Source organism: Narcine bancroftii, chromosome 5, assembly GCF_036971445.1.
Source record: "Narcine bancroftii isolate sNarBan1 chromosome 5, sNarBan1.hap1, whole genome shotgun sequence".
Classification (NCBI taxonomy): domain Eukaryota; kingdom Metazoa; phylum Chordata; class Chondrichthyes; order Torpediniformes; family Narcinidae; genus Narcine; species Narcine bancroftii.
The window spans coordinates 4,038,525-4,967,727 of NC_091473.1; the positions used below are offsets into that span (position 1 = coordinate 4,038,525).

At 42.3% G+C, this 929,203-nt stretch overlaps 9 protein-coding genes and 3 long non-coding RNA genes across 39 annotated transcripts; 6 read left to right on the forward strand and 6 right to left on the reverse strand.

Annotated features, from left to right (window-relative positions):
• The first annotated feature begins 20,704 nt into the window (after window positions 1-20,704).
• Window positions 20,705-70,967, forward strand: traip (TRAF-interacting protein). 3 transcript variants are annotated; one of them, XM_069936569.1, is made up of 16 exons: window positions 20,705-20,753; window positions 21,678-21,842; window positions 23,355-23,412; window positions 25,583-25,663; window positions 29,084-29,123; window positions 30,864-30,991; window positions 31,109-31,203; window positions 43,536-43,649; window positions 50,409-50,496; window positions 51,856-51,945; window positions 55,008-55,096; window positions 60,324-60,479; window positions 61,567-61,609; window positions 65,829-65,942; window positions 68,275-68,325; window positions 70,652-70,967. In XM_069936569.1, exons 2-16 carry the CDS (start codon window positions 21,745-21,747, stop codon window positions 70,766-70,768), a joined length of 1,362 nt encoding a protein of 453 aa, XP_069792670.1. In that variant the 5' UTR covers window positions 20,705-20,753; window positions 21,678-21,744; the 3' UTR covers window positions 70,769-70,967. The 3 variants fall into 3 exon arrangements, with proteins under 3 accessions (XP_069792670.1, XP_069792672.1, XP_069792671.1); XM_069936571.1 differs by lacking the exon at window positions 60,324-60,479; XM_069936570.1 differs by lacking the exon at window positions 51,856-51,945.
• Window positions 70,968-82,503: 11,536 nt separating this feature from the next.
• uba1 (ubiquitin-like modifier activating enzyme 1) lies at window positions 82,504-463,897 on the forward strand. 4 transcript variants are annotated; one of them, XM_069936576.1, is made up of 26 exons: window positions 82,504-82,610; window positions 92,220-92,286; window positions 98,229-98,397; window positions 100,420-100,554; window positions 119,059-119,165; window positions 133,512-133,602; window positions 145,455-145,587; window positions 150,017-150,114; window positions 151,355-151,501; window positions 154,680-154,856; window positions 155,952-156,062; window positions 159,333-159,413; window positions 161,275-161,430; window positions 176,755-176,920; window positions 188,637-188,833; window positions 235,536-235,600; window positions 249,433-249,628; window positions 269,842-269,916; window positions 303,000-303,189; window positions 306,609-306,697; window positions 322,481-322,573; window positions 370,550-370,741; window positions 450,180-450,281; window positions 453,361-453,464; window positions 457,341-457,397; window positions 461,460-461,501. In XM_069936576.1, the coding sequence occupies exons 2-25, from the start codon at window positions 92,231-92,233 to the stop codon at window positions 457,390-457,392; spliced, it is 2,982 nt and encodes a 993-aa protein (XP_069792677.1). In that variant the 5' UTR covers window positions 82,504-82,610; window positions 92,220-92,230; the 3' UTR covers window positions 457,393-457,397; window positions 461,460-461,501. The 4 variants fall into 4 exon arrangements, with proteins under 4 accessions (XP_069792677.1, XP_069792675.1, XP_069792678.1 ...); XM_069936574.1 differs by lacking the exon at window positions 457,341-457,397 and having other exon boundaries at window positions 461,460-463,897; XM_069936577.1 differs by lacking the exons at window positions 154,680-154,856; window positions 457,341-457,397 and having other exon boundaries at window positions 461,460-463,897.
• LOC138762614 (uncharacterized) lies at window positions 432,135-446,310 on the reverse strand. Its single transcript, XR_011356976.1, has 3 exons — window positions 446,230-446,310; window positions 433,015-433,147; window positions 432,135-432,183 (listed from the first exon to the last, which is right to left on the reverse strand). It is a non-coding gene; the product is annotated as an uncharacterized lncRNA (long non-coding RNA).
• A 1,792-nt stretch (window positions 463,898-465,689) lies between the features above and the next one.
• LOC138763044 (PAK4-inhibitor inka1-like) lies at window positions 465,690-491,556 on the reverse strand. Of its 4 annotated transcripts, XM_069936587.1 has the most exons (4): window positions 491,195-491,556; window positions 488,867-489,041; window positions 479,804-479,897; window positions 465,690-466,695 (listed from the first exon to the last, which is right to left on the reverse strand). In XM_069936587.1, the coding sequence occupies exons 3-4, from the start codon at window positions 479,849-479,851 to the stop codon at window positions 465,712-465,714; spliced, it is 1,032 nt and encodes a 343-aa protein (XP_069792688.1). In that variant the 5' UTR covers window positions 479,852-479,897; window positions 488,867-489,041; window positions 491,195-491,556; the 3' UTR covers window positions 465,690-465,711. The 4 variants fall into 4 exon arrangements, with proteins under 4 accessions (XP_069792688.1, XP_069792690.1, XP_069792687.1 ...); XM_069936589.1 differs by lacking the exon at window positions 488,867-489,041; XM_069936586.1 differs by lacking the exons at window positions 479,804-479,897; window positions 488,867-489,041; window positions 491,195-491,556 and adding an exon at window positions 470,732-470,878.
• Window positions 491,557-491,653: 97 nt separating this feature from the next.
• twf2 (twinfilin-2) lies at window positions 491,654-659,888 on the forward strand. Of its 8 annotated transcripts, none has more exons than XM_069936581.1 (11): window positions 491,654-491,737; window positions 539,239-539,316; window positions 597,648-597,826; window positions 602,408-602,488; window positions 627,898-627,993; window positions 635,095-635,199; window positions 636,907-636,921; window positions 646,332-646,457; window positions 651,844-651,994; window positions 652,864-652,985; window positions 657,466-659,888. In XM_069936581.1, exons 2-11 carry the CDS (start codon window positions 539,295-539,297, stop codon window positions 657,637-657,639), a joined length of 1,071 nt encoding a protein of 356 aa, XP_069792682.1. In that variant the 5' UTR covers window positions 491,654-491,737; window positions 539,239-539,294; the 3' UTR covers window positions 657,640-659,888. The 8 variants fall into 8 exon arrangements, with proteins under 8 accessions (XP_069792682.1, XP_069792684.1, XP_069792679.1 ...); XM_069936583.1 differs by lacking the exon at window positions 491,654-491,737 and adding an exon at window positions 491,751-491,830; XM_069936578.1 differs by lacking the exon at window positions 491,654-491,737 and adding an exon at window positions 502,601-502,656.
• Window positions 659,889-672,066: 12,178 nt separating this feature from the next.
• On the forward strand, window positions 672,067-741,267 carry LOC138763045 (protein phosphatase 1M-like). The gene is made up of 10 exons (XM_069936591.1): window positions 672,067-672,522; window positions 707,632-707,752; window positions 716,945-717,208; window positions 723,025-723,137; window positions 725,088-725,172; window positions 727,795-727,913; window positions 729,201-729,264; window positions 732,231-732,338; window positions 738,270-738,418; window positions 739,669-741,267. The coding sequence occupies exons 1-10, from the start codon at window positions 672,314-672,316 to the stop codon at window positions 739,814-739,816; spliced, it is 1,380 nt and encodes a 459-aa protein (XP_069792692.1). The 5' UTR covers window positions 672,067-672,313; the 3' UTR covers window positions 739,817-741,267.
• LOC138763046 (uncharacterized) lies at window positions 718,901-743,240 on the reverse strand. Of its 2 annotated transcripts, XR_011357296.1 has the most exons (3): window positions 742,934-743,240; window positions 742,071-742,111; window positions 739,527-740,376 (listed from the first exon to the last, which is right to left on the reverse strand). It is a non-coding gene; the product is annotated as an uncharacterized lncRNA (long non-coding RNA). The 2 variants fall into 2 exon arrangements; XR_011357295.1 differs by lacking the exons at window positions 739,527-740,376; window positions 742,071-742,111 and adding an exon at window positions 718,901-719,359.
• Window positions 743,241-748,902: 5,662 nt separating this feature from the next.
• On the reverse strand, window positions 748,903-791,693 carry wdr82 (WD repeat domain 82). Of its 6 annotated transcripts, none has more exons than XM_069936597.1 (10): window positions 791,554-791,693; window positions 785,698-785,873; window positions 776,949-777,046; window positions 766,907-766,973; window positions 765,298-765,397; window positions 762,747-762,863; window positions 760,084-760,239; window positions 757,823-757,892; window positions 751,932-752,074; window positions 748,903-751,144 (listed from the first exon to the last, which is right to left on the reverse strand). In XM_069936597.1, exons 2-10 carry the CDS (start codon window positions 785,856-785,858, stop codon window positions 751,115-751,117), a joined length of 942 nt encoding a protein of 313 aa, XP_069792698.1. In that variant the 5' UTR covers window positions 785,859-785,873; window positions 791,554-791,693; the 3' UTR covers window positions 748,903-751,114. The 6 variants fall into 6 exon arrangements, with proteins under 6 accessions (XP_069792698.1, XP_069792695.1, XP_069792696.1 ...); XM_069936594.1 differs by lacking the exon at window positions 791,554-791,693 and adding an exon at window positions 791,461-791,547; XM_069936595.1 differs by lacking the exon at window positions 791,554-791,693 and adding an exon at window positions 786,804-786,894.
• A 3,386-nt stretch (window positions 791,694-795,079) lies between these two features.
• Window positions 795,080-808,891, reverse strand: LOC138763050 (uncharacterized). The gene is made up of 3 exons (XR_011357298.1): window positions 808,389-808,891; window positions 798,393-798,471; window positions 795,080-795,768 (listed from the first exon to the last, which is right to left on the reverse strand). It is a non-coding gene; the product is annotated as an uncharacterized lncRNA (long non-coding RNA).
• Window positions 795,391-807,564, forward strand: glyctk (glycerate kinase). Its single transcript, XM_069936592.1, is given in 5 exon segments — window positions 795,391-795,412; window positions 795,415-795,778; window positions 797,758-797,909; window positions 803,458-803,633; window positions 806,609-807,564. Coding segments are annotated over 5 exon segments (1,614 nt in total). The 3' UTR covers window positions 807,509-807,564.
• A 4,457-nt stretch (window positions 808,892-813,348) lies between the features above and the next one.
• tcta (T cell leukemia translocation altered) lies at window positions 813,349-827,857 on the reverse strand. 6 transcript variants are annotated; one of them, XM_069936602.1, is made up of 4 exons: window positions 827,324-827,855; window positions 822,593-822,680; window positions 819,065-819,119; window positions 813,349-817,381 (listed from the first exon to the last, which is right to left on the reverse strand). In XM_069936602.1, exons 1-4 carry the CDS (start codon window positions 827,532-827,534, stop codon window positions 817,355-817,357), a joined length of 381 nt encoding a protein of 126 aa, XP_069792703.1. In that variant the 5' UTR covers window positions 827,535-827,855; the 3' UTR covers window positions 813,349-817,354. The 6 variants fall into 6 exon arrangements, 5 of the variants coding, with proteins under 5 accessions (XP_069792703.1, XP_069792705.1, XP_069792701.1 ...); XM_069936604.1 differs by lacking the exon at window positions 822,593-822,680 and having other exon boundaries at window positions 827,324-827,843; XR_011357297.1 differs by lacking the exons at window positions 822,593-822,680; window positions 827,324-827,855 and adding an exon at window positions 819,672-820,912 and having other exon boundaries at window positions 817,359-817,381.
• A 24,608-nt stretch (window positions 827,858-852,465) lies between these two features.
• LOC138763052 (transforming protein RhoA-like) lies at window positions 852,466-900,891 on the forward strand. 2 transcript variants are annotated; one of them, XM_069936606.1, is made up of 6 exons: window positions 852,467-852,573; window positions 884,622-884,705; window positions 886,507-886,664; window positions 888,863-888,983; window positions 899,008-899,138; window positions 899,681-900,891. In XM_069936606.1, exons 3-6 carry the CDS (start codon window positions 886,509-886,511, stop codon window positions 899,852-899,854), a joined length of 582 nt encoding a protein of 193 aa, XP_069792707.1. In that variant the 5' UTR covers window positions 852,467-852,573; window positions 884,622-884,705; window positions 886,507-886,508; the 3' UTR covers window positions 899,855-900,891. The 2 variants fall into 2 exon arrangements, with proteins under 2 accessions (XP_069792706.1, XP_069792707.1); XM_069936605.1 differs by lacking the exon at window positions 884,622-884,705 and having other exon boundaries at window positions 852,466-852,573.
• The last annotated feature ends 28,312 nt before the right edge of the window (window positions 900,892-929,203 follow it).

The window sequence follows — 929,203 nt, forward strand, 5'->3', positions numbered from 1 at the left end:
ATCGCCGACGACCGCCAGGGCCCGACCACCGCGACCAACGACCTACCCACTGCCAATCGCGAGCCACTACAAACCGCACTACTTACCATTCACCCGCCGACGCCGCCACAACAGCACTTCCGGGAGGTCCTCCAACCTGCTCCTTGAGCGTTGACTACGTCACCCCGTTGCATGACATCATCCCGTTGCGTGACATCATCGTGCAAAACTCTCCTGTCAATTGCTTCAATAACACTAAACCAGCAAAGCTCTCACCCCCTCACCAGAGCAATGGAACTGATTAAAGTGCATGGACACTACACCAATTGCTTATTTGACTCTGGGTCAACTGACAGTTTTATCCAGCCAGATCTGGCCCTCCGTTGGGGACTTGACATTATCCCCACTACCCAGAGGATCTCATTAGCGACGAGGTCGCACTCGACTGGGATAAAGGGGTATTGCATCGCCTCGCTGGAAGTACAGGGCGTAACGGTCACCCATTTCAAATTATTCATCTTTCCCCAATTGTGCGCCCCAGTGTTGCTGGGATTAGACTTCCAGTGTCAGTTCCAAACGGTGTCCCTACACTTTGGGGGACCCCACGCCCCCCTCTCGGTCTGCCATCGCCCCACCCCCGAAGCACCCGAGCAACCCGCCCCCGTGCCCTGGGGCCAATCCTGTGGTCTTTCCACACTCCGGATTGCCCCGCCAGCACTCTTCGCAAACCTCACCCCTGGCTGGAAGCCTGTGGCCACCAAAAGTCGGCAATATAGTTACGAAAACAGGCAATTCATTAGGAGTGAGGTGCGTAGATTGCTGGATGAGGGCATCATCGAACCCAGTTCAAGCCCCTGGAGAGCCCAGGTGGTGGTTGTCAAGAATGGGGAAAAACTACGGATGGTGGTCGACTATAGCCAGACCATTAACCGCTTCACACTCCTGGATGCGTACCCCCTGCCACCCATCACGGATGTGGTGAACCAGATCGCCCAATACCGCATTTTTTCCACCAGTGACCTACGTTCGGCCTACCACCAGCTCCCGATCCGCTGCGAGGACCGACCATTCACGGCCATTGAAGCGAATGGGCGGCTATATCAATTTCTCAGGGTACCATTCGGGATCACGAATGGTGTCGCGGTCTTCCAGCGGGAAATGGACAGGATGGTGGACCAGAACGGGCTAACCGCTACCTTCCCGTATCTGGACAATATCACCATCTGCGGCCACGACACGCAGGACCACGACGCCAACCTAGACAAATTTCTTCAAACTGCCCGTCGGCTGAACCTGACTTACAATTTGGACAAGTGTGTCTTCCGGACCACACGACTCGCTATTCTAGGTTGCATGGTGGAGAACGGGATAGTCATGCCAGATCCTGACCGCATGCGTCCCCTAATGGATTTACCCCTCCCCCATACCCAAAAAGCTCTCAAACGCTGCCTGGGCCTTTTCTCGTATTACGCCCAATGGGTTCCACACTATGCCGACAAGGCGCGTCCTCTTATCAAGACCACCTCCTGTCCCCTCTCGACCGAATTGAATCAAATCCGACATCGCTGCTGCGACGCTGCACGTGATCGATGAATCTGTCCCGTTTCAAGTCGAGAGTGATGCATCCGACTTCGCCCTGGCAGCCACCTTGAACCAGGCCGGTCGGCCTGTAGCCTTCTTCTCCAGAACCCTCCAGGGTCCGGAGAGCAGACACTCCTCGGTCGAGAAGGAGGCCCAGGCCATAGTTGAAGCGGTGCGTCGTTGGAGACATTACCTTACTGGGAGGCGCTTTACACTGTTGACTGATCAACGCGCGGTCTCCTTCATGTTCAGCAACACCCAGCGTGGTAAGATAAAAACGACAAAATCGCCAGATGGAGAATCGAACTCTCCACCTTTAACTATGACATCCTGTACCGGCCTGGTAAGCTCAACGACCCGCGTGACGCGCTCTCCAGGGGGACGTGCGCCAGCATACAGATGGACAGACTACAGAAACTCCATGAGGCGCTCTGTCATCCAGGGGTCACTAGGTTTGCCCACTTTGTCAAGGCGCGCAACCTACCCTACACAGTCGAGGAGATCCGCTCCATGACCCGAGCCTGTTCGGTGTGCGCTGAATGCAAGCCCCACTTCTTCCGTCCGGATAACTCCCACGTTATCAAAGCCGCTCGCCCCTTCGAGCATCTTAGCGTAGACTTTAAGGGGCCCCTACCATCGACTAACCATAATACCTACATCCTTACGGCCATCGACGAGTACTCCCGCTTCCCGTTCGCTGTGCCCTGCCCAGATACCACTGCCACCTCAGTGATACAGGCCCTTCACAGTATTTTCGCTATTTTCAGATACCCCAATTCCATCCATAGTGACAGGGGGTCCTCATTCATGAGCACGGAGCTGCAACAGTACCTTCTGGAGTGTGGTATCGCTTCAAGCAGGACCACGAGCTATAATCCATGCGGTAACGGCCAGGTCGAAAGGGAGAAAGCCACCATATGGAGAGCGGTTACACTGGCTCTCCGGTCTAAAGGTCTCCCCACCTCTCACTGGCAGGAGGTTCTCACTAGTGCCTTACACTCCATCCGCTCCCTCCTATGTACTGCAACAAATGCCACCCCCCACGAAAGGATGTTCCTTTTCCCAAGGAAATCCGAATCAGGAACCACTCTACCGGCATGGCTCACCGTCCCTGGCCCCGTCCTTTTGCGACGCCACATCCTGCACTCAAAGAATGACCCCTTGGTTGACCGAGTGACTCTACTCCATGCGAACCCACATTACGCCTACGTTGAGTTCCCAGGGCGGGAGGACACTGTTTCGGTGCGGGACCTAGCTCAGCATGTGGTAGTCCCAGCAAACCCCCCAACCCAACCTTCCCCAACTCTTTATTCCTCAGGCCCCGTGCTGCAACAGAAGGACCAACAGCACCCCAACGACCCGGGCCACCCTGCCGACAACACGACTGGGGAATTGAGCGACGGAGCAGTCGCACCCGACGAGCCCACTGGCGACACCATCCCAGCGACCCCAATCCCGGCACCACGGCGGTCATGCCGGATGGTCAGACCCCCTGACCGCTACAGTCCTTGACTTACCCCTTCCTTTCATTCTCTCCCTCGTTTTTTTTTTGTTTTTTTTTCCCAGGGTCCGTTCTCCAAGAAGGGGTGAATGTGATAGTACAGATCTATCACCAATGTACATAGTGTATATAGTTACAGTATCTAGACTGTGCTTACAGCAATTGGCTGAGAGCTAAGCCACGCCTATTGTCTGGGCCTTAAAGGGTTGTGTCCCTAGCCAGGTCAGATCATTCCGGACTGGTCGGCCACCTGTGAAGAGCTCCTGTCTTTTGCTAATAAAAGCCTTGGTTTGGATCAACAAGTCTTTGGTTCTTTCGACGAGCTCTACACCCCTGTCACCAGTCCCCCAACTTCCCCTCTGACCTGACCAAGAGCCAGTCCTACGACGGTCACAGAGACCCTGGCGGCCGCCGAATCGTTTCAACCTGTAAATATTGTATGTACATAGTGGGTGTGATTCCTTGTTACTGCCCCCCATCCCGAGACAATTTTAAAGAAGGGGGTGAATGTGGTGGCACACCACCGGCCTACTGCAGGGGGCATCCTCTGTACCTGCAGGAGTGTAAGGGGTCAGGACAACACCTGGCTGGCTGCCAGTCAGTCGGCCTGAATGGATCAAGTCCCACCCAGTCGGGTGTCAATCACCCTCCAGGATATAAGCCTGCACCGGCCTCCCGAGGCCTCACACAGAGTTGCTGCAGCTACAGCCAGCCTGGCTCTGTGGAAGTCTTTGTGGATTAAATAAAGCCTGTTGTTCAGTTTTTACCTTGTGTGTGTCTGATTCTGTTTAACAGCGCACCACAACCTCCATCACATCTCCTCTCACTCTTCTCTGCTCCAGGGAATAAAGACCTAGCCTGTTTGACTTTTCCCTGTAACTCCATTTCTCAAGTTCCAGCAATATCCTTGCAAATCTTTTCCACATTTCTTGATCTTTGCTTTCCTTCCTAAAGAGATTACCAGAAGTGGATAAATTGTTGGATTTTGTACAGGTTCACCTTAACCTCCTGGCCTTTGCTGTCCATGGTTTTGACTCTAAGGACCCCGTACGCTCCACTAATCACTCTCTGAAGATTCCCACCATGTTCGCCTATCAATGCACACGTAGACCCAGACCATTTCTTCATGCACACCCTTTACATCTCTGCTATTATGTTTCTTGTAACTTACTGTTCTTCAACCATTAATGTGATACTTACTCATTTCCTTTTCATCCCAAGAAGACTAGATAACTCTCTGTTGCTGAGGTGAAGTGACCACTCTGCATCCGTGATCAGCAGACAAAGGGATACGGTGTCAAAATCATTGAAGAGTTGTAAACAAAATCATTTGCTTTATTATTACAATGTCTGGATTATTATTGCTCTGTGGGGAAGGAAAACTAGTCAGTCCCATACACCTTTCCTTTGAAATTACCCAGAAAGCTATTCACATGGCCAATAAATGCTGGCATTGCTAAATGTCACCTTTCGGTGTTTTATGATTAGTAAGGGATTGCTTAAGGTAGGATGAGAGTGAGAGTGAGAAGGGAAGGTTGAGAATCACTGCTCTAGACTCAACTGTTACTGAAGCATTTTCCTGGAGAAAAATTGTTATTGGCCCATTTCCTTTGGAGTTCTGAAACCATGCACATAACGAGTCAATGAGGGACGATTAAAACAGTGGTTTTCGAACTTTTTCTTTCCACCCACATCCCACCTTAAGCACTCCCTCACTAATCACAGAGCACTTGTGAGCACTTGTGGTCTTCTCCTTTGAAGAAGACCACAGAGCCCACCTCACTGACAAAAGACAAAGGAGGGAAAACCCAACACCCAACCCCAACCCACCAATTTTCCCTTGCAACCGCTGCAACCGTGTCTGCCTGTCCCGCATCGGACTTGTCAGCCACAAACGAGCCTGCAGCTGACGTGGACATTACCCCTCCATAAATCTTCGTCCGCGAAGCCAAGCCAAAGATGTGGGTGGAAAGAAAAAGTTTGAGAACCACAGCTGTAGAAGTAAAAGTTAGAATGTAAGTAGGCAGGCTCCGGTCTCCTCCTATCCGTCCATAGTCATAAGTGGTGACTTTACTCATATGTCAAGATGTTGGCTTTAATCGAAGAAAGCATCAGAGTAGGTATTGAAATTAACCAACCATTCAGAATTCACTCTGAGTGGAAATCAAGAAACTGCAGATCTGGAAATTCGAAGTAAAAACAGAAAATGGTGGTTATAATCTTTAGATTGGACAACATTCATGGAAAAAGAATGGAATTACCACTGAAGGTTCAGAACCCCTCATCAGAATTGGAGAATTGGAAAAAAAAAACAAGTTAAGGTTACAAAGATAATAGATGAGGAATGTTCAGGAGAACGGGAATATCTCTGATATACAGGGGTATTGAGGCCAAAATAGTTTTGATGATATGTTGGTGAGGGCATCTGGTTGAAAGATTAATGAAGGTATTTACAGAGAGTGGGGGCAAACAAGGGCATGTAAAAACCATGAAATGCAGGTCAGAGCTGCAGGAAATAGCCAGCAGATCAGGGAGCATTAGTGGAGAGAGAAAAAGCCTGAGTGGCAGAGAAAATGATTGATCTGAAGTTGTTGAATCCCCAAGGCTGCAACATATTCAGAGCGAGGATGAGGCACTGTTCCTCAAGTTAACATTAGGCTTTATTGGAACAGTGCAGGTAGCCATTCTGATTGGTCAGAATGAGAGTGGGATGCAGTTTTAAATTGACAGGCACATAGAAGATCAGGACGGAATGTGATGCTCCTTTAGGGTGGTATCCAATCTGCATCTGGTTTCTCCAACAAAGAGCCCACATCATGCGAATTGAATTCAGTGGGCCAGACTGGAAGAAGTGCACGTAAATCGCTGCTTCGCTGGAAGGATTAGATGATGAGGAGGGACAAAATAAGAGAGAAGATATTGCATCTCTAGCATTTGAAAGGAAATAGCACAAGAAAGAGTGAGTTCAGACTGAAGTTAGCAAAATGGTTGTTCTTTGCTCTGTGCTGAAGAGTCTGGGTGCGTACAAATTTGTCTTCAACCTCAATAATTGTTTTCCCTCTCCGTTTACTATTGCAAACACTAAAATAATATCTGATAAGCCTTGGAGAGGAAATGGGAGCACACCTCTGCATGACGTTTGCCTTCGGTGGTCGAACCACAATAATGGTATCACTAAAGGGATTGAACTCCGTGTGTAGGCAGTAGGAGGCCTTCAAGTATAAAAACATTTTTACAAAAGTTTCAGGCCTCCCTATGGGACATGAAGACATTCATCTGCCTTCAAATGTGTCCCACCAGGTGAGATTTCCATTGAATCAGGAAATGAAAAGATAACTAACACAGTTCAAGCTGCAGCAAGACCTTCAAGCATCCTACTCCAATGGAGGAAATCCTGCTGTGTCGCCATATTGCAGGATGTTTTTTTGTGTTGTTCATCTGTGGAGCTAAAAAAAAACAAGTTTCTATCCCTTATTTTTTTTAATTGTTATTACTTTGAATCATAGCAGGCACAGGGGAGAGGTGTGAATGTAAAAACAAAGAAGGTCTGGTTGAGGAGAGGGCTGTGAATATTGAATGAGTTGGGCCAGGACCATGAATGGTAAGTGGAGAAGGGGCTGACTGGAGAAGGGCCATGAATGTGTGAGGAACCTGTTTGTCAGAGGTTTATGAATGTGAAAGGAAGATTCATCTGACTGCAGCTTAATCCTTATGAAGCAGTTTTTGGGTACCATGTAATTTTTTACATCAATTGTACTATACTCGATACAAATTAAATGGATTTAACTCAAATTATTCTGATAAATGTTTTAGATGTAATAGGGAAATAGGGATTTTTTACACTCATTTTGGTCCTGTGTAAAAGTGGAAATATTTGAGCATATTATTACAACAAATTATGAAGATAAAAATAGGGAAAGACCTGAGAATATTTTTACTGGGTTGTGGTGGTGGTTTCTAAGGGAAGTGAAATAATGAGACTACACACTGTAAGTCACTTGCACTTCCAATGGTTTAATTTTGAAAAGCCCATGCTGCGCCTTATAAGGCGGCACATTTGAGCACGGGAGAAGATGCACTCAGCGGCGCCATCTTGACAGCTGCAGAGCCGGATCGCCTGCGTCTCAATATGTGCCACCACACAACCCCTTCCAGAACCGGCTCCAGCATTCCATTACCCCTGAGCATAGTGGGGCCGGACCTTTGGGAGGTTGTCCCCGGTGCTTGGGTTGCGCTGGCACGACTAGCTGGCTGAGGTTGAGATGTGCAGGCTTCAGCCGGTCAGTTGTGAACAGTTCCTCCCTACCCCAAATGTCCAACATGAAGGTTTTGCCCGTGCTGCATAGGACTTTGTACGGGCCCTCATAGGGTCGTTGGAGGGGGTGGAATGAGGTCCACGGCAGACAAAAACAAAGTCTGGTTAATGAGTCCTGAGAAATGGACAGGCCGGCGTCTATGGTGTAAGGATGGGGAGGGGGGTGCAAAGGAGGCTAACCTGTCCCATAGTTTCTGCCCTCAGCGTCTGGGGCTTGGGACGGTGGGAAGAATTCACCTGGCAAGATTAATGCGGTGCCATACACCATTTCTGAGGAGAAGGCCTGCAGGTCCTCTTTGGGTGCAGTTCGGATGCCCAGGAGGACCCAGGGGAGCTCATCCACCCAGCTGGGACCAGTTAAACAGTCCATGAGAGTTGACTTCAGGTGGCAGTGGAAGCGTCCGATGAGGCCGTTGGATTGTGGGTGGTAGGCAACGGTGCGGTGCAGCTTAATGCCTAGTAGAGTTGGTAGCTGTGTCCACAGTACTAATATAAATTGTGCCTTCTGTCGGTGGTAATATGAGCTGGTATCCCAAACCTCGCAATCCAATGTGTGAGCAGTCCCTGGTGCAGGAATCAGTGGAGTGTCTTTTAACGGGATAGCTTCTGGCCATCTTGTGGTGCAGTCTACCACCATTAGCAGGTATCGGGCATCCCGGGAGACACGTAGCAGGCCCACGATGTTGACATGTATATGCTCAAACTGCCTCTTCAGAGGGTCGAACTGATGGATGGGGGTCTTGACATGTCAGTGACCTTAGAAGTCTGACACTGGGCGCAACTACGGGCCAGTTGGGCAACTTGCTTTCTCAGATCATGTCATATGAATCTCTCCGCCACCATGTGAGTTGTGGTCTTTATAGACAGGTGGCCGAGGTTGTGGACGTCCTGGAAAAAGACGGGTTTTGAGTTCTTAGTTCAACCTGGTCAAAGTCCTTGTGGTCCATATACGAGGAGATGGCTGGCTATATAATGTTTCACTTGAAATAAGGGAAACAGAAAGGAACTCTGTGGTGACCTGAAAGAAAGAGGTTATCATCTGGAAAACCCTGATGGGGAAAGTTCTTCAGCAAGACACTGAAGTGGCTGTTCAGAAGGAATCAGTTGTGGGTGTCCAATGAGCAAGAATTCTCTCTCTGAAAACCGACAAGAACCTTCCTGAGCGGTAACCATTTACCTTTCAACCACCAGCGCCTGGTGAAATTCATAAATGTTAAATTCTGTGCACAGTATAAGAATTGCCTGATACCAGTGAGCTTAGAGGAGTGAGAAGTGAGATTGGACTGTGAATCAAAGAACTTTTCTGAACTTACACACACATCACATTCACATGCGCTTAGAATTAGAAGGGGGTTAAGTTAAGTTAATAGTAATAAGTTAGAGTTTGATCCTGTTTTCATGTTTAAAGATAATTAAAAGTAACTTTTGTTTAAGTAACCATTTGTCTTGGTGAATTTCTATTGCTGCTGGGTTTTGGGGTTCTCTAGGCTCATAACATCCCATTCATGCACCTTTAATTTTTAATCAACGTGTTTCATACTTTTCCCCTTCACTAATTAATATCGGTATATTTTGAAACGGCTGCTACAAGAAATGCTAAATCTTCAAAAAACAACAAAAATGCCAAAAAGGAGGGAGACAGTCACCTTGACTGCAGACTCCATTTCTGACATGTTGAACAAACGTACATGGGAAATAATCACGTCGCTAAAAGAAACTCAACGGGAAATTAAATCTGCACTTGAAAAGGTTGGTACAGTTAACAATTGTCAATTGCTTAGGAGTTGTGGAGGCTGGTTTGGAGTCAGTTAATGAACGTGTTGACAATCGAGAAACTCTTTGTTCTGAATTGTCTGCTAACAACTTCAAGTTAACTTCAAAAGTGTTTGATTTGGAGAGTAGAAGAAGGTGTCAAAATATACGGATCTTGGGCGTAAAAGAGGACACAGAAAGTGGGTAGCTGACCGACTTCTTTTCAAATTTACTCCTGGAGGACTTTGGAAGGGTGTTCTTTTCTACAAAGCCTGAGCACAACAGAGCTCATCAGTCCTTGGCTCCCAAGCTAATTCAGGACACCACTCACGGTCGGTAATCCCCCAGTTTCATTATTACCAAGTAAAGGATTGTGTCATCTGCAAGGCTCGTCAGCGGAGAAATCTGAATCATCATGGGAAACAAATCAGAATCATTGAGGACTTCGGTAGTGAAGCTATGAATATGCAAAAAGAATTTAAAGAAGTCATGACTGAGCTGTACAAGAAATGATTCAAACCCAACTTGTTATATCCATCTCTTCTGCGGATAATTTTCGAAGACGATCACAAGGAATTTCTGAAATTGGTGGGAGAGGCTCACAAGGTTTGAGTGAATCTCCTTCAGCTTCAAGCCTAATGTGAACTATTAGTTAGAGTTTGGAGTGTATTCTATTCTGAAGCTTTTTCTTTGTTTTATTGTGAGTGGGGGAAGTTTGGCTGTTCTCTTACTTTTGTTAATTGAGGGGGTAATGTTTTGTTCGTAATATGGTTTCACGATTTTGTGTTTTCTTTATTTTTTTAAATTTTAGCTTATTTTGTTTCTTTATGACAGTAAAGATTTAAATGGAATATATTAATTTTACTTTATTAATGTTGACAGTAATTACCTATTTTGGTTATTTATTATCCAACTGTGGTGAAAATAGGGCTGTGCACTGAGTTTTTATTAAGCGATCATGGGAAAATAGGGCCAACATTAAAATAATGTACACACACATAGTCTATTTTAAGCGTGGCAAACCTTGTATTAATCAAGTATAGATATTAGATACTTGTTTTATTGCACTGGATCTTTATATCTTTATATCCTTTGGGGTTTTTCTTTTACTATTAATTTTGATATTATTTTGAATGCCTGCTGTCTAGATCTTTTGATGAATTTAACACATCAGCTTATATCTTTTTTCTTTTCTGCTGATAGTGTGGAAGGAACACAAATTTATTAGACAACTGTATTGTGTTTCTCTGTTGAAAACTTTCTAAATTTCACTTTGATGATATTCTTTTATATAATTTTTCATTGTCTGGGGAAAAGGCCGGAAATTGGAACTTGATGTGAGAACGGTTTAGCTCAGGGTGGAGTTGTGAAGCAGACTCAATGGGCCGAATGGCCTACTTCTGTTCCTTCATCTTGTGATCTTGTGACTCTTTTGAAATAAGAAGCTATACTTGGATTCTTCTGCAGAAGTGTAAAGATTTAAAATGTATTTTTTGAGCTTGTTGCTGTGTTGTTTAGCAACTTTTAGTGCTAGGATGTTTTAAGGGGGAGGGTGGACATTTGGGCATGAAGAGCAGAGTTTGCAAGGTTGTTTTGGCTTCATGGTTTATACAAGCCTTGCTAGTGCATAGATTGAAGATGACTGTTTGGGGGATGGTGACAAACTGTGCCAGATTGTTTTCATAACATTAATTCAGACTCATGATTAATCTAAACAGACAATCTCTTGGAATGTTAAAGAGTTCAATCATACAATTAAATGCAAAAAGAGTCTTAGCTCATGTCAGGCAATTAAATGTGTAAATGTTGTTTCTTCAAGAAACTCATATCAGAGATTGTGATAATGCCAGATTTATGTCAAAATGGAAAGGACAATGTTTTCATACTGAAGTCAGCGGAGTTTCTAGTTTATTTAACCAGAACATCCATTTTGTACATCATAACACTGTATCAGATAAATATGGTTGTTATATTATTCTCACCGGTAAACTATATAATGAAATGGTAGCTTTTGATAATGTAAACGCCCCTAATACTGATGATGCAGAATTTTTTGTTAAAGATTTTTCTCAGCCCTGCCAGTTTCAAGTCTTTACTCACTGGTATTGGGGGGAGAGTTTAATTGTTGGCTCAATACTGTTCTGCATTGTTCATCCCTAAACCTGCCACTCTGAGTAAATCTGCCACTGTAATACATTCTTTTTAAACAAATTTTGGTATTTCAGATGTTTAGCAGTTTTTCATCCTAACAGTAGAGAGCACTTATTTTTCCCCATGTTCACCATTATTACTCTTAAATTGATTATTTTTAATAGATAATTAATTGATTTCATTGACCAAAAATCTTGTAAATATCAAGGAATAGTGATATCTGGTGATGCTCCTGTTATTTTGTCTTTGAATTTTCTTGACTTTCCTTCTATAAAAATTCTTCCTTACTTTCAGATGATGACTTTTTGAAATTTATGGAAGATCAAATTAAGTTTTTCTTTAATACAAATATTTCTTCAACAGTTTCTAACTTGATTGCCTGGGCTAAGAAAGTACATCTTAGAGGACAAATTTTCTCTTAATCAGCTAATATAAAGAAGACATAGGAAAGATTATATTTAATCAATCAGATTAATCAAATTGATTTACAGTGTGCTCAAGTTAAAAACCCTGAATTATATAAAAATGAGAGTTGAACTTAAGACAAAATTTGATCTTCTTTCTACTTATTTCATTGAACAGCAACTTCTGAGGAGTAAAAGTCAATTTTACATTCATGGTGAAAAATCTGGCAAGCTTTTGGCCAACCAATTGAAAGGAATGGCTACTAAAAGACAAATTACTAAGATTCGGATGAATGATGGTATGGACACTACCAGATCATTCTAAAATGAATGATTCCTTTAAAGAATTTTATGCCAGGTTGTATACTTCTGAATCTAATAACAATAATAGCTTAATAATGGACTTTTGAGATCACCTAAATGTTCCTATGATCTCTCAGAATAAACATATGAGCCTGGAGGCACTTATTTCCCAAGAGGAAATACTTCTTGCAATTTCTTTTTTTTTAATTTTTTTATTTTTCACACCATAAATCACATTAGCCATGATATACACTTTTTCTTTTTCACACATATACAGTGACTTTTTCTCCACCCCTCCCTCCTCCCAAGCCACCCCCCCCCCCACCCCACCTCTCATCCATTTTAGTTCTTTACAATCAAGTAAATCTCCAGGACCTGATGGGTACCCTGTGGAATTTTTAAAATCTTTTTGCTAAATTGCTCGTACCCCAACTAAGTTCTGTGCCTAATGGCTCATTTGAACAAAAGAATCTTCCATCATCTTTTAATGAAGCTTGTATTTCTCTTATTCTGAAAAAGGGGAAGGACCCACTTAAATGTGCCTCTTATAGGCCTATTTCTTTACTTAATGTTGATATGAAGATTTTGGCTAAAGTATTGGCCCACAGATTGGAGAATATTTTACCATCAATCATTTCTGAAGATCAAACTGGCTTTATTAAAAATTAGGTGTTTCCTAATTTTAGATTTTATTACTGGGTGGTTAATATACGTAACTTGATCCTTTTGCTACAGTTTGATAATCGAGTTGAAATGGAACCTAATTTTGTTAAGAATACTTCCATGTTGGCAATTCGAGGGTCTTCTCTATCTTCTTCTTTATATAAACTAACTGATAACCCAATAATTAAATAAAGATGGAGAATAAGGGCACAATTTAGAAGGTTTTTTTGTATTTCAGTTTTTCTCTTCCAATCTCCTTTTTCTACCTTCTTTACAAGACACTGTCTTCAATGACATGATCTCGTTGAATGGCGGAGCAGGTTCGAAGGGTCGAATGACCTACTCCCGCTCCTATCTTCTATGTTTTCTATGTTTCTATGACTGGTTCAGATTGGGTATTAAATATTTTAAATATTAAATATTTTAAATACATTTTTAATCGGCAAAAATTTTGCATCTTTTGAACAATTGGTGGTAAAATTTAATTATATCAAAACTCTTTTTAAAGATATTTACAAACTAGACACTTTATTCAATCTCAGATCCCTGATTTTCCTCGAATTCCTGAGCTGCCTGTTCTTGACACCTTTTTTTTGATCTATAATCTCTCCATGAAAACTTAATCTCTCTTATTTATGATAATTTGGCTGATCTAGAGTCCCCACTAGTTAAAATCAAGAACTCCTGGGAACAGGATTTGAATCTTCCAATGTCCGATGAGGTTTGGGACTCTATTGTTAATTTGATGAATATGACATCCTTTTGTGCATGGAATTGTTTGCTGCAATTGAAAGTGGTCCATAGAGTCCATCTGTCTAAAGTTAAATGGTCTCCTTTCTATTTGGACATAAATCCTCTATGTGACAAATGTAAAATAGGCGACATTACTTTAGTTTATATATTCTGGACCTGCCCTAGCTTAGAAGAATTTTCAAAAGATTTTTTTTTCAAACACTATCAGAACTCTTAAGTTAAAATTGAATCCTTGCCCTTTAATTGCTCTTTTATGATTACTTCAAGATGTTGATGTATTAATGACTTCAATTTAAAGCCAAATTTTATCTTTTACGTTATTGTTAGCCAGACGTACAATTTTGATTAAATGGAAAGATAACACAAGCACAACCACAATGGCTAAGGGATATTATGGCATGTTTAACTCTAGAAAAAAATTAGATATGCAATCAAGGGTTCAAATGTTAAATTCTAAAAGACAGGGCCCATTTATGGACTATTATCACAATCTTAAGATTTAGTGTGATTCTGGAATTTTGGCGCTTTGCTGTCCCTCTCCAAGTCAGTGTCACTTGATTTATCCATGTCAACTTTCGACCTTGCTTAGAGGAAGGGGTTTTGAATTTTTTTTCCTTTTTTTTTTGGTTGTTAAATCTTATTTTATTGTCTCTAGATTTCCTTATTATGAGAATATTTGCATTCTTTTTTTTCCAAATCTTATAGCATGTTATATAACTGTATTGTTCAATCGCTTATATTGTAAAGTATTAATAAAAATATTTTATATGTCACAAACTACCTAGTGCAGTGTGAAGGGTTCTTCTTCAAACAAACCAGAAGGTTATCTATAACATTCACACATCTATTTAGAGAGAATAAGATTACAATGAAATGGAAGCTCAATTAGCACCCAGCAAGGGCAGCATGTTATAGGGTTCATTCAGGAGTCTGACGGCTGCAGGGAAGAAACTGTCCTTCAGCCTACTAACAAGCACTTCACTGCTGCCTGATGGGAGGAGGGAGGAGTGCGTCCAGGGTGGGGCAGGTCCATCAGTCTATTGGCAGCCTTCCCTACTCCACAGGAGATGTAGGTGAAGCCCTTGGTGGGGAGGGAAGTTTGTGTTTTGTTTTGAAGCTGCGCTTACTGCCTTTGCATCTGCTTCCGATCTTGAGCAGAGCAGCTCCCAAACCACACTGTGATGCATCCAGCGAGCAAGCTTTTGATGGTGCACCTGTTGACGGGTATGTTTTGAGTCCCGCTGATGCAGATACATAAATCCAATTATTTAATAGAATTATCTGCCTAAGGCCAGCACCACTGTACTTTCTTCCACCCTTCTTCTACATTGTATTTTTTTTTTCCCTTTTGCTGTGAAGCACTCTGGGAAGTTTCTCTTTAATTCCAAACACAATCAAAGACCTTGTATTTTTTTTTGTAAAAACAGGGGAGTTGAATTGTTCAGATGTTATCCAACAAAAATGCACTTGAAACTTGCCTTGGAAACAACTTGCCCGTAGCAACCAAATAAAATCTAATACCCAAGTGCAGGGATGATTCAGCTTCAACCTTCACAGCAGTTGTTATGGTTACAAGCCACTATATTTTTAATCTTTTAGGTCTAGTTATAAATGCGCACTTCTCTGATGATGACGGCCAACCCTGATTATATTTTACACAAAAACCTGAATTCCTTGACCTATTACAGAATATACTGTGGAATTTAAATTTTAAAGCAACACAAAAAAAAATCATGGTAATTAAAGACATTTCCATCCTGAGTGAAAAAATAAAATACACATAAGCAAATCCTTCTGCCCCTGCTGCTTATTATTACTGTCTGTTTTTGGAGAACAAATCAGCATGCAAAGTGGGAAAGGCAGGGCTGGGGCACAGAATGGGTTGGTTTGATTCTTGGGAGAGTGGTGATACATATCTAATTGGATGGTCAGGCTTAAATCTGGATGTCATTGTATCGGCTGTGTACACAGTGAGTTCAAGATGACTTCCAGATCAACAAGAAAGTCTGCAGATGCTGGGATCGAGTGCAATAAACAAGCATACTGGAGAAATCAACGGGTCATTTGTGGATAGCAAGTGTACTTCTAAACTGGAGATGGGGTTGAGAGTCTGAATTCAAGGCCTGTAATTCAGCATGAAGTTTGCACTTATAGTACACCCTAAAGAAGGCTCGGGCCAGAAACGTTGGCTATATACTTACCTGGCAGGGAAGAAACCAAGATCAAAAAGACACTTCTTCCCCGACGAGGACCCAGGGCATGTTTAACCCACTTCTCAGCCTTTAGGCTAAGATCAAGTGTAGATCATCTACTGCAAGCTGATCAACTGGATCTGTGACAAGCTGTAACATCAGGAAGGAAAAGGAAGACAGTTGAGAGGACCATAGGAGCAGAGGAGATCGTCTGGTGTGAACTGACCTACTGATGCAGGGGTGGATCCATGCTGATTGGGGACCAATTTCATATCCTTTCCAACAGTTAAGTCCACCTCCACCAGCTTCACGAGGATGGTTGCGACAGTAAATTCCTCAGGAGGACACCATCAGGGTGGCAGTGAAGAACCTGAGTGAAGGTTCCCCATTTTCCCGACACCTCTTAGTCTGGAAGGTCTTGATGGAATGCTGCAAATTTGAGGTGAAGGACATCAACTGCCTTCAGGACATTGCGGACATTCAAGACACTGGCAGGATGGCAGTGGATGCTCCGGGACGTCCAGGAAAAGGGGAAAGTGGCTCCACTCTCGCTATTCAAGGCACAGCCACTCTTCATCCTTCTGACACAGAAGGAACGAGTGATAACAGTGCACATGTTCAACCTACGTGTGCCTGTCATGGAGGTGCTTGGCTTCCTGGGACCTGCTTGGACATTAAAGATACATTTTGAACCTGGGCTAGCAAACATCAAGTGAAAGTGAAGCCGAGAGAGGACAGCAAAGGTGCCATCATCCACTCCCCTTCCCCATTGGATGGAACTGTGGGTACCTGGTCTATGCCAGACAGCCCAGCGTGTACAGGAACTGTAACAAACTAGGACATGTGGTGTCCCAATGCAGAGCAGCCATCTGTAAGAACTGCAAGCAGAAAGGCTACCATACCAAGGACTGTGCAATGAACAAGTCCTACATCTTGTGAGGGGAAGCAGGCCACCTTCACAGAGCCTGCCCAAAACACATGGTCACCTATGCACAGGAAATAAGAGGGTAAACAGCCAACATTACCATCCCCAGCAAAGTCAACACTCCTTCAAACTCAACTACAATAGAGACCCAGGTAGAGAACAAGTCCAGGGGGAGCAAGGAGACTCCAAGAACGTCCAACTACAACCCTCAAAAACTCAAGACACAAGCGGAGGAAAAATGACAGACGGTGAAGAAAACCCCAAAAGCCACATGAAATAAACTGGCAACTAAAACAGGAGGCAGCGGAAAGAAGAAAGTCAAGGTCTATACAGAAGCCAGCAATCTCTCATTATCCGAGGATGAAGCCAGCATGAAGTCCAGTGAAGACTGAAGAAGTACAAAGATGGAAAGGAAAGAAAGGAGGAAAATGAGTTACGAACAAGCCCGGCGGTGGGAGGTACAGCACCCAGCGCCTCCAGCTCTGGGAGAAATGCAGAGGCTGTCGCACCCCAAGCTCCTGGAGTCCGGGAGCAGGGCAGAGACCATTGGCCCCCAGCTCTGGCAGACCGGGTGCAGGGCAAAGGCTGACCCATCCTCAGCTCTGGGAGTCCAGGAACAGGATAGAGGCTGTTAGCCCCCAGCTATATGAGAAGGAATCAAGCCATCCAGGAGATGGAGGAGCAGGAGCAGAGCCAGATCTCCCCGCAGTGATACGGCCAACTTTGGCCGAGGCCACCCCACTCCCAGAGGAAGGTCACCCCTGTTCCTCAGCCCACAATCAGCACTGCAGCTCACCAAAGCAGTGAGCATGAGGGCTCATACTGATTGACACTGGACTGTATGGAGATTAAAATAGCAACCTTCCACATGTGCAGTGTCAAACACAATATACGATTTATTAACATCTAGCAATACCTGGCCAAAGTCAAGGCAGATGTGACTTTCATGCAGGAGTGTGAGCTGACAGTTCTGAGACTATTGGTGGTGGTAGTCACAATGGCGGCCCCCTACCCTCAAATGCCACTCCCCATCTTCAATCTCACCCAATCCTCAAATCCCTTTCCCCATCCTGTCCTTCCACCATCCTCAAAATCCCCCTCCCCTACCCTCCAATCTCTCTCCCACCCTCAAATTTCTCTCCATCCTCAAATCATTCCCTCAAATCCCCCCATTCTCACCCTCAAATACCTTCTCATCCTCAATCCCTCCCCTTCCCTCAAATCCCTCCCCAACCTCAACTCCTCCCCTACCCTCAAATTACTATCCCCATCCTCAAGCTATCCCTGAACTTAATTCCTCTCTCTATCCTCAATCCTTCCCTCAAATCCTCACTCTCCCTACCCTCAAATACTACTCCCCATATGCAACTCGTCCTCTCAAATCCATCTTCACATTTGCTATGCATCCCCTACCCTCAAATCACTTCCCATCTCCAATCCCTCTCATCCTCAACCCCTCCCCTTCCATCAAATCCCTCATCCTCAACCCCTTTCCCCACCCTCATCTCCCTCAATACCTACCCAACCATCAAATCCTACTCATCCTCCTCCACCCCTCCCTTACCGTCAATATCTCCACATTAACCCCAATCCTACCCGCAAATACTTCCCCATCCACATTCTTCTCAAATCCTTTTTCCCATACACAATCCATCTCCAAATCTTCCGAGATTCCTCACTATCCTCAATCCCTCCCTCACCCTTAAATCCCTCTCCCCATCCACAATCGCTCCACCATTAAATTCCTTTCCCCATCCAAAATCCCTCCCCTACTCTCAAATCCCTCTGTAGACATCTCCCCCTACTCCAAACTACCTCTCCACATCCCCTACCTCAAATACCAACCCAATCCTCAAATCCCTTCCCATCCTCAAATACCTATTCCCATTCTCAATCCCTCCCCATCCTAAATACATCCCCACCCTCAGATCCATCTCTCCATTTCAATCCTTCCCTTACCCCTTCACATCCTTAATCCATCCCTCCAAATCCCTCACTCCATCCCTCATCATTCCTTCAATCCCTCACCCCATCCTCAAACCCTCTCCAATTCTCAAATCACTCTCACCAAGTCAAGTTTGTCATCTGATTGTACAAGTACAACCCAACAAAGAAGCATTCTCCTGTCGTCAGTGTAAAACACACAGACACATAATTAGACATAACACTCAAACAATACATACTCAGGGCAAGTACTTTATCGAAACAAATAAATAAGTAAATATTGTTTTGTTCATATAAGAGTGTGAGCAGTTCCTTTGGTCGTTCAGCATTCTCTGTCCATGAGAAAATGATGTTCCTCAGCCTGGTGGTGCTGGCTCTGATCCGACGGGAGTAGCTGAAAGATGCTGTGTGCAGGGTGGAAGGGGTCCACAATGATTTTGGGCTCCTTCTTCAGACGATCCCAGTTGATGGCAGGGTGGGGGTCGGGAACCATCATCTTTTCCCCTCAAATCCCTCCATCTTCAATCTCTCCCCTACCCTCAAATTCCTCCACATTCTCAATCTCTCCCTTGAGCTTAAATACCTCTCCACATGAACACCTACCTGTAAATACATCCCCATCCACCATTCTTCCCTCAAGCCCTCTCCCCCTCTTCAATGCCTCTCCCCATCCACAAATCCTCTCCATCCTCAAACCCTCTCCCCATCCTCAATTCCTCTCCCCATCCTCAATTCCTCTCCCCATCCTCAATTCCTCTCCCCATCCTCAATTCCTCTCCGCATCCTCAATTCCTCTCCCCATCCTCAATTCCTCTCCCATCCTCAATGACACCTCCATCCTCAAACTCTCACCCCATCCTCAAACCCTCACCCCATCCTCAATGACACCTCCATCCTCAAACCCTCACCCCATCCTCAAACCCTCACTCCATCCTCAAACCCTCACCCCATCCTCAAACCTTCACCTCATCCTCAATCCCTCACTCCATCCTCAATCCTTCACCTCATCCTCAATCACACCTCTATCCTCAAACCCTCTCCCATCCTCAATCACACCTCCATCCTCAAACCCTCTCCCATCCTCAATCACACCTCCATCCTCAAACCCTCACTCCATCCTCAAACCGTCACTCCATCCTCAATCCTTCACCCCATCCTCAATCACACCTCCATCCCTCACCCCATCCTCAATTCTTCTCCCCATCCTCAATCCCTCTCCAGCTTCTTTCTTTTCAATCTTTTTATTAAGCATATTACAGTAAACTGATGAGGAGAATGGAATATAGAATCAAATAGTAAAAACAGAAACATCAATATATTACAATAATACAATGTATAACATTATAATATATTGAACAATATTATCCCTTTCTGCCAATTTGGAATATTTCAAAAAAGATTTTAAAAAATTGTTTAAACCCCATCTAACCTACCAAAATAACAAAAATATGCAAAAAAAAAAAAAAAAAAAATGCTGGGCAGCCTAAATGGAGAGTTTACTGCAACAGATCTATCAAACTATTTATCTGGTCCTTTGCCAATAAAAAAATAGAAATCCAAGAGTCTGGAAGGTAAAGTCAAAATACAAATTAACATACAAAATTAGATTATAAAAAGGACAAAAAGTCTCTTCAAACCTATCAAAAGTGCAACTTGTAATCTTTTTCTAAACTTAAAACATGAGAATTTGAGAGAACCATTGCATCAAAGTCGGTGAATTAGGATCTTTCCATTTAAATAAAATGGTTCTTTTGGCCAACAGTGCAGCAAAGACCTGGTGTGCAGAAGTGGGAACTCAACCCACCTCTGGAATTAGAATTCCAAAAATAGCAGTCAATGGATTAGGTTGCAATCTAATACCCAATATAATTGACAAAATCTTGAAAATATTGGTCCAATTCCTACCTCATCCTCAATCCCTCCCCCATCCTCAATCCCTATCACAATCTTCAATCCCTCCTTCATCCTCAATCCAACTCCCCATCCTCCATCCCTCCCTCTCCCCAATTCTTCTCTCAAATCCCCCACCTAAATCTCAACCCTTCCCCTTCCCCTCAGATCCCTCCTCCCCCCTCAGATCCCTTCCAGCAAATCCCACCTCCCCCACAGATCCCCCTTAACCCACTCCGACCAAATCCCTTGCAGCTGCTCTTCCCCATCTCCCACATTCTCCCCCAACTCTGAACCTTCCCACCACTGCCAGTTCCGCCAGCAGTGACCGGAAATGCGCGCTGCGCTGCCGGAAGTGACAACATTTTCAAATCGGCTGGCGGCAGCGAGCAACAAGAAGGTAAGGGTTCGCTGAGTGGATGCGCCGTCACGGTGCTCTCTCCAGGGAAAGGACGGCTGACACCCGCCTCTCCCACTCTGCCCCACTTGCCTCTACCCCTTAACCCATCCCCTCTCTCCCCGTCACGCCCCATTCACCCCCCCAGCACACCCTCTCTCCCCTCCCCTCTCCCCTCCCTCCTCCCCTCCCCTCCCTCCTCCCCTCCCCTCCCCTCCCCTCCCCCCCTCCCCCCTCCCCTCCCCTCCCCTCTCCCCTCCCCTCTCCTCTCCCCTCCCTCCCCTCTCCCCTCCCTCCTCCCCTCCCCTCTCCCCTCCCTCCTCCCCTCCCTCCTCCCCTCCCTCCTCCCCTCCCTCCTCCCCTCCCCTCCCCTCCCCTCCTCCCCTCCCCTCTCCCCTCTCCCCTCCCTCCCCCCCTCCCCCCTCCCCCCCTCCCCCCTCCCCCTCCCCTCCCCCTCCCCTCTCCCCTCCCCTCCCCCTCCCCTCTCCCCTCCCCTCATCCCCCTCCCCTCTCCCCTCCCCTCACCCCCCTCCCCTCTCCCCTCCCCTCACCCCCCTCCCCTCCCCCCTCCCCTCCCCTCCCCCCTCCCCTCCCCCCCCCCTCCCCTCCCCTCCCCCCCCCCTCCCCTCCCCTCCCCCCCCCCCTCCCCTCCCCTCCCCCCCCCCCTCCCCTCCCCTCCCCCCTCCCTCCTCCCCTCTCCCTCTCCTCTCCCCTCTCTCTCCCCCTCCCCCTCTCCCCCCTCCCTCCCCCTCCCTTTCCCCTTTGCCCCCTGCTTTCCCCTTTCCCCCCTACCTCATTTTCTACTCTAGACATTCTCATAAACACTTTAAACAATTACATTATAATTAATCAGTTATTTTGTGTTTTTCTTGTTATTTGACCATTTGTTCGCTTATGGTTCGTGTATCTTTAATTTTGAACCCACAGGAGAGGACCATAGCAATTACTGTTGAAATCGCAAACACAGATAAGTATATCTGTGATATAGGAGAGAATGCCAATTCGTGCCTATTGTACAATTTGTTCTGATTACTTTGATAACTTTAAGGATGTCGCAGCCATTCATTGTGGGCATACTTTTCACAGCGACTGGTGAGCACTGATAAATTATTTGTTTTTATTTGTTGGCTTTGAGATAAACTGCAGAAAATAACCTTTAAATGATAAGTGGCATTTTATAATTTGTATAATTCACTTTGAGGACAGTTCTCACAGAGTTTATGCTATTGTTTTAAACATACTTTCTGTTGACAACCTTGAATTGAATGCTGATCAGTTGCACAGGTGGACTCGCATGCATACAGCGAACCTTGTCGGCAGAGTTGGTTTAAATAGTAGAATCTGAGAGACTGGCCCACTTTGAGTATCCAGAATGCAACCCATGTATAATCTGAAACAAGGCAATGAGTGACAATGGGTCTCCTAAATTAGCACTTTAATGATAAGGTGAAAGGAGATTTCATTGTAACAAGTGGCCTCTTTCTGTTTTTGCAAAATTCTAGGTAATTTCCTTTGTAAATACTGAAGCATGGAAGCTTTCTGGAGAATTTCACATGTATGTCGTATTTGATGCAGAACGCATAATGTTTTAATAGAACGGTCTGATGATGCGATATATTGAAGTGCATTAGTGAAAAGCTGATTCCCATAATTTTGCCGGGATTCTTGTTTTAGTAAAGGGACAGTTGAAGTTTAATCGTGGACAAACCACTAAGATGCCCTGTCAGCTTGCGGAACTAAAGGTGTTTCCTATATTTCACACTTATTTTTGATGAGCAGCAGTGGCAGAGCTCAATGACCAGTTCCTTCCAGCACACAGTTGCTGCATGGCCAGCAGAAAACATGAAAGGGAAATTGAGTTGATCCATATCCTGACTGAGTGCTTTTATCTTTGCTACTTAGCATTTTGCAGATATGTTTTTTGATGGGGGGCAGTTGGGGGCCCACTTCAGGTGGTGGAGCTGATATTTGCAAGATGTCAACATTGAGGATTAAAAATATCTTGCGGTATTATTATTTATGTTATCAGGACTATGGAGCATTGAGGATAAATCATAACCTGTTAATTGCGTGCACCATCAGATTTGCCAAAATTTCGTAGTCCACTGATGTGCAACCTGTCTAAAGATAATGTGTGGAATTAACTGTTGATTTGGAAAAGGAATGAATTGCATTTACAACATAGAAGTCAAATGAGAAGCTGTATTTGAGCAAGAAATTTTTAAAAGGCTTGTGACAATTGCATAATGATTAAACTCTAAAACAATTACGGAATGATTTGAATCCAAAGCACAATCACACGTAATCTCTTAAATTAGTACTGTTCTTGACCAGACATTTGTACCTTGTGGAGAAGGAAACAAGCACACTGTGTTCAAGCAATTCAAGAAGAGAGTTGCGCACAAGATTATCAAAACCAATTTGAGATGAGGAATAAAAGCTGGTCTTGATGGCAGTGGCCCATGTCATAAATCAATAAGAAAGTCTGTTTATAAAGAACAATACGAGAATATTGGAATTTATTAAACCCGTCAGAATAAGCTGATGTCACCTAAAAGATGTTTATTTACACCTGATTGCTTTTAATATTTGTGTTTCTCTCAGCCTTGCTCAGTGGTTCCACAGCGCCCCTTCCCGGACTTGCCCTCAATGTAGAATACAGGTACCGTAACCAATAATATTAACTAATTGCTCATTTCTTACAGTGCCTCTTGATGTCAAAACATGAATCATAAATCACAAAAAGGTTGATGATAAATATAATGGAGGTGCAATACAATAAGTAAAAACACAGCGCTGTGGCTGTGTTTTGACTTCAATCACGGAGACTGCAGACTTTGCTACAGTGTTTACTCGCTGGATGTTTTGGAGGGTGGTAGAAAACCTGCACAGACATGGGGAGAACGTAAAAGCTCCTTGCACACTGCGCTGGATTTAAACCTGGGTGTTGCACTGGAATAGCATCACACTAATTGTGCCACTCAAACTTAACCACTGCGCTCCTTAAACTTTTACTCAAGACTTGACTTCTTTTTGTGCAGACATTTTATTCGCTGTGTTGATCTCTAATTGATATTTCACTGTTGCAGAATGAACTGTACTTATTTTCTAACAGGTCAGTGCAAGATAGATAGTCAACAAGCTGTTCTTTGATGTAGGTGAGGGCGAGCAAGTTTTACTACGATATTTGCATTTGCTTTGGGGTCTTGGAGGGAGTCTCCACCAGCTTTTAGGTTAAGATTGAATGTGTGTAAATGGAGTTGAAGGCCAGCATTACATGTTAATCCTCCTATCAAATAGTATGTTACCATGAGTTGGCACCACAAAAAGTAGCAGCGAGCTCATGATGATCGAGAGGGGATAAGGAAATGAAAAATGAAGTAAAATGCTGTTTGAGATCTGAAACAAAGACAGAAAAAGCAGGAAATTGTTAGTTAGGCAGAATTGGATGGAAAGAAGAGTTGACATCAAGGGAGAAGTCCATGTATAGAAAGAAAAGAGGTCAATTTTATGGTGATATAATTTCCCCACGGTGAACATTTTGTTGTTTGTGATGTATGAAAAGGACTGAGTGAAAACCAACTAACTTCTCCGTACAGTGTACGATCCTTTATCCGGAACCCTTGGGGGAAGGTATGTTCCGAATTTTGGATTTTTCCAGATTTTGGAAAGCACACCCGAATTGTGCTGCCCACCCCCTTCCAGTTGCCCGGCCGTCTCTCCCAAGCACCGGTCCCTTGACCGCCCGGCTGCCTCTCTCCCCATTTACCAGATTTTGGAGCTTTCTGGATTTTAGATGTCTGTATAAAGGATCGTGGACCTGTACAAGACAGGTTTGAAAATTAGTGATTAATCTTCCTTTGCCAGTGTTTAATGTGAGGGTTATCAAGACTAATTTATATGTGGCCATTAAAAAAAAAGTGCAGCCTTCTTACTCAAACATTTACAAGATCCAGTTCTATTTATTGATTTGTTATTACGTATTACTGTACTATTACATGTTAGAGTTCTAAGATGCATTTAAATCAGCATTAGATTGTGATTTACATGTAAATATTACATTTTTCATATAACCTTATCATTATTTTGAACCTTTGTATTTTTCAGTGTTTTTAATAAAAAATATAAGATTTATGGTATTCTGAATTGCAGTTCAATTAAAACTATTCTGATGGTAAATTAAACCTCTTTTCCCCACTGAAAGTGAAAATCAATGATAAACCAAACTGGTGGTGGAAGTCCAATAGAGAATATGTCACATAAAGGGCAACAATGAATTATTTCTTTGTGAATAAGTCCAGCTCTCTGGTTCTAGACCTGGAGTCGCACATGCCCCAAACTGATTGAGAGCAACAGTTTTCCTTAATGATATTGGATTTTTATGGCCATTCAGTTTACTCACTGTTGTATATTCAAGAAATTTATTCATGAAAGGTCAGGCACTATCAGTGGAGACAGAATTGATATTTAAGGCTGGTGACCTTTCAGTGGAACTTTAAAAAAAAGTTTTATTTACAGCATACTAGAAGTCGATTCCAGCCATTTAAACCCATGCCGCCCAATTATACCCAAATTAACCCCGTTTGTTTTGGAGAGTGGTAGAAAACCTGCACAGACATGGGGAGAATGTAAAAACTCCTTGCATACTGCACAGGATTTGAACCCGGTGTTGCACTGGAATAGCATCACACTAAATGTGCCACTGTAGCCACTGCGCTCCTTAAACTTTAACTCAAGACTTTGCTTCTTTCCGTGCTGTCATTTTATTCGCTGTGTTGATCTCTAATTGATATTTCACTGTTGGAGAATGAACTGTACTTATTTTCTAACAGGTCAGTGCAAGATACATAGTCAACAAGCTGTTCTTTGATGTAGGTGAGGGCGAGCAAGTTTTAGATCCAGAAACTCTTCAGGTAAGAATGGCATTTGTTTCAAATTTTTTTGTTAAGCAGATTATGTTCTCAATAAAACTTGTGAAGTCCTGTATTTAAAATGCCTTTAGTGTTTTGTGTGTTCATCATTAAAGATGAATCATAGTTCATATACAGTAATTAAAACAGTGGTGATGTGAAAATTGGAAATTTGTCATTAAAACAGTAATCCAGTAGAATCCCCATTATCCGGCACCTCTGGGGATTGTGGATGCCGCATTGGTGATTATTCAGGTTGGCTGAAACACCCTATTACAATACACTTACATAAGGAAAATACAGTTTAAAAGAAAAAAGACAGTGTAAAATGTAATTTGAAAAAAATAATTAGTATTGCAGTTTTTAAAATTCACTTTAATCAAGTAATTCTGTAACTTTCAAAATTTAAATTCAAACCCTGCTCGCTGGCATCATCACAGCATTGTACTAACAGCTATGCAAAGCATGCTGCCATCATAATTAACCTGCCTTCCTCTAAAGGACTTGCAGGGTGTGCATTGGGACAATTTGTTTTATGGGCAGGATGTAGTAGAGAGATGGAAGTCTTTTAAAGATCAGATTTTGAGAGTGCAAAAGCTTTATGTTCCTGTTAGGTTAAAAGGAGGGGCAAAAGGTTTGAGAGAGCCGTGGTTTTCAAGGAATATTGGAAACTTGGTTCGAAGAAAAAGGGAGGCGTACATTAGATATAAGAAGCATGGAGTTAAGGAGATGTTTGAAAGATACATTGAATGTAAGAGGAATCTTAAGAGAGGAATTAGGAAAGCTAAAAGAAGGTACGAGAAAACTATGGCAAGCAGGGTGAAAACAAATCCAAAAGAGTTCTACAAATATGTTAATGGTAAGAGGAAAGCTAGAGACAAAATTGGTCCCTTAGAAAATCAGAGTGGAAAACTGTGTGTGGAACCTAGAGAAATGGGGGAGATATTGAACAGTTTCTTTTCTTCGGTATTCACTAAGGAGAAGGATATTGGGAGATGTGGGATAAAAAAAGCAAATTGGGTAAATATGGGGAATATAGAGATTACAAAAGGTGTAGTTTTAAGGCTTTTGAAGAATATAAAGGTGGATAAGTCTCCAGGACCAGACGGGATCTTCCCCAGGACATTGAGAGAAGTGAAGGAGGAAATAGCAGAGGCTCTGGCGGTAATTTTTCGAATGTCATTAGATATGGGGATAGTGCCGGAGGATTGGCGCATTGCGCATGTGGTTCCGTTATTTAAAAAGGGTTCAAGGAGGAAGCCTGGCAACTATCGGCCTGTAAGTTTGACGTCTGTGGTAGGTAAATTAATGGAGAAAATTCTTAGAGATAGTACTTATAAACATCTGGATAGACAGGGTCTGATCAGGAGTACTCAACATGGATTTGTGGGAGGAAGGTCATGTTTGACCAATCTGATTGAATTTTTTGAAGAGGTGACTAGGAATGTGGATGAGGGTAGCGCAGTGGATGTTGTCTATATGGACTTCAGTAAGGCCTTCGATAAGGTACCACATGGAAGGTTAGTTAGGAAGGTGCAGTCTTTAGGTATAAATTTTGAGATAGTCAAATGGATTGAACATTGGCTGAAAGGGAGAGGCCAGAGAGTGGTAGTGGATAATTGTCTGTCAGGTTGGAGGCCGGTGACCAGTGGTGTGCCTCAAGGATCTGTATTGGGCCCATTGTTGTTCGTTATATACATTAATGATCTAGATGATGGGGTGGTGAATTGGATTAGTAAATATGCAGACGATACTAAGATAGGTGGAATAGTGGATAATGAAGAAGGTTTTCTAGGATTGCAGAGGGATTTGGGCTGCTTAGAAAAGTGGGCTGAAAAATGGCAGATGGAATTTAATGCTGATAAGTGTGAGGTGCTTCATTTTGGTAAGAAGAATCAGAATAGGACATATGTGGTAAATGGGAGAGCATTGAGGAATACAGAAGAGCAGAAAGATTTAGGAGTGACGGTACATCGTTCCCTGAAGGTAGAAACTCACGTGAATAGGGTGGTGAAGAAGGCTTTTAGTATGCTGGCCTTTATCAATCATTGCATGGAATATAGGAGTTGGGAGGTGATGTTGAGATTGTATAAGACGTTGGTGCGGCCTAATTTGGAGTTCTGTGTGCAGTTCTGGTCGCCTAATTATAGGAAGGATATAAACAGAGTGGAGAGAGTGCAGAGAAGGTTTACCAGAATGTTGCCTGGGTTTAAGCATCTGGAGTATGGGGAGAGATTGGACAGATTGGGTCTTTATTCTTTGGAGCGTAGAAGGTTGAGAGGGGATTTGATAGAAGTATTTAAGATTATGAAAGGGATAGACAGAGTGGATGTGGATAGACTATTTCCGTTAAGAGGAGGAAAGATTAAAACAAGAGGACATGAGTTAAGAATTAAGGGGCAGAGGTTTAGAGGTAACATGAGGGGGAACTTCTTTACTCAGAGAGTGGTAGCTGTGTGGAATGATCTTCCGGGAGAAATAGTGGCGGCGGAGTCAATTGTATTATTTAAGAAAAGGTTGGACAGGTATATGGATGAGAGGAAGATGGAGGGTTATGGGCATTGTGCAGGGAGGTGGGATTAGAAAGGGGTGTTTGGTTCGGTGCGGACTAGAAGGGCCTAATGGCCTGTTTCCGTGCTGTAATTGTTATTATATTATTATTATTAAAAGTTTACAGATAAAGCTTTACCAAATACAGTGCGAATAAAGACTTACCAGACAGGGATAGGGAGAGTCGCCCCAGTGGCGAGCAGCTTCAGCCAGCTCTTCATCCTGGGTGCCACCATTTTATGAGAAAAAATTTTATTCATACGTCTGCTGCGGGCGTGCAGTGACCGAAACAATTTTGCTGAAAATACTCAGGAAACTGGGAACGTCAGCAGCAAGAGAAATAGTCAATGTTTCAGGTCAATAACCTTGCTCACTCAGTTGCCCTCTTGAGATTTTGTTTTACTGAAAAATCCACAGATGCTGTCGAGTATGCTCAATGTAGTTAGAAGTTACTTTAATGTGTGATGTTTCTGTATTCATCAGAATGGTATTAAATAATTATGATTTTGCCGCTATTATAATAGAACTATTATATTTCAATGTTTTATTTATGGTAATTTAATTTGTATTTTTCTTAGCAATTAGTAATTGAGTTAAACAAAGATGTTTGCAATTTTATTTTGAATTTAATTCCAGAGGCATGTCACTATTTTTATCTAAATCAGAAATAAATTAAAATTGTTGAATACAAGTTAAGATCTGCTGTCAATTTTACTTCAAATTACTTGGATCAATATGTCAGTATGCTGTCCCAAAACACTTCCAATTATTAATTTGATTTCTGATTTAAAAATTAGTAGTGTTTGAAATGCTTGCTGGTGTTCTGTACTCAAATTCCCTTGAACTGAAATTTTAATTCTTGTAACCTTTCAGAATGAATTGAATAGTGTCAAATTTCAGCTGTTACTGAAAGGTAGGATCACACTTTGCTTTAACTTGCTCATTGGGTATCTTGAGGCACCATTGTGAAATGTGAACTAGAAGTGTAAAATAGAATGGGCTATGCAGTTAAACAAGAAAGTCAACAGATGCTGGGGTCGAGGGCAATACACAAACATCCAGGAGAATCTCAGCAGATCACACAGCATCCAAAGGAAGTAACCAAAGTTTTGGGCCTGGGCCCTTCATCAGGTAGGGTGCAGTTATGGTCTGGCGCACTGACCTCTATTTGGCCGAGGCAAGACAACAGTTCTCAGACACCTCTTACCCTTTGACCAGGACCCCACGAAGAAACATCAAGCCACTGTCTCCTGCACCAAGCCACTGTCTCCTGCACCATCTCTGGCCTCATCACTTAGTCATTTCCCTTCCACAGCCTCTAACCTCATTAGTTTCCCAACCCTGCACTGCCTGGGTTCAACATTCTAGTTAATATACCTGAAGAACCCCCATGCTTGAAACTTCCCATGGATGCTGCGTGACCTGCTGAGTTTCTCCGATACATTTGTGTATTGCGTATGTAGTATCCAGTAAATCATGTTACATTTACTGTAATTTTAAAGTTATGATATTTGCTGCAATGTTGTGCTGACCTATATATTCCTACCAGAAAAAAGTGCTGAACTCTTCCTGCCTCACAACCCTCTGTTTTTCGCTCTGCTCAGAATTTATGGGACCCCCTTCCCCGTGAAGAAGTTTTGATTTCTTCTGTACTTTGATTCTACAGGAAGGATGTGGAAGTCATGGAGGGGCTGCAGATGAGATTGATCAGGATGTTGCCTGGATTGGAAAATAAGTCATGAGGCAAGATTAGCAAAGCTGGGACTTTTCTCTTCGGTGTGTAGAAGGATGAGAGGACATTTAATAGAGGTCCAGAAGATTGAGAGGCATAGATAGGGTGGACAGCCAGTGCCTGTTTCCCAGGGCAGGAATACAAAACAGAGGAGGGAAGGAAGTGTAGGGGAGTCATCAGGGTTTGTTTTTTTCACACACAGAGTGTGAGTGCCTGGAATGGCTTGCCAGAGATGTTGGTGGAAGCTGAAACATTAGTGGCATTTGAGATCCTCACATAGATGAAATAAAAATGGAGGGTTACGGGGAGGGAGGGTTTAGTATTTTTAAGAATGTATAGGTTGACACGGCATACATTACTGGCGAGGTGTTGATGGTCACCGTGGAGGAGACCATGTTGCCGATCCACTATGATTGAAATCTACTGATGATGAAGCCAAGGATCCATTTGCAGACGTTAAGCAGTGTATGGGATCTTTGCATTCAACCGCTTATATAATAGCTTTAATGCACCAACACCAGGGCACCAACATGAGGATTATCCAATAAAATTTAACACTGACTTGCAAGAAATTGGAGCAGATGTACAGTGCCCTCTATAGTTTGGGACAAGTCACATTTTTTATAAACTTTATTTGCCCTTGAGCTCCACAATTTTAAATTTGTAATCCAAACAGTTCACATGTGACTAAAGTGCACGTTTCAAATTTTCTTCAAGGTTATTTGTATACATTTAATACAAGGATATTGGTCAACATTTTGGCACTGTGTAAAAGCTCTGTTGAATTTGTAAGGATTGCCATTGAGACATTTTGAGAGGTACAGCTTGAGTCAAGTTCATGGTGTAAATGCTATGGTTTGTGGTCCACATTTAAGAAAGTTGGACAGCTCACCTGGTCTTGACCTTCACATTTGGTTTCAGGGAAAGAAAAAAAGGACCAGCAATCGATCATTGATTCATTAAGGAACACATTGGATAAACACAGTGCAAAAATTGAGTCTTTAACAAAGAAGCTGAATGAGGCAGAAAATCTGTGCTCAACTCTCAAGGTATTTTATGTATATATTTGTCTTTATCTGTTTAATTGGACTATAATTCACCTGCATGCATCTACTCACAGGTGTATTAATCTTCCTTAACATTGACTGTGGGTGTTATTTTCACAGAAGCAGGTGAGATACTTGGAACAACAGCAAGATGACTCAAAATCTGCAAAGGAGGAGGCGCACAGGCTTCAACAGAAATTGAAAACTTTAGAAAAGTATGGAAAAAAAGAACATTTTTATTACAATTCTGTAAATTTCTTTGGTTAATTGTGGAGAACATACAGCACAAGACAGTAGTTCCCTGCCTGTTTATGGTGCACATGGACCCACCCCTCTTCATCTCATTCTATCAGCTCAGTCTTTGACCACCTTCCCCCTAACATTATTGTGTGCACTGCTCATAAATCACATCAAATTCAGTCACATTGAGTAATGGCCAGATTTAGAATTTAATCTTAGAATGATTTGCTACAGAGGAGGCTAATCACCACGTAATTTGTTCAGTAACAAACTTAACCACTCTCTTTCTGACTGTTACCCATTCCTCCTTTCATCAATACCTTGTTGATGTAATGGATTGTGCTGCGAGCTTTCATTGCTTGAGACCCAGTATCACTCTTGCTTTATGGTGAATGACTTCTTTATTCATTGCTAAAACCGTTTAATTTAAGAATTTTAAAGCCATCCAAACTCAGTTTCCATTTGCCATGGAGCCAAATATCTGTCTCACTGAACCATGCATTTGGCTAAGGTTGAATACATGCCACACGGAAAATTTTAGATACGAGATTGTTTGCCATGTTATGTGTTCAAGTTTTAGCTCTCTTTTCCCTGTCTATTCCCTGACCTTATCCACACTCCATCTTCCCTATTGGTAACTTGAAGCTCAGGAGAAAACAAAGCAGTTGTATATTGTGTGCAGGATAAAGCACTGCATCTAATAAAATCATTGATCATGGGAAATATGAAAGATGGTAATAATTGCATAACTGTCATCGGTACAGGAAATCTGAAATAAGAAAATGACCTGGAAATAGGCAGTATCCTTGGAGAGACCAATAAATTAATATTTCAACTCAATGAGCTTGCATTGATGTGGAATATTGACTCTCTGTTTTCTGACCTGAGTATTTCTGGTTTTTTTTTTCAAATCTATTATACTTTTGGCTCATGGCAGCTGTCAAATATTCTACAATGCACATTTTTGATAAGAAATAATGGAAATTAAACAATATGTGGATGAAGCAACAATATCTAAAGTCTGACATTTTCAAGCTTGCTCTGATACCATCTTCAAGTTTGCAGGCTGTGCTCTGACCATTCAATGTACTAGCTGTTCCTTTCCCTCGCATCTGCTCTTGTCCCTTCTTTATTCTTCTTTGGCTTGGCTTCGCGGACGAAGATTTATGGAGGGGGTAAAAAGTCCACGTCAGCTGCAGGCTCGTTTGTGGCTGACCAGTCCGATGCGGGACAGGCAGACACGATTGCAGCGGTTGCAAGGGAAAATTGGTTGGTTGGGGTTGGGTGTTGGGTTTTTCCTCCTTTGCCTTTTGTCAGTGAGGTGGGCTCTGCGGTCTTCTTCAAAGGAGGCTGCTGCCCGCCAAACTGTGAGGCGCCAAGATGCACGGTTTGAGGCGTTATCAGCCCACTGGCGGTGGTCAATGTGGCAGGCACCAAGAGATTTCTTTAGGCAGTCCTTGTACCTTTTCTTTGGTGCACCTCTGTCACGGTGGCCAGTGGAGAGCTCGCCATATAATACGATCTTGGGAAGGCGATGGTCCTCCATTCTGGAGACGTGACCCATCCAGCGCAGCTGGATCTTCAGCAGCGTGGACTCGATGCTGTCGACCTCTGCCATCTCGAGTACCTCGACGTTAGGGGTGTGAGCGCTCCAATGGATGTTGAGGATGGAGCGGAGACAACGCTGGTGGAAGCGTTCTAGGAGCCGTAGGTGGTGCCGGTAGAGGACCCATGATTCGGAGCCGAACAGGAGTGTGGGTATGACAACGGCTCTGTATACGCTTATCTTTGTGAGGTTTTTCAGTTGGTTGTTTTTCCAGACTCTTTTGTGTAGTCTTCCAAAGGCGCTATTTGCCTTGGCGAGTCTGTTGTCTATCTCATTGTCGATCCTTGCATCTGATGAAATGGTGCAGCCGAGATAGGTAAACTGGTTGACCGTTTTGAGTTTTGTGTGCCCGATGGAGATGTGGGGGGGCTGGTAGTCATGGTGGGGAGCTGGCTGATGGAGGACCTCAGTTTTCTTCAGGCTGACTTCCAGGCCAAACATTTTGGCAGTTTCCGCAAAGCAGGACGTCAAGCGCTGAAGAGCTGGCTCTGAATGGGCAACTAAAGCGGCATCATCTGCAAAGAGTAGTTCACGGACAAGTTTCTCTTGTGTCTTGGTGTGAGCTTGCAGGCGCCTCAGATTGAAGAGACTGCCATCCGTGCGGTACCGGATGTAAACAGCGTCTTCATTGTTGGGGTCTTTCATGGCTTGGTTCAGCATCATGCTGAAGAAGATTGAAAAGAGGGTTGGTGCGAGAACACAGCCTTGCTTCACGCCATTGTTAATGGAGAAGGGTTCAGAGAGCTCATTGCTGTATCTGACCCGACCTTGTTGGTTTTCGTGCAGTTGGATAATCATGTTGAGGAACTTTGGGGGACATCCGATGCGCTCTAGTATTTGCCAAAGCCCTTTCCTGCTCACGGTGTCGAAGGCTTTGGTGAGGTCAACAAAGGTGATGTAGAGTCCTTTGTTTTGTTCTCTGCACTTTTCTTGGAGCTGTCTGAGGGCAAAGACCATGTCAGTGGTTCCTCTGTTTGCGCGAAAGCCCTCATTGCACATGAACTCCTCAGACTTGACATCGACATAGCCGCTCTCAGTGAAGTCCGCCTGGCAGATGTAGGCAGCCTCCAAGAACGCGGCGCGGGCTACACACTCTACTGGTCTGGCAAGCCTTTGGATGAACGACGCCTATCTGGTGTAGGCTTCATGGTCAAGAGCTTCATTGCCTCCAAACTCGAAAACCTTCCGACAGGCCTCTCGGACCGAATCATGTCCATGCGACTCCCACTTCAAAACAAGCGTCACATCACCCTCATCAGTGTCTATGCTCCAACCCTCCAGGCGGAACCAGCAGAAAAGAACAAGTTCTACACCGACCTGCGCAACCTCATCCAACGTACCCCTACAGCCGACAAGGTTGTCATCCTGGGCGACTTCAACGCTCGTGTCGGCAAAGACTCAGAAACCTGGCCAGGAATCCTGGGCAAGCATGGCGTCGGCAAGTGCAACGACAATGGGCGCCTCCTGTTGGAGCTCTGCGCAGAACAGCGGCTTGTCATTACAAACACCCTTTTTCAGCAGAGGGACAGCCTTAAGACCACCTGGATGCATCCCCGATCCAAACACTGGCACCTCCTGGACTACATCCTGGTGCGAGAAAGTGACAAACAAGATGTGCTCCACACCAGGGTCATGCCTAGCGCGGAATGCCACACTGACCACCGGCTGGTTCGCTGCAAGCTCAACCTTCACTTCAAGCCAAAGCCCAGGAACAATAAAGCCCCCAGAAAGAGGTTCAATGTTGGAAAACTGCAGTCAGACGAAGCGAGAGGAAACTTCCAGGCAAACCTCAAAGCAAAGCTCGACGTTGCAACCCGCCTCACGGACCCGTCCCCTGAAACCCTCTGGGATCAGTTGAAGGCTACCATACTGCAATCCACTGAAGAGGTACTGGGCTTCTCCTCCAGGAAAAACAAGGACTGGTTTGACGAAAACAGCCAGGAAATCCAGGAGCTGCTGGCAAAGAAGCGAGCTGCCCACCAGGCTCACCTTACAAAGCCGTCCTGTCCAGAGAAGAAACAAGCCTTCCGTCGCGCATGCAGCCATCTTCAGCGCAAACTCCGGGAGATCCAAAATGAGTGGTGGACTAGCCTCGCCAAACGAACACAGCTCAGCGCGGACATTGGCGACTTCAGGGGTTTCTACGAGGCTCTAAAGGCTGTGTACGGCCCCTCACCCCAAGTCCAAAGCCCGCTGCGCAGCTCAGACGGCAAAGTCCTCCTCAGCGACAAGATCTCCATCCTCAACCGATGGTCAGAACACTTCCAATCTCTTTTCAGTACCAACCGCTCAGTCCAAGATTCCGCCCTGCTCCAGCTCCCTCAACAGCCCCTAAGGCTAGAGCTGGATGAGGTTCCCACCCTGGATGAGACATATAAGGCAATCGAACAACTGAAAAGTGGCAAAGCAGCAGGTATGGATGGAATCCCCCCAGAAGTCTGGAAGGCTGGCGGCAAAACTCTGCATGCCAAACTGCATGAGTTTTTCAAGCTTTGTTGGGACCAAGGTAAACTGCCTCAGGATCTTCGTGATGCCACCATCATCACCCTGTACAAAAACAAAGGCGAGAAATCAGACTGCTCAAACTACAGGGGAATCACGTTGCTCTCCATTGCAGGCAAAATCTTCGCTAGGATTCTACTAAATAGAATAATACCTAGTGTCGCTGAGAATATTCTCCCCTTCTTTATTAACTTAGAATAAGGAGAGGGTCCTCGTTTTCCTTGATTCAAACTGCTCTCATTTCTGCCAGATTTAACATCACGCCACCATCATCTGCCTTGTCCCTTCTCCCGTTTTACCATTCTTTCAAGAGAATTCCCTCTCTGATGCCATAGTAGATACTTCTGTCTCCACCAACAGCCATTTCCCTTCTCATGTAAGAACAGAAGATGCAACACCCTTTGTTCTCATTGCATTTTCCCAGCATCTCTGCTCCCCTGACCTGTTACTCATTTTCTCTGGAGTTGGACCTGAAAAGTTAACTATTCCCTTTCTCACAAATGCTGCCTTACTTGCTGAGATCTTTCAGCAACGTTATCTGCCCTTTTACATTTGCCCTTTCTGCCATGCTCCTACATGGTGAAACATCAAATCACTTTATCTTCTCCCAGTATAGTGCACTGAATTCACTGCTCAATGTGGTGTGCCTGACATTGAAGAAACCAAATCAAGTTCAAATGTATTACTGACTACATATACAATCAGATGAAACAGCATTTCTTCTGACCGTGGTGCACACATATGAACACATAACACAGCATCTATATACATATAGACAAAATATAAAATGTGTTCAGTGTGGGCGATCATTGTTTCTTCATCCATCACGGTCTCTGACCCTCCGAATCGTAGTCGTGGCCTCCCCTGTTTCTAACCATGATGTTGATCCATCTCTCATTTTCATTCTCGGCCTCTGCTTCTTTTTCCTTCCAGCTTTCCAGTTGTAACTAAATGTCCTAATGTATCTCTTCTCATGATATGTCCAAATAATTTTGATCACTGTCTTCTGATTCTTTTGTGTATGTTTTGTTTTCGTTCTTTGTAGAGCTTCTTCGTTTGTTAACCTGTCCATATATGATATGCATGTAGCGGCCCACGCCTCGGGCCGACACAGGAAATGGCCGTCGAACACGGCGACCGGCAAAGCAATGAGCCGGCTGAAACTGGCCAATCACAGCCAGTGTATCGCAGGGGGCCCAATTGGGGCCCAGGCATCTGAGGTAACTAATCGGCGGCCAGCCCGCTCAAGCCACGCCCCGGTGGTGACACATTTGAGCTGACTATAAAAGGCAGAGCTGCCACTGAACAAACTCAGCGTCGAATACACTCTACTGGTGCATGTGTCTTCTACAGATTCTTGCTACAGCCTTAGCGCTATAACCTAGCTGTAGCCAAAGCGACCTTGCTACGTGGTGACCTCGACTGGTCCAAATGGTACTTTGGACCCAAAGGTGGAAGAGCAACCTGTGATAAACGCTGTGGTGTTGAATAGCCGGGCTTCTGGCCGTTGCAACTGTGGATGTGTTTCCAGCAAGCCGAGGCGCAGTTTGCCATTCGACGGATCTCCAACGACAACATGCGCTACTACCACGTGGTCAGTGCCCTCGATCAGTCTGCATCATTGACTTCCTCCAGCAGCCCCCAGATCAAAGAATGTATGTGGCCATCAAAGAGCTGTTAACCCGCACCCTCAGGCTCTCAAACGTGAGCACACTGCCCGATTTGCACATCGACAGTTTGGGGGACAGGGCCCTTTCCGCCCTTATGAACGACATGATCGCTCTCAATGATGGCCACACTTCCTGCCCGCTGTTCTAGCAGATCTTCCTGGAGAGGCTGCCCGAAGTAATCCGGCTGCTCATCGCAGAGGAAGACTTCGATGACCCCAGGAAGGTGGCTGCCTGAGCATACCTACTATGGGCGGCGAAGAGGGACGCCTTCACTTTGATCATCAGGACCCAGCCAGGAATACCACCGACTGACCACCCAAATGCCACACCCCACCAGTGAACAGTACTGCTTCTATCATCGACAGTGGGGTCCCGAGGCCCATCGATGCTGCTCCCCCTGCACTTTCCAGGGAAACGCCCAGGCCGGCCATCATTAATGACTGCGACAACTAGCCAACTGCATAGCCTGCTACGCATTCAGGACTCCCTGTCGGGCTGACGTTTCTTGGTGGATGCAGGGGTACAGTATAGCATCATTTCCCCAGCCAGCCTGGAGGCCCGCTGTGGCAAAGTGGGCCAGGACCTCCAACTTCTGAACATTCAGCACCCGCACCATTCCTCTGCTTTGGGGACAGACAATTCACTTGGAAGTTTATGGTGGCAGCTGTGCAACAACCATTACTGGATGCAAATTTCCTGCGGACCAACTCACTCCTGGTGGATATCAAGGGGTGCCAGCTGGTACACACCCAGGTATGTCAGTCACTCGATCAAGGGCACTGAACTCACCAGCTCTCAGCTGCACTCAGTAAGTTCTGCCGACAATGAATTCGCTTGGGTCCTAGAAGAATTCCCCTGCATCACCACACCTCACTTCCATTTGGCAGAACCCAAACATGGGGTGAGGCACCAAATTGTTACATGGGACCCTCCCCTCCACGCCAGGGCACAGCATCTCCCCCCGAGAAACTCACCCTAACCAGGGACGTTCAAAAAGATGGAGGAACTCTGCATTGTGCGGTGCTCTGATAGTCCTTGGGCCTCGTCTTTCCACATGATCCCAAAGCAGTGGTTGGTTGGAAGCCGTGCGGAGACTACCACCACCTCAATGAGGCCACCATACTGGACAGATATCCCATGCCCCATATTCAAGACCACCACTAATCTGCAAGGAGCATGGATATTCTCAAAGATGGACCTCATCAGAGGCTATCAGCAGATCCTGGTCCACCCTAAAGACATCCCAAAAACTGACATCATAAGCCCCCTTTGGACTGTTTGAATTTCTCCAAATGCCCTTTGAGTTTAAAAAATACAGCTCAGATTTTCCAGAGGATGATGGATGCAGTGGGTCGGGATCTGCATTTTGCCTTCATCTACCTCATCATTTTAATAATCAGCCACACCCGCACTGAGAACACCACCCGCTTAAAACAATCATTCTCCAGGCTGAGCAATTTCGGCCTAACCATCGACCCGACCAAGAGCCAGTTTGGCCGAGAGACTATTGACTTCCTTGGCCATCGTATCGAACAACATGGAGACAGACCATTACTCACTAAGGTGGATGCTATTCGCACTTACCCCATACCATCGATGGTGAAGGGAAAAGAGTTTGCAGGTATGGTCAACTTTTATCGCTGTCTCATTCCTGCAGCCGCCCACATCATGAGCCCACTCTTTCCCCTCATGACAGGACCCAGTAAAAACATACAATGGACCCAGGAGGTGACTGAGGCCTTCCAGGCCACCAAAAACACCCTAGCCAGTGCCACCCTTCTTGTGAACCCGTGGACAGACTGCCCTCATAACAGATATCTCCAGCACAGTAGTCGGGTGTGTACTTGAACAACTGGTGAATGGACAATGGCAACCGCTGGCCTTCTTCAGTAAACACCTCAGGCCACCAGAGCTCAAGTACAGGGCCTTTGTTAGAGAACTGTTAGCCTTATACCTGGCAATTTGGCCCTTTCATTACTTCCTGGAGGACAAGAAGTTCAAAATTTAGATGGACCACAAACCCCTTACCTTTGCCTTCAGTAAGGTGTCAGATCCATGGTCAGCCAGGCAACAGCTGCACCTGTCCTACATTTCCAAATTTACCACGGATTTTGAACACATAGCCTGCAAATCCAACGTTGTGGTCTACACCCTATCCCTTCCGGCTATCTTGGCGATGCTCGACCCTACCCCTGGCTAATGCGCAGCAAGCAGACCCTGACATTCCGGCGTACCAGACATCCAGATAGCTCCCAGCAATCACACGCTGCTCTGTGACACCTCAACGGGTAAACCTTGCCCTGACATTCCGACTGCATAGAAGAGGTGGGTTTTCGACTTGATCCACAACTTGGCTCACCCGCCATCAAGACTACAGTCAAAATGGTGGTGAACAGGTATGTCTGGCATGGCCTCCGCAAAGAGGTCGCCCTGTGGGCCAGGACTTGTACTCAATGCCAGTCATCCAAAATCTAGACTCGTAGCAAAGCTTCCCCACAGACATTTAAGCCAGCATGTCGCTACTTCAGCCATGTTCACATTGATATTGTGGGGCCCCTACCCATATCCAGAGAGACATGTTACCTTCTCACAATGGTCAACCAGATGGCCAGAGGCGGAGCCACTATCAGAGACTTCCACAGAAGCATGCGCACTTAGGTAGTGCGTTTCGGGGTCCACGGACACCTTACATTGGACAGGGGGGCCCAAATCACTTAGTTTATGGACTGCCTTAGCTCGGGGACCCAACTCCTCCACACCACGGCGTATCACCCACAAGCCAACGGGTTGGTGGAGAGGTTCCACAGACACCTTAAGTCAGCCTTAATGGCACAGCTTACTGGGCCGATGAACTCCCTTGGGTCCTGTTAGGGATCCACACTGCACCCAAAGAGGTCCTCGAGGCATCCATTGCTGGGTTGGTCTGTGGCCCACCCCTAGTTATACTGGGCAAATTCGTGATGGCCCCTGAGGCACATTGCCCCGACTACGCGAGTGCCTTGGCATCTTGGTCCCCGCCAAACCTAGACCCCACAGCCAACCTGCATTTGTGTCCCAAAGAACTTTGCTGACTGTAAATGCGTGTTTGATTGGTGCAGGACCCACTGGCCACCTCTACAGTGGCCTTACGAGGGGCCATATCATCATGTCCTCAGACACAATGGCTTCACCTGTGTTTTGGACATTGGCGGCAGGGAAGAGACTTTCACACTCGACCGGTTGAAACCGGCCTTTTTGGACTTTGACCAGCCCATCACTCATCTGTGGGAGAGATCGAGAAGCGGCCCTCGAGCCGACACAAGAAATGGCAGTCAAATGCGGTGACTGGCAAAGCATCATGGGGGCTGAAACGCCTGTTTCCATAGGCCACCGGCAGAGCGGTGAAACTGGCCAATCACTGCCGGTGGATCACAGGGGGCCCAATCGGAGCTTGGGCATCCGAGGTAACCAGTCAGCTGCTGGCCCACTCAAGCCACGCCCCAGTGGTGATGCAGCTGAGCTGCCTATAAAAGGCAGAGCTGCCACTGAATAAACTCAGTGTCGAATATTCTCTACTGGAGCATGTCTTTCTTCAGCAGATTCGAGCTACAGCCTTAAGACTATAACCGAGAACTTTAGGCTCGCTGTAGCCGTAGCATTTTTCTGAGAAATCTCATTGCTGCTGCATTGATTCTTCTTTCCATTGTATTTGTGATGGTCAACATAGAAAGAATGTAGTAGCTGAGAGTTCGAAGGCGGACATCAATTGCTATTTTCTTGTTCATTAGGATGGTTCTTATTTCTATAAATGCTGTTTTTGCCATTGCTAGTCTTGCTTTTATGTCTTTCGCATTTACCATTAGAGGTTACCCATGATCGAAGGTACCTGAAGTTATGAACTTGTTTCAGGATTTCATTTCCCAGTGATGCTTCAACTTGAAATATCACGTTTCTTTGATATTACTTCAGTTTTCTTTTCGCTTAAAGTTAGGCTAAGTCTTTCGCTCTCTGTGTTGATGGTAGATTCTAATTTCTGTAAATTTACTTCACAGTTTGCTGTCAGTACTGTATCATCTATATAGCGGAGGTTGTTGATATTGTGTCCTCCAATAGTCCAGTCACCTTTATCATTCATACCATGCTTGCATGATAAAGACAAGATAGTGTTTTTCACAGAGCATATTTGCATAGATATTAAGTTAAGAAAGCAGTTAACACATTAAAATATTAAGACGTATTCCACAGTGCACTATGCACATCTGTACTGGGGTTTCGGGAGCCTGATGGCTTGGGCGGAAAAAGCTGTTTCCCACTCTAGACGTAAGGGCCCAAGTGCTATGGTACCTCCTCTGTAGAATGGGGGGGGGGGGGGTGGGTGGGGGGAATGAACTTTCCTCAGCCTTTGCAGGAAGTAGAGGCACTGCTGGGCCTTCTTGGCTTGGAGCTGGTGTTAAGGGACCAGATGATATTCTCTGCCAAGTGCACTCTAAGGAACTTGATACTCTTGACAACCTCAATGTTTGAGCCATCATTGTTCTCCCTGGGTCCTCTTGAAGTTGACAACCATCGCTTTTATTCTTATTCCAGCTAGGTCTTGTATGGTTCTCATGATGTTTTCACTGTACAGGGAGCACAAGTCTGGTGATAGAACACAACCCTGTCTGACTCCTCACTTTATTGGTTGATATTTACCAATCTCGTTGTCTATCCGGATGGCTGCACTTTGTTGCCAGTAGAGATTCCTGATTATTCTTAGATTTTTTCCATCGATATCATTTTTAAGCATTTTCACAACAACTTGGTGTTTCACTGTGTTGTACTTCTATTGAGGGTTGGTGCGAGAACACAGCCTTGCTTCACGCCATTGTTAATGGAGAAGGGTTCAGAGAGCTCATTGCTGAACCAAGCCATGAAAGACCCCAACAATGAAGACGCTGTTTACATCCGGTACCGCACGGATGGCAGTCTCTTCAATCTGAGGCGCCTGCAAGCTCACACCAAGACACAAGAGAAACTTGTCCGTGAACTACTCTTTGCAGACGATGCCGCTTTAGTTGCCCATTCAGAGCCAGCTCTTCAGCGCTTGACGTCCTGCTTTGCGGAAACTGCCAAAATGTTTGGCCTGGAAGTCAGCCTGAAGAAAACTGAGGTCCTCCATCAGCCAGCTCCCCACCATGACTACCAGCCCCCCCACATCTCCATCGGGCACACAAAACTCAAAACGGTCAACCAGTTTACCTATCTCGGCTGCACCATTTCATCAGATGCAAGGATCGACAATGAGATAGACAACAGACTCGCCAAGGCAAATAGCGCCTTTGGAAGACTACACAAAAGAGTCTGGAAAAACAACCAACTGAAAAACCTCACAAAGATAAGCGTATACAGAGCCGTTGTCATACCCACACTCCTGTTCGGCTCCGAATCATGGGTCCTCTACCGGCACCACCTACGGCTCCTAGAACGCTTCCACCAGCGTTGTCTCCGCTCCATCCTCAACATCCATTGGAGCGCTCACACCCCTAACGTCGAGGTACTCGAGATGGCAGAGGTCGACAGCATCGAGACCACGCTGCTGAAGATCCAGCTGCGCTGGATGGGTCACGTCTCCAGAATGGAGGACCATCGCCTTCCCAAGATCGTATTATATGGCGAGCTCTCCACTGGCCACCGTGACAGAGGTGCACCAAAGAAAAGGTACAAGGACTGCCTAAAGAAATCTCTTGGTGCCTGCCACATTGACCACCGCCAGTGGGCTGATAACGCCTCAAACCGTGCATCTTGGCGCCTCACAGTTTGGCGGGCAGCAGCCTCCTTTGAAGAAGACCGCAGAGCCCACCTCACTGACAAAAGGCAAAGGAGGAAAAACCCAACACCCAACCCCAACCAACCAATTTTCCCTTGCAACCGCTGCAATCGTGTCTGCCTGTCCCGCATCGGACTGGTCAGCCACAAACGAGCCTGCAGCTGACGTGGACTTTTTACCCCCTCCATAAATCTTCGTCCGCGAAGCCAAGCCAAAGAAGAAGACTTCTATTGACCTTTTGATAATATTCCTGAGAATATAAGTGACATTTGATGTTCCCTTGCCTTTGACAAAGCCACACTGTTCTTCACTGATCTCTGGTTTAATTTTGTTTCTTCTCATTAAGCTAATTGTTTTGTGTTGTCCACACTCTGCTCACCTGGTTTCTTTGGCTATCTCACATACATGCTCTCCCTCTCTCTGCCTCTACTTCTTTATCCCATTCCTTTAGCCCTTGTAGTATTCCAACGAAGTTCTAAAACTCAAGGTGCAGTACTTCATATTATTCCTGGGGAAGTTATACTCTCGGGACTCAACAATGGGTAATAATCTCAAATAATTAGCCTTCAGATAATCAGATTAGAGATCAACCTGTAATGTTTGTTTTCCTCTCCGGGTGCTGTCTGTGCTGTTAGATGTTTGACATTCTCCTATCATTTCAGATTTCCTGCAGCTGCAACGTCTTGTATTTCTCACTTCCATCCTTGCCCCTTCCCACCCCCCCCCCCCCACTTTGTTTTTCAGTATTCAGATACTGCTTCAAACCCAAAGGCCAGAGGTTGAAGAAATGATTCAGGAAGTGGGAGTAGGACAATCTGCAACTGAGCAGCTCTCCATTTACTGTGTTTCCTTAAAAAAGTAAGGATTGTTCTGTATTAAAATAATCCAAAGGTTTTGATCATCAGATGAATGGCGAAAATCTCTTTTGTTTTTAAGATGTGGATGATGCTGTTGGAGTAGATGCAGCTTTACGAAAGTGAGTCTGTGACACGGTGTTACCTGAAGCATGGTGATTCCCGGAGGAAATGTCAGTGGGCTTCAGCAGATGGTGTGGGGGCTATGGCAGTGAGGGAAATTTGAAAAAACTTTTCCAGAGGTGTTCTACCCCCAACTATAAAGAGACTGAAGGCCTCGATGGTTGAAAATTATGGGAATTTAAAGGGATTCAAGATTTGTTTAATTGTCATGCACAGTATTCAAAATACAGGTGTCCCCCACTATCTGAAAGTAGAGCATTCCTATGAAACCTTTTGTAAGCTGAAATGGCGTAAAGTGAAGAAGAAATTATCAATAATTTATATGGGGGAAAAATTTTTGAACTTTCCCAGACCCACTAAATAACCTACCAAATAACCCAAAATCTAAAATAAACAAAACATCTAGTAAAAGCAGGAATGATATGATAAAAACTAGCCAACCCGCCTATGTAAATTGGAAATAATGTATGTACAGTGTAGTTTCACTTACCAGAATCAGGAAGACAGCGAGCACAATGGAAGGCTGAGAGGAGGTGGTGGTGATTGGGCTGAGTCGTCGGGAGGTTGGGGTGATGGGAGGTTCAGGAGAGAGAGGAAGAGGGTCATCTACTGTATTAACATGTCATCGTTGTCTGAATCCATCGGGGCAGGCAGGTCACTAATGTCTACACCTTCTGTCTGCCTGCCTCAATGTCACAGCTCTGAATGGAGTTCCCGAGGAAGGAGCTTGGCGGTGCCATTCTTGCTGCTCGGGGTGCCCGCTGCAAAACAATTGCTGAACGCCATGTTCGCTTTTTGCCTTTTATTGTGAAAGCAGTAATCCTCTTTGGATTTCTTTCGGTTAGCAAAAACAGGCACTAATGTAGGTCTTTCATAAAAGTAAAATGGTGTAAAGCAAACTTTTGAAAAGCAGGAAATACCTATATACAGTTGTATCTTTTGAAGAGCGAGCAACTAATCCAGCAACATTATTAAAAGAAAGAAAACAAATGGGGGGCACTGCTAACATAGCGGTTCGCACAACACTATTACAGGACCAATTACCTTGGTGCGTATCCGGCGTTGTCTGTTTCTACGTTCTCCCCTTGTCTGTCTGGCTTTTCTCCAGGTATTCTGGTTTCCTCCCACCCTCCAAAACATACGTGGGGCTGTTTGAGGTATTTGAGCAGCACGGTATCATGGGTCAAAAGGACCTGTTAACATGCTGTACGTCAACATTAAATTCTAAAGGGGTCTAGAGCCATCCAGTGGATGAGGATTTTGCTGCCTCCGACGCCCCTGTAATATTCGTAGCTTCATGGCTTGTTGATCAACAGTGAACCCATGCACTTCCTCCACCCCGATTCTAAATCCTCAAAGCTTTAGGAAGCTATTGGTGCCTCAAGCCTTTTGGGAGGTCTACTTGCCATCGCAATTTCACACCATAGCATTCCATTTAGCTGCATGTGTTCCATTCAACAACTTAAAGGAGCTGACAGAAGCTTCCCCAGACATTCCTACAGCTTGGCCCTGGCTGGCTTGGTGTGTTGCTGTGGATTACCTTCTTGCTAGGGTTCTCTTCAGAACTTGAACTTCAAGAGGGCGAGGAATGGGGGCAGTGTTCTGTTCATTTCACAGTAATCATCTTGTTGCACAAAATTGCTTCTTAAAGTTCAAAAAAGTGTAACTGCCCATGTTGCAATGGGATAAGAAATTGGTTGGGGGGGGGGGGTTAGAAAGAGATAACAAAGAGGATCTACCTGGTGTGGAGTTTTTTGTTTTTATTTGGCAAGCTTATTTTGGATTCCAAAAAAAATTAAAATTCACAAGATTCTTGTATCTGGATATCTGAGATTTTTTATAATGGCAAAAATTTGGCCAGCACATTTTATTAGACAAGTATGTCTTTTTTTTCCCCTGATCTGAGGATCTTCAGAAATTGTCTGGGACTATAGAACCATAGAACACTACAGCACAGAAACGGGCCTCTTCAGCCCTTCTAGTCTGTGACGAACCTTTTTTTGCCAAGACTGACTGACCTGCACCAAGTCCATAGCCTTCCGTACCTCTCCCTCCCACCTGTCCAAATTCCTCTTAAATGTTAAAATTGAGCCCGCATTCACCACCTCAGCTAGCAGCTTGTTCCACACTCCTGTGAAGAAGTTCCCCCGAGACTTTTTCCTCTTTCATACTTAACCTATGTCCTCTGGTTTGTATCTCAGCTTCCCTCAATGGAAAACATCTATCTACATTTACTCTGTCCACCCCCCTCATAATTTTAAATGCTTCTATCAAATCTCCCCTTCTTCTATGCTCCAGGGAATAAAGTCCTAACCTGTACTTGGTGGAATTCAGAAGAATGAGAGGGAATCTTGTAGAAACAAAATTAAGAAAGGAATAGATAAGTTGTTTCCTTTGGTGGAGAAGATTAGAGCTAGGAGGCATAGCCTCAAGATTCAGGGTAGTAGATTTAGAATGGAGATGAGGTGGAACTGCTTTTCCCAGAGGGTGGTGAATCTGGCATTCTCTGCCCATTGAAGCAATGGAGGTGACCTCTGTAAATATATTTAAGATAAGATTGGATAGATTTTTGCATGGAATTGAGGGATGTGGAGAAAAAGGCAGGTAGATGGAGATGAGCCTATCATCAGGTCAGCCATGATCTTCTTGCTCCTATTTTTAATGTTCTTTAGTTTGTGCACAAACTTTGCAAAGGTCTCCAAAAAAAAATGTAGAGAAAGCAAACTTTGCGTGTAAGGGAGAAAATCGCCAAAAAGAAAGTATACAGACACTTTTCAGATGTAGTAATGACTGCCATTCCCATACAAGCCTCTACAACTGTTTAATGTTGCTGTCCAGCAGATCGTAAGCAGTATCTAGGGCACAAATTCATCATCTGTCAAGTCCAAGAATGAATGAGAAACACTGTTGCTTTATTCATTTTAGCCATTTTAAAGTTAAAAGTCACATTATAAAGCGAGGTCAGTTCTCTTCTGAATCTCAAAACTGAAACTTTGTGTGATACTTTTTGTTCAATGTAGACCATTGCAATGCAAACATAATTATTAAAATATATAAGCAAATATGCTGTTGAAAAAGAATGCTAAATTCCTTATGGAAAATTGCAATGAAATGTTTCTCATCAGGAAAATTCCTCATGCCCCAATTAATATTTTGGAGAAGTATTTCCTTCGGCCTTTTGATATTGGACAAATATTGTAAGAGAAAATACCAAAGGTATCAATACAAGTCTTTCAATTAATATTTAAATATTTGCATTATAAATGAATAATTCGGGAATTAATTTGGACAGCAATTTGAAAAATATAGATGGTTATTCTCACACTTCAAGAACACATTCACACTTGGGATGGCACAGGTGGTGTGGCGGTTAGTGCAGCGCCTTTACAGTACCAGCAATTGGGACCATGGCTCGAATCCCATGCTGCTGTATGGAGTTTGCACGTTCTCCCCATGGCTGCATGGGTTTTCCCCAGAGGCTCCAGTTTCCTCCTACTGTTCAAAACATACTGGATTGCAGGTAAATTGGGTGGCTCAGATTCATGGGCCAAAAAGGCCTGTTACATTGCTGTATGTCTAATTTTTTTTTAAACTTAAACATTGAGCAGGAGTAGCATTGAAAAGACAGGAGATTTGGTACAGAAGTACATTGAATGTACTGGCAAGCATTATTATTGGGAATCAATATTTCATGCACAAGAATGGCTATAAAATTAACTCAGAACTAGATTACCTGTCATGAGAAACCCACCAGAGGATTACTTACAGTTCATACGAAACATTAAATCTTTATTCGTTCCATGAGAACATTAAAATACCTGTAGAAATATGGATGACTGTAATGTCAACAATATTAAATGTGTCATCTGTGAGTCAGTTGGTGACACTTTTGCCTTTGAGTCAGATGAATATTGAGTCATATTCCCTCTCCAGACATCAGAGCAAAAAAATCCAAGCTTGTAATTCTCTGCAATGTAAAGTGGATGCCACACTTTCAATGAGGTCATCTTTCAGGTGAGCTTTTAAAAAGAAAGCCCAGTCTGTCACCACAGGTGGTTGTTTATATTAAAAAAAAATTCTGTCACCCTTTTTCAGAGATCAGTTGGAGTTATAAAATGGTAGAAAATCAGTGAGCCAGAAGGATTCATTCAGCCCATTCGTGTCTGTGCTGCCCCCAAAAAAGCTTTCTGGCCTGATCCCACTTAAATGTAATTAATGTTTTTACCTCCCCCTCTTTCACTAGTGAGTTGGAGATTGCTTCTACTCTTGGGCTGAAGAATTATATTTCCATTATCCCCCTATTCTCTCACCAGTAACCAACACCTTTTTTGATCCTTCTGCTAAAGGAAATGGGTGCTTCCTATTAATTCTCAGTCCTTCACGATTTTATATAACTCAATTAACTCTTCCCTCAGTCTCGTCCCTTCTACCAGACTAATCTGATCTCCTTTAACAATTTCCCAATATCTCTGTAAATCTGAGCAGTCGGGTTTAAGTAATATTCAGGCCTCTGTTTATTCCTTTAATGAACATCATAAACACAGATTATTTGTTCAGTATCATATTGCACCTTGTTTTAAAGTGCAAATTGCCCTCCACGCTGTACAACAGTGAATTCATGCATTTCATTGCCTGCACAGCACCTTGTCTTTTAATTTATTCCCTTGCTCTAATTGGATCAAAGGATACATTGCTGTTTCATCTTGGTCTCCTAAATTGCTTCCACAATTCCTTTTCAAATATTCTATATTCGGTTTGTTTTATTGAGCAAGCTTCAAATTCTGATAGTGAATGATGAAATATTAAAATAACTGGGTCACTGAGTCAAATTATTCATATTCTCATGTTTATTCAATGGAAGCAGTAGGATCTGTAATCAGGTTGGCCACTTGACTTTAACATTGGGCAGCTTCAAATCTCCAGATGCGCCAACAGTTTTTATAAATTTTCCCCTCAGTTTCCAAAAATAATAAATTTTACTTAGATCTTGGTGGACCAGCCTCGGGTGCCTATTTTTAACATTTATGCATGCAGTTGGCAGCCTTTTTAATCATGTGCATTTGAACATCCCACAACCGAGACAGAATTATTTTCTGAAGGCACAGTTTTCTCTGGGCGCTAGGAGCAGTCAGGTTACCTCTCATTCAGGTTGGAGCCTAACTACAGTGGTCTATACAGAGCTTCCTCGTTCCCGCTGGAATATCACGGATTTCCTAGAGGTACAGCAGTTTCCCCTCGTGTTCCGCTGAGGTACCAATGCCACTGGAAATTGCTCCTTAGATTATTGGTAGGAAAAATCAAAGAGGAGTTGATGGATGTGTGGAAAAAATGGAGAGGGGCCAATAAAGCATTGGATTCTGCCATGAGTGCAATGGGTTGAATTGCTTCCTGTGTCATTATAGGGAAAATCCCCAATAGTAGCTGTGGCTGAATTGGGTTAAGTCCTTATGATCTGCAGTTTAAATAATTTGGATCTCTTAATTCCACACAAGAAACAGAAAAAATTCCTAACAGTTCTGTGGCTGAGTTGGATTAAGTCAATATGATCTGTAGATTAAAGTAATTTGAATTTCTTAATTCTACACGAGGGTTTACAGTTTATTGAAGACAAATAATGTTTTTCATAATATACCTTCATTCTAATGAATGATCATGTGTTAGAATATAAAATAAAAACACAATGCTGAAGAAACTCTGCCCATCAGACAGCGTTCTTTATATAGTGAAGATAAAGATCCTTTACCAATGTTTCAGGCCTGAGCCCTTCACCAAGGAATGAAAAAAAATGTAGGCAGGTGCCTGAACAAAATGATGTGCAGGGGTAAGGATGGGAAGGGGGTGGTAATAAATGGATAAGAGAGGGAGGGTACACCATCAAACCACTGGAGTGGGGATGGCTCTGTGAATGGAGAAGGAAGGGGGTGGAGAGCTGGATGAAAGAAGACTGGGATGGGGAAGAGAGAGGGAGCAGAGGATAGGCTAGTTGGAACCGGAGAAGTCAATGTTGATGCCATCTGGTTGGAGAGTGCCCAGGTGTTAGGTGTTAGGTATTAGGTGTTGCTCCTCCAATTTATGGGTGGCCTTGATTTGGCAGTGCATGAGGTCACGGATCAATGTGTTGGTGCCGGAGTGGGCCGCAAGATAGAAATGGTTGGCCACTGGGAGATCCCTATCATTGATCTCCCAGGGACAGAGCGAACATGCTCAGCGAAGCGATTTTTCCAGTCTGCATCCCATCTCTGACGTAGAGACACAGCAGGAGCATTGGATGCAGTAGATGACCCCCGCAGATTCACAAGTGAAATGTTGCTTCATTTGATAGGACTGTTTGGGGTCCCAAAAGGTGGTGAGGGAGCAAGTGTGGAACCTCCTACGGACCCGTGTAGATGCCAAGGGGATGATTAGTGGGAGGGGATGAGTGGTCGAGGGGGTCACGGACGGAGTGGTCCCTACGAAAGGCGTGTAGGTCGTGGAAATTGTGTTACTGTGCTAGAATATGTTCTGCTATTTCAACATAATGGTTTGGAGAGAAGAGAAGCCTGTGTGGATGTTTTGATAAAGTAAAATATTATTTCAAAACAAGCCGTGAGCTTCTTATGAGGGCCAGAAAGTACATTGTCATTGTGTAAATTCTCTGCAGGGAATATGAAAACCTGAAGGCAACAGTTAAATCTTCTATTGATATGTCTGAGAAGCTCAAGAAAGATAATTTTACTTCCAACTGCAAGGTTAGTTTTGTGTCTCAAGGTTAATAGATGATCATTGTCTTTACTGTCAAAGATCTTTAATTTGATGTCTCTCCAATTTCTGGAAAACACAGAATATATCCTTTCATTGTAAATCTTAAAAGCTAAGATCACTTTTTTATCCAAATTAACTTTTTTTTAAAATGATTTAACAAAAATGTTACAATATGTTCTTATTGTTCCATAAACTCCAACTTATTTATATTGATGCTTTAAGAGACCTCTCCTATTAATCCCATGATACTTCTCTTTACCCAGAGCCTTCAAACTATTACAGTAAAATCCCTGTTATCCAGAATTCAAGCAACCAGCAAAAAAATCGCCAAAAATAAATAGGTGAAAAATATTAAATTTTAAAATTGGCGCAGGAGAGCAGTCAGTTTGCCAATCCACGCAATCTCAAGCAACTGGCAAATTCACCTATTTGGCATCTACCAATCCCCGTAGGTGCCGCATACCAGGGGTTTTACTGTACAAGTATGCCACTATTAGTTTGCACAATTCCTTTAGATTTCATCAAATCCTCTGTATGAGTTGTGCCTTCCTGTGTTTGGAAGACCAATTTGCTGCATTTCACTTTCCAAACAGCCAGCATTGGAAGGGCGAATAGTCTCCGCTTTCCTGTGCCTCTTTTTCTGTTAAGTGAATTCTAACCGATTACATCTCTGCACACTCTCTTTTCAAACAAAAAAAAAATTGGGAGGTTTGTTTAGCCGAGAATGAACTGACGTGGCGTTTCAAATGGGCAGCGGAATGAAACTCAATGGTATTTTTTAATACTTTTCTGATACTAAACCACAATGATGGCAAGATTAGCATTTTGAATGCAATCTCTTCACAAAACAATCAGCTGATTTAAAGATGGCCTCAGGATTTGATGGTTTTATGCACCTGTAGCAAGTGGATTTGTCCACTCTAATTGCAATTCTAATGTATAGTTTGCCCTGTTCAGATTTCTTGGGCCAGTAGATATTCAAAAGGCAAGCATTAATGTGTTGCCTCTTTGATTGATCTGTATCAAAATGAGTGCCCAACTGAGATGAATAGAAATTTAGCTGTATTAGCAATAATTAATCATCACTGTTCCCTACAAAATCGGCACTTGTATCATAAACTTTCAAATGATGCTGAGTTGGGTCAGGGGAGAGGAATTGTATTAAAAAATGTTAGATTTTTTTCCTTGTTTATAATTTGAGAGGCAATATGGGGATAACTTCTGAAAGCTGAAAACGTTCTGATCTATTTTCCTTGTCTCTATTTGATCCCTTTTTTCCCTGCATTACTTCAGTTTGTGCCTTTACCATGTTTAATTCAAAGGTGCTTTCCTCGGTTTTCATTTAGTTGCAGAAATGTGCGTCACAATTGGAGAAACTGAAAGAAGACTTGCGGGCATCACAAGAGGATTTGCAAAATGCAGACAGAGAGATTGTGGTATGCTTGGCTGGAATCAGAATCATGTTTATGAACATGAACGAGCCACGATGTGTTGTTTGTGCATTGCAGTTGCAATGTTGCTATGAATTACAGTTTTGCAAATACAGTATTTTTTTTTAAAAATGTACAAAAGCAGAACAAAAGTGAGGAAGTGTCTATAGGTTCATTGTCCGTTCAGAAATATCATGGCGGAAGTGGAGGTGCAACTTCAGGCTCCTGTAGCACCTCCCTGATGGAGGCAGTGAATAAAGGGCATGGCCTGGGACAAGGTGGTGAGGACCTTTGTTGATAGACGCTGCTTTCTTGAGACACTGCCACTTGTAGATGTCCTTAATGGAGTGATGACTAGAGCCCATGATAGCGTTGGCTAAGTTTGCAACTCTATGTAGCCTTTTCCAAACCTGTACATTGGCACCTCCTTACCAGGCAGTGATGCAACCGGTCAGAATGCTCTGTAAAAACTTGCAAGAGTATTTGGTAACAAATAGCGCCTTTGGAAGACTACACAAAAGAGTCTGGAAAAACAACCAACTGAAAAACCTCACAAAGATAAGCGTATACAGAGCTGTTGTCATACCCACACTCCTGTTCGGCTCCGAATCATGGGTCCTATACCGGCACCACCTACGGCTCCTAGAACGCTTCCACCAGCGTTGTCTCCGCTCCATCCTCAACATCCATTGGAGCGCTTACATCCCTAACGTCGAAGTACTCGAGATGGCAGAGGTCGACAGCATCGAGTCCACGCTGCTGAAGATCCAGCTGCGCTGGATGGGTCACGTCTTCAGAATGGAGGACCATCGCCTTCCCAAGATCGTGTTATATGGCGAGCTCTCCACTGGCCACCGTGACAGAGGTGCACCAAAGAAAAGGTACAAGGACTGCCTAAAGAAATCTCTTGGTGCCTGCCACATTGACCACCGCCAGTGGGCTGATAACGCCTCAAACCGTGCATCTTGGCGCCTCACAGTTTGGCGGGCAGCAACCTCCTTTGAAGAAGACCGCAGAGCCCACCTCACTGACAAAAGGCAAAGGAGGAAAAACCCAACACCCAACCCCAACCCACCAATTTTCCCCTGCAACCGCTGCAATCGTGTCTGCCTGTCCCGCATCGGACTTGTCAGCCACAAACGAGCCTGCAGCTGACGTGGACTTTTTACCCCTCCTAAATCTTCGTCCGCGAAGCCAAGCCAAAGAAGACATTGGCACCTCCTTACCAGGCAGTGATGCAACCGGTCAGAATGCTCTGTAAAAACTTGCAAGAATATTTGGTAACATACAAAATCTCAAACTCCTTACGAGTTTGGAGGGGTAGAACCAATTGTTGATAGACTGATTTTTTTTGCAGGCCTCCATTAACATTTATTTTGTTGTGTGTTTATTGGAAAGAATATTGAATTGAAAACTCTTGGTTTAAACAATGCATCATTTAGAGATGTTTAACACATTTCAAGAAAGATAATGTCTTTGGTTAACATTTGGGGAAGAAATTTGGTGTTGGTAAAATGATTGAATTTGAGTCAAGTCTTGCTGAATTACTTGAAGAGCTGAGGAAAATGTAACTGTTATAAATAAGTGAGCATCAGGCCCTTGTCCATTTAAATGCTCACCATAGAATGTTTGAATCTAGCAAAGACCCTTCCTTGCATAGAAACTCCTGGCATTGAGCTCCGCCTGATTCATAACCAGGTCAGGCTAAACACTCAGGGAGAGGTGAGTTTTTTTTGGGGTGGGGGGGGGAGTTTGATTGTGACCCAAATTAGAAGTGAGATTAAAAATGGAAAACCATGAGGCTGGTCTCATTTCCCTTGTGCCTGTAGTGTGGAAAAGTGCTGGAGGGATTACTGGGAGGGAAAAAATATTGATGCCAACCCTCAGAGGAAATGTTGGGGCTGATATCCAAGAATTAAGACATGATCAAAGAAGAGCAAACTTAACATCTGTGGATTCAAAGGAAAAACAGTGCATTTCAGTCTGTCAAAAGCCCCAATCAGCATGTTTTTGAAGAGGTAGGAGCCCATTGTAGAACCAAAAAAAACTAATGAAGGCAGATCAATCAGCATCTGTGGGAAGCTAAATAAGTCAATGTTTTAGGCTGAGACCCTGGATCAGGACTCTGTTCCAGATTCCAGCATCTGCTCTCACTCTTGTCTTCATCCCCCATCATGGTGCCTGCTAACTTATCACTTGAGAGTTGAAGCCACAATTCCTTTTCTTTCTCTCTACTTGTACCGAACCATAGAACACTCCAGCATAGACACAGAGCTATTTCTACCTTGTCTCATTGACCTACACCTGGATATATCCCTCCATACTCCTCCCATCCATGTACCTCTCCAAATTTTTCATAAAGGTCAAAATTAATGCTCCATTCACCAATTCAGCTGGCAGCTCATTCACCACTCTGCATGAAGTTTTCCCTAGTGTTCCCTTTAAACTTTTCCCCTTTCACCCTTAACCCATGGATGTTAAAAAAATAGCAGTTAATGTGCTCTGCTGGGGAACCCCTCTTGCTTCCAGTTACTCCCTAGTAGCTCTTTACTTCTCTATAGAATGGAGCCTTTATGTCCAGTGTCACAGTGATCTAGCACCTGGGGCATAAAACAGTACTGCAAATTACGTCTGCTTTATTATTTGCTAGTATTATTCAACGTGCACACCAGAAACTCTTTCCCCTTGTTGCAGTACAGTGGTTCAGTAGGCTCACTGCTCCAATGACCTAGGCTCACTCCTGACCTTGCCACATGTGACTGCATGCATTTCCCCTGGGCACTCAGGTTTCCTCCCACATCCCAAAAACTTGGTGGGTTGATCAGTTGCTTTCAATTACCCAAGTGTTGATGGGCAGTAAGAGAATTGAGGTGAAATTAATGGGCATGAAAGAAAATTATTTGCAAGGATTAGGTCGGTGAAATTACTCTGAGAACTAGCACAGATTATAAGATAAATGATGCCTGCTATATCATGAGAAAACATGACCTACATCCATCCTTAAGTCTTCCTCTCCTGTACACCAAAATTTTCAGCTTTCATCAATGCATTCAATATTGGTTTTGCAGAACTTAAAGAAAAAGTTGGAATTCCTACAGAAGTCCTTGAGTACACCAAATCGCACCAATGAAGCAATCAGCCGTCTAATCTACGAGAGGTGGGTAAGCTTGGTCTGCTGCCTTTATGTATATAGATATTCAAGAAACCATATGAGTAGATGTTTAAAAATTCACTTCTTCCCAAATGTTTTTAATTCAACACGGGGAGGCAGTGTGGGTTGTGAGGAGGATGCAGAAAGACTTCAGGGAATATTGTTGGGTTAATTGTACGGGCAAGGACATGGAAGATGGAAGCATGTGAGGTCATCCATCTTGGCAGAAAAAAGTAGAGTTTGGTTTAATGGTGAGAAGTTGATGGGTGTTTCTGTTTAGAGGGACCTAGCTGTCTTTTTACACAAATCTCTGCTCTTTAACATAAGGTCCAGCAAGCATTTAAGGAGATAAACCCTATATTAGCCTTGATCGCAAGTGGTGTCATCTTTCTCGTACCTTAGGAAGGATATGCTTGCCATAAAAAGTGGCCCCAAGGGGCTGTTTTAAATCTCACCCTAAACCTGTGCTCTCTAGTTCTATAATCATATCTTTATTCATGCAGCTTGTGATTTCGTAAACCTCCATAAAGTCATTTTTCAGCCTCCTATGCTTCAGGGAATAAAGACCCAGCCAATGTAATCTCCTTATTGCTCAAGCCCTCTAATCCTGGCAAAGTTCTGGCAAATCTCTTCTGCACATCCCTTCCAAATTATTGATAATCTTTCTAGGCGACCAGAGATGCACACAGTACACCATGGATCTTGAAAATATCACAAGATCACACAAGATTATCGGAGAATAAGTAGACTAATTGGCTCATCGAGGCTGCTCTGCCATAAGCTGAGCCATCCTCCCACAGCCCCACTTCCCAGCTTTCTCCCTGTGACCCTTAATGCTCTGTCTAATCAAATACCTGTCAATCTCGACCTTTAATACACACAACCTTGCATCCAGTGCCATCTAAGACAACAAATTCCACAGATAAACAACCCTCTGGCTAAAGAAATTTTTCTGCATCTCTGTTTTAAATTGACACCCTTTTAATCTGAAGTTGTTTCCCCTTGTCCTAGATTCCCGTGCCACGGGAAACATTCTTGCCACATCTGCTCTGTCCAGGCCTTTCAGCATTTGAAATGCCTCCAGGAAGTCCCCCTCAATGTCTGTGCTCCAACAACCATCTACAGTCCAAGAGCTGACAAATGTTCTTCATATGATAACCCTTTCATTCCAAGTATCGTTCTGGAAAATCTTCTCTTAACCCTCTCCAACACTAGGATGTCCTTTCTCAAATAAGGCCTCCAAAACTGTACGCCGTACTCCAAGTGAGGTCTCAACATGACTTCCCTGCTCTTGTACTATTCCTCCTGAAAGGAATGCAAATATTACATTCGCCTTCTTTACCACTGGCTCAGCCTTGAGGGTATCCAGCATGAGTACTCCCAAGTCCCTTTACATCTCTGAATTTTGAATTTTCTCCCCATCTAAATTATAGTTTGCCTGTCTATTTTGTCTACCAAGGTGCATGACCGAACACGTTCCAGCATTGTATTTATTTCATCTGCCACCTCTGCCCATTCTCCTAATCTGTCCAAGTCTCTCTGCAGCCTTTCCTAAACCTCAGCACCACCTGATGCCCTACCACCTGCAAATTTAGCTATGCCATAATCCATATCATTTATGTACAACGATAAAAGAAGTGGCCCCACTCCGACCCCTGAGGAACACCACTGGTAACTGAGCCAACCAGAATAGGATCACTTTATTCCCACTCTCTGTTTCCTGCCGATCAGCCAGTGCTTTAGCCATAGCAGCCCCTTGTTGAAAGACAAAATACACACCATTCACTACACCTCCACTGTCTATCCTACTTGTAACCTCTTCAGAAAATTGCAGTATGTTTGTCAGGCATGATTTTCTTTTAAGGAAACCATGCTGACCTTGCCCTACCTTGTCATGCACCTCTAGGTACTGCGTAACCTCATCCTTGACAATCAACTCCAACAGCTTCCCAACCACTGACATCAAGCTAATACTCCACAAATTCCTTTCTGCTATCTCTCTCCCTTCTTAAACAGCAAAGTGATGTTCATGATCTTCCAGTCCACCAGAACCATGCCAGACTCCAATAATTCCTGGAAGATGATTACCGATGCCTCCACAATCTCTACGGCTACCTCCTTCAGAACCCAACGATGCATTCCATCTAGTCCAGGAGACTTATCTACCCTTGGATCATTTAGCTTCCCAAGTACCTTCTTTCTCGTGATCTTGACTCCACTCACTTCTCAGAGACCCTTGGGAATGCGGTATGCTACAAATGTCTTCCACAGTGAAGACTGATTCAAATTGTTCGTTCAGTTCTTCTGCTATCTCCTTGCCTCCTATTACAATTTCTCCAACATCATTTTCATCGGTCCTATATTTATTTTTGTCTCTTTTGTACTCTTTATATTATTTAATAAAGCTTTTAGTATTCTCTTTGACATTTTTATTCACCTTTTCCTTCCTTATCACCTTAGTTATCTTCTCTCAGTTTTTAAAAGTTTCCCAGTCCTCCACCTTCCCACTAATTTTTGCTTCCTTCTATGCCCTCTCTTTTGTCTTTACTTTAGCTTTAACTTCCCTCGTCAACCACAATTGTCTCATCTTTCCATTCACAACTTCCTTTTCTTTCGGTCTGTACCTGTCTTGCACTTACCTCATCTCTCGCAGAAACTCCAGCCATTGCTGATCTGTTGTTTTCCCCATTAGTGTGCTTTTCCAGTCGACTTGGGCCAGTTCCTCTCTCATGCGATTGTGATTTCTTTACACATCAGATTCTAGTTTCTCCTTTTCAAATTTCAAAGTGAAATCAATTTCATTGTGATCACTGCCTCCCAGGGGTTCCTTTACCTTGGCTCTCTAATCACCTCTGGTTCACTACACAGCACCCAATCCAAAACAGCCAATCCCCTGGTGGGCTCATCAACGAGCTGCTTCAAAAAGCCATCCTATGGGCATTCCATAAACTCTCTCTCCTGAGATCCCATACCACCTGACTTTCCCAATCTATTTTCATGTAAATTCCTCCATGATTATCGTAACATTGTCCTGACATGCCCTAATAGCCAGTAAATGCATGAAATTGTCTGATCTCAGAAGCTAAGCAGGCTCAGGCCTGGTCAGTATTTGGAGGAGAGACTGCCTCGGAATACCAGGTTTCTGTGAGGGGCGCTGGACAGAGTGGAAACTCTCTGTCTGCCTTACAGTAGCCAAAAGTCAAAGAATTTCATGTATGTTACATTTTAAATATCGTATTACATGACAATAATGGAACCTTTACCATACCTATTTCCAGTTGTATTTGGTAATTCACATCCTGGCTGATGTTTTGAGGCCAGTATGTATCTGCCTTTAGGGTCCTTTTGCCATTACCATTCCTTAACTCAATCCATAAGGATTCTACCTTTTCTGATCCTATGCCACTTCTTTCTAGTGATTTACCAGTAGAATCACATTGCCTCTCTTTCCAACACACCTGTATCCTTGGACATTCATCTTTCCTTCAGACACGACTCAGTAATGGCCACAGCATCATCCCCTCCAATCTGCAGCTGTACTGCAAGATCATCCACCTTGTTTCTAATACTGTGTGCATTTAAGTAGAATACCTTTAGACCAGTTTTGAATGCAGCATGTCTCTGTCATCCCTCTGGCTACAATTATGTCTTATCGTCTATCTGTTGTCCTTGCTGGACATATCTGCTCTTTATTGCTGTTTTCCCTCTTCATCAGCCCGAACACTCTGGTTTCAATCACCCTCCCACACCAAATTAGGTTAAACCCTTCTGAACAGCTATATTAAACTTTCCCGCCAAGATATTTTTTTTATATATAGGTAGTACCTTCCCCCTAAAGAGATCCCAATGATCCAAGAATCTGAAGTCCTGGCCCCTGCACCAGTTTCTCAGCCACACATTCATCTGTCTGATCTCACTATTCTTGCCCTCACTAGCACATGGGGCACAGGCAGTAATCCTGAGATGACCACCCCAGCGGTCCTGCTTCTCAGCTTCCTCATTCCCTGAATTCTCTCTTCAGAACCTCCTCACTTACCTATGTCATTGGTACCAACACTTCTGGCAGTTTGCTCTCTCCCCTCAGAATGCTCTGGGCCCATTTTGAGACATCCTTCACCCTGGCACCAGCGAGGCAACACACCACCCAGGAAATTCTCAGTGGGACATGTATCAAGATGAGTTGGACAGCACTTTGCAAGACCCTGTATAGACAGAATGAGCTGAATAGCTTCCCTCTGCAGTACAATTCCGTAATATTTTAGCCCTCTGGTGCAACCTATTAGAAAGTTTACTCTCTACCCTCGAGCTGTCAGATTGGGAAGCATCTGCATTAAATAAACTTCTCACATTGGATTGCTTCAAAGTTCTTTCATCAGTCAACTGAAGTTACTGTTGTGTGGAATAAATGTGGTGTAATCAGCAAGAGGGACAATACGATTATTGGTACATTACTATACAGGTACACCCCGACTTGTGACCTACGCAACTTGTGTTCATCTGCACATACGACTGAAAACTTTAAAAAAAAAATACATTAAATTGACATGGATTATTGTGTACTTGACAAACAATAACAGGGATACAGGGCATGGAAGAACCAAAATATTCCTACTTACCTTGTTAGTCAGTGTCCCGGGGTCCATAGGCTGGGTGCGGCCATCTTGATTCCTTTGCCTTGTTAGTCAGTGTCCCGGGGTCCATAGGCTGGGTGCGGCCATCTTGATTCCTTTGCGCGTGTGCATTAGTTGGTGCATGTGCATTGGGTTTGCATATGGGAGCTTGGTTGACCCCTGCACAAGAGTTAAGGGCGCAAATTCAATATCAGCAGGGCGCTTAAGTTTCGCGCAGGGGCCAACCAAACTCCAATGCGCGAACCCACCAAAAGTCCACCAACCAAAGACTCGTACATGTGCACAGGAATCAAGATGGCCGTACCCAGCCTATGGACCCAGGGACACCGACTAACAAGGTAAGCATGGTCTAGAATGTGGAAAGATTCTCCAAGACTGATCGATAAATTCAGGAGGCTTTAAGTTGTTATTGTCAAATCTACAATGAGAGAAAAAAAATTTGATGTTTGCTTTAAGACTTTGGTACTCCATGCGTGTGGGCAAAATTCCAACTTGCGTCCACTTTGAGATACGACGATCCTTCTGTCCCAATTATGGCCATAAGTCGGGGACGACCAGTACTTAATTCACAATGCAGACAAAAATGATTGTTGTTCTTCCAGCCCTGCTCCTGTAAATTTACAATACCCTAAGCTGCACAAACCGGCTGCCGGGGAAGATATTGATCTTTGTCAGACGTATGACCTCAACACACCTGATTATATTCCTCCAACATCTCCGAATGCCTCGTTTAAGAAAATAAAACTAGACACAGCTGGGTAAGTGCAGGAACTCATCAAAGTCTGAATTTTGCCATGTATCTGTAGACAAGACTAACTTTTGTCTCTGTGGTATTGTTTGAGCTCCAAATAATTTGGTTTGGATGCTTCAAGATGTATATATTTTAAATCGGTGTAATTCCTTGTGGTTATGTACTTCTATGCATCTAATCAGGAGTTATACCATCATCAAAATACCTTTCTTTTTGCTTGATTCTTTGGCTTGGCTTCGCGGACAAAGATTTATGGAGGGGGTAAATGTCCACGTCAGCTGCAGGCTCGGTGGCTGACAAGTCCGATGCGGGACAGGCAGACACGGTTGCAGCGGTTGCAGGGGAAAATTGGTTGGTTGGGGTTGGGTGTTGGGTTTTTCCTCCTTTGCCTTTTGTCAGTGAGGTGGGCTCTGCGGTCTTCTTCAAAGGAGGTTGCTGCCCGCCAAACTGTGAGGCGCCAAGATGCACGGTTTGAGGCGAGATCAGCCCACTGGCGGTGGTCAATGTGGCAGGCACCAAGAGATTTCTTTAGGCAGTCCTTGTACCTTTTCTTTGGTGCACCTCTGTCACGGTGGCCAGTGGAGAGCTCGCCATATAACACGATCTTGGGAAGGCGATGATTCATATACTGATTTATTACCTGGGTCCCACAAGAAATTTGTAATGGTTTCCAATCAGCCTTTCCTATTTATCTCATCGGTTGTTAAAATCTATCATCAACCCGGGAATCATGACCCAGAATGAAAGATATTTATGCTCTTCCTCTTGTTTTTTACTGTAATGTTAAAGATGGGAATAGTACAGGTCTGGTCCACCTCTCATTCCTCTGAGGTGCTTCTCCCACTTTTAAAACTGTTCAGGTTTCTGTCATTGTAGTTGGTGAGAATGAGTGTGTAGTTACCATTAAAGGAAATGATAAGAGACTGACTTTTCTGAATAATTGAATTTCTATTCACCATTGTGCTGTCCCCTCATGCTTTGTAGGCCCTGCATTGAATTGAATGCAGAGCTCTCGGAGAAATAACTCTTGTTGAAGCTTGTCAGATGAAAATCCCCTTCGTTGTCACAAAACTAGTTTTTCTTCCCTTTTGTAGATCATCCACACCAAATCGATCCTCTAAATTTCTGAACTCAAAGGTAAGTAGTTGCAGCCTTTCAACAACCAATTATTCCAATGCTGACATTAAATACTGAGTTCTCTAAATTACCTGGGAAAAAGAACAAAGCTATTTCTGTGTAATCTAATTGGTGGTTCAGGTTTGTGCCAAGGTTAATTGCAACATGGAATTTTTTTTTTTTAATTTAAATTTAGACATATAGCATTGTAACAGGCCCTTTCAGACCACAAGCCCATTGACCTACAACCCCTGGTACATTTCGAACGGTGGGAGGAAACTGGAACCTGGAGGAAACCCGAGCAAACACAGGGAGAATGTGCAAACTCCTTACAGACAATGCGGGATTCGCACCCCGGTCCCAATTGCTGGTGCTGTAATTGCACTACGCCAACCGTGCCAAATTATAGCGGAGCTGGAGAGCTCCATATTCCAGAGGATGCAATGGCAACACTATTTAAACACCGACCTGCCCCTGGATCCAGGGGGTCTTTTATAATTTTGCATTTAAATTCTATTATGTTTTTGATTTTTCTATTTTTGTTTGTTGGTCCATTTATTCATCCAGATTGATCATGTTTGATTGTGAGTAAACCTGCAAAGTTACAGCCCATATATAATCAATAAACTCTCTGGGGAATATCCTGAGCCAGAAGGAATTTTCTCTTGACAGAGTCAACAAGATTTAAACAGAACCCTTGCTGTGGTCTTGTAGATGAACCCAGACATGAGTATGAGCTGGAGGTTCATTACCTTATTAGCACCTTTTGTCATGGTAAAGTTGCCAGCCCCGTTGTAGCAGCAATCATCAAAGACCCACATCATCCAACACATGCTCTGTTCTTGCTGCTGCCATCAGGAGAGAGGTCTCGGTGCCACAAGACTCGCACCATCAGGTTCAGGAACAGCTGCTACCCCTCCACCATCAGACTCCTCAACAACAAACTCATTTAAGAACTCTTAATTGTGCAATTTATTGATTGGTTTTCTTTGTTCTCTGTGTTGCACAGCTTATTTACATTTGTTATCTGTTTACAGTTCTTTTGCTTGTTTTCATGTTTTTCCTATGTGCAGTTTTTTTGCACTACCAATTAGGGATAATTCTGCCCCACCCACAGGTAAAAAGAACCTCAGGATTGTGTACTTGACAATAAATCTGATCTGAGAACCTAAGCCATAGTTTAAGCGTTTCTTTAACATTGGAAGTTGTCCATTTTCTCCAGTAAATTCCTATGCTTTCTTTTTAAGTTGATGAATTAAATTTTCTTTCTTTTTTTAAAATATTTTTATTGAATTTAATGAAAACCCTTTACACAAGGTATAAATTTTGAGAGAAAGGAATTCTATCCAATATGGTGATTAACACTTCCTTGCCAAAGTGCATAGTTGCCTTTGTGTGTTCCCTATTTATCATGAATATTGCATTATGTACCAGATATCTTCTTTCTTTGGCTTGGCTTCGCGGACGAAGATTTATGGAGGGGGTAAAAAGTCCACGTCAGCTGCAGGCTCGTTTGTGGCTGACAAGTCCGATGCGGGACAGGCAGACACGATTGCAGCGGTTGCAGGGGAAAATTGGTGGGTTGGGGTTGGGTGTTGGGTTTTTCCTCCTTTGCCTTTTGTCAGTGAGGTGGGCTCTGCGGTCTTCTTCAAAGGAGGTTGCTGCCCGCCAAACTGTGAGGCGCCAAGATGCACGGTTTGAGGCGTTATCAGCCCACTGGCGGTGGTCAATGTGGCAGGCACCAAGAGATTTCTTTAGGCAGTCCTTGTACCTTTTCTTTGGTGCACCTCTGTCACGGTGGCCAGTGGAGAGCTCGCCATATAACACGATCTTGGGAAGGCGATGGTCCTCCATTCTGGAGACGTGACCCATCCAGCGCAGCTGGATCTTCAGCAGCGTGGACTCGATTATGTACCAGATATACACATGTAATAAATAACATGTAAAAGTCAACCCCCTTATTTTGGCCCAAAGATCTCGTCTTCTCCATATATCGTATATCCCCCCCCCCCCCCCCCAATTTTTGACCCAGGCCGCCCACCCTCCGGAGTTCCAGAGGCCCCACCCACCTGCCCATTGAAGGTCCCAACCCCTCCCTCTCAACCGTTGACTCTCATCTAAGCCCCAGCCACCCACCTATCTAAGCTCCCGATGCCCCAAACAATGCAGGCACTAACTGCATTCAAAAGCAGTGTGTGTGTAATAATCGACTCCCTAAAATTTGTCCACAAAATTCTATTTCAAGCTTGTATATGTTTCAGTATTGCAATGTAGGTGTATCTGAACGTCGATGCCAATTCTGGAACGTTTCTTAAGCTCCAAAGCTTTCATGTTATACCTTTAATACAACACCCAAGCTGTGCTTTTTAAAAAGAACGTAAAAGGGATGTTCAGAGGTGTAGTGACAAAGTTTAATGGCATCTCGAATTCTCATTCAGAAACTCATCACTTTTCTGTGTGCTTTTTAATCAGAGTTCTTTGCAAATTATGATCATTTAAGATGCGTTAAGGATGTGCATCAAGATTTATTTTGAGATCTGTTAACAGGTGACGTTCTGTGAGAATGTCTTTGGTGTTAAGTATAATGTGTTGAATGATTTGAACCAACAGACCAAAGATGATTGTCAATAAATTGGATCGACTGCAATATGGGAATATGAAATACTTGCATGTGATTTCATAACTATGGGAACAAAAAAGTGTGTTATTTGATTCAGAGGTTGTAATTTTGTACTTAAAGCTAGAAGTTGTACAAACAGTAATACAAAGTTCTGTAGGAACCTCAGCAGTCATGGAAGCAACAGGCAGCCAATGTTTTGAGCCTCAGTCCTTCACATAACTGATGTACAGTTTATTCATCAATATGATAATATATTTTACATTGGGTAGATGAACAACATTGTGATCTCCAAATGACATAAGGCTGGAACACAGTGACTTGTTTACCCAGCTTTGGATCTCCCCCCTCCTTTCCAATCCCACCCTGTTTTTGTGCTGCATATCAACAGTGAGAACAAATAATTGTTCATTAAATAGGAAATGTATATGGGCTTGTGGAACACCTGGGCCACTGATTATTTATTTTTAACTGATTATGTGATGTCTGTGACACCACATCTCTCATTGTCCTGAATTAACTTAAGGGTTTGAAATAATGAAAGTTGTAGAATGCAGGTATTACGGTCATTTAGAAGGTGTGCAGAGCACTGGTGTTCTCCATGGACCAAACACTTCCACTCCGAAGTCCAGCTGAATTGATTTGGCGAAGTAGCAACATAATGTGGCAATTCCTAGCTATCTGCCCACACTCCATGACATAAACTACCTATATGTTTAATATGATTGTGGCTTCTGTTGAAGTACAGGATCTTTGAAATTTCTGACTTGTACCAGGTCACCAGTGATTAATAATTAGAGAAATTGTTTGTCTTGATTTGGAACTTAGCCATGTAAATTGGCAATGCAGATAAATATAGTGAAGTAACCATGTGCTTACTGATGAATCTCACACTCCAACAATACCTTCAACAGTTAAAACACTACCCTCTATTTTTCTTCCCTTGTCATCTTGAGCACCCCCATTAGTTTTTGATCTGAGTGAATGTGGGTGTGAGAGACATGTAGATGACAGCTCTGCTTTCCTCCTCCTTTTGAATCAGCGTCTCGTTGGCAATTGGTATTTCAGTGCTGACGTTGTCCTTCATTTCATAAAAATACCTGTGACGTTGTTCTTGTCAGTGGAGCTTTCAAATTGAATGTGTAACATTTCCAAAGATAATTAACTTCCAAAGTTGTGTGATTATTTGTGCAGTTATAATTTTCAATTAGTATTTGTCTCTAATGGTCCTGTTGGCCATATGTGCCCCAGTATTAAATAAAAGGTTTTGTAAACAATTCTTCCAAATCAAAGTCAGGCAAAGTCATCTCCACCAAGCCATGAAACGTATTGTTTTGTATATTAATGCCAGCATCAGCTTTCTTTCAATTTATTTTACTGTTCTCCTGCCATGTGTGTCTCTGAAATAAAATTTTAACCCAGTGTACATTCTTAAACCTATAGAGTATAGAAGATCTAGTTCAGTTTAACAAAACTAACTTTACAAAGGTCAGAGTTGGCAAGTGTGGATAGATTACCAGTACATTAAGAGAAGTGACAGTGGGAATTAGTACCTTGCTTCATTTTATGAAATAAGCATTTGATTTATGAAAAATCGCTATCTTAATTTTTTTTGTCCTTAAGATGATGAAGAAAGAAGAGGATGACTGTCTTCTCCCAGCATTTCTCCAAAATTCCATGTTATTCCGAAAGAAATCACATAGTTTCTGTTTGGATTCACACACAAGCCAAGGATCAGTAAGTGCATGTCAGAATGAGGTCTGGTCTCCAAATCATTGCTGTGAAAGAGAGAAAAAAATTCTACTCTTCACCATGACACCTTTCATACTTTTAGGAGAATCCTGAGCTACCGTATTTGAAGGCATATGAGGCCCCCCCCCCCCCCCCCCCCCGCGCAATTTCAGCAGGAATCATTACAAATTTTTTAGAGTATATGCTGTAGTGTATTTACCGGTAAGCAGTCCATGTTTTAGTGTAAGCAGGTCTTGGTGGCTGCCATGATGTATTTGCTGTTGTTTCATTGAGAGCGAACGCTAGGACAGACAGTTGTGTTCTTTCTATGTTCAGGATTGTGACAGCAGCAGCGCTTGGGTGGGGGGTGAGGGAAAGAAGATAGGGTTAGGGGTGGTGACAGTGCTTGTGGGGATTAGGGGTGGCAGTGGCGCTTGCTGGGGTTAGGGGCAGTGGCACTTGGGGGGCCTTCAAGTGGTACCCTTGGGGACATCCCTCCCACCCTGATACTGGGCTCTGGTGGCAATACCGGATGGACAGTGGGGGATCCCTCCCTCCCTGATACCGGGGGCAGGCAGCTATACTGTGCTTTCCAAAATGTCACCTTTGCATATAAGACTCGAGGGAGCTTTTTGGAGTATTATTTTTTTGGATGAAATGCTGTCAAATTGGTACTTCACAACTAATGAAGTTTAGTCCCAGTTGTATACTTGGAAACACCAGCCAGTTTACACACAAACAAGTGTGGTATTGATCTAATAATCAGCAAGATGCACTTCTTGATTGAAGGGTGAATCATGTCCAGAGTTCCGTAGTACTTCCACTACTCCTCAAAGAGATACAATGGGATTATTTGCATCCACCCAAGAAAGCAAATGTGTATAGGTTTGATTGTTATCAAAAAAATGCTTCTGACCATGTAGATCAGTATTGGCTCATATAAAAAGCTACAAAGTGATTCCCTGGCTGTTACAGAAAGCTAAATTTGGGTTTAACTCCATTCTAACCAAATGTGAAGTCTTTGTTTTGGTGTACAGGATCTAGAATAAACTCAATGGCCCAAATTTTAATTCTGCACCCTTCACGTCAAATCTTTCTTTTAAAAAAAACAAGACATTGCTTTTTTATTAATAATTGTCCTTTTATTGCTACTTCTGAATGTAGCTCTTCATTTCCTGTTTGATTCAGAATTGTTGATCAGAAACCATCTTAAATGCACTTTTTGCACAGATTTTTATTATCTGCTGGCAGTGAAGTTATTGAAATGGGCTCTTTGGTCCACCACTTCCATGCTGTCCTTCATGCCCATCTCCTCTAATCTCCTTTATATGCATCACCCTTTAATGCGTTGCCTACTTAACTATATACACGTACTCCCTGACATATGTCTGTGTTCCGTTCTGGAGACTGGTCGTATCTCAGAATGGACGTATGTCGGAATTGTGTACCTACCTTGTTAATCGGCGTTCCAGGGTCCGTAGGCTGGGCACAGCCATCTTGGTTCCTCTGTGCATGCGCGAGGCTTTGACAGGTGCATGCACGGTGGGCTCGCGTATTGGAGTTTGGATGACGAATGCGCGAGAGTTGAGCTCCCTAACAATATTGAATCTGCACCCTTGACTCTTGCGCATGCGTCAACCAAAGACTTGTGCATGTGCACAGGAATCAAGATGGCTGTGCCCAGCCTATGAATCCCAGGAGGCCGACTAACAACATAAGTGCACACATTTTGGCTCCTTCATGCCCTGTATCTCTGTTATTGTTTGTCAAATACAACATAAACCATGTAAATTTAAAATTTTTTCTTTATTTAAAAAGGAATGTCAATTGTATGTGCGGATGGACGTAAGTCACATATGTCGCAAATCAGGGAGTACCTGTATAATTGGTTTCATCACCACCATCTCTGCCAAAAGAGAACTTTTCCATCAGATCCGTAAATCTTCTGCTTCTCACCTTAAACTGTTGCCCTCTTGTTTTTATTTATCCCGACCATGGGATTATTCGTCCTATCTCTGCCTGTCAATGTTATATCCTTCGCTCGAGGAGAAATGAGCCTAACCTATCCAATCACTCCCCATATCTGAAGTTCTCTGAACCAGCCAACATTCTAGTGAACAAAAAAGAGCCGTGGGTCCTTGTCAGACCAGGCAAACTCCAGAGAGAGAGAGAAAAGCACAGCCAACATTTTGGGCAGAACATTTTTCGAGGCTTGGTTGCAATTGGGCAATACCCACATGTGGGATGTTGCTGTCCAGTTTACACAATAACAGTATGCATCAATAGTCTCTCTTAATGCAGCGTCAAGTCTGATCGTCTCATTCTTTTGCCTCCTTAGGTACGGATTGGCTTTGATGGATTGGGAGGAAGAACCAAGTTCATTGAACCTGTATCTTTTGCTGCATTTGTAAATTCTGTGGGGGCAAAATGGTGGAAAAAATGGAGACAATGGGTTAAGGGGATAGAATTGGAGGTGGGGGCTGGAGATCAAAATAGGTGAGGTTTGTTTGGAAAGGGTTAGTAAGTCACAAATTCAGCACATGAGTGAATGGGACATTGTATGTTTCAACAGGGGCCACAGCTTACAGACAACACACAGAGCCCTCCATTATGTTTGGGACAAAGACACTTTTTTTTCCTTTATTTGCTTCTGTGCTCCACAGTTTTAAATTTGTGATTAAATAATTCATGTGTAATTAAAATGCACATTCCAGATTTTATGAAAAGTTATTTGTATTCAATTTGGTTTGACTATGTAGAAATTGCAGCACTTTGTATACATGGTTTCCCCCATTTCAGGGCACCATCGTGTTTGGGAAGTTGGGCTTCACAGGTGTTTGTGAGGACTCTGGTAGGTTTAATTGCTTCATTGGTGCAGGTATAAGAGAGATAGGCTTGGTTCTAAGCTTTTGATCACCTTCAAAGTTGTAGTTGCCATTTTTCAACATGAGGACCAGAGTTGTACCAATGAAAATAAGCCTTTATGAGGCTGAAAAACAAGAATAAAACAGTAAGGGACATCGCCCAAACCTTAGGATTACCAAGATCCAAGATGGAAATCACTAGTTAGCCACAGAAACAGGATAGCCAGATTACAGTTTGCTAAGTATTTAAAGGTGCATGCAGAATTCAGGAAAATTGTGTTTGAACAGATGATACCTGTATGGGAGTGATGGCAAGAGCAAAGTGTGGAAGCTTAAAGGAAATGTCCAATCTCATTTGTGAAACATGGTGGTGGGAGTGTTATGGCCTGGGAAGGTATAGCTGCCACATTGATGAAGTATTTGCTGATGGCATGAGCAAAATGAATTCTGAAGTATATAGAAACATTGTATCTGTTTAATTGCAAGCAAATGGCTCCAAACTCATTGGATAGCTCTTCATCCTACAACAGGATGATGATCCCAAACATACTGCTAAAGCAGGGGTCCCCAAAGTTTTTAGTCTGTTGACCCCTTCAGGAATTAGGTGGTCCCTCAGGGACTCCCAGACATGGAATCCCTGCACTGGGCTGAATGGGGGTTGGTGGGGGGGCACTGGGTAGGGTGGCCAGACATCCAGTTTTAGGCCAGACAGTCCAGCTTTTGAGCCCTCTGTCCCCCAGCAGGTACCTGCACAATGAGGGGGGAAGCGTGATAGTGGCGCACAGAGGTTCATGTCAGGTAAGCCCCCCACCCCCATGCTGGACGGAGGGGGCGCGAGGGGGAATGGGGTGGTGTTGAAGCGCTATTTTAAATTACCCCCCCCCCTCACACCAGCATTATCAAACCCCCCCCCACCCATGTTGTCAACCCCCTGGCATTTATTGACCCCAATCCCGGATGACGCCATTGACCCCAGGAGGTCAATATCGACCACTTTGGAGACCCTTATTCTAAAGCAACAAAGAAGTTTTTCAAAGATTAAAAACTGGAGAATTCTTGAATGGCCAAGGCAGTCACTCAATCTAAATCCAAATGAGCTTGCCTTCCACATGCTTAAAAAAAAACGTAAGGGGACAAGTCCCCAAAATGAGCAGGAGCTGAAGATGGCTGCAGTAGAGACTTGGCAGAGCATCACCAGAGAAGATACTCGGCCCCTGGTGATGTCTATGAATCACAGACTTCAAGCTGTTATTGTTTACAAGGGATATGCAACAAACTACTTTAATATTCTATACTAGGGTATAAAATTTGCTGTAACCTCTATATGGGCAAACCAAAATGTATACAAATAACCTTAAACAAAATCTAGATTGTGCACTTTAATCATATGTGAATTGTTTGATTACAAATTTAAAACTGGAGCACTTGGGGCCAATAAAGGAAAACACTGTCTTTGACCCAGACATTATTGAAGGCACTAGAATCAGTGGGGCAATGACGCTTAACTCAGATTCATCAAAGACTGCACATCAGACAGTGTAAAGCTAGACAATGGAGCAGGTGGCAGGTCATTGCTGTGAAGGGGCTTGTCGATGGGATAGAAAGAATCAAATGAAACATTGCAAAACAAGAAAGGCAGCCATTGCCGGACGACCCTGTGCTCGCACCAGAAAAGTCGTATATTTTCGCATATTTTGTAAATTCAAAGTTAGTGTTCATGTTCCAGCCTTGCATTGTAAATCCAGAGAGCCCCTCTTGTCCATTTTGCAAGTGTGACTTCAAAGCTATGTTTTTAAAAATGACACTTTTTCTTTTTAAAAAAAAAAAGATCTTTAACATTCCTTCCTTCAGACTAAAATGACTGAAATACGTCCACTACCATCGAAAGCAAGGAAGAAGAAAGCAACACGGGTGACTGTGAACAGATCCACTTGTCATCAGCCCAAATTAAAGGATTTCCTTCAATGAACCAAAGGGTGTTTGCCAAATTTTGGGGATATGAGGGATGGAGGAGGACCAAACAGTCCCAGGAAAACCAATTTTGTACTGAAGGCAATGGTCAGGTAATACTGACCAAACCCTCGTGGGAAAAGCGCTGCCAGCCTCAGCAGGAGTTGAAATATGTAAAATGGGTCAAGTAATTAAAGACTGATCCCAAAAGCAGAAAGACTTCAGTGCAATTGAATTGTTTGAACAGTAGGTAGCCCACAGGTGAGAGGTGAAATCGCTTGCCATTTCAAAGAGGAAGAGGCAGTGTGATATTCAGGATGAGAAAACTTTGAAAGGATAGGGAAAGCTTCAAATGAAATTAACTCCTTGTATTGTGGCTGGTGGCAGATATCTCTGACCTTGTCTCTTCACCATCAAGGGATCACATCTCACCCCACCAAGCATGAAAGTAACATATTCCGAAGTCGCATTTAGCATGAGTAAATCTGCTCCATTAAGGCTGTTTTAACATTAGCAAGAATCATTCTCCATTATGTGGCTATTTCCTGCATTATTCTCTCAATGTGTTTGTCATTTTAGCAGCAAATTGGGTTAAGTCTGCACAATTTTACGGATTGGGTAAGGATCATCAACTCCATTTTGCTAATAACTTGTACCCAGCCCTGACCTTGTTTCACCCATGCTGTCAGCTTTCATGTCAATTCTTCAGCTAATTACCATTCAGTTAGGTGTTTCTTTTGGTCTGATACCCTCTGGACTAATTAACCTGGTTATTCACTCCTAGGCTTGATTATCCTTCACTGAGAAAGTTGAAGGAGTGATGCTTTCAAACTGAATTCTTCAAATCCCATTGTTAAGTACAATGTTGATAACTTTAGGAACAAAATTTTATGACTTAATATTATTACAACCTTGTTGACTTTGAGTTGACGTACAATTTCCCGCCAGTGGCTGTGAGAGTTCTTGCTGAGACACTTGTTTGAATGACACCATGTCATTGTAAGTTTTGGAAAGTTAAATAAAGATCTTGTTTATATTCTATTCAAGATCTTTATTTATTCTTTTTCTATCTTATTTCCTTTTAACGTAACATTCAATGAGCGTACAGGTATTGGTGAATCACTAATCTACAGAAATGAACCAAACATTTCTAGCAAAAGCCAGTTATTCCAGAGAGCTTCAACAATCTTGCAACTCTACATGTGTGTGATCATTGCAAATTCTCTGCCCTATTGACTTCAATTATCTGTTCAACCAACTTTTAATCTTTGTCTAGTATTTGTCAAACATTGCAGAATTCAACCGAGATTTTTCACCACTTCATTTTAACAGAAAGATTGAATAATATGAGAGCCTTCAAGTTGATAGAAAGCTTTTGGAACACTAAATAGTTGTATCTCAATATAAAGAGAGTGCTTATCCAAACAATAGTTGTGGAAGTAAGAATGCTGTCCACTTATTAACCATGAATTGTTTCTGAAAAGTTCCATTAATGTCACAATGGGAAACCAATGGCTTTTGTTTCTCCCATTGATAGCACAATGATATTTTAATGGGTCTAAATTATCTGTTCTTCCTCCTTCCTTCCCTGCCCAACACAATGAAATATTGATGCCTATTTTGACAGGACAGTTATATTTAATGTTTCACTTCTACTTCCCCATTGCGACATCCCATTTGTCAGGTTGATGGGAATCTCCAGTGTCCTTGCTGACTCAGGATTTGAATGTGCTATTCTGAGTACTGTAAAACCCCTAGTATCCAGCACCTTTGGGGATTGCTAGATGCCGGATAAGTGATTTTTCAAGTTGCTTGTGATTGCATTTTGCGTGATTAGCGAACTAACAGCGAGACGTGCCAATTGTAAGCCCCTCGAGTTTACCTATTCATTTTCCGCAATTTTTTTTTTGGCAGTTACTTGAGGCTGCTGGCTGCATGAATTCCAGATAATGGGTTGTACTGTGTTTCAGTGGAACCAAATAGATCATTGCAAATCAAAGAGTGCTTTTTTTATTCCTACAATCTTGCTTTAATGTATAAAATGCTACAGCAGTCAAATCAGCTGATTAGTCCCTTGTGCCTTTGCTGTTCACTCTGTTTCTGAAGGTAAACAGGGTTGAAATAGGGCTGAATTGGAACAAGCAAAACCTTTTCCTTTGCTTGTTTTGCATCTACTAATTTTTAAATTAATTTGTTTATAAAATTTGCTTTAATTCCAATGTCGAGAATAATCAATGTTGATAATCACCAACTACCTTGCAATAAATGTTGGTTAGGCTTTGTGTATCCTTTTGCTGAGCCAAAGATCCCTATTTTGGATTATAATTGTGCTGGATTTTCATCTGTCCATCTTTGGACGCTGGATCTGGGTGGAATTTGGATTAGCCCTGTAGTTCTTGGTTTTATTTAAGGATTTTTTTATATTGATTTGTGAATTTGCTTTAAGATCAGCTTTCTTGTTTTGATTCACCTGGAAATGGATATGCATGACTTGGTAGCAGAAGTAGACAGGCCTGTGATGCTGAGTGCAGTGCATGTTCAAAAACTGGGTGCTGATACACAACACAGCATGCTAGTCGTTACGCAGAAAAATCTGAACCTCCGAAACGTCTGCATGTGGAAATCTGTTGATCAGTGGTAAGGAGGTATTTGGACGCTGATTTCATGTGCTGGACGTTCAAGTGGAATGAAAGCTTCAGCTGGATTTAATCCATTATTTCAGAGTTTGCAGTTGTTGTTATTTTTATTGTCGCGCACGGTTTACATAAAAATGTAATATACTTTAATTTTTGTCTGCTAAAGGGTAAATAAAGAGTTGCCAGGAGCATTTCCCAGTGACCCTAACAAGAAAAGAAAGAGAAGCAAAAGAAATCAATCCAAATGTCATCTTTTTGCTGATTAATCGATTTTTCTTTTGAAATGCAGGATATGTTTCGGAGGTTCTGATTTTTGCCTGGGTAACCACTAACATGCTGTGAGTGTCTGGATTTGTCTCCAGTGCTCCCGCAGCCTCTGCAGCTGCACAAACCCCTGTTCAAGCCTCTGGCAGGGCACAGCTCCAGGTCCAAACATCCGATACAATCAGGAAGCCTTCAGCACCTGGGGCCCTTTAGGAACTCTTCATGCCCTCGGCACTCTCAAATTCCAATTCTAATGTTCTCATATTACCTGGAAAGTTGTTGAAGTAACCATTTATAAAACTGATGCAGATTTTTTTGTCTCTAGCATTACAATAGAGTGACAAATTTATCTTTGGATGGTAGTGATCAAAGTCTTGCACTATTACTTCTGTCACCTTTGGCACTGCCCCTAAAATCTTAGTGTATATGCACTCATTTTGTGTTTTTTTTTGCTGGAGATGAATGGATCTGCCTCAGTGATGAATCTGGTCTGTGTACAATTAATAGCTGAAAAGAGTTTTGTCTTTTGTGGGCACTAATCCATTGGGCTACATTATAAGTTCCCGATTTCAATAAATATTTTTGTCGATTTTTTACTTGTTCTCTAGTCGTTGAAGTTAAAAAAAATCATTCAGTGTGAGCATTGCAGCACCTTAAGTCTCCCTGTTCCAATCCTGACCCTTTTATCTAACCACCATCATTTAACAGCAAATAGTCTTCCAAATGTATTATTTGTGTATTATTTGCTGCAATCTCTTTGCCTCTTGTGTTTCTTTCTGCGGCCAGAACCCTTCATTGGGAGTGTGGAGGAGAGTGTTGGTTTCATGAGAGGTGGTGGATTAATTATTAGGCTGAGTAGGCTTAAGTCTAGGGCCCCAGAAAGGAGGGTCTCCCGAGCACGAGCGGGGGCCTCGGGCTCCCGGGCACGAGCGGGGGCCTCGGGCTCCCGGGCACGAGCGGGGGCCTCGGGCTCCCGGGCACGAGCGGGGGCCTCGGGCTCCCGGGCACGAGCGGGGGCCTCGGGCTCCCGGGCACGAGCGGGGGCCTCGGGCTCCCGGGCACGAGCGGGGGCCTCGGGCTCCCGGGCACGAGCGGGGGCCTCGGGCTCCCGGGCACGAGCGGGGGCCTCGGGCTCCCGGGCACGAGCGGGGGCCTCGGGCTCTGTAAGGTAAAAACATCATGAGATGGGACTGGAGAAGGAGTCACCCAGTACTAAGGAGTAACAGAATGCAGATGTGACCTTGTCCACTCAAGATAAGCTTTGCACTAACAAGAATGATGTACAGCAGACTAACAGAGAAGGATAGCAACAGTTTATTCATTGGACAATGTCATGGTATGATAATTTACTAAGTACGTATCCTGAGGTATAAAAAAAACACCACTTGCTGATAACGGCAGAATGCGCCTTCTCCAACTAACACTGTTAGTTGCAAGTGTTACAATCCGGTAATAAAGAACAAAGAACCTTGATTTCGACTCAGTCTGGTGTCTGACTCACTCATTCATGAACAAAGCAGACCTAACAATTTGGTGACCCCGACGTGATGGATGAGTGGACACTGGACGACGGTTTCTGTTTTTCTTGACAACCATCTCAGCCGGCTGATAAAAAGGTCCAGAGAAGCCTGTTTTAACAAAATTCTCTCTTTTAAAATCTTTATGATTGTCAGTAAGAACTGGAGATCGGACAAATTAGATGACCATAATTGAAGGTCGTCACCTGCCAGGATTGTAACACGTAAGTGGTTACAGATAAAAGAAAAGTCCTTCAGGTGTTTGAGTGACATTTGATAAGTGCTTCGCCGACAAACTACTAGAGTTTAAAAAGTCTTTATTGTGTCGTTGCAAAGTCCAATAGAGTGAGAAGGTGGTCTATGAACAATTGGGGACCTGAGTTTTCTGCCCTAAACTGGTTATTAAGAGGAGAAATCTCCCACGTGAAGGTTGGGCTTTGAAAGAAAACGAAGGTTCAGGCTTATTGGTCTCAATTGTATAAAAAGACTGACTTATAAATGTCCGGTAGGTATGATAATGTCTGTACACTTGAAAACTTAAGAATTTATTTCCCCAATTCGCCGTGGTGGAATACCACAGCGGACATTAGAGACCTTGAGACGACAAAAAGAGTACTCAGAGATGCCTGCCTGGTGAACAAGGACGACGACGAAAGGCTGCAAAAGCTGTGTCTGGATCAGGTAGGAGATATCAATGAAAAAGTTGACAGAATCTTAAGAGAATTTGGTCTATTCGAAGTATTTTTGATAAGTTAAATGAGGGTATTCCCAGCATCACCAAGGAGATAAAGTTACGTAAATTCATAGATTGGTACAGGGAAACTGGGCAAAAATATAGCCCAAAAAATTTGGTTTCCTAGTTGTAATTTAACTTTCAGACCTCTTTGGGAAAACAGAGAGTGGAAGACAAGCAATCAGAGTATACAGGACAGTCTGAGGTCCACCGGAGGACCAGACTTAGAGACTGTTTCACTAAAATATTTTTTTCATCCGGCCTGCAAAGAGACATTTTTAAAAGCGATTTTCGTTAACATAGATCCCCTAAATGGACAAGAACCTAAATTAAAAGAGGCATTAGGAAGCGACCCTGCAGCAATGGCTGCACAATTGTCTGCTAAGACCTTTGACCAAGTTATTAGGGAAATTAATCAGGAGTTAGGGAAGCGAAATACCAGTAATGTGGCATTGGAGAAACAAAAAATTCTCCGAAAATGTGTAGATCGCTGGAGGAAGATGGGGTGGTTACCCGGGAGCGCTGAGATATTCCTGACAGGTGAGGGAAACAAAATTCTAAAGCGTAGGGTCTTAGATAAGCTGGAAGAAACAAAACACAGAAGGGAAAGGAAAAGTGCCTGTTTCCAGTTTCCAGCCACGAAGTGTCCGGGTTTGCTCTCTCCCTCCCTCCTTTCACCCTCCCCCCCTCTCTTCTCTCCCCCCCCCCTCCTCTCTCACCCACTCCCCCTCCCAATCCCAATCTGTGGCGGTGCTGCCCTGAAATCCCCAGGTGGGGCAGGGCAGAGAAATACAATTTGGTTTTAATTTTATGCCCACAATTCCAGCTCCGCATCAAATGGGATCCTGTTTTATCCTCTCTCCCTCCCTCTTTCCCGCACTCCCACCATTGTGGGATCAGGTCAGACATTGTGGGCTGACGTGTAGCTCACTCGAGGTGGGAGGGAAGGAAGGAGTGATGGTTCCCAGTGGTGGGAGACCCAATCTGATCCAGACCAGTGATCACAGGATGAGAATCTTTTAAAGATGTAACCATGAAACGAAAGTGTTAATCTGAAGACTTTTCTCCCAGTGGGGCCAGTGCAAGGCATTTTCTCTCTCTATCTCTCGTGCTCTGTGTATCTGCCTCTCTATCTCTTTCTCTCGCTATGCTCTCTCTCTCTCTCTCTCTCTCTCTCTCTCTCTCATAGTCTCTGGATGTATGTGATGTCATGTATGTACTCTGACAATAAATCATTTATAAGTGAGTCTTATACAATTATACAAACGGGACATAGAAAGGAAAATCTTTAATCGAGAGTCTGCACAAAAAAAGATGAGAGACAAGGAGATGCAGTACCGCGATGTCCTAGCTATATTCGAAGAATTTGGTCTCCCTGATAACCCACCTATTATGGCCCCTGTAGAAATAGCTTGTAGACCCCGCCCTATGCATATGTGGAGTCACAAGGTACCCCTGACACCCCAGACGGGACCCAGGAGTCACGTCCCTTATATCCAGATATTGAAACACTGGGACATGACAGGAACATCGGGAATAGGGACACGTCAGACAAGGTACAGGCCCTTTTACTAAAAATAGAAGGGGGAGTAATAGATGTCGAGACCCCCGCGGGATCCAAGAAAATAGAAAAAGACTTAGAGACGCAGAAAAGGAACATGAAAAAGGTTCAGGATAACGTTAAAAACTTAAACAAAGATGTGAATGTGCTGGGGCAGACCAGCAAGGAACAAAAAGAATTAATGGTAGGTGTATTGAACGAAATGGAAAAGATAACTACAACATTGTCAGCAGAACTCCAAGCTGGAGGAATAATAATAGGAATAAAGGACGAAAAGTGTAGTACAGATGAGGAAACGAGATACGACCCACCATGGGAGAAAAGTAGCATAAAAGAACTCGGGAGGGAGAAGAGTAGACATGCCCGCCTGGACATAGTTAGGACGAAAGAGAAAGACGTGAAACCACTAGACTATGACCGAAAAAATTATCTTAGAGACGAGCGTGAACGATATACCTTTGACTCTGAGACATCAGAACCTGACGGGGACAGTGACAGTAGTGACGAAGAGGTGTCTGAACAGGGGGGAATAAATAGATGTATTCCAAGAGTAAAAAAGGAACAGAAATCCCCAAAATTGAGACCTCAATGCCCATTGCTGATGGCGGGGCGGGGAAATCAAAAATATGTACCCTGGTCACGAATGGACTTAGAGAGTCTAATGAAAAAACTTCCTCCATTGAGTAATGGGGCTGGTCCATGGATTTCTTGTTTTGAGCGAGAAACCTGTCAAGAACAATTAGCACTCGCAGATGTCAGAACTATCATGATAAAAATGAAGGCAGAAGGGGCCCTGAAGCAAATAGAGAGAATCCTTAGAAGCAGTAAATTGGGGGATGAAATAGAATTTGACCCACTTCGAAGTAGATTTTCGGAAGCACTTAGAGAAACATTCCCTACACCCTATAGTTTGGACGCCTTGGTAACCCTCCAACTAAAAGAAGGGGAGACTGCGCACGAGTACCTCTCGAGCATGGGACTTATGGGAGACAGGGACTGGAGAAAGACTCGACCACAGCCCCCTGGGAAATGCTCATTTTCGTAATGGAACAATAAACGGACTACCTGGTCCGGTTCAAGCAAAATTAAGGGACATTGTGGGATTAGAGAAGATGTCAGAGGACTTGTGGAAAAGACACCTGACACATGCACTCAAACGACATCGTCAATCAGAGCAGGCTAAGTCAGAAGGGAGTGGACAAGACAACCGATAAATTGATGAGAGCCATAGAACAAATAGGGATTAAACTAGCGGCCCAACAGATAGTCCCACAGGCCATGGGGCCAGTGATAAATCCTGGACCCCAAGTAAGGAATGGTTGGGAAAGACCACTAAGTACCATGTATAGAGGAGAACATACCCTATGCTGGCACTGCCAAAATCCTGGACACTACCAGCAGGACTGTCTAGAGGCTATAGAGGAAGAGGAGGAAATTTAAGAGGACAAGCAAGGGGTAGGGGTGGACACATTGATCGGCCCCAGAAAATTGGGGGATGGCAGAGTGATCAACAAGTCCAGGCACCCCAGTGTGATGACGATATTAGGGAAGGTGCTGAATTTGATTATTGATGGGGCCCTGGAGAATCAAAAATCACGCCTCCCTGGGAGCCACCGAAAATTTGGGGGACGGTAAATGGAGAAAAAATTGAATTTATGATTGACACAGGGGCAGCGGTTACGACCGTGATTAAACAGCCCCCAGGGAGCACATATTCGGGCAAAACATTATCTACAATAGGATTCTCCGGGATAAGGGAAACACAGCCCTATACAGATAACGTCGTCGTGACATTTGGACGACAAAGGGTTAGAGCACCTGTCCTGGTTGTGCCAAGTTGCCCCATTAATTTATTGGCAAGGGACATTCTTACTAAACTGGGAATAACCATACAATGTTCTGAGAAGGGCCTTCGGTTAACATACCCAGGGGACACAATAGAAAGGGAAGGACAGTTTATAATAATGACTCCAACCAATGCTTCAGAAGACTCTGTGGAGGTTAATATTATCTGGAGTCGACTACTGTATGATGAACCAGGCCCGGGGTTGATTAAACAGTTTTTTGAGTGGAGGGCCAATATTCCTCAGCATGGGGATTACCAATATCCACTGGATCCTATGCATGTAACATTAAACTATACCATCCACCCGGACCAGGAGTATGAGGAGAGGTGGGACTCTCTAAAAGAAGGGAAGACAGAAATGATACATTGTCCATTTATCTTTGTGGGTAAGGAGGGAATAGCTGCTATGGTTGTCATGACAGAAGAACAAATGGAGTGGTTCTGCTTAGGAGTAGAAAGTGTGCCACATGTAACCTTGGGAATTGCCAAAGATCACCACGCCCGACAGTTGGGTCCGATGGTGAAGGAAGCGATGGGGTGTGAATTCAGGCAGACAGAAATCCTGGGATATTCCACCTCGGAGGGAGGGAAATTTATCAGACTGAATATTGAAGCATGGGACCGGGTAGTGAATGAGAAAGTAGAAAGAGACCGACCCATAAAAGGAGAAAATATTGATCACGGGGACTCAGACAAATATCTTTCTGATCTGAGTCCACAAATGTGGACAATGCCGAGGGCCCTATGGGCATTCCTGTTGGTGGGTTGCCAAACAAGCTAACAGAGTAGTTCGGATCCATGCGGGGCCAAAGTTATTCTGAAGATAGATAAAGACAAGGATAGCACCTTCCAGTTCGATCTATGCTGCACTTCTATCTCTAATAACACAGGGCAGATGGGTCACTCACTAAGGGGCTGACAAAACTTAAGGCATTGGCGAAGGAATTAAAAGCTCAATCTGGAGTCTCTAACCCTGTTTTGTCCTGGTTACATGGAGTGTTTGGGAAATGGGGCACAATGTTGGGACAACTTTTCCTAGGATTGTTCATTTCTGTATCCATTTTTATCACTTGTGGCTGTTGTTGTATTCCATGCATTCGAATGCTGGTCACGAGGACCATTGAGAGAGCCTTTGCCAACCGCGATGATCTGCCTGTGAAATATCAAGCTCTACAAGCTACAGAGCGGGACTATTTCACTTCAAAGGAGGCGTCAAAAAAATGCTGAGATCGATCTGGAGTCGCATGAAGAATGCGACAGGGAGGAGATGTTATAAAATAGACTAGCACGAATGTTAACTTTTATCTTAACTAATTACTAATGCTTAGAAGGGATAGCTAGTTATTTGCTTGGGGGCAAACGGGGAGAAAACTTGTAAACAGGCAATGGGATCGGGGAAACGGATGGGGGGTATACGCTAAAGAGGGTTGGGGGGAGCCCTCGCCCCCGAACAACCCCGTGAACAGAACCCGTATAGAGCTTGGCAATAGTAGGCGAACTAATGTAACGTGGTGGTAGCATAGTCAGGGTAAGATTGTCCTCTAAAGAGGTCAAAGGAGGGATTGTAAGGTAAAAACATCATGAGATGGGACCGGAGAAGGAGTCACCCAGTACTAAGGAGTAACAGAATGCAGATGTGACCTTGTCCACTCAAGATAAGCTTTGCACTAACAAGAATGATGTGCAGCAGACTAACAGAGAAGGATAGCAACAGTTTATTCATTGGACAATGTCATGGAATGATAATTTACTAAGTACGTATCCTGAGGTATTAAAAAAAACACCACTTGCTGATAACGGCAGAATGCGCCTTCTCCAACTAACACTGTTAGTTGCAAGTGTTACAATCCGGTAATAAAGAACAAAGAACCTTGATTTCGACTCAGTCTGGTGTCTGACTCACTCATTCATGAACAAAGCAGACCTAACAGCTCCCGGGCCCGAGTGGGGAGCTGGGGCCCCCGGGCCCGAGCGGGGAGCTGGGGCCCCCGGGCCCGAGCGGGGAGCTGGGGCCCCCGGGCCCGAGCGGGGAGCTGGGGCCCCCGGGCCCGAGCGGGGAGCTGGGGCTTGACAATTCTTTCGATCCCAAAAGTTCAATTCACCCCCTAACCATTTATCAACTCCCAACTCCCGAGTGTCTATATCAACCACTTTGGAGACCCCTAATATGTTATTCAGCATAACTTAATGTCACTTTATTCTATTCAATGAAGGGTGGGGCAGGGGTCAAGGTCGGGGAGCCTGACAGAAAGCTCAACCTAGGGGTTGGTAGTTAACCTGCCACTAATATGAGTATAGGGTAGAACCCAAGCCAGTGGGGAATTGGGGCAGGGAAATACGAAAGTTTACAAATGGGCAGTAAATTTCACCTTGTAGCGGTCCACGCACGGAGATACGGACTGGCCCATAAAATGGCCAGCGACCGTGCGGATCTTGGGGTGACACCGCCCGTCTTCCCAGGTAACCTCTGCACAGTGGGAAGATGGGGAGCGCCAGTTGGCAAATCCCAGGCCGGTGCTCCGATGACACGGGGCTCTGACGTCAGTGCCTGGGGCCCATATGAGGGTGACAGCCAGAGCAATAAACCAGTCTCGACTTCAAGGCTTTGGTGTGCATGTCATTCTTCTCCACGCTCGTGTAGCACAACGCTACAACCTCTCCCTTTTCCGTGCTGCATAACTAAAAGGTTGAGAACCAATCGGTTAGCATTTAATGTAAATTCCAGAATCTCTCAATTATCTGTGGGTGAAAAAGAATCTCCCCTGGTTTAAAGTTGTTGACATTTGACCTGAGCTCTGTCGTTACACTCTTTCACCGTGGTCCTCAACCTGTTTCTTTCCACTCACATACCACTTTAAGTATTCCCTATGCCACAAGTGCTCTGTGCTTAAGGTGGGATATGGTTGGGGGGGAAAAAAAGTTTGAAAACCACTGTTTTAATTGTACTCTGTTGACTCGTTATGTGCACGGTTTCAGACTCCAAAGGAAATGGGCCAATAACAATTCTTCTCAAGCAAAATATTTCCGTCACAATTGGGTCCAGAGCAGTGATTCTCAGCCTCCCCTTAGCACTCAGACCCCACCTTAAGCAAGCAATCCCTGATTAATCACAGACTACTTGTGGCACAGGGATGACTTAAAGTGGGTTGAGAACCTCTGATCCAGCTTTGCAGACATTAGCCCTTTGTTCGTCATTTCCCTTTTAAGATAACCAGGAAGTATTTCTCTTCTGTGCTGGTTAGTGCTGGCTGCTCCCGGGTTTGACTGTCGGGCAGCTCGGCTCGGGAACGGAAAGAAGAGCAGGTAAGTCGGTGGTCGCGGCCATCCCCCGGGCACGACTGGCCAGCGGTGCTGGAGACGGGGAACCGTCAGCGATGGCTGCCTCGGAAACGGGCAGGAGCCGTTTCTGCCACTGGACTTGAACCCATAGATGAAAAGCCCGAGGGGTGGGGAGGAGGAGGCAAAAGTTTGGGGGGGGGGGGCAAATCTTTGTCACTGCGAATGGTTAGGAGCAGAAGGACGTGGTGAGTGTCAGTGTGCCCTTTTTAACCTCATCTCACTGTGTTATGCAACAACTCTCTCATGTGTCTATGTGCTTTATTTTTAAAAAGTTCCAAAACTTTTGGTCCAAAACTTGCCTCCTTTTAATGAACGAATTTCACTCACAGGAAGGGAAAAATCTGAGCAAGTATGTTCTGGTCAGTACTGCATATTTGAAAAAAAAACAATCTGTCCAGAAGTGGCTTTTAATTCTAAGTTTGTAGAAACTCTGTAAGATCATAGTTGATGCTTTTCTGATCCACAAAACAAAATTGCTGGAGGAACTTGATGTATCCAATAGCATCTATTGGAGTAAAAACACACCGAGCTGCTGGAGGAACTCAGCTGGTCTCGCAGCGCCCATTGGAGGCAACGAGACGATAGGCCATTTCATGTCGGGCCTCCCCCTTGAGACCGGCTTCGGAGCGGATGGAAAAATGGGATCTTACCATTCAATCTGCAGCCCTGAAAGGCTACTCCAGCGTCCCATTCAGAGGAAAGACGCACATTTGTCCGAGTTATAAGTGAGCTTCAGGGCTTTTGCTGTGTGGAGGTAACTCTGGACGTTTGCATCGTGGTCTTCCAGGGTATGCTCGTACTCATCAAATATTCTGTCCATCTGCCTCTGGAAGATAGAAACGCTGTTAATGATTACCAAAAGGGACTCTCCGGAATTGATAAGAGATGACCGTTAGCTCAAATACCGTATATGGAAGGTCCTCAGAACAGATTGGCAGCTGGTGATAAGCAGCTTTCAGGTCAATGGTCGAATAGACCCGATACTGCACAATATTCACCATCTACGCAAGTCGAGGGAGGGGTAAATGTCCAGGAGTGTGTACTGATTAATGGTTTGGCGATAGTCAATTACTAGATTGAACTTGTTTTCCCCTTTTACCGCTACCACTTGCACTCTCCACAGGCTGGTGCTAGGTTCGATGATACATTGATTGAGTAGATGTTGTGTCTCAGTCTTTATGAAAGCTCAGTCTGCTGTGTTGTACCTTCTGCTCTTAGTAGCAATAGGTTTGCAGTCTGGGGACAGATTAGGGAAGAGAGATGTGGGGTTCAATATTAAGTATGGAGTTCTGATTTTAGAGGCTCTCTGTTCTGAACTGTTATGGGGGGAAGGGACCAGAATGCTCCAAGGTCACGCTTTTAAGGTGACACAGGAAGTCCAGACCCAACAGTACCAGAGCAGATAGTTGGGTCAGAAGGGCCTGTTGACGTGAAATTTTAATGTACTATTGCGTCACCAAATAACCAGACTACTTGTTCCGTAGATTAATCAGTGTTCATTCAAGCAATAATACGATAGGTTAGTTCTGAATCTACTCAGTTTTGCAAGATGTGGCCTCCATGCCCTAAAATGAAAGAGTTGGTCACAGGTAACATTTATTGACCCCCCGCTTTTTATTTAGAATATCTAAATCACCAATCCCATTATAATTGCACCAAGGCAAGAGTGCCTTTTAGAGTTGGAAGTGGAGTTGGACTTTTACCCGAATGTCATGAGATAAGTGTATACAGAGCCGTTGTCATACCCACACTCCTGTTCGGCTCCGAATCATGGGTCCTCTACCGGCATCACCTACGGCTCCTAGAACGCTTCCACCGGCGTTGTCTCCGCTCCATCCTCAACATTCATTGGAGCGCCTTCATCCCTAACGTCGAAGTACTCGAGATGGCAGAGGCCGACAGCATCGAGTCCACGCTGCTGAAGATCCAGCTGCGCTGGGTGGGTCACGTCTCCAGAATGGAGGACCATCGCCTTCCCAAGATCGTGTTATATGGCGAGCTCTCCACTGGCCACCGTGACAGAGGTGCACCAAAGAAGAGGTACAAGGACTGCCTAAAGAAATCTCTTGGTGCCTGCCACATTGACCACCGCCAGTGGGCTGATATCGCCTCAAACCGTGCATCTTGGCGCCTCACAGTTCGGCGGGCAGCAACCTCCTTTGAAGAAGACCGCAGAGCCCACCTCACTGACAAAAGACAAAGGAAGAAAAACCCAACACCCAACCCCAACCAACCAATTTTCCCCTGCAACCGTGTCTGCCTGTCCCGCATCGGACTTGTCAGCCACAAACGAGCCTGCAGCTGACGTGGACATTTACCCCCTCCATAAATCTTCGTCCGCGAAGCCAAGCCAAAGAAGATGAGTTCCCATCACAGAACAATGAGTCATTAAAATGAATTTTACTGATCAAGTCATCTGTGCCAAGGTATGGTAATATAGTCCTCGTGCAACTCTACTTAGAATCAGGAGTCTTGGACTAATGATGTGGATACAAGTTGAAGGACAAATTTACATAGACCATTACACCTTCAGCCCTCAATGTTGTGCTGACCTATATATTCCTGTAACAAAAATATAAACCCCCTCCTACCTTGTAAACCTTTATTTTTCTACCATCCTTGTGCCCAAGAGTCTCTCAAATTTTCCTACTGTTTCAGCCTCCACCACCACATGTGGGAAAACATTCCAGGACCTCACAACTTGGTGCACACTACATAGTGTGATTAATTATTTATATAAAAACCCAATCTCCCTACTAATACCCTCCCTCCTCCCTTCCCCACCTAGAAAGGAAAAAGAGATCATCATCTACTACAATCAGATTTAAACTTTTTTGGCTGCAACCACAGTGGCATCGATCAAAGCGGACCGAGAGGTCAAATTTTAACACGAATAATTTTCAAAAAAGGGCTCCAAACTTTACTGAATAAAAAATATTTGTCTCTTAAATTATATGTAATCTTTTCTAAAAGAATACAAGTTTTCATTTCACTATGCCATCTCTTCATACCTAAAACCGAGTCAAATTTCCATGTTATAGCTAAACACTTTTTGGGAACAGCCAGAGTCAAACATAAAGATTCAGTTTGATACATAGTCAATCTCAATCTTAAAGCTATCAACTTAATATCTCCTAATAAAATCAACATTGGATCAAAAGGTAAATTCACTTTTTAATACCTCTTCTAAAAACAATTCAGTTTGTAAACAAAAACTTTTAACCTTAGGACAAAAGTACCTGTTTCTTGACCACATCTAAAGCATAAATCTGAGGAACTAAGTTGAATTTTTTTCAATTTATGGGGAGTCAAATACAAGTGATGTAAAAAAAATTATGTTGCACTAACCGACCTTAGTCATACTGTCTTTACACAAATTTCTCCAAACATTTTCATGAATCTTTCTATCTAAATCGAATTCCCATTCCAAAGGTGTCTTTTTTTAAATTTTTTTATTTTTCACACCATAAATCACATTAACCATGGTACACACTTTTTCCTTTTCACACATATACAGTGCCATTTTCTCCCCCCCCTCCCTCCTCCCAACCCACCCTCCCCACCCCCCCCTCCCGTCCATTTAAGGTATACAATCTAGAATACATTAAACCAGTTGCAATACTTTGAACAAATAATTCCATTCTACTCTGTCAAAGGCCTTCTCTGCGTCTAAAGCAACTGCTACTGTAGGTGCTTTATTTCCTTCTACTGCATGAATTAAGTTAATAAATTTACAAATATTGTCTGTTGTGCGTCTTTTTTTGATAAATCCAGTTTGGTCTAAATTTACCATTTTCGGTACATGCTCTGCTAATCTGTTTGTTAATAGTTTAGCTATTATCTTATAATCTGTGTTTAGTAAAGATATTGGTCTATATGACGCTGGTGAGAGTGGATCTTTCCCTTGCTTTAGTATTACTGTAATTATTGCTGTTTTACATGAATCTGGTAAGCTTTGTGTTTCATCAATCTGGTTGATTACATCCAGGAGGGGCGGAATTAATAAGTCTTTAAATGTTTGTAGAATTCTATTGGGAATCCATCCTCTCCTGGTGTCTTATTATTTGGTAATTTTTTTATTATCTCTTGTATTTCTACTATTCCAAATGGTTCTGTTAATTTATTTTGTTCCTCTATTTGTAGTTTTGGTAGTTCAATTTTAGTCAGAAATTCATCTATTTTCCCTTCTTTCCCTTCGTTTTCAGTTTGGTATAATTGTTCATAGAATTCTCTAAAGTTTTCCTTAATTTCTTTTGGATTATATGTAATTTGTTTGTCTTTTTTCCTTGATGCCAATACCATTTTCTTAGCTTGTTCTGTCTTAAGCTGCCATGCTAGGATTTTGTGCGTTTTTTCACCTAGTTCATAATATTTCTGTTTTGTCTTCATTATATTCTTCTCCACCTTATATGTTTGTAGTGTTTCATATTTTATTTTTTTATCCGCCAATTCTCTTCTTTTAGTTGTATCTTCCTTCATTGCTAATTCTTTTTCTATATTTACTATTTCCCTTTCCAACTGCTCTGTTTCCTGGTTATAGTCCTTCTTCATCTTGGTTACATAACTTATTATTTGCCCTCTAATGAATGCTTTCATTGCATCCCATAGTATAAACTTATCTTCCACTGATTCCGTATTTATTTCAAAATACATTTTTATTTGTTTTTCAATAAATTCTCTAAAATCCTGCCTTTTAAGTAACATGGGGTTTAATCGCCATCTATACATTCTTGGAGGGATGTCCTCTAGCTTTACTGTCAATATTAAGGGTGAATGGTCCAATAGTATTCTAGCTTTATATTCTGTTTTTCTTACTCTATCTTGTATACTAGCTGATAGCAAAAATAGGTCTATTCTTGAGTATGTTTTATGTCTAGCCGAGTAATATGAACATTCCTTTTCTTTTGGGTGTTGTTTCCTCCATATATCCAAAAGTTGCATTTCTTCCATTGATTTAATTATAAATTTGGTTACTTTGTTCTTTCTGTTAATTTTTTTCCCAGTTTTATCCATATTTGAATCCAAATTCAGGTTGAAATCCCCTCCTATTAATATGTTCCCTTGCGTATTTGCTACCTTCAAAAAGATATCTTGCATAAACTTTTGATCTTCTTCGTTAGGTGAATATACATTGAGTAGATTCCAAAACTGAATATATCTGACATTTTATCATTACATATCTCCCTGCTGGATCTATTATTTCCTCTTCTATTTTAAATGGCACATTTTTACTAATTAATATAGCCACTCCTCTTGCTTTTGAATTATACGATGCTGCAGTTACATGTCCTACCCAATCTCTCTTTAATTTCTTGTGCTCCAATTCAGTTAAGTGTGTTTCTTGCACAAATGCTATATCAATTTTTTCTTTTTTCAGTAAATTTAGCAGTTTCTTCCTTTTAATTTGGTTATGTATTCCATTAATATTTAAAGTCATATAGTTCAACGTAGCCATTTTGTACTTTGTTTATCTTCCCTTTCCGTTTTTCCATCATTACCTTTCCTCCTTTTCCATTTCTGTTTTCTTATTTTAAACCCTTTATAAGACAACATTCCTAAAACATCAAACATTTTCCTTATTCTCCTATTTAAAACTTCTTTAGCCCCAATCTCCCCTTCCCCTCCTGAGTTGTCCTTTATCCCTTGTCGGACAACCACATCTCCCCTCTCCATTTGGGTTTGCGAATTCACTCGCAAGCGTCAGCTGATTTTGCAGTGACCGCAACTCCTCCCCACCCAGCCCCCCACAGAAAAGATTTCACTTTTCATATGTAACAAAGGTCACTCTTTTAGTTCCCTCCTTATTCCCTCTATTCCATTTCCTTCCCTTATTAATTCTTGTCTATACTATCTATATTTTCCTCTAAATACGGATACATTCACGTATGCACATTATACATATACACACTTATACCTCTTTACCCACATACATATAAATCGTGATCATTTTTACTCTCATTGCACGTCTTCATCCCTCAGTCTATTTTGTAATTGTTCTGCAAATTTTCGTGCTTCTTCTGGATCCGAGAATAGTCTGTTTTGTCGTCCTGGAATAAATATTTTCAATACCGCTGGATGCTTTAGTATAAATTTATACCCTTTCTTCCATAAAATCGCCTTTGCTGTATTGAACTCCTTTCTCTTCTTTAGGAGTTCAAAACTTGTATCTGGATAAATGAAGATTTTTTGCCCTTTGTACTCCAGTGGCTTGTTGCCCTCTCTTACTTTTTCCATTGTCTTCTCCAGTACCTTTTCTCTTGTAGTATATCTTAGGAATTTTACTAAAATAGATCTTGGTCTTTGTTGTGGTTGTGGTTTAAAGGCCAATGCTCTATGTGCCCTTTCTATTTCCATTTCTTGCTGTAGTTCTGGACATCCTAGGATCCTAGGGATCCAATCTTTTATAAACTCTCTCATATTTTTGCCTTCTTCATCTTCTTTAAGGCCCACTATCTTTATGTTATTTCTTCTGTTATAATTTTCCATTATATCTATTTTCTGAGCTAACAGTTCTTGTGTCTCTATAACTTTTTTATTAGATTCCTCTAATTTCTTTTTTAAGTCCTCTACCTCCATTTCTACTGCTGCTTCCCGCTCTTCCATCTTGTCCATTTTCTTTCCCATTTCTGTTAAGGTCATATCTATTTTATTCATTTTCTCTTCTGTGTTGTTTATTCTTCTTCTTAAATCATTAAATTCCTGTGTTTGCCATTCTTTAAATGACTCCATGTATTCTTTAATAAGTGAAAGTATATCCTTTATCTTGCCTTTCCCTTCTTCTTCCATTTCACTGTACTCCTCCTCTTCCTCTTCTTCTTCCTCTGGGTTGTCCATCTGTTGTTTCTTTGTTGCCCTTTTCTTCTTTTCTTTCTTGTTTTCATTTTCTTCTGTGTTCTCTTCTTGCTGCAGGTGTTCTGCAGCTGTCGTTGCCAGCTGTGGAGATCGACTCCCCAGCTGGTCCCCCCTCCCGTCGGTGTGTTTTTTTTCATGCGCACCGCGCATGCGCGAGGAGTCGCGGTTGCGCACTTTTACTCGGCTCAACGAGCCATTTTTGTAGTCCACTTTCTCCCGACCTGAGGGAGTGAGTTTCTCTCTCCACCGCGGGCCTCTTCGAACAGGTAAGGCCTTCTCCTTCTTCCTCCGTTGTCTTCTCTTCCTCTCTTCTTACCGTTGATTTTGATTTTTCTTTTTTTGTCGCCATCTTCTTTCCACCTTTATACTCACTTTTATTTAACTTTTATTTCTGTGCCTTTGTGTTTTCCTTTGTTTTTTCCGACTTTTCTGGAGAGGGCTGGAGTTCACCGTCCGGCCACTACTCCATCACGTGACTCCCCCTTCCAAAGGTGTCTTGATGCATTTTGCGTTTCCAGATCTGAGTGACATTGCCAAAGCAATATATGGTGCCCCGACAAATGGAAACTTGCCAGAAATGAAAATTCTGCGACTTAATATACTGTATTAATTCATTTCTCTCTCTCCCCCCTCTTTCGCTTGCTCACTCCTTCTCTTTCAGGTGCTTTTACAGGGATGCACTTGGAAACTGAATGTTGAATTCACAGAGAAAGTTTAATAGTATGTCATCAAGTGTGTATCTACTAACGCAATGTTATTACAGTGCCAATAAGCAAGGTTCGAATCCGAAGCTGTCTAAGGAGTTTGTTATTCTCCCTGTGACCTTCATAGGTTTTCTTCCAGTGCTACGGCACTGAGAGCGTGGAGGAACAAAGGGATCTGGGAATATAGATACTTAATTCCATGAAAGTGGCATCACAGGCAGACAGGGTTTGTGAAGAAAACTTCTGGCATCTTGGCCTTCATAAATCAAAGTATTGAGTATAGGAGTTGGGATGTTATGGTGAAGTTGTATAAGGCCAAATTTGGAGTACTATGTGCAATTCTGGTCGCCAAACTACAGGAAGGATATCAGTAAGATTGAAAGAGGGCAGAGAAGATTTAATAGGAGTTGAGTTACAGGGAAAGATTAAACAGATTAGGACTTTATTTCTTGGAGTGAAGAAGAATGAGGGGAGATATTTACAAAGTTATGAGACAATAAATTTGAGTAAGTGCTTTCTACTTGGATTAGGAGAGATAATTTGGAGAGGACTTGGCTTTAGGGGGAAAGGTTTATGAGGATCATTGGGGGAACTTAGTGGGAATGTGGAATGAGCTGCCATCCAACCTGGTAAGTGTGGGCTCACTCTTAAGTTTGAAGAATAAATTGAATAGAAATGTGGATGGGAGAGGTCTGGAGGGTTATGGACTGGGTGCAAGTCAAATAATGTTTCGGCACAGACTAGAAGGGACAAATGGCTTGTATTCTGTGCCAGTTTACTCCCACCATCTAAAATATACGGGGTTGGTCGGTTAACTGGGTGGCACAGGTTTCATGGGCTGGAAGGGTCTTTTCCTGTTCTTATTATTAAAATTTAAATTTTTTTATTTAAAAAAATGTTTGGTCATGCTGCAAGTTGTAAGTGAGACCTGTATGAAGAACAGGAGATAAGGTTCAGGGTAATGGAATGTGAGGCAAAGGGAAGATTGCAGCCAATTTCTGATTTATTGTCAGAGTACATATGTGACATCACATATAACCCTGAGGTTCCTTTTCCTGCAGGTGAGGCAGAATTACCACTTATTGATAGTGTAAAAATAAAACTGTACAGATCATAAACGTGTAAACAAAGAACTATGAACAGATAATGAATGTTTTTTAAAAAAAACTACAATACAGAGAAAATGTTTAAAAAATCAATAATGTGCACAGAAGAGTCCTTAAATGAGTCTCTGATTGAGCTTATTGTTGGGGAGTCTGATGGTGGAAGGGTAGCAGCTGTCCCTAAATCTGGTGGTGCGAGTTTTATGGCACCTAGACCTCTTTCCTGAAGGCAGCAGCGAGAACAGAGCAGGTGCTGGGTGGTATGGATCCTTGACGATCATTGCTGCTCTCCAACATCAGTGTTCCCTATAGATGTTCTTGATTGAGGGGAGGGTTTTGTCTGTTCACTACCTTTTGGAGGGCCTTTCGCTCAGAGGTATTGGTGTCCCAGACCGTGATGTAGCCGGTCAGCACACTTTCCACCACACCTCTATAGAAATTTCTGATGTTCTACCAAACCTCCGCAAACTCCTGAGGAATTAGAGGTACTGACATGCTTTCTTCCTCTCCCTCTCTTATCCCCCAATGATCACTGGATTGTACACCTCTGGTTTTCCCTTCCTGAAGTCAACAATCGGCTCCTTGGTTTTGGTGACATTGAGTGCAAGGTTGTTGTGGTGCACCATTCAGCCAAGTTTTCAATCTCCCTCCTGTATGTTGACTCATCTCCTTTCTTTACACAACCCACTACTGTGGTATCATCAGCTAACTTTTAGACAAAGATGGAATTGACTTTAGACAAATTCCAGTTGTTATTGGACAAACTCTTGGATTATCTTGAACTTGTTATCTTGCCCTTCTGGTGAAACGTTCCTACAGCAACCTCTGCAAAATCAATGCAATGTTTCTTCTCTGTCAGAAAGATTTCAGTTTCAACCTGAGCAGAATTTTAATCCTCTTTCTGTTGCCTTCAGATTTGGAGACCATGGAAGCTCAAGTGGATTCAGCAGATATCGATGAGGGTTTATACTCCAGACAGCTGTAAGTAGAATATGGAAGCTAAGTAAGTCATTTTAAAGAAATGCACAAAAGGTTGGGGTGATATCAAAGGGAAATCCACGGAAGGCTCAGCTTGCCACTGACTGAAGAATGTCAAATGTAGGGAGTGAGCAGGTTGAGGCTGTACACCATTTATGTATCTGATTCATTCTGCATTTTTGTGGGCCAAACCATCATTTAATTGTTCATCCTTAAGTGGTACTTGAGGAGGTTGTGAGCTGCCCTCAACCACTGCTGTCACTGAGGTATGTACATACCCACAATGCTGTTCAGGAGAATTTTGACCCAGGGAAGGTGGTGATATATTTCAGTCAGGATGGCTTAAAAATACAACGAAATGTTGGAGGAACTCAGCCAGTCTTTTCAGCAAAGATATATTTCAGGAGACAAAAATATATTGCTGACGTTTTGGGCCGGAGCTCTTTTTCAAGTGTTTCATCACAGGCCAGAAGCAATAGAGATTTTCCAAGACAGTGTTATTTTTATAATAATATTTTTATTATTAATTATTGTTACAGAGTTCTATGTTGTTTATTGGCCTATGTGTTGTGTGGTTTATGTTAAAAAGTGACAGTTTGCCTTAGAGAGCCAAGGTGAAGGTGGACTGCTGAGAGAGTGGGAGATGGACTGAGCATGTGCAGAAGATGATCTAAAAATTTCTGGACTTGGATGATGAACCACCACTGGGTGGTGCTGTGGAGTGGAAGAAGGCCCAGAGCATGAGTCATGGTCTGGTGGACAGTTTAGAATGTTGGGATTTCAAAAGGGATGAAGATTCTGAAGGTAGCCAGAAGGATCTGGACCAAGCCAGTGGTTCCTCTCTCTGCAAGCAACACAAGACAACTTCGAATTTTGTTCTCTCTCGCTCTCTCTCTCTCTCTCTTTCTCTCTCTCTCTCTCTCTCTCTCTCTCTTCTCTCTCTCTCTCTCTCTCTCTCAAATTTCTTTTAGCTTCAGTTTACCAAACAAACTGAATTTTGTTTATGATGTTTGCTTCGGTTGAGATCAAAGTTTTGTGAGTCTTGTGTGTTTTGTATTTGTTTGTGTCTCAGTTTTTTTCTGTGGCTGGTTGGAAATATAACTTAGACTTTAATTACATATGTTATATTTAGGCTGGGGAATTTATTAGTTTTACACTGTTAAGAAATTTGCATAGTATCCAGTGGCCAATGTTATAAAAGGGGAGATTTTGAATTGAAGTTTGAAGGTGAATTTTTTGTTAAAGTAATAATTCATCTTTACCCCTGTGTTATATGCCTTCTTTGTGGTTGATGGTTTGATCTTGTAACATAACTAATAATGTAACACCTTTACACCTTATCTAACTTATCTAAACTATGCATGAATAGACTCATGTGGGTGGTTGGGGGTGTGAGTGTGAGTGTGTGTGTGTGTGTGTGTGTGTGTGTGTGTGTGTGTGTGTATGAGAGAGAGAGAAACCCAAAACCATTACAGCTTAGGCACAATTCCAGAATGTCTTTTCGAAGTTAGTCTTACAAATCCTGTGTTGATAGGGTTGACGGCAAACAAGGGGGCATTAGTGTGACTGGGGTGGGCACATTGCAATGCTTGTAAACTCACTTAGCGGGGAGGGGAGGATGGTGTGGGTGGATGCTGGTAGCCAACTGCCATCGAACGTTATAGTCTTCTGGCCCTCCGACGTAGCCGACGAAAGCACTACTTTTATTGTTGGGAGAGTCATTAGTGTGCGGGGGCAGGTCTGATGGTGAGTGATGGCCGTGAACGTATGGGAGGGGCACAGCACCTCGATTGGAGTGGGCAATGCCCGTGGCTGCCTCCCTCCTTGGCACCAACCTTGAGTGTTGCCATGAAGACTCTTAAACTGATGCAAAGAAGTGATTACGAATGAGGTGGGAGAGACTGAGACTGCCAAAAACTCATGAAACCTTGTCGAGTGACTTCCAGAGTGAATATCCTTTTGGATGAGTGGTGGTCACAACTCCTCTTTTCCTTTAGTTGGGGAACAGAAACGTGCGATTTCCACAAAGCTTTCAAAAACTCTGGCAAGGGTCAATCAAAGTGATCTCTCTCTCACACACACACAGACAAACACACACACACACACACACACACACACACACACACACACACACACACACACACACACACACACACACACACACACTCACACACCCAACCGCCCACATGAGTCTATTCACGCATAGTTGGGGGGTTAAGTTTAGATAAGTTAGATAAGGGAAAATCAGACAAATTGTCCATCACCCCACAGAGCTACTCCAGCACCGTCTTCCTTCAGGTGTGCTGTTCCTTTAACAATGGCTACTGATCACACAGCACCTGTTCCTTTAAATGTTTCTTCCCACCTGTGCCTGGATAAAAGCATCAAATGTTCCTTCACTTCCTCCAGAGGTCTGTACCTGACTGTTGCCAACTCAGTTCTCTCCATAGTTGTGAATGGTCGCAGTTTAATTTATTGACCCTTAAAGTGCAGTCACTCTAAAATGAAATTCCTCGTAATACAAGGAATAAGCCAGTAGCAGGGAATTTTGGAATTCAAACAATGGGGGAGAAATCTAGACCAACAGAAGATGTTAATTGGAGGTGATAAGGTACAAGGCAAGAACATGTGTGAAAGGTGATGAAATAGAGAGACAGAGAGAGGGGAAGAAGTGGGGGTTAAACGAAAGCCAGAAGTCGATATTAATGGCATCCAGTTGGAGGGTTCCCAGTCAGAAGATGTGTTGTAGTCTGGCAGTGTCTGAGACCATGGACAGACATGTCAGCAAGGGAAAGGAATGGAGAACTGAAATGGGTGGCCACTGGGAGATCCGCGCCATTGCGGTGGGCAAGGCCGAGGTGCTCAACAAAGTGGTCTCCCGGTCCATCCGACGTGGCTTGGAGGGCAACTTCCAGGTCCAACGTCCTCGAAGTTGCTGGAGGTGGTTTGGAAGGTGCTGCGTCAGGAGGCTGGGTGAGTTGCTGCAGTGTATCCTGCCGATTACTCTGCTTCAGTAGTGTGTGAATGAATTTGTGAGCAGGGTCACTATCAAGCCGGCTGTCACATCGCTTATGGAGCTTGTTGAAGCGGCATTCGTCCAGATTAAGTGGAGAGTGTTGCATCGCTCACCTGACTTGAGCTTTGTAGGTGGTGGGACAGGCTTTAGGGCGTTCGAAGTTAGTTTCTTGCTGAAGTTTCTGATCCCTCTGACCTGATCTTGTAATCACATTGTGTATATAGCAATTCGAGTTCCATTTTCAATCAATGGTAAGCCCCCCCGCCCCCCCCCCCCCCCCCCCCACCCAAGGTGATGGATGGTGGAGATTCAATGATGGAATGCCTTGAAAGCTAGGTGATAATAGCAGGATTTTGTCTCTGCTGTACACCGAGTTAAATTCAGTTGGCGTAGTGGTTCATGTGATACGATTACAGCTCCACAGACCAGAGTTTGAATCCAGCACTGTCCGTAAGGAGTTTGTGCGTTTTCCTTATGACCTGCGTGCGTTTCCTCCCGATGCTCTGGTTTCCTCCCACCCTTCAAAAAAAACCACAATCTTGGGTTAATTTTATCGAGTGGGAGGGCACAGAGGGGCATGACGACCAGACAAGGGGCTGGTCATTTAAAACTAAGGCACGTAGAAATTTTTCTCAAGGCTGGTGAATATGGATTGTGAGAAATATTTGAACCAGTTTGATAGATAAGGGAACAGGGGGTGGGGATTAATGGTGCAAGGGAGGAGTTGAGGTCAATGTTGATCAGCAATGAAGGGGGTGGGAAGGCTGGAGGGGCCCGGCGGCCTATATATCCTTGTGTTCTTGTAGTGTTGCCTACCCAGCATCACACAGCTTGTTTTCCCCACCTTCCAAAGATCCACAAGCAGAATGGTTCTGTCAACAGCCATTGTTTAATCTCACTAAACGTGCTCCTTCAAACATTTGACTACTTCCTCAGGAGTTTGCAGAAGTTTGGTATGAGACCAAAAACCCTGGCAAATTTCTACAGATGTCTGGTGGAAACTGTGCTGACTGGTTGCATCACAGTCTGGTAGGGGGACCCCAATACCCCTGAGTGCAAAGCCCTCCAAAAAGTAGTGGACACACCCCAGGACATCATACGCAAAACCCTCCCCACTATCGAGAATATCTACAGAGAATGCTGCTGTCGGAGTGCAGCACCAATCAAGGATCCATGTTTCATCGTGTATTCGTATGTGTGAGTTCTTAGACAACACATGGATGAAGGAAAATGTTCTTTACTTTCAAGTTATGGTAAACAGCACCATGAGGTCGCAAGTCTTCATTACAGATCTGCATACTGCGTGTCAGCCCCCTGCTGGCAGCCAAGTCTAATCAAACACTAAAGGCATTGCTAATTGCATTGCAACCATGATCTCTATCATTACAGTCCACACCACCCAGCACACGCTCTGTTCTTGCTGCTGCTGCCATCAGGAAAGAGGTCTAGGTGTTACAAGACTCACACCTCCAGGTTCAGGAACAGCTGCTCCCCCCTCCACCATCAGACTCCTCAACAACAAACTCAACCAGGGACTTGATTGATTTTCTTTTGTTCTCTCTGTATTGCACAGTTTGTTTACATTCATTATCTGTTTACAGTTCTTTATTTGTTTACATATATACACTGTGTACAGTTTTGTTTTGCACAACCAATAAGTGGTAATTCTGCCTCACCTGCAGGTAAAGGAATCTCAGGGTTCTATGTGATGTCATGTATGTACTCTGACAATAAATCTAAACTCCTTGATTTCTTTCAATGCCAGAGATATGTATGGAGGCAGTTACAATTTATGTGATCTGCCCTCATTTTCTCTTGAGAACTTATTGCTGTCGCCAGGAGAAAGTAAATGGTTCCCAACTTAATTGAACGATAAGCTGGCTAACCAGACCTGGTTTTCACCAGGATATAGGTGGTGTGGTCCAACCTCGTGTACAGTTTTGGATCTGAGTGGTAACCTGTGTTGTCTGAAGCCAATATGTGATTTATTTTTTTTTAATTTAAATTTAAATATACAGCACTCTTCCTGCCCATGAGCCCTTGCCGTCCAATCACACCCAATTGACCTACAGCCCCCAGTACATTTTGAAGAGTGAGAGGAATCCAGAGCACCTGGAAGAAAGCCACGCAGACACATGAAGAACGAGCAACCTCCTGACAGACAGCGCCGGATTCGAGTCCCAGTCACTGGCGTAGTAACACCATTGTGTTAACTGTGACCATGCAGAAAATCCGAGTGTGGCATGGGTGTCAGTCCCACACTGACCGCAGTTTCCAGCCACGGTGGGGGGGGGGCTCTCGGCTTCCCGCTTCGTCTCTCTCATTGAACTGGAATGGGCAATCAAATGTTGGCTCAGTTTGCGAAGCTCTCAGTGCTTGAATGAATCAAAATAGAAAGAAGGATAGCAATGGAAGGAAACAATGTCACCGGAAGCCCAGAGGGAAACAGCACAGTGAGAAGTTGGGGCAGGAACAGGTGTCGAAAACATCTGAAAGAGCAATGTTCACAATGTGGTGACATTTTTCACTGAAGAAAACCAGTGATAATAACCATATCTCCTGGTTCTCAGTGGGAAAGGACACCCATGTCCCTGTGAATGTAAAGGCTACCCAATCTCAATATTTGGGCATCATGGTTTGCATAGCAGTTAGCATAGTGCTGTTACCACGCCAGAGATCCAGGTTCGAATCTGGTACTGTTTGTAAAGTGTTTGCATGTTCTCCCCGTATCTGCATGGGTGTTCCAGTTTCCTCCCATCTTCAAAAAAAAAATGTTTAGAGATGTATTTTGTTGGGGGGGGGGGGGGGGGGTGGAGCGCAGGCTCGTGGGCCGGAAGGGATTGTTGCCGTGCTATACATCTAAATTTAATTAAATTTAAAAAGGCAAAATCCAAACACAAACAATGAAAGGCTGGAATCTCTTCTGTAGGTACGTCCTGGGCCATGAGGCCATGAGGCAAATGAAGAAGGCGAATGTATTGATCTCTGGGATGCGAGGGCTTGGTGTGGAGATCGCCAAGAATGTTATCCTCGGAGGAGTCAAATCCGTGACAATTCACGATGAAGGCGCTACAGAGTGGAATGATCTCTCCTCCCAGGTGGGTGGAAATGCCATCAATTTCAGAAATAGAGGCAAAACAAGAATTCCTGGAAATACTGAAAGAGGCCAGGCAGCCCCTTGTGGCGATAGAAATGGTTAACATTACTGGTGGACAACCAGCAACAGAAGATTTCATTATTCCCGGGTGCTTATTCCAAAACCTGTGTGTTCTCCTAATGTTTAATGAGCTACGAACAAACTGAAGGAAAATAGAAATGTCTGTGCCTTTTTTCTGGTCATTCCTGGGAAGAGGGTGGTCTCACCTAAAACCAAAATGCTTCAGGCACTGAAAAACTGAAACGAACCTAAGTAACAGTGGCGGGCGGCATCTGTTGAGCGAGAAACAGACGTTAATGTTGTGGGTCACTGATCTTTCTTCAGAACCGGGAAGTGCAAGTCTCCTTGCCGTCTGTGATAGGATGGAGATCAGGGGAGTAGTGATGGAATCTAGTGGCAGGAAGGTGGGGGAGGCTAGGCGTGGACAGGAAACAGGCCCGACGGTCCAAGGATGGGGGAGGGGTGGTGGTGGGGAAGGGTCAACATTTCGGGTCAAAACCCTGCATCGGTCTTGACGACAGTCTTCCTGCTGATGCTGCTCGACCTGCTGAGTTCCCTCAGCAGATTGTTTTGTCCTCCAGACCCATCCTGTTTCTTCATTCATCCCGATTGCAGTGTTACATCATTCTTTATGTTGCTCCCTTCCTCTTTTGCCATCTCCCCCCACCCTGCCACCCGTCTGTCCTCTGCATCCTACAACCTGATTAACCCTCCCCTCTCTTTTGCGATCATTAATTCTGTTTCACGGCCGAGACCTAACTTGCAAGTTCTGATGGGAGTGAGTAACACCTTATTTTCCGTCTGGGCACTCTCCTGTCACATGGTGTTAACAGTGACTTCTCTGGCTTCTGCTAGCCTCCTTCCTGCTCTCCCTCTTTCTTCATCCCTCTGTCTTCTTTTCTCCAGCTCTCCACCCCTTCCCTCTCCATTCACAGAGCCATTCCTCTTCCCCTTGTTTGCTGCTGTGCCCTCCCTCCCTTAGCCACCTTTGACCTCATTGCCTGTGGGACTGTGCCCCTCCCCCACCCCATCATTTTGTTTGAGCGCTGCCGACATTTTACTCCTACCTTGATGAAGGGCTCAAGCCCGAATCGCTGGTTACATATCCTTAACTTGGCCTGCTGAGTTGCTCCAGCAATGTGTCGCACTTGCTCGTTCCCTGTTTGAATGAAGGAAAGCAAAAACTGCTGGAAACATTTAGCAAGCCGGGCAGCACCTGTGGAGAGGCCACCCAAGTTGACGTTTTGGGTCAAATATCTTCATCAGGAGTGGAAGAAGAAAAAAACGTTAATTTTACATTTCAGAAAGGGAGAGCTGAGATGGAAGGAATATCTCTGACTGGGCAGGGGCAGTGGTACACTGTTGATAGAATCATTTGACATAGGAGTGAGGATAAGTGGGAAAACTCCTTGAGTTTGTGGTTTGGTCTCGGTGTCATTGTACAGAAACCCAAGACAGGCGGGTCAGTGAATCTGAGCATGCTCCATGAAGAGAAAATGGGTCCACTTTAATCCACGTCTGCAGCGTTTATTTCTCCTTTCATGGTTTTACATGGAAGTTGTTGAAATAGCAGAAATTCAGCTGACTTCTACCTGCAGGAACTTGACAAACACGCATTGAAATCTACAGAGAAGAGAGTTCATTGATGGAACCTGTAGGGTGGAGTGAAATATCCAACAAATATGAAATATTTATGTGGAATAGGTGGTCCACTTAGTGAAACGGCTTTACAGGCGCCAGAGATTGGGACTGGGGTTTGTATCCCGCACTGTCTGTAAGGAGTTGATACGTTCTCCCTATGTTTGCGCGGGCTTTCCCTGGGGGCTCTGGTTTCCTCCCACCATTCAAAACGTACTAGCGTGTAGGTTAATCGAATGTAAATTGGGCGGCACAGTCCCGTGGGCTGAAATGGTCGTGCTGTATGACTAAATTTAAAATTATTAAATTTATCTTTTTTTTCCAGTTTTTTCTGACCGAGAACGATATTGGGGAAAATAGAGCAGAAGCATCGAAACAGCACCTCATTGCGCTGAACCATTATGTTCCTGTCTCCTCTTACACGGAGAAACTGACAAAGGATGTCCTCTGTCAGTATCAGGTAAAATAAAACTATTACCCTGTTTGCGTCGAATCCAATTGCAGGGGTAAGTTTGCTAAATGCCAGGATCAGCTTCTCGATGATCCACAGACCACTGTGTCCTGGTTCAGTAACCAGACTATTATCCAGAAATCTGGAACAACACCCCAGAGGCAGGAGTAATTAAATACATCTAGAATAAGTAGCTGATGTCAGTAGAAAACTCATTTCGTTGGTAAGTACATCAGATTCACTGATGTCTGTCAGGGAGGGAAATCTGAGGTCAGACTCAAACTCCAGGGAGTGAAACATGCAAGTCTGTTTGTTGTAAAAATACAGAAATGCTGGAGGAACTCAGCAGATCTCATAGCGTCCATAGGAGGTGTAGGTACATAACTGACATTTCGGGCCAGAGCCCCTTGTTCAAGGAATGAAGAAGGGCTCAGGCCCGAAATGTCATTTATGTACCTACACCTCCTATGGACGCTATGAGATGACTTAGTCCAACAATTCAAACTCCAGGGGTCCAGACAGGGTGCACTATTGCCAGGTCACTTTTTGTGCACTTGGATAACTGTAAATATTTATTATCTATGAATTTTCTTGTATTTATTGTCTCTTTTTAATTCAATTAACTATTACTGTAAGGGCAGAATGGTTGGTGTGGCGGTTAGTGCAACACTGTTACAGCACCAGTGATCAGGACCGGTTTTCGAATCCCCTGCTGTCTGTAAGAAGTTGTTACATTCACCCCGTGTCTGCGTGGGTTTCCTCCGGGGGATCGTTTCCTCCCGCCATTCAAAACGTACCAGGGGTTGCATGTTATTTGGGTGTAAATTGGGCGGCACGGTTTCATGGGCCAAAATGGCCTGTTACCATGCTGTATGTCTAAATTTTAAAAATATAAATTTTTAAAATTATTATAGTTTATTAGCTGTCTTTAATTTTTACAAGGAATCTGCCCAGCTGCAGCAAGTGAGAAGTTCAGTGGGTGTATACATTGTACAATGTGGGTTACAATAAACTCATTGTCACCATTCTAACTTGGGAGACTTTTCACTGCCCATTGGCACAGAAAACCACCAAATTGGGGGCTATCTCTGAATGTGTAGAAGGTGTCAGACTAACCTGCAGCTTGTCCAAGTAAACAATAGGCCCTGAATCACATTCTCATTTCTCCAGCCTCACAAGCATCTAAGGTCATTCAGGCCACATAATTAATAACCTCTGCCTCTAAACGTGCTGACATCAGGTGAGGATTCCACAGTTTCCTTTGACCTTTCTCCCCAGGCAGATCAGGTTAATTCCACAGCTTCTCTTTCTGGTTAGATATGCTTCTGTACAGCAAAAGAGAGGGTCATCCTTAATCAACTCTTTGACTTCACAACACAGGTTTTTAAAAATTAAATTTAGACAGGCAGCAGAATAACAGGCCCTTTCACCCCACGAGCCTAATTGACCTACAACCCCCGGTACATTTTGAAGGGTGAAAAGGAAACTGGAGTCGCCAGGGAAAACCCACACAGACAGGAGAACGTACAAACCCCTTATAGACAGTGTGGGATTCGAATCTCAGTCGCTGGCACTGTAACAGCGTTGCACTAACTGCTACACTATTTGGCCTCTAGTTCCGAAAGGCATTGGGGTCTCCCAATGTGAAGTCACCTGGGGTGCCAAGCTAGGAAAGCAGAGCTAAGTGGGCATTCACTGGTTAGGAGCTCCTGTCGTCAAATGTCATTGAATAAGGGCTCAGTGTTGCTAACGCTTGTGAGCCTCAAAAATGGTGCTGTTACAAAGTAAATCAGCCACAGTGGTAATAACCAAGACAATGATTTTGGTAAAATAATAATTTTTTATTATTAATTATTAATAACATAAAACTTCATACTTAACTTTAAACTTAACTCTAAACCTACCCATTATGCACCAATGTATGTATGTATGTGTTATATACATTACAGTTTAAGCTTGATTCTGAAGAGATTATTTTAAAGTTCAGTCTCGAAGCTTTTGTTGAAACTCAAAGTCTTTACTGTTGTTCAAAAACAATTCTTTTTTTTTTTCTTTTATATTAACAATATTTTATTAATGAATCACAACCTTGTGGTGAAGCTATTTTTTGTATCTAACGCAAGGTGCCGCATTCATCTTCGACTCCCTCTGGTGGTCAGGAGTATCACTAGCACTCTATCACCATACCACCTTCCTTTTTTTTTTTTTTTTAAATTTTTTATTTTTCACACCATAAATCACAATAGCCATGATATACACTTTTTCTTTTCCACACATTTACAGTGACTTTTTCTCCCTCCCCCCTCCCTCCTCCCAAGCCACCCCCCCATCCCCCCCCCCCTCTCATCCATTTTAGTTATACAATCTAGGTTGCATTAATTCAGTTAGACAATGTTGTCATTCAACAAAAATACACCAGAAATTCTACTGAGTCCATTTTTTTCTTCTCTTCTCCTTCCATCAACTTAGGTAATGTTTGTTCCCGGTAGGTTTTCGCTATTGTATTTAATGTAAGGCTCCCATACTTGTTCGAATATTTCAATATTATTTCTTAAACTATATGTTATTTTTTCTAATGGAATACATTTATTCATTTCTATATACCATTGTTGTATTTTCAAATTATCTTCCAATTTCCAGGTTGACATAATACATTTTTTTGCTACAGCTAGGGCTATCTTAACAAATCTTTTTTGTGCATCCTCCAAGTCAATTCCAAATTCTTTATTTTTTATGTTACTTAGGAGAAAGATCTCTGGATTCTTTGGTATATTGTTTTCTGTTATTTTATTTAATATCTGATTGAGATCATCCCAAAATTTTTCTACTCTCTCACATGTCCAGATTGCATGAATTGTTGTTCCCCTTTCTTTTTTACATCGAAAACATCTATCAGATACTGTTGGGTCCCATTTATTTAACTTTTGCGGTGTAATGTATAGTCTGTGTAACCAATTATATTGTATCATACGCAGCCTCGTATTTATTGTATTTCTCATCGTTCCAGAGCATAACTTCTCCCATGTTTCCTTTTTTATCTTTATATTTAAATCTTGTTCCCATTTTTGTTTAGTTTTACCATTTGTTTCCTCGTTTTCCTTTTCTTGCAGTTTAATATACATATTTGTTATAAATCTTTTGATTAACATTGTATCTGTAATCACATATTCAAGGTTACTTCCCTCTGGTAAACTCAAGTTGCTTCCTAATTTATCTTTCAAGTATTCAAAAACAATTCTGAAGTAAGTATGAGACATCATATTTTAAATTGTTTCTGAAAAGCAATTGTGAAGTATTTTGAAACATCAAGTCATCAGACCTCTTTAAAACTCTCAAATTTCCTTTGTAGTGTGGCGGTGTGAGGAGTGGAAGAAACACAGCCACCATGTTGAGGGTTGTTAACGACTGTTTTTATTCAAATTCAGCACGCCCCTTTAAGGGCAGCATGAGCTCAGTCACTTGGTGCATTGGGACATCATAATCGCTGCCCAGGGTGCGCGCTGGAAGGGATGCTGGAGTTGGAGAGCAACCTCTGGCGACGCCATTTCCCCATGGCTGCCCCGCCACGTGGCGATACAAGCAGGGCCGGTTCACCTGAGGATGTGCGCCGCCACAGTAGAGTTGTTTTCAGAGCAATGTTTCTTCATAAGAATGATTTTTCTCTCTCTTGCATGGAGATTTTTGGAATTTGTGCTCCACACAATAAATCTGTCCTTTTCAAAAGAGATAGTAAAGTGGGTTTCTTCCACGATTATTTCACAAACCTAGACAAGGGCTGAACTAAGTAGCCACATTTTAAAAAAATGGTTATGTTTCAAATGCAAGATTACTTTCTTTCTTAATCAAAAATGACCTTTTCCATGGACACAATGAGGCTGTCCTCTTTATCTTAAACAAACAGTCAGAAGTGGTCTTCCTCATTCAAAAGCCACTTATTCTGTGCTCTCATTTGACGAGATTACTGTATTTAAAATCGTGTCTTACTTACAGAATAGCCAAGCCCCTTCAATCCTGTGTTACTTACAGGATGGCCAGGTGCCTTCTGGTTCCAAAATGCCTCCTGTTCCAGTAATATGTTTCTCTGAAAATTCTCATTGCATGACACATGACATTATTTCTGTTTCTGTTTCATTTCTCTTTTGAAGCCACTTCATATCCATATGCCAGAAGTTTTCGTGGATCTGACTCCGAACTGTCTGTTAATCATTGAATTAAAAGTCCTGCTTGTTTGAATTAGCTGGCTCTGAATTTCCATTCTAACGACATACATAAATAAGCAAAGTATCTTGTATTTAAACAGATGGCCACCTTGAGCAACCAGCAGTTCTTCTTGAGTAATTAAATCAGTTTTTAAAGAAGTAAACACTCCATTGTTCTCAGTATCTCAAGAACCACTATAAAGTTTTTCATCTTTCTGCTCCAGTTGCAGAATTAACAGACGTTTCATCTCTGCAAATGGCGTGCCATCTCAAAGAATTGTGTGTGTCTGTGTGTCCCTGTATCCAAACCCACAAAAACTAAGTTTACTAAAAAATCTACATTTTATAACTAAACATTAATCATAATTCCATCACACTGGCAACAGTGGCTGTTCGTCAGCATTGGCTGGAAATACTCCTTGGAACCCTGGGTCAAGGCCGGTGTGTTCAACTGTCACTGGCATCACACCACTGCTGGCTAGCAGATGTAGGGTCTGATTCGCCCCTGCAGCTGGTGCACGGATGTTACTCTCTGGAACACGTGCCTATAGTGTCTCCATCATTGCCTGAAATCAACTCGAGTGGTGCTGGCCCAGTTAAAAACCCAGACGCAGGGAGAACGTACAAATTCCTTACAGACAATTCCGGATTCGAACCGGGCCGCTGGCACTGTAACAGAGACCAGGACCGGTGATCCAGAAACACGTGTTCAAATTGCAGCACATCCCTAAGGAAGTGATATTTAAATAACTAATAGATAAGCTAGAAGCAGGGAGATCATTTCCACTGGCAGGGGTGACTAGAATAGGAGACAGAGCTTCAAGACTCGGGAGAGCAGGTTTAAGACAGAGATGAGGAGGAACTGCTTCTTCCAGAGAGCAGTGAATTTGTCGAATTCTCTGCCCAACACCGCAGTTGAGGCTGCCTCATCAGTAATTAAGACGCAGATGGATTTTCCGCAAGTAGAGGAATTACTACTTGTGGGTGAGCAGAGCATGACCGGCCAAATCGCTTCTCCTATTTCTTGTGGAGATAAAGTTGTAATAATGACTCAGATTATTGTATATGCCTGGGAAGTCAAAGAATTGCTGGAGGAACTGTGGAGGACAGACAGCATCCATGAGTAGAGATGGTTAATGTGTCAAGTTGGAATCCGGTTGGGGAGTCACGTGATGGAGTAGTGGCTGGTCAGGGAATTCCAGCCCTCTCCGGAAAAGTTGAAAAAAAAATGCACAAAACACAAAGGTACAAGAATAAAAATTAAAACAAAGTAAAAAATAAAGGTGAGAAGAACATGGCAGCGAAGAGAGAAAAGTCGAAAACAACAGGAAGAAGAGAAGATGAAAGAACGTCGAAAGAAGAAGGTGAAGGCCTTACCTGTCCGAAGAGGCCCGCCACGGAGAGAAAGGCCCGCTCCCACAGGTCAGTGGAGGTCCCGGGCACGGGACTACAAAAATGGCTCGCAGAGCCGAGTAAAAGTGCGCAACCGCGCATGAAAAAAAACACACTGACGGGAGGGGGGAACAGGTGCGGAGTCGATCTCCACAGCTGAGAGAGACACCTGCAGCACAGGAGCAGGTGTAGAACACAGACAATCACGAAAACAAGAAAGAAGAGGGTAAAAAGAAAACAAGGAAACAACAGAAGGTGAATCCAGAGGAAGAAGAAGAAAAAGAACAGAAAGAAGTGGAAGAAGAAGAGAAAGGCAAGACAATGGATGTATCTTTTTTTAAAGAATATATGGAATCAGTGAAAGAATGGCAATTACAAGAATTTAATGAGATAAAAAGAAGAATTAAGAGTGCAGAAGAAAAAATGAATAAAATTGAAATGGTCATATCAGAGATAGGAAAAAGAGTGGATAATGTGGAAGAACGAGAAATAATCGTAGAAATGGAAGTAGAGGACTTAAAAGAGAAATTAGAAGAATCTAATAAAAAAGTTAAAGAGGCACATGAGCGGTTAGCTCAGAAGATAGATATAATGGAAAACTATAATAGAAGAAATAATATAAAGATAGTGGGCCTTAAGGAAGATGAAGAAGTCAAGAATATGAGAGAATTTATAAAAGATTGGATCCCCAGGGTCCTAGGAAGACCAGAATTACAGGAAGAAATGGAAATAGAGAGGGCACATAGAACATTAGCCCCGAAACTACAACTGCAGCAAAAACCAAGATCCATTTTAGTAAAATTTTTAAGATATACAACAAGAGAAAATATATTGGAGAAAGCAATGAAGAAAATAAGAGAAGACAAAAAGCCACTGGAATACAAAGGTCAAAAAATTTTTTTCTATCCAGACATAAGTTTTCAACTCCCGAAGAAGAGGAAGGAGTTCAATACAGCAAAAACGATCTTATGGAAAAAAGGATATAAATTTATGTTAAAGCACCCAGCGGTACTTAAAATAGTTATTCCAGGGCAACAAAACAGACTATTCTCGGATCCGGAGGAAGCACGAAAATTTGCAGAACAACTACAAAACAAGCAGAGAGATGAAGACATGTAATGAGAGTAAAAATGACCACGAACTATATGTATGTGTGTATATGGGTATACATATATATATATATTTATATATATATATGTATATAGACGTGTATGTATATATGTGTATGCATGAGTGTATCCGTATTTAGAGGAAAATATATAGAGTATAGATAAGAATTAATAAGGCAATGAAAGGGAATAGAGGGAATAAGGAGGGAATTAAAAGAGTGACCTTTGTTATATATGAAAATTGAAATCTTTTCCGGGGGGGCTGGGAGGGGAGGAGTTACGGTCACTGCAAAATCAGTTGACGCTTGCGAGTGAATTCGCAAATACAAATGGAGAGGGGAGATGTGGTTGCCCGGCAAGGGATAAAGGGCAAGTCAGGAGGGGGAGGGGAGAATGGGGTTAAAGAAGTTTTAAATAGGAGAATAAGGAAAATGTTTGATGTTTTAGAAATGTTGTCTTATAAAGTGTTCAAAACAAGAAAGCAGAAATGGATAAGAAGGAAAGGTGATGATGGAGAAACGGAAAGGGAAGATAAACAAAGTATGAAATGGCTACGTTAAACTATATGACTTTAAATATTAACGGAATACATAACCAAATCAAAAGGAAGAAACTGCTAAATTTACTGAAAAAAGAAAAAAATTGATATAGCATTTGTGCAAGAAACACATTTAACTGAATTGGAGCACAAGAAATTAAAGAGAGATTGGGTAGGACATGTAATAGCAGCGTCGTATAATTCAAAAGCAAGAGGAGTAGCTATATTAATCAGTAAAAATATACCAATTAAAATAGAAGAGGAAATAATAGATCCAGCAGGGAGATATGTAATGATAAAATGTAAGATATATTCCGAGTTTTGGAATCTACTCAATGTGTATTCACCTAACGAAGAAGATCAAAAGTTTATGCAAGATATTTTTTTGAAGATAGCAGATACGCAAGGGAACATATTAATAAGAGGGGATTTCAACCTTAATTTGGATTCAAATATGGATAAAACTGGGAAAAAAATTAACAGAAAGAACAAAGTAACCAAATTTATAATTAAATCGATGCAAGAAATGCAACTTTTGGATATATGGAGGAAACAACACCCAAAGGAAAAGGAATATTCATATTATTCGGGTAGACATAAAACATACTCAAGAATACACCTATTTCTGTTATCAGCTCGTATGCAAGATAGAGTAAGAAAAACAGAATATAAAGCTAGAATATTATCGGACCATTCACCCTTGATATTGACAATAGAGTTAGAGGACATCCCTCCAAGAATGTATAGATGGAGATTAAACTCCATGCTACTTAAAAGGCAGGATTTTAGAGAATTAATTGAAAGACAAATTAAAATGTACTTTGAAATAAATACAGAATCAGTGAAAGATAAGTTTATACTATTGGATGCAATGAAAGCGTTCATTAGAGGGCAAATAATAAGTTATGTAACCAAGATGAAGAAGGACTACAGTCAGGAAACAGAGCAGTTGGAAAGGGAAATAGTAAATATAGAAAAAGAATTACCAATGAAGGAAGATACAACTAAAAGAAGAGAATTGGCAGATAAAAAAATAAAATATGAAACACTACAAACATATAAGGCGGAGAAGAACATAATGAAGACAAAACAGAAATATTATGAACTAGGGGAAAAAACGCATAAAATTCTAGCATGGCAGCTTAAGACAGAACAAGCTAAGAAAATGGTATTGGCATCAAGGAAAAAAGACAAACAAATCACATATAATCCAACGGAGATTAATGAAAACTTTAGAGAATTCTATGAACAATTATACCAAACTGAAAACGAAGGGAAAGAAGGCAAAATAGATGAATTTTTAACTAAAATTGAACTACCAAAATTACAAATAGAGGAACAAAATAAATTAACAGAGCCATTTGAAATAGTAGAAATACAAGAGATTATAAAAAATATACCAAATAATAAAACACCAGGAGAGGATGGATTCCCAATAGAATTCTATAAAATATTTAAAGATTTATTAATTCCTCCCCTCCTGGAAGTATTCAACCAGATTGACAAAACACAAAGCTTACCAGATTCATGTAAAACTGCAATAATTACAGTAATACCAAAGCAAGGGAAAGATCCACTCGCACCAGCGTCATATAGACCAATATCATTACTTAACACAGATTATAAGATAATAGCTAAACTATTAGCAAACAGATTAGCAGATTATGTACCTAAAATGGTAAATCTAGACTAAACTGGATTTATTAAAAAAAGACGGACAACAGACTATATTTGTAAATTTATTAACTTAATTCATGCAGTAGAAGGGAGTAAAGTGCCAACAGTAGCAGTTGCTTTAGACGCAGAGAAGGCCTTTGACAGAGTAGAATGGAATTATTTATTCAAAGTATTGCAAAAATTCAGTTTACCAGTGAAGTGTATTAATTGGATTAAAGCATTATATAAGGGGCCATTGGCGAAAGTGACAGTAAATGGATATATATCAAAGCAATTTAATTTAAGCAGATCAACAAGGCAGGGTTACCCACTATCACCCTTATTGTTCGCGTTAGCTATAGAACCACTAACAGAATTGATAAGAACAGAAAATAATATAAAAGGGATAAAAATAAAAGACAAGGAATATAAAATCAGTTTATTTGCGGACGATGTTATAGTATACTTAACAGAACCAGAACTATCAATAAAAGAATTATATAAGAAATTTAAGGAATATGGAGAAGTGTCGGGTTACAAGATTAACGTAAATAAAAGTGAAGCAATGCCAATGAATAATGCGGATTTCTCAAAATTTAAGAAGGAATCACCATTCAGATGGCAAATGCAAGCAATAAGATACCTAGGTATACAAATAAATAAAAATCTCGGCCATCTATATAAACTCAATTATTATCCACTAATGAAAAAATTAGAGGGTGATTTAGAACATTGGAAAGATTTACCACTAATACTAATAGGAAGGATAAACTGTATTAAAATGAACATTTTCCCAAGGATACTATACCTATTTCAGGCATTGCCAATACACTTGACAGAGAAATTCTTCAAGGAGTTAAAGAAAATTATAAGGAAATTTTTATGGAAAGGGGGGAAACCGAGGATAGCACTAGATAAATTAACAGAATAGTATAAACAAGGAGGCTTACAATTGCCAAACTTTAAAAATTATTATAGAGCCGCACAATTAAGATACCTATCAGATTTTTATCAAACAAGGGAAAAGCCAGAATGGACTAGATTAGAACTAGATAAAATAGGGGAAAAGATACCTGAACACATATTATATAAATGGGATGAAAAATTGGTACAACGTAGGAGTTCTCCAGTATTACATCATCTGCTCAATATTTGGAAGAAGATTCATGTAGAAAGGAATAAAACAAATTACCAATTACCAAAACTAATAATGACGCAAAATCAGTTACTCCCTTTTATAATAGATAACCTTTCCTTTAGAGAATGGGAGAAAAAAGGGATCAAAAGAATAGAAAATTGTTTTTCAGGAAATAGATTATTATCCTTTGAACAAATGAAGGATAAATATAATATAACTCAAGATACAGTGTTGGCATATTACCAATTGAGATCCTACTTGAAGGACAAATTAAGAAGTAGTCTGAGGTTACCAGAGGGAAGTAACTTTGAATATGTGATAACAGATACAATGACAATCAAAAGATTTATAACAAATATGTATATTAAACTGCAAGAAAAGGAGAATGCGGAAACAAATGGTAAAACTAAACAAAAATATAAAGATAAAGAAGGAAACATGGGAGAAGTTATGCTCTGGAACGATGAGAAATACAATAAATATGAGGTTACGTATGATACAATATAACTGGATACACAGGCTATACATTACACCTCAAAAGTTAAATAAATGGGACCCAACAGTATCTGACAGATGTTTTCGTTGTAAAAAAGAAATAGGAACAACAATTCATGCAATCTGGACATGTGAGAAAGTAGAAAAATTTTGGGAAGATCTAAACCAGATATTAAATAAAATTACAGAAAACAATATACCAAAAAACCCAGAGATCTTCCTCCTAAGTAACATAAAAAATAAAGAATTTGGACTTGATTTGGATGGTGCACAAAAAAAGATTTGTTAAGATAGCTCGGCCGTAGCAAAAAAAATGTATTATGTCAACCTGGAAATTGGAAGATAATTTGAGAATACAACAATGGTATGTAGAAATGAATGTATTCCATTAGAAAAAATAACATATAATTTAAGAAATAATATTGAAATATTTGAACAAATATGGGAACCATACATGAAACACAATAGAGAAAACCTACCGGGGACATCTACCACCTAAATTAATGAAAGGAGAAGGAAATGAAAAGAATTGACTCAGTGGAATTTCTTGTTTATTTTTATTGAATGACAACATTGTTTGACTGGTTTAATGTGTCTTAGATTTTGTACTTTAAATAAATGGGGGGGGGGAGGTAGGGAGGGTGGGATGGGAGGAGGGAGGGGGGGAGAAAATGACACTGTATATATTTGAAAAGGAAAATGTATGTATCTTGATCAGTGTGGTTTATGGTGTGAAAAATTAAAAATAAAAAAAAAAGTTGGAATCCGGTTGCATGGTCCGTCTGATAGGAAAGAAGGGAATCGAGGATAATGGGGAGAAGGCAAGAGAATGGGTTTGAAAAGGACAGTAAATCAGCTACGATGGAATGGTGGGGTGGATTTAATGGGCTGAATGGCCTGATTCTGCTCCTATGTCTGTCTTATGGTCTGTCTTGTCCGCAAATTTCCTCCATCTAGAGAAGGAAATCCACTGTCCTTCCCTGGTCTGACCCACAGATGCTCCAATACTCTACTACTTCATCCTCAATTTTTAATTTTAATTTTTAGATATACAGCACAGTAACAGGCTCTTCCAGCCCACAAGCCCATGCCACCCAATTAACCTACAGCCCCGTGCGTTTTGAATGGTGGGAGGAAACGGCAGTCCCCGGAGGAAACCCACGCAGACACAGGAAGAGCATACATCTCCTTACAGACAGAGCAGGATTTGAGCCCCCGTTTGCTGACGCTGTAACTGTGTTGGGATAGATGATAAATGCTGGCATCCTATAGACAAATTTTTTTTTAAAAAAGGATAATTTTCGATCTTTTCTCACATTGTTCATTCCTTTATCAGCGGCAATTTTAATGAGCTAAAATCTTCTGGAACATTTCACTGGAAGTCACAGGGGACGTGATTCAATGGGGTGGTGAAGTTTGTCACATTTGCCTTCTTCAGCTGGGGCATTCAAGGTTAGGGGGGTACAGTTGGCGTAGCGGTTAGCGCAACGCCTTTACAATGCCAGCGATCGGGTTTCAAATCCCGCACTGTCTGTAAGTAGTTTGTACATTCTCCATGTGTCTGCATGGTTTTTCCCTGGGGAAGCTCAGTTTTCCTACCACTGTTTAAAAACGTACTGGGGTGCAGGTTAATTGGGCGGTACGGGCTCGGACAAAATGGCCTGTTACCTTGCTGTTTGTCTAAATTTTTTAAAAATATTAAAATGTTGCAATTGGACAAAATATGTGTAAGGCCACATTTGGAATACTGTGTGCTGTTCTGGTCAACTTGCTGTAGGAAGGATGTTACAGAACTAGAAGAGGTGCAAAAAAGATCCATAAGAATGTTGTGGAATACACAAAAGTACTGGAGAAACTCAGCAGGTCACAAAAGTAAAGGATAACCAACGTTTCCAGCCTGAGCCCTTCACTGAAGTATGAACAAAAAGCAGGCAGATGCCCTGAATAAAAAGGTGGCAAGAGGAGAGGTCATTGGAAGGGGCAGGAGGAGGAGTTCAGGCTAATAGATAGATCATAAGTGGATATAGTTGGGAGGGTAAAAGCTGAGATGATAGGGGAGGAGGTAGCTCTCTGAATTAAGAGGGGCGGGTGGGGATAGGGAAAAAGATGGTGGGGGTGAGGTTCACAAAAACTGGGGTTGATGTTATTCCAAGATGTCCTCCTTCAAAAGAAGTGTGGCTTCCCCTCTACTACCATCAGCCGAGCTCTCAATCGCAACTCCTCCATTTCCTGTGCATCTGCCATGCCGCCCCACCCCCCCATCCCGAGACTCAACAAGGACAGGATTCCCCTTGTCCTCGCCTACTGTCCCACCAGCCTCCATATCCATCATATTATCCTCCTCAACTTCCGCCATCTACACCGTGATCCCACCACCGGACACATTTTCCCCTTCCCTCTGCTCTCTGCTTTCCAGAGACAGCTCCTTCCATGATTCTATCGTCCGCTCGTCCCTCCTGACTAATCACCCTCTGGGTACATGCCCTTGTGTCCACAGGAGATGCTCCACTCGTGCCCACACCTCAACAATATTCGGGGCCCCAAAGAGTCCTTCCAAGTGAAGCAACATTTCGCTTGTGAATCTGCAGAGGTCATCTACTGTATCCGGTGCTCCAGTTGTGATCTTCTCTACCTCTGAGAGGCTGAACACAGACTGGGAGATAGTTTCGTTGAGCACTTTCTGCTGCAATAACAGGGACCTCTCAGTTGTCAACCATTTAAATTTCACACACCAATGGCACACTGAAATGTCACTCCATGATCTCATGCACTGCCACACCAAGGCTGCCCTCAAATTAGAGGAACAGCATTTGGCTATTCTCCAACCAGTCAGCTTGAGCATGGACGTCCAGTTTCTGTTAAACCTCTCCCCAAATCCCTCTATTTCTCTATCCCTCTGTTTCCTTTTCTCCAGCTCTCCTTCCTTTCTCTCTCTATTCGGAGAGTTCAGAGAACCTAAACACTGGTTACCTTTAGATGTCACCTTACCTGCCGAGTTTCTCCAGCATTACAATGATAGACTTTCCTGTTTAACTTCACAAGACCACTGGGCTTGAGTTAAGAGGAAGGGCCTTTTCCTTGGAGAATGGGAGGCTGAGCGGTGACCTTATTGATGTTCAGATAGTCCCAACTTACGATGGTCAGACATGATTTTTTGAAGTTACGATGGTTTGAATCCATACAGTACTTTGAATTTTAGCTAGGCTATGATATTCAGTGTCTTCCTGACAGCCCTGTGTCAGCCCCCACATTGATTCCACTGCCCTGTTCACTCCACACAGCCCCGTGTCAGTCCCCACACTGATCCCACTGCCCTGCTCTCTCCCCACTGCCCCGTGCCGGTCCCCACACTGATCCCACTTCCCTGCTCTCTCCCCACAGCCCCGTGTAGGTCCCCACACTGATCCCACTGCCCTGCTCTCTCCCCACTGCCCCGTGCCAGTCCCCACACTGATCCCACTTCCCTGCTCTCTCCCCACTGCCCCGTGCCGGTCCCCACACTGATCCCACTTCCCTGCTCTCTCCCCACAGCCCCGTGTAGGTCCCTACACTGATCCCACTGCCCTGCTCTCTCCCCACTGCCCCGTGCCGGTCCCTGCACTGATCCCACTGCCCTGCTCTCTCCCCACAGCCCCGTGTAGGTCCACACACTGATCGCACTTCCCTGCTCTCTCCCCACAGCCCCGTGTAGGTCCCCACACTGATCCCACTGCCCTGCTCTCTCCCCACTGCCCCGTGCCGGTCCCCACACTGATCCCACTTCCCTGCTCTCTCCCCACAGCCCCGTGTAGGTCCCCACACTGATCCCACTGCCCTGCTCTCTCTCCACTGCCCCGTGCCGGTCCCCACACTGATCCCACTTCCCTGCTCTCTCCCCACAGCCTCGTGTAGGTCCCCACACTGATCCCACTGCCCTGCTCTCTCCCTACAGCCCCGTGTTGGTCCCCACTCTCTCCCCACAGTCCTGTGTCAGTCCCCACACTGATCCCACTACTCCACTCTCCCCACAGCCCCATTTCGGTCCCCACACCGTTACCACTGCCCTTTTTCGACAGGACTATTTCAACTTGTGCTGGGAGTGCCAGAACGTAACCCACTGTAAGTTGAGGACTACCTAGATATAAAATCATGAAGGGCATAGATAAGGTAAATAATCTTTGGCTTCTTTCCCCACCCCTCCCCCACCCCCAGGGTAAAAGAATCTTAAACTAGAGGCCAGAGATACAAGTGAAAGGGGAAGGCTTTAAAAAGGACCTGAGGGATAACCTTTCTGCACTGAAGGTGATGGGACTATGGATCGAGTTGCCGGAAGATGTGGTGGAGGCAGGGGCAATGGTTATGTTTAAAAGGCATTTAGAATGGCACGAAAAGGAAAGTTTTAGAGGGATATGGGCTAATTTCAGGCAAATAGGATGTGCTCAAATGGGCAACTTGGTCTGCCAAGATGAGTTGGGCCAAAGGGTCTGATCCCATGCTGCCTTGCTCTGACTCGAACAGCGCAGCAACTGTCCTCTTCCGCTGACCGTCAGAGTTACAAAATAAGTAAAATCACAAAACTCTGCAGATGCCGTGGTTGAAGTAAAAACACACAATGCTGAAGAAACTCAACAGTTTCCTTTATCCAGCAAAGGTAAAAAAAAAACTTAACTAATGTTTCAAGCTTGAGGCCTATACATGGAGAGAGCAGCAGTCAGTGCTGTGTAGTAGGTATCTGAGAGCCTGACGGGGGCCAAACTGCGAGGCTTGGAATTGGAGCCTGAAACCAAGAGACACAAGATGGCGGCAGAGGCAGTAGCCAGGAGGGCAACGTGGCTGAGGGAATTGAGTCTGGGTGAGTATAGATCGTGGAGCAGCAGGGATTACAGATGGGGAACAGAGATGGAGTTTGGAGAGCAAAGGAGAACTTCCTCAGACTTGTCGTTGGTTATGTATTTTTACCTTTGCTATATAAAGGACACTGTGTGACCCACTGAGTGTTGCAAAATAAAATAGTCTCCAAACCCCTAGTTGAGACATTGGGTGGATAAGCTGTTCGGAGCTGCTGTCAAAGACACTATAAATGGAGGGGAAGAGGGCAGAGGTTTCGGGTGGGGTGCAATTTTTGTATCTTGACAGTGGTGATGTAGGTCAGGGACGAGGATGGACAAGTGGCTGGAATTGGAGGAACAGGAATATCTCAGAGGATCTCAGCAGTGGAGAAGGGGGATCATGGGTGGGGGTGGGTTTGAAAGGGATTTTAAAGATGAGGGGGAAAAATACTGCAGCTGCTGGAAATCTGAAAGAAAGTAGAAAATGTCTGAAATGCTCAGCAGGTTAGGCAACATCTGTGGAGATGGGGGAAAAAACTGAATATTTTGGGTCTTGGATCTTTTGATTTTAAAACTGAGGCCAGTCTTCCACACCGCATGAGCTATTGTGATCCTGAGTTTTAACTCAGGCCAGATCCAAGTAACGTTCACATTTAGAACCCCACACAGCCCGGCGAAGGTGCGGACTTCTGTTGTAGTTCTGAATGCACTTAAAATCAGCTGAAAATTCAATCTTAATCATGTTGGAATGAGCAGTTAAGGGGAGTACAAAAATAACATGTACTAATGGAACAAATCCCATGCCAGTGAGGTTTGGATTCAGATTAGGCCATGCAACTGTGAAGAACCATGACTAATTACTGGATAGTAGAAATGTTCATGTACTGTAAAAATCCACTGAGCCTTAATGTCAGAAGATGCATTTAACACAGTTTTTGTTCTCTAAAATTTTTGGGAGATGAATTTACTGCAGCCCCTTTTAATGGTGTTTTGGTGGGAGCCCTGACTGACTCCCCTCTCAGCCTCCTTCTCCAGCTGATCCAATCTCTCCCTGTAACTAAAGTCCTCCAATCTGGGCAATGTCCAACTGAATCTCCTCTGCACAATATCATCCTTGCTGCAGTGTGGTGACCACAGGTACTCCCAAGACTGGCCCAACCGGTGTTTGGTTGAAGTGACAGCATAACATCCAGATTTTTAGTCAGGTGCTCCTCAACTTCTGATGGGGTTATGTTCCAGTAAATCCATCGTTAGTCAAAGAAGAATACAGCACCTAGCATTTTTTAATGATTAAATTTTGAATACCTTTATTCCTTCCACGCTGAAAAAAACCATTAATGTACACAGTTGAAAGCAGCCACCCTGGGCAAGAAGAATGTTTGAAGCATTGAACTAAAATTAATTGCTGGATGGTGAGGGTGCTAAAGTGGCAGGGTCATCAATTTCACTCATTCGCGGGATTGCTCCAGAGACTGTGAGCGCGGTTGAGCCAGCATTGCTGTATGATACTTTCGTGCGATGCTGCCACCACTCAGCACTGCAAGAGAGCAGTGGACCGCATAACCACAAGGGCAGAAACAGATCGGAATTTGAAATTGAAAGTACAGATTCGAACCATCATAACCACGAAAAATCATACATCGGACCATCAGAAGTAGAGGAGCAGCTGTATTCTCTACCCCAATCTATTGAAGATGAGCACGCCACCTGCCTTCTTCACCCCATCTCCCCTTCATTCACAGGATGTGCCAACATTTAATTGTCCATCATCTAACTGCCCCCTGAGATGGTGGCGGGGAGCTGCCTTCTTGAACTGCTACAGTTCTTGAAGTTTGTGCGGAATCCACAATTCTGTGGGTGGCGGGGGGGGGGGGGGGTGTAGGGCACGGCTCCAGGATTTGGTCCCAGCAACGGTGAAGGAGCATCGATATTTTTCCGCTTTCAGAGATCTCTGGATGAAATCCAGTGTCCCTCTGTTCATCAACATTCCTTCTTGTACCACTGTCGAGGCAGTGCATTCTACCCCCTCATTGACTTCCCAAAGTGCAACACCTCACGCTTGCCAGGATTTGACTTCTAATAGGCAAAAGTCTGTTAATCTCGCAGGGTAGAAATAGTCTCTATTGTTTGGCTAGCAACCACTTTTTCTTTCTGGATTTCTCACTTTTAAGTCATTTTGAGCCTAACAAGAGTTTTAAAAAATAAAGGGAAAGCTGCAAAATATATAACATTTTGGTTGAGAACTAGAAGGGTAAAAGGGTGCCCTCCTGCAGTTGTACAGGGCCCTGGTGAAACTTCACCTGGAATATTGCATCCAGCTCTGGTCCCCAAATTTTAGGAAGAACATACTTGTTATAGAGGGAGTGCAGTGCAAATTTACAAGGTTAGTTCCCAGGATGGCAGGATTGACATAAAGCTGAAAGGTTAGAAAGACTGGGCTTATATGCGGTGGAGTTTAGAAGGATGAGGGGAGACATGGTTGAGATATATAAGATTATCAAGGGACTAGACAGGGTGAATTTGGATTACATGTTCCCAATGTTGGGAGAGACTAGGACTAGAGGGCATAGTTTAAGAATACAGGGAAGGCCCTTTAGGATGGAGATGAGGAGAATTTTTTTTACCCAGAGAAGTGTGGATCTGTGGAATGCTTTGCCGCAGAGAGTGGTAGGGGCAAATTTGCTGGATATGTTCAAAATGGAGTTAGATAAGACTTGTGGGCAGGGGAGTTAAGGGTTATGGGGATAAGGTAGGGAATACTGATAGTGAATGATCACCCATGATATGAAAAATGGTGGTGCTGGCTCGACGGGCCAATCGGCCTTCTCCAGCACTTATTGTCTATTGATAAAAAGTAGACAGGAGTGCCTGATAGTTGCGTCTACACCAGATCGCAGCTCTCTGGAAGTTACACCATATAACAGCTTGCCAGGATTAAATGACCGATTCAGAGCTCCTCCGTGACCTGGAGTCGAGTCTAATGGAATTTTCATGAATTGCTGGAGAGAGTCGATTAAGTGTCTCAGCATTGGGCGAGAGTGCCGTTTGTTACACACAAGGTGTACCATTCGCACTGACGGTCCCAGCTGTGTGTGCTTCTGATGTAATCGATCCTGCAACAGCTGAGTGGCGCACGCTGAGCACCAAGGTGCTGATTGTCCATCGTTTCTCTCCCCAGGTGGTCGTGTTGACAAACTCCATGCTGGAGGAACAGCTCGAAATTGGTCAGTTTTGTCACCAGAACAACATCAAGTTCATCGTAGCAGATACAAAAGGCCTTTTCGGGTAAGAGCTTGCTCCCAATCTGCTGCAGGGCTGGAACGTTTGGGACGACTGAGGACTGAGGGGATTATCTCTGCGCCGTTCTCTGATTTGGACAGTTGATTTTCTGTTTTGGTAGTAGGTGGTACATGAAGTACCAACTATCCAGAAGCTCCCACTGATGACCAGAGGGCTCATTAGAATGGACTGTTATAACGAGCTAGCAAATTTTTAGACGTACAGTAACTAAGCCCTTCCGGCCCATGAGACCGTGCTGCTCAATTGACCTACAACCCCTGTATGTTTTGAAGGGTGGGAAAAAACCAGAGCACCCAGAGGAAACCCATGCAATTCAGGGTAAACGTACAAACTCCTTACAAACAGCATCAGATTTCAACGGTGGTGCGCTGCATTGTGAACAAACAGGCACAAACAACGAAAAGCTGTACTACAGGTGTTAATTAGCTTACAACTTGCACACAAGGTTCTGTATCCTTTCTGGCTCCATGTGCTCTGCTCCTGCCCAAGGGCCAGCGCGAGCCTTTATGTGGGGCCAGTGAATGGCAGAGAGTAGGTGGAGCCAGTCTCCCAGGTTACCTCCCTCCTGGTACAGTAGGTTTCCCCCTGCAGTAGGCAGTGCAAGAGTGCTGACAGGCAGAAGCAGTCACTGACAGTCCAGTGGTTGTATCACCACACGAACCCTAGGTCGCTGATGATGTAATAGTATTGCATAACCGCTACAGTCACCATGCCGCCAAAATGTTGCCAGTCAGCATAATAGCTCCAGAATATACTGTGCCCTCAATAATATTTTGGACAAAGACACTTTTTTTCTTTTATTGGCCCCTATGCTCCACAGTTTTAAATTTGTAATCAAACAATTCTCATGTGATTAAAGTGCAAATTCCAGATTTTATTCAAGGTTATTTGTGTATATTTTGGTTTGATCATGTAGAAATTGCAGCACTTTGTATACATGGTTCCCCCATTTCAGGGCACCATAATGTTTGGGACATTTGGCTTCACAGATGTTTGTGAGGACTCATTGCTTCATTGGTGCAGGTATAAGAGAGCTAGACTTGCTTCTAAGTTTTTGATCACCTTTCGAGTCTGTAGTTGCCATTTTTCCCACACAAGGCCAGAATTGTGGCAATGAAAGTGAAAAAAGCCGTAATGAGGCTGAAAAACAAGAATAAAACAGTTTAAGAGACATTGCCCAAACTTTGGGGTTACCAAAATCAACAGATTGGAACTTCATTAAGAAGAAAACCTTCAGTTTTCGCAAAGGGACTGGTATTCCAAGGAAGATCTCTACTGCTGATAACAGAAATTCTCATCATAATTTAAGTAAATCCCCAAACACCAGTCTGACAGATCAGAAACACTCTTCAAAAGACAGGTATGGATATGTCAATGACGACTGTCTGCAGAAGACTTTGTGAACAGAACTACAAGGCTACACTGCAAGATACAAACCAATAGTTACAACAGAAAGGATGGCCAAATTTCAGTTTGCCAAGAAGCATTTAAAGGTCTGGGGAATTCTGGAAAAAGGTCTTGTGGACAGATGAGACCAAGATTAGCCTGTATCAGAGTGATGGCAAGAGCAAAGTCTAGAGGCATAAAGGAACTGCCCAAGATCCAAGATGTACCACCTCATCAGTGAAATATGATGGTAGGGGTGTTATGGCCTGGGCTGCCACAGGTACTAAGCCGACATAACTGCTGATGGCAGTAGCAAAATGAATTCTGAGGTTTGAGCAAATGCCTCCAAACTCATTGGACGGTGCTTCATCCTACAACAAGGCAATGATCCCAAACACTGCGAAAGCAACAAAAGGAATTTTTCAAAGCTAAAAACTGGAAAATTCTTGAATAGCCAAGACAGTCACCCGATTAAATCCAGATGAGACGCCTTCCAGATGCTGAAGAGAAAACTTAAGGGGAGAAGCCCCCGAAACAAGCAGGAGCTGAAGGTGGCTGCAGTAGAGGCCTGGCAGAGCATCACCAGAGAAGATACTCAGCACCTGGTAATGTCTCTGAATCACAGAATTCAAGCAGTCCTTGCATGCAAGGGATATACAGCAAAGTACTAAACATGACTACTTTAATATACATACCACTGCTATGTCTCAAATACTCTGATGCCCTGAAATGCGGAGCTATGTCTAAAACGTGCTGTAATTTCTACATGGTCAAACCAGAATGTACACAAATGCACTTTAATAAATCTGGAATGTGCACTTTAATCACAAATGAATTGTTTGAGAACAAATTTAAAACTGCGGAGCACAGGGGCAAATAAAGGGGGAAAACGTGTCTGTCCCATACTTTAAGGAATTGTAATGTGCGTTGAAAGAACCAAAGACTTGTTGATCCAAACCAAGGCTTTTATTAACTAAAAGACTGAAGCATATCACAAGTAGGTCGACCAGTCCTTTCCTCGGGAAAGAGAACATTCTTTCATGGGGGGGTGGCAGTGGTCGCGTTGCAGAGGAGGGAGCGGATGGAGTGTAGGGCACTAGTGAGCACATCCTGCCAGCGAGAAGTGGGGACACCTTTGGACCAGAGGGCAAGTGCAACCGCTTTCCAGACGGTGGCATTCTCTCTTTCAACTTGCCCATTACTGAGTGGGTTATAGCTAATGGTCCTGCTTGAAGCAATACCATGCTCCAGAAGGTACTGCCGCAGCTCCGTGCTCATAAACGAAGACCCCCTGTCACTGTGGATGTAATTGGGGTACCCGAAGATGGCAAAGATGCTGTGCAGGGCCTCTATAACTGAGGAGGCAGTCATGTAGGAGCAGGGCACAACAAACGGGAAGCAGGAGTACTCGTCAATGGCTGTAAGGATGTAGGTGTTACGGTTGGTAGTCTACGCTGAGACGCTCAAAGGGGCAGGTGACTTTGATGACGTGGGTGTTCTCCGGATGGAAGAAGTGGGGCTTGCACTCAGTGCACACTGGGCAGGCACGGGTCATGGAGCGAATCTCCTCGACTGTGTAGGGCAGGTTGCAAGATTTGACAAAGTGCGCGAACCTAGTGACCCCTGGATGACAGAGCTCCTCGTGGAGTTTCTGCAGCCTGTCCAGTTGCATGTTGGTGCAGGTCCCCTTGGAGAGCACATCTGGCGGATCGTTGAGTTTACCTGGCCGATACAGTATGTCATAATTAAAGGTGGAGAGCTCGATTCTCCACCTGGTGATTTTGTCATTCTTGATCTTACCTCGCTGGGTATTGCTAAACATGAAGGAGACCACGCGTTGGTCGGTCAGCAGCTTAAAGCGCCTGCCAGTGAGGTAGTGTCGCCAACAACGTACTGCCTCGACTATGGCCTGGGTCTCCTTCTCGACAGAGGAGTGTCGGCTCTCAGGACCCTGGAGGGTTCTGGAGAAGAAGGCTACCGACCGGACGGCCTGGTTCAAAGTGGCTGCCAGTGCAAAGTCAGAAGCATCGCTTTTGACTTGGAATGGTATGGACTCGTCGATGGCGTGCAACTTTGCAGCAGCGATGTCCGATTTGATGTGGTTGAAGGCCACTCTGGCTTCGATTGACAGGGGGAAGGAGGTGGTCTTGATGAGTGGCTGTGCCTTGTTTGCATAGTGTGGAACCCATTGGGCATAGTAAGAGAAAAAACCTAGCCAGCATTTGAGTGCCTTCTGGGCTTTGGGGGGGGGCAAGTCCATGAGGGGACGCATGCGGTCAGGGTCCAGCATGACCACCCTGTTCTCCACCACACAACCCATAATTGCGAGCCGAGTGGTCCGGAAGACAAACTTGATGAAATTGTAGGTCAAGTTCAGCCGAATTGCAGTCTGAAAGTCTCAATGTTGGCATCATGATCCTCCGTGTCATGGCCGCAGATGGTGACATTGTCCAGATATGGGAAAGTCGCAGTCAGCCTGTTCTGGTCCACCATCCGGTCCATTTCCCCCTAGAAGATCGCGACGCCATTTGTGACCCCAAAGGGTACCCTGAGGAATTAATACAGCCACCCATTCGCTTTGAAGGCCGTGAAAGGTTGGTCTTCTTGGAAGATCGGGAGCTGATGATAGGCTGAACGTAAGTCAGTGGTGGAAAATACAAGGTATTGGGCGATCTGATTCACCACATCCGTGATCCTTGGAAGGGGGTACGCATCCAGGAGCGTGAAGCGGTTGATAGTCTGGCTATAGTTAATCACAATCCGCGGCTTCTCCCATTTTTAACAATCACTACCTGGGCCCTCCATGGACTCGAGCTAGGTTCAATAATACCCTCATCCAGCAGTTTGCGGGGGAGGAGTCACGTGATGGAGTAGTGGCCGGACGGTGAACTCCAGCCCTCTCCAGAAAAGTCGGGAAAAACAAAGGAAAACACAAAGGCACAGAAATAAAAGTTAAAGAAAAGTGAGTATAAAGGTAGAAAGAAGATGGCGACAAAAAAAGAAAAATCGAAAGCAACGGTAAGAAGAGAGGAAGAGAAGACAACGGAGGAAGAAGGTGAAGGCCTTACCTGTTCGAAGAGGCCCGCGGTGGAGAGAAACACCCGCTCCCTCGGGTCGGTAGATAATGGACTACAAAAATGGCTCGCTGAGCCGAGTAAAAGTGCGCAACCGCGCATGAAAAAAAACACACCGACGGGAGGGGGGACCAGCTGGGGAGTCGATCTCCACAGCCGGCAACGACAGCTGCAGAACACCTGCAGCAAGAAGAGACCACAGAAGACAATGGAAACAAGAAAGAAGAGAAGAAAAGGGCAACAAAGAAACAACAGATGGCCAACCCAGAGGAAGAAGAAGAGGAAGAGTACAGTGAAATAGAAGAAGAAGAGAAAGGCAAGATAAAGGTGGTACTTTCTCTTATTAAAGGATACATGGAGTCATTTAAAGAATGGCAAACACAGGAATTTAATGATTTAAGAAAAAGAATAAACAACACAGAAGAGAAAATGAATAAAATAGATATGACCTTAACAGAAATGGGAAAGAAAATGGACAAGATGGAAGAGCGGGCAGTAGCAGCAGAAATGGAGGTAGAAGACTTAAAAAAGAAATTGGAGGAATCTAATAAAAAAACGATAGAGACACAAGAACTGTTAGCTCAAAAAATAGATATAATGGAAAATTATAACAGAAGAAATAACATAAAGATAGTGGGCCTTAAGGAAGATGAAGAAGGCAAGAATATGAGGGAGTTTATAAAAGATTGGATCCCTAAGACCCTAGGATGTCCAGAACTACAGCAAGAATTGGAAATAGAAAGGGCACATAGAGCATTGGCCTCTAAACCACAACCACAAAAAAAACCAAGATCTATTGTAGTAAAATTCCTAAGATATACTACAAGAGAAAAGGTACTGGAGAAGACAATGGAAAAAGTAAGAGAGGGCAACAAACCACTGGAGTATAAAGGGCAAAAAATCTTCATTTATCCAGATATAAGTTTTGAACTCCTAAAGAAGAGAAAAGAGTTCAATACAGCAAAGGCGATTTTATGGAAGAAAGGGTATAAATTTATACTAAAACATCCAGCGGTATTGAAAATATTTATTCCAGGACAACAAAACAGACTATTCTCGGACCCAGAAGAAGCACGAAAATTCGCAGAACAATTACAAAAATAGACTGAGGGATGAAGACGGGTAATGAGAGTAAAAATGATCACGATTGATATGTATGTGGGTAAAGAGGTATAAGAGTGAATAGATACAATGTGCATTGGTGAATGTATCTGTACTTAGAGGAAAATATAGATAGTATAGACAAGAATTAATAAGGGAAGGTAATGGAATAGAGAGAATAAGGAGGGAATTAAAAGAGTGACATTTGTTACATATGAAAAGTGAAATCTTTTCTGGGGGGGGCTGGGTGGGGGGAAATAGCGGTCACTGCAAAATCAGTTGACGCTTGCGAGTGGATTTGCAAACCCAAATGGAGAGGGGAGATGTGGTTGTCCGACAAGGGATAAAGGACAACTCAGGAGGGGAAGGGGAGATTGGGGATAAAGAAGATATAAATAGGAGAATAAGGAAAATGTTGGATGTTGTAGGAATGTTGTCTTATAAAGAGTTGAAAATAAGAAAACAGAAATAGAAAAGGAGGAAAGGTAATGATGGAAAAACAGAAAGAGAAGATAAACAAAGTATAAAATGGCTACGCTGAACTATATGACTTTAAATATTAATGGAATACATAACCAAATTAAAAGGAAGAAACTACTAAATTTACTGAAAAAGGAAAAAATTGATATAGCATTTGTCCAAGAAACACACTTAACTGAATTGGAGCACAAGAAATTAAAGAGAGATTGGGTAGGACATGTAACAGCAGCATCGTATAATTCAAAAGCAAGAGGAGTGGCTATATTAATTAGCAAAAATGTGCCATTTAAAATAGAAGAGGAAATAATAGATCCAGCAGGGAGATATGTTATGATAAAATGTCAGATATATTCGGAGTTTTAGAATCTACTTAATGTATATTCACCTAACGAAGAAGATCAAAAGTTTATGCAAGATATCTTTTTGAAGGTAGCTAATACGCAAGGGAACATACTAATAGGAGGGGATTTCAACCTGAATTTGGATCCAAATATGGATAAAACGGGGAAAAAAATTAACAGGAAGAACAAAGTAACCAAATTTATAATTAAATCAATGCAAGAAATGAAACTTTTGGATATATGGAGGAAACAAAACCCAAAAGAAAAGGAATACTCATACTACTCGGCTAGACATAAAACATACTCAAGAATAGACCTATTTTTGTTATCAGCTAGTATGCAGGATAGAGTAAGAAAAACAGAATATAAAGCGAGAATACTATCGGACCATTCACCCTTAATATTGACAGTAAAGCTAGAGGACATCCCTCCAAGAATGTATAGATGGAGATTAAACCCCATGCTACTTAAAAGACAGGATTTTAGAGAATTTATTGAAAAACAATTAAAAATGTATTTTGAAGTAAATACGGAATCAGTGGAAGATAAGTTTATACTATGGGACGCAATGAAAGCATTCATTAGAGGGCAAATAATAAGTTATGTAACCAAGATGAAGAAGGACTATAATCAGGAAACAGAGCAGTTGGAAAGGGAAATAGTAAACATAGAAAAAAAATTAGCAATGAAGGAAGATACAACTAAAAGAAGAGAATTGACGGATAAAAAAATAAAATATGAAACATTACAAACATATAAGGTAGAGAAGAATATAATGAAGACAAAACAGAAATATTATGAACTAGGTGAAAAAATGCACAAAATCCTAGCATGGCAGCTTAAGACAGAACAAGCTAAGAAAATGGTATTGGCATCAAGGAAAAAAGACAAACAAATTACATATAATCCAAAAGAAATTAAGGAAAACTTTAGAGAATTCTATGAACAATTATACCGAACTGAAAACGAAGGGAAAGAAGGGAAAATAGATGAATTTTTGACTAAAATTGAACTACCAAAACTACAAATAGAGGAACAAAATAAATTAACAGAACCATTTGGAACAGTAGAAATACAAGAGATAATAAAAAAATTACCAAATAATAAGACACCAGGAGAGGATGGATTTCCAATAGAATTCTACAAAACATTTAAAGACTTATTAATAGCGCCCCTCCTGGATGTAATCAACCAGATTGATGAAACACAAAGCTTACCAGATTCATGTAAAACAGCAATAATTACAGTAATACTAAAACAAGGGAAAGATCCACTCTCACCAGCGTCATATAGACCAATATCTTTGCTAAACACAGACTATAAGATAATAGCTAAACTATTAGCAAACAGATTAGCAGAACAGGTACCGAAAATGGTAAATTTAGACCAAACTGGATTTATCAAAAAAAGACGCACAACAGACAATATTTGTAAATTTATTAACTTAATTCATGCAGTAGAAGGAAATAAAGCACCTGCAGTAGCAGTTGCTTTAGACGCAGAGAAGGCCTTCGACAGAGTAGAATGGAATTATTTATTCAAAGTATTGCAAAAATTCAGTTTACCGGAGAAGTATATTAATTGGATTAAAGCATTATATAAGGGACCGTTAGCGAAAGTGACAGTAAATGGACATTTATCAAAGCAATTTAACTTAAGCAGGTCAACGCGGCAGGGATGCCCACTATCACCTTTATTGTTTGCGCTAGCTATAGAACCACTAGCAGAATTGATAAGAATAGATAATAATATAAAAGGAATAAAAATAAAAGACAGGGAATATAAAATCAGTCTATTTGCGGATGATGTTATAGTGTACTTAACAGAACCAGAACTATCAATAAAAGAATTATATAAGAAATTGAAGGAATATGGAGAAGTGTCGGGTTACAAGATAAACGTAAATAAAAGTGAAGCAATGCCTATGAATAATGCGGATTTCTCAAAATTTAAGAAGGAATCTCCATTCAGATGGCAAATGCAGGCAATAAGATACCTAGGTGTACAAATAAACAAAAATCTAGGCCAATTATATAAACTCAATTATAATCCACTAATGAAAAAATTACAGGACGATTTAGAGCATTGGAAAGATCTACCACTAACACTGATAGGAAGGATAAACTGTATTAAAATGAACATTTTTCAAGGATATTATACTTATTTCAGGCATTGCCAATACAACTGACAGAAAAATTCTTCAAAGAGTTAAAGAAAATAATAAGGAAATTTTTATGGAGAGGGGGGAAACCGAGGATAGCACTAGATAAATTAACAGAATGGTATAAACAAGGAGGCTTACAATTGCCAAACTTTAAAAATTATTATAGAGCCGCACAATTAAGATACCTATCAGATTTTTATCAAACAAGGGAAAAACCAGACTGGACGAGATTAGAATTAGATAAAATAGGGGAAAAGATACCCGAACACATATTATATAAATGGGACGAAAAATTGGTACAACATAGAACTTCTCCAGTATTACATCATCTGCTCAATATTTGGAAGAAGATTCATGTAGAAAGAAATAAAACAAATTATCAATTACCAAAACTAATATTGACGCAAAATAAGCTACTCCCTTTTATAATAGATAACCTTTCCTTTAGAGAATGGGAAAAAAAAGGGATTAAAAGAATAGAAAATTGTTTTTCAGGAAGTAGATTCTTATCCTTTGAACAAATGAGAGATAAGTACAATATAACTGGAGATACAGCGCTGGCATATTACCAACTGAGATCCTACTTGAAGGATAAATTAGGAAGCAATTTGAGTTTACCAGAGGGAAGTAACCTTGAATATGTGATTACAGATACAATGTTAATCAAAAGATTTATAACAAATATGTATATTAAACTGCAAGAAAAGGAGAATGAGGAAACAAATGGTAAAACTAAACAAAAATGGGAACAAGATTTAAATATAAAGATAAAAAAGGAAACATGGGAGAAATTATGTTCTGGAACGATGAGAAATACAATAAATACGAGGCTACGTATGATACAATATAATTGGTTACACAGACTATACATTACACCGCAAAAGTTAAATAAATGGGACCCAACAGTATCTGATAGATGTTTTCGATGTAAAAAAGAAATGGGAACAACAATTCATGCAATCTGGACATGTGAGAGAGTAGAAAAATTTTGGGATGATCTCAATCAGATATTAAATAAAATAACAGAAAACAATATACCAAAGAATCCAGAGATCTTTCTCCTAAGTAACATAAAAAACAAAGAATTTGGAATTGATTTGGAGGATGCACAAAAAAGATTTGTTAAGATAGCCCTAGCCGTAGCAAAAAAATGTATTATGTCAACCTGGAAATTGGAAGATAATTTGAAAATACAACAATGGTATATAGAAATGAATAAATGTATTCCATTAGAAAAAATAACATATAGTTTAAGAAATAATATTGAAATATTCGAACAAATATGGGAGCCTTACATTAAATACAATAGCGAAAACCTACCGGGGACAATCATTACCTAAGTTGATGGAAGGAGAAGGAAAGAAAAGAATGGACTCAGTAGAATTTCTGGTGCATTTTTGTTGAATGACAACATTGTCTGACTGGTTTAATGCAACCTAGATTGTATACCTAAAATGGATGAGAGGGGGGGGGTGGGGGGGTGGCTTGGGAGGAGGGAGTGGGGGGGAGAAAAAGTCACTGTGTATGTGTGAAAAAGAAAAAATGTATATCATGGCTAATGTGATTTATGGTGTGAAAAATAAAAAAATTTAAAAAAAAAAATCCAGCAGTTTGCGCACCTCATTTGTGATAAATTTCCTGAGTTCAGAACTATATTGACAGCTTTTGGTGGCCACAGGCTTCCAGCCAGGGGTGAGATTTGCGAAAATTGCTGGCAGAGCAACTCGGAGGGTGGAGAGACTACAGGTGAGGCCCCGAGGCGTGGGGGCGGGTGGCTCGGGCTGCCGCTGGCAGGAGGTTCTTGGGGTGGAGTGGTTTCAGACATAGAGCGGAGCATGAGGCCCCCCAAAGTGCAGGGAAATGGTTTGAAATTGGCACTGAAAATCCAGTCCCAGCAGAGCAGGGGTGCACAATTGGGGAAGGACTAATAGTTTGAAGCTTGTGAACGTGATGCCCTGGACTTTCAGGGTCGACACACAGTACCCCTTTACCCCAGTCGAGAGCAACCTGGTCGCCAATGAAATTCTCTGTGTAGTGGGGAGAACAGCTAGTCCGCAACGATGGGCCAAGTCCGGGCGAATAGATCTGCCAGTTGACCCCGAGTCAAATAAGTAAATGGTATAGTGTCCATGCACTTTAATCAGTTCCATTGCTTTTGTGAGGGGTTGGGGGAAGTCCTGGTCAAGGGTTATTGATGCAGAGACTTGTAATGTAGACAGTGGAGACCTGCGTGATGACATCACATAACGTGTGCATGATGACGTCACACAAACGGTGGGGCCTGAAAAAAGTGTCGGGGAAGTGGTGTTGCTGCCTGCAGCCAAAGGTAAGTGTTGGGGGTCGCTGCTTGCCATCAGCGGTGGGGCGGTCAGCGGGGAAGCGGTCAACGGTGGCAGGTCCCCAGACGGCAGCGTCAGCGTGTCCCCGGTCGGCAGCGACAGCGGGTCCCTGGTCGGCTACGGCAGGTCCCTGGTCGGTGGCGGTGGCAGGCGTTGAGGTTGGGGCTGGAGCCTGGTCGGATGTTAGGGTGAACGTCATCGCGGCGAGGGTGGGTTGTACCTTTCGCGCTCGGCGTCTGCCCCGTAACGTCAGGTGCAGCCACGCGATGGAGTCCTCGCTCTCATTGGATGAGAGCTCTGAGGAAGAAGTGTTTGAAATGGAGAGTGGCAATTTGGCTTCACACGAAGCACTGTGTTTGACGGTGGCCATTTTGGAGTGACAGACTGCAACAAAGTGGCCGTTTTTAAGGCACCTCTGGCACCTAGCTTTTCTTGCTAGGCACTGGGACCTGCTGTGCTTGTTCTTCCTGCAGAAATAACACTTTGGGGTTGCATCGGGCAGCCTAGTGGCAGTAGTAGGGTAGAGGGAGGGCATCCAAGTCACATCAGAGTGTGGGGTCCAGCCCCGAGAGTCCATGTCCATACTTAAGACTGCAGCCTCCATCGTCTCTGTGATCCGCATCACGTCCTCTAGGTTTTCTCCCCCGTGCTCTAGCAGGCTCTGCCTCACCTCATTCAATCGAACCCCGGCCACATAGGCATCCCGAATGAGATCGTCTGTGGTCTCCGCAGCAGTTCTGTCTGTGCATACACTGTCCCTGCCCATTGCCCTTAGTGTCTGAATATAAGCTTTACAGGACTCACCAGGCTGTTGACTCCTTGTAAAAAGTTTGTACCGAGCATAGACCCTGTTCACTGGTCGCTCGTAGAGCCCTTCCAGCACCTTCATGTCTGCAGCTTAAGTGGTCGCGTCCTGGACACTCTGGTAGACTCTCGGGGACACCATAGTCATCAATATTAGTAGTCGACGGCTGTCCTCTATCACGGCAGGATCAGAGTATGTATGTTTTGAAGCATCTCACCCAGTGCTTAAAGTCATTCGAGGCTGTAGCTGACTGTGGGTCGATGTCGAGGAGTTCCAGCCGTAGCATATGCTCCATCCCTTCAAGATTTATTTTAGTTAATAAAATTGTAATGCATGTCGAAAGAACCAAAGACGTTGATCCAAACCAAGACTTTTATTAACTAAAAGACTGGAGCATATCACAAGTAGGTCGACCAGTCCAGAATGGCCTGGTCTGGCGAGGAGCAATCCTTTAAGACCTGCCAGTAGGTGTGTCTACACTCTTAGCCAATCACAGTCAACCTACACTACCATCTGTACATATGTACATATACACATTGGTGATAGAATCTGTACTATCACACCCATACTTTAAGGAGGGCACTGTAGATGAATGACACAAGGGTAAAAAAATGGAAAGTTTAGAAATTCGAGGGCCCAGGAATGAAGAAGGCTGCAGAAAGTGGCAAGTCGAACCAAGTTATTCACGGGACTCTTGACCCTCCTAACCTACAGCAGCACGAACGATCTGTCTGCTAAATTGAAAAACAATTTTTAGCACTTACTGTAGCTGCAAAAAATGTATTTGTCGATCCTTTTCTATTTATTATCTCTCTTTCGTCTCATGGTGCATTGTCGATTGTGTTTCTTGCGCACCTGTTGTGGCTGCAGCAGGTAAGAATTTCGGTGCAATGGTACAATAAACTTTGACGTGGATTAATGGGATTGTGAGAGAGAACAAGTTCCAGGACTCCAGGTCAATCGGAGGGGAAAATGGGATTGATTGTTCTGAGGATCAGCATGGACTTGATGCCCTCCTGTCTCAGTTACAAGAGGACCATTACTCTCTACATCAATGCCAAATATAGAATTGGAAGTGTTGAAGATATTAAACAAAATCTTTTTAATTTTTGAGGTGTTAAATATAATTGATGCAAAAATTATGTTGTACTAATCTATATCTTACATTAATAATTTTAGTCATATTATCTTTACATAACCTTCTCCAATCATCTTGATCTATTATTCTACCTAAATGCTTTTCCCACCTTAATCCTGATTTATGAATATCTGATTTGGACATTTTCTTTTGAAGTAATTTATATATTTCTGAAATAAATTTATTTGTACCTCCTTTAGGAAGCAAAATTTCTACTTCAAATTGTCTAGGTAATCTCAACTTTGACCTAATTTATCAATTAAAAAGGCTTTAACTTGATAATAACAAAAAAAGGTATTATTTGGAGTATTATATTTTTCTTTCATTCATTGAAAATAAATAAAATAACCAACTTTAAAAAATTCTATTGTTTTAATGCCCATTGGATTCCATATCTTTAAAAATTAATTATTTACAGTGAAAGGAGTTTATTTTGATATAAAGGTGTTTTACATGAAATCTTACCTTTCCCACCCATCTCATAATCTATTTTATTCCATAATTCAATTAAATGTTTCAGTGTAGGTGGGTCCTTATCACCAATTAATAATTTGGTATTTCATTTATAAGTAAATGGAATAAATTAATTTAATATCTTCAGAGTTATGCTTTAGATGTAATAAAGAGATAGGTTATTTTTTCATTTGACTTGGAAAGTGTACTAAGGTTGAGTCATTTTGGATACAAATTAAAGCATTTTTGGAGAAAATATTAAAGGTTAAACTTCTGTTGGATCCAATGTTATTTTTTAAAATGTGTGTGTGTGTGTATGTGTATATATATATTTTTTTTTTAATTATTTTTTTCAAATCTATTAATAAAATTCATTATTAATTGAAATGTATTGTGGTTTAAAAATTATATATATAAAATATTTCATTAAAAAAGAATTGGAAGTGCTCATGTTTAACTGGCTCAATTAGTTTGAACTCCCCATGGTGATCTTTACTCTCTGGAGATTATGCTTTAACTGAACTGAAGTCCAGGGGAATTTGTTTCACTTTCATTGTCACCCAGCACAAATATTAGGCCAGAATGTTCAGCCAATGGAGGCAACCTCTGGAGTAAAATCTTTCCCGTGAGTTGGTATTCCTTTGCACAATCACAGCCTTTATTCCCCCCAGGTAGGAGAGTCCAAACCTGGGGCTATGAGTTTGAGGAGAGACAGGAAAGATTTGGAAAGGACCTCAAGGGCAACATTTTCCATAGAGAAGGTGGTGGATGTACGGAATGAGATACTGGGAAAGCTCTGGAGGTGGGCACAATTTGGATGTTTAAAAGAAAGGGGAGGTTTGGAGGTACATGGGTTAAATGCAGGGGAGCTTGAATGGGCATGAACAAGTTGGGTCGAAGGTCCTGTTTGCATGACGTGTCTCTCCATGATTCTAAAGAATGGGGAAACAGTTGGAGAGCCTTATGTCGATGGACATTGAGGCAATGGACTGTAATCTTGTGCTTGTGAATGACCTATTCAAACCACTCTATTTCTGATTCATCCAACAGTCAGCTGTTCTGTGACTTTGGCGATGACTTTGTCGTAACAGATGTGAATGGTGAGCAGCCCATCAGTGCCAACGTATCCTGGATCACTAAGGTAAATCCTCTCTGCTAATATTCAGACCCAATAGAGTCTAAAAAGGACATAGATCAGGAAAATAGTCATGGTATTTTTACTCTGGATAGGGGAGTCTAAAGTGAGAGGACACCGAGGGCATCATGGCCCGGTTTGGTCATTGAAGTGCCCAGGGACACAGAAAGCTGCAGAACATAGCAGACACTGTCAGACTCCGACCTCCTGTCCATGACAAACATCTCTGTGAGGTGCTGACTCACGAAGGCAACCAACATCACAAAGGACTCCCATCGACCTGGTCACAACCTCTTCTCGCTGCTACCTTCAAGAAGAAGGTTTGGAAGCCTGAAAACCAGCATCTCTAAGTTCAAGAACAGATTTTTTCCAACAGCTATCAGGCTCTTGAACTTCCCCCAATCAGAAGCTACTTCGACACCACATGACCTGTCTGCACTGTCGAAACATTGCTTCTTTTTCTTGCACTATCTGCATCTGTGAATACGTACCATCTTTTGATATTTGTAATCTCTTTCGATACTGAGATAATTTAATGTACACTGTTCAAGTTCATTTTTTTAAACCAAAGTACCTGTTTGCAGCAAATGAGAACTTTGATGCATATGCACTTGTGTATGTGGCAAACTCATTATCGATTTAAGGTGAGAGGGGAAAGATTTAAAAGGGGCCCAAGTGTTGGAGGGATAAGGGACAAATGCAGGCAAATCAATCGAGATTGAGTAGCAACATGGGCAAGTTGGGCCGAAGGGCCTCATATAGTTTTACAGCATGCAAGGGGATCTCTTGGCCAAGCTTGTCCATTCTGACCAAGTTGACTATCTGGGGTTGTCCCATTGCCTGCATTGAGTCTACATTCTTCTAAGCCCTGCCCATAACAGCCTGTTTTCGTGCGGTCGAACTCAATGAGTAGCCTTATCTCTTTCCAAATGTCTTTAAAACATTGTATTTGTACCTGCCTCTAGTACTTCCTCTGGCAACTTAATCTAGAGGTGTTATCTCAGGTATGGTAAATGCCCTGGTCGCCACTTGAGCAGTTTCTATTAAAGACAGACAAGCCATCGTCAGATAGTGAAAAAATAATTTTCTTTCGCTGGGCCCCCAGTGGTCTCCCTCACCACCCAGGTTCCCAGTGATCGCTATGACTCGAAGTGGCACATGGAAGGTGGCACGATTGGCATGGAGACCCGATTCGCCTCGACCAAGTCAAATTTCTCCCCACCTTCTCTCCACCTGGCCAGCGCCACCCCTCCCCACAACATACAAAGAACACACACCTCTTTCTTCTCCACTCCGTCCACCCTTCCTCGTCCTCCCGTTCGCACTCAACTTATTAAAAGGCCGAAGCCAAATGCAACATGGCAGCCACCAAGGCAGGTTCTCTCTCTTGAGACCTCCTTGTGCCGTTTATTTTGACATATGGAATGTAAAGGTTTGGCCACCCCTGCCATGGGTGCCATTTTACGTAGATACGCCCCTGGCTTATTCCATATGCACACCACCCTCTGTGTGAATCAAGTGGCCCCCTTAGGTCCTTTTTCAATCTCTTCCCTTCAACCACTTGGGCTACCCTGGGGGAAAAGATGACGACAATTTACCTTATCTGGGCTCCTCATTGTCAGAAATAAAACTTCTCACACATGAGTCTCTTTAAAACTGATGACATGACAAGCTTTATTTACAAGTCTGCAGAGTTGGACTCAACTGGCTTCTCACCAGTTAAGCCCCGATACATACAGTGCATTGATTTTTATACCCTTATTGTTTGCCCTTCCCCTTCTTATTAATACTGTTTTAATTGGTTAGTATTGCAAAAGCATTCTAAGTATAACTGCATTTTTAATTATCACGTTCGTTACGTACGTTGTGAACTCTACATACACTAAATTCTGTTTCTCACCCTTCTTATCAATCTTTTGTCTCCTGCATGTCTCTCACTATGACCATGAAAAGATAGGTTTAAAAAAAACATATCCAGCTGAACCTTTTGTCCTTGGCTGCTAGTAAGCTCCCTGTCCGTTCTGGCTTCCCTTTTTATGATTAATCATCACATTTTAACTTAAGTCATTTTAACCTAAATTCTCTATATAACAATCCACCCCTTTCTCTCTTTAAAATGTGTGTAATATATATATATATGAATGGGGATTTTAACCTGGGGAAGAGAAACGTTTTATGATACATTAATCTCGTGCTGAAGTAAAATTCTAACGGGGTCTCCCAGTCCCCCTGGTTGCATAGCCTGTTGGACCATGGGAATCATTAGGCTGCGTAGACAGGGAATAATACAGGGCAAAATAAGTAGGAGGAATAAAATACCTCCGATGACCCACAAGAAGGTACGCCACCAGGTTCCCCCAAACCATTTGTCCATCCAATTTAATTGTGCAAAAGGATGCCAGGTTTGAACCGGTACATGGGACAAAGTACGAATATTATCAGCGATTTTACGAATGGCTTTTCCATTATCATCAATCTGTAAGCAGCAGTTAGTCAAATTAAGCTTTCCACATACACCCCCTTCCGTGGCTAGGAGATAGTCTAGGGCCAGACGGTTCTGATATATAGCAGAGCGCATTTGACCTTGCTGGGATGCAAGTAATTGCAGGGCTAGAGCTGTTTGATTTGTAACAATTTCAAGGACTGCTTGTAAGCGAATAATGCGATTTAACATATAAATAGGAGTACGATAACCCCAGGATCCATCTTGAGCCCATGTAGCGGGACCATAATATTGAATTATGCGTTCTGGAGGCCAATCATCTCCCCATTGTCCCAAATGTACCGTGCTAGAGCGGGGCTGACGGTGTAATGTATCAAAAACCTTCACTCCTAATTTATGACCGTGATCGTGGGGTAGGAGGAAAAATTCTGGGCGGATTATTCCTAGGAAACAAGTTCCACTCCACTGTAAGGGGAGACGAGTATAAGCTTTATTACCACATACCCAGAATAATCCATTTGGGGATACTCCATACCCCCTTTCCCAAACTCTTTTAAGAACGGGGTTTGATTGGTATGGTCCTGTGATGGTGGAATTGGTACAATTCCAAAACTGAATACTGCTATTAGACAGGGGTAGGCAATTAGTTTTAAAAACAGTGGATAAGAACCAAGTCAGGGGTTTAGGAAACCAAGTGAAAATGCCAGGCGAAATGCGAATCCATACAGCCTTGCAGGGACTTTTTCCTACTGGGTATTTGCCGGTTCGTGAGAGACAATAAAAACCAGAGGGGACGTTAGAGAGAGACCAAGTTTCTCTTGATCTCGTTCGGTTAGTTGTCCATATTCGGGAAATCATGGTCAATGAATTGAGGGACTCCCCCCACCAAGGCCATTGCTCTGACATCCGTGGACCCCCGCAAACCCAACAATTGGTTACATTAAAAGTTCCTGCAATTTTAGTTGCAAGATCTACAAAAAGGTTATCTCCCCCAACTGCATGACCGAAACTGTCATGGTTATTTGGATGGACTCGAACTAAGTCCGGCTGTCTTAAAGGGGCAGGCACTTTCGAGTGTAGAGTGGAACTTTTCATTGGAACAGTACGCTGGTGTATGCAAAACCAGAGTCCATCAGGGCATGGTGAGCCTGAGTCACCCTTCCAACCGTTAAGAGGGAAAGGAGTGGTATTAGGAATCTGTATATAATGACCCATATTATTTCCTTCTTTTTCCACACAAGGGGTATATGGATGTTGGGTGGTATTTTCTGCCCAGCATTTCTCAGGAACTGAGGTATGGGAAATAAAATTACCCTCCTTTCTTCCCCAAATGTGGTCCTGAAACAGGACCACTGTGTCTCTTACATTTCACACCTGATAAAGACATAGGCAAACTAAGAAAAATCAAAGAACATAGCAATAACATTGTGAATCAAGTCTTTCTGCGAAATCGCAAAGTAAGAGGTTTTTCTCCAGGAACACAAGTCCAATCTGAGTTCGTATCAGGGTCCTGAGGCGCCTCTACAGGTCCCTTAAATCTGGATGCGTGCGTCCACCCCTTCTCTCTTGTTCGTGCTGCAGCCTCTGTAGTTAAGAGAACTTGGTATGGACCTTCCCACTGGGGCTGGAGTTTTTCAGTTTTCCAGGTCTTGATGAGAATCCAGTCTCCTGGTTCCACTTTGTGTAAAGAAAAGTCTAGAGGCGGTGTTTGTGCCAATAGTCCTCTCTTTCGTAAATCTGTAAGAGAGCGTGACAGTGCCTGTAAATAGTTCCTAACAAATATATCCCCTTCCCCCAAGGTGGGACACCCCTCAACTGTACTCCAGAAGGGAAGCCCAAACATCATTTCATAAGGGGACAACCCTACATCTTTTCGTGGGGCAGTACGAATTCTCAATAAAGCCAGGTGCAGACACTTTATCCAAGGCATTTTAGTTTCCACCATTAATTTTGTCAATTGCATTTTTAGGGTTCCATTCATACGTTCAACCCTCCCTGAGCTTTGTGGATGCCAAGGGGTATGCAATTTCCAAGAGACCTGTAATGCATTACAAATCAATTGTTGGATTTTTGAAGAAAAATGTGGACCCCTGTCTGAGTCTATAGAATCCATTATACCATATCTGGGGATTATCTGCTCTAGGAGGAGGCGAGCTACTGTAGAGGCTGTAGCATTTACTGTTGGGAAGGCTTCCACCCATCGGGTAAAGTGATCTATTATCACCAACAGATACTTCCATCTTTGGACTTGAGGTAACTCTGTGAAGTCGATCTGGATACGTTGAAAAGGGCGTATGGCTAATGGTTGACCTCCCATGGTCCCTGTCCTCATTACCTTCTTATTAATTTTTGTGCATAGGTGACAATTCTGCACCTCCTGTTGGGCCAAGGTGTAGATTCCCTTACACACATATTCTCGAAGCACTGTGTCACATAAGGCTTGGGTGCCCCAGTGGCTCTGATGATGCAGGTGTTTTAAAATATTGCGAGTTATTTCTTTATTTAGAACCATTCTTCCATCTGGTGTCTTCCATGTTTCATCAGGCAGCTGGCTTGCGCCCAGCTGAGCCATGTCCTTTTCTTCCTTAGCAGTGAAAATGGGAGCCTTCTTTATGCCTTGTCTTATTGGGATTAAGGTCAGCAAACGGACTTCTTGTTGCATGGCTGCCCTTTTGGCTTCTTCATCAGCCAGTCTGTTTCCAATTGCTGTCGGGGTATCTCCCCTCTGATGGCTTGGTATGTAGACCACTGCTATTTCCTGGGGTAATGTCAAGGCTTCTAAAGTCAGAGTAATCATCTGTTCGTGTGCCAATTCCTTTCCTCTTGATGTAATTAGACCACGCTCCTTCCAGATCTTACCAAAGGTATGCACTACCCCGTATGCGTATTTGGAATCAGTGTAAATCGTTCCAATTTTCTTTGCCAGTATTCTGAGGGCTCTCTGCAAGGCATATAGTTCACAGGATTGTGCTGACCAGCTTCCGGGTAGTCTCGTGGATTCTACTACTTTCCAAGTATTTCCTTCTATTATAGCATACCCACTTCTTCTCATTCCGTCAACACATCTGGCGGAGCCGTCAATGTAGAATTCATATCCTTCTCCCAGCGGAGTATCGCAAAGGTCTTCTCAGGTCTTGGTCTGAAGATCTGTCAACTCGACACAGTCGTGCTCCACCTCTCTCTCTGTTTCACTGCCGTATAAAAATTGAGCTGGGTTGCAGCTATTAATCTTTGCAAACTGTAGATCTTCTCCGACCATTAAAATGGTTTCATACTTTAATATGCGAGAATCAGTCAGCCATCGATGGGCAGTTTGTGTTAATAAAACACTCACAGAATGGGAGGTGTACACAGTCATCTTTCCTCCAAAAGTAAGTTTACGTGCTTCCTCTACCAACAGAGCAGCAGCCGCTACTCCCTGGATACACGTCGGCCATCCGCGAGACACTGGGTCCATCATTTTGGAAAGGAAAGCCACTGGGTGTCGCTGACCGCCTTTTTCCTGTGTTAAAACTCCCACAGCTGTTCCTTGGTTATGAGTGACAAATAGCTGGAAGGGCTGTTTTAAAGAGGGCAGAGTGAGTACTGGGGCTCGTGTCAGGCGATGCTTCAAGTCCTCAAACCATCCCTCCTCCTCCTGGGTCCATTTCAATGGATATTCATTTTCATTTGTCAGCTTTTCATACATAAACTTCACCAAAGCTGAGTAGTCCTCTATCCATAACCTACAGTAACCTAAGAGTCCCAGGAATTGTCTTATTTCCTTCTTATTACGGGGTAACAGCATTCTGGTGATTCCCGCAATCCGTTCAGGGGTAATCCGTTTCTGTCCTTTACTTATCTGGTGTCCCAGATATACCACAGTTCTCTCAACGAACTGTAACTTGTTCCTGGACACCCGTAGACCCTTTTTCCCCAGATAATTCAAGAGTCTAATTGTATCTCCCCTCATTTCTTGTTCCTTGGGTCCTGATAATAGTAAATCGTCCACATACTGCATTAGTTGGGAATCATCAGATTGTGGATAGTCCACCAGGATTTGTTCTAGCATTTGTCCAAACAGGTTCGGAGATTCAGTGAAACCTTGGGGCAATACAGTCCACCGAAGCTGTCTCCGTCTACCTGTCCATGGATTTTCCCATTCAAACGCAAACATATCTCTACTTTCCTCTTCTAATGGACACGTCCAGAAGGCATCCTTCAAGTCGATAACACTAAACCACTCATGGTCTGGGGGAATCCGACTCATAATAGTATAGGGATTAGGCACCACTGGGTGGCGGGTCTGAACAATAGCATTCAAACTTCTTAGATCCTGAACTAGGCGATAGGATCCATCTGACTTTTTCACTGGGAGTATAGGGGTGTTATAAGGTGACATGCATTCTTCCAATAGTCCGTCTCGTATTAGAGTCTCAATTACCGGCTGTAGCCCTTTTCTCCCTTCTAAAGAAATAGGATACTGACGTTTCCTTACCGGCTGATGACCTGGTATTAATGTGACATGTAAAGGTGGGATGTCCAGACCTCCTCGATTTCCCTCCTTATACCAGACTCTTTCGTCAATCTGCCGTTCATCCTCTTCCTTTAAAGCACAGAGGTGGACTCGCACTTCTCCGTTCACAGGGAGAGCACCCAAACCTAGGAGAGCCTGTAAGTCCCTTCCTAGGAGGTTAAATCCAGCCGACGGTAACAACAAGAGGTCTTGTACCCCTTCTCTTTCTTCCAGTTTCACTGTTACTTGGGGAATTATTGATACCATTCTGGGAGCCCCTTCTATCCCAGAAATTGTCAAATTACTTTTTACAGGTTCAGTTCCGATTGGCACAGTTATTACACTACTTCGTTCCGCTCCTGTGTCCACCATAAACACCACCTCTTCTCCCTTGGGACCAATTTTTAGTTTTACCAGGGGTTCCCTCTTATACTTGGTCCCTAACATTTGGAACCCCTGACCCCCCTAATCTTCTTCCATAAGTTCGAGGGCACGCAATTCCCTCTTGTATCGGGGGCATTCCCTCTTAAAGTGTCCTTCCTCATTGCAGTAATAGCACTTAACGAACCTCCAGGGTCTTCCCTCTCTTGGATATCTTGGATTGTTTAGAGGAAGGTTTTGTTTTCTTTCCCCTCTGGATTCGGCATTCATCTGTCGGATAGTCTGTACCATAACCTTTGTCGCCCTCTTTTGATCTTCTTCTTCTCTCTGCACATATACTTTTTGCGCCTTTTTTAACAGGTCGCTTAAGGGTTTTTCGCTCCAGTCCTCCTCCTTTTCTAGTTTCTTTCTAATGTCCTGCCATGATTTGGAAACAAATTCAATTCGAATAAGCTGTTCACCCGTTGGTGTACTAGGGTCCACGCCCGCATACTGTTGGACATTCTTTCTCACCCTCTCCAAAAAATCAGTAGGGGACTCGTCTTTCCCCTGGTGGTTCCCAAATGCCTTGGTAAAATTGTGACCCTTTGGCACAGCCTCCCGTATCCCTTTAATTGTCCACTCTCTATATTGTCTCATACTTTCCAATCCCTCGGGTGTTCGTTTGTCCCACCTGGGTTCTTTTAAGGGATATTTTTGTTCATGGGGTCTGGGGTCCCCAGGTTGTTCATATTCCCACATGAGGAGGGCAGCCCGTCGAATCATCTGCCTCTCCTGGGGTGAGAATAATGTTCCCATTATTGCCTGCATCTCTTCCCACGTATATGTGTTTGGTCCCAGGAATTGGTCGAGCTGTTCAGCCAGTCCTATAGGATCTTCCAAAAACTTTTTCATTTCTTTCTTAAATCCCCGCACCTCTGTACTAGTTAGGGGAACATTCACATATCCCGTTCCCCCTCCCGGTCCTCCCATAGGAACTTCCCTCAGGGGATTTAGGCTTATTGAAAACTTTGATGGTCCTGGACCAGTCTGGGATCTTGTCCAGGGTCGGTTTACCGGTGGAAGTTTAGGGTCCGACTCCCTTAATTCATCCTTTTTTTCCCGGCCCCTTTCGGGGCAATCAGATTCATCACCTTTCCCCTCCGGTAATGAGCTTTCCTCGGGCGCAGTAGGCACCGGGGGAATATAAGGAGGGGGAAGGTTGTCCAGAGGTTCCCATTTCTTTTCTCCCGCTACCCTCAATTTAAAACATTTTGTTAAGGATCCTGGCCAGGGAACCCAACAAAATGCATATGCTGACTCTTCTTGATTCACCTTTGGTCTCGAATTTACATATATGTTTAATGCTTGTCTAACCCAATCCTCATCAGATCCAAATTTCGGCCACCAGACCGAGGAACCTTTAATAGGTTGTTTCGACCAAAGGAGACAATATTGGACCATCTTTTTCTTGTTTTTGTCTCGATATTTTTTACTATCCCAATTTTCAAACATTCTCCCCAAAGGGCTGTCAAGGGGAACTCCCAGGAATTGTCCTGAATTTTCAGACGAGCCCTTAGATTTTGATCCTCCCATTTTCCCACCTAGATCTGTTTATCGTTGCTGAGGACCCTCTCGTTCTGGACCCTACTCCCTTCTTCTCAGACGCCTCGTCGGAGGTACTGTCCCTCCTTCGGTTACCGCTGAGGTTTCCCTGGGGTTGACCCCTTTCTTCTCGGCACTTCGTCGGAGGTGCTGTCCCTCCTTCGGTTACCGCCGAGGTTTCCCTGGGGTCTATCCTAGAGTCCCACGACAGGGTCCTCACGCCACGACAAAAGCTCTATACCTGATCTATTACGTTAGGTTTTTTTATCCAAACAGGTGTATCCCGTTACACCTGTTACCCAATCCCCACACCACAATCGTAAGTCGTGACTTACCGGTTTCTTCCCGGGGATTGAACCGTCACCCTTCTCCTCTCCGTCTTGTCGTGTCACCTTGTCCGGATACCACTCGCTCAAGCCGCCCGAAGCGACGAGCAAGGGACTAGGAGCCGCTGAACTCAGCGGGGTGCACCGCCTCCGATGTCCCTCTTCTCGCCTCCCCTCACGGCCGGAGTGTAGATCCCGGACGAGTCCCCATTTGTCAGAAATAAAACTTCTCACACATGAGTCTCTTTAAAACTGATGACACGACAAGCTTTATTTACAAGTCTGCAGAGTTGGACTCAACTGGCTTCTCACCAGTTAAGCCCCGATACATACAGTGCATTGATTTTTATACCCTTATTGTTTGCCCTTCCCCTTCTTATTAATACTGTTTTAATTGGTTAGTATTGCAAAAGCATTCTAAGTATAACTGCATTTTTAATTATCACGTTCGTTACGTACGTTGTGAACTCTACATACACTAAATTCTGTTTCTCACCCTTCTTATCAATCTTTTGTCTCCTGCATGTCTCTCACTATGACCATGAAAAGATAGGTTTTAAAAAAAACATATCCAGCTGAACCTTTTGTCCTTGGCTGCTAGTAAGCTCCCTGTCCGTTCTGGCTTCCCTTTTTATGATTAATCATCACATTTTAACTTAAGTCATTTTAACCTAAATTCTCTATATAACACTCATGATCTCACAGGCCTCAACAAGATCACAATCCCAGTGATTTCAGTTCCTGAAGCCATGAGTCTTTCTCATTTCTCTGACCTGCGACTAAGCTCTTGAGCAGCAAAATGGTCTGTCCCCTCAATCTTCCAAATGAGGTCCGAGCTCCCTCACTGTAGATCTTAATACCTTCATATTTTAATGTGTTAACTGCTTTCCTAATTTCTATCTATGTAAATATGCTCCACGGTCCTGGAGAAACGCGCTCTCGTCTTACCGTGCGAGCATGAACGATAAAGTTGAATTGACAATCCCGCATCCTGATAATTATGCACAGTCACCAATCCCTGACTGGGCACGTGTTCGCCAAGGGTGGATTTGCAGGTGTTCATCCAGTGGACACAACCATTTCTTGGGAAGGAAGGCCAGTGGAACAGTCGGGAGGAAACATTGTAGGCTGTGGATATGAGGCCAGAAAAGACCTGGGAAGAATGAGGAGAGATTTGATAGAGGTATACAAAATAATGAAGAGTATAGACAGAGTAAATGAGTGTAGGCTTTTTCCACTGAGGGTAGGTGAGGTAAAAGCCAGAAGATAAGGGTGAAAGGGGAAAAGTTGAGGGGTATCTTCTTCACACAGAGTTGTGCGAGTGTGGAACGAGCTACCAGCTGAAGTGGTGAATGCAGGCTCAATTTAACTTTAAGAAAAATTTGAACAGGTACATGGATGGGAGGGATATGGACTGGGTGCAGGTCGGTGATACTAGGCAGAATAATCATTTGACACAGACTAAAAGACCCTGGGTTCTGTGCTGTAATGTTCGATGATGCATAGATCAGTAATGATTATGAGTTGCTGTTGTGGACAAATCCATTGAAATTTTTACTTGCTGTGGCCAAACAGGTACTTCATTTTAAAAAAAACCACAGATGATAAATATTCACAGATACCAGAGTGCAAGGGGGAAAAAATGATGGCACAATAGATTGGACAGGCCTTTTTGTGGTGCTGGAGTCGTTTGTTATTTTTGAAAAGGTCCAAGAACCTTCGAGGAGAAACTGTTCTTGAACCTGGAAGTGCAGGCCCTCAGGCTTCTGCCCGAAGGTAGCAGTGAGAAGAAGTTGTGATGGAAGTCCTCGATGATGTTGAGACAGTGCCTCGCGTGGATGGGAGATCAGAGTCTGCGACGGACCTGGCGTAATTGCTATCTTCTGCAGCCATTAGCACTTCCAGGCACTCGAATTACCAATCCAGGCAGTGACAGAATCAGCCATTTGTCTTTCTACGTTGCATCGGGGGAAACAGGGTTTTCGGCCCGATATGTCTGGTTAAATTGAATCTCTGCAGCTTGCACGTGAGAGTCACTGTGTGTTCATGTGTCCATCTAGACCTCTCCTATATGGATAGTAATATCTTTTGGGGGATGGAGGATAGAGTCTGTTTGTGGAGGAAACTGAAGTTGATAGTGAAGAGCAGGTAGCCCCTGTCTCCTCACACAGTGTCCATTCAGTGACTGAGTTGGGAATTATACAGTGCAAAACCAGGTCCTTTGGCTCACATGCTAACCATCTGCACCAAATCCATTTGCCAGCATGTGGTTTGCCAGCTGAGACACACTGGGGCCGTGGTTCAGTGCGGATGAACCAGGCCCAAGGCTTGGGATACCCGAGCTGGAGCCTGGGGTGATGGTGTTGGACTGGCTGTGCCGAGACCAGAGTGAGGGCCTGGTGACTCGGGGTGCTGGGACAGGGCTGGCCTTATTTCCTGAGATCTGCTGATGCTCCTCAGAGCTGCAGTGGTGCTGCCTGCTTTACCACAGAGGCAGCAGCAGTGTTGCAGTCCTCGGGGGCTGCAGACTGGCGCATACATTTCCTCTCGAGTTTAGACTTCACAAATGCACCTGAAGTTATTTTTTATTTAAAAAAAGCTGTTGGTTTTGATCTTTTTGCATACTTAGGAGAACCCAGGCCACGTCACTTGTTCTGACGAGACACACCATGGATTCCAGACGGGCGATTTCGTGACCTTCACAGAGGTTCAGGGGATGACAGAGCTGAACAACTGCAAACCCATGGAAATTAAGGTGGAAGGTAAGCAGCATCGAGTGGAGGGTGTGAGTTGCTCAGGCTACCAGCAGATGGCAGGGAAACCCCACAATAGCTTTGGTGAACAGCCTTTCAATGGAATGGAGCAATTCTTCCAACTTGGCAAAACAAGTCTTCGCTTTCAGTCAAGAGCCTTTGAAACTTACCTGTTAATTTTCAGTGGCAGGTAGCCTTGTAGTCAGGTTACTATTTACGATCCAATCTCTTGCTCAGATTTCTAACTTTGTCAGAGATCAGTAGTGCAAAAAATAAACTGTACACAGCGTGAACAAACAAAGAACTGTAAACAGATAATGAATGTAAACAAACTGCAATACTGAGGTAAATCAATCAAGTGCACAAGTCTGAGTCCTTAAATGAGTTCCTGATTGAGTTTGTTGTTAAGGAGTCTGATGATGCAAGGACAGAATGACCTCCCCCCATGTTAGGGGCATTGATTTTTTTTCACTGCTCACCAAACCAAGAGAGAGATTGTCTGAATGTCTTTCCTTCCCACCCTGTTGAATTGTTTGTCTCGTATTGAATCAATCTGCCTAAAAAAAGACCATTTGATCTATCCCTTCTCCCCTGCCTGCTTTCTCCTCCAGTTCTTGTGCTCTGCTCTTTCAGTATGCCATCTAATTGCCTTAGGACGCAGCTGTTGGAGCTCTGTTCAGGTCCTTCGAAAACCTGCTCAAGTCCAACACTGAAGTAAAAACGCGACACTGGAGAAACTCGGCAGGTCAAACAGTTACTTAATACGGCAAAGATAAAGATAACATTTCTTCCCACATTCCAAAGGCTACAGGGATAGAAAATTAATGTGCAGTGGGGTATCTAGGTAAAATGATGCCTATGGCAGGCACGATCCAGCTAAAATGTTGAAAGCTATTCGGGCAACGTCCGACCACATGTACGTCCGTGGTTCCATAAGGTTATAATAGATTATCCCTTGTCTATTTCTGTATTGTGATGTACATATTTTTATATTGCAAACTGAAACGTACAAAACCCTTATCTGAGGATCTATGGGACAAGATTTTTAAATGGTAAATTTCTTCTTCTTTGGCTTGGCTTCGCGGACGAAGATTTAAGGAGGGGGTAAATGTCCACGTCAGCTGCAGAATCGTTTGTGGCTGACAAGTCCGATGCGGGACAGGGAGACACGGTTGCAGCGGTTGCAGGGGAAAATTGGTTGGTTGGGGTTGGGTGTTGGGTTTTTCCTCCTTTGCCTTTTGTCAGTGAGGTGGGCTCTGCAGTCTTCTTCAAAGGAGGTTGCTGCCCGCCAAACTGTGAGGCACCAAGATGCACGGTTTGAGGCGATATCAGCCCACTGGCGGTGGTCAATGTGGCAGGCACCAAGAGATTTCTTTAGGCAGTCCTTGTACCTTTTCTTTGGTGCACCTCTGTCATGGTGGCCAGTGGAGAGCTCGCCATATAACACGATCTTGGGAAGGCGATGGTCCTCCATTCGTGACCCACCCAGCGCAGCTGGATCTTCAGCAGCGTGGACTCGATGCTGTCGACCTCTGCCATCTCGAGTACTTCGACGTTAGGGATGAAAGCGCTCCAATGAATGTTGAGGATAAAGCGGAGACAACACTGGTGGAAGCGTTCTAGGAGTCATAGGTGATGCCGGTAGAGGACCCATGATTCGGAGCCGAGCAGGAGTGTGGGTATGACAACAGCTCTGTATAAGCTTATCTTTGTGAGGTTTTTCAGTTGGTTGTTTTTCCAGACTCTTTTGTGTAGTCTTCCAAAGGCTCTATTTGCCTTGGCGAGTCTGTTGTCTATCTCATTGTCGATCCTTGCATCTGATAAAATGGTGCAGCCGAGATAGGTAAACTGGTTGACAGTTTTGAGTTTTGTGTGCCCGATGGAGATGTGGGGGGGCTGGTAGTCATGGTGGGGAGCTGGCTGATGGAGGACCTCAGTTTTCTTCAGGCTGACTTCCAGGCCAAACATTTTGGCAGTTTCCGCAAAACAGGACGTCAAGCGCTGAAGAGCTGGCTCTGAATGGGCAACTAAAGCGGCATCGTCTGCAAAGAGTAGTTCACGGACAAGTTGCTCTTGTGTCTTGGTGTGAGCTTGCAGGCGCCTCAGATTGAAGAGACTGCCATCCGTGCGGTACCAGATGTAAACAGCGTCTTCATTGTTGAGGTCTTTCATGGCTTGGTTCAGCATCATGCTGAAGAAGATTGAAAAGAGGGTTGGTGCGAGAACACAGCCTTGCTTCACGCCATTGTTAATGGAGAAGGGTTCAGAGAGCTCATTGCTGTATCTGACCCGACCTTGTTTGTTTTCGTGCAGTTGGATAATCATGTTGAGGAACTTTGGGGGACATCCGATGCGCTCTAGTATTTGCCAAAGCCCTTTCCTGCTCACGGTGTCGAAGGCTTTGGTGAGGTCAGCAAAGGTGATGTAGAGTCCTTTGTTTTGTTCTCTCCACTTTTCTTGGAGCTGTCTGAGGGCAAAGACCATGTCAGTAGTTCCTCTGTTTGCGTGAAAGCTGCACTGTGATTCTGGGAGAATATTCTCGGCGACACTAGGTATTATTCTATTTTGTAGAATCCTAGCGAAGATTTTGCCTGCAATGGAGAACAACGTGATTCCCCTGTAGTTTGAGCAGTCTGATTTCTCGCCTTTGTTTTTGTACAGGGTGATGATGGTGGCATCACGAAGGTCCTGAGGCAGTTTTCCTTGGTCCCAACAAAGCTTGAAAAACTCATGCAGTTTGGCATGCAGAGTTTTGCCGCCAGCCTTCCAGACCTCTGGGGGGATTCCATCCATACCTGCTGCTTTGCCACTTTTCAGTTGTTCGATTGCCTTATATGTCTCATCCTGGGTGAGGACCTCATCCAGCTCTAGCCTTAGGGGCTGTTGAGGGAGCTGGAGCAGGGCGGAATCTTCAATATGTGCTCGACGTTCATTAATCCAATTCAAAGTGATGCATCACATCAGATAAATTGGCTAGTATTTTTTCTAATATTAACCCTATTTGTGACAGATGCAAATTGCTACATTGACTCATAGGTTTTGGTTTTGTCCATTCTTAGAAATCTCTTGGAAAGAAAATTTTAATATCTTTTCAACTATACTCCAGGTAGAGCCACGACCCAACGCAATAACTGCTCTTTTCATTGTTATTGACCCAGACATAGGGAGTTTTTCAAAGGGTTGTGACCTTCTCTACATTGTTGGCCAGAAGAACCATTTTATTCAAATGGAAGGACTCTTGACCTCTAACAGCATTTCAGAGGTTTTCTCATATTATGTCCTGTTTAAGTTCAGAAAAAAAATTAAATATCATGTATTTGATTCATTGGTAAAATTTGAAGATACATCGTGACATTTTATGTCTTATTTGATGTAAATGTTTTTAATGTGATTAGATGTACTCACTCTTCCAGATGAGATACAGTCTAACCTTAGTTATTTTGATTCATGGTAGGATCCAAAAACTATAAAATCAATGTAACCCTCAGGATTAGCTGCTCAGATGTTTTTTGTTAGTTTTTTTATTAGCATAGATTAGGTGCTTTTTTTAATACAATACTTTTTATAAATGGTTATATGGTTATTTTTTATATTTTCACCCATTGCAAAGGAGGGGGGAACTGCGTTTATACTGGTTTAAGTTTTATATTTTTATATAAATATATATATATATGATGTGATACTGTAATTTCAGTTTTGTTCCATTTTATTCATTGTATTTCTAATAAAAATTTGGAAAAAAAATTAATCCTTAAAATACATATAGATGGGTACATGGATCGGAAAGGTTTAGAGGGGTGTGGGCCCAATGCAGGCAAATGGGAGTCAGCCTGGAATGGTTGGGCCAAAGGACCCGTTTCTGTGATGTAAATACAGATGGTTCCCCGACATGCATCTGAGTTCCATTCCAACTGATTGGTTGGATCTCAAAATGGACGCAAGCCGGATGTATGTTACTCTGGGCCGGCGTCTCCTTAAACTGGAGCCGTGGCACTTCGTCCATGGCCCAGCCAGCCCGGCGCTGGCAAGACCCGTTGTCCACCACCACCGGCACCTGGCCTGTGTTCACCTCCCCCACCTCGAACACCAGGTCCGCCACCACCTTCATGTCCCAGAAATAGAACGCATTTTGCTATAGTGGAGTCTCGACACCCTCCCAGCCCGTGGTTCGTCAAAATAAACAGCCCCTGGATCCTCAGGACCTGACACGTAATTTTTATTTTTACATATATTTTTTCTTTTTCTAAAAATGTATACAGTATTTTTCTTCGGTTGCATGTATGGATGGTCGTAGGTTCAAGACCACCTGTATCTGCATCTCTTTGACACCTTGGTTTCCCTGTTGCATTTTTTAAACTGAGTTTTTCCCCTTTTCCTTCCAGTGTCTTGACCTGTTGCTGAAGTGCATTTATTGGCATGTTATGTCTGTGTGTTTTAGGTCACTATTCCTTCTCAATCTGCGATACGACCAGCTTCAGCGATTACAAGCAGGGCGGGATTGTAACAGAAGTGAAGATGCCTCAGCATTTGACCTTTGTAAGCATGTCTGCCCCACACACGCTCACTGGGAACATCCCTGACTGGGAGCCTGTACATTTTCATGCCCACCCCTCACAGGGAAAGTCTATCGATGAATGGGATCCTCAACCCTGCCGTGAGGAGGGGGCTTCCACAGCTGTTCACAGATGAGATTGTGGAGTAAACAGGGCGAGAGATTCGGAGGTAACTCTCCATGGGCTGAGCTACAGCAGATATCTTAGTAAACCAGCTGCATTAAACGTTTTGATGTTATTGCCTCCTTAAAGATGTTTTTGCGACTGTATCCGGCTGCCATTTTGAGAGAGTAACAGCTCCACTTTGACCATCCTCATAGGCAGTGTGCTTCAGATTCCAAACACCTGGTGAAAAAGTCCTTCCTCCAATCCCCTCTCAACTTTTGACCCTAAACCTATTCCCTTTTGCTTTAGACACTTCTCTCTGTCCTAAATTTGCCCCAAGTCATTTTGTGTACATCAATTGGCTTTCCCAACTCAGCAATCCTTTCCAAGGAAGGCAAAATTGGTCTGTCCAGTCCCTCTTCCTGACGGAAATGTCCCCTCTGAGGCTACAATGTTTAATAATGTCCTGTCCCATCTGATCTCCCTCTGTGACTGCACTTCTGAGCTGTCTATACTTCACCTTGAGGCTTATTATCATCTGCCTGTGTGTATATACAATCAGATGAAACAGCATTTCTCATGACCACAGGCATGTGCATGCATACACACGCAGGCACGCTCACACAGAGAGAGGCACAGGCAGAGACACCACGTAGAAGTCACATACCTATATGTATATATGAATATTTTGGGAAGATGTACTCAGTTGCAGGGTACTGTTGATTAATCTTGCAGCCATCGGGAAGAAGCTGTTTCCCAGCCTGGCATTCCTGGTTTTAATGCTCCTGTACCTCCTTCCTGATGGTAGTGGGTCAAACATGCTCTGCGCTGGATGGAAAGGGTCCTCAATAATTCTTTGAGCCTTATTTAAGCTGTAATCCCTGCAAATATCGTTCAGGTATTATGTACAAGATGCCGAGCTCAGCTGCTTGCAAAGTGAGTTCACCGCACATGACTAGAAATGTCAATTTCCATTGCACCTCCTCCAACGCTGTTGTGTCCCTCCTGCACTACCCAACCCAAACCTGTCTGCAGAACTCCAGCTGTGCGCACCTCTTCCCCCCACCCCCCACCCCACCCCTCACCATGCTTTGCTGACCTGTCCTTCTCCATTGCAGAAATGCCTGAAGGAGGCCTTGCGGGAGCCGAGCTATCAGATCTCCGACTTCGGTAAGATCAACAGGCAGGGGACGCTGCATATCGCCTTCCAGGCCCTGCACTGCTTTGTGAAAGACTACCACAGGCTCCCCAAGCCCTGGGAAAAGGTGAGTGTCCCCAGGACCTGTGGCGAGCTGTTGCTCCATTTGATGATCTTCCTGCTGCTGACCATTCTGACTCATTCAAGGGCTCACCTGCTCGTCTCCAAGGCCAGCAGATTGAGTACGTGCTTCAATTTGTCAAGTTTTACACTGTGTTCATGCCAACCAAATTGTCCACCCCACATAATTCCTTTTGCCCGATTTCAGCTGGTGTTCCCTCTTAACCTTTCCGATCCATGTCCCGCTCTAGATTTCAGATTTATTGTCAGAGTACATACATGACATCACATACAGCCCTGAGATTCTTTTTCCTGTGGGCCAGGCAGAATTACCACTAATTGGTAGGGCAAAAACAACACTGTACACAGTGTAAACAGGAAACAAATAAAGAACTCCACTATTCATTAGACATACGTTATTATCCACGTCGTACAGATAATGAATGTAAACAAACTGACTGTGCAATACAGAGAGAATTTTAAAAATCAATACAGTGCACACGTCAGAGTCTTTAAATGAGTCCCTGGTTGAGTTTGTCATTGAGGAGTCTGATGGTGGAGGGGTAGCAGCTGTTCCTGAACCTGGCAGTGCGGGCCTTGTGGCACCTGTACCTCTTTCCTGATGGCGCGAGAACAGAGCGTGAGCTGAGTGGTGTGTGGATCTGTGATGATTTGCTGCTGCTCTCCAACGGCAGTGTTCCCTGTAGATGCTCTCAATGGTGGGGTGGGGGGGGGGGGGGGTTCCCTGTGATGTCCTGGGCTGTGTCCACTACCTTTTGAAGGGTGTTACGCTCATCTTTGAAATGTTACAATTGTACCTGCCTCTTCCCCCTTCCTCTGGTAGCTTGTTCCATTGTACCCACAACCCTCTGAGTCAAGAAGGTGCTTTCAGTTTCCTTTTAAATACTTCCCCTCTCACCTTAAACCAATGACCTCAAATTTTGGATTTGCTGCCCCTGGGATTAAAGACTGTGATTGTCCCAACTGAGCAGGGAAATTCCTTTTCTAAACCCCTCACAATTTTATATTCTCCTGCGCTCCAGGGATAAATGTCCCAGCCTCTCCTTATATTTCCATCCCCCAGTGCCTGTGACATTCTGATGAATCTTGCTCCTTCAGGACAAGACATTGGGCTGGCTCAAGCCCACAGTGGCTCTTTATTATCTGACTGCACACCTTTGACCTCCTCCAGGCCTTGCTACCTCAGTGGCCCCACGTGAGAACTAGGAGAGAGGGGGCAGTCACTGAGGCCTTGGACCCCACGACTGCTTCTGGCCATTTGTGCTATCAAAATGCATCTGATGGTCATCCAGCAGGGTAACAGGCCCTTTGGCCCATCTTTCTCATCCTGACCAATCTCCTCTCCTTTACCTGCATTTCAGCCCACCCACCTCTCAACCAGGAGTGGGGAACCTTTTAATTTTTAATTTGGACGTGCAGCATGGTAACAGGCCATTTCAGCCCACAAGTCCATGCCACCGAATTAGACCACACCCCCAGTATGTACTCGTGGGCCAAAATGGCCTGTTACCCGTGCTATAAATTAAATTAAATATTACAGGTAATGTCCACCCTTGTCTCAACCTTTCTTTGCCACATCCTTGCTGAATATTTTTTAAATTTTACATTTGAATGTTACATTTAACTTTGGGCAGCCTGGTTAGCGCAACGTGTTACAGCACCGGCGTTCGGGACTGGGTTTGAATCCAAGTGCCACGGTACCTCCTACCAGATGGCAGAACAGTTTTCGTGAGGGGTGTGTGGAGTTCTTCGCAATGTTTATTGCCTTTCGCCTGCATCAAATGCTGTAGATGTCCTTCCTGGTTGGAAAAGAGGCCCCAATGATCTTTTCCGCTGACTTCACTATCCTCCACAGGGTCTTCAGGTCCGAGGTGGTACAGCTTTCAAACCAGGCGGTGATGCAGTTGCACAGGATGCTCTCAAAACATCTTCCGTAGAATGTAGTGTGGGAGATGGACTTTTCTCAGCCTTCGCAGGAAGTAGAGAGGCTTTCTTGGCTATGGAGCTGGTGTTAAGGGACCATGTGAGGTTCTCCACCAAGTGCACTCCAAAGAACTTGATACTCTTGATGACCTCAATGGTCAAAACATACCGTAGGTTAACTGGGTGGCATAGACTCATGGACTGAAAAAACCTGTTACCGTGCTGTAGGTCTAAATTTTTTTTAGATGTATTTGTCCCCACTCTGCCAATCTCTCTGGTTCTGTGGATGTTCTCGCTGTCACCACAATGGTCCTCCAGCTTCATTCCACATCCCAAAGATGCGCATGTCTGCGGGCTAGTTGTTGGCTAAATGATCCCGAGCATACAAGAGTCTGGGACGTAATGGGAGAGACTGAATTGCAGTGGAAATTAGTGGAGCAACATCTTTCTTTGGCTTGGCTTCGCGGACGTAGATTTATGGAGGGGGTAAAAGTCCACGTCAGCTGCAGGCTCGTTTGTGGCTGACAAGTCCGATGCGGGACAGGCAGACACGGTTGCAGCGGCTGCAGGGGAAAATTGGTTGGTTGGGGTTGGGTGTTGGGTTTTTCCTCCTTTGCCTTTTGTCAGTGAGGTGGGCAACATCATTGCTCTGTGAAATGCCTTAGTCTCAGCTCCAGGTTTATTGTGACCTACTAAGGTACAGTGTAAAAGTTTATTTTGGGAGCAATCTAGCTAGTCAATCCATGTGTAGTTCAGCAGTTAAAAACACAGTATAGAGTGCAGTGTTACAGAGTTGGCGCAGGGCAAAGGCAATGTTGTTTTACTCACCGGCTGGAGGTAAACAAAAAGTCCTGCAGACACTGTGGTCAAATGCAATATGCAAAGGTGTTGGCGAAAGTCAGCAGGTCGCACAACAAAAAGCCGTTGATGTTTTGGCCCCACGCCCTTCGTCAGGAAAGTATCAAGCCTGAAACGCTGTTTGCCTTTTACTGCCTGTGGATGCTGCGTGACCTGCTGAGTTTCGTCAGCACCTTTGTGTATTTCACTCACTGGACTGTGTACTGTGAGGAAGTCGTGAAAATTTGATCCGTTGAGTGTGAGATCCTGCAGAGCTGGGGATGATCCCACTCCAGTGAAAGTGTTTATCAATGGTTTTAGTGATGTTGAAAGGATTGTTGGTGGCCAGAAGTTCAAGTGAAATGTGTCCAGTGACGGCGGCCCCCGTTGTGTTTCCCTTGCAGTGTGATGCTGAGCTTTTGGTGAACATTGCAAAGAAGCTGAGTGAGGAGGTCCCGTCCATCCTTCAAGATGAGCCACTGAATGAGGACTTGGTGAGAAAACTGGCGTTTGTTGCCACCGGCAACCTGAGTCCCATCAATGGATTTATTGGCGGAGTTGCAGCGCAGGAAGTGATGAAGGTAAGAGTGGCTCAGTACAGGATGAGAGACTGGAGTATATTCAAAAAATGTACGACGTGGATAATAACGTATGTCTGATGAATAGTGGAGTTGCCTGAGGTGAGGTTCTCTTTGCATCTTAGAGTTCCTCAGTGACACCTGCGCTACTCTAAGTTTAAATTTAATATTGTAAATTCAGATGTATAACACAGTAACAGGCCCTTTTGGCCCACAAGCTCATGCTGCCCAATTACAATCCCCCATACACTTTAAATGGTGGGAGTAAACTGGAGCCCACGCAGACACAGAGAGAACATACAAACTCCTTACAGGAGCGCGGGATCGAACCCCGGTCCCGATCGCTGGCGCTAACTGGGCTGCCCGCAATGATGAATATGAAAGGATAGAGAAATAAATACTCGCTTTTGCAGTAAGGGAGGGGGGGGTGGAAGTGACGTTTCAGTAGTGTAGACAGAACTGTTGGCAGTCCCAGAGTAGTTTATGGTTAGGATCATTCAAGAGCCTGACAACTGTTGAGGAATAAAACGTTCCTCAACCGAGAGGTGGTGAACTTCATTCTCCTGTACCAACGCAGTACACAAAGGTGCTGGAGAAACTCAGCAGGTCACACCACCAGCAGCAAATGGAAGTAAAAAGGAACCATCTGCCTGATGATAGCAGCGAGAGGAGGTTGTGACAAGGGTGATGGGGATCCTCTCTGATGTTGGCTGCTTTATTGAGGCAGTGCTCACGTAGACGTTTTCAATGAGCCCTTCAGGGATGCAGTGAAACAAGAAAGTCTGAAGATGCCGTATTTGCAATTAATGCTGGAGTAACTCAGCAGGTCATGCATCATCCATAGAAGGCAAAGATGTATATCTTTGCCTGCTGTGGGACTTCTTGAGTTTATCCGGCACTTTTGTATATGGATGGCTGCATTTGCCACTTACTTCAACCTTCTGTGTTCCTGGGCATTTGGACAGGGAACAGGGAATGCAGAGTAAACACCATAAGCCAGCTTTAGCTCCCGGTTCTCTTGGAGTAAGGAAAATTAAACAAAGCTTGCTTAAATATGACCATCACCGTCATTCACCTCTCTCTTGACTGTTGCTTCAGGCTTGCAGTGGAAAGTTCCTGCCTCTCAGCCAGTGGATGTATTTTGACGCCCTTGAGTGTTTGCCAGAAGCAAGTGAAGAGGACCTTGCCCAAGAAGAAACATTCCAATCCGTAAGTGTCACCTGCAACTCTCATTTTCTCCCACTGCTTCTTCCCTTATGAAGCCTGCATAGACTCAAAGGGACGAATGGCCTCTCTGTGTTCTCATGTCTCAGATGGCATTCCTGACGTGCCAGTTGGAAGTAAGAACTACAGATATGCCTTTAGAGTCACATCTAAACAGCCAGTCTGAAGGCGCTGGGGTCGAGTGCAGGGTACAAACATGTTGGAGAAACTCAGCTCGTCACGCAGAATCCAGGAAAAATGGTGGATGGAATTTAATATAGACAAGTTTGAGGTGCTCCATTTTGGAAGGACAAACCAAGAAAGGACATACACAGTAAATGGTTGGGCAATGAGTAGTGCGGTAGAACAGAGGGATCTGGGAATACAGATACATCATTCACTGAAAGTGGTGCCACAAGTGGATAGGGTTGTAAAGAGAGCTTTTGGCATATTGGCCTTCAAGGAGTACAGGAGTTGGGATGTTATGTTAAAGTTGTATAAGACATTGGTGAAGCCAAATTTGGAGTATTGTGTGCAGTTTTGGTTGCCTAATTGCAGGAAGGATATCAATAAGATAGAGAGAGTGTAGATAAGATTTACTAGGATTTGCCTGGACTTCAGGAACTGAGTTACAGGGAAAGTTTAAACAGGTTAGGACTTTATTCCCTGGAGTGTAGAAAAATGAGGGATGATTTGATAGAGCTATTTAACATTATGAGGGGCATAGACAGTAAATGTACATAGGATTTTTCCATTGAGGGTGGGTGAGATTCAAACACAAGGACATGGGTTAAAGGTGAAAGGGGAAAAGTTTAGGGGAACTTATTTGCACGGAGAGTGGTGGGAGTGTGGAACGAGCTTCCAGCTGAAGTGGTAGATTTGGGCATGATTTTGACATTTAAGGGAAATTTGGACAGGTGTAAGGATGGGAGAGATATGGAGGGCTATGGACTGAGTGCAGGTCAGTGTGACTAGGCAAGATAAAGTGATTCAGCACAGACTAGAGGGGCCGAAGTGGCCTGTTTCTGTGCTGGACTAGGGTTCTGCATGTTCAAAACACTGACGAGGTTAGAATAGATGGGGGAGCATCTTCAGTGGAAGCTGTGCACTCCTTAAACCACTTCTTCGACTTGGCACTAACAGTCATCCACCAACACACCCAGTTCTGCCTGCTCCTGTACCCTTCTTACTGCTCTGGGATAATGCATCTTTTACTCATTTTCCGACCAAATTGCAAGGCCTCCCATTGTGCTGCATTGAACACCAATGGTCCTCTGCCTGCCTGCCCTCTCTCTTTCTCCGAGAGACACGAGGAACTGCAGATGCTGGAATCTGGAGCAAAAGAACAATCTGCTGAGGTCGAGCGGCAACTATGGGAGAAAAAAGAATAGTCGGCGATTAATCGGGGCTCGAAAATTGTCCATAAGTTTTCTTTCACTGATGCTGGTCGATCCACTGAGTTAATTTTTTTTAAATACAATTTTTAAATGTAGACAAGCAGAAAGATTACAGTCTCTTCTGGCCCACAAGCCCATGCCATCCAATTAACCTCCAACCCCCATATGTCTTGAAGGATGGATGGAAACCGGAGGAAACCCACGCAGATGCAGGGCAAATGTACAAACTCCTTGCAGACAGCACCGGATTCAAACCCTAGTTGCTGGCGCTGTAATAACGTTGTGCCAACTGTGCCACATCCTCCAGCAGATTTTTTTTGTTCTTGCTTTCTTTGCCCCCTTGGTTTACCACTGTCCTTGCTGCTCACTTTGCAACCAACTTCAAAGCCAACTGGAGGTTTTGGAATTGTCACCTGAATCCAAACAGTTAATGTACACTGAGACTGATTATTTTTTAAGTGGATCTTGACTGTCAGGATTGAGTAATTTGGTGACAGATTCTGCAAATGAGTTGCCAAACAAGTTGTTAATTGATTAATGGTTGTTATCTGGGAAAAGAGTGTCAGTGCAAGTTACTGGGTTAAACTGGTATGGCTTGTCTGTCGCAAGCATCAGTCGATGATGTAAATTTGTGTACTGATAGACTTTGGAGTATGTGCAGATAACATTGATGCTTCTAAGCAAGTTGGAGTAGCAAAAATGCTGGATTGGACACAATTAGCCATCTGCATAAACACAGATAATGAGTTTATTGTCGTACAATGTACACATGGACTGAAATTCTTGCTTGCTGCAGCCGAACAAGTTCTTATAAAGAAGAACTGTGGGGGTGGGGATTTATAGAAGTTCCAAAGTGTTGCTGATGTCTTCAGGTGTGGAGACTCTGCCCTTTTCTCTGTTCCTTACAAGAGTAAAGTCATAAGCTGAGTGAATGACAAGATGTTGAAAGACAGCACAATATTTAAAAAATACACATCATCCATCTTAAACCAAAAAATGAGGATGGTTCAAATTATGTTTATTGCACACAAATCACCAAATGCAGATTCGTGAACTGTATTCATTGTTTTTTAATTACAGGAGAAATTTTGAGTGCAGGTGTAAAAGTGTCTTGCAGTTATATCTGACCTTAGTAAGGCTGCACCTATACCTGCCACTGAGGGGAGTGCCCCATGATTCATCAGAAGACTGGTTCCAAGGCTGGCATATGAAGAGAGGCAGATGATTCTCCAGTGTTTAAAACAGTTGTTTTCAAACTACTCCCGTTCCACCTATGCCATTGGTGCTCTGTGATTAGTCAAGGATTGCTTAAGGTGTGTGAGTGGGAAGGGAAGGTTGAGAATCACTGCTCGAGACCCAATTGTTACTGAAATATTCTGCTTGAGAAAAATTGTCTTTGGAGTTATGAACCCGTGTACATAACGAGTCAATTAGGGATGAATAAAACAGTGGTTTTCAAACTTTTTCTTACAACCCACATCCCACCTTAAGCAATCCCTGACTAATCACAGAGCACTGGTGGCATAGGGAATACTTAAAGTAGTATGTGAGTGAAAAGAAAAAGGTTGAGAACCACTGAGTTAGAGCAAGCATGAGAATTAACTTTCTTCACACAAAGGCTGGTAAATTTAGAAATTATCTGTGCTGGAAGATGTGGAGGCTACAAAACAGATGGATAGATGTTTGGATAATGAGAGAATCGAGAGAAGTGTGGAAAGCGGGAAAATATGGCTGGGGTAGTAGATTGGATGAAGCACTCTCCAAGGTCCAAGTGGCTATTCCTGCTACTAATCCTTGCAATCTCCTGTTGTCTTGCTGAGTCACAATTCCCTGAGAGGGGTCCCACCAGGTTAATCCGCCTCTTTGTTTTGTTGTGCAGAGAGATTGCCGATATGATGGGCAGATTGTGATCTTTGGGAAGGACTTTCAGGAAAAGCTGAAGGCACAGAAATATTTCCTGGTAAGTGGAAAGAGCTCCTTCTGCATTGTTTCTCTCCAGAAGTGGAACAGGCCCTTTGGCCCATCGCATCTATGCTGATCTTTAAGCCCATTCTACACTAATCCCATTTGCCTGCACTGGGACTATATGCATCCATGCTGTGCCTATTTAAGTGTTTGTCTCAATACCTCTTAAACGTGGTGAATGTATCTGATTCCACCAACTCCCCTGGGAGCACGTTCCACTGTATCCTCTGGCTTCCAAAATATTTCCTCCCCTCCCTTTGCCCCTTGAAACCTGTGATCTTTCCTCTCCCGAATCAGCCTTTCACCGCTATGCCCTGTTGCACTCTTCATCTCCCTCCTTCAGGAGGGCATCCATCTCACCGACTTGTCCCTCGGGGTTTTTTTATCCACCTTTCCAATGACCACTGGGGGCTGTTAAATCACCCGCCCCATCCCTAGTTGGAGAAACTCAGCAGGTCATTCAGTGTACTTGGAAAGATAGCCTTTTCTTGTCATTGCACAAGTTCAATGAAACTGAGTTCACATCCTGATAGTGGTCACATACATCAACCAAATAAGATATAAAAACAGCAATACAATAAAACAATACAATATTCAATGTTTGGCGGTGTTCAGTTCACGTATAGCTCTGGGGTAAAAAACTGTTTTTAAGTCTGTGAAACGTCTACTGGAGGACAATAGGTCAAACAGATGATGACCAGGCTGGTAAGGGTCCTTCAGGATTTTGGCTGCTCCACTGAGGCAGAGAGATCTATATAAATCCTCGAAAGAGGGCAGTGAGAAGCCGATAATCCTCTGGGCCGCATTGATGACCCTCTGAAGGTCCCTCTTGTCTGCTGCCGAGCAGCTGGCCAACCACGTAGGAATGCCGTGGGCCAGCACACTCTCAATGGAGCAGTCATAGATGGACAGTTTCTCCTGTAGTTTGAGCTTCCTGAGAATCCTCAGGGCATGGAGTCGACGTTGTGCATTCTTAACCACTGCAATGGTATTGGTAGTCCAGGAGAGATCTTCAGCAAAGATAAAGATACATAACCAATGTTTCGGGCTTGAGGCTTTCATCAAGGTATGGACAAAATATGGGCATACTCTCGGACAAAATGGGGGAGGGGCAGGAGCTAATAGGTGGGTAAGGGAGGGAGGGCACACCAGCAAGCAGGCCTCTCCAAATGGAGAGTGAAGGGGTGGAGAGCTGGAGACAAAGGTAGAGAGGGAGAACAGGGAGTGATCAAGCAGACACTGGAGAAGTCGATATTTGGCCTTCTCAACATCGGATAGAGTGGACGTAGACTGGGAGATCGCTTCTCTGAGCACCTTTGCTCTGTCCGCATCAATAACAGGAATCTCCCAGTGACCATTCATTTCAATTCTGCGCCCCACTCCCATGCCGACATGTCTGTCCATAGCCTCATGCACTGCCGCACCAAGGCCACCCGTAAATTGGAGGAGCACCACCTAATATTCCATCTGGGCACTCTCCAACCGGATGGCATTAACATCGGCTGCAAGACCACTCCTCATCCCTCTGTCTTTTTTCCTCCAGCTCTTCTACCCCTTCCCTCTCCATTCACAGAGCCATCACCCCTCCTCCTGTTTGCTGGAGTGCCCTCCCTTCCTCATCTGTCTGTGTTCCTTCCCCCCCCCTCCCCCATATATTCAATCATACCTTGATCAAGGGCTCAGGCCCAAAAGACTGCTTGTGTATTGTTACGTTTGCAATATAAAGGACACTATTTGATCTACTTAGTTGCTCCAGCATTCTGTTTTTACTTCAATCTCTGCGTCTGGAGACTTCCGTGTTTCACTCTGAGCTGGTTAAGGCTGCTCTTACCGTCTTCCATGCTGTACTCTTGCAGGTGGGTGCTGGTGCCATTGGGTGTGAGCTGCTGAAGAACTTTGCCATGGTCGGCCTGGGAGCAGGAGAGGGCGGGAGCATCACAGTGACTGACATGGACATGATTGAGCAGTCGAATCTCAACCGGCAGTTCCTCTTCAGACACAACGACATTGGGGTAAGTCGAATCACAACGGAGTTATTTCTGGCCTGCCTGCCAGAAGGGAGCCTATTGGAGCAGGCCCGATAACACTCGGGGCAAAACATCATCCAGAGCAATGCAAGTTGGATGATCCACGCCTTGTCCTTCATGTTGAACATTCACCCTCCACCAATGGGTCACAGGGCTAATGCTGCCCAGACGATCCAGGCCAATGAGGAGGTCCCAGCATCCGCTGACAATATGCAGGGACCCTTTCTGGATTGGGAGAACCATAGATAATAGAACACAGTACAGGCCTCTTTGGCTCATGATGTTGCGCCAATCTATATAAACCTGCTGAACAATCTAAACCTTCCCCACACCCACAACCCTCTATTTTTCTCACATCCATGTGCCTGTCCAAGAGTCTTTTAAATCTCCTGATTGTACCAGCCTACACCACCAACCCTGGCCATGCATTCCAGGGACCCACTACTCGGTGCTTTAAAAAAAAACTTACCCCTGAACTTTACTCCCCTGACCTTGTATAGATATCCTCTGGTATTTTCTATTCCTGAGAAAAGGATTCCTCTCAGAATCTTGTAGATCTCCAAGACCCCTCTCATCCTTCTTCACTCCAAAGAGAAAAAAAACCATTGCTGTGTCAACCTTGCCACATAAAACATATTTTCCAATCCAGACAACGTCCTGGTCAATCTCCTCTACACTATCTCCATAGCTCCATAGCCTCTCCATAGTCTCTCCTTGGTTCCATAGCCTCTCCTTGATTCCAAACTGGTCATCAGCCAATCGTTCACACTCATCCTGTTTCATTTTTTCCATGTTTGCATCAACTCCCCATTCTGCCTTCCCCTCCTCAATCAGATTCAACCACTCAGCTCCACACAGGGTCAATCCCATGGGGCCAATTAACCAACCACCTCTGAATGCGGGAGGATATCTATGGGGTCACAGGGAGAATGTGCAAACTCCACACCAATAACACTGGAGGTCAGGATCAAACTTGGGAGCTGTGGAGCAGCAGCTATTCCACTTTTTCTCTACATCATGCCGTAGTATCTTTTATGATGTGTGCCTGAGCGAACAGAGGGAAAAGAGAGGGAGGATTGGCGTCAGTTTAAGCCTCTGCTCCACTGGAGTCTCGGTTTTGATTCCAGTGTTCCACACTGGGTGAGATCTTGAAGCAAAAATGCTCATTCCTCAAAGTTGTGGGATCTAAAACTGGGCACAGAAGCATCTTCCCTTACAAAACGGCAAGGTAAAGGATTCATTAGTTTTCACAAGAAGCATTTTTAGTTCATTAACTGAGTAAAGACTCGAATAACTTTTAATGGACTCTCCACCCCTCCTGCTCCCCACCCCCCACCTCCGCCTCTGCTTTGTTTGTCTGGACTGTGACTGATGTTTGGACCTGTGTTTACTTAGCCTTGTGACACTTCCAGAAGATGGCAGCAACACCCCATATTTGAAAGCTTGGGAGAGCAGGCTTCTCCCTGAGCTGGTAAATTTAGAGCCAAATTTGGTTCCTCCTTCCCTGTGGAAATAGCATTGACTGAAGGCCAGGATTGTTGTACCGTGCATCTTTCTCTAGTACGCAGGGCCTTGAGACCATGTCCCAAACGTTGTATGCAGATCATATCGAAGGAAGAGCTTGCTTGCTATGATGGAGATGCAGCAAAGGTTCACAAGACCAGAAGGCTTTGCCACACAAGGAGAATTCAAGCAAACTGGCCAAATATTTCTTTAAGTTTGGCAGAATGCGAGTCTTCTCACTGAAGCCAACAAAATTTGTGCAAGGCTCAACAGGAGAGACGGAGAGATTGCGTAGTTGGAGAATGAGGGAGCATCATCTCAAAATAATACCTCAGCCCTTTCACAACATTGCTCGGAACTTTCTTCGCTAAGTGATGGGTAATCTTGAAAGCATCTGCCCAAGATGGTTATGGAGGCTTAGCTGCTGTGATATTCAAGGCAGAGGTTGATAGATTTTTGATAGGTTGATAGATTTTTCAGATACTGAGTCATGGAGAAACTTTGGTTCTTTTAAAACAACTATATTTATTGGCTAAAGCAGAACTCACTCAGGACCATGTGGGGGCTTCCATCTTGAATCCAACTGAGCTGCCACAAATTAGTCTCAGACTCCCTCTAGTGGTCAGGAGGATCACTAACATGCTATCACGACACTGTGGAAAAATTTGCCCCATCTAAATCTTTCCCTTCTCACTTTTAATCCCTACGCCCTTTGGTTTTAGTTTACCCTTGCCTCGGTTGGGGTGGGGGGGGGAAACGGGGAAGGCCGCAATGATCAACCTGTACGTGGACACCCCTCAACTTCCAACGCTCCAGGGGAAAATAAAAACCCAGCCTCTCCAGTCTTATAACTCCATCCTTCCAGTCCTGGTGAATCTTTACTCCACCCTTTCCAGACAAATGCCAACCTTCCTCCAGCTTGGCATCCAGAACTGCACATAGTAAATGCGCATAAATGCTGGAGGAACTCAGCAGGTCATGTAGTATCCATTGGAGGTAAAGGTAGATTTTTTTTAACCAAACTACACTTAATTCCCAGTAAGTAATTTACAAAAGGAAAACTGTTCAAGCTCTCTTCCCACCCTTCATTTCATATCCATACATTTCAATCACTGTACATTGTTACATTAATTTCTACTTGCCCTGTAATCACTATTGTGGCACCTTGTCATTACCCCCCCCCCCCCACCCCCCACCACCCTCCCTGTTGTTTGAGGGCCTTCCCCTTGGACTCAGCCCATCAGTGTCTGGTAATGGAAGGTCTCTAGACTGTGTTCCTTCTCCTAAGCACCCTCGTGTTGGCTACGCCCAGCATCAGTGCATTCCTCAGCACGTCCTCCTTCAGCCTGGAATCTGCCAGTGGCTAGCATTCCCTCACCGATATCTCTGTGTGCTAAAAGACCAAAGGGAGTCTTTCACTGAGTTTGATGGTCTTCCAGTAGTTCTGGATCTCTGAGTCTGTGTGCGTCCCCAGGAACAGCTCATAAATCAAGAGCTCTCTGTCACCCTGCTGTTGAGGATGAACCATGACAAGGACCCTTGTATACTTCTCCACAAACTCTCAGCGAATCTGCATTCTGCAAAGAGGTAAGTGACTGTCTCCTCTCCACCAAAGTCATTTCAGGGAGAGTGTGCGTAGTGGGTGATGTTCTCATCATACAGGAAGGAACTAACTGGGAGAGCTCCTCTCACCGCCAGTCAGGACAAGTTCTGGTGCTTATTCATGAGCACTGGTAATGAGACATTTCGCAAGATGACCTGGACAGTCTGCTCTGGGAACCGTCCCACAGTGTCTCTTGAGTCCTTGTCTCTGAATGTCTACAAGACATTCTATTCTGACTTCTGCCTGATGTTCTTATGGTCAAAGGTGTTGGTCTGGAAGAACTTTACCATGAAGTGGTGGTGTGGCTTGGGCAATGCACGGCAACGGGGCCAGGCCCATCCTTTGCAACACCTGGGACAGGTAGAACCTCAGCACATCGCGGCACTTGGTGCCCTCATACTTTGGTTCCACGCACAAAGGTGGTCATCAGGATGAGGACTATATGTCTGGTGACTATATGGCGAGCCTTTGAAACCTTTCCATCTTGGATCCCCATACCCGTATGAACAGCAAAACTGCTCTGGTGATAGCCAGGGTGGGGGTGCGGGGGATGAGCCACAGCTGCACCATGTTCAGCAGCCCCGAGAGCACCTTGTACCTGATGACCATGTTCTTCCCTGTTATTGAGAGGGAGTGGTGCGCCCACCAACCCTATATTTCAGGTGGAATTTTGTGATGTGCTCCAACCAATTCTTGATGCACATCTCGACCCCTCCAAAGCAGACACCAACACCTCCATGTAGTCAGATCTGACTGTGAAGGGGATGGTGGAGTGGTCAGACCAGTTACTGAACATTATTGCTTTGTTCTTCTTCTGGTCACACTTTTGACCTTCATTGACTCAAAGTGGCAACAGATCCAGATCAGTCGACGGACCGATCATATGTCTGAACAGAAGACGGCAATGTCATCCATGTACAGGAGGCCTTGACCTGAACACCACCACTGCTTGGCAATGTCATTCCTGTTATGCCCTCGTCATTCCTGATGGATTCTGCAAAGGTGTCTAGGCTGCACACAAAATAAGACGTCAGAGAGAAGGGAGCCCTGCCTGACTCCAGACTTTAGGGCAATAGTTCTCAACTTTTTTCTTTCCACTCATGTACCACTTTAACTTCTCCATAACTGTGATGAGTAAGGGATTGCTTAAGGTGGGATGTGGGTGGGAAGGGAAGGTTAAGAACCATTGCTCCAGACCCAATTGTTACAGAAATATTTTGCTTGAGAAGAATTGTCATTGGCCCATTTCCTTTGGAGTTGTGATACCATGCACATAACGAGTCACTTAGGTAGGATTAAAACAGTGGTTTTAAAACTTTTTGCTTTCCACCCACAGACCACTTTAAGCAATCCCTTACTAATCACAGAGCACCAATGGCATAGGGAATGCTTAAAGTGTGTATGTGAGTGGGAAGAAAAAGGTTGAGAACCACTGCTCTGGGGGCAGTGATCTGTTTCTCACCCATTGATTTGGACTGTGCTACAGATGTCTGTAGAGCAGTTTAATCTAATTTTGGATTCCCTCCACAAAGCTGCTTTTTGGAGAGCACATCTATCATGTAAGTGTGGGATATCTGGTCGAAAGCCTTTTCCTGGTCTAAGCTCACCGAGCAGGTGTCCAAACCCCTGTCATGCATATAGGCGATGGTATCTCTGAGTAGCAAGAGGCTGTCAGAGATCTTCTAGCTCGGAACGGTGCAGATTTTGTCTGGCTGGATCACCTACCCCATAGATCACCAACTTGAACCCTTCTTCAGGGTATGAGCAAGCACCTGAATGAAAAGGCTTGGGGAGGAGTGTAGGCTAATGGGCAAAATGCCATAATTGGACAGATGGGCGGAGAGGTGAGAATTAATCGGGGAGGGGGGTTGGCTCTGTGAATGCAGAACTGAGGGAAAGGAGGCATGGGGATAGGGGAAGGGAGAGACGGATGGGGCTAACGGAAACTGGAAGGCGCCCAGACAGAAAGCGAGGTGTTCCTCCAATTTGAGGGCAGTCCCAGTCTGGCAGTGCAACGACACCATGGACAGACTCGTCAGCAGAGGAATGAGGAGGAGAATGGAAATGGGTTCCCACAGGGAGATCACTGCCATCCCTGCAGAGGTCGGAGCAAAGGTGTCCAAAGAAGCGATTTCCACCCAGTATTCCAAGTGTAGTCTCATCAACAACTTGTGTATTTGCAATGTGGCATCCACTGCACTGTTCAGTGAAGGCAAGCATGCCCAACACCACCTTCACCAGTCTCTCTCACCAGTCATTGGAACATAGAACATTACAGCCCTTGATGTCCCTGCTGATTTGTATATTCAAGTTAAACTTACATTTTAAATTAAATTTAGACATACAGCACAGTAACGGGCCATTTCAGCCCATGAGTCCGAGCTGCCCAATTGAACTACAACCCCCGTAGGTTTTTGAAGGGTGGAAGGAAACCGGAGCCTTCAGGTAAAACTCATGGAGAACGTACAAACTCCTTACAGGCAGTGCGGGATTTGACCCCTGGTCCCGATCGCTGGCGCGCTAACTGCCACCCAAAAATAAAACTAAACCCTTCCTACCTGTAACCCTCCATTTTTCTTCCATCCATAAGCCAATCTAAAAGTCTCTTAAATGCCTCTTAATAGTTCAGCCTCCACCACCATCCCTGACAAGGCATTCCAGGCACCCACAACTCTCTGTGTATAAAAAAAAAACCCCAAACGTACCCCTGATGTCTCCCCAAAACTTCCCTCACTTCATTTTGTACAAATGCCCTCTGGTGTTTGTTGATCCTCCCCCGGGAAACCGGTGTTGGCTGTCCACCTGATCTATCCTTCTCATGATCTCATTAGTCTCCTCTCATCCTTCTTTGCTCAGTTCTCTCTCCAGGTCTCCTGCCGCTGCCCCTTTGGCAGATGAAGTTTACACAGATCAAATAAGATGGTGGATTTTAAGAGAATAAATTGAAGAGAAACGTAGTTACTGCAGGATGCCTTGGAGCATTGATATGTGGAAAAACCTGCAGTGAAGTCCATAGCTCTTGAAAGAAGGCAGTGCAACTAATCAGGGTGGTGAAGAGGCAGATTGTGTACTTATATCAGTCAGGGATTTGAATATAAAGCCGGCAAATCATGTGGCAGGTTTATAAAACTTTACTTTTGGAGTATTTCTTGCAGTTCTGGTGCACCATTGCAGGAAGGATGTGGAGGACTGGAATGGATGCAGAATAGTCTTACGAGGATGTTGACTGGATTGGACTATAAAGAGAAGTTGGGCAAACTTGGATTGTTTTATCTGGAGCATCAGAGGTTGAAGGAGGTGGGAGGGGGAGACCTGATTGAGGTTTATAAAAGTTTCAGATGCATTCATCAAGTAGATGGTCAACATCTGTTCCCCAGGGTGGAACTGTAGAACACCACAGGTTTTATTTTAGATGAGAGGGGGGGAAATTTAAAGGAGATTTGTGAGGCAAGAATTTTTCTTTTGCACTGAGTGGTAGATACCTGGAACGCACTGACAGGGGAGATGGTGGAAGCAGGTATGGTTGTAATGTTTGAGAGGACTTTAGACTGACATATGAACAGCCAATGGGAAAAGTGGGATTTCGACCTTGTGTGGGCAGATGCTTACGTCGGCATGGTGATCAGCCTTGCCACTGTGGGTTGAAGGGCCTGCTGCTGTGTAGCGTACCCAGCACCATCTGTGACCCCAGGATGATCAAGCTCCAAATCCCACTCCAGAGGAGGTTGTCATCAGGCAGTGGGGTGGGTAGGGGCTGTTTCCCCCACCTCCTCCAGCTGCTGCCTCTGTACATTCACCAAGCGGGTTCCAGCCACTCCTCTCTCTCTCTCTCTCTCTCTCTCTTTGTTTGTTGAAAGCCAACTCTGAACTTGATTAAATGCACATGTTGTGCAGACACTCTGTTGAAGCCAGTTTCTTTGGGGGCTGGGTGTGTGTCTTGCTGAAGTTTAACCCTATGCGGTGCAGTGGCTTCAGGCTTTCTCCGAGCTTGGACCCGTGCACCGTAACCTTGAAAAATACATTCAGCCCCCAACAACAGAATATGAGCTTGTAGAGATCTGCTTTAAAATGCACCTTTCTTTGTCAGAGAGACATCCAACATGAAAACGGGCCCCTCGCCCATCAGCTATTCCTGTTCCCTTCATCTCCTTCCAGATTCCACCATCCATCCCCACACTAAGGGATAAATTAAATTTTAAATGTAGGCAAACAACACGGTAACAGGCTATTTCAGCCCACGAGTTTCTGCTGCCCAATTTTTACCCAAATAAAAATATCGATTTTTTTAAAAAGTCCAAATTAAAGATGGGGATGTCCTCTTTTTTTCTCTATTCAATAGAATGAGATTCTCTATGAATTTTAGCACGTTTCGACGCGCTGTTTCCTTTTAAATGGCATCGCTCTATAACTTTTTTTTAATCGGGACATTTAAAATGGGGGCCAAACTTGTTGTTTCACGTTTTGTAGCGAATTATATTCAAATGGGTAGTGAATAGTGGGTGGGAACCGGAGCCCTCCCCTCCCCCGGGGAAAACCCACGGAGACATGGGGAGAATGTACAAACTCGCTACAGACGGCGTGGGATTCAATCCCTGGTCCCAATCGCTGGCGGTGTAACAGCGTTGCGTTAACCATTAAGATGACTGTGATGGATGTGAGAGAAAGCCCATGCAGTGGCAGAGAGGACGTGCAAACTCCACGATGTATCAACAATAATCATAAAAGACTGAACTTGTGAAACTATCAGGCTTTTATTAACTACAGACTGGAACAGCCGTCAACCTCATTGACAGAGTGGAATGGGGAGCTTGCAAGGAACTATGGGCAGGATCAGTCTTGGGAGGCATGTCCAGCCAATCATGGCATAACAGTGGTCTACCACACTCCACACAGGCTGAACCAGACGTCAGTGTTGAACCCAGGTCACTGCAGCAGGGAGGCAGCGGTTCTTCTGCCCTCACCACATCATCGCCCTGGAATTCTAACGTAACCGGCACATTTCCCAAGGATGACCTTTCATTGAGAGAGGCGGGGCATTCCCACGGACTCTGTGAGGCACTGCCTCAGGAAGCAGCCAGCAGCATAAAGGGTCCCCATCACCCTGGACATATCCGCTTCTCGTTACCTTCAGGCAGAAGCTACAGAAGCCCAAAAGCCAGGACATCTTGGGACAAGAACAGTTTTTATTTTCCCCCAACAGTTATCAGCCTCTTGAGCCTCCCTGTACAACCCTAACCATAAACGACTCCAGGGCCACCAAACAATTTGTCTACACCAGATTTCCCAAGCAGGGGTGCGAGATAGCATTCCAGGGGATGCGAGATAACATTTCAGTTTTTTTTGTTTATATTAAGGGTACTGTTCTATATATTCAAGATAAAAATATCGATTTTTGGTTTTTTTTTAAAGTCCAAATTAAAGATGGGGATGTCCTCTTTTTTTCTCTATTCAATAGAATGAGATTGTCTATGAATTTTAGCGCGTTTTGACGCGCTATTTCCTTTTAAATGGCATCGCCCTATAACTTTTTTTTAATCGGGACATTTAAAATGGGGGCCAAACTTGTTGTTTTGTGTTTTGTAGCGAATTATATTCGATTTTTATTTCTTATTATTTATTTGTGTTATGTAAATTATTAATTAACCCTTCATTATGTCAAAGAAAAGGAAATGGAAGGATGATGATGTGCAGTTTGGTTTCACTTGCACCAGAACAACTGAGGATCTGCAAAAACCCCAGTGCATGCTTTGTGACGCTGTCTTTTCAAACGCAAATTTGAAGCCATCTAAGCTGCAGGAACACTTCAACAACCGGCGTGGGGGAGCAGATGTTGCAGGCCATGATGTTGCATCGTTGAAAGCTAAAAGGGCCCGCTTTGATTCTCAAGCAACCCTTCCAAAATTAGGTTTTATATCTGCTGACAAACCACTGCTGATGGCTTCATACCACGTGGCGTATAAAGTAGCCAAATCCAAGAAGCCCCATATAATTGCAGAAGAGGTAATAAAACCGTGTGCATTAGAAATGGCAACAATTGTTCTGGGAAAGAAGCCTCAAACAAGCTTAAATTAGTGCCGTTATCAAATAATGTTATTCAGAGCCGAATTGGTGATTTGAGTTTGGACATTTTGGACCAAGTTATCACAGATATCAGGGCTAGTCCCTTAAAAATCTCTCTCCAGTTGGACGAAACAACTTGATGTTGCAAATTGCAGTCAACTCATTGCATTAGTGAGGTATGTCCATGATGGTGTCATAATGGAAGATTTCCTGTTCTGTGACGATCTAAAAACAACCACAAAAGGAAAAGATGTCTTCCAGTGTGTGAAGGACTTCTGTGCGAAATATGACTTAGATATCCAAATTATTGGTTCTGCTAGGAAATAAATCAGGATTTTTTTGTACTGATGAAACAAGAGATTCCGCACTTGCAAGGAACCCACTGTTTTCTTCATCGATATGCTTTGGCATCAAAAACATTGCCTCCAAAGTTGAAAAAGGTCTTTGACACTTCTGTGAAGACCATCAACTGGATTAGGGGTCGTGCTCTGGACCACCGCCACTTCAAGTCACTTTGTGAAGATTTTGGAAGTGAGCATTCAGTTTTGGTTTTCCACACGGAAGTCCGCTGGCTGTCATGTGGGAGAGCTTTAACGCACTTCTTCGAACTGCGAGAAGAAGTCAAAGCTTTTCTGAAGGAACGTGATTATGATCTGCCCGGAGAAATGGAATCACAAGAATTCAACCAAATGCTAGCCTATTTGAGTGATATTTTCACTCGTATGAATGACCTGAGTGTATCTATTCAACGGAAAAAACATAAACATATTGAAATGCTGCGAAAGTTAAATGCTTTCAAAGAAAAGTTACATCTTTGGTGTCGACGAGTTAAAAAGGGGAATATTTCAAATTTTCCATCACTCGAAGAAATGGTTGATGACGATGAGTCCCTAATTCCAAGAGTGTGTGAAGAAATTATGAACCATTTGGAAATACTATCAAAGTCAATTGATGGATATTTTGGAGGAGAAGAACTGGACACTTCTGAAGAATGGATTATAAATCCATACTCCTTCAATTTGGATAATATGTTGGATGATGAAGAGCTGAAGGAAGATTTTATTGAACTGTGCACAAATCGTGTTCTTGAAATGGAGTTTGAAAGCAAAACTTTGGAACAATATTGGTGTTCGGCAATGGACATGTTTCCAAGACTTTGTGAAAAAGCATTAACTGTGCTTATCCCATTCGCGACGACATACTGATGCGAGTCTGGATTTAGTGCCCTTTTGTCAATCAAGACAAAATCTAGAAATCGCTTGGGTGCCCAGGCAGACGCGCGGATTGGTATCAGCATCAAAGTGCCACGTTTTGAAAAACTCTTCAGCAATAAACAGGAACAAAAGAGTCATTAAATTTAAATTGGCTTATGAACATCTGAACATTAGTTCTTTAATTTTTTTAAAGAAATTTCATGCATGGGTGAAAATTGAATTTTTTGGTAGGGTTTGTGCAACTTTTAATTTGTTGCAATATTTTTTCTTTTCCATATGTTTCATTTTTGTTTATATATTATTAAAAATTGATTATACAAATTTGTTTTGGTCACCTTCACCTTTATTCTTAAATAAATTATTACTTTAAGGGGTGCGAGAACATATTAAAATTTTTTAGGGGTGCGGGGCATAAAAAGGGTTGGGAACCACTGGTCTACACCATTGAACTGATACATTTTCTTGCATGAACCGTGAATATCTATTTATTTATCCTTTTATACTTATCTCTTTTTTGTTTCATGGCATATTCTGATCATTTAATTTCTGCATTGTTGTTGGTATACCTTACATATCAGAATTTATGTCATATGTCATGAAATTCATTGTTTTGTGACAGGGTCACAGTGCAAATATTGCTATAAATTACATTTCAAAAATAAATAGTTCAAGAAAATAGGATAAAGCGAGGTTTGTGGTTCATTGTCCATTCAGGAATCTGATGGCAGCAGGGTAGAAGCTGTCCTTCTGCTGCTCAGTGAGCATCTTCAGGCTCCTATATCTTTTCCTTGATGGTAGCAGAGTGAAGAGGGCATGGCCTGGGTGGCAGGGATCCTTGATGATACAGGCTGCTTTTTTAAGACATCGCTTCATGTAGATGCTCTTGATGGAGTGATGCCTATGATGTCGCTGGCCGAGTTAACAACTCTCTGGAGTATTTTCCTGTGCATTGGCACCTCTATACTAAATCTCCTCAAACTCCTGAACGAAGTATAGCCACTGGCGAGCCTTCTTGATTGCATTGACTTGGAGACTCCAGGACAAAGCCTCGGAGACTTTGGCACCCAGAAATTTGAAGTTCTTGACCATCTCCACTGCTGAGCCCTCGAGGAGGACTGGGTCATATTCCCCTGTCTTCCTCCTGAAGTCCACAATCTTCTTTGCTTTGCTAGTGTTGAGTGCAAGGTTGTTGGTGTGACACCATTCAACTAGCTAACCTATCTCCCTCCTGTACACTTCTTCATGCTGTCTGTGAGGTGCCATCTGCTGGTGACCGTGGTGTCATTTGAGGAGTTACAGAGAGATCGGTTAGAACGAAGCAAAAGCAGCAGTATTTCTGTAACGTAACACAAAATGCTGGAGGAACTCAGCAGGTCAGGCAGCATCCATAGTGGACAACAGTCAATGTTTCAGGCGGAAATCTTAATGTGAGTTTGATTCAGTTACCTGACAACAGCAAAGGATCTATACTTGAATCTGGGCTCACGATAACAAACTTGGGGATTGGGTCAGTTCAGATTTTACGAATTCAAATTTGAGGAGGAATAAAGAAATGAACAGGTAAATTTTAATAGTTTATTCATTAGCAAATTCAGGGTGCTTCACTTATCAAAATAAACAGTTTAAAAAAAAATAAGGACAACAGAACAAACGTAAACAATTTTTTTCACTACAATAAAAGCATGTAATACTTGAAATTGTTTTAAAATGAAAAATGTATTTTAAAAAATACAAAAGCCCACTGAACTTAAGAAGTTTGAGGGTCCACGTTCTTGGGTGGTCTGGATTTCTGGCTTCCAGATTTTTGGACTTTTACTGTACTCCATTTATATAATGCTTTAACAAGCTTTAGTATTCCGAGGCACTTCACCAGAGCGATTGTGGGTGTCACATGGCTCCATGCCACAATACAAGGTGTGATGGCTGGTAGGTTTTACAGAGCTCCTTAATGGAGGAGAGGGGAATTCCTGAGACTGGAGGAAATGTAGGGTCATGTTTTATGTGGCAAGTTTCCAGAAGCAGTGGTTTGATTATGACCGGGTACAGGTATGCCCTGCTATCTTAAAGTACAGGTAGTCCCTGACTTATGACCTATGCGACTTACAACCATCCACACAGACAACTGAATTAAAAAAATATATATATATTAAAAATATATAAAATTTATGCTGATTATGTGGTATTTCATTAACTATAACAGGGATACAGGGCATGTAAAAACCAAAATATGCGTACTCATCTTGTCAGTTGGCATTCTGGTGTCCCGGGGCTGGGCGTGGCCATCTTGATTCCTGTGCAAATGCGCGAGTCTTTGGTAGGCGCATGCGTGGTGGGTTCACGTATTGGAGTTCAGTTGGCACATGCGCAAGAGTTAAGGACGCGATTTCAATATCGTCAATGTGCTTAACTCTCGCGCATGCGCTAACTGAACTCTGATATGTGAACCCACTGAAGGCTTACACGTACGCCAACCCAAGACTCGCACATGCGCACAGGAATCAAGATGGCCATGCCCAGGCCCAGGACACCGACTAACAAGGTAAGCATGGACCCGAATGTGGAAAGATTTGCCAAGGTTGATCAACAAGTTCAAGAAGCTTTAAGTTGTTATCATCAAATCTACAATGAAAAGAAAAAGTTTAATTAAAAAGTTTGCTGTAAGACTTTGGTACTCCACGGGCATGGGCAAAATTCCAACGTATCCATTCTGAGATAAGACCAATTCTTCAGTCCCATTGCACTTGTAAGTTGGGGACCACCTGTAGAGCATTCCTATGAAATCTTTCATACGCCGAAATGGCATAAACCGAAGAAGCAATGTACCATTAATTTATAAGGGAAAACATTTTGTGTTCCCAGACCCAAAAAAATAACCTACCAAATAACACATCAAATCTAATGTATTAAATTGCGTAATGTATAAAACCTCATTTTTCTCTCTGCATGTCTATTTTGTTCACCATGATCAAAACGCTTAATTACGCTGAGCTCACTTAGGCTTTTCTGATATCTTAGGACACATCTTGCTAACAAATGCACAAAATAAAACACAGATGCTCACAGACACAGTTAAAACCTATGACAGCTTGATGCTGAGTGTCGCTCCTGAGGAAGGAACTTGACGACACAATTCTCGCTGCTCGGGGTGTGCACTGCAAAACAAACACTGAACGCTATTTTTGCTTTTCGCCTTTTTCTGTAAAAGCAAATGTAGGTCTTTTGTAAAACCAAAGTAGCGTAAAGCGAACTTTTGAAAAGTGGGGGATACCCATAATGGTTTTTTAAGGAGGGGTAAATCAGAGCATGAAGACGTGTAAATCAAACATTATGTTGAGCCGTCTCCACCATTCAATAAGATTTTCATCTCAGCTTCACCTTGCTGTCTGTTTACCCCAAGCTCCAACAGCACAAAAGGTGCCTCCATATCCATAGTAAATATATTCCGTGACGAGGACCAGCACTACTGTTAGGCCATCTAGGTGCTGCCTAGAGCGCAGATCTCAGTGGGACACTATTGAAAAGAGCAAATTATGCCCCACAGTTCAGGTAGGCCGAGAGGAGGGTTCGGTGTTCAAGGTAGCTTGTGTGCCAAAATATTTTCTTTCGTATTTGAGAAAGAAAATCAAAGATTAATTATTCTTGCAATTTAAAATAAATTTAGCAGTTTCAAGTTTTGTGCTTTTTGTGTTTTTTTTTTCTACAAAACATCTCCCTTTGAAAATCAAAGTTGGCATTCTTTGGGGGGGCGGGGGGGTTTCAAGTAGTTGGCCTTGCCTAGGGCACAAAAGCCCTGTCCATGACGGCCCTGTCCGTGACTCGGCCTCCACAGCTCTCTGTGGAACAGAATTCTGAAGTGTCACAGCCTCTGCGGAGGAATCCTTCCTCATCTTAATTCTGAGCAGCTGATCCTGAGAAGGTGTCCCCTGCTTCTGGACTTTCCCAAGAGGGGACACATCTCGCCTGTCTAATCCCCGCAGCACCACACTTCAAGAAGATCACCCTCATTCTCCTAGAGTGTTTAAGAGGACAGGAGCTTGGAGCCCAGCGGCTGAACAAGCAAGAAATGATTTTAGGACACAAGGTGTGCAGATGGAAGAGGCACTGAGTGATTAGGAAGGGCTGTTGGTAGTTAGCCATGCCACGGAGGGTTTGGGAAACAAGGGTTTTACCTGGTGTAGGGCAATCATCTGCCTTTGATGTTCTGCATCTGTGATGTCATAAAAAATGAGACCCATTGAGCATGTTCCGCCATTCAGATCATGGCTGATCTAGCTCTGAACTTGACCGCCTGTTCCCCAGAACAGCTTAGTTCCCCTGTTTATCAAAAATGGATCTATCTATGTCTTAAATACATTTAATGAAGAAGCTCCTACTGTATCTTTAGCCAGAGAATTCCACAGGTTCATTCCTCTCTGGGAGAGGTAGTTTGTGGTAAATCTACTTCATCTTGAGGTTTACATCTCTTTGTTCTGGTCTCACTTGCCAGTGGGGAAAAAAACCTTCCTGCCTCTATCTTATCTATTCCTTTCATAACTTTATACGTTTCTACAAGATTCCCATCCAGTGAGTATTGTGCCAGGCTACCCAATCTCCTCGTAAACTAACTCCTCCAGAATCAACTCCTCTTCACTACCTCCAAAGTCAGTATATCCTTGTTTCAATGAAGAGACCAGAATCTTGGTAAGGAGATCAGAAGGCCAGTAACACAGAGCTGACTACTTTGGTCGTTCAAATGATCCAAGGTAAGTGCATAATGGATTCAAGTCACAGGAAAGTGCCGATAGTTTCCAGCAAAGACCCCAGTTGATTTACCAGCATATCTGCGAGTGTTAGTAACTGCTGGCTTGTAGCGTGAGTCATTCTGTTGGTTCCATTGTTGAAATCCACCAGGATAACCCAGAATTCTGTTTCTTCTTAAACCCTGGACAGAAAATGAAGTCTGAGATAGCTGCAGCAGTGGTAAAGAAGATGAATCCCTCCATGAATATTGTTGCTCACCAGAACCGTGTGGGAGAAGAAACTGAGAACATCTATGACGAGGATTTCTTCAAGACTCTGACTGGCTTGGCGAACGCGTTGGACAACGTGGAGACTCGTAAGTGATAGTATTCACCAGTTCCGAGCTGCCTGCTTGGTCTTTGAGTCATTGAGCTCATCTCAGACAGACTGGCTTTTATTGAGCAATCACATGGTGTCCTAAAGACTTCTGGTGTGTGGTGTCTTGGGAAATTCAGGAGCAGGTTTGAGTCTAGCAAACTCTTCTTCATGACCAGATTATCTCTTTTCAGCAAGAATAAATTAGAACATCATAATATGCATATCACATACCGATAGGATAACAAACGAAGAAACTCTACAAAGAACGAAAACAAAACGTACATTACTTAAAACAATCAGAAAACAGTGATCAAAATTCTTTGGGTACATCATGTGAAGAGATACCTTAAGACATTTAGTTGCAACTGTAAAGCTAAAAGAAGCAGAGGACGACAGAGAATGAAAATGAGAAATGGATCAACGTCATGGTTAGGAACAGGGGAGGCCACAACTACGATTTGGAGGGTCAGAGACCGTGATGGATGGAGAGACATGATTGCCCACGCCGACTGGCAAGGCTCCTGAAATGAATAGGAGGGGCAGAAGATAGCGTGTCCTGTCGCGGCACCTCCTCCATTCAATAAGATTGCGACTGATCTAAGCTTGGTCTCAGCACCACTTTCCTCCAAAACCCTCAATTCCCCAGACCAGAGAAACGTGTCTAATTCCACTTTAAATACATATAGTGACTCAACCTCCATAACTCTGAAGCAGTGGATTGCAAAGATTCACAACCCTCTGAGAAGGATCTATTCCTCCTCTTAATGTGGGTGGGGTACTTTGGTTGGCATGGACAAGTAGGGTCTGTTTCCAGGTTGTATGACTCAAGTCTTGAGCAGTTGAAAAGTTGTGCCCCAGTTCCAGAATTTCCCACGAGGGGAAAGCATCTCCAATGGCCAATGAGAGGACGTGCATCTCAAGTCAAAGATGGCGTTCACACAATAAACATCACAGAGTACCTCAAACAGTGGCCTTTAAAAAAAAATTCAACCCCAATAGGTGCTGAAAATGTTTGCAGAGTTTAAATCAGATGTATGTCTCCTCTCAGTAAAGGAAAGATTGTTTAAGATCACTCAGGTTACCTTGAAACACATGTTGAAACTATGCTCAGTGTCGACCATGTTTTATCCTTCAATGCCATGCCATCACCTTAGAAGATGAGACCTAAAATGGTAAATAACCTCAACAGCAAAACAGTTAGCTTCTCGTACTTGTTAACAGTTGGCACTTAGTAAGTTGTTGAATATACTGCTGGGCCTCGACTGCTGTGCGTTCATTGGGACAGAGCCAGTTCCTCCCCCAAATTCAATGCAAGTTTCAAAGAGTTTGTTAAGGTTCCTGAAAAGCAGAATCTCCACAGCCTTCTTCGGCTGACTGTACAATTGAGAAAGGAGGCCATGTGAATCTTTCTGCTGAGATTGGTTGGGGAGGAAGCAGGGCCAAATTAAGGCCAACTAAGGCCCTGAGCACAGCCCAACAACAGTTCCACCTCAACCCTTCCTTTGTCTAACTGACAAGACATTAAGACTCAATAAGTCTTGAATGTGAAATAATAGATTAAGAATTCAGTTTCCTTCCAGGCCAGACCCCACAGCTATATTTTTTTTTGTGTGTGTGTGTGTGGCCTTTTTGTGGGGCCCCAGTTCAGTTGTACCATGGTAAATCCGACCCTGGAAAAAATCTCTGTCTTGCTCCCTTCCATTGGTGCCCTAGGCCCACGCTTATTCTGCTTAATGGTTAATCCAGGCCTCAGAAGAAGGACCACTAAGTGTGTAATCTCCAGATTACTTCCTGTGCCACGCAATAGTGAGGGCTAAAATAGAGTCAGGTGGAGACTGAGTGTGTGGCTGAAGGGGTGGAGTAAAAGACATGGTTTCAAGTTCTTGGACCACTGGGACCATTTCTGGGGGAGCTGGGACCTATACTGTAAGGATGGGTTACATCTAAATCCCAAATGAGGTACCAGTCTCCTGGCAGGGGCATTTGCTAGGGCTTTAAACTAGTAAGGTTGGGGACAAGGGTTCATGTCCGGGAGGAGAGTCTTTGGGCAAAGAAAAAAGGCTTTTTCACACAATCTGGAGGTGGAACAGCAGCAGGTAATAAATAGTGGCCATAGACACAATTGTAGAGAGGGTGAGAGGCAGAAGTTAAAGGTGGAATATCTCTGAGATGCATTTATTTCAATGCAAGGAGTGTGGTAAAACAAGGTGTATGAACTAATGGTGTGGATTGACACGTGATAGCAATTTGTGAAACATGGTTGAAGAAAGGTTGTGACTGGCAGCTGAATATTCCAGGATTTCGCTGCTTTAGATGTGACAGAATTGGCGAGGTACGGGGGGGAGGTGTGGCGTTGCTTGTCAGGGAAGATATTACAGCGGTGCTGAGGCAAGATAGATTGAAGGACTCATTGCGCAAGGCTCTGTGGGTTGAACTAAAAGATAAGAAAGGTGAGGCTACAAATATAGGGGGATATTATAGGCTGCCAAAAGAGGATAGGGAATTGGAAGAGCAAATGTGGAAGGAAATAACTGAGATGTGTAATAGAAACAGGGTTGTGATAGTTGGGGATTCAATTTTGCTAACATTGATTGGGAAACACAATCAGTGAGAGGGCAGGATGGCTTAGTCTTTGTACAATGTGTACAGGATTGCTTTTTACAGCAGTATGTTGAAGTGCCTACCAGAGGGGAGGCAGTGTTAGATCTATTGTTAGGGAATGGAATAGGGCAGGTGACGGAAGTAATGCGTTGGTGAGAACTTTGTATCCAGTAATCATGGGTCCATTTGCTTCAACTTAAATATGGAAAGGGATAGGTCAGGTCTGAGGTTGAAGGTCTTTGAGTGGAGGAAGGCCAGATTTGAAGAAATGAGAAGGGATTTGCAGAAAATTGTATGGGCTGATCTTTTTTCTGGAAAGGATGTAGAGGAGATTTGAAGGGTATTTAAAGAAGAGATATTGAGAGTACAGGATCTTTACATGCCAGTCAGATCGAAAGGCAAGGCCAAAACCCTAAGGGAACCATGGTTTTCTGGAAAAATAAGGAAGTTGGTTCGGGATAAGAGGGGGGGCATTTACTAAATTTAAGAAGCAAAAAATGGATAAAATGTATGATTATTACATAGATTGCAGAAAAAACATGAAGAAGGAAATTAGAAAGGCAAAAAGAAGGTATGAGGTGTCAATAGCTAATAATCCAAAGAATTTTTACAGATATGTGAATAGTAAAAGGAGGGTTAAGGACAGAATAGGACCACTGGAAAATGAGAGCAGTGAACTGTGTGAAGAACCGTATCAGATGGGAGAGATATTAAACAATTTTTTCTCATCTGTGTTCACGAAGGAAAAGGACATTGGACTATGTGAGATAAGAGAGGCAAATGTCTTAGTTATGGAAAAGATGAGGATTAGTAAAGAGAGGGTTTTGGAGCTTCTAGGGTCAGTAAAAGTGGATAAGTCTCCTGGTCCTGATGGGATTTTCCCCAGGACATTAAGGGAGGTCAGGGAGCAAATAGCGGAGGCACTGTCAGTGATTTTTCAACAATCACTGGAGGAGGGTGTGGTGCCGTGGGATTGGAGGGTTGCTAATGTAGTTCCATTGTTTAAAAAAGGCACGAGGTGTCGGCCAAGTAATTATAGGCCTGTAAACGTGACTTCGGTGGTAGGGAAAGTTATGGAGGGTATTCTTAGAGATGGTCCGTATGAATATCTAGATAAGCAGGCATTGATCAGGAGCACCCAGCATGGGTTTGTGAAGTGAAATCATGTTTGACGAACCTTGTTGAGTTTTTCGAAGAAGTGACAAGAAAGGTGGATGAAGGTAGGGCAGTTGATGTAGTCTATCTGGATTTTAGCAAAGCTTTTAATAAGGTTCCACATGAAAGGTTAGTAAGGAAGGTTCAGTCACTAGGGATTAATAGAGAAATAGTAAGATGGGTCCAGAGGTGGCTGGAGGAGAGACAGCAGAGGGTCATGGTGGACAATTGTCTGTCAGGATGAAAGCCTGTGATGAGCGGAGTACCTCGAAGGTCAGTGCTAGGTCCCCTGTTGTTCATAATATATATTAATGATTTGGATGATGGGGTGGTTAAATGGGTAAGTAAATACGCAGATGATACAAAAATAGGGGAAGTGGTGGATAGCAAGGAAGGTTTTCAGGGATTACAGAGGGATTTGGTTTGTCTGGAGAGTTGGGCTGAAAGATGGCAGATGGAATTTAATGTAGAGAAGTGTGAGGTGCTTCATTTCGGTAAAAATAATTGAAATAGGATATATGTAGTAAAGGGGAGGACATTGGGGAGTGCACAAGTACAAAGAGATCTTGGAGTTATGGTACAGGGTTCCTTGAAGGTGGATTTTCATGTTGACAGAGTGGTTAAGAGGGCATTTGGTATGCTGGCCTTCATAAATCGTAGCATAGAGTATAGGAGCTGGAAAGTGATGTTGCAACTGTTTAAGGCGTTGGTGAGGCCAAGTTTGGAGTATTGTGTTCAGTTCTGGTCTCCAAATTATAGGAAGAATATAGATAAGGTGGAAAGGGTGCAGAGAAGATTTACAAGGATGTTGCCTGGCTTAAAATACAGAGAAAGATTGAAGAGGTTAGGACTTTAGTCCTTGGAACGTAGTTGGTTGAGTGGGGATTTGATAGAGGTGTTTAAAATTATGAAGGGAATAGATAAACTAGATGCAAGTAGACTCTTCACCTTGAAAGCAGAGGAGGTTGAAACAAGAGGACACAAGTTAAGGGTAAGGGGGCAAAATTTTAGGAGAAACATTAGAGGGTGCTTCTTCACTCAGAGAGTGGTAGCCGAATGGAATAATCTTCCGGAGGAAATAGTTGAGGCAGAGTCAATAATTTCATTTAAGAGGAGACTGGATATATACATGGATAAGAGGGGGTTAGAGGGTTATGGGCGGAGCATAGGCGGGGGGAGCTCGCGGAGTTGTTTGAGTAAACTGGCATGGACTTGTAGGGCCGAGATGGCCTGTTTCCATGCCATAAACTGTTATATGGAAGGAGGAGAAAGGGCTGAGACTGGTGGAGGAGGCTGGAAACAAGGATGAACCTTCTCCGATGCACAAGCAAGCAGGAGGAACTCAGCAGATCATGCAGCTTCAGGTCTGCCTTTCGACGGGAATAGGGGTAGGTGCCTGAATATAAAGGTGGGGTGAGGGAGAAGGAGGTGAGAGGAAGGGGCATGGGCCTGAGGACATTCTAACAAGTAAAAGGATGCAAGTGGGAGGATAGAAGAGAAAGATGAAAAGTGACAAGGGGGAAGTTGGCAAAGAAGAGTCGCTCCGTGATAGGAAAAGGAAGGGAATGAGACAGAGGGGTAGGGAAAGGGAGAATCAGGGGCAAGGGGTTCATGGAAATTGGAGGTCGCTATTGATGCCATCTGCTTGGAAACTGCCCACTCGGAATACAAGGTGTTCAGGCCTGAAAACGTTGATTGCCTTTTACTGCAGAGTTTCTCCAGCATGTTTATGTATTGCACTCAACCCCAGCATCAGCAGACTCTCCTATTTAAACCCTCTCCAAAATGATCAAATGGCCAGGTCAATAAAGTGTTCCAATACCTCTCCACTGACTGGGGATTACAAGTGGTGGCTGGGACGAGTGGGAGGATTAGAGGGAAACGGTCTTGTTACCTCCCCTTAAAATTGATTGAACAGTGATACTGCAGTACATCCAGATGTGCTCCAGTCTATGTCCCTCGCCTGCTTTTTTTCATAATAATCGACTGTATGGGAGGGAATTTAAGTTCAAGATTCAGTGATTCACACCACTGGCACCACCTGGCTCAGGCTAGCTCCACTTGGGGGAGAGAGACGGAGGACTGGCACTGGAGGAGAATGGGTCTGGTGAGAGAAGAAATAAAGTTAGGAGAAGAGGTGGGATCAGGACTTGGGTGGTTGGGGGGGGGGAAGAGGGAGTGAGCAGCCAATGTGAGTCAGGGTAGAGGAGGAAGTGGGGGGTGGTCTGAACCTGAGTGGCAAAGACCTGCTCTTGTTTGTTGAGGAGAGGAGTAGAAGCTAGAGAGTGGGTTGGAGAAAATGAGCCAGGGAGGCCTTTGCCCCCAGTGGGCTTCAGGAATGGAAAGCAAGAAGGGCATTTGATCGAGCACTTTTGGGTTCCAATCCAGTCATCCACCAGGTATGTTAGATCGTTGGGTCCCCTGAAATACTTGAGGTGAGAGGATTTGCAGAGGAAGAGAGGGAGGAAAACCTTCTCCGAGCCAAAGACATCAGAGGCAGAGCTCAAGGAGTTGTTGATTGATGGCATAAGAGGAAAGGCAAAGCAAAGCAATCAGAAGTTTAAAAGAGAAAGGTAGATGAGCTGAGCGAGGACAGTGGTACAGAAGATTATGTTGATTTTTGTCACACCTGGCACAGTGAGAAAGCTTCTTCATGGGCATCCTCACAGGTCAGCTGGAACCTACTTAGTCATATAAAATGGAAAACCAAGAACACAATTACTAAGTGCACAGTTAGAATGAAACCAAAGAGCAATTAGTACTAGTACACAAAGGTGTTGCAGGGTGTACCTGCCGACTTTCACCAGCTCTTTTATGCACAACACCGGTTCGCCTGTATCTGCAGACAAGATGTTCACATCAGAATCTTGAGCATTTCACGAATTTTGTTGTTTTGCTGCAGCATTATAGTGCAAATACGGGTGGAGTACCCTGTAACCAAAAAAGCTTGGGACCAGAAGTTGTTAGGTTTTTGGGACAATGGAACTAAACAGCAAAAAAAACCTGTATCAGTGGTTAACGTTAACAACAATAACAAACAATGGCAGGCTTTATCAGCACCGACGTGACACCACAAGTGGAAAATTCACGTGGAGTAATGTTCAATACTTGCCAAAGAAAAACTTGTCTCTGCTTACAAAAGATTACCTCCTCCCCACTTCCATCGCCGCTGGTCCCCGACACCTCCCCACCACTTCCGATCCCAACACCCCCCCCCCCCCCCCCCACCGCCGCTGCCAGTCCCCATCTATGGTCCCCGCTCCCGCCCAGGAGCCCGAGGTGACTTCTAAGTTGCGGACGGCACCACATCCGATGTTGAGAATGGAGTCTCTGACTCCGGCTGTAGCTGAGGCTGAAAACTTGGACCCAGCTCCATTTGGTAACTTCCTGGCCAGAAGCAAAGATTTTGTTTTGTACCACAGATCTCTGTTGTTACCAAACTGGCACCAACAGAGCATCAGAGTCCCATGTGGGCAACTGAGGTGGTGATTTTTTTTTAAACTTGTCACATCATGTTGGTGCTTAAAAAAAAATGTTTTCTGTATCTTTTCAGCTTTTGGAACTTCAAATAAGGGATTCTCGACGTGTATTGTAATAAATTAACATTTAAAAATAAATAATTTGGTGAAAAAGACAGTGATGCAACAAATCAGAATGCTGTCCACGGTACTCCTGCAAGAGACTTTGGTATCAATTGGTACCATAAGCATTCTTGTGAAGTTCATTCAAGAGCCTGATAGCTGTGGCAAGAAACTGTCTTTAAGACTGATATACTCTGCTCACAGTTCGGCAGGCAGCAACCTCCTTTGAAGAAGACCGCAGAGCCCACCTCACTGACAAAAGACAAAGGAGGAAAAACCCAACACCCAACCCCAACCAACCAATTTTCCCTTGCAACCGCTGCAACCATGTCTGCCTGTCCCGCATCAGACTTGTCAGCTGACGTGGACATTACCCCTCCATAAATCTTCGTCCGCGAAGCCAAGCCAAAGAACTCTGCTGGAAGATCTCAGTGGGTCAATCAGTATCACTGGGGGAGAAAAGGGAGTGGTTGCCGTTTCGAGCCAAAGCCCTTTAAATGTCAACCATTCTTTTCCTCCCGCGGATTCTGTTCGAGTTTCCCCTGCAGAACGTTTAGTTCCAATTCAGTATCTGCAGTCTTGCGTATGCCTTTGAGCCTGTTGGTGCATGGTTTGACACTTTTAATCTTTCTCCTTGATGGGCAGAGGATGCTTCCGGGGTGGGATGGCTCCTTCACCATGCTGGCTGTCTGTACGACACAGCAGGAGATGTAATTGGACTCCATGTTGTCAGGTGATGTGGTTAGTGTTGCAGATTATGTCACACGGTCTGTTTAGCGGTGGCACAGTTAGCGTAACAGGGCCAGCGATCGGGACTGGGGTTTGAATCCTGAGCTGTCTATAAGGAGTTTGTACGTTCTCCCTGTGTCTGCGTCGGTTTCTCCTGGGGGCCCTGGTTTCTTCCCACCCTTCAAAAAAATGTACCAGCTCCATTGGGTGGGACGAGCTCATGGGCCAAAAGAGCCTGTTACTCTGCTGTGTGCCTACATATTTTTTTTAAATCCCTTTTGGCTGGTTTAAACCTCTTTATTGGATGATTCCTCCCTTTAATATTAAAAGTCGCAAAATTTAATTTACTCGTTTTATCTTAAAAAATAACTCTTAACAACCAACCCACTAACACACTAAAGCTCCGGTTAAAAACTGTTTTAAAAAAACCCCTTAAATCCCTCTTAAAAAAAACCCTCTTAAAAAAAAAAAGAAGAAAAAATAAAAAAAACAACCACACAAGTGGTACCCCCCCCTCTACTGATCAGGTGTGGCAGATGACTTCAAAAGTTACAGTGCCATCCACCCTCCCCAGCTGATATTCATGTATCTCAACATTTCACTTAAAGATCAATCCCAATTCAGTTTACCACCCCTACAACTCCACCAGGTTTGCTCCTGAGCATCAACCGTAGCAACAGATGGATCCTCCTATGCCTTCCGATTCATATGTTGATTCCGACCATTCTTCTTGCTATTCCCATTACGTTTCAGAGAACCATTTAGCAAAAGATAAAGCATCAGCTTCATCTCATAAAACTCAGCCTGATAATCACCGTAAAGCACCTTCAACACAAAGGGATATCTGAAAGCAAACTGATAACCCTTCTTCCATAACTCAGCTTTTGCCGGATTGAATTCCTTCCGACGACGTATCACATCTTGTCTCAAATCTGGATAAAAAAGAACCCCACGGCCCTGAATCATCGTAGGGCTTTGATTCTGTCGAGCTTTCTGAATTGCCAGTCGCAAAATTAACTCACAATCTTGATATCTTAAACAACGAATAAGAGCTGCCCATGGGGATTGATGAGGAAAAGGTTTTCTTCATAACGCTCTATGTGCTCTATCCAATTCCAATCCCTCAGGAAAAGCATCTTTTCCCAGCACCTCTGGTATCCAATTCCGAAAAAACTTCACCGGATCCGTTCCTTCAAAATCTTCTGGCAAACCCACTATTTTAATATTATTACATCGACTTTGATTTTCTAATAAGTCAATCTTCTGCATAAACTCACACTTCTGAACCTTCCAATCTGTTAAACAGTGTTCCAAATAACCTATTCATTCAGTATATCGGCCAACAGTGTCAGTACAATCGCGAAATGCTTGTTTAATATCCTTAAATTCTCCCTGGATCACATCTACTTCTCTTAAACATTTAACCACGTCTTGCTTAATCGATGCCACTTCGCCTCTTAATTCAATAATTTGGTTTACTTTCTTGAAAACCTTGAGTAACTTAAACTGCCATATTATCCATAAGTCGCCTAAACTCCTCTGAAACAGAAAGTGTAGTACCTTCTTTCACCTGTACTGTTTTAAAAGTCTGTAAAGTTGGAGATTTACTTCTAGGTATTTTTGTAAGTTTTGAAACATTTGAGGCCTACCTTTAATAAGTCTGGCAGCTTGCAGTATCAGGATCAGTTCCTCCTCACAATAGTCCTCCATCCCCTGTTCTTCTTCTTCCACCATTGGTGAAATAGGTGCCAGTATATGCTTGGACGCCACTGCTGCCCGACTCCGGGTCAACATCCCTTCCCACACGGGCCCCACATATTCGGGTCGTTGGGAAAGGACCGACTCTGTCATCGGGGTCCGTTCCGACGCGACACGCATGTACGAATCCTCGCGCATGCTCAATCCGGTCTGGGCCCCGCGTTCGAGGCCCAACATTGCCACTGTTGGGCTCAGCACGTCGGAGCCCTCGATCAGATGCCAGGCCCCCACTTGCAGAGGCCTCCACGACCCCAGGGGCGTGCTCTGGATTGAGGGTGCACCTCTCCTCGGATGAATGGGCGACAGTAGCGCCATCTTGTGTTGAGGGCACAGGAGTTAACATTACCTTCGCCTGGGTAAACTTTGATGTCTTCAGATGCTCCAAAATCGATCTCTGGGGATCCTTCAGCGAGGGATTCTTCTGTACTTCCTACTCTGTGAAAATGTGGGTTTTTTTTTGAAGTTTGGGATTTAATAGCTTTCATTATAACTGTCAGAATTGTTATAAAGAGCACTTTTAATATTTTAACACTTTTTTTAAAAACGGGTATTAAATATTCAACTGGGGAGAGGTGGAATCTCACGTATACTCCCTACGCCATCTTGCCACGCACCGCTGGCTGGTTTAAACCTAACCTCAAGTTTGTCTCTCCTTAGTTCAAGCATTTTGGGAATAATAATCCTCTTTGTCACCAGAGCTAAAATGGAGACTATGTTTCCGGGTGGGGTCACGTCGATGTTTTAGTGTGAGGTCAAGGAAACTGTAGCTTATCTTGTCGTGAACATCCTAACTGCCTTTCCCCAACAGTCTATCTCACATTGGCTTCCCATCCCCATCCCTGCAATTTCCCTTTGCCTCATAATATTCTGGGAATAGTCAATGTATTGGGGCAGAATCCTTGCAAAGAAATGTTTGGCTCAGTGTCTGAGTAGCTCCTATTAAAGCATCGGGGCATTTTAATGTGCTGTCTAAATCAGTTTATTTTTGCTTGATGTGTACCACAACAGTAAAAAATGCACAGAAATACTGGAGGAACTCAGCCGATCCATAGGAGGCAAAGATGTGTTATCAGGCCTGAGGCCGCCTTCATGGTATAAGCAAAGAGCTGACAGGTGTCTGAATAAAGACTGAGAGAGAAAGGGGGAAGAATGGGAGGGGATTGACAAGACCAACAGCCAAAAGGTGTTGCATTATTGCAGTCATTCCCAAAGTGAGGGCGGTAGAAAGGTCCAAGGGGGTGGTGAGTAAAAATGGAGCGAGCTGAATGTTTCCAGCCAACCCGGCCTGCAACGCTCATTGTGCGCCATCCGTCAGGTGAGGTGGTGGGGGGGAAATGACAGCTGAAGATGGTGACTGGCCAGGACCATGACTGGGCCCGGACAGTGACTGACTGAGACACGTTGATGGCTGGGGATGGTGACTGGCCAGGACGGGACTGCTCGGGTCGGAACTACTCGGGATGGCAACTGACCACCCGGGATGGTGACTGCAGAATAAAATATGGCCACAGCACAGCAAACAAAAAAAAGTGCAGATAATATTAGTGTGAAAACTGTGAAGAAAATGTAGTTACAGGTGAGATGTAAATGTACCCTTTCATATCGGTTTACTATAAGTTTTATTTGTGAGATACATACGCTTGTTACAATGTTAGATGAGCTGTTGTTTTAAATTTGCAGTAGAACTAATACCAAGAAAGAGATGTGTGTTCATTGTATGTGTCTGTGTTGGGTGGGTGGGGTTGGGCGCTGGGGATGTGGCCTGGATGCCAAGGGGGTGGTTGACCAAAAAAGTTTGGGAACCACTGCATTATAGTGAACATGAGGCAAAAGCTGGGTTCAAAATTGCAGAGGATCATTGGGCATCTAAATATGAACTTTTGCTTCCAGGAAAGTACATGGACAGCCAGTGTGTGTTTTATCAAAAGCCACTGCTGGAATCGGGCACCCTGGGTACAAAGGCCAATGTCCAGGTCATCATCCCTCACGTTACTGAATCCTATGGCTCCGTTGAGGGTTCCATGGAAAAATCTATCCCCATCTGCACGCTCAAGAATTTCCCCCATGCCATTGAGCACACATTGCAGGTAAATAAAAAGATGTGTATCATTCATTGAGTTTGGAAATCACAAACTATGACCAAGATGACAGCGTTTACAAAAATGTATGTGTGTATATATTAAGGTCTGTGATATAGTTAATTGGTGCATTCTTGGCCTCCTGGTCTCCTCTCGTTACACCTACATCTGTGGGGTTCAGTATGACATTAACACTACCTACTGACGATACCACGGAAGTGGGCTGCATTTTTAAAAAAGGTGATGAATTAGCATACAGGATGGAGATTGAAACTTGGCTGAATGCTACACCAACAACCTCACACTCAATGTAACCAAAACCAAAGAACTGATTGTGGACTTTAGAAGGGGAAAATCAGGTATACAACCCAGTGATCATTGTGGGATCAAAGGTGGAGAAGGTGAGCAAATTTTAATTCCTTGAGGCCACTATTTTGGAGGATCCTTCTTGGACCCAACACACCAATGGCATCTTGAAGAAAGCACGTCAGCGCCTCAACTTCCTCAGCAGTTTTCAGAGGTTTGGTTTGACACCAGAAACCTGACTGGTTGCATCACGGTCTGGTATGAGGACACTAATATCCCTGAGCGGAAAGCCCTCCAAAAGGTAGTGGAGGCAAAACTCCCCCCCCCCCACCCCCACCATCTGGAGAACATCTCCAGGGGATGTTGCCATTGGTGAAGGATCCACACCTCCCAGCACACACTGTTCTCACTGCTGCCATCAGGAAAGAGATGTAGGTCAGTGGTTCTCATCCTTTTTTTTCCACTCACATACCACTTTAAATATTCCCTCTGCCATAAAGGCTCTGTGATTAGTAAAGGGTTGCTTAAGGTGGTCTGTAGTTTGAAAGAAAAAGTTTGAAAACCACTGTTTTAATTATACCTAATTGACTCGTTATGTGCACGGTTTCATAACTCCAGAGGAAATGGACCAATGACAATTTTTCTAAAGCAAAATATTTCAGTAACAATTGGGTCTAGGGCAGTGGTTCTCAACCTTCCCTTCCCACTCCCATCCCCCCCTTAAGCAATCCTTGACTAATCACAGAGCACCGGTGACATAGGGATTATGATGGACGGGAGAGATGGCTGGATGCTGGCCCTGCCTCATAGCAGGCAAGTATTTTGACCATCAATGTCAGTTGCCTGCTGCAATCGAACCTTCTGCCAATGTGGTGCCTTGGTGACACACACAAGCACTGATGTCATCAGATTTACCGAATAAGCCATTTCATCCTTTCAAATCGCCAGAGGAGATCACCCCGGTAAGTTTTCCCGGGTTCCCCGATCACCTCCAAAGTAAGTCTGGGACCCGGGTCGATTTTGACATGGATAGCATGTGGGCTGTGAGTGGAAAGAAAAAGGTTGAGAACCACTGATCTAGGTGTCACAAGACTCACACCACCAGGTTTAGGAACAGCTGCTACCCTTCCACCATCAGACTCCTCAATGACAAACTCAATCAGGGACTCATTTAAGGACTCTTACTTGTGCACTTTATTTATTATTGAATATTTATTTTCTGTATTGCACAGTCAAGTCTGTTTACATTTCTTTCATTGTTTACATTTCTCTCTGTATTTTCTTGAGTACAGTTTTTTGCTCTACCGAAAGTAGAAATTCTGCCTGGCCTGCAGGGAAAAAAAATTTCAGTGTTTATGTGATGTCATGTATGCACTCTGACAAAAATCTGAAGTTTGAACTTTAATTGTGAGGAAAACGATGACTGTTATAATCAATCACGAGCCTTGGTCTGTGGGCAATTATGGATGTGTGTTGCCATGCTCTAGTTGTTAGTTTGAATTGCACGCTGTACCTGCCAACATCTTGTCTGTGTTTCAGTGAGGTGTGATACTCAGCATGTGGGACATTGAGTATAATGGATGAAAAATGCATACCAAATCTGCCGATTCTATAATAGTGAAAAGATTGTAGATGATGGCATCTGGAGCATGAAGCGAACTGCTGGAAGAACTCAGTGGGTCAGGCAGCATCTGTGGAGACAGAAGGATAGTCAGTGTTTCAAATTACCACTGCATCAAGAATCTGTCATACCAAAACTGATGGAAAGTTGAATTTGTCACCTGGCCCTTTCAAATTACCCTGTAAAATGGGGTTAGCTGGGCAATTTACCTTTGTAATGACCTGGAGATTGGGCAATTTGAAAGGTCCTAACTGGGCAAGCCCGGTCAAAATCGACTTGGGTCCCAGACTTACTTTGGAGGTGATCGGGGAAACTTACCGGGGTGATCTCCTCTGGCGATTTGAAAGGATGAAATGGCTTATTCGGTAAATCTGATGACGTCAGTGCTTGTGTGTGTCACCAAGACACCACACTGGCGGAAGGTTCGATTGCAGCAGGCAAATGACATTGATGGTCAAAATACTTGCCTGCTCTGATGCAGGTCCAGCATCCAGCCATCTCTCCCGTCCATCATTAAAACTGCACGATTTGACTTTTCCGGCGGTACTTTCGGTGAGCACATGACGTATCACTCACCACGTTATCGCAGGGGAGAGGACCCCCCCCCCCCTTTAAATCACCGGGTTATCAATTTAGCAGGCAAGTTGAAAGGGCCAGGAGGTGCTGACTACCCAGTAACCTCACCCGGGTCCTCGGAGGGCTACCCGGGTGCTACAGTTTGAAAAGGCCTTTGAAATACTCTCATTTACTGTGGCTAAGTACATTTTTCCTGATTCCATTATCTTTCATTGCCCCTAATTTTTTGTGGTTTTGAGCAAAGCAATAAACCGAAGAACTTGGAGTTGTTGATGTAAAGATTTTAAACAAATCCAGGAAATTCTGTTCAAAATTCCAGTACCTTGGAATATTGTGAGGGAATGAAGCACATTGGATAAACCTCAAGAAGAAAAGAGAGTTTTCTTTGGTGTTTTGGCCAAATACATTGAAAGATTTAGCAATATCTAGGCAATGGGTGAAAACAACTCTTAAATTTCAAAAGCAATATATTCTGAAGTAGAAAAGTGATTGACTGATGGCTGATGAGAAAGTAAAATAGAATTAAATTGAAGGAAGATGCTTATAATGTTGGAGGGATGTTGTGGGTCAGGTAGCATCCATGGATTCTATAGCGGAGAGTACCCAAGTTCCTTGGATTTCACTTAACGAGTGACCTATCGTGGACATTCAAAATCTCCTCACTTGTCAGGAAGGCGAAGACTGAAGTGGGCTATCAAGTCACATCGACAACGTTCTGGCCAGCTGAATCTCAGTGTGTTACAGATGCAGCAGGCAGTTGGATCGGAGGTCAATCCACAGGACCATAAGACTGGCAGAGAGGATAGCTGGAGTCTCCCATAGACGTGATCTACCGGGACTGTTGTCTGAAGAGGAGGCACAAAATCATTGAGGACCCCTTCCATTCCACACACAGCATCTTTCAGCTGCTCCCATCCTGAAAGAGATGTAGGAGTATCAGAGCCAGCACCACCAGGCTGAGGAACAGCTTCTTCCCACAGGCAGTGAGAATACTGAACGACCAAAGGAACGGCTCACACTAACCATCACTTGTACAAAACAATATTTCTTTATTTATTTATTTGTATAAATTGATACCTGTCCTGCATATGTATTGTCTGTATATGTGTTGCGTCTGCAGGTTTTGCACTGAGGGCCGGAGAACGCTGTTCCGTCAGGTTGTACTTGTGCAATCAGACGATAATGAACTTGATTTGGTTGAAAATGGCAGTCAACCCCCTTCACTGAGACTTGACTGACTGTTTCTATCCCTGGTTGACCCATTTAGTCCTGCAGCTTCTCCACGTTTGCTCAAGATTCCAGCAACTGTAGTGTTTGTGTTTCTCTAGGCATTAGGTTGGCATCAGGGGTCTAGCGAGTGTGAGCAGTTTAGACTGTACAACTGACGATCGAGAAACTTCTAATGACGAATGCTGGAGCAGACTGGAGAGAACCATGGAAACTGGAAGAGCATTAATATGGGGTGAACAAGGATTCTGAAGGCACCAAAGTACTGAAGGAACTCAACAGGTCATGAAGCATCTATGGAAAGCAAATGAGCTCTTGTGGGCATATGAAGGGGGGGAGGGGGAGACTATCAAGGGTAATAAAAGAATGTATAATTTTTTTCTTTGGCTTGGCTTCGCGGACGAAGATTTATGGAGGGGGTAAAAAGTCCACGTCAGCTGCAGGCTCGTTTGTGGCTGACCAGTCCGATGCGGGACAGGCAGACACGATTGCAGCGGTTGCAAGGGAAAATTGGTTGGTTGGGGTTGGGTGTTGGGTTTTTCCTCCTTTGCCTTTTGTCAGTGAGGTGGGCTCTGCGGTCTTCTTCAAAGGAGGCTGCTGCCCGCCAAACTGTGAGGCGCCAAGATGCACGGTTTGAGGCGTTATCAGCCCACTGGCGGTGGTCAATGTGGCAGGCACCAAGAGATTTCTTTAGGCAGTCCTTGTACCTTTTCTTTGGTGCACCTCTGTCACGGTGGCCAGTGGAGAGCTCGCCATATAATACGATCTTGGGAAGGCGATGGTCCTCCATTCTGGAGACGTGACCCATCCAGCACAGCTGGATCTTCAGCAGCGTGGACTCGATGCTGTCGACCTCTGCCATCTCGAGTACCTCGACGTTAGGGGTGTGAGCGCTCCAATGGATGTTGAGGATGGAGCGGAGACAACGCTGGTGGAAGCGTTCTAGGAGCCGTAGGTGGTGCCGGTAGAGGACCCATGATTCGGAGCCGAACAGGAGTGTGGGTATGACAACGGCTCTGTATACGCTTATCTTTGTGAGGTTTTTCAGTTGGTTGTTTTTCCAGACTCTTTTGTGTAGTCTTCCAAAGGCGCTATTTGCCTTGGCGAGTCTGTTGTCTATCTCATTGTCGATCCTTGCATCTGATGAAATGGTGCAGCCGAGATAGGTAAACTGGTTGACCGTTTTGAGTTTTGTGTGCCCGATGGAGATGTGGGGGGGCTGGTAGTCATGGTGGGGAGCTGGCTGATGGAGGACCTCAGTTTTCTTCAGGCTGACTTCCAGGCCAAACATTTTGGCAGTTTCCGCAAAGCAGGACGTCAAGCGCTGAAGAGCTGGCTCTGAATGGGCAACTAAAGCGGCATCATCTGCAAAGAGTAGTTCACGGACAAGTTTCTCTTGTGTCTTGGTGTGAGCTTGCAGGCGCCTCAGATTGAAGAGACTGCCATCCGTGCGGTACCGGATGTAAACAGCGTCTTCATTGTTGGGGTCTTTCATGGCTTGGTTCAGCATCATGCTGAAGAAGATTGAAAAGAGGGTTGGTGCGAGAACACAGCCTTGCTTCACGCCATTGTTAATGGAGAAGGGTTCAGAGAGCTCATTGCTGTATCTGACCCGACCTTGTTGGTTTTCGTGCAGTTGGATAATCATGTTGAGGAGCTTTGGGGGACATCCGATGCGCTCTAGTATTTGCCAAAGCCCTTTCCTGCTCACGGTGTCGAAGGCTTTGGTGAGGTCAACAAAGGTGATGTAGAGTCCTTTGTTTTGTTCTCTACACTTTTCTTGGAGCTGTCTGAGGGCAAAGACCATGTCAGTGGTTCCTCTGTTAGCGCGAAAGCCGCACTGTGATTCTGGGAGAATATTCTCAGCGACACTAGGTATTATTCTATTTAGTAGAATCCTAGCGAAGATTTTGCCTGCAATGGAGAGCAACGTGATTCCCCTGTAGTTTGAGCAGTCTGATTTCTCGCCTTTGTTTTTGTACGGGGTGATGATGGTGGCATCACGAAGATCCTGAGGCAGTTTACCTTGGTCCCAACAAAGCTTGAAAAACTCATGCAGTTTGGCATGCAGAGTTTTGCCGCCAGCCTTCCAGACTTCTGGGGGGATTCCGGGGGGGTTCCAAAGAATGTATAATGGTGAATAAAGAAATAGCAGGGATTTGCATGTGCCTTACCAGAGAAAGACACACAAAAGCTGTTAGATACATTAGAGCCCACTGCTCTACTCTACATCCATGATGATGTGGCCAGGCACAATTCAAATGCCGCCTACAAATTTGCAAATGACACCATGGTTGTCGGCAGAATCACAGATGCCAATGAGAAAGCGTACTGGAGGGAGATAGATCAGCTCGTTGAGTGGTGCCACATCAACAACCTTGCACTTAATGTTAGCAAAACCAAAAAAGCTAATTGTGGACTTCAGGAGGAAATCAGGAAAACACAACCCAGACCTCGTTGAGGGGTCAGCAGTGGAGAGGGTCAAGAGCTTCAAATTCCTGGATGTCAACATCTCTGAGGATCTGTCCTGGAGCCTCCTCATCGATGCAATCACAAAGAAGGCTTGCCAGTGGCTATACTTTCTGAGGTGTCTGAGGAGATTCAATATGTCACGGAAAGACTCTAGAAAATTTCTACAGGTGTACCGTGGAGAGCATTCTGGTTGGTGCAGAGGTGCCAGTGCACAGGACAGGAAGAAACATGGATTAGTAAACACCAGAAGCTGTTTGACAAGGCAACTGGCATTTGGCAAAACTGCCAATGGAATAGACAGGGGAATCCAGAAAATGGTGCATTTGGATTTTAAGATCTTCAGTAAACTCTCTCACAAGAGGTTAAATAATGTCAAAGCAATGGAATCAGGGGTAATATATGAACATTGGTTATTGGATTTTAAAAAATCCTTGTTATCCGGAATACAAGCAATTGCTAACCTCAAGCAACCGGCAAAAGGGGAGGAGTCACGCGATGGAGTAGTGGCCGGACGGTGAACTCCAGCCCTCTCCAGAAAAGTCGGGAAAAACAAGAGAAAACACAAAGGCACAGAAATAAAAGTTACAGAAAAGTGAGTATAAAGGTGGAAAGAAGATGGCGACAAAAAAAGAAAAGTCGAAAGCAACGGTAAGAAGAGAGGAAGAGAAGACAAAGGAGGAAAAAGGTGAAGGCCTTACCTGTCCGAAGAGGCCCGCTGCGGAGAGAGAAACCCGCTCCCTCAGGTCGGTAAATAATGGACTACAAAAATGGCTCGCAGAGCCGAACAAAAGTGCGCAAACGCGCATGCGCGAAGTTTCGCGCATGCGCGATGCGAAAGAAAAAAAGCACACCGACGGGAGGGGGGACCAGCTGGGGAGTCGATCTCCACAGCCGGCAACGACAGCTGCAGAACACCTGCAGCAAGAAGAGACCACAGAAGACAATAGAAACAAGATAGAAGAGGAGGAAAGGGCAACAAAGAAACAACAGATGGTCAACTCAGAGGAAGAAGAAGAGGAAGAGTATGGTGAAATAGAAGAAGAAAAGAGAGGCAAGGTAAAGGATATACTTGCTCTTATTAGAGGATACATGGAATCATTTAAAGAATGGCAAACACAGGAATTTAAGGATTTAAGAAAAAGAATAAACAACACAGAGGAGAAAATAATTAAAATGGAGATGACCTTAACAGAAATGGGAAAAAAAATGGACAAGATGGAAGAGCGGGCAGTAGCAGCAGAAATGGAGGTAGAAGACTTAAAAAAGAAATTGGAGAAATCTAATAAAAAAACTAAAGAGACACAAGAACTACTAGCTCAAAAAATAGATACAATGGAAAACCATAACAGAAGAAATAACATAAAGATAGTGGGCCTTAAGGAAGATGAAGAAGGCAAGAATATGAAGGAGTTTATAAAAGAGTGGATCCCTAAGACCCTAGGATGTCCAGAACTACAGCATGAAATGGAAATAGAAAGGGCACATAGAGTATTGGCCTCTAAACCACAACCACAACAAAAACCAAGATCTATTGTAGTAAAATTCCTAAGATATACTACAAGAGAAAAGGTACTGGAGAAGACAATGGAAAAAGTAAGAGAGGGCAACAAACCACTGGAGTATAAAGGGCAAAAAATCTTCATTTATCCAGATATAAGTTTTGAACTCCTAAAGAAGAGAAAAGAGTTCAATACAGCAAAGGCGATTTTATGGAAGAAAGGGTATAAATTTATACTAAAGCATCCAGCGGTATTGAAAATATTTATTCCAGGACAGCAAAACAGACTATTCTCGGATCCAGAAGAAGCACGAAAATTTGCAGAACAATTACAAAAATAGACTGAGGGAGGAAGACGGGTAATGAGAGTTAAAATGATCACGACTGATATGTATGTGGGTAAAGACAAAAATAGACTGAGGGAAGAAGACGGGTAATGAGAGTAAAAATGATCACGATTGATATGTATGCGGGTAAAGAGGTATAAGAGTGAATAGAGACAATGAGCATACATGAATGTATCTGTACTTAGAGGAAAATATAGATAGTATAGACAAGAATTAATAAGGGAAGGTAATGGAATAGAGAGAATAAGGAGGGAATTAAAAGAGGGACCTTTGTGACATATGAAAAGTGAAATCTTTTCTGGGGGAGGCGGGGTGGGGAGAAATAGCGGTCACTGCACAATCAGTTGACGCTTGCGAGTGGATTCGCAAATCCAAATGGAGAGGGGAGATGTGGTTGTCCGACAAGGGATAAAGGACAACTCAGGAGGTGAAGGGGAGATTGGGGATAAATAAGATAGAAATAGGAGAATAAGGAAAATGTTAGATGTTGTAGGAATGTTGTCTTATGAAGAGTTGAAAATAAGAAAACAGAAATGGAAAAGGAGGAAAGGTAATGATGGAAAAACGGAAAGAGAAGATAAACAAAATATAAAAGGGCTACGCTGAACTATATGTCTTTAAATATTAATGGAATACATAACCAAATTAAAAGGAAGAAACTACCAAATTTAAATGAATAAATGTATTCCATTAGAAAAAAAAATAACATATTGGTTAAGAAATAATATTGAAATATTCGAACAAGTATAGGAGCCTTACATTAAATACAATAGCGAAAAACTACCGGGGACAAACATTACCTAAGTTGATAGAAGGAGAAGGAAAGAAAAGAATGGACTCAGTAGAATTTCTGGTGTAATTTTGTTGAATGACAACATTGTCTGACTGGATTAATGCAACCTAGATTGTATACCTAAAATGGATGAGAGGGGGGGGTGGGGGGGTGGTTTGGGAGGAAAGGGGGGGGGGGGAGAAAAAGTCACTGTATATGTGTGAAAAGAAATAGTGTATATCATGGCTAATGTGATTTATGGTGTGAAAAATAAAAAAATTTAAAAAAAAAAAAAAAAAAAAAAAAAAAAAAAAAAAAAAAAAAAAAAAAAAAAAACAACCGGCAAAAGAAATTACAGAAGTTTAAAATTGACACACCTCGCCGTTAGTTCTCCATTCACTCAACACACAATCTCAAGCCACTGGATAATTCACTTATCCGGCATCTACCAATCCCCATAGGTGCCGGATACTGGATCAATACTGCATCGGGGATAAGTAAATCATTCTCAGGAGCACTGAGGAGATCGATGCTTGAGCCCCAGCTACTGACAATCATGTCAGGACCCTACCAAGCAAGGTGGGATTGTGGGTGCACAGAGGAGGATATAACGATGCTTCAGGGGAATGTGGACAAGCTGAGTGAGAATGCAGAAGTAATAGGACCATAGTCATGCAGGAGAGAACAGGCTCTTCTGCCCAACTCATTCATCCCGACCAAGTTGGAATTCTTGGCTAGAGCCATCTGGTCCACATCCTTTGAAACTCTTCCTGTCCGTATATCTGCCCAAATTTCTTTCAAACATCAAAATCATACTTGCTAACATCACCACCTCTGGCACCTCATTACACTTAATGACTACCCCCCCCCCCATCCCCACCGGTTGAAAATGTTGTTCCTCATGTCCCTCATCTTAAACACATGTCGTCTGGTTCTAGAATCATCTACCTTGGGGATGCCGAAAAATATGAGGCCGTAGATTGTTTTGAAATTTTTGAACCTGAAGCAAAATGGCAGAGGATTTGACAAGATGGATGTGGGGAGCCTGTTTTCCCTGACTGAATAGTAAAAGATTGAGAGGTTGACTGCTCAGCGCGACCAAGAAGAAAACAACTCCTCTGAATTCTGTGCCCTGGTGGGCTGTGAAGACTTTATTATTGTGTTAATCCAAGTGCGTGGGCCAATTGAAGAGGCCTAGGAGATGAGGTGAAATGTAAATTTAGATATACAGCACAGTAACAGGCCATTTCGGCCAACGAGCCCTTGCCGCCGAATTGCTCCCAATTAACCTACACCCCCAGTACATTTCAAACGGTGGGAGAAAACAGAGCCCCCAGGGAAAAGTCCACACAGACATGAGGAGAACGTACCAACTCCTTACAGACAGCGCGGGATTCGAACCCCAGTCCAGATTGCTGGTGCTCTAACGGCATTGCGCTAACTGCTACACCAACCGTGCTGCCCAAAGAAGGTGTTGATCATTTGTTGGGTCTAACATCAGAATCAGCAGAACTGAGAACAAACGCTGTGATTTTTCAGGCCGTGTTCTGTATCCACCGGTTGAGCATCTGCTGCGTGGCACTGGATAATCGGGTTCCATCCTGACCTCCAGAGCTGTCTGCATGGAGTCTACATCTCTCAGCGACGTGCGATTTCCTTCTGGTGCTGTGCTTGCCTTCCAGAGTTGTGTTGGTCACTAACTGGCCACTATAAATTGCTCCTGATGTTTCGATGAGAGAATCCAGGGAGAATTGAGGGCAACGTCTGATGAGCAAAATGGTGTTGGTTACTTTAAATGGTTACTTGATGGTTAATGAGGACTCTGTGCAAGAAAGGGCCTATTTCTGTACTCTATGATGACATTGTAATTGTGGACTGAGGTTTCGGTAATTTCCCTATTACATTCAGAGACGGTACTGCTGTAAGTGGCTAGTCATCCTTGTGTGATACACAGGTGAATCCCTCTATTCATTAAATTTTGTTGGGGAAATTACCCTATGAGTATCTGCACCAGTCGTGAGCTTGCGCTTACTCTGGTTGATGGGACTCTTTAAATAGACCCTGTAGTTCTCAACCTTTTTCTTTGCACTCACATACCACTGTAAGTATTCCCTATGCCATCGGTGCTCTGTGATTAGTAAGGGATTGCTTAAGGTGGGATATGAGAGAGGAAGGGAAGGTTGAGAATCACTGCTCTAGACCCATTTGTTACTGAAATAGTTTGTTTGAGAAAAATTGTCATTGTCCCAATTTCCTTTGGAGTTCTGAAACCATGCACATGACAAGTCAATGAGGTACGATTAAAACAGTGATTCTCAACCTTTTTCTTTCCACCCAGATCCCACCTTAAGGAATCCCTTACTAATCACAGAGCACTTATGGCATGGGGAATACTTAAAGTGGTATGTGAGTGGAAAGAAAAAGGTTGAGAACTACTGCTGTAGACTGTAACTGTGCCATGTTTCAATCCAGTCAGTTTTGCACGAAGTAGTCAATGCCTTTGACGCTGTTTATTGTTAAATGCACTGTTTGTTTGGAATCCTGTCATAAATCTATTGGGAGAGGTTCAGTCAAAGGACACAATGCATCATTAGGTAGGAATTCGGCCAGTGGTCCCAGCACCCATGAGCAGGACAAGGATCAGTGCCAAGGGTCAAAAAGATTGAATCGAGTGTTGCTGGGACGATATTGCACATACAGTAGGAATAGAATCAATTCATCAATTTCCAGTGATGTTGCAGGTGGGATGTCTGGACTTGGTTGGTCTGTAGGTGCATTGTGGTGACAAGGAGGGCTGTGGGTCTTTGGATAAGCCGGTGGTGCAGAAGTTGAACCAGAGTATGCAGGGTACTCCATTTTATAATTACCAGATTCTGTTGTATGTTGCTTAACTGCAGCAGAAATTAAAGTATACCAAATGGGCAGAAAATCACTTGTGCACAACTAAAAATGGCAGCTGCCTTGTGTCAGGAACCCATTGATTGGATCTGAGTGCAAGAAAGTGACACAGAGATGGAAAGATTTCAGATTTATTGTCAGAGTATGTATGTGACATCAAGTACAGCCCTGAGATTCTTTTTCCTGTGGGTGCTGCAGAATTACCACTTATTGGTATTGCAAAAAAAACTGTGCACAATGTACATGTAAACAAATAAAAAACTGTAAACAGATTAAGAAAGTAAACAAACTGTGCAAGACAGAGAAAATAAAGAAAATCAATAAAGTTGTGATGCACTGTAGTGACAGGAAGCAGGCACAAGATTCGAAAGGCTAAACAACAGGCTTTATTCTACTTAAAGTCTCTGCTGTAGTCAGCTGCAACTCCATGTGACTGACCTCAAGGGGCCGGATGTGGCTTATATCCCAGCGATGATTGGCAGCCGACTGGGTGTGGTCTGACCTCCAGTGATCTTCCTGCAGGTGCACAGGTCGCCCTCCTGCAGTGGGCTAGTGGTGTATCACCACAAAAGTGCACAGGTAAGAGTCCTTAAGTGAGTCCCTGATTGAGTGTGTCATTGAGGAGTCTGATGGTGGAGGGGGAGCAGCTGTTCCTGAACCTGGAGGGGCGAGTCTTGTGGCACCACTACCTCTTTCCTGATGGCAGCAACGAGAACAGAGGGTGTGATGGGTGGTATGGATCCTTGATGATTGATGCTGCTCTCTGAGGGCAGCTTTCCCTGTTGATGTTCTCCATAGTGGGGAGGGTTTTGCTTGCGATCTCCTGGGCTGTGTCCACTATCCTTTGGAGGGCTTTATGCCGGGGGTATTGGTGTCTCCCTTCCAGACCGTGATGCAGCCAGTCAGAAAACTTTCCACCACACCTCTGTAGAAATTGCCAGGGTTTTCATTGTCATTCCAAACCTCTACAAACTTCTGAGGAAGTAAAGGCACTGACATACTTTATTCATGATACCATTATTTTATTGAATGGTACATACTGAGGGCTGATGAGTCAACTTACATTCTCATGTCATCTTGTTACTCCAGGTGTCTTGCATTTACACACTGTGATCAATTTATCATACAGTTTTCTATTAAAAATATATATGATTTTAAAGTTGAGGTTTGTTTCTTTTAGTTGCTCTTTAGTGTTGTCCAAGCTTATTTTTCTTCAACCCTACTGTGACCCGATGTGGACAATATCTTGCCTAATCAATTGCTACATTTAAGATGTCATAGAATTGTGAATTGAGGAGGCTAGATGCTATTGGACCAGCAAAAATAAAAGTTGTGTTGCGAGCCTGCAAACCGAGCAAAATAACAAGGCAAGCAGTCAGTGGGCTCGTTGGTACTCATGAGCTTTATTTTGACCAGCATGCTGCCGCTTTTAAGGCATTCGAAGCTCCTTCCCCGCGCACTGGAAACTACGTCACTGTGACAAAAGCATACTGCATGCGGGCCCTGAGCTTCTACCAGAAAAGAAGGCCGTGCGATGCCGTCTTTGATGCAGCTGCTCCGATGGCGTGCACGTTAAACATGGAGCCAGCTCGTCCGGCCATCAAATATGTGCATTGCCACAGTTGTCAATTTTCGAACGTGGTCAAACACTGAAGCTGATTGGAACGATATCAGGCTGAATTTGGCAAAAGTGGAATCTCAGACAAGTTGTGGTTTATCTTTGCTAAAGTCACTCTTAGTCCATTTATTGAAAAGTGAACTTCTGCTTCAGATGTTTAAACATTTTGGATCGAGTATTTCGCAAAATTCTGAGGCTCTGTTGTTAGCAAGCTGGCGTGAGGGGAATGGGAATCACTACGTGCAAATTAAAAGTAAAAACACAAAATGCTGGAGAAACTCAGCAGATAAAAATACAGAACTGCCATTTCAGGCTTAAGCCCTTCATCAAGGTATGAGAGGATGTTGGCAGGCACCTGAACAAAAGGATGAGGGAGGAGATGGCAAAGGCAGGAGGTGATAGGTGGAGGAGGGAGGGACAGCAGCGATTAGGGGGAGGAGGGATAGCTGGGTGGATAGAGGGGGAAGGGAGGGGAGAACTGGAAAGGGGGAGAGGAAAGAAGAGGCCAGCAGGTTTAGCAGAAAGCAGAGAAGTCGATGTTAATGCCACCTGGCTGGAGCAGGCCCAGTACCTCTAGTCCGTCCGTCACAACAGAGACTCCCAGTAGCCAACCATTTGAATTCTGAATCACACTCCCACACTCGCATATCTGCTCATGGCCTTGTGTATAATTCCTCCCTGACTATCTGCAGATTGGAGGACCACGCCTGAAACATCGCCTATGTATTTCTTTTAAACCTTTGCTACATAAAGGACACTGTTTGACCAGCTGAGTTTCTCCATCATTGTGTGTTTTTACTTCAACCACAGTCTCTGCTGATTTTCGTGATTTACTTAGTGCAAATTAAAAGATAATTTTCCTTTCTTCCTTCTCCAGCAATCAGGGTACTGGATGCTAAGCTTCTGGAAAAGCTGACTGACCAGATCCAATAGCTAAATCCTCAGTTAAATAGTTAGTTTCTTGCAATTCTGCACAAGGTTTGGATTAATTGTACTTCGTACTTAGTATCTGATTTGACGTATTGATTACTGCATGGTTATGCTGTAGAAAACTTGTAGCTTGTTTGCTTTATGGTTTGAATTTCATGGGAGTAAGGAAAAGGATTTTTTTACCAGGGGGTCTCCACTCTCGGGAAGAACAGGAAACAGCACATTGATTTAAAACCCAACATAAATGAGCATATAAAATCTGCTTGATGTGGGAAAATGATAAGACCATATCACCCAATGTATACATTATTCTGGGGACTAATTTTCAAGTTTTCTGCTCATCCGCCTACTTTCATTACCAGTGATTTGTAGTCTCAATGACTTGTGCATGTCTTCTTTTTTTTTTAAATTTTTTATTTTTCACACCATAAATCACATTAGCCATGATATACACTTTTTCTTTTTCACACATATACAGTGACTTTTTCTCCCCCCCCCCTCCCTCCTCCCAAGCCACCCCCCCCCCACCCACCCCTCTCATCCATTTTAGGTATACAATCTAGGTTGCATTAAGCCAGTCAGACAATGTTGTTATTCAACAAAAATACACCAGAAATTCTACTGAGTCCATTCTTTTCTTTCCTTCTCCTTCCATCAACTTAGGTAATGTTTGTCCCCGGTAGGTTTTCGCTATTGTATTAAATGTAAGGCTCCCATACTTGTTTGAATATTTCAATATTATTTCTTAAACTATATGTTATTTTTTCTAATGGAATACATTTATTCATTTCTATATACCATTGTTGTATTTTCAAATTATCTTCCAATTTCCAGGTTGACATAATACATTTTTTTGCTACGGCTAGGGCTATCTTAACAAATCTTTTTTGTGCATCCTCCAAATCAATTCCAAATTGTTTGTTTTTTATGTTACTTAGGAGAAAGATCTCTGGATTCTTTGGTATATTGTTTTCTGTTATTTTATTTAATATCTGATTGAGATCTTCCCAAAATTTTTCTACTCTCTCACATGTCCAGATTGCATGAATTGTTGTTCCCATTTCTTTTTTACATCGAAAACATCTATCAGATACTGTTGGGTCCCATTTATTTAACTTTTGCGGTGTAATGTATAGTCTGTGTAACCAATTATATTGTATCATACGTAGCCTCATATTTATTGTATTTCTCATCGTTCCAGAACATAATTTCTCCCATGTTTCCTTTTTTATCTTTATATTTAAATCTTGTTCCCATTTTTGTTTAGTTTTACCATTTGTTTCCTCATTCTCCTTTTCTTGCAGTTTAATATACATATTTGTTATAAATCTTTTGATTAACATTGTATCTGTAATCACATATTCAAGGTTACTTCCCTCTGGTAAACTCAAATTGCTTCCTAATTTATCTTTCAAGTAGGATCTCAGTTGGTAATATGCCAGCGCTGTGTCTCCAGTTATATTGTACTTATCTCTCATTTGTTCAAAGGATAAGAATCTACTTCCTGAAAAACAATTTTCTACTCTTTTAATCCCTTTTTTTCCCCATTTTCTAAAGGAAAGGTTGTCTATTGTAAAAGGAAGTAGCTTATTTTGCGTCAATATTAGTTTTGGTAATTGATAATTTGTTTTATTTCTTTCTACATGAATCTTCTTCCAAATATTGAGGAGATGATGTAATACTGGAGAAGTTCTATGTTGTACCAATTTTTCGTCCCATTTATATAATATGTGTTCAGGTATCTTTTCCCCTATTTTATCTAATTCTAATCTCGTCCAGTCTGGTTTTTCCCTTGTTTGATAAAAATCTGATAGGTATCTTAATTGTGCGGCTCTATAATAATTTTTGAAGTTTGGCAATTGTAAGCCTCCTTGTTTATACCATTCTGTTAATTTATCCAGTGCTATCCTCGGTTTCCCCCCTCTCCATAAAAATTTCCTTATTATTTTCTTTAACTCTGAAGAATTTTTCTGTCAGTTGTATTGGCAATGCCTGAAATAAGTATAGTATCCTTGGAAAAATGTTCATTTTAATACAGTTTATCCTTCCTATCAGTGTTAGTGGTAGATCTTTCCAATGCTCTAAATCGTCCTGTAATTTTTTCATTAGTGGATTGTAATTGAGTTTATATAATTGGCCGAGATTTTTGTTTATTTGTACACCTAGGTATCTTATTGCCTGCATTTGCCATCTGAATGGAGATTCCTTTTTAAATTTTGAGAAATCCGCATTATTCATAGGCATTGCTTCACTTTTATTTACGTTTATCTTGTAACCCGACACTTCTCCATATTCCTTCAATTTCTTATATAATTCTTTTATTGATAGTTCTGGTTCTGTTAAGTACGCTATAACGTCATCCGCAAATAGACTGATTTTATATTCCCTGTCTTTTATTTTTATTCCTTTTATATTATTATCTATTCTTATCAATTCTGCTAGTGGTTCTATAGCTAGCGCAAACAATAAAGGTGATAGTGGGCATCCCTGCCGCGTTGACCTGCTTAAGTTAAATTGCTTTGATACATGTCCATTTACTGTCACTTTCGCTAACGGTCCCTTATATAATGCTTTAATCCAATTAATATACTTCTCCGGTAAACTGAATTTTTGCAATACTTTGAACAAATAATTCCATTCTACTCTGTCGAAGGCCTTCTCTGCGTCTAAAGCAACTGCTACTGTTGGTGCTTTATTTCCTTCTACTGCATGAATTAAGTTAATAAATTTACAAATATTGTCTGTTGTGCGTCTTTTTTTGATAAATCCAGTTTGGTCTAAATTTACCATTTTCAGTACCTGTTCTGCTAATCTGTTTGCTAATAGTTTAGCTATTATCTTATAATCTGTGTTTAGCAAAGATATTGGTCTAAATGACGCTGGTGAGAGTGGATCTTTCCCTTGTTTTAGTATTACTGTAATTATTGCTGTTTTACATGAATCTGGTAAGTTTTGTGTCTCATCAATCTGGTTGATTACATCCAGGAGGGGCGCTATTAATAAGTCTTTAAATGTTTTGTAGAATTCTATTGGAAATCCATCCTCTCCTGGTGTCTTATTATTTGGTAATTTTTTTATTATCTCTTGTATTTCTACTGTTCCAAATGGTTCTGTTAATTTATTTTGTTCCTCTATTTGTAGTTTTGGTAGTTCAATTTTAGTCAAAAATTCATCTATTTTCCCTTCTTTCCCTTCGTTTTCAGTTTGGTATAATTGTTCATAGAATTCTCTAAAGTTTTCCTTAATTTCTTTTGGATTATATGTAATTTGTTTGTCTTTTTTCCTTGTTGCCAATACCATTTTCTTAGTTTGCTCTGTCTTAAGCTGCCATGCTAGGATTTTGTGCGTTTTTTCACCTAGTTCATAATATTTCTGTTTTGTCTTCATTATATTCTTCTCTACCTTATATGTTTGTAATGTTTCATATTTTATTTTTTTATCTGCCAATTCTCTTCTTTTAGTTGTATCTTCCTTCATTGCTATTTTTTTTTCTATGTTTACTATTTCCCTTTCCAACTGCTCTGTTTCCTGATTATAGTCCTTCTTCATCTTGGTTACATAACTTATTATTTGCCCTCTAATGAATGCTTTCATTGCGTCCCATAGTATAAACTTATCTTCCACTGATTCCGTATTTACTTCAAAATACATTTTTTATTGTTTTTCAATAAATTCTCTTAAATCCTGTCTTTTAAGTAGCATGGGGTTGAATCTCCATCTATACATTCTTGGAGGGATGTCTTCTAGCTTTACTGTCAGTATTAAGGGTGAATGGTCCGATAGCATTCTCGCTTTATATTCTGTTTTTCTTACTCTATCCTGCATACTAGCTGATAACAAAAATAGGTCTATTCTTGAGTATGTTTTATGTCTAGTCGAGTAGTATGAGTATTCCTTTTCTTTTGGGTTTTGTTTCCTCCATATATCCAAAAGTTTCATTTCTTGCATTGATTTAATTATAAATTTGGTTACTTTGTTCTTCCTGTTAATTTTTTTCCCCGTTTTATCCATATTTGGATCCAAATTCAGGTTGAAATCCCCTCCTATTAGTATGTTCCCTTGCATATTAGCTACCTTCAAAAAGATATCTTGCATAAACTTTTGATCTTCTTCGTTAGGTGAATATATATTAAGTAGATTCCAAAACTCCGAATATATCTGACATTTTATCATAACATATCTCCCTGCTGGATCTATTATTTCCTCTTCTATTTTAAATGGCACATTTTTGCTAATTAATATAGCCACTCCTCTTGCTTTTGAATTATACGATGCTGCTGTTACATGTCCTACCCAATCTCTCTTTAATTTCTTGTGCTCCAATTCAGTTAAGTGTGTTTCTTGGACAAATGCTATATCAATTTTTTCATTTTTCAGTAAATTTAGTAGTTTCTTCCTTTTAATTTGGTTATGTATTCCATTAATATTTAAAGTCATATAGTTCAGCGTAGCCATTTTATATTTTGTTTATCTTCTCTTTCCGTTTTTCCATCATTACCTTTCCTCCTTTTCCATTTCTGTTTTCTTATTTTCAACTCTTTATAAGACAACATTCCTACAACATCCAACATTTTCCTTATTCTCCTATTTCTATCTTCTTTATCCCCAATCTCCCCTTCCCCTCCTGAGTTGTCCTTTATCCCTTGTCGGACAACCACATCTCCCCTCTCCATTTGGATTTGCGAATCCACTCGCAAGCGTCAACTGATTTTGCAGTGACCGCTATTTCCCCCCACCCAGCCCCCCCCAGAAAAGATTTCACTTTTCATATGTCACAAAGGTCACTCTTTTAATTCCCTCCTTATTCTCTCTATTCCATTACCTTCCCTTATTAATTCTTGTCTATACTATCTATATTTTCCTCTAAGTACAGATACATTCACGTATGCACATTGTCTCTATTCACTCTTATACCTCTTTACCCGCATACATATCAATCGTGATGATTTTTACTCTCATTACCCATCTTCCTCCCTCAGTCTATTTTTGTCTTTACCCACATACATATCAATCGTGATCATTTTTACTCTCATTACCCGTCTTCATCCCTCAGTCTATTTTTGTAATTGTTCTGCAAATTTTCGTGCTTCTTCTGGATCCGAGAATAGTCTGTTTTGTTGTCCTGGAATAAATATTTTCAATACCGCTGGATGCTTTAGTATAAATTTATACCCTTTCTTCCATAAAATCGCCTTTGCTGTATTGAACTCTTTTCTCTTCTTTAGGAGTTCAAAACTTATATCTGGATAAATGAAGATTTTTTGCCCTTTATACTCCAGTGGTTTGTTGCCCTCTCTTACTTTTTCCATTGTCTTCTCCAGTACCTTTTCTCTTGTAGTATATCTTAGGAATTTTACTAAAATAGATCTTGGTCTTTGTTGTGGTTGTGGTTTAAAGGCCAATGCTCTATGTGCCCTTTCTATTTCCATTTCTTGCTGTAGTTCTGGACATCCTAGGGTCTTAGGGATCCACTCTTTTATAAACTCCTTCATATTCTTGCCTTCTTCATCTTCCTTAAGGCCCACTATCTTTATGTTATTTCTTCTGTTATAATTTTCCATTATATCTATTTTTTGAGCTAGTAGTTCTTGTGTCTCTTTAATTTTTTTATTAGATTCCTCCAATTACTTTTTTAAGTCTTCTACCTCCATTTCTGCTGCTACTGCCCGCTCTTCCATCTTGTCCATTTTCTTTCCCATTTCTGTTAAGGTCATTTCTATTTTATTCACTTTCTCTTCTGTGTTGTTTATTCTTCTTCTTAAATCATTAAATTCCTGTGTTTGCCATTCTTTAAATGACTCCATGTATCCTCTAACAAGAGAAAGTATATCCTTTACCTTGCCTTTCCCTTCTTCTATTTCACTGTACTCTTCCTCTTCTTCTTCCTCTGGGTTGGCCATCTGTTGTTTCTTTGTTGCCCTTTTCTTCTCTTCTTTCTTGTTTTCATTGTCTTCTGTGGTCTCTTCTTGCTGCAGGTGTTCTGCAGCTGTCGTTGCCGGCTGTGGAGATCGACTCCCCAGTTGGTCCCCCCTCCTGTCGGTGTGTTTTTTTTCATGCGCATCGCGCATGCGCGACTCCTCGCGCATGTGCGGTTGCGCACTTTTACTCGGCTCTGCGAGCCATTTTTGTAGTCCTATTTCTACCGACCTGAGGAAGCGGGCTTCTCTCTCCACATCGGGCCTCTTCGGACAGGTAAGGCCTTCTCTTTCTTCCTCCGTTGTCTTCTCTTCCTCTCTTCTTACCGTTGATTTTGATTTTTCTTTTTTTGTCGCCATCTTCTTTCCACCTTTATACTCACTTTTCTTTAACTTTTATTTCTGTGCCTTTGTATTTTCTCTTGTTTTTCCCGACTTTTCTGGAGAGGGCTGGAGTTCACCGTCCGGCCACTACTCCATCACGTGACTCCTCCTATCTGCATGTCTTCTGACCTAATTTTGCAGGAGTGTGCTCAAATGAACTTAAGGATCGCGCCGCATCAGGAGGTTTCCATCTCGAAAGTAATAGTTGTCAGTTCCCCTGGACTGGGTTCCCAAAATTCCTCACAGTAGCAGCACTCCCCAATGCCCACTAGTGTGCTTGCCTCCAACTCCTGAGCCCCTGGTTCCATCTTGCTACGACATCCCCTGCCCACACTTTGTTTCTCTCTGTTGGCTCTGACTGAGATGGTTATTGCCGTGACTTCCCAGTTGTTCTCACGCAGTATCTCAGCCTCTTTCTGTTGCGTGGCCAATCCCATTCTCGTGAATAATCAACAAAAGTATTTTTGAGCTGGAAATAAGTTCTAGTTCTGTTTTTTTTTTAATCCCTACCACACATCAGGATATTTGGGGCTATTTCTAAGAGTTGTTAAAGTGTAGTCGCTAGTTTACATTTGGTTCAAAGACATGACTCCGTTGACTGAATACTTCATAAATTGTACTCGTCTGTCATTCCCTCTCCTCTCAATTCTGGCCCCATTGTGTTGCCAACTATAAATATACCCAGAAGAATCCATTAGAGTTACAATAAATGACTTGTCAACAAGACCAACTATGTAAAGGACTCAGCTAAAAAGAAGCCTCCTCCCTTTACATGAGGCTGAACCATAAACACTTGACTTCTCAATGAAGCACATGGTTGCCTCCAAGTTCAACAAAGGAGTTCTTTAAAATGACAGACGCCAAGGTAAACCCACAATGAAAAAAGAAATAATAAGATTGCTGTCTGGAGTGCGAGGGAAGAGGGGCTTAACTTCAAATTAATTATTTCCATTTAAAGAGAATCTCTCCAGAATTTGCTTAAAAGGGTGGATTGTGCAGGTAAACTATCCTTTGAGTCACTTTTGTGTGTTGGCAAGTTAGAGTGAAATGGGTGCATGTTTAATAACATCTTTACGCCAGCCCAGTTAGCGCAATGCCTTTGCAGCGCCAGCGCGGTTGTGACCAGCCCCTGGGTTCGAATCCCACGCTCTCTGTTAAGGAGTTTGTACACTTTCCCTGTGCCTGTGTAGGTTTTCTCTAGGGGCTCCAGTTTCCTCTCCCCCTTCAAAAATGTACAGGGACGTAGGTTAATTGGGTGTAAATTGGGCGGCATGGACTCATTGGGCCTGTTAAAGTCCTGTAAGTCTAATTTTTTAAAAAACATAAATTTAGAGTCATCAATATGGCATGGAGATCTTCTGTCCATTGAGTACATGCCTACCATCAGACATCTCTTTGTACTAGCCTCCCCTAACCCCATTTTATTCCTCCCACATTCCATCAATGCCCCTTCACTCAAATTCTATTGCTCACCCATGAGCCAAGGGCATTTTAGAGTCCTGGCTAACCTACTGACTTGCACGCGCTTTGGGTGTGGGAGGAACCCGGAGTGCCCCAAGGAAACCCCTGGAGTCCCCGGCAGAAGGTGGAAACTCCGTATGTACAGCACCAGGGGGTCGAGGTCGAACCAGCATCACTGGAGCTGGAAGATGGCAGCCCCACAAGCCATGCCACTGGGCCCCCCCCATCTCCAAATGAAATCATCGAGTGCCTAATCAATTGCAGATGCACTCGGGGAGATCAATGATAAATTCCTTTCACACTCAATGGCTTGCAAACACTAGGGGTCGAGGTCGAACCAGCATCACTGGAGCTGGAAGATGGCAGCCCCACAAGCCATGCCACTGGGCCCCCCCCATCTCCAAATGAAATCATCGAGTGCCTAATCAATTGCAGATGCACTCGGGGAGATCAATGATAAATTCCTTTCACACTCAATGGCTTGCAAACACTACACCAAGCTCACACAGAACTTCTTAATGCAGACATGCAGGAGAGTAGACTGTAGAGGTCTGCTGCACTTCACTGTTGAATAAACTTGCCTGAATACTTGCTGTTATGCTATTTGGGGGGGGGGGGGGGGGGGTGGTGGCGGTAGGCCTGTTAATAGTCCCTCAGAGATCCTGTATTGCAACACTTTTTTTTGCAATTTGAGAAAATGATGATGATTTCCGAGTGTAGGGTTGATGTTTCTGTGTCGCACAACAGCTGACGGTTTCAGAAGCTGCAATGGCTGCCCTCTGTGAGGTTCGGCAGATGGTGTGGAATGTGGTGCCTGCTAATAGTTTAAAAAATGCACTGACCCTGGAATAAATAACGTGGCTAGCTGTTGTAACACGCTCTGTAGGCAGCACGTAGCCAAGCAATAAAACTGAGCTATCCAAAGCATGGCTTGCCCAGAACCATTCAAATTATCAGACCCCTCTTCAAATCAGTTGCAAGGACCGTCCTTGGGATGGCATTCTCTCCTCAGCAAAGTTGTTCAATTTGTCGGTTATTCAAGTTTATGATCATCTGGCTGTACATATCCTTTGGCTTGGCTTCACAGACGAAGATTTATGGAGGGGGTAAATGTCCACGTCAGCTGCAGGCTCGTTTGTGGCTGACAAGTCCGATGCGGGACAGGCAGACACGGTTGCAGCGGTTGCAGGGGAAAATTGGTTGGTTGAGGTTGGGTGTTGGGTTTTTCCTCCTTTGCCTTTTGTCAGTGAGGTGGGCTCTGCAGTCTTCTTCAAAGGAGGTTGCTGCCCGCCAAACTGTGAGGCGCCAAGATGCACGGATTGAGGCGATATCAGCCCACTGGCGGTGGTCAATGTGGCAGGCACCAAGAGATTTCTTTAGGCAGTCCATGTACCTTTTCTTTGGTGCACCTCTGTCACGGTGGCCAGTGGAGAGCTCGCCATATATGGCGATATGTTATATGGCTGTACATATACCACCAGGCAAAACAGCATTTCTCTGGAGCAAAAACACAAAATGCTGGAGAGGCTGAGCAGGTCAAACAGTGTCCTTTACATTGCAAAGGTTAAAAATACAGAACCAACATTTCAGGCTTGAGCCCTTCATCAAGGTACAGGGATGTCGGCGGGCATCCGAACAAAAAAGGTGGGGGGGGAGTGGAGGGCAAAGGCAGTAGTGATAGCTGAAGAAAAGAGGGAGGGTACAGCAATGATCAGGGAGGAGAAATGGCTGGTTGGGTCGAGGGGAAAACTGAAAAGGAGGAGGGGAAAGAAAAGGCAAGCAGGTTTAGCAAAAAGCAAAGAAGTCTATGTTAATGCCACCTGGGTGGAGAGAGCCCAGACGGAATATAAGGTTGTGTTCCTCCAATCTGCAGGTAGTCAGGGTGGGGTTGTACACAAGGCCATGGACAGACAGGTGAGTGTGGGAGTGTGACTCAGAATTGAAGTGGTTGGCTACTGGGAGGTCTCTGTTGTGCTCAGCGAAACAATCTCCCAATCTGCGACCAGTCTCTCCAATGTAGAGGAGGCCAGAATGGAAGCACCAGATGCAGTAAATCAGTCCTGTGGATACACAAGTGAAGTGTGGCTTCACTTCAAAGGGCTGTTTGAGGCCCCAGACCGTGGTGAGGGAGCAGGTGTGGGCGCAAATGTTGCACCTCCTGCAGTCACAGGGAAAGGTGCTGGATGGAATCGCACAGGGTGCAGTCCCTATTGAAAGACCGAGAGTGGAGGAGAAGGAAAAACGTGTCTGGTGCCGTGATCCTATAGTAAGTGCCGGAAATTCCAGTGGATAATGTGTTGGATGCGGAGACTAGTAAGGTGGTAGGTGAGGATGAGGGGGATTCTATAGCCCCTTTCACACTTGCAAGTGATCCCAGGAATTAACTACCAATCAGCCTTTAAAGTGTCTAGAGTGAAAGCAAAATCAGCTCAACGCCGGCATTAGATGACATCATCTCATGCCGGGGATTGACGGTCTCGAGCCCTAGTACAATCTGCAGCGTCTGCTGACGTCAGTGTTGCAATCAGGCAAGTGTGAAATGGGTAATTGCATTGTGGGATTGAAATTGCCCTGCGTGAGTGTAGAAACTTGAAGGAAGAAAAGATTAAAATGAAGGTATAAACTTTGCCATGGGAAATTCGCAGCAGGAGAGAGAGGAAGAGACGAAATAGCAATAAATAGCAATAGCGGACAATTTTTAAATAGCATGGGAAAGTTGGTAGGGCTATAATGCACAATTTATAAAGACTGAGGGAAAAAGCAATGGCAGACCTGACTTCCCACAATGCCATGCGGCAGAGAAACCCCTCCATGAATGCTCCATTCATGCAGCCAGGCATACAGCCCTTTCTCTGCCGCATGGCATTCTGGAAGGGCAGGTCTGCCATCGCTTTTTCTCACGGTATTTATAAGTTGTATGCGATAGCGCTACTAACTTTCCCACATTGTTTAAAAATTGTCCACTATTGCTATTTATTGCTCACACTCACGGTCCCTTATAAAGGTTGATATAGGTCGGCACAACAACAGGGGCTGAAGGGCTCATACTGTACTGTACATAAAGTTTAATTATGTTATAATTAGGCATAATTAATATTGTTCAAATACAAGATCATAATAGATTGATCAGGATTTAGAGCTGGTCCACCATCGCTCGATGTGTCATGATGTCACTAGTAGAAGATAAAACAGTCCTAACCCCGGGGATGGCTCCTTGCAAGTGTGAAAGCATTCAATGTCCCAGTTAGGAGTGGTCAAGTGTGAAAAGCCAAACCCCCATTCCTATCCCAGGACACTGAATGCCAATTTAGTGAGATGCAAGTGTGAAAGGGTCTTATGTATGTTGCATTTGGGGGCAGTGGGGCCCAGGGCAGATGAGCGGAAAATGGAGGAGATGCGGGTGAGGGCTGAATTGATGGTGGAGGGGAAGCCATGTTTGTGGAAGAAGACAGACATTTCATAAGATCTGGACTGGAAGACTTCAGCTTGGGAACAGATGCAGCAGAGATGGAGAAACGGAGAGAAGGGGTGCAGGGGGCAGGGTCTGAGGAAGTGTAGTCAAGATAGTTGTAGCAACTTCATTTCAATAAAAGATAGCCGCTTAGAGGCTAGGTTAGGTGGTTGCAATACGTTTCTTGCATAAATCAGTAACGAAGCCCAGTTGAATTTTCTCAAGCAATCTTTAATAATAAACACAAAAGGCTATCGTCTGTAGAATACCAATTTATCTTAGCAAGTAACTTTCCATTATAACTTTCCATATTGTACTTTCCATGTACAATAACTTGTTATTTAACGTTGCGTAGCAATGCGGTCGACAGAAACTATCATTGCCTAACTCACCCTCCTCAGATCGCCCACTAACGACGCTGGCTGTAGAACGTATATTTAAATGCGCCTGAAACTACAGTGTGTGCAACTTTGAATGTTGACACTGGCTGCTGACACTCAGCCACGAGGGCGTGCTGACTGAAGGACACACTGGCCCTTGCTCAAAACTACTCTCTGCCGGCACTGAGCCAACTGCACATGCGCTGCCATGCTCCTCCGGCACAGCAACAGTGCCGGCCTTTGTGCATGTGCTCTCCGGTACCCATGCACAGCAGTCAGCAAGCCTTGCACAGCCAACTAACCTTTGAGATGAGCCCAACCAAAATCAAATGTTAGGTTTTGGTTGTTGCAGTAGGTGGGGGAGTTGGTGTTTGTCTCTGGACCATGGTGCATGCGCGCGCACACACACAACCCACGCTCACACACACCCCACATAACCCTGCCACATACACACATGCACCCCCTCCATAATGTTTGGGACAAAGGCACCTTTTTTTCCTTTATTTGCCCCTGTGCTCCACAGTTTTAAATTTGTAATCAAACAACTCACATGATTGAAGTGGACATTCCAGATTTTATTCAAGGTTATTTGTATATATTTTGGTGTAATCATTTAGAAATTACAGCACTTTTTATACATAGTTCCCCCATTTCAGGGCACCATAATATCTGGGACACGTGCAAAGGTAAAGGTTCCATTATTGTCATGTAATACTACATTTAGAATGTGACATACATGAATTCTTCAACTTTGTCTACCATGGGGAAGACAGAGATTCGCCACTTTGTTCAGCGCCCCTCACAGAAGTGAGGCTCCAGCGAGGAACAAACTCACGACCCCTGCTTACAAGACCAGTGCTCTAACCTCAGAGGCTGGCACCATTGCAATGTAAGCATGCATGCCAGCAGCTAATGGTTGGAGCTGTGAACCAGCGCATTCAAAGTTGCACACACGATAGTTTCAGGCGCATTTAAATACAAGTTCTACAGCCAGCGTCGTTAGTTGGCAATCCAGGAGGGTGAGTTAGGCAAAGATAATTTCTGTCGACTGTTTCGCATGGCTTCACAAGTGTTTATGATTACTAAGGTATGTTTCATTGCTGCATTGGTGCAGGTATAAGAGAGCTAGGCTTGCTTCAAAGCTTTTGATCATCTTTGGAGTTTGTAGTTGGGAAGAAACCGGAGCCCCCGGGGAAAACCCATGCCAACACGGGGAGGACGTACCAACTCCTTACAGACAGCGTGGGATTCAAACCCTGGTCCCGATCGCTGGCGCCGTTACAGTGTTGTGCTAACTGCTATGCTAACCGTGCCGCCATTGCTCACCTCATGGCGCACCGCCTGCTCCAAGATTATCCCTCACAACCATCAACATGAGTATTTCAAAGGATGTTGAAGGGGCGCTAATCCGATTGAGGTAACCAGAGTTAGGATGTTGTGCAGAAATTATTCAATGGAGGATAGAATTTGCTCTTGCTGCATCTCATAGTTTGCCAGTTACTTGCAGTATTATTTCTGTAAGTGAGAATGGTAATGGGATTTCAACAGTTTTGATGTAGTTAAAGACTGTTGATCCTCTACATTAATGGTCTTGTAACCTTATTTTGAGGTGGGGTGGTCTTGTGTTCAGGGGTTTAAGGAGAGAATTCCAGATACCTGCTACTTGAGCCAGCATTTTTTTTTCCAAGGGCAACAATGGAAAATGCCAGGAGACATCTGTTAAAGGCAGTGGTTTTCAAACATTTTCTTTCCACTCACATTCCACCTTAAGTAATTCCTATGCCATCAGTACTCTTTGATTAGTAAGACAAGAACAAGTTTGAAAACCACTGTTTTATTTGTACCTCATTAACTCGTTATGTGCACGATTTCATAACTCCAAAAGAAATGGGCCAATGACAAGTTTTCTCAAGCAAAATATTTCAGTAACAATTGGGTCTAGAGCAGCGGTTCTCAACCTTCCCTTCCCACCCACAACCCACCTTAAGCAATCCCTTACTAATCACAGATGACATTGGGATTACTTAAAGTGGAATGTGAGTGGAAAGAAAATGTTTGAAAACCACTGGTTGAGGGCAAGTGGAGGGCAGTTTAGGGAAGATGGCAGAGGTCTTCTTCACCCACAGAGAGTGGTGGGTGCCTGGAATGTGTTGCAAGGGTTGGCAGTGGAGGCTGGTACAGTGTGGGCATCCAGAAGTCTCTTAGACATATAGGACATATGACATTAAAGCACAGTCCAGGCCCTTCTGCCCATGATGTTGGGCTTCACGAAGTAAACTTAGTCTACAACAATCTAATCCTACCTCACAGTCATAGCATTCCATTTTTCTAATATCTATGACTTTTGAATGCCTTATTGGAACAGCCTCCACCACCCAACCTGGTAATATATTCCAGGCACCCACCACTCTCTGAGTTAAAAAAAAAATCTTGCCTTCCTCCACACTCCTGAAACAGATGCCCTCTGGTGTTTGCTATTGTTGCCCCAGGAAACAGGTGCTGGATGTCCACCTTATCAACACCCTTTATAAATATACTGGGCTGGTAGGTTAGTTAGGTGGCATGGATTTCAGAGGTTCAATTCAGCTTCTACTTCGTTTATATCATTTAAAACAGAATTAACCTTGTCTCCCTCTATTAAGTCAGCTCCAAGAAGAAAAGCCCTAGCTCTGTCCACCGTGCTCCATAAGAAATGTTCTCCAATCCAAGCAACATCCCCTGGTAAATCTCCTCTGCACCCTCTCCAAATCATCTACAATCTTCCTGTAATGATGTAGCCGGAAGAAGTGAACATAATACTCCAAGTGTTGTCCAACCAGAGTTTTTTTTGAAATACAATATTACCTCACGGCTCTTGAATTCAATCCCCCCGACTAATGAAGGCCAGCACACCATACACCCTCTTCGCCATCTTATCAACCTGTATGGACCTGGATCCCCAATATCCCTCTGTTTCTTCACATTGTTAAGAATCCCACCATTAACCATGTACGACGTTCCAAAATACGTATTTTGGGTTGAACTCCATCTGTCATTTCTCTGCCCAGCTCTGCATCTTCTCCGTTTCCTGTTGTAACCTATGGCCACCATCTACGCTGTTCCACAACACCTCCAACCTTTGCATCTTATGCAAATTTGAATGTAAGAAAAACATTGAGGGTTGTGGGCTGCGAGGTAGGGAAGGATGCGATTTGATGTGGAGTACACAAAAGTGCTGGAGAATCTCAGCAGATCTCGCAGCATCGTTGAAGAAGGGCTCGCCCTGAAATGTTGACTGAAATGCGTGATCTGCTGAGTTTTTCCAGCACTTTTGTGTAGTGTCCAAGACCCTGGCATCTTCAGATTTCTCATTAATGTTAGGTTGATGTGGAGTCGGTTTATATAGGTCAGTGCAACATTGTTGGCTGAAGGGGCCCATACTGTGCTGTAATCTTCTGCATTCTTGCTGCAATGTTAAAGTTTTTCACTCTTCTGGACAATTTCCACTGAAGTACACAGTTTCTCTCAATTCTATAACATGATCAATGATACCTTTCTTCACAATTCCAATTCGAGTGCAGAATCACCAAACTGTTCGGAACAGTCTCAGAATTGTCAAAAGTCAGACATTATTGGATTGAGCTCATTCAATATCTGTCTTTGTTTTTGGCCTTGCTGAGCACGTGACCAGTATTCTATTCCAGTAATTTATATAGCTTCAGAAACCTTCCAGAAAATTAAGTGGATTCAGTCATTGTTTGTGTAGGTGGAAATTCCTGCCATATTTTTGTTGGCCTCTTTCTCGTTTTTGATGAACAAACAAAGGCAAAATACTGCAAGCAGTTTTCTCCCTATTCCATTGGCAACATGGAAGCTGCTGTGTCTGTGCTACCTGAATATCGGTGTTAGCAGCAAGAACTTGAGGAAATGGAGGGTCACGAGCAAGCAATCCTTCTGAAGTGGAGGTTGTCATCCAAGCATCCAAAAGAATCTTTTTTTCCCCCTCAAATAAATATTTACAACCTAATTTAATGTAGAGCAGTCATTTTCAAACAATCTCTTTCCACTCACATCCCACCTTAAATATTCCCCTATGCCATAAGTGCTTTGTGATTAGTAAGGTGGGATGTGAGTGGTAAATAAAACCACTGTTTTAATTGTACCTCATTGTACCTCATTGACTCGTTATGTGCATGGTTTCAGAACTCCAAAGGAAATGGGCCAATGACAATTTTTCTCAAGCGAAATATTTCAGTCACAATTGGGTCTAGAGCAGTGGTTTTCAACCTTCCCTTCCCACTCACGTCCCACCTTAAGTAATCCCTTACTAATCACACAGCACCGCTGACATAAGGATTGCTTAAGGTGGGATGTGAGTGGGAAGAAAAAGTTTGAAAATCACTGCTGTAGAAGGTATTGAGGTCATGATTGATGAAACAGGCTTATAATGTTTATATGCATGTGTCAAGTCAAGTTTATTGTCATCTGATTGTAGAAATATAACTCGATGAAACAGCATTCTCCGGTCCTCGGTACAAAACATGCAGAAACACAACCAGACATAATACACATACAGACTAATAATACATATGCAGGACAAGTATTTTATTTATACAAATAAATAAATAAATATTGCTTTGTAGAAATGAGAGTCTCGGATGGTTAGTGTGAGCAGATTCTTTGGACATTCAGCATCCTCACTACCTGTGGGAAGAAGCTGTTCCTCAGCCTGGTGGTGCTGGCTCTGATACTCCTGTATCTCTTCTCCGACAAGAGCAACTGAAAGATGCTGTGTGCAGGGTAGAAGTGGTCCTCAATGATTTTCAGATAACGATCCTGGCAGATCACATTGATGGGGGGTGGGGGGAAGATTCCAGTGACTCGTATAGTCCTGTGGATTGACCTCTGATCCATTTCTCTGCAGCACCCATGCCACAGTCATTCTCTTCAAATTCTGTGGTCGTCTCTTCCTTTATTCTGTTGCAAGATGTGAACCAGACAGGCAATGCTGCCATTTGTTGGCCATCTCTGGTTGCTCTCTACATTGGGAAGCTAGTTAAAAATCACTCATGTAGCTGACCTTCTCCTCTGGGCAAAATGTCCTTCCCTGACAGATATTGCAAATGAGAAAATATTTCTTACAGCCACCATCATTGACATTCGTCTTATTTTTTATTTCGAAGTGAAATTGTTGGGATTTTACCTCGTTGCACAGGCATCTGATCTGGTGATGTAACACCATACAGTTGGTGTAGCAGTTACAGCGGCAGTGATGGGGACCAGGGTTCGAATCCCATGCTTTCTGTAAGGAGTTTGTACATTCTCCCCGTGTCTTTTCCCCATAGGCTCTGGTTTCCTCCCACCGAAAATGCACCAGAGGTTGTAGGTCAATTAGTCGGCACGGGCTTATGGGCTGAAATGGCCTGTTACCGTGCTCTACACCTAAAATCTTTTTAAAAATGCCAAAGTTGTGTTAAACAATGCAACAGAATTTAGATTAGTTGGAAATTTGGGTAGGAAAAGGGCAAATGTGAAGTGATGCACTTTGAGGTCAAATTCAAGGGGAAAATGTACAGTCAATGGCAGGTTCCTTAGGAGCATTAATGTGCAGAGGTGTCTTGGGGATACAAGGCCAAAGCTCCCGGAGAATGGCAACTCCAGTAGATAAGGCAGCAAAAAAGGTTGACAGCAGACTTTAATCAGTTGGGCCATTATATATAAAGGATGGGGAATCACTTTGCAGCCGTATAAAACTTTAAACCACGTTCGGAATATCATGCAGTCACCATACTATTGGAAGGTATGTGGAGGCTGCAGAAAGGGGTTACTAGGATGTTACCTAAATTGAATAGTGTTACGAGCCCAGAGGACCCCAAAACCCAGCAGCAATAGATATTTATCAAGTCAAATGGTTACTTAAACAAAAATTGCTTTTAATTATCTTTAAACATGAAAATAGAATCAAATTTTAACTTATCACTATTGACTTACTTAACCTAACTTTATCCCCTTCTAATTCTAAGTGCACATGTTTGTAATGTATGTGTAAGTTCAGAAAAGTTATTTGGTTTACAGTCCAATCTCACTTCTCATTCCTCCAAGTTCACTGGTTGCATGCAATTCTTATTCTGTGCACTTTATAACATTTATAAAGTTCACCAGGCTTTGGTGCTTGAAAGCTAAATGGTTACTGCTCAAGAAGGTTCTTGTCAGTTTTCAGAGAGAGATTTGTTGTTCCAGGACGTCCACAACTGATTCCTTTTTAATCAACCACTCCAAGTGTCTTGCTGATGAAACCTGCCCCCTTAAAGGTTCTTCAGATGATAACCTCTTTCTTTCAGGTCACCACATAGGTGCCTTTTTGTTTCTCTTATTCCAAGTGAAACATTAGACAGCAAGTCCTCTCCTCTTGCATGAACCACAAGGTCTTTGACCAGGCTGAACAAAGCCCTTACAACCCGTGTTCCAAATAGGGCTTTCCACAAGCTTGCCAGCTTGTCCTGTTCCAGTCCCATTGAAAGACAGCCTGTTTGACTCTCTCTGCTTGCAAAACCACATGACCCTCTTAGAACAACTCCAGGCAATCTGCGGCTCCAACAGATCTTTCATCTGTTGCCTTTTGGTAAACTACGATCCATTAGTGAAGTCTCTTGGGCACTCTCCAAAGCTCTTGCAAAAGCTGTAGAGCCAATATGTCTAACATTAGTAGAGCTCCAGTATTTCAAATAAGATTTTGTTTTAAAGTGTTTGTATGCAACCTACTCTAACAAACCTTTCCCAATTTATCTCCCAAAAACATATCTATATTCTCTGTCACAATACTATTAATAAGAGTTGAGGTTGGACAAACTTAGATAGGTTTCCCTGAAATGTTGGAGACTGGAGCTGTACAAAAACAAAGGCGAAAAATCAGACTGCTCAAACTACAGGGGAATCACGTTGTTCTCCATTGCAGGCAAAATCTTCGCTAGGATTCTACAAAATAGAATAATACCTAGTGTCGCCGAGAATATTCTCCCAGAATCACAGTGCGGCTTTCGCGCAAACAGAGGAACTACTGACATGGTCTTTGCCCTCAGACAGCTCCAAGAAAAGTGCAGAGAACAAAACAAAGGACTCTACATCACCTTTGTTGACCTCACCAAAGCCTTCGACACCGTGAGCAGGAAAGGGCTTTGGCAAATACTAGAGCGCATCGGATGTCCTCCAAAGTTCCTCAACATGATTATCCAACTGCACGAAAACCAACAAGGTCAGGTCAGATACAGCAATGAGCTCTCTGAACCCTTCTCCATTAACAATGGCGTGAAGCAAGGCTGTGTTCTCGCACCAACCCTCTTTTCAATCTTCTTCAGCATGATGCTGAACCAAGCCATGAAAGACCCCACACAACATAGAAGTGTATGAAACTGTGAGAGGCAAGGATAGGTAGGTGTTCAGAGTCTTTTTTCCCCAGGGTGCCAGGACAACCATGAAAGTGCATTGGATTAAGGTGAGAGAGGGAAAATTAAACATGTGGCATGTTTTCTGATGCAATGTAGTAGATACATAGAACATCCAAGAGGCATTTAAACCGGAACATGAACAGCAGGCAGTAGAGGGATACCAACCGTGAGCATGGAGATGAGTTTACGTGGCATCGTGGTTGGCAGCAATGTGATGGGTTGAAGGGGCTGCGCTTTTGCTGAACCATGATTGCATTGAATCGTGGTGAAGGGTTGCATGACTTTCTCCTGCATCGATTTTCTAAGTTTCTCGCTTCGTTGCAAAACCAAACCATGTTGCAGCCATCCTCCTCCCACCCCATCTTGGCTGGCGGTCTCACTGTGTTTCTCTTTCATCTGGGTGCGTTGGTTAAGTGTCACGCTTGGTTCAGAAGATAAACCTCCAGCCTCTGAGCCAGAAGTGGTTCAAGTGCCAGTTCAGAGATTTCAGCACGGATGGCTGCTGGACCTACGGATCCACTGGCAGAATACTGCCCTGTTAAAGATGCAGCCATCAGGTGAACTGCTAGACCGAAGCCCTGATTGGACATTGAAGCGACAGTTCAAGGACCAGGGTCATCTCTCTCCAAATTCATGCCAGGTACCATCATCAGAATTTGTCACCCGAAATAGCGTTGTCACCAATGTGCATCATGGACACAAAATACAATCCTGTAATTTTGAAGAAATAAAAGAGATGGAAACTATTTGGACTAAAAGTTCCATATTTATTTGTTTCCAAATCTTTTAATTCCAGAAACACCAGAAGCATGGTTCTGAAAAAATTGATTAATTTTAAATGCACATTAAATGGAAAATAAATGAGTTAAAACAGCAGGTCAAGCGGCGTCTGTGGGTGGGTGAGGTGACATGGAGGGGAAAAGCAACAGTGAATTTTCTGAGTGGAATCCCTTCATTAAGACTGATCATGGAGAGGGAAGGCAGCCAGTTTCAGATGGAGAGAGTCCAAGAAGCAAGGCAAGAGCCAGTAGGTACTTAGGTAAGCCCGGGAGGAGGGGGGTGAAGGATAACATATGGATGGAAGTGGGTGCGGGGAAAGGTGAAGTTGGGGAATGGAGCCAAGTGATTGATAGGTGCCAGATAAAATGAGAGAAAATAAAGGGCAGTTGGAGCAAAGCCTGTCTTATCCATTATCTATCTCTCTCTTGTACTTGTTCACATTTATTGTTTGAGTACATACATGACATCATGTTCAATCCTGAGATTCTTTTCCCTGCTGGCAAGGCAGAATTATCCACATTGTTGGTGGTGGAAAAAAAACTGTACACAATGTACACATGTAAACAAATAAAGAAATGTAAACAAACTGTACAATACAGAGAGGAAAAAATCAATAAAGTGCACAAGTAAGAGTCCTTAAACGAGTCTCTGATTGAGTTTGTCGCCGAGAAGTCTGATGGTGATGGGGTAGCAGTTGTTCCTGAACCTGGTGGTGAGAGTCTTGTGGCACCTGTACCTTGTTCCTGATGGCAGCAGCGAGAACAGAGTGTGTACTGCATGATGTGGATCCTTGATGATTGCTCCTGCTCTCTGATGGCAGCGTTGCCTGTAGGTGTTCTCGATAGTGGGAGGGTTTTGCCTGTGATGTCCTAGGCTGTGTTCTCTACCTTTTGGAGAATCAGGGGTATTGGTGTCCCCATACCAGTTCCTGATGCAGCCAGTCAGCACACTTCCCACCACATCTTGGTAGAAATTTGCCAGGGTTTCCAATGTCATAACAAACCTTTGCAAACTCCTGAGGAAGTAGAGACATGGGGCTTTCTTCATGGTGCCATTAGTGTGTTGGGTCCAGGTAAGATCCTCCAAGATTGTGACTCCCAGGAACTTACCTTTGCTCACCCTCTCCACCTCTGATCCCCCAATAATCACTGGATCGTACACCTCTGGCTTTCCCTTCCTGAAGTCGACAATCAATTCCTTGGTTTTGGTGCTTGTCCTTGTAACTTATACTTCCTCTGGTAACTTCTGCTAGATGATGACTGGCCTCTGTGTATAAAAACTTGTCCATCTGATCTTCTTTAAATTTCCCCCTCTCATTTAAAGCTGCGCCCTCTAGTTTTAGATTACCCCACCCTCGGAAAAATATACTGACATTCTTCACCATTTATACACCTCATAATTTTATAAACCATGGAATTTGTAGAGCCTTAAATGCAGCACAGAAGCAAGCTCTTCAACGGAGTCCCTGCTGACTCTCAATTACCCATTTACACGAGCACTAATGTTAATTACCTGACCTGGAACAATCATGGTGATTCAACTTTAAAGAAAGTGCGCTGGTGCCTAGATTTTCTGAGAAGATGGAGGGAGTTTGGCAGAATCTCCAACCAAAGGCATATTCATTCTGGCCCACCACTGAGTCCTTCAACATGACCCAGTCTACTGACTCTAGATAACCATAAAGCTGTTCTTCTGACACCAACCCCCCCCCCCGCCACCAGACCAGCTTTGTTGATGTTTGATCCCCTAGTTTTGCAGGAGATGCAGGTATGATTTAGCCAGGGAACTTCTATTCCCTTTTCAGAGCGGCGTGGTCAGCACAGCGCTGTTACAGTGCCTGCGTCCTGGGTTTGAATCTGGCGCTGTCTCCAAGGTGTTTGTATTTCTCCCCGAGTCTGCATAGGTTTCCTCTGGGTGCTCAGATTTCCTCCCACCCTTCAAAATGTACCAGGAATGTAGGTTAATTGGGTATAAATAGGTGGCACGGGCTTGTCGGCCAGAAGGGGCTGTTACTGTACCATTTGTCTAAAAAGGAAAATATATAGATGTTAAGACCTGTCTTCCTTTTAGATTACTTTCTGTGCATGACACTTGAATGATCTCTCCACCTGGAATCCTCAGCCTCTTTGGATAACCATTACCTCATAACTTTTTGATAACATAACATTTACTTACATTGAAAGCCATTTGCCATGGTTTTACTTTTCTTTTTGTGATGCACCCGACCCCACTGTTTCCAACACCCAAGGACTTGACATTGACTAGTGTATTGCTCAGGTTATCATGGGCTGGTTGGTTCAAGTCGCAGTGAAATGGCTGGCTTTATGGATACCAAAACAGTGCTTAGAACTAAGTCAGCCTAAACTTCAAAAGACAAAGTGGAGAAAATCAGGTCTATGTATTCGACATGGACTTTTATTCAACTGTGGAATAGCCAGCAATGTTTTCATTTATTGTGTTAAAACCAGAAGATTGGCAGGTATTGGGATCAGGGGCAGTGCAGGAATGCGCTGGAGAAACTCAAGAATGATGACGGGGTCAACCACGAAACGGCTTCCCTTTTCTTCCTATGACTGGTGTGTGGCTGGCCTGAGTTTCTCAAGCATGCTTCTCCATTTGTTGTCTGGTGTGCGTTGGCCCTGAAGTAAGGAAGGACCCAACGCACATTGGTGAGACTGGAGTCACATAAATATGGCAAATTTCCTTCCCAAATGAATTTATAAAAAAGTTGCTTTTTTTAAAATATGGGTGCAGACAATTCTTTTTTACATTTCAGGGTAGCACAATTAGTGTAGTGGTTTCTTTTCTATTTGGCTTGGCTTCGCAGATGAAGATTTATGGAGGGGTAAATGTCCACGTCAGCTGCAGGCTCGTTTGTGGCTGACAAGTCCGATGCGGGACAGGCAGACACGATTGCAGCGGTTGCAGGGGAAAATTGGTTGGTTGGGGTTGGGTGTTGGGTTTTTCCTCCTTTGTCTTTTGTCAGTGGGGTGGGCTCTGCGGTCTTCTTCAAAGGAGGTTGCTGCCCGCCGAACTGTGAGGCGCCAAGATGCACGGTTTGAGGCGATATCAGCCCACTGGCGGTGGTCAATGTGGCAGGCACCGAGATTTCTTTAGGCAGTCCTTGTACCTCTTCTTTGGTGCACCTCTGTCACCGTGCCCAGTGGAGAGCTCACCATATAACACGATCTTGTTAGCGGAACGCTATTACAGCGCCAGCGACCTGGGTTCAAATCTTGCGCTGTCTGTGAGGTGTTTGCATGCTCTCCCTGTGGGTTTCCTCCCACCCTGCAAAAACACAAGGGGATTGTAGGTTAATAGGTTTATTTTTTGGGTGCATGGGCCCGTGAGCCGGAAGGGCCTGGTACCGGCTGTATGTCTAAATTTAATATTTAAGGAAGTCTTTGACAAGTTGCCAGACATAGCAGATTACAGGAACATACAGTGCTCTCCAAAATATTTGGGACAGAAACTTTTTTCCTTTATTTGCCCCTGTGCTCCACAGTTTTAAATTTGTAATCAAACAAATTCACATGTGATTAAAGTGCACATTCCAGATTTTATTCAAGGTTATTTGTACGTGTCTTGGTTTAGCCATGTAAAAATTTGTTGACAAAGTCCATCATTTCAGGGCATCATAATGTTTGGGACATTTGGCTTCACAGGTGTTTGTGAGTACTCAGGTATGTTTAATTGCTTCATTGGTGCAGGTATAAGAGAGCTAGTCTTGGTTCCAAGCCAATGGTTCTCAACCTTTGACTTTCCACTCACATACCACTTGAAGTAATCCCTATGCCGTAGGTACTCTGTGGGATTGCTTAAGATGGGATGTGGGTGGAAAGAAAAAGTTTGAAAACCACTGTTTTAATTGTCCCTAATTGACTCATTCTGTGCACAGGTTCATACCTCCAAAGGAAATGGGCCAATAACAATTTTTCTCAAGCAAAATATTTCAATAACAATTGGGTCGAGAGCAGTAATTCTCAACCTTCCCTTCCCACCTACATCCCACCAAGCAATCCCTGACTAATCACAGAGCATTGATGGCACAGGGATGACTTAAAGTGGAATATGAGGGGAAAGAAAAAGGTTGAGAACCACTTTTCTAAGCTTTTGATTGTTTGGCATTTGTAGTTGCCATTTTTCAACACGAGGACCAGATTTGTGCCAATGAAAGTCAAAGAAGCCGTTATGAGGCTGATCAACAAGAATAAAACAGTAAGAGACATCGCCCAAACCTTCGGATTAGCAAATTCAACAGTTTGGAACATCATTAAGAAGAAAGAATGTACTGGTAATCTCAGTAATCGAAGAGGAACTGATATTCCAAAGAAGATCTCCACTGCTGTTGACAGAAAAATTCTCATCATAATGAAGAAAAATCCCCAAACGTACGTCCAACAGATCAGAAACACTCTTCAGAAGTCAGGTGTGGATGTGTCAATCTGTCTGCAGAAGACACCATGAACAGAAATACAGAAAACCGTAACAAAATGGTATGCTTTGGATCTTGGGCAGTTCCTTTATGTCTCCACTCTTTGCTCTTGCCATCACTCTGACACAGGTTAATCTTGGTCTCATCTGAAATAGGACCTTTCTCCAGAATTTTGCAGGCTCTTTTACTTCTTGGCAAACTGTAATCTGGCCATCCTTTCTATGGCTAACTGGTGGTTTGCATCTTGCAGTGATTGCATTCCCTTTAGGATTACTGAGCTCACCAGTATGTTATTTTTCCCATGTTCCAAACTGTTGATTTTGCTAATCCTAAGGTTTGGACGCTGTGTCTTACAGTTTTATTCTTGTTTTTGAGCCTCATAATGGCTTCTTTGACTTTCATTGACACAACTCTGGTCGTCGTGTTGAAAATGGCAACTGCAGACTCCAAAGATGATCAAAAGCCTAGCTCTCTTATACCTGCACCAATTAAACATACCTGAGTGCTCACAAACACCTGTACATCTTGGTGCCCTGAAGTGGGGGAAACCATGTATAAAAAATGCTATAATTTCTACATGGTCAAACCAAAAGGTTCACAAATAACCATGAATAAAATCTGGAATGTGCCCTTTAATCACATGTGAATTGTTTGATCACAAATTTAAAACTGTGGAGCACAGGGGCCAATAAAGGAAAAAAGTGTCTTTGTCCCAAACATTATGGAGGGCTCTGTGTTAAAAGATACTGAATTAGGAGAGGAGAGCAAATTTGATTGAAAATGGTTTTTCCACAGAAAACGAACAGGAGTGGAGCACCATTATTCTGAATGACTAACAAAAGGTTCCACAAAGGGTCAGTTCTGGGACCTCTCTCTCTTCACTTCATATATCACAGATTGGGATGGAGACTGAGCACCATGGAAACTTGAGGGTGGTACCAAATTCACATTGTATGTAACTGAATCAATTAATTCCTTGGAAGACGAAAAAACCTCTGTTGACAAGCTGAGAAACAGGCTAATGAAATAGCCAAAACTGTGGAGCAAATTTTGTGCAACAGGCTTTGACACTTATCCTCTGAATAGAAGTGGGGTCGACGCTGTCTCTGAGCCAAGGATTTGTGGAGGAGTGGACTTAAGACCGTTTTCAATTTGCCTTCCCATCAGCATTCTGGAATGGGATTTTCTCACAGCAAAAGTGTCAGGTTGAGGTTGTTTATTTTGAGCATATGTTGGTGTTGCATGAGAGGGGTTTAATATTGCCTGCGAGCACACCTGGGCAAGGCACTGTTCGTAAATCTTTGTGCAAGTACAGCTGTTAATATGGACTCATTAAAGTTGCTCTTCCTGCTTAATTTCAAACAGCAACAGATTTATTTTTAGTGGGGGCTGGTGGGTTGCATTAAGCTCTGACTTGACCTTGGCTAGTTTCAATACATGTTCCCAGCCACAGCTCACTATTTGTTATTGTCTGATTTCATTTCCTGTCTCCCCTGGCTGCACTCAAAAAAAAATTGGCACCTCTCTCTCTTTCCACCAGCAACCCCCATCCCACTTCTCTACTTAAAACTTTTAAAACATGGTATTCCGCTGGGGTTTCAGCAGTAGAAAGATATATTGCACTGTTGGGATTTTTAAATGGAACAATATGGCTCATACTACTCCTTTATTCAACCGTTGGGCCCCTTTCTCCTCCCTCATAGTCGATGTTATACTTAGTCTCTCATTAGAAGTCCAGTAGACGTGCATTGTCCCAAAAATGAACGCAGGCCACTGGCCAGAAATAGGGTGTGAATGATGTTTCTCAGTTACCTTTGTTTCAGCGGGGCCTCCTAATTCAAAAGCAGACATTAACCCTTTGCTGACATTGTGATCAACCTTTCTTTTTAAAAGAACAGCACAATAGCCGTAGCTTCTCTGTCTGGGAGTGGGGTCCACCAAAGAGTAGGGAAGCGAGCAAAGTTCTGACAAGCACTCTGAACCTTAGCGCTGCCACCACTGGTGCGGACCCACGGAGAGCAAGGAGCGGAGATGCAGCACTCCCGCAGGGTCCCACCACCCAGTCTGACTGCCTACAACTCTGCACAGGCTTTGAATGGGCCATTAAAGGAGCCGATGGTAGTTTTACTTAAAATTCCGCCCAAGAAGGCAACACCTCTGATTGGCAGCAGCAGTCACGAGGGGTTGCATGCTCCAGGGGAACGGAATTCTGGCACAGGGCGTCAGAAACTGGGGAGACCCTCCCCCGTCTAAGAAGGAGAAGCAGAGGAGATGACCCATGGGCTGAAAGATCTGCGGCTGAAAGACCCATGCATTCGGCGGGCTGTTGGTGACTCGAGGTGAGGAGGCTGTGGGCTGCTGGAGACCGCTATCTCTCTTTTGTTTGACTGTAAGAAGCGGTTCAGGCAATTTCTGCCGGCGGCGAATCTGTCTGCCTTACAGCAGGCAAAAGCAATTCCGTGTAGTATGACACTGTTTTAAAGACAAATCAATTGAATCTTGAAGATACTAAGTTGGTGCTTCCAAAATTGAGATTTAAGCAGTACTCTTTTCCTGTGTGTCACTGACAGGACGTGCATTTTGCAACCAATGATCAGTGGAGGAGAAGATTATGTTACCATGTCAACCACAGCAGTGGTTTCAGGTATATTATATTGGTCGTCCTTCGGTTTGAAGAAGACATCTGGGATGAATCACACAACAGAAACCTGTGTGTGATGGAGTTTAAGTGGAACAGCCATTGCATAGGGGCGCTCCCACTCTGGGCAGAAGAGACCTTGATCTAGTGACACAGACAAGCGTTACGGCTGGAGTCCTCTCTTGCTGCATTGGATGACCAGGACATCTAAGTGTCTTGTCATGCTCTTAGTGCACAACAATGCCTGCTGGACCTGCTTTACTTTCTTGACCTTTGGACCATTATTCAGTCTCTTCCGCTCAATCCACCGGGGCCAGACTTCACACGCTGGGATAGACAGATCCCCAACCTCACCAAGGGTCAAAGACCCATCGGCTACCCTCACCTGGTTTAGCTCGTCTGCCGACACGGTTTACCAAGGTGAGGCCACTTCGCGTGCTACAGCTACTTGGAACCACAGGTGAGAGCTAAGCATCAAGTGGGGACCAAAGTTGGACGAGCTGCACAACAAGCCCCGCCACTCCCACCAGAGGTGCTAGCCCTCCCTAAACACCCCATACACCCATTGTGTTTGGCATAAAGAGGTCGCAATAGTCGGGGTTTAGAGGTGAAGTGTCTTTATCAGCTGGATTGTTTGTGAAATGAAGTGAAATATTTGCAGGTTTAAGGTCATCAAAATTATATTGTGCTGGTTAGTGGTGAGTTTGATGCTTCAAACCAGTGCTGTTTGATGAAGGTATTTTCAACAAGGTATGACAGTTTCAGGATTGCCAGCCAGGAACAGGTTACAGGTGTTGAGAGTGGGACACAGTAAAAAGTCAACCAACGAAATAATAATACCAAGACTAGCCATATCCAAGAGTGAGAATTGGTGCTAATTAATTAACAGGATACTTGAATTGGTCTCAACAAGACACGGTTCAGAATGTGGCAATCCTTGCTCCTCACCACTACATCGTAGCAAGCCCTGCAACAGTTGTGTGGACGCACACAGTCACTGGACTAGGACAGGACAGTCCCTAGACTAAGCATGGTATCTCTCTGCTTGGGGAGGCTGTCACTCTTTTGACGTCCTTCAGCACAGATGAAGTACAGACTGATTGAGGATGACGACAAGATCTGCCAGCCAGAGGAGGGTGGTAGAGGAGGGGGACTGGTTGGGTCTATTGTGGAGACAGAAACAAAGGGTTTTGAACCCTTTGGTATAGGGGATGGGGATGGGGATTGGATGACTATGGTAAAGACGAGATGTTCAAGGAACTGAAAGTTGTTGACGTGATAGAGGCCATGTAAAGTCTCCCAGATGTAGGTGAGGAGGGATTGGACCAGGGGGGAGAAAACTGAGTCAAGGTAAGCGGAGACCAGTTCGGTGGGGCAGGAGCACACGGACACGATGGGTCTGCCGGACCATTGGGTTTCTGGATCTTGGGTAGGAGGTAGAAACAGGCAGTGTGGGGATGGGAAACAATAAGGTTAGAGGCTGTGCCAGGGAGGTGACCAAAAGTAATGAGTTCAGGAATGATGCATGATGCAGTGGTATGATGTTTTGATGGGGTAAATAAGGAGGTGTCTGAGAGTTCTTGTCTGGTTTCAGTCAGATAGAGGTCAGTGCCACACTTGTCTGTGGGTTTGATGGTGAGTTTAGGATTAATGCAGAGAGAGTGGAGAGCCCGGGGTTCTGAGGGGATGAAATTAGAATCAGTGAGGGGGGTGGTGAAGTCAAGACAGTTGGAAATATAAAGGTCCAGAGCGGGCAGAAGGCCAGAACAAGGCATTTAGTAGGAGGAAGGTTTGATCTGTAGTGGGGATGGAGAATCGTGGTTGTGGAAGCAGGTATGGAGAGGGAGCCAACGGAGGAAGAGTTCAGCAGAACAGAGATGTGGACGAAGGGGGACAAAGGTGAGACCTCTACTGAGGCAAACCATTCTGCCTCTGAGAGGGGAAGGTCAGAGGGGATGCTAAAGACCAGACAGTGGTTGGGGGAGGGAGGGGTCATTGGGGTGGAGAGTTCTGGGGGTGGAGGAATATGGGGTGGATCAGGAAGTGATGGGAAGGAAAGTATCAAGTGAGGGAGGGGAGAGTTGGGGAAGTTAGGGGGTGGTGAAAGGTTCCAGAGAGAGAGTTTGTGACGGAGGTCTATTCCTCTAGGCTGCTGGGGGTTAGGGTGAGCTCACATCAGAGGCTTGATCAAATGGTGCCTTACAAGACTGCAAAAATCAGATTTCCATTCACCTGGCAAAATAACTCCGTGGACTTGCCAGGCCACTGACAGGAACGTGCATTTTGCAATCAAAATGAAGTTTTTTTTCATCGTTTAAAAAAATTCTTAGTGTGAGCGATTTTGTGACAAGACCATTGACCTGCTTTGCACTCCCCTGTACTTCTCTTAGCACCTCCTCATTGCAGGCAACACTGCTTGCAGCATGTGTTTACATCTGGGAAAGTTTTAATACCAGATGCGTTCTAATGGTTGACCAGGTTTCTTGCCTCATTCACCTTCAATGGGTCCATAGGCATTTTCTAGCCAAACAAAGAATTTCAATGTTTGACGCTGTGGCATTGCAAGAAACATCAGAGCAATTTTATGTGTAGCAAGGTTCCACAAGCAGCAAGAAAACCAGATGTTCCAACTTAGATTCATTGTCATGTCACAAAATTTGTTTTGCAGCAGCAGATATAGATATAGCGCTGGTATAGACTTACTGATGTTGGTCGAGGAAAATGCATTGACCGGTGATGCAGGAAGGTTGTTCCCGATGTTGGGGAAAAGCAGAACCAGGATAAGGGTCTTTTAGGACTGAGATGAATAAAAGAAATTCTCTCCAAGAGTGGTGAATCTGTGGAAATCTTTGCCACAGGAGGTAGTTGAAGCCAGTTCCTTATCTATATTGAAGAGGGAGTTAGACTTGGCCCTTGTGGCTAAGGAGATCAGGGGGTATGGGGTGAAGGCAGGTATCGAATAGGTGATCAAAACGAATGGCGGTGTAGGCTTGAATGGCCAAATGGCCTACTCCTGCACCTATTTTCTATGAAAATGGGAGAACTTGCATGCTCTTTTCCAAAGTAGTGGCTTTCAAATCCCCCCTGAGAGGATGGTTGGGATCTGTGGTTAACATCTGATCTGAAACAAGGGTCCCAGTGACAAGTCAATGCTGCACTAATGTGATTGGTTTACTAACTCCTAGAGTGGATCTCAAAAACATGGCTTGATTTTTTACAGAGTATATTTAATGTGTTAAAAAATTCAAGACATTGTACAGAAGCAGTCTCAGAAAAGCCATTGGAGGGGAAATTTACAGTGTACAGCTCTGCTAGATGAAGGCCACCAAGTCTAGAACCTATGTAGGTTCTACGATAGGTGAACAGAGGGTATCAGGAATATTGAAGACTTGGTACATTGTTGGTAAGGTGCCAGGTATGTCTGCTTGATGCCTACACGTTTGGCGTGAGGTCTGTCACCGCTGGTGACTCACTAGAGGCCATGCTCTGGTGTCCAGAGAAGCCTGCACAAGCCAGCCAATCAAAGACAACTGCAGTGTCAGGTGCAAGATGCAGCCAATGCTCGACGTGGGTTTTGATTGGTTAGTTTGAACTGTAAAAGGGGCTCACCTTATAAACGAAGGACAAACATGTCTTGCTCAGCCTAACATCGTTTGTCTTTAATTCCATCATGAGTTTCAATAAGGTGAACCGGAATAACTAAGTCCACAGGAAATCAACGACGAAGGTTCCATCAGAGGGAAGGTCAAGTCAGGCAGAGATGGAACCTTGATGGAGCAAGTATATGATCCAAAGCTCGTTTCAAGATTCTAACTAACACCAGGAAATGGTGTGATTTCAGTTTCAGATGGTTGCCAGGGAGCCAATAGCTGGATGAGAGAGTTCTGGTGAGGACTAAAGTTGACACTTCAGTTTTCATGATTTAGTAGAAAGAAATTTCTCATCATTTTGAGTGAAGATAATAAACCAGTCAGTGAAGAAGCATATAGATGGAAGCAGAAGCTGGGTGTCATCAGAGTGGAATCTTGTCCCAGGGTTTTCAGCTGATGACAGAGGGGGAGGAATGGAGTGAGAAATAGGATAGGCGGGTGTAGAGGTCAAGGATGGATCCCAAGGGATACTAGGGTCACAGATTGAGTGTGGGAAGAAAAACCATTGCAGGAGGTTCTTTGGCTGCAAAGGGACCAAAATAATTTCTGATCCCTGAGATTAGATTAACAGTGAACCACTGTGGAGACAAATAAAATTTCAGTTATCTCATTTTATTATTTCCCTGTATTTTTGCACATTTAATAAGTGAACAAACTTTTTTTTAATTGAATTGCAAAGGAAACGTTTTTAAAAAAGGAATAAGGGTTCAGGCCAAATTTGCATGTTTATGTTCATCCAAAGAACTGGAGCTGATAGAAATATTAATCTTTGAACCAGAAGTTTAACTGAAGCCAGAACTTGCCCAATGATCACCCACAACCTGTCTTTTCCCAATATAAGGGCATAGGACTCTCATATTCTGGATCAGATTTCACAACTTTGGAAAATTGGTGCATCCTATAAAGGCATCTGTAAACGTAAAGTATAAGGAGATTAATGGACAAATACATTATTCTTTCACTTTTAAAGCACAATCCGAGGTCTTCAAGACACTGAACCCATGGATTTGCACTGAAAAATCACCCTCATAGTTGGTTATCTGAGGTTAATTGGACTCCTGAGGAAACTATTATTTAAACTGTGCTTTATAAACATTAAGTGAACTTTGCAAGAGAAGGTTTAATGTAAAGTATATATTTGAAAGTCCTCCCTGACACGTGCAGTCCCTGTTAAGACTGCCTTGTTGTTGATGGGAAGTCTGTGTTTATGTGTAAGTCTCCATATATGTCAACTGTCCAGATCTATCCACTTCAAACATATGGGAATTCACGTCCTCAGAAGGTGATGGTTTTTTGAACAGAATTTCTAACATGCCCTCCATTGTTTTGTTTCCTCTGCATGCGATCACATCAGTATCTCTCTCCTCTCGGTCTTCTCTCTATTCTTGTTCTCCTCCATTTCTCTTGCTCTTCACCTCCAGCTGGTCTCCTCCACTCCTTTCTTTGCTGTCGATCTCAACTCGTTTTCCTTCCCTCTCTGCTCTCAGTCCTCTCTCCGTGCTTGCTCATTTCGCCACCCCCCCCCCACTTGCTCACTCACCTTTATCATTTCCCTTGGTTCTTCCTTTTCCTCCTTGTGCTCGAGAAACTCAGCACTACGCAGGGCACTGCAGCCTGTTGAGAGGCACCCCATCCACAACCAGTCACTCACTCCACTACTGGCGAACAGTCTGCAGGATGCACTGCAGCAACTCACTGAATTAGACAGCGCCCTTCCAAATTCATGCGCTCTTACCAGCTGGAAGAACAAGGATAACAAAAGCACAGGATCACCACTGCCTGCAACTTGCTGCCCCAAGCCACATCCTGATTTTAAACACATTGCTGTTCCTTCACTGTTGCTGGGTTAAAATCCTCCCCCCCCCCCCACCCAGCTTTATATTATTGTGTGTACACTCGAGTGATGTGTTGAATGTGTTTGCTTGCAGTGGGCCCGGGACCAGTTTGAAGGACTGTTCAAATTGAGAGCAGAGAATGTCAACAAGTACTTGGAGTAAGTACATTTCTTCATTCCTGTTTAAATAAAACTGAGCCCAGTGCAAAGAACAAAGGATACAGAAACAGGCCATTCAACCCTCGATGTCTGTGTCTAAAACTATGACAAATTAAATTTCTGCTGTGAGCTCATGATGCATGTCCCCATGTTTCCTGCATATTCGTGTGTCTATGTTGGTGGTTCTCAACCTTTTTCTTTCCATTCACATCCCACTTTAATCCCTAAGCCATCTCTGTGATTAGTAAGGTAAGATGTGAATGGGAAGGGAAGGTTGAGAACTACTGCCCTAGACCCAATTGTTACTGAAATATTTTGCTTGAGAAAAATTGTCACTGGCCCATTTCCTTTGGAGTTATGAAACCGTGCACATAACGAATCAATTAGGGATGCTCAAAACAGTGGTTTTCAAACTTTTTCTTTCCACCCACATCCCACCTTAAGCAATCCCTTACTAATCACAGAGCACCAGTGGAATAGGGAATACTTAAAGTGGTTCGTGAGTGGAAAGAAAAAGGATGAGAACCACTGGCCTACATAAATTATACTATCGTATCTGTGTCCACTACTACTCCTGGCAGGTCGTACCAAGCACCCAAGAAAAATGTTGCTCTGCATTTCTTCCCTAGATCTTCCCTAAACATGTCTACCTCACCTTAAATGTATGTCCTCTAGTAATTGAACACGCATTCAAGTTGTTGAGATTGTTTCAGTTTATCTACATCCGTACCTGTGAAAGAGTCAAAACTAGAATACAGCCTCTCTCCTACTTACGATCTATGCAACTTATGACCAATCATACGTAAGACCGGAAAAAATACTGTATAAATTCTAAAAATTAAGAAAAAATATGTGGAAATGTAAGATTACGCTTGTTCATATGCCCACCAGTGCATACAATAGTGACCGTGAGACGATATCCCGGCATTATGTACATCATAGCATCTCTCTCAGTTCTCAGGAGAGAGTGCGGGGCAGTGGGATCAGTGTGGGGGCTGATTGCAGGGCAGTCGGGAAAACGTGAGGCAGGGGAATCAGTGTGGGGACTGATTGCAGGGCTGTTGGGAAAGTGCGAGAGAGTGGGATCAATGTAGGGACTGATAGCGGGCTGTTAGGAAATGCAGAGCAGTGGGATAGTGTGGGGACTGATACCAAGTTGTCGGGAGAGCGCGGGGCAGTGGGATCAGTGTGGGGACTGATAGCGGACTATTGGGAGAGCACAGGGCAGTGGGATCAGTGTGGGGTCTGTTAGCAGACTGTTAAGAGAGCGCGGAGCAGTGGGATCAATGTGGGGACTGATTATGGGGTTGTCAGGAAAGCGCAGGGCAGTGGGATCAGTGTGGGGACATTGCAGGGCTGTCAGGAAAGCATGGGGCAGTGGCATCAATGTGGGGACTGATGGTGGGGGTGTCAGAAAAGCGCGGGGCAGTGGGATCAGTGTGGGGACTAATAGCAGACTGTTGGGAGAGCACGGGGCAGTAGGATCAATATGGTGACTGATTGTCGGACTGTCAGGAAAGCGCGGTGCAGTGGAATCACTGTGGGGACTGATTACGGGGCTGTCCAGAAAGCATAGGGCGGTGGTATAATTGATGGGACTGATAGCGGGCTTTCGGGAAAGTGCGGAACAATGGGATCATTGTGGGGACTGATCATGGGGCAGTGGGATCAGTGTGGGGACTGATTGCGGGGCAGTGGGATCCATGTGGGAACTGATAGCAGGGCTGTCGGGAAATCGTGAGGCAGTGGGATCAGCGTGGGGCTGATTGCGGTGTTGTCAGGAAAGCGAGGAACAATGGGATTAATGTGGGGACTGATTGCGGGGCTGTCAGGAAAGCGTGGGGCAGTGAGATCAATGTGGGAACTGATAGCGGGCTGTTGGGAAAGCGTGGGGCAGTGGAACAGTGTGGGGACTGAGAGTAGAGCTGTCGGGAAAGCGTGGGGCAATGGGATCAGTGTGGGATCTGATGGCGGGCTGTTGGAAGAGCGTGGGGCAGTGGTATCATGTGGGGACTGATAGCAGGCTGTCTGGAAAGCACAGGGCAGTGAGATCAGTGTGGGGACTGATAGCGGGCTGTAGGGAAAGCGTGGGGCAATGGTATCATTGTGGGGACTGATAGTGGACTGTTGGAAGAGCACAGGGCAGTGGGATTAATGTAGGGACTGATTGTGGGGCTGTCGGTAAAGCGCGGAGCAGTGGGATCAGTGTGGGGACTGATTGCGGGGCAGTGGGATCACGTGGGGACTGATTGTAGGGCTGTCAGGTAAGCGCGGAGCAGGGGGATCAGTGTGGGGACTGTTAGTGAAGCTGTCAGGAAAGTGTGGGGCAGTGTGATTAATGTGGGTACTAATTGCAGGACTGTCAGTAAAGTGCGGGGCAGCGGGATCAGAGTGGGAACTGATTGTGGGGCTGTCGGGAAAGCGCAGGCAGTGGGATCAGTGTGGGAACTGATTGCTGGGCTGTTGCCAAAGCGCAGGGCGGTGGGATCAGTGTGGGGACTGATTGCAGGGCTGTCAGGAAAGCGTGGGGCAGTGGGATTAATGTGGGGACTGATTGCGGTGTTGTCGTGTAAGCGCGAGGCAGTGGAGTTCATGTGGGGACTGTTAGCGGAGCTGTCGGGAAAGTGTGGGGCAGTGTGATTAATGTAGGGACTAATTACGGGACTGTCAGTAAAGTGCGGGTCAGTGGGATCAGTGTAGGGACTGTTAGCGGAGCTGTCGGGAAAGTGTGGGGCAGTGTAATTTTTGTGGGGACTAATTGTGGGGCTGTCAGTTAAGCGCAGGGCAGTGGGATCTGTGTGGGGACTGATTGCTGGGCTGTTGCCAAAGCGCAGGGCAGTGGGATCAGTGTGGGGACTGATTGCGGGGCTGTCGGGAAAGCGTGGGGCAGTGGGATTAATGTGAGGACTGATTGCGGGGCTGTCAGGAAAGCGTGGGGCAGTGGGATCAGTGTAGGGACTGGTTGTGGGGTATGGGCTCAGTGTGGGGACTGATTGCGTGGCAGTGGTATCAGTGTGGCAACTGATTGCGGGGCTGTCAGGAAAGCGCTGGGCAGTGGGATTAATGTGGGGACTGATTGCGTGGCTGTCAGGAAAGTGCGGGGCAGTGTGATCAGTGTGGGAACTGTTTGCGGGTGTCTCAGGAAAGCGTGGAGCAGTGGGATCAGTGTGGGGACTTATTGGGGGCAGTGGGGTCTGAGAGCGGGCTGTCTGGAGAATGCGGGACAGTGGGATCAGTGTGGGGACTGTTTGCGGGATGTCGGTTGGTCAGAACAGAGCTAAGACATAAGTCAGGGAATGGCTGTGTAGAACAGTACAGCACAGTACAGGCCCTTCAGCCCACGATATTGTGCCTACCTATGTAAACCTATTTACCAAACTAACCCTTCCCTACCTCACTCCCATTACTCTCTATTTTTCTTGCATCCTGTCTAAGAGTTGTTTAAATGTTCCCATTGTACTACTCTCCACCACCACCACCCCAAGCAATGCATTTCAGGCACCCAGAACTCTCTGAATAATAAAAAAAAATTCCCCCTGACATCTCCCCTAGATTTGCCTCCCTTCACCTTACATATGTCCTCTGGTGCCTGCTACATCCACCCTTGCTGTCCACTGTATCTATGTCATAATCTTGTGGACCCCTATTAGTGACCTTTCATCCTCCTTCACTGGAAAGAGAAAAGCCCTAGCTCTGTTAACTTTGCTGTACAAGGCAAATAGCGCCTTTGGAAGACTACACAAAAGAGTCTGGAAAAACAACCAACTGAAAAACCTCACAAAGATAAGCGTATACAGAGCCGTTGTCATACCCACACTCCTGTTCGGCTCCGAATCATGGGTCCTCTACCGGCACCACCTACGGCTCCTAGAACGCTTCCACCAGCGTTGTCTCCGCTCCATCCTCAACATCCATTGGAGCGCTCACACCCCTAACGTCGAGGTACTCGAGATGGCAGAGGTCGACAGCATCGAGTCCACGCTGCTGAAGATCCAGCTGCGCTGGATGGGTCACGTCTCCAGAATGGAGGACCATCGCCTTCCCAAGATCGTATTATATGGCGAGCTCTCCACTGGCCACCGTGACAGAGGTGCACCAAAGAAAAGGTACAAGGACTGCCTAAAGAAATCTCTTGGTGCCTGCCACATTGACCACCGCCAGTGGGCTGATAACGCCTCAAACCGTGCATCTTGGCGCCTCACAGTTTGGCGGGCAGCAGCCTCCTTTGAAGAAGACCGCAGAGCCCACCTCACTGACAAAAGGCAAAGGAGGAAAAACCCAACACCCAACCCCAACCAACCAATTTTCCCTTGCAACCGCTGCAATCGTGTCTGCCTGTCCCGCATCGGACTGGTCAGCCACAAACGAGCCTGCAGCTGACGTGGACTTTTTACCCCCTCCATAAATCTTCGTCCGCGAAGCCAAGCTAAAGAAAGAACAATATACAATGATATCTGCTGTGAATGCAATGTAATTGAATTTTAATTGTGTCTATGCACTGAGTTAATGGAATAGATGTTTGTAACAAGCATTACAAGTCGGTCATGGAGACATGCAGCATGTAAACAGTCCCTTCAATACATATGGTTCATGCCTGATGATTTATACTAATCTTATTCCACTACTTTTTATTTTCCCTACATTCTCGTTAACTCCCCTGTGGTTCTATCACTCACCCAAGCCACCTACAGCAGCCAATTAACCTACCAACCTGCACAAGCTTGGGACGTGGAGGGGGAAAACAGAGCAGCTGGAGGAAAGCCATACGGTCACAGGGAGAACGTGCAAACTTCACCCAGATGGCACCCGAGGTCAGAATTGAACCTGCATCTCTGGTGCCGTGAGGCAGTGCATCTCCCAGCTGCCCCACTGGACCCATTGCTATTCGACATGGGGGCATTCCCAGCATGTGGTTGAAGGCATGAGGATTACATTCCAGGGAAGGTTGGAGGGTGTGGTTGGCGCTGTGGACAATGGGCAGGGGGGGGTGGGGGGTGAAGGGCTGTGGTGAATGAATAGAAAATGGGATCGATAAATACAGAATGGGGTAGGAAGAGAAAGGGGTATGGATGGAGCTCAGAGGGAGGGTGAGATTGGGAGTGGACAGCAGAGGAGAATTTGGGAAGATAAGGAGATGGAAGGTTGGAATGAAAACCTGGGGAATGGAGGAAGGCCCACAGCAGAAGAGAAAGGGGGGGAATAGCTTTTTATTTCATGATCTGGGGTTTAAGGCAAGGCCAGTATTTATTGCTCATCCACAATTGCCTTTGAGAAGATGGTGATGAGCAGCCACATTCCTGCTGACAACGCTGTTCTTCTGGTGCCTTTGGAACAGGTCTCCCAGGATTTGGTCCCAGCCATGGAGGGATTGGCAATGCTTTTGCAAATTGACTAGAAGTGGATATGGGGAGATAAGCGGAGTCCAAAGGGGAAGCTGGACCAAGGGTGTGTAACAGAGGGAGAAGGGAAATGTGAAGAACCAAGGGGCAGGAAGGAGCAGAGAAGAGGGAACAAGAGAGTGCGGGAATGAAGAGGGTCTTGGGCAGAAAACGTTAAAAGGCTTGTCACCCTCCAACCAAATTGTTATCAGGTTACTATTCCACTTGGGGACATTCCCAGCGTGAGGAGCATGGGGTTTTACCTTTTAACAGATGGGGATCACATTCCAGAGGAGGGAATGTACCTTCTGTTGGAGGGTACAGTTGAGGCTGCGGATAATGAGGATGGTGAGTGAATGGGAAATGGGATAGTTAAGTGCAGAAGGGAAGTGCATTTCTATTGGGAAGAAGATTCACAAGTGTAAGATCACCCATTGCCAGATTCAAGGACAGTTTCTTTCCTGCTGTTATCAGACTCCTGAATGAACCTCACACCTGAAAAATTATGTTGCCTTTGCTCTGTTGTAATTGATTTCTTTCTGTGTAATTCCGCACTTCAGTGCTTTGTACAGGATGCCAAGTTGAACTGTTAGAACCATAGAACATTACAGCACAGAAACAGGCAGCTTCAGCCTTCTAGTCTCTGCCAAACCTTTTTTGTTGCCTAGTCCCACTGACCTTCACCTAGCCCATACCCTGTGAACCTCTCCCATTCACGAACCTGTCCAAATTCTTCTTAAATGTTAAAACTGAGCCCGCATTCACCACCTCAGCTGGCAGCTCGTTCCACACCCCCATTACTCTCTGTGTGAAGAAAGTTCCCCTTTCACCCTTAACCCATGTCTTCTGGTTTGTAACTCAACTATCCTCAATGGGAAAAGCCTATTTACATTTAAGCTGTCTATACCCCTCATAATTTTAAATACGTCTTATCAAATCTCCCCTCATTCTTCTACACTCCAGGGATTAAAGTTCTAACTTGTTTAACCTTTCCCTGTAGCTCAGTTCCTGAAGTCCAGGCTACATCCTGGTAAATCTTTCTCTTTCTATCTTATTTATAAATTTCCTGTAGTTTGGTGTCCAAACATGTACAGAATACTCCAAATTTGGCCTCACCAATATCTTATACAACTTTACAATAACATCCCAACTCCTATACTCAATACTTGGATTTGTGAAGGCCAATATGCCAAAAACTCTCTTTACCACCCTATCCAACTTTGTTCATAGACAAACCTTCTCACTGCACCTTGGTACATGTGACAATAAACTTAAACAGTAGATTGCAAGGAACTGGGAGAATAGAGTAGGCTTGCAAAAGTTGAGGGTTCAAGACCAAAAGACTGGAGGGGAAAGATGTTGATACAAGTAGGAGAGGAGAAAAGTTGAGTGTCATGCGGTGGAGTGGCTGTAGTGCAGAGGGAGAGGTGCTTCGCTGTTCCTTCAGTGGCTGGAACAAATCCTGAAACTCCTAACATCATGGCCCCAGAGGAACAAGGATGTCAGCAGGACTGCGGCTGTTCACCACCATCTTCTCAAGTGCATTTGGGGATGGGTAATAAAACCTGGCCTTGCCACTGACACTCAGATCATGAAAAAGTTAACTACCCCCCAACCTTCCTCTTCCCCTGCCCAGCCCCCCAATCCTGTATTTGCGGAGGTTTAAAGTGCTGGATATTTTGGGGAGACGTAGGATGCTTGAAGATTGGTGAAGCAAGCAGACACATCCCCCACCCCCCACCCCCACCCCCCCAGAGCAGTCAAATGAGTCAGAATCTCCTGAAGTAACACACAGGTTTCTCTCTGCCTCCCTTGCTGTCAGCCTCTTTGGGCTCTCTGCCCTTGAAAGGCATCTCACTGAAGTTGAACAGGATCTTGCTGTTTTCCTTACAGTTGTCCTCCTACTTAAAGCTCAGAACCAAGAAATTGTCTTAAAAAGGTAATAGTTTCAACCTTGCAGTTTACCAAAGAGAGTGTTTATCTCGTCCACTGACAGTAAGTTAAGTAGGTGGAACTTCAATAAACAACATACCTGTCAAACAATAGTAATTCCACACACTTGATTAAAACACATTTTTCTTCCTTCCATCTCAAGCCATTTGCTTACATTTTTCCCCCATGTTTGTCTGGAATAAGTGAGTTTAAGTTCCTGTGAGAGAAGCAAGAACTGCAGTTGCTAGAATCTTGAGCAAACAAGGAGCTGCAGGAGGAGCCCAACAGCATCCAGGGGTGGAAGTGGTCAGTCACTATTTCAGGTTGGGTTCATTGTTGGCTGGTTTAAATTCCTGTGCCTGGAGGACGAGGTTCAACGTAGATAGATGACGAGTCTTTGAAGCATGAGGGACATAGAAATACCTGAGATCATTAAAGGAGAATAGAAGCTCTGGGTGGTTGTTTCTGTTGGCAGGTGATATGAGAACCTGGGGATATAACCTCAAGTTTCAAGATGAAGGAGATGATTGTGACTTCAGGAGAGGGAGCTGAGTTCATGTCTGAAAGAAGCACTCAAGCGTGGCTGTCTACCCACACAGTTTGAGCTCCTTTCGTGAACGACCTTTGGCGCAGAGGCAGGAACCCGCACAAAATGAACTGGATCAATGGAGTTTACAAAGTCAGATGAACCTTGAGTACGAGGGCCCTCAGAACAGAAGCTTGAAGGAATAATTAAGCCTATCTTAGCCCTGCAATTATCATCAAGGCTTCATCATAATTGTGCCAGATTTCACAAACTGCCACAATGGGGATTTGAGCTTTGGGCAAAGACAACATCTGGTTGGGGTAGTGGGAAGTTGACAGCTGATCACATAGTTGAAGAGGCATGTCAGTGTGGTTAGCCTCAGGGAGAGATTCAAACATTGTGGGCCTGTGGTGAATGCAACCCCATCCACATGAAGACATGTCTGCTGGGATGTGCTTTTGTTTAATGCAGTGGTTTTCAAACCTTTTCTTTCCACCCACATACCACCTTAAGTGTGATTCGGCGCTCTGTGATTATGTAAGGGATTGCTTAAGGTGGGTTGTGAGTGGGAAGGGAAGGTTGAGAACCACTGCTCCAGACCCAATTGCGACTGAAATTTTTTTTTGAGAAAAATTGCCATTGGCCCATTTCCTTTGGAGTTACGAAATCATGCACAGAACAAGTCAATGAGGTACAATTAAAACAGTGGTTTTCAAACCTTTTCTTTCCACCCATATACCACCTTAAGTAATCCTTTACTAATCACACTAATGGCTTAGGGAATGCATAAAATGGTACATGAGTGGAAAGAGAAAGGTTGAGAACCGCGGGTTTAATATCTCAACATGCTGTAGGCATCATCAATTGGGTTGCATTGAGGGTGTGTCTCCCAGAGTTTCTAATATTTAGCCCTCATTCAGTATCACATTGCTGAGGTGTGCACATTTTAAATTGCATTATTATAGTCATAAAACAATTACAACACAGAAACAGACCATCTCGACCCTTCTAGTCCCCACCAAACCAAGTACTCTCCTCTCGTCCCGCCTACCTCCACCCTGCCCATAATCCTCCATACCCCTCCCATCCATATACCTATCCAATTTTTTCCTTAAATGACAAAATGGACCCTGCTGCCACTACTTCCCCAGAAGTTCATTCCACACGGCTACCACTCTCTGAGTGAAGAAGCTCCCCCTCATGTTACTTCTAAACTTTTGCCCCTTAACTCTTAACTCATAACCTCTTGTTTCAATCTTCCTTGCCCTCAAGGGAAAAAGCATCTCCACATCAACTCTATCTATCCCCCTCATTATGCCAAAAGCTCTCTTTACCACCCTATCCAACTTTGTTCACAGACAAACTTTCTCACTGCACCTTGGTTCATGTGACAATAAACTTAAACAGTAGATTGCAAGGAACTGGGAGAATAGAGTAGGCTTGCAAAGGTTGAGGGTTCAAGACCAAAAGACTGAAGGGAAAAGATGTTGATACAAGTAGGAGAGGAGAGTATAATATGTAGAAAAGTTGAGTGTCATGTGGTGGAGTGGCTGTAGTGCAGAGAGAGAGAGGTGCATCGCTGTTCCTTCAGTGACTGGAACAAATCCTGAAACTCCTGACATCATGACTCCAGAGGAACAAGGATGTCAGCAGGACTGCGGCTGTTCACCACCATCTTCTCAAGTGCAACTCCTGTATTCTATGCATCGATTTATAAAGGCCAGCATACTAAAACTTTGCTCAATCTTTCTTTGTAATCTAGATGCTGAAACCCAAGTAACATTTTTGTAAATCTTCTCTGCCCTCTTTCTACCTTCTATTCGGTGACCAGAACTGCACACAGTACTCTAAATTTAGCCTCACCAATGCTTTGAACAGTCTCGACATCACTTCCCAACTCCTGTATTCTATGCATTGATTTATAAAGAGATTCTACCTTCACAGAACAATGAATTGTTATCCCTAGATCTTTCGGCTCCATTGCATTGCTCAATGCCTTCCCATTTACTACATATGTCCTGTTTTGATTATTCCTTCCAAAATGGAGCACTTCACACTTCTCAACATTAAACTCCATCTGCCATCTTTCAGCCCACTCTTCTAAGCAGTCCAATCCCTCTGCAATCTTCGAAATCCTTCCTCATTATCCACAATTCCACCTATTTTAGCATCATCTGCATATTTACTAATCTAATTTACCACCCCATCATCCAGATCATTAATATAAATGACAAACAGCAAGGGACCCAATACAGATTCCTGAGGCACACTGCTGGTTACCGGCCTCCAGCCTGACAAACAGTTATCCAATACGACTCTCTGGCTTCTCCCTTCAGCCACTGTTGAATCCATTTGACCATCTCAAATTTAATACCTAGTACTAGAACCTTCCTAACTAACCTTCCATGTGGAACCTTATCGAAGGCCTTTCTGGTCCACATCAACAGCATCCACTGCTCTACCCTCATCAACATTCCTAGTCATCTCTTCAAACTCAACAAGATTGGTCAAACATGACCTTCCACGCACAAACCCGTGTTGAATATTATTGATCAAACCCTGTGTATTATCTCTAAGAACACTTTCCATTAACTTACCTACCACAGACGACAAACTGACAGGCCTATATTTGCTAGGCTTGTTTCTCGAACCCTTTATAAACAAAGGAACCACATTAGCAATAAGCCAATCCTCCGGCACTATACCCATCTCTAATGACATTTGAAAAATTACTGTCAGAGCCGCTGCTATTTCCTCACTAACTTCTTTCAAGGTCCTGGGGAAAATCCTGTCAGGACTTGGAGACTTATCCACCTTTATATGCTTCAAAAGCTCCAGTACTTCCTCTACCCCGCACAATTCAATATCCTTCTCCTTAGTGAACACCGAAGAAAAGAACTTGTTCAAAATCTCCCCCATCTCATTTTGCTCCACACACAGTTGTCTGTCCTGATTCTCTAAGGGACCAATTTTATCCCTCACTCTCCTTTTGCTATTAATATATTTATAGAAACCTTTTGGATTTATTTTCACCCTGTTTGCTAGAGCCACCTCGTGCCTTCTTTTAGCTTTTCTAATTTCTTTCTTAAGACTCTTTTTACATTCAATGTATTCTCCACGCATCTCTTTTATTCCTTGTTTATTAAATTTATTGAAGGTCTCCCTCTTTTTTTTGAACCGTTTCCAATATCCCTTGAAAATCACACTCTCAAACTTTTAGCCCTTCCTTTTAATCTAACAGGAACGTAAAGATTGTGCACCTCAAAATCTCACCTTGAAAAGATCTCCATTTCTATACTACATATTTCCCATAAAACAAATCATCCCAATCCACTCCTTGTAAATCCTTTCTCATCTCCTCAAATCTAGCTTTTCCCCACTCGAAAACTTCAACCCTAGGCCCTGACCTATCCCTCTCCATAATTACATTGAAGGTAATGGCACGATGATCACTGGATCCAAATTGCTCCCCAACACATACCTCCGTCACCTGACCTATCTCATTCCCCAAAAGTTGATTCAACTGTGGGGTGCTGAGGTAGCAGTAAGCAAGCACTAACTCAAAAGACTGTACAACAGGCTTTATTACAGTAAAAGTATGAACACCAGTTCAAGCCTTGGTGGCTCTTCTGTGTGACAGGCTCAGGAGGGACCAGCTCAGGTTTATATTCAGGTCGACTGATTGACAGCTGGCCAGGTGGAGTCAGCCCCTAAGGTGGCTGCAGGTAGAGAGATGCCCCCTGCAGTAGGCTGGTGGTTGTATCAAGGTTATAAAAAACTATCCTGCACACATTTTGCAAATTCCAATCCATCCAGCCCTTTCACAGAATGGGTTTCCCAATCTATATTTGGAAAATTAAAATCTCCCACTATTATAATCCTGTGCTTATTACAAATATCTGCTATCTCCCTACAAATTTGCTCCTCTAGTTCTCGCTTCCAATTAAGTAGTCTATAATACACCCCTACAAGTGTGACTACCCCCTTTCCCATTCCTCAATTCCACTCATACAGTCTCCCTGGACGAGCCCTCTAATCTATCCTACCTCAGCACCACTGTAATATTTTCCCTGACAATGCTACAGCACCCACTCTTTTTCCTCCAATTCTATCACACCTAAAGCCACAAAATCCAAGAATATTTAGCTGCCACTCACATCCCTCCTGCAACCATGTTTCATTAATCGCTACCAAGTCATACTACTAAGTGTCAATCCACACCTTCAGCACCTTCCTTACAATGCTCCTATCATTCAAGTATATGCATTTCAGAGATTTCCCACTTCTTGTTCTCTGTTTGCCCCTATCTTTACAAACAGATCTATATTACGTTCTCTTTCTATCATCTTGCCTCCATCTTCATGCAGAGCATCCTCCTTCTCTATTCCCTGCCTTTCCACCCCCAAACTTTGTCTACAAGCTTTCTCTGTTTGCAATCTAACCTTCTCCTTGCTGTTCTCCTTCACTTGGTTCCCTCCCCCCAATCATTCTAGTTCTATTTGGAGATGTGGTTCATGGAGGAGCCAGAGGAAGTGGTGGAGATCGATACAATTGGAATGTTTAGAAGAGAGTTCGACAGGAGAGGGTTAAAGAGATGTGAGTCAAGAAGGACATGCTTGGGCAGACAACGAGGTCCTGCTTCCTGCTGTAAAGCATGTGACTTCAGGATTCCGGGCACAAGAGGATGTTGAAGTGTGAAGTCCTTTCTTTGGTTCTTAACTTTTTCACCTTTGATTCATTAAATCACTCCCCCATCCATTTGCTATTTGCTTGGCCCAACTGCAACAGTTAGGCCTGTGCTGAACACTTCCTCCTGGATTTAACTTGAACATGGTCAGGTCGAGTCCAGACAACGGTTTGTATTCTGTGGCCTTTCATCCTTGGTTCATGGTCTGCAGGAGACAGCAAATAGCCATTTGCAACAAACTTCAGTGAAACCAAATTTCAAAAGCAAAGCTTAATATGCAGTGGCTGTTTTATTGAGTCTCATTGCAAATGATGATACACTTGTACCTGCAGGAATTGGCACTGAGCCACATTTCAACATAGCTTGAAAGATTTTTTTAATGAAAATCAAGAGGCAAAACCCTTAGTATCCAGCACATAATGGGGTTTGGTAGATGCAGGATAATAACATTTTCCAGTTGTTTGAGGCTGTGTGTTGCGTGATTGGTGAACTAACCTCTAGGGGCACCAATTTTAAACTTTCATATTTTTCACCTATTTATTTTTCGCGATTACTTTTATTGCCGGTTGCTTGAGGTTGCCGTTAGTATGAATTCCAGATAATGGGGATTTTACTGTACTTGATTTTTGAAAGAGAAAGAAAATGGGAATTGCTCAGCAGATCAGACAGTGTCTGCAAAAGAGAAACAGCTAATGTTTCCTGTGCCTGTGACTTGAATCATTAACTCTGCCTCTCTTTCCACCGATGTTGACCGTGTAGCGCATCGAATCACTCAAAGACTCGTTGATTCAAACCAAGGCTTTTATTAACAAAAGACTGGACATTGAAGTCGACCAGTCCAGACTGACCTGGGTCTGGTTTGGAGCAGCCTTTTATGACCTGGCAGTAGGTGTGGCTATGGCTCTCAGCCAATCACCACTACTATATATAAATAGTATCCTGTACTAACACAGAGCATTTTGGGAATTTTTGGTGTTTATTTCAAAGCACCTTCATTTCAGCCTGGCCTCTTGTGTCACTGTCCATGATGTAAAGGATTGTGCTCCAACTTTAATTGGACCTTCTAAGCCGGACTCCAGCATAGAGCCACCTGAGCCAGCACCAAGATCGTGAGCACTAGTTAAGTAGCACCGAGAATTTGCACAGATAGGATTAATTCACAGCGCCTCCAGGGAGAAGATGAAAACTTAGAGGACAAGGCACAAGTTTAATTTAGAATTAATTTGTCATTTGTATTTCCCTTTGCAACATCCTGCTCGTTTCTTGACAATGGTGCCAATGGTGACAGTCTTCTCTTTACACTGAACAGAGAGCCTTCTTTTATGGAGCAGACAATGACGCTGCAGGAAGGTCAGGCTGTGGAAATCCTAGAAGGTGTTTACAAGAGTCTGGTTGCCGATAAGCCCAAATCCTGGGCTGACTGCATTGCCTGGGCCAGGAGACATTGGCAGACACAGTACAACAATATCATCCAGCAGCTTCTGCATAACTTCCCACCCGAGCAGGTAATAGATTGAGGGTGTGTGTGGGGGAGAGATGGGGCATGGGATGATGGAGGCTGTCTGGGGCTTTGGAATCACTGTGTCTCAGCACTGCAACAGAATGAATCATTGCTGTGGGAGCAAGCAGGAGAGTTCTAAATGGAGGCTTGTCAACAACTGAACTAAGGCTGATAACAGATTTTATTCAAGGTTACCTAAAGTAATGTGTATTTCAGCAGTATTCATGGTCTTCCACACGGAATACCTGAGTACAGAGAAAGATTGAAGAGGTTAGCACTTTATTCGTTGGAACGTAGACAGTTGAGAGGGGATTTGATTGATGTGTTTAAAATTATGAAGGGAATAGATAGACTAGACGCAAGTAGACTTTTCCCCTTGAGAGCAGGGGAGGTTAAAACAAGAGGACACAAGTTGAGGGTAAGGGGGAAAAATTTTAGGAGAAATATTAGAGGATACTTCACTCAGAGAGTGGTGCCTGAATGGAATAATCTTCCAGAGGAAATAGTTGAGGCAGAGTCAATTCTTTCATTTAAGAGGAGGCTGGATATAGACATGGATAAGAGGGGGTTGGAGGGTTATGGGCAGAGAATAGGCTGTGGGAGCTAGCGGAGTTGTTTGAGTGAACCGGCATGGACTTGAAGGGCCGAGATGGCCTGTTTCCATGCCATAAACTGTTATATGGTTGTTATATGGAAATGTAATTGGGATTCTATTTTCTTTCCATCCTCACTGCACTTGAGTTTTCATTTTAAGCACTTGGATGAGGGCAGACAACAGCAAATGTGCAGGGGAAACGCAGCAGGTCATTCAGCATCTATGGGAAGTAAAGGGTTACCTACATTTCAGGCCTGAGTCTTTCGTCGAGCAAAAAATAGGCAGGCACCTGAATAAATAGGGGGTGGGTGGGGGGGGGAGGGAGGGAGGAAGGGGTGGGGAGGAGCATAGGCCAACTGGTAAGGGGATATAGATAGGAGGGTAGAAGAGAAAAAAAGCTGAGGTGATAGAGGGAGGGGTAGTTCTCTGAATGGAGAAGGAAGGGGGTGGGAGTTGAAGGAAAGGAGACAGAGGGAGAGAGACTTGGAGAAGGATTTTAATGGAAACTGAAGTCTATGTTAATGCCATCTGGTTGATGGATGTCCGGATGGGATACAAGGTTCAATCCGATACTTTCTGTATGGAGTTTGGACATTCTCTGTGTGACCACATTTATTTCTGCTGGGGACTCCAGTTTCCCCGAACATCCTAAAGAATTGGGAATTGGTAAGTTGATTGGCTGCAATAAGTAAGTCCTCCCGAGAGTCTTGAAAAGTAGTGGAATCTGCTTTTCTGGGAGTATAAGTTCAAATTTAGACATTTCAGCATGGAAAGAGGCCCTTTCGGCCCATTAGCTCATGCCGCCCAATTGCAGCCAATTAACCTACAACCCCCCCCCAGTACGTTTTAGAATAGTGGGAGGAAATCGGAGCTCTCGGGGGAAATCCACGCAGACACAGGAAGGACGTATGACAGCATGGGATTCAGACCCTGGTCCCGATCACTGGCGCTGAAATGGCGCCCCATAGTATGGTGCAAATAGGCTACAGGGAATAGTGGTGGGATATGATAGCTCTGTAAGATGGTATTGACTCAGTGGGTTTGATGTCCTCTCAGATTAGGAGTGAATATGGAAGGCCAAGCTATCAGTGACAACATATCGCAACATCACTCCAAAGATGCCTGTGGGCTATAACTTGCTGTCAATAAGAAAGGGTGATGGAGAAATAAACCTTCCCCACCTTTAGAAAGCACCCGGGTGAGCCAATTGCAAACCACAATTAACATGGCTCCAGTCCAGGAACTGGAAAGTGGAGTTTGTCTCAATAATAAAAGGTGGCACAATTGGCGAAATGGTGAGCAACAAGGCTATTGCAGCCCCAGCAACTTGGGTTCGAATCCCGCCCTGTCTGAAAGGAATTTGTACATTCTCCCCGTGTCTGCGTGGGTTTTCCCCGGGGGCTCCGGTTTCCTCCCACTTCAGGGTTTGTAGGTTAATTGGTGTGTTTGGGCAGTACAGGCTCAAGGGTCAGAATGGCCTATTAGTGGGCTGTATCTCGAAATTTAACGTAAATAAATAAATAGGTTATGTTTTCTTTTTTAAAATAACTGATTTTTAATTGGCATGGATCAAATGGGGACTGAATAGAACCTTCTGGGCCACGGGTTTCCTGGACTCCTCTCTGGATTGAGCCCACTGTTGTCAATTAGAATAATTGTGCTGTACTTCCTGACCTCGTTGCCTGGGAGCAAGGTGGACTGCATCATGTCCCCTTCACCAGCCTGTGATCTATTTACCATATATGCCACTAGGGGAGCAGTTGCTCAAATCCATGTTACATTCAAGTTCAAATTTATTATCTGACTGCACTCTGTTTTTCCAGAGCGCGGGACACAGTACTGTACATAATAATCACGTGCATACATAAAGATATAATTTAAAATAAATATAGAAATATTTTGGGTTGATTTACTCAGATTGCAGCAGGGGTTCCCTACCTTTTTGTTCCTCTGTACCCCTTGGGCATTTTTATAGGTTCCCGTGTACCCCTAAAAATTAAGGATAAAAAAACAACACAACATTGTGCAATCTGACTGCAGATTACAACACCAGTAGTGGTTATTCTCTCAGACCCAATGTACCCCCTGAAAAGTACAAATGTACCACTGGGGGTACATGTACCCCAGGTTGGGAACCCCTGGATTACAGGATATTGATCACCAATTTCACAGTCTATGGATAGAATCTATTTCCCAGCCTGGCTGACTTGATGTTGATGCTCCTGTACCTCGTTCCTTTTGGTAGTGGGCCAAAGGTACTATGTGCTGGATGAAGGGTCTTCTATAATTCTTTGAGTCTTGTTTAAGCAACGCGCCAGGTAAATTGTGTCAATAGAAGAAGTTGATGATGATCCTCTGTTTTGACTTCCAGTCTGATGCTTTGCAGCTACCATGCCAAACAATGATGTGTATTGTACATAACCCAACTGGGTGAGCAGTATTGCTTCGCAAACGTGATGCGCGCCAGTGGAAAGGAACACAGAGAGTTATTAATTCAGCCAATGACATCACAGGCATCAGTCTTCAAGGGCATCTACATGGGTGGTGTCTTAAGAAAGCAGTCTCTATCCTCAAGGACTCCCACCACCCAAGACATGCCCTCTTCCCTCTGCCACCATCGGGAAGGAGGTACAGAAGCCTGAAGACAAACACCCAGCGACACTAGGGCAGCTTCTTCCCCTCTGCCATCAGATTCCTGAATGGACAATGAACCACCGACCTGACCTCACTTTATCCAATTTTCTTGCACTATTTATTTATTTTTGAAATATAATTTATAGGAATACTTGGACTGTTACGCTGCCGCAAAACAACGAATTTTGTGGCATGTTCATGAAAATAAATTCTGATTCTAATTCTGACACAGGAAGATTGCTGAGCTGAGCCTGGGTTAATGAGACTTTATAAGGTAATGTGTAGTCTACTGTCTGTACCTGGGCTGAACCACCTGACCCTGATACTGAGTGCTCCATAGTGCAAAAAATTGAACTTGTCAGAAGTATGTTTCTTATCTTGATGAGTGGGGAGCCTCCTCAGCGAACCCTCCCCGCCCCTCCCAACTTACCAATGAATTCATTTATTTTGGCAAAATATTCGGACAAGAACAGATTTATTATAAGCAGGCTGCTTTTGCAGTGTTTGAGAGCTACAGTTAATATAATATAAACCTTTTTGTGGAAACGCGAAGGCATTCTGATAAACATTTTGTTTTGAAAGAAAACAGTATTTGCCAGCTTCAAATTGCAGCAACGATACTTTAAACAGTCTTGAAACACGGAATCGTACAATGTAGAAAGCGGCTGTTTGGCCTCTTGATCCTGTACTACCACTTTCTTGATATCCTTAATTTGTCCCATTTTTAACATCCCCAGTATCCGGCATCCATGTGGATCAGTAGATGCCAGCTAAGTGAATTTTCTGGTTGCTTGAGTTGTGAGTTGCGAGATTGCCGAACTAACCGCCAGGAGGTGCCAATTTTAGACAATTTTTACTTATTTATTTTTGCCAGTAGCTTGATTTCTAGATAACAGATCTTTTACTGTATTTGCTATCTTGTACTTGATAATTTTCCAGAAGCCTGTTCTGTCTTCAGACCGAACCCATCCCAATCTGGAATGTAATCTAGGATTATATTGCCCTGAAATCACTCAATTTTCCCCAGGGAAGCAGTTTTACCAGTGGAACAAGGGAGCCTGAAATGTTGTGCATGAGTTGATTTCAGAGTCGGTGCCAGAATGAATGTTGGGGTGGGGGGGGGGGGGGGAGGACATTAGCATGTTAGGTGGGGCTCTTTTAGTGGGGGGCGGGGTGGTTTCTAGCCGGGACCTACCTGTCATTAATGCCATCCGCCCCTCTGATGTGGAACACGAAGGCGCTCCTTTTATCGTGTCAAGCATCACTAGACGTTACTGACACTTGACGCACACTAGTGACACGGTCGGGGGCAAGTGGAGAGTCGCTAGCATCTGTCAACCTAGATGCTAATGACACAGGAGAGGGTGGAGGCTGGTCTGATGGCTAGCAATGGGTGGGGGTGGGGGAAGCACAGCTTCTCATTTGGGGGGCCAATGCCTGTGGATGCCTCCCTTGGGTGCCGATCTTGCTACCTCTTCCACCACCCCCTCCCATTCTCACAAAACGATGACCCTGCTGTGCTTTAGGGCCCATCTGCCATACACCAGAAACTTGCATTCATATAAACCTTCAAATAATCATAATGAGTCATACATATTGTGCAATGCACATATGCACCAACGTTTTTACTTGCTGCAGTCGAGCAGGTACATTTTTCCCCCAAATGCATCAAAAGCAACTTTGTACATATGATACAGATACATATTGTACTCCTGCTTTCTTCGATAAAAAAGCAACACATGTTGTCAAACGGTACTTTATCTGTTTATTAAAAAAAACAACTTAAAACCACGCTACAAAAGTATACCCAACTACAATTGAATTCAAAGGAACAATGAATACAAAACAAAAATACATGTCCACAGTTATCTTAGGGCCAAAATAGTGACTTTGTAATAGTGCAAGCAATCCTTTTGTGGAGCAGAAGCGACTCTCAACCTTTCTCTTTCCACTCACATACCACTTTAAGTAATCCTTATGCCATCGGTGCTCTGTGACTAGTAAGGGATTGCTTAAGATGGTCTGCGGGTGGAAAGCAAAAAGTTTGAAAACCACTGTTTTAATCGTGCCTCATTGACTCGTTATGTGCACGGTTTCATAACTCCAAAGGAAATGGGCCAATGACCATTTTTCTCAAGCAAAATATTTCAGTCACATTTGGGGCTAGAGCAGTGGTTCCCAACCTTCCCTTCCCACTCACATCCCACCTTAAGCAATCCCTTACTCATCACAGAGCACCGATGGCATAGAGATTACTTAAAGCAGTATGTGAATGGAAAGAAAAATGTTGTGGCCCAGTGTGCAAGGGGGTAACTGAACCATGTAAAGGGGCCATTAGGACAAGGTGAGAAAAAGTCTTGGTCAATGTGATAGTATAGATTCTATCACCAATGTGTATATGTACAGATTGGAGTGTAGGTTGACTGTGATTGGCTGAGAGCGTAGCCACACCTACTGGCAAGTCTTAAAAGGTTACTCCTAGCCAGACCAGGTCATTCTGGTCTGGTCGACCTACATGTGACATGCTCCAGTCTTCTAGTTAATAAAAGCCATGGTTTGGATCAACAAGTCTTTGATTCGACGCGCTCCAGAGTCAAAGAATCTTTTTTTTTAAGAACAGATTCTCAACTGTGAGGAGATTCAGGAAGGAAATTCCTGGGCAGGATGCACAAAAACTGCAGACACTGGAATCTTGAGCAAGCCATGAGATGCTGGAGGGGCTCAGCAGGTTAGTCACCGTCCACAGCCATAAATCGTCAGGCAGCCTCTTGAGTCGAGATCCCTTCTCCCCATGGATGTTTCTTGTACCACTGATTCCCTCCAAATGTCCCATTGTTTGGCCAAGGGAAGGAAGCTCAGCAGGCACAAGATCCCCATGGTCCAGTGAACCACAATGATTATAACAGGTTGTAGAACAGCAGAGCTCTTAAGTGATAAGGAGAAGAGATTGGGCATCATAATGAACAATTAAGAATGTCAAGAATTTAAAAGATATTTACTTGCCTTGAGCCAGGACCTCTTTTCTCCCCAATCCCAATATGTAGTCCATTTGTGAAAATCATGGATATATGTGGTGTTGCTGCCCCAACAGAATTGAAGTGCCTCTAGCTGAACAAGCTGAGAGATTTCATTCTAGCCATTACTTGTGCCTCGAATGCACGCATGCTAAGTCAGGTACAGCTGTTAAAGCGCATATGTTCTCATGAATAGAAGTGGTAAATTAACACCAGCTGGAGAGGCCTACCTGCCTCTTGCGCGCTGCCGTCTCTGGCCTGTTGCCATATTGCTTTAGGGCCAAGGCAAGCAAAGGTTAATCCAGAATGAAAACAAGAGGCTTTGCCTTGGCACGTGGGCTGCAGGGACCTGCCATGGATGGGTTGCAGATTTAAAAAGTGGCATGTAATCTGACAAAAATAAGTCTCTGTGGGTTCCCCTGCCTCCTCCCCACCAGCCCTTGTGGACCCAAAACCAAAAGGTAATTGGTTTGTATCTTGCGGGGGCAGACAGATGTAGAGACAGAATTCTTTCACTTTTAGTCTTTTGTCTAGCGTGGGTTTTTTTTTCAGATGTAATATGACACAATGAATTTTTACTTCCATTTCCCTATCTTGAAGTTGCCTTTTTGCAAAGTTTTTTGAATCAGACAGAGCCAAGTTACATTTTTCAAGAGAAACTTGTTTTCAAGATCCTTTTATTGTGGTGTACACAAATTTGTTTTCCTTTGTTTGCCCTATAAAGGGTAATCCCTCTCAGGATGAAAGGCAAGCACGCGAATGGCCCTTCATAAATGCCGAGTGCCCATGCATCCTGCCACCTCTTTTGATGCGGCCTCCTCCGACATTCCCGTGACCATTTTAGCAAGGTTATTGTCCACTTTGGTTTCAACCGCCTTCCATCAACTTATGACCTGTATTTGGGGCCATGAGGTTCAACTACAGCTTTTATCACAACATCGGTCAATCTCTTGAGCCTCCCTGTACTACCCTACCCCTTATCCAAAACTCCTTTGTGACCACCCACTGAAACGTCACTTTTTTATTTAAGAATATCATGCCCGTTCATGGACTACTAATCATAACTTTTTAAATTTTAAAAAAATTTTTCACTCTATGAACCATACTAACCAAAATACACACTAACATTTCCCTCTTGAATATACACAATGTAATTTTCTTCCCTTTCTCCCCCCTCCCTTCCCTCCCTCCTTCACCACCCCCCCTCCCCACCCACTCAATGTTCAACCTATATGATACATTAAACCCATTAAACAATGTCATCACACAATGAAAATAAACAAGAAATTTGTGTCATCTACTTTTACATACTGGGTCAGTTCATTTCGTCTTCTTCTCCTTCTGTCATTTTAGGCAGTGGAGGTCCGCGGTAGGACTTCTCTGTTGTGTTCCATGTATGGTTCCCAAATTTGTTCGAATACTGTGATGTTATTTCTTAAATTATATGTTATTTTTTCCAATGGAATACATTTATTCATTTCTATGTGCCATTGCTGTATTCTCAGGCTGTCTTCTAATTTCCAGGTTGACATAATACATTTTTTTGCTACAGCTAAGGCTAGATCATAATGAATCTTTTTTGCACTTTATCCAATTTGAGGCCCAATTCTTTACTTCTTATATTACTTAGAAGAAAGATCTCTGGGTTTTTTGGTATGTTGCTTTTTGTGATTTTATTTAATACCTGATTTAGATCTTCCCAAAACTTTTCCATTTTCTCACATGCCCAGATTGCATGTCATAACTTAAGAGTTGGTGTTGAGTTGATTCTGGCATGGTGCTTTCCCTCTCCAAGACTCTGCCTTGGGTTTTTGAATGTTAATCCTCAACCTTGCTGAGGGGAAGGGGTTTAGAAATGACATCTTTTTCTTTTCCTTGTGTTTTGTTGTTTCGTCGTAATTGTACTTCTGAATTTGTGCATTGTAGTAATTTTTTTCCTCGTCCTCGAACACAAATTTTTGTTCAATTTTTTTATTGTAAAAATATCAATATAAGTATTTTAAAAAGTATCATGAATAATTTCGGCATACGGCGCGGCAACAGGCCCTTCCAGCTCACGACCCCATGCCACCCAAATACGCCAATTGACCTACAATCCCCATACATTTTTGGATGGTGGGAGGAAAGCGGAGCGCCTGGAGGACACCCACGCAGATATGAGGAGAACGTGCAAACTCCTCAAAGAAAGCACCGAATTCAAACTGGGTCACTGGCGCTGTATTAGTGTACCACTGTGCTGGCCGTACCTTTTGATGAACTGCACTATTTATTTGTCTCTCCTTTTATCTTATATTCTCTACTGTTCTGATTTGGTATATTGTGGTAATTTAATTGTAGTTGGTGTACCTTGTGTGTGCCTGCAGCAAATGAAAATTGTGGTTCAACTTCTGGTACTTGTGCATATGCCACTTGATAATCATTAGTCAGCTTTGCCATTAATGCTGGTTATGTGGATTCGTAGGGTTGTCAGACAATAAAATGTCCTTTCAACCCACTTTCAACAAATTTTAACCTTCCATTTGATGGATCTGAATTAGCATTGCCAAGCCCCGTTTTTGCCCATGCCCAAATGCCTTGGGCACACAGTGAGCTACTGTAGGAACTCCCTGAGTCAGGCAGCATCCATGGGTAGAAAAGGACATTCATTGTTTTGGACAGGGAGCCTTTTATTGAAATTGAAGGGCTGATATCAAGTAAGTCAAGGGCGAAAGAAAAAGACTAGCACTGCCAAAGACTTGGAGGCAGGGGTGAGAAAGTGAATTTACTGGATTGGTTGGATCATATGCTTAATATGCAATGTAATGGCCCGTTCTGCCTTGCTTCTGTAGGTCCATGCTGGTCCTCTATCCATGCCCCTATGCGTGAGTCAAGATCTTCATTTATTCTTTGCCATAGTGGCTCCCTCTACAGCTTCATTTCCCCGCCTGCAAACTTTACACCCTTTGAAACCGTCTGTTCGTCGTACCTTCTAGAAACATTGACTCTGTTTCTGTCCTCACAAGTGCAGCCTGACTTGCTGAGCATTTTCCAGCATTTTCTGTAAATTTAAATTTAGCCGTACAGCGCAGTAACAGCCCCTTCCAGCCCATGAGTCCATGCCACCCAATTAACCCGCAACCCCTGTTCATTTTTGAAAGGTGGGAGGAAAGCGGAGCGCCTGGAGAAAACCACTCAGATAATGAACAAACTCCTTATTGACAGCGCCAGATTCGAACCCTGGTCGCTGACGCTGTAACAGCTTCGTGCTATCTATCCCGCTCCCGGTTTGGGTTATGGTTCCTTCTGTCCTTGGCCTCTCTGCTAGAGTAGCTTCTCATTCCCCAATCCCACTGCTTTCCAGGTGCTAACCGATCACATTTCCTTTTGATGGCTTCCCCCCCCCCCCCCCCCCCTTGTACTTCCATGAATTCTATTTGCTCTCCTTCTTTGGCCAAGCACTTATTGTCTTCTGAGACAATGATTCCAATATATTTTCCAACCTATTGTAGAAACATGAAACGCAGGTCGCACAGCCCTTGAGTATGTTCTGTCATTCATTTTGAGCTGCACTGCGTTGTGCTGTAACTCAATCTGGTTGACTTGTTTCCATGACTTTTCGTATCTCTGCCTAATAAAAGACATACTCTTTAAATTTTCAACTCCTGATAACACAGACTCTAATTTCCCTCTTTTTTTTGGAGGGGGCCACCCTCACAGAGAAAATCGCATTGTAATAAAGCCATTAATCATCATCTTAAATTCTAACAGTGTGTCCACCAAATCTGAGCTGATCTACAAGCACCCACTCTTCCCACATTTTCTACAACTCACTTAGAGTCAGAGAGCAATGGAAGTGGCCCATCCACCCAAATTTCAAGGCCAGTCAGGCTGTTTATCTAACCCATATAACCCTTAACAGAGCAGAAGCTGGCCATATCGGCCTTTCAAGTCCGCACTGTTTCACTAGAACAATCCACTAGCTTAAACCAACTGCTCACCGCCAATAACCCTCCAACCCCCTCACCTCCATGTACACATCCAACCTTCTCTTAAATGACAGAAGGGACCCTGACGCAACTATCTCATTCGGAAGTTCGTTCCATTCTGTCACCACTCGCTGAGTGAAAAAGCCACCTCTAATATTTCTCCTAGAGTGTTGCCCCCTTACCCTTAACTCATGGCCTCTGTTCCAACCTCCCCTGTCCTCAGGGGAAAGAGTCTGTTTATTTCTTTCATAATTTTAAATACCTCAATCAAGTCCCCTCTCAGTCATCTACGTTCCAATGAATAAAATCCCAGTCTCCTTGATCTCTCCCTGTAATCCAGATGCTGTAAGCCAGGCAACATCCTTGTAAACCTTCTCTGCACCCTCTCCACCTTATCTATATCCTTTCTATAATTTGGAGACCAGAACTGAGCACAGTACTCAAAACCTGGCCTCACCAATGCCTTAAACAGCTGCAGCATCACCTCCCAGCTCCTATACTCTATACTATGATTTATGAAGGCCAGCATACCATATGCCTTCTTAACCACCCTGTCTACATGGGAATCTATCTTTTGTGAACTCTGCACCATAATCCCCCCAGGTCGCTTTGCTCCTCTGCATGCCTCAATGTCCTCCCCTTAACTGTATATGTCCTATTCTGGTTGATTTCACTGAAATGCAAAACCTCACTCTTGTCTACATTGAATTTCATCTGCCATCTTTCAGCCTACTCTTCGAAACAAACCAAATCCTTCTGTAATCCAAGAAAATCTACCTCGCTACCACCACTCCCCCTATTTTCGTATCATCCACATATTTGCTTACCCAGTTAACCACACCCTCCTCTAAATCATTAATATAAATGATAAACAACAAGGGACCCAGCACCAATCCCTGAGACATCCCGCTTGTTACAGGCTTCCAACCTGATATACAGTTGTCCACCATGACTCTCTCTGTCTCTTTCTCAGCCACCTCTGAACCCATGTCACAATCTCTCTACTAATTCCTAGTGACTGAACCTTCCTTATTAACCTTCCAAGCGGAACCTTACCAAAAGTCTTACTAAAATCCAAATAGATCACATCCACCACTCTACCTTCATCCTCCTTTTTTGTCACTTCCTCAAAAAACTCAACAAGGTTCGTCAAACATGACTTTCCTTTTACAAAGCCAAGCTTGGCGCCCCTAATCAATCCCTGCCTACCCAGATATGCGTGTATGCTATCTCGAAGAATACCCTCCATAACCTTCCCCACCACAGAAGTCAAACTTACTGGCCGATAATTACTTGGCTTACACCTTCTGCCTTTTTTGAACAATGGAATAGCATTTGCAACCTTCCAATCCTGTGGTACGAGCCCTCCTCCAGTGATCTTTGAAAAATCACTGTCAGTGCCCCTGCTATTTGTTCCCTGACCTCCCTTAAAGTCCTGGAAAAAATCCTATCAGGACCAGGAGACTTATCCACCTTAATTGACCCTAGAAACTCCAAAACTCTCGATTTATAGGGATAATCCCTATCCTTTCCATGACTAAGCCCCTTGCCTCTCTTATCTCGTATAACCCAATGTCCCTTTCCCTTGTGAATACGGACGAGAAAAAATTGTTCAATATTTCTCCCATCTCATATGGTTCCTGACATAGTTCACCTGTCCCATCATCCAATGGACCTGTTCTATCTTTAACTCTCCTTTTACTGTTCACATATCTGTAAAAACCCTTAGGATTCGCTTTCGCCTTATTAGGTATGGACACCTCATACCTTTTTGCCTTTCTAATTTCCCTCTTAAGGTTCGTCCTGCAATCTAAGTAACGACCATACATTTCCTCAATCCCTTGATTTTTATATTTGGTATAGGCCTCCCTCTTGTCCCGAACCAACTTCTTAATTTCACCAGAAAACCACGGCTCCCTCGAACCTTTAGTCTTCCCCTTCAGCCTGACTGGAACATAAAGATCCTGTACTCTCAAAATCTCACCCCTAAATGCCCCCCAAATTTCCTCTACATCCTTTCCGGCAAAAAGATCAGCCCACATAACTCTTTGCAAATCTCTTCTCATCTCTCCAAATCTAGCCTTCCCCCACTCGAAGACCTTCGACCTTAGACCCGACCTATCCTTTCCCATCATTAAGCTAAAGCCACTGGATCCAAAGTTCTCTCCAAAGCTTATCTCCGTCACCTGCATTCCCAAACAACAGATTTAACACCGTTCCCCCTCTAGTTGGTGTCTCAACATATTGCTGCAAAAAGCAATCCTGAACACAATGCATAAATACTAAGCTATCCTGCCCTTTTACTGACTGCGTTTCCCAATCTATGTTTGGAAAATTGAAATCCCCAACCAACACCACCCTATTTCTCCTGCACATCTCACCTATTTCCTTGCACATTTGCTCTTCTAGTTCCTTTTCCCCATTTGGAGGCCTATAATATACCCCCATAGTAGTAACCTCACCCTTCTTATTGTTCAGTTCTACCCACACTGCCTCTCTTGATGAGCCCTCCAGTTTATTTTGCCTCAGCACTGCTGTAATATCCTCCCTGACAAGTAATGCCACACCTCCCCCTCTTAATCCACCAACTCTGTCACATCTAAAGCAGGCAAATCCTGGAACATTCAATTGCCAGAACACAACCTTCCTTCAACCACGTCTCGCTAATGGCCACAACATCATAATGCCACATGTCACTCTACACCTTTAGCTCATCCAGCTTCCTTATTACGCTTCTTGCATTAAAATAAATACAACTCAGGGATCTCCTACATCCTACCTTCTGCATATCCTCCTCTCTTCCATTCTCGCAATTTTCACTACACCATCTTTTTACTACTTCCTGCTTTTCCTCCCTCAAATTATTCAAACTTGTTTCTTTCCTTAGCCTATTAACCCTCACCCTGCTGTCCTGCCTAACTTGAAACCCTGTCCCCAACCATACTAGTTTAACCCCCCCCCCCCCCCATGACAGCCCTAGCAAATGCCCCCGCCAGGAGACTGGTCCCTCTGGGATTAAGATGTGTAACCCATCATTACGGTATAGGTCCAATTTTAAAGGTCCCAGTGGTCCAAATACTTGAAACCCTGTCTTTTACTCCACCCCTTTAGTCACACGTTTAACCTCCTCCTAATTCTATTTCTGCCCTCACTGTCACGTGGCACAGGAAGCAATCCAGAGATTACCCACTTAGTGGTCCTCCTTTTAAGCTCCCTACAAGTAACATTTGTCTGAATTTGTGGTAAAAATACACAGTAATTGCTGGAGGAACTCAACCGGTCTCACAGCGTCCATAGGAAGTGAAGACATGTCACTGATGCTTCAGGATGGAGCACTTCAAGGTACAGGGAGTTCCCGGGTTACGAGTGAGATCCGTTCCTACATCTGTCTTTTGTCGAATTTGTAGGTAAATAGGTACATTCATTTCTTATTTATCATCAGTCAAATGTTCGTCTTAGTACTGTAAAAAAAAATGAAAGAAACAGTTCTTAAAGCAGTTCAGATAGAAGAAAAAAGATCATGATTAAAAATTAGCACTCCTCCTTACTCTTGTTCCATTAATGTCTTGCATACCAGAAGGGGCATTCATGAGATAATTAGGGAACAATTTGCTCGTAAGTTATCCGTAAGTCAGATGTTTGTAACCCGTGGACTCCCTGTATAAGCAAAAAGCAGGCAGGCATCTCAGTAAAGACTGGGAGAGAAAGAGGGAAGAATGAAGGGGGAGGACTCCAGACCAACAGACAAAAGATGTTAATTGGATGTGATAAGATGAAAGGTGAGAATTGATTTTGACTCTGTGAAAGGAGACAGAAGGGTAAAGGAGAGAGAGAAAATGAGAGGAAAGGTGGCAGGAGGATGAAAATGGGGTTGGGGGCGGGGGGCTAATGGAAACCGGAGAAGTCAATGATGCATGCAAACCTTTCCGATCCAAGTACCTGTCTAAATGTCTTTAAAACATCACAATTATACCCATCCCTTGAACTCTTTATCTGAAAATATTTGCCCCCAATCCTCCCAGGTTCCCTTTAAATCATTCCCCTCTTGCCTTATATCTGCACCCCCTAGTTTTGGACTCCCCAGCTCTGGAAAAAATATATGAAATACCCCTCATGATTTTGCATGCCTCTTTAATAGTGGTTCTCAACCTTTTTCTTTCCACTCCCATACCACTTTTAGTAATCCCTAAGCCATCGGTGCTCTGTGATTAGTAAGAGGTTGCTTAAGGTGGGATGTGTGTGGTGGGGGGGAATAGTTGAGAACCCAATTGTTACTGAAATATTTTGCTTGAGAAAAATTGTCATTGGCCCATTTCCTTTGGAGTTATGAAACCGTGCACATAACGAGTCAATGAGGTACGATCAAAACAGTGGTTTTCAAACTTTTTCTTTCCACTCACATACCACCTTAAATTATCCATTACTAATCACAACAGTCTCTGTGTGAAGAGGTTTCCCTAAACATTTCCCCTTTCACCCTTAACTCACATCCTCTGGTTTGTATCTCACCTACCCTCATTAGAAAAAGCCTATCTACATTTACTCTGTCTATACATCTCATAATTTTAAATACCTCTATCATATCTCCCCGCATTCTTCTACACTCCAAGGAATAAAGTCCTAACCTGTTTAACCTTTCCTTTTAACTCAGTTCTTGAAGTCTGGGCAACATCCTGGTAAATCTTCTCCACACTCTTTCCATCTTATTGACATCTTTACTGTACACTTTAAAAAGTGTACTTTCAATGGCCAATACTTGCAGTTGCTGCAAATCTATTTAGTGTTGCACTAACTGTATCGCTATTATAATGCCAGAGAAATCTAGTTCAAATCCGGCACTGTCTTTAAGGAGTTTGTACTTTCTCCCTGTGTCTGCGTGGGTTTCCTCCATGTGCGCTGGTTTCCTCCCAATCTCCAAAGCCATAGGAGGTTCTAGGTTAAGTGGGATATTTGGGTGACACAGGCCCGTGGCCGGAAGGATCTGTTTGTGCTCTATCTCTAAACTTTAAAAAAATAAAAGCAGAAAATGACAGAAACACTCAGCAAGACAAGCATCCTTGCAGAGGAAAAGAATACTTCAGGTGAGGGATCACACTATTTAGTCCAGCTGTAATTCTTGATCTCTTGACTAATCAAATACCTGTCAATTTCTGTCTTAAATACACCCAATGACCTCACTTCCACTGCCGCCTGTGGCAGCAAGTTCCACAGTGTCATGCACTGTAGTGACAGTAAGCAGACACAAGATTCAAAGACTGAAAACAGGCTTTATTCAGCTTAAAGCCTCTGCAGTGGCTAGCTGTGCCTTGCTTCTGAGTGACTGACCTCGAGAGGGGCCAGATATGGCTTAAATTTAACCTGCACTGGAGAAGCTCCTAAGCGCCGGGAGCCTCAAAATTGACCCTCGTAACCGGGAAGCGCAAGCGTGCTTCGAAATCTGGAGGCACATGATCGAGACACTCATCGAGGCACATCCCAAGGTCCTGGACTCCGACAGGAGGAAACGTACTGCTCCGCTCGGTCGGGTCCCCGAGCCTTCCAGGCACTCGAGGACTGCTCTGAATACTCGGAAGCGATGGACACTTTGGAGGTGATGTACAAGCCCCCAACGAACACAGTCTACGCCAGGTACCTCCTGAGTATTCATGCACAACGGCCAGGAGAGACAGCCGAATCCTACCTGGGAGCCCTGTCTGGCAGAATAAATTGTGATGCACTGCAGTGACAGAAAGGAGACACAAGATTCAGACAGAAACAACAGACTTTATTCAGCTTAAAGTCTCTGCTGTGGCTAGCTGTGCCCTGCTCCCGAATGACTGACCTTGAAAGGGGCCAGTTGTGGCTTATATCCCGGGTGGCTGATTGACAGCCGGCCAGGTGTTGTCTATCCTCCAGTGATCTTCCTGCAGGTACAGTTGTCGCCCCCTGCAGTAGGCTAGTGGTGTATAACCACACACAGACACATGACCTCCTGGCTAAAGAAATATCTCCACATTTCTATTTTAAATTGACCCCCTTTTATCCTGAAATTTTGGCCTCTTGTCCTGGATTCCCCTACCATGGGAAACAACTTTGTCTCATCTACTGCGCCCAGGCCTTTCAGCATTTAAAATGCCTCTATGAGGTTTCCCCACCGCCCACATCCTTCTGTTCTCTGAGTGCAGTCCAAGAGCTGACAATCATTTCTCATATGCTAACCCTTTTATTCATGGTATCATTTTTATAAAGTTTCTCTCAACCCTTTCCAGTCCAAAATCAATTCCTTTCCTCTATCTTTTCATCTAACTTGCCCTGAAATAATTCTACCCCATCTGCCTTACTTAAGTCAACCATGCACAGTTGGGATTATTTTGTATTTACAACTGGTAGTGAAACATATTTTCCATGCATGTTCTTGACTTTATTACACTGTGCAAAGTTAATGCCCTGAACTTATTCCACACTCTGACAATGGAGATCCAGGTGAGCATTTAAAATTTAGACATACAGCACGGTCACAGGCCATTTCGGCCTTCGAGCCCGTGCTGCCTAGATATGCCAAATTAACTTACAACCACCGGTACATCTTGGAGGGTGGGAGGAAACTGGAGCCCCTGGGGAAAACCCACACAGACTCAAGGAGAACAAACAAAATCCTCACAGACATCGAGGGATTCGAACCCTGGACCCGATCTCTGACACTGTAGCGGCGAGGCGCTAACCACTACACCGACCTTGCTGCCCCATTTAATTCTGCTCATCAATAGGATTTCTACCCACATCTCCCCAGAAGAGCTGGTTCTCCTTGGAATTCTTCCAAAATAAGCAGGGGTGGGCTGGGAGGGGAGTGGGGAGAATTCCTTCTGTATTTTTCACATCAGTCCATCGTGGTGAGACTCACTCTTCGAACGATTCAGAGATATTTGAGTGGCCACTCAGTTGAATGGCTGCACAATAAATAGGAATTAATGAGAAGGAGCAAGATTCTATCTCTTCCTGTATATTATTAGAGGAGGACGTCAGGGACTGAGAGCAGATAAAAGAGCAAGATACAGCCTACAACTTTAATCATCTCTCCTCGTTTACTGAAGTATGTCCTAGGATGCTCACAGACCCATACAGCATTAAATTTAGGAATGTAAGCTATTAACATGCATCATTATCAACCTCATTTGGATTTGCTGAGCTTTCATATGACAATTTGTTCTGCAGTATGTTTTGATCTTGTATGTGGGAATTAGTTTTGCCAAAGATATTCATCTCCTGTAATGGAAACAATCATGGACCTGAGTTAATAATCAATCTACCTTCATCAGTCTGTGTCTTAATTGAAATGATCTCTCGACCTAAACATCATTTAAAGGGGAAGTTGTAGCGAGCGTGCTAAACGAGCGAAAGAACAAGGCCAATAGCCGGTGGAACTCATGAGTTTTAATTTGACTAGCACGCTGCCACTTTTAAGGCATTGGAAGCTCCCACTCCTGCGCACCGGAAACTACATCATCGTGATGTAAGCGCACTGCCCGTGCGCATGCGGGCCCCGAGCTTCTACCAGAAAAGAAGGCTGAACGACACCATCTTTGATGCGGCTGCTCCGATGGCGCGCATTTAGCACACGGAGCCAGTTCGCCCAGCCATCAAATATGTGCATTGCCACAAAGTCAAGATGCTCTCCCAATTCCCACCTGGGCTAAAAATGATTAACAGAGTTCAACCCTCCATGAAAGTCTTTACTGTCCAATAACAGTGATGATGCTGTCATGTGTGTCACAAGATGTGTGTCACTGGTATTCAGCCTGGACAAGTGAGACCACATGGCCTGTTTCAGTGCTGTAAAACCCTGTGACTCTCCGCAGCTAGAAAGGCCACCATTTATCACCCCTGCTCAATGCTATAAGGTAGTTAAGTACCCACCACAGTTTGCATTGAGTCACAAAAAGGCTGGACTGACTCAAGGCGGCAGATGTCTTCCTGACAGATAACAGTTCACTAGATAGGACGATGCCACAGGTCATGCAGAAAAGGCATTGACATTTCGAGTCGGTGAATTCCGGTCTCCGCAGTGCTTTGATTTTCAGATTGCATCAACAGCCTGGTAAATTCACAGTCACCGCTTTTGCTGCAAATGTTTTATTCCAGACGTACTTAATAACTTGAATTTAAATTCCCCAGCTGTCATGGTGGGATTTGAACTCCTTTCCATGGTTTAACACCTGTGATCCCCTGACTCTTCCTGGAAATTGAGGCATGGGGAGTTACAGAGCCACCCAGTGTGCTCAGCCCGCTCCTGTTCACGCTACTGACCCCCGACTGCATCACCAGATCCAGCTCCGACAGAGTCATCAAGTTTGCAGATGACATGACAGTCGTTGGCCTCATCAGCAACAACGAGGAGTCGCACTACAGAGAAGAGGTGGAAAATCTCGTGAAATGGTGTGAGAGGAACAACCTGACTCTCAACGTGGACAAGATGACGGAGATGATCATGGTCTTCAGGAGGACCCGGATCAATCACCCTCCGCTACACGTTAATAACTCTGTAGTGGAGAGCACCAAGTTCCTTGGAGTTTACTGAACTGGTGGTCTATAGTAGACACACAACATCTCCTCACTTGTCAAGAAGGTACATAGTGTCTGCATTTCCTGAAAAGATTGAAGTGGGCAAGGCTACTGGCCACCATCATGTAATATCAAGAGCACCTTGGCCAGCTGCAACACAATTTGCTACAGTTGCTGCAGAAAAGGATTGAAGGTCCGTCCACAATAGCAGAGAGGGTCACTGGAGTCTCCCTCCCCTCCCCCCCCCCCCACCATTGACGTGATCTACTGGGATTGTTGACTGAAGAGGATGCGCAAAGTCATTGGGGACCCCTCCCCACCCAACATCTTTCAGCTGCTCTCATCAGGAAAGACATATAGGAGTGTCAGAGCCAGCACCACCAGGCTGAGGAACAGCTTCTTCCCACGGGCAGTGAGATGCTGAACGACCAAAGGAACTGCTCACATTTGAGACTCTCATATTTGCAAAGAAAATATTTATTTATTTGTTTGTATGTATATAGGAATACTTCTCCTGCATATGTATTGTGTGTTATGTCTGGTTGTGCGTCTGCATGTTTTTCACCGAGGACCGGAGTACGCTGTTTCATTGGGTTGTACTTGTGCAATAAACTTGAAGCACCCTTGAAGCAGGCTTGTTGCATCTGGGAGCAGAGGGGACCAGGGGAGATGAGTGGTTCTTATTGTACATCTTGGAACTTGATTTTACTTTGAAGATTTCAATGATGAGATATGGCACTAGAGTCGAGATAGCAAAGGCTTGTCCCATTCTCTAAACCTGAAGTGTGATGAAAGGCTGCAGATACCATTAGAATCAGAATTTATTGTCATGAACAAGTCATGAAGTTCGGGGTTTTGCAGCAACATCACAGGGCAAACATTCATATCATAACCATCTTACAACATTACTATATAAAAATAACAATAATATTGCACGATAAGTAAGGCAGTTTCTTTGGTTCATTGATCGTTCAGGAATCTGACGGCAGCGGGGAAGAAGCTGTCCTTGTGCTGCTGAGTGTTCGTCTTTAGGCTCCTGTACCTTTTTCCCGATGGTAGCAGAGTGAAGAGAGGGGTCTTTGAGGATAGAGGCTGCTTTTTTTAAGACACCGCCTCATGTAGATGTCCTCGATGGAGTGAAGTCTGGGGCCTGTGATGTCACAGGCTGAGTTAACTTTATTACACTGTCCTGAGACAGTATGGTGCCTCCATACTGGCCAGAATGTTCTCCACGGTACACCTGTAGAGGTTTTCTGTGAAGTACCGAATCTCCTCAAACACCTCACAAAGTATAGCCGCTGGCGAGCCTTCTTTGTGATTACATCAACATACAGGCTCCAGGACAGACCCTCGGAGATGTTGACACCCAAGAATTTGAAAACTTGACCCTCTCTTTATACCAGAATAACCTGACTGAATTATGCTTGCTTGTGCTAGACTTCAACTGATGGTTGACTTCATCTTGTTTCAGGTCACAAGCTCAGGAGCTCTCTTTTGGTCTGGTCCCAAGAGATGTCCCCATCCTCTGGAGTTTGATTCCAGCAATGTAAGTTCTTCCCCTCGCCAGTCTTTATCAGCTGCACCTTCCTTCATTTTCCAATAAAGTGATAATGTTGAACATGCACAGAAGCAGTATTCCCCATTGAACAGAATCAAAGTGTGGGATGAATGATGGGTGAGTAGCATTTCATCGGGCTGCAGGAGTGATGCTACCCTCTGCTCACGTGAGCTGGAAGGAATACATGGTCAGTTGTTGATCTCATTCTGAGCAACCTTATGGTGGTCAGGCAGCACTACTACAGAGACCCAGAGGCCAGACTGTTGCTGTTTGCCTTTCTTCAAGATCAGTGGTTTTCAACCATTTTCTTTCCACTCACATATCACCTTAAGTAATCCCTGTGCCATAAGTGCTCTGTTGTTAGTAAGGGATTACTTAAGGTGGGATGTTGGTGGGGAGGGAAGGTTGAAAACTACTGATCTTGAAGAAAGGCAAACCATACCTAATAGACACGTTATGTGCACAGTTTCATATGTCCAAAGGAAATGGGCCAATGACAATTTTTCTAAACAAAATATTTCAATAACAATTGGGTCCAGAGCACTTCCCTTCCCACTTTAAGTAATCCCTTACTAATCACAGAGCACCAATGATATAGGGATTACTTAAAGTGGTATGTGAGTGGGAAGAAAAACTTTGAAAACCACTGTTCAAGATTATCCTTGTCCTGTGGCGCCTTGATCATTTCTGAGCTCCCCACGAATCTGCAGCCTGGCCATTCTCTATCTCGGCAATGTCCTCTGACTTGCTCACACAATGCTGCATTTCCACAAAACGGCGTTGCAAATCGGCAGGTATATCATGACAAGTGGCACCATCCTAATGCAAAACACAAAAATCTGTAGACACCGTGGTTGAAGTAAAATCACAGTGCTGGAGAAACTCAGCAGGTCAAACAGTGTCCTTTATGTAGCAAAGGTAAAAATACTTAACCGGCGTTTAGGGCTTGAGCCTTTCATCAAGGTGTGGACAAATGTTGGAAAGCGTCCAAATTAAAGAGTGGGGGGAGGAGGCGTAGTCGCAAAGGTAGGAGGTGATAGGTGAAGGGAGGGGACAGCAGCAATCAAGGGGAGGAGGGGTTGCTGAGTGAAAGGAGGAAGGAGAACTAGACAGGGAAGGGAAGGGAGAGGGGGAAGAGGGTAGCAGGTTAGCAGAAATTGGAAAAGTCGATGTTAATGCCATCTGCCTGGAGAGCGTCCAGACAGTGTTGTTCCTCCAATTTGCAGGTGGTCTTGGTGGGACAGTGTGGGAATGTGATGCACAAGAAAAATGGTTCACTACTGGGAGGTCTCTGTCACTGGTGTAGACAGAGCAAAGGTGGTCAGCAAAGCAATCTCCCAGTCTGCACCCAGTCTCTCCAATGTAGAGAAGGCCACAAAGGGAGCACCGGTTGCAGTAAATCAGTGCTGCAAATACACAAGTGAAGTATTGCTTCATTTGGAAGGCCAGTTTGGGGTCCCGAACCATGCCGAGGGAGGAGATGTAAGTGCAAGTGTGACCACAGGGGAAGGTGCCGGGGTGGGGGAGAGATATTGGTGGGGAGGGATGAGTGCATGAGGGAGTCATGGAGGGACCGAACCCTACAGAAGGTAGAGAGGGGATGAAAAGAAAATATGTCTGATTGTAAGATCCTTCTGTAAGTGCCGTAAATTCCGGAGGAAAATGTGTTGGAAGCGGTGGCTGGTGGGGTGGTAGGTGAGGATAAGGGAGATTCTATGTTTGTTGCATCTGGGAGCAGAGGAGACCAGGGGAGATGAGTGGAAAATGGAGGAGATGCAGATGAGGGCTGAGTTGATGGTGGTGGAGGGGAAGTCACTTTAGTGGAAGAAGGCAGACATTTCGGAAGATCTAAACTGGAAGACCTCTTGTTGGGAACAGAATCCTAATGGTCTGAACTCGGCACTGAATGCTGTGTTTCTTCTTGAGATACTCTCCAAAGGCTGAATGTCACACAGAAAGAATATCCTGAGCTTTGTACTCTGGTATCATGAAGATACGTAAACATGTTCTACTCCAAAATCATTGTCTTCAGTAAGTGGGGGAGGGTGAGATGAATGGAGGGAAGTTGTGGGGGAAGGGAATAATTAATGAACTATAATGAGACATCCCCTCATTGTGCCCTCTTTCCCTGCTGCTCGTGTAACCATAATAACACTTTTAGGTGGTTGATATTTTCAGTTACAAGGAAGTATGAGGCTTTCCAGGAAGCGTACTTAATTTAAACCGATTATCACCTGATTTCTTCCGCATTCACATCCCTGAAAAGGCTGAGGACCCTGTGATGTCTGTCTCTGAGTAGATTGTCAGAACTCCATTCAAAAGAGTGAACCCGCGCAAGGTGACAAGCCCTGAAGGCGTGCCTGGCAGGGCACTAAATGTCTGTGCCAACGCACTAACCTGAGTGTTCACGGATATTTTCAACCTCTCATTGCTGCAGTCAGAGGTTCCACCTGCTTCAAAAGGGCATCATTCATCCAAGAGTAGTGTGAGCTGCCTCAATGACTGTTGCCCAGTAGCACTAACTTCTACTGTGATGAAATACTTTGATAGATTGGTCATGGCTAGAATTAACACACGCCTAAGCAAAGATCTGAACCCACTGTAAGTCACCTATCATGATAATTGCTCCACAGCAGATGCAATGTCGCTGGCTCTCCACTTAGCTCTGGATCACGTCGAAAACAGTAACTCATACATAAGGCTGCTCTTCATCGACTACAGCTCGGCCTTCAATACCAGTATTTCCTCAGTGCTGGTCAAGAAGCTACAAACTCTGGGCCTCTGTATCCTCCTCTGCAACTGGATCCTTGACTTTCTCATCAGTAGACCATAGTCAGTATGAATTGGAAACAACATCTCCTCGTCATTGATTATTAACACAGCCGCACCCCAAGCTTAGCCCACTGCTCTACTCATTATACACCCATGACTGTGTGGCCAGACACAATTCCAATGCCATCTACAAGTTTGCCGATGAGACCACAGTTGTCGGCAGAATCACAAACAGCAATGAGGAAGCGTCCAGGAGGGGGATAGATCAACTCGTTGAGTGGTGTCACAACAACAACCTTGCGCTCAACGTCAGCAAAACCAATAAAATTATTATGGACTTCAGGAAGTAGTCAGGGAACACAACCCTATCTTCATCGAGGGCTCAGTAGTGGAAAGGGTCAAGAATTTCAAATTCCTGGGTGTCGACATGGCTGAGGATCTGTCCTGGAGCCTCCATGTTGATGCAATCACAAAGAAGGCTCACCAGTGGGTATACTTTGTGAAGTGTCTGAGGAGATTTGGTATGTCACCGAAGTCTCTCGTAAACTTCTACAAGTGTACCGTGGAGAGCATTCTGGCTGGTTGCATCACTGCCTGGTACGAAGGCGCCAACTCTCAGGACAAGAATAAACTCCAGAGGGTTGTTAACTCAGTCTGTGACATCACAGGCACCAGATTTCAATCCGTTCAGAACATCTACATGAGGTGGTGTCTTAAAAAAGCAGCCTCTATCCTCAAGGACCTCCCTCTTCACTCTGCTACCATCGGGAAAAGGTACAGGAGCCTAAAGACGACACAAAGACGGCTTCTTCCCCACTGCCATCACATTCCTAAATAATCAATGAGTCAAAGACACTTCCTCACTTTTTGTGCACTATTATTTTTATTTTGTTATATATTTATTGTTGTAAGATGGATTATGAAATGAATGTTTGATTTCATGACTTGTTCATTACAATTAATTCTGATTCTGAAATCCTGCTTAGCTCCTGGTCAACCGTGAGTAAGGGTGAATTGGAGATACTGTAAACAGCTAAAGCTACAGTTCTGATGGGATCCTTAGAAAGGAAATTAGCTCACAAATAAAATGTAGCACTTTATTCAGTGAACAATATCCTGACAGAGCCTGAAATCCCACCAGTATTCAGTCACCACTTTATCCTCGCAAGATGCTAATGTTTTATGAAGTTCCTTGATTCTGTTCATAACTTTCTGTTCAAAGCACCAACCAACAGGGCTTTGAAGGATTATGTGGGGCTCTTAGAGTTACACTGTGTCACCAGCTTGCCTGTTTACCTGTGCGCATGCAAGATTGAACATCTGCTTGAGTTGAGTTGAAAGGATTTGACATGGGGTGGATGCGGACAACTTCTTCCCTACAACACCCGTGCATGCTTTGGATGAGATGCAGTGCTGTTTTGTGGAAACGCAGGATTGTGTGAGCAAGTCAGAGGACGCTGCCGAGATAGAGGATGCCAGGTTGCAGGTTTACAGAAAATGGAAGCAAGAGAAAGGGTGGAAAAAAAAATTTCCTCCCCACAAAGTGTAGGGGAATTCTGGAACTCTGCTTCATAAGGCTGTGATACTTGGGCTTCTAAATCAAACTCCAACAATCTGATTAATTTTGAAATCCCAACAACTCACTTGCTAATGTTTCCCGTACTTCCTTAACCTTGGAAGTGTTCCTGTTTCACTCACCGGGACCCTGGTTACCGAGGTCCCATTGCATTCACTAGCGGCCAGTTCCTGTATTTCTATTGCGCTCACCCTCCCCCTTCCTTCCATCCTCACCCAACTTTCTATCTGTTTCTCTTGATTCCCAATGAAGGCCCCAGGCCCGAAATGCAGGTTGCTGTATATCCTGCTGAGCTTCTACAGCACTCTTAGCTATTCCACTCACCGGTACTATGGTTCCTCAGGTCCTGAATGACCGCTATATTACCTAATGGCGGGAACTTGGTCACAATGTTGTCCAAGATGAGATTTGAATCCTGATTTCAAGATTGCTCATTTTTATTTTCAGATTTTCACATTCCCAATTTTTCTTTCTATTAAAATGTGGGCACAAATTTTAAAAAGTCAGATTGGCCAGCACATCATGAGGAAGTGGAAGTGTTATGTATTTAATTTAAACTTCCCACCATAACTTGTGTCTATTTGGAACCATAGAAACAAGCTCTTCTAATCTGTACTTACTATTACTCTCACCTAGTCCAGTGGTTCCCAACCTTTTACTTCCCGCTCACATCCCACTTTAAGTAATCCCTATGCCATCGGTGCTCTGTGATTAGTGAGGGATTGCTTAAGGTGGGATGTGAATGGAAAGAAAAAGGTTGAAAACCACTGTTTTAATTGTACCTCATTGACTCATTATGTGCACAGTTTCATAACTCCAAAGGAACTGGGCCAATGACAATTTTTCTTAAGTAAAATATTTCAGTCATAATTGGATCTAGGGCAGTGGTTCCCAACCTTCCCTTCCCACCCACATCCCACCTTGGACAATCCCTTACTAATCACAGAGCACCGATGGCATTGGGATTACTTAAAGTGGTGTGTGAGTGGAAAGAAAAAGGTTGGAAATCACTGATCTAAATTAAGACAGTTTAGGTGAGCATTCTCTGTTGTTCTGAATCAGAAGGGACAACCCAAGTTGAATGTAAGGTCATAAGGGGGAAAACGAGCAAAATTGCAGATGCTGGAAAATGGGAGCAATGCACAAAATGCCGGAGGAACATGGCAAGTCATGCACCATCTGTGGAAAGTAACAGACCGTCTTTGAGCTTTGACCTGAAATGTTGATCGTCTATTGCAGTGTGGTTCTCAACCTTTCTCTTTCCACTCACATCCCACTTTAAGTATTCCCGATGCCATCGGTGCTAACCTGTTTATCCTTTCTCTGTAACTAAGTTCTTCAAGTTCAGTATAATCTTTGTAAATTTCCTCTGCACGCTTTCAAAAGATTGATATCCTTCCTGCAATTAATTTGGTGATTTTTATTAAAATGTTTTCATATCCGACATTTTAGGCTCAATGCTCTCCAAGATGCAGAAAGGCTTTCAGATTTCAAAATGAATGCAGGCTTTTTACCCTGATATTGCGGATCTTAGTGGACCTGATGTATCACCTTAGAGCACAGAATACTCTGGCAAGCATCTAAACTGGACCAAGCATTGGATATAAATTTTAATTGTGTTCCACCAGGAAAGCTGCCAATTCTTGAAAGTCATTATTTTCCCTTCACTCATGATATGTTGGCATTTCTGACCGAACCAGCATTTACTGCCCAAGCACTGGATATAAATTTTAATTGTGTTCCACCAGGAAAGCTACCAGTTCTTGAAAGTCATTATTTTCCCTTCATTCATGATATGCTGGCATTTCTGACCGAACCAGCATTTACTGCCTAGTTCCGCTTGCCCTTAGGAGTGTGATGATGAGCTTCCTTGCGCTGCTGAAGTGTGTTTCTGAAAGCCTTGATGTTCATCAGCTCCAGGATTCTCGCCCAGTGTTAGTGGGCAATCAGGCCATGTACTTGGAGGAGAGTCAAGCAGTTGCTGCCCTTGTTCTTAGAATAGCAATGCTGTTACAGCAGCAGAGACCCAGGTTCGAATCCACCACTCCCTGTAAGGAGTTTGTTCGTTCCCTCCGTGACTGTGTGGGCTTCCTCCAGGTGCTCTGGTTTACTCCCACCTTCAGGGTTTGTACGTTAACTGGGTTATTTTTGCCACACAGGCTGGTGGGCCGGAAGGGCCTGTTACCCTGCTGTATGTCTGAATTTGAATTTTAAATTCCAATAATAGTTTCTTGACGGACTTATCAAGAAGCTGTGGTTTTAATAGGTAACAGTCTGCAGCCAGTGTTAGGAGAAGAGAACATTTACAGCAGTGAAGGGGTTTACTATTTAAGTCGGTTTTGTCCTTGCCTGCCTGTTGTGTTATGTTGTGAACTGCAAGTGGAGAACTTCCAACACACTCTTGGCTGATGCATTAGTGATGATGGAAAGACTGGAGGAGTCTGGAAAAGAATGACTGGCTGCTCTTTCCCAAACTCTTGGAATGCTCCTGCCATTGTACTGATCCATTTTAATTCCTGCTCTGTGAAGGATATCAGTGCTGGAGGATTTGGAATTTATATTGTTGAATGCCAAAGAAAGGGCAGCAGGGTTGGCACATCGCCTTTGCAGCGCCAGCAATCGGGACCAGGGTTCGAATCCCGCGCTGTCTGAAAAGAGTTTGTGCATTCTCCCCGTGTCTGCATGGGTTTCCCCCGGGGGCTCCGGTTTCCTCCCACCCTTCAAAATGAAGCAGTGGCATAGGGTAATGGGGTGTAAATTGGTCGGCACAGGCCTGTAGGGCCAAAATGGGCTGTTATCGTGCCACATGTCCAATTTTTTTTAATATTTAAAACTTGAAAATTTTTATTAAAATTTAAACACTGATTTTGCTGGAAGTAATATTTGCCTTGTGTGGAATTGATGTCATTTAATATCTATCACCCAAGTCTCTGAATGCAGGTTAGGTCCGACTATTAGCTGAGGAGTTACCAATGGACTCGAACATTGAGTAGTCACCAATGTACATCTCCACTTCTGACACTGTGAGGGAGAGAAATTTTTGTGTCTTTACTGGAAGTGCCTCTGTTAACATGAATTAGTTCATGCCAATGCATTAACTGAATCAGGTAATTAGCTTTGGTGGGAAGCTTGTTTCAAAATCGAAGGACTACTTTTCCTTTAAAAACAGTGAGTCAGTGCCCAGAATTAATTTGTCATTTGAGTCATGCAAATGTGCCTGTTCATACTTGTTTGAGATTCCTTGCAAGAGGTGACAGCAGTTATTTTATCACCTTCTCATTCATTGGTGTGCACATGTTGTCCAACTCCAACCATTTCACAAATATCCTGGGCAGTGGAAATAACATCATTTCTGTGTTCTCTTTTTTTCTCTCTCTCTTTCTTTATTTCCCTCTCACCCCTTTCCCGATCTCTCATCCTCATCTTCCCTCCCCCTCTCCACCCTTTCTCTCCCTCTCCCTCCCCCTCTCTAACACCCCCTCCCCTGTAATCCTCTCCAACTCCCCCCTATCTTCCCCCTCTCTCTCCCTAACTGTCCCACTCTCTCCCTAACTCTCCCCCTAACTCTCCCCTCGCCAACTTCCCCCTCTAACTTTCCCCCTCTAACTTTCCCCCTCTAACTTTCCCCCTCTAACTCTCCCCCCTCTAACTCTCCCCCTCTAACTCTCCCCCCTCTAACTCCCCCCTAACTCTCTCTCCCTCTAACTCTTCCCCTCTAACTCTCCCCCTCTAACTCTCCCCCCTCTAACCCTCTCCCCCTCTAACATTCCCCCCTCTCTCCCCCTCTAGCTCCTTCCTCCTCCAGCTCCATCCCCCACCAGCTCCTTCCCCTCCAGCTCCTTCCCCCTCCAGCTCCTTCCCCCTCCAGCTCCTTCCCCCTCCAGCACCTTCCCCCTCCAGCTCCTTCCCCCCTCCAGCTCCTTCCCCCTCCAGCTCCTCCCCCCTCCAGCTCCTCCCCCCTCCAGCTCCTTCCCCCTCCAGCTCCTTCCCCTGTCAGCTCCCTCCCCTCTAGCTCCTTTCCCCTCTAGCTCCCTCCCCTTAACTCTCCCCCTCTAGCTCCTTCCCCCTCTAGCTCCTTCCCTCTAGCTCCTTCCCTTAGCTCCTTCCCTCTCCAGCTCCTTCTCCCTCCAGCTTCTCCCTCTAGCTCCCTCCACTCCAGCTCCCTCCCCTCTAGCTCCTTCCCCCTCTAGCTCCTTCCCCCTCTAGCTCCTTTCCTCTCTAGCTCCTTTCCTCTCTCGCTCCTTTCCCCTCTCGCTCCTTTCCCCTCTAGCTCCTTTCCCCTCTAGCTCCCTCCCCTCTAACTCTCCCCCTCTTGCTCCTTCCCTCTAGCTCCTTCCCTTAGCTCCTTCCCTCTCCAGCTCCTTCTCCCTCCAGCTTCTCCCTCTAGCTCCCTCCACTCCAGCTCCCTCCCCTCTAGCTCCTTCCCCCTCTAGCTCCCTCCCCTCTAGCTCCTTCCCCCTCTAGCTCCTTCCCCTCAAGCTCTTTCCCCCTCGTGCTCCTTCCCCTCTAGCTCCTCCCCCCTCTAGCTCCTTCCCCCTCTAGCTCCTTCCCCCTCTAGCTCCTTCCCCCTCTAGCTCCTTTCCTCTCTCGCTCCTTTCCCCTCTAGCTCCTTTCCCCTCTAGCTCCTTTCCCCTCTAGCTCCTTTCCCCTCTAGCTCCCTCCCCTCTAACTCTCCCCCTCTAGCTCCTTCCCTCTAGCTCCTTCCCTTAGCTCCTTCCCTCTCCAGCTCCTTCTCCCTCCAGCTTCTCCCTCTAGCTCCCTCCACTCCAGCTCCCTCCCCTCTAGCTCCTTCCCCCTCTAGCTCCCTCCCCTCTAGCTCCTTCCCCCTCTAGCTCCTTCCCCTCAAGCTCTTTCCCCCTCGTGCTCCTTCCCCTCTAGCTCCTCCCCCCTCTAGCTCCTTCCCCCTCTAGCTCCTTCCCCCTCTAGCTCCTTCCCCCTCTAGCTCCTTCCCCCTCTAGCTCCCTCCCCTCTAGCTCCTTCCCCCTCTAGCTCCTTCCCCTCAAGCTCTTTCCCCCTCGTGCTCCTTCCCCTCTAGCTCCTCCCCCCTCTAGCTCCTTCCCCCTCTAGCTCCTCCCCCCTCTAGCTCCTTCCCCCTCTAGCTCCTTCCCCCTCTAGCTCCTTCCCCCTCTAGCTCCTTCCCCCTCTAGCTCCCTCCCCCTCTCGCTCCCTCCCCTCTAACTCTCCCCCTCTCACTCCCTCCCCTCTAACACCCTCCCTCCATGCCTCCCTATCCCTATTTCTCCCTCCCTTTTTCTCCCATTGATCACCTTGGTTAATTAGTTGACCCATGCTGAAGCACATTCTCCTGCAATTTAAGAGGAGATCAGGGCTTTGGAACATGGGTAACATGGGCAAATTTAATCTACATTCCTCGGAAGGAGGGCCAAGCTCTTCTCCTTGTGTCTAGCTAGATCCAATGCCTTCTCTTCAAACACCTAGTCAGTGAAATATGTGGAGCTGATAAACCACAAGCCTGCCCTGCCCATTCAGTAAAAGAATGAATCAAAACACCACCCTTTTACAAACCTGGGCAAAGCAGATGGCAGAGTTGGAACAGGCCACAGCAGGCAGCCAGGATTCCAATTGTGGCTGCAGTTGTGAAACTGTTCATTTGCATAATCAAAAATAAATACTTTAAATAAATGTGAGCATAAATGAAAAAATATTGGACGTCAAACGTGATGTGAGGTGGATTTTTTTTTAAATTCTTGCAGCCCTCTGGTATCAGATTTCCAAGTTAGAAATCTTTGACGCTAAAACTGTTTTCAAGTTTAATTAACTGGAACTGTTTTGGAAACTGCATGAATATCAAGGAGATGTTTCACAGATTTATTTCAGTGTGGAAATGCTGCTCTTCAATGTGCACTCTACTGGGTTCAAGAACATACAAGGAGTGTAAGGCAGGGCCACGTTGAACAGGGAGGACATTGGCCTGTGTCCAATTTGCAGTTGAAATAGAACCAAGTTAAGTGATATTGGGAATCTGCAGAATGCTGGACAACACATAACGCTGGCGATGCCCCAGGAGATCAGTAAGATTTTTTTAACCCATCACGTGGTGATCTAGAACATTGCCTGAGAGGGCAACGGAATCTGATTCCAGTAGTAAATTACAAAAGGGAACTGGATCAATACTTGAGTGGGTGAACTTTTGCAGGATATGGGAGAGCCCTCTTCAAGGGTCATGGTGAGATGAAAGGACCGTTTTTTGTGCAGCTTCATTCCATGAGATCCTTCGGTCTCTGTGAAGAGAAAAGGCATGATTCTTGATTCACTTGGATGACAAAAGTTAGGGGCTGAAAGTCTGCAGAAGCTGCAATTGTAATAAGCAAAGAACAGGATGGCGTCTGAATAAAGACTGAAGACTGGCCAGGGGGGAGGAGCCCAGAGCAACAAAAGCTGTTATGTAATTGAATATGATAAGAGGAGAGGTGAGAATTAATTTTGGCTCTGTGAAAGGAGATGGAGGGAAGAAAGAGAAGAGAGAGTGAGAAGAAGAAGTGGGGGGGGGGGGTTTAAACAAAAACCAGAGAATTCGATATTAATGCCATTGGAAATCGGAAGATGAAGTGTTGTTCCTCCAATTTGTAGGTGGTCTCAATCTGGCAGTGCATGGGTCCCTGGACAGACATGTCAACAAGGGAATGGGATGGGAAATTGAAATGGGTACCCACTGGGCATTCCATGCCAGTGCGGTGGACAGAACCAGACAAAAGGAAGGTTTTAGTCACCAAAAGATAGAAAAGATTGAAAGAGCGCAGAGAATATTTACAGGGATGTTAAAGCCACAGAGCACAACAGCGCAGAAACAGGTCCATAGGCCCATCTAGCCCTCCATACCCCTCCCATCCATGTGCCTATCCAAAATTATAGATATTCCCAGAAGTCAGGGAGCTGAGTTATAGGGAAAGGTTAAACATGTTGGGACTTTATTCCCTGGAATGCCAGAGAATGAGGTGAGATTTGATGGAGGTATTCGGAATTATGAAGAGTACGATAAGATAAATGCAAGCGGGCCTTTTTCCACTGAGGATGGTTGAGACGACCTAGAGGGCATGTATTAAAGGGGAAATATTTACGGGGAAAATTCAGGGGGAACTTCATCATGGTGAGAGGTGCCTGCAGAGGTGATGATGTAAGTTTGATGTCATCATTTAAGAGAAGATTGGATAGATGCATGGATGGGAGTGGGTATGGACAGGTATTGTCAGCAAGCAAGATGATGGGACAAGGCGGAACAAATAGTGCGACACAGACAAAATGGGCCAAGGGTCTGTCTCTGCGCTTTGAAAGACTTGCTGGGGTAGGCTAATCCTTGGAGAACCAAATTTCCATTGGATGCCACACCCCTCATAACTGTCTCTAATGTTGGGAGCAGTGGTCAACGTTATTAGAGAGCCTTTTTAATGTGATCAAACTTGCAGCACTTTACCCTTTTATCACAGTTTGGAAGGAAAGCAATGGAGCAAGCAATCCTGATGAGCAATGAAGGAGGAAGGGGGAGGCATATTCAAAGCTCTGTAAAATTTAAAAAAAAACAAACATCAGGAAGAGGCACTGATCAGCAACTTCCATCAGAAAATAAACCCCTTTTCATCCTGCACCAAATGATCTACACTGAAGGCTTCAGGCCCAGAGCTTCGACCATTCTTCCTCACCCACTGACCCTGCTCCACCCTCTGAGCTCCTCCAGGTTCCAGCATTTGCACTCGTCTCAAATGATTTCATGGTCCTAATAATGTAGAGCTAAATCTTTGCAGAGGATTTGGGGTTGTGCAGAAGTGTCGTCACAGAAACTGTTCCCACCACAAAATGCGGCCAGAGAAAAAGTAAAGAGAAACCTCAGCTGTGCTACTCCGTAATAATTTTTTAAAATTTGCTCATTGTAGTCCTCCTCATTTAAATTTCCATGTTAACTTTTCTAATGCAACTCTTGCCATTTTCCCATTCCAAATAAATTTTCTTACATATATACTATTTTCAAGAGGAAGAGAAGCTAACATGAATCTATATAGAAATGAATAAAATAGGAGAAGATAAATCGGAGAATTTTATATATAAATGGATTGAAAAACTTTTTTATTGGAAAAAGATATTCCTTTGTTAAAACATCTCTCTAAAATATGGAGTAAAATTTCAGATACTTGGAATGATATTGAGTCAGAATCAACTTATTCCTTTTACAATAAATAATAAACTTTGATATTTGGTTTAACAAAGGAATTATGACAATAAAAGATTGCTTTCAAGGTTCAACTTTAATGACATTTGAACAATTGAAAAGTAAGTACGGAATACAAAATAATACAGAATACAGCAGCCAGAAACATCGAAACAGCAAGGATTGAGTAAGGGACTGACGTGTGTGGAAAATAACTTACCATGTTGGAGCGATTCAGATTGACGGAGTTTAATACACATCGGTGTTCTTCCACCTTATATCCTCACTCTTTCAAAGCAATTACATTATCTTTAATCTTCTTTGACACAAAGGCCAGCATTATTCCCTCGCCCTAATTTCCCTTTGCCTGAACTGAAGGGTATGCTGGGACATTTCAGAGGCCTGTTTAGAGTTGGCCACGTTGGTGTGTTTAGAGCAGTGGTTAGCAACCAGTGAGCCGTGGCCCACTGATGGGTCACAGCACTGATGGGTCACAGCATGGGTCTATAAAAGTGTTAAATAAAATACTTTAAATTAGATAAAGATATGTTTCTTACAGAACTGCCGTTGAGTTGAAAATATTGCTCAGTCATCGCCACTAGTGGGCCAGAAGCCAGGTGGGCCTTAGACCGATGAAGGTTGAGAACCACAGTTCTAGAGATGCGCTTTGAATAAGAATGGCAGATTTCAATAATAACGTGGCAAATGCTAGAAATCGGGAATTGAAATAGAAAAAGCTCGAAATGCTCAGCAGGTCAGGCAGCATCTGTTAAGGTTTCAGGTTCTGAAACCTTGGAGGGCTTTGGTGAACTAGAATGTTTTATTTCAACAATAATCCAGTGTTCATTCCAAATGCCAACATTACTTTCCAAATACTTTTGGTAACCTGAATTTAAACAGCTGCTGGAGTGGGATTCAAACCAGTATCTGCAGCCTCTGGACGCTGGTTGTATAACCACTTTGCAACTGCAACCATGCCTTTGGCTGCGATGGAACTCTTAGGCCACGACGAGGCAATTTGCAGCAGACACAATCTTTGTCACTTCATCAGAATTAGAATAGCACCTCCCATTGCCATTTGTACTCCAGTTTTGTTTTCCACTAAATTACGAGATCACTCCCTCTGTGGAAGCTTGCTGCAACTTGTCCAGTATCAGTAGAAACTGATATACATTGTAGTCTCTTAGAATAGCTGATTCTCTTTTGGGTTTACCATGCCAAAGTTTTATTTTCTATCAAAACTTGCATTGTTTTACTTTGTCCCTTTCTGTCAGTTGTGTTGCAAATTCTTTTCTCAGAATTATTAAAAATAAGTAAGTTGTCACCTTTTAGACAGAAGTGTGTGCTTCTGCTTGCAGCCCATATTGCCAGACATTAGATGTTTAACGCAGGCCCAGTCTGCACGCTCCAGTGGAGAGATTAGAAGGGAGCTGAGGAGAATCTTTTTTTAAATATCTGAAATGTAAAGAGTTGCATCTCACTGTCTGAAGAATAGTGAAGGCAATAAATCATGATACATGCAAAAGTACCTTCATGATTTATTTGAGGTGTCAAATTCTGAGTTAAACTTGAGAAGTGGGATTATCCTAAATAATTTGGAAGTTGGTGTGCAATTCTGGTTTGCGGCTCCACAGCCAGGATGTGGAGGCTTCAGAAAATGCTGAAGAAGAGATGTATCTGGATGTTCCCTGGATTAGAGGCTGTGAGTTGCAAGAAGAGGCTGGACCCACTGAGGCTGTTTTCTTTGGAGCGACAGAGGCTGAGGAGAGTCCAAATAGACGTTTATCAGATTATAAAAGAAAATACATAGGTAGACAGCCAGATTATTCTTTCCTTTGATAACGTTGTCAAATGCGAGAAGACATACATTTAAGGCAGGGAGGATGAGTTTTAATTTTTTTAAAATTTAGACACTCAGGCCATTTCGGCCCAAGAGTCCGTGCTGCCAGGGTTGGTGTCGGTGGGGGGGGGGGGTGCAATCGCAGGCATTGCCCCTCCCCACAAATGAGGTATTGTGACCTTCACCCACTTGTGGCCATTGGCCCCACAGATGAGGTATTGTTAAACACCCCCCCCTGCAAAACTACCACGGTTACCCTAATGCCCCGCGAAGACTTGTTCTGGTGCTGACTCTCCATGCCACCCTATTTACACCCCATTAACCCACACCCCTGGTACATTTTGAATGGTGGGAGGAAACCGGGGCCCCGGTGAGGGGGGGGGGGAATCCCACACAGACACGGGGAGAACGTACAAACTCCTTACAGACAGCGTGGCATGTGAACCCCAGTCTTGTCCCGATCGCTGGTGCTGTAAAGGTGTTGCGCTAACCACTAGTCCACCGTGTCACCTAAAGCAGATGTGCTGGGCAAGGCTTTTTTAAACACAGAATGGTAAAAGGGTAACAGTGGAAGCAATTGCAATAGCAGCACTTATGAGGCTTTTTTAGATCTGTGAATATGCTGTGGGTGGAGGGCTATTCATCATATGCAGGTGGAAGAGATTTTGTTTAATTTAATGTTATGTGTGGCACAGAACATTGTGGCACATCTCTGCTGTCCGCATCATCCTCCCTCTATCACTTCCATATATCTAATCCTAGGCTATGGGGGTGGGGAGGGGGGGAATCTATTCCAGAAGATTTCTCATTGGAAACAGCTGCCCCTTTATGACGCTCTCCCTCCATGGCTTCTTTCTCTTCTACCATTCTACCTATTACCTGTTGGACTCTGCTTCTTCCCTTGTCCTTTCTCCCTTCTCTCCTCCTGCCCCTCCCGCCACCCTTTTATATGGCCATCTACCAGTTTTTTATCTTATCCCTGACGAAGTGCTCAGGCCCGAAATGTTGGTTACCCTTTACTTCCTATGGATGCCTCATGACTTGCTGAATTTGTGCAGAAACTCTCATCATCTACACTTGAGGTCGTGCATCCTTGGCTACCTCCAGTTGGTAATGACTTTTACCATTGCGGACAAGTCCAAGAGAACGAAATCCTGATCACATGGTTTTCAATCTTCATTGCTGTGTTTAATGTGCATCCCCTCTCTGTGCCTTTGAGCTTGGGACATAAGGGACCTGAGCGTACCTTAGCCTGCCATGATGTCTCCTGGTCAGGCAGCCATAATGTGAATGGTCTCGTTCTCACATATTTTTGTCATGTCGCAAGATGGAGAAGCTTCAGTTCCGCTTTTGTTGTCCACACCTCCGTTTGCTTTGAGGAAGTGGGTCATGATCCACTTTTTTTTCGTTCATCCCAACATCAGTAAGTTTTAAAGTGAGGTTCCTTCCATGTCTCGCTTTGAGGGAAATCGTATTTCCTTTCGCAAAGATTTTGCAGTATTCTTTGGGACATCAGTATCACCCATGACTGTTTTTGTTCTCTGTAAAGTATGTTAGTCGTGGCTTTTTTTTGCACTGTCGCACCCAAGTAAGAAAGTTATAGATTTAAAACAAAAGTGAAAAGATGGCAGGAAAATCTCAGCAGATGAAAAAAGAAACCCGGCATCACAATGGTTTTAAGGTGCAGAGAAGGTGGGGAAGGATGCATGGAACAAGACAGTGTGAGGTCAGTGATGAGCTGGTGTTGAAGCTGCGGGTTCAAGTTTCAGAGCAAAGGCAGACATTGAGGCTAAGACTCCAGGGCAATACCTCCACTACTGTTGGAGGTACTGTTCAGTCTTTGAGATGAGATATTCTCTCAGGAGGTCTGTGTAAGTGAGGGAGTTTTTATTCATTGATAAACTTTGAAGGCTGAGCCAGCATTCAATTGCCCATCCCACAATTGCCCATCCCAAACTGCCCTTGAGAAGGCAGTGCTCATTTAATAGGTAAGTGGGGTAAAATAGATGGAGAAATTAGGACAAAGGGAGCTATATCACCACACACCCCTTTATTTCAAAATAATTTAATACCCTTCTCTCACAATAACAAGCTCTTGAAAACGTGGTATGATAAAGGAATTAAGGTAATAAAAGATTGTAATGAACAAGGTCAGTTTATTTGCCCTTCACTCAATTGAGGGACAAATATGTAATATCTAGAAATAGGCTTTTTTGTTATTTTTAAATGAAGTGGTTCTTAAGGGACATACTGGGATCTGAAAGTTTATTGCCACCATTTATTCGATGAGGGCCTGCAAGGAAATTTACTTCCGCAATGTATTTGTTATTACAGAGAGTGACACCGAAACCTGGATTATATAAATCAAAACACAAATGGGAACAGGATCTCAATATTATAATTGATGAGCCAAGTCTGGACGGATTTTGCATGTCCAATCAATGTGCGGTATAGATTGGTACAAAATAATTTTCTACATCAATTATATATCAATCCATATAATTTGCATAAAATAAAATCAGATTTAATGGACAAATGTTTTAGATGTGGTATTGAGGAAGGAACCATTTTGTACTCTATATGGATGTATCCAAAAGTAAAACCGTTTTGGGTGAAAGTAGGGGATTTACTTGAACAAGTTTCTAATAATGTATTTCCACAAAATCCAGACTTATTTTAGTTAGGGAACATTGAAGGAACTACACCGAAATTAGTCTTATCACCCTACTCAATGGAAATTTGTAAAAATAGTATTAGCAGTGGCAAGAAAATGTATTGCAATAACCTGGAAGTCGGACTCTTACTTGGGTATAGATAGATTGCATGTGGAAATACAAAACTCCATCCCATCAGGAAAAATTACTTATAATTTAAGAAAAAAATATAATACATACTTACAAATTACCTCGCCAGGTGTAATAGATGATCTTTCTTCTTCTTTGGCTTGGCTTCGCGGACGAAGATTTATGGAGGGGGTAAAAGTCCACGTCAGCTGCAGGCTCGTTTGTGGCTGACAAGTCCGATGCAGGACAGGCAGACACGGTTGCAGCGGCTGCAGGGGAAAATTGGTTGGTTGGGGTTGGGTGTTGGGTTTTTCCTCCTTTGCCTTTTGTCAGTGAGGTGGGCTCTGCGGTCTTCTTCAAAGGAGGTTGCTGCCCGCCAAACTGTGAGGCGCCAAGATGCACGGTTTGAGGCGAGATCAGCCCACTGGCGGTGGTCAATGTGGCAGGCACCAAGAGATTTCTTTAGGCAGTCCTTGTACCTTTTCTTTGGTGCACCTCTGTCACGGTGGCCAGTGGAGAGCTCGCCATATAACACGATCTTGGGAAGGCGATGGTCCTCCATTCTGGAGACGTGACCCATCCAGCGCAGCTGGATCTTCAGCAGCATGGACTCGATGCTGTCGACCTCTGCCATCTCGAGTACTTCGACGTTAGGGATGAAAGCGCTCCAATGGATGTTGAGGATGGAGCGGAGACAACGCTGGTGGAAGCGTTCTAGGAGCCGTAGGTGATGCCGGTAGAGGACCCATGATTCGGAGCCGAACAGGAGTGTGGGTATGACAGCGGCTCTGTATACGCTTATCTTTGTGAGGTTTTTCAGTTGGTTGTTTTTCCAGACTCTTTTGTGTAGTCTTCCAAAGGCGCTATTTGCCTTGGCGAGTCTGTTGTCTATCTCATTGTCGATCCTTGCATCTGATGAAATGGTGCAGCCGAGATAGGTAAACTGGTTGACCGTTTTGAGTTTTGTGTGCCCGATGGAGATGTGGGGGGGCTGGTAGTCATGGTGGGGAGCTGGCTGATGGAGGACCTCAGTTTTCTTCAGGCTGACTTCCAGGCCAAACATTTTGGCAGTTTCCGCAAAGCAGGACGTCAAGCGCTGAAGAGCTGGCTCTGAATGGGCAACTAAAGCGGCATACCTAGTGTCGCCGAGAATATTCTCCCAGAATCACAGTGCGGCTTTCGCGCAAACAGAGGAACTACTGACATGGTCTTTGCCCTCAGACAGCTCCAAGAAAAGTGCAGAGAACAAAACAAAGGACTCTACATCACCTTTGTTGACCTCACCAAAGCCTTCGACACCGTGAGCAGGAAAGGGCTTTGGCAAATACTAGAGCGCATCGGATGCCCCCCAAAGTTCCTCAACATGATTATCCAACTGCACGAAAACCAACAAGGTCGGGTCAGATACAGCAATGAGCTCTCTGAACCCTTCTCCATTAACAATGGCGTGAAGCAAGGCTGTGTTCTCGCACCAACCCTCTTTTCAATCTTCTTCAGCATGATGCTGAACCAAGCCATGAAAGACCCCAACAATGAAGACGCTGTTTACATCCGGTACCGCACGGATGGCAGTCTCTTCAATCTGAGGCGCCTGCAACCTCACACCAAGACACAAGAGAAACTTGTCCGTGAACTACTCTTTGCAGACGATGCCGCTTTAGTAATAGATGATACTTGATAGTTAAGTCCTTTTTGCTTTTTGACTGGTCCTCCTGCAATCCAGTATCTCTTTATCTTTATTCCAATAGTGTTATTGGTCTCAATGATGACTGGTTCCCCGTCTTTGGAATTACCTTAATTATTCCTGTCTTTCACGAATCTTGGACTATCTGGTTCATTACTTCCAGGAGAGGAGAAATTAATAACTCTTTAAATGTTTTGTAAAATTCTATTGGAAATCCATCCTGTCCTGGTGTTTTATTGTTTGGCAGCTTTTTTAATATATCCTGTACTTCCTCTATTTCAAATGGTTTTATCAGTTTGTTTTGTTCCTCTTCTTGCAATTTCGGCAGTTCAATTTTAGCTAAAAACTCTTCTATTTTCTCATCTTTCCCCTCGTTCTCAGTTTGGTATAATTGTTCATAAAATTCTTTAAAGTTCTCATTCACCTCCATTGGATTATATGTAATTTCTTTGTCTTTTTTCCTTGATGCCAATATAGTTCTTTTAGCTTGTTCTGTTCTAAATTGCCAGGCTAATATTTTATGTGTTTTTTCTCCCAGTTCATAATACTTTTGCTTTGTTTTCATTATGTTCTTCTCCACCTTGTATGTTTGTAATTTTTCGTATTTTATTTTTTTGTCCGCCCATTCTCTCTTTTTCGTTATTTCATCCCTTTTTACTAGTTCCTTTACTGTACTTACTATCTCCTTTTCCAACTGCTCTATTTCCCATTGTAGTCCTTTTTCATTTTAGTTACATAACTTATTATCTGCCCTCTAATGAAGGCTTTCATTGCATCCCATAATATAAATTTGTCTTTCGCTGATCCTGTGTTTATTTCAAAATATGTTTTAATTTGGCGTTCAATAAACTCTAAATTCCTGCCTTTTAAGTAGCATGGAGTTTAACCTCCATCTATATGTTCTTGGTGGGATGTCTTCCAGTTCTATTACTAATAACAGGGGTGAATGATCAGATAGTAGTCTAGCTTTATACTCAGTTTTCCTAACTCTCCCTTGAATATGGGCTGACAACAAAAACATATCAATCCTTGAGTATGTTTTATGCCTACTCGAATAATATGAATATTCCATCTCTGTTGGGTGTTGCCTCGTCCATATATCCATAAGTTTGATTTCCTGCATTGATTTAACCATAAATTTGGCCACTTTATTCTTTTTGCTTGTCTTTTGTCCAGTTTTATCCAACATTGGATCCAAATTAAGGTTAAAATCCCCTCCTATCAATATCTTTCTTCTTTGGCTTGGCTTCGCGGACAAAGGTTTATGGAGGGGGTAAATGTCCACGTCAGCTGCAGGCTCGTTTGTGGCTGACAAGTCCGATGCGGGACAGGCAGACACGGTTGCAGGGGAAAATTGGTTGGTTGGGGTTGGGTGTTGGGTTTTTCCTCCTTTGCCTTTTGTCAGTGAGGTGGGCTCTGCGGTCTTCTTCAAAGGAGGTTGCTGCCCGCTGAACTGTGAGGCGCCAAGATGCACGGTTTGAGGCGATATCAGCCCACTGGCGGTGGTCAATGTGGCAGGCACCAAGAGATTTCTTTAGGCAGTCCTTGTACATTTTCTTTGGTGCACCTCTGTCACAGTGCCCAGTGGAGAGCTCGCCATATAACACGATCTTGGGAAGGCGATGGTCCTCCATTCTGGAGACGTGACCCACCCAGCGCAGCTGGATCTTCAGCAGCGTGGACTCGATGCTGTCGACCTCTGCCATCTCGAGTACTTCGACGTTAGGGATGAAAGCTCTCCAATGAATGTTAAGGATGGAGCGGAGACAACGCTGGTGGAAGCGTTCTAGGAGTCGTAGGTGATGCCGGTAGAGGACCCATGATTCGGAGCCGAACAGGAGTGTGGGTATGACAACGGCTCTGTATACGCTTATCTTTGTGAGGTTTTTCAGTTGGTTGTTTTTCCAGACTCTTTTGTGTAGTCTTCCAAAGGCACTATTTGCCTTGGTGAGTCTGTTGTCTATCTTGTTGTGAATCTCCTTGTGAATCTACAATCTTCAAAAAAATATCCTGCATAAACTTTTGATCCTCCTCATTAGGTGCATATATATTGAGCAAATTCCAAGATTCTGAGTATATCTGACACTTTATCATTACATACCTCCCTGCTGGATCTATTATTTCCTCCTCTATTTTGATTGGTACATTTTTGTTAACTAATATGGCTACACCTCTAGCTTTTGAATTATATGATGCTGCCGCTACGTATCCTACCCAGTCTCTCTTTAATTTGTTATGATCCACTTCAGTTAGATGCGTTTCCTGCACAAATGCTATATCTATTTTTTCTTTTTTCAGTAAATTTAATAGCCTCATCCTTTTAATTTGGTTATGTATTCCATTAATGTTAATAGTCATATAGTTCATCGTGGCCATCTTATATCTTGTTTACACTTCTTTTCCGCTTCCTCACCACCTCCATCCCCCTTTTTCCCATTTTCATCTCTCAGTTTTCCCTTTTTAAACTTAATGTATGACAACACATTTAAAACATAAAATACTCCAACAATTCCCATACCCAATATTACCTTAACCCCAAATGCCCCCCCCCGCCCGAGTTGCCCCTTATCCCTTGCCGGGCAACCACAACTCCCCTTTCCATTTGGATTGCGATCTTGCTCGCAAGCGTCAACTGATTTTGCAGTGATGGTTATTCTCTCCCCCCCCACCAGAAAACACTTTTTTTTACACATATAACAAAGCTCTCCATTTTTTCCCCTTCCTTCCTTCCCCTCTCTTTTCCCCCTTTAGTTCCTTACATATACATTGTTTTTACATCTTTATACATTCTTTATCATCTTTCTTCATTCTTATTACATCTCTTCTTTATTACATCTTTATTACATTCTTATTACATCTCTTCATCTGTGAATTCTTGTGCTCCCTCCAGATCCAAGAACAGTCTGTTTTGCTCCCCAGGGATAAATCTTTTAAGCACGGCTGGATATCTTAACCTGAATTTATAACCTTTTTTCCATCGAATCAATTTTGCTGTATTAAACTTCTTCCTCTTCTTTAAGAGTTCAAAACTTGCATCTGGGTAAAAAAATATTTTTTGACCCTTGTATTCCAATGGTTTATTATCTTCTCTAACTTTATTCCTTGCCTGCTCCAGTATATTTTCTCTTGTCGTATATCTCAAAAATTTTACTAAGATGGATCTTGGTTTTTGATGTATCTGCAGTTTCGGAGCTAGTGTTCTGTGTGCCCTTTCTATTTCCATTTCTTCCTGCATTTCTGTCATTCCCAGGCCCTTCAGGATCCATCCTTTTATAAATTCCTTCATGTCTGTGCCTTCTTCATCTTCCTTTAGGCCCACTATTTTTTTTTTTTTTTTTTTTTTAATTTTTTATTTTTCACACCATAAATCACAATAGCCATGATATACACTTTTTCTTTTCCACACATTTACAGTGACTTTTTCTCCCTCCCCCCTCCCTCCTCCCAAGCCACCCCCCCATCCCCCCCCCCTCTCATCCATTTTAGTTATACAATCTAGGTTGCATTAATTCAGTTAGACAATGTTGTCATTCAACAAAAATACACCAGAAATTCTACTGAGTCCATTCTTTTCTTCTCTTCTCCTTCCATCAACTTAGGTAATGTTTGTTCCCGGTAGGTTTTCGCTATTGTATTTAATGTAAGGCTCCCATACTTGTTCGAATATTTCAATATTATTTCTTAAACTATATGTTATTTTTTCTAATGGAATACATTTATTCATTTCTATATACCATTGTTGTATTTTCAAATTATCTTCCAATTTCCAGGTTGACATAATACATTTTTTTGCTACAGCTAGGGCTATCTTAACAAATCTTTTTTGTGCATCCTCCAAGTCAATTCCAAATTCTTTATTTTTTATGTTACTTAGGAGAAAGATCTCTGGATTCTTTGATATATTGTTTTCTGTTATTTTATTTAATATCTGATTGAGATCATCCCAAAATTTTTCTACTCTCTCACATGTCCAGATTGCATGAATTGTTGTTCCCCTTTCTTTTTTACATCGAAAACATCTATCAGATACTGTTGGGTCCCATTTATTTAACTTTTGCGGTGTAATGTATAGTCTGTGTAACCAATTATATTGTATCATACGCAGCCTCGTATTTATTGTATTTCTCATCGTTCCAGAGCATAACTTCTCCCATGTTTCCTTTTTTATCTTTATATTTAAATCTTGTTCCCATTTTTGTTTAGTTTTACCATTTGTTTCCTCATTTTCCTTTTCTTGCAGTTTAATATACATATTTTTTATAAATCTTTTGATTAACATTGTATCTGTAATCACATATTCAAGGTTACTTCCCTCTGGTAAACTCAAGTTGCTTCCTAATTTATCTTTCAAGTAGGATCTCAGTTGGTAATATGCCAGCGCTGTATCTCCCGTTATATTGTACTTATCTCTCATTTGTTCAAAGGATAAGAATCTACTTCCTGAAAAACAATTTTCTATTCTTTTAATCCCTTTTTTTTCCCATTTTCTAAAGGCAAGGTTGTCTATTGTAAAAGGGAGTAGCTTATTTTGCGTCAATATTAGTTTTGGTATTTGGTAATTTATTTTATTTCTTTCTACATGAATCTTCTTCCATATATTGAGGAGATGGTGTAATACTGGAGAAGTTCTATGTTGTACCAATTTTTCGTCCCATTTATATAATATGTGTTCAGGTATCTTTTCCCCTATTTTATCTAATTCTAGTCTCGTCCAGTCTGGTTTTTCCCTTGTTTGATAAAAATCTGATAGGTACCTTAATTGTGCGGCTCTATAATAATTTTTGAAGTTTGGCAATTGTAAGCCTCCTTGTTTATACCATTCTGTTAATTTGTATGAGTATTCCTTTTCTTTTGGGTTTTGTTTCCTCCATATGTCCACAAGTTTCATTTCTTGCATTGATTTAATTATAAATTTGGTTACTTTGTTCTTCCTGTTAATTTTTTTCCCCGTTTTATCCATATTTGGATCCAAATTCAGATTGAAATCCCCTCCTATTAGTATGTTCCCTTGCGTATTAGCTACCTTCAAAAAGATATCTTGCATAAACTTTTGATCTTCTTCGTTAGGTGAATATATATTAAGTAGATTCCAAAGCTCTGAATATATCTGACATTTTATCATAACATATCTCCCTGCTGGATCTATTATTTCCTCTTCTATTTTAAATGGCACATTTTTGCTAATTAATATAGCCACTCCTCTTGCTTTTGAATTATACGATGCTGCTGTTACATGTCCTACCCAATCTCTCTTTAATTTCTTGTGCTCCAATTCAGTTAAATGTGTTTCTTGGACAAATGCTATATCTATTTTTTCCTTTTTCAGTAAATTTAGTAGTTTCTTCCTTTTAATTTGGTTATGTATTCCATTAATATTTAGAGTCATATAGTTCAGCGTAGCCATTTTATATTTTGTTTATCTTCTCTTTCCGTTTTTCCATCATTACCTTTCCTCCTTTTCCATTTCTGTTTTCTTATTTTCAACTCTTTACCAGACAACATTCCTACAACATCCAACATTTTCCTTATTCTCCTATTTCTATCTTCTTTATCCCCAATCTCCCCTTCCCCTCCTGAGTTGCCCTTTATCCCTTGTCGGACAACCACATCTCCCCTCTCCATTTGGATTTGCGAATCCACTCGCAAGCGTCAACTGATTTTGCAGTGACCGCTCTTTTCCCCCCACCCAGCCCCCCCCAGAAAAGATTTCGTTTTTTATATGTCACAAAGGTCACTCTTTTAGTTCCCTCCTTATTCTCTCTATTCCATTACCTTCCCTTATTAATTCTTGTCTATACTTTCTATGTTTTCCTCTAATTACAGATACTTTCACATATGCCCATTGTCTCTATTCACTCTTATACCTCTTTACCCGCATACATATCAATCGTGGTCATTTTTACCCTCCTTACCCGTCTTCATCCCTCAGTCTATTTTTGTCTTTACCCACATACATATCAATCGTGATAATTTTTGCTCTCATTACCCGTCTTCATCCCTCAGTCTATTTTTGTAATTGTTCTGCAAATTTTCGTGCTTCTTCTGGATCCGAGAATAGTCTGTTTTGTTGTCCTGGAATAAATATTTTCAATACCGCAGGATGCTTCAGTGTAAATTTATATCCTTTCTTCCATAAAATCGCTTTTGCTGCATTGAACTCTTTTCTCTTCTTTAGGAGTTCAAAGCTTATATCTGGATAAATGAAGATTTTTTGCCCTTTATACTCCAGTGGTTTGTTGCCCTCTCTTACTTTTTCCATTGTCTTCTCCAGTACCTTTTCTCTTGTAGTATATCTTAGGAATTTTACTACAATAGATCTTGGTTTTTGTTGTGGTTGTGGTTTAGGGGCCAATGCTCTATGTGCCCTTTCTATTTCCATTTCTTGCTGTAGTTCTGGACATCCTAGGGCCTTAGGGATCCATTCTTTTATAAACTCCCTCATATTCTTGCCTTCTACATCTTCCTTAAGGCCCACTATCTTTATGTTATTTCTTCTGTTATAATTTTCCATTATATCTATTTTTTGGGCTAGTAATTCTTGTGTCTCTTTAGTTTTTTTATTAGACTCCTCCAATTTCTTTTTTAAGTCTTCTACCTCCATTTCTGCTGCTATTGCCCGTTCTTCCATCTTGTCCATTTTTTTCCCCATTTCTGTTAAGGTCATATCCATTTTATTTATTTTCTTTTCTGTGTTGTTTATTCTTCTTCTTAAATCATTGAATTCCTGTGTTTGCCATTCTTTAAATGACTCCATGTATCCTCTAACAAGAGCAAGTACCTCCTTTACCTTGCCTATCTTTTCTTCTTCTATTTCCCTGTACTCTTCCTCTTCTTCTTCCTCTAGGTTGACCATCTGTTGTTTCTTTGCTGCCCTTTCCTCCTCTTCTTTCTTGTTTCTATTGTCTTCTGTGGTCTCTTCTTGCTGCAGGTGTTCTGCAGCTGTCGTTGCCGGCTGTGGAGATCGACTCCCCAGCTGGTCCCCCCTCCCGTCGGTGTGTTTTTTTGCATGCGCATCGCGCATGCGCGAGGAGTCGCGCATGCGCGGTTGCGCACTTTTACTCGGCTCTGTGAGCCATTGTTGTAGTTCTCTTTCTACCGACCTGAGGTAGTGGGGTCTTCTCTCCACAGCGGGCCTCTTCGGACAGGTAAGGCCTTCACCTTTTTCCTCCGTTGTCTTCTCTTCCTCTCTTCTTTCCGTTGATTTTGATTTTTCTCCTTTTGTCTCCATCTTCTTTCCACCTTTATACTCACTTTTCTTTAACTTGTATTTCTGTGCCTTTGTATTTTCTCTTGTTTTTCCCGACTTTTCTGGAGAGGGCTGGAGTTCACCGTCCGGCCACTACTCCATCACGTGACTCCTCCCCAGGCCCACTATTTTTATGTTGTTTCGCCTACTATAATTTTCTAACATATCAATTTTCTGAGATAACAACTCTTGTGTCTCTTTAATTTTTTTATCACTTTCTTCCAATTTTCCTCTTCAGTCGTTTACTTCCATTTCTACAGCTGTTTCTCGTTCTTCCACATTTTCTACTCTTTTCCCTATTTCTGTCATGACCTGTTCTAAACTTTGCATTTTATCTGTTCTTTTCATTTTTCTTTTAATTGCACTAAATTCTAATGAAAACCATTCTTTTAATGCTCTCATTTATTCTTCAAAAAAAGCTTTATCTATATTCTGTCCATCTGTTTCACCTTCTATCTCTCTGTGAAGATCTTGGTCTTCTTCCTCTTCTTCTGTGTTTGTACCTGTGTTTGTGTCTTCTTCTCTTCTTTGTATCTGTGTCTCTTCTGATTCTCCTGAAAGTTGCTTGTATTACTTTGAGGGCCTCTTCTTGTTGTTGATCCTCCCCTCCTGGGCTGCTCATCTGTCAGGCCTCCTCTTGCCATTCACCCCATCGACTTTCTTCCTCGCCTGGTTCCTCACTCTCCTGCCGCCTTCCTCATCTTCCAGCTGAGAGCCCTGGTGTCGGGGGCGTCCCTCAGCTGGTCGCGCCGTGCTTGCCCGCTCCTCAGCTGAGCCCTCGTCCCGTCATTGTTTCCTTTTACCTTTGATTGCACAGTTGTGCACATTTGTTTGGCTCAGAGAGCCATTTTTGGAGTCCTCTGGTCGGGGGATTGCGACTCCGTGGGGCCAGTACCAACCTTGGACATTGGACACTCTTCGCCACCACAGCTCCCTGTTCCATCGTGCAGGTAAGGCCTTTTTTTTTCCAGTGGCTTTTCTTCTTCTTTCCCAGTTGTTTTTACTTTTTCCTTCTTAGGTGCCATCTTCTTTCTCTTCTCTGCAACTTTATCTTCTATTTCTTATACTTTATATTTGTTAAGCTTTGTCTTTTCTTGACTTTTTTTCTGTAGAGGGCTGGTTTTACCCTACCAGCCACTACTCCATCACGTGGTTCCACCCACGGGCTGGTTAAAGGGCATGTGAAAGGCATTATACAAACGCAAGCCTTATTGTGACTTCCCATTTCGATCTCCAGGCTGGCCACAGATATGACATATGGTTCACAGATTTCACCTGAGCCTGGTGCATTGAGTAACACTTTGAATGTGTTTCCATCAGAATCCATTCCCTTCCTATTTGTTGACAGGACTAGGATTCAAGGGGAGAACCTGTGTGTGGGTGTTTGTGTGTGTGTTCTGACTATATATGTGTTTGCATGTTTTTACACCGAGGACTGAAGAACGCTGCTTCATCCAGTTTTATGTAAATAATAAACCTGAACTTGAGAAGCAGAAACCAAAAGAGAATGTATACTTCCTTTCACCCCACAAAACTTGAGGATAATTCAATGAAAATACTATGAACCACAAGAAATCGGAGCAGGAGGAGGCAACAGGATCCCATTAGGATCACATACAAAGGGACAGGAGGTGACTGTTCAGCCCCTCAACACTGTCGTGATATTCAGCGTAGCCATAGCTTATCTGCCCCAGGCCTTCTGTGCAGGATGCCTATAATCCTCAACTCCCTGATGTTTCAGAATTCTTAACTGCATCCTTTCTAAAGGCTCCGAATGACCTGGTCTCCTCAACCCTCGGGACAGTCACTGCCCTCAGTGAGAGGTTTTTTGCGCACCTCAATTCTAAGCAACCACCTCTGAATCTTGTAACTAAGTCAGTCTGGTCTTCGTCAACTTCGCTCTCCTGCCCAACATCTAAAATTCTTGTCCCACTTGTCCAGAACCTCACCCTGAAGATGCAATCTAAGCACCTATATTTTTCCCCTATAGCTTGCGTTCATACAGTGCCACACCAGACTTAACAAAAGGCCATTTCATGTCAGGCTACAAGAGCGGATCGAAAACTTAAAACTTACCTTGCAGACAGCAGCCCTAAAAGGCTGCTCCAGCATCCCATTCAAATCGAGAAGCGCCTCATAGCCGATAGAGGTGAGGCAACTGGTGCCGTAGTGCCACCCGTCGTAAATACATGTCAGAGCAATGGCCATCTTCCCTACCCATAATCTCCCACACAGCTGGAACTGCTCTGTGGATCCCAGAACAGTTCCAGCTGCGTGGGGGATTATGGGATTATTGAGCTGCATGGAACGGCCCCAAAGACTGAAGCAGCCCAGTGTGGCTGTCTCAGCTTGCACCGGTTGCCACCACTGCCCCGACAGCCCCCGCTGCCCGCCAGCTCCCACCGCCCCTGCCTCAGAGGGAGAGGGGTGAGTGGGGAGATGGGTGGTGGGCAGACAGCATCAGATGCCCTAAACAGCCATCTGCAGTGGCTGTACATTCAGGTCAGGTGACGGAGCGCAGTGCCCAACTGATTATCCTTCCCCGAGAAGGGTTAAAATCAGCGCCTTGGAGCAGGTCATGGCGCATTCAGGGAGCTAAGTCTTTAGCCGTAAGGGCAAAGAACCTCTGTCTTTACAGACTGGTGTTTTCCCTGCTTAAAAGTGCCTAAAGAGTTACTTAGAAGAAAGATCTCTGGATTTTTTGGTATGTTGCTTTTTGTGATTTTATTTAATACCTGTTTAGATCTTCCCAAAACTTTTCCACTTTCTCACATGCCCAAATTGCATGTACTGTTGTTCCCGTTTCATTCTTACAGTGAAAACATCTGTCTGATACTGTTGGGTCCCATTTATTTAACTTTTGAGGCTTAGTGTATAGCCTATGTAACCAATTATATTGTATCATGTGTAACCGCGTGTTTATTGTATTTCTCATAGTTCCAGAGCATAGCTTTTCCCATGTTTCATTCTTTATTTTTATGTTTAGATCTTGTTCCCATTTTAATTTGGGTTTACAGCTTGTTTCCTTGTTCTCTTTCTCTTGCAGTTTGATGTACATGATTGTTATAAATCTTTTAATTATAATTGTGTCTGTAATCACATATTCAAAATTGCTTCCTTCTGGTAACCTCAGCCTGCTTCCCAGTTTGTCCTTCAAGTAGGATTTCAGTTGGTGGTCTGCAAACATTGTACTGTGAGTTATACCATATTTGTCCTTCATTTGTTCAAAAGATAATAATTTATTTCCCGAAAAACAATTTTCTATTCTTTTGATCCCTTTTCTCTCCCATTCTCTAAAGGAAAGGTTATCTATTGTGAAAGGGATTAGTTGATTTTGCGTCAATATTAGTTTTGGTAGTTGATAATTTGTTTTATTCCTTTCTACATGAATCTTCTTCCAAATGTTGAGCAGATGGTGAATTCCTATGTTGCACCACTTATCCCACTTATATAGTATATGTTCAGGTACCTTCTCCCCTATTTTTTCTAGCTCTAATCTGGTCCAATCTGGTTTTTCCCTTGTTTGATAAAAATCTGATAGATTTGGATGGAGCACAAAAAAGATTTGTTATGATAGCCCTAGCTGTAGCAAAAAATGTATTATGTCAACCTGGAAATTAGAAGGTAGCCTGAGAATACAACAGTGGTACATAGAAATGAATAAATGTATTCCATTGGAAAAAATAACATATAATTTAAGAAATAACATCACAGTATTCGAACAAATTTGAGAACCGTACACGGAACACAACAGAGAACTCCTACCGCGGACCTCCACCCCCTAAAATGACAGAAGGAGAAGAAGACGAAATGAACTGACCCAGTGTGTAAAAGTAGAAGACACAAATTTCTTGTTTATTTTCATTGTGTGATGACATTGTTTAATGGGTTTAATGTATCATATAGGTTGAACGTTGAGTGGGTGGGGAGGGGGGGGTGAAGGAGAGAGGGAAGAGAGGGGGGAAAAAAGGGAGAAAATGACACTGTGTATATTCAAGAGGGAAATGTTTGTGTGTACTTTGGTCAGTATGGTTCATAGTGTGAAAAATAAAAAATAATTTGTTTTTAAAGTGCCTAAAGAGTGAAATGATTCAGTGACTGGTTTGAAGCAAGGGAACATGGGTGAAGGGGTGGGTCACAGTTGCTATCTTTATAAGCTCCCTCTGTGGCCTCACCTGCAATATACCATGTTGAACAATGACCTTTCTACAAATGTTTTTATGGAACATGTATTTTCTGTTAAACTATTGCATCAATTCCGCTCCCCCTCCACCCCATCCCTGTATCCCAGAATTTCATCATTCATTCTAGACAGACTGGTTCTGTCCTTTGTTAATAGAGTTCACCAGTGTGGGAACAGTGTGATCAGTTTCTATGATTCATTCATTTTAACCAATTCACTTTGTTTGAAACACAGATCTCTGTGATAATACCCTCATCTTTCTCAATTTGACTGTTTTCAATTCCCTGGTTCAAGTTAGCAAGATGTGAATAAACCCAGGGTCGAAGGGTTTCCAAAAGTATCACTCATAAATGGCTTGAGTGTCAAATTTTTATTTGAACATTTTATTCTGTCCACACTCCTCGTAGACATCTTGCGTCAGGTCGGAGGTGTTCTGCTTAGAAAGCATGGAGCCTTGAACAGTAACTCATCAACACCTTCCCTCACTTCCAGTGACTTTCTAGCTTTGTCTGATTATTAATTTTTTTTTCAAATTTAGACATACAGCACGGTAACAGGCCCGCGAGCCCGTGCCGCCCAATTGACTACAACCCCTGGTACGATTTTTGGAAGGTGGGAAGAAACTGGAGTCCCCGGGGAAAACCCACGCACATACGGAGAATGTACAAACTCCTGACAGACAGCACGGGATTCAACCCCTGGTCCCGATTGCTAATGCTGTAAAGGCGTTGCGCTAACCACTGCACCAACTGTGTCGCCCATTTTTCAGAAAATTAAACATCAGGTTACTCGTTTACTTGGGATTAGCATAGATTCCAAGTGCAGTTTATGTTTATTGTCACATGCATTAAGTTACAATGAAAAGGTTTGTTTTGCGTGCTATTCAGCAAGTCTATCCATACACAAGTACAGCAGAATAAAACACAGTACAGAGGGTTGAGTTAAAGTGAGAGATCAGTTTGAAAGGACTAATAGCAATGTTATTTACGCAGTGAGTTTAGAATACAGAACATTACCGTACAGGCTGTCCATCTTATCTATGCCTCTCATAATCTTGTAAACTTCTATCAAGTTTCCTCTCACCCTTCTACGCTCCAAAAAGAAAAGTCCCAGCTCCGTTAACCTTGCCTCATAAGACTCATTTTCCAATCCAGGCAACATCCTGGTAAATCTCTTCTGCATCCTCTCCATAGCTTCCACATCCGTTCTATAATGAGGTGACCAGAACTGAACACAATACTCTGAGGTCTCACCAGAGAGTTGTAAAGTTGCAGCATGACCTCTCGACTCTTGAACTCCATCCCCCTATTAATGTAGCCCAGCATCCCATAGACTTTCTTAACCATCCTATCAACCTCTGCAGCGACCTTGAGGGATGTATGGATTTGAACCCCAATGTCCCACTGTTCATCCACACTCTTAAGTAACCGACCATTAACCCTGTACTCAGCCTTCTGGTTTGTCCTTTTAAAATGCAACACCTCACACTTATCCATATTGAAATCCATCTGCCACTTTTCTTCCCAACTCTGCGTCCTGTCTGTATCCTCTTGTAACTATGACAACCTTCTGCTCTATTAACAACTCCTCCAATGTTCATATCATCTGCAAACTTACTGACTCCGCCTCTTCATCCAGGTCATTTATAAAAGTCACAAAGAGCAGAGGTCCTGGAACAGATCCCTGCGGAACTCCACTGGTCACCGACCTCCAGGCAGAATACTTTGCTTCCACTTCTACTCTCTGTTTTAATCATCAAATAATCATTTTCTGCTGGTCAGGGAGTTTTGGTCTTCAGGAGAGACTGCCATTCAGAATGAAGTTAGAAAACGCATCAACCTTCAAAAGGTGATAGGGATTTTGAATAGCTATTATCATGTGAACAGAGATGCAGTGAAAAGCTTTGTTTTGTGTGCCGTACAAACAGCTTGCAAAAGTACGCCACACTTGCGTGTCATTTTGAATCCACAAAAATAGAACACAGAAACCAGTAAGAAGGTTAATCATGGCATTGGTTAATTTTCTTCCATAAACAGTGGCTGGACTGATATATCCTTGTTAATCAAAGGTACAAGGGTCTACGGTGAAGGAATGGGCATGTGTGAGTTAGGTTTCAGATCAGCCAATGCTTTCTTTAATCACAGAACAAGCTTAAAGAGTTAAATAAACAGGAAAGTTTGCAGACACTGTGGTTGTATTGCATACACAAATGTGCTGGAGAAACTCAGCAGGTCATGGGAAGCAAAGGGGAAACCAACTCCCCAACTTTTTATTCAATCTGTCTGTTTATAAATGAAGGTCTCAAGCCTGAGACACTAGTTTTATTTGTGTAATAATTGATACTGTGTCAAAGTTGACCCCCCCCCCCTCAATTTTTGGCCCAAAAATCTGGTATTTTGGTAAATCGCATGTAAAAATCGATTTACCCCAACCCACCCCCACGTTTTGGCCCCATCCAAGCTCCCAACACCTCGACTGCGGACTCTCTCCTCAGCCCATTGGAGCTCTCAATGCCTCGAACTGCACAGATACTGACCATGGTCAAAAGTAGTAAAGGTCGACCCCATAAATTTAACATTAAAAATGGTCTACAAAATTTTACTTTTACACAAGTGTATGTGTGTTGTATGCGCCTTTACTTCCTATAGATGCTGTGTGACCTGCTGAGTTTCTCCTGCACTGTTACAGAAAGAGTTAAATTGTTGCATCTTTGTTACTTTTGTGAAATTGTATCTCTTGTTTCAATCAGACTTGCATGTAATGTTTATCTTTTATTGAGCTGCAATGCTGTTATGTTGCCTGATGTTCTTTCCCCTTTTTTTATAGCTCGTCCACATGGACTACATTTTGGCAGCAGCTAACCTGTTTGCAGAGAACTATTCCATAACTGGGTCCAAAGATCGAGCTGCAATCCAGCAGATCCTTCTAAGTGTTGCCATTCCTCCATTCACCCCAAAATACGGGGTCACAATCCACACCAGTGACCAGGAAATGGCAGAAGCTGAGGTTTCAGTGGGTAAGTGTCCCCTTCTGGGAATTCCTTGCTACTCTCTTGATTTCACATAGAGTGGCAGACGGTGGAAGTTTTCCTGTGTGCTTTCGAACCAACCACATGGTCACTCGTGCTGATGACTTTTCCATTCTCTTTGAGCAGCGTTCTATATTAAAATAGGGGATGCAGCTTAGCGCAGGCCCTCTTAGAACAGAGACAAGTTTGTCTCGAACATGATGTCCAAATTAAATGAACTCTGCTGCCTGAAAATGATTCTCTTTATATTCATGTCTGTTTAGAAGCTGATTGACGTGGACATTTACCCCCTCCTTAAATCTTCGTCCGCGAAGCCAAGCCAAAGAAGAAGAAGAAGGAGAAATGCTACTATCATATCCACTTATATCATCAGTCCCAGCAGCCCATTCCAGGTTCCTACCACTCTCTGTGTGGGGAACGTATGCCCTCTAGTACGTGTCAATTATACTCTGGGGAAAAGTTCTTGTCTACCCTATCAATACCTCTCATAATTTTAATTAACTTCTATCAGGTCACCTTTCAGGTCATGCTTCGGAGAAAGCAACCTAAGTTTGTCCAACCTCTGTCCCGTGGCCCCTCTAGTCCAGGGGACATCCTGGTAAATCCCTTCTGCACCCTTTCCAAAACCTGCACATCCTTCCTATCAGGGAGCCACCAAGACTCCACACAATACTCCGAATGCAGTCAAACTAAAGTGGAACATGACTTCTTCACCTCTTCTTTACTAGCTTATCTACTTGCATAACCACTTTCAAGGATCTATTCCCAGAAGCCTTCTGCACAAAAAAGCATTGAAATCTGTAGGCTCTATAAAACTGCTTTATTAGCTATTTTACTTTGGGCACCTACTGACATTTTGATGAAGTGCTCAAGTCCAAAAGATTGGTTGTGTATCTTTATCTTTGCTTTATAAAGGGCACTGTTTGACCTGCTGAGTTTCTCCAGTGTTGTGCTTTTATTATTCATTTTGTTGATTTCCACATCCTCCGACATTTATGATCTGTTCCTTGACCTCTCACAACAAGCCAAGGAAACTGGCTGCTCGAAGATGCTTGAGACGATTCCTACCTCTTTTGATGAGAGTGCTGGACCAACACGATTGACTTCACCTGCTTCTTGCGCCAGTTGTTTGTGAGGAAGAAAGTCCGGGTGTTGGACCAAAATCCTGACATTAGTTCAATTTTAAATTTTATTTACAACACAGTAGAAGCCGATTCCGGTCATTGAAACCCGTGCCACCCAATTGCATCACACCAACCTACAACCCTGTGTGTTTTGGAGGGTGGGAGGGTAACCAGAGCTCCAAGGGAAACCCATTCAGGTCACAGAGAGAACGTACAAACTCTTTACAAGCAGCGCCAGATTCAAACCCAGGTCTCTGGTGCTGTAATAGCGTAGCACTAACTGTCATGGTCACCATTCTCGCTTTCCCTAAAAATGTAGTTCAGTTGCTGCCAGATGAAGGTTTTAGTTTGCCGCCTTGATTTGTGGTCATGTGGAACAGAGTAGGGCACAGCAATTCCAAATGTGTTATTCTCAACAAGAGATCTCAGCTGCTTCACAACTGATACGCTGGTCTTGGGACCATTACTGGTGTGGCTCTGTGTTGGTCTTCAGAGTAAGGACACACTCTCCCTTAGGTAACAAAAATTATTTACCTGGCTCTTGCTCAACAACTGAAGATCGCAGTGGTCTTTGGGCATCTTCCTCTGAATGAAAATATTTATTTTCTTCTAAACCTTGCACCCCGCTCTAAAAAAACTGTCAGTAAATAGTACTCAAATCTCTGTGGCATGAAAGAGCAGGACGTCGGAGAGTTTGGGAAATGTTGTGGCCCAGTCACTTGTGGGACCTCGTGTTTTGTTTTTCCCTTTAAAAAAAAAATTATTTTCCACTGATAACTTTGCAAGCTTCTGCCGAGACTGCTCGGCATCAGTTCGGCTGGGTAAATAGTCAAGCCGACATGCTCCAGTGACATCCTTGGGAGTGTGAATGGTTCCCATTAATGTCAGTGTGTTCACTCTGATATATGTGAGTGAGTCCATTTGCAGGCTCGAATGCTTTAATTTTTTTTTAATGCTTGGACGTATCTCCCAGGGCTAAAATTCCGCAAAGCAAAGCAACAGCAGTTTGTCGAGATAGAGCACAATTGCCTTTCATTAACTCACTCGGGGGACTGACAATACCTATTTACTGCCCTCTGTTACATTTCACCAACACCTTTATCCAGAATAAAAGTGCAAGCAATAAAATAGCCAGCTCAGACAAATGACAGAATACAAAAAAAATCTTATTTAAATCTAAATGCACAAATATCTGATCAGTTTCGGCCGTGTGAATTTTATTGATCTTGTCTGATAAGATACAACTTCTCCAGACGCTTAAGAGATAAAGCTGAGGTATACACTACATGCAAAGTAGGATGAAACAGTCATATTATGGTGTACCAGTGGAGTTTAGTGCTCAGTCTAAACAGTGTGGGTTTCAGTCCCACTTCACAGGCTTGAGCATTAAAATGGAGGTAGCGGGGGGAGGGAGGGGGTGGTGTGGAGAAACCAAAGCTAGACAGCTCGGAACTGTTGTGGCGATTTTCTTTTAGAAGAGGTGTTATACTGAGGTGTACAGTCAGGGTGTATAAAAGTTCCTAAGTTTAGGGTTCTCTCTGGAATTCTGGCCGATATTTATCCCTCAACGAACATTAGATTGGACACAACCGCATTGCCAATGGTGGGAGTTTACTGGGTACAAATATTCTCCAGTTCCTACGTAATAAAAGTGACACTATGTTGAGAGTTGCCGTAACCGGGAGCATCGGGCTTTTGAGGTGATCTCAGAGGAAGTGAATTGCATCATAAACAAACAAGTGACGCAGGAGGGACCGCAGATGGGAGAATCGGGAGGGATAAACAATCTGCTGGAGGATCTCAGCAGGTCGCGCAGCATTGGGGTGGGGTGGTGGGGGAAGGAATGGTCAGTGTTTCTGGCTGGAACACTTCATCAAGACCGAGAGTGCAGAGGGGAGGTAATGGATGTAATGAGGAGAGGGTGGGAGGGATTGGATTGGGATTTGCCGAACCAGCGAGGAGTGAAGAATGATAGACAGAGACGTTTGATTGGCAGATGCCAGAGGAAGGTGGGGGGGTGGGGGGGAGGAGAGAGAAAGAAAGACTAGGAAAAAAAGTGGATGTCAGTTGGAGGGAGGTGAGCCATACAAGATGGATGGGGCAGATAATAAGTGAAGACACGCTGGCACTGGATAAGCAGAGAAGATGACGGTTGTGGTATAACAACAGGTATTGGGGGAAAGAAGGACAGATGGAACGAGGTGGAACCAAAGGGGGAAAAACATGCTCCTTTTCCCCTATTAACTTGTTCTAAACTCACTTTCTCATTGTTTACTGGTGCAGCTAACAATGATGTTGAAGACCTGAAGAATCAACTTTCTTCCCGTGAAGCGTTCAGTGGATGTGAGATGCACCCCATTGATTTTGAGAAGGTAATTTCAATCATGCCTAATGCTAATTCATCGGAGCAGAATAGCCTTTCATTTTATAACACCCCTTCTCCCCACCTTCTGTTCTTGGTGCTTCATCCATCCACGCCTTTGTATTTTATTGAGTTAGTCTTGCGCACTCTTTGTGCTGACAGGTTCAGAAGAGTAATCCTGATCTCCGTTGAGTTCGGCTGTACCCTGCGATGCTCAGTCCAATTCACCACCAAGGGCAAAAGGAGCCAGTTTGCAGTGATGACCTTGTGCTTGTAATGCTACACCACCCACTATCACTGACGGGGCTCGATGGACTGGATGCAAGGAGGGCATTTCCCCAGACTGCCAGTCAGTGGTCAGAGTCTCAGGACACGGCGTGACTGAGATGAGAAAATGTTTTTTCACTCAAAGAGTGAAATCCTCTGCCACAGAAGGTAGTAAAAGGCCAAGTCGCTTGAGATATTTAAGGAGATTTCTGGGCACAAAAGGCCATGTATAGTATGGGGAAAGAGCAGGAATACAATACTAATTCAGAAGATCAGCCGTGATGGTTTTGTATGAAGGAGTCAATTTAAAGGGCTGAATGGTGTGTTCCTCTCCTGTTTATTCTTCCAACACAAAAATGTTAGCAACTAAGCCAACATCTGTGAAGAAAAAGGAATAGTCTTTGAATCAGAATTTGTTGTCAAGAGCATCACAAAATTTGTTATTTTGCGGCAGCATGACGGTGCCAATATCACGATAAATTATATTCCAAAATAAATGAAGAGTGGAAAATATAGGAGAAAGTGAGGTGGTGTCTGTGGTTCATTGTCCGTCCAGGAATCTGATGGCAGAAGGGGGAAGAAGCTGTCCTTGCTTCACTGGGTGCTCGTCTTCAGGTTCCTATACCTTTTCCTTAATGGAAGCAAAGTGACAAGGGCATGGCCTGGGGGAATCCTTAAAGATAGAGACTGCTCTCTTAAGATACTGCCTCTTGTAGATGTCCTCGATTGAGTGAAGTCTGGTGCCTGTGATGACGCTGGCCGAATTCACAATTCTCTGGAGTTCTTTCCTGCACCTCCATACCAGCCTGAGTGTTCTCCACGGTGCACCTGTAGAAATGTTTGAGAGCCTTTGGTGACGTACCAAATCTCCTCAAACTCCTCACAAAGTATCGCCGCTGGCGAGCGTTCTTCGTGATTGCATCGACATGGAGGCCCCAGGACCGATCCTCCGAGCTATTGACACCCAAGAATTTGAAGTTTTGGATCAAAGACCTTAGATTAGAACTGAGAAAATAGAAAGAGAAACCAAATGTAGATTAGAAAGGCATGATGCAAGAAGGAAAAATAAACTAGAGGAGAGACAGGATATTCTGGCTTTGGGAGTGATGACAAGATGGTTCACCAGGTTGAGCCTGGAAATTAGGGTGTTCACCCATGAGGCAAAATAAAGAAGTCTGTGACTAATCATTTGGAGTTTAGAAGGATGAAAGAGAATTTTATGGAGATGTATAAAAGGGATAGATAAGATAGAAGCAGGGAGGATGACTCGATCTAAGAGACAGTCTCAAGATTGTTGGGAGTAAACTTAAGACAGAGATGAGGAGGATCTGTTTATCATAGAGAGGAGTGAATGATGTAGCAGAGGCTGCCTCATTAAACACATTTAAAACACAGGTAGATTGAGTTCTGAAAAGTAGGAGAATTCCCAACAGGAGAGAAGGCCCCTTTCTATTGTCTTTAATTTGTCTTTGCAATCGAGGCACCAGTAGCAAGGCCAGTATTTATTGCCTACCATGAGCCACTTTCTTGAATGGCTGCAGTCCTCCTGGTAAAGATTGTAGGGGAGGATTTCCAGAATTTAGACACAGCGGGACTGGTGATAAAGTTCCAAGAGAGGAGGATGGGGAACCAGCTGGTGAGGTCATTTCCTTGCGCACACTGGTCCTGAGCTTCGTGGTGGAGGAGACTGAAGGTTTGGGAGGTTCCGTCAGAGCAGGCTGGAGAATAACTGCAGTGCATATTGTAGGTGGTGCACACTGCAGCTACTATGTATCAGAAATGGAGAGTATGAATGCTCAGGATGGTGGAAGGGGTTCCATTCAAGCGAGCAGTTTTTATTGTGGATGGTGCTGAGCTTCTTGGTTGTTGGTTGAGCTTCACCCATCCATCACACTCTGGACTTGTGGATGGCGGATAAGCCTTTAGGTCTCTCACCATGAGTCATCAGTCTCCTGAGACCTCAGAACGTTGGCCACCAGGCTGCTGATGGTGAGGAATGCACTATTGCCATTGAAGGTCAAGGTGGGGGACATGGTCATTACTTGGCACTTTTGTGGGTTTCTGTTACTCATGCCTGAATCTTGTCTTGCCATTTACATTATAGACATGTTCTATTTGCTGAGAGTTTGAAAATAGAGTTAAACATTGGGCAATCTTTAACAAATTTCCGTACACATAACGAGTCAAATAGGTACAATTAAAACAGTGGTTTTCAAACTTTTTCTTTCCACCCACATCACACCTTAAGCAATCCCTTACTAATCACAGAGCACTTGTGATATAAGGTGGTATGCCAGTGGAAAAAAATGGTTGAGAAGCACTGACCTACAATCCCCAGTACGTTTTGAACAGTGGGAGGAAACCTGAGCCCAGGAGAAAACCCACTCAGACATGGGGAAAATGTACAAGCTCCTTATAGACAGCGCAGGATTTAAACACCAGTCCTGATCGCTGGTGCTGTAATGGCACTGCGTGGACCGCTATGCTAATCGTGCCGCTCCAAATCACTGAAGTGATTTACCAAGCACAAAAGAAAATAGTTGTTGTTGGAGGTCGTCATCCTAGCCTCAAGGCCTCACTGTAGGATTCCTGGCAGCTGAACCACCTTCAGATGCATCATTAATGACCTATCTGACTACACAAGAGGTGCAATTTGTTAAAGATTGCCCAATGTTCAATTCCATTTGCAAACTCTCAGCAAATAGAACATGGGGAATACTTAAAGTGGTTTATGAGTGGAAAGAAAAAGGTTGAGTTTAATTGGATATAAATTGGGCAGGATGGGTTCGTGGGCCGAAATGGCTTGTTACCATGCTGTATGTCTAAATTTTTTTAAATTAAAAGGTAGAGTACACTAGCTGCTATACAATCCACCTAGTCCTGCTTTTTCCTCTCCCAGAGTTATGCAAATTCTTTTCTTTCAGGAGGCAGGCCAGAAATTTTCTGATTGCGACATTTGCATCCATCTCCTCCTCTACACCGGCAGAGCATCCCAGACTCTTGCTGTTGATTACCCAACTCCTGCTAAGTTACTCAGCATTTAGGTTTCTGAGGCTCTGGGATTATTTTCTGGGCATTACAAGTTGCACAGGTGGCACCTCAACCAGTATCCTCACAGGGGACTTTACAAATGCATCTGGGGAGGACGTAAGTAAGTCTGAGATGAGACTGAAGAGGAGTGTCAGAAAGATGGGACACAAAGCTGAAAGATCTGGTCTCTGGCACAGAGTCTGGTCCTGTGTCTAAGAAGGGAAGGAAGGAGAAGTGGCGAACTGTAGGGATTCCATAATTAGGGGGACAAATAGAGGTTCTGTGGAAGAGATCAAGTATCCCAGATGATTATGTTGCCTCCCTGGTGCCAGGGTCCAAGGTATCTCAGACCAAGTTCACGGCATTCTCAGGAGGGAGGGTAAGCAGCCAGATTTTGTGGTCCATGTAGGGACCAATGACATGTGTAGGAAGGGTGAGGAGGTACTGCAAGGAGAGTTCAAGGAGTTAGGAAGAGCCTTCAGGGTTGTTATCTCAGGATTACTACCCATCCCACGTTCTAGTGAGGTAAGAAATAGGAGGATAATGCAGCTTAATGTAGCTAAAGAATGGTATTAGAGGGAGGGCTTCAGGTTTCTGGATCATTGGACTCTCTTCCAGGGAAGGTGGAATCTGTTCCGACAGAACAGTTTGCATCTGAACTAGAGGGGGACTTGCAGGAAGGTTTGCTAGTACTGCTCCGTGGGTTTAAACTAGATTTTCAGTGGGGTGGGAACCAGAGTGCCAGAGCAGATAGAGGAGTGGAGGAGGGAAAAGATGATGTGAAAATTGAATGTAATGTTAGAAGTTAATGGGTTGTACGTGGTGGAAATGTTCTCGGGTGCATCTATTTCAATGCAAGGAGTATTGTAGGAAAGGCAGATGAGCTCAGGGCATAGATTGGCATGTAAAATTATGATACTGTGGCCATTAGTGAATCGTAGTTGCAGGAGGAGCAGGACTGGCAGCTCAATAATCTGTGCTTCTGTTGCTTCAGACATGATAAAACTGGGGATGAAAGAGTGAGTGGAGTTACTCATTAGGGAAAATATCACAGCTGTGCTCAGGCAAGACAGACCAGAGGACTTGTCTACTGAGGCTATATGGATGGAGCTGAGATACGGGAAAGGTATGAGGTTATATTATAGACCACCCAATAGACAAAGAGAACTGGAGGAGCAAATCTGTAGATAGCAGACGGCTGCAAGAAACATAAAGTTGTGATAATAAGGGATTTTAATTTTCCACATATTGACTGGGACTCCCAAACTGTATAAGGGCTGGATGGCTTGGAGTTTGTCAAATGTGTTCAATTTTCAAGATCAATGAGAGAGGTACCAATGAGAGAGAGTGTGATGCTGGATCTCCTATTAGGCAGTGAGACAGGACAGGTGACAGAAGTATGTGTAGGGGAACATTAGGGTTCCAGTGATCATAATGCCATGATCATTTCAAGTCAGTTATGGAAAAGGATAGATCTGGGCCTCAGGTTAAGATTCTAAATTGGAGAAAGGCCAATTTTGAGGAAATGAGAAAGGATCTAGAATGTGTGGATTGGGATGTTGTTTTCAGGCAAGAATGTGCAAGGTAAGTGGGGGGACCTTCAAAGGTGAAATTTTGAGAGTACAGAATATTGTATGTTCCTGTCAAGATTAAAGGCAAGGTTAGCAGGCATAGGGAACCTTGGTTTTCAAGGGGTATTGGGGATCTAGTTCAGAAGAAGAGAGAAGTGTAAAGCAGGTATAGGCAACATGAAGCAAATGAGGTACCTGACGAGTATTTAAAAATGTACAAAAATACTCAAGAAAGAAATCAGGAAGTCTAAAAGAAAACATGAGGTTGCTTTGGCAGACAATGTGAAGGAAAATCCTAAAGGTTTCTCCAGGTATATTAAGGGAAAAAGGATAGTAAGGGACAAACTTGGTCCCCTTAATCAAATTGGTCATCTTTGTATGGAGCCAAAAGAGATGGGGGAGATCTTAAATGTTTTTATTTCAGCAGTATTCACTCAGGAAACAGGCACAGAGTCGTAAGAAGTAAGGAAAACAAGCAGTGAGATCATGGAACCTCCACAGATTAAAGAGGAGGAAGTGCTTGCTGTCTTAAAGCAAATAAGGGTGGATAAATCTCCAGGCCCTGACAAGATATTTGTCTTGGTATTCACTAGGGAAAAAAATTATTGAACCAGTTGAAGTAAAGAAAAATAGTGGGGAGGTCATGAAGCATATAAGGATAACCGAGGAGGTAGTGATGGCTGTGTTGAAAAAGATAAAGGTGGATAAATCTCCGGGACCGGACAAAATATTCCCAAGGACACTCAGGGAGGCTTGTGGATAGATAGTGGGGCCATTAACAGAGATATTTAGGATGTCACTGGCCACGGGAGTAGTGCCAAAGGATTGGAGGGTTGCACATGTGGTTCCGCTGTTTAAGAAAGGGTCCAAATGTAAACCTGGGAATTATAGGCCCGTGAGTCTGACGTCTGTGGTGGGCAAGTTGATGGAAAATGTTCTGAGGGATGGTATTTACAAATATTTGGAGGTACAGGGATTGATAGGGAGTAATCAGCATGGTTTTGTCAGGGGTAGATCATGCTTGACAAACCTGATTGAGTTTTTCGAGGGGGTTACAAAAAAGGTTGATGAAAGGAAAGCTGTGGATGTTGTCTATTTAGACTTTAGTAAAGCTTTTGACAAAGTTCCCCACAGGAGGTTAGGAAAAAAGTGGAGGCATTAGGTATAAATGAGGAGGTAGTGAAATGGATTCAGCAATGGTTGGATGGGAGGTGTCAGAGAGTAGTGGTAGAAAATTGTTTGTCCAATTGGAGGCCGGTGACTAGTGGAGTTCCTCAGGGATCGGTCCTCGGTCCACTATTGTTTGTTATATATATTAACGATCTGGAAGTAGGGGTGAAGAATTGGATAAGCAAGTTTGCGGATGATACAAAGATTGGTGGTGTTGTGGACAGTGAGGAAGATTACTGTAGATTAAAAGGTGATTTAGGAAGGGTGGAGGTGTGGGCTGAGAAATGGCTGATGGAATTTAATACAGATAAGTGTGAGGTGTTACATTTTGGAAAGGCAAATCTAAATAGGTCATATGCATTAAATAGTAGGCTATTGAGATGTGCAGAGCAACAAAGGGATTTAGGAGTTGTGGTAAATAGTACCCTCAAGGCTGATACTCTGGTAGATGGTGTGGTGAAGAAGGCATTTGAAATGTTGGCCTTCATAAATCGAAGTATTGAATTCAAGAGTAGGGAGGTTATGATGAAATTGTACAAGGCATTGGTGAGGCCAAATTTGGAGTACTGTGTACAGTTTTGGTCACCAAATTATAGGAAAGATATAAACAAAATAGAGAGAGTTCAGAGAATGTTGACAGGATTTTAAGGTTTGAGTTACAGGGAAAGGTTATGCAGACTGGGGCTTTTTACTCTGGAGCGTAGAAGATTGAGGGGGGACTTGATAGAGGTGTTTAAAATTTTAAAAGGGACAGACAGAGTAAATGTGGATAGGCTTTTTCAATTAAGAGTGGGGGAGATTCAAACTAGAGGGCATGGTTTAAGATTGAAGGGGGAAAATTATAAGGGGAACATGAGGGGAAATTTCTTTACGCAAAGAGTGGTGGGGATGTGGAATGAGCTTCCGGCAGACGTGGTTGAGGCGGGATCATTGGTTACATTTAAGGAAAGACTGGATAGTTACATGGAGAGGAGAGGACTGGAGGGGTATGGACCGGGTGCTGGTCAGTGGGACTAGGAGGGTGGGGATTTGTTACGGCATGGACTAGTAGGGCCAAACTGGCCTGTTCTGTGCTGTAAGTGGTTATATGGTTATAAGATATTCCCTTGGATCTTGAGGGAGACATGTAAAAATAGCAGGGGCTCTGGCAGAAATATTTAAAATGTCCTTAGCCACAGGTGTAGTACAGGATTGGAGGGTAGCTCACGTCATTTAAAAAAGGCTCCAGAAGTAACCCTGGAAATTATAGGCCAGTGAGCCTGACGTCAGCAGTAGGTAAATTATTGGAAGATGTTTTAAGAGAACAGATATACAATTATTTGGATAGCCAGAAAGTGATTAGGAATAGTCAACATGGCTTGTGCATGGTATGTTTTGTTTAACCAATCTTATAGAGTTTTTCGGGGAGGTTACCAGGAAAATTGATGAAGGAAAGGTTGTGGATGTTGTCTACATAGACTTTAGTAAGGCCTTTGACAAGGTCCCACATGGGAAGTTCGTCATAAAGGTTCAAACGCTCAGTATTCATGGCAAAGTAGTGAGCTGGATTAGATAATGGCTGGATGAGAGAAGCCAGAGAGTAGTGGTGGATGATTGTTTCTTAGACTGGAGTACTGTGATTAGTGGTGTGCTTCAGGGATCGGTGCTGGGACCATTATTGCTTTTCATCTATATCAATGATCTGGATGATAATGTGGTAAATTGGATCAGCAAGTTTGCAGATGACACCAAGATTACAAGTATTGTGGACAGTGAAGAAGGTTTTCAAAGCTTGTAGAGGGATCTGCACCAACTGGCAAAACGGGCTGAAAAATGGAAGATGGAATTTAATGCAGACAAGTGTGAGGTGTTGGAAGGAAAAACCAAAGGACGTACACGGTAAATGGTAGGGCACTGAGGAGTGCAGTAGAACAGAGGGTTCTGGGAATATACATAATTCCCTGAAAGTGGTGTCACAGGTGGACAGGGTTTTAAAGAGAGGTTTTGGCATATTGGCCTTCATAAATCAAAGTATTGCATATAGGAGTTGGGATGTTATGGTGAAGTTGTACAAGACATTGGTGATGCCAAATTTGGAGTATTATGTCCAGTTTTGGTCACCTAACTACAGGAAAGATATCAATGTTAGAAGGAGTGCAGAGAAGATTTATTAGGATGTTGCCTGGATGTTAGGAACTGAGTTACAGGGAAAGGTTAAACAGGTTTATTCCCTGGAATATAAAAGAATGAGGGGAGATTTGATAGAGGTATTTAAAATTATAAGGGGGATAGACAGAATGAATGTAGATACCAGTAGGGTATCTACCACTGAGGATAGGTGAGGTACAAACCAGAGGACAAGGGTTAAGGGTGAAAGGGAAAAGTTTAGGGGGAACATGAGCTGCCTGCTGAAGTGGTCAATGTGGGCTCAATTTTAACATTTAAGAAGAATTTGGTCAGGTACTTGGACTAGCTGCAGGTCAAAAAAATGGTTCAGCATAGACCAGAGGGGCCGAAGGGGCTTGTTTATGTGCCGTAATGTTCTACAGTTCTAAATCCCTTCAATCAGAGGGTGATGAATCTTTGAAGTTCTCTATTCCAAAGGGTCGCGGAAACTGTCATTGATTGTATTCAAAAAGGATTGATAGATTTTTAGATAGTAAAGGAATTATAAGGAGTTGGGACAGAGAAGTAGTTTTTGATGTGGAAGTTTGATCATGATCTTGTTGAATGACTGGTCAGTATTGAGGGTCTGAATACCCTACCGCTCCTTGTATATATTACATTCTTGTTCCATAACTTACAGACAAGATTATTGGTTTCCAAGTACGTTTGGTAGTATCTAACTCCAAAGATGCATCAGTCTGACTAAAATGAAACTTAAAAGCCTTGTAAGTGAAAAGATTGCATTTAAATAGAAGAGGTGGTGGAGGAATATTGAGAGTTATTGTAAAAATAAAAACTATGACTGCTTACAGCTGTCACTAACCTGATAGATTTATTTTCTTATTGAAAGGGTAATAAATCAATCTGTGACATCACAATTGACCCACAGAGGCCGTTAAACTCTTTCATTTTGCTCCAGAGGTTAAATAGATGTTTTAAGGTTAAAGGTTGCAGAAGCTGCAAACGTTTTTTGTTAAAATTATAAGTCAATCCAATTTGCACTGGGGGAGAACAATGGTATAGATTCGGTACTGGATTTAAACCAGTTTCGAATTTGCTCAAGGAAATGAAGAGCTTTCTTGTTGGGATGTAGTAAAGGGCCTGATTCTAGCCTTGTCTCAATATCATCTGAGTAAAGAGTGCCCATTTAAATAAAATGCTCTTGACATTATCAGCAAATTAGTAAGGAAACAAAGTAAAAGAAAGTTAATGGTGTAGCTATCCACAGATTTAGCACTGTTCCCAATCTCCTTGTTCTCATCTGGCACTAAAACTATTCAGCCCATCTGGTCTGTACTGATCATCAAACAGCCATTTCTATTAACCATATAACCGTTTACAGCACGGAAACAGGCCATGTCGGCCCTTCAAGTCCGTACCGGTTCACTTGAACAACTCCACTAGCTCCTCCGCAAACGCCTGAGGAAGTAGATGGTAAACTTTTTAATTTGTAAGTCCTCAAAGTAAACCCATTAACAATTAAATAAGAGATAGGAAATGCATGATAAATAAATTCTTCAAATGAATTGCATTCATTATTTTATAGAGAACATCCGCTGTTTTATTTTGCAATGATTAATTGTTTCAGTTTAAGGGAGTTAAATGTTTTATTGTGTTCTCGCAGCATAGACCCAAACCAAGCTGTTCTAAATATTTTTTTTGAAAATTCTGATTTTCAGTATTTCCAAAACATAGTATCACATCTGGAACAAAAAATCTTTTTAATGTATTTACACTTTCTTTCATTCACTTCTCAGATACAAACACTATGCCAGCCTACTTACAATTTCCTTCCCTCCCCCCAAAACTTTGAAAATTAAACAACTAAAGCAATTAAAGTGACAAACAAAAAAATGGTAACAAGAAAAAGAAAAGAAAAATTTCAGTGCTCCGCCAGTCTTTCTAATCTACTTCCGCTTTTTGAGGTATTAATACTTAACTCATCCCATTTTATTTCTTCCTCGTTCCCATCAATTTACCCTTCGCTGTGTACATCGACAAACCAACGGTATCACTCAACTACTCACTGGAGGCAATTTACAGCAAAAAATTAATCTACCAAACCCATACATGGTTAAGATGTGGGAATAAACTCACTCTTCTTGTCTGTGGGTCAATGCTCCTTCCCCCACCCCCACCCCCATCTATTTGTTTGGGTGCCTGCAGACAAATTTCCAAACCTGGATGAAGGGCTCAAGCCCGAAACTTTGGCTATGTACCTTTATCTTTGCTATATAAAGGATACTGTTGGGTTTCTCCAGTATTGGGTTTTTACTTCAACCACAGTGTCTGCAGACTTTTGGTGTTTTACTTCTGATTAAACCCAAGTTGCTGGGTCTGTGGGACAACAACTCTCCTTAGCTGTTGCACCATCCTTGCACTATCTTTCTTCTTTGGCTTGGCTTCGCGGACGAAGATTTATGGAGGGGGTAAAAAGTCCACGTCAGCTGCAGGCTCGTTTGTGGCTGACCAGTCCGATGCGGGACAGGCAGACACGATTGCAGCGGTTGCAAGGGAAAATTGGTGGGTTGGGGTTGGGTGTTGGGTTTTTCCTCCTTTGCCTTTTGTCAGTGAGGTGGGCTCTGCGGTCTTCTTCAAAGGAGGCTGCTGCCCGCCAAACTGTGAGGCGCCAAGATGCACGGTTTGAGGCGTTAGCAGCCCACTGGCGGTGGTCAATGTGGCAGGCACCAAGAGATTTCTTTAGGCAGTCCTTGTACCTTGATGTACTGCTAAAAATCTACTGACCACTGGGGAACTTGCAATGCTGATTTCATCCCACTGTTCAGTGGTCTTGGGAATTCTCACCAGGAATCCTGCTTGGACCAGACGAAAGAACCAATTGTTCCTGCACTGATAACTTTGGAAATTAATTGTTGCTGATGGACAATGCTTGTGATCTGAGGATATTAAGAAATCAGCACATTGTGTGGAACTGCAAATGCTCTTGAAGTAAGAAAATTTGCACGTCTGAACTATTGCCAAAGATGTCTTCTGTTTACACAGAACACCATGTTTAGTGAATTTGTTTTCATAATTTACCATGATGTGATTTCAGTTTAAAGTGTCGGGATTGTTAATGCAACACCATTAAACACTGGACACCCCATGACTTTAACTGGAGAATAGTTTTATGCTTGTGTGCTGTGGTTTACAATCCCCTGTCTAAACACCCACCTCTTGTCCACAATACAAGAAGTTCCCTGCAAAGGCAATATGCTTTTCAAAAAGAGAGAAAGATTGGAGAGGAACCTGCTCCTGGAAGAGAATGTGTCTAAAAGGATGTAGAGCTCGTCGAAAGAACCAAAGACTTGTTGATCCAAACCAAGGCTTTTATTAGCAAAAGACCGGAGCTCTTCACAGGTGGCCGACCAGTCCGGAATGATCCAACCTGGCTAGGGACACAACCCTTTAAGGCCCAAACAATAGGTGTGGCTTAGCTCTCAGCCAATCGCTGTAAGCACAGTCTAGATACAGTAACTATATACACTATGTACATTGGTGATAGATCTGTACTATCACAAAGGAAGAAGTACTAAATTTGGGGAAAACTTCCTCACAGCATTAACCAATCATTCATCTTTGTGAGAACAGTGAAGTGATCGCACAAAAGTTTAATCCATATTTAAATTTAAAATGTACAATTTATATAAAAGTTTAATCCATATTTAAATTTAAAATGTACAATTTATATAAAAGTTTAATCCATATTTAAATTTAAAATGTACAATTTATATTAAAAAAAACGGAAATCATTAAGGCTAATCAGTAAAGAGGGAGTTTAACTTCAGATGACGGATCATGTGACAGAGCAAACCATGATCACATCAGAGAAGTATAAAATATGTAAGGGAACTTTACATGTATTATTTGTATAATTTTTGTAATCACTGTTGATTTTGGACATAATATGAGTTATGATTTAATTGTTTAATTATTATAATTATAAAATTTGACGTCCTGAACGAAATAAGTTATGTTGTAGCATTCGTGAGCAAGAGTTGGATATCCTCGGGCAGCTGCTCCAGAAAGATCTGCTCAAAGAGCAGGCAAGGTTTGTGACCTTCGGTCAAAGTGAGCATCTCTCTCATTAGGGCAGACGGAGCCCTGTCCCCCCAGTTTGTCCATGTGCAGCAATCGGGCAGCACGCTCGCGCCGGGAGAGCCCGAAAGTGCGGGTTAACAGCTCTTTGAGGGCCTTGTTCCAGAGACTGTCGAGGGAAATCTATGACCTTTGCTGCTGTGCCTCGATCAAGGCGCTCACAATGTAGAAGTAACGGGTGTCGTCGGTGACAATGTGTCGAAGCTGGAACTGGGCCTCAGCCTGCTTGAACTACACGTTTGGCTGCGACCCCCAAAACGTTTGGAGCCTGAGTGAGACCACGTGGATGGTCATTGGCTCTGCTTGATCCGTCATCTTTGGGTCCATCTGCCAGTCACCAATGTAGCATTCATGCTATGTGAGTGTGGAGAAGAACGACATGCACTCCAAAGCCTTGGAATTGAAAATGGTTTATTGCTCTGGCAGTCGCACTTATGTGAGCCCTATGCACTGACATCAGAGCTCTGCATCATCAGAGCGCCGACCTGAGATTGGCTGGCACTCCTGCCATAGTTTCCCAACTCCCATCGTGCAGGAGGTCACCTAGGAAGACGGCCAGGGTCACCCCCAGGTCTGCGCAATTGCTGCGTTCGTCGGCCATTTTGTGGGCAGCTCCATGTCTCCATGTGCGGGCTGGTACACAAGACCCCCCCCCACTCTCCCCAGAACTGGCGATCGGGCCATTGTCTGTTGCCTTGGGCAGTCTGCTCCTGCGTTGCAGGGGAGGAGTGGATTCTGGCTCATCACAGTAAAAGTCTCCTCCCTACCACTGATGTTGAGTTCAAATGTGGGGCTGTTATCCCTGATGACATTGTAGGGCCTCTTGTAGGGTCATTACAAGGGTGGCCGGTGTGAGCCCCTTCTTACTAACACGTGCTGACAAGTCTTTAAGTCCCTGGGATGTTATGTTTGGGTTGGCCATGTGGTGGGTGATGCCGTGGGACCAGGGACCCCAGTTTTCACCACAGGTTCTCGAAGGTCACCATGGGGTCTTCCAGGTGATTGTTGAGGTCCAGGAACTCTCCCAGAATGATTAGGGGTATGCCATAGATCATCTCCACTGCTGAGGCTTTGAAATCCTTCTTCAGCGTGGTACGAATCCCCAGGACCCAAGTCAGTTCATCCTCCCAGTTGAAACCCTTGAGCCAGGCCATCAAGACTGCCTTGAGGTGCCCGTGAAACCACTCCACAAACATATTGGTTTGAAGGTGGTACACCATGGTGTGGTGGAGCTGTGTCCCCAGGAAGTTATCCAGCACTCCCCAGAGGTAAATTGTGCCCTCATGTCCAAGGTTAAGTGTTCTGGGACCCCCCCCCCAATATCTGGACAGCACGTGTCGATGAGTGCCTTGACACAGGTTTCTGTGGTGGTCAGCCAGCACAATGACTCAGATCACCTCATGGAGTGGTAAACCATGGTCAAGAGGTATCTCGCCCCATGGAAAATTGGTAATACCCCCACTATGTCAATATATACATGGCCGAACCTATGCCGCACTAGTTCAAAGGCCTTTGTGGGCGCTCTCATTTGAACCTGTGCTTTGGAGGACTGGCAGTTCATGCAGGATTTGGCCCACTGGCTGACCTGCTTATGGAAGCCGTGCCAGACAAACCTGCTAGACACCACCTTGACTGTTGCTTGGATTGTGGGATGTATCAGGTTGTGGATGGTGTCGAAAACCTGGCGCCTCCATGTATCCAGAACAATGGGGCTTGGGCTGCCAGTAGAAACGTCGCATAGCAGTGTCAGATTACCTGGGCCAATGGGGACGTCTTCCATCCTGAGGCCAGAGACGGCTGTCCTAGGGTCCTGCTGCTGTACTTTGGTGAGGGCCACGTAGTCAAAAATGTTTGAAAACCACTGTTTTAATTGTACCCAATTGACTTGTTATGTGCATGGTTTCATTACTCCAAAGAAAATGGGCCAATGACAATTTTTCTCAAGCAAAATCTTTCAGTAACAATTGGGTTAAGAGCAGTGGTTCTCACCTTTCCTTCCCACTCACATCCCACCTTAAGCAATCCCTGACTCATCACAGAGCACTGATGGCATAGGGATTACTTAAGGTGGGATGTGAGTGGAAAGAAAAAGTTTTAAAACCACTGCTGTAAATATGAGTAAAAAAAAGTCAAGTTGGAAATTATGGAAACTGATATATCCCAAAGAACCAATGATTCACATCCCAGAGCTTTGCAAAAAGGTGGGCCCTCTGATAATTAGTTTCCAAATTTGTACAAATTCTGGCATTGGTCTTGTGGATGAGAGAGCGGAAAATACGATCCGACTCATTAAGAGAAAGAGAAAGCAGATGGATTTGCACCCTTGGGTCCTGAAAGAAGTAGCAGTAGAGATTGTAAGGAAGCTTCAAGAGATTATGGGCGATCTGAGTGAGTTGGCCAAAGTATGGGCGAAGAATATAATGCGGTCATCGTTCACACAATTACACACAAAGGAGTGAAAGGCATTTGTTAAATTGGATTGCATTGATCTTCGGTGGAATCTGGGTGTGATTATACAAAGATCACTGAGGGCCTACATGTCGGTGCACCAAGTGATTAGGGAAAATAATCTTCATTACAAGAGGAATTAAATAAGTCTTATTGCAACTGTATGGATCCTTGGTGACATTGCATTTGTAAAATTGTACAGAGTTTTGACCTTCTTATCTATAAATGCCACGGAGGGAGTGTAGAGATGGTTCACTCATCTGGTTTGCCACAGGGGGTTTGCCACAGAAGGGGAGATTGAGCAGAGTGGGACTGTATTCCTCAGAACTTGAAGGAAGGAGAGGAGATCTCATTAAAAGCTTGCCAAGATTTTGGACCTCTGCAGACCAGATACTTGCAGGGTATTTTTCCTCGCTGAGCTGTTTAAGACACTGTTTGAGAATAAGAAGTAGGCCATTTAGGATTGAGATTAAAAAGTATTTCTCCCATCAGACGGTGGTAAACCTTTGGACTGGCCTAGCCAGGAGGGTTGGGAAGGCTCAGTTATCATGCTCATTCAAAGCAGAGATCAAAAAATTTGTGGACATTCAGGAAATCAAAGGATGAGGAGATAGTAAAGGAAAATGGAAGTGAGGTCTTGACAGGCTGGCACGGTTGGCATAGCGGTTAGTGCAATGCCTTTACAGGGCCAGCGATCGGGACTGGACTGGGGTTCGATTCCCGCACCATCTGTAAGGAGTTTGTACACTCTCCCCGTGTCTGTGTGTGTTTTCTCCAGGAGCTCCGATTTCCTCCCACCGTTCAAAATCTACTGGGGGTGTAGTTGAATTGGGTGTAAATTGGGCGGCACGGGCTCGTGGGCCGAAATGGCCTGTTACCAAGCTGTATGTCTAGAATTTTTTTAATTTAAATGCCAGTAAAAAGTCAAAGGGCCAAATGGCCATCTCCTGTTGCTATTTAATGTCCTTATGTTCATGCTGTGAGAATAATTTAGTGAGAAGGAAATGACATGGATAAAAAGTTTAATTTGTGTTTACACAAAATTTATTGTTTTTTCACTGCAGGATGATGACACGAACTTCCACATGGATTTCATTGTCGCTGCCTCCAACCTGAGGGCAGAGAATTATGGCATTCCACCAGCCAACCGCCACAAGGTAAGCAGCATGCACCTGGTGAAAGCACCTAGAGATAGCAGGCACAGGCACGCTGGGGATCATGATCCTCCACCTGTTGGAGGAGGGGGCGCAAACCGCAAGGCACGTTGGTTTTTGTTTCACATTCGCTGAATGAACTGAATCTCTGAGACCCAAATTAACAGTCGCGGGATTAGTCACACCAGGAAGCAATCAATCAATCACTGTGGAGGGCCAGTCAGCAGGGCAGATTGAATGTTGGTCTGCAGCTTGCACCCTACCTGTAACCATAGGCTGTCACTGTAACATCTGTAGAACAAGATCGATGCCAACAATTATATACAGGATACTCGCAGGGAAGAATTGGAGCTGCATTTAAGCTGCCATCACTTATTAACCCTGGGGGAAGTTCATGGGAGAATGCAGTTCCACGTCACAGTAAAGCCCCTGGTATCCGCAAAGCAAGCAAGCAGCAACAAAAAAAAAACAACGGAAATATATTTTAAAAATTAAAATGTGTAAGAATGAAATAATAGGTAAAGAAAATAATCAAGTTTATATTGTGAATATTCCCTGAAGTAACACATAAACCTTTGGTGAAGATGGGAGCAAATATTCAGCCAGCAGAGAGCCTTGATTGGGCCTTGCTTGTAGCAGCTGTTTGAATAAAATTGTGTTTGAATAAAATGGTGTCACCCAGGATGAAGACCTGGTTGATGCAGCCCGCGCTTGGGGTGACTCTCGTAAAGCGTCTCCTTATCCCTGCTTAGTAAGAGTCACCCCAGTCAGAGACTTAATCTGTAAACCTGGGGGGAGGGGGGGTTAATTATCTATAATGTTATTGTTTGTCATTCCGGGGCTCCGTGGAGGGGGAGGAACCTGCAGATGCAGCGACAGTTAAATGCTTTAAAAGAATGTGACTGAAAATAAACTAAAATGCAAGTGAAGTTTGTTCAGTGTAAATACAATACAGAGAGTCCTCAACTTACGACCTGTGTGAGTTATGTCCACCCACACATATGACCAAAATTTTTAATAAAAAATAATTACTGTACATGTACTGTGATTCTTTATTAAACATTCATTTTTTTAAAAACTGATTTAATACCTCGTTAAGACATGCGAATCTGACTTAGGACCAATCTGAGTTTTGACCAATCCTTCCGTCCCAATTACGGTCATAAGTTAAGGACAACCTGTATAGTATGTTTGTCTTTTAAACTGTTTTCTCTTCATGCAGGTGTATTAGTTAGGCATTGATAAGAGCAAATCTCAAGCAAATGGAAAATACACTTATCTAGTATCTACCAATCCTCATAGGTGCCTGATACAGGGGGTTTTACTGTATTTTGAATTTCTTTCCTCAGAAGCCAAAGGTAATTTTGGCATGTTCTCAGTGTTCATTCCCAATTTCTATAGATGTACCATGGTTGGCATAGCGGTTAGCGCAATGCCTTTACAGCGCAAGTGATCAGGACCGGGGTTGGAATCCCACGCTGTCTATAAGGAATTTGCACGTTCTCCCTGTGTCTGTGTGGGTTTTGCCCGGGGGCTCCGGTTTCCACCCACCATTCAAGACGTGTAATAATTGGGCGGCATGGACTCGTGGGCTGAAATAACGTGTTACTGTGCAGTATGACTAAATTCTGATTTTAAAAAATTTAGAAGTATCCTGTTGGCTACAAGATACATTATAGCTAGTAATGGAAATTGTTCTTCCTGTGACCTCCAGAAATTGAAGGGAGATGCCAGTATAGATCAGGCTATCACATAAGCCAATCTTCCTTCTGTTGACTCATCTACACTTTCTGCTACCTTGGGGAATGAAGTCAACATAGTAAAAGACCCATCCCCCCCAGCCACACTCTGTTCTCTCCTCCCTCCTATTAAGCATCCTGTTAAGCATAAGGGCAGGTTTTTTCCTGCTATCATCAGACTCTTGAATGATCCTCTCATTCATAAAAGATGGCATCTTCCACTGTTTAACTGTACTTTTCTCTTGAACATTCTCCTCTGCACTTTTGTTTATATTCTTGTACTACCTGCTATCATTTGTTCATCATCATGGATGAAGACCTCAACATCATTAGTCACGGTGTGCCCAAAGATGACTAGTCAAGCCAATTCAGGCACGAAATGTCCTGGCACATGTTGGGCAGACATGTGCAGACACCGCTGGTGGCTTTGGACTTGCACAGGTCGCACTTATGTTGGGCTTCAGCGGTGCTCCTTGCTTTGTAAGTTTGACAGCCCGTGTGGATAATTGCCAGGTAAGGCAGTTTTGTGCCAGCATTTCCTCGGTGGTCATGACTATGGCATGCGACTTCAGGAAGACCTTTAATGTGTCTTTGTAACGTTTCTTCTGCCTGCCATGCGAGCATCTACCAGCAGAGAGTTCCCCAATAAGAAGCTGCTTAGGTATGCGCTCATCCAGCATACAGATGTCATGACCTGCCCACTGTCTCATCAGCAGTGTGTGGACTGATGGTAGACTTGCTCTAGATGTCTTGCCATCTAATGCCTAATATTCTGTGAAGACAAGTCATGTGAAAATGGTTGAGCTGCCTTAATAGCCTTCGATACAGAGTCTACGTTTCACAGGCATGCAGGAGGGTAGTGAGTACCATGGCTCTGTAGTCCTTCAGTTTTGTTGATGGATTGATTCCTCCCTCAATGTTCCCATACAGTGGAAGGCTGCTTCCGAAAGCAGAACTTGCCTCTGCAGTTAACTTCTGTATCAATATTCAATGCTCAGGAGAGGGTGCTGCCAAGGTAAGTGAACTGGTCCACTGTCTGTAGTTTCTGCCCTTTGATTATGAAGTAAGGTTCTGTGTACGGAGCATGAAGAGCAGGCTGGTACATGACTTCAGTCTTTTTAATGTTGATGGTGAGTCAAAGTTGACACAAGCCCTGGAGGATTTGTCCATACTGACTTGCATCTAAACCACAGGGCACAGTCATCGACAAAGAGGACGTCTCTCAGAACAGTCTCCTTCACTTTGAAGTCTACTCAGGTTGAAGAGCTTCCCATCCACACTGCACTTGAGGCTGATTCCAGCATCAGTGTCCTGGCAGGAAACATCATGCTGAACAGTGTAGATGCAAGCACACAGCCCTGTTTGACACCATTGGTGACTGGGAACGCCTTAGAGAAGTGGTTCCCAAAGTGGCCACTGCCGTTCCACTGTGGGCGGTAGAAAGATCTAAGGGGACAGTGAGGGAAAAGGGGGTGTTCTAAACCTTCAGTCTTGTTATTATTTGCTCTGCTACAAAGTTTAATGAATAAGCCAGTAAAGTAATTTTCTGGCCAGACTCGGGGTGGCAGTAGTGGCAAAATAAACAGTGACAAGGGATTCTCACGAGAGCTGGTCTCGGTGGCTGCCATGTTGAATTGGCGTCATTACCCCATGCTCAGCTCTACCACCACTCCCCCTCTCAGCGACGACACTAACCCTGTCTCAGCATCACCATTACCCCCTTCTCAGCACTGTCACTCTCCCCCCTCTCAGTTCAGTCACTAACTTCCCCCTCAGTGCTGCCACCAACCCCCTCTCAACTCTGTCACTCTCCCACTCTCAGCGCCACCACTAACCCCCCCCCCCTTCTCAGCGCCACCACTACCCCCCTCTCAGCTCTGTCACTCTCCCGCTCTCAGGACCGCCACTAAACCCCTCTCAGTGCTGACACTAAACCCCCCCTCTCAGCACTGCCACTAACCCCCCTCTCAGCGCCGCCACTAACCACCCCTGCCCCCCCAGCTCCACCACTAACCCCCTGTATGTCTAAATTTAAAATTTTTAAAAACATTTTAGTTGCTGTCATGTAGAAAGGTCCTGAAAACTGAGATGACTTCGCATGATTCCAATCAGCAGGGATGCAGTGATTGTAATCTCTGCAGGCAGCTGCTGTTGGTCACAACACACCTTGCACTTCTAAATTTTTTTATTTAAATTTTTTGATTTAGACATATATACAGCACGGGAACAGGCTCTTTCAGCCCGTGTTGCTAAATTACACCCCATTAATCTACACCCCCGGTATGTTTTGAATGGTGGGAGGAAACCAGAGCCCCCCTGGGGAAAACCCACGCAGACACGGGGAGAACGTACAAACTCCTTACAGACAGCGCGGGACTCAAACCCCGGTCCTGATCGCTGGCTCTGTAACAAGCGTTATGCTAGACACTATGGGGGACAATTGGGGGCCTGGTTTCCTAATTTATTTTTTCCTGGGACCCTATTTGGGAAGTGGCTCTTTCAGAGTACTGAAAGGATTTTCCAGATGCTGCCTGGATTGGAGAGAATGCGTTATGAGGATAGGTCTTTTCACCTTGGAGCAACGGAGAATGAATGGTGACCTGATAGAGGTGTGTAAGATGATGAAAGGCAATGATCATAAGGAAGATCAGAGGTTTCCCCCCCCCCCCCCCCCAACCCGGGCTGAAATCAGTAACATGAAGGGGCATAGGTTTAAGGTGCTTGTGCTTGGGAGTAAGGGGGGGGTGGGGGGGAATGTAAGAGGTAGGTTTTTGACACATGCAGTGCTGCCAATGGTGGTGGAGGCAGGTACACTAGGATCCCTTAAGTGGCTTTTAAATGGGTACATGAATAGGTGCCTATACTTGGTATTACCTATCCATAATAGGTATTAGATTGGTCATACCTTGAAGAAGGGTTCAAGCCTGAAACATTGGTTGTTCACCTTTATCTTCGCTGTATTAGTACCCAGTTTCATGTGCTGAGTTTCTCCAGCATTGTGTTTTTACTTCAATCACTGTCTGCAGATTTTTGTTTCACTCCTTGATAGGTTCATGGAACCGAAAGAAATGGAGGTTTACACAGTTGGGAAATTCCAGGCAGTTGTTAGTATACGTTATTACACTGTGGGCCGAAGAGTCTGTACTGTGCTGTAGGTTTCCCTGTTCTCTGTTCGATATATTCTTGTGACACCCCAAATGAGAGTGAAGTCCAGTATGTCGACAACTCTGTGTATTAATGGATGCATGGTCTTCCAGACTAGCCATTCACAACAGGGGCCCTATATCTCCACTGGGGGCCACAGCACATTTAAGTAAAAGCCTTGTTTTATTTTCACCTCACGTAACATTAATATTTTTAATTTTTTTAAATATATTATCAGTAGGAGAAACTATGAAACAAACTAAAGCTTGACTGCTTCATTGGAGGGGCATAAACTTGGAACAGAGTCCTTGGGATGGGGGAATGGCTGTTGCAGACTGATGTGTGCAGTAGCAACCCAGTGCCAGGCCTCCATGGGCAGCGAAGTCAATCCCAGCCTTCCCTCTGTCGAAGTTCCCTTCCTCTTTCTTAATCTTTTTATTAAATTTCCACAAAAAAAGAATAATATACATAAAATGTGGAAAAAGTAATTACATTGTCCTTGAATATAACCATCAAGTACTTTCAAATGACCGTAATTCAACATTTCCGTATATTAAGAGTTAAATAAAGAGTTAATGCATAAAACAAAAAAAAATCTAACTCCGATGGGGAAAAAATGATTTATTAAAAAAAAACTGGTCAACCCATTCTGAGTACCGTCAAATTTCCAGTGTTCAATGTAACAAGATTGGCACAGTGCCAGTGCACTCAACATCCATACTATTTTAACAGCAGATTGTCTATAATAATATTAAAAACAATGGCAGGCAGATGGGGGTATGCCCAGATTTACAATCATCCTGTAAATGCTCATTCTGAAACTTTTCCGAATGAACCTCGCTGGGAAACAAAAAGTCTACCTTATCACGGAGGCTGCAATGTATGTAGAACCCTATCGTGTCTATGTTTTCTTGACTTTTCATTTCATCTTCTGCTGTCTTCAGTCATTAACCCCAATCCCAAATGCACTCTGCTTGAAATCCCTGTTTGAAAGTCCCTCCTTGTCTCACTCCTTCCTCATCACAAATTCCTCAAACCCAAATGAACCTCTCCCATGTTCTGTTGCCTTTGTTGTTGGAGCCAAGGCAGATTGGGAGATCGCTGAGCACCTTCACTGCATCCACCACAGCGACAGAGACCTCCCGGGGGCCAACCATTTCAGTTCTGTGTGACTCTCCCATACTCACATGTCTGTCCATGGCCTCATGTACTATCCTTCCAAGACCACCCTGTCTGGACATTCTCCAGCTGGATGACATTATCATCAGCTTTTCTGGTGTCTGTTAACCTGCTCTCCTCTTCCCCCTCCACCTTCCCTTCTCCTGTCCAGTTCTCCCCCCTCCCTTCACCTAGCCATCCCTCCTCCCCTTGATTGCTGCTTCCCCTTCCCTCCCTTCTCCACCTATCACCACCTGCCTTTCAGGCACGCCTTCACCCCTACTCTTTTGTTCAGATGCCTGCTGACATTTTTCCATTCTTTGATGGGGTTCAAGCCCGAAATGTCGGTTATCTATTTTTACATTTGCTACATAAAGGACACTGTTTCACCAGCTGGGTTTCTTCACCATTTTGTGTTTTTTATTTCAACCCAGTATCTACAGATTTTCGTGTTTTACTTCATAAAATTCTCTTTGCCTGCTGAAGAAACTCAGCAAGTCACACAATATCCATTGGAAGTAAAATGGAATTAATGTTTCAGGCTTGAGCCCTCAACCCTGTCATCTGCAGGCTTTCTTATTTAATAAAATTCCCTTCTTAGGGAATTTCTGTCACGTGGGGTTAATGAGATGCTCCTTAAGACTATCTCTCAGGCCAAGCTTGTGCACAACGACATTAATAAGGGCTGATTCAAGGAAAGAGGGAGCTAGGGAGAAGGAAATTGTGGACCACTCAGCCTAACATCTACCAGTAGGAGAATGATGGAATCCATTCTATTGGAAGTAATAGCAAGAGATTTAGAAAATCGTGAATTATTTGAGCAACACAGTTTTCTGAATGGGAAACTGTGATGAATTAATTTGTCGAGGCTCTCAGTACCAGTGACCAAGGTTCAATCCTGACCTCTGGTACTGTCTGTGTGGAGGTTGCACAGTCTCCCTGTGACCGTGCATTTCCCCCAGCCTCTCCTCCCAAAGCCATATGGGTGGGAAGGTTAATTGATCATTGAAAATTACCTCCAATGTAATAGAATCTGGGGGAAACGAATGAAAATTCAAGGGCAATAATATGGGTTTAATAAAAAAACTTACTTACATCTTTAATAACAATTTTGATAATAAAAATCTTCCTTGCCCCAGTGACACTCTCCCGTTTCTTGATCTCTTTGTCTTCATCTTGGGTGACAAACTCTCGACAGACATCTACAAACGCACCAACTCCCACAATTACCTCAACTCCACTTCTTCCCACTCAATCCCCTGTAAGGATTCTACTCCTTCCTGTCAATTCCTCAGATCTGCTCCCAAGATGAGGTCTTCCATTCCAGATCATCCCGAGACATCCTCCTTCAAAAATGTGGCACCCCCTCTACCACCATTAACTCGGCCCATTCCCCGCATCAACTCCATTTCCCACATATCTGCTCTGGTCCCCTCTGCTCCTAGACAGCATTGACATCGACTTCTCTGGTTTCTGCTAGCCAGTGGTTCCCAAACTTTTTCAGTCCGCCGCCCCCTTGGCCTCCAGGCTACATCCGAAGCACCCACCCCCCACCATACAAAGGCACTGGGTGGGGGAAGGGGGGTTATGATGACACTGAGCCAGGTGGGGGGGTCAGTAATGGTACTGAGTGGGGGTTAGTGGCAGTGCTAAGAGGAGAGTTGGTGGCACTGAGAGGGGGAGTAAGTGGCGGTGCTAAGAGAAGGGTTAGTGACAGCACTGAGAGGGGGGTCAGTGGCAGTGCTGAGAGAGGGTGTTTGTTGTGCTGAGCTGGGGGGAGGGGTGATGATGCCAATACAACGTGACGGCAACCAAAACCAGCTCTCGCGAGAACGCCTTTTGCCGTTTATTTTGCTCACTACAGCTACCTCGAGTCTGGCCAGAAAATTACTGCACTGGCTTCTTCATTAAATTTTGCAGCTGACTGAATAATAACAAGACGGAAGGTTTGGAATGCCCTCTTTTCCCTCACCACCCCCTTGGATCTTTCCACTGCCCACAATGGAGGACACCAGCGCCCACTTTGGGAATTACAATACTAGACCATTCCCCATTCTCCCTCCCTTCCCTATCCCTGTCTCCTTTCCTCCAACTCTCCACCCCTTCCCCTCCACTCAGAAGAGCTGTCCCCCCTCCATTTTCCCATGCCCTCTCTCCCTTATCCACCTGTTACCTTTTGCCTGTGGGATTGTTCTCCTCCCCCTGCCCCTCCCCTTATTCATACCTTAATGAAAGGTTAAGGCCCGAAACGCTGGTTATGTATCTTTATCATTGCTATATAAAATACACTGTTTGACCTGCTGAGTTTTTTCCAGCGTTGTGTTTTTACCACAGTGTGTCTAACTAACAAAAAAAAATGCGGGGGGTTGGGGGGGCGCCAGGATGAGTGATCGGCATCCTGTAATTAGTGAGATGGCCCAGGGATTAGAGCTGGGCCTCAACTATTGAAAGTCTGTTTGAATGATATGGGTGAAGGACTGAATATACTCGAGCCACTTTTGCTGATAATGCAAAAACAGCTGGGTTAATAATTGCAAATCGCCTGCCAAGGGAGGGTGGATAGGCAAAACTAATGTACAAGGAATTGGTGGATGAATTCTAACTCGGCAAAATGTGATACTACCAGTTTGGAAGGAAAGATTATTCTCAAGAAGGAAATGAGATGACAGACTATTGTGGGTCCAATTATCTAGTAGACCTCGTACAGCGAAAGCCAAAAGATAGCATACGGGTTCTGCAAGAAATTAGGAAGGCTGTTTTTTTGCAACAGGTAGGGCAATTTAGAACAGAGAAATTTTAATGCACCTTCACAGGTCATTGGTGCAACCACATGTGCGCTGTTTTAGTCTCCATAATTAATTAAGGAAAGCTTTTTCTTGCATTATGAGACAGTGCAAAGGAGTTTCATTAAATTGATTCCGGTAATGAAGCAGATAACTATTCAAGCAACGAATAATCTTTATAGTTGTTCACATTGGACTCTCTTAGTCATGATGCTTCATAGCCAATGAAATATGGTGCAGGAAATATGATTTCAAGCTTTTCCGAACAGCAGTACCATGATCTGTTTCATTTAGGTCATTTGAGGGATAAATGATAAATTGTCATATCCAGCTCTAACAGTGTCATCAAGTTTGCAGATGACACAACAGTCGTTGGCCTCATCAGCATCAACGATGAGTCACACTGCAGAGAAGAGGTGGAAAATCTCATGAAATGGTGCAAGAGCAACTACCTGAGTCTCAACATGGATAAGACTAAGGAAACAATCGTGGAATTCAGGAGGACCAGGATCAACCACCCTCCATTACATTATCAACAACTCTGTAGTAGAAAGAGTGGAGAGCACCAACTTCCTTGGAGTTCACTTAACTAGTGACCTAACATGGACACATCAACATCTCCTCATTTGTCAGGAAGGCGCAACAGCGACTTCATTTCCTGAGAAGACTGAAGTGGGCAATGCTATTGGCCACCATTATGTCAACCTTCTATAGGAGCTCTATTAAGAGCATCCTGAGTGGTACGGTTGCTACAGATAAATGGATTGGAGGTCAATCCACAGGACCATAAGAGTGGCAGAGAGGATCACTGGAGCCTCCTGCTCAACCCTCCATTGACATGATCTACCAGTATCGTGGTCTGAAAAGGGTGCACAAAATCATTGAGGACCCCTTCTACCCTGCAACTAGCATCTTTCAGTTGCTCCTGTTGGGAAAGAGATGCAGGAATATCAGAGCTAGCACCACCAGGCTGAGGAACAGCTTCTTCCCTCAGGCAGTGAGAACGCTGAATGACCAAAGGAACTGCCAAGACTCTCATATTCATAAAACAATATTTATATATTTGTATATCTGCATACTTGTCCTGCATACATATTGTTTGTCTGTGTGTGTTATGTCTGGTTGTGTGTTTGCATGTTTTGCACTGAGGACCGGAGAATGTTTCTGCGGGTTGTACTTGTACAATCAGATGTGAATAAACTTGACTTCAAATGTTTGGTTATGTATCTTTGCCATAAAGACTGCTGAGTTTCTCCAGCACTTTTGTGTATTAAAGTAATAGGATGGGAATTGTTTTGTAAAAATGAAGAAGGTTTAATGGTGGGTGGCCCTCTAAGTACTTGGGGCAAAAATATCAGCTCAATACTGTGAAATCTAACAGCATAAACCTCATTATTCTGAATGAGGTTTGAACAATGGGTAGAAGAGGTGACCACACAGATGGTGTTAAGGGGAAGACTGGATGAACAGATGATGGTGAAAGGACTAGATTTGATTAAAGAGAGAAGGAGGTTGGTGTGGAGCTCGTGAATCAGTTAGGTCAAATGGCTGTTGCAAACATTATTACCTTACAATGCACTGGTAAATGTCGCCACCGCTGCAGTGAGAGGTGGAGCGAAGACTCGACGACCAGAGAGTGTCAGGACCAGGCTTTTTGAAGGTGAGTTTAAAAAGAGAGTGGAGGTCATTTAAACATTAAAACAGAATAGTGATTGATTGGAATGAGTGATACTGATAAGGGTCAGTAACAAATAAAAAGAGGGGAAACTCAAGCAGAGTGGACAGTGTGAGTGGTCCAGTGTAGGAGTGGGACTTTGAAGCTTTGGTTCGTGAAGCTTTGGTGAACAGAGGATGAGGACAAGCTTTTTTCCAGTATGGTAAGCCCAGGTAAGACCTTTGTATTTTAACTAGGAATAGATAACGGAGACAGCAGCTTGGGCAGGGGAATGCTCCGAATGCAGCATGTGGGAAATCTGATATAGCATATTGTCCCTTATGACTATACCTGCAAGAGGTGCATCCAGCTTCAGCTCCTGGAAGATCAAGTTAGAGAACTGGAGCTGGATGAACTCCAGATCATTTGGGAGGCAGAGACAGTAATAGAGAGGAGCTTCAGGGAGACGGTCACCCCTCAAAGGTCAGGAGGCAGGTAGGTGGGTGACCGTTAGGAAAGGGAACAGGCAGTCAGTGCAGAGCTCCCCTATGGCCATTGTCTCAACGGTAAGTATACCATTTACGACACTGTTGGGGGGAGGCAATCCGCCAGGAATAAGTCATGGTGTTCACGTCCCTAGCACAGAGTCTGGCCCTTCAGCTTAGAAGGGAAGAGAGGGAGAAGAGGAGAGCTATAGTGACTGGGGATTCATTAGTTAGACGAACAGATAGGAGGTTCTGTGAATGAGATCAAGGCTGAATCACAAACTACTCTGCTGCCATTTCTGTGAGTGCGAACTCTGCATTGGAATATCCTGAGCTTGTGAAGGGGTGCTATATAAATATGGAGTGACTCATGCCACTCTTGACAGGAAATCTATATGAGACTATATGAAATCTCTATAATAAATATTCAGTCTTTGTTTTAAAATGGTAGTGTAGTATGTTGTGAGTGAGCGCAGTGAAGAGACTGAGATAACAGGCTGTGAGCTCCAGTATCACAACTGCTTTAATTTGAATCTCGCTGCAGGCTTTAAGCCCCATCTTGGTCCTGCCCCTAACATCCCGACACTTGTGTCCCAATGATGCAAGCGTATACGCCACCTTCCGGTTTGGACTGAAAGTGACGGTCCCGTGACGCCATCCTTGCCGCGGCTACCCCGCTGTCCACGCGTGACAAGTGGGCCAGTTTGCCGCCACAATAGGTTGGATTTGTGTCCATGCTTAAACACTCTTTCGCACATCTGCATCAATGTAAGATTCACTGTTCCCCAAGTTAATTGAGACCGAGCAAATTTCCTTCAATTCTTTCACCTCTAATGAGCCTCTTGAGCAGAGAGGATTGACAGAAACCACAAACTAAGTGGGGGGATTATCCTCAAGCGTTCCATCTCCAAGATTAAGCCCAGGATGGGAGGCAAAGCACACCAGTGAATTGGCTTCGTGAGCTGAGCTGATAGCCACACGAGCAGACAAACGTGCTCGTCTGTGGGATGGGGAGTAGCTTGCCAAAATCCAACTGGATGTTGTAATTTTATAATGCACCAAGACTGTGGAGAGCATCAGCAGTTGCTTTCACTTATCAAATAAAACTAGTTTGTTGCTCTCATTGTCCGATTCAATAATACACTTCTACTGCTATCTTATTCAAAATACCATTAAATGCTCAGAAAAGCATTTATTATTAATTGGGAGTATTTTTCATGGCAATGTCAATAATGCACACAGTCTCAAGTGCTTGGAATTTTACTGCTTGTTTAATGGCACTCTTTACATTTCCTCTTCTTAGTTTATCTCCTTGTGTCTCAGCTACTGAAACAGTGCTGATTCACCCCACCACCACATCTCTGCCCTCCCTTCCAGCTCTCCATACTAAACAAAGGCCACATTATATGCTACTGGCACTTTTTTGGTCACACCATGGATTTCCAGTACACTCCTGCCCTCTTTTCATGATATGCTCCCTTGTAAGAATGTACATTTAACACCTTCCATGACTTCATGCTCTGACAGGTCAGTAACTGTAATTGAGCAATTGTCAAGTCTATTGTAATCTGATTGTACAAGTACAGCCCGACGAAACAGCACTCTCTCTGGTCCTTGGTGCAAAAACACACAGGCACACAACCAGACATAACACACATACAGGCAATACATACTGTATATTTCAATGTATAAGTTGAGTTGTGAAACCCTAAAAAAATTCTCAAAAGGTGTTTGAGGGGGGGGGGGGCGTCGATTTATACGCCAGATCTACTTTTGAGACCTTAAATTCACCGAATAAACCAGATTGATGGGATTCGGTGTATACGTCAATGCTGGAAGCACCTCCCCACCGCTGGGCAGCACCATAACCGGGACATTGAGGTGGCCGTCGCCGCTCCTGCCTAGTAGGTCAAGGTTCCTGCTCCCACCTGGAACATGATGTCAGTGCTCCAGTTCCGTGGGCCATCACCACTGCTGTCTGGTAGGCCGAAGTTTCTGCTCCTGCCAGGAGCACGACGTTGCCACTCCAGCTCCATGGGCCCTCGCCGTTGCTGTATAGTAGGCCGAGGTACTTTTTTTACTTAATTTACAGCTTTGTTACTTGTGACTGGGGTGTTTTTAAAAATTTTGAGTTTTTCCTGGGAGGCCCGGACAGCCTGAAACATGGGGATCAACTTGTTCGCCAGATGTACCATAAAACCCTTAAAATTAGTCTGAAGACTGAGTTGACATATACGCCAGTCAACTTATACGCTGAAATATATGGTGTACAGGATGAGTATTCATATATGCAAATAAATATCATTTCATAAATAAGAGAGTTTCAATTGATTAATGTAAGCCATTCCTTCAATCGTTCAGCATTCTCTGTGGTTTATGGTTTGTGAAAGAAAGATTTCTATTTCTGTAGTCAGGTGAACATGACCCACTCCTCATCAATAGTGGAGTGGGTCAAGAACTTCAAATTCTTGGGTGCAAATATCTCTGGGGATCTGTCCTGGAGCCTCCACATTGATGCAATCACAAAGAAGGCTTCACCAGCGGCTATAATTTGTGAGGTGTCTGAGGAGATTCGATATGTTACCGAAGACTCTCATAAACTACAGATGTACCGTGGAGAGCATTCTGGCCGGTTGCATCACTGCCTAGTATGGAGGGGCCAACACTCAGGACAAGAATAAACTCCAGAGGGTTGTTAACTCGGCCTGCGACATCACAGGCATCAGACGTCACTCCATCGAGGGCATCTACATGAGGCAGTGTCTTAAAAGAGCAGTCTCTATCCTCAAAGAGCCCCACCACCCAGGCCATGCCCTCTTCACTCTGCTACCTTCAGGGAAAAGGTGCAGGAGCCTAAAGACGAGCACTCAGCGGCACAAGGACAGCTTCTTCCCTGCTGCCGTCAGATCCCTGAATAATCAATGAACCAAAGACACTGCCTCACTTTTCGTTCACTCTTATTTTTTTATTTATAGTAATGTGGTAAGATGGTTTTAATATGAACGTTTACAAAACACTGAATTTCATCACTTGTTCATGACAATAAATTCTGATTCTGTAACATCAACAATTCTCAGCCTGATTTACAGCCCATGGAATACTTCTAAGGTAGCTTTGTTGCATAGTTTAAAAAAAAGTGGGCATGTTCAGATCCTCTGTTTTAATGATCTGATGAAGTTGCATGGGACAGCAGCCTCAGAAACAGCTCTGCTTCAAAATTGCGCCACGAGATCGCGACAGTTTATTTGAGAGGATAATGTACTAACTGAAAGGTTGCCCTTCTGACAGTGCAGCACTCCCTCAGTACTGTACTTGGAATGTCAAAGTGGTTGTTTGAACTCAAGTCTCTTGAGTGAAGCACACAAATTGGTGTCGGATTTTTAAAATTTAAATCAAATTTTAAAAACTTAGACATACTTTCAGCTCACGAGCCCATGCTGCCCAATTGATCTACAACCCCCAGTACGTCTTGGAGGGTGGGAGAAAATCGGAGCCCCCGGGGGAAAACCCACGCAGACACAGGGAGAGCGTACAAATTCCTTTCAGACAGCACAGGATTCGAACCCTGGTCCCAATCGCTGGCGCTGAAACAGCAGTACATGTATAAAATTAAATAGTAGTTGAATAAATAGTAGAGTCTCGGAGGGATTGTATGAGCAATTCATCAGTCGTTCATCAGTCTCACTGCCTGTGGGAAGAGGCTGTTTCTCAGCCTGATGGCTCTGCCTTTGATACTTCTGTATCTTTTTCCCGACGGGAGTACTTGCGGGGAGGTAGGGGGTCAGAAATGTTAGGCCAGAAATGATTGTGATGAATCATTTTTAGGGCTGTCTCCAACGCTAGTACATCATTACCTGAAGAAGACCAGGACTGAACACAGTACACCCAGTGTGGTCTCACCAACACTGTTGAAATTGTAATAAGGGAGTTGGCCATCTTTTGACCTATAGATGAGAGAAAAGAACAACAAGAACATTTAATCATGTATTTGTGCATAGGTTTACTCCAAGTTGGAACTCTATAGACATGGAGTGCCAAGATCTTGGGATTGTTCCCCTTAAAGAAGGAAGACTCAATCTTCTCATTAAAGTGCATAGAATCCAAGGACATTTATTAGAGGTTTTCATCATTATCAAAGGTTTTGAAAGAATTAATGGGATGAAGGCTGATAACTGGAAGTCATGGTAATAAGTGAGTGGCTAAAGGATCAGCAACAATATGAGGGAACATTTTATTTACATAACAAATTGCAACAAGTATAATAATGCCATTCAAAAGGGGTCGGAGCAAAAGAAGCAGAGAAGTGGAAATATTTTGAGAGCTCTTCCTAAAAATCAGGAATGGCAAAATTGCCCAGATGGCCTCCTTCTGCAATAGATTGCTCCATGAACCTGCACTGGGTTCCATGAACTTGAGCACAGTGGACTCTGACTGTGGGGGAATGGGCTCTGACAGTGCAAAATATCCCAAAGAATTTGACATTGTTTTGTATTCAGATGACCAAACACTTAGTAAGATAGAGAGATGCTTCAAGGGTTATCTTAAAGGAGGGAAGGAAAAGGACAATTTTGGCATTTGAGGGCTTAGGAGCTGAAAGTAATTATGTTTGGAGGATGTAGCATTACAGTACAGAAAACAGGCCTTTTGGCCCTTCCAGTCTGTGCCAAACTAATATTCTGCCTGGTCCCACTGACCTGCGCCTAGTCCATATGGCACAGTTGGCATAGCAGTTAGCACAATGCTTTTCCAATGCCAGCGATCAGGACCGGGGTTCGAATCCCACACTGTCTGCAAGGAGTTTGTTCATTCTCCCCGTGTCTGCATGGCTCTGGTTTCCTCCCACCATTCAAAATGTACTGAGGTGTAGGTCAATCAGGTGTGATTGGACGGCAGAGGCTTGTGGGTCGAAATAGCCTGTAACCGTACTGTATGTCTAAATTTAAATACTCATCCCATCTTTATACCTGCCCAAATTTTTCTTAAATATTAAAACTGAGCCCACACTCCCCATTTCAGCTGGAAGCTCGTTCCATGCTCCCACTATTCTCTGTTTGTAGAGGTTCCCCCTAAACTTGTCTCCTTTCACCCTTGACCCATGTCCTCTGGTTTGTATCTCAGAGAACATCAGTGCAAAAAGCCATTTATTCTGCCTGTACCCCGCAACATCCAAGTAAATCTTCTCTGCAGGCTTTCAACCTTGTTGATATCCTTCCTGTAGTTAGGTGACCAAAACTGCACACACTACTCCAAACTTGGCCTCACCAATGTCCTATATTGCACAGGGCTCAAAGGGAGAAGCAAGTGGCAGCAAGAGATGGAGGGAAACAAAGATATGAGCGGCTGGATAGGCTTGGGCCTTTCTACCTGGAATGTAGAAGGCAAAGATTAACCTTATCGAGGTTTATAAAGTAATGAGGTGCATAGATAAGGTTAATAGTCACCATCATCTTCACCAGATTTGGGGGTTCTACAACTAGGATGGCTTAGGTTTAGAGTGAGAGGAGAATATTTAAAAGTCTCTAAGATGCACCATTTTACTCAGAGAGCAGTGGGGGTAGATGGAGTCAGAGGTAGTAGATAACAATTATAACTTTTAAAGGGCATTTAGGCAAGTGCAAGTAAGGTTCAGGAGGATATGGGTTGAATGCAGGCAAATAGAACTAGCTTGGGTAGACCACTTGGTCAGCATGGACAAGTTGGGGCAAAGGGCCTGTCTCCACGCAGTAAGACTCCTTACCCCACGTGGTCTGGCTTCGTTTAGGAGAGAGATCGGGAAGAGTGGTAGAGATGAGAGGTAACATCTTTGGTCTTCCCAATATTTTAGTCACGTGGATCATCCTTGCTCCTCTGCTTCTGGATTATACATTCGCAGTCTTCCATTGTAAAGATAGTGGTGGAGGTGCTGGTTGCAAAAGAGGTAATATTGCAGTAGAGCTGGGTGCCATATAGAAAGTGACCCTGGCAATTGGCTTCAGGACAATATGATCATTTACTTATTCCTTCTGTGTGGTAACTTCAGTTGTCCACTAGTTGCAGGTATTTGATTTTACATTTTAAATTTAGACATACAACACGGTCACAGGCCGTTCTAGCCCATGAGCTCGTGCCACCCAATTGAACTACACTCTGTACATTTTGAAGGGTGGGAGATACAGGGAGAACGTATGAACTCCTTGTAGAAAGAACTGGATTTGAACCCAGGTCTTTGGTGCTAACCAATGTCGCCCAGTGATGAACCAAAGCATTAATTGACTGAATTTTAAGTTATTTTGTCAGTGCCAGGTTATTAACTGGGTCAGGTTTTAACTTCTGGTTGTTCTAAGTAGGATTATTAATGTTATATTCACCTGAATCACTGGTCTCTATTCGCCTGAGAAAGTGGACTCAATCCAAAGAAAATAGAACACTACAGCACAGCACAGGCCCTTTGGCCTTCGATGTTGTGCCGAACCGTCCCGACCCAGTAACACTCTATTTTTCCATGTGCCTGACTAAGAGTCTCTTAAATGCCCCTAATGTTTCAGCCTCTGCCACTGACTGGGTGCAGAGGCTTCCTTAATCAAATGAGTGTCCTGTATTAATTAGCCAAGGCCACAACTTGCTTCCATGTCGACACCGGTCTTGCCAGATTCCTCCAGGACTATCCCGCCTCTTGAGTGGAAATCAAGCAGTAAGGTCCCAAGCTGTTCCACTTTCCCTTTGCTTGCGCCCCCCCCCCCCCCCATAACGATCAAATGATCAGCTTTAATGAACTTTCCACTGGGAGATCATGTCATTGAGCACCTTTGCTCTGTCCGCTGGAACAGCAAGGACCTCCCAGTGGCCAACCATTTTAATTCCACACTCCATTCACAAACAAACATGTCTATCCACAGTCTCAAGTACTGCCAAATCAAATCCACTAGCAAATTGGAAGAACAAGACCTTGTATCCCGTCTGGGCGCTCTCCCACAAGTCAGCATTAACATTGGCTTCTACGATTTACATTAACCATCTCCCCAAGTCTTTCTCTTTCCCTATCCAATGTATACCTTTTTGGATACTATTGGGTGAGGACCTGCCAGGGACAAGCCAGAGTAATCAGGTCTTTGGCATGGAGTCTGGTCCTGTAGCCAAGAAGGGAAGGGACGAGAGTTGTTGTGATAGAAGATTCCATAGTTAGGGAGTCAGATAAGAGGTTCTGTGGAAGAGATTGAGTATCCCGGATGGTACGTTACCTCCCTGGTACCAGGGTCGGAGATGTCTCAGATCGAGTTCACGGCATTCTCACAGGGAAGGTGAGCAGCCAGATCTTGTGGTCCATGTTGGGACCAATGAAGGATGAAGAGATCCTGCAAAGAGAGTTCAGGAAGGTAGGTGCTAGGTTGAAGGACAGAACCTCCAGGGTAATGATCTCAGGATTCCTACCTGTGCCACGTGCTAGTGAGATTAGAAATAGGAGGATATTGTAGCTTAATTGAAGCTAAACACATGTTTCAGGAGGGAGGGCTTCAGGTATCTGGATCATTGGGCTCTCTTCCAGGAAGGGTGGGACCTGTTGCGAAAGGACAGTTTGCATCTGAACTGGAGGGGAACTAGTATCCTTGTGGGAAGGTTTATGGTGGTGATCTGGTGGGTTTAAACTAGATTTGCAAGGGGGATGGGAACCAGAGCAGATAGAGGAGTGGAATGAAAGGTAGGTGTGATAATTGCAAGCAAAAGTCAATGGATTATACATGGTGGAAATGTTCTCAGGTGCAGCTATTTCAATGCAAGGAGTATTGTAGGAAAGGCAGATGAGCACAGTGTGTGGATTGGGATGTGAAATTATTACATTATGGCCATTAGTGAAACTTGGTTACAGGAGGGGCAGGACTGGCAGCTCAATGTTCCGGGCTTCCGTCGTTTCAGATGTGATGGAACAGAGGGACTGAAAGGGGGAGAAGTGGCATTGCTCTTCAGGGAAAATATCACAGCTGCCATCAGGCAGGACAGATCAGAGGGCTCAACTACTGAGGCTATAAGGGCAGAGCTGAGGAACGGGAAAGGTATGACAGCAGTCATAGGGTTGAATTAGAGACTGCCCAATAGTCAGTGAGAATTGGAGGAGCAAATCTGTAGAGAGATAGCAGACAGCTGTAGGAAACATAAGGTTGTGATAGGAGATCTTAACTTTCCACCTATTGACTGGGACTCCCAAACTGTACAAGGGTTCGATGACTTGGAGTTTGTCAAATGTGTTCAGGAACATTTTCTAAATCAATATTTAGAGGTACCAACTAGAGAATAAGGTAATGAGACAGGACAGGTGTCAGAAGTATGTGTGAGGGAACATTTTGGGTCCAATGATCATAATGGCATTAGTTTTAAGGTAATTTTGGAGAAGGATAGGTCCAGGCCTCGGGTTGAGATTCTAAATTGGAGAAAGGTCAATTTTGAGGAAATGAGAAAGGATCTAGAATACGTGGATTGGGATAAGTTGTTTTCGGGAAAGGGTGTGCAAGGTAAGTGTAAAACCTTCAAAGGTGACATTTTGAGAGTGCAGAGTTTGTACGTTCCTGTAAGGATCAAAGGCAAGGATACCAGGCATAGGGAACCTTGCTTTTCAAGGGATATTGAGGAATCTGGTTGGGAAGAAGAGAGAGGTGTACAGCAGGTATAGGTAACATGGAGCAAATGAGATTTTTGCATATAAAGTATGCAAGAAAAACCTCAAGAAAGAAATGAGGAAGGTTAAAGTAAAACATGAGGTTGCTTTGGCCAACGACATGAAGGAAAATCCTTAGGGTTTCTACAGGTTATATTAAGGGCAAAAGGATAGTGAGGGACAAAATTTGTCCCCTTAAAGATCAGAGTGGCCTGCTTTATGTGCAGCCAAAAGAGATGGGGGAGATCTTAAATGTTTTTTTTTTTTCCCCATCAGTATTCACTCAGGAAACTGGCATAGAGCTGAGGGAAGTAAGGAAAACAACCAGCGAGCACAGATTGAAGAGGAGGAAGTGCTTGCTGCCTTAAAGCAAATAAGGGTGGATAGATCCCCAGGGCCTGACAGATATTCCCTCAGACCTTGAGGGAGGAAAGTGTAGAAATTGCAGGGGATCTGTCAGAAATATTTAAAATGTCCTTAGCCACGGGTGTGGTGCAAGAGGATTGGAGGGTAGCCCATGCCATTTTGTTGTTTAAAAAGGCTCCAAAGGTAACCCTGGAAATTATAGGCAGTGAGCCTGACATCAGTAGTAGGTAAATTATTGGAAGGTGTTGTAAGAGATCGAATATACAATTATTTGGATAGCCAGAAAATGATGAGGGATGATCAACATAGCTTTATGCATGTAGAGTTTTTTGAAGAGGTGACCAGGAAAGTTGATGAAGGAGAGGAAGGATGTTGTCCACATGGTTGGTAAGGCCTTTGACATGGTTCCATATGCAAAGTTAGTCAGGCTGGTTCAGGCACTCAGTATTCATGGCGAAGTTGTAAACTGGATTCGGCAAATTTGGAGTACTGCATTGTGTGCAGTTTTGGTCACCTAACTACAGGAAAGATATCAATAAATTATAAAGAGTGCAGGGAAGATTTACTAGGATGTTGCCTGGATTTCAGAAACTGGGTTACAGGGAAAAGTTGAAAAGGCTAGGACTTCATCCCCTGGAGTGTAGAAAAATGAGGTGAAATTTAATAGAGGAATTTAAAATTATGAGGGGGATGGACAGAGTAATAGGTTGACTTTTCCCATTGAGGGTAGGTGAGATACAAACTAGAGGACATGGGTTAAGGGTGAATAGGGAAAAGTTTAGGGGGAACTTCTTCACACAGAGAGTGGTGGGCGTGTGGAATGAACTGCCAGCTGAGGTGAATGTGGGCTCAATTTTAACATTTAAGAAGAATTTGTACAGGTACATGGATGGGAGGGGTATGGACCCACAGAGGCCTTATTCTTTGCCTTAATGTTCTATAGTTCTATCCTTTTGTCTCCTTTCCTCCAGTTCCCCACCTCCTTCCTTTCCTTCTCCTATCAGAGAGCTTCCCTCTTCCTGTCACCACACCACATTTTTTCTCTACTACCCTCCCACCTGTATCCACCAGTTATCCCTGTTCCTTCCTTTCCCCCAACCTGCATGTTTTTTTGCTTGTACCTGTTGAAGGGTGCAAAACATTGGTTACACCCTACTCTCCTGGAGGTTGCGTGACCTGCTGATTTACTCCAGTATTGTAAGTGTGTCGCAAAGCATCTGCAGATTCTGTTTTAACTTGCCCGCCCAATTCTGCACAGACTGGGAGGGGAGTTCAAAGCAGGTTGGAAATCAATGCAAGACAGAACCAGGAACCTGCCCTTACTCTCCTGGCTTTGTATGTTCTTGCTGTTGTATGTGCCAGAATATATTGCCTCACAGACCAATGGCAGCTGTTCCTTTCTATCGCTTGGTTGTTCTTACTCGTGAACTATATCCTGTGTTTGGAGCCTGAAAGTTTCCTTTCTGCTGTCGAATAAACAATGAGTGTTATGCAGTGCTATGGTACTGAGTGTGTTACTGGTGGGGATAGGGTTCTGTTGGGGCACCTTCCTTCCCTTCCTAATTCCTCAGGCAAAGATTCTATGTGCAGCTGACATCAAGATTACGCGTAAAACCCGCAGTCAACATTAGATGCTCCAAAAATGGTGCAGGAGGTAAAACCAGAACTGGGTGGGAAGGAAAGGTTGAGTTCTAAGTTGTTTTTACATTTTTTAATTTAAATTTAGACATGCAGCACGGTAACAAGCCATTTCGGCCCATGAGTCCGTGCCTCTCAATTTATACCCAATTAACCTACATCCCCGGTATGTTTTTGAAGGGTGGGAGGAAACTGGAGCCCCCGGAGAAAACCCACATAGTCACGGAAAGGATGTACAAACTCTTTACAGACAGCATGGGAATTGAACCCCGGTCCCAATCGCTGGCGCTGTTAAGGCGCCGCATTATCTACCATGCTAACCGTGCCACCCTTCTCTTAGGCTCTGTTCTCTTCAAAGGTGCAGGACTGAAATCATGGCTAAATAAGGCTTATTTGTAATATTTAATAAGCCAAATGTGCACTTAGTAGGTTTTCAAACGGTTTTGGTGCACTAAATGAATGCTAAAGTCAGCACTAATACCACATTGACCAAATGGTCATGCCCTTGCTAGAAGAAAGCATGGTTTTCTTCCTTCAAAGGATATTAAAACTCTTTTAAACTTTTTATATTGGCTGCCTGAAGGGTGGTTCTGATCAAAATCGTCAAGCTGAAGCATTAATTGTTTCTGACGCCTGCTGCTGCTACCCAATCTGCCACGTATCCCCACCATTTTCTTTATTTATAACATTAACTGCGGCTTGTTAGACGGACAGCGGCAATGGTATTCTCCCACGGGAAACCAGTTATTGAGGTTTTTTTACATGTAAATGACGTTTTTTTTCCCGTCGGCAATTATTACGCCTATCTCCCGGCATGGCCGCTCACACTGGAATGACCAGAATGCCAAAAATTCGGATCTCACCGTGCGGTTACACTAAATACCTGAGGTGCAGTATTTTCGGTCAGCGTCAAGGTCGACCGTGACATATAACCTACATGCAATGTACAGCGTCATGTGTCATCAATAACGTCCCATTGTTGCTGCCGAGCGCCTGCAATTGTTTAGCCTGCAGGCTAAATTCTCCAGGGGTCCAGGAGATAAAATATTGGAACGATAGTTTACCTCCAAGACCTTTTGCACAGATAGCATTTCAGAATTTTGGGAACAATTTTCTGGAACGCAATGGCTGTGTAAGAAAAAATAATTGTTTTTAAGAGCTGCCTCTGTAGCAGCCACAGCTGACAACAGGTTGGGGGAAATCGAGGGGCAGGCAGGTTGAAGGAAATGTGTCACTGGCATATTTCTAAAGCCGCAGATGGTTAAAGGAGATGATTTGAGATTCTTTTATGGTCATGTAATAAAACAGCAAATGTAATATTACACCAAATGTCCTTTAGTCTATCATAAGGCAGACAGAGATTTCCCATCAGCAAAAATTGCCCACTATCCCTTACAATCAGAGAAAGAGGAGAAAAAGAGAGTTCCCTCGGAGTCACTAAGCGTCCATGGATTTGTTTCCAGTGCTTCCGCAGCCACACAGTCTTCACTCCAAACTGTCATCAACCTGAACTCCAGATCCAAACCTCCAACATGATCAGGAAGCCTTCAACACCCTTGGCACATTCTAGCTTCGAGGTTCCAGTACCTGGTACCCCGTCAGCCAGAATCGAACCAGTCACTAGCAGTCCGCAGCCTGGAACGAGTCCCTTGGCCGCAATTTCCAGTAGCCTGCATGGGTTCCTCACCTCCAGTCTCCAACATCCCCGTCGCCTGTGTGTTCTTCAGCCTCAGAGCCCCTCGCTGGCCTGCCGCTGTGGTTACCATCCCATGGGTCATCTCCTATGCTTCTCTTTCTCAAACGGGGAGTGATCTCCCCACTTTCTGGTCCCCTCTGCCAGTTCTCTGCAACCCCTTGTGGCTGCTGCTGAACATTGGCACTGCCATCATGGGCCCAGACCCTGCCATTGCAGGATTTTAACGGGCTATTTAAAGCTTGTACGGAGCCAACGGCAGTCGGTCTGGCCAGATGGACCATGCAGGCATCCATTCAAGCTGCAGCAGACTTCAACAGGGATTTTATCTGAAGGCTGCACTTGGCAATTGGAGTCAGGTGACTCAAGCAGTTAGATTTGAAAAGCTCAGAAAAGCAGGAAGTTGATTGGACCATAGAGATCAAGTGATCCAGGGAACTTGTGACACAGGATAGTACTAATTCACTTCAATTCAGCAGTCTAGGGAGATGGTACTAATGACTGGAGTTCCACACAGTTCATGCAGCAGTGAGTAGGAAATTTACAAATAATTAGTTTTATTTTCTACACTGCCATCGAGGGACAGTAGCCATGATTGTGGGTAGGGTGACCTGGCTAATGAGATGCTGTGGGGGGAGGCAGTGGAGGGTTAAGGATGATGACAATGAAACCACAGGTGAGCCAGTTGAATCAACCATGCAGAGGTGACCATGCTTGAGTAAGGAATGAGCTGGGGAAAATGATTGAACCAAAGATGTCTGGGGAGCTGTGCTCTCAATGCTTTTCTCTGAGATAAAATAGTGATAGTTTTATCAGATATAAAAGCCCCTTTCACACTTGATTCCCAGTCAATCATCCATTCAGTGACCTGAGATAGGAATGGGGATTTGGCCTTTGACAATAGACCACTCCTACTGGGACACTGAAAACTTTCACACTTGCAAGAGTTTATTCCCGGCGTTTGGTCTGTTCTACCTTTAATCGGAAGAGCCTGCAATGCAATTGCCCGTTTCACACTTGCCTGATCTCATTGCTAGTGTCTGCAGTAGCCAGGGATTGAATTAGGGGTCTAGGCAGCAATCCCCAGCGTAAGATGATGTCATCTCACGCCGACGTTGAGCAGATTTGCTTTCACACTTGCCACTTTAAAGGCCAATTGGCGTTCAGTTCCTGGGATCACTGGCAAGTGTGAAAGGGGCTAAAGACAACTATCTCCAGAAATCACAGGAATCGCGTTGCCTTTAGTATAAGGTACTTTTTGTCGCTTATTAGAGATACAGGAGTATCAGAGCCAGGACCACCAGGCTGAGGAACAGCTTCTTCCCACAGCCAGTGAGAATGCTGAAGGACCAAAGGGACTGCTCACATGAACCATCCGAGACTCTCATATCTTCAAAACAATACTAACTTCTTCATTTGTATCTTTGAATACTTGTCCTGTATATGTATTGTTTGTTTCTATGTGTGTTATGTCTGGTTGTGTGTCTACATGTTTTGCACCGAGAACTGGAGAACGCTGTTTCGCCTGGCTGTACTTGTGCAATCAGATGACTATAAACTTGACTTGATATCATGTCCTTTTGTTTCCATTTCCACAACAATTGTATTATGACCTGCTCCAGACATGAAAGAGAAGTGATATGGTGTTAGGGTGTAGGTGGGGCAGATTTCATCAGGAAATGTGTGCAAATGCAGCACAAAATGCTTAACTCCAAGAATTGTGCGCTGCTCACACCCAAACCTGAGGTCACAGCCATGGGTGTGAAAGAGTTCGCATTTACACAGTCCCTCTCTCCCTCCTTCCCTGATTTTCTTTCTTTCTTTCTTTCTTTCTCTCCCCCTCCCAATAATGCCTCCATTCCTGAAAGGACTCTACTGAAAATTCAAGATTCAAATGTTACGAGCCCAGAGGACCTCAAAACCGAGCAGCAATAGAAATTCACCAAGCCAAATGGTTACTTAAATAAAAGTTGCTTTTAATTATCTTTAAAAATGAAAACAGGATCAAACTTTAACTTATTGTTATTAACTTAACCTAACTTAATCCCCTTCTAATTCTCAGCGCAAGTGTATGTAATGTGTGTGTAAGTTCAGAAAGGTTTTTTGATTCACAGTCACTTCTCACTCCTCCAAGTTCACTGGTATCAGGCAATTCTTATACTGTGCACAGAATTTAATATTTATAGATTTCACCAGGCTTTGGTGCTTAAAAGTAAATGGTTACCATTTAGGAAGGTGCTTGTCGGTTTTCAGAGAGAGGTTTGTTATTCACTGGAGACCCACAACTGATTCCTTTGGAACAGCCACTTCAGTGTCTTGCCGAAGAAACTTGCCCCATCAGGGTTTTCCAGATGATAATCTCTTTCTTTCAGGACATCACAGAGTTCCTTTTCTGTCTCTCTTATTTCAAGTGAAACATTAGACAACCAGTCCTTGACCACAAGGGCTTTGTCCAGGCTGAACTAAGAACTCACAACCCATCTTCAAAATGGGATTTTTCCACAAGTTTGCCAGCTTGTCCTGTTCCAGTCCCAGCTGCTGCTGCTGAACTGTAGAACTGAATTCTCTCCCTCTCTCTCTAACAGAGAAAACCACATGACCCTCTTAGAACAGCCAACTACACTCAATCTTCCAAGTTTGTTCATCTGTTACTTTCCAAAACAATAATCCAATACTCCACAGCATGTCCAATTAATGCCTACTTTTGAACTCCTTAAGGCATTCTTCAAAGTTTCTGCAAAGGCACCCGGAGCCTGGACTGTCTGGCTTGAGCAGAGCTCTGGCATTTTAAATGAGATTTGTTTTGAAGTGTTTGTATGTGACCTTCACTTAAAAAAAACCTGCTACAATTTATCTCCTATAAAACATAACTATATACAATATAAAATATAACATAATCTGTCACACAATTTATTGTCATGTAATGAAAACAGTGTCACATTACACAAAATTGCTTTTGCCTGCTGGAAGGCAGACAGATTCGCCATCAGCAGAAATTGCCTGGTGCCTCTTACAGACAGAGAGAGAAGCTAAAGTGAGTCGTGTCCCCCCCTCCCCCCCACCCCGCCAGAGTCACCGAGTGTCCGTGGATTCACCTCCAGTGCTCCCGCAGCCTCACAGAGTCCAGTCCAAACCATCGGCAACCGGAGCTCCAGATTCCAACTCCGATACTACTAAGAACTCTTCAACCCCCTCGGCACTCTCTTGCATCTCTATTCCAATTCCCTCTTCGGCCAGTTTCAAGCTGGTCTCCAGCAGTCCGCAGCCCGGTGCGAATCCCTTGACTGCATCCTCCGTGGGTTCCTCGCCTCAAGTCACCAACAGCCCACCATCTGTGTCCTCCAGACACAGATCCCCTCACTGCTCTGCCACCGTGGTCACCATCCTGTGGGTTATGTCCTCTGCTTCTCCTTCTCAGATAGGGGGGGTGGGGGCGTGTGTTCTCCCCATTTTCGGTGCCCTGCACCAGTCCAGTCCTTCCCTCCCCTGGAGTCTACAACCCCTCATGGCTGCTGATCAGAGGCGCTGCCATCTTGGGTCCAGACCCCCATGGTCATGGGATTTTAAATAAAACTCCCATCAGCTCCCTAAAGAGACCGTTCAGAGGCGCTGCCATCTTGGGTCCAGACCCCCATGGTCATGGGATTTTAAATAAAACTCCCATCAGCTCCCTAAAGAGGCCGTTCAAAGCCTGTACTGAGCTGATGGCAATCAAACTGGGTGGTTGGACCCTGGGGGAGCACATTGTCTCCACTCTCCGCAGGTCTGCACCAGCAGCAACACTGTCTTTTCACCAGCACTAGCGGCGCCACCATTTTTTAATCACAAATTGAACTACTATGTAATCCTCTGAAACAAAATTGGATTGACTGAGCACCCTTAAAAGCCACAACAAAAGGCACATCTCAAGCTGCTCCACATCGAAAAATATTACACCTTGAGGCACATAAAACAACCTAATGCGAAGAACTCCAACTTTCCTCCAAACTGGTCAATCTTGAGAAGCAGCACAAGTGAGGAGGGGGAAGTGGTGAAATATTGGGAGTGAATTCCTCAGCACCAGCTGCAGGAGGAGCAGGCAGCTTTGGCAGGACCAACCAAATCAGGGATGTGCTGGAGGCCAGATCTGGAGCAGATCTGACATGTGTACAATGGGAAGAGGTGCCAGCATTCTGGAGAATGAATGAACACTACAAAACTGATTGCAGTTCAATTTTTCCTGTTTGTGTCAGATCCAGCAAGTTCTGCTGTGATTTAAGATGATGCAGAGAAGCGCAACTGGTCTGGAAAGTGAAAGAATCGGTTATATTTCAGGACACTTTTCAGAACTGGAAAAGTGAGAAAACAAGAGAGCTGTCTTTTCCAGATAAAAGGGAGGGTGAGGTCAAAGGGAATATTTCTGACCGGGTGAGATCAGGGTTGTCATGGTGACCTTAAATGTTCATGGAACTCTGGTTGAAAGATCACGAGTTTTAACAAAGATTTGGCAAGTTCTGTATGTGTATACATAGTGTGTGGGTGTGTAAAACCCGTTATATGGAATTCAACTTACCAAAAAAAATTGCAGAAAATAAATAGGTGAAAAATGCTGAAGTTTAAAATTGGCCTCGCTGTTAGTTCACCAATCCATGCAACAGTCAATCTCAAATAACCATGAAATTCATTTATCTGTCATCTACCAATCCCCATAGGTGCCAGATACCAGGGTGTGTGTGTCTCTCTCTCTCTCTCTCTCTCTCTCTCTCTCTCTCTATCTCTCTCCATATATATATATATATATATATACATACACACACTAGAATCACTATATACAAAAGTGCTGGAGAAACTCAGCAGGTCTTACAAGTCCATAGGGGGCAAAGATATATAACCAACATTTTGAGCTTGATAATTGGTCAAGGTAACCTTTACTTCCTATACATGCTACAAGACCTGCTGAGTTTCTCCAGCACTCTGGTGTATTAGCTACAATAGGCCCTTTCATTCAGTGAAAAAGCCTGACTGTAAAAGCAGGGATTCTTCACTCTTACGTCGGGAGACTTACCTCTATAAATGCGCAATGGCCAGCTCCAAGGCGCTGACTGCAATCCCTCTCGGTGAAGGATAATTGGTGGAGCACTGTGCTTTGCCACCTCATATGAATGTACAGCCGCTGCAAGTGGCTGATTAGGGGCGGGCTGATGGCCATGTCGCTTTCAGCCAACGACCAGTCTCCCCTCTCCTGTCAGGTCGTGGGGGGTCGGTGGGGGCCGTCAGGTCAGGGGCAGCTGGTGCGGGCTGTGACAGCCCCGCCACCCGATTCAGCCTTTGTGGCCGCTCTTCAACGGCTCAAAATGCGGCAGAGCCATGGCCGTCTTCCCGACCCATAATTCTCCCACGCAGCTGAAATTGTTCTGGTAAAATGAGCGGTAATGAGCTACCGCGTATTTATGATGGGTGGCGCTACGGCACCAGTCGCCCCACCTTCATTTGGCTCCAGAGGGCGCTACGAAGTGCCACTCGACATGAATGCGGCACAGGAGCAGCCTTTTAGGGCTACTGTTGGAAAGGTACGTTTATGTTTTCCCTCCACACTTGTAGCCGGCCTACAGGTGGAGGCCTGGCATGAAAGGTTCTAATCCTAGTGTCTCTAGACTTTCTTGTTTCACTCAGAACTGATTCTGAAGCTGGAAACCAAAACAACGTGGACAGAAATGTCCAAAAGATCTGGAAATGTCTGTGGAGGTCGACAAAACCTTAGAGATGTTGCAACAGAACCGGCCAGTTCTGATCCGAACAACAAAAGTTATCTGAAATTGATATCGGGTCTCAAAGGCTGCAAATTGATTATGGATTTTGTTGGAACACTAAGAGGCTGTGGATAATAGTCTTAATGGTTGTTGCCCAGTGAAATAAAGTAACAGGCGACTGGAAGTTCAGAGTCACCCTTTGTTCATTTCTCTTCTGGCCCTTGGAAAATGGTTTTTGAAGATTAGAATAGTGTATTGAACAGCTTTGGCCTCAGTTCTTTGGAAGAGAGAGCTGATGCAGATCTTGAAGTTTATGGGAAGTTTTGTTGAGAGGCTCAAATGAAGAGAATTAAATACCAGAAACCTGGACCAAATGGCACATTTCTCTGCTATGCTTTAATTTCCTGTAACTTCAACTGGACTAACTATATAGAGCAGGTCAGAGGCTTTTTGTCCTACAGAGACACCCCTCCTGCTGCACCAAGGTACATGCCAAGAATGTGATGTGATACTCTCCATACTCCTGATGAGTTCCACTCCAACAGCACCCAGTACATTCAACCCCTTCCAGGACAAAGCCACTTGAGGGGCAGCCTGAATATCCATTCCTTTCATCAGCAGTGCACAGTATACAATGTCCAGCATTGACTCTCCCAAGCTATTCTGACACATCCCAAACCTAAGTGTAGGGAAGCGCGGTTAGCACAATGCTATTACAGTGCCAGTGACCCAGATTTGAATCTAGCACTATCTGTAAGGAGTTTGTACATTCTTCCTGTGTCTGTGTGGGTTTCCTTTGGGGGCTCTGGTTTCCTGCCATGCTCCAAAAACATATGGGATTTGTAGGTGAATTGGTATATTTGGGTGTGCTGTTTATCTAAATTTATCTTTTTTTTTTAATTTTTTATTTTTCACACCATAAATCACATTAGCCATGATATACACTTTTTCTTTTTAATGTAAAGAAGACAAGGATAGCAAGCACATGCAAGGTTCACCACCTATCTTGAAACTACATCACCTTCACTGTCACTCGGTCCAAACCCTGGAATCCCTCCCCAACAGCACTGTGGGACGACCTTTATCAGAACACCTGTGATTCTAGAAGGCGGTTTAACCATGACCTTCTCAAAACAATAATAATCATCGCCAACACTCATATCCCAAAGCTAAATCTTGGTTTAGAACCATAAAACACTACAGCGCAGAAAATAGGCCATTCTACCCTTCTAGTCTGTGCCAAAACATCATCAGTTTCACTGACCTGTATCCAGTCCGTAACCATCCATGTATCTATCCAATTTATTCTTATAACTTAAGAGTGAGCCCACATTTACTACATCAGATGGCAGCTCATTCCACACTCCAACCACTTTCTGAGTGAAGAAGTTCCCTATAATATTCCTCCAAAACCTTTCCTCCTCCACCATAAAGCCATGTCCTCTTGTATTTATCTCTCCTAATGTAAGTGGAAAGAGCCTACTCGCATTTACTCTGTCTAAGCCTCTCATACTTTTGTAAACCTCAATCAAATCTCCCTTCATTCTTCTACACTCCAAGGAATAAAGTCCTAATCTTCCTCTGTAGCTCACTCATGAAGACCTTGCAACATCGTAGTAAATCTTCTCTGCACTCTTTCAATCTTGGTGATATCCTTCCTGTAGTTTTGCAACTAGAACTGCACACAATACTCCAAATTTGACCTCACCAATGTTTTGTACAACCTCACCATAACATCCCAACTCTCGTACTCAATACTTTGATTTATGAAGGTCAATATGCCAAAAACTCTCTTTACAACCCTATCTACCTGTGATGCCACTTTCAGGGAATTAGGTGTCTGTATTCCCAGATCCCTCTGTTCTGCCGCACTTCTCAGTCCTCTACCGTTTACCTTGTATGTCCTTTTTTGGTTTGTCTTTCCAGAATGCAGTAACTCATACTTGTTTGCATTAGATTCCATCTCCCGTTTTCTGGCCTATTTTTCTAGTTGGTCCAGATCCCTCTGCAAGCTTTGAAAACCTTCCTCACTGTCCACAAGCTCTGTTACTTTACACTCAATGATGAGAAATGGTGCTTCCATACTATGAATCAGGGGTGTCTCCAAACCAGTTGGGCACTAATATAATTGGATGGTGTGATATATTGTAATTCAAGCAGTTACAGTATTTAACACTGCATTATGATCCCCTGGTGTTTATCTGCTTAACTGTCTTGGTTTCATTACACCCATAAGTTTCTGACATATCTTGTCTGTATGAGCTGGAGGCTTCTTCATGAAGATTAATTGAGAAATGTTGTAGTTACCGAGCTAGTCTAATTCTTAATTCATAAAGGTATCTTCAGCAAAGGTCCTTTCACCAATTATCGTGCTCAAAGAGCGATTTGACCCAACAGCCAAAACTTTCTGTCGATGATTCATGAGACAATCCATCTTTGAAAATTTTTAGATTTCAACAAACAATACAGTAACAAGCCAATTCGGCCCTCCGTGTCTGTGCCACCCATTTTACTCCCTATTAACCTATACACCAGTACGTTTCTTTTTGAATGGTGGGGAAGCCCCTGGAGAAAACCCACGCAAACATGGGGAGAGCGTACAAACTCCTGACAGACAGCGCGGGATTCAAACCCAATCACTGGCTGCAGTGAACTGATATTCACTGGTGATGTGTTACACCGATAGCTGGTTCCGCCCTCCCCATATATAACCCTGCTTTCCCGCCTAAACCCTTAGCCCTTCTGAAGATCACTGTAAGCCCCTACCCTTAGTTATAAGCTGATAAAAGCATATGTTCTCCCTCCAGTCGTGAGAGCTTTTATTCACGCTACACTGGCGCTGTAAAGGCATTGCGCTAACCTCTACCCCAACCGTTTGATATTAGGAAGGTCATAAACTGAATTGCAGTCAATGTTAAGTTGGATGATCTCGACCAGGCGACAGTTCAGATTTTACCCATGTAAAAAAAAAATTAGGCTGACTCTTAGCAATGAGGTAGTGGTGCTGTGTCACCAGTCCCATCTTCCAGGTGAGACCCTAAACCAAAGTTCAACCTTGGTTATTGTTTGTTCTTTTTCTCTCTATCTGTATTGCACAGTCAGTTGTTCACATCTTTACTTGTTTACATGTATACGCTGTGTAGTTTGTTTTTGCATATCCAGTAAGTGGTAATTATGCCTCGCCCGGGGGGGGAAAAAAGAATCTCAGGGTTGTACGTGATGTTGTGTATGTTCTCTGATGATAAATCTGAAAACCTGCAGTCTCTCAGATGGTTGTAAAATGTTCCATGCAACCACTTCAGAGAAGAGTAGGAGAGCATGTTTGGGTATATCCAGTTCCAGTATAGTTACTCACCTAACGCCAGGGAAATTAATCTCTCCACGGATGCTACCTGGCCTGCTGAGTCCCTCCTTTTTGTTTGCAGCCTCTTCTGTAGGGCGTATTTTGAGCTGTACCCAACAATGAGTCAAATGCCTGCATGACAGTTCAATGCAAATTGTTGAGTTGAATGAACCCTGCCCTCAGATATTAGCACTTTTGATTTTCTGGTGACCAGCTACAGTACTGTTCTGCAAAAGAGAAATGCTGGTCCATGAACATCTCGTCTCTAGCTGGCATGAATTACACTTGACTACCAGGAGACATTCAAATATTTAAAATATAACAAACTTGGTTGACTTTCTTGGACCTGCTTGATCAGATTTGCAGAGGCAAGACAGTGGTCAGTGAGGGAATACACTGTGCAAGGAGATTAGATGTTGAAATTCTATCAAATCTTCCTTTCTGCAGCATTTTAGACTGTAGTAAAGAGAGTCCTGCATTATTGAAATGACTTCACAAGGTCAAGAAGCCCCAATGTACATTGCAAACAACAAATATGCTGTAGAGTGCATTTACTGTTGTAATATAAATTGATGCACACTAGACCAAAGCATAAAGATGCCAGGCATAACTCTTCTGCTCATCTTTGGAATTGTGACTTCTATGACTTGCGGAGGTGGCAGATGGTGGGCTTGGTGGCAACATCTCATCCAATAGCTGCTTCCCTGGTGTTGTGGTTCTCCCTCAGTGCTGCACTGGAGGACCAGACGAGATTATGTGCTCAAGCCTCTGGAGTCTGACCTGAACGCACAATGCATGTCACTCCTACTGAGCCAACCTGCATCTGAGCAGTTGGGGACTGGTTGAGGGGGTTGAGGGCTTGAGAGGTTTGCAGGAGCACAGAATATTTTGCCAGTGAAGAAACTGAGAATTGGCACCGCACCTTTTGAGGGAAAACGTGAAACACGGCAATGGGACCCCATTTTAAATTGCTCCACAGATGCAATTGGCCTTGCTTTTCTCGTTGTGATTTTAACATTGCAGCCCAGTAGAAGGACCTTCTGGCCATCAAACCCATGCTACCCATTTACACAAGGAAAACACGTTCAGGTCACAGAGGGAATGTACATATTCCTTACGGACAGCACTGTATTTGAATCCAAATCATTGCAGCTGTTACATTAACTGCTGCACTATCCGTACTACCCTTTGTGTGGTGTGCATCCCACAACTGCACAACTCCCCATGAACTATCTTCATACAGTGTTACATTCTACCTCTGCATAACTCCCTCCTATTATCCGCGCCATTGTTCGGTGGTGTGCATGGCTTTAACTAAAACAGATAATTAACTGTCAATAGTGTTTCATTTTAGTGATGCCATTTTTAAGGTGTAGTCGTCTCAATCGGGGGATGAATGGGCAGCACGGTTAGGGTTAGCGCCATGCTATTACTTTGTCAGCAACACGGGGCGGTATCACTCACTGTAAGGAATTGATACATTCCCTCGTGGATTCCTCTGGGTGTTCCAGTTTCCCACCACATTCCAAAGGCATACAGGGTTAGTAAGTTAATTGGTCACATGGGTGAAATTGGGCAGTGTGGGCTCATAGACCTGTTACAATGCTTTATCTCTAAAGTTAAAAAAAGTTAAAATAAAATATTCTCCCCCTCTTATTTTTCCCACTTCCTTGCACAAATGCTGTTCTGTTTAAATGTGGCCTTCGGACAGCTTGTTTATTCCTTCCCACCCACGTGGGGTCTGAAATTATTTTCCAGGCACTGGAGGGCTTGTGTGTGAAGAAGATGTTCGATAATGACCTTTGAGCCAAACTAAGCCAATTTCACAAACCCACGTGGAAAGTAAAAGTCATTTTAAAATTCTGGGCAGTTGAGGAAGTTGTAAGGAGCACCCTTGCGTTTTCTTGATTGGGGAAAAACACATTGATTGTGTCAGCCTCAAAGTGCAGCAGTCAGCTATCACAGGTGAGAATCCAAGCCAAGCCTGACTCTGGTATTTGACCAAATTTGGAATAAGTTCTTTCAAAGCCACAGCACATGCATGATGGACCTAATGGCATCCTTCTCCACTGGACAATTCGGCGACAAGAGTGGTGCGTTAGGCATGTTCCACGGAGTAATACAAAGTCATATTCAACCATCAGTCCTGTCTGCTTTGCATCGTAGATTAGACTCCTTTGACCAGTATCTCCATTTTGTGATTATAATCCTTTCAAACCCCTCCATAGCTTTCATCTAACACCCCACCCCATCTCTGATACCTCCTGTGACCTTAGCTAATAATGCTTCTCCAATTTGCTTGATCATTCTCAAATTTAACCATGGCTTCTGCTGCCAAGGTCCTCTCTAGAACTCGCTTTCTAAACTTCTCTGTCTTTCTACATCTGTCGCCTTTATTTAAGAAAACACAATCCATGAAATCAATCTCTTACCAATTCTTCCTGAACTGTGGAGAGGGGTGGGGGGAGGGGTGGGGGGGGTGCCTGTTCTGTGCTGTAACATTCTAGAAACATAGAAAACCTATCACACAATACAGGCCCTTCAGCCCACAAAGTTGTGCTGAACGTCTCCCTACCTTAGAAATAGCTATAGCCCTCTATTTTACTAAGCTCCATTTACCTATCCAAAAGTCTCTTAAGAGACCCTAATGTATCTGCCTTCACTACTGTTGCCGGCAGCCCATTCCACGCACCCACCACTTACCCCTGGCATCTCCTCTGTACCTACTCCCCAGCTCCTTCAGCCCTCTTGTGGCCACCACTTCAGCCCTTTGTTCCTAGGTGTTGTGTTGAGAAGGCTGTTGTGAAACATTTTAAGAATGTTAAGAGGGGGCATTGTCAGTGAAAGTTGTTGACTCATTCAAATATTTGACCCACAAAACCCTGTTGGAAACAATCAATGTGATAGGCTACTGATGACTAGTTATTTCACAGATTGCTTCTCCACCTGAGCTCTGTTGACTTTCTATATGGTTTGTTGAGTTATGGCTCCAATGATCACCAGACTGCATGTTAACCATCTCCAAGAAGGTGGAAAGGCTCAGTGGGTCAGACAACATCCATAGGAGAAATAGGCGGTCAATGTTTCAGGTTGGGACCCTTATTCGTTGACCGACCACTTCTCTCCATGGATGCTGCCTGGTGCACTGAGCCCCTCCAGCTTCCCATCGTCGGCTCAGCATCCAAGCAATTCTTTCTTCTGCCAGCCATCTCGGGTGGGCTAAGAATTGAGGATCTCTCAGTCCCTGTCACCTCTCAGCCGCAGCTGACGCCTCACCTCGGGGAGAGCACGAGAGAGAGAGAGGCACAGGGTGGGGAAATGGATTACATATCTCTGTGATGGGGGTTTGGGCACCCACTGAAAATCTCTTTGGTAAGTGGATCATGGGATTTTCAATTTATTTGCAGAAGATGACAATCGCACATGGTGGGAGAACTGCTTTAAAATCTGGTATTAATATTAAACTATCTTCCTTCTAAATGAAAACATTCAGGCACTATCTTATCCTCTGTCATAAACCAAATAAAGCTAAGAAGTCCAAGGGGCCCTGCACCCCCTCAGCTAAATAATATTAACGAGGTTTGATGGGAAAAGGAAGTGGGCAGACGTACAGTAACCATGAATCCTGGGAAAGGTTACTTTCCCTTGTCTGCTAACTGGCCCCTTAGCCACAGCTGGGTTGAATCACTCAATGCTTACAGTAACAGGATAAAGTTCAAGCAGAGATCCAGACTCTCCTCGGCTGTTAATGTTTCTTTGCAGACAAACTAATTCATCAAATTAAATATCTGTTTTGTGCTCCTTCGCGGACTAAGCCTTGCACTTGAGGTGAGCCTGAACTGCAGGAGAAACAGAAGCATTTCAGTGACACAGCAGAGTCCCTTTCGAAAATGCTGATTGCATAGAATCATCGGAAGACACAGGACAGGAGTCTATTCAACCCATTACAATTATTTTAGAACTATTTGTTAGAACTAATCAATTTGTTCCACCATTCTAGTTTTTTTCCTTAGCCCCATAACTTGCATTCCCTGCAAATAGTTTCTCATTTCTTTCTTCTATATTTAGAACCATAGAAAATTAAAGCACAGAAACAGGCCTCTTTGGCCCTTTTAGACTGTACCAAACCATTTTTTTTTTGCCTAGTCCTGCACCCAATCCATAGCCCTCCTTACCTCTCCCATCCTTGTACCTGTCCAAATTCCTCTTAAAATTGAGCCCGCATTCACCACTTCAGCTGGCAGCTCCTTCCACATTCCCCCACTCTCTGTGTGAAGAGGTTCCCCCTTATATTCCGCCCCAAAATTTTTTCCCTTTCACTCTTAGTCAATGTCCTCTGGTTTGTATCTCACCTACCATCAGTTGAAAAAGTCTACCTACATTTACTCTGTCTAACCCCCTCATAATTTTAAATTCCTCAATCAGATCTCCCTTCATTCTTCTACACTCAAAGTCCTAACCTGTTTAACCTTTCCCTGTAACTCAGTTCCTGAAATCCAGGCAACATCCTAGTAAATCTTCTCTTCACTCTTTCTCACATTGATATCTTTCCTGTATTAGGTGACCAAAGCTGCACACCAAATACTCCATATTTGGCCTCACCAATATCTAAAAAACTTTAACATAACATCCCAATTCCTATACTCAATACTTTGATGTGTGAAGGCCAATATGTCAAAAGCTCTCTTTAAAACCCTATCCACCTGTGATGCCACTTTTAGGGAATTATATATCTGTATTCCCAGAGCCCTCTGTTCTACCGCATTCCTCAGTGTCCTAACATTTACCGTGTATGTCCTTTCTTGGTTTGACCTTCCAAAATGCAAAACCTCACACTTGTCTGCATTAAATTCCATCTGCCATTTTTCACCCCATTTTTCCAGATGGTCTAGATTTATCTGCAAGCTTTAAAAACCTTCTTCGCTGTCCACACCTCCAATCTTAGTGTCATCTCCAAACTTGCTGATCCAATTTACCACATTATTATCCAGATCATTGATACAGATGACAAACAACAATGATCCAAGTACTGATCCCTGAGGCATATCACTGGTCACAGGCCTCCAGTCTGAGAAGCAATCACCCACCACTACTCTCTGGCTTTTCCCATCCAGCCATTGCCGAATCCAGTTCACTACTTCACCATGAATACTGAACGTCTGAACCTTCCTGACTAACCTCCCATGCAGGACCTTGTCAAAGGCCTTTCTAAAAAGTCCACATAGACAACATCCACAGCTTTTTCTTCATCAACTTTCCTGGTAACCTCCTCGTAAAACTCTAAGATTGGTTAAACACGGCCTACCTCACAGAAAGCCATATTGACTATCCCGAATCAGTCCCTGGCTATTCAAAAAATTGTATATTCGATCTCTTAGAACACCTTCCACTAATTTACCTACTACTGATGTCAGGCTCATCAGCCTATAAGTTCCAGGGTTACTTTTGGAGCCTTTTTTAAACAACGGAACAACATGAGCTACGTTGTTATTTCTGCCAAATTGACTTGCCAGGCCTGCTCAGGAAGTGTACTCCAATTGGAGTTGCCTTAAGTATGTGTCCTTTGGTTACGTTTTGTTCTTCTATTCCTTTGGATGTCCTATTGATTCATAATCCCTTTGTGCACAGGTCTGAGAGGGTCACTGCTTTTGAGAGTGGGTCCGGCACATGGAGAACCACTTCTCTATCTCTGTTCAAATGAGTAATCCTGACAGAAACAAAATCACAAAAGCCTGTCGGGCAAAGAGGCAGCCAGGAGGAAAATGTAAATGCATCAAACTGAATTAGCGGTGTACTGGGACAGTATGTTGGCATTTTTGTGATGCTGTGGAACATGGCGATGTGGTATCACCATGTTACAAAATGGAAGGAGGGATTGAAGTTGACAACATTTTAATGGGTGTTTCAGTATCTGAGTATGTTCTCAGTTAGGACCAAATATGCATCAAGAACGTGAACTATTAGGTTCTTGGAGTTGGTTTTGAGAATACTAAATAGGACAGTATCTTTGGCCCCATTGGTAACATCAAGTCCATCTACAAAGTGGAGAATAGACATTCAGTGAGGATTTTTTTTTTTTGCCTGCTGTTCCAATATCCTGAAACCCAGAAAGGAAAGATGTGGATACTATAAAGAGGGCGCAGAGGAGATTTACAAGGATGTTCCATGGATTGGATTCTTTTCTCTTTGGGGCAACGAAGGATGAAGAGTGTCCTGATATTGGTGTACAAGATGAAGAGAGGTATTTATCATGTGGAAAGCTGGAGGCTTTTCCCCAGGGCTGAAAAGACTAACATGAGGGGACATAATTTTAAGATGCTTGGGATAGGCAGGATGTAAGAGGTAAGTTTTTTGCCACAGAGAGTGGTGGGTGCATTGAAAGAACTGGCAGCAATGGAGGTGGAGACAGATACAATAGGATCTTTAAGGGACTGTTAAATAGATATGTGGAACTGAGAAAAATGGAGGGTTATGCAGTAGGGAAATTCTAGGCAGTTGTCAGAGTAAGACATTAGTGAGGTCAAATTTGGAGCATTGTGTGCAGTTTTGGTCACCTAACTACAGAAAAGATATCAGTAAGATTAAAAGAGTGCAAAGATTTACTAGGATGATTCCAGGACTTCAGGAACTGAGTTACAGGGAAAGGTTAAACAGGTTAGGATTTTATTCCCTGGAGCGTAGAAGAATGAGGGGAAATTTGATCAAGGTATTTAAAATTATGAGGGGTAGAGACAGAGTAAATGCAACTATGCTTTTTCCAGTGAGGTTAGCTGAGATACGAACCTGAGGACATGGTTTAAGAGTGAAAGGGGAATAGTTTAGGGTGAATATTAGGGGAAACTTCTTCACACAGAGAGTGGTGGAAGTGTGGAACGAACTTCTAGTTGAAGTGGTGAATGAGGGCTCAATTTTCACATTTAAGAAGAGTTTGGACAGTTACTTGGATGAGAGAGGTATGGAGGGCTATGGACAGTGGAGGTCAGGCTGACTAGGCAAAATAATAGTTTGGTGCAAACTAGAAGGGCCGAATGGCCTATTTCTGTGCTGTAATGTTCTATGGTTATTAGGTCAGCACAACACTGTAGGCTGAAGGGTCTGCACTGTGCTGGAGACTTCTATGTTTTTGTGTCCTGACATCATCAGATTGACCCAGCCTGAAATGCCAAAGGATAATTCATTGAGCAAACTGAGACAGCAAATCCCCTCTTCATTTTGACTCATCCAAAATTGCTTCCTTTAACCATGCAATCATAAAGCACAGATCAGGCCAATCAGCCTGGTCCCTGCACCAACACTGTGAAACAAGTTGATCCCACTCCCTGCCCTGAAAATGCACCCATTTCAAATATTTATCTAAATCCATATTGAAATGTACCATCGAATCTCCTCCCCCCCCCCCCCCCCATCGTGTCACACAGTGCATTCGGTGCAGTTTACATCATATAATTCATTGTTTTCTAATTATCCTCAATCTTTGTTTACCAGTGCTTCTGCCAATTGGAAGCAGTCACTCGTTAATCATATCCCTTCTCCATTCAGAACTCTTATTAAGTTTCCTTCCCTGGTCCAAAGAAAGCAAACGTAGTTTATTTTATCTTTCCGTAGAATTGATTCTCCGTGCTCCCTATTTCTCCTCTTTCTGTTTTGTTACCCTGCTATTTTTATTCAGAAAATGAAGCTGTAAAAATTAACATAGGGGGCACTGCCATTCTGTTCAGATGGCTTTTATCATATCCATTCATCTGTTTACCATTTATTATTTGTTGGAACAAGAGTTTCTGAACACTGGGAGAATTTTTACTGATCCACGATCTAATGCAGCTGTTCACCAGTTTTATCCTGTAGTTCCTTACGTGAATAGAAAGGAGGAATACAGACAAGTAGAAGGCCACCACTGATGATCAGAGTATTAAACATTTTATTAAACTCCAAAGTCCGCAGCAAAAACACAATGCTGGAGAATCTCAGCGGGTCAAATAGTGTACGTTATTTAGCAAAGATAAAAATACATAACCTACGTTTTGGCCTTGAGCCCTTCATAAATGTAGGTAGGCGTCTGAGCAAAGTGTGGAGGGCAGGGACAGGGGGAGGAGCACAGTCCCTCAGGCAGGAGGTAATAGGTGGATAAGGGAGGGAGGGCACAGCAGCAAACAGGGGGTGGGGTGATGGCTCTGAGATAGGAGAAGAAAGGGGCTGGAGAGTTGGAGGAAAGAAGATGGAGAATGGGGAGGGGCCTAGCAGAAACCAGAGAAGTTGATGTTAATACCATCCGGTTAGAATGCCCTGCCCAGATGGAAAATTAGGTGTTGCCCTTCCATTTCATGGGTGACCTTGGTTTGGCAGTACATGAGGCCATGGGCAGGATTGGAAGTCAATCCCCAGGACCATAAGATTGGCAGAGCGGATCACTGGAGTCTCCCTCCCCCACCCCCTGCCCGCCCCCATCGACGTGATCTACCGGGATCACGGTCTGAAGGGGGCGCCCAAAATCGTTGAGGACCCCTTCCACCCTGCACACAGCATCTTTCAGCTGCTCCTGTCGGGGAAGAGATCCAGGAGTATCAGAGCCAGCACCACCAGGCTGAGGAACAGCTTCTTCCCACATGCAGTGAGAATGCTGAATGACCAAATGAACTGCTCACACTTACCATCCGAGACTTATTTGTACTTGTCCTGCATATGTATAGTTTGTCTATATGTGTGTTATGTCTGGTTGTGTGTCAGTGTGCTTTACACTGAGGACCGGAGAACGCTGCTTCGTCGGGTTGTACTTGTACCATCAGATGTCAATAAGCTTGACTTGTCGCCAAGGAATGGGGCACAGAATTGAAATGATTGGCCACTGGGAGATTGCTGTCATTGATGCAGGCAAAGTAAACACCTCACTTTGTAATGATGTGTTCATTTCCTGGGCAGAGTCTTAATGCTCTGTTACTAAACTCCTCCGATTCCTCAACAAACAATAAGAAGCTGGGAGAATTCAGCAGGCCAGCCCGCATCCACGGGCAGAAAAATGTCAGTCAAAGTTTCAGCTCGGGACCCATCATCGAGGCCTGAAACATTGACTGGCCATTTCTGTCCATAGATGCCCACTGAGCCTCTCCAGCTTCCTGCCATTTTCCCAACAATTTTTTAAGAGACTATTAGACAGGTACAGTAGTCTCCCCTTATCAATGGGGGATATGCTCCAAGACCCCCAGCAGATGACTGAAACCACTGATAGTACCGAACCCTTTAGAAACTGTTTTTTCCTATGCATGCACACCTACAATAAAGTTTAATTTATAAATTAGGCACAACAGGAGATTAACAAGAATAACTATTGATAAAATGTGAATGTGCTCTCTCTCTCTATTGATTTTTTAATTAAAGTTTTTTTTATTTATAAAAAAGCTTTCTTGAACACAAGCATTGCGATACCGAGGTAGTACTAAGTGACTAACAGACAGGTAGCATATACAGTGTGGATACACTGGACAAAGGGAGGATTCACGTCCTGGGCAGGACGGCACGAGATTTCGTCACGCTGCTCAGAACAGCGTCCAATTTAAAACTTATGAATTGTTTATTTCTGGAATTTTCCATTTAATATTTTTGGACCGCAGTTAACCACAGGTAACTGAAACTGCACATGTGGGGGAAGCTACTTAAAAGAAAATGTACTGAAGAAAATGGAGAGTTATGCAGTCGGAGGTTGTTCGAGTGGGTTATCATGCCAGCCTAACACCGTGGGCCAACAGCCCAGTACGATGCTGTACATTTACAATAGGTTTGTCCAGCTGAGTTTCTCCTGCTTTGTGTTTTTACTTTAGATTTCTTTGATCTATTTGTGCACCTGCTGTTTCTCCTCACATTTTTTTCAGGACGTTCGTAGGTAGTACTCTGAGACATTGAACTAAAACTTTGATGCTGGTGTACAAAATTGGTGCAAAGGAAGCCTCCCTGGTTCCTCAGGCAAACATGTCCTTCACCCAGCATGACAGATGGCTTCATCGCATTGCTGTTCATTGGATGCTTGTGAAGCACACATTTTCTGCAACTTTTCCCATACTGTAATGTCTCAAAGGTTCATTATTAGCCTTCCAGGATGCTGCGAGGTGGGTGAATGAGCGTAAATGCTTTTTTACAGCAAAATGAAAATGATGGACAGGGAGTGTGTCGGGTGCGGTGCAGTGGAGAAGAGATAGGATGTCAACTTATTTAAATCTGGCCCTATAACCAGCTGAAGCCAACCCCAATGATCTTTTCCTCCCTTATTCAGGGCAGTGCCTGCATGCATTGAGATGATGTCACCCAGAAACTAACACCAGTGGAGGCTGACTGTGTTAAACTAGACAGCCCTGCCTATAATTATGAGTCTGGATGACACATGAATTTAAAACCTCAGTGCAAAAATAAACACCTCATGCTCTTTTTTCATTACTGCTGCCAAAATTATAAAAGTCTTAATTTGGTGCAGATGTGAAGATGCAGTCCCTGCTGCACATTTGTGCTTTGAAAGCATTAACGTTAATTGGATTTCTCTATTTGCGATCTTTGTTAATTACCACTTGATTTCCCAAGGGATTCCTCATTAACAGAAGTAAATAGGTCTGTCTGCGGCCATCACTGTCTCAGCCTGCCTCTTGGCATCTAATTATTTCCACCTCCTTCCCTTTACATACGTGCTTCTTCCTCCCTTTTTTGTCGGTTTTCTTTTGCACATTTCCACTGGGGTTAAGGTAAGGCATCACCATTGTGCAAGGTGAGCGGCACCAACTCGGGGCATTCAACGTTTCTCATGGGTTATTACATCCATAAGTTGGAACTCCCTATCTCCTGTTTTGCACAAAGCTAACGAGACTCCGATGGTTCCCTCTTGTGGGAGAATTTAGTGGGGGGGGGGGGGGTCACTGTTTACAAAAAATGGGTCAGCCAGTTAAGAGCGAGATCAGGCGAACTTCGGAGCTGTATTCCACTTGAGAGGATAACATAATTTGTGTTATAAATATCAATTCTTTTGGAAAATACAGAGGCCAAGATTGCAATATGTTTGAAAATTTAGTGTACTCTCTGAAGGCCCCTCCAGTTGGAAATCCCCGGCTCCATTATTAAGATGGAGAATTTATGATGTATACTTTGTTTTCTTGGCATTCTCCAGTCCTTTTTCTTATTTCCTTTTTTTTCCCCCTTGGAATATTCTGAGGGCAAGGGTGGGTTACATATATATTATACATGTATAACTTTTGAAGTTGTATTGGCTATGTATACATTGTTGTGGTCTTAAATTATTTTTTAAAACATGAAATTGAGGTGATCTCTTTTCACGGGGCAGTCAGGGGTCTTTATGGGCTCAGAATCTTTGAATATTTTTAAGGGAGGCGGTACATAGATTTTCGGTAACCAGGGGCGCAGGCAGGGATGTAGATGTGACAGTCAGCCCATCCATGATCTCATTGCGTGTCGGACCAGGCTTGATGGGCCGAGTGACATACTCTTTCTCCTACTTCACAAATATCTCTGATGTTGCCTTTCAAATGCAGACATTAAACTGAGGTCAGACAGTGCTCCTAGCTTGTAAACGATTCCATTTCAGGGAAGAGCACAAAGTGTCTAGGGTCCCACCTAATATTTTCTCTGAAAATTATTTAACTTGTCCTAATATCCAACTGGAAGCTTGCCTCAGGTTAGTTGGCGGTTGTGCTTCCTACAGTACAATTCAGATCATGCTCGTGGTGAAACTACTGTTGTATGTAAATAACATGTTGTATGTCAATAACCTGTATGTATGTTTGACCCTGCTCTCACTGGTCGACTCGTGACTCCTCCCCTTTATCCATCATAAAGGCTGTCAATGCCACAACCCTGCCCCCAGTTCGAGCCCAGGTCAGTGTGAGCCAACAACACAAGGGATGCTCTCCATCTCTTGCTAATAAAAGCCTTCAGTTCCTATTACTTGATCCTTTTGGTTAATTGAATGTGCATCAGTGCTGAAAAGGTTTTATTTGGTGAGAAAGAAGTTTGGGGTATTCAGAAGGAAATGTGAAAGATGCTTTGTAAATTTAAGCCTATATTTTCACTTCTGTTCTCAATGCGAAATAGAAGCTGGCATAGCCATTTGACCCCCAAGCTCTTGCCCTGCCTGACAGTTGTGGAAACAGGCTTTTCAACAAGGCCGTGCCTGGTTATTTTCCTGAGCATCACTTCCCAATGCTAATCCATATCCTTTCATTCCCTTCCTATCCCAAAAATCAGTCAATATTCTTCCTCAATATATCCAGCAACTACATCTCCTCAGCCTTCTTGGGAAGATGTTTCCATCGACGCACCACGCTCTACTTGAGGACATCTCATCCAGTTCTGATCTGTTTGGAAGGGTGATTGCTGCTTCTACAGTCTATCTGAGAAAACATCGTCCTTGCACATGTCCTTATCAAGCCCAATCAGAGTTTTGTATGTTTCCAAGAGTTTATTCTTTTAGACTCTTGGCAGTTAAAGCACACTCTGCGTAACTTCTTGTGGAACAATCACCCACCACATCCCAGAAATCGTTCTGGAGTATATTTAATGCACTCTCTCCATTACTCACATCTCCTTGTATCTTTCCTTGAGTAGGGAAACCAGTCCAGCACATGATGTTCTGGGTCTGGTCTCGTTACAGCTCCATATAATTGAAACTCAACTTTACTCTTCAAATTCTCTTTGAACTTTCCAATAGTGAATATTTTTTTCTTTATTTTCCCTTCCTTTTACAATGATTATCTTTTTTTCCTCTTCTTGTACGCTAATTATACCTAAATTGTTGTTAGTGTGTTTTATGTACGGGGTCACAGCAGCAAGACTTCAATTGAATCTGTCCACTCATTTTGGATCTCCCGGAGTTTGCGCTGAAGATGGCTGCATGCGCGACGGAAGGCTTGTTTCTTCTCTGGACAGGACGGCTTTGTAAGGTGAGCCTGGTGGGCAGCTCGCTTCTTTGCCAGCAGCTCCTGGATTTCCTGGCTGTTTTCGTCAAACCAGTCCTTGTTTTTCCTGGAGGAGAAGCCCAGTACCTCTTCAGTGGATTGCAGTATGGTAGTCTTCAACTGATCCCAGAGGGTTTCAGGGGACGGGTCCGTGAGGCGGGTTGCAACGTCGAGCTTTGCTTTGAGGTTTGCCTGGAAGTTTCCTCTCGCTTCGTCTGACTGCAGTTTTCCAACATTGAACCTCTTTCTGGGGGCTTTATTGTTCCTGGGCTTTGGCTTGAAGTGAAGGTTGAGCTTGCAGCGAACCAGCCGGTGGTCAGTGTGGCATTCCGCGCTAGGCATGACCCTGGTGTGGAGCACATCTTGTTTGTCACTTTCTCGCACCAGGATGTAGTCCAGGAGGTGCCAGTGTTTGGATCGGGGATGCATCCAGGTGGTCTTAAGGCTGTCCCTCTGCTGAAAAAGGGTGTTTGTAATGACAAGCCGCCGTTCTGTGCAGAGCTCCAACAGGAGGCGCCCATTGTCGTTGCACTTGCCGACGCCATGCTTGCCCAGGATTCCTGGCCAGGTTTCTGAGTCTTTGCCGACACGAGCGTTGAAGTCGCCCAGGATGACAACCTTGTCGGCTGTAGGGGTACGTTGGATGAGGTTGCGCAGGTCGGTGTAGAACTTGTTCTTTTCTGCTGGTTCCGCCTGGAGGGTTGGAGCATAGACACTGATGAGGGTGATGTGACGCTTGTTTTGAAGTGGGAGTCGTGTATCAATCAGAGTTTTGTATGTTTCCAAGAGTTTATTCTTTTAGACTCTTGGCAGTTAAAGCACACTCTGCGTAACTTCTTGTGGAACAATCACCCACCACATCCCAGAAATCGTTCTGGAGTATATTTAATGCACTCTCTCCATTACTCACATCTCCTTGTATCTTTCCTTGAGTAGGGAAACCAGTCCAGCACATGATGTTCTGGGTCTGGTCTCGTTACAGCTCCATATAATTGAAACTCAACTTTACTCTTCAAATTCTCTTTGAACTTTCCAATAGTGAATATTTTTTTCTTTATTTTCCCTTCCTTTTACAATGATTATCTTTTTTTCCTCTTCTTGTACGCTAATTATACCTAAATTGTTGTTAGTGTGTTTTATGTACGGGGTCACAGCAGCAAGACTTCAATTGAATCTGTATATAATACTAATATATAATACAATAAACACTTAATTCAGTGATGCAAGTCAGGACCAACATACCCTTTTCCCTTGTAAATTGCTTCCTTTAACTACAGTGATCATTCTTCGAGGACACTTCTTAAAAGTAGTGGCTTTGGGATCAGCTCCATTCACTGCCCAGCAGTGCCCCTACTTCCTGCAAAGGCTGAGGGAAGTCTATCTCCCACCCTCCATCCTCACTACGTTCTACAGAGGATGTATCGAGATCATTCTGTACAACTGCATCACCGCCTGGTTTGGAAGCTGAACCACCTTGGACTGCAAGACCCTGCAGAGGACAGTGAAATCGGCAGAAAAGATCATCGGGGGGCCCTCTTCCTACCATGACGAACATCTACAACACTCGATGCGGCGAAAGGCAATAAACATTGTGAAGGACTCCACACACCCCTCATGTAAACTGTTCTCTCTTCTGCCATCTGGTAGGAGGTATCGCAGCACTCGGATCCTTATGTCCAGATTGGGCAACATCTTTTTCCCCCAAGCCATCAGAATCCTGAATTCTCAGAATATATGTGAATAGTGAACCGTGGACTTTTACTGTATACGTCTTAATATTTTAATGTGTTTAACTTCTAATTTATATTTATGTAAATATGCTCCGTGGTCCTGGAGAAACGCTATCTTGTCTTTACCGTGAGAGCATGGTATGAACAATAAAGGTGAATTGACCTGCCACCTTACAGGGTCTTGGGCTAATATCATGTCAACTGGGTGCCACCTTTGATAGTACAGCATTCCCATATCCATGCACTGAGGGACCTTAAATAACACAAGAAATCAACAGGGTGTTGGCCATATGCTCCTGGAGTTTAAGATGGTACCTCAACTTAATTTCCTGCTCTTTGTTGTCCATAAATTTATCAAATTCATTGTATCCAAAGATACACATGCAGTACAGTAAGCCTCTCAGTTAGAGCAATGCTATTACAGCACCAATGACTTGGGTTCGAATCCACCACTGTCAGTATGGAGTTTTATGTTCTCCCCATGTCTGGGTTTCCTCTGGGTGCTTCGGTGTCCCCCTACCCTTCAAAAAATAAGGGGTTCATAGGTTAGTTGGTGTGCTCTGGGCAGCACGGGCTCATAGGCTTCAGCTGTCCCTGTGTTGTATGTCTGTATAAAACACTCTCTGGGACACTAATCCCAGAGGGTTAATGATTGGTTCATTGCTCCCCAAGAGAATTCCAGAGATACAGGGCCTGACAGATCGGTACGGTGTCGTTGCCTCCTATGGACGCTGTGAGACCTGCTGAGTTCCTCCAGCATTTCTGTGTTTTTAGTATTTTAGACCACAGAGTTGGCTATGATTTTTTGTTTGCTTTGGTGACTCGAGGAGGAATTAAACCCATACCCTTTTGACTCTGAGGCGAAAGTGGAACAAGTATCAGGTTGCATTGATTTTCATACTGAAGCCAAGTTCCCTCAACCTTTGTCTCATCATTCTATGTTGCAGAGCAAGCTGATTGCTGGAAGGATCATCCCTGCGATTGCCACCACCACAGCGGCTGTGGTTGGCTTGGTGTGCTTGGAGCTCTACAAGGTGGTGCAAGGTCACAGGCCAATAACCGCTTACAGGAACAGTTTTATCAACCTAGCCCTGCCTTTATTTTCCTTCTCCATGCCTCTACCTCCACCCAAGAAGAAGGTAAGTGGGCTGCCTTCCCAATGTCTTCAGCCTGAGTGCTGCAGCACATATAGTGTACCTCCAGTCTCAATGAGCCCCATCCTTAACACCTTCAGCTTCAAATCGAAATTAGGCAGATTAAATCCAATTTTGTTGGCATAACTTCCTTCAGAGCAGTAAGACTCTTCCTTAGCAGAGTAATTTTGACGAAAGATCAGCCTTTGTTGTTGATCCCTCTAAAATTTCTAAAGATTTATTTTTATTCATTTAAAATAATCCTTTTTGGCATCAACCCATGGGGTCCAATAATGTCAGAGGAGGCATTTACTTCTGAAATAAAGCAGCATTTTTTAAAAAAAAACTGCTAAGGGTGTTAGGGAATAATATTAAACTACAGTCACACACCGCATAACGTCTGTTCGGGCAACGTCCAACCGCATGTACGTCCGTGGTCCTATAAGGTTATACAGGTAGTCGCCGGCTTACGATCATAATTGGGGCCGAAGGATCAGTCGTATCTCGCAATGGATGTAAGTCAGGATTTGGCCTGCGCACATGGAGTACCAAAGCCTTAAAGCAAACTTTTTAATTAAATCTTTTTTTCATCGGAGATTTTTGTTTGGTGCAGGCATAGTAGGTTTGCGTATTGGAGTCCGGTTGGTACATGCATGGTAGGTTCGTGTATTGGAGTCCGGTTGGCCCATGCGTGGTAGGTTCGCATATTGGAGTCTGGTTGGTGCATGCACGTTGGTTTGCATATTGGAGTTCGGTGTTATATTTTGTCAAATACAACATAAACCGCATAAATTTTATATTTTTTCTTATTTTTTTTAAAATTTGGTTGTATGTGCAGATGGACGTAAGTCGGGGTGTAATAGATTATCCATTGCCTATTTCTGTATTTACGATATGCATATTTTTACATTGCAAATTGAAATCAGTATGAGTTAATGATTTAATCGAAGCAGAGCATTTATCCGGTTACGTCTGCTACATCTGGATGTAACTGGATAATGTGGTGTTCACGCAACGTCCAAATCACATAACATCCTCTTTCACAGAACATCTCGTGGATATTAAACGAAGCATGACTGTAATTACATTGTGGATGGAAATGAAATCTTATTTAAATCATCAACCACTCTCTTGCACTTTGCCACACAGTCATGTTCACAAGTCTCCTTCCCTTCAATACCTATATGGACCCCTTCGCTCTGAGGGGGTCGGATGTGACTGTGATGGGCACCCACTTCCATTGCAAGTGCCCAAATCATGCAGGGAAATACAATAAAACCCCTGTTGTCTGGAATTCAAGCAAGCAGCAAAACTGCGGAAAATAAATAGGACAAAAGTACTGAAGTTTAAAATTGGTGCACCTCACCGTTAGTTCGGCAATCACACAACACGCAATCTCAAGCAACCGGAAAATTCACTTACCTGGCGTCTATCAATCACCATAGGTGCCAGATTACTGGGGTTTTTTTACTGTAGCTGCATCAAGGCTCCATCAGAACTAAGAACTAAGTCAACTCACAGCTTTGAGATCACAGAATCATCGCAAGATGCAGCACCAAAGGAGACCATTCAGCCCATCAACAAACACTGCTGGAAGAACTAAGCAGGTCAGGCAGCATTATCAGGACTCTGCTTGAGCTGTTGACTTCCTCTAGCAGTTTGTTGATTTGTTCCAGCTTCCAGCAACTGCACCCTCTTCCTGTCTGTGCCAAAGTCTGCTTGCCTAATAGATCCTCATCTTGCCCTGCAATTCATACCCCTCCAGTGATTTAGCCAGTTTCCTTTCCCATGAATCAGCTTCCACCTCCCTTTCTGTTAGGCATCACAACAATGTTCTGTGTGAAAACATAACATTCCTGTATTGCTGCCAGTCATTGTGGATGGAGGTACTGCCGGCAAAGCCAGCAATTATTGGCCATCTTTAATGCTCAAGTGAAGGTGATGGTGAAGTCACCTTCTGGAACCACTGTCTTCCTGTTGGTTAAGGTACTCTCAAATCCTTGTGATGGTCCGAGGTCCAGGATGAGACACAGTGACAATGAATGATGAGCAACATGTTTCCAAGTCATTGAGTTTTAAGCTGTGGGAAAAGGCTCTTTGGTCAAATTATATTTGTTCATCTCAGCTGGTCTCTCTTTCCTCTAAACCTTTCTTATCCATGTACCAGTCTTAATGTCTTTTTAAACTTTTTTTTCTAAGTAAGATGTGCAGCCCTGTAACAGGCCATTTCAGCTCACGAGCCCATGCCACCCAATTACCTATGACCCCTGAACGATGGATGGAAACCTGAGACCACAAGGAGAATCCATGAAGACATGGGCAGAACATACCAACTCATCACAGACAGCACGGGATTTGAACCCTGGTCCCAATCGTTGGCGTTGTATCAGCATTGAGCTAACCACCACGCAAACCCTTTAACACATTGTGATTGTACCCACCTCTCTCACTTCCTCTGGCAGCCTTTTCCATACAACACGCAAAGGGTGAGAAAAGGGTACCCCTCTGGTCCCTTTTAAATCTTTCCCCACTCACCTTAAAGGTGTGACCTCTAGTTTTAGACTGCCCTACTCTGGGTAAAAGACGATTGACTGTTCTGCCCTATCTACGTCTCTCTGAATTTTAAAAACCTTCACAGGGCCACACCTCACCCCCCTTTGATTCAGAGACAATAGTCCCAGCCTACCCAGTCTCTCCTGTTAACTCAAGCCCTCCTTTTCGGGGAACATTCAAGATTATTTTATTGTCATGTAATAAAACAGAAAATGCAATATTACACAAAATCTCCTTTAGTCTGCCATGAGGCAGACAAAGATTTGCCCTCAGCAAAAATTGCCCGGGGTCCCTTACAGTCAGAGAAAGAGAAGCAAAAGAGAGTCCCCAGCTCTTCCCCACCCCCCTCCCCCCCCCCCCCCCCCCCCCCACCAGCCAGAGCCAGAGTCACTGAATGTCTGTGGCTTTGCCTCCAGCCTCTGCAGCCTTTGGACCAAACCATCAGCAACCTGAGCTCCAGATGCACATCTCCGACACGACCAGGAAGCCTCCAGCGCCCTCCTGGTGAATCTTTTCTGCATCTTCATCACATCCTTCCGAAAGTGTGGCGCGTAGAGCTGCACGCAATAGTCCAAATGATGTCCAAACAGCAGGAAAGACATTGAGTGAAACAGCCTGTGAAATTTGACACCAATCTGGCACACACGACCCAGGTAATCTGTGAAATGGGGAAATGACCCGAGCACAGGTGTGTGCCTCTTCCTGATAATATCACATTAGGACTTCTGTTCAGGGTCAGTTGAATGTAGTTTTGTTGTGGCAACCCCACAGTACCAGATGGCGGTACAGATGGTGGGTGTACGGTCTGTTCCACCTTAACAGCAATGCCCTGTCATTTAGCAACATGTGCATTCAAAGAATAACATCAATTAAAGAACTACATCTTGTAAAATGGACAAAGGTTCACAACAGCTCGATGTTTAATTCACCATGCTGTCTGATGATAGAATCCAGGTTCAGTCTATGCTGATCTTAAAGTAAAGGTTGTGCATTTATTTAGCACTTTGCACATCTGTTTGGGATATCCCAATATGTTGTTATTGTAACGCAGGTAAAATACGAGGCAACATGTGCTGTGCTCCCTCTGAACTGGTACAAGAGCATCACCCTAGACAGTGCCTGGACTCCCAGGGAGTGAGAGCAGAGAAGAGCCAAGTATTAAAACATATCTCGACTACTTCTGTCCCTCGGCACTGCAGAAGGAAGCGCAGATTGCAGCTGGGCAGATTGCCCTAGGAGTTCAGTGCTGGCAGAGTGCCAGAAGCTGATTTTCCCCACCATCTGATGTTACTCAGGTTTCTCAAAGGAACAGACAGAACTGGTTTTACTTTGAGATGACTCCAGCTGGCCCCTGAACTTTGAACTCTAGGACCGAATGCTAAAAGCCTGAGATGTTGAGTGTGTGCTTGGACAGAGCTGCGACTGGCTTCAATCTGGGTTGCTGGTTTCTTCATTTGAAATGGGGGAAATAAATCTTCAGAAGCTGTCTTTGATCCGAGTCAGATTTCAGCCCAGTGGAAAGGCTGGAATATTGCCAACATCTGCATCAGCAAGGAGCTAGTTTGATGTCTTTGGGACTCCAAGGTAAAAGTGGAGAATATACTGCATGTGTACTGGATGACCACCGATGATCATGGGTGTTTTCCTCATTCCCCATTGGAGGAGACCATAAGAGATTGGAGCAGGAGAAGGCCTTCTGATGTCATGGCTGATCTTGCCGTGGACTCAGATCATTCCTCATTAAGCCTAATTCCCCTGCTACTCAGAAATGTAATACATTTAATGAGGGGGCCTCTCACGCTTCATTTGGGCAGAGAATTCCAGATTCACTCGACTCTGGGAGAAGCAATTCCCCCTCATCTCTGACTTTTTATCCTTGGAGCAGTGGGGGATGAGGGGTGACCTGTTAGAGGTGTACAAGATGATGAGAGGCATTGATCATCTGGTGGCCAGAGGGTTTTCCCCCCAAGGCTGTAATGGCTAACACGAGGGGATATGCAGTTTTAAGCTGCGAGGGTCTATGTGGATGCATGGAATGCATTACTAGTAATGGTGGAGGCAAGTCCAACAGGATCTTTTAAGAGACTAATGGAACTGAGAAAAATGGAGGGTTAAGCAGTGGGGAAATTGTAGGCAGTTGTTGGCACAACACTGTGGACCAAAGGGCCTGTACTGTGAGGTAGATTTCAATGTTTGACTTGAATCTGCTCCCATGGAATGTAAGGCTGACCGTTTCCTTCTGCAGTGCCGAGGGACAGAAGTAGTCGAGATATGTTTTAATACTTGGCTCTTCTCTGCTCTCACTCCCTGGGAGTCCAGGCACTGTCTAGGGTGATGCTCTTGTACCAGTTCAGAGGGAGCACAGCACATGTTGCCTCGTATTTTACCTGCGTGGTGAATTAAACAACCTCCTTCTATCTTCTTTTCAAGCTTTTCTGTTTCTCTGTAATCCCCTCTTCTCTCTCTGAGAGGAGTTAATTGCATTTCTCAGCAACTTCCTGATGCAGTTCCGTTTCCACTGGTTTTTCTTTTTTTTCGATTTTCATTAACTATATATTTCTTTTTTAAATTTTTTTTATTTTTTACACAATAAACCATATTGACCAAAATACATACAGACATTTTTCTCTTGAATATAGTGTCATTTTCTCCCCTATTTCCCCCCTCCCTTCCCTCCCTCCCTCTCCCCCCTTCCCATTTATTCAAAGGTCAATCTATAAGATACATTAAATCCGTTAAACAATGTTATCACTTAATAAAGTAAACAAGAAATTTTTATCTTTTACTTTTTTATACTGAGTCAGTTCATTTTGTTGTCTTCTCCTTCTGTCATTTTAGGTGGTGGAGATCCATGGTAGGATTTCTCTATTGTATTTCATGTATGGTTCCCATATTTGTTCGAATATTATGATGTTATTTCTTAAATTATATGTTATTTTTTCTAATGGAATACATTTATTTATTTCTATGTACCATTGTTGTATTCTCAAGTTGTCTTCTAATTTCCAGGTTGACATAATACATTTTTTTGCTACAGCTAGGGCTATCATAATAAATCTTTTCTGTGCTCCATCCAAATCAAGTCCAAATTCTTTATTTCTTATATTACTTAGAAGGAAGATCTCTGGGTTTTTTGGTATGTTGCTTTTTGTGATTTTATTTAATATCCGGTTTAGATCTTCCCAAAATTTTTCCACTTTCTCACATGTCCAAATTGCTTGTATTGTTGTTCCCATTTCCTTTTTACAGCGAAAACATCTGTCTGATACTGTTGGGTCCCATTTATTTAACTTTTGGGGTGTGATGTATAGCCTGTGTAACCAATTATATTGTATCATGCGTAACCTCGTGTTTATTGTATTTCTCATGGTTCCGGAGCATAGCTTTTCCCATGTTTCATTCTTTATCTTTATGTTTAGATCTTGTTCCCATTTTTGTTTAGGTTTACAGTTTGTTTCCTCGTTCTCTTTTTCTTGCAGTTTGATGTACATTTTCTGAAACAGGTCAAACCCCATTACAGTACTGTCATCACAATGGGATCAAAGGCAAAGTGGTTGGTTCTGGTCAGTCGTCCTTGAGACATTTGATAGCACCTTAGTGTCGAAGTTGGGTACAACCCGATTCTATCAAGGCTTGTGGGGTTGTAATCCGGACTACAGAGGTTTCCTTAAGTCGCTGTGCAGTTAAATCTTCATGTTTGCTGCGATCTGCCTGAAGAATTAAAACCATAAGACTTAAGAACAAAATTAAGCCATTGTCATATAACCATATAACAATTACAGCACAGAAACAGGCCAATTTGGCCCTTCTAGTCCGCACTGATCCAAGTACCCTCCTCTAATCCCACTTACCAGCACCCAGTTGGGAAGATGATCAGGGTTCGGTGGGTTCACAGAGAGACAAGTCTGGACACAAGAGTTACAATCACACGTAACTTTCATTAACACGTAGGAAACAAACAGGGAAGAACGTTAAACGGTACTCAATCGCTATTTCACTTAAGCGACGATATAGACATTCACCTCAGACTTCGGTTGGACTTCAACAACAGTAAACCTATACTCGACCCGCTCCCACACTACGAAGAGTGACTCTTACACACATCCGGTTCCCTAACCAACCGAGGTGCAGCTCTCTGCAAGTATTGATCTATCGCAATACTAAGGCTCAGCTTCAGTGTAGTGCACACCTTCCCCGTGACACTTCCAGCAATGTCCACAGCAGCGACCTGGCATTGAGCAATGTCCGGGGCTTGAACCACAAGGCAGAAGGAAAGAATGTGATGTGAGTTGGTGTTATATACAGTGCTAATCTGTGCTACTAACCAACAATGACCCTAGGTAATTTAAATTAGCCAATGGCAAGGTGTGCACTAATGTGTGGCCTGAGTCCAACCTTGATGTGACTTACAAATAAGTTCCAGACAGGGAAGAAACATGACCACCCAGGAAACATGCATTCCAGACAGGCAGGGAGTCCACATTTCTTCCACAAACAACAGCCATTCAGCCCATCAAGTCTGCTTCACCATTCCAATCATGGCTGATGTATTTTTTTCCTTTCTACCCCATTGTCTTGCCTTCTATGAAACAGATTTTCTAATCATTCTTGCTGTCAGATCGACAGGTGATCTACATTACAACATATTCAGAACTACTGCTATCTATATCAAGTGCTTTGGCAGGTAGAGTTATAGAAACAGGCCCTTCAGCCAACCACGAGCTGTGCCAAGCATTAAGCATCTATCTATGAAATATTATTTATACAGCACAGAAACAAGTGCTTCTGCCCAACTCACTCTTGATGGCCAAGGTACCCATCAGCACTAATTCCATTTGCCTGCCCTTGCCCCATATCCTTGGCATAATAGGGGTGTATAATGTAGGGTGGCACCTTTTGCCTGGGACGACACCAGAGGATATCAGTTTAAGGTGAGTGGGGGAATGTTCAGGGGGGAGATGTGAGAGGTCGACTTTTTCCCACCCTGAGAGTGGTGGATGCCTGGAATGCATTCCCAGCTGGTACAATAGGGACTTTTAAAAGTCTCTTGGATAGGCACATGGACGGAAGAAATTGGAGGGTTACGGATGTGAGGTAGGAAAGGGTGCGATTGTAGTGGAGGAGGTTTGCATCGGTCGCACAACATCGTGGGTCAAAGGGCATGGGCTTTGCTGTAATGTCCTCTCACCCTTTCCTATCAATGAACCCGCTCATATCATTTCTACTGGCAGCTTGTTCCACATACCCACCACGTCAGTTGGTAAAGGCTTCCCCTCAGTCTCCTAAACCTTTCCCCTTTCGCCTTTACTGTCTGCCTTCTAGTTTAAGATTCCCCTGTCCTGGGGAAAAAAGGGCTTTGACTTATCTATGGCCCTCATGGTATTGTACGTCTCGATAAGGTCACACCTCAGCCGCCTACACTCCGGAGGGGAAAAATGTTCCAGCCCACACAGCTTCTCCTTTTAACTCAGGCACTCCAGTCCCAGTTAATCCTTATTAATCATGTTTGTACCTTTTCCAGTTATCCAGAAATCCCATTACCCTGAAAAGTTTCATATAAGTGCACATAGAACGCTACAGCACAGAAACACGCCCTTCAGCCTATCAGTTTGTGCTGAACCTATTACTCCACTTTAGTCCAACTAAACCTGCACCCAGTCCATTCCTCTCCCATCCATGTACCTGTCCAAACTTTTCTTAAATGTGAAAATTGAGCCTAAGTTCCCCTCTTTAACTTACAGCTCATTCCACAGTCCCACCACTCTCTGTATGAACAAGTTCCCCCTAATGTTCCCTTTAAGCATTTCACCTTTCACCCTTAACCTGTGTCCTCTCTCTTTCTCTTTTTTTCTTTCTGAAACATTCTGCAGCATGTTTCATAACTCAACATTGCTAATGTTTATCTTCCTGTGGGACCTGAGGTGGTGGGGGGGGGGGGGGGGGGGTGGTGGTGGTGGTGGTGGAGAATGACTATCTTCGTAATGTGGCTTACAGTGACACAGGGGATGGAATAGTTTTGACTTCTGGCCTGATTTTTGATCAACAGCATATTTTCATTCTTCGTACCCCTGTGATAAATTATTTAGGAGTTGGAAATGAGACTGTGGCTGAGTGTAGAGGACTGAAAATAAAGCCCCTTAAATTGTGCAAGCAGGCAGTCATAGCATCTGCCAGAAGAGATGTCAAACAAAAAGGCAGCCTCCATTTGCTGTTTGCAACAGATGCTTTGCAAGGTACCCTGCCCAGGGCTTGGTCATTCTATCTCCATGGAAACATTAGATTTGATATAGGTTGAACTGGAGTTACCGAACTTTTAATTTCAGCTGTACAATCTTGGGGGGAAAAAATTACCACATTCTAACTGGTTATGAGGTTGGTTGTGTACAGTTGCGTCTTATCTTGCTGTGAGATGATTGACAGTGTCCTGTAATGTGCATCTGATGGCTTCAGACAGATGGCTATGTAGTTCATATGTCAACAGTGGAAGTATTTAACTGTAGTTCATTACTGAGGCGCTCCAATATTGCACAGTCAATCCCAGATTGACAGTAATAAATTTTAAAGCACCAGACAGATTCACAGTCTTCCTTCATTTTATCGAATTCCTATGGACCAGCGCATTTCCTCTTTGCAGTGCCAGCTGTGGCTTTGTGGATATTCCTCCCAACTCTGAGTCAGGAGGTTGTGAGTTCAAGTCCCACTCCAGAAATGTGAGCACTAAAAACTCACCACACACTTCTCTGAGACCAGTCCAATGCTTGCAGTAGTGTTTACCAGACTGATTCCTGCGATGCAGGGAATGGACTATGAGGAGAGATTGGGCGTTGTATCTGAATTGGATGTTATTGTGCGGCAAGGGCTTGTGGGCTGGAAGGGTCTGGTACCGTGCTGCATGTCTACATTTAATTTAAATTTATTCCAATGGTTACCCAAATTGAAAGGTGCCCTGGAGAAACAAGACTGCAGATGTTGGATTCAGGAGTGAAAACACAATGTGTTGGAGGAACTCAGCAGGTCAGGCAGCATCAGTGGGAGAAAAAAAAGTCAGTGCTTGGGATTGGAGCCCGCATCCGGTTTTGATGAAGGGTCCCGACCCCAAAAGGTAGGCCGTTCTTTTTCTCCCACTGATGCTGCTCGACCTGCTGAGTTCCTCCAAAAGATTGTGCTTTGAATAATGAGCAGGCTGATGGATCTGTGGCTGATTGGCCTTCAGACTCCTCTTTCATCGAGCCTTTGCACACGCACTTCATCAAGCCATCAAATCATACAGCGTAGAAGTAGGGCCTTCAGCCTATCATCTCCTTGCTGAGCATTGAGCGACCATTTACCTTAATCGCACTGTATTCTCTCCTACCTCCCCATCAGCTCCCTCCAGATACTGCACGAGCAGCAATTTTTGCAAATTTGCCAATGATACCTCTGTAGTATAACGGGTGGGGATGAGTTAGCATAAAGGAGGGAGGTTGAAAACCTGGCTGAATGGTGCACCAACAACAACCTCACACTCAATGTCACCAAAACTAAGGAGCTGATTATTGACTTTCAGGAAGGGAAATCCAGAGGTTTACAACCCAGTGATCATTGGTGGATCAGAGGTGGAGAGGGCGGGCAAATTTTAGTTGCTGGGAGTCACAATCTCGGAGGATCTTTCCTGAACTCCACACACTAGTAGCATCGTGAAGAAAGCACGTTAGCGCCTTTACTTCCTCAGGAATTTGCGAAGGTTTCGTATGACCCCAGAAACCCTGGTAAATTTCTACACATTTGGTGGAAAGTGTGCTGACTGGCTACATCATGGTCTGAGCATAAAGCCCTCCGAAAGGTAGTGGACGCAGCCCAGGAGATCACAGGCAAAACTCTCCCCACTATTGAGAACATCTACAGGGAACGCTGCCATCAGAGAGCAGCAGCAATCATCAAGGCTCCACATCACCTAGCACTGCTGCCATCAGGAAAGGGATATAGGAGAGGAGTCACGTGATGGAATAGTGGCCGGACGGTGAACTCCAGCCCTCTCCAGAAAAGTCGGGAAAAACAAGAGAAAACAGAAAGGCACAGAAATAAAAGTTACAGAAAAGTGAGTATAAAGGTGGAAAGAAGATGGCGACAAAAAAAAAATCGAAAGCAACGGTAAGAAGAGAGGAAGAGAAGACAAAGGAGGAAAAAGGTGAAGGCCTTACCTGTCCGAAGAGGCCCGCTGCGGAGAGAGAAACCTGCTCCCTCAGGTCGGTAAATAATGGACTACAAAAATGGCTCGCAGAGCCGAGTAAAAGTGCGCAACCGCGCATGCGCGAAGTATCGCGCATGCGCGATGCGAATGAAAAAAAACACACCGACGGGAGGGGGGACCAGCTGGGGAGTCGATCTCCACAGCCGGCAACGACAGCTGCAGAACACCTGCAGCAAGAAGAGACCACAGAAGACAATGGAAACAAGAAAGAAGAGGAGGAAAGGGCAACAAAGAAACAACAGATGGCCAACCCAGAGGAAGATGAAGAGGAAGAGTATGGTGAAATAGAAGAAGAAAAGAAAGGCAAGGTAAAGGATATACTTGCTCTTATTAAAGGATACATGGAGTCATTTAAAGAATGGCAAACACAGGAATTTAAGGATTTAAGAAAAAGAATAAACAACACAGAAGAGAAAATAAATAAAATGGAGATGACCTTAACAGAAATGGGAAAAAAAATGGACAAGATGGAAGAGCGGGCAGTAGCAGCAGAAATGGAGGTAGAAGACTTAAAAAAGAAATTGGAGAAATCTAATAAAAAAACTAAAGAGACACAAGAACTACTAGCTCAAAAAATAGATACAATGGAAAACCATAACAGAAGAAATAACATAAAGATAGTGGGCCTTAAGGAAGATGAAGAAGGCAAGAATATGAGGGAGTTTATAAAAGAGTGGATCCCTAAGACCCTAGGATGTCCAGAACTACAGCAAGAATTGGAAATAGAAAGGGCACATAGAGTATTGGCCTCTAAACCACAACCACAACAAAAACCAAGGTCTATTGTAGTAAAATTCCTAAGATATACTACAAGAGAAAAGGTACTGGAGAAGACAATGGAAAAAGTAAGAGAGGGCAACAAACCACTGGAGTATAAAGGGCAAAAAATCTTCATTTATCCAGATATAAGTTTTGAACTCCTAAAGAAGAGAAAAGAGTTCAATACAGCAAAGGCGATTTTATGGAAGAAAGGGTATAAATTTATACTAAAGCATCCAGCGGTATTGAAAATATTTATTCCAGGACAACAAAACAGACTATTCTCGGATCCAGAAGAAGCACGAAAATTTGCAGAACAATTACAAAAATAGACTGAGGGAGGAAGACGGGTAATGAGAGTTAAAATGATCACGATTGATATGTATGTGGGTAAAGACAAAAATAGACTGAGGGATGAAGACGGGTAATGAGAGTAAAAATGATCACGATTGATATGTATGCGGGTAAAGAGGTATAAGAGTGAATAGAGACAATGTGCATACGTGAATGTATCTGTACTTAGAGGAAAATATAGATAGTATAGACAAGAATTAATAAGGGAAGGTAATGGAATAGAGAGAATAAGGAGGGAATTAAAAGAGTGACCTTTGTGACATATGAAAAGTGAAATCTTTTCTGGGGGAGGCGGGGTGGGGGGAAATAGCGGTCACTGCAAAATCAGTTGACGCTTGCGAGTGGATTCGCAAATCCAAATGGAGAGGGGAGATGTGGTTGTCCGACAAGGGATAAAGGACAACTCAGGAGGTGAAGGGGAGATTGGGGATAAATAAGATAGAAATAGGAGAATAAGGAAAATGTTGGATGTTGTAGGAATGTTGTCTTATAAAGAGTTGAAAATAAGAAAACAGAAATGGAAAAGGAGGAAAGGTAATGATGGAAAAACGGAAAGAGAAGATAAACAAAATATAAAAGGGCTACGCTGAACTATATGTCTTTAAATATTAATGGAATACATAACCAAATTAAAAGGAAGAAACTACCAAATTTAAATGAATAAATGTATTCCATTAGAAAAAATAACATTGGTTAAGAAATAATATTGAAATATTCGAACAAGTATAGGAGCCTTACATTAAATACAATAGCGAAAACCTACCGGGGGCAAACATTACCTAAGTTGATGGAAGAAGGAAAGAAAAGAATGGACTCAGTAGAATTTCTGGTGTAATTTTGTTGAATGACAACATTGTCTGACTGGCTTAATGCAACCTAGATTGTATACCTAAAATGGATGAGAGGGGGGGGTGGGGGGGTGGTTTGGGAGGAAAGGGGGGGGGAGAAAAAGTCACTGTATATGTGTGAAAAAGAAATAGTGTATATTATGGCTAATGTGATTTATGGTGTGAAAAAAAAAAAATTTTTAAAAAAAAAGGAAAGGGATATAGGTGCCACAAGACTCGCACCCCTAGGTTCAGGAACAGCTGCTACCCCTCCACCATCAGACTCCTCAACAACAAACTCAATCAGGGACTCATTTAAAGACTCATGTCTGCACTTTATTGATTTTTTTATTCTCTCTGTATTGCACAGTCAGTTGTTTACATTCATTTTCTGTTCACATTTCTTCATTTGTTTACATGTATGTGCTGCGTAGATTTTTTTGCGCTACCAATTAGTGGTAATTCTGCCGCGGCTGCAGGAAAAAGGAATTTCACAGTTGTATGTGATGTCATGTATGTACTCTGACAATAAATCTGAAATATACTGCAAACAATTAACAAACAATCTACACATCTGTGCGAAGTGGGAAGAAACTGTAGCACCCAAGGGAAACCCACACAGTCACCAGGCACCAGGAAGAATTTACAGCTCCAACTTGGTCGGCACAGTTGGCGTAGCAGTTAGTGCAAAGCTGTTTCAGCGCCTATGATCGGGACTGGGGTTTCAAAGCTGTTTCAACGCCTGTGATTGGGACCGGGGTTTCAAAGCTGTTTCAGCACCTGTGATCGGGACCAGGGTTTCAAAGCTGTTTCAGCGTCTGTGATCGGGACTGGGGTTTGAATTTGTACGTTCACCCCATGTCTGTGTGGGTTTACCCCTGGGGGCTCCAGTTTCCTCCCACTTTTGAAAACGTACCAAGGGTGTAGGTTAATTGGGTGTAAATTGGGTGGCACGGACTCATGGACCTGTTACCATGCTGTATATCTAAATGTTAAATTTTAAAATTTAAATCTGCACAGGTAGCACACAGGGCAAGGACTGAACCTATTAATGATCAGATCAGCAAATAGTCTTTGGCTCAGAATGTTTTTAAATTAGTTGACCAGAAAGAAAGAGTGAGATACAAGAAAAGGAGAAAACATGAGGTAAAGGTTCCATTATTGCCATGTAATACTACATTTAGAATGTAACATACATGGCTTTTATCTACTGTAAGGCAGACAGAAAGTCGCCACTTTGTCCAGCGCCCCTCACAGAAACCTACAGCACCTGGTGTTCTTAGGCGTTCTCCCCTCCAAGTACTGACCAGTCCTGTGCCTGCTTAGCTCCCAAGATCAGACAATCCCAGTCAAATTCAGGCTATTAGGCTTCCGGATGAAAGAGAAGTGGCCAAAAATCTGGAGCCAACCTTGAATTTCTTGTTGTTTCCCACTGAAATCTTCTTTTCTTGATCTCTTGTTGCCTCACCTTCACCTCCTCATCCCATTTCCCCATCTGTTACTGGTACCAGCCTCAGGGTTTGCAGCCTAAGGATCAGAGGGAAACCATTTAGGAGTGAGATGAGGAGAAACTTCTTCACTCTGTGAACTTGTGGAACTCCCTTCCACAAAAAATTGTTGGAACCAGTTCATTGGATATACTCATAAGGGAGTTGGATATGGATCAACTGGCTAAATGGATGAAGGGGCATGGAGAGAAAGAAGGACTAGGGTACTGAGGTCACATGATCAACCACGATTGTCTTCTATGGTGGAAGATACTAGAAGGGCTTAATGGGCTTTCTCAGCTACTTTCAATGTTTCCATGAACCAGACCACGCTCTGGGTTTCATGTCTCCTATGCCATTTCTGTCATCTTAATTCATAAGCTACCCCCTGTAAAATCCTCAGATATTTTAGCTGTTATTTAGATACATGTAATGTATCAGAATCAAAATTTATTGTCATGAGCATGTCATGAGATTCGTTGTTCTGTGGCTGCATCACAGTGTTGTGACTGTGGTTCATTGCCCATTCAGGAATCTGATGGCAGAGGGGAAGAAGCTGTCCTTGTGCCACTGGGTGTTCATCTTCAAGCTCCTGTACCTCCTTCCCGACAGTAACAGAGTGAAGAGGGCATAGCCTGGGTGGTGGGGGTCCTTGAGGATAGAGGCTGCTTTCTTAAGACACCACTTCCTGTAGATGTCATCGAAGGAGTGAAAACTGAGGCATGTGATGATGCTGGCCCAGTTCACAATTCTGTAGAATTTTTCCAGTCCTGTGCTTTGGCACCTTCATACCAGACAGTGATGCAACCCGTCAGAATGCTCTCCACGGTACACCTGCAGAAATTTGCAAGTCTTCAGTGACATACCAAATCTCCTCAAACTCCTCACAAAGTATAGCCACTGGTGAGCCTTCTTTGTGATTGCATCAACATGGAGGCCCCAGGACAGATCCTCAGAGATGTTGACGCCAAGAACTTGAAGCCCTTAACCTTTTCCACTGCTGACCCCCTTGATGAAGACTGGTTCGTGTTCTCCTGATTTCCTCCCTAATCCACAATCAATTCCTTGGTTTTGATAAAGTTGAGTGCAAAGTTGTTGTAGTGACACCACTCGACTGGCTGATCTATCTTCCTACTGTACGCTTCCTCATTGCCGTTGGTGAATCTGCCGAGATCCGTGGTGTCATCAGCGAATTTGTAGATGGGCATTTGAATTATGCCGCCACACAGTCATATAGTGAGTAGAGCAGTGGGCTTTGCACACATCAGTGAGGTTCTCCTGAGTAGATCAGTGAGGAGGAGACATTGCTTCCAATTCGTACTGACTGAGGTCTTCCGATGAGGACGTCAGGGATCCAGTTGCAGAGGTGGGGTACAGATATTTGGAGCTTCTTGACCAGCACTGAGGGTATGATGATGTTGAAAGCTGAGCTCTACTGACAGACTGTAAAAGTCTGTTTAAAACGTTGCAATTTGGCAAATTAAGTGTTTCTTTTAATCTGGGAGATGCAGAAATGCAAATTCAGACAATCTGTAGCAAAATATTTCCACGTCTGTTGCCTTCTGTCCTTAAAAGACACGTCACCTTTTGATATTCATTCCATTGTATCAGCGGTGTCACTAGGGTTGGTGTCACCCGGTGCGGTCCGCACCCCCTGCACCTCCCTAATGACTCCAGTGCATTGTATGTCTATTTTTGCCTAGGTTTGTTCTCGTTACATGCTGATTTTAAAATGTATTGTTGGATTTTATTGGACAGATTAGCAGTGCTGCTGTTTTGAAAGATTAAAACTTCGTCTTTGTGCTCAAAATGTGTTTAAATTATGACCAGAAAGAACACAGCAAAGCAAAGAGAAGGGGTCAAAAATCCAGACCGTACACCAAATATCCCACTGAACATTGTCATCATTTTCTAAAACATGGATTTTAGCCGATAGGCGATTGTGTACTGGCCAAGAAACTTCAGCCATCTTTGATCAGTTCCTATAGAGTCTTCAGTGGCAATACCTCAATGACCAGTTGAGCTCTTCTCAGCTGATGACATCTAACCCGGATCTTAGGAGATTGGACTCATATTGAAGGTGGAGACCTTTCATTGAAATGAACGAAGAGGCTGTTCCTCCTAAACCGCACAGGGTACCCACAGGGTTAAAATGATGAGGAGATAGAAGGTTACCGGAAGCACAGCCAGTAGGTCTGTAAAATGCAGCAAAGTCCCATGAGGCAGGGGATCAGTTTCATGCTTTAGGGCTAATTTACTGCAGTTATCAAGCAACAGTGGTGATTGGATTTCAAGCTGATTATTGCACATGTCACCATTATTCCAGATATACAACCGCGCAAAAATCACTCCCTTCCTAAATACCACTAAAATCCATTTGCATTACAGTATAATTGAATCAGAGTGGCAGTTTATTGCCGGAATTGGGCTAATTCTTGACTGGCTCGGTGTAATTAAAATAATGTTATGATGTCCACAAAAAATAGATATATATCCATGAAACTAACCCACACATACATACTCATACACAGATACACACAAACACACACACACACAGGATTTAGCAGCTGGACCCAGGGAAGGAATTGAACTACAAAGAATGGTTACATCAGTATCTCCGTTGTAGTGAAAACTGTAATAGTATTCAGATGAGAGCATTCATCTCTGTGCCAAAATAGTCGGTTGTCTCTGAAATAAAACATGCTGAACCTATCACTGGGTCAGCCAGCACTCAGGTTTTCTAATTTTGGGATTCAGCCCAAATGGAAAGTGATGTCAAGGCATGATATCTTAACATTTCAATCGAAGTATTTCAAAATATAGAGGGGTTGAGGAGGCAAAAGGAAAAACAAACACTCGCGTGTACACACACACACACACACACACACACACACACACACACACACACACACACACACACACACACACACACACACACACACACACACACACACACACACACACACACACACACTCTCTCTCTCTCTCTCAAATATATGCAGCCAGATACTTAAATCCACACACATATACTCACACCTGGGTGCACATGGATAGCCATGCACTAACATTGGTCAATTGGCATGGGCTGACAGGAGATCATTTTTAAGTGAATCTTTCGGAAGGAGTTATCATTGATGTTGCAATGAGTAGAATGTAAAATTTGATTAAAACGGATCCAAATGGAGAAGGAGTCAGTGATTCAATGATAGGATTTAGAAATGTACTTGGGAAATAGGAGAGAACTTCAAACAATTATATAGTTCAGTCTGAGGCAGTTTGACCCATCCAGTCCACTTACTTCTTTGAAAAAGCCATTCAGTCACTCTCTCTGGTCTCTTTTTTCCTGTTGGTCCTTGGGTTCTGTCCATGATCAATATATTTCCTTCACGGTATTTTTTTTTCTTTCATGATTACATTGGGGCGATATGCCAAGGCCCTATCTCGCCTCTCAGATGAATGTAAAAGATCCCACGGTACTATTTTGAAGGAGAGCATGGGAGTTGTTGCTAACATCTTGACCAGGATTTGTCCCTCAGTCAAGGTCTCTCGAGAAAACCTGACAAAGTGCATTGTCAATTGTGGGGGAATGTTAATGGACATCAGCTGCCATTCTTCTTGTACAACAATTCAAAAATAAATAATCACGTGTTTATTTATATAGCACATTTAATGTTGCAAGGAATCCTAATCCTACAATTAGTGCTGTGGTTAGCACTGCATCAGCAACCTGGGTTCGAATCTACTGCTGTCTGTAAGCAGTTCCTACATTCTCCCCGTGACTGCATGGCTTCCCTCTGGCTGCTCCAGTTCTCTTCCACATTCCAACCCTGTATGGGGTTCGCCAGTAAATTAGTTACGTGGGTATAACAGAGTGGTGCGAGGTTGTGGGCTGGAAGATCCTGATACTGTGCTGAATCTATAACCATATAACCATTTACGGAGCGGAAACAGGCCATGTTGGCCTTTCGAGTCTGCACCGGTTCACTGATTTTATGCGCCCTCTTCAGGCATTGGTCCTGGTATATCTTCATTCAATAACGATGGGCGAATTCAATGCAGGTGGAATCAGTCGTAGAAATGTTTGTGTTGTTGGAGGACAAACTGTCAGGGACAAGCCATGGCTGTCAGGTCTCTGGAATAAAGCCTGGATTTGTGGTCAATTCTCTTTTTTTTCTGAAATTTTTATTTTTCATTTGCATCAATGACAAATATAACATAATCATACGGAGTAATAAAACGATGCAAAAAGAATACACAATTTTATACTTTCTTCCCCCTCCCTCCCCAAAAAAAGAAGGAAAAAAACTTACCTGAACTTATCATACATCATTCATTGATTAAATACATTTCAAATTTAGAAATATAATCTTAAATCTCTAAATTAACTAGATAAGTTGGAGCGGGAGTAGCAGATGCTGTAGATGAACTCTTACCAATAAAATCCATATAAGGTTTCCAAATCTTACAAATTTTTTCTGGAATTATTTTCTCTAATGGTCTACAGTTTTATAATCCCATTTGCCATTTATTCAACCCCACATTATTGTCTAATTTCCACGTTACGGCTATACATTTCTTTGCTATTGTTATTGCTACACTTAGAAACTTGCTCTGATAAATATCTAACTTCAAATTATGAATATCGCCTAACAAAAATATTTTTGGGTCTTTCGGAACTTGTATCTTCATAATTTGTCCCAGTAAAATACTCGTATCTGCCCAACGTTTTTGTACTTTTTCCACATTGCCATATTGCACATAAGATACAGGGGCATTCTCAAACAAAGATTCACAGTGGAGCAGGTAAGGAGATATTGGGGCAGTTTTCCAAAATCTTAGTCAAAGTGGGGGATTATGAGGGGCACTCACTCCATATAGTAACAATGTTGTTGCTAGAAATAGCATGGATAATTGGGTCATTCCTGAGTCAATCTAGCCCTAGCGTTATGCAGCAGAGAAAGGGATCTATCGAACCAACCCTTTCAAGTTGGTTACCTGAACTAGTCCCATTTGCCTCCATTTGACCCATATCTTTCTTACCCCCCCCGGATCCATGTTCCTGTCCATGTCTTTTAAGTTGCTGTATCTGCAACAAAGACTGCACGGGCAGGGAGAACACTGAACAACCAAAGGAACTGCTCACACTAACCATCCGAGGCTCTCAAATGAACCAAGCAATATTTATTTATTTGTTTTAATAGATTAAAATACTTGTCTGCACATGTATTGTTTGTCTGTATGTGTTTTATGCCTGGCTAAGTGTCTGCATGTTTTGCACTGAGGACCAGAGAACGCTGTTTCGTCCGGTTATACTTCCACAATCAGGTTATGACATTAAACTTGACTTGAATGTGACTCAGATTGATTTTATGTAACTCTTCACCACTTCCTGCACTCCCCTGGAGAATTTTCTCTGCTTTGATTGAGAGAAGTTGCTGTTTTTTTTCTGCCAGCCCTTTCTCGTTATAAATAGAGTATTTCCTCTGTATATTGACAGTAGCCATGCAACATGAGGTAGCCCTGTATCTCCAACTCACGGTTTTCAATAGATATGTTGTTCCTTAAAAGAGGAGACAAAGATGGATGGGTTTATAGAGCAAATCTAAAGCTTGGGGCCTTGAAAGAGAAAGGCAAGGTCATCCACGGTGGAATTGGTTCAATGAGGAACTAATTAAGAGATATTTCAGATGGGAGAGAGATCTGAAGAGGGTTCAGTTAAGGAGGTCCTGAAAGAATGTGAAAGCAGTGATGACAATTTTTAAATTGTTACCTTAATTAAGAGTTCAAGAAGCCCTGGAGAGGTGGTTGAATTGGGTGTGAGTTAGGACACAGGCAGCAGGGTTTTGAATGTACCACTGACTGACAGAGAAGGAGTGCATCTGGAATAGATGACTGCTGGTAATAAAATCACGAATGAGGACTTTGGTTTCTATTACCTGAGGGAGGGACAAAGTCAGGTGAGTCTTCAGAATCACGAAAGCCACGAGAAAGACTCCATGAACTCTTTCTTTTACATAGCACTCATGAACGCTGTCTGGAAATGCTTAACCACATGGATGCAGTCACTATGAAACCATGGTTTCCCATTTTGCAGCCTGTAAATAAACTGTTGAATGACTCTCTGTTCCGTAAAACTGTTTTGAAAGGGTGGCATTAGGTTTTGGTAGGGTGGGGGGGTGGGGGGGGGTGGAAAGCAGGGGGTTCATGGGAGAATTGGGGTCAGTGAGGAGCAGGGTCATTTACGGCATCCCTAGACGATAGATGACTCTTTAGTATTAATTAAAATGTAACTGAAGAAAAGTTTTCTTCATGAGGAAGTAAACAAAGTTTGCCTTTGTCAGTCGTCTCAGGAAATGTTCAGTCAGGACTTTAATGGGACAAATATAGAATCTGCCATTGAAATCGTCCCTCGGTGGCTTCACAATGTGAAGGTAAAGCTTCCATTATTGTCATGTAACACTACATTTAGAATGTAACATACATGACTTTTGTCTACCGTCAGGCAGACAGAGAGTCGCCACTTTGTCCAGCGCCCTTCACAGAAACCTACAGCACCTGGTGTTCCTAGGCGTTCTCCCCTCCAAGTCCTGAGCCTGTTTCGCTGCCGAGATCAGACAATCTCAGGCGTATTCAGGCTATTAGGTACTGTCAGGCAGTTTTGCATTTTCTTTCAGTGTTCTTGAATCTGGTGTCAAGAAGGGCATTTCAATTACTGCAAATTCATTCACACAGAAACCTCTTACGAGAGAAAATGAACTTTCCAATTTGGAGGACAAATTTTCACGACAGAATATTTAGCAAAAAGCCAAAGAAGTCAGACAGTCTTGCAGCAGTGTGTGCCCGCCTCTGTTTGTGAGCAAGATAAAGCATCCTTTGAGATCCTTCAATGCATCAGCAGTGCCTGTTTAGCAGGGTTTGCAGTCTAAATACTCCAGCTTTGTTCAGGTTAGTAAATATGGAACTAATTTTCTCTTAGACTTCCTTTGCCCAGAAGGAGCGTGAATAGAAAGAGAAGACAGCACATGTAATTGGTTTCAGTCATAAACTCCTTCTGAGATGGACTTCAGAAGGCTTTCATTGTAAGTTACAATGTGAAAGAAGAGGCACTTCCTGCTGAAGGGTCGACACATATTGAAACCAGATTGCCATGAGCTCTTCTGATCTCTGGTTCACTTCAGATACATCACAGACGCTCTGTGTTAAAACAGGGCTTCGTCACTTTATGAAGAAAGATTGGATTCAGTTGCATCTTGCTGTGTCTCTTTTTAACACTTTCACTGCTGCACTCCTTGGGGATAACTTGTGTTTGGTGCAGGACGTCATGCTGAGAGAGGCAAGGGCACATCAGGACAACAATTTCACCAACTGTATTTGTAGCAATAATCTTTACCTGAAGAGAGAATTAATTGCAAAAGTCTGCAGTTTCCGATATTGAAATAAAAACACAAAATGCTGGAGAAACTCAGCCAGTCAAACAGTATCCTTTGTCTTTGTCTTTGGCTTGGCTTCGTGGACGAAGATTTATGGAGGGGGTAAAAAAGTCCACGTCAGCTGCAGGCTCGTTTGTGGCTGACCAGTCCGATGCGGGACAGGCAGACACGATTGCAGCGGTTGCAAGGGAAAATTGGTTGGTTGGGGTTGGGTGTTGGGTTTTTCCTCCTTTGCCTTTTTTCAGTGAGGTGGGCTCTGCGGTCTTCTTCAAAGGAGGCTGCTGCCCGCCAAACTGTGAGGTGCCAAGATGCACGGTTTGAGGCGTTATCAGCCCACTGGCGGTGGTCAATGTGGCAGGCACCAAGAGATTTCTTTAGGCAGTCCTTGTACCTTTTCTTTGGTGCACCTCTGTCACGGTGGCCAGTGGAGAGCTCGCCATATAATACGATCTTGGGAAGGCGATGGTCCTCCATTCTGGAGACGTGACCCATCCAGCGCAGCTGGATCTTCAGCAGCGTGGACTCGATGCTGTCGACCTCTGCCATCTCGAGTACCTCGACGTTAGGGGTGTGAGCGCTCCAATGGATGTTGAGGATGGAGCGGAGACAACGCTGGTGGAAGCGTTCTAGGAGCCGTAGGTGGTGCCGGTAGAGGACCCATGATTCGGAGCCGAACAGGAGTGTGGGTATGACAACGGCTCTGTATACGCTTATCTTTGTGAGGTTCTTCAGTTGGTTGTTAGATACATCAAGCTTGAGCCCCTCATCAAATGGGCTCTTTGCCCTTTTGTTCATACCTTAATGAAGGCCTCAAGCTCGAATTGTCGGTGATGTATACTTATCTCTGCTACATAAAGGACACTGTTAGACCTGCTGAGTTTCTCCAGAATTTTGTGTTTTTCTCCAGAGACCTGAAGGTGAATCTGAACTGTAGGGTCTTGATTAAATTCGTGCATCTTCATCAAAATGATTCAGTTTTGAAAGCTCCTCCGAGTCGAATCCAGACTAACAATTTATAAGAATAGGTGCAGGAGATCATTCAAATAAAATGTTAAATCAACGCCTGTGAGGATAGATACACGCACACACGCACATAGAGAAGAGCAAGGAATTCTTGCAATTAATTTTGCCAACATTGTTCACTCACCCAGCACCCCACAGAAAAATTCAGCTGAATGGCAAACCTTCTTGGGTGCAATTGGCACCTGATATTCTTGTTGCCAGATGCTTAATTCTGGGTCAAATTAAATTGTGGGTTTTAAGGCATATCTTGGCCAAATTTTTTTTTCAGTTACCAAAGATTGTATTTGTTCTCTCTAGGGATGGGTCTCTAAGGTGATATGAGATAACACTGTGGTTAATTTTCCGGAGCCCAACATCAATGATGTGGAATTCAATTCCCGTCACATTGGCTGACAATTTTTAAATTAACTGAATATAACTGAAAGTAAATTTTGAGTCAGATAATTCCTCCTAAAGGAGAATGACTGGAGGGACTGCAGGATACTTAGTGATAAGGATCCTTCTCTGACATTAATGGAACTCTACTCTGCTTGCCTCGGATTAACACTCTTGAACTTCTTTCTTTGAATAAGGCAGAGGTCCAGTGGAAGTGAATATATGTGAAGGAAGAAGTGCAGTATCTTGGACAGTGCAATGAGAACAGTGGACCTTTGAAATAAAACGCCCAAATGGCAGGGCCGCAAAGGGTCCTGCCATCTCTCCCCCTCCTCTCTTAGATTCATCTGGTCCCATCAGTCTTTGAACAGCTCTTCCCTAACAACTCTCATTATTACCACTATTTTAACTTCCCTCCTTTCAACTTGCACCCCTTGTCTTTTTTTATCACTCCACTTTTACCCTGATTGACTCATCTCAAGTTTATCATCCGATTACACAAATCCAAGCCGACAAAACAGCGTGTGTAAAACACGCAGACGCACAAGCAGACATAACACACATACAGACAAACAATACACATGGAAGAGAAGTATTCATCGAGACAAATAAATAAAATTTTGTTTCATAAATATGAGTGTCTCGGATGGTTTAGTGTGAGCAGTTCCTTTGGTCGTTCAGCATCCTCACTGCCTGTAGGAAGACCTTCCATCTGACCCATTATTTTCCCATCTCTTGCCTCTCCCCCTAACTTTGTCTGGCATCTGCCTATCAACTGCCTCTGTGTGTCATCCTTCACCTCTCTCCCTCTCCCTCTCTCTCTCTCTCTCTCTCTCTCTCTCTCTCTCTCTCTCTCTCTCTCTCTCCCATTGGCCCTGCCCCACCCTGACCACATTAACCAGCCACCTCCCCATGGCACTCTCAGTCTTGATCAAAGGGTTGTGGTCCAAACCATTGACCAGCATTTTTCTCCCACCGATGCTGTTCAGCCCACTGAGATCCTCCAGCAGAGTGTTGGTTGCTCCAGATTCCAGCATCTGCAATCTCCTGTGCATCTTCAAGCAGTCGTGTCCTTTGGCCAAAACAAACAGTGAAGACATCAACTTGTGATGGAAAATATTTAACCCTTTTGATATAGCTGCTCAGAATGCTGCAGTTTATTTTAGCACCCGTCTTAGATTTCAAAAGGTTTTCATTAAACCCTATTTGACAATGCTGGTTTATCCAGAAAATAATGTGATGCATGACCTCTGGCACAATTAAAGAAGTGGGTGGGAACTGGGCCAGATATTAGAAACAGATTTTGATTATCTTCCATCTCTTCTTTGAGTCTGTCTGAGAATTGTGGAGTTTCACATCTGGTGAACTGATGATGGAATCTTTTAATATTTGGACTTGGTATTGAGATATGATTCCCGGCCTCTGGAATTCTGATTTTTTTTCCCCCATTAATTAAAGCATTTCCGCCAACACTGTAAAGTGTCTATAACTACTTGGGAAGAATGTAGTCTGTTGGCAATGAAGTAAAGAGAGTTAGTGAAGTCAGGATCTTTTGTTTAGCTGTTACCCACACCACCACCCCCCCCCACCCCCCAGCCTTCGTCTGTAAATTCCTCTGGGTCAAGAAAACCCTCCAAGATATTTGTGTTCCTCCAGGTCTGGCCTTTTGTTCAAATTTGAATATAATTTTGTCAACTGCTGAAAACTGTACCTTCATCTACCAAGATCTGGATTACCCTGTCCAGATACAGTAAAACCCCTGGTTTCCAGCACCTATGGGGGGAATTGGTGGATGCTGGATCAGTGTATTTTCCAGTTGTGTGAGACTCATTCTTACAATGCCTAACTAATACACCTGCCTTGAGAATAAACAGTTTTAAAGACAAAAATACTATATTGTACTTACACTGAACAAACGTCACTTGCATGAATATAGAAACTTAAAGCATTTGACTTTATTTTCAGTCACTTTCTTTGAAAAGATTTAACCATTGCTGGACCTACAGGTTCCTCCCCCTCCACTGAACTGCAGGAAAGATGAACAATAACATTACAGATAATTAAACCCTCGCCCCCCCCCCCCCCCCCCCACCCCATGTTTACTGATAAAGCCTGTGACCGGGGCAACTCTTACTAAGCAGGGATAAGGTGACATTTTAAGAGTGTCACCCCAACAGCGAGCGGCATCAACCAGCTCTTCATCCTGGGCGAAGCCACTGCTGTTTCACACAACTTTATTCAAACAGCTTCTACGAGCAAAGCCCAACCAAGGTTCTCCCTCCGCTGGCTGAATATTTGCTCCCATCTTCATCACAGGTTCATGTGTTACTTTAGAGAACACTTACTTTTACAATTTCATCTGTTATTCTTATTCATTTTAATTTGTGGTGTTTTTTATTTTATTTTCCTTGATTTTTTTTTGCCAGTTGCTTGAGGCTGTCAGTAGCTTGAATTCTAGGGATTTTACTGTATCTTTGCTGCTCCATCCTTCTTTAAGGTACCACTCAAAAGATTGCTTCCTTGCCCTCTTCTCCACAAGGCCTTGTGCCTTCCTCTGTTCCAAACCTGCTTCTGTTCTGCTCCCTGATGTTCTGGTCGCCTTACCAAAGAAATGGTGTATTTACCACAGTGGGAACAGAACACAATTTGCCAAACCGCTTCCTGAGGTCTCAGATCCATCATATCAGAATTGGCCAGATGTATTAGGCCTGGTATTAATGAAATTTTCAAGGAGTGAGAAGAGATTTAATAATCTGCCGTTGAAAGATGGGAAGATTGTACAGTCATAAACCAAGGATCAAGGTTACAGAGTAAAGGGCAGACACTCCAGGTTTTTTTTCAGTCAGCGATGTTGTGAATCTGAGGACCTCTCTACCACTGAAGACTGTGGAGTCCAAGGGCAGCATAGCTCGGTGCAGCTGTTAGCGCAACACTGTTACACTGTCAGCGGCTGGGGTTCAGATGTCTTTAAGGCGTTTGTACGTTCTTTCTGTGACTGCGTGGGTTTCCTTTGAGTTCTCTGGTTTCAAAATTCAAGATTCAGTTTATTATTGTAATAAAACATTGTCATATTACATGAAATTCCTTTTTGCCTGCTGCAAGGCAGACGGATTCACCAGCGGCAGGAATTGCCTAAGCGCCTCTTACAGTCAGACTTACAGTCAGAGGGAGAGAAGCAAAAGATAGTGTGTCCCTACACCCCCCCCCCCCCCACCGAGTCACTGAGTGTCCGTAGATTCACCTCCAGCGCTTCCCCAGCCCCCGCAGCCACACAAAGTACTCTTCAAACCATTGGCGACCCGAGCTCCAGATCCAAACCTCCGACATGGTCAGGCATCTCCTTGCATCCCTGTTCCAATGCCTGGTACCCCTCCGGCCAGTTTGAGCCAGTCTCCAGTAGTTCGCAGTCAAGCGTGAGACTCCCAACCTTCAAAACATACCAGGGTTGTAGGTGTAATTGGGCAGCATGGGCTTGTGGGCGAGAAGGGCCTGTTACCATGCACTATGTCTAAATTAAATTTTAAATGTAAGAAGTAGGTAAAGGGATTTCTGGGCAGTACAGATGGTGTAGTGTTTAGCACAAAGCCTTTACAGTGCCAGCGATCAGGACCGGGGTTCAAGTCCCACACTGTCTGCAAGGAGTTTGTACATTCTTCCTGCATCTGCGTGGCTTTCCCCGGGGGCTCCGATTTCCTCCCACTGTTCAAAACGGGGGGTGTAGGCTAATTGGATGTAAATTGGGTGGCACGGGCTCATGGGCTGAAATGGCCTGTTTCTGTGCTATATGTCAAAATTTAAATTTAAAAAGGTATTCAGGGCCATGGAGAGAGAATGGAACTATGGTACTGAAATAAAGGATCAGTCTTAATCAGATGGAATGGTTTTGAAGGGCTGAACAGCATATTCCTGCTTCTATTCTTCTGTATTTCTCTGCATTTCAGATTTTTGTTTGTAACCACATTGCCTCATGGCTTCCTGTAAAGAGTCTTCAGCTCCATTTGCTATATAAGAGAGTCAAAGCTATTCTTTCTTTATGCAGCTCGGTCAAAGCAGTAACTCCTCAACTCATCAAGGAGCTGGATAAAGGCTGTCCACAGGTAGACGCCCAATGATCTGTGGCATATAAAGAATCGCTGAGTGTCTCTCCCTACCTTGGGTATTGAGAACCAAGTCGGGGTCTGTAGGAATGTTCCCCTATGATGTTCATGCAGCTGGCCCCTCAGATCAGTCCAATGGAGTGTACATTCCACTGATGCTAGTTTAACATTAAATCAGATCATTTACTGGCTGGTATTGAAGGAAATAATCATGGAAGCTTTTTGATTGACAATTAAACCCAACTGATTTCTTGATATCCTTAAGGCTCCATCTATCCCCACGTGCTATGATGACTGGTGACTCCAAATCAACACTCTGGGTTTAAAGAAACAAGCCATGGGCTGTGAATATGCCACTCTTTGCGCTACCCAAGAATACAGTCAAAATCTGCTGGGCCATGTGAGCAGGAGAGGGCAAGACAGCCATTGTCACTTGTAATCATTGCAATCCACTTCCCTGTCAAGAGAGTAATGCATTGGTTGAGGAAACGAGTTATTTTCTTAACAGCTCATCAGAGGAGCAAAATTGGAAATGTGGAAAGATGATAAATTGCAGCTAAGTGGCCTTCCATTTCTTGAGGGTTATTTCTGTTCAGAAAGTCTCCCAGCTCTTCCACAGCACTTCCCCTCCTCGGAAGTTTGCCCTTCTGTCACTGCGGGAGCCTTGTGACTGGGGAGATTTTTTTTCTCCCCCTTGGCAGCGTGTTGTGATCTGGAATGCCCTGCCTCAAAGTGAGGTGGAAGCAGCTTTGGAAATAACTTTCAAAAGGGAACTAGAGTAAAGGGTCAGAGATTCAAAATTTGTGGTGTTGCTCAGGAAGAGTAGGGGAATAGCATGAGTGATCGCCTCCTCTAATCCTGTGAGGAAACTGAAGAACCCCTGGGGATGTGCACAACTTCTTTGATGCCATTTCATGAAGAATATCTCCATCCTTCTTTGTCCTCTCCCCCCCCCCCCCCCATCACTACACCACTTCTTTCTCTTTTACCCTCCCACCTGCATCCACCTCTCACCTGTGTTCCTCCCCCTGTTCCTTCCCTTTTATTCGGAAGTCTGCCTGGTTTTCGACATTTCTGACGAAGGCCTCAGGCCTGAAACGTTGACTGCCTTTTACTTCCTCTGGATGCCGCGTGACCTGCTTGGTTTCTCTGGCACTTCTGTGTCCTGCACTGGACCCCAGTGTCTGTAGATTTTCTTGTTTAGAATCAATGTACTGGCTCAAAGCCACCACTTGCTTGTGTAAGGAGATTTGTTACAGGGAATAAGCAGTTGCTTTAAAATCTTGAGATCACAGGATAGAGCATTTGGGACTCTTCCCACTATTCAACTGCAACCCGTGAAGTCCAGGAATAAGACCTCACAGAAACAGTAATCCTACACCCAACCTGGGTTTTTAATTCCGCCTGCATCCCCATCATCTCCCTCCACATTCTACCACTCACGTACACACTGGGCAGAATTTATCATGGCCAATTCACCAAACAGCCTGCTCATCGTTGAGAATGGATCTCCCAGAGGAAACAAACATCCTGACAGGATGAACATAGAAGCTCCAAGCAGTGAACCGAGATAGAGCTGCAGCTCTTCTGGCACCAGGGGACTGAGGATACTGGGTGGAACTGAGGTAAACTGAGAACTGGGGTGGAATGGTTAGCGTAGCGGTTAGCGCAAAGCTATTACAGCGCAGGTGACCCGGGTTCGAATCCAACACTGTGAAGAGTTTGTATGCTCTCCCTATGTCTGCAGGGGGTTTCCTCGTACTCTGGTTTGCTCCCACCCTTCAGAACCTACGGGGTTAGTAGGTTCATTGGTCACATGGATGTATTTGGGCAATATGGGCTCGTTGGCCATGCTGCATCTCCATACTTTTTGAATATTTTATTTTAAAAGACTCAAGCAAATATATACAAACAATATAAGACATTTTCTTATCATACAATATAAATATCCACAGTCCAATATTTTTTCCCATTCCCCGGATATTAAATAAACATAAAAGGCAAAGATAAAAAACCTAAAAATAAAAACACATCATCTGTACCTCAACCTTAATTCAGTCTCCTCTTTATTTATCTGTTGGGATGGTTTGTTTCTTAAGTCATTTCTTAAGGGGGGGGTGGATATAGATCATATCTGTGCAGCTATGTGCCTCAGGTACGCCTGCCACACTTCAGTGAAGGTGTCATGCTTCTTCCTCAAGTTATAAGTAACCTTATAAGCATCTCCAAACTTAAGGTTGAGCTAAATTGAACCACAGAACATTACAGCACAGAAACAGGCCTCTTCGGCCCCTCTTGCCTGTGCCAAAACTTTTTTTTTGCCCAGTCCATAGCCCTCCATACCTTCCCCATCCATGTACCTGTCCAAATTCTTCTTAAATGTTCAAATTGAGCCCGCCTTCACCCACTTCAGAGGGCAGCTCGTTAAAGGAAATGTTCTTTCCTAATCAACTGGTACAGGCTCGAAGAGTTGACCCCTGCGTGTGGACTTCATACCTGATCACTAACTCTTCTTGCAATTACTGTGCAATCTGGGTATCGATCTTCCAGGAGGTAGGACTCCTCAAATTTAGGACTACTCTGCTCTCAAGCTTGTTCCACGGGAATCATTGTTTTCAAAAACCATCCACTGATTTAGTTATATCAAATCAAGTTTATTGTCATCTGATTATACGAGTACAACCTGACAAAACGGCATTCTCCGGTCCTCAGTGCAAAAACATGCAGACACACAACCAGAGATGACACACATACAGACCAATAATACACATGCAGGACAAGAATTACATCTATAAAAATAAATAAATAAATTTTGTTCTGTACAAATGAGTCTCGGATGGTCAGTGTGAGCAGTTCCTTTGGTTGTTCACCATTCTCACTGCCCGTGGGAAGAAGCTGCTCCTCAGCCTGGTGGTGCTGGCTCTGATACTCCTGGATCTCTTCCCCAACAGGAGCAGCTGAAAGTTGCTACGTGCAGGGTGGAAGGGGCCCTCAACGATTTTGCGCGCCCTCTTCAGACTACGATCCTGGTAAATTCTCTGAGTAAACTGTGAATTGAGACATTTTGTCACCAATACAAGAATGATAACAGGAGATTGTGCAGAGTTGATGTTAGTCCACACGCAACTCCCTCAACCCATCAACAAGTTATCAGTGGAGATTTTTGTACATCGTGTCCACTCTCAAGTTACCAGAATAATCTTTGATGAAGACTAAACTCAGATAATGCCTTTCCAAATTCAAGGAGGTTCCAAACTAAATGAGTTTATTCGAAGCATTTCATCAGTAACCCAGTTTTAAGCAAGGCACCTTTGAAACAAGAGTGAGTCCTTTTACACTAATTCTGGATTTAATGAAAAGCAACTTCAGGTAACCCTCAGTAAAGACCCAGAACATATCCTCTGGTTACTGCCATGCACCAACTAGTGCTGACTCAATGGTCTGAATGGCCTCATTCTGTTCCTCAGTCCTTATGCCACCCAAACGCCACAATTAACCTTTAATCGCTATCTGGTTTTTTTTTTGAAGGGTGGTAGGAAACTCACGCAGATACAGGGAGAATGTGCAAACTCCTTACAGACAGCGCGGGATTCGAACTCCAATCCCAATCATTGGCAGTGTTGAGCTAACCGTGCTGCCTGTATCGCATTCTTGACTTAACAAATACTTCAAATCTATCAATAAACAGGACTGGCAATAAACAGTAATGTGGCATGTTCTTGGGTCAACAATATTGTAAAGTGTCCTTCTTAAATTTGATATGACTGATAGTCAACTCCAATTTTCATTCCCAATAACCCTGTGGTGTAAGATCTGGAAAGAGTGTTAACCCGGAACAATAACATTAAGGCTACGTTTACAGTTGCTAATGGAGACTTTTCTGAACCTCAGTCTCCAGCTTTGATCTTATCTGAATTCAGAATGCTTTTAATTTTCTAAGACTCTTTGAGGTATTTAAAGAAGGTCGAGAGCGATGGGAACGAACACAGAAGATGAATCCTAGGGCAGATTAGCCATGATCATGTTGAATGGAGGGGAGTGGTAGGCAGACGAAGGCTTGAGGACCCCCCACGCACCTACTTCTGCTTGTGTTCTTGCGCTCCTTGCTGCAGAGGTTGTTTGTTGTGGAATACTAAGAGAAGATTTCCAGATTGCCTTGCTGCACAGGAGATGACTTTTGCCATCAAGTCAATGCTTGTTCACTGACCAATCCCATTCGCTGTCATTGATTCTCCTAGCATCCCCAGAAACTCACTCTCTCTTTCCCCTCCCCACTGCCATTGGGAAAATGTAGAGTGGCCATTTACTAATCAGCTTGTCTTTGGTACAGAGAATATAAGAGGAAGGACAGCACAGTTAGTACAACTAGGACAGGGCCAGCAGCCCGGCTTCAAATCCACCACTGTCTGTAAGGAGTTTGTACGTTCTCCCCGTGTCCACATGGATTTCCTCCGGTTTTTCTCCCACCATCAAAAAATATATGGGCTTATGTAGTTAATTGGTGTAGGGCTTTTGTAGGTTCATTTGTGTATTAGGGCAGCATGGGCTTGAGGGCCAGAAGGGCCTGTTACCATGCTGTAATTCTAAATTAAAACAAAATTAAACCAGATCACCCAGGCATGGTAAGTGCAGACTCCACGCAGACAGAAGCTGAGATCAGGATCGAACCCAGGCCCCTGCAGTTGTAGAGCAACAGTTTTGCTTGCTGCTCCAGTGTGCCAGAGATTTATACCATTCCAAGAGGCCTGGACAGAGTGAATAGAAAGGAAATGCTTCCTTTGGAAGATGAGATTTTATCTTGGAGGCTTAGACCTAAATGGCAGAAAGATTAGAGAGCAGTTAATGGAAAAAGAATCCTACAAAAAAATTACAGATACACACCCCATAGCTGAAATTGAGCCATTGTGGACTCAATTTTAACATTTAAGAAGAATTTGAACAGGTACATGCATGGGAGAGGTATGGACTGGGTGCAGGTCAGTGGGACTAGGTAGAAAAATGGTTTGACCCAGACTAGAAGGGCCGAAGGGGCCTGTTTCAATACTGTAATTTTCTATGGTCCTATGAAAGGTGGTGGAGAAGAGATGCTCATCATGTCAAAGGTATCTGAGTGAGCCCTCCAAACACAATAATGTACAAGAGAGCTGAGAACTGCCTGCTCACAATGGGCAATGCAAATGGTCTCCTCTGCTCTAAATTTATGGTCGAGTTTTCCACAAACCAGCACAGGCACAGTGGGTCGAATTTAATTTCATCAGTGCCAAACCACCAAAACTAGAGAAGTGGCAGGACAGGAGAGAGGAAGGGAGCGTCCACTTTTTACATATTAACTTTGAGATACAACACGGTAACAGGTCCTTCTGGCCCACACTGCCCAAATATACCCATGTTACAAATTAACCCACATTTGGAACATGGGAGAAAACCGGAGCAGCTGCAGGAAACCCACGCAAACATGGGGAGAACCTACAAACTCCTTACAGACAGCAGTGGATTCGAACCCAGGTCGCTGGCGTCGTAATAGTGTCGTGCTAACCTTGCCGCCCCGAATTTTGAAACAGCTTGCGCTGGGGGTGTTAAATCCAGTCAGAGAAATGACAAACTCATCTCACCAATTCAAGGTGGTGTATCATTTGGAGAGTCATATTGAAACTCATTAAAGTGAATAGCAGTGAGCTTTATAGCATCGAGAGACATGGGAACTTTAGTGAATCTCACTTGCGAATAAAAGGGCCTTTTCGACCTGTCATGAAGGGGAGGTTATACAACTGTCATCTATCTCAATTACGCACACATATAAATCACATAAGGATGCTATGTGGGGAGGGAGATCTATTAGGTCCCTCTGAATTACCACTGATTTTTGTGAATTATGTTTCAGATTCATTTATCACTTCAGTTGAATTTTCCACCTATGGCCCCATAAACTGTTGTGACCTGCTGAATCAGTATCTTTCCACTAAAATCTGGAAATCTTCACCACTTTTCCTTGTTGAATTAGTCCCCGCAACAATGCTGCTGAAAGCTTATCTGTGCATTATTATTCCGAAATGGTTTCAGGCTTGCATCACTTGGGGCTCCACATTTAAATCCACTGCTTGAGCTGAACGTCGTTTTCTCTTCGATCTCTGTCAATTTCCATCGAGCGGATGTCGCAGTCAAAGCAGATGACTGACCCGGGGAGAAGGCGAGTGAATCAGATAGTGTATTTAAAAGAAATGCTTTGGGTAAATTGCCAATCTGCTCCCACTGCCCTCTTAATTAGGTCATTGCTGGTTCGTGCCTTCACTCCTGCCTTGGTTCAATACCACTAATCCAACAAAAATCCATCAACCTGTCCAGAACATTTTAATTGACCTCATGTGAGCCCTTTGAAGTGTGAATTTCAGGTTTCTTTAAAAAGAAAAAAAGTTTACTGATTACACTCCAAATAAATCTCTTATTTTCGGATTATATCGTCTTGCTCTGGATTAAATCACCAATAGTCTTTCTTGATCAACTTGATCAAACCCATAGACCAGTGGTTCTCAACCTTTTTCTTTCTGCTCTCATACCTCTTTTAAGCATTCCCTCGGCCATCAGTGCTCTGTAATTAGCAAGGGATTGCTTACGGTGAGATGTGGGTGGAAAGAAAAAGTTTGAAAACCACTATTTTAATCGTCCCTCATTGACTCGTTATGTGCACGGTTTCAGAACTCCAAAGGAAATGGGCCAATGATAGTTTTTCTCAAGCAAAATATTTCAGTAACAATTGGATCTAGAGCAGTGGTTCTCAACCTTCCTTTCCCACTCACATCCCACCTTAAGCAATCCCTTACTGATCACAGAGCGCTGATGGCCTAGGGATTACTTAAAGTGGGATGTGAGTGGAAAGACAAAGGTTGAGAACCACTGCCATAGACTTTATGGCATAAAGTAGGTGGCCCGGTTAGCACAATGATATTACAGTATCAATGACCTAAGTTCAAATTCAGCGCTGTCTGTGAGGAGTTTGTACACTCTCCCTGTGCCTGCTTGGGCTTCCTCTGGGTGCTCCGGTTTCTTCCCACCCTTCAAAACGTGTGGGGGTTGTAGGTAAATTGGGGTATTTGGGCGGCATGGGCTTGTGAACTGAAAAGGCCTGTTACCGTGCCAAATGTCCATATATGTGTGTCTAAAAAATGGAGGCGATTTGGCCCATTATTATACGTGCTGGATAAGGAAGAACCATCCAGTGAAACTCATCTAATTTTCTGGCTCATGATCCGCATGTGTGTACGCTTTGCGACCTTTCTCAATAGGGGCCATAACTTCCAACCTTGGAAGTCACAGCACATTTAAAAGGGGCGGAGGGTACATAGACTGAAATCCTAAATCATTTTTATGGTTTTTATGTAGACGGAAGGAGTGAAGAAAGGAAGAACCCAACTAAAGTTGACTGCTTCACAGGGAAAGGGGCCTGAAAATTTGAGCAAACTCATAAGTTTGCTCCAAACTCCATAGCCAAAATAAGGTTGGGAATGGCTGCGCTGTAGCTCATTTAGTGTCCATTAAGCATAATGAGCATTTAAATTCTGCTACATTTTCAACGTCTCAGGTGAACTGCCTCTTGTCATTCTAAACTCAAGGGACTATAATGTTTGTGTAGCCTGTTGAGTCCTGTCAACATTTTTTTTCTGTCATACTCTCGTGGAAGGTCAACATATCCCTGATGATGTTCAACCATATGGTGTCTGAAGCATAGCCCCTGCCTTGTGAATTCAGCCCCTGAGTGAAAGATTTATATTCCATTAGCTTTTTGATTATTTTTATACCAGAGCATTAACATTAGGCATTTAGTGTCCAGAGGCTCCTAAGTCGGTTTCCCCCAATCCTTGTCTCTCAACAGTTTTAAACAAAATGTTTGAATAAATTAGTTCCAGGTTGGATGACCTGACATTCACCTAACTAGAAATCCATGAGCAATATTTTTCTCCCTCACTCACTGTCAGTGTCCTCTTGTAACCTCTCCTGTTAGATCTACATTTTTTTCCCAATTAATTCGGTGGCAGCTGTAAATTTGCAAATAACAATTCCTTGTTCTGTCAGTGGAGAATGACTCCTTTATCTCTCACCCCCCCCCCCCCTCTGTCTCTGCCAACCAGTATTCAATCCACTTTCCAAAGCAACCAATCCGGTCCACTCACAAATTTAATAATACCTGTATTGCGATTGTATTAAACTGTTGCAAAACAATCTGCTGGAGTCAGTCAACAAAGAAAAGGGGTTAGGTTAGGAAACAAATAGAATTAGTCCATACCACCCACTATTTGACAAGATTATGGCTATCTTACCTACCTGTTCATCTGATAACCCCTTGGTTCAAAAATCAGTTCACCTCAACTCTGAAAAAAACACAATGACTCCACTTCTACACTTCCTACGATTGAGAATTTTAAAGTTCACCACTCTTTGAAGGGCGACACAGTTGGCACATCACCTTTACAGCGCCAGCTATTGGGACCAGGGTTCGAATCCCTTGCTGTCTTTAAGGAGTTTGTACATTCTCCCCGTGTATGCTTGGGTTTTCTGCAGGGGCTCCGGTTTCCTCCCACTGTTTGAAATGTACCAGGTGTGTAGGTTAATGGGGTATAAATTGGGCAGCATGGGCTTGTGGGCTGAAAAGGCCTGTTAACGTGTTGTATGTCTAAATTCAAAATTTAAATTTAAAAGAAGTGAGTGCATTCATTCTCTCTTTGTGCTAGACACTCATTACAATTTAAGGTAGTACACTGAGCCTGCTAAAGTCCAATTGGCTATATGTGATAAACGTATAACTGAAGAAGGCACATAGTATCATATGTTCAGGTATGTCCTTTCCTTTCCAATTTTTGGGAAGGGGTATTAGTTCTTAATATTGTTTTGTAGCAGACTTTGGCAGGGATTTTATCTGAAGGTTGCATCTAGAAATTGGAGTCAGGTGACTCAGGTAGTTGGATTTGAAAAGCTCAGATCAGCAGGAAGCTGATTGACCAATAGAGATGAAATGATCCAGGGGACGTAATTTTTTTCATGAACTTGTGACATGGTGGTATTAATTCACTTCAACTCAGCAGTCTGGAAACAGAACTATTGACCATGGTTCCACATTGTACATGCAGCAGTGAGTATGAAATTCACAACTAACTAGGTTTTGTTTTTACACAGCTTCGTCTCCAAATCCTTTTCTCACTCTCTTTGCAAAAAGTGGGCCAATAGGTCTGTTATTGACTGCTTCACAATCCCACATAGTTGCCCTCACTTCCCTTACCACTAGAAGTGCCGTATTAATGAGATGGAAAGATACTGTCGCTCCAACTCACACTCAATAGTTGTCCAATATGATGGCACGTTCCACGACTGAAACGAATCTTAATTGTTTTTTATGCAGTTCCTTTATTAATTATTTTCAAAATTTGTAAGCTTAAATATTTTCTGGTTTTTGACCCCATTGTTTACCTTTTTTTTTTCTTATTACAGTACAACTCCAATTATACGAAATTAGATTCTCTGAAATCCTCAGTTATCTGAATTTTTTAAAAATTTTGGACCAATCAAGATATTCAAAACAAATCAGAAATCTTCATTTATCCAAAATATTTTTCAGAGCCAAACTGACTAGGTCATTGGGCTCCTGGCTCCGGCAGCAGCAGCCATCGGGCTCCTGGCACGACCGGGGCCTCAGTGGGGAGGTATCGGTGATTAGCAGTGGCAGCATTTTTTTGGGGGTGAGAATTAAACATTATTTTAATGCTTGAAAAGCCCTCCTTTGTTGTTTAAACACTGTTACAAGTGATTTTCTGTTGCTACTGGGCTGTTTTTAAAAAATTGACCAGTTCTCGGGGAAAAAAAAAATGTTTATCCTACATAGGCCTATTCCCGACCATTTTGGATGATTGGAGTTGTACTGTATTAGTAGTGGGCTGTTTGTGTTAAGCTCGTAACCTCCGAAGGAAGGGGATTGAAATTTAGATAATTAGTATAGTAGGATTTTTTAATGTAACATAGGTTTCAATACCATTTGTATTGATATTTAAGATTTGTTAACACTCTATTGGCATTTACCCATGTAACATTTATTTGATAAAGCCTATAAAAATATTGAAAAGAGAGAGACAGAGAGAGAGAGATTTAAAAGAAGTACCTCCTCATCTCTGTGTTAAAAGGACAACCATTTACCAGTATATGAACTCTGGTTTTAGATCATCCACTGTGAGTCATCCATAAAGGATCATAATTCATTTCAATAAAATCACCTTAGAAAATAGTGAAAAAAATTAGCCCTTTTCAGGTTGGAGGAGTCTAACTTGTGGAGTTCTCCAGGCCAAGTTCTTGGCCCTCATTGGTTTATGTTTTGTCAACAGGTAAAGAAGAAGACAAATGGGGTATTGGCCTTCATTGCTACGGGGATTGAATTTAAAATCGGGGAGGTTGTACTGCCACTGCACGGGGTAATGGTGAGGCCGCCCCTGGTGTACCGTGTGAAGTTCCGCTCTCCTCACTTGGAAGCAATGCGGAGGAAGTTCACCAGGTTGATACTGGAGATGAAAGGGTTGGCCGCTCAGGAGAGTTTAAATCACCTGGGACTATACTCAGTGGAGTTAGGAAGAATGTAGGGGATCTTATAGAAACATGTAAAATAATGAAAGAGTCAGAGAAAATATAAATTGCTTCCACTGGCAGTGGTATAACCAGGGACATAGCCTCACGATTCAGCAAAGTAGAATTGAGACCCAGATGAGGAGGAAATACATCTCCCAGAGAGTAGTGAATCTGTAGAATTTTCTTCTCAAGGAAGCAATCGATGTTACTTCATTGAATGTATTTAAGACACAGATCGAAGAATAGGGGAATGAAGAGTTTTGGAGAACCTGTGAGTAAATGGAGCAGAGTCCACAGCCAGCAGGAAAGAGGTATCAGTGCCACGACTCACACCACCAGGTTCAGGAATATCCGCTATCCCTTCACCATCAGACTCCTCAACGACAAATTCAATCAGGGACTCATTTCAGGACTCTTAAGGAGTCTATGCATAAAAGCCATGTTATTGCCTGCTCAAGTTTTTTTTTAAAAAGACAAATATACCTTTAATGCTGAGGACTGAAAAGGCAGATAGTGCAGTCCTTTTATGTAGCCCAGAGCAGCACGCTGGCTTCCCAGGGCAAAAGGGGGTGGGATGTGTAGCACAGCAATGGCCACCCAGTGACAGCTTCCCCCTCCCACCCGCTACCTAACAGCCCGGCCCCGCTGCCAGGCAGCCCCGTCAGGAGCAGGTGGTGTGAGAGGGCGTGGCATGGGAGTGGCATGGGGAAGCAGGGTGGCAGGAAGAAGCGGAACAGAGTGAGCAAACGTGGCCTGACAGCTCCACCAGCCGTTCTGCGACAGCGCAGTGGGGCAATAGGGCCATCAGCTCAACGTCAATTGTCTTACCTTCCTGCTCGGAGCCACTTCCACCGGCAATTTTTAGGCACTAGGCGGAGGGAAAGTGGAGCGAATTCGAGCAGTCAATCCACCTTCAGGCCTTTTATGGAGGTAGGGGCAGCGATGTAAAGATGGAGAATCTCTCTTTTCATTTGCTTTTTATTCTCTATAAAAGGACCTTCTGACTTTATGCAGGAAGAAGGGACAAGATGTAAGTTTACCGACGATAAGAAAACAACTCGAAGTGCATGCTGCACTGAGGACATTGTGATTCTGCAATGACAAATGGATAGAATGAGTGACTGAGCAAAAACACTGCAAATGGAATTTAATGTGGGGTATGTGAGGTCGTGTGTGCCTGAAAAGGGAATCAAAAGGCAGATTATTGTTTAAATGGAGGAGAGACTGCAAATGAGTGCAGCTCTGAGGGATCCAGGTATTCCAGTGCATGAATCGCAAAAGTTAGCAGGAAGGTCCAGCAAATAGTTATGAATGCACCTGTCATGTTGGCTTTATTGCAAAGGGGCTTGGAGTCGAAGAGCAAGGAAGTTTTGTTTCAGTTGTACAGGGTGTTGATAAGGCTACGCATGGAATACCGTGCACAGTTTTGTTCCCCGTACCTTAAAAAGAGTATTCAATAGTACAAGAGACAATTGGGAGATTCACTGGGCTATTTCCTGGGATGAAAGGATTGTCCTACCAAGAGAGAGTACACAGTCAGGGTCTGTGTTCCTTGGGGCTATCTTCTGACTAACTGGGGATATTGTGCTTTCATTACAATGGCTTTTCAGATTTAGAATCTGCCTTTTTATCTCATTAAACATCCTGCAGGGCTTCATAAAATCACACTGGTACATTTGGACAAAAGTTTAGCCAAAGAAAGGCTTCAAATGAGGAGGGGATGTGGGTGGGGGGGGCGGGGGGGGGGACAAGGGAAGAATTGCAGGGCTTGGCGTCTAAGTGTTGGAAAGCAACACCCGATTCACCCAATTCAGAATTAGGGTTGCGTAAGAGGCCAGAATAAGAGTAGTGATTGGATTTCAGGACTGGAGTTGGGTGGGGGGGGGGGGGGGGGTGGGGGGGTTACGGACAGAAGGAATTATGAGATGGTGGAAGAATTGGAGGAGAACTTCCTAGCAGAAGCTCTGTTAGGCTAGATGGCCCAACAAGCACAGGGATGGTGGGGTGTGGATGAACAGAGCATGATGTGAGTAAAGGAATGACGATGAGCCCAGGTTGGTGGATGGTGGGAGGCCATTGAAGGCATCGGAATAGGAAACAAAGGCATGAATGAGGTGTTGGGTCAGAGGCAGACATTATATACATTGGAAGGAGTGGATGGTCATGGAGAAGGGTCCTCTTTGAAAAGGAAGCAAAACCTGGTGCATCCACTTTAAGTTTAACTGTCAAGTTGCAAATGCAGAAAAATGTCCCTTAAGCCCTTTGCTCATCTGGGCAGAAAGGTTTATCTGAGGAGCACACTTCAGACTCCTTTTGACGCTGGAAAAAGGGAAAGAAACCAAATTCCCTGTCACATGAGCCCAGCCACTCCTCATGACTAACAACTTATGAGGGCAGTACAAGTAATATTTACTCATCATTTACAATCATTTCAAATAAAGGCAGCCTATTTTTGTTTTCTGTGAAGCATGCCAAATCAAGCTTTCTCTTTGTCAACAGATGCGCTCGTGATTTGTTGCATTGTTCCACCTTGCTATTGGAAGAAAAATAGCAAAAGCTTCCTTTGTACTTGAACTTTAAATGATAAAAATACCCCCAAGGGATTTTTCAAGATCGAGGGCCTCCATTTTGGCAAACTAGTTCAAGTTCAAGTTTCTTGTCACATGTACGAAGTCGTGAGGATCAAGTTTCTTTTGTGAGCAGTATCTCATACATAGGACAGCAAGTACAACACAATGCAGAAGTGCTCAGTCACTGAGAGAGATCTTTTAATTCAGACATACAGCATGGTAACAGGCCCTTTTGGCCCACCAACCCATGCCGCCCAATTGCAACCGTACCCCCCGGTACGGTTTAGAATGGTGGGAGGACACTGGAGACCCCGAAGGCCATCAATGCAGACACGGCAAGAATGTACAAACTCCTTATAGACAGTGCGGGATTTGAACCCTGGTCCCAAAGGTTGAACAGCGTTGTGCTAACTGTGTTGATCTGTGAGTGCAGAGCAAAGGGAACATAATTTGACTATTGTGAGGGTCATTCATAGGGCGGCAGTTAGCAGTTCTCCATTGGCCACCGAGACAGAGGTGCACCAAAGAAGAGGTACAAGGACTGCTTAAAGAAATCTCTTGGTGCCTGCCACATTGACCACCACCAGGGGGCTGATATCGCCTCCAACCGTGCATCTTGGCACCTCACAGTTCGGCGGGCAGCAACCTCCTTTGAAGAAGACCGCAGAGCCCACCTCACTGACAAAAGACAAAGGAGGAAAAACCCAACACCCAACCCCAACCAACCAATTTTCCCTTGCAACCGCTGCAACCACGCCTGCCTGTCCCGCATCGGACTTGTCAGTCACCAACGAGCCTGCAGCAGACATGGACATACCCCTCCATAAATCTTCGTCCGCGAAGCCAAGCCAAAGAGAAGAGAGGAGTTAGCAGTTAGTGCAACACTATTGCGGCGCCGTCAACCCAGGTTCGAATCCGCTGCTCACTGTCGTCACCCCAGATCCAACAGATCTTCTACTAATAGTTTCTTCTCACTTTTAACTGTCCTTCACTTAAGAATCAGACCTATATGTAGGCATACTGAAACATCAACCAGCTGGTGTGGCTTCTCACAGATCCCCGACCCCAGAGGATTCATCATATGGAAAAAATGACCATGGCGAAAAAGAAAGAAATACTTTCATTTCTGCAGCGTCTTTTCCAACCTCTGAAACCTCCAAAAATACTGATGCTGCAAGTTAAGTGAGGTCACTTTGGGAATGTGGGCATGAAAGAATGAACAACACTCAGGACTGCCTGGTAAACTTGAAACAGCCAAATTGGTCTCTTGTCCTTCAACTGAAATCTTTTCAGGCATCAGTTCCCATTCAAGCTATGTAGTGATTTTGAATTAAGGTTCATTGCAGTTTCTCATCTCGAAATAAGACCATGGTCAAATACCTTGAAACAGAACATGCTTGGGATAAACATTATTAAAATCAGAGGTAAAGCCTGTGGTAAACAGAGGGAGGACTCAGCAGGCTAGACCGCTATGGAGAGTCAACATTTCGGGTCCAGACCCTTCTCTTGGAAACAAGACCTGACCAGAAGTGCGAGTCTCGAACAAGCATCGCTTGTCCCTCTCCAAGTCCCTCCAACATCTTTTCGCTTGCTCAAGATTCCAGCACCTGCAGTAAGCCCAGTGGCACGGCTGTCACTGTGTTAGAACAGATGAGCATCAGCCCAGTCTTGGGGCTGGCTTTTCAGTGGGGAGGGTAAGAGCAGTCCCCTTTTCAGTGGGGAGGATAAGAGCAGTCTCCGGCTGGGATGTGTTAATGACTAGAGACTTTGTGCTACTTTGAGGTGTGAAGGACGGTGTGTAATCAGCTTCAGACAAAGAAACATTTGGTGATTCCTTTTGGGCTGCTCTCATCAAAGTAAACAAATGGCTGCACTTAATGATCTGTGCTGTGCCAAGCAGATCAGAGTCCCAAGACAAGGGAATGACTTTGCTTGATTAGGCCCAGATGGGAGGGTGTTAAAATTTGTACCTTGCACACAAGGGAACTTGAGTGTTTCAGTGGAGGGAAATCCTGGGTTTTTTGTAAAAAGTGTGAGCCTTTACATGAAAGGCCATTTTTTTCCAGGATTTAATGTCCCAAGTATTTTTTCTTCTTGTCCTTTTAATTAACTCTGGAGTTGATTCTCCTGCAGTACATCTGGTGAAGGTTCTCCCACAGGATTTGTGGAGCAATCCATGCTGCAAGCCGACACAGGCAAGGCCCCTCAACTCTTCCTCCGCTACATTGCCGACTACAAAAGGCCTGCCTCATGCACAGGACGATGAGCTCATCAAACTTGTTCACTTTACTGCTAACTTTCACCTAGGCCTCAAATTCACCTGGTCCATCTCTGGCGACACTCTTCCCTTTCTTGATCTCTCGGTCTCCATCTCAGGAGACCAGCTTTCTTCAGACATTTTTTTTTTACAAACCTACCAACTCTCACAACTACCTCGACTACGCTTCTTCACACCCAGTCCCCTGCAAGGATTCTATTCCCCTCTCTCAATTCCTCCGACACCATTGTATCTGCTCCCAAGATGAGGTCTTCCAGTCCAGATCATCCGAGATGTCCTCCTTTTTCCAAAAATGTGGCTTCCCTTCCACCACCATCAACTCAGCCCTCACCCGCAACTCCTCCATTTCCCACACATCTGCCCTGGCCCCCTCTGCCCCCAGGCCCAACAAACACAGGAGTCCCCTTGTCCTCATCTACCACCCCTCCAGCCTCCGCATCCAACACATCATCCCCCACAATTTCCTTCACCTACAACATGATCCCACCATCTTCCCCTCCACTTTCCATGGAAGCTGCTCCCTCCATGACTCCCTCATCCACTCATCACTTCCCAGAGATCATCGCCTTGGTACCTACCCTTGACACTGCAGGAGGTGCCATACTTGCACCCTCACCTCCTCCCTTACCATTGTTTGTGCCCCCAAACAGTCCTTTCAAGTGAATCAACACTTCACTTGTGAATCATCCACTGCTCCCGTCGTGGCCTTCTCTTCATCGGAAATCATTTGCTGAGCACTGTCGCTCTGACAGCATCAATAAAAGGTATCTCCCAGTGGCCAACCACTTCAATTCTGCACCCCACCCTCTCTCCGACATGTCCGCCCATGGCCTCGTGCACTGCCGAACCAAGGCCAGCCGTAAATTGGAAGAGCAATGCCTAATATTCTACCTGGGCATTTTCCAACCTGATGATGTTAACATCGGCTTCTTCGGTTTCTGCTTGGCCACTCCCCATTCTCCCTCTCTTCCCCATCCCTCTGTCATCTTTCCTCCAGCTCTCCACCCCCTTGACCAACCCCCCTCCCCCACTTGTTGGTGTCCCCACAGTGCCCTCCCCCATTATCCACCTGTTGCCTGTGGGATTGTGCCCCTCCCCCCCACCATTTGGGCGCCTGCCGACATTTTGCTCATACCTTGATGAAGGGCTCAAGCCCAAAATGTTGGTTATGGATTGTTATCTTTGCTATATAAAGTACACAGTTTGACCTAAGGACATGGGTTAAGGATGAAAGGGGAAATATTTAGGGGGAATTTCTTCACACATAGAGTTGTGGGAATGTGAAATGAGCTGACAGCTGAAGTGGTGAATGTGGGCTCAATTTTAACATTTAAGAAGAATTTGGACAGGTACATGGATGGGAGGGGTGTGGACAGGGTGCAGGTCAGTGAGTCTAGGAAAAAATATGGTTCAACACAGGCTAGGCTAGAGGGGCCGAGTTGGCCTGTTTCTGTGTTATAATTGTTCTATGGTTTTATGCTGAGTTTCTCCAGCCTTGTGCTTTTACTTCTGCAGACGTTCATGTTTTACTCCCCACAGGATTGTCAGGGAGGGTTTCAAGAATTGGACCCAGCATCAATGAAGGCATGTTTCCAAGTCAGGATATCATTGATGGGGAACATGCTGCAAGTGTTTCCTGCTGGCCATGGGTAAGGGAGGTATTTTGGAATAGCCTTGTGCAGTTACCGCTGTGCACTTTGCAGTTGGTAAACACACTGTGGCCACAGGCAGGAGGAAGTCAGGAGAGGGAAAGGCAACAAGCAGGCAGAACAGGTTACTCCTGTGGATGTTCCCTTAATAACAGGTATACCATTTTGGATACTGCTTGGATAGGGGACCTACCAGGGCCCAGTGCTGGATTAACGTAGTAGTAAAAGTAGCATGTGTTACGGGCCATGGATTTTCAAGGCGTTTATGTACCATGAATTAGGATAAACCTTTTCGCTTTCATCTTTGTGCAAGCAGCTATGAGATACCACACTGACGGCCTGTGTTAATAACCCCGATAATTGGCTAAAATCGCTAACTTTAAAGAAGGGAGGGTGCCACTGTCCTCACCCCAGCCCATCCCATCCTATCCCACTCCTGATGCGGCAGCTGATCGGGTCAGCTGTGTGGGGATTATGGGTCATGAAGACAGCCGTTGCTCCCACATTGAGCCAGCCTCTGCCAAAGTAAGTACCAGTAAGTTTTGTTTTAACAAAATGTGTAAGTTTTAGGAGGGGAGGGAGGGGGCACAATTTCAGTGTAAGTGTGATTTCAATGTAAGTGCAAAATGTGTAAGTAAGTTTTAAAGGAGGGTGTGCAATTTCAGTCCTTGTCTAGATATGCCACTGGTAATCACTGAATATATAGTGATCTGAGAAAGTTTTTGTTAAGAATAATTAAGACTATTTCAAACTTACCAAAGCGGACATGTAGGGTCAGTGCCAGAAACTCCCTTGGGGTGTTGGGGGGTGGGGGGGGGGGGGGGAAACAAGATGCTGCAGTCACACTTCCCCCTCATTGCACAAGCACCAGCCGGCACTATTTAAGGCCCCTTTAAAATAAATGCTACAGCTCCTGCAATACCTTAATCCGGCACTGCCAGGGATCAGCCACGGCAATCAGGTCTCTGGCATGGTGTCTGGTCCTGTGGCTAAGAAGGGAAGGAAGAAAAGGTGAGCAGTAGTGATAGGGGATTCCATAGTTAGGGAGATGGATAAGAGGTTCTGTGGAAGAGCTTGAGAATCCCAGATGATAGATTGCCTACCTGGTGCCAGGGTCCAAGATATCTCAGATTGAGTTCACGGCATTCTCAGGAGGGAAGGTGAGCAGCCAGATGTTGTGGTCCATGTAGAGACCAATGACGTGGGTCAGAAGGGTGAGGAGGTCCTGCAAGGAGAGTCCAGAGACTAAGATGCGAAGGACAGGACCTGCAGGGTTGTGATCTCAGGATTGCTACCCATGCCATGTGCTAGTGAGGTTAGAAATAGGAGGATAATGCAGCTTAACCCATGGCTAAAGACGTGGCACAGGAGGGTTCCAGGATCATTGGGCTCTCTTCCAGGGAAAGTGGGGCCTATTCTGACAGACTTGCATCTGATCCGGAGGGGGACCAATATCCTCGTGAGAAGGTTTGCTAGTGCTGCTGCACTGGTGAGTTTAAACTAGATTTGTAGGGGGATAGGAACCTGAGTGCCAGAGCAGGTAGAGGAGCATGAGGGAAAAGATGATATTAAGACTGCAAATAGGGACAGAAGTCAAAGGGTTGTGCGTGGTGCAAATCATGTTCTCTGGTGAATCTATTTCAATGCAAATGGTATTGTAGGAAAGGCAGACGAGCTTAGAGCATAGATTGGCATGTGGAGTTATGACATCAGTGAAACTAGGTTGCAGGACTGGCAGCTGCATGTTCCAGGCATCAGTTGCTTTAGACGCGATAGATAGAATGGAGGAGAATAAAAGGGGGAGGAGTGGGATTGCTCATCAGAGAAAATATCACAGCTGTGCTCAGGCAAGACAGACCAGAGGGCTCATCTGCTGTAGCTATATGGATGGAGCTGAAGAACGGGAAAGGTATGACTACACACATGGGATTGTATTATCGACCACCCAATAGTCAGCAAGAATTGGAGGAGCAAACCTGTAGAGAGATAGTAGACAGCCGCAGGGAAACATAAGGTTGTGATAGGAGGAAATTTTAACTTTCCACATATTGACTGGGACCCCCATACTGTATAAGGGCTGGATGGCTTGGAGTTTGTCAAATATGTTCAGGAAAGTTTTCTAAATCAATATATAGAGGTACCAACTAGAGAGAGTGCAATACTGGGTCTCCTATTAGGGAATGAGGCAGGACTGATGACAGAAGTATGTGTAGGGGAACATTTTGGGCCCAGTGATCATAATGCCATGTTTCAAGATAATTATGGAGAAAGATAGGTCTGGGCCTCAGGCTGAGGTTCTAAATAGGAGAAAGACCAGTTTTGAGGAAATGAGAAAGGATATTGAAAGCATAGATTGTGCTACCTTGTTTTCTGGCAAGGATGTGCTGTGAGTGGAAGGCCTTAAAAGGTAAAATATTGAGAAAACAAGGTTTTTGTGTTCCTATAAGGATTAAAGGCAAAGTTGACAGGCACAAGGAAACTTGAATTTTGAGGAATATTGAGAATCTGGTTAAGAAGGAACAGAGGTATATAACAGATTGAGGCAACAAGGAGCAAATGAGGTACTTGAGGGGTATAAAAATGCAGGAAAATGCAAATCAGGAGGGTATGGTTGGCGTAGCATTTAGCACAAGTTACAGCACCAGTGATCGGGACCTGGTTCAAATCCCACACTGTCTGTAAGGAGTTTGTATGTTCTCCCCATTTCTGAGTGGGTTTCCCCCAGGGGCTCCGGTTTCCTCCCACCATTCAAAATGAACCAGAAGTTGTAGGTCATTTTGGCGTAATTAGGCAGACTGGCCCGTTGGCCAAAAGGGCCTGTTGCCATGCTATATGTCTAAATTTAAATATAAAATTTTAATATTTAAAAAATGTAAAAAAAATTTAAAAACATGAGGTTGCTTTGGCAGACAAGGTGAAGGAAAATTCGAAGAACTTCCATAGGTATATTGAGCAAAATGATAGTAAGGGACAAAATGTGTCCTCTTGAAGATCAGAGTGTCAACTGTGTATGAAGCCAGAGAGATGGGAGAAATCTTGAGTGAGGTTTTTGCATCTGTATTTACTCAGAAAACTGGCACAGTGTCAAGAGAAGAGAGGCAAACAAACAATAAGATCATAGAATCTGTACAGATTAAGGAGGAGGAGGTTCTTGCTGTCTTAAAGTGAATAATGGTGGATAATTCCCCAGAGCCTGACAAGGTATTTCTTCCAATGGCCCTGGCAGATATATTTGCAATGTCCTTAGCCACAGGCAAGGTGCCTGAGGATTGGAAGATAGTTTATATTGATCTGTTGTTTAAAAAAAGACTCTAAATATAACCCAGGAAATTAAAGGCCAGCAAACCTGACATCAGTAGTAGATAAGTTATTGGAAGGTGTTTTAAGACATCGCATATACAAAAATTTAGATAGCCGGGGACTGATTAGGAATAGTCAACATGGCTTTATGCGTGGTAGGTTGTGTTTAACCAATCTTATAGAGTTGTTTTAAGAGGTTACCAGGAAAGGAGATGAAGGAAAGGCCATGGATGTTGTTTACATGGTCTATAGTAAAGTCTTTGACAAAGTTCCACATGGGAGGTTAGTCAGGAAGGTTCAGTCACTCGGTATTCATGGTGAGGTTGTAAATTTGATTCGACATTGGCTTTATGGGTGAGAGTGGTAGTGGATGATTCCTTCTCTGTTTAGAGGCCTATGACTACTGGAGCACATCAAGGATCAGTGTGCATCAAAGATCATCTAAATCAATGATCTAGATGATCATGTGGTAAATTGGATCATCCAGTTTGCAGATGACACTAAGATTGGAGGTGTTGTGGAGAGCGAGGAAGGCTTTCAAAGTTTGCAGTGGGATCTGGACCAGCTGGAAAAATTGGCTGAAAAATGCAGATGGAATTTAATGCAGACAATTGTGAAGTGTTGCATTTTGGAAGGACAAACCAAGAAAGGGCATACATTGTAAATGGTAGGGAACAGAGGAGTGTGATAGAACAGAGGGATCTGGAAGTACAGATATATAATTCCCTGAAAGTGTAAAGAGAACTTTTGACTCATTGGCCTTCATAGATCAAAGTATTAAGTAAAGGATGTTATGGTGAAGTTGTATAAGACTTCAGTGAGGCCAAATTTGGAGTATTGTGTGCCATTTTGGTCACGTAACTACAGGAAAGATGTCAATAAGATTGAAAGAGTGCAGAGAAAATTTATTAGGATGTTGCTGGGACTTGAAGAACTGAGTTACAGAGAAAGGTTAAACAGGTTAGGATTTAATTCCCTGGAGCATAAATAATGAGGGGTGATTTGATAGAGGTATATAACATTATGATAGGTCTAGACAGAGTAAACCAAGTTTTAACCGGAGGTTTAAGGGTGAATGGAGAGAATTTAAGGAGAACATTAGGGGGAACATCTTCACACAGAGAGTGGTGGGAGTGTGGAATGAGCTGCCAGCTGAAGTGGTGAATGAGGGCTCAATTTTAACATTGAGGAAAAGTTTGAACAGATGCATGGATGGGAGAGGTTTGGAGGGCTATGGACTGTGGCTCAAGGCAGAAAAATAGTTTGGCAAAGACTAGAAGAGCCAAAGGGGCCTGTTTTCTTTGCTGTAATGTTCTCTGGTTCTACCATGATGAAGGCAATGAATGTTAAGGGAGCTGGTTATGCCCCCAGTCAAACCGGCTGCTATATCCTGGTTGGTGAAAATGAGAGATGCAAGCTGCTGGAATCTGACACAAAAATCAATCTGCTGGAGGAGCCCGTTTGCACCCAATTAAACTACCAGCCCCATGCTTTTGGAGGGTGCTTTCAGTTTCTTTATTATTAAATGTTTGAATTAATTCTTTACTTTATCAATAATGTTCATTGATTCTTTCATTTGTAATAGTTTTGAAATGTTTCTGAACATCATGTACATTCAGAAATATTAGACATACAGCATAGTAACAGGGCATTTTGGTCCACGAGCTCTTGCTGCCCAATTTCAGCCAATTAACAGTGGGAGAAAACAGAAGCCCCCGGGAGGAAAACCCACACAGACACAGGGAGAATGTACAAACTCTTTACAGACAGCGCGAGATTCGAACCCCAGTCCCATTCGGTGGTGTGTTAACCACTACGCTAACCATGCCGCCTGAGATGATGTTTTGCCATCTATCTGGAGCTGCTTGTCGTGTTAATGGGCAGGGCTTATTCTGACAACCTACAGAACCTGATTATATTTCACCCTGTTGGAGGTTAGACAGAATGATTCGGAGCCAAGGCAGATCTAGATAATTTCCGTCTTTGGATTCAAGTTGCAATTAATTTGTTGTCACTGGTTCAGATTGAGGTGATAGCTCAGGCTGTCACAGTCCAACTGCAAGCTAGCAAGATGCATCTTCCAGGAACAGGGAACATTGGCTCTGGACAACTGGAAAGGCAAGCAGTGAGTGCAGATGGTGGGGCCCTCACAAGAAAATTCAGGCTCATGTCATGAGTACAGATTTGTGTTGGCCTCTTCCGATAACAGGAGCAATAAAATTCAAATTTATTACCAAAGATATTGTGGCCTTGGCAGGTTCATGGTTTTCAGATAAACTTGTGCTTTCAGGCCAGCCGCTTGATTTCATCCTAAAAGCTTCTGTGTTCTAAACCACCGTGTTGTCCTTACCCCTCGTATAAAACAGCCTCTCACCGCTGACAGGGAGCTCGGTATGGTTAGCATAATAAATATAATGACTGGTGTTTTAAGGGTTACAATGTCTATAAGTCTAAAACACTGACTGCTTTGGACATCGTCCCCACAGCTGCATGAGCTGAACAAAACAAATACAAGAAACATAACATGAAATATATCAAGTTATTATAACTTCTGTAATCGTCCGTTGGTTATGCTGCCACGTTTCATCTCTTGTGAGAGTCACAGCAAAAGACAGGCCCCCTTTGAGCACAACTTTGCTAAAATTCAAAGAAATAATCAGTGCCAATACTGTTTGCTTTTGCTCTTCTGAGCCACTAGCCCAGATATCTGCCCCTCCTCGGAATAAGTGGTTAACTTCTTTCTTCCCTGCTACCTTTTCATCTCCTTTCTCCCTCACGTTACTGGGTGTGTGCCGTGGGAGCCATCACTTCATTTGTGTACCTCATCCAAGTGTAAGATTACATTGCACAGCCACAGTTTCCATTGATATCACTGTGCGAATGTGCCAAAGGCATCTGGAAAGGGGGGGGGGGGGGGGGGGGGGGGGGGGGGGGGGGGGGAGAAAAGTGATGTTTAGCCACGTAATGGGGCATGTGACCAAAATACGGTGAAGGAGGGTCTTAAAGTGAGGCAGAAAGTCAGCGAAGTTTTAGGAGGGAATTCCAGATCTTAGGACATGAGCAGCTGACAGTGGGGTGGGGGTGGAGATGAACAAGAGGTTGGGATTGTCGTTATGTATGAAGATGATTGCAAAGTTGGGGGTAGCACAATATCCGGAGGGATGGAGAGGGATGTTAAAATAGAGGAACCAATGTTGATCAGAAAATATGAGAGGATGAATAAATCAGAATCAGTAGGAGATGGTTACCTAGGGTAGAATGGGGAAGGCCAACCATGTCTGCGTTAGTATGGTTAAATCTACCTGATGTATGATCAGCAACCGAGATTTAAACAGCAGCTTTACATCCTGCCCATTTGTCCATGACAATACTCAACTCTCCCCCTATCTCAAGATGATCTCGTGCTGAAATTTTGTCCATGCCCTTGAATATAATGCAATAGGAGTAGACCTCTTGACCCCACAAAGCTGCCCCACCGTTCAGAATGATCATGGCTGATCTGCTCCAGGCGTCAGTGCATCCTCTATATTTGTTCTCTTGAAAGGTCTCCCCCCCCCCCCACCAATGACAACTCGAAGGGCTGGAGAATTCCAGACATTCACCACCCTCTTGCACATCTCAGCCCCCTTGTTAGGTGAACATCATCACACCTATGCCACCTTTTCTGCCCCTACATTTTACAATATTTCCTACACTTTTTGCATTTTGCAAGAGTACTGCTACACAAATGGAGGATACTTGATATTGCGAGGCTCTTTTCTCCCATCCCTCTCCTCATCTTTCCCTGTTAGCTCATCATTTTATTCTACAGAGCCAGATTACATGCATTAAGGCTGAACACCTTGATTACTCCCCATGGTCACTCTTACACAGTCTTTCCAAATAAGTTATTTGCTGAATGCATCATTGATGGTTGAAACCAGTGGTTTTCAAACAGAGCATCTATGTATGGCATAGGGATTACTTAGGGTGGGATGTGAGTGGAAAGAAAAAGGTTGGTCTAAACCAGTGGTTCTCAACCTTTTTCTTTCCACTCACAAACCACTTTAAGTATTTCCTATCCCATAGGTGCTCTGTGATTAGTAAGGGATTGCTTAAAGTGGGATGTGGGTGGAAAGAAAAAGGATGAAAACCACTGTCTTAATTGTACCCAATTGACTCATTATGTGCACGGTTTCAGAACTCCAAAAGAAATGGGCCAATGACAATTTTTCTCATACAAAATATTTCAACCTCCTAGTTGGGCCAAAGTGGAGTTAGCTTGTATTTCTGAGTTTCAGGTCCATCAATTTATATTTAAGTGGAGTTCTTGTTTATTACAGGGATATAATATGCCTGTTTTAAAACATTTGCTAGGGATTTGGAATAAAAGGAATTCTATTATAGGTTCGAGGGCTAAGATATCATCTTTAACTCCATTATATCAAAATAGGGTTATTCCTTTTTCAATGAATAATATGTATTTAAAGATTTGGGACTCTGAAGGTATAAAGGTGATTGAGGATTGTTTTGAAGAAGGACAGTTTCTTTTAATCGATTTAGGGAAACATTTGGAATACCATTTAATTCTTTATTTGTGTATTACGAAGTGTGAGCTTTGGTAAGAAATAATTTTGGAAGAGATATGAAGTTAACTGAATTAACAAAGGTTGAGTTTTTGATTTTGCAAACACTTAAAAAAAGGTTTTATTTCTGATATGTACGCTTTGTTGCAAGATAGTATGAATAAACCAGATTTAAATAAATCTAGAAATAAATGGGAAGATTTATCTTATGATATACCTCAGGAGGATTGGGAGATTATGTGTCAAGATGGGGTGACTAAATTACTTAATGTAAGATATAGTTTAGTTAATTATAATTTCTTACATCAATTGTATTTGACTCCTGAGAAATTGAAAAGATATGGATTTAGTAATTCAGATTTATGTTTTAGATGTGGATTATATACTGGAACATTTTTACACGCAGTTTGGCTTTGTGATAATATTCAACCTTTTTAGGAAAAATTAGAATATTTTTTGAAAAATTATTTAGGATTAAACTGCCATTAGATCTAGAAATTTTCTTGTTGGGTTATACTGTAACCCTGACTGGTTTGGGGTTGAACAAGTTTCAGATAGCTTTTGTTCCTCTAGCATTGGCAGTAGCTTGGAAATGTATTGCGATTATTTGGAAAAATAATGTAGTGTGGTGCTCTGAGGAGCTGAAGTAAATTTATTTTCAAATTCAACATGCCCCTTTAAGGGCAGCATGAGCTCATTCACCTGGTGCGTTGTGACGTCATAATCGCTGCCCAGGCCACGCATTGGAAGAGATGCTGGAGTCAAGAAAAAACCCCTGACAACGCCATCTTCTAATGGCTGCCCTGCCACTTGGCTATACAAGCGGGACGGTTTGCCATTAGGCTGTGCGCCACCACACAACACCCCCCCCCCCCCGCCCCCCACCGAACCAGCTATGCGTCCTGTCGCTTGGGCAGCCGGCCCCACCGTTTGGGCACGTTGAGGTGGGCAGCTTTCGAGCAGTCCATGGTAAACAATTCCTCCCTGCCCCCCACGTCCAAAGTAAAAGTTCCGCCCGACCGATGGAGAACCTTGTACAGCCCCTCATAAGGCCGCTGCAGCGGTGCTCTCTGTGGTCCCCTTCTGACAAAGATGAATTGTGCCACAATGAGTTCTTTGAGCCGATGGGATGGTTGGATGCCGTGGTGCGACAGGGGTGGTGGGGTCAGGTTGCGTCTACGGAGGTCAGTGAGCCGGTCACCTTCGCTGTGCGTGGCCTCCGCTTGCGGGCCGAAGAATTCCCCTGGCAGGGAGAGTGGTACGCCGTAGACCATTTCAACTGACGACGGGGTGCAGCTTGGAGACCTGGCTAAGTGCTGCCTCATTCTCCTGCTTAGCTCGCCAGAGGGCATCCACCTGGGTTACTGCCTTGTAGCGGTCGGAGAATTCCTCTTCAGACAGATGGAGCCAAATGTCCTCTGGCATCTGTTCTTGAAAGATCTATCTGAAGAAGAAGCATGGCTCGTGATCCTGTGCCAGGGCCAGCATCTCGTCCATGAGGGCTGAGGGGCTGCGGTCCCTCAACCCATCTAGATGTAAGAGTCTGGACACATGCTGCTGGGGTGAGAGGCCAAACTTCCCCAGGAGCAGATTCTTGAAGGCTGTGTACTTTTCGGACGCTGGTGGCCGATGGATGATATCGTCGACCCTTGCTGCCGTGTCCTGATTGAGGGTGCCCACGACATGGTAAAACTTGGTGGTATCAGCCGTGATGTTGCAAAGGTGGAATTGTGCCTCCACTTGGCTGATCCACGTCCATGGGCGACGTGGCCAGAAAGGGGGAAGTTTGAGGGCTACCATGTTAACCTCCCCCGTGTCCATCGTTGATTGGGTCCAGAAGGTTGTCTGGACCCGTCGAAGTCACCAATGTGACACTCTGAGGAACTGAAATAAATCACTGCCACCACACCATTGTCGTTAACGACTGTTTTTATTCAAATTCAGCGTGGCCCTTTAAGGCAGCATGATCTCAGTCACCTGGTGCGTTGTGATGTCATAATCGCTGCCCAGGGTGCACGCTGGAAGAGATGCTGGAGTCAAGAAGAAACCCTTGATGATGCCATCACCTAATGGCTGCCCCGCCACATGGCGATACAAGCGGGGCCGGTTCACTATTAGGCTGTGCGCCGTCACAGTAGACGTGAATATAGTTCGCTGGCATAATGAATTGAGATCTTGTATTTATATGGGAAAAAAATAACATATAATTTGCATGATAATTATTCCTTTTTTGTTCAGATGTGGTCTCCTTATTTGGAATATATAGGTTTAGAAATATCTTAATTTTTTGTTATGTTTGCAATATTACACAGTTTATGTGTGTAATTAATTGATATATTCTTTTTTGCTCCCCTTGTGGGGCTTGCTGAGGGGGGTGGGTTTATATTGTTTCAGTTTATTTTGTTATTATTTTTATGTAATTTTAAAATTAAATAAAGTTTTTAAAAAGAAAACAAAATATTTCAGTAACAAATGGGTCTAGAGCAGTGATTCTTAACCTTCCCTTCCCACTGACATCCCACCTTACTAATCACAGAGATGGCTTAAGGTGGGATGTGAGTGGGAAGGGAAGGTTGAGAATCACTGCTCTAGTCCCAATTGTTACTGAAATATTTTGCTGGAGAAAAATTGTCATTGGCCCATTTCCTTTGGAGTTGTGAAACCGTGCACATAATGAGTCAATGAGGTACGATTAAAACAGTGGTTTTTCAACCTTTTTATTTCCACCCACACAACACCTTAAGCAATCCCTGACTAATCACAGACCACCTATGGTATAGGGATTACTTAAGGTGGGATGTGAGTGGAAAGAAAAAGATTGAGAACCACAGGTCTAAACATTCAAACTTTTCAGGTAGTATAGACGGGCAGTAATGGAAATCTACATAGGGCAGAATAAGTTCTAAAAGAAAATTTCACAGACCAGTTTTCCACTGTGGGCCTTATTTTGTACAGATAAGAATACTGTGATCGTCTGTTTTGAACCACAGGGCAGGAAATCATTTGTTACATCTGTTGTATCTAAAGCTGCTTCCAGACTTTCAGCTATATCACAGTCAATTTATGCAGTGAGAGATGTTATATCTTGACAAGGAAATGGAGCAGGTTCTTGCTGGCAATTAGATGTCTTGAGGTGTGATGCTAATTACAATGTCTGGGTCATCATGCAGTACCAATTATGAAAGTACTGTAGCCATGCAGTTTTATTTTGATACTCCAGTGCCAACTAATTGTATTGTAAATTGGGAATTGTAATTGTCATATAATTCGTACCTAGAAGTGGGTTGCTATGAGATAATGTATTGTGCAGTTCAGTGAGGATAAATCATCAGTAAAACCAAATACAATTGCAAAATACAGTACAATATTGTACTACAGGTGCTCTTACGATGGTCCAACTCATGATTTTTCAAAATTACATTGGTTCGAATTCGTACTTTCAATTTTGAATTCCGATCTATTCCCACACTTGCAATATGCGGTCTCCTATTCTCTCACGATGCTGAGTGATGGCAGTATCGTGCGAGAGTATCATATGGGAAACTACCTCGCAGTACTGGCTCAACCGCGCGCGCAGTTTCGGTAGCAATTGTGCAAACAAGTGAAATTGATGACTCTGTCATCCTTACCATCCAGCAATTAATTCTAGTTCAATGATTCAAATATTCTTCATGCCATGGTGCTTTCAGCTGTGTACTTTAATGGTTTTTTTCAGTGGGGAATAAAAGTAATAAAAATTTAATTATAAAAAGTGGTAGGTACTGTTACGAGCCCAAAGGGCCCCAAAACCCAGCATTCACCAAGACAAGTAGTTACTTAAACAAAAATTATTTTTTAATTATCTTTAAACATGAAAACAGAATCAAACTTTAACTTATCTCTATTAACTTAACTAAACCCAACTTAACCCCCCTTCTAATTCTAAGTGCATGTATATGTAATATGTGTGTAAATTTAAGAAAAGTTCTTTGGTTTACAATTCAATCTCACTTCTCATTCTTCCAAGTTCTCTGGTTGCAGGCAATTCTTATACTGTGCACAGAATTTAACATGTATAAAGTTCACCAGGCTTTGGTGCTCAAAAGGTAAATGTTTACTGCTCAGGAAGGTAGGGTTTGCAGAGAGAGATTTGTTGTTCCAGGATTTCCACAACTGAGGTACCACCATTAGTCACCTCAATGACTTGCTGATGAAACTTGTCCCATCAGGGTTCTCCAGATGATAACCTTTTTCTTTCAGCCTTTCACAGATTTGCTTTCTGTTCCAGTTATTCCAAGAGAAACATCAGACAGAGAGCATTTCCAGCCATCCGCCACTCTGGAGTTTTCTGTTTCATTTCGAACAAGCTTCTTGGCTTGCCCTGTTCTGCTCTCTCTCTCTCTCTCTCTCTCTCTCTCTCTCTCTCTCTCTCTCTCTCTCTCTCTCTCAACCTCTCTAACTGCCAGAAAGCCCATGTGACTCTCTGACTTGCAAAACCCGACCTTCTCCAGCAAACAATAGGAGTTCGTCTTCTTGGTCAAGCTGTTGTCTTTAGGTAAACAAAAACCCAGGTGTGACCTTTCTGTGCATTGTCAAAACCCTTGCAAAGAGCACAGCCAGAGTGTCTCCTGCTTGTGGCTTTAATTACAATTAGCACCTACTTGTGAAATGTGCACAGCATTCTCCATAATTTCTGTAAATTCGCTGAATATGAAATCTTCAAAATTTCAAATAAGATCTGTTTTAACCTATGTAACCTACTCTAATGTTACCAATTTATCTCCCAAATATTCCCATTACAGAACGGTATTCTTTTTCAACTTACAATGGGGTTGCTGGAATGCAACCCCATCGTAAGTTGAGGTGCACCTTGTATAGGACATTCAAAAATTTCTTAGGCACATATGGATGTAAGAAAAGAGGGTTGTGGGTGTGAGGCAGGGAAGGGTTACACTGTTGTGGAGTAAGTTTACATAGGTCATAAGTTTACAACATTGTGGGTTGAAGGGCCTGTACTGTGCTGTAAAGTTCTATACAACAGAACTGTAGATGCTGCTGAGAAAAGTGTCTCAATAAAGAGTCCCAACCCAAAATGTTGACTGATCAGTTATCTGCAGACGCTGCCTGACTTTATGATTCCCTCCAGCTGCTTGCAGAACCGAATAGCCTGAAAACGCCTGAGATTGTCTGATCTCGGAAGCGAAGCAGGCCCAGGACTGGTCAGTACTTGGAGGGGAGACCGCAAAGGAACACCAGGTGTTGTAGATTTCTGTGAGGGGCGCTGGACAAAGTGGAGACTCTCTGTCTGCCTTACGGTAGACAAAAGTCATGTATGTTACATTCTAAATGTAGTGTTACGTGACAATAATGGAACCTTTACCTTTATTGTTTCCTTGGAAATAAACAGAAGGTTGCTGAATACAGTATATCCAGGACTCTGCTATTGTTACAGAGGAGCTGAAGGAGTTGTTGAAGGACTTCTCAAACCTATAAAGAACGCGGAGACTGCAGATGCTGGAATCTTGAGCAGACAAGGAATTGCAGGAGGGACCCAGGGTTAGAGAGCATCCATGGGTAGAAATGGTCAGTCAACATTTCGGGTCAGGACCCTTTTTCTCAAACTGTTGCCACCATAAAATGCTGTTCGACTTGTGCAGTCTCTGTGACACTTGGAGATTTAAATGAACTTCCATTAAGACAAGCTGTCTTTTTGGAGAGTTATTTAGCTGAAGTCCCATCTGTTCTTGCAGATAAGAATGTGCCAGGTCTGCATTTCAGCAAAAGGAGTAATTTCCCAAGTGTCCCTGATCAACATTTAATCCTTGACCAGGACCAATAAATATATTATCTTGCATTGCACTTTATTGGACCCTGCTATGCACAAACCTCCAATATTAGACAGTGATTATATTGAAAAGTAGCCAGTGGCTTCGCATATTCTCCCCATGGCCTTGTGACTTGCTTTCAGCTGCTCTAGTTTCCTTGCATCTTTTGGTGATTGTAAACTGCCCTTACGTGGATGATGGGTAGAAACGTCAGGGTAGGGATGATGCCAATACGTTACAGGGAAATAAATGTGGGAATAGAACCAACAAGCATGATCCAAGACTCAACTTAGGCCTGGTGGGCTGAATGGACTCTTGAGTTGTTAGAAATTATTTTTTAAAAGCAGTTCATTATGAGAACAGTTTGTACAATTAATTTCAAGGCTTCTTTCCTACCACATACAGTACAGTGGATGGGAGGTTAAGTTCCTATGCAGTAAAACCCCTGATATCCGGCACTATGGGGATTGGTAGATGCCAGATAAGTGTATTTTCTGGTTGCTTGAGACTTACTCTTACAATGCCTAATTAATATATCTGCATTTAGAATAAACAGTTTAAAAGACAAAAATACTAATACTGTACATACACTGAACAAACTTCACTTGCATGAATATATAAACATTAATGCATTTTACTTTATTTTAAGTCACATTCTTTGAAAGCATTTAACTGTCGCTGCATCTGCAGGTTCCTTCCCCTCCATGGAGCCGCCCAAAAGATGAACAATAACAATGTAGATAATTAACCCCCCCCCCCTTTCCACCCCCCCCCCCCCCCCGAGTTTACAGATAAACTATCTGACTGGGGCAACTCTTACTAAGCAGGGATAAGGAGAACCTTTAAGGGAGTCACCCCAACGGTGAGTGGCATCAACCAGCTTTTCATCCTGGCAACATCGTTTTATTCAAACACAACTTTATTCGACGAAACCACTCTACTGGCTGAATATTTGCTCCCATCTTCACCAAAGGTTTATATGTTACTTCAGAGAACATTTTCTTCTTATTTATCTATTTATTTATATGTAGCAAAGTATTCTATACTGAGCTACTTTAGACGTTGGTGTACACATTGTGGAATCGCTGCACACGTTGTCAAGTTGGTATATGCACTGGGGCCTCTTGTCCAAGACTGACATCTCCAGGCTTGCATATTGGGCTTATATACATCACTGCTTCTGTCACATGGGCATGAAGTGACATCATCAGTGATGTCATCAGCCCAGATCCAATCGGTGTCGGATGCAGGTCAATTTCTCGCTTTTTTCGCAGCACGTCCGCAGGTTGGGGGGCCGGTTCTTTTTTTGCCATTTGCTTGAGGCTGCTGGTTGCTTAAATTTATTGGTAAAATAGGGTGGCACAATCCTCACATTAACCAAGTTCAATCCCAAACTCTGGCAATATCCGTGCAGAGTTTGCTCCAGGAGATCCAATTCCCTTACACATTGGACTGTGTTTGTGGGTTAATTGTCCTCTGCAAATTGCTGATGGGTGCAGAATCCAGGAGGAGTTAAGTGGAATATGGGGAGAATAAAATAGGATTTTGTTTATAATTTAGAGAGACAGCACCGTAACCGACCCTTCTGGCCCATGAGCCTGTGCCATCCAAATACACATATGTGACCAATTAACAAACGAACGTCATCCAAGAGCAAACAGGAGCACTTGGAGGAACCCATGAATGTCAAGGGGAGAGCATACAAACTCCTTACAGTCAGCACCGGATTGGAATCCTGGGTTGCTGGCGCTGTAACAGCATTGCGCTAACTGCTAAAATAACCATGCCGTCTGTTATTCTGGATAGATACTTGTCAGTTGGTGCAGACATGGTGAGCTGCTTTCATAAAGTGGAATTGGAGGGGAACTGAGAAAAAAGAATGACAGTAAAATCCTCCGTTATCCGGAATTCAAGAAGCCGACAGAAAAAGAACTGTGGTTAACAAAATAGGAAGTTTAATTTGACACACCTTGCCGTTAGTTCACCAATCACGCAATGTGCAATCTCAAGCAACCGGAAAATTCACTTATCCAGGATCTACCAATCTCCATAGGTGCCGGATACCAGGTCAGTCTCTGGAGCTTGCTGCCAGAAGCAACAATGAAAGTAGGACTCTCCTTGATGAGCATTTTGGGAGCCAAAACTTGTAAGGTGGTGACACAGGATAAAATATTATGGATACGATGAACTCGGTGGTTTTTATCTGTGCTGTCAGCTTCAGTGAATCTATGTTAGAAATTCTGTTTTTTGCTGTGTGATACAAAATCAGTGCAGAAAAAAACAATTAAAGAAATCCTTGCAAGCCTCATAATCATGTTCAAGCTTTTGATCCACTAACTTTATCTGTTCCTTCAGGGCTTTATCCTTCCTTTCCTTGTCCCATCTGTTAAGCACTTTGAGATATCTTTGATGTTAAAGGTGCTCTGTAAAGGCAAGTTGTTCTTGCATTTCAGTAATGATGAGACACTAGCCTTGTGCCTGCAGAGCTAATGAGCTGTTTAAAAAGGAGTCCGTTACATGACAGAAGCTGTTTGGCCCTTCTGAGATGATATCCAAGTATTTCTATCCCTGAAGCAATTTGTCACTTTAATGGGAGCCCTGTTATTTATTGCTCCAGATAATGGGTCCTCAAAACAGAAAGGCATTCACAATGCTTCGGCATGAAGTCCCTTCAAACAGAAGTTTGGGAATTTTATTCTTAGAAGTAAAACACAAATCATTTTGGAGTCTGTCACTCTTAAGGCTCAATTATTTATTGTTGGATAGAATGAATTGAGTTCAGTTCTCCACAATTAACTCCACCAAATCAACTCCATGGAAGTCCATCGTTCTCTTGCTAAAAATAGGGCGCTTTCTGAATGGAAGCCTGCGTTCTGTTTCCAGAAACAAAGGATCCTTCTCAATAGTGGACCAGATCAGCAGTTTATGAGGCCCCATGCCTTCTGAATGGTCATGTAGTCACTGTGTGAGTCTTGCAATCAGCCTTCGGGAAAAAAAACATTTTAATCCATTGGACCAGAGCACATGGTCTAGATAACTGTCAAATCGTCTCAGTACGCCCTGCCAGCTATTTTAGTTTTACTTCTGATGTATAAAACCCTTTGTGTTTAATCCCTTGGAGTGAGCAACTTGTTATCCTGAAGTCGGGTCTCATTTGGCTTCAAAATAAAGCCGTTATTCATCCTGCAGTGCAGCAGACAACATTGTACTGGTCATCTCTCGAACAGGAAGTAAAGCAGGCAGCATTTCACTGGCATTCGACCATCAGCCAAGCAGAAGCACGTGGCTCTGCAGCTCGATAACTTGGTCATTTTGTTTTTGGTTCTGACGCAAGTCGAGTTCCCAAATACATCTAAGCAGTGAGAGTGTGAATCTTTTAAGCATGCTGTGGCATTAGAACCCCATAGCTTCAGGGACACTTGAGGTATAATTCACCCTGAGGTAACCAGAATGCAGGAACTATAGAGGAATCTAAAAATACCTGCCTTTATGAAACACCATTCATGATCCAAGTATGTCGTGAAGTTCTTCACGGACAGCGAAGGACTCTGGAGTTACAGTTATTGGAGGAAAATAAGAAAATGAAACAACCATTTCCGTACCACAAATTTCTGCCATCGGAGAGAGTGATCAAATAATTAACTTTTTTGATGATGTAATTGCCAGCATGCTGGGAGAATAGGATCTTTTATGTTATGATGAATATCAATCAGGCTCAGTATTACAAAATAAACTTAAAACGTGTATGTGTATGTCAACCCTGGGTTAGGAGCGCAAGATTTACAGACTCCTCCTACGTATGAGCGTATGTGTAGGAACCAGCGGGATTGGTGGGGATGGATTTATGGACTGCTGCCGGGCTGCTGGCATCTCCTCCCCAATGGGAATGCGACATTGTGATGATGTAATGGGGCGGGGGCTATTATACTGACCACTTGCTATTGGCTATGGCTGTAGAGATACTCCACCCTACTGATATAACAGATGGAGATGCTTTCCCAATGGACAGTTTAGAGGTGGGGTGGTTCTAGTCTGTTAATAAAATTGATATGCCATAGACATGGACCAGGCAAATATTATACAAATACTGGGCTTTTATTTAGCAGACTAGAACCACCACTAAACTGGCCAGTGAGAAAGCATCTCCATCTCTTATACCAGTAGGGTGGAGTATCTCTGCAGCCAATGGGCAATAGCAAGTGTTCAGTATAATATGCCCCCCCCCCATTACATCATCACAGGCATTTTGTGTGCCTTTTCTTCCCCGCCACTCCCGCCCCTCACCTCCAAGCCTCCACAGTCTGGGTTGACGGGAGTGGGGGGTGGGGGGGGCACGTGAGAGCCGAGCAGAGCTGGGAGCACTGAGTAGACAGACTCACATACTGGGTCCATGAGGCTAGATGGCGCCCACTCTTCCCACGACTGCTCACTCTTCCGTCGCCCTGTTCTTGAGTCCTCTCCCGTGCGGGTTTCGAGCAGTTCTCAGCATGGAACCTTGTCAAAACCTGGTGACTTCCCGTCAATAAACAAGTAGTAAATTGTCAGTACCATTGGAACATTGTTGAGGAAAGAACATTTTGGAAAAAAAATATTTTTAACAAATTGAAACTACCATTATTTTTATAGTGGTGTGAGGCTTGCAGGTTGATTCTTAGAGAAGGATTTTTGACCTGGGAGGAAAGATTAAACAAATCTCACTGGAATTTAGAAGAATGAGAAGTGATCTCATTGAAAGGTGCAGGTAGAAGGAGATAACTTTTGACAATCAGAAATGAGTTGAGCAAGTAAAAACACAAGAGATGCTGGAGAAACTCAGCTGGTCTTGCAGCATCCGGAGGTAAAGATGTATTACTGTTGTTTTGGCCCTGAGCCCTTCCTTAAGGTATGAGTGATAAAGAGAGACAGGTGACTGCATTGAAGGCTGGGGGAAAAGGGTAGGATGGGAGGGGGAGGAGTACAGACCAACAGGCAAAAGGACAGGAGAGAGGTGAGGTGAGAATTGATTTTTGGCTCTGTGAAAGGTCCCAGAGGGCAAAAGGACGAAGAAGAGAGGATGGGAGACATGGGGAAATATTGGAGGGGGAGAGGTTTAACAGAAGTTGGAGAAGTCAATGTTAATGCCATCCAGTTGGAGAGTGCCCAGGTGGAAGATGAGGTGTGGGTGGTCTCAGTCTGGCAGTGCATGAGACCATGGGCAGGCATGTCAGCAAGGGAATGGGATGGGGAATTGAAATGGGTGGCCACTGGGAGATCCATGCTACTACGGTGGGCAGAGCCAAGGTGCTCAGCGAAGCACTCTCCCAGTCTCTCTGATGTAGAGGATGATTCCAGCAGATTCATGAGTGAAGTGTTTCTTCATTAGGAAGTACTGTTTAGGGGCCCAAATAGCGATGAGGGAGAGGTGTGTGTGCAAGTGGAGCATCTCCTGCGGTTGTAGGGTTAGGTACCAAGGGGACGGACAATTGGTGGGGAGGAAGGAATGGACAAGGGAGTCACGAAGGGAGCAGTCCCTGCAGAAGGAGGAGAGGGGAATATGTGACTGGTGGTGGGATCACGCAGTAGATGGTGGAAATAGTAGAGGATAATCTGTTAGATGCAGCAGCTGGTGGGTTGAGGACCTGGAGTCTTTGGTGGGTCCAGGTGGGTATCCCTGGCTTAACCTGGAGAAAGTGGGATGAGAAATTATTGAGGGTGAGGACATGTTCTGCCAGCGAGAGGAGGGTGATGATGGAGGATGATTGGTTGGGTCTATTGTCCAGAAAGAAACAAAGAGCTTTGAGGCCTTCAGTATGGGGGATGGAGGAATATGGGAATTGGATGTCCATAGTAAATATGGGGTGATCGAGTTCATTTGGAAGTTGTTGAAATGATGGAGGGTGTGTGAAGTGGCCTGGTTGTAGGTGGGGATGGACTGGACTGGGTTGATAAAACAGAGTCAAGGTAAGCGGAGACCGATTCAGTGGGGAAGGAGCACGCGGGTCTGCCAGGACAATTGTAGATCTTGGCAAGGAGGTAGAAAAGGACAGTGCGGTATTTGGAAACAATAAGTTTAAAGGCCGTGCCAGAGAAATGACCAGAAGTGATGAGTTCAGAAATAGAGCACAATACAGTGGTTTGATGAGTTTTGGTGGGGTCCTGTTGGAGGGGTAAGTTGAGGTGTCTTAGAGATGTCATCTCGCTTCAGCCAGATAGAGGTCAGTGCACCAGACCACAACAGTGCCACCTGTGTCTGCGGATTTGATGGTGAGGTTTAGATTGGTGTGGAGAGAATGGAGGGCCATAAGTTCCCAGGAGTGAGATTGGCATGAGTAAGGGGAGAGGTGAAGTTGATACGGTTGATGTCTTTTTTGGCATTTGGAAATATAAAGGTTCAGGGCAGGCAGAATCCCAGAAAAAAATGTCCAGGAGGAGGAAGAAGGTTTAAAGTGGGAGATGAGAAGGGATTTTTTTCACCCCGTAGTTAATGAATCTTTGGAATTTTGCTCCCAAGAGGATTGTGGAGGCTCAACAGGGAAATTGGTTAATCCAGAAAGTGCTCCTATGATAAACGTTGAACAAGAAAGTCTGCAGACCCTGGGGTCGAGAGCAATACAAGCGTGCTGGAGAACCTCAGCATCCATAGGAAATAAAATGTTGCCAACATTTCAGGCCCTGGGCCCTTCATCAGGTACCAAAGTTTTGGTTACACTTAACTTCCTATGGATGCTACATGATCTGTGGAGTTTCTCCAACACGTTGGCATATTACTCCTGAGGAGAGAGGTCATATTGAATGGGGGAGTTGGCATAAGGAGCAGAAGAGCATATTCATACGTCAATTTGATTTGATCTCAAAAGATTAATACAACTGGAGATGTGTCAAATTACTACTTTTTTTGTACTTGGTAATGTGGCATCTGTTTATTACTCTCTGTGTACCCACATCTCCAGAACAGTTCAAGAAGGCAGTTCACCACCACCTTCTCAAGGGCAATTAAGAATGGGCAATTAAATGCTGGCTCAGCCTGCAAAACCTATACCCTTTGAATGAGGGAAATATTACCTTAACTCAGATCACCTCAAACTAGATGAGAGGTGACTTAATAAGATGATGAGGCAGGTTGCCAGTACCATTTACCCGGGGCGCCAGTGGCAAATACTAGAGGACATCTGTTTTAGGTGAGTGGAAGAAGGTTTACGGGAGATGTCCGAAGTAGAGTTGACTCAGAGAGTGGTGGGTGTCTGAAATTCATTGCCGGGGTTGATACAATAGGAACATTTTAAAGTTTCTTGGATAGGCACATGGATGTAAGAAAACAGAGGGTTACGGGTGTGAAATAGGGAAGGATTAGACTGTTGTAGAGTATGTTTATATAGTTCTGCATATCATCATGGCCCAAAGGCCTGTACTGTGCTGTATTGTACTGTAATGTACCTGCATTGCTGTATAAGCCAATTTTATGAATAAGAAGGAATAGTCAGACTGTACCTCATAGATATTATTGGAATGGAGATGATTGATGTAGAACAGGAAGAAATCGCCAGATTTAATCTATTTGGATGTTTGGAAGACACTTGGTTAACTCCCGCACTGGAGTGCAATACAGGAGATTAACCAGCATGAACCAACTATACCTTCGCTAACTCCGATTAAAGTGCAGAAAGCAGGGGGTGAAGGTAAACAGTAAGAAATCTCCAGTTGTGAGGGAAGGAAGATTGGAATGCTAGGGGAACAGTCCATTCAGGGCCACCATCTGTGTTCACTGTGAAGAAATGTTGTGGAAGATGGCCAGAGCAAGGTTAAACTAACAAGCCCCGTTGTTTGTCTATGTAACTACAGTGACCAAACGTCAAGTCAATTCATTGTGTGAGGCATTGTGTGGCCAATGCACAAAATAAGGTGCATAATGCAAGAAAGAGACTGTAAAATTCCCTAGATTGTCAAATTAATTTGTCCATCAATATCTAAGTGGACTTGACTAAGGATTGAGTCAGTGATCTAAGTTTGTTGTCATATATATAAGTATGGGAGACAGATACACTGCCATTCTTATTTGCTTCAGCCACACAGAAAAACATAAAAATAGCTGAAACTAAATTACCACAATGTGTCAAAAGACAAAACAAAAAGAATAAATATAAAAGGATAGCTATTCAGAGTTGCAGTTAGTCCAAAAAAATTGATGATTGAGTAACAACTGGTCCTGAAGTTGTTTAAGGTTAGGGTAATATGGAGATGTTTACGAGCCTTATAGCTCTAAGCCAACAAGAAGGACTGTTTCCACTATTTTTAATAGACAGAAATCCTTTAAGGTCTGCTTCCCAAATTGTTGGAGCTGGTGTTTCTGTAAACCTGAACCCATCTTTTGCCAACACCATCCCACCTCTCCTCTTACCATTTTTTGCCCACACCACTCCACCCCTCCTCCCTCTCTCTCCCAACTCTTTAACACCCGAGTGATAAAGTGGAGAATCCAACTATAGATACTTGGAATAGATTCATAGGTTAAATAGAGTGAAAACAGGCCCTTTGGCCCAACTTGCCCACGTTGACCAAAAGGTTCTACCCACTCCAGTCCCACCTGCCTGCATTTGGCCCATATCCCTCAAAATCCATCCCATACATGCATCCATTCTGAGTATTTCTTAAACATTGCCTCAACTACCTCTACCAGCTGCCCGTTTCGTACACCCAGCACCCTCTGTGTTCCTGTTAAATCCCATGACCCTGTGTCCTCTGGTTACCAATGCTCCAACTTAATTATGTTCAGACTAAGGAAAGAGTGGGCTAATCAATGTGTTCGTCTAAGGATTTTGTTAATTCCAACTTACTACAGAAGGAAGCAACACAAAGTTATATTACTGTTTTTCACAATATTCTGGAATACATTACATTGGGAACCCAAAAAAGCCCAGATTTGAAGTATCATAAAACAATATTTCTGAATCTGTGGTCTGGGGAACACTGGGGGTTTGCTCTTGGCCCATAGTGGTCCACGGTAACATGGAAAAGATGGCGTAGTGTTTAGCTCAACGCCGTTACAGTGCCAACAATCAGGACTGGGATTCCATTCCTATGCTGTCTGTAAGGACTTTGTACCTTCTCCCCATGGCTGTGTGGGACTTCCCCGGGGGCTCCACTTTCTTCCCACCCTTTAAAATGTAACAGGGATGTAGGTTAATGGGGTGTAAATTGGGCGGCACGGATTCGTGGGCCAAAATGACCTGTTACTGTGCTGTATGTCTAAATTTTTTAAAAATAAAAAGACCACATGATTGATATTATTAACAATTTGTGAATCAAGGTTGTAAATTTGGAAAGCAAAAAAAAAGAAAATTCTCAGACGATTCTCATACAAAATAAAAGTCCCGTCAGTGTTGAGGCCCTCTCCCACACCAGTGATCCTTGAGTTTATTGTAGGTGGACCGCAGAAGCTAAAGGAATTCTTCTAGTGATCTGTGGGTGGAGAAAGATTAGGAACCACTGATGTAAATCAGCCATTCTCAACATGGGCCATACGTAGGCCACAGCACATTTAAGGGGGTCCACGGACAGAAACCGTAAAATATTTTTAATGTTTTATTTTATGTAGTCAGTAGGAGGAGAGAAGTATGGAAGAAACCAAATAAACCTGACTGCTTCACCAGGAAGGGGGCCCATAAACTTTGAGCAATGATCTAAGGCAGACAGCCCAAATAAGATTGACTATGGCTGATCTAAGCCAGTGGTTCTCAGCCTTTTTCTTTCCACTCACATTCCACCTTAAGTAATCCCTATGCCATCGGTGCTCTGTGATTGGTAAGGGATTGCTTGAGGTGGGATGTGGGTGGAAAGAAAAAGTTTGAGACCCACTGTTGTAATCGTCCCTCCTTGACTCGTTATGTGCAGGGTTTTTCAGAACTTCAAAGGAAATGGGCCAATGACCATTTTTCTCAAGCAAAATATTTCAGGAACAATTGGGTCTCGAGCAGTGATTCACAACCTTCCCTCCCCACCCACATCCCACCTTAAGCCATCCCTGACTGATCACAGAGCACCGATGGCAGAGGGATGACTTAAGGTGGGATGGGACTGGAAATTAAAAGGTTGAAACCCACTGATCTAAATGGTGATGCTGTCCTGAAGCTTTTAGAATACTGAAAAGCAGTTTGCTCCAAGAGAGTCAAAGCTGACATTTTTGCTGACAATGCTATATTTTTTAAACTCAATGTGACATGGTACAACTATCAGTATTTTTGAAATGGGAATACGATAATTGAGACGTGAACAGGTCCCAGTTTCAGCTGGTGTTTTTCAAATATAATTCTCTGGGAAGCTACCATCACAACCCTGTTCAATATTCTGCCTGTTTACCTGTGACTCTGGATAATAAGATCCTGGACACCTGGTCCAGAGGGGGAATCAAGAGTATCGAGGATTGTTATAAACGAGGACAACTCATGTTATTTGAGCAGCTGAGGAATAAGTATGATTTGTTGAATAAAACTTTCCTCTGCTATCTTCAGCTATGAAGATAATTGGGGACCATCTATGGCCCTTCCCGTGTGTAGTGACATGGAGATTCTAAGTTGAAAGGGGAATATGCTTAGGTTTATTTCTACCATGTTTCTCCTATTCCAAAGTTGAAGCTGGGCTTACACAGGTCGAGGGAAAGATGGGAGACGGACTTGGGCACAACAATCCATGAGCGGTGCTGGTCAGACCTATGTCGTGACAGCATGACAGCAGTCATTAATGCCAGCTACAGGTTGGAGAAATATAATTTCTTGTATCAACTGTACCTCACACCACAAAAATTACATAAATCCAAATCAGAAATCTCGGAAATGTGTTTTAGGTGTGGTGTGAAGATTGGAACCTTTATCCATTCAACCTGGCTGTGTACAAAGGTGCAATCCTTCTGGAGGGACATTCTGAAAAAATTACATGGGGTGGATTTTCCACAGGATCCGCAACTGCACCTCTGGGTAACATTATGGACACGTGTTTTAAACTGTCCAAGTACCAAATTCAGTTTGTAAAGGTTGCCTTTTCAATAGCCAGGAAGTGTATAGTGGTCACATGAAAGTCCGACTCCCAACTAAACATTACACGATGGAATACGGATCTACAGAGTTGTATTCCCCTGGAGAAAACCATGTATAAGTTAAGGAGGAAATATGACTCATTCGTTAGGGTATGGCACCCTTATCTGCAATATATAGATACACAGATATAGTTACACCCCTTCTAAATAGAAGAAAGATAAAAATCCATTCTAATAGTGAAATGACTGAGATAAATGAAGTAGGTCAGGGCGCAGACGATGTGCTCTTGTTTCGTATCTTTTTCATTCTATTTTATGTTACTCTGGGTTTATACTTGGTTCTTTTAAGGGTCGGTGACTCTAGATTTTTGATTCTTTGTGTTCATTTAATTTACATAATCTTTTCTTTGTGGTATTAGGGTATGGGAGGGAAGGGAGAGGGGTGGACGGTGGGGGGGGAGCGAAAGGACTTTGAATGTAATATATCATTCTTGAGACGGTTGTACCGTTCTTTTGGATTTGTGCTAGTCTTGGAAAATCAAAACAAGTGTATTCTGTCTGTTTCCTGTGGCAGAGCATCAATTGGAATTTACAGGGGGTTGAAAGGGATTGGGGGCTGTGGGAGGAAACAGTTGCATCTGCATGCTTTATCGGCAGTGAAGGATTGCTGTGTAACTCGGTTTTCTTTACCACGTCGTCCATCAAACAAAAGGTTACTTTTCGCTGTGCTTGGAAAGTGTGCTGACTCGATGACATGTGTTATCCTGCTCTATGCTTCATACTATTTGGGGTGGTACCCTCATTGCCACGCTCTAAAATGTATCGCCCATTAATGCTGAAATATCTCATTCAACGTTTATTTGGCAGAGAGTTTGGCTTTCTCTGATCATCTTATGATTTAAATGGCTTTTAATTCTGGAGGAGATGCATGTTCAGCGATTGGATTTTGTCCAACAGCCAGAAGAGAGAACTTGCCAATGTGCCACTGGGAATGGGGTGGTGGGGAGGGGGGGGGGGGGTGTCACAAGGTACCCATAATGAAAAGCCCTGGAGCATCTGATTGTAGAACAGGATGACTATTCAGATAAAAGCTAAAGCAAAAATATAATAAAAGTCTTGTGCAAAGCCTTCCATTTGTGCCCCGTGCACTAACCCATCCTTCTTCCCTGTCTGAATGAACATCTCAATTGTGCGCTGACTGAGGTCTTTGTCTACATTCAGGAGCTGAACGTAGCCCTTTCATTTGCACCATGTCCACTTTCTTAGCAACCTTTCAAATAAGTCCGTTTATAATTTGCCTTAATTAACTGGTTTGCTGCTGAGTGGTGTGAGAGGTTTGTTGGGACTCTCTGACCCCTGGGGTCACTTTAGCATGTCCAGGGACATCACAGCAGGGTCAGGCTGTGCTCTTCATGTTAATTAGAACTTAATTTGGCACTACTGTACTGTGAAATGATGGTGTGGAGATTACTCACCAACTTTCTTTTTCAAAAGCCCATGCATTTATTTGTTTAAGTCATTGGCAGGAAATTGTGTACACTGTTGGCTGGTAATTGGCCAGCGATGTTGATCTGCTGCAGTGGAAGGTTGTGAAGGAGGGGTAGTGGATGAGTAAGTGCACGATCATCAGGATAAGGAACTGGATTAGCTCAGCACTGAAGTTGCTGTCCTAGGGCCAGAGGAACAGGTCACATGGTACATTATTTCTTGGAGACCCACGGTGCAATATTTTTCTCGAAACACACCAGGCCACAGGTTACGAGCAATCAGTTTCTGGGAATCGGGTCTCAGATGCAGGGTGCAGGCTGCGACAGCAAGCAGAGCCTTGGGTGCTGACGGCTCCCTGATGCTTCAAGGGTTCAGGGCCGGAGGAGATGCGATTCGAATGCCCTGAGCTCAGGATCACAGCTGGACAGGACAGGAGGCCGTATGGCTGCAGTGGTGACATGGGGCAGTGGCATAGGACGAGGTGGCAGAATCCACAGGCACACAATGTCTCATTTTCTTGTCTGATAATGTCTTTGGACTAATTGCCGCTTTTATGTGTACCTTTCCCCACGTGCTTCAAAGCCACTGCCATTGTCCCCGTGCCAAAGAAGTTGTCTGTGTCCTGCCTCAATGACTAATGCCCTGTCGCACCCACATCCATCGTCATGAAGTGCTTCAAGGGGCTCGTCATGGGGCACATCAAGCAACTGCTGCCCCCATCACTGGACCCCTCTGCAGCTCGCATATAGATCCAACCACTCTGCGTGGCCCTCACCCACCTGGAAAATAAAGACTCATATGTTTGAGTGCTGTTTATTGTCTTCAGGTTGGCATTCAACATGGTCATACCTCAGGACCTGATAAGGAAGTTGAGCCTTAGTCCACTGCTGTTCACTCTGCTGACCCACGACTGTCCAGCTAACCACAGCTTGAACCACATCAAGTTCGCTGATGACTCAACCATGGTGGGCCTTATCAGTAGGAATGGTGAGTCAACATACAGAGATGAGGGGCAATAACCAATGGACTGGTGCACACCAACAACCTGTATCTAAACATTAAAAAATCAAAAGAGATGGTTGGCGACCTCAGGCTCCGCTTGACCATTGATGGCTCCACCGTTGAGGTCATCAAGAGTATCAAGTTCCTTAGAGTGCACTTGGCGGAGAATCTCACCTGGTTCCTTAACACCTGCTCCATAGCCAAGAAAGCCCAGCAGCGCCTCTACTTCCTGCGAAGGCTGAGGAAAGTCCACCTCCCACCCTCCATCCTCACTACATTCTACAGAGGATGAATCGAGGCCATCCTGTGCAACTATATCACTGCCTGGTTTGGAAGTTGTACCACCTCGGATTGCAAGACCCTTCAGAGGATCATTGGGGGCTCTCTCGCTACCATGATGGACATCTCCAACACTCGATGCAGGCGAAAGGCAATAAACATTGTGAAGGACTCCACACACCCCTCATGTAAACTGTTCTCCCTTCTGCCATCTGGTAGGAGGTACCATAACACTCGGGCCCTTACATCCAGATTGGGAAAGTTTTTCCCCCCAGGCCATCAGACTCCTTAATTCTAAAAACATATGTGGATAGTGTACTGTGGACTTTTACTGTATACGTCTTAATATTTTAATGTGTTCAACTTCTATTCTAACATATTTATGTAAATATGGTCCATGGTCCTGGAGCAACACTATCTCGTCTTTAACATGAAAGCATGGTATGAACAATAAATGAAGGGAACTTACAGGACAGACTATGGAAAGATTTTTGAGTACATGATAATAAATGAAGTTTTGAACATAGAATATGAATAAACCCCTAGACCCATGATGTCTGCACCGAATACAATGATCAAATGAAACAAACTCCACTTCTTGCACATGATGCACATTTCTCCACTCCCCCTGTATATTCATGTGACTATTTAGATGCCTTACAAACACTACTATCGTATCAGCTTCCTCCACTATCCCTGGCTATTCCAGGCACCCAGCACTCCCTGTGTAATATAAAATGGGCCTCACAGCAGCTTTTAATGTTTCCACCTCCTGGACCCCCCCCCCCCACACCCTTTTTAAATGCATGCCCCTCTCATTTGCGACATTTGCAAAGAAGCTGACTTTAACCCCATGGCTTATTTGCACACTCAAGCAGTGCACAGATGTGCCAGTGTGAAGTCAGTCATTCTGTTCCCTGGCCTTGTTTCTTGAAGTCAAGAGTTCTCTGAATATTCTTTGCTCTCGAGTTTGAAAGTTATCTTTAATTATCAAAAAGTCTTGTGAAATTATTTTTTTGGTACTATGTATATTTATAAACTGGACCTAAATATATGATGTTATCTAGGCACCACGCAGCCTTTTGATAATTGTCTGAAGCCAACAATAGAATATTGTAAAAATTGTTTTCCAAGATTAATCAGCTCCTCCATTGTAAGCAGAATAGTAATCTTAATGCAGAGTAAGGGTTTTGCCTTATCAAGCCCAAAATGTGCACGGGAGACCCTAATTTCCCGAGGAAGCCTCACACCCATATCTGATTTATTACTCGTTTCCTGAAGTTTTATTTTAACCATTGCGCCCAGTTACAAGAAACCTCCCCACTGTGGCCATTGCGAGACAAGTTTAATATTGCCTTGTGCGAAGGCGGCCGGCCTGATCTGAAAATAATAATAAAAAGTCTTGTCCACTCTTGCTTGTGCCTTGCACAAGCTGAGTTTAGTGAGTCTGCTATCAGATGTTGTCGAGCACAAGTTTGAGCATGAACCTATACTGTAATCCTCTGTCATCTCAGGTCTCGGGCAGGACTGAGCCAGTGGTGCTTTGGAATGTTTGCAGAAATCGTAGATTAAGCTTCATTAACAGGGGTTAAATGTGTGCACTGTTCAAGCTGCCAGCGTGATTGATTGGAGGAGAGGGGAGGGGAGGGGGACCAGGGAGGAGGGCAGCCTCCAGAAGAAATGTACTGTAACCTCTGGCACCGCAGACGCTCATTAAGATCAGATCCTGATTCCCATCCTCACAGGACTTGAATCCAGATGTTCTGATTTTGCCTTTTAAAAGGAGTCAAAGACCAATTGTGTTTTAAAAATAATAAGAGAAAATGGCGAATGACAAGTGTTATGGCACACATTACAATCTCCTCCACATCCCCCTCCCAGTATTTATCCACAGTTGACTTCTGAGTATCAGCAAAACCATTTTTCTACCTATAATCTGCATTTCTTTGTGAAGAAAATTAATGAGAACATATGAAATAGGAGCAGGAGTAGGCCATGGCAGTCCTCGCTGGGACCAACACCCCTCTCTGTAACTGGATCCTGGCCTTCCTAACAGAAAGGCCAGTCTGTCCGTGTCAGTAGCAGAATATTGAGCGCTGTCACGCTGAGCACTGGCGCACCTCAGGGCTGGGTGCTCAGCCCGCTCCTAGTCACACGACTGACCCACGTCTGCATCGTCAGATCCAGCTCCAACAGTGTCAACAAGTTTGCAGATGACACGACTGCCATCGGCCTCATCAGCAACAACGATGAGTCGCACTGCTGAGAAGAGGCGGAAAATCTCGTGAAATGGTGAGAGGAACAACCTGAGACTCAATGTGGACAAGACGAAGGAGATGAATGTGAATTTCAGGGGAGCCAAAAATGAACACCCTCCACTACACATCAACAACTCTGTAGTAAAGAGAGTGGAGAGCACCAAGTTCCTTGGAGCACACTTAACTAGTGACCTATTGTGGACACATCAACATCACCTCAATCGTCAGGAAGGCACAACAATGACTGCACTTCCTGAGAAGACTGAAGCATACAAGGCTACCGGCCACCATTATGTCAACCTTCTACAGGAGCTCTATTGAGAGCATCCTGGCCGGCTGCATCACAATGTGGTACGGTTGCTGCAGAGAAATGGATCAGAGCTCCATCCACAGGACCATAAGAGTGGCAGAGAGGATCATGGTGACTATCTCCCCCGCCCCCCCACCATTGACGTGATCTACCAAGATCATTGTATGAGGAGGGCACATAAAATCATTGAGGACCCCTTCCACCCTGCACCCAGCATCTTTCAGTTGCTCCCATCAGGAAAGAGATACAGGAGTGTCAGAGCCAGGGCCACCAGGTTGAGGAACAGCTTCTTCTCACGGGCAGTGAGAACGCTGAACGACCAAAGGAACTGCTCACTCTAACCATCCGAGACTCTCATTTGAACAAAACAATATTTATTAATTTATTTTTATAGATATAATTCTTGTCCTGCACGTATATTATTTGTCTGTATGTGTGTTATACGTATTTTTGCACCGAGGGCCGGAGAATGCTGTTTCGTCGGGTTGTACTTGTACAATCAGATGGCAATAAACTTGACATCCGGCCCATTGAGCCTGCTCCCCCATTCAATGTGATCATGGCTGATCTGATGATATTCTGATCTCCACCTACCTGCCTTTTCCGCATATCCCTTAATTCCCTTTGTAAAAAATCTATCCAACCTTGTCTTAAACATATTTACTGAGGTCACCTCCACTGCTTCAATGGGCAGCAAATTCCATAGATTCTGTTTAGATATGAAATTTTTCTTTTTCCTTCTCCCCACGTGGAAGAATTGCCTCTTCCTTGGGTAGTTCAATCTCTATTATAAACTTAGCCTTTCAATGCAGATCTGGGGTTTGTGTTTAGAACTAAGAGATCATATTCCAATTTTTCTTTCAAAGAAAACTAATTTTTTATTGGATTCTGAACTGTTTAGCTGGTCAATGTTTAATTGGCAAGTTGTGAAATTGAATAGGGTTCACCTTTGAAGAGAGAGACCTGCTCCTGAGAGCTGTTCCTCATTAGTGATTCGCTCACTGTTATTTGGTTGTTCTACCCTGTCATGTTCCTGATGTTGCAGTGCAGTGTTAAGTGCTCTGACTGGGGCATCAGCCTGTGGCAGCATTTCCGCTCTCAGCTCCCTTTTCCCTCCCCCACTTGAAGTGTGGATTGATGGAGACAGGAAACGGACTGGAAGGAGAGGGTGCAGCTGTGGGCAGAATGCTCACCCAACCCCCTCCCCCCCGCCCCCCCCCCCCCCCCCCCCCACAATCTAACCACCTCCTACCTTTGGAAATGACGCACAAACCCAGCCAGACAGGCAAACATAGTGCTGTGGCACGGAGACGGATGAAATTGCTGGGGCTGAGACATTAACAGGAGCCAGGAGATTTATATATCTCAGTAATGATTTTTCTCATCCTGCAGAAAGATTGGAGGAGGAGTGACTAATTATACAGATAGTGAGCTAATGGCAAGGAGAGAGAAAGAAATAGAGACAACCATTGCCCAAGGCCTTACATATGTTTTGAAAAAAGAGATACAGTAAACCCCCAGTGTCCGGCACCCAAGGGGATTGGTAGATGCTGGATAAGTGAGTTTTCCATTTGCTTGAGATTGTATGGTGGGTGGATTGTCAAACTGACTAGTAGGGGCCCAATTTTAAACTTTTGTATTTTTTTACCTGTTTATTTTCCGCAATTTTTTTTGCCGGTTGCTTGAATTCCAAATCATGGGGATTTTACTGCATTAGGAAGAGCTATTTATCATACAATAAGCCTCTACAAAAATAAAGGAATAACTGGTTGGTCAATGTATTCATCTCAAAACATTTTCTATGGTACATTCTGAAATGATGAACTGCTGACCTCACTGGCAAAACCATCTGATCATTATTGTATGCGGGTGAAGCTCAAAGCATATGATTTTACATTTGCTTTGAGGTTTACAGTCAACTCCAATATCCTGCTGCCATGCTAAATATTTTATGATGCACTTTGGAAGGTGGAATACATCATTAAAAGCAGGATTCTTAACAGTGTGGAGCTACAGAGATCTTGGGGTCCAGGTTCAGAGATCGCTCAAGGATGCCATGCAAGTTGATAGGGTGATTAGTGTGTTGGCCTTCATTAGTCAGGGGATTGAATTCAAGAGCCTTGAGGTATTGCTCCAGATCACACCTGGAGAATTGCATTCCATTTTAGTTGCCTCATTACAGGATCAATGTAGATGCCTTGGAGAGGATGCAGAGGAGGTTTACGAGGATGTTTCCGAGATTGGAGAACTTGTCATATGAAGCAAGGTTGACTGACCTGGGGCTTTTCTCTTTGGAGTGATGAAGGATGACAGGAGACTTAACAGAGGTATATAAAATTATGAGAGGCATAAATAAGGTGGTCAGCCATCTTTTTCCTGGAGGCATCAGTGGCAAATACCAGAGGCCTCCTGCTTAAGGTGAGTGGAGGAAAGTTTAGGGGGGATGTCAGAGGTATGATTTGTACAGAGAGAGTTGTGGGTGGTGTCGGGGTTGGGAGTAGAGGCTGGTATAATGGCCAACATTCAAAAGGCTCTTAGATAGGTGCATGGATAGAAGAAAAATAGGTGACTATGGGTGTGAGGTAGGGAAAAATTAGATTGTGGTGTGGAGGGTTAACAGTAGTCAGCACGACATCATGGGCTAAAGGGCCAGTACTGTGCTGTAATGTTCTATACAACTATTGTTACCTTCTTTCATATCGTATTCCAGAACTGGCAGCCTTTGTCTCACCCACATTCACCAGATAGGTTTTATTTTTCTCCACTGACCCATTGTTTCTCATGACTCTCTCTCTCTCTCTCTCTCTCTCTCTCTCTCTCTCTCTCCCACCCCCCCCCCCGCCCCTTTGTCTGACATCTGCCAATCAATGACCTCTGTCCATCAACCATCATCCCTTCCTGGTTCACCAATTCCCTACTGGCCACTGTCCAACCCTCCCACCCTGCCCTCATTATCCCGGCCATCTCCCCTCTGCACTCACAGTCTTGATGAAGGGTTCCGGCCCCAATCGATGACCATTCTTTTTCTCCCACCGATCCAGTTCCACCTGCTGAGTTCCTCTGACAGTTTGCGTTTTCCTCCACAATCAAGCACCTGGCATCCTGTGTGTCTCCAATAACCCGCTCTTAATTCTATGGAAATCCTGATAGTTTGGCATCTGCTTCTTCAACTGATGTTTTCCATCCCTAACCATGATCATATCTTTACGCACACTCTTTTTCAACACCCTGTAGCAGGCCGAGCAACTGCACGGTTAGACGGGCCGAATCGCCGATCAAATCAACGGACACAAGATGGCGCAAGCCCCCCCTTCCCTTCTGAGGAGAAGCCCGCGGTTGGTGACACACATTGCTCGGGGGACAGCACCGCTTCCGTGTTGCATGCCATTGGATGGGGGAATGATGCTGTGAGGTGCTGACGTCACTTCCTAAGGCCAGCATGACCCTCACAGGAAGTGGGCAGTCCCCTCGAGCAGCATGAGGAATTCAAAATAAAATTCAGTTACTGGTTCACCTCATGCTGTGTGGACATCTCTCATTTCAGTAGCGCTGCCATTAGCAGGTTCTATAACACCATATTTCCAATAATCTTTTTAAAATTATCAGATTCACTAGAAAATTTATTTTAGTACTCCAAAAGTCAATTAAAAGTGTATTGCGGTATGATATCAATAAAATAACATCCAATAATCCAGAAAACCTACCAGTCCGCCAATACCAGTCTCAGCCATGCTGGATTAATGGAGTTTTGCCGATCATGTTTTGGACCAATAGAATCATACGAATGTATGACCCAGGTGATTCCATGAATTGTGTTTGCACCTGAATGTAAAGAGCAATTGAGATTCATTCCGTGCCCCATCACTTATTTCCATCAACAACATTAGTCCAGGCTCTGTTGCCCTAACGTCTTTGAGAGTAAAAGGAAAAGCCAAGAGGAAGGAGGTGAGTGAAAAGGTGAGGGAAAGCTAGACACAGAGGCTGTTGTGTGAAGGGGGATTGAGAGAGGAGGAAGAAAGAGAAAGGAAAGAGCAAGATTGTGTGTCTTGTCTCCATGGTCGGTGTGTGTCAGCAAGCTGTGTGTGTGGGTGTGCATGAATCCCCACACAAAATCTGTGTGTCAGAGCCTGTCCTCTAGTTGTCTGGGATCTCTTTAGCCCCTTATACACAGCAGTTGAAAGCCGGGTTTTATCCGGCTTTCGAGCGCTGTGTAAAAGCATCAAAGACAGATTGGATGGGGGTGGGGGGGGAGATCCTAGACTCACCCGGCTTCAATCCACCGAGGTAAGTAGTCTCAGCAGCGGAGTGTATTAGACTCGCGGAGCCGGCTGTGTGAACAAATAAGCTGACTTCCAGAGATGGGTCGTGTATATGGCAATTACACGGCTTTTCAGTGTAAAATGGGCTTTTGTCATTGGACCAAAATATGAGTAGCTGGTGTGTTACAGCCATGTTAATAGAATTCATGCATTCAGGACTGAAGTCACTCTTTGCGCTAAAGTATTAACAAGAAGAGCTTTTTACATAAAAGAAAAAAATTCTCCTTAGCTCCCAAAATCCACACGGAGACTTATCCATTTGGAGTCTATTGTGCTTGGTACTGAGAGCTTAAGATTGTCTTATGTAATAGAGCATCCCAGGTCTGACAGAACCCTGATTTTGGTCGAGGTCGCTCACTTTTTTGAAGGTGTATGAGATCTCTTGCTGCATTCTACACATTTATACTCTAATTAATCTGACTCATCTCTGAAGGGCTCTTCATCTATTTAGTGTTGATTGCAGCTTAAATAAGGAGACAGAGTCAATCATTTTCTCACAGGAGGCTGTTCCAAAAGTGATTAATTCTGGGGTTATTAGAGATACATGTCCCAGTTACTGCCTACAGTTTCACTGTAAAGGAAAATGGTTCATATATGTAACAATTGAAAAGTTTGGAAGATAATAAATATATCTGCTCTGGAATGTAAACATGCACTGCCTGAGAATTGGATTGATTTGAAGATATGTTTTCAGCAATAAATAAAGGACAGCCTTTTCCTTGATAGGTTTTACTAACTGTGGCATCTATCTCCAAAATCATTACATAGACTGGGAGAAAATTACAAGTCGTCTCTCTCCCTCTTCACCCTAACACATATATGACTGCGTGCACACCCTTCAAACACTGATGGTGTGAGTAATTTTGCCTTTTCAACCTTGCAGTACCATGATATAGAATGGACGCTGTGGGATCATTTTGATGTGCAAGGCATCAAACCAAACGGGGACGAGATGACACTGAATGAATTCCTGGATTATTTTAAGGTAATTCTAATCTCTTTGTTGATTTGTTTTATTATTCTGAACTTCACAGTGTGGTCTGGACATCTAATGTACAGGGGAAAGGGAGATCAAGAGATCATGTCCTCAGCTGGAATCAAGTACAGAAAGGAAAGCTGATTGTACAACATCAAGACTTTATAAATTAATGTCGGCGGCTCAATGTCTTCCAAATGCAAGTGACCAAAGGAAAGTGAAGATTAAATAGATAGATGTGTTTGTTGGGCGGCCTGGTTAGCGTCACGGTTAGCGCGACGCTTTTACAGCGCCAGCGACCCAGGTTCGAATCTGGCACTGTCTGTAAGGAGTTTGCACATTCTCCACATGTCTCCAGGTATTTCCTTTTTCCTCTCTGTGCTCCAGTTTCCTCCCACCCTTCAAAACATATGGGTGTTATAGCTCAATTGGTGGCACAGCCGCCTGGGCTAGAAGGGCCTGTTTCCGTGCTGTCTGTCTAAATTTAATTTAAAATACTAGTTTCACTTCTCATGGAGAATTAGTCTGTCAATGTAGTACCTGTCCCTGAATGTGAAACTGCTCAATTAATCCCTCCCACCAGCACATAAACAAATTTGAGACCACGCCTTATAATTGCAAAACAAATTATACTTTCTTCCCAACCAAAGATGGAACTGTGGGGCAGTTCAAATGGAATGTATGAATATTGTCAAACACCATTTGATCTAAATGGTCTATTTTCCCTGGTGCACGTGTGTGTAACTTCCAATCTTCCACTTCATTTATGGGGATGCCCATGTCGTCTTTGCATGACTGGTGAGGTGGTGAACACAGTGGAGTTACCTGGCCCACGATGTCTGTTCCGAACATGGTGCCAAGTTAAAGAGCATCTCTTCTGCTGTCACATGATTCATACTCCTGCACATTCAACCTCTTATATGTAACGATCACATTATTACTGATGCCGTTCCCACTGAGTATTCGTTTGGTCAAATCATTGATTGGCCACAAACCAAAAACAATTTGGTGCCCAAAGGGTTAAAGTAACAAGGTTTACCTCATAAACATTGTTTTGACACAACAGAGGTACGGAGTTCATAGAAATAAGATGGAAAAATAAATGGACCATTACGAAGACTGATTGGAGAACCTAATAAGCGTGCACGCAGAGGGAAGCTGGCGTCTGATGGACAGACAGGTCATTTTAGGTTCAAGGGTAGCATTTGTTCCAGAGCAGAGTGTAATAGTTGTCATGTTAGATGAATGCAGATAGTTGCAAGTCAGTGCTGCCAATGACCTTACCTCCTCCGGGACTGGACTGGCAGACTGCTTATGTGTGTTTGAACTGGGTTGTTGCCTTGGCAAATCTGCAGCTGTGCCAGTGGTCAGATTGCAATCTCAGTGGGAACAAGATTGATGTCTAAATCTGAGGAACAGGCCACATCCATTTATTTCACAAGGAATAGCAGTTATGACAGATCTTTTAATCAGGGTAAAATTTGAAAGGGGATAAAGACAAATAAACCAACAGCAACATATAATGAAGATAATTGGTTTTCCTTTCCTCTGTTCTTGACTTTGTCTTCTCGCGGTTTATTTCTCAAATCTTTACCCACAGACCTGGGACACCCCTACTCATTCACCTGTTACTTTCACTTTTTTTTTAGTCTGCCATTGTGGTTTTAATGGCCTTCGTAACCTGTCCCAGGGTTTGGCCATGGTTTGCACTCATGGAAGTTTAGACAACTGAGTGATGTGGCTTCTGAAGCTGCTGCCTCGCTGGTCCAGTGAAGTGGGTTCACTTCTGGTGTTATCTGTGACCATTTCCACATGTGGAAATGGTCACAGATAACACCAGAAGTCAGGATTGAACCCATTTCACTGGAGCAGTGAGGCAGCAGCTTCAGAAGCCACATCACTCAGTTGTCTGAACTTCCATGAGTGCAAACCATGGCCAAACCCTGGGACAGGTTACGAAGGGTCTGTAGGGTGGTTTGAGCCTAATTCTGAACTCTCTACAGCAGGGGTCGGCAATTTTTTTTAAACCATCGACCTCTTCATAGAATCCTTTATCTCTCATTGACCCCCAAGCATGTAAAATAAATAAATAAATATTATCAGTGATACATTTCTCTATAGCCTAAACATCTATCGACCCTTTGTATAGTCCCATCGATCCCCAGGGGTCAATAAACCACTTTGGCGACCCCTGCTCTACAGTTTTTTTGTAGTCTTGGTGGGGGGGGGGGGGGGGCAGTTCACATCACGCATTGACCCACCTTGGCAGGATACCCTCAATGGTGCAGCTTTAAGGTGTTGTTCATTGCAAGAGTGACATCTCAGATTTTCTCAGGCTTCCAATGAGGAAGTGGGGCTGGTGCTCTTTCTTGAACCTCACTTTATCGCAGACCAGGACACTCCAGTGGAAATGCTTACTCCAAGGGTTGTGTTTTTAGCATGATGCCTGGTTAGAGAGTTTGACCGGTAGTCACACAGTAACAATCTGGAAAGGGTCCTCGTGCAGTGACTGGAGTAAGTGTTCTGACAAAGTGGGGAGAATGTTAGGAGAATAGAAAGCCACTGAGCTCCTGCCAGTCAAAACGGCCACAGTGCTCTTTCTATTTGGCAGTGGCTGCCATTAATGGATGAGAGAGAGTTTAGATGATGACAGAATGTTTTTACTGCCTCTGTTTTATTAAGCCCCAAAAAAAATCTTGAAAATGTTAAAGTGCTTTTTTCTTCTTCTGAATTGCTAAAAGATCTGCTTCAGAGATCAAAGATTTATTGTCCTGAATTGATGAAATACTGTATTAAAGTGGTGTTGAAATACACACATCTGTTCTTTAACCAGGTGTGCTGCTTTGAAACAAGCTGCAATCCTCTCCCCTCAAGCTTATATTTTCAAAAAAAAATCACAGAAGAACAAAACTGTTCTCTCTTCCCAGAAAATGTAATTCTGATTAGCAACATTTTGGGTTTTTTTTCCCCCACAAACATAATGCTTGACCGTGGGTGGGCTGTGGGAAGGTTCAGTAAACTCTTCTTTCCTTCCTCTCTGAAGAATGACTCTCTCAACCTGTTGTGTTTTTTTTTTGCTGCTCCACAGGTTAAGCACAAACTGGAGATTACATTGATCATATGTGGGAAGTTCATGGTGTATGCCCGTTGTATCATGGCCCAGTCAAAACTAAAGGAGCTTTTATCACAGAGGTAAGTGCCACTTTGTTCAGTGAGGGCCTCTAGTCAGCCTCCTATTTATGCATTTCTGTGTGAGGCACTTCCTCAAGAAGTAAGCCAGCACCATAAGGGATGCCCATCACCTCTTCACACTGCTACCTTCAGGCAGAGGGTGCAGGAGCATGAAGACCAGAGCCTCAGACTCTTGAACCTCCCCTTGTTACACTGATCAGGGACTGCACTACTTGTTTTTTTTAGACATACAGCTCGGTAACCAGCCCTTTCAGCCCATGAGCCCATTCTGCACACTTGCCCCTGGTATGTTTTGAATGGTGGGAGGAAACCGGAGCCCCTGGGGAAAACCCACGCAGACATGGGGAGAAGGTACAAATTCCTTACAGACAGTGTGGGACTCGAACCCCGGTCCCAATTGCTGACGCTGTAAAGGCGTGGCACTAACCACTACGCCAGTCGTGCTGTCCTACGTACACTTAAAGCAGAGTATTATTTAGTGTTTTGATAGTCTGAGCATCCTGGCCCATTGTTTCGAAAACAATCAAAATTGGTGTTACCAGGAAGACCATTTCTCCAGGTGTAATTGTTGCAAAGAGCAGTACTCTCCACTAAATATCCAAAAGAACCCTTCATGCCCTCCATTGTAAATCTAGAGCTTTTGTCTTTAAATTGATGGTGTCAAACAGTTCTTGTTCAAAAATATACTTTATTCATAAATTCTATAGGTGTATATCTTTCTCTGTATTTATTGTCCCATCAGTGAAAAACATCCAAGATTCTGATTCCTTTTATTGTCACTTAATAATATATTAAAAATGTAACATACATGATATACTTCAACTCCAACCCTATGGTGGACGCTCAAGTGTACTCCTGCACCTCACTCGGTGCCAGTCTACGGGCACCGTGATTGAAGTAAAAACACAATGCTGGAGAAACTCAGTAGGTCAAACAGTGTCCTTATATAACAAAGATAAAGAAACATAACCGACGTTCCAGACTTGAGCACTTCATCGAGGTGTGAAAAAAAATGTCGGCAGGCGTCCGAACAAAAAGGTAAGGGGGAGAGGTGTAGGGGGAAGGAGCATGGTCCCGCAGGCAGGTGGTAATAGGTGGAGAAGGGAGGGAGAACACAGTAGCAAGCAAGGGGAGGAGGGAAGGCTCTGAATGTTGAGGGAAGGGATGGAGAGCTGGAGGAATGGGGAAGAGAAGGAGAATGGGGAGTAGGCTCACAGAAACTGGAGAAGTTGATGTTAACGCCTTCCAGCTGAAGGGTTCCCAGACAGAAACAAGTAGTCTTGGGGCCATATACAGTGAGTCCCATACTCATCCCACCAAGAGCACCCATAAATTGGAGGAACAACATCTGATTTTCCATCTGGGCACTTTCCAGCCGGACAACATTAACATTGACTTCTCCGGTTTCTGCTAGCCTGCTCTCCTCTTCCTCCTCCCTTCCCTTCCCCCTGTCAGCTCCCCACCTCCTTCCCTCTCTAGTCATCCAGCCATCCCTCCTCCCCTTGGTCTCTGCTGTGCCCTCCCTCCCTTCTCCACCTATCACCTCCTGCCTTTGCGACCGCCCCTCCTCCCCTTACTCTTTTATTCAAACACCTTCTGACATTTTTTTCATACCTTGATGACGGGCTCAAGCCCAAAACTTTGGTTATGTATCTTTGCTATATAAAGGACACTGTTTGACTTGATGAGTTTCTGCAGCATTGTGGTTTTTGTTTCAACCTTCGCTTGGGGCATCTTAGACCAAAAGACCAGCAAGATCCAGGCAGACCAAAGCACATCCCCCACCGAGCTGACCATCTCCCAGCAACATTTGATGTTTCTCTCAAACCAATTAAGGACCGCACAAAAGTATAACTTTCCAAAACTGTGCAGTACCTCTGACTCATGCAGATGGGTCATGTGCTCTTAAAGTAATAATTGGCAAAGTGAGTTATCAAGGTATGGTGTTTGATTATCACCAAAAAAGGATTGCTATTGTTATTAAAAAAAGAATTGGGCTTTAAGATGATGTGGTCTAATTTAAAGCTTCTTCTCATCCGTCCCATAGGACTAATGGATATGTGAGTTTTAGCCACGTCATTGACTTTAATGGATAGCATGAAGTCAGTATTGTACTAAAACCCGTTAGTTTTCTGACACCAAGAATGATTTACAGTTTCAGCGCGGTAACACGCCCACCCAGCACCCTACTAATCCCGTATATCTTTGGATCGTGGGAGGAAACAGGAGCACCCGGAGGAGATCCATGCTGACATGGTCGGGGGGCGGGGGGGGGGGGGTGTGGTACAAATCCCTTGTAGGCTGCATAGGATTCAAACTCAAGTCACTTACACTGTAATAGTGTAGTACTGACTACTCCACAGTTCCAGAATCACTTAATCAGCGGCTCTGCAAAATAAGATCCCAGATTAGGGTGTGCCACAAACTTGAAAAAGGATCAACAAGACTGGCTTGCATTGAATTTGGTTCTCTTCAGTTCCAATAGTACATTGATGATCAGTTCTAAGATGTTTATTAGCTGCAAAGGGTAGAAGTGTATTGTGACTTTTAATGAAAAGCACTATATAAATGCAATTTGAATACTGAGAGGACCAGATAAGGTGGACGTGAAGAGGATGTTCCTTATGGTGGGGGAATCTGGGACCAGAGGGCACAACCTTAGCATACTTTTCTAATGGAAAGACCACAGTCTGGTAGGTGAGCAGCAGAGCGTCGAGCACCATGGTTCTGCACACTGGTGCACCTCAGGGCCGTGCGCTTAGCCCACTCTTGTTCATGCTACTGACCCCCGACTGCATCGCCAGATCCAGCTCTAATGGTGTCATCAAGGTTACAGGTAACACGATGGTCATCGGCCTCATCAGCAACCACGACGAGTCGCACTGCAGAGTAGAGGTGGAAAATCTCGTGAAATGGTGCAAGAGTAACTACCTGAGTGTCAACGTGGAAAAGACGAAGGAGATGATCGTGAACTTCAGGTGGACCAGGAATGACCACCCTCCACTAAACATCAACAGCTCTGTAGTGGAGAGCACCAAGTTCCTTGGAGTTCACTTAACTATCGTGGACACTCAACATCTCCTCGCTTGTCAGGAAGGTGCAACAGCGACTGCACTTCCTGAGAAGACTGAAGTGGACAAGGCTACCAACCACCATTATGTCAACCTTCTACAGGAGCTCTATCTTGAGCGTCCTGATAGGCTGCTTCAGTGTAATACAGTTGCTGCAGAGAAATGGATTGGAGGTTAATCCACAGGATCATGAGTGGCAGAGAGAATCACTGGATTCTCCCCCCTCCCCCCCCCCCCCCCCCCCCCCCCACAATCGACATGATCTGCCGGGATCGTTGTCAGAAGAGGGCACACAAAATCATTGAGGACCCCTTCCACCCTGCACCCAGCAACTTCTCCTGTCAAGGAAGAGATCCAGGAGTATCAAAGCCAGCACCACCAGGCTGAGGAACAGCTTCATCCCAAGGGCAGTGAGATGCTGAACGACCAATGGAACTGCTTGCACTAACCATCCGAGACTCTCATATTCATGAAACTATTTATTTATTTGTATACATGAATACTTGTCCTGCATATGTATTGTTTGTCTGTGTGTTTGCACCGAGGACCAGAGAACGCTGGTACATAAGTTATTGATTTGGAAAGGAATCAAGAATTACAGGTACAAGGCAAAAGAACGGAGTTTTAAAAAATTTGTCATGATAGAATGACTCAATGGGCTGAATAGCCTGATTCCACTGCCATGCCTTATGATCTAAGTACCCCTCATCAAAATTTGTAATTTTCTTTTGTGTTTTATACTGATATTATGAAAATTCTTTAATATGGAACAAGTGTGTTATCTTTCATCTCCCTCTGTGGTTAGTGAGGAGACGCAGAGTTCCGCCTGGTTTGTGTTTAAAGAAAGAGGGCAATAAATCTGGTAAGTCATCATTAAAAGAGCTACATGATTACACACAAGCATGTTGAGCGCAAGCACATGCATCTATTTAATGTTTATGCATTAAACCACTTGGAGTTGCTTTAATAGAAGACCACAGTCAGCTGGTACCAATCAAGGCGCATTCCCAAATGGAGTAAGAGATGTCCTTCTTTCTGAAAGATCCCTGACAACAAAAATTCACGAGATTACTCAATGACCAGTCTTTGCTAATAACGAAATGATTGCCATTTAAATAAAACTTGGACCTTCACCGTGAAGTCTCTGTGGAGGAGAAGGAACTCAGAAAAAAAGATTGTTCCTTAATTATGGAATTAATGGTTCCAAGTATTAAAACCTGAATGCCATAGTAATTAGATTATCTCAAACAAGGCATGAATCATCCTTTCCATTGAAGTGTGGTTTACTGGCTGTTTAATTTGTGAATCCTTATTAAATGAACCAATACAGTACAAGTAAGTCTGTGTATTAATTTGCATTTATATAATACCATTTTAATAGCTCCACTGGTATAAGAAATATAAATGTATCTTCTGCCAAGCCTGTGATCATTTGAACCTGCATTTTCATGAACTTTAAAAGTTTTAGTTTTCTTACTCTTTCCCCCTTCGTATGAATGTATAGCACTCAAATTTTTCATGTGTCTCCTCCCCTCCAACCCTGCAAGGGTGAAGACTTCCTTAAACCAAGGAGAGAGTGGGCAAGCTGAGGCGTAGCAACCTCATGCTGGCACATTAAGGTATCTTCCCTTTTCACTGCCTGGGATTTATACCGTGTGTTGCAACTGTTGGAGGAGCCTTGTATTTCTCTTCATGTGTGTGGTTTCGAAGGCTGGAGGTTATCCTCTGGGCCAGCAGCTGAAGGATGTAAAGCCTCAGCTGCAGGTTGACGGATGGAGTAAACATCCGTCTGTGGTTATTTCCTCTCTGATACAACTCCAGGACATTTCCTTGGGCTTTAAAAATAAAGCACAGGATCTCTTGATATTATCACATACACCAGACCATGGCAGTACTCTGCTGCAGTGTGTGTGTGTGTGTGTGTGTTGTGTGTGTGTGTGTGTGTGCGCGCAGTGAGAAATTTTCCATTCTCACCGAAGGCCAGCAAGTCTTTTTAAACTTTCTGTGAGTGGCTGTCCACAATTAGGAACGGCCAAGTCAGAGATTCACACTGTGGGGTGACAGAGGGCCACTGGTGGTAGCATTTCAGCCAGATGCTGCTTTTCTCTCTCTGCCTGCTGGCATTCTGGCTTTCGGTTTTATTCAACAGACAAGCAAATTAATAGTAGAATTAAGTTGCCTCGAATCTTACAGTGAGTGATTGCAAATCAATGTCCACTTTCTGGCTCCCCTTACGTCAGTGGTTCTTAACCTTTTTCTTTCCACTCACTTCCCACTTTAAGTAATCCCTATGCCATCAGTGCTCTGTGATTAGTAAGGGATTGCTTAAGGTAGGATGTGAGTGGGAAGGGAAGGTTGAGAACCACTGCTTCTAGACCCAATTGTTACTGAAATATTTCACTTGAGAAAAATTGTCATTGGCCCATTTCCTTTGAAGTTCCGAAACCGTGCACATAACGAGTCAATTAGGGACGATTAAGTTTTCAAACTTTTTCTTTCCACCCACATACCACTTTAAGCAATCCCTTACTAATCACAGAGCACCGATGGCATAGGGAATATTTAAAGTGGTATGTGAGTGGAAATAAAAAGGTTGAGAACCACTGCCTTACATTTTATCCCCATTAACATTAACAGAAATAAAAATTCAGAAGCAACGATGAACAAGTTTTTACACGATCGCTCTAATCAGAGCGACTTCCAAAGAGAGTTACAACCAAGTGTAGTCTTCGGGTGAAGTGAGATTAAAGATTTGGTTTAACTTGACAAGTGCTTGCAAATACAGGGCACTCGTAATTGTTGAAGGCCTCTCCTCATGTTTGCACTGTTATGTTACTTTCCATTGATTAAATAGTAATGATTATTGGGTTCTGGCGAGTAATTTAGTTTGATTCATGGAAGAATGTCTGGTGTAGACTATGGTGGTAGAAGACTCCGAAATGAGCTGCTATTTTGTAACCATCAGAGGTGACTATAATTCCAGAATGACAAGTCTGCACACAGGCTTTTACCATAATAAATGAGGGTGGAAATTGACACAAAGCATCACAAAACGTGATAACGCAAAGTAAGTTTGCAGATAGAAAGTTCAAATGGCTTAAATACAAATGCACAAGCCATGCCAATGAAGATAATATAACTCCTGAACGAACTCTAATCTTTGGGTTCAGGTGAGCTTTCAACACTTGAAAGCACCTCTGGTAGATTGCGAAACAATGTGAACCATTTGGCTGTTCCTAGCTCTCCGTTCTTATAAATTCGCCCAAGATTAAGGCTGGAAGGGGTAGAACAGAGGCGGAGCTAGCGGAACAGGAACTTCACACTCCAGTGGCCTGGGCCCAATCGTGACCTCGAGTACTGTGCAGAGTTTGCACTGCTTCTTATGACTGTGAGGGCTCCCTCCCATACCCCCCAAAAATGTACAGAACGGCAGGTGAGTTGTCTGCTGAGGGATAGAATCTGGGACTGGGAGGGAGTTGATGGTGATGAGAATGAGCTTATTGTCATACACATGGTACATCGTACATTTGAGCCAAACTTCTTACTTGCTGCAGCTGAGAAGGAACTTTGTGAAAGAAAAACTACAAATATAGAAAAGCGTTTGATGAGGGCAACCCTTGGAGTACCGGTACTGTATGCAGTACTGGTTCCCTCACCTGAGGAAGGATATTCTTGTACACATTGTCCAATGCACATATGCCCAAACTTCTTAATTATTGCAGCCAATCATGTACTTGTCAAGAAAAACTATGATAGTAAGCTAATTGAATTCAAAGAGACAATAAATACTTAAGATAGATAATGAATATTCACAGTAATCCTAGTGCAAAGAAAAAGTGACTTGGGATAGTGCACAGTTCTTCTGTGATTAGACATCCCTTGCCAATTTTCCACACGGGATCCATTCCTAAGTCTGTCTCTGAATCAAATTTGTAGGTAAGTCAGAACAGGCACATACGGTTCTTATTTAGCATCAGCTGGTCAAATGTTACTTTGGAGCCATGTTTACAAAGGTAAGTAATAGAAAAATGTAATCCAAAGTTACCAACTTAACACATTATTGACGGCAAAATGATCCGACAAAACAGCGTTCCCCTTCCTTGAGCTGATGAACCACTGAAACCTCGCATAGTCTGTTCGTAAATATGAGTTGTCTGCAAGTCGGACATTGTTTACCCAGGGTCTGCCGGTACTATGTAAATCTGTCTCTTCTACTCCAACACCTCAATGAAACATGAACTAGGGTTTAGGAGTAACAAAATGGAGTCCCCTCTGCCATTCATTGGTCAACCAGCCTGGTAAAACTTTCCAACATTGTCATCATAGCCATGTTTGCCCCGATCTCTATTTTAAATAAAATCCATGTCTGAGCCTCCAGTCATCTGGAAATTGAAAATTAAAAAGATTCACCGACTTCTGACTAAAGACATTTTTCCTCAACTCTGCCCCAAATGGTCTCAATTGTCGGACTGCACTCCTTAATATCCTCCCGACATCTAATCTGTTAAAAAACTCTCAAGAGTTTTATATGTTGACCCGAACATTCTTTCAAAAATGAAGTCCAATCAGTGCTTGATGTCTTCAAACAAACAATCTATGTGTGGAAATATATGCCTTTTTACGATACCATGAGCAAGTTTTTCGATTGCATTTCCAATCTGCTGTATTGTCCCAATTGTGCCATTACCCACTTAGTTACAGTAAATTACCATCACTGGTCATGTGGTTGTATGAGCCTTTAATCCTTACATCTCATGGGATGTGGATTGCTTTTTCCAAGTAGGAAGCAAGTTTGATACAATAGAATTACTCAAGGCAACAAATCTGCTAATTTGTTTCTCAGTTCAACTTTAGTCATGCAAATGTAAATCTTAATCTCATACTTCCCCTTCAGAATCACTAATAATTGTTGTTTCTCCTTCAGAATGTCAGAAATTATGGCAAAACTCCGTGGAAAGACAATTGAGGAACATGTGAAGATTATAAAATTCGAGATCGACTACAGTCCTAAGAACATGGAAGAAGATGAAGTGCCCACCGTTTACTACTGGATCCAATGAAACCATGAGATAGTGAGAGCACACGATACATTGCCACAGTGAAACAACCTCCTCCCATTCCGCCAAGCCACTAGGACTCTTTCTACTGGTATCGAATGTTTATTGAGTCACAGTATTCTCACCATGCAAGTTTGCAAATAGAGTCGTAACATCATAGAGACCTTCAGTTCACTTTGCTATACCAGCCCATCAATAACCTATTTGTTCTAACCACATTTCCCAGAGTTTGATCCATGTCTTCAGTGCATCGGCAATTGTAGTCCTTGTCTGGATAGTTAAATGTTGTCAGAGCATCTCCCTCCTCCATCCACCGTTCCAGATTGCAACCATCTCCTGGTGAGAATGTTCTTCCCTCTGAATCTCTCATCTGTAGCTTAAGCCTATGCCTTCTAGTTTTAGATAGCTATGGAGAAAGGTTTCCTTGTATCTATTTCCCACCCCCCCCCCCCAAATAAATTTGTGTACTCTATGCGGTTCCTTTACTCCAAAAAAATCAAAGGTGACCTCTCCAGTCTCTCCAAGCGACTGAGGTACTGCATCCCAGGCAACATCCAGGTGAAACCCCTCTGCATCCTCTCCTTTGCAAGCTCAAGGGAAGCAACCAGTACACCGTACTCCAGCTGTCACCTTGCCACTGGTTTATAAAACTATACTGTAACCCTGGCTCTTTATATCCTAGGCTCAGCTCATGAGGGCAAATATCCCATACATCTTTCTTGAGGGTGGCACAGTTGGCGAAGGAGTTAATGCAATGCCTTTACAGTGCCAGTGATCGGGACTGGGGTTCAAATCCCACACTGACTGTAAGGAGTTTGTACGTTCTCCCCATGTCTGCATGGGTTTTGCCCTGAGGGCTCCAGTTTCCTCCTACTGTTCGAAACGTGCCAGGGGTATAGGTTAATTGGGTGTAAATTGAACAGCACGGGCTTGTGGACCGAATAGCCTGTTAACATGCTCTATGTCTAAATTTGATGAAAAAAATGCAGACTTAAAAAATTGAAACTATGACTCCCAACATACTGTATATCATTTGCTGATCCAATGAAGCACCTTGGCTAATAGTTTGTCATTGCTTTCATGTACAAACAGTTTAAAATTCATTGAGACTTGACCCCCAAGTCCAGACAGTGGACAGAGATTATGTCTTTCACACTTGCAACAACCTACTTTTAAATGAACTGATCTGAATTATCCTTTCATCTCTGGGTCTGAGTGTAATCCAAGGCTGAGAGGACAAATATTTATTTCATGTCAGTCAATTTTGTAGTAAAAAATCTCCATGGCATGAATGGGACCAGCTACAATTCAGAACTGTGATGGGAATTAATCTATTCAACAAAGCCTTCTGCTAGTTAATTAATAATTAACCTAAGTTGTCAGATTCATTTTCATAAAATCCTCCCCCATTCTCACATATGTTCGATCAAATCCCCCCCTTCCCACATATGTTCGAATCTCCCTACTTCCCACATATGTTCAAATCCACCCCTTCCCACATATGTTCGAATCCCCCTCCTTCCCACATTTGTTCAAATCCCCCCCCCCTTCCCACATATGTTCGAATCCCCCCCCCCCCCTTCCCACATATGTTCGAATCCCCCCCCCCCCCCCCCCCCTTCCCACATATGTTTGAATATCAGGTGTTCTTCCACTTTGAATGTCAAGGATGAAATTAACCTGGATTTTGCTCATACTTAAGATTACTTCATATTTGATACCAGGAGGAAACATACAACACATATTTAACATATGTATCTAACGCCTGGTGGCATTCAATTTCATTGCAAATACCAAATCTCAGAATGCAAAAGTTTTTAGACTGGCTCAGAGTGCAAAGTGGTGCAGGAACCAGTGCCACAATGGCCCCAGTTCAATCCTGACCCCACGTCTCGGTGCTGTCAGTGTGGAGTTTGCGCGTTCTCCCTGTGACCACATGGGTGCTGGTTTCAATTTATTGCTGTGTGCACAAGGTGCTTACCCCACAAAAGCAGACAAAGTAACTCAGCACGATTATTAAAACAAGTCAGAGAAGCAAAAGAGATTTCCTTCAGCAACTAGGGAAAGTGCCAGCGACAAAGCTATTAAGCACGTTCCTGGCAGATTATTTAGGGTTTGAGATTCAATTCAAGAGAAGGATTTCATCACTTATCTGATGGATTTTAAAGAGAAGTTAATAGACCATAAAAAGTGTGAACTTAATGTGGAGTATTTGACCATGAGAAGGAGAAATTGTACATTAAGAATGGAATGGAAATTATAAAAGCTTTCTATTTATAAGGATCAATAAAAATACTCAACATTATCATCTTTATGGGCAATGAATGCAGGACAATTTAAATTGCAGTGACATTTTTTCTATTCCTCCTTCTTTTCTTGAATCTGCTGTCAAACCCCTGTTGTCCCATCCACGTGATCCTGTTCTACCGTCAATCTTTATTCTCCTCTTTCTGCAGCTGTCATTGCCGGCTGTGGAGATCGACTCCCCAGCTGGTCACCCCTCCCGTCGGTGTGTTTTTTCGCATGCGCGGTTGCGCACTTTTACTCGGCTCAGCGAGCCATTTTTGTAGTCCACTTTCTACCGACCTGAGGGAGCGGATTTCTCTCTCCACCACGGGCCTCTTCGAACAGGTAAGGCCTTCTCCTTCTTCTTCCGTTGTCTTCTCTTCCTCTCTTCTTACCGTTGGTTTCGATTTTTCTTTTTTCGTCGCCATCTTCTTTCCACCTTTATATTCACTTTACTTTAATTTTTATTTTTGTGCCTTTGTTTTTTCCGACTTTTCTGGAGAGGGCTGGAGTTCACCGTCCGGCCGCTACTCCATCACGTGACTCCTCGTTCTACCGTCAATCTTTAAGTGAGTGAGCCTACATCTTCTCCCACTTATTTCTCATACCTCTGACAATTATAGTGGCCGACAGTGGGAATACACCCGGCAGACACTATGTCACAAAACTGGGCATTACCCTTTCAGTTTTGGTCTCCTTGTACTAGATGTCCATCACCTTCACTGGGGGAGGGGAGGAAGGGCATTTTGTGAGGACTCTGCAAGCTGGATATATTCGTGAAGAGGTAGACCTCACGTTTTGAGTAGAGTCTGCATTACCATGTTAGCCATTTAACCCCAACTCTATTCAAATATCAAGCAAAGTAGTGACTAATATAATTCCACTGGTTTTGAAGTAAAACATGACAGTCTGCAGACACCGTGGTTGAAGTAAAAATGCAATTCTGGAGAAACTCAGCTGATCAAAAATTGGATCAAATTGAATCTTTGCTAATTCAAGTACATTCTTCGAGCTGCTGGGTTTCTCCAGCATTATGTTTCCACTGGCGTTGATCTGGTTTCCACCTTTTTTGAAACTTCCATCCTCTCAGTTCGTCCTTGTGTGGAAAGACCCAAGTTTAGAAAGTTAGCGTAGTGGCTGGCAGAACACTATTGCAGCGACGGTGATCCAGGTTTGAATTCGACGCGGTCTGTAAGGAGTTTGTATGTTCTCCTCGTGCCCATGTGGGTTTCCTCAGGGGGCTCCAGTTTCCTACCACCTTCCAAAAGAAAAATACTGGATTTGTAGGTTAATTGGTGTAATTGGGTAGCATGGGCTCGCAGGCCAGAAGTGCCTGTTCCTGTGCTGTATCTCGAAAATAAAAATTAAAACTGCTGAAGTCGATCTCATCTCACTGGCCATCTCATGCCTTATATATTAAAACTAGAACTAATTGTCAGCAAGGTTGTGGGAAATCGACAGATAGTGGAAGTAGCAACATTCTAATTGATTACAAAATGAAAGACTTGTTCTGGTCAAGATCGGCTGTGGTTCTGCTTTGAATCAAATTGGAAATCTCAAGCGGAGGAGATGCACCAAGAAATAGTAATGAAGATGAATATCTGTCGGGTGTCACGGAAAGGATTACACATTATATATTGTCATCCTTTATCTGTGCTGGAACATGATACCCAAATAAACAAGCTGCTGTCAAACAAAAAATAATTCTTTGTGTTTATTTTAAGACAACGTATAAAAATGTACGGACACAAACTAAATAGCTTAATACATTTTGGCTTATATCAAAAAAATATAAAACAAGTAAGCAAAGATTCAGTGTTCATTTTGTTTATTCTATACATAACTAATAGTGTCCTTGCAAATAATTGGTTTCCTACTCCTGCTTTTCATCAAAGCAATGAATTTATCAAAGTCTGTTGATGCTTCTTGCGTCTGGGGCAGGCTAGAGTGAGAACGATGGAGATAAGAGAACTTTGGCATGTAATTAGCCAAATTTGTCGGACAAGAGAGTCTCTTTGATAGCATGTGTGCATGGCTGTTGTCCCTGCTGATGTGGTGCTTCGGATCTGCACTCTTTGACCTGTCGGACCTGGAGATGTTGGCCAATTTGCGCCTGATGTTCCCGGGGAAGTTCAGGATGAACTCGTGAGGCTTCCCCAGCCATCTGCTGGGGTGCTCCTTCCCCCTTGGTTCTGCCGCCTCGTCCATCTCCTCCGGTAGATCCATCCAGTTTTCCACCAGGTCAGCAAAGCAGTTGTCTCCCAGTACCAAGGGCTGCCTGTTCCTGCTCTGGGAAAGCAGATTCACTGTCCAGTCGTTTGGATCTGCATAATCAAAAATCTTCCAAGAGGGCTGTTCTGAATAAACATCAGAGGTAGACTTTGGTCTTATTTTCTTGTTTGGCCCAAGGCCAATCTTGTTTCGTAAAATCCCAACTGGGGGAAGTCTGTTCTCCCTCAGGCATGGCGAGCTTCCAACACGCGCTGCCTTTGTCAACGTAGGTCCAGATGCCTCTGAATAACCCGAGTCGAACTCCAAGCTTCTTTCACTGGAGTGCGACGCAAAGACAGAGGGGCTACCTTCCCCCTCACTCCTGGGAGATGCCAGGCAGCACGCAGAGTCATATGTGTCCGACTCGGAGATGTCTGAGGTGAAACTGTGGGAGGTCCTGTCCATGGGAAGAGGCAGGGGTCTCTGCTCCTCTTCTCCCTTCTGGCTCAGGCTGCCGATGTTGTGAATCTGCTTCAGATCGTGCAGAGCCTGCATCATGCACTGCATTTGATCTCGAAGACAAGCCCCCGCCTCCTTCATGTTTATCTGTGGAAAGGAAAAGAAACTATTTATTGAAGTGTTTGTTATTGGCAAAACGAGAATCACTTTCCCAGATCTAAGCTTTGCTGGAACATTTTGCTCATTCTGAACCCGGTAGTGATCTGACTTCCAGAACCATTGAGTGCTTCTGGTGACACTAACCTCACAGAACCACTGCCAGATCCATAATTCAGACCAGTGCTTCTCAACCATTTTCTTCCCACTTACATCCCACTTTAAGCCATCCCTGCGCCATCGGTGCTCTGTGATTAGTAAGGGATGGCTTAAGGTGGGAATGTGGGTGGAAAGAAAAAGTTTGAAAACCCCTGTTTTAATCGTCCCTCATTGACTCGTTCTGTGCACAGTTTTATAACTCCAAAGGAAATGGGCCAATGACAATTTTTCTCTATCAGAATTTTTCAGTAACTATTGAGTCTAGAGCAGTGATTCTCAACCTTCCCTTCCCACTCACATCCCACCTTAAGCCATCCCTTACTAATCACAGAGCACTAATGGCACAGGGATGACTTAAAGTGGGATGTGAGTGGGAAGATAAAGGTTGAGGACCACTGATTTAGACTCTGCAACCATGAAGGGCAGTGACAACAGCCCAGGGTGCAGCTGGTGGTATCAGGCCTGAAGCATTGGTCACCCTTTACTTCCTGTGGGTGCTGCATAACCTGCTGAGTTTCTCCACCACGTCTGGGTATTGCACAGTGTTTTCATATACCTCCTGCTTTTTCTTCTCCTGGTGGTGCTCAGAGTTTGGAAAGAGTTATTGGAGCAGCTTAGGCCTTCAACCACACTACATTGAAGAGTAAAAATGTAAAAGGAAAGGGTTTTGATATATTAAATGAACTCAGCCTCTGGATGTCTATATGCCTCTGTGTGCAGATAGTTGTGTAACCTGTTAACATAATACATTGATTCGCATATACGAATACCTTTCATCTGTTCTAACTCTAGTTATCCATGGTATGTACATGTCCATCTTTACGTCCAATACCAAGGATGGGGGCAGTGTAGAACTCTGTCCCACAAAGCATTTGTTTGATTAATGAGATTTCTGTTAGAGATGTGGATCTAAAAGGGTAAGCCAGAGAGATAGTGAAGTTGGGACAGATCCTGTGACGGAATGACTGGGTGATCAAACTTGAGGAAGAATGGCCAGTTTTGACTCTGTTCACCCAGGTTATTGCATGAAACTTTGCTAAGAGAACCATTCAAGTCCACTGATACAGTTAATAATCACCATTCCCATTCCCATACTGATGCTAGGATAACATTTTGACCTCCAGTTGCTCATATATATATATATATATAAATAGAACACTACAGGATGGAAACAAGCTCCTTCGGACCTTCTAGTCTTTGCCAAACCATTTTTCTGTCTAATCCCACCGACCTGTGCCTGGTCCATAGCCCTCTGCATTCACCACCTCAGCTGGAAGCTCGTTCCACACTCCTACCACTCTGTGTGAAGAAGTTCCCCATAAACTTTTCCCCTTTCACCCATAACCAATGTCCTCTTGTTCGTATCTCATTTACTCTGCCATCGGTCCTCTGCGATGAGTAAGGGATGGCTTAAGGTAGGATGTGGGTGGGGAGGGAAGGTTGAGAACCACTGCTCTGGACTCCATTGTTACTGAAATATTTTGCTTGAGAAAAATTGTCTTTGGCCCATTTCCTTTGGAGTTCTGAAACCGTGCACATAACGAGTCAATTATGTACGATTAAACAAGAAGCTTTTAAACTTTTTCTTTCCACCCACATCCCACCTTAAGCAATCCCTTATTGATCACAGAGCACAGATGGCATAGGGATTACTTAAGGTGGGATGTGAGTGGAAAGAAAAAGTTTGATAACCACTGCTCTAACTCATACATGTACCTGTCCAAAAGTTTTTGTTGACATTTTAATTGAACATTCCTCTACCACCTCCTCTGGCAGCTTGTTCCACATACTTACCACCTTCTGTGTGAAACACTTGCCACTCCGATCATCTTTAAATTTTTCCCCTCTCATTTTAGACTCTCCTGCCCTGGGGATAAAAGATTATGATTATATCTAAGTCCCTCAATTATATTGGCTTCCCTCCGGTTACACCTCAGCCTCTTTTGCTCGACCCAGCCTCTCTGATCTCTTGTTAGAAATCAAGCCCACATCCCCAGGAATCTTTTCTGTGTGCTCTCTACCTTAATCACATCCTTCCTGTGGCATGACAGCCAGAACTGCACACAATGCTCCAGCGTTTCTCTGCCAGAGAGGAAACCTGATAAAAGTTTATCAAATTAAGAAAGTTTCTGAAATTACAATAGGGTAGATGGTCAACTTTTTTCACAACAGTATCAAATAATAAAGGGCAGAGATTGAAGGTGAGAGGTGGGGCAAGTTTAGAGGAGATGTGCAGGGCAAGTTTATTTTTGCACAGAGGAATGGGTTATGCAGTAGCGGTGGAAGAAGTTTCCAGTGTTTAAGAGGCTTCAAGATAGACACATGAACATGGAGGGATACAGATGATATGCAAGCAGAAGAGATTTGGTTTAATCTGGTGCAGAGGAGCCTATTCATATGTTTCACTGTTCTGTGTTAAGTGGCCTAACCAACATGTTGTATAGAAGAGATGGAGGGAATTGGAACTGTCCTACATTCATTGAAGCATCTAGAAACTCTGGCCTTGCGATGGCTTCCTCCAAACCATCGTTCCAAGCAGAGGAATCTCAGGTGTTATTGGTTGTCTTGGCTGGAGAAGTGACTAACAGGCTCCCTCTGGTGACCCTGGAGGTCACTGCACCGTGATGGGTCCCCAGCCCATCTCAGTCGTGGCTCGCTTTACTGACCCCAGAATGGCCAAACCGCACTCCTTACTCGTAAGCCGCACAAACTGATGCCCCACCAATATCCCAGGCAAGAAACAGGCACCAACGGGAAGGTATATATAAAGAAAGCAGCCGTCTACCAACAATTAACGTGCGCCAGCGTTTGCCTTCTCCGACCACTGATGGAACAGTGGTCTTCTACCCACTCACAGACCACTTTAAGCCACCCCCCTGACTAATCACAGCGCGCCCATGGCACAGGGATTACTTTTTTTTAGTTTTCACACTATAAACCACACTGACCAAGATACATATAGACATTTTTTTCTCTTGAATATATACAGTGTCATTTTCTCCCCCTCCCCAATTATTTGAAGTTCAATCTATAAGATACATTAAACCCGTTAAACAATGTTGTCACTTAATAAAATAAACAAGAAATTTTACTGAGTCAGTTCTTTTCATTATCTTCTGCTGTCACTTTAGGTGGTGGAAGTCCACGGTAGGATTTCTCTATTGTGTTTCATGTATGGCTCGGCACAGGGATTACTTAAGGTGGGATGTGAGTGAAAAGAAAAAGTTTGAACACCACTGTTCAAACATTGCAGGGAGTTGAAGGCAAGCTCGGGAGGGAAAGGCATCTCTTGGGGGGGGTCCTGGGCTCCTTCTCCAAGTAAACATCGCCCTCCTTGCTTTTGATTAGTAAGAGAAAGCTCAAGGCGCTCCTTCCACTGAAACATTCCAGCGTCTGCAGCATTAAAACGGCGGGCAGGTAGGAACTTGTAAACCGCGCCGGCGAGGCACCTGGACACTCACCTGCCTTCACAAAGGGGGAAGCCTCTGCATTCTTTCCCCCAGCCCCGCTTCAAAGCTGCTGATGTGAACGGGCTCTGTATTAAAAACCCCGGCTGTCCGGCCGATGTCAGGGTTCCTCGGATGCCGTGAATACATCCGACTATTTCCCGAGCACGTCTGCCCCGAGGTTTCCATACACGTCCCAGATTCTCGGAAGGCCAACTATTTTAGTGGTGGGCTCAAGTTTGGGAACTGACGGGACGGACTCGGAGCTCCCGAGTGACAGTCACCCCGGCCAGTCTGAAACCTTGCACCCACTCTACAGAAACCCCCCTTTCAAACATCAACTCTCCCCACCCCGTCACTGGGCATTCGGGAGGGGTGGTGGGGGGAGTCCACACGAGAAATTAGACGTCTCCCGAACTCACCATTTCTTTCCGGAGATGGCAAATGAAATCATCCAGCTTGGTGTCCTGCATTGCCGTGGCGCCCACCCCCCACCCCTGCCGACCAGTTACATTTGGGGTGCGATACTTGCTCGGCTCCGCTCCTCTCTCCCCTCCCCTCTGTCTCAGTTTTATTTTAAAGCCCGGGCACGCTCTCGCCTCCACTCCGGCAGGAACCTCCCTCGTCAAACCCACCCTGTTTCGAAAGCAGCAAATCAGGACGCAGGTCCGCCCTCTGGAGGGAAATATCAGGCTCTCTGTCACCTTCCCCCAGAATACATCAACGTGGAAAAGCTGACACCGCGCCAAGTGTCAACCCAGGGCCCTCAAAACATGCACGTGCGGATCCCAAGCACTTTCTTCTGAAGTTTATTAAACCGTGCAAATGAAGCGCGCTAAACCCTTCCGGAGCGGGCGCGGGAATCGTCGCACTGTTGCAACAAACGCCTTGTTGCAAGCCCGACGCGGGCGGGCAGGGCTTCGCGTGAGACAGGGCTGCAGATGCGGGGGCGATACCCAAACGTGGTCGGAAAACTCCGTTAAGGAAGGGAATCGGGCTGGAGGTTGGGAATGAGAAGGGGTCATCTGTATCCCCCCCCCCCCCCCCGTATACCCCTAACGGATCAGGGGTAGTAGGGCGGGGTGAGGGGGGAGAGAAAGAAGTGATGGGGACAAAGAAGGGTGTCTCTCTGATAGGAGAAGCTGGAGGGAGGGAGAGCAAGGGGGAGGAAACGTGGAGGTCGGACTTGACGCCGTCTGGCTGGAGTCTGGGGATTCCCGAGCGCTTATCCTCCGACGTGCAGAGATGAGTCTGGGGAAGCGCGCCGTGTCTGGTCCTCATGCAGTGCCTGGTCAGCCTGGAGGGGGTTTCAATGGAAGATTCCGGGTGAAGTCCCCGATGCTGGTCGCTTTGCCTCCCGAGCTCTGGGAAAAGCCCAGGGAGCTTTCCAAAACAAAACTTTCTGCAACGCTTCCAGATCAAGGGGCGCGCCGAGGAGTGGAGCTGAGGGCGCCTGAGCATGGGGTGCGAGGGGGTAATTGTGTGTGTGTGGGGGGGGGGGGTATTAGACCACCCCCAGCTTTGTTCATCGAAGTGGCAAAATATCCTTTCAATCTGCAATGTATATTTAATATGTTCTCCGTATTCATCGCCAATATTTTTATTGATCAACGAGGATTTTAATTGTTGAATATAAGGTATCTTTGCTTTGAGGTTTGCCTGGAAGTTTCCTCTCGCTTCGTCTGACTGCAGGTTTCCAACATTGAACCTCTTTCTGGGGGCTTTACTGTTCCTGGGCTTTGGCTTGAAGTGAAGGTTGAGCTTGCAGCGAACCAGCCGGTGGTCAGTGTGGCATTCCGCGCTAGGCATGACCCTGGTGTGGAGCACATCTTGTTTGTCACTTTCTCGCACCAGGATGTAGTCCAGGAGGTGCCAGTGTTTGGATCGGGGATGCATCCAGGTGGTCTTCAGGCGGTCCCTCTGCTGAAAAAGGGTGTTTGTAATGACAAGTCGCTGTTCTGTGCAGAGCTCCAACAGGAGGCGCCTCACGGACCCGTCCCCTGAAACCCTCTGGGATCAGTTGAAGACTACCATACTGCAATCCACTGAAGAGGTACTGGGCTTCTCCTCCAGGAAAAACAAGGACTGGTTTGACGAAAACAGCCAGGAAATCCAGGAGCTGCTGGCAAAGAAGCGAGCTGCCCACCAGGCTCACCTTACAAAGCCGTCCTGTCCAGAGAAGAAACGAGCCTTCCGTCGCGCATGCAGCCATCTTCAGCGCAAACTCCGGGAGATCCAAAATGAGTGGTGGACTAGCCTCGCCAAACGAACACAGCTCAGCGCGGACATTGGCGACTTCAGGGGTTTCTACGAGGCTCTAAAGGCTGTGTACGGCCCCTCACCCCAAGTCCAAAGCCCGCTGCGCAGCTCAGACGGCAAAGTCCTCCTCAGCGACAAGATCTCCATCCTCAACCGATGGTCAGAACACTTCCAATCTCTTTTCAGTGCCAACCGCTCAGTCCAAGATTCCGCCCTGCTCCAGCTCCCTCAACAGCCCCTAAGGCTAGAGCTGGATGAGGTTCCCACCCTGGATGAGACATATAAGGCAATCGAACAACTGAAAAGTGGCAAAGCAGCAGGTGTGGATGGAATCCCCCCAGAAGTCTGGAAGGCTGGCGGCAAAACTCTGCATGCCAAACTGCATGAGTTTTTCAAGCTTTGTTGACACCAAGGTAAACTGCCTCAGGATCTTTGTGATGCCACCATCATCACCCTGTACAAAAACAAAGGCGAGAAATCAGACTGCTCAAACTACAGGGGAATCACGTTGCTCTCCATTGCAGGCAAAATCTTCGCTAGGATTCTACTAAATAGAATAATACCTAGTGTCGCCGAGAATATTCTCCCAGAATCACAGTGCGGCTTTCGCGCAAACAGAGGAACCACTGACATGGTCTTTGCCCTCAGACAGCTCCAAGAAAAGTGCAGAGAACAAAACAAAGGACTCTACATCACCTTTGTTGACCTCACCAAAGCCTTCGACACTGTGAGCAGGAAAGGGCTTTGGCAAATACTAGAGCGCATCGGATGTCCCCCAAAGTTCCTCAACATGATTATCCAACTGCACGAAAACCAACAAGGTCGGGTCAGATACAGCAATGAGCTCTCTGAACCCTTCTCCATTAACAATGGCGTGAAGCAAGGCTGTGTTCTCGCACCAACCCTCTTTTCAATCTTCTTCAGCATGATGCTGAACCAAGCCATGAAAGACCCCAACAATGAAGACGCTGTTTACATCCGGTACCGCACGGATGGCAGTCTCTTCAATCTGAGGCGCCTGCAAGCTCACACCAAGACACAAGAGAAACTTGTCCGTGAACTACTCTTTGCAGATGATGCCGCTTTAGTTGCCCATTCAGAGCCAGCTCTTCAGCGCTTGACGTCCTGCTTTGCGGAAACTGCCAAAATGTTTGGCCTGGAAGTCAGCCTGAAGAAAACTGAGGTCCTCCATCAGCCAGCTCCCCACCATGACTACCAGCCCCCCCACATCTCCATCGGGCACACAAAACTCAAAACGGTCAACCAGTTTACCTATCTCGGCTGCACCATTTCATCAGATGCAAGGATCGACAATGAGATAGACAACAGACTCGCCAAGGCAAATAGCGCCTTTGGAATACTACACAAAAGAGTCTGGAAAAACAACCAACTGAAAAACCTCACAAAGATGAGCGTATACAGAGCCGTTGTCATACCCACACTCCTGTTCGGCTCCGAATCATGGGTCCTCTACCGGCATCACCTATGGCTCCTAGAACGCTTCCACCAGCGTTGTCTCCGCTCCATCCTCAACATCCATTGGAGCGCTTACACCCCTAACGTCGAAGTACTCGAGATGGCAGAGGTCGACAGCATCGAGTCCACGCTGCTGAAGATCCAGCTGCGCTGGATGGGTCACGTCTCCAGAATGGAGGACCATCGCCTTCCCAAGATCGTGTTATATGGCGAGCTCTCCACTGGCCACCGTGACAGAGGTGCACCAAAGAAAAGGTACAAGGACTGCCTAAAGAAATCTCTTGGTGCCTGCCGCATTGACCACCGGCAGTGGGCTGATAACGCCTCAAACCGTGCATCTTGGCGCCTCACAGTTGGGCGGGCAGCAACCTCCTTTGAAGAAGACCGCAGAGCCCACCTCACTGACAAAAGGCAAAGGAGGAAAAACCCAACACCCAACCCCAACCCACCAATTTTCCCTTGCAACCGCTGCAATCGTGTCTGCCTGTCCCGCATCGGACTTGTCAGCCACAAACGAGCCTGCAGCTGACGTGGACTTTTTACCCCCTCCATAAATCTTCGTCCGCGAAGCCAAGCCAAAGAAAGAAAAAGAATAAGGTATCTATTACATGTCACAAATGGAGCCTACTTTGTCACAACTGTGGGAAATCTGTCTTTTTTGCAAATTGTCCCAGGCGAGCAAACTCATGTACAAACAAGGGGAGGGGAGGAAAGTTTGGGGGAGACGTCAGGGGTAAGGTTTTTTTTGTGACGCAGAGAGTGGTGGGTGCCTGGAATACAATTGATGATGGAAGCTGGAACAATAGGGCCATTTAAGGATTGTTGCGCAGGTACTAGAGCAGTGGTTCTCAACCTTTTTCTTTCCACTCACATCCCACTTTATTGGTGCTCTGTGATTAGTAAGGGATTGCTTAAGGTGGAATGTGGGTGGAAAGAAAAAGTTTGAAAACCACTTTTTAATCGTACCTCATTGACTCGTTATGTGCACGGTTTCAGAACTCCAAAGGAAATGGGCCAATGACAATTTTTCTCAAGCAAAATATTTCAGTAACAATTGGGTCTAGAGCAGTGATTCTCAACCTTTCCTTCCCACCCACATCCCACCTTAAGCAATCCCTTATGAATCACAGAGCACCGATGGCATAGGGATTACTTAAAGTGGGATGTGAGTGAAAAGTAAAAGGTTGAGAATGACTGGACTAGATGGTTATGGGTGTGAGGTAGGGAAAGTTTTGTTTGTAGAGTAGGTTTGTAAAGGTCAGCACAACACTTTGGTCCGAAGAGCTGTCAGGTTCTCTGTTCTATCTTCTAAGTTTTACTGTGCAAAGAGTTTACTCTTAGGACTATTGCAAATATAAGTGTCTGCTATATAAGGCAACCTGTTGACCAAGCTTGTTGATCGGCTTAAATCTTTCTTCTCAATGCATAGTCTGCTCCAACGCTGAACTCTGTCACTTTCAGATCTCTCACTCCAAGGAGGGATGGTCAGTGTGCAGGAAGGGCCAATTGGGTTGTTGAACATGACAGGAGTCTACATAGCCTTCTGAGGCAGTTGGATTGAAAACACTGGACAGTGAAGCTTTTTCGTCCTGAACATTTTTGGGTGTGTTTTATAGATTTTGGGCTGCTGGTCATGAAAAGCATCTTAAAAAATTTCCTATCATATACTGTTTTTCAGATTTTAAAAAATTTTTAGACATACAGCTTGGTAACACACCTTTTCTGCCCATGAACCTGTGCCACCCAATGTATACCCAATTAACCTACACCCCCTGTATGTTTTGAACAGTGGGAGGAAACTGGAGACCCTGGGGAAAACAAATGCAGACATGGGGAGAATGTACCAACTCCTGACAGACAGCGTGGGATTTGAAACCCCATCCTGATTGCTGGCATTGTAAAGGTGTTGTGCTAACTGCTACACCAACTGTGCCCCCCATGATATAACCTATTTTTGTGATTTCCTGTCATATTTTGTCAACTAGTATATTGCCCACAAAGTGAGCCATTTTGGTCAGTGCAAGCTTGCCTGGGCATCCACTCAATGCAGGTGCATGCAAATGTTGTGTTAGGCCTGGGCAGGCTTAGTCAGGATAAATGTAGACAGGCTTTAAAAGCAGCTCACATGTACAGATGCTGTTCATTACATTGATATTGATTGCATGTTGATGCACATGTTCTTCAGGCAATAGCACAGTGAGTGTACTTAACAAAGCATTTATTGCCTTCAAGAAGATTCAAAACAGCAGAAATGTCTCATTAATGACACAACAGCTGCAATACATCCTATTACATTCTGTCGAGCGTACATTTAAGGCTCAAAGACACAGCATGGCTATAATCTCTACTTCGGTTGTCAAATTGGTGGCCAAGACAAACCATGGAATCCTCACTTTGTTGTGCAACGTGTGCAGTCAACCTGAGAGCTTGGCTCAGCACCATTATGCAATGAAACATGTTAAAGTCAACCAAAGTTAATGTTTTTCCAACTTCAGCAAATGTGAAATTAACTTTGTGTTCATCTTGAAGTTGTTGATCGTAATCCCCAATTTTCTTTCAGGAAGCAATTCTTTAAAAAAATAGTGTTGTCCAGTGAAATCTATTAATTATCGGATGAAAATTAAGCGAGATGTACCAATTTGAATGTAGAGAGATAACATTTTACAAGCTATCACATCTCACCCCCTAAAATGCAACAGTGATGGATGTAAAAGAAGTGTAGACACTCAATCTTCAGAGTATTTATTTAAAATGATACCAGTTCACTCGAAGCACAACTGGTAAGGACCTTTAATTTCCAGCACCCTGTCTGGTCTCCAAACCCACATACAATGATTCACAAATCTTTCTTTCACTTCCCAAAATCCCAAAAGTACTGTCTGATTTAAAGTTCCCCTTTTGAATATGTTTCATTTAAGGAACTTGAAACTAGAAGTTGGGTCATGACTGGTAAGGGATTCGATACACAAGACTAAGGATAAATAGGGCCCATTTGGGCTCTAAAATGATTCTGTTCATGGATAGAAGTATTTGAGTGAGCAAAAGACAACTGTGAGAGGTAACAGTGGAAATAAGAATAAAGAGGGTAGGAATGTCTTGCAGACAAAGCAAGGTTATACTAAAGATAATTTTGAAATAATGGTTGTTACTGATCTAGTGACATCGATCATGTGTCAAGTTTATTGTCACATGTTTCAGATTTATTGTCAGAATATTTACATGAGATTCTTTATCCTGCAGGCCAGACAGAATTACGACTAATTGGTAGTGCATAAAAATAAACTGTACACAGTGTAAACATGTACACAAATAAAGAACTGTAAACAGGTAGCGAATGTAAACAAATTGACTGTGCAATACAGAGAGAACAAAAAGAAAATCAATCAAGTGCACAAGTAAGGTTCCTTAAATTAGTCTCTGATTGAGTTTGTTGTTGAGGAGTCTGATGGTGGAGGGGTAGCAGCTGTTCCTGAACCTGGTGGTGTGAGTCTTGTGGCACCTACACCTCTTTTCTGATGGCAGCGGCAAGAACAGAGCATGTGCTGGGTGGTGTGTGGATCCTTGATGATTGCTTCTGCTCTCTGACGGCAGCATTCCCTGTAGATGTACCCAGTACTGGGCTGTGTCCACTACCTTTTGGAGGGCCGTACACTCAAGGGTATTGGTGTTTCCATACCAGACCGTGATGCACCTGGTGACCATACTTTCAACCACACCTCTGTGGAATTTGCTAAGGTTTCTGGTGTCATACCAAACCTCCATAAACTTCTGAGGAAGTAGAGGCGCTGACGTGCTTTCTTCATGATGCCTTTGGTGTGTGGGGCCCAGGAAAGATCCTCTGAGATAATGACTCCCAAGAACTTAATCAAGATGCAGTGATAGAAGTTGTTTTGCTAGCAAACTAGTAGACATTTCAATCATAGTACAAGCAAGGCACAGTGCAAAGGTGCAGAGTTACACAGAGAGATTAATTGGTGTAGAGCAAAGGTGACATAATTTTATATTTTGAGGTAAATCCATGTATCCATCCAAATGTATTTTAAATATTGTAATTGTACAAGAACATGATATGGGGAAACTAATTAAAATCCCACTGGACAGCTGGCAAATTTAAATTCAATTAATTGAATAAAATCTGGAGTTAAAATGTAGATGGTCAAAAGGTGGTCAAAGAGCTACTCTTTAAGGTGGGCTAAAAGGAAGTGAGGAAGAGGTGCATAATTAGATTTAGAAAGAATATCAGGAGATGTAATTGTGACATTTACAGGAATTAGATTCACAGGATTGCTTTTGTATATGTGGGGATTTTTAGTCTCTGTAAAATACATATTGTATGTCAAAATATATTAGTCTATCTCAAAGCAATGCACATGGGTGAATAGAATAAATATGAAGCAGGATTGTAGGGTGTGATATCATTGCACTAGGTACATAAAAGTTATGTCTTCCTCTTGGTACTTGTATAACATAGAACAGAACCTAATAACCTACTCTAACAGCTGCCAAGAATTTCTCTACTTCATAACCCTCAATGTTTCTCAGTTCCAATAGTCTCTTAAAAGATCCTACGGTTCTTGTCTCCACTACAGTGGCTAGCAGCGCATTCCAGGCGTTTGTGACCACTTATGTTTTCAATATAAATCCCTGAGGTTTGCTGAAGGTATTTACCTAATGGCTGAAGATAAAAAGATAACAAGGGATCTAACAGCAAGGTTCTGGGGGGAAAACCTATGTCGATAGGGGGAGAACGCACAAACTCCTTACAGACAGTGCGGGATTCGAACTCTGGCCACGGTCGCTGGTGCTGTAACTGCTACGCCAACCATGCCACCCTAATATTCTAAAAAATACTTAAGGAAATGATGAAAGGAGACAGAGAGGAGGAGGAAAATGAGATCTGGTGAAAATGTTGCGGACTGGGGCCGCAACATCTCGTTACCTGTTAGTCTCAGCTCTTGGCAGTACCGAATTTAACTGCATTGGACCCTTGAACAAAATGTTTGCTGGCCTAACTAACTCATGCCCTTACAAGGCAGAGCAAGCTTAAGCACGCACTGTAAGAATTGACAATTAATTTTCTTATTTCAGCTACTTTTGTTTCCTTTTTAGTTCGTTATCAGTGTGAGACGATTAGAGATACCTTTTATTCAGTTCTTCAAAAGGGCATGCTTAGAGCTATAGAAGTTAAAACCATTTGGCCCACACTGCCTGTTGTAATCTATATATTTAAAATGGAATCTGCTTAGATAAACAGTTACACTATAATCACTCCCTCCAGCCAGGAGGGGGTTTTAAAAATGTTGTTGATAAATCTTCCGTTCCCTTCCCTGTGGTGTCTCTGCCCATCCTATTCCCTAATCTGTCCGCAGTGAAAATAACTTTTAACTCCAACTTATTCATAAATTTAACTTTTTTCCATTGAATGGCAGCTCTTAAAGAGCTTGGATATATTCCCTGCTGACTTGAGGAGGAGGTGGAGTTTGCAGAGCTGAACTTGATGGGAACTTTGCCCTGACACCTCTCAAGACGGGAAGCCACGTGGATGAAGGAGAATGGCGCGTGTGGAGGTGAAGTGTTGCGACTTGATTGTTTTCATTTTGTCAGCTCAATCTCACGGAAAGACATATCCGCCCACTCTGGGTTGTTCAAGGGACATTTAATACTTTATTATTTGCAGTGTCACTGGCTTAGGAAGGGGTTGTACTTTCTGCCACTCCACTTCAAAAATTCACACTTTTAAAAGTGAAAGAGAAGCGCACCTCATGATCATCTGTGTTGAATGATTTCCTCATCAGCTGAAGTCTCATCAAGTATAAAAGTCACAACAAACTGTACGATGGAAGCACCATTAACCTGTATCATGAAATTGAATTCATAAAATTAATCCTGGTTAAAGTAGGCAAAAATAATCTGTACTTTTAATACATTAAATACTTAACACTAAATCTTGCCACAAACAATATGAAACAGAAGTGTTATTAAACCACATCGCACATTCTAATTTGTGTGTAGCGAGCTGCGGTTTCATTAAATTCATTTCAAATTAGCTTCAAAATAAACCTGTATTCTCCCCAATTCTAAAACTGAAGAAAAAAGTATTTCATTTTCTCCACAACAGTGGTTCTCAACCTTTTTCTTTCCATTCACATCCCACCTTAAGTCATCCCTGTGCCTTTGGTGCTCTGTGATTCGTAAGGGATGGCTTAAGGTGGGATGTGAGTGGGAAGGGAAGGTTGAGAATCACTGCTCTAGACCCAATTATTCTTGACATATTTTGCTTGAGAAAAATTGTCATTAGTCCATTTCCTTTGGAGTTATGAAACCGTGCACATAATGAGTCAATTAGGGACGATTAAAACAGTGGTTCTCAACCTTCCCTTCCCACTCACATCCCAACTTGAGCAATCCCTTACGAATCACAGAGCACCGATGGCATAAGGAATACTTAAAGTGGGATGTGAGTGGAAAGAAAAAGGTTGAGAATCACTGCTCTAAAAATTCAGACTGGATGTGAGAGTCCAGCGTGCTTTCTTTGCCCCCTGGTGTCAATTAAATGTTACTGCAGTTACAGCGCAGGGCATTTGGACTTTTGCCTCATTTTTTTTCAACCATCATTTTATCTTCAGTCCAGGAGTCACAAGGAGGAGTACCCGTTAAATCGTGTCACCTTACTTGAAGATTTACTTTATTTTGGGGCCTCTTTGTTATTTTTAATTGATATATTACTGTTTTTGTCATATTTATTGTTATTGGTTTGCTAAACCCTTTACTGACACCAAGTAAGTTAACACCTTTGTTATTTTTAACAGGCCAGGTGCTTATCTAGTGAAATGAAATATCATCAGAAAATACATCTCATTGTCTGAACAGGATGAAACTGTGATTTAATGAGATTAATGATCTGATCTCGTGTTTTCTCTTAAATTGCGATGTCCTATTGTTTTGGAATCTTCAGTCACTCCAAGATTGGTGTTTTCTCCTTTTGACAGTAATACACAAAATTTTATCTAATTCTGCTTCTTAAAAGATAGGAAGTAATGTGGTGATAAATGCCAATAGCCAGGGGTCACATTGCCATCTGGCTGAGTCATTGTCACCACAATGGACTGTTTCAGATTATTTACCACCTCACTTATTCTTTACCCCCCCACCCCCCACCCCTTCTCTCTTCACCCTGCCCGCACTCCCCTCCTGGAAACTTACACCACTTACAGTCTCTGTCTGAAACATCGTCTTTGGCTAGAAAACAATGTTTTAAGAAGGGTGCCCTGAACAGTCGGACAATTCTCAGCGGCCACATGGAGATCTTGTAGCCCAGCACTGACTTTGATCAGCCAGCAGCCACCCATAATATATTTATTTATCACATGACAGCGAGAAGGATTCTTCCACGAGCAGTCAAACAGGTCAGCTCTAATATTCACACAGATTTGTTAAGTGCAAATACAAGAGTTACAGTGCACAAGAGGTCCGTCTGAACAAAGCAAGGGCAATATGACAGCACTGTTGTGGGGTTCATTCAGAAGCCTGATGACTGCAGGGAAGAAAATGTCTTTAAGCCTGTGGCTGCGTATTTTCTCCCTATCCCTTGATGAGAGGAGGGAGAAGAGAGTGTGTCTGGGTGCAATGGTCCCTTTATATGTTGGATGTCTTTTCTAGAGAGTGGGAGATGTAGATGGAGGGGAGAAAATGATCACAATGCCTATTTATACTAATCGTATTTGCCTGCATTCGTTCTCTCTGTATTGCGCAGTCAATTTGCTTACATTTGCTATCTGTTTAAAGTTCTTTATTTGTTTACATATTTACACTGTGTACAATTTATTTTTTGCACTACCAATAAGTGGTAATTCTCTCTTTCCAAAAACCTATTAAATATTGTCATTGTAACTGCATCTACTACCTCCTCTGACATCTAGTTCTAGATAATTGCTACCCCCCACATAAAAAACTTATCCCTCAAACCTCCTTTGGTGTTGGAGAGTGTTCAACATCCGATGGAATTTAGGAGATGGGGGGGGGGGGGGGGGGTGGGAGGATCTCATTGAAATATTTTGAATGTTGAAAGGCATGGACAGAGTAGATGTAGAAAAGTTGTTCCCCACGGTGGGTGAGTCTAGAATAAGAGGGCACAACTTCAGGATTGAAGGGTGTCCAATTAGAACAGAGATGCGGAGGAATGTTTTCAGCCAGTGGGTGGTGGTAAATATGGGGAACTTGTTGCCACAGGCGGTTATGGTGTATTTAAGGCAGAGACTGATATGTTCTTGACTAGCCAGGGCATCAAAGGTTATGGGGAGAAGGCTGAGTGGGGAAGTAGATCAACTCAGGATTGAATGGTGGGGAAAACTCAATGGGCTGAATAACCTATTTCTGCTCCTATGTTTAAGTCTTATGGTCTTATTCGTCTCTCTCTTTCCTTAAGCTTGTGCCCTCTCATTCTAGACTCTCCCACCCTGGGATAAAAACTCTGATTACCTATCATATTTGAGGTCCTCATAACATTATAAAGCTCAATAATATAACTTCTCACCCTCCTACATGCCGGTGAGAATAAACCCAGCCTGTTTCGATCTTACATCCCTCATCAAGTCCCAAATAATGACATAAAATTCCCAAATTAATAACTAACTTGGTGAGGGGCTCAAGCCTAAAATGTCAGTTCTGTATTTTTATCTTTGCTATATAAAGGACATTGTGCTGCTTCATAATGATTTTGAAAATGGAGTAATTGAAGCCCACCTAATGCATACTTCTAGGTAAGTTTATATAACGCTACCTGTGGTAGTTTACCTTTCCATAAAAATTCTCTCACAGCTTTATTTAGATCCTAAAAAAATCCCTTTGAAAGAGAGCATGGTATGGATTGAAATAAATATTGAATACGGGGAAAAATATTCATCTTAATACTTCTTAATGAAGTTTATTAGTTGATTGATGCATTTGGACCAACCCCCAAGATGGACTAAGGTTGAGATGGCTTGTATTTCTGAAGTCGAAGTGCATCGATTTATATTTCGATGGAATGTAAATTTGTTGCGGGAATATAATATGCCAATATTAAAACATTTATTAAAGATATGGACAAAGGAAAATAAGATTGTAGGATCAAAAGTTAAATTGTCAGTCTTAACCCCCTTATAATAATCAGCTTATTCCTTTTTCAATATTTAATGATCATTTAAAGAGCTGGGATTTTAAGGGTATAAAGATGTTACAGGATTGTTTTGTAGAAGGACAGTTTCTTTCTTTTAATTAATTGAAAGAGCATTTTGTTATTGCTGAAAATTCTTTGTTTGTCTATTATCATCTTCAAGCTTTGGAGAAAGCTTTGATTTCTTCTATACCAGAAAAGGGTTATATTTCAGTTAAGCAATATGTGTTACAAGATAATATGGATAAACCAGAATGGGACAAGTCTAAGCTTAAATGGGAAAATGATTTAACTTTTGTTTTCCAGAAGATTATTGGGCAGATATGTGTCATGACAGGGTAACTAAATTGACAAATGTGCGGTATGGAATGGTTAATTATAATTTTTGACATCAGTTGTATTTAACTCCAGAGAAGTTGAAAAAATATGGTTTTAGTCATTCAGACTCTTGTTTTAGATGTGATGTGGCACTTTTTTACATGCTGTTTGGTCTTGTGTACAAGACCAATGTACAACCATTTTGGGAAGAAATTAGGTTAATTTTGGAAAAATTGTATGATATTAAGTTACCATTAGATCCATCCATTTTTTTAATGGTTTATATGGTTCCTTTAAAGGGTTTAGGGTTGGATAAATTTCAAATTGTATTTGTACGCTTAGCATTGTCTGTTGCTCGAAAATGTGTTGGGAAGATAATATAGTGATTCACATAATGCGATGGCATAATGAACTAAAAGCTTGTATTGTTATGGAAAAAATTACATATAATTTGCATGAGAATTATTCTTTTTTGTTAATAAGTGGTTACTATATTTGGAATATATACATTTAGATGTACTTTGATTTATTATATATTCTTAGTTTCTGTTTATATGTTTTTGGCTTTCCTTAAGAGAGCTGGCTGATGGGGTGGGAGGGTGGGTGGGGATTTAAATTTTTTAAATTATTCTTTTTTTATCTTATTTTTCTATTTTTTCTTACTGTTTTATTATATATACTTATATAAAATTGTCTTTATGGTATATATGATGTGTTATTACTAATGATTTTTTAAATAAATAGTTTTTTAAAAAAAATAAAGGACACTGTTTGACTTGCTGAGTTTCTCTAGCATTGTGTTTGTACTTCAACCACGGCATCTGCAGACTTTCGAGTTTTACTTCCCAAATAATTACAGGTTGGGTAGATATGGATGAAGAGAAAACCTGGTCCAAGATTTCCGCTGGTATGGATCTCCTTACTATCGATCTGCATATGCAGGAGGCTTCAGTAAGTAGAGCAATGCAGGAAGTAGAACACATAATCTCAGACTGGGTTGTGAGTTGAGGCAGAAAGAACACAGAACTTTACAATAATGATTCAACACATTAAGGATGCATAGAATTTTAACATTGATTTGAGTTTTCATATAAAGATATTATTGGTATTTAGTAACAATAGTAGATATGTCAAAATTGAGGTTTGCTACTTTTAATGTTCGAGGTTTAAACAGTCCAATCAAGCGTAAGCGAGTCTTGGCATATATTAAGAAAATGAAAACTGATGTTGCTTTTTTACAAGAAACACATTTGAATGTCAAAGAAAGTATGAAATTAAAGAGGGACTGGGTTGGGCATGTAAAACTGATTTGATTAAATGGAAAGATTTACCTATTAATTTATTGGGTAGGATAAATTCAATTAAGATGAATATTTTTCCTCGTATCCAATATTTGTTTCAATCTATTCTGTATTTACTTGATAATATTTTTTTTTCGAGATTTGAATAAAATGGTTAGGGAGTTTTTATGGAGGGGAAATTTTCGAGAGTAGCTTTGAATAAATTAACTTGGAAATATGAGTTAGGGGGATTACATTTACCACATTTTCAAAATTATTTTGAAGCAGCCCAATTTAAATTTATTAGTTCATTGATGGATTTGGAACGGCCTCCTAGTTGGGCCAAAATTGAGATGGCAAATATTTTTCTGAATTTTAAATATATCAATTTTTGTTTAGATGGAATATAAATTTGTTACAGCATCATAATGTGCCTATACTAAAACATTTAATGAATTTATGGATAAAGAAAAATAAAATGATAGGCTCTAGGGGTGAATTATCGGCTTTGACTCCATTGTATAATAATCAACTTATTTCTTTTTCAATACACAATCAAAGTTTATTGTATTGGAGATTTAAAGGTGTGGAAAACTTGGGAGATTGTTTTAAAGAGGGTAAATTTTTATCTTTTGATCAGATGAGGGACAGTTTTGGTATTGATAAGAATTCTTTGTTTCTTTATTATCAAATTCGATCTTTGGTAAAACATACGTTTGATAGAGATATGATTTTACCTGAAATGACTAAATTTGAGACTTTTCTTATGAAGGTACCAGAGAAGGGTTATATTTCATCTATGTATCAAATATTACAGGATGGTATGGATAAAAAGTGTTGGGATAGATCTAAAAGTAAATGGGAAGCGGATATTGGTTTTATTTTTTCTGAGGATGGTTGGTTAGATATCTGTTACGATAGTGTAACTAGATTGATAAATGCACGTTATGCAATGATTAACTATAATTTTTTACATCAATTATACTTAACACCTGAAAAATTTAAAAAGCATGGTTTTTATGAATCAGATTTGTGTTTTAGATGTGGTAATTCAGTTGGAACTTTTTTTCATGCTGTTTGGTCATGTATACATATACAATCTTTTTGGTAGAAAATTGAATTGTTTTTAGAATACCTGTATAAGATTAAAATACCTTTAGATCCGACAGTATTTTTATTGGGTAGTTTGCAAACTCTGAAAGGTTTGGGATTAGATAAATTTCAACTTGAGAAAACAGGCCTTTTGGCCCTTCTAATTTGTGCCAATCCATTATTCAGCCTAGTCCCACTGACCTGCACCCAGTCTACAGCCCTCCATACCTCTCCCATCCTTGTACCTGTCCAATTTTTTCTTAAATGTTAAAATGAGCCCGCATTCACCACTTCAGCTGGCAGCTCGTTCCACCCTCCCACCACTCTCTGAAGATCCCCCTCACTACAATCTGAAATTTAGTTTTCACCTGGGGAGAAACGATGCTGCCTCGCCTGACTGCTGCGTAATTTAAAGATGAGCTCTGGATTTGGTTGTCCAGACCACTGGATGTGACATCACTTGAGTTAGAATGGGTTGGGAGTGTCTGCTTTGCAGTTCATTTGGGCCTCACAGCCACATAGCAAAGGCTACAATGACCAATGATTCTACCTATCTGTTCCTTTCACGTGGTTGTACAAAAATCTGCAAAGAAGCTGACAGCAAAGCTTCTCTCCCAGAGGAACTCAATGCATTCTATGGCCGATTTGATGACAATAACAGTGAAGAACCACCCGTCTTCACTCCCACATCCCCTGATGATCCCATCCTGTCCATATCTGAGGATGATGCATGCGCTGCTTTCAGGAGAGTGAATCCGAGGAAAACATCTGGGCCTGGATGGAGAACCTGGTTGAGTATTAAAGACCTGTGCTGACCAACTTACCAAAGTATTTACAGATTTCTTCGATATCTCACTCCATCAAGGCATGGTTCCCACTTGTTTCAAACAGGTGTCAATCAAGAAGAGTTGGATTCTTGTTTTCGATGTGATCAGATGGCCAATACTTTTTTTGCATACTGTTTGGCTTTGTGATCGATTGCAACAGTTTTGGAAAGGTATTCAATCTGTTTTTAACAGTTTATATAATATCCATCTTGTGTTAGATCCCGATATATTTTTATTAGGGAACATGCAATCATTAATCGATTTAGGTTTAGAGGATTATCAGATTTCATTTATTTATTTAGCTTTAGTCGTGGCTAAGAAATGTATAGCACTTACTTGGAAAGATAGAAATATACTAACTTTAGATAAGTGGTATTTGGAAATGAAATTTTGTTTGACTATGGAAAGGATATCTTTTTCAATTCAGGATAAGATGTCTTTTTAGAAGTTAAAGTGGACTCCGTTTGCTAATTATATGCATTTAAGTTTGATTTAAATATATGTTTAAGTGTGATATTTTAGTATTGACATTTTTTTTGTGGTAGTTAGAATTTTTTTAGGTTAAGTTTTATCTCTTTTTTTTTGTAAGTGGGTATTTTTTTTTCATATATAATGTCAATTTTATTAACTCTTCACTCTTTATTTTGGGGGGAGGGTTGGACTAATTTTAAGTTAGACTATTAATATTGTGTTACAATTAACGGGGGGGTTATTTTGTGTAGTTTTCTGATGTAATATTGTAATCATACCTTTTTAAATTTTTTTTTCTATTTTTCTTTAAATGTAATTCTTTATTGTATTCATGTTATAAAACTTTTAAATGAAACGAAGAGTGCAGTAACCTGCCTTAATGACCATCGACCAGTAACACTTACATCAACAGTGAGGAAGTGTTTTGAAAGGCTGGGGATGAATCAGATCAGCTCCTGTCTGAGCAGTGACACGGGTCTATTCCAGTTCGCCTATCATTGAAACAGGTCTACAGTGGATGCAATTTCTCTGGCTCTACACAAAGCCCTGGAACACCTGGACAGTAAAGATGCTCTTTATTGACTACAGTTCGGCCTTTAACACCCATCATCCCCTCAAAACCGATCAGCAAACTCAAAGACACACCGCACTATGTAAATGAATCATAGATTTCCTCAACTCCAGACCACAATCAGTGAAGATTTGTAAGAACATCTCCTCCACAATCTCCATCAGTACTGGAGCACCACAGGGCTGTGTTCTTAGTCCTCTGCTCTACTCACTTTACACCTACGACTGTGTGACTCGGTATGACAATAACGCCATCTTCAAATTTGCCAACGATACCATGGTAGTGGGTTGTATAAAGGAAGGAGATGAGTCAGCAAATAGGAGGGGGATTGAACACTTGGCTGAATGGGGCACCAACAACAACCTCGCACTCAATGTCACCAAAACTAAGGAGCTGATTGTTGACTCCAGGAAAGGAAAACCAGAGATATACAATCCAGTGATCATTGGGGGATCAGAGGTGGAGAGGGTGAGCAAATTTAAGTTCTTGGGAGTCACAATCTTGGAGGATCTTTCCTGGACCCAACACACTAATGGCATCATGAAGAAAGCACGTCAGCACCTCTACTTCCTCAGGAGTTTGCGGAGGTTTGGTATAACACCAGAAACCCTGGCAAATTTCAATATAGGTGCATGGTCTGGGATGGTGCATGGTCTGGGATTGGGACACCAATACCCCTAACTGTAAAGCCCTCCAACTGGTAGTGGACAGAGCCCAGGACATCACAGGCAAAATTCTCCCCCACTATTGAGTACATCTACAGGGAATGCTGTCGTCAGAGAGCAGCAGCGATCCACACCACCTAGCATACGCTCTGTTCTCACTGCTGTCAGGTTCAGGAACAGCTGCTACCCCTCCATACTCCTCAACGACAAATTCAATCAGGGACTCATTTAAAGACTCTTTCTTGTGCACTTCATTGAATTTCTTTTTGTTCTCTCTGTATTGACCAGTCAGTTTGTCCACATTCATTATCTGTTAACAGATCTTTATTTGTTATCGTATTTTACACTGTACAGTTTATTTTTTGCACAACCAATTAATAATAATTCTGCTTCGCCCATAGGAAAAAAACAATCTCAGGGTTCCATATGATGTCATGAATGTACCTCTGACAATAAACCTGAAATCTGATATGTCCTGTTCCTGCCTCCAAGTATCTTCATACTTTTTAATAACAGCCAACCCATTTATGCATCAATCTTGTGACTCTTCTCTTCATCAAATCAAGGGGTTCCTTTGCTTCCTCTCGTGTTTCCTTAATCAAATCCAGGCAGAAAACTCCTGAAATTAAGACAAAGAACTAATTCACCCAGATCATCATCTTTCCCGACACTACCTTCACCCACACTTCACCATCTTCTTCCACCAGCCCCCAACCCTATCTTCATTGTGTTCAACTGTGACAGTCTATTTAGAAGTAGTTTGGGAGGAATTATTAGAGCAGTTTGGACACAAACATTTTAAAACACAGAATATTTGCAGGACTTTTGCAGAGTGCTTTTTGCTGAAAGAGCAACGAAGTTGCAGCATACAGCTGGCCTGGGAGAGCATGTGATTTTTGGATGGAGAGAGAACAGTTTTACTCTCAGAGAGGGAGGGTGTGAAAGAGAGAGAAAGGAGACAGAAATCAGTTCCAGAAGGACAAAGCCGGCAAACCTTCGGAAGACTGTCTGGTCAAAGGAGAAGACTGCCTGTCTGGAAGATGACCTGAAAGAAGGAGGATCATCTGAAGAACCCTGAAGGGGGCAAGTTTCATCAGCAAGACTGATTAAACAGGAATCAGGTGTGGATGTCCTGAAACTAAAGGAATCTCTCTCTGAAAACCAACAAGAACCCTCCTGAGTGCTAACCATTTGCCTGTTAAGCACCAAAGACTGGTGAACTTTGTTAATGCTAAATTCTGTGCACAGTAAAGAATTGCCTGCAACCAGTGACATTGAACTGTGATCCAAAGAACTTTTCTAAGCTTATATACACATTACATTCACCTGCACTTAGTATTAGAGGGGGAATTAAGTAGGTTAAGTAATAAGTTAAAGTTTAATTCTGTTTTCTTGTTCAAATATAATTAAAAACTACTTTTGTTTAAGTAACTCTGTGTTGTGGTGCATATCTATTGCTGCTGGCCTTTGGGGTCCTCTGGACTCCGTAACATCAACCATGCTCCCTGTTCAACACTAGGTGGCACTATGTATATAGAATGGAGACTAGTTTTCTATTTGAATTGAATTGTTTGTTGTCATGTGCACTGAGACCAGTGAGAAACATACTAAGTGCAGTCCGAGCACGTCAATATGTATGTGCTGTGCAAAAACTAAATGCATACTCAACTGAATATGGTGGGGTTTGTGAGATCAAAGGATCATCATTTCCTAATGAGAGGTCTGTTCAAGAGTCTGAGACTCTCTTCTTCCCCTTCCATCAGGCTTGAATACACGAACCACTGAATTTAAGGACATTTTCTTTCCTATTGTTATCAGACTCTGGGTGGCACGGTTGGCTTAGCGGTCAGCGCAACACCTTTACAGCGCCAGCGATTGGGAGTGGAGTTTGAATTCTGCACTGTCTGTAACGAGTTTGTATGTTCTCTCTGTGTCTGCGTGGGCTTTCCCTGGGAGCTCCAGTTTCCTCCCACCCTTCAAAATGTACTGGGAGTTTAGGTTAATTGGGTGTAAATTGGGTGGCATGGACTCGTGGGCTGAAATACCTGTTACCGTGCTGTATGTCTAAATTTAAATTTAAACACTTCTGGGTGTATTTTATGATTTTGGGCTGCTGATCACGAAAATCACCTTAAATTTTCCTGTCACGCTCCTTTTTCTTGTCATGTTTTAAGTCTTACTTCAAGCATCCAAAACCATGAAGTGCAACATGTCTTTGAAAATTCATGTTCTGCATTCGCACTTGGACTTCTTCCCTGTCGATGTTGGTGCGGTCAGTGACAAACATAAATGTTTAAATTTTTTTAAAGTGTAGACGTACAGCACGGTAACAGGCCATTTCGGCCCATGAGTCCGTGCCACCCAATTAACATTTCGCACAGTGGGAGAAAACTGGAGACTCTGGGGAAAGCTCCTTACAGTCAGTGTGGGATTGGAGCCCCAGTCCCAATTGCTGGCGCTGTAACGGCGATGAGCTAACCACTATGTCAACCATGCCACCCCCACTGGGACATTGCTACCATGTTATCAGGGCAACTGGAATCCATCAATGCTGCCTGACTATTGTTGGACACTGATGTGAGGGGCTTCAGATGCTGAGTGCCCATGAAAATCAGCGGCAAAACATGTTTAGATCAGTTGAACTGACACAATGTGTCAGCATCATATGCTAAATTCAATTTCCTACATGATACAACAAATCTGAAATTATATTTGTTTTCTGCTTGAAGTTGTCTATCATAATCCCCAGTATTTTTTTTTCAGGAAGCCAACCTTTTGAAGAGGTTTGTTGTGCAGAGGTGAGAGCGATAACCACGTATGGCCACATGATGTCGCTGTCTAGGGCATTGGCGCAGAGCGATCTGCAGCTGCGCGGCTCCTCCCCCCACCCCCCAGCGGCAGTTTCCCGCAGGCTGCGGGCGTCATCGTTGCTGTTGGCGTCTCTCTTCGCAACCAAAGCAGCGTCTCCACAATGTCGCACCAGACTGGAATACCCGGTAAGATCGGACAGATTCGGCGGCTGAATATTATGATCAATCTGACCACCGTTAACTTTGACGCGTCGCCGTTCCCCGGCACCTTCGGCCCCAGTTCGGTTGCTGGGGAAACCCGGCGTCTCACTCGGAGCGGCTGCGACCGGAAGTCCCGCCTTTCGAGCGCACGGATTGGCGAATCGGGAGTTTCGCCCCGCCAGGCGCTCGGTGATTGTGCAGCGGTGGTGTCAGTCGCACTCAGAGCCGGCGAGTTCGGCCGCTTTAATTACGCCGAGCTAAGAGGGAACCGAAGATTAAAAACCTGGGCTTTAAACCGGCAAATGTCCGTGAGCCTTCTTCCTCAGCCAATTCGAATAAGGAGTTGTATGCTTAAAAACATTATTGATCTGCTTTCAGCTCCGACCAAATTAACCGTGTATGTGTTTACAATAATTGTCTCCATTTTGAATGGAAAATAATCTTTCACATTGCAACGCTTTATCTGTGACCGGTTACTGTGTCAGGTCAAGAATCTCGATAAAGAATGCAATAATTTTATATTCTTTTCACCATTAAAGTGTACATTTCTTTTTTGGAGTGCAGTTACTGTTATAAACATGGCTGTCTGTTTAAACATTAAGAATGCTCCGAAGTAGCTATGTGGCAATGGCCAGATTAGGTTTCCAAGTGATGTTTCAGCGTTTAATTTTTGGGGGGGGGGGGGGGGGGGGGCAAGTCAACTACAATAAAAACAGGAAATGTTGGAAATACCAAGCAGCTCAGATCGCCTTCGAGGAAAGAGAGTTTACATTTAAGGTCAAAGGATACTTTTCAGGGTTTTCTTTTTAATCTCTCACCTTGGACGAAATAGAAAAGGATTCGTGATGTCAATAAAGCAAAACAAAAAGGAGATGGTCCCCTCTCCAGTCCGAGATTTGAAAAATAGTAAGAGTAGCTAGTGAGCCTGTAACAGAGTTTCAGTTGCAGCATGTTTTACTTGTTCGGTAGTTCACAAGGAGAAGCCTGGATGGTTAAGCAGCTATTTAGAAAACGACTTGGAGCAGGTTTGGATGGGGCACACCTGTTCTTGGCACTGAGTGCCAATATGCAACCAGGGATTGGAAAGGTTGCTTTAAAGTCCAAAACAGAAACAAACCTATAAATTAAAGGCCTTGCATTTCTATAATGCCGTTCATGAGCTCAGTGTATCCCAAAGTGTTTTGCACTTTGGTGCAAATATTCACTATTGCAATGTGATACAGCACGCTTCTACATAGAGTATTGTGACAATCAGATAATTCGACATTAGCGTCATTGATAAAATTAAACATGATTTGTGAGTGAAGTTGAACCGGCGTGGACTCGAAGGGCCGATATGGCCTGTTTCCACACTGTAAACTGTTCTATGTTATATGGATGTTTGCTGTGTAATTTTTGTGCAAAGATACACTTGTATTTGATGTAACAGATATCACTTTTAATAGTTATGGATATTCTGCTGATCAAACCTGTTAGGCCTTGTTAATTTGTTTCTTTAGTCTCTCATGACGTATTATTTGGCATTAAAAATAGTTGAGGTAAATAGGAATTTTGATTATGAAGAAACCAGGAAACCAGATTGAGGCATAGATACAAGTCAGTGCTGATAATATTACATGAAATGGTGGGAGATGCATACACAACATGGACTTCTTGATCTGAATGGTCTGCTTCAGGGCTGTATATTTCAATGTTATGACATCAAGACTCGATTATAAGGCCATCTCCAATTTCATCACGTGTTGTTATTGTACAATATTAGGCAGTTGAATTGTGCTCATTTAAAAAAAGTTTCAAACAATTTCTTCAAGTAATACATTGCTGCTGCAATTGCTCTGTTTCACATGAACATGTATAACTTACTTTCGTGTCCTTTGGCAGCAATGATGATTGTACTAAAACTTAATTAACTTTGAAAATTATATCTTCAAAATTAATTTGGTTAAATTTCACATCCATTCACTAATGTTACGTAAATAACTTTTTAATTAACATATTAAAAGCTTACCATATCATTTTGGAATTTAGTTTGTGAAACTGTTTTACAGAAGCCTGAAAAAAAAAATTTCTGTGTTCTTGCTACAATCTCAGCATCTGTAGACTTTCATGTTTCACGAAAGTAGTCTGAAGTTGTTTTATGTATAAGAATGTAATTTAGTTGTATACCTTTTTCAAGTTACTTAGTTTGGAACATATTCAAGATGGTACATGTTCCATCAGTAACTTTTTACCCACTTATTGGGTTACAGTTGTAATCATAAGAATGTAAGAAATAGGAGTAGGGCCATAGTCACCTCTGCTATTTAATAAGATCGTGCCTGATTTGGCCGTGGACTCCGTCCTACCTACTGCCTTTTCCCTAGAGCTCTTTATTCCCCTATTCTTCAAACATCTATCTATCTGTGTCTTAACTATGTTTAATGAGGCAGCCTCTGCTGGTTCATTGGGCAGAGAATTCCACAGATTCACTAACCCTGAATCTTAAAGCTGTATACCCTGTGTAGTTCTGGTAACACCTACCAGTGGAAACTACCTCCTTGCATCTATCTTCCATTTTGTCTATTTCTTTCATGATTTTATAAGTTTCTATAACATTCCCCCCCCCCTCTACTCCAATGTTCCAGGCAACTTAATCTCTCCTCCAAAGCTCATCCCTCATTTATTGAATCATCCTCGTGAACCTACACTGCTGTGAAATTCAGTATATCCTTTCTCAAGTAAGGAGACCAGAATTGCACACAGTATCAGCTAATTCCAGGTAGGTGAGGGAAGGGAGGAGAATAACATTGGTTTTGTCGTTAAGTACTCCCTGTGAATGGTCAGAGTGGCATTAGTGTTATTAAATACTCCCTGTGAATGGTCAGAGTGGCATTAGTGTTGGTCAGAAATTAGGTTGGCAACCATTTTTTGACTTGCAATCTGTAAGAGTATACAGCAACATGCAGTGTCCCTTCTGCTGAACACAACCATGAACAAAACATAAAGCCAGAGGAGGAAAGAGTATTTGATTGGAAATATATTCAATTGGTAGGTCATGCTTTTCAGTTTTGTCTCAAAGACTCAGAGCCTGCGTTTACTGGACCATGCCTCCAATATGTATAAATGCTATTTAGCCTTTTTCTTTTGCACGTCATGTCGAAGATTAAGATATCTTAATTTTAAAATGGCTATTTCATCATTCATAGAGCAATGGAACAAATGTGCTGATCATATTTCTTCCACTTGGTTTCCAGCATCTTACGAAAGTATGTCTTTTTTATCAATAACAGTATGAATATAGTCTTGTGGTCTGGCACAATGTTATGCAAGAATTGAAGTTAATCCCTTCACATCTTTATCCCAAGATCACATGTACATCCCAGGCTCATGTTACCTATTTGTTTGCATTCTAATTCCACTGTGAAGAGCATGACTGATTGCAGAATCCAGTGGATACCACTTGGCAGCCTTCAGTGATAAACTAAGTAAATAATTGTGAGTTGCCAGAAACAAAACTGGGCTTTGGCAAAAATAATCAATAAATCATAAATTTTGCTTTCTTCCCAAAACAGTGTTAACATTGATTACCTTCAGCACCACGATGGATTCCATTCACTGTTAATGTTTTGTTTTCAATTGTCAGAAACTTTCAGAAGATTGAGCCACCTGTTTACTTAATCATGAATACCGTGTGCTGTAGACCTGAATAATGCATTGGTGTTGTATTTTGTAGGGAAGTCATCTTGCTCTCATTCCATTAGTTATGATTAGATTGTACATTTTCCTTTTGTGTAACAATATATTTCAACCATGAGAAAAATAGGATTTTCCCAGTAGAATTAAGATGTATACTAGATTAAGAAATAGTGAAACACAAAAACTGCAGATGCTAAAATCTTGTTTGAACAAAGAGAAGCTGGATGGGGTCTCTATGGAATCAATGGGGAATTAAATAGTAATCTGTTCAGATTAACATGTCTGGTAATTTTGAAGATTTAATTTGACTTTAAGTAGTAAAATAGGTTGTACTGTTGTGTAAAATAAATGCTGATTCAAAACCCTTCAAAAGAGTTAATAATCTTTCAGGTAATGCTGGCTTTGTAGGTAGCAACATCTGTCAAGAGAGAAATGGTAAAAGATTACAGACCTAAAATGTTGATTTTGTTCTCGACAGATGCTGCCAGATTTCCTGAGAACTTTCAATATTTTCTTTCTATGTTTCAGGTATCCATCATTCCAATGTTTAGATTTTGAATTGATATGTAACACTATTTTCATTTTTTTAGTGGTTGCATTCAGTTGGAATCCTCTATCTTAAGAATGAAAAGGGAGGGAGTGAAAAAAAAATCCAAGAAAGTCTCTGATCAGTCAGCAACAATGAAAGAGAAAAAGAGCTGGTCAAAGATCCTTCATTGGAAAAAATAAACAGAGAACTGATCAGAATTTATGCTTCAAAATTTCTGAGAAAAGAGGTTTTTTTGTATGTTGAGCCGAAACACTTGTTTGAGATCCAGACCAACATGTTTGACTTTGTTCACATGCAGTGTTGTATTTATGGCACTCTTTTCAGTTGGTCTGAATACAATAGTATTAAACATATTTTCAAGATGACTGGAGAAAAGCAAAAAAATGGTCCGCCTCTGGTTTCATGGCTGGGCAACTTATTGTCCAGAGATGAGAAGTAGAGGGCTGTTTGGTTCAAAACTGGATGTGCTTTAGTTCAAGTGCTTTCAATCACCTAATGTGACTCGTGCTTCACCAGAACTACTCATCAGGGAGAAAATTAATCTAACAGCCAATGTGTTTACAGCAGAGTTTTGTAATCTTTGTACCCTAGTGAAATAGCTCACTTGTGATCCTTTCATTAAGGGATTATTTAGCTGAGACCTGAATTTGTTTTGCTAAGCAGTGTACCATTGTAAGGAGGAATTGTATGTGATTTTTAGAATAATTTTGAATCTTGCTATCAACAGGAATAATACTGTGCCCATATATATTAAAAAGGAGAGCCAACAGTTCACTAATTGATGTCTGCTTAATAATTAACATGTTTGAGCAACACTTTCATGTTTGCTTTACATTCAGAAGTAAATCAATATTGGTGCTTCACTAACATGCCCATGTCAAGTCTTGTGTATTGTATTTCCTGAAATTGGTTTTCTTTTCAAACTTCACTCGCCTGGTACAGTGAAGTAATATGGAACATGGTAATGTTAATCTCATTATGAGATTCTAATTGCAGATTCTTGATTAACTGTCAGGATTTCTCAAAGGGTTACTGAGTAAAATTTACTTGACAAGATAATCTCTTTGGTTGTTCAGTCAGACAACTTTAAATTTTCCTTTGTACGTTTTGTAGCCCTTGAGTAGTAAAAAATACAAGTAGTAAGCTTTGTGTTTACACTTAATGGTAGGAACCCAGTAAAAATACCACTTATACTCATGTAAAAGTTGAATTTTCTAGACCATTTTTTAATGTTAAATTAATGGGGTCGACTTTTGAGGGGCTGAAATTCACATTAGAATCCAAAATACTGTATCAGTAGCAGAAGTCATAATGTTCTCTAAACAAAAACAAAAAAAATGTAATAATAGTCTGTGCATCAAAACACTCGTACTAACAGGTAACAAAAACCATGAGTAAAGCGTGAAAGTCTACAGGCACCGTGATTGAAGTAAAAACAGCGTTGGGGAGGGTGATGGGAAGAAAGGGGGAGCTCAAAGGAAGAGATGGGGGTTGAGTGGAGAGAGGAGTGAGGGGATAGAGAGGGATAGTTGGGGGAGGGGGGGAATGAGCCTGTGGGATCCAGCAATAGAGCTTTCCAAGATGTCAGCCTTTTGGAGGCTGAGGTTGGTGTGGGAACTGGTGAGAGAGATGGCATGGATGCTGGACAAAGGTAGATCTGAGTTGTTGGGAACTCCCATCTGTGGGCAACTGGGATGGGGTGGGAAATACACATTGAAGGTGTTGGGACCTCCAGCCTGCAGGCAGCCAGAGCCAAGGTGAGAGACTAAGACCGACTTTTACATGAGATATATGCAAAATTCCAGATTTAAATTAAAAAAAATTTTAGACATAATGCACGATAACAAGCCATTTTGGCTCATGAGTTTGTGCCGCCCAATTTACACCCCATTAATCTACACCCCAGTATGTTTTGAACGGTGGGAGGAAACCGGAGCCCCCAGAGCAAATCCACACAGACGTGGGGAGAATGTACAAATTCCTCACAGAGAGTGCGGGATTTAAACCCCCATCCAGACCCAATCGCTGGCGCTATGAAGGCATTGCGCTGAGACCAACTTTTACATGAGTATATACGGCATTCCTGAAATAAGTAATAATTTTCATTTGAAACTGATGACACTGTCATATTCTTTGACCGAAGTAACAAATCAGTGATGATCTTGCTGAATGGTTGAACAAGCTTAAGAAGCATGGAGGCCTATTCCCATTTCTCTTCTTCTATTATTTGCATAGCTTGTTTGTTGATGTGGTAAATAAGTATATAGTGGAAATGGTTGTGTTGTTAAGTTTAGCATTTTATTTCAAATGAGATACCAATGGTGGCCACATTTTAGAATGCATGAAATTGGGAGTACCACACCAAGCTAAGACCATTCTAAAGTTCGACTAGGTCATGTATGATGCCATAAAGTGGGCTTTATTTACAGATCAGAGAATAGCTTCAAAAGTCTATTCTGAGGGTTAAAAATATCAATATTGATGATAGGTTTTAATTTCAGATAAATGTTTAATAAACAGTAAAGCAATATAAAGAGAAATAATTACTTGAAAGTCTATATTTTTATACAAATTACCAAGGCACAATGCAAGAGAATACTTCTCATCATCTGCCTGGATGATTGCAGCTCAAACAGTTCTCAAGAAGTTTGACATCATCCAGAAGAAAACAGCCCACGTGCCTGGCATTCATCCGCCATCATAATCAATCATTGTGCCCATTGTGGTCCACATTGGCTGCAGAATGTGTAATCCACAAATGTACTGCAGTAACATGCTTGTGCTATTCCAACAGCACCTCCCAAACCAGCAACTGAAAGCAACCAGAATCAGAATTTATTGTATGAACAAGTCATGAAATTTGGTGTTCTGCAACAGCATCTTAGTGCAATCATTCATATTATAACCATCTTACAACATTACTAAAAATAAAAAATAAAATAAAAATTTTTAAAAATTAAAAAGTAAGACCATGTCATTAGTTCATTGATTATTCAAGAATCTGATGGCAGTGGGAAGAAGCTGTCCTCGTGCTGTTGAGTGCTCATCTTTAGGCTCCTGTAACTTTTTCCAGATTGTAGCAAAGTGAAGAAGGCATAGCCTGGGTGGTGGGAGTCTTTGAGGATAGAGACTGCTTTTTTTTTTAAAAGACTTTGCCTCGTGTAGATGTCCTCAATGGCGTGAAGTCTGGTGCCTGTGATGTTGCAGGCAGAGTTAACAACTGTCAGGAGTTTATTCTTGTCCTGAGAGTTGGCACCTCCATACTTGGCAGTGATGTAACCAGCCAGAATACTCTCTGTGGTACACTTGTAGAAGTTTACAAGTGTTTTTGGTGATATATTGAATCTCCTCAGACACCTCACAAAGTATAGCCGCTGGCGAGCCTTCTTTGTGATTGCATCGGGGGGAGAGGGGGGTGGGTATGGCCATGCTGGGTGGATGAGCAGACGTGCTTCTCCGAGCTCTCTGAGAAAAGTTACTAAAAGACAACCAAAATGTGGTTTTGATAGAATTTCTTTGACTGGTAAATGTGTGGATATATCTTCTGAAGAAAACTGTTGAAGGATGACTGGAAGATCGCATGGGAAAAAAAAAATCAAAATCAATGATGGAAAAAGCCCTGGCTTCACCAACCACTCCAATGTATAGCTTGGATGGAGTTGCCTCTTCTTCCCAACGAACGCTAAATCTGGAAACTCTGTTGCAAGAATTCGGAGGTCTGGGACAGCATTTCACAAATGTGGAGAATGCTATTAAAGAACTTTCCACTTCAATGGAAGAGGTGGGTGAAGTCCTTAGCGATTTAACTGAAAGAATGGATAGCACTGAGAGAGATCTTGGGAAACATGACAAACAAATTGAAGAATTGCAAAAGCAAGCCGAAAAATGGGTGACAGATAAGCAACTTCTTCTGGACAAACTAGATCAAATGGAGAACTTCAGCGGGAAGAATAATGTGAGAATAGTTGGCCTGAGATAAGATGCAGAAGGCAGAGGTGCTGTGAAATTCTTCAAGACTTGGATCCCTCAAGTCCTTCACACTGAAGAACTTGGCGAACAAGAGAGATGATCCTGAAAGTTGTTTATGAAAATAAACGGAATTCTTGTTCCCCAAGAAATGCAGAGATCAGGTTTTCTCAGGACTTCAGCAACGCAGCAATTTAGAAAAGAAGAGAGTTTGACGTGGTCAAGAGGCAGCTCCGTGAAAAGAACTTTAAGTATGTGATGTTGTACCCAGCGATGCTAAGAGTGGAAATCTCTGAAGGTAACAGAAGATACTTCAAATCGAAAGAGGAGGTGGAGGAGTTTATTTGACAACTATAAAGAGGAGCAAGAAAAGGAAGATAGACATGAGAAAGGTTGACTGTGAAAAGACTGGTGTAAATAAAATGTTTTATGGACATAGTAAAGTTTTATTTTTTTGTGATGGTCGTCTTAATTTTATTAAGAAATGTCAAAGTTTTATCCTATCTATGCTTCTCTGGGAGCTCATAGAGTGGAAAGAAGGTACTGAATGTAACAGTATAGTGCAACTTTGGTTTAAGGGGGGGGTAATGGCATCAGCAGGGGAGTTTAGTTTTCAAGATGACACTTAGGATGGGGTGGTTCTTCTTCCTTATCCCAGAGGCTTTTGCGGGCTTTTTCTCACGAGCCTCTGGGACATCCTGTCTACGTCACCGTCGGAGCAAAGGTTGCTTAATTTTTAGGGTGAGGTTACAGATCATGAAACTGTTTACATTTATTTATCTGCACAGAATTTATAACATGCTGCTATGAATAAGACATTGAAGTTTATAAGTTTTAATGTTAATAGTTTGAATGGGATGGTCAAAAGGAAAAAAATACTTTTACATTTAAAAAAGATAAAAGCCGATATGGTATTTCTCCAAGAAACACATCTTATTAAAGTAGAATACGATAAACTGAAGTGGTTATGGGGTGGGGGGGGGCAGGTCTTCATCATTTAATTCAAGAGCAGAGGGAGTGGCATCCTAATTAATAAAAATGTTCCAATTATCGTAGAAAATATTTCCGTGGACCAAGCAGGTAGATATGTAATGATAAACAGCAAAATTTGTTCTGAATCTTGGATGTTGATGAATATCTATGCCCCAAATTATGATGATGAGGCCTTTATGAAGGATGTTTTTAAAAGTGGCAGAGGGAAGACAAAATATGTTGATTGGTGGAGACTTTAATTTTTGTTTGGATCCAATTCTCGATAAATTGGCAAAAGCAGTAACAAGAGCGAAGGCAGCTAAGTTAACGCTTTCATATATGAAATACTTAAATTTGATGGATGCGTGGAGGCATCCAATCCTAAGAAAAGAGGTTACTCGTTTTATTTATTTAAAAAAAAATGTGATTCACATTTGGTTTGGTTCAAGTCTTGGTTTTTATTATTGTCGAGTTTGAAGGACAGAGTAGTAAAAACCGAATACTTTCCCAGATTGCATTCGCATCATTCACCACCAACTTTCGTAATATAAACATCAGAGAAACAGGAAAGTAAATATAGGTAGCGATTGAATATGATGTTGCTAAAAAGGGAGGATTTTAGACAATTTATAAGACGGCAGATTGAATTTTTTTCGTGAAACAAATTTAGGATCAATATTTTTTTTTAATATAGGATATATTAAAGGCATACTTAAGAGGACAAATCATTTCATTTACAAAAAAATTAAAAGAGAATTTAATGTTGAAATAAATAAGATAGAGAAAGAAATGGGGGAATTAGAAAAAGAATATCAGAGAACAGGATAAATATAGAATAATGGAAAATAAGAAAATTCAATACAACACTTTGTAAACATATAGTAGAGAAGACAATACAAAACAGAAATACTACATATTAGGAGAAAGGGCACAAAGAGTTCTGGCATGGCAAGCAAAGGCTGAAGAATCAGCAAGAGCTATAAATGCTATACAGAAGGAAAATGATAAAATTACATGATCATAAAGAGATAAATGAAATATTTAAACAATATTATAAAACTTATACAAATCTGACTCCCTGAGAGACGAGGCTGAAATAGAGAAATCCCTGGATGGTGTGGAACTCCTTAAGTTGAATGATGAGGACAGACAGGAATTAGATTTACATTTTACTATGGAGGAAATTGAAAAAGCATTAGGAACTCTTCAGGCTAACAAAACTCCGGGTGAGGATGGATTCTCGGCTGAGTTTTATAAAGAATTTCAAGATTTGCATTATTCATGGATGTAATAGAGCGAGCAGTAGAAACTCGCTCACTACCAGATTCTTTCTCAATGGCAATAATTACTGGACTGCCAAAAAAGAATAGAGACTCTCTGAAAACTTCTTCTCACTGACCGATATCCCTTTTAAATGCAGACTATGAAATAATAGCAAAAGCACTGGCGAACAGGCTGGGACATTATCTACCTAAATCATTAAATACAGATCAAGTGGGATTTGTTAAGGGTAGACAAGCATCAAATAACCTGGCATGATTATTTAATATAGTACACTTAGCACAATCAAGTAAGAACCCTAATGTAGTAGTAGTAGTAGATAGACTTGATTGGCCTTTTTTGTTTAAAACATTGGAAAGGTTAGGTAGAGGATGAGGATTTATTAATTGAATCAGGGCATTATATAAAAAAAAAATCAAAAATAATAATTAGCACTCAAATATCAGGCTGCCCCCTCTCTCTGTCATTATTTACATTGGTGATAGAACTTTTAGCAGAAATGATCAAGGGTGATCCTGAAATTAAAGGCTTCGAGGTCGGGCGAGTCCAGGGCTTCTGGTTGGGGAACACCTGGATTCTGCATGTGGGCACACACTCATCCACGCAGGTCTTGATGGTTGATGACACCTGTTGCATATCCTTTCAAGTCTATAGATGATTTCTTGAATATGTTCGAAGCAGTCCTGCAGTCGCTCCTTCAATCCTACTTTCGCCGTCCTCCCCACTGGTACTGTGGTCCTCAATGTCTGCTTATACACCGGGAGGAGAAGTACAGCTCAGTAAGTGTTCTTCATGGTGGTGTAGCAGTGATCAAGTGTGTTGGTTCCTCTGGACTCGCCTGTGACGTGTTGATAGTAGTTTGTCAGAAAATTCTTCAGGTTGGCCTGATTGAAGACCCCTACAATGATCGGGAAGGCATCAGGATGTACTGTCTTATGGCTGTTTATTACAGGGCTCAGTCCCTCCGGTGCCAGCCTGATGTACATTGGCCAGGAGGATGGTAGGGAGCATAAGCTTCAGGGCTTGGCATTTCAGTTGACCTGTAGCCCCCCCCCCCACATCCACGTGGCTGGATCTTCTTTACTTTGCCCATAAGTCTGCTGCTTGTCATTTCTGCGCTGTTTAAATGGTCCATGCGCTGTCCCTTTAAATCACCCGCAATGTTTAAATGTACTGAAAATCTGCATACAGTTCTGTACCAAGAAGGATACTTATCTTAATATTCCTGTTCCAGTAACATACCATCCAAATTTGTAAATACATTAGTAATCTTCCATTATCAAACTCCTGGAATGCCTCCCGAACAGTAATGTAGGTGCACCTTAACCAAAAGGATCTCTATGATTATATGCGCATTCAGAAATGGGCAAGAAGTTCTAGCCTTTCTAATGAGACTCGCATGCCCAAAAATGAGTGGGGAAAAAAAATTGAAAATTAGTTTTAGATTGATGTATTTGAACAGTGTAGAAAGCCATTGTTAAAAATGAACTTTGCCAATTGATTTGTTTGCAAAGTTGAATAAAACATTGATTTTGTGATTTTAATATCTGCTTGCCATTGTGAATGAAAGTGAAGGTGCCAATGAATCTTGGTAGACTTTAGGCATGTAGAACTAGTAAGTGAAAAGCAGCTTTTGATGTATGTGATGGTGGATGGTACAGATAAAGCAAGTTAAAGCTAGCTATCAAACTTCACCATTCTGATTGGCACAAAATAAGAAATTAAGCAGGAGAGACCATCCAGAAAATAGATGCAAGGCTCAAGTAATTGAGAATAATTGATAATAGTTGAGGTTTAAATCCATTGCAGATAGTACCTATGTATATAGTCAGAGGCAGAATTCGATGTCATAGATGACTTCTTCACTCAAGTGCATGATCAGAATGAGCCTTGCAGATAAAGATCCTTCATGAACATGTTCCCACTAAACCACTCCCCAGCTTCTTATCAATAAAATCTGCAATGAGACTGTGGAAAATCATTATTAATTTTTAATATTTTCTATCAATTTCTCAGGCAAGTTGGCTGATGATGATGTGCATCACTGCCTTCAGAAATTGAGCACAACTTTGGCCTGCTGAGGAAAAATTTGTTGATTAAGACTCAAATTGAACGTGAAGCTTGTGCTATATAGAAAAGCAACAATGTATTTGTTGTTCAACATGCACAGGATTTGCTGCAAGTAAATACATTATATTGAAATGATTTTTTTTCCGGCCAAGAAGTAGGTGTGTTGTGTATTTTTTATGATAAATTACAGGTGTTCAGTCCAAAGGTTGTAAAATATGACTTGCATTGATAGAAACAAAAGGCATTGAGTGGGTGGAACCCTAAAAAGCTGGAATATTTGACTCTATATCTTGGATCTCGAATGTGTACATTAAAAAATCCAAAGCCCCTTACCAGATAGAATAGAAGCACGAAAGTCTGCAGATGCTATGATTGTAGTAAAAACACAAAAATCCTTGAGGAACTCAGTCGATCTCACAGCGTGGATAGATGGTAAAGATATATAACTGTGTTTCGGGCTGAAGACAACTTCAGTGGATCCAATCTTGTTTTAACAGGCCAAACATGTGGCACAGGAATAAGGCCCACTTTGAAATGTTTTTCTTACACTTTAGATGCAACTCTCCATTCTGTCTCTTTGCACCCTTTTGTATGATTTGCTCTAGTTATTAATATTACCAAGCAGAATGGTTGTGCAGTTAACATAATTAATACATTTACGAATGTCACCAAAATTGGTGGTGGTGTGGACAGGAATAAATTCAAGGTAGTTATAACGGGATCTCAATGAGTTGGGAATGTGGGTCAAGGAATGGTTAATGTACGCTAATTCTGACACTGAGATGTTGCACTTTAATAAGTCAAACCAGGGTAGAACTTGACCCAGTAAATAGCAGGGCCCTTCAGAGTGCTGTCGAACAGAGAGACCAAGGGTACAGGGGCATAGTTCCCCAAGATTGGTGACTCAGGTGGTGAGGAAGGCATTTGGCATACTTGCCTTCCTTGAGTAAGGTGCTGAATACAAAGTTTGGGACTTCGATACATCTGTAAAAAGTGTTGGTGAAACCACACTTGGAGCACTGCCAGCAGTTCTGATCACCCAGCTACAGAAAGGATGTCACTAAGTTGGAAGAGGTGAAGAGAAGATTTGCCAATATGATACTGGGACTGGAGGGCTTGAGTTATAGGGAGTAGTAGGTTAGAGTGTTTCTTTATTTGCGAAAGCATAGGAGGCTGAAAGGAAACCTTCTAGTGGTTTATAAAATTCCGAGGAGCATGGATATATTGAATGCTCAGTTCATTGCCAAGAGGAGATGATTCTTGAACTAGAGGGCATAGGTTTAAGGGGTGAGAATTTTTTTTAAAAACTCTAGGTAATCTGTATCTGGATATGCTGCCAGAGGAAGCAGCAGAAAAAAAAAGATTTTGATGTGCAAAAGACGTGGACCAATAGATGGGCTTAGAAGGATATGAACTAAATGGAGGCAAGTGAGACTATGACATCATGTCAACTTGGTCAGCATGAATGAGCTGGGCTGAAGGACTTGTCCTGTACTGCGTTGTTGCTTTTTCCACAACATCACAATTTTTTTCTGGTGTCCCTCTCTGTTACCACATTCATCCTGACTCCACGGTTTTAAAACAATATTTCTCCGTTTGCATTTGCTGGAGTCCCACCTGAGTTTTTTGTTCTTTCGGAAGGAAAGAATTTGCAATTAGAAGGTACCCTTAACATTCTTGAAAAATTCCAAAACACAACACACAGAAGATATTTTGAAATCTCACCTTTGTTATGACGTGTACTTATACCTTGCACCTTCATACAATTTTAATATGTTTAAATTGATTTTGTATTTTTGTTGTTTTTTTGCTTTGGTGGAATTGCTTAGGAAAAATTTCCTGAAACCGGATGCACATAACTAAATTGTTTCATGTGAAGCTATATAATTGCCAACTTGGCAATTGTTTCACACTGTACATGTTATTTTACATTTATTTGCATAGCAGTTTGTCAAGATCAAGATTCAATTTATTATCATAGTAATAAAACAGTGTCATATTACATGAAATTTCTTTTTGCCTGCTACAAGGCCACTGGCAGAAATTGCCTAAGTGCATCTTTCAATCAGAAAGAGAGAGAGAAGCAAAAGAGAATTCCCCCCACCCCCCCACCATCCGCGTCACCAAATGTCCATAGATTTGCCTCCAGCGCGTTCGCAGCCGCACAGAGTCCAGTCCAAACATTGGCAACCCAAGCTCCAGAACTCTTCAGTCTCCTCAGCACCTCCTCACATCCCGGTTCTGATACCTGGTACCCCGTCAGCCAGTTCAAGCCAGTCTCCAGCAGTCTGCACCCTGGAGTGAGTCTCCCAACAGCAGTCTTCAGCAGCCCATCACATGCACTGGTCCCTCAGTTGCAGAGCCCCCTCACTGGTCTGCTTCTGTGGTCAATGTCCCTGTGGGTCATCTCCTCCATTTCTCCCTCTCAGTCGGGAGGAGTGGGGGGGAGAGGTGATTTTCCTGTTCTCTGGTGCCCTGTTCCAGTCCTCCACTTCCCTGGAATCTGCAGCCCCTCATGGTTGCTGCCATTTAATAGGTGCTGCCATCTTGGGGACAGACCATTGGCACCCTCAACAGGCCATTTAAACCTCGTGTGGAGCCAACAGCAATGGACTGGATGGCTGAACCCCGCAGGAGCACGGCATCTCCGCTCTTCTCACTCCCAGCAGGTCCGCATCAACAGCAGTATTGTAGTGCTACAGCAGCTCCGGAACTGCTGCCATCTTTGTGTAAGTAGAGCTACATTTTTCCTATGATTCTGCTAGTTAATAAATACTAGCTTTACAAAATATTCAGTAGGATTTAGAACTTCATTATCTGGTTGGCTCTGTACTTTTCCTGTTGAGCAATTTTTTTCCACTCCCTTCAGGAGTATATAGGCACCGCTCACTTTTGAGAACAGGCGTGGTAAAGTTAGATTTGTAGATTGCTAGAGCTTAAAGAGCAGTGTCTTATCAGGTCACCGTAATAGCAATGGCAGAACAAGCACCGTAATTACTGGCAAAGTAAACAAGTACTAATTCTGGACCCAGCTGCAGCAAGCTACAAGGAAGGCAACATTATCACTGGTGGATTAGAAGCATAATGATAACTAATGTACCAATTAAGTCACACAGCGACTGTGGAATTACAGTTACACTAGAAGTTCATGGGCGTATGATAATGTTGTGTTCAGGAAACAAAATCTTTCAGGTCATGTAGTTGGTAGCTGTGAGGAAGGGTTAGCTGAAAGTAACACTGACTAAGTGCAAAGCAATGACTTGCTTCCCTTTACAAATCCTGATGTTTACTACAAAAGGAAGGAACAGCAGCCAATAAAGGCAGATTAATCTGCAGCTAGATTGCCTTTTAGTGAGAAGATGGCTTTAATGAGTTGATTAAGCAGCAACCAATCTATTTGCATAGTAAATCCTGGCCACTATGTAAGTGTGGACTGGATTAAAAATTACAGCCTCGTGAATATGCTAACCTAGTTGTGGGCTAAAAGGGTTGCCGTAGCAACATTTTTGACCTAAAATTACGCAATCCCCTAAGGGAAAACAAATTATCCACCTACTGCCTGATAAATTCAAAGTGCACCTCCTCACTCAGCCATTGCGGAAAAAAAAATAGCATGTGGATTGTTATGCTACTGTGTTTAGAATAGACCATGGCAGACTTTCTCCAAGTTGCCAGAAACCCAGAGGACCTATTTCCTCAAGTTACCCAGATAAGTTTGTATCCATTCATAAAATGTGCGAGGCTGCATTTGCAATGATTTATTGCTTTGGGTTCATCTCTCCTCTGAATTTAGCACTTGGTGTCCTACTTGCCCCTTTTGTTCTCTCTTTTAAATCACTAGATGTTTTAATATTTACGTGCATTTTTAAAATTTAGGGCCCCTTTATAACATATGCTATAGGCCCACACTATCTAAATCCAGCCCTGCAAATCTGATTTGGCCAGAACAAGACTGAGATGTATGGAGCAATGCACTAAGCAAAAGGCATCTGACCCTGATTGTATTTATTAATTTTACAAAGGCCTTGATGCAGCTTTAATGATTTAGAACAAATACGGAAGTGCGTATCAAATGATCTCACATTTAATTTCTCGTGAAATTCTTAAGCAGATGATTAAGTTCGAAACTGTCTCCAATTTTGAAATACCACTTTTACTGGTTGAAAGATGGGATAAGAATAGTGTAAACGAATTTTAAATGCAATATCCAGTTCTCTCTGTTACACAGATTTGTGTCACTGAATACATTACACAAAAGTGCTGCAGAAACTCAACAGGACATGCAACATCCATGGAAAGCAACAGGCAGTCTTTATCAGGTATGCCTGATTTTCAGCATGAATAAAGAAGGGCTCATACCTGAAATGACAACTGCCTTTTGTTTTCCATGCGTGGTCTTTACACATAAGTAACATTAATTTCCTGTCAAAAAAAATTAACATACTTAGCTCCAAAATGCCAGGGCGTTTACACTGAGTTATGGTGATTTCAGAGTTGCGGTCATTTCAGAGGCTGGTTGTTTGAGGTGGGGGTAGGCTGAATGAAAGTTACCTCCAAATATAATTGAGTTTTTAAAATGTTGTGCAAATATTCTCTGTTTTTAGAGGGAAACCCCTCTAAGGGGAAAATGGTGCCTGGAAAGGAGTAACAAAAAAAGATGGCACTAAAGGGAGGGGTTCTTCTTCCTCGAGCGATTCCACGGGCTTACTTCACGGGCTTTTGGGGCTCTATGTATGCATCTCTGTCAGGGACTTTGTGTGTTTTTTCTTAAAGGGGAAGAGTCAGAGATTGTACTGTTTAAAAAAAAAATATATATTATTTTAAAGAAGAATATGGATAGAACATTAAAATTTATTAGTTTTAATGTTAATGGGATTAACAGGTCTGTGAAGAGAAAATGGGTTTGGACTTACCTAAAAAACTAAACACAGATATAGACTTTTTACAAGAAACACATCTTACCAAATTGGAACAGGCAAAATTAAAGAGAATGGATGGGACAAGTAATATCGTCTTCATTTGAATTAAAAGCAAGGTGTAGCGATTTTAATATACAAATAATAACAGAGTAGACATTAACTGATCAAGCTGGAAGATTTGTAATTGTACACTGTAAAATTTATGCAGAATCTTGGACGTTTATGAATATTTACACCCCCAAATTATGATGATGAAGTCTTTATGAAGGATTTTTTTTTTAAACTGCAGGGGGAAAGCAACATGTATTGACTTGAGGAGATTTCAATTTTTGGTTAGATCCAATATTGGACAAATCAGTGAGAACAATAACAAGGATGAAAGCTGCAAAAAAGATATTGACATTTATAAAGGATTAAAATTTAATTGATATATGGAGGTGTCTCAATCTCCTAGAAAGAGACTATTTGTTCTACTCAAGGGTACATGATTCAAATACAAGGACTGACTGATAAAGTAGAGAAGTAAAAACGGAGTATTTGGCAAGACTTTTATCAGACCACTCACCATAAACTAACTATCATGATAATGGAAAAGCAAGAAAGTATGTCTGGATGGTGCTTTAATGCTACATTATTAAAAAGGAAGGATTTTTGTCAATTTATTAAGAGGCATATAGAAATATTTTGTGAAAACAATCTTCCTTCCACTGATAAGTTTTCTAATATTGGATACACTTAAAGTTTATTTGAGGGGACAAATTATTTCTTACTCTAAAAATGTTGAGAGAATATGCAAGAGACTTAGAAGGTCTAGAGGAGGATATAACAAAATTGGAAAAAGAATATACAAGGGAAGAAATGGAGAAAGCTATGAGTACTTTGCAAGCTAATAAGTCCCCAGGAGAAGACTGGTTCCCTCCTGAATTCTATAGACAATTTAAAGATTTGTTGATGTCCCTTTTGATGGATGTGTTAGACTGGGCGTTGGAGACCCAAACTCTCCCAGAAACTTTTTCAACTGCTACAATTACAGTGCTACCAAAGAAAGGTTGAGATCCATTGAAAAACCTCATCATAGAGACCAATATCACTCATGAAAGCAAATTATAAAAATTCCTAGCAAAGGCACCAGCCAACAGATTGGGTGAGCATTTACCAAAATTAATACATCCATATCAGGTGGGATTTGTTGAAGACATTCTTCAAACAGCCTGGGTAGATTATTCAACATAATACATATGGCAAAATAAAGATAGAATCCAAACATGCCTTTTCTGCATCTAGAGAAATAGTCATTTGATCGATTAGAATGGTCTTTCTTATTTAAAATCTTGGAAACATTTGGAGTAGATAGAAAATTTATGTTGGATAAAAACTCTTTATCATAAGCCACAAGCTAAAGTTATAATTAATAACCAAATGTCATTTATTTTTCCCTTGAGTAGATTGAGTAGACAGGGGTGTCCCCTATCACCAGCATTATTCATCCCATCTATTGAACCTCTGGCAGAGATCAAAGAAGAGATCCAGATATTAAGGGCTTCAGAGTTGGACAAGAACATAAAATTAGTTTATTTGCTGTTGATGTGCTATTATATACATCTGACCTAGTTGAATCACTGATAAGATTACAAACAATATTTGAAAAATATGGTAGAATATCAGGATATAAAATAAATATGGATAAAAGTGAGATAATGCCAATACAGAACTTTGGTTATGAAAGATATCAAAAAGGTAGTAGATTTAAATGGAAGAAAGATGGAATAAAATAAAAATAATAAGCTTAATTATACCCCTTTTCGAGGGAAAAAAATAGAAAAAGGTCTACCCAAGTGGAAAGGTCTGCCGATTACGTTAATAGGATGGGTAAATTGTATAAAAATTAAGGTAATGCCAATACTATAGTATCTCTTTCAATAGTTGCCTATTGTACTACTGGGAACTAAAAATTTATTTAAATTATTACATAATTGTATAAAACAATTCCTATGGAAAAACAAAGTACCAAGAATTACACTGGAAAAGCTAACATGAGGCTATAAAATTGGGAGGACTTAGACTTCCGGATTTTAAGAACTATTATCTATCAGCACAAGTAAGATTTCTATCGTCTTTCTTCGTGGATTCAAATGGGACTGAATTCAATAGAAGAGGAGACAGTGAAGGACTTTATTTATTAGTGGAATGTTAAGTCGATAACAAAAAAATTGATAACCCTATATTAATACGCATGATTAGAATATGGCAAGAAATAAATGAATGTATCAGTGGGGGTGGGAGGGAAGAGCAAATATATCACTAAGAACGCCATTTGTAAAAATATAGTACTGCCTATGAATCTGGGTAATAAAATATTGAATTCACGGTATGACAAAGGAATAAGATAGGTTGATGATTGTTATATGGAAAGATCTCTCATGCCTTTTGAACAATTAAGGAATAGGTATGGAGTAGCTAATGGGGCATTCTTTTGCTTTCTTCAGTTAAGATTGTTTTTTTTAAAATAATTTTTAATTTTTCACATTGTGAACCATATCAGCCAAAATATATATAAATGTTTCTCATTAAATATGCACAGTGGCATTTTCTCCCATTTTTTCCCCCTTCCCACCCCCCCTCCAAAACCAATAAATATTCAACACATACAATACAATAAAACCATAAAACAATGTCTTCACACAATGAAAAATAAACAAGAAAAATGCATCATCTGTTTTTACACACGGAATCAAATCGTTTTGTCTTCTTATCATTTTAGGGGATGGAGGTCTGAGGCAAGCTCTCTCTGTTATGTTCCATATATGGTTCCCAAATTTGTTCAAATAATGTGACTTTATTTTTTTAATTATATGTTATTTTTTCCAATGGAATACATTTATTAATTTCCATGTACCATTGCTGTATTCTCAGGCTCTCTTCTATTTTCCAAGTTAACATTATACACTTTTTTTTTACTGCTAAGGCTATCATAATGAATCTTTTTTGCTCTTTGAGGCCTAATTCATTACTTTCTTATGTTACTTAAAAGAAAGATCTCTGGACTTTTTGGTATGTTATTTTTTGTGATTTTATTTAATATCTGATTTAGATCTTCCCAAAACGTATTCACTTTCGTACATGCCCAAATTGCATGCATTGTTGTTCCCATTTCCTCCTTGCAGCGAAAACATCTATCTGATAAGGTTGGATCCCATTCTTTTAATTTTTGAGGAGTGATATATAACCTGTGTAACCAATTATACTGTATCATGCGTAACCTTGTGTTTATTGTATTCTTCATAGTTTCAGAGCATAACTTTTCCCATGCTTCATTTTTTAATCTTTGTTTAAATCCTTTTCCCACTTTTGTTTAGGTTTATAGCTTATTTCATCATTTTCCTTATCTTCCAGTTTAATGTACATGTTCATAATGAATCTTTTAATTATCATTGTGTCTGTAATCACATATTCAAAGCTGCTTCCTTCTGGCAATCTGTCTGTTTCCCAATTTATCCTTTAAATAAGCTTTTAGTTGGTGATATGCAAACATTGTACCATGAGTTATTCTATATTTGTACTTCAACTGTTCAAATGTTAATAAATTATTTCCCAAAAAACAATTTTCTATTCTTTTGATTAATTTTCTCTCCCATTCTCTAAAGGAAAGGTTATCTATTGTAAAAGGGATTAATGGGTTTTGTGTCAATAACAATTTTGGTATTTGGTAATTCATTTTTTTTCCTTTCTAAGTGGATCTTCTTCCATATATTGAGTACATGATGCACTACTGGTGAGCTTTTATATTGCACCAGTTTTTCATCCCAATTATAAAGTATATGTTCCAGTACCTTCTCCCCTATTTTATCATACAATGGTTCTGTCTAAGTCCAGTCTGGTTTTTCCCTTGTCTGGTAAAAGTCTGATAAATACCTTAATTGTGCGGCTCTATAATAATTTTTAAAGTTTGGTAACTGCAAACAACCTTGGTTTTGCCTCTTTGTTAATTTATCTAACGCTACCCTCGGTTTACCCCCTTTCCACAAGAATTTCCTTATTATTCTCTTTAGTTCATAAAAGAATTTATCTGTTAAGGGAATTGGTAACGATTGAAATAAGTATTGTATCCTTGGGAACACATTCATTTTAATGCAATTTACCCTCCCTATCCCTATTAGTGGTAATTCTTTCCAATGTTCTAAATCTTCCTGCAATTTCTTTGAGTGGCTGATAATTTAGTTTGTACAAGTAGCTCAAGTTATTATCTAACCTGCTTGTACTTGCCATTTAAATGGAGATTTGTTTTTAAATTCTATATAATCTGCATTACTCATTGGCATCACTTCACTTTTATTTGCATTGATCTTGTACCCTGATATTTCTCCATATTCCTTCAATTTCTTATGTAATTCTTTTATTGATATTTTTGTTTCTGTTAGGTATACTATGATGTCATCTGCAAATAAGCTGATTTTATATTCCTTCTCCTTTATTTTTATCCCTTTTATTTTCTGTTCTTATCAGTTCTGCCAATGGTTCTATTGCCAAAGTGAACAATGAGGGGGATAATGGGCATCCCTGTCCAGTTGACCTACCTAATTTAAATTGGCTTGATACATATCCATTTACTGTTACTTTCGCCAATGGTCCATTATACAATGCTTTAATCCAATTAATATATTTTTCTGGTAGATTGAACCTCTGTAATACTTTAAATAAATAGTTTCAATCTACTCTGTCAAAGGCTTTTTTCTGCATCTAAAGCAACAGCCATTGTTGGTTTCTTATTTCCTTGAACTGCTTGAATTAGATCAATAAGTTTACAGGCATTAATAAATCCAGTTTGATCTTGTTTTACTATTTTTGGTACACAATTGGCCAATCTGTTTGCTAATAATTTCGCTATTATCTTATAATCTGAGTTAAGTAGCGATATTGGTCTATATGATGCTGGTGTTAATGGATCCTTCCCCGTCTTTGGTATTACTGTGGCGGCTCACCACAAGGCAGGCGAACCCACCCTGCTTGTAAGCCACGCAGTGGGGCAGCTGGCCAAAATGGCACCATCTGTGTTTCCCTTCCTTCCAGCTCAGGGCTCAGAAACCCATGCTTGGGGACCACATGACGCCCGAGTGACATCAGCGCCCTCCAGCGCGGTTCTCAGCCAGGTCCGGGCTGGGAGTATAAGTGCAGCCCAGCAGCCTGCAATAAACTAGTCTGCTCACTGAGATCAATCCGTCTGGTTGTGTGTGTTATTGCAGGAACAGTGTAGCCGCCGCTACAATTGGTTACCGCGACTGGTTCAAACATCTTTGAACCCATCATGAGTGAGCCTGGGATCAGCGCTATAGCCGTGAATTCTGGGTTCAGGAGCCGGAGACCTGGTTCAACCACGCGGAGGCTTAGTTTCACCTCCGCCAGATTTCATCCGACACAACCAAATTCTACCATGTGGTCGCTGCCCTGGACCAGTCCACTGCCAAACGTGCTGCACCTTGTTCAGCTCCCACCCGCCAAGGACAAGTATGAGACCATCAAGCGAATGCTTACCGGGTCCCTCGGACTATCCAGACACCAGCGTGCCGCTCGGGTGCTGTAGCCCGACGCCCTGGGGGACAGGTCCCTGATGGAATTGATGGACGAGATGCTCGCGCTCATGGATGAGCACACCAACTGCCCATTTTTCGAGCACATCTTCCTCAAACATATGCCTGGGGACATCCGCCTGCTGCTGGTCCAGGAGAGCTTCACTGACCCGAGGAAGGTCGCCCAGAAGGCCCAAGAGCTATGGTTCGCACTATTCTCATAAGTCTCAGTGGTGCGGTAGAGCACCACGCCAAGACCGCCCTTAGTGCTGCAGTAGAGCACCTGGCCCCTGCAGGGGCCCCCAAGAGCATAATCAAGGCCGCAGCATCCGCTTCACGCCTCTGCTTCTACCACCAGCGCTGGGGAGCCAAGGCCCGGAAGTGTCGTCAGCCCTGCTCGTTCCAGAGAAACAACCAGCCTGGCCGCTGTTAATGGCTGCGGTGGCTGGCCAAGGACCCAGCCTTTTCTACTTGAGGGACTCGGTCAGCGGCCGGTGGTTCCTCGTTGACACTGTAGCCCAGATCAGCGTTATCCCAGCCATGGCCATTGAATCCAGGAACCGACCTCGTGGACCTCCCCTCTGTGCGGCTAACGCAATGGCAATCTGGACGTAAGGAGACAAGACAGTCTCCGCTGCCTCGCCGCGCCACAGAGTGTTTCACCACATCACCACCAGGGCCCGCCAGTTCACGCCAAGGCACGCCGGCTCCCGCCTGACATGCTCCAGGTAGTGAAGGAGGAGTTTTTGCACCTGTTGGAGCTGGGGATCATTTGGCGGTCCGACAGCCCGTGGACCTCGCCACTCCACCTGGTCCCGAAAGCCTCAGGCACCTGGCGTCGCTGCAGAGACTATCAACGGCTCAACGAGGCAACCATTCCTGACCGTTACCTCATCCCTCACATCCAGGATTTTACGGCCAACCTGCACGGTGCGAGGGTCTTCTTTAAGGTTGACCTGTTGGGCTGATATCACCAGATCCCAGTGCACCCTGAAGACATACCCAAGTCGGCCATCATCACCCCCTTTGTTTTGTTTGAATTCCTGCGCATGCCGTTCGGGTTCAAGAACATCGCTCAGACCTTCCAGCACCTCATGGACTCTGTGGGCAGGGACTTGGATTTTGTCTTTATTTGGATGACATTCTCATCGCCAGCAAGGACCAGGCACCACACAAGGCACACCTGAATGCCCTTTTCTCCCGGCTGGCTGACTTCGGCCTTGCCATCAACCCAGCCAAGTGCCAGTTCGGGAAAGAGACCATGCAGTTTCTGGGCCATACCATCACAGCCGAAGGAGCCACACCCTCCGCTGCGAAGGTCGCCACTATCAGGGAGTTCCCTCATCCGGACTGCCTCAAGGGGCTGCAGAAGTTCGCGGGTTTGGTCAACTTTTACAACCGCTTCATCCTGGGAGCTGCGCGCATCATGCAGCCGCTGTTCGCCCTCATCGCAGCTAAGCACAAGATGCTTGCTTGGAACCCAGAAGCCTGCACCGCATTCGAGCCACCAAGGATGCCCTGGCGAAGGCCACCATGCTTGCCCACCCACACACCGACCTGCATATGACACTCTCTGTCGATGCCTCTGCCACAGCCATCGGTGCCGCCCTGGAGCAGCAGGTGAATGGACATTGGAAACGGCTGGCATTCTTCAGTCGCCTGCTTTGCCCGCCGTAACGCAAATATAGTGCCTTTGACCGTGATTTACCTGGCATGTACCTGGCAGTGCGGCATTTCTGCTATTTTTTGGAGGGGAGGACTTTTACCATTTTCACAAACCCCTCACCCAGGCGCTTGCAATGGCAAAGGATCCCTGGTCAGCCCGCCAGCAGCGTCACCTCTCCTTCGTGTTGGAGTTTACCACTGACATTCGGCACAAGGCGGGGAATGACAATGTGGTTGCCGATACACTCTCGCAACCCCCCCATCTGCGCGTTGACGCCTGGCCTCGACTTCAACCAGCTCTCCCGGGACCAGGAAGCTGATGAGGAGACGAGGGCCTTCAAGACCGCCATCATCAGCCTACGGTTCTGAGACCTCCCGACTCTGAGCAGCGAAGGCACCATCCTGTGCGATATCTTCTTGGGCACTCCATGACCAGTGGTTCCCCAGCAGTGGCGCAGGCAGGTCTTCCGTCACATCCATGACCTTTCACATCAGTTCATCAGATCCATGGTCTGGATGGTGCCAGAATGGTTCTTATGGCATGGGCTGTGGAAGCAGATCGCGGGCTGGGCCAGAACATGCACCCATTGCCAGATGTCCAAGGTGCACAGACACACCAGGGCACCCGTACAGGAGTTCGAGCCCGTCCAGGAACGGTTCAGCCACATTCATGTGGACATCGTCAGGCCCTTATCCGTTTTCCGGGGCAACCATTACCTGTTTATGGTGGTGGACCGCACTACTCGCTGGCCCGAGGAGATCCCGATGCCAGACCCCTCCACCGACTCCTGCTCCCGAGCACTGTTGCATGGTTGGGTCACCCAGTTCAGCGTCCCGGCTCACCTCTCCAACGTTCACATCTGTGCTCTGGGCACAACTTGCCAACATGTTGGGGATCCAGATACACCGCACCACAGCCTACCACCCACAGGCCAATGGACTGGTTGAACATCTGCACTGCCACCTTAAATCGGCACTCATGGCCCACCTCACCGGTCCCAACAAGACGGACGAACTACCTTGGATGCTCCTGGGCATCCACTCCACTCCCAAGGAAGATCTGCAGGCATCATCAGATGAGCTGGTCTACGGTGCGCCACTGGCACTACCTGGTGAGTTCATAAATGCACCTCACAATCCCCAGCAGTTGCCGCACGAACTACTTTCTCACCTCAGGGCATGCTTGGACTCCTTTGAACCCCCACCGCCGCCCAGGCATGACACCCGCCCGTCTCACTTTCCTGGCAAGCTGCTTTCCGCGGAGTTCATTTTCGTTCAGTGGGGCCCGACCCCAGCACCTCTGCAGCGACCTTACGAGGGGCTGTACAGTGTTATACAGCATTCCGGCTCGACTTTCATGCTGGACTTGGGCGGCAGGCATGAGCTGTTTACCATGGACAGGCTGAAGCCAGAGCCCCTCGTTCCCACCGAGCCCGTGGTCGTTGCCCAGCCCAAGCAGCGAGGCCACCCAGCAAAAGAGGACATTGGCGCCGGTTCTGGGGGGAGGTGCTGTGTGGCGGCTCACCTCAAGGCAGGCGAACTGGCCCCGCTTGTAAGCCACGAGGCGGGGCAGGCAGCCAAAATGGCTCCGTTGGTGTTTCCCTTCCTTCCAGCTCAGGGCTCAGAAACCTATGCTTGGGGACCACGAGACGCAGGGTGACGTCAGCGCCCTCCAGTGCGGTTCTCAGCTGGGAATATAAGCGCAGCCCAGCAGCCTGCAATCCACAACTCTGCTCACTGAGCTCAACCCATCTCGTTGTGTGTGTTATTGCAGGAGCAATGTAGCCGCTGCTACATTACCTTAATTATTGCTGTCTTACATGAATCTGACAAGTTTTGTGTTTCTTCTATCTTGTTCATTACTTCCAGGAGAGGAGGAATTAATAGCTCTTTAAATGTTTTAATATATATTTCTCATTCAGAGCCAGCTCTTCAGCGCTTGACGTCCTGCTTTGCGGAAACTGCCAAAATGTTTGGCCTGGAAGTCAGCCTGAAGAAAACTGAGGTCCTCCATCAGCCAGCTCCCCACCATGACTACCAGCCCCCCCACATCTCCATCGGGCACACAAAACTCAAAACGGTCAACCAGTTTACCTATCTTGGCTGCACCATTTCATCAGATGCAAGGATCGACAATGAGATAGACAACAGACTCGCCAAGGCAAATAGCGCCTTTGGAAGACTACACAAAAGAGTCTGGAAAAACAACCAACTGAAAAACCTCACAAAGATAAGTGTATACAGAGCCGTTGTCATACCCACACTCCTGTTCGGCTCCGAATCATGGGTCCTCTACCGGCACCACCTACGGCTCCTAGAACGCTTCCACCAGCGTTGTCTCCGCTCCATCCTCAACATCCATTGGAGCGCTTACACCCCTAACGTCGAAGTACTCGAGATGGCAGAGGTCGACAGCATCGAGTCCACGCTGCTGAAGATCCAGCTGCGCTGGATGGGTCACGTCTCCAGAATGGAGGACCATCGCCTTCCCAAGATCGTGTTATATGGCGAGCTCTCCACTGGCCACCGTGACAGAGGTGCACCAAAGAAAAGGTACAAGGACTGCCTAAAGAAATCTCTTGGTGCCTGCCGCATTGACCACCGGCAGTGGGCTGATAACGCCTCAAACCGTGCATCTTGGCGCCTCACAGTTTGGCGGGCAGCAACCTCCTTTGAAGAAGACCGCAGAGCCCACCTCACTGACAAAAGGCAAAGGAGGAAAAACCCAACACCCAACCCCAACCAACCAATTTTCCCTTGCAACCGCTGCAATCGTGTCTGCCTGTCCCGCATCGGACTTGTCAGCCACAAACGAGCCTGCAGCTGACGTGGACTTTTTACCCCCTCCATAAATCTTCGTCCGCGAAGCCAAGCCAAAGAAGAAGAAATGTTTTAAAGAATTCTATTGGGAATCCAACCTCTCCTGGTGTTTTATTGTTCGGCAGCTTTTTTAATATTTCAAATGGTTTTATCAGTTTGTTCTTCTTGCAATTTTGGCAGTTCAATTTTAGCTAAAAACTCTTCTATTTTATCATCTTTCCCCTCGTTCTCAGTATGGTATAATTGTTCATAAAATTCCTTAAAGTTTTCATTCATCTTTATTGAGTTATATGTAATTTGTTTGTCCTTTTTACTTGATGCCAATGCAGTTCTTGTCGCTTGTTCTAAATACTTTTGCTTTGTTTTCATTCGGTTCTTCTCCACCTTGTATGTTTGTAATGTTTCATATTTTAGTTTTTTGTCTGCCAATTCTCTCTTTTTTGTTATATCATCCATTTTTACTAGTTCTTTTTCTGTACTTACTATCTCCCGTTCCAACTGCTCTATTTCCCGATTGTAGTCCTTTTTCATCTTAGTTACATAACTTATTATCTGCCCTCTAATGAAGGCTTTCAATGCGTCCCATAATGTGAATGTCTTTCACTGATTCCGTGTTTATTTCAAAATATGTTTTAATTTGGTGTTCAATAAACTCTCTAAATTCCTGCCTTTTAAGTAGCATGGAGTTTAATCTCCATCTATATGTTCTTGGTGGGATGTCTTCCAGTTCTATTGCTAATAACAGGGGTGAATGATCTGATAGTAGCCTAGCTTTATACTCAGTTTTCCTAACTCTCCCTTGAATATGGGCTGACAACAAAAACATATCAATCCTTGAGTATGTTTTATGCCTATCTGAATAATATGAATATTCCTTCTCTATTGGGTGTTGCCTCCTCCATATATCCATAAGTTTAATTTCCTGCATTGATTTAACCATAAATTTGGCTACTTTATTTTTGCTTGTCTTTTGTCCAGTCTTATTCAACATTGGATCCAAATTAAGGTTAAAATCCCCTCCTATCAATCTATTTCCTTGTGTATCTGCAATCTTCAAAAAAATATCCTGCATAAACTTTTGATCCCAGTCTCTCTTTGATTTGTTATGTTCCACTTCAGTTAGATGTGTTTCCTGCACAAATGCTATATCTACTTTTGCTTTTTTCAGTAAATTTAATAGCCTCTTCCTTTTAATTTGGTTATGTATTCCATTAATGTTTATAGTCATAAAGTTCAAATGAGAGCATCTTGCATCTTGTTTATACCTCTTTTCCGCTTCATCACCACCTCCATCCCCCTTTTTCCTATTTTCATCTCTGTTTTCCCTTTTTAAACTCAATGTATGACAACACATTTAAAACATAAAATACTCCAACAATTCCCACACCTAATATTACCTTATCCCCAAATGCCCCCCCCCCCTCTGAATTGCCCCTTATCCCTTGCCGGGCAACCACAACTCCCCTTTCCATTTGGATTGCGATCTTGCTCGCAAGCGTCAATTGATTTTGCAGTGACAGTTATTTTCTCCCCCCCACCCCCCCAGAAAACACTTTTTTTTAAACACATATAACAAAGCTCTCCCTTTCTTTTTTCCCTTACTTCCTTCCTCCCTTCTCTTTTCCCTCTTTAGTTCTTTACATATACATTGTTTTTACATCTTTATATATGCTTTATCACCTTTCTTCATTCTTATTACATCTCTTAATTTCTCCTTCTATCCTGCAAACGGTCTGCGAATTCTTGTGCTTCCTCCGGATCCGAGAACAGTCTGTTTTGCTCCCCAGGTATAAATATTTTAAGCACGGCTGGATGTCCTAACATGAATTTATAACCTTTTTTCCAAAGAATCGATTTTACTGTATTAAACTCTTTTATTTAAGAGTTCAAAACTTATGTCTAGGTTTAAAAAAAAATGTTTTTTGACCCTTGTGTTCCAATGGTTTATTATCTTCTCTAATTTTATTCTTTGCCTGCTCCAGTATATTTTCTCTTGTCGTATATCTCAAAAGTTTTACTAAGATGGATCTTGTTTTTTGATATATCTGTGGTTTCGGAGCTAGTACTCTGTGTGCCCTTTCTATTTCTATTTCTTCCTGCATTTCTGTCGTTCCCAGGACCTTCGGGATCCATCCTTTTATAAATTCCTTCATGTCTGTGCCTTCTTCACCCTCCTTCAGGCCCACTATTTTTATGTTGTTTCGCCTACTATAATTTTCCAACATATCAATTTTCTGAGATAACAACTCTTGTGTCTCTTTAATTTTTTTTGTCACTTTCTTCCAATTTTCCTCTTCAGTCGTTTACTTCCATTTCTACAGCCGTTTCTCGTTCTTCCACATTTTCTATTCTTTTCCCTATTTCTGTCATGACCCGTTCTAAACTTAGCATTTTATCTTCTGTTCTTTTCATTTTTCTTTTAATTGCACTAAATTCTAATGACAACCATTCTTTTAATGCTCTCATTTGTTTTTTGAAAAAGGCTTTATCTATATTCTGTTCATCTGTTTTACCTTCTATTTCTCTGTGAAGATCTTGGTCTTCTTCTTCCTCTTCTTCTGTGTCTATACCTGTGTTTGTGTCTTCTTCTTTATAGTGTCTCTTCTGATTCTCCTGATGAGTTGCTTGTATCACTTTGTCGAGTCTCTTGTTGTTGATCCTCCCCTCCTGGGCTGCTCATCTGTCGGGTCTCCTCTTGCCATTCACCCCATCGACTTTCTTCCTCGCCTGGTTCCTCACTCTCTCTCCTGCCGCCTCCCTCAGCTGGTTGCGCCGTGGTTGCTCGCTCCTCGGCTGAGCCCTCCTCCCGTTGGTGTTTCCTTTTACCTTTGATTGCGCAGATGCACACTTTTTGGCTCAGAGAGCCATTTTTGCAGTCCACTGGTCGGGGGGGGTCGCGACTCCGTGGGGCCGGCACCAACCTCTGAGATCAGGCTCTCTTCGTGCAGGTAAGGCCGCCTTCTTTCTTTTCCGGTGACTTTTCTTTTTTCACAGTTGTTTTTACTTTTTGCTTCTTGGGTGGCATCTTCTTTCTCTTCTCTGCAATTTTATCTTCTATTTCTTAAACTTTATATTTGTTATGCTTTGTCTTGACTTTTTCTTCTGGATAGGACTGGTTTTACCCTACCGGCCACTACTCCATCACAAGACTCCGGACGTTAAGATTGTTCTTGAGAGAAAGATGGGGACCAAAATTGGACTCAAATGAAATTAGTGAGATGGAATGAATGATTTGGCTGGGGAACACACCTAAATTTATATCTAAGATGTACTTTGCACTCCAGACTGAAAATCCAAAACCAGGTTTAGAGAGTTTGGAGTTAGATTTAGAAGTTGCAATAATGGAAAGAAGCTGGTTTAATTGGTGTTTGGATAGCATCATGTCAATTATCAATGCAAAATACAGATTAGTACAATATAATTTTCTACACCAATTATACCTTACTCCACAGAAATTACATATTTCAAAATCTGAAACGTCGGAGATGTGTTTTAGATGTGGAATAGAAATAGGAACTTTTGAACATGGTGTGTGGTTGTGTGTGAAGGTGAGACCTTTCTGGCAAGGTATTATTGAAATATTAACAGTAGTGGCCTTCGCTGATAACCCGGAGCTTTATCTTTTGGGCAACTTTATTGAAATGAGTAATAAACTAACTAAATTCCAAATTTAATTTGTTAAAATAGCTTTAGCTGTGGCTAAGAAATGTATTGCGATAACTTGGAAATCTGACTCCCTTCTACAGCTGGCATGATGGAAGATAGAGGTGAACAGTTGTATATCTATGGAAAAAAAAACACATTTAATATAAAGAACCAATATGACATTTAATTTTTAAAAATGGCAACAATATATGGAATATATAAGGGCCTGAATATATATAAGGTGCTGCTATTATTAAAATATAAGTGTCCATCCCACTGGAGCCTTTCCTTTTTTAAACCCAGCTGTAAGCCCTGACGATGTATGGATTTGTACTGTGAAGAGGATGGTGGGATTTATTTTGAAAATGGAAAATTTTGATATGTTTATTTATGGGGGGAAAAAAAACAAAGTAAAATATATTTTTTAAAATAAGCATTCTGGGAGCAGGATCCTAGCTATATTTGTCTAAGCCCTAATTGTCATACTTTCTACACAATGAAGGTCTGCTGGTTCTGCATCAGTTCTAAGCAAATGTGGATAAGTAGGATGAGCTAGCGAGGAGTCTTGGAGGTAGGGATGCATCCAACTTCGATGAGCTCATTAATTTTGAATTTGAAACAAATTATTCTGTATATTTCTTATATGAACATTTCCCAGGCCATCATGGATGTACTTGTCAGTAAAATTTGGATAATCAACTATTTGGAAATTCAGATGTTTCAGCATTTAGTGCACAGGGATTTCTACACTCCTTAAACTCATCGGGGTCCTGATTCATCTCAATGCCTGAGCAATAACTTGCTCTCAACATTGCCAAGACGGGAGGAGTCACGGGATGGAGTAGTGGCCGGACGGTGAACTCCAGCCCTCTCCAGAAAAGTCGGGAAAAACAAGAGAAAATACAAAGGTGCAGAAATAAAAGTTAAAGAAAAGTGAGTATAAAGGTGGAAAGAAGATGGCGACAAAAAAAGAAAAATCAAAATCAATGGTAAGAAGAGAAGAAGAGAAGACAACGGAGGAAGAAGGAGAAGGCCTTACCTGTCCGAAGAGGCCCGCTGTGGAGAGAGAAGCCCGCTTCCTCAGGTCGGTAGAAATAGGACTACAAAAATGGCTCGCTGAGCCGAGTAAAAGTGCGCAACCGCGCATGAAAAAAAACACACCGACGGGAGGGGGGACCAGCTGGGGAGTCGATCTCCACAGCCGGCAACGACAGCTGCAGAACACCTGCAGCAAGAAGAGACCACAGAAGACAATGGAAACAAGAAAGAAGAGAAGAAAAGGCCAACAAAGAAACAACAGATGGCCAACCCAGAGGAAGAAGAAGAGGAAGAGTACAGTGAAATAGAAGAAGAAGGGAAAGGCAAGATAAAGGATATACTTTCTCTTGTTAGAGGATACATGGAGTCATTTAAAGAATGGCAAACACAGGACTTTAATGATTTAAGAAGAAGAATAAACAACACAGAAGAGAAAATGAATAAAATAGATATGACCTTAACAGAAATGGGAAAGAAAATGGACAAGATGGAAGAGCGGGCAGTAGCAGCAGAATTGGAGGTAGAAGACTTAAAAAAGAAATTGGAGGAATCTAATAAAAAAACTAAAGAGACACAAGAACTACTAGCTCAAAAATTAGATATAATGGAAAATTATAACAGAAGAAATAACATAAAGATAGTGGGCCTTAAGGAAGATGAAGAAGGCAAGAATATGAAGGAGTTTATAAAAGATTGGATCCCTAAGACCCTAGGATGTCCAGAACTACAGCAAGAAATGGAAATAGAAAGGGCACATAGAGCATTGGCCTCTAAACCACAACCACAACAAAAACCAAGATCTATTTTAGTAAAATTCCTAAGATATACTACAAGAGAAAAGGTACTGGAGAAGACAATGGAAAAAGTAAGAGAGGGCAACAAACCACTGGAGTATAAAGGGCAAAAAATCTTCATTTATCCAGATATAAGTTTTGTACTCCTAAAGAAGAGAAAAGAGTTCAATACAGCAAAGGTGATTTTATGGAAGAAAGGATATAAATTTATACTAAAGCATCCAGCGGTATTGAAAATATTTATTCCAGGACAACAAAACAGACTATTCTCAGATCCAGAAGAAGCACGAAAATTTGCAGAACAATTACAAAAATAGACTGAAGGATGAAGACGGGTAATGAGAGTAAAAATGATCACGATTGATATGTATGTGGGTAAAGACAAAAATAGACTGAGGGATGAAGACGGGTAATGAGAGTAAAAATGATCACGATTGATATGTATGCGGGTAAAGAGGTATAAGAGTGAATAGAGACAATGTGCATACGTGAATGCATCTGTACTTAGAGGAAAATATAGATAGTATAGACAAGAATTAATAAGGGAAGGTAATGGAATAGAGAGAATAAGGAGGGAATTAAAAGAGTGACCTTTGTGACATATGAAAAGTGAAATCTTTTCTGGGGGGGGCTGGGTGGGGGGAAATGGCGGTCACTGCAAAATCAGTTGACGCTTGCGAGTGGATTCGCAAACCCAAATGGAGAGGGGAGATGTGGTTGTCCGACAAGGGATAAAGGACAACTCAGGAGGGGAAGGGGAGATTGGGGATAAAGAAGATATAAATAGGAGAATAAGGAAAATGTTGGATGTTGTAGGAATGTTGTCTTATAAAGAGTTGAAAATAAGAAAACAGAAATGGAAAAGGAGAAAAGGTAATGATGGAAAAACGGAAAGAGAAGATAAACAAAATATAAAATGGCTACGCTGAACTATATGACTTTAAATATTAATGGAATACATAACCAAATTAAAAGGAAGAAACTACTAAATTTACTGAAAAAGGAAAAAATTGATATAGCATTCGTCCAAGAAACACACTTAACTGAATTGGAGCACAAGAAATTAAAGAGAGATTGGGTAGGACATGTAACAGCAGCATCGTATAATTCAAAAGCAAGAGGAGTGGCTATATTAATTAGTAAAAATGTGCCATTTAAAATAGAAGAGGAAATAATCGATCCAGCAGGGAGATATGTTATGATAAAATGTCAGATATATTCGGAGTTTTGGAATCTACTTAATGTATATTCACCTAACGAAGAAGATCAAAAGTTTATGCAAGATAACTTTTTGAAGGTAGCTAATGGGAACATACTAATAGGAGGGGACTTCAACCTGAATTTGGATCCAAATATGGATAAAACGGGGAAAAAAATTAACAGGAAGAACAAAGTAACCAAATTTATAATTAAATCAATGCAAGAAATGAAACTTTTGGATATATGGAGGAAACAAAACCCAAAAGAAAAGGAATACTCATACTACTCGGCTAGACATAAAACATACTCAAGAATAGACCTATTTTTGTTATCAGCTAGTATGCAGGATAGAGTAAGAAAAACAGAATATAAAGCGAGAATGCAATCGGACCATTCACCCTTAATATTGACAGTAAAGCTAGAGGACATCCCTCCAAGAATGTATAGATGGAGATTAAACCCCATGCTACTTAAAAGACAGGATTTTAGAGAATTTATTGAAAAACAATTAAAAATGTATTTTGAAGTAAATACGGAATCAGTGGAAGATAAGTTTATACTATGGGACGCAATGAAAGCATTCATTAGAGGGCAAATAATAAGTTATGTAACCAAGATGAAGAAGGACTATAATCAGGAAACAGAGCAGTTGGAAAGGGAAATAGTAAACATAGAAAAAAAATTAGCAATGAAGGAAGATACAACTAAAAGAAGAGAATTGGCGGATAAAAAAATAAAATATGAAACATTACAAACATATAAGGTAGAGAAGAATATAATGAAGACAAAACAGAAATATTATGAACTAGGTGAAAAAACGCACAAAATCCTAGCATGGCAGCTTAAGACAGAACAAGCTAAGAAAATGGTATTGGCATCAAGGAAAAATGACAAACAAATTACATATAATCCAAAAGAAATTAAGGAAAACTTTAGAGAATTCTATGAACAATTATACCGAACTGAAAACGAAGGGAAAGAAGGGAAAATATATGAATTTTTGACTAAAATTGAACTACCAAAACTACAAATAGAGGAACAAAATAAATTAACAGAACCATTTGGAACAGTAGAAATACAAGAGATAATAAAAAAATTACCAAATAATAAGACACCAGGAGAGGATGGATTTCCAATAGAATTCTACAAAACATTTAAAGACTTATTAATACCGCCCCTCCTGGATGTAATCAACCAGATTGATGAAACACAAAGCTTACCAGATTCATGTAAAACAGCAATAATTACAGTAATACTAAAACAAGGGAAAGATCCACTCTCACCAGCGTCATATAGACCAATATCTTTGCTAAACACAGATTATAAGATAATAGCTAAACTATTAGCAAACAGATTAGCAGAACAGGTACCGAAAATGGTAAATTTAGACCAAACTGGATTTATCAAAAAAGAAACGCACGACAGATAATATTTGTAAATTTATTAACTTAATTCATGCAGTAGAAGGAAATAAAGCACCTACAGTAGCAGTTGCTTTAGACGCAGAGAAGGCCTTCGACAGAGTAGAATGGAATTATTTGTTCAAAGTATTGCAAAAATTCAGTTTACCGGAGAAGTATATTAATTGGATTAAAGCATTATTTAAGGGACCGTTAGCAAAAGTGACAGTAAATGGACATGTATCAAAGCAATTTAACTTAAGCAGGTCAACGCGGCAGGGATGCCCACTATCACCTTTATTGTTTGCGCTAGCTATAGAACCACTAGCAGAATTGATAAGAATAGATAATAATATAAAAGGAATAAAAATAAAAGACAGGGAATATAAAATCAGTCTATTTGCGGATGATGTTATAGTGTATTTAACAGAACCAGAACTATCAATAAAAGAATTATATAAGAAATTGAAGGAATATGGAGAAGTGTCGGGTTACAAGATAAACGTAAATAAAAGTGAAGCAATGCCTATGAATAATGCGGATTTCTCAAAATTTACAGTACTACATCATCTCCTCAAAATTTAAGAAGGAATCTCCATTCAGATGGCAAATGCAGGCAATAAGTGTACCTAGGTGTACAAATAAACAAAAATCTAGGCCAATTATATAAACGCAATTACAATCCACTAATGAAAAAATTACAGGATGATTTAGAGCATTGGAAAGATCTACCACTAACACTGATAGGAAGGATAAACTGTATTAAAATGAACATTTTTCCAAGGATATTATACTTATTTCAGGCATTGCCAATACAACTGACAGAAAAATTCTTCAAAGAGTTAAAGAAAATAATAAGGTAATTTTTATGGAGAGGGGGGAAACCGAGGATAGCACTAGATAAATTAACAGAATGGTATAAACAAGGAGGCTTACAATTGCCAAACTTCAAAAATTATTATAGAGCTGCACAATTAAGATACCTATCAGATTTTTATCAAACAAGGGAAAAACCAGACTGGACGAGATTAGAATTAGATAAAATAGGGGAAAAGATACCTGAACACATATTATATAAATGGGACGAAAAATTGGTACAACATAGAACTTCTCCAGTACTACATCATCTCCTCAATATTTGGAAGAAGATTCATGTAGAAAGAAATAAAACAAATTATCAATTACCAAGACTAATATTGACGCAAAATAAGCTACTCCCTTTTACAATAGATAACCTTTCCTTTAGAGAATGGGAAAAAAAAGGGATTAAAAGAATAGAAAATTGTTTTTCAGGAAGTAGATTCTTATCCTTTGAACAAATGAGAGATAAGTACAATATAACTGGAGATACAGCGCTGGCATATTACCAACTGAGATCCTACTTGAAGGATAAATTAGGAAGCAATTTGAGTTTACCAGAGGGAAGTAACCTTGAATATGTGATTACAGATACAATGTTAATCAAAAGATTTATAACAAATATGTATATTAAACTGCAAGAAAAGGAGAATGAGGAAACAAATGGTAAAACTAAACAAAAATGGGAACAAGATTTAAATATAAAGATAAAAAAGGAAACATGGGAGAAATTATGTTCTGGAACGATGAGAAATACAATAAATACGAGGCTACGTATGATATAATATAATTGGTTACACAGACTATACATTACACCGCAAAAGTTAAATAAATGGGACCCAACAGTATCTGATAGATGTTTTCGATGTAAAAAAGAAATGGGAACAACAATTCATGCAATCTGGACATGTGAGAGAGTAGAAATATTTTGGGATGATCTCAATCAGATATTAAATAAAATAACAGAAAACAATATACCAAAGAATCCAGAGATCTTTCTCCTAAGTAACATAAAAAACAAAGAATTTGGAATTGATTTGGAGGATGCACAAAAAAGATTTGTTAAGATAGCCCTAGCCGTAGCAAAAAAATGTATTATGTCAACCTGGAAATTGGAAGATAATTTGAAAATACAACAATGGTATATAGAAATGAATAAATGTATTCCATTAGAAAAAATAACATATAGTTTAAGAAATAATATTGAAATATTCGAACAAGTATGGGAGCCTTACATTAAATACAATAGCGAAAACCTACCGGGGACAAACATTACCTAAGTTGATGGAAGGAGAAGGAAAGAAAAGAATGGACTCAGTAGAATTTCTGGTGTATTTTTGTTGAATGACAACATTGTCTGACTGGTTTTATGCAACCTAGATTGTATACCTAAAATGGATGAGGGGGGGGGGTGGGGGGGTGGCCTGGGAGGAGGGAGGCTGGGGAGAAAAAGTCACTGTATATGTGTGAAAAAGAAAAAGTGTATATCATGGCTAATGTGATTTATGGTGTGAAAAATAAAAAATTTTTTAAAAAATAAAATAAAAATAAAACATTGCCAAGACAAAGCAGATTCATGTTTATTTGAGGAAGGAAAGGCTTGGGGACTATGCACCTATCTCCATTGAATGGAAGGGGTGGAGAGAGTCAGAACCTTCAAGTTCCTGGGAGTTTATATTTCAGAAATCATTTCTGAAGGCAGCACATTGAGGCAACTATGAAGAAGGCACAGCAATGCCTCCACTTCCTCAGGAGTTTGAGGAGATTTGGCATGTTATTGAATACACTTTCAAAAATACAAACTTTCACAAGTGGCCAGTGGAAAGTGTGGCTGGTTGACCACAGTCTGGTTTGGCATTTCAAGCACCTAGAGGCACAGAAGGTAGCAAACCTAGCCAGATCCACCATAGTCTCTAACCTTTCATCCCTTGTAGACATCTGTGTGAGGCAGTGCCTCAAGAAGGCAGTTAACATCATAAAGGACTTCTCATGCTGGTCATAACCTCTTCTCACTGCTATGTCTTATGAGGTAAGGTTAGCAGAGCCAGGACTTTTCTCTTTGGAGCATAGAAGGATGAGAGGAGACTTGATAGAGGTCTGCAAGATTATGAGAGACATACATAGGGTGGACACCCAGCACCTGTTTCCCAGGCCAGGATCAGCAAACACCAGAGGACATGTGTACAAAGTTAAGGGAGGATAGTTTAGGGGAGACATATGGGTAAGTTTTTTTTTTAATGCTGAGATTTGTTGGTTCCTGGAATGTCTTGCCGGGAAGGGTGGTGGAGGCTGAAACAGTGGTGGGGGTGGGGGGGGGGGGGTGCATATAAGAAACTCTTAGACAGACACATGGATGAAAGAAAAATGGAGGGGTTATGGGATATGGAGGGTTTAGTACTTTTTTTGGAAGGAATATATGGGTCAGCATAACATTAGAGGTGTGAAAAAGGTCTGTACTATGCTGTACTATTCAATGTTCTATCTTCGGGCAAAAAATACAAAAGCTGGATGCCAGGACAGTTAGAATATTAGTGCAATGATATTAAAGCACCAGTGACCCAGGTTCAAATCTGTTTGCTGTCTGTAAGGAGTTTGTACATTCTGCCCATGTCTGCGTGCGTTTCCTCCAGGTGTTCTGGTTTCCTCATAACCTCAAAAAATATGTGGGCTTTGTAGGTCAATTGGTGTCTTTGGGTGACGTGGCCTCATGGGTTAGGATGGCCTCTTAGCATGCTGTATCTTTACATTTTTTTTTAATTTTAAGCTTGAAAACCAGCAGCTCTCAGTTCAAGAGCAGCTCCTTTCCAACAGCTATCAAACCCTTGAACTTCCCCTTGGTACACAAATTATAGATAGCACAAAAGGGATGTCTGTGCTATTCCAAGTCACATCTTTGTACTTATTGTCTCTTTTAAATTAATTCAATTAGTTCAACATCATGGTTTTTATTAACAAGTACCTGTTTGGCTGCAGTAATTAAGAATTTTGGACATGTTAAAGTCAGTCCGCGATATGAATAAAGAATACAGCAGAGAATAACGGAACCAGTTTAAAATACAAACTGTTTATTACTTCAACTGCAGTATCGCTAGCGGGAGTGAGGAAGTACAAGAAAGAGTTCAGTGACTCTTTCTCTGTCCTGAGTACCCCACACAGGTGTAAGACTTGATTTATATAGTAAACCAATGTCTACGTGCGGATCTGTAAGTTCTTGGCTCAAGATGCTCACTAATTGGCACAAATTATTGACTAATTGGCAATTTTAATAATTTCATTTCTCCTGTCAGCTTTTTGATTAACCAAGTATATCGAGGAACTTTCTGTTCCTGCTTATCTTCTTGTCACAATGAAATATTGTCAGCTGTAGTCTTTTCCAAAGATACTTCTGAAGATTCTTATTGTTTAACTATTTTTCTGTGTGTAACAAAATGTTTAAGTTGAATAATGTCTTTTAATTATGGTGTTACATAGTTTGCAGCTTTGTGACTAATATGACGTCTTTCCTTATCAACAGAAATATACTTTTGTTTTATGTGAAAGTTAATCTCAAAACAACTTTCAAGTCAGTTTTTTTACTGAAGGTCCTACACTAAAGCTCTTTATTAAACCATTTGTAAATGAGTTTAATTACTATGCTTGCTACAGCAAGATCCGCATGATTCTCTACAGACAGATGAATAGTGTATAATAAGAATGTCCTTCCTCAATTAGGGGGACAGATAACAGGTACTGTGAAAGGGATCTAGATGGTATGTTGCCTCCCTGGTGCCAGGGTCTGAGATAACTCAGATTGAGTTCACATCATTCTCAGGAGGGAGGGTAAGCAGCCAGATGTTGTGGTACATGTAGGAATCAATGATGTGGGTAGGAAGGGTGAGGAGATCCTGCAAAGAGAGTTCAAGGAGTTAGGTTACTAGGTTGAAGAACAGGATCTCTAGGTTGTGATCTCAAGATTGCTACCCATGCCACATGCTAGCGAGGTTAGAAATAGGAGGGTATTGCAGCTTAACACGTGGCTAAAGACAACATGCAGGAAGGAGGGCTTCAGGTTTCTGGATCATTGGACTTCTTCCATGGAAGGTGGAACCTGTTCTGATAGGACGGTTTGTATCTGAACTGGAGGAGGACTAATATCCTTGCAGGAAGGTTTGCTAGTGCTGCTCCGGAGGGTTTAAACTAGATTTGCAGGGAGATGGGAACCAGAATGCCAAAGGAGATGGGGAAGTGGAGGAGGGAAAAGATGATGTGAAAATTGCATGTAATGCAAAAAGTCAAAAGCTTGTACGTGGTGGAAATGTCCTCGGGTGCATTTATTTCAATGCAAGAAGTATTGTAGGAAAGGCAGACGAGCTTAGTCCATGGATTGGCATGTGGAATTATGACATTGTGGCCATTAGTGAAACTTGATTGCAGGAGGTACAGGACTGGCAGCTTAATGTTCTGGTCCTCCTCAATCTGAGTTATCTCAGACCCTGGCACCAGGGAGGCAACATACCATCTAGATCCCTTTCACAGTACCTGTTATCTGTCCCCCTAACTGAGGAAGGACATTCTTATTATACACTATTCATCTGCCTGTAGAGAATCAATTACTATGCTGTAGCAAGCATAGTAATTAGACATGATAGAACAGGGGGTGAAAGGGGGAGGAGCAGCATTGCTCATCGGGGAAAATAGCACAGCTGTGCTGAGGCAGGACAAACAAGAGGACTTCTCAACTGAGGCTTTTTGGGTGGAGCTGAGAAATGGGAAAGGTGTGACTACCAGTAGCGAGAATTGGAAGACAAATCTTTAGAGAGATAGCAGACAGCTTCAGGAAGCATAAGATTGTGATAGTAGGAGATTTTAACTTTCCCATATTGACTGGGATGCCCATACTGTAAAAGGGCTGAATGGCTTGGAGTTTGGCAAATGTGTTCAGGACGTTTTTTAAATCAATCTATTGAGGTTCTAACCAGAGAGACTGCAATACAGGATCTCCTATTAGGGAGCGAGACAGAACAGCTGATAGAAATATGTGCAGAGGGACATTTTAGGTTCAGTGATCGTATGCCATTAGTTTTGTTAATTATGGAGAAAGATAGGTCTGGTCCTCAGATTGAGATTCTCAACTGGAAAAAGGCCAATTTTGAGGAAATGAGGAAGGACTAGAATGTGTTATTTTCTGAAAAGGATGTATGAGGTAAGTGGAGGACCTTCAAAGGTGAAATTTTGGGAGTTCAGAGTTTGTATGTTTCTGTCAGGATTAAAGGCAAAGTTAGCAGGCACAGGGAACCTTGGTTTTTGAGGGATATGAGGGATATTGCGGAATCTTTTTCGGAAGAAGAGAGAGGTCTATAACAGGTATAGGCAAGATGGAGAAAATGAGGTACTTGAGGAATATAAAAATGCAAGAAATGTATCAAAGAAATCAGGAAAGCTAAAAGAAGACATGAGGTTGCTTTGGCAGACAATGTGAAGGAAAATCCTAAGGGTTTCTACAGGTATATTGAGAGCAAAAAGATAGTAAGGGGCAAAATTGGTCGCCTTGAAGATCAGAGTCATTGGCTATGTATGTTACCAAAAGAGATGGAGGAGATCTTGAATGGGTTTTATTGCCTCAGTATTTACTCAGGAAACTGGCACAGAGTCAAAGAAATTTTGGAAGACGAGCAGTGAGGTCATGGAACCTATACAGATTAAAGAGGAGGTGCTTGATGTTTTAAAACAAATGAGTGTGGATAAATCCTTAGGGTCTGAAAACATATTCCCTTGGATCTTGTGGGAGGCTCGTGTAGAAATTTCAGAGGCTCTGGCAGAAATATTTAAAATGTCCTTAGCCACAGATCTGGTGCCAGAGAATTGGAAGGTAGCTCATCTTGTTCATTTGTTTAAGAAAGGCGCCAAAAGTAATCCTAGAAACTTTAGGCTGGAGAGTCTGATGTCAATGGTAGGTAAATTATTGAAAGGTATTCTAAGAGATCGGAAAAACAAGTATTTGGATAGCCAGAATCTGATTAGGAATAGTCAGCATGTCTTTGTGCGTGGCAGATCATGTTTAACCAATCTTATAGAGTTTTTTGAGGAGGTTACCAGGAAAGTTGATGAGGGAAAGGCTGTGGATGTTGACTACACGGACCTTAGAAAGTCCTTTTACAAGGTCTCACATGGGTGTTGATCAGGAATGTTCAGAAGCTCAGTATTCATGGTGAGCTAGTAAACTGGATTCAACATTGACTATACGTGAGAAGCCAGATCTGGATGATAATGTGGTAAATTGGATTAGCAAGTGTGCTAATAACACCAAGATTGGAGGCATTGTGGACAGCGAGGAAGGCTTTCAAAGCTTGCAGAGGGATCTGGACCATCTGGAAAAATGGGCTGAAAATCACAGATGGAATTTTATGCAGGCAAATGTGAGGTGTTGCATTTGGAAGATCAAACCAAGAAAGGATATACACGGTAAACAGTAGGGCCCTGAGAAGTGTGATAGAGCAGAGGGATCTAAGAATACAGATGAAAGTGGCATCACAGGTAGATAGGGTTGTAAAAGAGAGCATTTGGTATTATGGCCTTCATAAATCAAATGAGTACAAGAATTGGGATGTTGTGGTGAAATTATATAAGACAATGGTGAGGCCAAATTTGGAGTATTTGGTCACCTAATTATAGATTGAAAGAATGCAGAGAAGATTTACTAGGATGTTGCCTGGACCTCCGGAATTGAGTTACAGGGAAAGGTAAAACAAGTTAGGAATTTATTCCCTGGACCATAGACGAATGAGGGGAGATTTGATAGAGGTATTTAAAATTATGAGGGGTCAAGACAGAGTAAATGTAGGTAGGCTTTTTCTACTGAGGGTAGGTGAGATACAAACCAGAAGACATGGTTAAGGGTGAAGGGGGAAATTTAGGAGGAACATGAAGGGGGGAACTTTTTCACACACAGATGGTGGGAGTGTGGAATGAGCTGCCAGCTGAAGTGGTGAATACAGGCTCAATTATAACATTTAAGAAGGATTTGGCAAGTGTGTGAATGGGAGGGGTATGGAAGCCTATGGAATGGGAGTAGGTCAGTAGAATTAGGCAGAATAATAGTTTGGCACAGACTAGAAGGGCTGAAGGGGCCTGTTTCCTTGCTGCAATGTTCTATGGTTCTCAGAGGAGGAGACCAAAACTGCACACGGTACTCAAATAAACACGAAAATCTGTAGACACAGTGGTTGAAGTAAAAGCACGATGCTGGAGAAACTCAGCAGGTCAAACAATGTCCTTTATATTAGCAAAGATAAAAATACATGAACAACACAATAAATTAAAACACAGCACTTAAGGTGTGGCTTCATCAAAGTTTCATTGTTTTCCATCTTTTTTATTATCAAGTACTGTTCCAGTTAAGCTGCAACAATAATTTTGGTGCATATGTACAATGCACAATGTGTATGATAATAAACTCATTATTATTGTACAACTGCAGGAAAAAAATCTGGGAATTATAGGCTAGTGAGTCTAACATTTGTTGTTGGCAAGTTACAAAAGAATGTTCTGAGGGAGAAGATGTATAGTACATGCAGTTGGATGGCCAAGAGCTGATTAAGGATAGTCAGCATGGTTTGTGAATGGGAGCTCATGTCTCACAAATCGGAGTCTTTTTAAAGATGAGACCAAGAAGGTTGACAAAGGCAGAGCTGTAGATGCTTGATAAATGAATTTCAGCAAAATATTTGATAAGGTTATGCAGGGTAGGATGTTAGGAAGGTTTATTTTCATAAATTAAGGAGAAATAACAGAATGGATTGAAAATAGACTTCCTGGAAGAAAACCAAGGAAGGTTGCTTTTCGGACTGGAGACCTGTGACTAGTGGTGTGCCACAGGGTTTGGTGCAGGGCCCATAGCTCTATATGAAAACATAAATGGCAATTTACTAAGTTTGCAGATGACTCAGAAGTATCTAATATTGTAGATAGTGAGGGTGGTTACCAAAGATTGAAGCAGGATCTTGATCAGTTGGTTAGGTGAACAGAGGAATGGTTGATGGAATGTAATGCAGATAAATATGAGGTGTTGTATTTTGGGAGGTATAACATGAGTAGGACCTACACAATGAATGGAAAGCATCTGGGGAGTGATGGAGAGCAGAGGGATCAAGTACAAATACATAGTACCTTAAAGTAGCTTCACAGGTGGATAGGGTGGACAAAAGGCTTTTGGCACATTGGCCTTCATCAATCATAGTATTGAGTGTAGAGTTTGGGAGGTCATGTTACAGTTATATAAGACTTTGATGAGGTCCTATTTGGGATATTGCATTCAGTTGTGGTCACTGTACTAAAGGAAATATTTTGTGAAGTTGAGAAGGATGCAGGGAAGCTTTATGAAAATGTTGCCAGAACTTGGGCCTTAGCACAAGGGAGAGATTGAACAAGTTACAACTTTATTCATTGGAGTGGAGGATGATGAGGGCCAATATCAGAGGTATACAAATTGATGAGAGGTGTAGACAGGATGAAAGCAGAGAGACTTTTGCCCGGAGCAGGGGAATCGGTAACTAGAGGACATAGGTTTAAGGTGAGAGATGAGAGATTTAACAGGAACCTGAAGGATAACTTTTTTATACAAAAGGAGATGAGTGTGTGGAACAGGCTGCCAGAGGAGGTAGTTGAGGCAGAAACTATGTCAATGTTTAAGAAAATATTGGAAAGATATGTGGATAGGGTGGGTTTGGAGGGATATGGGCCAAATGCAGGCAGGTGGGATTTGTTTGGGTGAAACACTTGGTTGAGACGGTTGAAGGGTCAGTTTCCATGCTGTATGACTCCATGTCTCAAAACTGCAGTAAGAACTCCCTGCTTCTGTATTCAAAACCTCTCGCAATAAAGGCCAACATACCATTTGTTCCTTCACTATCTGCTGTTCTTGTGTTCCAACCTTCAATGACTGATGCACCATGACATCCATGACTCGTTGCACCTTCCCTTTTCCCTTTATTGCCACCAAAATGGATAGCCTCACATTTATCCACATTCTCTTGCATCTGCCATACCATTCCCACTCTTCTAATCTATCCCAATCACCTTGCTGACGTTTGGAATAGTTCTCACACCTGCATAACTGGATTAAGTAGAAACTTGGCCTCCAAATGATACATCCTGAGGCCCCAACATGGACTTCCCTGAAGATTTATTGGGAACTCACTATGGTCAATGATCATAGTCCAACTGCTGTTGGCTCCATGCAAGCTTTAAAAGGCCTGTAAATGGAGCCGACAGTGGTTTTATTTGAAAATTCTGTGACTGCAGGGTCTGCACCCAAGATGGCAGCAGCCATGATGTGTTACAGACTTCGGGGAAGCAGAGGACTGGAGCTGGAAACCAGAGAATGACAAGACCATTCACCCAGTTTGAGAAGAGAAGAGGAGACGGTGACCATGCCAATGAACCAGTGAGTGGCTCTGAAGCTGAGGAACACACAGGTAGCGGGCTCACGGTGACTCAAGGCGAGGAACCCATGCTAGCTGTGGACTGCAGTTGAGGGATTCACATCAGGCGGCTAGAGACTGGCTCAGGGTTAACAGAAAGGGTACCAGGTGTCGAAGCTGGGATATGAGAGGGTGCTGAGGGCGCTGAAGAGTTCCTCAATGTGTCGGAGGTTCGGATCTGGAGTTTGGGCTGCTGATGTTTGGACTGGACTCTATGTGGCTGCAGGAGCGCTGGGGGTGAATCCATGGGCACACAATTACTCTGAGGGGACTCTTGCTTCTCTTTCTCTGACTGTAAAAAGAGCTTCAGGCAATTTCTGCCAATAGAGAATCTGTCTGCCTTACAGCAGATGAAAACAAATTTCATGTAATACTGCACTGTTTTTATTATATGACAATAAATTGAATCTTGAATCTGCATAATATTGTTCCAACATTGATGGGGACTAATACTGTAAAGTATTCTTCAAGTCGTCATATTTCCAATGATGCATAGTACCATCATTCTGGATTATGTGTTTGGAAGCATGGATGAAAGTTAATTGAGAAAGTGTCTTAACCGAGATGGACATCAAAGGAATTTATTTTGAAAATCCGTGTAGGTGGGGAATAATGAAAGGCAGTGATCAGACTTGATGGATGTTGCAAGGCCGTGTAAAATCACAGAATCCAGGGTACCTCTCACGAATAGTGTTGGGGAGTTGGACAGAATATCCAACATAAAATATTTTGTTCTTACATACTTATTTGAAAAGATTGTGTTTCTTAATACAGAGTAGATAGGGGTTGGATTTCCCATTTTGAACAATGACGTATATTTCAACTTCCAATTTCAAAGCTATATATCAATCATTGGAGATTGACTTTTAAAAGCAATCTTGAACATTTGAGAAGAGTAGAAACAAATTCCAGAGGGAGGAATATTATATTTATATTGTTCTCTGCTGTTTAAGCATTCCCTCTTCATTGGCGTAGCAGTTAGCACAATGCCTTTAGAGTGCCAGCATTCGGGACCAGGATTTGAATCCTGCATTGTCTGTAAAGAATTTGTATGTTCTCCCTGTGGCTGTGTGGATTTCCCTGGGGTCTCCCAGTTTCCTCCCACCGTTCAAAATGTACTGGGGGTGCAGATTAATTGGCTTTAAATTGGGCATTAAGGACCCTTGGACCAAAATGGCCTGTTACCATACTGTATATCTAAATTAAATTAAACTTCAGCACATCTGCTTCCTGTATTCCATTCTGCACAAATTCTAATCCGCTGTCATCCTTGTACTCATTGTCCAAAATTAACAAGTTCATAGTCTTGTCTCTCCATCTATAACTCTCTCCAGCTCTACATCAGTCTTGATTGTAGGTGTCCATGTCTTCAGGCATCCAGTCCAAAACTCACTCACACATTGTGTCTTTCTGAGGACTTCTGTAATCAAGGTTCTGTTACCCTTGCTAATCTCGCTCTTTTGCTAATGCTTTATTTCAAGCTCCCTTCTGCGAACTGCTGAATAAATGGTTTCCTTATGTTGTAGGCGTTCTACAAATTAAAGTTAATGCGGTGCATTTATTATGTTACCTTTCATTAAAATAAAGGAAAAAATAAGCCTGTATGAGCAATATGATGTACTGATGTCGTACTAAGTATAAAATATATTTATATATTTGAGCTCTTCCTGCAAGCATTGGCCTTGCCATCCCCAGCTAAATTTGGGGATTATGTTCACTCATGATGGTGTCAGGTTTTCTGGTCACATGCAGGCAGTATTTAATACTGGAGTCTTATGGAACTTCGATGTTTTACTGTGCACTTCATAGTTTACACAGTGCAGATCGACATAGTGGTGTAGTCTATATAACACTAGTTCGTTGTCAAGTTTTGTTAGGAAGAAAAAAATTAAGGACTCTTGTTTAATCAACATGTTTTTGGTTCTCTTAGCTACCAGGGAACTAAAGGATTTCTTTGCAAAGGCCCGCAATGGATCTATTCGTGTTATGAAGGTCATAATCAGAGATGGTGAGTTTTGTCTGTCTTGTTTTGCTTTGAAACTTGTTATATTTTGACCAAACATTCATCTGTAAGTAAATATGAGAATGTGTGTATAACATTGTACAAAATATACACAGCTGCTATATTTATGCAGATTGGGATGTTGTATGCCAAGTACAGTAAACAGTCTATGCATATTGACAGTAAAAAGCTGTTGCCTGCTCATTATATTTCTGACTTATCTGGATCTATTTAAGAACAACTTTTTAAGTAGTTGAATATAATTTTTAAAAATTTCTTATATTTCTTGATCAGTCCATTTTTTAATATCCCTGCTGCTCCAGTGGAAAATAAAGTATGAAACTGCATTAAATTCCATTTGAAGATTAAAACATTTTTTGATCAATACCACTGGTTAGGTGATAGTACTTTGACAGAGTTGGCATGCATTCATATCTTGTGGAGATTCTTGAAATTAAAGTACGTTCTACTGAATCTGCATTGTTTTCAAGCTATGTGTAAAAAAAAAAAGTTGAAGCACCATCACCTCCAGTGAATTACAGCTTACAAGATAAAACTGAAAGAATGAAATATTGTATCACTCTTCGAGGATCACAAAATGCCTGAAGGTCTGTGGAATACTTTTGAAGTGTAGTCTTTGTTGTGATTTTAGAAATACCTCAGTGACCGCACCAGAAGATCTGCAAACTGCAGCATTATGACATAGAATACTGTAACAGGCCATTTTGGCCCAAAAGTATGCACAGTGGGTGTAGGTTAATTGGGTGACAGAGTCATGGGCCGAAATTGAGAACTAAAAGGTGGGTCATCCCTGGATTAGATTCTTTTTTTGCAAAAATGTTTATAAGCAAGGATACTGAAGATTGTTACTATTCTGTTGTGAAATAGAACTGTGAAATAAATCTGAGAGAATACACCTCAGTTTAATATACTGATTGCCAAATGACATTCTTGAACTGTAGCAATCCATTGGTATTACAGTTGAGTATGATTTGGGAATTTATTGACATGCGCCCAAGTACAATGTACAGATGCACCAAAATTCTTGCTTGCTCTAACCATATAGACACACCAACAATAGTATAAATTAAATTACCACAATATGCCATGAGGCAGAAAAAGAGATAATAAATATGAAAGAATGCATCAATATTCACATTTGAAAATTATGCAAAAAAAGTAATGTTTCATTAGTGCAGACAGATTGGTGGTCCTGAAGTATAGTAGTTTATGGTTCAGGGTAAAGTTGTATGGGGAGGTTCAAGAGCCTCTTAATTGTTGGGGGGAAAAACTGTTCTTGAACCTAAAGTTGTAAGACTTCTGGCTACTTCTGCCTAAAAGTAGTAGCAAGAAGAGATCCTTTATGAATTTGGCTGCTTTCTTAAGGCACATCACATGTCTTTAGTGGATGAGAGGTCGGAGCCAGTTATGGATTTGTCTAGATATGCCACTTTCTGCAGCCTTATGCATTCCTGGGCACAGGAATTTTCAAACCAGGCCATGAAGCAACCAGTAGTACTCGTGCAGAAGTATGATGGACTATTCATTGACATGCCAAATCTCCCCTGGCCTCTTAGAAAGTAGAGGAATTGATGTGCCTTCTTCACAGTTGCCTCAATGTGAAGGCTCCAGGAGAGGATGTCTGATATGTGGTCACCCTGGAAAATAAATGTACTAAATCTCTCATCAGTAATGAGTGTCCCTCGCAGGGCCCCTCAGTCTCCCCTTCCTAAAATTGAATGTCAGTGTCGTTTTTGTGTATAATTGATGGAGTGGAACATCTACCTATAACTTTTATTTACATAGGTGTTACCAAACTTAAATTCACATCATATTTCTTGAGAATGCCCTTGTTATATAGTCACAATTCTACTGGAAATGTAACAAATAATCAGTTGGTTGAGATAGAGAGTGGGATCATTTGCAAAACGTGAATTTTGCATTGGGATTTAGGCTGTGGAAAATGGTGCAAGATGTTAGATAAATCTCCTGGAAAAAAGTTTATCGGATAAATGGACAAAAAAGCCATAGACTGTGTACTAAATGGTTACTTGTTTATCTGTGTTGCCCAATGAAGAAATAGAATGCGAATTTAAGATTCCCTATAACATAATCAGTTTTGTGTATGATAAATCTGAACTAATTCAACCACCAACATTTAACACTTCTTTCCCATCCATCGTGACCCTCAATTTCTTGCTTCTGGGTGAAAAATTAGAACACTGCTTGCTTTTTGCCTGGAAGTGGATTAACATGTCTTTGGAAGATGCTTTAAACAGAGTGCCAGTCTAATTAACTCTTCGACAAAAGTTTCCCAATGATGGTGTTTTTGAATTCCAGGAGATAGTTTATCTGTAATGCCAAGCTTGTTGCTACATTACAATGAAAAACAAATCCAAAATAGAATATGTTTTAGATGGAATTTTATACATCTAGGAGCTGTATGATAGGGGCGGTCAATACTGAACAAGCAATGACGTCTGGTAACTGGAGTGGCATGATGTGACTTGTCACCTTCCCCGAGAAAGTGTTGACAGCTGCAGACTGTGCTTAAAATAGTGTCTGCAGCTAATGGTTTTGGCGGGGCTGGAGTTGGGGAAGGAACAACGTCATGAGTTTATTACAGAAAATGAAAGCATGGTGCTAGTACTGAAGTAACACATAAAAAGCATGGATTCAATTTCAAAGTTTGTGCACTGTTGTTATTTTCTTGGATTTAGTCGTCACCAATCATAACGTGTTTCACGGAGCACCATTACTTGGTGCATTTTTGCACATACAATGATGGGATCTTGAAAGGATGGCTATGGAGAGGGTGCCATCAAGAAATAGTGATCACTGTTTAAAAGAACAGATTGCCTCTTTAAAACATGAAGAGATGAAATCTTTTTAATCAAAGGGTTTGGGTCTTTGGAATTTTTCTCAATTGTCAGTGGAAATATGTCTGAATATTTTTGAGGCAGAGATCGGTTTGATAAGCAAGGAATAAAAAATTATTTGCAGGACCACATGGATGTGAAGTTCAGATTATATTTGGGTTAACCATGTTATATACCAAAGTAGTCTTGAGAGGTTGATGAGACTACACTTGCTCCCAATTTATATATGTGTTCATATGTACTTGATCATCTGGTGTTCCAAAAGTTAGGAAAAATATTAATTCCTAGATTTTTCATCATCTCATTTTTTGGGCTGTCCCTGTCTACATATCCATTCCATCTGCAATCTTATTGTCAACACACACCTCTAGAAGAATGGTGTTGAAGACAGTGGTGAATGTCTATCAGCGCCTTAAACATTTACAGATCTGTTAGCTGAGGCTGGTACTGTGCATCAACCACCAGATTTTTTTTATTTATTCATTCATCTTGCTAGCAATATTGGCATTTATTGCGCACCCAAATTACATCCAGAGCCCAGCAGTCAGTAAAGTAATAATTACATTGGTGGTAACAAAAACAGAAACCATTGTAAGTATAGACAGGACATCGCTGGAGAAAGAAATATTTTATATTAATGACCTTCCATCAGAACTGTTGAGCATTTACACCATTTGCTTTTTCTTTTGTTTTTACTTCAGATTTTCGCATTTGCAGTGTTTTGCTCTTTGGCTGATCTAGTCACAAATTGGTCAGATCCAGACAGTCTTCATTTGCTGAAGGAGCTGGTGTTTAACAGCAATCTGGTTGTTTCATTGTTAGTGTTAAACAAATCTGGAATTAAAGCTAGTTTTGTTATTTGAATGTGAATTCAGCAGTTGCTGGGTAGGGATTTGAATTTGTGTCTCTGACTAATGTCATGCTGTCTTGCTGGCTTCTCATCAAGGTTCTTGGCTGTCTGCTTTATGCTCTTTTGATAGCTCATCTTCTGATTACTTAACTAAACCTATTGAATCCGACAGATTTTCTTCCCTCATTTCATTGCTAATGTTCCATTATCACCCAATCAAGGTATTTCTGATTAAATTCACTGTCACAGCTCAAAACATCCTTTGCATGGCCATGTCAAAATCCAACAACTTGGCCCATCAGCTGTCCAATCCTTTTCATTCCTCTAAAATTATGGGGATAGAAATATGCCTTGGGTCATCAACACTGGGTCATCACCACAATGTATAGGTGGTTGGGTACTGTACACTATTTAAGAAAATCAGTCCAATTTCAGAGAATTTTGGAAGTGGAGTACAGTATTTCATGTGCCTCAACATATCTATTCAATATTTTTCAATGTTCAAAATTTCTCTTCCCTTTTTCTTTTTTCCTCTCATATGTTGAGGGTGCTTTAATGAATAAATAACCAATGTATACAATCTTGAAATGTAGTGTTCAAAAGTATCACCAGTGGGCTCACCGGATAGAACATGATATTTTTCCTGCACTTATGGGCACTGGAATGCAGTAGAAGTCATTTTGCCTCTCTTTGACTATTTCCTAAAAAAATCTTAAAAGGTTCAGTTCTTGAATGAATCTAAAGTTGTATACCCTTTGCCATCTCCATCAAATCATTAAAAGATTGTACAACACTGGAGAGGGCTATATTGCTCAATAGCCATGTCAGTTTTCTGAATGAACTTGTTCTATTTTTCTGCCTTGTTCAAATGATTCATTTTGGTTTGATCTTCCCTAAATCACTGATACATTTTATTTGTCCATTAACTTTTTTTAATCCTGCCCTTTTTCTCTTCCTATAATTTTTGTATTAATTTAGATTTCCTTTTCTCCCCGAACGAGGATGGTGATGGTTCCAGCCTTCTTCTAATGAAGCTTCTCTCTTCTGGAGCTGACATTACTCATTTAGTTCACATTATTACTGTAATTAAACCTTTCTCTGAGGTGAATTTGACACTTAGATGACATATTTGATGATGAGATTGAACCATTGCAAGAAGGCAGACTCAAGTTACCTAACACCTCCCTCAGATCTGCTGTTAATCTTTTGATCAGCTCCATTGAAGGGTAGATCTCTTACTCTGTAATCAGTATTTTCCCCATCCCGATTCACATACCATTGAAATTACTCTCTTAACTGGTGGAGTAAATCCCTTACAAGTTGTAATCCAGAAATATTCTTACATTTTTGGGTACTTGGGCCTAACTTGCCTTTGACGACTTGCACTTGAGGTGCCAATGTGTTTACCTAAGGTAATGTGTAGGTAAAGGACTGCCTAAAGAAATCTCTTGGTGCCTGCCACATTGACCACCGCCAGTGGGCTGATAACGCCTCAAACCGTGCATCTTGGCGCCTCACAGTTTGGCGGGCAGCAGCCTCCTTTGAAGAAGACCGCAGAGCCCACCTCACTGACAAAAGGCAAAGGAGGAAAAACCCAACACCCAACCCCAACCCACCAATTTTCCCTTGCAACCGCTGCAATCGTGTCTGCCTGTCCCGCATCGGACTGGTCAGCCACAAACGAGCCTGCAGCTGACGTGGACTTTTTACCCCCTCCATAAATCTTCGTCCGCGAAGCCAAGCCAAAGAAAAGATGTGTAGGTTCTATAGTTAAAGAACAGCTGGTTAATGAATAACTGCTGTGTTTTCCTTTGTTTCTGAGAAATGAAATGCAGCATGGGTTAGAGAGAAAGAGTTGTGACTTAAGGTCAAGAAAAATACATTTTAAAATCATTTCAAAATTAGAGTGCTGTATTTTTTTTAAAGCAAAAACCTAAGAAGCTACAGAAGTTTTGTTTTACCCACAAAAATATTCAGTCTTGAAGTACAGGTACTGGCTGGCATAGATTGAACAATAACAGTTGCATTGTGAAGTTTTTTTTGTATCATTTTGAGTCAGTCAACCTGAAACAGTACTTTGTATTTCAAGGCAGTAACATATAATTGGCAATGCTAATTTCTCTCTCGTGTTTGAGTAATGGTTCAATCATGGTTATCAAGTTTGTTTTCTTATTTTACCAACCATTTTCAGAACTTGAATTTTGCATAAATTCCTTTGATTAAAATATTAGTCAAGTTTGATTGCTTTGTGCCGATAACATTACAGAAATAATGAAGTATGCTGATGAGGTCCTTGATGAAACTTTTAATTGGAATTTTAGTTATTAAGAACAGAGGCGGGTGTATAAATCATATGAGGAATGTGGGCAACAATTTTGTTCCACAGAGAATAGTTATAATCTGGTCCTCGCTGTCAATAAAGGTGCTAGCTTTCAAAAGGGATCAAATGAGATACACAAAAGAATATAATTTGCCATGCTATTTTGGGGGGAAATGGCAGGGAATGGATTACTTGGGAGTGCCATATTTCAGTCAGTAGAACTTGGCAAATACAAAATTGCAATAAAAATCTGGTTGGTGTAGCGGTTAGCACAACACCTTTACAGCGCCAGCGATTGGGACTCAGGTTCAAATCATGCACTCTCTGTAAGGAATTTCAATGTTCTTGTGGGTTTGCTCCGGGTGGTCCGGTTTCCTCCCACTGTTCGAAATGTACCAGGGATGTAAGTTAATGCGGTGCAAATTGGATGGCATGGACTCGTGGGCCAGAATGGCCTGTTACCGTGCAATATGTCTACATTTTTTAAATTTAGAGCAATGCTATTACAGCACTAACAATCCGGGTTCATACCCAGCACAGTCTGTCAGGAATTTGTACTGAGTGAATTTCCTCCAGGTACTCTCACTCTTTAAAACATATGGGCGTTATAGGTCCATTAGGGTATTTGGACAGCATGGACTAGTGGTCCTGTAGGGCCTGTTGCCATGCTGTATATTTAAATTTATTCTGCAGTTTGGAGCTTTCTTATAGCTGACTATGCAACAAGGGCTAAATCAGTTTATTTCAAAATTTCAAATTACATAATCAATTTGTTACTACATTTGCCAATTAGAGAGTTCAGCCTTCTGAGAATAATTGTAAATTGTGCATTATTTCTGTTGTGTGCAAAAGTAATAGATTTTAATGGGAGCCAGATATATTTTACCATTTATAGGAATGAGCATTGTTCTCCAAAATATAATACAAAAAAAAGACAAAAAGGAAGATGATTTCTCTAACTTGTGCATGCCAATAATCAAATACTGGAAACATACTTAGGAATTGATAGTGTAAAACAATGGGTTGATATCCTAATTGGATTTTAGAATAAGATTATTGTCTCTTTTAACTTTCTTGTAACCGATTACTCTCTTCTGTCACTGTTTTAAAGCCTAGTTAGTAGAATGTGTCTGAATAATTTCAACTGCAAATCAAAACATGTTTTCAGTTTAAATCAATTCATGCAATCTGCAGAAACAAAAATGCCTTCTGGTTTGGGGAAATGTCTTGGGAGAAATCTCATAAAGGAGAAGCTGCTTTCACCAAACTAAATGCAGTCGTCTGAATAAATAGACATGTCTTAAAAGGAGATCTAACACAGAAATTGACACATATTTGTAATTAGCTCTGCTTCCATACTTTTTCACCAATAATTTTCTTCCATCAAGTAATAAGCAGTTCTCTTTAGAAATGCACAACATGATAGATCACAATAACTTGTGTAAAATAAAACTCACCATAATCAGTATCATTCACAAATTATCTTAAATTTCCAAGAGAAACATCTTTTATGGCAGACACCTTACTGAACTTGGAGCAGACTCTATAGATAGATATACAACTGCAGTATTAATTCTCACTCTCCCCATTTGTTTGGTCTCCAGTTCCACAGTGTCTTATGGTTTCTCTATCTCAACATCTGGTTAAATCTCAATTAGACCCTCATGTGCTTGATTACTGACCAATTTTAAATTACCTGTCTACCAAAATCACGTAACTTGTTTTTTTTTCCCTGATGCACGTCAATGTCTGCAACTCTTACAACTCTGAGACAAAGATTTTTAAATGCAAACATCTGAGGTCTAATTTGTAAGTTTTTAACATTAGTTTTCAGGATCTAGCTATTGCTGGCAAAGCTGGTACAGTATTTATTGCCAATCCCTTTATTAAAGGATAACTTTGATTTTGTAGTAGGTGGTTCTGTTGAAAAAGGAACTATTTCATGTGCCACACCAGCAAAAACCTATTAAATCACTCATTTACATTGACATGGGACTGTGATAATCAATGAAGGTATAAAAGTTTAGGAATCTTGTGGAACACTTTTTAAGAGGTTGAATTTAATTCTCCTGCTTCCAATAAACTGACAGGAGTTTTTGTAATCAAAATCTTCTGAATGAGTGGTATGTTTCGTTTGCATTTGAAATGTAGCTTCTCTAGACCCAAGCTGTAAAACAGGATTTGGTTTGACATCTGTGCTTGATGCAGTATCTGAAAACAAGTAGGTGAACATGAGATCAGTTACTTTTTCTCTCCATGCAATCACTGGCTTATAGTGTGACTGCAATTGATATTTAAGTAATCTCACAGAAACTCTTAATGACACTACATAGAAGGAAACCATTTCACCGACTGAACCTGTGCCAACTCTGGTAAGGTCAATTAATCCTGCTTTGCTGGTCTGTCCCCAAGCTGCATAACTTTCCTTTTTATTTATCCTGTTCTTGTTATATGTGCTGCCAGCACATTTTTTCAGAAATTCATTCATAATCTCTTTGCTGTGCTTGGCACAGGGCATGGCTTCTCCTTGTGTATTATTAACTCAGCAATTCATGTCACTGAACACCCACATTGAACTGTCTCTTAATAAGTTTTAATATTTGATTTCTGATTCTACCTATTGTCAATCTCAGTACCTATGAAGAATTATTCATGGCCATAACTGAAAATTCAAAATTTTATGCAACTTCTCGTTCATTGTATAATGGAATTCAATTATTTGAAACTGCTACAATGTAGATATAAGAACTGCAATGGTAAGTTTCTGAGAGCATTCCTCAATTGATTATTGAAGGACAAAACCCAAATGAGTGCTGTCTTCTGTCTAAAAATTGGCAAATGTCCATTTCTGTACCTCAAAACAGATTGTTTCAGTTAAGATACTACCAGAATAAGTGATCATCTTTTATTTAAAAAGAAATAGATTCAAGCACAACAGGGAACCAATACCCAATGCTGTTGGGGGAGTTTAAATTAGATGTGCAGCGGGTGGGAACAAGGTGAAGAGGCAGATGGTGCACAAGTAGAGTCAGCTGATAGGGAGTTTGTGTGGAAGCACAGGCAGGAAGACAGGAATTGCAGCCATTGGGATGAGTTGCAATGCAAAAAGGACACAGACAAAAAAGAAAAATTCAAGGGCTACAAGTTTTGTGTTTTATATGCACACAGCATAAGAAATAAAATGATTGACCTTGTACCACAGCAGTTACAGATTTGCAGGTATGATATTGTGGCATACAGAGTCATGGCTAAAAGATGGATGTCATAAGGAGCTCAATATCCAAGGTTACACAGTATATCAAAAGGATAGGAAGGTAAGCAGAGGGGGTGGCGTGGCTCTGTTGGTAAGGAATAACATGAAATCGTTACGAAGAGTTGACATAGGATCGGAAGATATAGAATCATTGTGGGATGAGTTAAGAAATGGAAGGGTTAAAGGACACTATTGGGAGTTGTATGCAGACCTCAAAACAGTAGCCAGGACATGGATAAATGCCTTTTCTACTTGCTAGGGCATGTCTGAAGGGCAATGTTATGATAGTCATTCAAGTGGATTGGGAAAACTAGTTTGGGGCTAGATCTCAAGAGAGAATTTGTAGAATTCCTACAAGATGACTTTTTAGAGCAGATTGTTTATGAATCCATTTGGAAAGTGGCTGTACTGGATTGCGTGATGTGTAATGCACCAGAGGTTATGAGTGATCTTAGAATAAAGTAACTATTAGGGGGCAGTGATCACAGTATGATTGAGTTCATTTTAGCAAGGAGAAACTAAAGTTGGATGTATTGCTATTTCAGAAGAATAAAGGAGAGAGGAACTGGCCAAAGTAGATTGGAAGGGGGCACTAGTCGGGAAGATGGAAGTTGATGGTGTTTCTTCACAAAATGAAGAAGGTACAGGATAGATACATATAGAAAAAGATGAAATAGTCAGATGGAAAAATGTCACAACTGTGGCTGATGAGGGAAGTCAAAGCCAAAGTAAAAGCAAAAGTGATGATATACAAGGAAGCCCAAATGTATGGGAAGAGAGAGGATTGGAAAGTTTTGGAAAACTTGCAGAAGACAACTAAAAATTCATAAGGAGGGAAAGATAAAGTATGATAGCAGGCCAGCAAATATCATCAAAAAAGGATGCACAAACCTTCAAGTTCATAAAGAATAAAAGAGAGACAAGAGTAGATGTAGGACCATTGTAAAAATGATGCTGGAGAAATAATAATAGGAGACAAGGAGATGGCAGAGGAGCTAACTGAGTATTTTGCAACAGTCTCCAATGTGCAAGACATTAGCAGTGTGCCAGATGTCTAAGGGTATCAGAGAAGGGAAGGAAATGCTGTTACTATTTCAAGGGAGAAGGTGCTCAGAAAGCTGAATGGTCTAAGGCTATTTTCAAACTGCTCACCTAAACTCACATTCCACCTTAAGCAATCCCTATCCCATAAGTGCTCTATGACTGGTAAGGGATTGCTCAAGGTGGGTTGTGAGTGGGAAGAGACAGTTGAGAACCACTGCTCTGGATCTAATTGTTACTGAAATATTTTGCTTGAGAAAAATTGTCATTGGCCCATTTCCTTTGGTGTTATGAAACCGTGCACATGACGAGTCAATGAGGCATGATTAAAACAGTGGTTTCAAATTTTTTTCTTTCCACTCACTGACCACCTTAAGCAATCCCTTACTAATCACAGAGCACCTATGGCATAGGGATTACTTAAAGTGGTCTGTGAATGGAAAGAAAAAGGTTGAAAACCACTGGGTTAACCCGTCGACATTAGTTTGGAAGATGGAGTCAATTGTAAAGGATGAGGTTACAGAGTACTTGGAGGGATATGACGATAGGCCAAATCCAGCATAGTTTCCTTAAGGGAAAATCTTGTTTGACAAACCCATTGGAATTCTTTGAAGAAATGATAAGCAGGCTCGATAAAGGAGGTGAAGTGGATGTTGTGTATTTGAAGATTTTCAGTAGGCTGCTCATGGGGCTCCTTAAGATAAGAGCCCATGGTCTAGCAGGAAACATTAAAACATACAGCATGGTAACAGGCCCTTCCAACCCAAGAGCCCATGCTGCCCAATTATCCCAATGGACACAACTGCCGTTCATTTTGAAAGGTATGTGGAAACAGAACTGCCCGGAGGAAACCCAGAATCAAACCTGGGAAATAGCATTGCACCAACCGTTGCGGCAGGGATCACCAAACCACAACTCATGATCCACATCCGACTCTTTAACATGTAATGTGCAGTGCTCGGAAATATGGTACCATGAAATGTGGGGATGATGTATAAAAAGTGTTGTAATTTCTACATGGTCAAATAAAAATGTCTACAAATAACATTTAATAAAATCAGGAATGTGCACTTTACTTACATGTGAATTGTTTGACTACAAATTTTAAACTGTGGAGCACAAGGACAAATAAGGTGGGGGAGGGTGGGGGGGGGAAGTGTCTTTGTCCCAAACATTATGGAGGGCTCTGTTTAAAAAAAAACCTGCTTTACACCATAAGTTACTTTTTCAAAGTAGTGACTAGGAATGTGAACAATGTACCACAGGGTAATTGAATTATAGTTTGGATAGCCATCTCTCTTGGATCTTTATCACACAACTTTAATCTGGGAACCTGTGCTATCAATCCAGAGAAGAAACATCAACTATGAAATCCAAATTCTATTAATCCGGTAATTTAAAACAAAAATCTTGTCCAAGTATCAGTGATTATAAAATCACTAAATTATCTTTTTTTTTAAAAAACAACACAATTCACTGATATCTATCAGAAAGGAAATCTGCCATCCTTGTCAGCCATGGCCCATATACGCCTTGACCTGTAGTACTGTCTTCTTTGGCTTGGCTTCGCGGACGAAGATTTATGGAGGGGGTAAAAAGTCCACGTCAGCTGCAGGCTCGTTTGTGGCTGACAAGTCCGATGCGGGACAGGCAGACACGATTGCAGCGGTTGCAAGGGAAAATTGGTTGGTTGGGGTTGGGTGTTGGGTTTTTCCTCCTTTGCCTTTTGTCAGTGAGGTGGGCTCTGCGGTCTTCTTCAAAGGAGGTTGCTGCCCGCCAAACTGTGAGGCGCCAAGATGCACGGTTTGAGGCGTTATCAGCCCACTGGCGGTGGTCAATGTGGCAGGCACCAAGAGATTTCTTTAGTACTGTAGTTGTCTTTTAATTGCCCTCTGATATGGTCCTGCAAGCCACTTAATTGTTAAAATATGAAAAGAATTAATTCATATGGCTGAACTGGCATCAACATAAACACAAAATTAAAACTTGGCAAAGACAGTTCCATTTCAGTCAACCTTGCGTAGTCCTTGTACAAACATAAATGCAAATTAAGAGCAGAAAAAGGCTCCTCATCATCATGTTCTGCTTTATAAAAAGATAAAAGCTGAATAATTTTAACCTGATCTCTGGTTTATAATCTACCCATAACTTTTCATCCTTGATCTTATCAAGAATTTATTTGCCTTAACCATATTCAAAACTACTTCCGCCATGCTTTGGGGAAGCATTCCAAAGACCCTCAATTCCCAGAGTAAAGATTTAACCTCACTCCTGTTTTAAACAATGATTCTTGGTTCTGGATGCTACCACAACCAAATATCCTCTCTCATCCGTGCTGTCAACGCCTAAGGATCTTGCCTGCTTCCTCACAAAGGTTTTGGGACTGGTGTCAAAATTAGCAGAACAGTCCCTTGGACTAATCAAGCAATTGCCTGGCACAGTCATGCTCACAGCATCACACCTTGTATATAACATGTCCGATTCCTCCACCACAACCTCGCTAATTGAAAGGAGAGACCTCCCAAAGAGGGTACCACAATTTTTAGCAGACCATTGGGAGCCTTGAACATCAACTCCAGACCATCTGAACTCTCATAACATCAGGTTAAATATGTGCAAGGAAACCTCATCCTGATTCTTACCTTCTTCCTCAGCTGTACAACATTCAGAAAAAGTACTGAAAGTATCAATGGCATAGAATGTACTCTGGGTAGTGGAATTTGAGAGAGATTTGGTGATATCACCACTATTAACCTAAGCAGGCTGAGTTCTGATTTGCCAAAATGAGTCAATGGAAGGGAGTCCGAGGGATGAGGGAAAGAGAAAGACCAGTGAAGGAGGTTAACAGAAATTGGAGGTCAATATAGATGCCATCTGGTTAGAAACTGTCAAGACAGAATATATGCTGTTGTTCCTCCAATTTATGAATGGTCTTAACATGACAATACAAGTGCCCAATCTGTGTCCAGTCACTCTGATATACAGGAGAGTGCATTAAGATTACTGGATGTAATAAATAACTTGTACGGATTTACAAATGAACTGTGGCATCACTTGGAGGACTGTTTGGGGCCCCGAATGGTGGTGAGAGACAAGGTGCAAATGCAATTGTAGCACTTTTGTGGTTACAGGAGTAGGAACCAAAGCGTGATTGGTGGAAAGGGATGAACGAACAAGGGAGTCACAGAGAGAGCAATCCTTGTGTCTGGTTCTAGGATCACATTGTAGGAAATTACAGAGAATGATATGTCAGAAGCAGAGGCTGCTGGATGGTAGGTGACACAAGGGAATCCCTGTCTTTATTGTGTCTTGGGGGTGGAGGCCCCAGGGCATGGAAATAGATGAGATGCAAGTGATGGCTGAGTTAATGGCAGTTGAATGGAAGTCACATTTTCTGAAAAAGGAGGACATCTCTGATGTCCTGGAATGTAAAACCTCATCATGGGAACAGATGTGGCAGAGACACAGGAATTGAGAGAAAGGAGTAGAATCTGTACAGGTGACAAGGTGAGAAGAGGTCCTTACAGGAGACCAGTATTTAGGACAATGCTCATCATTAAGAATCCTTCACAATCTCAGTCTGGTGACAAACTTCTTTTTGCTCCATGCATGTTTGTTAAATGATATGTTTTCAGTTATCATGCATTGAATTGATTGATCTCCAAACTGTTTGCACCTTTTCCTACTATTTTGTAGTATCGTTGTTTACTCAGTGGATTGATGAAGAAAACCATCATTTAAAGAGATAATAATAGAATCAGTCTGCAATTTTAATGGAAGGTTGCTAGTTGATTTGATATTTAATCAAAGGTTGAGCCTCCTAAAAACATCTGAGGCATGAACTTTAATGTTCTGCTCTTTAATTAATCTGTTGATCAGATTTCAGAGGCTCTCCAGGAAACTGTTAATACACAAGATTTTTTTGCTTCTCTTAAAACCAAGATTTATCCTCAAGCCTGTCTGTTGATGCATTCACAAAGAAATCAATATATAGAGGTACCAATGAGAGAGGATGCAATACTTGATCTCCTATTAGGGAACGAGATAAGTCGGTTGTCAGAAGTATGTGGAAGGGAACCTTTTGGGTCCAGTGACCATAATGTCATTAGTTGATGCAATCACAAAGAAGATTTTCCAATGGCTATACTTTGTGAGGTGTCTGAGGAGATATGGTTGATCATCGAAGACGCTTGTAAACTTCTCCAGGTGTACCGTGGAGAGCATTCTGGCTGGTTGCATCACTGCCTGGTACGGAGGCACCGACTCAGGACAAGAATATAACTCCAGAGGGTTATGATCTTGGCCTGCGACATCACAGGCACCAGACTTCACTCCAATGAGGACATTTATGTGAGGCGATATCTTAAAAAAAGCAGCCTCTATCCTCAAAGACTCTCACCGCCCAGGCCATACCCTCTTTACTCTACTACCATTGGAGGAGAAAGGTATAGAAGCCTAAAGGAAACCACTCAATGGCACAAGGGCAGCTTCTTCCCCAATGCCTTACTTTTCAAGCACTACTATTTACTTTTTTTTATATAGTAATGTTGTAAGATGGTTATAATACGAATGTTTGCTCTATGACGCTGCTGCAAAACACTGGATTTCATGACTTGTTCATGACAATAAATCCTGATTCTCCAATGTAATCCAAGCTCTCTATCATATTTACAAGGGTGGTTAGTGACGCCTCCCTTATTACTGCACCATTATAGTTGGCAAGTTGTCACTTCTCATCAGTGAAGTAATTGGCCACGAACATGTGCAAATTGCATCTTGTTGTCTTGTACTTAACAACTAAGCTGTCGCAACTGACATGGAATCAAGGGAAGAGCTTTAATCCACAGTACTATTTAATTTACACTACAGTACTATTTAACACAGAGGTATTTAATGTGTGTAAAGAGGAATTAGTCTGCTGCATGATCTTGGATCAATATTGCAGAGAAAATAGCTAATACAATTTTAATTTTGATGCCATCTTGGATTGAACATAATTTTGAAGGTATATTAGTATCCTTTAATATCCAGTTTAATGTTGCCTCAGATTTGTTCAATGTTCACTGAAAGCTATAATAGCTTGAATTATTATTTCTAAATCTTTCAATTTTGACCAGATGTCAAATCCAAGTTCACTGCCATAACTGAATCTCATTTGCACAACTAATGGTATTTAATTATAGCCAATGTCAAATACATAGGATATTTACTTTTCTGAATACCTCATGATGCTTCTGTGTCTAGATTCTTGTAAAATAAATATGCCATCATGTTTGAACTTGGATTATAAACCAACCAGCAAGACGGCTGAGAGGTCTGGATGCAGTGTTAAATTTTACAATGTTTCTAACTTGCCCAACTTCTCTGATATTAAAATAATAACTGTGTAAATTGGCTAACTGCTAATAAGAGGTCATGGAGTCCGACAAGACAGAAACCGATCCTTCAGCTCAACTATCAACTTTCACTCATCTGATTCTATTCACATTTTAGTTTTTCCTATTCCCATTAATTCCCCCAGATTCTACTGCTCACTGAGGCAATTTTACTATGTCCAGTTAACCTACCAACCCACGCATCTGGAGCACCAAAACTGGAGGAAGGAAGGAAACTGGAGCACCAAAAAGGAAACCCAGGCAGTCACAGGGAAAATGTGCAAACTCCACACAGGAAGCACCAAATAATATGGCTGAATGTGGGACACTGAAGCAACAAGGCTTTTGCTCCACGTGCAGTACTATTCCATGCTAGAGAGAGCAGTGCAACTAGAGGGGCTTTCATCACACAATAGGTAATGATGAGAGAAATTATGATGCAGACAATCTGGCTTCAACAAAGGCCAGTACTTACTCCTCCTCTGGGATCTACCTCCCCTCCCACCATCCCCCCCCCTCCCCCCCCCACCGTGACATGATTTACTATGATCGTTGTCTAAAGAGAGCTTGCAAAATCAGTGAAAACCCCTATCACCCCCTCGCAGCATCTTCCAGCTACTCCCTTTGGGAAAGATATACAGGAGTATCAGAACCAAAACCACCAGGATGAGAAACAGTTTCTTCCCATGGGCAGTGACACTGCTGAATGACTGATGAACTGCTCATTCAAACCCTCCATGTTGCTACTATTTATTTAGCATTAATATTTTAATATTGTACACATATATACTGTGGATATGTATTATTTGTCTGTATATGTGTTGTGTTTACATGTGTGTTTGAAGTGTTTTGCTCCCAGGACTGGAGAGCACAGTTTCGTCGGGTTGTAGTTGTACAATTGGATGATAAATGATCTTGAACTCTGAACCAGATCATGTATCTTCCTAATAAACCATGGAGAGACTCTGCTATAGATTAGTAGCATAGCAGCATACAATCCATCTGAATGACTTTTTTTTAATTTCAGTGGAGTAGGTAAGTATGTATCCCTGAGTATTCAGAATCAGTGTTCTCAAGGCTGGTGCTGTGGGATTGTTTAGGGATTTGAAGCTACAAGTTAAGGAACATAGCACAAGATAGATCATTGTGGTTGGAGCTATAAACTATCAGCTCAACCACACACCCAGTCCCCTGCAAGGATTCTATTCCTTTCTCTGAATTCCTCTGTCTCTGTTGTATCTGCTCCCAAGATGAGGTCTTCCAGTCCAGTTCATCCAAGATATCCTTCTCCTTCCAAAACATGGCTTCCCCTCCAACACCATCAACTCAGCCCTTACCCGCATCTCCTCTATTTCCCACCCACCGGCCTTATCCCCAACTACCCCCAGATGCAACAAAAACCAGTTTCCCCTTGTCCTCATATACCAACCACCAGTCTCTGCATAAAACCCATTATTCTCTGTCATTTCCATTGTCTACAATAAGATCCCACTGGAAGACACATCTTCCCTTCCCTGCATTCTAAAGAGACTGCTCCCTCTGTGACTCCCTCATCCACTCATCCCTACCTATAAATTGCCCCCTTGGCACCTTCTCCTGCGGCCACAGGAAGTGTCATGCTCGTCCACACCTCGTCCCTCGCCACCTTTCAAGGCTCCAAACAGTCGTTCCAAATGCAGTTACACTGTGAGTCTTCGGGAGTCATCCAGAGCTCCCATTGTGACCTTTTGTACATTGGAGAGACCAGACGCAGACTGGGAGATCGCTTCACTGAACACCTTCACTCAATGATAAAGATCTCCCAGTGGCCAACCATTTCAATTCTGTACCCCACTCCCATGCTGACATGTCTGTCCATCATCTTATGTATTGTCAAACCAAGTCCACCTTTAAATTGGAGGAGCAACACCCATTATTTTGTCTGGGCACTTTCCAACCAGATGGCATTAACATAGACTTCTCTGGTTTCTACAAGCCTACTCCCTTTTCTCCTCCTCTTTCCCATCCCTCTGTCTTCTTTCTTCCAGCTATCCACTCCTCTCCCAGCCCATTCACAGAACCATCTCCCCTCTCCCTGTTTGCTCTGTGCCCTCCCTCTATATCCACCTGCCACTTCCTGCCTGTGGAACAGTACTCCCCCTCCACATTTTTTATTGGGGCACCTGTCTACATTTTGTTCATACCTTGATGAAGGGCTCAAGCCCAAATTGTTGATTATGTATCTTATCTTTATCTTATCTATTTAAAGTATACTGTCTGGCCTGCTGAGTTTCTCCAGCATTGTGTTTTTACTTGTTTATTATTTGGGTTCAAAATGATTAATTCTCCTACATGAAACTCTTCCCATCAAGGAAGTTAGATTCCTGAGTTTAAATTTTTGTCTATTTCTAAAGGAAAGGGTAATTAAATGTTTGTTTTCTATTCTTGTAGAAGGTGCAATTTTCATAATTTAAAATGTATAGATGCCTGTTGATCAAGCTGTTGTACTAATAAATGCAATTAAGTTGACTGGACCACTTCCACACTTGCATCTGAATCATTTGAGACCTTATTTAGGATTTTCCCCACATATGAATGAAATGTGCACATAATAAAAACAACTGAGTTTTTATTTCATTAAACAACTACTGTTGACTACTTTCCACAAGTGGTGCTATAACTGTGGTTCCAGTTAATCTCTCTGTGTTTAATTTCAAAACATGTTCCAAGTTATAATACCAAACCCTGGCCCTCCTGGTATTGATTGAATTTGTGGACATCAAACAAGCAGATTTAAATTAATTCAGTGACATTCTAGCTGTGATGAATGACTCTAATAAAGGCTTCCCATTTTAAAAAAAATCTGATAATACCTAGTTCTCATAATATAGGACTATTTTGCTGCATATTCCATATCTGAATAAAAGATACAAAACTTTTGTACTCATTCATGAGAACTAGAATGTCACTGAACTTGTCTTGCTACATCTGCTTATTTGGTGTTTATACGGGCCTTCTTAAGGTCGGATTTACCCAATTCATTTGTAAACTTCAATTGCCATTAGTGTTCATTCTCAGAAGAACAATATCGTGTAATATGGAGTGAAGTGACGGAGAATCCAGAAAAGCGGATATCATGAGCGCATTTTGACTTTTGATCTGGTTCTCCAGCTGGGAAGGTCAAATTTGCTATGATCAGATTTAATCTTGCAGTATTTACATTCCTGTTGCTCTGCTCACACTCATGCCTCACATTACATTAATTTATGGACACCAACAACTGGGGATTTAAATTGGACAATTTGCATCAGTCTTGTTCGCACACACTACTTCAGAGGCTACTTTAAGGATGGATTACTTTCATTTAGTTTTGAGAGATGCCTTTGCTCCATTTTCTCTCCTTTGTCTACACTATATTGCTATTTAAAGTAACCATAGGAGCAGGAATTGCGCATTAGAGGATTGATTAACAGATGCAAATTTAACTTCACAGTGAATGTCAAACTTTTTTTTAGTATCTGACAATGATATTGACTTGAATGTAAGAATGTGATTTGCATCGTTTAAGATGATACAAAAATAAGTTTAAATAACACTTGGGAGTAATGTGTACAATTCTGGTCACACCATTCAGAATCAGGATTTATTGTCATGAACTTCAGTGTCTTGCAGCAGCGTTATAGAGCAAATGTTCATATTATAACCATCTAACAACATTACTATAAATAAATAGTGCACGAAAAGTGAGGCAGTGTCTTTGGTTCATTGATGATTCAGGAATCTGATGGCAGCGGGGAAGAAGCTGTCCTGGTGCCGCTGAGTGCTCGTCTTTAGGCTCCTGTACCTTTTTCCCCGATGGTAGCAGAGTGAAGAAGGCATGGCCTGGGTGGTGGGAGTCTTTGAGGATAGAAACTTTTTTTAAGACACTGCCTCATGTAGAAGTCCTTGATGGAGTGAAGTCTGGTGCTCGTGATGTCACAGGCTGGATTAACAACCCCCTGGAGTTTATTCTTGTTCTGAGTGTTGGTGTCTCCATACCAGGCAACCAGCCAGAATGCTCTCCATGGTACACTTGTAGAAGTTTACAAGAGTCTTTGGTGACATACCGAATCTCTTCAAACAACTCGCAAAGTATAGCCACAGACGAGCCTTCTTTGTGATTGCTCCAGGACAGATCCTCGGAGATGTTGACACCCAGGAATTTGAAGTTCTTAACCCTCTCCGTTACTGAGCCCTCGATGAAAACGAGGTCGTGTTCCCCTGACTTCCTCCTGAACTCCACAATCATCTCAATGTTTTGCTGACATTGAGCGCAAGGTTGTTGTTACATCATTCAACGAGCTGATCTAATTCCTTCCTGTACGCTTTCTCATTGCAGTTTGTGATTCTACTGACAACTGTGGTGTCATTGGCAAACTTGTGGATGACATTGGAATTGGGCCTAGCCATGCAATCATAGGTGTATAATGAGTAGAGCAGAGGGCTAAGCATGCATCCTTGGGGTTTGCCTGTGTTGATAACCTATGAGGAGGAGATGCTGTTTCCCATTCGTACTGACTGTGGTCTTACAATGAGAAAGTCAAAGATTCAGTTGCAGAGTTGGGTACAGAGGCCTAGAAATTGTAACTTCTTGACCAGCACTGAGGGAATAATGGTATTGAAGGCTGAGCTGTAGTCGATGAAGAGCTGCCATATGTATGAATTGCTGTTTTCGAGGTGTTCCGGAGCTGAGTGGAGAGCCAGCGATATTGCATCTGCTGTGGAGCAATTGTGATGATGGGCGAATTACAGAGGGTCCAGATCTTTGCTTAGGTACATGTTAACTTGCCATGACCAACCTCTCAAAAGATTTCATCACAGTAGTCTACAGGGCGGTAGTTATTGAGGTAGCTCACATTGTTCTTGGATACCGGGATGACTGATGGCATTTTTAAGCAGGTGGAACCTCTGACTGCAGCAAAGAGAGGTTGAAAATGTCTGTGAACACTCCTGCTAGTAGGTTGGTGCAGATTTTCAATACCCTGCCAGGTACGCTGTCAGGGCCTGACACCATTGCTGAGAATATTGAGGCTTTGGAAAGGTACAAAATAAATTTGCCGGGTTGCAGTCTAGATTACAAAGTAGGAGCAATAAGGACAGGGAGGACAAATTGGGTTTTTTTTCTAGAGCGACGGGTGCTGAGGGGAAACTTGGTAGGTAAAATGATAGGCAAAAGTAGATGTTCAAAATCTTTCTCCTTGGGTAAAAATGTCAAATACCAAAGGACAGAAATGTAAGGTACTGGGCATTTTTTTATGCAGAGTGGGAGATGCTCAGGGAAAGAGCTGCCAGGGAAGTGTTTCAAGTTCATTTATTGACACAGGCACTGAAGTACTGTAAGAAAGATTGTTTGCAGGCAATCCATCTGATCAATCCAAATATAGTAAGCAATTAAAAGCACAATGCAGAGTACAGAGTTACAGGGAGAGATCATTGAGAACAGAGCAAATGCAAAATCATTCAGGACTGAAAATGGCAGGGAATCAGCTGTCCTCTGATCTGATGGAGCATGATCCTGTAATTGTGAACCTTCATCCCGACGGCAGGAGAACGAAGAGAGTATTAGCCAGGGTGGGTTGTCTGGTTTTCAAAGGTAGCAGCTTGTGTGGATGGATGTCTGAAATGTTGAATGTCTTATTTCCTATGGATGCAGACTTCCTTGTTAAACTTTAAAGGTTTTCCTTGTGTTTCAAGTTCCAAGTTTGTATCTCCTTTCTCAGTGATTTTTCAAATTTTAAAAGTAACCTTAATAATAATACTTCCTAAAGCCAGATACCAAAAATGTTCCTTTTTTGGGATTTTAATTAGTTGAGCCTTTTCTTGAGTATCTAAAGATTTTTTTTTAAAGCCTTCCATCATCACTGCATGGTATGCTTGTCATTTTTGTCACTCCTGTTCTACATCCTTTTTTTAATAACAGTTGGAAAAGTGTGCAAATAATTTTCCAACATTGATCCAACTACCAATTCATAAAATTCCTTAAAATAATTTCCATGAACTGCCTGGTGTTCTGTTTAATCCCTATGTGGCCATTTCAGATACAATCTTGCATTTATTTAAAGACGCTTATCTGCACCACTGAATTCCTGTGTTTCTTTATTCTACTGATAATCAGATTATGTCATATATTTTTCCATTTCCTGTCCTTCTCCCACCCGCTACCACCAACCATACACAAATATTCATAACTTCATTTCTCATCCTTCTCTCCAATCTATCCCTTTAACACCATGAGACAATTTTTTTGTAGAGTTCTGTATCAAGATATTTGATGGTGATATCTTCATTACATGGTTGAGATAGTTTTCAATGTTTGGACATGTTTTCTCAAAATATCAAATGGAGCTTGAGAGCTCATGTCTGTGCACTTAACAGGTGTGATTAATTATATCATGTCCATAAAAAGTTGATCCGAGTTGATTCTCAGATCATCGTTCTGTTGAAATTAAGTTGTGTGTAGCTAGAACAGAATGCAGCTCTAAAATTATCTTGCCTTGATGCAATGAAAGCCTATTTATGTGGTCAAATAATGCTATTCTTCTAAAATTAAAAAGGATTATTTGAAAGAATTAGAACAATTAGAGACCGAGATAATGAATTTATGAAAAGATTCACAGAGGCAAGTAACTAGGAAAAATGAAGATCCTTTATAAATAAAAAGCTTCAATATAATACTTTGCAAATATATAGGACAGAGAAAGTGATTATGAGAACTGAACAAAAGTATTATGAATGAAGTGAAAAAGTGCATAAAGTTTTAGCATGGCAATTAAAGATAGAACAAGCATTGAGAACAATTATTGCAACTAAAGACGAGTCAAATTTAATTTTTTTAAACAATTCTATTTAAAGTTGTACCAGTCTGAATCTTTGAAAGATGAAAGTGAAATAGACAACTATTTATCTCAAATTAACTGACCTAAATTAAGTTTGGATGACAAAAAGCTGCACCTTTTATATTGACTTAAGTTAGGGAAGGTTTGGGTTCTTTACAGAATAATACATCTCTGGGAGAGGATGCTTTCCCATCTGAATTCTACAAAGTGTTTAAAGATTTATTAATTCCTCCATTTATGGATGTATTAGCTCAGGTGGATGAAACACATACATTCCTGGAATCTTTTTAAAGCAGCAATAATAACAGTGATTCCAAAAAAAATAGAGATCCTTTAAAGCCATTTTCATATAGATGCATCTTCATATATCTTTGTTAAATGCAGATTACAAAATAGTTGCAAAAATATTAGCAAATAGACTGGCAAAATATTTACCAAAGTTAATTAATATGGATCAAACAGGATTTGTTTTAAAAAAAAAGTCAGCAGATAATTTGACTAGATTGATGAGTATACTACATTTGGCACAAAAAAAGAGGGGTTTTGAGTGTTGCAGTGGCATTAGATGCTGAAAAACCATTTGATAGATTAGAATGGGATTTTTAAAAGTACTTGACAAGTTTGAACTGGGGCAGACATTTATCAATTAGATTAAGGCCTGCACCAAGAGCTGAGGTAGTAATGAATAGGCAAGTTTCTGACTTTTTTCAATTAACTAGATCCAGTAGGCATTGTCACCTGTTTTATTTATTGAGGCAATAGAACCATTGGCAGAATTAATTAGGTCTGATTTTGATATTAAGAGCTTTAGAGTTGGTAAAGAGGAACATGAGATTAGTTTATTTGCAGATGATGTAATAATATACTTGATGGAACCATAAACTTCATTACACAAATTATATTCAAGATTAAAAGAATATGGAATAGTGTCTGGTTACAAAATAAATTGGGACAGAAATGAGATTATGCTTCTTACCACAGGTGATTATAAACAGTGTAAAAGAGGTACTCAATTTAAATGGCCAGTAAATGGAATACAATATTTAGGGATTCAAATAGATAATAATTTAAACTAAATTATAACCCCTTAATTAAGAAAATTGATGAAAATTTAAGAAGATGGATGGAATTACCTATAACCTTACTAGAAAGGGTTAATTGCATAAAAATGAATATTTTTCCTTGGATACAATATTTATTTCAAACATTGCCTACTTTTATTCCACAAACATTTTTTTCAGGAATTAAATGTAAGAATATTTCTTTGGAAGGGAAAAAAATTCAAGAGTTTAATTAGAGAAATTAACTTGGAAATTTGAACTTGAAGGTTTGCAATTTACAAATTTTAAAGATTATTATAATGCAGCACAAATTAGATTTATTTCTTCCCTTTTTGAGGAGAGAGAAAAAACAGCATGGATTAAGAGAGAGATGGATAAAATAGGGGAGACAATACCTGAAGATTTTTTATATAAATGGGAGAGTAGATTAATAAATGGAGATAGAGAAATGACATTATTGAAACATTTGATTAATATATAAAATAAGGCACATGTTCAATTGGGAATAAAGATTTATGGGACACCATTGATTCAAAATAGACATTCCTTTTACAATGAATAATGGACTTTTTAACAATTGGTCTAATAAAGGAATTAGGAGATTAATTGATTATTTTGAAGAGAGGAACTTAATGATATTTGATCAATTGAAATATAAAGATACAAAATAATACAATATTTTGTTATTATCAATTAAAGATGTTCTTGAGGGAAAAATTAGGTCCAACAGTTTTATTGCCTGAAAGGAGCTAAATAGAAAGTTTGATCTGTAATAAATCTATTAAGAAATTTATTTCAGCTATGTATTCATTATTGCAAAAGGAATTCATAGATCTAGACAAAGATGGGAAATTGATCTGAATACAAATATTGGGGAAAAATTGGTTAGAATTATGTCATGATAGTTTGACAAACACAATAAATGTTAGGTATAGATTGGTTCAATATACTTTTTTGCATCAGTTATATCTTACTCCACAAAAACTTAATAGGTTGAAATCGGATTTATCAGATAAATGTTTTGGGTGTAATCAAGAGATATGTACTTTTTTACATTCTACTTGGTCATGTCCAAAATTTAGACCTTTTTGGACGGACTTAGCAGTATTTTTAGAACAATTTACTAAAGTTAAATTTCCTCAAAATCCAATGTTTTTCCTGTTGGGTAATATAAATGAGATTAGGCCAAAATTAAAATTTAATATGTTTCAAAAGGAATTTGTGAAAACTTCACTGGCGGGTGCAAGGCAGTGACATGAAAATCAGATTCAAATTTGGGAATGGATAGATGGCATGTTGAAATACATAGTTGTGTACCTCTTGAAAAAAATTGCATATAATTTAACAAATAAATATGATAATTTCTTAAAATTTTGGTGCCCATATATATATACTGTAGGTATTATGAAACTATCCCTTTAACCTCAAAACCTTATCAACTCCTTGGTGTATATAGATTTAGCATTCTAGAGCAAAATTTGATGTAATTGATTAAAATTTTAGTATCCAGTTGCATTCTTCTATTTTACTTTTCTATTTCTTTCTTTTTCTCTTTTACTTTTTTGGATTATTATTGGGGGGGGGGTGGGAAGGGTTGGGGTATAAATTAAAAATACTATGTATTATTTAGATTTAAATGAAAGACAATCCTGTACTAAGATAGTAATACATATATTAAATTTAAATAAAATATTCAAAAAATTATTTCACCTTGCATGAAAAAGTTTAATAAATAACATCTAAAGTTTAAATAATTTTAGAGATGTAGTATGTACCCAGCTTGTTTACATTCAAGGAAATTAGGCAACTGGACAAACATTTTCAATTTGTCAATCTGGCAGACAGAAAAATGTAATTCATGCCAATGCATGGTAAAAATCAGTTTGGAACTCTTTCTCATTCCAATTTATTTTTTTATTTTCTCACATTAATTTTTTTTCTTTAAGTAACAGCAATTTCAGGAACATACCTATGATTTTAATGCATGTGTTCAGCTCATGATTACCAAAAGGCTACTTATACTGGAAAAAAAAACAGATATAGCTGGAACACTCGACAGATTGGGAAGCATACATGAAAGGAGAAGCAGTTAAGGTATGGGGTCCTGAACCCTTTGTCAGAACTGTGAAAGAGTAAAGGCTTGATGAAACATTAACTGTTCTTTTTTCTTCCACTGATGGATACTGGATGACTTGCTGCGTTCCTCCAGCAGATAATTTTCTGTTCCAAATTCCAGTACCTGCAGTCTCTTGTGTGTCTCAAAAAAAAGGTTGAAGTTTTTGTTAGAGAGAAAATTAGGAGAAATGTGCAGAACAAAGCGAATATCTTGACTTTCATGGTCCAAATGTTTTAAAATGAATTTTATTTATTAAATCATGATTAAACATACAATAATGGATACAGCTTAGAAAAACAAAATACATACATGATATTTTTATGTAAATAATAACCCCTACAACCCCCCATCCCCCCCCTACCCTAACCCACCAACCCCCCTTTAATCTACCCCCAGAAAGAAAGAAAGAAAGGAGATCACACAACATAAGATTCATCAATTAATTTCCATGGTTCGGAACCACACCACTAACATGGAAAGGGGATTTAATAATTCAACCCCATATAATCCAAATACAGGCTCCAAATTTTAGCAAAAAAGGAATAATTATTATGTAAATTATATGTTATTTTTTCCAATGAAATACAAGATATCATCTCCATATGGCATCTCTGAATACTCAAATTAGTCTAATTTTTCCAAGTAATTGCCAAACATTTTCTAGCCACAGCTAAAGCCAGTTCAAAAAAGCAATTTGAAATTTATTTAATTTTAATTCTAAACTCAATCTTTTAATATTACCCAACAAAAATATTAAAGGATCTAGTTTCAATTTAAAAATAGCTTCTAAGAGTTCCTTAAATCTATTCCGAAAGAGTTTCACCATCTCACATAACCAAATAGTATATAAGAAAGAGCCTACTTCCTTATGATATCTAAAACATAAATCTAAGGAAATAAAAATATTTCCTTAATTTCTCCAGAGTTAAATATAATTGATGAATAAAATTATAATGAACCAATCGATACCTTACATTTACAATCTTAGTCATATTATCCTTGTGTAAATTCATCCAATCATCCTGAGAAATAGATATAGCTAAATCTTTTTCCTATATTAATCGAGATTTATGAATATCCAGCTTAAGCATTTTATTCTGTAATAAAGCATACATCTCAGATATAAATCCCTTCTTGCCACCTTCTGTAAGTAAAATTTCAAACTTAGATAGTCCATGTAACCGTAAAGTACATCCAAAATTATCCAACAATAACGTTTTAATTTGATAATAAGAAAAAAGAGTATTCGAAGATGTATCATATTTCTCTTTCATTCTTTGAAAAGAAATTAAATATCCTGCTTCATTGCAATCTTGCACCAATTTAATACACTTTTGATCCCATAACTTTAAAAGTTTATTATTAAGTGTAAAAGAAAGAAGCTTATTTTGATATAAAGAAGTTTTACCTTACCTATAACTTCAATTTTTTAATACCATAAATCCATTAAATGTTTCAAAACAGGTAAATTATAATGACTCAATAATTTAGGATTCCATCTATAAATAAACTGATGCTTCTTCTTCTCACCAATCTGAGATAACTCAATATCAGCCATATCAAAGGTTTATTCACTTCAAACATCCTATGAATAAATTTCAATTGTGCTGATTCATAATAATTTTGAAAGTTAGGGAGTTGCAAGCCTTCTAATTCATACTTCCATGTTAATTTCTGTAATGATACCTTTACCATTTTATCTTAACATAAAAAATTTCTCACCAAAGTATTTAAATCTTTTAAAAAATGTTTGAGGAATCATACAAGGGATAGACTGAAAAAGAAATTGAATTCAAGGAAAAATATTAATTTTAATACAATTAACTCATCCTATTAATGTAATAAGTAAATCTTTACACTTATTCAAATCATATTTAATTTTAGACAATAAGGGCAAATAGTTCAATAGTGGCTATTTTAATTAATAAAAAGTTATCCTTTAAATTGGAATCAGTTATTGAGTCAGCTGGTAGACTTTTGATTGTTGATTGTAATTTTTTTTGAGTGTTGGACTTTAATGAATATTTATGCTCCTAATATAGATGATGAGGAATTTATGTTGGATTCTTCTCTTAATTTAAATCAGACATCTGATAAAATTATGTTAGGAAGTGATTTTAACTGTTGTTTGAATCCATTATTAGATAAATCTCCAAAATCAGTAATTAGGACTAAAATGGCTAAACAATTGATGGCATTAAAGAAAGATATGAAGTTAGTAGATAAATGGAGAAGGTTAAGCCCTAAAGAGAAAGATTTTTCATTTTATTCATTTCAACGTGATTCTTATTCTAGAATAGATTTATTTTTAGTATGAGGACAATTACAAGGCTGAGTATTGAAGGGTAGGATTTTGTCTGATCATTCTTTGCTATTAATAACGTGTACTGGTTTGGAAAGAATTGAAAATGTTTATTGTTGGAGATTTAATTCTTTGTTGTTCAAAAATGCTGAATTCTGTAAATTTATAAGGGATCAAATGCAGATTTTTTGAAAATAAAAATATAGATTCAGTTGATAGTAAATTTGTTTTATGGGATGCTTTAAAAGCTTATTTAAGGGGACAAATTATTAGTTATACTACTAAAATTAAGAGACAACATATAGCCAAAGTAAGTAGATTGGTGAAGGAGATAGAGATTTTGGAAAAGGATTTACAAAGGAAGCTAAGAAAGTACATTTAGTTAATATGAAGTTATGATATAATTCATTATAAACATAAATTTGATAAATTACTACAGAGAACTGGACAAGCATTATGAATTAGGCGAAAGAGCTCACAGGGTATTAGCTTGGCAGTTAAAAACAGAACAAGCTTCTAGAATAATAAATGCTATTAGATATGATTCAACAATTATATATAAAACTCAGGAAATTAATTATGTGTTTTGAAAATTTTATGAAAAATGGAATATTTCTGAAGTATTGGAGGATGAGACCAAAATTGATCATTTATTTTATCTGATTTGGATTTACCTTTTTTGAGTGATAAGGATATTAGGGATTTGGATGCTTCCTTTACTGCTAAAGAAGTAATAGATGCACTTCAATCTATGCCTAGTGGGAATTCTCCAGGAGATGATGATTTTACTCTGATTTCTATAAAAAATTTCAGGATTTATTAAATCCCTTATTGATAGATGTATTGAAAAAGACGACAGAGGTTCATTCTTTTCCGGATTATTTTTCTAAAGCAATTATTACAGTTATTCTTAAGAAAGATAGGGATCCATTGAAAGCAGAGTCTTATAGACCTATTTGTTTATTAAATGTTGATTATAAAATGGTGACGAAGATTCTAGCTAACAGGTTAGCTAAATATTTACCAGGTTTAATTCATGTAGAGCAAGCGGGTTTTATTAAAAATCAATATTTGGCAGATAATATTGTGAAGTTGATTTCTTTAATTAATATTTCTCAGGAGCAATCTAACCTACCAATGGATATTTTTATTGATGCAGAGAAGGCCTTTGATAGAGTAGAGTGGAGTTTTTTATTTAAAGTGTTGGAGAAATTTAAATTTGACCCTTTTTTTAAATTGGTTGGATTAAGGCCTTATATAGAAGCCCTACTGCTAGAGTTGTGACAAATGGACAGATATGTTAACTAGATTGACTAGGCAAGGCTGTCTTTTGTCACCAGCAATATTTGGATGGGTTATTGAACCTTTGGCTCAGATGATTAGACAAGATAGTAATATTGAAGGTATTAAGGTAAAATCTGATGAATTTAAAATAAACTTGTTTGCAGATGATGTTTTGATATATTTAACAAAACCTTTGAATTCTTCGGGGAATTTGCATGATAGACTGGTGCAGTATGGTGAAATATCAGGTTATAAAATTAATTGGGAAAAGAGTGAGATTATGCCTGAAATGGATTATTCTTTGTGTTGGCATATTGTGAAATTTAAATGGTCAGATCTGATTAAGTATTTTAGTGTTAAGATAAATTGTACTTACAGTCATTTATGGTCCAAATGTTGATCTAGTTGCCCAATTTCCTTGAACATATATATGAACATTTACCAGCTCATTAAGTTGCCTCTTCTGAATGATGCGCTGGAACTTGTGAGGCTGCAGGATGTTCCCAGCAGGCCAGGCTTTATAAATGTAATAAGAAAAACTTAGTCAACATGATAATAGGCAGAAATGGCCAGCTCAGATACAGAGAAATAATTGAGCTTTTCAAAGTTGGTACCATAGAACATTACAGCCCAGAGTCAGGGCCCTTCTAGACTGTGCTGAACCATTTTTTTGTGTAGTCCCACCAACCTGCACCCTGTCCATATCACTCCATACCTCTCCCATCTATGTACCTGTCCAAATTCTTCTTAAATATTAAAATTGAGCCCGCATTCACCACTTCAGCTGGCAGCTCGTTCCACACTCCCACCACTCTCTGTGTGAAGAAGTACCCCATCATGTTCCCCCTAAATTTTTCTCCTTTCTCCCTTAACCCATGTCCTCTGGTTTGCATCTCACCTACCCTCAGTAGAAAAAGGCTATCTAAATTTACTCTGTCTAACCCCCTCATAATTATAAATACCTCTATCAAATCTCCCCTCATTCTTCTATACTCCATGGAATAAAGTCCTAACCTGTTTAAGCTTTTCATGTAACTCAGTTCCTGAAGTCTGGGCAATATCCTAGTAAATCTTGTCTGCCCTTTTTCTGTTTTATGGATATCTTGTAGTTAGGTGACCAAAACTGCACACAAAACAGTACTCCAAATTTGGCCTCACCAATATCTTAAACAACTTCACCACAAAATGCAAACTCCTATTCTCAGTGCTTTGATTTATGAAGGTCAAGATGCCAAAAGCTCTCTTTACAATCCTATTTACCTGTGATGCCACTTTCAGGGAATTATGCATCTCTATTCCCAGATCCCACACTCCTCAGTGTATGTCCTTTCTTGGTTTGTCCTTCCAAAATGCAACTCTTCCCACTTGTCTGCATTAAATTCCATCTGCCAGTTTTCCAGCTGCTCCAGATCCCTCTGCAACCTTTGAAAACCTTCTTCATTGTCCACAACAATTCCAATCTTAGTGACATCTGCAAACTTGCTGATGTCAAACTTGCAATTATCTAGATAATTGATATTGATGACAAACAACAGCTCAGCACTGATTCCTGAGGCACACCACTAGTCACACGCCTCTAGTTGGGGAAGCAATCATCCACCACAACCCTCTGGCTTCTCTTGTCCAGCTATTGTCAAATCTACTTCACTTCTTCACCATGAATACCTAGCGTTTGAACCATGACTCACCTCCCAAGTGGGATCTTGTCAAAGGCCTTATTAAAGTCTATGTAGACAATATCCACAGCCTTTCCTTCATCAACTTTCCTGGTGACCTCCTCGAAAAACTCTATATAAGATTGGTTAAATACAACCTACCACACATAAAGCCATTTTAACTATCCCTAATCAGTTCCTGGCTATTCAAATAATTTTATATGCAATCTCTTAGAACATATTCCAATAATTTACCTACTGATGTCAGGCTACAGTTGAACATTTAACACCATCCCCTCAGCAAACTCCAAGATCTGGGACTCAACTCCCCACTGTGTAATTTCCTCACCTCCAGATCATGATCAGTGAAGATTGGAAAGAACATTTCCTCCATAATCGCCATCAAGAGCTATGTTCTTAGCCCCCTGCTCTATTGACTTTACACCTTCGGCTGTGTGGCTTGGTACAACAATAATACCATCTACAAATTTGTCGACTACCAGAGTAGTGGGTTATATAAAGGAAGAGGATGAGTCAACGTACAGAATGGAGATTGAAAACTTGGCTGAATGGTGCACCAACAACAGGCTTGCACTCAATGTCACCAAAATTAAGGAACTGATTGTTGACTTCAAGAAAGGAAAGCCAGAGGTAAAGAATCCAAAGATCATTGTGGAATCAGAGGTGGAGAGGGTGAGCAAATTTAAGTTCTTGGGAATCTCTATCTCAGAGGATCTTTCCTGGACCCAACATACCAATGGCATCATGAAGAAAGCACATCAGTGCCTCTACTTTCTCAGGAATTTGTGGAGGTTTGGTCTGACACCAGAAACCCTGGCAAATTTCTACAGACGTGTGGTGGAAAGTGTGCTGACCAGCTGCATCACAGTGTGGTATGGGAACACCAATATCCCTCAGTGGAAAGCCCTCCAAAATGAAGTGGACACAGCCCAGAACATCATAGGTAAAGCCCTCCTCACTATTGAGTACATCTACAGGGAAAGTTGCCATCGCAGAGCAGCAGCAATCATCATAGACCCACACCACCCAGCATATGCTCTGTTCTCACTTCTGCCATCAGGAAAGAGGAAAAGGCACCACAAGACTCACATCACCAGGTTCAGGAACAGCTGCTACCCCTCCACCATCAGACTCCTCAACAGCAAACTCAATCAGAGGAGTCACATGATGGAGTAGTGGCCGGTAGGAGAATACCAGCCCTCTCCAGAAAAGAAGAAAAAAAGTGAAGGAAATGCAAAGCCCCAGATACACATAACACAACAAATAAAAAATAAAGGTGTGGAGAAAAGAAAGAAAATGGCACCTAAGAAAGAAAAACCAAAACAACGGGGGAAAAAAAGAAGGAAAGATGCCGGAAGAGAAAGGAGAAGGCCTTACCTACACGAAGAAGCAGGGACCCACCGTGGACAGAGGAGCCTGCTCCCCGAGGTTAGTGGAGACCCTGCAGGGTCATGACCTCCCGACCGCGGGACTGCAAAAATGGTTCACTGAGCCAAACAGAGGTGCGCAACTGCGCATAACAAAGAAAAGGAGAACACCGACAGGAAGGGGGACCAGCTGTGGAGTGAACCTACACAGCACGAACAGCTGAAAGATGCTCCCAGCTGGAAGAAAAAGAAAGCAATGGGAAAGGGAGGGATGAGAAAGAAAAACAGCAGCAGGAGGCCCAACAGATAACCAGCCCAGAAGAAGAGGACCAACATCAAGAAGCCATGAAAAAAAATACCCAACAAACTGAGGCAAGCAGCTCAACAAGAAAGTCAGAAGAGACACAGATACAAGGAAGAGAAGTAGAGGACACAAACCCAAGAGCAGACACAGAAGAAGAAAAAGAACACCAAGCTCTGCACAGAGGAATAGAAGGTAAAATGAATGGACAGTGCATAGTTAAAAAAAATTTCAAGAACAAATGAAAGCATTAAAAGAATGGTTGACACTAGAATTTAGTAAAATAAAAAGAAAAATGAAAAGTACTGAAGAAAAAGTGAGTAGAATAGAACTGGTCATAACAGATGTAGGGAAAGGATTAGAAAATGTGGAAGAACATATAATGGCTGTAGAAATTGAAGTGAACGACTTAAAAATAAAATTGGAAGAAAGTGGCAAAAAAGTTAAAGAAACACAAGAGTTGTTAGCTCAGAAGATGGATATAATTGAAAACTATAGTAGGCGAAACAATATAAAGATAGTGGGCCTAAAGGAAGATGAAGAAGGCAAAGATATGAAAGAATTTATGAAAGAATGGATCCCAAAAGTCCTGGGAATGCCAGAAATGCAGGAAGGAATGGAAATAGAAAGGGCATACAGAACACTAGCCCCAAAACCACAGTCACAACAAAAACCAAGATCCATTTTAGTAAAATTTCTGAGATACACGACAAGAGAAAGTATATTGGAGAAGGCAATGAATAAAATTAGAGAAGACAAAAAACCACTGGAGTACAAAGGTCAAATTTTTTTTTTCTACCCAGACATAAGTTTTGAACTCCTAAAGAAAAGGAAAGAGTTTAACACAGCAAAATCGATCCTATGGAAAAAAGGCTATAAATTTATGTTAAGATATCCAGCGGTGCTTAAAATAGTTATCCCGGGGGAGCAAAACAGACTGTTCTCAAATCCGGAGAAAGCACGGAATTTGCAGGACGCCTGCAGGACAGAAAAAGAGATGTAACAAGAACAAAGAACGACGACAAACTACATATAAAGATGTAAAAATAATGTATAAGTAAGAACTAAAGGAGGGAAGAAAAGGGAAGTAAGGGAGAAGGGAGGGGAAAAAAGAGGAAGGGGTAAAAAAAGGAAAAGAGAAGAAAAGAGGGGGAGCTTTGTTTTAATGTGAAGATAAAAAGTCTTTTCTGGAGGGGGTTGGGTGGGACAGAATAACAGTCACTGCAAAATCAGTTGACACTTGCGAACGGGTTTGCAGTCCAAATGGAGAGGGGAGTTGTGGTTGACTGGCAAGCGACAAGGGGTGACTCAGAGAGGGGGGGGGGACACTTGGGGTTAAGGGAATTTTAGATGTGGGAGTGGTTGAAGTATTTTATGTGTTAGAAGTGCTGTCATACATTGAGTTCAAAAAAGGAAAACTGAGAAATGAAAATGGGGAAAAGGGGAAAGGTGGTGGTGAGGAAGTGGAAATGAGATGTAAACAGAGTATGAGATGGCCATGTTGAACAATATGACTATAAATATTAATGGAATACATAACCAAATCAAAAGGAAGAGGCTATTAAATTTACTGAAAAAATAAAAAATAGATATAGCATTCATGCACGAAACGCATCTAACTGAAGTGGAACATAATAAATTAAGGAGAGACTGGGTAGGGCACGTGACTGCAGCATCATATAATTCAAAAGCCAGAGGTGTAGCTATATTAATCAATAAAAATGTATCAATCAAAATAGAGGAGGAAATAATAGATCCAGCAGGGAGATATGTAATTATAAAGTGTCAGATATATTCAGAACTCTGGAATTTTGGTCAATATATATGCACCTAATGAAGTGGATCAAAAGTTTATGCAAGATATTTTTTGAAGATTGTAGATACGTAGGGGAATATATTGATAGGAGGGGACTTTAACTTTAATTTGGATTCAAAGATGGATAAAACTAGACAAAAGACTAGCAAAAAGAACAAAGTAGCCAAATTTATGGTTAAATCAATGCAGGAAATGCAACTTTTGGATATATGGAGGAGACAACACCCAAAGGAGAAGGAATACTCATATTATTAGAGTAGACATAAAACATACTCAAGGATTGACCTGTTCCTGTTGTCAGCCCATATCCAAGGGAGAGTAAGGAAAATGGAATATAAAGCTAGATTGTTATCTGATCACTCACCCCTGTTATTAGCAATAGAGCTGGAGGACATCCCACCAAGAACATATAGATGGAGATTAAACTCCATGCTACTTAAAAAACAGGAATTTAGAGAATTTATTGAGCGCCAAATTAAAATGTACTTTGAAATAAATACGGAATCAGTGAAAGACAAATTTATATTATGGGATGCAATGAAAGCCTTCATCAGAGGGCAGATAATAAGTTATGTAACTAAGATGAAAAAGGACTACAATCGGGAACTAGAACAACTGGAAAGGGAAATAGTAAGTACAGAAAAAGAACGAGCAACAAGGGAAGATACAACAAAAAGAAGAGAATTGGTGGACAAAAAAGTAAAATACGAAAAACTACAAACGTATAAGGTGGAGAAGAACATAATGAAGACAAAGCAGAAGTATTATGACCTAGGGTAAAAAAATGCACAAAATACTAGCTTGGCAGCTTAAAACAGAACAAGCTAAAAAAAAACGGTATTGGCATCAAGGAAAAAGGACAAACAAATTACATATAACCCAACAGAGATCAATGAAAACTTTAAGGAATTCTACGAGCAATTATACCGAACTGAGAATGAAGGGAAAAAAGACAAAGTAGATGTTTTCAGCTAAAATTGAACTACCGAAATTGCAAGAAGAGGAGGAAAACAAATTAATGAAACCATTTGAAATAGAGAAAATACACGATATATTAAAAAAGCTACCGAACAATAAAAAGCCTGGAGAGGACGGACTCCCAATAGAATTCTATAAAACATTTAAAGAGTTATTAATTCCTCCTCTCCTGGAAGTAATGAACCAGATAGAAGAAACACAAAACTTACCAGATTCATGTAAAACAGCAATAATTATAGTAATACCAAAGACGGGGAAAGATCCACTAACACCAGCATCGTACAGACCAATATCTCTACTTAACTCCGATGATAAGAATATAGCAAAACAATTAGGAAACACATTGTCCAACTGTGTTCCAAAAATAGTAAAACTAGATCAAACTGTATTTATTAAGAAAAGAAGAACGGACAATGTCTGTAAGTTCATTAACTTAATCCATGCAGTACAAGGAAATAAGATACCAACAGTGGCTGTTGCTTTAGATGCAGAGAAAGCCTTTGACAGGGTAGAATGGAATTATTTATTCAAAGTATTACAGAGAAATATATTAATTGGATTAAAGTATTATATAAGGGACCAATGGCGAAGGTGACAGTAAATGGATATATATCGAACCAATTTAAATTAAGCAGGTAAACAAGGCAGGGATGTCCACTATCTCTCTCACTGTTTGCTTTAGCAATAGAACCATTGGCAGAATTGATAAGAACAGAAAATAAAATGGATAAAAATAAAAGAGAAGGAATATAAAATCAGTTTATTTGCAGATGACATCATAGTATACTTAACAGAACCAGAAATATCAATAAAAGAACTACATAAGAAATTGAAGGAATATGGAGAAATATCGGGGTACAAGATCAACGCAAATAAAAGTGAAATGATGCCAATGAATAATGCGGATTACACAGAGTTTAGAATAGAATCACCATTTAAATGGCAAACACAAGCAATCTGATACCTAGGTATTAGATTAGATAATAATTTAGGCCATCTATACAAATTAAATTATCAGCCATTAATGAAGAAATTACAAGATGACTTAGAACATTGGAAAGATTTACCACTAACACTGATAGGAAGGGTAAATTGCATTAAAATGAATATCTTCCCAAGGATACAATACCTATTTCAATCATTACCAATTCCCTTAACAGAGAAATTCTTCAATGAACTAAAGAGAATAATAAGGAAATTCTTATGGAAAGGGGGGAAAACGAGGATAGCACTAGATAAATTAACAGAATGGTACCAACAAGGTGGTTTGCAGCTACCAAACTTTAAAAATTATTATAGAGCAGCACAATTAAGATATCTATCAGATTTTTATCAAACAAGGGAAAAACCAGATTGGACCAAGATAGAGCTAGATAAAATAGGGGAGAAGGTACCAGAACATATACTTTATAAGTGGGATGAAAAACTGGTGCAATATAAAAGCTCACCAGTATTGCATCATTTACTCAACATATAGAAGAAGATTCACGTAGAAAGGAAAAAAAACAAATTACCAACTACCAAAATTATTATTGACCCAAAATCAACTAATCCCTTTCACAATAGCTAACCTTTCCTTTAGAGAATGGGAGAGAAAAGGAATTTAAAAATTAGAAAATTGTTTTTTTGGGAAATAATTTATTAACATTTGCATAATTGAGGTACAAATATGGAATAACTCATGGTACAATGTTTGCATATCATCAACTGAAAGCTGATTTAAAGGATAAATTGGGAAACAGTCTGAGGTTACCAGAAGGAAGCAGTTTTGAATATGTGATTACAGACACTATGATAATTAAAAGATTTATAACAAACATGTACATCAAACTGCAAGAGAAAGAGAATGATGAAATAAGCTATAAACCCAATCAAAAGTGGGAAAAAGATTTAAACATAAAGATAAAAAATGAAATATGGGAAAAGCTATGCTCCGGAACTATGAGAAATATAATAAGTATGAGGTTACGCATAATACAATATAATTGGTTACATAGGCTATATATCACGCTCCAAAAGTTAAATAAATGGGATCCAACATTATGAGATAGATGTTTTCGCTGTAAGAAGGAAACGGGAACAGTACACGTAATTTGGGCATGTGAGAAAGTGAAAAAATTTTGGGAAGATCTAAATCAGATATTAAATAAAATCACAAAAAGCAACATACCAAAAAACCCAGAGATCTTTCTTCTAAGTAATATAAGAAGTAAAGAATTAGGCCTTAAACTGGATGAAGCACAAAAAAGATTTATTATGATAGCCTTAGCTGTAGCAAAAAAAATGTATAATGTCAACTTGGAAATCAGAAGAGAGCCTGAGAATACAGCAATAGTACATGGCAATGAATAAATGTATTCCATTGGAAAAAATAACATTAAATTTAAAAAATAAAGTCACATTATTTGAACAAATTTGGGAACCATACATAGAACACAACAGAGAGGGCCTACCACGGACCTCCACCCCCTAAAATGATAGAATGAGAAGAAGACGAAATGAACTGACCCAGTGTGTAAAAGTAGATGACATAATTTTCTTGTTTATTTTCATTGTGTGATGACATTGTTTAATGGGTTTATTGCATTGTATATGTTGAACGTTTAATGGGTTTGGAGAGGGGTGGGAAGGAGGGAGGGAAGGGGGGTAACAGGGGAGAAAATGACACTGTATATTCAAGAGGGAAATGTTTGTGTGTATTTGATTAATATGGTTCATAGTGTGAAAAATAAAAAAAAACAAACTCAATCAGAGACTCATGTAAGGACTCTTGTGCGCTTTATTGATCTTTTTTATTCTCTCTGTCTTGCACAGTCAGTTTGCTTACATTTTTTATCTGTTTATAATTCTTTGTTTACATGCTTACACTATGTACAGTTTTTTTTTTGCCCTACCAATTATTCGCAATTCTGCCTCGCCCACAGGATAAAGGAATCTCAGGGTTGTATGTGATGTCATGTATGTACTCTGACAATAAATCTGATATTGAACCCAAAATATTATTCTGTAGCATTTTAAGAGTGTTTGCAGGTTTTTTTCTGTGCTGCTATGATTCTTTGCTGAACAACCTTTTGCTGTCACAAAATACCTAGTACCGTGAAAAGGATTATTCTCCAAACAGACTAACTTACATAGAGCTGTGTACACGGCGCAATTTAAAGAGAATGGGATACTCTGAAAAGAAGGACCAATTAGCACCATCATGAGAGCACTGCTGTAGGGTTCATTCAGGCGTCCAATAGCTGCAAAGAAGAAACTATCTTTAAGCCTATTGGTTCATGTTTTCACACTCTTAAGCCTTCTTCCCAATGGGGGGGGGAGGAAAGAAGTGTGTCCGGGCTGTGATGAGTCTTTCAGTATGTTGGCTGCCTTTTGTAGGCTGCAGGAGAAATGGTGGAGTCCATGGAGAGGAGGGAATTTTCATTGTTCTGAGCTGTATTCACTACCTTCTGCCAATCTTGAGCAGAGCAGCTCCAAAACTATGCTGTGATGCAACCAGTAAGTCTACTTTAGATGGTGCACTCATAGAAGCTGTTGAGGGACAGGTGGGATATGCTAAATTTCCTTAGTCTTCTAGGAAAGAAGAGGAGCTGTTCACTTTCTTAAATGTCGTGCAGATGGGCTTGTCCCACGTCAGGTCATTGTAGATAATTATTCCTAAGAACTTGAAGCTATCTACTCTTACATCTTCATGCCATTAATATGGATATGGGTGTATTAGTGAAAGTATGCAATTCTCAAACCCAAGCTGAATGGAAATGCTTTGATTTTTGTCTATTCATTTGCAGCCAGAAATCTTTGCACTGTCATCTTCACTGACCATTACGTTATTCTTTCATGTCCTCCATCATAAGCTGTCAATCAATGTTTTTGATCTTCTTCTGCATTCTTCTCCATAATGAAACAAAATTATCTGAAGGCATGCCATCTGATTTTATAATACACAATATATAGTTTTGTTAGCACCTCCACTGTTTCTGTATTATCGGACTTCATTTCCAAAATCAAATCTTAAATGAGCTCTCAAAAATTGTGAAACAAAAGATAAACTCTGCCTGACATATCATAAATTCCATTTAATTTTAGAGATACAACTCAGATACAGGTCATGAGTAATGCACCCCTGTGACCAATTAACTTTCTCACCTCAAATGTCTTTGGAACAAGGGAGGAAACTGGACCATCCAGAGGAAACCCATGCAGTCACAGAGAACATACAATTTCCTTACAGACAGCAGGGGATTTCTCATTGGCAAATTAGTTCCTGTTTCTGACTATAATCCTAGTTATACCAATGTTTTGCAACCATGTATGATCCCATGTGATGATCTGCTAAGCACGTATCTTTCTATTGCTAAACCCTCCTCTATTATTATGCGCATCACCACTACTTCAGTATCTCTTTGGCTTGGCTTCGCGGACGAAGATTTATGGAGGGGGTAAATGTCCACGTCAGCTGCAGGCTCGTTTGTGGCTGACAAGTCCGATGCGGGACAGGCAGACACGGTTGCAGCGGTTGCAAGGGAAAATTGGTGGGTTGGGGTTGGGTGTTGGGTTTTTCCTCCTTTGCCTTTTGTCAGTGAGGTGGGCTCTGCGGTCTTCTTCAAAGGAGGTTGCTGCCCGCCGAACTGTGAGGCGCCAAGATGCACGGTTTGAGGCGATATCAGCCCACTGGCGATGGTCAATGTGGCAGGCACCAAGAACTTTCTTTAGGCAGTCCTTGTACCTCTTTGGTGCACCTCTGTCTCAGTGGCCAATGGAGAGCTCGCCATATAACACGATCTTGGGAAGGCGATGGTCCTCCATTCTGGAGACGTGACCTATCCAGCGCAGTTTGATCTTCAGCAGCGTGGATTCGATGCTGTTGGCCTCTGCCATCTCGAGTACTTCGATGTTGGAGATGAAGTCGCTCCAATGATTGTTGAGGATGGAGCGGAGACAACGCTGGTGGAAGCGTTCTAGGAGCCATAGGTAATGCCGGTAAAGGACCCATGATTCGGAGCCAAACAGGAGTGTGGGTATGACAACGGCTCTGTATATGCTAATCTTTGTGAGGTTTTTCAGTTGGTTGTTTTTCCAGACTCTTTTGTGTAGTCTTCCAAAGGCGCTATTTGCCTTGGCGAGTCCGTTGTCCATCTCGTTGTCGATCCTTGCATCCGATGAAATGGTGCAGCCGAGATAGGTAAACTGGTTGACCGTTTTGAGTTTTGTGTGCCCGATGGAGATGTGGGGGGGGGGGGGCTGGTAGTCATGGTGGGGAGTTGGCTGATGGAGAACCTCAGTTTTCTTCAGGCTGACTTCCAGGCCAAACATTTTGGCAGTTTCCGCAAAACAGGACGTAAGCGCTGAAGAGCTGGCTCTGAATGGGCAACTAAACCGGCATCGTCTGCAAAGAGTAGTAATTCAGTATATATAATGCTTAAAACCCTTGTGCGTGTTTTGTTACTTCAACTTATTGACTTGCCGAGTATTTCCAGCATCAACGCGGGGGAGGGGGGGAGAGGGGGGGAGAGGGAGGGAACGGAGGATGGAGAGATAAAGATTTGTTGACAACTATTCATTAGAACTGAGGATTAGAAACAAAAGCTGCAGATGATGGAATCTTGAGAGAACCAAGAGAAACTTGGGGACTCAGCAGGCCTAGTGTCATTGGCCTCAGCTGTGGGGCAGATCTTGACATGTCTCAAGGAGTGGAAGAGTTGGGCCCTAACCCTCAGATCCTTCTATCCCTAAACTCTATCCTTGCTTAATTTGGCATTTGTAGATCTAGGCTTCTGAAGTTATCTCGTCAGCCACTCTTTTCAGAATTAGCTAGTAGTGGATAATTAATGCTGGTCTTCCCTTGCAAGTGATATCCTTATCACTTGGATGACCTAGGATACTGTGTGTTAATAGGCTTGCATGAGAGACAATAATTTGCAGGAAGCTAAAAAGGGAATCATGGACTAAGCATATTATTCCCCTAAAGGTTGAAATGGGCTCACTGACTACGTCACTGAAAGTATAAGAAAATGTTTCAATTTGTATTCAAATTAAGAGAGGAAGGAGCAAATCTCCCGGCCTTCTCTCAAATATGGCAAGAACTGCAATAATCTGTGGTTACTGCTAGAATGAGAGATTGACATCCAGCAGGAGTTGAACTGCCTCAGGTTTTAATGCACATTGTTAGTGTTTTTTGACAGTGGCTTGGATAAAACCTCATTATAGTTCTACAAGATATTTCTGTATTTAAATTCATGTACATGATTTTCACCATAAGAGCTGTCAAAAGCCAGGATTGAGGTGGAAAGGCATTAAGCCTTTGATTGTGCATTCAAAGAGCTTTATTTGGTGATTTTCTGCAAGTAGTTAAAAATAACCTCCATTAATTCAAAAAATATTGCTAATATGTAATATTTTAAATTTTATAATAATAATATGAAGTTCCACCGAAATTGAATATTGAAAATTGTGTTTATTTTTCAGTTGCTACAGTTAGAGTATTCCAGGGTACTAGTGACGTTAATGAAAGATGTACTCAAATATTGACCAGTGGCTATTATGCAGGTTTCCATTTTTCCAGCAATGTTTTCTATCAGCACATAACAATACACTATTCCTGATTAGAATGGAGATGCTTGAGTAGGCCGGCTGCACACTGGGATCATTAGACACTGTTGAACTATTATGTTTTCACTCCCATTTTCCAGTGAGATGATCCACTTGTACCATGTAATTTACTCCATATCATTGCCATCTTTGGGTTAACCAGTTGATATTTAACTTCAGGGTGGAGTTGGTTATCCTTTAAACTAGCCATACTTGTTTTTAGCTATCTCCCCCTTAGAACTTTGTTCAAAGATTATGCCCCCCCCCCCCCACCACTGTGAAGCAGTCTAGTTTAGTTGTTTTTTCCATACTTCTATCGACTACCTAAAAACATTTTTTTTTAAATTAAGATTTCAGTCATTGCTTTCCCCCCACCCACCCAAATGTGCTGTGCTCCCTGGGGGGCTGTATGGCCCCTGTTGAGAATGGCTACAAACCCCCATCAGATTAAGGAAGAGTACGTACATTCTGGGTACTGACACAGAGCATTCATAATTTGTGCTGGATGACTGCAGTCAAGCATTTGTTGCTGCAAATTACAGAATCTGCAGTATCCGGTGTCTCCCCATTCTTGTAATGTGTCTTCAATCATGCATAGATGTGTCTGTCTCATTTTCCATCAGAAGCTTCTGTGCTTGGGTTCAATAGAAGTACCAATCATTTCTGTAATGAGATCTGCTAACAATGCTTTTTACACAGAAATGCTGCAATATTGCCGTAAAGAAGACCCGTCATTAAGCCAGCTTTACTTGTTTACACTGAACAAGTAAATGCTGGGTCAGTGTGTCATTTTATACAGCAAGTCGGCATTCTGGGAGCAAAAGAAGCAGGACATGTAACACAAAAGCATCGGCATCTAGTGTCACCTCTAACATACCATATTTGATGGAATGTTAGGCCCACTTTTTTTCCCCCAAAAAATGGCTCAAAAATACCCCCTGGGTCTTGTGTGGTTGACATTAGGGTGATAATAATGATCATGGTCGCTGTGTGGCTCACTAGCATCAACACTATATCGTTGGGGGTTGATGTGGTGGGCTTCAGACTGTTCAAACTGAGGACAAACCCACAGACCAGCTTGCTCACAGCACAAGGTGTCTAGAGACACTTGGGAACAGCTGGGAGCGAGGTGGTGGGATTAGTGTGGGGGATGGTCTTTTAAATGCCACTCCCTCACACTAATCTCCTCTCCCTAAATATCTGAAGGTCTGTCAGTGACTGTCTTGAATACATTCAGTAACTAAATATTCACACCCTCCTTCTGTAGAGTTCCAGATTCAGTACCCTTTGGTACATACTTTTATTCTCATTCTTGAATGATTAAGCCCTTATTTTGAAAGACCAACAGCCACCCCACATCTGTCCTGTCAAAACCATGAATGATTTACTTATGAATTAAATCATCTCATTCTCCTCCCAGCAACACAACAATGCTTCACCCACCTAACGAAACGGTGAGCCTAGTAGAAGATGCATCACTATTTCACCACCAGCTCGTTTCATCTCCAGCTCCAGCCATTTAATCTGCAGCTCATTTCAGTCTTCTGCATTTCCACCAAGAGAGAGCAGGCTGTTGGGAGAGAGCGGGACAGTGGTGTTATTGTTAAAAAGATTTTCCAGTTATCCTAATTGCATGTTTTGTCCAAGTTTTAAATGCTTATCTGTAAATACACCAAAAAAATAGTACATACACATCCTTTCCTGTTATGGTCCCCAACTGTCGGATCGCCTCTTTTACACAGACATCAATTCAGCACTGTTACTACCCCTACTGCCGGAAAAAAACCAGGACTGAAATAACCCCCTCATTCAGGGTTCGTACTTTTTACAGAGGCGTGACTCAATAAAGAGGCAACATTTCTGGATCGAAATGGCTATTTAAAAGGGGCTAATATCTTACTGAGACAATTTTTTTTTAATGGACTGTGTTAATTGTGGTCTTAAATTTGGTTTTTGCTGATTAAATAAATTTGACTGTAGCATCTGCTAACTGCAGTGCTACCGAAATGAGAGACATCTACCGCAGCATGAGGTGAATCAGTAACTGAACTTTATTTTTAATTACTTGCGCTGCTCAAGGAGACCACCCAGTTCCAGCGAAGGACGCGCTGGTCTTAGGAAATAACGTCAGGGTGCCACAATGTCGATCCCCATCCAGCGGCATGCAACACAGAAGCAGCGCTGTCCCCAGGCAACGCACGTCGCCAACCGCGGGCTTCTCGGAAGGAAAGGAGGGCCCATGCTATCTTGTATCAGATGACTGAGATGACAATTAAGCCTATTTAAATGCGCAACCCTGCTCCCCCGAATCGCTGCCACCCTTTAAGCAAGTTACCATTTCTGTCTTTGGGCGGACAGCTTCTGTGTCTGACCTGGGGATCTGGGCGGGCTGGTCTGAGTCCAGATGCACTGCCACCCGCAATTGTCCAAGGTAAAAATGACACTGTCGTGCTGCAACACCTTGATTGAGCCTTTGTAGGGATATTGTAGGGGTGTCCCTTACTGTCCTCTCCAAATGAAAACTAATTTGATGGAATGCAGGTTTGCTGGGACATGGCAGGATGGAGAGTTATGTTGGGAAGGTGGTGGAGGTTTCTGTTTACCCATTTGTTCCCTCAATCACTGGAGGGCATCTAGAGCACTGGGTTGTGGGCCGGGAGGTTTGAAGTGAATGTCCCCTGAGATGACAAGCGGGGAGCCGTACTCCATCTCGGCTGACAACACTGGTAGGTCTTTTGGTGCTGTGCGAATTCCTATCAGCACACATGGGAGTTCATCCATCCAATTAGAGCCTTGTAGTCGAGCTTTCTGGGCTGCTTTCAAGTAGCAGTGGAAACTTTTGACGAGGTCGTTTGCCTGAGGATGGTAGGCTGTGGTGTGGTGTAACTGGCTGCCGCAGAACTTGGCTAGGTTGGCCCAGAGTAAGGATATGAACTGGGCACCACAAAGTCCGAGCTGATGTGGGTCAGGACTCCAAAGCATGTGACCCAAGAGGACAAGAAAGCTCTGGTGCAATTCTCTGTGTCACATGTGGGCAGGGGTATCGCTTCTGGCCAAAGGATAAAGTGGTCGATTACTGTGAATAAACACCGCATACCTTGGCTCTCGGGCAGTGGGCCGACAATGTCCACGTGCACATGGTCAAAATGGCACTGCGCCGGGTTGAAGCTCTGGAGCGGGGCCTTGGTGTATGTGTGCACTTTGGTGCGTTGGCAGTCCAAACAAGTCTTAGCCCACAAGGTTACATTGCAGCAGAGGCTGTGCTACATGAACTTGTCAGACAGCAGGCAGACCTTGGACCTTATGGAAGGATGTAACAGACCATGTATTTGGTTGAACACCCTGTGTCGCCAGGTCTGGGGAAACCTGTGGACATGTCGCACGGTAAAGTCGGGCTCCCAGTGAAGGACAGAAATCGCTAACACTCAGGCTGGTGATGGCGGTCCGGTAGGCCTGGATATCCGCATCCTATGCTTGGTCTTTGGCTAGCTGAGCAACATCGAGCCCTCCTGAGGTAGTGGTGATGGCCGGTCTGGTCAGCGCATTGGCCACCACGTTAGATTTGCCTGCAACATGATGAATGTCCATTGTATACCCCCTCCATAAATCTTCGTCCGCGAAGCCAAGCCAAAGAAAAGGAAGACTCAGAAATGTAGGAGAGGTGTTGTTACCTCACCAACCATGGGTCAAACCATGGGTGAATGGTTTGTGGTCTGCATAAGCGACAAAAACCCTTCCTTCTAACATGTACCGGAAATGACGTATGTCTAGGTACAGGGCCAACAATTCGCGGTTGAACGCACTATACTTGAGTTTTGGTGTCCGGAAATGTTTGCTGAAGAAAGCCAGGGGGCACCACTGTTCATCGACCCACTGTCCCAGCACTGAACTGTCCACTCTATCCGATGCATTTTTTGTAAGGGCCGGGGGGAGGAAGAGTCTGGATGGGCCAAAGATGTGGCGTCCACCAGTGCCGCTTTGGTTCCCTGGAATGTTTTCACGGTTTCGCATGTCCACTGCAGTGCCTTGTCGCTGAGATTGAAGAGGTTGTATGAGGGTAGTCGCTCCCAGAAGGAAACAATGATAGAAGTTTACCATCCCTAGGAATTCTTGTTGACCTTTGATTGTGTTCGGCCTTTGGAAAATGTTGAATGGCTTTCATCTTATCCGGCAGCGGTGTGTCCCAGGAAACTGATAGTTTCCAGGCCAAACTGGTTCTTAGCCGGGTTCATCATGAGTCCAAAATGCTGCAACTTGTTGAAAAGGCGAGTCAGGTGCGTCCAGTGTGTGCTAGTGTCAGGGCTGTCGATGAGAATGTCATCCAGGTAGATGAAGATGAAATCAAGATTTCTGCCAGCCACGTCTATGAGACGCTGAAATGTCTAGGCTGCGTTCTTTAGACTGAAAGACATCCAAAGGTGTAATAATTATCGGGATTTCATTAGGGTGCATCGGAATCTGATGATACCCTTTGACGAGGTCCACCTTGAGGAAAAATATTCAGCAGCCCTGGAGCCTTGTGGCGAAATCCTTGACGTGTGAGATGGGGTATCTATCTGGGACAGTGGCATCTTTGAATCATCTGCAGTCACCACAAGCGCGCCAACCACTGGAGTTCTTCTGGACCACATGCAGCGGGGACGCCCAGGGGCTGTTTGAACGGCGGACGATACCCAACTCATCCATGGCAGCGAACTCCATCTTGGCTTGAAGGAGTTTGTCCTGTGGGAGGCATCATTCCCGTGCATACACCGGGTGCCCTGTGGTCTCGATGTGGTGCTCTACGCCATGTGCTGGTTTAACGCAATCGAAATTGAATGCCAACAGTGACGGGTACTTTGCCAGTAGGAGGGCATATTCGTTATGGTCCAGAGTGTGGATTCCTAACAGTTGAAAGGAACGTTGTCGTAGAGTAAGGGGGTATGACTGGAATGTGGTAGCGTTGACCAAATGGCTTCTGTTCATGTCCACTAGGTGCTCATGTACCCGGAGGAAATCTGCTCCAAGTAGTGTTTGTCCCATGGATGTAATCGTACATTTCCAGTGGAAAACAGTGTCCGCGGCATGGATTGTGACCAGGCGGGTGCCAAAACTCTGAATGGAGGAACCATTGGCTGCCTGTAGGGGAAGGCCCTTGGGATTGTGTTTGAGTCAAAATGCGTCAGCAGAATGAGGCTTATCTCTGCTCCCGTGTCGACTAGGAAATCCCTCTTTGTTCACTGGTCCCTGAGATAGGGTAGGCCTTTATGTGTCTATCCATTTCCCATTCGTCGTACTTGGTGTTGGAGTATGAGAATGGAGGGACGCACAGCCGCACTCCCATCTGGAGTGGTAGAAACAGTAATAGCTCTGTTTGAGTGCTCGTTAGGTTGCGGTTGGGCCATGGCTACTGATGGGGAGTCCAGTGGGGGGACTAAACTGGTGGCGCCAACGGCGTAGATCAGTTGCACATATATCGAGCTCTATTGCAGGGTGCGGAAAAGTCTGTCTGCTTCCTTGACTACCACGTGTGGAGCGCTGAAATCTATGTCGGATATTGCCGTGGAAACGTGCACTGATAACTTGGAAAGGAACAGGGCCTCAAACAAGAAACACTTTGTGTGTCCGTCCCCTAAGGCTACCATTTCGTGCATGAGCTTGGAGGGGTTCCTATCACCCAGGCCTTTCATATTCACGGTGCAGACGGCACACTTATGTCAGCTTAATTCCAGGGAATCAAGGAGGAACCACTGGAATTGTTCGTACTTGCGCTCCATAGGAAGATTTTCCACGAAGGAGCTTACTTTTGCTGTGGTAATGACATCCAGGGCGCTGACGACATGCCAGAATTTGGTATCTTCTGAGACAATGCCTCTGATCTGGAACTGCAACTTGACCAGTTGTAACCAATTCCTGGGCTGATTTGCCCAGAAGGGTGGCAAATGCACACCCACAACATTGGTCACAGCCGTTGCGACTGTAGCGGTAGTAGCATCCTGCATTTTGTTATGTTCGAGGTGTTCCAAAGACATTGGACCATCAGGGTCACCATTGTAGCATCTACTAATGGCAGCACTACCGAAATGAGAGATGTCCACACAGCACGAGGTGAACCAGTAACTGAACTTTATTTTGAATTACTTGCGCTGCTCGAGGAGATGGCCCACTTCATGTGAGGGGCGTGCTGACCTTAGGAAGTGAAGTCAGGGCATAGCGGCATCACTTGCTGTCCAGTGGCATGCAACATGGAAGCAGCACCGTCCCCCGGGCAACATGTGTCGCTAACCATGGGTTTCTCCTCTGAAGGGAAGGGGGGCCCAGCCATCTTGTGTCAGATGACTGGGGCAGTGATTCGGCCCATCTAACCGCACGGTCACTTGGCCTGCTACACCACTATAAAATTGTTTTTTTGTAAATTATGCCAGACATAATTGATAGTCATCCATCATTGAAAACAGTTTCTAACATTGTCCTCAAATTTTAAGTCTTTATTAAATCTACATTAAATATTGGGGTTTCGAAGAATGGAAGCATTCCTTGAAGTTATATACGCCATTGTTACAATCTGCACCCATTTCCCAGTTCCACCTTTGTCAATTTTTGTCCATTTAATACAATTCACAGGGGAGGCTATCTGATGCCTTTACTTAGCCCAACTTCTCTCTCACTTCACACTCAAGTTTATTATCAGCCATATGCATAAGAACAACCTGATGAAACAGTGTTCTCTGGTCCTCTGTGTGAAACATGTGGACATACAACCAGACACAACATACATACAGGTAAACAATACATACACAGGACAAATATACATTTATATAAAATATAAGTTATTGAGTGAATATTAGAAATTCGAATGGTTAGTTTGAGCAATTCCTTTGTTTGCTCAGTATTCTCACTGCCTGTGGGAAGAAGCTGTTCCTCAGCCTGGTGGTGCTGGCTCTGATCCTCCTGGATCCCTTTTCCCGACAGGAGCAGCTGAAAGATGCTGTGTGCAGGGTGGAAGGGGTCCTCAATTATTTTGTCACCCTCGTTAGACAGCGATCCAGGAAGATCGCATCAATCCTCTCTGCCACTCATGTGGTCCTGTGGATTGACCACCGATCCATTTCTCTGCAGCAACATATCACACTGTGATGCAGCCAGGCAGGACACTCTTGATAGAACTCTATAGAAGGATGGCGTGATGGTGGACAGTAAACTTGCCTGTCTCAGTCTTCCCAGGAAGTGCAGTCATTGTGCCTTCCTGACATCTGAGGAGATGTTTAGTGTCCATGATAGATCACTAATTAAATGGATCAAGGAACTTGGTGCTCTCGACTTTCTCCACTATCAAGTTGTTGACGAGTAGGGAGGATGATCATTCCTGATCCTCCTGAAATCCACGGTCATGATCTCGTTCTTGTCTGCACTGAAACTCGGGTTGTTGCTCTCACACCATATATCGAGACTTTCCACCTCTTCTCTGTTGTATTATCAATGTAGTTGACTTTTAACTACCCTCAAAATAGACCAGCTGGCCACTTAGCTCAAGGAATGGGGAAAAATGAATCAATTAAAATTATTTGTGTATATTATTTTCAAAGGTGGTCCAAACTCTTGTCTTTGTGGAACAATCAGCATCCAGGAAGTCAATTATTCAATCTTAAATGGCTGGATAGAAATTTGTTTTGTTTGTGCTATGGATTTTGCTTGGTAATTTACCACTTAACACTGGCAAATCTGTTTGTTGAATTGTTGACCTGGTGCAGGAATAGCATTTAAATAAAGAGGAAATGCTCCAAGGGTTTGGAGAATATGTATTTTTGGATTAATTGAGTTGACTTGAATGTTTTTGATTGACATTTTTTTTTAGCAAGGATGTGTGCATGGCAACCATTTTTTTTCTTCATTTGTTTATTGGCTAAAGTTTGTAATAGCATTGTTCTGTGACAGTATTATGTCAAGCAGGTATATGTTGTCACACACAGCCTCCCCATTTAAGATTGGAACAACGATCGCAAACACAGACCTATTGCTGTATGCAAGTTCTGACCCAATATGTACATTTGTTTCCTAGTGCTTTACAAGAATGAGGAATTTGTTTCATCAATTTTTTTTTGGGGGGGGGGGAAGCGAAAAAAAAGGAAATGTTGCTGTGTATATTTTAATGATGAACACTGTATGTATTATTATTGATATGATTCATGGTGCAATAAATTTTAAAAATTCTGATTTCCCATATTAATTTAATAACAGTGAATTGTGTTCATTAATTAAATTCCTCTCCAAAATACATAATTTTGAGCAAGCATATACTCAAAATGATTTATGCTGGATGCAAAATCTTCCCATGAGCTAATCAGATCAAAATGAGTTCAAAATTTGTAGTAAGTTAAATGTGCATACAGTTTAAAAGTAGATGTCCTATTTAAGCTTGGAGAAAATTAAATACAATATTAAAGATAGAAAGTTTCAATTTGTAAAGAATGCGATCATGATTGGAAGAATTAAGAATTTTGAATGTCCCAGAGATTCTTTTTCCAATATCTGGAGGTCGCCATCAGATCCATAATTTTCCTTTTCTTTTACAAATGTTACCTTGATTAGAGGAAGGGGGTAGATTAGATTTAATTTTTAGGTTTTTGTTTTTTTCTTTTTTTCTTTTATCAATTTTTATTTGAATTAATTTGTAAAATCTGATTTAACATGGTTTCAATAACTTGTATCACATGTGGATTAAGGAGCTGTCTAATGTAGTTCCATCCTTTTTTTTGTACTTGTGATATATGATATAAAGTGTGTTTTTCTTAAAATTTTGTATGTAAGTTTATATGTTAAACTCAATTTTTAAAAATCTATAAAAAGGTTGTGCAAGTCTCTTCCTCTTCTCCCGATACTCACTCCCTCCTTTTTAATATGTGTTCTTAAAAAATCCTTGCATTTAAACAACATTCGCTTTTCTTTTAAATGTTAGGTTTAGGATAAAGTAAAGAAATCAATTCTAACGTTTGAAAATGTGCAATTAATGTACTCTGTAATATTTTCCAATATGTTTACCACATGAAAAGCATATAATGAAATTTGAACAATCATCAGTAAATAGTGTTTTGAGCAATTGGACTTGAATTCTCCTAATGAATAAAAGCCTGTATTAACAAGTTGCTGGCATCACCCTCTCCATTTGTTTTTGTCAATTTGCACAATTGTTTATACAGTAATTTTTTTAAGTTGTGACTAGGAATAAAAAAAGAATGACCACCAGAGTGTACTTATCTATCTTCTAATCATGTACCTGGATCAATGTGTATTTATCTAAATTAGCAAATGATGGAATATGTACAAATTAGTACTCAATGCAGTCAAAACTACATTCACAAAGTTTATTGGGGAAATGACTAGTATTTTACCTGAGCAGCAAGGTCCAATATGCTTTAAAAATGCACAAGTGCAATTTATTTTTCCTTTAACTTTGACACCAGACTGACTTGAAAAATCCCATGACTCATTCAACATCTCAGTATTGTGATTTAATAACAAATCAAAACTAATTGGTAGAACCACTCCTTTCACGAAGGCCCAGAAAATTATTTGTGATATTAAAATATGATTTATTACAATATTTAAATATTTCCTGTTAAAATAGACCAGTGTTTCATACAAACTGTTAAGACCCGCTTGTTAATATCAGTAACAGCAATTCCTTGGTTTAAAGTTAGACAAAGTTGAATTCTACTCATCAAATTTTCAATGTATATTCTTAAATATTGTATGCAGTGTTATGGTTATGTTTAGTTAAAGACTACTTAAACATGCTTTTGTCTGAATCAGTCCTCCACCAACAATGACCTAATCAAGAAATATTATGAGTTATTCTCCTGTTTATACAGTATAAATTCCAAAAGTAAACACATCTTTATTTTATTGTAGTAACTCACTGGAAAAAATGTCATTATCATTGTAAAATTACTCAGATTCCTAACCTTGATTACACAATATTTCAAACTCTGGGATTTTGCATTTCATAAATTTTAAACTCTTCAATTTGTTAAATGATATTTGAACTGTGCAACTGAAGTGAAATGAGAGGCATGGTTCCATGTACCAGCGCACTATAACATGGATAATAAGTGGTGAACAATTAAGAAAATTGTATTGCAATTCTACTTTCTGTGATCATGCACTTTTCTGGACATAGATAGCAAGTGCATTAATGCTCTTGTTTTGCACACTACGCTTTTGGGACAATCTTGCTTGCCAAGATCTTGGATGATGACATAAACTGCACTTGGTCTGACACAGGCTCCAAAGGCTGAGAAACATTTTTTGTTATCATTCAGTTGTTTTGAAATTGTACCCCAGAGAGTGCATTAAATTCAAAAGTAATTCACAAAATATACCAAGAAAAGAAGTTAGTATAAGGCCTTGTTCAATGTACTTATCTATGTTAAAATGCAGTGAATCGGTTGTACGTCACCTGTTAGTGTGGATTGAGCTGTGTAATATTATTGTGACATCATTTGTATTTTATATTGTATATAGATATGTTTTAAAGGAGATCAATTGTGGCAGGTTTTTAGTGTAGGTCACATACAAACACTTCAAAACAGATCTCATTTAAAATACTGGAACTCTGCTCAAGCTAGACAGGCAGGCTCCAAGTGCTTTTGCAAAAGCTTTGACGAGTGCCTATAGAGACTTCACAATGGATTGTTGTTTTGAAAAGCAACAGATGAAAGAACTCAGAGGATTAGGTCCAGAGCCGCAGGCTGTCTGGGGGTGCTGCTTGCTGTTCTAAGGGAGTCATGTGGTTTTGCCAAACATGTTTTTCTCTGTGAGAGAGAGAGAGAGAGAGAGAGAGAGAGAGAGTTCAGTTCTTCAGTTTTACAGCTGGAACTGGAACAGGACAAGCTGGCAAGCTTGTAGGAAAAAAACCATTTGGAAGGCAGGTTGTAAGTGCTTAGTTCAGCCTGGTCAAAGCCCTTGAGGTCCATACAAGAGGAGAGGACTGGGTACCTAATGTTTCACTTTAAATAAGAGAAATGAAAAGGAACTCTGTGGTGAGCTGAAAGAAAGAGGTTATCACCTGGAAAGCCCTGATGGGGCAAGTTTTTTCGGCAAGACACTGAAGTGGCTGGTTACAAGGAATCAGTTGTGGGTGTCCAGCGAACAACAAATCTCTCTCTGAAAACCAACAAGATCCTTCCTAAGCAGTAACCATTTACCTTTCAGGAACCAAAGCCTGGTGAAACTCATAAATGTTAAATTCTGTGCACAATTAAAGAATTGCCTGCAACCTTTAAACCTTGAGGAGTGAAAAGTGAGATTGGACTTGTGAATTAAAGAACTTTTCTAAACTTACTCAAACATTACATACACTTGCGTTTAGAATTAGAAGGGGGTTAAGTTAATAATAAGTTAAAGTTTGATCCTGTTTTCATGATAATTAAAAGCAACTTTTGTTTAAGTAACCATTTATCTTGGTAAATATCTATTGCTGCTGGGTTTTGAGGTCCTCTGGGATCGTAACAGTAGCAACCATATTAAGACCAAATAATTTGTCACTTAAGATGATCTTCTGGCTATCAATCCCATAGGATGATGATGATGGTTCTTTTCAGTTTGTGTGGTTTGATAAGAAGGTACCCCACTCCTCAGAAAGGAACAGCATATGCGTGAATGGATTTACGTGAGTGGAGGTTGCACATGTCCAGACCCACCCTCTCGACATCCCCTCTCAGATCCAGCAGCTTGGTGAGGTCCAAGACAGCTGGAGGATGTTTTATTGCAGTGAATGACCAGACCAAGCTTCAATGCAAGGAATACCCTTTCCGCACTTCATGACACGTGTTTGCTAGATGGCCATTGGCCCTACAAGAGGGTTCATCCGCTCTTTAACAGGTCTTGTTTTTCATCCTGCAGGGTGTCTAGCCACCCTCCTCACCAGGCAAGCCTGGTGGAGGAACCGGTTTAGTCACCGAACACCTGACCGTGCGACAGGTAGTACTCGGTTACATGGTGCCAGTAGAACTCAGACAACTGACCTGACCTGAAATATTATCACATTATAACTAATTACAACACACAGTTTGGACTATCCCAATAATTTCTACGGTTCTTGAGGTTCACCATTTTTAGAGTCTTGTATTTCCCAGATTCCTACTGCTCTTTAAATTACCAACTATAGAAATGGAATTGCATCCCTAAATCCTGCTTGCTTTATTCTGGAAGATGTTGTAAAATCTACGTTTCTGATTAAATCCTTAGATGTGTTCAAATTTTACCTGATAATGTTGGTGTAAAACACCTTGAGATGCTTTACTGTCTTAAAATAATAATAAATATTTTTGGCTTGGCTTCGCAGACGAAGATTTATGGAGGGGTAATGTCCACTTCAGCTGCAGGCTCGTTTGTGGCTGACCAGTCCGATACGGGACAGGCGGACACGGTTGCAGCGGTTGCAAGGGAAAATTGGTTGGTTGGGGTTGGGTGTTGGGTTTTTCCTCCTTTGTCTTTTTGTCAGTGAGGTGGACTCTGCGGTCTTCTTCAAAGGAGGTTGCTGCCCGCCGAACTGTGAGGCGCCAAGATGCACGGTTTGAGGCGATATCAGCCCACTGGCGGTGGTCAATGTGGCAGGCACCAAGAGATTTCTTTAGGCAGTCCTTGTACCTCTTCTTTGCTGCACCTCTGTCACGGTGGCCAGTGGAGAGCTCGCCATATAACACGATCTTGGGAAGGCGATGGTCCTCCATTCTGGAGATGTGACCTACCCAGCGCAGTTTGATCTTCAGCAGCGTGGATTCGATGCTGTCGGCCTCTGCCATCTCGAGTACTTCGATGTTAGGGATGAAGTCGCTCCAATTAATGTTGAGGATGGAGCGGAGACAATACTGGTGGAAGCGTTCTAGGAGCCGTAGGTGATGCCCGTAGAGGACCTACGATTCGGAGCCGAACAGGAGTGTGGGTATGACAACGGCTCTGTATACGCTAATCTTTGTGAGGTTTTTCAGTTGGTTGTTTTTCCAGACTCTTTTGTGTAGTCTTCCAAAGGCGCTATTTGCCTTGGCGAGTCTGTTGTCTATCTCGTTGTCGATCCTTGCATCCGATGAAATGGTGCAGCCGAGATAGGTAAACTGGTTGACCGTTTTGAGTTTTGTGTGCCCGATGGAGATGTGGGGGGGCTGGTAGTCATGGTGGGGAGCTGGCTGATGGAGGATCTCAGTTTTCTTCAGGCTGACTTCCAGGCCAAACATTTTGGCAGTTTCCGCAAAACAGGACATCAAAGTGTATGTCAATATGTAGAGATATCTTTTTACATGATTTTTGCAGTATCAGAATTTATCATCATGAACAAGTCACAAAATGTGGTGTTTTGCGGCAGTATCATAGAGCAAACATTCATATTATAAACCATCTTACAACAATAATACCAAAAAAGAGTGCATGAAAAGTAAGGCAGGAATCTGGTGGCAGCGGGAAAGAAGTTATCCTTCTGCTAATGAGTGCTTGTTTTTAGACACCTGTACCTTTTCCCCAATGGAAGCAGAGTGAAGAGGTCATGGCCTGGGCGGTGCAGGGTCTTTGAGGATAAAGGCTGCTTTTATAAGATGCTGTCTCATGTAGATGTCCTCGATGGAGCAAAGTCTTGTGCCTGTGATGTTGCAGACCGAGTTAACAACCGTCTAGAGTTCTTTCTTGTCTTGAGATTTGGCACCTCGATACCAGACAGTGAAGCAACCAGCCAGAATGGTCTCCATGGTACAGCTGTAGAAGTTTACGAGAGTCTTCGGTGACATTCCAAATGTCCTCAAATACCTCACAAAGTATAGACACTGGTGAACCTTCTTTGAGATTATATCAACATGGAGGCTCCAGGATGGATCCTCTGAGATGTTGACACCTGGGAATTTGAAGTTGTTGACCTTCTCCACTACTGGGCCCTCGATGAGGACTGGGTCCACAATCATCTCCTTGGTATTGCTATCGTTGAACACAAGCATGTTAGAGTGACACCAACAAAGAGCTGATCTATCTCACTCCTGTACGCTTCCTCATTTCTGTTTGTAATTCTGTTGACGACTGTGGTGTTATCGACAAACATGTAGATAGCATTGGATTGTACCTGGCCACACAGTTATGGGTAGAGCAATAAGCACGCATCCTTGAGGTGTACCTGTGTTGATCATCAGTGAGGAGACGTTGTTTCCAATTCATACTGACTATGTTATGAAAAATCAAGGATCCAGTTGCAGAGTGGGGTACAAAGGTGCAGAGTTTGAGGCCTCTTAACCAGCACTGGGGGAATAATGGTATTGAAGGCAAAACTGTAGCCTATGAAGAGCATCTGTATGTATGAATTGCTGTTTCAAGGTGATCCAGAGCTGAGTGGAGACCCAGCGATATTGCATCTGCTGAGGAGAGATTGTGGCAATAGGCGAATTACAGCAGGTCCAGATCTTAACTTAGGTACATGTTAATTCCGGCCTCTCAAAGCATTTCCTCACAGTCAAAGTTAGTGCTTTTAGGCGGTGGTTGTTGAGGCAGCCCATGCTACGTTTCTTGGATACTGGGATGATTGATGCCCTTTTGAAGCTGGTAGGAACCTTTGACTGCCACAAGGAGAGGTTGAAAATGTCTGTGAACACTCTGGCTAGTTGGTTGGCACAGATTTCCAGTACCCCACCTGCTACGCCATCAGGACCTGATGCCTTGCAAGGGTTCACCCTTTTGAAATGGAAGCCAAATCATTATTGTTGAGGTTGATATATTTTTGGAAGCTTATAGGTTTGAGGGTTATTGGGAACTGGCACAGAAAAGGTGCTGGAGCCAGTATAGGTCACCCATTGTTTATATTAAATTCTGGGGCAGGCTTGAGGGCCCTGGTGTTCTTCTGTTTCTATTTTCATTCGTTCTTGTGAAATAATATCGAGTCATTTGCTGTTCCCAAGAACCATGTGATTCTTGAAAATAGTCATGAAAATGTTAGTTTCCACTAGTAAGGAACATTATTTACCCCTTCAGGGTTTCGTTAAATGTAAAATAAAAGTTTACTTCATTCTGGTACTTAAAATTACTCTACAGTAAACAAAACAATGTAACTATATAGAGAAATCGAAAAGGGGATTTTTATTTTCACTTAGAGGGTTTTGAATTAATTAGGCCTGTTTTCACTTTGCAATTACTTTAAATAGATTGGTCACTTTATACAAGTATCAAAAGGACCATAATTCCATGCTTAATATCATTATCAAAATATAAGGCATTGACTAAGTATATGGCATGGTTGGCGTAACAGTTAGCACAATGTCTTTACAGCGCCAGCAATTGGGACCAGGGTTCGAATCCCCTGCTGTCTGTAAGGAGTTTGTACATTCTCCCCGTGTCTACGTGGATTTTCCTCGGGGGTGCCAGTTTCCTCCCACCACTCAAAACCTACCAGGGGTGCAGGTTAATCGGGTATAAATTGGGTGGCACGGACTCATGGACCGAAATGGTCTGTTACTGTGCTGTATATCTAAATGTAAAAGTTACCCCCTCCATAAATCTTCGTCCGCGAAGCCAAGCCAAAGAAAGAAGAAAAGTTACAGGACATATACTATGTAGGCATATTTACATTATTAGGTGGAATAGCTATAAGAACCACTTTTAAATTTTTTTTATTGTTGTTTTACTGAGGTGAGAATTGTAGCTTCTGAAGAAAAGCTTTTTCTATTCTCACTTGTTACTAATTGAATTAGAATTACAATTTCTTCTACATAAACTAAAGCAAAGAATAAATTGGCAACTTCTGCTGAAAAATTTGAGGCAGCTATTTGTAAGAAAGTTAAATGGCTTTTATGTAAGTTCCGCAGAGTCGACATCAAACAAGCCCAGTCCATTTTGGTACAGTTTTGCTCACACTTGTCGTTTTATGTCAAGAGTAGATAGTCAAATCATCTGTGAAGCATCAGCCAATGTCCTTGTCGCCATCTGCTTACTAAGAAATACACTTAGAGCAGCTGCAGAATTACAGAGGCAATGATGCATTTTCATTCTTTTCGTGGTATGTCCTTTCTTTTAACCTTCCGATTGTGTAGCCATGAAATGATACACGATTTCTGTAAAATGTAATAATTGTTTTGTGATCATTATTAACAAGAGAGTTAGTTATTGATGCAATCATTGATTATACAAATGTTTAGAGTACATTGTGAGCTCAATGCTGTATATTTTTAATATAAACGGAAAATATTTGACTTCCTTGCTATTTGTACTTGACAATTTGAGCAAGAGCTTGCCTTGAAATGTACAATTTACAGTGTATACAATTCTCTTTCAGAGCAGTTAGTATTGGGAATGTACAAAGAGCCATCGCAGGCGTGGGACAGAGACTACGACAATTTCATCCTACCCTTGTTGGAGGATTTGCAGCCGTGCTACATCCTTTACCGCCTTGACAGCCAGAATGCACAGGGATATGAATGGCTCTTTATTTCCTGGTCACCTGATTATTCCCCAGTAAGTTTTACATGCTGTTGTTCATTACCAAAAACATTAGAAATATTAAGAGGACATTCAGGCATTAGACGGAACTTAAAGCTTCAGTTCAAACTTTATCTTTTTTATTTGATTTCTTTTTAAATGTAAAATCTGGATTGCAACCAATGGCACCAGTCTGGATCGGCATTTGTGCGATGCAACTTATTAATAACTTTGCTCTCTAACAAAGTTTCTGAGCTGAGTCGTTTGCTGTGTTCAAGTGTGAACCCATCTGGGAATATATTAATACCCCCTCTTCAAATAACATAACATAACATAACAATTACAGCACGGAAACAGGCCATTAGGCCCTTCTAGTCCGCACCGCACCAAACACCCCTCTCTAGTCCCACCTCCCTGCACAATGCCCATAACCCTCCATCTTCTTCTCATCCATATACCTGTCCAACCTTTTCTTAAATAATACAATTGACTCCGCCGCCACTATTTCTCCCGGAAGCTCATTCCACACGGCTACCACTCTCTGAGTAAAGAAGTTCCCCCTCATGTTACCTCTAAACCTCTGCCCCTTAATTCTTAACTCATGTCCTCTTGTTTTAATCTTTCCTCCTCTTAACGGAAATAGTCTATCCACATCCACTCTGTCTATCCCTTTCATAATCTTAAATACTTCTATCAAATCCCCTCTCAACCTTCTACGCTCCAAAGAATAAAGACCTAATCTGTCCAATCTCTCCCTATACTCTAGATGCTTAAACCCAGGTAACATTCTGGTAAACCTTCTCTGCACTCTCTCCACTCTGTTTATATCCTTCCTATAATTAGGCGATCATTTTATTTTATTTCCACTTTCTGAACTTGATCATGTAAATGAAAAATATATATCAAACTGGGTGGTATTCCATAGCAGCTCATAAATTTTCAATTGCCTCCGATACAAAAGAAATCGAAACCAGTTTTCATATAGCTAATGTGTCTCTTGGGATGTATTTTTTGACCAATTGAAGTACATTATCTTCATTGTAAATAGATGGTGTAACAATATGACATGATATTAATTTACAATAAAGATAATGTACTTCCATATGCTACTACATGCTTTAATTAAAAAGGTTTACTCTATATCCCCAAGTTTTAAATGACCCAACACCCCCCCCCCCCCCCCACCAAGCTTTCAAGTAAAACAGGATTGTTCCATTTAATAGATAAGTTGTCTGTCATTAAGTTTTGAGAATGTTTTGAACTTTAAAGATGTAACCTGTGCCTTACATTGAGTCCATAGGAAACAATGGAATAGAAATGGACCAAATGGTGGTTGTTCTCCAAATCATTTGCTGTGCTCCATCATAGCAGATAAACCATCAACTTTCAATCACAATTACTACATTAAGTTAACCATTGCATGCAGTGAGTTCAAGTATTTAAAAATTGATTATCCATTGAAAATGGAATAAATCGATTTTGTATAAAGGCATTTTAGGCAGGACAGCACTTCTCATTCCAATTTCATCATTTATTTTATTCCAAATATAAATCAAATGTTTCAAAAAGGGTGATTCCCTCTCTCCAGATAATAATTTTGATTCCCATTTATATATAAAATCTTCCAACTTCCTCTTTCCTATTTTATCAATTTCTATTTTAATCCATGCTGATTTTACTTCCTCATTAAAAAAAAAAGGTCAAAAAATCTCAATTGAGCTGCCTTATAATAATTATTAAAATTTGGTAATTGCAAACCTCAGAACTCAAATTTTCATGTCATTTTATCTAAAGAAACTCTTGACATCTTACCCATCTAAAGAAAATTTTGAATATATTTTCTTGAAAAACTTTTGTGGTGTCATTATTGGTAATGTTTGGAATAAATATTGTACCCTAGGAAATATATTAATTTTGACACAATTAACCCTACCCAATAATGTTATTGGTAACATCTTCCACTTATTCAAATCCTCACCAATTTTCTGAAATAAAGGTACATAATTCAATTTATATAGATTCCCTAAATAATTATCTACCTATATACATAAATATTCCATTCATCGGCCATTTAAATTGAGTAACTTCTGAACACTGAGTGTAGTCTACTATATTAAGGGGCTTAATTTCACTTTTATCTCAATTCACTTTATAACTCAAAACCTTGCTGTACTCCTCCAATCTTAAATATAATTTGAGTAGCAAATTTATTGGTTCCATCAAATAAATCAAAACATCATCATCAAATAAATTAATTTTATATTCTTCCTGATTAACCTTAATCTCTTTATTATCCGGATCAGATCAAATCAATTCTGCAAGAGGTTTAATCTCTAAGATAAATAAAGCAGGTGATAAAGGGCATCCTTGCCTACTAGATCTAGTTAATGGAAGCAATGCTGAAACCTTCCCATTTGTAACAACTTTAGCCATAGGATTATTATCTAAAGCTTTAACCCAATTTATAAATACCAGTCCAATCCTAAATCTCTCAAACACCTTAAACAAAAAATCTCTTATAATCTTTAAAATGCTTTTTCTGCATCCAAAGCCACTGCCACACTTAAAGCACCCCTCTTTTGTGCTAAATGTAGTATGTACTAAGTAATCTAGTTACATTGTCCACAGATAATCTCTTTATCAGTTTTGGTAAAAACTTCATCAATCTATTAGTTATGTTTTTCACAATTATCTTATAATCTACATTTAACAAGGAAATTGGTCTGTAGGACAATGGTTTTAAAGGGTCTGTATTTTTTTGGTAATACCGTTATTATTGCGGTAGAGAAAGTTTCTGGGAGGGTATGTGTTACTATTGCCTGTCCTAATACATCCATAAATGGAGGAATCAATGTCTTTAAATTCTTTATAATATTCAGGTGGGAAACTATTCTCTCCAAGAGATTTATTACTTGTAATGAGCTCAATGCTTCCTTCACGAGGTGGTCACGCGATGGAGTAGTGACTGGTTAAGTGAAACCAGCGCTCCCCAGAGAAAAATTTAAAAGTGGGAAAAAAACAAAGTTGTAACAAAAGAAAATACAGGAAACAGTACATAAACATTGAAAGAAAAGAAAGAAAATGGCTCTGAAGAAGGAAAGAGTTGCAACAAATAGTAAAGAAGAACTGAATAAATCACCGGAAGATTTTAAAAAAAGGCCTTACCTGCACGCCGGAACTGGGAGCTCTCCTGGGTTACATAACCCACGCTGTGAAGCCGGCAGGTGAGCAACATCGGGGTGAGAGGGCGCAGGGCAGGCTCCAGCGATGGCTGATGGAAAAAAAGGGAACGCTAATGTGCATGCGCAAGGAGTTGCGCATGCGCAGAACGCATTCCAGTCAAGACACTGAAGAGAACAGCGAGCTTCTGCAAGCCCAATGATAAGCAAAGCAGGAGAAACAGTCTTGAAAATGGATTCAACATCAAGTGAGGATACGGAACAAGAATTAGAAGACTTGGAAGTGTCAGAGAAGATACAGAAGAAAATTAAAGGTAAAAGACAAAAACAAACAGTAGACATAAAGTACTTAGACAATCAGATAAGAGTGATGATGGAAACATTAATGTCAGATAGCAGAGTTAATAGAGAATGTGTGCTAAAAACAGATATTAAAATTCAACGCATGGAAAATGTAATAAGGAATATGAAAAACCAATGTGAAGAAGTAGAAGAGAGTGTGAAAGGTGTGGAAATGGAAATGACTATCTTAAAGGAAAAAAACAGAAGAAAGGAGTAAAGAAGTCACAAAGACACCAGAAAATTGACATCCTTGAAAATTTTAGTCAGCATAATAATATAAAAATAGTGGGCCTGAAAGAAGGTGTGGAAGGTACGGACATAAAAGGATTTCTAAAACAATGGATTCCACAAGCTCTGGAGAAGGAAGAACTCCAGGAGGAAAGAGAAATTGAAAGAGCTCACAAAGCTTTGGCACTGAAGCCACAGGCACAGCAATGCCCACGTTCCATCCAGGTCAAATGATTAAGGTATCCAACAAAGGAAAAAATATTAGGGCTGGTAGCCAGAAGAACAAAATAAATTAAAGGTCCATTGGAACATAATGGGAATAAGATATTTTTCTTATTGAACTTAAAGAAACAGAAGGAATTTAACCCAATAAAAGACACATTATGGAGAAAAGGTTATAATTCTGTCTTACAACACCTGCAGTGTTAAAATATTCATCCTGGGCAGACAAAACAGACTGTTTGATGTCCCAAGAGAAGCTCGAGACCTTGTTGAACAACTGGCATTCCACAAGGAAGAGAGTGATGGACAGAACTAAGAGACAGTTAAAGACAGTATATAAATATATCTTTGGAGGTTAACTGGTTGATTAATTGTTGGTTTATATGAGAACTTTGTTTTAAGTGTTTAGAAAATAAGTTATAAATTCTCTGGGGGAGGGTTGGGTCTTGGGAGAGATGTTCTGCTGCTAAAATCAGTTGATAATTGCATTTTATACTGCAGCCTGTAATGTTAAGGGTATTGTGGTTGTCATGCAGGTCAGCAAGGGCAACTCAATAAGGGGGGGGGGGGGGTTCTCTATGTTTTTTTGACAGTTTATTACTTTTTCTTTGGTTTTTACTGTTTCTTTGGTTTTTAACTGTTTCAGGGTGTTTGTGTCAACATGTATAGAAAGATGTGTGAAATTTCAAAATGTGAGAGAAAGGAAGTTGGAGGGTCTGAGAGGATGGTATGTAAAAATCACAGGCTAACGGAATGAATACGTTGAAGTTTTGATTATTAATATTAATGGAATACATAACCAAATCAAGAGATAAAGGTTATTGACATCACTAAAAAAGGAAAAAATAAATATTGCATTTGTACAGGAAACTCAACTAACAGAACAAGGGCATTGTAAATTGAAAAGAGATTGGGTGGTAGCATCATCTTACTATTAGAAGGCTAGGGGGTGGCTATTTTAATTAATAAAAAATTGCCTATTAAAATAGAAAATGTAGCTACAAACCCAGCTATGAGGTATGTTGTGATAGTATGCCAGATTTATTCGGAATCGTAGAATTTATTTAATATATATGCACCTAATGAGGATTTTTTTTTACAGTTAGCAGATACACAAGGGCATATTTTATTGGGTGGAAATTTTAATTTTAGCTTGGATCCGTTATTAGATAAAACCAGGAAAAAAACAAAAATAGAGTAAAGCACCTAAATTTACATCAAGTTCAGTGCAAGATATGAAGATAATAGACAAATGGAGGAAACAATACCTAAAAGATAGAGATTACTCATATTATTCTAACAGGCATAAGACGTACTCCTAGGTTGATATATTTTTACTTTCAGCCCAAATATAAGGGAGAGTCCAAGGAGTGAATATAAAGCAAGATTGTTATCAGATCACTCACCCTTACGGCTAACAATTGCTCTGGAGGATACTCCTAATAAAGGATATAAATGGAGACTTAATCCCATCTTACTAAAAAGACAAGATTATAGACAATTTATAGAAAAACAAATTAAAATATATTTTGATACGAATACAAATTCAGTAACAGATAAATTTATATTATGGGATACAATGAAAGCCTTTATTAGAGAGCAAATAATACAACTAAAATCAAAAATAATAGTACCTAGAAATAGAAAAATTAGAAAAAGATATAGTAAAGTTAGAGAAAGATTTAATGAAAGGAGAAATAAAGAGAAAAAAAGACAATTAACGGAGAAAAAATTGAAATATGACATGTTACAAACATACCAAGTGGTTAAAAAAAAACATAATGAAAAGAAAACAAAGATACTATGAATTGGGTGAGAAAACTCACAAAATCTTGGCTTGGCAGTTGAAGACAGAGCAAGTAACAAGAACTATTATAGCCACAAGAAAAAGAAATAATCAGATTTCATATAAACCACAAGAGATTAATGAAAATTTCAGGAGTTTTTATAAGCAATTATACCAATCAGAGATCTTAGAAAAGAATAAGGAAATAGATAAATGTTTGAAAAGAATCAAGTTACCCCAGTTAGATAAGGAAGAACAAGGTAAATTAGCAAATCCCCTGATGGTTACGGAAGTATATGACACATTAATGAATCTTGCAAATAATAAAACACAAAGGCGAGGATGGATTCCCTACAGAATTTTACAAAACTTTTAAAAACCTATTAATTACACCTTTTTTAGATGTAATAAAACAGGTGGAAAAAACTAGAAATTTACCTGAATCTTGTAAGATGGCAATAATCACAGTAATTCCAAAAACAGGGAAAGACCTATTGTCACCATCTTCATACAGATCAATTTCCTTATTAAATACTGATTATAAATTAATAGCAAAATTACTAGCAAATAGATTAGCGAATTGTTTACTGAGGTTGGTGAAATCAGATCAATCAGGATCTATTAAGAATAGAAGGGCAGCAGATAATGTATGTAAATTTATCAATCTGATACATACGGCACAAGAAAATAAAATTCCAACAGTGCAGTAGCTCTAGATACAGAGAAGGCTTTTGATAGGCTGGAATGGAACTTTCTCTTTAAAGTTCTTCAGAAATTTAAAATACCAGAAAAATGTATTAATTGGATCAAAGCTCTAAATAATAATTATAAAGCAAGAATATTTCAGATTATTTCAAATTGAGTAGGTCAACAAGTCAGGGATGCCCATTATTACCTTCCCTTTTTACCTTGGCAATAGAACCATTGGCAGAAATGATAAGAACAGATAGAATGATAAAGGAAATAAGGATTAAAGAGGAAGAATTTAAAATTAGTTTATTTGAGAATGACATTATGGTATATTTAACCCAGCCAGAAGAATCAGTAAAGAGGTTTCATACCAATTTGAAAGAATATGGGGCAATTTCAGGGTACAAAGTTAATATTGATAAAAATGAAGTAATGCCAATGAATACAGTAAACTATACACAAATGTAAAAAAAGAATCCCCTTTTAAATGACAGGTACAGGCAATACGTTATTTAAGCATCAGAATAAATAATAATTTAAATCATTTGTTTAAATTAAACTACCAGCCGTTAATGAAAAAAAAATACAGGAAGATTTAGAGAAATGGAAAGGCTTGCCAATAACTAATAGGGAGAGTAAATTGTATCAAAATGAATATATTCGCATGGTTGCAATATTTATTTCAAAAGCTAGCTATTCTAGTAATGGGAATTTTTTCAAAAATTGAATAAATTGATAAGAAAATTTCAATGGAAAGGTAAGAAACCAAGAATAGCCTTTAAAAAAGCTGATAGGGACATATAAACAAGGAGAAATGCAATTGCCAAATTTTAAAAATTGCTATAGGGTTGCCCAATTAGATTCTTGTCAGATTTTTATAAGGTAGGAGAAAAGCCAGCCTAGCTGAGGATGGGAGAAAGTGTTTCAGAAGATGTACTTTACAAGTTGAATGATAAGTTAGTGCAACATAACAGTTTACCAATACTACACTGTATATTAAAAATATGGAGTAAAATACATTTAGACCAAAAGTTAATAAACTATCAAATACCAAATATGTTGCTGCAGCAAAACCAATTAATACCTTTTACAATGAGTAACATATATTTTAAGGAATGTTCAAGAAAAGGAATAACAAGAATTAAAAAACTGTTTTCTGGGTAATAATCTACTAACATTTGAACAGCTAAAAGATAAATATGGAATATCGCACAGTTCAATATTTTCATACTATCAATTAAAAACATATTTAAAAGAAAAGCTGGGAAATGATCCAAGGTTGCCAGAGGGTAGTAGCTTTGAATATATAATTAAAAAGATTATTACAAATATGTATATTAAATTACAAGACAAAGGAAAAGATGAGGCAATGTACAGACCCAAACGTCATTGGGAAAATGATTTAAACATGCAAATTAGTAATGAGACCTGGAAGGAATTATGTTTGGGCACTATGACAAATACAATAAATGGCCAGTGTCGAATGATACAATAAAATTGGCTTCACAGACTATACGTTACACCTCAAAAATTAAAAGAATGGAACCCGACAGTATCTGTAAACAAGAAATTGGTACAATAGTACATTCAATTTGGACATGTACAAAATTGAAGCCATCTTCGAAGGACTTAAATTCAATTACAAAAAAAACAAGATACCAAAAGACCCAGAAAATTTTCTGTTAAGCATTATAAAAGACAGAGTTAAAATTAAATTTAAACAGATTCCAAAAATGATTTATTAAGATTGCATTAGAGGCAGCTTAAAAATACATAATGCTAACTTGGAAAATGGAAGCACCCCTGAAAATACAGCAATGGCGCACAGAAATGAACAAATGAATTCCATTAGAGAAAATTACACACAATATGAACAAATTTGGGACCAATATATAAACTTTATTGGTAACTGCAACCTCGGGCCTCCAGCTGTTAGCTCTTAATGAGAAAGAGTATATGTAAGGAAAAAGCGAATCACATAATATTTAAAAGACACGCTCTGATTCTTGGATTTTTTTGTTTATTTTCTCTTTTGGTTCTGTTTTTCTTCTCTCTATAGTTTTTGGGGGTGGAAAGGAGAGAGGTTGGGGAGAAAATGGAAAAAGTCACCATGTATATATTCATACAAAGTTTGTGTAAATATTGTTATAGATCAATTATAATGTGATGTATTAAATTTTAAAAATTTAAAAATGCTTCCCCCACCTCCGTTGATGTGAAAGGGACATCCAACTCCCTTTGCTCTTGTAGAGTTAACATGGGTAACCTTGTTTATGACAAAAAAAAATCTGCAACTTAGGTTTATATAACTGAGAGTAAAATTGTTTAAAAGTATCATTTATTTCATAGAGTTTAAAAGTAATCACATTCGACTCTTGTTTTAATTGCATTGATAGTCCTTGAAACTTGTTCTGTTTTCAATTGCCAAGCAAGAACCATATGAGCTCTTTCATGTAGCTCATAGTATCTCTGCTTAGTTCTCATTATTGCTTTCTCTGTTCTATATGTTTGTAATATATTATACTGAAGTTTCTTATTTATAAACCTTCTTCGTTTTTCCTCTTTTATGGACGCTGGACAATTTTATTTTAGGACCAGGGACAGGACTGAACCTACAGGGAAAAGAAAGAAAGAATCGTGCACTGCTGTGAAGCGCTGAAGAAGTGCTGGGAAAAGCAGGCTCTGAAACTGTGCTGGGAAGCTGAAAGCTGTCAAAAGCGCAAGAGCCACACACTGGAAGCCAGTGGGCTCACGGAGAGCACGCCTAGTGCAGTCAACCCCTCTCCATCGATGGAAGGGGGGCTGAAGGTACACACTGGGGCAGTTGAAGAGCCCAGTGCACTGTTTTTTTGAACACGTTTGTCAGTTGGTTGGTTGGAGGGTAGTCAGTCAGCCTGTCAATGTGCTCACCCTGTAGTTTCAGTGGGAGAAAGAAGACTGAGCTACTTTGTCTACGGGTGCAAGCATTGTTGTCCTGACAGCAGTTTGTACCACTCTGATACCCAGAGTCCTGTGTGTGTCCAACCTGGGCTTCCCCAGTCCCTTTCCAAAAGAAGGACTTTGTGTGACAGGAGTCATTTGATGACCCAAAACAGGGTGTTTAGAGGAGAAGACTTGTGTAACAGAAGGTGGGCTTTGGAAATGTGATTAGGAGGTCACTGGGTGAAAATTCACATGTGAGGAAATTAAAGCTGGTTGTTGCCACATTCGAAACTCAGGAAAGTCGGAAGTCTACAATGATCGTATGTCTACAGTGATCGTATGTCTACAGTGATCGTATGTCTACAGTGATCGTAAGTCTACAGTGATCACAGCCATCTGTCTCCACATCCAACTAGAAAACCAGCATGCAACCCAAACTAAGAATCCCGAGCCTGGAGACCAGTCTCTGTGAGCTGTTCCTTTTTGACTGATGGACTTGACGTGACTGACTTGATATTTTGTAAAGGGAGTTTTCTTTTGGGCTTGGACTGTAATGGTCTGGGTTTTTTCCCCACATACACTTTATAAATATGTCATGTAGAATTGCCATAGAGGCTTACATTTGGGTGTTAAATTTATTGAGATAATTCTATTTTTGTTAATATGTTAATAAATTTTGTGTTAAACATAACCCATCTGTTTACATATCTCTCAATTGCTGCTGGTGAGGCGTAACACCTCAGAAACCTGTCTTTGTAAATCCTTTTCTAAACGTTATCTCTTTTTCAATTGATCCAATTTTTTCATGTAATCCTTAATTTTAGAGCTATAACATAATTTGTCCCCTTAAATACACTTTCATCACATCCCATAAAATAAATTTATCATTAACCAAATTAGAATTAGTCTGAAAGAAAATCTGAATTTGCCTTTTAACAAAATCACAGAAATCTTTTTTGTTAATAATATTGAATTAAATCTCCATCTATACATGAATTGTTCTTTATCAAACATTGTAAATGTCATTAATAAAGGTGAATACTTCATAGTCATCTTGATTGATTCTATCTTGAGGATGTACTGACATAAAAAATAAATCTATCCTTGAATAAGAATTATGCTATCTGCATTAAAAGAATAATCTGTCTCTCTTGGACGAATTCTTCTCCATAAACCAATTAAATTCAAATCTTTCATTAATGTAAAGGTGGTTTTGCTGCCTTTGCTCTTGTAACTGTTCTAGATGATCTATCTAAAATTGGATCTGGACAAAAATTAAAATCCCCAGCTATTAAAATATTCTGATATCTTTGTGCCAAATTTAAAAAATGTTTCTTGTATAAATTTTTCGTCATCTACAGTTGGTGCATAAACATTCAAAAAAGTTCATAATTCTGAAAAGTTAGGAATTGTTCTTGAAAATCTCTTATGAATCCACATGTAACCAGGCTACTCTAGCTGAAACTAAATCAGTCTTTTATATGGTTCAGTATGATGTCCCTGTTGTTATATTCTATGCCTCTATTGAGAAAGCCAGAATTTGAATGTGCCTTATTGATCGCTTTCTCAACATGTCCTACTTCTCTAAATGCCCTGCAAAAAATTTGTTTCAATGCCCATTTTATTCTTTATTGCCTTTCCTATTCTTCCTACCAAAATGGATCGATCACCTTGCTTTGCTCTGCACATGCCTCTGAAGTGCCAGTTAATGAAGAAACCAAAGTTAACCAGAAATCATGGCTTTTATTAGTAGAAACTTAGTAATACAATAATGAATTATAATGGGCGCATACACAGTTATACCCAAGGGGAGTGTCTCTAGTGGTAGAGATAATACATGTCCAATGTCGAGAGCAGACTAAGCACAGCGAAAAACTGACAGCATGACACAGATTCATCATAGCCTCCTCTCTCCCCATTCTACCAGCCTAATTGCATCTTGCAGCTTTTTCTCACTATCTTCTTCAGTTTGCATTGCTGACAGATTTTGTGTCATCTGCAGTTTACACACCCCCAAGCATAAGTCACAAAAATGGATTAAGAAAAAGCAATGGCCCTAATATTTATCCCTGGGGAATGCCAACGATATTATTTTTTAATTCACTTGGTGTATCAAATTTTCTGGCCCCTTAAATAAGCCTTCAATGTGTCCCATATTATGAGTTATCCTCAGTAGAGAGGCAGTTCCTCTCACAGAACCATTCTATCTGAGCTCTTAAAAAAGCTACAAAAATTTGGTTTTCCCAACAGGTGCCGTCTATACACAGAGGTCTGCTTATCTGGCATTATAATGGATAAGATCAAGGGTGAATGGTCCAACAATAGCCAAGCCATGTACTCAGTTTCCACTATCCTACCCTCCAATTGGGCTGACACCAGGAAAAAATAATCAATTCTATTGTAGGAATTGTGTTGTCTCGAGTAAAAGGAGTAATCCCTTTCCCTTGGATTCAGCTTTCACCAGACATCTATGAGATTCAGCTCTTTTATAAAGGCCAGTGTAGACTTAGCCACTCTGGCCCTTGTTACATTTTTTGCTAACTTGTCCATGACCGGATCCATGCAAAAATTGAAATCCTCTCCAAAAATATATCTTGTATAAATTTTTCGACATTGAAATTCAAGGCCTATACATTCATCAGAATCCAGGATTCCGAGTATATTTGACAATGCATCATCATAATCTCCCCCTGGGTCAGTGACCACCTCCCCCACCCCCACTGGAACATTCTTCCCCATCAGGATGACCACTCCCCTGCCTCTGGGTGTAAAGGAGGCTCTACTAATTGACCACCCACCCCTCCCCCCTTTAGCTTTACGTGTTCTTACTGTAAGGGGAGTCTCTTGTAGAAACACTGCCCGCTTGCATTAATATCATTGACATTGAAACTCAAAACTTTAATTTCCTTGTCCACTACCTTAGGGTTGTCCCTGTATCCTTACCCCCCACCCCCACCTTGACTATTTTCTTTTGACTTGTATCTGCCGCCCCTTTTTTCTTCCACCAACTTTTGGCACAGACGTCCGCACTCAAACTAAAACTTTATAAATTAAAAGAACTATGTACAACAAATCAACACAATACGATATAAACCCCCCCTATTAATCCCTTCATCCTCCTTCCCGCTAAGCTCCCCTATTCCTCCCGGCACCATTGACCATAGAGTTGGCGCCAATTCCCCCACCAAACCAAGGCATGCCCGCAGCACCAATCTAGACGCTACCCCTCCTACTGCATCTCTGTGCTCTCAACATTTAAACATTATTAACCTTCTAACCATTACTTTGAACAAAACTAAATAAACTTGACTTTTTACAACATTGTATATATGTACACAGCCAGAAGCCCTCTCGCCGACTTATTGACCCATTTGGACATCTTCCCACGTGACTTCTAGGGAGTTCGCAAAGTTCACCATTTCCAAGAATTTTTTATCCCCTCCTAGCAACAGTATGGTCAATGTCACAGGGTGCAATAACCTGTAGACCATTCCCTTGCTTTGCAGGATTATTTTTTCCCGCATCAAACTCCTTCCTCCTCTTCAACAATGTCATACTAATGTCGGGGGATAAAGAGGATGTTGCTACTCCTCCCCCCACTACCTTGACTAGACCTCCCCCTCTGCCACCCAAAGAACCTTTTCCTTAAATTTTATCAGAATTGAACAGAGTCACAGCCCAGGATCCAGTAGAGGGAATAAAGACCGTTGTACCCTTTCTATCCGTAAATCAACCCCCATCCTAAGTATCTAGTCTTTAAAACATTTTATGGGGTCATTCCCTCCAACCCCTCTTTTACCCCACAATATTCTTTCTCCTATTAAAGTTCTCCAATGCATCCAACCTATTGTTAGGTAAAAACATCATGATCTGGGAATGTAGAGGGAGTCACCCAGTGCTGGGCCATAGCAAGATGCAGTTGTGACCTTGTACTCTCAAGATAAGAGTGGGGATGACAAATTGATGTGCAGGAGGCTAGCAGAGAGGGATAGCAACAGTTTATTCATTGGACAATGTCATGGTATGATAATTTACTAAGTACGTATCCTAAGGTATATAAAAAACACCACTTGCTGATAACGGCAGAATGCGCCTTCTCCAACTAACACTGTTAGTTGCAAGTGTTACAATCCGGCAATAAAGAACAAAGAACCTTGATTTCCACTCAGTCTGGTGTTTGACTCACTCATTCATGAACAAAGCAGACCTAACACTATCCAAAATGTCCTCCCTCTCTCTGATCCATGCGTCCCTGTGATTCTCTGAACACTTTACACAATCCTCTACCTTCTTTACCCTTTCCTCAATACGCATCACCCTCCCTGACAGGTGTGCCATGGCCCTTTTGACCTCCCATATCTACTGATAGACCACTTAGAACATTCTTTAATCTAGTTTCGGAAGCCCTCTCTACCGCCCCCATAACTTCCCTGAAACCCTCCATGGAGGGTTTCACTGCTTCTTCCATATACTCCTCCAACACCTTCACCCTTTGCAGAGATGGGCCTCCCTCCTGGTCGCTCTCACCATTCCCCTTGAGGTCGCTTCTGGTGCTTCTGCTCCTTGACCTTGTACACACTGCCTCACTCCTGCCACCTCCATGTTGTGCCTGCTGCCCGCAGGGCTCCGTTTGAGCTGCAGGTTGGGTCGCTCTCCCAACGCTGTCTGTAACTCTGCTCCTGCCTGCTGTTGCCAGCCTGTGATCACCCGCACCTTTACTGGTCTCACCGCTGCCCGCCTCATGGTTTCTGCTGCTGCCACCTCTGACCCTCCCCGGTTGCCACAGTGGCCCACTGGAATCTACGCATTTCTCAGGCTCATTGCCTTCAACGCTGCCTGAACATCTGCTCCTGCCCGCTGCCACTGGCCCATGATCACCATTTTAATCAGACGCGCCCTCCACTCACCTCGTTATCACTGCCACTTCCAATCTTCTCCTGTCATTGCGACATCCCCTTTGACTCTCCACGGTTTGCAGTCTTCTGTTGCCTGCTGTTTCTCCCTGGTTCTCCTCTCAAGGTAAGCAGCCCGTGATCTCTTCCCACGGTGGCCTCAGGTAGGCCCCGCTGATCTCCACACCACGAGGTCGCTCCTCCTTGACATCCCGCAATGCTGGAACTGCAGTTTCCTTCTGTGGAGGTCTTTTATCTTTCTTCCCCATGCTTTCTTCTCTCTTCCCATGCTGTCTGGAGCACTTCTTGGATTTTTCCTGACTGTTTTACTTGTATTTTGTCTGTCTTCCCTCGAGTTCTGAGATGTTGCCACTACTCTCCTCCCATCATCATGTGACTCCTATCAATGTCCAACTTTGCTGATACATCTGTTGTGTGGCATCCTATCAAAAGCCTTCTGGAAATCATGTACACCATATCAAATTGCATTACTCATCAACTTGATCTGTTACCTCATCAAAGACAATCAATCAACTTGATTAAACAAAATTTGCCATTAACAAATTTATTCTGGCTGGCTTAAATTAATCCATTCTCCCTACCCCCACAGGTGACTCAATCTTGTCACAGATTAATATCCTTGCACTAAATTCACATTGGCATGCCTGCATTTGTTATAGACAATAGGAGCTGGAGTAGGCCCTTCGGATCTTCGAGCCAGCATCACCATTCTCGATCATGACTGATCATCCATAATCAGTACCCTGATCCTGCCTTCTCCCCATATCCCTTGGCTCTACTATCTTTAAGAGCTCTATCTAACTCTTTCTTGACAGTGTTGAGAGAATTTGCCTCTACTACCTTCTGAGGCAGATAGATTGGCTTATTTTTTTGATCAAAGCAGTAACCTTTTCTAGTCTCCCATTTTTTGGCATAATTCTCACATCCATAGAATATTAAAAGATCATAGTATCCCCATTATTTTCTGCCATGCATCATCCTTCAAAGTCCAATGCATCCCATCTGACCCCAGTCAAATTCAACAAACTTTTCTACTAATTCACTGCTATCAATTTTTGATGTATCTATTATCTATCTTCTTCATTTATCTTCAGAAGCACACTCTTCCCCATACTCGTATATTACCCTAATATTGTCGAAAGCACCAATATTAAAGTTTCCATTTTTGCCTTCAATATGTCCCACTTCTCTGTCCACCATCCTTTTGCTATTCACTTACTTATGGAAAACTCCCATATTCCCATTTAATGTCAGCAGCTAAAGACCAGAATTTACTTCTTAAAGTCAATGGGTATCACTTGGCCTCTGCAATCAGTACCTCCTGAAAAGGATTGAAATTGAAATCAAAACTTCTGTATTAATTGGGATGAAGTGTTCTTTTAACTCTGGTTTAGTTGTAAATTTACTTGAATCTGTCTCACTTTAGAACACTGCCATTTTAATGACAATGTTAATTTATTATTTACATTACCTATCGGATTTACAATTTATCATAGAAATGATGATAAGAGAATCAGGCAGATTATGAAAATGACAGATGCCATATTGATAATAACAAGGTTACAAAATTAAAATCAAAAAGATCTATTCATTTTCGGTCTAATACCATAAAACAACACGTTTTCCAATCTATACCATAAGTGATTTGAATAGAGGATGCTAGTTGCCTCAGAGGAAAATAGTGGGTTTAAAAAAAAAATCATGATTCCAGCTGTGCCCTGAAATTGTCTTGCACATTTAAAAAAAACATTTTCTGGAAGAAAATTCTGCTGACTTGGCTCTTATGGGCAATAAAAGCAACATGAGTGTCATCTTCATTGCAAAATGATGCACAATCTGTTTCTCTTTTAATAAATGCATCATCTACATCTGTTTAGTGCCTAGAAACAGTTATAATGGAAACCTTGTACATTCTCATATGACATATACAATACTCCTTGTGATTATCTGTTGCCAATTTTAATAGCTTGTAAACAAAGTCAAATTACTGAGTTATACAAAGCTACACCCTTGCCCTATCATTTTTCACCTTTTTTCCTGTACTATCCTCCCACCCATGTTCGTCTATGACCTCTTACCTGTTAGCCTGTACTCCTACCCCTTCCCTTCCTCTCCCCCCACCTTTTTGTCCATGTGCCTGTCTGCTATTTGCTCATACTTTAACGAAGGGCTCAGGCCTGAAATTTTGATTACCCTTTACTTCCTTTCGATGCTTTGTGACCTGCTGAATTTCTTCAGCGCTTTTGTGTATTGCACCATAATCACAGTGTCTGCCATCTTTCCTGTTTGTCCAGTAATGTTTAAATTTTGCTTTGTTTAGTCTCATTTTCTTAAGAATATATATAATCTCCAGTTTATGAACAGGAGAAATGATGCTTCTTTTAATCTACACTGAATATTTATAGGCATTTTTCATCTTCTGGTGTCCAGAAAGCTATTTTCATACATCTGTTCATGTGGAAAACTTTGGCGTAAATATTTCCTCTCTTGTCAGTTTTAATCAAAAAATTTGCAGTGGAATTAAATCATAATTTTATTCCCACATTTTCTGCTCTTCCTTATATCTCTACATCTTAGCATAATGCAAAACACCTGCAATATTTTTTTAAAGAATAATTTTTTTTGCAGTTTGGAAAATCCACCTGTTCATGAGAATACACTGCCACCTCCTGGCATGATCAGTGAACAAACTAATGAAGTTTGAAGCTATTTTTTCAATACTTCATCATAAAAGCATATTGATAAATGATTTTTGTAGTAATATAACACTCTGTGGATGAAATCCATTGCAATGGTGATTAATTTTTATTTTATATGTGCACTAAATTCAACATGCTGAATGTGCAGCATATTATCTGTTGCGATAGGAATTCTGCTTCAGGAAATTACTTCCGTCTTAAATTCTGGTGAAGATTCATACTCAGTTTTCAGCATGTTATTTTTAATGAGGTGCCTTGGGTATTTTTCATTTAAGTTATTTATAATTAGCAGCCATGCTTTCTTGAAATGTGGCTTCCTGTTGAAATAAAGGGACCAGATCAAGCGTGACTCAGATTATTGCAACAAAATATTAGGAAAGCAGCAGTGCACGTCGGCCAAATATATACTCATTAAATTTTTCAATCCAGAGCCAGGAAGTGAACTTCCAGTCATTAAAAGAAATTTGTACTCTGCTCGTAAACTGGGTGGGGATGTAAATACTATAATCCCAAAATCTACATTTCTTGGAGCAAATGAAGTTGAAATGAGATTTAGTCATTTGTATACAAGGTAACAGCGGGTTTGGATACAGTAAATTAAAGGAAGTTCTTCCCATTAGTGTTTAGTTTGATAACAAATGTAAATTTTGCCCAAAAGGTGTAAAGGGCCAGCAAGGATGATTAGTTTAATACAGAAGTCAAAAGACTATTAGGCTTGGAGGCAGAATTAGGTCATTCAGCCCTTTAAGATTGCTCCACTATTCAAATCATGTATTTTTTTCTTCCAACCCCATTCTCCTGCCTTCTCATAATCCTTGACACCCTTCCTAATCAAGAACCTATCAACCTCAGCTTTAAGTGTACCCAATGACTGTGACCTCCACAACTATCTGTGCAATGAATTCTACAGATTCACCACCTCATCTTTTCATCTCTTCTCAAGAAATGCCCCTTTATTCTGGGCTGTGCATTCTAATCCAAGACTCCCACGACTGGAAGAATTTCTCCACAGTTGCTCTATATAGCCCTTTCAATATTCAGTCTTCTAATCGCCAATGAGTACAGGCCCATAGCCATCAAACATTTGTTAACCTTCTCATCTCTAGGATCATTCTCATAAACATCCTCTGGACCCTTTGCAATGCAGGACATCCTCCCTTAGATATGGGGCCCTAAGCTGCTTGCAATACTCCAAATGTGGTCTGACCAATGCCTTGGAAAGCCTCAGCATTGCATCTTTGCCATAGTCTGATGATAATGAACTTGATATTGTAGTCCTCTTGAAACAAAAATAAAAATTGCATTTATCTTTCTTACTATTGACTCAACCTGCAGGATAACCGTTATGGAATAATGCACTAGAATTCCTCAGTCCCTTTGGACCTCTGCTTTCTGAATTCTCTCCCCATTTAGAAAATAGTTCATGTTCTTTATCATCTGCCTGTACATATACAGCGACAAAATGGCATTTCTCCAGACCACATGGCACTCACATACACACACAATGCACAGCTCACTAATTATATATATATACACACACAAAGATATAATTGAAAATAAGTGTATGTAAACATTTTGGGCTGATTTCCTCAGATATCATTCCATTTTTTTTTAGTCTTCCTCTTCATTCCTTCTACCAAAGAGCTTGTCCAAACACTTCCCCCTGCTGTATTCCATCTGCCACTTTTCCCATTCTCCTAAGTTATCCAAATCCCTCTGCAGGGTCCCTGTTTCTTCAACACTACCCAATCCTCCACCTATCTTCGTATCATCGAAAAATTGGTCACAAAGCCATCAATCCTGTCTTCAAAATTATTTGCATAAAAGTAGCGAACCCAACACCAATCCCTGTGAAATACCAGCCAGAAAAGGCCTCCTTTATTCTCATTCTTTTCCTTTTGACATTCAGCCAAACTTCTATCCCATAATGGTACACTTCCCATAATACCATGGGCTCCTATCTTGTTTAGCAGCCTTATTCCTGACACTTTGTCAAAGCCATTCTGAAAATCCAAGTAAACAACATCTGACTCTCCTTTGTCTGTCCTGTTCATTACTTCTTCAAAGAACTCCAACAGATTTGTCAGGCAAGATCTTCCCTGAAGGTAACCATGCTGACCTCAGCCTATTTTAACTTATACTTTCAAATACTCCAAAACCTCGTCCTTAATAATGGACTCCAAAATATTGCAATCCACTGAAGTTGAGCTAAGAGGGCAATAATTTCTCGACTCTTGCCTCTCTCACTTCTGAAAGTGTGGAGTGACATTTATAATTTTCTTCACTTTCCATTTAGAATGCTTCAATGCTACAATTGTTCCTCAAAGCAGATAATCAGACCAATTTAAATCACGTTCAACTTTTTAAATACAGGTACTCCCTGACTTACAACCATATTGGGACTAAATAATCAGTAGTATCTTGAAATGGACAAAAGTTGGAATTTTGACCACACACCTGAAGTCTTAAAGCAAACTTTTTAATCAAATGTGGTATTTGCCAAACTATAACAGGGATACAGGCCAAAATGTGCATACCTGTACTTAGTCAGTGAGGGTGGAAGTTAGGAATAGAAAGGGGAGCAATCGCTGTACTAGGTGTTGTCTCTAGGCTCCCAAATAGCCTTCGGGACACCGAGGGACAGATAAGCAGGCACACTTTAGAATGGTGCAAGAAATTCAGGGTTGTTGTTGTGGGAGACTTCAACTTTCCTAATATTGAGTGACACTTCCTGACTGCAAGAGGGATAGATGGGGCAGAATTGGTTAGATGTGTTCAAGAAGGATCCCTAACACAGTATGTGGGCCAGGCAACGAGAGAAGAGCCATACTGGATCTAATTCTGGGTAATGAACCTGGTCAGGTGGAAAACCTCTCAGTGAGAGAGCATTTTGGAGAGCATGGCCACAACTCCCTGAGCTTTGGCATAGCTATGGATCAGGATAAAATCAGACAAAATGGGAAAATGTTTAATTGGGGAAGGGATAATTATGATGGGATGAGGCAGGAATGAGTGAGAGTAAATTTTAAATAGATATGTTGAAGGGTGAAAGCACAGAACTAATGTAGAGGAAATTTAGGGACCACCTGTGCTGGGTTCAGAATAGGTTTGTCCCACTGGGACAGAGAAAACATGGTCGCTAAAAGGAACCATGGTTGACAAAACTAATAAGGTATTAGTCAAGAGGAAGAAGGAAACAGGAAGGACTTATGAAAAGTATATGGTAGCAAGGAAGGAGCTTAAGAAAGGACATGAGAGCTTGAAGGGGGCATGAGAAAGCCTCGGCATGTAGGATTAAGGAGAACCTCAAGGTGCTCTATGCTTATGTGAAGAACAGAAGGATGACGAGAATGAAGGTGGGACCACTAAACTGTGCCTGGCACAGAGGAGGTTGGGGTGGTGCAAAAGCCTATCTACGCTTACTCTGTCTATCTTCCTCATAATTTTAAATACTATCAAATCTCCCCTCATTCTTCTACGCTCCAGGAAATAAAGAACTTTCCCTGTAACTCAGTTCCTGAAGTCCAGGCATCATCCTAGTAAATCTTCTCTGCACTCTTTCTATCTTATTGATATCTTTCCTGTAGTTAAGTGACCAAAACTGCACGCAATACTCCAAATTTGGCCTCACTAATGTCTTATATGGAATTCCCTGCTGGTGGTGCATGCAGTAACGTGCTTTTAGAACAGCTCCTAACTTTTTCAGCTCCCACAGCTTACTTTCTTAATCTACTTTTTCCTTAATGTGGAGTTCTTTCTTCGTTTTAGTTCTTCTTTCCCAGTTTATTTTACATTTCTTCAATGTGACATCTACTCATGATGCTAAAACTGGGAGAAAGGAAGAAGAAACCTCTGCTTCAGAAGATTCTACCTCTATGTTGAAATACATAAAAGACTTGAGTAAAGATGTTAAAGAGTTTAAAAAGGGTTCAAAAGTCATGCAAGCCTCTCTTGCTCAAGTTGCTGAAAATTTGGACAAATTATGAAACTTCATCAAAGAACATGACTCTAAAATTAAGGAACTGGAAACAACAGTTGAAGTTCACGATTCCCTGCTGAAGAATGTGCAACATGATAATCTGGAATTTTTTAAAAATCTGGAGACTTATAATTGAAGAAGGTCGCAGACTTGGAAACGAGAAGCAGAAGAAACAATTTGAGAATCATTAACTTGGATGAGGGAACCAAATCAGGCCAGTTTCCCGAATTCTTCTGAATTTCTCAGTGAGGTTTTTGGACAAGATCTGCTGCCAATTCTCCCTGAAGTCGACTAAGTCACACCAATTGTTCATCTCTAAACTTGCTCCTGGTATGAAGCCTTAATTGATCATTCTCTGCCAACACCCGTTCTCGATCAAAGAAAGCTTCTAAGAGAGTTCTGGTGCAGAGGGACTTTAAAATAGTGTAATGAGAACATTAGGATCATGGACAACTACCTGTTTGAAGTTGTGAAAGAACAATCTATATATAAATAAGTCATCTTGCAGCTCTATAATGCCAGCTTAAAACCATCATTACGCTTCCCATCAAGATTGAGAATCACTTTACTGGACAATAGCAAGAAGTGGTTACTTTCTCCCAAGGTTACAGCTGATTTTCTGAAAGTTTCAGTAGATGAGTAAAACCTGTACTTACTAACTTTTTTCTATCCTTTTTTTGGCTCTTTTTGATATGAGTACTGTTTTTTTTTATTATTATTACTTTGAGATTAATTGAAACAGATGTTGTATAAGACTTGTATGTTTTTAATTCCTCAGGGAAATTTCTTTCTTTTTGTATAAAGTATATATGTCCTTTTAAGTCTTCCTTTTTTTAGAAAACTATTTATACTTATTATTAAAAAAAAGAGGTTCTCCTCTCATTCTTCTTTTCCCTTATGTGGTAATTAATGTTTTCAGTTAATAATTAATTACTGAATCCGTCACTTTTAAAAATTTTGTATTATTGACTTCTAATTTCTCAGATGACCAAAGGTATTAAAGTCTTGTGGGGTTGAACCATCTGGTTAAACGCCAAAGGTCTTTTCTCTTGCAAGAAACACATTTTTGTCCACCTGATACCTCGGAATTTTTGAACTTTTGCAAGGCACCGCAATTCCACTTGGCATTTTTGGCTAAATCTAGGGGTGCTTCAGCCTTGATCGATCATTCGGTGCTGTTTATTAAACATGAGGTTATTGCTGAGAAGAATGGTCGTTTTCCTATATTGTCCAGTAGATTATATAATAAATTTTACGTCTTTGTTAACATTTATGGTCCTAAAACTGATGACCCAAATTTTTTTGAATGCCTCTTTTCTCTTTTACCGGATTTGAATATGTATTCTTTGATAGTAGGCAACAACTTAAGCTGTTGGCTTGATCCAATACTTGATCACTTATCTCATAAAATTGCTAATTTAAATAAGTCAGCTATACTTATAAATTCTTTTATGTTACAATTTGGGATTATTGACATATGGAGGTACGTTCATCCTGATGATAAAGAATTCTCTTTTTTTCTAAGGTCCACCATTGATTGCTTTCTTATGGACCAACAATTAATTTCTTCAATTTTGTTCTTACAAAAGCATTCTAATTTCTGACTAATCTCCAGTAATTTGTGTCTATTAATATCCCAGATTTACCTAGAATTACTAAATCAGACCCTGATTTTTTGAAATTTTAAAGTAAAAAATCTTCACAAGAGGTTTCCATTTTAGTAATTTGGGATTTTTTTTTAAGTTTATACTCGGGGTCAAATAATTTCATTTATGGCTTATGTTAAAAAGAAGGCCAATTCTGAGAGAGATGATTTGGCCAATCAGCTGAAGTCTATTGACCAACAATATGCCTTAACTCCGAAACCTAAGCTTTTTTTTAAAAAAGGGTCAAACTTAAAACTAAACATGACTTAATTCTTGCTTACCCTGAGCAGACAGAACTTTTAAAGAGTAAATCTAAGTTCTACGTGCATGGAGAAAAAGCAGAAAAGCTTTTAGCTAGCTAAATTCAAAAATTATACAGCTAAATGGCTTATTACTGAGTTTTATAGAGATGATGGTAAGATTACTAATTTCATGTTGAAATATATGACATATTCAATTTTACTCTTAAGTTGTACAGCTTTGATTCGAACAAAGACAGAAATTCTATGCAGCAGTTCCTGGATAGTTTGACTATTTTTACAGTTTCTTCAGAGAATAAATTAAAGCTGGAACAGCCCATCTATGAGCAGGAGATGGCAGCAGCTATTAACTTTTTGCAGTCTAGTAAGGTCCCTGGTCCCAACTTCTTCTCAGTGGAGTTTTATAAATCATTTTCCCATTTACTGATACCCCATTTGGATCTGTCTTTACTCAATCCTTAGTTAGTGGGAAGTTGCCAGAATTTTTTTTCCTCCTACAGACCAATTTCCCTCTTTAATATTGCCACTAAGAAATTGTCTAAGATTTTACCTCATAGGTGAGAGAATATCATGACTCTAGTCATTTCTGAGGGTTAAACTGGGTTTATTAATGGATTTAATATCCATCATTTGTTAGACATTCTTTATTCTCCTACAGTTTCATCCTCTGAATGTATTATTTCCTTAGATGCTGAAAGAGTTTTTGATAGAGTAGAATGGGAATACTTATTCAATGTGTTAGAAAAATTTAAATTAGGTCCCCAATTTATAAATTGGATTAAACTGATTTGTTTATCTCCTACAGCTTCAATCTTTACTAACTCGATCAAATCGAAACCTTTTAAGTTGTATCTTGGTACCAGACAAGGATGTCCTTTAAGCTCATTATTATTTATTTTGGCTTTAGAACATTTAGCAGTGGCTTTTTGGCTATTGGCTGATATATCAGGAATCACAAGAGCAGGAAGTGTTCATAAGGTGTCTCTTTATGCAGATGATACTTTATTGTATATATTGAATCCTGATAGATCTATTCCATCTATTTTATCACTTTATCAATTCGGGCAGATTTCAAGATATAAATTGGATTTATCGAAGAATGAGCTGTTTGTTTTGAGTTCATCCTGCTCTTTAAATTCCTCTGTTCTTTTTAAAATAGCTAAAAATCAGTTCAACCATCTAGGTATTACTAATACCAAGAAATTAAATAATTTGTTTAAAGAAAATGTTCTTACCTTAATGAGTTATGTCAAGAAGTCCTTGACACAGTGGTCCCCTCTTTCAATGACATTAATTGGATGCATCAATATTATCAAGATGAATATCCTTCCTAAATGTTTATATATTTTTCAAGCTGTGCCTGTTTTTGTTCCCAAATCTTTTTTTGATTCATTGGATTCTATTATATCTTTTATATAGAGAAAAATAAGCACCCCAGACTTAAAAAACTGTCCTTCAAAATATTAAAAATAATGGGGGCTTGGCATTATCTAACTTTAGGTTTTATTATTGGGCAGTTAATATTAGATGTATTATTTTTTGGATTCATCACAAGGAAAATGTAGATGCTTCAATGTGGATTAATTTAGAAATTAAATCCACCAAAAAAGTATTCTCTTTTTTCAATACTTGGAGCAACTTTAGCTTTTTTGACCTCCAAACTAACTGATAATTTTGTTGTTAGACATACACTGAGAATCTGGCTTCAGTTTAGGTAACATAGATTTTTTATTATTAATTAGTCCTATTTTAGGTACAGGTAATTCCTTTCTACCTTCAGTCCAAGATATTGGTTTCCATCATTGGTCAAATTTAGGTATCCAATTCTTTTTAGATATTTTTACTGACCAAAATTTTGCTTCTTTTGAACAATTATCCACCAAATTTATAATACTAGACCATTTTTTTTTTGTTATTTACAGGTAAGGATTTTCTTTGAATTCTTTAAATTTGAAGCTAGCTGAAGGCCTAGAACCTAATATGCTAGGGATGATTTATAATTTCAAACCTAATTATAAAGGGGTGGTATATCTGGCCTTTTTGAATTAATTCTAAATTCTAGGGACAGTTCCCTGACAGAATTTGAAAAAAACTATGGGAACAGGATTTTCAACAGTTAATTTCTGAAACTCCATGGGACTCTATTTTGAAGAGAGTGCATTCATTCTCTCTTTGTTCAAGACACTCAATACAATTTAAGGTAGTACACCGAGCCCACTATTCCAAATAAAATTGGCTAAATTCTATTCTAATCTTTCTTCTAAATGTGATAAATGTATAACTGGAGAAGGCACATTGTATCATGTGCTCTGATTATGTCCTTCCAATTTTTGGGAAGGGGTATTTTGTACCTTGTCTTTAGTTCTTAACATTACTTTGACTCCAAATTATTTTCTCGCTCTTTTTGGAATAAGTGGGCCAACATGTTTGATATTGACATCTTCACAATCCCACACAGTTGCTCTCACCTTCCTTACCGCTAGAATGGCTGTATTAATGAGATGGAAAGATACTGTCCCTCCCACACATACTCAATAGTTGATATGATGGCATGTCTGACTTTGAAAAAAATTAGATGTTCTATGACTGAAATGAATCTTAACTTTGTTTTTTATGGGGTTCCTTTCTTAATTATTTTCAAAATTTGTAAGATTAACTAGTTTCTGGTTTTTGACCCCATTGTTTACTTTCTTTTTTATTATTAGTAGTGGACTATTTGTGTTAAGCCAGTGGCCTCCAAAGGGAGGGGATCGATAATTAGATATTTAGTTTAATGTTTTTCTTTTTAATGTAACAGGTTTTCAGTACTATTTGTATTGCTATACAAGGTTTGTTAATATTTTATTGTCACATACCTAACACTTATTTGATAAAACCAATAAAAATATTGAAAAAGACCAATGTCTTATACAACTTCACCATAACATCCCAACTCCTATACTCAATACTTTGATGTGTGAAGGCCAATATAACAAAAGCTCTCTTTATAACCCTATCAACCTGTGATTACACTTTCAGGGAATTATGAATCTGTATTATCAGCTACCTCTGTTGGACCACACTGTTCAATGTCCTACCATATACCGTGTATGTCCTTTCTTGGTTTGTCCTTCCAAAATGCAACACCTCATTTTTGTCTGCATTAAATTCCATTTGCCATTTTTCAGCCCATTTTTTTCAGCTGGTACAAATCCCTCTTCTTTGCTGTCCACACCTCCAATCTTAGTGCCATCTGCAAACTTGCTGATCCAATTCACCACGTTATCATCCAGATCATTGATATAGATAGCAAACAACAATGGTCCCAATACATATCTCTGAGGCACACCACTAGTCACAGACCTCCAATCTGAAGGCCCTTTCATCAGCTACAACCGCGGAGAGAAAACATAAAACTTACCTTTCATGGAACAGCCCTAAAAAGCTGCTCCTGCACTGCATTCATGTCAAGCGGCGCCTCGTAATGCCCTCTGGAGTTGATAGAAGCATGGCAACAGGTACCATAATTTTACCTGTCTTAAATATGCGGCATAGCAATGGCCATCTTCCTTGCCCATAATCCCCCATGTAGCTGGATCCGTTTTCGATTTCCCAGAACAGTTCTAGCTGCATGGGAATTATGGGTAAAGAAGATGGCCATTGTTCTGCCAAGGTTTGAGCCACAGAAAGAGCCCTAAAGGCTGAAGGAGCCCAGCGAGGCGCCGAAGAGGCTGCCCTGACAGTCCACGCTGGCCACCCCTGACCTGACAGCCCCCACTGCCTGATGGCTCCCACCAGCTGCCCCTGCCTTAAGGGCATGGAAGGTGAGGAGTGAGCCTGCCCCTAATTGGCAGGTTGCAGCAGCTGTACATTCAAGTGAGGTGGTGGAGCGCAACGCTCCGCCGATTATCCTTCCCCGAGAGGGTTTGCAGTCAGTGCCTTGGAGCCGGCTACAGTGCATTCAAGAAGATAAGTCTCCTGACGTAAGAGCGGAGAATCTCTGCCTTTACAGTCACATTTTTTCACTCAATAAAAGGGCCTTGAGAAGCAATCACGCGCCACTACTCTCTGGGTCTCCTGCCCAGCTATTATCAAATCCCTTCACTACTTCACCATGAATACCTAGCGTCTGAACCTTTATGACTAACCTGCGGGACCTTGTCAAAGGCCTTACTAAAGTTCATGTAAACAACATCCTCAGCTTTTCCTTCGTCAACTTTCCTGGTTACCTCCTCAAAATAAACTCTATAAGATTGGTTAAACACAACCTACCATGCACAAGCCATGTTGACTATCCCTAATCAGTCCCTGGCTATCCAAATAATTGTATATCCAATCTCTTCCAAACACCTTCCAATAATTTACCTACTATTGACGCCAGGGTTACTTTTAGAGCCTTTTTTTAAACAATGGAACAACGTAAGATGCCCTCTAATCCTTTGGCACTGCAGCTGCAGCTAAGGACATTTTAAATATATCTGCCAGAATCCCTGCAATTTTACACTAGCTTCCCTCAAGGTCCAAGGGAATATCAATTGGGTATAATTGGACAGCATGGGTTTGTGGGCCAAAAGGGCCTGCTACTGTGCTGTATGTCTAAAAAAAAATTAATTTAAAATTTGCCTAAATTTTTTTTAAATTTAATAAGGTATTTCTCAAGGTCTCCCATGACAGACTCATTCGGAAAGTCATGGGGCATGGGATCCATGGAACCCCGTCTGTGTGGATAAAAGAAAAATTGGCTTGCATGTAGAAAGCAGAGAGTAGTAATGGAAGAAAGTATTCTGCCTGGATGTCAGTGACTAGTGGAGTTCCACAAGGAACTGTTCTGGGAGCCTGCTCTTTGTGATTTTTATAAATGACTTGGATGAAGAGGCAGAAGGATAGGTCATTAAGTTTGTGGATGATACAAAGGATGGAGGATTTGTTGATGGTGTTGAAGGAATTAACTGGAAATTTATGGGGCGGGGTCCAGTGGAAATGGAACACTGTCTGAACGCCGGTGTCAAATGACGTAATTTCACGCAGTGGATTAAATGCCTCAACCCCTACTCATATCCCTGGCATTTGCTGGCGTGCTGATAAAACTAGTGGAAAGTCACCCATTTCCAGTTGAAGGTAGAACACTCCGATCCCTGGGGATGAGTGTGTTCAGAGGAAAAGCAATTAGTGTCCCAGTTAAGAGGGGCCCAGTGGAAATGGTCACAAAGGATTTCCTATCCTGAGACACTGCATGGCCAATTAACTGGGATACCAATGGATAAGGGGCTATGGGTTACAAAAGGATAAAGACAGGATACAGAGTTTGATGGAAAAGTAGCAGATGGAATTGAATCAGATAAGGGTTTAGTGATGCATTTTGGAAGGACAAACCAGAAGGGTGAGTACAGGGTTAATGGTTGGATACTTAAAAGTGTGTATGAACAGAGGGACCTTGGAATCCAAATCCATACATCCCTCAAGATCGCCACATAGATTGATAGGATAATTAAGAAGGCCTATGGGATGTTGGGCTTTATTAATAGGGGATTGAGTTCAGAATCAAGAGGTCATGTTACCACTCTGCAAATCTCTGGTGAGACCACAATTGTGTTCAGTTCTGGTCACCTAATTGTAGGAGGGATGTGGAAGCTATGGAGTAGATTTACCAGGATGTTGCCTGGATTAGAAAATAAATCTTATGAGGCAAGGTTAACAGAGCTGGGACTTTTCTCTTTGGAGCGTAGAAGGATGAGAGGAGACTTAATAGAGGTCTACAAGATCATGAGAGGCATAGATAGGGTGGACAGTCAGCACCTTTTTCCCAGGGCAGGAATAGCAAGCACCAGGAGGCATCTGTTCAAAGTGAAGGGAGGGAGGATTAGGGGAAACATCAGGGGTAAGTTTTTTTTTATACAGAGAGTTGTGGGAGCCCAGGGATGGTGGTAGAGGCTGAAACATGAGGGGAATTTAAGAGACTTTTTGGACAGGCACATAGATGGAAGAAGAATAGAGAGTTATGGGATAGTGAGGGTTTACTACTATTTTTAAAGAATTTATGGGTCAGCAAAACATCAAGGGCTAAAGGGCTTGTGTCCTGTTATATTCTACTGAATGTTTTTATTTTATAATTTTTTATTTAATAATTCGCTGTGTACCACGTCAGTAACAATATATACAGATCTTTTTTCTTTTTTCTTTCTTTGGCTTGGCTTCGCGGACGAAGATTTATGGAGGGGGTAAAAGTCCACGTCAGCTGCAGGCTCGTTTGTGGCTGACAAGTCCGATGCGGGACAGGCAGACACGGTTGCAGCGGTTGCAGGGGAAAATTGGTTGGTTGGGGTTGGGTGTTGGGTTTTTCCTCCTTTGCCTTTTGTCAGTGAGGTGGGCTCTGTGGTCTTCTTCAAAGGTGGTTGCTGCCCGCCGAACTGTGAGGCACCAAGATGCACGGTTTGAGGCGATATCAGCCCACTGGCATTGGTCAATGTGGCAGGCACCAAGAGATTTCTTTAGGCAGTCCTTGTACCTCTTCTTTGGTGCACCTCTGTCACGGTGGATATTCAGTGTTAATATATACACAGTGACATTTTCATTTTTCCTCTTCTTCCCCACCCCCCCCCCCAAAATAACATGAAGGGGGCAGGTGAAGGCTGGGGAGGAGGGCAAGAAGTTATAGGATTAGGATACGAGACAGAAGTTTGGAGATTTGGAGAGACAGATTGAAGAGAAGACCACTTGGGGTGAGAGGGCAGGGCTGAGAGTAAAATGAAAATGGGAAACAAGCTGATGGAAACAGAATTGTGGCAGGGATTAACTGAGATTAGAAAATTCAATGTTCATGGTGTTAAACAAGAATGTCCGTCGATGCTGCGGTCAAGTGCCATGCACAAACATACTGGAGAAACATACCAGGTCACGCAGCATCCAAAGAAAGTTAAGCGTGGCTAGTTTAGTGTTTAAGGTGTTGAGTTTCAGACGACCTGGGTGGAACATATGTTGTTCCTCAAGTTTATGTTTGGCCTCATCCTAGCAATAAATAAGGACAGACATATCTGATGGGAGTAGGGAGAGGAATTAAAATGGCTCTCAATGGGAGATCCAGCTAGCACACAAGGGCAGAATGCAGGCACTCAGCAAAGCAAATGTTATTGATGCAGTCGACCTCTTTCTGACTGAATAATGTCTTTCTGAAATTGAGTGTTAAGACTCCATTGGAATCACAAGCCTTCTCTCGACCCTGTTCCAAGTTATGTCCTACTCTGATTTTGTTGTATTTTCCATAGGTCAGACAAAAGATGTTATATGCAGCAACCAGGGCCACCGTGAAAAAGGAGTTTGGCGGAGGACACATTAAAGATGAATTATTTGGAACATTGAAGGTACAATAATACTTCACTTATAATGAACAAAGTTTGCACAAGATTAAAGAGAAAGGAACCCGTTTTGCGATTTTTATTGAAATGCGGGTGTTGAAAAATGAATATCCTTCCAATACGTTCTTCATAACTGTCTTTTAACAGTGCATTTATGACAACTGATATTGCCTTATTATTTTGAGTTTGCATTGTGGAATCTTAGCCACACTACAAAATTGCCCTGTTAATCCTGGATTCCAGAGAGAGGCCATTCAACACCTGAGCTAGTGGTTCAGAAGTTAGTGAAGGCCCCTGAATCACAAATTTGGGTAACAGCCCAGAAATTCAAGAGCCCACTATTTGCAGTTGTCTGCCTTTGTCATGTCTTTTTGTGGAATATTTAAAACACAGAATGAGACCATTTAGCCTGTGAACTTTTATTTGTGTGTACTCCTATTTTAATAATAAAAACATACCAAAATGTTAGAGGAACTCAGTCGGTCTTTCAGCGTTCATAGGATTTGACAGGGATATAGTGCTGACATTTTGGGCCTGAGCCCTTTTTTTATGGAAAATTTTATTTATAGTTTTACAAACTTGTATTGTACAGGTATTGTAGGAGAATAATCCTCCCCTTTTACAGATCATTATTTGTTGAGTCTTCTCTTTTTTCTTTCCCCCACCCCCCCCATCCTTCATTCTCTCTCCAACTTCAACATCATTAAACTCAGAAAATCAATTACTAAGACTAATAATACAAATGTGTTTTTTTTTAAGTGGCGGGGGGGAAACCGGAAGGTCCCCCAAATAGTCTCCTTGTTTTCAGTATTTTCGGACTTGAGTGATTCTATTTTTTACTATAATCCTATTTAAAAAGGCCCTGGGAAGGTTAATTACACCTGCGTTCCAATGTATCGCAAGTAAAGCTGTCACACCTTAACGAATGTGTCATATCTCCCTCTTAAACTATAAGTAATTTTCTCCAGGGAAACAAAGGTCTTCATCTCTGTGTTCCTTCTTGTTATGCTTAGCTCAGAGTCAGATTTCCAGGTAACCGTTATGCATTTCCTGGCCACCACTAAGGCAACCTTCATGATTTGAATTTGTTGTTGGGACAATCTCGGACTCACGTCCATAATATTCCCCAACAGGAACAGCACTGGATCCTGTGGCTATTCCATCTCTAATTTTTTTTCCCAAAATGTTCCCTAGCTCTTCCCAAAAGGGTCACGTTGCCATGTTGAATGCACAAAAGTTCCTGTCTCTATGCTGCATCTAAAATACAATTCAGAGATTTCTGGTTTTGCCTTATGTTATTTTTGCAGCATGGTGCAAGAAATTGAATTGCACCAGCGTGTTTAATTGCCATCATGCTGTCCTGACAAAAGTCGGGCCAGCATCGTTCAGGAGTTGTTCTACCTAAATCTTGACTCCCATCTTTGCCTCGATTTATGGAGGCCCGGTTTTGGGCTCTCATTTTGGAACAGAAGATATATAGCCGAGATTAATTTACGTGTGATACCCTTTCGAATTAGAGCTTCCATGTCACTATATGACAGCAGAGCCTAATTTGTCCCTCAAAAAGGATCTTAATTGAAGTATTAGAAGAAAGTTTTATTTGATAAGTCAAATTTGTCTTTTAATTTCTCAAATGTCATGAACTTCCCCCTCTCATAAAGGTCCTCGATACACCTGATCCCTTTCTGGCACCAGGTGTCCAGGATCTTGTTACCCATGGTCATGGGATTAATTTGTTCTGGGTTACGGGCATTTTGGGAGACAACCCTACTTTCAACCCAGTAATCTGGTTTGGTTTTTTTTTGCCACATTTGGATTAAATGGTTTAGTATAGGGTTGTCTGTTTTTTTGCATTATTAATTTAGTATCTCGTTTGTAAATAATTTCTCCTGCTATCTTCTCCCCTACTGTGTGTAGACCAATTTGTGCCCAGGAGGGTAAGCCATCTCCCTCAAAGAATGAGGCAATAAACCTCACCTGGACTGCCTAATAATATTTTTTAAGTCTGGGAGCCTCATTCTTCCACAGGAACTGTCTGACACATTTGTTGTGTCTTATAAAATCTCGGGCAGCGGCATAGCCAAAGATTGAAAAAGGTATTGTAGCCTTGACATCACATTCATTTGAATGTAGTTGACCCTGCCTATCAACATTATAGGCAGATGCATTCATCTGTGTAGGTCCTCCTCAATATTTCCAAGTAGAGGGAGATAATTCAATTTATATAAATTTTGTAAATTCTAATCTATCCTTATTCACAAATACTTAATCCCCTTTTGTACCCACTTATATTTGCTCTCTCATAATCCCCTTTCATTAGTGGCAGTATCTCACTCTTAGCATAATTAATTTTATATCCCGAGATTTTTCCATAATCCTCCAGTACAGTCTGCAACCTGGTCAATGACCCTACTGGTTCTGTCAAATATATCAACACTTCATCCACAAATAAATTAATTTTGTGTTCTTCCTGGCCCACTCTAAATCCTTTAGTGCCTGGGTCTCAGCAAATAGCTTCTGCTAACAGTTTAATAGTCAATATAAATAGAGCAGCGGATAGCTGACAACCCTGTCTACTAGATCTGGTCAGTGGGAAGGCTGGAGATGTTTGTCCGTTAGTCACAACTTTGGCCCTGGGTTTGTGACACAATGCTTTAACCCAATTTATGTGAATGTGTCAACCCAAATTTTTCCAGAACTTTCATCAAAAAATCCCAATCCAGAATATCAAAGGCTTTCTCTATGTCTAGTGACACAGCTATGCTTGGATCTGCCCTTGACTGTGCCAGGTGTATTATATTAAGTAGCTTACATGTATCGTCTGCCGCTTGTTTTTTCTGCACAAACCCCACCTTGTCTCGATTTATTAATTTTAGTAGATATCAAGTAAGTCTATTTGCCAAAACTTTGGCCATCATAATCCTTGTTCAAAAGTTAGATTGATCTTTAAGAGGACAGCTTTAGTAGGTCCATATCCTTTTCAGGAATTATCGTAATTATTGCCATCGAAAAAGACTCCGGAAGGGTATGGGTCTCAGCTGCCTGTTCCACCATGTCCATTAACAGTGGCATTAACAAGTCCTTGAATTCTAAATAAAACTCAGGAGCGAGCCCATCTTCCTCCAGAGACCTGTTAGTCTGCAGTGAGCTCAATATTTTTACTATTTCTTCCTTTGAGAAGGGAGCATCTAATCCTTCCTACTCCTCAGATTCTAAATTTGGCAATTCCAAATTGAACAGGAATTTCTCCATTTTGTCCAAATTCCCCATCGACTCAGATTTATATATTTTGCATATAAAGGTGTCTAAACACTTCATTTATTTCTTTTGGTTTATAAGAAATTCTGTTTGCCCCTGTTTGGATTGCATTGATTGTCCTCTACCCTCGGCTGCCAGGACACTACCTTGTGGGCTCTCTCCCCTAGCTCATAGCACCTTGCTTAGATCTTAATATTGCGTTTTCCATTTTGTTTGTTTGCACAGTATTGTACTTGAGCTTTTTATTTATCAGTGTTCTGTACTTTCCCTCAGAGCCTGATATTTGGTAGCCCTTTTCCAATTGAGTTATCTCTTGTTCCAATTTATTGACCTCTCTCTTGCGGGTGGCAGAGAGGGGAGGAAAGGGGAATATGTGTCTAGTGGTGGGATTATGTAGTAAGTGGCTGAAATGGTGGAGGAGGATGTGTTGAATGCGGAGGCTGGTGAGGTGATAGGTGAGGACAAGAAGAATCCTGTCCTTGTGTGTTGGGGCGGAGGGCGCCGGGGCAGGTGTGTGGGTAATGGAGAAAATGTGGGTGAGAGCTGAGTTGATGGTGATAGAGGGAAAGCCCGCCAGCCTCCACATCCTACTCCACCATTTCAGCTACCTACTGCGTGATCCCACCTCTAGACACGTATTCCCCTCTCTTCCCCTCTCTGACTTCTGCAGGGACTGCTCCTTCCATGACTCCTCCCTCCCCACCAATTATCCTCTTGGTATTTACCCCTGTGACAGCGGGAGATGCACCACTTGCACTTACTCCTCCTTCCTCACCACCATTCTGGGCCCCAAAGAGTCCTTCCAAGTGAAGCAACATTTCACCTTGTGAATCTGCAGGGATCATCTACTGCATTTGATGCTCTCATTGTGGTCTCCTCTACATCGGAGAGACTGGGCGTAGACTGGGAGATCACTTGGTTGAGCACCTCAGCTCTGTCCGCCACAATAGCTTGGATCTCCCAGTGGCCACCCATTTCAATTCCCCTTCTCATTCCCTTGCTGACATGTCTGTCCTTGGTCTCATGCACTGCTAGACTGAGACCACCTGGATATTGGAGGAACAACACCTCAATTCTGACAAGGCACCCTCCAACCAGGTGGTGTTAATATTGACTTCTCTGGCTTTCACCAAGCCTCTCCCCCACCGTGGCCTTCCCCCAACTCTGCCTCTCCCTTTTCCCTGTCACCTTTCACACAGACATAATAAATTCTCACCTCTCCTCTCATCATATCCCATTAACACCTTTTGTTGGTCTGGATTCCTCCCCCAGCCGGTATGGTCAGAATTCTGAGATCCCCTGCTCTCAGCTCATCTCTTTAATCCTTGAAGAAGGGCTCAGTCCCGAAACGTCAGCAATGTATCTTTGTCAAATCGTATGGATGCTGAAAGCCCGGCTTAGTTTCTCCAGGATTTCGGTGTGTTTTTACTACAATCACCGTGTCAACAGACTTTCATGTTTCACTCTACTATTTTAATAGTTATCTGCTTGCACTTTATGCACTTACAATTATATTTTGCATATTCTTTAGTTTTACTTGATATTGCTTTTGAAAAATCTTCTCTTTGCTTTCCCTGTTTATTCTAAACATTCCAAGGTTTTCTACAGTATTAAGCTTTTTTTTGCCTCTTTTTGTCTTCTGTACCTTTTCATCCAGAGATTCTAGATGCGGTATGATCGCTCCTTTTGTTTTTGAGTAACATGTTTATCCTGAACCATTACATCTCCTCTATGAGTGTTTCCATTTCTCTGAGACTTGTGCTCAAGTTGATGTTCCAGCCTATTTTTGCACAATCACTTCCGTCTAATATAATTGGCCTTACCCCAGTTTAGAACCATTCCTTTTCCATAATTGTTGTATCTGACTGAATTATGACCACCAGAAAAATGCTCTCTTTCATCTCACCAGCTTCAATTCCTAAAACTAAACTGGGTGGCACGGTTAACATAGCAGTTAACGCATTGCTGTTACAGCCCCAACGACCAGGTCCTGGGTTTGAATCCCACGCTTTCTGTAAGGAATTTGTACATTCTCCCTGTGTCTGCATGGGTTTTCTCCGGGTGCTCCAGTTTCCTCCCATCCTTCAAAAATGTACGGGTGTGTAGGTCAAGAAATAAATCACAAAAATCTGTAGACACTGTGGTTGAAATAAAAACACAAAATGCTGGAGAAACTCAGCTGGCCAAACAGTGTTTTTTATGTAGCAAGGGTAAAAATAGGTCTTTTGGGTGGCACAAGCTTATGGGTTAAAAGGGCCTGTTACCATGCTGCAATGACTAAATTTAAAAATCTATATTTAAAATTTAGAACTTCCTCTTTCCTCTTAATTGAGATTACTATATTCTAAGTAAAGGTAGCTCTTCTGCGAATTAGTATCTTTTATACTTTTTGTATCATTCTATTTAATATTAGGGTAATTGAAATGTTATGCTTTTACATTGTCCAAAAAAAAGATGCCGATAGATTTCTCCTTCCATCTCCTTTGGATAGTTCTGAAGTGTATGGTACACTCTGAAAAATCTATTCATCCCTTTTTTTCTGGTCATTACTGAAACACACCTGGCCTCCATTATTCATCTTTCTAAATTATTTCTGAAGGGCTTCAATAATACCCTCATGTTGTCTATAAATAATTTTCAATTGATCTTTGAAAAGTAATGTGTTGTTGACTTCAATGGAAAGTTGTACGTAAACCTGCAAATTCTCTTGCACTTCAGAAAATAATATTGCTGTTAACCTGAAAAGAGCAATTCACCAACACTGAAGTTTCCACAGGAGTCAGTGCAGGGGCCACTTGTTTTGATGTTGTATATTAATGATTTGGATTATGGAATTAATGGCTTTATGGCCATGTTTGCAAATGATATGAAGGTAGGTGGATGAGCAGGTCGTGGAGAGAAAACAGACAGGCTGCAGAAGGACTGAGACAGATGAGGAGAACGGGCAGAGAAGAGGCAAATGAAATACAAGGTCAGAAAGTGGAGGGTCCTGTACTTAGGTAGAAACAATAGGCAAGGAGACTATTTTTTAAAGGGGGAGAAATTTGAAAATAGCCAGATACAAAGGGACCTGGGGGTCCTCGTGAAGGGTCACCTGAGGTAAACTTGCAGCTCAGACATGGTAGGGTGGTAACTGCAATCCTGACATTCATTTCAAGAGGAATGGATTCAAGAAATGATGCGCTAATGTTGGAGAGGGTTCAAAGGAGGTTCACTGGGATGATTCCATGGATGAAAAGATGATCATATGAAGATTGTTTGACAGTTCTTGACCTGTATTAGTTGGCATTTAGAAGAATGAGGGGGGATCTCATTGAAATGTTTTGAATGTTGATAGGCATGGACAGAGTAGATGTAGAAAGGCTGTTTCCCTATGGTGGGAGAGTCTAAGTCAAGAGAGCACAACTTCAGGATTGAAGGATGTCTGCTTAGAACAGAGGTGCATCGGAATTTCTTCAACCAGAGGATGGTAAATCTGTGGAATTCGTTGCCACATTTGGTTGTGGAGACCAGATCATTGTGTCTGTTTAAGACCGAGCTTGATTGGTTCTTGATAAGGCAGAGCATCAAAGGTTATGGGAAGAAGGCCAGTCAGTGGGACTAAATGGATCAGCTATTGATTAAATGGTGGGGCACACTTGATGAGCTGAATATCTTGTTTCTATGTCTGGTTCAGCATGGACTAGAAGGGCTGAATGGGCCTGTTTTTCTGCTGTAACGTTCTATGGTTCTATGCCTTATGGTTTCCAGCAGAATAGAGTGGTGTGATGGTATGGGACTCAACTTGCTGTCATGGTACTTTTTAATTTGGGTTTGCTTTTGAATGCCATAACATGTTTCCCTCAACAGGAGGATGTTTCTTTAGGTGGCTACCAGAAGCACATCCAGTCCCGCTTGGGGCCAGCACCACTTACAGCAGCTGAAGAGGAACTAAAACAGATTAAGATTAATGAGGTAAAAATAGTCCTGTATCACATCCCATGTTTCTGACATTTGTTACTAATCTTCCCAATTATTTTTCATTGTGAAAGAATATCTGTTTACTTCTTCAATAGACAAATGCGCTGGAGAAACTCAGCAGGTTTTGCAGTATCTATAGGAAGTAATCAATGTTTTAGACCTGAGCCCTTCGACAAGGTATGAGCAAAAATCAGGCAGATGCCTAAATAAAAATGTGGGGACAGATAGGACAGAGCTTCCCAGGGGGTGGGGGAAGGGTTTCTCTCTCTCTCCCTCTCTCTCTCTCTCTCTCCCCTCTCTCTTCCCCTTCCCCCTCCCTTCTCCCCCTTCCTCCCCTTTCCCTCTTTCTTCCCCATCTCTCTGTCTCTTTTCTTCCAGATCCCACCGCCTTCTCCCCCATGTCTCCTCAGCTTTTTTCTCTATTGCCCTCCCATCTACATCCACCAATGACTTCTTGACTGTTGGCCTGTGCTCCTCCCCTTGCCTCTTCTTCCCTCCTTTCCTCACCCACATTTTTATTCAGGCGGCTGCCTGCTTTTAGCTCAAACCTTGAAAAGAGCTCAGGCCCAAAACATTGGTCACCTTTTGCTTCCTGCAGATGCTGCGTGACCTGCTGAGTTTCTACAGCACTTTTGTGTATTGAATGTCAGTTTACTTTTGACTGGCTTGGATTATGACTATGCTAGGAATGTTTCCTTGAGTGATTTGTAACAAGAAAATGGAATTGATTTGATTTACGTTACCATTTTTAAAAATCTTTAACAAAAAATATCCAATATCACCTTTTTCTTAAAATAATCACCATAATGTCTTTTCCTAGCTGGCTCAGTTAAAATTTTTAGGACCGAAAAGCAGGATTGGCCATTTTGCTCCTCGTGCCTGCTCCAATGTTCAATAAGAACTGGGTGAACTTTTACCTCAGTACCAATTTCATACATTAACCTCCTGTCCCTTGATCTCTTGATATTTAAAAATCCATTGATCCTTTTTGAGTTGACAATATAATCAGCAAATTAGCCTCCGTGGCTATTGGATAGTGATTCCAAAAATTCACCACTCTGAGAATGCTAATGTTTCTGCTCTTATCCTAACCTTGAATAGTGACCCCCCTCGCCCCCCCCCCACCCAAGTCGAACCTAAGAGCAATATTACAGACTTGTGGCTACAATTCCTCCAGGTGACAAATTATAATCTCAATCATGAGAGACAACGTGAGATGGAGTTAACAGACAGTTCCATTTGCACCTCTTGGATTCAAGTAATGTACGCTGCAGAGGGAATGTAAAAGGCAAAAAGACTTTTCATCTTTTCTACATGAATTCAAATTGAATGAAATGAAAAGCTGTTACTATCAAGAATCATACTTGATAGTTACAGAAAGGATGAGCTTTTTACATCTAAAACTATCATTAGTAAAACAAAATGTGAGACACACTCACTTGAATAGTCGGCATGTAAATGAAATATCAGGGCACACTGACAGTTCTACACTTATTGTAAATTATTGTACTGGTGTTAAATATTTAATTGCCATCCAATTACATCTGTACACAATTCATTCAACAAAGCCACAGTGAATGTTTTTAAAATGTGTAAACCACTGCAGACTTTTCTTATGAGATAAAAGGTGATCCTGTTTTAAAAAAAAGATATGTTAACCCAATTTCTGCTGCTATGGGTTGACGTTATTGTCTTTTATAGGGTAAGATGATTCAGGTAAGCACTTTAACAGCCTACCATCTTTTGCCTTGTGTGTTTTTTGAGGAGCATTAGAAAAAAATTTGAAGTTTATATAGAGAGTCAGATTATTAATACCAGAGTCCAATGACAATACACCTTTTAATTGGGTGTGATAACCAAAAGGACCATTAAAGGAACAGTATAAATCGCCTTCTAAGGTGCCTTGCTCTTATTGTGATCTCAGCAAATGATCCAAAATGAAGAGGCATTGCTGTATTTGTCACTTTCATTGATAAAGTGGTCACTAAATTTTCCACAGCCAAGTGGAGGATATCCAGTTCTTAGTATCCAGAAATGTAATCTGCCTCAAAGCTCTCCAGCAAAGTGGCACCATGCTCTGATAATTTAATTGAAGCACATTTTAATTTAAAAAAAAACCTAACATCATTTGGTGTTGTGTTGCATGAGCAGAATTGCAGTGACTTTTGAAATGAAGAGTTGTAGCATGCCAAATCCTGTGTGCCAGTCAGAAACTTATTTGAATGTAAATCTTAAAAAATGCTGTCCTTCCCTAATAAATTCAAATGGAATCTTTGAATCAAATTTATCACATGGCTACTTCCTGCCTGCTTGCAATTACAGCTATCTGTTTCTTTTAGAAGACTGGCAGTTATCATTGCTTTCAATCACACTCAGTAAAAATCTATGCATCGTGCCAAGCTTTAATTAAATGTAATTATCATATAACTGATAGCACCCTACTCTTTACTTATACTCTTTAGAAAACACAAAATCTACATGGTCCAGTCTGCATCTACCCTGATTATAATGTAAAAATTAAAGACTAGTCATAAAAATCTCATAATATTCCCAACAATAAGATCTAGGGTGTACATTCAAATACTTTTCTGAAGCATGGCAACATGCTGACTGATACTTTAGAAGATGCTCACATTTTTATTTCCCCATCCCAAACCAATCTGAGGCTAAACAACACAGTGGACCCCAAATCATTATACTATATATAAAAGTTCACAGAGCTCAAAATTTGATTCATTGCCAGCAATTCCAGTAACAAAGATGCTCTTGTGTTATTGATTCCCCAGTCTCATTTAAAATTACAAGGGGTTCCTATGTAACTTATTGTATCCAGATTTCCATTATAAATGTGTATGTTGCCGAAAACAAGCAGCTATTTTGAATGTAGAGAAGGAGGTCATTAGGTCAATCATGTCCCAGACAGTTCTTCTATCAGAGCAGCTCTCTAGGTCAATCAGAGAGAAGCTGAAGGGCTCAGCAGATCTCAAGTTCTTTCTCCGTAACCTTGCAAATTTTATACTTAGCCACTTTCTCCTTGCAAGCCACAGTCGAACCTGCCTCCACTATATCTACAGACAGTCTATTCCAGATTCCAACTATACACTGTTTTCCTTACAGCAGTCTTAATTCTTCTGGTTTTATTTAATCCCTTCAAAAAAATGGAACACCCTTCCATCATCATTTTGTGTACTTCTATCAAATCTTCCCTCAACTTTCTCTTTTCTAAAGAAAACAGTCACAAATTTTCCATCCATATAGCCCCCTCATCCCAAGTCATTCTTCTAAATCTTCTGATGTGTTCAGTGTTCTTAAATTGTAGCTACCAGAATGGAACATAGACAGATGCAAGTCAGGTGAAGTATTATGGAGAGAAATGTTAGCAGGTGATACATGTTAGCAGGAAGAATGAAGGGAGGCAACATAGAATCAAGGATACTCTTCTGGAAAGGGGTTAGGAATAGAGTGACTTTGGAGCATGTGTGGACAAATAATTGAAAGGGACTCTAGTTAATGCTGCACCAGCGAATGTACGGTGCATATTAATTGCTTTCTCAGCTGGTCCTGGAACTTTCAATTATTTATTATAACTCTCAAATTTCAGGACCTCAATATAAAAAACAGTATCCTTTATTCTGTTTTCTTTCCTGCAAAAATGCAAGGCCTCACATTTCGCACATTATCTTTAATCTGCCACGTATCTACCCATCTCACCAGCCGAATTACATCATGCTACATATTATTACTGTCCTCCTTGCAGTACCTAGCAACAGACCCCTTTCAAAGTGAGGTTGGTCACATTGCAAGATGATAGAGCTGCTCACCTCACCAACATGATGGTAGAGCTGCTCACCTCACCAACCTGGAATGCATGTTAAATGCACAAGACACGCACAATTATAAGATATTTGATGTAAATTCAATAAGTTTCGTGTGTGTGTGTGTGTGTGTGTGTGTGTGTGTGTGTGTGTGTGTGTGTGTGTGTGTTTTATTCTCCCGAATCCTGGTATTCAAATTTTCTTTACTTTCGAGAGTTGACCTGACTGCATTGGGGTGAAATAACATGTCTGTCGGTTGTCACAACTTTTAAAAAATATTTTTTTTCATACATCAAAGTTTGTTTTCTTATCAAAAATGTAGTTGATCTCTTTGCTTTCCATTACAAATGGAAAACAAAGCTAAACTAATTTAGTTTCCCATAAAGGGTTGACCATTTCTGTACCAGGGACATAATTGGCTTTAAACATAAAACAAACAATGATTGGCAATGTCTTTGGAGCTGATGATAAGCTTCAGATGTGATGCTTCGCACACAAAAATAACAAGACGATTTAAATCTGTCCTAAAATTGAGGTATTCAAATTCAAAACAGGTAACAGCATTTTATTCCAGGAGTTTATTTCTAGTTTCCTGATATATGGCAATCACAAAATCTATGTAGATCTTGTTGGTGAGTTGATCCCTGCAGATTGGAGTAGAAGAAGATGAATATCTTTTGGGTTGGTATCTTTTGGTTCTAATAAGCCTAGCTATTTTTATTTTTACAACTTTAGATTGTCAGAATTCTATAATGTTAATTTCTTCATTTTCATTTTCACTTTATGCCCTCTGGATTGGTTTGATTGGATTTAACATTCATCTTTGTTGTGAATTATGTGTGGAATTAAGAAGAAATAAGAATTGTAAATTTTCGAGGTCATTGCTGAATTAGTGTACATTGTGAGGCCAATTTTCATAAAATTACTTGCAACTTTCTAGCGTCATCACAACATGACATTAATGCTTATTTTTGGTTGGATTATATTTTGAAAACTAGCAATATGCTAACCCCCCACCCCCCCCCACAAATGAGCACAATTTAAAATTTCATTGAACAACATCCATCCAATCTTTTTTTTAAGTTACATATTCAGATGAATAAGGGTGTGGGGAAAAAAATTCCCTTGACAAAAATGCTTTTATAACATAAAATTAAATATCCAAATTATTATTTGACAAAAAAATTTTGAGATCTTTAACGATTCATTTTTGCATTTCTGTGATTCTTTCCACCCATTCTCAACTTCCTTCTTGACTTTCTCAGGAAATTTCATAATTGACATTCCATTTTCATTGAAGTTTCTGAGACTATCGTTGTCAGGTTGTTGCGCATTTTCAAAGATGTTGGAATTTTGAAAATTGGCTTTTTGTTTGCAGTCGGTTTGTCTGTATTTCATTGCATCTGAATGGAATAGTTGAAGAGGTGCAATAATTGACTGTTGAATATTTATCAGAATGGCACCAGTTTTTACTTTGACATGGTACCATTTGCCCATCAGCTTTGTTTTTTATATATATTTGTATATGTAGAACATCATGTGTAGTGTGTACGTGTTCTTAACAAATGTGCACTTTTTTCCACCTACAACCTGGCCACATCTACAATTGTTTGTACACAATAAACTACATTAAATTAAATTATTTTTTACCATTTTGGTTTTTTTTTGATAAAGGCATAGTAGAATGTTAAATTTCACTTCAAATCGAATGGCTTGATTGCAATGTTCAGCCTATAACAAGATGTCACCATCATGTATTTCAAAATTATATTCAATTAGCAAAACTTGTTGCAACAGTATTTAGTATTTTCTCATTCAGAATTTCTGAGAATTGGAATAAAAGAGGGTACATTAATGAGAACAGGAAAGAATTTTTTAGAATTCTAAAACTAACAGAAATTTAACCTCCAGAAACTACGACACGACACAATGACCTTACCTCTAACTAATTACAATCAGATAATGGATTTTTATTTTTCAGCTTCTGGCTTTGTATATATTTGTTTGTAAGTAAATATCTGATCATGTATTGAAAAATGTTCATTAAAACAGATAGAACAGAGTCTGTGAATTCAGAAATTAATTTCATCCATTTGGAGTTCATTGTTGTGATCTATTTTATTAACCTCTGAAGTTAATGTTTTGAAAATTACAAAATCATGTTGAAACAAAGTTCACCAACGAGATGGTCAAGTAAGCCTCCCTTGACATATGAATGATTTTTTTAAAGTATGTAATCTGTTTCAAAATATCTTCTATCTTAAGAAGTAATGTTCAAAGTCATATAATCTTGTTTCAACTTGACTTTATGAATGGAAAGATTGCTGGTTTAGATTCACTTCAAACTGAAAACAAGATCAGGTGACAGGAACGTTATTCCCACTTAATCAGTGGATTTTGCTAATTATTGCAGTAGATGCAACTAACACAACTATAAGGTTTTTTGTGCCTGATTATTGCAGATCTTTTTTCACTTTCTGCTGCATTTTTCTGCCTCTTCCACATGCTTTCAGGAATCTAGCAGTGCTATGGTAGGCCTTCAGTTCTTCATGTATGTTTCTGTTGTTTTACCTGTTCATTACCTACACTTTCAAAATGAAGAGCTCTTAAGCACTCCTGATAATTAAAGAGGACTGAATTGCATACTAACAAGTAAAAAATATTAGAAACATTATTCTTTTTGACCAGTGAAAGACATTTTTTAACTTTAACTATAATCTGACTTGAATTTTAGTGAATCTGCATCTTATAATAATTTGGATAAAAGGCCAGATCTCCTGCCCAGTGTTCTTTGCATATTCCTTGATAGTCTAAATAATATCACATTTAATTGAATTATCCAAGTGCATAAAGATAAGATTTTTTTAATGAAGGAACAAAGCAGAAAGTAACTAGAGTAGGAAAATTAAAATTGTGCTTTGAATTAGGCATTGTTTTTCCCTACTTAACACAACCTAAACTAAACACAACTCATTTTTGTAAAGTTTTGTATAAATTCCTTATTCCCAAATGTAAGCAAGTTTGGATTATTAACTTTCAGCTCAGCTGTCCTTATTTAGATAATTCTCCTCTTTCTCACCACCAACTGCTAATGCTGGTATCAAGCATCAAGGAGTTGATCTATCTTTATAAACAGCACCTTCTAAATCAGATATTAATACAGAGCCTTTCTGAATCAATTAATTGCTCCAGGCAGTGAGAATGGTCTTTGCAAAGCTGCTAATGAGAAAACTATTTTAAAAATTTCTATTCTCATGAAGAAGACGTAGTTCTTTCTAAGGAGTCTGAAGAGGGTCAGCGTGTTGTTGAGTAATTTATTAAAGTCCTACAGGTGTACTATGGAAACTGTACTCACTGGTTGCATCACGGCCTGAATTGAAAATTGAGTGCTCAGGAATGCAGAAGGCTGCAGAAAGTGCAAGCTTGGCCATCATGGACACTGACCACTCCCCCCGACCATTGAAGATCTCGACGTGAGCTGCTGCCTCAACAAAGCACCCAACACTGTAAAGATCCCCATCACCCTGGTCACAATCTCTTCTTGCTTCCAACTTTAGGCTGAAGGTACAGGAAGCTGAAACTGACACTTCTTGGTTCATTCAGTTTTTTTTTTCCCTCAACAACTATCAGGCTCTTGAATCTTCCCATACTACCCCAGGACCAAAGATCTGTCTCCATTCTTGTAACATCACGTTTTTGCACTGACTGAAACTGTAAATATTTGTCTACTTTTTCTCTAGTATGGTAATTTAATTTATACTTGATGTTTACTGTATTGATGTATTTTCTATATCCACATAGCTGCAGTAAGCAAGAAAAAATTCAGTGCATTTATAGTTTATACTTGTGTGTATGACAAACTCTCATCTAATCAGCATCATCATCACAGGAAGCTCATTACTTTTAAAAATGATGCCCTCTAGTGCCATGGAGAGGTAACTCAAACAGATCATCTGCTTTCCTCTCCATCCCTTATATTTCCTCATCTGTTTGGCAAGCCAATAATCTGCAGTTCAGTATTCCATTTTGATTTATCCCTGGTCAAGGTAGTATACCAGCCTATTTTTTAAAAAAATCAACTGTAGGAATTCAATTTAAATCTTGGCCTTGGAAGGATTATATGATGTTACAGAACATCTGCTAAATTTCACTGAATATTTAAAAAATCTTGTACTTTTCACATCCTTAATACATTGCTCAGTCAAATACCCTGTAATAGTCGCAATTAGAATTTGGAAAACTACAGTAACCAATTTGTATGTCCTGCAAATAGCAGCCTGATAATGTCCTAGAGATCAGTTATAAGTGTGGGTCTTCAAAATGGCTCCACTATTTTGTACCCAGTTGACATCATTTTAATGTCCCTATCCTAAAAGACCTCTCCAACAGGGTAGATATTCAACTTAGAAAGTGTGCACAAGCTTCGGGAGCATCACATGACAAGAATGTATTTTCACCAAACAATGAAACATTCAGCATTTAGCCCTAATCTTTTTAAAACAAAAATTGTTTCATCCTTTGACCGATTTGTCATAGTCTTGACAGGGTAGCTGGTTGCCAATTTTTGATCAGATTATTGAATCAGTTGGTTGCTGTCGTCCGTTGCACTAGCAATTCAAAACAAATTTTTATATTAGAATAGAAAGTACCTATTTTTGAATTCGATCAATAAATTTGTGAGCATTCCATAATCATTAACATTAGGAGAAGCATTAATTTTTCTGGCAACAAGCAAGGCTCTGTTGACCTCATCTCATTCGCTACAGGAACTCCTATTTTTATATTGGTGTTTCATGTTTGGATTTTTGTGTATATAATGTGGCCAACTATAGCAATTCCATATAATTCAAATTTGTACCAAACAGGTAAAAACTTGCTTTTAAAATAATACATGGATCTGATGTAAACTATTTAGTTGGCATTTCTTTACGTTTTCTAGAAAGCAAACAGCTGCTGCGTGTTATATTGTGCATGTTTGCATATGGGTTTTGATTATTTTTGCAAAAAAAAACAACTTCCTCTTTGTTGATGGTGGTTATTTGCCTTTAAAGTATTCACTCATGCTTATCTCTTATCAGTGACATCATTAGGGTTGTTGTCACCCAGTGCAGTAACTCATCGTGTCACTCAGCCCTCCTCCCCCCCCCCCACCCAGCCCCCCCTCCTCCACCATGGACCTCCTCCTGTACCAGACCATACAGAATCCTTAGTAATTTTTTTGTACTAATGTTAATTATAAGTCATAATTCCCATATATCGCTGAATGTAATGGCAATAGCAGTGAGATAGAAACAATTAACAAAATTAAAATTACACCTGTAAATTACAATATCATACAGTGTAAATATATTTACAAATACTAATTACCACAATATTGTAGCTAAAACACCAGAAAATTTGACAAATGCAGCGACTATGAAAACTCTAGCAGCAACAGAAACAACAACTCATGTTTGTAGTGCGTGCAGATGGAACCACATGATTCAAAGTGTCATTGTAATTGGGTAATAATGGCAGCTCTGACCGGAGCTCATTAGAAGGTTCAAAAAGTAAATGAGCATCAAGTTTTAGCTTGTAGGTATATTGATACATGTCAGCTGGGTTACAAAAAAAATGTTTTTGTTGTTATAACCAACTCCAGGAAGATCACAGTGGTCTGCATCCTGCACAACCTCACAATCTTGAGATCAGCTCTCCCACTATCCATCAAGCAGCTTGAGAAAGAAAAGGCAGACCTGAAAGAACTTGTGCACATTAACTGTATGCCAATTCTTCATTGGAGATGTTGAATGGGCAAGACATGGAGATGTATCGATCTCAAAGAGATATAGGACTCATGGATATTACTGTGAGGATTGAGATACTTGAAAGCAAGGATGTTAATTTTTGAATTGAGGCATCACTTGGATGTATAGATAACACTAGATGTTTACTATCCTATCTGTTTGGAAGCAGTGCAAGATAAAAGTACCATAAAATGAACATCTCCAATCAAACTAATAAAATCATGCAAAGTTACAAACGGAAGTCAGATAATCATGGTTCTGCATGCACTTAGTGTCTGACTTCCACATGACTTTGCCTATCCTTCAATAGGAAGTTCCATTTACATAGCACCTTTGAGGTGGAGAAAGTGGCTAAAGCCACTGCATAGGAATGGTATCAATCGAAAATTTGACCCTGAGCAGCGAGGCTGGATTTGCACAATGTTGCAGGTCTAAATGTAGGCACGTTCTTGGGAATGGTGTGGTGTGGATATGAGGTCTGGAGGCTGAGCTCAACCCACGGCAAAATATAGTACCAAGATCCTTGTGCTCCATTTCAGTGCTGTTTCTTTGACTGCAGCATTGGCATTGAAAGGCTAATAATTTTCAACAGGCGAATGTCTTTTTTTGGTAGTAGACCTGTGAGCTGGTAATGCTTTGCACCAAACAGCACCGTCTTAGCATTGAAAGAAGCCAGCTGGACTGATAGACCACGGCAAGGGTACAGATGGAATTGCAGAATGAATGCAATGTTTTGTCAAGCCTTGGATTCTCTTGTGATTTCCAAGCACCATTTCAGCAATCCTTTTAACATATGGAGGATAGACTGCTAAAAGATACCTTTCAACATATGAATCTGGAGCTCTCGATAACATGGAAGATAGTGCTGTCAGCTTCTACAGCAACACTGAGCCTTGGTATATGTTGCTAATGCTGCACTCGAAACTGTGACATTAAACCATCAGACATGTTTCACTTTTACTGCGTTAAGACTTCAATTGCAGCATCTCATAAAAATCTTGGACCTTTCTTTCTCCTTGTGCCATTCTTCATCATTTCCTGGGCCAGATTCAGTAGTAGAATGACCATCAGCTACAACACACTTCCTCATTAGGAGTTGTAAACTGGAATTAATTACTGCAGACTAGTTTCAGTCAGAACGAGCTACCCTTTTGGCTCCCTGCTGAAATGATCATCCAGTGCACGTCATAATTAATGCTGACTAGTGTCTTCAATAATGACCATGAACAAGCAAGATAAAGTTAACATACAGTTTTCATTCCCAGCAGATTAATCCTCCTTGAGAACCCAAGGGTATTTTTAAGGGTGATCAAATTAAGCCCCTAAATTCCTTAATGAATTTTGCATAATTTGCCATGGAATGATGTGCACATTTCACCATCGTGCAAAGCCAGATTAGGCATTTCTTGTACGTTCGTCATATATTCTAATTGTGTCCTTGGGGTAGAGTGAGTTATGTTCCTGTTCAATTATTATCTTTAATTCTCATATGATTATGCACTAATTTATTATTTGGTCACTGTAGGTAAAGACCGAGATTAGCGTCCAAAGTAAACACCAGACAATGCAAGGCATCGCGTTTCCAATCCAGGAAAGTGCCATTACAGCTATTCTCTTACTTAAAGAGAGGAAGATAAATTACATCCAACTGGTAAGTCATTCCCTTTTCATGTCTTAAATTTTAATCAATGTAGATTGAATTAATTTTGCTAATGGTAGAACTGTGTCTTGAATGTAACAAAATAGGTGGATAGTGCTAACAGACCCTATATAGTATAGGGTAATGATGCTTTTGCTTGGGTTAACTTTATCAGAGTGTTGTAACAGATCTGACGCTTCATAAAGATGATGAACAACAGCTCAAGATTCTGCTATATTTAAAGAGCAGAGTGCTAATATAAAACCACTATTCCTCCTTCCACATAGGAAGGTCATGAGAATCTATTGACTAATAATTTCCCCAGATGAAGGAAAAAGGATTCGTGGTTTCTACAGAAATGATTTATAAGCAGCTCCCCTGGTTTCAGAATGTCACAAAGCCAATGAAATGCTGAACTGTCGTCTTAGTTGTACTGTGTGAAATTTGGCTGCCCTTTTGCACTCCCACATGCAACATTTCCAATGTAAGCCTGCTAATCTATTTTACTTGTGATGACTGAGGAATCAGCATTGGTCTGCTTTTGAAAATGATAACATACTTTTACTTCCATATGAAGGAGGAAATGCAGCCTTGATCTGATGTTCCATCCAAAACTTCCAATGATGACACTCCCTGATGAATCAGCTCAAAATTCTTGCTTAAGTCTATAGAACAGGATTTAAATGCACAGCACTGTGATTCGGGCAAGAGTGCTACCAGTTCAGTCTGAACTGACACACAAAAGGAATGGAAAAATATCTTGCTTTTGTTACTCTTTAGTTTTTAAAATCATAATGGAGCAATGAAAATTCAGTAGAGAAGCACAAAATAATATTGACTCAAAAGTTTCTTCCTTTATTTGGAAGAACAAAAACTCTAGAATTAATTAATTTCATTTTCAAAAAAATTGAAAAAAGATGGAGGTATGGCCCGACCTAATTTTAGATTTTATTACTGGGCTATTAATATTTGTTATCTAACCTTTTGGATTTTTTATTCTGATAAATTGGATCATCCAGTATGGAGAGATTTAGAATTGAAATCTATACAGCAGTGGCCTCTTTTTTGGGAACCTCTCTTCCATTTAGTTTTTCCAAGATCAATAAGGATGTATCTAATTCAATACTCAAACATATATTGCAAATCTGGTTCCATATTAGGGAAATTTTTTTATTTAAAAAAAACTTTGTTTTAATTAGTGCTATCTCTCCTAATTTTTTTTCAACCATCAATAATTGATCAATCCTTCTCTTTATGGAAAAACAAAGGTATAATTTCTTACGCAAATTAATTTAAGGAAGGTTGTTTAATGTCTTTTGAACAGCTGGAAAGTAAATATGACTTATCAAATATTTTTTTTTTATATTTACAGATTAGAAATTTCTTTTAATACCATATTACTGACTTTCCATCTGTATATCCACTAGATCTAGTTGATAATATTTTACAATTTAATCCTTCTCAGAAAGGATTAATTGGAATTATATATGATAGATTATTGAAATTATGTCCAGTACTTCACGATAAGATTTAAAAGGCTTGGGACTTGGAACTTCCAAGACCCTTATCGGAGGAAATAGGACAAGATTCTTAAACTGGTGAATACATCTTCAATATGCGCCCAAAATTCATATTTGAGCCTGTGACTAATGCAAGTAATAAGACACCTGGTTTAAATCTAATTTTGCAAAGCAATTTTAAAAATATTTGGAAACTGAAGCATAATTGAAATATTTGTCCTGAAATGACCATACATTATACCAGTAATAATGGCTGTACTATCTTATTCTCATATCAATAAATATTTTAACTTATTTTACCACAAAGTATGCAATCATAAAAATTTCATGTATAGTTTTCTCATTTCCCAGAAGAGAGACTTAAAATCAGAGCTGAATGTCATGCATTAATTAAAAGAGGTAGTGATGATTAGCAGTGTTTCAAAATGTGATGTAAAAAATATTTCATCGGGATTTGCTTAGCACCCTAGTATTGTCATAGAAGTGAAACATGCACTCTGCGTCACCTGGTAGAATGAAACAAAGCCTGCTGAAAATCAAAACTTATGTGGCAGAAATTGGAAACCAGAAAATGCTGCAAACACTGAGCAGGTCAGGCAGCATCTGAGGAAAGAGGATTTCCTACCTGAAATCAAACATTTTCTTTTTCACAAATGATGCCCAAACTTCTGAGAGTTTACTGAATGTTAGATTTTACTGCAAAACCGCGTGGTCTTGCTCTTAAATGTCCACTTAAACTGTTTCATGCTTTTAAAAAAAAAGATGGTAGCTCCAAGAATGCAGCTTTCCCCATACTGCTCAAAATTGTTATTTAGTATTATCTCTTAAACTAAATTTGAATTTCTAACTCAGAATAATTTCATACAGAATAGTATAGCGCAGGAACTGGACCAGAAATTTGAATTGAAATGTACAAGTAATGCCATCAAAAAGCTAATGGTAGAGCATCAAGAGTTGGTTACTCATGGTGATATTACATTCATATTAGAATTCTGTAAAATATATAACATCCAAAGTGTTAAAAATGATGAAATAGAATTAATTAGCAGTTTAAAACTCATCGGGAACTGCAAGAGTGTGCTGTTAACGAGAGGAGCAGGAAAAAACAGTGGGAGAGGTAGGTGCTCATTTGGGACAAAGACACTTTTATTCTTTTATTCACCTCCATATGCCACAGTTTTAAATTTGTCATCAAACAATTCACGTGATTAAAGTGCACTTTCCACATTTTATTCAAGGTTATTTGTTTACATTTTGGTTTGACCATGTCGAAATTACAGTACTTTTTCTACATGGATTCCTCATTTCAGGCCAACATAATATTTGGAACATAGCAATGGTATGTATATTAAAGTAGTCATGTTTAGTACTTTGTTGCACATCTCTTGCATACAATGACTGCTTGAAGTCTGTGGTTCATAGACATCACCAGGCACTGAGTATCTCCTCTGGTGATGCTCTGCCAAGCCTCTACTGCAGCCATCTTCACCTCCTGCTTGTTTCGGGAGCTTGTCTCCTTGCATTTTCTCTTCAACATATGGAAGGCATGCTCAATTGGATTTGATCAGGTGACTGACGTGGCCATTCAAAAATTTTTCTAGTTTTTAAGCTTTGAAAATCACCTTTGTTGCTTGAGCAGTATGTTTGGGATCATTGTCTTGCTGTAGAATGAGGCGCCATCCAATGAGTTTGGAGGCATTGACTCAAACTTGAGCAGGTGAGATGTCTCTATATACCTCAGAATTCAATTTGATACTGACATCACCAGTTACATCATCAATGAAAATATATTCGCCTGTACCTGTGGCAGCCATACATGCCCAAGCCATAACACCCCCGCCACCTAGTTTCACAGATGAGGTAGTCTGCTTTGGATCTTGGGCAGTTTCCTTACACCTGCACACTTTCCTCTTGCCATCACTCTGATACAGATTAATCTTGGTCTCATTTGTCCATAAGACCTTTTTCCAGAATTTTGCAGGCTCTTTTAAATACTTTTTGGCAAACTGTAATCTGGCCATCCTGTTTCTGTGGCTAACTAGTGGTTTGCATCTTGCAGAGCAGCCTCTGTATTTCTGTTCATGAAACCTTCTGCAGACGGTCATCATTGGCACATCCACACCTGCCTCCTGAAGAGTGTTTCAGACAGGCATTTGGAGATTTTTATTCAGCTGAGAATTCTTCTGTCATCAGTAGTGGAGTCTTCCTAAGCCTTCCAGTCCCTTTACGATTACTTAGCTCACCACTACACTCTTTCTTCTCAGTGATATTCCAGATAGTTATTTTGACAACCCTATGGTTTGGGCGACGTCTCAATGTTTTATTCTTGTTTTTCAGCCTCATTATTGGCTTCTTTGACTTTCATTGGCACAATCTGGTCCTCATGTTGAAAAATGGCAACTACAGACTCCAAAGGTGATCAAAGGCTTAGAAGCAAGCCGAGCTCTCTTATACCTGCACCAATGAAGAAATTAAACATAGCTAGGCAATCACAAACATCTGTGAAGCCAATGTCCCAAACAGTATGGTGCCCTGAAATGGGGAGATTATGTATAAAAAGTGCTGTAATTTCTGCATGGTCAAACCAAAATGTTTACAAATAACATTCAATAAAATCTAGAATGTGCACTTTAATTACAGTTGAATTGTTTGATTACAAATTTAAAACTGTGAAGGACAGGGAAACCGTGTCTTTGTCCTAAATATTATGGAGGCCACTTTATAAACCTTAACACATTTAACTTTATTTTCAGTCACATTCTTTGAAAACATTTAACTATCACCACATCTTCAGATTCCTCCCCCTCCACAGAGCCATCTGAATGACGAACAATAACATTATAGATAATTAACAACCCCCCCCCCCCCCCCCCCCACAAGTTTACAGATAAAGCCTCTGACCGGGGCGACTTGTACTCAGCAGGAATAAGGAGATACTTTAAGGGAGTCACCTCAATGGCAAGCGGTATCAACCAGCCCTTCAGCCTGGCCGATGCCATTGCTATATCACACAACTTTATTCAAACAGCTTCTATGAGCAAAGCATGATCAAGGTACTTTGCTGGCTGAATATTCGCTCCCATCTTAATTCAGAGAACATTTGCTTTCACAATTTTAAACTTATATTTAAATTTTTATTTATTCTTAGTTTTTTCATCTTTTTACTAATTTATTTTCCTCGGTTTTTTTGCCGGTTGCTTGAGATTGCTGGTTGCTTGAATTCTAGATAATAGGTGTTTTTCACTGTATTCCTTTTCTGTGAAGTATTCCATAAGGCAGAGTGAACAAACAACAAATACACTTGTAGTTGAGGAAGGATTTTACAGGGATTGAGTGAGATTGGGAATGGGATTGAGCTGAAACAGGCATTATTAGCCAAATGTGCTTTGTCATTCTGATATTTCATGATCATTCCGTTGCAAAAAGAGGAAACAAAGTTTAAATTCATCAAGTTTACAGCACATAAACAGTCCCTGCAGACCAAACACATCTATTCCAGCCTAGGCCAGTCCCATTGCATGTGTTTGGCCCATATCCTTTTAACCTTTTCCTATCCATAAACCTGTTTAAATATTATTCTTCCCATCTCTTCCACTTCCTCTGGCAGCTCATTCCACATTGTGAAAAATCTTTCAGCTCGATGCCATCCTTTCTGTGTCTAGGTGACTTGATGGTGCGTCATATTCCAAGCCCTGTCTATGCCAGTTTCAGTGAACTATGTACTTGTACTCCTACATCTCCCTGTTTTACAACTCGTCCTCTCTGTTTTGACTCTCAGATGTATTTTGTACAAGATATTTTTCTGTAAATTATATTTTTCCAAAAATGTTGGCTTATGGCAAAACTCTTTTTTTTATATTTTTTTCTCCACACTTCAGAAACTAGACATAGAGAAGGAAACCATTAACTTGGTCCACACTGATGTCACTGACATACTTGACTTGCCAAAGAGGATCCCAAATAATGCTGCTCGCTATCATTTCTTCCTCTACAAGCACTCACATGAAGGCGACTACCTAGAGTCTGTTGGTAAGTTCATGTGTTAAACTGAATGTAGCCATTGAACTTGCACCCATTTCATTGACTTCTTTATTTATCTCCTGCCTTGCAAACACAAACCACAACTTTCAGTTCTGCTGAACACTTCAATCATGGTGTGTCCCATTTTGTAGGCTTAGTCCTTTTACATTTCCTATTTTGCAAGTAAACCAGAGATTAACAATGTAGATTTTTTTTTCCTTTTGTACTTGGAAAATCAATTATGAAAAGGGCACCAGGAAATGAAGTCAGCTCCACAATCTTGCTTTAAATAAAAGACCTTTAGTTGCACTTTTTTTCTGCTTTGCTCCCAATTCACACTGCACTAAGTCAATAGATTAAACATCATGTGTTTCAGGCAAATTTTTAACTCAATGTTGTAGCTTCAATTTTATGCTCAGAAATGTTTTTGTACATTTAATGTATTTTTTTAAATAGTAATGAATTATTGCAATAAAAAGCTTCAAAGTATATGTATAAATTACTGCAGATCCATTGCATGTTGATCCACAACCATGTTCAAATGATGCAACATTTAATACAGTTAATCTGTTCCTCACTGCTGATCAATTTTAATTGGACCCCTAAATACTAAGCTTTCTTAACAACTTTTTTTTCCTCCCCTGCAGTGTCAATTCCACTGCCATTTGTCCTCTGTTACAAATGCCTCTGACTGCTCTTTTTCTTGACTCAGTGGCAAACATCTCCAATAAATGCAAAGAGAGGGTCAAATAAAAGCATATACAAAGCAACAGATGTTCTGTTAGTGAATTATAGATGATTAGAAATGGAACAGCTCCAAGCTCCTACACATCTGTAAATTGGCTAAATATGCTGAAATTATTACTTTCTTTCCACAGTATTTATCTACTCTATGCCAGGGTACAAATGTGGTATTAAAGATCGAATGCTCTATTCCAGCTGTAAGGGCCCTCTATTGGATGTGGTCGAACAGCAACTACAACTGAAAGTTGTCAAAAAGGTATTCTGTGAAAGCTATTCAATAGGACATAGTGAGTTGATAAACTCTAATCAGAACTTTCTTCTACTTGAGTGGAAGTTTATGGGCCTGTCTTTATTTCTGTTTATTCAATAGAAATCTATAACAGGCGAGCTGAGATGAATTGTAGATTATAATGCAAGAATTATGTCTACTTCAGAAAGTTGGGTCTGCTATTTCTTTTTAACCTAATAACTATTTAAGCGAGTTAGCAAAGACGCCATGAAGATAATGAGCACAATAAAGCTTGAAATAATGGTTGTGTACCATTTAGATATAACTTTCACTAACTCTTTGTAACATGTTAAGGTACCTATATTTTCAGCAATTAGACACCGCTGGCAGGTTGTCCTTGAGAAGATGGTGTTGAACCAACTTCTTGAACAGTTGCAGGTCTTTTGGTGAAGGTGCAGTGTTGTTGGGTGGGGAAAGCCAGGATTTAGGCCCAGCAAAGATGGGAAAATAGCTGGTCCAGTTGTAGTGGTCTCCAGGATGTTAATGGTTGGGACTCAACATTGGTAGTGCCATTAGATGTCAAGGGTAGGTGGTTAGACTCTTACATATTGGAGATGGTCATTCCTTGGCAATTTTGCTGCATAAATGTTGCTCGTCACTTACCATCCCATGCTTGAATTTTGTACAGATCTGTCTGCATAGAAGTGTGGAGTGTGTCTTTCAAAGCATCTGAAGATAGTTGAGGTTCAGGCACAACTCTGAGCCTAAGGTTTGGATGATTGGCATCCAACAGCCACAAGCTTCTTTATTTCTGTGAAGTATGATTAGAACCATAGAACAATTACAGCACAGAAGCAGGCCACTTTGGCCCCTCTAGTCTGTGATTAACCATTTTTTTTTCCTCATCCCACTGACCTGCACCCAGCTCATAGCCCTCCATACCTCTCTCATCCATCTACCTCTCCAGATTTTTCTTAAATGTTAAAATTGAGCCCACATTCACCACTTCAGCTGGAAGCTCATTCCACACCTCCACCAATCTCTGTGTGAAGATTTTCCCCCTCATGTTCCCCCTAAATGTTCCCCTTTCACCCTTAACCCCCCATATCCTCTGGTTTGTATCTCACCTAACGTCAGTGGAAAAAACCTATCTACGTTTTCTCTGTCTATCCCCCTCATAATTTTAAATACCTCTATCCCTCATTCTACTCTCCAGGATATAAAGTCCTAATTTGTTTAACCCTTCCCTGTAACTCAGTTCCTGAAGTCCAGGCAATCTTCTAGTAAATCTTCTCTGCCCTCTTATTGATATCTTTCCAGTAGTTAGGTGACCAAAACTGCGCATAATACTCCAAAATTTGACTTCACCAATGTCTTGTACAACTTTAACATGACAGCTCAACTCCTGTACTCAATACTTTGATTTATGAAGGCCAATATGCCAAAAGCTCTCTTTACAACCTTGTCCATCTGTGAGTCCACTTTCAGGGAATTGTGTTGTCTGTATTCCCAGATCCTTCTGTTCTACCACAGTCCTCAGTGTCCTACCATTTACTATGTATGTCCTTTCTTGGTTTATCCTTCCAAAAATGCAACATCTCACTCTTGTCTGCATTGATCTCATCTGCCATTTTTCAGACCATTTTTCCAGCTGGTCCAGATCCCTCTGCAAACTTTGAAAACCTGCTTCATTGTCCACAACGTCTCCAATCTTAGAGTCATCTGCAAACTTGCTGATCCAATTTACCACATTATCATCCAGATCAATGACATGGATGACAAGCAACAATGGTCCCAGAACAATCCCTGAGGAACACCACTAGTCACAGGCCTACAATCGAAGAAGCAATCTTCCATCATTACACTCTGGCTTCTCCTGTCCAGCCATTATCGAATCCAGTTCACTATTTCACCATGAGTACCTAATGTCTGAACCTTCCTGTCTAACCTCCCATGCGGGGCCTTGTCAAAGGCCTTACTAAAGTCCATGCAGACTGCCTTTCTCAATTCAGCCTTTTCTTCATCAGCTTTCCTGGTTACCTCCCCCGAAAAACTCTATAAGACTGGTTAAACAAAACCTACCATGCACAAATCCATGTTGACTATCCCTAATCAGTTCTTAGCTATCTAAATAATTGAACATCGACTTTCTTAAAACATCTTCCATGTCAGGCTCACTGGCCTATAATTATCAGGGTTAATTTTGGAGCCTTTTTTAAGCAATGGAACAACGTGAGCTACCCTCCAATCCTCTGGAATCACACCTGTGGCTAAGGACATTTTAAATATTTCTGCCAGAGCCCCTGCAATTTCTGCACCAGCCTCCCTCAAGATCCGAGGGAATATCTTGTCAGGCCCTGGGGATTTGGCCAACCTTATCTGCTTTAAGCATTTCCTCCTCTTTAATCTGTGTAGGTTCCATGGCCTCACTGCTTGTTTTCCTTTCTTCCCACGACTCTGTGCCTGTTTCCTGAGTGAATACTGGTGAAAGAAAATGTTTAAGATCTTCCCCCATCTCTTTTGGCTCCATACAAAGCCGACCACTTTGATTTTCAAGGGGACCAATTTTGTCCTTTTGCTCTTAATATGTCTGTAGAAACCTTTAGGAGTTTCCTTCATATTATCTGTCAAAGCAACCTGTCTTCTTTTAGCCTTCCTGATTTATTTCTTGATGTATTTCTTGCATTTTTTTATACTCCTCAAGTACCTCATTTGCTCCACGTTGCTCTCTCTTCTGAATCAGATTCCCCAATATCCCTCGAAAATTAGAATTTTTCCTTTTCATTGATTTTAGTTGTACCAAGGTTATTTGATGTCATACTTGGATTATCAAAGATAACCACTCTCTTGCCTCTTTTCTCTATGTGTGGATCATGGACTTGATGGAAACCTGGGAAAATAGGCCAGGTGTTTTTTGTAAATAAGTCCCACTTGATTCCATACCTTCCATCATATCATAATGATTGAGAGTAGACTAATTAAGTTGTAACCAGTGATGTTTGTGAAGAGGACAAAGCTAGACCATCACCTTTGTAACTGGATGACACAATGTGCCATAGATGATGAAGCGCTGTTCCTCAAACTTGCATTGGGCCTTATTGTAACAGTACAGGAGGCTTCGCACTAACAGGTCAGAGAGGGAGTGGGGTAGAGAATTAGAATGGCAGGTAAAGGGAACCTCATTGTTCCCTGTGAACTGAACTAAGATGCTTCCAGAAATATGGACCATCCTTCTGCCTTCATAGATAGCTGCCTGACACATTGAGCTCCTCCAGCACCTTGCTTTTTGCTCCATCAAATACAGTCCCCTATGTATCCATCACCCAATTTCTGTGTTTAGTTTCTCCAGTGTAGAGGCCACATTGAGAACATCAAATGCAGTTCATTAGATTGGAAGAAGTGAAACTGGATTGCTGGGAAGACTGAATTCATGGATGGTGGGAAAGGACAAGTATTGCATCGCTTGTGGTTTGCAAGGCTAGAAGGAGGTGGGTGGTTAGTGGAAATGGATGAGTGGACCAAGAAGTTGCAAAGCGAATGCTGACAGGGAAGAGGTGTGTAGTAGGTATGCCTAGTAGTGGATGTGTTGAATAAGGTACCTGGTGGACCAGAAGGTGGGACTTTTGTGCAGTTGTTAAATTGTCACACCATGAATCCAGAGGCCTGCACTAACAATCCAGTGTGAGAGTTCACAGTGGCATGGATATGGTTTATTGTGTTCTAATAACTAATCTGGAATTTCAAAAATGTTTTAAAATCTGGTCTCCATAATGGTGACAAGGTTGGCGTGGTGGTCAGTGCCAGCGATTAGGACCAGACTGGGGTTCGAGTCCCACATTGTCTGAAGGAGTTTGTATGTTCTCCGTCTCTGCGTGGGTTTTCTCTAGGGTCTCCAGTTTCCTCCCACCGTTCAAAACATACCAGGGATGTAGATTAATGGGGTATAAATTGGCCAGTATGGGCTCTTGGGCCAAAATGACCTGTTACAGTTCTGTACAGATAGTCCTTGACTTCTGACCTATGTGAGTTAAGTCCACCTGCGCATACAACCAAATTTTTAAAAAGTCTTTATTAAAACTACTGTACGTGTATATATTTTACATTAAAAGTACTGTATACAGTTGTTCCCGTTCCCCGCCGGCAGTTTGAAGTCCCATTCCCCAATTTACGACCAACCCAAATTACAACCAATCCTGCAGACCCCATTACGGTCTTAAGTCAGGGACTACCTGTATATCTAAATTTAAATTTTAAAAATGTAGAATTTGCCAGCAATATCTCGTTCTGAAAACAGAATTTCAAAAATTGCAGATGGAGACTAGTTTTAGCCCTCCAAATCTCATAACACAGGCCTCATGCCAAACGTAACCTTTGGGTGAGTACTTGTGGATTTTAACCCACCATTCGAACATCAAGATACGGTTGTCATTTGAAGCGATGATGTTCAGCCTGTATTTTTGTTATTTCAAACTGTGTTGATGTTCAACTGTGAATAATTATTTTTCAGATTGAGATAGATAATGGTGAAGAGCTAACGCCAGACTTCCTTTACGAAGAAGTCCATCCGAAACAGCATGCCTTCAAACAAGCCTTTGCAAAGCCTAAAGGCCCGGCGGGAAAACGTGGACAGAAACGAATCATTAAAGCAACTGGTGAGGCAGAAAATGGAGGGGACTTTTAAAACGCAGCCAGGACTAAGGGACTTTCTAAAAATTATAGTAGAATATTAACTTGCATCAGTTAAACCTCTAAACCTTTATCTGTTTCTTCTAAAATACAATAAGCATCTTTGATTTTTTTAAACCATTTGTTGACAGCTGGGGGAAAGTTTTCTCTACAATGAGGGTCATTGTCATCATTCTGCAAAACAAAAAATAATTAGCACCATTTTATAACATTTGTGTACATTCAAGACAAATGAACAATAACACAAACCGTCCATTATCCTTCTTGTACTTGGAATCTGGATCGGTTAATTGTATCCATTTCCAAATGCTTTACGATTGCATTGCCAGCACTACACGCTATCCATATTCAGAACTGTTATCAAAATCGCATTATCTGATTGTATGCACCATACTCAGATTTGTAAACTTTAAAAATATGGGAATTCATTATCTGGTTTTATAAAGTTGGTGTGCAGGCAATCACTAGATCATTAAGCCCAAGGACATACTGCCACAGAGCTCAGATTTTAGGCCTGCACCAAAATGACACAGAGTGAATTCATAAACTCCTTCACTCACCACAGAGAATTAACTCTTCCAGCAGATTGTGAGGGAGTTAGAAGATAGAAACTATAATAGTCAACCATGGAAAATGGGTCCATGACTAGAAGACATTTCGTTTAAATGTCTGCCTATTTCGCTGTTCTCAGCTCCATATTACTATTCAACTTGGTACATGTAAGTTATGATTACTTTGAAACATGACTTCCTGATTTATTTTTGAAGGGACAGGTCCCCAGTTTAGGCCAGTTTGGCTTATTGTCCTTACTAACTTTTTGTACATAATTAGTGTTCTCCACACAAGGAGATTGAGAAATTGGATCATAATGTTCATCTGAATCCAATTCAAACATAATTCCTGACTCAGAATGCTGTCGCTTTTGTTGAAGGAGTGCAAGTTCCTGTATTGTCAGTCCATTCACACAATACATTTAGCCTGTAAACAGGACGTGTCTCAATTTACAGCTGGAGTCTGTGGGACTAAAACCATGGCATGTTTACAACTGATTCAAGGAGATCCAGAGATGAATGTGGGTAACAATGACAAGGTAGACACTTAGAGAGGTTTTACTCTGCACCTTTCACTGGCATTTCCTCAGTGTAGAATTTTGATCATTTCTGAAAGATAATAAATTAATTTTAACTTGTTTAAATCACATCATTTTTCTAAATTTGTAATGTCAATGATTTCTGAAGGCAAAATATCTACTTAGGTGTTAACGTACAGAGAGAGTATGTGTCTCATTATTTAAATATCTGCTTAATTGCTGGTGTACAATCAGTGGCCTTGTCGATAGTGATCTCACAATGATCAACTCCTTCACAGGGACGGAGAATGCTTAATTCTTTTGCGGTGTGTCACTTTCAAGAACAAATGGGTGTTTTGGAAAAGTTGCCTAATTTTGCATTACCTCCACTCTTGTTGGGAGCATAGAATGACAGATTATCACAAAATATAATAATTTATTTTGAAGAAAACAATAGATTTGTATTTCAGCCAGTAATCCATCCCATCCTTGCAGTATCCTCAGAGTCATTGAGAAACAACCCTTGGATCCATTAGAAAGTCTTCAAGACGAGATGTCTAGCGCTTGCTTCTGATTCAGAAAGTTCTGTTCAGGATCCACTTCAGCAGCATGAAAGGTGACACACCAGCACAGTAATGAGGAAATACAATGCCGCAGAGGTCCTATCTTTTAAAGAAAATAAACAAGACCCCATCTACTCTCTCAGGTGGATGCAAAAGATCCTAAAAACAGCAGGAGAGCGAAACCCAATGTCCAGGAGATGTTTTTCACTCAGTCAACACCAAAAGATTGGGTAAACTGACCACTATCACATTGTTCTTGGCATATGGCTGTTTCCTACTTGAACAATGATTAATTACCCTTCAAAATACTTAATTGGTAATTAAACTCTTCAGGACTCCCTGAAGATGTGAACGCCGCTATAAAAATACATTTCTTTTTCTTCCCATAGGCTAAAATTTATGCCTAAAATAGATTAACTGTGAAGGACTTTAAGTCATTATGAGGCCATGAATGTTGTCTGTAAGTGTAAGATCTATACGAAACAAGTCTTCTGTATGATACAAGAGCCATGGATAGAGTACTTTGTAGAACAGAGACTAGTTCATGAAAAGTAAATGTGCATTTCCAATCAGAATCCGAATATTAAAAGATATTAGATTGGAAACATGGAAGCTGTTGTATGTCTTCCTATTTACTGCTAATCATATCTACAGCCATTTATAATTCCAACCACAGAATTTCTGTTCTTTCTTTATTCATTGTGAACCGATAAAACAGATGAAGTGAATCCTCTACCCAACAGGATGGTTGCATTCAACTTTTCCTCCTTTGTTGCCTCTTGCTTAAGAAATGTGCTTTGTTAAAAATTACTCTTTAGAACCAGGAGTGTGCCACAAGGTCATTGTTTGGCCTGAAATTTAGCTCCCCAATATGTGGCTTGTAATTGGGTCAGAATAAGTGCAACAAAAATCTACACCCCGAACCATTCTCACCTTCTAACACATCCTCATCCTTCAATGGGCATTTATCAGCTGCCAGAAAAGGTGGATTTGTAATTTAAATTTAATAACGAGCCTGCAATCCTTCATTTATGTAGACATTTAATCCGTGGTCGCAGGATTTGCCAACACTTCACAACTGCAGCAGCGACAAGAAGTAAATTATGTAATGTCTTTATCACAGCTTATGGGTTTGTAGAATTGGGAAAGTTTCTTTGAAGCCAAACAATCTGCCACCACAGTCTGCTATCCCACAGCCAGCCTGTTCCTCACCGCCATTATCCTTCATGTAATTAGTGTTTGTGATGCATTTGATAAAGTTAATCCATTATGAGTACTTCTAAATCAATATGATGAGGAGATAAATAATGTCCAGCCTCTTTCCAGACAGAATATAAAGAGGCCTCAATAGAATGGGAGGTCATAAGATATCAACGTAAAACCTGCAGATTGCTGGAATCTTGAGTAAACAATAAGCAGCTGGAGAGACTCGGCAGGTCAGGAACATCATGAGTAGAAATGGTCAGTCAACATTACAAATCAGGGCCCTTCATTTAGACTAAATTGGGAGGGTGTGATATTCCTCTACCTCCATCTTCACCTTGTCACCTATTAACCCCTTCCAAATTTCTACCCCCTCTTTTTTTTTTTACTTTCATGCCCACCCCCTTGATAACATGCCCAGCCCTTCCCAATTTGCTACTTTGGTCTCAATGAAGAGTCCTGATCCAAACCATTGACTGACCATTGTGCAACCCCTTTAAGGTGGCTGAGAGCACATTGACAACGTCAGGATGCGGAACATGAGCTACATTTGGTCATGAGGATAATAGAGCCCATTGAACTTGCATCAAGTTCATTTATTTACACCATAAGCATGTATTCTGTTTAAATTCTCAAGTGCAGCAGAGAAACAAGGCCTGCTTCATGGGTCCATCAACCTCGTTTGATACTAACCTCTGGCGCAGTTGGGTTTCTTCCCACATCCCAAATATGTGTGGGGTGATAGGTTCATTGTCTGCTATAAATTGTGATTAGAATGTAGACAGTTGGTGAAAAAGAGGAGTTGATGGGAATGTGGAGGAAAATGTAAAGTTAAATTGGATTTAATGTGGTTTAGTATAAATGAGTAATTGATGTTCAGCATTGACACAGAGGGTCACGGGTCCTGTTTCCGTGCTCCATGGCTCTGAAAATTATTTTAGATATCTCAATGTTGCAATAATGTGGCAAAACGCACGAGGTACTGAAGCACAAGTTCCCTCTGAAGGGCAGAAAACTGCAGAAAGATTTGGGATGCAATTACTTATAAACTCTTCTTGTGGTTTCATCGTTTACTGTTTGGTAGCCTCCGTCATCTTTACTTTTCTACCAATCCAAACTAAGTTATCATCTGAATTAACCATGATTGATTCATTTCCTGGGTGCATTGAATTTATGTGTTACAGTGTAATCTTTGTATTAACTCTCTTGCTATACTCCTACAAAGTGTCCAAATATTAAATAATGGAAAAGCAAAGGCATAATGTCTTTCCCCTCAGGTGGATTTGTGTTTCCTTTACCTGCTGTGAAATCATCTTAAAATCTTCAGTCTTGTGACAACACAAGACCACTTGGCACATTTTATAGGCCATACAAAGAAGCAGGTTCCTGTAAGGGTCAGTAAAAAAACAACAGAAGCCCACAGTTTTGTTATGATAAGAAATAAACGATGGCAAATGTTTAATTATAACATCCGTGATAGAATCTGGAAGGAAAACTATAAAGTAAGCTATTTCAGGCAATAGAATCAAGAGGTCTGCTGAAATTGTGTCTTTTTTTCCAACAAATTGGGTTTTCCGTTGACTTAATTGTCCATTAACCACTGTACCCATACACCCTGGGCATTAATGCAGCCTTACTGTGTCATAGTGTCATTGTAGATATTTTGATTGTGTGTGTATTATCACACTTCATCTTCTGGAGGTTACTATTGACATAAAGATTTTAGGGATTTTAAATACTGATTCCTCAGTCTAGCACGATGAACATTATTTTCAGTTCACTTTAACTTGAGGGGATTTTTTTTTGTATTTCCAGCATCTTTCTTTGTTATTGTTAACCAGTTTATTTGCTAATGTGATTATATTGTCTAAGCCACTTTAGAATCCACTCACAGCCTAAGTGTATGTTAATTGTAGACACACATGCATGTGCACAGTCTTGCAGTTTAAGCCTCCACATCTTTTCATAAAGGCCACCTACTGAGAGGCTTTCCAACAGTAAATCACAAGATTCTGTAGGCACAGTGGTTGAAGTAAAGCCACAAAATGCTGGAGAAACTCCGTTGGTCAAACAATGTCCTTTATGTAGCAAAGGTGAAAAAACATTTCGGGCTTGAGCCTTTCATCAAAGTTACGAGACCTTTACTTTCCAATAGGGTCTGTTTAATATTCCTCCAGTCTCACCAAACATTCGATGAGCGGTGGCCAGATGCAGTTTATAATAACTCTCTGTCTCTGCTTCCTTAACCAGGAGGGAAGTAACTTCCATTTGTAACAAATTGAAAACATTTAATAAGTTTTGTCATGGCGTCCTGTGCCTGTTACATTTGGTCTTGTAAGTACTTATTCTGCATTGCAGAAAGTAGATCAGAGTGTTTCGTGACGATGGTCTGACCTGCTTCAGTTAAACTATTTATTGTTCTCTGTATTCCTCTCACACCAGAAAACTAAGAAAATATTTCTGGCTTTGCTTGATGAACTGTGATTTCACCCCTTGTTGATTAACCAAGAATTTTGATTATACAATAATGTGTGGTTTCAAATTTTTCATTCGTCTTATTTTTCATGGTCATTTTTCTTAATTTGGTATTTAGAATATGCCCTAATCACATGAAATCATCATCGGAAAACTCCAAGATTGTCATAATCTTTGTTACGACTCTTGCATTGCTGTTTGTGGGAGCCTGTGAAACACGTTTACAATTACTGGTTGTAAACCAAGTTCTTTTGGAGATCCTGAATAGAATGATAGAACTGCTACAAGAGTGCAGGACCTCTTTGCAATACCAAGGTCTGTTCATTTATGGGACTGCACCTCTTGAAGGCTTGTTTGCCTTTCAAGCCCAATCCAGTTTTGGGTCAAGTCACCTGACTATTCTTCCAAGCTATTTTCATTCTTTCCCTCATCCCATTTTTGTTCCTTCTCCACCTATTCGTTTTCCTCCCCTTCACTGCCCACCTACCCTCCCTCACTGGTCCATCTATCCTTCTCTAACTGCTCTTATTATACCAATGATATCACCTTGATAATCAAGTTCCAGCACTGGCAGGCAGCCTGTGCCTCCACGTAATACTCCGCACCGCCCTGTTTGACTCATCTTCCTTAACCTGACACCTTTGTTTGTACCTACCAATCAATTGCCTCTGTCTGTAATCCTTTACCCCTCCCTGGTTCAACCACCTGCTTCTCCCGCCGTGTCCTCCTTCCTGATGAAGGTCTCCGGCCCAAAACTTGGCAATTCCTTTTCTCTCACTGAAGCAGCTCAACCTGCTGTATTCCTCCAGCATATTGATTGTCGCTCCTGATTCCAGCATCCGCAGTCTCCTGTGTGATTCCAATCCCGATCTTACTTGACGCCTACTTCCACTTGGGGTTGCTATTCAAGGAATCTGTCCACAATACAAGGATGCTAAATGATAATGCAGTAAACCACGCCCCCCCCCCTCCGGAATCTGACATTTATGGGGATTGATAGATGCCGGATAGGTGAATTTTCTGGTTGCTTGAGATTGCATGTTGCACGATTGTCGAACTGACTGCTTGGCAGCGTCCATTTTAAACTTTGTATATTTTATCCTTTTTTTGCCATCCTTGAGGCTGCTGGTTGCTTGAATTACAGATAACAAAGTTCTACTGTGATACCACCCCAACCCTCAATAACCGGACAGACTGGGTGTTAAAAGTAGGGGTTTTGTTCTCTATTTCTCTGTGTTGCTTGTACTGTTATTTTGTTATGGTATATTAAAAGTTAGAAATCATATTAGATCAAAGAAAAATGCTTTTTTAAAAAAAAACATAAGCATAAAAACAGAAAAATTCAGCTTTTAGTAAGGGAGAGCCCAAGATATTGATGTGGAAGAGAAAAATAGAATGAATAAGCCAGTCTGAAATACAAAAAGGCTGTGCAAACGTCCATTGAAAAATGGTCAAATGACCTGCATCTCAAGGCGTTAAGAATTGGAGGTGATGGATATGTCATACTTCAAAACTTCATTGATTCCAGATTAATTCCCACAATAAAATTCCAATTTAAGAAGGGAAGGACAGAGAAAATGAGGAACTATGGACCAGTTGGGAATATGCTGACATCTATATTTAAGAAAGTGGTAAGCGGTAAAATAATAGGATTGGGTATTATCAGTCTGGGTTTGTGAAGGAGAAACCATGTTTGACAAATGTTCATTTTTTGAAATTGTAATGAGCAGGATGATGAAGGTGATGCACCTGGATTTTCAGAAGGAGAAATAAGATGGCAGGCAAGGGGTGCATACAGTAAAACCCTTGGTATCCAGCACCTTTGGGGATGGATAGATGCCGGATAAGTGTATTTTACGGTTGCTTGAGGCTTACTTTTATAATGCCTAACTAATACATCTACATTAAGAATAAACTATTTAAAAGACAAAAATACTAAACTGTACACTGAACAAACTTCACTTGCATAAAGCATTTTACTTTATTTTCAGTCACTTTGTTTGAAAAGATTTAACCGTCGCTGCATCTGCAGTTTCTTCCCCCTTCATGGAGCCCCCGAAACACAAAAAATAACATTATAGATAATTAACCCCCCTCCCCCAAGTTTACAGATAAAGCCTCTGACTAAGTAGGGATAAGGAAACACCTTAAGAGAGGTGTTTCTCCACCTGGAGAAACTCAGCTGGTTATACAGCGAAGATAAAAATACATAACCGATGTTTCTGGCTTGAGACCTTCATCAAGGTATTAAGAGAGTCGCCTCAACGGCGAGCAGCATCAACCAGCTCTTCATCCCATGGAAAAAAATGCAAGGGCATTTACTTTGATTGATTTGTTTTAAAAAAAAAAGGTTTTTTTTTAATTATTAGAGATTGAAACGTGTTGGCTAAAAGAGACCTGGGGTATCTGCACATCATTTTCTAAATGTTAAGCCATAGCGAGCTAAAAGAAAGGGAAATGATATGTTGTCCTTTGATTATGAGGTTTGAGTTCTTCCCAACGAAGTGTCTGTGTTGGCTGTACCACTCTTGAACCTTAAAATATTCCAGTTGGCTGTTTGCAAACATTTTGCACTGAAAGAACAAGCAACGTTGAGTAAATTCAGCTCTTTGAGCACTGGTGACCCAAGACAAATTTGTCCAATTCCTCTGACAGTAGCATTCCAAAAATGCTGCAGTGCTCAACGTGGACTAACCACTTTTGTCGGAGATGCTAAACGCTGTTTCAGATGTAAGAACGGTTCTCCTAATTCTTTTTGTGAGCTTTAACTGGTCCCATTCTTGAGATCTTGCTTGAAAAAGCACAAGCATTGCAATTATTTCAAAACAAATTCTGATATTTCAAAGCATTCATTTTAGCAAGGATCAGTAACAGACCTGCATCAATTGCAAATACTCCCACACCAGTAAAACACATGTTTTTTAATCACTTTAAAAAAATACTTTTTTTAATATATCCATAGGGTGGCACGGCTGGCAATAATGTTACAGCGCCAGTGACTAGGGTTTGAATCCAGTGCTGTCTGAAAGGAGTTTGCACGTTCTCCCCATGTCGGCATGAGTTTACTCCAGGGGCTCTGGTTTCCTCCCACCTTTCAAAATATATTTGGGTTGCAGGTTAATTGGGTGGCATGGGCTCATGGGCCAAAAAGGCCCGTTACCGTGCTGTATGTCTAAATTTGAAAAGAAAGAAACTGCTACAAATATTAGGAATGTTTAATTCTCAGTTTCGGGTTAAAGTAAATCTAAAAGTTCCAAGATGTGAACTGCACAGATGATTACCAAGTATTTGTTAGAGGATAAAATAATTATATTTCTGATTATGAACTTTCAGCTGATTTTAATTCTATTATTTTGTTTCAGTGGCATCTTGGAGATGTTTTAAAACCACAACAATATGTGGAAATAAGTCAGCTTACATAAGCAATTTGCTGAGATGTTGATAAACTTGGTTTCAATTCACATAGTACTTATGTAATGTATAAATTCTCAATGAAAGGAACAGAAGCCCATAAAGTACCATTCACTTTTAGTTTCACATTTTACATTTGAAAGAAAGTGAATGGAAATTGGAAGCATGGAGGGATGGCAGTGAAGATTCTCCTGACTCAGTTCACCGATAATGTTGGGGTTACCATGTGAGAAGAGATTGAGTAGGTGTGTAACGAGTTCAGTGAACCCCATATACCAGCAGCAAAAGAAATACACTAAAGCAATGGTTTCTTAAACAAAATTAGTTTAATTCTCTGAGTGTAGAACAACAAGATCAACACTTAATTTATCAACACCAAGTTATTTTTTACTGGCCACTTTTCCACTGTCCACATTTCCAAGGGTACAGTTTCCAGTAATCTTCAATCCTGTCCACAGAATCAAACAGTCATTACATTCAAGCAAACCTCAGGGCTTTACTTAGAATTAACAGGCAGGAAAGTTGTGGAGAGTTACAGAGAGATGGTTGTTACTTGTTGGACACCCAAACAGGAGTGTCTACCAGAAGAAACTTGTCTTCTTTCCAGGTTCTTCTCACAGAGTTCTTCTCTTCTTCACCATACCGGGAAGACTAGCCACCACTCCTGATTTCCACAGAGAGTACAGTCAGGCTACCATATTAGAACTCTGCCCAGTCTTTTCAGCAGACTCCTCTTCTGTCCAGCCTTTTACCAGGCTGCCCTCTCTCTCGTTCTCTGCCCCTCCCCTCCTGATGTTCCAGGCACTGTTATTTTTATTTGGTTTCAGTTTGCAAATATTGAAATTCCCAGGCTTTACAACATGGTCCCAACTCTCTGCAAGTGTTTCAGTTTCTGGGGTGAGCTTGCAAATGTGGCTAAAGCCCTGAATCTTCTGTTTGTACCTGCCCTCGGAACTTTGCAAGGCATTGTTCTGTCTGTAAAAATGTATGCAACCTAACAGCTAACCCAATTCTAATCCCTTTTATAAGCATGTATTCAATTAACCCTTCCATCACAGTTGTCATTGTATTCTTATAGAGTTGAGAAGAATGTGAGGAGATTTCATTGAAATTCACAAAAATCTAAAATTCTAAAACATGGGGAGAGTGTTTGCCCATTCTGAGCAGTTCAGGATGAGAAAAGGGGTAAGCTATTTAGCATGGATGTTTAAAAATAAAAGTTCTGCTCTCAGAGGTTGGGAAACCTTTGGAATTCTCTGGAGACTCAGACTCCATATTTATGGATATTAATCAAATCAAGGTATGTGGTGACAGTAGTGATTGATCAAAGATCAGCCAAGCAAGCTCTGATGGCCAGGTGAACTTCCTTTGTTCTTAAATAAATATTCAAGTTTATGAGTAAAACACAAAAGTCGGCAGACATCGTGACTGAAGTAAAAACACAAAGCTAGGGAAACTCAGCAGGTCAAACTGTGTCCTTTATGTAGCAAAGATAAAGATACATAACCAATGTTTTAGGCTTGAGCCCTTCATCAAGTTGTGAGCAAAATGTAGGCAGGGGCCCAAACAAAATAGTTGGGGAGAGAGATAAAGGGAGGAGCCCAGTCCCACAGGCAGGGGGTATTAGATGGATAACAGAGGGAGGGCACACCAGCAAACAGGATGAGGGTGAATGGAGAGGGAAAGGGGTGGAGGGCTGGAGGAAAGAAGACAGAGGGATAAGGAAGAGAGAGAGAAAATGGAGAGTAGGTGAGCAGAAACTGGACAAGTTGATGTTACTGCCATCCATTTGGAGAGTGCCCAGACAGAGTATTGGCTTTTGCTCCTCCAATTACGGGTGGCCTTGGGTTACGTGGACAGATACGTCAGTGCGGGAGAGGGGGCACAGAATTGAATTAATTGGCTACTGGGAGATCCCTGCCATTGATGCGGACAGAGTGAAGGTGCTCAGTGAAGCAATCTCCCAGTCTGCGTCCCGTCTCTCCGATGTAGACGAGGCCACAATGGGAGCACTGTATATAGTAGATGACTCCGCAAGTGAAGTTTCTTCACTTAGAAGTGACTGTTTGGGGCCCTGAATGGTGGTGAGGGAAGAGATGTGGGTGCGTGTTAAATTTTCTGTGGCTGCAGGGGAAGGTGCAAGGGGGTGATTAGTGGGAAGAGATGAGAGGATGACGGCATCGTGGAGGGAGTGGACCTTACAAAAGATGAAGAGGGGAAGATGTGTCAGGAGGTGGGATCATGTTGTAGGTGATGGAAATTGTGGAGAATAATATGTTGGATGTGGAGGCTGGTGACGTGGCAGGGAAGGACAAGAGGAAATCAGTTTTTGTTATGTCTGGGGGCAGAGGGGGCTATGGCCGAGGAGCAGGAAATGGAGATGTGGGTAAGGGTTAAGTTGATGGTGGTGGAGGGGAAGCCACGTTTTTGGAAGACCTCATCTTGGGAGGAGATACGACGAAGACTGAGGAATTAAGAGAAGGGAATAGAGTCCTTGCAGGGGACCAAGTGTGAAGAAGTATTGTTGTGGGAGTGTAAAAATAATGTCTGTAGGAAGCTTAAGACAGAGAGGTCAAGAAATGGGAGAGTGTTGCTGGAGTTGGACCCCGTGAATCTGAGGCCAGGGTGTAAGTGAATAAAGTTGATGAGCTCATTACAAATGCAAGGGGGGGGGGGGGCACCAATGTAGTCATCAATATAGTGGAGATAGATTTGAGGGGCCTTGCCTGTGTAGGCTTGCAGCATAGATTGCTCCACAAAGCAGGCAGGTGTAACTGGAGCCCTTGCTACCCATGGCTACTCCTTTGATTCGGAAAAAGTGAGATGAGACAAAGGAGAATTTATTGAGGGTCAAAACAATTCTGCCAGGTGGAGGAGGGCGGAAGTGGAGGGTGGCTGGTTTGGTCTTTTGTCAATAAAGGAATGGCTTTGAGACTTTCTGTATGGGGGATGGAGATATAAGGGGATTGGATGCCCATAGTGAAAATGAGGCAGTAAAGTTCAGAGAATTTGAAGTAATTGAAGGGATGGGGAGCATGTGAGGTATCGTGGATGTAGGTGAGGAGGGATTGGACCAGGGGAGAAAATATAGGGCCATGTTAAGATGATACTCCTTCGGTGGGGCAGGAGCATGTGAAAACAAGACATCTACCTGGATAATTGGGTCTGTGCATATGGGTAGGTGGTGGAACTGGACAGTGAAGAGATGGGAAACGATGAGGTTAGAGACCAGATGACTGGAAGTGATGAGGTTAGACATAGTATTTGAAACGTTGGCTTGATGTTCTGTTGTGGGGTCCTATAGAAAGGCTAAGTAAGAGGAAGTGTCTGAGAGCTGTTGTCTGGCTATGGCCAGGTAGAGGTCAGAGCGCAGACCACAACATCACCACCCTTGTCTGATAGTGAGGTTGGGATTGTTGCAGAGAGTAGAGGGCAGAGTATTCCGAGGAAGGTGAGTTTGGAATAAGAAAGGGGAGTGGTGAAGTTGAGACAATTAATGTCTCAGCGCCAGTGTGATAGTACAGATTCTATCACCAATGTGTATATGTACAGATGGTAGTGTAGGATGACTGTGATTGGCTGAGAGTGTAGCCACACCTACTGGCAGGTCTTAAAGGATTGCTCCTAGCCAGACCAGGTCATTCTGGACTGGTCGACCCTACTTGTGATATGTTCCAGTCTTTTAGTTAATAAAAGCCTTGGTTTGGATCAACAAGTCTTTGGTTCTTTCGACGCGCACTACAGGCAGTTGGAAATAAAAAGATCCAGAACAGGCAGCCGGCCAGGACGAGGTGTCTGAGAGGAGGAAGGCGGCTTAAAGTGGGAGAACGGGACTTCAGTGGGGGTTGGAGAATCCTGGTTGGGTAAGTGGCCATGAAGATGGAGGTGACAACATTCATCAAGGCGTGGTGGGAGGGGGCGAAGGTAAGGCCACTACTGAGGACTGAGCACTCTGCCTCAGAGAGGGGAAGGTCAGATGGGATGGTAAAGACCAAGCAGGGGACAGGAGTCATTGTGATGAAAGGTGTTAGGAGCAGGAGGGGAGTGGGAAGGTGGAGTGGAGAGTTAGGGAAGTCAGTGGGAGGAGGTGGAGGGTTAGGGAGATCAGTGAATGGAGGTGATAGGGTAGGGGAAGTTAAGGGTTTGGGGTTCAGGGAGTGGAGCTGGTAGGTAGGGGTATCGGAGAGAAGGAGGGTGGAGAGAGGATATGGAGAGATAAGGATCTGAGGGCTGGGAAAAAAGGAGTTCAAAGATGGGGATTGAGTGGGGAGAGGTGCGAGGGAATAGGGAAAGGTAATGAGTGGAAGGTGAGGGTGAATAAGGAAAGGTAAGGAGTGGGTGAGGGGGAATAGGGAAAGGTAAAGAGTGGGTGAGGGGAAATAGGGAAAGGTAAGGAGTGGAGGGTGAGGGGCAAATAGGGAAAGGTAAGGAGTGGAGGGTGAGGGGGGAATAGGGAAAGGTAAGGAGTGGAGGGTGAGGGGCAAATAGGGAAAGGTAAGGAGTGGAGGGTGAGGGGGAATAGGGAAAGGTAAAGAGTGGAGGGTAAGGGGGAATAGGGAAAGGAAAGGAGTGGAAGGTGAGGGGGAATAAGGAAAGGTAAGGAGTAAAGGGTGAGGGGGGAATAGGGAAAGGTAAGGAATGAAGGGTGAGGGGGAATAGGGAAAGGTAAGGAGTGGAGAGTGAGGGGCGAATAGGGAAAGGTAAGAGGTGGAGGGTGAGGGGGAATAGGGAAAGGTAAGGAGTGGAAGGTGTGGGGGGGATGAGCCCATGGGGTCCAGCAGTGGAGGTATCCAAGGTGTCAGCTTTGTGGAGGCTGAGGTTGGAGTGGGAACTGGCAGGTTCAGGGTCAGATCAGCCATGACGTTATTGAATTGCAGATTTGATCGACTGGATGGCCAACTCCTGCTCATATTTCTTATGCTTTAATTATGTTAATGTTTGCGGCACTTTTGACTTGCGTTGTTTACAATGTTGACTTTGCGAGTCTTAATATTTAGTGGAAGGAATGTAAAAGGCGTTATGCCAATGCATACCCATCCGAGAACTTTACAGGCCTCTGGCCGGCACCGAATTATTCTTCTGCCATGTCCCGCTGACAAGGCCTCCCATATAACTTCCACGGTTACTTTTGGAGCCTTTTCTTTTTAAAGAACGTGAGCTACCCTTCAGCCCTCAGGCCCCTCGCCCAAGGCTAAGGGCATTTTGAATATTTCTGCCAGAGCCCCCCCCCCCCCCCCCCCCCTGCAAGTTCCCTCAAGATCCAAGAGAGTTTTTGTCAGGTCCCTGGGGATTTGAAGACAGCAAGCACCTCCTCTTGTGGATTCCATAAGCTCACTGCTTGGTTGCCTCATTTCCCTTGATCCAGCTTCCTGAATAAATACAGATGTTAAACAGCTCTCCCTCTCTGTTCTGACTTCTTACAATGGCAGACCTTCTGATCTCATGGGGCAGCTGGACTTTTTGGTTGTTTGAACTTTCAAGAGGGAATTTATAGTTTTTCTTAACATCAATTCTGCTCGACACCAGTGAGACTTCTTTATTTGCATCCCCCACCCACCCCTAAACTGGGTCAAACCCAGTGGTGAGTGGCTCAGCCCCGCCCCCTCGGCTCAGCTCCGCCCCCTCGGCTCAGCCCCGCCCCTCCTCCTCGGCTCAGCTCCGCCCCCTCGGCTCAGCTCCGCCCCCTCGGCTCAGCTCCGCCCCCTCGGCTCAGCTCGGAGCGGCCGCAGTCATTGGACGCGCTGTCCACGCTCGGACCTCGGAGCTGCAGAACTGGGACCACTGGCTGACAGTCAGCATTCTGGAGGAGGAGGAGGGGGTGGAGACGAGAACTTCCTCCACAGCTCCGGTTATCGCGTCGATTCAAATAGACCCCTTTTGTTTGCCCGTCAGCCCAGACCCAGCCTTGCGACCCTTCCCGATTCGCGGGCAGCCGCGGCGAAGGCGAGATGTTCGGGAGGCGCAGGGCTGGCTCCCCCTCCGAGAAGAAGAGCCCCGCTGCTCCCGCCGACGACGCGCCGCCGGCTGCCGTGTACTCACGACCCCACTTTCTGCACCAGTCCGCGGGGGAGAGGAGCCGGATCCTGGATCGGGGGGTCAGACCCGTGCTGTTCCTGCCCAGGAACCAGAGGTTGGCGTGGAACACGGGCTATGCAGAGTGAGTGTTCGCGCGTGTCCTTCCGTCCGTCCGCTGTTCAGCATCCATCTGAACCCGAACCCGGAGTGACTCCGGCACGAAGGCAGTCATTTTTTTGTTGTTGTCGGAGCGCAGTTTAGTTTGCTCCCCTGAGTGGGCTCCACCTGTTTGAGCTTCTCCTGCAGCCATTTGGAGCTCTCCCTTGTCCCAGCGGAAGAGGAATGAGAACGACTGGAACCTTTGCCCATGGACCTCCTCTTCCCCCCCCCCCCCCATGGACTTCCTCCCCCCCATGGACTCCCTTCCCCCCCATGGACTCCCCTCCCCCCATGGACTCCCCTCCCACCCCATGGCCTCCCTTCCCCCCCCATGGCCTCCCCTCCCCCCCCATGGCCTCCCCTCCCCCCCATGGCCTCCCCTCCCCCCCCATGGCCTCCCCTCCCCCCCCCATGGCCTCCCCTCCCCCCCATGGCCTCCCCTCCCCCCCCCATGGACCTCCTTCCCCCCCCCATGGACCTCCTTCCCCCCCCCCCATGGACCTCCTTCCCCCCCCCCATGGACCTCCTCCCCCCCCCATGGACCTCCTCCCCCCCCCATGGACCTCCTCCCCCCCAAATGGACCTCCTCCCTCTCCCCAAGGACCTCCTCCCTCTCCCCATGGACCTCCTCCCCCCCACCCATGGACCTCCTCCCCCCCACCCATGGACCTCCTCCCCCCCACCCATGGACCTCCTCCCCCCCACCCATGGACCTCCTCCCCCCACCCATGGACCTCCTCCCCCCCACCCATGGACCTCCTCCCCCCACCCATGGACCTCCTCCCCCCCACCCATGGACCTCCCCCCCCACCCATGGACCTCCTCCCCCCCCACCCATGGACCTCCTCCCCCCCCCACCCATGGACCTCCTCCCCCCCACCCATGGACCTCCTCCCCCCCCACCCATGGACTCCCCTCCCCCCCCATGGACCTCCTTCCCCCCCCCCATGGACCTCCTCCCCCCCCCATGGACCTCCTCCCCCCCAAATGGACCTCCTCCCTCTCCCCAAGGACCTCCTCCCTCTCCCCATGGACCTCCTCCCCCCCACCCATGGACCTCCTCAACCCCCACCCATGGACCTCCTCCCCCCCACCCATGGACCTCCTCCCCCCACCCATGGACCTCCTCCCCCCCACCCATGGACCTCCTCCCCCCCCCACCCATGGACCTCCTCCCCCCCCCACCCATGGACCTCCTCCCCCCCCCACCCATGGACCTCCTCCCCCCCCCACCCATGGACCTCCTCCCCCCCACCCATGGACCTCCTCCCCCCCCACCCATGGACCTCCTCCCCCCCCACCCATGGACCTCCTCCCCCCCACCCATGGACCTCCTCCTGCACCAGGCCATGCAGAATCCTTAGTGATGTTGTTTCTACTACTTTTCTATCACTGAATGTAATGACATTAGTAGTGAGTGAGATAAACATTAAAATTACACCTTTTTTTTTAATTTTTATTTTTCATACTATGAACCATATTGACCAAAATACACACAAACATTTCCCTCTTGAATTTACACAGTGTCATTTTCTCCCCTTTTCCTCCTCCCTTCCCTCCCTCCTTCTCACCCCCCCCCTCCCCACCCACTAAACGTTCAACATATACAACATACAATACAATAAACCCATTAAACGATGTCATCACACAATGAAAATAAACAAGAAAATTGTGTCATCTACTTTTACACACTGGGTCAGTTCATTTCGTCTTCTTCTCATTCTGTCATTTTAGGGGGTGGAGGTCCAAGTTAAGCCCTCTCTGTTGTGTTCCATGTATGGTTCCCAAATTTGTTCAAATACTGTGACGTTATTTTTTAAATTATATGTTATATTTTCCAAAGGAAAATAGAGTACCATTGCTGTACTCTCAGGCTCTCTTCTGATTTCCAGGTTGACATTATACATTTTTTTGCTACAGCTCAGGCTGTCATAATGAATCTTTTTTGTGCTTCATCCAAATTGAGGCCAAGTTCTTTACTTCTTATATTACTTAGAAGAAAGATCTCTGGATTTTTTGGTACGAGGTTACGCATGATAGAATATAATGCCCCAAAAGTTAAATAAATGGGACCCAACAGTATCAGACAGATGTTTTCGCTGTATGAAGGATACAGGAAAAACAGTACATGCAATCTGGGCATGTGAGAAAGTGGAAAAGTTTTGGAAGATCTAAATCAGGTATTAAACAAAATCGCAAAAAATAACATATTAAAATGACACCTTCAAATCACAGTATCATACTCCCAGCCTCTACATGTATTTACATTGACGTTGTTTCACGTGGCTAAAGTGAAAATTCGGTAAGAATTCAAAATGAAAATGTTTAGGAGCTACATCAAAATTATGTTGATTTTAACGTTGAACTTTAATGTTACTTGAGAGCCTTTTAATTACTACTTCATTCTTTAAAAAAGTTATTGATATAGATTCACAAATACTAATTCCCACAATATCGTGGCCAAAACACCTGGCAATTTGACAAAAGCTGCGATTATATATGTAAAAGAAAATACCAGCAGCAACGAAAACAACCGTGCGGACGAATCCTCGTGATTTGAAACGTCCGTTGTCACTGGGTGATAACGACAGCTCCGACCGGAGAAGCATGAGAAGGTTCAGAAAGGAAATGAGCATGGAGTTTTAGCTTTGTAGGTATATTGAGACATGTCAGGTGGGCTAACGGAAAGAATTTTTATTGTTATAACCAACTACAGAGATTTTTATTTTTAAAAAATGATACATTTCTGCTGAAACATTGCACAACCATTTTATAGACGGTTGTTTTGGTGTCAGCCCCTCTGATGGTTTCACCCGGTACGGTCCGCACCCCCAACCCCCCCTTGTCTCACCAGTGGTCTGAAGTCCAGCACTTCCATGTTTAAAAACAGATTTTTTTTTTAACCCTCGATATCATCTCCTTACTACCCAAATGATAAATTATCGGGGTGCCATAAAAGACCTGTCTGCACTATTGAAACACTACTTTTTCTTGCACTAACTGTATACATTAATATTTATGATCTCCTTCTATTCTGAAACAATTCAATTGCAAAGTACCTGTTTGGTTGCAACAAGTAAGAATTTCAGTGGTTATGTTGATTGCATGACAATAGGCTCATTATAAATTTAACAAAAATATTTGGATCAGGTTCAATTTGGGAAAGTTACTTGGGGCTTTATTATTGCTGGAAGATTAGAATCCAATTTGTCAGATGTAGGCACTTGGACAGACTTGTGGATAGGACAGTCTGAGAAGGTTAAGGAGCAAATCTGGGTAAATAGGACTAGCCCAGAATACCATCATGGTTGAGTTGGGCCAAAGGGCCTGTTCTGGGCTCAATGACTTGTAAATATTTTTGATGTAATTTTTAATTTAATGTAGAAACAGTAACAGGCCATTCTAACCCATGAGCCCCTGCCACCCAAATTCACCAATTATCCTACAACCCCAGTATGTTTTCCCTGCATTGCAACTACTTTTTAACATTAACTTTCATCACTCTTGTACTGTTAACCAATGCAACCAAAAAAAGAATTGGGAGCATTTTGAAAGCTTTTTCTATTTTAAACATGCAGCGCGGTTACAGGCCATTTTGACTCACGAGTCCATTCCGCCCAATTTACACCCAATTAACCTACATTTCCCCCCCCCCCCTCCACCTTTCCACTGGTATGTTTTGAAGGGAGGGAGGAAACCAAAGCCCCGGGGGAAAGCCCACGCAGACACAGGGAGACTGTACAAGCTCCTTACAGACAGATTCGAACACCAATCCCAATCTCTGGCACCAACTCTGACGCCTTTGTATCATTGTATCTTGTATCATTCTAAACCCAAAAGTGAATAAAGATGTAAATTCTGCATCTTGTTCTTGACATAAAGGTTTAGCAGTGAAATGAACAGAGACTGCACAAAATACACAGCTGTTGTACAGTGAAACCTCGTTAGAATGAGATTCGTTAATCCTTGGAATCGCTTATAGCACACCAAACGTTGACTTTAGGATGCCTGGCAAACAGCCACAAACTCAAAAATTGACTCTTATAACTCATTTACAAGATGTGTATGTTAATATGTGGAGCTTAAAGGTCTTATTATAGGGTTTGAGTCACAGTTTTCTGTTTTCCTGCTTCCTCAATCATGAGGTATATGCATCTGTTCCGCGGCTTGGCCTTAACGCGATATGAAATCTTGGACCCCAATGGTTTTACTGTATTTTCTGGTTAAAACCAAAACATTTTAATTCTAAATATGGACCAGATCAGACTACATCCCAGAAATGTCATGATCATCAGAAAAAGTTTTTTTTAATCCAAAGATTTGTGGTGAATCTGCTGATCTTTGGAGAGATCTCCACTAGCCCATTCCCCTGCTCTTTCTACAGAGCAGTGCAAGGTTTTACTTTATTTATTTGTTCCTTTTTTTTCAAAATTAGTTTAGAAACCCACCTTTTTCCAGGGGTGACAGTAGCAGTTATCAGAGAACATCTGTTTAAGGTGAGCAGGGGAAAGTTTAGGGGGAGACATCAGAAGTAAGATTCCTTACAAAGGTGCCGGGGAAGCTTTGCCGTGGATGGTGGAGACTGATACAATAGGCACATAGATGAAAGAAAAGTAGAGGGTTGTGGTGGGTGGTTTACATGCATCAGCTAACATTGTGGCTGAAGAACCTGTTCTGTGGTGTTATGTTAAAATGCCATTGCCTTATCATTTTATTATTGTAGCTCCCCAGTCTTCCATTCTGTCACAGACCTTTTCATTTAACCATATAACCATTTATGGAGCGGAATTTTTTTCCCCATTTTCTGCATCTTAAAACTTGTTGGAGTAAGGGTTTGACCTCTGTGGCTTACAGTGTGTGCAGGTCCCAGATTGTATTCTGCATTCAATCTTTGTTTCCTTTGTCTTTTGACGCAGTTCCAACTCCCACTTTAGTGGTGAAGGACCAACAAGCTGAGCCGTGATCTTTTTCCCCATCCACAGGTCCTGCTAATTATGTCCAACATAATTTCTTTGAGAAGCAATGTTTTCATGTTCTGCTTTTACTGTCCTCTTGGTACATTAAAACAGCCTCTCCTTTTATTCTCAATGCCTAATTTTGAATATGATTCACCTGTGAATCATATTGAAACTTTTATTCAGCTTAGAAATGTGATGCAAATGCACATTTTGGTTCTTAATGGGAGTATAGGAAAGATATCAATAAGATAGAAAAAGTGCAGAGAAGATTTGCAAGGATGTGGCCCGGACTTCACAGGGAAAGGTTAAACAGGTTAGGACTTTATTCCCTGGAGCGCAGAAGAATGAGGGGAGATTTGATAAGAGGTATTTAAAATTCTGAAGGGTATGGACAGATAAATGTAGGTAGACTTTTTCCTCTGAGGGTAGGTGAATTACGACCAGAGGTCATGAGTTAAGGGTGAAAGGAGAAAAGTTTAGGGGGAGCATGAAGGGGAAGCTTCTTCACACAGAGAGTGATGGGAGTGTGGAATGAGTTGTCAGCTGAAGTAGTGAACATGGGCTCAAAAAAGAATTTGGACAGGCACATGATTGGTAGAAGTAGGGAGTGCTATGGACTGGCAGCAGGTCAAAAAAAAATTGTTTGGCACAGACTAGAGGGGCCTGTTTCTGTGCTGTAATGTTCTATGGGTTCTATCAGCATACATGCATGAAGGGACTAGTTCAATGTGTAGTGTGAGGGCAACAGTTCCAAGTTTCCAGAAGAACTAGAATCCGATGGAGGTAATTACGTGGCTGGAAAGCCTGACGTTCCTTCAAACTCGTCTTTGAAACTTTGGAATTATTTTTGTACACTCTCACTGGATGCCATTTGATACCCCTCCATGGGTTTTTGATTGGATTGCTTGCCTTGAACAAATTCTAGAATCATACAATGCTGGACACTTGGCATTCTGGACTACTGCCATTTGCCTGTATTTGGACCATGTCCTTCTATGCCTTTTGTGTCCGTCCGTGTGTCCAAATATCTCTTGAACATTGTAAATGTCCTTACATCTAGAGCTTCCTTTGGCAGCTCATACACATGGACTGCACTCTGTGGAAAACGCCGCGGTTGGCGTAGCGGTTAGCGCAACACTGTTACAGCGCCAGCAATTTGGACCAGGGTTTGAATCCTGCGTGGTCTGTACGGAGTTTGTACGTTCTCCATGTGCCTACGTGGGTTTTCCCCGGGGACTCCAATTTCCTCCCACCGTTCGAAATGTACTGGGTGTTGTAGGTCAATTGGGTGGCATGGACTCCTGGGCCGAAATGTTATATGTCTAAATTAATAAATTTAAGAAAAGTTGCCCCTCGGGTCCCTCTTAAATCTCTCCCCTCTCACCTTAAACCTATACCCTCTAGTTCTACAGTTGTCTCCCCTGGGAAAGAGATTGTGAGCATTCACGTGACTTATGCCCCTCATGACTTTATAAACTTCTGTCAGGTCACAGCCTCCCTCACACAAGGGAATTAAAAACTTAAGCTTTCCTACCCCTAATTCAAGTTCTCATCCAGGTGAATCTCCTCTGCAATCCTTCTAACGTATTGATATCCTTGCTAGGACTGGGTGACCAGAACTGCACATAGTCATCTCAGTATGGCCTCACCAAGGCCGTGTGCAGATGAATCATAAGGTTCCAACTTTGGGACTCGGTGCCCTCTGTCCAACGAAGGCAAGTGTGCTAAACGCTGCATTCACCACCCTGTCCTCCTGAATCACTGCAATCCAAAGGATTTTGCCAGAGGTCCTTTGTCCTTCCTTCCACCCCCTTCAAAGTTGAAGCCCTGGAAAATCTAGGCGTTTTCACTGCTTTACAGGCAATAATGGTTCAAGATACATGCATGCACCGGTTGGCAGTGGAACCCACCAGGAGGTGTAGAGCCGAATGAGTGCTCTCTGAATATTCCAAAGGGCATCAAAGGTATTTTTCTACCCACTGTTAGAGGTGCAGATTATTGTGGTTTGCACCTGGTAAGGGAGCAAGAATTAGTGCTGATCTGTCTGGTGAAGGATCGTGTTGAATAGATAATGGGGATTTTATTCTGACATCATCCAAAGGATAATACTCCCGACTATGCAGAACACTGAGTCCCTGTAATGTGCTCACATGTTGTTTCTGTTTGTGTTTCTGTCTCGTGTAACTACGTCACATCATAAACGCTAATCAGTTTCACCTCGCCTTTGGAACCACAGCACAAAAAGGAATGGCGCTCGTTTGTGCAAGGAACCTGTCTTTTATGTATTGTGAACAACTGTACACTATCATTACCTCATTCCAATTGGATGAGGTCAGCCAGCTCCATGGTGCAAAGTAAATCACTGAAAGATTTTTGCGTTGGTTTGAAGCTAGAAGGATCGGGAAGGGTATATCTGATATCAGTGTTGGGGGAAAGCATCTTTCCCTAGCCTGGGGCTGTATGAACTGAGCTACCACTCTCCTACCGAGAATCACAGAGCACAGTAATAAAGGTTGTGGAGAGCTAGTTTGTGTAACAGCTGGCGAACATGGGGATGGGAATTATTTTTTTTTGGGAAGGGCCAATCACACCCTGGAAACATTCTCTTTGCCCAACAGGGAGATGGCTTAAATGCTCACCAACTGTTTCATCCCTGCAGCCATCAGGCTCCTGAATAAACCCCATAACAGTGCTCTAATGTTGCCCCTGTTGTGTTAAATCCCCTTTCTTTTCACTGTAATCCTATACCCTGTAAATTGTGCTCTTTACATGGCTGTATGAGCGTTAGAGATGACCTTCTAATCTGCTAGCAGAAGAACCCTTTTCTCTATACTTAGTATAGTTGAGCTTCAACAATGTGTGACAGTATGTGGGTCATCTGAAGATCCAATCCAACCGTTACAAGATATTGACAACACAGAGGAAGGCCATTCAGCCCAGCTGATCCCTCCCAGTATGTATGCTCTGCATTGGCTGTCCTCCCTCCTAGTAGAACCTCAAAACAGAACTTTGCAGTTTTTTTTTCTCCACATTCTCCTGATCTGGACTGCCTTTATTGTATTGTTTCAAAAAAAATCTTTATAGATTAAAATATACTTTCCCATAAATGTGCTACATGTCCCCTAGTGTGTGCAACAATCCCTTTTTATAGTGTTTCAGTGAGCTGGTCTCTATGATTGATGTGCGATTCAACCCACCATTTAAAGCACAGGTAGTCCTCAATTTATGATGGGATTTTGTTGTGGCACTCCCATCACAAGTCAAAACAATTTTAGGTCATAAAAGGGCGGAGGGTCAGTGTCGGGACCGATGTGGGACTGTGGGAAAAGAGCAGGGCAGCAGGATCAGTGTGGGGACTGAACTGGGGCTGTGGTGGGGAGAGACCGCGGCAGTGGGATCAGTGTGCGGACCATACAGCACCATCAGGAGACACTGAATATCATAGCCTAGCCAAAATTCAAAGTACAGTATAGATTGTAACTTTGAAAAATCGTGGGTTCACCTTGGGCTCATGATTGGCCTTCAGAGAATATTGAAGTCTTCATGGTTATTGAATACAAAGGTTTTACCGAGATGTGCTGGATGCCTTAAATGTGATGAAGTGTGACCGGACAGTTGGGGAATTTGTAAAATATTCCATCATCCACCCATTTAAAGGCTACCTATCATAGAAAATTCACCTGGTTTATGTTCAGGCTTTGCCCTTAAAGATGGTAAATGTGGTCTATGTGGTTTTAGCAAAGTGTTTGATAAGGGAGGCTGCTCTGGAAGATTAGATCATGTTGGGTACAGGGCCAGCTAGCCAATTGGATGCAAAATTGACCTGGTGTTAGGGAACAAAGGGTGGTGTGGAGAGCTGGTTTTCACACGGGAGGTCTGTGACCAGTGATATGCCATGGGGGTCAGTCCTGGATCTATTGTACTTTGTTATTTATGTTAGGATCAAAATGTGGGTGGCATGTTTGGTAAGTTTGCGGATGACAAATGGGAGGTTATCGAAGGTCAAAATGGGGTCTTCATCAACTGAGTCAATGGTGAGGAGTGGAAAATAAAGATAATTCTGGTAACTGTCAGGTTACCTTTTGTTAGTCGAAGCAGGGCAGGACCTACCCAGTAAATGTTAAGGCCCTGGAGAGGGCTTGTTGAATGGGGAGACCAGGGGGAGCATAGTTCACTGAAAGTGGAGATGTGAGTGGGCACGGTGGTCAAGAAGGAGTGTAGCACACTTACCTTCATCACTCAGGTCACTAAGCACAGGAGGGGGAAATCTTGTGTTACAACTACACGGTTGGCTTAGCAGTTAGCACAGTGGTTAGTGCAACGCTGTTACAGTGGCAACAATCGGGACCGGGGTTCTAGTCCCGCACTGTTTGTAAGGAGTTTGTACGTTCTCCCTGTGTTTGCGTGGTTTTTCTTCTGGGGCTCTGCCTTCCTCCCATCATTGGAATCGTACTAGGATGTAGGTTAATTGGGTTCGGGATTCAACACAATCATACCTCAGTATCAGATAAGGAAGTTGAGCCTACTGGATCTAAACACCTCCCTCCGCCATTGGATTCTTGACTTCCTGTCGGGGAGACCTCAGGCAGTCTGGATCAGGACTAAGCACGGGGACCCCCAGAGCTGTGTGCTTAGTCCATTGCTGTTCACTCTGGTGACCCACGACTGTGCAGCAAAACACTGCTCGAATCACATCATCAACTTCCCCATGGTGGGCCTTATTAGTAAGAATAATGAGTCAGCGTACAGAGATGAAGTCCAATTGCTAATGGACTGGTGCGAAGCCAACAACCTGCATTGGAACGTTAATAAAACAAGAAACGGTGGTCAACTTCAGGAAGTCCCAGGGAGGACCACACTCCACTGACCATTGACAGCTCTTATTGATAGTGCAAAACATATTTTACACAGCATAAACATGTCAACAAGTAAAAAAACTGTAAACAGATAACAAATGTAAACAAACTACAATACAAAGAGAATAAAACAAATCAATAAAGTGCACAAGTAAGAGACCTGAAATGAGTAGGCCTGTGCTCCTCCCTCCGCCCCACCCCCACCACCATTTTGTTCAGGCGCCCGCCTACATTTTGCTCATACCTTGATGAAGGGCTCAAGGTTAGGAATGTATTCCTTGGAGTGTGAAAGAATGGGGGGGGGGGGGTAGATTTGATGGAGGTATTTATAATTATTGGGTGGGTAGACAGAGTAAATGTAGTTAAGCTTTTTATACTGAGGGTATGAGAGATACAAACCAGAGGACATGGGTTAAGAGTAAAAGGGTAAAAGTTTAGGGGAAACTTTTTCCACACAGAGAGTGATGGGGATGTGAGATGAGCTGCCAGCTGAAGTGGTGAATGTGAGCTCAATTTTAACATTTAAGAAGAGCTTGAACGGGCACATGGATGGGAGGGGTATGGAGGGCTATGGACTGGGTGCAGGTCAGTGGGACTTGGCAAAAAAAGATAGTTCTGCACAAACTTGAAGGCCAAAGGGGCCTGTTTCTGATTCTGAGACTTCCTTATTGGAACATTGAACTAGACTCGTGAGTTGTTTTGTTTTGAGTTGAGAACAACTATTTTTGTTCTGCTTTTCCATTTGGTAGTTCAGTGGTTTGAAAAGGGTTGTAGTGTTTTGAGACCTACTAACTAATAAAGCTCATAATAGATCTTTCTGCTTGTTGCAGAACTTGACAAAACTGTAAACTATTTCTTAAGGAGAACATTCAAAAAGGCCACCATAGCATTTGAAGGTAAAAAGAGTGGAAGATGCAAAAATGACATCAAAGGGGTTGTGAAGGTGTTTTTGAGTTCCATTTATTTTCATCTGACTGTACATGTATTATGATGGATTGTTATATTTTATATTGTATACAGATATGTTTTTGGAAGATAGATTGTGGGGTTTTTAAAATGCAAGAGCATGGCTCAAGTCCAGGCTCCGAGCGCCTTTGCAAAAACTTTGAAGAATGCTTCACAAGAGGCTTCACAAGTAGGTTAATTGGACATGCTGTGGAGCAAAAGATTATTGTTTTGGAAAGCAACACATGAACAGACTCAGAAGAGTGGGTCTGGTGCCAGTCTGTCTGTATATAGTTTGCTGTTCTAAGAGAGTCATGTGGTTTTCTGAGAGAGAGAGAGAGAGAATTCAGTTCTATAGTTCAGCAGCAGCAGCTGGGACTGGAACAGGACAAGCTGGAAAGCTTGTGGACAAACAGGTTGACAGGTTGTGAGTTCTTAGTCCAGCCTGGTCAAAGCCATTGTGGTTCATGCAAGAGGAAAGGACAAGCTGTATAATGTTTCACTTTAAAAAGGCAAGATTGTAGAAAATATATTGAACACCAAATTAAAACATATTTCGAGATAAATTCATACTATGAGACGCAATGAAGGCCTTTATTAAAGGACAAATAATTAGCGTACGACTAAAATTAAAAAAAGAATATAACCGGGAAGTAGAACAGTTGGAAAAAGAGATAGCAATTATAGAAAAGGAATTAGCAAAAAAAAGATTATAGAGAAAAAGAGAGAACTGGCAGAGAACAAACTAAAATACAGCACTACAAATATATAAAGTGGAGAAAACATATGAATTGAGAGAGAAAACTCACAAAATGTGATGAAAGAGGTGATCATTTGGAAAACCCTGATGGGGCAAGTTTCGTCAGCAAGACACTGGAGTGGCTGATCGGAAGGAATCAGTTTGTGTGTGTCTAACGAGTAATGAATCTCTCTCTGAAAATTGCCAAGAACCTTCCTGAGAGGTAACCATTTACCTTTCAAGCACCAAAGCCTGGTGAACTTTATAAATGTTAAATTCTGTGCACAGCATAAGAATTTCCTGATACCAGTGAACTTGGAGGAGTGAGAAGTGAGATTGGACTATGAATTAAAGAACTTTTCTGAACTTACACAACACATACACGTGCACCTAGAATTAGAAGGGGGCTAAGTTAGGTTAGTTAAGTCAATAGTGATAAGTTAAAGTGTAAAATTCTGTTTTCATGTTTAAAGATAATTAAAAGCAACTTTTGTTTAGGTGACAATTTGTCTTGGTCAATATCTATTGATATTTATGAGTCCTCTGGGCTCGTAACAGTACATCCCCGTGTCTGCATGGGTTCCAATTTCCTCCCACCCTTTAAAATGTACCTGGGATTGTGGTTAATTGGGTGTAAATTGGGCAGTATGGGCTCGTGGGCTGAAATGACCTGTTTCCGTGCTGTAGGTCTAAATTAAAAATAAAATTACCTCTGGGAATTTGAACTTGCTGCTTCACATGTTTTTTTTTGTAATTTTTTTATTTATTGCACCATGAGTCATATCAATAACAATTCATTAATGTACACAGTGACATTTCCTTTTCACCCCTTCATCCCTCCCACCCCCTTTCAAAATCCAATAAATGAATCTCTAATCGGTTGTGTGTGATCTGTTTATCATCTTTTCTTGTCGCCAGAAAAGTTCTTTTAGCCTGCTCTGTTTTAAGTTGCCATGCCAATATTTTGTGGGTTTTCTCTCTCAATTCATATGTTTTCTCCACTTTATATGTTTGTAGTGTTGTATTTTAGTTTGTTCTCTGCCAGTTCTCTCTTCTCTATAATTTTTTTTTGCTAATTCCTTTTCTATAATTGCTATCTCTTTTTCCAACTGTTCTACTTCCCGGTTATATTCTTTTTTTAATTTTAGTCGTACGCTAATTATTTGTCCTTTAATAAAGGCCTTCATTGCGTCTCATAGTATGAATTTATCTTGAAATATGTTTTAATTTGGTGTTCAATATATTCCCTATAATCTTGCCTTTTTATCAGTGTAGGGTTTAGTCTCCATCTATATGTCTTTGATGGGACATCCTCTAGTTCGATTGTTAATAACAAGGATGAATGATCAGATAATAGTCTTGCTTTGTATTCGGTCTTTCTAACTTTCCCTTGGATCTGTGCAGACAACAAAAACATATCTGTCCTTGAATAGGTCTTATGTCTATTCGAGTAATATGAGTACTCTTTCTTTTGGGTGTTGCTTTCTCCATATGTCAATTAATTTCATACCCCGCATTGATTTTAGCATGAATTTGGTTACTTTATTCTTTTTGTTAATTGTCTTCCCAGTTTTATCTAGCACTGAATCCAGGTTGAAGTTGAACTCCCCCACCCCCCCAAGCAAAATATGTCCCTGTGTATCCACTATCTTTAGGAAGATGTCCTGTATGAATTCCTGATCTTTTTTATTAGGTGCATAAATATTTAGCAAATTCCAAAATTCTGAGTAAATCTGGCTCTTCATCATTACATACCTGCCTGCTGGATCTGTTAATACTTCCTTAATATTAATTGGCAAATTCTTGTTAACTAGTAGAGCTACTCCCCTGGCTTTTGAATTATATGACAATGTGTGATAGTACAGATCTATCACCAATGTACATAGTGTATATAGTTACTGTATCTAGACTGTGCTTACAGCGATTGGCTGAGAGCTAAGCCACACCTATTGTTTGGGCCTTAAAGGGTTGTGTCCCTAGCCAGGTCGGATCATTCCGGACTGGTCGGCCACCTGTGAAGAGCTCCGGTCTTTTGCTAATAAAAGCCTTGGTTTGGATCAACAAGTCTTTGGTTCTTTTGACGAGCTCTACAATTTTATTAGCAAAAAGAATTTTTTTTGAAAGGGATGGAGCGTTTAACTCGGCCAGAAAAACTTGATATCGACCCACAGTCAGCTACAGCCTTCAAAGCCTTTAAGTTCTGGCTCCTGAACTTTGAAAACTTCCTGAGATTCATTCAGGTAGAGGAGGATAACCAGCGTCTAACAGCATTGCTGTCTATGGTGTCCTTGAGAGTCTACGAGAACATCCAGGATGAGACCACTTACACCGCAGCCATAAAGGTACTGAAGGAACTGTATGATCAACCGGTGAACAGAGTTCATGCCCGGCTCATGCTTGCGTCGAGGAAGCAACAGCCCGGCGAGTCCAGCAGGGCATATTTACAAGTATTAAAGGCATTGGGCAAGGACTGTAACTGTGTGGACAAAACTGCTGCCGAGATCACTAGCGACCTCGTCCGGGATGCCTATGTGGCCGGGCTCCGGTCAAACGAAGTGAGGCTGCGTTTGCTCGAGCAAGGGGTAGAAAAACTAGAGGACGTGGCCCGGATTGCAATCACAATGGAGGATGCAGCCTTAAAGTCCACCGAGCTCTCTAGGGACTGGACCCCTCATTCTGATGTGAGTAGAGTGCCCTTCTACCCTACCCCTGACGGCCTGTCGGCTGCTGCTACCCTGCCCCGTGCGAACCCGAAATGTTATTTCTGCGGGAGGGACAAGCACAGCAGATCCCAGTGCCCAGCAAGAAAAGCCAGGTGCCAGAAGTGCCTTAAAAAGGGCCACTTTGCTGCAGTCTGTAGGTCTAAAATGGCCGCCAGTAAACACAGTGCCTCGTGTGAAGCTCAACCGCCACTATCCCATTCAAACTCTTCTTCCCCAGAGCTCTCGTCCAATGAGAGCGAGGGCTCCCCTGCACGGCAACGCCTGACGTCACGGAGACGCCGAACCCGGAAGGGGCAACCCACCGTCGCAACCATGGTGATGGCCTGCCTCTCGCCCCCGTGCGGAACACTTGACACTACCGCCGCTGCTGCCGCCGCCACGGACACCCCCGGGGCCGACGCTACCGCCGCTGCTGCCGCCGCCACGGACACCTCCGGGGCCGACGCTACAGCCGCTGCTGCCGCCGCCACGGACACCCCCGGGGCCGACGCTACCGCCGCTGCTGCCGCCGCCACAGACACCCCCGGGGCCGACGCTACCGCCGCCGCAGCCACCCCCGCGGCCAACCAGGTGCTCACCCTAGCGTCCATCGCTGACGACCGCCAGGGCCCGACCGCCGATCGCGAGCAACTACAAACCCCACTACTTACCATTCACCCGACACAACAGCACTTCCGGGAGGTTCTCCAACCTGCTCCTCGAGCGTTGACTACGTCATCCCGTTGCGTGACGTCATCCCGTTGCGTGACGTCATCGCGCAAAACTCGCCTGTCAACTGCTTCAATAACATTAAACCAGCAATGCTCTCATCCCCTCACCAGAGCAATGGAACTGATTAAAGTGCATGGACACTACACCAATTGCTTATTTGACTCTGGGTCAACTGACAGTTTTATCCAGCCAGATCTGGCCCTCCGTTGGGGACTTGACATTATCCCCACTACCCAGAGGATCTCATTAGCGACGAGGTCGCACTCAACTGGGATAAAGGGGTATTGCATCGCCACGCTGGAAGTACAGGGCGTGACGGTCACCCACTTTAAATTATTCGTCCTTCCCCAATTGTGCGCCCCAGTGTTGCTGGGATTAGACTTCCAGTGTCAGTTCCAAACGGTGTCCCTACACTTTGGGGGACCCCACGCCCCCCTCTCGGTCTGCCATCGCCCCACTCCCGAAGCACCCGAGCAACCCGCCCCCGTGCCCCGGGGCCAATCCTGCGGCCTTTCCACACTCCGGATTGCCCCGCCAGCACTCTTCGCAAACCTCACCCCTGGCTGGAAGCCTGTGGCCACCAAAAGTCGGCAATATAGTTACGAAAACAGGCAATTCATTAGGAGTGAGGTGCGTAGATTGCTGGATGAGGGCATCATCGAACCCAGTTCAAGCCCCTGGAGAGCCCAGGTGGTGGTTGTCAAGAATGGGGAAAAACAGATGAAGAAGGCAAGAATATGAGGGAGTTTATAAAAGAGTGGATCCCTAAGACCCTAGGATGTCCAGAACTACAGCATGAAATGGAAATAGAAAGGGCACATAGAGTATTGGCCTCTAAACCACAACCACAACAAAAACCAAGATCTATTGTAGTAAAATTCCTAAGATATACTACAAGAGAAAAGGTACTGGAGAAGACAATGGAAAAAGTAAGAGAGGGCAACAAACCACTGGAGTATAAAGGGCAAAAAATCTTCATTTATCCAGATATAAGTTTTGAACTCCTAAAGAAGAGAAAAGAGTTCAATACAGCAAAGGCGATTTTATGGAAGAAAGGGTATAAATTTATACTAAAGCATCCAGCGGTATTGAAAATATTTATTCCAGGACAACAAAACAGACTATTCTCGGATCCAGAAGAAGCACGAAAATTTGCAGAACAATTACAAAAATAGACTGAGGGAGGAAGACGGGTAATGAGAGTAAAAATGATCACGATTGATATGTATGCAGGTAAAAAGGTATAAGAGTGAATAGAGACAATGAGCATACATGAATGTATCTGTACTTAGAGGAAAATATAGATAGTATAGACAAGAATTAATAAGGGAAGGTAATGGAATAGAGAGAATAAGGAGGGAATTAAAAGAGGGACCTTTGTGACATATGAAAAGTGAAATCTTTTCTGGGGGAGGCGGGGTGGGGGGAAATAGCGGTCACTGCAAAATCAGTTGACGCTTGCGAGTGGATTCGCAAATCCAAATGGAGAGGGGAGATGTGGTTGTCCGACAAGGGATAAAGGACAACTCAGGAGGTGAAGGGGAGATTGGGGATAAATAAGATAGAAATAGGAGAATAAGGAAAATGTTAGATGTTGTAGGAATGTTGTCTTATAAAGAGTTGAAAATAAGAAAACAGAAATGGAAAAGGAGGAAAGGTAATGATGGAAAAACGGAAAGAGAAGATAAACAAAATATAAAAGGGCTACGCTGAACTATATGTCTTTAAATATTAATGGAATACATAACCAAATTAAAAGGAAGAAACTACCAAATTTAAATGAATAAATGTATTCCATTAGAAAAAATAACATATTGGTTAAGAAATAATATTGAAATATTCGAACAAGTATAGGAGCCTTACATTAAATACAATAGCGAAAACCTACCGGGGACAAACATTACCTAAGTTGATGGAAGGAGAAGGAAAGATAAGAATGGACTCAGTAGAATTTCTGGTGTAATTTTGTTGAATGACAACATTGTCTGACTGGCTTAATGCAACCTAGATTGTATACCTAAAATGGATGAGAGGGGGGGTTGGGGGGGTGGTTTGGGAGGAAAGGGGGGGGGAGAAAAAGTCACTGTATATGTGTGAAAAGAAATAGTGTATATCATGGCTAATGTGATTTATGGTGTGAAAAATAAAAAAATTAAAAATAAAAAAAAAAAAGAATGGGGAAAAACTACGGATGGTGGTCGACTATAGCCAGACCATTAACCGCTTCACACTCCTGGATGCGTACCCCCTGCCACGCATCACGGATGTGGTGAACCAGATCGCCCAGTACCGCATTTTCTCCACTATTGACCTACGTTCGGCCTACCACCAGCTCCCGATCCACTGCGAGGACCGACCATTCACGGCCTTTGAAGTGAATGGGCGGCTATATCAATTTCTCAGGGTACCATTCGGGGTCACAAATGGTGTCGCGGTCTTCCAGCGGGAAATGGACAGGATGGTGGACCAGAACGGGCTAACCGCTACCTTCCCGTATCTGGACAATATCACCATCTGCGGCCACGACATGCAGGACCATGACGCCAACCTAGACAAATTTCTTCAAACTGCCCGTCAGCTAAACCTGACTTACAATTTGGACAAGTGTGTTTTCCGGACCAAACGACTCGCTATTCTATGTTGTGTGGTGGAAAACGGGATAGTCATGCCAGATCCTGACCGCATGCGTCCCTGAATGGACTTACCCCCCCCACATACCCAGAAAGCTCTCAAACGCTGCCTGGGCCTTTTCTCGTATTACGCCCAATGGGTTCCAAACTACGCCGACAAGGCACGTCCTCTTATCAAGACCACCTCTTTTCCCCTCTCGACCGAAGCCACAGCGGCTTTCGATCGAATCAAATCTGACATCGCTGCTGCGACGCTGCACGCGATCGATGAGTCTGTCCCGTTTCAAGTCGAGAGCGATGCATCCGACTTCGCCCTGGCAGCCACCTTGAACCAGGCCGGTCGGCCTGTAGCCTTCTTCTCCAGAACCCTCCAGGGTCCGGAGAGTAGACACTCCTCGATCGAGAAGGAGGCCCAGGCCATAGTTGAAGCGGTACGTCGTTGGAGACATTACCTCGCTGGGAGGCGCTTTACACTGTTGACTGATCAACGCGCGGTCTCCTTCATGTTCAGCAACACCCAGCGTGGTAAGATAAAAAACGACAAAATCGCCAGATGGTGAATCGAACTCTCCACCTTTAACTATGACATCCTGTACCGGCCTGGTAAGCTCAACGACCCGCCTGACGCGCTCTCCAGGGGGACGTGCGCCAGCATACAGATGGACAGACTACGGAAACTCCATGAGGCGCTCTGTCATCCAGGGGTCACTAGGTTTGCTCACTTTGTCAAGGCGCGCAACTTACCCTACACAGTTGAGGAGATCCGCTCCATGACCCGAGCCTGTTCGGTGTGCGCCGAATGCAAGCCCCACTTCTTCCGTCCGGATAACTCCCACGTCATCAAAGCCACCCGCCCCTTCGAGCGTCTTAGCGTAGACTTTAAGGGACCCCTACCGTCGACCAACCGTAATACCTACATCCTTACGGCCATCGACGAATACTCCCGCTTCCCATTCGCTGTGGCCTGCCCAGACACCACTGCCACCTCAGTGATACAGGCCCTTCACAGTATTTTCACCATCTTCGGGTACCCCAATTCCATCCACAGTGATAGGGGGTCCTCATTCATGAGTGCAGAGCTGCAACAGTACCTTCTGGAGTGTGGTATTGCTTCAAGCAGGACCACGAGCTATAACCCACGCGGTAATGGCCAGGTCGAGAGGGAGAATGCCACCATATCGAGAGCGGTTACACTGGCTCTCCGGTCTAAAGGTCTCCCCACCTCTCACTGGCAGGAGGTTCTCACTAGTGCCTTACACTCCATCCGCTCCCTCCTATGTACTGCAACAAATGCCACCCCCCACGAAAGGATGTTCCTTTTCCCGAGGAAATCCGAATCGGGAACCACTGTACCGGCATGGCTCACCGTCCCTGGCCCCGTCCTTTTGCGACGCCACGTCCGGCACTCAAAGAACGACCCCTTGGTCGACCGAGTGACTCTACTCCACGCGAACCCACATTACGCATACGTGGAGTTCCCAGACGGGCGGGAGGACACTGTTTCGGTGCGGGACCTAGCTCAGGACGCGGTAGACCCAGCAAACCCCCCAACTCCTTATGCTCCAGGCCCCGTGCCGCAACAGAAGGACCAACAGCACCCCAATGACTTGGGCCACCCTGCCGACAAAACGACTGGGGAATTGAGCGACGGAGCAGTCGCACCCGATGAGCCCGCTGGCGACACCACTCCAGCGACCCCAATCCCGGCACCACGGCGGTCACGCCGGATGGTCAGACCCCCTGACCGCTACAGTCCTTGACCTACCCCTTCCTTTTCATTCTCTCCCTCGTTTTTGTTTTTTTTTTCCCAGGGTCAATTCTCCAAGAAGGGGTGAATGTGATAGTACAGATCTATCACCAATGTACATAGTGTATATAGTTACTGTATCTAGACTGTGCTTACAGCGATTGGCTGAGAGCTAAGCCACACCTATTGTTTGGGCCTTAAAGGGTTGTGTCCCTAGCCAGGTCGGATCATTCCGGACTGGTCGGCCACCTGTGAAGAGCTCCGGTCTTTTGCTAATAAAAGCCTTGGTTTGGATCAACAAGTCTTTGGTTCTTTCGACGAGCTCTACACAATGCCACTACATGACCTACCCATTCTCTCTTCAATTTACTATGTTCTATCTCAGTTAAGTGTGATTCTTTTACAAATGCAATGTCTACTCTCTCCTTTTTGAGTAATGTCTGTAACCTCTTCCTTTTAATTTGGTTGTGTATTCCATTAATATTTAAGGTCATATAATTCCATGTACCCATCTTATACCTACTTTTTCAAGTCTCTCGCCTCTTCGACCCCTCCATCTCCCTTTTTCCAGTATTACTCTTTAAATTATTCTTGCTTGTCATGATGACATGACTAAAAAAAAACTCCAGAAACCCCCACAAAAACTAACACATAATATACTCCCCTAACCAAAATAACATTATCCACCCCACCCCCCCACACTGGGTTGTCTTTGACTCTTTGCCTGACAACCACAGCTCCCTTATCTACATGGGTTGCAATAGTAACCGCAAGCGCCAACAGATTTTGTAGTAGCAGATCTTCCCCCTTCCCCAGCCCCCACCAAGAAACACTATATATTTTTCTATAAATATAACAAAGCTCCTTTTTTCCCTTTTCCCCTTATCTTTTCAAACCATATACTTCTATATTCACATTTTCATCTTTACAATTTATTCCATACATTGTATGTCATTTCTTAATACTCCTCATCTCATTTTCTGTTCGGCAATCGGTCTGCAAAATTTTGAGTTTCTTTTGGATCTGAGAACAGTCTATTCTGCTCCCCAGGGATAAATACTTCTAGTACACTGGATGTCGTAGCACAAAATTATAGCCTTTCTTCCACAATACCGCTTTTGTCAGTTGAACTCCTTCCGTTTCTTTAAGAGTTTGAAACTAATGTCCGGGTATAAAAATATTTTTTGTCCCTTGTATTCCAGTGGCTGTTTATTTTCTTTCACTTTATCCTTTGCCCACTCCTATATTTTCTCTCTTGTCGTCTCTCTTAGTAACTTTATTAATATGGAGCGTGGTTTTTGGTTTGGTTGTGGCTTTGGTTTGGGCCCTTTCGCTTTCTATTTCCTCTTGTAGTTCTTCTGCTCCCAAGACTTGTGGGATCTATCTTTTTATAAATCCCTTTATGTCTGTCCCTTCTTCGCCTTCTTGTTCGCCCACTGTTTTTATATTGTGTCTGCTATAATTCTCCAACACATCAATTTTTTGAGTTAACAAACCTTGCATCTCCTTAATTTCCTTGTCTCTATCTTTCAGCCTTTCTTTTAATTCATCTCTAATTCCACAGCTGCCTGACTTTCTTCCACTTCACCTGTCCTTTTTCCTATTCTATGGCCAGCTCCATCCTCTGCATTCTCTCTTCTGCCTTTTCCATTTATTTAAATTGTATTGAATTCTGTCATTAAAATGTCTTTTGATGTCCTCATTTGTTCATCAAAATAATCCTTATCTATTAACTGCTTATCTTTTTTACCTTCTGCTTTCCCATGCAGGTCTTTGTCTTCCTCTTTTTCTTCCTTCTTTGGCTCCTTCTCTTGTCTTCTTATCGCCTCCCCTTTCCTCGATGTCACCTCCTCGACTCCCTCAGCTGCTTCAGCCGCGACCCACTGCTGAGTCCCTCTCCCGTCGGCATCTTCTTTGTTATGCGCACGCATGACTCCTCGTGCATGTGCAGTTGCGTTTCTTCTGGCTCTGCGAGCCATTTTTGCAGTCCGCTCCAGGAGTGGTCGCCACTCTGCTGGGCACCTGCCAGCTTTGGGACCTGGATGATCTCTTAATGGGAGCTCCCTGCTCCCGTGAACGGTTAAGGCCTACCTCTTTTCTTTCCGACATTTTTCTTTCTTTTTTGTCTGTCACTCTGCTCTTCTCCTTCTTTGGAGCCATCTCCTGGGCCTTCTTGGTTACTTTATCTTTCAGCTCCTCTATGTTTTCTTTACTCAGCTTTGGTTTTTTTTCCTCTTTTTTCATTTTCTCTGTGAAGGGCTAGTATTCCCCTACCAGCCACTACTCCATCACGTGACTTCCTTTGCTTCACATGTTTAAAGATAATTAAAAGTTAACTTTTGTTTCAGTAACCATTTGTCTTGGCGAATTTCTATTACTGCTGGGTTTTGGGGTCTTTTGGGCCCGACACAGTACAAGCACACAAAATAGCTTTTCTGTGAGCCATGGTGCACAGGACATAATAATTATATGTATACATTAAAAATAGAATACAAAATAAATGTGTATAAATATTTTGGAATGGTTTATTCATTTCCGAGAGATGCAAGAGAGAAAACTTGTGTGTAATATTAAAGCAAGCAGTCAAGGATTTTTGTGGAACAATAAATTGGATGGTGAAGGATTTATTATCATGTAATTCGATATTTGTGGCAGCATCATAGAGCAAACATGCGTACTATAACCATCTTGCAACATTACTATATAAAATAATAAAATAACAATAATATTGCCCGAAAAGTAAGGCAGTGTCTGCGGTTCATTGATCATTCAAGAATCTGATGGCAGCGGGGAAGAACCTGTCCTTGTGCCACCCAGTGCTCGTCTTTAGGCTCCTGTACTTTTTTTCCCCGATGGTAGCAGAGTGAAGAGGGCTTGGCCTGGGTGGTGGGGGGTCCTTGAGGATAGAGGCTGCTTTTTTAAGACACCGCCTCATGTAGATGTGCTCGATGGAGTGAAGTCTGGTGCCTGTGATGTCGCAGGCAGAGTTAACAACCATGGAATCCAGATATCTTAAGAAGGGCTCAGGCCTGAAGCATTAGAATCAGGAATTTACTCTTGTCCTGAGAGTTGGCGCCTCCATACCAGCCAGTGATGCAACCAGCCATGGTACACCTGTAGAAGTTTACGAGAGTCTTTGGTGACATACCGAATCTCCTCAGACACCTCACAAAGTACAGCTGCTGACGAGCCATCTTTGTGATTGCATCAACATGTAGGCTCCAGGACAGATCCTCGGAGATGTTGACACACAAGAATTTAAAGTTCTTGACCCTCTCCATTACTGAGTCCTCGATGAGGGCATGGTCATGTTCCCCAGACTCCCTCCTGAAGTCCACAATCATCTCCTTGGTTTTGCTGACGTTGAGTGCAAGGTTGTTGTCATTACACCATTCTCTCTCCCTCATGTTCGCTTCCTGATTACCGGTTATGATTCTGGTGACAACTGTGATGTTATCGGCAAACTTGTAGATACATTGGAATTGTGCCTGGCCACACAGTCATGGGTGGATAATGAGTAGTGCAATGGTTTAAGCATGTATCCTTGGGGTTAACCTGTGTTGATAGTCAGTGAGGAGGAGACATTGTTTCCAACTCGTACTGTATGTGGTCTTCAGATGGGAAAAAGTCAAAGATCCATTTACAAAGATGGATATAGTGGCCTAGAGTTTTTTAGCTTCTTGACCAGCACTGAGGGAATAATGGAATTGAAGACCAGGCAGTATTCAGTGAAGTACAGTCATATGTATGAGTTGCTGTTTTCGAGGTGACCCACAGCTGAGTGGAGAGCCAGCAATATTGCATCTGTTGTGGAGCGATTGCGACGATAGGTGAATTGCAGTGGGTCCAGATCTTTGCTTAGATACGTGTTAATTCTGGCCTGACCAACCTCTCAAAGGATTTCATCACAGTAGAACTTAGTGCTACTGAGTGATAGTCATTAAGGCAGCTCACTCTTCTCCTCTTAGGCACTGGGATGATCAATGCCCCTTTAAAGCAGGTGGGAACCTCTGACTGCAGATTGGTTGGTGCAGATTTTTGTTACCCTGTCAGGTACGTCTTTAGGGCCTGACACCTTGTAATGGGGTCAACCTCTTGAATGATGTTCTGATGTCGCCCTCAGAGACAGAGATCACAGGGTCCTCGGCCTTTTCAGGGATTCTAGTAGGCACTGTTTGGTGGTTCTTCCCAAAGCGGGCATAGAAGGTGTTCAGCTTATCGGGTAATGAAGCATCACAGCCATCTATAATGTTCGCCCTTGCTTTGTAGGCTGTAATGGCCTGCACTCTTGCCATAGCTGGTGTGTCTCTACCCCTGGCTTCCTCCAGAATTGCCACTTTGCTTCAGAGATGCCTTCTGCCATTGTATCTGGACTTCTTCTGAAGATTCCGATTTCCCCAGTCTTACACACCCTTTTTCTCACCCTCAGCAGGTTGTGAATTCTCTGATTCATCCAGGGCTTCTGGTTGGAGATCACCTGGTATGAGCACGTGGGCACACACTCATCCACTCAGGTCTTGATGGTCGATGATACCTGTTGCATATCCATTTAAGTCTATAGATGAATTACAGTTATACCAAAAAAAGATAAAGATCCTTTACAGGTTTCTTCTTATAGACCAATATCGCTGTTAAATGTAGATTATAAAATTGTAGCAAAAGCTATGGCTAATCGATTAGCTCAATATTTGCCTAAAATAATACATAGTGATCAAACAGGATTTATAAAAAAATAGATATGCATCAGATAATATTTTGCATTTAATAACTTTGATAAATAAATCTAAATCTCAGATGAATTATCCAATAGTGGTTTCGCTGGATGCAGAAAATGCTTTTGATAGAGTGGAATGGGAGTTTTTGTTTAAAGTACTTGAGAAATTTTGTTTTGGTTCTTCATTTATTGGATTGATAAAGGCTTTATATAATAGTCCGAAGGCCAGAATTGCTGTCAATGGGCAGATTTCAGAATCTTTTAATTTAACAAGGTCTACTAGACAAGGATGCCCATTGTCACCTGCTTTATTTGCTATAGTTATTGAGCCTTTGGCACAATTAATACGTCAAAATGAAAATGTTAAAGGTATGAGAGTTTTGAATGAGGAATATAAGATTAATTTATTTGCTGATGATGTTTTATTATATTTGGTGGATCCAGGTATTTCTTTACCAGCAATTCAAGAATCTTTAGAAATTTATGGTCAATTATCTGGTTATAAAGTAAATTGGACCAAAAGTGAAATTTTAACAATTTGTAAAAATGATTATTCAATGTATAAAAGTATTACAAATTTGAAGTGGACCACACAAATTAAATATTTAGGAATTAATGTTAATACGGAATTTCAAGATTTATATTCAATTAATTATCTTCCTTTAATAAAAAGGATTAAATTTGATTTGACTAGGTGGAAGGATTTGCCTTTGGGTCTATTAGAGAGGATTAATACTTTAAAAATGAATATTTTTCCCCAAATACAATATTTGTTTCAATCAATTCCTTATTTTTTAAATAAAAGTTTTTTTAAGGATCTATATAAAGCAATTAGAGACTTTTTATGGAAGGGGAAATTTCTGAGGGTAGCGATGAGAAAGCTGATGTGGGATTTTCAATTTGGAGGTTTAAGATTACCGAATTTTCAACATTATTATGAAGCAGCTCAATTTAAATTTCTTAGTGCATTAATGAATATGGATGATCCGCCCAGTTGGGCAAAGATAGAAATGGCGGTTATTTCAGAAAAATTTTCTCATGAATTTTTGTTTCGATGGAATAAAAATTTATTACGAACTGATGATGTCCCAATATTGAAGCATTTATTAAATTTATGGACAAGTAAACTTAATAAATTGGGGCTCAAAAATAAATGGTCTGGACGATTCCACTTGTTCCTTTTACAGTCTTCAATATTACTTTGAAACAGTGGGAAAGGAAGGGAATAAAAAATTTATCCGATTGTTTTTCTGAGGGATGTTTTTGTTCTTTTGATGAATTACAAAGGAAATTTGGAATTAGTGGAAACTATGTATTTGTGTATTATCAATTAAGATCTTTTGTAAAACAGATATGTGGTCGACATATGATTTTATTGCCTGATTCTAATTTTGAGGAATATGTACTTTCAATACCACAAAAGGGATATATATCTGATTTGTATTGTATTTTACAAGAAATTGATAGTAAAAAAGATTGGGATAAGGATAAGTTGAAATGGGAAAAAGATTTAGGTTTTATAATAGCTGAAGAAGCTTGGATGGAAATTTGTCAGAATAGTATTAGGAAATTGGTTAATGCTAGATTAGCGATGATTAATTACAATTTTATACATCAGCTATATTTAACTCCGGAGAAACTAAAAAAGTGGGTCTTAGTAAGTCGGATTACTGTTTTCGTTGTGACCAGACGGCTAATACTTTTTTGCATACTGTTTGGTTTTGTGATCGATTGCAACAGTTTTGGAAGGGTATTCAATCTATACTTAATAGTTTATATATTTGTCTTGTATTAGATCCTGGTATATTTTTATTAGGGAATATACAATCATTAATTGATTTGGGCCTACAAGATTATCAGATTTCTTTTATCTATTTAGCTTTAGCTGTGGCCAAGAAATGTATAGCTCTTACTTGGAAAGATAGAAATATATTAACTTTAGATAGATGGTATTTGGAGATGAAGTTCTGTTTGACTATGGAAAGGATATCTTTTTCAGTTCAGGATAGGATGTCTTTTTATAGGTTGAAGTGGACTCCGTTTGCTAAATATATGCATTTAAGTTTGATTTTAAAATGTTTTTAAGTTTGATATTTTAGTATTGATAATTTTTTTTGATGTTAGTATCTTTATTTGTTATGTTTTATCTTTTTATTGTTCATTATATAATTATTGTTCATTTTATTAACTCTTCACTCTTTCACTCTTTATTTTTGGGGGGGTTAGACTAACTTTAAGCTAGGTCATTAATGTTGTGTACTAATTTGGGGGGGGGGTTTAGTTTATTTAGTCTGCCGATATAGTATTGTAATTTTTATTATCTTATGTTTAATCTTTCTACTGTAACTTTCTATTTTATTCATGTTATAAAATCTTAAATAAAGTTTAAAAAAAAAAGTCTATAGATTATTTCTTGAATATGTTTCCGTCCACTGATTCTAAGCAGTCCTGCAGTCGCTCCTCCACCTCCCTCAACCCTACTTTCGCCATCTTCCCCACTGGTGCTGTGGTCCTCAGTCTCTGCTTGTACACCGGGAGGAGAAGTACAGCCAGGTGATCAGACTTGCTGAAGTGCGGTCATGGTATGGCTCGGTAAGGGTTCTTCATGGTGGTGTAGCAGTGATCAAGTGTGTTGGTTCCTCTGGACTCGCCTGTGACGTGTTCATAGTAGTTTGTCAGAAAATTCAGATTGGCCTGATTGAAGACCCCTACAATGATCGGGAAGGCATCAGGATGTACTGTCTTATGGCTGTTTATCACAGGGCTCAGTCCCTCCGGTGCCAGCCTGAGGTTATCCTGGGGTGGAATGTACATTGTGACCAGGATGATGGCAGTGAACTCCCTCGGCAGGTAGAATGGGCGACACTTGATCGCCAGATGATCCAGGTCAGGGGAACAGGATTGGAACAAGACCATCATGACCATCATGTACCATGATGAACTGATGATGACACAAATGCCGCCTCCCTGGTTTTTCCAGACGTCGGTGTTCGGTCAGTGCAATGTAGAGTGTAGCCCTTGTAAAGCACATCATGCAGTATTCTCTGATATTGAAGTCTCGCTTGGAGTTCTCCAAAGATTGTACATTGACCAGGAAGGTGGTAGGGGAGCGGAAGCCTCAGGTCCTGGCATATCCGTTTGACCTGTAGCCCCTCTTTGCGTCCACGTAGTCGGGTCTCCTTTACCTGGCTCATGGGTACGTTGCTGGAGTTGTTGTACCTGGTTGAGTGAGTTGTTGTTGTACCTGCTGGAGTTGTTGTTGCACCTGCTGGAGCTGGACGGAGATTGCTTATTCTGCCGGTTTTTCCGATTCCAAGTAATCTTAGGACCTCTGTACTGTTGGGTAAGTTTGATTTTGTTTTTCATCTTTGACTTTTAGGAGTTCTGAATGGGAATATTTGATCATACCCATCAGAGCTGCTTGCAAAGATTTACTAAAATGTTGCCTGGATTGCAGTTTCTAGAATACAAAGAAAGATTGAGGAGTCTGGGTCTTTATTCATTGGAGTGTAGAAGGTTGAGGGGCGATTTTATAGAGGTATTTAAAATTATGAGGGGGATAGACAGAGTAGATGTGAATAGGCTCTTCCCCTTCAGGGTAGGTGAGATTGGAACGAGGGGTCATAAGTTAAGGGTTAGGGGGGAAAAAGTTTAGAAGTAACATGAGAGGAAGCTTCTTCACTCAGAGAATGGTGGCTGAGTGGAATGATCTTCCGGAAGAGGTGGTTGCAGCAGGGTCTGTTTTGTCATTTAAGAGAAGGTTGGATAAGTGCATGAATGTGAGGGGATTGGAGGGTATGGACAGGGAGCGGGTAGGTGAGACTAGGGGAGTTTCACTTAAATCAGTGCAGATGAGAGGGACCGAGATGGCCTTTTTCCGTACTGTAATTGTTATATGGAAATCTCTGTAAGGCGCCATTTTGAAAACAACAACTTCTATTGGTTTCCATGGATGCTGCTTGACCTACCATGTCTAGTGCATGACAGGCAGATCCAACAAGTAGTCAAGAAGGCAAACATTACCTTCCTTTTCTTTAGAGATGCAGCACAGGTAACCGGCCTCTGCCACGCAAATAGCCCCAATTAACCCACAACCCTGTACATTTGGGAAGGGTGGGAGAAAATTGGAGCACTCAGAGGAAGCCCCACGCAAACATGGAGAGATTATGGAAACTGCTAGCAAGCGGCGCCAGATTCAAACCTGGGGCACTGGTGCTATAATTGTGTCGCGCTAACTGTGCTGCCTTTCGTGAAGAGAAGGGAGGCTTTGATACAGGGATCAGTGGGCTAATTCTTGGGATGACCCGGCTCTCCTGTCAAGAGAGGCAAGATGGCACGGTTGACATAGTAGTTGGTGCAACATCTTTATAGCGCCAGCGATTGGGACCAGGGTTCGGATCCCGAGCTGCCTGTAAGGAGTTTTTATGTTCTTCCTGTGTCTGCATGGGTTTTCCCCGGGGGCTCCAGTTTCCTCCCAAAATGTAGTAGTGATATAGGTTAATTTGGTGAAAATTGGGCAGCATGGACTCATGGGCTGAAATGGCCTGTTACTAGGCTGTATGTCTAAATCACTGGTTTTCAAGCCTTTTCTTTCCACACACATCCCACCTTAAGTAATCCCTATGTCATCGGTGCTCTGTGAGTTATAAGGGATTACTTAAGGTGGGATGTGTGTGGAAAGAAAAAGTTTGAAAATCACTGTTTGAATCGTACCTAATTGACTCGTTATGTGCATGGTTTCATAACTCCAAAGGAAATGGGCAATTTTTCTCAAGCAAAATATTTCAGTAACAATTGGGTCTAGAGCAGTGATTCTCAATCTTCCCTTCCCACTCACATCCCACCTTAAGCAATCCCTTACTAATCACAGAGCACTGATAGCATAGGGCAGGGGTGTTAAATTCAAATTTACGGAGGGCCAAAATTAAAAACTTGGACTAAGTCGAGGGCCGAACAAAATATTTATTGAAAATTTTCAACAACATCTGCATGCTTTCTCTTCTTTCAACATATGTAATGTTAAACTTTAGGATATAACTTTAGGAGGATAATGTTACAGGTCAGGAGTAGGTAGCTCAAGTTCACCCTTTGCTTGATCTGAGGGAAACATATTTGGTCCCTGTGGAGATGTAGTCAGCATTCACAGGCTGTGTCCATTTTGGCCTGCATCAGGACTCAGCATTTCCTGCTCACTCCTCAGGCTCTAGGCCTCTATTCACCCTCGACCCACCATCCCTCTACTTGACCAGTCCTTTACCCAACCTCTACTCACCCCTCACTCCACTCGCTCTGCCTCTACCCACCCCATCCTATACACGCCCCTCTACTGCCTCTCCCCTCAACCTATTCCTCCCTCTACCCATCTCTCACCTTCTAATCACACCTCCCCTACTCGCCCTGCCCCTCCCCTTTTACCTCTTCCCTATCCACCCCTCCTTCTACTCATCCCTCCCTCTAACTGCCCCTCGCACCACCATAACTTCCCCTGCCCATTACTCCTCACCTACACCCTATGCCCACCCCTGCTTGCCCACCCCTGCTTACCCACCCACTCAGGCCCAGCGCGCTGCCGATCAGCCTTTGCGGACAGCCACCATCTCTCTCTTCACGTGCAGGGCCGAACCAGCCGGCCCTGGGGTCCGCGCGGGTACAAGCGCTGAAGGCTGTGGCGACCGGGAGAAGTGCCCTCGCGCTGTGGAAGGGCCGTCCAGTGCCAGTCGCGCGGGGCTCGTGCTGCCCGGGGGCCGTGCGCAGCCTGCCATGCCCGTCATGCCGACAGGAAATCACAGGCGTTCGCCCATCCGCCGCACCGCTCGACAGGTGGGAGAAGTGACTGGTTTTGCGGGGAGCCTTCCAACTGGCTTGCCGGCTGATGACATCAACAGACTTCTGGTGTTACAATTTCTCGTGTTACAATGGAGAAGGATATGCAATGAAGGGGGAGGATGGTGGAGGTGACATTACCAAAAAACAGCATCAGTCTCGCTGCAGGGCGGGCCACCTCTAATACATTTTTGAAATGATCTTGCGGGCCAAATATAATTATATCGTGGGCCAAATTTGGCCCGCGGGCCAGAGTTTGACATGTGTGGCATAGGGATTATTTAAATTGGGATATGAGTGGAAAGAAAAAAGGTTGGAAATCACTGATCTAAATTAAGACAGTTTAGGTGAGCATTTTTTGTTCTGAATCATCAGGGACAACCCAAGTTTAATGTATAAGATCATAAGGGGGGAAACGAGCAAAATTGCAGATGCTGGAAAATGGGAGCAACGCACAAAATGCCGGAGGAACACGGCAGGTAACACACCATCTGCGGAAGGTAACAGACCGTTTTTGAGCTTCGGCCTGAAATGTTGATCGCCTTTTGCAGTGTGGTTCTCAACCTTTTTCTTTCCACTCACATCCCACTTTAAATATTCCCTATGCCATCGGTGCTCTGTGATTGGTAAGGGTTTGCTTAAGGTGGGATGTGAGTGGAAAGGGAAAGTTGAGAATTATTACTAAAATATTTTGCTTGAGAAAAATTGCTATTTGTCCATTTCCTTTGGAGTTGTGAATCCGTGCACATAATGAGTCAATTAGGTATGATTAAAACAGTGATTTTCAAATTTTTTCTTTTCACCCACATCCCACCTTAAGTAATCCCTCACCAATCACAGAGCGCGTGTGGCATGGGGAATACTTAGTGTAATGTGAGTGGAAAGAAAAAGGTTGAGAACCACTGATCTATTGCCTTCCATGGATGCTGCCTCTCCCACTGGTGTCCTCCAGCATTTTCTGTGTTGCTGAAGATCATAAGGGGCAGGGGTTGAGATGTTTTCATGTGTGCAAGAGTCACAAACCTTAATCATGTTACGGTAAGCCCCCAGGTTAAGAATGTCTGACTTACAAATGGACTGTGCACAGCTTCAGTGGTTTGTTGGCCTGAGGAAGGAGAACGCCGTCCGCCATTTTAAAGTTGGATCACGTTGCCGTTAACAGTGTTGAGTGTGTGACTTTGTATTTGGCTTAAAATGTTCTCTTATTTACCCTTGTAACCGTGCCTCCAAAGTGTAAATCCGATGCTGGTGATGCACCTTTTCCAACTTAATTACAGACTTGGGAATGGATCTTGTTTATAACCCAGGGACTGTCTCTGTTTTAAATTGACAAGAGGGAAAGGTACCAACCCCCATCTTGACAACATTTTACAGTCCGGTCTGGCTCCATCATTGTGTGATATGCTAGAGGCAAACCATCAGACTGGAAGTCAATACAGAGGATCATTAAAACGGCCGAGAAGATCACAGGATTGCCCTTTCCTCCACTGACCGGGCCCATTGCTTCAATAGGGCTCAAATAATTATTGAGGACCCTTCCCATCCAGCACACAATAGGGGCTACATCAAAATCAGGACTGCCAGTCTGGAAAATAGCTTCTTCACGTAGGTTGTGGGATTAATGAACAGAGTAAATAATCCTAAAATATTTATGTACAGTAAATCCCCTGGTATCCGGCACCTATGGGGATTGGTAGATCCCAGATAAGTGTATTTTCCATTGCTTAAAACTTACTCTTACAATGTCTAACTAATACACAGACATTAAGAATAAAAAGTTTAAAAGAAGAACTACACTGTACTTAGACTGAACAAACTTCACTTCATGAATCTACAAACCGTAAAGCATTTTACTTTATTTTCAGTCACGCTCTTTGAAAACATTTAACTATCTGCAGGTTCCTCCCCCCACCCACGGAGCCTCCTGAAAGATGAACAATAACATTATAGATAATTAAACCCCCCCGGCTCCCAATTTTACAGATAGCACCTGTGTCTGGGGTGACTCTTTCTAAGCAGGGATAAGGAGATACTTTAGGAGTGTCACCCCAACTGTGAGCAGCATCAGCCAGTTCTTCATCCTGGGTGACACCATTGCTGTTTCACATAACTTTATTCAAACAGCTGCTATAAGCAAAGCACAACTAAGATGTGAATAAGATGTTTCCCTTGGTGGGTGAATCCAGGACAAGAGGGCACGGTCTTAGAATTAGAAGGTACCCATTTAAAATAGAGATAAGGAGAAATTTCTTTAGCCAGAGGGTTGTGGATTTGTGAAACGCGTTGCCATATACAGCTGTGGAGGCCGGATCATTGGGGGAGTTTAAGGGGGAGATTTATGGGTATCTAATTAATCAGGGTACCAAGGGATATAGGGGAAAAGGCTGGAAATTGGATCTAGATGCCGGAACGGCTTAGCTCAGGGTGGAGTTGTGGAGCAGACTCGAAGGGCTGAATGGCCTACTTCTGTTCCTTTATCTTGTCATCTTGTGAAGGCACTCCGCTGGCTGAATATTGGCTCCCATCACCAAAGGTTGTTGTGTTACTTCAGAGAACATTTACTTTTACAATTTTACCTGTTATTCTTATTTTCTTTTTTAAAAATGTATTTTCCTTTTTTTTGCTTGGCTGCTTGAGATTGTCTGTTGCATGAATTCTGGGTTTTACTGCACATTAAGTTATATTTGTATGTATATATGTGATTATTATGTGCTTGTACATTGTGAGTGTATGTGTGTGCACCGTGATTTGGAGAAGCAGTGTTTCATCTGGTTGTGTGTAGTCAGAAGATATTAAACTTGAAGTGGGCATAAATTTCTCCAAATCTGTAGCGAATCTCCGGAATTCTCTTCCTCCGCGGGTGGTTGAGGCCTGAATGTGAGGTGGAGATGGATAAATATTTGAAAGATTAAGCCAAAGATAAAGAATCCCAGCCAACACAGATGAGGCATGCATGTATGGAACGGTTGGGGTGGCTTGGCTTGAGAAGTCTGGGACCAACTCCTGCATCTATTTTCATGTGTTCATGTAAGGGAAGTGCAGTTTAAGTAGTATGTGTGCACTTCCAAAATCCTTTTGGTAAGATATCATGCAGGAGGTTTCTCACTGAGACATAAGCCCATGAAAAATGGCTGCCAGAGCCCCTGTAACAGCAGCGCTGCCGCTGGTGAGGACCCGTGAGGAGCAGAGATACAGCACTCCCGCAGCATCCAACCACCCAGTCAACTGCCGTCAGCTCCACCCAGGCTTTGAACGGCTTGTTAAAGGAGCCAAAGGTAGTTTGCGCCCAAGATGGCGGCACCTCTGATCGGCAGCAACCACCAGGGGTTGCAGACTCCAGGGGAGCAGAGGACTGGCACCAGGGCACCAGAAAATGGGAAGATCACCCTCCCGCCTGAGAAGGAGAAGCAGAGGAGATGGCCCACGGGAATGGTGACCATGGAGCGGACCAGTGAGGGGGCTCTGGTTGAAAGACCATGCCTGCAACGGGCTGCTGGGGACTCGGGGCGAGGAACCCACGGAGGCTGTGCGCTGCTGGAGACTGCTGTTGGGGGACTCACGCCGGGCTGTGGACTGCTGGAGTCTGTCTTGAAACTGGCTAATGCGGTACCAGGTAACTGAACCAGGATGCGAGTGGGTGCCAAAAGCACTGAAGGGTTCCTGACCGTGTCAGAGGTAGGGATCTGGAGCTCGGGCTGCCAATGGTTTGGACTGGACTCTGTGGCTGTAGAAGCACTGGGGCGAATCTACTAAGACTCGTTGACTCTGGGGTGACTCTCTTGCTTGTAAGAGGCATTTCAGGCAATTTCTGCCGATAGTGAATCTGTCTGCCTTACAGCAAGGAAAAGCAAATTCATGTAATATTACACTGGTTTATTATAATGACAATAAATTGAATCTTGAAATACAAATGGGTGAAGGATGAGGACAGAAAATTGGCTGATGGTGAATCTTTGAAACTCGATCCTTGGATTCATTTCAGATATCTGGGCATTAAATGAAAGGAGGGAGATGGGGTTTATCCAGGAAATGTAGTGTGAAAGATCAGGCCCAATCTTGATGAAAAGCAGGCCTGGAGTTAAACAATTTAATGATAGAGCTTATTGTGATATACGTTGTATAGGATGCATTGAAATTGTTGCTGCAGCCAAGAAGATGCTTTGTTTTAAAAAATGGTAATAGTGTACATTAAATTAATAATAAATGCAAAAGATAGGTAGACAATGTCCACAGTTGACATAGTGCAAGAAAAAAGTGGTGTGTAGTAGCCCGCGGCCCACTCTGCGGGCCAACACAGGAAGTGGCCGTCGAACGCGGTGACCGAGCAGGCAGCTCGCTGGATGAGAGATGCGCTCCCATAGACCACAGAAATAGCAGTCAAATCGACCGATCACCGCCAGCGGATTGCAGAGGGTACAGTCCGGCCCTGTGGATACGGGACAGCCTATCGGCAGCCAACCACGCCCTGGCGGTGATGTGCCCGGCTGCCTATAACAGGCAGAGCTGCAGCCCAATAAAGTTGTGTCGACTACCCTCCCTTCATGTGAGAGTCTTCTATCTTTAACCTCGAGCTCTAACCACATTATATCTTGAGCTACAGCCGTAGCGGCCCTCTATAGTGTGATAATAATAACACAGATAGTCAATTTTTTGTGGTGTCCATGGTTAGTGTGGTTAGTGTAAGATGGGGAGGTTCAGGATCCTGATAACTGTTGGACAGAAACTGTTCTTGAACTCCGAGGCACTGGTTTTCAGGTCTCTGTACTTTCTGCTTGTAGGTAGCAGCGAGGGAAAAAGTTGTGGCCAGGGAGATGGGGGTCCTTTATGAGGATGGCACTATTAGTCATGCTCTTGCTTTGTTGCGGATGTGGAGCCGCATGCAACGTAGATGGCTCTTGACCGCCCTCTGGAATGACGTTGTACACCACAAAGGTGCAGAGCATTGGGAATGCGTATCTTGCTGGCAGCGCTCACATTTTCCATGCAAATAGTGCAAGGGGCAAAATGAAAAGCAGCAGGAGGGCAACATCCGCGAGGCTCTCTGCAGGTTGGAGGAATAGGATTGGAAAGCGGTGCTTTTTAAACCTCGTAGAAGGATAGATAAAGGGGCTCGAGGGCAATTTCAAGGGGCTCCTACAGAAATGTCACCCTACTGAGAATGGAACAGAGAGGGCATTGCAGAGATCCTGAAGTGTACTAATTGGAGTAAACCAGTTCCATCTCTAACCTTGTGATTCTATTTTCAGGGTTATAAACGCAGGAAAAAGTATTTACAATGAAGATCAGGCAACATGTACACCTATCATTCTCAAAAGAAGAGTCAGTAATGTTGAGGACTGGGTCTTACTTTGTCCAAGTGAAGACATGGTATGTATCGAAGGGGACATGGGCTTTTCTTGATTGTTTTTGTACAGCTCTGCTATCCAGCTTCCAAATGGGATGTATACAAATAACTCGTTAAAGGAAAGCAGCTCATTTGAGTAAAGCTCGAGGGGAAGTTCTTTCCAGTTTGAGCTGATGTTACATAAACTGTTGTTGGAAAGTTACAGATAAGATCATACTCGTGTTGACCTGCAGGAAAAGTACAGAATAGCACCCCACTGTTACAGCACCAGCGACCCGGATTCGAATCCTGTGCTGTCTGTAAGGAGTTTGTATCTTCTCCCCATGTCTGTGTGGGGTTTTCCCCCCTGGGGGGGTCTGGTTTCCATCCACCCCTTCAAAACATACGAGACCTGTTGGTCAATTGGGTGTAATTGGGTGGCACAGGCTCATGGGCCAAAAGGGCCTGTAACCGTGCTGTATGTCTTTTTTTTTTAATTATAAAAGATTTGGACAATTCCTCCTAGTCTAAACAAAATATTTGAGCAAGTCTGCAACAGCAAACAAGCTGGAGAAACTCAGCAGGTCACGTAGCATCCATGGATACTTAACAAAGGGTCTAGGCCCAAAACGTTGGTCACCCTTTACTTCCTGTGGGTGCTGCGTGACGGGTTATATTAATACGATTATCAATAAATATGTTTTTAAAAGAGATTGTGGGGGTCACTTTACAAACAGAGTAACACTTCACAAAAATCTAATTTAAAATGCAAAACCTTTGCTGATGCGAGACGTTGAGGCTCCAATTGGCTTTGCAGAAAACAATGGAACTGCTTTGGAAAGAACTTTAAGAGCTGGTGCAAATAGAAAAGTCCAGGGTCAAGTGCTGATGAGATCTTTCAAAGATTGGGTTTTGAGCCTGGAGAGAGGTTTTGGTTTTTACAAGTTGTTACAAGATCAAACCAGCAACCACAAAGAAGGCATATCACACAGGGGTAAAGCGACAAGATCTCCATCCTCAACCGATGGTCAGAACACTTCCAATCTCTTTTCAGTGCCAACCGCTCAGTCCAAGATTCCGCCCTGCTCCAGCTCCCTCAACACCCCCTAAGGCTAGAGCTGGATGAGACATATAAGGCAATTGAACAACTGAAAAGTGGCAAAGCAGCAGGTATGGATGGAATCCCCCCCCAGAGGTCTGGAAGGCTGGCAGCAAAACTCTGCATGTCAAACTGCATGAGTTTTTCAAGCTTTGTTGGGACCAAGGAAAACTGCCTCAGGACCTTCGTGATGCCATCATCATCACCCTGTACAAAATCAAAGGCGAGAAATCAGACTGCTCAAACTACAGGGGAATCACGCTGCTCTCCATTGCAGGCAAAATCTTCGCTAGGATTCTCCTAAATAGAATAATACCTAGTGTCGCCGAGAATATTCTCCCAGAATCACAGTGCGGCTTTCGCGCAAACAGAGGAACTACTGACATGGTCTTTGCCCTCAGACAGCTCCAAGAAAAGTGCAGAGAACAAATCAAAGGACTCTACATCACCTTTGTTGACCTCACCAAAGCCTTTGACCCCGTGAGCAGGAAAGGGCTTTGGCAAATACTAGAGCGCATCGGATGCCCCCCAAAGTTCCTCAACATGGTTATCCAACTGCACGAAAACCAACAAGGTCGGGTCAGATACAGCAATGAGCTCTCTGAACCCTTCTCCATTAACAATGGCGTGAAGCAAGGCTGTGTTCTCGCACCAACCCTCTTTTCAATCTTCTTCAGCATGATGCTGAACCAAGCCATGAAAGACCTCAACAATGAAGGCGCTGTTAACATCCGGTACCAAAAGGATGGCAGTCTCTTCAATCTGAGGCGCCTGCAAGCTCACACCAAGACACAAGAGAAACTTGTCCGTGAACTACTCTTTGCAGACGATGCTGCTTTAGTTGCCCATTCAGAGCCAGCTCTTCAGCGCTTGACGTCCTGTTTTGCGGAAACTGCCAAAATGTTTGGCCTGGAAGTCAGCCTGAAGAAAAGTGAGGTCCTCCATCAGCCAGCTCCCCACCATGACTACCAGCCCCCCTACATCTCCATCGGGCACACAAAACTCAAAACGGTCAACCAGTTTACCTATCTCGGCTGCACCACTTCATCAGATGCAAGGATGGACAACGAGATAGACAACAGACTCGCCAAGGCAAATAGTGCCTTTGGAAGACTACACAAAAGAATCTGGAAAAACAACCAACTGAAAAACCTCACAAAGATAAGCGTGTACAGAGCCGTTGTCATACCCACACTCCTGTTCGGCTCCGAATCATGGGTCCTCTACCGGCATCACCTACGGCTCCTAGAACGCTTCCACCAGCGTTGTCTCCGCTCCATTCTCAACATTCATTGGAGCGCCTTCATCCCTAACATCGAAGTACTCGAGATAGCAGAGGCCGACAGCATCGAGTCCACGCTGCTGAAGATCCAGCTGCGTTGGGTGGGTCACGTCTCCAGAATGGAAGACCATCGCCTTCCCAAGATCGTGTTATATGGCGAGCTCTCCACTGGCCACCGTGACAGAGGTGCACCAAAGAAGAGGTACAAGGACTGCCTAAAGAAATCTCTTGGTGCCTGCCACATTGACCACCGCCAGTGGGCTGATATCGCCTCAAACCGTGCATCTTGGCGCCTCACAGTTCGGCGGGCAGCAACCTCCTTTGAAGAAGACCGCAGAGCCCACCTCACTGACAAAAGACAAAGGAGGAAAAACCCAACACCCAACCCCAACCAACCAATTTTCCCCTGCAACCGTGTCTGCCTGTCCCGCATCGGACTTGTCAGCCACAAACGAGCCTGCAGCTGACGTGGACATTTACCCCCTCTATAAATCTTCGTCCGCGAAGCCAAGCCAAAGAAAGAAAGGTGAACAATTACTTTACTAACAAAAATTCACCTTCAAATTTTAATTCAAAATCCCCCCCTTTATAACAATGCCCACTGGTTACTATGCAAATTTCTATAACAGTGTAAAACTAATAAATTCCCCAGCCTAAATATAACATATATAATCAAAGTCTGTTATATTTCCAACCAGCCCACAGAAAAATGCTTAGACACAAAACAAACACAAAGCACACAAGACTCACAAAACTTGGATTACAATCGAAGTAAAGATCGTAAGCAAAATTCAGTTTGTTTGGTAAAATGAAGCCAAAAGATCTTTTTTAGAGAGAGAGAGAGAGAGCACAAAATTCGAAGTTGTCTTCTTGTGTTGCTTGCAGAAAGAGGAACAACTGGCTTGGTCTGGATCCTTCTGGCTGCCTTCGAAATGTTCATCCCTTTTAAAATGCCCAACATTCTAAACTTCCTCCCAGACAATGACTCATGCTCTGGGCCTCCTTCCACTTCACAGCCACACCCAGTGGTGGTATGTCTTCCAAGTCCAGATATTTCATCTTCTGCACATGGCCAGTCCGTCTCCCACTCTCTCGGCAGTCCACCTTCACCTTGGCTTTCTAAGGCAAACTGTCACTTTCCAACACAAAGTCACACAACACATAGGCCAATACACAACACAGAACTCTGTAACAAAGCAGAGAGAAGAAAGAACAAACCAGATTCTTCTCTCGGGGGGAGAGAGAAGTGAGTTCTACAGTAGGAGTTAAGTCTGCAGCAAGACAAGCTGGCAGCTTGTTGAAAGACCCCATTTTGAAGACAGGTTGTGAGTTCTGAGTTCAGGCTGTTCAAAACCCTTGTGGTCCTTACAAGAGGAAGTGGCTAGAGTGTTTCTCCTGAAATAAGGGAAGCAAGAGGAACTCTGTGGTGACCTGAAAGAAGAGATTATCATTTGGAAAACTCACGATGGGGCAAGTTTCTTCGGCAAGACACTGAAGTGACTGGAGAAAATCAGTTTGTGTGTGTCCAACAAGCAACAAATATCTCTCTGAAACCAACAAGAACCTTCCTGAGTGGTAACCATTTACCTTTAAGCACTAAAGCCTGGCAGAGATTCATAAATGTTGAATTCTGTGCACAGAATAAGAACTTGGAGAAATGAGAAGTGAATGATTGGATTGTGAAACAAAGGACTTTCCTGAACATATGCACATTGCATACACGTGTGCTTAGAACTAGAAGGGGGTTAAGTTAGGTTAATAGTAATACATTAAAGTTTGATCCTGTTTTTATGTTTAAAGAAAATTAAAAGCAACTTTTGTTTAAGTAACCATTATCTTGATTAATTTCTATTGCTGCTGTGTTTTGGAGCCCTCTGGGCTCGTAACAACAGCCCTGAGATTCTTCAGCACATTTGGGTACTGCCCTCAACCCCAGAGTCTGCAGACTTTCTTGATTAACTCAATTGAGCAAGATTTACTACATGTATTTAATTCCTTGGGCTACCTCACTCTTAGACCACACACGGGGCTAAATGGAGTAAGAATGAATTTTCAGGCAATCAGTCTGATCCAGATGAATTTCTCCCTTTTGTGTTTAAATTGACCTTTGGGCCAAAAAAGTTTCCATTGTCTGCTTTATCCACCAGGTTCATCTGGCTGTGATTCCCTATTACTTCTACAATTTCATCATTCTTTGCCTTGGTTATTGTGGGCGAACTAAATTCTGCTTTCTGTGTAATTTGACAGGAACAATTTTTGCAAGTTTATTCAGCTAATTTTTGCTTTTACTAAGCGATCCTATTGTATAAATAATATTTTTGAGGGGTTGATCTATTAGCCACTGTAGTTGCACTAGGCGCGCAGTGAGTGAAAAAACCACGCAGAGACGAAAGTGTGTTGAACCAACTGACTTTAATAGAACTCTCGTACGTGTTTAAATCCTTTGGAACCCGATGACTCTTGTGACTCCTGGGACCTTTATGATGTCAGCCGCCAGGCTGTGGGCTTGCCCCGCACCCAGAGCTCTCACAGTCAGATCTGCCGTGGACTTGCCCGCAACTCCGTGTGTTGTGTGGGTGAGCTGCCAAACCACACAACTTATACACACATCAAAAATAGTCTATTTATTATGTCTTCCCTTTAGAAGGCAATACCCAACACGTGGAGCTAGCATGTTTTGAACATGAAAGGAATCGTTTGTCACTTTTATTGTTGTGCAAAGGGGATCATTATCCTCGTATGTTGTAAAACATGTAGACTTCTACAAGACATCGGTACAAAGTGAAAGGAGGAAAGTTTAAGGACGACGTCAGGGGTAAATCTTTTAAACAAAAGTAAAACACAAAAGTCTGTGGACACCATGGTTGAAGTAAAAACCAATGCTGGAGAAACTCAGCAGTTTGTCCTTTATACAGCAAAGATAAAAAATGCATACGCAACATTTCGGGCTTGAGCTCTTTGTCAAAGTACAGAAAAGTGTCGGCATGCGTTCAAAGAAAAGGGTAAGGGGGAAGCGTGGTCGCAAAGACAGGAGGTAATAGGTAGAGAAGGGAAGGCAGGCACAGCAGGGATGGAGGGATGACTGGGTGATAGAGAGGGATGGAGGTGGAGGGCTGATGGGGGAAGGGAAGGGAGGGGGAAGTGGTTTTGGTGGGACAGTACACATGCCTTGCACAGACATGAGAATGGGAGTGTGACGCAGACAGAGTGAAGGTTCTCAGCAAAGCGATCTCCCAATCTGAGGTTGGGAGAGATTTTTAAAAATATGAAGGACATGGGTTAAGGGTGAAAAGGGGAGAAGATTAAAGGCAACATCAGGTGGAATGTCTTCCCACAGAGAGAGGTGGGGGTGTGGAACAAGCTGCAAGCTGAAGTGGTGAATGCGGGCTCAATTTTGACATTTAAGAAAAATTTGGACAGGTATGTGGATGGGGTTGGGGTATGGAGGGATATTGTCTGTTTACAGGTCGGTGCAATGAGGCAGAATAATAATTTGGCATGGACTAGAAGGGCTGTTTCTGTACTGTATTGTTCTCTGGTTCTAAAACTTTGACTGCCTCAATTGGAATGCTATGTTCAGTTCCTGCTGCCATGTTTTCTGAAGGATGTGAATTAGAACATAACAACAATGTACAGGCCTTTCAAGCTGGTTCATGGGGGAAGCATTGTTACAAGGATGGATGAGGGAGTCTGGGCTGTTCTTTTTGGAGAAGAGAAGGCAAAGGGAAATGCAGCAAAGGATGAAAGGTTTGGATGGCAGGGCTCAATGATCAGAGGTCACTGGCATAAAATAAAAGTGGAAGAGTATTTAAGAATGACATGATGAAGTGTGTGGTCAGACCAGGAGTGCATTGCTTGCAGACGTGCCAGAAGCAGGTTTCATTGTGAACTTTGTGAGAGGAAATGGAAGAACAAGCTCTACAACTTCCCTAATATTGACTGGCATCTACTGACTGCAAGAGGGATAGATGGGGCTGAATTTGTCAGGTGTGTACAAGAAGGACTCCAGCTGAGGAGAGGAGAGGCCACACTGGATCTGGTTCTGGGGAATGAACCTGGACCTCTTGGTGGGGGAACATTTTGGTGAGAGAGACCTCAAATCCCTTAGCTTCAACATAGTTATGGAAAAGGAAATAAATAGTCAAACTGGGAAAGTGCTTTAACTGGAGGAAGAACTAATTATGAAGGGTTGAGGCAGGAACTGGCAAAAGTAAATTGGAAATAGATGTTTAAGGGTGAAAGCACAGAAGAAATGTGAAGGAAGTTTAAGGACAACTTGTGCAGGGTTCAAGATAATTTTGTCCTGCTGGGACAAGGAAAAGATCGTAGGAGAAGGAAAACAGATCAGGCAACAATTCAAGAGGAAGAAGGAAGCATGCATTAGATATAGGAAGTAGGATATTGGAAGGGCTCATGAGAAGTATATGGTAGCCAGGAAGGAACTTAAGAAAGGACTTGGGATAGCTCGAAGGGGACATGAGAAGGCCTTGGCATGTAGAATTAAGGAGAACCCCAAGGCATTTAATGTGAGGAACAGAAGGATGATGAGAATGAAGGTGGGGGCACTAAAAGATAAAGGAGGCAGCATGTGCCTGGAGGCAGAAGAGGTTGGATAGGTCCTAAATGAATACTTTGCTTCAGTATTCACAAGAGAAAAGGACCTTGATCACAGTGAAGTCAAAATTGAACAGGTCTGTATGCTGGACAGTGGAGATTAAAAACATCAAGATTGATGTGGGATGGATGTGATATACCCCAGGCTGCTGTGGGAAGTGAGAGAAGAGATAGCTGGGACAGTAGCTATGATCTTTAAATCCTCTTTGACCACAGGAGAGGTGCCAGATTATTGGAGAATGGCAAATGCAATTTATAAAAGGTAATGGGAATAAAAAATCCTGGGAATTATAGATCGGTGAGTCTTCCATCAGTGGTGTGTAAACAAATGGAGAAGAATCCTAAGGATAGGACCTATGAACATTTGGAAAAGTACCGTCCACTTAAGGATAGTCAGCACGGCTTTCTGAAGGGAAAGTCATGTCTCACAAGTCTAATTGAGTTTTTTGAGGAGGTAACAAAGAAACTGATGAGGTAGACACTGGTGGTAGATGAGATCTACATGGATTTTAGTAGGGAATTTGACATAGTCCCCCATGAGAGACTCATCCGGAAAGTCATGAGTTATAGGATCAGTGGAAAATTGGCTGTATGGATAAATAATTGGTTTGTAGGAAGAAAGCAGAGAGTAGTAGTGGAAGGTAAGTATTCTGCCTAGAGGTCGGTGACTAGTGGAGTACTGCAGGGATTTGTTCCGGGATCCCTGCTCTTTGTGATTTTTATAAATTATCTGTATGAAGAGGTGAAAGGATAGGTCAGTAAGTTTGCAGATGACACGAAGGATGGAGGAGTTGTGGATGGAGCTGAAATTTGTCCAAGGTTATAAGAGGATAAAGACGGGATGTAAAATTGGGCAAAAAAGTAGCAGATGGATTTCAATCCAGATAAGTTGAGTTCATGCATTTTGGAAGGACAAACCAGAAGGCTGGATAACAGGGTTAATGGTTGGTTACTTAAGAGTGTGGATGAACAGAGGGACCTTGGGGTTCAAATCCATGCATCCCTCAAGGTTGCTGCACAGGTTGATATGATAGTTAAGAAGGCCTATGGGATGCTGTGCTTCATTAATAGAGGGACTGAATTCAGGAGTAGGGAGGTCATGTTACAACTCGACAAATCATTGGTGAGACCACACAGAGTATTGTGTTCAGTTCTGGTCATCTCATTATAGGAAGGATGTAGAAGCTATGGAGAGGGTACAGAGGAGATTTATCAGGATGTTATCTAGATTGGGAAACAAGTCTTTTGAGGCAAGGTTAGCAGAGCTGGGATTTTTCACTTTGGAGTGTAGAAGGATGAGAGGAGACTTGATAGAGGTCAATAAGATTATGAGAGGCATAGATAGGGTGGACAGCCAGCACCTGTTTCTCATGGCAGGATCAGCAAACATCAGAGGATATATGTTCAACATTAAGGGATGGAAGTTTAGGGGAGAAGTCAGGGGTAAGCTTTTTTTTTGTTACACAGAGTTGTGGGAGCTTGGAATGCTTTGTAAGGGATGGTGATGGAGGCTGAAACATTGGGGGTATTTAAGAGACTCTTAGACAGGAACATGGATGAAAGGAGAGTAAAGGGTTATGGGGCAGGGAGGGTTTAGGTTTTTTTAAAGCAATATATGGGACAGCACAACATGGAGAGCTGAAGAGCCTGTACTGTGCTGTAGTGTTCTATGTTCTAAGGCAGTGGTTCTCAACCTTTTTCTTTCCACTCACATCCCACTTTAAGTATTCCCTATGCCATCGGTGCTCTGTGATTAATGAAGGATTGCTTGAGGGTGGGTGGGAAGGGAAGATTGAGAACCAATGCTCTAGACTTAATTGTTAATGAAATATTTTGTCATTGGCTCATTTCCTTTGGAGTTATGAAACCGTGCACATAATGAGTCAATGAGGGACGATTAAAACAGTGATTTTCAAACTTTTTCTTTCTACTCATATCCCACCTTAAGCAATCCCTTACTAATCACAGAGGACCCATGGCATAGGGATTACTTAAAGTGGGATGTGAGTGGAAAGAAAAAGGTTGAGAACCACTGCCTTAGAACATAGAACACTACAGCACAGTACAGGCTCTTCAATGATCTAAGGCAGGAGAGAGTGATGGAACCAGATGGTTGCTCCACTGGAGCACAGGTGAAGACATAGAGGTTGATGGCCTCCTCTGCTGTGTAACTATTCCACGATTGGGTGAGCACTCACAGGAGACCAAGCAGTTTACACGTATTTTATTTTGTGTCCGCAGCAAAACGATGAGATCGTGGCCACCTACTGGGGATTGTTTGATGGGCATGGCGGTCCCATGGCTGCAATCCAGACTTCCAAACACTTGCACCACTGCATCAAAGATCAGCTGGAGGAAATATTTGACGTTATCAGCAACCCCTCCAGCATTCCTCCCCCAATGCATCTTGAGGAACACAAGGGCAAGGCAAGATATGCAAAGGAGAAAAATATCAGTATTGAGAATGTGATTAAAGGTGCAGTGGAAATTGCCTTCAAAAAATGTGTAAGTTTATGAGCAGATGTGTGTGTGTCTGTCTGTCTCTCTTCCACCCCCCCCCCCACCCCCTCCCTCCAGAAGCTTAAAAAAGTACAACACAGAAAACAGGCAATTCATCCCTTCTAGTCTGTGCCAAAATGTCATTCCTCTTGACCCACTGAACTGCACCTGTTCCATAACCCTCCAGAACTCTCCCATCCATGAATCTATCCAATTTATTCTTAAAACCTAAGAGCAAGCCCGCATTTACCACCTCGTTCTAAACTCCATGCACTCTCTAAGTGAAGAAGTTCCCCCTAAACCTTTCACCCTAAAGCCATGTCCTCTCATATTTATCTCTCCTAATCTAAGTGGAAAGAGCCTACTCACATTTACTCTGTCTATACCCCTCATAATTTTGTAAACCTCATCAAATCTCCCCTCATTCTTCTGCTCTATAAAGAATAAAGTCCTTGCTGATCCAATTTATCCACATCATTGATATAGACAACAAACAACAATGGCCCCAGCACCGATCCATGGGGCCCACCACTAGTCACAGGCCACTAGTCTGAGAAGCAATCATCCACTACCACTCTGTTTTCTCCCATTCAGCCAATTTCAAATCTAGTTTACAACCTCTCCATGGATACTTAATGTCAGAATCTTCTGAACTAACCTCCTATGTGGGACCTTGTCAAAGGCCTTACTAATGTCCATGTAGACACCATCCACAGCCTTTCCTTCATCTATTTTCTTGGTAACCTCAAAAAACTCTATAAGATTAGTTAAACACGACCTACCACGCACAAAGCCATGTTGACTATCCTTAATCAGCCCTTGGTTGTCCTGATCTCTGAGAACACCCTCCAATAATCTATCCACTACTGACGTCAGGCTCTCTGGCCTGTAATTTCCTGGTTTACTTTTGGAGCCTTTTTTAAAGAACTGAATCATATGAGCTACCCTCCAATCCTCTAGCACCAGACTCATGGCTAAGGACGTTTTAAATATTTCTGCCAGAGCCCCTGCAATTTCTACATTAGCCTCCCTCAGACCTTATCATGTCAGGCCCAGAGGATTTATCTATCTTTATTCACGGTAAGGCAGCAAGCATCTCCTCCTCTGTAATCCCTACACTCCTGTTTGTTTCCCTTCCTTCCTTATGCCAGTTTCCTCAGTAAATACTGATGCAAAAAAACTATTTAAGATCTTCTCCCAACTCATGAGGCTTCACACAGACGATGATTCTGATCCTCTAGGGGACCAATTTTGTTTCTTACTATCCTTTTACACTTAACATACTTGTACAAACCCTTCAGGTTTACCTTCACATTATCTGCCAAAGCAACCTCGTGTCTTCCTGGTTTCCTTAAGTATTTTCTTACATTTTCTGTGCTCTTCTAGTACCTCATTTGCTCCTTGTTGCCTATTCCTGGTATAAACCTCTCTCTTCCTCTTTACCAGATCGCTAATATCCCTTGAAAACCAGGGTTCCCTATGCTGTTAACTTTGCCTTTAATCCTAACAGGAACTTGCAAACTCTGCCGTCTCAAAATTTCCCCTTTGAAGCCCTTCCACTTACTTAACACACCAGTGCCAGAAAACAATTTATCCCAATCCACTCTTCCTAGATCTTTTCTCATTTCCACAAAATTGGCCCTTCTCTAATTTAGAATCTCAAATTGGGGGCCAGACCTATACTTCTCCATAATTAACTTGAAAATCAGAATCAGGATTTATTGTCATGAACAAGTCATGAAATTCGGAGTTTTGTAACAGCATCATAGAGCAAACATTAATATTATAACCATCTTACATTATATATGAAAAAAATAACAATAGTGCGTGAAAAGTGAGGCCGTGTCTTTGGTTCATTGATTATTCAGGAATCGGATGGCAGCGGGGAAGAAGCTGACCTTGTCATCTTTAGGCTCCTGTATCTTTTCCCCGATTGTAGCAGAGTGAAGAGGGCATGGCCGGGGTGGTGGGGGGTCTTTGAGGATAGAGGATGCTTTTTTAAGACACCACCTCATGTAGATGTTCTTGATGGAGTGAAGTCTGGTGCCTTTGATGTCACAGGCTGAGTTAACCCTCTGGAGTTTATTCTTGTCCTGAGAGTTGGCACCTCCATACCAGGCAGTGATGCAACCAGCCAGAATGCTCTCCATGCTACACCTGTGGAAGTTTACAAGAGTCTTCTGTGACGTACCAAATCTCCTCAAACACTTCACAAAGTATAGCCATTGACGAACCTTCTTTGTGAATGAATCAGCTAATGACATTGTGGTCACTAGACCCAAAATGTTCCCTTACACATACTCCTGACACCTGACTTATCTTGTTCCCTAATAGGAGATCAAGTATTGGATCCTCTCTCGTTGGTACCTCTACATATTGATTTAGAAAACTTACCTGAACACATTTAACAAATTCCAAGCCATCCAGCCCTTTTACAGTATGGGAGTTTGAGTCAATATGTGAAAACTTAAAATCTCCTATCACAACTTTCTGTTTCTTACCTTGGTCTGCTATCTCTCTACAGATTTCTCTGACTATTGGGCAGTCTATAATATAACCCTATCAGTGTGGTCACACCCATATAGCCTTCATAAACTCCCCCTCCCCCACCTTTCATCCTTCCCCCTCTATCATGTCTGAACCACGGAACATTGCGCTGCCAGTCCTCCCATTCTCTCACTCTTATTTTAACTTAAATAAACACCCGAAATATTAACTGATCATTTTTACCCATAGATGCTGCCTGACATGCTGAGTTCCTCCACTAGTTCTTCATTTGTTCAAGATTCTACAGCTATTGTGTTTCATATTTAAATTTGGACATACCACACTGTAAAAGGTCCTTCTGAGCTCATGCTCCCAAACACGCCAATTATCCTTCAATCCCCAAATGTTTTTAAAGGGTAGGAGGAAACCCACGCAGACATGGAGCGAATGTACAAACTACTAAGTGACAACATCGGATTTGAGCCCAGGTCACTGGCGCTGTAATAGTGTGGCGCATAATTCTGCTGCCCTAACCGCAGTGATGTGTCTCGTTGTGGGTTCAAGTGATTCTTGAACCAACAACTCTCTGAGGATGCGACCAAGATATTATCGATGTCCTCCTCCAGACACCTTCGATGCGGGTTCCCAGCCCGAATTACTCCAGGCCAGAGACCCTACACTTCCTTTGGAACTCCTTCTATTCGGTCTCGACACTCTCCAACGAGACAGCATTAACATCAACTTCTCCAAATTCTGTTCATCTCCCCTCCCTATTCTCTCTTTCCCTCTGTCTCCTTTCCTCCTATCTCTTTCCTTCTCATCAGAAAGCTTCACTTTATAGCCTTCCGTCCTTCCTCTTTCCTCTCTCCTGTATCCATCTGTGACCTCTTCTTACCTGTTAGCTCTGCTCCTTCCACCCTCCTCTCCCGCCAGTTTTTTTTTTTGCTTGTCTTGTCGAAGAGCTCAGGCCTGAAACATTGGTTACCCATTACTTCCCATGGATGATGCGTGACCTGCTAAGTTTCTCCAGCACGTTTGTGTATTGCATTATTGATGTCTGCATGGTTCAATGAGAAGCTTGATTTTTAATGTCTTGGTCTCATGCTCAGAGATTTGTGGCTTGCAGAGCCACTTGACCCCACAACTAGACCCATCACCATGATTAACCCCTACACACCCTCTGAAATTGCTTGCCAAACCACTTCATTCCAAGGCATTTGGAGATGTACAATAAATTCTGTCCCTTCCAATCATGGCCAGGCCCTGAAAATGATTATTGCTTGAACAAGTTGATGCATGAGATAGATGCCCTAATGGATTCTGGACTGTTAGTGATATCATCATCTGAATTAGATTTTCCGTTGAAGTTCCACTTCCCTCTTTGTTGGATGCATAAGTTGAAATGGCTGTGTTTTCAGAGTAGAATAAGGGGCAAGTCCTCTGCTTTCTGACCAATATTTATTGTTGCCTGATTAAAGGTCCTTGCTGTTTGTAGAAGTTTGCAGTGTGCAAAATCGGTGTGGCAGTTCCAACAAGAGGGAAGGAATTTTGGGGACTTGTAAATACAGAAGGAAGAAACGTCTAACAGAAAAGCCTGTCTGGGTTTGCAGAGTTAAACAGGAAAATCTGCAGATGCTGGGGCCAAGGGCAATGCACAAAAGTGCAGGGGAGACTCAGTGGGTCACGCAGCATGTATAGGAAGTAAAGCTCGTCGTTCAGAGTAGGACAGCAATGTGGATGAAACCAGCATTGCCAATCGTGGACCCAATTAGATCAACTGTGCAGCTCCTCAGGAACCTTGGGGTGGCACAGTTACTGTAGCAGTTAGCACAACACTATTGCAGCGCCAGTGACACGGATTCGAACCTGGCACTGTGGGTTTCCTCCGCATGCTCCGCTTTTCTCCAAAAACATTAATATTATAACCATCTTACATTATATATGAAAAAAATAACAATAGTGCGTGAAAAGTGAGGCAGTGTCTTTGGTTCATTGATTATTCAGGAATCAGATGGCAGCGGAGAAGAAGCTGACCTTATCATCTTTGTAGGTTCATGGGTGTATTTGGGTGGCACGGGCTTGTGGGCCAGAAGCTATATGTCGAAAGTTAAAAATTTATTTGGCAGCTGGCTTTTATGAGCACCTGTGTATTCATTTAATGTAATTTTTAATTTAGACATACAGCACAGTTACAGGTACAGTAATTTTGGAAGAGTGTAATTGAGAAATAACTGGAGTCTGGTGCATATGATTATAGATCTGCGAACTGCAGCCACATGTCTGAAAAGATTTTCATCAGATTTTTGTATCAAAGAATGAAATCCCAAGGTTAATGGTGCATAGGGATTGGCATCCAGTCACACGTCTGTGCCAAATATGATGTCCAAATATGATTCAAATGTTTTTTTTTAGGTGAGGGGAGGGGATTTCCATGGTAACTGGGGAGGGGTGGGGAGAGGGGCCGGGCCCCCGAGATTGATGACCGTGATTCAAAGGATTTGATAAACTTTCCATTAATGGCATCTATCCCACACAGAGGGCAGATGCTAGTCAATTACACACTCTCAAAGTATGAACTTGGCTACTTTGTGGAGAAACATGGCAACCCAGTTTGTGAATAGCAGCCACTCTCGACCTTTATTCATTTATGGCCCACCCTAGGACTTTGCTCAAAGTTTATGGGCCCTCGGCCCTGTGAAACAAGATCACAAGACAAAGAAACTGAAGCAGGCCACTAGGCCCATCAAGTCTGTTCTGTAAATCTACACTAAGCTACTCTACACTAGTTCCAATTTCCAGCCTTTTCCCATTATCCCTTGATGTCCTTAAAGTCAAGTTTCTTCCGCACTTCTCTCCTACATCAGTAAAAAAAAAATTGTATTTCATGAGGTGTGATGAAAACAAGGTTTTTATTTGAATGTTCTGTAGGCCCCCTGTTGAGAATGACTGGCGTACAGCACGGTCTGTCAAATGGCAGTGAGCTAATTGGCCAGTTGATTCGGGAGTCAACCAAAAAAAGCAAACAAACTTCTGAACAAACCCGTGATTTAGCATCTGGTCCCGTGGAAGGAAGAAACCAATAATGTTAAATTTGGAGCAATGCAGAAATATGCTGGAGGAGGTCCAAGGGAAGCAGTAAGCAGCTGACATTTCAGACTGGAAGCCATCATCAGGAAATCTCTACAACTATGTCCTTCTCTCACAATGCTAAACGTGGCATCCACAAATAACCGGGGGTGGGGGGGGGGCGGTGTGGGGGCGGGTGGTGTGGTGCCGGTGGAACTGAGTATTGGGGGAAAAAAAAACTTTTGTATCCTTTTTTTCTCTCCCCACAGGATGAATTGATTGCCCAGTACCAGGCACTGCATAACCAAATGGGAGGGTGCACCGCCCTTGTAGTTCTTCATTTGCAAGGGAAGTTCTATGTGGCCAGTGCTGGGGATAGCAGGTTAGTGTGTGAATGAACCGATCTTCACTGCATTATTAGCTCTGTTTCCAGGTGCTCCTCTACTCACAATAGCTCGACTTAACAATTCTTTGAAGTTACGATGGTATTCTGTTGCCTTATTTTCATGATTAAAAATAGTTTTTTTTTGCAGTGTGGAATAAAAAAAGTATTCAACATTTAATTGTAAAATAGGCTTTGATTTAGATAAATTTGCCTAGCTGTATGCTATGGTAAGTGGTCTGAGCACATTTAAGGAAGGCTCGGCTATGATGTTCAACAGGTGCTGTATTCTTTTTCCACTTACGAAGGAGTTATCGGAACAGAACCCCATCCAAGGTAGAGGTGCACCTGTACAGTAAAACCCCTGTTGTCCAGAATTCAAGCAACTGGCAAAAAATAAATAGGTTTTTAAAAAAATACAGAAGTTTAAAATTGATGTGCTTCGCCGTTAAGTTCGCCAATCCACACAACTGGAAAACTCACTTAACTGGCATCTACCCATCTGCATAGGTGCCGGATACTAAGGGTTTTACTCTACCCTCTACTCAGAAATAGAGACCTTTTTTTGTACTGGGCACCATTCTGCAGCCAAGAAGTGACCCTATCTCCTTTTGCCCAAGTTGCTTCCAGATACCTTTTACAGACACTGAGAGAGGTCTCAGTCTCTACCCTCCTGGATGGGACATGTTCCAAATATCAGATGGCTTTTTTTTTTGGCAGTTTCTTCCTCTTTCCAGGTGTATACTTTTTCAGCAGTAAACAATGGAATTTATTTTTAAAAAATCCTGTTTCCCTCCTCTTTTATCCAAGAGAAAGTGCATTAAAACTCAGCTGACTTCCTGGAAGATTTTTGCTTTTGTATGCACCCGTGAAAATTTAAGAATAAAACAAGTAAGTGCAGGTATATGAGAAAGAAAGACTTTTGCATTTATATGGTGACTTTTATCACAGAGCATCCATCTAAAGTGCTTTCCAATCACTCAAGTCACTGTTAAAACCTACAAGCAGCAAAGAGGAATAAATCTTATTCTTTCCACAGTTCTTCATTATTTCACTACTAGGTCCAAATCCTGGTACTTCCAGCCAAATGTCTGCCAGAGTCACCCTCGAGGACTGTAATAATTCAGGAATGCACCTCAACTGTAATCGGGGCCACTGAATTTTGGCCTTCCCAGCAATGCCATTTTGAAACAAATGAATGTCCAATTCTATGAGGGAAGCAATGGGAGAGTGGGAAGGGTGAATTCTGTACCAGAACTCCATTGATGGAACTCTGAGATGCTGACAGCATGTGGTGTTGGCTTTGGAATGAAAGTCCATCTGATGGCCTGCTGGCCTTGTGGACTCTAGAAAGGGAGAACCAGAGGTTGAGCAAATTTAAATTCCTGGGTCACTAGCTCAGAGAACCTTTCCTGGACCCAACATACTGTCATTGTGAAGAAAACACAACAGTGCCTCGACTTCCTCAGGAATTGGCGGAGGTTTAGAATGACATCGGAAACCCTGGCAAATTTCTACAGATGCTAAGTGTGCTGCTTCATGGACTGGTATGGGAACACCAAAACCTCTGGGTGGAAAGCCTTGCAAAAGGTAGTGGACACAGCCCAGGACATCACAGGCAAAACCCTCCCCACCATCGAGAACATCCTCAGGGAACACTGCTGAGCGAGAGCAGCAGCGATCGTCAAGGATCCACACCACCCAGCACACGCTCTGTTCTCGCTGCTGCCATCAGGAAAGGGGTCTAGGTGCCACAAGACTCGCACCCCCAGGTTCAGGAACAGCTGCTACCCTCCACCATCAGACTCCTCAACAACAAGCTCAATCAGGGACTCATTTAAGGACTCTCACTCACATTGTAATTACTAACACGTTAAAGACTGGTTGTTGCTTGCATGCAGTTCTGGACAAGACACTGTCTGGACAGTGCTAATTATTTCTTTCTTTAAGGGCAATAGTGGTGCAGAAGAACAAGATCCTGCCTCTATCCAACGAGTTCACCGCTTTCACTGAGAGACAAAGGATTCAACATCTGGTAAAATGCAACATCTACTTTAAATCCAACTGACTTGAGGATTTGGTAACAATTGAAACCTAATCATTCAGGATACTGTGAAAGCTGAGAAGTTTGGAGTTGGGCATTGGGAGGGCAGTGGATGTTAGAGATCAGGGGCAGGCAACCTTTTACCATGCGTGGGCTGGATGGTGGTCAGTGGTTGAATGGCAGGCCGCAGTGATGTGATTTTTTTTTTAAAAGTAATTTCAGTTATTCCTTGCTTGGATTCTCTTGGCTAGTGACATAACCAAGGGTCACTGTCTGTAAATTCAAGATAGCAGTGCATCGCCGACCCTCCGCACCAATAGGAGGCATTTCTTCTGCATAAAATATGTTTTTAAACCTGCTTTACCTCAGCAATCGATCCCTTGTGAGGTATGGATTAAGCCAGGGTGTACCAGGGAGTTTCCTTTCAATGACCTCCCTCCCCCCCCCCACCCCGCGCTCTGCTTCTTGGAGCTCGGCTTTTCCCATCTTTTCTCCATCTCGAGATGCGCCCCGCTTGTGCTGAATGAAGTGCAAAATCCCTGGCATGGTGTACGCGTCAAGCTTGCCGTGGTTTTCTGAGGTGATTTTCTCCAGCCCCGCCGGAACCGGGCTCGGACAGCCCGTGTTGCTGCCCGCTGAAGCCATGGCGGCCACCCGCCCGTCCATTCTACTGTTCGTCCCTCTGCCAAACAGTAGGAGCCCCATTGCTTGGCTGCAGCGCGCGTGCACACTGATTGGAGGCGATGCAGGGAAAGATTTTTGCATTGGGTGGTGGGCCGGATAAATTTGGATTGCGAGCCGTAGGTTGCCAAACTCCTGTTATAGAGTCATACAGCATGGAAAAAGACCTTTCAGCCCAACTTTCCCATAGCGAGCAAAATGGTCCACCCACACTAGTCCCACGTGCCTGTGTTTGCCTCGTATTGCTCTAAATCTGACCTCTTTTATCTTAAACATTGCAATAGTACCTGCCTCAACCACCTTCTCCACTTGTCCTTTCCATAGATCCACCACTCTCTGTGTAAAAACCTTTTCCCTCAAGTTCCTGTTAAATCTTCTCTCCCCCCCCCCCCCACCACCCTAAATCTGTGCCTTCTGGGGTGGGGGGGGTGGGGGGAGGGATTCTTTGTGGTCACCCAATCTATTCCTCTCATGATTGCTATGAGATCACCCCTCATCTTCCTATGCTCCAAGGAATAAACCCCCTGTCTGCTCATTCTCTCCCTAAAGCTCAGAACCCCTGAGTCCTGGCAACATCAATTTTCTCTGCAACTTGACCACATCTTTCCTGTGAAACGGTGACCAAAACTGCACACGATACTCCAAAGTGAGTTAAATAGGAAAGTGCAGACGATGGGATTGTAAGACACTGAGTGCTGGAGAAACTTTGCAGGTCGCACAGCATCTATAGAAAGTAAAGGGTAACCAAATGGAGCCCTTTGTCAAAGTTTTGCTGCAATTCTCCAGCAATCTTGTGCATTGCATCGTTCTCCAAACGAGGTCTCGCCAACATCTTTTACAAGGTGCCCATCGAGGCAGTCCTGGGAGGCTGCTGCCCCCTTGTGGAAGAATACTCTCTATTCAGCTTCGCCTCCTGCCATCTCTGGTTGCCCCGGGAGTTTGTTCTTTGCCCAGGAGTCCAGCATCTGCAGTCTCTTATGTCTCCCTTTTGACAGCTCTCCTGCAAAATCCCTTCAAAGTAAACATGCTTTGAAGTTTGCTTCCTCTCCAGTAGTTCTGTGGGACCCTCTCTCGCCATTGCCCCGACAGCTCTCCTGCTCTTTGACCACATTCATCACCCTTCTGAACTTGACCCTGTCAGCTCCCCTAGCCGGCTCCTTCCGTTCTTCATTCATTCCTCAGTCCACCTATCACCTCCCCACCCCACTCTTTAATGCTGCATGTTTTTTTTCAAAGGCATACAGCACAGTTATAGGGCCTTTCGGCCCATAACCCTGTGCCACCCAATTACACCTAATTGATCTACACCCTCAGTTCGTTTCAAACAGTGAGAGGAAACCACACACACCTCTCCCCCCCCCCCCCCCCGGGGAAAACCCACACAGGCGCTGGGAAAACGTACAAACTCCTTACAGACAGTGCGGGATTCGAACCCCAGTCCCGATTGCTGGCGCTGCAACAGTGTTGCACTAACTGCTATGTCTTCCTTCTCACTCCCAAAGCAATGTCTTGACCTGAAACACCAGCTGTCCATTTCCCTCTATGGCTGCTAGCTGACCCACTGAGTTCCTCACGCTGAATTTTTTTTTGCTCTGGCTATCTCCAGATGTTTTAAGGCAAGGTTAAAACTTGTCAGCTTGTTAGCTGATCACACGCTAACTCTTGTTTCTATAAAAATTAATGAATAGTGACAACTTGTGTTCGTGGGATTGAAAGTAGGAAAAATAAAGCCAGGAACTTCAGGTGTTGAGCCACGAGAGGAGGTATTAGGTTTAAAGGAGTGTCATGGGAAGAGAGGTGGTGAGAGTTTTGGCTGGTTAGGGGATCAGGAGGGTTCTCAGAATTGAGACCGATCAAGCTGGGACTCTGTCTGTCAATGAAAACCAAATCGTGGACTCTGGTAGTTCTTTGATAAGTTACCATACCTTACAGGCATTTCTGAAGCCTGAGCTACTCGGTGAAGAGTTTACAAGGTTCGAGTTCCCTCGCAGAGTGAAAAGGAATGACATTGGAAAGAAGATATTGTACAGGGATTACTTCATGTCTGGCTGGTGAGTACAGAATGCACTGCAATGTATCTATCACAGAAAGTCACGCATGGGTGTCCACTGTTCTGAATCCTTTTTGTCATGTAATCCGCACAGACTAGCTCTGTCGATCATTCCCACCCAGAGTTGGTGTCAGAATAAGTCTAATCAGAGGACATTAGGGTAACTGCGGTGGGGTGCACAAACTGACATTCAAAAACTCACATACCTACCATGAACCTGCTCCATGCACTACCTTCACACTTACCCCTCCCTCCGACGTAACAGACAAACACACGTTACACTAGTGCTGTGGGTGGCGGTACCACCTTGGCACCAGCCGTGCTCCTACCCTTAGCTCGTATATTTTTGGGTATTGAAAGCTTTTCTCTATTTCTACTCAGTTGATCCAGAATGAATGTTGTTCTGTTCCATTAAGTGGCAATAGAGATGACTTCATTCAATGTTTGGATGCTGCATCAACCATAATGATTGATATGACTGACCAGCAGATTTGGCCCATTTAGTCCTTGCCATCGTTCATGTTTAGCTCCTCCTGACTTTTGGCATTCTCTGTGTGACCTCCTCTGTTCTATCTCGTGCGCTGATCTGGCAGACCATTCCAATCACTCTTCCTGAAGTGCCAGTAAATGAAGAAACCAAAGGTTGTTTAGTTAACCAGAAATCATGGCTTTTATTAGTAGAAACTTTGTAATACAATAATGAATGATAATGTGCGCATACACAGATATACCCAAGGGGAGTGTCTCGAGTGGTAGAGATAATACACGTCCAATGTCAGGAAAGCAGACTAAACACAGCGAGAGACTGACAGCATGACACAGATTCATCACACTTCCCTACCCCACCGACGCAATCGAGTTTTACAGCACTGAAACAGGCTCTTCAGCCCAATTTGATCTTGCTGATCAAGGTAGTCCCATTTGACTGTGTTCAGCCCTGACCCTTCTAAACCCTTCTTGTCCATACACCTCTCTAAATGTTGAAATTATACCCTGTGGTACACCAAAACCTGTGTCATTTAGTTACTGCCCCTATGGGGATTGGTAAATGCCAGATAAGTGAATTTTCCGGTTGATTACGTGAATTGACAATAGGGGGGATGTCAATTTTAAACGTTTGTATCTTTTATCTATTTATTTTCCTTTTTTTTAACTGGTTGCTTGAATTCCGAATAACGGGGATTTTACAGTCTTGCATTACCAAAACTGAACAATTTTTTGGTGTCTGAAATATTATGAACCAGCTGGCTTGAGCTTATTGAACTCAGACATCTTCCATCTTTTCCAGGAGTTATAAAACTGCAGAAGAAGATGATCTCAAATACCCTCTAATACATGGAGAAGGCAGACAGGTACAACCCTGATTCTCTGTGACTGTTCCAGTGATAATTTCAGCATCTAATTTTCCTCATATTTTCTGATTATACAGCTGATCCACCCACCCTGAGTCACCACGTGGTGACTCTCGGAACATTCCCATCAACCTCTGTGGTGGCACAGTTAGCACCAGCGATCGGGACTGGGGTTCGAATCTCGCGCTGTCTGTAGAGTTTGTATATTCTCTCCATGTCTGCGGGGGTTTTACCCCCACCATTTGAAAAGTACAGGAGGTGGGCCAAAAGGACTTGTTATCGTGCTATGTCTAAATGTACTTAAAAAAAGCTTTGTGGTCTGGAAGGGTCTCTTACTGCGCTGTATCTCTGAATTAATTTTTTTTTAAATTTCCCCACCTCCTTTCCTATATCTTATGGAGTGAAACCAAGTTTGCAGATACTGTGATTGTAGTTAATACATAGAAATACTGCAGAAATTCAGCCAGTCCCACAGGAGGCAAGGATGTATAACCAACATCTCAAGCCTGAGTCCTTGATCAAGATTTGAGCAAGTGGAAGGAGCACAGCCAAGAAGCCATTGGTGGGCATAGATGGGATAGAAATGCTGAGCCATGTAAGGGCCTCCCTCTTGGCCCCTTTCCAGCTTAGTATATGACGTATCACCCCCTTTTCACTTCAGTCTCCATGAAGTGACCTGATCTGTTGATTTCCTCCAGATTTTTGTTGTTCGCTCAAGAACCCATAATCCAGAACCCCTAGGATTTTGCCAACACCTATCAAACCCTAACCACAAACTACTCCTGGGCCGCAAAAATATGTCTGCATTACTTCATTGCCAACAGACCAAGCTTGTCCATGGCACCCAATGTATTTTCTTGCTTTACTTCTCCATTACACCTATACCCCTCCAATATTATCTCTTTCCATACATGGGTACTTTAATATATTTTTTTGTAGTTTTTCATGAAAGCACCAGTTTAACTACAGAAAGCAAGAAGTTCGGGCATGTATACAAAAAATGGGGGCGCTGACTGAGCTACTACCGACCCATGAAGAGTGAGGAGAGGAGACACGATGCTCTTTCGCAGGGTCCTACTGCCCAGTCTAACTCCTAATGGCTTCATGCAAGCTTTAAACAGCCTGTTAAAGGAGCTGACAGGGGCTTAATTTAAAATACTGTGAACCACGGGGTCTGGGCCTAAGATGGCGGCGCCTTGGTGCGGCAGCAGCCATGAGGGGTGGCAGACTCTGGGGAAGTGGAGATCTGGCATAGGGCACCAGAAAATGGGGAGACCATTCTCCCCCCCCCCCCCCACCATTTGAGAAGGAAAAGCAGAGGAAATGACTCATGGCAGCAGATCAGTGAGGGGTTCTGCAGCTGAAAAAAATGTAGGCGACAGGCTCTTGGTGACTCAAGGCAAGGAACCTACGCAGGGACTCACACCAGGCGAGTTGGAGACTGGCTGAAGGAGTATCAGGTATTGGAACCAGGATGTGAGAGGGTGCTGAAGGGTTCCTGATCTTGTCTGAGGTTTGGATCTGAAGCTCAGGTTGCTAACGGTTTGGTCTGGACTCTGTGGGTGCAAGAGTGCTGGAAGTGAATCCACGGACACACGGTAACTCTCTTTCTCTGTATGTAAGAGGTGCCTAGCAATTTCTGTCTCATGGCAGATTACATGACAATAAAGGAATCTTAAATCTACTTGTGGGTACAATAATAAACTCATCATCATAGATTCAGGGTTTTCGAAGTGGTCGATATCGACCCCTGGAGGTCAATTGGACTATCCAAGGGGTTGTAAAATGCCAGGGGTGGAGGCCGAGGTGACCTCTTTGATGCGGATGGCACCGCACCTGATATTGAGAATGGAGTTACCAGCTGCAGCCGATGCTGAGGACTTGGATCTTCCCAGCTAGAAGCAAAGGTTTTTTTCACTGTTATTGTAATCACTTGCTTAATTTAGATTTATTACTTGGCGATTGGGGTGATGTAACAAAGTTTGGGTTGTTGTTGGGAGACACGACCCTTCATTTGGTGTACAGTTTCTCTTATTACTGCATATGGAAACAGCATGTCTATTAATTTATATTTGTATATGCTTGGGGGTTTCATGAAGGAATCAATGGTCTAAAAAGTTTGGGGACCCCTGTCAAAGATTCAGCATCAAATGCTGGGGCACAACCCCCTAAAATGACAGAATGAGAAGACAAAATGTACTGACCCAGTGTGTAAAAGTAGATGACACAATTTTCTTGTTTATTTTCATTGTGTGATGACATTGTTTAATGGGTTTAATGTATCATATATGTTGAACATTTAGTGGGTGGGAAGGAGGGAGGGAAGGGAGGGGGGCGGAAATGACACTGTGTATATTCAAGAGGGAAATGTCTGTGTGTATTTTGGTCAATATGGTTCATAGTGTGAAAAATTTTTTTTAAAATGCTAGGGCACCAATATAGATTTTATCTGTGTATTTACCCCCAGTAACTCGTCTTGTGTGGACAGAACAGTTTGTACCTCTTTAATCTAGCGACATTGGGACATGGCCATTGCCGGACCACAGAAAATAGAAATTGACCCCCTATGTAAACATAATCAAAGGTAAAACAAAGTTTGAAACAGGAAATAATACCGTGGAGTGGCACGGTTGGCACATTGTCTTTACAACGCCAGCGATCTGGACTGGGGTTCGAGTCCCACACTGTAAGGAGTTTGTACTAATGGTGGCAGATTCAAAGGTGTTACACTACAGAGCGCCAGATAAGAGAGGTACTAAGCAGGAACCAATCCCAAACATGAGAGGCTACAGATGCTGGGATCTGGAGCAAAACATAATCTGCGGTAGCATCAGTGGGAGGAAAAGATTTGTCACCATTTCAGGATTGGAACCTTTCCAAGTCTACAGTGCATTGTGTTTTGCTCCTTGCAGAGATTGTGTTCACTAGCAACAGCCCAGTTATTCTGCCGGTTTTGTCCATTTCAGACCCGAGTGATGGGGACTATTGCAGTCACACGTGGATTCGGAGACCACCAGTTAATGGTGTACGACACTGATCTCCACATAAAGCCATTTTTATCTTGTACTCCTGAGGTAGGCAGAATGTTTTGCCTTGCATCAATCTCTGCATTGCTAATTATGTATTAGTTTTAACTGAAAACCTCTTACTGAACCTGTGCTTGGTTGTTTTTTTAAAGTGTGTTGCTGGAGAGTGATATACTAAAACTGTGGACTCGTCACCAGATTGTACTTTAATGTGGTACATTGAAATACTGTGTCTGCAGAATATTTCATGTTTTACAACCCCCATCTGGCCCACTACTTTCCATTGTGATCTTTAGATTATAGCCATTCAAATACTTATAGAAGATTCTGCCTCATCTACTTTTTCATTTGTATTTCATACTTCCACGTGATATCCTTTCATCATACATCTGCGTATTTCCCAAAGAAGGGTGATAAAATTAAATTTAGACATGGTAATAGGCCCTTTCGGCCCAATAGTCTGTGCCGCCCAAATGATCTACAACCTCGGTTCGATTTTGAAGGGTGTGAGGAAACCAGAGCCCCCAAGGAAAATGTACAAACTCCTGACAGACGGCGCGGGATTCGAACCCTGGTCCCAATAGCTGGCATGAACTGCTACACCGACTGTATTTTATGCAGGTGTGGTCTGACCTGGTGCTCCAAATTTATTCAATGAACCTAGAACAAGCTGTAGTTTTATGCCCTGAAAATATTGAATTCACACCCTTAACGCATGCGCACAGGAATCAAGATAGCACACCCAGCCTTACAAACCCCAGAACACCAACTAACAAAGTACACATATTTTGGCTCTTACCTGCCCTGTATCTCTGTTATAGTTGGTAAAATACAACAAAAAACTACAACGAAAAGTAATTTGATTTAAAAAGTGTGCTTTAAAACTTTATTACTCCACACGCGCAGCAAAATTCTAACGCGTCGATCCTTCAGTCCCAATTACGGTCATAAGTCTGAGACTACCTGTATTTTGCTTGAGAAAAAATGTAATTGGTCCATACGGTTATGGAACCGTATACATAATGAGTCAATTAGGTACAATTAAAACAGTGGTTTTCAAACTTTTTCTTTCCACTCCCATCCCACCTTGTAATTCCTTACTAATCACAGAGCGTCCATGGAACAGTGAATACTTAAAATGGTATGAGAGTGGAAAGTAAGTTTGAAAACCACTGATTTAAGCCTTCCCTTCCTCACACCCACAATCCTCTATTTCTCTTGCATCTTTTAAACATCCCTGTTCCATTCTCTACCACTACTCCCAACAATGCATTCCAGGCACCCACCACTCTCTGTAAAGGGGGAAAAATATACAACCTCCATTTATACTGAATTAAAGCCTGGATTAGGAGTCACGTGATGGAGTAGTGGCTGGACAGTGAACTCCAGCCCTCTCCAGAAAAGTCGGAAAAAACAAAGGAAAACACAAAGGCACAAAAATAAAAATTAAAGAAAAGTGAATATAAAGGTGGAAAGAAGATGGCGACGAAAAAAGAAAAATCGAAATCAACGGTAAGAAGAGAGGAAGAGAAGACAACGGAAGAAGAAGGAGAAGGCCTTACCTGTTCGAAGAGGCCCGCGGTGGAGAGAAACCCGCTCCCTCAGGTCGGTAGAAAGTGGACTACAAAAATGGCTCGCTGAGCCGAGTAAAAGTGCGCAACCACGCATGCAAAAAAACACACTGACGGGAGGGGTGACCAGCTGGGGAGTCGATCTCCACAGCCGGCAATGACAGCTGCAGAACACCTGCAGCAAGAGGAGAACATAGAAGACAACGAAAACAAGAAAGAAGAGAAGAAAAGGGCAACAAAGAAACAACAGATGGCCAACCCAGAGGAAGAAGAGGAAGAGGAAGAGTACAGTGAAATAGAAGAAGAAGGGAAAGGCAAGATAAAGGATATACTTTCTCTTATTAAAGAATACATGGAGTCATTTAAAGAATGGCAAGCGCAAGAATTTAATGATTTAAGAAGAAGAATAAACAATACAGAAGAGAAAATAAATAAAATAGATATGACCTTAACAGAAATGGGAAAGAGAATGGACAAGATGGAAGAGCGGGAAGCAGCAGTAGAAATGGAGGCAGAGGACTTAAAAAAGAAATTAGAGGAATCTAATAAAAAAGTTATAGAGACACAAGAACTGTTAGCTCAGAAAATAGATATAATGGAAAATTATAACAGAAGAAATAACATAAAGATAGTGGGCCTTAAGGAAGATGAAGAAGGCAAGAATATGAGAGAGTTTATAAAAGATTGGATCCCCAGGATCCTAGGATGTCCAGAACTACAGCAAGATATGGAAATAGAAAGGGCACATAGAGCATTGGCCTTTAAACCACAACCACAACAAAGGCCAAGATCTATTTTAGTAAAATTCCTAAGATATACTACAAGAGAAAAGGTACTGGAGAAGACAATGGAAAAAGTAAGAGAGGGCAACAAGCCACTGGAGTACAAAGGGCAAAAAATCTTCATTTATCCAGATATAAGTTTTGAACTCCTGAAGAAGAGAAAGGAGTTCAATACAGCAAAGGCGATTTTATGGAAGAAAGGGTATAAATTTATACTAAGGCATCCAGCGGTATTGAAAATATTTATTCCAGGACAACAAAACAGACTATTCTCAGATCCAGAGGAAGCACGAAAATTTGCAGAACAATTACAAAATAGACTGAGGGATGAAGACATGTAACGAGAGTACAAAAGACTGAGAACTAAAAAGACACATAAGTTTTGAACTCCTGAAGAAGAGAAAGGAGTTCAATACATCGAAAACGATCTTATGGAAAAAAAAACTATTCTCGGATCCAGAGGAAGCAAGGAAATTTGCAGAACAACTACAAAACAACCAGAGAGATGAAGATATGTAATAAGAGTAAAAATGACCACGATTTATATGTATGTGGGTAAAGAGGTATATGTGTGTATATGTATAATGTGCATACATGAATGTATCCGTATTTAGAGGAAAATATAGATAGTATAGACAAGAATTAATAACGGGAAGGAAATGGAATAGAGGGAATAAGGAGGGAATTAAAAGAGTGACCTTTGTTACATATGAAAAGTGAAATCTTTTCTGGGGGGGGCTGGGTGGGGAGGAGTTGCGGTCACTGCAAAATCAGCTGACGCTTGCGAGTGAATTCGCAAATCCAAATGGAGAGGGGAGATGTGGTTGTCCGACAAGGGATAAAGGACAACTCAGGAGGGGAAGGGGAGATTGGGGCTAAAGAAGTTTTAAATAGGAGAATAAGGAAAATGTTTGAAGTTTTAGGAATGTTGTCTTATAAAGGGTTCAAAACAAGAAAACAGAAATGGATAAGAAGGAAAGGTAATGATGGAGAAACGGAAAGGGAAGATAAACAAAGTATAAAATGGCTACGTTGAACTATATGACTTTAAATATTAACGGAATGCATAACCAAATTAAAAGGAAGAAACTGCTAAATTTACTGAAAAAAGAAAAAATTGATATAGCATTTGTGCAAGAAACACATTTAACTGAATTGGAGCACAAGAAATTAAAGAGAGATTGGGTAGGACACGTAACAGCAGCATCGTATGATTCAAAAGCAAGAGGAGTAGCTATATTAATTAGTAAAAATGTGCCATTTAAAATAGAAGAGGAAATAATAGATCCAGCAGGGAGATATGTAATGATAAAATGTCAGATATATTCGGAGTTTTGGAATCTACTCAATGTATATTCACCTAACGAAGAAGATCAAAAGTTTATGCAAGATATCTTTTTGAAGGTAGCAGATACGCAAGGGAACATATTAATAGGAGGGGACTTCAACCTGAATTTGGATTCAAATATGGACAAAACTGGGGAAAAAATTAACAGAAAGAACAAAGTAACCAAATTTATAATTAAATCGATGGAAGAAATGCAACTTTTGGATATATGGAGGAAACAACACCCGAAGGAAAAGGAATATTCATATTACTCGGCTAGACATAAAACATACTCAAGAATAGACCTATTTTTGTTATTAGCTCGTATGCAAGATAGAGTAAGAAAAACAGAATATAAAGCTAGAATACTATCGGACCATTCACCCTTAATATTGACAGTAAAGTTAGAAGACATCCCTCCAAGAATGTATAGATGGAGATTAAATGCCATGTTACTTAAAAGGCAGGATTTTAGAGAATTTATTGAAAAACAAATAAAAATGTATTTTGAAATAAATACGGAATCAGTGGAAGATAAGTTTATACTATGGGATGCAATGAAAGCATTCATTAGAGGGCAAATAATAAGTTATGTAACCAAGATGAAGAAGGACTATAATCAGGAAACAGAGCAGTTGGAAAGGGAAATAGTAAATATAGAAAAAGAATTAGCAATGAAGATACAAGTAAAAGAAGAGAATTGGCGGATAAAAAAATAAAATATGAAACACTACAAACATATAAGGTGGAGAAGAATATAATGAAGACAAAACAGAAATATTATGAACTAGGTGAAAAAACGCACAAAATCCTAGCATGGCAGCTTAAGACAGAACAAGCTAAGAAAATGGTATTGGCATCAAGGAAAAAAGACAAACAAATTACATATAATAATTAAAGCCTGGATTTAAGCTTTCTGGTTACTCTGGGATTTGAGCTCATTGCCTCCAAATCAATTATCCAAGTGATGGGAAGGTAATTCAATAACCTAGCTATCGTACTGCTCAATGGCACTTCTAGTATGGAGATTGAGTCCTTAGAGTGTGGGTTGATCTTTCCAGGCCATCCAAAACATGGGTTTGTCAGTGAAATGTTGGTCACTCACAGGTTGATTCCTGCCTCTTGTGTCCACATGGGCCATCTTGCACCTATTTCCACTGATCCTGCTTCATTCTTTCCATATTGCAATCAACTTCAACATCAATATCAGAATCAACGATTCTGATGACAATTCACAGTAGCTGATTATCCTACCAACCTGTCTTTGGGATATTAGAGGGAAACTGGAGCACTTAGGAGAAATGCAGTCACAGGACAGGAGCAAACCAGTATACTGAAGCCATGGGGTCCCAGCTTTATCAGTTCACATTAGTGTGAAGCTGGCACATAGGCTCTGCTGGAGGAACTCAGCTGGTCTTTCAGCATCTATAGAAGACAAAGATATATTGCTGACGTTTCTACCCTGAGCCCTTCAAAGAAAAATCAGAAGGTCTCAGAATTCAATGAGGAAGGAATCCAGACCAACAAAAGGTTGTGATAAGGGACTAGGTAAAATTTATCATGTCTGTGTCAAAAGGAGACCAGGAATGGAGAGACAAAGGAAGCGGGGGGGGGGGGGGGGGTGTTGGGATTTAACCAGAGAAGTCAATATTAATGCCATGTAGTTGGAGGGTGCCCAGTCGGAAGATGAGGTGTTGTTCCTCCAGTTTATGGGTGGTCTCAATCCGGCAGTGCATCTGCAAAGACGAATTGGTCCAACAGCTTCTGCACATAATCCAAATTTTAGAAACTAGCTTCTTAAAGCAATATGCATGTTCTGGTCATCTCATAGGAAGGATGTGGAAGCTATGGTGAGGGTGCAGATATTTATCATGATGTTGCCTGGATTGGAAAACAAGTCTTATGAGCCAAGGCAAACAGAGCTGGGACTTCTCTCTTTGCAGTGAAGAAGGATGAGAGGTGATTTAATAGAGGTCTACAAGATTGAGAGGCATAGACCAGGTAGACAGCCAGCACTTTTTTCCCCAGGGCAGGATCAGCAAACACTAGAGGGCATCTGTACAATGTGAAGGGAGGGAAGTTTAGGGGAGACATCCTGAATTTCATTGCCAAGGGTAGAGGGTAGAACAATAGGAGCATTTGAGAGACTCTTAGGCACATGGATGAAAGAAAAATAGAGGATTATGGGATAGGGTTTTAGTAATTTTTGGTAGGTATAGGTTGGCATAACATAGTTTTCTATGTTACTTTTTAAAATTATAATATCTATTTATATTTGTGATTTTTTTTAAAAACAAAGGTGACCGTGTTTGATCTCGGACAGCATGAATTTGGACAGAATGATGTTCTTGTAATGGCCACTGATGGATTATGGGATGTCATGTCCAATAAGGATGTAGAAGATGCTGCAGAGAAATTTTTGGAAGATCAGAAACATGAGCCGCGCAGGTAAATATTTAATTGTGGTTTTTGTTGCCAGTCACTGAACTGAAGCAAATGTGTCACAACTGCATTCAGTCAAGTTTTCAAAAATGACAAAATTGATTGTCCCCATGCCTGTTTGTTCAAGCTATGTACAAGATACAGTAAGATTGAAAGAGGGCAGAGAAGATTTACCAAGATGTTGCCCGGATTTCAGGAACTGAGTTATAGGGAAAGGTTGAACTTGATTCCCTGCAACGTATTAGAATGAGGGGGATAGACAGAGTAAATGTAGACTTTTTCCTCTGAGGTTAGGTGAGATACAAACCAGAGGACACGGGTTAAGAGTGAAAGGGGAAAATTTTAGGGGGAACCTCTTTACACAGAGAGTGGTAGAATAGTGGAATGTGCTGCCAGCTGAGTATGGGCTCAATTTTAATATTTAAGAATTTGGACAGGATGGGAGAGGAATGGAGCAATGGTTCTCAACCTTTTTCTTTCCACTCACATCCCATTTAATCACTATGCCATCGATGCTCTGTGATCAGTAAGGGATGTGGGTGGAAAGAAAAAGGTTGAAAACCACTGTTTTAACTGTCCCTAATTGACCTGTTATGTGCTCGGTTTCATAACTCCAAAGGAAATGAGCCAAAATATTTTTGTAATAAATGGGTCTAGAGCAGTGATTCTCAACCACTCACATCTCACCTTAAGCAATCCCTTACCAATCACAGAGCACCGATGGCATAGGGATTACTCGAAGTGGCATGTGAATGGAAATAAAAGGGTTGAGAACCACTGGTGTGGAGGGCTATGACTGGGTGATGGTTAGTGCAAATAAGTAAACAAAAATGTTTTGGCAGTGTAGAAGGGCCAAAGGGGGCCATTTCTGTGAGGTAGTGTTCTATGATTCTATACACACTTAGTTCAATTCGGCACGGTTAATGTAACGCTATTAGAGCACTAGTGACTGGGGTTCAAATCCAGCACTTTCTCCCTGTGTCTGTGTGGGTTTCTTCCCACCCTTCGAAATGCACCAGGATGTAGGTCAATTGGATATAATTAGGCTGAAATGGCCTGTTACTATGCTGTATGTATGTCAAAATTTAAAAATTCCCACAAAAAGGCCCATGTTTCTTATCCCAGGTGAAATCTATTGAGCTGCAACTAGTACAGATGTACTCTTAATAAGTGAAAAATAAATGACAAGGGGATTCAATTTATCATTGTGTACAGAAAAGCAAGAAAACTTACTTTTTTTTTTATTTTTTCTGTAGGTTCACAATGTTGGCTCAGTATCTTGTGCTTAAAGCAAGAGGCATTCCACAAAATATTGACTGGATGCTAGAAGATGGCAGCTTTGCCTCACCTGATGACATATCAGTATTTGTGATACCACTGCATAACCTAGGAGGCACAGCATGACCTTTGATGTGAGATTGACAAGATATTCTTGGTTGGTATAGCCCGCTTTACGAAGGTAGAGCATTCCTACATTTGAAAGTGTTCATAAACCAAAAAGCGAAGACCCATCGACTACTATTGGAGGCAATTTTCGTAAAAGCAAATTTTTGTAATTTGAGTATTCAAAAAGTGGGGTTTACCTGTATTTCAACTAACAGGATACAAGAATTACTGGAAAGGGATGAAAAAAAAATCCTCCCCACTCCTCCCATGTTGTGTACTCAGTTGCCTTGCTATTGAAAGGTAATGTGCACTGCTACTCATTCAGCAGTAAAACAAGGCTGCAGACACTGTTATTGTAGTAAATGCACAACAAAAAATGCTGGACTCAGGCATTTAAATCACTTATTTCCTACCGATGAGTGACCTGCTGAGTACCTCCAACATTTTTTTTTCCTGTCTTTACCATTCAGAAGTACAATTGACTTGCACATTCCATAGAGCCACTTTTGGAAGCAGAGACGTCTTGGTTTGGGATGAGAGTCCTATCCATCCTTTTGTAAACTTCAATATTGTGAGTGCTGCAGAAATGTCAAATAAGGGATATTTTTAAATTACCAATTAGAATTATTTGTTAACATCAAGATTTAACAGTTAACAAAATACAATTTGATAATATGTTGTTGAACAAGTCCACCGCTGTTAGGATCAGGTGCAAGACACAAATGTGTTAAAGAAAATCAGCAGGTAACCCAGCTTCGTTAGAAATTAAAGGGTAACCATGTTTTCAAGCCACAATTCAACCCTCAAAATTCTTTATTTTATTGTAAAGATGAATGTTTTCATAAGTGAAAAAAGCTCTCTAAACTTGTTGAGAACCCGAATCAGTGCCTGAACAGGGCCAGTGGTAATATAGAGGCAAGTATTGTTTTTAATAAGTTTAGTAATTTAACAATTCAATGAAGCATTTTTAATGAGTGTACCTCAAACCAAGGCAGAAAAATGACAAGAAACTTGGTTTTTGAATTGGAGTTCACCATTTCTGCAGCTTTAATAATAATTAGTAGGTAAAATCAATCAGGTTTAGTCAGTTTAAAATCACTGTAATCTCAGAAGTTAGGGTGATTGAGAATCTGATAGTAATTATCAATATTTATATTCATCACTGCTAAGTCTATTAGGGAGATGCCAGTTTTACTCGGGACTGGGGTAAATATCCAGTGACCAATACAGAATGTTTCACTGGCTAGGAACAGTGGAAAGACTAATTTAATCTACTTAAGTCAGGTCAGAATTAAAATTATTTCTATTGTAGCAATATGTCATTCATAGTCATTAATACACAATATATGTAGAATTTTGTAATTTATTGTACAATTAAATTTTATTTTTTGAGTTGGTCATTGTATTAGCAGTAGAGCTGGCTCTTAAGCTTTAAGGAGCAGGTCAGAATTAAAATTTATTTATTTGAAGAGATGTCTCTTATTATCTTCCTGCATTTTGTGTTCCCAAGAAGCACCTAAAGATGTTTTTTTTTTTGGTTTGCACAACAACATTAACTTTAAAAGCCTGGGCTAGACTACGACCTAGCAGTCAGTAATTGCAGGGATTTGATCTCTAATTACCAGCAAGGTTGGTGTAAAAGGCAAGAATGCTCAACATGCACAAGCATGATCTCCAAAACTGAAGGAAAAGTGTAAAAAAGCAGCAGAAATAAATGAATTAGGAATGTAAAATTGCATCTAGCTTCAAGGTCCAGATGACTAAAATTTCTTCAGATAGCCCACACATTGTGGGCACTCCAGCAGAGCCATCCCTCCTGTTTCAAATAGGCCTCAATTGTACCGGTGCTCAAGAACAATGCTGTAACCAATCTAAAGGACTATTGACCAGTGGCACTTATCTTCTGTTAGTGTTTGAAAGGCTGAAGCATGTCCATATAACCATTACAGTACAGAAACACACCAAGTCGGCCCTTCTACTCCACACCGATTTAAGTGAAACTCCACCTACCTGCTCCCTACCCATAACCCTCCAACTACCTCTTCCGGAAGGTCATTCCACTCAGCCACCACTCTCTGGGTGAAGAAGCTTCCTCTTGGGTTACTTATAAAGTTTTGCCCCCTAACCCTCAACTTATGACCCCTCATTTCAATCTCTCCTACCCTCAAGGGGAAGAGCCTATTCACATCTATTCCCCTCAATTTTATATACCTCTTTCAAATCCCTTCTACACTGTCTGAGTGGCGACATGGATCTGTTCCAATTTGCCTACCTTGGCAATAGGTGGATGACATCTTTGGAGCCCTGGCACATCTAGACAACAACAAAAAAAAATGCATTCACCAGGATGCTCTTTTATCAACTAGTTTGGCACTCAATCTCCTTAAAGCTGATCAGCAAGGTCCAAGACCTGGGACTCAACACCTCACTATGTAATTAGATCCTGCATTTCCTCAGCTACAGACCACAATCAGATAGGATTGGTAAGAACATCCCCTCCACAATCTCCATCGGTGTGAGAGCACCCCCTGCTCTATTCACTTTACACCTACAACTGTGGCTGGGTACACCACAAATTTGCACAGTTCTATTACAAAATAGAACTGTGTGGCTGGGTACACCACAAATTCACTGACAAAACCATGGTAATGGGCTGCATAAAAAGGAGTGATAAGTCAGCATACAGGAGATTGAAAACTTGACTGATGTTTCCCACTACCTTGTTTCCTCTCACATGCACACCACCAACCCTCCCCCCACCACTGACAATAGAAATGAACATCACCAAAACCAAGGAACAGATTGTGTGGCATCGTGAAGAAAGCATGTCAGCGCCTCCATTTCCTCAGGAGTTAGCGGAGGTTTGGTATGACCTTGGCAAATTTATAGACGTGTGCTGACCTGCTGCATCACAGTTTGATAAGGTGGACACAGTCCAGGATATCACAGGCAAAACCCTCCCCACCTCAGAGAACATCTACAATCGGAGAGCAGCAGCAATCAAGGGTCCACACCACCCACTCGGTTGTTGTTGCTTAACTGGCACCATCAGTTTCAGGAACAGCTACTACCCCTCCGCCATCAGACTCCATAACAACAAACTCATTTAAGGATTCTGTTTACATGTATACATACATATCTTGAGTAGTTTGTTTTCCACTTCTAATTTGTGGTAATTCAGCCTGGCCTCTGCAAGAGAAAGAATCTCAGGGTTGTCTGTGACCGTGTACACATTCTGATGATAAATTTGAACTAATTATACTTGAGCCAATAGGCAAATTCTCATTCTATCATTGGATAGCAGCCAACATGGTAGCATTGTTCCAAGTCAGATCCTAACAGCAAGAATGACAAGACAACAATGTATACCACATTTGTACAACTAGTCGAGTCTAAAATATCCAAGTGAAATTTGATTGCAGGGAAAGTGTCAGGCATCCAAATTTAGCCTAAAAGGCAATAGAGATTTTAGTAGCTGGTAGGCTGGTTGCAGTTAGGCTCTGCGGTGCTCTCCTGCCCTTGGTACACTCGGATTTAGGTTTGAATGACAGAACTCAAGCTGCAGATAATCGCAAACTGCCAACATTTCTGGCAGAAAGCTGTGAACTATACATCAATGGAGTAATCACGTGGGGTAAAAAGTGGCAAATAATCTAGACACCCAATGAATTTGAAGTGAGAACCAGTTCAATGGCAAGAGGAGGAATAGCCCTGTGGAGTGCACCTCAACAAGATCCTGACGGTGATTGGCAAGACTGGCACCAGCAGCATAAATTTCTGAGCTACAATGATGTGGACAGTGGTTTCCATTGTTTTTAAATCTCAAACCTGCTTTTTTTGGTTAGCATTTTTCCTTCTATTCTTGTACCTGCAATATCTGGTGTTCCATTTATACATCTTGTAAAGAAACTGGATTACAATAATGTTTGTCAACCCTGATGAAAGAGTTTAGACGTGGCAGTCCTGCCGCCATTGATATAGAGGCAGAAGCACAGGATCAGTGTGGAGAGTTCAGATGAAGTTGCCACAATTAGGAAGTACAAGAGGAAACCAAAAGAAGTAAGATATTGCAGGGTAGATTTCAGATTTATTGTCAGAGTATGTACAGGACATCACATACAACAGATTCCTTTTTCCTGTGGGCACAGCGGAATTACCACTAATTGGTAGTGAAAAAAGTAAACTATGCAAGAATTGTAAACAAACTGACTGTGCAATGCAGAGAGAACAAAAAGAAAAAAAAATCAATAAAGTGAAGTATTAAGAGTCCTTAAATGAGCCTGATTGAGTTTGTCGTTGAGGAGTCTGATGGTGGAGGGCTGGCAGCTGTTCCTGAACCTGGTGGTGCGAGTCTTGTGGACTACGGTACAAGGATGTTCTGCACAGGAGCTCAAGAAAGCTGACATTGCCCCATCAACATGGGAGGATCTGGCTCGAGATCGCCATCAGAAAAAGTGTGGACGCTACTGAGAAAAAGCTCAAAGGGGCAACAGAGGAAAGGCACAGGAAGGACCACAACAGAGCTTCTGCCCCTGTTATCCCTCCAGGCCTCACCTGCCAAGTATGTAGCAAGCAGTGCCTATCAAGGATCAACCTGTACAGCCACCCCAGGATGCACATATCAAACCCCGCAAACTGACTGAAAGGAACCATCATCATCCTACAGGATAGATAGCCAGAAGATACCTCTTTCCTGATGGCAGCAGCAAGAACAGAGTATGTGCTGAGTGGTGTGGGTCTTTGATGCTTGCTGCTGCCCTCCGATGGCAGCGTTCCCTGTAAATGTGCTCAATAGTGGGGAAGGCTTTACCTGTGGGTAGTGTCCACTACCTTTTGGAGGGATTTACATTCAGAGGTATTGGTGTTTCCATACCAGGCCATGATGCAGCCGGTCAGCATACTTTCTACTACATCTCTGTAGAAATTTTTCCAGGGTTTCTGATGTCATACTAAACATCAACAAACTCCCGAGGAATGCGCCACATTGCAATGATATACTCAACATTGGCTTTGGCAGTGGGATCAATAAAGCTTGACAAGTTCATCTATGCATCAAGAATGAGAGGAAAACCAGTAAAACAGTTTTCCAACTTAAGGCATTACATAGTATGAACCTCCAGGCATCAAAATAATATCGGTCTTACTCACAATGCGGGACAGTTTGTGGCACAACTTCAACGTCTCGCATTACACATTTACCAACCAGCTGCACAGAAATGCATACCTTTTTCCTGAAGTGCATAACCTATAAAAGTGAAAAGACCACACACTGATGTTTCCATTCCTCCAATGCAATTTGAATGAAAGGTACATAAACTAGGTCTCTAATATTTCACCAAAGCAAACATCCAAATGCAACATCGACCAAATTATTTTATACTGTCAGCCAAAAGTAAGCTAAATCCACATCCTAAATAGAATTATACAGCTGGAGGACTAGGGGTAGGATGGGGCTGTGGAGCACAGGTATTCATTCCAAGAGAAATCTCATTACAGGATTCCATTAAACATTTTCAAATGCTGTTCAGCAGCAAGTGGAGAGCATACATAAAGAAGTTGCTTTTCATATCTTGTATACTTAATTCCACCTTTAGAGACTTGCTGGTTTAAATAATTATGGTATAAGCATACTGTCACATCGAACAGCTTAGTGATCAGGTATTCATAATGAACACTGTTGAAAAATATTACATGCACTTAGTAATCCATTCCCCAAATAACTATCCACAACACCTCCAACCTTTGTATCATCTGCAAATTTACTGACCCATCTCTCTACTATGACCAGGTCATTTATAAAAACATAAAGAGCAGGGGTTCTAGAACAGATCCTCTAGTCACTGACCTCCATGCAAATATATTCCATCCACTACTATTCTCTGCTTTCTGCAGGCAAGCCAATTCTGAATCCACAGTCAAGGTTCCCATTACCATTCCCCATGATCAGGAAGGACGCAAAGATCGTTGCCAACACAACAGCAATCTCCTCCCCGCTTCCTGTAGTAACCTGGGGTATATCTCATCCTGTCCTGCGGATTTATCAATCCCATTCTTAAAATCCAGCACTTTCTTAACCTCAACATGCTCCAATACATACACTTGTTCTATTCTGACCTCACCTTGACCAAGGTCCCCCTCTCTGGTGAAGCAATGTATTCATTCAGGACTTCCCTTACCTCCTCTGCCTCCAAGCACATGTTGCCTTCTAATGTTCAGTTATTGTCAGAGTACATACGTGACATCACATGCAATCCTGTTGCTGACTGGCCAGGCAGAACTTCACTGTCTGCCTCCCAAATAATCCAGTGTTCATCCAGCTCAATTCCCCAATTACCTCAAAAGAAGTAAAATGTAAACAAATTGACTGCAACACAGAAAATATTCACTAATAAATAATGTGCAAAGTACTTAAATGAGTTTTGAGTTTGTTTAGTCTTCCAACGCATTAGGGGTTTCCTTAATCCTACATGCCAAGGCCTTCTTGTGTTTTCTTCCAGCTCTCCCAAGTCTTCTTAATATCCTTCTGGCTACCATACAATTCTCATGAGCCCTTCCTATCTTTTACTTCCTAAATATAATGCAAGCTTCCTCTCATTTCCTCACCTGTTTTGTCAACCACCATTCCCTTTTCCTACCATCTTTTCCCTGTGAAGTATGTCCAAGTGGTCCCTAAATATCCTCTCCATTACTTCTGTGCTATTCTGAGAACATCTGTTCCCAATTTACTCCCCATAGTTTCTGCCTCATCCCATCATAATTAGCCCTTCCCCAATTAAACACTTTACAATTGTGTCTGCTCTTGTCCTTGTCCATAGCTATGCTAAAGCTCAAAGTTGTGGTCATTTTCACCAAAATGCTCCCCAAGAGGTCCACCACTTGACCACGTTCATTTCCCAGTACTAGATCCAGTATGGCCTCTCCTCTAGTCAGTGGTGTCAGAAATTCTTCTTGGACACAAGTGTCAAATTCTGCCCCATCTATCCCTCTTACAGTCTGGAGGTGCCAGTCAATATTAGGGAAGTTGAAGTCTGCTACAACTTGTAAATTCTTCATCATTCTAAAATCTGCCTAATTATCGGTTCTTCAGTGTCCTGAGGGCTACTGGGGACCCATTCTCAACTTTGGAGGCGGAGGAGGTACAGGAGGTCCTAAATTAATACATTGCTTTAGTGCCCATTCTCAACTTTTTTTTGGTTATAGCCCACCCTAGGACTCTGGTCCCCGTGAAGCAGTCAAGTTCTTCTGTACTTCCCTCCTACCGACTAAATAACACAATTCATGTTACACGAGGTGAAAATACTTTTTCTTAAATATGCTGTGGCTCCCACTGAGAATGACTGGAAAAGACTGTTCCCAAAGCAGTGATTACCCCTTTCCAGTTTGACTTCCACCCACGCTGACTCAGAAGACAATCCCTCCACAATGTCCTCCCTTTCTGCAGTTGTGATACTATCCCAGATTAGAAATTCTATCCCCTCCCTTTTACCTTCCATCTTATTCCTTTTAAAGCATCTAAACCCTGGTACCTACGTCAGCCAAGTCTCTGTAATGGGGACGTCATAATTCCATGTTATGATCCATGGTCTAAGTTCATCTCCCCTATTCCTAATACCTTGCATTGAAATAAACACATTTCAAACCTTCCAACAGACTAGATTTATGCTCCCTCCATTGCCTTCCTCATAAAATATTGCAACAACCTTTCTACCATCTCCTCAATTCCCTTCTATTCATTATATTCTGGTCCCACCCCCCCCCCCCGCCCCCAAGTCATTACCAACCTTATTGGCCTATGGTCCCCTAAGGAGTGCTCAAAATGTATGGGTTCACTTCCCTGTGAAGCAGTCAATTTTGGTTTGTTTCTTCTGTAACTCTCCTACAAACTACACACAAAAAGAAGAATGATTTCAGTCCATGTCCCTTCCTTAAATGTGCTGTGGCCCTCCTGAGTTAGCAAGGGATTGCTTAAGGTGGTTTGTGGGTGGAAAGAAAAAGTCTGAAAACCATCGTTTTAATTGTACCAAAAGGATTCGCTATGTGCACGAGCACTCCGAAGGAAATAAACCAATGACAATTTTTCTCAAGCAAAACATTTCATTAACAATTGGTTCTAGAACAGTGGTCCTCAACTGCTCTAGCGGCCATCTCCACTCTGGGTGACAATGAAAATATCTTACCTGACTGACTGTGCCTGTACCACACTGTCAAGCCTCTGTTCGCTGAAGCCTCTTGAGCCAAAGCCTCTCCTACTCACACACTGGCCGCACCACTCAAGTTTCCCTTCCTTCTATTTGCTACTGGCTCTCTCTGTATCGCAGACTCAAACCAATCACCGAGGTTCTCACTCCAATTTTAAAATCCTGTGAGACAAAGCACAGCTCCTGACACTCAACAGTCCTATCAACAATCATCTCTACTTTTTGAAATGGCACCAGGAACCAAATGAAGCTGTGCTACTGGATATTAAAACTTGCACGGATGCATCAGTCTCGTGGAAGGGTGTACCAAATTCAACAAATATGATTAGTTCCCATTCAGACTACTTGTGATCCCGCAAGTCAACAACAGGTGCAGCAGTTTGCAAGCTCCAAGATGATGTAATTTTATCAGGACAAAACTTAAATTTGACCCCCCCCTGCAATGAAGGGATATGGTCAGGACATAGGTTTTTTTTTTAATTTAAAAACTTATACCAGCTCAGACCAATATTAATCCCAAGACACAGATTTGTTTTTAAATTGGAGAATTCAACTAGTTCTCCCAGGCTGGTCAAGGCAGTGCATCATAGAAAGATCTAATATTTTCTTAAAGTCTTATTTTGTTTAGACATGGGGGTGGCTCAGAAAGACATGAAGGAGACATGATACAAGAAATAGATCTTTAACCACAGTAGTTATGCAGTGTATACCATGGAATGTTTGTGAACCTGTTCTTTTTTCAAATAATCACAAACTATGTTACAATACTTAATATTTTGCTACTTTAAAGTTAATCAAACATGGTTACAAGGTTAAACAAGCTTTAGAAAACAAGAGAAAAAATAAAGTTGTAACAAACAAAGGAAGTTGAGCTGCACAGGAAACAATAAAAGTTCAGTACATCAGTTGTCTTTATGACATCATTTATTATGAAAGAGGGGAAATCAGCCTTCTCAAATGGCCCTTACTGTTTCCCTTTAACAATATCCGATGGACAAAGTTTATTTTCCGACTGATCAGATTCAGTATTTACAAGACTGCACATTAGAAAGCACTATCATATAAAAAGTCAAATGTTTGTCAATACAATCGTTATCAATACATTCTCATGTTAGCCACCAGATGATCTCACTGGGTAACTGGCGCACAAAGCTCCTCACAAATGGGCATTTTTAAGTATTAGGTTTCCACCAGGACCGTGAAGTATTAAAAATTGCAAACTCACTTGAAAAGGACTGCAAAATTGGTCATACAATTTGAACTCAATGTATTTTCCAAATGCTTCCACATTCCCAAAGTTCTAATTTCTCCTCATGAATCTCGAAATTGATATTTGCTAACCCTATTAATATTTCAAAGTAATTAGTCAACATTATTTTTTTGATCAACCCGATAACTTCAATGGAGCAGGAAAATGTTCCCTTTGTAGCCCTCTCACATTTCTAGAATCAATGTTTCATTTACAAGATTTATCCTGTCAGCAGCTGAAACACAAGTGATGTTAAACCATTCATACCAATAGTTCTCAACCTTTTTCTTTCCACTTACATAACCACTTTAAATCATTCCTATGCCAAAGGACCTCTGTGATTAGTAAGGGATTGCTTAAGGTGGGATGTGGGTGGAAAAAAAAATTGAAAACCACTGTTTTAATCATAACTAATCGACTCATTATGTGCCCGGTTTCATAACTCCAAAGGAAATGGGCCAATGACAATTTTTCTCAAGCAAAATATTTCAGTAACAATTGGGTCTAGAGCAGTGCTTCACAACCATTCCCCCCCCCCCCTACCCCCCTTACACACACATCACCTTAAGCAATCCCTTACTAATCACAGAATACCAATGGCATGGGGATTATTTAAATTGGTATGAGAGTAGAAAGAAAAAGGTTGCAAACCCCTGATTTATACATATTTCCACAAGAGATAAAGAGAAGGCAATTTTCTAGATAAGAAGTTATAAATTGATTTTATTCTCATCCTCACTCAATACAAACCAATTTCTTAAGGACTTGTCATTCAACTTTGTAACATCGTGAATCAGACTTTCAGCCTTTGCATAGAATATATTATTCTGGCTGAAAAATATTTGGCACTTAAAAACACCAAAACTATTAGAGAGATCCAAGTTCCAAAACACATGTTACAATACAGATTTTAAACTGCTAATTAACATTGTGTTTCAAAACTTTGATGGGAAAGGAAGGAAACATAATATTTACAGGCAAGTATAAAAATGTTAAAAAAGGTATGATTAGCAAGTTCAAGTGTCATGTCAAAGATTGCAGAAACAGAAATCACCACTGTATTTATACAAAACTGCTTTTAACTTTCTTATGAATTTAGTTGTAAACTGTACACAAATATACAATATAGTAACACGGATGTAGCAAAGGTATGGAACCTATGGTTCCGAATGTCACAGTAAATAAACCAATTCAATTATTTTTGAAAGCAAATCAAGTGCTAGAAATTGGAAGCTCAAAAATTGATGGAAGACTTGGGGACAAAGTTAACTTTTCAGGCTAATGACAATTCTGATGAATATCCACTGACCCGAGACATTTACTCAGCTTCCCTTTCTAAAGATCCTATTAGTACTACTCTGCATTCTTTATAAACTTGATTCCTTTGAAAAGCCATCCATTTGATCCAAACAAGATGATAGTTTTTAAGAGAACCAACAGCCCTGACAATGAAATACAGTCTTAGCTCTTATAAACAAAATAAAATCACCTCAGCAATGGCATTGACTGCCAATACTTCCTGGTTAGCTGTGTTCATACTTTTGGCAAGGGCCCATGTAAAATACCCATATATTCATTCAATTAATGCAAATGGAAATATGACATTCAAAATTTGAACCCAGGTATAGACAAGTTGAGACACCATCTTCATTCTTGCTTCCTTTGCTCGAGACTCCACAGGAGGTAGCTCTAATGTACCCATTAATAGCATCACCGATGGTGCCCAACCCAAACTATTTGGCACCTCTGTCTGTGATCACGTTCAAACCACAATGTCTATAGAGATCCTTCATAAACTTTGACCCAAAACTTTTTTGGATTCAGTTAATCTCCAACTCAGTTTATTAACAATGATTCCAATTATTTTCTTCAATCATCAATTGTGGGTAACCAAAATGCCTGCAAAAGAAATTTGTATAGTCACCAGATAGCAACTTAAAGTGAGTACACCAAGGTTAATAAATGCTTTGCATTTTATAGTTCAATTATTTACCAAATAGTTCTATCAATTAAAAGTGTTTATAAAGACTCTGCATGTAGATTGACAATAAATATTTACAATCTCAGAAACCCTTTTCACCTAATTTCTAAAAGATAGTCATGTACTTAAAAAAAAAAGGCTTAAATACGGGAAGTGATTAAATACACTGGAAAAACTTGTGAAAGTGTAAATCAAAATGGATGGGTGAAGTTAAGAATAACAATATACAAATATGAACACCCCTGGAAGTTCCCGTTCAAACTTAAAAAAATTTTCCCAAATCCATCATCATTTAATTGATTAGCGCTTCATTTTAAAAGAAAATTCAAGCAGTTATTACAAAAAAGTAGCTGGAATGAATAATCCTTTATTTGCAAAGGGGCTTTATTTCAGATAAACAGCAGCAATGCCAAACTAAAGCAAAACTCTTCGATTAAAATCGTTAAAGAGGAGTCAGGTCATTGCCAGCATTTTCAATTCAAGTGAGAAGAGTCCCTGTTTCTCTTGCCGCAAATATTATTGCCATTTGGCACAGTCAGAATAAATCAAAACAGATCACAAATTATTCCAAGTATAATTCCTGATATTAGCAGATTTGTTTATTTTTGTTGGGTCAGTAAAGAGAATGGGGCAGAAAAAGTCTTCAAAAAAGGTACATAATCTGACAACCTAAATTTATTCTAGTAATTGATAATGCATACTTACCATGTTAGAACATGCACTGGCAAATGTCATAAATTTGGGGTTAAACTGAAGACAAGAAACAGGACCTGTATGCTTTCCATCTAAAACAGCTACCTTTAACCCACTTTCAGCATTCCATACATGAACCTTGCCATCCTCCGATCCTGCAAGTCAATACAGATTAAACTGAGTAATTTTTTTTTCCAGTCTTTTTAAGTCAATAATATTCAGATTCTATAAAAGTACAAAAAAAAGTTACATTCAATTAAAATCTCTATGAACTTGGCAGGTCTTGCAACGTCCATAGGAGGTAAAGATATATAACTAACATTGTGGGCTAGAGACCTTTGTTAAGGCACAATTAAATAATAGGCAGGCATCTGAATAAAAAATGGTGGGGGAGAAGGAGAGAAAGGGCAGGGGGACCACAGAACAACAGAAATTGGAGATTAATATTATCTTATTAGAGGGTGCCCAAATAGAAAACAAGGTGTTGTTCCTCCAATTTGCAGGTGGTCTCAGTCCAGCAGTGCACAAGACTTGAGAATGGGGCAGTGAATTGAAATGGGTTGTCGCTGGGACATCCCCGGTATTGCAGAATACTGAATGAAGCAATCTCCCAGTCTGCGTCTAGTCTTTCTGATGCAGAGGGGACCATAATATGAGCACCAAATGCAGTCGACGATCCCTGCAGATTTACAAGCGTTGCTTCTCTTGGAAGGATTCTTTGGTATTCCAAATGGTGATGAGGGAGGTGGCGTGGGGACATGGAGCACTTCCTGTGGTCACAGGAGTAGGAGCCATGCTAGTGATTGGCTGAAAGGGAGCAGTGGACGAGAGTCACAGAGGCAGCAATCCCCGCAGAAGGCAGAGAGAGGCAAGGTGTCTGGTGGTGGGTCCACGTAGTATGTGACATAAATGACATCTCCACATCTGTTGGATGTGGAGGCTAGTGGGATGGTAGGTGAGGATGAGGGAAATCCTGTCCTTGCTGCATGCAAGGGGCTTGGGAAAATATGAGAGTAATGGAGGATATGCAGGAGAGTCTAGTAGAGGGGAAGCCAAGGAGGACTTCTCAGATTATCTTGCCTGGAAGATCTTGTCCTGGAGCAGATGTGATGGAGACAAAGGAATTGTGAGAAAGGAACTTCATTACAGGGGCCACAGTGTGAAAAGGCGTATTGCAAGGAAGGAATGGAATCCTTACAGGGGACAGGATGTGAAGAGGTGTAGTCAAGTTAGCTGTGGGAGTTGGTGGGTGTGTAGAACATGTCTGTTGAGAGTTTGTCTCTCAAGATAGTCAGAGAGATTGAGAAAAGAGCATAACGCCAGAGATGTACCAAGTGAATCTGAGGTCAGATTGGAAGTTGGCTGTAAAGTGGATAAAGTTAACAAGCTCATCGTGGGTGCATGAAGCAGCACTAAAGTAGTTATCAATGTACCAGAGGAAAAGTGGAGGAGCCTTGCCTGTGTAGATTTGTAGCATGGATTTATTATAGCCAATAAAGGAAGATACAGGGGTTCAACTTACTATCAGGTTACAAGTTGAAAAAACCTGTTGAAAAAGAATATCACGCCTACCATTTTTTTTATAATTAAATTTTGAATACCTTTACTCCACACTGAAAAAAAACCTTTAACATACAGCTGAAAGCACACTGGACATGACGAATGTTTGAAGTATTGAACTAAAATTAATTGCTGGACGGTGAGAATGGTGGAGTAGCGTGTCGCAAGTGCGGGAACAGATCAGAATTCAAAATTGAAAGTACGGATTTGCACCATCGTAACTTTGCAAAATTGTAAGTCAGACCGTCATAAGTAGGGAACACCTATTATAAAGCTGGGGCCCATGTGGGTACCCATGGCTGCCCCTTTGACTTGAAAAAAGTGGGATGATTCAAAGGAGATGTTATTGAGAGTGAGGAGAGGTTTTGCCATCCCAAAGAGGGTAGAGGTGGAGAGGGATTGGTTGGATCTGTCATCGAGGAAATGAAGGGCTTTGAAGCCTTTGGTATGGGGGATAGAGGGGCATACTAACTGGATGACCATGGTGAAGATGAGGAAGGAGTTGAAATAAAGGCCATGTGAAGCATCATATATGTAGGTGGGAAAGGGCTGGACCAGGGGACTTAAGGTAAGCAATTACTAGTTCGATGGGGCAGGACAGGGCTAATTCGACAATTGGGTTTCTGGATCTGGGCAATGCGGATAAGGTTGTAAGCCATGGAAGGAAGATGACCATAAATGATGAGTTCGGAGTGTGAGATTAGTGGAAATCATGGGTCCTCTACCGTCATCACCTATGGCTCCTAGAACACTTCCATCAGCGCTGTCTCCGCTCCATCCTCAACATTCATTGGAATGACTTCATCACCAACATCAAAGTACTCGAGCTGGGCAGAGTCCGCAAGCATCGAATCCATGCTGCTGAAGACCCAACTGTGCTGGGTGGGTCACGTCTCCAGAATGGAGGACCATCGCCTTCCCAAGATCATGTTCTATGGCGACCTCTCCACTGGCCACCGAGACAGAGGTGCACCAAAGAAGAGGTACAAGGACTGCCTAAAGAAATCTCTTGGTGCCTGCCACATTGCCCACCGCCAGTGGGCTGATATCGCCTCCAACCATGGATCTTGGCGCCTCACAGTTCGGCGGGCAGCAACCTCCTTTGAAGAAGACTGCAGAGCCCACCTCATTGACAAAAGACAAAGGAGGAAAAACCCAACACCCAACCCCAACCAACCAATTTTCCCTTGCAACCGTGCCTGCCTGTCCCGCATCGGACTTGTCAGTCACCAACGAGCCTGCAGCAGACGTGGACATTACCCCTGCATAAATCTTTGTCCGCGAAGCCAAGCCAAAGAAAAAGAAAGTGGGATCTTATTGAGGGACTAAGAGTTGAACCAGTAAGTGGTTAGTGCACCTGACCACGACAGCAAAACCCTTGTCTGTGAGCAGTTGATAGTGAAGTTGGATTGGCAGAGAGAGAGAGTGGAGGGAAGAGCATTCAAAGGGGGCGAGGTGAGATTAGAAAAGGTGAGGGGAATGGTGAAGTCAACAGTTGACATTTCAGCAGCAGTTGGAAATATAAAGGTCCGGAGCAGACAGAAGGCTGGAACAAGGTGTCCAGGAGGAGAAAGGTGGTTTGTGGAGTGGGGAGCAAGACTGTAATGAGGGGTGGAGGATCCTTGTAGAATTTGGCACGCAGAAGGAGCTAATGGAAGAAGAGTTCAGCATCATGTCATGCATGAAAGCTGATTGAGGTGTGCGCGAAGGAGAACGAAGGTGAAGCCTCTTCGGAGGACAGAACTTTATATCTCAGAGAGGATGGTAAAGACTAGGCAGAGGTTGGAGTGTTGGTCAGTGGGGTAGAGGATATGGAGGATGGGGTGGATCAGAAACATGAGGGTTGAAGGGATCCAAGGGAGGAAGAGGAGGGATGAGGGAAGGAGGAATGTAAGAAGGGCATGGCCAGGTGAAATTTCATGTAGAGTCTCGGTCCTGTGGGCTGCCAGGATGAGTTTGCATTAGACAAGTTCTGCAAGCCGGAGCAGGGTGGTGAAAGATTAGTTGGGTCTGTTGTCAAGGATGAAATTAAGTACTTTTTAAAAAAAAAAATCACCCTCAATAACTTCTCCTTTGATTCATCCCACTTTCTTCAGGTCAAATGGGTAGGCATTGGTACCTGCATGGGCCCCAGATATGCCTGCTTTTTGTTGGCTATGTGGAGCAAGGCTCCTCAACTCTTCCTCTGCTTCATTCACAACTACTTTGGTGCAGCTTCATGCAATCACGACGAGATTGTTCACTTTATCCACTTTGCTGCCAATTCCCACTCTGACCTCAAATTCACTTGGTCCACCTCTCGCCACACTCTCCCCTTTCTTACTCTGTCTCCATCTCAAACTCTCGACAGACATTTTCTATAAACTATTACCTCGACTATACCTCTTCACATCCTGACCACTGGAAGGATTCCATTCCTTTCTCACAATTCCTCTATCTCTATCACATCTTCTCCCAGGAAGAGGCCATCCAAGATGTCCTTTTTCAAAAAACATCTTTCCATCTGCCACCATCAACTCGGCTTTCACCCACATATTTTCATTACCCCACATCTGCTCTCACCCCCATATAGACGATAGGATACCTTTTATCCTCACCTACCAAGCTACAAGTCTCCATTGTTTCTGCCATCACTAAGTGATCCCACCAGACACATCATCCCCTCTCCACCAGGACTGCTCCTTCTGTGACTCCTTCATCCACTGCTCCCTTTCCAACAATTGCCCCCTTGACACCTACCCCTGTGACAGCAGGATATGCTACACCTATGCCCATACCTCCTTCTCCACCATCATTTGGGGCTACAAACAGTCCTTCCAAGTGAAGGAACTCTTCACATGTGAATCTGTAAGGGTCATCTACTGCATCCAGTGCTCCCACGTGGTCTTCTCTACATTGCAGATTGGGAGATTACTTCATTCAGCACCTTTGCTCTGTCCTCAGCAATAGCAGGGATCTACCAGTGCAACCCATTTTAATTCTCTGCTCCATTCCCATGGTGGCATGTCTGTCCATGGTCTCATTCACTGCCCGACCAAGACCACCTATAAATTGGAGGAACAATACATCATATTCTGTCTGGGCTCCTTCTAATCAGATAGCGTTAACATCAATTTTCCAGTTTCCGTTAGCTACCACCTCCCCCCACCCCTCCACTTCCCCAATCCTCCTTTCCTTTAGCTCTGCATACACACAGCCAAACCCTCCCCTGATAAATACTTGCCTTTCCTCTCCTGTCCTACCCATGCTCACTACAACTTTTGTCTATTGGCCTGTGCTCCTCCCCCTGCCTTTTCTTCCCTTCTCCCCTAACCTTTTTATTCAGGCATCCACCTGTTTTTGGCTCACACCTTGAAGGAGGACTCAAGCATGAAATGACAGTTACACATCTTTACCGCCTATGGACGCTGCAAGACCTGCTGAATTACTAAGCATTTTTGTGTTTTTACCACAATCACAATGTCTGCAAACTTCTGTGATTCACGAAATTGAATGAAAAGTAGTTTAGAGAAATGCTCAACAATGACAACTGGATGCTCTGTCTCAACTGTTCCTTTGCAATGAGTGAAAGGCCCCGGTGGTTCCTCAAAGGATAAAAATCAAAAGCAAATTAACAATTTATTTTTAGAACTAATCACATTACATTAGGATAACACATCATGGAAGAAGAATGCTTAGTTTTTAAGTATTATCCAACTTGCCTCTTTCCACAAGATGAGGAAGCAATTCAATTGCACTTTAATGAAAAATAAAAATGGATTCTTAACTTTGGGGGAAAAAATGGAAAACAAGACTGATGGCACCACTGAGTAGCACTACCAATAGAGGCAACCTATGTGATAGCTATGCTTTACTTGTTAATCTACTTGTCATGAACAATAATCGGTGATGGACAAAATCTTAGAGGTTTCTTCTCTTGAAGAGCTGAATTCCACCCAATCAGAACTTTGTCAAGTGCAATACAATTTTCTTGAACCCCAACAATTTCATAACCTTGAGACAATTTGACTTACCAAGTTTACTAGCTTTAAAGAATAATTCTATGAATCCTATTCACCCATTTATTTCCCACTACCTTGTTTCCTCTCACATGCACACCACCAACCCTCTCCCCCACCACTGACAATTCTCCTACCACCCACTTATACTTAGGGTAATTTAGCCAATAAAATCAATTATCCACCACGTCTTTGGAGTGCAGTTCCAATTTCAATAGAAATATAAAAAACCTCAAAAAATGACAATGTTAATCTAACAAAATGACAACACCTAAAAAAAAAGTACTTTCAGTACGTCATTAAGGTTACGAAATGAACTGTTCAAACCAGCATCCTCAGACTTACCGATCATCACAAACTGAGAATCCGGAGTGAACGATGCCTCCAAGCTAATACCCTTGTGGTTGTTATATCCCTAAAACATAAGGAAAGACATTTCAGCACAAAACAGCCATATTTTCTAATTAAATACAGTATTTAATCTCCAAAAATACGAAGTTCCTCAGCATTAAACTACATTAAGTGGAGTCAAAACTTTTTTTTTAATGTTTGCAGATCCAATATGTTCTTTTCACATATCCATATTATCTTAAGCATTGACACAAAAGAGGCTAAACAGAGGAGCAGGAAGATCACAAAATCAATGCACCTTGGACCTCATTCTGACAGTGGAGAAGGAATAGGATGGACAGGTCAGTGATAGAACAGAAAGGGAGTTGAAAGAACATGCAACCAAGTGCTCCAGATATCTATTGTAGATGCTCTGTGAAATAGTCCCCAAGTGTATGCAACCAAGATCTCCAGATGTCTATTGTAGATGCTCTGTGAAATAGTCCCCAAGTGTATGCAACCAAGATCTCCAGATGTCTATTGTAGATGCTCTGTGAAATAGTCCCCAAGTGTACACATGGTCTCAACGATGTATAGAAGATCAAATTAGAAGCAGTGAATGCAGATGAGGTCATAGGAGGTGCACTGATTTTTCCAATTTCAAGAATTGCAACTCCTCTCATCTTCCTAACTGCTTCCATTCTTCCCTCTTTCTACCCCATCCCTCTTTGGTTCATTCCTCTTCTACCCCCATTTCCAGATTCTTGGCTTCTCCCCCCCACCCCCACAAATATTTTGGTTCCATCTGCCATTTATCATACCACTATTGTCACCTTATCAGACTTGTCTGTCCCCTTATCTATCAACCATCCCATTCCACTCATCTTTCTCCACCTCATCCCTTTACTTCTCTCTCTCTATATCTAGCATCCATCTCCCAGTCAACTGCCTTTGCCAATCATCCTTCACCTCTCCCTGGTCTATCAATTCCCCACTGGCACTCATCCTGCCCTGCATCCAGCACCCAACATCTGCAGGTTTTCTTGTTTAACTCCAGTCCTACTCTGTCCTCATTATACCAGCTTTCCCTCCACCACATGATGAAGTGTTCTGGCCACAATGTTTAGTATTCACCACCCCCCACCCCCCCCACCGAAAATTGATCCCATTTAACCTGTTAAATTCCTCCAGCAGATTAAGTGCAGAGTAACCCCAACAGGGTTATGTCAGGAATGGAAACAACTAAAGAAAGCATTCACTGCAGATAAAGCTTCATGGAGGTTTATTAAAAAGTCTTTAAAGTTAAGATGTTTTGATTCAGTGAACAGGAAATCTCTCTTTATAACCATATGACCATATACAGCACAGAACAGGCCAGTTTGGCCCTACTAGTCCATGCCGGAACAAATCCCCACCCTCCTAGTCCCACTGACCAGCACCTGGACCATATGCCTCCAATCCTCTCCCCTCCATGTAATTATCCAGTCTTTCCTTAAATGTAAATAACGTTCTTGCTTCAACCACCTCTGCCGGAAGCTTATTCCACAGCCCAACCACCCTTTGCGTGAAGAAATTTCCCCTCATGTTCCCCTTATAATTTTCCCCCTGCAATCTCAAACCATGGCCTCTGGTTTGAATATCCCCCATTCTTAATTGAAAAAGCCTATCCACGTTGACTCTCTTTGTCCCTTTTAAAATCTTGAACACTTCCATCAAATCCCTCCTCAATCTTCCATGCTCCAGAGAAAAAACCACAGACTGCTCAACCTTTCTCTGTAACTCAAACCCTGACATCCTGTCAAACATTCAACATTCTCGTGAACCTTCTCTGCACTCTCTCTATTTTGTTTATATCCTTCCTATAATTCGGTGATCAAAACTGCACACAGTATTCCAAACTTGGCCTCACCAATGTTTTGTACAATTTCATCATAACCTCCCTACTCTTGAATTCAATACTGATGGCGACCTTTTTAAAAGAGAAATTTGCCAGTGTCTGGAGGAATTTCTTTTCAGTACATCTTTTGAGAATATGGCCACAAATGCAATGGACACTGCTACCATAAAGAGAGAAAAAAAAGGATAGCCAGAGGAGCCAGACAAAATCCAGCTAATTCATATAATGTGAAAAAAAAATTAAAGGCAATGTGTTTTGGGAATTGAATACCTCTCTTAAAATTAACAAATGCAATCTTAATTCGAGAGCCAATCTGACTATCTACCCAGTTCTCTTCCACTACTAGCCTATTGTTCACCATCATTACAATTTTACCTACCCCAAATGTTTGCAGTACTGCTCCTTTAAAAGCATCAATGAGTCGAACCATGCCTCCATTTGTAGAGACCAGCATAAGCTTTCCATCATTGCTGAATTTCAATCCTGTCCACTCACAAGTCCGTTCATACTGCATCTTAAATGTGGCAAAGGGACCCTATGAAAGCAAGTTAGAAAATCCTATCATTTTCTCGTTTATGTGATTGATAAATGGTAAGTTATTAGGTGCTTTCAAATTGCAGCACCTGTAGCCCCCCGAGTCATGGGTGCAGGATGCATCTTTCAAATTGCAGTCAGACCTACCCGATAAATTCCCAACTTGGCGATTTAAGGGGGATCCTGCCCCCACAATTAGTGGCATGTCACACAGTCACCAAAAGTATCAGTCGTCCCCGTCTCCCCCCCCCCCCCCCCCCCCCCCGACGTGTTACTGCCACGAAAGGAACAGGGATGGGAATGGAGGGGAGGTGGCTGCTGCCTCGATGTGCCTCTCCAGGATGGCTCAATGCAGAAGTGTGGGAGCAATGGCTTTCTTCCTTACCCATAATCCCCCACACCATGAACCACTCTGCCAGAAGCATGAAGGAATTATGGGTAAGGAAGACAGCCACTGCTCCTGCACTGAGCTGTCGCCATGAACCGGAGCAACAGCACATCACGTACAACCCCCCCCAGATTACGACAGCAGCACTTCAGCCAGGGGTTTCCCTGTGGCACATGCACGCAAGTGTTGATGTCACCAGAGTAACCAGGTTGGCTATTTCCCCTTTCAAACTGCCGGAGCAGGATGCCCAGCTAAGTTTTACTCGGTTCCTTGACCACCTCTGAGGTAGGTCAGGGACCCAGTTGGACCCTTAAAAATCACCATGTACCTAGGTCGCTAACCATGCAAATTTCCAGGTTAATCCCACTATGTGGCAGTTTGAAAGGGCCTTTTAACTCAACTTGGACTCACCACTACTTTGTCCTTGTCAGGTTAAACAAAAAGTAATGCTGTACTACTAGATGTATGTATTATAGATTCAGTTAAAGCCCAATTGCCCATCTATAGAACAATAGAAATATGTTCCACAACTACTGCCAGCTAATTAAATGCCCAAATATCTGATAAATAAGTTGCTTTTTTTTTAAAAACAAAGTGTTTGTTTACAGGAAGTGAACATTATTGGCAACGCCACTTTTATGCCACTATGCCTTGTTTTACAAAGCTTACTTTCTTGGAAAAAATTTTCACAAAGCAAAGGATTGTAAAATAACAAGTCTGGACAAAGTGCATTTTTTGATTTCAAATAGTGTTGTACTATTCATTACAGCAAAAAACAACTTAGCAAAGGCAAACTACTTATCCCAAAAAGTTAATAGTGCAATAGAAATCACTCAGAAACCAAATGTTCACAAATCAAGCCATTGTTATATGGCAATAAAAACTGAAAATGCTGAAAACATGCAGGTCAGGCAGCACCTATGGAAAGGGTAGCAGTCAGAGACCATTGAAGGTCCCAAGAGGGCATTAAAAGGGAGCCAAACCAGAAATGCTATTTGTTTAACTTTCCACAAATATTTCTTCTTGTTTTTATTTCCAAGAAATCATTACAGTTCACTCATAATTCCCCACAAACTGAAAACTACCGAGAAGGCCAATCGTGAAAAGAGCAAATTTCATTTCTACAAACTAATAGTTCTATACTTACAATTATTCAGGCTAGCTTGTATTTTTTTTTAAATTTCAGAAGTATATCACTACTTGAATTTTAATTCCCCAGAGTTCCAGAACTCAGCAGCTAGTCCAATATGCCAACATGCCCCCAATAAATTCTGCTACTAATAATATGAAGTTTCAGCATCTAGTGATAGAGGAGAAAAGCATACATTTCTCCACAATTTAAAACCTGCTTCAATCAACTTTTCCCAGTTTTGATGAAGAGTTTCATTATATCCTTGTGGTGAGTTGTCTATCCACTGATGCTGCCTGGCCACCCTCGTATTTCCAGTATTTTCTGCTTTTATTTCCAAGTCTTCACTAAATTTATCAAAATTATCAAGATAGCTGAATGACCCACCTAAAAAAAATTAGGATGCCTAATCGTCAATGGAGTTAAAAAGGACACAAATACAAACTGGATTTGGCCACTCAACTATCAAAAGTAATATTACTTCAAACTTAATTTTTAATTTAGAAGCAGCACAGTAACAGGCTCTCTGGCACACAAGCCCGAGCCACCCAAATATAGCGATCAATTAACCTATTAATCCCATACATCTTTGGAATGTAGGAGGAAACCTCAACACCTGGAGGAAACTCACGTGAACACAGAGAGAATGTACAAATTTCTTACATCAGTGCCAGATTTGAACCCAAATTCCCGGTGATAGAATTGTGCTGACCACTGCATTAACCATGCCACCAAACACTAGCTAGACATGTGCAACAACACTGTTCTGAAATCACAATCAAGTCTTCCAGAAGTGATTTGCTTCCACATCTCTCCCAAGTACAGCAGGAGCAGTAGAGTGCATGGAAGGAACTTGCATTCTCAAAATGCGTACATTAGCTACACATAGAAACTGGTGACATGCAGCAAGAGCTACAATTTGAACTTAATCTTGAAACAGCAACCTTGGAAATTCAAAACAAAGTGAAGGGATGTGGCTGAGAATTGTTACCTTGTCAAATGACCGCAAGTCATAAAGTTTAATTATCTCAGAATTCACACCAGCTGCAAATATAAGTCCTTCAGGATCAAAGGAACATGTTGGCCTCCCTTGAAGATGCATTAAACCCTAGGCAAACGGTAAAAGTTGAAAATGAGTATCAACATCCTATAAGATAAAGAATGGAAAATGATGACTGATTACTCAGTTTTCCACTGCCTGCTCCACATTAAAAGGTGAATACTCAATGTTTAAATTATGTAGATTTTCCCTTTTCTTTGTTTCTCTGTACTACAATGTGTTAAAAGATCAACAAATCTCCTGCCAGGTCTCTTGGTCCAAAACCAGCCATTGGACAAAGAATGGAATAATAATGAGCAAACCTTTATTTGGATAATGGTATGGGTGGAAAAGCCAAGTATTTATTTGAATGATTTCTGAAGCGTGTGATTTAAAACAAGCAGCAGAGTTCTTATCTCCAAGTGTCATAGAGTTACAGCTGTACAGCAAGGAAAAAAAAACAGGCCATTTGGCTCAACTCCTCCACAATGACCAAATTGTCTTCCTGAGTTTGCCCCATTTGTCAGTGACTTTTAAATGTCATAATTGTACCCACCTCTACAGCTTTCTTTGGCAGCTTGTTTCACATACCCACCACCCTGAATCAAGGTGCCCCTTAGGACCCTTTTAAATCTCCCCCTCCATCTTAAATCTATGCCCACTGGTTTTAGTTATTAAGCTATCCTACCCTGGAGAAAATAAAGACAATCACCATGATTTTATTTACCTCTACAAGATCAACCCTGAGCCTTCAATTATCCAAGGAAAATAGTCCCAGCCTTCAGTGCTCCAGGGTCCAAAAAAAAACCCCAACCTATCCAGCCTCTCCCCATATCTTGAGCCCTCCAGTCCAGGCAACAGAAATTCTTTTCTGAACCCTTCCTTTCCACCATAATGAGTAAAAAGAACATATTACTTGTGTAGAAATGCACCAGAACAAAGCCAAAGGAAAATAAATGGAATCGTGACCAATCCAGTATTCAGTATAGAACACGTCACATACCCATAATAGATCTTTCATGACATTGTTAAACCTTAGATTTGTTTCACATTATCATCATCTCAAGTTATTAAAGCATTAGCAATGAAACTGGTCAAACCTTCTTAGCACCTGCAAAAGTATACAATTTTGAGGAAACGTCTGCAAGCCTGCAGTCAGTCCATAGCTATCTGGACAAAACTTTCTCCCACCATGCCTCCTTTAAGATCTGCAGCCCATTCACCATCTCTGTCATATTTAATCCAAGGACAAGGTTTTACACAAAGGTAAAATGTCTTTCTTCCTCAACAGTGCCCTCAACCAGTTAAGAGAGTCTTTGACTGCATTACATCCATTTCCCACATCTCTATTCTTAGCCTTCCTCTTACTGGAAAGAGCAAGGTTCCATATAACCGTTTACAGCATGGAAACAGGCCATGTCGGCCCTTCAAGTCCGTACCGGTTCACTTGAACAACTCAACTAGCTCCTCCGCAAACTCCTGTAAATAAGTTTTTTAGTCAAAAGTGGATTGGAACACAACCCCCATTGATGACAGGGCAGGTGACACCACCAGGCCTAGAGGACAAGTTTCCTGTAGGCCTTCTCCGTGGAGGACCAGACACCTTTGTTCCCTTGTCTGTCACATTCCATCATCAACTTCCACATTCAACAGATCATCTTTTAACATTCCTGCCAATTGCAACAAGATTCCACCACATTTTCCTTCCCTCTTCAGCATTTCAAAGGCACAGTTTTCTTTGCAACTTCTTGGTCCAGTCCTCCATCCTCTCCATTCCCCTTCTGACAGCAATTTCCCATGCTACCATAGAAAATAAAATAACTGACCTTTCAGCTCTAGGGATGCAAAAGGTCTTTCAAGGTGAGACAGCAACTATGGGTTTAATGTATCATATAGGTTGAACGTTGAGTGGGTGGGGGTGGGGGGGGTGAAGGAGGGAGGGAAGAAAAAAATGACACTGTGTATATTCAAGAGGGAAATGTTTGTGTGTATTTTGGTTAGTATGGTTCATAGTGTGAAAAGTTTTTTTAAATTTTAAAAAGGTGAGACAGCAACTTACTTACACTTCCAAACAGATGTAAAAGTCTCTTCTACATGCTTTCAATCTACAGGACAATCCCAAGATTCTTATTGCTGGTAAGTTTAATTCTTCATCCCATACAGACCTCTTGTACTGTTTTCCAACACAGAAAAGCTTAAGGAAACAGCCCTTCATCTATCTGTTCACACTGCAGCCTTTCAGAAACAACATCAAGTTCTACAACTACAGGAAACTAATTTCTCGGACTGTATAAGCCATCCATTTGAGATATTGACCAATTTTCTGCTCTCATTGTTAGCAGTATCTGACTCCCGGGACATATCCTGTATTTTGTAATATAAACAAGTTTAAATAGTTATTGCCCTCTGTATGTCAGATGTTCCTTTTGTCCTTCCCACTCAATTCTGTTTTCCTACAACAAACATAAATCAAATTATTTAGACAATAGAAAACAGAACATACCTGACAATTGGGTGATCTGAGATCCCATAACCTGATAGTTTTATCCAAAGAACTGGACATGAAGGTGTCATCCACAGGAGACATACATAATGCGACAACTCTAAAACATGCAAAAAAGAACAAATGTAAAACAAGGCCATTTTCTGCATATCAATATATTTTAATTGAATGCAGTATTCTTAACAGCAAAATATCTTTGATTGCTAAGGAACCCAAATTGTTCACATTTTTAGTAATTTTCCAAAAGACAAGAATTAACAAATAGAATTATGTTTCAACTAACTAAATGAATAGACTGCTTTATAATTTAAAAATCATCTTAATAATTTCTGATGCAGCAAAGAAAGCCTCCCAAGATATTACAAGTTTACTGGGACTCCCCCCCCCCCCCCCAGCCATTTTGAAATGAAGACGTGCATTAGTTGGTGTCAAAATTCTTAGTGGTCAATAGCTCCCAAATGCAACGAGCACTGGTTAAGTCATTAAACCATACACATCAACCCATCTTTGATTGTAGTTGTCCCTCCACTGGGGTTTAATGTGTATCCATGAGGCATAATCATAAATTTTGATTTATTACACAGGTATGTAATAAAATACAATGACATGAGAAAAACTTCAGTTAGAACTGTGAGAATTACCCAAAGTGCTGTTTTAGAAAAATGTAGTAATCACTGTTAACAGAGACTGTACAGAGATGAGATGTGAGAGAGGAAAATTAGGGTGGGGGGGGGGGGGGAGGAGAGGGGTGTTTGCTAGAAGGACATTTCCTGCAAGAGATTGCAGGCAAGGCCAACTTGATATATTAAGACTGCGAGACAACGGAAACATGTGACAAAGCATAATACCAATTAAGGATAAGAATAAATAAGTGTTGGGGGGGGGGTCGCAAAAATCATGGGAATGGGAGAAGTAAAAGACTAGAGTTGAACAGTTTTGATAGGTTAAACTAACATATCAATTACTCAGTTAACTAACCATTTAAATTAACAAGGAAATGGTTATTAACACAAAGAAATCTAGAAAAAGGTTGTTGAATATTAGTGAGTGTGCCTTCTCTGAAGGACACCTGCTCTTGCAGGAATGTTGAATAAAAGGTTATATCACTTCATCTACCGACTCTGAGAAATGATTTAATCAGTGAGCTGTGTTTCTCACAGAACTTATTTGTATCTGTTTCTAGTAAACACCAAATGAAAGTTGCAAGGACACTCGGTGAATGTAGCTTTTCAGCTATGCACTCAATTAAAAAAGGAACACATGCACATAATCAAAACAGTATTACATTTTTAAAAATTAATATATTAAGAACAAGGTAGATGGCAACAAGTACCTACAAAGCCTAAGTGTTCTCAAAGTCCTGATGCTCAAACAGACATGTACAAACAGATGAAGGTAAATAATGGAGTGGATGCAGTAAGTCTTGGAAAGTGGAAAGAAACAAGTGGAGGAAGGCAGCAAATGAAATGATGGATGGGATCACAAATCCTGCTGAAATGCAAGACAAAGCTGATCCTCAACTTACTCTTCCAGATGAACTACTGGCCACAAGGTGTTAACATTTGCTCAATAGAACCCAAACTGAAAAGCCATTGAATTTTTTGCTTACCTCTTACTGTGTCCATGGAAGTATCTAATGTACTTATTGTCATGAAGTGACAAATAACGGATAGTATCTAAAAAGAAACAAGTTGATATCCAATTTAAATATGCAATTTTAAAGGAAGAATATTTGCTGCACATCAATATACTTTTAATATTAGTTAATACACAAAGGGGGGCACGGCAGATGTGCAGGAATTGGAGGATATGAGGGCAAGGGCTGAGTTGATGGTAGAAGAAGGGAAGCCACATTTATTGAAGAGCCCTCAGATGATCTTGCATGGAAAACCTCATCTTGGGAGCAGATGTGACAGAGACACAGGAATTGCAAGATGGGGGGGGGGGGGAGGAAAAAGAGAGAGAGAGAGGAGAGTCAGGTCAGAAATTGGCAATAAAGTGGAGTTGACAAGCTCATCATGGATGTATTATACTTTTATTATCCTTGTGTGGAGGATTTGTTAACACTTTAGAATCAAAGGGGAAAATTTTGTTTTTTTTTGTTTCTGTGACATTGTATTGTGTTACCTGCAGCATCTATCAAACTGCAGATTTTTTTTTTTAAGTAATTTCATTCCCATAGTTTATAAACACATTTGGTCCTGAAAATGGCTTTTAGAAGTGATGGTTTCTTATAGATAATTTGCAAGACATGATTCTGAAATTAGGGAATTGGCCAAGTGTGGCAGCAACCATTTCATAACAATTCTGAAACAAAGCTTTGCTATGCTTTCCATTACGCTTGAGCAACTATCACTGGAAATCAAAAATCCAAATACAATTTATTTCTGAAGTGCAATAATCAATTAATTGGCCAAATGGAAAAACACACTGCTCTTTTTTTAAAAAAAATGCCCAAAATGTGCAAAGTCTCCCACTTCAAACTACAGTAGAGATTATGCAATGGAAAAATAGAACAGAGGCAGTTTTTATAAACTGATCGCCTTCTTTGCAAGCCTCCTGTGAAGTACATAATCACAAGATTCATGAAATTTACCCATTGATCTCTAAAATGAAGACACTGAATTTTAGGAGTCCAAGTTGGGTTTGACAAGTTGAGAGTCATTTTTGCATCCCACCATAAATTAAAGCGTAAATGTTTTTTCTGTAGGAAGCAAATGCCATTCTGAACAGTAGGTACAAAATAAAGATTTATCAACTCTGCATGTTTAAATGCAAATTAAAATATTAGCCTTTCAATCAGAGATTTATCCATAACTTCAAATAAACAAAATAACTTTGCAGACTTGGTTAGAATGGCTCCTTTAACCTTCTGAAGATAGCAGGCATGTCCAAACAATAGCTCTCATCCTCTTCAGGTGATGTAAGTCTCTGGCCCAGGCAAGGCAGTGGCTTGTACAGTTAACTCCATCAACCGGGTGGTGTCACAAACCCTCAAACTGTACAAACAACTACCTCTGCACAGGCACAGACAATAGCACAGAGACATCCAATGCATTGGCTGATCACAGAGTACAGGAAAAAATTCCAAAGTTCTGAAAATAGAAAATACCTATAACAAGTTTCTAAACTGTTTTTTTTTAAAAGCTAATAAAGTCCATAGATCAAAATAATTTCAGCTGGGCCACTAAAAATATTCAAAAGCATAACAGGTCTAATCAATTCTGATCCAGCAATCAATTCACATTGTCTAGCATTTTCTGCTGAAGTAGTCCCAGTAAAATAACATTCAAAGCATTAAAAACACCTAATATACAACTCTATACATCTAAGCAAATTGAAAAATTCCCCTCATTGGCTGATGGATGCTTCTTTTCTTAGAATTATCAGCTTTGTCAAATTAAAATACAGTAAAAATGCCCGATATGAGGAATTCAAACAACCGGCAACTCAATCAACAGGGTAAAAAAGAATGAAGAAACAAATACATTTAAAATAAATAATAAAATAAACATTTAAATAAGAGTTTAAAATTTTAAAACTAAATGTTCTTCAAAATAGCATACAGCTCCATGGTGAAGATGGGAGCAAACATTCAGTCAGCGGAGTCTCCCTGTCACGTTCCACCTGCAGCAGCTGTTTAAATAAAGTTATGTTTGAATAAAATGGTACCGCCACCCAGGATGAAGAGCCAGATGATGATGCTCAGCGCTGGGGCAACTCTCCCAGTGTCTCCCTATGCCTGCCTAGTAATAGTCTTCATCTTCATTAGTATTAAGTATATTAGTATGGCCTGATCTGTAAACATGGAGAAAGGAGATTATTATGACAGTTAGTGTAGCAGTTGGTGCAACGCTGTGGGAGCGCCAGCGATCAGGGTTCAAATTTAAATTCTAAGTTACGAGAATTACCCAATTGAAGTGAACTTTACATAATTAAGCATTACAATACTGACTTTTTTTCAAAAAACTTTACATTTTGCACTGTTCTTTATCTTTTAAACTGTTTATTCTTAATGCAGGTTTATCAGTTAGGCATTGTAACAGTGTGTCTCAGACAAACAGAAAATTTGCATAACTGGCATCTATGATCCCCATAAGGTACCGGATACCGGGGATTTTACTGTACTATTGATCATTCATTCAAAAGCAAAAGTATTGTGCAATTTAAATACAGCAGGGGATAATATCACAGCAGATTCAATAAAGTTCTACATTAAAATTAACTAGAGTTTGCAAATTTATCTACTGCTTCCAACAATCCAACTTCTGTTCATGCTTGAACAGCCCTCCAAAAACGCAAGGTAGGTCAATGGTTTGTCCTACAGTTCTCTGAGCAAGCTTCTGAGACAGAATATCTCAAATATAGTTCACAATAATCAGAACCATCTGTGAGAGGTAGCAGAAAGAAATCAAAGGTTTCATGTACAAGCTCTTTAAAGTGTTTCTGATGAGTCTTATTTTGATATCATAGTTATAATGGAGTTTTTTTTATTGTTAAAGGAAATAAAGTAAGTAAAAATATAAACTACAATGAATAAGTGAATATACTCCAAAATTTAATCCTTGTAGACTGAAGGCCAGACTACTAATTTCGACTTCTGTGGTGTTGCGCTGGAGCAGATATACAACTCAGGTCAGTTCAAGTAGATCAAATTTATCAATTTGGGAAAGAGGACTGATTAGCAGATAAAGAGGACAAAGAAAAATTCACACATCCAAAAGGTCGTGATATTAAAGCAAAAGACAATTCTGACAGAACATTAGATACCAAATATGAAAGTCTCATTCAAGGAAGTCTGTAAGGAGCAGACAAGGATGCCAAGAAATGGGGGCGTGGCAAGATGGCGTAGGGAACAGACGTGCCTTCCAGACCTCTCCTGACTCTGATTTATTGTTTTGTCTTTAAGTGCCCGTTAAAGTTCTTTTAAAAGTTTATAAATAATAAGAGGTGTTGGATTAGTGCCTAATGGTTTATATGTAAAAAAAAAGGTAAAAGAAAATATCAACAGACTGTTAAAAAACTACATTTTCCAAAATTGTCTGAGCCTACTTGTTTACAAGAAGCCAGGACTCAACGTAGAATGGATCCAGAGGAGGACGTGCAGAGTTCAGCATTGAAGCTTCGTTTTAAGCCGGTGAGGCTCTCTGAAGGTCACATTCAACAGCTTTCAGAACAAGGGGCTGGACGGGTGCCAGTGTTTCGCACGGTGGCCACTGCAGGTGTTGTAGCTGAGGCTTTGACAGTTGAATCAGCTGGGGCGCCACCAGCTGGAGAGTTAAAGAGTTGTCATTCGACTGCTATAGTGGTGGCGCTGCAAAATGCATCTTCAATTACAACGGTTTTTCCAGACATCGATTCAGTGAAGATGATTAAAGAGATTTGGCTTAAAGATAACCCTGATCTTCAGTCTCCTGGCATTGCTGGGGGGACTTTGAGAGGGATTTTTATACGAAGTCAAACTGCTAGAAAAGATACTAAATTAAGGGAAGGGTCAGAAGATCCCGTGGTCTCTAAGGAACAGCAAGACCCCATTATGCCTGAATCTACTTCTGTTGAAATGTCTGTTAAGGATCTTGAAGATAAGATATATTCTGTATCGAGTCACTTAGCTAATTTTGTGAACCTGTTTATTTCCAAGATTAATGCGATGGCGGAAGTCATTAATGGAGCTTTTAAGCTTGAAACCATTGAAAGGTTTGAAATGTGTGATCAAGGTTTAGTCGATGCACAGGATCAACTGCAAGATGAAAATAGAATAATTGAAACATTGCAGATCCAAAATAAAAATTTAGCAAAAAAGGTTGATTATTTGGAGAATCAATCTAGACGGAACAACGTGAAAATTGTTGGTTTGCCAGAAGGCATAGAAGGACCAGATCCAAGAAAATTTTTTACTGAATGGATTCCACGAGTGTTAGGACAGGATAAATTCCCTGAAGGTTTAATACTGGAACGTGCTTATAGAGTTTTAAGAAGAAATTCTTTTTCAGGACAGAATCCAAGATCTGTTTTGATCCGTTGTTTAAACTATTGTGACAGAGAGACAATTTTACGTACGGCTATTAGAAATGCCCTGCAAAATAGATCTCCTTTGATGGTTCAGAATAATCCTGTTTTCTTCTATCAAGATTTGAGTCAAGAAATTATGTTTCAACGACGCGAATTTAATTCTGTGAAAGAACGCTTGTGGAAAAAAAGACACAAGGGAACATTCAGGTATTCTGCGGTACTGAAGATTTTTTAGGATGGAAATTAGCCAAAGTTCTTTGACAATCCTAAAGAGGTTATGGACTTTGCTCAATCTCTACCAATCATGCAGTTTCAGGAACGATGTAGTCCTTCAAGGTCTCCAAAGAGAGTAGAGATGCAAGGTGGGATCCAGTTTTTTTTTTAAAAAGAAATGGAAGCAATGGTGACCGAAGTGGTAACGTTGATTTTAAAAAAATAAATCTTTTATCTTTTTTTTGAGAAAAGTTTAAATTGTTTAAATAATGATGATAGTTTAATGAAATGGGAGTTGGGAGAGGGAACTGGGTGTGTACTAGTTTCCAGAAGTCATCAGCTACCTGTGAGTTATCTCACACCCAATATTTTGGGGGAGTTACCACTTTGGGCGGTTTAAACAGGAGGAGGTAGTTGTGACCTCCGACCTGTTTTTTTTTTCTTTTTAATTTTTGGGTTAAGAAGTGAAGGTTTTTTTTTATTATTTTTTTTAAATAAATATTTTTTTTAAACTCTTTTTGTTTTCTGATTGTAATTGAGAGGGAATTAGGAGGTTTTTTTCCCTCTTTTTTTCTCTTTTTTTGGGGGTTTTTTTTTCTCTTTTTTTCTTTCTTTTTTAAGAGGATGATGTCACAGAAGATAATAAGTCAAAAATTGAGGATGTTGAATTAGATGAAGAGGAAGATGAGGGGAAAGGTGATAAGAAGAAAATTAAGTACAAATACATTGAGGGAGAAGAGTAATAAAATTAAGTTAATTTCGATAGAGAATTTTGAAGATGTTATTGTTGTTAAGTTTTATCCTTTTGTTAGTAAGTGGGGGTTCTTTCTATTTTATTTACAATATTGTTAATTAATTCTTCACTCTTAATTTTGGGGGGAGGGTTGGACTAATTTTAAATTAGATGATTAATGTTGTGTTATAATTATTAGGGGGATTAATTTGTGTATTTTAATGATGTATTCTAATTTTTATTATCTTATATTTTATTATTTCTTTAAATGTAATTTTTATTTTATTCACGTCATAAAATTTTAAATAAAGTTTAAAAAAAAGGATGCCAAGAAATAGGTTATCTGTAGCAAGAACAAAAGGATCTAGTAATTTTAACAACACAAAAATGGAGTTCACAGATCTGTTGATAAGCTTGCAATATCAAAGAGAAAAATAATTAATAAGTATTGTGAAGTTGGAAGAGAAATGCAATGAGGGAAGAGAACCTGCACTGGACCAGACTCAGCAAGTGAAAATGATACCGTTTTAGTCTCCCAGAGGGCATACATTCAAGTTTTCAAGAAAATGAGTGTGACTATTATCTTTGTTAGGGGTCATTTCTTTATAATGTATGTGAATTATGGGGTAAATCTGTTGTTCTTACAACCAAAGCACCTGTAAGCAGGGCAATTTTGCTGTAGCCACAGAAAGGTCTCGAGTTGCTTTAAATTAAATTTTGAAATGAAACAAAACTAGGAATTGAAAAACATTTACTCAGAATTGGCATATTCAAACATTTACACACTCCCTAAAATGCAAAAAAGTCTTTGGATAAATGTACATAATCATGAAAAGTAAAATCACTAACACCTCTGACCCCAACTATTATAACATCGCTAAGCAGAGCTCTCTGACATTCTTGTGACACAAATTTGCTGTTTATCTAATATATATTTATACATGATTGCATTTTTTCCCCATGCAAATCAATATGGACCACTCTAGAAATATCCAAGGTTCAGTAGGGATAACATTTGATGCTGAATGTCGTGACCACGTTGAAGGTCATATGAAGCTCAAAAGTTCAAAAAAGGTTTTGAGCTTGCATCAGGGACACCTTAATGAGTTACAGTGCTGTGCATAAATGTACATTCAGAATAAAAACAAGTGGCCAAACCCATTGAATATGGGCCCAAAAGAGCAAAGCAACATTGGCAGGAGCTCTTCACAAGCCCGTAGAGTTCGACAAAGGAGAAAGCAAAAGACAGCAGAGGAACATCAGTCTCACCCCTCACTGTTGATGCTTCCAGCCATGCAAGGAGCAGGAAACAGAACAGCAGTGATATACCCATCTCAGTGCTCAAACCTCCAGACAGGTAAGGAGCAGGCAGCGGGAAACAGAACAGCAACACCAGGCCCGCCTCAGTGCTCAGGCCTCCAGTCAAACAAGGAGCAGGCAGCAGGAATCTGAGGAATGACGCCAAGCCTGCCTCAAAGCTGTTGTCACCAGGCATTCCAATGAGTAGACAAGAAGAATCTGCTGAGGAAGAATAAGCAAGACTCCAAGCAATGCAAACAAAAGCCACCAGCCGAAGGGCAGCACCATTTACTACAGCCAACCTGCTAAATGCTGCATTCAATTACTCAGTTGACATGGAGTATTCTTCCATTAATGCAGTTGTAATTGGCTCCATGTCAGAGGTATGCCAATGTTGTGGAGCAGAGTTATGCAGAATTGCCATGGATGTTTTGGGTATTTTATTTCAACCATGTAGTCAATAACTGAGTGTTTTATTTCCCAGACAATGCTGGGTATTCTGCTAGTTATAAAGATTTATTTAGAATTCTGACAATCAGATTGAATTTGAAGAATTCACAAATAATGGAAGGAAATGTCAAAATAAACAATGTCATGTACAGTAGAATCCCCATTAACTGGTACCAACAGGGATCATATGCAGCTTATGCGAATTTTCTAGTTGACTGAGACACTGTTTCAATGCCTAACTAATACTCCTGCATTAACAATACAAAGTTTAAAAGACAAAAGACATTGCAAAATATAAAGTAATCTGAAAAATAAAATCAGTATTGTTGCATTTAATTATGTAATGTTCACTTTAATCAGGTAATTCCTGCAACTTACAAAATTGAAATTCGGACCCCAGTTGCTAGCACTGTAACAGTGTTGCGCTAGCCACTACACTAACTGTGCCGCCATCATAATTAACCTGCCCTCCCCCAAGTTTACAGATAAAGCCTTACTAATATACCTAACACAAATAAAGATAAAACATTCTTACTAAGCTGGGATAGGGTCCATATATTTGGGAGAATCCCCCCCAGAGGTGAGCAGCATCGGCTGGCTCTTGATCCTGGGCACTGCCATTTTATTCAAACAGCTGCTGTGGGTGGGGCACAACGAGGGAGCTCCACTGGCTGAAGGTTTGCCTTCACCAAGGGTTGCTTCGGGGAACATTTATTTTTACAATTTTAAACTTTCATTTAAATGTTTATTTATTCTTATTTGTCTTAAATTTTATTTATTGATTTATTTCTTTGGGTTTTTTTTGCCAGTTGCTTGGGCTTCTGGTTGATTGAATTGGAGATTAAACTGTACATTCATGAATAGGACACCAATGGACACCTGTACCAGTCCCTTGGAACATTGAATATTATATAGTATATATTCTTTGGATCATCATCAATGCAATTAAAATTCTACTCAACCGTTCCAATAAAGTATTTACTTTTACATTTATAAATATTCTTGGACAGTTACCATTGACATTAATTTGTTCCCCAGATAATTAGTAATTTGGCATCTTTGGTGCCTTCAAAAAGATATGCAGTGACCATAAATACTTTATTACTGGTCGATTATTTGACATTTTCAAAAAATTAGATTTTCCAACAGTCTACAAACTAATCTCCTCTAAATGTGTATTACATGCAACTGCATTTATTATTAGAAGGTTAATGTAGTATAGCTATCCAGGCAAGACCCTAAATCAAACACTCTTTCAATAAGACTTCAAATCAAGATAAACTAGTTTCTCTGATCAATATGGATTAGTGACTTTTCAATACCAGAAAATGGCCAAATACATACTATTCAAACATGTCAAAAATGTATTTTATTTATTTTGCCATAACCAATTATAATGCAGAACTGATGATTTAACTATCAACATTGATTTCACTTCCCTCTCGTGGGCTCAGTAATACCAAAAAATAGTGCTCTCACCTGAGAATATGAAAAAGTCAAGATGGAGGAAACAAACAATTAAATTCAACATTCTTGAAAATGGGGTTTGATATTGGCTGAAATATGATAAAAACACAAAGCAGATAGGCTAAACTCCCAAATATATGGACACTAAATTACACATATTCACCTTGAATTTGGATTTTTCTACACTCTCTTCCCTTTTTAAAACTTCTGAACAGAAAAAAGTCATGCCCAATCTGTGTGAACGAAGACAAAGTCAGCCCATGTGACATTGGAAAACACTTTTTAGGCTACCTTACACTTGAGTTGGTGCCTTGGTTAGCAATGAGAGAAGAAAATGACATGGATTTTCATTCTGTTTAAGGTTTACAGTCCTCCTGTTTGGATGGGTGGATGGTGGGGGGGGTGGGGGGAATAGGGGAAATGAGGATCAGATTCAACTAGAAGGACACTTAAAAGTCTTGAGCAAAAACAAGCTGCACAAGGAACTCGAATAGCATCTGTGGAGGCAAAAGGATGTCGACAATTTGAGTCAATATCCCACATTATGACAGATAGCCAGTATAAAGAGGTGAGAGGGAGGGTTTAGGCAGAGTTGACAAGCAACAAGTTAATCCAAGTGATGAGTGGTTGATGGGCAGATGAAGCTAATTGGTAAAGGATGAGAGATAACAGAGGCTGAGAGGCACAAGTGGAGAGAACAAAAAGCTGCAGATTATGGAATTGGATAAGAAAAGGGAAGGATAGTAGGCAGATAAAAAGGGGCTAGGGACCCAGTAGGATGTGTGGACAAGAGGAACCAGGTGGAGGAGGGGATAAAATATGACCATAGGGGAGATTGTGAGGTGCAATAGAATGAAATTTAATTGTGATTTATGCTGCACCTCACCAAAAGTGTAATATTCAATTTCAAAGTCTGTGAAAATAATTTATATTTGGCTAAAGAATCAAATAACTGACATAACCTCTCAAATTAAATTAATTTAGTCACCTGGATGGGAGAACAAGTATTTAACATTCATCAATTCATCCCCCTTCCCCACAACTGTTATATACCACCACATGATTATCATTTTTGCACCACTTTGCATTTTGAGATACAATTCAATCATCTAAATATCAAAATGTTCAAAAGATTACATTTTTTACACCAATTTGACAGAACCTTCATAAAGGATCAAATGTAATTATACCATTATATTTGCTAGGAAAAGAAAGCAATAAAAGTAAATACAAGCAATTATTTAACAGAGTTGGGATTTCTGTCAGTAAATCACAAGTCCAAAATTATTTAAATGATTGATTTAATCTCCCCTTACACTTGATTAATAATTTGTACTTAATGTTTGGAATTATGTGACATGAAAGCTTTATGTGACATTTTTACAAGATTCAAATAACAACCAATCCTCAAAAATGTCCAAGCAACACATACAGGGTACCTAAAAGCCAGAGTTTTGTACAAAAGCAACCAACTTACCATCAATTTTATTCGAGCTGTAAACCACAGTATTTGCTGCATGTGTGTATCTAATTAGGTCAACTCCATACTTCTTACTGTACAATGTCCTCTTTGGCCTATAAGGCAAGAAATAATAAAGATTCACACCAACTGACATTAGTAGTATCTTAAAACAAATAATAAGTTGCTTTTAATTTTGAATATTTGTAGATTACTGTTCAGGACTTAAATGGAACAAAAATTACCCTAACTGTATAATTAGCAACTAAAAATACTATTGGATCTTCATTTTAATCAGCTTTAAGTGAGCATCTTTTAAGCCCTTTTCACACTGCCAGCTCTAAGAAGCAGTTAAACCTACTGGGCATGCAGAATCCGAGGCAGGCCGTCTCATCTTCACCACGGATGTCCAATCCCTTTATACCTCTATCCTCCACGGACAAGATCTGAAAATAACTCACTTCTTCCTGGACCAGATACCCGACCTGTCACCCTCTATCACCATCCTCCTCTGCCCGGCAGAACCAGTTCTCACTCTACACAACTTCTTCTTTAACTCATCCAACTTCCTACAAATCAAAGGAGTAGCCATAGGTACCTGCAATGCCTGCCAATTTGTGGGGCTTTGTGGAGCAATCAATGCTGCAAGTTTACACAGGCAAGATCCCTCAATTCTTCTTCCAGTATATCAACAACTATACTGGAGCTGTCTCATGCACCCACGATGAAGATATCAACTTCATCCACCTCACAGACAACTTCCACCCTGATCTCAAAATCACCCGATCCATCTCTGTCTCCATCTCAGGAGATAAGATGACCATCCACATATACTACAAACCCTCAAACTCCCACAACTACCTGGATTTCACCTCCTCATACCCTGTCCCCTGCAAGGATTCCATCCCCTTCTCTCAATTTCTCTGTCTCCACTGCATCTGTTCCCAAGACAAGGTCTTCCAATCCAGATCTTGCAAAATCTCTCCCTTCTTCCATAAACATTGCTTCCCCTCCACCACCATCAGCTCAACCCAAACCCACTCATAGGATTACCTTCATCCTCACCTACCACCACACTGGCCTCTGCATCCAACACATTATCTGCCAGAAGTTGCTGCACTTATTACAGGATCCTACCACCAGATACATTTTTCTTTCTCCCCTCAGCCCTCTGAAGGGACTGCTCCCTCTGCAATTCCCGCATGCACTCATCTCTCTCCACCCATCACACCCCCTGCACCTTTCCCTGTGCCCGCAGCAGATGCAACACTTGCGCCCACACCTCCTCCCTCACCACAGTCCAGGGCCCCAAACAGGCCTTTTAAATCTTCACGTTCATCCAGAGGACTAGACACAGACTGGGAGATCGCTTCGTTCAGCACCTCCACTCCATGTGCAACCACAGTGACCTCCCAGAGGCCAACCACTTCAACTCTGAGTCTCACTCTCGCACTCACTTGTCTGTCCATAGCCTCACGTATTATCCCACCCTGACCACCCGCAGACTGGAGGAACAACACCTTATTTTCCATCTGGGCACCCTCCAGCCAGATGGCATTAAAGCCAAGCTCTTTTAAACTGCCATGTAAAATGGGGTTAACCAGGCAATTTGCACCTGGTACATGGCAATTTAAAAGGGTCCAATTGGGTCAACCAGTTAGAACCCAACCAGGTACCTGACCTACCTCAGAGGTGGTCAAGGAACCCAGTAAAACCTACCCAGGCATCCTACTCCTGTGGTTTGAAAGGGAAAACAGCCAACCTGGTTACTCTGGTGAAGTCAGCGCTTGCGTGCATTACGGGGTGGGGGGGGGAGGGGAAGAGGTTCCTGCCATGGGGCCGGGGTGGGGGGGGGGGGGGGGAGGAGGAGAGATGCTGCCGCGATGTTCTGCTGCTGCAAACGCCACTCCCGTTCAATATGGGAGTGCGGAAGCAATGGCCATCTTCCTTACCCGTATGCCACCACACCGCTGGAACTGGGTAAGGAAGACAGCCTCACTGAGCCATCACTGTGAACGAAGCGTCATGCAGCAACTACTCCCCACCCCATTCGCGGCAGTGGCACATCGCTGGGGTGAGGGCGACTGATGGCCGATACTTATCGTGAGTGCATGACACGTCACTCACCACATCACCGAGGGGCAGCCCTTAAATCGTAGGGTTGGCAATTTATCAGGTGGGTCTGGCTGCAATTTGGAAGGTGCATCCTGCACCCATGACCCAATAATCACACCCAGGAGGGCTACCTGGTTGCTGCAATTTGAAAGCAACTATTGACTTTACTGCCTTCCACTATACCTGCTTGCCTTTTCTTTTCCCTCCCCCTGTTCCTGTGTGACAAAGTATTTTGGGGTGGCTTGGGATGAATTGCTAGAGTAGCTTGCACACAAACACATTTTAAAACACAGGACTTTTGCAGAATGCTTTTTGCAGAGGAACCTCAAAGTAGCAACATTCAGCTGCTTGTCTGGGAGAGCACGTGATCTTTGCAGGCAGGCGAGAACAGTTTTGTTCTCAGGGAGGGAAGGTGTGAAACAGAGAGGAGGAAGACAGAAATCAGTTCCAGAGGGACAAGCTGGCAAACGTTGGAAGGCTGCCTGGTCAAAGGAGAAGATTGGCAATCTGAAAGGTGACCTGAAAGAAAGGATCATCTGGAGAACCTTGAAGGGGGCAAGTTTCGTCACCAAGACTGAATCAGTTGCTAATGTCCTGGAAAAGGAATCTCTCCCTGAAAACCAACAAGAACCCTCCTGAGTAGTAACCATGCACAGTACAAGAATTTCCTCCAACCAGTGAGATTGGACTGTGATCCAAAGAAATTTTCTAATCTTAAATATACATTTCACACACCTGCACTTAGCATTAGAGGGGGAATTAAGTAGGTTAGGTAGGTTAAGTAAGTTGATAGTAATGTTAAAGTTGAATTCTGTTTTCATGTTCAAAATACACCTTTGTTTAAGTAACCCTGTGTTGTAGTGCATATCTATTGCTGCTGGATTTTGGGATCCTCTGGACTCCATAACATTGTATGGGGCCTCATCGTTTAGGATTTGAACATTGATTTATTAGTTAATTTGATTTTTTTTTTTGCAGTGCCTCCATTTCCCCCCACCCCGTCATCCCTCCTCCCACCATTGCTGCTATCTCCTCCCTCCTTTCTCAATCTATCATCTCCTGCCTTTGCCACTCCCCCCCTTCTTTTGTTCAGACTCTTGCCAGCACATCTCATACCTTGATGAAGGGCTCAAGCCCGAAACATAGGTTATGTATCTTTACCGTTGCTATCTAAAGGACACTGTTTGACCTGCAGAGGTTCTCCAGTATTGTATTTGCTTTTAACTCCCTTTCATATGAAAGCAAAGATTTGTCTGACAGCTCACAATCTGTGGCAAGTAATTTCAGGGATCACGTGTTAATAAAATGGCTACCTGCCATCCAATTAAGGCATGTTATCAAACAGCTAATCATGTTGAAGCAGTCGCATCAATTTGCAAGGAAATCTTTTTTAAATAAATATAACAATTTTTAAAATATTTTAGAATGCAAAATAAAAAATAGAATGATGACAAGGTAGAGAGTAAAATATGAATGAACAAAAAATTGAAATGAACTATACAGGTGTATTTTAAAAATATTTGAATTATAATCCATAGACTGTACAGATACCGTCTAGTGTTTGGTACTCCTGCCTTGGGAAAAAGATGCTGGCTGTGCATCCTATCTATGCCTTCCATAATCTTGTAGACCCCTAGGTCACCTTTGCTCACGTTGCCTCATAAGACTTTTTCCAATCCAGGCAACATCCTGGTAAATCTCCTCTCCATCATAGCTTCCACATCCTTCCTATTATAAGGTGACCAGAAATTATCGCAATATTCCACTTCCTGTGGTTCTTAAAATCAAGTTCTTGTCACATCATTAATTTCTGTAGATTACACCAGAGAGGACTGTGCAGTAGAGACACACATAGAAGGATCACAGATTCACTAATAATTCTTAATTACTCTTTCTAACCATGCATTTTCTAAAAGCTGCCGTCAGCTTTAGTATAACGTTCTGTCGTTACATGTGCAAAACCAAGGCCAACATTTGATTTTTGTAGATTGACACCATCTCTTCTAAATGTTTTTTTAATATACATATCCAGAAATATTTCACCCTCCAGTAAAGGTAGATGAGAATCTGCCCCCACACCTGCATGGAAGACTTTCAAAAATACAGCATTAAGATGAGATTTACAAGGGTGACACAGGGTGATTTTTTTTTAAAAGAATGGTTCATATCTGGAATGCACTGCAGGGGTAGTGGAATCAGATATAGATTTAAGAGGCATTTATTTTCACTTGCATAGGCAAAGCAAAGGACTCTGGCAAAAAGGTTAGCATGGACATAGTAGTCAAAGCCCTAGTTCCTGATCCTATCGTAGTCTTCAACACCTCCTCCCAAACAGTCAATAATATGTTTTTCTCAAATTTCTCTTCTTACAGCCATCTTTTCTCTTCCACTTGGCCTAGTATACTCACTTAAAAATGAAATTAGAAGAGAACATTTTGCCCAAGTAGGACAAATTTTTGGCTTATACCTCTGACTGAGAAAGGACAGAGCTCAAAACCAATACTGGGCAAGACATACATAGGCTGACGACAGCACAGGCAATGGTTTTTTGGTTGAGATTCAGTGAGATTGCCTTTTTTGCTGCAATACAATGGCCACAACTCTCAATTGGCATAATGATTTAAACCAAGGAAGGAAAGCACACACCAATTTGTCAGTTAAAATCAGCAATACTGACAATTAAATTACAAACAAAATTAAAAATAGTAAACCAGATAGTTTTTATTTAGTTTTCAGGATTGATTAATACAGAACAGCCCAAGATCCTTCAGGGAAGGAAATCTATACAGCTCTTCCTCGTGACCTCAATGAAGTAGGTCTTCCGATGACCTACTCAGGGTAAGTAGGGTATGGTTGATAAAGGCTAACCTAGCCAAGGCATTCAGCTCCAATGAATGACTACATAGAAGATTATTCGTCAACATTGCTTCACACAAATATTTGAGGAAATCAAAAGATAATCGAACCCCAACCCAAAATGCTGATGGGCCATTTCTATCCATGATGCTGTCTGACCTGTCGACTCTCTCCAGCTTCTCTTTGATCAATCAGGAAAATAATGGCATTGGTCTGGTTATATGTCCACTGACCTCTTATGGTCAAGTTACATGACCATAGCAAAATATCATAAAGGGCAGCAATAAAAATAATTAAGCTTTAAATATCAGCATGTCAATTAAATTATCTAATACCTTATTCCACTAAATTAAGCTGCATCAATCTAGTATCTTACCGGTGTAACAGATCTATCGTAATCTTTAATTTAATATTAAACTATATCTTTTATAAAAATGTCTTAGTAAATTATAGTTAAAATACTGCATCTTTATTCTTAGTAAGTTAGCTATGGGTTGGTACAGGGTCACACACAGGTCACAGCACATTTCTAGAGAACCATTGTTTTCTTAGAAGTGTTCAATGGTGTCTTGGACAGGCAGAGCTAATGGATTTCAAGTGGGTCTTAGTTATTCAAGAACTGCTGAGGAAGCCCCTTGAACAGAGCTTAGGTCAGAGGTTATGGATATGGAATGGTTTGGAAAAAGGTACAGAATTTTGGTAGAAATAAAACTGATGGTCATGTGGCTTCCATGAATTGAAGATGACCTCATCCATGATGTAACTGTCACATGACTTGGAAAAGTTCAGGTTGGAGATTACTGAAGTCAAAACCCTGTGACATACAGGGGTTGAAACCTTGTGAATGACAGGGTTGAGTTACAGTAACCAGAAATGGCACTGTTGGTTGTGTCTTACTCCTGGAAGAAGGGGAACACAGTATCAGTGGCTATTGAATTAATGAAGGCCACTTTGCTGTCTCTTTGGAAAAAAGGACAAGATTCTACTGGGTTTATTTTTGTGTTTGGCCACCTCATTTAACCATTACCTGTGTTTATGAATTCATTTTGGAAGAAAATAGCCATAGTCACCGTCTTTCAGAAGAGGACAGATTCTTTATGTGGAAAACATAATTGTGAGTAAAGCGGCCTGAAGATATATTGTTTAAAAGTGCTTTATAATTATTTCTGAACTGAGAATTTAAATGATGCTGAACTTTTAAAGATCGACTTTTCAGAATGGGATTTTGAATTATCACACACTCATTTACACATAATGGGGTTATGTTTAGAGTTAAGTAAGTTTAGAGATAAGAAAGAAATGTTATGTTATTAATAGATTAATTAAAAAAAACTATTATTTTGAATTTGCCATTGTCTGATGAATGCTGTTCCTGCGTTAGTGCTAACAAAAATAGTTTAGTATTAGAGCGTAATACTACCCCAGAAGAACACAAGCTAAGATACTGAAGCAATCTACCCATAGTGCCACACTTATTTGTTAATTTCCTGTCATGCCCCGTCAATAGGCTTGGGAGTTACCAATTTGGAGGATCTTGCCTGGACTCAACAGACAAATGGCATCATGAAGAAAGCATGTCAGCACCTCTACTTCCTCAGGAGTTTACACAGATTTGGCATGACATTGGAAGCCCTGGCAAATTTTCAACAGATGTGTGATGGAAAGTGTTAACCGGCTGCATCACGGTCTGATATGGAAACACCAATGCACCGAGCGAAAAGCCCTGCAAAAGGTAGTGGACACAGCGGGTAAAACTCTCCCCACCATCAAAAACATCTACAGGGAATGCTGCTGTCAGAGAGTAGCAGCAGCAATCATCAAGGATCCACACTCGTAGCACATGCTCTGTTCTTGCTGCTGCCATCAGTAAAGAGGTATAGGTGCCACAAGGCATGCACTGTCAGGTTCAGGAACAGCTGGTATCCCTCCATCATCAGACTCCTCAGCAACAAACTCAATTAGGGACTTTTACTTTTGTACTTGTATTGATTTTATTCTCTGTATTGCACTGTTTGTTTACATTTATTTGTGTACGTTGAGCCCGTTTTTCTTTGCACTGCCAATAAGTGGGAAAAAGAATCTCAGGGTTGTATGTTATGTCATGTGCTCTGACAACAAATCTGATCTGACCAGGCGATCCTAGTTTCAGTGGTGAAACCAATAAATGGGAATCAGAAATACATTAACCATGCCAAAGTGGAAAATAGGTGAGCATTTATACATCACTCACATTCACTTTTAACCCAATTACCCAGTATCATAGAATGAAAGTTTGAAACTCATTATGTATTGGAATTAGTTATTACATTAAATCCCATATCCTAACAGTGTTGCTCTCTGCCGAAGTAGTATATTCTGTGAACTAGGGCAACTAACATCAAAGAACTTGCCTTGTATCTTGGTCTATTAAACTCTTTTTCAGTGACAGAAAGACTGCAAGTCGAGTCAATGTTCAGAGATGATCAGTCTCTACTCAAATGCAAATACTCATGTTGGAATGAGCAGTAATCATACAATTACATGATAGCAACCACAAAGAAATCAAACATAATCTTTTAAAGTATTTCAAAAATATCAATAAGAACATATCTCAATGTACTTAAATCAAATCACAACTTGGTCTCATGGCTAACCTGCCAGCCCCATAACCACCTTGTACGTTTGGTCTTTGGTCTCACCAGATTCCATGCGCTCTGAATTGAGCTTCCTGAACATTGCCCTCTCACCCTCAACCCAGACTCGGGTCTCACTTCGCCACCTTTCAGCAACTCCTCTCGACTCTACATGGACACCGGTTACACTGAAGTGGGTTTCAGTCTGCAACGTTGAAGGGCACGCAGCCTCATTTACTCCGCCTCCGATGAACCACCTCATCTTTAATGCTTCCGTTTCCAAAACTCCCATTTGTTAGGACCCCGAAGCTGGATACAGTTCCCCACTGAAGAGATCAGAAGGCCGCTTTCAGAGTACTGAGTGAGAGACCGTGGTTGGCATGAAAACATCGCCCTTTTTAATCATTATCTTTCCCCCCTCCCCCCCTTCCAAAAACAAAAGCCACGCATTCCAAGGGTCCCCCTATTGTACATGAGGCAGTCCCTCGGGAACAACGCCGATTTGATTTAGTCCGCTGTAAAGCCAGTAAGAGAACTGTCAGAAATAAAACTTCTCACACATGAGTCTCTTTAAAACTGATGACACGACAAGCTTTATTTACAAGTCTGCAGAGTTGGACTCAACTGGTTTCTCACCAGTTAAGCCCCGATACATACAGTGCATTGATTTTTATACCCTTATTGTTTGCCCTTCCCCTTCTTATTAATACTATTTTAATTGGTTAGTATTACAAAAACATTCTAAGTATAACTGCATTATTAATGATCACGTTCCTTACGTACGCTGTGAACTCTACATTCACTGAATTCTGTTTCTCACCCTTCTTATCAATCCTTTGTCTCCTGCATGTCTCTCACTATGACCATGAAAAGATAGGTTTAAAAAAACATATTCAGCAGCTCCTTCTGTCCTTGACTGCTAGTAAACTCTCTGTCCGTTCTGGCTTCCCTGTTTATGATTAACCATCACATTTTAACTTAAGTCTTTTTAACCTAAATTCTCTATATAACAAGAACTGTAGACCATATAAAGGATAAATGGCATGTGATTTTCCAGCCTCTCTCGACTCGTCCTCCCCAACCAACCCCTGGGCCACAGGCCCAGCCTTTGTGAAAACCGAAGTGGGTAGGCCTCACCGGCAACGTGCTCGGCCTGATCTCATCAAGGGGGGGGGGGCACTCACTTGCCCTCCTGGCAGTCGTAGAGAACGATGGAGTCGTCGTCGCTGCTGGAGATGAGCGTCTCGCCGTTCGGAGAGAAGTCGAAGCAGTTGATTTTGTCGGTGTTTTCCCGGAACACCTTGGCCACTCGGAAGCTGCGCAGCACGTTATCCGTCAGCTTCATCTCCCTCTCCGGACGCTAACGACGAGGAAGAAAGTCAAGGACGGTTGTACGATCGTGGTGGGGAGGGGGGGGAAAGAGAGAGAGAAATGGGGTGGTTACAGAGAGGAGGGGGCGGGCGGGGGGGGGGGCTTTCTCCCTCCCTTAAAACCAAGCGAGGCGCGCCGAAGTCGGTAGGTAAAATGGCGGCCAGCCTCCTCCCGCAGCGACTGCCGACGCGCCGCGCGGGGCATTGTGGGGCCAGAGCCGTGGTTGGCGGGGAAACCCGCTGCTACCCACAATGCCGTCGCACCCGGAGCCAGGTGAGTGACTGCTTGCGTGAGGTCCCGTGGGGGCGGTTAGCGCGACGCTGGTTCGAATCCAGCGCTGTGTGGAACGAGTTGGTACGATATCCCCGTGAGTTTTGCGGGGATGGGGGGGGGTTTCCTCCCACCTTTCGAAGAGTACGGGGGTGGGGGGGTAAATTGGGCGGCGCAGACTGGTGGGCCGAAATGGCCTGTTACCGTGCTGTGGGTCTCACTCGTACCCCAAAGTATCACTGTGATAGTTCCCCCCTTCTCCTTGGGGCACCTTGCACTCCTGTGTGGGTACAGGAAGAGTTTCGGTGCATTCATGGTAGACAAAGGACAGTCCGGCCTAAAACCCTTCCAACTGTGAAGGACCCCGATCCGAAACGTTGACTGACCATTTGTCACCATGTCTGATGCCCAACCCGCTGCCTTCCTTCGCATTCTCGTTAGGCGCTTGCAAACTGCCTTATTTGCCCACTCACAAAGCAAGGGTCTCAAATCAGCCAGGTCCCTGCCATACCTTGGCAGGCGCTTTCCAACTGCCCGGTCAAATGGTGTCAACCAGGCAGTTTGCCCGATGAGTGCCCCATTCACAGGGCACTTGCAAAGGGCCTGGCCCGGTTATTAACATGAGAAATCAACTGGGTCCCGGCCCCACCTCCTCCTGCGGCTTGAAACTGAAAATGGCTGCTTGTTCCGGTCATGTCAGCGCTTACGTGGCGTCACAAGGAAACCCCTGGTGAATGACCTGCCACGATCGGGGGGATGGGGGGGAGGAGAGGTTGCTGCCACGGGGCCGGGGTGGGGGGGGTGGGAAGAGGTTCCTGCCATGGGGCCGGGGTGGGGGGAGGGGGGGGGAAGAGGTTCCTGCCATGGGGCCGGGGTGGGGGGGGGGGGGAGAGGTTCCTGCCATGGGGCCGGGGTGGGGGGGGGGGGGGGGGGGAGAGGTTCCTGCCATGGGGCCGGGGTGGGGGGGGGGGGAAGAGGTTCCTGCCACGGGGCCGGGGTGGGGGGGGGGGAAGAGGTTCCTGCCATGGGGCCGGGGTGGGGGGGGGGGGGAGAGGTTCCTGCCATGGGGCCGGGGTGGGGGGGGGGGGGGGGGGGAGAGGTTCCTGCCATGGGGCCGGGGTGGGGGGGGGGGGGGAGAGGTTCCTGCCATGGGGCCGGGGTGGGGGGGGGGGGGGAGAGGTTCCTGCCATGGGGCCGGGGTGGGGGGGGGGGTGGGGGAAGAGGTTCCTGCCATGGGGCCGGGGTGGGGGGGGGGGGGGAAGAGGTTCCTGCCATGGGGCCGGGTTGGGGGGGGGGGAGGGAGAGGTTCCTGCCATGGGGCCGGGGTGGGGGGGGGGGGGGAGGAGAGGTTGCTGCCACGGGGCCGGGTTGGGGGGGGGGGGGGGGGAAGAGGTTGCTGCCATGGGGCCGGGTTGGGGGGGGGGGGGGGGAAGAGGTTCCTGCCATGGGGCCGGGGTGGGGGGGGGGGAAGAGGTTCCTGCCATGGGGCCGGGGTGGGGGGGGGGAAGAGGTTCCTGCCATGGGGCCGGGGTGGGGGGGGGGGGGGGAAGAGGTTCCTGCCATGGGGCCGGGGTGGGGGGGGGGGGGAAGAGGTTCCTGCCATGGGGCCGGGGTGGGGGGGGAAGAGGTTCCTGCCATGGGGCCGGGGTGGGGGGGGGGGGAAGAGGTTCCTGCCATGGGGCCGGGGTGGGGGGGGGGGTGGGGGAAGAGGTTCCTGCCATGGGGCCGGGGTGGGGGGGGGGGGGGGAAGAGGTTCCTGCCATGGGGCCGGGTTGGGGGGGGGGGAGGGAGAGGTTCCTGCCATGGGGCCGGGGTGGGGGGGGGGGGAAGAGGTTCCTGCCATGGGGCCGGGGTGGGGGGGGGGGTGGGGGAAGAGGTTCCTGCCATGGGGCCGGGGTGGGGGGGGGGGGGGAAGAGGTTCCTGCCATGGGGCCGGGTTGGGGGGGGGGGAGGGAGAGGTTCCTGCCATGGGGCCGGGGTGGGGGGGGGGGGGGGAGGAGAGGTTGCTGCCACGGGGCCGGGTTGGGGGGGGGGGGGGGGGAAGAGGTTGCTGCCATGGGGCCGGGTTGGGGGGGGGGGGGGGGGGGGAAGAGGTTCCTGCCATGGGGCCGGGGTGGGGGGGGGGGAAGAGGTTCCTGCCATGGGGCCGGGGTGGGGGGGGGGAAGAGGTTCCTGCCATGGGGCCGGGGTGGGGGGGGGGGGGGGGAAGAGGTTCCTGCCATGGGGCCGGGGTGGGGGGGGGGGGGAAGAGGTTCCTGCCATGGGGCCGGGGTGGGGGGGGAAGAGGTTCCTGCCATGGGGCCGGGGTGGGGGGGGGGGGAAGAGGTTCCTGCCATGGGGCCGGGGTGGGGGGGGGGGGGAAGAGGTTCCTGCCATGGGGCCGGGGTGGGGGGAGAGGTTCCTGCCATCGGGGTGGGGGGGGGGGTGGGGGAAGAGGTTCCTGCCATGGGGCCGGGGTGGGGGGGGGGGGGGGAAGAGGTTCCTGCCATGGGGCCGGGTTGGGGGGGGGGGAGGGAGAGGTTCCTGCCATGGGGCCGGGGTGGGGGGGGGGGGGGAGGAGAGGTTGCTGCCACGGGGCCGGGTTGGGGGGGGGGGGGGGGGAAGAGGTTGCTGCCATGGGGCCGGGTTGGGGGGGGGGGGGGGGGAAGAGGTTCCTGCCATGGGGCCGGGGTGGGGGGGGGGAAGAGGTTCCTGCCATGGGGCCGGGGTGGGGGGGGGGGGGGGAAGAGGTTCCTGCCATGGGGCCGGGGTGGGGGGGGGGGGGAAGAGGTTCCTGCCATGGGGCCGGGGTGGGGGGGGAAGAGGTTCCTGCCATGGGGCCGGGGTGGGGGGGGGGGGAAGAGGTTCCTGCCATGGGGCCGGGGTGGGGGGGGGGGGGAAGAGGTTCCTGCCATGGGGCCGGGGTGGGGGGAGAGGTTCCTGCCATGGGGCCGGGGTGGGGGGGGGGGGGAGAGGTTCCTGCCATGGGGCCGGGGTGGGGGGGGGGGGGGTGGGGGAAGAGGTTCCTGCCATGGGGCCGGGTTGGGGGGGGGGAGGGAGAGGTTGCTGCCACGGGGCCGGGTTGGGGGGGGGGGGGAAGAGGTTGCTGCCACGGGGCCGGGGTGGGGGGGGGGGGGGGAGAGGTTCCTGCCATGGGGCCGGGGTGGGGGGGGGGGGGGAGAGGTTCCTGCCATGGGGCCGGGGTGGGGAGGGGGGGGGGAGAGGTTCCTGCCATGGGGCCGGGGTGGGGAGGGGGGGGGGAGAGGTTCCTGCCATGGGGCCGGGGTGGGGGGGGGGGAAGAGGTTCCTGCCATGGGGCCGGGGTGGGGGGGGGGGGGGAAGAGGTTCCTGCCATGGGGCCGGGGTGGGGGGAGGGGGGGGGAAGAGGTTCCTGCCATGGGGCCGGGGTGGGGAGGGGGGGGGGAGAGGTTCCTGCCATGGGGCCGGGGTGGGGGGGGGGGGGGGAAGAGGTTCCTGCCATGGGGCCGGGGTGGGGGGAGGGGGGGGGGAAGAGGTTCCTGCCATGGGGCCGGGGTGGGGAGGGGGGGGGGAGAGGTTCCTGCCATGGGGCCGGGGTGGGGGGGGGGGAAGAGGTTCCTGCCATGGGGCCGGGGTGGGGGGGGGGGGGGGGAAGAGGTTCCTGCCATGGGGCCGGGGTGGGGGGGGGGGGGGGGAAGAGGTTCCTGCCATGGGGCCGGGGTGGGGGGAGGGGGGGGGAAGAGGTTCCTGCCATGGGGCCGGGGTGGGGGGGGGGGGGAAGAGGTTCCTGCCATGGGGCCGGGGTGGGGGTGGGGGGGAGGGGGGGGAAGAGGTTCCTGCCATGGGGCCGGGGTGGGGGGGGGGGGGGGGAAGAGGTTCCTGCCATGGGGCCGGGGTGGGAAGAGGTTCCTGCCATGGGGCCGGGGTGGGGGGGGGAAGAGGTTCCTGCCATGGGGCCGGGGTGGGGGGGGGGGGGAAGAGGTTCCTGCCATGGGGCCGGGTTGGGGGGTGGGGGGGGAGAGGTTCCTGCCATGGGGCCGGGGTGGGGGGGGGGGGGGAAGAGGTTCCTGCCATGGGGCCGGGGTGGGGGGGGGGGGGAAGAGGTTCCTGCCATGGGGCCGGGGTGGGGGGGGGGGGGAAGAGGTTCCTGCCATGGGGCCGGGGTGGGGGGGGGGGGGAGAGGTTCCTGCCATGGGGCCGGGGTGGGGGGGGGGGGGAAGAGGTTCCTGCCATGGGGCCGGGGTGGGGGGGGGGGGAAGAGGTTCCTGCCATGGGGCCGGGGTGGGGGGGGTGGGGGGAAGAGGTTCCTGCCATGGGGCCGGGGTGGGGGGGGGGGGGAGAGGTTCCTGCCATGGGGCCGGGGTGGGGGGGGGGGGAAGAGGTTCCTGCCATGGGGCCGGGGTGGGGGGGGTGGGGGGAAGAGGTTCCTGCCACGGGGCCGGGGTGGGGGTGGGGGGGGGAAGAGGTTCCTGCCACGGGGCCGGGGTGGGGGTGGGGGGGGGGAAGAGGTTCCTGCCACGGGGCCGGGGTGGGGGTGGGGGGTGGGAAGAGGTTCCTGCCACGGGGCCGGGGTGGGGGGGGGGAAGAGGTTCCTGCCACGGGGCCGGGGTGGGGGGGGGGAAGAGGTTCCTGCCACGGGGCCGGGGTGGGGGTGGGGGGTGGGAAGAGGTTCCTGCCATGGGGCCGGGGTGGGGGGGGTGGGGGGAAGAGGTTCCTGCCATGGGGCCGGGGTGGGGGGGGGGGGAGAGGTTCCTGCCATGGGGCCGGGGTGGGGGGGGGGGGAAGAGGTTCCTGCCATGGGGCCGGGGTGGGGGGGGTGGGGGGAAGAGGTTCCTGCCACGGGGCCGGGGTGGGGGTGGGGGGGGGAAGAGGTTCCTGCCACGGGGCCGGGGTGGGGGTGGGGGGGGGGAAGAGGTTCCTGCCACGGGGCCGGGGTGGGGGTGGGGGGGGGAAGAGGTTCCTGCCACGGGGCCGGGGTGGGGGTGGGGGGGGGAAGAGGTTCCTGCCACGGGGCCGGGGTGGGGGTGGGGGGGGGGAAGAGGTTCCTGCCACGGGGCCGGGGTGGGGGTGGGGGGTGGGAAGAGGTTCCTGCCACGGGGCCGGGGTGGGGGGGGGGAAGAGGTTCCTGCCACGGGGCCGGGGTGGGGGGGGGGAAGAGGTTCCTGCCACGGGGCCGGGGTGGGGGGGGGGGAAAGAGGTTCCTGCCACGGGGCCGGGGTGTGTGTGGGGGGGGGGGGAAGGGAAGGGGGGAGGGAGGTTGCCACAATCAAAGGGAGGGGTCACGGGGTGGGGGGAAGATTGACAGTTGGGGTGGTGCAGGGAGACTAGCTTGTGGGACGGTCACATACCGCATCATCGCAGGGGCAGCATCCCCCTGAAGTCGTTGGGTTGGCGCTCCTGGGTCCCAGGAGGGCTATCCAAGTGTGGCAATTTAGAAGTACCTGGAGGTAGTCAGGGAACCCAGTTGAACTTATCTAGGTGTCGTCCACCTGCGGCTTGAAAACAAGAAGTTACTCCTGGCATCACAGGGAAACACCGGCTCAAGTGTTTGCCATGATCGGGAGGGAGAGAGGGGTCGCTGCCGCGGGGGGGTGGGAGAGGGGGGAAGGGCAGAGTGGTCGGCTGCCGCGGGGCGGGGGCTACTGACAGCTGGGGGGGAGGGGGTGGAGAGACTGACCAATAGTTTGCGTGACACATCACTTACCGCGTCATCGTGGGGACGGGATCCCCCTTAAATCGCCGGGTTGGTGATTTAATGGGGAGATTCCCCTGCAGTTTAAAAGGTGGTGGAAGCACCTTCGCCCCAATAATTGCACCTGGTAGCAGGAGGGCTACCCAGGTGCTGCAGTTTAAGAGCCTACTGTTATCATCAACTCTCAAGACTTGCACCACAAAGTTTGGGGGAAAACTGCTACCCCTCCACCATCAGACTCCTCAACAACAAACTCAATCAAGGGCTTTTGCACTTTATTGATTTTTTAAAAATTCTGTTTTGCACAGTCAGTTTGTTTACATTTGTTATCTGTTTACAGTTCTTTATTTGTTTACATGTATACAGTTTTTTTGCCTGCCAATAAGTGGTAATTATTTTCCGGCCACCTGTAGGAAAAATAATCTAAGTTGTATCATGTGATGTCATGTATGTACTCTGACAATAAATCTTGAATCTGAATTTGAAATCTGATATTTTACTCATTCTATTCTGCCAGTACTTTCTTTTAAGAAATAGAAGCAGACTATCAGGGCTGTCCAACCTTCTCCACCCCTCCAATGTTATTTACACAGTCTTCATCTGCATTTTCACCCCACCCTTCCAGATGCAACAACGTCAGGATTCCTCACCTTCCACCCCACCACCCTTTAAATCCAACATATCCTCAGTAACTGAACTGTCATTGCCATTTAACGATGACTAGAAGGAGGGGATTCATTGGCGATGTTTGAGTTCACAGTTCTAATTGTACCTTGTAGTCAATGAACTACTTTGTGATTTTTTTTTAAATGTAAAATTCTGATGGTGGCCAATGTTCTATCAATCATTAACAGTTGGTTTTGGGGTTAACCTCAGTTGTTGATCCAAGCTCTGTTACTTTGTAACTCATGTCCATTTTAATCTTCTGCGACCTTGTATCATTGTTAAGTAGTGAATTAAATAATTGGAAGCATGTTTAATTTTTTTGTCATTATCAGCCATTTTAACTATGGTCTTTTGAAAACCATCTCAAACCTTGTTTCCTTGGCTTCCTCTCTCTGAATGTAAACTCCAATATCTTTTACCATTACAAATTATTTCCACTCTTCCAACTGTGGCTCATTGAGTCTCCCTAAATTTACTTGTTCCTTAGTTACTGTGGAGTCTTCAGATGTCCCTCAATGTTGCTTACTTGGTATCAGTTTTATATTATATATTTGTAGTGTTAAGACAAACAGTTGTCAAGGTTGAATGAGTGAAGAAAAATGGATAAGAAGATCAAAGGCATGAGAGAAAAATTTTCATTTTCCTTTTCATCACTCCTCCAACATTAGGTAATTATGGCCTGGTATTGACCCTTCACTGAGCCCATAAATCTACAATGATCATGGATGATAATCTAAAGCAAGCAGGTAGTTAAATTGCATATCAGCCAAAGTCAAATTAAATGGTAGACCAAACGTGAAGGGCTGAATAGACTGCTCACAAAGGAAATACAGGAATATGCAATCTTGGTCTTAGTTTGAACTGGAGTGGAAGCAAGTCATGGATTTCCTAAGCAAACAAAACTCTATTTATTAAACATTAATTCTGATTAAATGTTTGTGACCAGAACTGCAATTTCAATGAGAACTTTGTACATTAAGTAAGAATGTTATCATTAATTAGAAAATGCTGGAAGCATTTAGTGAGTCAGGCAGCATCCATGGAAAGAGAGAAAGAGTCAATATTTCAGGCAAAGGACCTTTGGTCTTTGACCCGAACAATTAACTGCTTCTCCTGCTATTGCTTGATTTCTCAGCATTTCCTGTTTTAAACTGAGATTTCAGTATCTTCTGATTTTTTTAAAAATTAGTTTAAATCATTCAAATTGCTTAGAATAGGGGTGGGGCAGTATGGGCATTCTCAGCCTCCCCCCCTCGCAAGCTAGCCCTGGAATTGTTAAACAGATGAATATTTGGGTAAATGTACAAAGGTTTATGATCATCTCTTATTATCAAGCACACATTCAAGCCCTCCTAGTGCAAATAAAAGCTCTCAGGACTGGAAGAAGAACAAATGCTTTTATTAGTTTATAACTATGGGTTGGTTTTCACTGTAGTCTTTGAAAGGGTTCTGGGTTTAGGTGGGAAACCAGGGTTATATGTGAGCAGATGGGGGCGGAGCTAGCCATCAGTTCAACACACTACCAGTGAATCCCAGTTCACTGCATTCACCCCTTCCTGTAGAATTTAAGGTCTGTGAATGAAGACAGAGAACAAGGGTTCAGAAAAAAAGTTGAAAAAATAGTTATTTACAGATTTAAGCAGTCTGGAGATCCTGGTGGAGCACATTAGCAACGGGGGGCCTTGGAATCCTGGTCCCCTTGCGAGGAAGGAGAGGTGGGCTGGGCCTCTGGCTCAACGGTGGAGGGGGAAGCACTTTCCTCCTGAACTGGATCCTCTGATCAGCAAACTCCCAAGACCTGGGCCTCAACACCTCACTATGTAATTGGATCCTGGGTTTCCTCACCTCCAGACCACAATCTGTGAGGATTGGTTATCCATCAGTACCAGTGTGCCACAGGGCTTCATTCACTATACGGCTCAGAACAATAACAACACCATCTACAAATTTGATAAGACGGTAGAGGGTTGTTTAAAAAAGAGTATTGAGTCAGCATACAGGTGGGAGATTGAAAACTTGGCTGACAACAACCTCACACTCAATGTCACCAAAACCAAGGAGCTGATTGTTGACTTCAGGAAGGGGAAAACCAGAGGTGCACAATCCAGTGACCATTGGGGGAAATCAGAGTTGGAAAAGGTGAACAAATTTAGATTCCTGGGAGTTGCTATCTCACCACGCCAACGTTATCGTGAAAGAAAGCACGCTGGCGCCTCTACTTCCTCAGGAATTGCAGAAATTTGGTATGACATCGAAAACCTTGGCAAACTCTTACAGATGTTTCATTGTAAGTGCGCTGTCTGGCTGCATCACGGCCTGGTATGGGGGGCACCGATACCTCTGAGTGAAAAGCCCTGCAAAATGTAGTGGACACAGCCCAGTACATCCCAGGCAAAGCTCTCCACACCGTCGAAAAAAAAAAATACAAGGAATGCTGCCATTGGAGAGCAGCAGCAATCATCAAGGATCCACACCACTCAGCTCACGCTCTGTTCTCGCTGCTGCCATCAGCAAAGGGGTACCACAAGACTTGGAACACCAGTGAGAAACAGTTGCTATCCCCCACCATCAGACAACTAAACAACAAACTCAGAAACTTATTGAATGAATCTTATTTTGCATATTATTTATTATTGAATTTTTTTCTGTATCACAGTCAGTTTGTTTACATTTCTTTTTTTGTTTATTTATCTTCTTGAGTACAGTTTTTTGCACTACCAATAAGTAGAAATTCTATCTGGTCCATAGGAAAGAATCTCAAGGTTGTATCTGATGTCATTTATGTACTGTGACAATGAATCTTAACTTTCAACTGTGGAACCAGTCTGTATTTAATATTGAACTGAATTGATACTAATCCACATTCATTCTCTGGCAGGATAAAATTATTCCAAGGAATCAATGAATCTCAGTCATAAGGATGGTCTATTCATTCAGAAGATACTATGGCTTTGTTCCAATCATTCATTCATTTCTAAGAAATGGCAACTGAAGAGACACTTAATAAGTACCCCTGTAACCAGCAGAAAAATGTCTCTTAAACAGAAGGCTCTGGAGATCTTTCAGACTGCAATCAATACTGTTTTACCTGAAAACATAATCAGAAATAATATTCGCATAGAAGGGGAGAGGCTTTTGATACAAAATCAATCTTTTCCAATCCATAAGAATGTCCACCTTGCTGGATTTGGGAAGGCTGTGATGGGAATGGCAGCAGCTGCGGAACAGATACTAGGAGACCACTTGGTCCAAGGAGTGATCAGTGTTCCCACCGGAATTCAGAATGTTCTTCGACTGGCTGGAAAAGAGTAAGAAATTATCTTATGGATTCTTCTTTTGTGCTAATACATATCTAATACAAGTTCCATTTATCCTTCCCCGGTTAATGCAATCAAAAATGTCACACTGGAGAAAGCATGAATATTGATCATTGCATTTACCTGGTTGGTACAATTGAGATCAGTGAAATGGATCCATTGTCAGACTGGATTTCCCAGATTTAACTACTTTTTGATGATTCAGCTAGTCTCAGATGGAATGAGAAAAGGAGACTCACCATATTTACAGAGATAATTCAGTCATTCTCTCCACTGATGCTTGCAATTGTAACAAGTTAAGGGAAAAGTTGTCAGCGTTCATCATCTGCATTTGTGGATTTTTAAAAATTATATGGCTGGATTGGAGGGTGAAGAGTCTTGTCAGAACGATGTCACCACTTATCAGCTCCTACAAATCTTGCATTATATCTGATTTTTATAGAAATCCCTGAGAGGTAAATCTCCACAATGTCACAGTTATCAAGTTAGGCATATGTGCATTGTTTCATAGGAAAACCAATTGGTTCTGTATTTAATTCCAATGTGTCAGACCAAAATGGATCAAATTCTACCACTTGTCATTGTCCTCTCTGATATGCAATTCAAGAGTAAAAGTGTTGCAAATTTATCATCGAACTTTAAAATTAACATCAATGCTAAATTTGTATTGTATAAATGGGATTTTAAAATTCTGAAAAGAAGATTTAGACCTTAATTCTTCCAGGCAATTAGTGCAAAGGGGTATCTAGTTTAGATGCATTGGAGCAGTCTTAAAGAAAAACACAAAATCATGAGGTAAGAATGAGAAGCTGGGGGAGGGGGGGAGGGGGGGTAAGACTCAGGAAGTCAGTAAGCATCCACGGAAAGAAATGGTCAGTCAACATTTTGGGTCTGAACTCTATTTTGAGAATAGAGCCCCAGCCTGAAACGTAGACTGACCGTGGATGTTTCCTCAACCACCGAGTCACCGAGCATTGTTGGTTCTGAAAGCTGGTTTGTAATTCTGAGGCAAGTTGGCTTTCTGCTTTGTATTCAATGAGCCAATATGATTTTGAATTTTCTTCCTGAAAAGATGGTGAAAGTAAAGTTAATCAAAACTTTCAAATGAATATTGGACGCGTACCTAAATGTATAGGGGCAAACAATGACCAACTAATTGGAGGAAGAAGCTGATTGGAGTAAGAGGTCAGGTGACCTGAGGAGCAGCAGCACTTAAAATTTAAAAAGGGGTGAGGCAGCAGCTAGAAGCTGATTGGAAGAAGATGAGTATCACTATAAAAGTGAGGGACTGTGTGGTGGGAGATCAACTGGGATTGCTTCTCCTATTCAGTGTTGAAAAGGCTGTGCTTGGGGCACAATTTGCATAAAATAGAACCAAGACAATTTGTGGAAGGATCAGAGGGGGATTGCCTCAAGCTCTACTGCAAGAAAGGACAGTAGACGCAGAAACCTTTGTCACAGTCTGGATTTGAAATTCCGTTTCTACAGAGCTATGGGCTAAGAGCAGAGAAATTTGACTCGCCCACTGGTTTTTGACAAACATGTTTACAGTGGACCAAATAGCTTCCTCCTGTGGTGTAAATGTCTATGTTTCCACATCAGATTAGGTTGCGCTTAGTTATAACAACGATGCCTCCAGGGTTAATTTGCATAAAATGTGGGTGCTAAGGTAAACAAAGTCATAGAGGGCAAGAAGAAGTCCAAGTGCCCTGGGCAGGTGCTTTATTCATTAGACAAGTGAAGTAATGGGAAAAAAATTGCAAATGTATATAAATATCATGTGCTTGGTCACACATTTCCTGGCAAGTGCACCAATGGGAAAGCTTAGAGGAAATGTGGGCAAATGGGATCAAATAGAGTAGACAACATCAGCATGGACAGGTTGGGCCAAAGAGCCTGCCTCTGAGCTGAAAAATTCTGACTCTTCACAGATTCTCTTTTTAACTGCTTAATTGCTGAAAATCCCACAGGAACATGCTTTTAAGATCTCAGACAAAAATAAAGGTAATGGAAGGAGCCCAACATAATCTCCCTGATGAGAACGCTTTAAAAGCAGCAAACAGTATCCGTAACCTAGCAGAAGAGCTTACTGAAGATGACTTGTTACTTGTGCTGATTTCAGGTAAAGAATTCTATTTGACTCATCCTTGCATGTATCAGTACCAACCATGGCTGTAAAGCACCCTCCTTCAATCTAGGTTCCAGATTCCAGTCCCATTCAAAAGTATCAGCCAACACTGCAGTGAAGTACAGAAGGAGTGCTGTCCTGTTGGAGGTGGTGGTTTTAAAACTAGATACTACATCGACTGTTTCTAGAGATTCACGTGAATGTTAAGAAGGAAAAGTCAAAGGTTTCCTCTGATATCTTGTACAAAATGTATCCCTCTATCACATTACTAATCGTTTGCTGTACACAAATTGGCTGGACAGAAATAAGTGTACAGTGTTGTAAAAGTGAGTACATTTGTATGGTACTTCATTTGCGATTTCTAAAATAGATTTGAAAGGTACCATACATACATACATACATACAATGTATTGTGTTTATATGTGTGTGGGTGTATACATAATATATGTATGTATGTGTATATATGTATCTGCATACCAAACTGCATGAGGTTTTCATGCTCTGCTGGCACCAAGGAAAGCTGCCTCAGGACCTTCGTGATGCCATCATCATCACCCTGTACAAAAACAAAGGCGAGAAATCAGACTGCTCAAATTACAGGGGAATCACGCTGCTCTCCATTGCAGGCAAAATCTTCGCTAGGATTCTCCTTAATAGACTAATATCTAGTGTTGCCGAAAATGTCCTCCCAGAATCACAGTGTGGCTTTCGTGCAAACAGAGGAACTACTGACATGGTCTTTGCCCTCAGACAGCTCCAAGAAAAGTGCAGAAAACAAAACAAAGGACTCTACATCACCTTTGTTGACCTCACCAAAGCCTTTAACACCGTGAGCAGGAAAGGGCTTTGGCAAATACTAGAGCACTCGGATGCCCCCTCAAGTTCCTCAACATGGTTATCCAACTGCACGAAAACCAACAAGGTCGGGTCAGATACAGCAATGAGCTCTCCGAACCCTTCTCCATTGACAACGCCGTGAAGCAAGGCTGCATCCTCGCACCAACCCTCTTTAATATCTTCTTCAGCATGATGCTGAAACAAGCCAATAAAGACCTCAACAATGAAGATGCTGTTTACATCCGGTACCGCACGGATGGCAGTCTCTTCAATCTGAGGAGCCTGCAAGTTCACACCAAGACACAAGAGCAACTTGTCCATGAACTACTCTTTGCAGACGATGCCGCTTTAGTTGCCCATTCAGAGCCAGCTCTCCAGCGCATGACATCCTGTTTTGCGGAAACTGCCAAAATGTTTGGCCTGGAAGTCAGCCTGAAGAAAACTGAGGTCCTCCATCAGCCACCGTGACCACCAGCACCCCCCACATCTCCATCGTGCACACTGAACTCAAAACGGTCAACCAGTTTACCTATCTCGGCTGCACCATTTCATCGGATGCAAGGATCGACAAAGAGATAGACAACAGACTCGCCAAGGCAAATAGCGCCTTTGGAAGACTACACAAAAGAGTCTGGAAAAACAACCACCTGAAGAAACACACAAAGATCAGCGTGTACAGAGCTGTTGTCATACCCACACTCCTGTTCGGCTCTGAATCATGGGTCCTCTACCGGCATCACCTACGGCTCCTAGAACGCTTCCATCAGCGCTGTCTCCACTCCATCCTCAACATTCATTGGAATGACTTCATCACCAACATCGAATTACTCGAGCTGGCAGAGTCCGCAAGCATCGAATCCATGCTGCTGAAGACCCAACTGCGCTGGGTGGGTCACGTCTGCAGAATGGAGGACCATCGCCTTCCCAAGATCGTGTTCTATGGCGAGCTCTCCACTGGCCACTGAGACAGAGGTGCACCAAAGAAGAGGTATAAGGACTGCTTAAAAACATCTCTTGGTGCCTGCCACATTGACCACTGCCAGTGGGCTTTTATCGCCTCCAATCATGCATCTTGGTGCCTCACAGTTTGGCGGGCAGCAACCTCCTTTGAAGAAGACCGCAGAGCCCACCTCACTGACAAAAGACAAAGGAGGAAAAACCCAACACCCAACCAACCAATTTCCCTTGCAACCGTGCCTGCCTGTCTCGCATCGGACTTGTCAGTCACCAACGAGCCTACAGCAGACGTGGACATACGTCATAAATCTTCGTCTGAGAAGCCAAGCCAAAAAAAAAGAAAATATATGTATGTGTATATGTATGTATGTGTGTGTGTGTGTGTGTGTGTGTATATATATATATACACATACACATATATACACACACATATATATATATACACATACACACATATATATATATACACATACACATATATATATATACACACATACACATATATATATATACACACACACACATATATATACATACATATATATATACACATACACATATATATATACACACACATATATATATATATACACATACACATATATATATATATACACACATATATATATATATATATACACACACATATATATTTACACACACATATGCACACACACACACACACACACACACACACACACACACACACACACACACACACACGTGTGTGTGCAACCGTGTCTGCCTGTCCCGCATCGGACTTGTCAGCCACAAACGAGCCTGCAGCTGACGTGGACATTACCCTTCCATAAATCTTCGTCCACGAAGCCAAGCCAAAGAAGAAATATAAGATTTTATTTCTGACTATCATATCCCTGATGCCTCCACCTTAACAAAGATCAGTAAAGGAGTGCTTGCTGCCGTGATGTTGTATGGGCTTTATCACATCCATTGAAATACAGGAAGAAGCTCATAGCAAATCAAATTCATTGTGCAGTATTGGTATAGAATCAAACCTCTGCTAAGTTAATTGATTTATCAACAAAACTATTTTAGAAGTTGGATTTTTTCCACCCATTCATAATGGGTCGTTATGATATGAAAGAGTGATAGAAGCAGATTTCATGATCACTTTAAAAGTTTGGTAAATATATTTTGGACTTTGAAACATGAAGCAGGACTAATTGCTGATACGAGTCTGATAGATTTGATGGTCTTCTGTGTTGTTCCATTCTATAACACAAAAGACAAAAACGAACCAGTGTTTCTAAGATTACTTTTTTTTTTAATTTAGATTTGCTGTACTGTAACTGGCCCTTCTGGCCCACAAACCCATTCCCCATATACTCCAATTAACCTACACTCTGAACTAATTCCATCCAGTTCACTATTTTCATTGCTATAAAAGCAGAGCAGTAGTCATGGCCCTCAATGCATGTTCAACTCTCTGTCTATACCTCCCATTGTCTTGGGAAAGCTGCTAGCATATGAAAAAGCTGGTCTCAGCCTGGTGGTCATACTCTTCTTTCCCCTTTTTGTCGGGCAGATGATCCATGTGCTTGAGAACATTATCCTCCAGATTCAAAAACTATTTCTTTCCCACTATTAACAGATTCTTGAATGGATCTCATACTGACAAAACAAGATGCTTTGCACTTTTTTAAACTATTTGACTATTCTAACATTTCTCCCTGCATTGTTGTATTATTTTTAAAAATTAATTGCATTGCCTGCTGTAGGAGTTGAATTGTCTGGATAGCACACAAAAAAAATAAGCTTTCTAACTCATTTCAATGACAATAAAATAAATTCAATATCAGTGCAGCTCTTGGGTCTCTGCAAGTCCCTTCTGTCCCAAAGTAGGTGCTAATGGAAACACTCCCTCCTGTATCATTTCTCCAGCCACATACTAGTGCTGGAAGATAATCCAGACACTACCAGTTAGTAGGCTGCTCTTCTACCTCATTGGTTCCACTTTCCAGTGTACACAGAAAGTCCTCCATCAGTTCAGCAATATCCTTTATCCTGACAGCAGGGGTCGCCATCATAGCTTATTTAACATGAAATGCACTTAACATGTAATTGCAGAAACCCATGTTAATTACAAATGAAATGCAATCAACCTGAAATGTTAACTCTGTTGCTCTTTTGACGGATGCTGCCCGACCAGGTGAATGTTTCTAAAATTTTCAAGTTTTCATTCCTATTTTTGAATTGTTTACTGTCACGTGTACCATGATACATTGAAAAATGTTGTTTCGCTTGCTGTAGGAGTTGAATTGTCTGGATAGCACACAAAAAAAAAGCTTTCTAACTCATTTCAGTACACATGACAATAAAATAAATGTTAGAATAGACAAATAGTGCAAGTAGTTTAAAAAAGTGCAAAATAAAATAAAACAAAAGTGCCGAGTTTTACATTACAGAGAAAAGGTTTTGTTAAAATCATCATAATTTCAATGATATCCAATCAATAGTCTGATAACAGTAGGGAAGAAACTGTCCTTGAATCTGAATCCGATTTCCAAAAATTGCTGTTTTTCATTCACTTATGCTATCAAATCCCTTAACAACTGCATCATTGCATTTTCAAGGGAATCCAAAATTCCCGCAATGGTATTGACCTACACTAAATCTTTTTTTTTAACTGGAGATGTCAAAAATATGTAATAAAAGCATAATTCTAGAAAGACATAGGAGGTCAGGTAGCATCTGTGAAAAGAGACGCAGAGTGAACATTTAGAGTTGAAGACCCTTCATCGGAACTTTGATGTACCTTCAATCCACTTAATTCACGGTCTTAAATAGACATTTAGTATTTGAGATGAGAAATTTGTTTTAAAACAAAATGTAGACTAAAGCACTTTCTTATCTCAAGTTCTGTGGAAGCTCAGTGTATTGAAGATTCAAGGGGATAGATTTTTGTACAAATAGAAGAGATGTAAAGAGAAGGTGTAAAAGTGGACTTGAGGTAGAATGACAGTATAGCCCATTTCTGCTCCTATGTTCTTAAGTATGTTAATAATGTTAGCTGCCTCCAGTTGGAGACACTTTCTACATGTGGCTTACCAGGCAAACAAATGTTCTGGACTTTACCACAAAGCACACAATGGAGCATTGTATTTACTGGCTCTCAATATGCTATAATTTTTTTTAACAAATCAAAACACAAGCAATGAACTATAAGTTAATGCAACCCACCTTTATTTATCCTAAAAATATTTGAAATTTTGCAGGTTTCTCCAGTGCTCGTTCTGATTCCTGCTAATGCTTATCCCTCACCAGTTGTGGAAGAGTTTTTGGGTACTGTAGTTAGCATTCTTCAGAAGGAAAATGCATTTGGATTATATTTTGTTGCAATTCAGCATACCTTTCATACTATGCAATTTTGAAAAACTGCAGTACTGTATAAGAAAATCAGAAAAAGGGTATATAGTCCTCCAAACTACTCAATCCAGAATCACAAATGATCAGTCTCTCAGAACTTTCTTCCAAATTAATTTGCTGACCATCAGTCACTTTTTTTTCTTGTATTTTCTCTAGAGGAAAAAAATGAAGCAGTATTGTTCAATATCCTTGTAAGTATAGTTGCAGCTCTACACATTTTAATCCTTTTAAGTGATCATAACTTCTTTCTCTGCAAGTTTACAAGCCCACTAGTTAGCTTAAAGTAAGTTTTATGCAGAGGCAATATGTTTGAGACTATAAATATTGTTGTCCCATAACTTTTTAAAATTTGTTTCTTTAGGAGGGGGATCTGCTTTATTGCCAGCTCCTATCCCCCCTGTCACTTTGGAGGAGAAACTGTATCTGACAAAACAACTTGCCTCCAAAGGCGCAACTATTCAGGAACTCAACACCGTTCGCAAGTCTCTCTCTCTGTTGAAGGGTGGCGGTTTGGCCAGAGCTGCCTATCCTGCACAGGTTAATCTTTTTCCTGTATTTCAGATTGCACATGTATTGATTACAAAAGCTTTGAATAAGTTATGACTAGTACTCCTGACTTACAACATGCAAAGGTTCCATTATTGTCATGTAATATTATATTTAGAATGTTACACACAGGAAATTCTTTAACCTTGTCTTCCGTAAGGCCTCAATGTCCTGCACAAAACAACAGAGGCCAAGGAAAATTACCTATGTACAATTTGGGGAAACACTCTTCACTTTTCTTGGGAATTCAAAACAGAGCTCCAGACTGCAAAATTCTGTTCAATTCAGGGCAGGCTATTTGCCTAGCTCAAGTGCAAAACTTAAAGTATTGATTAGATTCTAACCATTCTAAAGTAATGTGGTCCTCATAATCACAATTCCCAGCAAGGTACCCCTCTATTTTTGGAAATTTCTTTACTTAGGAAGCAGTTATTATCTGTGAATCACAGCATTTTAAAATAATATGTTGCAAAACTCTGTCCACCAACCATTTAACCAGAATCCTGACTTTCATTTGGATATGCAATGCTTTACACATGTACCCATGAAGAGAAGAGCAAGGAGATTCACCTGCCCCATATGGAATTAATTGTTGCAGTCTCTAGCCCTGTGTTTGAATTCCTGATAGAAGTAGAGAGGTTTTCCTGAAATTGCCTCTACCCCTCGTCCCATTGTTTCCAGTAAACCATGTAGACTTTTTCATTTAAAAACTATTTCCCATGTTCTCTGCATTCTTGTCATAAAGAACCTCCCCCTTAACTTATAGAACCAGTGCTCATAATTAGGAGCTCCCAGGATCGTATTCAGTACTGGAATTCATATCTTTCACCTCAACAGACCAAAAACATTACAAAGGCTTAAGTCTTATTGTCCACATATAGTTTCTTAAAATCTAATTAAGCAGCAGAAGGACAGCTTCTTCCCTGTTACCGTCTGATTCCTGAATGATCAATAAACCAAATACACTGCCTTACTTTGATTTTACGTGCAATTTTTTATTAGGTATAAAAGAAAAGAAAGTTTGCACTGTGATGCAAAATAACAAATGTTGTGACTTGTTCATGACAATAAAATCTGATTCTAAATTATTCTGTTTTATGCAAATCTATTTCTCGGAGCATTAAAGTTATGAGAAGCAGAAACTCGACTTTTAATCTCTCCTGACATCTCCAAAAGATACCAAATCCACATCAGTTACAGATCTGTAATTGAATCAGTATAACTCAGCACAGTTTTGCACTTTGCAGTTTAGCTATTGGACAGAAATTCCAGTGTCGCTATTCCAGAGAATCAAGAGCAGACACACAGACCTGTTGGGTGCTTCATATTTTTGTTTCAGCTGGGCCCATTTGTGACTCTAACATGTCACTCTACAGACATCACCTCAAACCGGAATCAGTACCAGGATGATGAGGAATGCCTGATGCAATTCCACATCTTGTGTGCTCCCTGGCATGCATAAAATTAATTTAAGATAATGATTATCAGCAATTTCTCTCTAATTTCCGATTCATTGTCAGAGTGCATACATGACATCACATCCAATGCTGAGATACTTCTTCCTCCTGTAAACATCAACCATTATTACCTTCAGTCATTGTTAACTAGGAAATATGCATGAATGATGACCTTCATTTAATTTCTGCAATAAAAAACAATATTCAACAATAAAATGTCAAAAATAGTTCATAGATTTATCATGTATGTTTTATAAACTGTTTATAGATCAGAAAACCCCGTACCATTGAAAATTCATTTTCTTTCAAAATAACTGTACAACAGTTTAACTGTTGTAATTTATTGATGTGCTCACATTTAAAGTGGGCATTTCTGAATCTGCTGCTCTTAAATTTAATTTAAATGAATGCAATAAAACTCTCATTCAAAAAGGAGTGCGAAATAAGAACAGGAGAAAAGATCAAGAAAGGGACAAGGCCGTCTCCAACATCCCTCCACCACTCTCCGTGAATACAGTTCATGGCCCAAGTGTCCACCTTAATGATTAGGATGCAATGTGTAAATCTGCAGATAGGTAATTAAAGATTGGCTATTAAAGTTAACAGATTCCTTGCCAATCAAACAAACACACTTAACCTTAACTTCTGTGGGAAAAAGTATTCATTTTCTCATCCTGTCAGAAATTTTCATCACTCCCTTGCTACTGTGCATCATTTGGATTCCGCCATGTGTAATCAACTGAAGTAAACATTTTCATCAATAAGTAACATCTCAATGGTTGATCTAGTAGTTGTTCAAAGGGGCAGTGACATCTCGTGTCGAAACTAAGAAATGCAAATGTACATGCAGTGCAATTTATTGTTAGAGACGATGTTCCAACAGGCTATATTCCATTTTATTTTTTTAAATTCACCCTGGCCACTTAAAAATGGGCTGGAGAACTGTAGTTTGGTCACCTCTGGCCTAAAATATCCCTACTGCATAATCCTCCATTTTTCTCAGTTCTATACATCTATCTTAAAGTTTCTTAAGAAATCCTATTGTACCTGCCTCCACCACAGTTGCCAGCAGTGCATTCCAGGCACCTACCACACTGTGTAGAAGAACCTGCCTCTTACCACCATCCCTGTACTTACTCCCAAGCACCTTCAAACGATGCCCCCTCATGTTATTCATTTTGCATAAAAGCCTCTGGCCATTCACATGATCAATGCCTCTCATCATCTTGTACACCTCTATCAGGTCACCCCTCATCCTCCATTGCTCAAGGAGAAAAGACCAAGTTCATTCAACCTCTCCTCATAAGGCACACTCTCCAATCCAGGCTGCACCCCTCTCCATAGCATCTATGTCCTTCCTGTGTGCTGAATTGAGCAGAACTGAACACAATGTTCCAAGTAGGTCTAATTAAGGTTTGTATAGCTGCAATATTACCTCATGGCTCTTGAACTCGATGCCATGGTATAATCATATTTGACTGCAATAAAATTATCTTTTTTGATTGTCAGGTGGTGAGCCTTGTCCTATCTGATGTTATTGGTGATAGTTTGGAGTTCATTGCTAGTGGCCCAACCGTATCTGATATGCAAAGTTGGGAAAATAGTTGCAAGGTTTTATCAAAATACCACATATCATCCATGCCAAAATCTGTGAAAGAAGTTTTATCTCAGTCCAGAACAAGAATGGAACAAGAAGAACCCCAAGATTTTTCTCATGTTTTCAATTTTATTGTGGGATCAAATGCAATTGCCTTAGAAGAAGCAAAACGTAAATCTGAAAGCTTGGGTTACAACAATTCTATCTTGTCTACTGGAGTGAGTGGCGATGTCAGGACTGTGGCCAGACTGTACAGTCTTTTGATCAGATATGTATGCTCAGTTCGCAGTTCAAAATGTGTACAGGCAAGCAATCTGAAAGATGAGATGCTGCAGATCATTGGAAACTTGGAGCTTCCTGATTTCCGACTAGACAGCTGTGTGGAGTTCTTGGATACATTAAGCTGTGAGAAACCAGTATGCCTTTTAGCAGGAGGTGAAACAACAGTTCAGCTCCAGGGCAAAGGGAAAGGGGGTCGAAATCAGGAGCTGGCCTTGCATGTAGCCTTAGAACTGCACCAAGCAAAATCAAAGATTCCAGATGATCCCATAACAAAGCATGAAATTGTTTTTCTTAGTGGTGGAACTGATGGACAAGATGGACCTACTGAAGCTGCTGGGGCATTTGCTTACACTGAACTGGTTGAAAATTCTATCCATGAAGGACTTGATATAGAGGACTTCTTAAATCGCAATGATTCCTTTACTTTCTTTAGCAAGTTCAATAAAGGAGCAGATCTAATTGTGACAGGCCTGACAAGTACCAATGTCATGGATGTACAGGCAATTCTTATTCAACCAAAGGGAATTTAAGTATTAGATATATGTTAAACTGAGACAAATAAATAATTTTTTTTAAATTCTAATAACGTCAAATGAATTTCATGACTACAGAAATAATTTTCTGTACTGTTCATTGCATGGAATAATACTGATTTTAGAAAATCCTTTTGTTCCATTTCTCCCAACATCCCACCCACCTGCATCTCACCTCGGGTCTTCAGGAGTCATATTGGCAGAGGGTGGGTGCATGGATTTATGTAAAGTTGTATTGTGTTGGATACTAGCACCGTGTTAATGCAAATCAGTTCAAAATTAGTAGAAAATATGTGATGCTTTTGGTACTGTTGTATATTCTTCAAAAATATATTTCATAGAATCCTAGAAGTAAACAGTGAAGGACTTTTTAACCCATAGTATTGAAGGTCCAAAGAAACTGGTCTTGGCCTGTATCTGTGGAGGTTACAGGATGAGTGCTCATCCCAGGTATATTAAATATGTCGAGACTTCCTATCTGCACTACTCTTCACAGGTGGAGATTCAAAACTCCCAACTATTACCTGAAATGGCACTGCCATTAAAATATTTACACCTGTTCTGCACTAATTATGTTTGGGACTAAAGGGTTTTTGTTAGCACTAACACAGGAACACCAATAGAAAATTCACCAGACAATGGCAAATTCAAAATAATTGTTTTTATTAAACTATTAATAACGTAACATCTCTTACACTTGCACACAGTGGGAGTAAGTTTAGAGATAAGTATGTGAGATCATTCAAAGTTCCATTCTGAAAAGTCAATCTTTAAAAGTTCAGCATCATTTTAGTCTTGCTTGAAAGTATTAAATTCTCAGTTCAGAAATAATTATAAAGTGCTTTTAAACATTACATTTTCAGGCCTCTTTACTCACATTTATGTTTTCCACATAAAGAATCTGCCCTCTTCTCAAAGACAATGATTGTGGCTATTTTCTTCCACAATGAATTCACAAACCCAGACAAGGGTTAAACAAAGTGGCCAAACACTGATGCTGTGTTCCCCTTCTTCCAAGAGTAACACACAACAAGCAGCACCAATTCTGGTTACTGTAACTTAACCCTGTCTTTCAAAAGGTTTCAACCCCTGTACGTCGCAGGGTTTTGACTTCTGTGAACTCCAAGCTGAACTATTGCAAAACTGAACTCAAAATATCTGAATTCAGTAATAAATTTCTCCAAGTCATGTGACCATTACATCATCACTGAGGTGAGTCCCAATTCTTGGAAACCACATGACCATCAGTTCCATTTCTACCAAAATTCTGTTCTTTTTTTCAAAACCATCTCATGTCCATAACAACCTGACCTAATCTCTTGTTCAATTCAGTTCAGAAAGTGATTTTGATTGAAAACAGATGGTTTCCTCAGCAGTTCTTGAATAATTAAGACTCACTTGAAATCTTTTAGCCCTGTCTGTCCAAGATACTTTGACTCAAAGAATGAACACTCTTCTCAGAAAACATTGATTCTCTCGAAATGTGCTGTGACCTGTGTGACCCTGTACCAACCCACATCTAACTTACTAAGAATACAGATACAATATTTTAACTATAATTTACTAAGACATTTTTATATAAGAAATATAGTTTAACATTAAAGGTTAACACAAATCTCTTACATACCAAATGGAGATACAATTCTCAAGAGCTTAAAATTTTACAAATCCAACTGAGCACAATTCTTGGAACAGGATAAATATTTGTAGAAGTTCACAAGTTTACAGCCTGATCTGTATATACATTTATTAAAGAGGGATTTAGGTACAAAGATAAAGCATTTCACTTATTCCCCAAGAAGTCATAATTGCCAATTCTACAGGGTATTGAGAAGCTATTAAATGTGTATAAAGATTACTTTGCTAAAGGTTGGCACATACCATTAAAACCAACTGTGGTACTATCAGCTGACACAATTGCTGCTGCTAGCCCAGTTAATGGTGAACATTTTCAACAAATATACATATGGCAACCTCACTTTACCACAGATTTTGCTCTCATTTTACTCCAGACCAATTATTAAATAAGCTCACCCTGGATCTCATGCAATCAGACCACTGAGATCAGGCTACCATGCAGGACCTTGTCAAAACAACATCGATGTCCCTACCTTCATCAATCTTCTTGCTTACCACTTCAAAAATGTTAACTCCCCTCATTTCCATATCTAGTTATTTGTTGTCTGCCTCCTCCACTGCAAGAGTGCAGATAAGCATAGAGGAACAACACCTCATATTCTACCTGTACTTTACAACCCAACATGAACATTGAATTGCCAAATTCAGCCAACCTGCAGTCCCCTGGTTCTTTTCTCTCCTGAACCATCCATATCCTCCCGCACACCTTTCTTTCCAATCCCTCTTCCCAGATCCTTTCCCATCACCACCTAGCTCCTGCCCACAAGGAATGTCTGTAAGGGAATGGAGCCAATGAGCACAATTCAGACTGCTGGAGAGGCAGAGGTGGTCAACTTTTTAATTTAGACATACAGCACGGTAATAGGCCATTTTGGTCCACGGGGGTGTAGGTTAATTGGGCAGCTCGGACTTGTGGGCCAAAATGGCCTATTACTGTACTGTATGTCAATTAAAAGGTTGGCTATCCCTGTTAAGGGACATAATGGAGCTTGGTGCAACCAACACAAAGGCTTCATGTGGAAGGACCATTGTCCAGAGTTTTTTTTTTCGCTACTGAACACTGAGGGTCTAAATACTGTGGAGAAGCCTCTCAAACAGGAGGCTTCACACCAGGGGATTATGAGTGGCACAAAAATATGTGTTCACACTATGATGTAAAGAACTTGAATATATAGACCACACATGTCAAACTCTGGCCCGCGGGCCAAATTTGACCCACGATATAATTATATTTGGCCCGCAAGATCATATTAAATATATATTAGAGTTGGCCCGCTGGCCGCCGCGCCAGTATAGCGCATGCACACTGAAGGAGAAAATGAAGACGCCAGAGGCGTGGAGGGATCTCAGAGTCCCGAATCCCGGGGATCGGAGCGCCGCACTCAGCCCGCCCGGCTCCCGGACACACAGACGCGGCTGGAGTTGGGGACCATCCTCGCTGGGTCTGCGCTTCAGCGGCGATTCCGGACCGAACGTCTCGTTGGCAATGCCTTCCCCCTCGCTCCATGCGCGGCGGACCCTGCCTCCCACTCCTTTTGTTGGAGACGAGCCCGGCACCGTGAGATCGCAGTTTATTCCCTCTCCAACCATGGGAGGGGGGTGGGAGCAACGCGCTCTTCTCAGCCAATTTCTCCACCGCCCCGGACACCGGCGTTTCAAAGGGGGGTTCGGGTGCCTTCGTCAGGCGACCGACCTGTTGGTCCAAGACAAGGGGAGAGCGTACAAACTCCACACAGACAGCACCTGAACTCGGGTGAACGTGGAGCTGCGACCCCACATTCCACATCAGGACTGTGTGTAAGATTGGGAGCAGTGAGACGGAAGCTTATTTTGTTCCTGTGATTTAAGCCTTTCTTGGGGTGGGGGGGGGGGTCCTTCTCTGACCACTTGCCTAACAATTAACCTAATCAGATGTGGAGTTACCACAATACAACAGTTCTCAACCTTTTTCTTTCCACTCGCTTCCCTGTGCCATTGGTGCTCTGTGATTAGTAAGGGATTGCTTAAGGTGGTCTGTGGGTGGAAAGAAAAAGTTTGAAGACCACTGCTTTAATCATCCCTCATTGACTCGTCATGTGCACGGTTTCAGACGCTAAAGGAAATGGGCCAATGACAATGACAATGAAAGAGTTTATCCAAAACTATTATTAAACATTTATTTTAATAAGAAAAAGTTTAACCTTACATATGTTGAAAGAAGAGAAAACATGCAGATGTTGTTGAAAATTTTCAATAAATATTTAGTTCGGCCCTCGACTTAGTCCAAGTTTTTAATTTTGGCCCTCCGTGAATTTGAGTTTGATACCCCTGATATAGACAGTATCAAACCAAGAATGTTAACAATAAAAATAATCCTTCCCTCCATAGATACTGCCCCGCCCACTGAGCTCTTCTTTGCAAATTTGTTTTACCAATATCGGTCAAGTTTGTAATCCTGGAAATGTGACTTTCTATCAAAAGGAGAACCATTACAATATTCATAGCACAAAAAAAGTACATAAAGTTGCCCCCTTAAATTTAACCAGATTTCCTGTAGTTTTTAAGAACTGAAGGATAATCTCTCTTAAAAAGCAAATTCAACTTTAAAAATCGCATTTAAAAAAAATGAAATGTTTCATGGTCTCATTCCAAAATCTGAGGGGATGGATTTTTAATCAGAATTTTACAACACAGTAAGTCATGTCATCTATTGCAACTCTGTTGGTGTTTGAAAGATGCCTAATGTTGTTCCAGGAGTTGGAACTTAGTTTTACACTAGCTTCTAGTTTAACAGTGCCTCCAGTTTTCAAATCCCTCTCATCTCTGATATTATCTGTGCTTCACCAACCTTAACCTCCGAATCAGCTCCAAATTGAATTATTCCTGCTGTGATGACTGAAAGTACAACTGACCTGGACCAACCAGGTCAATGCAATAGTTAAGAAAATGAAGCAACACCTCTTCCTTAGAAGGCCAATTAAGTTGACAGGTGCCCCATCACCTTTAATAAAATTCTACAAATGCACCATCAAGAGTATCAGTTTAGCGTGGGAGCTACTCTGCCCAAAATCAGAAGAAACTGCATAAGGTGGGAAGTGTCTCTTAGAATATCACGAAATTCCTTCCCCTCCAACAATTCTACCTACATTTCCCATTGCCTTAATAAGGCATATCCCTTACCAGAAACATGCAAGTCTGCAGATGCCTGAGATTGTAGTAAACACAGGCCAAAATGCTGGAGGAACTCAACCTGTTTTGCAGCATCCATAGAAGACAAAGATATATTGCCGATGTTTCATACCTGAGCCCTTCTTCAAGGAATAAGCAAAATGAGAAAAAAGTAGAAAATCTCAGAATACAGCAGAGGGAAGAATCCAGACCAACAAAAAGTGTTAATTGGCTATAAGGGGAGAGGTGAGAATTCACTAAGTCCACGCAAAAGCAAGTCACAGAACTGGGGGAGGGTGACCAGAAAGAAGTGAGAGGGAGTATAAATGAAAGCCAGAGAAGTCAATATTAACACCATCCAGTTGGAGGGTGCCCAGTCAGAAGATGAGGTGTTGTTCCTCCAATTTGTGGGTGGTCTCAGTCTGACAGTGCATGAGACCATGGACAGATATATCAGCAAGGGAATATGATGGAGAATTGAAATGGGTGGCCACTGGATGATCCACGCTGTTGCAGCAGGCAGAGCCCAGGTGCTCAACAAAGTGATCTCCCAGTCTCTCTAATGTAGAGACTGCAACAGGAGGACCGGATTCAGTAGATAACCCCTGTATATTCACAGGTGAAATATTGCTTCATTTGGAAGGATTGGGTGATGAAGGAGGTGTGAGCGCAAGTGGAGTATCTCCTATGGTCACAGGGGTGGGTACCAAGAGGACGATTGGTGGGGAGGGAGCAGTCCCTACGGAATGCAGAGAGGGAGATGAATGTCTAGTGGTGGGAACAGGTAGTAGGTGGCGGAAGAGGATATGTTGATGTGGAGACTGGTGGAGTGGTAGGTGAGAACAAGAGGAATCCTGCCCTTGTTGCAAGTGGAGGGGGAAGGGGGCCACGGCAGATGTGCAGGAAATGGAGGCTATGTGGTGAGGGGCGAGGTGGAGGAAAAGCCACATTGTTTGAAGAAAGAGAAGACAACTTGCAGATCTCCAATGCATCTCTTGAATAAATCGGCAATGAAGCCCAAATGAATGTTCTCAGTCTTTATTAACAAAGACAAAAGGAGTAATGTCTAATAATGTTCAATATCAATAGCAAAAACTACTGTAGAAGAAAGTAACATTCGAGCGAAATACCAATTAATCATAATGTAACATTCTAACACCCATATAACATCGAGGCAATGTTCCATTTAAATGTCAACAGAAATATCAATGCCCAATTCCCCCTCCTCACAGCACCCAGCTCCCCCTCCTTGCAGTGCCCAAGTGTTAACCAACAAGCTTTTGGCTCTTACACCAGGTATAAAATGACAATAACCTTGAACTTCAAGTACAGTTCCTGTAAAGAGGTGGAGAACTTCAGGGCAATTTGACCAGTGAAGGCTGGAGTTCCCAGTGACCTTCCTTATCTACACCTGACACAGATTAAAGAGGCAACAAGAAGAGCAAGGTCAGGAATTCAAGAGACATGCATTGTGTTGTGTTTAAGCCCATCCTGCTGTCTATCATGACGCCCATGTCATCCTATATATCCATCTATCTGTATGTCAGTAACCATGTTAGTCTGATGGTATTAAAGAATAAGAAAAGCACCACGTCTCCGAGTCCTAATTGTGTAAGTGCATACACAACATATTGGGCAACATATTTTAGCATGAACAGCTCCACATCCCATAACCTACATGGAAATTGGTGATAAAATGAATCATACAACTTTTTTGTCCGCCAAGTCAAACTTCTAGCTGGAAATTTTTGTTCATGAATTATTAAATCTCACCGGAAGATTGCTGCCTTGTTCTTACTCTGGGAACAAGGTTTTTTTTAAAAAACCAACTGTATAACAAGTAAATGAGACATTACTAAAATTGCATTCAATAACAAGTGGTGATGCATTTTATATCATGGCAATCCAGGCAGACAACAATATGGTATCCAGAGAGGAAATAAATAATTGAAATCAGTGCATTGAGCTAGGGTATTTGATCTTCCAGTTTATTTACACAAACTATTTAAATATATATTTGAGCAGACAACAAATGTAGTTTGTTGACTGGACATAATTCAGTAATTAAGTAAACTATGTAATTGATCTTCAGAAATAAAAAAAACCTATATAAAGTGTGTTTCTGCAACTCGTTTTTAATGTATTTAAAACATTCCGTAATCAAATAGTTCCCCCCCCCCCAAAAAAAAATTGAAAGGTAAATATACATATATACACACAGCAGTTTTTCTACAAAACAGCATCAGGGAAACCTTTTGCATGTTCAAACATAAACATAGAGGTATAAGTTATTTAACAATAGAAGTACAACTTTACAAAGTTTGTCCAATTTATGGATCACAGTGATTTACAAAATGTACTATGTACAAAACATTTATATTAGTAAAAGATGTTTCAGTAGACTATACATCACTTTCGTCTAATGAGCCTGGGGTCTGCTATTCAAGACTAACATTTGGCATAATGCATTTTGAATCCAGAGTTCCAACATTTTTCTGCATACAGTTAGGGTAAACAAAGATACAGAATAATAAAACAAAACAGAAAGTATACACATTAGGGTTAGGGTACAAGATAGCAACAAAACAACAGTGTTACAATGGTTACAGGCTACACCTTTGTTTCATCCATTTTGACAGCATTAACAGTTTCAGACTTGAGGGGCTGGAAAGACACTGTATTGTGAAACCCACAACATTGCCTGGTTGTTCATATTCTCTATTTTTAATGAAGGAACAATGGCCAAAGCAAGGCTAGTGATGATTTTCTGTACTCTGAATTGGATATTCAACCCAACATTTTGTGCCAGAGGGATTAGAAGGATGGGGAAACCCATCCATCAAAAGCTACTATTTGATATACATTTGTTGTTAAGCAGGACAAATTTTGTTACTCAGTCCCATTCCACCAGAATTCTAATTCTGAACCTCCTCATACAAATAATAGATTATTAAAAGTTCACCTGCACTCAATCCATCATTGGTTTAATATAGAGAGGGTAGTGGTTGGATGGGAAGGTGGGGGAAGAACACACTAGAAAACCACACTATCGTATAATTAGAAACTATTATAGAATCTCAAATTTGCTCCTTCAAATGATACTGCAATTTTTTTCCAGCAATGTAAACACAGGTTACACAAACATTTTAAGTATATTTCATCGTGTGGATTCAATCCGAGTAACTAGGATGGAAATTTAAGATATTTCTTCAGGAATTAGTTTTAAAAATATGAACGTTAACCATAATCATATGCAACTAACATTATTATTATCATTCCCCAATAGGCAAATTGGCATTCAACCTGAAGAAGGGTCTGCAATATTGCTGCAAGAACAGCTTTTTTGTGTCACAGCTTCCATTGCAACTGCTGAGGAAAGGAGAAGGTTGTGACAAGTGAGAACAAATCCAGCAACCTATCCATACAACTAACCTCGACTTAAGCAAAGCCACCAAGTTTCATTAAACAAATTCATCACCACCCACTAATGCTCAAAACATTAAATTTGACCTTTTTTTGTAAAGTTCATTCTTGCACACACAATCCACTAAGAGTTTTTTTTTTGCCCCAAAAAAATTTCTTGATTTAAATTCTTAGTGGAAGACTACTTTCATGGCACATAAACTTGTAGGATAGCATGAAGAATAAAAATCCAACTAGTTCATTAATTACATCTTACCTAAGTGACAGTGGGCCCACTCCAGTTCTCTTCCCTTGGACAGAAAATCACCTGGCCAACAAACAGTTCTGGGCTTCGTCACTTCAGTGGAGCCCAACAAGTACTTTTCTCCATTCTGGTCCACAATTTGTGCTTTAGGACATATCCTTTCACAGACAAATCTGAACAATAATGACCTAATTAGGTATCTCAAAGGCTCACCTATACAGGAAAGTAACTTACGTACCTGAAGCATGTCAGTTACATCTGCTTCAGGCAGGAATCATGGACACTCATCACCTGCTTAACTCTAATGGGAAACAAGTACATTATGCACCTGCTGGACCCTCAACAGCTGAGGAAGATCTCCTGCCACAATCTCAACAGATAGTGTACCAGTTTGGGGGTTTTGGGTGGGGGGAAAGGAAAGAAAAAAAATTACTCGCAGAAACTCATCTTTACACTTCCACGAGAATATGCTGGCTTGCCAATGTTACGGCAACCTAATAACAAGTGTCCACAACATTTTTAAATTCCTCATTTTTCTTTTTGATGATTTGGGAAGTTGAGATTTAAATTGTGGAATCCCTATTAGATTGCATGCCCATCTTCACAAAGGAACTTACAAGAAAGTTAAAAGTTGCTTCCAGTGTAGTAGCTTGTAACAGGTCAAATCCAATATCCTGTTAATCAGATTTCAATTCAACTTTATCACATTTATACACAAGTTCAGACACATTTGCCTGTAGAAAGAGCTCAAAATAAAATTCATTAGAATATTAGTTGTTGAAATTTTAACCTGCTCTATTTTTCAAATGAAATTGTAAAATATCCCTCAGAAAACCTATTTCAAACCATTCTATTTCAGGTTTGGAATAGTTCAGAAGCAGCTTGGTGGTCTTAAAATGCAAACATATAAACAAAGGGATAACTGATCAGAGTTCCTCAATATTACCAAACCCCAACTGATGCAGGTCAATAATATGACATGGGTAACATTCCATTAAATTAATTTGTCTTTTTGAATATTCAGTGTTACGCTTATAACTACACATATTCCTTCTTGTATCTATTAGCTCTTAACAGATTATGCCAATTTACTGTTCAAGATAAACATATTCAATGCTAGTTCAATACATGCTCCAGTACAAATTTTCCCCGATTTAAGTGTCCCAATAGCAAAGCCTCTGAATATTACAAAAGAAAAGCACAGTGATGGCAATGAACCACAAATGGCACATTTCAAGTGAACAGGCCACAATACTTTAAACCTTGATGAGCTTAGCACCCAAACAGCTGAACGAATTTCCAGCTTCACATCATCTTTGCTCCACACATCAAATTAGTGCACGCCTTGTCTACAGAATTCACACATCTTCCCCACTCACTCTCTGTGACTTTTAAATGACTCGCCACTGGTATTTTCCCTGCAGAAGCAAATAAAAACATTTCAGGAATCAAAACTAGTATAATTTGTTACAACTATTGATAGCAGAACATTTGCAACTTTTCTTTAAATACAACTTGTGGTATAGCAATAGGGTCTATTTAGCCTTCTCACTTACTGACAGTATTTTTGAAATTGTGAGGAGAGACCTCTTCAACTGAATAACATTACAGCTCATTAGATCCCATCTCACCATCTGAACCAACTAAGGTGCAACATAACAACGATTTAATTATTTTTTTTTAACTATACAGCTATCTAGTCCAAACCTTCATGAAGATCAATGTTGATTCATTTGTGCTCATTTAGATGTTTGCAGGAGGTGAATTTCATTTGGGTTCACCATCCTAGAGATTGGGGATGTGGATTATAAAGCTACTCTTGCTATTAAGTGAAAATGCAAGGGAGTACCAAACCAGAAATTACAGAGCACTTTTTTTTTAAAATTATCTCAGAGTTGTGCAGCATAAAAAGAGATCTTTCAGCCCATCACATTCAGGCCATCTACTTCCCACATCAATTCCATATCCTTTGACATCTTGCTCATGTAAGTATCTCTCCAGATACTTAATATGTCATTGCTATTCCTGCTTTCTCAGGAGCTCATTCAACATACCAAAGATTCAGTATTAAAATTTTACCCTTCAGTCCCTTTGAAACCACCTCCCTCTCATCTTAAATCCAAGCCCTTCTTATTTTAGACACCTTTCAAACTTCTTTGCTCCAGGAAAAATAGACCCAGCCTATCTAATTTATTCTTGTAACACAAGCACTTGCAATCCAGGCAACATCCTTGTGAATCTTTTCAGCCAACTCTCTCACTTAGTCACATCTTTCCTGTGGCAAGATGACCAGAATTGGACACAATACTGCAAGTGCAACCCCAAAATTTTTTGTAAACCAATAGCAAGCCAATTGAAGGTTAAGGCCGACAAATCCTTACTGTCAACTTGTGTTGCCACTTTCAAGGAATTATGTACAAGTATCCCAAGATCTCTCTGTTTAACAACAATTGCTAGGGCTCTGCCATGTGCACATCCTGCCTTGGTTTAATTTCCCAAAAGGAATCACTTTGCACTTTTCAGTAATGAATTCCATCTGCCATTCCCTTGTCACTTTCCCATTTCATATATATCTCGCAGTAACTTTATCTCGTTAAATTATTCTATCAAACTTAAAAGGAACAAATTTCTCTAACACCTCAATTAGTTATGGCAGCAGTTACAACCATGGAAACTTGCTAATTCAATCCACAGTCTCCATTCAATTTACTGAGTTAATGTAGAGATAGGCAGTGCAATCATTACAGATGGTGTGAGAATCATAGGGCTGGAGAAGGGTATGGTCAGAGAAATTACATTTGTGTGTAATTTGTTTTCCAGCAGGTCAATAGTGTACAAAGTGAATCCAAACCCATCAAAATATTTAGATTTTCATGAGGGCAAAAAAATATTTTTGATAAATTTTGAGGCACAAGTGTTTAATAATCAGAAATTCAGTTAGCTGACCCATATCAATGTATCTGGACAGAAGTTGAGTGCATAACTTGTGGCCAGCAACAGGGCTAACATTTACACTAACGTGAGTAAAGGTTTCCATCTGTATCGGTATTTTCACAAAGAAGGGGCTGCTTTTCTAAAATCTTATTCAAATGGAAACATACCAACGAGAAAAGTTTGAGGATCCATCTGGAGTGCCACCATTCTGACCTCCACTCCCTGCAAAAGAAACAAACTCAAAAAGCATGTTCCACAGAAAAAGGTCATAATTCCAAATTTTGTCCAATTGACCCTTTTACAATTTCCTATCTTTTTTAAAAAAAACACCCATTTCTAGTGGCATTTTGTGGAAATCCATTCAAAAGTGGTGAACCTTCCTCATCAAAAATTGAGGGTACAAACACCCCCCCCCCCACCCACACACACACCCACACCCACACACACACACACACACACACACACACACACACATCAGCAATGCCTCCAATCCCTGGAATAGTTTCTTATATTGTTAGTGATAAAAATTAACATTTGTATAATATATAGCACCTGAAATTGAATTCAAGAGTTGAAATCAGCCAGAAAACCAAACACAAGTACTTCCCTGAACAGCACTACTGCCATTATATCCCCAAAGCTTTCAATAATGCAATGAGCATGTGAGTCAAACTGACAAATAAATATTCAATAAAACTCAACAAACTGCAGATGCTGGAAATCAGATAAAAAGAAAAACAATTATTGTCAGAGGACATACACGACATCACATACCACCCTGATATTCTTTTTCCTGTGGGCGAGGCAGAATTACCACTTATTGGTCATGCAAAAATCTGTATGCAAGAAGATACATGTAAACAAATAAAGAAATGTAAACAAACTCCACAAAACAGAGTGGAAAAAAAAATCAATAAAATGCAAAAGTAAGAGTCCTTTAATGAATCTGAGTTTGTTGTTGAGGAGTCTGATGGTGGTGGGGTAGCAGCTGTTCCTGAACCTGGGGGTGCGAGTCTTGTGGCACCGACACCCCTTTCCTGCTGGCAGCAGCGAGAACACAGCGTTTGCTGGGTGGTGTGGCTCCTTGATGATTGCTGCTGCTCTCCAACGGCAGCGTTCCCTGAGGATGTTCATGATAGTGGGAAGGGTTTTTTTCTGTGATGTCCTAGGCTGCATCCTCTACCTTTTGCAATGCTTTAGGCTAAGGGGTATTGGTGTCCCCATACCAGACTGCAATGTAACCAGCCAGCACACTTTCCACCATAGATCTGTAGAAATTTGCCAAGGTTTCTCGTGTCATACCAAAACTCTGCAAACTCTTGAGGAAGTAGAGGCACTAACATGCTTTCTTCAAGATGTCATTTGTGTGTTCATTCTAGTGACTCCCAAGAACTTAAATTTGCTCACCCACTCCACCTCTGATCCCCTAAGGATCACTGGATTGTATACTTCTGGCTTCCATTCCTGAAGTCAACAATCAGCTCCTCATTGGGTGCAATATTTTTCTTGGTGCACCATTCAGCCAAGTTTTCAATCTCTATCCGGTACGCTGACTCATCTCCCTCCTTTACATAACCCACTACAGTGGTATCGTCCGCAAATTTGTAGATGGTGTTATTGTCGTACTGAGCCACACCAACTGTAGGTGTAAAGTTAGTAAAGCAGGGGACTAAGAATGCAGCCTGTGTTGCTCTCATACTGATGGAGATTATGGAGGTTTTCTTGCCAATCCTCACTGATTGGGGTCTGGAGATGAGGAAATCCATGATCCATTTACACAGTGCGGTATTGAGTCCCTGGCCTTGGAGTTTGCTGATCAGTTTTGAAGGGATGATGGTCTTAAATGCCAAACTGTAGTCAATAAAGAGCATCCTGATGAATGCATCTTTACTGTCCAGATGTTCCAAGAATTTGGGTAGAGCAGTGAGGTGGCGTCCGCCATACACCTGTTGCTACGATAGGCAAACTGGAATGTATCCATGTCACCGCTCAGACAGGAGCAAATATGCTTTCACACCAGCCTTTCAAAACACCATCACTGTTGATGTAAGTGCTAATGGCTGATGGTTATTAAGACAGGTTACTGCACTCTTCTTGGGTACTGGTATGATTGATGTCTGTTTGAAACAGGTGGGTACCATGCCCTGCTGGAGTAAGATGTTGAAGATATCTGTGAATACATTGGTAAATTGATCAGCATAGATTTTTAATACTGGAAATGCTGAATCTCTCCCCACCCCACCCCCCCACCGCCAGCATTTCTTTTAATGACACTTAACTATAACAGCTTTTAACAAAAGGTCATAAAACAAAATGACTGCGATGGACTAACAATAGAACAGCAAAAAAAATCCAGACAGACCTCAGGTTACATAACGGTTCTATCCATATCCATAAGATTTCTCTAAGTCAGAAATCATTTTTCTACAGTAATCCATACCATAATCGTTCTAATATACACTTGCTGCAAACTCTTTCAATTCACACCAACACTAACAATATTAAACTGATGGAATTCTGTATATGCTGCATCTAGTCATCAATGAATACCAGTAAACATTCTATTTTTTATATTACTAGCATGAATAGTTCATTAAAAACATGGGAGACATGGTATACAGTCAGATTTCCACAAGTCAGGTCATTCATAACCTAGGAAACCCTGAACCCAACAAAATTTTGCATTATACAAGCAGAAATGTGCTTTAATTTAGATATGCAACATGATAACAGGCCTTTCCGGCCCATGAGCCCGTGCCACCCAAAAACACCCAATTAGCCTCAGTACATTTTGAAGGGTGGGAGGAAATCCACACAGACACTGGGAGAACATACAAATTCCTTATAGACAGCGCCGGATTTGACCTGGATTGCTGGCACTGTAATAGCATTAAGCTAACCATACCACCCTTTTAAAATTAAACGGCTTCTTTTGAATTTCTGTCTAAATACTTTTGAATGTGTCTAAATTCAAAATCCTGTACAAGAAGCATGTGAAAGAGTGTCACTAGCTATAAAATAAGCTGTCACTGCATTGACAAATTTCAAATCATTTTAAAAATCCTATCCACAGTCAAATAGGTGGTTAATGAAACAATTTGACAAAGATGGAAGAAAGCTATCCCTCAAGCTTTGAATGTAATGATTCTCTGAGTTAAAGTTCTCCACTTTATTCTCTTCTTCCTCGCCTCCCAGTTGATGCTGGTGACATTTGCTGCTGTGGAAATAGCTTTGCATATATGTTTAGCATCACTAATCACCTCTACGATTTGTGTTGTCTAACTGGCTAACTTGTATCCAATTTTGCTTAATCTACAACCTGGATCAGATGATCAACTAAACAAGACCACCTTGACATCATTTTCAATTTTTTCTTTCACCTCCTCAATGAAAACACTATCTGGTACCCATTATCCAATCTGATTGGCCAGGTTCTGAAACACACCAAACTCTTCAAATTTCAGATAGCTTAGGCTTTGGCATGGCTCCCAACTTCTAAATGAAAGAAACAAGTGCAGCAACCACAGTTTCTACATTGTGAATGCAAGAGACTATTATTGCATTTATTTCAAAAATACTTTGGAATAAAATATACAAAAAAAATTCTTCAAGCAAAGTACAGTGATCATTAGATTAAGTAGTCAAGCAGGTATTCTGTGTCGGTGCACAAAGACCAATGACGTGAATTGCATTACCGTTTCTTTCTTGATGGGCTGAAGGAGGAATGCTGGTTCGCCCCTGTGAAGCTTGGGCATCTTATTCTACTGAAAATTTTAATTGCATCTACATTAGAGGATTGCAAAATATTGTGTCACAACCACGGAAGAGCACTGAATGATAATCAGCTGAAATAAACAAGTCACATGACCAAAGTAATAAAAATTAAAAACCCTATACAACTGGTCTCATTCGAATACATCCGTAACATTTACCTTCCAGAATAAATTTATCATTACTCCACTGGAAGTGATCAGTGTGTCAGACAGCAGCAGTAGGGAGAGAAACAGAGCAAAGACTTTTACAGAAGTATGAGCACGTGATTTTAAGTTGCAAAGAAGAACGGTGGAGATATCAGAGGGACTGCCTGTGTAGGGAACAGACCAAAGTTCATCATTTGCAAAGAGCAGGTTAACTCTGCAAGCTGCCATGACATCAGTCTGAAGTGTAGTTGTTGTAGGCTAAACAGTTTTCCATGAGTTTTGATGTTTTATCTCTACCCCTGCAAGACATTTGGGGGAGGTGATCTAGCACGGTGATGAAGACAGCGGTATATGTCAAGGAATTCCAGCATCTTCATTATTTTGCTCCAATATCTTCAGTGACCGAATCAGTGGGAATGTTGCTTTTCTTTCTCTCTTCTTCCCCCACCACCACACTGGCTCCCCTCCATGTTCAAAAGTGGTTTTGACAATACCCTTGTTTTTTTTTCTGTCCTGTGACAGAGCATTGTCTCAATTTTGGAGATGTTGTCCGAGGAGATGTGGCAATGTTTCATTACTGGTAATCTCTGAACTGAAGTAGAATTTCTAGGTAAAAATCTGATCCAAATGGAACAAAATTGAAGCATAATTTCTTTGGTTTGTATTGCATGATTGATGCAAATAAGGAAATTAGTGGTGTGTATGACAAGTGTAATACAGAGATCATGGCATTAAGAGAAGGCAAACCAAAGTTAAATTCATGGAATGATGAAAAGATTTCTCAACCAATATTTTGTAGAGCCATCTACAATGACAAAGGATAGAACGGTTTTGTTGTCAAGGTGCTTTTTGAAGAAGAGAAACCATCATCCAATGGAATTTAAGTTCAAAAGTAATCTATTAGTATATTTCCGCATGTTCTGAGATACAGTACAAATACATAGCTTTGCGAGTTGTCCAGACATCGCAAAAAGTCACTTCACTCCAATGCCATTTTGGGGGTTTTTTTTAAAACCACAGCAAACCATGTGATAACTGTGCTTCTAGCATTATAACATAATGGGTAAATCAAATTCATTCACAAAGGCTTTTCCTGGCATCACATGGACATTGGTGGGCAGTTAGTAATCCAGTCAGAGATTACCAGTAATGAAACATTGCCACATCTCCTCGGACAACATCTCCAAAATTGAGACAATGCTCTGTCACAGGACAGAAAAAAAATCAAGGGTATTGTCAAAACCACTTTTGAACATGGAGGGGAGCCAGTGTGGTGGTGGGGGAAGAAGAGAGAAAGAAAAGCAACATTCCCACTGATTCTAAGCATTCCTGGCACCAGACCATTCAGAGCATTTAAATGACACCAAGAACAGCAATCACAAGTTTAGCGCACACAGTAAAAATATCCACCAGTCCCTCCTCTCAAGCACTTCTTGTCCCATATGTGGTACAGATCATCCTCCACTCCACCAAGTTTAAAAGTAAACTGATATACAAGTTAGTATATGGTGCATTATTAAATAAATTGGTTCTCTCTTGGATAGGGTACATTTTCTTGCAAAATACACTGAGTTCTCAGAGTTAAAGTTAACTAATGGCTAACAAACAATTAGCTAGTTTTTTTTAATTTTTGGAACATGACACTTAACTAAAGTTAACAGGCAAATCAGGGATCTATCCTCAAGATTCAGAGGAGCAGGACAGAAATGAGGAGCAACTGTTTTTCCCCCGGAGAATAGTAAATTTGTGGAATTCTCTGCCCAGAGAAGCAATAGACCAGTTGTGAGTGGAGAAATAAATGTTGAGAACCACTGCTCTACATCCAATTGTTACTGAAATATTTTGCTTGAGAAAAATTGTCCTTGGTCCATTTCCTTTGGAGTTATGAAACCGTGCACATAACAAGTCAATGAGGGACGATTAAAAGAGTTGTTTTTCAAACCTTTTATTTCCACTCACATACCACTTTATATTCTTTCTTTGGCTTGGCTTCGCGGACGAAGATTTATGGAGGGGGTAAAAAGTCCACATCAGCTGCAGGCTCGTTTGTGGCTGACAAGTCCGATGCGGGACAGGCAGACACGGTTGCAGCGGTTGCAGGGGAAAATTGGTTGGTTGGGGTTGGGTGTTGGGTTTTTCCTCCTTTGCCTTTTGTCAGTGAGGTGGGCTCTGCGGTCTTCTTCAAAGGAGGTTGCTGCCCGCCAAACTGTGAGGCGCCAAGATGCACGGTTTGAGGCGTTATCAGCCCACTGGCGGTGGTCAATGTGGCAGGCACCAAGAGATTTCTTTAGGCAGTCCTTGTACCTTTTCTTTGGTGCACCTCTGTCACGGTGGCCAGTGGAGAGCTCGCCATATAACACGATCTTGGGAAGGTGATGGTCCTCCATTCTGGAGACGTGACCCATCCAGCGCAGCTGGATCTTCAGCAGCGTGGACTCGATGCTGTCGACCTCTGCCATCTCGAGCACCTCGACGCTAGGGATGAAACCGCTCCAATGGATGTTGAGGATGGAGCAGAGACAACGCTGGTGGAAGCGTTCTAGGAGCCGTAGGTGGTGCCGGTAGAGGACCCATGATTCGGAGCCGAACAGGAGTGTGGGTATGACAACGGCTCTGTATACGCTTATCTTTGTGAGGTTTTTCAGTTGGTTGTTTTTCCAGACTCTTTTGTGTAGTCTTCCAAAGGCACTATTTGCCTTGGCGAGTCTGTTGTCTATCTCATTGTCGATCCTTGCATGTGATGAAATGGTGCAGTTGAGATAGGTAAACTGGTTGACCGTTTTGAGTTTTGTGTGCCCGATGGAGATGTGGGGGGGGATAATCCCTTACTAATCACAGAGCACCTATGGCATAGGGATTACTTATGCAGTAGAGGCAGCCTCATTTTAATATATTTAAGAACATTGGATTTTTACATAGTACAGGAATTAAGGGGCATGGATAAAAAGGAAAGCAGGTGAACTTGAAACCAAGGCCAGATCAACCATGATCTTATGGAACTCAGCCCCACTAGGCCAAATAGCCTACTATTTCTTAAATTGTTAAATTCAAAGTCAAATTTAGATGAACATTAACAGCAGCTTCCCAATGAGAATCAATCACAACCATCATAGCCTATCATTGTCCTGGCCTCTTCCGTGTTATGGAGTCTTCCTTGACATAGGACACACCAAGGAAATGACTATAATTGTGTTATTCTACTTTAAAACAAAATGCCCAAATACTCCACGTGAATGCAATCAATACATTCAAGGGGAAATGTTTCTCTTTTTTTTTCCAATCTTCAGTAAGTTTGCAATAACCAAAATAAATATTTAACATTTCTTCATCAGTAACCAAATAACATGACCATTTCCAAATCCACGTACAATAAGATAAGATCCGATTGCAGATCCTATGCAAACACAGCATGGAAACGGACTGTTTAACCTTAATCCGTGGCTAGGAGAACCTGACAGTTTGACAGAAGATTTGGAATTCGACATTCCAGATTCCTCTCGAAAATTATCAATCCATTCGTCCATGAACGACAGAGAAGAGGAGGGGGGCTGGGAAGAATGGGTAATTACAAAAAAAAACTAATTGTTGCTAAAATAGAACGAGACCATATTTATTCCAGTATTAATACAGGAAATGAGATAGACAACAGACTCGCCAAGGCAAATAGCGCCTTTGGAAGACTACACAAAAGAGTCTGGAAAAACAACCAACTGAAAAACCTCACAAAGATAAGCGTATACAGAGCCGTTGTCATACCCACACTCCTGTTCGGCTCTGAATCATGGGTCCTCTACCGGCACCACCTACGGCTCCTAGAACGCTTCCACCAGCGTTGTCTCCGCTCCATCCTCAACATCCATTGGAGCGCTCACACCCCTAACGTCGAGGTACTCGAGATGGCAGAGGTCGACAGCATCGAGTCCACGCTGCTGAAGATCCAGCTGCGCTGGATGGGTCACGTCTCCAGAATGGAGGACCATCGCCTTCCCAAGATCGTGTTATATGGCGAGCTCTCCACTGGCCACCGTGACAGAGGTGCACGAAAGAAAAGGTACAAGGACTGCCTAAAGAAATCTCTTGGTGCCTGCCACATTGACCACCGCCAGTGGGCTGATAACGCCTCAAACCGTGCATCTTGGCGCCTCACAGTTTGGCGGGCAGCAACCTCCTTTGAAGAAGACCGCAGAGCCCACCTCACTGACAAAAGGCAAAGGAGGAAAAACCCAACACCCAACCCCAACCAACCAATTTTCCCCTGCAACCGCTGCAATCGTGTCTGCCTGTCCCGCATCGGACTGGTCAGCCACAAACGAGCCTGCAGCTGACGTGGACTTTTTACCCCCTCCATAAATCTTCGTCCGCGAAGCCAAGCCAAAGAAGAAAGAAGAATACAGGAAATATGCAGTTTTCCCCCAGTGTTCCTGGGCGCCTGTTCAAAGCCCCGATGTTAGAGAGTGACTCAGGTTCGATGCCACAAACAGAGCCACATTTAAAAACGAAGCACACCTTGCCTGTAGTACATGTCGTTGACTGTAGCCCCATAAAATTTCCAGGCCAGATGAATGGCCACCAAGCTGCAGAGCAACCAGCCCAGGAGGATCTTGAAGACGGTGACCCTCATGTCGTTGGCGCCCCAGTCCCGGGCGAACTCGCTGCAGAAAGACAGGGCGCTCTGCACAAGGCCCGAAAAAAGCCCGAGATCCCACGGCAGCTCCATCCCCGCTCCAGGAGCAGCATCACTCGAAGGGCGGAAGTATCCTTTCCTCCCCTCGCCGCCCTTGTATTTCTCCCCAGGAAGTCGGTCCAAAGACCCGCCGTCTCATGGCCTCCCCTCACCGCCGCTGCTAGGCGCACTTTCGACACGCACCTCCTCTTTAAATAAAAACAATCTTGTTATTTTAATGGATTTTTTAACATATATATATATATGTATACAATCCAGTTGGTGCTTATTTCCCTGAGATTTATGCCGCCGTCAGTATTAGCGAATCTGCTCATGCAAATCGAGAACTATCTGTAAGTTGGACGGCTCCATGGGTAAAGGACAATATGGCGTCATGTAGAAACGGGGAGTGCGACGTAATTTGATGTGAGGAGTAACACACGAAAGTCTGCAGACACTGTGATTGAAGTAAAAGCACAATGCTGGAAAAACTCAGCAGGTCAGTGTCAGAAATAAAACTTCTCACACATGAGTCTCTTTAAAACTGATGACACGACAAGCTTTATTTACAAGTCTGCAGAGTTGGACTCAACTGGCTTCTCACCAGTTAAGCCCCGATACATACAGTGCATTGATTTTTATACCCTTATTGTTTGCCCTTCCCCTTCTTATTAATACTGTTTTAATTGGTTAGTATTGCAAAAACATTCTAAGTATAACTGCATTATTAATTATCACGTTCCTTACGTACGCTGTGAACTCTACATTCACTGAATTCTGTTACTCACACTTCACACTTCTTATCAATCCTTTGTCTCCTGCATGTCTCTCACTATGACCATGAAAAGATAGGTTAAAAAAAACATATTCAGCAGCTCCTTCTGTCCTTGACTGCTAGTAAACTCTCTGTCCGTTCTGGCTTCCCTGTTTATGATTAATCATCACATTTTAACTTAAGTCTTTTTAACCTAAATTCTCTATATCACAGTCAGTGGGACGGGGCTGAAAAAAATGGTCCGGCACAGACGAGAAGGCCAGAAGGGGTCTATTTCTGGGCTGCAACCTGCTGCGGTTCTCGGTCAAACAGGGTATTTTATATAGCAAAGGCCTGAGCCCTTCATCAACGTATCCTTAATAAAGGGGGCATGGAAACTAAAAGGATTGAAACATTTTGAGGGAAGGAAAGGATTTGCTGCTCGGCTTTGTTGTAGAGTTGCCAAACCACGCAAGATTTTTCCAGTTTGTGTAAAGCCTAGGATTAAGCAAGATAAATGCGGGTATTTAACAATGTTTTCAGAGTGTTGAGTAACACGTGAAAGTCTGCAGACACCATGATTGAAGTAAAAACACAATGCTGAACAAACTCAGCAGATCAAACAGTGTACTTTATATAGCAAAGATAAAGATGCATTTTGTTCATAACGATGAAAACATTGGTTCTATATCTTTATCTTTGTTATATTACGTACTCTTTGACCTCCTGAGTTTCTCCAGCATTTTTTTTTTCCAGAGCATTCTTTGCTTCAACATGATTGTGTTTGACCAACAAGGAATCAGCTTTGGCTAGGAATTCTATCGCCTTCAATTCCAGGAAATAAAAAAAAAGTTTTTCTACATACTTCTCATGTCCACAAACGTCCTCATTTTGTTTCAAGTTTTTGTGACAGTTCGTGAATATATTTCTCATTCTGCTAGCTTTATTGAAGAAGGCATGTATGGTTCATTATTTTCCATAATATATAAGCCAATGTTTGAGTTAATTATAATAAATGCTTTTGTTTAGTAATTATTTTATTTTCAGAAATAATTTTACTCATGAATTCCTTGGTTAAAAAAAGTGTCAGCCATATTTGGTGGAATACATCATATGGTTTAATTACATCGCTGCAAAACCGTTCTCTGCCATTTGTTTGCATACATTTTCAAACAAGAACATGAGGCCAAGCAAGCTGAAATACATTTAGAGGCTGTACACAAAGAGAAGCAAGATAAACCTTTGGATTACTTCAAAACCCTTATTTTAAGAAAAGGCCGATGCTCAAATAGGTAATTACTAAAATGTCACAGAGATTAGAAAAGGGTCTTCTTGCATCAACAAGATAAAGTGAATTGATTGCCACAAGTGGAAATGCTTATAATTTCACTGAGTCACTTATTTTTCCTTCAGTGTCCATAACAATATCTTATATCATGAACCCAAATGCCAAATAAACTGTTCAAGCAAATCCTTTGAGTAATTCCACTGTTTCGAGAAAAATTGATGAGATGCCAAGGGACATTCAAAAACCATTAGTCATTTCATTACAATCTAAGAAATTCAGATTCCTTGTCAGAGTACATTCATTACATCATGATCCTTTTCCCTGCAGTTGATACAGAATTACCACTTATTGGCAGTGCAAAAAAAACTGTACTCATCATACACATGTAAACAAATAAATAAGTGTAAACAAACTGACCATGCAATACACAAAGAAAAATAATCAATAAAGTGCAAAAGTAAGAGTCTTTAAATGATCTTTACAATTAGATGATCCACTCTGCAAGAGTACGATGATCCTCTCTTGGCTTATGACAGAAATGTTTTCCAGAAGGATAAAACAGATAATAAGGGACTGACTAATTTTGAAGAAATTAAGAATTGGGTAAACAAGATCAGTATTCCGTTCAAGAACATGTCATACATACTTGTGTAATAGTCAACCCCTCTCCCTTTTTTTGGCCCACAAATTGCATATTTTCTGTATATCACGTGTAAAAGTCAACCCCCTATTTTTGGTTCTGACCGCCCGCCCATCTGAGTTTCCGATGCCATGAATCCAGACACTCATCTCGGCTGCCTACTTCATCCGGGCTTCCGCCACCCTGACTGTGGTAGCCACACTTGCCCATCCGAGCTCCCGACCACAGACCCTAACTGTGGATCCTTGCCCCGGCCTCCTGCCCACCAGAGTTCCTGACGCCCCAACCACCTACCCACCAGAACTCTTGTTGCCCCGATTATAGATGGTTGCCCGCATATCTGAGCTCCCAACACAGACTTATCACCTATTCCCGGCCATCCAAGCTCCTGACACCTTGAATAATGCAGGTACCTGCCGTGGTTAAAATTAGTATCCATATAAAAGTCGACTCCCCCAAATTTGACCCCAAAATTTGGTCCCCAAAACTTAAATATTACACGAGTATATATGGTAGTTACCTGTGCAACTAATGTTGGTACCTCAATGGTTGGACTATATGGAGAATGCACCAAACTCCTGAAAGATGCTGTGCATTCTGTCTTTACTGAAGTGGCTAAAAACTTAAGAGGACATTTAAATGCTTTGCTTTCATAAGACTGTCAACTTTATAAAATCACATCCTCTTCGAGATAATGTATAAAGAGTATATAGATATGTTTTGGGGAAATAAATTGGGAAAGGTTTGTTAGAGTGGGTCACATACAAACACTTTAAAACAGATCTTATATAAAATACTGAAGCTCTGCCCCATGCTAGACATATCGGGGCCTCAGAGCTTTTGCAAGAGCTTTGAAGAGTACTCAAGAGACTAATGGATTGTTGTTTACAAAAGGCAACAGATGAAAGAGCTTTTTGGAGCTGCATATTGTTTGGAGAAGAGCTTGGTGTTGTAAGAGGGTCATGTGGTTTTGCAAGCAGAGAGAGTAAAACAGAGAGAGACAGACAGACAGAGATCACTTGTACAGTGTTACAGCCAGCAGAAGTAGCTGGCACTGGAACAGGACAAGCTGGCAAGCTGACGGAAAGCCCATTTGAAAGACAGCCTGGTCAAAGCCCTTGTGGTTCATGCAAAAGGAGACGACTGGCTGTCTAATGTTTCACTTGGGATAAGAGAAACAAAAAGGAACTCTGTAGTGACCTGACAGAAAGAGGTTATCATCTGGAGAAACCTGACAGGGCAGGTTTAGTCAGCAAGACGCTGAAGTGGCTGATTAAAAAGGAACAACAAATTTCTCTCTAAAAACTGACAAGAACCTTCTTGAACGGTAACCATTTACCTTTCAAGCACCAAAGCTTGGTGAACTTTATAAATGTTAAATTCTGTGCACAGTCTAAGAATTGCCTGCAACCAGTGAACTTAGAGGAATGAGAAGTGAGAATGGACTGTGAACCCAAGAACTTTTTTGAACTTACACACACATTTCATACACGTGCGCTTAGAATTAGAAGGGGGCTAAGTTAGGTTAAATAAGTCAATAGAGCTAAGTTAAAGTTTGATTTTATTTTTATGTTTAAAGATCATTAAAAGCAACTTTTGTTTAAGTAACCATTTGTCTTGGTGCATATCTATTGCTGCTGGGTTTTGGGGTCCTCTGGCCTCGTAACCACAGTCTATTCTGGCAGCTGGATGAAGAAAATGCGAACATTTCCAGTTGCTGCTGCTGAGGTGAGATGGCTGTCCAAAGGAAATTGTATTCTTCATTTTATTGCACTCTGGGATATGATTATTTCCTTTCTTTTTCATAATAAGCATAGAGAACAATTGATGCATAGGTGGACATATTTTATCTGCCAGATATCTGTAACAAACTCACTTTATTGAACAAGATTTTAGGGGTAAACAGAATAACATCTTTGATAGTAAGGAAGCCATTGTTTCTTAAAAAGCTTGAATCCTATTGGAGCAATATCAGACGTTGGGAATATTTACAATTTCCAAATCTGAACATGAATGCAGAGGCACTGAACGATGATGACATTACTGTTTATGAGAAACACCAAAAGCAAATACAGATCTGTAGGAAAGATTTAATGACCCGTTAAATCTCAATAGTCCATATTGGATATTAGATCCATTTGAGGAACAACCCTCTGATGTTGATGTAGGAATTCAAGAGAAGCTGATTTATCTTCAGTGATGTAATTGTACGCTATAAGTTCAATCAATTTATAAAAAAATGTTTGGTTAAGAGTGATCTGCCAAATAGATTTCCAAAACTATAGGGAAAGGCCAAAATATTTGTCTATTGTTTTTCCTTCAACGTGTAGTAGAATTCTCATGATCTGGAATTCAATCAACAGGAAACCCAAACAACTGGCTAAAAAAAAATCGAGCAAATAAATAAATAACATTTAAGATAAATAAAATTTTAAATAAAAGTTTAAAATTGTAAAACTGAATGTTCTCTGAAGCAACGTACAACCCCTTAGTGAAGATGGGAGCAAACATCCAGCCAGTGGAGTGCGCTGGTCCTGCCCCTGCCCACAGTAGCTGTTTGAATAATATTTCAATAAAAGTTGTGTTTGAATAAAATGATGGCGCCCAGGGTTAAGAGCTGGCCAATGTCGCTCACGGATAAGGCAACTCTCCCAAAGTGGCTCTTTATCCCTTACTAGTAAGTCTTTATTTTTATTTACATTAGGTATATTAGTTAGTTTTTAATCTGTAAATTTGAGGAAGAGGGTGTTAATTGTGACATTTGCATGGTTAGCGTAGGAGTTAGTGCAACACCGTTGCAGCGCCAGTGACCGTGGTTCGAATTTAAATTTATAAGTTACAGAAATGACTTGATTAAAATGAACTTTACAGAAATAAATATACAATACTGTCTTTTTTTCAAATTACATTTTGATTGTCTCTTAAATGTAGGTGTATTAATTACACATGGCAACAGTGTATTTTAGTCAACCGGAAAATTTGCATAGGTGGCAACTGCAATCCCCATGGGTACCCGATAATGGGGATTCTACTGTACTGAGTCTGGATTCAGCAAGGTAGCTTCCTTGACAAAATCCAGGAACAAACTTGATATCAAAGGAAGAGCTGACCGTCAACTATCACTATCCAATTTAGAACCTGACATCAAAAAACCTGAACATCAAGCTCAAGGATCTCACTAAAATTTTCATTTAATAAGAATAATTTTTAAAGTTCTTTTTATTCAGTGTTCACACCCTCAAGTTTATGCTTGAGCTTCTCCAAAGATTCATTGTGAACAAACCATTGCGCTTGAAACTTTAAAAAAAAATTGTAATATGAATATTTATGTTTTCTTCTTTGTTACATTCAATAAGAATGATTTCCTATTTGTTTGCTCAGGAATCACAAGCCACATTTGTCATGCTCAGAGTAAAAGCCTTGTTTTCTTTACATTTCATGTAACAAATTTTTTTATAAGTTTTTTTATGTAGAAGAGAAGTACAGAAGAAACCAACTAAATCCAATGGCTTCACAGGGAAAGGGGCCCATACTCTTTGAGCTGAGTTCTAAGGGGGCCATAGCCGAAAAAAGGTTGAGAATTAGAGGATCAAAATTACCTATAATTTGTTTGTTTTAAAATTCAAACTTTTTGACATTTATTGTGGCTTTCCATTTCTTTGGGTTCTGAAGATGGGCAGGAGGTCCTTGACTGAGTAAGTGGGTGCACTCCTCCCTCTTTTCATTGGCCTTCTGCTGTCCCCTGCTGAGAGATTCGAGGTGCCTGATGCCACAAAGATATACAGCACAGATCTATAAGGCACTCTTGAGACCTCACTTGGAGTACAGGGGCTCCCCTACTTGCGCCCAATGTGACTTACAACTGTCCATACATACCATCTAAAAAAAACTATACATTTTTAAAAAATGTGAATATAAAAATTACACGTCAGGTCCAATGGATCCAGGGGGCTGTTTATTTTGATGGACAAATATTGTGGTGGCCATGGGCCAGGAGGCCGGTGAGACTCCACTGCCGCCGAACGTGTTCTAGGACACAAAACCAGTGGTGGGCCCAGTGTTCTGCCATTCAGTAAGAGCTGGTCATTGACTCAGCTCCACCTACCTATCTTTTCCCTCTAACCCTTAATTCCCCCATTCTTCAAAAATCTATCCATGTCTTAAACATGTAGAATCTCTACTCACAGTGATGAAGTGTTCTGAAGGTTTGATGGTGAAGCATATCAGCTCCTGTCTGAGTAGCAACATAGATACATTCCAATTCGCTTATTGTAGCAACAGGTCTTTGCCAAATGCCATCTCATTGGCTCGAAACAGTCCTGAAAAACCTGGACAGCAAAGATGCATACATCAGGGTGCTCCTTATCAACTGCAGTTCACATTTAACACCATAATCTCCTCAAAATTGATCAACAACTCCAAGAAATGGGACTCAATACTCCACTGTGTAATTGGATCCTGGATTTCCTCTTGATCAGACCACAATCAGTGAGGATTGGTAAAAAAACATCTCCACAAGATCCATCAGTACCGGAGCACCAGGGGGTGCATTCATAACCCCCTCCCTGCTCTACTCACTTTACATCTAGGACTGTGTGGCTCCGTACAACAACACCATCTACAAATTTGTTGATGATACCATAGTATTCAGTTGTATAAAAAGGGGCGATGAGTCAGCTTGCAGAAGAAAGAACGAAAACTTGGCTGAATGGTGCACCAACAACAACCTCACACTCAATGTCACTAAAACTAGGGAGCTGTTGGTTGACTTCAGGAAGGGAAAACTAGAGATGTATGATCCAGTGATCATTGGGGGAATAGAGGTAGAGAGGGTGAGCAATTTTAAGTTCTTGGGAGACACTGCCTTGGAGGTTCTTTTCTGGACTCGACACACTAATGGTATCGTGACAAAAGCACATCAGCACCTCTACTTGCTCAAGAGTTTGCAGAGGTTTCGTATGACATTGGAAACCCTGGCAAATTCCTACAGATGTGTGGTGGAAAGTGTGCTGATCAGCTGTATCATAGTTGGTATGGACACCAATACCCCTGAGTTTAAAGCCCTACAAAAGATAGTGGACACAGCCCAGGACATCACAAGCTAAAACCTCCCCACCATTGAGAACACCTACGGGGAATGTTGCCATCAGAGAGCAGTAGCAATCGTCAATGATCCACACCTCCGAGCACATGCTCTGTTCTGGCTGCTACCATCAGGAAAGAGATAACTTGCATCCAGCAAGTTTACTTTTGATAGAGCACCTGTTGAGCACCTCAGGGACATGTCACACTTACTTTGTCTTCTCAGGAAGTAAAGGCATTAGTGTACATTCTTCAACATGCTTGATCCAGATCAGGTTACTGGAAATGTTTACTCCCAAGAACTTGAAGGTGTCTACTACTCTCTCCACGTCTTCAAGTAGCCTTTATTTGTCATTTTGAAACCAAACTGCAAATGTACGCAGTAGGAAAAAAACAAGACAACGTTCCTCCAAAAACCATAGTGCTACATAAAACAACACAAGACTACACAAAAACAGCATAAGACAACACAAGGCTACACTATTTTAACGCAAGACAAAACAAAAAAAACTGCACTAGACTATAACTTACACAAAGTTACACACTGGCTAAAACAGTGCAAACAATACAGTAATTCATTCAAAAAAACTAGACAGTAGGCACAGTAGAGACAATTTTCAATATAATAGACTCAGGATATTAAAAGTCTGATAGCTTGAGTGAAGAAACCGCCACAGTTCACAATCTACAGGAGCCTGAAAGCTTCGACACCCACACCAATGGCAGGAGGAAGAAGAAGAAGACAACTTCACATGAGGGATGCATGTGCCCCCCCCCCCCCCCCCCACAATGCTACCAGCCTCCACGGACATGATGCAGGACCTCTTCAACCAACCTCACCATCCTTCACACGGCTCCACGATCCAAGATGGCGCATTGATCTGTGCCGTCGATTAAAACAGGGTTGTGGTCTGAAATTTATGGTTTTCCCTTTCATCTTACAGATGTTAAGAGAGTGATTATTTTTGTGGCATTATGCCAGTAAACTTTCAAACTCTAACCAGAATGGGATGGGTACTTTAATATGTGGGTGGTGAGAAATGTAGATGGATTGGTTATGCAATGGCCTGACATGCTTTCACACCTTTCTGCAGTTTCTTGTGGTCCTGGGCAGAACAGTTCCCATACCAATTATGATGCATCTGGACAGGCTACTTTCTATGGTGCACCTCTAAAAGCAAGAGACATTGGAGATGTGCCAATTTTTTAAGCTTCTGAGGAAGTAGATACCCATTCTTGAACCAGTGCAACATTTTGATGAAGTTTCCCATTAAATACTTAAAACTCTCTGCCAATGTTCCCTCCAATTTTTAGTGGTCAGTGTGCACAAATATCTTATGTTGTGCAATTTTTTTTTTCCCCTGTGGCAAAAGTATGAGGGCACTGAATGCTGTGCCAATGTAAACTTGAAATTGTTTTAAGATCATTTTGGCACAGACTATCACTCATGTCTAATAAAACTAACTATTGGCATGTTTTAATATGACACAAGTATGACTACTTGTTTAACTGACTAACTAGTTCACAGAAAGTTAGCCAAGAGATCATTTTCAATAAGCATAATTATTCATGACCCTATTTTAAATAAATAACTTTTTGTGTGCACTGATTGCAAAATATGTGCGCATGCGCACAGCTTAGAATCTTGGCCGTCTCCACTCTAGTACCAGTGATCGAGGCAAGTGTGTGTTCTCCACCCACTTCTTCACTGAGGGAGAGTTTGTTGTCCAACATTATGCTACTAAATTCTCCGACTCCTTCATTAGAGATCGATGCCGACAGTATGCCGTGAAATTTTCTCTCTCCTTCCTGTATTCTGAGAGGTGATGAAGTTTCCAGAATCATGGTGGGGTTTCCTTTCATCCTCACTTTTCATGTACCAGCCTCCCTTTCACCAGATTAGACCACTATTTCCACCATGGTAGCTACAAGGCCACCATTTTTCCACCTGCTACCCCCAATCACATCTCTGGTGTAATCATTCTGAAGAAGTAATATTCTCTTTTGCCATTTGGCAAAAAAAAGATGTCTCAAGAAAGAGAAGTAAGAGCAGCATCTGAAACTCTCTCTCCATTTAATAAAATCATGACTGATCCTCCACCTCATTTGGTTAACTTCCAGTTTACACATCCTCCAATCTCTTTCCACAGATGTTGCTAGCCTATTTAACATTTGCAGGATTTTAGTGAAAATAAATGGTCAGTCAGTAATTAAATGCATTGTAAAGGCCTTATAGCTAAAAATTATTTCAGAATTCTCTGATCAGATAAATAGATAACTTGTACACCTGAGTATACACAGTTAAATTTCCTTCCTTTCATGAGATTGAACTCAGTCAAAGAAAAGTAGAAATAATTTATACTTAAAACATGGATAATAGAAACATTCATCAGCAGTAAATATTCAGAATATAGTTGTTATATGTTCATGGTTTGTGTCTTGAGTAAGCAGTCTCTTCAATCTGAGGCGCCTGCAAGCTCACACCAAGACACAAGAGCAACTTGTCCGTGAACTACTCTTTGCAGACGATGCCGCTTTAGTTGCCCATTCAGAGCCAGCTCTTCAGCGCTTGACGTCCTGCTTTGCGGAAACTGCCAAAATGTTTGGCCTGGAAGTCAGCCTGAAGAAAACTGAGGTCCTCCATCAGCCAGCTCCCCACCATGATTACCAGCCCCCCCACATCTCCATCGGGCACACAAAACTCAAAACGGTCAACCAGTTTACCTATCTCGGCTGCACCATTTCATCAGATGCAAGGATCGACAATGAGATAGACAACAGACTCGCCAAGGCAAATAGCGCCTTTGGAAGACTACACAAAAGAGTCTGGAAAAACAACCAACTGAAAAACCTCACAAAGATTAGCGTATACAGAGCCGTTGTCATACCCACACTCCTGTTCAGCTCCGAATCATGGGTCCTCTACCGGCACCACCTACGGCTCCTAGAACGCTTCCACCAGCGTTGTCTCCACTCCATCCTCAACATTCATTGGAGTGACTTCATCTCCAACATCGAAGTACTCGAGATGGCAGAGGCCGACAGCATCGAATCCACGCTGCTGAAGATCAAACTGCGCTGGGTAGGTCACGTCTCCAGAATGGAGGACCATCGCCTTCCCAAGATCGTGTTATATGGCGAGCTCTCCACTGGCCACCGAGACAGAGGTGCACCAAAGAAGAGGTACAAGGACTGCCTAAAGAAAGCTCTTGGTGCCTGCCACATTGACCATCTCCAGTGGGCTGATATTGCCTCAAACCGTGCATCTTGGTGCCTCACAGTTCGGCGGGCAGCAACCTCCTTTGAAGAAGACCGCAGAGCCCACCTCACTGTCAAAAGACAAAGGAGGAAAAACCCAACCCCAACCAACCAATTTTCCTTTGCAACCGTGTCTGCCTGTCCCGCATCGGACTTGTCAGTCACAAACGAGCCTGCAGCTGACGTGGACATTACCCCTCCATAAATCTTCGTCCGCGAAGCCAAGCCAAAGAAAAGAAAGAAGCCTTTCAAGTTATGCATGTCAACTGCAATGTGTAACCAATAGGTTGTGTTCAAACATTGCGGAAGGGGTGTGCTGAAGACATGATATCATTTGCATGAACTTGCAAAAATGCCCCTTTAGCTGGAAGTCGTAAATTAATTCCTTCAATGGAACACTAAATTTATTTCACAACTGAACAGGAGCCAGATGTGCACTAAGTAACTGAAAAATTACTGATTAGCTTCCATAGCAATGTAATCTCATGTCTCACCTTTACATATTTGCAGTACCTCATCTCTCTGTGTTCATTGGCTGCTCTAGCTATTTCTCTCAGGGTTTTAATCAGATTATGGGTTTTAAGTAATTTACTTGACCTGCTCAATATCTAAAGCATCATTAATTATTTATGAACTATAATCTGATTAAAATCAGTGAAAAACTAAACAAATCTAATCCATCCATTTATATCCATTTATATATCCATCCGATATATATACTCAGCAAAATGAGGAAGTCATCATTAACAATGTGATCAAGCACCAATCATTCATTGATTATTATTAAATAGGTCTGCCATGGTCATTTGGCTCCAGATGCCATGGACATAATAACTGAATCTTAGGGGTGATGTGTCCACAATATACATATAGTTTAAAATGAAATAAATTAAATTCAATCCCCAACATCCAAGACCTTTTTTATATATACAATCAATAGTGCACAAGTCAGAGCCATGAGCAAATGCTTTCCACAGAGATGGCTACTGAGTCCCAGTGAGGACAGCACCTCAATCAGCCTCTGGGGAATGATCGCATTAAACACCGAGCTGAAATCAATGAACAGTATGAGGTCTTGTTCTCCAGGTGGGTTAGGACAGAGTGAAGCGACAAGGCGATTGCATTGCCTGTGGAATGGTTTCTTCTACTGACGAATTGAAATGGGTCCAGCACATCTGGGAGGTATGTGTTGACGTGTTTCATCACCAGACACTTGAAGCATTTCATAATGGTGGAGGTCAGAACCACAGGCTGGTAGTCATTGAGGCCTATTATTGTTGCCCTCTTGGGCCCCAGGATGACGGTGGCTGTCTTGAATCTGTGGGAATTACGGACTGCTGCAGTGAAGTGTTGAAGAAGTCCGTGAAGACCTCTGTCGATATTTCCACAAGACCAGCACTGTTACCATAGTGGTTAGCGTAACGCTGTTACAGCGCCAGCAACTGGGGTTCAAATCTGGTGCTGTCTGTAAGAAGTTTGCATGTTCTCACCATATCTGCATAAATTTCCTCCAGTTTTCTCCCACCATTCAAAACGTAGCAGGGTTGTAGGTCAATTAGGTTTAATTGGGTGGCATAGGCTGGGGAACTGAAAGGCCCTGTTACTGTGCTTTATGTCTAAATTTAAAATTTTTAAATATAAATATTTGCAGTTTGATACCATACAAAATCAAACAGATTGCATGATTGATGCCATAATCCACTGCTGGCACAAATGCATGCAAAGTGTACTGTGATAATTCATCTAGATCCCCCCCCCCCACAGGACCTTCCAAATCTTTATCATGACAAAGGACAAGAACACACAAGATCACCACCATCTGCAGTTCCTCTCTGGATCATTAATCATTCTCTCTTAGAAATAAATTGCTACTCTTTCATTGGCACTAGGTTTCAATCATATTTATACATCATTGAACAGGACCTTCAGTCCAAATTGTCCATGATGACTAAGTTACAATTCTAGCCAAGTGCCATTTGCCTGCATTTGATCCATATCCTTCTTATCCATATATCTGTCCACATCCCTTTTGAAATTGTAATTGTACCCACTTTGATAGTTTTCTCTGGCAGCTCATTTCAGATCTGGACAGCCCTTTGAGTCAAAAAACTTAATCCTCAGTTCCCTCAGATCTTTCCTCTTAAACTATGTCCTTTCGTTGAAGAATTATCCACCCTGGTAAAAAAAAATACTGTGATTATTCACTTTATCTATGCACATCATAATTTTCTAATACTCTCTTGGTCATCTTCAAATTCTTACACTCCAGTGAATAATGACCCAACCTATCCAGCCTATATTTCAAACCCTCTAGTCCCAGCAACATTTAGGTGAATCTCCTCCGGACCTCTTCCAACTTATTGACTTCTGTGAAGTATCTTCTCCATATGGACTGCAGCAGCTCAGGAAGGAGGTTCAACATCACCTCTCAAGGGCAAATAGAAATGGGCAATAAATGCTAGTCTTGCAATGCCAAAATGATTAAAATAAACAAACCCTCAAGTTAATGAGAGAAGCTACTAACGTGTGTCACTATAACTACACAAGTGGGAAAGCCTAATCAGGGCTACAAAATGATTGGAGGTCTGCATGCTGTGCAATTCTCCACCCAGGTCCTAAGAGATGACTGGCAGGGAAAGATCACCTATTTAAATTTCCTTATAAAGTCTGTGCTTGAACTTTGGACCTTTCGACCAATGAACGCTAAAGAGAGATTTATTGAAGATGAACAAGACCCAGTTTGCTTTTAATAAAATAAACAGACAGAAGCTGTTACTATATTATTGGATGCCAGCCAGCTCAGTGACTGGCTACTATCCATATAACCATTTACAGAGCGGAAACAGGCCATGTTGGCCTTTCGAGTCCGCACCGGTTCACTGATTTTGTGTGCCTTCAGCAAGAGCATCGAGGATATCACCAAGATCAAATGCTTCACAACCAGAAACCATGGTTGGATGCAGAGGTCTGGGCCCTTCTCAGAGTTTGTGATGCTGCCTTCAGGATGGGGAGTAGGATGGCACCAAGATCAGCCGGGGCTGAACTCTCTCATGCAATCCAGAAGGCAAAGCAGGGGTACACACAGAAGATCATAGACAGCTAGACATGAGGCGCATGTTGCAAGGGATCACAAGTCAACCTTGCAAGTTAAAGACAATGACGCCTCCCTCCCGGACAGACTGAACATCTTTGAACAGGATGACACCAAAAAAGTTCCGTGTCCCCTGATGAACAGGCATCCTGATCAGCCACAGCTGAGATGAGGAGGACCCTATCCAAGATGAATCCACACAAGAGAGTGGGACCAGAAAACATACCTGGTTGGGCATTGAAGGACCACGCACACTAATTGACAGAGGTTTTCACGGACATATTCAACACTTTACTGCAGCAGTCCATAATTCCCACAGATTCAAGAGAGCTACCATCATCCCGGGGCTCAACAGGGCAACAATAATGACTACCAGCCTGTGGTTCTGACCTCTACCATTATGAAATGCCTTACCTGTACGAAGAAGCAGGGACCCGCCGTGAAGAGAGGAGCCCACTCCCTGAGGTCAGTGGAAGCCCCGAAGGGTCGCGACCCACCGAGCGCAGGACTACAAGGATGGCTCACGGAGCCAAACAGAGGTGCGCAACAGTGCATGACAAAGATAACACCGACGGGAGGGGGAACCAGCTGTGGAGTAGAACTCCACAGCTTGAACAGCTGAGTAAGACCTAACAGCAGGGCTCCCAGCAGGAAGATACAGAAAATAACAGGAACGAGGAGGAGGAGAATGAAAAAAGGAAATCAGAGACTCAGCAGATGATCAGCCCAGAGGAAGAGGACCAACATCAAGGCACCATTAATAAAAAAAATACCCAGCAAACTGAGATAAACAGCCCAACAAGAAAGTCAGAAGAGACACAGATACAAGGAAGAGAGGTAGAGGACATAGGTCCTGGAGTGGACTCAGGGGAAGAGGAGGGAGAACATCAAGGTCTGCACAGAGAAATGGAAGATTTCTGGATGTTGCCCGGCAAGGGATAAGGGGCAACTCAGAGGTGGGGGGGACATTTGGGGTTAAGGGAATTTTAGATGTGGGAATAGTGGAAATATTTTATGTTTTAGAAGTGTTGTCTTACAGTGTGTTCAAAAAAAGAAAACAGAAATGGATAAGGAGGAAAGATGGTGGTGAGGAAGCGGAAATGAAAGGTAAACAAAGTATGAAATGGCCATGTTGAACTATATGACTATAAATATTAACGGAATACATAACCAAATCAAAAGGAAGGGACAGCACATAGATAAAAAAAATTTTCAAGAATATATGGAACCATTAAAGAATTTAGTGAAATAAAAAGAAGAATAAAAGGTACAGAAGAAAAAGTGAGTAAATTAGAGATGGTCATGACAGAAATAGGGAAAAGAGTAGACAAGGTGAAAGAACGAGAAACAGCCGTAGAAATGGAAGTGGACGACTTAAAAAGGAAACTGGAAGAATCTGATAAAAAAGTTAAAACACAGGAGTTGTTAGCTCAGAAGATGGATATAATGCAAAACTATAATAGGAGAAACAATATAAAGATAGTGGGCCTTAAGGAAGATGAAGAAGGCAAAGATATGAAAGAAATTATAAAAGAATGGATCCCCAGGGTCCTAGGAGTGCCAGAATTTCAGGAAGGAATGGAAATAGTAAGGCCACACAGAACATTAGCCCCTAAACCACAGCCACAACAAAAACCAAGATCCATTCTAGTAAAATTCCTGAGATATACGACAAGAGAAAATATATTGGAGAAGGCAATGAAAAAAATGAGAGAGGACAAAAAGCCACTGAAATACAAAAGTCAATTTCTTTTTTTACCCAGACACAAGTTTTGAGCTCCTGAAGAAGAGGAAGGAGTTTAACGCAGCAAAATTGATCCTATGGAAGAAAGGCTATAAATTTATGTTAAGATATCCAGCGGTGCTTAAAATAGTTATCCCGGGGCTGCAAAGCAGAATGTTCTCAGATCCGGAGAAAGCACGAGAATTTGAAGAATGCCTGAAAAACAGACAGAGAGATGAAAAGATGTAACAAGAACAAGAATGACGACAAACTTCATATAAAGAAGAAAAATAATGTATAAGTAAGAACTAAGAAGGGGAAGAAAGGAAGTAAGGGGGGAATTAAGAGGGTGAGCTTTGTTATATGTGAAGATAAAAGTCTTTTCTGGAGGGGGCTTTACTGCAGCAGTCCATAATTCCCACAGATTCAAGAGAGCTACCATCATCCCGGGGCTCAACAGGGCAACAATAATGACTACCCGCCTGTGGTACTGACCTCTACCATTATGAAATGCCTTACCTGTACGAAGAAGCAGGGACCCGCCGTGAAGAGAGGAGCCCACTCCCTGCGAAATCAGTTGACACTTGCGAGTAGGTTCGCAATCCAAATGGAAAGGGGAGATGTGATTGCCCGGCAAGGGATAAGGGGCAACTCAGAGGTGGGGGAGACGTTTGGGGTTAAGGGAATTTTAGATGTGGGAATAGTGGAAATATTTTATGTTTTAGAAGTGTTGTCTTAGAGTGCGTTCAAAAAAAGAAAACAGAAATGGATAAGGAGGAAAGATGGTGGTGAGGAAGCGGAAATGAGAGGTAAACAGTATGAAATGGCCATGTTGAACTATATGACTATAAATATTAACGGAATACATAACCAAATCAAAAGGAAGAGGCTGTTGAATTTGCTGAAGAAAGAAAAAACTGATATAGCATTGTGCAAGAAACAGATCTGACTGAAGTGGAACACAAGAAATTAAGGAGAGACTGGGTAGGGCACGAAACGGCAGCATCATATAATTCAAAAGCCAGAGGAGTAGCTATATTAATCAATAAAAATGTACCAATCAAAATAGAGGAGGAAATAATAGATCCAGCAGGGAGGTATGTAATGATAAAGTGTCAGATATATTCAGAATTTTGGAATTTGCTCAATGTATATGCACCTAATGAAGAGGATCAAAAGTTTATGCAAGATATCTTTTTGAAGATTGCAGATACGCAGGGGAATATACTGATAGGAGGGGACTTCAACTTTAATTTGGACTCAAATTAACTGGAAAAAAGACTAGCAGAAAGAACAAAGTAACCAAATTTATGGTTAAATCGATGCAGGAAAAGCAACTTTTGGATATATGGAGGAGACAACACCCAAAGGAGAAGGAATACTCATATTATTCGGGTAGACACAAAACATACTGAAAGATAGACCTGTTCCTGTTATCAGCCCACATCCAAGGGAGAGTTAGGAAAACGGAATATAAAGCTAGATTGTTATCAGATCACTCACCCCTGTTATTAGCAATAGAGCTGGAGGACATCCCACCGAGAATGTATAGATGGAGATTAAACTCCATGCTACTTAAAAGACAGGATTTTAGAAAATTCATTGAACGACAAATTAAAATGTACTTTGAAATAAATACGGAATCAGTGAAAGATAAGTTTATACTATGGGATGCAATGAAAGCGTACATCAGAGGGCAGATAATAAGTATGTAACTAAGATGAAGAAGGACTACAATCGGGAAATAGAACAGCTGGAAAGGGAAATAGCAAGTACAGAAAAAGAATTAGCAATAAAGGAAGATACAACTAAAAGAAGAGAATTGGCGGACAAAAAAAATAAAATATGAAACACTACAAACATATAAGGTGGAGAAGAACATAATGAAGACAAAACAGAAGTATTATGAGCTAGGAGAAAAAACGCACAAAATACTAGCTTGGCAGCTTAAGACAGAACAAACTAAAAGAACGGTATTGGCATCAAGGAAAAAGGACAAGCAAATTACATATAATCCAATGGAGATCAATGAAAACTTCAAGGAATTCTACGAGCAACTATATCGAACTGAGAATGAAGGGAAATAAGAGAAAATAGATGAGTTTCTAGCTAAAATTGAACTACCAAAATTGCAGGAAGAGGAGCAAAATAAATTAATAAAACCATTTGAAATAGAGGAAATACAGGATATATTAAAAAAACTACTGAACAATAAAACGCCGGGAGAGGATGGACTCCCAATAGAATTCTATAAAACATTTAAAGACTTATTGATTCCTCCTCTCTTGGAAGTAATGAACCAGATTGAAGAAACACAAAACATGCCAGATTCATGCAAAACAGCAATAATTACAGTAATACCAAAGACGGAGGAAAGATCCACTAACACCAGCATCGTATAGACCAATATCTCTCTAAACTATTAGCAAACAGATTGGCCGACTGTGTACCAAAAATAGTAAAACTATCACCATATACAGCACAGAACAGGCCAGTTTGGCCATACTTGTCCATGCCGGAACAAATCCCCACCCTTCTAGTGCCACTGACCAACACCTGGTCCATACCCCTCCAATCCTCTCCCCTCCATGTAATTATCCAGTCTTTCCTTAAATGTAAATAACATCCCTGCTTCAACCACCTCTGCCAAAAGCTTTTTCCACATCCCAACCACCCTTTGCATGAAGCATTTTCCCCTCATGTTCCCCTTATAATTTTCCCCCTGCAAACTCAAACCATGGCCTCTGGTTTGAATATCCCCCACTCTTAATTTAAAAAGCCTATCCACGTTGACTCTCTCTGTCCCTTTTAAAATCTTGAACACCTCCATCAAATCCCCCCTCAATCTTCTATGCTCCAGAGAAAAAAAATCCCCAGGCTGCTCAACCTTTCTCTGTCACTCAAACCCTGACATCCTGTCAACATTCTCGTGAACCTTCTCTGCACACTCTCCATTTTCTTTATCACCTTCCTGTAATTTAGATCAAACTGGATTTATTAAGAAAAGACGAACAACGGACAATATCTGTAAGTTCATTAACTTAATCCATGCAGTACAAGGAAACAAGACGCCAAAGGTGGTGGTTGCCTTAGATGCAGAGAAAGCCTTTGACAGAGTAGAATAGAATTATTTATTCAAAGTACTACAGAGGTTTAACCTACCAGAGAAATATTGGATTAAAGCATTATATAAGGGACCATTGGCGAAGGTGACAGTAAATGAATATATATCAAATCAATTTAAATTAAACAGATCAACTAGGCAAGGATGTCCACTATCTCCCTCACTGTTCGTGTTAGCTATAGAACCACTGGCCGAACTGATAAGAACAGAAAATAAAATAAGAGGGATAAAAATAAAAGAGAAGGAATATAAAATCAGTCTATTTGCAGATGATGTCATAGTTTACTTAACAGAACCAGAAATATCAATAAATATCAATAGAGTGTGTAGAGAAGGTTCACGAGAATGTTGAAGGAATATGGAGAAGTATTGGGGTACAAGATCAAAGCAAATAAAAGTGAAGCAATGCCAATGAATAATGTGGATTTCACAAAGTTTAAGAAAGAATCACCATTTAGATGGCAAGCACAAGCAATCCGATACCTAGGTATGCAACTAGATAATAATCTAGGCCATCTATACAAATTAAATTATCATCCATTAATGAAAAAATTACAAGATGACTTAGAACATTGGAAAGACTTACCACTAACACTGATAGGATGGGTAAATTGTATTAAAATGAATATCTTCCCAAGGATACAATACCTATTTCAATCATTACCAATTCACCTAACAGAGAAATTCTTCAAGGAGCTAAAGAAAATAATAAGGAAATTCTTATGGAAAGGGGGGAAACTGAGGATAGTGCTAGATAAATTAACAGAATGGTACAAACAAGGGGGCTTACAGCTACCAAACTTTAAGAATTATTATGGAGCAGCGCAATTAAGATACCTATCAGATTTTTATCAAACAAGGGAAAAACCAAATTGGACCAGATTAGAGCTAGATAAAATAGGGGAGAAGGTACCCGAACATATACTATATAAGTGGGATGAAAAGCTGGTGCAACATAGGAATTCACCAGTACTGCACCATCTGCTCAACATTTGGAAGAAGATTCACGTAGAAAGGAATAAAACAAATTATCAACTACCAAAACTAATATTGACGCAAAATCAACTAATCCCTTTCACAATAGATAGCCTTTCCTCTAGAGAATGGGAGAGAAAAGGGATCAAAAGAATAGGACATTGTTTTTTGGGAAATAAATTATTATATTTTGAACAAATGAAGGATAAATATGGTATAACTCATGGTACAATGTTTGCATACCACCAACTGAAAACCTACTTGAAGAACAAATTGGGAAGCAGGCTGAGGTTACCAGAAGGAAGCAATTTTGAGTATGTGATTACAGACACAATGATAATTAAAAGATTTATAACAAACATGTACATCAAACTGCAAGAGAAAGAGAATGAGGAAACAAGCTGTAAACCCAAACTAAAATGGGAACAAGATCTAAACATAAAGATAAAGAATGAAACATGGGAAAAGCTATGCTCCGGAACTATGAGAAATACAATAAATACAAGGTTACACATGATTTCACACCCCAAAAGTTAAATAAATGGGACCCAACAATATCAGACAGATGTTTTCGCTGTAAGAAGGAAACGGGAACATGCAATTTGGGCATGTGAGAAAGTGGAAACGTTTTGGGAAGATCTAAACCAGGTATTAAATAAAATCACAAAAAGCAACATACCAAAAAATCCAGAGATCTTTCTTCTAAGTAATATAAGAAGTAAAGAAATTGGACTTGATTTGGATGGAGCACAAAAAAGGTTTATTACGATAGCCTTAGCTGTAGCAAAAAAATGTATTATGTCAACCTGGAAATCAGAAGATAGCCTGAGAGTACAGCAATGGTACATAGAAATGAATAAATGTATGCCATTGGAAAAAATAACATATGATTTAAAAAATAAAGTCACAGTATTCGTACAAATTTGGGAACCGTACATGGAACACAACAGAGAAGTCCTACCGCGGACCTCCACCCCCTAAAATGACAGAAGACGACCAAATTAACTGACCCAGTATGTAAAAGTAAAGACACAAATTTCTTTTTTTATTTTCATTGTGTGATGACATTGTTTAATGGGTTTAATGTATCAAATATGTTGAACATTGAGTGAGTGAGGGGGGGGGGGGTTGAATGAGGGAGGGAAGGGAGAGGGGAAGGGGAGAAAATGACACTGTGTATATTCAAGAGGAAAATGTTTGCGTGTATTTTGGTCAATATGGTTCATAGTGTGAAAAATAAAAAATTTATATAAAAAAAAGCACACCTCTCAGACATGCTGGACCCATTTCAATTCGTCAATAGAAGAAACCATTCCACAGGCAATGCAATCGCCTTGTCACTTCACTCTGTCCTAACCCACCTGGAGAACAACACCTCATACTGTTCATTGATTTCAGCTCAGTGTTTAATATGATCATTCCCCAGAGGCTGGTGGAGGCGCTGTCCTCATTGGGACTCAGTAGCCATCTCTGAATCCTGGACCTCCTAAGGGAAAGACCACAGTCTGTCCAGGTCAATAGCAGAACATTGAGCACTGTCACTCTGTCACACCTCAAGGCTGTGTGCTCAACCTGCTCCTGTTCATTCTATTGACCCACGACTGCACCACCAGATTCAGCTTCAACAGAACATCAGGTTTGCAGATGACACAACAGTCATTGGCCTCATCAGCGACAGCGATGAGTCGCACTACAGAAAAGATGTGAAAAATCTCATGGGATAGTATGAGAGCAACAACCTGTGTCTTAATGTGGACAAGACGAAGGAGATGATTGTGGATGACAGGAGGACTAGGAACAAGTGCCCAGTTATGTTCAGACACATTATCAACAAACTGTAATTATAGGGATCATGGTTGCATTTGCTACTAGCAAGGTCTTAAGGTTATAGTTCCTGTTTCATTATACTTGGGCTGCCAGCAGGGGCTGACATAGAAGGAGAGACTGCTGTATGAGATCTGGAATGGAGTCTTGCAGCCTCATGGACTGTTTACAAGAACTTTAAAGTAAAGAACCTTTTCCTTCATCCATCTGTTGTCTAAGAACTCACACATACAAATAAAAGATGAAATACAAAGAGTGGTCTTTATTTATACACAGTGGAATTCACAAAAGGGCACATTCTCACACAGACCAACATACCACTGAAAAATGAGAAACAAGGGTTTAACCTGTACAGCACCCAGCGCCACAATGTACCACATAACAAACGAGTACATCAGTAGATGCATAGTCTCCAGTGCAGCTCCTGCTCGGGATTTGGGGGAAGCCCATTGCAGTCGGACCTCTGGAGATGCCTGCTGTCTGGAACACAGCAATAGTCACAAGTAAATATTATAAACCTGGTTTCCAGCATCAACCGTGGCTCAGGATCTAGGACTAGCACATTGCAGTCAGTTCTCTGGACCTGGGCTTCAGGGATGTTTTGAAGGTAGCAGCAGCAAATAAAGAGAGAGAGAGAGAAAACAGAGAGAATGCACTTGCTGCTTTTTCAACGCAGGACCCATCCACATGTCCTGCATCAGCCTCACCTGTGAGCAGATCTAATAATTGATTGACACCTGGATGGCCAATTACATGCCAGTTGCAAAGACCAATCATGCAGCAGCCTCATAGATGGGCAGATCTAGATTGACAGATGAATTGACTTCCAATTAGGCTCCAGGCAGAGAGGTCACATGATCCTCCACAATCCCACCAGGTTCCAAACAGAGACCACATGACCCTCCACAATCTACCCCTTGGAAGTCATCACACCATGCCAATCCATTTATAGGCTAGTAAACCTCACCTCACTTCCTTAGAAGACTGAAGTGGGTAAGGCTAACAGCTCTATCAAGAGCATCCTGGCCAGCTGCATCACAGTGTGGTATGGTGGGTGCAGATAAAGGGATTGGAGGTCAATCCACAGGACCTAAGAGTGGCAGAGAGCATCATTGGAGTCTTCCCTCCTCCAAGACATAATCTACTGTGATTGTCTGAAGAGGGCATGAAAAATTATCGAGGACCCCTTTGACCCTGCGCAGAGCATCTTTCAGTTGCTCTCATCAGGGAAGAGATACAGGAGTATCAAAGCCAGTGACACCAGGCTGAGGAACAGCTTCTTCCCATGGGCAATGTGAATGTTGAATGTCCCAAGGAATTCCTCACACTAACCATCCGAAACTCTCAAATTCATGAAATAATATTTATTTACTTATTTGTGTAGATGAAAAACCTGTCCTTCATATGTTTGCTTGTCTGTATGTGAGTTATATCTGTGTATTTTGCACCGAGGACCAGAGAACACTGTTTCATTGGGTTGTACTTGTACAAGCAGATGACAATAAACTTGACTTAACTATTGGCACCAAATAATTGGGACAAGAGAATTATTTTTCCCCAAATGTTTCAATGGAAAATGGGAGTTGAAAAAACAATTTATAAAGAGTAGTTTTGACTTCAAACTCATTATCCTAGGCATTTTAATGAAAAAGTATAGAAAATGCTGGAACGCTTTACAGTCACACAGCATCTTTGGAGGGACCAACAGTTCACAATTCAGATGTGTCTGCTGAGTATCTTCCAGTTTCTTTTTCAGATTTCCAACATTTGCAATTTTTTTAGTTGTTTTGTTATTTTTTTAGAGGAAGCTTAATTGGCACTTTAGAGGGAACAAGTTGTAGGGTTGTGAGGAAAGAGTGGCCCAATTGAGTTGCTCAATGTCCTCCTTCTGTACAATTCTATAATTCCTCAATTTCAGACTACAATTCTAAGAGCATCTACTGATGATTAATTCACCACTGTAAAATAACTTTCCGCAATGTATTTGAAGCCAGTCCTTGACTCATATCATTCTCTTGAAACCAGAGCAATACCAAAGCCCCCATCCCTGTCCTGAATTCTTCTCCTGAGCGAAACACGAAAGTCTGTCAATGGGGTGATTGTAGTAAAAACACAAGAAATGCTGGAGGAACTCAGCTGGTCTCGCAGCGTCCAAAGGAGATATAGATAGATTTCCGACGTTTCGGACCTGATCCCTTCTTCAAGGAATAGGCAAAAAACAGAAAGGCATCTGATTAAAGACTTAAGAATGGGAGGGGGAGGAGTCCGGAGCAACAAAAGGTGTTAATTAGATAAGAGGAAAGGTGAGAAATGATTTTGGCTCTGTGAAAGGATACAGAGGATAAAAGAGAGACAGCTGGGGGGGGGGGGAAGCTACAAGGGGAAGAATAGGAGGGGGCTAAAGGAAATCTGAAAAGTTGATGTTAATATCATGTGGAGGGTGCACAGTCTGGATGGCATTAATAGCCACTTTCAGGTGCTCAGTCGCAGATCATGCGCCGGCAGCCGCGGCTGGGGAAAGTGCAGCTGGGACGTTTAGGTGGCTGCGGAGAAGACACCTTTCTGTCACCTGAACATGCCAGCTGAAGAAGATCTGTGTCCCAGCGAACACTGGCTCCTGTGGACTGTGGCTTGTGGCCGTAGTCCCACTGCTGCTTTCAGGTGCAACGGAGGATTCTCAGAGCCAGAGATTATACCTACAGGAGGAGGGTCAGGTAAGTGCTTCTCCTGGCTGCGTTCTCCACTTTCAGGTGGTCTCCCGACAGGCGCATAAGGGTAGAATGTGCAGCTTTACATCGGGGTATTTTGGCCACCTGAAAGTGCCTAATGTTGACCTCCAGTACTGTTAAGATCTTTCACACACTCCCCCCCCCCCCCCCAACCTCCCCTTTCTCCTCTGTCTCCTTCCACAGAGCCAAAATTCATTCTCACCTTTCCTCCTATCCAGTTGACACCTTTTATTGCTCCCCCCACCCCCACCGGGGCCAGTCTCCATTCAGACGCCTTCCTGTTCTTTGCTTCAACCTTGAGGAAGGGCTACGGCCCGAATAGTCGGTCATCCGCACATCTCGATCTGCTGGGGCCGGGCCGCGTTCCTCCAGCACCTGCTGCGAATGGCCCTCCCGTCCTGCGCGCGCCCACCGGACCGGGGGAAGCGCGCTCGCGTGTGGGAAGCGCGTCTCCGTGCTGTGAGTGGCACCACCCTCTCTCCCTGTCCCTCCCTCAGGCGTGGCCACGTCGCTCGGGAGCGCGCCTTGCCCGAGCCCGGCCCCATTCTAAACCGAGACCGGGAGAAGCACAGGCAAATCTTGCACTCCAGATAGAAAGGCGACCGGTGAGTCACCGACATCTCGCGACCCCGGCCCTCTCTGCGTGCTCCAGGATGCCCCCCACTCCCGAGGGCTGGGCCGATGCCCCCCCCCCCCCCCCCCCCCCCAACGGCTGGCGGCCTCATCTGACGGGCCATTTGGGTGAGAGTGAGTGTTCATACTGACCAGCTTTCAAAGGCGGCGAAGGGAAGCCCGTTGATTCACGGGGGAGGGGGGGGGGGTTGGCATAGTGTTGTGGTGGTTGGTGCCCCCACTTTTCCCCATCTGTTGCTCCCCCGCCGCCATCTTGTGTTTGGGTTTTGTTTGTGGTGGGGGGGAGTGGGGGGCATCGGCCCAGCCCTCGGGAGTGGGGGGCATCCTGGAGCATGGTAGGGGGTAGGGTGGGTGGGGGAAAACCGCCCCCCCTCTCTCTCTCAGCTCCCCCACGTTAGAAAATGGGCAGCACTGGCCCACCCTCTCCCAAACGTCACGCTGAAGCATTATGTTGGGGCGTGCTCTCTCCACGTTACCCTACTTTCCTCTCTCAGTCGGTGAATGATTTCCACCAGTGTTCCCTCTCCCCCCCCCTCCTCCCTCTCCCCCCCCCCTCCTCCCTCTCCCCCCCCCTCCTCCCTCTCCCCCCCCCTCCTCCCTCTCCCCCCCCCTCCTCCCTCTCCCCCCCCCTCCTCCCTCTCCCCCCCCCTCCTCCCTCTCCCCCCCCCTCCTCCCTCTCCCCCCCCCTCCTCCCTCTCCCCCCCCCTCCTCCCTCTCCCCCCCCTCCTCCCTCTCCCCCCCTCCCTCCCTCTCCCCCCCCTCCTCCCTCTCCCCCCCCTCCTCCCTCTCCCCCCTCCTCCCTCTCCCCCCCCCTCCTCCCTCTCCCCCCCCCTCCTCCCTCTCCCCCCCCCTCCTCCCTCTCCCCCCCCCTCCTCCCTCTCCCCCCCCCTCCTCCCTCTCCCCCCCCCCTCCTCCCTCTCCCCCCCCTCCTCCCTCTCCCCCCCCCCCTCCTCCCTCTCCCCCCCCTCCTCCCTCTCCCCCCCCTCCTCCCTCTCCCCCCCCTCCTCCCTCTCCCCCCCCTCCTCCCTCTCCCCCCCTCCTCCCTCTCCCCCCCTCCTCCCTCTCCCCCCCCTCCTCCCTCTCCCCCCCCCTCCTCCCTCTCCCCCCCCCCTCCCTCCCTCTCCCCCCCCCTCCTCCCTCTCTCCCCCCCCTCCTCCCTCTCCCCCCCCCCCCTCCTCCCTCTCCCCCCCCTCCTCCCTCTCCCCCCCCCTCCTCCCTCTCCCCCCCCCTCCTCCCTCTCCCCCCCCCTCCTCCCTCTCCCCCCCCCTCCTCCCTCTCCCCCCCCCCTCCTCCCTCTCCCCCCCCCTCCTCCCTCTCCCCCCCCCTCCTCCCTCTCCCCCCCCTCCTCCCTCTCCCCCCCCTCCTCCCTCTCCCCCCCTCCTCCACCTCTCCCCCCCTCCTCCCTCTCCCCCCTCCTCCCTCTCCCCCCCCCTCCTCCCTCTCCCCCCCCCTCCTCCCTCTCCCCCCCCCTCCTCCCTCTCCCCCCCCCTCCTCCCTCTCCCCCCCCCCTCCTCCCTCTCCCCCCCCCCTCCTCCCTCTCCCCCCCCTCCTCCCTCTCCCCCCCCTCCTCCCTCTCCCCCCCCTCCTCCCTCTCCCCCCCCTCCTCCCTCTCCCCCCCCTCCTCCCTCTCCCCCCCCTCCTCCCTCTCCCCCCCCTCCTCCCTCTCCCCCCCCTCCTCCCTCTCCCCCCCTCCTCCCTCTCCCCCCCTCCTCCCTCTCCCCCCCCTCCTCCCTCTCCCCCCCCCTCCTCCCTCTCCCCCCCCCTCCTCCCTCTCCCCCCCCCTCCTCCCTCTCTCCCCCCCCTCCTCCCTCTCCTCCCCCCCCCTCCTCCCTCTCCCCCCCCCTCTCTCCCCCCCCCCTCTCCCCCCCCCCTCTCCCCCCCCCCTCTCCCCCCCCCTCTCCCCCCCCCTCTCCCCCCCCCCTCTCCCCCCCCTCTCCCCCCCCCCCCCCTCTCCCCCCCCCCTCTCCCCCCCCCTCTCCCCCCCCCCTCTCCCCCCCCCCTCTCCCCCCCCCCCTCCTCCCTCTCTCCCCCCCCCCTCCTCCTCCTGTGAAATTGGGGCGAGTCAGTGTGGGCTGGGCTCCTGAAATGCCGGGAAGTGATGGTGGGCGGGGGTGGAGGATTGAATGTATTCTCTTTGTAACTGGTGAGAGGAAGTGTTTGTAAATGGAGCTCCTTGTGTTTATTTGAAAAGGGGGGGTACAACTTTCTTTAAAACCGGTATAAAGTTAGTTTTTTGATTGGTTAGCAGCGTTTCGTTGAAATTTTTTTGCGCTTGGCACATCTGGAGGATTTGATTGTAAATTTCAAATGTAATCAGACAGCTTTTTATGTGTTTTTTCTTAAAAAAAACCCCGGAAATATCAAGACCTCTCAAATGAGGTAATCTATTTTAAAATGGCAACCGCCCTAAATTTAGATTTTCTTTGGCTTCTGTGTCAGTGTGTTTTTTGGCAGACTGGTCCTATTTCTATGAAGGTTTCTGGACCTTATTTAAGAAGGGTCGGGGACTAGAACTTTTTTTGATTTGCTTTCTTTTTAAAAAATATCTAAAACTGGCCACTTTTTATAAAATTAAAACAAAATGCTTGGTATTTGATCTGCAGCTTTCATTGCCTTGAAATACGTGCATGCTAAATTTTCAGGTTTAAAACTGATGCAGTTTTATTTCCTTTCAAGTATCTGGAGCTTTTATTAATAATATTTCATGATTGTGGCCTCTTTGTCCTTAAAATGATTATTTTTCTATCATTGTCATATTAAACTTTTACTTAAAACAAATAAAATATATAAAACATGAATGCTATGGAATCTATAAGTTGACAAAATTTAGAAAGCTTAGGAGATGAATCCCTGATGCCTTTAGTGGACATTTCAACTCGGGGGATGACACTGACATTAGAAATCTGATTATTTTTTTTAAATGGCATTTTCAAATGGTCAAACTTTTATTGGTCCCTATCAGCTTAACAGAACTGGTCTTTGAACCGTGGGGAAAATATTGTACCCTTTCTGAATGCTGAAGGTATCTAATTTATTTCAGATTGATTACAGTGGCTGATCTTTTACCAGCAATTCTAAGAAATATTAACCGTGCCCATCATAAATCATTGCAAAATCTGTTGTTACCTTGAAATCCTTTATTTCTTCATGAGCTGTAGTGATCTTTATCAAATTTCTCTGGCAAAAAAAAATGAACAAAGGTGGCCAAGAAGTAAGAAAAACAAATTTTGGTGCAATTCTCTGATTTCTTAAGTAAGATAACAAACCAAAGCTAAGATGACCTGCGGTTAGATTCCTAGTTTCTGCTACCTTTTTTTGCTTGGGCACAGCAGTAGGTAAGGGAGGAGTAAAAACGAGTTGAGGGTAGATGGGGCTGGGGAGGTAAACAGAAGTTGAGATAATGATCAGTTTGGGTCAAATCAGATACAAAGTTACTAAATAATCTTGCTAGGTGCAACTTATTATCTTGGCTCTCAGGTTTTCTGTTGAATAGTTTAAGATCTATTTTTGTCTTTGGTAATATAAATATGTTAACTGGTAAGGGGCTCGTTACTGGAGTGAAGAAGGATGAAATGAGACTTAATAGAGGTTTACAAGATTCTGAGAGGCATAGACAGAGTGGACAGCCAGTGCCTTTTCCCCCAGGCAGGAATAGCAAAACATCAGAGGACATGTGAACAAAATGAAGGGAGGGAAGTTTAGTGGAAACATCAGGCATAAGTTATCTTTACACAGAGAGTTGTGGGTGCCTGTAATGCCTTGCCAAGAATAGTGGTGGAGGCTGAAACATTAGGGGCATTTAAGAGACTCTTAGGCACATGGATGAAAGAAAAATAGAACGTTATGAGGCAGGAAAGGGTTAGTTTTTTTTGGAAAGAATATGCATGTCAACATAACATCGAGGGCCGAAGGGCCTGTACAGTGCATAGTGTTTAATTCTAATTCAAGAGTGAATGTTTTAAATGGTTTTCTACAACTTCATTACTGATCCAGTCATGTGGATTTTCCAGTCATAACTGAGATGCAAATGTGTTTTAATTGGTGTGGTAAGACTAGAGGGGAAAATGTTCAATAAATATTAATATTATTTTAATCATTCTTCCTAGTTATCTTTGGCAAAGCAGCAATTTATGATAGATTACACCCCTAAAGGAATAATGGCATATTTTCATAGAAACACTTTGTTACATGGTGCACAATTGCAATGGGAAGTTTCTGATCACTTTCTGTTTCTAAACTTGTTTATACCATGACTTGGATAAATGTGATGTCTGACCAATATGCTGGTTTAAAACAATTTCTATGGAAAATAATTTTAGTATAGTACAAAAACAATGCACAGCTAAAAATCAAAATTATAGTACAGTAGATGTTGGGAATATATGGGCCAGGTAGCATTTATGCTGAGAGAATAGTGTTGATAACCTTTCATCAGGTTTTAAATTGAAAAGCAACATTTTTAATCTCAAAATTCTCATTTGCAATATTGGGACAGCAACGCAACATTTAATGAAGTGTGGCTTCAGAGTGACATCTGAAGTAATTGGAAACTATTCTCTACTGGGTGCAATTGTATCTAGCACAAAGGAAGATGGTGGCAGTTGGCAAAAGTCACCACTTTTAGCTGGTCAAAGATTTTTCCTCCATCACAAGTTCAGGGGGAAATGTTTGCAGAATAAGTCTAAATGCAAAATAAAACCATGGGTGACACTCAAACCCAAGTAATAGTTTCAAGTGGAACCCAAGTTCCAGTTTCAATAAATTTGTTGAACAAGTATTTCCAAACTCTACCTTCCTAAACCCCTTTGTAAGGCAATACCATTGTAAAATATCTCCAACAAATTAGGGACGATGTTTGACCCGATAATGAACCAGGCCAGTCTTAGGAATAGGTCATTGGCTATTGTCTTGCAGCAGTTGATACACTGATTTCAGATAAGTGCATCCAACAGACCTCTGTTTGCCATCATTCAACATGAGCAACCTCTTGGATGACCACCTGTCCAGTAAGATGAGTATTCATTCTTTGTGCACTGTTTCACAAGGGCTGAAATGTGTGGTGCCTATAAGATGGACCAGAAAGATTTCAGGACTTCTTTGACAACATCTCCCATATCCATGATCTTTACGAAAGAACAGTTACTTGGGACCTTCATCTGCAAGTTCCCTTCCAAATTGCATGGCATTTTATGTCTAATTTCAGAAACTCCTTGTCTAATAATTTGTTAGGAGTAGCTTCACACCTATCACAGTATTTTGAGAAGGCAGGAAACAACATCTTTTTTTAATGACAGTTAGGATTGCTAATAAATATTGACCTTGCTCATTAACACTCCCCATAGTTCATTCAATTAAGTAAAATGCTGGTAATGTAATTACAAATGCTCTTCAGGTTTTGTTATTGTGTGAACTTGGTTCACCTCAAGATTTCAGCTCGATTTGGCATTGGTAAAATGGTTTGTCAACTTAGTTTCACTATTAATTAAAGGTAAGAGGTTATGAAATTATGCATGCACTAGTTTTATTCTCAATAATATGATTAAAATGTAACATTTTGGTATGCTTTGACTGCCAAGTATTTTTTTGCTGCATTTAAATGTTTTAAAATTTAGACATTCAATACCGTAACAGGTCATTTCAGCCCACAAGACTGTGACATCCAATTAACCTACCCCCTGGTACATTTCAAACAATGGGAGAAAACTGGAGTCCCTGGGGAAAACCGACACAGTCATGGGAGAATATACAAACTCTTTACAGCATGAGATTCGAACCCCAGTCCCGATTGCTGGTTCTGTAAAGGCGTTGTGCTAACCACTATGCCAACCGTACCACCCAACAAGAAACCATTTATCCATTTTAATTGACTATGGATCTAATATGAATAAGTAATTAAGTTTATTGTCATATGATTGTACAAGTGCAACCTGACGAAACAGCGTTCTCTGGTCCTTGGTGCAAGACGTGCAGAGACACAAGACATAACGTGCATACAGACAAATGATACATCTATGCAGGACAATTGTGTTCACTTGTACAATGGGTGGCATGGAACTGGTGAGCTTGTATCTATGCTGCACAACAGCATGATTAAGTAAGGTATATGCTTGAAGCAAAAGACGACAGACTGCAAACAACGTAGGTGAAGTAAAAACACAACGCTGGAGAAACTCAGCAAGTCAAACAGTGTACTTTATATAGCAAAGATAAAGATAAATAACTGATGTTTTGGGATTGAGCCCTTCATCGAGATATGTAAATCATCTGAGAGTAGTGCACTTTAAGCTATAACCTAATTTTGGATGCACAGAATCTGGTACTGCACTATGTTGAATACCCCTGAGTGAACAACCGATGTTAATTTTCGAGAACAATTCCATTTATAGTTATAGAATGGTAGGATGTCACTGTTTCCATTAATTTTGGTAGTTTTGATCATTTTCATGGCGTAGGATGTTGTGGTGCTTTTTATTGTGTTAAACCAGTTGTTTTCAAACTTTTTTCTTTCCACCCACATACCACCTTGAGTAATCCCTATGCCATAGGTGCTCTGGGATTAGTCAGGGATTGCTTAAGGTGATATGTGGGTGGAAAGAAAAAGTTTGAAAACCACTGTTTTAATCATTCCTAATTGACTTGTTATGTGCACGGTTTCGTAACTCCAAAGGAAATGAGCCAAAATATTTTTGTAATAATTGGGTCAAGAGTAGTGATTCTCAACCTTTTTTCCAACTCGCATACCACCTTAAGTAATCCCTCATTAATCACAGCACATGTGGCATAGGGATTACTTAAGGTGATATATGAGAGGAAAGAAAATGTTTGAAAACCACTGTTAAACTTTTGAAATTATTTGAAATCTTAATGCCTATTTTTCTTACTGATTGTATTAATGTACTGCAAAAACCCTTCTATTTTTAACTATAAAAATTGCAGCAAAATAATGTTTTGAACACCTCAGGGTGAAGATGCTGAACAAAATGATTCCTTGTTGTTGCAGTGGTCAGAGTACCTTTGCTCTGTCAGCTGCAACGTGGCCTTGTACTGCCAAATTGAGGCCACTCGTAAATTGGAGGACAAAACCTTGTATTCTGTCTCGACAATCTCCAACTGGGTGGCGTTAATATGAACTTTCACCAGTTTCCATTTACCCCCCTTCCCTTTGGTCTCACTCTCTATCTTTTGTCTCCTTTCCTCCAGCTTCCCATTCCCTTCCCACCTCCAATCAGAAAGCTATCCTGCTTTCTCCTATTAGAGTGCTACCCCTTTCAGCTCTCTCTCTCTCTCTCTCCTCTATTGTTTTTCATCTTTCTCGTCTATCACATAGCCTGTATCCTCCCACTGTTTTTTGCCTGTTAGGCTATGCTCCTTCCCCTTCCCTACCTTCTTATTCAGACATCTACCTGTTTTACCGACTCCAGACGAAGGCCTCAGGCCTGAAACGTTTTTTTGCTGTTTATTTCCTATGTACGCTGTGTGACCTGCTGATTTTCTCCAGCACTTTTTTGAATTGTGTTACTTTCTAATTGTTTTCAAATATCCAAACTTCCATTTTAAAAGACATATCCACCTTGAGTTGAAGTATGGGGAAAAGGATGCCATAATTCAAATGTTATCACTAGAACAACAAGTGATCTGTAAATTAAACTCTTTTATTTAAATTCACCAAGTAGCAGAGATGACCTTTCATAGTTTACCCATTCCAAAATTTGGTGACTTGGGAGGGGGAGAAGAGTTGCATTATTCACACAATTCTTCATTATGTTAATTTTGCTAGAATCATTTTAATAGTAAACAAACTGTGCAATAGAGAGAAAATTTTAAAAATCAATCAACTGCACAAGTAAGAGTCCTTAAATGAGTCTCTGATTGAGTTTGTTGTTGAGGAGTCTGATGGTGGAGGAGTAGTAGCTGTTCCTGAACCTGATGGTGTGAGTCTTGAGATGTGAACAGAGCATGTGGTGGGTGGTGTGAATCCTACAACAGTGTACCCTGTAGATGTTCTCCATAGTGGGGAGGGTTTTGCCTGTGATGTCCTGGGCTTTATGCTCAGTGTTCCCATACTTTATATAAATTTAAATTGTATTATTTTATTAAGATTCTGGGATTATTTCCACCCTGAAACAAGATTACAATTGTTTTTTTTCTTCCCCCTTGAAGAATGTTTTATTATGCTCTAAGAATTTTATTCTAGGATTGTGACTGGAGAGATCTGATGTCAGCGTAGTTGGCATTTGTGTGTGGGCTAGTGGGAGAAGAAAAATCCTTAAGTAAAATGGAAACTATCTGTACTGGAGAACAATTTTTAAAGGAAAATTTGGTGGAAATTGAATAAAAGCTATTTTGATGAAAATGGGCATATTTATTAAAGAATACCAAGTATCATGTTTCAACACCTACTAGAAACCAGAAATGTTTATTTGTAAACAAAATTTTTGAGGGGGAAAAGTAATTGGAACAATGCTTTTCTGGCCCTGAAGGCGCATAATAAGCAATCAAAAACAATTCTCTTAGTTATCAACCAGGAACGTTTCTTTACGTGAGAGAAGCTTTGACCACCAATTGCTGAATCGATTGCATTCAAATTCTGAAAATTGTGTTCTGATTTAATTATTGCTAATCTTGATTTGACACTATTATCGATTATTGCTGGATAGTTTTCCTCCACCTCTCCCACCACATCTCAGCTTTTCTTAAAATATTCCCACAGTATGTAGGCTGCTTCATGAACGTATCAAGTCTGATGCGCAACTGACTTAGCTGTCCATCACCAGATTTGAGTAGAATAAACACATAAGAAATGGGAGTAGGCAATCTGCTCTCTTAAGTCTGCCCTGATTTTTTCAGTATGACCATGGCTGATTTACCCCAGTTTCTGTGGCAATTCTCTGGCACCCTGAAATCCCCAAATGATTAAAAATCAGTATCCTTTTTAAATACTTCCATTGATGAGATTTTCACATTTCTCTGGTTTAGAGAATTCCAGAGATTCATGGTTCTTAACAAGAAGTTCCTATCCTTCAAATTACTTCTTTTATCTGCAACCATTGCTTCTCTTGAAATGTTCCCATTGGAAACAACTCAGCAAGTCACGAGCAGCCACAGAAAGTAAAAGGCAGTCAACAGTTCAGGGCTGATATTTTCTTTGTGTGCCAAAAGATCAGGAGGAGACCTGAATAAAGTGGTGGTTGGGGCAGGTGATGCAGAAGGGGAAGAAATGCAGCCAAACAGGAATGGGATACAGATGGGAGGTTGGAAGATAATGAAGCTGAGAAGTGATGGCGAGGGCTCTCTGATAGAAGAAAGGAAGGAAAGGGGATGGGGGAGCTGGAGGAATGGAAACTGAGGGAAAGGGAGAGACTTGGAACAGTTAATAGAAATTGGATAAGTTGATGTAGATGCCATCTGGTTGGAGAGTGCCATGGTGGAATTCTCCAATTTGTGGGTGGTCTCTGTTTTGTAGTACATGAGGCCAGAGACAAATATGTTGGTGTGGCAAGAGGGTGTGGATTTGAAGTTGTTGGCCATTAGGAGATTCTAGCTGCGCAGCAGGGTGCAGGTGGTCAACGAAGCAATCTCTCAAAGTGCATCCAGCCTTCCCAAAATAGAGAAGTCCACTTCAGAGCAACAGATGTTGAAAATGACCCCTACAGGTTCACAAGTTAAGTGTAGCTTTGGGGTCCTAAATAGTGCAAGGGAGTTGCAAGTGTAGCCCTTCTTGGGGTCACAGGTAAACAGGGCAATTTGTGGGAAGTGGATGAGGGAATAATGGAGGGAGTGATCTCTGGAGGGTGGGGAGAGGAAGATGTGTCTGATGGTGGGATCCTATTGTGGAGAATGAATGGATGTGGAGACTAGTGGGGTGGTAGGCAAGAATGAGGGAATGTGTGGGATGCAGACAGTCCCTGCCCTTAGACTTTCCAGTACAGTAAACTTTTTGACCAAGCTATGAGTATTTAAAGTATTTTTTATTTGCTTTTATTTCAGATTTTCATAATCTTTTTCTTTCCTCGGGCTATTTTTCATTTCAAATATTTGTTTATTTTTCTACATGCCGCATGGTCATGCAAGAAATCACAGAAAAATTAACCAGGATAACAGGAGTGGCCTTCACGGGTGACCTAGAGCTATATTTATTAGGTCAGTGGTTCTCAACCTTTATTCTTTCCACTCCCATCTCACTTTAAGTAATCCCCATGCCATCAGTGCTCTGTGATTAGTAAGGGATTGCTTGAGGTGGGATGTGAGTGGAAAGAAAAAGGTTGAGAACCACTGAATTGGGTAATTTCATGCAAATAAACGATAAATTGACTAAATATCAAATCTCATTTATAAAAATAGAACAGGCGTTCGCAAAAAAAAAATTCTGATCACTTGTAAGTCTATCCCTCTATTCATAGCACGATGGACTGCGGGGGAAACAACACATAACTTAATAAACATGACACTATTATAAAGGTCTGGCAGCCATACCTGGACCACATAAGGGTCCTGATACTTTTATATCTTTTTTTTCTTTTTTATTATTGTATCTATTTGCACAAAAACGTAGTTTACCCAAATGTACTCTCTATACTTAAAAAGCTCTGACAGTGAATGGATCTGTATGTATGGAAGGGGAGGGAGGAACTTTTTGTTTGTGAGAAAAAGTTTAATATTGTATATTTAAAATGTTACTATGTATATTTTTTTTTTAAAATTTCCAAAAACATTTTCTTGTTTTCTCATGAAACCATTCAAAGTATCAAGCCAAATCTGTATTACAGGTTGATTGGCATTAAGATCATTGTTTTCTTGCAATTGATTAATTAATGCATCTTTTTCTCTAATTGAATGGTTATTGACTGTTTCTGGAGTAGAAGTAAATGAAAATGGCAAAGATCCATAAAGTTGTGCATAATCTGAATTCAACTACATTTTGACCCATGAGCAACGTGTCTATCCATAATTTGACTCCTTATTTTGTGAATAATTGTCTAATTATAACTAAGTGAGTTTTAAGATAGTTTTTTTTTCCCTTAAAGTTGGATAGTGCATTATTCAGATTTTCTTATTTTAGGAACTACAATTTTTGCTCACTGAATAGCTTATCTGGCCTTTTTAAGGGTATTTGAAATTCAAAACAATGAAGGATGTGGAGATTTAATCACAGTGCTGTCACCATACCCATTAAACGGATTAAAAATGTGAAAATTTTAAACTCTATAGACCTATTTGGAATTGTATTGTGTACTTCCTGTGTAGGATAAAAATAATTGCTTGTCCAGATTAAATTACAATTGTGATATAACTTTTGTACTGACTTTTGTATCTAACCTTTGAAATTCTGTCATTGGTTAAGCATTTGGGCATGTACTACAACCTTGGGATGGAAAAGTTATTAGCGATGTTTCACATACCTAATTGTCATTGGAATGTGCAGATGGTCTAAAGTTGATGCATGTCTGGGAACGTTTTCCAATTCATTCCTTTTTTTTTGTGTTTGATTAGCAGTGCAGATAAACGATGACATTGACCTGTTTTATTTTTAAAGGAAACACAGGTGTGGAGCACTAATCTTGTTTAATCAAAATGAAGATTCAACAGTCTCTTATAATTTAATGCTGCCACAAATGCTCCCTGCAAAGATCAAAATTATTTATGGCACTGAAATAGTGAAACAGCCTAAAATACCTAAGGTGTGAAAGAGTGCACGCAATAGTAAACACTGGCAAACGATTAGTTGACTGAATAATTAAGCAAAAGTTAAGAATAGGAAGCCTCAAGTACTAAAGCAAATTCACTGGCAAAGGATTTAGAATGCAAAGTTCAATGCATAACAAGAATAACAGTGGTTTTCTTGTGGAATATATAAGATAGTTTGCTAATTAATTCTGAGACCATTTTGGTTGACTTACAATTTCAAGCTATGACCTGAAGAGTTGGAATGTAAAGTCCAAGTTGTTAGAGCTAATATGCCATTATTACAGTATTACATCAACATTACAATCTCTTGCCTTGTAGATTCAAAGGAAAGAAGCTTAAAAATGGAAGCAACTACATTTTTCTGTAATATCCCATAGAAGTCAAAGAAAGTGCTTCCTGAAATATACTGGAAAACTTCCCCATTTGCTCGGATGCATATAAATAGTTGGATAACATTCCCACAATTTTGGGGGGGAAGATCACTGGAAAGATATTGATGATGAATAATTTCTAAAACTCTTGACAGATCTGAAGCTCTCATGATCTTGACATCAAAGACATAACCTTGCCCGTGAATTCTAGCATAATTCAGAACTTTTTATCGATAACATGGGCAAAATGATGGCACAAATTGAAATAATTTGTATGTGTATTGTTTAGCGTTAGAGAGGAATTTGCAGAGAAAGTATTTGTATTGAATGGACTTGAGAACAATTCAATACTTTTTTTTCCCATGTTGTAAACCATTTTTATGCACAGTTAGGATGTACAAATTTGATGATGGCTAGAATACCTTTCAACCAAAATTGTTATTGGCAGTTATTGACCAGGTTATTGGAGAGAATTTCCTGATCTTGTTTTCAGTGCAATGTAAGAACAGGCCTTTCGCCCCATGATGATTGCTCCTGCATGCAAGATTTTTTAAATGTCTTTTTTTTAAACTGCTTCTAAAAACATTTACGACGGTACAGCACTCTCCATTGCTGCACTGGAGTATCATTGTACCCTCTAGATGGTACAGAACTTCTGACTTGGCAGATTTGTAGTATGCTTAAGGTGCGAGAGTGATCACTGAGATGCAGCTGACTTGGGGAAGTCATTCCAATCTAATGCAATGAGAGGTTATTGCAAAGATTCAAAAGTGTGAACTCTGGTTTTTATTGAAAATCCATGTGTAGAAGTACAGTCTTAAGACTTCCATCAATCATATTTGGGAAAATGTTCATAACTAGCTCAATGGAATTTCTCTTGGCCAGTAATGATCTATGTATCTAATTGTAAGATTCCAGAAGGGAAAATTAGTTTGGTTAAATGTTGTATTTGCCATTTTCATTTCCACTGTTGTGTCCACTGCACAACCAGAAGCAACCTTTGAGTAAGATAGTATAGAAATGTCTTAGTTTGAAGCTTTAATATAATTCTTGCTATATGTAAAAACAATTATTCCTCACTATATTTTGGATTCTAAATATATGAATGTTTTAAATTAAGAGGTACAGCTTAGAATCAGGCCCTTTCAGCTTACAAGCCTGTGCTGCCCAAATACACCCCACACATCTTTGAAATTTTTTTGGAAATTTTCCAAAATATTCTAAAAGTTTAGTAGGAATAATATCACAGCAATATACAAAGGTATATCAGAATATCAGTCAATTTTTGTAGTCACATGTTAAAACAAAACTTGCTGAGTTTCAATAGCAAATTTGCTTTTTAGTTACATTGGACAACAAATTTTTTTCAAAAGGTTTGCTTCCTGAAGCAATATTGGGGATTATAAAAACTTCAAGCTGAACACGAAGATTATTTCAGATTTCCTGTATCACGTAGGAAGTTGGAGAAACATTAAATTGACTTTTATTGAATTTAGTGTGTTTAATCACACAATGACGCTGACATATTTCATTTATATTCAGCCTCTGATGCCTCTCATGTCAATCCAATAATACTCCGCCAGTATTGATGGATTCCATTTGCCCTGATGCCTCTTTTCCATGGTTACAATGTCCTGGTGAAACCTTTCACCATTTTCATCACTGACTGCATCAAGAATATCAGAGAAGTTGTTCAAGTGCGAATGCAGAAAATGAATTTTCAATGTCCTATTGCACTTCATGGTTTTGGAGGCTTGAAGCAGGTTGTCAATCAGCTGGATGGAGTTTGGTCCTCTGTAGTTGGCAAGAAAATTCTCAACAACTTTAAATGCCTTCCATGCTATTCCACACCTAAGACAATATTTGCATAGTACCTGCACTGAGTGCACGACCAGACATGTTTGGGTTGACCGAAGAGCTTGCTTTGTGGGCAATATGCTAGTAAACTTAAAATATGATAGGAAATCACAAATATAGGTTATATTTTAAAACCAGAACATGGTAGAAATATTTTAAGGTGATTTTTGTGATCAGTAGCCCAAAATCCATAAAATACACCCAAAAGTGTTCAGGAAGCAAAATCTTAATTGTCCAGTGTTATCACAACGGCTTTTCAATCACCAAAGTGGTTGAAGAGTAGGCGCTAAAATATATTCCCATGTTTTATTTCTGCTTCAAACAATGAGCTGGAGTTCCTGTTTTTAATGCTGTAAGGAAATCGTGCCCAAAGGACACTCAAAATTGAGCTGCTTGGGTTGCAGTTCATGTTCCTGATTGGCAAAAGTAAGCATTTTGTAAATTACTGATTGTTTCCATTAATCTAGTTGTACTTAATAGTGAGCTGAGCTGTTGGCATTATTAGAGATAAAACACAGGATTCTTTTGAAACCATGGTTAAGTGAAAAAACACAAATGCTGGAGAAACTCAGCAGGTCAAGCATCACCAACGTTTCGGGCTTGATCCCTTCATCATTTGGCATTATTAAATTGGCTAAGATTGGATTTCTTGAAATAAATTGAAATTTGAGTGGCTCTGGACTCCTACTATTTAGTTGCTTGATTTTGCTGCACTGGACTATTTGGTATTTCCATTCTGCACTCGTCAGTTTAATAAATTTATCCAAATGATTCGAAAAGTTATGTCTATTTGTACCTTGATATAATTGATAGTTCTTGTGTCTTTGTGTCTTCAACAGTAGGCTGCAGTTCAAGTAGCATCTTTAGAGGCAAATGGATGGTCTCTATTTCTTTCTATTCCCTGTGACGTGACTGAGTTTAGAGAAAAGATGGTCAGTATAAAGAAGTGAGAGGAAAAGATAAGATTGGGGTGGGTAAGTGATAGGTAGAACCAAATAACATAGGAAAGATAAGTCAAGGGAGAAGGAACTTGAGTGTGTAGGTGATGGACTGATTGAATTAGGTGGAGAATGGGGGTCAATGGGACTATCGAAGAGGTCGAGAAATGGGGGTCAAAAATGGGTTGATAAATTCTGGGGATTGGGGTGGGGGGGTCAGTCAGACTTTTGCAGTTGAAAGCAGGGGTGACTCCACGAAAAATAGTACCTATGACAGGGGTGGCCAACCTCTCGCGAGGACTAGCCTTAGTAGCGCTATGTTGTATTTGGCTTCATCCTTTTAATAAGCTGAGAGTGAACAAGGTGTGTATTCTATGTATGTTATGGGTAAAGGGGGGGGTAGCACCCATCCCCCCCCCCAGCCAGTGCAGCTGCCCCCCAATCATACCCATCATTCAAAGAATGTTGCTGGGGGTGGGGGGCAGAAATCCATGCCTGGGGTGGATGAAGGATCAAGGATTCAGAATAGGGTCGAGGGCCTAAAAGTTTTGGAGGCCCCTGATCTAGATAATAGGAACATAGGAAATAGGAACAGGAGTAGGCCAAAAATGGCCCATTGAGCCTGCTCCGCCATTCAATACGATCATGGCTGATGTGAGGGGGGAGGGTTTGAAGAAGAAGAATAAAGGGAAAGAACCTAAGTGGATCAGTAGGAGTGAAAAAGGAATGTACGGTATGGATTACTTGAAAATAGAAAATTCATATTCCTACCATGGATTGTAGGGTTCCTAAGTGGAATATCAGGTATTCTTCAGTTTGCATTTGGCCTCTTGGTGGCAGAGACGAAGGCTGAGAGTAGACAGGTCGATTCAGGAGGCAGAGTTAAAATGGCCAGAAGCTCAAGATGACTATTGTTGGCAGAATATGGGTCATCTGCAATCCAATTTATTGTTGTTGCTGATGTCAAGGAGGCCACATTAAAAGTACTGAATGTAGTAGTTGAGGTTGGAAGAGGTGCACATGAATATCTGCGTCACTTGGATGGTGGGGAGGTGGGTAAGCACATCACGTACAACCCTGAGATTCTTTTCCTACAGGCAAAGCAGAATTTCTACTTGTCAGTAGTGCAAAAAAATTTTTCTCAAGAAAAGATGTGTATTCATAAGAGAAATGTAAACAAATAAATGTAAACAAACTGAGCAAGACAAGAAAAAAATTCAGTGTGCAAAAATAAATGTGCAAAGTAAGATTCCTTAAATGATTCCATGAGTTCATTGTTCAGGAGTCTGATGAAGGGGTAGCAGCTGTTCCTGAACCTGGTGGTACGAGTCCTGTGACACCTACACCTCTTTCCTGATGGTAGCAGCGAGAACTGAGCATATCCTGGATAGGATGGATCCTTGATGATTGCTGCTTCTCTCTGACGGCAGCATTCCTTGCAGATTTTCTCGATGGTGGGTCAAGTTTTGCTTGTGATGTATTGGGCTGTGTCCACACCCTTTGCAGGGATAATCTGCTCAGAGGTATTGGTGCTTTATACCAGGCCATGATGCAGCCAGTCAGCACATTTTCCACTACATACCTGTAGAGATTTGCTAAGGTTTTGAAGTCATAAAAACAAACTCCTCGTAAACTCCTGAGGAAGTAGAGGGGCTGACATGCTTTCTTTACGATGATGTTAGATGGTGATTCCCAGGAATTTGAATTTGCTCACCCTCTCTCTCCACCTCTGATCCCATCTATGGTTTTCCCTTCTGAAAGTCCACAATCAGCTCCTTGGTTTTGGTGACCTTGAGTGCAAGGTTCCCCGTTCAGCCAAGTTTTCAATCTCCCTCCTGAGGGCTGACTTATTGCCCCTTTTTATACAACCCCCTACTGTGGTGTCGTCAGCAGATTTGTAGATGATATTGTTGTACTGAGTCACATAGTCATGTGTGTAAAGGACTAGAGCAGGGGCTACGAATGCAGCCCTTTTATGGTGGGGTGAAGTGCCAGGGGATGGGGAGGGATGAGTAGATTAGGAGATAAGAGTGTGCTCTCAGTGGAAAGCAGAAATGGAGGGAGGGATGTGAACGGGAGAGATTTGGGATCCCATTGCTGTTGGAGGAAGTGGAAATGTGATGCTGAGGTTAATTGGGTGAAAGGCGAGGAGCAAGGAACATTATCTCTGTTCTGTCTGGGGGGGGTGGGGTGATTGAGGAGAGAAACAAATGTTTGGGAAATGGAGAAAATGCTAGTCAGGGTTCCTGAACCCCCACAGTTTGCCCTAACCTGAACCTCAATCCCAACCCTTGAAATGGGGAGAATCTCCCACTAGAAACATAGATGTACCACTGGACCCACATTTCCTCCCCCATATTCCCCACCTCCAAGAGGGACACACAACTCCAACCATGGAGGGACCTACTAAAGAACAGAAATGGGGTCACTCACTTTACAGAGAGTAGAAACTTGCTTCACGATGCACCAAGGCGCACAACAACCAGGGGAAAAGAAGTAAAGCAATGATCTCACTAAGAGCCAGGAACTGGTCCAGGGTAATGAAAGCATGGGCCAACCAAAAGTGTCAGTTTACAGTAACCCAAAATCTCTAAGAAGAGACCAAGTGAACACGAGAGAGGATTATCCCACTGCCCGCATATTGACAATACAACACTGATGTGGCCAGTTTGTGACCAGAGCCTGATTCTGCAGAGCTGAATCCTGAATCAGTGGAGATTAGACATTCAAACTTGTTTCTAACACAACTTGTTTGTATTTTAAATGTCCAGATCTTAATCAGTTATTCCACCATTACTATTATTGTAAACAAGCTGAAGCTTGGCCTTTTGTGTTTTACACTTTATCTTTTTTTTTCTTCCGTCCATTTTCTAACTCTTAATATTTGCTCTGTTATTTTGGCTATTCAGAACAATAAATGGATTATATCACTCTTCTGCATAAGATGTGCAATTCCAGCAGTGCAGTGTGTTTGTGATTGAGAGCCATGGATTGTTTCCCTACATAGGAATTTTTAGTAATTATAGCAGCAGTATTCTTCCCCTGCTTTGTACAATTGAAATCTATATAAACCTGAGTAGAAGTTGTATGTGAATTGCCAACTGAGCATATTTTCAATATTCAGAACTAAATGGGGGGGGGCTAAAGAGGTCCATTGATTCAAAGATTGAAGGTATATTGGCTCTTACTGTCATGAGAATTTCAGTGTCGTGAGTTTGAGGTTTCTGGATGAGTTTTTATTGTGCATACTGTCCTCAACATTGCACTCTTAAATATTTATTTTATCGTGACAAAACCTGTATTTGAAACAAGGCCAATGCAAATTGGAAATGCACAGTGCCATCCAAATGAAACGGTCCCACTGACCCCATATTTTACAGTTGAAAGTTATTGGTTAAAGGAGAGTTGAAATTGTTGGCTTTCATAATTATCAGTTACAGGACTTTTACTACTTTTTTCCCCCCCCAAGTTTCATCTGTGAAATTTTCTGTTCACATTTTGAAACGTTTCTTTATTAACTTGAATTCTGGATTATCTGTAACATACATTAAACATGAGCATTTCATTAACTGCTGTTGACTCTTGCCTTGAGTGGGCATTATTAAACAGGCAAAGTATTGTCACTGCAATTGAAATGGTGGTTTTGCCATTTTATGGCATTGAATAGATTTTACAGTCAGCAAAATTTAATGTGCAAACTTAATTCTTTGCAAGGGTTTCTGTTGTTGGTGAGGAATAACATGGGATTGAAATCAACTGTCTAAGATGATCTTGCGAGGCATTCATTTTTTTGACTAATAATGAATGGGCAATGTTTCATTTATTTGTATATATTTTCCTATTTTTAAAGTAAAAAGCTCGAAACTTTTATGTCACACCATGATTAGTTTGTTCTGCATCTTGTCTGGACGTTTGGTTGGCTTTTGCTTTCAACCCTTGAATGTTTTTGTAAACTGCACTTATTGGCAATATAACATCTTCCAGAACTTAAGTATGTTACCCTGTAAAAATGCCCAGATTGTTCAATCTAGTCTGTAAACATGAAATCACATAGTTTGTTCAAGTTTATTAGGAATGTGACTTTGCATGATAAATCCTATAACTTGTGATGTTAATTTTAACTAGAACAATTAATATTTATTGTTTCTAATTTTCTGCCCTTTCTGAAAAGTGGTTTATATTAGAGAGGCAGTGTACGCTTCTAATATTTTACCTGTCTAAATGGGTTACATGGTTATGGAGGAAATCCCAACTAATCTCACTCCGAACCTCTGTGGCTTTGTTAGCATTTCCAGCAAAGAGTGATGAAATGGAAAGCTTTCTCCAAGTACCCCAAGCAACTAAAAATACCTCCTGGCTTGGGGCCAAACATTCAACAGGCAATAGCACAAGTTCTTTGTGGCGTTTTCTTGAAAAACTAGATGAGTTTACAATTGCTGAAAATTTCAAATAACCCAACTCAAATGGGTAATATTTTACCGTTAATGCAAGCTTCAAAGAAATCCATCACTCTGATTGATTTTGGATATTAATGTACATAATATTTTGTACAAATTCAACTTGCATATTGGTGTACATGTAATTAACACTTGCATTTACATTTTAAAGTGGTCACCACTGCAAACTGTGGCTTCAAAATATTGAATGTACAGTGCAATGAACTATTGCTATTATAAATTAGAGCATTGTAGCGTGTGCGCTACCACAAAGTGTGGAAAGAATGACACATACCCAAGAAGTTGAAGTCGAAGACTGATGCATTGGCTGCTCTGCTTATATTCTCTCCCCACTGCTGACGACAGGAGTGATGTCACAGCAGCACCACTGCTTGTTGTTTCCCGCTGTGCTGGTTGTCACCTGGATCGAAGGTCATTGGTCCCTGCGGGGTCTGCATGGTCACCACATTTGTTGGCCATCTTGTGTACCAAGTCGTGTCCTGGTCAGTGATTTCCTCCCCACCCCCCCCCCCCCCCCCAAAAAAACGGTTCATGGATTTTGGTGGCCTAAACTCTGCATCGCGGGGGCTGAGTGGAGACCAACTGGCTAATGTCCAGATGTGCTAGATTGAGGTGGTCAATGGTGAAAGTATCTTCCTTCCCACTGATATCCAGCACTTATGTCAACCAGTTGTGTCTGACTACTTTATACACTCCTTGTAAGGCTATTGCAGAGGTGTTCTGTGTGCCCCCCCTCCCCCCACAGCTCCACGAATGAAAACATACTTGCAGTTCTCTAAATTTTTGTGGATATAGGACTTGGCCTGGCCATGCAGCGGAGGCTGCGGAAGAGCTAACGTACCCAGTCTTTCCCTCAGCTTAGTAAATGAGGCTGTCGGGTCTTCTGGGTCATTGGCGGCGGCCAAAACTTCCCTGGTTTCACCAACGGTGAGCTGTACACTATCTCGGCTGCTGAGGCATTGAAATGTTTTGGCGCAGTGTGGATCACCGGGAGGACCCAGGGCACCTTATCTGTCCAGTTTGGCCCCTTGAGCCAAGCCATTAAGGCTGTCTTTAGGTGCTTGTGGATTCAATGCCGCCAGGAAGTCGATCATTTCCAACCCAAACTGGCACTTAGTAGGGTTTATAGTTGGTTCGAATCCCTGTAGCCGGATGCACAGTTGCCTAAGATGGGCCTCATGCTCTGTGTGATTGTGGTTGGCGATGAGAATATCGTCCAAATAGATGAAAGCAAATGGGAGATCCTGGCCAACCACATCCATCAGCTTCTGGAAGGTCTGAGTTGTGCTCTTGAGTCCAAAGGGCATTCTCAGGAACTCAGTATAAAAGGGGTAAACTGTGATGGCCCGATCAAGGAGAACTCTGCTAGGTCTGCGTAAATACACTCTCGAACAAAGTAATGGAGTCGAGGTGGGCGACAGGTAACTTGGCTTCCCCAGAGGCATTGCTTGAAAAGTCCTGCCATACACCAAATGGTGCCCTTTAAGATCCAACAGCAGGCAGTGGGCTTGCAGGAAGTGTGTTCCCAGGAGTGGTTGTGCTATAGCTGCAATTGTGAATGTCCATGTAAACTGGTTGCTGCTGAAGCGGAGGGAGGCGGGGCACGTGCTGAAAGTTCATACGGTAGTGCTGTTCGCTGCCCTCAGTGCCAGGTCCAGCTTGCTGTTCCGGGTGTTGTTATGCTTACAAAAAACAAACTGCTAGAGGAATTCATTAAGTCAGGCAACACATGTAGAGGAGATGGGGTGGAATTATCAAGGTTTTATCTGGAAAATCCAGCAACTACATTTTGAAAAATCTCAGCCTGTACCAATAGATTATGCTGTAGCACCCGCTAACCGGGATGCATCCTGGTGCACAAAATGGGTCGGCGATTGTGCAGACCCCATAGGGGCCAATGACCTTCATCCCAGGTGACAACCTGTATTGGAACGAGCAAAACTCCAATATCCGTATCACACTGCGGGTCTAGACAGAATACCTGAAATGCGGTATTTAAGGAGGCTGGACATCTTAATTCATTAGCTCATTGTTCATGGATCACTTGCAGATCAGTTTAGACTGAAGGCGATCATGAAAATAACTAGGATCGAGGAGGTAAAATGTTGGAACGGGAATGAGTCTTTTATTCCAGTTCTGATTTTTTTGTACAGACCGTTTTCCAGGAAGTTGGGAATAATTTCCTGAAACGTAGCAGCTATGTTTAAAAAAAAAATGTTATGACTAATACCTTAGAAGACATCATGAACAGAAATACAGAGTCTATGCTGCAAGATGCAAAGGTGGTAAGCTTTGGATCTTGGGTAGTTCCTTTGCACCTCCACACTTTGCTTTTGCCATCACTCTGATACAGGTTAATCTTGGTCTCATAAATCCACAAGAACTCTTTTTCCAGCATTCTGCAGGCTCTCTTAAAAATCTGTAATTTGGCCATCCTTTCTGTAACAAGCCAGTGGTTTACATCTTGCAGTGTAGCCTCTTTATTTCGGTTGGAAACACAAGAGTCTGCAGATGCTGTGAATGTAGTAAAAACACTGAAATGCTGGAGAAACTCTGCCTTTTATAGAAGCTGAAAAGACCAGCTAAGATGTATTGCCAACATTTCAGGCCTGAGTACTCCAAGGAATAAGTATTTCTGCTCAAGTCTTCTGCAGACAGAAGTGTGTTTCTGATCTGGGGATTTTTCTTCATGATGAGAATTCTGTCATCAGGAGTAGAGGTCTTCCTTGAATTACCAGGTTAGAACATCTGGGGATTTTGAGGGTGAGGCCTCTTTCTGCTTTATTCTTGTTTTTCAGCCTCATAGTGGATTCTTTGACTTTCATTGGCACGTCTAGTCTTTATGTAGAAAAATGGCAACTACAGACTCAAAAGGTGATCAAAAGTGCAGAATCAAGCCCAGCACTCTTCTGCCTGCACCAATTATACATGCACGAGTACTCAAAAACACCTGTGAAGCCAAATGTCTCAAATATTATGGTGCCCTGAAATGAGGGGACTATGTATAAAAAGTGCTGTAATTTCTACATGATCAAATCAGAATGTACACAAATAACCTTGAATAAAATCTGGAATGTGCACTTTAATCACATGTGAATTGTTTGATTGCAAATAAAGGGGAAAAAAAGTGCCCTTGTCCTAAACATTATGAAGGGCTCTGTAACTAGAACAGGGGTTTCACTGTATTTAAAAATTGTGACGAGGAATATACTGAGATTATAGTTGTGCATTGAATTCACTAGAAGTTTTGAATTCAATAGTTTTAATTTGACAGTAATCAGTAAGAAATTTGAAATGTATTAGATGTGCTGCAAACTTTTAAATCTGGGCGACAGGTTTTGTCTTGAGTATTTGCAATAAAAGACACCCAGATTCATAGAAACTGCACCACAGAAATAGGCCCTATCGGCCCTCCTGGTCTGTTAGTCTATTATTCTGCCTAGTCCCACTGACCCGCACCCAGTCCATAGCCCTCCCATCCATGTTCCTATCCAAATTCTTAAATGTTAAAATTGAGTCCCAATCACCACTTCAGCTGGCAGCTTGTCCACACTCCCTCCATCTGTGTGAAGAAGTTTCCACCAATGTTCCCCCTAAACTTTTCACCTTTAACCTCTGGCTTGTATCTCGCCCAACCTCAGCAGAAAATGCCCTACCGACATTTACTCTGACTATACCCTTAATTTTAAATTCCTCTATCAAATCTCCCCTCATTCTTCTACTCTAGGGAATAAAGTCCTAACCTATTCAACCTTTACCTGTAACTCAGTTCCTGAAGTTTGGGCAACATCCTAATAAATCTCGACACACTAAATCTTATTAATATCTCTCCTGTAATTAGGTGATCAAATCTGCACCAATACTTCAAATTTGGCCTCACCAATGTCTTTTTTTTCAATCATTGGTGGTCTTTTGGTTCAAAGATGTGCAGTTCATCTGTGGTCACAAAGGTGACTTTGCAGTCCTAGTCTGGCAGCGTAGAGTCTAGCACAATGGGGGCACTGGAAGTCTGTTTTTGTAATAACTGTGACTGGTGCTTTGTGACCCCGTTCATGCTTTTCCTTCAGTTTTTTGACAGCACCTGTCTTCAAAACTGGTGTAGGCTTCATAGCACAGGGCTCGCTAATGGGATCTGTCAGTAAGCTCAGCTTCTAGTTCTCTTGGCAGAATGTCACAGTAGCGTAGGGTTTCCCTCACAGCATCTTTGTAGCACTTACATGGATGACCTTGAGGTCTCCTTCCGTTCTTCAGTTTACCATTGAACAGCGGGTGAGGCATAGGGTGGTCATCCATTCTGATGATGTGTCCCACCCACTGCATCAGGGACTCACTGTTGGTTGACTTCGCGCGACCCAAGACCTCCAGGTTGGAGATACAGTCTTGCCATCGGATGCCAAGATGGAACGGATGGCACACATGGAATTTCTTCAGTTGTTTGATGTAACGTTGGTACAGAGTCCAGGTCTCACATCCTTATAGGGGAGAAGGGATGACCACAGCTCTGTAGACTTTCAGCTTTGTGGAGATGCAGATGTTGTGTTGATTGAGCACTCTGGTACGCAGTCTCCCCAGAGCCTTGCTGGCTTTGCTGTTCCTGGAGTTCATTTCTTTGTCCAAAGACCCATCACTTGAGATGATGCTCCCCAAGTATTTGAAGCTGTTTACATTTGTTAGCTGGGTGTCGTCAAGTGATTTTTGGTTCTATGATGTGGGTGTTTGGCGTGGACTGATGGAGTACCTTAGTCTTATTCAGGTTGATGGTCAGGCCAAAGAACGTAGCAGCATCTGAGAATTTGTTCAGATCACACTCTTTGTGCGGCAAGAGTGCAGAGTGTTTCTTGAATGACTGCTTGGAGGCACTTTGTCCATGCGTTCAAGCAGCGAAGGTCAGAGAGAGCCGTCCAGTCGGTACGTGACGTTCACTCTTTCCTCCAGATCTTGGACAGCATGTGACAACATGCAAGTGAAGAACAGAATGAACAAGACTGGGGCTAGTACACAACCCTACTTCGCCCCATTAGGAACGGCTGATGTATCACCACTGCAGAGGACCTGTCCTATCATTCTGTCATGGAGCAGCTGAATCATTTTTTACAAATTTCCTTGGGCATCCGTAATGTCTTGAGATGATGCAGAGATCCTCCCTGTTTACAGCAGAAAAACTCCAGCGTATACAGCTTGTGGGAACCTATTCTGAAAAGTGGAAGCAGATCAGAGATGTTGTCGTGCAGACTGCAACAACTATACTCCGAATGAAAACCCGGGTGCATCAGGGTTGGTATGGTGAAAACCACAAGACCATTTCAGTAGCCCTTTGGGTCAAGAACAAGGCCTATGCAAACTAGCAAAAATAACCCGTCATCTGTCTCAAAGATGAGTTTAAATATCTGCAGTCCAAAGTACAGACAGAACTGTGAGAAATGAGGGAAAAGTGGTAGCCGAGAAAGGCTGAATACTTTTCCAGCCTACTCAAGAGGCCGTCCACAGTTAATCCCGATGTCTTACAGCACATCCTTCAGCAGCCAGTCCTGGATGACCTTGACCTGTTGCCCTCTACTGATGAGATCAATAAAGTGATCTTGCAGATGAATTCAAATAAAGCAACAGGGCAGGATGGCATTCCTGCTGAGATCCACAAAGCTCTAAGCCCAAACGCATTACAGGCATTCCAAGACATCCTGGAAGACATTTGGATCACAGGAAATGCCTGATGACTTCCACGACGCCCTCATTGTGGCTCCCTACAAAAATAAGGGAAGCAAATCAAACTGTGGAAACAACAGGGGTATCTCACTGCTGTCCATTGCAGGCAAGATTTTTGCCTGGATCCTCCTGAACCGACGTCGGTGTCTTGGAATGCAATCTCCAGGAGGCACAGTGCTGCTTTCAGCCATAATGGAGTTCAGTGATTTTATTTAATATCTGATTTAGGTCTTCCCAAATTTTTTTCACTTTCTCACATGCCCAAATTGCATGTACTATTGTTCCTGTTTCCTTCTTACAGCGAAAACATCTATCTGATAATGTTGGATTCCATTTATTTAACTTTTGGGGTGTGATATATTGCCTGCGTAACCATTTATATTGTATCATGTGTAACCTCGTGTTTATTGTATTTCCCAAAGTTCCGAAGCATAGCTTTTCCCATATTTCATTTTTTATCTTTATGTTTAGGTCTTGTTCCCACTTTTGTTTGAGTTTACAGCTTATTTCATCATTTTCTTTCTCTTGCAGCTTGATGTACATGTTTGTTATAAATCTTTTAATTATCATTGTATCTGTAGTGACATATTCAAACCTGTTTCTTTCTGGTAACCTCAGCCTGCTTCCCAGTTTGTCCTTTAGGTTTTCATTTGGTGGTCTGCAAACATTGTACCGTGAGTTATTCCATATTTGTACTTCCATTTGTTCAAATGATAAAGCAACATACCAAAAAATCCAGAGATCTTTCTTCTAAATAATATAAGAAGTAAAGAATTAGGCCTCGAACTGGATGAAGCGCAAAAAAAGATTTATTATGATAGCCTTAGCTGTAGCAAAAAAAATGTATAATGTCAACTTAGAAATTGGAAGAGAGGCTGAGAATACAGCAATGGTACATGGAAATGAATAAATGTATTCCATTGGAAAAAATAACATATAATTTAAAAAAAATAGTCACATTATTTGAATAAATTTGGGAACAGTCCATGGAACACAACAGAGACGGCCTACCGCAGACTTCAACCCCCTAAAATGATAGAATGAGAAGAAGACGAAATGAAATGAAATGTGTAAAAGTAGATGACACAATTTTCTTGTTTATTTTCATTGTGTGATGACATTGTTTAATGGGTTTATTGTATTGTATATGTTGAACGTTTAATGGGTTTAGAGGGGGGTGGGAAGGAGGGGGGGAAGGGGAGAAAATGACACTGTATATTCGAGGGAAATGTTTGTGTGCATTTTGGTTAATATGGTTCATAATGTGAAAAATAAAAAAAATTATTTAAAAAAAAATGGAGTACAGTGGACACAATATTTGCTGCGACACAAGTTCAAGAGAAGTGCATCGAGCAGAACCATCCTATTTACTCTGTCTACATTGACCTGACAAAGGCATTTGACACTGTAAACAGGAATGTTTTGTACAACTTTACTATAAGATCCCAACTCATGCACTCATTACTTTGATTTATGAAAGCCAATATGCCAAAAACTCTATTTGCATATTTGCTTAAAGAAACATTTTTCATTTTGTAAAGGCAACTTTTTCACTTTGAGACTGTGAATTGAGTAGATTTCAGACTGTGTATGATTTTCCCCTGGGCTTAATCTAAGTTAGAAAATGGAATGTAGATCTCTGAATAAGATGCAAAGCTTGTCAGTATTTGCTATACTGGAAACTAGGTCAGACTGTGTGGTCGGAAATCCTGTGAATCAGTGGTTCTCAACCTTTTTCTTTCTACTCACTTTCAATCCCTATGCCATCTCTATGGTTAATAAGGGATTGCTTAAGGTGGGATGTGAGTGGGAAGGGAAGGTTGAGAATCACTGCTCTAGACCCAATAGTTACTGAAATATTTTGCTTGAGAAAAATTGTCATTGGCCCATTTCCTTTGGAGTTATGAAACCGTGCACATAATGAGTCAATGAGGAACGATTAAAACAGTGGTTTTCAAACTTTTTCTTTCCACTCACATACCACCTTAAGCAATCCCTTACTAATCACAGAGCACCTATGGCATAGAAATTACTTAAAGTGGTATGTGAGTGGAAAGGAAAAGTTTGAAAACCACTGGTTTAACACATTAAAAAGTACCACAACATCCTATATCTAGAATGCAATGAAAATTATCAAACAACCAAAATTAATGGAAACCATGACATCCTACTGTTCTTTTATACCCTTTTTATTTCCTTTTTATTATTGTATCTGGGTCCCTATGTGAAGCTTAAATCATGAGGAGAACAGAGCCAAAAGATGACCATTTTATAAGGCCATTGATGAAAGGGCATAATGACCAATGTGCACACAGCAAGAACTGTTAACAGTTATGATGTCTACTCATTTATAATCAATAAAACTGGTTTGGAGTTAAATATTGGATAAAACCTGAAGACCTGTGTACTTTTGAAATGTTTCACAAATTCTTAAATTTTTTTTATTTTTCACACTGTGAATCATGTCACCAAAGTATGTACAAACGTTTCTCATTAAGGTTACACAGTGACCTTTTCTCCCTTTTTTTCCCCCCTTTCCCCCCCTCCCCTCTACCCACCCCCCAAAAACCCATTGGTATTCAACATGTACAATACAATAAAACCATAAAACAATACCTTCACACGAAGGGAAAAAACAAGAAAAATGCGTCATCTATTCATTACACACTGAATCTAGTCGTTTTGTCTTATCATTTTCATTTTAGGGGATGGAGGTCCTAGGCATGCTCTCTCTTGTATGTTCCATGTATGGTTCCCAAATTTCTTCAAACATTGTGACTTTATTTTTAAAATTATGTTATTTTTTCCAATGGAATACATTTATTCATTTCCATGTACTATTGCTGTATACTCATGTTCTCTTCCATTGTCCAAGTTGACATTATACATTTTTTTTGCTAGTGCTAAGGCTATCATAATGATTTTTTTTTGTGCTTTATCCAATTTGAGGCCTAATTCTTGACTTATGTTATTTAAAAGAAATATCTCTGGTTTTTTTGGTATGCTATTTTTTGTAATTTTATTTAGTATCTGATTTAGTTCTTCCCAAAATGTATTCACCTTTGCACATGTCCAAGTTGCATGTAATGTTGTTCCCATTTCCTTCCCACAGAGAAAACTTCTATCTGATAATGTTGAGTCCCATTTTTTAAATTTTTGATGAGTGATATATACCCTGTGTAACCAATTATACTGTATATGTAACTTGTGTTTATTGTATTCTTCATAGTTCCAGAACATAATTTTTCCTATACTTCATTTTTTATCTTTGTTTAAATACTTTTCCCACTTCAGCTTAGGCTTATAGTTTATTTCATCACTCTCCTTGCAGCTTAATGTACATGTTTGTTATAAATCTTTTAATTATCATTGTGTCTGTAATCACATATTCAAAACTACTTCCTTCAGGTAATACGAGTATTTCTTCTCTCTTGGGTGCTGCCTCCTCCATATATCCATAAGTTTAATTTCCTGCATTGATTTAACCATAAATTTGGCTACTTTATTCTTATTACTTGTCTTTTGTCCAGTTTTATCCAACATTGGGTCCAAATTAAGGTTGAAATTTCCTTCTATCAATACATTTCCTTGTGTGTCTGCAATCTTCAAAAAAAATATCCTGCATAAACTTTTGATCCTCCTCGTTAGGCGCATATATATTGAGCAAATTCCAAAATTATGAGTATATCTGACATTTTATCATTACATACCTCCCTGCTGGATCTAATATTTCCTCCTATTTTAATTGGTACATTTTTGTTAAATAGTATGGCTACACCTCTAGCTTTTGAATTATAAGATGCTGCCGCTACGTGTCCTACCCAGTCTCTCTAATTTATGTTCCACTTCAGTTAGATGTGTTTCTTGCACAAATGCTACATGTATTTTTTCCTTCTTCAATAAATTTAGTAACCTCTTTTAATTTGGTTATGTATTCATTAATGTTTATAGCCATATAGTTCAACATGGCCATCTTATTTCTTGCTTGTATTTCTTCACCACTTCCATCCCCCTATGCCCCATTTTCATTTTAGTTTTTCTCTTATTAAATTTAATGTACAACAACACATTTAAAACCTAAAATACCCCCTCGTATCCCACACCCACTAATACCTTAACCCCAAAAGTTCCCTCCCTCTCTGAGTTGTCCTTCATCCCTTGCCAGGCAACCAGAACTCCCCTTTTCATTTGGATTGCGATCTTGCTCGCAGCATCAAGTGATTTTTGCTGTGACGGTTCTTCCCTTTTCCCCCAGCCCTCCCCAGAAAACTTTTTTTAACACATAAAACAAAGCTCTCTTTTTCCACCCTTACTTCCTTCCTTCCCTTCTGTTTTCCCTCTTTAGTTCTTTACATATAGATTGTTTTTACATCTTTATGAAAACTTTATTGCCATTCTTCATTCTTATTACACCTCTTCATCTCTTCTGTCCTGCAAACGTTCTGGAAATTCTAGCGCTTCCTCTGGATCTGAGAACAGTCTGTTTTGCTCCCCGGGTATAAATATTTTAAGCACAGCTGGATGTCTTAACATGAATTTGTAACCTTTTTTCCATAAAATCGTTTTCACTGTATTGAACTCCTTCCTCCTCTTTTAAGAGTTCAAAACTTATGTCTGGGTAAAAAAAAAATATTTTTTGACCCATGTATTCCAATGGTTTATTGTCTTTTCTAATTTTATTCCTTGCCCATCCAGTATGTTTTCTCTTGTCGTATATCTCAAAAATTTTACTAAGATGGATCTTGGTTTTTGATGTGTCTGCGGTTTCGGAGCTAGTGCTCTGTGTGCCCTTTCTATTTCCATTCCTTCCTATATTTCTGTCGTTCCTAGGACCTTTGAGATTCATCCTTTTATAAATTCCTTCATGTCTCTGCTTTCTTCACCCTCCTTCAGGCCCACTATTTATGTTTTGTCCACTATAATTTTCCAACATATCAATTTTCTGAGATAACAACTCTTGCGTCTATTTAATGTTTTTGCCACTTTCTTCCAATTTTTCTTTTGTCATTTACTTACATTTCTACAGCTGTTTCCCACTCTTCCACATTCTCTATTCTTTTCCCTATTTCTGTCATTACCAGTTCTAACCTTTGCATTTTAATATCTTCTGTTGTTTTCATTTTCCTTTTAATTGCATTAAATTCTAATGACAGCCATTCTTTTAATTACCTCATTTGTTCTTCAAAAAAACTATCTATATTCTGTTCATCAGTTTTACCTATTTCTCTTTGTCCATCAGTTTTACCTTCTATTTCTCTGTGAAATCTTGGTCTTCTTCCTCTTCTTTGTCTATATCTGTGTTTGTGTCTTCTTCTCTTCTTTGTGTTTTGTCTCTTCTGTTTTTCCTGTGGATCTGTTTGCATCTCTTTGTCAGGCCTCTTCTTGCTGGTCCTTCCCTCTTGGGCTACTCCTCTGTTGTGCCTCCTGCTGTTGATCTTCTTGCTGGTAGTTTCTCCGTCCCTCTCCCATGTCGCTCCCTTCTCTGCTGCCTTTCTCATCTTCCAGCTGAGCGCCCCAGTGCCCGCTCCCCTGCTGAGACCCCCTCCCACCATTGTCCTCTTTTTTTTTTTTTCCGTTGGTTGTGCACTTTTGTTTGGCTCCAAGAGCCATTTTTGAAGTCCACCGGCAGATGAGTCGCAACTCCACAGGGCAGGCACTGACCTCGGGGGTCGGGCGCACTTCGCCACCACAGTGTCCTGTTCCTTCATGCAGGTAAGGCCTTCTTCTTTCTTCTTCGGTGATTTTTCTACTTCTTTTATTCCAGTTGTTTTAATTTTCTCCTTCTTGGATGCCATCCTCCTCTTCTCTGTAACTTTATCTTCTATTTCTTATATTTTATTTTTGTTGTGCTTTGTCTTTTTCCTGTTTTCCTGGAGAGGGCTGGTTTTCCTGACTGGCCACTACTCCATCACGTGACTCCCTCCATGTTTCACAAATTCTTGACCATTGTCTTGAGAGTGGATGAAGCCATTATTTAACTACAGCATTGGAAAGGTCAATTATTTGGAAGTGGCATTTGAACTAACTGAAGCAGTATTTGATGTTGAGCCAAGAATATTACCACTGTGCCAAATCTGCAATCTCTGGATTTTTAAGTGTACTATTGTCCCTTACAGATGATGGCTGAGGTTGTTGTCTCATATTAAATGTTTTCTGTCTTCATTGAGATGTGCTTTACTTGTTTGGGCCCAGAAGGAAGCCATTGGGCCCTTGAAATCATGTTGGCTCCCAGCAAAACAGTCCCATCTGTCCAATTTCCCTTTCTCTCTTTACCGTCTACAATTCACACTTCCTCTTGTATCTCCTTCAGCTTCTCTTCAGTTCTTTTGTCACTTTACCTACACAGGATATTTTATAGTTGCCAATTAACCTTTCTGCTTGTTTTTGGGAGGTGGGAGAAAACTAGAGAATAAAGCCAAAATGAGGAGAATATGCCAATTGCTTTACAGTACGAGGCCACTATTGAATATAGGACCCTGCGGCCAACTGCTGTTCCACTGTGCCATCTCTTGAACGTGGCAGAAACTGAACACAATTATGTTCTCGTAATTGAACACAGCCAGATCGGATAACAGTGCTTAAAAGAGAACACATAAACCTTCTGAAAGGAATGAATTTGTCAGACTATGGGGTGATGGCAGTGATGTGGGGCTAAGTATAATTTGCTTCTGAAGCTGATTTGGACTTTTAGAGGGCCAGAAGCTTGTAACCTTGTAATACTGCCAGTTTAGTTTCAAAGAGAAACTGAGTCAAATTCATAAGCTACTGGAAAAACTCTTTTGAAAGAGCATATTTTAGCATACAATTCTTAAGGCATGTCTGACTTTAATATTTTGAAAAATATTTACAAATAACTGCCTTTGGTAAGAATTTACTTTAAATTCTGCTATCAATTTAAAATTATTAGTAGAAAAGATATGGCCACAAAGTTGAAAGCTTTGTGTTTGTTAGACTATATTGTATGACATCACGTGTAACCCTAAGATTCTTTTTCCTTCGGGCCCCACAGAATTTCTGCTTGTTGGCAGTGTTCACTCCTACACACACACATTTTGCAACCAGCGCACAAAGGCATTTAATGGGCATACAAAAGGTTAGTTACCTAAAATAAAATCGTTTTTATATTAATCTTGACAAATATGTTACTATGTAGAATGCAATCCTACTTGTATTATATTAAAACATGCCCATACAGTTTTATTCGCCATGAGAGATGGGCTGTGCCAAAATGATCTTGAAACAATTTCAAGTTTACATTTGCACAAGCATTCAGTGCAAATACTTTTGTCACCGGGGGAAAAAAAAGCCTTTTTTTTGCGCACACTGATGACTAAAAATTAGAGGGAACATTGCTTTTTGGTAGTGCCAAAAACTGTACTCTAGAAGATATGTATACAAAAGAGAGAGATGCAAACAAAGAAAGAAATTAAAACAAACTGCAATACAGAAAATAAGTATTCAATGATAAATAATGTGTAAAGTAAGAGTCCTTAAATGACCCTTTGATGGAGTTTGTACAGTGTGTATGTTGACAATATCCAGCTCTATTGCACATTTGATGCAAAAATGTAGAGTTGAAAAAGCTCATTGTTACTGTTGATGTTCACACATGAAAATGGATAAATGAGAGCATTTGGTAGCAGTGCTAGTACATGTAGTTAGAAAATAATGTGAAGCAAGATGGGAGCTGGAAGGAAATGAAAGTGATGTGCTTTTAACTGTGTGCTGGAGTGGATATTGAGAATAATTGCTTCAGGTCCAGAACAGTGGTAAATGAGGACAATGCTATCAGTGACCAAATGTGAAAAATGTGCTTTCTGTTGGAGCAAATTAGAAATCTCACACTGATATTTGGTTTATAGTATAAATTTAAGCCATATTTTATGGGCAAATTACTGGATCTGATGCAAGGTGCAGTTGGTACTGGAGACTTGATTAGTACTGGAAAATAATTATTAGGTTTGAACTAGTTTTTACAAAGGATTTGCAAATAATTTTTTAAACAAAAACATACCTTAAGTATTTTTATTTAAATCATGTGGTTCATTCATTTTGGCAATCAATTTTATGGGGTGGAACATTTTGTAAAATAGAAAGAAACCAGGAAGTATTGAACATAGTTTTGGAAAGACTTGATTTTATTTCTGCAATTAAACTATTTAAATATCCTCAGTCTTTATACACTCCATGCGCCTTGAATGCTCTCCACTTGGGTAGATGTGTGCAGATAACAACACTCATGAAGCTGAATAGCTCTAGGAGATGGCAGCCAGTTTGGTTAACAGCATGTCCACCACCCTAAGCAGGTGCACTGTATCTGTTAGATGTTTTTAATCTGCAGTATTATACTGTACTTGCCCATCCCAAACCATAAGGAAGAGACTCATAGATGCATGGGAATGCTGCCTCGTGGGTTAATAAAGCCACTGCCTCACTGCACCAGAAACATGAATGCATGGAGTTGCATGTTCTCACTGCAATTGCATGGGATTACTTCACATCCCAAAAATGATAGGTTAATATGTACCTGTAGATGGCTCCCAATGTAGGTAAGTGGTAGAAAATGGATAGTGAGGAGAATAAAAAATGGGATTAATGTAGGGTTTGTGTAACTTGGTGGTGTGGATTCAATAGACCAAAGGGCTTGCTACCAAGCTGTATATTTCTGTCTAACTCCATGTTGCACGTCATCATTATTCTATATTATATATTCTATTATAGATGTGTCATTATTCAATTGTCAGGTGGTCTAGTTTCCTATTCAACAGTATTGCAGGTATACATTCTGCAAGAACATTTAACAGTTGCACCATACAGACATCAATCACTCATAAATGTTTTTAAAAATCAACATTTTGATTGTTGTCATTTACAGTTTGTAATTTTTTTTACAGTGATGGCAGCCATACGCAAAAAACTCGTTATAGTTGGTGATGGTGCTTGTGGGAAGACGTGTCTATTAATTGTCTTCAGTAAAGATCAGTTCCCCGAGGTGTATGTTCCAACAGTTTTTGAAAATTATGTAGCAGATATTGAAGTGGATGGAAAGCAGGTTGGTAGTTAAAATCTATTACAATATTAACATAAAAATAACATTTGAAAGATTTAATGACGATATTGTCTATTGTTCACCAAGGCCAATATTTAGATTTTATAAATGCATTATTTCTCTGTTATTTGAATGTCTCTGCCTGGGTCCCTCTTTAAGATGGAGGTGAGAGTTAAGGAGTGATTGGGTGAGGAAACAGTAGCTAGTGGTGAGCTGTAGAAGTGCTATTAATCCAGATGAAGTTGATCTTCTTTAAACTTGTGACTATTTGGTGTTTTTAAACATTCTTTATGTCCATGTTAAAACTGACCACAATGTAGACTTGCTCACATTGGGTACCAGAAGGGTTTATAAAGTTTGGTTTCAAGACTTAGGGCAGCACAGTTAGTGTAGTGGTTAGCGCAACACCTTTACATCCCCAGCAATCGGGACTGGGGTTTGAGTCCCACGCTGTCTGTAAGGAGTTTATACCTTCTCCCCGTGTCTACATGGGTTTTCCCCGGGAGCTCCGGTTTCCTCCCACCGTTCAAAACTTACCAGAGACGTAGGTTAATTGGGTGTAAAATGGGCGGCACGGACTCTGGCGGAAATGGCCTATTACCTTGCTGTATGTCTAAATAGAAATTGCAAATTATTTTTAATAATCAACACAAATGGCTGTTTCAGCCCACCTGCTTGCATGTCACTATAATCCATTTGACCCTCAGCATATTCTGTAATTCCTGTTCCCCTCCATCTGGCTTCCATTTCAATTGTCCATGCTGTGCACCAGCTACCTTTGTGATAACTAATTACATATTCTTGAGGTATGGAAATTGTACCAGAGTTGCCTATTACTTTCACAAGCATCTCTGGCATTGTGTTTGGGGGGGGATAAAAGATCAATGGACTTCTAAATTAAGATATTCTGGGCACAGCAAAGAAAGCCTGCTGCTTGATGCCTTGGAAGATTTTGACACAAAGCCTAGTTTTTAAAATAATGCTGAATCTAATCTTTAAGTTCTTCAGCAATCCCCATGAAGCAAATGGTTCAATAGTGCTTTATCCATACATCTGAGTTTCTTTAACAATATTCAAATTTGTCTTTGCTATGAATTGGATTTACCAGATGGGTTACTTTCCAAAATCCAAACAATCTCTCAAGAATGGTGTATAACATTCATTCTGTTTTATTCCAACCCCACCCTCCCCCCCCCCCACCACTCCCATTCCCCTAATGCCACAAGAAAAAATTATACAAATTAAACAAACACAAAAAAAACCAATTGTCAGTAAAGTCATAGACCCTTAAAGGAACTTGAGAAAAACCCAAAGTAACCTAAAATAAAACAAGATAAGGAACAAAGTACCAGAGCACGTCATCTGCGTCATGACCCACTTCATTTATTTCAATCATTCCACTACTGGCCTAAAGAATTATTGCCTTTCTTTTATTCAGAAGGGGTATAATTATATCTGCATGTCACTGTATTGCAGATAGGATTGCCACACCCCAAAGAATGTGTCATTTTTTTTTTAATTATGTAATTTTCTCCAGGGGACTACATCTCAGCATTTCCATATTCCACCGTGTAATATTTAGTTTGGGGTCAGACTTCCATGTGGCTGCTATACATTTCCTGGCTTCTGCCAAGGTAACTTTCACAAACTGAATTTGGTACTTGGACAATTTAAAACATGCCCATTATGTTTTCCAGAAGGTACAATTCTGGATCTTGTGGAAAATCCACCTTTGTATGTAATTTTTTTCAGAATGACCTCCAGAAGGGATCTTTGTACACAGCAGGGTTGAATGGATAAAGGTTCCAATTTCCACACCACACCTAAAGCAGATTTCTGAGATTTTTGATTTAGATTTATGTAGTTATTGTGGTGTGAGGTACAATTGATGCAGGAAATTGTATTGCACCAATCTGTACCTGGCATTAATTACTGCTGTCATGCTATCCTGACACAGGACTGACTTTTTTTCTTTTTCAATATTTTTATTGAAATTCCACATTAAAAAAAATACAGAGTTCATAAAGATACATATTAAAAGTCAAAAAATAATGCATTACACTTATAGCATCCAAGGTAACCCTCATTCTCAACCAAACAAATTATATTATAGCAATATTTTATTATTGGGATTGTTTTAATTCAGAGAGTTTCAATTTTCATTTGAGATGTATGAAAATTTACTATTAATCTTCACCCAGGTTGAACTAGCTCTTTGGGACACAGCAGGACAAGAAGATTATGATAGACTTCGACCTCTCTCCTATCCAGATACTGATGTCATTCTAATGTGTTTTTCAATTGATAGCCCTGACAGTTTAGGTGAGACTACTTTTCTTGCACTGATTTGTTTTACCCTTGGTCTTTTTGTTAAATATATTGATCTATAAACTGAAGTAATTTTGCTTTAGTTAGTTTTTAAACCATCATTTAGGTTTGTTCAATTAGAAATTACCATCTAAGGGAAGAGTAATTTTAACATTGTGGAAACAATAAAAAAATGGCATGGTGCTTTTTGAGAAGAGTGTGTGCTATATTTCAAGTTTTATAACTGGAAATGAAGACATTTATAACCACCTTTCCCATCAGGGTTTTAAAATTGACATGGCTAATTTCATTGTGCAGTAATATCTGTAGGTTAAGGATTGGGTGGGATGATTAAAACCTTGCCTTGTAGTTGTATTACAATTAATGTGATGTCATTGGCTCTCATATTCCTAGTACATTATTCAAAGCAGAGACTCTTGGAGGGGGATGAGGAGGAGTGGGGTTTTTTTTCCATGGCTTTGCTCTGGTTATTACTTTCATGAGTTTTATTTTTGTTTGCAACATATCTTTCAAAAGCATTATTTTGGAATTGTCTTGGTCACCACTGTGGGAAGTGCAAAAATATTGAGCCAGATGGTTCTCTATCCAACCTGAACCCTGTACCAACCCCTCAATTACACAAAACTTCTGCATTACACAGCTAAGAGTTTTAAACACAACTCAAGCCTTACCCCAGCACAACCCTAACACCAATTGTCTTATTTAAATTCTTAGACACTTTGTTTTTGCACTTTATTCAGAGAAGCCATAGCTAAACTTGCCTATTTAGTTAAGGATGGTGACCTTAATTCAAACAAATAGTGCTGTTCTTGATATATCAGGTGGCAGAAAGCTGGTAGGTTTGTTACAAAGTGTATCTGGACCCTTGGCTCTGACTTATCTAATGTGCAGAAATATGGAATGAATCACAGCTAGTAGTTGGCTCTTTGTGAAACTGCTGGTCACATTAGTGAAATCAGACCATTGCCTTAATACATTTTAAAATAAGATGAGAATCCTGATGGCTTGAAAATCATGTTTTCAAATGTGCAAATACAGATTACATTGAAGATGGCAAGGCAAATTAAAACAGTTGGTAAAGCAAATAGCATCCTGGATTTTCTAGCTTTTTATATTGTGACTGTCTATGAAGATATGCAAAGCTTATATAGAATGTATTCCAGCTAGGGCAGTACTAGTTTTTAATGCTCAGAGCCATATATTAAATGTTTGGCAGAGGATTCTGAAGATATTTACTACAGTAGTTACAGAGATGAGGAATTTCAAAGTCCAAATTAAAATGAAATTTTACTTCTGAGAGTTAAATAGAAGAGGCAGCTTGGTCCTTCTAAGACAATGAAGGATCAGGAGAGATAACATAAATTCCTTTTAATTACATAGTCTACAACCAGATAGTCAGATACACTCTGCTTAGAGATATGATACGGAACCAGACCAATGCAGCACGAGCACAGAAGCTTCAGCCCACTAGGTCTGTGCTGAACATGATGTCAAATTAAAGATTGGTAGCACATAACACATATCCCTCTCTTCCCTGTATAGTTGTGTGACTGTCTAGAAGCTCCTTAACCAGAATGTGAGTGCAGAGAATAGGGTAGAAGGTCAAAAGCATTATGCAGTGTTTTCTGAGTTCTGAGAAACACAAATGCAGTCAGTCAGAGGGTTTCAACGCTAGGAGTATTAGGAATAAAAGGGATGAACTTAGAGCATAGATCAGTACGTGGAACTACAATGTTGTAGCCTTAACAGAAAATTGGCTGGAGGAAGGGTAGGATTGGCTGATGCAGGGACTAGGATTTAGAGGTTTTCAAAGGAATAGGATGGGGTGGACGGGGGGTGGGAGGGAGTAGCATTACTGGTCAGGGATAGTATCACTGCTATAGAAAGGGAGGACACTGCAGAGGGAGTGTCCACTGAGTTGATGTGGGTGGAAGTCAGAAATAGGTTAGGGGTCACTGTATTGGGAGTGTCTATAGGCCCCCAAATAGCCCTCGGGACACAGAGGAACAGATAACAAATGTTCTAATACGTGGATAGGAGAGGACTGGAGGGTTATGAAATGGGTACAGGTCAGTGGGACTAGCGGAATGATGTTTTGGCACAGACTAGAAGGGCCGAATGGTGTGTTTTCTATGCTGTCATGTTCTAGCAGGAAGATTTTGGAATGGAGCAGAAACTACAGCGTTGTTGTTATGGGAGATTTCAACCAATATTGACTGGCACTTCCTCACTGCAAGAGGGATGGGCCTGAATTTGTTAGGAGTGTTCAGGGATTCCTGACACAGTATGTGGACCAGCTGACGAGAGGAAAGGCCATACTGGGTCTAATATTGGCTAATGAACATGGTCGGAGGGGGAGCATTTCAGTGACCACAACTCCCTGAGCTTTAGCATAGCTATGGATAAGGATAAAAAGCAGACAAAATGGGAAAGTGTTTAATTGGAGAAGAGCTTATTACGATGGGATGAGGCAGCAACTAGCAATTGGAAAGCAGATGTTCATGGGAGAAAACAGAGTAATGTGGAGGATATTTGGGGAACCACTGGGTTCAGGATAGATTTGTCCCATCGGGACAGGGAAAATGGTAGGAAAAGAGAATTGTGGCTGGCAAAACAGGTGACGCAGTTAGTCAGGAGGAAATACATTAGATATAGGAACAGTAAACAGGAAGGATTCATGAGAATAATATGGTAGCCAGGAAGGAGCTTAAGAAAGGACTTCGGAAAGCTCAAAGGACATGAAAAGACTTTGGCATGTCGAATTAAAGGAGAACCCCAAGGTGTTCTATGAAGAACAGAAGGATGACGAGAATGAAGGTGGGACCGTTTAAGGATAAAGAAGGCAACATGTGCCTGAGGCTGAGGAGGTTGAGAGGTCCTAAATTAATACTTTTCTTCAGTATTCATCAGAGGAAAGGATCATGATCAAGGTGAGGTTGGAATAGGCTTTTGTGCTAGACAATGTTGAGATTAAGGAAGAGGAAGTATTGGAATTTTTTTTTTAAAATGTAAGATAAGTTCCTGGGGCTGGATGCAATATATCCCACATTGCTGTGGGAAGGGAGGGAAGAGATAGTTGGGGCATGGGATATGATCTTTGAGTCCTCCTTTGCTATAGGCGAAGTGCCAGAGGATTGGAGAATGGCAAGTGCGGTCCCCTTGTTTTTAAATAAATAAATAGATGCTGGGCATTATAGACTGGTGAGTCTTACTTCAGTGATGTGCAAAATATTGGAGAGGATTCTTAAGGATCGAATCTGAGTATTTCGAGAAGTACAGTCTACTCAAGGGTAATTGGCATCGCTTTATGAAGGGAAGGTTGTGCCTCATGGGCCTAATTGAGCTTTTTGAGGAGATGTGGCGGCCTCACGCTCCGGACAGCGAACGCAACCAAAAGCCAGCAGCCCATGCAGCGACACTGGCCTCAACAAGCAAACCGGTGGGTGAACGGCAAGGGCAGCTTAAAGGCCAGCAGCCCCAAACTGGCACTGACCTTGTTGCGCAGCCAACAGACAGGGACAGCGTGAGGAAAAAGGGCACTGTTATGCAGGAAAGTACCCGTGCACAGAAAACCCGCTTTTGTTATGCATGTTGTGATGTCAGCCAAGTGGGACCATGGTGGGAACAGCATAAGAATAAAAGTCAGGCCTGAGCCCTAATAAAATGGAGCTTAACCTGACTACACTACGTGAGTGTAAATCCAGTGATGAGCAAACAGGCAGCAGTTGACTCGGTTGCTCTCAAGCTGCTGACCTTCTGGACAAATCAACCACAATTGTGGTTTGACCAGGCTGAGACACAGTTCCAGAAGATCACAGCAGAATCCACCCGGTACTACCATGTGGTGAGTGTCCCGGACAGGGCACAGCTGGCCAGGTGGTCAACTTTATCCTTGAGTTCACATCAGAAGGCACATACAATGCCTTCAAGGACTTGCTGATGGAGACCTATGGGCTCCTCTCAAGGCTCAACCGGGACGGGCTAGGGGACAGGTCACCGTCAGCCCTCATGAATGAGATGCTGGCCCTCCTGGGCAAACACGAGCCCTGCATCATGTTTGAGGAGGCATTCCTGAAGCAACTGCCGAAGGACATGCAACTGTTCCTGGCTGATGCTGTTTTCAGCGACCACCACCCCCCCCCCCCCCCCCCCACGGAAAGTTGCAGCACGAGCAGACATTCTGAGAGTGCTTGGCATCCATGGGGCTCGTCACTAAACCCCATAGCCAGATCCATTCAGAGCTGCCAAGAGAACAGCAGCACCCCAGAAGAGGTGATCCAGATGATCTCTGGTGTTTCTACCACTAGAAATGGGGCACTGGAGCCCGCCAGTGCAGGCCGCCATGCATGTTTCAGAGAAACGCCGGGGCCAGCCTTCGCTAATGGCTATGACAGCTGGCCACCAAGACAGCCTCCTGTATGTGGGACCACCAGTCCGGACAACGCTTCCTCGTGAACACAGGAGCAGAGGTCAGCATCCTGCCCCCACCCCCTTGGGGCGGGCCCCTTGCTGAAGGCTGCTAACAACAGCACGATTCGGACCTATGGTACCAGCAAGGTCCAACTGCAGTTGGGAGACAGCCTCATCTTGTGGGTGTTCACGCTGGCCACACTCCTCAGGGCAGACTTCCTGTGTGCCCACAGCTGTTAGAGGACCACAAGAGAGGGAGATTGGTCCACACCAAGACTTTTCAAATCATCTCTCTCAAAGACGCCAGGCTCCCAGCACTCCACCTGGACTCCGTTCAGAGATTGGACAACAAATATGCCAGGGCTGAATTCTCTGCAGTGCTCACTACGGTGATGCCCAGATATGGAGTACAGAATTCAAAAAGCTGGAGGAGCTCGGCATCGTACAGCGATAGGACAGCCCATGGGCTTTTCCCCTGCACCTGGTACCCAAAGAAACTGGGGATTGGAGACCATGCTGCAACTACCACCAGCTCAACAAGGCCACAATACCAAATTGGTACCCTGTGCCGCACATCCAGGACTTTGCGGCTGACCTGCACAGGGCAAGGATCTTCTTCAAGGTGGTCTTCGTGTGGGGATATCATCAGATCCCCAAGACCGCCATCATCACCCTATTTGGTCTCTTGGAAATCCTTGGAATGCTGTTCGGGCTAAAGAACGCTGCTCAGTCCTTCTACCTACTCATGGACACAGTGGGGTGAGACCTGGATGACACCTTTGTGTACCTGGACAACATCCTGATGGTAAGCAGGAGCATGTGGTGCACCTCCACAACCTCTAAACCTAACTTAGCGAGTTTGGATGATCAACCCAGCCAAATGCCAGTTCGAATTGGAGGCCATCGACTTCCTGGGCCACAGGATGACCAGAGAAGGAGCCACACCGCTACCCAGTAAAGTGGAACCTATTTGGAAGTTCCCCAGACCTAACATGACCAAGGGACTACAGGAGATCATGGGGATGGTCAATTTCTATCACACATGGCCCTTGTTCGCCCGGATGACAGGCAAGGCAAAGGACATCACTTAGAACAAAGAGTTAGCGGAAACCTTCGTGAAGGCCAAGGAAGCCCTGGCAGATGACATTCTCCTGGCACATCCCTCAGGAACGGGGCGATTGACAGAGTTCTAGAGCAGCAAATCGAAGGAAGTTAACAGCCACTAGTTTTCTTCAGCAAACATCTGGGGCCTCCAGAACTGAAGTACAGCACTTTCGACAGAGCGCTACTGGCTCTGTATTTAGCCATCCGCCACTTCAGGTACTTCCTTGAGGGCAGGTCCTTCACAGCTTTCACAGATCACAAGCCCCTGACTTTAGTCTTGGCTAAGATCTCGGACCCCTGGTCGGCCTGCCAGCAACGACACCTTTCTTGCATCTCTGAGTACATCACAGATGTAAGGCATGTCTCCGACAAGGACAATGTGATGGCTGATGCACTATCCAGGCAAATATCCACGTGTTATCAAGGAGAGTGGACTTCATGTCACTGGCGGAGGCAAAGCAGAAAGACGAGGTGATGCCCCAATACGGGACTGCAGCTCCAGGACATCCCAGTTGGCAGCTCGACGACTTATAGACAACAGGTTTTCAACTCCATCTATGGACTGGCTCACCCATCCATCAGGACCATGGTCTGGCTGGTGGCCAGAAAATATGTGTGGCATGGATTGCGGAAACAGGTCAGCAGGTGGGGAAAGGCATGCACACATTGCCAAGCAACCAAGGTACAGCAAGACCCCACCTCAACACTTCAAGCCTGCAGAACGAAGGTTTGACCATATCCAAGTGGACATAGTCGTACCCTTGCTGGTATCCCAGGGTTTCTGCTACCTGTTCATGATGGTCAACCACTTCATCAGGTGGCCAGAAGCAGTCCCACTGGCAGACATGTCCACAACCTTGTGCGCCAGGGCCCTCATCTCATCCTGGGTAACACTGTTCGGGTTACCATCCCACATTGCATCTGACAGATGGGCCCAGTTTATCTCCAGTCTGTCCAACCTCGCCAGCTTGTGGGGTGGCCAGCTGCATCACATAACAGCTTACCACCCACAGTCCAATGGGTTGGTGGAGCACTCATGACCTGACTCCAAGGACCAAACTGAGTAGACGAGCTACCATGGCCGCTGTTGGGGATCCGCATGGCACCCAAGAAGGATCTCAACACCTCTTCGGCTGAACTCATCTACAGAGCTCCACTGGTGGTCCTGGGAGAATTCGTACCATTCCCAGGTGAATTCGTGCCATCCCCAGGAGGACAGCAGGATGACTCTACAGCATTCCTCAGCAGGCTAAGGGAAAGAGTCGGCAACCTGACCCCGATTCCACCTTCTAGGCATGGACACGTGAGGACCAACATACCAAAGACCTGGAGGACTGAGTATGCTTTCATTCACAGGGGTCCTCATCGTCCACCGCTTCAGAGGCCAGAATGTTGTCTTTGTCTGTTCAGGGTCATCCAGAACCACAGGGCCTCATTCGAGCTGGAGGTCAAGGCAAGACCGAAGTCTTCACCACTGACAGACTGAAGCTGGCACACCTGGACCTAGCATGCCCAGTCGAGACACCAGCACCATGCCAAAGTGGCAGGCCACTGAAGGCTGCAACGGCTTTGCTTCTGGGCACCAAGGTTAATAACAAGGAAAATACTGCTGGTTCTTTGGGGGGGGGGGGTGTGGGGGGGTCATGTGGCGGCCCGTTGCGGCGGTAATCAAGCTGGCATTCCGGGCAGCAAGTGCAACCAAAGGCCAGCAGCTAGCGCAGTGGCACTGGTCCCAACAAGCAAACTAGCAGGTGAACGGCAAGGGCAGCTTAAAGGCCAGCGACCTCAAAATGGTACTGGCCTTGCTATACAGCCAACAGATGGGGATGGCACATGGTAAAGAAGGGCATAATTATGCAGGAAAGTACCCACGCGTGGGGAAACCCGCTTTTGTTAAGCATGTTGTGTCATCAGCCAAGGGAGGCGACAGCGGGAACAGTGTAAATATAAAAGTCGGGCCTGAGCCCTAATAAAACTCGGTGCGTGCGTGCGTGCGTGCGTGCGTGCGTGCGTGCGTGCGTGCGTGCGTGCGTGCGTGCGTGCGTGCGTGCGTGCGTGCGTGCGTGCGTGCGTGCGTGCGTGCGTGCGTGCGTGCGTGCGTGCGTGCGTGCGTGCGTGCGTGCGTGCGTGCGTGCGTGCGTGCGTGCGTGCGTGCGTGCGTGCGTGCGTGCGTGCGTGCGTGCGTGCGTGCGTGCGTGCGTGCGTGCGTGCGTGCGTGCGTGCGTGCGTGCGTGCGTGCGTGCGTGCGTGCGTGCGTGCGTGCGTGCGTGCGTGCGTGCGGAGGTAAAGAAATTTCATAAGGGTAGGGAGGTAGATGTGGTCTATATGATTTTTAGTAAGGCATTTTGTGACAAGCTCCCTTATGAGAGACATGGGATCCAAGGAGGCTTAGCTGCGTGGATTTAAAAATTTGACTTGCATGTAGAAAGTAGAGAGTAGTGCTAAACATAAAGTATTCTTCTTGGAGGTCTGCAAGGATTTGTTCTGGGATCCCTGCTCTGTGATTTTTTTTTTATAAATGACCTGGATGAAGAGGCGGAAGGAGGGGTCAGTGAGTTTGCCGATGATGCAAAGGTTGGAGGAGTTGTGGATGGAGCTAAAGGTTGTTGAAGGTTACAAAAGGCTTGGCAGATGGAATTCAGTCTGTATAAGTGTGAAGCAATTCATTTTGAAAGTCAAACCAGAAAGCTGAGTACAATCGGATACTTAACAGTATGGAGAAACAGATGGACCTTTGGGTCCAAATCCATGCATCTCTCCGGGTTGCTGCGCAGGTTGATAGGATGGTTAAGAAGGCCTATGGGATGTTGGGCTTCATTAATAGGGGGATTGAGTTGAAGAGTTAAGAGGTCATGTTGCAACTCTACAAATTTCTGGTGAAATTACAATTTAGAGTATTGTGTTCGGTTCTGGTCACCTCATTATAGGAAGAATGTGGAAGCTATGGAGAGGGTGCAGAACAGATTTATCACTGTTATCTGGATTGGAAAATGAGTCATGAGGCAAGGACTTTTCTGTCTGGAGTGAAGAAGAATGAGGGGAGATTTGATAGAGGTCTACAAGATTCTGAGAGGCATAGATAAGGTAGACAGCCAGTGCCTGTTTCCCAGGGCAGGAATAGCAAACATGAGGGGACATCTGTACAAAGTGAAAAGAGAAAAGTTTAGAGGAGACATCAGGAGTTTTTTTTTTTGCACAGAGTTGTGGGTGCCTGGAATCCCATTCCAAGCCCATACAGTTGATGGTGTAGGCTGAAACATTAGGGGCATTTAAAAGACTCTTACATGGATGAAAGAAAAATGGAGGGTTGTGAGGATGGAAGGGTTTAGTGTTTTTGTTATAGGAATATATAGGTCGGCACAACATTGAGGGCCAAAGGGCCTGTACTGTGCTGTATTGTTCTATACTACTATCATCTGGTTACACCTCTACCCCTGGCAGCTTGTTGCAAGCACCAACCACTTTTTAAAGCCACCACATCCTTCCTCCAATGGGGCAACTGAAATTGCATGCAATACTTCATGTGGGAAACAAAAACCACAGGCCATAACTTCCCCAATCTTGTACTCAAGACCCTGACTAATGTTTGCCTTCTTTATCATCCTGTCCTGGACTTCCAGATTCTGCAATACATCAATGCATTTAAGAGTCCTGCCATTAACTGTTTATTTACAATTCACCTCCCAGGTTGCAGGTCCTCTTGCTTGTCCAGATTAAACTTTGTCTGCCTTTTCTTTCCCCATACCTGCAATTCATTTATATCCTATTGCATCATTTGACAGCTCTCTAATCAATGCATTACTTCACCAATCTTTAGCCGCTTTCAGGTGGAATCGCCTGGAGAATGCGGCTCTGCAGTGGCCGTGGGTGTCTGCGAAGGGACGTGCTGAAGGTAGTGCTCTGCCACCTGAAAGGTCCACAGCAGGGAGAGGTGCTGCGGAGCAAACGCTGGCTCCTGAGTCGGGGCAGGGGCAGCCGTCTGACAACCCCCCTCTCTGCGGCACGGGACTATGGGGCTGGGGCGGCCGGCCACCCTGGGGGACTGTCAGGCAGCTGGGACTGCTAGGAGAACATACCTACAGGAGGAGGGTTAGTTAAGTGCTCCTCCTGGCCAGGTTCTCAGCTGCATTGGGGTAGAATAGGCGGCTTTACAGTCTGGTATTCTGGCCGCCTGAAAGCGGCTTTTGTGTCAGCCACATCCCCATGGAAGACTACAGGTTGTGGGCCTCCAGCCAGAATAATATCCTTCCATTGCTGATGTGAGAATTCTTTTCTTACTCAAGTCATTGGGATTCCAAAGGCTCTGCTTGAAAGGATGGAGGAAATGGGTTCTTGGGATAGTTCCACAAGGCCATTAGATTTTTTTAAACATCTGGGATTATAGGGGAAGAAAGAGTAATGGGATTTCTCCAAGAGTTGGCCGAAATCTAAATGGTCTCTGGTGGTGGTGTGCATGATTCAGTCTTGAAAGTTTAATACACCTAATGTGTTCTTTCCAAATTAGAAAATATTCCAGAAAAGTGGACCCCAGAAGTGAAACATTTTTGCCCAAGTGTGCCCATTATCCTTGTTGGGAACAAAAAGGACCTGAGGAATGATGAGCATACACGAAGAGAACTGGCAAAGATGAAGCAGGTGAGTAGGGAACTTCAGGAAGAGATTGGTAGGATTCATATTATTCCTGAAGGTTGAGAATATTATTGTGATTTTTATTCTTACCACAGTTTGTTAAATTTAGAATTTTTATGTAAAAGCAGGTTGGATTTGCTCACAGTAGAAGTGTTGTAAATGTTAGTGACATTTGAAGCTTTTTTGTTATTGCCCTTATTTTTCTTGAACCAAGTTTATCTGAAGAGCCACGAGCACCTATCACTTTAACTGTAGCATTCATTGCCCTGGAGTTGGACTGTCTTGTTCTATGATGCAGAGGGGGGAGTTGGTGGAGCTTAAAAAAAAGACTGAGGAAATTGGCATAAATGAAAGTACCAATTCTGATTACCTCTTTTTAAAAAACTGTTATGCTACTAATTAGTAAATTTGATAAACTTTATTCTAGCAAATCAGAATTGTGCCAAAAATAAGTAGGACTCGTTTCAGTTTTCCTATTTGTTAGGTAGCAAGTTAATAATTGAATTTTTTTTTTAAATGTTTTAAAAGTTCTCTTTTATCCTGTAAAGGAGCCTGTGAAACCTGAAGAAGGCAAAGAGATGGTCACCAAGATTTGTGCATATGGTTACATGGAATGCTCAGCAAAAACTAAAGATGGCGTGAGAGAAGTCTTTGAAATGGCCACACGGGCTGCCCTGCAAGCTAAGCGCCCAAGGCACAAGGCATTTTGCAGTGTTCTATAAAGCTCAAATGCAAGACAAGTGCACCCTACCATATATTTACAGTCACTTGATTTTAAAAAGATCTTGAATTGATGTTAAACCTAGTACAATAGTGTCTTGATTATTCTGACCTCTCATCTATATACTGTTGGTGTCATCTCTTGTTTGCTACCAATATTTAAAAGCCAACAAATGTTTTTTTTTTCTAGTTCAGTGGTGTACTGATGTATAGCTATGGTCATTTTTACAATATGCATGTATCCACTTAAACTTCGGTTAAACATTACTATAACTTTTTTTAAACTTATCTACATTACATGATCAACCGGTGCAGCCTTAGTGGTTGGAAAAGGTACTGTCAGCTTGTATTTCTTGACACAAAACCAAACTTAAGAAGTTATTGTGCCATCACTGTTTATAGATGTAGCTTGATTCAACTTTTGTATAATTGGATTTCTTAATGCTAATACTGTAGCCACAATTGAAATTTTTAAATGTTTCGGGGAAGGGGAGCAAATTAACGGAAGTTGAATTCCTTGTGTAAAAGTTTGGTAAGTTCTGAAACATAATTGATGTAAACCAAATCAAGCTTGTGTACAATGTGGAAATTTTAATGGTGGGGTGGGAGGGTGGGGTTGGAATTTGGGGTTGGAGGTTAAGAGACGAGAATACTGTCTCTACTCTTAGGCACAGTTGTGTCTTTGCATATTAAATACGAGGTCCTGTTCAGTTTGTGAAACAAAGCTGGGCAGTCCTTCAATAAATGAATATGTGGTCATCAGCACCATGCATTCAATGCCTTCTATTTATCATATGTTGGGAAATGTAATGCCTGCCTTTCATGTTTGTTTTAACATTTGAAGATGTATTTGAGGTCGTGAATGCACCTCTCTTGCAGTTTCCTAGGAATTTTTTTGGCTGTGTCAGTAAATAGTTACCAGCAATACTAATAGCAGAATAAAAACCAGTTTTTTAAAAAAAAATAAAACTGTTCGAGCCTATTCTTTACACTTGTTTAAGTATGGAGAGCATGTTCTAATAAAGTTGCAATATGTCAATTTCTTCAAAGCATTCTTGTAATTTAAAAAAAATCCTTAAATACCTAAAAATTTAGACATGTTCAATGCCTGTAGCAGCATTGAAATACAAATCACTGCAATAAAACTGTTAAAGTTAATTGAGACACAGGACTGCACCACAAGGTCCAACTTACCAGTCCTAATACTGGTAGTTCTGTACAGGCTTTAGATAGCTTGTTAAAGGAGCTGTGTGTTTTAATAAAAATCCTGCAACCTCCGAGTCTTTGCCCAAGATTGTAACGCTGTACTCGGCAGTGGCCACGAGGGGTTGCAGTTTCTTGGGGGACCAGAAACGGACAGAACACCCTCCCCAATTGAGAAGATGAAACAAAGGAGATGACACTACAGGACAGTGACCATGGCAGCAGACCAGTGATGTGCTCAGCGGCTCTGGGATCGGAGAATCTCACCTGGTCGCTTAACACCAGCTCCATCGCCAAGAAAGCTCAGCAGCGCCTCTACTTCCTTTGAAGGCTGAGGGAAGTTCATCTCCTGCCCTCCATCCTCACTACATTCTATAGAGGATGTATTGAGAGCATCCTGTGCAACTGCATTGCCACCTGGTTTGGAGAATGTACCACTTCGGACTGCAAGACCCTGCAGAGGCTAGTGAAGCCAGTGGAAAAGATCATTGGGGGCTCACTTCCTTCCATGAAGGACATTCACAAAACTTGATGCAAGCGAAAGGCAATAAACATTGTGAAATACTCCACACACTCCTCATGTAAACTGTTCTCCCTTCTGCCATCTAGTAGGAGGTACTGCAGCACTCAGGCCCTTGTGTTCAGATTGGGAAACAGCTTTTTTCCCCCAAACCATCAGGCTCCTGTACTCCCAGAACATTTGTGGATAGGGTACCTTGGACAGTTGCTGTATATATCTTAATATTTTAATGTTTAACTTCTAACATTTATATAAATATGCTCCATGGTCCTGGAGAAATGCAATCTCATCTTTACCTGGCGAACATGGTATAAATGAATAATAAAGGTGATGAGTTGATATAAAAGCTATATAATTAATATCTAAACAATAGATGCATGTAATATTTCTCTCTAAAGGGCTGAAACTAAAAACAACCACAAAATTTGCTTCAAACCCTTTAGGGAAATCAGAAATTTGAGTCTGAAGAAAATGCCAGACTTGCGAATATCTGAAAAGATGAGTTAGACAAGTTCAATTTATCAGAAAGCTGATTAAATGATGCAAAGCAGGAGCAATGAAAAGATCTTTAAAACAGTGAATACCTGCTCTGCACCCATTGCTAAAAAACAGTATCGTGCAAAGAAGAATGAAAAAGGTGATTAGATAAAATAGGTCTTGAGAGAAAAAAACATGAAATCTAAAATATTATGGGGCAGAGGACCCCAAAACCCAGCAGCAATAGAAATTCACTAACACAAATGGTTACTTAAACAAAAGTTGCTTTTAATTTTCTTTAAACATAAAAACAGGATCAAACTTTAACTTATTACTATCAACTTAACCCCCTTCTAATTCTATGCGTATGGGTGTATAAGTTCAGGAAGGTTCTTTGATTCACAGTCCAATCCCATTTCTCACTCCTCCAAGTTCACTGGTATCTGGCAATTCTTATAAATGTTAAATTCTGTGCACAGTATGAAACTTCACTAGGCTTTGGTGCTCAAACGGTTACCGCTCAGGAAGGTTCTTGTCGGTGTTCAGAGGGAGATTTGTTGCTCATTGGACACAAACTGATTCCTTCCGATCAGCCACTTCAGTCTCTTACCGAAGAAACTTTCCCCATCAAGGTTTTCCAGATGATAACCTCTTTCTTTCAGGTCACCACAGAGTTCCTTTTGTGTTTCCTTTAGCTCAGGTGAAACATACAGCCAGCCATTTCCTCTTGTATGGGCCACAAGGGGTTTGAACAGGCTGAACTAAGAACTCATGACCCATCTTCCAAAATGGGGGTTTTTCCACAAGCTTGCCAGCTTGTCCTGTTCCAGTCCCAGCTGTTGCTGCTGACTGTAGAACTGAATTCTCTTTCTCTCGAGAAAACCATGACACTCTTTGAACAGCAAATTGCATTCAGACGGACTGTAGCTCGGGTTTGAGTCCATTTTTTTGTTATTGTTTCCAAAACAATAATCCATTACTCCACAGCATGTCCAATTAACACCTACTTGTGAAGTCCTTATAGGCATTCTTCAAAGTTTTTGCAAAGCACTCGGAGCCTGGACTGTCTGGCTTGAGCAGAGCTCTGACATTTTAAAAGATCTGTGTTGTGAAGTGTTTTGTGACCTAACTAAAAAAACTGCCACAATTTATCTGCTTTAAAACATATCTATATACATAATCTGTCACAAAAATGTTTTCTAAAGTGTACCCAAATTTTCACAGAATGCTTAACAATGAGATTATCAACTTAATTGAAAGAAATGGAAGTGAAGAGCCAAGAAGAACCAAGTTAGACAAATTTTGGGGGGAATTCAGCTCCATAGACACCCATAATGGAGGGTCAATGCTGCAGGAGCTCACAGGAGTGCCGCTCCCGCACCTCTGTAAAATACGACAAAAAAAGAGCAGGGAATTTAAACGACTGTCGTGGGGATTAACAGCAGCATGAGTGGCCACGTAGAAAACAGCAGGGATTTCACGGAAGCAGGGGAGTGAGAGTCAAGTGTGCGTGACTTCAGATGCACAGAGTTATGTTCTACGGGAAGTTTGGTACCATTTTCACATGAATTTCAGCTCCTCTGAGTCTTGACTGAACAGCAATTAAGTGATATTTTCAAAGTGGATAAAGAGGCAACGAGAATGAAAAATCCACTCGAGTCAATGAGATCTGGAGAATTTCTAAAGAATGACAAAAGGAATGACTTTGGGTGACAAAAGCAAGTACTTGGCAGCAGGAAAAAGAAAAGGAGGAAACTCGAAAACAACAACAAAAGTAAAAGGAACCATAAAGTGAAAGAAAGAAAGTGAAATGCCAAACTCAAGAGCCGGGGGCTGGGGCTAGTGGGGGCCGGGGGAAACCGAAGCCAGGGAAGCCCGCGGTCAGGACAGGCAGGGGCTGGGACTGCAATAGTTCATTAGACATTCTTTTTAAACACTTGATTGCTTGGTTCCAGTTTAGGTGGCTAAAAGTGCAAAAACATATTTGCTTCATTTCTGTTATTTTTATGCAGGTACCTGCTCAGGAACACTGCTAAGTGCTGTGGGTCCTGCTGTCTGCTCTGATTCAGTCACATTAATAAGGCTAGATCTGTGGTGGATGGTGGTCCATGGATTACTCGCTAATACGGAAGTAATTTTTTCTCACTAACAGTGCTATGGCTTCTCAGCATCAATGTTAACTTCTTTCTTTTGTAAACAAGCTGAAGGCTGTACAAGAATAATGTACAAGAGACAAAGTGATAACAGTAAAAGTGACTAAAGCTGTGTTTTACTTGCCTTTAGTTCAAATTTTCTAACCGAGTCCAAATACAGTTCTGAAAGTAACGGTGCTTCGAAGTCAGGCTTGAATCCCTGTTCAGGTATTTGGACTGAAGAAATGTGGAAGAATAAGAAGGAAACCTATCCCTGGTTAAACTTCAAGGATGATAAACTTGGCTGTAAAATATGTGAAAACAAGCAATCTGACACTTTTCACTTCTCAGGGTTTGAGGTTGTCAAATGAATGGCAGATGTACCAAGTATCCTATTATGGAGCTGCACGCTTGAAGTCTCTCAGAAAAAAAATTATTGATCACAAGCTATCAAAAGCTCACTGCTGCTCTACATGTTGAAAATAGAGCTAGTGAAGATGTTCTTGGAAAATTATGTGACCCCATGAATGCTTCGCATCTAAAGGCAATTTGTTCAATGTTTTGTTCTGCATATTATTTAGCTCAGAATGACAGATCCTACTCTGATCACTGTGGCTCACTGGAACTTTAAAACAAAAATGGCGTTGACACTGGAATTGGACTGCATTCCTGTACTCGTGTTACAGAGATAATTAATCACATAGCCATTAATATGAAAAAGAAAATTTGCCAGCATTCTTCTTCTTTGGCTTGGCTTCGCGGACGAAGATTTATGGAGGGGGTAAAAAGTCCACGTCAGCTGCAGGCTCGTTTGTGGCTGACCAGTCCGATGCGGGACAGGCAGACACAATTGCAGCGGTTGCAAGGGAAAATTGGTTGGTTGGGGTTGGGTGTTGGGTTTTTCCTCCTTTGCCTTTTGTCAGTGAGGTGGGCTCTGCGGTCTTCTTCAAAGGAGGCTGCTGCCCGCCAAACTGTGAGGCGCCAAGATGCACGGTTTGAGGCGTTATCAGCCCACTGGCGGTGGTCAATGTGGCAGGCACCAAGAGATTTCTTTAGGCAGTCCTTGTACCTTTTCTTTGGTGCACCTCTGTCACGGTGGCCAGTGGAGAGCTCGCCATATAATACGATCTTGGGAAGGCGATGGTCCTCCATTCTGGAGACGTGACCCATCCAGCGCAGCTGGATCTTCAGCAGCGTGGACTCGATGCTGTCGACCTCTGCCATCTCGAGTACCTCGACGTTAGGGGTGTGAGCGCTCCAATGGATGTTGAGGATGGAGCGGAGACAACGCTGGTGGAAGCGTTCTAGGAGCCGTAGGTGGTGCCGGTAGAGGACCCATGATTCGGAGCCGAACAGGAGTGTGGGTATGACAACGGCTCTGTATACGCTTATCTTTGTGAGGTTTTTCAGTTGGTTGTTTTTCCAGACTCTTTTGTGTAGTCTTCCAAAGGCGCTATTTGCCTTGGCGAGTCTGTTGTCTATCTCATTGTCGATCCTTGCATCTGATGAAATGGTGCAGCCGAGATAGGTAAACTGGTTGACCAGCATATCAAGCAGATAAATGGCAAAATTTGTGTTCTCATTGATGAATCAACAACCCTGAGCATTAAGACGGTCCTAATAGTTTATCTGAAATGTGAAAGTGATAAGGAAGGTGATCCCCATTTTATGTTTTTAGATCTAATTGAATTGCCTGATCAGAAGGCTGCATTAATTGAACTGTCTCAATAACTCTTACTTGAAACAGAATCTTGTAGCATTTGTTAGTGATGGGGTGAGTGTAATGCTTGGTGTCAAATCTGGTGCTGCTACATTTCTCAAGGAACATGTGATAATGTGGCACTGTCTTATCGCAGATTAGAACTTGCAGTAGGTGAGAGAAGTCCCATGGAATAAATTATGGACAAATTGTACTCTGTTTATAGATCACCTCTAAGTCAAAAGGAACTGTCTGAATGTACTTCTCAACTAGAACAATTTGCAAAATAGGCCATGTGGGTAGCTGGCTCGTTTTGAACAGTTTCAGCAATGTGGCAAAATTATGAAGCTCATTTTGAAAAAGCAATGAAGAACTAAACGAGATCTCGGAGTGTCAGGAAAACCTATTAAGGTCTGTTGAAAAAACTCTTCATAGTTTTAATTGGACTTCGCTCTAATGTATGACACTTTGCATGAACTTGAAAAAACACACAAATGCTGGAGAAACTCAGCAGGCTTATGATAAAATTATGGTAGGAGGTGATTTTAATTGTTGTTTAGATCCATTGTTGGACACATCTAAATCAGTGGTTCCCAACCTTTTGTTTTCTACTCACATCCCACTTTAAGTAATCCCTATGCCATCAGTGCTCTGTGATTAGTAAAGGATTGCTAAAGGTGGTTTATGAGTGGGAAGGGAAGGTTGAGAATCACTGCTCTTGACCCACTTGTTACTGAAATATTTTGCTTGAGAAAAATTGTCATAGCCCCATTTCCTTTGGAGTTATGAAACCCTGCACATAACAAGTCAATTAGGGACGATTAAAACAGTGGTTTTCAACCTTTTTCTTTCCACCCAATAACCACCTTAAGCAATCCTTTACTAATCACAGGAATACTTAAAGTGGTATGTGAATGGAAAGAAAAAGGAGAACCACTGTCCTAAATCAATAATTAAAAATAAGATGGCTAAGCAGTTGAATTCGTTACAAACATATACATTTGAAAGGCTTTTACAGAGAACTAGGCAGCGGTATTATGAATTAAGGGAGAGAGCCCATAAAGTGTTAGGATGGCAATTTAGTACAGAGCAAGCATCTAGAACAATAAATGCTATTCAACATCATTCAAGGGTTACGCATGAACTGCAAGAGATTAATGATGAGTTTCTTATGTTTTATGAGAAATTGTGTATCTCTGAGGTAGTGCAAGATAAAGTTAATACTGATAAATTTTTATTTGGTTTATCCTTACCCTCCTTATACAATAAGGATGTTAAAGAATTGGATGCTTGTTTTACTACTAAAGAAATAATAGATGCACTTCAATCTATGCCGGGTGGTAAATCTCCAGGTGATTATGTGTTTAATTCTAAATTTCATAAGAAATTTCAAGACTTATTAGTTCCTTTGCTGATGGAAATTTTAGATCAGGAGGAGAAAAATGGTTCTTTTCCAGATTCTTTTTCTAAAGCAATTATTATTATTCTTAAGAAGGTTAGAGATCCTTTGTTAAATGTGGATTATAAGATAATAGCCAAGGTTCTGGCCAATAGACTGGCTAAATGTTTCCCTGATTTAGTTTATGTAGATCAGGCAGGTTTTAGTAAAAACTGTTATTCAGCGTATAACGTAGTGAAATTTATTTCTTAAATTAATATTTCTTGGCAGCAATCTGACCAACTGATGGTAATTTCTTTGGATGCTGAAAAGGCTTTTGATAGAGTTGAATGGAGTTTTTTGTTTAAGGTTTTGGAAAAGTTTAATTTTTGGCCTCTTTTTACTGGTTGGATCAAGGCTTTATATAAAAATCCCGCTGTGAGAGTGGTGACAAATGTATTTGCCTTTTACATTAACTCGATCGACTGGACAGGGCTGTCCTTTATCACCAGCTCTATTCACATTGGTTGTTGAGACTTTGGCTCCTAAAGTGCTATTAAAGGTATTAAGGTAAATTCTGAAGAACATAAAATCAATTTGTTTGCAGATGATGTTTTGATGTATTTAACACATCCCCTGCAATCTTTGGAAATTTTGCATAAACGTTTGGAACAATATGAAGTGTTGTCCGGTTATAAAGTAAATTGGGAGAAGAGTGAAATTATGCCTCTTGCTGAAAATGGATTATTTGTGAAGTTTAAATGGTCTGAACGTATTAAGTATTTGAGTATTATTATTGATAGTAATTATAATCACTTTTTTGCATTGAATTATATACCCTTATTGACTAAAATTAAAGGTGATTTGAATAGGTGGAAGGATTTACCCATAATGTTGATGGGATGTGTGAATTGTATAAAAATGAATATCTTTCCCCGAATTCAATACTTGTTTCAGTCTATTCCATGTAAGGTACCTCATCAATTTTTTAAAGATTTGAATAATTTGGTGAGAAGTTTTTTGTGGAAGGATAAAATGGCAAGAGTTTCATTACAGATGTTAACTTGGAAATATGCATTAGGAGGTTTACAATTAGCTAATTTTCAAAATTATTATGCAGCAGCTCAGTTATTAATACGATGTTTCAAGTGTACAGCCCCTTGATAGGGGCTAATATTGAATTATCTCAGCTTGGGGAAAAGAGGACTGATCAATTTATTTATTGTTGGAATCCTCAGTTATTAAGTAGTTATAATTAGCCAGTGTTGAAACACCTAATTGAGTTATGGACTAATAAGAATGAAACTATAAGCTTTAATCTAAAACACCTTTATTTCAAAATAAGCTTTTTCCTTTTATGGTTAATAATCAACTTTTAAAGATATGGGAACAAAAAGGAATTCAATTGGCAGAAGATTGCTATGAAGCAGGTTATTTTATTTCTTTTCAACGAATGAGAGAGAAATATCATATAACTTTTCTTATTATCAGGTTAAAGCTTTATTATTAGATAATTTTGGACATACTTTGAGACTTCCTAGAAGATCTAAATTTGAGATTTTGCTTACTGATGGTGGTAGAAAAGTTTTATATTAGATATGTATACTTTATGGTAAGTTAAAATGCCCAAACCGGATGTTAATAAAACTAGAGTGAAATGAGAAAAAGATTTCGCAATATCCATATCCCCTGATGACTGGATGTCCATATGTGAGGATAGTATAACTAAAATTGTGAATGTAAGATGTAGATTGGTTCATTATAATTTTATTCATCAATTATATTTGACTCTAGAAATTAAAGAAATTCAAATATGTCACTTCAGATCGATGTTTTAGATGTCACAAAGAAGTTAGAACTTCTTTTACATTCGGTTTCATCATGTGAGGTGGTTAAACCTTTTTGGAATAAAATTAAGGATTTTTTAGAAGTTATGCTTTTAGAAGTTATTTTTATTGGGGCATATTAAAGTATTGAGTTTGGAGTTTAAAAATTAGATGTTTCAAATTGCTTTTATAAGATTGGCATTAGCAGTAACTAGGAAATGTCTTGCAGTTACATGGAAAAATGATACTAAATTGAATATTAAACAATGGCAGGCGGAGACGAGATCATGCATTCTTTTAGAGAAAATAACATATAATCTATGAAATAATTATTCTTCCTTTCTTAAAACTTAGAGCCCATACATGGATTACATGTGATCAAATTACTACATTTCTTTTTCCCATACATTGGTGGTGTGGTCCCAAACCATGACACATACTTGAATGTATTCTTTTAGTTGATCTCCTCTGCTTTTTTCTGGGGTAGTTTAGAGGTGGATTGGGTGGGAGGGATGGGGGTGGGGTTTATGGGATAAAATATGTATTGAATTGCATTTTAAATGTATGTTTTATTACTGATTATAAATAAAATTTTCAACCAAAAAAATTATTTTAACTTCTAGATTTTGAGGCCACTCTTCTTAAAATTTCAAAAGAAATTGAGGACCAAACACCCAAATGTTGGCTCTTTTCAGAAATGATTGAACTTTTGATCCTTGTGAAGCCATGTCAGCTGGATTATTCCACTGTTTTAACATATCTCCAAGGATTAACATGTGAAACCTTTTCGATCTCATTAATTCTGTTAGTCACAAAGGTACAAAACCTCTTGGTTTTGTTATTAATGTATTTAAGCACTGATGTACTATTAGTTAGTCCAAAACAGAGAATCTGCTAAATCCATCTGTAATTCTCTTCTTAACACAGTGTCCATTTTGCTCACTATAGGAGTGGCAGTCAATTCCATATGAGGTATGGTGAGTGGCTTTCATGGAGTCACTCTGACTTTTCCCATTACAAATCCACAATGTATTTGCTCTTGGGTTATTTTGCAGTAGTAAATAACTGATAGTACCATAGTCACCTTCGCTTGCGTCAGCGAAATTGTATAACTGAGCAAATGTGACAATTCCAAAGTCTGCTGGTTTAAAATATCTGTCGACTTCAAAATTTTATATTTTAAGACTCTCAATCCAATTCATCCATTCTTGTGCGATGGAATCTGGTATAGCTCCATCCCATCCAAATTTCCTTCTGGAGAATTCTTGCAGAATTTTCTTGGCTATTAACAATACTACTGGTGCCAATATTTCCAAAGGATCGTATATTGAGCTTACAATCGAAAGAATATCTTTTCTTGTTAAAGGTTGTTCCTTCAAAATAATTTTGAATTTGAAAACATCAGATTGCACTCCCAGAATTATTTCCACAGGTAGAACATCACAATCCAAGTCAAAATGTTTTATCTCCTTTGCTCTTTCTGCCTCAGGAATAACAGCCAACACATCTTGGCTGTTGCTAATCCATTTTGTAAGGAAGAAACCTCCTTTATTACAGATCTCTTTTAACTCATGATAAAGATCTATTGCTTCATTTTCTGAAACCACTAAAGTAAGACAATCATCAACATAGAAATTATTTATTTTTAAAAATTTTTTAAATTTTTCACACTGTGAACCATATCAACCAAAATACATAAACATTTCCCTCTTAAATATACACAGTGGCATTTTCTCCCCTTTTTTCCCCCTCCCTTCCCACCCCCTTCCAAAACCAATAAACATTCAACATATACAATACAATAAAACCATTAAACAATGTCATCACACAATGAAAAATAAGCAAGAAAATTGTGTCATTACTTTTACACACTGGATCAAATCGTTTTGTCTTCTTATCATTTTAGGGGGTGGAGGTCCGTGGTAGGCCCTCTCTGTTATGTTCCATGTGCGGTTCCCAAATTTGTTCAAATAATGTGACTTTACTTTTTTTAATATATGTTATTTTTTCCAATGGAATACATTTATTCATTTCCATGTACCATTGCTGTATTCTCAGGCTCTTTTCCATTTTCCAAGTTGGCATTATACATTTTTTTGCTACTCCTAAGGCTATCATAATGAATCTTTTTTGCACTTTATCCATTTTGAGGCCTAATTCCTTACTTCTTATATTACTTAGAAGAAAGATCTGGATTTTTTGGTATGTTATTTTTTGTGATTTTATTTAATATCTGAATTAATCTTCCCAAAACATTTTCACTTTCTTACATGCCTTCTTACAGCGAAAACATTCTATCTGATAATGTTGGATCCCATTTTTTAAACTTTTGGGGCATGATATATAACCTGTGTAACCAATTATATTGTATCATGTGTAACCTTGTGTTTATTATATTCTTCATAGTTCCAGAACACAACTTTTCCCATGTTTCATTTTTTATCTTTATGTTTAAATCTTTTTCCCACTTTTGTTTGGGTTTATAGCTTACTTCATCATTTTCCTTCTCTTGCAGCTTGATGTACATGTTTGTTATAAATCTTTTTATTATCATTGTGTCTGTAATCACATATTCAAAGCTACTTCCTTCTGGTAATCTCAGTCCCAATTTATCCTTTAGGCTTTCAGTTGATGGTATGCAAACATTGTACCATGAGTTATTCCATATTTGTACTTCATTTGTTCAAATGTTAATAAATTATTTCTGAAAAGAGATTGGAAGTGTCTGACCATCGGTTGAGGATGGAGATCTTGTCGCTGAGGAAGACTTTGCCGTCTGAGCTGCGCAGCGGGCTTTGGACTTGGGGTGAGGGGCCGTACACAGCCTTTAGAGCCTCGTAGAAACCCCTGAAGTCGCCAATGTCCGCGCTGAACTGGGTTCGTTTGGCGAGGCTAGTCCACCACTCATTTTGGATCTCCCAGAGTTTGCGCTGAAGATGGCTGCATGCGCGACGGAAGGCTTGTTTCTTCTCTGGACAGGACGGCTTTGTAAGGTGAGCCTGGTGGGCAGCTCGCTTCTTTGCCAGTAGCTCCTGGATTTCCTGGCTGTTTTCGTCAAACCAGTCCTTGTTTTTCCTGGAGGAGAAGCCCAGTACCTCTTCAGTGGATTGCAGTATGGTAGTCTTCAACTGATCCCAGAGGGTTTCAGGGGACGGGTCCGTGAGGCGGGTTGCATCGTCGAGCTTTGCTTTGAGGTTTGCCTGGAAGTTTCCTCTCGCTTCGTCTGACTGCAGGTTTCCAACATTGAACCTCTTTCTGGGGGCTTTATTGTTCCTGGGCTTTGGTTTGAAGTGAAGGTTGAGCTTGCAGCGAACCAGCCGGTGGTCAGTGTGGCATTCCGCGCTAGGCATGACCCTGGTGTGGAGCACATCTCGTTTGTCACTTTCTCGCACCAGGATGTAGTCCAGGAGGTGCCAGTGTTTCAGATACAGCAATGAGCTCTCTGAACCCTTCTCCATTAACAATGGTGTGAAGCAAGGCTGTGTTCTGGCACCAACCCTCTTTTCAATCTTCTTCAGCATGATGCTGAACCAAGCCATGAAAGACCCCAACAATGAAGACGCTGTTTACATCCGGTACCGCACGGATGGCAGTCTCTTCAATCTGAGGCGCCTGCAAGCTCACACCAAGACACAAGAGAAACTTGTCCGTGAACTACTCTTTGCAGACGATGCCGCTTTAGTTGCCCATTCAGAGCCAGCTCTTCAGCGCTTGACGTCCTGCTTTGCGGAAACTGCCAAAATGTTTGGCCTGGAAGTCAGCCTGAAGAAAACTGAGGTCCTCCATCAGCCAGCTCCCCACCATGATTACCAGCCCCCCCACATCTCCATTGGGCACACAAAACTCAAAACGGTCAACCAGTTTACCTATCTCGGCTGCACCATTTCATCAGATGCAAGGATCGACAATGAGATAGACAACAGACTCGCCAAGGCAAATAGCGCCTTTGGAAGACTACACAAAAGAGTCTGGAAAAACAACCAACTGAAAAACCTCACAAAGATTAGCGTATACAGAGCCGTTGTCATACCCACACTCCTGTTCGGCTCCGAATCATGGGTCCTCTACCGGCACCACCTACGGCTCCTAGAACGCTTCCACCAGCGTTGTCTCCGCTCCATCCTCAACATCCATTGGAGCGCTTACATCCCTAACGTCGAAGTACTCGAGATGGCAGAGGTCGACAGCATCGAGTCCACGCTGCTGAAGATCCAGCTGCGCTGGATGGGTCCCGTCTCCAGAATGGAGGACCATCGCCTTCCCAAGATCGTGTTATATGGCGAGCTCTCCACTGGCCACCGTGACAGAGGTGCACCAAAGAAAAGGTACAAGGACTGCCTAAAGAAATCTCTTGGTGCCTGCCACATTGACCACCGCCAGTGGGCTGATAATGCCTCAAACCGTGCATCTTGGCGCCTCACAGTTTGGCGGGCAGCAACCTCCTTTGAAGAAGACCGCAGAGCCCACCTCACTGACAAAAGGCAAAGGAGGAAAAACCCAACACCCAACCCCAACCAACCAATTTTCCCCTGCAACCGCTGCAATCGTGTCTGCCTGTCCCGCATCGGACTTGTCAGCCACAAATGAGCCTGCAGCTGACGTGGACTTTTTTTTACCCCCTCCATAAATCTTCGTCCGCGAAGCCAAGCCAAAGAAGAAAGAAAGAAAAAATAAATTATTTCCCAAAAAACAATTTTCTATTCTTTTAATTCCTTTTCTCTCCTATTCTCTAAAGGAAAGGTTATCTATTGTAAAAGGGATTAGCTGATTTTGCATCAATAATAATTTTGGTATTTGGTAATTTGTTTTTTTTCCTTTCTAAGTGAATCTTCTTCCATATATTGAGTAAATGATGCAATACTGCTGAACTTTTATATTTTACCAGCTTTTCATCCCACTTTTCATCTCCCCTATTTTATCTAGCTCTATCTTAGTCCAATCTGGTTTTTCCCTTGCCTGATAAAAATCTGATCAATACCTTAATTGTGCTGCTCTATAATAATTTTTAAAGTTTGGTAACTGCAAACCACCTTGGTTGTACCTCTCTGTTAATTTATCTAACGCTATCCTAGGTTCCCCCCTTTCCATAAAAATTTCCTTATTATTCTCTTTAGTTCATTAAAGAATTTCTCTGTTAAGGGAATTGGTAACGATTGAAATAAGTATTGTATCCTTGGGAACACATTCATTTTAATGCAATTTACCCTCCGTATCAACATTAGTTTAATTCTTTCCAATGTTCTAAGTCTTCCTGCAATCTCTTTATTAGTGGCTGATAACTTAATTTGTACAAGTGGCTTAAATCATCTAACCTAATACCTAGGAGTCGGATTGCTTGTGTTTGCCATTTAAATGGAGATTCTTTTTTAAATTTTGTATAATCCGATTACTCACTGGCATCACTTCACTTTTATTTGCATTGATCTTGTACCCTGATATTTCTCCATATTTCTTCAATTTCTTATGTAGTTCTTTTGTTGATATTTCTGGCTCTGTTAAGTATACTAATATGTCATCTCCAAATAAACTGATTTTATACTCTTTCTCCTTTATTTTTATCCCTTTTATTTTATTTTCTGTTCTTATCAGTTCTGCCAATGGTTCTATTGCTAAAGCGAACAGTGAGGAAGATAATGGACATCCCTGCCTAGTTGACCTACTTAATTTAAATTGGTTTGATACATATCCATTTGCTGTTACCTTTGCCAATGGTCCATTATTTAATGCTTTAATCCAATTAATATATTTTTCTGGTAGATTGAACCTCTGTAATACTTTGAATAAATAATTTGATTCTACCCTGTCAAAGGCCTTTTCCGCATCTAAAGCAACAGCCACTGTTGGTATCTTATTTCCATGAACTGCATGAATTAGATTAATAAGTTTACAGACATTATCCGCTGTCTTTTCTTAATAAATCCAGTTTGATCTTGTTTTACTATTTTTGTTACACAGTCGGCCAATTTGTTTGCTAATAATTTTGCTATTATTTTATAATCTGAATTAATTAGAGATATTGGTCTATATCACACATGTCAAACTCTGGCCCGCGGGCCAAATTTGGCTCACGATATAATTATATTTGGCCCGCAAGATCATTTCAAAAATGTATTAGAGGTGGCCCGCTGGCCACCGCGCCAGTATAGCGCATGCACAGTAATACAACAAATCCCAGAATGCATTGGCGTCAGCCTGCTGATCGCCCCCACCTCCTCTGTTTACGTTGCAGGGTCTCACCGTGGACTCTGGTTTTGGGGCCTGGCCGGTGTCAGGGGAAGCCAAGGCCGCTTCCCAGAGCCCGGAACCGGAGGCCTCGGGCCTGACCTCGCCAGGACCGTTGCCCACTCCCCCTCCCTGCTGCAGGCCGATCCGCGACTCACGGTGACGGGGCCGCTGATCCGCCGAGATGCCGCCCTGCAGCGAGAGCCGATGCCCCCGCACTGTCGTTGTCCAACCCGATCGCCCGCAAACCCCACCCTCCCGCACACAGGCCTGAGTAAGTATTATGAACTTTAATCTCAGGATAAAACGATCTTCCAATAGTTTCATGTCACAGTGATAAATATATTCCTGGTTAAAAATGGTCCTGCACCTGGATACAAGCTCATTAGGCATAAAACTTGAAAAGTGTGTAAATCAAAGGATATCTGTACCAATGGAAAAAGGGCATGGCAAATAACCCTGCTAGAGTTCATGCCCACAATCAGTCACCCATTTGATTGTTTCAGGAATCATGTTATTCTCCCACATTCTCAATAGCCCTCAGATTTTACTATTCGACAGCACACTAGCAACATTTGACAAATCCTCTATAGAGAAATATTATTTATTGAATATTTTATTTCTCATTTGTTAATGCTTCTGGAAAGAGTTTATCCAAAACTATTATTAAACATTTATTTTAATAAGAAAAAGTTTAACATTACATATGTTGAAAGAAGAGAAAACATGCAGATGTTGTTGAAAATTTTCAATAAATATTTAGTTCAGCCCTCGACTTAGTCCAAGTTTTTAATTTTGGCCCTCCGTGAATTTGAGTTTGACACCCTTGGTCTATATGATGCTGGTGTTAGTGGATTCTTTCCCGTCTTTGGTATTACTGTAATTATTGCTGTCTTACATGAATTTGGCAAGTTTTGTGTTTCTTGTATCTGGTTCATTACTTCCAGGAGAGGAGAAATTAATAACTCTTTAAATGTTTTATAGAATTCTATTGGGAATCCATCCTCTACAGGCGTTTTATTGTTTGGCAGCTTTTTTAATATATCCTGTATTTCCTCTATTTCAAATGGTTTTATCAGTTTGTTTTGTTCCTCTTCTTGCAATTTCGGCAGTTCAATTTTAGTTAAAACTCTTCTATTTTATCATCTTTCCCCTCGTTCTCAGTTTGAAACAATTGTTCATAAAATTCCTTAAAGTTTTCATTCATCTCTATTGGGTTATATGTAATTTGTTTGTCCTTTTTCTTTGATGCCAATATAGTTCTTTTAGCTTGTTCTGCTTAAGTTGCCAGGCTAATATTTTATGTGTTTTTTCTCCCAGTTCATAATACTTTTGCTTTATTTTCATTATGTTCTTCTCCACCTTATATGTTTGTAATGTTTCGTATTTTATTTTTTTGTCCGCCAATTCTCTTAACCATATAACCATATAACCACTTACAGCACAAAACAGGCCAGTTCGGCCCTACTAGTCCATGCCGTAACAAATCCCCACCCTCCTAGTCCCACTGACCAGCACCCGGTCCATACCCCTCCAGTCCTCTCCTCTCCATGTAACTATCCAGTCTTTCCTTAAATGTAACGAATGATCTCGCCTCAACCACATCTGCCGGAAGCTCATTCCACATCCCTACCACGCTTTGCCTGTATGTATCTTGGTCAATATGGTTTATAGTGTGAAAAATAAAAAATTTTAAAAAATAGAAATTTCCCCTCATGTTCCCCTTATAATTTTCCCCCTTCAATCTTAAACCATGCCCTCTAGTTTGAATCTCCCCCACTCTTAATTGAAAAAGCCTACCCACATTTACTCTGTCCCTTTTAAAATCTTAAACACCTCTATCAAATCCCCCCTCAATCTTTTTCTACGCTGCAGAGAAAAAAGCCCTAGTCTCCACAACCTTTCCCTGTAACTCAAACCTTGAAATCCTGTCAACATTCTCGTGAACCTTCTCTGCACTCTCTCTATTTTGTTTATATCTTTCCTATAATTTGGTGACCAAAACTGTACACAGTACTCCAAATTTGGCCTCACCAATGCCTTGTACAATTTCATCATAACCTCCCTACTCTTGAATTCAATTCTCCAATTTATGAAGGCCAACATTCCAAATGCCTTCTTCACCACACCATCTCCCTGAGTATCAGCCTTGAGGGTACTATTTACCATAACTCCTAAATCCCTTTGTTGCTCTGCACACCTCAATAGCCTACCATTTAATGCATATAACCTATTTAGATTTGCCTTTTCAAAATGCAACACCTCACACTTATCTGTATTAAATTCCATCAGCCATTTCTAAGCCCACACCCCCAGCCTTTCTAAATCACCTTTTAATCTACGGTAATCTTCCTCACTGTCCACAACACCACCAATCTTTGTATCATCCGCAAACTTGCTTATCCAATTCTCCACCCCTACTTCCAGATCGTTAATATATATAACAAACAATAGTGGACCCAGGACCAATCCCTGAGGAACTCCACTAGTCACTGGCCTCCAATTGGACAAACAATTTTCTACCACTACTCTCTGACACCTCCCATCTAACCATTGCTGAATCCATTTCACTACCTCCTTATTTATACCTAATGCCTCCACCTTTTTTCCTAACCTCCTGTGGGGAACTTTGTCAAAAGCTTTACTAAAGTCTAAATAGACAACATCCACAGCTTTCCCTTCATCAACCTTTTTTGTAACCCCCTCGAAAAACTCAATCAGGTTTGTCAAGCATGATCTACCCCTGACAAAACCATGCTGATTACTCCCTAGCAATCCCTGTACCTCCAAATATTTGTAAATAGCATCCCTCAGAACACTTTCCATCAACTTGCCCACCACAGACGTCAGACTTACAGGCCTATAATTCCCAGGTTTACATTTGGACCCTTTCTTAAACAGCGGAACCACATGCGCCACCCTCCAATCCTACCCCCGTGGCCAGTGACATCCTAAATATCTCTGTTACTGGTCTCACTATCTGTCCACTAGCCTCCCTGAGTGTCCTTGGGAATATTTTGTCCAGTCCCGGAGATTTATCCACCTTTAACTTTTTCAACACAGCCATCACTACCTCCTCGGTTATCCTTATATGCTTCATGACCTCCCCACTATTTTTCTTTACCTCAACTGGTTCAATATTTTTTTCCCTAGTGAATACCGAGGCAAAGAAATCATTCAAAATTTCCCCCATTTCCTCTGACTTCTCACTTTTTGTTATATCCTGCTATCTCCCTTTCCAACTGTTCTATTTCCTGATTGTAGTCCTTTTTCATACTGCACGAAAACCAACAAGGTCGGGTCAGATACAGCAATGAGCTCTCTGAACCCTTCTCCATTAACAATGGCGTGAAGCAAGGCTGCGTTCTCGCACCAACCCTCTTTTCAATCTTCTTCAGCATGATGCTGAAACAAGCCATGAAAGACCTCAACAATGAAGACGCTGTTTACATCCGGTACCACGCGGATGGCAGTCTCTTCAGTCTGAGGCGCCTGCAAGCTCACACCAAGACACAAGAGCAACTTGTCCGTGAACTACTCTTTGCAGACGATGCCGCTTTAGTTGCCCATTCAGAGCCAGCTCTTCAGCGCTTGACGTCCTGTTTTGCGGAAACTGCCAAAATGTTTGGCCTGGAAGTCAGCCTGAAGAAAACTGAGGTCCTCCATCAGCCAGCTCCCCAACATGACTACCATTCCCCCCCACATCTCCATCGGGCACACAAAACTCAAAACAGTCAACCAGTTTATCTATCTCGGCTGCACCATTTCATCGGATGCAAGGATTGACAACAGACTCACCAAGGCAAATAGCGCCTTTGAAAGACTACACAAAAGAGTCTGGAAAAACAACCAACTGAAAAACCTCACAAAGATTAGCGTATACAGAGCCGTTGTCATACCCACACTCCTGTTCAGCTCCGAATCATGGGTCCTCTACCGGCATCACCTACGGCTCCTAGAACACTTCCACCAGCGTTGTCTCCGCTCCATCCTCAACATTCATTGGAGCGACTTCATCACCAACATCGAAGTACTCGAGATGGCAGAGGCCGACAGCATCGAATCCATGCTGCTGAAGATCCAACTGCCCTGGGTAGTTAACATCTCCAGAATGGAGGACCATTGCCTTCCCAAGATCGTGTTCTATGGCGAGCTCTCCACTGGCCACCGAGACAGAGGTGCACCAAAGAAGAGGTACAAGGACTGCCTAAAGAAATCTCTTGGTGCCTGCCACATTGACCACATCTTGGCGCCTCACAGTTCGGCGGGCAGCAACCTCCTTTGAAGAAGACCGCAGAGCCCACCTCACTGACAAAAGACAAAGGAGGAAAAACCCAACACCCAACCCCAACCAACCAATTTTCCCTTGCAACGGCTGCAACCGTGTCTGCCTGTCCTGCATCGGACTTATCAGCCACAAACGAGCCTGCAGCTGACATGGACATTACCCCTCCATAAATCTTTGTCCGCGAAGCCAAGCCAAAGAAAAGAAAGACATAACTTATTATCTGCCCTCTAATGAAAGCTTTCATTGCATCCCATAATATAAATTTGTCTTTCACTGATTCCGTATTTATTTAAAATTACATTTTAATTTGCCATTCAATAAACTCTCTAAATTCCTGCCTTTTAAGTAGCATGGAGTTTAACCTCCATCTATATGTTCTTGGTGGGATGTCCTCCAGTTCTATTGCTAATAACAGGGGTGAATGATCTGATAGTAGTCTAGCTTTATATTCAGGTTTCCTAACTTTCCCTTGAATATGGGCCGACAACAAAAACACATCAATCCTTGAGTATGTTTTGTGCCTACTCGAATAATATGAGTATTCCTTCTCCCTTGGGTGCTGCCTCCTCCATATATCCATAAATTTCATTTCCTGCATTGGTTTAACCATAAATTTGGCCACTTTATTCTTTTTGCTTGTCTTTTGTCCAGTTTTATCCAACATTGGATCCAAATTAAGGTTAAAATCCCCTCCTATCAATATATTTCCTTGTGTATCTACAATCTTCAAAAAATTATCTTGCATAAACTTTTGATCCTCTTCATTAGGTGCATATACATTGAGCAAATTCCAAAATTCTGAATATATCTGACACTTTATCATTACATACCTCCCTGCTGGATCTATTATTTCCTCCTCTATTCTGATTGGTACATTTTTATTAATTAATATAGCTACACCTATAGCTTTTGAATTATATGATGCTGCCGCTACACGCCCTACCCAGTCTCTCTTTAATTTATTATGTTTCACTTCAATTAGATACATTTCCTGCACAAATGCTATATCTACTTTTTCTTTTTCAGGATATTTAATAGCCTCTTCTGTTTAATTTGGTTATGTATTCCATAATATTTATAGTCATATAATTCAACATGGCCATCTCATACCCTGTTTACACCTCATTTCTGCTTCCTCACTACCACCATCCCCTTTTCCCCATTTTCATCTCTCTGTTTTCCCTTTTTAACCTCAATGTATGACAACACATTTAAAACATAAAATGCTTCAACAACTACCACATCCAATATTCCTTTAGCCCCAAATGTCCCCCCCCCCCCCCCCCCCCACTCTCTGGGTTGCCCCTTATCCCTTGCCGGGCAACCATAACTCCCCTCTCCCTTTGGATTGCGAATCCGCTCGCAAGCATCAACTGATTTCACAGTGACGGTTATTCTCTCCCACCCAAACCCCCCCAGAAAAGACTTTTTAGTTTTACACATATAACAAAGCTCACCCATTTTTTTACCCCCTTACTTCCTTTCTTCCCTTCTCTTTCCCTTCTTTAGTTCTTTCATATACATTATTTTTACATCTTTGTATGTATTTTATCGCCGTTCTTCATTCTTGTTACATCTCTTCATTTCTCCTTCTGTGCTGCAGGCATTCTGCAAATTCTCGTGCTTCCTCCGGATTCAAGAACAGTCTGTTTTGCTCCCCAGGGATAAATATTTTAAGCACAGCTGGATGTCTTAACATAAATTTATAACCTTTTTTCCATAGGATCGATTTTGCTGTATTAAACTCCTTCCTCTTCTTTAAGAGTTCAAAACTTATGTCTGGATAAAAAAATATTTTTTGACCCATGTATTCCAATGGTTTATTGTCTTCTCTAATTTTATTCCTTGCCCACTCCAGTATATTTTCTCTTGTCGTATATCTCAAAAATTTTACTAAAACGGATCTTGGTTTTTGATGTGTCTGTGGTTTCGGAGCTAGTGTTCTGTGTGCCCTTTCTATTTCCATTCCTTCCTGTATTTTTGTCGTTCCCAGGACCTTCGGGATCCATCCTTTTATAAATTCCTTCATATCTGTGCCTTCTTCATCTTTCTTTAGGCCCACTATTTTTATGTTGTTTTGCCTACTATAATTTTCCGACATATCAATTTTCTGAGATAACAATTCTTGTGTCTCTAACTTTTTTATCACTGTCTTCCAATTTTCTTCTTAAGTCATTCACTTCCATTTCTACAGCCGTTTCTCGTTCTTCCACATTTTCTAATCTTTTCCCTATTTCTGTCATGACCAGCTCTAATCTATTCACTTTTTCTTCTGTACTTTTCATTTCACTAAATTCTAATGTCAACCTTTCTTTTAATGCTCTCATTTGTTCTTGAAAACAAACTTTATCTATATTCTGTCCATCTGTTTTACCTTCTATTTCTCTGTGCAGATCTTGGTCTTCTTCTTCCTCTTCTTCTGTGTCTGCACCTGTGTTTGTGTCTTCTTCTTCTCTTCCTTGTATCTATGTCTGTTCTGACTTTCCTGATGAGGTGCTTGTCTCACTTTGCTCGGCTTCTTCTTGCTTGGCTTCTTGCTGTTGGTCCTCTTCTTCTGGGCTACTCATCTGTTGGGCCTCCTGCTGCTGCTCTTCTTTCCTTTCACTCCCTTCCCTGTCATTTTCCTCTTCTTCCAGCTAAGAGCCCTGGTGTCGGGCATCCCTCAGCTGGTCGCGTTGTGTTTGCCCACTCCTCAGCTGAGCCCCCCTCCCATCGGTGTTCTCCTTCTCCTCAGTAAGCGCACTGCGCTCTTTTGTTTGGCTCTGAGAGCCATTTTTGCAGTCCAGCGGTCGGTGGGGGGGATGGGGGGGGTAATGTAGAAATTATTTCTGATGATGCTTTTAGCTTGAGAACTAAATGCTCTTCATTATCTTCAGCACATTTCCTGAGAGCAAAATTTGCACAACTCGGTGATGAAGTTGCTCCAAATAAATGAACTGTCATTTTGTATTCAATCATATCTTTACTGCAATCTCCATTAGGCCACCATAATAATCATAGAAAATCATGATCTTCTGATGGTACTTTCACTTGATGAAACATCGCTTCAATATCTGCAGCAATTACAATAGGCTCTTTACAAAATCTTATCAGAACACATATTAATGTATTGGTTAAGTTTGGACCTTGTAAAAGTTGAAAATTCAATGAAACTACTTGAAATAGGAACATAGGAAGTAGGAACAGAAGTAGGCTAAAAATGGCCCATCGAGCCTGCTCCACCGTTCAATAAGATCATGGCTGATCTAATTTATGACCTAACTCCACCTACCTGCCTTCTCCCCATATCCCCTAATTCCTCTATCATGTAGAAATTTATCTAACCGAATTTTAAATATGTTTAATGAAGCACCCTCAACCACTTCCCTGGTTAGAGAATTCCAAACATTCACTACTCTCTGGGAAAAACTATTTTTCCTCATCTCTGTCCTAAATCTACTCCCCCGAATCTTGAGACTGTGTCCTCTCATTTTAGTTTCCCTTGCCAGCTCAAAAAACCTTCCTACATCTATCCTATCCATACCCTTCATAATCCTATATGTTTCTATAAGATCTCCTCTCATTCTTCTGAACTCGAGTGAATACAATCCTAGATAATTTAATCTTTAATCATAAGTCAACCCCTTCATCCCAGGGATCAACCTGGGATGCTCCACAATCAAATACTGCACATAGTTTCTCCTTTTGTGAATGTATAACTCCAAGATGAGGTAAATACCATTTCCTACCATCTTTACGTTCCAAGATATTTTCTGATACCTTTTCCACATAAATATTGGTTATCATGTCCAACATGATATTGGTATATTTCAAATAAAAGGAACGATTTCCTTTGAATTTTCTCTTCAAATTCAGCATACCCTGTTCTGCAATTATTTTATTATCTGGCCTACAAATTTCTCTTTCCTATACATCAACATGTTTTACAGAATTTGAAACTAAACCCAGAAACTGTTTATCCTCCTTTGAAGGTTCTTGAACATCTTTGTGATGTTTCATGGAAATCAATTTTAAACTGTTGTTCCCACAGATCATTAATTTTGATAACTGAAAATCTGTTGACATTAACATTTGACAACTCCTGATCAGTATTCATTTTCCCTCCTAATGGTCCATTAATTGTCCATCCGAGCAATGTTCTCACAGCATAAGGTCCATCATTTTGACTCCTTATTAGTTCTAGAAGTTTGAGAGCCGTTGGTACATCTAATCCAATTAACAGCTTGATTTTAGCATCAATCTTGGGTAAGCAAACATCTTTTAGATGAGCCCACTGGCTGATATCCATCCTGAGATGGAATATTTTGCCTATTTACAGGCATAGTCTTTTGAGTATATACACTTGGAAGATGGCAAAATTCATTGCTATTTAATCCAGCAATCTGTAAACCTGAAGCTATATTAGTTTCAATGTTACTTTCATCATTCATTGTCTTCAACAAGATCTGTGATCTTTTACCATGAAAATTAAGTTTATTCATTAATTCAACACTACAAAATGATGCGGTACTGCATCAAGAGATGCATAAGTCTTCAGTATGAAGCTTCCTTTTTTTTAGCTTTAACCTATACAGAAACTATTGAGAGAGCTTTGTCACTGGCCCCAGTAAGACTGTTTGTGTGAACTGAAGCTGAGGCATTCTCTTTGACTGTGTCTTTAGTCTTGGATTCAGATTGTTTGACTTTCTTCTCAACTTTACTTCGTTGAGTATGCAGTAACTTGGGATGTTTTAAACTGCATATTATCACAACTGAGTCACATGTTACAAGTTATGCTGATGTGTCCTTTGCATGAGCAACTGACACAGTCTATTCTTCTTTAAAAAGGTTAATTTCTCGTCATATGACTTTTTCTCCAATTGTGAACATTTTTCTAAAGCAGGTTTATCTTTGCAATATAAACAGCTTTCCTGAATAGTCTGATCTTTTTTCATTGTTTTCTTTTGCTTGTATCTGATACAGCAGTAACAAAGGTACTTTGGTTTCTGTTGAGATGTTGACTTAGACATATTTACATCATTAGGAACTATTAAAGTATCCTTAATATTTCCAAATGTTTGTATGGTGTAAACATGCACATGCCATTCCAAAACTGTACAACATCCTCAAAAGTAGCATCCCTTCGAGAAAGCATCTTAAGGTCTGTGGCTTTGGTTCTCCATAAGTCCTTTAACTTGTAACGTAATTTATTGACAATAATCATCAAATTAGCAAGCAAATTCAGCTCTTGCAAATATACACTATTTCCCATTGCGTTACAACATCCTCTCAGAAAGCGTGCATATGCATGCAAAGCCTCTGATTTTATTCCTGACCAAGAAAGAATCTTGTTTACGTGGGCCCTTGCAATTTTATGTTCATCGCCATAATGGTGATGCAATAATTCTTTTGCCCTTTTGAAATCTTGGTCTGGATCCAAATATTGGCAACTTTTGACTAATTCCTTCACCTGTCCTCCAGTATATTGCTCCAGGTAATACAGACATTCTTTGGCGTTTTTAGTATTGCTTTCAATGTGATATTCAAACAAATTCAGTGAACGCAAAAGACCCTTAACGTGCACTATTAGAGTACAGAGTCACACCGCTGTGTTGCTAATGGGACATTGCCTTCATACGACTCTACCGACCCTTCCAGAGGTTGCAGCCAGAACTCCCAGACCTGCTGTAACTCCAGAACAAGGAGAGGGAGAAGAGGTGTACAGATGCGAAGTAGTACAACAAGAGACACAGAATGAGCCACCTGGAATGAGCACCAGTAGATGAGGTGTGGATCTCTAAAGCAAGACAGTAAGTTACAATAGCTTCCGTGTACTACAGGCCATGGTTGTACATGGTTAGCATACCAGAAGGGACACTGAGACAGAATTGCCAACATTTTGTGTCCATACCAGAGTCTCAAGGTGAAAAGCAACAAGAGCATCAGCTGGAAATGGACACTCCTGCAAAGGCAGGTCCAGAGACTCTTCCAACTGAAACACAGAGTTTGGCTGGCATAAGAACGAGGTCAGGCCGAGAAGTAAAGAGACTGCAGAGATTGAATCTGCAGAGACTGTAAAACACCCAGAGTCAAGAAGGACCTGTGTATTGTAAATGTTTTAAGTGTATTTGTACCTGAATACGTAAAGGTAACTGTAGCAGGCAAAGCCACAGAAAAGGGGGCTTCTAATGCAAAGTAAGGGGGATGTGGTGTAACACTATTGGCAGGACATTGAGCGGGCTGTTGACGTCACGGTGCGGGACTTCTGCACCCAGGAAAGTTATGTGTCTGGCAGGCTCGGGAGCAGCCTCTACATGTAGATATTCAGCAAGGATACATTAAAATAAATCAATTTATGAATGCCACTCCAGGCTCAAGGTAGTTTTTATTACAAACGTGTTTGAACCCAACAGCCATCAGACTTTGAATTTCTTTCCTTCCTGTCATGTACCATAAAAATTGGCCTTGCTCCAATTTAGGAATTTGTTATACAGGGATCTGAGCATGGTAACATTGCCCTAAATACAAATTAGGGCCATTCCCTACATTATCTTTTGTTTTTTTAAAATGTTATTTATTAATTATAATGCATATATTTAAACATACAATTAATAAATAAAACATAAACAATTCAAAAATACATACATATCTTCAATAAACTAACCCCTACAACCCCCCATCCCCCTCCCTAACCCACCCACCCAACCACACCCCCCACTAACCTACCCCGAAGAGAAAAGAAAAAGCGGAAGAAGATCAACCACAACAAAATTTATCAATTAATTACCATGGATTGGAGTAACATGACTACTGTGCACCCAGGGGGTTCAAAAACTCAAATCCAAATAAGGACTCCAAGTTTAACGATAAAAAAATTAACACGCAAATTATATGTTATCCTCTCCAATGGAATACAAGACCTCAACTCCATATGCCATCTCTGAATATTCAAATCAGCCTCATTTTTCCAAGCAATTGCCAAACATTTTCTAGATACAGTTAATTCCAATCTCAAAAATGCAACTTGGAATCTATTTACTCTCAACCTCTTAATATGACCTAACAAAAACAATGAAAATTTCACTTTCAAAATAACTTCTAGGAAATTCTTAAGTCTATTCCAAATAGGCTTTTTCTGTTTCACATAACCAAGTAGAATGTAAAAAAGAACCTACATCCTTATGACATCTAAAACATAAATCCAAAAAAATAAAATTGTATCTCCTTAACTTTTATGGAGTTAAATATAATTGATGAATAAAATTATAATGAACTAATCAATACCTTACATTTATAATTTTAGTCATACAATCCCTACATAAATTCATCCAATCATCCTGAGGAATAAGTAGACTAAATCTTTCACCCATTTCAATCTAGATTTATGTAAATCCAACTTAGGCATTTTATTCTGTAATAAAACATGCATCACAGATATAAATCCCTTCTTAACACCTTCAGAAAGTAAAATTTCAAACTTCGACCGTGTAGGTAACCATGAAGTATACCCAAAATTACAGGCTATGCCCCAAAAGTTAAATAAATGGGACCCAACAGATTCAGACAGATGTTTTCATTGTAAGAAGGAAATGGGAACAACAGTGCATGCAATTTGGGCATGTGAGAAAGTGGAAAAGTTTTGGGAAGATCTAAACCAGGTATTAAATAAAATCACAAAAAGCAACATACTAAAAAATCCAGAGATCTTTCTTCTAAGTAATATAAGAAGTAAAGAACTTGGACTCGATTTGGATGGAGCACAAAAAAGATTTATTATGATAGCCTTAGCTGTAGCAAAAAAATGTATTATGTCAACCTGGAAATTAGAAGATAGCCTGAGAATACAGCAATGGTACATAGAAATGAATAAATGTATTCCATTGGAAAAAAATAACATATAATTTAAGAAATAACATCACAGTATTCGAACAAATTTGGGAACCGTACATGGAACACAACAGAGAAGTCCTACCGTGGACCTCCACCCCCTAAAATGACAGAAGGAGAAGAAGACGAAATGAACTGACCCAGTATGTAAAAGTAGAAGACACAAATTTCTTGTTTATTTTCATTGTGTGATGACATTGTTTAATGGGTTTAATGTATCATATAGGTTGAACATTGAGTGGGTGGGGAGGGGGGGGGGGTGAAGGAGGGAGGGAAGGCAGGTGGAGAAAAAGGGGAGAAAATGATACTGTGTATATTCAAGAGGAACATGTTTGTGTGTATTTTGGTTAGTATGGTTCATAGTGTGAAAAAAAAATTAAAAAGTATGCCCAAAATTATCCAACAATAAAGCTTTAATTTGCTAAGAAAAAAGAGTATTTGAATATGTATCATATTTCTCCTTCATTCTTTGAAAGGAAATAAAATATCCTGCTTCATAACAATCTTGCACAAATTTAATACCCTTTTGATCCCATAACTTCAAAAGCTGATTATTAAGTGTAATGGGGAAAAGCTTATTTTGATACAAAGGAGTTTTACCTGAAATCTTACCATGAGTCCCTATAACTTAATTTTTTTATACCATAAATCTATTAAGTGTTTCAAAACAGGTAAATTATAACTACTCAATAACTTAGGGTTCCATCTATAATAAACTGATCATCCTCTTCTCACCAATTTGAGATCATTCAATATTAGCCCATATCAAAGGCTTGTCCATTTCAAACATCCCTATTAATATATTTCAACAGTGCCACATCATAATAATTTTGAAAATTAGGGAGTTGCAAACCTCCTAATTCATATTTCCAGGTTAATTTTTGTAAAGATACCCTTACCATTTTATCCTTCCATAAAAATTTCCTCACCAAAGCATTTAAATCCTTACATTTCTTTTGGGGAATCTTACAAGGAATAAATTGAAATAAATACGGAATATTCAAGGAAAAACATTCATTTTAATATAATTAACTCTTCCTATTAATATAATTGGTCAATCTTTCCATCAATTCAAATCATATTTAATTTAGACAATAATGGTAAATAATTTAATTCATATAAATGACTATAATTAGTATCCACCTTACCACCTAAGTATTTAATCTGATCTGACCATTTGAATTTCACAATAGGCTTACAAGAAGAATAAACCATTTCAGCTAATGACATAATTTCACTCTTTTCCCCAATTGATTTTATAACCTGATATCTCACCATATTTTACATGATAGAGGAATTAGGAGATATGGGGAGAAGGCAGGTAGGTGGAGTTAGGTCATAAATTAGATCAGCCATGATCGTATTGAATGGCGGAGCAGGCTCGATGGGCCATTTTTGGCCTACTCCTGTTCCTACTTCCTATGTTCCAATCTGTCATGTAGACACTTCAAAAAATTCTGAGGTTCTGTTAAATATATCAAAACATAATTTGCAAACAAATTAATTTTAAATTCATCATATTTCACCTTAATACCTTTAATATTCATATCTTATCTAATTGTCTGAGCCAAAGGTTCAATAACTAATGCAAATGGGGCTGATGACAAAGGAAAGCCTTGTCTAGTCAATCGAGGACTTGTATATAAAGCCTTCATCCAACCAATAAAAATTGGGTCAAATTTAAATTTCTCTCAAACTATAAATAAAATCTCCACTCTACTCTATCAAAGGCCTTCTCTG

What these genes read in the sequence shown, in the direction of transcription:
- traip (XM_069936569.1), top strand. Translation starts at nt 21,745, where the DNA reads ATGCCAATTCGTGCCTATTGTACAATTTGTTCTGATTACTTTGATAAC. An exon ending in ATTTCAGCTGTTACTGAAAG is followed by an intron (nt 29,124 to 30,863) that starts GTAGGATCACAC and finishes ATTTGGTTTCAG; the next exon opens with GGAAAGAAAAAAAGGACCAG. An exon ending in AGCCGTCTAATCTACGAGAG is followed by an intron (nt 55,097 to 60,323) that starts GTGGGTAAGCTT and finishes TTGTTCTTCCAG; the next exon opens with CCCTGCTCCTGTAAATTTAC.
- wdr82 (XM_069936597.1), bottom strand. Translation starts at nt 785,858, where the DNA reads ATGAAGCTGACGGATAACGTGCTGCGCAGCTTCCGAGTGGCCAAGGTG. An exon ending in TTCTCAGTTTGTGATGATCG is followed by an intron (nt 752,075 to 757,822) that starts GTAAGTCTGAGG and finishes ATTGACTTGCAG; the next exon opens with GATCGGAGGATGGCAAGGTT. An exon ending in CCAGTGCATGTTCTAACATG is followed by an intron (nt 751,145 to 751,931) that starts GTAAGTATGCAT and finishes TTTCTTTTGCAG; the next exon opens with GCATTTTGGTTACCCACAAT.
- LOC138763044 (XM_069936586.1), bottom strand. Translation starts at nt 470,782, where the DNA reads ATGCAGGACACCAAGCTGGATGATTTCATTTGCCATCTCCGGAAAGAA. An exon ending in GCCATCTCCGGAAAGAAATG is followed by an intron (nt 466,696 to 470,731) that starts GTGAGTTCGGGA and finishes TCCTTTCCACAG; the next exon opens with ATAAACATGAAGGAGGCGGG.
- uba1 (XM_069936574.1), top strand. Translation starts at nt 92,231, where the DNA reads ATGGAAGCTCAAGTGGATTCAGCAGATATCGATGAGGGTTTATACTCC. An exon ending in TGCCTCAGCATTTGACCTTT is followed by an intron (nt 150,115 to 151,354) that starts GTAAGCATGTCT and finishes TCTCCATTGCAG; the next exon opens with AAATGCCTGAAGGAGGCCTT. An exon ending in ATAACTTCCCACCCGAGCAG is followed by an intron (nt 249,629 to 269,841) that starts GTAATAGATTGA and finishes ATCTTGTTTCAG; the next exon opens with GTCACAAGCTCAGGAGCTCT.
- LOC138763052 (XM_069936605.1), top strand. Translation starts at nt 886,509, where the DNA reads ATGGCAGCCATACGCAAAAAACTCGTTATAGTTGGTGATGGTGCTTGT. An exon ending in TTGAAGTGGATGGAAAGCAG is followed by an intron (nt 886,665 to 888,862) that starts GTTGGTAGTTAA and finishes ATCTTCACCCAG; the next exon opens with GTTGAACTAGCTCTTTGGGA. An exon ending in AACTGGCAAAGATGAAGCAG is followed by an intron (nt 899,139 to 899,680) that starts GTGAGTAGGGAA and finishes TATCCTGTAAAG; the next exon opens with GAGCCTGTGAAACCTGAAGA.
- twf2 (XM_069936578.1), top strand. Translation starts at nt 502,620, where the DNA reads ATGTCTGCTTATACACCGGGAGGAGAAGTACAGCTCA. An exon ending in AGATAAATTACATCCAACTG is followed by an intron (nt 646,458 to 651,843) that starts GTAAGTCATTCC and finishes TCCACACTTCAG; the next exon opens with AAACTAGACATAGAGAAGGA. An exon ending in AACTGAAAGTTGTCAAAAAG is followed by an intron (nt 652,986 to 657,465) that starts GTATTCTGTGAA and finishes ATTATTTTTCAG; the next exon opens with ATTGAGATAGATAATGGTGA.
- tcta (XM_069936600.1), bottom strand. Translation starts at nt 827,534, where the DNA reads ATGGAGCTGCCGTGGGATCTCGGGCTTTTTTCGGGCCTTGTGCAGAGC. An exon ending in CGACATGTACTACAGGCAAG is followed by an intron (nt 822,681 to 827,323) that starts GTGTGCTTCGTT and finishes CCTCTAATGTAG; the next exon opens with ATGCAATTAAAATTTTCAGT. An exon ending in AGCCCATCAAGAAAGAAACG is followed by an intron (nt 819,120 to 822,592) that starts GTAATGCAATTC and finishes TTTCTTTTGCAG; the next exon opens with GGAGTGGAGGTCAGAATGGT.
- LOC138763045 (XM_069936591.1), top strand. Translation starts at nt 672,314, where the DNA reads ATGTTCGGGAGGCGCAGGGCTGGCTCCCCCTCCGAGAAGAAGAGCCCC. An exon ending in TGGAACACGGGCTATGCAGA is followed by an intron (nt 672,523 to 707,631) that starts GTGAGTGTTCGC and finishes TTCTATTTTCAG; the next exon opens with GGTTATAAACGCAGGAAAAA. An exon ending in TTTTATCTTGTACTCCTGAG is followed by an intron (nt 732,339 to 738,269) that starts GTAGGCAGAATG and finishes TTAAAAACAAAG; the next exon opens with GTGACCGTGTTTGATCTCGG.